The sequence below is a fragment of the Macaca fascicularis genome, chromosome 11 (genome assembly GCF_037993035.2).
Source record: "Macaca fascicularis isolate 582-1 chromosome 11, T2T-MFA8v1.1".
Lineage (NCBI taxonomy): Eukaryota > Metazoa > Chordata > Mammalia > Primates > Cercopithecidae > Macaca > Macaca fascicularis.
In genome coordinates, this window is record NC_088385.1 from 1,491,682 (window position 1) to 2,634,660 (window position 1,142,979).

Consider the following 1,142,979-nt stretch of genomic DNA (forward strand, 5'->3'; position numbering starts at 1 on the left):
TTCTTTTGCCTGTGGCTATCTAATTGCCTTAGCACCATTTGTTGAGAAGACTATTCTTTCTCCCATTGAATTGGATTCTTTCTTGTCACCCTTGTTGAAAATGAATTTGTCATAAATGTGAGGAATTATTTCTGAATGCTCAATTCTATTTCATTGATCTCTACATTTATTCTATCCGAATGCCACACTGTTTGATTACTGTAATTTTGTAGAATGTTTTGAAATCAATAAGTGTGCTTTAACTTTGTTCTTCTTTTTCACAATTGTGTTGATGATTCTCTTGAAATTTTACACAAATTTTAGTATTAGCTTGTCAATTTTTGCAAAGAAGCCAAGTGGAATTTTAATAGGGATCACACTGAATCTGTAGTTTAATTCAGAAGTATTTCCATCTTAACAATATTAAGTCTTCTAAACAGAACATGAGATGTCTTTTTATTTACATTTATTTAGGCATTTAACTTCTTTTTGCAATGTTTTGTGATTTTTTTTTAAGACTAGTTGAGTCCAGTAGTGAGAAGGGGAAAGAACAGACCAGGGAGTTTACAAGATCTGTCAAGTTTTGTAATTTTTACAGTATAAGTTTTGAGAATAAGTTTAGAGTATAAGTTTTATACTTCTTTTGTTAAACTTATTTCTAAGTGTTTTATTCTTTTTTATGCTATTGTAAATGGAGTTACAGGGGCTAGGCACGGTGACTCACACCTGTAACCCCAGCACTTTGGGAGGCTGAGGCAGGTGGATCACTTGAGGCCGGGAGTTTGAGACCAGCCTGGCCAATATGGTGAAACCCTGTCTCTACTAAAAATACAAAAATTAGCTGGTTGTGGTGACACATTCCTGAGTCCCAGCTACTAGGGAGGTTGAGGCATGAGAATTACCTGAACCTGGGAGGCGGGGACTGCAGTGAGCCAAGATGGCGCCACTGCACTCCAGAGAGAGAGACTCTGTCTCAAATAAATAAGTAAATAAATAAACAAATAAATGGAATTACAATACAATAAATGTCAGGATCTTGAGCAAATACCTTTGTTTCCTTAGGCCACAGTTTCCTTATCTATTTTTGAAAAGTGGCTTGGATCCCAAATAGGACTAGATTTAACTCTAAGTGCTCTGCAAGTTTCTTCTAAGACCCTGTTTTATGATTCCATTTAAGTCACTTTTTTTCTCCAGGAAGGTACTATTTTATATGCTCCATTAAATGTAACTGAAAAAAATACAAGGTAGATAAAAAATACTTTTCATTCTTATTTTGGGATGATGGGAAGGGGTGCTAAGGAATCTGTCTAACAAAGACAAGGATTAGGAAATGACAGACTCCCGGAGCTGAAACAGTCCTTAGAGGCCATTCATTCGGCCTAAGGTCCAATGTGGAAATTGCCCTTGGCATCGCTGACTGATGATCCAGCTCCTGCTTGAACATTTTCTTTCTTTCTTTTTTTTTTTTGAGACGGAGTCTCACTCTGTTGCCCAGGCTGGAGTACAGTGGAGCGATCTCGGCTCACTGCAAGCTCTGCCTCCTGGGTTCACGCCATTCTCCTGCCTCAGTCTCCCGAGTAGCTGGGACCACAGGCGCCCAACACCTCGCCCAGCTAGTTTTTTGTATTTTTAGTAGAGACGGGGTTTCACCGTGTTAGCCGGGATGGTCTCGATCTCCTGACCTCGTGATCCGCCCGCCTCGGCCTCCCAAAGTGCTGAGATTACAGGCGTGAGCCACGGTGCCCGGCTGAACATTTTCTATAACAAGGAGTTCGCTGGCTCGCACAACAGTCGATTCCAATTTAGGGAAGCTTTAATCATTAGCAAATTGTTGCTTATATTAAAGCTGAAATCTACCTCCTTGTAACTTCCACCCTTCTGCCTGTTGGAGCCATACAGAATAAATCTCATCCATGTTACACACACAAGTCCTTTGGATATTTGAAGAATGCCATCTTGTCCCCAATGCAAATTATCTTATCCATGCTATGTTTCCCAGGTTTCCTCAACAACTTTCACAGGACGTGATTTCCAAACCTTTTGCCCTCCCAGGCTCCAATATTTGGCACTTGTTTTGTCAATTTCTTCTTTAAAAATAGCGGTCAGGCTGGGTGCAGTGGCTCATACCTATAATCCCAGCATTTTCGGAAGCTGAGGTGGGAGGATTTCTTGAGCCCAGGAATTCTGGCCTGAACAACTCGGCGAGACTCTGTCTCTACAAAAAATTTAAAAATTAGCTGGGTGTGGTGGTGTGTGCCTGTAGTCTCAGCTACTTGGGAGGCTGAGGTGGGAGGATCACTTCAGCCAGGGAGTTTGAGGATGCAGTGAGCCGTGATCGCATCACTGTGACAGAGCGAGACCCTGTTTCCAAAAAAAATTTTTTTTTAATAGTGGTCAGGGCTGGGCACAGTGGTTCACACCTGTAATTCCAGTACTTTGGGAGGCTGAGGCAGAAGGATTACTTGACCCCAGGAGTTTAAGACCATCCTGGACAACATAGTGAGATCCCATCTCTAAAATTAAAAATATATATATATAGTGGCCAGAACTCAGCATCGTACTATCTACAGATTAATGGTTCTTAAGCTCTATCTTTTTTTTTTTTTTTTTTTTTTGAGGAGGTGGGGGTCAAACACACCTTTGGGAGTCCAGTGAAAACTATGCACCCTTCCTATAAAGGAATATAGACACAACATTCTTTATTTGCTGAGGCACGGTATTAATATTAATCAACCAACCAACCAAACCCATGGCTCTGAAAATTTGGTTGGTGTTTTAGTGTTTACTGAGTCATTAAGATGTTGAATAGTACAGATCAAGGACAACATTTGGCATGTGCCCGAGGTCCTCCCTCCACACAGCTGTGCTCTTGATATCTGCCAGCTCACATTTCTCCATCATGCCCATGAAAATATCCTAAAAGACTTCGTAATAAGCCTTGATGAAAATAGAAGGACACCATGTCTTATAGCATTTCCTTGATTCAGCAGGTTATTGTTCATATCAGAAAAGGAAGCGGGTGGCAGCGGGGGGTGGGGGTGCGGGCCGGGCGCGGTGGCTCACGCCTGTAATCCCAGCACTTTGGGAGGCCGAGGAGGGCGGATCATGAGGTCAGGAGATCGAGACCATCCTGGCTAACACAGTGAAACCCCATCTCTACTAAAAAATAAAAAAAAATAGCCAGGCATGGTGGCGGGCACCTGTAGTCTCAGCTACTCGGGAGGCTGAGGCAGGAGAATGGCCTGAACCCGGGAGTGGAGCTTGCAGTGAGCTGAGATCACGCCACTGCACTCCAGCCTGGGCCACAGAGCGAGACTCTGTCTCAAAAAAAAAAAAAAAAAAAAAAAAAAAGAAAAGGAAGCAGGCATTATAACAAGGAGTTTTAGGGTTGATACCATATTTATCATTTTATGCAACAGTTGTGCTTCTAAGATTTGTACAAATAATATATTAATAATGACCAACATATATAGAGCTTACTAATAGGGGCTGTTCTAAAGGATTTACGCCCACTTGCTAATTTAATCTAACAACTGATGCCGTGGGTGCTACTATTATCCGCATTTTATAGACAAGGGAAAAGGCGGAGGGAGATTAAAGAGCTTGGACAAGTTAAGGAGCTACTACGTGACAGAGCCAGGGTTTGAACCCAGGGTTTGTCTAGAGAATTCATGTGCATATACAGCCTGGTAATTTTACAATCTCAGACTTAGAGGAGCACTGAACTTTTAATAAGGATCTGCAAATCTGGTTTCCTCTCTCAGGATGTCTATCCTGGTTCCACGCTATTTACCTGTCAAAGAGCATCCTTAGCACTTGCTATTTGCCTAGAAAAATATGTTGTAAGGTAGGCAAGTTTCTTTCTAACCAGTAAATATGAGAGGGGGAAAAATCCTAAGATTCACTAAGATTCAGTGTCTTGGGTCTAGATGGAGGTTATATTTGGACATACAATAACCTACTAGTAAAGTTAGTCACTGGGGAGGTGGCTCTACATCCGAACTCATCTCCTTTCTGTGTCTCAGTTTCCCCATCTAGTTTATCCCAGTTTGCATCCTTCCTCAAAGGGAATGTGGGAGAAGGAGGATAAGTATATGAGTTTGAGAAAAAGATACTACCATTAGAAGTTATCTGTCCTGAACGATAAACCATTACAGACCAATAAACAGGCCAGGTGTGGTGTCAGGCACCTGTAGTCCCAGCTACTGGGGAGGCTGAGGTGGGAGGATCATTTGAGCCCAGGAGTTGAAGGCTGCAGTGAGCTGAGATCACACCACTGCACTCCAGCCTGGGTGACAGAGTGAGACTCTGCCTGCCCCTGGCAAAAAGAAAAGAAAAGAAAAACACAGTTTTGGAATTAAAACTATAGTAAAATAACCAATTTGAGTGGGCCATTGCATCACCTTTTAAAAATACAGACATGCAAGCCCAGCTAGAAAACGAATCCTAAATTTAACATGAGGATTAGGCCTGCCAGCCTCATTTAAATTAAGAGTCACATAAATTGCTAGCTGTAACGTCAGGGACTACTGTTAATGAGGGATTTTAACGGTGAAGTGGACTGTTGTCAGGATCAGGAAGCAGGTCAGACTTTATTTGACACAACATTGACTGTCCCTCGTGCCTTTATTTTTACCTAAAAAAACATAAAAACTGACTGGGAAGGCCCTTTAAAACCCCAGTTAATATCATATAAATACTAAAAGCTTATAGTGTGTTAGAAGCTGACAAGCTACCATAATATCTAAATGGATCTGTTGACCTTTAAAATGGAGCTTGGCTCTCATGTCCATTTGTCACAATTTCCTACTTATTTCCTTCCCCACCTTTTCCCCATTGTCAACTCCTGTTATTCTCAGTGGTCACGGAAAAAAAAAAAATTACTTTGAGGGCCTTAATGTGATCAAAAACAACACAGACTGGCAGGTCATCTCAGAAAAAAATAAAAATAAAAATAAAATAAAATATGTTTTGGTTCAGCCATATGATGGAAGACTATGCTATGACTTAAAATATTATAATTAAAAACTTAGCAAAATGAAAGTATGTTGTTAAATAAAAATTATAAGACAATAATATACAGTAAAAAAAGAAGAAACAAATACTCATACATAAAAGCATAGAGAAATATTGCAAAGAAATATATTAAATGTGAATGAGGTTATCTCTTTGTGGTAGGAATTATGAGTAACTTTTACTTCTTTTGGCTTTTTTTGTTTTTTTGTTTTTTCAACACAGAGTCTCACTCTGTCACCAGGCTGGAGTGCAGTGGCAGGATCTCGGCTCACTGCAGCCTCCACCTCCTGGGTTCAAGCGATTCTCCTGCCTCAGCCTCCCGAGTAGCTGGGACTTCAGGCATGTGCCACCACGCCCAGCTAATATTTGTATTTTTAGTAGAGATGGGGTTTCACCATGTTGGCCAGGATGGTCTCGATCTCCTGACCTCGTATCTCCACCTCCCTAAGTGCTGGGATTACAGGCGTCAACCACCGCGCCCCACCTTATTCTTATTTTTAAAGTTTTCTAAAAAGGACATGTATTACTGCTAGAATGAAAAAGTAATGAAAGTTACTTTTTAAAAGAGTACAATAAAAAAAAGTGAAATACCATGATTTTCTGGCCTTTGAAGAGATAATGTAATTTTTAAACGTATGTCTTTGGCCGGGCATGGTTGCTCACGCCTGTAATCCCAGCACTTTGGGAGGCCGAGGTGGGCGGATCACCTGAGGTCAGGAGCTCGAGACCAACCTGACCAACGTGGAAAAATCCCGTCTCTACTAAAAATACAAAAATTAGCCAGGCGTGGTGGCGCGTGCTTGTAATCCCAGCTACTTGGGAGTCTGAGGCAGGAGAATTGACTGAACCCGGGAAGTGGAGGTTGCGGTGAGCCGAGATCGTGCCATTGCACTCCAGCCTGGGCAACAAGAGCGAAACTCTGTCTCAAGAAAAATAAATAAATAAATAAAAGTATGTCTTTTACTGTTATGATGAACACATTTCATTAAGAAACCTAGTTTGTTCTGTGTGTGTGTGTATGTATCAGTGTGCATGAATGTGTGTGAGGGTGGGCTTGGATACACAAAATTAAATTTAACATTTTGAGTCAATCACGTAGTTAATCAACATCTGCTGTGCCCAAGGCCTTAGAACACAAGTAAGCATGAGGCCTAGACCTTATTCTCAGCCGGCTTACCTCTGATTGTGGAAATATGTAGGAATGTCAACAATGATCCTCCCGGTTAGCTGATAAGTTTTTCAACAAACTGCTACACAGATTTTCATTCATGTAACTCGATGATCAGAAGATGCTTCTTGAGAGGATCTGTATACTTGAAAACCTCTTAGGAAATCTATTTTGGAATATCATCCATCTGTAGGTGATGGCCAGGTATCACAGGTGTCTACAGAAGTAACACCTTTTTTCCATTTCAAAAATTGAATCAGAATTGATTTGGCAATAAGGGCTAAGTCTTTACAGGGGCTTCACATTGCTCTTTGGGCCGGTGTTCAGCCCTCTAGGCTTCCTCCTAATAACTACCTGTGGGCAAAGACAGTCTCACAGACTTTATTTTTCGAATCAAGACCTGGCCCTGGTGTCCTGATTCTTTTTGAAAGCCAATCCAACACTTCAACCTGTCCGGGCTTGTTATAGGCAGAGACAAGTGATAAGATCCCCCAGTCCTATCCTGTCATAAGGTAATACCTCTGTCAGAGCTCCATGGTGAGAGCTGTAGAGATGCATAGATAGAGAGCTGAAATCAGCCTGGCAGCTGACAGGGTCTAATTTGAGAAGCTACTCCCTACCTGTACTAAGCTATGAGGCCACACTACCTTGTTTTTCTCCAGGAACCCCCACATTCATATCTAGTTTCCTTGTACACATGCATATCCATAGCCTGGCCCCTTTATCATCATGACTGTAATTATTGCTTTGCACCCTTATTGAAGAGTGAAAATTGCACAGCACACAAGATGTGAAATTCAACCTGCTTCTTCTCCAGTGGGAGCCTCATCTAGATATGCGTACGAAAGACATTTCGGAGTATCTTAGGAAGGGTAGGGGAGGGAAAACACAGGAGGGTGAAATAAATAATCATTTTAGGATTTTTCTAGTAAGAAACTTCACAGGAAGTGGGTTCCAAAGGGAATAGGGTGAGGTAACTTGCCACCCTGAAATGGAATGCCAACTTATTAATTCAGTTCAACGAAGGGCCCAGCTCTGGGAAGGTCAGCTTGCTAAGATCTCATCCACTACGGACCTCAGTGGTCCAGGTTCCTTTTCTTTATCTTCTTCCCCTATTGTCTCCTGGTATAATTTCATGAGCCTTGTGATTATTATTATTTTTTTTTAGGAGTCTCGCTCTGTCACCCAGACTGGAGTGCGGTGTCTCAATCTTCACTCACTGCAAACTCCGCCTCCTGGGTTCAAGTGATTCTCCCGCCTCAGTCTCCCAAGTAGCTGGGACTATAGGCGCCTGCCACCACGCCCAGCTAAGTTTTGTATTTTTAGTAGAGATAGGGTTTCGCCATGTTGGCCAGGCTTGTCTTGAACTCCTGAGCTCAGGTGATTCACTCACCTTGGCCTCCCAGAGTGCTGGGATTACAGGTGTGAGCCACTGCACCTGGCCAAGACTACTACTCAAAGAGCATTATTACTGTCTTAAGAGAATGTATACTTCTGTCTTCTGAGGAGTATTACCCACTATAGATGTTGGCACTCTTTTCCTAATTCCCAGCTATTCTAAGGAAGTCAATTTACCATATCTTCAATTGGTCCAAACACAGGCAGACATTGGAAGATGATAATATTATTGCTGTTGTTGAATTTGCTACATACGCTTTTTAGTTACAGAATTAACCTGACTGTAGAGGTTAATTAAGCAAAATATGTTCAGTAAAATTATCTTAAGATTCAGAAAATTGGCTGGGCGCGGTGGCTTATGCCTGTAATCCCAGCACTTTAGAAGGCCAAGACAGGCAGATCACCTGAGGTTGGGAATTTGAGACCAGCCTGGTCAGCACGGTGAAACCCCATTTCTACTAAAAATACAAAAATTAGCCCGGCGTGGTGGCAGGTGCCTGTAATCCCAGCTACTTGGGAAGCTGAGGCAGGAGAATTGTTTGAACCTGGGAGGCAGAGGTTGCAGTGAGCTGAGATTGTGCCATTGTACTCCAGCCTGGGCAACAGAACAAGACTCTGTCTCAAAAAAAAAAATCAAAAAATTATCACTGAATGTCAAATTATGAATATATTAGTAGCATACAGAATGTGCCTTGATCATAAATGACTAAATAATGTAAGCAAACTCTTAGAGATCATAAGGAGTTGGGAAGCTCATCTTTCTATTTACTAGTAAGGAGGTACTCAGGTGAGCATTGATTATGTTCAGAATCTTTTAAATATCTGTCTTGATAGCTATCCCTATCCCTCCAAACCACCAAAAAGGATGAAAATGACCACTGCTTAAAGGTTTTTCAAACTAAATTAGTAATACCATTTTTTCATTTTTACCATAAAGTTTATGTAGACTTTTCAGTTATGTTTCATATCTCTTGGGTATTGAGACAAATAGTTTGTAAGCAGAATAGGGTGCTTTATAGAGTATATTATGTTTCAATAATTTTGGCAGAATGAAATATCATTTTAAAAATCTGATTTCTTGAAGAATAACTTGTATACAATAAAAAATTGCCCATTTAAAATATAGCCAGGGCCAGGTGCAGTGGCTCACACCTGTAATCCCAACACTTTGGGAGGCCAAGGTAGGATGATCACTAACATAGCAAGATCCTCATCTCTACAAAAAAAAGAAAATTAGCTTGGAGTGGTGGTGTGCATCTGTAGTCCCAGCTACTCGGGAGGCTGAGGCCTGAGGATCCCTTGAGCCCGGGAGTTTGAGGCTGTGATGAGCTATGATTGCACCACAGCACTCTAGCCTGGGCAACAGAGCAAGACCCTGTCTTTAAAAAAAATAAATAAATAAAAAAAATAAAAAAAAGGATAATCACCCACTTAATGAGTTTTGAATGAATACAGTCATGTGACCATCATCAAAATTAAGACGGAAAACATTCTCATCACTCAAAAAGTTCTCTGTGCTCCTTTGCCGTTCATTTTCTCCCCCTCTAACCCCAGAACCGATCGTTTGGCTATCAGTTTTGCGTTTTCTAGATGGCCATGTAAATGAAATCAGTAGACTTCTGTGTCTGGTTCCCTTCCTTTAGCATAATGCTTTCCAGAGTTATCCGTATTATTGTACATAGCACTCTGTTTATTTTTGTTGCTGAGTAGCATTCCATCATAAGGACCCATCACAATTTACTTGCCTGTTCACCAGTTGATAGATATTTGGTTTGTTTCTAGTTTTTGGCTATCATGAGTAAAATTGTTATGAAATTTTCCACGCAAGTCTTTGTGTGGACATATGTTTCCATTTCTCTGGGGTAAATATCTAGCAGTGGGACTGCTGGATCATATGGTAAGTGTATGTTCAATTTTAATTATTAGAGAGTCAAGCTATTTCCCAAACTGGCTGAACCACTGTACTCCCAGTAGCAACGTATGAGAAACTAGTTGCTCCCGCATCCTCACAAGCCATTTTTAATTGTAGTGATTTTACCTGGTATGTGGTGACATTTCATAGTAATTTTAATTTTCACTTCCTTAGTGACTAATGATGGACATCTTTTCAAGTGCAGACTTATCCATTCATTTATATTGTTTGGTGAAGTATCTGTTCAAATCTTTTGCACACATTTTTACTGTACTATTATCTTAAGGTTGAATTGTAAGCGTTTCCTATATATTCTGTTTACAAATATTTTTTCAGATATTTGTTTTGCAATATTGACTCCCAGTCTGTGGCCCTTTCATTTCCATAACATCATCTTTAAAGAACAAAAATGTCTGGCTGGGCACAGTGGTTCACACCTGTAATCCCAGCACTTTGGCAGGCTGAGGCAGGAAGTTTCCTTGAGACCAGGAGTTTGAGACCAGCCTGGGTAACACAGAAAGACCTTGTCTCTATTCTATAAAAAACAAACAAAACAAACAAAAAGAACACAAATTTCTAATTTTGATGAAGTCCAGTTTAACTATTTTTTCTTTTATGGTTTGTGCTTTTTGTGTCCTTAAAAGTCTTGTATTTTTATTTTCTGTAGAGACAGGGTTTTGCTATGTTGCCCAAGCTGGTCTTGAACTCCTGGTCTCGAGTAATCTTCCTGGGCTCCTAAAGTGTTGGGATCACAGATGTGAGCCGCTGCAGCCGGACCTAAAAGTTCTTCGCTTAGGCCAGGTGTGGTGGTTCACGCCTGTAATCCCAGCACTTTGGGAGGCTGAGGTGGGCAGATTACGAGGTCAAGAGATTGAGACCATCCTGGCCAACAGGATGAAACCCCGTCTCTACTAAAACTACAAAAATTAGCTGGGCGTGGTGGCAGGTGCCTATAGTCCCAGCTACTTGGGAGGCTGAGGCAGGAGAATTGCTTGAACCTAGGAGGTGGAGGTTGCAGTGAGCCAAGATTGTGCCATTGCACTGCAGCCTGGCGATAGAGCGAGACTCCGTCTCAGAAAAAAAAAAAAAATTCTTTGCTTAACCCAGAGTCACAAAGATTTTCTCCTGTTTTCTTCTCGAAGCATTATAGTTTTAACCCTTATTTAGAATTGAACTGTCTTCTTGAGGAATTGACCTCTTCGTAATTATGAGAGATCCCTTTCTACCCCTGTTAATCGTCCTTGCTTTGTATTAATATAGCCACTCTTGTTTTATTTTGATTGGTGTTTTCTTGGTATATATTTTTTAACCCTTTTAATCTGTGTTTTAACTTTAAAGTTTTTTTTTTATAGGCAGTATGTAGTATGGTGTTGTTTTTTATCCAATCTCTTAATGTCTTCCATTGAATTGGAGAGTTTAAAAGAGTTTAAACCATTTAATTTTAACATAATTGTCAGTGTAGTTGAACTGAAATTATCTTGTTGGTCAGTTTTCTAGTCATTTCATTTGCTCTCTTTTTGTTCTTTTTCTTCCTTCTTTTGAATTATGTAAGTATTTTTTAATGACTCAATTTTATCCCTACTACTGGTTTATTACCTATACCTCTGTATCTGATGTGATTGCTTCAGTGTTTCCAATATGCAACTTGAACTTATTATAGTTTACCTTCAAATAATATTATGCCATTTCATATATAGTATAAGACCCTAATAACATTATTCTTCCATTTCCTCCTCCTGTCCCTTATGCTATAACCATTATACATTTACTTCTATATATATATATTTTTTAAATTTTATTTACTTCAAAATATTTTTTGTTTTTTAGAGACAAGGTCTCACTATGTTGCCCTGGCTGGTCTCAAACTCCTGGCCTCAAGTGATCCTCACACCTCGGCCTCCCAAAGTGTTAGGATTACAGGCATGAGCTACCATATCCCACTTACTTCTTCATATATTATAATGCATATCATACCTTGTTATTACATTTGCTTGAAGCCATCATTTACCTTTTAACATGACTAATAAAATGCCTTTTATGTTTTCTTTTATTTATTTTGTTTTTTATTTTCGGGCCTTTTATATTTCCCAACATATTTTTTTCTGGTATTTTCATTCCTTGTTTAAATCCTAATTTACTAATCCTTTTACTAATATTCTAATACTTTCCTTTAAAAATTTCTTGCAACACAGGTCTGCTTGCAATGAATTCTCTCACCAAAAAATATATCTAGATTGCATGGGGAGTAGTGGTGAAACAGTCCAACAGGTGTATTTTGTAAAAGCTTCCTAGGTGATTCTGATAAATCTTTTCCTGTCAGAGCATGTTAAAGCCTGGGACATTTAAAATATTTTCCCCTATGTTCCTTCCAGATAATGTGAAAGACTTATACTTGGTAATGTCATATGGTGAAATACTATGCAGTTAATAAAGAACGATGTTTCCAGAGAGTATGTAATACAATGGAAAAGCTGATGACATGATTATAAAATTTTTATCTGTCTGGAAAGAAATGCACCTACATATTAAAGGTTGCTATCTATGGCTGGGTAGATTTTCTGGTAATTTTCACTTTCTTCCATATTTTATTCTGTAACATTCAAATTATCTGCGGTGAGTGAGAATATATTAAGAAATTCACAAAATAAAGATATGAGTATTCGGCTGGGCACAGTGGCTCACAACTGGCCAACATGGTGAAACCCCATCACTACTAAAAATACAAAAAATGAGCCAGGCATGGTGGTGTATGCCTGTAGTCCCAGCTTCTTGGGAGGTTGAGGCAGGAGAATCACTTGAACCCGGGAGGCAGAGGTTGCAGTGAGCCAAGATTGTACCACTGCACTCCAGCCTGGGCGACAGAGCGAGACTCCGTCTCAAAAAAGAAATAGCACACTTTGGGAGGCCGAGACGGGAGACTGAGAGCATACTGGCTAACACGGTGAAACCCCGTCTCTACTAAAAACACAAAAAACTAGCCGGGCGTGGTGGCGGCACCTGTGGTCCCAGCTACTCGGTAGGCTGAGGCAGAAGAATGGCGTGAACCTGGGAGGCAGAGCTTGCAGTGAGCTGAGATCACGACACTGCACTCCAGCCTGGGCGACAGAGTGAGACTCCATCTCAAAAAAAAAAAACCACAAAAAAGATCTGAGTATTCCCCAGAAGTAACCCCCCTTTTCATTTTGGTGTATACTACCTAGACTTTTTCTGTATGCCTTTAAATACACATAGAAACATAACTTTTAAAAAAAAAATACAAGATGTGATCTAGTGCATATTATCCTGAAACTTGAGTCTTTCACTTAATAGTTATGGCGCCACATAGATATTTATCTCCTTTTTCCTACTGTTGCATGGTGTACCCCAAATTGGATATACCATAGTTTAACTATTTTCTTTTTGATGAACATGCAGATCATTTGGATTTTTTGTTACAGATAAAGCCACAGTGAATGGTTTTTTGTTTTGTTTTTGTTTTTCAGAGACGGGATCTTGCTCTGTCACTCAGATTGGAGTGCAGTGGTGTGATCATAGCTCACTGCAGCCTCGACCTCCTGGGCTCAAGTAATTCTCCCACCTCAACCTCCCAAGTAGCTGACTACAAGCACACACCACTGCACCTGGCTATAGTGAATATTCTTATAGATATTTATTTTCTTTTTTTTTTTTGAGACAGAGTCTTGCACTGTTGCCCAGACTGGAGTGCAGTGGCATGATCTTGGCTCATTGCAACCTCTGCCTCCTGGTTCACGTGATTCTCCTGCCTTAGCCTCCTGAGTAGCTGGGATTACAGGCACACACCACCCCACCTGGCTAATTTTTTGTATTTTTAGTAGAGACGGGGTTTCACCATGTTGGCCAGACTGATCTCGGACTCCTGACCTTGTGATCTACCTGCCTCGGCCTTCCAAAGTGTTGGGATTCCAGGCGTGAGCCACTGCACCCAGCCTCTTATAGATATTTCTTAGGAAACACGTGCAGGTGTTTTTCCAAGATAGGTACCAAAAAGAAAGAAAAAGGCGATGCACATTGTACATTTTAATAATTGCTGACAAACTGCCCTCAGAAAAGGTTGTACTAAGTTACCATATCATTAACAGCACGTTTCCCCACATCCTTGCCAACACTTGATATTACCAATCCTTAAAAATTTTGCAAATTGCCATGATGGGGACACTAAAAGAAAAAAAAAACTTTTTTTTTTTTTGTGCTCAATTTACACCAGGCGTGGTGGTTCACACCTGCAATCCTAGCACTTTGGGAGGCTGAAATAGGAGAACTGCTTGAGTCTAGAGAGTTCAGACCAGCCAAGGTAACATAGTGAGACTTCATCTCTACAAAAAACTTAAAAATTAACTGGACATGGTGGTGCACACTTGTGGTCCCAGCTACTTGGCAGGCTTGAGCCCAGAAGTATGAAGCTACAGTGAGCTGTAATTGCACCACTGCACTCCAGCCTGGACAACAGAGTGAGACTCTGTCTCAATAAAAGATAATCTTTCAATTTTATGAGAGAAAATAATATATTTTAATCTGCATTTTGCTAGTTACTGAGTTTCAGCATTTTTTTCATGTTTATTTTTGTTATTTGCATTTACTGCTTTATTTCATTTTATTTTTTTTGAGACAGTCTCGCTTTGTTGCCCAGGCTGGAGTGCAGCGGTGCAATCTTGGCTCACTGCAACTTTCGCCTCCTGGGTTCAAGTGATTCTCATGCCTCAACCTCCCGGGTAGCTGGGACTATAGGCGCACACCACCATACTCGGCTAATTTTTGTATTTTTAGTAAAGATGGGGTTTCATCATGTTGGCCAGACTGGTCTTAAGCTCCTGGCCTCAAGTGATCCTCCCACTGAGGCCTCCCAAAGTGCTGGGATTACAGGTGTAGGCCACCATGGCATTTACTGCTTTCTAAATTATCTTTTCATATCCTCCTTTTCTACACAGTGGTTTGCCTTTTTCTCAGTGATTTAAGAGGTTTTTTTTTTCCATATCTTTTGGATATTAATCTTTTGTTATACAGTCTCCAGAGTTTTTCTGGCAGCTTGTGTTTTGTTGAATAGATTATCAATTTTGATATTGTCAAATATTTTTCTTTGTGGCTCTTGGATTGTTCTTTGAAGCCCTTTAGTACCTTATGTTCTCCTATATTTAAAAAATTCTTTAGATTTTTTTTAAAGTTTAGTTATTCAATCTATGTGGAAATTAATTTTGTGAACAGTCTGAAGTAAACTGACCTCATTTATTTTTCAAATGAATAATTGTCCAAGCACTGTTTATTATTTCGCCTTACTGACTTCAAATGCAATTTTCCTTATATATATATATGAACTTCCCATACATACATGAGACTGTTTCTGTACTCTCCTGTTTCATTGCCTATGCTTACCTCAATACCATACAGATTTAATTTTGTGGTTTTATAATATACTTTGATATAGGTAAAATCCCATCCCCTCTATTTCATTTATAATATAAAGTTCTTAAAAACTATTCTTCATTGTTTAGCTGCCTGATTTTCACTGCCTACTTCCAGATGACAGGGTTCCAGATGACAAAGAGGTAAAATAAAAATTACCCATAGGCAAGACAAAGGAGCATGGGAAAATGAGGGGAAGGAGACAAAGAAAAAAAGAGAAATGCTCTTAAGATGGGACAATTTTTTCCCCTACACTTCAAGAAGCAACTTTATGTATTAATATTATGCCACATTCAAAGTAAGGCAGATCTTGTGTGTTCAGGATATTTCAGTCACTGTCTAAATCAAAAGTGTCTCTTTCATTGCTAGCTAGTTACCAATGGCAGAAACCATGTAAACGAAAAATGTGAATGGATGGGAATAGAAAGAAACATGAATCAATCAATGTGAGAACATGAACAAGAACTAGAGAGAACAGAGAAATGGTGAGAGAGAATAACATACTTGTATCCTTGTGGAACCAAATGTCAGGAAGTCAAACCTCTGAGCTTAGTGCATTCATTGTATCCTGGTTTCTTTGTTACCTCTGTTTATGGTCACTTGATGTTTTATACGGAATACAGAGAGGTTGATTCTTTACTCGATAATTGAAACAACAGAGAAAGGAAAAGTACTATTAGGAATTATAGTAATGAGTAACAGAAAATATCATTTACTTGGAGATAGGTTGGTAAGCATTAAAAAGAACTGAGTGAGCCGGGATCAAGCCACTGGACTACAGCCTGGGTAACAGAATGAGACTCTCTCAAAAAAAAAAAAAAAAAAAGTGAACAAAAAAGTGTTAGTAAAATATGCACACCAAACAACATAACCTTTAAATCTAATCATTGTACGTAACAAGATTATATTCAACTTAAAATTGTATCTGTTTTCATTGTAAAGCTAACATTACACAAGTGGGAAAAGCTGTCTCCTAGGCAAGTGTGGTTTTAAGTCAACAATTAATTAAATTACTTACAATGAATTTAGTTGTTCCTGGTTGAAAAGACATGTTGATAGGGCATGGTGATTATCAAGGGACTTGTGTCCAATGCAGTGTGGCCAAAGTTTCAGGGCTCAGTAAACAGGAACAGGCAATAATAAAATCCTTTAATAACCACTCACACAAAAATATCCTAATTTTTTTATGGTGCCAAAAGGGAACATTGTGATTTACTGATCTTCTTTTAACTTGCCAATTTGTAATTAGCTGCCTTATGTTTAAAATCAGACTATTTTTCCTCCTGAAGCAACAATTGGGCAAGTTTTATTTGACTCAAGAAGTATAATAAAAATGTATTTTACGGCCATTTCTTCCCTTGCTTACAGTAGGTTTACGGTTAGAAATACACTCTTAATTCCATTTACCATAATGAGATTATTTACCATTACCAGCAGCAAACGAATGAAAGATACATTTTCTAGAGCAATGGAACACTAATATTTTAGTACTCTAGTTGTCCCTACTGAATTGGCATTTTAAAATGTTCACAACCTGTCAGCTTCATGAAACCTCACAATCATTGGCTTCAAACATTGTTGTAAACTCGAAAGGGTAGCTTGTGATAAACAACAACAAAAAGAGAAAGAAAACAGCATTAACCATTTTACGGATCAGATGAATTAACATGAACTGCACGGCAAGAATTCTGCAGGTGGAGCTCATCCGAGAACTGTGCTAAGGAACCTCCTGCCGAGTTCCTCGCTGGCTGCTCGCTCGCAGCGTGGTCCTCGGCCCGGGACGCGCGCTTCCGAGCTGGTTCCGCAGCGGGCGCCCAAGAGAGGCGGCCGCGCCCGGACGCTCTGATGCGGTTGCGTACGTTTTCCGCGCTTCCCGCTCTCCACCGGTTGGACCGAGGCTTTTAAACTGCCATCTGCTCCCGAGTCCGGCCTCCTACTCCGTCTGGTGCCCCCTGGTGCTCGTCCCCTCCGCATCTTGAGGAGCTGCGAGGAGCACAGGGGTCCAGGGAGACAAGGATGCTTTCAAGAAAAACATGCCATGGCGCCGAGCCGCAGGGATCCACGTTTCCCGGGCCCAGGGCCCTGGTAGACGTTGCATGTGGACACTGAGGAGCTCTGGAGAAAGAGGGGGTGTTGTTTCACGGAGCCACCCAGCAGAAGAAAGGTGGAAAATAAGTTTCAACCAACTACAAAGGCAGAAGTCAGCCCAGCCCCCCCAAGTGTGGCCAAAGACCCATAGATCCGTAGACCTTATCTTTTCTTGAATCCACCGCTCCCCCAACCCCGCTTTTATTATCTTTCAGGCAAAGCCAAGAGGGAGTTCACTAGGATCCCCCATTTCAGTCAGGCAGCCCTTTTTTGAGAGCCGGAATATCCGTGTCGGGCGGGAGCTGAGAATGTGGCCTTAATTGTTGAGGGGAGGAGGATGGAAGATAATCCTGTCTCCTCCTCCAATCCATTTAATCAATATTAATTTCATGCACCATCTTCACAAAGTTTCTTTTCCCCTCCTCCGACTCAGAACTCAGGCTCCGGTTATCCGGCTTTACCCTTCCCCTCCACCCCCACAGCCCTGCAGTCACTCAACACTACTGCGGCTCTCTCCATTAAAGATGAACAACAGATCATTTTTCATTGCATGGCAACCCTAAGAGCTCTCTCGCTTAGCAGAGCATGATGGGAGTCTTTCCATCTCCCCCCCACCTTCCTCTTTTTTTTTTTTCCCTTCCTTCCCTTCTTCCACAATTAATCCCTAAATAATGATTTTCCTAAGCTCGCGCGGACTTCAGGATGGGGTTGAGCGACCCGCGATGACGCTCCCATCAGCCTTTCAGAAGGGACGGTTTCTAAAGAAAACTACAACTCCCACGAGGCATCAGGCTACAGCAACCGCGAGGCATCACGGAAGTCGTAGGCACTTTTCTCCTAGGTCCCGTTCATCTCCTCCAACCCGTAAACTATAAGTCCCAAGGTGCCTCGGGGCTGGCACGCCTGCGCAAAACCCCGGAGCGAGGTGGGGGGTGGGGCTGCCCCGGGCGGCGGGGGGCGGGATCCGAGCGGGCTGTGTGGAGGCTTCAGACTCCCGGCGCCATTTAGCGCAGAGAGTTTCCCGGGCGGACGCGGCTCCTCTCTCGGCCCCTCCGCACCCCCGTCTTCGGTGACAGAAGGCGCCTGGTGGGGGTGACTGCTCTTTTCTCTCCCTGTTCCCCCTCACCCAGTCCTCTAGGTCTCCTCTCCTCTTGCCTCAGAGAAGCAGCGGAGCTCGGGCCCCGCGGTGAGCGGCCCTCCCCTCCCCGCCGTTCCCTCCGCCGTCAGCCCCCGGCACCGGCCCGGGAGGAGGCGGGTTCGCCAGGCCCGGGGCGGGCGGGGAGGCCTCGGGGAAGGGGGGGCCCGCTCCTCAGGCGCCGAGGCTCCGAGGCTCCGGCCCTTCGCCCCGGGGCGATGGGCGACCAGTGAGGCCGGTCCCCATCGCGGGGGGCGCGTGTGGGAGGCGGCGGCCGCCGAGTGACCGGAGCCGGGCCGCGGCCTTCCTCGCTCGCCTCGGCCCCTCCCACTCCCTGCCCCGGGGCTGCCACCGCCCGGGCGTCGGAGCTGGTCCCGTGCTCGCGGCGCCGCCGCCCTCTGGGCCTAGCCCGCCCGGCTCGGCGAGCGGGGCAGTGGGAGCCGCGTCCGCCGCATCCGCCTCGACTCGGTGCCGGCCCCGGGCCCTCCCCTCATGACTGCGGCGCCTCCGCTGCCGCCGCCCGCCCGGCCGCCGCTCGCCGCAGGATGGATGCGGACCGTGCGGCGCTAACCCCCGCGGCTCCGCTCCCGACTCGCCCGCCTTCGAGCCCTCCTCGCGAGCCGCAGCAGTCTCGGTGCCAGCGGCCCGCCTCGCCCTCGCTGCGGCTGGTCAGTGCTGAGTGAGGCGTCTCCGGGTCGGCGCGAACCCGCCCGGCCGCGGTGCCCTGCAGACCTCCGCGCGGGCGGCTCGGCCCTCACGCCCTTTCCATCCGCGACTCCGAGCCCGCTCGCCTCTCGCCAGCGAACCGACCATGTCTGGCGGCGCCGCGGAGAAGCAGAGCAGCACTCCCGGCTCCCTGTTCCTCTCGCCGCCGGCTCCTGCCCCCAAGAATGGCTCCAGCTCCGATTCCTCCGTGGGGGAGAAACTGGGGGCCGCGGCCGCCGACGCCGGGACCGGCAGGACTGAGGAGTACCGGCGCCGCCGCCACACGATGGACAAGGACAGCCGCGGGGCGGCCGCGACCACCACCACCACCGAGCACCGCTTCTTCCGCCGGAGTGTCATCTGCGACTCCAATGCCACTGCGTTGGAGCTCCCCGGCCTCCCTCTTGCCCTCCCCCAGCCCGGCATCCCCGCGGTTGTCCCGCAGAGTGCCCCACCGGAGCCCCACCGGGAAGAGACCGTGGCCGCCACCGCCGCTTCTCAGGTAGCCCAGCAGCCTCCAGCCGCTGCCGCCCCTGGGGAACAGGCCGTCGCGGGCCCTGCCCCCTCGACTGTCCCCAGCAGTACCAGCAAAGACCGCCCAGTGTCCCAGCCTAGCCTTGTGGGGAGCAAAGAGGAGCCGCCGCCAGCGAGAAGTGGCAGCGGCGGCGGCAGCGCCAAGGAGCCGCAGGAGGAACGGAGCCAGCAGCAGGATGATATCGAAGAGCTGGAGACCAAGGCCGTGGGAATGTCTAACGATGGCCGCTTTCTCAAGTTTGACATCGAAATCGGCAGAGGCTCCTTTAAGACGGTCTACAAAGGTCTGGACACTGAAACCACTGTGGAAGTCGCCTGGTGTGAACTGCAGGTAAAGCCCCACCTACTTCTTTATTTGAAGGTCCTCTGGATCCCAAATTTGGCTTGGCGAAGCCAGTTGATGGAGTTCACCCTTCACTTGGCATTCTCTAACTGTTGGACTCCGAGTGGGAGGGGGAGGTCAACTTTTGAAAGGGGTTGAAATTAGGAGAATGTGGAGCATGTGCCTCGGTGTTGGGATAGGATAAGAATTACTGGTAGCCAGAGGGATTTGCTACCGGGCAGGGGTGGTGAAGGTCATCTTAGTATAAACGAATTGTCTCCTGGTTTAGTGTCTGGCAAGGAACTTGGAATGAGGGGGGAAGTTGAAAGTACAGATGCTTCTTCCTCTGTGCGTTTCAGTCTCATCAGAGGCTCTGCAGTGATGAGCTGCCTCTGGGCGTAGAAGCGTGTTTCCATTCCTGAGATCAGGCTGTTCTTTTTAAATGAGAACGACCTTGTACTTTTGGATATATCTTACTTGATGGTTGCACAGGCATTTAGTATAAAATAAGTATTAAAAAAAGACTCTTCTCTGCCCCTTTTGGATGAATGCCTTGGCCGTAGTGACGTGCAAATAAATGTTTGATGTTGTTCTACCTAATGATGCTTAAGCCTTACAGTAGCAGCATTGCTCTGACATTGTTCGTTAAACTAACGTCTTTCAGCCCATTCACTATACAGCGAATAGTACAGGAGCCCATGCAAAATTGTGTAAGTGCTTTGAGAGTTGTAATGTCATCATCATTATTTTAATCTTATAAAATATTTTTAAGCTAAACTTTCCCAAGAGTCCAAAGGAGTCGCAATACTTCCTTTTTTAACCTCTAGTGGTGTAAATAATGGTGTGTCATTCTGGTTGACTAGTACATTCTAGGTTTAAACAGCTGAGTTTGCGCTACTTGTTGCTTGACTAACTGAAGCAGCTTGCTTGAATGTTGCCCTGACTGGGCATAGGTGAACATAGGTTATTAGTAGGAGCAGGGTTATACTGAAGGAAAAAAGTCAGCCACATTATGCATACATAAAAAAATGTCATTAGACCAGCCTGATACAGGATATGAAAATAACTGAATGATCTTGGAACTTGTTTTATCCATGAACTAATATGTTAACATGTAACCCTTTGAATGTCAGGTTCCAAATAATTAAGGCCATATCAAATGTGAAATTAACACAGCATGTGGAAGTAAACTTAAAAACTAAGAAGTTCTTTACAAACATAATCATTTCTTAACTTTTACAGTTAATGATGTAGAACTTCTAAGGTAGTGTGAAATTAAAAGTACTCATTAATTTTATAGTATTTTAGAATTGGAAAGGTGACAGATCTTAAAAAAAAAAACAACAACGAAAACTATTCCTTTTCGTCAGTCATACTCAAAAAACTTAGTCTGGGCCAGGCGCGGTGGCTCACGCCTGTAATTCCAGCACTTTGGGAAGCCAAGGCGGGTGGATCACGAGGTCAGGAGTTTGAGACCAGCCTGACCAACATAGCGAAACCCCGACTGTACTAAAAATACAAAAATTAGCCGGGTATGGTGGCACGCGCCTGTAATCCCAATACTTGGGAGGCTGAGGCAGGATAATAGCTTGAACCCGAGAGGCGGAGGTTGCAGTGAGTGGAGATCACACCATTGCACTGCAGCATGGTGACAGAGCGAGATTCTGTCTCAAAAACAAAAACAACTTATGTCTGATTCCTTTTGGTTTACAGGCAGAAATTTACAGAATTTACATTTCTTTCTTGTACTTTCGACGCCTATTGCTACTGATGCTGGAATTTTATTCTTCCATTATAGTTCTATATTTGAATAGGTGCTTTTTAACAATTTTTTTTTTCCTTAACCGGTTACCTTACTTTTTTGAGACTGGACCCAATTACTTGTTGAGCACTTTATGAATTAATTTTGTTAGTTTTAATTATTTCACTTCTGAGACTTTTCAGAATGTGATGTGTGTTTTCCCTTTATCACCTGGAATTTTCTGATACTTTATTATCTTGGAACTGATAATACAGTGAAAAAAAACTTAATTTGTCTAATATCATGATACAAACTTTGTCTAAGCTTCTCAGGTTTTCTTAGAACTGGTAGCTTTTTGGATTTTTAATTATCTAGGCATGGGCATGACTAAACTAAAGAAAATCTTATATTGCATATTATTTTTGAGTCATTTCCGGATTTGGCTGCAGAACTAGATGAATCCTAGCTTATTAAGTGGTACCTGATTTAGAAACTTCCATGTCATTTGTCTGTGCCTCTATAATTTTTTGTTTTGATTTTGAAAAGATTATCCTATCTGAAAAATCCTTTATAGCAGCAGTTAGGAAGTATTTTTGGTTTTTTGACCAGGACAGTTGCACTATATGCCTAATAAAGTATTCACTGGGTCAGTGTTTGAACTTTTATCTTTGGAGCCAAATTAAAGGACAAGCCCAAGGGATTACTAAAGCGTTGGGAAGATAGAAACTTTTTCCCTAAATGTATCCTTTTAATATACACATATTTCTGAAGCAAGACAGGAGAATATTGTGTTAAGTTGTTGACTTAAAAATCTTAGTGTATTAAAACTGGAAGAAATCTTAGGTTATCCTGCCCATCTATTTATTTGACAAATAAGAAAAGTGAAATCATAGAGCAGGTAAATAACTTGATTAGGTAGATGAAGAACAAAAGCTAGTTAGGATCTAATAATTTGGGAGATGATAAAGTATTTGTAGTCCAGTAGATGGCTAATAAGTAATTTCAAATGAAGCAATATTGTTTTGGTGTGGAAGTGGCTGTTGGATTTCTGGAGGACCTGGTCCTATACCCATGGCAAATTTCAGGCTTCTGTTTTGGGTATTGATTTTCATCACTTCAAATTGAGATATAAATAGGCTTTCGTGGATGGGTGAATGTGGTATACAATTCAAGCTGTTTTCTGCCAAGCTTATTTTTTAGAGTCATGTTATACTATGCACTGCTCTTTAGTAAAACAAGCATCAATTCTTTTTTTTTTTTTTCCCCCCCCAAAAAAAGAGACGGAGTCTTGGTCTGTCTCCAGGCTAGAGTGCAGTGGCTCGATCTCAGCTCACTGCAACCTCCACCTCCTGGGTTCAAGCGATTCTCCTGCCTCAGCCTCCCAAGTAGCTGGGAATACAGGCGCCCACCACACCCAGCTAATTACAAGCATCAATTCTTAGTAAATAATACGTAGGTAATATTTTGACACCACAGGATCTTCAGTAATTACTGAGTTGTTTAAGATGCAGATTTCTTTACCTGGTTTTATTAGACAAGTAGTGCACCTTAATTTTAGTATTTGATTGTCTTGGTCAGAAAATACTACTGTTGGGCCTGACATTGATGCAGCCGGATGTGGTGGCTCATGCATGTAATCCCAGCACTTTGGGAGGCCAAGGTGGGCGGATCACATGGTCAGGCGTTCGAGACCAGCCTGGCCAACATGGTGAAACCCCATCTCTACTAAAAATACAAAAATTAGCTGGGCGTGATCCGTGCGCCTGTAATCCCAGCTACTCGGAAGGCTGAGGCAGGAGAATCGTTTGAACCCGGGAGGCGGAGGTTGAAGTGAGTCTAGATCGCGCCATTGCACTCCAACCTGGGTGAAAGGGCGAGACTCCGTTTCAAAAAAAAAAAAAAGAAATAAATAAAACATTGATGCACAGATTTAAGAATGATTTATTTTTAAGCGCCTTCCCCCCAAGTTGCCTTTGAAGAGTTCACATGATGCATTATATGTTGATGAGATTGTTTCCACATCTACCTGAAAAGGGAGCAAATCATATTTTTGTCGAAGCTTCAATATACTTAACTGCTTACTTTTCTTTGTCTTTTATTAAGACTATATGTCATCAGTATATGACATTAATATTTTGTGAAAAGTTTAGCAGTGTTACAGAAATGGGATGTGGTTCTGTGATTAAGAAACCATAATTTATTTCTTTGCTATAGTTCTTAAAATATCTCATTGAACTGAATCTCTCTATTTGAACGTTGGTGATTTTTTTCCCTCTTTTTAAATTTGTGCCACATTCCTTATTTTTTAGGATGAGAATCAGCATAACTTTCCATCTCAGGAAATAGTTTTTGGAGTTTGTTCTTAAATCCTCAAAGTCATTGATTAGGAGTATTGGCAAAATTTTTTCTCTTACCTTTTTTCTGACCCATGGTAACACAGTCTGAGAAGTAATCTACAAACCTGGGAAGAGGTTGTTTTTGTGTAAAACAAACTAGGAATCTATTGTTGCTTGGTGACAATTCATTTCTTGACATTCAAATTCATTTAAAATTCATCTTATTCCACCAGCAGCTTATCAAAGAAATTCAAAAAAATAAAAAATATATGTATATAAATATAAATAAAATACATCTTAGTTCGTCCCTATGGAAACATTCAATTAAAACTGGGCTCTCATTTTCAGAAATCATCCTAAACCTGTTATTTGGGTTTTCTGGTAGTTTTTACACTTTTTTAGATAAAGCTGTAAAAGCAGCAAGAGTAGCTATACTCAATTATCGTTTCTGAAAATATTTAGCATACTATGAAATAATTCATAATTAGTACACCTTTGCTATACCAGTTCTGTAAATTATGTTGATAATTTAAATTATATATTTAGTAACTTGTATTTTATTTGAGTTTTTTCTTTTGTTTGTTTGTTTTTTGAGACAAAGTCTCACTCTGTCGCCCAGGCTAGAGTACAGTGGCTCGATCTCGGCTCACTGCAACCTCCACCTCCCAGGTTCAAGTGATTCTCCTGCCTCAGCCTCCTGAGTAGCTAGGATTACAGGTGCCCGCCACCACGCCCGGCTAATTTTTGTATTTTTAGTAGAGACGGGGTTTTCACCATGTTGGCCAGGCTGGTCTTGAACACCTGACCTCGTGATCTGCCCGCCTTGGCCTCCCAAAGCGCTGGGATTACAGGCTTGAGCCACTGTGCCCAGATGTTTTGTTTTGTTTTAAAACCTGGTCTGCAGGAATAGGTAAGACTTAGCGTGACCTCAGTTTATGTTTGAAGAGGCCATTTTTCTGCCTTGTAACATAGTAGTTAAGAACTAGATTGCCTGGATTCTATAAGCAAGTTTTGTGCTACAGTTTCCTGTCTGTAAAATGGGTGTAAAAAAGAGCACCCACTTTATAGAGTTGTGCTGATTAAATGAATGAACATATATAAAACATGTAGGACAGGGCCTGCCACATAAATATTAACTATGATGATGCAGCATCTTTTTTAGGATGTCCTTTTGAGGGAATCTGTGAAGATTTTGTTTGTTTATATTTATGCTTGAAAAATCATATAGCAAAACTTAACTACTATTCTTGGAGGAGGAGGAAAGCAGGTATTGACCTTTATGTACTGGTGCTTTTAAATTCCTTAGCTTTACCTGGCCTTTCCTAATATTCTAATTCTGTGACCCATCACCCAAATGCCAACCTTTCTGAACTGCTTATTTTCAGAATCTGCTAAGTTCCTTGTCTCATCTTCTTTGCATGAATCTGGAAAGCAGATTTTCTTTTGGTGGATCTCATATATAATTCTTACAGTATTTATTTATCATATTGAAATTGTTTATATACTTTGTCTAATCCATTAGTCTTTAGAAAGTTCACTATGGTGTAATAGAATACTATACAATGAAAAGGAGCACCAAGGCAGAACCCTTGAGTTCTAGATTACCGAATTTTCTGACCTTGAGTAAGGAACTTAATCTGTAATGCTCATTTATTAGCGATATGTCTTACTGATTTAGGATTGTTGAAGATCAACTGAAATACTATGTGAAAGTACTTTGAAAAATGTTAAGTGTTATATAAAATATAACAAAGGATACTTAAATATTCATTTAGAAGGCTATAAGTTGTCACCTGTTACAAATGGAATGTATTAAACTTAGTTGGATTTGGGGAGCTTTTTGCTTTGTCAACTTAATTTCTCAAATCTTAAAAGGGGAGCTTTTCAGTTTGAAGAGAAATTGTCAGAAGCTCTTAATATTTTGTTTGGAAGAGGATTATGCCTTTGACAGGTAGCAGACTTAATTTTATATGTAGGTTTTTTGTTGTTGTTGTTGTTGTTGTTTTGATGGGGTCTCGCTCTGTCGCCCAGGCTGGAGTACAATGGCGTGATCTTGGGATCTTGGCTCACTGAAACCTCCACCTCCTGCGTTCAAGTAATTCTCCTGCCTCAGCCTCTAGTGTAGCTGGGATTGCAGGCACCCACCACCACACCCGGCCAATTATTTATTTATTTATTTGTATTTTTAGTAGAGACAGTTTCACTGTGTTGGACATGCTGGTCTCAAACTCCTGACCTCAGGTGATCCTCCTGCCTTGGCCTCTCAAAGTGCTGGGATTACAGGTGTGATCCACCGTTCCTGGCCTATATGTAGTTTTTAAAAGATTGGTTACTTGTACTTTTTACATAAGAGGAAAAGCATCAGTAAGCTGTGGTTTTGTGACCAACTTAATTGATCATATAATATCTCCACCTTCATTTATATTAATTTAGATTTTTCAGGTGGGGTTTCATAAATAATTTACTTTTTAGTGTTGTGACTTGAATCTTGGCCTTGCCAAATTACCATATTAAATCCATTATGCTAAATGAATGTGTTGAATGATTTTTTTAGAAGAGAGTCCTCAGATAAGCTATTAGTCATTACAAGCAAATGATTTTCTCAGGAATGTAAGAATTCTTAAGAAATTTAACAGTTTGAATTTAGGAGTGTTTGGAAATTTGCTTGTTAAAATCATCATACTCAGGTTAGTTAAGAAAAAGCATACTGTCTTTCCTGTAGATACCTTTTGTGCAACTGAGGTTCACCTTCTCAGAGACAATATTATTTTTGTCAGTATATACGTGATAGATGGTCTAGTTAATCAAACACACACTAATGTATAAACCAAACAGTGAGAGGTGAAATTAATTAGTGAATCAAATTATTAATGTGCACATTCTCTATTACTAGATAGAGATTAACAGATTTCTTGGGATAAGATCATTTTCATGGCTAAGAGTTTTGAGCTGTATAACCTGATATATCTATCTTTATGTGGGTAATCTCCTTACATGGACTGGTAGATTATTGTGGATTAAGGTAAATTGGGAAATGCAACAGATTTATCTCTTTAACATGCTAAAGAGTTACTAGGTATCATTGTCGTATTAAAACGTTCTTTGAACTCTTCATACTGCTCCTCTCACACACAGTCATCCCTCAGTATACATAGGAGATTGGTTCCAGACAGCCCCCACCACAGGGTACCAAAATTCACGAATGCACAAGTCTCTTAAATAAAATGGTGTATTTTCATATAACCTACAGTAGTACATCCTCCTGTATAGTTTATTTTTTTAATTTAATTTTTTTTTTTTTTAAACTGAGTCTTGCCCTGTCGCCCAGGCTGGAGTGCAGTGGCACAGTCTCAGCTCACTGCTACCTCTGCCTCCTGGGTTCAAGTGATTGTCATGCCTCAGCCTCCTGAGTAGCTGGGATTACAGGCACATCCCAGCATGCCTGGCTAATTTTTGTATTTTTAGTAGAGATGGGGTTTCACCATGTTGGCCAGGCTGGTTTGGAACTCCTGACCTTAAGTGATCCGTCTGCCTCTGCCTCCCAAAATGCTGAGATTACAGGTGTGGGTCCTCACGTATAGTTTAAATCATCGCTAAATTACTTGTAATGCCTAATACAATGTAAGTGCTATGTAAATAGTTTTTATACTGTAGTGTTTTAAAATTCATGTTGTTTTTTATTATTGAGTTTTGTTACTGTTTTTTCCCCCAATATTTTCATCTGCAGTTAGCTGAATCCATGGATGCAGAACCTGTGGATATGGAACCTGAGGATGTAGAGGGCGGACTGTTCTTATGTATAGAAAGTAGAGAGTAACTGGCCGGGCGTGGTGGCTCAAGCCTGTAATCCCAGCACTTTGGGAGGCCGAGACGGGCGGATCACGAGGTCAGGAGATCGAGACCATCCTGGCTAACACGGTGAAACCCCGTCTCTACTAAAAAATACAAAAAACTAGCCGGGCGAGGTGGCGGGCGCCTGTAGTCCCAGTTACTTGGGAGGCTGAGGCAGGAGAATGGCGTAAACCCGGGAGGCGGAGCTTGCAGTGAGCTGAGATCCGGCCACTGCACTCCAGCCCGGGTGACAGAGCGAGACTCCGTCTCAAAAAAAAAAAAAAGAAGAGAGTAACTGAAGAGTTGAGTTTTAAACAGAGAAATTAATTGGTTAGATTTGCATAGCAGTAATTGTCCAAGAATGGATTAAAGGCATACAGGGGGAAGTGTAGAGATTCCAGTAGTCCCCTCTCTTCTTCTTAGGGAATAATGATTATTTTTTTTCTCCTGCTTTTCTTTTTTTTTTTTTTTTTTTGAGACAGAGTTTTGCTCTTGTTGCCCAGCTGGAGCGCAGTGGCGCGATCTCGGCTCACCACAACCTTTGCCTCCCAGGTTCAAGGGATTCTACTACCTCAGCCTCCTGAGTAGCTGGAATTACAGGAAGGCGCCACCATGCCCGGCTAATTTTGTATTTTTAGTAGAGATGAGGTTTTTCCATGTTGGTCAGGCTGGTCTCCAACTCCTGACCTCAGGTGATCCACCAGCCTTGGCCTCCCAAAGTGCTGGAATTACAGGCATGAGCCACCACTCCTGGTCCATATTTTTATCTTTTGATTCTGTTTTCTTTGCGGTTTGCAAGACCCCCCAGTGGATACCTGAAGCTACAGACACTACTGAACCCTATGCATACTGTGCATTTTCCATCCCATAACCCATTCAACTAAGTGACTAAAGGACGAGATGGGTGGGTGGCATTAACAGTGTGAATATGCTGAACAAAGGGATGGTATGTGTCCCATTCATGATTTCATCACACTACTCAGAATGGCACACAATTTAAAAGTTATGAATTGTTGGCCAGGCATGGTGGTTCATGCTTGTAATCCCAACACTTTGGGAGGCCGAGGCTAGTGGATAACCTGAGGTCAGAACTTTGAGACCATCCTAGTCAACATGGTAAAACCCTGTCTCTACTGAAAATACAAAAAAAACTAGCTGGGCATGGTGATACGTGCCTGTAATCTCAGCTACTTGGGAGGTTGAGGCAGGAGAATCACTTAAACCCAGGAGGTAGAGGTTGCAGTGAGCCAAGATTGCGCCATTGCACTCCATCCTGGGCGACAAAAGGGAAACTCCATCTCAAAAAAAAAAAAAGTTATGAATTGTTTATTTCTGGAATTTTCCATTTAATATTTTTGGATGGTGGGAAGTGAAGCATCAAGTAAGGGAGGGCTACTCTAGTTAGGATATGAATGTGAGATTTTTAGGACCTAAACTAGGGAGATAATAGAAGGAATAGAACATTTAAATATTTAGGAGATAAAATATTTAGGGTTTAGTGATTAATTGGTGTTTGGAGGAAAAATGAAGCATGGTTAAGAGGTTAGGGGTTGATAGTGCTGTCAACTGAGGGAGAAAAATCAAAGGTTTTTTTTTAAGTTTTAAGGTTTTTTGTTTTTTAGATGGGAGGAGGTATGGAGATGTATTCAGTTGGACATGTTGAGTTTGAGATTCTTGTGAAATCTCCAGGAGGAAGTTCAATAGGCAGTTGGATATATTACTGAAACTTGAAGATGAGGCCTGAGATGGAGATAAAAGCTAATGATTCCCAAAAACGTATGTATTAGTTGTAGCTGGAATAATGGAAGTAAATGAGATAAGCTAGGGAGAGGATATAAAGTTACAGAAAAATTAGAGAGGGGGAGAGGGAAGAATAATGGTCCTTAGGCAAAATAGTAACAATTACCAAGGGAATAAAATTTCAGGAAAATAATACATAAGAGAAGTTCTGTTTTCACAGTAGTAATTGTGGAGAATGAATTTAACAGGTAGTAAAGAAGTGTAGTAGTTAGGCTGTTGAAATTGTTGCACTTGGCTATTAAGAAATCATTAACCGGGCACAGTGGCTCACGCCTGTAATCCCAGCACTTTGGGAGGCCGAGGTGGGCGGATCACCTGAGGTCAGGAGTTGGAGACCAGCCTGACCAACATGGAGAAACCCCGTCTCTACTAAAAATACAAAAATCAGCTGGGCCGGTGGCACATGCCTATAATCCCAACTACTCGGCAGGCTGAGGCAGGAGAATCGCTTGAACCCGAGAGGCGGAGGTTGTGGTGAGCCGAGATCACAGCATTGCACTCCAGCCTGGGCAACAAGAGTGAAACTCCGTCTCAAAAAAGAAAAAAAGAAATCATTAACATTCACACTGAGAAACTGCCCTGACAAAAAGAAATTTTAAAAAAAGTCATTAACAATTAAATTTAAGGTTGCCTAAGTAAGGGGGAGGTTGAATAAGAGAGAAGCACATAAATACATGTAAGTCACTGGTAATGCCCTAGATTTCTGCACTGTTCACTATCTAATACAGTATCCACCAGCCTCATGTGGCTATTTCCCTCTTGCCGCCCAGGCTGGAGTGCAGTGGCGTGATCTCGGCTCACTGTAACCTCTGCCTCGTAGGTTCAAGCATTCTGCCTCAGCCTCCTGAGTAGCTGGGATTACAGGCACGTGCCACCATGCCCAGCTAATTTTGTATTTTTAGTAGAGACGGGGTTTTGCCATGTTGGCCAGGCTGGTCTGGAACTCCTGAGCTCAGGTGATCCACCCACCTCAGTCTTCCAAAGTGCTGGGATTACAGGTGTGAGCCACTGTATCCAGCCTTTATGTGGCTATCAAATTTAAATGAATTAAAATGAAATTTTTAAAACTTAATTTTCTTGTACTAGCCACATTTCGAGTGCTCAGTGACAACATGTGGCTACAATATTGGATTGCACAGATAAATAACATTTTCAGGCTGGGCATGGTGGCTTATACCTGTAATCTTAACACTTTGGAAGGCTGAGGCAGGAGGATTTCTTGAGCCCAGGGGTTACAAGACCAGTCTGGGCAACAGAGCAAGACCCTGTCTCTACAAAAAATTAAAAAATTAGCTGGGCCTGGTGGTGTGCATCTGTAGTCCCAGCTACTTTAAGAGACTGAGCTGGGTGGCTTGCTTGAGCTGGGGAGGTCAGGGCTGCAGTAAGGCTTGATCATGCCACTTGCACTTCAGCCTGGGTGACAGAGCTATGACCCTGTCTCAAAAACAAATTTTTTTTTAATCATTGCAGAAAATTCTTTTGGAATGCGCTGTATCAGATCTTGGGTCAAGTTGTGCTTTTTAAAAATATAACTATATCAAGACTGGGCATGGCAGCTCATACTTCTAATCTTAGCACTTTTGGGAGGCTGAGCTGAGAGCATTGCTTGAGGCCAGGAGTTTAAGACTAGCTGGGACAATGTAGCAAGATGTGAGTCTCCAAAAATTTTTTTTTTTTTTTTTTTGAGACAGAGTTTCGCTCTTTTTGCCCAGGCTGGGGTGCAATGGCGCGATCTCGGCTCACTGCAACCTCCGCCTCCCGGGTTCAAGCAATTCTCCTGCCTCAGCCTCCCGAGTAGCTGGGATTACAGGCATGTGCCACCACCCCGGCTAACTTTGTATTTTTAGTAGAGACGGGGTTTCTCCACGTTGGTCAGGCTGGTCTTGAACTCCCGACCTCAGGTGATCCACCTGCCTCGGCCTCCCAAAGTGCTGGGATTACAAGCGTGAGCCACCGCGCCCTGCCTGCAAAAAATTTTACAAATAAAAATAATAACTTTATCCAAAAAGTTCAACTTTAACCATAAAGTTCATCCCTTTAAAGTATATAGAGTGTTATTTTTAGAACTGAAGTTACACATTTAAATATGTATACTCTATTAATAAAAAATAGTTATTTTTTTGGAAAATGTACAAAGGATGTTATCACAAACATACATACAGAATTAATAAAGGTTAACTATATGTCATAGTTACTGAATCTTTGGTGACCTTACAGTTTCAGAAGAGGGGAAAATTTGCAGTGGGTTTAATGAGTGGACGAGAGGAAGTTTAGAAAGTAGAGACAATAAGTGTAGGCTGGGGTGAGGGTTGAAAAATTACATATTGGGTACAATGTTCACTATTTGGGTGATAAGGTGATAAGGTTAAGTAACTAGAAACCCTAACCTCACCATTATGCAGTATATCCATGTAGCAAACTTGTACATGTACCCCCTGAATCCATAATAAAATATATGTATGTAAATAAAAATTTAAAAATAAAACCATGAACAAAATAAGTGTAGGCCATTTCTTCTGGTAATTTTGAACGAATAAGATCAGGGAAGGTTGGGTAAGTAGAAAGCACGGTCAAGGATGAGATGAATAGATGAGCTGGAAAAGGTCTTTAAAAGTTGAAGCATTGAACTGTAATGTTTTGTCTGCTTTTGTATCATAAGTCTGTTCCAAGCCAATTACTGCTTTAGCTTTGATTATTCTTTTTTTTTTTTTTGAGACAGTCTCGCTTTGTCGCCCAGGCTGGAGTGCAGTAACGCAATCTCGACTCACTGCAACCTCTGCCTTCTGGGTTCAAGTGATTCTTCTACCTCAGCCTCCGGAGCAGCTGGGACTACAGGCGCGCACCACCACGCCCGGCTAATTTTTGTATTTTTAGTAGAGAAGGGGTTTCACCATGTTGGTCAGGCTGGTCTCAAAGTCCTGACCTCGTGATCCACGCGCCTTGGCCTCCCACAGTGCTGGTATCACAGGCTTGAACCACCACGCCTGGCCGGGTTGATAGGGGTTTTCAGCCTTACCTACACATGCAAATCTCCTTTCCCTCTGTAATCCCCAAATATAGACTAATTCTCTGTCCTTCAAGGTGAGTTGCCTTACTCTGTAGATTGAGGTGAGGGAAACTTTTCTGCCAGTTGATGTCATTGAAGTACATGGAAGTTTATCAGGGAATTTCTAATAATAGTAAACTTAAAATGGAAGGCCTTGGAGTTGCAGTTGTTTACCAGAAGAGTTTTTGGCGTTTTCTGCATACTTCTACACACCTCTTAACTCCCTTCCTAATATTATTGATAGAGACAGCTTTTTATCAAGTCACACATAGAATCTGCTACTCCCTTTCAATTCATGTCTGTTTGCTTCAATGACGTAACAGAAGGACCACTCTAGGTGGCTCCTTTCTACCTAGACATGCTCTTTTCTACCTAGACAAAAAAAGCCACCAGCATTAATACATGGTAAACTATCAACTCAAATATTTGTTCTGCCTACCCAGGCACCCTACTACATAGAGGGGCTAGTTTAGGTTTTAGTTTGGTGACAAATTGTTTGTGTTGCATTGTATCAGGTTTTTGTTTGTTTGTTTGTTTGTTTTTGAGGCAGAGTCTCTCTCTGTCCAGGCCCAGGCTGGAGTGCAGTGGAGAGATACATTGGCTCACTGCAACCTCCGTTTCCCGGGTTTAGGCGATTATCGTTCCTCAACCTCCCGAGTAGCTGGGATTACAGGCGCCTGCAACCACGCCCAGCTAATTTTTGTATTTTTAGTAGAGATGGGATTTCACCATGTTGGCCAGGCTGGTCTAGAACTCCTGACCTCAAGTGATCTGCCCTCCTTGGCCTCCCAAAGTGCTGGGATTACAGGCGTGAGGTACCATGCCCAGCCTGCTTGTATCAGTTTCTTTATGTCTCCACAGATTTTTTTTGTTTTCATGGACATGAGTGGGGAGCATAGCGATATTTGCTAGTGATCATCCTCTGGCGAAAGCATAGTTTGATTTCTGTGATGAGAGTCTTGACCATATTCTGTCCCTCTTAGAAGGGCAGAAATGAAACTGCCATATTACCCATAAATATCACTATTACAGGCTTTCACAAATTTACTGAGTGTGCATTTGGTGTGAATACCTCATTAATGTTTTAAACATCTGCCATTCTTATTCTCTTAATGAGTAAAGTTAACTTCTTCAACAACCAGTACTTAGCTAAATATTACACAAGACAATTTTTCCCTTTCTTCATGTAATGGATGTAGTAATTTTTTTTTTTTGAGACGGACTCTTGCTCTGTCACCAGGCTGGAGTGAAGTGGTGCAATCTCGGCTCACTGCAACCTCTGCTTCCCAGGTTCAAGCAATTCTCCTGCCTCAGCCTCCCGAGTAGCTGGGATTACAGGCACGCATCACCACACCCGGCTAATTTTTTTTTTTTTTGTATTTTAGTAGAGACAGGGTTTCACCATGTCAGCCAGGCTGGTCTTAAACTCCTGACCTCGTGATCCACCCACCTCAGCCTCCCAAAGTGCTGGGATTATAGGCGTGAGCCACCGTGCCCAGCCTGGATGTAGTGATATTTAAAGAACAGACTTTAAAAAAACTCTTTACTGTGAAATACTTTCAAACATAACAGTTGTCCCAGATTTGGCTAGAAGCTACCTTCCGTTTCCTTTTTTTTTTTTTTTTTTGAGACAGAGTCTAACTCTGTCACCCAGGCTGGAGGCACCATCTTTGCTCACTGCAATCTCTGCCTCCTGGGTTCAAGTGGTTCTCATGCCTCAGCCTCCCAAATTGCTGGGATTACAGGCGCATGCCACCACGACCGGATAGTTTTTGTGTTTTTGGTAGAGACAGATTTCGCCATGTTAGCCAGGCTGGTCTCAGACTCCTGACTGACCTTAAGTAATCCCGTCTCAGCCTCCCAAAGTGCTGGGATTACAGGTGTGAGCCACCATGCCTGGCCCCTTCTGCGTCCTGGTTGTTAACATGTCCCTACCATTTTTTTGATGACATCCTTACTTTCTGTACAAGATGTTCTCAGTTCATTTTATTATTTCCCCACCCCAGTCCTGCGCCAGCCATTTCTCCTAGAGCCCTGGTCCTTTTTTTTTTTTTTTTTTTTTTGAGACGGAGTCTGGCTCTGTCTCCCGGGCTGGAGTGCAGTGGCCGGATCTCAGCTCACTGCAAGCTCCGCCCCCCGGGTTTACGCCATTCTCCTGCCTCAGCCTCCCGAGTAGCTGGGACTACAGGCGCCCGCCACCTCGCCCGGCTAGTTTTTTGTATTTTTTAGTATTGACAGGGTTTCACCGTGTTCGCCAGGATGGTCTCGATCTCCTGACCTCGTGATCCGCCCGTCTCGGCCTCCCAAAGTGCTGGGATTACAGGCTTGAGCCACCGCGCCCGGCCCCTGGTTCTTTTTGTTGTAGAAAGGTGTTCAGAAAAATATGGGTGCCAGGTGTGCTCGGCTACTGGGCCTGTCTTCGGTGAAGAATTAGTGTCTTAGTTCATTTGCGCTACTATTAACATAATATATAAAGAACAGAAGTGTGTTTCCTCGCAGTTCTGTAGGCCTAGAAGTCCAAGCAAGACACTGGCATCATGAGTTACTTGGGAAGTTGAGGGCTTTCTTGCCACATGCTCACATGGCAGAGGGCCTGAGGGCAAGAGAGTGTGAACCCACACTCAAAAGCCCTTTTTACAGCTGCATTAATTCATTCATGGAGGCAGAGCCCCACTTCCGAAAACACTGTTGCATTGGGGATTAAATTTCTTTTTTCTTTTTTTCTTTTTTGAGATGGAGTGTCACTCTTGGTGCCCAGGCTGGAGTGCAATGGTGTGATCTCAGCTCACCGCAACCTCCGCCTCCCGGGTTCAAGCGAATCTTCTGCCTCAGCCTCCCCGAGTAGCTGGCATTACAGGCATGCGCCACCACACCTGGCTAATTTTGTATTTTTAGTGGAGATGGAGTTTCTCCATGTTGGTCAGGCTGGTCTCAAACTGCTGACCTCAGGTGATCTACCTGCCTCGGCCTCCCAGTGTGCTGGGATTATAGGCGTGAGCCACTGCGCCTGGCCCGGGATTAAGTTTCTGATGCATGAATTTGGTGGGGAGGAAGCATTTAGACTGTAGCAGTTAGGAAATATTTATAAGTAAGCACGTGTGTTTTGGATTTTGAAAATTTAGTATAAAAAAGAAAAACATTTGTTTCCAAAAAATTGGATTACATATTGAAATGATGATGTTTAGGTATATTTGTTAAATATATTAATCTGTTTCTTTTTACATTTTTAATGTAACTACTAGAAAATTAAATTGCATTTAGCTCACATTATGTTTCTGTTGACCATCGCTAATTTAGACTATTCTATTAAAATGCTGTGAAAGTTGATGCTACAGTAAGTTTACTACTTCCTTTTAAAAAATATCTTAACACCTTCCTTTTTGTGGTTTCTTGCATTAGCATCCTTTACAAGCCATAATTCTTTGCTGTTGCTGAATACAGAAATTTGGAGTTTTAAACTCTTAGTGGTTTGTGATGCTTTTAATACCAGATTGTTAAGAAAATTAGAATCCTCATCCTTTAAAATATTATCTTTTGTTATTTGCCAGTATGTCCAGTAATCAGAAATGGCATTTCTTTATGGCTTTGTTCTTTGAGTACTTTAGTCGTTGTTAAGAGAATACTACAAGTGTTTACTGTAAATATCTTGAAATATTTGGTAAATATTTTGGTTTATTTCAGATAAACTGCTAGTGTGTGTTTGGAATACATTAAATGCGTAAACTTACTACTTTATATTCTTTTCTTTTTGTTTTTTGGAGACGGAGTCTCGCTCTGTCGCCCAGGCTGGAGTGCAGTGGTGTGATCTCGGCTCACTGCAACCTCCGCCTGCTGGGTTCACGCCATTCTCCTGCCTCCACCTCCTGAGTAGCTGGGACTACAGGCGCCCGCCACCACGCCCGGCTAATTTTTTGTATTTTTAGTAGAGATGGGGTTTCACCGTGTTAGCCAGGATGTTCTTGGTCTCCTGTCCTGACCTTGTGATCCGCCCACCTCGGCCTCCCAAGGTGCTGGGATGACAGGCGTGAGCCACTGTGCCCGGTGCTTTATATTCTTTAGTAATTTCTGGCCATTGTGGCTCCTTAAGCTTGTTAATTAATTTAGTGTCCATATTCATATCTTAATGATACTGAGAAATGGTTTCAATTGGTTTTTGGTGTCTGGCTCTTGCTTATGAAAGATAAACTGTTTGTAGTTCAGCTATTTATTAGCATTGAGTTTTTCTAGAAGAGTTAAATTTTTTTGTTTTTGAGATAGAGTCTTGTTCTGCCTCCTGGGTTCAAGTGATTCTCCTGACTCAGCCTCCTGAGTAGCTGGGATTACAGGGGTGCGCCACCACGCCCAGCTAATTTTTGTATTTTTAGTAGAGACGGGGTTTCACCGTATTGGCCCGGTTGATCTCGAACTCCTGACCTCAGGTGATCTGCCCGCCTCGGCCTCCCAAAGTGTTGGGATTACAGGCGTGAGCCAGTGCACCTAGCCTTAACTGATTTATTTTAATAAAGTTGTAATATATTTGAGGTGGCAAGACCATTCTCTTCAAACTGTTGATGGTAATTTTTTAAAATTATTTTTTATTTTTAGACTGGGTTACACACTGTCACCCAGGCTGGTCTTCAACACCTAGGTTCAAATAATCCTCCTGTCTCAGCCTCCTAAGTATTGGGATTACAGGCTTGAGAAACCCTCTTAATTTAATGACTACAGAAGCTTACTTTCTTTTTGCATAAGGGCCTTTGATAGTCATTGTTTATGGCTACAAATTAATTTGATTTTGACTAAATTATCTGAGTTATAAATTTCTTTTATTTCCACCTTTGTTATTGTAACCATCCTTAAATCATACACAAAAAAGATGCTTTAAAAAATTAGTAAAACACTCTCATTATAAAAGTTAGGAAATTAGAGGAGGAAAAAAGAAATAAAAAACCACCTGCAGGCAGTACCTTTATCCAGAGATAAGCATTGTTACTATGTATGACATACTGGTTTCTGTGTGTTTGAACTCTGTTTTTATAGTTATCATTATATTGTATGGTTGTACAGTTTGCCTGTTTTACCACATAGCAAAAGCATTTTCCCATTTAAGAATTTGAGGTTTTTAGATTAAAAAACAGCAAAATATTTTTACACAGTAATCATAATGGGTGTGTGTATGTATGTATGTGTGTGTGTATGTATAGGGGTGTGTGTATGTGTATGTATATATGTATGCCACCATACAGCAACGTAATTATGTGTATACATATGTATGCACGCACATAGTTATGTTGCTGTGTGGTGGCATAATTTGCCAGATTTGCCGTACAGGAAAACCATTTCCCACGTTGAAATTTTGAAGTTATGTATAAAAAACACTTGAATTATTGAGTATATATTATTTTTTTAATTCTTAGTAAGAGAAAATTAGAATGTTTGTCCCACAGATGCAAACATTTAGTTAGAACTAAATCTAGTAAATTGATCATTAATACATTTGATCACTCTGAACAGAAGTTATAGAAGTCATGGTTGATATATTACAAAGCTAAATTAGTCTTCTCACTTCCAGCCTTTGTTCAGAGATTTGCAAGAAAGTGCATTTACTGCTTCGCATATAATTTGGGGTATTATCAGAACATTATAATCCAGTAGTTTGTTTTTAAACAGTGGTACTGTGTGGTTCAGAAATTTGTAAAAGCCAAGTGTTAGGGGCTTGAATAACATTACATTGAACGTTCTTTGAGGAGCCTGGTGCAGTGGCTCACACCTGTAATCCAGCACTTTGGGAGGCCAAGGCGGGCAGATCATCTGAGGTCAGGAGTTCAAGACCAGCCTAACCAAGATGGAGAAACCCCGTCTCTGCTAAAAATACAAAATTAGCTGGGCATGGTGGCACATGCCTGTAATCCCAGCCACTCGGGAGGCTGAGGCAGGAGAATTGCTTGAACCCAGGAGGTAGAGGTTGCGGTGAGCCGAGGTTGCGGTGAGCCGAGATCGCACCATTACATATTCCAGCCTGGGCAACAAGAGCAAAACTCCGTCTCAAAAAAAAAAAAAAAGTTCTTTGAGGAAGTTTAATTTCGTATATTGACTAAGCTATAGGAGGAAAAGCCTTAGTGTGCCTTTTCTACTTCCTACCCTCTCAAGATATCCTAAGTCGGCTTCCTTTATTTAAACTGTTAAATCTACTCTAGAGCATACCAAAGATATTTTGAAAATATAGGAAATTCTTAATGCATTTAAAAGGAACTACTTCCCAGTCAGTTTTTTCCCATCATAGAAGTAATGTATACTCAGATATATCTTAGGAAACAAGGAAAAATAAAAACCAAAATAACCCCACTGAAGTTTTATCAAAAAAGACAATGTCGATATATGATTTAGAATGTTTGCCTGTTCCCTTTCATGATGGATTTTAAAATTTATTCACCAAATGTTTATTGTACTCCTATGTGCTTAAGGCTGTCTTAGGTAGCAAATAGAGAAAAAATTCTGCCTTCGTGAAACCTATGTTTTAGTGGGATCATAGATGTGTGTTTGCAATTTTATATCCTGAAAATTTTATAATTCAGTGTAACATAAGAATTAGTATAAATATTTTTAATAGCTACTTGACAGTTCCTTATGTGCATATACCATAATTTCCTTTGTTTCCCTGCAGTGTTAGGTATTGTTATTTTTTCTATTGTAAATATAGTGGGCGAGGGTCTTACTCCACAGGGTTGTAACCATGAAATAATATTTTATGAAAACCAAATTTAATCTGTGTTGTATCCTTACCTAATTGAATTAGCCATTATTTCCCTGTACAAATCCTCCTCCCCCATATCCTTGGTGAGCCTCATACATTCTATCAGGAAAGGGCTTTCCTCCGGTCTTTCACCTACACCGCTTGTCATTGACATGCCCGTTTATGTAAGTCTGGAAGGTTTCTTTAAGGCCTTGTTACAGAGAATATTGGGTAATAGGATCTTTGCATAATGTTCCAAAGGAAAGTTTTTACCATTATTGTCTCTCCATTGTCCTCCCTTCTCCCTGCAGCTCCCAAGGAGGATGAGTGTATTGATCTTGTCTGGATGAATCCTCTAATCCCTTCCTTTCCTTCAGCATCTACCTCTCAAACTCCATTCTCATCCCCTCCCTCTTGAATATAATCCAACCAAACTCCTTTGTTTGGGCCTGGACTTTCTCAGACAGAAGCCAGCTGAGGAGACTGTCTTCTAATTGTTGGTTCTAAAACAACAGTCTTGAGGCTAGAGGCCCACAAGGGCTTGGAATAGGAGAAGAGAATTTACCTACTTAGCCTTGTGAGCAAAACACCAATACCTCAGATTTCACTGTTTAGAGCTATTTTCTTAGGATTAAATTTCAGAAATGGAATTACTGGTTCTAAGGGCATGAACATTTAAATACTTTCAATTCATTGTAAGATTGTTTTCCAAAAGAGTTATATAGATTTTCAGTGACCCAAGTGAGAGTTATTTTACTAACCCTATTTATCAATACTATTAAATATTTCATATAGTTTATGTCTGCAGAACTTTCCCCCATATGCTTTGATAATAATAACTAATTGTATTTCTTCTTTTGTCTTTTGGTATATTTTTGCCTTCAGGTGCTTTTCTCCCCTAACCAGTTTTCATAAGTTCCTTATATCAGAATGAATCCTTTTATATTTTCTGCAAATATTTTTCAATGGCGAGAATTTAATGTCAATAGTATAGCACTGTTTATACCATCAAATTGGTTAATCATCTTAATTCTGTTTTTCTTTTTTTCATTTAAGTATAGTGAATCTTATCTCTGAACTTGATAGGTGAATTTCTTATATTTTATCTTCTTGCTATTGGTGTTTAAAATTGATTTATCTTCATGGATATTTTTATGTTATAGTATTAAAATCTAAAATTGAACTTAATATACAAAAAATAGATTTTTAAAATGTTTATGCTAGCTCCTTATCAATGTTTAAAATTTGACTTTTGCAGTTACAATAATGGTTATTCCCTTATTTCTGTATTTACTAGTAGAGAGTAAATGAAGACATTACTGAATACAATAAGATAAATGGCATATCAAGTAATAGTCTTTCTTGTAACACAAATGAGTTCTTAGATCAGTTGTCTTTCAGTTTGTCTTGTTATGGCAAGTTGTGTTTTCAATGGCAACTTTTTTTAGGGCCTAATGTAAAGTTTGATCAAAAGTTTGGCGTGTAATCCCAGCACTTTGGGAGTCCAAGGCCAGAGGATCACTTGAGGCCGAAAATTTGAGACCAGCCTGTGCAACATAGCAAGACCTCATCTCTGCAAAAAAAAATTAACATATTAGCTGAGTGAGGTGGTACATGCCTGGAGTCCTAGCTGTAGTTCAACGCTGCAGTGAGCTATGGTCGTGCCACTGTACTCTAGCCTGGGCAATAGAGCAACATGTTGTCTCAAAAAAAAAAGTTTGAGCTGTGTATGTTTGAAGGACTTGTATTCTCAAAATGGTGAGAAAAGGGTGGCGATTTGATAATATTTATGAACCACTGTGTTTTATATATATTCTCATATATTCTTGTGTCACCTGAATAAGGTATTAGTCCCATTTTACAGGGTGAAGAGACTGAAATGAAATAATTTGCCAAACTTACATTCAGCAAACATAGGAGTGGGAGTGGAGCCTAGATCATTCTTGTTTGTTTGTTTGTTTTTCATTTTTGTTTTAAAAGCTGAGCATGCTTCTCTTCAAACGTCATAATTACCTTGTAGTACACATTAAAACTAATAGGTCAGGTTGTCTGTGACCCCAAAGACAATAAAGACAGGATCTCATTCTGTGGCCCAGACTGGAGTTGAGTGGCAGGATCATGGCCTACTGCAGCTTTGAACTCCTGGGCTCAAGCAGTCCTTCCCCTTTAGCCGAGTAGCTGGGACTACAGGCATGTACCACCATGCCTGGCTAATTTTTCCAATTTTTTGTAGAGATGGGGTCAAGCTATTTTGCCCAGGCTGGTCTCGAACTCTTGGCCACAAGTGATCCTTTGCCTCAGCCTCCCAACGTGCTGGGATTATAGGTGTGAGACACTGTGGCCTTTTTCAGTTTTTAAGCTTCTGTTTGTTGTTACATTTTAAAAATGTGAAGTTAAAGTCAGATCTCAATGTGTGTGTGTGTGTGTGTGTGTGTGTGTGTGTGTGTGTGTGTGTGTGTTTCTTGAGACAGAGTCTCACTTTATCGCCAGGCTGGAGTGCAGTGGTGTGATCTTGGCTCACTGCAACCTCCGCCTCCCAGATTCAAGCGATTCTCCTGCCTCAGCCTCCCGAGTAGCTGGGACTACAGGCGCCTGCCACCACGCCCGGCTAATTTTTTGTATTTTTAGGAGAGACGGAGTTTCACCATGTTGGCCAGGATGGTCTTGCTCTCTCTTTACCTCGTGATCTGCCCACCTCGGTCTCCCAAAGTGCTGGGATTACAGGTGTGAGCCACTATGCCTGGCCCAGATCTCAGTGTGTTCTCGCTCTATATGGTATTTGTACCTGGGCTGGTGCTTTGGGAGAGAAGTTGCATTGTATGGTTGTTCAAGAACTTCTAAGAGACAGTAAAAGAAAATTAGGATTTATTATAAATTAGAATGTGAACTATAAAGAAATGACCCATAATGCTATGTTTGACTCATAATAACCGACTAGAGTGTTTACGAAGACTTTTTCACACAGAGTAAGTATTCATTCAGAAGTGTTGAAGATAAATAGACTGTACTAAATGAGCTCTTGGTCCCTTTATTGTTACTATTCTGTGATTTATTGAGAATTATGTGTATATTTAAACTCCATGATGTGCAGTGTTAACTTTTTAGTTACTTTTCTTATTGGATAAAATTAGTCAGCATCTGTGCTTATCATTTGGAGGGTTTTTTGTTTGTTTTTTGTTTTTTTTTGAGACAGAGTCTCGCTCTGTTGCCAGGGTGGAGTGCAGGGGTGCGATCTCGGCTCACTGCAACCTCTGCCTCCTGGGTTCAAGCAATTCTGCTGCCTCGGCCTCCCGAGTAGCTGGGACTACAGGCGCCGCCACCACGCCCAGCTAATTTTTGTATTTTTAGTAGAGGTGGGGTTTCACCATGTTGACCAAGATGGTCTCGTTCCCCTGACGTCGTGATCTGCCTGCCTCAGCCTCCCAAAGTGCTGGGATTACAGGCGTGAGCCACCGCACCCATCCTGGAGTTTTTAAGTAGCTGAAGAATTAGATTTGTTTTTATGTGAAAGATAAGATTTTGTCATAGAGTTAGGCACTTGGGTTACTTTGGACCAAATGTAGTCTGCTAGAATTTTGAGACAGAGCTAGATATGTAGATATGATCTACCATGGAACTATAATTCAGCTATGTAATTTCTTAAGTATTACTATATTATGAACTGGGAAGCATTTGAAGAGAAACAGTGAAAGCAAAGCTCCTGGTAGTTTTCATGAAATGACAAGTGGTAAATAGTACCTATTAAAGTTCACTGTAGTTGCTCAGTGAAACACATCACACATGGTAGCTATTTAAGAAAAATAACTTACCACAGACTCAGGAAACTTTACAGTGTTTGACTTCCAACAGTTTACAGTATTTATCATCTGTCTTTGTTTGCTGTTCAGATATGGTGGATTTGTTCTATTAAACACAAGCTTCATGTGGTAAATGTGACTCTAAAACATAATCCAAAACTTTGGCAATGGATGCCTTGTTAACTGCTTTAGAAGGACTTTAAACCTCACTTTGTATTTAGTGCTCGAGCTATCAAATCTATAAGTAGTAGCTGAGTACTGGTTACTTAAATGATTTAAATGATGATATTTTCACCTAAAAGGACTCATTAACCAACCTAAGCAATTTTCACCTCTTTGCTTATAATTAGGGTTAAATTTTGCTTAAACTGTTTACTTGACCTGTGGGAAACCAGAAGAAGGCTATTCCCTTATACTATTGAATATTTAGAATTTTAATACCTGTGATTATGGTTTGATGTTTTAGTTTTAAAAGGCATTGAAAATCTTGAAATTTATGTAAAATCATCTTTTTAATTTTTTTATTAATTGTTTTTTCTTTTTCTTTTTCTTTCTTTTTTTCTGAGATGGAGTCTTGCCCTGTCACCCAGGCTAGAGTGCAGTGGCGCGATCTTGGTTCACTGCAACTTCCACCTCCCGGGTTCAAGCAGTTCTCCTGCCTCAGCCTCCCGAGTGGCTGGGATTACAGGTGTGCCACCACGCCTGGCTAATTTTTATATTTTCAGTAGAGATGGAGTTTCACTATGTTGGCCAGGCTGACCTCGAACTCCTGACCTCAATCCACCCGCCTCAGCCTCCCAAAGTGCTGGTATTACAGGTGTGAGCCACCGCGCCCTGCCAATGGTCTTTTTTTTTTTTTTTTTTTTTAAAGTAATTCGTAGAAGTTGGAACGAAATATCTATCATGCTAACAGTCATTGTTATTAGAGTTTGAGATTATGAGTGACTTATTAAAATATAAAATTGTAAGGACAGGACATGTAAACTAGAAAAAAAATTTTAAATTCTTAGTAATACTGGTAATAGTTATTAATACAGGTATGACTTCTGTCTCATGTTCTTTCTGGTGAACACCATCACAGGGTCACAGTAAGGTTCTAAAAATAAGAGCAAAAGCTGGTACTACCAGGAAATTCAAATTCCATACCTAGGAATCTCAGAACTCAGGGAGGAATAAACATTACAGGGGAAGCAAACAATAATGGGGAGTATTGTTTGGGAAATAAGAAATTAAGAATTTTACTGCTCTAAAATGTAAAAGTAAAACAGATGAAGTCTGGATTTTCTTTTGTTTTTACGAAGTTCAGTGGGAGAGCATTCTCTTCTGTTAAAATTGCCACTAATTGTGTGATTTTTTATAAATCATGTTGTCTACTTTTCTCCAAGAGAGTTGAATAATGTACACGTTTTCATAACATTTTAGAAAAATGAGTGAGTAAATTTTTGGCAGTTATATTATTTGAGATGTGAGTAGTATTTGCTTTCAGATTTCTAATTCCCTGTTGGGAAAGTAATTTAGGTTATGTTGCTGTGACTATAATATTAAAATGCACAGATACATTATGAATTCCCTTTCCCTTAATTTTCTTTTCTTTTCTTTTCTTTTTTTGAGACACAGTTTCACTTTGTCACCCAGGCTGGAGTGCAGTGGCGCGATCTGGGCTCACTGCAACCTCCGCCTCCTGAGTTCAAGCAATTCTCCTGTCTCAGCCTCCTGAGTAGCTAGGATTACAGGTGCGTGGCACACCTGGCTAATCTTTGTATTTTTAGTAAATACGGGGTTTCACCATATTGGCCAGGCTGGTCTCAAACTCCTGACCTCAAGTGATCCACCTGCCTCAGCCTCCCAAAGTGCTGGGATTACAGGTATAAGCCCTGTGCCTGGCTCCTTTCCCTTAATTTTCTGAAAGAAAAATCTACATACAGCCATGTGAATTGACTGGACTGTGAAATTAAAATAGTGGATTTTTTTGGTCTTTATACTGCAAGTTTGAGAAATAAAGAATAAAGCATTTTATCTGTGGATGCAAAGAACTCTGTACCTGACTCAGCTTCCTTTTTCTCTTGCCTGCATTTTTTGTGTACTTCACTGACTTGATTAGACATCGTAAGGCTCAGTACCTCTGCCATTCCCAATGTTAAGCAATTTTTTAATATTTGGAATTTGGTGGATAATCATTAACAGAGTTGCTTAATGGGTAATAATGTTGTTTTCTTTATGGAAATAATTTGAGGCACCTTCTCTGGGGTTCTTTGCAAGTAATGTTATGAGTTTATTATGGATCTTTAGGAAAGAGGATGTGGAAACAAACCTGTGCTTGTAGTATGAAGCTGTGATAATCTGCCCCATCTTTGTCTAATTCCGTTTTAACTTCTGTCCTTAACATGTTTCTCTTCTTACTGACTTCAGTTGTCAGTGAAGATTTATTTATCAGGAGATGGGAATGGAGTATTTTGGATATACTTCAAGTTTTGAATGGTAACTGTTAAAATACATATAATGTTTTAATAGTGAGGTACACTGATCACAAAAATATGGTCTGATTTAAGTTGATTTTGTAGTACTTTGCTTCTAAGTTTAGACAGATAGAAATTCACGAAAATTTCAGTCGTAGTTATGGCCACAGTTATGCATTCCCAAAGGAAGTGTGTTGCATTCCTAAGTATAGTGTGTTGCATGCACTACTGAGCATAATGGGAAAAGAAAAGTGCTATAAAATCCTAAGTACCAAGTAACTAGCTAGAAAAAGCTTTTAATGGGAGAGCTGGCATGGTCATTAATCTGGTAGAATAGTATTTGAGGAAACAGTTGCATGTGTTAAGCTGCAGTTTCTTTTGGTTATTGAAAACCAAATAGGAAATTCTGAATTAATACTTACATGCTAAAGTGTCTTTGTGGAGCTTATTTTGAGCATTAGAGTGGGAGACTTAGTTCTAATGCAAACTATAGAAGAATGACCTTGGGTAAGTTTGTTGTCTAATTAGTAAACTAAGTGGTAGAATTGGATAATCCAGTCAGCTTTAGGCCTGTGCCTTAAATATGCTTCTTACTCTCTCACAGTCAAAAAGAATTTTTACCTTGGTACAGTCTGATTCCTGCAACACCCCTCCAGTTACTGAATGTATAGTAGTTTGCTATAGACAGACTACTTTGCAGTGGCTTTCAAACCTTTCTGAGACTCATTTTAAGAAATACATTTACATTGTGACTTAGTATATGCACACATAAAAAGAAGAAAGTTTCACAAAATAGTTTCCTTACTAGCGATGAGCCGTTTTTTGTTTTATTTCATTAACAACAACAACAAAAACTGTTAACCATCTTTTTCTTGGGGTTGCACTACTGTCCAGTGAGCACATAGTGAGGGCAGTACTGCTAATGCCTACACAACATGCCTGCATCATCTAGAGCTTTGCTTTACCTTGGTACTATTTTTGGAAAAATGAAAAACTGCTTTTCCACAGGGGGAAAAAACTGTTTACTGCCCACTCTTTGAAAAACATTTTACTCAGAGCATAAACTTGAAGCTAGATCCTTTTAACCACTTAATTAAATCATTTAGTAAGTTGTTGATAGCTATTTGCCACGAAATGAAAATATAGTGGCTATATGAATTTTAGCTCCTGTCATTGTTCATTATTCATAACATAAGCTCTGAACATAGTGTTCCTTCTTAGAAAGGAACAAATGATTATGATTTTGTGTAACAATTGAAGTTAGGTGCGTTTGAAGTTTTATAATTGCTGGTCTTCATTAGATAAATTATAATTAAATGATCTGTTAATTAAATGATCTGTTTTATTTTTGCTTTTTGTTTAGTCTCTTATTAATAGGCACAATACTGGCATTAGCTATAACACAAACCAATGGCACTAAAAATCTTCAGAACCTTTTTGGATTTGAGTTTTTGAAAGATATTTTGTGGAGACTACAGATTTAATTTTAAAGTATAAATGTGTTCTTATTTTAAACAAATGGGCTTTATACTTTGTGTTCTAATGATTGAGATAACTTTTTTTTGAGAACTTAAAATTCCCAGTTTTCTCTAGTTCTATCAGATTTCTTTGTTCCCCCTCCCCAGTGGTTGAGTTCTTATGGGATTTTTGGCTTATTTTTAAAATCTAACGATTAAAATGAAGTTTTCTGGCAATATTAATATTTGTATGAATCTGGATCTCCTACTCACTTAACTTCTAAGCCTTTTTCTTCATCTGAAAATGACAATTTTGTGTACTTGGCTGGATTATTTTAAGTAACAAATAACAAAAAATGTGGTAGACTAACAGTACAGTTTGAAGTGTCATATAATTTTAAATCATTGTCATAGACTGACTTTGGAAAGGGACTTCTGAGATTGTTGGTCTGAAGTGACCCTGAAAGTTTATGACCTAATTGTCATTTTATTAGGCCTGAATGTGAATGTTGCATTTGAGAGAAAACAGTGTGGAAGTAGTGACACTGCTGCGTGCCTGATGTAGCAAGTCCCTAACAGTGCCACTAAGCTGTCCTGTAGTACATCTTCCTGAGTTCTCTCAATAGCTGCATAGTATGTTGTCGTTCCTGTTTTATAGATGAGAAAACCAAGGAAACTAGTTGATAGAATCATGTTTCCAAAATCAGAGATCTAATCTTAGAAGGTGTAGTTGAATAACATGGGATTTATTACTCTGGGGTTCCTGAGTCTATGAATTAATGGGAATTTTGAAATCTAATTGAAATCCAAGGAGAAAGTGATAGAAATAAAATTGTAGTGAGCAATACCGGCTCACTGCAACCTCCACCTCCCAGTTTTAAGCGATTCTCTTGCCTTCGCCTCCCGAGCAGCTAAGATTACAGGCATGCACCACCACCCCTGGCTAATTTTTGTATTTTTATAGAGATGAGGTTTCACCACGTTGGCCAGGCTGATCTCGAACTCCTGACCTCAAGTGATCCACCCGCCTCAGCCTCCCAAAGTACTGGGATTACAGACATGAGCCACTGCGCCTAACCTAGTTTAAATTTTCTAGTAGCCACATTTAAAAAAAAACAGGTGGAATTAATTTGGTAATATGTTTCATATAACCCAGTGTATCCAAACATTGTTTCTTTTTTTTTTCTGAGACAGAGTCTTGCCCTGTCACCCAGGCTGGAGTGCAGTGACGGGTGCACAACCATGGCTCGCTGCAGCTTCAAACTCCTGGGCTTAAGCAATCCTCCGGCCTTAGCTTTCCAAAGCTGGGACTGCAAGCACGTGCCACCACACCCTGCTAATGTTTAAATTTTTTTTGTAGAGACAGGGGGTTTCACTATATTACCCACACTGGTCTCAAACTCCTGGCTTCAAGTGATCCTCCCGCCTCAGCCTCCCAAAGTGCTAGGATTATAAGTGTGAGCTACCATCCTGGCCTAAACATCTTTCAGCATATAATCAATATAAAAATTATAAAGATACTATATATTCTTTTCTATTACATCTTCAAAATCTGCTGTGTGTTTTACATTTAACATATCTCAGTTCACACCAGCAACATTTCAGTGAAGTACTCAATAACCATACTTGGGGCCAGGCATAGTGACACATACATGCCTGAATCCCAGCACTTTGGGAGGCTGAGGTGGGAGGACTGCTAGAGCCCAGGAGTTTGAGACCAGGCTAGGCAACAAACCAAGATGCTGTCTCCACCAAAAAAATAAAAAATTATCCAGGCACAGTGGCATGTGCCTGTAGTCCTAGCTATTTGGGAGGCTGAGGTTGGAGGATTGCTTGAGGCCACAGTGAGCCATGATTGTGCCACTGTACTCCAGCCTGGGCATCAGAGCAAGATTCCCATCTCTAAAGAAATTGTATTTTATTTATTTTATTTTTACAGTCCAGATGTGTGAATCTTGAGGGAATTTTTTTTTAATTGGCTAATGGCCACTATTACTGGACAGCTCAATTTCTGAATGCCAAGTACCTCTCGTTAAACTGTTCTTCAACAACCTTTCCTTACTATCTCAAGAAGTTGGTGATAAAAATTATCAATAATGAATTGCAGTTTTAAAATTTTTGCCTTTGATGTAATTGTGTCTTATTTTATGTTAGCATTTAATATGAATATTTTTGTTGACATTTATTTCTTTTTTTTTTTTTTTTTTTTGTTTTGTTTTGTTTTGTTTTGTTTTGTTTTTTGAGACGGAGTCTCGCTCTGTCGCCCAGGCTGGAGTGCAGTGGCACGATCTCGGCTCACTGCAAGCTCCGCCTCCTGGGTTTACGCCATTCTCCTGCCTCAGCCTCCTGAGTAGCTGGGACTACAGGCGCCCGCCACCGCGCCCGGCTAATTTTTTGTATTTTTAGTAGAGACGTGGTTTCACCGTGGTCTCGATCTCCTGACCTTGTGATCCGCCCGCCTCGGCCTCCCAAAGTGCTGGGATTACAGGCGTGAGCCACCGCGCCCGGCCGACATTTATTTCTTAAAATAGCATTATTGAAGTATAGTTGACATAATAAAATGTACATATTTAAAAGGTACAAATTTAATTAGTTGTCCACATCCATGAAACCATCACCACAGTCAAGATATTTATTACTATTTTCCTGAAGTCTTCCTTCCTAGTTGTGTAAATCTCCTGTCACTACATTAAAACTTTTAGATATTCTTCTTTTTTGGAGATAACCTCTCTTAAACTTCTAAACTTCACCGTTTGTACTGGTTGCATTCTAGGTTGTTGTTTAGGTTGGGGATCTTCATTCATTCTCATTTTGGAGATTCTTCTTACATCTAGCTGGTTTTTGATCCTGCTTCCAGAATCCCATTTCATTCTGTTTCTTGGTCTCCTCTTTTGTGAAAGAATAACTTCGTAACTCTTTGAGAAAGGTCATTTGGGAGATTACTATATTTTTGAGAACTTGCATGTCTGAAAATATCTTCCTTCATCTTCCTTTCCCTTTCCTCTTTAGTAGGTAGTTTGGATAACAAATTCTAGATTGGAAATAATTTATTTCAGAATTTTAAAGACATTTACTCTTATTTTCTTCTAGCTTCCGGTACTGCTGTTAAAAGTCTGAGGCTAGTAGGATTCTGAGTTCCCGGTAACCTATTTTTTTCCCCCTCTGGAAGTTTTCAGGTTTTTTGTCTTGTGCTCAGCGTTTTGAAAGTTCAGCAATGTGCCTTGGTATGGGTATTGTGGCTTTCTGTCTGGAAACTCACTGGCCATCAATTCTGAAAATTTACCTTCTACTCATTTCATTTCTTGCCCTCTGTTTTTATGTTGCCCCTTGTAGAACTCCTGTTACATATATGTTGGTTCTCCCACACGAATGGTCTAATATCCATATCATTTTCTCCCCGCCCCTCCACTCCCCTGAAATAGAGTCTTGCTCTGTCACCCAGAGCGGGAGTGCAATGGTGTGATCTTGCCTCACTGCAACCTCCGCCTCCCAGGTTCAAGCGGTTCTGCCTCAGCCTCCCGAGTAGCTGGGATTACAGGCGCCCACCACCACACCCAGCTAATTTTTGTATTTTTAGTAGAGGTGGGGGTTTCACCATGTTGACCAGGCTGGTCTCAAACTCCTGACCCCGTGGTCCACCCGCCTCGGACTCCCAAAGTGCTGGGCTTACAGGCGTGAGGCACCGCGCCTAGCCTGCCCATATCTTTTTCTCCTTTTTTCACATTATTTTTTGGTTTTGTTTTCCATGAGATTTCCTAATGGAAATCATGGCTTGATTATCCTGTTGAGTTTCATTTTTGCCATTATATATTTTTAACTTCCAAGAGATTTTCTTTTTCTTTTTTTCCTTTTTTTTTGAGATGGCGTCTCACTCTGTCGCCCAGGCTGGAGTGCAGTAGTGAGATCGCGGCTCACTGCAAGCTCCGCCTCCCGGGTTCCCGCCATTCTCGTGTCTCAGCCTCCCAAGCAGCTTGGGACCACAGGCGCCACCACCGCGCCCGGCTAGTTTTTTTGTATGTTTAGTAGAGACGGGGTTTCACCGTGTTCTCCAGGATGGTCTCGATCTCCTGACCCCGTCATCCGCCCTCCTTGACCTCCCAAAGTGCTGGCATTACAGGTGTGAGCCACTGCTCCTGGCTTTTTTTTTTTTTTTCATTTTTAATAGCCTCTTGTTAATGTATACAAGATTTTCTCCTCTTAGAGGGTTTTTTCCCTTCTCGAAGTTTTCACTTCCTTTCATAGCTTCTGCTTTTCCTTTTTTTCTTTTTTCTTTCTTTTTTTTTTTTTTGAGACGGAGTCTCACTCTGCCGCCCAGGCTGGGGTGCAGTGGCCGGATCTCAGCTCACTGCAAGCTCCGCCTCCCGGGTTCACGCCATTCTCCTGCCTCAGCCTCCCGAGCAGCTGGCACTACAGGCGCCACCACCGCGCCCGGCTAGTTTTTTTTTTTACATTTTTTAGTAGAGACAGGGTTTCGCCATGTTCGCCAGGATAGTCTCGATCTCCTGACCTCGTGATCTGCCCGCCTCAGCCTCCCAAAGTGCTGGGATTACAGGCGTGAGCCACTGCGCCTGGCTTGCTTTTCCTTTTTTTCTAAGACGAGATCTTGCTCTGCTGCCCAGGCTATAGTGGAGTGGCGTGATCACGGTTGGTTGCAGCTAGTTCACTGGAACTCCTGGGCTCCAGTAAATCTCACGCCTCAGCCTCCCAGCTAGCTGGGACTACAGGCGCCCGCCACCATGCCCAGCTAATTTTTTAAAAAGTTTTTTTCTAGAGATGAGGTCTTGCTGTGTTGCCCAAGCCTGTTTCAAACTTCTGGGCTCAAGCAATCCTTCCACCTCAGCCTCCCAAAGTGCGGTGATTACAGGCGTGAGCCACCACATGACCCTGCCTTTTCCAGGTTCCTTTTTTTGGTTGTTGTTATTTGTTACTGATTTTAGTTGCTCTTTAATTTTATTTATTTTTTTGCTTCCCTTGTCGATTGGATGCTCTTTAATTTTAAAAGCTTTATTCAAGTAATCCCATGAGCCTTGGTTGTCGCTTTTGAGTTGGGCACTGAAAACTGATAAGTACTGTGGATGGGGTTTCCTGATTGTGAGGCTCACTGTAATCTGTGCTGTTCTGGCATCTTACAAAATGCAGATGTTGGGATCTTTAGATCTGTTCATGTATGCTACTCAGAACCCTCGTTTTATACGCCAAAGTATAACTTATGCTTTGTGTGATTTCTACTTTAGAGATGTTATTAAAACTTTTTGTTTATAGTGTAATATATGGTGTTTGAAAAATTAAAACTCTATGTTTATTTGAAAATGGTATATTCTATTAAGGGAAAAAATTCTGTATTTGTTAATTGTATTGCTTAAATCTCATATATTTTTGTTGCATTAGACTACTTGATTAGCTGATATTTGATAAACGTGTCAGCCCTATAAAATAATTGTGGATTTGTTAATTTCTGTATTTCTAACAGTTTTTATGTTACATATTCATAGCTTTATATATAGCTTTATATTCAGGCTGGGTTAAGCATGAATATTATATACTTAAATAGTTGCACTTTTTATCAATATAAAATATGCAGCATTTTCTTTTTTTTTTTTTTTTTTTGAGACGGAGTCTCACGCTGCTGCCCAGGCTGGAGTGCAGTGGCGCGATCTCGGCTCACTGCAAGCTCCGCCTCCCGGGTTCCCGCCATTCTCCTGCCTCAGCCTCCTGAGTAGCTGGGACTACAGGCGCCCACCACCGCGCCCGGCTAATTTTTTGTATTTTTAGTAGAGACGGGGTTTCACTGTGGTCTCGATCTCCTGACCTTGTGATCCGCCCGCCTCGGCCTCCCAAAGTGCTGGGATTACAGGCTTGAGCCACCGCGCCCGGCCAGCATTTTCTTAAATAATTCTCTTTGCTTAACACATTCCCTTTTTATATTGTCATTCTTTTTTCACATTTGTCTTACTTGTTCCTGTATCTTCCTTTCTTTTTTTTTTTTTTGAGACAGAATTTCACTCTTGTTGCCCAGGCTGGAGTGCAATGGCACGATCTTGGCTCACTGCAACTTCTGCCTCCGGGGTTTAAGCGATTCTCCTGTCTCAGCCTCCTGAGTAGCTCAGATTATAAGCTCCCGCCACTAGGCCTGGCTAATTTTTGCATTTTAGTAGAGATGGGGTTTCATCATGTTCATTAGGTTGGTGTCGAACTCCTGACCTCAGGTGATCCACCCACCTCAGCCTCCCAAAGTGCTGGGATTACCAGTGTGAGCCACTGTGCCCGGCCCTTTATCTTTTTTATGTCATTTTAATTTTGATGTGTTTCTTATAAATAAACAGTGTTTAGCTAGACTTTTTTTTAAAGCCTGTTCTATGGGTTTTTTGTAAGAGAGAACTTTAACGTATTCACATTTATGGTAATAATTGGTATGTTTGGAGTTGGTCTTCTTCCTGCCTTCTGTGTGTTTTGTTTCTGCCTTGCCTTTCTTAGATAGATTTATTTTCTTTGCATTTTACACCTAGTAGTCTATCTTTCATGCAATTTTCGTTATTTAAGTGACTTAAATGAAATTATGTAATTTTCATTATTTTTTAAAACACCTACACATTAGACTGTAAATCTACTTTTAAAAAATAACATTATTTCTCTACTTTCATAGGTGATATTGTGGAATGGCAAAGCACAGACTCTAGAACAAGGCAGCTTGTGTTTACATCTTGGCTTGGCTTTGCCACTTTTTTGTTGTAATCCTCTTGTGCATCCATTTCTTTTTTGGTTAAAGTAGAGATGGGGTCTCACTATTGCTGATCTGAAACTCTGGGCTCAAGTGATCCTCCTGCCTCAGCCTCCCAAAGTGCTAGGATTTCAGGCGTGAGCCACCAAGCCCAAGTAGGTACCTACTTCACAGAGGTGTTGTTGAGTTTCAATATGTTAATATATGTAAAGCACCAGAACAGGGTCTGGAAGTCAATAAATGTTAGCTATTATTATTAGGTATCAGTTATTAACAAAAGCTTGACACTACATTATTAGTGTAGTTTCTCTGGGTTCCTGTGTTTAATACTTGCCTGGTTCTTAACCCATATTAGCTTTCTGTGCGTTTAAAAAATTCTTTCTTTTTGTAAGTTGGTTTTCATTATTCTTACACACTTTAATGTGTGTAGCCTGTTCTGTTATAAAGACCGTCTGTCTTCTGCTGGGCTGAGGACCTCTGTGCATTTCCGCTCTTTCTCCATCTCAGGACAGGCACAACAAAAAAATGTTAAAAACTTGAATGTTGTCATTGATATGTGGATGCTTTACATGGTGTGTGTGTGTGTGTGTGTGTGTGTGTGTAATGTTAGTGTGAAAAATGGTATCAGGTTTCTCCAAGGCAACAAAACCATTAGAAGATTTTGTATATAACAGATAGATATTATATGTCATTTCCAGGAATTAGCTTACTTGGTTGTTGGGGCTGGCAAGTCTGCAATCTGTCTTCTGGTTGAGCTGGCCGTTGAGTTGGGAACTCTAGGACAGGAGCTGATGCTGCAATCTTTAGCCAGGATTTCTAAGGAAATCCCAGTTTACTGTGTTGTAAGTGATTACATGAGACCCACCCACATAATTGAAGGTAGTCTCCTTTACAGGTAGTCAGCTGATTGTAGGTTTAACCACATCTACAAAAATACCTTTATAGCAACACCTAGTTAGTGTTTGATAGAATAATTGAGTATTGTAGCAAAATTGTAACATAAAACTAACTATCATAGATGGGTATATTGTTTCATGATAGATTGTACTTCACATCAGCTTCTTGAAATAAAAAAAAAGCTACTGCGTGTAATACTATATAGAAATTAAACATTGTCCATATTTTTAGTAAAATAATAATTTATAGTTATACTCTGCTAACATGAGATCAGCTTACGCACTAATGGATCATATTTCTAAAAGTTTGTGAGTTGTTTGTTGGCTTAAGCGAAAAGGACTATAATTCCAGTACTGGAAATGATTGTTCCCAGAATAACCAGCAAAAGCTGATACTCAGACAGTATATCTGAAATATATTACATATGGAAAACATATTTAAAAATGGAAGTGAGAGGACCAGGCAAGATGGCTCACGCCTGTAATCCCGGCACTTTTGGAGACTGAGGCAGGTGGATCACAAGGTCAGGAGTTTGAAACCAGCCTGGCCAAAATGGTGAAACCCCATCTCTACTAAGAATACAAAAATTAGCTAGGCATGGTGGCAGGTGCCTGTAATCCCAGCTACCCAGGAGGCCGAGGGAGGAGAATTCCTTGAACCCACGAGGCAGTGGTTGCAGTGAGCAGAGATCGTGCCTCTGCACTCCAGTCTGGGTGACAGAGCAAGACTCCGTCTCGGGGAAGGGGTAGGGGGGAAGAAAGAGAGCAATGTTAAACACTGTACATCTATTTGGTGCCAGTAATGTTAATAGTTTAGACTTTAACCTTTGCTTGTAACAGTTTTTGTGGGAAAGTTTATTAGTTGGTTCTCAAATACGAAGGCCACATGCTTCCTTCAATTAAGGCATACTAATGAAAGAATATACTGAGGCTACATTACATCTTTGGTGAAATCAGGAGTAGAGGAAAGGGTAGAAACTAGAACAGACATAGATTGGGAAGTGGAGAGGTAAGATTCTTAGCCCATAATTTTGAGAGAAAGTAGTTTTTTGTTGATGGCACCAAACAGGGCTCCTGATTTATGATAAAGAATCATAAATTTGATAAAAGTTACAGTCTGAAGTACAAAACCCCAGTGTTTTTCCATTCTAGTTCTTCTGTGAGAAGCTTAACAGTGTACTATGTATAGGTAGATAAGAATAAAGTAAAAGACATAGAATTATTTGCTGTTAAAAATGAAAGAATAATTTTTACCTAGTATAGTATAGTACTATACTAATAAATGTTACACCCTGCTAGTCATAAAATTTAGATTTTGTCCCCAGTTCTACCTGTATTATTAGTCCTTTGTTCTCTGTTCGGTGTCCTAGTAGAAACTGTGTGGTTATACTTCTTTTTTTTTTTTTTGAGACAGAGTCTCACTCTGTCACTCAGACTGGAATGCAGTGGTTCAATACTCACTGCAGCCTCGAACTCCTGGGCTCAAGCAGTCCTCCCACTGAGTAGCTGGGACTACAGGTGTATGCCACCAAACGCCAGGCTAAGTTTTTAAAAAAATTCTAGGATGGGTGCAGTGGCTCATACTTGTCATCCCAGCACTTTGGGAGGCCAAGGTGGGCGGACCATGAGGTCAGGAGTTCGAGACCAGCCTGGCCAACATGGTGAAACACTGTATCTACTAAAAATACAAAAATTAGCTAGGCGTGGTGGTGTGTGCCTGTCATCACAGCTACTCGGGAGACGGAGGCAGGAGAATCGCTTGAACCCGGGAGGCGGAGGTTGTGGTGAATCCAGATCGCGCCATTGCACTCCAGCCTGGGTGACAGAACAAGACTCTGTCTCAAAAATCAAAAGCACAAAAAAACAACAATAGCGTTTCTAGAGATAGGGTCTCACTGCGTTGCCCAGGCTGGTCTTGAACTCCTGGCTTAACTTAGCTAAGTCTTTTTCAGTCAACCAGCATTTTTTAGCCTCAACTCCTCTTCCCACTGTACACACATACACTAGTGTAGTTATTCAGGGAACATGTATTGAGGATGTATACTCTGATTTTAGATGCTGCAAGGATCCAGAGGCTATTCTCTGCCTTTGAGTTGCAAGTAATCTTTGTTAAAATGGAGTGAGAAAAATCCTGTAATAGAAATATTTTCTGTGATATTTCTGCCTTAATAAAGCATCTTCTGAAAGCACAGAGTTTTCAGGATATTTTTATAATTTTTCATAGTAAGGCAGTGTCAGATTGATTCAGTTATGTCATCAAATGTCTCTCTGCCATTCTCAGCATGTGTTTCAGGCGAATGCCCCTTGTGGCCCTGTTTTCCGCCATCACATGCATCCTGGATAGCATTCAGCAGCAGGAGCAGCAGTTTTCGTTTACAATTTACAACGCCTCACATCTTACTGGTCAGAGTTGTGGGTCACATGGCTTTATCTAGATCAAATACTGAACGTGGAACTTCTGTGACTGGGTTAGGCCAATTATGACTTTCTTGACTGAAGATGGGGCTTGCTTTTCCTCTAGTACAAGATAGATACTTAAACCAAATAAAGAATTATGGCTAGCAAGGAGGAGGGGGTTTGGGAATGACCCAGTAGTAGACTGCCAACAGTGTCTGCTACTTAACTCAATCTTGCGAGACGGGGAAGTAAGATACTTAACACAGTCTTGAGGGTTGGGGCTATAGTAGAATAGAAGGAAATGACTTTTTGGAGAAAGTGATTTCTTTTTATCTTTTCATATTTTTATTTTTTATTAAATTTTTTTTTTTTTTTTTTTTACTTAGAGATGGGGTCTTGCTATGCTGACCAAGGTTGTCTCAAACTCCTGGCCTCAAGCCATCCTGTCATCTCGGCCTCCCAAAATGGTGGGATTACAGGCATGAGTCACTGTGCCCAGTCTGGAGAAAGTGATTTGTAAACTAAGTTTTGTGGACAAATGGAGATTATTAGGGAGAAAGACTTTTCCTTAACCTTCTGAGCCCTTGGTTGTCTATGGGTACCATTGCTTGTTTTTATTTTTAAGGATAGTAAATGTACTTAACATTTCCCAAGGAATCTGTCTTGACCTGTGTATGTGTGTGTAAAAGCTGCGTTGTGGACTTTTTGAAAAAGAACATATAATAACCAGTTCAGTTGAATGCAACATGCTCTGAGATTAAGGGCTTATAAGAAAGTGCTAATCACAGTTTTAAAAAGATAATCTTTTGATGTCTCATATCTTAGTGTTACTATGAGTTTATAGCCTGTTATTTTGTTTAGTGGTTACTCTGTCTTGCCTTTCTTTTTTCCTTCCTTCCTTTCCTTTTCTTTCTTTCTTTTCTTTTGGAAGGGAACTTCAGTACATCTTTTGGTTCTTTCTGCCTGATCTCTCCCTCTTAATTTTAGAAATGAAGATATAGAAGTCCAAAGAGGATTTACTTGATCATTTGACTAGGAAAGCTAGGTTTAATCAGGTCTTCTACAGAAATGAATTATAGCGATAGTGAAAAAATAAGGGAAATGTGCTATGTTTAGATACTAGAGACAATTCTCTAGAATAGAAAATCTTCTAAACCCAAGACAGCTTGATATTTGAAAAAGGGGGTATAAAACCTTTTTTTAAGGGTTGGCAGATCGTAGTAAATATTGTGGATGTCATAGTACCACAAGGTATAATAATTAACATGCTTAGAATAGAAATCTAGAAATGTCAGTAACAGAATTTTACTGTTTCTCTCTCTCTCTCTCTCTCTCTCACACACACACACACAATTATGAACACGTAGTAAAGGACTTTCTCATAACTAAGAAAAAGAGATAATTACTAAATGAATAAAGAGGCCTATCTGGAAATTTTCATGTATATGCACAACATTTGAGTGGTAACAGAGTGCTATTATGAATAGTGATCATAAAGTGATGTTATAAATTATACCATGTATGTGAAAATTGTTTTTTGTACAGTATGATTCTTAATTTATCTAAAACATAGATCTTTGCTTTTCTTTAATACTAGTCTCTTATAGGTTTCAGCTTATACTTGACCCAAGAGGTTCTTTGAGAGAGCTTCTTTTTTTAAAAAACTACATTTCCTATGACATTTTATATCTAGCCTGCCACCCTAAGGTGGAAATCCATTTTAGTTCATCAGGTATTTATTAATGGTTTCACTTTGTGAAAGATATTTAAGAGGGCAGATAAAATTGTTGTTTATAGCTTACTTAGCACAGTACATTGTGCTTAAAATACATGACATTAATATAAATGATGCCCTTTCTTGATGATTTTTTTTGATCTCTAATCTTAAATTGGGGGAGGATGTTTCTTTTTAACCTTTTTATTTTTATACATATGGTGGTCCAAGAGTCATGTATTAACCCAGGTTTAGAACACATCATAATGTCACTGCCTCCACTTCCCAGGCTCCAATAGGAAATAGCAGTTTTATTCTACCCAGGTCCTATCAGAGGGGGCACAACAGATGAGGGGAATTGCAGGAGTTCCCAGTATACCAAACTGTTGGTCGGCCTTCCTGCCTTTCTTCCCCACATAGACCTAAATACAGGAACCTTTTAATTATCTTGGTTATACCTAAACATTGCTACTTCCCTACCCTAGCCCTGCAAAAGTGAGAGAGCTTGTCAAGGCAAAGTTTTTTGAAGGAAGAAGCCACATGAAATGGGAGAGGGAAATAATGTATATTGTAAGCTTAGGAAGTGCAAAGGTCTAAAGGTGAGAGAGAGCTTGGCACAGAACTACAGTAGTATATATATTAGTTCTGATTAATGTTTCAATTTTTGTGGTACTGTTATTCTTTTTTTTTTTTTTTTTTTTTTTTTTGAGATGGAGTCTCACTCTGTTGCCCAGGCTGGAGTGCAGTGGCGTGATCTGGGCTCACTGTAACCTCCGCCTCCTGGCTTCAAGCGATTCTCCCTGCCTCAGCCTCCTGAGTAGCTGGGACTACAGGCACCCACCACCACGCCCGGCTAATTTTTTTGTACTTTTAGTAGATATGGGGTTTCACCATGTTGGCCAGCCTGGTCTGGAACTCCTGACCTCGTGATCCGCCCACCTCGGCCTCCCAAAGTGCTGGGATTACAGGTGTGAGCCACCACGCCCAGCCGATACTGTTATTCTTACAATGAAAAAGCTTACATTGAGGAATACATTTACATTGTTTTAAGATTAAAGCCATATAAAAAATTTACAGCAGAACGTGAAAGTTCCTTCTTGACCCTAGCCTCCTTTATTCCTTTGCCTAGAGGCAACTATATATTTGTATGTATTTCCAGTTCTTCATGCTCTTACACAAATACATACTCACATAAAATATATATATATATATGTTTATATATATATACACGTAAACATATTCTATGACCTTTTTTTTTGCTTTAATTCATAGAATTCTTATCAGGTCTAGTGAACTCAGGACAAGAGACACAACTTGGATTTAAATACCTTTAAGCCTCTGTTTTCTTCATGTGTAAAATGAGGGTAATGACATCTATCTTTTAAGGTTATTACAAGGTTTAAATGAGACTACATATGGACACCTTAGTGTGGTAATTAAGTCTGGGTAACCAAGTCACGGTAGCTGCTATTATTAATAAACAAGGCTAACATACTTCTATATGATCCTCCTGTACCTAAGAAATAAACTTACAGCAATAGAGCACAATCAGCCAGCCATTTAATTTTAGAGAATAACATCTTCATGTGGCCCAGTAAAAATGACTGCTACCAAATAACAGGCTTTTTACGATGAATGAATGAGTCAGACGTTTTCTCTGTAGTTTTTAGAATCATTGAGATACCATATTCTTAGCTGTTTTATGGAAGAACTTTATAAAGTAGAGTTTACTGAAGTTGGGTGACTAGAAAAGCCTGTAAAGTTAAAAAGGAGAAAACCTGTTGGTTCTCCTAATTAATGTACATTAAAACAAGGAGACCGCCTACAAGAGCTAAATAGTAAATTTAGGTAAAAAATAATGATTAGTATTTCTTTTTTCAACTGGTAGTAAACATTGGAAATAATTATCCCAAATGAAAAGAGAGGTTGCTAACAGTTTTCAAAAGGATCAGGATAATCGAGATTCATGTTGGGTGACAGTATGGTTTTAGAACTATCTTTCCTATTCTTCCTAAATGAAGTGGGCCATTTCTTCTCACTGTGTATATATTCTTTTCTGGCCCTGAGACAGAACACTGGATTAGAAGCACTATAGGTTTGACTAAATATGGCAGTTTTTTTTTTTTTTTTTTTTTTGAGACAGAGTCTCGCTCTGTCGCCCAGGCTGGAGTGCAGTGGCCGGATCTCAGCTCACTGCAAGCTCCGCCTCCCGGGTTCACGCCATTCTCCTGCCTCAACCTTCCGAGTAACTGGGACTACAGGCGCCCGACACCGCGCCCAGCTAGTTTTTTGTATTTTTTAGTAGAGACGGGGTTTCACCGTGTTAGCCGGGATTGTCTCGATCTCCTGACCTCGTGATCCGCCCGTCTCGGCCTCCCAAAGTGCTGGGATTACAGGCGTGAGCCACCGCGCCGGGCCGGCAGTTCTTAAATCTATATGATGATGGTTTACATTATTTTATTGTTAACTTGCCATTTGCATTTTTATAAACAGCTTTATTGAAATAATTCACATACTATACAATTCACTTGGTTAAAATATACAATTCAGTGGTTTTAAAAGTATATTCAGAATTGTGCAGCCATCACAGTATTAAATTTTAGAACATTTTAATCACCTCCTCCAAAAAAAGAAAACCCCATTTCCCCTCAACTCTTCCAGTTGTGTGGATAACCACTAACCTACTTTGTCTCTAGATTTGCCTATTCTGGACATTTTATATAAGTGGAACCATATAATACGTGGTCTCTTGTGACTGGCTTTTTTCACTTAGTGTAATGTTTTTAATGTTCGTCCATGTTATAGCATGGATCAGCACTTGATTTTTATGGTTGAGTAATATTTGATTGTATGGAGATACCATTGTGTTTATTCATCAGTTGATTGACAATTGTTTCCAGTTTTGGGTTATTATGAATAATGCTGCTATAAACGTTCATTTATAAGGTTTTATATTAATATATATTTTAATTTCTCTTGAGCAGATACTAAAGAGTCAAATTGCTGGGTCATAAGGTAATTCTGTTGAACCTTTTAAGGAACTGCCAACCTGTTTTTCAAGGTGGCTGTACCATTTTACATTCTCTCCAGCAGCGAATGAGGGTTCCAATTTCTCTACATCCTCATCTGCACTAATAAGGTTAAATATAATGTTAGCTGTGGGGTTTTCCTAGATGTCCTTTATCCAACTGAAGATGTTCCTTTTTCCTAGCTGGTTGAATGTTTTTTTAAAAAATGAAAGGATGTTGGACTTTGGTGCTTTTTCTGTGTCTACGGAGATAATCGTATGGACTTTGTGCTCTATGGGATGTACTCTGCTAATTTTTGGATGTTAAACCTTGCATTCCTGGGATAAATCCCATGTGACCATGGGAAATAATCCTTTTTAGTTGTTGCTGGATTTGGTTTGCTTGTATTTTGTTGAGGATTTTTGTGTTTGTATTTATAAGGAGTATTGCTCTTTTAAAATATTTATGTATTCATTTATTAGAGACAGTCTTGCTCTGTCATCTTGGCTGGAGTGCAGAGGCGCAGTCACGGCTCACTGTAACCTGAGCTCAGGCAGTCTTCCCACCTCTGTCTCCTGGGTAGCTAAGACTGTGGGTGTGTATCATCGTGCCTGGCTAATTTTTTTTTTAAATTTTTGTGGAGACAGGGTTTTGGTGTGTTGCCCAAGCTGGTCTTGTTCTAACCTGAAGCAATCCTCCTGCCTTGGCCTCCTGAAGAGCTAGGATTACAGTCATGATCTACCATGCCTGGCCAAGATGCTGTTCTTTAGTTTTCTTGTGATGTCTCTATCTGGTGTTGGTGTTAGGTTAATACTGGCCTCATAGAATTCCTCTTATATTTTTTGGAAGAATTTGTGAAGAATTGATGTCAATTATTTAAGTGTTTTATAGAACTCATCAGTGAAGCGATCTGAGCCTGGGCTTTTCATTGTGGAAAGTTTGTTAAATTACTAATTCAGTCTCCTTTCTTGTTATAGGTCTATTCAGATTTTCTGGTTTTTTGTTTGTTTGTTTGTTTTCTTGAGTCAGTTTCTGATATGGTTTGGCTCTGTATCCCCACCCAAGTCTCACTTTGAATTGTAATAATCTCCATGTGTCAATGGCGGGTCCAGCTGGAGATAATTGAATCATCGGGGCTGTTTCCTCCATAGTGTTCTCATGGTAGTGAATAAGTCTCATGAGATCTGATGGTTTGATAAGGGGAAACTGTTTTGCTTGGTTGGTTCTTATTTTCTGTCTGCTGACATTGATGTAAGATGTGACTTGCTCCTCTTTGCCTTCCGCCGTGATTCTGAGGCCTCCCCAGCCACATGGAACTGTGAGTCCAGTTAAACCCAGTCTTGGATATGTCTATCAGCAGCATGGAAACTGACCAATACAGTTTGTATAGTTCATGTCTTTCTAGGAATTGCTTTCCATTTTATCTAGATCATCTACTCTCTTGCTATACAGTTTCTTGAAGTTTGCCTATTATAATAGGCCATGTAAATGTAATAGCTTTACTGATACTGTTGCTTACTGTTTTCTCTTTGTTCCTTTAAAGAAAAAAAATTTTATACCTTAGGGTTAATTTAACATTTCTCTTTTTATTCATTGGCTTCATAAGTACCTTCTTTTCTTCTTTTTGAGACAGAGTCACACTTTATCACCCAGGCTGGAGTGCACTGGTGCAAATCTCAGCTGACTGTAATCTTTGCCTCCCGGGTTCAAGTGACCTTCCCACCGCAGCCTCTCGAGTAGCCTGCCACCATGCCCAGCTAATGTTTGTATGTGTTTGTAGAGACAGGGTTTCACCATGTTGTCCAGGCTGGTCTTGAATTCCTGAGCTCAAGTGATCTGCCCTTCCTGGCTTCCCAAAGTGTTGGGATTACAGGTGTGAGCCACCACTCCTGATCATGTATCTTATTTTTAATATTTTTTAGTGGTTGCTCTTGTGCTTATAATATACATTTTAAATTTATCTACCTTCAAATAATATTCTACCCTTCAAGATTAGTATAAGGACCTTGTAACAGTATATTCTTAATTCCTTTATTCTATCCATTGTGCTACTTGTCATTTATTTTTCTGAAGTATAGGAACCAGAGAAATCATAAGGCAGAGGAGTAGGAAATACATACTTTCCTGTATTATGCAATAAGGAGCTTGATAATTGGAAAGGGAAAGGGAAATGAATATATGAGAAATTCAGAAAGAATATAATCAGAATTCTTAATGAAATTTGAAACCTCAGGTGATCCACCCACCTTGGCCTCCCAAAGTGCTGGAATTACAGGTGTGAGCCACTGCACCCATCTGAAATCTCAAATTGAAGTTGAATGATCAATTTGGGATAACTTAAATTTCTTTGTGGCTATAGACAGATGTATTTCAAGAAGTCTCGCTACCTAACCGTTTTTCCTGCCCCTAAAAAACAAAACTGGAAAGTTCTGAGAATCATCCTAGACTTCTCTTCCTCCTTTATATCTTCATTTTCCATTTCTAATCAGCCATCTTGTCATCTTGATTCTCCCTCCTCTGTACCAATATATCAACCAAAAATAATCTTCCTAAGCCTAATTACACTTCTGTCTGTTCTACACCAATGCAAGCATGATCAATCTTATGAAGATGCAAATCTGATCACATCTTTTAAAATTTTAAGTGGTACTCTATTCTCCACAGTATAAATTTTAATCTCCTTATTGTTATGTGAAGTTCTCAAGATTTTAGTGTTTATCCAATCTTCTCTCCTACCATCTCTTCTAAAATTATATAAACAATTCCCATACTTTAAATTACTATACACATGCTGATTTTCATTTCCACACGCACATTCTTCTTTTTGCATTCCTATTTATTCATTAAAATAAATAAATGTTTCTTTAAGGAATCCTCTCAGAAATTAATTTCTTTTTTGTCTCCTTGTTGTACTTATACGTTCTTCTTATAATGATTGTGTCATTCTTACTGTGATTACTGTGTTCTTTAAGGCTGTACCTTTTATTGTTGGATGGATAGTGTGTTCAATAAAGATTGGCAGAATTTAACTAGAATTTAGTAACATTTTTATGATTACCTTCTATATAAGAGAAACATCAGATTAGTGGTTTTGAATCAGTATTGTAATGTAAAATTTCTTTATACCCATCAATTTAACTTTTATAAAAAGGTAGATTTGGGGGAACGTTAGATTTTTAAATGATCATAATAATACAGCAGCAGTCCTAATGCTAGTATGCAAATTATCGGCATTCAGTTGGTGTCAATTTCAACTTTGGGTATTCTGCCTATGCCATACTTTTTATTACTGCATCAAATGCAGACAGTTTCCACACTCTGCTTTGTAATATGACCATAATACTCTCACTCTCTTCAAATCACTATCTGGCCAGGCGGCGGTGGCTCATGCCTGTAATCCCAGCACTTTGGGAGGCCAAGGCTGGTGGATCACTTGAGGTCAAGAGTTCGAGACCAGCCTGCCAACACCGTGAAACCCCATCTCTACTAAAAATACAAAAAAATTAGCTGGACATGGTGGCGGGTGCCTGTAATCTCAGCTACTCAGGAGGCTGAGACAGGATAATCGCTTGAACCCAGGAGGTGGAGGTTGCAGTGAGCCGAGATCGCACCACTGTACTCCAGCCTGGGCGACAGAGTGAGAATCTGTCTCACAAATTCACTATCTAACCTCTATTCTATGTATTTTACATTGTGAAGATGAGTAATATTAATATCTGCCTTCTGTGTTTTAAAATTGTCTAAAAGTGAAAATCAAGTGTGTCTGACTGACATTCTTTAAGGTAACTAGTTATGGATAGAGTTCCTTTTTGTACTTCCTTGTTCTGCTTTCTGTTTTTCCTGTCATCTCAAATTGCCTTGGTTTTTTTCTTATTGCATTTTCAAAGTTTTCATTTTCCCATCCAGTATATCGAGTCTTCTTCCTTCCTAGGGAATTCTTCAGACTTTTCTATCCCGCTAATCTGAACTTACTGCTTTCTGAGTATGCTGCACAACTGCCTTTTTTTTCCCTTTAATTGTGTTCCTATTTTTAATAAATTATTTTAAGACCTATGAATACATATTTAAGTGTCTTGCTAGTAAGAAAATATGCATGTATAATAAACTGTGCCTCTACATATGAAAATGCTTTTCCTTTTTAAAAAAATCTGGTTTTATTTAGGATTCTGTTTATTTCATTTTCCTCCTTGATGCTCCTGGTATTTCTCCCGATCCCCTAGATATTTTTTGGTTTTGGAAACTTCTCTTAAAGGAATGAGCCTCCCCTCTTTAGTTTTGTTTTTACTTTTTCTCTACCATCTATTGTACTGGGTTGTTAAATAGACCCTTGTAAATATGTTTTTCTGTTTTGGCAAGTGTTCTAATTCTTGGATAATTTTCACTCATTCATTTTTCTCTATTCTCTTTTTTTGGGGAGGCGTATATTATTTGTATGTTGGAATTCTTATAACAACTTTCCCCCCGTCCCCAACTACTTGCCTGACATTTTAGGTTGACATTATTTTTGCAAACTTTCATTGGATTTTTGTTTTGGTGAGCGTGTCTCTTTTGAGACAGAGTCTCGCTCTGTTGCCCAGGCTGGATTGCAGTGGCGCAATTTCAGCTTACTGCAGCCTCAACCTCCTGGGCTCAAGCAATCCTCCCACCTCAGCCTCCTGAGTAACTGAGACCTCAGGCGTGCACCACCATGTCTGTCTAATTTTTTTTTTTTTTTTTTTGTAGAGATAGGGTTTTACCCTGTTTCCCAGACTGGTCATGAACTCCTGAGCTCAAGCAATCTGGCCGCCTTGGCCTCCCAAAGTGCTGGGATTACAGGCATGAGTCACCACACATGGCCTGCATGTCTTTCTTTCTGAGAGTTTCTTCTGATTTTCTCGCCCCTAAACATTTTCTCTTCTTGCTTTATATTACAGTATTTTTATGCCTTCTCTAAAGTAAAAGATTTCTTATAAAATTATAAAAGTAGATTGGGCAGGGTGGCTTACACGTTGTAATCTCAGAGTTTTAGGAGGCTGAAACAGGAGGATCACTTGAAACCAAGAATTCAGGGTCAACCTGGGCAACATAGTGAGACCCTGCCATTACAAAAAGTTTTTATTTATTTATTTTTTGAGATAGAATCTCGCTGTCGTCCAGGCTGGAGTGCAGTGGCACAATCTCGGCTTGCTGCAACCTCCGCCTCCCGGGTTCAAATGATTCTCCTGCCTTAGCCTCCCAAGTAGCTGGGATTACAGGCGCATGCCACCACACCTGGCTAATTTTTGTATTTTTAGTAGAGATGGGGTTTCACCATGTTGGCCAGGCTGTTCTCAAACTCCTGACCTCAAGTGATCCACCTGCCTCGGCCTCCCAAAGTGCTGGGATTACATCGCACTCGGCCTACAAAAATTTTTAAAGAAAATTCATTAGGCATGGTGGTGCACACCCACAGTCCCAGCTACTGGGGAGGCTGAGATGGTAGCATCACTTGAGCCTGAGAGGTTAAGGCTGCAATGGTCTAGGATTGGAGTACTGCACTCCAGTCTGGGCAACAGTAAGACCCTGTCTCAAAAAAAAAAAAAAAAAAAAAAAAATTAAAACTGAATATTTATTTAGACTGAAAGAAGAAATGGCAGCAAATTTTAAAGTTAAAAGAAGTCATATCAAAAAATCACAAAATGCAGAAAAAAACATTAAGTACTGGACACATCCTACTTTTACTTTTCCTTCATTTTTTGGCTGCTTCTTTGATCACCTTTTTATTTGGCAGTGACTTTGTAATACTTTTATACAGAAATTAAAAAGATCATATAGCTTTCCTCTAGCATTCAGGTGTTTTGCTGTATGTGAGTCAATTTTTATTTTAATTGCCTGCTATAATTATTTTTTATTTTGGTAAAATATATAACTTAACCCTTGCCATTTTAAAAAGTATATTCTATTTCCTGAATTTTTTGTTTCTCTGAGGCAATTTCCCCTTTTTGATGGGAAGAATGTTTTATCTTTATGAGTTCTCAAGTGTGATGATCTGTGGGCCTGCCGATATTTAAGAATGAGGCTTACTGTGAGGCAAACTCTGTATTTAGAGTTTGTCTGTATTTAGAGCTCATAGTAAGTCTCATTACTTGTTAATGGTCAGAGTTCATTATCAGGTGAATGGTCAGGGCACCCCCAAAATGATAGATGATAACCGGTTTTGTTCTGAGATGTTAATTTGCACTCTAATGGCCCTACTAGTTGTTTTGATATCTTCAGAGTAGAACCTTAATTTCCTGCCTACCCAAGGGTAAGCATTGGGTGATCATTTTGCTGTGTGCACAGAAGGTAAGAGGCATTGATTAGTCTGTCCTACAGATTCTTCGTTTTTAAAAATCTCATGTCTCATTTCTGCTTTGCTGGATCTCTCATTGTTTTTTGGAGGAAAGGTATTGGTTCCTTTCTCAGGTACCCTCCAACTATATTTTAGGCGGTTACTTCTTGGGCCAGAATTTCACCATTTGTATCTGCTGATGGCTCCTCTCTCATCCTCTTTATTGTTTGCATTTAATATTTTATTTCTGTAACTTTCTTGAGTTATGTTAAAACTCAAGAAAGTTTTAACATAACATACCTAGGGAAAGTAGGTAACAGTAAAGTAAGCTGTTTATACTGTCATTCTGAATTGTAAGCCCCTGCAGACTTCTTGAATGATGTTAATGGATGTTGAATCACCTTTCAATATGGAGGGACAAGCCTGTTCCTTGGTGTCACGTGTATTACTCTTTGGTTGTTTGCTTAGCAGCGTTGAAAATTGAGGAGGCAGAGGTGTATGTATAAATTTGGTTCAGGATAGTATCTCACTAGCAGCTCCCAATATAACCTTTCTTTCTTTCTTTGTGTGTGTGTGTGTGTGTGTGTGTGTGTGTGTGTGTGTGTGTGTGTGTGTGCAGTGGCATGATCACACTCATTGCAGCCTCAACCTGGGCTTAAGGGATCCTCCCCCATCAGCCTCCCCACTAGCTGGGACTACAGCCATGTGCCACCATGCCTGACTTTTTTTTTTAAGAGACAAGGTCTTGCTCTGTTGCCCAGGCTGGTCTCGGCCTCCTGGCCTCAAGTGGTCCTCCTGCCTTGGCCTCCCAAAGTACTAGGATTATAGGCGTCAGCCATTGTGCCCAGCAAACCATTCCTATTTTTCCCATTAAAATAATCATAAAATCAGAAATGATGAAAGCTCCAATCATTCCTACAAATGAAAATTGACAGATATAAAGACAGAACTCTGGGAGTAAGTGGTACTAATGATGAGGCAGATTGAATCAGAGAAATACTATATAAATTTCAATTTGTACAACGTGTATTTACTTTGTTTTTTGAAATGATGACTACCAGGAGGAAAAATCCTTGTCCCCATTGTTTGTTCAAAAGTCAGACCTAGAGCCACTGCTAACCAGAACATTGAGCAGTCATCAACTTCCCCTCACAGTTTTTCTACATATAAGCATATTAGTAAAATTAGGGTGATGGGGAAGAGGACTGTGGAAATGGGAAACTGATAATGTACATGTAGTATAATTGTGCATTATTATCCAAAATATGATACATATACTTCTAGAAATAGTAGATATTTTAGGTTGTATGTGAATGAACGTTTTAAAACCCCAAAATTTCTTTTAATAACAGCAATACTAACTAGTTATGAGGATGCTAAATTAGGTAGTAAGGACCTGTTTTATGATGTTAAAAATATCAAGTAAATATAGCTGTTTATTAGTTTTGGCAAAACATTATGAAAGTAGTAGACAAATGACAGAAGCTTGAAACATTTCCTCTAGATAAAAGCTTGCTAGAAACTGGCAATAGTACTGCTTTTTACACATACCACAGTTATAAATATGGGAATTTGACATCCACTTGTGTGTCAGACAGTGGAGTCATAAACAGTAGGTTTGGAGGATCTGTCCTTGCTCAATATAGAAGTTCTATTATGAATGATAGGGAAATGACTTTGACTTACTGTTGAAGCCCTGATACTAAACAAATCTAATTTCGTTTGAATCTTTTTTCCTCTAGAAGTAAAAAAAAGGCAATTAAAAAAAAAATCCTTTACTTAATTTTCAGTTTCTTCTTTGAATAGCAAAGTTTGGAAGTGTAGGAGGTTGGAACTGATCTCTTGTCACAGAGTTTAAAGGTTAAGACTGGGGAATTATATTTGTTTCTAAATGAAAATATTATGATTATACGTAAACTGAAACTACAGTGTGAAGATGGGCAGTAAATGAGATACATGTTTTTGAAGCAGCAACTGATTTTCTTTTTGTCAGACCCTGCAGCCAGCCTGCAGCCATAAATAAATGTAGTCAGAACTAGTTTCATAAAGTTAGATGGATATGTTCAATAAATAAGAGCCATTCTCCATAGTATTCATATTTTGAACATGATGAACAAGATTTAGCCAAAAAATATGTGCATATTCGTATGACTCAGGGACATCACACAAAAAAAGAAAAAGAATAAAATTGAAAAAATTAATGTGTGTATTCTTTTTTCCCTGGATTGACAAGCAGCTTCTAACAGTATGCTAATTCAAAGGTTAGTTTTATGTATTGTAAACTGTAGTTAGATAAATAATGGTTACTTTGAAAATCCACAGTAAATGCTGCTGATTTGACAAGGAAATGTGTTTGTTTAGTTATACTCTAAGGATGGTCTTCTCTGTTGGGGTAGAAAATTAGTTCATTTTAAAAGATCATAAACAAAATAGCAGGATTGAGCAATATAAATACAGAAATAACATTGATATAAAAATCAAAGTGCAAAACAGTATAGTATGTCATTCATGAATAAGTAATATGTTGTAAAACTATAAAAATGTATAATAGCGTGATAAATGCCATATTCCAGATAGTGGCTCTGGGAATGTGGAGAGAGGAATAGTGGTATTATTTCATAGAAAATAATCTAGAAGAAATATGGCAGTCGGGCACAGTGGCTTACGCCTGTAATCCCAGCACTTTGGGAGGCCGAGGCAGGTGGATCACCTGAGGTCAGGAGTTCGAGACCAGCCTGGCCAACCCAGTGAAACCCTGTCTACTCCTAGCTACTCAGGAGGCTGAGGCAGGAGAATCGCTTGAACCCAGGAAGCAGGTGTCGCAGTGAGCCAAGATTGTGCCACTGCACTCCAGCCTGGGTGACAGAGTGAGACTCCGTCTCAAAAATTAAAAATAATAAAAAAAGAAATATGGCAAAACATTAAGAAGTGACAAGTATCGGAGGGACATATGTAGGTACTTATATATTCCACATTTCTGTATGTTTGGAAAAGTTTATGTAAATTTTTTTATGTGTAATTACCCCCTGATCTACAGTGACTTTTTAAAAGTAATATGCTAAAACCAATCCATTGAGTGAAATGACAATTGGATTAAATTATAACAACAATATTAATGCAGACAACTCTATTTTCTAGTTATACTTATCAAGAGGTCAGTATTATTTGCTTGCTTTGCAAATAAGAAAATGTAAAATTTTTAACTTTTATTTAAGGACTTAAGATGACCAATGGACACTATTTCTCATGTACATCAAGTCCTTACCAAGTATAAGAAGTAGAACAGTATCTGTATCTCCGAAGTTCTCAGTGTACTTCTCCCTAGTAACATCTCCCTGCTCCCGTCCTGAATTTTACGTTTCATTTTCTCGTCTTAAGTGTCAACGGAAAGGTTCGTCCAAGTCAAGTCATATTCAGCCTTTTTGGTAGTGAAATATACATAACATAAATTTTCCATTTTAACCATTTACAGGTAACTTAAAAGTATACAGTTTTGTGGCATTAAGCACATTCACAGTGTTGTGCAATTACTGTCATCCACATCTAGAACCTTTTCAGCATCCCAAACTGAAACTTTTTTTTTTTTTTTGGAGACAGAGTCTTGCTCTGTCGCCTAGGCTGGAGTGCAATGGTGTGATCTCGGCTCACTGGAACCTATGTGTCCCAGGTTCAGGTGATTTTCCTGCCTCACCCTCCCGAGTAGCTGGGATTACAGGCTCCCGCTGCCATGCCCAGCTAATTTTTGTATTTTTAGTGGAGACGGGAATTCACTATGTTGGCCAGGCTGGTCTTGAACTCCTCACCTCAGGTGATCCGCCTGCCTTGGCCTCCCAAAGTACTGGGATTACAGGTGTGAGCCACTGTGCCTGGCCCCAAACCAAAACTCTTAGCTCTTAAAAACTAAGTCCCCATTGTCCCCTTTCCCTGGTCCCTGGTAACCTTTTTTCTACTTTCTGTCTCTATGAATTTGCATATTCTAGATGTACCTCATATAAGTAGAGTCAGACATTATTTATCCTTTTGTGTCTGGCTTATTTTACCTAGTGTAATGTTCTCAAGGTTCATCTGAGTTGTACCATGTGTCAAAATTTCATTCCTTTTTACTATTAAATAATATTCCTTTATATGTATATATTTTGTTTTCTGTTCATTTGTTGCTGGACACTTGGGTCATTTTTACCCTTTGACTATTGTAAAAAATGCTGCTATTAACATTGGTATTCATGTATCTGTTGGAGTGCCTGCTTTCAGCTTCTCGGAGCATATACTTAGAAGTGAAGTTGCTGAATTATATGGTAATTCTGTGTTCAACTTTTTGGGGAACTATCATGCTCTTTTCCACATTGTCTATGCCATTTTACAATCACAGCAGTGCATGAGGATTTCAGTTTGTGCCCATCCTTACCAACACTTTTTTGTTCCCTACTGGCCCTATTTTTTTGGGGGGGTGGGTAATAGCCATCCTGATTGGTGTGAAGTGGTATCTTACTGCTAGACATGTTTTAAAGGAAAAAAGGACAGTTCTTTAATGTGACTTAAATTGTTAAAATATTGTATGTGTAAGTGGAAAAAATACATACACACTTGTGACTTACGATCTTACACAGCTATAACAGCAAAACGAATTTTCAATTTAAGTGCAAATTAAAACCTACTAAAATTAATGTTTTTGACAGTGTAAACCAAATTGTGGCTGTCTTCCTTTATAAATAACTTAGTCTTATGTGAGACTATCTATTTCAGTTACAAATTATAACTGCAGAAACTTTAACTGGTAAAGGAATTCAGAGCATACAGTTCGGGATGTTTGCTGACTTTAGGACTTGCCAAACTACCTATAGTCAAAATTAATTAACAAAATTAATGATTAATGTGTCAAACTTATAAATTGTCATTTAGTTTATCATTTGGTTGCTAGTATGATTCAAAAAGCAAACTGCCTAATGAAGTCTTGTGGTCACCTACATGAGCCACAATATACATATATTTATTTTTAATTAATTGTCTAAGTTAGAACCCAAAATTCTTTTTCCTGAAATTTAAAGAAAAAAAAAATTAGTTTTGCCACCTCTGATAATATCGATAGCCCAAAATTAAGAAAATGCTAACTTCTCCTGATGACTTCTTCCACAGCCTATTTCAGCCTGTGAAACATATTCAGGAATACATATGGGAGAATAAATCAATGTGAATGGGGTAGCTGCCATAAAAATAATGTTCTTAATTTGTGTAATTATTTTCAGTTTTCAGAGCACACTTACAGTATGTTGAATCCTCAAAATAATTCTTAGCTATTCAGGAAAGATGGTGTTTTCATTTTACAAGCAGGGAAACGAAAACTCATGGCAGTTACTTTAGAAATAGGAGTGCAAAAGAAGAAATAAGCATGGCATGTGAAAATAACAAGAGTCCTTATCTGTATTGGGTTGTTTTTGGAAAGTATTGAGAAATAAGCTGGATCCAAGTGACTCTGGAATTTGGATTTGATGTATTGGAGTATTTTCCAAACTTGCTGGTCATAAGAAGTCCCTTCCTTGGAGACTGGGGCCAGGGTCCTAGAATCCTTACTTAACAAGTGCCCCTGAAGATTCTTATACTTAAGCCAAATTGGTTAATTATGCATTTATTATTTTTGAGCAAGGAGCTTGGTGTCATAAAAATAGTGTCTGGGGGAATATCTTTATCTAAAGGGTAGGTTGAAGGGTAAAGAGAGTCATAAGGCAATGTTTATTTTGATATGAGGTAGTTGTGGCTTCTATTAGTTTGCGACCATGGAAATGAGATATGGGGAATCATGGAATGATAGAGATTGCCTGGGAAAACGAAGGAAAATAGGGAATGAGTGATTTGTGGAGAGACTATAGGCTTGGACATATATTGAGTCTTTGCTCATAAAATGTCCAGTAGATATTTGGAAATCTAATTTGAATTCCAGAATTGGTAAAACATTACACTTAAGTCAGACCTTGCCAGGCTAAAGATATTGTATATTCTTATGTACATTCTCAATATCATATATTCTCAATATTAAACTCAGTTGCAGGTTGCATTTGTTGTAGAAATTCTGCTTTCAGTTTTTGTTTTTCCTGACTCTTCAAATCTTCTCGCTGAGCTTCTGGGCTAGATCTCCCATAAATTTGAAATAGTTATTCCTTATTCCCCAAGTAAGTATGGAAAAGAGAGACAGAAAGGTTAAGATTGAGCTGATAAGGAGAAGACCCTGGGGGGCGGGGGTGGTAGTACACAGTATTTAAAGTTAACAGGAGCTGGGTGTGGTTGTTAACACCTCTAATCCCAGCACTTTGGGAGGCCAAGGCAGAGAATCACTTGAGGCTGAGAATTCTAGACCAGCCTGGGCAACAGAGTGAGACCCTGTCTCTATTTTTTTTTTTTTTTTTCCCTGAAACTAATGAGTCCTCCCTCTTTTACTTTTATTTCTTTAAGTGAAAGCCACATCAGGCACACTGAAAACCTAACTCTTTGTTTTTATATACTGGTCTTATTTTTTTTCTTGATTTCTTTCCTGAACAAAATGAAACAATTCTTTGAGATGCTTGTCTTTGTGATGTGCACAGCCACTTTTGCTTTCCTGTGGTGGCAGATTCTTGCAGGATGACCCACTAAGTTTCAGTGCTAATAACTCCATTTGAGCTTTTCAGTTCTGTTTTGCTGGTTTCCCCTTTGGCAAACCCTGATTACCCTATTCAAAAAATTTTGGGAACTGTTTCTACCCCATTTACTGCAGAGTAACATTTGTCTCTGAAGTGTAAGATTTCCTTCCAATAAGTGAGCAAAAATTTTTCTGTTTTTGTTCTCATTCACAGTCATCTTTCCTTTTTCTCCCTTTCTCAGCCTTCTTGCTTTCTTCAGGAAGATCTCCTGCAAGACCTTACCTATAGTAGTCTGAGTTTAACCCTGTTAATTAGCTGCTTTCACATTCAAATCAATTTAATCTACTTTAATAGAAAACTTTTCAAATGTATGTGAATGACTAGGTATTGTTCGAAGTTTTGCTATGCAATAGATACTGTAAGTCACTTAGTGAAAATAGTTTGCCTTTTTTTTTTCTTTTTACTTTTAGTGATGGGGTTTTGCTATGTTGTAGGCTGGTCTCAAGCTCCTGGCCTCAAGCAGTTCTTCTGCCCCAGCCTCCCAAAGTACTGCGGTTATCGATGTGAGCCACCATGCCCAGACCTAGTTTGCCATTTTCTGTTTTATTTATTTATTCATATATTTTTATTTATTGCCCTTTTCGACATGTTCTAAGCCATTTTCTAATAGAACTAAATGTGTTTTTTTTTTCCTTTTGTGGTTCAGCTATTATATGTATCTGCTACTTTTAGCATTAACCTAAAGCTTCCTGTATATGCCAAGTCCCAGGTATTCTGGAATTCCATGTGGCTCTTGTGCCCTCCAAAGAAGGGTGGAGAGAACCTCTTAGACCCCAACTTCTGGATATTCTTGGCCCAGATTTGGGGATTAAGTGAAGGGTACCTAATGAATAGAACCTATACATTCGTATACATCTGGCTTGAGAAAACTCCCCTCTCTCTCTTTCTGTCTTTTTTTTTTTTTTTTTTTTTGAGATGGAGTGCCGCTCTTGTTGCCCATGCTGGAGTGCAATGGTGAGATCTTGACTCACTGGATTCACTGCAATTGCTGCTTCTCAGGTTCAAGTGATTCTCTGGCCTCAGCCTCCCGAGTGTCTGGGATTACAGGCGCCTGCCACCACGCCCGGCTAATTTTTGTGGTTTTAATAGAGATGGGGTTTCACCATCTTGGCCAGTCTGGTCTTGAACTCCTGACTTCAGGTGATCTGCCCACCTCGGCCTCTCAAAGTGCTGGGATTACAGGCGTAAGCCACCACACCTCGTCTCCTATCTCTCTTATAAGTAGACTTTTCTCCTTGCTTCTTTGAAACAGAAACTTTTTGTAAATAAATAAAGTGTATAAAGGTGAGCCATATTGGGAAGAAGGGGCTAATAGAGGAGTTAGAACAACCAGGTAACCAGATTTTTTTTTCCTATTCTTTTGGGGGAAAAAAAATTTTTTTTTTTTGGTCTTTCTGAAACTGGTACTATTTCAGAATGACAGGTAAAAGTCTCCATGGAGAAGCAGGGGATGTGATGCCATGTTTACTTGCCCCCTACCCCCATAATTATCTTATGTTTTCACCTATTGAGGAAAGCTGGGCTCACATAGACTCTCTTCTTCATGGGATAGACCCTGAGTTTCATGTCTAAGAGTACCAAACTGGAAGTCATAAAGAAATCTGCAGTAGGAATTTAATCTGTAGATTTGGCCACATAAAGTGCAGGTGTACTTTTTATGTTATACTTCAAAACACCTTGAAAGCCATGTTAGTCTTTTTGCTGTCTTTAACAGTTAAGAAATTTTGCATGAGAATTACCTATTTTGTTTCTAGTAGTAGTTTTTCCAACCTTTCCCAGGCCTTCAATCTCTAATTCTGAAGTTTTTAAGAAGAGTTAGGGCCGGGCGCGGTGGCTCAAGCCTGTAATCCCAGCACTTTGGGAGGCCGAGGCGGGCGGATCACGAGGTCAGGAGATCGAGACCATCCTGGCTAACACGGTGAAACCCCGTCTCTACTAAAAAAATACAAAAAAAAAAAACTAGCCGGGCGAGGTGGCGGGCGCCTGTAGTCCCAGCTATTCGGGAGGCTGAGGCAGGAGAATGGCGGGAACCCGGGAGGCGGAGCTTGCAGTGAGCTGAGATCCGGCCACTGCACTCCAGCCCGGGCTACGAGACTCCGTCTCAAAAAAAAAAAAAAGAAGAGTTAGTTACCTACAGTTAATACTTCTGCCATCTTTGAATTGCTGTTATACCATAAAGGCCTATGAGAGAGAGTTGCCAGACTTAAATAATTATTTATATGCTTAATTTCTTTCAACATACAGAATAATTGTTTAAAAATTTTTTTTCTCTGTAAACTGTAACTGAAACACATGCTGCACTGGAAAGCAGTGTTTCAAACTGCTGTACCCTCTGCCTGACGACAAGTTTTTATTTCTTTATCCTAATACCCAACAACAATTAGTATCACTTTAAAAGATGAAATAGAGGCCGGGCACGGTGGCTCACGTTTGTAATCCCCGTACTTGGGGTGGCCGAGGCCGGCGGATCACAAGGTCAGGAGTCCGAGACCAGCCTGACCAACTTGGCGAAACCCCGTCTCTAAAAATACAAAAATTAGCCAGGTGTGGTAGCACACGCCTGTAATCCCAGCTACTCAGGAGGCTGAGGCAGAATTGCTTGAACCCGGGAGGCAGAGGTTGCAGTGAGCCGAGATTGCGTCACCGCACTCCAGCCTGTGCAACAGAGCAAGACTCTGTCTCAAAAAAAAAAAAAAAAAAAAAAAAAAAGATGAAATAGGTGCTCATGTCTTTGCTAAGTCAGTGTGGTGCAGAAAATGATAAGGAGGGAGTATTCCAATAGTGACCTAAAATATTTTAATCAAGAATTCCAGACACTTTTCTCCACCCATATTTTGATACGTGGATTTAACATATGCTGTCTTAATTTAGTAGTAAAATTTTGAGTATTGCACATATATAATACTAGAGAAATGTAAATGTTAATAAGACTTGAGGACCAGATAATTTTGGGGATACAGTTGTTAGTTGTAAAGTAAAAATTTCAAGTTTAATGATTGAAAACCAGTCTCACTGCTTCATTAGCACAGCTGGTTTGGAAGGTTTGCTTCTGGGCGAATAAAGTGAACAGTAGCAAAGGATGGGATTGCTACTTTAAAAATACTAAAATATGAGGATAAAGAGAGATGTCTGTCAGAGGATGTTTAAAATGAAATAACTGCTTAAAAGCAAGGGACTGAAGATGTGCAAATGGTTATGAGGTCATTGTATTAAACAGTAGCATTGTGCTTCTCAAGAAGAAATTAGCAGATAATCTACTGAGCACTATAATTTGGGTAGTACTGAGATGAACAGTTGTTTTAGTTGTTGCCTGACCCACACCCCACCCCCAGTAGTCTGGAACTGTGCATGTTATGAAGAGGTCATGTGACGCTGATCCTTGGTTTTGCTCATTTATCCTGTCAAAACAACTTAATGTAGATGGAAAGAAATGAACAAAATGAATAGAATGGGTTAGCTGCATCAGCTTTAGTTTATATTGAAGGTAATGAATGCTGCAATTGGGATAGTATGTATATTAAGGCCCCAGGAATATCCAGCTCCATAATGATGAAGAGAAGTTTCTAAAAAGCAACAGTGGCTAATCCATTCTAAGTCTCACTTGACGTTTTAATGCTACTTTTTGATACAGTATTTTAAAATTTTATCATTGTATTCATGATAATTTGATTGACAGTTGGTAATATTTAAACAATACATGGTTCCTCTTATTTTACCTTCAGCTGTAATTTAGTATAAAGTTCCTATTTCTTTTCAATAATTATTATATAATAACAAACATGAATCTTCTGAGAAGAAAATTATTTTAGAAGTTTTGCAAAATATTTAGGGTTTGTTGTCAGTGAAACATGAGCTTTGAAGCAAACCTTCATTTGTCTCTTAGTTCTGCTTTTCCTGTGAATTTGAGGGAGATAATAAAATTTTCTGAGTCAGTTCATCTCACAACATTTTTCTGAGAATTACATGAAGTAAAGCAGCCAGCCAGTAAATAGCAAATACTTGGCAAAAATTATTTTTAAAACCCCAGATGTTCCTTCTGATCTGTGTCTTATGTTAGTTTTGATCTACTTTATCATTGTCTTAAAGTCTTTTGGGTGCTAAAATAATGTACTTCTATAAGATATTTTATGAAATGTTCCTAGATTAAAAAAAAAAAAAACAAAATTTAGTTACAGAGGGAACACGTAGACGAATTATTGAAAGAAGCCCCAAATTGTGTGTTTAGGTCCCCCCATTTCCTGCTTTGCTGATGACAATCTGGTGTCCTGTCTTTCTAACTTCAAACAGTAAGCAGGGGTTCCCAGATCTCTTAACATAAATAATACTTTTCAGAAAGGATAGAAACACTTAGATCTAGAAAGTAGCCTGTATTTATAGTATAGATGTCTTCTGGGCAAATTAGAGATAGAATAATCTAAATATTTCTGTGGAATTTTTAGATTGCCATTCAGTGTATTCTCAAGGAAAATTAAATACGGATTTTTGATGGCAAAGAAGTCCCCCCTGTTTTTTTCCCTCTGTACCTTGCTATAAATAAGTAGTTGGTAGCTTTTTTACAATAAACTTTTACAAACCATTTTTAAAAATCAAAAGCTGTTTGCAAGTTGATCATTCTGCGTAGGTTGTATTGGACTTAACTGAGATTCAGAGGCCCAATTTCAATTATCATTTTTCTTTTAAGTCACAGGAATTTTTTATCCTTGGGGAAATGCTAATTGCTTATTAAGGACATACACACACACACACACACACACACACACACACACACACACTCACACACTTTTAAAGGGGTATCGCAGGGGAAAAGACATTTATGGAATTCATTCAACAAATGGCTGTTGAACAAGTCACTATGCTAGGTTGTCAGGTGCTAAAGATAGAACCCCAAAAAGGTATTTTGTCACTGCCTTTTCATGACAAAATAAAGCCTCTGAGGGCTTATTCTGTGGGGATAAGAGTCAATATAATGTTGCCTTAATTAAGTGTTTTGTAAGAGGCATGTATGTAGTATCCATTGGTTTTGATGCTATTGGGCAGAGTAGAAATAGGAGTAGTAACTTGGTTTCCTTTTATTACATTCTTCATTGGGTACTTTTGGTGACAGAGTGAGAACCTTAAAGTTCAATTAATAATTGATGTAATAACTGAAGAGAAAAATTAATGAACAAGAAGGTAGATCAGAAAACATTGCCCAGAAAGTAGCATAGAGAAGGAAATGGAAAATGAGAGAGAAATTAAAGGATAAAATAAGGTTATATACACACACACATTTAAAAATTGTTTAAAAAGAAGAGTTGGGAGGGGAAAAAAAGAGAATGAGAGGAGACAGTGTTTAGAGAGATAATAACTGAGAATTTTCCTGACTTAAAGACAAATACTTGAGTATTTAAGTTATTGCTTTAAAAAAAAAAAAAAAAAATAGGCTTCGTGCAGTGGCTCACACCTGTAATCCCAGGCTTTGGGATGCCAAAGTTGGAGGATCACCAGAAGTTCAAGACCAGCCAGTGCATCATAGCAAGACCTCATCTCTACAAAAAATTTAAAAATTAGCCAGGCAAGGTGGCACATGCCTGTAGTCCTAGCTACTTTGGAGGCTGAGGTGGGAGGATCCCTTGAGCCCAGGATCTGAGGCTACAGTGAGCTATGATAGCACCACTGCATTCCAGCCTTGGTCACAGAGTGAGCTCCTGTCTTTCAAACAAACAAAAATAAAAACAATGTTTTGGTTAAAGATAGATTGATTTTAATCAAGGCAAAGATAGAACTGGAATTTGTTTAGGTCTTTCTGCTTCTAAAGCCTATGTTCATTTCCTGACATTAAATTGCATGTCTAGCAATTGACGACTTATTTTGGATGTGGAAAGTTAACTGCACCTTACAAAAGTGAGACTGTATCTGAGTTATACATTAACAGTAAAGATACTGAAATGATCTCAAGCATGAATTTATATAATCCAAATCTATCATTTATAACTTCAGCATTTGCATGTTTTAAACACCATCGATCATGATTTAGTAATGTTTAGTATCTAAGATTAACTGTCTTGATTTGGTGTTTTATCATTTTAAACCACATTCTGTTTTGGTTTTTCATTTTAGGATCGAAAATTAACAAAGTCTGAGAGGCAGAGATTTAAAGAAGAAGCTGAAATGTTAAAGGGTCTTCAGCATCCCAATATTGTTAGATTTTATGATTCCTGGGAATCCACAGTAAAAGGAAAGAAGTGCATTGTTTTGGTGACTGAACTTATGACGTCTGGAACACTTAAAACGTAAGTTCATCAATATTACAAAAGCTGACCAAGAAGTGTGAGAGAGTTTGATTTCTTAAATTTCAGGTCTCCCAGTTTTACTTTTGTTGTCCAGCCTACTAAGAAGGGAACAATCCTTCCAACTGTTGCTGTATTAGCGCATATTTCCTTGCCCACAAAGTCCTCTGGTATATAAAGTGATTTGATAATTATTTCTTGGTAAGTATTGAAATGAGAAGTTATGGCCGAGTGTGGTGGCTCACGCCTGTAATCCCAGCACTTTGGGAGGCCAAGGCAGGCAGATCACCTGAGGTCAGGAGTTCGAGACCAGCCTGGCAAACATGGTGAAACCCCATCTCTACTAAAAATGCAAATAGCTGGGCATGGTGGCGTGCACCTGTAATCCCAGCTACTCAGGAGGCTGAGGCAGGAGAATCGATTGAACCCAGGAGGCAGAGGTTGCAGTGAACCGAGATCACCCCACTGCATTCCAGCCTAGGTGACAGAGTGAGACTCCATCTCAAAAAAAAAATAAATAAATAAAAAAAATTGAGTGGCTAAGGGATCAGAAATCAAATGTCAAGGTAGCCCTCTAGTGGTTAAAATGAGATTAAGGTTTATTGAGAAGCTACCTGTTTATTTTTATCGTTTGTATTGTGCTTTGCTATATCCCTGCAACTTTTATATCAGATGCAGATTATATTGTGACAGTTATCACTTAAAAAATACTTTTAGTTCCATTTCCCATAGCATCAGAAATTAATCCCCAGATAGCTAGTTCTGTCATTCCTTTCACGGAAAAAGGTTTAATGCAGAAATTTCTCGTTACTTACTGTAAAGAGCTTTTGGTAAAAGTTGGAGTATGCCTTTGTAATCCCAGGTTTCTTAGAGCAGCAGTCCCCAACCTTTCTGGCACCAGGGATTGGTTTCGTGGAAGACAGTTTTTCCATGAATTGGTGGGGGGGGGTGGGGGTTGGGAGAGTTTGGAATGATTCAAGCACATTACATTTATTGTACACTTTATTTCTATTATTATCACATTAAAATATATAATGAAGTAGTTATAGAACTCACCATAATGTAGAATCAGTGGGAGCCCTGAGCTTGTTTTCCTGCAACTAGACTGTCCCATCTGGGGGTGATGGGAGACAGGACAGATCATCAGGCATTAGATTCTCATAAAGAACGCTTAACCTAGATCCCTTGCATCCACAGTTTACAGTAGCGTTCATGGTCCTATGAGAAATCTAATGGTGCCGACAGGAGGCAGAGCTCAGGTGGTAATGCGAGCAATGAGGGAGCAGCTGTAAATACAGATGAAGCTTTGCTTCCTTGCCTGCCACCCACCTCCTGCTATGTGGCCAAGTTCCTAAAAGGCCATGGACTGGTATCAACCTGTGGTCTAGTGGTTGGGGACCCCTGGTGTCTTAGAGGATCTATTTTTACCCAGAGAAGAACCTGTTTTAAGTTATCTTGTATAAATTTTTTATTTGGTGAAATTCGATATTTTAAAATTGTCACTGTGGCGATATATTCTTTATTAATTGTTAAAGTTAATACTGCTGAGCTGATTAATTCCAGATCATTGGAATACAGTGTTATAGCACCTGGATATAGTCACTTGCATGTATTCTGAAATGCTTACAGTTAACATGTTGAAACATCAACAGATCATTTCTGTCCTGCAAATTCTAATTTCTTTATCCAACTTCCACACTTGTTTATGGCAATACCTTTATCCTTGTTAGATAGGCTTCTTGATATTCTCTTTTTTTCCACTAGAATGTGCTAACTAGCACTATATACCTAGCACTATGAACAAGTGCTATATATCACATTCTAGTGGAAGTACCTAATACTGAATGATAAGCGTTTGAATGAATTAAGGAGAATTATGTGGTAGTAATTATGTGTACATCTTGAGATTCTTTCCATTGGTTTGGATACTTAGTTGGTTGTCAACTGTTTGTCTGGCATGCCTAAGATTACTCTAAAATACAATGGTTTACTTGTTTAAAAAACTATACTGAGGGGCTTTGGGTAACATAGTGGGGTAAGCCCCCGTGGAATGGCTGTCCCCCAGCAACAAACTGAAATGTGGAATATAATAAAAGTTTTTTCCAATACATATCTAAGCTTTAAGGAAAGAGAGGTTAACCTCCAGATAATAAGCAGAGATAACTCGAAGCCAAAACAGGAACTTATACTCTGGGATTTTAGACCACATATTGGTTGAGAAGTTGATGCTAATTTTAATGTCCATGCAAGGACAGAAAGCCTTAGAACTAGGTAGAGAGGGGAGCTAGAACGTAGCCTGTGTCAAAAAACTGAATTATCCATGAAAAGAGAGACCTTAATGCCCTAGCCAGTGAAAGCTGCAAGGAATTTTACCTGTGTGCAGAAGACTGTGGATAAGAGGGGAGACCTATGAAAAATAGAAATTCCCATCAAATGCTACCAGTGTTCTTAATTATTCTGTAATCTTCTTTTTTTTTTTTTTTTTTTTGGAGACAGGGTCTCACTCTGTTGCCCAGGACAGAGTGCAGCGGCACAATCATAGCTCACTGCAGCCTCAAACTCCTGGGCTCAGGGAATCCTTCCACCTCAGCCTCCCGAGTACCTGGGACTATAGTTGCTCACCACCATACCTGGCTAATTAAAAAAAATTATTTTTTTTTTTGGTAGAGACAGTGTATATTTTGCTGCCCAGGCTGCTCTCAAACTCCTGAGCTCGTCGCGATTTGGCCTTATCCCGATTTGACCTCCCAAACTGCTGGGATTACAAGCATGAGCCACGGTGCCCAGCCTGTTTGGTATTCTTCCATCTCATATGTAGATGGCGCTGTAACATAAATTTATACCATCTACTTGGTACAGGAGTCCCAAACCAAAGAACGTACATCATAATTGATCAGGAACTGAAAGAAAACTCCCAGGGACATTTTCACAGTTCCTTGGTCACTGTCCAGAGGCAAAACAGTTTCCAGAGAAGATGACCTCACAATTAAATTACAGATCATACCAATGAAGGTGAATAGACACAACCAGAAAATAGCACTTCAACAATTAAAGATATTATGGACAAGTCTGAAAGTGATTACAATTATTTACATAATGATGTCAGTAAAGATATATGTAAGTGTATATGAAGTGTATAAAAGAAAAGAAGGAATTGAAGGAATAAGACACCATCAAAGAAAAAAAAGACAGGCATAATTTAAAAGCTTCTGAAGAACTTCTAGAAATGTGAACATTAAAATTCAAACTTAAATGGTTTAATGGTTAAACAACAGACTAAATTGACAGGAATAATAACTATAAAGAAATGAGCAACAGAAGGCACAAAAAAGACAGAAAATATTAAAAGAGGATGACACAGTAGTGAGAATACCCAGTTAGATTTAATTATCTAAAAGGGGTTTGTCTGTAATCCCAGCTACTCTGTAGGCTGAGGCAGAGAATCACTTGAGCCCAGGAGGTGGAGGTTGCAGTGAGCCGAGATCGTGCCTCTGCACTCCAGCCTGGGTGACACAGCGAGACTCCATCTCAAAAATAAAAATGAAAAAGTAGAGAGAATGAGAAAAGAAAAATTTCAGAATTTAAGAATTCTGATTGAGAATGTATACAGATTCCTAAGCAAGTAGGTTGAAAACATTCATATTCATTTCTGGAAGAATGAGTAACTAGGACCATTGGCAGCATTTGGAGAGCCAAATTGGGAAGGAATGGGAATTAACTCCAAAATACATGCTTTTTGGACCTTTTGAGTTTCTACCTTTGTTCTGTATGTGTATTTACATTGAAGCAGATAAAACACCCATAGCTGAAAAATAAGATGGGAATATATGAGTTAGAAAATTTGGATTAAGGCCGGGTATGGTAGTTCACACCTGTAATCCCAGCACTTTGAGAGGCCGAGGTGGGTGGATCATCTGAGGTCAGGATCACCTGAGGTCAGCTTGAAACCAGCCTGTCCAACATGGTAAAACCCTGTCTCTACTAAAAATACAAAAATTAGCTGGGTGTGATGACGGGCACCTGTAATCTCAGCTACTCAGGAGGCTGAGGCAAGAGAATTGCTTGACCCTGCAGGTGGAGGTTGCAGTGAGCCAACTGCACTCTAGCCTGGGTGACAGAGTGAGACTCCATCTCAAAAAAAGAAAAAAGAAAATTTGGATTAAAAATTGAAATAAATTTAGACTTATTTTTTTTAAATAGACATGAAATTCGAATATCATACAATTAACCGTTTTAGAATGTACAATTCAGTGGCACTTAGTACATTCACAATGTTTTGTAAGTACCACATCTATCAAGTTACTAAACATTTTAGTACATTTAGTACATTACACTTAGTACATTCACAATGTGTAACTAAGTGTACACATTGTGAATGTACTAAGTGTAACTAATTCACTAAGTGTAACTAAAAATTGAAATAAATTTAGACTTATTTTTTTTAAATAGACATGAAATTTGAATATCATACAATTAACCGTTTTAGAATGTACAATTCAGTGGCACTTAGTACATTCACAATGTTTTGTAAGTACCACATCTATCAAGTTACTAAACATTTTCATCATCTCAAAAGAACACTCTGTGCCCATTAAGCAGTTACTCCGCATTTCCCTTCTTCCAGCCAGGCAGCGTATTTTTTCTTTAATTGCACATTATCTAAGTTCTTTTTCTTTTTACATTTAAAAAGAAATTTTCAGTTTCTGAGCTTCAGAGGCTTATGCCAACAGGAGGGTTTATTTAGTAGAAAGAGTGCTAGACTTGGAGTAGAAGTTGTGACTACTCCCAGTGCTGCCTCTGACCAACTGTGATTTTGGGCAAATAGCTAACCTTTTTTGGGTCTCAGTTCCCCATGTACATGTAAAACAAGGGGTTGGACTACCTGATCTCTGGGACCATCCATTCGTGGATGGGATTGATTTTTTTATTGTAAAAAACATAACAAAATTTACCATCTTAATCATTTTTAAGTGTACAGTTCAGTAGTGTTAATACATACACATTTCTGTGCAATTTCTAGAATGCTTTTCATCTCACAAAACTAAAACTCTATGCCCATGGAACAATTTCCCATTTCTTCCAACCCTCAGCTCCTGACAGCTATCACTTTTTACCATCTGTATGGATTTGTCTAATCAGGATATGTCCTATAAGTAGACTCAAAGTATGTTACGGATCCTTGTGTTTGGCATCTTTGACTTAGCACAGTGTTTTCGAGGATCATCGTGATTGCACACATCAGTACTTCATTCCCTTTTATGACTAAATAACATTCCATTCCATGGAAATATCACAATTTGTTTATTCATCCATTGATGAACATTTGGGCTATATCCACCTTTTGGCTATTATGAGTACTGCTGCTATAAATATTTGTGCACAAGTATTTTTTTGAGTACCTGTTTTCATTTCTTTTGGCTGTACACTAGGAATGGAATTGCTGAGTCATGTGGAAATCTTTGTTTAACTTTTTGAGGAGCCATCTTACTGGGAGTGACATGATACCTCATTATGGGTTAGATTTGCATTTCCCTAATGATTAATGATGTGGAACATCTTTTCATATGCTTATTGGCTATTTGTGTATCTTTGGAGAAATGTTTATTCAAGTTCTTTGCTGATTTTTTATTGGATTGCTTGTCTTTTTGTTGATTTATAAGAGTTCTTTATATATTTTAGAAACTAGACCCTTGTCCAGATCCATGATTTACAGGTATTTTCTCCTGTAGGTTGCCTTTTTTGCTCCTTGATAATGTGCTGTGACATACGGATTGAGTGTAGTATATCTTATCCAAAATGCTTGGGACCAGAAGTGTTTTGGGCTTTGAATTTTTTCAGATATTGGAACTTTGAATTATACTTACCAGTTGAGCCTCCTAAATCTGAACCAAAATGTTCAAATGAGCATTTTTGTTGTGTGTCATGTTGGTGCTCAAAAAGTTTCAGATTTTGGATTGGAGCATTTTGGATGTTGGATTTTCTGATTGGGATACTCAAGCCTGTGCCAAGTTTTAAATTTTGATAAAGTCCAGTGTACCTGTTTTGTCTTTTGATGGTTGGGCTTTTGGTGTCATGTAAGACTCCATTGTCATAAATAACCCAAGGTCATACAGATTTATACCTAAGTTTTCTTCTAAGAGTTCTATCAATTTAACTCTTCTATTTAGGCTATTGTTCCATTTTTAAGTTAACTTTTGTATATGCTGTGAGGTAGGGTCTGATTTCATTCTTTTGCATGTTGATACCCAGTTATCCCAGCATCATTTGTTGAAGAGACTTTTTACCCCATTGAATGGTCTTGGTACCCTTCTCAAAAATTATTTGATGATATGTATAGGTTTATTTCTGGACTCTCAATTCTGTTTCACTGATTTACATGTCTGTTCTTAGGCCAGTACCACACTGCTCTGATTACTGTAGTTTTGTGGTAAATTTTGAAAATTAGAAGTGATTTCCTCTAATTTTGTTCTTCTTTTTCACTATTGTTTTTGACAGTTGGGGTCTTCTTGAAATTTCATGTGAATTTGAGGATTAGATTTCCATTTCTAGAAGAAAAGGATGGTGGAATTTTGACAGAGATTGTGTTGAATCTGTAGATCACTTTGTGTAGTATCACCATCTTTAACTATATTGTCTTCTAATCCATGAACACAGGGTGTCTGTCCATTTATTTATGTCTTTTTAAATTTCTTTCAGCAATGTTTTGTAGTTTCATTATTCAAGTCTTTCACATCCTTGGTTAAATTTATTCCTGGATCCTTTATATGCTATTGCAAATGAAATTGTTTTCTTAATTTCCTTTTCAGATTGTTGATTGCTGGTATATATAAATACAACTAATTTTTATGTGTCAGTCTTGTACTTTTGCAGATTTGCTGAATTCTTGTATTAGCTCGTCTGTGTGTGTGTGAATGTTCATTCTTTGGGTTTTTTTTTTTTTAAAAAAAACAAACGGGGTTTCACTCTGTCACCCAGGCTGGGGTGCAGTGGTGCAGTCATAGTTCACTACAGACTTGAACTCCTAGGCTTAAAGGATCCTCCCACTTCAGTCTCCTGAGTAGCTGGGACTCCAGGTGTGTACCACCATGCCTGGCTAATTTTCAAATTTTTTGTAAAGATAGGGACTCAATATATTGCTTATGCTGGTCACAAATTCCTGGCCTCAAGTGGTCTCCCTTGCCTCTGACTCCCAAAGTGCTGAGATTCAGGTGTGTGCCACCACGCTTAACCATTCTTTGGGATTTTTATATATTGGATCAAGTCATATGTGAATAGATAGTTCTTTCTGGTTTGAATGCCTTTATTTTTCTTGTCTAACTGTTTTGGCTAGAACTTGAATTATGATTAGCACTGATTATCCTTGTCATATTCTTGATTTTAAGGAGAAAGCTTTTGGTCTTTCACCATTGAGTATATGTTAGCTGTGAGTTTTTCATAAATGTTCTTTATCATGTTGAGGAAGTTCTCTGCTAGTCCTATCCTAGTTTGTTGGGTTTTTTTTTTTTTTTAATGGAAAGGTATTAGATTTTGTCAAATGCTATTCTGCATCAAGTTAGATAATCATGAGACTGCTTCGTTCTATTAGTGTGATATATTTTACTGATTAATTTTCTTACGTTGAATCATCCTTGCATTTCATAGATAAATGGCATATAATCCTTTTACTATGCGATTGGGTTTGGCTTGCCAATATTTTGTTGAGAGTTTTTACATCTACATTAATAACAGTGTTGGTCTATAGTTTTCTTGTGGTATCTTCAGTGTCAGGGCAATACTGGCCTCATAGAATGATTTAGAAAGTGTTTCCTCCACTTCTACTTTTTGGAAGAGTAGGATTTGTGTTAATTCTCCTTTAAATGTTTGGTAGAACTCATCAGTGAAGCCATCCAGTCCTAGACTTTTCTTTGGAGATTAAATAATTTAAATGTATTTATTTTTCTTTTGTAGTATACTGTTTTGATTCCTTTCTCATTTCCTTTTGTGTATATATTTAGATATTTTTTTCAGTGGTTACCTTGAGGATCACAACTAACATCATAAACCTCCAACAGCTTACCCTGAATTGATACCAACTTAGCTTTAATATTATAGCATACAAATCTCTGATCCTATACAGCGTCACTCTTCCTTCCCATTTTATGTTTTCGTTGTCTCAGATTTTATCTTTATACATTGTGTACCCATTAACATAGTTTTATAATCATTATTTTACATGCATTTGTCTTTTAAATCATGTAGGAAATAAAAGGAGTTATAAACCAAAAATACATTAATATTGGTTTTAATATTTAGATGTGTGATGGACTTTACCAGAGATTTGATTTGGTTTTATGGCTTCAAGTTATTGTCTAGTGTTCTTTTATTTCCTCTAAGGATTCTCTTTAGCATTTCTTATAGGGAAGGTGTACTACTATCAAACTCCTCCAGCTTTTATTTACCTGGCAGTGTCTTAATTTCTCTTTCATTTCTGTAGTATAATTTTGCTGGATATATAATTCTTGGTTGGCAGTCTTAAGTTTTTTGGGGGGTTTTGCTTTTGTTTCTTTAAGCACTTTAAACGTGTCATTCCACTGCTTTCTGCCCTCCATGGTTTTTGCTGAAAAATCAGCTCATAATCTTATTGAGGATCCCATGGTCATAAGTCACTCTCCCTTGCTACTTTCAAGATTCTCTCTTTGTCTTTGCCTTTTAGCAGTTTGAATATAATGTTTCTCATTGTGGATCTATTTGCATTTATCCTTAGAGTTGAACTTTTTGGATGTGTAGATTCATGTCTTTTACTAAGTTTGGGAAATTTGTGGCCATTATTTTCTTAAATATTCTTTTTGCTCTTTTCTCTCTTCTTTATCTGGGACTCCCATTGTGTATATTTCGGTCAACTTGATGGTGTCCCATGGGTCTCGTAGACTCTGCCCATTTCTGCTCCTCAGACTGTATAGTTTCACTTCCTATTTTCAAGTTGATTGCCTTTTTCTTCCTTGTGTTCACATATGCTGTTGAAATCCGTTAGTGAATCTTCACTGTGTTTTTCAGCACCTGAATTTCTACTTGGTTCCTTTTTAAAGTTTCTGTCTCTCTTGATATTCTCTACTTGAATGGAATATTCTCTGTACTCTAACATTTGGCGACCATTGTTCTCAGCATTTAGTCTACCAGTTTTTGGCATAGGTACTGTAGTTATCCCCATTTAACCATGAGTTGATTGTTTTTAGTAAATATCTTAGTCCTGAAGAACTGATTAAGAGCTCTGCTTATGACAGTGGAGCTTTTCAGCAACTGGGTTTTTTCTTCAATGTGATCGGGCAAAAATCAGTCATAATGGAAGACCCTGAAGTGCTTGATATATCAGAGACATCTGTTTTATTTTGGAGGTGAGTCTGTCGCCCAGGGTGGAGTGCAGTGGCGTGATCTCGGCTCACTGCAACCTCCGCCTCCCGGGTTGAAGCGATTCTCTGACCTCAGCCTCCCGAGTAGCTGGGACTACAGGTGCATGCCACCATGCCCAGCTAGTTTTTATATTTTTAGTAGACACCGTGTTTCACCATATTGGTCAGGCTGGTCTTGAACTCCTGACCTCAGGTGATCCACCCACCTCAGCCTCCCACAGTGCTGGGAGTGAGCCAGCGTGAGCATTGCACCCGGCGGAGACATCTTTTTTTTTGTCCGGTCTGCACTGATGGTGCCTGATTGTCACTTTTCTTTCTCAAGATGTGGTTGGTTATGGTGATTTTAATTAATATTCACATTTCTAGAACCACTTTTCATTCTCACCAAACTTAGCTTCTCTGAGTTTAGAAATGTTCCATTTGTAATATGGAGCAGATTGGATCCTTTCTTGTCCTTATACTTTCCTTATGAACGTTGCTATAATAATCATGTTTGTACACAATTCCCGTAGAATAGGTTCCTAAAATGAAATGTGAATCATAATATATGTGTAATTTTCATGTGAATAGCGTTTGAGACAAAGATATGATTTCCTGCTGGCTGGGATAATCTTGAAGGTCTTTACTAAAATGACAGATACAATTTAAGTAGATCTTAAAGGATAGAGAGGCTTTCTGTAATTAGGGAGGTGCTACGGGAATAGTTAAAAGAGAGAGAAAGAAGTAGTATAAAGTTCATGGTAGGATACCCTTTTGTTTAAAAATAGGATGTTTATAAGAAGGACTAATGACAAAGTTTCCAGTATTTTAATATAAAATTCTAAAAATTATATAGAAAAGGCAAAAGCACCATACAGTGAGCACACACTCAGCACCAAGATTCTATTGTTACTTTTTGCATCACTTGCATTACCATATTATTAATACGTCCATTTATTCATCATCCTTCTATCTTATTCATTCCATAGTAAAATAAATAGTAGATATCATTACGCTTCACCTATAAACCCTTCAGTATGCATTTCATTAGAGTTCTAATATTTGTGTACTTTTTCTTTTTTTTGTTGTTGTTTTTTTTTTTTTTGGAGACGGAGTCTCTCTCTGTCACCCAGGCTGGAGTGCGGTGGCGCAATCTCAGCTCACTGCAAGCTCCGCTGCCTCCTGGGTTAATGCCATTCTCCTGCCTCAGCCTCCCTAGAAGCTGGGACTACAGGCACCTGCCATCACGCCCGGCTAATTTTTTTGTATTTTCAGGAGAGACGGGGTTTCACTGTGTTCACCAGGATGGTCTCGATCTCCTGACCTCGTGATCCGCCCGCCTCGGCCTCCCAAAGTGCTGGGATTACAGGCGTGAGACACCGGGCCCGGCCTGTGTACTTTTTCTTTTACCTCCAAGCAGCATCAGGATATAATAAATTATTATCGTATGATTGAATGAGTTTGGACAAGGCATTCATTTGTGTAACCAAAACTCTTAAGATAGAGAACATTTCCATCATATCAGAAAATGCCCTTATGCCACTTTCCAGGCAGCCTTTTCCTTACCCTCCATCCAGCATTACTGTTTTGATATATTTTTTAAACCACAAAACCCACTTTTGCTATTAGTTTTCTTCAATTAACCCACCCAAATGAAGTACAATTTTTAGTTCTACTATTTGATTTTTAGTTAGATCTGGATCTCTGCATGTTTTTCATTTTAAGTAGTTGCCCTGAAGATTACATTTACGTTGTTACTTTTCACTATTTAGGACTAATACTGTACAATTTCATGTAAAATATAAGACCTTTGCACAAATGAAGTTTTCATTTAACCCCTCTACCACTTGTTTTGTATGTTGTAATTTTCATATCTTACATAAGTACATAGAAAATGGTAAGTCATTATTAAATGGGAGTAATTATAGTACCTATTCAACAAAATTGGAATACTAAATGCAGGAAACAGTGACAGCCAAATGTTAAGAGTATAGAAAATTTTAGCTCAACAAATAGAGAATATCAGTAAAGACATAGAAATTATAAAAATGAAACATTCAGGAACTGAAAAACAATAACTATATAATATATGTAAGCATATCATATGTATCACAGTATTACAGATTTCCCTTTAATCGTGTGTGTATTTTAAAGATACTGAAAGGAAAGTGTAGTCTTTTATATTTAACATTTTTAGTGCTCTTTTTTTCCCCTGAATATTGCCAGATAAAGTAGGCATTAGCACTCAATCCTCAGATGTATCTTTTCTGCAGTGGGTAGCATCAGAGGTCTCTGTTCAGTTCTTTTAGCATACTTGGGCTGCTTGGAATCTTTCCTACATATACGTATTTCAGAGGTCAACTAGAGATTTGGGCAGAGTGAATACACAGAATTTAGGACTCTCCTTTGGTGCCTGCTTTCTGAGATTTCCTCCTTTCCTTTCTAGATCTGTGCTGTCCAATAGAACTTTCTGCCATTATGGAAATGTTGTATAGTGTATACCATCCAGAATGGTAGCTATTTGCTTCATGTGGCTGTTGAGCACATGAAATGTGGCTAGTGCAGTTGAGAAATGGAATTTTTTATTTTAATCTACATTTGAGTAGTCACATTTGGCTAGTGGCAACTTTATTGAACAGACCATCCTTGCAGAAAGGTCTGTTAGCACTGTTCTTGATGCTGTGGTCATTGCAAACTCAGTCCCCATTTCTGTCTGGGGTTTAGCAGACCCGCAGAATCAGAACAGGGCCTTTTCTTAGGTACAAATAAACTCAAGCAGTACTTTCCCTTTGTCCCTGCCAACTATGACTGATTTTGATTGCTCTCCAGAGCCTTCAAGTAATAGTTGTTTTGTGTATTTTTGACTAGAGTTTATAAATACATCTGTGTCTGATAGAACTACTGCACTATTTAAGAGAAGCAGAACTCCACCTGTTAATCATTTAAATGGTGACCTAATTTTAAGGAATTCATATTTGGTGCTTTGTTATAATTCTCTTACCAATCACTAATTAAATATTTTTGGTTCTGAAATATTTAGCTGATATAGCCAGCTTCATCTCCCATTTCTTTAAGAAAAAACTAGTTACTTAATACTATCATTGTTTAGATGAAAAAGTATTTGGAAGACTTATTTTTCTGTGTCTCTTAATAGAATTTTTATTTTAAACTATCGTAGCCCCGCTTACTAAAAGTATTACTAACCTTTAATGTTACTGAATCTTAGTATTCTAAATTTGATATTCCCATCTCCAGTCATGTTAGAATTTAATGGAATTCTTCAAAGCAACAAACTCATATCGTTGATAACTTGTTTGGTATACTTTGCTTTTTCTAGGTATCTGAAAAGGTTTAAAGTGATGAAGATCAAAGTTCTAAGAAGCTGGTGCCGTCAGATCCTTAAAGGACTTCAGTTTCTTCATACTCGAACTCCACCTATTATTCACCGCGATCTTAAATGTGACAACATCTTTATCACGGGCCCTACTGGCTCCGTCAAGATTGGAGACCTTGGTCTGGCAACCCTGAAGCGGGCTTCCTTTGCCAAGAGTGTGATAGGTATGTTTCAGGTGTACCTTGGAGCCTGACTGGCTTTCTGACATTCCTTTTATTTAGAATCCTGGCCCTGTCAGAGTTTTAAGTGATATAAACCTTAAGAAATTCATAGCTTGAACTCAGGAGGTGATCCGTTCTACTTACGAGATGTAGGATTCTCTACATTTGTGCTTCTTGGAATTATCTTAGAGGCTGTTGATAACATTACATTACAAGGAATATAGTGAACTTTGTTGATAAAACCTAATGTAACAGTCTTTTTGTTGTTGTTGTTGTTGAGATGGAGTCTCTCTGTGTCACCCAGGCTGGAGTGCAGTGGTGCGATCTCAGTTCATTGCAACCTCCACCCACCGGGTTCAAGCGATTCTTGTGCCTCAGCCTCCCGAGTAGCTGGGATTACAGGCATGCATCACCACGCCTGGCTAATTTTTGTATTTTTAGTAGAAATGGGGTTTCACCATGTTGGCCAGGCTGGTCTTGAACTCCTGGCCTCAAGTAATCCACCTGCCTCAGCCTCAAGTGCTGGGATTACAGGCGTGAGCCACCTTGCCCAGCCAGCCATCTTTTCGTTACACACTGTTGATACTTAATATTATGCACTATTTATGTAATACATACAGTATGTCACTTAATGAAAGAAATGGAATTTATATTTAGTTTTACTTCCTAAAATTAAAAGATAAAAATTAAATTTTTAGACATATAAAATGTCTGTGGGGTATATATGTATATTCAAGAATATTGGCCAAGCACAGTGGCTCATACCTGTAATCCCAGCACTTTAGGAGGCTGAGGTGGGAGGATCACTTGAGGTCAGGAGTTTGAGACCAGTCTGGCCAACATGGAAAAACTCTATCTCTATTAAAAATACAAAAAAAAAAAAAAAATTAGCCGGGCGTGGTGGCAGGTGCCTGTAGTCCCAGCTACTTGGGAGGCTGAGGCAGGAGAATCGCTTGAATCCGGGAAGTGGAGGTTGCACTGAGCTGAGATTGTACCACTACACTCTAGCCTGGGCAACAGAGCAAGACTCCGTCTCCAAAAAAAAAAAAAAAAAGGAATATCTAGCCTCCTAACATTTTGTGAAAATAAATATGACAATTCATTCTGAAAAGTTGGTTTTATCAACTTTTTTCTTAGTCTGACTCTTCAGAAGTTATGATCTATCTAAAAGAGTATTTCTCAACCTCAGTACTACTGAGATTTGGGGTTGGACAATTCTTTCTTATAAGGGGCTGTCTTGTACATTGTAAGACTCGAGCAGCATTCCCAGCCTCTACCCACTAGATACCAGTAGCACGCTCCCTGCCTGTCTTCTAGTTGTTATGACCAAAAGTGTGTCCCGACATTACTGTATATGGCTCCTAGAAGACAAAATTGCCCCCTGTTGAACAAGGCTGTCCTTTTATCTGAAGAACAAGGCTGTCCCTTTCAGACTTTATATGTTAGAAACTCAAAGCTGGAAAAATAATTTAATGCCTATTTTGATAAACTTTCACTCTATGAAGAGGGTATCACAATTTAAAAACTTGAAGTCTTCATAAACACTCTATTTACTTCCTCCAAAAGGTGACAATAACAAAAGAAACCCATTAATTTTTAAGTGAACTTGGATCCTAAGTATTATTAGGAAAAGCATAGAACACCAGTTATTTGTACATCTTTCAAAAACAGTGTTCTCCTTGGAATATTATGTAACTTCGGTTAGGAACACTTTCACCTTTTCTTATAATACATTCACAAGACGAATGGGAACAGTGTCATTTAAAGCTGAATTTCTTTTTTTGCCTTCTTCACAGGAAACATTTCTTTGATTGTCTTTGGCATCCTGAAATCCCTGACCCAATAGAGTTTTTATTTTCTTTGTTCATTAAATCATAGTGTGCATGTCTGTTTCTTGGAATGCCTTATAATTTGAGGTATGCAGACCTAATTTTCTGGAAGCATTATAAAACCTAGTCTTGTGAGATCACACACTGCTCATAAATCAGTCTGTATTTGGGTTCTATATTTGTGTGTGTATTTGTCTTTTTGCCTGTAGGATGTCCCTCACTGTATTTCTTGTGTCTGTAGTAGGCTTATTTGTGCACTACAGGTGCGATGGTAAGTATGTGAAGAAAAGGGCTCTGGTGAGTGGCCTTTGGAGACAATTACGCTTTATTTCATTTTTTTAAAAATGTATTGAATATCGGATTTTTCACTGCAAGGCCTTCTTAAAAAGTGAAACTAATCAGATTGAGTGTTAATGCCAAGAATGTAGCTGTAAATATTAACCTACAACTACCATACATTAGTGGACACACAAGTATTTTGATCTTTTTAAACCCATCATCTTATCTTACAGATGTGCCATTATATCTGTTTTGTTCCTTGCATAGTGTCTTTCCTTTTCCTTCTATTTGTTTTCAATATGAATTATATTAGTTTATCTCTTAGCCAAGGCTTTATTTTGACATATTGTTTAGAGAAATTCATTTTACACAGTAAATCAATAAATAGATCCTTGACCTTATTCCAGTTTCACATAAAGGCCTTGCAGTGGAAGATCTTTTACGAGATATTTGGTGGAACAGACTGACTGAGAAGATTTCCTTCCTCTTTTTCCCCCCTTTCCTTTTTTCTCCCCATTCCAATTTCTTCTCTCACAGGTCAACCCCTCTGCTTCTCTCCCCGGTGAGTAACGTCTGAAGCTTCTGCTCGCATTGAGTCTGAATCGTTCTTTTAATTTAAGGTACCCCAGAGTTCATGGCCCCTGAGATGTATGAGGAGAAATATGATGAATCCGTTGACGTTTACGCTTTTGGGATGTGCATGCTTGAGATGGCTACATCTGAATATCCTTACTCGGAGTGCCAGAATGCTGCGCAGATCTACCGTCGCGTGACCAGTGTAAGTCTTCCCCTAACTGATTGTTGAACTTGGGTTATATCTAACAAAGAATCCCAAGGTGGATGACATCAAACCATGTAAAAGAGGACAATAGTGGAAGGCATACTGAGTGAGCTGTTGGAGTGGGGGTGGTGGTGTTGAGGTATGTGTAAGGCTATTGCTTATGATACAGTGAAAGATAAAGATCAAAGAACCACTAGTTTATCCTGTACCCACCTTGCATTCATTTAAATCTTTATGATGTTTAGAAACACACCCTCATTGCCTACTTTTTAACCCCCTATTAATTCAGCTAAACTCCCATTTTCTCCTACCACATAGGTCAGAGTTAAAAGTAATGTTTTTAATTAAAGATGCTTTGTCAAATTAATTTGTTCACTGACTTTTCTCTAAATGACTTGATATGATTTATTAAATCTTACATATTAGTACCTACATTTAAGGCATAAATAAATACCTTTTTGTAGTTTAAATTACCCATGGTAGTTCATGTCTGCTGACAGATATTTTCTACAGCTGTCTAATTGAAACCTGAAAGGTAGTTGTTATGATTCACTTCACTTTATCACTACATACTTCATTATGCTACTCTAAAATACATTTTCTTACATAACCATATTATGCCTGAAAAAATTAACAATCATTTCTGGATCATCCAACACCCTGAACCTGTTCAGATATTCTCTCCATTGTTTCAAAAATGTCCGTTGACAGTGTTCAAAATAGGCTCCATCAAGGTCTACAAAATGTATTTTATTGTTGTAGTTCTTAATCTAGAACTATTGCTTTTACTTTCATTTTCTGCATGCCAGAGTTTTATTGAAAAACTTGGATTATTTTGAGGAATGTTCCACATTCTGAATTTTCCTTGTAGTGTCATTTAACTGGTTTATTCTTCTACATTTCTGTAAAGAGAAGTTTACCTTAAAATAGTTGGGGTAGGTTAACAATGTAAAAATAATTTTGTCTTTTTTACTCGCATTCACCCCAGAGTGTACGTTGTCGTTTTCCAGAGGCTGTATGATACTGCACATATGATACTGCAGCAGAGTACATGCAGAAGCAGATATAAGAATTTATTTGTAAGGCCGGGCGCGGTGGCTCATGCCTGTAATCTCAGCACTTCGGGAGGCCGAGGCGGGTGGATCACTTGAGGTCAGGAGTATGAGACTAGACTGGCCAACGTGGTAAAACCCCATCTCTACTAAAAATTCAAAAATTAGCCAGGTGTTGGCGGTGCGCCCATGTAATCCCAGCTACTCTAGAGGCTGAGGCCCGAGGATCTCTGGAACCCAGGAGGTGGAGTTTGCAGTGAGCCAGGATTGTGCCACTGCACTCCAGCCTGGGTGACAGAGTAAGACTGTGTCTCAAAAAAAAAAAAAAAAAAAAAATTCATTTGTCTTCCATTAAACCATATTTTTAAAAAGATTACAAAAATGTAAAACAATACCAATCTTATCACTAAATTTGTCTTGTTTTGGAAAATACTGAATTTTTTATTTTAAATATTATATATTTGTAACATAATGAGTTATAATTTTTAATGAATTAATAAATATTTTTAAACTTTCTCAGGTTTACCATCTGTCATGGTAAATATTAATAGATGTAACACACATAGACAAAATCCCTCTGAGGTCTCCAGTAATGTTAATTTTAAGAGTATAAAGGGGTCCTGAGACAAAAGTTTGAGAACCACTGTTCAAAAGTCTTGATAAAATTTAGGCTAAACATTTTTTGCAAGGATACTTAATATGTGGTGCTGTATATGTTATATTGCACCAAGAGGCTCAGAGTATCTCATTATCTCATTTTTAGTAATGTAATTTAATTGAATTTTGATATAGAAGATGTAATTATAAATTGCTTATTTAGATTTTGATAGCTGAACAGAATGGAAGTGTTTATTTTTTTGTTTTTTTTGTTTTTTTTTTTTTGAGACGGAGTCTCCCTCTGTCGCCCAGGCCGGAGTGCAGTGGCGTGATCGCGACTCACTGCAAACTCCGCCTCCCGGGTTCATGGCGTTCTCCTGCCTCATCCTTCCGAGTAGCTGGGACTACAGGCGCCTGCAACCACTCCCGGCTAGTTTTTTTGTATTTTTAGTAGAGACGGGGTTTCACCGTGTTAGCCAGGATGGTCTCGGTCTCTTGACCTCATGATCCACCCGCCTCGGCCTCCCAAAGTACTGGGATTAGGGGCGTGAGCCAGAAATGTTTGTTATTAAAAACTGATAGGAAACATTTTGCTTTAGGTAGACCAAATTTTACCTCTTCATAAAGGCTTGGAAGAAGTCTTTGGAGTCAAAGATTAATTATAATTATTTATTGCTGTGAATATTCTTTCAGTATCCTTGTTGTGTATTTGTATGTGATTCTGTTGTTGATGGATATGGAGCTACTTTGGACAATTAGTTTAATTTCATGTGAAGTGTAAGAAATGGTGGAGGTTTCATACCCAGTCAAAATGACAGCTGTTGTTTACCGAGAAAGCAGCATAACTGTGAAGTTACTTCTGGCTTTGTAATTGGGATGGTATTTTGTCAGTTATTATGATCGGGTGTGTGTCTCCAAGTCTTTAGCCTGAGGCCTTACTGTTAAATTTATTAACCTCTTTTTTTTCTTGAGACGGAGTCTCGCTCTGTCGCCCAGGCTGGAGTGCAGTGGCCAGATCTCGGCTTACTGCAAGCTCCGCCTCCCGGGTTCACGCCATTCTCCCGCCTCAGCCTCCCGAGCAGCTGGGACCACAGGTGCCGCCACCGCGCCCGGCTAATTTTTTTGTATTTTTAGTAGAGACGGGGTTTCACCGTGTTAGCCGGGATGGTCTCGATCTCCTGACTTCGTGATCCGCCCGCCTCAGCCTCCCAAAGTGCTGGGATTGCAGGCGTATTAACCTCTTCTTAATACTCACCCAGATTCTAATACATGTTATAATTGTAATCCCTGAAGCACTGACTCTCAATTTGGGCTGAATGGGGGCAGGATAAATTTTTTTTATGCCTTCAGATGATTTTGATAAGTACCCTAGTCATTATTCTACATTTATGCCCTTAGAAAGCTCATCTGCTTTGCCTCTCAGAGTTCTGTATCATCATTCCCAGTTCATGTCTCTTATTATTCCCCTTTCTTCCCCTGATGCATAGTAATTTACATTCTCTCTTTTTTTTCCCCCTTTGAGCATAGGGTAGACTGTTTATTGGGTAATGTCCTCTTTTATTTTGTTTAAAATTGTAGAAAACTTAAGAGGTATATTTGATTTCTTGTTTTTTACTCACTACTTCCACTACTTCCAGTTTATAAGGTTCTTGCTTCAGAATACCTCTTAGATGCAAGCCTTCTTCATTCCCATTGCCACAACTCTGATTTCACATCTTCCTTACTTCACACCTTGCATTATATTCCAGAAGTAGTTTACACTGTGAATTTATTTTTTTATTTCACTTTCTTGCTCTCCTTTCTTGGTATAAGGAACTACCAGTTTGCTTATATCAGAGCAAGTACAAATTCTTAATCTTTTGCTGTTCTTCATCTTCATCCAAGCACTTTATTTTAGTTAAATCATTATCTCACACATATGCCACTTCCTTTCCTGTATTCCTATCCATTTGTAAATGTTATATAATACTGTACCTCTTCTATAAGCTTTTCTGCTGTCCAGTCAATCCTTATACTTAACAGTCTTCCTCCATGACATTGTATCTGATTGGTTTCACTGTATAATGATCTTTGCCTTTTCTGAGCTGATTCTTCTGAATTGATATGAATTATAAAATTTTGTTTATAATTGGTTATTCTACTTATAAACTCATAAATTCAATTAATGTACTTACTGCTTATTATTTTTATTGCTTTATATTCTTTAAAATATTTTAATCTAGTACATCTGTATAATTTCATCCTTTTCCAAAGCACTATCCTAAATACAAAATAAATCTCAGTGTCAATAAATGCAACATTTTCTGAATCCCTCCTATGTCCCATGCCCAGAGCTTGATACTAAGTAAAGGTGAATAATCACATTTCCTGTCTTCAGAAAACTACCTCTAATATAGAAGATTAATATGTGAACAAAGAATTATAATTACATTATGGTGGGTATTTTAATGGACACAAGCACTAAGGAGAGTGGAGGAACAATGGTTAACCCTGCTATGGATTAGGGAAGATTTCACAAAAAGGGCGTTTTATGAACTGTCAAAAAGAAAAGGTGGAAGAATGGTGAGAGGCCACTCTAAGAAGCAGGAGTAGGATTTACATGAGTGCTGAGGTGCCAAACATCGTAGTACAGTGGAAAGAAAGGCAAATTGATCAAATAGAGGGAAGCTGTTGTCTTGTGGTTGTAAAGGAGGGACAAATCAATTGCTACTTAGTTTCTCCTGCTCCCAGATCCTGTCTCATCTCAGAGCAGAGAGTTTGGGGTCAGTAATTAAGAGGCAAACTTCTGACTCCTGATACATGTATTTTTGCTGCTATTACATTGTTGTGTTTTAATGGTGAAAGAGATCTTATTTGTTTATAGGCTTTTGGAAGGAGCAAGAGGAAGAGAGAGAGAAGTAGAAATCATGGTGGGTGGTGGTGGATAGGATAGAATAATATCCAGGATTCAGTGGGCTTGTGACATGGTATAATGGTAAGTCTTGATAGGGAAGGTTTTCTCCTGAGATGAGATAAGGGAAGCAAGATGGGTTTTGGAAGCAAAGTCTTGGGTTCACATCCCTGCCCTAGTTATTGCCATACTATGTTGAGCAATTCACTTAATTTCTCTATGCTTCAATTATTTGGTTCTCTGTAAAAAAGATACCATTACCCTCTTACAGATTGCTTAGCACAGTGGCTGGTACTGGTACTGATAGTAGACTCTGGTTATTTTCTGTGAAATATGAGTTGTCATCTTCTTAGGCGTGTGTGTAGAATGCAAGATGGTCTTTAAGAATGATAAAGGCTTAAAATAACATCTATGAAACTTTGAACTGATTAGAAAATAATAATTGTGAAGCAGCACCAGGCATCCAGAATCTTCCTTTTTAGTGTTGATAAACACTATTATGTAAACAATGAATATATTGTTTTTACTCGTGTCTATATGTATGCAAGTAGAAAAGGGCAAATTTTTACCTATTACATACTTACTTCTTGTGAATAACCAATAATAGGCTGGGCCTGTAGACTCACGCCTATAATCCCAGCACTTTGGGAAGCTGAGGTAGGCGAATCACTTGAGCTCAGGAGTTCGAGACTAGCCTGGGTAACATGATAAAACCTTATCTCTACAAAAAATATAAAAATTAGTTGGCCGTGGTGGTGCATGCCTGTAGTCCCAGCCACTGGGAGGCTGAGGTGGAAGGATTGCCTGAGCCGGGGAGGTGGAGGTTGCAGTGAGCCTAGACTGTGCCATTGCACGCCAGCCTGGACAATAGAGTGAAAGCCTGTCTTAAAAAAACAACAAAAAAACCCCACAATAGCTTAGATTGCTAAATTGGTCCTCAGTTTTCTATATTCTGAATTCTGTGTATCAGGGTTTGAAGAATAGAATATAAATTATTGACATAAATGAATTAGGTTTCATAGGAGGAAAGTTAATTTTACTTGGTGTCTTTTCTACTTAATAAATTTCATCTGTGTATTTGTGAATATTTATTAATTATAAACTGTGACCAAGCAGTATACTAGGTATTGGGGATATACCAAGTCAAAAAGTTGTGTGAAAAAAAAAAAATGTTGATAGAAGTCAATAAGTTGACTAGGCGTGATAGCTCACGCCTGTAATCCCAGCACTTTGGGAGGCCAAGACTGGGGGATCACTTGAGGTCAGGAGTTTGAGACCAGCCTGGCCAACATGGTGAAACCCCAGTCTCTACTAAAAATACAAAAATTAGCTGGGCATGATGGCATGCGCCTGTAATTGCAGCTCCTTGGGAGGCTGAGGTAGGAGAATCACCTGAACCCAGGAGACAGAAATTGCAGTGAGCTGAGATAGTGCCATTGTACTCCAGCCTGGGTGACACAGCAAGACTTAGTCTCAAAAAAAAAAAAAAAAAAAAATTTTTTTTGATAACTCTATTAGAGTGATAAGGTTTGTGTCTAGAATAGATGGGAGATAAAGGGTGAGAAGCTGAACTAGGTTTATTGTTATAGCACAGCAAACTCAATCATTTCTTTTTGCCCAAAATATATGACTAATGCAATCAGATTTTTTAATTAAAACATGTAATGAAGTAATTATGGAGGAAATATAAGCCAGTAGATTCAAAACTGAGGGGAAAAATAACAAAAGTTGTAGTGGATCAAAGTTGATTTGTAGATCAACATGCTATATGAGTGATATTACTAAATAGTAACAGGTGTTTCTGTTCTGTGACTCCTGAGCCTTAATTTCCTCATGATTGTGATAGTCATAACTGCCAGGCCTGCTAAGGTTGTGAAGAACAAATCTGTTGAAATTACATAAGAAAGTACATTTGAAAAAGTTGAGAAATACATTTGTTGTGTTTGACATATAACTAGATGGACTCTGAAATGTCCTCTATCTCAATAGATTCTTGGTGTTTCAGAAGGGTTTGACTTAGAGTTTCTGCCACAAAAGATTGGGAGGATAGTAGCAGTAACTAGCTTTTTTAAGTGTAATGAGACTCATATTTGCACAGAAGTTACAAAATCTGTGACTGTGATATATTCAAGGAATTTTATTTTTAAAAACGCCTCCAACTTTTCAATAAAAAAGTAAATAGATGACAAATTATTCTGTGTAGAGATAAATATCTAGATATTAAAACTTAAAAGTATGATTCTGATTACATAATCAAGTCATAGGCTTTCAGTAGTCCTTAAAGTCTGCTTTCTATCCTTCAGTGAATTTTCGAACTTTGTTAATAGAATATTTTGTGCTTATCAAATTAAACATTAGAAGACTTTTGGGGACTTGATTGATTCTCTGCATGGCATAATGTGCTAAGTCAGAGTATTAATCAGGAATAATTTTCTTTTTTGTATGTGCATACTAAAAATGTACATTTAGATTTTTTTTCTAGCAGCGTTACTGAATATATTATATAATTAACCCATTTAAAGTGTATAATTCACTGGTTTTATTACCTTCACAGTGTTAAAAGAAAAACTTAAGCCAAATTAAATTTAAAGGTGTTTAATTGAGCAATGAACGATTCGTGAATTGAGCAGCCCCCAGAATCCCAGCAGATTCAGAGACTCCAGGGATACCTCATGGTCAGAACGGATTTATAGACAAGAAGAAGGGATGTGACATACAGAAATCAGAAGTGAGGTACAGAAACAACTGTTTCTGTACAGCTTGCTGGTTACAGCTTGCTGTTTGCCTTATTTGAACACAGTTTGAACACTCAGCAATGTATGAGTGGTTGAAATATGGCCACTAGGGCTGGGTGCGGTGGCTCACGCCTGTGATTCCAGCACTGTGGGAGGCTGAGGCAGGCATATCACCTGAGTCCAGGAGTTTGAGACCGGCCTGGCCAACACGGTGAAACCTCGTCTTTACTAAAAATATAAAAATTAGCCGTGCGTGGTGATGGGCGCCTGTAATCCCAGCTACTTGGGAGGCTGAGGCAGGAGAATCGCTTGAACCCAGGAGGCAGAGGTTGCAGTGAGCCAAGATCACGCCATTGTACTGCTGCCTGGGTGACAGAGTGAGACCCTGTCTCAAAAAAGAAAGAAAGAAATTTGACTGTTGGGATTGGCCAAGCCTCAGCAGTTGTTAGTTACAGGCACATACTCCTAAGTTAGGTTTTCAGTCTTGTCTACCTATTAAGTTAGGTTGCAGTTAGTCCGCAGAGACTCAAATTAGAAGTACAAAGTCCTTCTTGGGCCATATTTAGTTTGCTTTAACAATAGGTATGTGCAACCATCACCACAGTCAACTTTAGAATAATTTTATCACATGATAAAGAAATTCTGCACCCTGTAGCAATCACTTTTCTATACAAACATTCCCCTAACTCCTGTGCAACCCCTAATCTGTTTCTGTCACTATAGATTTTTCTGTTCTAGACATTTCATCTAAATAGTCATTTAATATGTGGTCTTTTGTGACTAGCCTCTTTCACTTAGTATAGTGTTCTCAAGGTTCATCCATGTTGTAGCAAATGTTCATGCTTCATTCCTTTTTAAGTGTGAGTAGTAATATTCTGTTGTGTGTGTGTATATATATATATATAAACACAATTGTTTAGCCATTTATCCATTGGTAGACGTTTGGACTGTTCCTACCATTGGCTGTTGTGAATAGAGCTGCTATGAAGAATATTCATGTGCAAGTTTTTGTTTGAATATCTGTTTTTACTTCCTTTAGGTATATAGCTGGAAGTGAAATTGCCATGCATATATGTTAATCCTATGTTTAACCATCTGAGGAACTGCCAGCCTATTTTCCAATAGCTGTACCATATTACATTCCCACCATCAGTGTGAGAAAATTCTGATCTCCCCATATTCTTGCCAACTCTTGTTGTTGTTATTATTATTATTATTATTATTATTATTTATTTATTTTTGGAGACAGAATCTCGCTCTGTCACCCAAGCTGGAGTGCAGTGGCATGATCTCGGCTCACTGCAATTTCCGCCTTCTGGGCTCAAGCGATTCTCCCGCCTCAGCCTCCTGAGTATCTGGGACCACAGACACACACCACCATGTTGGCTGATTTTTTTGTATTTTTTGTAGAGACGAGGTTTTGCCATGTTTCCCAGGCTGGTCTAGAACTCCTCAGATCAAGCAATCTACCTGCTTTGGCCTTCTAAAGTGCTGGGATTACAGGTGTGAGCCACTGTGCCAACCTGTGTCTTCTGTTCTTAAAAAGACAGCAGTCATTGGGTTAAGGACCCACACTGCTCCTGGATGACTTCATCTTAACTAATTACTTGTGCAATGATCTTGTTTCCAAAAAAATTCACATTGTAAGGTACTAGAGATTAGAACCACAACATATCTTTTTGAGGGATGCAGTTCAACCCCATAACAATTCGTGGGTTCATTCAACAAATATTCAAGTCTCTTCTATGTTGCAGACTGTTTTCTAGATCCTAGATATTGAATATTATTGTTATGTCAAACACAGTCCCTGTCTCTAAAGAACTTACCAAGGGAAGGAGAACAAACAAATAAAGCAAACAGTTACAATACAATAGAAAACACTTATTTTAGGGATAGGTACTTAATGAAAGCATGTAAGAGTGGTACCTAATCAAGTTTAGACAGGTTAGGTATATGGTGTTAAAGAATTAGGGAAAGACTAAGATAGTGTTGTATTTGAAGATCCACAATTTTCTCTATCTACCAAGTTTGGAAGTAGGAAAAGGAAGAAGCAAGGGATAAGGGACAAAAGGAAAACTTAGACTTTAATGTAGATCACTGAGGGGACTGTTTTAAAAGTGGGTAGGTATCATGTATGTCAACACATACAGACTTAAATTTTAGAAAGATTGTTTCTGACTGCAGAATGGAGAATGGATTTCTGAGGAAAGACTAAATGTTGAAAACCCAGTTAAAAGGGTATTGAAGTAATCTAAGGAAAATGACTAACAGTCTGAAATAAGGAATTGTAAGAGAGAAGGCCAAAGTGGGTGGATTAGAGAGATTTTGTTTGGGAATTAGATTTGAGCTAACCTCATTTTTTTTTCCCACTTAACATTTATGAAAATAAATGCTCATGTATGTATAAGATCAAACAGAATATCAAACCTGATTGTGAGGTTAAATATATAACTTTAGATTTGGAGAGTATAAAATTTATAATTTATATATGAAATGGTTTACATATTTTATTTACTAAATCATTCAATTTATTTATTTATTTATTTATTTAATTTTGAGACAGAGTCTTACTCTGTCCTTTAGGCAGGAGTGCATGGCTCAGTCTCGTCTCACTGCAACCTCTGCCTCCCAGGTTCAAGTGATTTTCCTGCCTCAAGCCTCCTGAGTAACTGGGATTACAGGTGCCTGCCACCATGTCTGGCTTTTTTTTTTTTTAAAGTAGAGATGGAGTTTCACCATGTTGGCCATGCTGGTCTCGAACTCCTGACCTCAAGTGATCTGCCCACCTCGGCCCCCAAAGTGCTGGGATTACAGGCATGAGCCACAACGCCTGGCCCATTCTGTCATATTCTAAATGGAATAGCAAACTATGCTTCCTGGCCAAATCCAGCCTGGTGCCCATTTTTTACAGCCCATGACATACATATGGGTTTTGGTTTTGTTTTTAATTTTTTGAGAGAAAGTCTCGCTCTGTCACGCAGACTTGAGTGCAGTGGTACAATCATAGCTCTCTGTAGCCTTGAACTTCTGGGCTCAAGTGATCCTCTTGCCTCAGCCTTCTGAATCTCTAGGACTACAGACGTGTGCCACCATGTCCAGCTTTTCTTTTTTTTTTTTTGTAGAGGTGGGGTCTCACTATTTTGCCCAGACTGGTCTCAAACTCCTGGCCTCAAGTGATCCTCCTACTTTAGCCTCCCAAAATGCTGGGATTACAGTTGTGAGTACCATGCCTGGCTTGTTTTTATATTTTTTAATGTTTGGGGAAAATGTGAAAAGAAGACTATTTTATATGATACGAAAACTACATGAAATTCAAATTTCAGTGTCCATAAATAAATTTTTCTGGCATACAACCACACTCATTTGCTTCCATATTATTTATGGCTGTTTTCACACTATAATGGCTGAGTTGAGTAATTGCAACAGACTGTATGATACATAAAGCCTACAATATTTACTATTAGGCTCTTAACAGGAAAAGTTTCTCACTCCTGTGCTAAACATGTCACCAGAACTTTGTAAAACATGTTCCCCGGTAGAGCTCTGTAAGAAATTACTGATCTGCGAAAGTAGTGGTGATGTTCTTCTATAAGAATGCGTTAGCCTCGGTACTTGTAATAGACATGAGAATCTTGGTGCAAGCAAGTAGCTACTTAACAGGTCAGAAAATGTATAGGCAGTCTTTTCTCTCTGTTAAGGGTAGAACTAAAACTTTAACATTTTTATTTGCCAAATGCAAACTCAAAAGCTCAGTTGAGAAGAAAATCTTCTTAAATGAAAGATGTCTTTGGTAGTAAGTTTAACAGAACCTAGAAAGACTGGTGTCACTGTTTCTGTATTCTCAGTATAGTGTTTAACCTGTTTTCAGTTGTTCAACAGCTTTTGTTTTTTATTAAACTGAGACAAAATTCATATATCATAAAATTAACCATTTTTAAGTATACAGTTCACTGGTTTTTAGTATATTCACAATGTTAATGCAGTTATCACTCCTAATTCCAGAACCTTCCCATCATCCCCAAAATGAAGCCCCATACCCGTTAGTAGTCATTTCCCATTCCCCTCTCCAACCCATCCCCTAGCAACCACTAATCTGCTTTCTGTTTCTGGATTTGATTTTCCTATTCTAATTATTTCATGTAAATGGAATTATACAATAAGTGGCATTTTGTGTCTGACTTCTTTCACTTAGCAAAATGTTTGCGAGGCGCATCCATTTGGTAGCATGTATCAGTACTTTTTAATGGTTAAGTACTATTCCATTGCATATATATACTACATTTTGTTCTATTCAGCATGTTTTATTTCCCTTTAGTTCTTTAGTTTCTTCCTCTCGTTCTCATTGTTAAACTGCTTAACTCGATAGCTGCCTCTTAATCTGGAGAGAGATTGAGAACAGTGTTTTAGTCCATTTGGGCTGCTATATCAATAATGCCATAAACTAGGTGGCATCTAAAGCAACAACCATTTATTTCTCACAGTTCTGAAGGCTGGAAAGCCCAAGATCAAGTGCCATCAAATTTGGTATCTAGTGAGGTTCTGTTCCTCATACACGAGACTTTCTCATGTCATTTTCACATGGTGGAAGAGTCAAACAAGCCCCCTCAGGACTCTTACAAGGGCAGTAATCCCTTTCACGGTTCTGCCATCATGACCTGATCTGCTCTCATGACTTGATCTCTCCTCCCAGAGACCTTCACCTCTTAATACTATCTCATTGGACATTAGATTTCAACATAAAAATTTCAGTGAGACACAGACATTCAGACTATAGCATACATGAAGGAGAAAATTATAGTGTCTTAAAAGGTATTGTCCTAGAGCTTGGCTTATTACATCGTTGTTTATATTCATTGTGCACAGCACACTGTAGGCACTCATTAATATTTTGAAGAATAAATGATTCAAAGGAATATCAAATATAGTCAAAATTAGACATTATATAAATTTGGGAGAGTTGTATTTACTCTATGAAAGAGAAGTGAAATTTAAGGTGACCTTCAAAATTATCCTACTAAAATGAAGTTGAATAGCAGCAAGTAGAAACTGATGTACCTATAAAAGCAATATATTTTATCTTAATGGCAGAAAACACACTTACTTTTGCACGAACCTAATAGAATAGGAAAAACTATTTTGTGCAAATAAAGCAGAAAAAAATAATAGGTAGAAAGGCTATCCTAGGACTAGAAAGGCTCTTCTGTAGGTTCTCAAATCTCGGTTGTAATTTCTGAACAACTAGCTTAACTCTTTCCATTATGGGGCTAGGTCTGGTTTTTTTTTTTTTTTTTTTTGGTAGGTATTTCCCCATAATTTTTACCCTATAATTACTCTCACCTTGTTCTTTCTTCCCTGAGACTTCATAGGGCAGACCAAATCGTAATTTCACTTGGTAGTCCCTCAAATGTTTCAAGACAGTTTTTCTAATGTTAGGAGTCCTTTTTTGTCAAGACCCATCATTGTCAATTTGTAAAACTAAAACTTGTTCCTTTGAATTTCTCGAGGGAAGGGGCTTATATTCGTTATTAGAAGAGGGAGATGCTCAACAACTGTTTTCTGATCTTCAGGAAGTTACATAAGAAAGAAGAGAAACTGTAATTGAACATAATGAACTTGGCGACATTGTATAATATTGAGGGGCCTTGGTGGTAAAGGTTTGAGGTTCTGTCACCTGAGAATTTTTGAGACGGGATCAAGACAGCTAACAGAGACTCAAGTGATTTTTTTTTTTTTTTTGGAGACGGGGTCCATCTCTGTCGCCCAGGTGGGAGTGCAGTGGCATGATCTCAGCTCACTGCAACCTGTGCCTCCTGGATTCAAGCAATTCTCCTGCCTCAGCCTCCTGAGTAGCTGGGATTACAGGTGCCCGCCACCATGCTCGGCTAATTTTTGTATTTTTAGTTAAAACGAGGGTTTTACCGTGTTAGCCAGCCTGTTCTGGAACTCCTGAGCTCAAGTGATCCACCCGCCTCGGCCTCCCAAAGTGCTGGGATTACAGGCATGAGCCACCATGCCCGGCCCAGGCTTGAGTGATTAGTTCAGCATGGTATTAAAAGTTATTGAGGACCCCAAAGAGCTTTTGTTTACTTGTGTTCTATCTACTTTACTGTATTATAAATTAAAATAGAATTTTAAAAAGCACTTAAAAATGATAACATAAGCCCTGTATATGTTGGCATCAAAAGCATTTTTATGACAAATAACTATTTTCCAAAACAAATTTTAAAAACTTATTGAGAAGAGGGGCATTTCCACATTTTTGCAAATCTAATGTCTAGTCTAAAAGAAGATTGCTAAATTCTCATATCTGCTTTTCTATTCAGTCTGTTACAATATGTTGTTTGGGTTGAAGTATATGAAGAAAATCTGGCCTCATGCAGATATGTAGTTGTGAAAGGAAATACTTTATAGGCCACAAGATAGGATATTGAGGACCCTGAAGGGTCTTTATACCACACCTTTGAGAACCACAGTTTTAGCAAACCATGCAAAGTACAGTCCTCAGAACAACAGAATCAGCATCTCAGGGTGTTTGTATTAAATGTAAAATTTTGGCCCCTTTCCAAGCCTGTTAAATTAAAATCTGCATTTTACATAGTACAAGGGCAATTCATATGTACATTAAAGTTTGAGAAGTATGAGCTGGGTCATTAATCCCTTAAGGTCTTTTTTAGTTCCATGTACCTTTATTTGGTTAATTAAATAAAAAGTAGGCTATATAATATAATAGCAAAATGTTATTTAAATAAACTATTGTTCAGTCATTCATGTAAACTTTTAAGTCACATTATAAGTAACCAATTTGACTTAAAAATTGTATTATTATAGCATTTCTATGCAATTTTACATTTTTTCTGCCTTTTCGGTTGTTGCTTTTTAAAATTTTTCTTTATTTTCTTTATTTTTTTTTGAGACGGGGTCTCACTCTGTCACCCAGGCTGGAGTGCAGTGGCGCAATCTTGGCTCCCTGCAACCTATGCCTCCTGGGTTCAAGTGAGTCTCCTGCTTCAGCCTCCCAAGTAACTGGGAGGGACAACAGGCATGTGCCACCACAGCCGCCTAACATGTATTTTCTGGTAGAGACGGGGGTTTCACCATGTTGACCAGGCTGGTCTTGAATTCCTGACCTCAAGTGATCCGCCAGCCCTGGCCTCCCAAAGTTCTGGAATTACAGGCGTGAATGACCACTCCAGGCCTGGTTGTTGCTTTTTAAAAAGGAAAACCAGTAAATCAAGCTGTAGAAAATGTGGAGTAAAAACAATTGGAACTGTGCTAGAATCCTTAGTTTCTAAGGATGCTGCAGGTGGCATACATTTGTGCTTTATTTTTCCTCTAAGCTGTGAAAATTTAGTTGTGTATGCTCTATAGTCCTTAATTCTGCACCGTCCATTACTGTACTTCTTGCCTAGGAAATACTGTCTAGATTTTACCAATCTCCATTCCCATCTTCTGGCTTCTAGCAAAGAATAAAAAGGGCTTTGATCTTTGTTACTTTTCTAAAAGTTTTCTTATGTTTTGGGTGCTGAGATAAATGTGGAGGGTTTAAATAAGTTCTTAGATAATATAATTTATATAATTATATAAGCAATCATGATGATTCTGTGTTGAAATAGGCCTTGAAATATTGTACCTTCTCTTAAGTCAGCTTGGGATTTAAAATTTGAATTAGTAAATTTAACTAATTTTAAAATTATGTTAGTGTCAGTCTGCTTAACTGTTGCATACTTATTAAAGAAATGTGCATGGTTATCCATTGGAAGAGGTCCTAGGGCTTCCTGATACAAACACAGCCACAGACCCCAGCCACTCTAGATTTCTGGTTTTCATCCCAGGTCTATTGTGTATACCCTGGCTATTTAGTAACCAGTAAACCACTCTCCCCTTTCTGTAGATTTAGTACTAACTTAGAGAAAGGATACAAAGAAGAGTTTGTATTGAACAGCTCAGGATTGCCTTTTTAGGTGGAAGAAACAGGCTCTGGAGTTGGATCTGCTTTCTTTCAAATCCTGGTAATGTCATTGCCCAGCTGTGAGACCTTGAGCAAATTATTTACTTTTCTGAGCCTAAAGTATTTGTGAAGATTAAATGAGAAAGGCAAAGTGCCTGGCATGTGGTTATCAATCAGTGCCTAATAGGTATCACCATTATCATCAACATCATTATTATTATTAATACATATTTAGTAGTGAAATAAGGTGTCTGTTTTTGTGTTATTTTAACCAGTGACATTCAGCAAATTGCATTAATTTAAATGTGTTTCATAAGTGTCACATAAAATCAAGCTTTAAACAGGAGAATGAGCTAACATTTATTTGTAATCTTGTCAATCACCTCACCTTGCAAAGTACTGTACATATACTGTTTTAATCTTTTATATCATGGTAAGTAGATAATGTCTTCATTTCACAGGTAAGAAAACAGACTCAGAGTTTAAGCATTTTGCCTAAGGACATGCAGGAGAAATAATAGTAGTCAGAAATCAAGGTTCTCTTAACATGATACTAATACAAACATTAACATTATTTTCCTTTACCTCTTTTTTGTTTTGTTTTTAATCTGTTTTCTGGACCGCAAGGAAAACTGAGGGTAAAAAGTTTAGGAGATGTGAGTAGCAAAAGTCTGGTACTGCAGTTTTGAGCTCTGAGCAAAGATTCATTCTCCCTGTTTAACAGAGAAAAACTTCTTAATTGTATGCTATACTTGTAATCTTGACCCAGTTATCATGAAAATCTATGCCACTGATAATGAGAAGATCCAAGTAAAAGTAGGAATATATTTAGCACAACTTTGGTGTGCTTTTAAAATAATAATAACTGCAGCAAGCAATGACATCAACTTTTTATATGAAGGATAGTGCATTTGAACTGGAGCAGTACACAAGCTTTCATGCATTCAGAGAGTAACGAGCCTTGGGGAATCATGAGTAAGTTAATTTCTCTTTGATAGAGCTAGCTTGATTTGGTAGGGAGTTCGAAGAGGCTTGTTTTCCAATGGGATCATAAGGTATGTTCAAATTCCTGTAAACTAATGGTTCATACCTGTAAGAATCTGGCTGAATCCAGCCCTGTAACAACCAAGTTAGAAATAATGGGGATTTTTAATTACTTTGTTTGTGTAATTTGACTTTGTCACTGATTCCATTAGCTTTTGGATTGCAAGGTTTGAACATTTTGTCTGGGAAAAACAGAATTAAAGCCATTAGGGTAAAATTCCTTTTAGTTTTTATATAACAGATTGCAATTCACCCTACTTTTTTACTCAAACAAGTGAGGCTGATTCCTGATTAGATGGTGTTTGAAAAGTTGAAGGAAACTTTGTATTTATTTCTTTAGCAGCTAGAATTTGTTGTGCTATCAGTGAAAATCTATTGGAATTAGCTGAACTGGTTCCTTAATAAGTTTTGTTTCTATGTCCATCCAGCAAATTTAGGTTATAAATGTAAAAGAAAAGTTCAAGTATTGAGGGGCTGTATCTTAGAAACATTTTGCATGATTTTCAGAACCTTTTCATTATTCTGCTGTGATTTGATTAAGATTAAAGGTGGTAGCAATTCCCCGTGTTTAGGTACTAAATAATAATTATTAATTAAATCATTATTTCAGAATTCCTCAAAAAAGCTGACCTTACTTACCTACCCAGAATTTGATCTGTAATTCACAAGGCAGTAGACTACAGAATGAAAACTGAAAGGATGTAGAAAGATTGTTTTCCATATTTAAATACAGCAGTACTGAGTTTTCTGATATAGTGTAGATAACCTAAATGCTAAAAGATTCATATTAATACTTTGTAATTGCTACTTTCTCTAATGGATTATATGTATATATGATTTGAGGTATACCTTGAAAGAAGCATAAGAGTCAGTTGACTGAAAAAAGGGGGCAGAATAGGAAAAGTATTCTTGTTGGTAGAAGTGTTCACTAAAGTATTCAGTGAACAAGTAACCAGTTTGAACTTACTTTGGGGAGATTGGGTAAAGATGTGGGTGGAAGTTTGATTATGATTTTCATACCACCTTTAAAAGCACAATAACATGGACTAGAAATAACATTAAATTAGACACTGGAAAATCTGGATTCTAGTTTTTGTTTTACCATTGATTAGGCCCATACTTCACTGGAATATAGATTACATTTATCTTATAGGTGCTGAAGGTGGTGCAATGTATCTAGCAGTTTGCCTGATAGCTGTTAGACTAGATGGGACACTCCATAGTCAACCAGTTGAATTAATGGATTAATTCTTTTTTGTTGTTGTTGTTTGAGATGGAGTCTTGCTCTGTTCCCAGGCTGGAGTGCAGTGGTGTGATCTTGGCTCACTGCAGCCTCCGCCTCCCAGGTTTAAATGACACTCCTGACTCAGCCTCTTGAGTAGGTGGGAATACAGGCATGTGCCAACATGCCCAGCTAATTTTTATATTTTTAGTAGAGACGGGGTTTCACCACGTTGCCTGGGATGGTCTTGACCTCCTCGTGATTCGCCAGCTTCGGCCCCCCAAAGTGTTGGTATTACAGGAGTGAGCCACCGCGCCTAGCTGGCTAATGGGTTAATTCTAACTTTGACGTAGAATTAATCTCTGGACCACATTTCTGTCATCTGAACAAGGAAGGACTGTTAATCTGGTTCCTTCTAGATCTGTGATCCTGTGACCATTTAGTAGCTGTGGAGAGCTATTAACCATTTTTGAGCAGTGTGATTATATTAAATGATATCAGATGATTGGAAATGGTTACATGTCAGATGCTTAAATGGATATCAGATGGTTGGAGCTAGCCACAATGTAAAACACAAATTGGAGATGAAGAGAATGGAAATACGAGGCCCATCTTAAACTGGTCTAGGCTTAAAGAGATGAGGTATTAGAAATTAGAACTTTGATGGTTACTTTTGTAATACAAAAACAATGACTTGAGAGGCAGCAAAGAAGCCAGTAAAAACCTTTTTTTTTTTTTTTTCTGCTTGGTCAGAGATCTTTGGCTATTGGAGAAGAGTAAGAGTACTAGTCACAAAACCATTTCCCAGTTGTTTTTAACTTTATCTTTGTTTTAAGAGCCCATAGAGAATAATAGTAGTACTTAAATATCGTCGGGGAAGAAGCATCCAACGATGACTAAGGTTTCTTCTCTGGACTATGGAAATAATGACACGATTGAAAAAAATGGGGGAAATCCAGAGAAAGGCACTGAGTTTGAGAGAAAGAGGAATTACTTTAGATATATAAACTGTTACCTATTTGTGAATGGTATTTTTGTTGTATATATTGAAAACTCTTATTTTGATTTATAGAAAAGGTTGCTCTTTATAGAATCTAGATATTTAGATATTTGGCCGGGCGCGGTGGCTCAAGCCTGTAATCCCAGCACTTTGGGAGGCTGAGACGGGCGGATCACGAGGTCAGGAGATCGAGACCATCCTGGCTAACACGGTGAAACCCCGTCTCTACTAAAGAATACAAAAATCTAGTCGGGTGAGGTGGCGTGCGCCTGTAATCCCAGCTACTCCGGAGGCTGAGGCGGGAGAATGGCGGGAACCCGGGAGGCGGAGCTTACAGTGAGCTGAGTTCGCGCCACTGCACTCCAGCCTGGGCGACAGAGCCAGACTCCGTCTCAAAAAAAAAAAAAAAAAAGAATCTAGATATTTGTGCCTACATCATACCTTTGTCTCCTCAAGCCCCCAAAAGTCCCCTCAGCTTGGTTTATTTGTTGCCTAATAGAGTTTTAAAACTCCCCACATCTTTATATCTGATGGACCTTTGAAGCAGGACACATGGCACTTGTTTTCTAGCTCTTTCATTTAGCCAAGCACGGTCCTACGCAGGCTTGTTCATACACTTAAGTTAGAGGTAGGCTGCACTTTTGCAGCGCACATTGCTGCATTTCTGAGCAATACCTGACATCCTAGACTCCTCAGTAGTAATAAATTGTATTGAGCCAGAGATTAGTGGTAGTTGCTTTGAGATAGCCTGTTAGAATTGGTAGCATTTCTAACCTTTAGATATATTACTTCCAAACAGCTTCCAAGCCATTGTCTTATGCTCCTGTTGGTAATTGAAGCCTTAGCATCCACTGTCTTCATCAGGATTCAAGCCTACAAAATTATAAGGGAGAGAGGACTTTAATCCGTTACCCATTATAACAAAGCAATGAGCAATGCTGTTTCTACAATCTTTGTTAATGCCCTGAAGAAAAACTTTCCCTTAATCACTAAAATTAAAGTAGTTTTTATTTGGGTCTATGAGATCTTCCTAGCAAGTGGAATGTCTTAATTTTGAGACTTATAGGAGGGAGAAGAAGCAAAAAATTCATACCACTTGTGTACATAAATACTGTTGATTTTTTAAAAATGTACTGTGAAAGAGTAGTAAAGCAGTCTGCCTTAATATCACTGCCTTTTAAATCAGGTGAACAGAGGAACTATTATCTCCACTTTAAAAACAAATGTAAGGGATATAGTCCAGGTCATGCAAACATAGTATACGATGGATTGAACTGACAACTCAGCCCCAGTATTGTGATTCCCTGTCCAGTGTTTGTTTGGCTACATATTCTGAGTTTATACTTTGTTCATTGAAAATCCCCTTTTTCTTTTAAAGTACGCTTTCAAAGTGATTGGGGAAAGGGAGTGTTTTCGGTAAATGGGTTTCTAGTGTACATACAGTTAAGCATCTAAGAAAGGTTTTGATAGGTCAAGGAGACAGAACCTGTGGACAAAGTAGGTGGAGCATTGAGCAAGTAAAAATCTCATTTTGCTTGTCCAGGAATCTATTACTGTTGGCAGAGAAGCAGGAGGAATATTAACAGAATAGTTTTCCTGCTGTTGGGCATGTAGTTTTGTCAATCTAGAATAGATCTATTGTTGGCTGAGTAGAGCAAATTCATGTCTGAGAGTTGGGGAAGCATGGATAGTGTTAAACAAGAAACTGTGTTTCAGTCTGACTTTGATGTCTGCCTTCCTTATGCTGTGGGCTAATGTATATCATAGCCATTTTTTCCCTCATTTTCCTCCAATAAGAAATCTGTTTTGCCTTTTCTGATGGATATTTTTACAAAGAAAGACTCTTGCTCAGTATTTGTCATCATACATTCTCATTGCTGCTGCTACCCTCAGAAGGATTGTATAAATGAGGTAGGTAAGAATTTCCAGTATATATATCAGTCAATATTGTAGCCTTTTTGCTGATATTGGTAGAAAGTTTCCATTAAAATATTGAAATTGTTAACTTGAGAATGCTTTAAAAATATTTAGAGTTCTATAATTTAGTGAATTTATACTGTATTCTGTGTGAGGAAGAGGTGGGCTTTTGTTAATTCTGAATGGTTAGGGAGAAGTTTACTTTTATTAAGAGTTCCTGTTAATGTTACCCTACCACAGTCAAAGCATAAGCTTTTAAGAAGCAAGTGCTGGCAGTTTTTAGGATCTGAAAGACTGAGTCAGAGAACCCCGTATTATGACCCACTTTTGTTTCTCTAGCAGATTAGTTGGCAAAACATGGTCTATAGAATTCAAATGAGAAGTCAGTCCATAAAATGTGTACATGTTTTTGTGGGTTTTTTAGTTCAAATAACGCAACATAAAATTTGATAAACATTTCTCTTATATCAGACTCTTACTGTGCTGTCATAGAGTTACAGTTGTTCATTTTTTGTACCCCATTTAAAATTGTGCAGAAGTGGCCTTTGTGTTTTGTAATGAGTGTACAGTAGATGTTCAAGAAACACTTACATTTAATGAAGAAAAATAAGCTACTATCCCAAGTCAAAAAAGCGTATGACACTACTGCCTAAAGATAACTCTTGTGAATTAGAAAAGTAAGAGAAAAATAATCTGTAGAGCCAGTGAATTGTTGGCTCTGGAGGAGTGGACTGAGAGGGCTGTATGTCCTTAACAAACTCTGGTTTTGTTCTGTGTAAGATAGTAGCCCAACTTATCTAGCTTAGTTCTTTTTTCTTCTTTTATCATGAAAACATCTTGTTACCATTATTTTGTTCTGTCTGGCGCTTAAAATCGTGTTTTAGAATAATCTAGTTCACCTTTCAAAAATTATCAGTTATAAAAATTACATTGAGTTCTCATGTCTTAAGAACAAGAAGCCTGTAAGTATATTTTAAAAACTGTAATTTTGTATTTATTTTAAACAGCTTTTTATTACATGTCCCAGATGACTTTTCTGTGGGTCACTTTTACTATCAGGTTTCATAATCATTGCATGTACACTTTTACTTTTAATATACAATACCTGTATATGCTTGCTTCTTAAATGATTCAGAATACCTCTGCTAGGTAGTTTAATAATCCTGGCTTATTGATGGTTGCTGACTGGTAAAATTCCTTGTTATATTTTTCAGTATTTAAGTGGGTAGCATTAAGCAGTCTTAATATTTTAATACCAGCTACTGGACTGGTAAGGTGTGTCTCAGTTTTATTGGCTCCCTTGGCACCTACAGTACATTTTTTAAGGCAGTAGTAGTATTTGAATATGTGGTATAGCATTGGTATGGAATTTTCTATACAAAACTCTTGACTAAAGGTTGAAAAAGCAGCAGAACCTACTAAATGTTAAATTGTATTATGCACAGTTACTGGTTTTGCTGTATCTTAATACCTGTTTTGCTCAATAAGTATTCCTATTTGTAAAGTAGTGAATTCATACATGTTGGCAGGGATAGGATTAGCAAGAGGATTATTATTAAGGATAATCAAGGATGAAAGCAGGTTCAAGAGAAGATTTTCCTTCCTTTATTATCTTTGGTGATTGCGTTTTTACTCAGGTAGCCGTGGGTCAGCGAACTTAATACTTCAGAGAGCTTTGAACCCAGATACGACATTTGAATTCAGTTGTTGTAAATTCAGATAGACAAGTTGGACAGGTATTATCATTATTGGCTAGACAGAAAATCTGAAGCTCAGAACTACTTCTGTTTGTCCAGTTCACACTGAATTCAAGTCTTTTATTGTTAAATGTTTCTGTCCTTTCAATGTGCCTATGCTAGATTAAAACAGAAGAATCAGTATACATTTGCTTTGTTAAATTAATACATAGTTTTATTGCCAGTAGGCTACATACATTCCCCTGAAATGTATGTGCTTATGGAAGAAGGAATCTTTTTTTTGAGACAGGGTCTCACTGGGTCACCCAGGCTAGAGGGCAGTGGCACGATCATGGCTCACTGCAGCCTTTACCTCTCGGGCTCAAATCATGCTCTGGCCCAGCCTCCTGAGTAAGTGGACTGCAGGCACATGTGCCGCCACACCCAACTACTACAGGCACATGTGCCGCCACACCCCACTAGTTTTTGTCTCATTGGAGAGACAGGGTCTTGCTTTGTGCCCATGCTGGGCTCAAACGATCCTCCTGCCTCGGCCTCCTAAAGTGCTGGGACTTACAGGTTTGAGCCACCACACCTGGCCCTAGACTTTTAAAATGCTATCAAAGTAATCAGAAGAGCCAATTGTGTTAGCTCACACCAGTAATCCCAGCAGTTTGAGAGGCCAAGGTGGAAGGATCGTTTGAGTCCAGTTCAAGATTAGCCTGGGCAACACAGCAAGACTTTGTTTCTCCAAAAAGACAAAAAATTAGCTGGGCATGGTGGTGCACACCTGTAGTCCCAGCTACTTGGGAGGCTGAGGCAGGAGGAGTTTGAGGCTGCAGTGAGCCACAATCCCACCACTGCACTCCAGCCTTGGCAACAGAGCAAGAACTTATTTTCTTTTTTTTTTTTTTTTTTTGAGACAGAGGCTTGCTCGGTCACCCAGGCTGGAGTGCAACGGCTCTGTCTGGGCTCACTGCAACCTCTGCCTCCTGGGTTCAAATGATTCTCCTGCCTCAGCCTCTCAAGCAGCTGGGATTACAGACACCTGCCATCATGCCCAGCTAATTTTTGTAGAGATGGGGTTTCACCATGTTGGCCAGGCTGGTCTCAGGTGATCCGCCTGCCTTGGCCTCCCAAAGTGCTGGGATTATAGGCGTGAGCCACCGCGCCTGGCCAAGAACTTATCTTTACAAAAAAAAGTTTATGCAGTTTTTATGTGTTTATTGTAGAAAACTAAAACCAAATGTAAACCAAAATACAGTTGTTCCTCGTTGTCTGGGGAATTGGTTCCAGGACTCCACACTCCTGTGGATACCAAAATTTGAAAAGGCTTAAGTTCCAGAAATGTAAAATGACCCATAATATTTACATGTAAAAATTATTTACAATATCTAATACACTGTGAGTGCTATATAAGCAGTTGTTATACTGAGTTGTTTAGATAATAATGACAGGAAAAGCCTGTACGTGTTCAGTACAGATGCAGTTTTCTCCTTTAAATTTTCAATGTACAGTTGGTTGAATCCACAGACGTGGAAACCATGAATAAGAAGGGCTAACTGTACTCAGTTTCTGCTACCAGAGAATTTTTAGTGCATGGTATTCATTTTTTTTCTTGCATTTCCTATTTTCGTAAGTCTTAAGTTTGAAATACGAGCTTGCTCAATTAAAGCAGCCTTTGCTTCAGCAGCATTATTTTGTTTTCACTAGAATTATATGAAGATAAAAACAAGCTGGGAGAAACTTAGATGGAGTTTGAAAAATAAGATGAGGAAAATACAGATAGTGATCTTTGTAGTCATTCTCATAAATGAAGCTTTTAAATACATGAATTTAACTTTAGGGTCAGCCCTACTGCACAGCTCCTTGCTGTGAAAAGTTAGCCCTGGGAGTAGAATTCTCCAAATTGGGTCTTTGGAATAATACAGTGAGTAATTGAGTATTATCCAGTTTTGGATATAACTCTTGTACTTAAAAGACTTTAGAGCTAATCATTTGATATATTTCATTTATTTCATTTAGATCTATGAGAGATTACATGCGTTTCTGTGATTTATTAGTTACTAATTTTGTTTTACCATATCTGTCATTGAAACTATAGATAATTAGAATTATGTATATTTAATAACTTAACTTTTCTGACCACCCCACCCCAACTCCATTCCCTTTGTTTTATGTGTCTGTTGACTTACAGTGCCCCTTGAACAGCGTATCAGTGCTTCAGCTCTCGATCTGTGTGGTGACTTAGATGAGGTCGGAATAGATGAGATATTTTTCTCTTTCACCCCACCTCTTAGACAGTAGCATTTGGTTCTTACATCTTATGTATATTTTCCACACATTGCTGTTTTGGTTTTGGTTTTGGTTTTAAAGATGGAGTCTTGCTATGTCACCAGGCTGGAGTACAGTGGCTCGACCTCGGCTCACTGCAACCTCTGCCTCCTGGGTTCAAGAGATTCTCCTGCCTCAGCCTCCTGAGTAGCTGGGACTACAGGCACGCACTACCATGCCCGTCTAATTTTTGTATTTTTAGTAGAGACGAGGTTTCACTGTGTTGGCCAGGATGGTCTCAATCTCTTGACCTACCTCGTGATCCGCCCACCTCGGCCTCCCCAAAGTGCTGGGATGACAGGCGTGAGCCACAGCGCCCAACCTGAAAATTTATTTTTAAAGAATTTATTATCTGGGTATGGTGGCTCACGCCTGTCATCCCAGCACTTTGGGAGGCCGAAGAGGGCAGATCACCTGAGGTCAGGTGTTTGAGACCAGCCTGGCCAACATGGAGAAGCCCCCATCCCGTCTCTACTAAAAATAAAAAAATTAGCTGGGCGTGGTGGTGTATACCTGTACTCCCAGCTACTCAAGAGGCTGAGGCAGGAGGATCGTGTGAACCCAGGAGGCAGAGGTTGTAGTGAGCCAAGATTGCACCACTGCACTCCATACTGGCAACAGAGCAAGACTCCATCTCGGGGAAAAATTTTTTAAAAAAAGAAAGAATTTATTTATTCTTTATAAAGATTCTAAACTATTACTGTGATGACTACTATGTAGTATCACATGTAATAGTGGTAATGAGTTTTCTTCTGAGATTAATTGCAGAGCTTGTCTTTCGCATGGGTCCAATATTTTACTTTTCAGTGTGTTTTATTTGTGCAGGACAATTTGCCCTTCAGTTATCATACCAAAACAATATAAATCCTCAACTCCTTTGAGTTTGTTAAAGATTACTATGATAATACAATGTCTGCCAAACTAAGCATATGAATTCATGCCCACACATGGGTTTGGTGTTCCAAATAGTTAAATCCTGTATTGATTGATGTGTTTAGGGAACAAGGTTGAACAAAAGATCTTCTAACCGATTAGAACATTTAGCTTTCTTTTTTAGTCAATAACCCTTTACTTGAAACACAGCAGAAGATATTATTAACATCTGCCAAAATTTTTTCATTGCCACATATGGAAGTAAGTGACCCCACTGTCACTGTTCCATGTTTTCTTGTGAAGAGCTAAATTGCCACTACCCAACTGTGACACTGCAGGGTAGTGTGGACCAACTCCTGCAGGCAAATCAGAAAAAAAGCCAGGATAGTAAGAAAGGAACCTAGAAGAACCTTAATTGGAAATTTAAAAAACAAAGGTCAAAGACCCTGCTTTTTATTAATGTATTTCTGTTTATGCTTTTCAGGGGGTGAAGCCAGCCAGTTTTGACAAAGTAGCAATTCCTGAAGTGAAGGAAATTATTGAAGGATGCATACGACAAAACAAAGATGAAAGGTAAGTTGCCTCTTTTGACCTGAGTGATACTTGAACAAAACCTAAAAAGTAATGTGCTTTGAGTACAACACTCATTCTTCGGTGTATTTAATATTTGTGATTGGTTTCTCTGTTTGTGCCTGTAACATTTTTAAAGATAGGGTTTTGTTCATTATGGTTATACAGATGTGATATACTGGAACACTGTAAAAATATGGTTTGGTAGAGTTTCAGTAAACCAGAACCACCGTAAACATAGCTACATTCCATGAGAACTACTTACTTAAAACATCAGCATGATTTGTGAAACTCAAAAAAGAGTTTAGTATCTAACACAGGAAATCTTTCCTTAGTCCTTTACCATTGAATTCTAAATGGTGAAATAAAACCTTGGCTCTTTAAAGTCAACTGAACTATTATAGGTCTGATTTGCTGTCCTTATGCCGGAATTGAAGAAGAGCAAAACACAAAAATTCCTAAGTAAAAAGAGAAGACTTCACCCAGGGGTTAGAAAGAGATGTGGCTTTGTCATTTGTACTAACAGAGGAGTTTTCTTAGAGGAGTAGCAAGTATCTGATCTCCCACATAGCTGATTCATCACCCGTTAGGCATGGTGAAGGTCCAGTGTCTGCTTTTGGAAAGCAGTCTATCTTTGCCACCCCTTCCATCCTCCAAAAAAGAAAAAGGAGACCAGCTAGTACAAATATAAATTGCAAATTGAGCATAATCAACCACCTGAAGAATGAGAGCCACCAGATATATCAACCAAATTAAAGAATGCCATCATTTCACCTCTCCAGTCTCGTTCTTTTTATAACATCATTATTTAGGAGAGCTTAACTTCATGGTTTTTAAGGCTTTATTAAGTAAAAATTTAGTTTGAGTTTTCATTTGTATATATGCTGGGTCATTAAATCTCTTCAAGAACTTTTTTTTTTTTTTTACTATAAACAAAGGAATGTTTGTTTCAACTCTTTTTTTTTTTTTTTTTTTGACATAGTCTTGTTCTGTCACCTAGGCTGGAGTACAGTGGCACAGTCTCAGCTCACTGCAACCTCTGCCTCCCGGGTTCAAGTAATTCTCCTGTCTCAGCCTCCTGAGTAGCTGGAACTATAGGCGCACATCACCACGCCCGGCTAATTTTTGTATTTTTAGTAGAGACAGGGTTTCACCATATTGGTCAGGCAGGTCGCGGACTCCTGACCTGAGGTGAACCACCCACCTTGGCCTCCCAAAGTACTGGGATTGCAGGTGTGAGTCACTGCACCCAGCCTGTTTCAACTCTTGATGGAGCAGCTTATTAGATTATTGGCATATTGAAATCATTTTATCTTAAGACTGTTTCACAATCAGACTTCTGCTTGCCCAGTACACAAATTATTGAACAAGGATTAAGAGAACTTATTGGTGTAAATAAAGCTTAGTGTGTTAGAAGGTACCAAACTAGAAACAAAAATATTTATTTTCTAGTTTTTATTTCAGCATTTACACCTTTTGTAACTGTGAGCAAGATTCTCAACCTTTCTGCGCCTCCATTTCCCAATAATCAGGAGATGATATTGAATTGGGTGTTGGTCAACAAGATCATAAATTTGAAGATTTATGTTACTTATAAAATGCTATATAAATGATCATGTGGTATTTTGAAGCTTTAATAGAGCCAATTGTGTTAGCTCACCATTACTAGTATACTATTACTAAAGAGATCATTGGATTTAAAAATTATCACTATCAGTTCTTATTCATGAATGAGATTGTTATGATGATTTATAACTTGAGAGTAAACCTCTGTAGTTACCATTCAAATGCAGCAATGTAAAAATGAGTTATAAACTTTCCCATGTATTTTTTCCCATTTTTTTTCTTCTGTGAATAACAATAATTGGCCACATTTGAAAATTATTTTTTCAAACTAATGGTGTTTTATTTTTGTTCCTTTTCTTTCCCCTCTGTTTGGAAGATATTCCATCAAAGACCTTTTGAATCATGCCTTCTTCCAAGAGGAAACAGGAGTACGGGTAGAATTAGCAGAAGAAGACGATGGAGAAAAAATAGCCATAAAATTATGGCTACGTATTGAAGATATTAAGAAATTAAAGGGAAAATACAAAGACAATGAAGCTATTGAGTTTTCTTTTGATTTAGAGAGAGATGTCCCAGAAGATGTTGCTCAAGAAATGGTAAATTGACATTAACTAGCCATTTAAAAATTGATCTAGACTTATATACATCGATACTATTATTAAGCAAAAAAGCAGTTGATGAAGTGCTGTGTGTGACATATCCCATTGACAGAAAATTGTGATGGCCCTAAAAGTTATCTTTGATTAGTGGGATTTTCCAGTGTGTGTTTTTTGTTTTTTGTTTTTTTAACTCCCTTCTTTGTATTGCTTTTATAATGGGTGTTAGATTTTATAGTCTTTTTTAAAAGTAAATTTTTTTTTTTTGAGGGAGAGAGAGACAGGGTCTTGCTCTGTCACCAGGCTGGAGTGCAGTGGCCTGATAATCAGAGCTTACTGCAGCCTTAAACTCCTGAACTCAAGCAGTCCTTCTGCCTCAGCTTCCTGGGAAGCTGGGACCATAGGGACGTGCCACTACGCCTGACTAGTTTTTGTATTTTTAGTATAGGCAGGCGTGATCCTCCCACCTCAGCCTCCCAAAGTGCTGGGAGTACAGGTGTGAGCCACTTCGCCTGGCCAAAAGTTATTTTTGAGAAAATATGTAGAGAGAGATATATATACATAGGGATAGATGGATGAGATAGATAGGTAGAACTAGTAGAATGCATTCCAAAGTCATTTTGAAAAGTCTGTAAGATTGAGTGACTCCCAGTTTATATAAGCATCATTCATTTAGAATGACAAGTTATGTTTCTACATATTGGTGCATTTGCCTTTGATCAGTTATCTGGATGAACCCTATAAACAGACATAGGACCATGAATTGTTTTTACTTTGAAGAGAGTTTTCCTGATCAAATATTAGTAGGAAGCCTTTGATGTATTATTATTTGAAGTATGTCTAAAAGATCACTCTTCCATAAGGAAACCCTTCCCCAAATTTATGCTTGCCATAGTGCCCAAAATAGCTAATTATTATGGAAAGATAACTCAGAATATCTCTACTCAGATTTATAAGAACCATTCAAAAGTGGTAGTTGCCTCTGGGAAGAGATCAGGTATGAGTTACTTGTGTTTAACTGTTAGTTGTTTGTATTATCTGAGTTTTTGGCTTTTTTGGAGGGGAGGAGGAGTGTTAAATCTTCATATTCATACCACAGTTGTTTTATCAGATTAAGTGGTTGCCTTGTAAAAGAAAGTAAAATCAACACAGGTTAATGTTAATTGTTACAAGTGAGGGGGAAATACAGTGAATAGAACAGAGTACCTTACTTGGTTTAGGAACTGAGGTTTTAGTTGCCCCATTGTTTTGTTATTTGTTATAAGGAGTGAAGGTATACCTACCCTTCGAGTTTCTGCAAAAATGGTGGTACCCACTCCTCAAGTATCTACAAAGATGGTAGGGAAATGCATAATGCAGACCAGGAATTTTACAGTTCGGTTAAGGCCAGTCCTGAGAGAATTCTTTGTTCCTCCTCTTCTCGACTTTTTTACAATGCCTTTTTTTGGGCGGTGGGGGGGCGAATGGGCGGGTGTTGTTTTCTTTCAGTATACTACTGCTTAATATACCCTTTTATTCTGTAGGTAGAGTCTGGGTATGTCTGTGAAGGTGATCACAAGACCATGGCTAAAGCTATCAAAGACAGAGTATCATTAATTAAGAGAAAACGAGAGCAGCGGCAGTTGGTACGGGAGGAGCAAGAAAAAAAAAAGCAGGAAGAGAGCAGTGTCAAACAGCAGGTAGAACAATCAAATGCTTCCCAGACAGGAATCAAGCAGCTCCCTTCTGCTAGCACCGGCGTACCTACGGCTTCTACCACTTCAGCTTCAGTTTCTACACAAGTAGAACCTGAAGAACCCGAGGCAGATCAACATCAACAGCTACAGTACCAGCAACCCAGTATATCTGTGTTATGTACGTATCTTGGGAAGTGGACAGATAGGCTAATGATTCTCCTAATTGGTTTTTTTAGCTTCTTGTTATTTTGCATTGGCTTTTTGGTTTTGAATTATGAATCCTACTATTATACAAAATTTGAAATGGTTGTTGTCTAGCTTCTCTTGATTCTTATATCTGTGACTAGGAGAATAGAAGGATGGGGTGGTAAGGAAATGTGATTAGGATACAAAATAATTTTATAAACTCCAACATCCTGGAGGTTTCAATTTGTAGATTTCTACTTTTCACAATTTATTTAAATAAAATGGAATTAATAATGAAGAATGAAGCGGCTTGGCTACTAAAATTGAACCCATCAGTCTGGTTGAGCTCTTTTAGCAAAGCTGAGTGGTGTATAGACTAAAAACTAATGAGAACACTGGTTATTAATTTAATTACCTGTTTAACACTGAGAACCTTCTGGCCTCCATACTTTGAAAGCTGTGTCAAATTTAAGGCTTATAGTGTTCCATGTTGTTTCCCTTAGTCTTCAGGTGATAAGATTCTGTGATAGCCATATGGATTCCTCATTTAAATATAGAAATCTAAGGAATATGGCCGTAATTCATTTTTTATTTAGTTCAAATCTGTGCAAAGAATAACTAGTTACCCCTAATATAATGGGTCTAAAATATGAGAAAATGTGAACCTCCGTTTTGTGATTTGTCTTTCTCTCTCTTTTTCCTTTTTTTTTTTTGGGTGATTCATTTTTCCTTCAGCTGATGGGACGGTTGACAGTGGTCAGGGATCCTCTGTCTTCACAGAATCTCGTGTGAGCAGCCAGCAGACAGTTTCATATGGTTCCCAACATGAACAGGCACATTCTGCAGGCACAGTCCCAGGGCATGTACCTTCTGCTGTCCAAGCACAATCTCAGCCCCATGGGGTATATCCACCCTCAAGTGTGGTAAGTAAATGCTTAAGGGAATGTAATACTACAGTGGGGGCCAATGGATAGTCTGCTAAATTAAAATTCTTTGTACAAACCAAGTAGCAGTATGAGTCTGAAGTAGAAAATATAAAATGCTGTATCTCTAAAGGCTTATTCTAGAGTATAATTAGAGTAGTCCTGGTAGAGTAGGATATAGACATTAATGTGTGGGCATTAGCTGAACTGCCTACATGAAGCAACTACATACAAGATTTAGACTAGTCTGCATTTTTACTAAAGGTAATGCTCTCTTTAGCACTTGAGTTGAAACTATTCACAGCAATAAAAGCTGGACGTACAAATGTTTTGCGGGTGGGGCAAGGAGAGTTTTTCAAAAGCTTGTTAAAATAATTACTAAGTATTTCCTGTAAGATTCCATATCGTACAAAACACAGGTAAGACCTTCAAACCATTTTAGAATGCTGCATGTGGGTACTCTAGATTGAGGGAATCCTTTATTTGAATGACTGTTTAATTTAGCGCTTGTGTTGAGTTAATCATCAGTTGCTGTGTGTGTTCCTGCCTTTTAAAGTCTGTGTTGGATACAAGTTCTTTCCCTAGTATATGTTCTTTTGCTTTTTCCCTTTAGTTGGTAACTGTTTTATTACTGATTTCAGAATCAACTTACGGAAATTATTTCCTGAAACATTTTATGCTTGTACACACAGACACACACAGACACACACACACACACACACACACACACACAATTATCCTATGTTTTACATTAGGCACTCTTGCTTCTCATATAGAGAATGTTAAAGTAGATCATCAGATAATACCCCGTTTCTTCTGTTGACCTCAGAGGAAAATAAAATACGTCATCTGCCTCTGAAAGGTACTAGAAAATAAGTAACTTGTCACCGTATAGCACTTGTTTAGTGAGATCTTTAAGCAGACAGATTTCCCCCTCCTTCTCAGAAAGCTTTTAATCTAAACTTTGTGGAATTCTTGCCCTTCTTTAAATGAAAATCTTTGTTAAGAAAATACTTCTGCTTGTTCTGATTTTTTTATCCTACAGCTTGGAATAAAAGATGTTCATTTGTTTCAGAGTCCATTTAATCCTGCTTTGGCTAGGTCTCAAGATGAATGGCCACAATAACACAAATAAAAAACAACTAATGTACTAATTTTTTTTTAACAATCTACTTTCTCTCTTTAAAATAATTAAGTGAGGGTAGGATAGAAGAACTTTATAAAGGCTGCACAGAAAATATATTTTTGTGTTCTGACAAATATTACTTGTCAGCATTTCTTGTCAGTTTCTACTTTTAATTGATTTTTTTCTGGATTATTATAACTAGATTTTGCTAAAACTCTTGTTTTGTTTTTTTAAATTTTCTCTTGTCTATACTCATCATGGGGGAGCATTAGTTCTCTGTTTTAGAAAGCAAGTAGAATGACATGAAGATCCTAAGTATTTGAGCCACTAATACAGCCATGTTTCTTGATGCTCTAAAAGCAGACGTTCTTGCTTTTTAATGACAGTATTCTATGGAGGTATTATGAAGACTTATTAAATATTGAGAATTTATAAATTTGTCTAATTCTATTCTTGTCTCATTTCAGGAATGTGGCTTACAATAACATAGACAAATTATAAGTGAAATTTTAGAAATTAGAATAAAAGAAATAAGGCTGGAGAGAAATTAAAACAGGAGTGAACTAAATAATCATATGATGATTTTTAAATCCTTGCTATTGGTGGGCCACAGATTTGACCCAAAGCATTCTACACAGCCAAGTTTTGGAAATGAAAACATAGTTTTCATAGTTCACAACATCTAAAAGGAAAGTAACAGTCTTATTCAAGACGACCTTTATAGTATTGCTCATACTGCCTTATAACTGTATTAAACCCTGTGCCTGAAAAATTTTTTCAGTTATTCTTTTTTTGAGACGGAGTCTAGCTCTGTTGCCCAGGCTGGAGTGCAATGGCCGGATCTCAGCTCACTGCAAGCCCCGCCTCCCGGGTTCACGCCATTCTCCTGCCTCAGCCTCCTGAGTAGCTGGGAGTACAGGCGCCCGCCACCTCGCCCGGCTAATTTTTTTTGTATTTTAGTAGAGACGGGGTTTCACCGTGTTAGCCAGGATGGTCTGGATCTCCTGAACTCGTGATCCGCCCGTCTCGGCCTCCCAAAGTGCTGGGATTACAGGCTTGAGCCACCGCGCCCGGCCTCTTTTTTTTTTTTTTTTTGACAGAGTCTCATTCTGTCTCCCAGGTGGGAATACAGTGGCATGATCTTGGCTCACTGCAACTTCCACCTCCTGGGCTCAAGCGATTCTCCTGCCTCAGCCTCCCCAATAGCTAAGATTACAGGCACCCGTCACCATGCCCAGCTAATTTTTGTATTTTTTTATTAGAGACTCAATTTCACCATGTTGGCTAGACTGGTCTCGAACTCCTGACCTCAAGTGATCCACCTGCCTCGGCCTCCCAAAGTGCCAGGATTTACAGGTGTGAGCCACCACGCCCGGCCTAAATTATTCTTCAGAGATCCAGATTGAAGATATTCTCCCATTGATTACTTTGTAAAAGTACAAAATATTTCCTATATCCAGTTGTGAATTTCTTCTAGAAAGCCAAACTTTTTCCTAGTAGTAGATCATGACTTTTTACCTTTACAAATAAAGAGTGGCAAGTATAAGAAATACTGTGAGCCAGCAACTTTCCATCTCATGTCTTCTAAAATAGAAATGAGAGTCTTTTTCTGAGGTTTCCAGAGCTCTCGCAAAATAATCCAATCTTAAAATTCTCTGTATCTTTTAATGTACTTTAAACTAATAGAATTCATTCTTGTTGAATCTTAAGTTTGCCAAAGTTGCAAGCTAATATTCATTGCTTTCCCTGTCTGCACCCTTCAGTCAGCTGGTCATTCTTAAATTCATACACTCATAACACTTGGTGTTATTTCAGAATATTTAGCATGATAATTGATCATTATCATGATCATTCATTAAAAAAACCTGTACTTGACTGACAACCTAGAATAGTTGTGAATAGTTGTGATCTGTCAGATGTGCTATGTTGAGTTACAGCTCTCCTCAAAAAAAAAACTGACTTTGTGGAATTGGGAGAGGATGGAACATTTCTTTATGCAACTATGCCCTGTTATCATTGTACTTTTGTTTATTTTGTTTTCAAAGTACTGTGTTTTCATGTGTGTGTTTGTTTTCTGTTTAGCCTCGTCGTGGCCGTAGCATGTCGGTTTGTGTTCCCCATCTTTCTGCTGTTCCCTCTCTGTCCCGCATCTCTCCCAGTGCTCCTTCCACCCCACCACCAGTGCTGTCTGCACCTCTTTCTCCTTCCCTCCTTCGGACTGCCCCTGAGGAAACTTTTGCCGAAAAGCTTTCTAAAGCATTGGAGAGTGTCCTGCCTATGCACTCTGCCTCTCAGCGCAAGCACCGACGCTCCAGCCTGCCTTCCCTCTTTGTCAGTACTGTATGTAACTGTAAACTTCTGACAAATGAACAATTATTACCAATGAATACATCCAGGCAACAAGAATTTTAATTAAAATTGAATAAAGAATAGGACTAAACTCAGTTATATTATGCTTCTAGGATACCAGTTATTCCTATAGGAAACTTTTTTTGTAATGAGGCTCTAAGGGGGAATAAAAAGCAAGGAGGTAATGAGAGAGAATACTTATAATGTCCTTGGCACATACCAGCATGTGTCCAATAAAATTTACCTTTTATTATATCTTCCTATTTCCTATCAATATAAAATTCTTTCATTTTCGTATTCTAGTTTTAAAAGTATTACTTAATTTTAAAGTTATTGCCTTAATCAAAAGCAAATTTTATCAAACATTACCCAAACATTTTTTCTCCTCACTTTATTCTAAGGAGACACTAATGAAACTGGATGAGTCCTTTTTTTTTTTTTAATAACCTTAGTCAGCAAAGGATAACCTTGGAGTGAACATTTATTTTAATTTAATCATTTATGTAAGATGATGTGTCAGCAAACCAAAGGGCTACATAATGTTCCCCCATGGGAGTATTTTTTCCTTAGGTTTCAACCTAAGGTGGGACTGTAGCTCTTTGTGTGACTTTCTTTGGCTCCATTAATGTTTATAAAAGATATATTTCTTAAAATTATTTTAAGCATGTGGGTTCTTGCTGCTGCTTTTCCAAATAAAGAGTATAGTTAACTTTCTGACTAGCAACCCTAGAATTTTCTGATTTTTACTTAGGAGAATGAAGAACTGTACAATATTATGGCTTTGAGACATACCATGAGTAAATAACAATAAAATGAGCATTCTTATTGAAAATAGAAATCCTCTTTTAGCTATTGTGAACAGTTGATCTACTTTGCCCGCTCGATAAGGATCTTTCCTATGGAAGAATGAAACTGAATTATTTTAAACGGGGGAGTCTGTGATAGTAAATTATTTGCTTATTTATTTATTTATTTATTGGAGGTGGAATCTTGCTCTGTTGCCAGGCTGCAGTGCAGTGGCATGATCTCGACTCACGGCAACCTCTGCCTCCCGGGTTCGAGTGATTCTCCTGCCTCAGCCTCCCGAGTAGCTCGGACTACAGGCGCATGCCCCCACACCCAGCTAATTTTTGCATTTTAGTAGAGATGGGTTTCACCATGTTTGGCCAGGATGGTCTTGATCTCCTGACCTTGTGATCCACCCCCTTCAGCCTCCCACAGTGCTGGGATTATAGGCGTGAGCCATCACTCCCAGCCGATACTGATTTATTATAGTGTATATTGTTTGCATTTGGCAAGCTATGTTTCTAAATTTAGTCTTAAATCTAGAACTGCTTCTTGAATAAAAAGTGCTATCAAATAAATTTGGCTGTCATTTATATTACCCTTGTCAGTTGATTTGAATACCAGGATGTCAGAATCAGAAAATTCATGGTTACAGCCGGGCTTGGTGGCTCATGCCTCTAATCCTAGCACTTTGGGAGGCCGAAGTGAGCAGATCACTGGAGGTCAGGAGTTTGAGACCAGCCTGGCCAACATGGCAAAGCACGTCTCTACTAAAAATACAAAAATTAGCTGGACGTGGTGGCACACGTGTGTAGTCCCAGCTATTTGGGAGGCTGAGGCAGGAGAATCCCTTGAACCCAGGAGGCGGAGGTTGCAATGAGCCAAGATTGTGTCGCTGCACTCCAGCCTGGGCGACAGAGCAAGACTCTATCTCAAAAAAAGAAAAAAGAAATTTCATGGTTATGCAACTCTTATTTAGGATCAGAAAAGTGGACATTTTGTGATTTAACTCTGTAACATGTTTCGTGTAGTAAAAATATAGTAAAACTATTAATCATCTAGTTTGGGATAGATAGGAGAAAGACATTACTGTCACTAGTCAAATTATCTACCTACCAAAAATCTCTTCTGATTTCTAGTTAGAAGGCATACTATTAATTGATAAGAAAATAACACTGAAGGCCTCTAACATATCACAGTATAATAAGTATATAGGGCAAGTTAGTTCACTTTAAATTAAATTAAGTTAAATTAAAGCACACTTCTTATAGTATAGATCTAGTCGGGCTTTTATGCCTTGTTTTAGTTCTTATTTAACTCTTTTTCTGTTGATATAATTTACATTAATGCTTAAGAGTAAACTTTAAGTGTGGGTAAAAACGAAATAATTACTTACAAAGCTTAATTCTTCATTTCCTTTGAGAGAGAAAAGTTATGGAAAAGCAGCTCTTATCTAAAGCAAAGAGCCCACAGATTGATTTCATTGGCCCTGGATGTATTTAATGGGTTTTTACTGTGCACATAATTTCCAGAAGCATTGTTATTTATTAATTATAAATTTGGTGTAACCATTTCATAGGGTTACACAAAACTACCCAGTTGTGCATGTCTGATGTAATTTCACATATGAATGTATGAATTACTTGTCTTATTCATGTTGATACAGCCTCAGTCCATGGCGCATCCGTGTGGGGGGACCCCAACATACCCAGAATCACAGATATTTTTCCCAACTATTCATGAACGTCCAGTTTCTTTCTCACCACCTCCCACCTGCCCACCGAAAGTAGCCATTTCCCAGCGGCGTAAGAGCACCTCCTTCCTGGAAGCCCAAACTCACCACCTCCCACCCCTGCTGAGGACTGTCGGCCAGAGTCTTCTTCCGCCTGGGGGCAGCCCAACTCACTGGACACCAGAGGCTGTAGTTATGCTGGGTACTACAGCCAGTAGAGTAACTGGAGAGTCATGTGAGATACAGGTCCATCCTATGTGTGAACCATCTCAAGTTTACAGTGATTATAGACCTGGACTAGTACTTCCAGAAGAAGCTCACTATTTTATTCCTCAGGAAGCAGTGTATCTAGCTGGGGTACAGTACCAGGCCCGGGTGGCAGAACAGTATGAGGGCATTCCATACAACTCATCAGTACTGTCAAGTCCTATGAAACAGATACCTGAACAGAAGCCAGTACAAGGGGGCCCTACTTCAAGTTCTGTCTTTGAATTTCCATCTGGACAGGCTTTCCTGGTAGGACACCTTCAGAATCTAAGATTAGATTCTGGATTGAGTCCAGGATCTCCCCTCTCTAGTATTTCTGCACCTATCAGTACAGATGCTACACGTTTGAAATTTCACCCTGTCTTTGTTCCTCATTCTGCGCCCGCTGTGTTAACTCATAACAATGAGAGCAGAAGCAACTGTGTATTTGAATTTCATGTTCACACACCAAGCTCCTCTTCAGGAGAAGGAGGTGGAATTTTACCTCAGCGTGTTTACCGAAATCGGCAGGTTGCAGTGGACTTGAATCAAGAAGAACTGCCTCCTCAATCAGTTGGATTACATGGCTACCTGCAGCCTGTGACTGAAGAAAAGCATAATTACCATGCCCCAGAATTGACCGTTTCTGTGGTAGAGCCTATCGGACAGAACTGGCCAATAGGAAGCCCAGAATATTCCAGTGATTCCTCACAAATCACTTCTTCAGACCCCAGTGATTTTCAGTCACCTCCACCTACAGGGGGAGGAGCTGCATCTTTTGGCTCTGACGTCTCATTACCCTTTATCCATCTGCCTCAGACAGTGTTACAAGAATCCCCACTTTTCTTCTGTTTCCCCCAAGGAACCACATCTCAGCAGGTCTTAACTGCCTCATTTTCTTCAGGAGGATCTGCACTTCATCCACAGGTTATAGGAAAACTTCCACAATTATTTTAAACTACCCTACTTTGCACCACAACATTTAAATTTTCTATTCCTCATTTCCCTGAATCATGGATTTTTGAGAAATATTGTTTAATTTTATCAGTAGAGTTTCCCCATCTTTGGAGGGTTGTGAACTACATATATGTATTTAAAAACAAAATATGAGAGAAGCTACCTGATTTACCTATTATATGTGAAAACCGGTGGAAAAAAGAACGCAAAAACTAGAATTTTAGTCATTCATCAAAATCAATGACTTCTATCCCTATGCACATTATTTTCAACCAGTAGTGAAAATGCAAGTGTATATAATGTATGGTTGACCCAGCATTATTTAGGAATACAAATCTTAAATATTACTTTCTTTTTTTTTTTTTTTTTTTTCTTGAGACGGAGTCTCGCTCTGTCGCCCAGGCTGGAGTGCAGTGGCCGGATCTCAGCTCACTGCAAGCTCCGCCTCCCGGGTTTACGCCATTCTCCTGCCTCAGCCTCCCGAGTAGCTGGGACTACAGGCGCCCGCCACCTCGCCCGGCTAGTTTTTTTGTATTTTTTTAGTAGAGACGGGGTTTCACCATGTTAGCCAGGATGGTCTCGATCTCCTGACCTTGTGATCCGCCCGTCTCGGCCTCCCAAAGTGCTGGGATTACAGGCTTGAGCCACCGCGCCCAGCCTTAAATATTACTTTCTTCCTCCAAACAAGTTTTTAAAAAATAGGGTAAATTTTTTTTCTGTAAAATATTAGAAAAAGGAAAATAGGGAATGCTTTTTTTGGAGTAGTAGTAATAATACACAGAATTTTCATTAGTGTAGAAGGATCTAAAAAGACAAAATATATCTTACGGGAACAAAAAAAGATAGAAAAGGAAACAGTTTAGGAATTTGCCTTAAATGAAAATGCCTTTTTAAAATGGCATCAGTCAAGCAGGTTGCTGTGTATTATTATATGTCCAAATAAAATGCTAATTCATAAAATTAAGGACTGATTCTAATTTCTAGCAACTAACAATCTAGTGGGTGGTGGGCTTTTTTTTGTTATAAGAATTTGTGATATGTTGCAAGCTAAGGAAGAGTAGACATCTCAGGCCTTGTATTTTCCTCAACAAATTTGATTTTAGTTATTTATGTGTATGAGCATATACACACTTAGCATATAAAGACAATGTAATGAACGTAATAGAATTCAAAAGTACAGTCAGTGTTTACTGTTTCATATATTCGTTTGGTATATTTTATCAAATGTGTACATCTTGTAAAATCCACGTAGAAGACTATGCAGTTATATATTGAAGACATTTGGATATCCTACATATTCTACTCTTTTAAAAAGTACTATGTGTTGTTCTTCCTACTTTCTTCCTATGTTCTTCCCTCATCAGGAGCATAAACAACTCCCAAAATTACACGAATTATCAATTATTTAGAGTTGTACTAAGACACAAAAAGATCCAGAAGCTTGAAAACTATACATGGGCATGCAGTATATTCACATCAGTATTCAAGTTGCAGCCCCTATTATAAATATTAATGTATTGCCAGTAATTATCCTTTAGACTTTCCAAAGTAAAAAATACCAGGTGGTTAATGTATAGACATACTACAGAAGGAATCAATGCTTACAATAGTTAAGCTGCAGTGGAATGTGATATTATATCCATGTAAGCTTTAAGGAACCCCTTCTAAACTGAAATGGAATGACAAAAGTGGTAGCCTTTTCACTTCTTTAACGTACCTATATATAGTCCTGCATTCATTTCTCACTTTCTCATTTGTTTTAATTTGGACTTCTCAATAATCAGAACGCTCTAGTTGGGGTTTCTCAGACTCAACGCTGTTGACATCTGAGGTTGGATAATTCTTTGCTGTGGTGGACTGTTCTATGTATTGTAGGATATTTAGCAACATCCTTGGTTTATACCTCCTAAATACTAGTAGCAGCATCTCCCTCACTTGTGACAACGAGAAGTATCTCCACATATTGCCCAGTGCCCCCCTGGGGGTGGCACTGTTGCTCCTGGATAGCAATGATCGTCCTAGGTACTTAGCAGTTGATGATGATAACAGATTTTTTGATACTTTTGATAAAAGTCATTGTGGCACTACAAGAAGTATTACCAAATTAGCATTACCAAATACCTTTCTTTAATTTTTCAGCTAAATTTCAGATTGATAGTATTAACACTTTGTTCCTGATTATTGTATTTCTAATAACACATTTTATTATGAATCTGACTATTCTAGCCAGCTAAAATTACAGCCTGAGCAGCATTGACAGCTTAGGTTTTCACTATCAGTGGGTTTTGCATGGGTTGGGATTAGAACATGTTGTGTGATATGATCCTTCTCTAAATTTTTCTTACAAAAGATGACCCCGAGGCCTCTCCCATACATGATCAGGTTAATGTTTCATTTTGATCAAGCAAACTCTGAGGAGATGAAATATTCATTGCAAAAGCCTGACCTCTATACACTTACTTTAAGCCTTCTCTAATTTGTTGTGTTCACTTCTTTCCTTCAGGCACAGGGGCAGAGCCAGGGTCAGCCATCCTCAAGTAGCTTAACAGGGGTTTCATCTTCCCAACCCATACAACATCCTCAGCAGGTGAGAACAATGCATTGCAACATTTTATGGATTAGCAGTGGCCAGAACACTATTTTAACATTTGTGATTCGTGATATAAATGGCCTGCTAAGGAAAATTAAGAGGCATACCATGTCTTGTGTTCAATAACAAAGAAAAGACATTTTTTCTGAAACACATTTTCTGTGTTTCACTGAAACAGAAAATGTGTTTCAGAAAAAATCTTTTTTTTTCTTTAATGTGCTTTTGAACAATTTAGTAGACATACATTATTACTGATATAATTGTCTTTTTTTAAAAGAGGATTCTACACTTTTTTTTTTTTTTTTTTTTTTTGAGACAGAGTCTCACTCTGTCACCCAGGCTGGAGTGCAGTGGTGCAATCTTGGCTCACTGCAACCACTGCCTCCCAGGTTCAAGCAATCCTCCCACCTCAGCTTCTCACGTAGCTGGGACTACAGGTGCCTGCCACCACGCTCAGCTAATTTTTGTATTTTTTAGTAGAGATGGGGTTTCACCATGCTAGCCAGGCTGGTCTCACACTCCTGACCTCAGGTGATCCACCTGCCTCGGCTTTCCAAAGTGCTGGGATTACAGGCATGTGCCACCTCACCCAGCCTGGATTCTACACATAATTTACGGTACAAAGAATATGTCATTCCTTTTCTTTTTTTTTTCCTCACTGCTTGCAGCAGTGATTTGTCATTACCTTCATTGTGCTTGCCTCTACTAATCCTGCATTTCTTTTTAGTTATTTCTAATCTGTAGAATGATATGTCAGATTTTACACTAAGAGGTATCTAATGAAAGCCTAAGAACAATTACTTCAGGAACTTTTTTTTTTTAATATTTATTTATTTATTTATTTTTTTGAGATGGAGTCTCGCTCTGTCGCCCAGGCTGGAGTGCAGTGGCCGGATCTCAGCTCACTGCAAGCTCTGCCTCCTGGGTTTACGCCATTCTCCTGCCTCAGCCTCCTGAGTAGCTGGGACTACAGATGCCCACCACCTCGCCTGGCTAGTTTTTTGTGTTTTTTAGTAGAGATGGGGTTTCACCATGTTAGCCAGGATGGTCTTGATCTCCTGACCTCGTGATCCGCCCATCTCGGCCTCCCAAAGTGCTGGGATTACAGGCTTGAGCCACTGCGCCAGGCCATTATTTATTTATTTATTTATTTATTTATTTATTTATTTATTTTGAGACAGCCTTGCTCTGTTGCCCAGGCTGGAGTGCAGTGGTGCAATCTTGGCTTACTGCAACTTCCACTTCCCAGGTTCAAGCGATTCTCATGCCTCAGCCGCCCTAGTAGCTGGGACTACAGGTGCATGCCACTATGCCTAGCTAATTTTTGTATTATGTTCTACATATGCCCAGCTAATTTAGCAGAGATGGGTTTCACCATGTTGGCCAGGCTGGTCTTAAACTCCTGACCTCAAGTGATCTACCTTCTTTGGCCTCTCAAAGTGCTGGGAGCCACCGCGCCTGGCCAAAATAATTTTAACTTCTGCTTTGGGGGGATTGTTCCAGAAAGTTCAAGGAATTCAAGAGATTAGTGTAATCCAGATACATCCAACAATAAAACTGGTAATTCTAAAATTAAAGATTTATAGTACATCACTGATACTAGTTAATAGTAATTATTTGCAAGGGAATAATGCATTTTTGGCATAATTGAATACTTATTAGCTATTCGACATAAAATTCATAGCCACTATGTGTGTAATGCAAACTTCCTAATGATAGTTCTCCATGTGGGTTTTCTAATCACCAAACTCTAAACTGGCTTCTGGTTCTATTCGTTTTTAGTTTTGAAACAAAGTTTTCAATTCTTAATTACAAATGGCCCTCTTTCAGTCCAACATTTGGTCATGTGGTCATTCGATACTGGTTTAAGATCAGGCGTTGCTTGTACAAGATGAAAATCACTTAAAGGCACTTTCTACAAAAATAATTGATTAGTTTGGTTATACATGCATTCACTCTGTGATCAGTACCTCTGTAGAACTGAAGGGCTGGGATTTACATGCTTTGTTTTGTACCTGTCCTTTCTTTCAAGACTGGTTAAATTCAAGTAAACATATTTTTGCCAACCTTAACAAAATCTGTTTTATTCTGTTAACAGTTCCTAATTAGAATGCAAATTACAAGTCACATAAAGCTAGTTGAGAACAGAAGTGCAGAGTACTAATCTCCTAACTTGCTTATCTTTGGATGTAGACCAACACCAGTGAACTGAGCAAATTGTATGTGCTCTGTTCTTTCTTTTCCAAAGGAATTTGTTATATGTCTTGTCTTTGGGGATATACATGTATACTTACTACCAAATGAAGAAGATAATGAAATAATTCATTGAGTTTCATGGTAAGAAAGAGTGTGAGAATAGAAGAGAGCAGTACCATAAATGTCAAGTTAAAAGAATTAGGTAGCTCCCTCTCCTGGAGAAAAAATATGGCTAAATGCTATCTCTACAGCAGAGACAAAAATTAATTATTTGTTTCAGTGATGTTTTTGTTTTAGATGCTTTTATAGCATGTGTTGTAGAATCATAAAATTGAGCCCTCGATATATATAGGAAGTATATTCAGTCTAGAATAATTAACTTCTCCAAGGTCACCTAGATAATAAGGGAGCTAGCTACAAATTATAACCCAGAATTTAAGATTCCTAGAATAGTTTCGTTTCTTCCATTTTAAATAAAGTTCTACAGGGACTTAATGATTCTGCAAATGTACCTTAGAAGCTGTCTTTATTTGTTTTAATTATTGAAGTTCCACATTTAAGAAAAGAAGGGTTGAAAACTTTTTGTACTGTATGGATAGTCTATTTTTAGATATGATTTTTGTTTTACATACTTTCAGGTCCCAATCCCACCTTAGAGAACAGTATCTCTTGTTTTATTTTAGTGAGGAAAGAAATGTACTTCTGTTAAAATTTACTTTATTTCATGGGTTTCTTGAACATAGTAAATGAGGAATTGCTTTTTTGTGTGTTTTTATAGGGTCTCATATAGTGATATGCTAGATCTTAACAAGGTACCAAAAATAGCTGCCTCCTGCTGAAAAACTTTATGACCACAAAGTTGTGAACTTTGTCAGACACAATGCCAGCTACTTGGAAGGCTGAGGCAGGAGGATCACTTGAGCCTAGGCTACAGTGAACAATGATAGTGCCACTGCACTCCAGCCTGGGCAACAGAGCATGACCCATCTCAAAAAAAAACAAAAACAAAAACAAAAAAAAACAAACCACCGATTGTGAACTACCTACCCTACTAAAGTCTGTTTGAACTGGTTTCATGAGGCAAGCTTGGGCAGAGCATGATGCTTAACTGTTAAGCTAGACCACCCCTGCCTGGCTGAAGTGCTGATTATTAGTCAGTGGGACTGTGCACAGCAGATCGACATGTACTTCTGGCATATCCAGAGGTGCCACTTCTCCCCAAATGCTCTAAGATACAACATTAACCATTAGCCATTGTAAATAACTGGTCTAGAGATCTCTTTAAGATGTTAATACAAGGGTTACTGTCACAGATACCTCTCAGTTATCTTAAGCAAAGAAATAGCTTGTCCATAAAACTGATCATTTTTACAGTCCTTTCAGCTTTTTTTCCTAATTGAGTTCAGATACTGAAGGTCTGCAGAGATGGACCAGATACGACTACTTTGAAAGAGTCTAAATAATATAGTAAATATATAGGTAAATTTCTACAAAACAAATAAGGATAATAGCTAATATTAAAGTGCTTTGCACATTGTACCTACATTCTCATTTAATCTTTTTAAGAACCCTGTAAGTATAGATGCTATAATTATTTCCATTTTACTGATGGGAAAGCTGAGATCTGGAGAAGGTGAGTAGTGTACCCAAACTTACAGCTTATAAGAGGTAAAAACAGAATTTAAATCCAAATAATCTAATTCCACAGCTCACTACTTTGTGTGTACTAATTTGACTACTACCCAATTATGTCCAAAAAAAAGGGGAAGAAATTAACATCTCTCCCAAGCAGGAAAGGGAATATCAGGAAGACTTTAGGAAAAAGGAGGCATTTGAAATGGACTTTGATTATAAGTTAGACTCAGATGTAGAAATAAAGAATATTCCAGGCCAGAAGATACAAAAATTATACTGTGAGCAAGGTGAAAGGCCCAAAGATAGAAAAATAGGGGACAAAAACAAAAGTGCCTTTGGTTTGGTTGAACTAGAGCATAGATATGTGAAAGTGTAAGTTCAGGAAAGAGATGGTAGGGTCTAAATTTTGATATGAGCATAATTTTGAATTAAGGAGGATGTATTGGGGGCTGGGAGTATGTGATTACCATATGCCCAAAGATAACATGGAGATTCTTCCTCAAATTTATCCTTTAGAAAAGAGGGGAATCACCATGTATCAAACCTTTATCGTACTCTCATATTACAGGGTTTTCACTGTCCTTTACTTTGAACAACAACAAACCCAAAAAGGTTAATGAAATCAAATGAAACAGGTGAGAACAAATGTGCCTGCAAAGACTTTAGCTCATGTAGTTAGAAATGTTTATTGAGAACATCAGACAGAATTGTTTTTAAGCCATAAACATAAATTTAGACCTTGTTATCAGCAATATGACTTCACTCTTCTGAGGACTGTATGTGATTTTAAACAACTGGTTTAAAGATCTCTGTAAGATGTCTGTATAAGGGTTACATGAATAAAAACCTATAAGATAAATGCAAAAAAAAAAAATCTCGTTATTTTAATGTTACGTAAATAGGTGCTTTTCGCTGCACATTTTACCTGAAGACACAGCTTAGAGGGAATGTGTTACGTTATGCCAGAAAACTGCAGGAGCGTTCATAATGTAGCTTCAGTGAAGGTAAAGATGCTGGTGTCTTTACCTATGAAGAGTTTGGGGGAGAGGGAGCAATATTTCTGAATTAATGTATTTAGTATGCAATCTTATTTAGGTGTATAAATTAATAAGTTAGATAATTATAGATATCTCATTCACATTCCTTAAAGTTTAAATATATTCAAGTTGGGAAATAAAAAAGGTTTTCTGGTTTTTTAGTTCCTTTTTCTCAGGTGGGAATTAACAAATGTGTCTTATATTCAGAGCACCTTTAGAATTGGCTACATGTGGTGGATCTTAGTTTGCAGAAAATAAATTTCATATAATTCAGCAGCCATTTCTGCTTTTTTAATAGTTAAAATAAGAATACATTATCAGAGGCCGGGTGCGGTAGCTCACGCCTGTAATCCCAGAAATTTGGGAGGCCGAGGTGGGCGGATCACGAGGTCAGGAGATCGAAACCATCCTGGCTAACATGGTGAAACCCCATCTCTACTAAAAATAAAAAAAATTAGCCGGGCATGGTAGTAGGCGCCTGTAGTCCCAGCTACTCCGGAGGCTGAGGCAGGAGAATGGCATGAACCTGGGAGGTGGAGCTTGCAGTGAGTCAAGATCGCACCACTGCACTCCAGCCCGGGCGACGGAGCGAGACTCCATCTCAAAAAAAAAAAAAAAAAAAAAAAAAAAATACATTATCAGAAATACTTAAATAGGAATAAGCCAAATATGACTGCTGTTGCCATTATATTTTAACATTCTTTTGGTGATTTTAATTGATAGAAATATAAGAAGAGCAAAAATATTATTTGTAGATTATCACCTAACAAAATCTAAGATGCTTATCACAGTGGCAAGATACATAATAAATGTACAAATAAATAGCTTATATTTATGCCAGCAGTAACCAATTAGTTGTATGGATATACCAGCATATACGTAAAAGGCTTTTGGTTGCAGCATTATTTTAAGTAGCAAAAATGAAACAACCAAAGTGTTTATCATTAGGAGATCCCATTTAGAAATTAAATGAAAGTAGTATGCTATAGAACAGTATGTATAGGAAAGACATGTTTTTATTTATTTTAACAAAAACTATGTGAAAATGGCCACTTACGCATAGAAAAAAATCCATGAAGGTTATGCACCAAACCACTAATAGTGATTTCCTCTTGAGAACAGGATTAGGGGTATTTTCATTAACTTTATAATATGATATACTAGTTAAAATTTTTATTACAAGTAGATGTTGTATTAAGGAAAAATTTAAATTAGGTATTAGAGGATCTTGAAAGTCAGCTGTAAATTTCAAATTTTCTTTCTTTCTTTTTTTTTTTTTGAGACAGTTTCACTGTTGTTGCCCAGGCTGGAGTGCAATGGCACAATCTCGGCTCACTGCAACCGCCGCCTCCCTGGTTCAAGCGATTCTCCTGCCTCAGCCTCCTGAGTGGCTGGGATTATAGGCATGCGCCACCAGGCCCAGCTAATTTTTTGCAATTTTAGTAGAGATGGGGTTTTCTCCATGTTGGCCAGGCTGGTCTCGATCTCCAGACCTCAGGTGATCTGCCCGCCTCGGCCTCCCAAAGTGCTGGAATTACAGGCATGAGTTACCGCGCCCTGCCTCAAGTTTTTATTTGTTAGGCAGAAGGGGCACTACTCTAGGGGTCATAGTCCTGTTTTGTTTGGTTTTGTTTGCTTGATTTATTACAAAATTTAGTACTCGAGTATAGTTATGTGCCGTGCATTAAATTAGGTGTATAATTATGTGCCATGCATTAAATTATACCTGAGTGCCTAGTACATAGTAGATTCCCAGGTGTCATTCCCTTTGCCCTACTTTGAGTTAAATGATAATGTCCTTGTTTCAAAAAGAGAAACTTCATTTTTATAATAAAATAAGCAATCTAAGGCATTAACAGCTAGTAAATATTAAAGCTAAAATTTGAAAATGTCTGTTATTCCAAATCCAGTGCTTTCCTCACTATTTTGTAGCTATAATCAAAACTATTCTTCAAGCATATTAATTATACAGTTGATAAAATAGGGTAAGGAGAAAAGATTAAAGGAAGCTACTAGATTTATCTGATACAGGTGCCAAAGTGAGAGCTGATGCCAAGAGATAGGGAAAAAGGGAATGGCAGGGATGGGATGGGGAAAGGAACTGTCTGGATATGTTATCTAAATGTCTTTGTAAAGACCTGTTGTTGGGGTGAGGGAGATACTGTGTGAAGAGCCAATGGTAACTCGAGTATTAAAAGATTGGTTAATTGTTCCTGGTGGCACCATCACAAAGAACATCAGAGGGAAAACAAATATATAATGGAAATTGATGAATTTGGGTGTGTGCATGTCTTGATTACTAAAATCATTATTTACAGACACTGAAGGCTTTAGGTAAACATGCTTCCTTAGAAACATGCTGTTACTGATTTGAAATAAAACTGAATCATGGTATTTTATTCTTAGCAGCAGGGAATACAGCAGACAGCCCCTCCTCAACAGACAGTGCAGTATTCACTTTCACAGACATCAACCTCCAGTGAGGCCACTACTGCACAGCCAGCGAGTCAGCCTCAAGCTCCACAAGTCTTGCCTCAAGTATCAGCTGGAAAACAGGTAAACTTTTTTTTTAAAATCAGGTAAACTCTTAATTTCTGAAAGGATGCTAAAAGGGGTCTCCATGTAACTTGTCCTTTCATGTGGATAGACCCTTGAAGTAGGTTAATCTCATTGCAAAAATGAAGTGAAAATCACCTCATTTGTGCATATGCATTGTTTAATGTAAGTGGGTACATCACTGACAACATTGACAATCCAAAGTTTCACTTTTAGTCTTACCAGTCCAAAATCGATTTAACAGGTACTAGAAATAATGGGTTAAATAAAGGTGCTTCGGTAACTGAACGTATGACGTTCCCTAGAATTGTGTCAGCTGTGTCTGATATTCTAGGTTTCCAACTGTGCTTTATTTTCATGTGGATTTCTGCACTGTTTACTCTGTGGAATTTTTTTTTTCCTAAGTAGTCCTCCTAATCACTTGAAAAGTACCCTGTAGAAGGTATGCTCTTCTAAATGACCTTTTTTCAACTTTATTTTTGAGTACTGTTGTGCATGTATGTGCACAGTGTATTGTTACCCTAATATTTCATCACATCTGAGATGCTATCAACTATAAATGTACTATATTTTATGTACCACATCATCAGTTATAAGATAGATCCCAATTTCTCACATGTTAAAATGATCAGGTAGTGGAGAGGGATGATTGCATCCTAGAATGAGTGAAATATGTGAATTATACCAATTTTTATTGAGTCATGTTAGACTTAAGAGTTTTAGAAATAATATGAATGAAATCTTAATTCCACTGGGAAGGAATTCATTTGAATTTCACTAACTACTGTAATAGCAGTCATAACTTTAGTGATAGCATTATGGTATATAAAATATATTCCAATAAAGCTGTTAAAAAAAAAAAAAAAAGCAAACCCCTTGTCTATGGAAGGGTCCTCTTTTATTGCCAAATGCTGAAGCATTAGCAAGTATTTCTATGACAAAAGGTATAGAACAGTCATAGTCTATTTAGACTCTTTCTCTCCTGCTCTCCTTTCCATATTCTTATGTGGCATATTAACTTAACACTAATGTATGCAGGGTTTTGTTGGTTTCGTGTTTTTTTTGTTTTGTTTTGTTTTGTGTTTTCCTTCTTTTTGGCTAATACGTAAATCTTGCTTTTGGCAGCCTTGCTTTTTTTTTTTTTTTTTAAAAAAAAAAGCCTGTCTGTTTTGTTTTTCTTTACCTTCCCAGCTTCCAGTTTCCCAGCCAGTACCAACTATCCAAGGCGAACCTCAGATCCCAGTTGCGACACAACCCTCGGCTGTTCCAGTCCACTCTGGTGCTCATTTCCTTCCAGTGGGACAGCCGCTCCCTACTTCCTTGCTCCCTCAGTACCCTGTCTCTCAAATTCCCATATCAGCTCCTCATGTGTCTACGGCTCAGACAGGTTTCTCATCCCTTCCCATCACGATGGCAGCTGGCATTACTCAGCCTCTGCTCACGTTGGCTTCATCTGCTACAACAGCTGCGATCCCGGGGGTATCAACTGTGGTTCCTAGTCAGCTTCCAACCCTTCTGCAGCCTGTGACTCAGCTGCCAAGTCAGGTTCACCCACAGCTCCTACAACCAGCAGTTCAGTCCATGGGAGTACCAGCTAACCTTGGACAAGCTGCTGAGGTTCCGCTTTCCTCTGGAGATGTTCTGTACCAGGTATTGTGTTAGCTAGCAAAAGAGGGCACCATAGAGTTTGATCCTAATAGATCAGCAAGAACAATGGAAATCTAATAGTTGAGTGTCAGAATAACTAGCAATAACATGTCAACTAGAGAAGCAAAATAGTAAAATTCTGAGAAAGGATTGGGTAATGATGTTCAGTGATTCCTGATCCATTTTTCTCAAGACACCTCTTCAGAGAAAAATGGTTCTCTCAGTATTCAGTGTAAGCTGATCGAATGCTAGATGTGGTTAATAGTATACCTGACAACTCTTACATACATGGGTAGAATAAATAGAATAGCCAACATGGTATCAACAGAGAGCTTCAGGGTTTACATTGGGAAAATTAGCATTTCATGATATGACTGTTATGTGGAAGAATTTTTGCATTCTTCCATTTAAGATTGGCTAGGAAGAAATTGTGTTCCTCCTACTTAAATCATCTCTAGGTGAAGACAACCAACAATAAAAGTATTATTGTAGAGTCCTGTCTCTTCTGTTGGAACCAGTCTACTACTTCATTTCAAGAATGTGGTCTTTATATGCCCTTTAGATTATTAGAAAGAGATTGGCTACTGTTCTTCTTTGCTGTGTGCTTTTTTTTTTTTTTTTTTGGCATGTCTTGCTGTTTTGCTAATTTAATGACCCCCAACCTGCTCTAACTCACCTTCCTCATTTCTGTCACAGGGTTTCCCACCTCGACTGCCACCACAGTACCCAGGAGATTCAAATATTGCTCCCTCTTCCAACGTGGCTTCTGTTTGCATCCATTCTACAGTCCTATCCCCTCCCATGCCGACAGAAGTACTGGCTACACCTGGGTACTTTCCCACGGTGGTGCAGCCTTACGTGGAATCAAATCTTTTAGTTCCTATGGGTGGTGTAGGAGGACAGGTTCAAGTGTCCCAGCCAGGAGTGAGTTTAGCACAAGCCCCCACTACATCCTCCCAGCAAGCAGTTTTGGAGGTAAAGAGAATTACTGAATGTTTATATATAAAACATACATAATTGGATAAAAATGATAAAGGAGAAAGAAACAGGCTCCCCTGGTTTAGAACTGATTTGGAGACTATGTCAAACTAACTTCTGCATGACTTTTTCTTACAGCAGAATGAAATGCCAATGTGGGGTCCTTGTTTCCACTGGCTGTTCTGTTGGGAAGTGAGTGTGCCTTGGAGAGGATTAACCCTATTAGCACTTCACTTCTCTAGCTAGCACTTTAGCCATTATTCTTGTCCTTTCACAAACTTTTTCCATTGGCAGTCATAAGAGTATCTTATCCTCCTGTGCTCTCTCAGCAATCATTTTTGCCCTGCTAGGAGAAAGATCTGAATTCATCTTTGTACTTTGCTCTGCCTGCCCTATTGCACACTTCTGGTAAGATGCTGGCTGCATGGCGAGTTGTAGCTTCACACTGCCTAGCAGATATGTTGGCTGACCTCATACCATGCAGTCTAAGAGACTAGCTTTAGAAACTTCCTTTGGAATTTTAAGTCCATTATCTCTAGACGCTAAATATTGAGAATTTACTAGTAAATTTAGTGCTTCTAGGACTTAGTGGGGAGGGATAAGGAAAAAAATAAGTAGATTATTGGGGATAGGGATTGATAAATATACTACTATTGAGATTTGAATTATCTTTTCGATTCACAGAGTACTCAGGGAGTCTCTCAGGTTGCTCCTCCAGAGCCAGTTCCAGTAGCACAGCCACAGCCTACCCAGCCGGCCACTTTGGCTTCCTCTATAGACAGGTATGTAAAACTAGAATTCTCCTTCCTCGACTGGTAGATAAGATGATATGAAACACCAAACTGTCAGACCTTTAAATCTCATATTATAAACTGCACTTTTATTTTCTTTTTAAATTTCAAAGTGCACATTCAGATGTTGCTTCAGGTATGAGTGATGGCAATGAGAACGTCCCATCTTCCAGTGGAAGACATGAAGGAAGAACTACAAAACGGCATTACCGAAAATCTGTAAGGAGTCGTTCTCGACATGAGAAAACTTCACGCCCAAAATTAAGAATTTTAAATGTACGTATTACTGATTTGTGGGTTTCATGTCGTTAAAGGAATGTGACACTGAAAAAGATTTTAGAAGTCATCACATCCAAACCATTCACTTCATGAAATAAAGATAACTATCTATGTGTGATAGATAATTGCTTTTTTTGTTTGTTTTTAGACGGAGTCTTGCTCTGTTACCCAGGCTAGAGTGTAGTGGCGCGATCTCAGCTCACTGCAACCTCTGCCTCCCGGGTTCAGGCGATTCTTCTGCCTCAGTCTCACAAGTAGCTGGGACTACAGACAGATGCCACCACGCATGGCTAGTTTTTGTATTTTTAGTAGAGACAGGGTTTCACTGTATTGGTCAGGCTAGTTTCGAACTCCTGACCTCAAGTGACTCACCCGCCTTGGCTTCCCCAACCACTGGGATTACAGGGACCCAGCCAGATAATTTATATAGTAGTCTTCTCATTTAATGCCTACAGTCTCTTTGACTTAAATATCACATTTTTAGAAAAATGAAAATGTGGTTCATAAAGCTATGATAGGGCCAGCAGTTAGTATCATTTAAATATTTCTTAAGGCTGAGATGAATTGATGAATGTATAGGATCTTATAATTAGCCAAATGATATTCTTACATCCATATTTCTGTGATAAAGCACTACTTACCGTTTAGAAAAAGAATAGAGAGTTTTAGTAAGTAGCTCAAAGGCTAATGTCTTCTCAGATTTTTCTTGCTACCAGTTTAAGAGACAAAGTACTATTGCTCCAAGGAACAGTGATAACACTATGCTTCCTTAGACATAAAGTCAAGTGCCAATCTGCATTGCTTTTCTGAAATTCAGTAATAAAGCTGAATGTGGTCTTTGGAGATGATGTACCTTTTTTCTTTTTAGGTTTCAAATAAAGGAGACCGAGTGGTAGAATGTCAATTAGAGACTCATAATAGGAAAATGGTTACATTCAAATTTGACCTAGATGGTGACAACCCTGAGGAGATAGCAACAATTATGGTATGTCTGCATTTGGAGTTCTAAGTTTTTCCTTAGTACTTGATCTTAATAGCCATTGCTCTAGGCAAATATGCCATATTTTGTAATCCATGTTTATTTAAAGTTATGCATTTACTTCAGTGTGAGTAAAACTAGCACACCCAACCTGTGATTTAGTGATGTTTTTGTCTAGGCTATGTCTAACTAGATATTGAAGTTCTTACAAAGAGAAGAGCTAACTTGAGTACAAAATAAATAAAAATATAGGTAAGTATGCAGATAGGACAGAAGTCATAAAACTGATAGTTGAATGACATAAAGTTTAAGAAATGACGCTAATTAGACTGACATCACGTTTCTTTTACAGGTGAACAATGACTTTATTCTAGCAATAGAGAGAGAGTCATTTGTGGATCAAGTACGAGAAATTATTGAAAAAGCTGATGAAATGCTCAGTGAGGATGTTAGTGTGGAACCAGAGGGTGACCAGGGATTGGAGAGTCTACAGGGAAAGGATGACTATGGCTTTTCAGGTTCTCAGGTAGGTTCACCACTCCCATAGTGAAACTTTGTTGATTTAAAATATTTTCATAGGCCGGGCGCGGTGGCTCAAGCCTGTAATCCCAGCACTTTGGGAGGCCGAGACGGGCGGATCACGAGGTCAGGAGATCGAGACCATCCTGGCTAACACAATGAAACCCCGTCTCTACTAAAAATACAAAAAAAATTAGCCGGGCGAGGTGGCGGGCGCCTGTAGTCCCAGCTACTCGGGAGGCTGAGGCAGGAGAATGGCGTAAACCCGGGAGGTGGAGCTTGCAGTGAGCTGAGATCCGGCCACTGCACTCCAGCCTGGGCGACAGAGCGAGACTCCGTCTCAAAAAAAAAAAAAAAAAAATATTTTCATAGTTCTAAATTTGCTATGCAAAATGTCCAGTGATATCACCTGACACCTATGACCAACAACAAACTTTTATGTTCTCTTCGCATGTGGCAGTTTGCTTTGCCTAGTCATTGAGATTGCGTTTGAGAATGTATTTAATCACTTTTGTTTGTTGTAGAAATTGGAAGGAGAGTTCAAACAACCAATTCCTGTGTCTTCCATGCCACAGCAAATAGGTGAATTTATTTTCTTTCCTTGTTTTTACCTTTGACTTAAGAAGCCATTAGCTGGAAATGGTGGCGGGCATCTGTAGTCCCAGCTACTCGGGAGGCTGCGGCCTGAGAATCACTTGAACCCAGGAGGCGGAGGTTGCAGTGAGCTGAGATCGCGCCACTGCACTCCAGCCTGGGTGACAGAGTGAGACTGTGTGTCCAAAAAAAAAAAAGCAATTGTGTGTGCCAATAATGAAGTCTAACAATACTTACAATAATAAGTTGCATGCGTTTGTTGGTTTTTGACCAGGCATTCCTACCAGTTCTTTAACTCAAGTTGTTCATTCTGCTGGAAGACGGTTTATAGTGAGTCCTGTGCCAGAAAGTCGATTACGAGAATCAAAACTTTTCACCAGTGAAATAACAGATACAGGTAAGGGATTGATTCTGCCACATTGTTATGTAAATTCTACAGTGCCTCTGCTATGTTGAAAGCTTAATCATAAAGCAGTAATTTATGATGACACAGATAATAAAAAAGAATAGAAAACTGAAGTTATAACCAACAGATAAACATATGAGAGAGGGAAATAGATGTAGAATAGAGAGGATTACAGAAAAAGCCAAGAAGCACGGCCATACCTAGATATAGCCTGTATAATAGATATTGTAGTATGTGTTTATTTCTGCACTTAGTACTATTGTCTGTGTTTTAAGATTACTCCTTATTTTTTTATCAAAAACATATTTATAGGAGCTGACTTAGGCTAGTGGACAATCTTTTGAATCCATCCTTTTAAAATGGGCTGATTCTTATTTTTTTGTATTCCTTTCCAGTTGCTGCCTCTACATCTCAGAGCCCTGGAATGAACTTGTCTCACTCTGCATCATCCCTTAGTCTACAACAGGCCTTTTCTGAACTTAGACATGCCCAAATGACAGAAGGACCCAATACAGCACCTCCAAACTTTAGTCATATAGCACCAACATTTCCAGTAGTACCTCCTTTCTTAAGTAGCATTGCTGGAGTCCCAACCACAGCAGCAGCCACAGTACCAGTCCCTGCAACAAGCAGCCCTCCTAATGACATGTCCACATCAGTAATTCAGTCTGAGGTTACGGTGCCCACTGAAGAGGGGATTGCTGGAGTTGCCACCAGCACGGGTGTGGCAACTGCAGGTGGTCTCCACATACCACCTGTGTCTGAATCACCAGTACTTTCCAGTGTAGTTTCAAGTACCACAATACCTGCAGTTGTCTCAATATCTACTACTTCCCCATCACTTCAAGTCCCCACATCCACATCGGAGAACATTGTTTCTAGTACAGCACTGTATCCTTCAGTAACAGTTTCAGCAACTTCAGCTTCCGCAGGGGGCAGCACTGTGACCCCAGGTCCTAAGCCTCCAGCCGTCGTGTCTCCGCAGGCAGCAGGCAGCACTACTGTGGGAGTCGCATTGACATCAGTTTCCGCCACCACTTCACTGCCAAGCACAGCTTCACAGCTGTCCATTCAGCTTAGCAGCAGTACTTCTGCTCCTACTTTAGCTGAGACCGTTGTAGTTAGTGCACACTCACTAGATAAGACATCTCACAGCATTACAACTGGATTGGCTTTGTCGCTCTCTGCGCCATCTTCCTCTTCCTCTCCTGGAGCGGGAGTGTCTAGTTCTATTTCTCAGCCTGGTGGGCTGCATCCTTTGGTCATTCCATCAGTGATAGCTTCTACTCCTGTTCTTCCCCAAGCAGCAGGACCTACTTCTACACCTTTATTACCCCAAGTACCTAGTATCCCACCCTTGGTACAGCCTGTTGCCAATGTGCCTGCTGTACAGCAGACACTCATTCACAGTCAGCCTCAACCAGCTTTGCTTCCCAACCAGCCCCATACTCATTGTCCTGAAATCGATTCTGATACACAACCCAAAGCTCCTGGGATCGATGACATAAAGACTCTAGAAGAAAAGCTGCGGTCTCTCTTCAGTGAACACAGCTCGTCTGGAGCTCAGCACGCCCCTGTGTCACTGGAGACCTCACTCGTCGTAGAGAGCACTGTCACACCAGGCATCCCAACTACTGCTGTTGCACCAAGCAAACTCCTGACTTCTACCACAAGTACTTGCTTACCACCAACCAATTTGCCACTAGGAACAGTTGCTTTGCCAGTTACACCAGTGGTCACACCTGGGCAAGTTTCTACCCCAGTCAGCACTGCTGCATCAGGAGTGAAACCTGGAACTGCTCCCTCAAAACCACCTTTAACTAAGCCTCCGGTAAAATTATTGGGATAAAATAATTAGATAAATATGATCAGTTTTTTTTCTCCCTATTAAGTACATTTTTCAATTCAGCCTTGCAAGTTAGAAACATAGTTATAAAGTTACCTGGCTTACAGTATTTATTAAACAAATTGACAGCAGTTTGAGGGTATATCTACAATGAATATAAGATTTTTTTTCAAGTGTGGCAGGATTTGGGGGTTAATTATGCTGCACAGTTTTCCATGAATGTATAATTATCGGGTAAAATACAAGTATTTCATCTGAATTGGCACAAAGTGAAGAAGTCTGTATCCCAAAAGGGAGCTAAATGTATCTGTCAGCAAAATGTATGCAAATAACAGCAGTTCATAATCTTTGTTTCAGTGAGAATGAAGCAAATTTTTGACTTCGTTGTAGATTCCATAGTTGAACAATCTGGGGGTTATAAAAAATTGGAAGTTAGTAAGGAAATACAGAGGAGGAAGAAATAATCTAATCCTAGGACTGAAGTAACTGGAATTTATTATCTAATTATGCTGTGGTGGATTTCCTCTTGTTCTGCCACCTTCTCCAAATAACAAGGCTGTGTTATATCTACTGTATTGTATGCTTCAGCCTCTTTCTGCATTGCCATTGATGTGAGGTTCTTTTTATAGTAGGATAATGCAGAATCTTCACTCAGATAAAATAGAAATTCTTGATAATACTATTAGATTTCTGATGCCTTTTGTTATCAGGCCTGCCTGTTGGTTATTTCTTAACCAGCTACTGTTTTCTTTTCTCGGAAAATCTTGTTTTACGTGGCAAAAGCCTGATACATACTGTACCAAATAAGTAGCTCAAGAATATCTGGATACTGCCACTTATGTACATACAGCCTTTGTTCTGTTCTCCCGAGGGAACGACTTTTTACTGTATTTTACAATTCATTTTATAGGTATATTGTAGTAACCCCTATAAGAATATCACTGGTCATCACACCTTTTTTAAAGACAGATACCAGAGTGTAACCTTGGTGATAAACATGTCTTAACTAGATACATTTTATTCTTATATTTGTGCATTCAAATTAGTTGATTTGCTCTTCAGTATACAGTCTTTATATTTAATGTCTCATGGACTTGAATTTCCCTTTGTTGTCTGTAGGTGCTGCCAGTGGGTACTGAACTTCCAGCAGGTGCTCTACCCAGCGAGCAGCTGCCACCTTTTCCAGGACCTTCTCTAACCCAGGTGCCTCAGGACTTGACCAGTTTCTTCCTGCGCCCTACTTTCTTTGACAAAGCTTGCTGAAGTTATCCACTGTGGTCTTGGCTTTTGTCTATTTGGCTTTGATTTAGTAACACCTTTCTTTTAAAACATTATAACCAATGACCCAGGTCCTACTTAAAGTAAGAAGCTTCATAGCTCTTCTGTTTGTCATGTTTCCGGTTATCTGAAAACACTTGATACTAATTTTTTTTGTATCTTATGAAGGAAGAAAACAGCAAAGCCAACATTTTGCCAGACCTATATAGCTCCCTTTGTCATTCATACTTCTGTAGAATAGCGAAATTGCATATAAAATCAAAATTAACTTTGAGAGTGCCTTAGAAAGAAGCAGCACAGTGGCAACTGATAAACTTTTTCTGTGAGTCCAGAGCAACCAGTTTTTTCTTGAATGTTTATCATTTCTTTCACTAGCCACCTAATGAAGTAATTAGCTTACATATAGGTAGGTATAGGAGTGATATTTCATGAAAACTGTGTGTGCTGTATCTTTTAAAATAAAAGCCACCCAGCTCACTGAGGTGCTAACATGAGATTACTCATGGAGGAACTGAGACCAACCACATGAACTTGAGATTCCCATCTCACAGTCAGTTCTGCTCACTGAGTGCAGTGGTGGACAGAATTACATGTAATATTTATTATTTCCCTTTCTCACCCCAGCCTACCACCAACACATTTAGTTGAATTTCCATAAGAAAAGTACTAATTGTGAATCTGTTGTGACCAGGAAAAAGCTTCTGACATGAGACAAGCCAGTAAACTTTTAAACTAAATTAGGAACTTATTTTTGAATCATATATAAGAAATAAGAAAAACGTGATACACTGCTTACTTGAGAGGCTGAGTTGGAATTTATCCCTATTTCTTTGGTCCCAATATACAGGGGAACAGTATTTAAGGAACTTGCCACAATAAAGTAAAAACTCCAACAGAGAAAGCACTCCATCAGCCACCAGATTTGGGGGAAAGTGCATTGTGAAAGTCTGTAAATCAGGAGTTTAGTTTTAAACTTATTTTCTCATTTAAAAACATGTATTCAGATTTCTAAGGGAGCATAAAGTGTGATGAGAAATAGCAAGTGAGACATGTGGAGGGGTCCTAGATACAGGGAAAGGCATCAGTGAAGGCTGTGCAAGAATAGATTGATAGAAGCCAAGACGGATGGAGGATTAGACTGTGGAAGGGTAGAAGGAAGCTGTGTGCTTGGGGTGGACGGAATGGTTAACAGGATGGAATACCCAGATCTCCTTGCCACCATCTGTAGGGAAGAAGTATACACGTAAGACCTGAAGAAGAGAATAATATCCTGTGATAGTGACAGAATATGTTAATGCCATCTTTTATTCATAGGGACAACTTCTCAGAAAGATGTATAAAACTAAGAAAGAAAAGAGGGAATATGAGATACAGTGACTCTACCAGTAGATCTTTGTACATTTTTCACAATATATTTTAAAGATCGCACAAATAAACAACTCTTTCTACCATTTTGAGTAACATCAAACATAGAATGTAATAAGACTTCTCTTAAACTGCAAAAATATGAACTACTCTAAGCCTTGAGAGTCTGACATACAATCTTGAGAAACCAGCAAAATAATCAAAGCAGTAGACTAAATTTGAGTATAGTTTTATATGTTCTGTAAAGACACATGTTATGTTGTGCCAATATGAAGCATAAAACAGTGTGTCCTATCTAAATTGGCTCTATATCGTGACTCTGAAGGTGCCAAGGAAGTGTATTTACTCTGATTGTTTTCATTCAGTCCCAGCAACCTCTAGAGGATCTTGATGCTCAATTGAGAAGAACACTTAGTCCAGAGATTATCACAACTGTGACTTCTGCAGTTGGTGTAAGTTTTGAAAATCTTGATAAAATCTCCTCATAACCTTAATATATTCTATGCCTGGGACACAAACTGTAACCTAAACCATTATTAATACATTTAACATGTATTCAGAGTCCCTGCTTATTCTAGCCAAAAGAAATGAGACTGGTTAATGAAAGATTAATGCTGACTCAGGAGTATCACTGTGGAAAAGATTGTATTTGAAAGGTGCTTTTCTAGTTGTACGTCTGGTTAGATTGTGCCACAGATCAATTCTATGGATTTTGTATTTTTGTTGTAGAGGAGGCTAAATTTTGTCAGATTAAAATAATGTTTTGGGCCAGGCACAGTGGCTCACGCCTGTAATCCCAGCACTTTGGGAGGCCGAGGCGGGCGGATCACTAGGTCAGGAGATCGAGACCATCCTGGCTAACACGGTGAAACCCCATCTCTACTAAAAATACAAAAAATTAGCCAGATGTGGTGGTGCACACCTGTAGTCCCAGCTACTCAGGAGGCTGCGGCAGGAGAATAGCGTAAAACCCAGGAGGCGAACTTGCAGTGAGCCGAGATCGCACCACTGCACTCCAGCCTGGGCGACAGACTCCATCTCAAAAATAATAATAATAATGTTTTGATTGAAACTGTTTTTCTGTGACCATCCAAGTTATACCCTTAAGCGTCCTATGAGAAAATGAAGAAAGCAATCAAGAATTAAGAGTAGAAATTCCTTCTTTTAAAATGTGCCTTTTGTTTTTTTTTTGGAGACAGAGTCTTGCACCGTTGCCCAGGCTGTAGTGCACGATCTCAGCTCACTGCAACCACCGCCTCCCAGGTTCAAGTGATTCTTCTACCTTAGCCTTCCGTGTAGCTGGTATACAGGTGCCCGCCACCACACCCAGCTAATTTTTGTATTTTTATTAGAGACGGGATTTCTCCATATTGGCCAGGCTGGTCTCGAACTCCTGACCTCAAATGATCTGCCCATGTTGGCCTCCCGAAATGCTGGGATTACAGGTGTGAGCCACCATGCCCGGCCCCGACAGGTGCCTTTCTTTACATCAGACTTAAGGAAAGAAAAGAAAATGTTCTCAGACATAAGTGTTTCATCACATATACTTTCTGCCCTTTTACAAAGACCATAGGAAAGGCAACAAGGCCAAAGTCTGAGTGACTGAAGCTAAAGATTTGTGGTGTCTGTGTATGTTTTGCAGCCTGTGTCCGTGGTGGCTCCAGCAGCAGTTACAGAAGCAGGAGCACAGCCTCAGAAGGATGGTGAGAAACATCCTTCTTCTTTTTATATTACTAATTCCAGTCCTACCTGCAGTTGATTCAGGAGGTTTACTGTTTCAAAGACACATTTCCATGTATTTGATAACTGAGGAGCATTGGTAGTAATATCTGAAGCTTGAAAATTAATATATCTATTCTGTTGTTATTTGGCAGAGGGAAGGTTATACAGGAGGTAATGATAAGACCCTTCATTATTAGCTAGGCCAGATCCTTGCTATTAGAGATTAGGAAATTAAAGCATACTGTATTTAGAAAAGTTAATTTACTGATAACCTCTTAGCTTTTGTGACACTGGATATATAGGGATAGAAGCTTGAATAGTCTGGACATATATTTGTATGGAAATACAAATGTAAGATTTCAGTTAGTCAATTTAAATATTTTTATCTTCAAGGCAGTTATATTCTCAGTTGGCTCTCATTTTAAAAGAAGTCATGTGCAAATCATTAGAACAGTCTAGAAATGATAATGTAGATTATCAAATGTATACAATGAAAATAATAAATTAAAAGTTTGCTACCAATAAAAAGAGAATGTAGAATATGAAAAAGGTAGCTTTTCAAATCATTGAAAGATGGAATTTTTTTTTTTTTTTTTTTTTTTTTTTGAGTTGGAGTTTTGCTCTTGTTGCCTAGGCTGGAGTCCAGTGGCATGATCACAGCTCACTGCAACCTCCACCTCCCATGTTCAAGCGATTTTCTTGCCTCAGCCTCCCAAGTATCTGGGATTATAGACATGCATCACCATACCTCGTTAATTTTGTATTTTTAGTAGAGACAGGGTTTCTCCATCTTGGTCAGGCTGGTCACCAGCCTCAGGTGATCCACCCGCCTTGGCCTCCCAAAGTGCTGGGATTATAGGCGTGAGCCACCATGCCTGGCTGAAAGATGGAATATTTTTATAAGTGGTTTAGAACAACTCAAAAGCCATCTTGAAAAAAGCAAAGGTGGATCACTAGCCTAGACATAAGTAAAGTCCAAGTGGACCGAAGATGAAATATTGTATCATAAAATAGTATTATATGAAATCATAAGGGGATTTTTTTCAACTGTCTAGAACAGGGTTGACAAACTTTTTTTCTGCAAAGGGCGAGACAGTATAAATTTTAGGCTTTCTAGACCATATAGTCTCTTGCAACTTACTCAGATCTCAAAAGTAGCAGTGGACAATACATAAATAAATAAGTTTGTGTTTCAATAAAATTTATCTACAAAAACAGGCAGTAGGCTGAATTTGGTCCGTGGATCAGTTTGGAGTTCTCAGATACGTTTAATAGAGGTGTTAAGTTCAATGTCTAATCCAGAAGCAAGTAGTAATAGATATAAAATTTTCTTCATGGAAGAAAAGTGCCATTGATTGCAAAGATAAATGAAAACCTGGGGAAATATATATATATGTGGGAGGGGGAGGGGTATGTGTAGTCATATCACAAAAAGAATTCGTTCTGCTAATATAGAGTTCCTAAAATTCAACGTGAACCAAAAAACATTCAGAAGATACAGAAAAGGAAACTTAGACGTGAAAGTATTTAACATCCGTAATGATAGAAATACAAAGTAAGGCTACAGCTGATAGCAGTTCCCACCTCTCATTGGTAAATTCAGGGGTTTAATAGCCACAAGTGACTTGGTACAGCCTCTGTGGGGATCAATTTATAATAGTGATGTCTACTGCAGTCTTAAATGGAAATAATTCAGCACTTTCATTACGGTGTATTTATTGTACAGATCTATAAGAAAATATTTATTTTTAAAATAGCAAGAAATTCTGGGCCGAGCATAGTGGCTCACGCCTGTAATCCCAGCACTTTGGGAGGCCAAAGCAGGTGGATTGCTTGAGCTCAGGATTTTGAGACCAGCTTGGGCAACATAGTGAGACCCCCATCTCTGCAAGAAATTTTTTAAATTAGCTGGATGTGGTGCTATGCACCTGTTGTTCTAGCTTCCCAGGAGGCTGAGGAGGAAGGATCACCTGAGCCTGGGAGGTCGAGACTGTGGTGAGCTGTGATGGCGTCACTGTACTGTAGCCTGGGGGACAGAGTGAGACCCTGTCTCAGGGAAAAAAGAAAAGAAATTCTGAATAATTTAAATGCCCATCAGTAGAAGCCTGATTAAATGTGAAATATATATATGATATATACATAGGGTATGACACTATGCAATCATTAAAAAGAATGAGGCATTGATATGGAATGATCTCAAAGATATAGAATTACATGAAAACATCAAAATTGCTCAATGTTCTACTAGCTATATAAAATAAACATATATCTAGAAAGAAACTGAAAGCATTGTTCCCCAGAAAGGTTTTAAAATTGCCCAAAACTACTTATCAATAATTCTGAGGGCTAGGTGCAGTGGCTCACGCCTGTAATCCCAGCACTTTGGGAGGCTGAGGTGGGCGGATCATGAAGTCAGGAGATCGAGACCATCCTGGCTAACACGGTGAAACCCCATCTCTACTAAAAATACAAAAAAATTAGCCAGGCGTGGTAGCGGGCGCCTGTAGTCCCAGCTACTGGGAGGCTGAGGCAGGAGAATGGCATGAACCCAGGAGGTGCAGCAGCGTACAGTGAGCCAAGATCGCACCACTGCACACCAGCCTGGGCGAGAGAGCAAGACTCCGTCTCAAATAATAATGATAATAATAATTCTGAGAACTGTACTATCCTATTCTAGAATTTGCCTGTGTTACATTGAGAAAATAAAATTAGCTGGTTTTCATTTAAAAGTGGGTCTTGGCTGGACATGGTGAGTCACACCTATAATCCCAGCACTTTGGGAGGCTGAGGCAGGCATATTACCTGAGGTCAGGAGTTCGAGACCAGCCTGGGCAACATGGTGTAACCCCATCTCTACTAAAAATACAAAAATTAGCCGGGTGTGGTGGTGCACACCTGTAATCCCAGCTACTCGGGAGGCTGAGGCAGGAGGATCACTTGAACCCAGTAGGTGGAGGTTGCAGTGAGCTGAGATCGTACCACTCTACTCCAGCCTGGGCAACAGAGCGAAACTCCATCTCGATAAAATAAAATAAAGATGGGTCCTTAACGTCCTCAGTAACATCTCATCCTTCATTTCACTTATATCTCTGAATTAAAGAATGAGTAGTGAGTTTTTAATGCCTGTTAACCTTTGTTTTTATAGTATGTATTAATGTTATAGTTGGTATCTAGTAGTAGAGCAAACAATAACTATTTTCCCCTGTTGGACAAAGCCTCATGGAGGGAGGAGATAAGGAAGTTCTCTTTGCCTCTAACAGCTTTCCTTGTGTGTAGTTTGGTTTTGCTGTATTTCTAGCCAAAGGGAAAATAAGTTAACTGGAAAGAGACACTTATATTTTCCTCATCCATGTATGTGTTTCAGTTTCTCAAGTCACAGAAAAAGGCCCTGTCCTAGCAACTAGTTCAGGAGCTGGTGTTTTTAAGATGGGACGATTTCAGGTAAGACAGTCACTTTGCGTTGCCTTGATTCCTTCCTTTGGAGGAGTTGTCTATATAATAAAATTACTGCCTACCTATTTGGGACATAATTGCCAGTCTAGTGATTTCTATTACATAGTACTTTATAGCTCTTTTTAGCATTTTCCTAATAAAAGTAATATATACTAAAGAAAATATAGATTACTTAGAACAGTAAAAACACGGTAGATAGTCGTACTATCTATCCACCCACCTCCCAAGATTACTTTTTGGGGTGTATGTCCTTCCACTCCTTGTACAAGTGTGTATTTAAAATTGAGTACCATTTCTCCTGTTCCAAATGTTACAGCTTTTTTCCCCATTCAGTAATTGGTTTACCTAACCAGTCTCCATCATCATCTCTAACTTTTCCAACATAATAAGTAACAGCAAACATCTGTGTCTAAAAATGTTTTCCACATTTAAAATAACTGTCATAAGATTAATTTTTTAAATTAAAACACATGATACCATATCACTTTATTTTACTAACTGTCCAAGATGTGAGCATTTCCTGGCTGGGAAGAGTAAGTGATGTCTTTCTCATTTGTGAACAGGTCCTGAGCGTTTATAGGTGGGCTGAGTTTGTATCTATGGACAAACCAGAGCAAGGATCTGGTTCCTCCTTTTAGTCACCAGTTAGTTGTGTTGATTCTTAAGGATTAACGGGCATTTAACATTTACCTTGTAGTTTTTCTTATTCACAGGCAACCCTGAAAATTCTACGTCTTGTTCATTTATTTTATTTATTTATTTATTTATTTTCTTTTTTGAGATGGCGTCTCACTCTGTCACCCAGGCCACTGCAGCCCCCGCCTCCCGGGTTTAAGTGATTCTCCTGCCTCAGCCTCCCAAGTAACTGGGATTAGGGGCACACGCTACCACGCCCGGCTAATTTTTGTATTTTTTGTAGAGACGGGGTTTCACCACGTTGGCCAGGCTGATCTGAAACTCCTGACCTCAAGTGATCCGCCTGCCTCAGCCTCCCAAAGTGTTGGGATTATAGGCGTGAGCCACTATGCCTGGCCCTGACCTTTTGTTATTTATATGTTGACTAAGACATAAATCTGAATTCTGTGTATGACATCGAATACGAAAGTAAATTATTTACTTTGTAAGCATAGCCACACAGAATCTGCATCTCTGTACACATGTGTTCTCTGTGATGGTATTCAATTTTTCTTCATAGTCAAAGATGGAGGCACTATGTAAAGAGATAATCAGCCTACTCGTTGACAGGGAAATAAAGTGACTTTATTTTTCCTTTTTTAAATTGTCTGTGATAGAAATTGGATATTGAGAACTTCAGTTTTTAATCTTTGTTCTTTTTTTCATCAGGTTTCAGTTGCAGCAGATGATACCCAGAAAGAGGGTAAAAGTAAGTCAGAAGATGCAAAGTCTGTTCATTTTGAATCCAGCACTTCAGAGTCCTCGGTATTGTCAAGTAGTAGTCCAGAGAGTACCTTGGTGAAACCAGAGCCGAATGGGATAACCATCCCTGGCATCTCTTCAGATGTGCCAGAGAGCGCCCACAAAACTACTGCCTCAGAGGCAAAGTCAGACACTGGGCAGCCTACCAAGGTTGGACGTTTTCAGGTGACAACTACAGCAAACAAAGTGGGTCGTTTCTCTGTATCAAAAACTGAGGACAAGATCACTGACACAAAGAAAGAAGGACCAGTGGCATCTCCTCCTTTTATGGATTTGGAACAAGCTGTTCTTCCTGCTGTGATACCAAAGAAAGAAAAGCCTGAACTGTCAGAGCCTTCACATCTAAATGGGCCATCTTCTGACCTGGAGGCCGCCTTTTTAAGTAGGGATGTGGATGATGGTTCAGGTAGTCCACACTCCCCTCATCAACTGAGCTCAAAGAGCCTTCCTATCCAGAATCTAAGTCAAAGCCTTAGTAATTCATTTAACTCCTCTTACATGAGTAGTGACAATGAGTCAGATATCGAAGATGAAGACTTAAAGTTAGAGCTGCGACGACTACGAGATAAGTAAGTATATTTTTTTCTTGTGAAAGAATGTCAGATAAGGTTTTAAGTCCTAGATCCTAGAGCCAAGATTAATAATATTTTTGCCACAATATGCTAATGTCTCATTTCTTTTTTTAAAGAGACAGTGAGTGCCACAGAAGCCACCACACACACACACACACACACACACACACACACACACACACACACACACAAAAGATTCCCAACCTCTGACTCAGAGGCACAGGCAGCTTCTCTTGTACTTATACAATACAGACCCATAGCATTTCTAGTTCTAGAACTTCTTCATTGTTAATATATTATTACTGTGTTATTGTTACTGTATTGTTATTGTATTATTATTTGTATTAATAGCATATTTTATCACTGTTAACTGCTCTTTATTAGTTCACTAAATGAATCTGGTAATGGCACTTGGATGTATGATTATGTTGGCAGGTTTTGTTTGGCAAATTGGATCAGAGTAGCAAATTCAGCTATTGTGTGCATGGCCTCAAAAGTCAGGAAGTGTTTTCCTCCTAATACATTATCAACCATTTGTTGTTGGCTAGGAGCTTGTAATATGGCTTGGGTAATGCAGGCCAGCAAGGTGAGTTGACAAACTGTAATCTCATGGTAGTACATTTAGGGAAAATGTTCATTAGTAACTAGTACATACTTGAAAGCAGGTTTAGGAATATGCTGTTAATTCTTGTTTGAATGAAGAGGATTATGGTATTTTGAATTATGTTTGGTTATCTTTCATAGACATCTTAAAGAGATTCAGGACCTGCAGAGTCGCCAGAAGCATGAAATTGAATCTTTGTATACCAAACTGGGCAAGGTGCCCCCTGCTGTTATTATTCCCCCAGCTGCTCCCCTTTCAGGGAGAAGACGACGACCCACTAAAAGCAAAGGCAGCAAATCTAGTCGAAGCAGTTCCTTGGGGAATAAAAGCCCCCAGCTTTCAGGTAAAAGCCATGGACTAGGTCAGCCACAGCTGTCCTAATCTTTTGTTTCTGTCTCCATCTGTATGTGACCTGCTGAATGTTTGTTATTTTTGTTAAATTTCAAAGGAATTTGGCTCTCCTGATATTTTTGCTTCCTTGACTGCTGGACTTACATTTATTGTACCTCTTTTTGAGCTTATACAAGTAGACTTAGTGAATACAATGGCTTATTCCATTATAATCCATATTGCTATCTACTGGTAATCTTTATTTATGGTTATTCTTAAGGATAGACATTTAGCTTTGCCTGTTAACTCATATAACTCACATTTAACCAAACTCTTGGCAGTTGGAAGAAAATACATTATTCTCTGTTCAGTAAAACTTGGGTGGATTCTTTCTTTTAATGGATGACTTAGTCATAATTGTAACTTAGATTAATGTAATTGTCATATAGATATTTGTGTGTATGTCTAATTGGTAACTTCTTGATGATTAAGGTTTTTATTTCATTTATGTTGGGTTAAAGAACTTGCTGGTCATTGGTCAGGCACGGTGGCTCACGCCTGGAATCCCAGAACTTTGGGAGGCCGAGGCAGGTGGATCATGAGGTCAGGAGATTGAGACCATCCTGACCAACACGGTGAAACCCCGTCTCTACTAAAAATACAAAAAATTAGCTGGGCATGGTGGCGGCGCCTGTAGTCCCAGCTACTCGGGAGGCTGAGGCAGGAGAATGGCGTGAACCCGGGAGGCGGAGCTTGCAGTGAGCCGAGATCACGCCACTGCACTCCAGCCTGGGAGACAGAGCGAGACTCCGTCTCAAAAAAAAAAAAAAAAAAAGAACTTGCTAGTCATTAAAATCAAAGAAATAGTTAAGTCATACTCTTTTGTAATAGAATATATACATATTCCATTATATAATTATCCATTATATATTTTTATATATATATATAGTAATGGAATTTATTTATTTATTTATTTTAAGAGACAGGGCCTCACTCTGTTGCCGACTAGAGTGTAGTAGTGTGATCATAGCACACAACACAACAGCCTCAAACTGCTAGGCCCAGGTGGTCCTCCTACCTTAGCTTCCTGAGTAGCTGGGATTACAGGCACATACTACCATGCCCCGCTAACTTTGAATTATTTTTTGAGACAGAGTCCCACTCTGTTGCCCAGGCTGGAGTGCAGTGGCATGATCTCGGCTCACTGCATTCTCTGCCTCCCAGTTTCAAGTGATCCTCCTGCCTCAGCCTCCCTAGTAGCTGGGATTACAGGCACATATCACCATGCCTGGCTAATTTTTGTATTTTTGTATTTTTAGTAGAGATGGGGTTTCCCACGTTGACCAGGCTGGTCTTGAACTCCTGACTCAGGTGATCGACCTGTCTTGGCCTCCCAAAGTGCTGGGATTACAGGCGTGAGCCATCGTGCCCGGCCCTGGACTGTATTTTAATTGGGATAGAGAGTTTCTAATCCTTTGGTGAAATTATGGTAGTGTTAACACAATTAGTTGAAAAGTAAAAGAAGGTTAAAATACATTAAAAAGCAGTTGCAAACTTCTTAGCAGTTCCGTTCTCTGGAAGGGTTCACAGATATCCAAATCTAGCACATTAGGACCAGGTCATGCAGTCCATTAGTAGAGATGTGATTGTAAGAGAAATCGGCTAATTTCTGATCTGATCCAAATCAGATCTTTTTTTTGTTTTTGAGACAGAGTCGGCAGTGGGGCAACCTCCAACTCCCGGGTTCAAGCAATTCTCGTTCCTCAGCCTCCCAAGTAGTTGGGATTACAGGCGTGTACCACCACACCTGGCTAATTTTTGTATTTTTAGTAGAGATCGGGTTGCACTATGTTGGCCAGGCTGGTCTCAAACTTCTGGCCTCAAGTGATCCGGCCGCCTCAGCCTCCCAAAGTGCGGATTATAGGCATGAGCCACTATGCCCAGCCTACGTATTGATTCTTAGTGTCATTCCTCACTTCTCCCGTTAGTGAGGACTTTGTTCTTCTCATCATAGCTTTTGACCCACCATCCATCACTCAGTGGAACAAACCAAATGTGTAAGAACAGTGCCTAATGAGTACATGTTTCCTCATGCCACTTTATCTTTTGGCAGGTAACCTGTCTGGTCAGAGTGCAGCTTCAGTCTTGCACCCCCAGCAGACCCTCCACCCTCCTGGCAACATCCCAGAGTCCGGGCAGAATCAGCTGTTACAGCCCCTTAAGCCATCTCCCTCCAGTGACAACCTCTATTCAGCCTTCACCAGTGATGGTGCCATTTCAGTACCAAGCCTTTCTGCTCCAGGTCAAGGTAACAAAGCCACCATCATCGCCAAAAACAATAAAATGGAGATGTTGCCATACCTGGGACAACAGCCTGTTAAGGCGGATTGGGAGACTAGCTGACCAGAACACAGCCTGTGTGTTGTACACTTAAGAATCTTTGGGTGAAAGGGAAGTGGAGTGACAATGAGACTCAGTGGGCTCATTGCTCCCATTAGGTGAAATTACTTTTTTTCAAGGAGTTACAGTGAAAAGTTACATCTGTGTGACCTGTATGACTCGCTCATGTGGGATTTGGAACTTAACGCTGTAATATTAGGCTGAGATTTCCTGGATGAAATTCTAAGGTGTTTTAGCAGTTTCTGAAAGCTAATGCATTTTCTTAGCCATTGTAGAATTTTGTTACTTTTAAGTATGGGAGTGGCATACTAAAATGAATAACCATACAATTCAGTTTTTTATCCATAATCTACTTTCCAAATATAGCTCTGTTTATTAATGATTGCTGAAAAAATTCCTGCAGAGGAAAGAGCTTCTAGCCATATTAGAACAAGAATTGAAAAGACTTGGGCATCTGGGTGAGAAGAATAAAAAAATATAGGTACTGGCTTATGTGCCTTTGCCACAGTTTCACAGAAATTAGAGATTAGTCTCTTCACAGGAAGAATGCACTCGATTGGCAAGGAGGACAAACTAGCTAGCATTATTTCAACTAAGAAAAGCTTCCGCATTTTGCAGATGGGTAGAATTAAGACCTAATATTTCATCTCTTACATATCTGACCTTCCCCCAGAAGCTTGTTCTTCTGTGTGCCATCTTAGTGCATTTCACCACTCCAGCCTCAAGTTTCTAACATCTTGTAGTTGTGTTCTGTCTCTTCTCCTCTCTCTGTTCTTCCCTGTTTTTCCCCTCTCACAGGCTGTGCGAAGTTTAACTGTGCATCTGAACAGGTGACATTCAAACCTGGTGGCAGGAGGACCCGATTTCTGAGTACGCCCTGCTTGGCTCTTTGTGTGTAACACCTTTACTCCTTCCTTGTCCTTGTTTTTCTGCTGCTTGGATCTGATGTTTCACGCAGTCCATTTTCATTTGTCTCTTTTTGTATATCATCTACTCAGTGGCTTGGCTGAATTAGTTACCCTCAGAAGTTTGGGCCCCCACATTATGATTTAAAAAAAAGTCAAAATGACAAGTTTCTACAAATTTCAATGTAACTTTCTGGTAGAAGTGCTTCTTCATAGATCTGTGACAGAGAGTAGATGTGGTATCTAGGCAGTAGATTGCTGGGTCACTTGGAATAATGAAGACTGAACTCCACAGTCATAGTCAGTGCCCTCTCTCTGCCCTAGCATTACAAATGACAGAAATCAGCCAGACACGGTGGCTTACACTTATAATCCCAGCCCTTTGGGAGGCTGAGGCGGGAAGATTGCTTGAGGCCAGGAGCTCGAGACCAACCTGGGCTCTTAAAAAAAAAAAAAAAAAAAAAGCCTGGCGTGGTGGTGTGCATGTATAGTCCCAGCTACCCAGGAGGCTGAGGCGGGAGGATTACCACCTTGAGACCAGGAGGTTGAGACTGCAGTGAGCCATGATTGTGCCACTGCACCCCAGCCTGAGCAACAGAGCAAGACTCTATCTCAAAGAAAAGAAACGAAATGACAGAAAGCATTTTGACCATTGATGCTCTTAGATCCTGGCCGCAGGTAAAAATTATGTACCATTTTTTTCCATTCTTTGTCAGAGTAGATTGAAATCTTTTTTTTCTTCTCAATTAAGCCTAAGCATCTACTAGTTGAAAAGATGCTAGAATCTCTTGATTGGATCATTCCACCACTACTGTCCTCTAACCCCATAAAATAAAAAAAAGGGGTTTTTAGTTTGGTTATTCCGATAAAGCACTTAGTCTGATAAAGACCAAAGCCCAGCAACTGCAAGTGAAAATTATCCTTTTAACAGGATTTCTGGGATTTCCCAGCTTTCTACTTAAAAACAAGGCACAACAGCAGGTCACCCCATCTTTCCCATATGTGAAATGATGATGCCAGTGTCCTAGGGCCATCGTACAAATCAAGTTAAGATCATATACAGAGAAACAGGTAGCACTTGAAAAGCACTTGTGATTTCTTTCTGATTAGTCAGTGCCTACCTGGCACATAATAGTCAGTAACTGTTCGTTGAAGAAAAGTTTAAAACAAAAACATAGTTCAAGTAGAAAAACCGTGTTATAATTTGGATAAAGATCTCTGTTCAGGCCTCAAACTTCTGATGTGATTATTGAAGTGCTTTTTAAATGCATGTGCTCAGGCCATCACTGATTCTGAGTATGGGTCAGAGGTCCTCGGGCCTCTTCATGGTGGGAAGAATTTACACCTCCCTTTGTTCTCTGTAGTGACCACATTTAAAGCAAAGTACATAACACATTTAACTTCCATTTCCCTCACACAGTTGTAATCCTTCTAGCACCCCTATTCTTTTTACCTGCATTAGTAATGGATAGCAGGTAAAAAGACCGCCTTTTTACTTTTACTGACTTCCCCCACATTCACTAGTCCCAGGCTATTTAACAAAGAAGTGGGTGGAAGGCATTACCCAATTCGATAGTTTTCCAGGCATGTGTGGTTTTTTTTTTTTTTTTTTTTTGAGGACTCAGATCAATAATTCTTCTGGTCACACTTTCCTGGACTGTGCATATTAGCACTTTGACAGTTGAATAAGCATTTAATTTGCTTGTCCACCTAGAAAGTTGCAAGGACATTAACAGTAGGAGCTGAGTATTTTTAAAGTAGAATGTGACATGTCAGGCCTATGGTCTACAGCCTGAAGTGCCTGAGAGGGAAGAAAGAGAACCAAAGCTTCTGTTTCTGAAATATAATGTGACAAATACCACTTTAATTAAATTCCATAAATTCTCATCCCACTTTTAAAGGTAGGTGGTATTACCCTTGTTGTTCAAATGAAACTGGTCAGAAATATTGAATCTTGTCACTTCCCTTTGGGTGTAAAATGAAAGGCCCTACATCTTTTGAAGTCACGTCAGGATACATCATGTAAGCCTGGTGAACAAATCCCAAGAGACAGACTTGAACTATGGAAATGAAACAGGTACTTGAAAGAGTAGGGACTTTACTAGCTTGAGTTGTATTATTCTATGCTCTCAAAATAGATAATGGTTTGGAAGCACGGCTTGGCTTACTGCTATATTTATGTTCAGAGGTTGCTTGTTTTCCACGTACTTTTAAAAATTATTCTGGAAGGGAAGGGGTTAGTATATATATCTAGGATGTGGAAATATAGCCAATGTAAATGAACTTAAAACCGTAACAGTGATACTATCAGTCTACTATGGTGGGATTGCTAATGCATTTAATTGAGTGCTTTTTAACAGCCCAGCTGGAGAAACAGGAAGTGGGACAGGATCAGTGGAAACGCTGCTTGGGTATTTGAAATTCAAGCAGTGAGACCTGAGAGACTGGAGTTCCTCTCCAATTCCAGAACCTCTATGCAGGGCATTACTCTTTTAGATACAGAGAGTGGGTGTAGAAACCCAACATCTGTCAGCCAGGTAACACAGCTCATCAGATAATCACGTTAAGGCTAACAGCCAGTTAGAAACATTCTGTAGAACTATATCTATTCAAGGGCTACCAGGTCCTACCTATCTGTCTCCCCTCCTGCTTTCTCTTGCTGGGCGTTTGTGTGCTGTTTGGAGATTCTAAATATTTTACACTGATGTTTCTTTATCTTTAACACATTGCTTCTCTCTTTGTGCTTCAGGGAAGATGGTGAAAAAAGTCTGTCCTTGCAACCAGCTCTGTAGTAATTATCTTTTCTGTTATTTTTGGTCCTTGATTGCAAAGCCTGTTAACCACGAGTTCTTTCAACTCTGCAGTCTCATAGCTCCCTGATTCCTAACTTCCATCTAGCTCTGTATCCTATTCTAATAGATATTTAACATGCTTAATTGAGGAACCATCTCATAGTCGGTGCCCTCAGTGATAACCCCATGTGAGCCTAGCTTGTGACAGACATGAATTGGTAATGGCCACGGATGTGTACAGGGAGATCAGGGATGCCTAGGTTCCTACGGGAGAGCGATCCTTTAGTCAAGCAAATATGTGCCGGGCAGTGTTATTACCCCAACTGGAAACTCAGCAGTGATGAAAGCATGTGAAAATCCATGCCCTCCCATTGTTCACATTGAAGTGGGAGATGTGTGCTAGACTGATGAGGAGAAAAACACCACTTACTAGAGTTTGTCTTCTTAGACCGTGGCTTCTCATATTTTAATGAGAAGGCCACTTACAGTGTTCTAGGTAGGGTCAACAGGGAAATTCTGTACTTGGGATGCTGGGCTGTAAGTTATGGTTCATAATAGGTTATTGTTACTAGGATCTGGTGATGTGGGAGTAGGGGAAATGTATTATAATGGCAGGAGGAAAATTTAAAAATGAATCTTGGGGGTAAGTCTATACTACTTATTAGGGCTTTTCAGAAGAACTAAAAAAGGTTAAGAAGTTAGCATATTCTCTCAAAGGCCTTTCTACAGCTTTTATAGTCAAGTCTCGTCTTCTTAGGAGTTAATTTCTGGTTAGAAAAGGATGGGTTTGTTTCATTCTTTAATGAGAGGACTGTATACAGCAGCCAGAATGTGAAGGTTTAACTGTATGGTTGACTCTTCCTCATGACTTCTCTTTCCTCATGGGAAGAGACTCCTGTGTTAGGTAATGTAGGTTAAAATGAAAAGTGAAATTTGGTTCTAAAGGGGCCTCGTAGCATCAGGGGCAACAGACTAGCATCAGACAGAGAGGTGTGTCTCCCAGCATGAGCTCTGTGTGGATAAGCAATGGTCATGTCTCCTGAGCTTCTTGTATTTAGCTTTTGACAGCCCTGCTCCCCTGTGATTATTTGTTTTTTGTTTTGATTGTCTCTCACATCAAGCTCACCAAGCAATAATTGTTCAAACAGGATGACAATCCCCCATGCATGTACGCTTGCTTTCTAGATTGAGTCACTCCCTGTCATGACTGCCCATCCTCATTGCCTGTGCTTCCCACTTCACCTCTCTCTCACATTTGCTGTTCATGGAAGTCTGTTTTCTGTGCTTTAATACTTCTCCACTTGAGTTTCCTGTACTGTAGGGGAACTTACTCTTCCCTTCACACTGTATGTGCAATAGCAATCCCCTTGTGGCTCCAGCAGACACCAAGAAGTGAGCTGACACTCACACTGCAGTAGTTCCACGTCTTGCCATAGTGGTAGGAAGCATGTGACCTTCCTCACTCTGCAGCTTCACCTCGGAATTAGCTGTTACTCCAGCCCAGACATGCTCGTGTGTGCCATTCCCCAGGTGGTAGGATATAAGCTTGACTGGAGACGAGTGATGGTCAGTAACAGGCTTTTAAGTGGCAGGGTTGTGTTAGGTGTGCTGCTGTGACCTGGTGCCGCTTTGACCTGGAAAGCAGGAAAACGCATGCACTGACTCACCCCCAGCGTTACTTGGGTGCCTTTAAGGACTAGTGGTTCACAACTGACTTTAGTAGCTTTTATTTATTCTGTAACGTGAGATCTGGTAAGACAGTGGGGGGTAAGGAAAATAGACAAGACCATGACTCTTCTTTCCCTCTTCCCCAAAACGTGCCTCTTCGAATAATCTTCAGTGTGCCCTCCAGCAGAGCCGAAATCAGGCAGGACATAGACTCCTTCTTCCTTTCTCATCAAACCGTAGAAATAGAATTCCTTCATCATAACCGCAAAGCTTCCTCCTCCCCTTTGCACCCTGCCTCAGCTGCATTTTCTTGTCGCTTCTACATGGGAGTGCTTGCTGTTCTGGGAAGAGTGGGGAGAAGCAGTGGGAATCCTTGAGCCAATTGAAACTGAGGTCATCTTCAGGAAAACCATGTCTTCCTGAAGTTGAAAGATTCAGGCACACCATATAGTCCTTTCCTCGTGAATCATCTTGTTTTTTACTCACGGGAAATTGGAAGAGGCTAACCCCTCCCAAATTTATGTTTGTAAAATCATGTTTATGGGTCCAGGTGAAAAACTCTTCTGAACACAGCATGCTACTTCTGTTATTACTTCTCTCTATTTAAAGAATGGCTAGGCTGAGCATGGTGGCTCACACCTGTAATCCCAGCTCTTTGGGAGGCTGACATGGCAGGATTGCCTGAGCCCAGCAGTTCCTAAGCAACATATGGAGATTCTGTCTATATAAAAAATTAAAAAATTAACTGGGTGTGGTAGTGCATACGTCTAGTCCCAAGCTACTTGGGAGGCTGAGGCAGGAGGAGCTTGAGACTGCAGTGAGACGTGATTGTGCTGCTGTATCCAGCCTGGGTGACAGAAAAAGAAGAGACCCTTCCTTAAAAAAAAAAAAAAAAAAAGCCAGGCATGGTGGCTCACGTCTGTAATCCCAGCACTTTGGGAGGCCAAGGCGGGCAGATCACCTGAGGTCAGGAGTTTGAGACCAGTCTGGCCAACATGGCAAAACCTTATCTCTACTAAAATACAAAAATTAGCTGGGCATGGTGGCACACACCTGCAATCCCAGCTACTCTGGAGGCTGAGACAGGAGAATCACTTGAATCCGGGAGGCAGGGGTTGCAGTTAGCTGAGATCGTACCACTGCACTCCAGCCTGGGTAACAGAGTGAGACTCCATCTGAAAAAAAAAAAAGGGCTAAAGAATGTGGCAATGTCCACATGGTTTGGAAACCCACCTTCTCCTTAGCCAAGCATCTTTTCCTGCTCCTACTTTAACCCTGCCCAGTGCACTCTCTTACCCTGCATTCTGCAAAACTCCAGAGCAACTAGCCTTGCTGATCGTATTACACCTCCATCAGCATCATGGCGTCGGGGACAGCGTACTGGCGAGCAGTTCCGGTTCTCAGGTGCTTTGTGAATGGACTGAAAGAGGCCCCGCCTGTGTACCTACCGTCATCCTGAGTTGTTCAGCGTTAGCAGCAGCTACTGAAGAGAAACTGTTTTCATCACCCTATTATACCAAAACAAATGGCTAAACAAAACCTTGGAATCCTCCCTTCTTGCATGGCTTCCCAATTCATCCTCTCCCCATTCTGTGGCTTGCCATTCATCATCCCGTGAAGTTTTCCCTCTTCCCGAAATTGTAACCTAGGCTTCTTTTAATGCTTGTATTCTGTTGCTTATAATAGGGACCAGCAGCACAAACACTGTTGGGGCAACAGTGAACAGCCAAGCCGCCCAAGCTCAGCCTCCTGCCATGACGTCCAGCCGGAAGGGCACATTCACAGATGACTTGCACAAGTTGGTAGACAACTGGGCCCGAGATGCCATGATTCTCTCAGGCAGGAGAGGAAGCAAAGGGCACATGAATTATGAGGTAAGTCTCTCTTCTGCCGTGGAGAATCCGTAACACACACCTGAATTGAGGTGATATAAACAACTAGGCTGCTGCTTAACGTCTTACACCATGACCTTCTTCAGTAGCTCATGAATTTTAACACTTTAGAAAAACAGGGCAAAAATCCTCCAGGTACCCTCTTATTTTTCCTTCCCTGAATTCCTAACCTCTTACTGGTCGGCTCAACTTTTTCTTCTTCGTTTTTCCTTCGTCATCCTGAACTACACACACACACACACACACACACATATGCACATGACGTCCCTCCCCTCTCATCAGGATTATTTTCACCCTTACTTGGTAAATATAAAGAGCCAATAAATACTACAGAAGACTGTTTTGCTGTATCTTACAGGATTAGACTAGAAGTGTATGTTAGCGCCACACATTTTATACCCGTGGCCCACACCACACTTGACATGTGGTTTTGTTTTCAGGGCCCTGGAATGGCAAGGAAGTTCTCTGCACCCGGGCAACTGTGCATCTCCATGACCTCGAACCTGGGTGGCTCTGCCCCCATCTCTGCAGCATCAGCTACCTCTCTAGGTCACTTCACCAAGTCTATGTGCCCCCCACAGCAGTATGGCTTTCCAGCTACCCCATTTGGCGCCCAGTGGAGTGGGACGGGTGGCCCCGCACCACAGCCGATTGGCCAGTTCCAACCTGTGGGAACTGCCTCCTTGCAGAATTTCAACATCAGCAATTTGCAGAAATCCATCAGCAACCCCCCAGGCTCCAACCTGCGGACCACGTAGACCTAGAGACGTTAGCCCAATAGATCTGGGGGCAGGAGATGGAATGCGGGGGGTGGGTGGGGGGTGGGAAGTAGCCTGTGTACTAACTACTAGTGCTGCATTTAACTGGTTATTTCTTGCCAGAAGGGAATGTTTTTCATACTGCATTGAGCCCTCAGAGTGGAGAGTCTCCCCCGCTCCAGTTACTGGAGTGGGAGAGGAAGGAAAGAACAGCTTTTTTGTAAAGGGGCAGCTTCAGACCATGCTTTCCTGTTTATCTATACTCAGTAATGAGGATGAGGGCTAGGAAAGTCTTGTTCATAAGGAAGCCAGAGAACGCAACGTAAAATCCAACCCATCTGTACTTCCGAGTGGGTGGGGCTCATGCCCCGAATCCCTCACTCCCTCAAGAATCTGAACCACAAGAGACAAAAACAACCTACTGGGCTCTCTCCTACCCTGCCCTCCTCCCTTTTTTTTACCCCTCTCTTTTTTATTTTTTCTTTGCTCTTTTAGAACCCAGTGAAAAATACCAGGGGACTGGGGTGCAACTCTTTCTTATGATAGGTCATTAGTGCTTTAAGCAAAAGATATTAGCAGCTTTGACTGCAGCATTAGCAATTAGGAAAAAAAAAAATTAAGTTCCCTGCGGACATGTAACTTTGCCATCAGTTTTGATGTGGAAACACTGTGATATATAAAATGTTGTTGGACAACAGTAGTTTTAAGAGTAAAATATGAAACGTTTAAAAAGTTCCAAAAAAAGCTAGCTCTGTCCTTTACTTATTGAGACACTTTAACTTTTTCCTTTGTATTTCCATTGTATTAGATGAATAAATGTGAATGTAAAATTGTATAAATTACTGTACTTGAATACTTCTGTTTCCCAGTGTTGCTTGCTGGACATTTTAGTGCCTTGGACTTCTATTGCTTCTGCCATTAGCATCAACTTATCAGACCCCAGATCAATAAAGGGCATGTGGAAGGAAATCTTAGGTCCATGTGACCCCAGCAGTCCAGCAGTGGTTATGCCAAAGGGAAATTGAAAAAGTATTTTTTTAAGTCCTTCAACAACTTTGTCTAGAGCAGGTGTAAGATGAGTAGGGTGGGAGGTTAAGTTGGCATCAGTGGTTAAAAACAGAAAGTTCTGTTTCAGGAATAGTGAGGAGGGGGTGTTGTAACAAAATTGGGCAACTGAAAAGAATGGTGTGTGCTGGGTGAAAGACAGACTGAAGAATGAGGAAACAAACTTGTTTTGAAGATATGTGAAGCCTGGCCAGTGACTGTCATATAAACCTTTCTTACTTGAGCTAGGCTTGAACAGACGTGACCTAGAAGAAACTGAACATAAAGAGAAGGGGGTGGGGGCTAGTTTTCAAGTTGGGGAACCTGATAGTGAAAAGTCACAGATGGAGAAAGTTGCTCTCAGAAAAACTGTTTGGATTGCTTTCCTTTGTTGCACATGTGCCGTGCATTTCTCAGCTTGGGGTACTATGTTTTGTGGAAAGTGAATCTTTCCACATCGGAATCTTTCCACGTCTGAATTACTCATTGTAGGAAAGAATACTTATTCCTACTCGTTTCCTTTATGATGTCCACATGGTTGCAGGATCATCATCTATTGTGCCACCTTTATTTCTAGAAGTACAGCTAATATGTTCACATTTTCAAATAAATATTCCCCGTAAGTAATAACTGCAACCAATCAGTGTTATTTAGTGCTATGCCTACTTGTAATGGGTAGTTATTATTTTCAGAGCTTTCCGGAAATACTGTCCTAATTGGCTGTGTTTAGGATCTTTGTTATCTCTGAAGACAGACAAAGAAGCTAGGACTCTTAATTATTTTGGGGTGCTTATTGACTCTTAGTTGGGAAACTGAAAATATTTCCAACCTTTTACCCACGTCAATGGCATATTCCGGAAACCACCACCACAGGAAGAGGCTGGAGGCTCCCGTGCCCTGTTCATTCCGTAAGGGCCCTGCTTCCCTTATGAAGTTGGCCTGTGGCCCTAAATATGCAAATGAGAGCCGAAGGGTTTTAAAAGGTAGAAAGGAAAAGGGCAGGGGCTTCAACCCCTGCTGTAAAACGACTGACTTATTTATTCTCTGCTTCCATTTCTTGTGGAGAGAGTAAGGATAGAACCAAGAAGGGGCTGAGTAGCTGAGAAAGGGGCCACCCAAGAGTGGAACACACTTTATACCAGAGGAGCAGGGAGCCTCATGCGGCACATTCTCATTGGTTCTTTGGGTTTAATAATTTTGACATCTTTTCACTCATGCACAAAAAGTCAGAACTGGTTTTATTTACTGTTGATTTCATCCTCCTGTGGATGAAATAACTGAAGCCTAGAGGAATGAACTAGTGCTACTGAACTGTTTAAATTATTTTTGTGTTAATAGTACACTTTGAGTATCTTTTTCCACATTAAAAACTTTCTGAATTATAAATGTTTTCCTTCCATTATTTAACAATGTACACTGTTTAAAGATAAAAATTCAAACTTCGGGGGTTTCCCAGCAGCCGTTAATTGTACATTTTGCACTAACTCTGGGTGTTGCGCTTCTTGTAAGATTGCGCTTTGTGCTTCAGTTTGTTACCTTTGTAGACTTATTTAATGAAACCATTCAAATAAACCAAACTTGCTTTTGTTGAGCTGTGGGGTTTCATTTCCAGAAAATTCCTTCACATTCTCATTGGCACTATTTTAAGTGCAATTGATAACTGGATTCCTAATTCCTGGGAGCTCTTTTGCTGCCTCTTCATCTTCCAAAGGAATAGAAATGGTCGGCTGCCGGCTAGTACTTTCAGACTTCCTTATCTCAGGTTCACAGCTTCCCAAATGGGTCTGTGAGCCAAAAAATAAGAAGTCACTGCTTCAAGATTAGGCACAGCCAAGCCCCAAAATAGGTCTAAAAAAAAATTAAAGTGGCTGGATGCGGTGACTCATGCCTGTGAGTCCAGCACTTTTGGAGGCTGAGGCAGGCAGATCACTTGAGGTCAGGAGTTTGAGACCAGCCTAGTCAACATGGAGAAACCCCGTCTCCTCTACTAAAAATACAAAAATTAGCCGGGCGTCTTGGTGGGTGCCTGTAATCCCAGCTACTCGGGAGCCTAAGGCAGGAGAATCACTTGAATCCCGGGAGGCGGAGGTTGCAGTGAGCTGAGATCGCGCCACTGCACTCCAGCCTGGACTACAGAGCCAGACACCCTCGCGAAAAAAAAAAAAATAAGTAAAATTGCAAACTTCATTATTTGGGGGGAAGAATTATGAAACATCTGAACACTATGAAAAGCCAATTTATGGTCAAGGTGGGTTACATCTCACATCTGAAATGGGGAAGTAGAAACAGTTGTGTTTGAGTAGCCCCCTAATCGAAATGCTCCGAGATCCGAAAATTTCTGAGCACTGACATGATGCCAGAAGTGGGAAATTCCACACGTGACCTCGTGTGACAAGTCGCAAAGCACCAGGCAGACAAGCTTCTTCAGTGACCCTAAGAGAAAAAAAACACCCAGTCCCCTTCAGCTGCAGTATCTCTTACACACAAGCGTTGTTTCATGCAAAAACTGTGTGTGTGAGGTACATATGAAACACAGGTGAAGGAAGTCCCATCCCCAAGGTTTCACTATGTATATACAAATATTCAAAAAATGCACAATTCTGCTTTCAAGCATTTCAGGTAAGGGGCTATGCAATATATAAATACTCTGTTTTGTTATAAGGTATACGACTTGCTTTCTCAAAAATGCCTTTTCTGGCCACAGTGGCTCACACCAGTAATCCCTGTATTTCATAAGGCAGAGGTGGGAGGATCACTTGAGCCCAGGAGGTTGAGCTGTGTTTGCACCACTGAACTCCAGTCCGGGCAACACAGCAAGACTCTGTCTCAAAACCAACCAAACAAAAAAGCCTTTTTTCTTGGTCTTAGATGATTATTTCCTTCCTTAGGAAAAAAATGTCAGTCTTGAAGTCTTGAAAGAATGCAGGATTGTAATGTCGTAAACCCATAAATTAGAGTTTATATTAAATGAAGACTGTAACCTGGATCGATACGAAGTAGTAAAAGCACTACTCCAACCTTTTTCCTGCCGTGATCGACAGTGTGTCATGTGGACAACATTAAAGGCATGGACCCTAAAGGAAAGAAGGCAGATGTTATGCAAAACAACTGAATGTAGGCAATTGCTGAGGCAGGTGCTTAGGACCAAGTCTGGCCTGTATTGCTTGAGGGCAGGGAGCCATTGGTGATTCCTAAAATGTCCATCTGTATTAATATAATAGTTTAGTAATAAATAGTGGGAAGCCTCACAAGCCAAAGAAAAGCTATTTCATCTGTCCTGAGCCTCTCCCTACCCGAGTGGCAGACCAGCTTTCCAAAAGTGCTCAGCTCTACCTGCAGTGCACTCAGATCCTCTTGGTAAGGTTCAGAATGAAGCAAGATAAATCGCAATCAAGTTCGTTGTCCAGGAGAGATGAACAATTTCATGACGAAAAAGCAGTTTTCCAAAGTCCCTTTGTGACAGTCCAGTCGCGTGGCTGCGCCTCAGTTAAGATGGATCGTATTTCCTTTTCTTCATGTCCTGGCTCTTCCTATGAGATTCCCAGTTTCCTGCAGAAGACAAAATGGCTTAAATGTAGCTGCCATGATTTTAAAATAAACTGACAGCTAATGATTTCTGGATTATATTAATGATCCTAATCTAGACTAAGCCCAAGAAGGAGAATTACTGTTAGGAGGAAGGCAGATGATTCTCCTCGACCAAGTGGCGTCGTGCTCACGACAGACCTGCTGCTAGTCGCGCCTCCGCTTCCTGCTATTACCAGGAGCTGGAAAGGGCTGCACCTGCAGTCAGGAGGCCAGAGGAAAAGTTCTGGCTCTGAAACAATTATCTTCTACGTGTGGCGCCTTCCCTAACAGAAGCTCCCTGTTCTATCGAACTTCAAATGAAATGTCATCCTTCCTCAAAAATTCCCAGAATTAAAGCTGGGACCTCCCTTTAATTTTTGTGCCTAAACACCTCTCTGCTACCTGTTACGCGCTGGTCGGTGCTGTAAATCTGGAGGTCCCAAGATCCAGATTTTGCTTGTGGTTTCTGGTGGCAAAGGCTGTGTGGAGTCCTGTCCTGGGTCACCATCTGGTGGTTCAGGGCTAGTGTGTCAGCGGCCTGGGCTGGGTCTGCTCTAGACGAGGGCTTGGCCACACCATCCCCGGCATCTGGAGTCACAGCCCACTTTTCAGAGTTGTCTTCAAGAGTCTCTACAGAGGTCAAGGGAAAGGGTGTCATCAGCAAATAATGAAATATTCTCAAAGAAAGCACTGGAAAAACTGGCCATCAGAAATTCCATGTCTTGAGTACCTTCAGAAAGTTTTTGGAATTTCTCTCCCCTCCCCCTCAAAGCACACTTCCCTTCGGTTAGGACGAAAGAGAAACTGGACATGTGCCATCAGCCAGAACCCCTCAACGAAAACCCACGGAAATGAGGACTTCCGTGCTGCCTTAAAGGTATTCTGTGGCTGCTAAAAACATACAGCACAGTAGCTTACAAGCATTTCAAGGTATTTACTGATTAATTCTTGAGTCACTCCTGCAAGGAAGTCTTTCTCCGGGAGTGGTTCCGAGACGGCGGTTACAGGAGTGCTGTGCGTCAGAGGAGGGGCCGCACGCGCCGCTACGGTTCAGAGGAGAGAAAGGACAAGTCACAATCACATCACTACATGGGATTTCAGAGCTGAGTCCACTCCCCTCTCGTCAGGGGACACACTCTCAGGACAACACCGCTTCGGGCTGCACTGCCTCGGCCAGTAAAAAGAACTTCGGATTCCCGAGTCCCAGTCCCACCTACAGATCTGTCTGTGGTTTGAATTCCTCTCACCAGTGGGAAAGACAAGTTTCTTTTCTCTTTTCATAGCAAAAGTAAAAGGGTTCTTACAGGCCATCTAGTCCAGTGTCTGGCTTGCTTGTTACAGCCATAACCCTTGCTCAAACAACATCTTAAACTAAAATCTGACCAGGCGCAGGGGCTCACCCTGTAACCCCAGGACTTTGGGAGGCCAAGGTGGAAGGATCACTTGAAACCAGGAGTTCCAGACCCCACCTCTACAAAAAACAAAATATTAGTGGGTGTGGAGCATGCACTGGTAGTCCCAGCTACTCAGGAGCTGAGGAAGGAGGATCACTTGAGCCCAGGAAGGTCAAGGCTGCAGGGAACCCTGATCCCACCACTGCACTCCAGGCTGAGCGACAGAGCAAGACCCTGTCTGAAAACAAACCAACAAACAAAATCTTAAGCCAAAACCTGATGTGTGAAATGGATTAAAATAACAATGGCTCACGTTGTCTGCCAAGGGGCAGGAAAGGCCTGGAGGGCAGCGTCCTCCACAGTCTACCCGGGAGCCTCTGCAATGGTTGAGAAGCTAAACATCTAGAATCACTCTCGGTAAGGACATCCACGGGACAGGAAGTGGTTCTGTTTGAGTTTTTATGTTAATTTCAGCCTGTGAGTGCTGAGGGGCACATCAGTGAACAACCATGGAGCGAGTCCTCTGAATCTTCTTCACGATTCCTAGGGAAAAACTGGGCAAGAGCTCGAGGGATCTGGGACAAGGCTTCTCTCTGTTTCCACTCTGAGTAAGGATTACCTGCCCCTGGACGGGCAGGAGAGAACAGGAGGGGAGACAGAGAAGGAAGAGAGGAAGGCGTCTGTATCACTGTTCCCACTGAACCTGGACTCCGAAATAAACTAAAGTTGATAGATAAACCATCTGCCAAAGGTTCCCGTTATTCTCAACCCCAATTCTGCCTTGTATTTGAAGACATCTCAGAAACAAGGCTTTTTTTTTTTTTTTTGAGGCCAGGTCTCCTCCACTGTGTCGCCCAGACTGGAGTGCAGTGGCACGATCCTGGCTCACTGCAACCTCTGCCTTCTGGATTCAAGCAATTCTCCTGCCTCAGCCTCCCGAGTAGGGGGGACCACAGGCATGCGCCACCACACCTGGCTAATTTTTATGTATTTTTGGTAGAGATGGGGTTTCGCCATGATGGCCAGGCTGGTGTCAAACTCCTGACCTCAAGTGATCCGCCCACCTTGGCCTCCCAAAGTGCTGGGATTACAGATGTGAGCAACCCCGGCCAAGGCTTTCTAATGTAGAGATGGCCAAAGTATGTGAAGCAAAAAAAAGTTATTTACCCTGAAATTTCTAATTCTAGAAGATTTTATCAATGCCCATTTAGTTCCATGGGGGAAAAAAAAAATCACTGTCTTTAGAAATGGGAAAATGTATGGCAGAGTTAAATATCTGAATTTCCTGGGCTCCTCTCTCCTGCGTGTGGCATGAGAGAAGTCCCAGCGAGGCCTGGTTTGGAGCCGGCCACAGGTTACTGGCAGAGAATCAGGCGACCTGCGGCCAGACTTCCTCCTGCAGGCACCTCCCAGGGCTCTGCTCCCCCCTCACACACCCTCACTCTTCTCAGCGGACGGCCTGGAGACGTGAACGTGCTGCTTCTCCATCCGCTCCCGGAACTGCTGCTGCAGCTGCTTTTGCCGGAGCTTCCGCTGGTACGTGGCCTCGCTCTCCACGGTGGATGAAGTCAGGCCTCTGCGTGAGAGACCAACGGTGAGAGGAGCCCCGAGTCACAGCCATGGCTCCTGGGAGCACGCACACGGCTGGCTGGCTCTGAAGGAGGAGGTGGAGGCCGCCCCAATGACACAGGAAGGGGCCGAGAGGAAAGAAGGGGCCTTGGGCCGCATACCGGGAGCTGCAGTCCTTGTCGCCCTGTATCACAACACGGCTTGGTCTGGAAGGGGAGGTCACCTCCTGTAGTTGTGGGTGTCCCAGGGCCATGTTCGGTCGGCAGCTGTTATATCTTGCCTCTTCCACAGATGGTTCAAAATCTTGTCTCTTCGCTTCAGTTAAATCCACTTCAAGAGGCAACTAGTAAGGAAAGAAAGAGGAGAAAAAAAATTCCTTCAACGGGCTCTTGGCCTCCGCTGCTTCTCCCTGACTCACAGGTATAGATCGCATTTGATATCCTCCATCCACTGCGCCTTCTAGGTCCTGCTGAGGCAAAGGATCTACAACTTCCAAGTAGTACTACGAGAAGGAGAAGCCAAACAATTTCATGTTTTATTTATACCCTTCTGTGTTAGTGAAGTTTTGATAAAAAGGAATCCTTCTTTGGTTTTGCCTTAGGGCAGATGTTCTGTAAAATCGAACTGGAATCTTTCCTCGGCAGCTGGGTCTGTCTGTGCTGCCTCCTTGTCCTTGTTCCACGGAAGTGAGCGCACATGGTTCTGCGGAGGTCTGCAGCGTCTCACCCCTTTCTGCCGGGGCCACCCCTGGAAAGAGCACTTGTCACTGAGGCAGCCTCGGGTACGCTGTGGCATCACGAAGGACCCTTCAGACAACAGAGGGAAGAACACCCGGGAGGCACGGACGTCGGCTGCCAGCCAAGGCTGCAAGGAATCTTCCAGGACGGGGCTGGTCCTGCATCTCATCAACATGAGAACGGACACTCCTGTGCTGCGGGGCACAGGGCAAACGATTTCATTTCCACACTGATTCCTACAGAAATCCAGAATACTTTTACTTGGGAAAACATCTCTCAATTCATCAAACTGATGCTGATGGAATAATTATTTGAATATGAGGGATTAAGATGATTACATTTGACCTGAAAATGAAAATTATAGTGTAGATTTCATATCTACATTGAAAGATAAATGAGTAGTTTAAAAAGAAATGAGCTTTGGCCAGGCACGGTGGCTCATGCCTGTAATCCCAGCACTTTGGCAAGCCAAGGCAGATCACTCGAGTCCAGGAGTTCAAGACCAGCCTGGCCAACACGGCAAAAATACAAAAATACAAAAAAAAATTGAAGGAGCTCCTGGATAACAGCCCGTCTCTACTAAAAATACAAAAAATTAAAAAATAAAAAAATTAGCTGGGCACGGTGGCACACACCAGCGACTCGGGAGGCTGAGCAGGAGAATCGCCTGAACCCGGGAGGCAGAGCTTGCAGCGAGCTGAGATCGCACCACTGCACTCCAGCCTGGGCGATGGATAAGACTGTCTCAAAAAAAAGAAATGAGCTTTGAAAACTCTTTTGAAAGACTGTCAATACCAAGTGCTGTCAAAGATACAGAACAACTGGAACTTACATAAGGCCATGTGGGGTGTGAATGAACACAGCCACACAGGAACATGGGAAGAACCTGCTAAAACTAAACATGTACCTATCTTCTCACCCAATGATTCCCAACAAAAAATGAGCGTGAATGTACAGCAGAAGAATGCCAACAGCAGCTCCATTCACAACATCCAAAGCTACACAGACCAAAATGTCTACTAGGAAAGGACTAGAAAAGTAAATTGCCACATACTCATGCAAAAGAAAACGATACAGCAATGCAACTGCTGCACGCACCATGAACGAACCTCACAACCATGCTGAATTCAAGTAAGATACAAAGAGTTCAAACTGTAGGATTGCAAAAAAGTACATAACAATAAAAACAAATTTGTGGCTTTGTTTTTTTTTTGTTTGTTTTTGAGAGAGGGTCTCGCTCTGTGGCCCAGGCTGGAGTGCAGTGGCGTAGTCACAGCTCACTGCAGCCTGGGCCTCCTAGGCTCAAATGATTCTCCCAGCTCAGCCTTCCAAGTAGCTGGGACCACCAGGCCCAGCTAATTTTTATTTTTATTTTGTAGAGACAGGGTCCCACTATGTTGTCCTGGCTGGTCTCCAACTCCTGGGCTCAAGCCATCCTTCCTCCTCAGCCTCTCCAAGTGCTGGGATTACAGGAGTGAGTCGCCACGCCCGCCCATCTGTGTTGTTAAAAGTGGTTTGCTCAGTAGTGAGAAGGAGGGCAGGGGATGGCAATGACTGCAAGGAACACGGCTGGGCCTTCTAGGTACTGGCAGTGTCCTATCTTGATTCAGATGTTGGCTATGTGGATATGTTTGGTTTGAAAATTCATCAAGCACAGCATGGATGATACGTGCACTTGTCTACATGTCTACATGTTCTTTTTAATATTTTGGTCAATTTTCTTAAAATATAAACTGTACAATTCCACTTACAGTACAATTCCATTTGTGAACTTTACATACATAAAGTTCAAAAACAGGAAAAAATCTATGAAAGTCAGAATAGAAGACAGGACAGTAGTTACTTTTGAAAAAAAGAAAGCAAGGCAGTGACTAGAAGAAGGCAAAATGGGGCTTCAGGGCTGCTGGTAAAGCTCTGTTTCCCTATCCAGGAGGTGAATAGCTGTGCTCACTTATGAAATGGTGGCTCATGCCTGTAATCCCAACACTTTGGGAAGCTGAGGCAGGTGGATCACTTGAGGTCAGGAGTTCGAGATCACCTTGGCCACCATGGTGAAACCCCATTTCTACTAAAACTACAAAAATTAGCCAGGCATGGTGGTGGGCGCCTATAATCCCAGTTACTTGGAGGCTAAGGCTGGAGAATGGTTTGAACCCACGAGGCAGAGGTTGCCGTGATTGCACTCCAGCCTCAGTGACAAGAGTGAAACTCTGTCTCAACGAAAAAAAAAAAAAAGAGAAATTTGGGGCCAGGCTCAGTGGCTTATACCTGTAATCCCAGCACTTTGGGAGGACAAGGCAGGTGGATTGATCACTTGAGCCCAGGAGTTTGAGACCAGCCTGGCCAACACAGCAAAACACTGCTCTACTAAAAATACAAAACATTAGTTGGGCACGTGGCGGGTGCCTGTAGTCCAGCTACTCAGGAGGCTGAGGCACGAGAATCACTTGAACCTGGGAGGCAGAGGTTGCCGTGAGCCAAGATACCACCACCACACTCTAGCCTGGGCGACAGAGCAAGGCTCTGTCTAGAACAAATAAATAAATACATAATTAGGGCTGGGTGCGGTGGCTCACGCCTGTAATCCCATCACCTTGGGAGGCCGAGGTGGGCAGATCACCTGAGGTCCGGAGTTTGAGATCAGCCTGACCAACTTGGTGAAACTCTGTCTCTACAAAATAGAAAAAATTAGCTGGGCACGGTGGCACACACCTGTAGCCCCAGTTAGTTGGGAGGCTGAGGTAGAAGAATTGCCTGAACCTGGGAGGCAGAGATTGCAGTGAGCTGAGATCACACAATTGCACTGCAGCCTGGGCAACCGGAAGTCTCAAAAAAAAGAAAAGAAAAATTAGCCGGGCATGGTAGCACACGCCTGTAGTTCCAGCTACTCGGGAGGCTGAGGCAGGAGAACTGCTTCAACCCGGGAGGCAGAGGTTGCAGTGAGCCAAGATCACACCACTGCACTCCAGCCTGGGCAGCAGAGCAAGACTCTGTCTCAAAAAACAAAAAACTGTTATAAGAGAAGAGGATATTATATAATGATAAGAATGTCAGCCGGGCGCAGTGGCTCACGCCTATAATCCCAGCACTTTGGGAGGCCAAGGCGGGCAGATCACAAGGTCAGGAGATCGAGACCATCCTGGCTAACACGGTGAAACCCCGTCTCTACTAAAAATATACAAAATTAGCAGGGCATGGTGGTGGGCGCCTGTAGTCCCAGCTACTCAGGAGGCTGAGGCGGGAGAATGGCGTGAACCCGGGAGGCGGAGCTTGCAGTGAGCCGAGATTGCACCGCTGCACTCCAGCCTGGGCGACAGAGCCAGACTCCATCTCAAAAAAAAAAAAAAAAAGAATGTCAATTCACCAAGAAGATATAACAATTATAAATATTTATGCACCAAACACCAGAGGTCCTAAATATATGAAGCAAACTTTGATAGGATTGTAAGGTGAAATAAAAGCAACACCATAATAGCAGGAGACTTCACTAGCCAACTTTCAATAATGGATAAAACAACCAAACAAAAGATGAATAAGGCAATAGAGTACTTGAACAATACTATAGGCCAACTGGACCTAACAGTCATATATATAACATTCCACCCACCAACAGCAGAAAATACATTCTTTGCAAGCACACATGCAACATTCTCTAAGACAGACCACATGTCAGGCCACAAAAACCAGTCCTAACAAATTCAAGATGGAAATCATATAAAGTATCTTTTCAGTCACAACGGAATCAAACTAGAAATCAACAGCAAAAAGAGAACTGGAAAATCCACGAATCAGCAGAAATTAACCACCACACTTAAAGTCAAAGGAAATGTAACAAGGAAACTTAGAAGAATTCCTTGAGACAAATGCATACCACAACACAACACAACACACCAAAAGCATACAACACAACATACCAAACTTCTGGGGTGCAGTGAAAAGTCTTAAGAGGGAAGTTACGCACACATTTTTCAAAAAAAAGGAGATCTCAAATCTACGTTATACCTCAAAGAACTAGAAAAAAAAGCTATACCCAAAGTTAGCAGAAGAAAGGAAATTCTAAAAGGATGAGAGCAGACATCAGTGAAAGAGAGAGTACAAAAACAATACGAAAAAGCTCCATAAAAATCGGAGTCAGGCCACATGTGGCTGCTCACGCCTGTTATCCCAGCATTTGGGAGGCAGAAGCAGGTGGATCACTTGAGGCCAGGGGTTTGAGACCAGCCTGGGCAACACGGTAAAATTTTTTGTATTCTCCGCCTGGCATGGTGGCGGGCGCCTATAGTCCCAGCTACTTGGGAAGGCTGAGACAGTAAAATTATTTGAACCCAGAGGCGGAGGTTGTGGTGGGCCAAGATTGTGCCACTGTACTCCAGCCTGGGCAACAGAGTGAGACTCCGTCTCAAAAAAGAAAATATGATCAACATCACTAATCATCAGGGGTATGCAACTCATAATCACAATAAAATATCACACCCATTAGGATGGCTACTCAAAAAAAAAAGCCAAAAACTCAGAAAATAACACGTGCTGGTTAGGGTTTAGAAAAACCTGAACTCATGTGCACTGCTGGTGGAATTGTCAAATGAGGCAACTGCTATGAAAATCGGTATGGCAGCTCCTCAAAAACTGAAAAATAGGATTACATACGACCAGCAATCCCCTTCAGAATATGTCTAAAAGAATTGAAAACAGGATCTCAAAGAGGGTTACACACCCACATTCACAGCAGCATTATTCACAATAGCCAAGAGGTTGAAAGTAACCCAAATGTCCCTCGACAAATGAACAAACTGTGGTCTGTACGATGGAATAGTCAGCCCTAAAAAGAAGGGAATTCTGATACACGGATGCATTAATGCTAAGTGAAATAAGCCAGTCACAAAAAGACAAACATTATGCGATTCCATTTATATGAGGTATCCAGAGTAGATAAATTCATAGAAACAGGAAACAGACACATACACCTATAATCTCAGCACTGAAGGAGGCTGAGTGGGAGGATCGCTTGCGGCCAGGAGTTTGAGACTAGCCAGGGAAATAGCAAAACTCCACGTCCACAAAATAAATTTATTTTATTTTTATTTTATTATTATTATTTTGAGACAGAATCTCACTCTGTCTCCCAGGCTGGAGTACAGTGGCACGATCTCGGCTCACTGCAGCTTCCACCTCCCAGATTCAAGCAATTCTCATGCCCCAGCCTCTGGAAGACCTGGGATTACAGGCAGGCTGACCACCATGCCCAGCTAATTTTTGTATTTTTTCTTTTTTTTTTTTCTTTTGAGATGGAGTCTCACTGTGTTGCCCAGGCTGGAGTGCAGTGGCACAATCTCAGCTCACCACAACCTCCACCTCCCGGGCTCACACCATTCTCCTGCCTCAGCCTCCTGAGTAGCTGGGACTACAGGCATCCGCCACCGCGCCCGGCTAATTTTTTGTATTTTTAGTAGAGACGGGGTTTCACTGTATTGGCCAGGATGGTCTCGACCTCCTGACCTCGTGATCTGCCCGCCTCGGCCTCCCAAAGTGCTGGGATTACAGGCGTGAGCCACTGCGCCCGGCCGTATTTTTTAGTAGAGACAGGGTTTCACCATTTGGCCAGGCTGGTCTCGAACTCCTGGGCTCAAGGGATCTGACCACCTCGGCCTCCCAAAGTGTGGGATGACAGGCAGGAGCCACAGCGCCCAGCCTAATTTCTTATAAAAGAAAAAAAAAAAAAAATCAAGACCAGCCTCGGCAACACAGTAAGAGCTCATCACTTAAAAAAAAAAAGTTAATCAGCTGCGTCCAGGTGCAGTGGCCCATGCTGTAATCCCAGCGCTTTGGGAGGCCGAGGCAGGAGGATCACATGAGCCCAGTAGTTCAAGACCAGCCCAGAGAAATTGTGTCTCTACAAAAAAACATAGTAATTGTTTAAAAAATAAAGCAGCTAGGTGTGGTGCCACATACCTGTAGTCCACGCCACTTGAGAGGCTGAGGCAGGAGGATCCAGGAGGATCCCTTGGGCCCAGGAGTTCAAGGATGCAGTGAATTAGGATTGCACTCCTGCATTCCAGCCTGGGTGACAGAGCAAGACCTCATCTTTCATAAAATAAAAAAAAAAAAAAAAAGAAAGTGGAAGTAGTTACAAGCGTCTGGGAATAGGGGGAAATGTGCAGTTCTTGTTTTATGCGTATAGAGTCTTAGTTCTGCAGATCAATTTCACAACAATGTGAATACACTTAACACTACTCAACCATACACTAAAAATAGTTAACATGTGATGTGTTTTACTACAATTTAAAAAAAGAAAAGGCCGGGTGCAGTGGCTCACGCCTGTCATCCCAGAACTTTGGGAGGCCCAGGCAGGCGGATCACTTGAGGTCAGAAGTTCAAGACCAGCCTGGTCAACAGGGAGAAACCCCATCTACTAAAAATACAAAAATTAGCCGGGCGTGGTGGCAGGCGCCTGTAGTCCCAACTGCTCGGGAGGCTGAGGCAGGAGAATGGTGTGAACCCAGGAGGTGGAGCTTGCAGTGAGCCGAGATTGCACCACTGCACTCCAGCCTGGGCAACAGAGCGAGACTCCGTCTCAAAAAAAAAAAAAAAAAATGCCTAACAAAATATTAGCAAACTGAATCCAATCATGTTTACAAATGATTGTTTAAAGGAGTTTGTACAGATGCCCAGAGACACACACCTTGTGGGGCTCCGTGAGGAAAAGAATCCCTCAGGCACAGGATGGAAATGCTGCCGTGGGGGGTGACATGGCAGGGACCTCGGAGCACAGATGAGGCAGGAGGAACACTCCAGAAGCTACTCATCGCAAGTCAGGTGTGACTCAGGGCTGCCCGGCCACAGACCCCATTCTCCAAAGGCAAATGCTCAGATCACGTGACAGGTACTGACAGAAATAATGGACGTCTAAATCTTAATGACACGAGAACTAAGGAAAACAATGAAGGCTCAGCGGCGAGGCTGGGAGTGTGTGGGAAGGAGAGCGGTGCTGCAGAGGGCTGTGTGCTCGCTCTGAGGCTTCAGACTACCCCCAGCCACAGTTCTCTACCTACACATCACACAAATGCTCCAGATCTCACGTTCCTGTCAAATGATGTGATTTTTAAAAAAGTAAACTGTTGTGATTAGTTCCTGCTAGCTCTAACATTCGAAATCTGAAATAAACATTCCAGACCCTCTGACCAGCTGAGTCCTCACTTCTCCTCGCATCCTCCAAGCACTCAACTCACGACACAGAGGAGTTTGCTGCGTGATCCGCACTGCACCCATCCATGTCTGACGTACCTGGCGTGGAAGCTTATTTAGTGATCTCAGGTAGTCTTTGTCCAGAACACAGTTTCCAAGCGCATTTCCAAAACTCCTAAGGGCAAGAGGGAAAAAAAGTGAACCAGGGTTAAGAATTGTTACACGTGAATATCAGAGAACAGACGTACAACTTTGTACAGGTGGCTTCTCAGGTGCAGCGGAGAAAACGGACCCCACCATGTGTTCCCCGTTGACGTCGGGTAAGCATCCGGCACGTTCCCGCACTGTTAGCTTCTGAGAATACCGCAGTGAGGACAAGACACAAACCCCTGCCCTCACAGAGACAACGAGCATGAGAAGACTGAGGCACCATTCACAAAACCCAGCAGCCACCCCCCATACCGAGAACAAACTGCAGAGCGTTTTCCTTTTTTTTTTCCAAAGAATGCTCCAATTTCCCAGCGGGAGGAGGCGACACACACTTGGGGACTGGGGCTCAAGGGCACAACCTTCCATGAGCAAAGTTCTTAACTTGGGGTCTGCGGACTCCCCCACAGAATTCACAGGTTTTTCGGGTTCAATTCACTTCAATTCTCAAAGACACGGATATGGTTTCGTGGTTATTCCCTCCCAATTCCGTGCTGGAGCGCGGCCTCCCACGCCGGAGGCGCGGCCTGGTGGGAAGCACTGGATCCTGGGGCTGGATTCCTCACCGACAGCTTAGTGCCACCCCCTTGGTGTTGAGTGACTTCTCACTCAGTTCACGAGAGATCTGGTGGTTGGAGTGTGGGGCTGGGCATGACGGCTCATGCCTGTAATCCTGGCACTTTGGGAGGCACAAGGCAGGAGGATGACTTGAGTCCAGGAGTTTCAGACTGGCCTAGGCAACATAGGGAGCCCCTGTCTCTACAAAAAAAAAATTTTTTTTTAATTAACTGGGGGTGGTGTCATGTGCCTGCGATCGGAGCTACTCGGGAGGCTGAAGCAGGAAGATCACTTCGCCCGGGAGTTCAAGGTTGCAGTGAGCAACGATGGCACCACTGCACCCCAGCCTGTGCATCACAGCAAGATCCTGCCTCAAAAAATGAAAAACAACCATAAAATAAATAAATAAGCCTGGGACCTCTTCCCTGTCTCTCTTGCTCCCTCTCTCCATGTTCCCTCTTCGCCTTCTGCGGTAATTAGAAGTTTCCTGAGGCCTCCCCAGAGCGGATGCTGGCGCCAGGCTTCCAGTCCAGTCCACACAACCATAGCCAATCAAACCTCCTTTATTTATAAGTCACCCAGCCTCTGGTATTCCTGCATAGCAACATAAATGGACGAACGCAGACACCCGCGTGACTGTGTAACTAAGTCAACTCTGCTACTGTGCATAGCGGAGGGCTGCTGAGGCGCACGGAGAGGACGACGGTGCTGTCTGTGCACTCGCGTAGGAGGGGGAAGGTGTCCGGCACACATTACTGGGTGTGCGGAGAAGAGAGAACACAGGATTCTACCACTTATTCCCGCAAGGGAAGCCTGAAACAGAAACACTGAAAACATACTAACGGAAGCGGGAAAACAGGCAGACAGGAGCCGGGGCAGCGGTGAGACTTATCTTCCACGTTGCTTAGATTTTTGAACCACGTGGCTGTATTACCTCTTCCAAAAACCACCGAAACCTGCTCTGCAGCAAGCGCTGGAATGACGCAGGTGAGACTCCCAGCCCCGCACTCACCTGAGGGCTCGCTTCAGCCCATCTGTCACCGCCTCCTTCCTTGCCTTCTCCAGAGATAAGGCCTTGGACTTGAGGCCCTCACTAACACCGTAACCAACATCTTCGTGATAGGAACCATCCTGGGGGCAGAAAAGGAGTTCAAACTCAAACACGAGAGCGGCAGGCGCGCCACAACTCCCCCTTTCCTCAAGCAGCAGAGCTCAAAGCAGGAATCTCCCGCCTGGCAGCCTTGCCACAGGGGTGCGGGCAGAAGTCTGGGTGAGAATCCACTGCCAGTGCTGCTTCCTAGACCTGGTCTGCCTGGACATGTGCCTGTGGTCACGGTGGCAGGACGATCCTCCCTTCCCACCTTCCCTCTGACACACAAAGGGCACATTAGAAACCCACCCCAAATCCTATCAGTGCGCATTGCCCTAAGGTAAAAAACCTCTGGAACGGCCAGGCGGGGCGCGGTGGCTCACGCCTGTAATCCCAGCCCTGTGGAGGCCGAGGCAGGTGGATCGCTTGAGGTCAGGAGTTCAAGACCAGCCTGGTCAACATGGTGAAACCCCGTCTCTACTAAAAATACAAAAATTAGCCCGGTGTGGTGGCGGGCACCTGTAATCCCAGCTACTCAGGAGGCTGAGGCAGGAGAATTACTTGAACCCAGGAGACAGAGGTTGCAGTGAGCCGAGATCGTGCCACTGCACTCCAGCCTGGGCGACAGAGTAAGACTCTGTCTCAAAAAAAAAAAAAACCTCTGGGATATCAAAAAAAGGGATAATTTGAATATTGGATCTAATGGTCTCTAAGGATTGGAGAGCAAATCCCTTTGGAAGTCAGGTGGCATCCAGCTCCTGCCTTTCACCAAAAGTGAAGGTGAACTTGAGCACATCATTCGCTGATTGAGAATCAAATACAGTGTTTGATGATAGCACTCAGTGATTTTTAAAAAAATAACTCAAAAAGCACTCAAATAAATGAGTGACACTATAACAAAACTCTTTCCATTCTCAGCTACTCACTCATAGACACAAGGTTTTCTAGTACTATTTAGAAAAATAAGTCAGGATAGAACTAATGCTGAATTGTTCATTCAAGAAATAAGCAGGCTGGGCGCGGTGGTTCACGCCTGTAATCCCAGCACTCTGGGAGGCTGAGGTGGGCGGATCACCTGAGGCCGTGAGTCCAAGACCAGCCTGACCAACATGGAGAAACCCGTCTCTACTAAAATCACACACACAAAATTAGGCAGGCACGTGGCGGACGCCTGTACTCCCAGCTACTCGTGAGGCTGAGGCAGGAGAATTGCTTGAACCCGGGAGGTGGAGGTGGCGGTGAGCAGAGATCAAGCCATTACACTCTAGCCTGGGCAACAAGAGTGAAACTCTGTCTCAAAAAAAAAAAAAGAAGTAAGTAATATTCGATTATGGCTATATGGATATATAAACTGAAAAAAACAGTGCTATCCATCTCATTAAGATATTCATTTTCCATAAATTTTATATTTTATATTTTAAATTTTTTATTTTTGTGGCAAGATTTCAAATCTTTAATTTTTCTAAGTTATCAAAATTTTGCTATATTTATGTTTTCTCTTCACCATAAATACAATTGTCTGGTCAACTGTGTGTTAACAGTAGCTATAATACAACTAAATCCAAAAGAAATCTCTTAATATTTAGAGCCTTAAGTGCACCGAAAATTTACCAAAAATTTTTATTTTTATACACATGCAAAGGCAGAGAAGCATAATGAGGCTATCAATAAAACTTTTCTTTTTTTTCACCCAGGAGTTCAGTGGCACAATCACAGCTCATCACAGCCTCGACTTCCCAGGCTCAGGTGATCCTCCTACCTCCGCCTCCTGAGGAGCTAGGACTACAAGCGTGCGCCACCACGCCCAGCTAATTTTTTGTATTTTTAGGAGAGACGGGCTTTCACCATGTTGCCCAGACTGGTCTCAGATCCCCAGGCTCAAGCAATCCTTCCACCTGAGCCTCCCAAAGTCTGAGATTACAGGAATGAGCCACCTCGCCCAGCCAAACTTTCAACCATAAATATGTATTAGGATAAAAACCAGTAGGGAAACAGAAAGGAAATGTAAGTTCAGATAAAGAAAGAACCATGTAAAATTTCTAAGATTTAAAAAAAGCCTGTTCATTGTATTTCTTCAAATAAACGACAGATCTAACCCTCTATAGCATTTAGAGTCCACTGGAATATTTAACAAAGATCTAACAGATTTACGGTAAGTCCTCACTTAACATCTTAAATAACTGTAACTTTAAGCAAAACAACTTCTTAACAAAACCCAATTTTTGTTTTTATCTGTAACAAAAGGACCTGCTTTGCCTAAAGTTGAGTTTCCAAAAACTTATCAGTGATGGTAAAATTATTGTATTTTAGAATGTCAGATTTTACCATATGCCAAAAAATACACCCTTTGCAACAATTTTTATATGTGGTGAAAACTTTTAAGTGTCAACTTGAAAATGTGCAAGAGAACACTTTTTCCATTCTTTTAGGGAGACAGGAGCAACAGTATTTGAATTCCACCATTCTGGGGAACACTGGCTGAGACACAACTCTGCAGCCTGGGTCCCTGTCCAGCTACCCACCTCCCTACCGGCTCACCTTCTCCTACCACCCACTGATCCCTCCGCGCAGGTCTACTCCACTCCATCCTCCTCACCTTCAACTGGACCCTCACAAACGCACAGACTCCCACGTAGAACTTGCCATTGTTGAGGTCAACAAAATCTAGGAGTGGGAAAGAGAGCAAGTTGAAGAGGACACTCATCGCTGTGCCACAGCCATTCTTCCTGCTGGCACTGAGTCCACCTACCTCACCTCCTCACTCACAGCACCCTTTCACCAGGGCTGGACAGTGCACAAGTCCCCACTGCTGCACACTCACCCACATTCTGCTGTGTGACGGAGTGTGCCCAGCCATTGTAACCAAACATCTCATTGGCCAGATTAATTACTCGATGACCCTCAATGTAACACACCTAGAAAAAAAGTTTTTAAGGAAAAGCTGTGTTAATTCCTTACCACACTTAAATGTGAATCAAAATTTACATAATTTATTCCTCATCTACTTTTTTGGATAAACTGCCCTTAAACATTCTACTCGGGAGGCTGAGGTGGGAGGATCGCTTGAGCCCAGGAGCTCAAGGCTGCAGTGAGCTATGATCATGCCACTGCACTCCAGCCTAAGCGACACAGTGCGACCCAGTCTCTCAAAAAAAATTATTTTTCAAGAAAATTCTCAATGAATTTATTTCAAAAATCTTCTAGATGGTGCCTGCGAGAACTAACGGTCTGTCGGGAGGAGGAACTCACCCAGCAGTTGCTAAAATTCAGTTTGCAAAAAGTATAAATCTCGGTTTGACATATTTTATGGAAGACCAAAAATATTCACAGAAGTTAAAATTAGAAGCAAATGATACGCAATTACTATGTGTCAATCATAAGTTCTTTAAAAAGCGTTTAATTCAAAAAAAAAAAAAAAAAAACAGAAGCAAATGGCAAAAGGAACATTTTTTTTAATGGTGTAAAGGCTGGGCATGGTGGCCCACACCTGTAATCCCAGCACTTTGAGAGGCTGAGGTAGGAGGATCACTTGAGCCTAGCAGTTCGAGACCAGCCTGGGCAACATGGCGAGATGTCGTCTCTACAGAAAATTAAAAAATTAACCAGGCATGGTGGCATGTGCCTGCAGTCCCAGCTAGTCAGGAAGCTGAGGCAGAAGGATCGCTTGAGTCTGGGGGAGGCTGCAGTGAGCCGAGATGACACCACTGGTCAGACTCCAGCCTGGGTGACAGCGAGACCCTGTCTTTAAAAATTAAAAAAAAAAAAATGATGTAAAAAATCCTAAGACGAAATCCTAAGACGGCAGTTACGCAAGTGTCAAGACCATGCCTGGGCCCCTTCAGATGAGAACGAAGTCGGGAACCCATCCCCTCCCAGCGACACTGGGAGGCCTCCAGGAAGTTAACAGGAGCCTTCCGAATCCCTGAGGACCCAGAGAGGGAACTGGCAAGACCATCAGAGTCTGTCTTTGGATGCCTGCTTTCCAGGCACAGGAACTCTCCTACCTTCTGGCCTCCTCCAGCCATGCGGCTGCTTATGTATTCCGGGCCCAGCCTCTGCCTCAGGGCCTTTTGGATGGCCTGGTACTCTTCTGCTGTGTACTGGCACTGCAACCCCAAAAAAGAAAATTCCATTCACACTTCACCATTCCTCACATCACTGAGTCTCCAGCTTTTTCACCTCAGGACCCCTTTACACTCTTAAAAAAAAACCCCAGAACCTTTGTTTCTGTGGGTTATATTTATGCTATTAGAAATGAAAACTGAGAAACTTTTAAGGCATGCATGCCATCAGGCACCACAGCAGTGACGTCGCGTATCACTCACGCAGTCTCTGAACACTCCACCGTTCACCCACGAGAGAATGAGTGTGAAAGAGGCAAACAGTATTATCATGAAGATAAGTCTGACCTTCTGGACTCTGAATCTGGGTCCCAGGATTACATTTTGAGAACTGCTGCCTTAGCTGCTGCTACCATCCTTATAAAAGTTTCTGAAGCTTAGGAAGCGACAGTGTCCTGCCTCCAGAGCTGCAAATGACGCCAGCACAGGAAGCGCGTATGGAAAGGGCACAGGGATAGGAAGACCTGCTTCCATTTGCCCTTTCCAGAGATTGACACCTGCTCCAATGCAACAATCTCCCATCCTGCACAAACGGAAACACACGACTGCTTGCTGATTTGGGTTTTGTCCCCCTTGCCCTATTTGGATGAAACGAATACTCACAACTCTCTGGTAAAAACAAAGATGGAGTTTGGGTGGACAAAGCAAGAAACTTTTCTATGCACACAATGTCCCTACAAGGAATACGACCCCCAGGAACTTTCCATGCCTCCAAAAAAGACAAGGAGCCAGGCGCGGTGGCTCATGCCTGTAATCTCAGCATTTAGGAGGCCGAGGCGGGCGGATCACGAGGTCAGGAGTTCAAGACCACCCTGGCCAACATGGTGAAACCCCATCTCTACTAAAAATACAAAAATTAGCTGGGCATGGTGGCGCATGCCTGTAATCCCAGCTACTTGGGAGGCTGAGGCAGGAGAATTGATTGAATCCAGGGGGTGGAGGCTGCAATGAGCTGAGATCGCACCACTGCACTGCAGCCTGGGTGACAAAGCAAGACTCAGCCTCAAAAAAAAAGAAATAGAACTGGGTGGCATGCATATAGGAGCAATGGGAAATAGGGAGATTTTCACATAGTTTCATTTTGAATTTGATGTTATACAAATGTTATCTACCTCCCCCCAAAAAAAATTTAAATCTAAATCTAATCCCCAGTACTATCAGTCTTTTGATAGCTAACGTTCCAAAATGCCCTCCAGAGTTCACAAAAGACCCCCAAAAAACGAATCTAAAGGAAAAACCAGTAACAACAAATAGCTCCCACATGTACTATGTAAACGTACTATGTGCTACCCACACATGTACTATGTAAACGTACTGTGTGCTACCCACACATGTACTATGTAAACGTACTGTGTGCTACCCACGCATGTACTATGTAAACGTACTGTGTGCTACCCACGCATGTACTATGTAAACGTACTGTGTGCTACCCACGCATGTACTATGTAAACGTACTGTGTGCTACCCACACATGTACTACGCCGCTCTACAAACTGCCGTGCCCTAACTTTACTCAACCTCAACCTTCCCAGGCATGAAGGAACCAGTCACCTGTCCAAAGCACAACACCGCGCCGCTGCCTGCAGCAGGATGGCTTTCACGTCCTCCAAGAATTGCTTCCTCAGTCCCAGACATCTTGACTCCGGCTGACCTCTATAGAAATAAAAGGGGGAGGGTGGGAAACAACACCAACCCTCAAAGAATGTTTAAAGTAAAAGGTAAGAGCCTCTACTGAAAAATCACATCCTTATGCAGCCGGGCGCGGTGGCTCGCTGTGATCCCAGCACTTTAGGAGGCCGAGGCGGGCGGATCACAAGGTCAGGAGATGGAGACTATCCTGGCTAACATGGTGAAACCCCGTCTCTACTAAAAATACAAAAAAATTAGCCAGGCATGGTGGCGGGCGCCTGTAGTCCCAGGTACTCAGGAGGTTGAGGCAAACAATTGCTTGAACTTGGGAGGCGGAGCTTGCAGTGAGCTGACGACAGAGCGAGACTCCATTTCAGGAAAAAAAAAAAAGAATCCATATGCAATATCCTAAGAGTGATTTATAAACTTCTAAGCACTGCTCCAACCCAGAGCAGAGCTCCTCAGCGGTCAGCTATGGTCTCTCAAGCTGCTGGAGATTCTTTAAGGTCTGCTTCTACCTTTCTGTTAACGTGTTTGCTATTGTGTTGCTGTTTTTTGTTTTTTGTTTTTTTTTTTTTTTTTTTTGAGACGGAGTCTTGCTCTGTCCCCCAGGCTGGAGTGCAGTGGCCGGATCTCAGCTCACTGCAAGCTCCACCTCCCGGGTTCCCGCCATTTTCCTGCCTCAGCCTCCCGAGTAGCTGGGACTACAGATGCCGCCACCACGCCTGGCTAATTCTTTGTATTTTTAGTAGAGATGGGGTTTCACTGTGTTAGCCAGGATGGTCTCGATCTCCTGACCTCATGATCCGCCCGCCTCGGCCTCCCAAAGTGCTGGGATTACAGGCGTGAGCCACTGCGCCCGGCCAGTGGTGGTGCTATTAAAGGTGATTTTTACAATAAGAATATATTATATTTATAACTATAAAATCAGGCCAGGCGCAGTGGCTCACGCCTGTAATCCCAGCACTTTGGGAGGCCGAGGTGGGTAGATCATGAGGTCAGGAGATGGAGACCAGCCTGGTCAACACGGTGAAACCCCATCTCTACTAAAAATACAAAAATTATCCGGGCGTGGTGATGCACCCCTGTAATCCCAGCTACTAGGGAGGCTGAGGCAGAATCGCCTGAACCCAGGAGGCGGAGGTCACAGTGAGCCAAGATCACGCCACAGCACTCCAGCCTGGGCAACAGAATGAGACTCCATACTCCATCTCAAAAAAAATTATACTAATAAATAAAGAGCAACTTGTTCTACTTTTATAAATAACTTAAAACACTCAGCCAGGTCGGGTACGGTGGCTCACATCCGTAATCCCAGAACTTTGGGAGGCTGAAGTGGGCAGATCACCTGAGGTCAGGAGTTGAAGACCAGCCTGGTCAACACGATGAAACCCCGTCTGTACTAAAAATATAAAAATTAGCCAGACACAGTGGCACGTGCCTGTAGTACCAGCTACTCGGGGGGCTGAGGCTGGAGAATCGCTTGAACCCGGGAGGCGGAGGTTGCAGTGAGCCGAGATCACGCCACTGCACTCCAATCTGGGCGATGGAGCAAGACTCTTTCTCAAAAAAAGAAAAAAATTCAGCCTTTTATTGAAGGACAATCTTGTCTTTGTCCATAATGTAAACATGAAATATTTTTTGCCTTTTTTGCTCTTTTACTTTGAAAAAGATGCCCACTGTTCTGCTTTCCTTCCTAAAACTGTCTACAATGGTTTTCCCATTATAAAAGCAAAAAAAAAAAAAAAAAAATTAAGAGACAGGGTCTTGCTGTTACCCAGCTGGAATGCAGTGGTGTAATCATAGCTTAATGTAACCTTGACGTCCAGGGCTCAGGTGATCCTCCCTCTGCAGCCTCCCGAGCAGAAAGGACTACAGGTGAGTGCTATCATGCCTGGCTAATTGTTTTACATTTTTTTTTAGAGATGACTGTCTCACTCTGTCGCCCAGGTTGGTCTTGAACTCCTGGGCTCAAGCAATCCTCTTGCCTTGGCCTCACAAAATGCTGAGATTAAAGGCATGAGCCACCGTGCCCAGTCTCCGTTATAAAATTAAAGTATCTTTACTGTAGAAAGCTTTAAACACGTACCAGAGAATATGGAAGTAAATTCAGCTGGATCTCACCAAGAGATAGCGGTTGTCTTTTTGTATACGTGATTGTGTTTTTTATATGTGCATATTTGTTAAACAAAGGTAGAATCCAAACGCATTAGGCATATCTTACGCAGCACTTCAAATCTTCTTCGCCTTGTGTGTCCTTGAGGCCCTTGGTCACTTTTTCCACCCCAGCTGTCACTGGGCTGATCAAACACGTCTGGGTCATGACCAACTGCCCACAGGTACAACCCCGTGGCCCCTTACCTCCTGCTCACACTGGCTGCCTGTCACTTCCCACCCTTGGATTGCCCCTTGCCTTGGAGGTGTGAGGGGCTGTGGGACCTACCTGGTACCCACACCTGCACAGCCCAGAAGTCTGCGGGAATTAATCTGCTATGAAGCAAACCTTCTTCCAATGAGATACAGAAGCTGAGCGGTCCGTCCATCCTTCCTTCAGATGGATTGCCCCAGAATGCAGTTATTTATACATCCTCCTGGGAAACGGCTTTAGGAGAACAAGCAACCAACCGTACTTGCACCAAGGGTGGCCAACTTCAAAACGCACCCTTGAACTGACTTAATCTTCCTTCTCCCTTCACTCATCTTTCCCCTACCTCTGCTTCCTGAAAGTACACTTCTTGAAAAAACAATAGCACATATGCTCTTGCCTCAAGCTGTAGGTTCTCTAGGTACTAGGGTACAGGTACAGCAGACACTACAAATGCTCTATTAATCATCCTTCAGCTTTTTGTTTTGTTTTGTTTTGAGACAGTCTCGCTCTGTCGCCCAGGCTGGAGTGCAGTGGCGCAATCTAGGCTCACTGCAACCTCCACCTCCCAGATTCAAGCAATTCTCCTACCTTAGCCTCCTGAGTAGCTGGGATTACAGGCGTCCACCACCACACCTGGCTGATTTTTGTATTTTTAGTAGAGATGGGGTTTCGTCATGTTGACCAGGCTGCTCTCGAACTTCTGACCTCAGGTGATGCACCCACCTCAGCCTCCCAAAGTGCTGGGATTACAGGTGTGAGCCACCATGCCCAGCCATCCCTTCAGCTCTTACCACAATAGTGCACCCTAGTCTGACTTCCAAATGCCATCTGCATCTTGTTACCTGAGAGCTTTCTTTAGTATCTAGACTACTTTGCATCTGTTTATGGCAAGCTGGAAGCACCAGAAAATTGAACCACCCGGGCAGCAGCCCTCAAATGGTGCCTGACTGGTGTTGAAATACCCTCAAGTTCTCACCCCTCTGTGGGACACCACCAAGCTGCGAGCTTCCCCAGTGGAATTAGGGTGGGTTGCTACCAGCAGCAACAGACTTGATAACTCACCTTTAGTTGTCAAGCTTCCCTCTCCTGTCTCCCTTCCCTCTCCTCTCTCCCTTCCCCTCTCCTCTCTCCCTTCCCCTCTCCTGTCTCCTTCCCCCTCTCCTCTCTCCCTTCCCCTCTCCTCTCTCCCTTCCCCCTCTCCTCTCTCCCTTCCCCCTCTCCTCTCTCCCTTCCCCCTCTCCTCTCTCCCTTCCCCCTCTCCTCTCTCCCTTCCCTCTCCTCTCTCCCTTCCCCTCTCCTCTCTCCCTTCCCTCTCCTCTCTCCCTTCCCCTCTCCTCTCTCCCTTCCCCTCTCCTCTCTCCCTTCCCTCTCCTCTCTCCCTTCCCCTCTCCTGTCTCCCTTCCCTCTCCTCTCTCCCTTCCCTCTCTCCTCTCTCCCTTCCCTCTCCTCTCTCCCTTCCCTCTCCTCTCTCCCTTCCCTCTCCTCTCTCCCTTCCCTCTCCTCTCTCCCTTCCCTCTCCTCTCTCCCTTCCCCCTCTCCTCTCTCCCTTCCCCCTCTCCTCTCTCCCTTCCCTCTCCTCTCTCCCTTCCCCTCTCCTCTCTCCCTTCCCTCTCCTCTCTCCCTTCCCTCTCCTCTCTCCCTTCCCTCTCCTCTCTCCCTTCCCTCTCCTCTCTCCCTTCCCCCTCCTGTCTCCCTTCCCCTCTCCTCTCTCCCTTCCCCTCTCCTCTCTCCCTTCCCTCTCCTCTCTCCCTTCCCCTCTCCTCTCTCCCTTCCCTCTCCTCTCTCCCTTCCCTCTCCTCTCTCCCTTCCCTCTCCTCTCTCCCTTCCCTCTCCTGTCTCCCTTCCCTCTCCTCTCTCCCTTCCCTCTCCTCTCTCCCTTCCCTCTCCTCTCTCCCTTCCCCCTCCTCTCTCCCTTCCCTCTCCTCTCTCCCTTCCCCCTCCTCTCTCCCTTCCCTCTCCTCTCTCCCTTCCCTCTCCTGTCTCCCTTCCCTCTCCTCTCTCCCTTCCCTCTCCTGTCTCCCTTCCCCCTCCTGTCTCCCTTCCCTCTCCTCTCTCCCTTCCCTCTCCTCTCTCCCTTCCCTCTCCTCTCTCCCTTCCCTCTCCTGTCTCCCTTCCCTCTCCTCTCTCCCTTCCTCTCTCCTGTCTCCCTTCCCCTCTCCTGTCTCCCTTCCCTCTCCTCTCTCCCTTCCCCTCTCCTGTCTCCCTTCCCTCTCCTCTCTCCCTTCCCTCTCCTGTCTCCCTTCCCCCTCCTGTCTCCCTTCCCTCTCCTCTCTCCCTTCCCTCTCCTCTCTCCCTTCCCCTCTACTGTGTAAAGGACTAATCTCCAAATAAACTACTTGGGAATAAAAAGGAGGGCGGCAAAAGATACCTTTACAATGTAGAAAGCTGGGAGTTACCACCTTAATCATTAAGTAATCGAACTTAATGTCACCAATTATAGTCACATCATGTGCTTCCTGATGGACGCACTAAGAAGGTCACATCACTTAGGTAGTATTTCTACCAATCTAATCACGAGGAAATAATCAAACAAGTTGAAATCTATAAAGCAATTGGCCTGGACTCTCCAAAGCATCACTGTCTCAAAAAGCAAAACAAAATAGAAGGGCTGGTGAACTCTTCTATATTAAAAGAAGTTTAAGGCCAGATGTGGTGGCCCACGCCTGTAATCCCAGCACTTTGGGTGGCCAAGGCGGGTGGATCATCTGAGCTCAGTAGGTCAAGACCAGCCTAGCCAAAATGGTAAAAATCCCATCTCTACTAAAAATATAAAAATTAGCTGGGCATGGTGGCGCACACCTGTAGTCCCAGCGACTCGTGAGGCTGAGGCAGGAGAATCACTTGAACCCAGCAGGTGGAGGCTACAGTGAGCCAAGATCGTGCCACTGAACTCCAGTCTGGGTAACGGAGCAAGACTCCATCTCAGCAAATAAATAAATAAATAAAGGCTTAAGAGACATGAAAACTAAATGCACTGTGTAATCTTCAAAGAAACTTTGGATCAGGGATAAAGAAAAGCCACAAAGAATATTATTAGGGACAATGGGGGAAATCTGATGATGAATATGAGACTGCAGCCACAACCTCCTGGGCTTTGTACAAACCTTCTGGGTTTGTATTTTTAATGTCTACTAAAAATACAAAAATTAGCTGGGTGTGGTGGCAGGTGCCTCTAGTCCCAGCTACTTAGGAGGCTGAGATAGAAGAATCACTTGAATCCAGGAAGCGGAGGTAGCAGTGAGTGGAGATTGCGCCACTGCACTCCAGCCTGGCGATAGAGTGGGACTCAGCCTCAAATAAAAAAAAAAGAAAAAAGAAAAAAGAAAGGGTACCCTCTGAAAACTGTGCTGTGAAAGACACAACAGAAAATTTAAAAGCCAAAGGACATACAACCGTCTCCCCGACAAAAAAGCCTTCCAGTAGAATTAGAAGCCATACTTCACTACACCTACAAAAGATCAGGAACTACTCTTGAAGTAGGAATCTCAAAAATCATCCTGAATGATTATCACTCCTGCTCACAAAATGCAAACTTCGAGGAAAAAAAGACTGAAAAGATTGAAAGAACCCCAGGTTCCTGTGGGCTAATACCAAAATGTCTAACTCACATACAACTGAAGTCCCAGAAGAAGTGAAAGAGAATGGAACAGAAGAAATATTTTTAAAACTAATAGCTCCAAATTTTCCAAACTGGCTGACAGACATAAATTTACAGATTTAAGAAGCTCTGCAAATCTCAAGGATAAATCTAAGGATAAATACAAATAAAATGATGCCTAGATACACCACAGGCAAACTGCTAAAAAACAAACATAAAGAGAAAATCTTGAAAGCAGGCAGAGAGTAATAACACATTTCATACAGAGTAATGAATGATGCAAATGATGGCTCCATTTTACAATAAAGGTAAGAAACATATCTAGAAATAAATTTAACAAAATATGTGTATGACTTCTGAATTGAAAACTATAAAACAGAATTAAAAAGAAATTTTTTTTTTGAGACGGAGTTTTGCTCTTGTTGCCCAGGCTGGAGTGCAATGGCGTGATCTCAGCTCACTGCAACCTCTGCCTCCGGGGTTCAAGCGATTCTCCTGCCTCAGCCTCCCGAGTAACTGGGATTACAGGCGTGCGCCACCACACCCAGCTAATTTTGTATTTTTCGTAGAGAAGGGGTTTCTCCATGTTGCTCAGGCTGGTCTTGAACTCCCTACCTCAGGTGATCCGCCTGCCTCGGCCTCCCAAAGTGCTGGGATTACAGGTGTGAGCCACCACACCTGGCCCGAAATTTTTAATTTTATTATTATTATTTTTTGAGACAGAGTTTTGCTCTTGCTGCCCAGTCTGGAGTGCAATGGCAGTATCTTGGCTCACTGCAACCTCCGCCTCCTGAGCAAGTTGAAGCGATTCTGCTGCCTCAGCCTCCCAACTAGCTGGGACTACAGGCGCCCACCACCACACCTAGCTAAGTTTTGCATTTTTAGTACAGATGGGGTTTCACCATGTTGGCCAGGCTGGTCTCGAACTGACCTCAGTTGATCCGCCCGTCTCAGGCTCCCAAAGTGCTGGTATTACAGGCATGAGCCACCGCGCCCAGCCTAAAAATAAATTTTAAAAGGCCTAAATAAGAAGGAAAATGCACCAAGTTCATATATTTGAAGACTCAATACTGTTTAGGTATCATTTCTTTCCAAACTGATTCATAGGTTCAATGCAATCCCAATCACAATTTTACCAAATTTTTCTGTGGAAACTGGTAAGATAATTCTAATATTTACAATGGAAATGCAGAGGATTTAGAATATTCACATCAAGCTTGAAAAATAACAACAAAATAGGAGGACCTACAACGACAAGACTTCAAGACTTACTAAAGCTACAGTAATTAAAAGTGCGGTACTAACATAAGGATTGGACAATGGAACTGAAAAGGGAGCGCAGAAATCAATTACCATTTGTACGGTCATCTTAATTTCAAAAATGCAATACCATAGCATTTTCAACAATTGGTGCTGGAACGACTGGATATCTATACGGAAAAAAAATTAATATTTAATTATATCTCACACCATTCACATAAACTAGAGATGGATAGGCCTAAACATAAAACTAAAACTATAACATTTACAGGCCGAGCATGGTGGCTCACGCCTGTAATCCCAGCATGTTGTGAGGCCGAGATGGGCGGATCACGAGGTCAAGAGTTCAAGACCAACCTGGCCAACATGGTGAAATCCTGTCTCTACTAAAAATACAAAAATTAGTTGGGCGTGGTGGTGCGCATCCATAATCCCAGCTACTCAGGAGGCTGAGGCAGGAGAATCACTTGAACCTGGGAGGCAGAGGTTGCAGTGAGCCGAGACTGCGTCACTGCACCCCCACCTGGACGACAGAGTAAGACTCCGTCTCAAAAAAAAAAAAAAAAAAAAAATTACAGAAGAAAACATGAAAGATTATCTTCACAGTCTGAAGGTAGCCAAGATTTCTTAGGACTCAGAAAGCAATAACTATATAATAAAATATAAGAGAAAACTGATTACATCAAAATGTAAAACTTCTGTTCATCACACAACTCTAAGAAAATGAATAGGCAAGCAGACAGAGGACAGGTAACTAGGATATAAAAGTTATATAAATAACGCCTACAACTCAATAAAAAGACACACACTCAATTTAAAATGGTCAAAAGATTTGAGCACGCACTTTGCAATGTATTATACATTATCATCAGCACAGGAAAAAGTGCTCGAACACCATGAGTGACTGAGGACTAAAATTAAGACCATGACACACCACACCCATCAGAATAACTAAAAAGACTGACAACACCAAATGTTGGCAAGGACACAAAGCAACTGGAACTCTCATACACTGTTGGCAGGAAACAGGCTGATAAAACCACTCAGCTGTTAACGCACACTACTCTTCATGAAAAAGAAAGGACGACTCCAAGGACTGAGCCACAGGCCCAGGGAGCAGAGCAGCAGAGGCCCAATCCCAGGCCTTGAGCCCTATTGGTTTTTTGAGACGAAGTCTTGTTCAGTCGCCCAGGCTGGAGTGCAGTGGCACAATCTCGGCTCAGTCTCCATCTCCCAGATTCAAGCAATTCTCCAGCCTCAGCCTCCCAAGTAACTGGGACTATAGGCACGCGCCATCATGCCCAGCTAATTCTGATTCTTGTATTTTTAGTAGAGATGGGGTTTCACTATGTTGCGTAGGCTGGTCTCAAACTTCTGAGCTCAAGTGATCCACCCGCCTTGGCCTCCCAAAGTGCCAGGATTACAGGTGTGAGCCACCGCGCCCGGCCTATTGGTTCTTTATAGATCTTGAATATCAGTCTTTTGTCAAATAGGTCCCTGTGCTTCCCCATTCATTTTCTTACAGTAGTCTGTGATTACATTTTGATGTAATCAATCATATTTATCTTTGTGTGTGTGTGTGTGTGTGTGTTTGCTTTTTTAAGTGACTCTATGGCATCCTGAGCCCTAAGAAACCTTTGCACACACTCAGGTCATGGAGATATTCTTCTCATCTTCTTCTAAAAGCCTCATGGTTTTCTAATTTTGGAAATAGGTCTAGGCAGGGTGCGCTGGGTGCAGTTGCTCACACCTGTAATCCCAGCACTTTGGGAGGCTGAGGCAGGTGGATTGCATGAGGTGAGGAGTTAAAGACCAGCCTGGCCAACATCGTGAAATTCCATCTCTACAAACAACACAAAAATTAGCTGGTCCTGGTGACATGTTCTCGTAGTCCTAGCTACTCATGGGGCTGAGATGGAAGGCTTGCTTCAGCCTGGAAGGTGGAGGCTGCAGTGAGCTGAGATCACTCCACTGCACTCCAGCCTGGGTGACAGAACGAGACTCTGTCTCAAAACAAATAAGAAATTAGGCCAGGCGCGGTGGCTCAAGCCTGTAATCCCAGCACTTTGGGAGGCCGAGGCGGGCGGATCACGAGGCCAGGAGATCGAGACTATCCTGGCTAACACGGTGAAACCCCGTCTCTACTAAAAAATACAAAAAAACTAGCCGGGCGAGGTGGCGGGCGCCTGTAGTCCCAGCTACTCGGGAGGCTGAGGCCGGAGAATGGCGGGAACCCGGGAGGCGGAGCTTGCAGTGAGCAGAGATCGCGCCACTGCACTCCAGCCTGGGCAACAGCGTGAGACTCCGTCTCAAAAAAAAAAAAAAAAAAAAAAAGAAATTAGGCCGGGTGCGGTAGAAAGAAATTAGGCGCGGTACAGTGGCTCAAGCCTGTAATCCCAACACTTTGGGAGGCCGAGGCAAGCAGATCACCTGAGGTAGGGAGTTCGAGACCAGCCTGACCAACATGGAGAAACCTCGTCTCTATGAAAAATATAAAATTAGCCAGGTGTGGTGGTGCATGCCTGTAATCCCAGCTACTTGGGAGGCTGAGGCAGGAGAATCGCTTGAACCTGGGAGGCAGAGATTGCGGTGAGCCGAGATCGCACCACTGCACTCCAGCCTGGGCAACAAGAGTGAAATTCTGTCTCAGAAAAAAAAAAAAAAAGAAGAAGAAAGAAAGAAAGAAATTAAGTAGCCAGGAGCGGTGGCTCACGCCTGTAATCCCAGCACTTGAGGCTGAAGTGGAAGGATCGCTTGAGGCTCAGGAGTTTAAGACAAGCATAGGGAACATAGCTGTCTCTACAAGCAATAAAACATTAGTCAGGCATGGTGGAGCATGCCTGTAGTCCCAGCTACTCAGGAAGCTGTGGCGGGAGGATCACCTGAGTGGGGGCGAGGAGGGGGTCAAGGCTGTAGTGAGCCATGATCACACCACTACACTCCAGCCTGGGCAACACAGGAAGATTCTGTCTCAAAAAAGAAAGAAATTAAATCTATACCTGTCACATGATCCCAAAATTCTGATAGGTGTTTTCCCAGAGGAAGTAAAAACATGATCAAAAAAAAAAAAACAGTCGGGGTAGAAGGGAGAGACCCTGGACTAGGATAGTGGCTATGGCAAGAAATCATGAATTCAAGATATTAAAAAGGCAAAGACTGGCAAAGATGTTTTATTCTTCTCCATTTCCTTATCACCTAAAAGCATTTTTTTCTTTTTTTGAGGAGTCTCACTCTGTTGCCCAAGCTGCAGTACAATGGCACAATCTCAGCTCACAAAAGCATTTCTTATTCTATGTGGAGGGCTGAAGAAGCAGATCAGGTGGACTCTGGATATATAGTACAAGAGGGAGATGTGACAAGGTGATGGGTGAGATTCTGACTGTGAAGGTCAAGAACGGCTCGATGAACAAGACTGGAGCAAGTTTCTTCTATTTTCATTTATGAACACAGTGCTATAATGTTCATGGTACTTTAAAAAAAATTGGCAGAAGTAGAAAGAAATGGCCAGGCACGGTGGCTCACATCTGTCATCTCAGCACTTTGGGAGGCCAACGCAGGCAGATTACCTGAGGTCAGGTGTTCAAGACCAGCCTGGCTAACAGGGTAAAACCTCGTCTCTACTAAAGATACAAAAATTAGCCAGGCGGGGTGGTGGGTGCCTGTTAATTCCAGCTCCTCAAGAGGCTGAGGCACGAGAATCACTTGAATCTGGGAGGCAAAGGTTGCAGTGAGTTGAGATCACGCCACTGCACTCTAGCCTAAGCAAGAGTGAGATTCCGTTTTTGAGACGGAGTCTCGCTCTGTAGCCTGGGCTGGAGTGCAGTGGCCGGATCTCAGCTCACTGCAAGCTCCGCCTCCCAGGTTTACGCCATTCTCCTGCCTCAGCCTCCCGAGTAGCTGGGACTACAGGCGCCCGCCACCTCGCCCGGCTAGTTTTTTGTATTTTTTAGTAGAGACGGGGTTTCACGGTGTTCGCCAGGATGGTCTCGATCTCCTGACCTCGTGATCCGCCCGTCTCGGCCTCCCAAAGTGCTGGGATTACAGGCTTGAGCCACCGCGCCCGGCCGAAAAACATTTTTAATTGAAAAGAAATCTCAAAATATCGTTACCTCTAAAGCCTTATGCAGCTCACCACAGTCTGAATTCTTTTTTTTTTTGGAGACGCTCCATTGCCCAGGCTGGAGTACAGTGGTGCAATCTCAGCTCACTGCAACCTCCACCTCCCAGGTTCAAGTGATTTTCCTGCCTCAGTATCTTGAGTAGCTGGAACTACAGGCGTGTGCCACCACACCCAGCTAATTTTCTGTATTTTTAGTAGAGACAGGGCTTCGCCATGTTGGCCAGGTTGGTCTCAAACTCCTGACCTCCAGTGTTCTGCCCACCTCAGCCTCCCAAAATGCTGGGATTATAGGCAAGAGTCACCACACCCGGCCTGAAGTATGTCTTAAAATCTGTGGAAGGAGAACCCGGTAATCTCAGCACTTTGGGAGGCCGAGGTGGGCAGATCACGAGGTCAGGGGTTTGAGACCAGACTGGACAACACGGTGAAACTCCGTCACTACTAAAAACACAAAAATTAGCCAGGCATGGTGGCGGGGGCGTGTAACCCCAGCTACTTGGGAGGCTGAGGCAGGAGAATTGCTTGAACCTGGGAGACAGAGGTTGCAGTGAGCCGAGATCGCACCACTGCACTCCAGCCTGGGCTACAAGAGTGAAACTCCATCTCAACAAAAAAAAAAAAAGAAAAGAAAAAAAACCTGTGGGAACACAGGATTAATTCTGTCACACTATGATCATTTCTCTACACTCCCACACTCAGCCATTAGAGAACTGCTAGGCCATACGCTTATCACTGAATCCCCAACACTCAGCACAGTCCCCACCCAGCGCAGAGTATGAAGAGCATTTTAGCCTTATTTTAGCTTCTCTCCACATCAAAACTGCCAGTTCAGTATTAAAAATGAGTGCCTTGAGTGAAGAAATGTTAAAAGCTGCAGAGATGGAAAAATATCCACCAGGCTTTCTGCCCTTGAACCAGTGCTGAGACAGTCAGTCATCATTATTCAGGGTAGTTATGTCCTTTAACGGTATCATGAACACTGAACTAGCGAATACTGAGCCACTGCTCCTAGGGGAAACACGGGGTTACTCAACAGGCATAACCTTGTTTTATGTGTGCTTCTGTTTAAAGACATCTTATTTAATATATATTGTTGATGCATTAACACTGAACTCACAGCCGACAACAAAAGTGGTGCCTGAACAAAGCCAATCTAAAAGCTTATCTTTTCTCTATAAGATACATCACAGCCTTCAACTTGGAAATGCGAGATAGCACTTCTGCTCTTGGAGGCCATTGTAAACAGCAAAATCACCAAAAGCACAAAAATTAAAAAAAAACTGGCACTACGTATACAGCCAAAATAACACTTATGCATAGTCTTAGAGCTGAAACAGGAAGGCAGAGTGTCACCTTATCTGAACACAGCTGGGAAAGCCTAGAGTGGGGGACTCAAAAATTTTCACAACTATCCTCCCCCACAGCTAGCTCAGTTACCTTTTTCATACACTCATCTCCAACTATACTGTTTATACAAGATAACACGTGTTGGTGTACATTACGTAACAGCAACCTCTGACGGTTTCTGCCTCCCTGAGAAGACCAGCACCCAAACATTTCTCTGCTTGATACCACTATAATTAACGGCCTGATAAGTGTTGAACTGAGAACAGACGACTTTAAAAACCACTCCGAGAGGGGCACGGTGGCTCACGCCTGTAATCCCAGCATTTTGGGAGGCCAAGGCGAGAAAATCAACTGAGGTCGTGAATTCGAGGCCAGCGTAACCCACATGGAGAAACCCCTTCTCTACTAAAACTACAAAATTAGCCGGGTCTGGTGGTGCACACCTGTAATCCCAGCTACTCGGGAGGCTGAGGTAGGAGAATCGCTTGAACCTGGGAGGCAGAGGTGGCAGTGAGTCAAGATCGCGCCATTGCACTCAGGCCTGGGCAACAAGAGTGAAACTCAGTCCCCCAAAAAACACAGACAAACAAAAAACTCCCGCCCAGGCGCGGTGGCTCACGCCTGTAATGCCAGCACTTTGGGAGGCTGAGGCGGGTGGATCACCTGAGGTCAGGAGTTCGAGACCAGCCTGGCCAACATGATGAAACCCCGTCTCTACTAAAAATACCAAAAATTAGTCGGGTGTAGTGGCCCGCGCCTGTCAGCCCAGCCACTGAGGAGGCCGAGACAGGAGAGTCGTTTGAACCCGGGAGGCGGAGGCTGCAGTGCGCCGAGATCCGCCATTGCACTCCACCCTGGGCAACAAGAGTGAAACTCCATCTCAAAAAAAAAAAAGAAACTCCCCTAAACAATACCAGACCTGAGACCACTGAATTACCTGACCCAATCCAAGAGTTAAACGCTAGTTTCCAAAAACTAGAGTTTTAAATGTCTGTGCCTCAGCCCGCGAGTTCTGTGGAGGACTAGACCTAGAAAGCCTAGAAAACCACCAATATCCATCCAATCATGGAGAAACAAAATGTGGTATATCCACACAATAAATAATTCAGTTACCTAAAAAATGAAGTTGATACATGCTACATACAACGTAGATGAACTTTGAATCACTGTATTAAGTGAAATAAACCAAACAAAAGAACAAATAGTGTATAATACAGTACTGAGAATAAGTAAATCCACAGATTAGTGCTGCTGGGAGGAGGAGGAAATAATGGGTGTCTGCTAATGAGTTTCAGGGTTTCTTTTAGGGATGATAAAAATGTTCTGGAATTAGACAATGGTGGTGCTTGCACAATCCTGTGAATATACTAAAGCCACTGAATTGCACACTTTAAAAGGGTGAATTTAGACTGGACGTAGTGGCTCACACCTGTAATCCCTGCACTTTGGAAGGGCGAGGAGTTGAGACAAGCCTAGCCAACCTGGTGAAAAATACAAAAATCAGATGGGTGTGGTGGCGGGTGCCTGTAATTCCAGCTACTCGGGAGGCGGAGGCGTGAGACTCGCTTGAACCCGGGAGGCGGAGGTTGCAGTGAGCCGAGACGGCGCCACTGTACTCCAGCCTGGGTGACAGAGCGAGACTACGTCTCCATTTTTTTAAAAAGGGGGTGAATTTAATTGTATGTGAATTATATCTCAACTTTTTTTTTTTTTTGAGATGGAGTCTCGCCCTGTCCCCCCGGCTGGAGTGCAGTGGTGCCATCTCGGCTCACCGGTGGGCAACCCCTGCCTCCCGGGTTCAAGCGAGTCTCACGCCTCCGCCTCCCGAGTAGCGGGGGTGACAGGCGCCCGCCACCAGGCCTGCCTATTCTTGGATTTTTAGTAGAGACGGGGTTTCGCTGTTAGCCAGGCTGGTCCAGAACTCCTGGCCTCAAGCGATGCTCCCGTCCGCCTTCCAAAGTTCTGGGACTACAGGTGAGACACCGCGCCAGACCTCATCTCAATCTGGTAACAAGGCCCAATACTCAGCTAAACTGAGCGTCAAATTTTTATTTATTTATTTTCCCCGTGACAGGTCTCGCTCTGTCGCCCGGGATGCAGTGTCGTGATGCCGGTGCGATCTCGGCTCGCCACAGGCCCGACCTCCCGGGAACACGGGGCCAGGCCGCCGCCACGCCCGCGTCAAATTCCTTTCAAATCAGTCATCTCTTCCCAGCGTCCCCCGCTCCCTGCAACTCAACTTCGTTCAGCTGTTAACACCGACTTCAGCTCCCCCAGCCCGTCTCCGGGCAGCGTCTCCGGGGACGCGCCACCACGGACTCCCGGCTGCCCGCACCGCGGTGGGGTCCCGGCGCGCCGGTGCCAGCTTTCCCGTACCCCGCCTTCCTGCCCATCTCTCGGGAAGCCCCGGTACTGAGCCCCTCACTGCGCCGCTGAACTAGAACAGGCCTCCGGGCTCAGCACCTCTGCGCTGAGACCTCGGGGTCAGCTCCACCGCGGCCCCAGGTTCTCACGCTCCACACCCACGGCAGAACCACCCGGGGAAGCCGCTCTCCTCCCCCACTTACGCGCCTCCGGCCGCGCGCGGTGCACGCAGGGAGCTCGATCTAGGCTACGGACAAGGGGAAGAGCGCTTAGATGGAGGCTGCGCAGAGGAGAATGGGAAGGGTGTGCGAGGGTCTCTGGGAAGAAGGTCCGAACCCACGCCAGCGCCGGACGGCAAAAAAAACAGACCGGAGGAGGAACTGTAAATCAAGTAGGAGGGGAAAAGAGCCGCAAAGCCGTCTGCGGCAGCCGTAAAGCAACCTGGAGGCGCAGTGCTGGCGTCTACGTGCTGAGCCGCTCGGCCTGCCACTTCCCGGCGCGCGCTCTGCCTGCTACTTCCCTCCAGCTTCCCTCGGTCCGCGGCCGTCGGACCTCTGCTGCCCCCTGGTGGGCTCGGGGGTGTCGTCAGGCCTGCAGGGGCTAGTTAGGCCGGCGTGGTTCCCACTTCACATGCCCGACGCCCACTGGGATGCTGGGCCCACCCGTGCACAACTGGGAAGATCTTAGGCAGAACGGTTGTCGGAGACCTTCCCAGGTTCCGCCCGGGCCGAGGCAGCGGGGGACCGGGTGGTTCCGGAGGCCCCTCACCACCGCAGCGCACAGCCAGCGGTCACCGGATGGCGCCTTCGGTTAGCGACGACGGCAGGGAATGGAGGAGTGCGGCTCGGCGAGGTCCTCTAGAGAATGCCCCTGGGGCCGGCGCGGCGGCTCAGGCCTGTAATCCCCGCACTTTGGGAGGCCGGGGCGGGCGGATCACCTGAGGTCAGGAGTTCGAGACCAGCCTGGTCAACATGGAGAAACCCCCGTCTCTACTAAAAATACAAAAAAATGAACCGAGCGTGGTGGCGGCGCCTGTAATCCCAGCTCCTCGGGAGGCTGAGGCCGGAGAATCGCTTGAACCCGGGAGGCGGAGGTTGCGGTGAGCCGAGATCGCGCCACTGCCCTCCAGCCTGGGCGACAGAGCGAGACTCCGTCTCCGAAAAAGATGGATGGATGGATAGATGATTGATAGACAGATAGTCAGATAGTCAGTCCAACCTCAGATAGTCAGTCCAACCTCAGAAAGGAAAAGGGCCTTCTATGTATAAAAATTGAGCAATAAATCATAAAGTAAATGGATAAATGTAACTACCGACATAAAACTTTTTTTTTTTTTTTTTTTTTTGAGACGGAGTCTCGCTCTGTCGCCCGGGCTGGAGTGCAGTGGCGGGATCTCGGCTCACTGCAAGCTCCGCCTCCCGGGTTCACGCCATTCTCCTGCCTCAGCCTCCCGTGTAGCTGGGACTACAGGCGCCGCCACCTCGCCCGGCTAGTTTTTTGTATTTTTTAGTAGAGACGGGGTTTCACCGTGTTAGCCAGGATGGTCTCGATCTCCTGACCTCGTGATCCGCCCGTCTCGGCCTCCCAAAGTGCTGGGATTACAGGCTTGAGCCACCGCGCCCGGCCCCATAAAACTTTTTAAACTTAATGTTAAAAAAAAAATTTTTTTTTTTTTTTTTTTTTGGAGATAGGGTCTCACTCTGCTGCCCAGGCTGGAATGCAGTGGCATGATCATAGCTCACTGCACCCTTGAACTTCTGGGCTTAAGGGATGCTCCTGCCTCAGCCTCCTAAGTAGGTGGAACCACAGGCCCATGTCACTGTGCCCAGATTTTTCTTTTTTTTTGTAGATACGGAGTCATGCTTTGTCACCCATTCTAACAAAACTTTAAACAAGAAGAAAGGTAAATATTATTACCATATATGGTAAGAGAGTTCATATATTAACTTCAAAGAAAAATAAATGAAATGAGTGAATATATCACAAAAGGAGAAATACAATAAATATGAGAAAAGGTTTAACTTCAATAAAAGTAATATATATATTAAAACAAGTATAACATTATCATTTCACCGATTAAATTAGGAAATTAAAATGTTTCTTTTTACACAAACATATGAACACATTCTTAATGAATTTTGAAGGTATTGCTTTAGTGTTTTTTATCTTTGCTGCTCTGGGGAAGTCCAATGCCATTCTAATTCCTGTTGCTTTTTATATAAACTGATACTTTGTATGTGAAAAGAATATAATTATACTTTTTTAAGTTTTCATAGTAGATATTTTCATTTAAGAAAGCACTTTGGGAGGCTGAGGCGGGTAGATCACCTGAGGTCAGGAGTTCGAGACTAGTCTGGCCAACATGGTGAAACCCCATCTCTACTAAAAATACAAAAATTAGCTGGGAGTAGTGGCAGGGCACCTGTAATCCCAGCTACTCAGGAGGCTGAGGCAGGAGAATTGCTTGAAACCAGGAGGAAGAGGCTGCAGTCAGCTGAGATTGTGGCATTGCACTCAAGCCTGGGTGACGAGAGCGAAACTCCATCTTAAAAAAAAAACAAAACATGAAAAGATAAAATGAATAGAGGCCAGTCGCCATGGCTCATGCCTGTAATCCCACCACTGTGGGAGGCTGAGGTGGGTGGATCACCTGAGGGAAGGATTTCAAGACCAGCCTGGCCAACATGGTGAAACCTCATTTCTACCAAAAATACAAAAATCAGCCAGGCATGGTGGCACATACCTGTAGTCCCAGCTACTCAGGAAGCTGAGGTGTGAGAATCCCTGGAAACCAGGAGGCAGACAGAGGTTGCAGTGAGCCGAGATCACGACACTGGACTCCAGCCTGGGCAACAAGTGAGACCCTTTTTCTAAACAAAGAAAAGAAAAAATAAATGGATAACCCAATTACCCTGAGGTGATCATTTACACGTTGTTTACAGGTATGAAAATATCACATGTACCTCAAAAGTATATACAACTATTATATATGTTTTTTGGGGTTCTTTGGAGATAGGGTCTTACTTTGTTGTCCAGGCTGGAGTGCAGTGGCACCATCTTGGCCCAGCGCGACCTTTGCCTCCTGGGTTCAAGAGACTCTGCTGCCTCAGCCTCCCAAGTAGCTGGGATTACAGGCGTGCACTACCATTTCCAGCTAATTTTTGTATTTTTAATAGAGATAGGGTTTCACCACAATGGCCAGGCTGGTCTCGAACTCCTGACCTCAGGTGATCCTCCCACCTTGGCATACCAAAGTGCTGGGATTACAGGCATGAGCCACTGTGACCTGCCCTGTATATCAATTTTTTCATTGTGAAAAAATAAATAAATTGTTTCAGTGGCCGCTGAGGTGTCCCTTGCTTCTACTGGTATATGCCTTCAATACTACTGTGCTGACACTTTCTCAGGTTGTCTCACAATGATAGAATTAGCCTTATTGAAACACCTGTATTTATTAAACAACTTCCTTCTAAGATGCTCCAGCTTTTAAAATTATACTTTATCCTGAGCATAATTCTTTGAGACAGAGAGAGGGACAGGTGAAGTCACACCTCACACTTCATAGCAGAGGTATTACTCCACAACCGTAAGCACACTCCTGTGGGTTGCATGAATTCTAAACTCTTCCAATACTGCTAGTTGTTTGTGAACGTGCCTTCAAGCACATGCTAAAATCAGACCTTTTTTTTTTTTTTTTTTTTTGAGACAGAGTCTTGCTCTGTCGCCCAGGCTGGAGTGCAGTGGCACAAGCTTGGCTCACTGCAACCTCTACCTCAGGTTCGAGTGATTCTCCTGCCTCAGCCTCCTGAGTAGCTGGGATTATAGGTGCCCGACACCACGCCCGGCTAATTTTTTCTATTTTTTAGTAGAGACGGCGTTTCACCGTGTTGGCCAGGCTGGTCTTGAACTGCTGACCTCATGATCAGCCCACCTCGGTTTCCCAAAGTTCTGGGATTACAGGCCTGAGCCACTGTGCCTGGCCTACTCTCTGTTTTTGTGAATTTGACTATTTTAGATTCCTCATATTAGTGGAATCATGAATATTTGTCTTTTTTTTTTTTTTTTTTTTTTGAGACTGAGTCTCACTCTGTCGCCCAGGCTGGAGTGCAGTGGTGCGATCTCGGCTCACTGCAAGCTCCGCCTCCCGGGTTCACGCCGTTCTCCTGCCTCAGCCTCCCAAGTATCTGGGACTACAGGCGCTGCCACCACGCCTGGCTAATTTTTGTATTTTTTGTATTTTTAGTAGAGACGGGGTTTCACCGTGTTAGCCAGGATGGTCTCAATCTCCTGACTTCATGATCTGCCCGCCTCGGTCTCCCAAAGCGCTAAGATTACAGGCGTGAGCCACCACGCCCGACCTTACTTGTTAATTTTTTGAAGAACGACCGTACTGATTTCCTTAGCACTTGCACCAGTTTACATTCCATCCAACAGTACACAAGGGTTCTAATTTCTCCACAACCTCGCCAATGCTTATTTTCTTTTCCTTTTTCTTTTTTTGAGACAGGGTTTCACTCTTGTTGCCTAGGCAGGAGTGCAATGGTGCAATCTCAACTCACCACAACCTCCACCTCCCAGGTTCAAGCGATTTTCCTGCCTCAGCCTCCTGAGTAGCTGGGATTACAGGCATGTACCACCACTCCTGGCTCATTTTTTTGTTTTTTTAGTAGAGATGGGGTTTCACCATGTTGGCCAGGCTGGTCTCCAACTCCTGACCTCAGGTGATCTGCCTGCCTCGGCCTCCCACAGTGCTGGGGTTACAGGTTTGAGCCACCATACCCGGTCACTTTGTTCTTCTTTCTTATGACTAGTAAAGATTTTTGTTGTTGTTGTTGTTGTTGTTGTTGTTGTTTTTGAGATGGTGTCACACTCTTTTGCTCAGGTTTGAGTGCATTGGCATGATCATAGCCCACTACAGCCTCAAACGCTTAGCCTCAAGCACCCTCCTGCTTCAGCATCCTGAGTACCTGGGACTACAGGTGTGGGCTACCATGCCCTGCTTGGACTAGTCAAGTTTTAACAGATCATTAATTAACTCCTATTTTTCGAACAGCAGTAGCTGACATACGAGGAGACATTTAATACAGAGGCATAGGTCTCAGCCAAGGCAGTGCATCCAATTAGCCCTTAATTTCCTATATTTCACTGCCTGTTTCTTAACAAGGAAATAAAAGCCTTTTAGAACTCAAAGTAGCAGCTGTCAAGTGGAACTCTCCATATTGCATTTTTCAATAATTATCATTCCACAGAGCCCACCCTGGGCAGAATATCCAAGCCACTGGTTCTGAGATGGAGCCAGCTGGGATCAGAACTACCTTACTTCAATGCAAACATATTTTTCTAACTAATCTACTCCCTGGAAAAAGTTATTTTAACTGGATTTAAGACAGTGGGAGGGAAAGAAGTACAGAGAAGCACTGGCTTTCTTCCCGTTACTGCAGAATCAGTTGGTGTTTAGAATGAAGTGTGTCTTTTACAAGCGATTGATCTTCAAAACGGTAGAACTTCTGCCAGGCCGTAAAGTGGCAGAAGGGAAATGTGGGTCAGCACAAAAACTATTGAGGGTAAAAGAGAGAGAGATAAGGCCAGTGTTGCCATGAGACCTTGATCTTTTTCTTTTTTTTTTTTTTTTTTTTTGAGACGGAATCTTGGTGTCGCCCAGGCTGGAGTGCAGTGGTGTGATCTTGCCTCACTGCAGCCTCCACCTCCCGGGTTCAAGCGATTCTCCTGCCTCAGCCTCCCAAGTAGCTGGGACTACAGGGTGATGCCGCCACACCCGGATAGTTTTTTTGTATTTTAGTAGAGGCAGGGTTTCACTGTGTTGCCCAGGCTGGTCTTGAACTCCTGAGCTCAGGCAATCCATCTGCCTCCGCCTCCCAAAATGCTGGGATCACAGGCATGAGCTACTGCACCTGGCCTAATTCATTTAATTCTTTTTTTTTTTTTTTTTTTGAGACGGAGTTTTGCTCTTGTTGCCCAGGCTGGAGTGCAATGGCACAATCTCAGCTCACTGCAACCTCTGCCTCCCAGGTTCAAGTGATTCTCCTGCCTCAGCCTCCCGAGTAGCTGGGATTACAGGCATGCGCCACCACACCCAGCTAATTTTGTGTTTTTTGTAGAGACGGGGTTTCTCCATGTTGATCAGGCTGGTCTCGAACACCGACCTCATGTGATCCGCCTGCCTTGGCCTCCCAAAGTGTTGGGATTACAGGCGTGAGCCACTGTGCCTGGCCTCATTTAATTATTATAATCTTTACAATAACCTCATGAGGCAACTAATTGTTCCTGGACCAAACTGAGGGTCAGGCTGCCATTTCTCACAGCCCAATAACGAGATGCAAATAAACTGGGGAGGAAGAGAGTTTTTATTTCTGCAGCCGGTTACAGGGAGATGGCCTTGAAATTATCGCTGGACCATCTCAAAATTACAAAGCTTTCCAGAGCTACATCCCTTCTAAGCGATATGTCTATGTGTAAGTGTGCCTTTATCTAAAGACATATGTGAATAACTTCTTTTAATCTATAACTAAGGTCTGAGTCTTGAAGACCTTCCTCTGGAGCCTCAGCAAACTTACTTCAGCTAAGTGGGTCCAGGTGCTGGGGTGATTACCCTTGTCTTGTCTCCTGCTAAATCACGGAGGTTTGGAGAGTTCCTTCAGACCTCCAATAAACTTGTTTTTGGAGGCCTTGGGGAGTTTCTTCAGACCCCCCCCCCATTAAAACTTGTTTAATCCTAAATGTGTCATGTTAAGAATGCCTTCATTATTGGCCAGGTGCGGTGACTCACGCCTGTAATCCCAGCACTTTGGGAGGCCGAGGCCGGTGGATCACCTGAGGTCAGAAGTTCAAGACCAGCCTGGTCCACATGGTGAAACCCCATCTCTACTAAATATACAAAAATTAGCCGGGCGTGGTGGCAGTCGCCTGTAATCCCAGCTACTCGGGAGGCTGAGGCAGGAGAATTGCTTGAACCCAGGAGGTGGAGGTTGCAATGAGCCGAGATCACACCATTGCGCTTCAGCCTGGGTAACAAGAGCAAAAACTATGTCTCAAAAAAAAAAAAATTCCTTCGTTATTTTGTCATGCCTTAAGGCCTAGGAAAGGCCTAGGCAAAACGCTTGGTGGGCTTTTGTTACATTCCAGCCTTTCTATAAGGGCACTTTTTTTTTTTTTTTTTAGCTTTTAATATTTAACTTATCCAATCAGTCAAAGCTGAAACAGTTGTTATGGAGCCCTGCGTTAGTGAGACCTGGCCTGCCACATAATGAGATGCCATATTAATTGACTAAGATGTTGTCGATTTTTTTTTTTTTTTTTTTTTTGAGATGGAGTTTCGCTCTTGTTGCCCAGGCTAGTGCAATGGCATGATCTCGGCTCACTACAACCTCTGCCTCCTGGGCTCAAGCGATTCTCCTGCCTTAGCCTTCCTAGTAGCCGAGATTACAGGCATGCGCCACCACACTCAGCTAATTTTGTATTTTTAGTAGAGAAGGGGTTTCTCCGTGTTGGTCAGTCTGGTCTCGAACTCCCAACCTCAAGTTATCTGCCCGCCTTGGCCTCCCAAAGTGCTGGGATTATAGGCATGAGCCACTGTGCCCGGCCGATGTTGTCCATTTTAAGACTTAGCATTATTGGCCGGGCGCGGTGGCTCAAGCCTGTAATCCCAGCACTTTGGGAGGCCGAGGTGGGTGGATCACGAGGTCAGGAGATCGAGACTATCCTGGCTAACATGGTGAAACCCCGTCTCTACTAAAAATACAAAAAACTAGCCGGGCGTGGTGGCGGGCGCCTGTAGTCTCAGCTATTTGGGAGGCTGAGGCGGGAGAATGGCGTGAACCCGGGAGGCGGAGCTTGCAGTGAGCCGAGATCACGCCACTGCACTCCAGCCTGGGAGACACAGTGAGACTCCGTCTCAAAAAAAAAAAAAAAAAAAGACTTAGCATTATTTTACTTACCATCATGAAAGGAAATAAATTAGAACAAAGGTCTCTGAGGGGGAAAGGAGAAAAGTTTCCAATCATCAGTAAATGCTTGTTCACGAATCTGGAATTTACCCCCCTCCGCTGTTTCCATGTGTTTTTCAATACACAAAAGCTTTGAGTTTCAGTGCCAATTTATACTATAATCTTTTGACAGACATTTCAAATGACACAGAACTCCAAGTGTGAATGATATGAACTGATAGTCGCGTCACAACTGCCAGCTGGCTGACAATAATTGTAAGAAGCATCCCAATTTCAGAAATGTTGAAGTGTTCAAGTAATTGAATCTTAGAATCGAAGAAATTATCCCCATTTTGCTGTATGGAAACTGTGGCACAGAGAGATTCTGTGGTTTGCCAAAAACCGCACAGCTGTTGCCTTATCAGGACTTTGAACTCAGGTGGTCAAAGCGCTCTGGTTTCAGAGTCAGTGCTTTTGCCGCTAAGAGACTTTCAGAGCCATATAAGATAATGCTCTATGCATCTCCAGTGGTCATCCCATTTCTCTGGTAGAAATCTCCCAAGACAGGAAATCACTACCTTGCAATTCAGCAAATCTATCTTTGGACAACTCTAATTGAAAGAAAGTGCTTCTGTTGGATGTTAAGCATTTGCCCGAAGGAAAAAAAAAAGAAAGTGCTTCTGAATGAAAATCTTGCACTTCTTGATCTATCCTTTGGGATCACACAGAACAAGTTGAATGCCTCTTTCATATGACAGTTTTTTGGTTTTACTTTTCCAAATAATGTGGGAACGATTGGATTTCATTCATTCAAACAGGTATTTATTGAGCATATACTATGTGTAAAACACCGTGCAGGGAACAATAGGGAATATAAAGAATGAAACTCAGGGCCGGGCGTGGTGGCTCATGCCTGCAATCCCAGCACTTTGGGAGGCTGAGGCGGGTGGATCACAAGGTCAAAAGATTGAGACCATCCTGGCCAACTTGGTGAAACCCTGTCTCTACTAAATTAGCTGGGCGTAGTGGCATGAGCCTGTAGTCCCAGCTACTCAGGAGGCCGAGGCAGGAGAATCGCTTGAACCCAGGAGGCAGAGGTTGCAGTGAGCTGAGATCAGCCACTGCACTCCAGCCTGGGTGACAGAGCGAGACACCATCTCAAAAAAAAAAAAAAAAAAATGAAAGAAACTCAGGACCTACTCTTAAGGAATTTACACTACAGTAGGAAAATGAGACATATATTTGCGATAACTACAAGCTAAATGTAGTAAATCATGAGCGGTCCAGATAAAATTGAGATGAGTGAAGACGTTATCTCTAAAACGGCAGAAAGCCTTCATGGAGGAAACAGCACAAGAACTGGAATTTAATATCTGTATCTGGACGAGTATCAGACTGTAGATTGATTGATACTATACCTACTGTAATACTAGGAACATTATTCTGCAATGTATTGAATTTTCTAGAACTGCTTTTTCTGGAGTAACTTTAGTCATTTGTTGTTTTTTTTTTCTTTCTCCTGCTTAACAGTGTATCAATCTCCACCTTATTTCTCTTATTGATTATTCCATTGAGCACTACTTGTAAGCTTAAAGATCATCCCATCTAAAGCTTTTCAAATTCTTTTTTTTTTTTTTTTTTGAGAAAGAGTCGCTCTGGGCCGGGCGCGGTGGCTCAAGCCTGTAATCCCAGCACTTTGGGAGGCCGAGGCGGGTGGATCACGAGGTCAGGAGATCGAGACTATCCTGGCTAACATGGTGAAACCCCGTCTCTACTAAAAATACAAAAAACTAGCCGGGCGTGGTGGCGGGCGCCTGTAGTCTCAGCTACTTGGGAGGCTGAGGCGGGAGAATGGCGTGAACCCGGGAGGCGGAGCTTGCAGTGAGCCGAGATCACGCCACTGCACTCCAGCCTGGGAGACACAGCGAGACTCCGTCTCAAAAAAAAAAAAAAAAAAAAAAAAAAAAAAAAAAAGAGTCGCTCTGTCGCCCAGGCTGGAGTGTGGTGGCGCGATCTCGGCTCACTGCAAGCTCTGCCTCCCGGGTTCACGCCATTCTCCTGCCTCAGCCTCCCGAATAGCTGGGACTACAGGCGCCCGCCACCACGCCCGGCTGATTTTTTGTATTTTTAGTAGAGATGGGGTTTCACCATGTTAGCCAGGATGGTCTCGATCTCCTGACCTCATGGTCCGCATGCCTTGGTCTCCCAAAGTGCTGGGATTACAGGCGTGAGCCACTGCGCCTGGCCTCAAATTCTTTTTTTTTTTTTTTTTTATTTAGAGACAGGGTCTCACTTTGTCACCCAGGCTGAAGTACAGTGGTGCAATCCCGGCTCACTGCAGTTTTGACCTCCCAGGTTCAAGCGATTCTCCCACCTCAGCCTCCTAAGTAGCTGGGACCACAGGCACATGCCACCACACCCAGCTAATTTTTGTATTTTTTTTGTGGACATAGGTTTTCACCTTGTTGCCCAGGCTGGTCTGTAACTCCTGGGCTGAAGGGATTTGCCTGCCTTGGCCTCCCAAAGTACTAGGATTACAAGCATGAACCACTGCGCCCAGCCAGTTTTTCACATTCTTTTTCTTTCTTTTGTTTGAGACAGAGTCTTGCTCTGTTGCCCAGGCTGGAGTGCAGTGGCACGATCTCGGCTCATGGCAACCTCTGCCTCCCAGGTTCAAGCGATTCTCCTGCCTCAGCCTCTTGAGTAGCTGGGACTACAGGCGCCGCCACCACGCCTGGCTAATTTTTGTATTTTTAGTAGAGACGGGGTTTCGCCATATTGGCCAGGATGGTCTTGATCTCCCGACCTCATGATTCACCCGCCTGGGCCTCCCAAAGTGCTGGGATTACAGGCATGAGCCACCGCACCCAGCCCAGTTTTTCAGATTTTTTTTTTTTTGAGATGGAGTCTCACTTTGTAACCCAGGCAGGCGTGCAGTGGCGTGATCTTGGCTCACTGCAAACTCTGCCTCCCTGTTAGCCAGGACGGTCTTGATCTCCTGACTTCATGATCCGCCCGCCTCGGCCTCCCAAAGTGCTGGGATTATAGGTGTGAGCCACTGCGCCTGGCCCAGTTTTTCAGATTCTTATTGCAGAAGTTAAAAAGGGAAGAAAAGGAAGTTTTTCGAATTCTTAAAAGCAGAAACCTTTTTCTCAAAGGAAATCGTGGGTGTATCCCCAATACAGAAAAGAGTGGTTCTGCCCCAGCTGAAATTGGGTCAGGAACCTGTGGCCCAGATCTCTTTGTCTTGAGGTGCCTCCGCAGAATAATCTGAAAATCACTACCCATTCCCATTCAATGTTTTACTTACCTGTAAAATAATCAACCTGCCCGTGTTTGAGCGCCTGTGTTGACAGACATTATAATATATGCAAAAGTAAGTAATACATACACATAAGTGAATTAAGTTATTGTGGACTATGGGTCAATTGTACTGAGATCAAAAGACCCGAATTTGCTTAGTTCTACTATTTATTGCCCATCTTTCAGACTTTTTTGAGTCTTATTTCCCATACTTAAAAAGATGTAAATAAAGCATCAGAAAAACTCAGAATGAGGGATATTCTCTGACATAACTGGCCAGTAATCACCAAAAGTGCCAACGTCATGAAAGAGAAGAAAAACTTGAGGAAATTCTAGCAGATTGAAGACTACTAATTTGAAAGAGTCATAACAACTGAATGCCACCCGGACTTGAAATTTTGTTTTTCTATTGGAACAATTGTCAAAATTTGAATAATATATGTAAATTCGCTAATAATATTATTGTTAATTCCTGATTTTGAAAATTACGTGGCGGTTATGTAAAAGATTGTATTTGTTATTAGAAAACACACATTGGCTCTCTGCTCCTCCTGTCTGACAGACAGCCACATCTTCTCTCGCATCGCCAGCCGCATCCCTGAGACACACGGAAGGTGAAGGTCGGAGTCAAAGGATTTGGTCGTGCTGGGTGCCTGGTCATCAGGGCTGCTTTTAACTCTGGTAAAGGGGATATTGTCACCATCAATGACCCCTTCGTTGCCCTCAACTACACGGTCTACATGTTCCAGTATGAGTCCACCCATGGCAAATTCCATGGCACCATCAAGGCTGAGAACAGGAAGCTTGTCATCAATAGAAATTCCATCACCATCTTCCAGGAGCGAGGTCCCTCCAAAATCAAGTGGGGCGATGCTGGCACTGAGTACATCGTGGAGTCCACTGCCATCTTCACCACCATAGAGAAGGCCGGGGCTCACATGCAGGGGGGAGCCAAAAGGGGTATCATCTCTGCCTCCTCCGCTGACGCCCCCATGTTCGTGATGGGCGTGAACCATGAGAAGTATGACAACAGCCTCAAGATTGTCAGCAATGCCTCCTGCACCACCAGCTGCTTAGCGCCCCAGCCAAGTTCATCCGTGACAACTTTGGTATCGTGGAAGGACTCACGACCACAGTCCACGCCATCACTGCCACCCAGAAGACTGTGGATGGCCCCTCCAGGAAACTGTGGCGTGATGGCCACGGGGCTCTCCAGAATGTCATCCCTGCCTCTACTGGTGCTGCCAAGGCTGTGGGCAAGGCTGAGCTGAATGGGAAGCTCACTGGCATGGCCTTCTGTGTCCCCACTGCCAACATATCAGTGGTGGACCCGACCTGCCGTCTGGAAAAACCTGCCAAATATGATCACATCAAGAAGGTGGTGAAGCAGGCGTCGGAGGGCCTCCTCAAGGGCATCCTGGGCTACACTGAGCACCAGGTGGTCTCCTCCGACTTCAACAGCGACACCCACTCTTTCACCTTCGATGCTGGGGCTGGCACAGACCTCAGCGATCACTTTGTCAAGCTCATTTCCTGGTATGACAACGAATTTGGCTACAGCAACAGGGTGGTGGACCTCATGGCCCACATGGCCTCCAAGGAGTAAGACCCCTGGACCACCAGCCCCAGCGAGAGTACAAGAGGAAGAGAGAGGCCCTCACTGCTGGGAGTCCCTGCCACACTCAGTAATCTCCCCTCCTCACAGTTTCCATGCAGACCCCTTGAAGAGGGAGGGGCCTGAGGAGCCTCACCTTGTCGTCTACCATCAATAAAGTCCCTGTGCTCGGCCAAAAATAGAAAATAAAATACACATCATGGTGAAAAGGAATTTGAAGAGAAAAAAAATGAAAACAACATTGGCATATTTAGGAGTAAAGGGCTGCAACTTTCACACAGTTCAGAAAAGAAAACACTTGAGAGAGAGAGAAAGCAAATATGGTAAAAGGTTAACAACTGGAAGATCTGAGTGTAGGGTGTATAGAAATTATTTGCACGACTGCAACTCTTTTTCTTTTCTTTTGTTTTTTAGAGACCAGAGTCTCACTAGGTTGTGTAGGCTGGTCTCATACCCCTGGGCTGAAGCAATGCTCCCACCTCAGCCTCCACAGTAACTGGGACTGCAGGCACACACATTGCACTGGGTGCAACTTTTCTTAAAGACAAAAATTATGTCAAAATGAAATGCTTTTTAGGTGAAGAGAATATCTGTCTTACCTACTTCATAGAATTTTGGGGAAGATCAAATAAAATCTTGTGAGTGAAAGCTTTGAAAACTAAGTTTCCCTACAAATGTAAAACTTAATTATTACTACTGAAAAGAGCTTTATACTTTAACAAATGTAAAACAATTATTTTTACTGCATTTTTTGTAGCTTCCACAGAGAAAAAATCTAGTTCTGTATCCATTTACTCAGTTATTACTCTTTTAAGAGAAGGGTTGGCTGCTTGGTTTCGTTGCTTTAGGAGGGCCAGTGAGCAACAGTAACTTTATTATCTCATTTATTGCAGAAATCTACAGCCTAAAATATTGTCTCTTGTTCTACATTTACTGCCTGAGTCTAAATGACCTTCAAGTTCCTTCCCAACACTGGAATTTCATGATTTAATGAAAGTAACACAGAAAAGCCACTGGCAAGAGGGCTCATGCATTTTTTCTTTTTTTTTCTTTTGAGACAATTGCTGTGTCATCCAGGCTGGAGTGCAGTGACGCGATCTCAGCTCAGTGCAACCTCCGCCTCCCGGGTTCAAGTGATTCTCCTGTCTCAGCCTCTAATTTTTGTATTTTTTAGTAGAGACAGGTTTTCGCCATGTTAGCCAGGCTGGTCTCAAATGCCTGACCTCAGGTGATCCTCCTGCCTCGGCCTCCCACAGTGCTGGGATTACAGACGTGAGCCACTGTGCCCAACCAAGACATCATCTCTTAAAAAAAGAAAAAAGAATAAAGAAATGACTAGACGCAGTGACTCACACCTATAATCCCAGCACTGTGGGAGGCCGAGGTGGACAGATCACCTGAGGCCTGGCCAACATGGTGGAATCCCTCCTCCACTAAAAATACAAAAAGTAGCAGGGCATGGTGGTGCATGACTGTAATCCCAGCTACTCAGGAGGCTGAGGTTGCAGTAAGCCGAGATCGTGCCATTGCACTCCAGCCTGGGTGACAGAGCAAGACTCTGTCTCAAAAAAAAAAAAAAAAAAAGGAATACTCATTTTTTTTTTTTTTAACTGGTCAAAAATGTTTGAATCTCAGCAATTTCTTATGGGTGAACCTATAGTTGAGCTAACGTATTGCATAGGCAAATACATTCTTACCTATTTATGCTGGCACTGATATATATGTAGTGTTGGACCCTCCAGGCTGTCTGCTTCCCTTCCGCTTGAATGAGGGCAGTTTGGCCCTTTCACAACTCCGTACACCTGTACACCAGAAAGTGGGAAAAGCACTACAGCCTAGTTTACTACAGCAGTACTGGTGAAATATTGGGTGGACACTATAGGCTTCATTGTCATCTGGGAAGTATCTGTAGACTTTCATTGTTTGTGAAATATCATTTCTCTTTGCTGCCAAATAAAATCAGGATTTGACCGTATGCAATTGTTCTTGAGACAACAAAGGGAATCAGAGAAAAGAATTTGCATATCAGTGGCAGAAAGAAAAATTTAGGCACTATTGTTTAAGTTCCGAAAGAAATCTAGGAGAATCTGGGCTCTATGCCTGGTATCATTTCATTCCTCGTTGACAAATTCCTTATCTACATAAGACTTTCACTGTGCAACTTTCAACTTTAACTGATAAGTCTGACTTATCAATATTTTCTTTTATAGTTGTGCTTTTAATGTCAATTTTTTAAATCTTTGGCTAACTCAATGTCACAGAGATTTCCTCCCATGTATTCTTCAAGAAATCTTACAGTATTAGCTCTTACTTTGGGGTCTATGTTCTTTTTTAAGGTAGTTTTTGTATATAGTGCAAGGTAAATGTCAACATTCTTTTTAAAAATATAAATATTTACGCTGGGTGCAGTGGCTCAAGCCTGTAATCCCAGCACTTTGGGAGGCCGAGGTGGGCAGATCGCAAGGTCAGGAGATTGAGACCATCCTGGCTAACACAGTGAAACCCCATCTCTACTAAAAATACAAAAAAATTAGCCGGGTGTGATGGCGGCGCCTGTAGTCCCAGCCACTCGGGAGGCTGAGGCAGGAGAATGGCGTGAACCCAGGAGGCAGAGCTTGCAGTGAGCCGAGATCGTGCCACTGCACTCCAGCCTGGGCGACAGAGCGAGACTCCGTCTCAAAAACCAAACCAAACCAAACAAAAAAACTCATATATCTTCTTTCTCAATCAATATGTGCCTTTCCCTCCTGATTTTTCTTTTTTTTTTTTTGAGACAGAGTCTCATTCTGTCACCCAGGCTGGAGTGCAATGGTGAGATGTCGGCTCACAACAACCTCTGCCTCCCAGGTTCAACTGATTCTCATGCCTCATGCTCCCAAATAGCTGGGACTATAGGCATGTGCCACCATGCCCAGCTAATTTTTGTATTTTTCGTAGAGACAGGGTTTCGCCACATTGGCCAGGCTGATCTCAACCTCCTGACCTCAACTGATCCACCCACCTTGGCAGCCCAAAGTGCTGGGATTACAGGCGTGAGCCACTGCACTCCCCTACTGCTTTTTTTGAAAACTTCTTGAACCAACTAGGATCTATTCAGCTAGACTGTTGAATAGATGTGTTGAGAACAGACAACCTTAAAACGTTACTAGTTCTAGAGAGAAAGCAGACCGGGAGCGGTGGGTGGCTCATGCCTGTAATCCCAGCCCTTTGGGAGGCCAAGGTGGGCAGATCACATGAAGGCAGGAGTTCGAGACCAGCCTGGCCAACATGGAGAAACCCATCTCTCCCGAAAACACAAAATTAGCCAGGCATGGTGGTGCGCTCCTGTAATCCCAGCTGCTTGGGAGGCTGAGGCAGGAGAATCACATGAACCCAGGAGGCAGAGGTTGCAGTGAGCGGAGACTGTGCCATTGCACTCCAGCCTGGGCAAAAAGAGCAAAACTCTGTCTCAAAAAATAAAATAAAATAAAATAAAATAAAATAAAAATAAAATAAGCTAGGAAGTATTCCATCCTCTTTAATTTTCTGAAAATGTTTATATAGAATTAAAATTATCTCATTATTAAATGTTTGGTAGAATTCAATAGTCAGGTCACCTGAAATGTTCTTTTTGCAAAGGTTTCTAACTACACATTCAATTTATTTTGGAAATACATGACTATTATTAATAGCGTTATCTACTTATTCTTTTTTTTGTTTTGTTTTGTTTTTTTGTTTTTTTTGAGATGGAGATTTGCTCTGTCACGCAGGCTGGAGTGCAGTGGCGCGATCTCGGCTCACTGCCACCTCCACCTCCCAGGTCCAGGCAATTCTCCTGCCTCAGCCTCCCCAGTAGCTGGGGCTGTAGACGCAAACCGCCACGCCTGGCTAATTTTTGTATTTTTAGTAGAGGCGAGGTTTCACCACGTTGGCCAGGCTGATCTTGAACTCCCGCCTCCGCGTCCCTAAGTGCTGGGATTACAGGCATGAGTCACTGTGCCTGGCTAGCTTTATCTATTTGTCCTTTTTTTTTTTATTGTTTTTTATTTTGTTTTGAGACAGAGTCTCACTCTGTCACTCAGGCTGGAGTGCAATGGCACAATCTTGGCTCACTGCAACCTCAGTCTCCCAGGTTCCAGCAATTCTCCTGCGTCAGCTTCCCAAATCGCTGGGATTACAGGCGCCTGCTACCATGCCCAGTTAATTTTTAGTGTTCTTAGTTGTGACAGGGTTTTGCCGTGTTGGCCAGGCTGGTCTCAAACTCCTGACCCCGGGTAATCCACCCGCCTCAGCCTCCCAAAGTGCTGGGATTACAGGTGTGAGCCACCTTGCCCAGCTATCTTTTTGGTTTTTTTAGAGATGGAATCTCACTTGGTTGCCCAAATTAAAATGCAGTGGTGCAATCATGGCTCACTGCAGTCTCGACCTCCCAGGTTCAAGCAGTTTTCCCACCTCAGCCTCCTGAGTAGCTGGGACTACAGGCAGAAACCACCATGCTTGGCTAATTTTTCAAAAAAGTTTTTGTAGAGACAGGGTCTTGCTATGTTGCCCAGGCTGGTCTTGAACTCCTCGCCTACAAGTGATCCTCTTGCCACAGCCTTCCAAAGTGCTAGGATTACAGGTATGAGCCACTGCACCTAGCCCACTTATCATTGTTTTTGTGGCAAGATATTTTCAACTTACTCTCCTAGAAATTTTGAAATATACAATAAATTATTATTAACTATAGTCACTATGCTGTGCAATAAATCTCAAAATTGTATTCCTCCTGTTTAACTGTAACTTTGTACCCCGAGACCAACATCTTCATCTCCCCATTCTCTCTCCCGCCCCCACCCCCTTATTCCCCAGCCTCTGGGGAATTTTTAGTAGAGACGGGGTTTCTCCATGTTGGTCAGGCTGGTCTCGAACTCCCTACCTCAGGTATCTGCCCACCTTGGCCTCCTGAAGTGCTGGGATTACAGGCATGAGCCACTGCGCCCGGCCAATATTGAGCATTTTTATGAACCTGTTGACCTCATTTGTGAACCTTTTATGAACCTCATTTGTATGCCATCTTTTGATAAATGATTTTTTTTTTTTTTTTTTTTTTAGAGTCAGGGTGTCAGACTGCCAAGCTGCTGCCCAGACTGTACTGCAGTGCTGCAATCAGGGCTCACTGCAACCTCTAACTCCTGGCTCAAGTGATCCTCCTACCTCTGCTTCACAGGTAGCTGGGACTACAAGCCTATGTCACCACACCTGGCAAATTTAAAACTTTTCTGTAGAGACAAGGTCTTTCTATGCTGTCCAGGCTTTTCACAACTCCTGGCCTCAAGCAATTCTGTCTCATCCTCCCAAAGCACTGGGATTACAGGTGTGAACCAGCATGCCTGGTGCCGTTGGCCCCTTTTTAGGACGTGTTGATTTTGCTATGAGTTGTTTTCTTTACATATTTAGAATAGGATAGTGACCCTTTATTGGATCTATAGTTTTCGACATTTTCTCTCACTCTGTTGTTTTCCTTGTTGTGTCCTTTCATGTCTGATTTTGGTAATTTGTGTCCTCTCCTTTTTTCCCTAGTCCAGCTAGATGTTTATTAATTTTACCTATCTTTTCAAAGAACCAGCTCATGATTTTATTAATTACTACAATTGTTTTTCCACTTGTTTGTTTCACTGATTTTCATTGTTATCTTCATCATTTCCTTTCTTCTGCTCACTTTAGGTTTAATTTACTTTCTTTTTGTTTCTTATGGTGGAAGCTAAACCTATGATTTTAACCTTTTTTTGTTTTAAGTAAAAGCATTTAAACTATTAATCTATAAATTTTCCTCTAAGAACTCCTTTAGCTGAATTTTATAAATTCTGAAACATAAGTTTTGGAGTAAGTGTATTTTAAAGTTACCTACCTGCATGTTATTGAATATAATATATTGTTTTCTTTTGCTTTTGTTTTTTTTTTTTACAAAAAACTTCTTTTCTAAGAGACAGCACCTCACTCTGTTGCCCAGGCTATGGTGCAGTGGCACGATCATAGCTCACTATAACCTCAAATACCTAGGCTCAAGTGATCCTCCTGCCTCAGTCTCCCAAGTAGCTAGGATTACAGGGGCTACATGCCCAGCTAAGTAAAAAAACATTTTTTTGGTAGAGGCAGGGTCTTGCTATGTTGCCCAGGCTGGTCTTGAACTCGTATCTTCAAGCAATTCTCCCACCTTGGCCTCCCAAAGTGTGGGGACTGCAGGTGCATGACACTACGCCTGGCTAATTAAAAAAAAAAAATTTAGAGAGGGGTTGTTACTATGTTTCTCAGACTTGTCCTAAACTCCAGGGCTGAAGCAATCCTCCTGCCTCAGCCTCCTGAGTAGGTGGGACTACAGGTGCTCACCACCATGCTCAGCTCTAAAAACTACATTTTACAAATAGTTCCTGCTGTTCTTTATTGGGGGTTGAATTGTGTTCCTCAAAAAGACAGGTAGAAATTACAACCTCCAGTACTTGTGAATGTGACCTTAATTAGAATGGGGTCTTTGTAGATGTAATCAAGTAGGATGAGGTCCTACTCAATTCAGGGCAGACCCTCTTCAATATATTTGCTGTTACAAGAAAATAGGCTGGGTTTGGTGGCTCCCACCTGTAATGCCAACACTTTGGGAGGTCAAGGCGGGCAGATCGCCAGAGGTCAGGAGTTCGAGACCAGCCTGGCCAACATGCTAAAACCCCGTCTTTACTAAAACTACAAAAATTAGCTGGGCATGGTGGCGGGTGCCTGTAATCCCAGCTACTCAGGAGGCTGAGGCAGGAGAATCGCTTGAACCTGGGAGGTGGAGTTTGCAGTGAGCCGAGATCGAGCCATTGCACTTGAGCCTGGGTGACAAGAGCAAAACTCTGTCTCAAAGGGAAGGGGAAGGGAAAGGGGAAGGGAAAGGGGAAGGGGAAGGGGAAGGGGAAGGGAGGGAAAGGGAGGGAAAGGGAGGTGGTAAGAGGGAGGGGGAAGGGGAAGGGAGGAGGGAGTGGGGGAAGGGAGGGGGAGGGGTGGCGAGGGGGAAGGGAGGGGAAGGGGAGGGGAAGACAGGCAGGAGGGGAGGAGGAGGGGAGGGGAAGGGAAGGCAGGGGAGGGGAGGAGGAGAAAGCAGGGGAGGGGTGGGGGGATGGGGAGGGGGAGGGGGAGGGGGGAGGTGGGAAGGTGGAGGGGGGAGGGGAGGGAAGGGAGACATCCCGGCGAGGTGGCTCCCACCTGTAATCCCAGCACTTTGGGAGGCCGAGGTGGACGGATCACTTGAGGTTAGGAGTTTGAGACCACCCTGGCCAGCATGGTGAAACCCCGTCTCTACTAAAAATACAAAAATTAGCTGTGCGTGGTGGCGCACCTTTAATCCCAGCTACTCGGGAGGCTGAGGCAAGAGAATCGCTTGAACCCAGGAAGTGGAGGTTGCAGTGAGCCAAGATTGTGCCACTGCACTCCAGCCTGGGCGACAGAGTGAGACTCAGTCTCAAAAATAAAAATAAAAATAAGCAAACAGAGACAAAGACAGAAGGAAGGCAGTCATGTGAAGATGGAGGCAGAGATTGCGGTCATTATGCCAGAAGCTAAAGAACATGAGGCCACCGGAAGCTGGAAGAGGCAAGGAAGTATCCTCTCCTGCTGGGAGAGCAAGCTGTCATTACTTAGTCAAATAAAGTGTACGTCTATGACCCAGCGATTCCACTCCTGCGTACAAAAAGGCCTCACAATTTACGAAGGGACATATACTTCATAACATGGCCATGCCAGGTTCTTTAATCTTGGACTTAGAGCCTCAAGAACTGAGAGAAACTAAATTTCTGATGTTTTAAGCCACCCAGTTTGTGGTAATTTGTTACGATGGCTCTAGGAAACTAATACAATGTGATTTCTAATCCATTGTGCCTGCCTGCCACAGAATTTCCCATGGTGTGCATCCACCATATTTCACCCATCTACCTTCCCCACTGTGAACCTCATAAATAACAATAATACTACAGTCAACATATTCCTACATGTTCCTTTATAAACTGTGTGAGAACTTTCCGTACAAACAGCAGTGGAACTGTTGGGTGACAGACGTCGATTTTATTTGCCTCAGTAATGACAGCTCGCTCTCCACAGCCTTGCATGAGTGTTCCTGTGTCTCCGCGTCCCTGCCAATTCTTGACATCATGCTGATTTATAACTTTTGGCAGAGTAATGAGTGTGAAATGTGATCTTTTTTAAAAAATTACATTTCTGATTACTAATGATTTTCAGCACTTCCTGTGCATGCTCAGTTTTTGGTTTTCTGTTTTTTAATTGGCTGTTCACATCATTCACCCATTTCTGTATGTGGTCATTACCTTTTTCTTGTTGATTTGCAGGTATTCTTTGAAATCTAGATATTAATCTCTTGTCAGATTTCGACTTCGTAAATGTCTTCTCTTACTCTGTTAGCTGCTTATTAACTTTGTCCATAGTGTCATTTCCGAAACAGAAATCCTGAAATTTTATGTAATAACAGGCTGGGCGCGGTGGCTCATGCCTGTAATCCCAGCACTTTGGGAGGCCGAGGCGGGTGGATCACTTGAGGTCAGGAGTTTGAGACCAGCCTGGCCAACATGGCAAAACCCTGTCTCTACAAAAAATACAAAAATTAGCCAGGTGTGGTGACATGTGCCTGTAATCCCAGCTACTCGGGAGGCTGAGAGGCATGAGAATCACTTGAACACGGGAGGTGGAAGTTGCGTTGAGCCGAGATCGTGCTACTGCACTCCAGCTTGGGCAACAGAGCAAGACTTCGTCCCCCCCACAAAAAAAAAAATGTAGTAACAGTCATAGATATTTTTCCTTATTGATTAATCCTTTTAAAATTGTATTTAAAAATCTCTTTCTAGTTGTAGGTCGCACAAATCCTGACTTACATTTTCTATTAAAATTCTAAATTAAACCTTGATAGAGAACTCTTTTTAATTAGGTCTTTCATTTAGAATTTTCCTTGATGCATGGCATTAGTCAGAGATACATTAGGGACATATCTAAAGCATTCCAGTTATGCACATTTTTACTTCTGTGACCAGTGAGGAAAGGGGATTCTTCTCCCTAGATCCAATCTGAAAAATTACAGAGAAAGGCTCTGACTCACTGGATTGGGCTGCATGCCCATTATTATGGCCCAGTTAGCAAGATGCCTTACTAAGTGCTAGGCAGACAAAACAATATTCGCTACAGGGGTGATAAGGTAAATAAACACATTAATTAGAATTTAAAGGTAAGAACTCTTAAGGATTGAAGAGGTGGGACAATTGCACCCTATTGGGGGAACCAGATAGTTCTTCATGACAGAAATGACATTTTCAATAGACTGAAGTATGGGTAAGATTTATATGCATACAAAAGTCTAGGTATGATGACTTCTAAATAGAGGATAAAGCATAAGTAAGAATGCAAAGGCAAGAAATTAAGAGCATGTTTACAGTATAATCCAATTTGGCTGAACCATAGGATATAGGAAAGTTTAGTGTGTGCTGACTGTGTAAAGATATTTGTAGAAGATACAGTGATTGCTTAATCAACGGCCATGACCGCAACCCATTATCTTGCTAAATAGAACCCTGATTTGGGACAGCAATGTACTCTTCCTCTTTTTTATTCTTTTTTGTTTTGTTTTGTTTTTGGGATGGAGTCTCACTTGTCGCCCAGGCTGTAGTGCAGTGGTGCAATCTCAGCTCACTGCAACCTCTGCCTCCCAGGTTCAAGCAATTCTCCAGCCTCAGCCTCCTGAGTAACTGGGACTACAGGCACCCGCCACCACGCCCAGCTACTTTTTTGTATTTTTATTAGAGATGGGGTTCACCATATTGGCCAGGCTGGTCTCAAGCTCCTGATCTTATGATCCGCCCACCTCGGCCTCCCAAAGTGCTGGGATTACAGGTGTGAGCCACCGTGCCTGAGCATTTTTTTTTTTTTTTTTTTTTTTGAGACAGAGTCTTGCTCTGTTGCGCCCAGGCTGGAGTGCAGTGGCGCCATCTCGGCTCACTGCAACCACCACCTCCCAGGTTCAAGCAATTCTCCTGCCTTAACCTCCCTAATAGCTGGGATTACAGGCATGCACCACCATGCCTGGTAATTTTTGTATTTTTAGTAGAGAGAGGGCTTCACCATGTTGGCTGCCCAGCCCAATGTACTCTCTTGTAGAGGTTAAATCTGGATTGATCTAAGTTCACTGTGGCAATTTACTTCCCTTTGCCTGCTACTCCCCTTCCTATACTCCCTTGAACAAGGGGCAGCCACATGACTCAGCTCTGGCCAACAGAATGCAAGTGGAAGTCTTCTGGGAACTTTTTTGCTCATCCTCTTCTGTTTAGCACTACAACAGCCATCTTCCAACCCAATAAGCAGGGACAAGAACATTTCAGATGCCCACCCATCATTCTGACATCGTTAGCACCACGGTCTGCCTCTGAACCTGTTGCGTAGGCCTCAGCACTTAGAACAACCCTGTGCTTGGTTGAATGTTCTATGCTGCTGTAAGTTACTAATCGTTTTCAACAGGGGGCCCTGTTTTATTATTATGCATTTGGCCCCACAAATTGTATAGCTACTCCTAATAGGAACCACAGTGCAAATTCTGGAATCTTTATTTCTCATCCTTTTGTTAACAATAAATATCCTTATGGATGAAAACACTGTTGGTTGGGTTTTCTGTTACTTATAGCTAAACACATTCTATTTTGTTTTGTTTTGAGACAGAATCTCGCTCTTTGACTCAGGCTGGAGTGCAGTGGTGTGATCCTGGCTCACTGCAACCTCCGTCTCCCGGGCTCAAGCTCAGCCTCCCAAGCAGCTGGGACTACAGACGTGCACCACCACACCCAGCTAATTTTTTTGTATTCTTGATATAGATAGGGTTTCACCGTGTTGCCCAGGCTGGTATCAAACTCCTGAGCCCAAGTGATCTGCCCACCTCAGCCTCTCAAAACGCTGGGATTACAGGCATGAGCCACTGCACCCGGCCCAAACGCATTCTGATATGGTATTTAAACTAGAGGCAAGATTCACCTGGAGTCTCCAGGGGGAAAAGCCTGAAATTGTGTAAGACCATGAATTTTGGATTTCAGAAGCTCTAAACCTCTGAAACCATTTCCTTCTTCTTCTTTTTTTTTTTTTTTTTTGAGACAGAGTCTTGTTCTGTCACCCAGGCTACAGTGCAGTGGCATGATCTTGACTCACTCTAACCTCTAAACTCCACCTCCTGGGTTCAAGTGATTCTCCTGCCTTAGCCTCCCAAATAGCTGGGATTACAGGCACCCACCACCACACCTGGCTAATTTTTGTATTTTTAGTAGAGACAGGGTTTCACCATGTTGGCCAGGCTGGTCTCGAACTCCTGACCTCAGGTGATCTGCCTACCTTGGCCTCCCAAAGTGCTGGGATTACAGGTGTGAGCCACTGCGCCCGGCCCCATTTCCTTATTCTTAAAGTGAGAATAAATAACATCTACTAGTTAGAGTTGCAGGAAGACTAGATGAGTTAACATATAAAGCACACACTTAATATCTGACATTTAATAGATGTTTCTGTAATTTTTTTTTTTTCTTTTGAGACAGAGTCTTGCTCTGTCACCCAGGCTGGAGTGCAGTGGCACGATCTTGGCTCACTGTAACCTCTGCCTCCCGGGTTCATACCATTCTCCTGCCTCAGCCTCCCGAGTAGCTGGGACTACAGGCATCTGCCACCACACCCGGCTAATTTTTTGTATTTTTAGTAGAGATGGGGTTTCACCATATTAGTCAGGATGGTCTCGATCTCCTGACCTCGTGATCTGCCCACCTCGGCCTCCCAAAGTGCTGGGATTACAGGCATGAGCCACCGCGCCCGACCTTCTGTAATGTTAATTGCATTCTTTTTCACTTCCACACTTTACAATAAACCCACCTGATGAAAGGAGAGAAGCATAAAAATTCCATGCCGACAAAAGTCCTTATCTGGGCCAACTACCTTCAGATTTCAATTGTTTAAAAAAGCCAAACATTTAAGGAGTAGATAAATTGAATAATTAAAATAAAATAAGGAAATAAAATTTTCACTTATTAAGAATTACCATTTTGAGGCTGGGCGCAGTGACTCATGCCTGTAATCCCAGCCCTTTGGGAGGCTGAGGCAGTTGGATCACCTGAGGTCAGGAGTTCGAGACCAGCCTGACCAACATGGTGAAACCCCGTCTCTACTAAAAATACAAAAAAACAATTAGCTGGGTGTGGTGGTGGGTGCCTGTAATCCCAGCTACTCGGGAGGCTGAGGCAGGAGAACCGCTTGAAGCCGGGAGGCAGAGGAGGTTGCAGTGAGCCAAGATTGTGCCATTGCGCTCCAGCCTGGGCAATAAGAGTAAAACTTCATCTCAAAAAAAAAAAAAAAAAAAAAAGAATTATCATTTTGGATGGGCACGGTGGCTCATGCCTGTAATCTCAGCAGTTTGGGAGGCCAAGGTGGGTGAATCACTTGAGTCCAGGAGTTCGAGACCATCTGGGTAACATAGTGAGAACCCATCTCTGCTATAAATACAAAAAAAATTTAGCTGGGTGTGGTGGCACATGCCTGTCGTCCCAGCTACTTCGGAGGCTGAGGCACGAGAATCACTTGAGCCCAGGAGGCAGAGGTTGCACTGAGTGGAGATTACACCACTGCACTCCAGCCTGGGCAACAGAGTGAGGCCCTATCTCAAAAATAAATAAATAATAAAAAACAAAAAAAGAATTGCCATTTGGCTTAGGTATTAGCCAAAATGGGCTTTATGCATATTAATTGTCTACTTTGTTACCAGGAATATTTTTCTGGAGACGGAAAGATCATTTGTTTTGCTGAACAAATGGGCAGTGCTCACCGGGGCAGTCTCGCCCCTGCACCTGTGGCAAGAGCTGGTGGCTTGACTGGGGGCCGCAGGATCTGCTCTTCAGGACGGCTCACTCACATGGCCAGCACGGAGGGGCTGGCTCCCAGCCCAGAGTTCAGGGGGCTCAGGGGCTGGGAGTAACATGGGGTTCTTCTCCATGTGGGCCTCTCCACAGACGGGATTTCTCAGAGTGCGTGACTGGATTCTAAGAGTCAGCATTCCAGGAGAATGTCAGAAAGCTGTGTTACCTTCTATTCTATTTTATTTTTTCAGACAGAGTTTTGCTCTTGTTGCCCAGGCTGGAGTACAATGACCAGATTTCAGCTCGCTGCAAATTCGGCCTCCCAGGTTCAAGCCATTCTCCTGCCTCAGCCTCCCAAGTAGCTGGGATTACAGGCACCCACCATCACACCTGGCTAATTTTTGTATTTTTAGTAGAGACAGGGTTTCAACATGTTGGCCAGGCTGGTCTCAAACTCCTGACCTCAAGTGAACCGCCCGCCTCGGCCTTCCAACGTGCTGGGATGACAGGCACGAGCCACTGTGCCCAGGCTGTATTGTGCCTTTTATGACCTAGCCTGAGAAGGAAACATAGCCTCACCTCTCACTGGGAGACTGCTGAAGTCACGTGGATACACATGCGGAACCGGTGCGGTTGTTACAGCCATTTTTGGAAAATGCTGCTGGCCACAGAATACTGACCGTCTGGGCCAGGAAATGAAGTGTCTGGCAGCCTATGGTGTGCTTCCGTGGAACACAGGCTGAAATGGGAAGGATGTGGGTCCTGCAGAGTGGATGTGGCGATTCAGAGGCCCTTCTACAAGTGGAGGTGGGTGGGGCACTCAGCTAGGATGGAGGCCGGCTTCAGGAGGTTGGGGCATTTTCCTCAAGCACCCTATGCTGGTATTAGTAACTCGGCCAGCTTCCAAACCTAATCATAACATTGTGTGTCTTTGAATTCCCCTGCGATCCTCAGGGGATCAAGTATTCTTTCTGTTTCCTGTCCTTGGCTATTGTGTGATAGCAGCTGTACTACTGATCCAGGCGCTGTCACTCCGCCCACCAGAGAAAGGTGCATTTAGGCATATGACTTAATACTTTCACAGGAGAATTCTAAAAAAATAAGAAGAATGCTAACATTAACTGTTTACTCAACCGAGTGCTGAGGGTTTCCTAAGCATTATCTCATTTAGTTCTCAAAAGGATTCTAAGAACTGGGCACTAGTATCGTCTCTATTTCACGGTTAGGAAACTGCATTTTAGAGATGTGAAGTAATTGGCAAGGTTCGGGAGTCTCCAGTCCAAGGCCGACTGCAGTGCCTCTTAGCTGTACTATCTTATTATGGTTCAATCTATAATTTCACTAACGAAATGCATATGTATTAGCCCCTATCAGGAGTGAGCGTTGTTCTAAGCACTAAGAATACATTTGTGAATGAAGGAGATAAAGTCTATAATCTCACGGAGATAAAGTCTATAGTGCCACGAAGCTGACGATAAAATAGCAGGTCACATGTCATGACGACCATTAAACGAGAGTGATGCTTGATAATGACTTTATGTCGATAACTGAGTGACAAGAAAAAGCCAGTCATGGCTAAGGCTGGGAGAAGAGCAGTTCTGGCTGGTGTTGAGATAAACTTAGGTACATTTAAATTTTTTAAAGTGTATTTCAGCAGACAGTGGTTCATGAATCAGGGGGCACCAGAATCCAAGAAGTTCAGTACTCCACTAGGGTAATGTGCAAGAGCAAAACATTCATGAGGTGTTCTCAGAAAGCAAGACGAAGACGATCTATCTGACTGGTTACATTGGAAAGTCTCTAGTTAAAGGTGAGCTGGAAGTTTCTCATCAGTAAGGTCCCTAGTTAGGGTTGGCTGCTGACTTCTGAGTGGTTAAGCTGAAGTTTCACCCTTTACATGGGCTTTAGTTTGCTTCCTGAGAAACCCACGGCCCTGAAGCTGTTTCAGCCTAAGGTTCTCCAAAATCAAGTCTTTTATCACTGGGCACAGCAAATACAAAGGTCCAGAGGTGGGGAGGAGTCTGGGTAATGGGTCAAAGGGAGATTCATACAAGATGTAGGGAGGGAGGGCACAGGCCTTAGAAGCCAGGGTAAAGATTTGGGGGTTTATTCTAAGTTTATGGGACCCCCATAAGGTGGACCATCCATAAAGGACCAAGGACACTTTTGAGATTTCATGCAGGGAAAGGGCCCGATCTGAATAGAAACATCACTCCGGTTGTTGTACAGAGAATGGACTGTAGGGAAATGTGTGGACGCAGCGGCACCAGCTAGGACCTGAGAGATGGTAGCTTAGTGAAGTTGGAGAGAAAATAACAGATATGGAAAATGTGTTCATAGAGAATCTATAGAGGATCCAAACTGTTGGACGTGACCATCGTTTGGATAATGGTGGTAAAGAAAGGAATCAAGGATAATACCTGGGTTCTTCACTTGAGTAACCGAGTAAATGTTGGTGTTTTTTACTGAAGCAGGAAAGACAGAGGCAGGAGCAGGTTTGGAGGAAATGGAGAGGTCTGATTTTCTTGGATTTGTTTGCTTGTTCTGACACCCAGGCTGAGCTGCACTCAATCACAGCTCACTGTAGCCTCGAACTTCTGGGCTCAAGCAGTCCTCTTACCTCAGCCTTTTGAGTAGCTAGGACTGTAGGCACATGCCACCACACCCTATTTTTGTTGTTGTTGTTTGTAAAGACAGGGTCTTGCTATGTTGCCCAGGCTGGTCTTGAACTCTTGACCTCAAGCGATCCTCCCTTCTTAGCCTCCCAAAGTGTTGGGATTATAGATGTGAGCCACCTCACCCAAAGTTCTGTTTCAAATATGTTAATATGTTACCTGTTAGGCATCCAGATGAAAATGTCAACTTAATATGTGAATCAGAAGTCAGGATAAAGAGTAGAGCAGAGCTGGAAATATAAAGAAGTCATTGGCACATAGATATTATTTGAAGCCATTGGAGTAGATAAGAATAAAGTATAAATAAAGAGAAGGAACCCCAACACTGAGTCCTGAGCACTCCAACACATAGAGGCAAGACAGAGAAGAAATAAGCAAAGAAAATTGAAAATAAGGGGCTGGGCACGGTGGCTTACGCCTGTAATCCCAGCACTTTGGGAGACTGAGGCGGGTGGATCACGAGGTCAGGAGATCGAGACCATCCTGGCTAACACGGTGACACCCCATCTCTACTAAAAAATATAAAAAATTAGCTGGGCGTGGTGGCGGGCAACTGTGGTCCCAGCTACTCGGGAGGCTGAGGCAGGAGAATGGTGTGAACCTGGGAGGCGGAGCTTGTCGTGAACTGAGATTGCGCCACTGCACTCCAGCCTGGGCGACAGAGCGAGTCTCCAGCTAAAAAAAATAAATAAATAAAGTAAAAATAAAAATTAAAAAATGGCTGGGTGCAGTGGCTCACGCCTGTAATCCCAGCACTTTGGGAGGCCAAGGAGGGCGGATCACAAGGTCAGGAGATCGAGACCATCCTGGCTAACATGGGGAAACCCTGTCTCTACTGAAAATACAAAAATTAGCCAGGCGTGGTGGCGGGCGCCTGCAGTCCCAGCTACTTGGGAGGCTGAGGCAGGAGAATGGGGTGAACCCGGGAGGCGGAGCTTACAGTGAGCCGAGATCGCGCCACTGCACTCCAGCCTGGGCGACAGAGCGAGACTCCATCTCAAAAACAAACAAACAAACAAACAACAAAAAGAAAAACCAAACAAAAAAGAAAATTGAAAAAAAATGGCCAGGCCAGGTGCAGTGACTCATACCTGTAATCCTAGCACCTTGGGAGGCTGAGGCAGAAGAATTGCTTGAACCCGGAAGTTCAAGACCAGCCTGGGCAACACAGTGAAACCTTATCTCTACAAAAAATTAGCCAGGCACAGTGGCGCACACTTATAGTCCCAGCTACTCAGGAGGCAGGAGGGTCACTTGAGCCCAGGAATTTGAGGCTGCAGTGAGCTATGATTGCACCACTGCACTCCAGCCTAGGCGACAGAGTTAGATCCCGTCTCTAAACAAAACAAAAACAAAAACAAAAACAAAACTCTGTGCATGGCAGCTCACGCCTAAAATCCCAGCACTTTGAGAGGCAGAGGTGGGCAGATCACCTGAGGTCAGGAGTTCAAGACCAGCCTGGCCAGCATGGCGAAACCCCGTACTAAAAGTACAAAAATTCGCCGGGCGTGGTGGCAGGCGCCTTTAATCCCAGCTACTCGGGAGGCCGAGGCAGGAGAATTGCTTGAATCTGGGAGGCAGAGGTTGCAGTGAGCTGAGATCGTGCCATTGCACTCCAGCCTGGGTGACAGAGTGAGACTCCATCTCAAAAAAAAAAAAAAGGGCCGGTGAGGTAAAGAAGAAAACCAGGAAGTTACTTGTTACGAGCTAAATTATGTTCCTCCCAAATTCATGTGTTGAACCCCTAACGTCCAACACCTCAGAATGTGACCATATTTGGAAACAGAGCCTTTGAAGCCATAATTAAGTTGAAATGAAGCCATTAGGGTGGGCCCTAATCTAACCTGACTGATGTCCTTAAAGAAGGAGGAAATTTTGTCACAAAGAGAGACACTATGGCTGGGTACGGTGGCTCATGCCTGTATTCCCAGCACTTTGGGAGGCTGAGGTGGGTAGATTACTTGTTGCCAAGTGTTCAAGACCAGCATGGTCTACATAGCAAAACCCTGTCTTTACTAAAAATACAAAAAAATTAGCAGGGTGTGGTGGCATGCACCTGCAATCCCAGCTACTCGGGAGGTTGGAGCAGTAGACTTGGTTGAGCCCAGGAGGCAGAGGTTGCAGTGAGCCAAGATCGAGCCATTGCACTGCAGCCTGGGTGACAGAGTGAGACCCTGTATCTAAAAAAGAAAGAAACAAAAGAGAGAGAGAGACACTAAAGGGATGTGCCCACACAGTGGAAAAGCCATGTGAGAACCCAGTGAGAAGGTGGCCATCTGTAAGCCAATGAGAGATGCCTCAGGAGAAACCAAGCCTGCTGACACCTTGATCTCAGACTCTAGCCTCTAGAACAAGTTTCTGTTCTTAAAGCCACCCAGTCTGTGGTATTTAGTTATGGCAGCCCTAGCAAAGTACTACAGTATTTTACTCCAGAAGCAAAGAGAAGAAAATGTTTCAAGTAAGACAAATGGTCTACCGTGTAGGACACTGACAACAGGCAGGGCAAAATACAGATGGAGAAGTGACCACTAATAAGGAAACAAGATAATCTCACCAACTCTAGGAAGAGCAGTTTCCTGGAAGCATGAGTAGAATCGAGAGAATGAGCAGTAAGGAGGTAGAGCGGCCGCTATATGCCACGCCTTCTTTTCTTTCTTTTTTTTTTTTTTGAGACGGAGTCTTGCTCTGTGGCCCAGGCTGGAGTGCAGTGGCGTGATCTCGGCTCACTGCAAGCTCCGCCTCCCGGGTTCACGCCATTCTCCTGTCTCAGCCTCCCGAGCACCTGGGACTACAGGCGCCCGCCACCGCGCCCGGCTAGTTTTTTATTTGGATTTTTTAGTAGAGACAGGGTTTCATCTTCTTGGCCAGGATGGTCTCGATCTCCTGACGTCGTCATCCACCTGCCTCAGCCTCCCAAAGTGCTGGGATTACAGGCGTGAGCCACTGCGCCCGGCCCTATATGCCACACTTTCAAGACGTGTCATGGAAGTGGCCAGATAATTAGATGGTAATTAGAGGGGAATGTTGGGTCAAATAAGACTTTTTTTTTTTTTTTGAGATGAGTCTTGCTGTGTCACCCAGGCTGGAGTGCAGTGGCGCAATATCGGCTCACTGCAACCTCCGCCTCCTGGGTTCAAGCAATTCTCACGTCTCAGCCTCCCGAGTACCTGGGATTACAGGCATGTGCCACCACACCCAGCTTATTTTTTGTATTTTAGTAGAGACGGTTTCACCAGGTTGGCCAGGATGGTCTCGAACTCCTGACCTCGTGATCCACCCACCTCGGCCTCCCAAAGTGCTGGGATTACACGCGTGAGCCACTGCACCCAGCCCAAGGAAGACATTTTTTAAGACAGATATTCGAGTATGTTTGCATGCCTTATTTATTTATTTATCTATTTATTTATTTTCCTGAGACAGGGTCTGGATCTGTCACCCAGGCTGGAATGCAGTGGCATGACTCAGTTTCCTGCAACCTCTGCCTCCCTGGCTCCAGCCATCCTCCCTCCTCAACCTCTTGAGTAGCTGTGACTACAGGTGCATGCCACCACGCTCAGCTAATTTAAAAAAATTTTTTGAGGCTGGGTGTGGTGGCGCACATCTGTAGTCCCAGCTATTTGAGAGGCTGAGGTGGGAGGATCACCTGAGCTCAGGAAGGGGAGGTTGCAGTGAGCTGAGATGGCGCCTCTGCTCCCCAGCCTGGGCTCAAGCAGTCCTCCCACCTCGGACTCCCAAAGTGCTGGGATTACTGGTGTTAGCCACTGTGTCAGGCCTATTTTTGAGCTTTATATTCATGGAATTATGCCCAATGTACTATTTTATGCCTTTTCCATTTCATTCCATTACATTAAGTTTATAAGAGTCATGCCTATGAATGTTAGCAGTGAAAATGACGGAGTAAGAAACTCCCACAATTCTTTCCTCCATAAAAGCAAGTAGAAAACTGACAAAAATTGTTAGTATTAAGTTTATCAGGACTCTGGAAATTAACCAGAGGCTTGCTTGCAGCAATCTGGGACACATTTATCAAGACAAACGGTTGAATCTTAATAAAAACAAAGAGGTTTGTGGCATTTGAACTATCCTATTTCCATCCCCCTTTCTCCAGCTCCCTGGCAGTCTTGGAAACCAACAGTCCACAATCCTGGTGACCCCAGGAACCTGGCAGCCACTGGATAAGGCAGAATGGGGTTAGAACACCTTCAAAGCTTCATTCTCACGGTACTGTCGTTATTTGTCTGTCTGGTGCTTCCCTGGAAGACCCCACTTGCAAGGCTGCCTTTATTTAACCTAACTAGGATCTTATCCAGGGCTAAAAAAATAAAAATCCTTTTCTCCAGAGGCGTTTATTGAAAATATTTCAAGGCAATTTTTTGACTTCATTCCTGCCTGAGTAGTGGGTGATATTAGGGCAAACAAGAGGCTAACCTAAAGCTCAAAAGGAAAAGCCAGAGGATGGTATGTCCCTAGGAGCTTTGAAAAGCTTCAGCTCATTCTGGGAATCTACAAAGCAGCGTATGCATAGGGCTGTGTGCATGCCCAGCAAAGATCTGAGCAGGCCCTAACCTGCCCTTCCCCACAGGAGTGTGAGCTCAATAAGGCAAGGAGCTTGTCCACTATATCCCCAGGATCGTGAACTATGCTTCACACATAGTAGAAATTCAATAAATAAGCCGGGCGCGGTGGCTCACGCCTGTAATCCCAGCACTTTGGGAGGCCAAGGCGGGCGGATCACAAGGTCAGGAGATCGAGACCACGGTGAAACCCCATCTCTACTAAAAATACAAAAAATTAGCCGGGCGCGGTTGTGGGCGCCTGTAGTCCCAGCTACTCGGGAGGCTGAGGCAGGAGAATGGCGTGAACCCGGGAGGCGGAGCTTGCAGTGAGCCGAGATCGCGCCACTGCACTCCAGCCTGGGCGACAGAGCGAGACTCCATCACAAAAAAAAAAAAAAAAAAAAAAAAAGAAATTCAATAAATATTTATTGAATAAATAATTGGTGAGTGTACACACACACACACACACACACACACACACACACACACACACACAGAGTCAGCTCTCCGTATCCGTGGCTTCTGCATCCATGGATTCAACCAACTGGAGATAAAAATATTTGGACAAGAAAGTGGATGGCTGCATCTGTACTGAACATGTATAGACTTTTTTTTTTGGCATTATTCCCTAAACAAGACAGTATAACAATATACATAGCATTTACTTTGTATTAGATATTACAATAATCTAGAGGTGATTTAAAGTATACAGGAGGATGTATGTAGTTTATATGCAAATACTATGCCATTTCATATCAGTAACTGTATCTGCAGATTTTGGTTTTGGAAGGGGGTGCCGGAACCAATCCACCACAGATACTGAGGAACAACTATATATATTTGCATCCCAGGAATACCAGTCAAAGAATTATTTAACATTCTCACAATGAGAACTGATTCATGCCAAAAGTATAATAGTCAATTTTATTTAGATGAGACTTTGGTGGGGCTGCACTAATTATATTATATTTGTCATATAAATTATATGAAAGACATTTTACTTATTTTATTATATATGTAATCACAATTTATTACATTTGACCACAGTTGTTTTTATTATAAGAATTTTAGGCTAGGCATGGTGGCTCAAGCCTGTAATTCCAACACCTTGGGAGGCTGAGGGAGGAGGATCACTTGAGCCCAAAAGTTTGAGACCAGCCTGGGCAACATAGGGAGCCCCTGTCTCTACAAAAATAAAATTTAAAGATTAGCCGGGCATGGTGTCATGCTCCTGCAGTCCCAGCTACACGGGAGGCTGAGGTGGGAGGATCTCTTGAGCCCAGGAGGCGAGGCTGCAGGGAGCTATGATCACAGCACTGCACTCCAGCCTGGGCAACAGAGCAAGATCCTGACTCGTAAAAAAAAAAGATTTTCGTATGTGTGTACGATATTAAGAGTGAAGTACAAAATCTGGGAAAAGTAAAATGAAGAAACTATGTAAAGAGGTTTATCAGACAGCATTCTATATATACTGGTGATAACTTAATTCAGGAATTCTTGCTTCCGTTCTGTTGACAGACTTTGCGTCAGTGTGAAGTGAGACACATTGTCTCCATATATCCCACTGCATTTCTGGTGATATAATCATAATTTAGGGCCGGGTGCAGTGACTCATGCCTGTAATCCCAGCATTTTGGGAGGCCAAGGTGGGCGGATCACCTGAGGTCAGGAGTTCGAGACCAGCCTGTACAACATGGCGAAACCCCAGCTCTACTAAAAATACAAAAACTAGCTGGGTGTGGTGGCGGGTGCCCGTAATCCCAGCTACCTGGGTGGTGCAGCGGAGTGCTGAGGCAGGAGAATTGCTTGAACCCAGGAGGCAGAGGTTGCAGGAAGTCAAGATGGCACCACTGCACTCCAGCTTGGGCAACAGAATAAGCCTTTGTCTCAAAAAAAAAAAAAAAAGTCATAATTTAGTCCTAGTCACATTCCTTTTGGGATCGTTTTATTATCTCATTTTGCTGATGAGGGTGGTTACTGGATTTTTATGTAGCACAATCTTTGGCAGTCAAGAAGCTATCCATAGTTTAAAATAAAAAACAAAATACTAATACCCAAAAATAAAGGAACATTTCTTTTTACCAAAAGACTTCCTAAGATTCTTTTTTCAGTTTGAAAGTTTGGCCTATTAGGAATGGTGTTTGGCAAAGATAATGTCTTAAAATGACAACTGGAAAGAACAGTAAGAAATTAGGACAGTGAAACATGGATTTAGAAAGGCAGCTGGGAGAGGGCATTTGGGAGGAGGTGGTTACAAATGGTTGTTCAGAATGGCATTTGGGAGTCAGTAGGTGGTTCATGAGACAAGGAAGTATCTGAAGAAAGTGAACTGACAACTGAGCTATTTTGGGTAGGGTATCATAGCAAACTGAACGTTGTATTAAGTACTTTTCTCATCAATAACCAAAGCCAGGTACATCCCTTGCTGAGACTTTGAACCAAATATATACGTACAGAGAGAGAGAGAGAGGCAATAAATCGATACTTGATTGTGTTATATAGTAGCTGTTTCTAAGAGTCAAAGTGTACGTACATAGAAGTGGATTTATATGCATATGTCACCATTTTTTTCCATGGAATTTTATCATTGCATATGCAAAGATAAAATATAGATAACCTATCATTGCATATGCAAAGATAAAATATAGATAACCTATCTGCAAAACATAATATAGATAAAATAATCTGTATTTATATTTAATAAAGATAAAATATAGATAACCTATCTGCAAAATATAGATTTTGAAATCTGAGCAGCAAGCTCCTTTGGTTGGAGAAGAAAAGGAACCTGTATGTCTTCACTTTCATTGGGGCCTAATATTTCCTTTGGGGTGACTATGATGCAACCAATATAAATGTTCATTTAATCAACCTTTTGCTTTTTTTCATATTATTAGAGGATACAGAAAACACTGTGGGGAAGGGCATGGTATTTTTTTTTTTTTAAACAGTCATTGAGCCAGAAAAGACTGCGTTTTCCTCTACTGTGAGAATTATATAACTAAGATATAAAGATAAGCTAATATATAGGACTTAGAATTGTGAACTGGGGAGGCAGGTATTGCACTTAACGGAGGAAAATAAGCAGCAGTGTGCAGAGTGGGGTTAGTAAGTTCACCTTTGGTTACAGGCAGCCATGGTCAGATCACAGCCAAAAAGGTGAATAAACCTGATAAAGCCTTTGCATAAGATTTTAGTTTTTTAAATACTTAAAAAAAATTACATTATTTATTCAAAAGTACTATTATTGGTTGTAAATAAATATGGAAAAATAATACATTTTGCTGGTCTTTCCTATAAAATTCGTGAAAAAGTTTAAAAGTACAATGCTTAACAAGAACATCATGTAACTCATATGATACTCTCTACATAATTGCTGTTTTTGAAAGCTATTTGGTAATTTTTATTAAAAGCTAAAAACACCTTTACCTTTTGATTCAATAATCTTATTTTGGGAGTAGGTAGGGGGGAATTAATCACATAATATGGAAGGAATAAGCACAAATCTTGAGGCAACCCTAATACTCAATATTGTTTGTTTATGTATTCATTCAGCAAATGTTTTTCAAGTGCCTATTACGTTCCCAGCACTAGGGGTGAAACAGGTAATACAAGAAAGTCTTTTCTCTCATGGAACTTATATTTCAGCGGGGGAGACTGAAAATAAGCGAGCATAGCATATATGTGTGTGTGTGTGTGTGTGTGTGTGTATGTGTATATATATAAAAATACATATATAGTATACCAGGTGGAGAAAAATAAAACAGGATATGGGGAGAGAAAGTGCATGAGGAAATGGCTGTTTCATATAGGGACACCAGGGAAGGCTCAGGGATGGTGACATCTGAGACCTGAAGGAAGTAAGGAAGCAAGCCTTGAGGCAACCTGGCAGAAAACTGTGCCCTTGAGGTGGGGGCACACCTGGCACAGTTGGGGGAACAGTAGGGAAATTGGGGCAACTGGAGCAGAATGAGCTAGGAGACTAGCAGATGAGGTCAAAGAGTCAATGAGGGGACAAATTTTGTAGGACATTATAGGCCATCCTAAGAATTTGGATTTTACTCTGAGTGAGACTTGAAGCCATTGGAGAATTTTGTGCAAGAAAGTGACAGAATATAATCTAGCTTTTAAATCAATGGGGGAAAGGGGAAGAAAACACAAAAACCAGTTAGGAATTTTTTTTTTTTTTGAGACAGAGTCTTGCTCTGTCACCCAGGTTGGAGTGCAGTGGCGCAATCTTAGCTCACTGTAAGCTCTGCCTCCTGGGTTCACGCCATTCTCCTTCCTCAGCCTCCCGAGTAGCTGGGACTACAGGCGCCCGCCACCACGCCCGGCTAATTTTTTTGTATTTTTAGTAGAGACGGGGTTTCACCATGTTCGCCAGGCTGGTCTTGATCTCCTGACCTCATGATCCGCCCTCCTCGGCCTTCCAAAGTGCTGGGATATCAGGCGTGGGCCACCGCGCCCGGACAGAAACTTTAAATAATACAGGCAAGAAATGTTGGTGGATTGGGCAGTGTAGTAATGATACAGGTGATGAAAGTGGTTGAATTTTGGACATAATCTGAAGGTAGATCTGACAGGATTTTTTTTTTTTTTTTTTAAGACACAGTCTGGCTCTGTCGTCCAGGCTGGAGTGCAGTGGTACGATCTCGGCTCACTGCAATCTCCACCTCCCAGGCTCAAGAGATCCTCCTGCCCCGGCCTCCCGAGTAGCTGGGACTACAGGCATGTACCACCATGCCCAGCTAAATTTTGTATTTTTTGTAGAGACAGGGGTCTCACCATGTTATGCAGACTGATCTCAAACCCCTGGGCTCAAGTGATCTGTCCGCCTTGACCTCCCAAAATGTTGGGATTACAGGCACGAGCCACCACGCCCGGTCCTCCTTTTTTTTTTTTTTTTTTTTTTTTAAGAAATGTGGTCTCGCTGTCGCCCAGGCTAGAGTGCAGTGGTGTGACCATAGCTCTCTGTAGCCTCCACTCCTGGGCTCAACTGATCCTCTGCCTCAGCTTCTCGAGTAACTAGGGACCACAGGCTCGCACCACCACACTTGGTGTATTTATTTATTTTGTGAGATGGATTCTTGCCATATTGCCCAGGCTGTCAACAGGATTTATTAATAAACTGAATGTGAAGCGTGAGAGAGGAAATTAAGGAGGACTCTAATATTTGGTCTGAGTAACTGGACAAACAGAGTTGCCATCTACTGAGATGGGGAAGATATGGGAAGAGCAGGTTTGGGAGTAGAAATCAGAAGTTTATTTTTGAATGCATAAGACTTCCAATGCCTGTTAGACAGCAGTAGCAGCAAATTGGTTCCTTGGCCCTATTCCTTGCCTGTGCCACATCAGTGCACTATGGACAGCCTGATCTCCAACTGCCAGCACCTCCATTTCTTGGCCTGAGGACTTTTCTCAAACGAAGACAGTCATGAAAACAAGACAAAAGAACACATAAAAGGCAGGTTTTTTTCTTCTCTAATAAGAGGGAGGCTCATGAAGAGAAACTCTCTGCCCTTCCTTGTTCCCAGCTTTCTGCCTTGAACGCCTTTGAGAATGTGATGATTGGTGGTGTGGCGAACAACAGGGGAAGGCCAAGGGAACTGAAGAGTGGCCAACTCAGAGCCATGGAGCCGCAGAAAGGAACCAGGTTCAGCAACGGCCCGCCCCTGCAGCGCCTGCTCTGTGAGCAAAAGACAGGCTTCTTGTTGCAGCCGCTGTGAATCAGTATCCTCCTCCTTGCTGCTGAAAGCATTCCCGCCCGATTCACTGCTCAGTTACTATTGTTAACTAACCTCAAGTACTCACTACGCACTAAGTGACGATCTGTGCTACTCTAAGCATTTCACATGTATTTTCTCATTTAATCCTTATAACAACTTTACAAGTGAGTTACTGTTATTATCTCCACATTAGATAAGAAAACTGAGGCATGGAGAGTTTACATCGTAGTATGAACCTAGGCAGTCTTACTCCACAGTCCTGACCCTAACTACCCTGCTGTACTGCCTTCCAATACCTGTGGTTACGGTGGTCCCCTGCCTTATGTGCAGTTTCAGTCACCCACAGACAACCGTGAGTACAGTAAGATATTTTGAGAGGGAGAAAACACATTCATGTAACTTTTATTATAGTATATTGTTATAACCGTTCTATTTCATTATTAGTTGTTGCTAATCTCTTACTCTGCCTAATTTAGAAATTAAACATCATAGGTATGTATGTATAGGAAAAACATAATATATATACAGGGTTTGGTACTATCCATGGTTTCAAGCATCCACTGTGGGCGGGGGGGGGGGGTCTTAGAACTACTGTAGATAATTCCAGGTGGGGGATAAAGATGAGAGGGGGCTACCACAAAGAACTTGACATAAAACTACAACTATAAACCTTCATGTGGCAAATTCTTGTTCAACTACACAATACAAACATTTATGAGGTATCCAAAACTTCAAATGCAGAGGGTAAGACAATATTGTATATGGCTAAACAAGGACCAAAAACCACTCTCATATTCCTCTAATTTTGAATTTAAAATGCTTTAAGAGATATTTAAAACAAGTTTAGTTACTGTCCACTTACGCAAATAAAACAGGTAATACAGGAGGATCCAAAACTATTCCTTCACCTATACATCCCAAACCAGAAGTGACCAGAAGTGGGTGATACCCAGTGGATTTGGGCATAAGAGAAAGCTACACAGGAATAATGTTGACCTCATTTCTCCCATTAGCTCCTGATACATCCTCCTGCTCCCATTTATAGCAGAAATTCTCTAAATAATTGCTAGCACTCACAAACTATCTTTCCACCCATTCCATTCTCTCTTGAACCAATCAAACTTTCAACTCAAGCACTCCCAGTAAACTGTTCTTGTCAAGGTCCCCAATTGTCTACATCACTAAAGCCACTGTCAATTCTTAGTCATCATTATCATCTTATTGGCTAAGCAGCAGAATATGATATAGTTCTGAGTCTCTGTTGCTGGCTCTTTCATTGGTCTCTAAACATTGAAAGCTTCAGTGCTTGGACTTTTAATCCACATTCACACCTCTGGCGTTCTCATCCTGGCCCACAGCTTTGCAATGTTGTAATGGATTAAAGATAGCCCCAGGGCTGGGCACACTGGCTCACGTCTGTAATCCCAGCACTTTGGGAGGCTGAGGCGGGTGAATCACAAGGTCAGGAGTTCGAGACCAGCCTGGCCAATATGGTGAAACCTCGTCTCTACCAAAAATACAAAAAATTAGCTGGGTGTGGTGGCACATGCCTATAATCCCAGCTACTCGGGAGGCCAAGGCAGGAGAATTGCTTGAATCTGGAGGTGGAGCTTGCAGTGAGCAGAGATCTTGCCACTGCACTCCAGCCTGGGCAACAGAGCAAGACTCCGTCTCAAAAAAAAAAAGAAGAAAGCCCCAAACTCTTTGACATACTTCCCAGTGAGAAATGAGAGTCTGTGTTTCCTCTTGGAAGGCTCTGTGACTGCTTTGACCAATGGCAGGAATGAAATTGTACCATTTCTGGGTCTTAAGAAACTAGGAGCTTCTACTTCCTGTCTCTCGGTAGCTCTGAGCAGCCATTTAAGAAGCTGAAGAGGCCGTCTGTAGGTACTACGGTTGGCAGTCCCAGCTGAGCCCAGGCTTCCAGTCATCCCTGCCAAGGCGCCAGATATGAGCATGAATGAGTACTTGGGTACTCCAGATGAGTTCGTCTGGTAGCTGAATACCATGGAGTGACCTCAGGTGATGCCACGGGGAACAGAAGAGTTGCCCAGATGACACAGGCTCTACTTCCCAGTCCACAAAATTGTAAGCTACAGTAAAATATAGTTGTTTTCAGCCACTAAATTTTAGGGTAATCTGTCGTCCTGCAGTAGATAACTGAACAAATGACATCTTTTTGATGATGACTCACAAATTGCATGAGCCTCTCCTCTGATTTTCAGATTCATATCTAACTGCATTATCTGACATTTCTACTTGCAGACTGTCTCATCTGGGGTTCTTACAGTAGTCAACTCTGAGACAAGGGTTTGAGCACAATCTGGGAGGCAACCCCAGGAAACACTGTTCGCCGTGGCGAGTCTGGGTTGGCTCCACAGTCCTCAATCCTTGTCTTATTGGGATAATGAATTTGGCCGAGACAAGTAGATTTAAGGCAGAAACAAGAGTTCATCGAAGCAAAGAAAAGCACATTTGCAAAGAACCAAGCAGGCAAAACTCAAAGATTGAGTACTCTGCCTGATTGCTGGCTCAGGACTCTTACAGATCTGCTATTTTCTGATTTTTTTCCCCCATCTCTCCCTCTTGTCCCTCCCCCTCGGCAGGCTGTTGGCTAATTGCTGCATGTGCAATGTCTTGCTAGTATTTGGGAGGGGCACACGTGCCATACTGAAGTTATGTGCATGCTCTCTTAGGGCAGTTATCCCTTATTGGTCTGGTGCCCCCAGAAGGTGGTCACATATGCGTCAAACTCTGCCATTTTGCAACTCACTGTGCTTGCCTGGCCACGTCCCCCGAGGAAGGTCCAACTCGACCATTTGAAGTTCTTACCAAGAAGTTGTTGTCCACAAGCTCAAGATGTCTCCTGTTTGTTAGGAACATTTCCCCTTCCCTTTCACCAGATGTTTGCCTGGCAGTGACCTGAGAATTGTCTGACATTCTCTGGGGCCCTATCCTGCTCATATCTGCCTATTACCCACTCTAACAACACCAGTAGGTAATGGGGAAGTGAATCAGGGAAAGAAAGCAGACAGTAGCGTGTGTTATCAAGCCAGTCACCACTGAACACTGCTTTGGGAGTGTTGGGGAGCTCAGGGAACTAGTGTAACCATGTATTTCGGAGTTTTCTCACTCAGAGGGTGAGGGAGCTGGAATATTTGTACACTGACTTTCATCAGTCACTAGCTGAGGGTTGCTCCTGGGAGGGTATTAATTCTCTGCCTTAGATCTGGGTTTAGGGAAAAAGCCCTTGAACAAAGAAATGCAAATCTTATGAGTGGGACATCAGCTGTGAATGGGACACTGAAATGATCAAGTTGAGTGAACACGGGCAGAACACTGACATTTGCTACAATGACAGTGACATTGACGCTGATTGATATTTTTAATGATTCCAGGCCAGTTGTCTTATAGAATGTCCCACAGATTGGCTACTGAGGTACAGTTCCCCATGGTCTCGTGTTCCTTCAATCCCTGTGAGCAGAGGCACCAACTGTCCTTTTGTTCCAGATTACCTTTCCACAGACATTTAGACAGTGAACAGCTTGGAAGCTAGAGACAATGTCTCCCTTGAGGGCAGGTGTTTTTATGATCCAGTATAATGATGGCAATGTCTCTCTAAGAGAAAGGCCAGGCAGGGTTGTCTGCAGCACATTAGAAAGACACAGGCCGGGCCGGGCGCAGTGGCTCAAGCCTGTAATCCCAGCACTTTGGGAGGCCGAGACGGGCGGATCACGAGGTCAGGAGATCGAGACCATCCTGGCTAACACGGTGAAACTCCGTCTCTACTAAAAAATACAAAAAACTAGCCGGGCGAGGTGGCGGGCGCCTGTAGTCCCAGCTACTCGGGAGGCTGAGGCAGGAGAATGACGTGAACCCGGGAGGCGGAGCTTGCAGTGAGCTGAGATCCGGCCACTGCACTCCAGCTCGGGTGACAGAGCGAGACTCCGTCTCAAAAAAAAAAAAAAAAAAAAAAAAAGACAGACAGACACAGGCCGCTGGGCGTGGTGGCTCACGCCTGTAATCCCAGCACTTTGGGAGGCCGAGCCAGGCGGATCACTTGAGGTCAGGAGTTCGAGACCAGCCTGGCCAACATGGTGAAACCCTGTCTCTACTGAAAATACAAAAATTAGCCAGGCATGGTGGCACATGCCTGTAATCCTAGCTACTCAGGAGGCTGAGGCAGGAGAATCGCTTGAACTTGGGAGGCGGAGGTAGACGTGAACCGAGATCGTGCCATTTTGCACTCCAGCGTGGGCAACAAGAGTGAAACTCCGTCTTAAAAAACACACACACGGCCGGGCGCGGTGGCTCACGCCTGTAATCCCAGCACTTTGGGAGGCCGAGGCGGGCGGATCACAAGGTCAGGAGATCGAGACCACAGTGAAACCCCGTCTCTACTAAAAATACAAAAAATTAGCCGGGCGCGGTGGCGGGCGCCTGTAGTCCCAGCTACTCAGGAGGCTGAGGCAGGAGAATGGCGTAAACCCAGGAGGCGGAGCTTGCAGTGAGCCGAGATCGCGCCACTGCACTCCAGCCTGGGCGACAGAGCGAGACTCCGTCTCAAAAAAAAAAAAAAAAACACACACACACACACACATGGGCCTATAATCCCAGGATTTTGGGGGGCAAGGTGGGTGGATTCCTTGAACTCAGAAGTTCGAGACCAGCCTTGGCAACATGGTGAAACCGTATGTCTACAAAAAAATATAAAAAAAAGAAAATAGTTGGGTGTTGTGGTGCGCACCTGTAGTCCCAGCTGCTTGGGAGGCTGAGGCAGGAGGATCACCTGAATACAGAAGGCTGAGGCTGCAGGGGGCAGTGATCGTGCCAATGCACTCCAGCCTGGGACAAAGTGAGACTCTGTCTCAAAACAAAACACCACAAGATTTGGGCTCCCTAAGTTTGGGATTCCTCTTCAACCCAAACTTAGGGAGCATGTATCTGTTGTTCACCGTATCAACTTGTAGGAACTGGGGCTTAGGAAATCGGCACAAGAAAATGATGATGCTTGACTACTGCTGCTGCTGTGAGTGATTAACTATCCTCGGTCTCTAATGCAAGATTCTTCCGTCAGCATCCACTGAAACTGTCAGTATCCATGAAACTGCAGGCTCATCTGTTACCTTGCAAGATCTCAATGCTGGACGTGCTCATTGCTACTGGAATTTGTTTGCTTCTAGACCTTTCAGTGGACAGAAGTAGGGGGAAAAATCATGAGTTCACAGTGATAACTTTGAACTCAATCCAACACTACAGGGGTCTTCTTCACCTACCCACATTCCATATTTGAATTTCTTATTTCTCATGATAACATCAGTATGTTTACCCATTTGCTCTACCTTACAATAAAGACAAAATAGTTATAATTACTATACCTTTGATGTCGCCACCAACAAAATCTAAGTAACTTCCAGAATTTGTTTATAGTTTTTTTTTTTTGAGACCGAGTCTTGCACTGTCGCCCAGGCTGGAGTGCAGTGGAGCAATCTCGACTCACTGCAACCTCCGCCTCCTGGGTTCAAGCAATTCTCCTGCCTCAGCCTCGCAAGTAGCTGAGATTACAGGCGCCTGCCACCAGGCCTGGCTAATTTTTCTTTTTTTTTATAGTTTTAGTAGACACAAGGTTTCACCATGTTGGTCAGGTTGGTCTCGAACTCCTGACCTTGTGATCTGCCTGCCTTGGCCTCCCAAAGTGCTGGAATTACAGGCATGATCCACCGCGCCCGACTGTTTGTAGTTCTTAAACTACATACATTTAAGGAGGTACAGTCAGAATACTATGTTCAAATGTAACTTGAATTAAATTTTTTTCAGTGTGGCTATAGTATCAATTTTATATAACTAGGTTCATTTGCTTCATCATTTTTGAATTAATTTCTTAAAAATATATAAACCGGCAGGGCGAGGTGGCTCAGGCCCATAATCCTAGCACTTTGGGAGCCCAAGGCGGGCAGATTGCCTGAACTCAGGAGAGACCAGTCTGGGTAACACGGTGAAACCCCGTCTCCACTAAATTACAAAAGAAATTAGCTGGGCATGGTGGCGTGCACCTGTAGTCGCAGCTACTCAGGAGGCTGAGGGAGGAGAATTGCTGGAACCCAGGAGGTGGTGGTGCACGCCTGTAATCCAAACTACTTGGGAGGCTGAGGCAGAATTGCTTGAACCTGTGAGGCAGAGGTTGCAATGAGCTGAGATTGCACCACTGCATTCCAGCCTGGGCGACAGAGCTAGACTCCGTCTCTTAAAAAAAAAAAAAAAAAAAAAAAATATATATATATATATATATAGATAGATAGATAGATAGATAGATAGATAGATAGACAGACAGATAGATAGATAGATAGAGATATAAACCATGCATATGATTCAAAATGTAAAACTTTAAAAAAAAGTTGTGCTCAGGGAAATCTCATTACCATTCCCATCCATTCCACCCACCCCCACAGGTTAATTGTTATGAACTGAAATTGTGCTCACCCCAAATTTATAGATTTTAGCCCTAACCCCCAATGTGCCTGTATTTGGAGAAGGGCCTTAAAGAGGTAAGTAAGGTTTAATGATGCGGCCAGGCATGGTGGCTCACGCCTGTAATCCTAGCACTTCAGGAGGCTGAGGTGGGTGGATTGCCTGAGCTTAGGAGTTCGAGAACAATCTGGGCAACATGAAACCCCGTCTCTACTAAAAATACAAAGAATTAGCATGGCGTGGTGATGAGTGCCTGTAATCCCAGCTACTTGGGAGGCTGAAGCATAAGAATCGCTTGAACCTGGGAGGTGGAGGTTGCAGTGAGCGGAGATCATGCCACTGCACTTCAGCCTGGGCAACAGAGTGAGACTGTATCTCACGAAAAGGAAAAAAAAAAAAGGTTAATTGAGGTCATAAGAATGGGGCTCTTATCAGATAGGACTGGTGTCCTCGTCAGAAGAAGAGACACCAGAGCACATGCGCTGCCTCTCTCTCTCTCTCTCTCTCTGTGCATACACAGAGAATATGCCACGTAAGGACACAGTGAGAAGGTGGCTATCTGCAAGCAGGAAGAGAGGCCTCACAATAAACCAAATTTCCAGCACCCTGATCTTGGTCCTTCCTCTGAAGCTGTGAGAAAATAAATTTCTGTTATTTAAGCCACCCAGTCTCCAGTACTTTATTATGGCAGATCTTGGCCGGGCGTGGTGGCTCACGCCTATAAACCCAGCACTTTGGGAGGTCAAGGTGGGCAGATCACGAGGTCAGGAGATCGAGACCATCCTGGCTAACACGGTGAAACCCCATCTCTACTAAAAATACAAAAAATCAGCCGGGTGGGGTGGCGGGTGCCTGTAGTCCCAGCTACTCGGGAGGCTGAGGCAGGAGAATGATGTGAATCTGGGAGGCGGAGCTTGCAGTGAGCCCAGATTGCACCACTGCACTCCAGCCTGGGTGATAGAGCAAGACTCTGTCTCAAAAAAAAAAAAAAAAAAAAATTAGTCTTTTTTGTAATTTATTCATGACTTTTTAATTGTCTAGCTATTATGAGTAATGCTGCTACAACATTCACGTATAAGTTTGTGTGTGGACATGTGTTTTCCATTTTGTTGGCTATACACCTAGCCATGGAATTGCTGGATCATATGGTAACTCTACATTTAACTTTTCAAGGGACTAGCAGATTGTTTTACAAAGTGGCTACATAATTTTACATTCTCCTCAGCAATCAATGTATGAGTTCCAATTCTTTGTTTTTGAGATGGAGTCTTGCTCTGTCACCCAGGCTGCACGATCTCAGCTCACTGCAACCTCTGCCTCCTGGGTTCAAGTGATTCTCCTATCTCAGCCCCCCGAGTAGCTGGGACTACAGGCATGCACCACCACGCCCGGCTAGTTTTCAGTAGAGATGGGGTTTCACCATGTTGGCCAGGCTGGTCTCGAACTCCTGACCTCAAGTGATCAACCCGCCTCGGCCTCCCAAAGTGCTGGCATTACAGTGGTGAGCCACCGCGCTCAGCCAAGTTCCAATTCTTCACACCCTTACCAATACTTGTTATTATCAATGTTTTTTTTTTTTTTTTTTTTTTTTTTTTTTTTTTTGAGACAGAGTCTCACGCTGTTGCCCAGGCTGGAGTGCAGTGGCGCGATCTCGGCTCACTGCAAGCTCTGCCTCCCGGGTTCACGCCATTCTCCTGCCTCAGCCTCCTGAGTAGCTGGGACTACAGGCGCCCGCCACCGCGCCCGGCTAATTTTTTGTATTTTTAGTAGAGACGGGGTTTCACTGTGGTCTCGATCTCCTGACCTTGTGATCCGCCCGCCTCGGCCTCCCAAAGTGCTGGGATTACAGGCTTGAGCCACCGCGCCTGGCCATTATCAATGTTTTTGATTTTAGTCATCATAGTGGGTGTGATGTGATACCTCATTTTTTTTTTTTTTTTTGAGACAGGGTCTCAATCTGCCACCCAGGCTGGAGTGCAGTGGCGCAATTTCAGCACACTGCAGCCTCGACCTCCATGGCTCAAGGGATCCTTCCACCTCAGCCTCCGAAATAGCTGGGACTACAGGCATGTGCCACCACACCTAATTTTTGTATTTCCTTATAGAGATGGGGCTTTGCTACAATGCCCAGGCTGGTCATTGTGGTTTTGATTTGCATTTCCTTATTGAGTTATGATGTTGAGCAGCTTTTCAATGTGCTTATTGGCTATTTGTATATCTTAGGAAAAATATCTCTTCAGATCCTTTACCCATTTTTAAATGGGGCTGCCTTTTTGTTGTTCAGTTTTAAGAGTTATTTATATAGTCTACTGCTGGGCACGGTGGCTCACGCCTGTAATTCCAGCACTTTGGGCAGCTGAGTTGGGTGGATCACAAAGTCAAGAGTTCGAGACCAGCCTGGCCAACATGATGAAACCCTGTCTCAGGGCCAGGCATGGTGGCTCACGCCTGTAATCCCAGCACTTTGGGAGGCTGAGGCAGGTGGATCATGAGGTCAGAAGATTGAGACCATCCTGGCTAACACAGTGAAACCCTGTCTCTACTAAAAATACAAAAAATCAGCCGGGCGTGGTGGCGGGCACCTGTAGTAGTCCCAGCTACTCGGGAGGCTGAGGCAGGAGAATGGCATGAATTCGGGAGGCGGAGGTTGCAGTGAGCCGAGATCGTGCCACTGCACTCCAGCCTGGGCGACAGAACGAGACTCCATCTAAAAAAAAAAAAAAAGACACCCCGTCTCTATTAAAAATACAAAAATTTGCTGGGCATGGTAGCAGGCACCTGTAATCCCATCTACACGGGAGGCTGAGGCAAGGAAAATTGCTTGAACCCGTGAGGTGGAGGTTGCAGTGAGCCGAGATTGCGCCACTGCACTCCAGCCCGGGCGACAGGTTCACTGCAACCTCGGCCTCCAGGGTTCAAGCAATTCTCCTGCTTCAGCCTCTTGAGTAGCTGGCAGTACAGGCATGTGCCACCATGCCACTGCGCCCAGGTGCCTTTTCATTTTCTTGACAGTGTCTGTATTAGTCGGCCAGGGCTGCCTTACCAAAATACCACAGACTGGGTATGACCTCACTGGGGATCAGGACTTCAACATGAGTTTTGGGGGAACACAATTCAATCCATAATATTCTATCCTCTGAACACCCAAAATTCATGTCCTTCTTACATATAAAATACATTTACCCTGATCCCGACAGTCACAAAAGTCTTAACTCATTTCAGCATCAACTCTAAGTCCAAAGGCTCATTTAAATATCATGTAAATCATAGCCAGGTGCGGTAGTTCACACCTGTAATCTGAGCATTCTGGGAGGCTGAGGTGGGCAGACAGCTTGAGGTCAGCAGTTCAAGACCAGCCTAGGCAACATGGTGAAACCCCATCTCTACCAAAAAAAAAAAAAAAAAATTCAGCCAGGTGTGGGGGTAAGTGGCTGTAGTCTCAGCTACTTGGGAGGCTGAGGGGGGAGGATCACTCGAGCCAGGGAGGCGGAGTTTCCAGTGAGTCAAGATTGTGCCACTGCACTCCAGCCTGGGCGATAGAGTGTGACCGTCTCAAAACAACCACCACCACAACCACCACCACCACAATAATAAAAACCCAAAATAAATATTATCTAAATCAGGTGTGGGTGAGACTTGAGATATGAGTCATTCTGTGGCAAAGTTCCTTTCTGGCTGTGAATGTATGAAATCAGGCCAGTTATGTACTTCCTGAGTATAATAGTGGGACAAGCATAGAACAGACATTCCCATTCCAAAGGCAAAAACTGGAAAGAAGACAGGGACATGAGTCCCAATCAAGTTCAGAACCTGTAAGACTTTAGCCGGGCATGGTGGTGCGCGCCTGTAATCTCAGCTACTCAGGAGGCTGAGGCAAGATAAATGCTTGAACCCTGGAGGCGGAGGTTGCAGTGAGCCGAAATTGAGCCACTGCACTCTAGCCTGGGCAACAGAGTGAGACTCTGTCTCAATAAATAAAATAAAATAAAATAAACCTATAAAGACAAATTCTGTTGAACTTTAAGGCTCAAGAATTGTCTCTGGCTTGGCACTCTGCCCTCCTGGCCCGGTGGATTAGCAGGCTTGCCTTCTAGGGCCATTGGGGAGGCAGCATCACCACGTTGGCCCCATCGGTCCTGGGTAGCAGCCATGCCTCTGAGGCACTGGATGGCAGCAGCTGGACTCTCTCGAACGGAGGAGACATCTCAGCTCCCCAGACCTGTATCCTCTGGGCCTGCAGTCCGAATGGCAGCCCCGTTGCTAAATAAATCTCGTTTGGGATCAGTCTTGCCTTTTCTTCAAGTGTAACGTGTGTTCACAGCCAGGTAACTCTGCTGCCTCACCCCTTAGGATCCCAGAAGTACGACAGCCTTCCTTCCTTCTGTCCTATCTGTGTCCCCTGTAGTCCAAGATGACAGTGTTTATGCTGGCATAATCTCATCTCTCTTCCTGGTTTGTGCTGAGAAAGCTGAATAAATCTGTAAATTGCACCTATAATCTCTATGAAATGCTGAGAATTTTTCATAGCTTTAAGTTCTGTTTTTGCTTACTAATTCCCTCAGTTTATCTTTCTTCCCACATTTTACTAAAGCAACTACAAGAAGCTAGGCCATACCTTCAACAGTTTGGTTAGAAATCTCCTCAGCTAAATAACCAAATTTATCACTCTGAACCTGCACTTTCCACAAAACACTAGAACACCATTTGGCCAAATTCTTTGTGGAAGAAAGGATGGCCTTTCCTGCACTTTCCAATAATGTGTTCCTAATATTCATCTGAGACCTCACCAGAATCACCTTTATTTCTTACTCCTACCAACAATCTCTTCAACACAATCTAGACTTTTTATTTATTTATTTATTTATTTATTTTTTGCGGGGGGAGACAGGGTCCTGTTCTGTCACACAGGCTGGAGTGTAGTGGTGGGATCATGGCTCATTCAGCCTGGACCTCCCAGGCTCGAGTGATCCTCCCACCTCAGCTCCGCCCCCTACAAACCCCCTGCCCTGAGGAGCTAGCACTACAGGCGTGCACATGCCTGCTGATTTTTGTTCTGTTTTGAGACAGAGTCTCACTCCGTCATGCAGGCTGGAGTGCAGCAGTGTGATCGTGGCTCACTGCAACCTCCACTTCCTGGGTTCAAGTGATTCTCCTGCCTCAGCCTCCCGAGTAGTTGGGGTTACAGGTGTGTGCCACCAGGCCCAGATAATTTTTGTATTTTTAGTGGAGACAAGGTTTCCCATGTTGGCCAGGCTGGTCTTGAACTCTTGATTTCAAGTAATCTGCCCGCCTCAGCCTCTCACAGTGCTGAGATTACAGGTGTGAGCAGCTGTACACAGCTCAATCTAGGCTTTTTCTAGCATGCACCTCAAAACTCTTTCACTCTCTACCCATGATCCAGTTCCTGAATTACTTCCACATTTAGAAAGCATTTATTAGAGCAGCACTCCACTTCTTGGTATAAAAATCTACATTATTCTGCTAAGGATACCATAACAAAATAATACAGCTTGGGTGGTTTAAACAACAGAAATTTATTTGCCACAGTTGTGGAACCTGGAAGTCCAAGATCAAGGTATCAGCAAGTTGTTTTTTCCTGAAGCCCTTCTCCCAGGCTTGCAGATGGCCATATCTTTTCTTTTTTTTTTTTTTTTTGAGACAGAGTTTTCCTTGTCGCCCAGGCTGGAGAGCAATGGCGCAGTCTCGGCTCACTGGAACCTCTGCCTCCCAGATTCAAGTGATGATTCTCCTGTCCCAGCCTCTTGAGTAGCTGGGAATACAGGTGCACACCACAATGCCCAGCTAATTTTTGTATTTTTAGTAAAGACAGGGTTTCTCCACGTTGGCCAGGCTGGTCTTGAACTCCTGACCTCAGGCGATCCACCTGCCTTGGCCTCCCAAAGTGCTGGGATTACAGGCATGAGCCACCACACCCGGCCGGCCAAATCTTCTTGGATCCTCACACGACCTTTTATCTGATGTGTGTCCCTGGTATCTCTTCCTCTTCTTATAAGGACACCAGTCCTAATGGGTTAGATACCATTCTTATGACTTATTTAACTTTCATTACCTCTTTAGGGCCTCATCTCCAAAAATAGTCACACTGCGAGTTAGGGCTTCAACATATGAATTTTGGAGGAACATAATTCAGTCTTTAACAGTGTAATGGATGCAGACAAGTTTTAAAATATTTATTTATTGTGGTAAAATGTAAATAACATAACACTATTTTAACTATTTTTTAGTGTATAGTTCTGTGGCATTAAGTACATTCACAATCATCTGTAGCCATCACCCTTATCTTCACCAGAAATGGTTCTTCTTCCCAAACCGAAACTCTGTACCCATTAAACACTCCCTCTTCCTCTTCCCCCATCCTCTGGCAGCCACCATTATTATTTCTGTCTCTATGTTGTTTTTTTTCTTTGAGACAGAGCTTCGCCCTTTTGCCCAGGCTAGAGTCAAGTCGGGCAATCTCGGCTCACTGCAACCTCCGCCTCCCAGGTTCAAGCAATTTTCCTGCCTCAGCCTCCCGAGTAGCTGGGATTACAGGTGCCTGCCACCACGCCCAGCTAATTTTTTTGTATTGTTAGTAGAGATGGGGTTTCGCCATATTGGCCAGGCTGGTCTTGAACTCCTGACCTCAGGTGATCCACCTGCCTCAGGCTCCCAAAGTGCTAGGATTACATGTGTGAGCCACCGTGCCTGGTCCTGTCTCTATAAATTTGACTACTTTAGGTACCTCATATTAATATAATAATATCTATACTTTCATCATTGGCATATTTTACTTGGTGTAATGTCTGACATGTAGCATGTCAGAATTTCCTTCTTTTTTAAGGCTGAATAACACACATACACACACAAATTTTATATATATATATATATATGTATTTTGAGATGGAGTCTTGCTCTGTCGCCCAGGCTGGAGTGCAGTGGCGCAATCTCAGCTCACTGCAAGCTCCGCCTCCCGGGCTCACGCCATTCTTCTGCCTCAGCCTCCCGAGTAGCTGGGACTACAGGTGCCCACCACCACGCCCAGCTTATTTTATTTTACTTTACTTTATTTTGAGATAGAGTCTCGCTCCGTCACCCAGGCTGCAGTGCAGTGGCCCAATCTCGGCTCACCGCATGCTCCGCCTCCCGGGTTCACACCATTCTCTGCATCAGCCTCCAGAGTAGCTGGGACTACAGGCGCCCACCGCCACGGTCGGCTAATTTTTTGTAGTTTTCAGCAGAGACGGTGTTTCACTGTGTTAGGCAGGATGGTCTCGATCTCCTGAATTCGTGATCCACCCGCCTTGACCTCCCAAAGTGCTGGGAGTACAGGTGTGAGCCACCACGCCTGGCCACACCCGGCTAACTTGTTGTATTTTTAGTAGAGACGGGGTTTCACCATGTTAGCCAGGATGGTCTCGATCTCCTGACCTCATGATCCGCCTGCCTTGGCCTTCCAAAGTGCTGGGATTACAGGCATGAGCCACCGCGCCCAGCCAACACAAAAGTTTTATATTTTGATGAAGTCCAATTAATTTTATTTTTTTGGAGACAGGATCTTGGTATGTCACCCAGGCATAAAGTACAGTGGCACAATCATGGTTCACTACAGCCTTGATCTGCTGGGCTCCAGGAATCCTTCTGTATCAACCTCACAAGTAGCTAGGACTACAGGTGCGTGCCAACACGCCCAGCTCATCTTTTAAATTTTTGCAGACATGGGGCGTCTCTTTATGTTGCCCAGGCTGGTCTTGAATCCTGGGCTCAAGTGATCTTCCTGCCTTGGCCCCACCAAAGTGCTGAGATTACAGGCATGAAGCCACTGCGTCTGGTCTCAATTTTTTTCTTTTGTTACTTGTCCTTTGGTCTCACAGCTAAGAAACTATTGCCTAATCCAAAATCATGAAGATTTATAACTGTATTTTCTTCTATGAGTATTTTAGCTTTAGCTTTACATTTAGGTCTTTGATTAATTTTGAACTAATTTTCATATGTGACATATGGGTTCAACTTCATTCTCTTGCATGTGATATACAATTGTTCAAGCACCACTTTTTAAAAAAACTTATTTATTTATTTATTTGGAGATGGAGTCTTGCTGTATCGCCCAGGCTAGAGTGCAATGGCACAATTTTGGCTCACTGCAACCTCCAGCTCCCAGGTTCAAGCGATTCTCCTGCCTCAGCCTCCAAGTAGTTAGGATTACAGGTACTCATCACCATGCCCGACTAATTTTTGTATTTCACTATCTTGGGCAGGCTGGTCTTGAACTCCTAACCTGGTGATCCACCCGCCTCAGTCTCCCAAAGTGCTGGATTATAGGCCTGAGCTAACATACCCGGCCTTTTTTTTTTTTTTTTTTTGAGATGGAGTTTCACTCTTGTCGCCCAGGACGGAGTGCAATGGTGCAATCTCGGCTCACTGCAACCTCTGCCTCCCAGGTTCAAGTGATTCTCCTGCCTCAGCCTCGCGAGTAGCTGAGATTACAGGCATGTGCCACCACATCCGGCTAATTTTGTATTTTTAGTAGAGATGGGGTTTCTCCATGTTGGTCAGGCTGGTCTTGAATTCCCGACCTCAGGTGATCCACCTGCCTTGGCCTCCCAAAGTGCTGGGATTACAGGTTTGAGCCACCAGACCTGGCCTTGTTTTTAAAATAGAGGCAGGGTCTCCTTATGTTGCCCAGGTTGGCTTTGAATTCCTGGGCTCAAGCAATCCTTCTGCTTCCCAAAGTGCTGGAATTACAGGGTGAGCTATCACATCCAGCCTGCTTTTACTTTCGAGACAGGGTCTCACTTTGTTGCCCAGGCTGGAGAGTGGTACCATTACAGTGCATTGCAGCCTTGAACTCCTGGGCTCAAGGGATCCTCCTGCCTTAGCCTCCCAAGAAGCTAAGGACTGCAGGTGTGTGCCACCATTCCCGGCTAATTTTTTATTTTTTTTGTAGAGACAGGGTCTTGCTGTGTTGCCTGGGGTGGTCTCTGACTCCTGTCCTCAAGTGATCTTCCTGTCTCGGCCTCCAAAAGTGTTGGGATTACAGATGTGAGCTACTGTGCCTGGCCTAAACTGTTTTAACGATAGCAAGACTATCTATGCTTCAGTAATAGGTTGGGTGTAAAAGTTGAAACCCTTAAAAGCAGCAGCTTCTCTCTTTTTTTTTTTTTTTTTAATCATAGTAACTAATTGTTCTGTTTAATTTTCTCTTTTCCAGGAGTTCTCTCTCTCAGAACTCCTCTCCTTCTGTTCCAATCCAACTTAGCTCCTGGGACTTCCCTTTATTGTTTTCCTGAGTTGTATCTAGTGATTACTGGATGTTGTCAGATACCCTGATTTCCTCCTCATTTTGCTCGAGCACACGTTTAAGTAACTCTTTTTTTAAATTTATTTTTATTTTCTGAGACGGAGTTTTGCTCATTGTCCAGGCTAGAGTGCAATGGCACAATCTCAGCTCACTGAAACCTCCACCTCCCAGGTTCAAGCGATTCTCCTGCGTCGGCCTCCTGAGTAGCTGGGATTACAGGCGCCTGCTACCATGCCAGGCTAATTTTTGTATTTTTAGTAGAGACGAGGTTTCACCATGTTGGCCAGGCTGGTCTTAAACTCCTGACATCGTGATCCACCCGCCTCAGCCTCTCAAAGTGCTGGGATTACAGGCGTGAGCCACCATGCCTGGCCTGCCAGTTTGATTTTTGTTCTTTTATGAGCTCCTTTTTTTCCTCTTTGGAAACTTAGAATCTTCTTTACATTTAGAGTTCAAACATTTCACATGGTTGAATTTTTTTTTTCTTTTAGTTCTGTAGTAGTGGATTCTTTCAGTTCTAGGAAATTTTCTTGCATTATTTTTTTCAATAATTTTCTGTCCTTCATTTACTTTGTTTTCTCTTTCTCACATAATATTAGTCCTGTTGAATTGATTCTTTATCTTATTTTCTCTCACAATTTCCACCTCTTTGTATATTTATTTATTTATTTATTTATTTTATTATTTTTTTTTTACTGAGACAGGGTCTGGCTCTGTTGCCCAGGCTGGAGTGCAGTGGTGTTATTTCAGCTCACTGCAAGCTTGCAACCTCTGCCTCCTGGGCTTAGGCCATCCTCCCACCTCATTCACCTGAGTAGCTGGGATTACAGGCATACGCCACCACACTTGGCTTATTTTTCTTATTTTTTTTTTTTTTGTAGAGACAGGGTTTTGCCATGTTGCCCAGGCTAGTCTTGAACTCCTGGTCTCAAATGATCTGCCTGCCTTGGCCTCCTAAAGTGTTGGGATTGCGTACGTGAGCCACAGCACCGAGCCCTATTTTCTTTTTTGAAATAAGGTCTCTTGCTCCGTCACCCAGACTGGGGTGCAGGCTCCTAACGTGTTGGGATTACAGGCGCGAGCCACTGCACCCGGCCCTATTTTCTTTTTCTTTTCTTTTTTGAAGTCAGGTCTCTTGCTCTGTAACCCAGGCCAGGGTGCAGCACCACCATCCTGGCTCACGGCTCCCTTGACCTCCCAGGATCAGGCAATACTCACACCCCGGCCTCCTGAGTAGCTGGGGTGTCCTCCAGGATGTCATGTGCACATCACCGGACCCGGTTAAGTTTTAAAACAGTTTTTACAGAGACAGGGTCTCACTATGTTGCCCAGGCTCCTTCTATTTTCTTTAAAAGTTCAGTGATTTTACCTCTCAATATTTTAATTAAATTTATAATTTGGCAATTTATTTTAAATTTCAAGATCTACTTTTAAACCTTGGATTGTTACTTCATCTGAGTATGCTAGTATACTAATTAGGTTTTCCTTTCTACATTCTCTGAGGTTTCTGTTTATCTCCCCCACACTCCATGTTGGAGACTTCTCTTAAAAATCTAGTAACGCTTAGTTGTCTGTTCATACATAAGATGAGGCAGTTGGAATGCTGATGGGGAGTCTTGTGAACTTGGGAGGTGTCTTAGTCTATTTTATGTTGCTATAAAGGCATGCCTGCGGCTGGGTAATTTATAAAGAAAACGGGTTTATTTAGCTCACAATTCTGCAGGCTCTACAAGCAGCAAGGCACTAGCATCTGCTCAGTTCTGGTGTCATGCTGCATCAAAACATGGCGGAGAAGGTCAAGGAAAAGTGTCTGTGCACATGCAAAGAGAAATCAAACCCGAGGTGAGTCCTGGCTTTAAAACAAGCCACTCTCAAAGGAGCAAATCCATTCTCCTGATAACCAATGTAGTGTCGCAAGTGGGAGAACTCACTATTGTAAGAATGACACCAAGTCCTTCATGAAGAATCTGCCCCCATGACCCACACACCTTCCACCAGGACCCACGTCCCAATACTATCACACTGGTAATCAAATTTCAACATAGATGTGGTCGAGACAAAAATACCACATCCAAACCACAGCAGGAAGTTCCTGCCAACCTGCCCAACTTCACTTTACAGTGGGTGGGTAGGAAATCAGCTATTGTGCTAGGATAAAGAATGCTTTACTCTTAGGCCATTCAATACTCAGTTAGCCCAAATCTCCCCAGATTATCAGAATACTTAATTTTAGCCTGGGATAAATGCCTAGATATTGTATCTGAGACAGAGGGAGAGTTCTGTTCTTCCTCATATAGACCTTTATTTAGTCTCCCTGTTCTCAATCCTGCTTCTCACTCTCGCTCTGTCTTGTAGGTATCTCCAAATCTCGGTCTCCCTAAAGCAGTTCTGGGCTGACAGCCCCCCCTTCCTTTCTGCAGCACCCTCTACACCCATTCCACATTATGGTTTTCTTCATTTTATTTTGTCAGACCACACTTACTTTTCACATGTCGAATTGAAAAACAATTATCTTCCGATGCCCCCCTTCTCCTTTTCTATTTTGTATCATTTTTATTTATCATCATTTTATGGGGTCTCAGGAAGAAGAGGCAGTAAATACATGTGCTTGGGTAGCTAGCTTTAACAAAAAATCCTAAATGTAGGTTTTAAAAAAGATCTCTGGAGCAGGGTAGGAAAATAATATTTGTTGCCAGTGTGGTGGCAAAAAATAAAAAATAAAAATCTGAATCTGTGTTAGGACAGTATTTCTGTGTATAACATAGCGCTCAGCAACTTAACTCTCCAGATCCACGTATTTTAAGGACACGATGTATCTCAGACACCGACTTCAAACCTCACTTTACAGTTAAGTAAGACCACAAGTAGAATGATTTGCCTGAGGCCACACAAGTAGACAGTTGGAGAATGAGAACAGAAAGATCTATTGACTCTCAGTTCTATTTTCTCTTACCTTACCACACTGCTAGGGAGTAACAAGATGGGCAGATCACGAGTCAGATGAGAAAAGTCAAAGGATGACTTTTCCTGGGTAAATAGCCGGATGTCCAAGAAATGAAATGCTGGTCTGGCAGCACATCGTCTAACAGTTGGTAGTCGTATGTGGGAAGTACTGAATGGAGAGATGACAGCAGGCCCAGGAACTGCAATCATCCAAGTGCATGTCGATCCTGGGAGGGAACAATTAAGAGTCCGGGCAGGATGAAAAACAGTAGAAACGGGTGAGTGAATGCATGTGAACGCAGAGAAGCGACTGGAATTTGTTAGTGGGATTATGAGGCAGTGGTTAATTACGGTGGCGGAGGTGAGTAGGAGTAAAATGATGGCTTTTAACTCCTTTTAAGGACACCGAGAATTATTTTAATAAACACTGGAAGGCTGGGAATAAATATAATTCACACCATTCTTACTTTCTTGATTTAGAGATAAGCTTATCTACATCCTTAAATTAATGGCCGTAGCTACCCTCTGCATGGTTCCAGAAAAAAAAAAAACCAAAACCCAAACCGGCTGCGAGTCTGCACGAGAAAACCGGGTTGCTCCAGGCCCCAGCCGCCCGCCGACTCGCCTAGCTGTCGGAGGCCAAATACACAGCTCCCGAAGCCGCGTCGGGCACCGCGCAGGGTCGGAACCGGGACACTAATTTCCGCCCACGCTCCCCGCGTCCGGGCCGGATCACCACAGAACACGACGTCCATTGCTGGGGTCCTCGGCGATGCCCGTGTGCGCAGCCCCGCGAGTCTCAGGTCAGATGGCCGCTCATTTCGCGGCCACGTTCCGCCAAGCTAAGGGGCAAAAAACCAGCTTTGGTGGAACAAAGCGTGCCCCCAGCAGCCACGGTCGGTCCCCGCGCTGGTCCCGCGGCGCTGGGCGGCCCCGGGCGCGGGTAACGGGCCACGGGAAGAAGGGGGCGGGGCGCCACTTAGGTTCGGGAAGACGCGACGCGGCTCCTCGGGCTTCCAGCGTCCACTTCCTACGGCAAGCGGGAAGAGACAAGCGCCGCCCCGCGCTCGCGGAGCAGACCCCGGCTCTCCCCTCCCGGGCCGCAGGGGTCGTGTGTGTGAGTGGGTACGCGTGTGTGTACGCAGGGCCGCTCCGCGCCCCTCGCTCCGTTTCGGTGCTGATCGACCGCCGCGGCGCCGAATTTCCCCCGCTTCCCAGTTCCTCACCCGCGTGTCCCGGAAGGCGCCCGGAGGCCCCCTGGCCGCCGCGTCACGCTCCCGGGAGGCTGAGGGAAAGGGAGGCAGCCGGGCCGGGAGCCCGGGGAGGCGCGCTGCGCCCGCGGCGGGGCTGGGGGCGGGGCTAGGTGTCTCGCGCAGGGGGCGGGGCGCGGTGACGTCGCGGGCGCCCGGGCCGTGCTGTGGCGGCGGCGGCGGCGGCTGTGGTAGTGGCGGTGGCGGCGGTAGTGGCGGCGGCGGCGCCCGGGCGGCAGCGGCGGCAGCAGCAGCAGCGGCAGCCCTGAGAAGGGTGAGACGGGCGCGACGGCGGCGGCAGCGCGGAAGTCGCGCGGGACCCAGAGCTTCCCCCGTGTCGCTAGCGCTGAGGCTTTTTGCCTTTCCTGCCCAGCTTCTTGCTCACGGCCCGGGCTGGGCTGGGCGACGCGCCCCCGGGGAGGGGCGGAGCTGTAGGTGAGGCTTCGCGACCCCCTCCCCCTCCCGGCCAGCCCGGGGGTGGGGAGGGGCGGGCCCCACCCAGACCACGGCGCCCACCCGCCGGCTCCACCCAGCCAGGCTCCGGGATTGGGCGGGAGCCGAGGCGGTGGATGTGGGGATCCTGGGGCGGGAGGTCGGGGACTGGGGTCTGGGGCTCTGGGCACTTGGGGAGCGGAGGGGGGGAGGCTTAGGACTAGTGAAGCTGCGGACCAGGTAGTGGGCAGACGGAGAAATTGGGGAGCCATGAGGTTGGGGTGCGGTCAGGGTGGATCTTTGGGTTAGGTGAGTGATGTAAAATGCTGAAGATGATTCTTTTCTTTTTGATGAAATGGTGAGATAAAAGATGAAGTGTTGTATTTCAAAAGGACGATGAGCCGTGCATGTTACCTTTGAGGCAGTCGGAGAACCTATTTTATTGCACTGGATCTGTCACGTTTCTACTTTAGAGTTCGATTCTTTTCCTTCTAGCGGGTTGGATGGGGGCTCGGAGAGGGAAGGTGCTTTGGCTCAGGTAAACTGAGTATGGATGGATCTGAAAGTTTTACACCCAAGAAGAGGGAGATCTTCGGTTTAGACAACTTCGTTCTGGCAGCCACCATTTGGGTCGCATTTCTCTTAGCTCCTTCAAGGTGGTGTCTTCCAGATTTTTTATCCCCCTGTGCCTAAAAGATCTCTTTATACCACCCTTTTACAGGCTGTATCCTGGTCCCTTGAGAGAAGGCCCCAGATCAGGTGGTTGCTTTGGAAGGCACGTTTCTGAATAATAGTTGCAGGTGGTTGTGGTTGACTACTTTGGGTGGATCAAGTGAACAATTTGAACAGTTCTGTTGGAGCTAATTATATGAAAAAATGCTGAAATGTTTTAAAGTACAACCGTCTTTTACAGCGTGTTGCCCAGCAAACCTTGACTTTTAGACATTTTGTGTTCAGTGCTAAATTGTTGAAATTTTATTTCTCCGTTTGCAGTTATACTTCTTGCGGTCTTTATTAAAACACTTTAAAATGAAATGGAACTTTTTTTTTGGTAGGTCCCTGAATTTCAGAGAAATGTTCTTGGAGTCAAGTGCTTTAAAAACATTTTGGGGGCATGTGTCTCACTTTGTATGGAAATATTACTAAGAATAAACAGTGTTCCATGTTCTTCACATCACTTTTTCACAACTTAGCACTGTAAATCAGAATCTTGTTTTCTGGATTCCTGCCCCCTGTTAGATTACAATATTCACTGGCTCTACTTATCAGTTAGTGTCATTTAAGCTATTTCTTGTTCAGAAAACAGGTCCCATGATAGACATGTATTATGTAATGGATGGAAGTAGACATGGCTCTCAATAATTCATTAATGGAGGAAGAGGAGCTGTCAGAAAGTGGGATTTAAGCAGTGACTTTCCCAAGGCTTACCCAGTTTATTTGGAAAAATAGCCAGAGAAGTGTTTTCCTTAACCCAAAAGAGAAATATACAGATACGAATTTCAGTAGTTGCAGATCAGTGCTTTTTCTAAGTGCCTACTTGATGAGCAGATTATTGTCTTCCAGCAAATACTTCTACTTTGTAGAGAGGTATGGGAAACAGGACATAATAGGTATTAAGTGAGAAAGTGTGTGGTCCAATTTATAATTATAAATAAATAACTGTATTCAGTTAATTCATTTGATAAAGTGAATAGTTTTGACTTTGGATTAGTTAGAAGGAAAACTTAAAATTGACATATCTAGTTTTGGCTTTTAAATTATACATAAACTTAATTAACTGGGACAAATGTGAACTAAGATACTGGGTAAAACTTGTGTGTACTCCTAAAATGACATTTGCATGGCTGGTAGTAAGCTGTGATTCTTGTCCTTGTAGGAATGAAATCACATAATTTAGGGAAAGTCTAAGGTAAAAGTAAGCTATTTCTTTCTTTTTTTTTTTTTTTCTTTTTTTTCTTTTTTTTTTGAGACGGAGTCTCGCTCTGCCGCCCGTGCTGGAGTGCAGTGGCCGGATCTCAGCTCACTGCAAGCTCCGCCTGCCGGGTTCCCGCCATTCTCCTGCCTCAGCCTCCCGAGTAGCTGGGACTACAGGCGCCGCCACCTCGCCCGGCTAGTTTTTTTGTATTTTTTAATAGAGACGGGGTTTCACCGTGTTAGCCAGGATGGTCTCGATCTCCTGACCTTGTGATCCGCCCGTCTCGGCCTCCCAAAGTGCTGGGATTACAGGCTTGAGCCACCGCGCCCGGCCAAGTAAGCTATTTCGTTTAGCATTTCTTGTGCCTACATTTTATTTTTCAAAAAATGTTGCTTGCTAGTCATTACTTGTGATATCCTTGTTGAGTCTACTGAGGTGTTTTTTTTTTGCTTTATTACCTATGTCATAGATAAGTATGCCAGTCTGTTAATTCAGCATTAATACTGCAAACTTAAAAGTGAAGGTTCTCAACTGGGCTCTGTGGCTCACACTTGTAATCCCAGCACTTTGGGAGGCCGAGGCAGGCGGATCACAAGGTCAGGAGTTCAAGACTAACCTGGCCAAGTGAAACCTCATCTCTACTAAAAATACAAAAATTAGGAAGGCATGGTGGCGCACACCTGTAACCCCAGCTACTCGGGAGGCTGAGGCAGAAGAATCGCTGGAACCTTGGAGGTGGAGGTTGCAGTGATCCGAGATTGCGCCACTGCACTGCAGCCTGGCTCACAGAGCGAGACTCTGTCTCAAAAAAAAAAAAAAAAAGTGAAGGTTCTCATAGCAACAGCTGCTCGGTTTTACACTATGTTTACTTTTAGAAGTAGTATGAGAGTTGTTAAATGTGTATTTTACACATATTCCATCAGAAACACTAGTGGAGAAAGATCAAGGAATGAAGTATTTTGGTCAAGAATCATTACATTGATTATCAGTTTTCAGAGACATATAATAAAATAAACAGCATACAGATTATGTGGAATATAAGTGTTTTTCTTTTTCGTGTGTGTGTGGGGAATATAATTGAAATTTGTTGCTCACCAAGTGTTTCAGTGTATTAGAGTGTGGGTTCTGGGGTCAGGGTGCCTGAGTTCAAATCCTGGCTTTGCCATGGTATGATGTAGGGCAAACTGCTTAATGTTGTTTATATCCTAGCCTTAACCTGTGCCTTAATTTCTTCATCTGCAAAATAGAAATAATAACAGTAGTACCTAACCTCTTAAACTGGTTAAATGAATATGAATTAATTCATGTATTTAGAACACTTTGGGCACATAATTAGCTGGTTCACTAACATCATTTGAAGTTTTACTGTGAATACTATTTTTACTTAATAAGTATGTATTAAATACATATTATGTACCCCATATCCCAGATGCTGGTATCGTAGTAGTGAACAGGTCTCCCAGCACTTTGGGAGGCCGAGGTGGGAGGATGGCCAGGCACTGTAGCGACACCATGTCTCTACAAAAATAAAAAAATTAGGCCAGGCGCGGTGGCTCACGCCTGTAATCCTAGCACTTTGGGAGGCTGAGGCGGGTGGATCATGAGGTCAGGAGTTCGAGACCAGCCTAGTCAACATGGTGAAACCCCATTGCTACTAAAAATACAAAAAAATTAGCTGGGGGTGGTGGCACATGCCTATAATCCTGGCTACTCGCAAGGCTGAGGCAGGAAAATCTCTCGAACCCAGGAGGTGGAGGTTGCAGTGAGTGGAGATCGTACCATTGCACTCCAGCCTAGGCGACAAAGGAAGACTCTGTCTTTAAAAAAAAAAAAAAAAATTAGCATGGCAGTATGTGCCTACAGTCTCAGCTACTCAGGAGACTGAAGCAGGAGGATCACTTGCGTTTGAGGTTGCAGTGAGCTGTCATTCCGCCATTGCACTCCAGCCTGGGTGACAGAGGGAGGGAGGCTATCTCAAATAAATAATAAATAAATAAAAGTAAGGGCAGTAGTCAGGAGCCTATGTTGTACTGTTTCAGGTGAGAGTGTCTCTGACCAAGGTGAAATGCTGAGAAGGGGTTGGATTTTGGATATATTTTGAGGGTAGACCTATAGAATTTGTTGGTGATTGTTTGTGGGATGTGGGCCAGACAGAAGAATAAAGAGTAAGGTTGGCCTGAGTAACTAGAAGAATAAAGTTGCCGGTAACTTAAATGGAGATGGTAATTGGTGGAGCGTGTTTGTGGAGAAACCAGAAGTTGAGGGTGATGTCCAGGAAGAGTGAGAAATGTGACTGTTTGCAGCTTATTTGTAGTACTTACAATTGTGAGATAGGTGAGATCATCAGGGGAGTGAATTTTGGTAGAGAAGAGATCCAAGCATCTGAGCCTTGGGGGCTGATTCATTCCCTTATTCATTCAGAAGCTACTTAGTGAGTATGGTTCTTCTGTGTACCTTTTTAGGCATTGGGGATATAAACCTGACAAAAATCGTCACCTTCATGAAACTTACCTTCTAGATACATGGGGGGAAATGAAGAGGAACCAGTAGAGTGATGAGAAATAATTGAGTTCGGAGGAAAACCAGGGGAGTATGATGTTCTAGAAGTGAAGGAAAGGAAGCTTTCAAGAAGGAGGGAACGATCAACTGTGTCATTGTTTGAAGTTGTGTCAGAATGTTGAATAAGAGAATTCTGCTTAATTATAATGTCTAATAACAGAGAAATGACTAAATATGTTTTAGTGTGAGATAGATGAAACAAATGTAAGAGTCTTTTACTTTTAGTTTTTTACTTCTCTGGGTTTTTTTTTTTTTGAGAGGGAGTCTCGCTCTGTCGCCCAGGCTGGAGTGCAGTGGTGCAATCTCTGCTCACTGCAAGCCCCGCCTCCTGGGTTCACGCCATTCTCCTGCCTCAGCCTCCGGAGTAGCTGGAACTACAGGTGCCCGCCACCATGCTTGGCTATTTTTTTTTTTTTGGTTGTATTTTTAGTAGAGACAGGGTTTCACTGTGTTAGCCAGGATGCTCGACCTCGTGATCCACCCGCCTCGGCCTCCCAAAATGCTGGGATTACAGGCATGAGCCACCGCGCCTGGCCTCATTCTCCGGGTTGACTTTTTTTTTTTAATACTTTATGTTCTAGGGTACCTGTGCACAAAGTGCAGGTTTATTACATATGTATCCATGTGCCATGTTGGTGTGCTGCACCCATTAACTTGTCATTTACATTAGGTATATCTCCTAATGCTATCCCTCCCCACTCCCCCCTTCCCGCTCCAGGTTGATTTTTAAGAAATATTTCAGCCAGGCACAGTGTCACATGCCTGTAGTCCCAGCTGCTCTGGAGGCTGAGGCAGGAGGATTGCTTGAGTCCAGGAGATCAAGGCTATAGTGTGCTGTGCTTACATATGTGTGTAGCCACTGCACTCCAGCCTGGGCAACATAGTGAGACCCCATCTCTAATTAAAAAAATATTCATTCTTTTCAGAACAAAATAGGCAATCTGGGAGTACTAAGGAAAGGTACATGACTTTTTATTGTTGTTAATTTTATGTACACTTATTTTAAGAAATAGGTAATATATGTGCTAAATTAGAAAGTGTAAGAGAATATACAGTTAAAAGTCTCTCCTATCCCATCTAGTTCTTTCTGTAGGCAATCACTGTTTGCAGTTTCTTGTTTTTTCTTTTTAACTAGTGAAATTTTGTGTAATATGACATTCCTTACCTAGTTTAAAATTGCATAAATATAAAAAATATTTTATCTTCCACTTTGATATTGAACACTGGCAATATTTTATACTTTTTGAGAAGGGTCTTTGTTATTCAGTCTGGAATGCAATGTTGTGGCTATAGCTTACTGCAACCTTGAATTCCTGGGCTCAAATGATCTTCCCACCTCAGCCTCCAGAGTAGCTGGGACTGTAGCCATGTGCCACCATGCCCGGCTAATTAAAAAAAAATTTGTAGAGAGACAAGGCGTCATTATGTTGCCCAGGCACTGTTTTAGAATAGATTATTTAAAAGATAGTTTTAGAAGCCTGTCAAGGGAAATAGTGACTGCTAGGATCAAACATGGATTCACTAAGTCACTTCAGACAGTAGTTGCCTAGAATTGACTTGGTTACTTGACTGATAAATAAAGGAAATGCAGTAGTTGGAATTTATCTAGACGTCAGCTAGGATTTTTCATGCCATCTTTGTGGAAAGTATGAACATATGTGTCCTAGATTTCTTGAGGTCAGGAACTATCTATTAGATACTTACTAAATACTTGGTGAATGAATGGATGCTAGCATAATAATGTGAATTCACAACCTGTTGAATGGCTATCCCCAGGAAATACAGAAGTGCTTATTGAGGATCATGGGTTTGAGGAACTTGGCGTTAGACAACTCATCCATACATTTATTGAAATGACACAGGATGGTAGCAAAACTGGTGGCATAGAGGATAATGGCAGCTGTGAACTAGTTGCCAGCATATCCTCACTGAGTATGGGGGATGTCCAGGTGGTCATTAGCTGGTAGTGAAGAGGTAGAGGTCAAAGACTGTGCTGCTGAATGGCATGGGAATTAGACTAAGCCTTTTACATAAGGATTCGGGAACAGTGGTCTGGAACTGGCACTGGCAGAAAGGAAGGTACCGTCCTCATTTCCCAGTATTAGGTGTGGCGTGTAAGAGACTGAGTAGCTTTCTTTTAAAAGGACTGTATGAGAAGAGGTGTCCTGATTGGAAAGCCAGGTTTCAGTTAAGGCAGAGAGGTAGCAAGAACATTTCCCAAGGAAGTTGAGGGTCGAGGACTTTTAGAGGAGTTTCTTTTTTTGAGACGGAGTTTGGCTCTTTTTGCCCAGGCTGGAGTGCAATGGCGTGATCTCGGCTCCCCGCACCTCCGCCACCTGAATTCAAGCGATTCTCCTGCCTCAGCCTCCCGAGTAACTGGGATTACAGGCATGCACCACCATGCCTGGCTAATTTTGTATTTTTAGTAGAGACGGGGTTTCTCCATGTTGGTTAGGCTGGTCTTGAACTCCCGACCTCAGGTGATCCACCCGCCTCGGCCTCCCAAAGTGCTGGGATTACAGGCGTGAGCCACCACGCCTGGCCAGAGTTTCTTGATTAAAGAATGAAGTTCCATGAGAGTGTATTTTTCCACCCTATTGGCTTCATGTTATCATCATTTAAACTTTAAAATGTCTCTTCATCTTGATAAAAGACTCCAGATTCATACTTTATTGCTTCAAGTTGCTCTCTGCTTTACAAACTGTTTGAGTTGTCTGCATTTGCTATATATCTCTGTTTCTTCACCTGTGACTTCCTTCTCAACCTATTTCTGTCTTGTTTCTGTCTTGCCACCATTTCAGTGAAACTGAAAATAGCTAGTGAAAATACGTATGACAATAGCCAATGTCTATTTTATTGTTTATCCTGTTTTTGTTTAACCTCTTAGCAGCTGTAGTAGTTGTCTATCGGCTAGGTAACAAATTACCCCCTAACTTAAGAAACGTTTATTGTTTCCCAGTTTTTGTAGGTCAGGAATGTGGGTGTGGTTGGTACCTATGATGCAGGATCTCTTACAAGGCTGCAGTCATCTCAAAGCTCTACTTGGGGAGGCTGTTTCCAAGCTCACTCGCGAGGCAGTTGGCCTCAGGTCCTTGTTGGCTGCTTGCTGGAGAGATCAGTCCCTTGCCGTTTGGGTTTCGGCATACGATTACTTAAAATATGATTACTTAAAATATGGTATCTCGCTACTTCTGTATCAAAAGCTCTGTCAGGGAAGAGGACAGATATTAGCCAGAATCTTTTTGTAACCTTATCTTGGAAGTGATGTGCTATCACTTGATGTATTCTGTTATCAGCCAGCCACTAGGTCCGGCACACTCAAGGCGGGATTTCACAATGGCGTGAATACTGGGAGGCAAATCATTCGTAGCCATTTCAGGACTGCCTGCCACAGCAACATATGACAGAGGGGACACCTCTCCTTCCTTTGTAAAGCTCCCTCTTCTCTTGAGGTCTTCAGAGCCCTTTTCTGTTTTTCTTGCTGGTTCTCTGGGCTCTTTCTCTGTCACCTTTTTTTTTTTTTTTTTTTTTGAGGCAGAGTCTTGCTCTGTCACCCAGACTGGGGTGCAGTGGCACAATCTTGGCTCACTGCAACCTCCGCCTCCTGGTTTCCAGTGATTCTCTTGCCTTAGCCTCTCGAATAGCTGGGATTACAGGCGTGCATCACCACGCCCAGCTAATTTTTGTATTTTTAGTGAAGATGGGGTTTCACCGTGTTGGCCAGGCTGGTCTGGAACTCCTGCCTTCAGGCGATGTGTCCGCCTCGGCCTCCCAAAGTGTTGGGATTACAGGCGTGAGCCACTGTGCCTGGCCTCTCAGTCACCTTTTGAGTCATTCTATGCTCATTTATTAAATGTTTGAATTTCTTTGGGGTTTCTCATCACTTTGTGTTTCGTTTTTCACCTATATGCTGAGTATTCATTTTTATGTCTTCAGTTTTTACCTCTCTCCTGAGTCTGAGGACCACTGTATCTAATTGCCACTGAATGTTTCCATTTGGATGCCGCTCAAACTGAGCACATCCAGAACAGAATGTATGATTCCTGCACTTCCTCTCGGGTTTCTTAATTTGTTTTTTTTGTTTTTTTTGTTTTTTTTTTTGAGACGGAGTCTCGCTCTGTCACCCAGGCTGGAGTGCAGTGGCCGGATCTCAGCTCACTGCAAGCTCCGCCTCCTGGGTTCCCGCCATTCTCCTGCCTCAGCCTCCCAAGTAGCTGGGACTACAGGCGCCTGCCACCTCGCCCGGCTAAGTTTTTGTATTTTTAGTAGAGACGGGGTTTCACTGTGTTACCCAGGATGGTCTCAATCTCCTGACCTCGTGATCCGCCCGTCTCGGCCTCCCAAAGTGCTGGGATTACAGGCTTGAGCCACCGCGCCCGGCCTTAATTTGTTAAAGGACACTACTGGGTGCTTAAGTGGAAATGTATGTGGGGTTCTTGATTTCTCCCTCTCTTCCACCTTCCATTTTACTATTCCTTTTTATTTTTTTAAAGCCATGGCTGTTCAGTGATGGTGTGAATGTTTTTATGAGGTAGTGCGTCCTCTTCTAGGTTGCAGGCATTGAACCTGGTGCTAGGTGATTTTTTTTTTTTTTTGAGATGGAGTTTCGGTCTTGTTGCCCAGGCTGGAGTACAGTGGTGTGATCTCGGCTCACCGCAACCTCCGCCTCCCGGGTTCAAGCGATTCTCCTGCCTCAGCCTCCCGAATAGATGGGATTATAGGCATGCGCTACCATGTCCAGCTAATTTTGTATTTTTAGTAGAGATGGGATTTCTCCATGTTGGTCAGGCTGGTCTTGAACTCCCGACCTCAGGTGATCGGCCTGTCTTGGCCTCCCAGAGTGAGTGCTAGGATTCCAGGTGTGAGCCACCGTGCCCGGTCCACTAGGTGATTTTTAAGGTTCCTTCCAGTCTTGAGATACTGCGTGTGTAGCTGTGAAAGATTTTTGAGTAGGAGATGCATGATCAGGGCTGTGCTTCAGAAAGGTGGCAACTCTTGAACAGTCATTTTTAGTTGTTCACCAAAGAATGAACCTAAACACCTGTATTCCTTTTAACTTTCTTTATTATGGTGTGCTAAGTGATGAATAGATAATTTTTATGTGACAGCCTTTTTGTATATATTATTTTTATTTTTTCTCATTGTTATGCATTTATGTTTGGAAGCCCTTTTGCATGGAAGTAAGGTAATCAGGCCAGGCGTAGTGGCTCACGCCTGTAATCCCAGCACTTTGGCAGACTGAGGTGGGTGGATCACTTGAGGCCAGGAGTTCAAGACCAGCCTGACCAACCTGGCGAAAACCCATCTCTACTAAAAAATAAGAAAAACTACCTGGGTGTGGTGGTGCATGCCTGTAATCCCAGGTACTCTGGAGGCTGAGGCACAAGAATTGCTTGAACCCTGGAGGCGGAGGTTGCGGTGAACCGGAATTGTACCACTGCACTCCAGCCTGGGTGACAGAGCGAGACCCCGTCTCAAAAAAAAAAAAAAAACCCAATGGGACGAAAATTTGTGACCTTAAATTAAGTGTCTGCCATCCTGGCCAACATGGTGAAACCCTGTCTCTACTAAAAATACAAAAATTAGCTGGGCGTGGTGGTGCACGCCTGTAGTCCCAGCTATTTGGGAGGCTGAGGCAGGAGAATCGCTTGAACCTGGGACGCGGAGGTTACAGTGAGCCGAGATCACGCCGTTGCACTCAGCCTGGTGACAGAGCGAGATTCCATCTCAAAAAAAAAAAAAAAAAAATTAAGTATCTCTGAAATTGTAAAAATTTCTCAAGAAATAAAAGTCAGACCTTAAACATAATTTTACTGTAGGAATATAATTTATCTTTTGAAGGAATTCTTTCTTGAAGCCATTAGTTATGTATTTATTTTTAATTAATTAACTGTTTTTTTTTTTTTGAGATGGAGTTTTGCCCAGACTGGAGTGCAGTGGCATGATCTCGTCTCATGGCAACCTTCGCCTCCCAGGTTCAAGCGATTCTCCTGCCTCAGCCTCCCAAGTAACTGGGATTACAGTCATAGGCAACCACACCTGGCTAATTTTTGTTTTTAGTAGAGATGGAGTTTCACCATGTTGGCTAGGCTCGTCTCAAACTCCTGACCTCAGGTGATCTGCTCGCCTCAGCCTTGCAAAGTGCTGGGATTACAGGCGTGAGCCACCGTGCCCAGCCTATTTTTAATTTGTTTTTTAGAGAGAGGGTCTCACTCTGTTGCCCAGGCTGGATGCAGTCGTGAGATCAAAGCTCACTGCATCCTCAAACTCTTGGGCTCAAGTGATCCTCCTGCCTCAGCCTCCTCAGTAGCTGGGACGACTGGTGCTTGCCACCTTGCCTGGATAATTTTAAAAATTGTTTTTTGTGGAGATTGGGTTTTGTTTTTTTGCCCAGCCTGGTATCGAATTCATAGCTTCAAATGATCCTCCTGTCTTGGCCTCCCAAAATGCTGGGATTACAGGCATGAACTATTGCTCCCGGCCTTGAAGCCCTTCTTGAATGTAACACATATGTAGAAAAGTATGTAAAACAAAAGGAAAGCTTTACAATGTATGAATCAGACACTTGTGCAACCATGATGTGGGTCCAGCATTAGGACCTCACTGGCATTCCACAAGCTTTCCTTGAAGCTTCCCAGTCACAGCCCAGTCCTTGTCTCGTAAAGGTAATCTCTGTCCTGATTGTAGGGGAATTACCTTCTTGCTTTTTTCTGTGTGTGTAGACCTTTTTAGTTTCGGCATAGTTTTGACTTTTGCATCTTCATGTGCATGGAATCCTTCGACTCAACATTTTGTTTGTAAGATTTAGATTTGTATGCAGCTGTACATTTTCATTGCTAAATAGTATTCTGTTGTATAAATATACTATAGTTTATTATATTACTGATGGATGTTTAGGTTGTTTCTAGTTTTGGGCCATTATGGATTATGCCACTATGACTATTCTTGTAAAGTCTTTTTTTTTTTTTTCTGAGACGGAGTCTCACTCTGTTGCCCAGGCTGGAGTGCAGTGGTGTGATCTCTGCTTACTGCAACTGCCGTCTCCTGGATTTAGGCGATTCTCCTGCCTAAGCCTCCTGAGTAGCTGGGATTCCAGGCGCCCACCACCACACCCAGCTGTTTTTTGTATTTTTGGTAGAGATAGGGTTTTGCCATGTTGACCAGACTGGTCTCGAACTCCTGGCTTCAAATGATCCACCTGCCTCAGCCTCTCAAAGTGCTGGGATTGCAGATGTGGGCCCCCGTGCCCGGCTTTTTTTTTTTTTTTTTGAGACAGTTTCGCTTTGTCACCCAGACTGGAGTGCAGTGTTGTGATCATGGCTCACTGCAGCCTTGACCTTCTGGGCTCAAGTGATCCTCCTACCTCGGCCTCCCAAGTAATTGGGACTACAGGTGCATACCACCATGCTTGGCTATTTTTTTTTTTTTTTGGTACTTTTTTGTAGAGGTGGAGTTTTATCCTGTTGCTCAGGCTGGTCTTGGAACTCCTGAGCTCAAGTGATCTGCCTGCCTTGGCCTCCCAAAGTGCTGGGACTACAGGTGTGAGCCACTGCACCTTGCCTTGTGCACGTGTTTTAGTGCATATGTGTATATAATTCTTTTGTGTATTTAGCCAGCAGTGAAAGTCCTGGGTCGTCGGATATGCATATGTACAATTTTAGATAATTGCCAAACAGTATTCCTCGTCTGTGGTTGTACAAAATTACATGCCCCAAAGAGTGTTTGAGAGTTCATTTTGTTCCATATCTTTGCCAATACTTAGTATTGTCAGTATTATTAACTTTAACCATTCTGGTGGATTTATAGTAGTATCTCTTGGTTTTAATCTGCATTTTCACTTATTACTAATGAGGTTGAATAATTTTATGTTGGTTACTTAGGAAACCTTTTGTGAAATGCATATTCAAATGTCTTGCCCAAATTTTTTTTTTTTCCTTATGGGAGTTGCTTATATATTTTGGATATCATCCCTTCTTTGGTTATTTGTGTTGCAAATATTTCCACCTCACTCTGTGGCTTGCCATTTAAGACTTCTTAAGGAGGCCAGGCACTGTGGCTCTTGCCTGTAATCCCAACACTTTGAGATGCTAAGGAGGGTGGATTGCTTGAGTCCAGGAGTTCGAGACCAGCCTGGGCAACATAGTGAAACCCTATCTCTATGAAAAATACAAAAAAAAAAAAAAAGAAAAAAAAAGAAAAGAAATATGTTAGGACCCTGATTAGAATTTAATTGGATTTGTAGATTAATTTGGGTAGAACTACTTTTTTGTAATGTGGAATCTTTGACTAATTGAATATGATATCCCTGTTATTTATGTTGTATTTCATATCTCTCAGTAATGTTTTATAGTTTTCTGTGCAGTATTACACATCTTTTGTTAAATTTAGTCCTAAGTATCTGATGGTATCATAAATAGAATTCTTTTTTTTTTTTTTTTTTTGAGACGGAGTCTCGCTCTGTCACCCAGGCTGGAGTGCAGTGGCCGGATCTCAACTCACTGCAAGCTCCGCCTCCCGGGTTCACGCCATTCTCCTGCCTCAGCCTCCCGAGTAGCTGGGACTATAGGCGCCCGCCACCTCGCCCGGCTAGTTTTTTGTATTTTTTAGTAGAGACGGGGTTTCACCGTGTTCGCCAGGATGGTCTCGATCTCCTGACCTCGTGATCCGCCCGTCTCGGCCTCCCAAAGTGCTGGGATTACAGGCTTGAGCCACCGTGCCCGGCCCATAAATAGAATTCTAAGATCAAAGTTATTTTACTTTTTTTGTTGGTATGTTGAAATAAAACTGAATTTTGAGTACTGACTCTGTATTTTGCCGATCAAGCTTTATAATAATTTTATCTGTAGATTCTTTTGGCTTTCCAACTTATATAACCATATCATTTGTGAACAATGACTGTTTTCTGTTTTTCTTCGCAATTCTTACACCTTTTTCTTTTCTTCACTGGCTAGGATTTCTGGCACGTTGTTGAATAGAGATAGGAGACGTCATTGTCCTTTCCCATCTCGAAGGGAAATCGTTCAACTTTTCGTTGTTAGGTATGATGTTGTCAAGCACACTTCCACAAGACAAGGCAAGGCTAAGACCTTGCCTGTCTGATTTGACTGGCAGAGATAGAGCGAGCCTCTTCAGACTCAGACAGTTTCTCTGTTACATCGTCAGCAGAAGGAAGAAGAAGCCAAAGGTGCCTGCTCCCTGTGATCTTTGTCCCACACACCACAGCAAGAGGGGCTGACACCTGCAGTGTGGGCTGTGGGTACTCTGTTAATGAGGAGCCTATTCTGGACTGCTGCTAAGGGGTTTTGTATTCTACAGCTCTGCTCTAAGTTAGGCAGGGCTGAAGGTTCTATGCCTTGTCAGAACCCAGGATGCCATGAGAAACTGTCTCATGACAGGTTCTAAGGAAGGCAGGGAAGAGGGGACCTGGGAGCTGCTCTGTATCGGCCTTCCACCGTCTGCTGTCCTGGGAGGATCACAGGGCATTCCTCCCAGACTCAGATAAGCTGCAGGTCACCAGAACACTGTGGTGGAACTGTTTCCCTACAGATGTTTGTTACAGTTGCTTTTGCACATGTCCTTTATTAGATTGAGAAAGTTTCCTCCTATACCTAGATTTTTATTCATTAGTAAATGTTAAAATCTGTCCAATGTGTTTCACGTCTATTGAGATTGGATGCTTTTCCCCGCTTTCAACCCATTATTATGGCCAATTACATGGATTTAAAAATTCATTTCTACTGGTTAACAAATTTCCTTCCTCTCCTCTCCTCTCCTCTCCTCTCCTCTCCTCTCCTCTCCTCTCCTCTCCTCCCTTTCCTTCCTTTCTCTCCTTTCTTTCTTTCTTTCCTTTCTATGGAGTCTTGCCCTGTCATCCAGGCTAGAGTGCAGTGGCGTGATCTTGGCTCTGGGTTCAAACGATTCTCCTGCTTCAGCCTCCCAAGTAGCTGGGATTACAGGTGCCCGTCACCACGCCCAGCTGATTTTTGTATTTTTAGTAGAGACGGGGTTTCACCATGTTGGCCAGGCTGGTCTTGAACTCCTGGCCTTGTGATCCACCTGCCTTGGCCTCCCGAAGTGCTGGGATTACAGACGTGAGCCACCGTGCTCGGCTGGTTAACAAATTTCTAAGCATTTTTTTCCTTTGAAAGATTTTACTTACTTGAAAAAAAATTACTGTTGATGACTTTCTTCCCTCTGGCTGCCTACCTTTTTCTGTGTGTGTGTGTATAAATTTTTATTTTTTTCCTCATTGTTCTTATAGAATTCAGGTTGCTGAACTTTTCAAGGAAGAAAGACCGTATTTAACTTCTGATTCATCTTTAAGAAGTTGTAATTAATGGTCCGAGAGACTCATAGGGGTTTCTTCTGAAGTAAGAAGCAGCTATGTTTTACATCTTCAGATGCCACGTGGGTGACTTTTCTACCTTCATGGTAGTATTCACTTTACTTTCATTAAAGGGAAGTCATTTTGAGTACTTAAAATTGGTTTCCATCCCTTTTCTAAACTTAAAACGTTTTTAAAGAAATCCTTATTTATTTATTTTCACCTGGAGTCTCTCTCTGTCGCCCAGGCTGGAGTGCAGTGGTGCTATCATGGCTTACTACAGCCTCGACCTCCCAGGCTCAAGCGATCGTCTTGCATCAGCCTCCCGAGTAGCTGGGACTACAGGAGTGTACCACCACACCCAGCTAATTTTTTGTATTTTTTGTAGAGATGGGGTTTTGCCGTGTTGCCCAGGCTGCTCTCAAACTCCTGAGCTTAAGTGATCTACCCACCTTGGCCTCCCAAAGTGTTGGGATTACAAGCATGAGCCACCATACCTGGCCTCTTTTCTGAACTTTTATATGAAATTTAGGCTGTACCTTTGCTTGATGTTATTATCCCTTGCATTTAGATATAAAGTTATTAAACAGAAAAAGTTACCGAGGGTGGATAATGATTGGCGATTTCATGTGATTTTTCTGGTGGTTACTGTAGTCAGTTTTATAGCATTGCCAAGTTTCTGGTTCTGTTCTGAATAACGCGATCGTTTCTTCTTATGCTTTGGGACTGATAGTTTTTGTAGAGCAGCGGTTCTTACCGGGTTTCCTGTTACTTTTAAAATAAATTAATTGAAAATGGGCATAAATTATTTGTTAAGTTTGAACTTGACAAATGCGGGTAAAGTATAATGATATTATATTTCTGTACAGCAAGTATATACATATACATAGATATTTTAAATCACCAATCAGGATTTCCTTCCAAAGTTCAGAATTAGGTTTTGATTCTTAACAGTTTATATTATAATAATTGTTATTATTACTTTTTTTTGAGATTCTTAACAATTTATATTAAAATTCTTATTACCTTTTTTTTTTTTTTTTTTTGGAAGCAGAGTCTCGCTCTGTCGCCCAGACTGGAGTGCAGTGGCGCAATCTCGGCTCACTGCAACCTCCGCCTCCCGGGTTCAAGCAATTCTCTGCCTCAGCCTTCTGAGTAGCTGGGATTACAGGCTCCCGCCACCACGCCCGGCTTATTTTTGTATTTTTAGTAGAGACGGGGTTTCACCACTTGGCCAGGCCGGTCTTGAACTCCTGACCTCGTGATTCACCCACCTTGGCCTCCCAAAGTGCTGGGATTACAGGCATGAGCCACCGCGCCCGGCCAGTATTTTTTTTTTTTTTTTTTTTTTTGAGACGGAGTCTCGTGCTGTCACCCAGGCTGGAGTGCAGTGGCCGGATCTCAGCTCACTGCAAGCTCCGCCTCCCGGGTTCACGCCATTCTCCTGCCTCCACCTCCCGAGTAGCTGGGACTACAGGCGTCCGCCACCTCGGCCGGCTAGTTTTTTGTATTTTTTAGTAGAGACGGGGTTTCACCGTGTTAACCAGGATGGTCTCGATCTCCTGACCTCGTGATCCGCCCGTCTCGGCCTCCCAAAGTGCTGGGATTACAGGCTTGAGCCACCGCGCCCGGCCTCTGGCCAGTATTATTACTATTTTTTGGAACAGATTTTTCTCGCTCAGGATGGAGCTCATTGCAGCCTCAAATTCTTAGGCTTAAGCGATCCTTCTACCTCAACCTTCCGAGTAGCTGGGACTGTAGGCACGCACCAGCATGTCTGGCAATTTTTCTGTTTTTTGAGACAGGGTGTTACTCTGTCACTTAGGCGCAATTTCAGCTCACTGTAGTCTTGACCTTCCACTCTTAAGCGATCTACCCTCCTCACCTCCTGCATAGCTGGGACTCTAGGGTTGTGCCACCATGCCCAGCTCATTTTTGTAATTTTTTTTGTTTTGTTTTTAAGAGACAGGGTTTTGCCATGTTGCCCAAGTTGGTCTCAAAACCCTGGGCTCAAGTGATCCCCCCGCCTTGGCCTCCCAAAGTGCTGGTATTACAGGCATGTATCACTGTATCTGGCCTTTTCTTCTTTTAATAGAGACAGGGTCTTGCAGTCCAGGCTGGTCTTGAACTCTTTGGCCTCAGGCGATCTTCTGCCTCGGCCTCCGAAAGCCCTAGGATACAATTCTTCTAAATAGTATAGCAAAAAATATCTGCTTTATAAATTTTTCATTTTTGTAGTTGTTCAAAAGTACACATGTATTTCCTTTTTTCTTTTTTTGTTCCTCATTCAAAAAATGTGGAAAATCTAATATACAGTATATATGTGTGTATATATAATGTATATATGTGTGTGAATACATAGCATATATAATGTATATATAATATATAGTGTATGTGTGTATATGTAGTATATGTAATGTACATATGTGTATATACAGTATATATATAGTGTATATATAGTAACATAGTATAGTCTGTGTATATGTGTGACTCTGTATTGTGTTCCATCTTGGCAGTACGATGTTCGAGGCCCTGTCTCCGCCCTCAGGATGCTGGTGACCAGGGAGGGAGACAGTAAACAGGCAGTTACAGTAGAGTGTGATAAGTGTTAATGATATGTGCAAGAACTAGAAGGTTTAAGGGAGTGGCGAAAGAGGCTGGAAATTGGGTTTGGATCATGAAGGGCTTTGTAAACCCTGTTGAAATCTGACTTTTACCTTGGGGCAATGGCAAGACTGGAGACTTTTGAGTAAAGGAAATAACAGTTGTATATTTGTATTTTACAACAAATGGATAAGAGGAGGCTAAATGAGGAAGCCAACTAGGAGGCTGTGGACTTGTTCCCACTGAAGCCTGAACACTGAAGTAGTGACAGTGGGGACAGAGATGCATACAGAGTTGAAAGGTTTGACAGGACTGGGTAATTCTCTCTTTCCCTCTCTCTCTCTCTCTCACTGGGTAATTTTTTCCTCTCTGTGTGTGTGTGTGTGTGTGTGTGTGTGTGTGTGTGTACACACTTTGTGGGGAAAGGACAGTTGATGGGGAGGAAGAAGACTAAGGTGACTCCCAGACTTTCAGATAGAACCCCTAGGCTAGGAACGATGCTGTTGGGTACAGTAGCCACTAGCCACGTATGGCCATTAAGGTATGTCTAAACTAATTTAAATAAAATAAGATTTAAAAATCGGTTCTTCAGTTGCACAAATATAGAATGGCAGACTCTTAAATTGTGCAGATTTAGTCCAGAGTATTATGAAGTTATAAATTCAACAGTATCCGCAGAGATTCAAGCAGAAAATAATACCTGGCTGTGTTTAACAGCAGTGTGGGACTAGCGGCCTCTGTGTTGGACAGTGCAGATACAGAACGTTTCTGTTACAGAAAGTTCAGTGGGACAGCAGTGGTCTGCAGTTTTTGGTTTCTCCTTTCTTTTCCCCCCAGAGGAAAGTCAGAATAACAGGTGGTTTTCTCTAGTCTCCTAAGAATTTTGGTTCCACAATATTCTGTTGTGGGGTATTGTTAGCCAGGGATTCTGCTAGATACCATCCTGCTACTGTCAGCCACCATCACCCAGTCATCAGAATAGGACGTCTCTGTAATCAGAAGGTTCTTTTGGACAGCACTGAGCTAGAGAGATGGTGATGTCATTCACTGAGCTAGTTGTGGTGGGGGACAACGGTAGCCGCTAGAAAGCACTGCTTATTAGAAATAGGAGCCACATATGTAATTAAAAAATTTTTAGTAGCCACATTAAAGGGTAAAAAGAAACAATTGGATTTTATCTTATTTAACACAGTATGTCCAAAATATGATTTACAGCACGTTTAAACATTTAAAAATTATTGATCTATTTACGTAAATTTTAAAAATTTTTTCGAGACAGGGTCTTGCTGTGTTGGCCAGGCTGCTCTCAAATTCCTGGGCTCGAGTGATCCGCTTGCTTCAGCCTCCCAAAGTGCTGGGATCACAGGTGTGAGCCACATTAGTTTTTAATAGTAGATCTTTGAAATGAATTGTATACTTTCATAGTATATCTTAATTGAAATGCTAAGTTTTTTTTGTTCTTTCGTTATTTTCAAATGCTAAGTTTTATCAGAAATATTTAATCCGTATTTATATCTGTAAATCATAAAATTTACAGTTGAAAAAGTAGATTTACATGCCCAGGTTATTCCAAACATGCTTAAAACTTTTCCAGTAATGTAATTAAGTATCGGTTTTTAAATTTAAGTTTCAATTCCATGAAATAAGGTTAAAAATTCAGTTCCTCAGTCTCACTAGCCACCTTTCAAGTGCTCAGCACTCAGCGTCTACATATGGCTAGTGGCTACCGTATTGGACAACACAGCTCTGGAATAACTGCTCACTGGATGGTTGGAAATTCAGGTCTGGAGTTTAGGAAAGAGGTAGCAAAACAGAAGTTAGAAGGGAAGAACTGTGAGGAACATGGGAATTAAAAAAAAGTTTGTGACTTTGAACAAACCAATTTTAATCTTGGTGCTCCACTTAAAATCGATAAAAGCATCTTGGTGAGAGTATAATAGTAGATGAATATGCATTATCTTGTAGTGGTAAAGATTTTGGCTTTAGAGTTTGATAGAGCTCTGTGATCTTGGGCAACTTTCTGGGTCTAATAAAATCTTTCTCCTTGAAAGGGATTTGCTGTTGGGGTTAAATGAAGTATTGTGACAAATGTTTACTGCATGTAATACCGTATTTTTTTACTTTTAAGTTGCTATTTCTTTTTGGTGGGGTGTACCATCAACTTAATAATTCATTCTTTTTAGGGTAAAAGAAATATAATTTAGTTATACATGTTAATTATAAGCTGTATCCCAATTCAGAAACTTTAAAATATGAAAAACTGTTCATCTTAAAATATTAATATTGATGAGTGTTCATTATAAACTAGATACTGTGTTAAATGCTTTATATAGTGATATAAAAGGTTTGATTTTTATAAATATGCAATGTAATATGATATTTCTGTTGTAAAGTTTCATTTCAGTAAATTCTGTAATACAAATTTCTTATACTTCTGGAAACTTTAAAATGCGTGATGGTTTAACTCCTTTCTTAGTTATTTCAGGGACCCCTGAATTCTGCTTGAATCTCTTTGGATGCTTTTAAATGTATGATTTCTCCAGGCTAAATCTGCAGAATTTGAGTCTGTAATTCTACCGTAGTGAGTACGCATATAAAGAATTACTATTTAAAAAACTGCCTTGGTAGAGTTTATTCAGAGAGGCATGGTAACCGAGGAGAGGAAAATGGACTTTTCCAGATCGAAGAGAAAGGAAATATTGGCTGGGTGCCGTGCTTCGCCTGTAATCCCAGCACTTTGGGAGGCCAAGGTGAGCGGATCACTTCAGGTCAGGAGTTCGAGACCAGCCTGGCCAGCATGGTAAAAACTCATCTCTACTAAAAATATAAAAATTAGCTGGGCGTGGTGGCGGGTGTCTGTAATGCCTGCTATTCCGGAGGCTGAGGCAGGAGAATCACTTGAACCCGAGAGGAGAGGTTGCAGTGAGCCGAGATCATGCCACTGTGTTCCAGCTTGGGCGACAGAGGAGGACTTTTTCTCAAAAAAAAAAAAAAAAAAAGAAATATGATTTTATTTTTTTTTTTTTGAGACAGAGTTTCATTCTTGTCGCCCAGTGCAATGGCACAATCTTGTCTCACTGCAGCCTCCGCCTCCCGGGTTCAAGTGATTCTGAGTAGCTGGAATTACAGGTGTGCACTAGCACACTTGGCAAATTTTTTTTATTATTATTATTAGTAGAGACAGGTTTTCACCATGTTGGCCAGGCTGGTCTTGAACTCCTGACCTCAGCTGATCCGTCCACCTTGGCCTCCCAAAGTGCTGGGATTCCAGACGTGAGTCACTGAGCCTGGCTGGCTATATGAATTTTAATGCTCTGCAAATTCTTTTCTTTTTTTGGAGACAGAGTCTCGCTCTCTCGCCCAGGCTGAAGTGCAGTGGCGTGGTCTCAGCTCACTGCAAGCTCCTCCTCCCAGGTTCACGCCATTCTCCTGTCTCAGCCTCCCGAGTAGCTGGGACTACAGGCGCCCGCCACCACGCCCGGCTAATTGTTGTATTTTTAGTAGAGACGGGGTTTCACCGTGTTAGGATGGTCTCAATCTCCTGAACTCGTAATCCGCCCGCCTCAGCCTCCCAAAGTGCTGGGATTACAGGCGTGAGCCGCCGCACCAGGCTGCAAATTATTTTCTGCGGTCTTTTTCTTAAGTCTCATCTTCTGGCAGTGTGCCATTCCACCAGTTTCTTGGAGAAGACAAGAAACGTGTTTGTAATGCTTACCCATGCATCATATACACGGTGTACTAGGAAATCTTACTGCCTTTTTTGTGGTAGTGTCAGCATACCCACTCAGGTCTGAAATAATATTAGGCATTTTACATCTGTATTATTGGAAATAATGAAAAATCTTATATGTGCCAAGTACATTTGGTGATAGCAGCTGCAAAGTGCTGTGTTGAAAATGACTTTGAAACTAGGTACAAAAGGACGAAATGTTCACCCTGGAATTACAGTGACTTTCCTTTTGTTTCTGTTTAAGTCTTCTTAACATTTTTCCTTTCTTTTGTTTTTTGAGGCAGGGTCTCACTCCGTCACCCAGGCTGGAGTGCAGTGGTGCCGTCACCTCTCACATTCACAGCAGCCTTGACCTTTTGGGCCCAAGCTGTCCTCCTACCTCAGCTCCCAAGTAGCTGGGACTACTGGCATACACCCCCACGCCTGGCTAATTAAAAGAATTTTTTTGTAGAGACAGGGTCTCTCCATATTGCCCAGGTTGGTCTCAAACTCCTAGGCTCAAGCGATCTGTCTACCGTGGCCTCCCAGAGTTCTAGGATTACAGGTGTGAGCCACCTTGTTTGGCCAAGATTTTCCTTTTTAAATAAGTAGTGTTTACCTGTTTGGAAAATTTTGACAACTGTTAGGAAAAAACTAGGTTTCGTCTCATCTTTTGGCTCTGCTTATATTTGCAAAATTGAGAGTATACTGTACATTAAAATATATTCTTGAAGGCCAGGTACAGTGGCTCATGCCTGTAATCCTGGCATTTTGGGAAACCAAGTTGGGTGGATCACCTGAGGTCAGTAGTTCGAGACCAGCCTGTCTGGTTAACCTGGCTAACATGGTGAAACCCTGTCTTTCCTAAAACTGCAAAAATTAACTGGGTATGGTTGAGAATGCCTGTAGTCCCAGCTACTTGGGAGGCTGAGGCACGAGAATTGTTTGAACTCAGGAGGCGGAGGTTGCCATGAGTGGAGATCAAGCCCCTGCACTCCAGTGTGGGCAACAGAGTGAGACTCTGAAAAAAAAAAATATCCTTTTTCATTATTGTATTATAAACATTTTTTAAATGGCAGACATTGGTTTGTAAATGGTTTTTGTAGGCTTCATGTTAAGTCATAAATATTTCACTTAAACATTCCTCAATGAAATGAGTACTAATAAAGCTGGTGTATCTTTATAAACTTTTCTCTACATTTTGGATCATTTGAGTAGATTGGATTTTCCTGTTCATAGAATTACTGGATCAAAAGATACGTTTTTAGGACCCTTACCAGAACCGTTTTCAAACTTGCTGCTTCTCAGATACTTTTATTGTTTTCGGGAAGAAACAAATACTTACTGGGTACCTATAATTTTTCACTTAAACCCTTTTAAATTTATGTTTCAGACATGCAAAAAGATATAGAGAATTATGTAATTAACATCTGTGTACCTACCACCTAGCTTAAGAAATACACAGTTACAGAGTTAAAATTCCTGTGCCGCTCTTCCTGATTATAAATGTCTGTAATTACCAGCAGTGATGTGGATATTTAATCTTTTTTTTTTTTTTTTTTTTGAGACAAGAGTCTTGCTCTGTTGCCAGGCTGGAGTGCAGTGGCGTGATCTTGGCTCACTGCAACCTCTGCCTCCTGGGTTCAAGCGATTCTCCTGCCTCAGCCTCCCTAGTAGCTGGGACTATAGGCACGTGCCACCATGCCCAGCTAATTCTATCTTTAGTAGAGACGGGTTTTCACCATGTTAGCCAGGATGGTCTCAATCTCTTGACCTCGTGATCTGCCTGCCTTGGCCTCCCAAAGTATTGGGATTACAGGCGTGAGCCATTGCTCCCAGCTGATATTTAATCTTAACCATTAATTCAGGTCTGCATCCAAGATCCTTTGGACCAGAATTCAGAATTTTTTTCAGATTTTTAGATAAGTGATATGCTTATACTATATATAACCTAACTTTTCAAGCATGTTTTGGGAATGGTCCCTCATTTCTTCATCAAACACTTTGGGATTACTGACCCAGTCCAGGTCTGGTTTTATTACCATATTAGTTACACATTTTTGGATTTTTAGACATTTTTGTTATTCAGACTTGTGAATAAAGGTTTGTGAACAGGTACATCTGTTTTACTTTGTTCAGCTTAATCACTCTGGTAGAATTTGTTGAACTTTTTGTTGAGCTGATCACAATGTAGTATGAGATGTATAAAATACAAGATAACATAATTTTATGTCCAAACAATTTAATATTTTAGGATTTTATGAAATCAGGTTATCGGTGAGCACTGCAGTCGTTGGAGAAGGCTACACAACCTAGAACTTGACTTGTTTCAACTAAGTGGCGCAGATTGCTGTTATAACTAGAGAACCACTATGGTTAACAACCTTGTGTTTCTTTTTTTTTTTTTTTTCTCGCTCAGGCTGGAGTGCAGTGGCGTGATCTCGGCTCACTGCAAGCTCCGCCTCCCGGGTTAACGCCATTCTCCTGCCTCATTCTCCTGCCTCAGCCTCCTGAATAGCTGGGACTACAGGTGCCCGCCACCGCGCCTGGCTAAGTTTTTGTATTTTTTTTTTTTTTTTTTTTTTTTTTTTTTTTGAGACGGAGTCTCGCTGTGTCTCCCAGGCTGGAGTGCAGTGGCGTGATCTCGGCTCACTGCAAGCTCCGCCTCCCGGGTTCACACCATTCTCCCGCCTCAGCCTCCCAAGTAGCTGAGACTACAGGCGCCCGCCACCACGCCCGGCTAGTTTTTTGTATTTTTAGTAGAGACGGGGTTTCACCATGTTAGCCAGGATAGTCTCGATCTCCTGACCTCGTGATCCACCCGCCTCGGCCTCCCAAAGTGCTGGGATTACAGGCTTGAGCCACCGCGCCCGGCAAGTTTTTGTATTTTTAGTAGAGATGGAGTTTCACTGTGTTAGCCGGGTTGGTCCTGATCTCCTGACCTTGTGATCCGCCCTCCTCGGCCTCCCAAAGTGCTAGAATTACAGGCGTGAGCCACCACGCCCAGCCCAACAACCTTGTGTTTATTTCTAAGTATCTAGCTTGACAAAATATTTGTCATGATGAGAACTTTGAGAGAACTTACAATTAACTTGATTAACTGATAAGAAGTATTAAAAACTGCAGTTAACTTGATTGTAAACTGAGTTACCCTTGCATTAAAGGTGAATAGTATCTGACAGGTGTTAAGATTGCTCCTTTACAAATTGCTGCTCCAAACAGAGGTGGCCTTTCAGATAGGTTTGCCCTAAAACAGTGCTGCTTTAGCCACACTGTTGTATAGTTTTAGTCTCTAGTCAGTATTGGAGAATCAGATTAAGGTTACACAACTAGATGCATAATGTTAGCAAACTTAATACATTTTAGTTACATGTTGAGTGTAGAAGCAGAGAAATCTGTGCCTTCATTGACTGGTAGATATTTTTTCCCCTCCCTCCTTCCCTTCCCTTCCCTTCCCTTCCCTTCCCTTCCCTTCCCTTCCCTTCCCTTCCCTTCCCTTCCCTTCCCTTCCCTTCCCTTCCCTTCCCTTCCCTTCCCTTCCCTTCCCTTCCCTTCCCTTCCCTTCCCTTCCCTTCCCTTCCCTTCCCTTCCCTTCCCTTCCCTTCCCTTCCCTTCCCTTCCCTTCCCTTCCCTTCCCTTCCCTTCCCTTCCCTTCCCTTCCCTTCCCTTCCCTTCCCTTTTCCCTTCCCTTTTCCCTTCCCTTTTCCCTTCCCTTTTCCCTTCCCTTCCCTTTTTCCTTCCCTTCCCTTTTTCCTTTCCTTTCCTTTTTCCTTTATTTTCCTTCCTCCCTCCCTCTCTCCCTCCCTCCCTCTCTCTCTCTCTGTCTCTTTTTCTTTTTCTTTTCCTTTTTCTTCCCTTTCCTTCCTTTTCTTCCTTTCTGTCTGTCTTTCTGTCTTTCCTGTTGGTCCTTGTTTGTCACCCAGGCTGGAGCATAGTGATGTGATCATAGGTTGCTGCAGCCTCGAACTCCTGGGCTCAAGTTGTCTTGCTGCTACAGCCTCCCGAGTAACTAGGGCTAAAGGTGTACGCCACCACACCTGGCTAATTAAAAATATTTTTTTGTAGAGACAAGGTCTTGCGGTGTTGCCCAGGCTGATCTGAAGTGATCCTTTCACCTTGGCTTCCCAAACTGTTGGGATTATAGGCGTAAGCCATGTCCCTGGTGATTTTTTTTTTTTTTCAACTCTCCTGCTATTACAGAGGTATTAGCAATCAGTGTTCGTGCCTAGCCCACTAATTACTGTGTAAATTAGTGCTGAATGGTTGTGGAGGTCTTTATTTAAACCTGTAGTATATAATGAGACTTAAAAAAAATACAAGTTTTTTTTTTTTTTTTTTTTGAGATAGGGTTTCACTCTGTTGTCCGTGCTGGGACGCAGTTATGTGTTCTTGGCTCACTGTAGCCTCTGTCTCTGGAGTTCAAGCAATTTTTATGACTCAGCCTCCTGAGTAGCTGAGATCATAGGCGTGTGCCATCATGCCTGGCTAATTTTGGTATTTTTGGTAGAGACAGGGTTTCACCGTGTTGCCGAGGCTGGTCTCGAACTCCTGAGCTCAGGAGATCCACCCACCTTGGCCTCCCAAGCTGTTGGGATTACAGGCCTGAGCCACCGCACCACGCCAAAAAAAAAAAAAAAAAAAAAGTAAAAGTAATACATGCTCACTATAAAAAGAAAATGGAACAGAAGAAAAGTATATAAGTAAAGAAAAAGGTGATTCCATCCGGTCTTTCAGAAATAGGCTGTTACCATACAATTCATACAAATATATATATATGTATGTGTATATACAAATATATGTATATATATCCTTTGTACTCAAATGAGAGTGTCTTGTAAGCATTCTTCTACAACTTGCTTTTTTTCCACTTCACAGTATGTTTTTGCATGTCAAATATAGATATTTACTTAAATATTTTGTTTATTTTGGATTCTTTTACCTCTTTTTGAAACGAAATCTCTGTCTTGCCACCCAGGCTGGAGTGCAGTGGCGCGATCTCAGCTCACTGCAGCCTCCGCTTCCCAGGTTCAAGTGATTCTTCTGCCTCAGCCTCCCAAGTAGCTGGGATCACAGGTGCACACCACCACGCCTGGCTAATTTTTGTATTTTTAGTAGAGATGGAGTTTCACCATGTTGGCTAGGCTGGTCCCGAACTCCTGACCTCAAGTGATCTGCCCGCCTTGGCCTCGCAAAGTGTTGGGATCACAGGCATGAGCTACTGTGCCCGGCCTCTTTTTCTTTTTTCTTTTTTTTTTTTTTTTGAGAGAGTCTTGCTGTGTTGCCCAGGCTGGAGTGCAGTGGCATGATCTTGGCTCACTGCAACCTCTACCTCTGGAGTTCAAGCAGTCCTCCCACCTGAGTAACTGGTACTACAGGCACACATCCTGTAATGTGTAAGTTTTGTATTTTTTGGTAGAGATGGGAATTCACCAGGTTGGCCAGACTGGTCTTGAACTCCTGACCTCAAGTGATCTGCCTGCCTCAGCTTTTTAAAGTGCTGGGATTACAAGTATGAGCCACCATGCCTGGCCATTGTTTTACTTTTTTTTTTTTTTTTTTTTAAATCAGGATTGTCTGAAAGACATTTTTTTTAAACAGCAGCATTGTCTTTTACAGTTGAGAGATACATAAATTTATTCAGCTAATCTCCTGTTGGAAATTTAAGCTGTCTCCTTGCTGGTACAGACAACGCAATAATTGAATATCATTGCACATTATGTCCTTGAACCTGTGAAAATATATTTTATGGAGAATACTTTTTAAAGTGAAACTTCTAGTTCAACAGCGTGCACATTTTAAATTTTGATAGATTATGCCAAATTGTACTTCAGTGGGATTTTAAAATTTTGGTCTATTGTTCATGTTTTCACAGGGAACCTAGGAGAGCAGCATATTTCTCATCCCTAGTAGTATTTATAAATAACCCTTTAAGAAAATGAACAGGGCCGGGCGCGGTGGCTCAAGCCTGTAATCCCAGCACTTTGGGAGGCCGAGGCGGGCGGATCACAAGGTCAGGAGATCGAGACCACAGTGAAACCCCGTCTCTACTAAAAATACAAAAAATTAGCCGGGCGCGGTGGCGGGCGCCTGTAGTCCTAGCTACTCAGGAGGCTGAGGCAGGAGAATGGCGTGAACCCAGGAGGCGGAGCTTGCAGTGAGCCGAGATCGCGCCACTGCACTCCAGCCTGGGCAACAGCGTGAGACTCCGTCTCAAAAAAAAAAAAGAAAATGAACAGGATCTTTAGAAATGTTGAAGTACAGTATTAAAAATATTTGACTCGTTGATGAGCATAACCCCCTTACATCAGGTTGGACTAGTAATTTTGAGATTTACATCAGAATTTCACATATAATTATTTAAATAGCTAATAGGTGGTATATTAAATTTTCTGGTTCAACTTATAAATATCATAGCACATCTGTGTCAGCCTAGTCAACCGTAGTTAATTTGAAGTAAGCTACTGTGTTGCTATTAAAGAATTTTTTGCTTTTATCCACCGGGTGCGGTGGCTCACGCCTGTAATCCCAGCACTTCGGGAGGCCGAGGCAGGTGGATCACGAGGTCAGGAGATCGAGACCATCCTGGCAAACATGGTGAAACCCTGTCTCTATTAAAAAAAAAATACAAAAAACTAGCCGGGCGAGGTGGCGGGTGCCTGTAGTCCCAGCAACTTGGGAGGCTGAGGCAGGAGAACGGCGTGAAACCAGGAGGCGGAGCTTGCAGTGAGCCTAGGTCGTGCCACTGCACTCCAGCCTGGGTGACAGAGCGAGACTCCATCTCAAAAAAAAAAAAAAATTTGTTTTTGCTTTCATTTGTCTTAAGAATATTTGGTGTTCCTTTGGAGACTCAGTTCGTAAAGAGCTATTATGATTTTTCTAGTCTATGAGGAGAGAGAGAGTGCTGTCTGCCGTTGCATGTTATGCTTGTAGCTATTTGGGGGAAGAGTGAGAATTAAAGGCTAACATACAATCATTGTGGGTAGAAGTATTCTTATTTTTAGACCTCTGAGTATAATGGATTTCTGTGGGGTGAGGTGAGACTGGGGCTGTTTTTCTCTCACAGTATGTATATAACCATTGGGATCAGTGCTTTTCTTTTCTTTTTTTTGTTTTGTTTTTTTTTCAGTACACAGTTTCACTCTGTCACCCAGGCTGGAGTGCAGTGGCGCGATCTCGGCTCACTGCAACCTCCACATCCTGGGTTCAAGTGATTCTCCTGCCTCAGCCTCCTGAGTAGCTTGGGTTACAGGTAAGTGCCACCACGCCTAGCTACTTTTTGTATTTTTAGTAGAGACGGGGTTTCACCATGTTGGCCTGCTGATCTCAAACTCCTGACCTCAGGTGATCCACCCACCTTGGCCTCCCAAAGTGCTGGGATTATACGCGTGAGCCACTGTGCCTGTCCTGAATATTTTTTGTGTTTTTTTCTGACAGGCTTTGTGATGTGAATAGTAGTGAATTGATAGTGAAACTGTATTGTTAATAAACTCATAATTTAAGATAAGGCAGATTACTGGTAATATTCTTCTCAGAATTAGATTTTAGGAAATTTCTCTAAATGTAAATCCTGGAAAGCTTGCAGAGATTTAAATGCTGTTCTGGTATTTTTTTTTTTTTTTTTTTTTGAGATGGTGTCTTGCTCTGTCACCAAGGCTGGAGTGCAGTGACACAATATTGGCTCAGTGCAACCTCCACCTCTCGGGTTCAAATGATTCTCATGCCTCAGCCTCCCAAGTAGCTGGGACTAGAGGCGCGCGCTACCATGCCCTGCTAATTTTTGTATTTTTCATAGAGATGGAGTTTTGCCATATTGGCCGGGCTGGCCTCGAACTCCTGGTCTCAGGTGATCTGCCTGCCTCAGCCTCCCAAAGTGCTAGGGTTACAAGAGTGAGCCACCATGCCCAGCCATATGGTATTTTTTAAAAACTCAAAATATAGGGTACAAAATTCATCTTAAGTGCTTGGTACATCTTTAGCTTGGTAGGTCTCTGACATAGAGTTTTAATAGAGTTTTTTTAGTATTGAGAACCCATTTGTCCCCACAGACATGATATTTTCTGCATGTGATTGCTCTGTGTGTGTGTTCATTTTTAATTTCTGTCTTAGACGAGAGGCATTAGTCCGTTGAGCTTATGCCATCTTCTTGGAATTAAGATTTCGCTACAGAAGTTTGCATTTTTACTAATGCAGGAAGAACAGTTTTTTAAAAAATTGAAATCTTGCCCATTTAGTTAATTATTTTCAGGGGATAGATGACAAAAATAAATAGCAAGATGTGTACAGAAGGAGGTTGTCGGTTCATGGAATTAGTTTTATTTATTTGTTTGTTTGTATTCAGAGTCTCACTCTGTTGCCCAGGCTGGAGCGCAGTGGCGTGGTCTCAGCTCACGGCAGCTTCCACCTCCCGGGTCCAGGCGATTCTCCAAGTGACTCTCCTCCCTCAGCCTGTGGAGTTGCTGGGAGTACAGGTGGCGCCACCACGCCCGGCTAATTTTTGTGTTTTTAGTAGAGACAGGGTTTCACCATGTTAGCCAGGCTGGTCTCGAACTCCTGACGTCAAGTGATCTGCCCGCCTCGGCCTCCCAAAGTGCTGGGGTTACAGGCGTGAGCTACCACACCTGGCCTAATTCATGAAATTGGGATACTGTTTAAAGATAGAGAAAGTTTTAACTTGAGGAAAATGTTAAAAAATGCAATCATTATATTTATTTTAGATTACATCTAATTGCAGGTTCCGTAAACTACATTCAAGATTATTACTACTTTTTAAATGTATGTGAACTATCTAATGATTTTTACGTGGATTTAGATTAATTGTGGCATTGGCAAACACTTATTGCTTGATTTGTGTTAGACACTGTGCTAGGTTTTGGAGATGAAGTAAGACATTCCTTTACTTTTAAGGAAGTGATTAAAATAATAATTACATTATTTTAAAAGCCCCTGGTTACCTCAGAGGACCACCTAAATTAGACTGAGGGTCATGAAGGTTTGTGCAGGATTGTGACTGTTGAACTTGGTTTGGAAAAATGATCAGTAGTTAGCCAGTTAATGGGGCAAAAGAAGGTCATGGAAACCAGAGACAGCTTAGTATTTCAGGGAATTGCATAGACCTGATTATGGTTGTCACATGGAGAAGGAGAGTGGATAAGGAGTAGCTTCAGAGAGATAGGCAGGGCCAAGTGATAAAAAGTCTCATATGCACTACCAAGGAATTCAGATTAAAAAAAAATATTTTTTGAGACAAGGTCTGGCTCTGTCTCCCAGGCTGGAGTGCAGTGGCGTGATCTCTGCTCACTGCAACCTCCGCCTGTTGGGCTGAAGTTATCCTCCCACCTCAGCCTCCCAAGTAGTTGGGATTACAGGTGTGTGCCACCTGGCCTGGCTAATTTTTTGTATTTTTAGTAGAAACGGGATTTCGCCATGTTGCCCAGGCCAGTCTTGAACTCCTGAGCTCAAGTGATCCTCCTGCCTCGGGTTCCCAAAGTGCTGGGGTTATAGGTATGAGCCACCGTGCCCAGCCAAGACATTTTTAAAATGTGGGAATACGCAAGCACACGTTCCATTAGCTGTCAGTGGGATCTTGTCACACGTCATGTAGCTCTGGAAAACACTTATGCACTCGTGAGAGAATCACAATGAAAAAGACCAATAACGTCATCCTGTTATGAAAATAGCTTTGCCCTCATGGACCTCCTGCAAGGGTCATAAGCACCCCTGGAATCCCTTACCCATTTGGAGAATCATCATATTAGAAGATCGTTATGGCACTGGTGTTGAGAATTGTTTAGAACTTATAAAAAGAATCACATTTAGTTTTGCTTTTTTGAGACAGGGTCTTGCCATGTCATCCACGGCATAGTGCAGTGGCACTATCATGACTCACTATAGCCGTGAACTCTTGGTTTCAAGGAATCTTCCTGCCTCAGCTTCCTAAGTAGCTGGGACTACAGGCATGAGCCACTATGCTGGGCTATTTTTTTTTTTTTTTTAATTTTTTTGCAGAGATGGGATCTTGCTGTGTTGTCCAGGCTGGTCTTGAATTCCTAGATTCAAGCAATTCTCCTGCCTTAGTCTCCGAAAGTGTTAGGATTTTAGGCATGGGCCACTGTGTCTGGCCAAAAAGGACATTTTATATTGTGATCCAATATGCACACCTTAAATATTGCAGAAAACAAGACTATATTATCTCTTGCTGCATTACAAGTTACTTCAAAACTTACTGGACTTAAAGAACAAACATCTGGCTGGGCACAGTGGCTCATGCTTGTAACCCCAGCACTTTGAGAGACCAAGGCAGGTGGATCACCTGATATCAGGAGTTTGAGACCAGCTTGGCCAATATGGCGAAACTCCGTCTCTACTAAAAATACAGAAATTAGCAGGGCCTGGCGGCACATTCCTGTAATCCCAGGTACTTGGGAGGCTGAGGCAGGAGAATCGCTTGAACCTGGGAGACAGAGGTTGCAGTGAGCCGAGATTGTGCTACTGCACTGCAGCTTGGGCAACAGAGTGAGACTCCGTCTCAACAAAACAAAAAGAAACAAACATCTCAGATTTTATGAAGAGTGTGTATTGGGTGATTCTGACTCAGGGTCTCTAGTGAGGTTGCAGTCAAGATGTTTACACTCATGTCAATTCTTGACTGAGATTGGAGGGTCTTTGAAGCTATCTCACATGGCTGTTGGCAGGAAGCCTCAGTTCCTGAATATGCGACTCTCTTCACAGGGTAGTTTGAAGTTTGAGTATCCTCATGACATGGCAGCTGGATCCTGAGAGAGAGCGGTTTGAGAGAGTGACCAAGACAGAAGCTCCAGTGTCTTTTAAGAGTTAGTCATGAAAGTACGTCATTGGAAGCAGGTCACTAAGTTCAGTCTACACTCAAGGAGAGGAAATTTACTCTTCCTCTTAAAAGGAGGAGCATTAAATAGTTTATGGACATACTTTAAAAGTACCACAAATAATTGTCAGGAGAATGAATCTCCCATGAGCTTCCTATTTCTTTTTTTTGAGTTGGAGTCCTGCTCTTTCGCCCAGGCAGGAGTACAGTGGCGCAGTCTGGGCTCACTGCAACCTCCACCTCCCGGGTTCAAGCGATTGTCCTGCCTCAGCCTCCCAAGTAGCTGGGATTACAGGCGTGTGCCACCATGCCCGGCTAATTTTTGTATTTTTAGTATAGATGGGGTTTCACCATGTTGGCCAGGCTGGTCTCAAACTCCTGATCTCAAGTGACCCGCCTGCCTCAGCCTCCCAAAGTGCTAGGATTACAGGCATGGGCCACCGCGCCCAGCCGAGACTCTTATTTCATATACACCCTGCTGAGTGTGCTAGGAATGCAAGCAGGGCCTCGACTGTTCCTAACCCAGGCCATTTTTCAGGACTGTGTTTGCAGCAGGCCACTTTGCGGGAGGAGGTGATGTCTTTCATCGGGACAAAGAGCAGGCCTACTTACTACTTACTGTAAAAGTGGTGGATTCTGGCCGGACACGGTGGCTCATGCCTGTAATCCCAGCATTTTGGGAAGCCGAGGCGGGTGGGTCACGAGGTCAGGAGTTCGAGACCATCCTGACTCACACGGTGAAACCCCGTCTCTACTAAAAAATACAAAAAAATTAGCCGGGCGCGGTGTCGGGCGCCTGTAGTCCCAGCTACTTGGGAGTCTGAGGCAGGAGAATGGCGGGCACCCGGAGGCGGAGCTTGCAGTGAGCCGAGATTGCGCCACTGCACTCCAGCCTGGGCAACAGAGCGAAACTCTGTCTCAATAAAAACCCAAAAACAAAACAAAACAAAACAAAAAAAACGGTGGATTCCCTAAGCCCAATGTTCCTTAGCCGTGATGCAAACCCGCTGCATGTCACCTTATGGAACTTGGGGGTAACAGGGAGACAGTGCAAACATGCTCATGCTTGCTGTGCTGTGAGTTCTTTTTAAAGTTCTTTGTGTTTGACCCAGGAGGCTCATGTGTTCTGTCAGTATCCATGAAATGGTCATAGGCCAAGGTATTAACCTGTAAGTAGGGTTAAATAAAACCCTAGTTCCTTCACAGTTCTCAACAATGCTTATGTTTACTTTAGTGTGATGCACTGTGAAAATAAGCTATACGTTTTATTTTCAGTTCTATTTATCTGTTTATTTTAGAGAGCCTATCTCTATTCTCCTAGAGATAGGATCTTGCTGTGTTGTCCAGGCTGGTCTTGAATTCCTTGACTCAAACAATCCTACTGCCTTGGTCTCCCAAAGTGCTAGGATTACAGGCACGGGCTGCAGTGCCTGGCCAAGAAGTACCTTTTATATTGTGATCCAGTATGCACATGTGCATGCATATGCACTCCTGAAACATTGCAGAAAATAGCACAACACTACCATCTCTTGTTGCGTTACAGTTACTTCAGAACTTACTGAATTTGAAAAACAAACATCTCAGATTTCATGAAGAGTGTGTCGGGTGATTCTGGCTCAGGGTATCTAGTGATTTTATTTCATTTAAAACAAACAAGAAAACAAGCTTGGTCGCAGTTTATCAAGCTGATTTCACAACCTACTATTGGGTCATAATTCTAAGTTTGAAAAACAGTGATTAGGGGACTGATACGGTTTGGCTGCGTCCCCTACAAAATCTCATCTTGTAGTTTCAATAATCCCTACATGTTGTGGAGGGACCTGGTGGCAACTGAATCATGGAGTCGGTTACTCTGTGCTGTTCTGATAGTGAGTGCCCACGAGATCGATTTTTTATTTTCTTTTTTGAGACAAGAGTCTTGCTCTGTCACCCAGGCCTGAGTGCAGTGGCATAATCTTGGCTCACTGAAACCTTTGCCTCCTGGGTTCAATTGAGCATGTCTGGGTAATATTTGTATTTTCAGTAGAGACAGGGTTTCACCATATTGGCCAGGCTGGTCTTGAACTCCTGATCTCAAGTGATCCACCGACCTTGGCCTCCCAAAGTATTGGGATTACAGACGTGAGCCACCGCGCCCAGCCTAGATCTGATGGTTTTATAAGGGTCTCTGCCCCCTTTGCTGGGCACTTCTTCCTGCTGCCATGTGAAGGAGGATGTGTTTGCTTCCCCTTCTGCCACGATTGTAAGCTTCCTAAGGCCTCCCCAGCCCTGCAGAGCTGTGAGTCAATTAAACCTCTTTCTTTTGTAAATTACCCAGTCTTGTGGGCAGTTCTACATGGAGCTTGAGGATGGACTAATACAGGACTCCGAGGCTAGAGGCAGGCAGTCAGGTTAGAAAGTTGTTTTAATTCAGGTAGGAGAGGATGGCGTAAACCAAGGTACTAATTGTGGGAATGGAGGAAGAGGGTCAATTTAAGAGGTATCTGGAAATCAAAGAAACAGGAATTGTATTTTTTTGATAATATGTGTATATATGGCATATGAAAATTTCGGAAGGACACTCAGGCTCTGGCTTGAGCAGCTGATGTTATTCATTTGAATAGATGTTGTCCACTGCCCTGTTCTTTTTTTTTATTTTATTTTTTTTCCCTGCAGCAGCAGATTTGGTTATGGAGCGGGGAGACCTTGGTGTGGAATTCAGTTTGGGGGCAGGTGTGTTTGAGGTGCATGTGAGGAGTATAAGTGAAGATGTCCAGAAGTGGAATACATAGTTCTGATTCTCAAAGGAGAAGTAAAAAAGTACTGGAGAAGTAGTAAATTTGGAGTCTTTGTTGTACATATGTTATTTTAAGCTGGTGGAGGCAGCGAGAAAGGATTTCTTAAGGATGATATTGTAGTGTGAGAATAACATAGGGATAAAGATCAGAAACATTTAAGGGAGGAACAAACAAAGGAGGAGGAGGGTTAGAAGAAAAGAGCATATGATATTAAAAAACCAAGAGAGGAGAGTGTCAAAAAATTGGGAGTGCTTAAGAAACAGAGTATATTTATAGACGGAAGTTAAAAAGGCATTAGAGAGGAAAAGCGATCATTAACTAAGGTTTCTCTGGAGAAGCCGGAGGGAATAGGGACTAAAGTACCCTGTGGAAGGATTATCTGTAGCCCACTTCCAGCAGAATAGAGGAAGTTAAGGATGGTTGTTGCTGTAAATGAACATGTGGTGAGAGGAAGTTGAGATAGTTCTTGTTTGATTTCTCTGTTTCTCTCTAATGTAGGAGGTGAGATACATAAATTTGGTAGGGCTGTCATAAGAAAGGGCTGTCATCAGCTGGGCGCAGTGGCTCACGCCTGTAATCCCAGTACTTTGGGAGGCTGAGGCAGGTGAATCCCTCGGGCCTAGGAGTTTGAGACCAGCCTGGGCAACATGGTGAAACCCCACCTCTACCAAAAATACAAAAATTAGCTGGGTGTGCTGGTGCTTGCCTGTAGTCTCAGCTTGTAGTCTCAGCTACTCGGGTGGCTGAGGTGGGAGAAGTGCTTGAGCCTGGGAGGTTGAGGCCATGGGGAGCTGTGATCCTACCACTGCACTCCAGCCTGGGTGACAGAGGAGACCCTGTCTCAGCAAACAAAAACACAAAACATCTCCCACTCCTCCACCCCCACACACAAGACCACTGATGATGTGGCTTAACAACAATTTCTTTTTTTTTTTGTTCCAAGACAGTCTCGCTCTGTCGCCCAGGTTGGAGTGCAGTGGCGCCATCTCTGTTCACTGCAACCTCCGCCTCCCGGGTCCAAGTGATTCTCCTGCCTCAGCCTCCGGAGTAGCTAGAACTACCGGCACGTGCCACCATGCCCAGCTAATTTTTGCATTTTTAGTAGAGACAGGGTTTCACCATGCTGGCCAGGCTGGTCTTGAACTTCTGACCTCAGGTGATCCACCCATTGTGGCCTCCCAAAGTGTTGGGATTGCAGGCATGAGCCATCGTGCCTGGCACAAGAATTTATTTTCTCATAATTCTGGAAGCTATAATTCTGAGACAAAGGTGTCGGCCTGGTTGGTTTCTTCTGGAGGCCGATCTCTCTGGGTTGTACATGGCCGTTTTCTGGTGTCTTCACATGGTCTTTCCTCTGTGCTTGCCTGTGTCCTAATCTGTTTTTATAGGGATACTAGTTATATTGGATTAGAGCCCACCCCAGTACCCTCCCTGAGCCTTCATTCTTTAAGGACCCTATCTAAAATATGGCCACATCCTGAGGTATGGGGGTTAAGACTTCAATTTAGGAATTATGGATTAGGGGACACAATTCATTAAAATGACGAAGTCATTTGCTGAAAGTGAGAGGCCGAAGGCCGAGATTTGAAATAACCCACCATAACAAATATTGCATAGGAAGCTAACTAAGAGACTTGTGGGGCTCTGGGAGAGAAACATGGGCCCAGCTGAGGTAGGAAATCAAACTGAACAGCTGCATGATTTTCTCTAGCAGCATCTGGGACTCTAGGTATATAAATCAATCACTAACGGTGTTTCTCTTGACTTAATTTAGAGAAAGAGTTTAAAATATGTGCATTTTCCCCCAAACTTTTGTGGTATATTTTATATACAATCATTGCACATATTTAAAGTATACAGTTTGATCAGTTTTAACATAGATATATGCCTGTGAAACCATCATCCCGAACACAATAGAGAACATTTCAGTCACCCCCAAAAGTTTCTCCTGCTCCTTTATGATCCGTGCCTCCCTCTACCCAGTCCCTAGTCGTGTACTTAGTAACTTTCTGTCATAATAAATCTAGAATTTTACATAAATTGAGTCATACTGTGTGACTTATTTGGTCATATTTTTGGTCAGATTGTTTAAAGTGCAAGAATTATTATTTTGTGGCTTTATTCCATATTTTTAAAAAGAATTTTTAAAAAACACCGTCTTCCCTGAAGCTCATGAGATTAAAAAGCTATATGAGGGCTTCCCTCAGATATGACTGGTGAATTCCTTCCCTTGTCCTCTAAATGAATATAGTTCTGAAAATAACAGACTCCACTTGGAAATACCATTTTGGATTTGAAAGTGACTTGAGTATTAGAGTGCACCTGCTGGTGTTGAAAACAATGTGGATTTTTGTTACTGGATCTTAGCCTCTTTCATGTGATTTAGTCCCTCCACTACGTGGAAATAGTTCCGGATCTTAGCCTCTTTCGTGTGGTTTAGTCCCTCCACTACGTGGAAATAGTTCCGCACGGCGGCGGAGTTGGATTTTTTTTTTTTTTTTTTTTTTTTTTTTGGTGAATGTGGCAGTTTAAAATTCTCATGGTGTGATTCCTGAAACTCTTGCGTTTCTGAATTATTTTATTGTTTGACTTATTTTGTTCTGCCTACCATCTTTTAAAAAAGACTTTCTCCTACTTAATAGAAAGATATAAGTGATTGTTTTAAGTTTTACACCTGGGAAGATCTAAGACGTAACCTAAAGTTTAGAGTGGTAAATTAGTAGGATACGCTACCTTAAAATTGTGAGAACCTTTAATATCCTGCGGACACTTGAGACGTTAACATCAGCAGATGATGGTGGTTAAGCATGATAGTTAACAGCCTGCAGGGATCTGGAATTAGGCTGCCTTAATTCAAATCTGGACCCTACCATTTAATAGCTGTGTGTCTTTAGATAAGCCACTTAAGCCGTCTAAGCCTCAACTTTCTTTATCTGTCAAATGGAAATAATGACAGGACCCATCTTATTCACACACAATACTAAATTATACATGAATATTGAATATTTAATATAAATATTAAATTTTATAAAACTCATAGTACAGTGCCTGGCATATGAAACACACACTCACTAAGTGTTAGCTTTTGTTATCATTGAAAGGATTCCAGATAATTAATGGCTCCCTTATTTTATGTAATATTCAAATTACTTAAAAAAAGAAAAAACTTTGTATCCCTCTTCGATCTTGAAATAGAATTCATCTGCAGTAGTGATTTGTAGATTACTACCTGTCACCCATTTTACAGTCCAGATTACTCATGAAAAGGAATTTTTACTTCATGAGCTAGCTTAGTCCTGGAAAGCAATTTCGTAACATTACTAACAAAATATTGCCATTTCTGAACTCAGTGTGCCGTAGCAATTTCTGAGATGGAGGGAGATTGGAGTCTTTCCTTAAAGGGTCAGGTTCTGTGTATTTCTTGTCTTGTTTGTTGTTAGCGCTGGGCTTTGTTCACTGGTTCAGTAATACAGAGATGAGACCGCCTGTGTGTTCACATTTTTGAGGATTTTTTTTTTTTTTTTTTGAGACGGAGTCTGGCTCTGTTGCCCAGGCTGGAGTGCAGTGGCTGGATCTCAGCTCACTGCAAGCCCCGCCTCCCGGGTTCACGCCATTCTCCTGCCTCAGCCTCCCGAGTAGCTGGGAGTACAGGCGCCCGCCACCTCGCCCGGCTAATTTTTTTTTTGTATTTTAGTAGAGATGGGGTTTCACCATGTTAGCCAGGGTGGTCTCGATCTCCTGACCTCGTGATCCGCCCGTCTCGGCCTCCCAAAGTGCTGGGATTACAGGCTTGAGCCACCGCGCCCGGCCTAGAGAGGGGTTGTTACTATGTTTCTCAGACTTGTCCTAAACTCCAGGGCTGAAGCAATCCTCCTGCCTCAGCCTCCTGAGTAGGTGGGACTTGCATAACAATGGATTTTTGGAAAATATTGTTTAATATGCTGAAGCCTGTTGTTCCTTGACCTAAGCCAATTCTTTGAAATGATGCCAAGAAATCAGAGAGAGCTAGTTTAGATCTGTATTGTCTTTGAAAGAAGTGTATAAAGTTGATAGCTATAGTATAGTGGGTTCTGCATCCACAGAACTAAGCAACTGTGGACCAAAAATATTTGGGAAGGAATTTTAAAGTCACCTTGAAAAAAAAAAATAGGGAGGAAAAAAAACCTTGGGAAAAATAATACAACATGGAAAAATAATAAAAATAAACACAGTTAAGTATAACCACGATTTACATAGCATCTACATTGTACGAAGTATTATAAGGAATTTAGTATTATAAGGAATTTAGAGATGATTCAAAGTGTATTGGAGGATGTCCATAGGTTTTAGGCAATTACTGTGTCAGTTTGAATCAGGGACTTGAGCAGCTTAGGATTTTTGCTGTCTGGGAGGGTCGTGGATATCTGGATACGTTCTGCTGGAGCCAGTCCCCAGCAGATACCAAGGGACAACTGCCTGTGGTTTTAAAATTTGTTTTAATTATACTTGTAGAGTATGAACATGTTTTGTTTTTTGGAAAAAAATTTCAGGTGCTTTATGGTCGTTTGAGTATAAAGCTTTATAAGTTGAGTTAAAGCCTTCACAAACATTTTTCCCCTTTACAACACAAGTTGCCTTCCCTGTAATTATTGCTGTTTCAAAATTGGCATTTCCCATGTAGGAATTCTTTACATACTCTGTTTACAGATCATTATACTATGTTGTCTGTATTTTTTACCTAGCTTTTGGTTTATCTTTTAATTTTATTTACAGCATTTTTTGGTATAATGCTTTGTCATTTTGACATAATTAAGTGTATAGGTTGTTTTTCTTTATGGTTTTTGCTTCTGGTTTTTTATTTAAGAAGCCTTTTCCTAACTCAAGTTCACAAGGATATTCTTCAAAATTTTCTTCTAGTACTTTTAATGGTTTAAAAAATTTATATCTTTAACGTATATGGAATTTATTTTGGTGTACTATGTGAAGACGAGTATACTTAATTGTTCTCGAAGAGCAACAAGTATTTAAGCCTCATTTATTGAGTGATTTTTCATTTCCTCACTATTAGTCTGTTCTCATGCTGCTAATACAGACATACCCAAGACTAGGTAATTTTAAAAGGAAAAATTTTTTTTTTTTTTAAATTTAGACGGAGTCTCGCTCTTGTCACCCAGGCTGGAGTGCAGTGGCACGATCTTGGCTCACTGCAGTGTCCGCCACCTGGGTTCAAGCTTCTCATGCCTCAGCCTCCTGAGTAGCTGGAATTTCAGGCACCTGCCACCATGCTTGGTTAATTTTTGTGCTTTTAGTGAGATGGGGTTTCGCCATGTTGATCGGGTTGGTCTCGAACTCCTGACGTCAGGTGATATACCCTCCTTGGCCTCCCAAAGTGCTGAGATTACAGATGTGAGCCACCGCACCCTACCAGGAAAGAGGTTTAATGGACTCTCAGTTCCATATGGCTGGGGAGACCTCACAATCATGGCAGAAGGCGAATGAGGAGCAAAATTATGTCTTACATGGCGACAGGCAAGAGAACTTGTACAGGGGAACTCCCATTTATAAAACTATCAGATCCCATGAGACTTACTACCGCAAGAACAGTAGGGGTAAACCGCTCCCATGATTCAGTTAAGTACACCTTGCCCCACCCTTGACACAGGAAGATTATTACAATTCAAGGTGACATTTGGGTGGGGACACAGCCAAACTATATCACTCACTGTTTTGAAATATTACTTTTAACATATATTAAATTTCCGTATATAATTTAGACCCTGTTTTTGGGCTAGTACTATACAGTTTTCATTACTATAGTTTTACAAGGCTACAATACTTTATGAGAAACCTTGCAGGTCAGATGTGATTTTGTAGTCAGGAATTTTTTCCAGTAATACTTGGTGGGCATTATGTAGTATCCAGTAATCACACACATTGTTTTCTTAATGAAATGTATGAAGTCACACTATGTGGGATACATATAAACAGTAAGTAAGCTCGGGTCAGGTCCAGTTTTGCTGCTAGATGAGTTAAAAGGAAAAACTTATTTTCAGAGCTTTTTTGATTTTTGCAGTACAAATAAAGAATTACGGATTTGTAATTTATCTTGCTGTTGAGGGCTGTTTTCCTTCTTTGTTCATCTGTTTTAAATTGTTTGGTTACTCTTGTATCTTTACTCTCCATTTGAATTTTAGAGTCAGTTTGTCGAGTTACTTGAAAAATCCTTCAACACCTGTGAAAGGAAGGGATCTACAGCTGGTTAGCAAAATCCTGTAGAGATTTTTCATTGGGATTGTGCTAACTAGTTGGGGAAGAACTGAATCTTAACAGTGTTTGTCTTCTCGTCCATGAACACAGTTAACTTTTCTTTTGTTTAGATGTTCTTTTATGTCTTTCAGTAAGGTTTTAGTTTTTTTCCCCCAAAATGCTTGTACATTTTTGTTGATTTATATCAAAGTGCTTTTATGGTTTTGCTGCTGTTGTGAATAGGATTTAAAATTTCTTTTAAATTAAAAACTGCATTTTCTAGTTGTTACTGTTGATTTATACATGAAAATATTGAAATTATATTGATATTGAGTCTGACCAGTTTGTTGAGTTCTGTTATTCTAATAACTTATCAGTTGATTATCTTGGGTTTTCAGTTAGAAAATCATATATTCAGACATTGATTTTAATCTTTTCCTTGTCAGTCTTTATACTTCTTGTTTTTTTTTCTTTTTCTTTTTCGTAGAGACAGGGTCTTGCTATGTATCCCAGGTTGGTCTTGAACTCCTGGCCTCAAGCGATCTTCCTACCTTGGCCTCCCAAAGTGCTGGGATTATAGGCATGAGCCATTGCACCTGGCACTTTTTGTTTGTTTGTTTTCCAGTTGCATGGTATGTTTTCAGCATTCAGTTTTGAGACATCTAAAATATCTCTAAAATATTGTTTACTATGAAGTACCTTATGCTGTAATCACATTCTGAATGCCTGAGTAAATACATGGTAGAAGGGCTAGATCTTCTTTAAGTGGGGGTAGTGGAACGTTTCTGAGAAGGGAAATATTTATTATTGGAGGATTTAATGTGTGATCTTTTCGTTACAGATATGATGTAAGATACTTCTTCAAGATTGGACAGCTGGGGACCTTCTTCTAATTAACCTTAAACCGACTTACAGCCATAGAGACACCTCACAAAGTTCCCATTTTTCGTTGTTGTTGATTTTTTGCTTTACACCTTTTCTGACCTTGCAACCATGTATGGAAGTGCCCGCTCTGTTGGGAAGGTGGAACCGAGCAACCAGAGCCCTGGGCGTTCACCCAGGCTTCCACGTTCCCCTCGCTTGGGTCATCGTCGAACCAATAGTACAGGAGGGAGTTCGGGAAGCAGTGTTGGAGGTGGCAGTGGGAAAACCCTTTCTATGGAAAATATACAGTCTTTAAATGCTGCCTATGCCACCTCTGGCCCTATGTATCTAAGTGACCATGAAAATGTGGGTTCAGAAACACCTAAAAGCACCATGACACTTGGCCGTTCTGGGGGACGTCTGCCTTACGGTGTTCGGATGACTGCTATGGGCAGTAGCCCCAACATAGCTAGCAGTGGGGTTGCCAGTGACACCATAGCGTTTGGAGAGCATCACCTCCCTCCTGTGAGTATGGCATCCACTGTGCCTCACTCCCTTCGTCAGGCGAGAGATAACACAATCATGGATCTGCAGACACAGCTGAAGGAAGTATTAAGGGAAAATGATCTCTTGCGGAAGGATGTGGAAGTAAAGGAGAGCAAATTGAGTTCTTCAATGAATAGCATCAAGACCTTCTGGAGCCCAGAGCTGAAGAAAGAACGAGCCCTGAGAAAAGACGAAGCTTCCAAAATCACCATTTGGAAGGAACAGTACAGAGTTGTACAGGAGGAGAACCAGGTAAGTTCTACGTGTGTGTTTAACTGTATTGGCTGAATTCATGTATGTAAATGAAATAGCCTTTTTTTTCCCTTTTCCTAGATTCTTCCCTTCGTAGTATATGTATCTTCCTTTTTCCTATTTATTTTACTATTTTGTGTCCTCCATTTCTCAGCCCTTTCCAAATTTGGTCCTGTGCCCTGTTTTTTTTTCTAGTTGCCCATGTCTGCTTGCTTCCATTCTTGCTTGGTTCTTTTCTCTGGTTTCTGTTTCTCTTCGTGTCTTTCCTTTCAGCATATGTGATTTTTTTTTTTTAAATTCTTCTGAGGTTTTAATTTTGCCACACACTGTAATATCTTTTACCAAATGTATTTAGACTAGGTAACTTAAGTGTAAGGTATACCATTAAGATTTGTCATGATGTCAAAAAGTCATTCTTAAAAACAAAACAAAATGACTATCACAAGATAAATCAGTGTTGTCAGCTGAGAACAGAAATTACTTTTAAAGAGTTAATATTGGCCGGGTGTGGTGGCTCACACCTGTAATTCCAGCACTTGGGAGGCCGAGGTGGGCAGATCATTGAGGTCAGGAGTTTGAGACCAGCCTGGCAACATCGTGAAACCTCGACTCTACTAAAAATACAAAAATTAGCCAGGTGTGATGGTGTGTACCTGTAATCCCAGCTTCTAAGGAGGCTGAGGCAGGAGAATCACCTGAACCTGGGAGGCGGAGGTTGCAGTGAGCTGAGATCCTGCCACTGCACTCCAGTCTGGGGTGACACCATGAGACTCTGTCTCAAAAAAAAAGAGTTAATGTTGATGATGTGTTTATTAAGTATGAACAATAACTATCCATTTTGTTGCCATTCATGAAAGTTTACCTTCAGGATGCTTTTGTAGCTTTTTGTTCTTTAATTCTTTACATTTAAGGCAGAGGAAAGGCGACCTGGTGTGATTGTTTGCTTGTAGAAAATAAGTGAGATGATTGGGCTTTATCATCATGGGGCTTTGCAGTTTGAGAGCTAAGTGCCGTCACATTAGCTGCAGGAAATACTCACTTATTTTTCTGTGCTCCTCCAGGTTACAGTTGATGTGTTTGGTGATAGCCATGTCACATTCAGTGAGGAAGCCGATGACTCCAAAGATGTGAACAAATCGTATTCAGGCTCTACCAGTTAAAATGTTAAACATACTTTTTTGTTTTTGTTTTTTTTGAGACAGAGTCTTGCTGTGTCTCCCAGGCTAGAATGCAGTGACACAGTCTTGGCTCACCGCAACCTCCACCTCCCAGGTTCAAGTGATTCTCCTGTCTCAGACTCCTAAGTAGCTGGGATTGCAGGTGCCTGCTCCCATGCCCGGCTAATTTTTGTATTTTTATTAGAGACGGGGTTTCACTGTGTTGGCCAGGCTGATCTCAAACTCTTGACCTCAGGTGATCCACCTGCCTCGGCCTCCCGAAGTGCTGGGATTATAGGTGTGAGCCACCATGCCCGGCCCATACTTTTTGTTTAAAAGACTTTTAGAATTTTTCTCTCTTTACTTTTTTTCCCCCTATGGTGCAAGTTGTGTGTACTTTTAGAAGTTTTCTTAAACTTGCAAGCTTGAATTTTTTTCCTTCTTAAAAAAGCTGTCTTATACTCTTAAAAGGAGAATATTTAATTAACTACCTCATTGTTGGTATTACACTTTATTTTTGGATTAGGTTACTCAAAATTATAAAGAAAGCAATTGAAGCCGGGCGCGGTGGCTCAAGCCTGTAATCCCAGCACTTTGGGAGGCCGAGGCGGGTGGATCACGAGGTCAGGAGATCGAGACTATCCTGGCTAACATGGTGAAACCCCGTCTCTACTAAAAATACAGAAAACTAGCCAGGCGTGGTGGCGGGCACCTGTAGTCTCAGCTACTTGGGAGGCTGAGGCGGGAGAATGGCGTAAACCCGGGAGGCGGAGCTTGCAGTGAGCCGAGATCACGCCACTGCACTCCAGCCTGGGAGACACAGCGAGCAATTGATATCAATTTCTGCATTCTTCTTAAATGATACCAAGAAGTAAAGAAGCAATCAGAAATTGTCTGTGTCTCTGATGAAGGAGTCGTCTGCCACACAAAGCTGTTTAGGTCCCTGATGGACCTAATGTGTGACTATGGTCCCATAAGGTTACAATATAGTATTACCAGGTGTGGTAGCTCGCACCTGTACTCCCAGCACTTTGTGAGGCTAAGGGGGTGCGGATTGGTTGAGTCCAGGAGTTCGAGACCAGCCTGGGCAAAATGGTGAAACCCTGTCTCTGCAAAAAATAGAAAAAAATTAGCTGGGTTTGGTGGTGGGCACCTGTACTACTTGGGAGGCTCAGGCAGGAGGATCACCTGAGCCTGGGAGGTCGAGGCCACAGTGAGTCGAGATTGGGCCACTGTACTCCAGCCTGGGTGACAGAGTGAGACCCTGTCTCTAAAAACAAAACAAAGATTATAATACAGTGTCTTCACTGTATCTTTTCTATGTTTAGATGTGTTTAGATACACAAATATTTACCATTGTGTTGCAGTTGCCGACAGTTTTCAGTACAGTAACATGCCGTACAGGTTTGTAGCCTAGAAGCAGTAGGCTATATCCTATGTCCTGGGTGTGTGGTAGGCTGGACCAGATGTGTTTGTATGAGTCCACTTGATGATCTTTGCACAATGATGAAATCGCCTTTCTCAGAACGTATCTCTGTCATTAAGCAACATATGACCGTAAATCTAATCTAAGATTTCTGTCGATTGTCTTACCATTCTTACTAATATGCAGTCCAGATACTCAGATCTACTGTTTTGGCTACTCGAAGATCTCTAGTTACATTACATTTTGTATGTTAAAGCTCCAGACACATTTTCAGCAATAAAAATAGCTCATTTTTTCTGTTCGTAAATATAAAACAGAAAAGCATAGATATGAAAGCAAAATATATTCCAGATCCTCCCATCTACTGACAACTTTGCTATTCCACCGTTAGCATTTTGACATTTCTCTTTACTGAAATGCCTGTATTCATATACACATAACAGATTTACCTGAATGGAATACTGTTGGTATTATGCTGTGACCTTTTTTTAGCTAACAACATTTCTACTGTATATTAAAGGCCTCTAATATGTATCTAAATCATTATTTTTAATGCCTCCTACTATTCTATTGTTATTCTAGTTAATATCACAGGGCTAAAATTCTTCAAATGTACTTGGTATTACAATGCAAATTAAAAACTAAACCTTGAATTCATTTGAATCAGATATCTAAGTAATTAGAAATTATGATTTATTCTTTCTCAGAAACGTTATGACTTCAAACTACTTTGCTTTTACTTTTTAATCAGTTATTAAAGTTGTCACTACTCAACATTTGAATATTTTAATATACTTAAATCTCTTTCTTAGAGACTTGGCTTCTTTAAAGAAGAGAAATTGTCCTTTAAAAAATATTCCTTAGGAAGTTCTTTGAGTTTGAGTCATTAAGACTTTAAGAATGTGTAAAGAAAGAAAAAAGCTCAAATAGACCCCACTGATGGAGTCTAAAATTAAGAACAGGGTTCTTAAATGCTGGCTCAGAAACATCAACATCAACAGGCATATTTGGTTAAAACAGAGATTGCCAGGCCTTCCTTCATACCAGCTAAGTACAATCCCTGGAGATGGGGTCCAGGAACTTAGGTTTTGAACAAGCTTCTCTGGTGGTTCTGATGAGAAACCACTCTTGGGATCTTTAGAATTTAGTAAATCTAATCTAATTCTATCTTTTTTTTTTTTTTTTTTTGAGATGGCGTCTCGCTCTGTAGCCCAGGCTGGAGTGCAGTGATGTGATCTTGGCTCACTGCAACCTCTGCCTCCTGGGTCCCGGTTCAGGCGGTTCTCCGGCCTCAGCCTCCTGAGTAGCTGGGATTATAGGTGCCCCCCAACACACCTGGCTAATTTTTGTATTTTAGTAAAGATGGAGTTTCACCATGTTGGCCAGATGGTCTTAAACTCCTGAACTCATGATCTGCCCGCCTTGGCCTCCCAAAGTGCTGGGATTAAGGGCGTAAGCCACTGCGCCAGGTGTCAATCTAATTCTTAAACTTGTCTGTTGCCTGTTTGTCAATTTGTGATGCTTCTGTTGTGGTACTTTTGAGCTCAACCATAAAAGAAAGGGGAAGAAACAAGGGACCATTTGCTCAGTGTGTCTCATCCTTTATTCTTCCACTTTACATCTCAGGGATGTGACCTACTCCTGTTCGTAATGATCATTAACTGTAACAGGGACCCTCAGTGGATGGGGCGTGTGTAGGGGGAAAAGGATGTTTAAAATTGTAGATATGTTTAGTTAAAAAGAGCCCTCCAGGTGATTTTGATGTCTCCTCACCTTGTGAATCATTGATGCACCAGATAAATGTTCAAATGATATATGACAGCAGAACAGTGAAGTACAGTTTCTTCAGTTGACATTTTTGAGTTGTCAGTAAAATACTGACTTTAGTTTTTAATTTGCATTGCACTACCAAGTAAATTAGTTGAATTTGTCAGTTGAAGTACAACACCAAGAAAAAATCATTCCTAAATACAAAATAATAGTACATTCTCAGTTGTTTTTTAAATTGTTGTTGTTTTGAGACAGAGTCTCGCTGTGTCACCCAGGCTGGAGTGCATGGCGCAATCTTGGCTTATTGCAGCCTCCGTCTGCAGGGGTCAAGTGGTTCTCCTGTCTCAGCCTCTGGAGTAGCTGGGATTACAGGCGTGTGCCATCATGCCCGGCTAATTTTTTTTTGTTGTTTGTTTGTTTGTTTGTTTTTGAGATGGAGTCTTGCTCTGTTGCTCAGGCTGGAGTGCAGTGGTGTGATCTCGGTTCACTGCAAGCTCCGCCTCCCGGGTTAACGCCATTCTCCTGTCTCAGCCATCCCGAGTAACTGGGACTACAGGCGCCTGCCACCACGTCCAGCTGATTTTTTGTATTTTCAGTAGAGACGGAGTTTCACTGTGTTAGTCAGGATGGTCTCAATCTCCTGACCTCGTGATCTGCCCACCTCGGCCTCCCAAAGTGCTAGAATTACAGGTGTGAGCCATCACGCCCAGCCAATTTTTTGTATTTTTAGTAGAGATGGGTTTCACCACGTTGACCAGGCCAGTCTCGAACTCTCGACCTCCCGTAATCAACCTGCCTTGGCCTCCCAAAGTGTTGGGATTACAGGCACGAGCCACCGCACCCGGGCCTTTTTTTTTTTTTTTTTTTTTTTTGAGATGGAGTCTCAGTGTTACCCAGGCTGGAGTGCAATGGCACAATCTCGGCTTACTGGAACCTCTTCCTCCCGGGTTCAAGCGATTCTTCTGCCTCAGCCTCCCAAGTGGATTACAGGCATGTGCCACCATGCTCGGCTAATTTTTAAATTTTTTTTTTGAGACAGAGTCTTGCTCTGTCACCAGGCTGGAGTGCAGTGGCGTGATCTCAGTTCACTGCAACCTCTGCCTCCTGGGTTCAAGCGATTCCCCTGCCTCAGCCTCTCAAGTAGCTGGAGTTACAGGCACGTGCCACCATGCCCAGCTAATTTTTTGTATATTAGTAGAGACGGATTTTGCCATGTTGGCCAGGCTGGTCTCAAACTCCTGACCTCAGGTGATCTGCCCTCCTAAGCCTCCCAAAGTGTTGGGATACAGGCATGCGTCACCATGCCCCGCCTAAATTCTGTTTTTATAGTTTGGTATTGAGTTGTAAATATCAGGAGGAAAAAAATGAGTTTGCTTTCGTTAGTTTTGTGGTTAAGTATCAATATAACCTGGGTTTTGGAAACTGTGTCTGTACTCTTAGGGGTTGTATTGGGTTCTTTTTTTTTTTTTCCTTGGTAAAAATGAGATTGGTAAATTTGGAGTATGTACTGGTGTATACTAGTGCCCAAATATGGGATTCTTTGTGTTAGATTTTCATTCTTTGTCAAAGATAATTATCATAGTATTTATCATAGATAATTATCATAGTATATCGTATTTAGATATACTGTCATAGTATTTAGATAATTATAGTATATCGTATTTGAATATTATGTAATTTCATATGTATTGTTAATAAAAAATCACAGTTTAATTGAAAAGTGGCTGAGATAATTTTTTATTATAAGAAATATTGTGCGCTGGGTATGGTGGTATATGCCTGTAGTCTCAGCTACTGAGGAGGCTGAGGCAGGAGAATCCCTTGAGTCCAGGAGTTTGAGTCCAGCGTGGGCAACATGGTGAGACCTTGTCTCTTAAAATAAATAAATAAATTTAAAAGAATTAATAAATATTGTGGAAAAATTGCATATGAATAAACATTTCATTTTGAAGGCTCTACTTTTCAAGAATGGATTGACAGTATATGTGTGTATAAGATTATACGTGTGTGTGTGTGTGTGTGTATCAAATTTAGAGTAGATTTGAAGTTACTGGATTTATTACCATTATACCTTGAATTAGCTAGTCACCATTATACCTTGTTGGTGATGCTGAAACTGTGCCCCTCACTAAGATGGTTTTTATTATGAAGTGACTCAGAAATGTCAATTTTAATGAAAAAAGTTATTGGCGTACTTGTTCATTTTGAAATAATTGAAGCAATTGTTTATGCCTATACTTCAGAAGCTGTGTGGAAAATACGTAATATCCTAAGTACAGTCTGCATTCAGAGGCAAAATATTTCAATCTTCTGAATCCTTCAGTTCAGTTCCAGTGAAACAGTCCACAGGATTTTCATGCCAAAAAACCCATATGTGCTGAAGAATGGTGAACACCGCCTTATCCAGATTCCACCCCTTGCCCTAATTAAACACCAGTGCTGGCAGTGATGTATTCTTCCTATACCCACTGTAATTACTACACAATCCTAAAATTGTATAACTTTGGTCCAAAAAACGAAGGGTGCAATTTTAAAGTAAAGGGAAACACTGCAATGAGATACAGAGACAGAGAATGCTAATTAATAGATTATAGTCAGCCAGAAGTGGGGCCTAATTACACTCTGCATTCATTATACCCTCCATAGCCCTCAGAGGTCAAGCATCTTCCACTGTATAAAGAAGATTGGTTTAATAGGATTTACAGTAATTAGTTTCCCCATTTCAGTTTGAGACTGGGGATTTAGGTCCGTTCTAAATATTTGGTCTGATTGGACCATAGAGATCTTGTTCTAGGATCCTATCAAATGTAAAGACACATTTGCTTATAACTGCTTGATATGTGTGGTTCTTTATTAGTTCTTTTAGAAGATGTTTCTAATATAAATACTCAGCAATTTTTCTGTCTCATCCTTCTTTTGTTACTGAACTTTCAGATACTGCTAGTTGGAGAGTTAGAATAGTATGTATTTAAAAGGGAAGGCTTTTTCTTTTTCTTTTTTAAAATTGGGAGTAAGGAAGGTTTTTAGCGTATGTTGACGAAGAATGAAAATCTAACTGTGAGCTTGGTGGAACTGCAGAGCTACTAAGACTTTGGATGGGGCGCGCGGCGGCTCACGCCTATAATCCCAGCACTTTGGGAGGCCAAGGCGGGCGGATCACGAGGTCAGGAGATCGAGACCATCCTGGCTAACACGGTGAAACCCCGTTTCTACTAAGAATACAAAAAAATTAGCTGGGCATGGTGGTGGGCACCTGTAGTCCCAGCTACTTGGGAGGTTGAGGCAAGAGAATGGCATGAACCCGGGAGGCAGAACTTGCAGTGAGCCGAGATCGCGCCACGGCACTCCAGCCTGGGCGACAGGGCGTGACTCCGTCCCCCTCTCAAAAAAAAAAAAAAAACTGGATGATTTATATTTTTTTATTCTAAACAATATTTAACCAAATTATCATACTTATTTTTTGATTATGCCTTGAAGTAATTCTGTATGTTGAATTTAGTTGGAAGCTTATTTTAAAAATAATTACTTAACGTACTGTCATTGAAATTTTGTGTGAACAAAATACTGTTTAATATTATAGGGTGGCAGGTGAATTTAATGTTTTTTGCCTTGTGTGTTTCTTTTCTTTTTGGAGTCTGATTTTTGTGATTCTCATTTACTTAGGAATCAAGAGAATTTCTAGTTCAGAAATGCAGAAAGATAACCTCATGTAATTCTGTGTCGTTTTTTTTCTCGTTATTTGGAGACTTTTGACTATTAACATTTATGTAATTTTAGGTCATACCTTGATTTTCCATATAGTAAAAGCCATTATTATTTGCCATTAAATAAATTTTTTTTTTTGAGATGGAGTTTTCCGCTTGTTGCTCAGCCTGGAGTGCAGTGGTGCCATCTTGGCTCAGTGCAGCCTCCACCTCCCAGGTTCAAGGGATTCTCCTGCCTCAGCCTCCTGAGTAGCAGGAACTGCAGGTGCACACCACCACCCCCGGCTAATTTTTTGTATTTTTAGTAGAGATGATGTTTCGCCATGTTGGGCAGGCTGGTCTCGAACTCCTGGTCTCAGGTGATCCGCCGACCTCAGCCTCCCAAAGTGTTGGGATTACAGGTGTGAGCCACTGCTCCCGGCCTTAAATAAACTTTTTCATGAGGTTGCTAGTTGTTTCACTGTCATTTAAAATCTGATCTTAAAATTTAGGATCTATGTCTCAGATTATTGTTTAAATTTTCTTTTTGATAATTCTGTTTTAACAAGGAGATATAGATAAATTGACATCCTTGTTTATTTCCCAGATCAGTTTAATCTTTTTTGTGGTTTCAGAAGGGGAATATGTTAAAGGCACTATGCAGAGTGCCATGAGAAAATGAAATCAAATGTAAAATGGATAATGTTCCTTTTGGGGAGTTAATAATCATTTTGAGAAGCAAAATTTGTACATCTATGGCTTACAGAAATTTGAACTATGCATTTACCAGGTCTTGATCATATGTGAAGGTATTTAAGTTGGTATAGGAAATTTGCTTCTTTTACAGTTGATGAGTTTGCTTATCTGGAATGTAATGAAGTATTATGAAAAATAATTCAGCAGATCTAATAAAAATGTTGCACAAATATGAGATAGGGCTTATATGAAGAAATAAGGGCATAGTATGCCAGATAATTGCAGTCTCTCTCTCACTTTTTATTTTCCTCTGTGTTTTTGGATTTCACAGTGCAGTGTAGTGTGTTATCTCATCTCAGTGAAATGAAATTATTTTTAGAGATTTGCTAATTTACAGCAAATTTGCAGATAGCATCTTAAATATAGGGGTCCTACTTTTTATTGTGCAAAAGAAATCAGAAAATGGGTTTAGTTTTTAGTTACATTAACGTTAATCAGTGGAGGTCATAATTTCATTTTTTTAACATTTACAATCGTACCACCCTCTGGAACTTGGCGTCTGTTTTGAGTGCTCTGTTACGCCCAGAAGAGCATAGGAGGTGCCTAGAGACCATGCTTTGTAAGAAGTGGCTGAAGGAGCTCAAGCAGAGAGAAGACTTGCAGCATTTTAATTATACTCTTAAGTATTTGATGGACAGCCATGTTGAAGGTGATTTTTCCTTCTTTCTTTCTTTGTTAGTATTGTTTTTGGAGAGCAAACACTGGAAACAGCACAAATATTAGGGTTTTAAATTTTGGCCGCAAGGAGGAATGGATTTTTGAAAAAAGCTATATCCAGCCGGGCGCAGTGGCCCACGCCTGTAATCCTAGCACTTTGGGAGGCTGAGGCGGGCGGATCATGAGGTCAGGAGATCGAGACCACGGTGAAACCCCATCTCTACTAAAAGTACAAAAAATTAGCTGGGCATGGTGGCGGCCACCTGTGGTCCCAGCTACTTGAGAGGCTGAGGCAGGAGAATGGCGTGAACCCGGGAGGTGGAGCTTGCAGTGAGCCGAGACTGTGCCTCTGCACTCCAGCCTAGGCGACAAGGCGAGACACTCTCAAAAAAAAAAAAAAAAAAAAGAAAAAAGCTATATCCATTTGATGGAAGAACAGTGTCACAAAGTAATGCTTCATCATCACTAGAAGTGGTCACTGGGAGGTCAGACTACCTTCTGACAGCTGTGTGGGTGCTCCAAGTCATTGAACTCTTCAGAATGCCCAAAGTGGTATGGAATAAAGTGTTACTTTGGGGAGAAACATTTAGGGAGTTTACCCCATCCTCCCAGTCCCTTTTGTCCTTTTTCTCCCTCCCTGTCTCCTGTCCTTCCTTTATGACAATTTTGTTGAGATATAATTGAATTCTCCCTTTGAAGTATACAGTTTTTTCTTTCTTTTTTTTTTTGAGATGGAGTCTCTGTCTGTCGCCCAGGCTGGAGTGCAGTGGTGCGATCTTGGCTCACTGCAACCTCCGCCTACCGGGTTCAAGCAGTTCTCTGCCTCAGCCTCCCAAGCAGCTGGGACTACAGGCACAAGCCACCACGCCCTGCTAATGTTTGTATTTTTAGTAGACACAAGGTTTCACCATCTTGGCCAGACTGGTCTTGAATTCCTGACCTGGTGATCTACCTGCTTCGGCTTTCAAAAGTGCTGGGATTACGGGCATGAGCCACCGTGCCCAGCCTTTTCTTTCTTAATCTGATTTACTCAATGAAGATTTTGAAGAAAGTAATAGTAAGTTGCCCTAGGGAGTTCTAGAACGAGGGCATAAGTGATGTAATAAAAAATACTGTTTAGGAGCAGCTTTTACTGCTGTCAGCAGAGTGGATTGAAGAAAGGGTGGGGAAAGGAAATGAGTTTCTTGTAGAAGACCTGGATTAAACAGGGTAATAGCAATGAAGAAGGTGCACATCCGTGAGATTTTCAAAGAAATATTTGGATATATGCAGGGCACGATGGCTCGTGCCTGTAATCCCAGCACTTTGGGAGGCCAAGGTGGGCAGGTTACTTGAGCCCAGGAGTTCAAGACCAGCCTGGGCAAAATATGGAGACCCCATCTCTTAAAAAAAAAAAAATTAGCTGGCATGGTGGTATGCGCCTGTAGCCCCAGCTACTTGGGAGGCTAGGGCAGGAGGATCGCTTGACCACGGGAGGTGGAAGCTGCAATGAGCTGTGATTGTACTACTGTACGTCCACCTAAGTGACAGAGCAAGAGGCTGTCAAAAAAAAAAAATTTGGATATAGATAGCGAGAGAGAAGAATACAGTGAACCGTGGTATTGAGATTGGGGAGCTCGCTTCCCGATGATTAACATGGGAAAAGTGGATTAGAAGGTGGAACTAAATTTAGAGTCAGGAATGATGAACGTGGTTTTAATTATGTGAATAAAAGTTTTTCATAAGAATTTGGAGATAGGAGACTAATGACTGTGACCTCAGGTACGTGCATATAGATGTTATGAAGGTGTGCTTGTTAATGTTGGGGAACTCACTTGTCTGGTTAACTCAATATCAGCTACACGTCTCTGCTTATGGGAGTAAGAAGTGGAGAGGGAGAAGCCGTTAGAAAATACAGTTTTATGTATTTTTTCTCATCCAGCTTGATTGGTGTTTTGGTTCTCTGTCTTTATTGTGGTATTTTTGTTTGACAGCAGATACCTCGAGTGATTCTCTCAATTCCTGAAAGTTATTATTTATTAAAAAAGTTAATATTGATTTATGATTTTTTCATAAACTTTTAGATGTCCCTTATTTTGTTTTAGTTAACAACAAGTTTATTGGAGATCATGTACCCACCTCTGTTTGATAAATTAGGAGTGACTTTGGGAAAAAGAGAAATATTACAAAAAATGTGCTTTCAGTGAGGAAATGATAAATTTTGTTTTTGAAAATGTTCTGTTCTTCCCTTATGGACAAGATTAGAAATGCTTTTATGAACTGTTTTTGGCTGCCATACACGTTTCTAAAAATACTCATTTTTCTTTTTCTTTCTTTCTTTCTTTTTTTTTTTTGAGACAGAGTCTCACTCTGTTGAACAGGCTAGAGTACGGTGGCGTGATGCTCTGCCTCCTGGGTTCACGCCGTTCTCCTGCCTCAGCCTCCTGAGTAGCTGGGACTAAAGGCACCCGCCATCATGCCCAGCTATTTTTTGTATTTGTACAACACAAAGACGGGGTTTCACGGTGTTAGCCAGGATGATCTCAATCTCCTGACCTTGTGATCCGCCCACCTTGGCCTCCCGAAGTGCTGGGATTACAGGCGTGAGCCACCGCGCCCGGCCTAAAAATACTCATATTTCTTTCCAGATTTGGAAAGTTAGTCTTTAACATAGATCTTTTCCTTTGATTTTTCCATATATTGACAATACTTATTGAACCCTCCCGCCCTTTATTTTGCCAGTCTTTTCTACCTAATAGGCTTTCCTACCTAATACTGGATTGCAGTGACACTTGCTTAATTTCATATGTGGTGACTATATAGGCCGAGAAAGTGAGATAATTCAGCCTTAATGTACACACTGTACCATCTCTTACCAGTGGCTGGTGGCTTGTGTACTTTCAGAGAATGTGATATGCAAGGATCTGTTTAGCTTTGAAGTCAACCTGAGATAACTGCTGTGATCTTAAATGACCCTCAGGTACTTGAATAGTCCTCTGCAGCAGTAATTCTTAAACTTTTTGGCCACAGGACCTCTGTAAATTGTAAAAATTATTAAGGACCCCAAGCAGGTTTTGTTTACGTAGGTTATATCTACCAATATTTGTCATATTAGATACTAAAATAAAAAATTAATATTTATTAATACATTTAGAAACAATAAACCTAATAAACGTTATAAGTAACGTTTTAAAATGAAAAACAGTTTTGCAAGTCTCTCTCTCTCTTTTTTTGTTTTTTAGACAGAGCCTTTGCACTGTTTCCTAGGTTGGAGTGCAGTGGCATGATCTTGGCTCACTGCAGCCTCCGCCTCCTGGGTTCAAGCGATTCTCCTACCTCAGCCTCCTAAGTAGGTGGGATTACAGGCATCCACCACCATGCCTGGCTACTTTTTGTATTTCTAGTAGAGACAGGGTTTTGCCATGTTGGCCAGACTGGTCTCGAACTCCTGACCTCAGGTGATCCACCTGCCTCAGCCTCCCAAAGTGCTGGGATTACAGGTGTGAGCTACCGCACCTGGCCTAGTTTTGCAGGTCTCTTTAAGACTACAAGTCTAACGGCTTTATGTGGTTCTTCTGACTCTTGTAAGAGGCTGCCACTAGAGTCCTGACTAGGTTACTCTTTAGCTAAGATCTCTCTTATTGGTTTAGTATTGTAATTAAATATTATGACCTGTGACATCAACATGGATTAACAAGGATCTCTGACTTTTTCATCAAGGGTTAAGAAGTTACACTGTTTCTTTAGTAACAGTGAGTAATGGAAATGCGGTGGGGAATGGTGACTTTGTTGGTTTGTTGTTGATAGCATGTATTTCTCGACCCTTAGAGAGGTTCTTTGGGTGGGCTGTCTTAAGGAAGCCCTCGTATTGTAGTTGGCTAACCAATAGGCCCGCACCGTCACGCCCAGCTAATTTTGTATTTTAGTAGACACAGGTGTTGCCTTGTTGGCCAGGCTGGTCTCAATCTCCAGACCTCAGGTGATCCACCTGCCTCGACCTCCCAAAGTGCTGGCACTACAGGCGTGAGCTACTGCATCTGGCCAACCAGTACTCTCCTTTTTTTTTTTTTGAGATGGAATCTTGCCCTGTCGCCCAGGCTGGAGTGCAGTGATGGGATCTCCGCTCACTGCAAGCTCCGCCTCCCGGGTTCACGCCATTCTCCTGCCTCAGCCTCCCGAGTAGCTGGGACTACAGGCACCCGCCACCACACTCCGCTATTTTTTTGTATTTTTAGTAGAGACAGGGTTTCACCATGTTAGCCAGGATGGTCTCGATCTCCTGACCTCGTAATCTGCCTGCCTCAGCCTCCCAAAGTGCTGGGATTACAGGCGTGAGCCACCATGCCTGGCCTGGTTTTTTTTTTTTCCCGAGATGGAGTCTAGCTCTGTTGCCCAGGCTAGAGTGCAGTGACATGATCTCGGCTCACTGTAACCTCTGCCTCCCGGGTTCAACCAGTTCCCTTGCTTCAGCCTCCAGAGTAGCTGGGATTACAGGCACCTGCCACTGTGCTCAGCCTCCAGAGTAGCTGGAATTACAGGCACCTGCCACTATGCTCAGCCTCCAGAGTAGCTGGGATTACAGGCACCTGCCACTATGCTCAGCTAAGCTTTGAATTTTTAGTGGAGACAGGGTTTCACCGTGCCAGGTCTCAAATGCCTGACCTCAAGTGATCCACCCACCGTGGCCTCCCAAAGTGCTGGGATTACAGGTATGAGCCACTGCGCCCGGCTTAGTATTTTTAATTTTTTAAAAAATACAGTTGCAGTGTATTTATGTGATAAACCTACAGCATTTGTTGTATTTCAAAGAAACATTTTTGGGAACTAAGTTTGTTTTATAGGACTTAAAATCTGAAAAATTGGGAGAATACATTCCAAAAATATTCTTTTATCTTTCTTGAATTTGATAACTGCATAATTAGTAATTTTTTCTTTTCACATGACTCCTCTTCATGGGCATAGGAACTTAAAGCAGGTGCCACATTCTTAGGAGGGAGTGTTTCCAACCTTTCCTATCTTGCAATTTTATGAGGGTCTATTTCTTACTTTTCTGTGAAACGTGTTATCTATGGTACAGAGTATTTTCTTTTTCTTTTTCTTCTTCTTTTTTTTTTTTTTTTTAGACGAGCGTTGCTCTCTCATCCAGGCTGGAGTGCAGTGGTGCGATCTCGGCTCACTGCCATCTCTGCCTCCTGGGTTCACGCGCTTCTCCTACCTCAGCCTCCTGAGTAGCTGCTATGATAGACGCCCGCTACCACGCCTGGCTAATTTTTGTAATTTTTAGTAGAGACAGGGTTTCACCATATTGACCAGGCTGGTCTCGAACTCCTGACCTTGTGATCTGCCTGCCTCGGCCTCCCAAAGTGCTGGGATTACAGACGTGAGCCACTGTGCCCAGCCTGTACAGAGTATTTTTAAGAGATGAAGCAGGTAAAAGGATATTTACTTAACTGGTAGCAGATAAGCTTTTGGATTTCTCTTGGTATTTCTGATGAAAGATACTTATTTTCAAGGGATAGTGTGTTGGGTCTCAGTTGTTGGAAAGTTGTGGGAACACTGACTGTTAGAATAACTAGGGGCAGCAGGTGTTTCTAGGATGTAGGGTGGAGAGGGCTTAAAGTTACCACATTCCCCACACGGCTTAGGACAGGTCTGCGTACTGAAAAACAGTATCCTCATACCATATGATTTTCATGTGTCTTGCTAGAAATTTGATAGGATAAAAAATCTGCTTATAGTCATTTGAGCCAAGATCCTATAATAAATAAATGTGTGTAAGTACATTAGCATCGTTTGAGGATGAAGTTGATAGAAGATTAAACTTCATTTTGTTTGTAACTACCTAGAGTTTTTGCCATTTTGGAAAACCACTTCAACAGCAACATTGCATTGTCGCTCATGCTACTGTCTCTTCAGCCTCTGTTTGCATATGTCTTTCGGTGTAGTTGTGCCCTAGCATTTACATGTTAACAGACATTCTATTTTATTATAAATGATTTCTTTTCATTTTTCCTTCATACAGCGTTACCTAATTTTTTTTGAAACCGTATGTGGGAGCGAGCGGGCTTATTATCTGTGCATTTCAGGATAGCAAAGGGCATATTTACAAAATATTTGTTATAAAATGGGAGGGTATTAAGTCTGATAAGCCTGAAATTCACTGGTGTAATAGATGGAACACTGAGTCAGGAGATCTGCATTCTAGCTCTGATCCTGGCTCTGCCAGCTGTGTAGCCATGGCAATATTTAAGCTTTTTGAATGCCTGTTTCCTCATCTTTAAAACCCAGAGAGTTGGACTAGGTGCTCTTTAGAGATTCTTTCTTCTGAAATTACTTGATTTTGTTTTTGTCAGTTATCCTAGTGGAATTCTCTAAGAGTCTGTTCACTTTGATCATAATGCCCAAATTCAAAACTGATTCATATAAACAAGTTGTGTGCTTCTGGGAATGAGACATGTATGACTAATGAAGTGCTTTTCAAGGTAAGTGGCATAAAATCAGTGTTTACCTGTAAAGAGCAAAGAGCCTTCATGTGAATTTCATCAGTTGACAAATGGGGATAATAATACTTGTATTATTGCAATATTTAAGTGAGATTAAAAAAGATAATATTTATAAATTATGGACACGACTACCTGACATAATAGGTATGCAGTATAATAAATGGTAGTTGAATTAAAATTAAGTCAAACATTTCTTAAATACAAATACATTTTATAATATATTTTGAAGTATGAAATACACCTTACATGATCTGCTACCAGAGGCAAACAGCAGCTGGGACCTATAAAATGTCTTTAGAAAGTGGGTCACAGTGGATAATAGGTTTCATTTGGATAACTCATCACTACCAGCCCAGCCTTAATATTCCTGTAGGAGTTCTCAGGAACTTTGAGTAGGGTAATTAGCTCTCAGGATTTTCAGTTACCGTCATATTCATTATTTAACATTTTTATTTCCACAACGACTCAACCATGAATTATGGAGTGCTTTCCCAGAAGGAATGTAGTGTTGCTGGAAATACAGTTTTTATTGCTCTATTTTCTTTCTAAGGTATGGGGTTCCTGGTTGGTTAGTTGCGCCCAAAACTCTCCGCAAATAATTTAAAATACGTGTTTTTTTATGAAGATGACTTAACAAGGCAGTGGAGATTTCTCTTGAATGGGCAACGTAGAATGCTTGTATTTTCTTATTCTGCTTATTTTAAATTACTAATTTTTGTACTGCGGTCCTGTACGTTAAATTCTTACATAAGTGTATGTCACTAAAAGGTATACTTTGCCCACAATACCTATTATTTACTCCACTGACATTAAAATTGTAGCATTGCATCTGAGGTTCCCTTTGGTTTTTACGTATCATTTGCTGTTGTATCCTTTAAAAAATACTGTAATAGATTCGTCAGTGGAGCTGATGTCTTACTATGATGCTGTTATCAAATGCATCTCTGAGTACCTATGGTAGAGAACTAGTGAAGGTGTTAATATCTATTGTAGATAAAGATGCTAATATATCTAGACTATTGTAGATGCTAGTAATAATTATTGTAGAATATTTATAGATACCATCCTAGATGCTTTCATATACATTGCTTCTAATCCTTACTAACAGTTCTGTAGGTAAGCAATGTTGTCCTCATTTATAGGTGAGGAAATTGAAAATTCAGAGAGGAATTTGTTCAGGTTCACATCTGTCTAGTGACAGATACTGGTCCGTCTGGCTACAAAGCCAAATGTCATTGTGTTTTTGACTAAGGACAAATGAATGAATTGTACATACTTGTTTAAAATATTTATTGAAAAATTATTTATTCAGTCATTTATTAAATGTAAAAGATGGCATTAAAATTCCTCTGTGTTTTTGTTGGAGGAGGAAATACGAGAATAGGTGTATCATAGGATCCAAAGGCTCCTGAGAAGGGGTTAACATTGAGAGAAGGGGTAGAGGAAAGAGATAATAGGTGATCAGTTAAGAAGATGATAAATATAATTTGATTAGTTTAAATAATCAGTCAATATCAGCAGGTGTAAATGACATACATCAGTACTTTTCTTGTTCTGATTAGGCGGAAAGGATTAGATTAATGATTCCCAGGCTTGCATTTCACACACTAGCAAAATAAAAAATAAATAACAACAAAAAAAAGTGGGGGAGACTGGCATAGGATTGTCAAATAAAAACAATTAAAAAACGATAATACATATTACTGTTATTTTATAAGGGGAAAGTCAATTTAACACCAAAGGAATTGTGCATAATTTCACAATAAGAGTTCTTTCAAGAAAATACAGATTTTAACTTTGTAGTGACAATTTTATTAAGTCAACTTGACATGGACTGGCTTTGAGAAGCATTAGTTTTTGATAGGGATCACCATATTATAGCCAAATCCTTCCTACAGGAGCTGTACATCCTACAAGCAAAGAATGGCTTTTCCATTTTTAAATGATTAAAAAATAAATGTGATATGTGAAAATTATATGAAATTCAAAATTCAGTGTGCATAAATAAAGTTTTATTGGGACACAGCTGTGTTTATTTTTGTATTATGTATGGCTGCTTTCACACCAGTGATAGATAGAGTAGTTGTGATAGAGTCTGTGTGACTTGCTAGACTTAGTACAGTGTTTACTTAACTCTGACCTTTTACAGAGTTTTTCAGTACTTTGTTTAGATAACAGAGTAAATAATAATAGCTAACACTTCTGTAGTGTTTACTAAGAAACAGGCCCTGTTTTATGTGCTCTGTGTTATTAGCCGTCATAACAACTTTATGAGGTAGGTACTGTTAATTTTATTGAAGTAGAGACTAAGGCTGAGAGTAGGTTGCCCAAAGTCACGTGGCTGTTAGGTAGCAGAGGCAGCCTTCCGACCGGATAGTGCCACTCCACGGTATGTGCTTTGTCGGGGAATCAGAGACTTGAGGATGTGACACACCCTTCACATTTGCCTTAGTTGTTTTAGGGAAAGAGGAAAGTAGCCTGATTCTAGAGTTGCCCCAAGTGTTATCATTGAGTAGTTGAATGAAGAATTCAGCATTAATTACTTCATGATGTGTGAACATTTGGTGTATTTTTATGTGACCCAGTGGATTTTCCCCAGAGGTCTGTTGATTGAAATGTCCTACTTATTGATGTCCTAGTTATTGAACTTTTGAACAAATAAATCTGTCATTTCTGAACTACTGAGTTCATTTGGTGTAATTAGAATAATAACACTGTTAACTTGGTGGAGGGTAACTGTTTATCATAAATATTTATTGTGTTGTTCTTAAGGAGCGTGAGGCATAACCCCCCGTTATTGATTTAATTTAAAAATAAAACATTTATTGACATACACAGAAGCATTTTAATTAAAAATTTGTTAAATGGCCTTTTTTTTTTTTTTTTTTTTTTTTTTGGGTAGAATATATATGTCTTTGTATGCCAAAGCCTGAAAGAAGAATTAAATTACCAGTAATTGGGTTTTTAGCTGAATCTATTCAAGGGGAAATCACTATTTTCTTTTTAGAGATGGCTTTGGGTGGAGTAGGTAAGGTTTCAAGAACTGGTTAAATTACAGAACATTGACAAGTAAGTGAATAAACTAGAATTAGTGTGAACACTTCTGATTTCACAAGTAAGGTGTTTGTGAACAGTGTTTCTACATTGTAATGGCACTATAAAATGCTGATTTAAATAAATAGAAGTTTAGTGACTATACTTTTTCTTAGTTAAACCTCACTGTATTCTGAGATTTAAAAACGACAGTTAACTAATACTCGTTTTGTGCTTCTCTGAAGGTTAGAAACATGTGTCTAAAACGGGTTTTAATGGGTGTAAGACCACAGAGAAGATAGAACTGACACTTTAGTAAGATTCTTTTTTTCAATCTATTTAATTATTCTATGATTTTACCTTTTTGAAGGTGATGGTGGGTGAATTAGGGTGGGTAAAGGGTAGGGGGAATTGAGACAGTGGTAAAGCTTGATTCTTGACTTTTAGTTTGCTTTTATCTTTAAATTTTGGAAGTCACCTTTTGTTCATTTTGAAGTTTTGGGCAATGTTCTTAGGCTAGATGCAGATAATGCAGATAACAACGGCCAGCGCTTCCCATACTAGAGGGCGTTGAATTTCTCAAAGTGTTGACTTGTTTCTGATTTTTTTGCCTTTGTTTGGTTTCTATTTGCTGCTATGTTGTTGCTCTTCCCCGTATGAGATATGGTTATGGTATTGGTAGAATTGCAGTGTTGGTGGTTTTTCTTCGTCTTCCCATTCCATCCATAACCTTGACGCTAATAATTTTGAAAACTATCGTTCATTACAAGGGTTAAAATCTAAAATATGACCGTGCAGGTTGAGGTGGCATGTTACAGCTCCCGCCACCTCTTTTCCTTGCGACAGATGGCTTCCCCTCCTGGTTGTAATCCGCTGCTGGTTTTTTTCGAAGAATGAATACCATGTGTTCCCCATTTTGGCTCTGGCTGTGTTCTACCCACTCACTGGCTTCAGAGGAACTTGAGATAGGATGTACTTGCTGCTGGCATTTATGGCAGGAAGTGGATACAACTGTGATACTTTGTGCCAAGTGTTCATTTATTAGAAAAATTGTGCTTCCTAAAATTAAACATTATTTCTCTGTCACATCAAGAGTAAAGCTAAATTTTGTTACTTTTTAGAATATGCTTTACACTTAATGTTGTTGTTATAAAAATTTTTTGGTGGCAAATGTATTGCAAAATAGATTTTTAAATCCAAATTTCACATATTCAAAGATTTATAGTCTGTGCAAGACATTGAATGAGTAGCTCTAATTGCACTAGTACAATAAATATAATTATGAAAGGGATCTGTATCACAGCAGCAGTTGGAATTGTTTGTGATGTGTGGTATTGAACTTGTGATTGCATATGCTTTGTGGTACCTATAGACAGTAGTATTTGTCTATTTTAACTCTCTTGCTTCGGATCTCCCCTTGAGTAGATTCAGCTAAATAATTGATAAATTTCACCATCTTAGGCCTTGTTGAAAATTATAAGTATCTGAGACAGCTTAATTTCATAAGTCTACTGTGCATATTTGGAGGGATAGTGTTTGGTTTTAAAAAAAACCTGGCAGGCCAGAGTAAAATATTTTTTATGTTTTTGTCAAGAAATACCCCAAGATAAATGTAAACAAATATTTGCGTATTACCCTCATTGATACTGGAATTGGACATTTCTGTCTTCAGAAGTCCCTGTTCTGTCAGAGTCTCCCGTACTTGCCTGAGTGAATCTAGTGCTGGATTGGCGAAAATGTTGCCGCTCATGGCAGATCATCTCTAAATCTGTCTTGGCAACATCTCTAGCTGAACCCAGATCGGTGGTTCTCAGCCTCGGCTGTGTATTGGTATCACCGAGAAGCTTAAAAAACAAACCAAAACCTGATGCCTGAGTCTCACCCAAACCCTCAGATAATTTGATTTAATTGGGCTTGGGTTGGTCTTGCTGTGGGGATTTGAAAAATCTCCCCGAGTCATTCTAATGTGAAGTCAAGGTTGAGAACCACTGGCTACTGCTAATGGATAAGAGTTGGTAGTATGAATTGAAATGTATTTGCCATCCTCAGTCTAGTGAGGGGATTTTCTAACCATGCCACAATATATAAACAATTTGCAATTTGAATGGATGGAGGTTGGTTATCATTGGAATTTGAAAGGACAAATGACAGGTAAGATGGGATGATTTACCAGTGTTTTGTGACTTTTTTTTTTTTTTTTTTTTTTATCTTTTTGAGATGGAGTCTCACTCTTGTTGTCCAGGCTGGAGTGCGATGGTATGATCTCAGCTCACTGCAACCTCTGCCTCCCGGGTTCAAGCGATTCTCCAGTCTCAGCCTCCTGAGTAGTTGGGATTTACAGGCGCCTGCCACCATGCCCGACTAATTTTGTATTTTTAGTAGAGACAGGGTTTTACCATGTTGGCCAGGCTGGTCTCGAACTCCTGACCTCAGGTGAGCCACCCGCCTTGGCCTCCCAGAGTGCTGGGATTACAGGTGTGAGCCACCGCGCCCAGCCAATGACATTTTAAAAGAATTGCCTTCAGAGGGTAGCCGGAAAAGCAGATGGATGTGGTACAAGAGGTCGTCCCACAACCTCCTGGGGTGGGGATGCCCACTCTGTGGCAACGTTAAGGAGAATGAGAAGGGTGAGAAGAGAGCAAATGATAAGCCCTGGATTTTGGGACTTGGCCAAAAAAGAAAGGATGGAACAGGACGTCAGGATAAGATCTAAGACTTGAAGCAGAAACTGTACTTCTTCCTGACCCAAGAAGTGTGAGACAGGCACGTGGTGGTAGCAAACAGGATGGAATGAGAGGTTCCCTTTTACACCCAAACTTTTTCTTTGCTTAGTAGCAGAAGTCTCAAATTTTTCTTTATTAGAGCATTTTCTTGATTACAGCATTCCGAGCTTTACTGTATGTGAATCACCTGTGAGCACTGTTAAAAATTAAAATTTGCCGGGCGCGGTGGCTCAAGCCTGTAATCCCAGCACTTTGGGAGGCCGAGACGGGCAGATCACGAGGTCAGGAGATCGAGACCATCCTGGCTAACACGGTGAAACCCCGTCTCTACTAAAAAATACAAAAAACTAGCCGGGTGAGGTGGCAGGCGCCTGTAGTCCCAGCTACTCGGGAGGCTGAGGCAGGAGAATGGTGTAAACCTAGGAGGCAGAGCTTGCAGTGAGCTGAGATCTGGCCACTGCACTCCAGCCTGGGTGACAGAGCGAGACTCTGTCTCAAAAAAAAAAAAAAAAAATTAAAATTTCCAGACCCCCCTCCCAAAGTTTCTGGTTCAGGACTGCTCGGGGAGGGCTCAGGAATCTGTATTTGTGAAGGTTAACTGAACCTTTTTTGTTTGCTTACCATCTCTTCAGTGTTTTCCCTATTCTATTTATTTAGTAATTTAAAAAGTTGACTCATTTTAAAAAACTGAATCTTACTTTAAAATGAAACTCTCACTGCTACATGTGGAAAACATTTGCCAAAAAACAAAAAATGAAAGTATAAATACATAACTATTAAGAAAAAGGTCAGGCCGAGCACTTTGGGAGGCCGAGGCGGGTGGATCACGAGGTCAAGGGATCGAGACCATCCTGGTCAACATGGTGAAACCCCATCTCTACAAAAAATGTAAAAATTAGCTAGGCATGGTGGCGTGTTCCTGTAGTCCCAGCTACTAGAGAGGCTGAGGTAGGAGAATCACTTGAACCCGGGAGGCGGAGGTTGCAGGGAGCCGAGATCATGCCGCTGCACTCCAGCCTGGCAACAGAGTGAGACTCAGTCTCAAAAAAAAAAAAATAATAAATAAAAGTCATATATGTACCACTGAAGATTATTTTTAATATCATTTTGGGAAATATACTTCTAGTGATTCTGATAGATAGTTTTGTCATCATACTTGGAGAAATACTGAACTAGAGACAAAAAGTTTCACTTAGATTGCATGATTTCCAGCTATTGTTGCACACTTGGAATTGCCTGGGGCGCTTTTACAATACTTTTGGTCAGCCTCCATCCCCCAATTTAATTGGTATGGTCTGCAACCTGGACATCAGGATTTTTAAAACACTCTCCTAAGGTAATTGTAATGTATATTCTGGGTTGAGGATTTAGAGGTTAAAAAGCATATAATGCAGTTAGACTAAGAAGCATAAATTCATGAATACTAAAATACATTTACCTGGGTATAATTAGAAATAAGGAAAACTGACTGGGCATGGTTGCCCGTGCTTGTAATCCCAGTGGTTTGGGAGGTCGAGGTGGTGGGAGGATCGCTTGAGGCCAGGAGCTTGAGACCAGCAAGGGCTACATAGCAAGACCTCGTCTCTAGCAAACCAAACCAAACCAAACAAAAACAAAAGAAAAGAAGAAAAATTAGCCAGGTGCAGTGGTACGTGCCTGTAAATCCCAACTACTCAGGAGGCTAAGGTGGGAGGATTCCTGGAGGCCAGGAGGTTGAGGCTGCAGTGAGTCCTGATCCTGTCACTGCACTCCAGCCTTGGTGACAGAGCGAGACCCTGTCTCTTAAGAATGAAAAACCCCACCGTGACCACCTGGGGGATGTGGCAGGGGGAGGGGAACAGAAGGTGAATTCATGAAGCACTAAGGCATCTGGCGTTGTGATCTCCTCTGGCTCTGCTGCTTCTCTTGTTTTCTGTTCTTGATGAATAGCAAGATCTTTTAGTCAGCTAGTCCCCAAACTTAAGTGTGCATCAGAATTAACTTGAGGGTTTGTTAAAACACAATTGCTGGGACTCATCCTCAGAACTTCTGATCAAGTCAGTCTGGGGTGGGGCACAAGATTTCGTATTTCTAACAATTTCCCAGGTGATGCTTATGCTGCTGGTCAGGGAACCACCCTGGAAGCACTCATCTAGTTAACCAAGCTGAAAACTTAGAACATTAGCCTGACATTTATTGTCTCTATGTATTTTATATATATCCAGTGAACTTTAAAGATAATTACATAAACACAAACCTGTGTATCCATCACCTAGAATTAGTAAATGTTAATGGGTGTGTGGATAAATATTAATTATGAATAAATATTCCCTTTTTGGTGATAATAAGCTGTGTATTTTTTTTCACACTTTTGAGTACAAGGAATAAAAATATACGACTTTTCTGGGCTTGAGATAAGTGCCTTTTTTTTTTTTTTTGAGACGGAGTCTCGCTCTGTGGCCACTGCACTGGAGTGCAGTGGCGTGATCTTGGCTCACTGCAAGCTCACCTCCTGGGTTCATGCCATTCTCCTGCCTCAGCCTCCCGAGTAGCTGGGACTATGGGTGCCCGCCACCACGCCCGGGTAATTTTTTGTATTTTTAGTAGAGACGGGGTTTCACAGTGTTAGCCAGGATGGTCTCGATCTCCTGACCTTGTGATCGGCCCGTCTCGGCCTCCCTAAGTGCTGGAATTACAGGCGTGAGCCACTGTGCCCGGCTGAGATGAGTGCTCTTTAGGTTAAGCTATAACGCTGAAGAGAAAATAGTGCTCCATTAACTTGTTTGATTAGTCTTTTTGGCAACCAAATGAGATAAGCATAGAAAAACAATACCATCTAGATTGTATACTCTGAGAAAAAACGTTAAAAAGTATTATGTATCTGAAAATGAAATTGTCAGCCGGGCGCGGTGACTCATGCCTATAACCACAGCACTTTGGGAGGCTGAGGAGGGTGGATCACCTGAGGTCGGGAGTTCAAGATCAGCCTGGCCAACATGGAGAAACCCCATCTCTACTAAAAATACAAAAATTAGCCGGGTGTGGTGGCGGGAGCCTGCAATCCCAGCTACTCAGGAGGCTGAGGCAGGAGAATGGCTTGAACCCAAGAGGTGGAGGTCGTGGTGAGCAGAGATTGTGCCATTGCACTCCAGTCTGGGCAACAAGAGTGAAACTCTGTCTCAAAAAAAAAAAAAATTGTCAGCTGCAATCATTTTATCCTGTTTTTCTCTTTGAATAGTTTATTTGAATAGTTCACAGGATTAATAAGTTGAATTTATTTCTATATCTAGAAACTTGGGAGGGGAAGGGTAAACTGCTATGTATGGTATAAAAATGTATAAGTGTTGTGAAAATATTATTTTCAATTCTAAAGCACTTGTTCAATTCTAAAATGACTTGTTTCCCCTATGCTTGATATAGGTCAAGAGGGAAAAAGCATTAATGGGTATTATTTATTCAGCAAACATTGAGTTTATATTCGGGACTGTCACTTTGATTATGGAACAGTTCAAGTAGTTTTCATCAGTGTTGCCCAGCTTTTTGTTATGCATTAAATATGTACTTCATTCAGGAAGAGATCACCCCAGCCAGGTTAGTTTTGTCAGATAGAAATAATGCTGTTTTTGTATTCTCCTGAAGAATGTATGTGTTTTTTCATCTTGGAGCTAATACTAGGATTCCCTGAACTTGCTAGCTTCTATAAGTCCTCCTCAGCATTCTTTGAAACAAGGGCTTTGGAAAGTGTGGACTTACTGTCTCATGAAAATCCTTGTATAGCTTCAGTTGTCCTCCCTCCTATCTATTTATTTTTCATGAAATTATTCTCTTGACACACTTGTTGTTTTTGTTTTCTATTTAGTCTTCCAGACTCTTCTATTTGCTTCCTTCTTGGACTGTTTGTTCTCTCTTGCTAGAACTCTTTATCTTCACTCATTAACTAAACTTTAAGAAAAGAGTCCTTCCCGTGTTTCCTTTAACAGGGAGGCCAGCTTGTTTTACAGCTCGTATGATATATGCAGGTAGTAGAAGACAGGTGAAAGCAAATACTTGGCAAATTATGGTATGTTTACTTCAGTTTTCATACCGTCTGGGAGCTTGGTCTCTTTTCCCTGGAAACCACCTCTGTTTTGTCTTGCAGACGAGAGTGTGATCTTTAAGCTAGCCTTGGCCTTTTGGGTGGTCTGTGCTTATCTTTCAAGTGTTTGCAGTAATCAGGACCAGTATATAAAAAAAAAGCATGCTGCTTATGTTATTTTTATTGTCCTGATCTTCTAGATTCAGAAAAAAAAGAGGTTATTGTTTTTATAACTGGATTTCCTATATTTATGGATAAGAATTCCAAAACTAACAAAGAGAAAATTATCTTGACTGTTATGTGCTGTAAAAATCGTGTATTCAAAGTTTGCACTGTCACAATTCTGGATTCATGAGGATTTGCCAGACATTTAAATTAAAGCCTAATCAATAACTTTCTTTTTTGTAGAGGGCTATTCTAAGACCAGTGCTTTCCCAGGGCCTGGGTATATTATGTAGTATGATGAATATCACAGAGCAATTGCCCTTGTTTAGGAACTACATATTGGGATTCCTTTAGGATTTTTGTTTTAACTTATGTTTCACTAGGATTCTTCCCCACCACACCCCCAGCTGTGTTTAAAAAATTTACCTAGTTTGTCCCTTGCCTGTTTGGCTACTAGATATATTTAACTGACCTTACAGAGTGCTGCAGTCAAAGTTCAGCATTTAGGCAAAATGGATGGCAGCATTAGCTGTTTTTCTCCTGGCGTGTCACTGTGCATTATCTGGGATGGCATGCTTTGTGAGTATCTGTGTGGTTTCCCAATGAGAGGAGGGAGGTCTGGCTGCATTCACTCTCACAAGGTGACCTTTGTTTCTACGCAGTCTCTGCTTTAACAAAGCATTGTCTAATCAGTCTATCAATACATATTTATTGAGTGCCTACCATGAATGCCCAGTAGTATGCTGTGTACTTTGAGAGATTTTTTTCACAAGGGGACAGGGTAGAAAGAGAGAAACATGCATTTGAGTTTAAAATAATGTTAACATGAAATATATAGACCGTGTGTGGTTTTATAAACACGAATTTCTGGAGGAGCAGAATTCTAGAGTGAGGTTAAGATCATTATTTTTCAATTTTTTCAGGCATTTCAGGGATTTTTTTTTTTTGGGGGGGGGATTTGTTCCTAGAGAATTATTGAGTTTCTTTTGAGGTGTTGTATTTCCCTTGCTTTTTTGTGTTTCTTGTGTTTATACTTTGGCATCTGTGCATCTGGTGCAGCAGCTGCTCCTTCCAATTTTATGGAGCAGCATTTGTGCAGAAATACTTTTTCCTGTAGGTGTATCTACAGTATTGGTTGGGTAACGTGCTTTGGCCGTACAATAGAATATTATTCAGCCGTGAAGAGGAATGAAGTTCTGATACATGCTGCAGTGTGGATATACCTCCAAAACTTTATCCTGACTGAAAGGAGCCAGATACAAAAGGTCACTTATTGTATGGTTCCATGTATATGTAATATATTTTGTAGATAAATCTACAGATGTAGAATGCTAATTGGTGGTTGCCAGGGGCTGGAAAGCGTGAGGAATGGGAAGAGACTGCTTAAGGGTTAGGAGTTTTACTTTGGGGTGATGGAAATATTATGGAACTAGGTAGAGGCAGTCATTGCAAAACACTGGGAATATACTAAATGTTACTGAATTGTTCACTTTAAAATGGTTAATTTTATGTTATGTGAACTACACCTCAATACCTTATTTTTTAAAAGTTTTATGAACAGTCATAAATTAAAACAGATATTCACTATGGTGATTAATATAATTGCCCTTTGTTGAGTATTTACTGTGAGCTGGAACCTTCTCATATATCGATTCTAAGCCTTATGTCAGCATTGCAAGATAGATTAGGAAGAACAAACAAAGAACTATATTAGTAGTTTAAAATAGTGGCTTTAAACTGCTTAATACCTTGTTTATCAAATCAAGTGAGCCCTTGAAATTTAATCAGGGACTGGACAATAGGGAGTACCTGTGTTACTTATGTTGCTCTGGCTATGTTGACAGCATCTTAAATGATAAACACAGATTTGTTGAATGAGTTTGATACTTTGAAAATTAGCAGTTAGAGGCTAGGTGCGGTGGCTCACGCCTGTAATCCCAGCACTTTGGGAGACTGAGGCAGGTGGATCACCTGAGGTCAGGTGTTCGAGACCAGCCTGGCCAACCTGGTGAGACCTCGTCTCTACTAAAAGTAGAAAAATTATCCAGATGTGGTGGCAGACGCCTGTAATCCCAACTACTCAGGAGGCCGAGGCAGAAGGCGAGAGGTGGAGGTTGCAGTGAGCTGAGATTGCACCATTGTACTCCAGCCTGGGCAACAGAGCGAGACTCTGTCTCAAAAAAAAAAAAAAAAAAAAAAAGCAAGAAGTATCTGATTATGAATTTATATTTATTTGAGTTCTGTATTTTGTCTTTCAGTTTTAAGTTTTGTAGTTGAAAATATGGAACCATAGGTGTGTGCCACCACACTCAGCTAGTTTTTGTATTTTTTGTAGAGATGGGGTTTTGCCATGTTGCCCGGACTGGTCTCGAACTGTTGGGCTCAGGCAATCTGCCTGCCTCCACCTCCCAAGGTGCTGGAATTACAGGTGTGAGCTTCTGTGCCCGGCCAAAACATAAGTTTTATGATACAACACTTGCTCTGTGGGCGATGTTAGATGTTTTAAGTTTTGTTTTCTTTTAATGGAAAACGGTTGGCAACCACTAAATTGTTTTTACAACTCATTTTATAACAAGCCCGTTTGAGAAGTTTTTAGTGTAAAATGCCAGTGTTTCTGCTATCTGATGAAGAGCATCAGGTTGTATAAAATTTTACTGTTGGAAAGTTAGCATTTGGGGAAGACTATTCTAAATATATGTAACTTTGTAGTTCTGACACAAACAGAAGTAATGTTAATAAATGGTACCTCAGGAGATTACTTGGATGGCCCTAGGATGCCAGGTCATAGTAGCCAGAGAATGCTTCAACATATATTGAAAACGCACAGAAATAATTGAGTAGAAATGCTTGCTTACAGTGCTGAGAAAATGCTGATGGAAGTGGATCTCTGAGTGCAGGAGAAAGTGCAGCCTGTCTTGAGCAGAGGGCCATGAGCGCTCAGGGGTGTGCCCTGTAGGAAGGGAGCCCTGGATGCAGGTGCTCTTTTTTAGTTTTCTCAAAATAGAGCTGAAAGGATTGCTATTTATTCAGCAGGCAAGCTGAGGGCATTTTCCTTTCCTGCTGAAGGCTGTAATTCTGCCTCTCTCTGTAGTTCTTTTGCCCAGGAAAAGGTATAGATGAATCAGCACAGCTTTGTTGTAATGATAGTCCTCTCTTTACTGTGATCATGTATGAGCTAATTTATATTGTAAAAAATATATTTAAAGCAAAACTGTGGGTCCAGTGTAGTTTGCCAATTTTACTGTATTTCATTTTAGCCACTGCTTTTTTTTTTTTTTTTTTTTTTTGAGACAGAGTCTCACCCTGTTGCCCAGGCTGGAGTGCAGTGGCGCAATCTCAGCTCATGGCAACATTGGCCTCCCAGGTTCAAGTGATTCTCCTACCTCAGCCTTCCGAGTAGCAGGGACTATAGGCGCCCACCACCAAGTCCAGCTAATTTTTGTATTTTTAGTAGAGACGGGTTTTCACCATCTTGGCCAGACTGGTCCCGAAATCCTGACCTTGTGATCCGCCCGCCTTGGCCTTCCAGAGTGCTGGGATTACATGTGTGAGCCACTGCGGCTGGCCTAGCCACTGCTTTTTAGAGTAATTGCCATAGCTGGTTGTGTCAGTTTGACATTTTGATTTCAAAGATTGTATTATAGTCGTTTGCCAAATGTCATTGAGTTCAGGGTTCTTGAATGATAGGCATAAACTCACTGGTGCTTTGTTTGTTAAGAGTATTATATAAGGCCGGGCGCGGTGGCTCAAGCCTGTAATCCCAGCACTTTGGGAGGCCGAGACGGGCGGATCACGAGGTCAGGAGATCGAGACCATCCTGGCTAAAAAACGGTGAAACCCCGTCTCTACTAAAAAAAAAAAAAAAATACAAAAAAAAACTAGCTGGGCAAGGTGGCGGGTGCCTGTAGTCCCAGCTACTCAGGAGGCTGAGGCAGGAGAATGGCGTAAACCCGGGAGGCGGAGCTTGCAGTGAGCTGAGATCTGGCCACTGCACTCCAGCCTGGGTGACAGAGCGACTCTGTCTCCAAAAAAAAAAAAAAAAAAAAAAAGAGTATTATATAAGATGATTTTGTAATTTTTTTTTTTTTTTTTTGAGATGGAGTCTTGCTTGTTCCCCCAGGCAGAGTCCAGTGACGCCATCTCGGCTCACTGCAACCTCCGCCTCCCGGGTTCCTGCCATTCTCCTGCCTCAGCCTCCCTAGTAGCTGGGACTACAGGCACCCGCCACCACGCCTGGCTAATTTTTTGTATTTTTAGTAGAGACAGAGTTTCACAGTGTTAGCCAGAATGGTCTCCATCTCCTGACCTTGTGATCCTCCTGCCTTGGCCTCCCAAAGTGCTGGGGTTAACAGGCATGAGCCATCGTGCCCAGCCTTTTTTTCTTTTTTTCTTTTTTTTTTGAGACGAAGTCTCGCTCTGTTTCCCAGGTTGGAGTGCAGTGGCGCGATGTCGGCTCACTGCAAGCCCCGCCTCTCGGGTTCAAGCTATTCTCCTACCTCAGCCTCCTGAGTAGCTGGGACTACAGGCAGGCACCACCACGCTCGGCTAATTTTTGTATTTTTAGTAGAGACGGGGTTTCTCCATGTTGGTCAGGCTGGTCTCGAACTCCTGACCTTGTGATCCGCCTGCCTCGGCCTCCCAAAGTGCTGGGATTACAGACGTGAGCCACGGCGCCTGGCTTATACTTTCTTATTTTGTCTGTAAACTCTGTGTATAGTGCTTAAATGAGAGTTTCCCTGGACTCTAAAGAGTATATTCATATTGCCTAATGAAGCTTTTATGTGTTGATTTCAGGTTATTTGCTGCCTAACTTTAATACTTAAGTGAACTTATAACTGGATTAGAACCTTGATGATACGGGGTGGGTAAGGGATTTTCAAAAAGCAGGTGGATTTTACTTACAGGCCAAGGTCTCAAGGACAGCTATTGCTTTCTAGCTTTAAAATGTCCCTCATTAGTGTACATTTGAAGGTTTGGCAAATTTCTTAGTTTTAGTGTTCATTGTTTCTTGACTGGAGACTAACTTTGGAACTGATTTTGGAGTATGTGGAAGAGTGCATTGTTAGAGTAGCACTGATTCTTGATTTGTGCATTTTTTGTTTTTGAGACAGGGTATTGCTCTGTAGTCCAGGCTGGAGTGGTGTGATCGTGGATCACTGTAGCTTTGACCATCCCAGCTCAAGTGATCCCCCAATCTCAGCCTCCTGAGTAGCTGAGACCACAAGCATGTGCCACCATGCCAGGCTAATTTTTAATTTTTTTTTTTGTAGAGACAGGGCCCTGCCATGTTGCCCAGGCTGGTCTTGACCTCCTGGGCTCAAGCAGTTCTTCCTCCTAAGCCTCCCAAAGTACTGAGTTGTAGGTGTGAGCCACTGTGTCTGGCCTGATCTCTGTATTCTTTAAGAAGAATATTCTATTCACCCTCTTACTTTATAAGCACAATTGTACCATCTTCAGGAAGCACTCGTTATCTTTTAGCAATGTTACTTCTCTCCAAACGCAGAGTAGGTAACAGTAATTTGTAGAGCTATTTCTTTAATAGTTTTTCCTCATTACAGAGTAATACTTAACATGATAAAAAAGTGTGTAAGAATACTAAAGGGTATGTAGGAAAAAAACCTTCTATACTTCTATGCGTCGTAGACATACCCAATTGGGTTTATGCATGCATGTGTACACATACCACACACGTTTCTTTCGTTCTTGTAGAGAGACAGGGTCTCACTGTGTTGCCCAGCCTGGAGTGCAGTAGTACAATCATAGCTAATAGAGCCTCAAGCTCCTGGGCTCAAGTGATCCTCCTGCCTCAGCTGCCTGAGTAGCTGGGATTACAGGTGTGAACCAACAGCCCTGGCTAATTAAAAAATTTTTTTTTTGTAGAGAAAGGGTGTCACTCTGTTGCCTGGGCTGGTCTCGAATTCCTAGCCTTAAGCCATCCTCCCTCCTCAGCCTCCTAGAGTGCTGGGATTATAGGTGTTAGCCACTACACCTGGTCCACACATTCTTTATATGACTTTAAAAAACTGATTAAAAAACTTAGAGCATCTGCCCCACGTTACTAAATACTCTTCAGGAAGGTTATTTTAAATGACTATATGAAATGATGTCATGTTTTTAGCCATTCTTTTATTGTTGCATATTTAGGATATTCCTTTTTTTTTATTATAATACTGTCATGGCTATGTTTGTTAATGCATTTTCACATTTTCTGATTATTTTCCGAAGGTAGATCGCTAAATAATTGAATCTATGTGTCAAAGACGATGAAAGGAATTACAGCAGAGTCCATTTCCCCGTATACATTATACGCTCTTAAAGTGTTTAACGTGGCATTCGTTACTTTGTAATGAAAAAAGTTACAAAGATTAGTCCGCAGATTATTATATTATCTACCTTGTGTTTGGAGAGAAAAGCAGCATGGCTAAAATATAGTCTCTACTTCTTGATGATGACACAATTGTGCTTATAAAATGAAAGAGGTGTATTATAATATTCTTAAAGAATGCATCTTTTTAAAATAGCTCTTGATCAGCCCTTCGCAATTCGGTCCTTGAGGAAATTAAGCTCTAATGCCCTGAGGTATCTACCCTGTGTAGTAAAATTAATGTATTTCCTGTGCATCTCGAGCTATACTGGCTTGAATTATCCTTGAGAGAATTGAGAAAACAGTCCTGAAATTATTTTATGTAGGGCTTAATTCTTTAGCAGAATACAGTACTGATTAAGAAAGGCTGTTCTGGATATACCTACTGACAAACTGTTTTCCGTAAAGATTAGACCATCTCACTAGCAGTCTGTAAGAATGCCGGTCTCACTTTACATCTTAATGTTATCTTTACCCTGAAAAAAAACTTGCCTGTGTTGTACGTTAAAAAGTATTATTTTGTTTTAATTTGCATTTTTTTGGTTTACATTTTTCATGTGTTTACTTGCTATTTGGGTATTATCTGTGAATTGTGTATTTTTTGTTAATTTTTCTTGGGGGAAGGGAAGAGCTTAATATTTAATTTATATGGGCTCTATATAGTGAGGATAAAGTTTTTTCTCTCACATTTGTTATAAATAATTTTCAGTGTTTGTCGTTTGCTCTTTAGTTTTTATGTTTTTGATGTATACACATTTTATATTGGTAAGCAGTAAAATGTACCACACTTTTTTTTTTTTTTTTTTTTTTTTTGCAATTCCTTACGTTTCTTTTTTTCTTGGAAAGGCCTTCTTTATCTGAATGAATATCATTAAATGTGTATATATGTTTTTTGTTTTCTAATTAATTTGCATTTTACTCTTAGTTCTTTAATTTTCCTTAAGAATTTATTTTGTATTTTTGTGTGAGGAGACAAACTTATTTTGATGTTTTCCTAATAACTGAAGATTGTTCTACACATTGTGTGGTAAAGGTCGGTCCCTTTCCTTTTGGTTTGTGGCATTTTTTGTTGTTGTTAAGTGCTTATATATTATAAGATCTACTTTTCTGTTTGTTATCCTTTTTTCTGGTACTTTCTTCTAGTACTAGATTGATTTAATTATTACAGGCTAATAATTTTGTATTAATGGCCGGTTGGGCATTGAAAAAATTTCCCTCCCATATCTGTATTTTTGCCATTCTCACTCTTGTTCTGAGGTGCTGCCGGATACTCTTACCCAACTCTTTATATATCCCACCTGCCTCAGGGCTCGGCTCAGATGCTGTTTCTTCACAGGGCCCTCCCGAACCCAACCCTATCTAAAGTAGGAAATCCTGTACCCAGTCTGCCATATTATCCTGTCTCTTCAATATCATTTATCACAATTTGTAAATAACATTCTTGACAGTTTGTCTACTTTCTTTTTCATTGGAATTTCGGTGCCATGAGGGTAAAGATCTTATTTCTCTTGCTTACTGCTGTATCCCTTGTACCTGACACATAGTAAATACTCAATAAATATATTTGCATCTGGAAGTTCATTAAAAATGAACTTCAGAACTGTTCTTTTTCTCAGTCAACCACAATCAGGGTTGTGTTAAACCTGCAAATTATTTTTCAAGTATGGCGTACGGTGGCTCATGTCTCTAATCCCAGCACTTTGGGAAGCTGAGGTGGGTGGATTGCTTGAGCCGAGGACTTCATGACCTGCCTGGGCAACATGGTGAGACTTCATCTGTAAAAATAAAAATAAAAATAAAAAGGTAGCCAAGTTTTGTGGCATACACTGGTGGTCTCAGCTGCGGTGGAGGCCGAGGTGGGAGGATCACTGGAGCCTGGGAGGTCGAGGCTGCAGTGAGCCAGGACTACGTCACTGCACTTGAGCCTGGGTGACAGAGTGAGACCCTGTGTCAAAAAAATAAAAATAAAGTATGGCTTACTATTATTTTTTTAATTGATTAAAAGTTTATTTACATGTTCCAGCAAAGTGCTGTAGTTTTCTTCATTTAAGTGTTGTACATTTCTTGTCAAGGTTACCGCTATGTAATTTGTAAAAGTTTTTTTTCCTACTTTGAATGGATTTTTTCCCTATCATATTTTTTGAGTAATTAAAAATTGAAACCATCTCAAATTTAGAGAAAAATTGCAAATACAGTAAAAATAACTTTTTTGCCTCCGTAACCATTTGAGGATAAATCGCCAACCTATATGTCATCATACCTCTCCCTTTATACAGTATGTGTGTCCCACAAAATGGGACCTTTGGCATAGCCATGACATTCAGGAAATTACCTTAGAATTCAAATTTCATTTGTTGTTCTGATAAACAAAAATAATCTTTGTAAATAAAAAAGATGGAGTTTAGAATCACAGGTTACATGTCTCTTTCATCTCCTTCAATCTGGGACAGTTTCTGTCTGTTTTTGCCTTCGTGACCTGGATACTTTCAAGGATTACAGACTAGTAATTTTATAGAATATACTTCTATTTGGGTTGTCCTGTGTTTCTTCATTATATGCTCAGGTTGTATATCGCTGAAAAGAATATCGCAGGAGTGATGCTCTGTTCTTGTCATTGTACCGTGGCAGATGGCACACGATTGTCAGACTGTCTTATTACTGAAGATGATCACTTTGATTACTTGAGCAAGGTGATAATCCCTTTCCAGCTTCTCCACTGGGCAGTTACTCTCCTGTTGTAATCAATACTTGTTTTGTGAGGAGATACCTTGAGACTATATACATATCTCATTCTTCATCAACTGTTCAATTTATTTATGTCGTATCTGTATGGATTTATAGATCCCTGGTTTTCTCAGTAATTTGTATGTAACCATTATCGAATTTGATGCTCAATCTGTCCTAGAGTTGGCCAGTGGGAGCCTATTCAAGCTCACTTCTCTGTCTGTCAGACATGTTCCTGTTATTCTTTGAGTACTTCCTTTCTTTCTGGTGTGAAAATTTTAGGTTCACTAAAGTTATTTAATATTCTTGTGTGAACATTTCATTTAAGTTTTCTTGTTTTTGTATAGACACCTTAAGGTTAAACAAGTAGCTTTATTTGAATTGTCAATTACCCCTGTAATATGGGGACCAAAAAATTTGTTAAAAACTGTCAGAAAAAGCTGTGCATGGTGGTGTGTGTGCCTGCAGTCCCAACTACTCAGGAGAGGCTGAGGTGGGAGGATTGCTTGAGCTCAGGAATTTGAGATCAACCTGGGCAGTACAGCAAAACCCCTCTCTCTCTGTTAAACACACACACACACACACACACACACACACACACACACACATAGATACACACACACTCACACACAGGAATTTGTCAGAATAAGGAAATACTTGAGCATCTATCCCAGCTCATATGTTTGGATTAATAAAATGCTAAGCATCAGTAAAGAATCAGGTATCCCTGTGTGGCTACTTAATTTTTTTTAAATTCCTAAAGTGAAAAGTAATTATATTTCTTTGCAATAAATAAGAAAGGACCAGAAGAGAAACTTGATTGTTGTGTCTTTTAAGCCTTCAGGTCCTTGTCTCCAAGATAATTTTATAGAGATTTTTGAGATCAAAATTTTGGCACCTTAGCGTACAACAGTACTTGGCATTTTGTAGGGATTCTCAGGGAAAGATATTATTTTATGTTAGGTGAAAGGAGGAGAGAAATTAGAATTATTCCCAATCTCTTCTGTTTCCTCTCTCTTTCCTTCTTTGAGAGAGGTTATAGTTGAAAAGAGGAAGCAGCAAGGTGGGAAGGAACATAGATGGAGAGAGATGTTTAAGTTTTTGAAGAGATGATGAGATGAGATTTTATTTTTTTGTGATGGAGTCTCTGTCGCCCAGGCTGGAGTGCAGTGGCACAGTCTCAGCTCACTGCAACCTCTGCTTCCCGGGTTCAAGTGATTCTGCTGCCTCAGCCTCCTGAGTAGCTGGGATTACAGGCGCACACCACCACGCCCGGCTAATTTTTGTAGTTTTAGTAGAGACGGGGTTTCACCATGTTGGTCAGGCTGGTGTTGAACTCCTGGCCTCATGTCCTGTCTGCCTCGGCCTCCCAGAGTGCTGGGATTACAGGCGTGAGCTGCCGCGCCCGGTGATGATGAAATCTTAATTAAGACTCTCAAGTTTTGGAGAGAGATGTTCAAGTTTTTCATCTTTCCCTGAGAATGCCTACAAAATGCCAAATATTGTACTTGTTCACTAAGGTGCCAAAATTATGAAATTATTTTGGAGATAAGGAACCTGAAGGCTTAAAAGACACAACAATGAAGTTTCTCTTCTGGCCCTTTCTTATTTATTACATACAGAAATAATTACTTTTCAATTTAGGAATTAAAAATATAGTAGTCACACAGGGATACCTGATTCTTTACTAATGCTTAGCATGTTTTTTTGTGGGAATAATTTTTATCCCTCTAACAGTAAAATGATGTTAAAAGCCCTTGAAGAAAATGAAAATTGTTTCCATTTCATACCCTTGAAGCTCTGATTTTATTAATAATTTTGTTTTTTGAGTGAACAAAACCTCAAAATATACCAGCATGGTGAATTTATTGATTTCTCCTCTTATGCCTGATTGCTTATCAGTTTGGTTCTTTTGTCTGAGAATGATCCAATTAGACTAATTTTTTTTACAACAGGGAACTTTCACCTTCTTACGCTGTGTTCTCATTGGAGCATCGCACAGTCTCTGCATACGTAGAGTGTGAAGATGGCATCTTTATGTATACCTTCTTAAGTAAGCTAAACTGTCTTGAGAATGACAGTAAGTAGCACATTAGGACACGAAGGGTTATTTCTTTTTTGGCGAATGGTTCTTTGTTTAAATGGAGAAACATAAGGTCTTATATTGAGAGGTAGATTTATTTAATATTCCATACGTATAATTTTAAAAATATTTCTCCTGTCTCAGAATGAAGTGAGGGTTCTGCTAAGGCATCTTTGTAATTCACACCTTTCTTTGAACACGCTTTGCCTTTATTCCTTATTGAGGGACTTGAATGCACAATCATTTGTGGTTTTCTTTTTTTATATGAAATAGAAATTTGATCATTTATACCAAAAGTTAGTGCTATATGATGATATAAAAGTTCCTTAGATAGAAACATTCCAGGCTGGATATCTGACTCCTTTTATCATCTGCATGATGTACTTAGCTGTATGTAAAATGGAAAAGTAGCAAGTTTAAATGACTGGTAAAGTTGGAGGCACACTGTGCTACCTAGCGGTTCTATTTCTGTGTCTTCTTGAGAGAAACTTTTACCCATGTGCTCAAGGATCTAGATAAATGGAGGTGTAATTTATTATAATAGTAATCTAGATAGGATCTAGATAGATGGAGGTGGTGTATTTATTATAATAGTGAATACGTACAAAAATGCTTACCTGTTCCTCAGTAAGTGAATGGATAAATTGATATTATTCGTGTAGTGGAATTCAAGTAAACAATCCTTTTCTCCAGAATACTTAGAGCAGATACAGTTTGGAAATTAGAAATTTTTAAACATTAAGGGTAATTCAGTATGTATACCATTTATTGTATAACACTCCCATTGGGATTTGGAAAACACCTCATAATCAAACATACAATTTTTTTTCTGTAGCAAAATTTATGAATATTCATATTAAGTGGGATAAATAGATTTTAAATGCCTTCATACTGTTTGGGTTAATTACACTTTAAAAATAAGTTATGAGAAAACTTAAGAGCTTTTTGGAGTTTAGATTTTTGGATAAAGAATTGTGGACCCACATTATATAGTTCATAAAATGAATGAAGTAGAATTACATGTATCCATGTGGATTAATCTCAAGCTTATTATGTTAAGTAACAAAAGGAAGTTGCCGAGATAACTGTGCAAATAACATCATTTATGTGAATTTTTAAATAATAGTGAGAGAGAGAGCTCTGAAGCAAATAAGGCAAATTATTGGTGGCGGTTTTCTTACTTTGTTGTATGTTTGAATGTGACTTTATAACCTCAAACCTCTGCTTTTAAACCTTCTGTTTTATGTTAAGAATGTAAGGTTACATTGAGTTAGGCAATAAGAATGTGCTACAAAGCATGTTAGAACTGGAAGAGTTCTTTAAAATTATTAAAATTATCATCCCTTCTTTTTTTCTTTTTCTTTCTTTTTTTTTTTTTTTTTGAGACAGGGTCTCAAAAAATATATACTCTCTCTATGTAAATATATACTCTGTCGCGCAGGCTAGAGTATAGTGGCATGATCATGGTTCACTGCAGCCTCAGACTCCTGGGCTCAGGGGAACGTCCTGAGTATCTGGGACTGTAGATGCATGCCACTGTGCCCGGCTAATTTTTAAAATTTTTTTGTAGAGACAGTATCTGTGCTGCCCAGGCTGGTCTTGAACTCCTGGGCTCAAGCAGTCCTTCCTCCTCGGCTTCTCAAAGTGTGAGCCACTGCGCCTGGTCTACTCTTCTTTCTTCTAATCCAAGTCATTTCTACTTGTTAAGAGATTCTCTTGAATATTTATTTATTTTCCCTTTTTAAACCTTACACCTTTTACTTCTTTTCAAAACATATTTTGGTTGAGATATAGTTTCCATACAGTGAAATGCACACACCTTAAGTATCTTGTTTCCATGAGTTTTGACAAATGCCAACACCCGTGTAATCCACAATTCTCTCAAGATACAGAACATTTCCATCATCCCACAAAGTTCCCTCGCATCTCTTCCCAGTTAGTATCATCCCTGCCGCCCAGCACAGGTAGTGTTCTGATTCCTTTCACTTTAATTTTACATGTTCTAGAACTTCATTTAAATGGAATCATACAGTCTGTACCCTGTTGTGTCTGGCTTTTTTGCTCCGCATGTTTTTTTACATTTATCCATATTGTTGCATGTATCCCTAGTTATCCTTTTATATAATACTCCCTTGTATAAATGTGGTACCATCAGTTTATCCAGTCTTCTGTTGATGGACATTTGTGTTGTTTCCAGTTTTTGATTTTTATGGATAAAACCACTGTAAACATTTTTTTTTTTTTTTTTTTTTTTGAGACGGAGTCTCGCTCTGTCGCCCAGGCTGGAGTGCAGTGGCCAGATCTCAGCTCACTGCAAGCTCCGCCTCCTGGGTTCATGCCGTTCTCCTGCCTCAGCCTCCCGAGTAGCTGGGACTACAGGCGCCCGCCACCTCGCCCGGCTAGTTTTTTTGTATTTTTTAGTAGAGACGGGGTTTTACCGTGTTAGCCAGGATGGTCTCGATCTCCTGACCTCATGATCTGCCTGTCTCGGCCTCCCAAAGTGCTGGGATTACAGGCTTCAGCCACCGCGCCTGGCCTGTAAACATTTTTATATGGTTGTGTTTATTGGTACATGTTTTCATTTCTCTTGGGGTAATACCTAAGGGTGGAATTCCTGGGTCCTAGGGTAGGTGCATACTTACCTTTATGAGAAACTACCAGACCAATTTTCAGTGTTGGTTGTGACTGCTTCCCATTCTTGCTAACATTTAGTATTGTTGGTTGTCTAAATTTTAGCCATTCTAGTGGGCGTGTAGTATCTTACTAAGTGGTATCTTACTATGGTTTTGATTTGCATTTCCCCAGTTACTAAAGATGCTAGTCACTTTTTCATTTACTTATTGTTTAGTTAGTTCAATTGCTTATTGTCCTTAGGAGAATGTTCATCTTCCCCAGGAATGTATTTTTCTTTTTGAAGTATCTAAAAACCACTTAAATTTTTTTTTTGAGTTGTAGAAGTAGTTTATATATTCTGGATACAAGGATACAAGTCCTTTAACAGTTATATGTGGCATGCCAATTTTATTTTTATAGTGGTCTCTTTCCTTTTAAAATTTTTCCTCATCACTCTTTCCATATGATATAATGGTCTCTTTTGATAAGCAGAAATTAAAAATTTTGAAGTCTAATTTGTGAATTTAAAATTTTATCATTAGTACTTCCTAACATAGCCATCCAAATATCTTCCCCTTAAAGTATAAAGTCTGAAGCTGGTCATGGTGGTTCATACCTGTAATCCCAGCACTTTGGGAGGCCGAGGCTGGCAGATCACCTGAGGTCAGGAGTTTGAGACCAGCCTGGCCAACATGGAGAAAACCCCGTCTCTACTAAAAATACAAAAACTAGCTGGGCTTGGTGGGCACCTGTTATCCCAGCTACTCAGGAGGCTGAGGCAGGAGAATCGCTTGAACCTGGGAGGCAGAGGTGCAATGAGCCGAGATTGCACCACTACACTCCAGCCTGGGCAGCAGAGAGAGATTCTGACTCAAAGAAAACAAACAAAAAAAAAGTATACAGTCAGCTGAAGTGATGTGAAAGCTTTTGTGATCATAGACCTAAGCATTAGAATTGCAAATATAACTTGGTGTGAAAGCTCTGCAGTATGGATGCAGAAATTAAATGTCTGTCTGGAATTAATGGTAACAAACGTATTTATTGGGGTTTGTGTGATAGAATTGGCAGATAACCAGAAAAACAAATTTATTTTCCTTTTAAATATGAAGGAAAATTTATGAAGGAAAAGCAAATTTATTTTCCTTTTAAATATGGAAACATGAAGTAATCTTGTTAGGCAAACCTACATTGATTGCCTTTCTCTGCATTAATTTCTCAGAAATTTTCCTCATTAATTTTCTTGAGCTCTTCTATCTACTTAATGTCTTTACAAACACATATGCAAAAGAGTCTCAGACACATCTTATTTGATGATTGTCATGGAGAATATTAAGGGTTTTTGTACAAATGTTTGTGTTTATGCCGCGGTGTTTTGCTTCCAAGAATTTATGGTCTTCTCTATGCAAGTTTTATCATTTTTGTTGTCAGGTGTTTTTATTTCCAGGTCCTTTCTGTGGTTTTTTTTGTTTGTTTGTTTTTGTTTTTGTTTTTAATTTTTACTTTTGTTTTTGAGACAGAATCTCACTCTGTCACCCAGGCTGGAGTGCAGTGGTGCAATCTCGGCTCACTGCCACCTCTGCTTTCTGGATTCAAGCAGTTCTTGTGCCTCAGCTTCCCTAGTAGCTGGGACTACAGGCATACACCGCCATGCCCAGCTAGTTTTTGTATTTTTAGTAGAGATGGGATTTTACCATGTTGGCTACGCTGGTCTCTAACTCCTGACCTCACATGATCCGCGTGCCTCAACCTCCCAAAGTGCTGAGATTACAGGTGTGAGCCTCTGTGTCCAGCCAATAAATACTTTAAAAATAAATGTTCAGGCCGGGCGCGGCGGCTCATGCCTGTAATCCCAGCACTTTGGGAGGCCAAGGTGGGTGGATTATGAGGTCAAGAGGTCGAGATCATCCTGGCCAATATGGTGAAACCCCGTCTGTACTAAAAATACAAAAATTAGCTAGGCATGGTGGCTGCGTGCCTGTAGTCCCAGCTACGTGGGAGGCTGAGGCAGGAGAATTGCTTGAACCTGGAAGGCAGAGGTTGCAGTGAGGCGAGATCACACCACTGCACTCCAGCCTGGTGACAGAGCAAGACTGCGTCTCAAAAAAAAAAAAAATTTTTTTCAGCAGTGTGAGGAAAATATACATAAAATATAAGAACAATAAAATGCTACTGTCTGAGAGATGATGTGGCTTATACCTGAACGCAGCACCGAAGTGGGCAGATAACCTGAGGTCAGGAGTTTGCGACCAGCCTGGCCAGCATGGCGAAACCCCATCTCTACTAAAAATACAAAAAATAGGGGATGGTGGTGTACACCTGTAATCCCAGCCAGTTGGGAGGCTGAGACACGAGAATGACGTGAACTCTGAAGGAGAAGGTTGCAGTGAGCTGAGATCACACTACTGCATTCCAGCCTGGGCGACAGAGTGAGAGACTGTCTCAAAACAGAAAGGACTTGGAAATAAAAACAGCTAACAACAAAAACCCGTAACATAGTCATTTATTATCATTATCAAGTATTAAGTACTGTATATAATTGTATGTACCACACTTTTATATGACCGGCAATGCAGTAGGTTTACATTATTGCAAACACATGGGTAATGTATGTGTTACAACAGTATGATGGGTGTGACGTGATAGGAATTTCCCACCCCCCCCCGACACGAGACGGAGTCTTGCTGTGTCGCTAGGCTGGAGTGCAGTGGCATGATATCCGCTCACTGCAACGTCCGCCTCCAGGGTAAGCGATTCTCCTGCCTTAGCCTCCTGAGTAGCTGGGATTACAGGTGCACACCACTACACCCAGCTAATTTTTGCATTTTTAGTAGAGACGGGCTTTCACCATGTTGGCCAGGATGGTCTTGATCTCTTGACCTTGTGATCCACCCGCCTCTGCCTCTCAAAGTGCTGGGATTACAGGTGTGAGCCACCGTTCCTGGCCTGTGATAGGAATTTTTTTAGCTTCGTTGTAATGTTCTGGGACCACTATGATACATGCAGTCTCTCGTTGACTGAAACGTCATTATGTGGTGTATGTAGAATGCATTTATGACAGTAGGACTTCCCCATTTTCATAGCGTTTTCATTTGTTCTTTTTTTTTTTTTTCACCCAGGCTGGAGTGCAGTGTCATGATCTTGGCATCCTTCAACTCCAGGGTGCAAGTGATTTTCCTGCCTCAGCCTCCCAAATTGTTGGGATTATAGGCACCTGCCACCGTGTCCAGCTATGTTTTGTAGTTTTAGAGATGAGGTTTCACCATGTTGGTCAGACTGGTCTCAAACTCCCCCACCCCAAGTGATCCACCCACTTCGGCCTCCCCAAATGCTGGGATTACAGGCATGAGCCACGGCACCCGACCACATTTTCATTTATTCTTTAACTTCTGTTCTGGGTTGTGGTGGCATAAAGATGGATTATGTCTATTGCTGAAATAAAACTGTTGTCCAAATTTTGATGTTCCCCAGCAATTATCTTGCTACTTAGATTTATGTACAGCATTCGCGGAGCAGAAAGATAGATTATCTTATTTTTCCTGGATTCAGAGGCAGAGAGTAGTTGTTAGAATTCTAGTGGAATTGCTTGTTCATTTTCTTGACTCTGACATTATTTTTAGAGGAGAATGACTTTGGTTACTAAGCTCCAGATAATGGGTGAGAATGTTAAACAATTTAATCCACCCATTCGAGTTCTAGTGTGGGTCTTTTTTGCATTTTGGTGAGTCTCCTGCTTGTGTTTAGATTAGTCTGAAAACTTTGATTTGGTTTAATATTTGAGGGCTTTCAGTGTGCTTTGCTGTACAGAAAATAAATCTCTGTCATTAACTCAAAGAATACTGAACTAACAATAAGGAGGAGTAAATTACCTTGGAGGCTCTTCCCCTGTCTCATTCTCTGTGGTTCAGACTTGTTAAATTAATTTCTTCTTTTAAAATGTTTGTTTTAAAATGATGGAAACTAGAATTCAGTTGACGTTTATACAAAGTGGGGGGTTATATCTGTATATAAGTTTTGACTCCCCCCAGATTTAACTGTTAATAGCCTACTGTTGACCAGGGCCTAACTGATGACATAGTTGATTAACACATATTTTGTATGTTATATGTTAACATGTATTTTATGTATATACTGCATTCTTACAGTAAAGCAAGCTAGAGAAAAGAAAATGTTATTAAGAAAATTGTCTGGGTGTGGTGCCTCATGCCTGTAATTCCAGCTCTTTGGGAGGCCAAGACAGGCAGATCACATGGTCAAGAGATTAAGACCATCCTGGCCAATATGGTGAAACCCCATCTCTACTAAAAATACAAACATTAGCCGGGCGTGGTGGCAGGCATCTGTAATCCCAGCTACTCGGGAGGCAGAGGCAGGAGAATTGTTTGAACCTGGGAGGCGGAGGTTGTAGTGAGCCGAGATCGTGCCATTACACTCTAGCCTGGGTGACAGAGCGAGACGCCGTCTCAGGGGGAAAAGAAAAAAATCACAAGCAAGAGAAAATACATTTACTATTCATTAAGTAGAAGTAGACCATCACGAAGATCTTCATCCTTATCATTTGTGTGTTGAGTAGGCTGAGGAAGAGGAAGAAGAAAAGGGGTTGATATTGCTGTCCCAGGGATGACGGAGGCAGAAGAAAATCCATGTGTCAGCAGACCCTTAAAGTTCAAACCTGTGTGGTACAAGGGTCGACTGTACTTTGTTTTCATAGAGATATATTAAAGTTTTATGAGTTTAGTTCATAGTGATCTTATAGGTTCTAAGCTTCATTTGAATATGTTGCATGTAAAATAAGTGCTTTATCTGTGTTCCTTTTGTCTTTCTTGACTATTGTTGTTAATTTAAAATTTGTAATAGGTTATAACTCTTAGGTTTTACCCATTTGTGAGCTTTATTTTTGGGTAAGAACTTTATCCTGTACTTTTGCTGTGCTTTGTATAGTACTGTAACTATGAAAGATCTTTGTTGACTGTTAATTATCTGAAAATGCTTCTTTTTGCTTCAGGTCAAATATTGAATAAACCTAGAGCATATAATTAACATATTTATTAGGACTGTGGTTTGTATTTTGGCCAGCTTGGATTTAAGAATTATTTGTATTGGTTGATGTTGAACTGTTTTTTTTTTCTTTTTCTTTTCTTTTTTTTTTTTTTTTGGAGATGGAGTCTCTCTCTGTTGCCCAGGCTGGAGTGCAGTGGCAGGATCTCAGCTCACTGCAGCCTCTGCCTCCCAGGTGTTAGCGATTCTCCTGCCTCAGCCACCTGAGTAGCTGGGATTACAGGTGTGCACCACCATGCCTGGCTAATTCTTGTATTTTTGGTAGAAACGGGGTTTCACCATGGTGGTCAGGCTGATCTTGAACTCCTGACCTTGTGATCCACCTGCCTCGGCCTCCCAAAGTGCTGGGATTACAGGTGTGGTGATTTTTTTAGAATAAGAGTAATTCACTGCATTATTTTTTTAAGGAATAGGTGGTATAACTTCCCAGATACTTGAAATGCAGCTAATATACAGTAGCCATTTACTTTCAACATAATTTCTCAACATTTAACTTTTGTCAGTTTTTCATCAAAAATTTATTGAGGACTTATAGTAGTCAAGTACTGTGCTGTGCCCAGGGTAAGAAGACGACAGTCCTAAGTCCTAGAAAGTTCATTGGTGATAAATACCAAGAATTAAGTTGCAGATCAGTCTGATAAGTGCTATTCTGTGGATAAGCATACAGCCCTGGGCAGCACAGATGAGGACATCAGATAGCCTAACTAAATGGGAAGCTTGACTTGGTTGACTTAAGAATTATTTAAAACTCTTTTGCATGTTACAGTAATAAAGTTTATTTAATACATGGATTTATATGTTTCAGAAAAAAATGTTCTTAATTTAACATTTATAAAAGGGTAGAGTGCTGGTGTTTTCTCTGACTCTGATCTTCTTGATAAACAGTGTACTGAGTTCTCTGTGATATGTTTTGCTTGTAATCATGACCATTTCACGCATCCACATTTTTTTTTCTCTAAAAATGTCTCTAGACTACATAGTTCTGTTATTTTAGGAATGAGAATAAACGGGATCAAAGTGTACTCTTGTTCTAAGAAACTAGTGAGTTTATTTGTTGGAAGTTCTGCCTCAGAAGAGCTTCTGATATTTATCTAAAATATATGAATAGTAGTTGTGATCTGTCATTGTTTTTTGCAGATATATTATTGTTGTAATAAAAGCCATAGGCCCTGTCAAGAGAGTTAAGAATTTTCATTATTGTTGTTCACAATATCCTGCCATTTCATTGAGATATAGCTTGGTGTGATAATAGTACAGTCCCTGGAGTAAATTTTAGGCAAATACTTTCCCAGCATTTCAAAATCAAGCTGAGTGTAAGAGTGAGAAGTGGACTAGTGGGTGTTGCTGTAAAATTTGGAGTGTGAGATCATTTTGCAGTGTGTCGGGACCAGACTTCCCAAACAGACATTCTAGTATTATCTTACAGCTAGATCTTTCCTAAACTCAATGTATCTGTTTTTGGTTGATCATTATAGATGGCTGTGATGTGTGAATATGCCCATTTTATCTTCTGTGTGAATACGCTGGAGAAAGAGTAGCCTTGCTTGTAGTCTGCTTTTTTCCTTCTTCTTCTTCCAAAGGAGTTGGCAGGAATTTTTATAAAATAAAGCTAGCCTGATTGTAGCCAAAAGAGGAAATGTTGGTTTATATTTTAGTGGAGAAAACTGCTGTATAGACTTCTAGGCTACCACTCAGCATTGTTGTATTTTTATACTCTAGTAAAATGGGTGCGAGCAGAGCTGAAGAACCAGACACACTAGTAGTTAAACGTTTTCTTTCTTTACCGAAATAGTAATTGCCATGCTACATTTAGCCAAATGTGCCAAAGCGTATGTGAAACTATTAGCTATAGCCAGTGTATATTTCTCCTAACCTGAATGAATGGATGATGAATGTTCAAAAAAGGAGGAACAGTCATACCTAGAAATCAGCTTCCCTGTTGAATGTAACTTCTGGTATTTCCCTTTGGGATCTATTCACTCAGGAGTGTCGGGATATTTTGTTGACTTCCAAGGGAAAGAAACTAGGCTTTCAGAGAGTTAGCATTTTGATACATCTTTTTATTGAGGGTCTTTTGAACTCCAGCAACTGTTAATCATTAAAAGATGATGCTGGTAGTGAAATGCATTTTTAAATTTATATTCATGAATTTAAACTCCTGATTTTTTTTTTTTTTTTTGGTGAGTTTATTCTACGAAAGAAATAGCAGTGCTTTTCAAGTGTTTAAAGACTACCATAATTGAAAGTTCACTACTTGCTAAAAGCATAATACCCAAACTGGAAATGATAAAGGAAAATGTCATTGTCTTTGTATTAAAAAAGAAGATATCTATTAAAAGTCATCATAAACAATGTTAAAAGAAAAATGGCACACTTGGAAAAATATTTGTAACATACACAGCAGGTGAAAGATTATTTTCCTAATACGAAGAGCTCTTAAAATGGATTAGGAAAAAATATTCAATAACAAAATCGGCAAAGAACGAGAAGGGAGGAGTCCCAAAAGTAGATACACGAAGATACACGTAGAAATGATTTGTAGTATGTGTCAGAATTACAATTGTGCACACTTAAGTAGATACACGAAGATACACGTAGAAATGATCTGTAATATGTGTCTGAATTACAATCGTGCACACTTTGCGATCCAGCAATTCCATCTTTGAGAATTCCCAAGAAAAATGTGGATTTATGTGTAAAGATGCATATGTGAAGGTGCCTCTTACAATAGTGAAAAATGAGAACTAACCTAAAATATCCATGAGTGAAATTTTATGACAAATATCTTCTCTCCAACCAATTTTTTATTATGGTAAAATACATATACAATTTACCGTCTTAACCGTTTTGAAGTGTACGGTTTGGTGGCATTCAGTATGTCCCATCTGTCTTCAGAACTCTTCTCGTCCTGATGAACTGAAACTCTATACCCATTAAACAATAACTCCTCATTCTGTCCCCCTCCTGCATCCTGGCAACCACACTTCTATTTCCTTTTTATCAATTCGACTGCTCTAGATACCTCATGTAAATGGATACATACAGTGTTGGTCTTTTTGTGATTGGCTTATTTCACTTAGCACAATGTCTTTAAGGTTCATCCACGTTGTAGCATGTGTAAGAATTTCTTTCCTTTTTAAGGCTGAAAGACGTTGGCAGGTGATATGGTTTGGCCGTGTCTCCATTCAAATCTCACCTGGAATTGTATCTCTCAGAATTTCCACATGTTGTGGGAGGGACATAGGAGGAGGTAACTGAATCATGGGGGCCGTGCTATTCTCATGATAGTGAATGAGTCTCTTGAGATCTGATGGGTTTATCAGGGGGTTACGCTTTTGCTTGTTCCTTATTTTCTCTTGCTACCGCCATGTAAGAAGTGCCTTTTGCCTCCCACCATGATTCTGAGGCTTCCTCAGCCATGTGGAACTGTGAGTCCAATTAAACTTCTTTTTGTTTCCAGTTTTGGGTATGTCTTTATCAGCAGCGTGAAAACAAACTAATACTGCAGGCACCTTGTTTCCAAAAAAAAAAAAGAGATTTTTTTGAATGGATAATGCAGATATTTATACCCTCATTTAAAGTGTGAGGAATCTGAAACCCAGAAAGATGGTGACATGTCTGAATGTCGTAACTAGTCAGTGTGAGAGCCAGAACTAAAACTCTTGTTTTCTCATCACAGTTTAGTGTTCTTCCCAGTGTGGTACACTGCTAGACCTTGAATCAGGGAATGATCTTTTATTGTTGCTTCTTTATTCCTAAAAATAAGATTTTTGATGTAATAGCCTTTTGGAATTCATTGTATAATGTACTGGACTTTACGTATCCATTCAGATTAAAGGTTCATATACCTTCTTTAGGGACACAAGCTAAAGATATGCCCTCTCAAACATTTTTAGTAGTTTATCTGCATTAATACCTTTATTTAATTAGTCATCCATGTTGTTATCATCTCCTGTATAAAAAGCTTTGCATATTCTAATTAAAAAAACTTTGCTATATTATTATCTTTAGGTATTACTAGTTTTGATTTCTGCAATCTGCTCTGTTTTTGCTACTAGAGGAGGAAAGCTGATTTGGAGTTTTCTTTTTTTCTTGGTTCTAGATTTAGTGGGCTGCAAGGATTGCTTTGAATGCCAGCTCTATCACTTACTCTGTCATCTTGGACAAGTGCTTAAACCTCTCTAACCTCGTGCCCTCGTCTATAAAATTAAATAATAGTACATGTGTTGGGTATCTAAAATAGTCAAATTCACAGAATCAAAGAGTGTAATGGTAGTTGCTGGGGTGGGGGAAATGGAGAGTTACTAATCAACAGGAATATAAACTTTTGGTTAAGATGAATAAGCTCTCGAGATTTGATGTACAACATTGTACCTGTAGTCAGCAATAATGTATTGTACACTTCAAAGTTGTTAGGAGAGTAGATGTCATGTTAAGGATTTTTACTACAATAAAATTAAAAAAAAGTCCGTGTGTCAAGATGAAATAACATAAAAAATGTGTGGCACAATCTGGCATATACAGATTACTTGTTAAATGTTAATATTTATTATTTAATGTTTATAATACTTAAAAGTCATTTTATGTTTCGCTGTCCTTTGGTTTTGTTTGTTTGTTTGTTTGTTTGACACGGAGCTTGCTCTGTGACCCAGACTGGAGTGCAGTGGTGTGATCTTGGCTCACTGCAAACTCCACCTCCCAGTTCAAGCAATTCTCCTGCCTCAGCCTCCCGAGTAGCTGGGATTACAGATTTGTGCCACCACACCTGGCTAATTTTTATATTTTTAGTAGAGACAGGGTTTCACCATGTTGGCCAGGCTGGTCTTGAACTTCGGACCTTGTGATGTGCCCGACTCAGCCTCCCAAACTGCTAGGATTATAGGCGTGAGCTACCGTACCTGGCCAATTTTTGTATTTTTAGTAGAGATGGGGTTTTATCATGCTGGCCAGGCTGGTCTTGGTCAGGCCTGGTGATCCACCTGCCTTGGCCTCCCAAAGTGCTGGGATTACAGGTGTGAGCCCTTGCGCCTGGCCATCCTTTGTATTTTTTAATGAAAAAAAAAAATTTTTTTTTTAAAGACAGAGTTTCACTCTTGTTTCCTGGGCTGGAGTGCAATGGTGCGATCTTGGCTCACTGTAACCGCCACCTCTCAGGTTCAAGGAATTCTCCTGTCTCGGCCTCTCGAGTAGCTGGGATTACAGGCGTATGCCACCACGCCCGGCTAACTTTTGTATTTTAGTAGAGACAGGGTTTCATCATGTTGGTCGGGCTGGTCTTGAAACTCCTGACCTCAGCTGATTCGCCCGCCTCGGCCTCACAGTGTGCTGGAATTACAGGCATGAGCCACCACGCCCGGCTGTTTTGATGAAATTTTTTGAATGAATGTATTCATATTCCTGTAGATTTCCCATTTCCCATATTCCCTCAACTTTAGTTTCTGTGTTACCTTCTATTAATTTTGAACAGTGTCTTTATTATAGTTTATGCAAAGTGAGGAGTGCCATACTTATTTCGCTTCCTGTCGGGAATAAACTGAAGTTAAATTACTGACATTTTCCATATTATCTCAATTATTTTTTAAGGACCTGTGAAACAGAATAAGGTGAATCCTAATTTGCTAGATGCAGATTTCTTGTAGCTATTTTTGATTCCTGCAGGCTGCTCTGATTTGCTACTTGAGGAGGAAAGCTGATTTGGGGTTTTCTTTTTGTCTTGGTTCTAGCACATGCAGATGACGATCCAGGCTCTCCAGGATGAATTACGGATCCAGAGGGACCTGAATCAGCTGTTTCAGCAAGATAGTAGCAGTAGGACTGGCGAACCTTGTGTAGCAGAGCTGACAGAGGAGAACTTTCAGAGGCTTCATGCTGAGCATGAGCGGCAGGCCAAAGAGCTATTTCTTCTTCGAAAGACATTGGAGGAAATGGAGCTGCGTATAGAGACTCAAAAGCAGACCCTAAACGCTCGGGATGAATCCATTAAGAAGCTTCTGGAAATGTTGCAGAGCAAAGGACTTTCTGCCAAGGCTACCGAGGAAGACCATGAGAGAACAAGACGACTGGCAGAGGCAGAGATGCACGTTCATCACCTAGAAAGCCTTTTGGAGCAGAAGGAGAAAGAGAACAATATGTTGAGAGAGGTATGTGGCTACTTTTTTAGTTTTATGATTTATTGATTATCTTTTTTTTTTCCCTGATTAATCAGCATCTTGGCCCCAATAAATCTATGTGCTTTGCTGTGCTAGTGGAAGAGAATTTCATCTTTTGTATTTAAGTGCGTCACTGATTTCTGTTGTGATTTGCCCTGTTGTAAGGGCAAATGGGATGACATTGTCAGGCATGTATGCTGGCTCAGTGACTTTCTGGGTCTTTTCTCTCTTGCTCCCCTGATTTTGAGAGTTCATTTGTTGCTAAAGGGGTACAAAAATTACTTGATTTTTCACTCATCTCTAGATCTGTTCATAGAGACAACAAACACAACAAAACCAGAATCTAGAGTAGCTAACCATTTAAAAATATTAATAAAAGAGAGTAAGCGGTTATCTCAGCTTATGTGTGCTCATAAAAGTCCTTGGCAGCAGTAATGGATATTTGCCCTGTGGTTTCCATGGAAACTGTTGCCTTGCTGTAAAAGATATGTGATAAAAATCGTTGGCTGCCATGGAGGCATAGCTGGAGAGAGTGATGTAGAGACACAGTGTTACTTATTTTTAACCTACCTCGGTGACTACTGATAATTTTTTACTTTTCTAAATAATGTATCATTTTCAGGAGGCATAAAGGAAGAAATCATCTTATATTGAATTAAAAAATTAATAGCCATAATAACTTTTCTATATATGGTTGGATTTCAGATATTTTTCACTTTTGGACAGGGGAAAATAAATCCCCAATCTCTGTTAGTATAAGTATGAATAATTCCTTTTTAAATGAAATGTGAGGGAGGAGGTTTAAAAAATGACATATTCCCAAAGCAGCAAAATAATAATTTAAAAAAATACTTCTAAATTTGTAGGTTGTTCTATAATTTTTCTTTTGTAAAAAGTCTGAAATCTGTATTTACAGTGAGGGCATTTTTATTTTTGAAGTAGAACATCATTGTGTTTTAAAAACATAATGTTAATACACTGGAAATCCATTGTAGTAAAATTAGGAAATAGATGAACAAAAACTTATAACCCAAGGTATTGTTACTTAGTAATAATTATTAATTTTTGTTATGTATATGCTCCCAGTCATTTTTTTTAATTTTAAATTTTTATTTTTATTTTTAGAGACAGGGTCTCACTCTGTCACTCAGGCTGGAGTGCAGTGGCATGATCATGGCTCACTGCAGCCTTGATATCCTGGGCTTAGGTGAGCCCTCTGCCTTAGCCTCCCTAGTAGATAGGTCTACAGGTGCATGCCACCATGCATTGTTAATTTTTAAATTAAAAAAAATATTTTGTAGAGATAGAGTCTCCCTATGTTGCCTAGGCTGGTCTTGAACTCCTGGCCTCAAGCAGTCCTCCCTCTTTGGCTTCTGAAAGTGCTGAGATTACAGGCAATATGCCCATGCCTGGCCCATTATTATTATTGTTATTGTTATTATTATTAGAGACAGAGTTTTGCTCTGTCCCAGGCTGGAGTGCAGTGGTGCGATCTTGGCTCCTGGGTTCAAACTGTTCTCCTGCCTCAGCTTCCCGAGTAGCTGGGACAACAGGTGTGCACAAGCTAATTTTTGTATTTTTAGTAGAGACAGGGTTTCACCATGTTGGGCAGGCTGGTCTCGAACTCCTGACCTCAGGTGATCCACCTGCCTCTGCCTCCCAGAGTGCTGGGATTACAGTCATAAGCTACTGCACCCAGCCCCATTTTTATTATTTATACATTCCTTCATTATTTCTGTTTCTTTTTTTCTTTTACAAGGATGGAATACTGTGCATCAGCACTGTTCAGTAAGACTTTCTGAGTGGAGTGCTAATTGGGAAGGGGATTTTATAACAGGGTAAGTGTCCTTTAGGAGGTGCCCTTTCAGTGGAGATCTGAAGAGAAGAAGCCAGCTTTGCCAAGTAAAATCATTTCATGAAGAAGCATGAACAGTTTTAAAGACCTCACAGGAAGGAATTTTGAGGAAACAGGAGGGAGGCCGGAGGGCCAGAATATACTGTATAAGGGGAAGACTTAATGAGATGCGAAATTGGAGAGGTAGCCAGAGTCAGATTCACTCGTCACATATTTATTGGACACCAACCATGTGCACAGCACTAAGGATATAGCAGCAAACAAATCCATGCCGTCTTTGAGAAAAAGTACCTGCCTTTATGATCCTTGCGGATAATGCAACAATCTTACTCAAAATGGGAGAGAAAACCATTCCACTGTTGAATCAAGGGAGTGACACAATCTGATTTAGCTTTTAAGATTTACTCTGGTTGTGCTGAGAATAAAGGAGGAAGGAGAGAAGAGTGAGCAAGGGAGTATAGTAAGGAATTTAACTGCTGTGATCTAGGTTAGGGGAATGGGGACTTGAAATGATTGCTGGAGATATACAGAATATCACTAGCATATCAAGAAGCACAGAGAATTATGGGCTGGCAATGTTAGGATATCCAAAAATTTCATTAGTTATTGAATTATTGTCCATCTTTTAAAAAAAACTGGCATTTAATCAATTCTTTTTTTTTTTCTGAGACGGAGTCTTGCTCTGTCACCCAGGCTGGAGTGCAGTGGCACAATCTTGGCTCACTGCAACCTCCGCCTCCTGGGTTCAAGTGATTCTCTTGCCTCAGCCTCCCGAGTAGCTGGGATTACAAGCACCTACCACCATGCCTGGCTAATTTTTGTATTTTTAGTAGAGACGAGGTTTCGCCATGTTGGTCATGCTGGTCTCGGAACTCTTGACCTTGTGATCCCCCCACCTCGGCCTCCCAAAGTGCTGGGATTATAGGTGTGAGCTTTAATCAGTTCTAAAGGTCACAGCTTTCCCTGTTTTAACAATGAAATTGAGTTAAGTGTTAACACTGGGTGTCATGTTAACAGTCTCTCTATCAGCAAAGCAGCAGTCCTAGTATATTTATTTGCCTGTGTATTCACAAACATAATCGTGTCCATTCATTTTGTCATCATTTCAGCTGAGGTGTGAGCATTGTTGGTATTTTCCACGTTAACTTTGTTGTTCAGTGTTTCTGCATAAATATTCTGTAAATCAGCATTGAAACAAAATTACTGGGTATGGGAACAGTTATGAAAACAGTTTATGGTGATATGTGATTAAACTCTGGTTAAATAAGTTTAAAAAAACTAACTCTTGCAATCAGTATTAAGTAAAAATTCTAGGGCGGGTGCAGTGGCTCATGCCTATAATTCCAGCACTTTGGGAGGCCAAGGCGGGTGGATTGCCTGAGGCCAGGAGTTCAAGACCAGCCTGGGCAATATGGCAAAACCCTGTCTCTACTAAAAATACAAAAATTTTACAGAGTGTGGTGGTGCACACCTGTAGTCCCAGCTCTGTGGGAGGCTGACACATAAGAATCAGCTTCAACCCAGGAGGCGGAGGTTGCAGGGAGCCAGGATTGCACCATTGCACTCCAGCCTGGGCAACGCTCTGCCTCAGAAACAAACCAACCGACAGAAAACCCCTAAATGATAAAGTTTTGTGTCATGATTTATTTGGAGGCATTTCCACTATTTCTTTTCAGCACTTAAACAGTGGTGTGTCTTATAATCAGTGGCATCTTAGATTTGATGAAATAAGATAGCATTAAAATGGCATTTGTAATTCGTTTTACATTTTCTTTATGAACATGATTTTGTAGCTAGGAGGTAAATAATTCTCCCTCCAAAAAGCCGAAAGATAAAAAGATTTCAATTAAGCATTGTATTTTCTGTTTATACTCAAATCACATTTTTGTGTGACTATTTATTCTTAGATTTTGTATTTTGCTGTAGCTCCTTTCATTTGATTGATAGAAGAGTGGGGACATCTATTGGACAAATGCTGAATTACAGGCAAGACTTGGTCAGTGCGGGGGGCTTGACAGGTGATTCTGTTAATACACCAACATTTGAGGCCCCAACTTTGGTTTACAGTTCGCTAGCAGAGGGTACCTGCTATGGTATCCTCTGTGGATATTTTGGGTCTTCAATCCATATGCATACCAAACATTGTCTATAGGCCAACTAAATATATTTCAGTATGTGCTCCTACTTATTTAATGCTGGTAGATGCTATTGTGATTATTAAATACAACTTTGTTTTAAAACATTATTGCAGCCTACTAGTTTTTTGTCTCTATTTTAATCAACATACCGTGTTAGTACAACTGCTATCATGTTAGGTTTGCAAAAATCTTTGAGGTTAAAAGTGCTAATATTTGAATATGTTCTAGGCTAGGGAATTCTGAATCTAACTAGCATATCTGAGGACTGCTTGTCTGTATTACTGGCAGTTAGAAGGTATAAGCAGAGGAGACTGGAGAAAAGAAACATATGTTTACATATATTTATAATAAATATGTACAAAGATAAAATTTTTTATTTACAATAAAAATTATATTTAAGATATATAAATATGTATTATATATTTTTCTATAAAGATATACTTTATATATATATACACACACACACACACACACACACACACACAGAAAAACTAGAAAACGAATAGGAATTTAAAAAGAAATTTTTTTTTGTTTTGGAGACGGAGTCTGGCTCTGTCGCCCAGGCTGGAGTGCAGTGGTGCGATCTTGGCTCACTGCGACCTCCGCCTCCTGGGTTCAAGCAATTCTTCTGCCTCAGCCTCCTGAGTAGCTGGAACTACAGGTGCCTGCCACCATGCCCGGCTAATTTTTGCATTTTTAGTAGAGTTGAGATTTCACCATGTTGGCCAGGCTGGTCTCAAACTCCTGACCTCAAGTGATCCTCCCGGCTTGGTCTCCCAAAGTGGTGGGACAACAGGCATGAGCCACCACACCCATCCAGAAAAGAAAAATAAATTCTTAGTTTTTCATTTGTAGCAATTTTGGAAAATGACAACAATTGCATACCTTATTTATTTAAGTTATTCCTCCTCTCCTTTTTTTTTTTGCAATGGAATCTCACTCTTACCACCTAGACTGTAGTGCAGTGGTGCGATCTCGGCTCACTACAACGTGCCCCTCCTGGGTTCAAGTGATTCTCCTGCCTCAGCCTCCCAAGAAGTTGGGATTACAGACATGTGACTGCACGCCTGGCTAATTTTGTATTTTTAGTAGAAATGGGGTTTCACTGTGTGGCCAGGCTGGTCTTGAACTCCTGACCGCAAGTGATCTGCTGGTGTTGGCTTCCCAAATGCTAGGCCACCGTGCCTGGCCCTTCCTCTCCTTTTTAAATTACATCATTTGTCCTTCATTTCCATTTTGACAAGGTGACATTTTCTCAGCACAGTGCTATTTACCAGAGATGGTAATGGGTTCAGGTAAAATGGTGCGTGACACTGGGCAAGTTAACATACGGAAAAGTGATGACAGTTCTTTCCATTTACCCTGCCTTCTTTTTTATTTCTGTCTCCACTGTGTTGTGAGTATGATAAATTCAGAACTTGTGTGGAGGATTGAATCTGTGAAGGTACTTCACGAACAACGTGGAGCTTCTACCCTTGAACCAGGGGTGCTGAGGGCTAAGATTTGAAACTTGAAAAAAAATTTTCAGACATAAGTTTTACTTTTTAGTCACATATACTGCTTTCTCTCAGGTGTGCAAGTAAAAGTTGACTTACTTTTACAAAGAAACAACTAGGGAAAAGGAGAATTAGTACATTTTGTTTCTCAGGTGTGATGGCTCATGCCTGTAATCCCAGGACTTTGGGAGGTTGAGGCAGGCAGATCACTTGAGGTCAGGAGTTCAAGATCAGCCTGGCCAACATGCTGAAACGCCGTCTTTACTAAAAATACAAAATTTAGCCAGGTGTGGTGGTGCATGCCTGTGGTCCTAGCTACTCGGGAGGCTGAGGCAGGAGAATCGCTTGAACCTGGGAGGCGGAGGTTGCAGTGAGCTGAGATCATGCCACTGCACCAAAAAATAAAAAACCAAAATGTGTTTCTAACTTGTTTATTTTCTAACTATAAATTAGTCATTATTCTTTAGTTAATTAATGAGAGAAAACATATTTCCTATTGTCTACCACAGTTGAAAGTATATTATAGCAACATTAAATGGACTAAGACAAAAAAAGACAGAGTATAACAAGATTCAGATAATTCTACCTCTAATTTTTTCGAATGAAAATGTTCAGCCCAAAAGGAGTGAAATAAAGTGACCAAATAGCGTATTCTACTTCTTACACTCCTTTGAATAGTACTTCTATTTCCAGTCTTCTCTCTTTATTGACAGTGCAGAAGGCATGGGCTTGATGTGCTTGGTGGGAAGGGGGAGCTTATCAGCTCACTGACTGGAAGATGTGTTCATAGTGACCTGGAAGGTGCAGCCTTCCGAATGGGATTTTGTTTTGAGCAATGAGTTTTAAAATGTCTTTGTAGAAAAGCTTTATGCCTAATGAATGGTTTAAAATACACCCCAAGTCTTTATTGTATGCAGGGAAGGATTTTTTTTTTTTTTTGAGACAGGGTCTGACTTTGTCACCTAGAGTGCAGTGGCGTGATCTTGGCTCACTGTAGCCTCCGCCTCCCAGGCTCAAGCAGTCCTGCCTCAGCCCCCGCAAGTAGCTGGGACTGCACGTGAGCACCACCACACCCAGCTAAATTTACGTATGTTTCGTAGAGACGGGGTTTCACCATGTTGCCCAGGCTGGTCTCGAACTCCTGAGCTCGAGTGATCTGCCTGCCTTGGCTTCCCAGAGTGTTTGGATGACAGGCAGGAGCCACACACCCAGTCAGGGCTTCTTGTTCTGTGTTGCGTGTGTGCTTCCTGGGGTGTAAAAACGAAATGACAACAGTTTCACCTTAAAGTGAATCGGTTTGGAGTTACCCATTTGGAATTAGGTAATGCTAACAAGGAGAAATCAGATGAAATAAGTTGAAAATGGAAATTGTGTGTTATTTTTTAAAAATGCAGTTTTAATATTTTCAAGTAGATATAGAAATACCAAATACAACTGTTGTGAAGTTATAAAATTTTGTTAATAGATGAAGATTGTTTACAGTTAGCAGAGTTCATTTTATTTTTACTCAGTTTAAAGTTTGACACTCATTGATTGAACAAATACTATTAAATGTCTACTGTGTGCCCAATCGATCACCTTGTAGTGTGCAGAACAGATTCAACGTGGACAAACTGTAAACTGGGAGGAGGCCGATGAGTTTGTCGTTTTAAGGTAGGCCAGAGATTATTATGGCTTAAACTAATTAATGTGTTAGGTGTTGGGATGGAAGAACACAAATAATTTTAAGAGATTTTAAAAACTATTTTTGGATACAATATAGAATACATGTAGAAAATAGAAGAAAACAGGCGTATCGATAAGTGTAAATTATAAAGTAAGCACCCTCATAACCACCACCTAGCAACAGAACTTCCACATCCACCCAAAAGTCCCGTAGGTGAAACAGCCCGGTCAGAACTCTCCGTCTCCTCTAAAAGTGACCGGTATTCTGGATTTTGTAGTTATCATGCCTTTGCTTTTTACTGTATTTATCACATCTACTCCTTAATATTATGGTATTGTTATATTGTGTCATATGTTAAATTAATATTCCCAGGTATCATCCCTAAGAATTACGGCTTTGTTTTGTCTGTGTTTCAAAAAGATGCTTCAAATCTGTTAACTACAGAGTTGACCTTAATTCCTCCTTTTTTCTGTCATGCAGTTCGAGCATTTCTTGGCTTATTAGCTGGAATGACAATTCCGTCATCTCTGTAACATCCGTGTTGGTTTCAGGGGAGTGACTCGATTCCGTCATCTCTGTACCATCCGTGTTGGTTTCAGGGGAGTGACTCGATTCCGTCATCTCTGTACCATCCGTGTTGGTTTCAGGGGAGTGACTCGATTCCGTCATCTCTGTACCATCCGTGTTGGTTTCAGGGGAGTGACTTGATTCCGTCATCTCTGTAACATCCGTGTTTGTTTCAGTGGAGTGACTTGATTCCGTCATCTCTGTACCATCCGTGTTTGTTTCAGTGGAGTGACTTGCTTCCGTCATCTCTGTAACATCCGTGTTGATTTCAGGGGAGTGACTTGATTCCGTCATCTCTGTACCATCCGTGTTGGTTTCAGGGGAGTGACTTGATTCCGTCATCTCTGTACCATCCGTGTTGATTTCAGGGGAGTGACTTGATTCCGTCATCTCTGTAACATCCGTGTTTGTTTCAGTGGAGTGACTTGATTCCGTCATCTCTGTACCATCCGTGTTGATTTCAGTGGAGTGACTTGATTCCGTCATCTTGTAACATCCGTGTTTGTTTCAGTGGAGTGACTGGATTCCGTCATCTCTGTACCATCCGTGTTGATTTCAGGGGAGTGACTTGATTCCGTCATCTTGTAACATCCGTGTTGGTTTCAGGGGAGTGACTTGCTTCCGTCATCTCTGTAACATCCGTGTTGGTTTCAGGAGAGTGACTTGATTCCGTCATCTCTGTAACATCCGTGTTTGTTTCAGGGGAGTGACTCGATTCCGTCATCTCTGTACCATCCGTGTTGGTTTCAGGGGAGTGACTCGATTCCGTCATCTCTGTACCATCCGTGTTGGTTTCAGGAGAGTGACTTGCTTCCGTCATCTCTGTAACATCCGTGTTGATTTCAGGGGAGTGACTGGATTCCGTCATCTCTGTACCATCCGTGTTGGTTTCAGGAGAGTGACTTGCTTCCGTCATCTCTGTACCATCCGTGTTGATTTCAGTGGAGTGACTTGATTCCGTCATCTCTGTAACATCCGTGTTTGTTTCAGTGGAGTGACTTGATTCCGTCATCTCTGTAACATCCGTGTTTGTTTCAGTGGAGTGACTTGATTCCGTCATCTTGTAACATCCGTGTTTGTTTCAGTGGAGTGACTCGATTCCGTCATCTCTGTACCATCCGTGTTTGTTTCAGGAGAGTGACTGGATTCCGTCATCTTGTAACATCCGTGTTGGTTTCAGGGGAGTGACTGGATTCCGTCATCTCTGTACCATCCGTGTTGGTTTCAGGAGAGTGACTTGCTTCCGTCATCTCTGTAACATCCGTGTTTGTTTCAGTGGAGTGACTCGATTCCGTCATCTCTGTACCATCCGTGTTGGTTTCAGGGGAGTGACTCGATTCCGTCATCTCTTTACCATCCGTGTTGGTTTCAGGGGAGTGACTGGATTCCGTCATCTCTGTACCATCCGTGTTTGTTTCAGTGGAGTGACTGGATTCCGTCATCTCTGTACCATCCGTGTTGGTTTCAGGGGAGTGACTTGATTCCGTCATCTTGTAACATCCGTGTTTGTTTCAGTGGAGTGACTCGATTCCGTCATCTCTGTACCATCCGTGTTGGTTTCAGGGGAGTGACTCGATTCCGTCATCTCTTTACCATCCGTGTTGGTTTCAGGGGAGTGACTGGATTCCGTCGTCTCTGTACCATCCGTGTTGATTTCAGGGGAGTGACTGGATTCCGTCATCTCTGTACCATCCGTGTTGGTTTCAGGGGAGTGACTGGATTCCGTCATCTCTGTACCATCCGTGTTGGTTTCAGGGGAGTGACTGGATTCCGTCATCTCTGTAACATCCGTGTTGATTTCCGGGGAGTGACTGGATTCCTGGTTATAGGCCCTTTTGCCTGCTTTGTGTGTATAGAATGTGTTGTATGATGGACATTATGGACACAAGATGAATGAGTATCTGGATTTTGGTATCTTCCTTAATGAAGAGTTGTTTTGTCTAGCAAGAGTTAATTTACTTGGGGATTAACTTGATCCTTTCAAGACTTGCTTTTAAACTCTGTTAGGGCTGGTTTAGAATAGCCTTTTCTCTAGGCTACATTAGCGCTACTCCTAAGGCTTGACCTTTTAGTGTCTCTACTAAATGCCTCTGCTGTTCTTCCCACTATTTGGAACTTGAATTTTTCCCAGCCCTATGAGAGTTCAGGCAGTCGCTCAACTCATGGCTCTCTGATAGTTGCTCTTTCCCCAGTAGCTCTTGATTTTACCTTGTGGAGGCTTGCCCTGTCCATGCACGCCTTAGTGTTTGGCCAAAGACTCAAGGGGACCTTTGTCAGGTGGGACACTGCAGCTTTTCTGGTGAGCATCCTTCTCTGTTTTGTTTTTAATTTTTTTTTTTTTTTGAAACAGAGTCTCACTCTGTTGCCCGGGCTGGAGTGCAGTGTCAGGATCTCGGCTCACTGCAGCCTCTGCCCCGCAGGTTCAAGCAATTATCCCTCCTCAGCCTCCCGAGTAGCCGGGATTGCAGGTGCCCACCACTGTGCTCAGCTCACTTTTGTATTTTTGGTAGAGACAGGGTTTTGCCTGTTTGCCAGGCTGGTCTTGAACTCCTGACCTCAAGTGATCTGCCCACCTTGGCCTCCCAAAGTGCTAGGATTACAGGCATGAGCCATGGTGCCCAGACCTCTGGTGTTTTGCTTTGCAGATTTTCACAGATTAATGGGAACCTTACTCATTCAACTGTCTTGGGAGCTTTGCAAGACTACTGTTCTTCGTTTGAGCTTCCCCTCCCTACGTCACATACTAGACATATCTGGGCCATCACCTTGTTCATTTTCTCTCAAGGATCATAGTCCTGTACTGCTTGTTATCCAGGGTCTGAAAACAGTTATTTCATGCATCTTGTTTAATTTTATAATAGTTTACGACAGGAGGGCCAGTCTCACATGATGGTCAAAGTGAGAAGTATAATGGTAAATTTATTGAAAGATTTAAAACAGATTACTGCCATGATTTGTGGATGTATTATCAAGATCACCCTGGTGCTCTCTTGAAAATAGACAAAGGAGCTGGAAAAAAGCTAACTAGAGGCTGTTGCAAGCTAGACTGGAAATGGGGTGAAATGGTTAGACTCAAGAAATACTTTCGCACTAGAACAATTAGGACCTGCTGTTGACTTGGTTGTGGGACGTGAAGATCAGGAGGAGGAAAAGGAGAGCTCTGGTGTTTGGCTTGAGCCACTGGAATGGCAGTGCCATTTAAAGAGACAGAGAAGACTCGTCTCTCATCAGAGTCACCAGATGATGGGTGAGATTGAAGAGGAAATCAAGAATTTTTTTTTGATAAAATAAGTGTGAGTTGCCTATCAGACATCTAACTAGAGATGCCAAGTGGGCAGTTGGATGTATGAGTCCTGAAATCAGAGCAGAGGGCAGGCCTAGAAATTCATCAGCATTTCTATTGTATTTTAAACCATGTAGTAGATTAGAGAGTTTAGATGGAAAAGAGAAAAAGGTTAGAACTGATCACCTGGTCACTGGTCTAATTTAGACCTGGAGGTCTAATTTAGAAGGATGAACCTGTGAAGGAAACAGAGAAAGTGTAATTGGAGAGAAAGAACTAAAAACAGGAGAGTGTGATGTCATAATAGTCAAGAGAAAAGTGTCTAGGAGCGGTTGGGCGGTTGCTTTGAGTGCTTCTGAGAGTTCCAGGAAGATGAGGACAGAAATGTGTTCATTCGAGTTGGTAACGTAGAATTTGTTGGTGGTCTTGATGAGTTGTTTCAATGGAGGGGTAGAGAAAGAAGCCAGATTAGGCTGCTTTTATGAGGTAAAGGGATCTTGTATGTCTGAAATATTTTAAAATTAATTAAAATAAAAAGTGAATGGGAGAGGGAGAGGAGGAGGAAGAGACAGCAGGTGTGGACCAGCGGGCTTCGGTGTGGACCGGCGGGCTTCGGTGTGGACCGGCGGCCTTCAGGGTGGACCGGCGGGCTTCGGTGTGGACCGGCGGGCTTCAGTGTGGACCGGCGGGCTTCGGTGTGGGTGTTTGAACACCTTGGAGTTCACAAAGGCTTTCCAGTGGTGTGTGGGCAGTGGTGTGTGGGCAGTGGTGTGTGGGCAGTGTGCAGGGCAATTTCAGATTCTTAACTCCCGCGTGTCATTCTCTGCATTTTGGTTCGCCGAAAACATACCTGTGAGATCATCTTCCCCTCCCTTTTTATGGTTGTACTTTGCCCACTCTAACTCCTGTTCATCCTCCAGCTCTCAGGTGTTCCTTAGGAAACTTTACAAGATCCCAAGACTACGTCAGGATCTCCTGATTACGCTTTTATAGTATTGTGGATATTTTCATTATAACACTTTTTACATATTATACAGTTACTTAAAAATTATTTTCTTCATTTGACAAATACTTGAGTACTATCATTGCACTATGTATTGTTCTGGGTGCTCATATACATCAGAGAATAAAAAAGAAAAATCCCTGGGATAGGAGAGACAAACAGTAAATATAAAAAAGGAATATGCTAATAAACAGTTACAAATACCAAGAAAAAAGTAGATCTTGGTTAGGGAGATTGGGAGTGTATATTAGAGTCAAATCGTAATTAAAAATGGAGTAAAAAGAATGAGCCTGCTTGAGACTTTGACTTTTTTTTTTTTAGACAGTCTTGCTCTGTCACCGAGGCTGGACTGCAGTGGCACCATCTTGGCTCACTACAACCTCCACCTCCTGGGTTCAAGCCATTCTCCTGCCTCAGCCTCCCCAGTAGCTGGGATTACAGGTGTGCACCACCAGGCCCAGCTAATTTTTTTTGTATTTTTAGTAGAGATAAGGTTTTACCGTGTTGGCCAGGCTGATCTCGAACTCCTGACCTCATGATCCACCCGCGTCAGCCTCCCAAAGTGCTGGGATTACAGGTGTGCACCACTGTGCCCAGCCGAGACTTTGACTTTTGAACAGACTTCAACAGTTAAGGGAAGGAGAGAGCCTGTCAAAGGGAGCAGTGAGTGCAAAGGCCTTAAGTCAAGAGGGTGACTGACATGTTGAGGAAAAGCAAAGAGGTGAGTCTGGCTGGAGCCAAATGGATGAGGAGAGAGGAGTATAAGAGATGAGGCCAGAGAGGTAATAGGGCCGGATCATGTAGAGCCTTCTAGGTCAGCATAAGGACTGTGACTTTTACTGTGAGTAAAACGAGAAGCTTTTGATAATTGCAAGCATGTTTTGACTTCTGTTTTAAAAAGATCACTCTGGATACTCTATTTTGAATGGTGAGATAGATTTGGGAGACTGTTGGTGTAATCCAGGCAAAAGATAATAGTGGCAGTGTGACGGTGGAGGTGGTAATTTTCAGGATATATTTTGAAAATGGGAAGAGCAGGATTTCCTGATGAATTGGATATAGGCGCAAGAAAAAAAGAGACTCCTATGGTTTTGGCTTGAACAACTGGCTGGATGCACACCATGAATCAAGGCACAATGAGTGAAGCAAGTTGAGAGGGGAAGGCCAGGAGGTCACTTGTCGATGTTAACAGTGGGGCAGATAGTCGATATGCCAGTACAGCAAAGGTACATACAAGTGTGGATTTCAGTAGGGAGTAAACACTTGGGAGTTTTCAGTATGTGCATGATACTGAACGGTGAATACCAAGGGAATGAGTGTAGGTGGAGAAGAGAAGACTACAAAGAACGGACGCTTGGGACACTCCTGAGGAGTTGGGAAGAAAAAAAAACAGTAAGATAGGAGGAAAAGCTTAGAGTGCCATATCTTGAAAGCCAAGGGAAGAGAGTAGAATAAGGAAGAGGGACTGAGCGGTTGTGTAAAACGCCGCTGATAGATCAGGCACAGTGACTAAGGATACATCGTGGTGGCAGCAACATGGAGGTCGTCAGTGACCCTGATGAATTATGCCGATGATTATTTGATTAAACTCTATTTTTCCTATTAAAGCTTCCATGATAAAACACACCAAATATGTTATTTCTCATTATTATATCTCCAAAGCATTGTTCCTGGAGTGCACCAATGGGATAAATACATAGGTCCCAGAGCCTCTGGGAGGACTAGAACCGGGCTCAGAAGTTATGTAGACAAGAATAATGCCTCGAATCAATCCTACTCCTCTGTTGGTTTAGTGATGACAGTGCTGCGTGGCACAGGCATGTTAGTGTGTTACGCTGTCATCACTAACACTGCTCACCTCCGCTGGAGCCCCCGCTGTTGGTGTGTCCGGAAGCCTGAGGGGGCTGCTGCCTCTGCCACCCATTGCTGGAATTGTCTGTAAATATTCACGTCCCGGCTTCTTCATGTCACAAGAGTCTGTTTTAAAGTACGTGATGAATGAGTCTGATTGAGGTGATTAGGTCACGTAGCTGGGCTTTAATTACAAGAAAGGCTGGGCAGCAAGTATGTGGCATTTTCAGTTTCTGTTGTGGGAAGTAGACTCTGCCTTAAAATGTGGAGTTCCCACACAGACTAAGGAGGTCAGCTATCACACGGCAGGAAAGAGTGATGGATGCCTGCCACAGTGCGAGATAAATAGATGAAATAGATTTTGTGGGGTATATGTGAAAAGGTAATAGTTGAAACCACAGGATTAGGGAAGGGCTCTTTTGGATGGTTATTTGTGTGGGTTGTTCACAAACAAGAGCTTCCCCTAAAATTCAGCCTGTGCTTCGTGGTGATGTCGCGTCTACCCAAGAAGGGTTCCTTTTTTAAAAATTCACATAAAGTTGCTCTGTGGATTAGTGAAGGCTTTGGATTCAGGCTATAGAATCCAGATGTTCCGAGGACAGGAATTTAGAAAACGTCTGCAGGTAGGAAAGGAAAAGAGGGGGAATAAGAATTTAGAGCTGGGATAATTCTTTAATGGAAGCCACTTGAAAACTTTAAAGACAGACGTTCCTTCTTTAACTCTGTGGTTAATTTTTTTTTTTTTTTTTTCCGGTACCAGCTAGAGTTTGCAAAGAAGGTGAACTGACAATAGCTATTAGGTTTAGAAACAAGGAGGTTTTTTATTTGCTATTTTAGAGTATGTGGTTCAGCAGAGAGGTGAGGATAGAAACTGGCTGATCATTCATCCATTTATCATTCATTCCTTCATCTAACAAAAGAGGAACAGATAGGGAGGAGAAGTAATTTTTAATGACTGCTTACATATCAGACAGTGCCTGAGGAATACAGAAGACAGTTTCCATCCTTAAAGAGTTCCCAGTATGGTATGTTAGAGAAGAAAAATTATTGCTAACAGTGTGGTAAGTGCTGACGAGCTATGTAAGCTGTGTAGCATGCTGTATGAGAAACAGGAGGTGCGCAAAATTCAGCACAGGAGTAGGAAGGGATTGAAATATTTCCTTTCTAGCTAATTCTCGAACGTTTGGTAGCCGTTTCATTCATTCAGTATTCATGCCCTAAATGTCTGTTAAGCACTTACCAGAGTGGCAGCTGCTGTTGTAGGTGCTTTGGATCCACCAGCCAATGAATGAAACAAAGATCTTAGCCTTTGTGGAGCGTACATTCTCGTAGAGAATAGTAAGTAAATATAATCAATAAGTCATAAAATATGTTAGAGGGCAAGTGCTGTATGTAGGAAAAAAGCAGAGCAAGTAAAGGGGAAAGGACACGTGCGTTCTTTTTTGGCTGTGTTACATTTTAAAGTAAGGTGTAGATTATACTGAAAACACTGAACATTCATTTTGTTTTCAAGCCTACACAAAAGCAGTAAGAACTGTATAATGAATCTCCCTATACTAATCACTCAGATACACCAGTTTCGAAAATTTGGCCACACTTCCTTCCTGTATCCTTTTTTCTTTTTCCTCCTTTCTTTACCAAAGATTTTAAAGCCAATCCCTCGCATGGTGTCATTTTCCTCTGCGGACTTTAATATGCATCTCTAAAATATATGGACATTTTCTTGCATAACGAGAGAACAACTAAACCTAATACTAATACAAAAAAGGCATTTGAGCCAAGACTGGAAGGAAGTGAAGTCTTCCCCTAGCAGCTTGTGCAAAGGCCTCAAGGATCAGGCGCATGCTCAGCATATTTGAGGAGTAGCAGGGAGTCCCGGGGGCTAAAGCATATGGTGACCCAGGGAGGGATGAGAAGAGACGAGGCCTTGCAGGCTACTGAGAGGACTTTGGCTCTACTTTGAGCTGAATGGGGAGCTATGGCAGGTTATCAGCAGAGGACTGACAAGGACAACTTTGTGTTCGAAAGGGTCACTTTAAGTGTTCCATTAAGAATACACTGTAGAAGATAAGGGGCGCTCAGTTAGAAGGCTGTCATGGATTAAAAGGTGTATTTTTGTTTAGTGGTTCATTCCAGGTGTTGGCAGTGGAGACGGCAAGAAGTGCTTGGATTTTGGGTATGTTTTAAAGCTAGAGGTAACTGGATTTCCTGACTGTGGCTTGAGAGCGAGAGGAAGGCATTACGAAGACTCATAGGCTTTTGGCCTGAGTAACAGGAAGGACGGAGCAGGTTTGGGGGCACCATCAGGCGTGGAGATGACGTCTTGCCATGTTGCCCAGGCTGGTCTCGAACTCCTGGCCCAAAGGGACCCTCCTGCCTCCCAGAGTGCTGGGATTACAGGTGTGAGCCATCACACTTGGCCAGGAGTTGAGTTTTGAGCACGTAGAGTTTGAAATGTTTATTGGACGTGAAAGTGGGATAACTAGGCGGATAGTGAAAGCTGGAAGTAGGGAGAGAGGTAGCATAAAGCGTTCATCTCTGGATTCCCTGGATTCCCAAGAGCCTGTCCACAGGGTACTGGGAAGTACTGACTGATGTATTTAGAGACATTCGCAGAGTCTGACAAGAAAATCACTGAGGTGGTTCGGTCACAGGGTACTGGGAAGTACTGGCTGATGTATTTAGAGACATTCGCAGAGTCTGACAAGAAAATCACTGAGGTGGTTCGGTCACAGGGTACTGGGAAGTACTGGCTGATGTATTTAGAGACATTCGCAGAGTCTGACAAGAAAATCACTGAGGTGGTTCGGTAACCTGGAAGACTCTGATATATCCCTTCCTTCCTTTTCTATCCTGAACTCAGTAAAATTTGGGTTAAAAAAAACAACAACACTATGTTTTTCTGACATTTTCTGAACCTGACCTACTTAGGAAACTTGTTCCACAGTGTCATCTTTTTCTTCCTAACTGTAGCACCACTCGAGAGAGATCGTCACCGCAGGTAACCAGGTGGTGGTTATTCTGGGGGTGGATGCTGTGGAAAGGACGTTGTCAACACAGATTGCTTTCCATAGCTGCAGTCAGCAGTGCAGACTGATTGTGATGGTGTCTATTATTTCTCCTTTTAAAAGGGAGCATTTCTCATCCCCTTTTTGGATCGTTTGGAATTCCGATTACATGTCTCGGGGTCATGTGGAAGACTGACTGACACACCACCTGAGGATGTGAAACAGTAGTTTGAACTGTTGTGGTAGCTGGCGTCTGTGTGACTGATTTTAAGTAACTGGGTGTTCAGAGGTAGGGATCCTCCTATGCCTGCACGGGTGAGTGAGCCTGAATGCAGTCTGTGGATTCCCTGGTTCACGGGGAAGCGTTGGTAACACGGAAGGGGTCCGTGTCTCATGAGGCTGTAGTGATCTTTTGCATACATCGGCTCTCGCTCCTCTCTGAAAAAAATGAGAGCGAACAGGAGGACACTGAATCTCTTCTTGCCTTTTTTCCACAGGAGATGCATCGCAGGTTTGAGAACGCTCCTGATTCTGCCAAAACAAAAGCTCTGCAAACTGTTATTGAGATGAAGGTAAGTGAGAATCTAGTAAAGAATCTTATGAATCACTTTATACTTTTAAGTGATCAAAAACTTCCATGCGTGAGTGTTAGGAAATGGCATATAATAGTATTTTACTTATTTGGAGATTGAGAGTGAGAATCAATGTCAATGATATCCTAAAAGAATTTCAAATTCTTTTCCTTTTACTTGTAGACCATAATTCAAATTGGACCAAAAAGAGTGGAACAGAATTTCTTTAAATCAGCTATTCGCAAATACCTTGGTCTCAGGACACCTTTATTCTCTTAAACTGACAGACTCACTTCCTTCATTTTAAAAGAAAATGTCTACCGAATACCAAAGCTGGGTAACCATAGCTTGTCAGTTGTTCTTTCAGGTAAAAACGGTGTTCCGTGAAGAAAATACTGAATTCAGCTTACAACTCAAAGCAACACACAAGTACTGTGCTTAGGGACAACCATCGTATTTCAGTGCGCAGCTTCATACCATTTTCTCACACACAATATATTAAAAGTATGTGTACTCCAGAGTTGAGATTTATTTATTTTATTTTCTATTTTTTTTTTTTTTTGAGACGGAGTCTTACTCTGTCACCCAGACTGGAGTGCAGTGGCGCGATCTTGGCTTTCTGCAAGCTCCGCTTCCCGAGTTCACGCCATTCTCCTGCCTCAGCCTCCCAAGTAGCTGGGAATAAGGTGCCCGCCACCTCGCCTGGCTAATTTTTTGTATTTTTAGTAGAGACAGGGTTTCACCGTGTTAGCCAGAATGGTCTTGATCTCCTGACCTCGTGATCCGCCTGCCTTGGCCTCCCAAAGTGCTGGGATTACAGGCATGAGCCACTGTGCCCGGCCGAGATTTATTAAAAGTAATACTTTTTACTGCTTCTTCAAGGACAGTCTTAGGTGAAGTGGTCTTTTAAAAATTTTATTTCTTATTTTTCACTTTTTTCCTACAAGTACTTGATGTGACAAATATTAATGTAATGACTACAAGTATGGTTTGATGCATTGCCTTGATTTGTGCTAAGGCACTAGCAATTTTACCCATCGTTGCTTTATATCTTTAGCGCAGACAGTGGAAAGGTCAAGTGACATCATAGTATTATTATGAAAATAGTTTTGATCATGCATACTTTGTGAAATGGTTGAGGGTACCCTGAGGGTCCCACAGACCATCCTTTGAAAACCTCTGCCTTAAGTTAATGAATATTTAGAAATCTTTAGGCTGTTCAGTGTAGTAATTAAGAGCTTGCTTTCTAAGTTAAACTCCCCGGATTCAAAATCTCGCTTCACTTAACCAACTGTAAGATACAGAGCAAATCACGTATGCCTTAGTTTCTTTATCAACAAATGGTGATAGTAATAGTACTTATCCAGTGGGTCGTTTTGAGGTTTAGTTAAAACGTGTAAAAACACTTTGAACGGGACCTAGCGCATAGTAAACATTCAACATATACTAGCTGCTGCTGCTGTTATTTTTGTTAACAATCTTCTTTCTCATAAAAGCTTGTGTAGTTAGGGGCCTCCCCCCACAACTACTTCTTCATATCCTCCGGAAAGCTCAATACTGTATTTTGCATTGTGGGCCTTCATTTAATATTTGTTGATATGACAAGAATATTTAGTTAATGGTATATAAATAATTTTATGTAAATAGGTAGTTATGGGAACTGTTGTCTTAATTTGGATGATTTCCTCTTAAAACTTTATATTGTATACATCTTTATTCTCGGTAGGGAAAGGATTTACCAAATTCCAAATTAGTGGGTTCTGGGTTCTTTGTAGTTAATTAGTAGTCTTGAGTATCATCTTGTAAAGGGTCTTTAGAATGGTTCAGTTGCATGGTTTACCTTTTTCACATTCACCACAAGTTTATCTGTCATGTTATTTCCTGATCCTTGTTAACACCTAAGAATAAAACACACGAATGTACCTGTGTTCACAAAATTATTTGTTTAACCACCTTTTGACAGAATGAGGATGAGTAGTAGTAGTACTTGGTGGCACTGGATGCATTTTAAGTTGTGGGAACCTTCAGCCGTTCTGCTAAGAAGGAGAAAGATTCTGGTGGCCCAGTGGGGTCAAGAGGATGCGATGCTGAAATCACAACAGAAATCGCTGTGTTGCTGAGAACGTGGAATGCGCCTAAGAGAATTATGAAAATCTAGAATAGTCTTTAGGGAAAGTAGGGAAGAAAGATGACTGAAGTAAAAGAGCCCCGTCATCTTCAAGGTGATGCCATTTTCTTCACCTTCTCCTCTTTCGCCTCTTCTTCCTCCTCCTCTTCTTCCTCCCTTTCCTCTTCTTATCCCTTCTCCCACCATTTTCCCTCATTCCAGCCTTTCCTTCTTTGCCCCCCTTCTTCTGTTTCTCCTCCTCCCCTTTCTCTGCTATTTGTTTGTTTGTTTGTTTTTCCGTCACCGGTGGAGGAACAGGGAAGAACTGCTATACTGCTCTAGGTTTGTTTGTTTTTCCGTTACCGGTGGAGGAACAGGGAAGAACTGCTGCACTGCTCTAGGTTTGTTTGTTTTTCCGTTACCAGTGGAGGAACAGGGAAGAACTGCTGCACTGCTCTAGGGTTAGAGTGTTGCTGGTAGAGATAAGGCAGAGTGATTGGGATGCAAATGAATTGAGGGTGATCATGACAGAGTAGTTTGGAGGTTGGGCCTGGACTGTACCCTGGATGTGGAAAGAATAAAATTCAGGTGGACTGACAGGTTGGGAGAAAATGTAAAAGTCAGGAAAGTGGAATTCTCTTTGAGGTTGAACAGGAAATAATCAGAGTGAGGGTACAACAGGCCTGGGGAAGAGAGTTCTGGGTGTTGATAGGATCCAGAGTACAATCCTATGAACTGGATTGCTGAAATGGACTGGAGGATGAGATCATTGCAATTAAGGACGTCAAGGAATTCTGTGCAATCCTCGGATTATGGCAAGAGTGGTGATTGAAGGGGATATTGTAAGCCAGGTGCCAAAGACTTCCAAAAATGGGCAGGAGTGATTGAGAAGTCCCTGGATGGCAGCAATGGGGAGGGGAGGGTGAAGAGGAGTATGAGTTTTCCATAAAGGGAAACAGCCTTGAGGAGCTGGGAGAATGTCAACCGTTTCCCCTGCTCCTTTGTGGTGTTGGGGGATTACTGGCCTTCACTGGAGAGAGTTCATGGGAAAAAGGTTGAGCATTTGGGGATTTGACAAAGAGCAGAGGATTTCAGTAAGTCCAGTGGGATTGGTTGGTCAGTGACGGAAGGGCTGGGGCTGGGGAAGTACAGAGCAGTAAAGTGAAAAGGAATTTATTTATTTAAATATTACACATTCTAGGAGTAAGAAACCTGGTTGGAATGACTCTCCTCAAACCCAGCATTGGTACCAGTTGGGTTGGTGCTAGAACTAGTAGAGCGTATCAGGCCTTAATTTTCTGGCCTGATTTCCTTGGTAAGTTTTCTGGTCAGTCAGTACCTGCTTCCTGGTTTTCCGAGCTGGAATCATGATCCCTTTTTGGGAAGAAGGTTTTATGGTGCATGATTTGGTAGTGAGGGTGCTAATTTGTCAAAAGCTGCCTCTGTCTGTGTTTGGGGTAGGGGAGAAGATAGATTATATATATATATATATTTTTTTTTTTGAGACGGAGTCTCGCTGTGTCGCCCAGGCTGGAGTGCAGTGGCCGGATCTCAGCTCACTGCAAGCTCTGCCTCCCGGGTTTTTACGCCATTCTCCTGCCTCAGCCTCCCGAGTAGCCGGGACTACAGGCGCCCGCCACCTCGCCCGGCTAGTTTTTTGTATTTTTTAGTAGAGACGGGGTTTCACCGTGTTAGCCAGGATGGTCTCGAACTCCTGACCTCGTGATCCGCCCGTCTCGGCCTCCCAAAGTGCTGGGATTACAGGCTTGAGTCACCGCGCCCGGCCGATAATATATTTTTTTAATTTGTCAAAAGCTTCCTCTGTCTGTGTTTGGCGTAGGGGAGAAGATAGATAATATATTTTTTTAATTTGTCAAAAGCTTCCTCTGTCTGTGTTTGGGGTAGGGGAGAAGATAGATAATGTATTTTTTTAATTTGTCAAAAGCTTCCTCTGTCTGTGTTTGGGGTAGGGGAGAAGATAGATAATGTTTTTTAAGGGCCTTGTAGAGACTTTCTAGAAGCTCTGTACAGGTACAGGCTGCCATGTGATGTGCGGAGCTGGAGTTCTCACCTGGGACTAAATTGTCTTAAGTGGAGCCCCAGTGCTGCTGGAGATACACTTCACTCTTTCAGCTGGTCCAGTTTCATTACCACTCAGGCTAATGACAGAGGAGAACTTACATTTAACTTTTACTTTCTTTCATCTATAGGCTAGTCATATGCTTATGCCTAGTATTTTAGTCTTTTTTAAGGGGCTGTGTTCCGATATTTCCAGAGAAATCTTATAGCAATCTTAAAAGTAAATTTTCAGGTGGTGCAATTGAAGTAGGACTTCTTATAGGTCAGTCATTTCACATGAGTAAATAAAAATCCCGGTTCAGGGATAGAATGACGCTGATAGTATTAATTCAGTACAATGGATTTTGAACAGATACATTTTAATTTGAGTGAATTTATAAAAGAAAATTTTCGTGGTGATATTTTTAAAGGTCATGTGATGAGCAAGACAGAGGAATACATCCTCTCTTCTCCCCTCCCTTGAACCTGAAGTAGCTAGGTGGAGTTTTCTCAAGATAAACCTTAATCTATCCTATCTTCATGCTGTGAGAATTAAGGAGACTTAATCAAGAAATCATTGAGGTGAAGAAGGAAAGGAAGTTAATTTCAAAATAACTTCCAAAGGAATGGTTTCTCTAAAACTCCAAGTGAAATAAAGCTGCACTTAATTTTGGCTCTTTAAGGCCTCTGTTTCTTCGGTGAGTAAGCCTATGCGACTACAGATGTGTAAAACTCTTCATGCCGTGCAGGAGTCTTTCTGTCATTCAGAGCAGGTCAGGGAGTCTGGGGAGAAACGGTGCTGCGACAAACAAAATCAAGACATCGAATATGAAGTAATGTTCTGTTAGAAGGTGATATTTGTGGTAGAGATGATGATTTATAAGGACAGTGATTTTTTAAAATTACGAATTATTTTAAATGTATGGAGAAGTGTAGACAATAAGGATTTCTAACATAATAAATAACTTAATTATTCCCTCATTTTTCTGCAATGGGATGTTAGGTAATTTTTATTATTGCACATATCGCTGTACACATTACTGTATAAATCTTTGGAACTCTTACTTTTTTCCCCTCCTTTGGGGCATAATATGTTTTTTAGGGGTCACCAAATAATGATAAAATATTAGAACTAGAAAAGGCTTTACTATTAATATTGGAAATTTTTTTCACCAGAAATTTGTAATTTCTGATGCGAAGAAATTTTAACCAGTTTTTCATTGCATTTACTTTAGTAATTTAGTAATTATTTTCAACTTTAATTTAAGGGATTCAGAACTGGAGGCAGCCATAGAGGAAAAATCATACTGTGGATATGAGTACTAATCCTCCCACTCAAAAGGCTGTAAAGGACGTATTTTAGAAAGAAGGCACTGGCCGGGCATGGTGGCTCACGCCCTTAAGCCCACCACTTTGGGAGTCCGAGGAAGGTTGATCACATGAAGTCAGGAGTTCGAGACCAGCCTGGCCAACATGGCGAAACCCTGTCTCTACTAAAAATAGAAAAATTAGCTGGGCGTGGTAGTGCACACTTGTAATCCCAGCTACTTGGGAGACTGAGGCAGGAGAGCTGCTTGAACCTGGAGGCAGAGGTTGCAGTGAGCTAAGATCGCGCCGCTGCATTCGAGCCTGGACTACAGAGTGAGACTCTGTCTCACAAAAAGGAAGCAAGGCACCAATTGTCAGACAGCATTTTTTCTGTATATTTGTCTATCTTTATTAAATGTAACATCTTTAAATATCATGTTATTCAGCTTTTCTGGGCTTTTGTGAATACTTCAATCACTAAATCTTCTCTTGTCTTCAGGATTCAAAAATTTCCTCTATGGAGCGTGGGCTCCGAGACCTGGAAGAGGAGATTCAGATGCTGAAATCGAATGGGGCTTTGAGTACTGAGGAACGGGAGGAAGAAATGAAGCAAATGGAAGTGTATCGGAGCCATTCTAAATTTATGAAAAATAAGGTAATGGCCTGTGAGACTTTTGATTCTTAAAGGGGGTTTGAAAAATTGATGCATATTTTTTACTTCTCTAACAATGATAAAACTGTATTTTACACTGTTTTATCAGGTTTAAGGGAAAAATACTTTTAGCACAGTTCTTTCAAATGAAACTTCTCCAGAATTAAAGTCAGAATTACTGACTTAGATAGTTATTACCAGTCTTTACTTATAAAGACGATTCTCTGTATGAGGCTACATACGTATTTTCACGGTTTAACTTTTCGTATCTATTAGTACTTCCGAAAAACTTCCAGATGAGTTTTTCTCACTATGTGAAATATCAAGTTCTTTACCTCTTGTGAATTATTTAAAAAGTCAAAACCCCAAGAGGCTTGAGATGGAGTTTCGCTCTTGTCACCCAGGCTAGAGTGCAGTGGTGTGATCTCAGCTCAGTGCAGCCTCTGCCTCCATGTTCAGGTGATTCTCCTGCCTCAGCCTCCTGAGTAACTGGGATTACAGGTGCATACCACCATGCCTGGCTAATTTTTTTTCTATTTTTGGTAGAGATGGGGTTTCATCATGTTGGCCAGGCTGGTCTCGAACTCCTGATCCTGTGATCCACCTGACTCAGCCTCCCAAAGTGCTGGGATTACAGGCGTGAGCCACCGTGCCCAGCCCTAAGAGGCTTTTTAATGAAATGGGTTACGTGACGTTCCATTTCCCCTCCAAATACGGTTCTGTAAAGGAAAGCCCTTTCTCTGCCCTGTCCTGTGGGGAAGATCCACTTACTGTCAGGTTTATTGCTTCCCATGTGCGTTTCAGGCGTAATAATGACAGAGAGATACACCAAGACCTATCAGTCTGTGTTTGCAATCAGTCACAGTGTTCCTTCCTTGTATCCAAAGTCATTTAGTTTGATTCTGTAAACTATTTCAGCAAGTTGGAGGATTTAGTTTATCACAATGATAAATTTACCAGTTTTGTTGTGAGTTGTTAATTAAACATTATGATTGTAGTTATAAAGTTTTAGCCAGAAAATAAGTGTTTTCCCCCTTTATTTCCCAATTGTATTCTCCAAGTTCTCAGAAATGAAAACTGAAACATCCCAGTAGTGTGAAGGAATGATAATCGTCACTTCCCCTTCAGTTTCTGGCTTCTTGCCATGGTGCCCATACCTGGCATGTAAGTCTACAGAATATTCCTCTTCTACCTTCAGACTCTATTATTAATTATTTCTACTAATTTCATTTCAGGTTTAGAAATTAAAAACTCACATACCCAACTTTATTTCTTTTTTTTTTCTTTTGAGATGGACGTATGCTTTGTCGACCAGGCTGGAGTGCAGTGGCATCATCTCAGTTCACTGCAACCTCCATCTCCAAGGTTCAAGCTTCAGCCTGTCGAGTAGGTGGGATTACAGGCGCCTGCCACCATGCCCAGCTAATTTTTGTAGTTTTAGTAGAGACAAGTTTCACTATGATGGCCAGGCAGGTCTCGAACTCCTGACCTCAAGTGATCATCCTGCCTTGTCCTCCCAAAGTGCTGGGATTTCAGGTGTGAGCTGCTGCGCCTGGCCTCGCATATCCAACTTTCGATGAGTTTGGATTTTTCACCCTAATTTGAGAACAAAACATAGTGCAGTATGATCTCTGTGTTTATGTTTTTTGTTTATTGATTAGCACATTCCAGTCCACTGTGGGGAAAAGAAAACCTGTGAACTTAGAGAAACTACCTATGGCTCTTTGAAGAGGGAATGAGGGGAACAGATTTGATTGTATTGTATAAGTTATTGTTATTTCCAGTTACCATTCTGGCTCAAAAGTAAATAATAAGAAGACCTAAGTTGACACATAAGTGAAAAAGAATAATAATGTCGTGACAGGTAGAACAACTGAAGGAGGAACTAAGTTCGAAAGAGGCTCAATGGGAGGAGCTGAAAAAGAGAGCGGCTGGTCTTCAGGCTGAGGTCTTTGCCGTAAGATGTACCTCTTTGTGTGCAGTGATCCCACAGTGGGACCCTGCCAGCTCTATGGCTTCTGAGTGGCTTACCCTTTCATTCTCTGTGGTTGGCAGCTTTGCCCATTACTAGCACTAACCAGCCTGCTCTGCTCTTTAACTGACTCCTGTTCACCAGCTTGACCCACATGTCACTTTGTGTGCAGTGAGCCTTCACGTGTTCTGGAAGCCTCATACCTGGTACTTTATTGTTGCTTTTATCACTCTATGGATGGTATTTCAAAGCCTGTTTTTTCCTCAACCCCTTATTGTTGATTTATATAAATGGTGGCCTTCTTTTCTTCCTAGGTACAAGAATATATGCAGTTGTTCTAGGCCCATCACCTAGAATTTATTTGAATTTGAAACTCTTGAGTAAAGTGCTTTACCTTCTTATGCAGACATTATCTTTAAGTCTTCAGTGAGTGATTTTGCCACAAAGTTCCTTTCTTTAGGACAGATATGTAGAAAGTATTTATCTAGTAAATTAAAATTACTAAGAGACTTAATGTCAGGTATCTACACCTATCTAGTTCAATATTCTGATGAACTTAAAATTTCAATTCAGAACGTAATAATAAAATAAATGCAGTTGGCCCTCCATATCTGTGGATTTTGCATCTGTGGATTTAACCAACTGTTTTTAATTTTCAGGGTAAAAAAATGGATGTTGTGTCTGTACTGAACATGTACAGACTTTTTTCCCATGTCATTATTCCCTAAACAATATAGTATGACAACTATTTACATAGCATTTACATTGTGTTAGGTATTTTATTTTTTTTTTTTTTTTTTTTTTTTTTTTTTTTTTTTTTTTTTTTTTTTTAAATTAATTTATTATTATTATACTTTAAGTTGTAGGGTACATGTGCATAACGTGCAGGTTTGTTACATATGTACACTTGTGCCATGTTGCTGTGCTGCACCCATCAACTCGTCATTTACATCAGGCATAACTCCCAATGCAATCCCTCCCCCCTCCCCCCTCCCCATGATAGGCCCCGGTGTGTGATGTTCCCCTTCCTGAGTCCAAGTGATCTCATTGTTCAGTTCCCACCTATGAGTGAGAACATGCGGTGTTTGGTTTTCTGTTCTTGTGATAGTTTGCTAAGAATGATGGATTCCAGCTGCATCCAAGTCCCTACAAAGGACTCAAACTCATCCTTTTTTATGGCTGCATAGTATTCCATGGTGTATATGTGCCACATTTTCTTAATCCAATCTGTCACTGATGGACATTTGGGTTGATTCCAAGTCTTTGCTATTGTGAATAGTGCTGCAATAAACATACGTGTGCATGTGTCTTTATAGCAGCATAATTTATAATCCTTTGGGTATATACCCAGTAATGGGATGGCTGGGTCATATGGTACATCTAGTTCTAGATCCTTGAGGAATCGCCATACTGTTTTCCATAATGGTTGAACTAGTTTACAATCCCACCAACAGTGTAAAAGTGTTCCTATTTCTCCACATCCTCTCCAGCACCTGTTGTTTCCTGACTTTTGAATGATTGCCATTCTAACTGGTGTGAGATGGTATCTCATTGTGGTTTTGATTTGCATTTCTCTGACGGCCAGTGATGATGAGCATTTTTTCATGTGTCTGTTGGCTGTATGAATGTCTTCTTTTGAGAAATGTCTGTTCATGTCCTTTGCCCACTTTTTGATGGGGTTGTTTGTTTTTTTCTTGTAAATTTGTTTGAGTTCTTTGTAGGTTCTGGATATTAGCCCTTTGTCAGATGAGTAGATTGCAAAAATTTTCTCCCATTCTGTAGGTTGCCTGTTCACTCTGATGGTAGTGTCTTTTGCTGTGCAGAAGCTCTTTAGTTTAATGAGATCCCATTTGTCAATTTTGGCTTTTGCTGCCGTTGCTTTTGGTGTTTTAGACATGAAATCTTTGCCCATGCCTATGTCCTGAATGGTACTACCTAGGTTTTCCTCTAGGATTTTTATGGTATTAGGTCTAACATTTAAGTCTCTAATCCATCTTGAATTAATTTTCGTATAAGGAGTAAGGAAAGGATCCAGTTTCAGCTTTCTACTTATGGCTAGCCAATTTTCCCAGCACCATTTATTAAATAGGGAATCCTTTCCCCATTTCTTGTTTCTCTCAGGTTTGTCAAAGATCAAATGGCTGTAGATGTGTGGTATTATTTCTGAGGACTCTGTTCTGTTCCATTGGTCTATATCTCTGTTTTGGTACCAGTACCATGCTGTTTTGGTTACTGTAGCCTTGTAGTATAGTTTGAAGTCAGGTAGCGTGATGCCTCCAGCTTTGTTCTTTTGACTTAGGATTGTCTTGGAGATGCGGGCTCTTTTTTGGTTCCATATGAACTTTAAAGCAGTTTTTTCCAATTCTGTGAAGAAATTCATTGGTAGCTTGATGGGGATGGCATTGAATCTATAAATTACCTTGGGCAGTATGGCCATTTTCACAATATTGATTCTTCCTATCCATGAGCATGGTATGTTCTTCCATTTGTTTGTGTCCTCTTTGATTTCACTGAGCAGTGGTTTGTAGTTCTCCTTGAAGAGGTCCTTTACATCCCTTGTAAGTTGGATTCCTAGGTATTTTATTCTCTTTGAAGCAATTGTGAATGGAAGTTCATTCCTGATTTGGCTCTCTGTTTGTCTGTTACTGGTGTATAAGAATGCTTGTGATTTTTGCACATTAATTTTGTATCCTGAGACTTTGCTGAAGTTGCTTATCAGCTTAAGGAGATTTTGGGCTGAGACAATGGGGTTTTCTAAATATACAATCATGTCATCTGCAAACAGGGACAATTTGACTTCCTCTATTCCTAACTGAATACCCTTGATTTCTTTCTCTTGCCTGATTGCCCTAGCCAGAACTTCCAACACTATGTTGAATAGGAGTGGTGAGAGAGGGCATCCCTGTCTTGTGCCAGTTTTCAAAGGGAATTTTTCCAGTTTTTGCCCATTCAGTATGATATTGGCTGTGGGTTTGTCATAAATAGCTCTTATTATTTTGAGGTACGTTCCATCAATACCGAATTTATTGAGCGTTTTTAGCATGAAGGGCTGTTGAATTTTGTCAAAAGCCTTTTCTGCATCAATTGAGATAATCATGTGGTTCTTATCTTTGGTTCTGTTTATATGCTGGATTATGTTTATTGATTTGCGAATGTTGAACCAGCCTTGCATCCCAGGGATGAAGCCCACTTGATCATGGTGGATAAGCTTTTTGATGTGTTGCTGAATCCGGTTTGCCAGTATTTTATTGAGGATTTTTGCATCGATGTTCATCAGGGATATTGGTCTAAAATTCTCTTTTTTTGTTGTGTCTCTGCCAGGCTTTGGTATCAGGATGATGTTGGCCTCATAAAATGAGTTAGGGAGGATTCCCTCTTTTTCTATTGATTGGAATAGTTTCAGAAGGAATGGTACCAACTCCTCTTTGTACCTCTGGTAGAATTCGGCTGTGAATCCATCTGGTCCTGGACTTTTTTTGGTTGGTAGGCTATTAATTGTTGCCTCAATTTCAGAGCCTGCTATTGGTCTATTCAGGGATTCAACTTCTTCCTGGTTTAGTCTTGGAAGAGTGTAAGTGTCCAGGAAATTATCCATTTCTTCTAGGTTTTCCAGTTTATTTGCGTAGAGGTGTTTATAGTATTCTCTGATGGTAGTTTGTATTTCTGTGGGGTCGGTGGTGATATCCCCTTGATCATTTTTAATTGCGTCGATTTGATTCTTCTCTCTTTTCTTCTTTATTAGTCTGGCTAGTGGTCTGTCAATTTTGTTGATCTTTTCAAAAAACCAACTCCTGGATTCATTGATTTTTTGGAGGGTTTTTTGTGTGTCTATCTCCTTCAGTTCTGCTCTGATCTTAGTTATTTCTTGCCTTCTGCTAGCTTTCGAATGTGTTTGCTCTTGCTTCTCTAGTTCTTTTAATTGCGATGTTAGAGTGTCAATTTTACATCTTTCCTGCTTTCTCTTGTGGGCATTTAGTGCTATAAATTTCCCTCTACACACTGCTTTAAATGTGTCCCAGAGATTCTGGTATGATGTATCTTTGTTCTCATTGGTTTCCAAGAACATCTTTATTTCTGCCTTCATTTCGTTATGTACCCAGTAGTCATTCAGGAGCAGGTTGTTCAGTTTCCATGTAGTTGAGCGGTTTTGAGTGAGTTTCTTAGTCCTGAGTTCTAGTTTGATTGCACTGTGGTCTGAGAGACAGTTTGTTATAATTTCTGTTCTTGTACATTTGCTGAGGAGTGCTTTACTTCCAATTACGTGGTCAATTTTGGAGTAAGTATGATGTGGTGCTGAGAAGAATGTATATTCTGTTGATTTGGGGTGGAGAGTTCTATAGATGTCTATTAGGTCTGCTTGCTGCAGAGATGAGTTCAATTCCTGGATATCCTTGTTAACTTTCTGTCTCGTTGATCTGTCTAATGTTGACAGTGGAGTGTTGAAGTCTCCCATTATTATTGTATGGGAGTCTAAGTCTCTTTGTAAGTCTCTAAGGACTTGCTTGATGAATCTGGGTGCTCCTGTATTGGGTGCATATATATTTAGGATAGTTAGCTCTTCCTGTTGAATTGATCCCTTTACCATTATGTAATGGCCTTCTTTGTCTCTTTTGATCTTTGATGGTTTAAAGTCTGTTTTATCAGAGACTAGTATTGCAACCCCTGCTTTTTTTTGTTCTCCATTTGCTTGGTAAATCTTCCTCCATCCCTTTATTTTGAGCCTATGTATGTCTCTGCGTGTGAGATGGGTCTCCTGAATACAGCAGACTGATGGGTCTTGACTCTTTATCCAGTTTGCCAGTCTGTGTCTTTTAATTGGAGCATTTAGTCCATTTACATTTAAGGTTAAGATTGTTATGTGTGAACTTGATCCTGCCATTATGATATTAACTGGTTATTTTGCTCATTAGTTGATGCAGTTTCTTCCTAGCCTCAATGGTCTTTACATTTTGGCATGTTTTTGCAATGGCTGGTACCGGTTGTTCCTTTCCATGTTTAGTGCTTCCTTCAGGATCTCTTGTAAGGCAGGCCTAGTGGTGACAAAATCTCTAAGCATTTGCTTATCTGTAAAGGATTTTATTTCTCCTTCACTTATGAAACTTAGTTTGGCTGGATATGAAATTCTGGGTTTAAAATTCTTTTCTTTAAGAATGTTGAATATTGGCCCCCACTCTCTTCTGGCTTGTAGAGTTTCTGCCGAGAGATCTGCTGTTAGTCTGATGGGCTTCCCTTTGTGGGTAACCCGACCTTTCTCTCTGGCTGCCCTTAAGATTTTTTCCTTCATTTCAACTTTGGTGAATCTGGCAATTATGTGTCTTGGAGTTGCTCTTCTCGAGGAGTATCTTTGTGGCGTTCTCTGTATTTCCTGGATTTGAATGTTGGCCTGCCCTACTAGGTTGGGGAAATTCTCCTGGATGATATCCTGAAGAGTGTTTTCCAACTTGGTTCCATTTTCCCCCTCACTTTCAGGCACTCCAATCAGACGTAGATTTGGTCTTTTTACATAATCCCATACTTCTTGCAGGCTTTGTTCATTTCTTTTTCTTCTTTTTTCTTTTGGTTTCTCTTCTCGCTTCATTTCATTCATTTGATCCTCAATCGCTGATACTCTTTCTTCCAGTTGATCGAGTCGGTTACTGAAGCTTGTGCATTTGTCACGTATTTCTCGTGTCATGGTTTTCATCTCTTTCATTTCGTTTAGGACCTTCTCTGCATTAATTACTCTAGCCATCAATTCTTCCACTTTTTTTTCAAGATTTTTAGTTTCTTTGCGCTGGGTACGTAATTCCTCCTTTAGCTCTGAGAAATTTGATGGACTGAAGCCTTCTTCTCTCATCTCGTCAAAGTCATTCTCCGTCCAGCTTTGATCCGTTGCTGGCGATGAGCTGCGCTCCTTTGCCGGGGGAGATGCGCTCTTATTTTTTGAATTTCCAGCTTTTCTGCCCTGCTTTTTCCCCATCTTTGTGGTTTTATCTGCCTCTGGTCTTTGATGATGGTGATGTACTGATGGGGTTTTGGTGTAGGTGTCCTTCCTGTTTGATAGTTTTCCTTCTAACAGTCAGGACCCTCAGCTGTAGGTCTGTTGGAGATTGCTTGAGGTCCACTCCAGACCCTGTTTGCCTGGGTATCAGCAGCAGAGGTTGCAGAAGATAGAATATTTCTGAACAGCGAGTGTACCTGTCTGATTCTTGCTTTGGAAGCTTCCTCTCAGGGGTGTACTCCCCCCTGTGAGGTGTGGGGTGTCAGACTGCCCCTAGTGGGGGATGTCTCCCAGTTACGCTACTCAGGGGTCAGGGACCCGCTTGAGCAGGGAGTCTGTCCCTTCTCAGATCTCAACCTCCGTGTTGGGAGATCCACTGCTCTCTTCAAAGCTGTCAGACAGAGTCGTTTGCGTCTGTGCTGAGGTGTCTGTGTGTCTTAGTTTACTGTGCCCTGTCCCCAGAGGTGGAGTCTACAGAGACAGGCAGGTTTCCTTGAGCTGCTGTGAGCTCCACCCAGTTCGAGCTTCCCAGCAGCTTTGTTTACCTACTTAAGCCTCAGCAATGGCGGGCGCCCCTCCCCCAGCCTCGCTGCTGCCTTGCCGGTAGATCACAGACTGCTGTGCTAGCAACGAGGGAGGCTCCGTGGGTGTGGGACCCTCCCGGCCAGGTGTGGGATATGATCTCCTGGTGTGCCTGTTTCCTAAAGCGCAGTATTGGGGTGGGAGTTACCCGATTTTCCAGGTGTTGTGTGTCTCAGTTCCCCTGGCTAGAAAAAGGGACTCCCTTCCCCCTTGCGCTTCCCAGGTGAGGCAATGCCTCGCCCTGCTTCAGCTCTCGCTGGTCGGGCTGCAGCAGCTGACCAGCTCCGATTGTCCGGCACTCCCCAGTGAGATGAACCCAGTACCTCAGTTGAAAATGCAGAAATCACCGGTCTTCTGTATCGCTCGCGCTGGGAGTTGCAGACGGGAGCTGCTCCTATTCGGCCATCTTCGTGTTAGGTATTTTAAATAATCTAGAGATGATTTAAAGTATACTGGAGGATGTGCATAGGTTATATGCAAATTCTACATCATTTTGTATCAGGGACTTCATCATTCATTAATTTTGGTATCCAAGGTGTGTGTTGGAACCAGTCCCCCATGGACCCATGGATACTGAGGGATGACTGAATAATAAAATAGCTAAGACTTGCACACTTACTATGAACATTTTATAACGTGCTGAGTTAGGCATATTATCAACTCCAAATTATAGACGAGGAAGCTGAGGTAACAGGATGGTGCCTAGGAAAACACAGTAAGAGGCAGGATTTGGTTTTATACAAGCAGTCTTCTTCCACATACTGCTTACAAGTTCTTTACTATACTGACTTATACTAGGCTGTGCCCACATTTGTCAAAGTGTCAGCAAAAACTGCTTCGGAAAATAATTGTCGGCTAAGACTGAAATACAGCATTTAAAAAACCAAACTTGTGCTTCTTTGGTAGATTTGCTATTTATGGTCCACTTTATAGTATATATTAAAAAGTGAAATATTTAGGTGGAAAGGGTCTAATTTGGTTTATGGAAACCATATATTGTCAAGAGGGAAGGTTGATTGATAACTTCCTTTTTAAAATAGCTACTATTAGTAATTTCTGCATTGAGTCAGACAACAGGCTAAGCACATTTCACACTTTATTTTATTGAATCCATAAATAGTACAGTGGCATTGGTATAATTTCTCCTTATTACTGATTAGGAAACTGATTAGGAAAGTAATTATTCAGGGACACATAGCTAACTTATTTCTGATGTGTGATTGTCTGCAAAGCCTTGTGCTCCTAAGCTTTGTATTATATTTACTTCCCCTTTATAATATCTTCCTGTCTCAGTCTTTAAGGAAAATTTGTGCTTCTAAACTCTGCTTTTCTTTTTTTTCTTTTTCTTTCTTTCTTTTTTTTTTTGAGACAGAGTCTTGCTCTGTCGCCAGGCTGGAGTGCAGTGGCGAGATCTCGGCTCACTACAACCTCTGACTCCCTGGTTGAAGCAATTCTCCTGTCTCAGCCTCCTGAGTAACTGGGACTACAGGCACGCGCCACCACGCCCAGCTAATTTTTGTATTTTTAGTAGAGATGGGTTTCACCATGTTGGCCAGGATGGTCTTGATCTCCTGACCTTGTGATCCACCCGCCTCGGCCTCCCCAAGTGCTGTGATTACAGGCGTGAGCCACTGTACCCGGCCTAAACCCTGCTTTTCATTTAAAATGTTTTCTGTCTCAGTCTTTAAAGTCAATATAGCATTATTTGAAGCTTACTTAATAATGCAGATGATGACGAAACAGATTTTTATATTTGTTTTTGATCACATGATTGGAGGTAGCTGGAAATTTGAATAATCTTTAAGTCATAGTTCTTTAGCTGAGAAAATGGTAACACTTTGAACATCCTCAAAATATTCATTCGTACAACAGATGTATTTTTGTTACAGTCAGTATGTTAGGGAATGGAGTAATACTAATGGGTTGTTTTTATTGATAAAGGAATCTCATAAAAGACTCCACGCTGTTACGGTGTGTGGTAACTCCTGGGTACATACTATTTTGCAGGATGAATATAGCCACCGTTTAAAATTACCTTCCACTGATGTTTTTAGTATCCTCAGGTACTTTGTATACAGTAAGCATACAGAAATATTTGTTGAATGAATATATCTCTAAGAAGAGATTTTATGCATATGAGAAAAATAATCTTTTTTGAAACAGAAGGCTAAATAGCAAATTTATTTTTGGTGCTCCTCAAATGTCTAATTTTAATTAATGTGAAATTTATTTCTTCATGGGAAATTGTTCTCAAAAGCTTTATCCCTTGTACCTAAGATTATTACAATTACAATACTTTAGATACATTCAAGGTTTTAAAAATAAAAAGATAACTTTTTGTTTCATCAGTGACACCGAAATTACTGACTTGTCAAATTTATACTTCCAGTAATTAGTATCTTTTTTAGTTCCTTGTTAGGCGGTAGACATAATGTAAAAGCAGATGTAATTTCTGTTTACATGGCTTACATTTAGGGTAGAAAAACTTTTAAAAATTCTTAGAAAACAGTAGGAATGTAACGAAGGTGTTTGAAAGAAAATACTTTCAATGTTAAGAGAGAAATTAATCAATACACATAACATCAAATTATAGGATTTTACAAAACCACATATGTATAACCTTAAAAGCAGCTTTTTAAGGTAAGAATTTTATGCAAACTTTTGAGAATGAAAAAGATGACAATGAAAAATAAGCACAGTAGCAGCAGATTTTGAATTTTAAATAGTAGTACTGGGAGGTCTCTAAAACCTTTTGTGTTATATCTACACTCATCCTGCATTTGACCCATCGTGTTCTGAAGAGGGCTCACCTAGAAAAATGAAAACCATTTTATCAGTACAGTGGTGTTCAGTCGCTTACTGCTGTCTCAGAGTCATCTAATTGAATTGGAATTCCTTTCCCTCCATTCCCTTTCTAAGAGGTTTCAAAGAATATTTAGGAGACACAGTAACTGAAAACTGGACATTTACCTATTGAATAAGTTTAGGTTTTTTTTTTGTTTTTTTGTTTTTGTTTTTTTTTGGCACAGGGTTGGGGGAGATCCAAGATTATGTGATGCAAAAAGATGAATAAGACCTGTCATACAATTCCTGCTGCATTTAGTTTCGTATTTTGTGACTCAGATCTGTCAAAGAGCCAGATAAGAGGTTTTTGTGTGATTTCTTTTTTCCTTAAAGTGTGTTACTTCTTTTCTAGATTGGCCAGGTGAAACAGGAGCTGTCCAGAAAGGACACAGAACTCCTCGCCCTGCAGACAAAGCTGGAGACGCTCACAAACCAGTTCTCAGACAGCAAACAGCACATCGAGGTGCTGAAGGAGTCCTTGACTGCCAAGGAGCAGAGGGCTGCCATCCTGCAGACAGAGGTAGAGAGAGTTCGGGGGTTTGTGCGGAGTTGATTTCTTGGCACCTTTTCATAAGCATTACCTGTGCTGTTTTTGTTATGTTTAGAATTGGGAAATATGAGTAATGTTATGATTAATTCTTTAGCAGCATGATCAGTTACTGTGCTAAAATATAACCATCTCGTTTCAGTTGTTCTTAGATCTAACAAGTTAAAACAGGTGCAGTTTATGTTTTTAATTCTTTAAACTTTCACCAAGTCTGTACTTCAAAGTATACTCTAACAGTATTAAAAATAAAAGGATAATTGTTAAAGAGTAATCATTGATTTAAAAGCTTCAGTTCAACCCCTGGTGAATTTTCTAGTCATGAATGACAGTGAGCTTGGTTACACTGTATTTGGAGTACATTTAAGTGTTTTTAAGTTGTGATATTATGAGTAACTGTATATAGGAAACTGGAATCTGTTAAAGTTCTAGATAGTCTAATTTTAAACCACAGATTATTAGACAGTGTGTCTTCATATCCTGTTTGAAAATAAAGTTAGTGTTTTTAGAAATTTTTTTTTTTGAAATGGAGTCTTGCTCTGTCACCCACGCTGGAGTGCAGTGGCGTGATCTCGGCTCATCACTGCCTTTGCCTCCTGGGTTCAAGTGATTCTCCTGCCTTAGCCTCCTGAGTAGCTGGGATTACAGGCACACGCCACCACGCCTGGCTAACTTTTGTATTTTTAGTAGAGACGTGGTTTCACCATATTGGTCAGGCTGGTCTTGAACTCCTGACCTCTTGATCTACCCACCTCGGCCTCCCAGAGTGCTAGGATTACAGGCATGAGTCACCATGCCCAGGCAGTGTTTTTAGAAATCTTAGATTATCTAGACTATTGGCTATGACTTCAGTTAGGTATTGACCATCTTCAGATAGGTATATGACTTCAGATAGATATTTAATGTGTTGCTAAATAATCCCAGATCAATTCTTATCCATTTTATTTTCAATGATCAAAGAGAAAGAGTTGATGATGCCATGTGGATTTACTGTCTTAATATAAATATTTTTTTAAAGGTCGCAGTGAAATCGATAATTTAAGAGTAGATAGAGTAGTTTTGCTTTATAGAAGAAACAGAAGGCATATGATGTAGATTAGTTTTTTTTTCTTTAAAGAAAATTAAGAACGTAATTTGATGGAAAAAAAGAATCAGGAGGAAAAGAAAGAATAAAAACATCATAGTCCTAGAAGACAAGAGTAAGGAAGAATGAAGAAGGAACCTAAACTGTTTCATATAATATTTTTATCTGTACAATTTGGGGCTTTGTTAAAAATGGGAGATTTTTGCTGACGTATTTGTCATTTTTCTTATTAACTTACACTTTTTCTATTTTAATTATGTTTCATTTTGTTATGATATCAGCTCCATTCTACATCACAGAGATATTTTGGGTATAAAATCATGAGATGCAGTAGTGGCTGAGGCTTTGGCTGTAAAGTCATGTTTACTGAGTTTGGACTTCATCTTTACCACTTACTACGAATTGCGTGATCCTGGGAATGTATTGAACTTCATTACACTTCACTTTTCACATCTGTAAGATGAAGAGAATAGTAGTACTTAACTCATAAGTTTGTTATTAGAATTAAACTCGTTTATTTACTGCCAGTGTTCGGCACATAGTAAAGTCTTTGCACATTCGTCATTGTTATCATTTTATAATTCTTGTAATAAAATCAACTAATACATATACTGTTGAGATGTTAAGAGAACATAGTATTTAGATGATCTGCCTTTTCTTTTATTAAGTTAAACTTAGTTTTATTCAGGGAATTATAAATATGAAATCATGTAGATAATGTTACCTGCAAAGTTATTCATTTATAGCTTTATTTTTAAAACTTTTTGTGGGTACATAGTAGGTGTATATATTTATGGGGTATGTGAGATATTTAATACAGGCATGCAGTGTGAAAATAAATGATGGAGAATGGGGGTATCCATCCCCTCAAGCGTGTGTCCTTTGAGTTACGAACAATCCAATTACACTCTTTATTTTAAAATGTAATAGCTTTATTAATAGTTTTTCATTTCAGTAGCTTGAGTGCATGCAGTACAGCGGAAGGGTCAGAAGAGGGCGCCAGGGTTCTAGAGGTCAGGCATACTTCCGGGTTTGCTACTGTAGTAGCTTTGGGTGGAGGTGGCAGGTGTGCAAACCGGAGAACCAGGCAGTTGGCTAATGATAATGCAAACATTTAAAAGCTTGTCACAGTCTAATAAATGACTTTTCCCCCTTGGCAATCTATGCTTCTCTTTGTACCCCTCTCAAGTAATGTTCTTATTAGCCAGGTCTCACCCAGATGGTCTTGTGATTGGTTTCTTGTACCATGGAGAATAGATTGTATTTGTTGTCATTCACGAATGGTTTTTAGTTTTTAGCCATTGCAGGAGTAGCTGAGTCTCAGTGATTATTTCTGTAAGTTACCAGGGAGACTGCTCAAATGGAACCATCTCATCATAAAAGATAAAAGAGTGAAAGCTTACTTCTGAATTTGGGATGATTTTAAGAATGTAATATGTCTATTTATTAGCATTACTTAAAAAATTACTCTGGTGACACTTGACAAGGGTCACCTTTTCCAACGCAACTTGCCAGTGTTAGAGCCCAGTAAAAGGCAGTTTATACCAGCTCTTTGAAAGTTTTCATGTATTTCTATAATTTGCTCTTAGCTGATTTCATCTTCTTTTCTGCAACTATCCTAGACTTTGATCTAACACTCAGATTACTAAATTAAGTATGTATGAAAAAAGAACATGGATCATGGAGTTTTTCTTTCATTTTTATTTTTAGAGATAGAATCTTACTCTGTCACCCAAGCTGGAGTGCAGTGGCACGATTATATTAATAGCTCATTGCAACCTGGAACTCCTGGGATCAAACGCTTCTCCTGCCTCAGCCTCCTGAGTAGTCAGGACTTACAGGCATGTGCCATCACACTGGCTAATTTTTAAAATTTTTTTGCAGAGACAGAGTCTCACTATGTTGCCTAGGCTGGTCTAGGACTCCTGAGTTCAAGCAGTCCTCCTTCCTCTGCCTCCCAAAGTGCTGGGATTACAGGCGTGAGCCACTGTGCCTAGCCTGGAGTTTGAACAGTTTTAAAAATCCTTTAAGGAAAATAGTTACATTTGAAAAGACCTGTTTTTTTTTCCCTATTCGGGGTACATGGGATGAGGCCCTCTAGTGTTCGCAAGGTACAGTATATATGGAATTGCTCCCGTTTTGTAACCGTCTCTTTTAATCTGATGACCTTCACAGAGGTGGTCTGGATTTAGTGATACAGTGGTTAAAAGGATGGTTTTGGAGTCAGACACAGGCTTGAAACCCAGCCCTCTACCTTTGCTAGTTGTGTGACCTTAGAGGAGTTACTTTACTTCTTTGTGTGTGTGTGTGTGACGGAGTTTTGCTCTTGTTGCCCTGGCTGGAGTGCAATGGCGCAATCTTGGCTCACTGCAGACTCTGCCTCCCGGGTTCAAGTGATTCTCCTGCCTCAGGCTCCCGAGTAGCTGGGATTACAGTCATGCGCCTCTACGCCTGGCTAATTTTGTATTTTTAGTAGAGATGGGGTTTCTCCCTGTTGGTCAGGCTGGTCTCGAACTCCCAACCTCAGGTGATCCGCCCTCCTCGGCCTCCCAAAGTGCTGGGATTACAGGCGTGAGCCACCGTGACCATCTAGGAATTACTTCTTTAAGCCTCCCTTTCCTCATCTATAAAATAAGGATAATGATAATAACAACTTAAGGTTTTTTTGGCCAGGTGTTTAATTATGTTCTCTTTTGAATTTGGAGGGACATTTAGTTTATTAATTATTATTATTATTTTTTGCGACAAGGTTTCACTTTGTCATTCAGGCTGTAGTGCAGTGCCTCGATCATAGCTCACTATAACCTTGAACTTGTGGGCTCAAGTGATCCTCCCACCTCAGCATCTTGAGTAGTGAGGACTGTAGATGCAGGGCTACCACTCCTGGCTAATTTTTTAATTTGTATTTTTTGTAGATATGAGGTCTCACTGTATTGCCCAGGATGTTCTTGAACTCCTGGCTTCAAACAGACCTCCCGCCTTAGCCCCCAAAGCACAGGAATCACAGGCAAGAGCCACTGTGCCCAGCCACGGAGGAAAATTTGAATTCAATAGGTTCAAACAATTTTGAAACACCTTACAGTTTATAACACTTTGATTTGGTCTTTATTGTTTTATTTGCTCTTCATAGTAATGGCATGGGTTTGACAACATAAGTATTGTTGTTTTGCTTTTATAATTGAGAAGTTTATGAACTGCTTATTAGCATACCACTTTTGATTGGCACTTGAGGCTACTCTCGCTAGTAACCCTGGGACTTTTGCTATATCAGTTACAGCATTCTCAAGAATTAAAGTTATTTTCTTGTTCCAAAATCATGATGCTATACTAGGGAGCTACCATTAAATGTATTTTCAGGATTAATTCCCAATGTGCAGAGCAGAGCTGATTTTATCAATAAACCAAAATAATGTGGACTTTACTGCTTCAGAGTATTCCAGTTTTTTTCCCTTACTTCTCCAGGAAATTGTGTTTTGGAATTCTGTTTATTATAGGTAAGGAATATAATCTATATCTTAGTAACAGGAAGAGGAAGTGGTTCTTTTTTCAGAGGTGCTTGGGAGATCAGCCTCTAGCACAAGGTGAGGAACTGCCCTTGCCCTGGGATGTTTAGGCTCTAGAGCTAGGATGCTGCTGTTTGACGAGCACCGTCTGCTTGCAGTCCCAGCCCCGTGCCACTTGAAGCTAGAGTCTGGCTTCTTGAGCAGACTTAGAGTTAGTCGTACGTTCTTAGAACGAGAGGGCAGTTTCAGAGATCGTCCGGTCTTTCCGTAATTTAAAGAATATTTATGACAGTATCTAACCTGAGTGCTTTTTGTGTACCATGGCGGGTTTGTATACTTTCATTTTCCCAGTTAATTCTTAGCGTAACCTTCCAAGAAATAAGAATTGCTATAACATTTTACAGACAGGGAGCTAAAACTTCGAGAGATTCAGGTTACATGACCTAGTGCCCGATTGATTGAAACCCCCAAACTTTTGTTCTTGATCATAATGCTGCAATTCCTCCCTGTGCAGAGAGAGTATAAACAACCTGCTGAAGGCCTATCCAACTACTTGGTCTTAGTTTTAGGACTGGAATTCATCATTTCTGATTTTGCGAATTACAATATGCATAGATGACCATGACTCTTGTTTGATTGGTAGGTTGGGGACTAGCCACAAAGAAAGGTGGGGAGAAGAAGAAACAATTCATGTTGGTAGAGAGGAGAAAAGGATTTAGGTTGATGGAATTATACAGCCTCAGAAAGAGATAGGCATCTTTTGTGACAAGAGACTATGAGAGAAGAGAAAGATGGATTGATTGATCTCTTCATTCATTCCACGGGGTTTTGGGAGTACCTGCTGAGAACTCTCCTGAGCACTGGGGATACCGTGGCACATAAAACAGAAAGGCTGATGATCTATATCCCTATCTGTATCTATTAATGTATCTGTATATGTCTATCGATATCTCTGAATTAGCTGCTCAGAATAAAGGAGAACTAGGTACCGTGACAGAGACAGGGCTTAGAATCTTTTCAAGTGAATGTGGTTTTGTCTTCCTGTTGTAGGTGGATTGTGTGAATTATGGGGTAGGGTAGGGTTGGGGCTGGGTGCTGCAGGGCGACATTGTCATGATACTCAAGTCTGCCTGTGAAGGTAGACTGGCTTTGGAGTGCTCCTTCCTCTTTCAGCATCCTCTCTATAACTGGGCAGAGCATTTCTTGTAGAAGCGGTGCAGATGATCCTGCCAGAGGCGTTCTGATCGGGGAGGCTTGCTTCCTGCCACAGCCACTCCCCCAGTTCCAGCTGGTGAGATAGCACTGCTTACAGAGGTGATGGGGTGATGTCTGGTTCGCGGGAAGATGTAGATAATGATAAGCTTAAGAAGTTGACAAGAAAATATAAGCATAAGTATGTCTCTTAATACACTAGAAAAATCAAAATGGAATGTATAAGTTTCAAACCATCAGAGTGAAACTCAGTTTACCCAGTGGAGAATAGAAAAGAGTAGGGAGGGGAGAGAAAGAAATGTGATGGTATGTGGACATCATGAACAAAGAAGGCTGAAATCAGTACAAATAATGGGAAAGTCAATACATACAAATAAGTACTTGGATTAAAATGAAAATATAAATCTCAGTTGGGCTAAAAAGATACAGAAATATACTGTCAACAAGAGTTAAACAGAGACAAAAAGTAACAGCAAAGTTAAAAACACACGAGATAGAAAAAAATTTAAAAATAAAACATCAGGAAAATAGGCCTTCCCAAATATGATTTATTTTAATATTAAATTATCTTTTAAGGCACACAGAACAATGTTATATGCTGATAGATCAAGAAAATATAATTGTGTCAATTTATGCATCTAACAACATGGCATTTAAATATGTAAAGCAGGCTGGGCACAGTGGCTCACACCTGTAATCCCAGCATTGTGGGAGGCCAAGGTGAGTAGATCACCTGAGTTCAGGAGTTTGAGACCAGTCTGGCCAACATAGTGAAACCATGTCTCTACTGAAAATACAAAAATTAGCTCAGCATGGTGGCACGCACCTGTAGTTTCAGCTACTTGAGAGCCTGAGGCAGGAGAATTCCTTGAACCCAGGAGGTGGAGGTTGCAGTGAGCTAAGATTATGCCCCTGCACGACAGAGCAAGATTCTGTCTCTAAACGAATGAATGAATGAATGAATGAATGAATGAATATATAGCAGCAATGAGGTGAAATAGATAAATCAACAGTTGTAGTTGGTCATTTGGATGTGCTCCTGTCAGAATTAGATCAAATAAACAAGCATCAACATAAAGTTTTAATAACATTAACAAGCTCAAGTTCATAGATGTGTATACAGAATTTTGTACTAACAAATAGAGAATAAACAATATTTTTAAGAACTTACTGAACAGCCATAAAAACTAACCATGTACTGGATCATAAAGGAAACTTCAAAATTCCCAAGAGTCAAAGTCACATGACTTTGTACTCCTAATGCAACAAAATTAGAAATCAGGAGTAAAGATGGTAAAGTAGTTATAAAGATAGTAAAGAATAGCAACAGAAAACCAAAATAAGTCTGCAATCTTGAAACATACTACCGAAATGACTTGTGGGTTAAAGGAGAAATATAAACATTTTAGAAATGAGTGGCAGTGAAAGCTCTCTATATAAAAATTTATGGAACATAAGTAGAAAAAAAACTATGGGGTATAACTAAAGCAGTATTTAGAGGGAAATTTCTAGTTTTTAACATATTCATCAGAAAATAAGAAAGAAGAACAAGTAATCTAGGTGTTCAAATCAGGAAACTTAGAAAAAAGTAACAGAGTTAATCCAAAAACAATAAAGAGTAATAAATAAAAGGTGAGAAATTAATAAAGTAGAGAATAAAACAACACCAAGAGGTAGTTATTTGAAAAAGGTTAATAAGACAGGAACAGCTCTTACAGATGTTAAAGGAAAAGTAACTGCTAGTACTACAGAGTTTAAAAATAATACAAGACAACTCTAAACAATTATATTCGAATAAGCTTGAAAAACAAGAAGAAATAAATTTCTGGAAAAATATAAAATGACAGAATAAGTTCAAGAGTTAAGAGAAAACATGAATAACAGTCATTATAGAAATTGAAATGGTAATCAACCTCATCCCTTTTTCCCTCCCAAATCCTAAGGCCCAGATGGCTTTTGAGGAGAAAATATTTGATAGTTTCTTTTTTTTTCTTTTTCTTTCTCACCTCTCAAGTTCACGTGATTCTCCTGTCTCAGCCTTTCGAGTAACTGGGACTGCAGGAGCATGGCACCACGCCCAGCTAATTTTTTGTATTTTTAGTAGAGACGGGGTTTCACCATGTTAGCCAGGCTGGTCTCGATCTCCTGACCTTGTGATCTGCCCACCTCGGCCTCCTAAAGTGCTGGGATTACAGGCATGAGTCACCGCACTCGGCCCAATATTTGATATTTTCTATCAAATATTTAAAAATAGTCATTTTCATCAAGTTGTTCCCCACTCCCCAAGAAAAAAACAAGAAAGACTAATACTCTACCAGAGGATATGAGGAAAAATAAATAAAAGAAACTCCATATCAATAGATGGTATAATTTAATCCTGCAGGGATATCAGTTTTCCTGAAATTAATGTATATATTCTTTTGCATTTCCAATTAAACACCAAGCAGTAGGCCAGGCACAGTGACTCACACCTATAATCCCAGCACTTTGGGAGGCTGAGGCAGGTGGATTATCTGAGGTCAGGAGTTCAAGACCAGCCTGGCCAACATAGTGAAACCCCTTCTGTACTAAAAATACAAAAGTAGCCGGGCGTGGTGGCGGTCGCCTGTAATCTCAGCTACTCAGAAGGCTGAGGCAGGAGAGTCACTTGAACCTGGGAGGCAGAGGTTACAGTGAGCCGAGATCACGCTACTGCACTCCAGCCTAGGCGACAAGAGCGAGACTCCATCTCAAAACAAAACAAACAAAATACCAAACAGTATTTTTTAGGAATTCATTTTATTTTAAATTTTGTAAGGATGAGTTACAAAAAGACAAATACTATGTATGATTCCACTTGCATACCTAGAGTCAAATTCATAGAGACAGAAAGTAGAACGGTGGTTACCAGCAGCTGGGAAGGAGAGAATGTGGGTTTAATGGGTATAGAATTTTAGTTTTGTAAGATGAAATGAGTTCTGGAGATTGGTTGTACAACAGCATGAATATACTCAACACTATTGAACTGTAGACTTAAAATGATTAAGATAGCAAATTTTATGTCTGTATATTTTACTATTAAATTTTAAAAAATTTATATGGATGAATAAAGCTGTTCTAACATTAAACAAAAAGAGAAGAGAAAATGGGAGAACCCTGCCCTGTGATACATGAAAATGTAGATACGTAACCAAACGAAACCAAACAATACACCTCAGAACAGTGCGGTAACTAGCACAGGAAGGAGCAGGTAGTGAAAAGAATAGGGAGTATGAAATCAGAAACATTTATGTGGAGAGGGAGTCAGTCATAAACTAGTGCAAAATTAAGCAAGCATGAGAAAACTGACATACCATGTAGAGAATAAAGTTGGCCACCTACTTCATTCTAGATGGAAACAGTGAACTCTAGATTGATTAAAGACCTCAGTGTTAAAGAGAAACTACAAAGCTAATCAATGAAAATGTTTAGTAGGTATATATTGGGGTAAGAGAGCTTAAATGATTCTATCAAATTTAAGCATTTGTCTTCAAGAAAGAAAACCATTGGCAAAGCCAACATATGAGATTGGGAGAAGAGTTTTTTTTAGAGCCTCTTAAAATAGTAAGGATTCAGATAAAGAATAAAAAAGAGATGCTTGAGGCCAGGCGTGGTTTCTCATGCCTGTAATCCCAGCACTTTGGGAGGCCGAAGTGGGCGGATCATTAGGCCAAGAGATCAACACCATTCTGACCAATATGGTGAAACCCCATCTCTACTAAAAATAAAAAAATTAGGTGGGTGTGGTGGCACGCGCCTATAGTCCCAGCTACTCAGGAGGCTGAGGCAGGAGAAGCGCTTGAACCTGGGAGGCGGAGGTTGCAGTGAGCTGAGATCATACCACTGCACTCCAGCCTGGCGATAGAGCGAGACTCAGTCTCCAAACAAAAAACAAAAACAAAAAAAGTGAAAATCATTAAGAAATAGAGACTATAGGGAGAGGGAAGGATTTGAATAGACAGTTAACAGATAAACTTAAGTGGTTAACTATGCCATGATATCGTCGCTTTCACTAGTAAATAAATGCAAATTTCAAAGATGATGAAATATTCTATTTTGTTCATCAAATTGATAAAAATTAGAATATGAGATAACATTCAGTGCCTGTGAGGATTTGGGCAAACCGTAACACAAATGATGTAGGTGGTTTCAGTAATCCCATTCCTTGGTATATTTCCCAGAGAAAGTTTCCTGCTGGTCCACAAAAGGACATGTATAAGGATGTTCACCGCAGGATTATTTGTGGTAACAAGGAATTAAAAGCAGCGTAAGTGTTCATTACTGGGGGGTGGGATAAATAAAAGTATGTGGATATGTACCATGGAATACTGTACAAAAGTCAAAAGCAGCGATGCAGAAGCATGTATACATTAGACCATGGATAGATATAAGTACTATCCATGTTTCCCTTTTTTATTTGAGACAGAGTTTTGCTCTTGTTGCCCAGGCTTGAGTGCAATGGCGTGGTCTCGACTCACTTTATAGTACTTGTTATATGAGTAGTATATTGTTTAAAAAACAGCATCCATCCTGTTTTTTAAAAGTAAAAACAGGTTGAGGTATATAGCATTAATATAAATTGAAAAACATGTATGAATATAAAAAATCACCCTCTGTGTTTCTAAGATACATATTCAGGAACATATTAAAATGTATTAGAATAGCTGCATATTGAAGGAGGGTATGGGTATTGGACATAAATGGAAAAATAGTAAAACGAAATGAGTAGAACTTTACCTGGATCAACGATAACGCATGGACAGCAGATAGACGCTGGTCCTAAATGAGATAGGGATCTGAAGCCAAGACCTCTGCATACATCTAGTACTCTCCTGAGAAAGGTTGGACGAGAAAAAAATTCCTCCTACCAGTATTAGTGGCAATATGAGAGATTGACTGATTCTCTTGGGCTTTGATTTTGTGGAGAAAGGTCTCTCATCATGCAGGTTTGAGTTTTAATAGACATAACTGCTCTGAAGGGACATTCTCTCAACTTAGTACATGTAGATTCCCACAGATAAAAGCATTGCTTAGAATGAATTTACAATTCCACATTAGTCCATCACTTGTGGATTGTGATCTCCCCTGAACCAATAACGGGAGTAGGAACAAATGGAGCGATCAGACACTTAGGAACGTTGAATAATAGAGCGAGACCATACGTTAAATGATTAAAGGATGGACTAGGAGGCATGGGAGCACCCTCCAGAGGGATAATCAGATATAACTTGTTGGATGTTGTTTCATGACTGTTGAGAGCAAAAGCTGAAGTAGCACTAGGTGTTTAATTTTTATTTCCTTAATTTTTAATTTTTATAGAGACAGAACCTCCTTATGTTGCCCATGCTGGTCTTCAGCTCCTGGGCTCAAGCGATCCTCCCAACTCCGCCTCCATTAGTGTTGTGATTGTAGGTGTGAGTCACCGTGCCCAGCTAGCACTAGCTGTTTAGTATAGTGTCTTTGAATCTTGGCTCTGCCACTTGCTGTATGAGTGTATACTTTTTTGCCTCAGTTTTCTCATCTGTGAGAAGAATAATAGCCTTACCTCTTAATGTTGTGAGAATTAAATGTTAATGTATGTATTATAGTAACACTCAGTAAATATTAGCTGTTATAATTAATGAATGCATAAAGGAATGATTTAAAACATGAGGAAAAAACAAAAGCACTGTGTATAAAACCAACCGGGTTATAAAATATCAAAACAGGATTTTAGACATGAAATATATAGTAACTAAAGTGGAAAACTCAGTATATTAGTTTAATTGCAGATTATAGAGAGCTGCAGGAACAGTTAGTGAATTAGAACATAGATCTGATGAGATATTACCCAGCAAACAATAGGAAAGATAGGAAGACAGAAATTATTAAAAAGAACTCTATGGAAATTGAGCCCAACTTATATCTGTAGGAGTTTCAGGAGAGGATAAAGAGGCAATCTTAAAAGAGAGAATTGCTGAGAATTTTTCTGATTTTGGTGATAGGAATGGATCCTTCAATTCAGGAACAAATTATTCTTGAGCAGGAAAATATCTACACCTACATACAACATAGTGGAACCATAGGTAACCTGATCTTAAAAACTGCCAGGTAGACCGGACATGGTGGCTCACACCTGTAATCCCAGTACTTTGGGAGGTCAAGGTAGAAGGATCACTTGAGACCAGGAGTTTGAGACCAGCCTGGGCAACATAGTGAGACCGTGTCTCCACAAACAACAACAACAACAAGAAAAAACTAACCCGGCATGGTGGTGTGTACGTGTAGTCCTGGCTACTCAGAAGTCTGAGGCAAGAGTATCCCTTGAGCCTAAGGGCTTCAGGGCAGTAGTGAGCTATGATGGTGCCACTGCACTCCAGTTTGGGCAGTAGAGCGAGACGCTGTCTCTAAAAAAGGAAACAAACAACCTGCTAGGGAGAAAAAATACGTTACCTACTAAGGATTAACAATTAGTCCAACATCAGACTTTTCAGTTACGACAGCAGTAGTGAGAATATGGTAGTGTAAAATCTTCAAAGTTTAGTGAAAAACATTGGCAACTCAGAATTCTGTACCAAGCTGAACTCTCACCATTCTTCAGTAAAGAGAGAAGAAAGACTTTTTCTTTCAGATTAATACAAATGAGAGTTGACTACCCAGGATCCCTATGGAAAGTACTGTTAAAAGATGTATGTTAGAAAGAAGGGAAGAATGAGATGCAAGAAAAAAACAGGAGACAAAAAGGCATTAATGTAATAGGAAAAAATAATCTAATGTCAATATAATAGTATGGCATAGACCTTACAGTAATAATGCCTTTAAAGCCAAAACTCGCAAGTCAACTGAGGTTTATTCGGTAAAGGTGAAGAATTTCAGAGAAAGGTCACAAAAGGAAGAGCTTGTCTGTTGCTTCTCCTTGTTGATATAATGTTGCTAAATAATAGAACAGGTGGAATTCTGCATCTAGATTGTTTCTACCTGTCAAGAGCACAGGAATGAAATAAAGGAATATATATTTCAACAGTGGCAAAATGAAAATGAAGCTCAAGGTGTGTGAAGACAGAAATTGTAAGAAAGCATAAAGACCTCTGCAATGGCCGGGCAGAGTGACTCATGCCTGTCATTCCAGCACTTCGGAAGGCTGAGACAGGAGGATCACTTGAGCCCAGGAGGGTTTTCACATAGAGAAAGCTGTAAGGAATTCTCCCTTTCTGGGAGGGTTTTCACATAGAGTTATAAGGCTTTGCTGATCTTCGTTCTGATACCAGAATGAGGAAGTGTTACGTTATGTGTTGGCTTAAAGGGGTCACACACAGTAGGTTGGCTGACTGCCATGCTGTATCAGGTTTCCAGAGGCCAAGAGTTTCTTGGGGCTGCACACCTGATACCACTTATTGCAGTATACTTGTATAGCCAATACTGTGTCGTCTTTGCTATGAATTTTCAAGCGAAAGTGAGTGAAGGTATCAACATTAATTTTTCAGAATATAAATTTGCAAAATGTCTTTTTTTTTTTTAAACTGGGTACTGTGGAATGACTCATTTCTACCTTGACTATTTTGATATCTGAGCTTTTCATCTTTTTGTCAAGTGTGGGGCATCAAACAGAGCTCAATGCAGTTTGTTGAAATAGTGCTCTAAAAAGTTTACTTCTGTCTGGTCTGTAATGCTGTCAGTCCATGGCTCAGTGCCCTTCACCTGGCATTCAGCCTCCCGTCTAGGTGGGGACAATGGGAAATGCAGTCATAAGATATATCGTTTAGAGTGGATTTGAGCAAGTCACTTAATTAGTTTGGGCCTTGATTTTTCTCAGCTTTAAAGTTGGGAGTTTAATTTCAGTTATTTAACTCTTTAAAAAATTTTATGAAATACTGCAGAATACAGGAAAAATGTAGAAAATATAATAGTCAGATTTAACATACATTAAAAAGTTCTTAAAAATGTCTCTTTCTAAACGAATCAGTGGAAGATGTGGTTTAAATAAAAATTATTAGAATTTTAGGTTTTTAGAACTCGTTTGGGGCCAGGAATAAAGATGTGGAAGCTGTGGAGATGGTGGTTAAAGCCGTAGAATTGGGTTAGTTTCTCCAGAGGAGGTTCCATGCAGTGAGTGAGATGTGAGGAGGGGAAATGACAGAGGATGGAGAACACTGAAAAGATGTGATCACAGAGTTAGAAAGGGAAAGTGTCATGTTGGCAAAGCCAAGAGAGGAATGATAGGAAACCAGCCACATTTCCATGCAACTAATTATTACTACTAATGTGCCTTTAGATAGATCTGTTTCTTGATTTAAAACAAACGAAAGTTAAGGTAGGTTGAGAGACTTAATTGTTTTCTTTTGAGATGGAGTCTGGCTCTGTCGCCCAGGCTGGAGTGCAGTGGTCGGATCTCAGCTCACTGCAAGCTCCGCCTCCCGGGTTCCCGCCATTCTCCGGCCTCAGCCTCTCGAGTAGCTGGGACTACAGGCGCCCGCCACCATGCTTGGCTTTTTTTTTTTTTGTATTTTTAGTGGAGATGGGGTTTCACCATGTTAGCCAGGATGGTCTCCATCTCCTGACCTCATGATCTGCCCGCCTTGGCCTCCCAAAATGCTGGGATTACAGGCGTGAGCCACCACGCTGGGCCAGAATTAATTGTTTTTTGATCAGAAGTGAAAGGCCAAACAGTAGGGTAGCCATTTTCTGTTCACTTCCATTGGTAGGGAAAACCTTGTAGACAAAAGCCTTCTGTTTTTATTGAAGTTGGCGTGACCTGTTTGCCACAGACAACCTTGGCAAGTTGGGTGAATGCTATTCCTCCAGCTCCACCGATGTGAATAAACAGGTTTGATTCCTCCTGCCAGGATTGGTGTTAGGGTGATGACTGTGTGTCCTGCTGGTCTTTGAGGGGTTTTCCTGAATATGTTTTTTGTGGTTTGTAAAATATGGACCTCACGCAAAATTATACTACAAATTTAGTTCACTCCGAACCACAAGATCAGTGTAGAATTCAGAGCAATTAATCTAGTAGTGGCAAAGTGGTTTGCGTGGTGGTTTTTATCTCAGATCTCCAGACTAGCGTATTTGAATTCTGTACTGCACGAAAAAGCAGACTAAGAAAGAGTGTACACAGGTGATTTGAATTGAATACTTAGTAAAGAAAAGATCATTTAGTAATTAGGGGTATGGACTTGGGCAGTTTCTGTGTCTAATGTTTATAATATGAAATATTTTTGTATCAAAGCTTGTGTTTCCAGCCACACTTATGCTAAAGGTTGGTATGTTTATAACAAGAGTTCTTATTCTTCACCTTTTTCAGTCACTGATTCATACTTGACCCTCTCTCAGTGCCATGAGGGTGTTTATGTCAGGTCAGCATTGGCACGTTTCCAGGTCCGTTAACGGAACCGTGGATCCAGTATGAAGCGCAGCTTGGGCATCTGGGTACCTTGCATAAAGAAGCGGCAATGTGGGGTCTCACAAATGTTGTCTTATGTGGTATTGGTACCATCAGAATGAAAAACACTTAGAAGTGATGAGGGATGTTTTCCTACATACAGGTCCATGGCCTGCAGAGGGAACGGCTTTTTTTCTGAAATTAATGCTTAGAGGAACTGAGACACAGGAAAATTAGGTTTGAGACTTTAGGTTTGAATGCCTTAGCTTTTCACCTTTATAATAAGAATTTAATTATGTGTTCAGGGGATGTAGGATAAAATAATTTTTTTTTTTTTTTTTAATTGAGACGGAGTTTCGCTGTTGTTGCCCAGGCTGGAGTGCAGTGGCACAATCTTGGCTCACTGCAAGCTCCGCCTCCTGGGTTCAAGTGATTCTCCTACTTCAGCCTCCTGAGTAGCTGGGAATACAGGCATGCACCACCACGCCTGACTAATTTTTTTGTATTTTTAGTAGAGATGGGATTTTACATAGTTGACCGGGCTGGTCTTGAACTGCTGACCTCAGTGATCTGCTCACCTCAGCGTCCCAAAGTGCTGGGATTACAGGCATGAGCCACCACGCCCGGCCAGTTTTTTTTTTTTTAATGAGTTGCTTTGTTTTTTGCTTTTGGTTAGAGGTAGTAGAATAATGTATAGTATACAAAATACAGATTAACGTGTAGTAATTAGATACAAATGATTATGTGATTTATTTATTTTTCAAATTTCTGACATGTATACTTTTCTAAGGCATTGACTTCCTTAACTGTGTAGAAGGGTCACCAGATTCGGTAAGCGCCTTTACCATCACTGATGGCCTGTAATGGGTTCAGCTAATAGGAACCAAATCTGATACTGTCAAATAGGATTTAGTAGCGACACTGACTGGCTTGAGCTGCGCCTGAGTGCCAGTGGATAAGGGTCCATGGGTTCTTTGGCATCTTGAACAGTCTGGTTGCTGAATTTCATATTCCACTAAGGTCTTTACTCTGTGGTTGCAGTCCTTTTCTTTTAAAGGAATCAATATTCAGTCTGTTCTGACACTTCCCTTTTGGACCTTTTTTGTTTGCGTGGTGGAGTGTTGTGATTTTTACTCTCTTAGCAAATTTCAGCTCTATAATACAGCATTATTAATTACACGCTGCTGTATGTTAGATCCCCAGAACTTACTCATTTCATAACTGAGGGTTTGCACGCTTTGATCAGCGTCTCCCCATTCCTCTCCCTGTTCCTATCCCCAGCCCCTGGTAACCACCATTCTATTCTGTTTATTTGAGTTCAGCTTTTTTTAGATTCCATATGTAAGTGAGATCATACCATAACCTGTGTTATTTCTGATTTCAGTTTTCATTGAACGCTTTTTGTCCTTATTATGAGTTGTGTTTTTCTGCTTCTTTGCATGTCTGGTGAGTTTGGATTGGATGCCAAGCATTGTGAGTTTTACCTTGTTGGGTGCTAGGCATTTTGTATTCCTGTAAATATTACTGAACTTTGTTTTGTGATGTGGGTAAAATACTTGGAAATAGTTTCATTCTTTTGGGTCTTTCATTTAAGCTTTGTTAGATGGTACCAAAATTGCATTTATTCTAAAGCTAGTCTTATGTACCCCCTGCTTGGTTATAAGCCAGATATTAAAGAGATTTGCAAAAACTTAAAACAATTATATTCTTCTTACTGTTTTAGGGGGAACATACAGGTTTTTGAAATTTTTTTTTTTTTTTTTTTTTTTGAGACGGAGTCTCGCTCTGTCGCCCAGGCTGGAATGCAGTGGCCGGATCTCAGCTCACTGCAAGCTCCGCCTCCCGGGTTCACGCCATTCTCCTGCCTCAGCCTCCCGAGTAGCTGGGACTACAGGTGCCCACAACCGCGCCCGGCTAATTTTTTGTATTTTTAGTAGAGACGGGGTTTCACCGTGGTCTCGATCTCCTGACCTTGTGATCCGCCCGCCTCGGCCTCCCAAAGTGCTGGGATTACAGGCGTGAGCCACCGCGACCGGCCGAGGTTTTTGAAATTAAAATGTTACTTTAAGTATAGAAATATTGGTAAGTTCTGTATCATAATGTTACTAAGTTCTATATAAGAGGAAAAAAAGTGTTAAATTGTATAACAAAATACCCTGGGAAAGGATGAGGGTGACAGCACTTGTCTGTTGGGGGATTGGAACATATTTATTAAATGGCAGCATAGGAAGAGGGTCTTGAAAGATGTGTTCAACAGGCAGAACTGTTTGTAAGTGATAGGGGTTAAGGATATTACAAGCATAGGACAAGATGAACAATGACAAGAAAGGATGGTATTTATTCAGAGAATGGCAGTACTGCTGGAACAGAGAGCCACTGGAAGTGGGGCAAAGGGGCATATGGCAAAGGTTAGGCAGTGCGGGTACATTGGGCCCATCTGACCATGGAGGGCCTCGAATGCCCTGCTGGGCTCCTGTGGGTTAGGGTGGTATTAGAAAATTAGTGGTTAAGAATGTGGGATCTGGAGGCAAGACCGCTTGATCTTAAATCTCTGCTCTGCTGCTTATTTGTAGCTGTGAGATCTTGGGCCTGCTGGCTTCTCTAAGGCCCAGTTTCCCACATTGCTATGAGAGAGAGTGAAATTTTCCACAGGGAGAATGCAAGGGAGGAAAATACGATACCTGAGAACTGTGAGGATTTTAATGTATATACAGTAGTTCTCCCTTAACTGCTTTTTTGCTTTCCTTGGTTTCTGTTACCTGTGGTCAACTGTGGTCTGAAAATATTAAATGGAAAATTCCAGAAAGGAACAGCTTACAGATTTTAAATTTATGCTTTTTTTTCTAAGTAGTGTGATGAAATCTTGTGCCATTCTGCTCTATTCCACCCTGGAGGTGAATCTTCCTTGTGTCCAGTGTATCCATGTATCCACACTACCTGCCCCTTAGTCACTTAGTAGCTGTCTCGGTTATTAGATCGACCGTTGCAGTATCTCAGTACTTGTGTTCACATAACCCTTATTTTATTTAATAATGACCCCAAAGCACAAGAGTAATGATGCTGGCATACTGTTAAAATTGTTCTATTTTGTTACTAGTTATTGTTGTTAATCTCTTACTGTGACTAATTTGTAAATTAAATTTTATTATGTAATAGGTATATATATAGAGGAAAAACAGTGTGTGTGTAGCGTTTGATACTGTCTGTGGTTTCAGGCATCCACTGGGGGTCTTGGATTATATTCCTTGATGATAAGGGGGGATTACTGTATATGGTGACAAAAATACACATGAACACATACAGGAAGGCCCAGAAGACTGTTTAATTCAGAAATAAAGTAGTAAAGTAAAACAGGTATGATTTTCTTTTTTTAAGGAGTTGATATGAGACTGAAATCATTGCTTAAGCTGGGAGGAAAACAAAACAAAACAAAAAACAGAATAGAGACGAATGACAGAACAAGAAGGTATGATAGATCAGAGGTAATGCTGTGGACAAACGGTAGATGTAGTAGGTGTAGGAGAAAGAAAAGGATAGTATTTGTGATTCAGAAAAAGATTTTTTAGAGTTTGAAAGTTCTCAGGTAGATCTTTCCAGATTATAATTAGATTAACTGTGTATATTTATTAAAGTAGAATAGAGGTAAATTACAGATGAAGGAGTCTTTTGAAGGAGCACGGTGGAACTTGTGGTGAATAACTACAAATGGGAGCTCGAACAATTGTTCTTTACTTTCTGACTTGGTGAGATTGGTTGCATAGAAGTAGTTGGTAGAGGCCGGGTGCGGTGGCTCACGTCTGTAATCCCAGCAGTTTGGGAGGCCAAGGTGGGCAGATCCACGAGGACAGCAGATCGAGACCATCCTGGCTAACACGGTGAAACCCCATCTCTACTAAAAATACAAAAAATTAGCCGGGCGCGGTGGCGGGTGTCTGTAGTCCCAGCTGCTCGGGAGGCTGAGGCAGGAGAATGGCGTGAACCCGGGAGGCGGAGCTTGCAGTGAGCTGAGATCGCGCCACTGCACTTCAGCCTGGGCGACAGAGCGAGACTCCGTCTCAAAAATACAAATAAAAATAAAAGAAGTAGTTGGTAGAAATGTAGTTTAGCAGAGTGAAATATGGCTTATCTGCATGTTTTTCCTTTCCAGTATGGTCCAGCATAATTTGTAAGTACTTACAGTAGTAGCAAGTACTTATCAATCTCCAGTGAGACTAGTCTTGTTAAGAAATTTTCCATACTCCTTAACTGAGCAGGAAGTACCACCATACACACAGTATTGGTTCTCAGATACCTTGTAGTTTAGATACACTACACATTGGATATTGCTTACCTAAAATGCATGGGACTGGGGGTGTTTCAGAGTTTGAGTTTGGGAATATTTGCCTTACACTTATGCTTACTGGTTGAGCATTCTTAATCCGAAAATCCAAAATGTTCCATTGAACATTTCCTTTAAGTGTCATGTCAGTGCTGAAAAAGTTCTGGAGTTTGGAGCATTTTGGATTTTGGATTTTCAGATTTTGGGATGGTCAACCTGTATTAGATCTTCCTGAGTGCTTTGATGTACCCTAAATATGAAACATTATTTATATTTTCTTTGTGGTTTAATCCACGTTCAGATAGGAAAAATAAGATAAGACAAGTTAAAGATGAGAGACTGTAGAACCATACTTGATTTCTTAGATTTGCACTATTCTCTGTGGTAGCCACCAGCCATTTGTGGCTATTAAGTACTTGCAATGTGGCTAGCCCAAATCGAGATGTGATATAAAGGTGAAATATACATTAACTATCAAAGAGTTAGTATGAAAAATATAAAATAGTTCATTAATAGTTTTTTGTATGGATTATATGTTTGAAATGACAATAATGAAAAAAGAATGTAAAACAGCTTATTAACAATTTTCGGCTTGAAAATATGACTCACTTTTTTCCTGGTGAACAGCCTTGAATCTTAGATAAAAGAAATCCACTTCCTTCTTTTCCTATAATCAAATGTTTAACTATTTGTTATTAATCCTTGGGTGGAAAAGCAAAAAGCAAATTTGGTGTGCGAATATGTATGGGGTGCTAAAAGCTTAATAAAATTTTCTGTGAATGGATTTTAAAATAATGTCATTAGATTTCTTGTTATTTTAAAGTTATATCTAATGAAAGGCATTAAACTTCAGGGATAAAGGTAACTAGTTACCAAACTTTTTAGCTGGTTAGTCTTGCCATCTAAAAGTAGACCTTTGCTTTTGTACTAGTTACCAAACTTTTCAGCTGGTTAGTCTTGCCGTCTAAAAGTAGGCCTTTGCTTTTGTACTAGTCACCAAACTTTTTAGCTGGTTAGTCTTGCCATCTAAAAGTAGGCCTCTGCTCTTGCTTCGTATGGATATCTAAGTGCATTATGGGGTTGTTTTTCATAAACGCTTCATAGCCTGTGGCTAGATTGTATTATCTGAGATAGCCAGTGTTATGCTTGGTGATGCTTTTTTTCCCTTTTCCTAGTTTTAGATTTTCTAAAGCAGTGTAGCTTCATTTGGGAACTTGTTAGAAATACTCATTTTGAACCCCAACGCTGTTGAATCAGAAACGACGGACTTGATTTAGGCCTCCAGATGATTCTGATGCACATGAAGTTTCAGAAACAGAGTCGTAGAGGTTCCGTTGTGTAATGGTGAGCACGCTGGACTCTGAATCCAGAGAAACATAGACGTAGATGATACTTACTTTTATAGAGTAACAAAACTCAACCTCTTTATAACCTTTATAACATATCTATTTGAAAGGAATTACATTCTTTTCTTTTTAATTCATCACTTGTAAAACTCTTACATTCTTAGGTGGATGCTCTCCGGTTGCGTTTGGAAGAGAAGGAAACCATGTTGAATAAAAAGACGAAGCAGATTCAGGATATGGCCGAAGAGAAGGGGACGCAAGCTGGGGAGATCCACGACCTCAAGGACATGTTGGATGTGAAGGAGCGGAAGGTTAACGTTCTTCAGAAGAAGGTAGGGTGCAGGTCTTCTGAGTTCAGTGGCCCATTCCTCATACGTCCTCACTCCTACCACTAAGTTATATCTAAATGCTGTCAGAGTTTCTTGCTCATTCTTCAATTTATGTTTTTGTGATTAGTAATTTGGAACTGTTGCTGCAGTAGTAGGTAGATTGTTAAGATTGCTGTTTCATATTCAGTTTTTAAAAATTTAAAAAACTGAAAATTGCATATTCAGTTTTTAAAAATTTAAACACGGTTAGTATCTTCCAGTAGTGCTTTTCATGCTGTTTCTCAAAAGTGCCTTGTAAATTGCCAAAGTGTTTGAACTGACATTCTTTTTCCCCTTCTGTCTTTTATTGCAACTGTACTAAATTGGTTTAGTACATGGACTTGGGATGGTACAGCTTCATTTATGTGTTTAATAAGATGACAATTTTAAGCTCAGACCAGGGGCATCCAGACAAACACGTCGTTCATATATGAGCCAAAAAATGTGTGTGTTTGTGTATTTCAGTACAGATCTTACTGTTCCTTGCCACTTGTTCTTTCTCCTTTTTTCAGTTAATATGTTTTGATATTCTTTCCAAGGGTTTCTTCATTGTTGTTACTAATAACATTGTATGGATGTACTATAATTAGCAAAATTCCTACTGATGGACATTTATTTTGCTAAAAATTTCTTCCTTTACATAAAATGATTCTGTAGTAAAAAGCATTGTACATATTTAGTTGATACATAAGTCAAGTATATTTCTAGGATAAAGTCCTTGAACTGCTGAGTGAAAGGATATGCATTTATAATTTTGATGGATTTTGCCAAGTAGCCTTAAAGAGATTGTACCAAGTTTCATTTCTACTATCAGTGATGAAAGCGATATATTCCCGCATAGTTGTCTACAGAGTGTGTTAAAAGACTTTTTTACTTTTTGGCAATCTGATAGGTGAGAAAACACTGTCAGTGTAGTTGCAGTTCTTTCATTATAAGAAAAGTTGAACATATTTTTATATTTAAAATCCTTTGTATTTTCTGTTATTTGATTATATGCTTTACCCATTTTTATTTTGAGTTCTTTTCTGCTTTTTTAAAAGTTGGTTTGTAGAAATTGCTTCCCAGTTGAAACATTAGCTCTTTTGTCTGATGTGAGTTCTAAACATTTCTTCCTGTTTGACTTGTTTATTGAGGCGGAGTCTCACTTTGTCACCCAGACTGGAGTGCAGTGACACGATCTCGGCTCAGTGCAACCTCTGCCTCCTGGGTTCAAGTGATTCCCCTGCCTCAGCCTCCCAAGTAGCTGGGACTCCCGGCGCCCACCACCACATCTGGTTATTTTTTTGTATTTTTAGAAGAGACGGGGTTTTACCACCATGTTGGCCAGGCTGGTTTTGAATTCCGTGGCCTCAAGGGAGCCACCCACCTTGGCCTCCCAAAGTACTGGGATTACAGGTGTGAGCCACTGCACCCAGCCCCTGCGCTTTTTTTTTTTTTTTTTTAAAGAAAGATGTCGTCCAGGCTGGTCTCAAACTCCTGGCCCCAAGCCATCTTCCCATCTCAGCCTCCCAAGACCACTGCTCCTAGCTCTGTTTGGCTTTTGACTTTGTGTGTGTGTGTGTGTGTGTGTGTGTGTGTGTGTGTGTGTGTGTGTGTGTTCAGACACCTTAAAGTGAATGTTTTAAGACTTCTGGATTTTGAGACATATTACAAAAGTTATATTTTAGAATGTTTCTTATTTTCTAGTGATATTGATCTGTCTATGTATCCATTAACATTGCTTTCATTTTTGTGTTTTTGTAATATATGTTAATAGCTAATTCCTTCCAAGGTACTTTTCTTTTTCAGAAGTGCCCTAGCTTTTTTTTTCTTGGCTGTTTTTCTATTTGAAATTTAGAGTCAGCTTTTATCATCTCCTGCCTTTAATTCTTTCTGTTGTGTTTTTTATTGGGATTACATAAAATGTGTAGTTACTAATTTATGGAGAATTGACAAGAGTAGGGTGTATCTTACCGTGAATGCATTTTTTGTTTCTCAGAAATGTTTTAATGTTTCCTTCATATCGATTTTATACATTTATTCAGCTTATTCCTAGGTTTTCTTTTTGTTACAAAGTGTTACAGTTTTCATTATATCTTCTAACTGCTTGTTTTTTTTTTACACATGAAGCCTTGTGATTTCTGTATATCAGTTTTGTACTTAGTCATCATACTGAATTCTCTTAAAGGTTTGGATTTTTTTTTTAGTGTATTCTTTTGGCTTTTCCAAATATGTAGTGATACCATTTCTAAACAACGCTTATTTTCCAGTGTTCAATTTTAATGTATGTCCCCATTTTCTCTCTTTTCTACGGATGTGTACCAGTGCACATGAAACCGCACTGCATGGTCGTGGACATCTTCAGATTATACCTGATCTGCATGAGAATGCTGTTAGTTCTCTCCCACTAAAGTACAGTGCTTGCTTTTGTGTTAGAATTGATAGATACATCAAGAAAGTATCCATCTAAATAAAATGAGTTAAAACTTAAACATTTTTTTATTGTTATTTTTTGTTTCAATAGTTTTTGGAGAACAGGTGGTATCTGGTTACATGGGTAAGTTCTTCAGTGGTGATTTCTGAGATTTTGGTGCACCCATCACCTGAACAGTGGGCACCATACCCAATGTGTAGTCTTTCATCCCTCACCCACTCCCACGTCCCCTTGACTCCCCACAGTCCATTGTATGTTTCTTATGCCTTTGCATCCTCATAGCTTAGTTCCCACTTGTAAGTGAGAATATGCAATGTTTGGTTTTCCATTCCTAAGTTACTTCACTTAGAATAATGGTCTTCAGCTCCATCCAGATTGTTGTGAATGCCATTATTTCGTTCCTTTTTATGGCTGAGTAGAATTTTGTGGTGTATATATATATATATACATATATACACACACACACACCACATTTTCTTTGTCCACTTTTTGATTGATGGGCATTTGGGCTGGTTCTGTATTTTTAGGAATTGTGAATTGTGTTATAAACATGCCTGTGCAAGTGTCTTTTTTGTACAATGCCTTCTTTTCCTCTGGGTCGATGCCAATAGTGGGATTGCTGGATCAATGGTAGATCTACTTTTCGTTCTTTAGGGAATCTCCATACTGTTTTCCATAGTGGTTGTACTAGTTTACATTCCCACCAGCAGTGTAAAAGTGTTCCCTCACATCCATGCCACTCTCTATTAGTTTTTGATTTTTAAATATTGCATTGTGGTTTTGATTTGCATTTCCGTGGTAATTAGTGATGTTGAGCCTTTTTTTTTTTGAGATGGAGTCTCGTTCTGTTGCCCAGGCTGGAGTGTGGTGATGCAGTCTTGGCTCACTGCAACCTCCGTCTCCTGGGTTCAAGCAATTCTCCTACTTCAGCCTCCTGAGTAGCTGGGATTACAGGTATCTGCCACCACACCCTGCTAATTTTTGCATTTTTAGTCGAGACAGGGTTTTACCATGTTGGTCAGGCTGGTCTTGAACTCCTGACCTCAGGTGATCTGCCCTCCTCGGCCTCCCAGAGTGCTGGGATTACAGGTGTGAGTGACCACACCTGGCCATTGTTGAGCTTTAATATGTTTGTTGGCCATTTGTATATCTTCTTTTGAGAATTGTCTATTCATGTCCTTAGCCCACTCTTTGATTTATTTGTTTTTCACTAGATGATTTGAATTCCTCGTAGATTCTGGATATTAGTCCTTTATCAGATGCATAGTTTGTGAATGTTTTCTCCCATTCTGTAGGTTGTCTGTTTACTCTTCTGATTATTTCTTTTGCCATGCAGAAACTTTTTAGTTTAATTAAGTCCCATCTATTTATCTTTTTGTTACATTTGCTTTTGGTTTGCTGTTCATGAAGTCTTTGCCTAAGCCAGTGTCTAGAAGAGTTTTTCCAGTGTTATCTTCTAGAATTTTTATGGTTTCAAGTCTTAGATTTAAGTCTTTGATCCATCTTGAGTTGATTTTTGTGTAAGGTGAGAGATGAGGATCCAGTTTCATTTTTCACACGTGGCCTGCCAGTTATCCCAGCACCATTTGTTCAATAGGGTGTCCTTTCCCTGCTTTATGTTTTTGTTTGCTTTGTGGAAGATCAGTTGACTGTAAGTACCTGGCTTCATTTCTGGGTTCTCTATTCTGTTCCATTCGTCTGTGTGCCACGATTGGTTTTGGCGACTATAGCCTTGTAGTATAGTTTGAAGTTGGATAATGTGGTGCCTCCACATTTGTTCTTATTGCTTAGTCTTGCCTTGGCTGTGCAGGCTGTTTTTTGGTTCCATGTGAATTTTAGGAATGTTTTTTCTAGTTCTGTGAAGAATGATGATGGTATTTTGATGGCAATTTCATTGAGTGTGTAGATTGCTTTCGGCAGTGTGGTCATTTTCACAATATTGATTCTACCCATCCATGAGCATGGGATGTGTTTCCATTTATTTGTATCATCTGTGATTTCTTTCGGTAGTTTTGTAGTTTTTCTTGTAGAGGTCTTTCATTTCCTTGTTTAGGTATTCTACTGTTTTTTGCAGTTATTGTAAAAGGGATTGAGTTGTTGATTTGATTCTCAGCTTGGTCACTATTGGTGTCTGGTAGTGCTGCTGATTTGTGTACATTAATTTTGTATCCTGAAACTTTACTGAATTCATTTATCAGATCTAGGAGCTTTTGGATGAGTCTTTAGGCCTTTCTAGGTATATGACCTTATCATCAGCGAACAATGATAGTTTGACTTCCTCTTTTCCAATTTGGACGTAGTTGATTTCTTTCTCCGTTTCATTGCTCTGGCGAGGACTTCTAGTACTTCGTCGAATAGAAGTGGTGAAAGTGGGCATCCTTACCTTGTTCCAGTTCTCAGGGAAAATGCTTTCAACTTTCCCCCGTTCAGCATAGTGTTGGCTGTGGCTTTGTCATAGATGACTTAAGGTATGTCCCTTGTGTGCCAGTTTTGCTGAGGGTTTTAATCATAAAGGGATGCTGGGTTTTGTTAACTGCTTTTTTGGGGCCTATTGAGATGATCATCTGATTTTTGTTTTATTTTGTTTGTGTTCGTTTTGATCTGTAAATAGTAATATTTTCAAGTAATAGACTTAGTAGTTTCAAAACATTTTTCACTTCTCATGCTGTCACTTCTCATGATCTCACTTGATCATTGTGTATTTTTCCCCAATTGTGCTTCTCATGCATTTACTTCTTATTAGGCACAATAGCATGTTGGTAAGAAATAAAACCAGACAACTTTTAGTGGATTAGAAGTTATTTGTAATTTTTACTATGATTCATAATGCGTAAGCCTTTTGGGTTCCGTTTCCTATTAAACTTTTCTTTAAGTGTAGGATATTAGTAAAATATGAATTTTTAAAATTTCACTGGTTATTGCAGTTGTGAAGTTTGTGAGGAGGGGAGTGATTTAATTATTTGGTTTAATACAGTGCAGGTTTCCGAAGGCATCTGGATGTACAAAGACTTGACTCACCACTGTGCCCACAGCCTGTTTGTCGCCGTAGGCTGATTATACCCAAAATGTTGGTGACATGATGGATTATCACTTTATTAGGTCGTAAGTGTTAGGGGCATGTATTTTACTTTTATAACATTTATTTTTCAGCTCCCATTTTCTTCGCTCTCATTCTATAAGGATTACTTCATTTAAAACCAAAGTGTTGAAAGATTGCATGGGTCTTCAGTCATTAAATTTTGCCTTTCAGATCGTGAGAACATGACAGCAAGCTACTAAAAAAGCCTTAGATGATTAATGTTACAAGAAAAGATAGACTGGTTAGAATTCAAAGGTCGTTTGCAAGTAACGCATTTCTTATTTTTCACTAGGTAAACATTTTTAGAAAAGTTTTCGTATTAGTCCATTTTCACACTGCTATAAAGATACTACCTGAGACTAAGTAATTTATGAAGAAAAGAGGTTTAATTGACTCACATTTCCATATCTGAGTCACTAGGGAGGCTTCGGGAAACTTAAATCATGGCAGAAGGTGAAGGGAAAGCAAGGCACGTCTTACATGGCAGCAGGAGACACACACACACACACACACACACACACACACACACCGTGCAAATCTTGAATATATTTTCTTTGTCCTTCCTCTTCATCCTTCACAGGAGGCAGCAGAGCAGAGGATCAGTAATTGTGCTCTCTTCGTACACTACAGCCCCAATAATTCATCATGTTACACACTTTTGTGTGTCTTGAAACTTACCAGATAGTTAGTACAGCTATTTTCAAAATAGGTTTATGTTATTAGTGCTTCTTTTTTTGTTTTATTTAATTAATTAATTTATTTTTTGAGACTGAGTCTCACTCTGTCACACAGGCTAGAGTGCAGTGGCATGATCTTGGCTCCCTGCAACCTCCACCTCCGGGTTCAAGTGATTCTCCTGCCTCAGCCTCCTGAGTAGCTGGGATTACAGGCGCCTGCCACCTCGCCCAGCTAATTTTTGTATTTTTAGTAGAGATAGGGTTTTGCCATGTTGGTCAGGCTGGTCTTGAACTCCCGACCTCAGATGATCCCCCCACCTCAGCTTCCCAAAGTGCAGGAATTACAGGCATGAGGCACCGAGTTCGGCCTAGTGCTACTGCTTTGTAGACAATTACCTTTATGCCTGTTGTTTTTCAGTGCTTAGATCCTTCCCATTCTGTGTACTGTTTTTGTTGACGTTACTGTATTAATGTGGTCAGAATCAACATTTTGATGTATTTCCAGCACCATTGTTGGCTGATAAAATAGAGATAGCTTTAAATTTAGTATCCATAAAAAATAAAATGAATACAGTAGATTTAGAGACAGTTTAAACTTCTCAAGGGATCTATGTATTTTTAAAAATTACATAAAAATAACTTTAAAATAAGTAATCCTTTTTTTCTTGGTAAAACATGCAGTTTTATGTATTTTTAGGCAGGAGTAACAACTTTTTCCACACTTCCATCCAGCGAGCAAAGGTCAAAACAGTGTTTATTATTCCAGCCACCGTATTTTTACTGTTTAAACTTTTGAAATTTTGTGTAGGACCGTGGAGAGAAGAGTGGTGCTTACAGCTGAAACTTAGTTTTAATACAGTATCATACGTACATATATATCGGTTGATTTTTTTGTTTTAATATAGTATCATACATATGTATATGTTGGTTGATTTGTTTGTTTTAATACAGTATCATACATACATATATGTCGGTTGATTTGTTTGTTTGAATACAGTATCATACATACATATATGTTGGTTGATTTGTTTGTTTTAATACAGTATCATACATATGTATATGTCGGTTGATTTGTTTTAATACAGTATCATACATACGTATATGTCGGTTGATTTGTTTGTTTTAATACAGTATCATACATACATATGTATCGGTTGATTTGTTTGAGACAGGATCTCACTGTGTTGCCCAGGCTGGAATGCAGTGGTGCAATTATGGCTCACTGCAACCCTTGTGTCTGGGGCTCAAGCAGTCCTCCTACCTCACTTCCTGAGTAGCTGGGACTACAGGCACATGCCACCATGCCCAGCTAGTTTTTTGTATTTTTTTTAGAGATGGAGTTTCACCATGTTGGCCAGGCTGGTCTCGAACTCCTGGACTGAAGGAATCTGCCCACCTCAGCCTCCCAAAGTGCTAGGATTACAGGCATGAGCCACCGTGCCCGACATCTTTTTTTCATTTTGTGTTATCGTTTATTTCTGAAACTCAGCCAATATGATGTATAGAGACAAATACATAGATATTGACAGGCAAAAAGTCATGGAGATAAAGTGTATTACTTGAACAAGACTTCAGATTGAATATTATTATTATTTAGTTTTCATTCATTTGCCTGCTTTGGGAGGTATTGGGAATGACATGGGTGGTGGTAGATAAAACACAGAAAAATTTCACCTACTTAATATTACTTGAACTAATCTCTGGGACCATAGTCCCTTGGCCATCACCAAGACTGAGAAGAATTGAATCAAGATTTTGCTTGAGGGGAAGGGTGTTTTGAATATCTTAGGGGAGTTTACAGTGCACTCACCTGCAGCTTACATTACAAAGCGTTTTGGCATGGGATAAAATGTTCATAACTGTGTGTGTTATCTTTAAACAGAGTCTTTGAAGCCATTCCCTCAGACAGTACAGGACATTTCCTACTGAAGGAACTCAGATGCAGTTTAGGTGTACTTATATGTGGAAACGATCCATCTCATAGTTTACTTCTGAATTAGCTGGTAGCAGCAACCCTCTGCCGTCTCTCCCCCAGTCAGAGGCTTCTCTTAACAGCCATGGCAGTAAAAATAGAACAGTGGAACTAAAATGTTTTCCAGAAGCAGAACCTATTGGTAGGGAAAGAATAAATTCAAAGTTGTTTACAACTCTTTTATCTTCAAACCATTACATATAAATTCATCAAATAAAAATAGCTAATGTGTTTTGAGCAGTTATTACCATTTTTATTTATTATTTATATTGCTTATTTTTGGATCATGATATTTCAGGCTTTTTATTTGATGAGTCAACATCTTAAGATTCCTAATGAGAATGGGATATAAAAAATCATTGGGTCATTGTTAACAGTGATAGGTCATTTTGACAGTGTGTGCACTTGAAATGGTCAATGATACTTCACCTCTGTGGTTCTCTTCCCCAAAATGCGCAACCCCAGTCCAATTATGAACAAAACAGTAGACAAATCCTAGCGAAGAATCATTCCACCAAACACCTAACTAGTGCTATTCAAAACTGCCAGGCCTCCAAAAACTAGGAAAGTCCAAGAAACTGCCACAGCCAAGAAGAGCCCAAGGAAACATGCCATCCAAACGTAATGACATATCCTAGGCAGTATCTTGGAACAGAAAAGTGACAGCAGACAAAAGCTAAGGAAATGTGAATAAAGCATGGACTCTTGTTAAGAATAATGTGTCTGTGTTTCCGTGTTGATACTAATGTAAGATGTTAACAGTACGGGAATCCAGCCTCTGGGTACACAGGAACTCTCTGTATCACCTTCTCTGTACCATCCTCACCTCTCTGCAAATCCAAAACGATTCTGAACAAAAAGTGCATTTAAAAAATCAATTCCAATTTGGCAGTGTATCAGGGTTAAGAAAAATATAGTAACAGTGATTTTGAGAGAGCTCAAAAATAAAACATTTGGATTGCCATTCTTTTCAAATCTTGGTGGACCCAAAACCTATAAATACTTCAGTGGGGGAGATCAGGGATTTTACCTTCGGAACAGTAAGGTGGTATGAATTTAATGGGGAAGAAGGAAGGGTAGAAAGTAGTCAACTTAATTCTATTTGTCTTCTTTGCCCCTGGCTTCAGGATCTCTCTCCACACCGTCGACCATTTGCCCCCCACTGTTGAATATCTCATGAACAAACAGGACAGATTCGATCTAAGAAAGACTCAATGCAAGAAATCCCTGTTATATTCCAGTGGAGAGTGTTAGTGGAACGGACCCCTCCATTCGAACTCTTAAATTCTGTTTCAATTCAGGTCATTATTCTCCTCTGCTTTCCTTAGAGGTTTATACAAATCTTAGGTACACCGGGAAACCGTCCTCTGAGCCAAGGTTCTTTCTCAGTGCCAGGCACTTTTCCATGTGAATTATATTAACAGGTAGCCCTGTGAGCCATGTTTCTACCTAACACAGTTGACAAATTTCAGTCCTGTTTCGTTTCACACAGCTGCCCAACTTCTGGTGGCTCAGAAGACAGCAGGTAGAGATAACCAAGTAGCCACCAAATAAGACTAGGAGACTTTCTGCAAAAAAGACAGCTTTCTGAAATGCTTGGTGAAACTGTTCGTTAGACAGAATGTACATCGCTGAATTAATGACGGAGTTTAAAAATAGCTCAGCAAGGCTAGGCGCGGTGGCCCACGCCTGTAATCCCAGCACTTTGGGAGACCTAGGCAGGCGGATCACCTGAGGTCAGGAGTTCGAGACCAGCCTGGCCAACGTGAAACCCCGTCTCTACTGAAAATACAAAAATAGCTGGGAGTAGTGGCAGATGCCTGTAGTCCCAGCTACTCGGGAGGCTGAGGCAGGAGAATCGCTTGAACCCGGGAGGCAGCGGTTGCAGTGAGCTGAGATTGTACCATTGCTTTCCAGCCTGGGAGACAAGAGCGAGACTTTGTATCAAAAAAAAAAAAAAAAAAAAAAAGCTCAGCAAGATGAAAATGTTCAGTATGGTTGGGTGTCTTGGCTGGCAGAGACACAATAAAGAGGGGCAGCCAGCAGATGTTAAAAGCCCCTAAAATGATCCCCAGGGTTTCTATGGCTTTCCTTGTTGGTAAGTAAATTTCCTGTTGTTCTAGGACACTATCAGCATGCTTGATTTTCATGTGTTTAACAAGTGGAGGACAGCCAGTTAAGCACCTTTGCCTCTCATGGAGGTTGGGGTTGAGGGAGCAGAGTGAGCTGTGATGACCTGGGAGTGGTGCTGTGATGATGGCGCCTGGATGTTCTTGTTGGGCACTGTGTGAAGATGATGAACAACACAGCCAGAATGTAGAAGGTCTTACATGTGGAGTAGGTGCTGCAGGAGATCTAGGAGAAGAGCACTCGGATAAGAGATACAATTTGAGATGGCCCATTTACTGTACTACAGGGCACTGGTGATGGCCCGGTACCTGGTCAGAACAACACGGAAATATAGGTTGGAGGCCATGTAGCACGTGATGCTAGAAGACAGCCAGATGTTGCATAGGAGTTAGCCACATTTCCAGGTGTGTGTGATGGTATATGTGATGCTCATGGATATAAACAAGATGAAAACGAAGAGACTTGCGCTCCAGGGAGCCAGTGAGATAGTTGGCTGGTGTGTGTAGCTTCCTGGTGAGGAAGACGGTGGCTGGTGTGTGTAGCTTCCTGGTGAGGAGGACGGTGGCTGGTGTGTGTAGCTTCCTGGTGAGGAGGACGGTGTGGCTGGTGTGTGTAGCTTCCTGGTGAGGAAGACGGTGGCTGGTGTGTGTAGCTTCCTGGTGAGGAGGACGGTGGCTGGTGTGTGTAGCTTCCTGGTGAGGAGGACGGTGGCTGGTGTGTGTAGCTTCCTGGTGAGGAGGACGGTGGCTGGTGTGTGTAGCTTCCTGGTGAGGAGGACGGTGTGGCTGGTGTGTGTAGCTTCCTGGTGAGGAGGACGGTGGCTGGTGTGTGTAGCTTCCTGGTGAGGAGGACGGTGGCTGGTGTGTGTAGCTTCCTGGTGAGGAGGACGGTGGCTGGTGTGTGTAGCTTCCTGGTGAGGAGGACGGTGGCTGGTGTGTGTAGCTTCCTGGTGAGGAGGACGGTGGCTGGTGTGTGTAGCTTCCTGGTGAGGAGGACGGTGGCTGGTGTGTGTAGCTTCCTGGTGAGGAGGACGGTGTGGCTGGTGTGTGTAGCTTCCTGGTGAGGAAGACGGTGGCTGGTGTGTGTAGCTTCCTGGTGAGGAAGACGATGGCAAGCAGAAAGGTGTTGGAGAGAACTGTTGTCAGGGTGAGGGTGGAAAGGACCACAGCAAGAGATCTCTAGCCCTGGAAGTTCCCAGCTCCTAAGCCTCTGGTATTTTTGTAGCATCAAGGGGTCTGTTGGAGGCCTCCTAGAGGATGTCTTCCATTGGATGGTTTTGTGAGGGCATTCTAGGGAGCTTTCTCTTCCACAGTCGTAGCTTCTCCTTTCACAGTTGTCTGTGAAAGGTCATCTTTCCATTTCATACTACTGGGAACCGTACATCAGAAGAGCGAACCACAGCAGAAAATCCCCAAGGCTTGATTACATGAAGAATATCGAGGTGAGGTGACTCCTAGCTACAGTTAAAGGCTTTTCCCAAATCAGATGAAATCCCAGGATGTCTGTGTGTTCCGGAACTCTGATGGACACGTGCTGAGTATGTTAGACAATTGCAGGTTGTCACACCACTGTGGTCAAAGCTGCACAATTTCTTGCCTTTGGCATTTTGACCCTTTTTAAGGCTTGAGACTTATACATGTTTAACTGTGTCTTCAGAATATTTCCCATCCTATTCCAAAGAGATTGTGGATTTCAGGTTGCTGCCTGGGAGCTTTTAAAGTTAGAGACAAAAGGGAGTACCAGCTTCTTCAGAGAAGCAGTCCGGTCAGCAGCTCACAGTTTTCCTAGGTGAATCCTGACATACGATTGGTACTTAATTTTGGTTCCACTTCCACTGACTGTTTTTGAGCCTGAAAAGACAAACATTCCAGTTACCAAAGCTTGAAGAATGCGTGAACTCGGAGAAGGTAAAACAAACGATCACTGAGTTTGCCAAGAGGTGCAGGTGTGTAGAAGCCCCTCCCTGGCCATGCATGTGGAATGCTAGGCTTGCCCCCCTGGGCTCTCCTTTCTTCACATGGTCTGATTTTGGTCTACATGATCACAGCCCCCAGCCTTGCACCTTCCCCTGGCTCTTTCCCATCCTGCACTTTTGGGATACTCCATTTCTTTTTTTGTTAATTAATAATTTTATTTGTTTGGAGTAGTTTGGGAAGTTCCCTTATACTTCCTCTTCCTTGCTCACAGCTTCCCCTATTAATAGCACTTGTATTAGAATGCTACATTTGTTAAAATCAGTGAGCCAGTGTTGACACATTATTACTGACTAAAGTTCATGGTTCACATTAGGGTTCACTCTTTGTTTTGTGGGGATCTCTGGGTTTTGCTAAATATCTAATGACGTGTATCCACCATTACAGTCTAATACAGAGTAGTTTCACTGTATTCTACAACTCCTCTGCACTCCATCTCTCTCTCCCCCACTCCCTCCCAACCCTTAGTCAGTACTGATTGTTTTATTATCTCTATAGTTTTGCTTTCTCCAGAATGTCACGTCATTGGAATCATATAGTACGTACTCTTTTCAGACTGTCTCCTGTCACTTACAATGTGCATTTAAGGTTCCTTCATTTATTTTGTGGCTTGATATCTCATTTCTTTTTATTACTGAATAATATTCCATTGTCTAGATATACCACAGTTTATCTAATCATCTGTTGAAAGACATCTTGATCTTGGTTGCTTCCAGTTTTTGGTGATTTTGAATAAACTACTCTAAACATTTATGGGCAGACTTTTGTGTAGACATACATTTTCACCTCATTTGGGTAAACACCCAGGCAGGAGTGTGATGGCTAGATATGTGGTTAGTCTACGTTCAGTTTGTAAGAAACTATATTGCCGTATTGCCCCTATATTGCTGTTGAATTGGAGACTTTGAAACATATTAGCTTTACAAAAGATGTTATACAACTTGAGTATTTTTTTTTCTTGGCCAGTGTACATTAATGTTTTGGCTTGCTGTCAAGCCCTTGGGTTATTACTGCTGTGGATTATTGCTATAGCTTTGCTACTGACTGCTAGCATGCCAGCAGTCTTTTTTTAATAGAAAAAGTAATTGCAAAGTATCCCTTGAGAGAGAGGATTGTACGACCGTTGTAAAAGTTTGGCCGCTGAAACTTTTTTCTTTCTGCTTTTTTATGCGTAATCTAGAACTATTATATTTGAAATATAAATGCATTAAACTCTTTTATCTTTTAAATTTTGTTTCAATGACTTTAGGAGTATGAGTCGTTTTTGGTCACATGGATGAATAGTGCAGTGGTGAAGTTTGGGCTTTAAGTGTACCTGTCACCTGAATAATGTACATTGTATCCAATAGGTAATTTTTCATTTCTCCCCTGCCTGCTTCCCCCTGCTCTGAGTCTCCAGTGTCCATGTTACCACTCTGTATGCCTTTGGGTACTCAGCACTTCCTCCCACTTATGAGTGAGAACACGCAGTACTTGGTTTTCCATTCCTGAGTTACTTCACTTAGGATGATGGCCTCCAGTTCCATCCAGGTTGCTGCAAAAGACATGATTTCATTCTTTTTTTCATGGCCGAGTAGTATTCCATGATGTGTGTGTGTGTATGTATGTGTATGTATATGTATGTGTATATGTATATACACACACACACGTGTATTTATACACACACATTTTCTGTCTCTTGCCATATACAAAAACTAACCAACGTGGATTAAAGACTTAATCTAAGACCTGAAACCATAAAAATTCTGGAAGATAACACAGGGAAAACTCTTCTGAACATTGGCTTAGGTGAAGGATTTATGACTAAGATCTCAAAAGCACAACAAAATAAAAATGAATAAATGGGACTTAATGAACTTAATTAAACTAAAAATCTTCTGTACAGCAAAATAAATAATCGAAAGAGTAAATAGACCACCTACAGAATGGGAGAAAATATTTGCATCGTATTCAACAAAATACTAATATCCACAGTCTACAAGGAACTGAAATCAGCAAGAAAAAAATAAATAATCCCATAAAAAGTGGGCAAATAGCATGAATAGACATTTCTCAAAAGAAAATATACAAACACCCAAAACTGTTTGAAAAAATGCTCAACATTACTAATCATCAGGGAAATGCAAATTAAAATCACAGTGAGATACCACGCTACCCCATCCAGAAGGGCTGTTATTAAAAAGTTAAAAAATAATAGCTGGTATCATGGATGTGGTGAAAAGGGAACTCGTACACACTGTTGGTGCAAATGTAAATTAGCACAACCTTTGTGGAAAACTGCATGGATGCTTCTCAAAGAACTAAAAGTAGATTTATCATTTCAGGCTGGGCGTGGTGGCTCACCCCTGTAGTCCTGGCACTTTGGGAGGCCGAGGCAGACGGATCACCTGTGGTCAGGAGTTTGAGACAAACCTGGCAACATGGTCAACGTGGCGAAATCCCGTCTCTAGTAACAATACAAAAATTTGCCGGGCATATTGGTGCATGCCTGAAGTCTCAGCTACTTAGGAGGCTGAGGCACGAGAATTGCTTGGACCTGGGGGGCGGAGGTTGCAGTGAGCCTAGATCATGTCACTGCACTCACAGGGCAAGACTTCATCTCAAAAAAAAAAAAAAAAAAAAAAGATTTATCATTTCATCCAGCAGTCCCACTACTAAGTGTCTACCCAGAGGAAAAGAAGTCATTGTGCAAAAAAGACATCTGTGATATGGATCAACCTAAGTGCCCATCAACTAATGAATGGATAAAAATAATTAAACTTTTAAAAAGTCTAGGTAAGTTGTTGTTGTTGTTGTTGTTGTTGTTGTTGTTGTTTTTTGAGACGGAGTCTCGCTCTGTCCCCCAGGCTGGAGTGTGGTGGTGCCATCTCAGCTCACTGCAAGCTCCGCCTCCCAGGTTCACGCCATTCTCCTGCCTCAGTCTCCTGAGTAGCTGGGCCACGCCCCGCTAATTTTTTGTATTTTTTAGTAGAGACAGGGTTTCACCGTGTTAGCCGGGTCTCGATCTCCTGACCTCGTGATCCGCCCGCCTTGGCCTCCCAAAGTGCTGAGATTACAGGCGTGAGCCACCGTGCCCGGCCGATAAGTATTTTTTTAAAAGGCCTGAGAAAGGACAATGTAGGATTGTAAAAATGACTAGTATTAACATTATGAGAGTAATATGTGTTCCGGGTTGAAAAAAAAGAATTACTAAAACATACGGAGTGATACTAAAGTTTCTTCTGCCATCCTTTGCTCCTCTCAGTGCAATTCTCTAGGGATATTAACAGCTCTTTGTGTGCCATTTCATAAAGTTTCTATGCATATTAAGCATTTATGTGTTATATACCTTTTAAAAAACAACTGGAATCATACTTTTTATTAACTTAAAAATAAACATTTTAATATCGTTTTATATGCAGCTTTATCCCATCTTAAAAAATATCTACATGGTTTTCTGAATCATATTTCTATCATAATTTAACTAAACTTAACGTGAGCTTTACAGTTAGGTGAAGATAGGGGTTTTTCTTATTTTATTTATTTTTTTGAGACAGAGTCTCGCTGTGTTGCCCAAGTTGGAGTACAGTGGTTCGATGTTAGCTCACTGCAGCCTCCGCCTCCCGGGTTCAAACAATTCTCTCCTGCCTCAGCCCCCTGAGTAGCTGGAATTACAGACGTGTGCCACCACACCTGGCTAATTTTTGTATTATTAGTAGAGACAGGGTTTTACCATGTTGGCCAGGCTGGTCTCGAACTCCTGACCTCATGATCTGTTCACCTTGGCCTCCCAAAGTGCAGGGATTACAGTCGTGAGCCACCACGCCCGGACTCTTGTTTATTATAGTAGCGTAACGCATAATGACATGGCCATCTCATTCATGATTTAATGTTGTACGCATCTAAAATATTGATAGCTGTTTAATTGTCCACCAAAAGTTTTTCACTGGTCTATACTAAGAATGTTTTTCTGCACAGTTTCATTAAACATTTGTTATCAAACCTTTTTAAATTTCCACTGACTTGGTAGGCAATTCTGAAGTGTCTCTTTTCTTGCTTAGTATTTATTTAAAGTTGAGTTCTCATTGCGCATTTTTTCATAGGTTTTTGGTTTGTTTTAATTGGGAAGTATGTGTTCATTTCTTTGCCATATTTTTCTGTTTGATGATATATTTTTTCTTGTTGATTTATAGGAATTTTTTCTCTAGGGAATACATTGGTCTAGTTCCTTTTATGTTTTACAAATACATTTTCCTGTTTTTTTTTTTTTTTTACTTTATGTATTTGTTTTGGGGTTTATGTCACCAAATTTAGTAGTACTTTTCTTTATGTCCTCTCAATTTTAGGTCACACTTTGAAAGTCCTTATACATGCCAAAGTCATTTTTATTTTTATATTTTTTTGAGACAGGATCTCGCTCTGTCACCCGGGCTGGAGTGCAGTGTCGCAATCTCGGCTCACTGCAACCTCTACCTCCCAGGCTCAAGCCAACCTCGCACCTCAGACTCTCGAATAGTTGGACTACAGCCACACACACCACCATGCCCAGCTAATTTTTTAGCTTTTTATAGAGAGAGGGTTTTGCCATGTTGCCCAGGCTGGCCTTGAACTGCTGGGCTCAAGCAGTCTGCCCTTGCCAAGGTTATTAAATAATTTATACATGCTTTTCTCTGGTACTTTTAAAGTTTCTTTTTTTACACCTAAAAACTGGTTTATACAGTTTATATATTGCTGTAATGATTCAGTTTTATGTTTTTACATGTGGCTGGCCAGTTGTCATTATAGTATGTGTTAAATAATGCACCCTTTCTCTTCTGATTTGAAATGCCACAAATATATTATCAGATTAGATCGTTTTGCTATATTAATTTTATTTTTGCAGGAATTTCTCACTCTTCTCACTCATTTACTTTTTCAGATGAACTTTAGTACAATTTTGTCAAATTTTCCTCTTCCAAAAAATGACCTTGTAACTTTTTTTATTGAATATGGTATCTCAGAAGTCAAGTGAAGAAAGGGTTTCAAAGAGGAGAGGATGATCAGCTTTTTCAAATACTGCTGATGAGTTACAAAAAATGAAAATTGACCGTTGGCTTTAATAAAGTGAAGATCCAAATATCTAAAAAACCATCATGCAGAAGACAGATTAGACTTGTTCAGTATGACCCCACGTTAATTCAATCAGCAGGTGCTCTAAGGAGTCCATTCTAAAGAGGGTCAAGCGGTCCTAAACTAAACCACACTACCTGGGAGGAGATCCATTCATTCGTTATGATTGGATGTATAGCAGAATTAAAGTGTAATCCTCCATTTCCTCTAATTTTGCTGTATGTACAGTAGAGTGGGGAAAGTTTATAGTTTGTGCCTGGTTTCTCCTGTGATTATCTATTACTTTAAACAGTATTTTAAAACTTTCTGTGTCTTGATTTAACACGTTTAAAAATGAAGCCACGTTTACTGACTACCTTTTATTAAAAATAGTTTATTTATATTACCAATTCCTCTTCTTGATTTTTGTTGATAAACTTTTGTTGTATTTTGCTGAGTTCATAGTACTTTTCAGTTTTATATTGTGTTGTTTTTTGTAAAGGAAAAACACTTACTGTAATAATGATTCATATTTAGCTTTTATTTCTGAATTTCAGTGTATTTAATGCTCATCACTAGTCGTTAGAAACAGCTTAACTGTTCCCAGGATTTTTTTTTTTTTTTTTTTTTTTTTTTTTGAGAAGGAGTTTCGCTCTTGTTGCCCAGGCTGGAGTGCAGTGGCATGATCTCGGCTCACTGCAACCTCCACCTCCCTGGTTCAAGCAATTCTCCTGCCTCAGCCTCCCGAGTAGCTGGGATTACAGGCAGGCACCACCACGCCCAGCTAATTTTTGTGTGTGTGTGTATTTTTAGTAGAGATGGGATTTCTCCATGTTGGTCAGACTGGTCTCGAACTCCTGTTCTCAGGTGATTTGCCTGCCTCGGCCTCCCAAAGTGCTGGGATTACAGGCATGAGCCACTGTGCCCAGCTGTTCCCAAGTTTTAAACCTTAATTTTTGGTTGCCCAGGAATTTCTTTGAATTGTTTTGTATGAAGGGTTGTGGGTGCTATCCCAATTGCTTGTTTGTTGACCATGTGTTTATGTTATCTTTTTATATTTTAAAAATTATCTCAGAGATACAAAAATGTATAGAGAATAATATACTGAGTGTAATCACTCAAGTTAACATTTCAAATATTGTTGAAGTTCATTGGCATATCTCTCCTTGATAGTATTCCTTTTTATTCTGTCCCAGAGATTAATACTTGATTTTAGTATTTATGCATGTTCCTATACCTTAGGTCAATGAGAGGAAGTACATATGGCAAATAAATATGAGAAATATGTCCAGTTATGATGAATGAATTGATTTCCTCTCAGGTAGCATGTATCAGTTTTGGACAGTTTTGACCCTCTTTTGTTTAACCAGAATTGACTCCTTAGAGCCTTTGGCACCAGGGACCAGTTTTGTGGAGTACAATTTTCCACAGGCCAGGGAGCAGGGGACAGTTTTGGGATGAAACTGTCCCACGTCAGATCATCAGGCATTAGAATCTCATAAGGAACATGCCACCTAGATCCCTCGAACGCGCAGTTCACAGTAGGATTCACACTCCTGTGAGAACCTAATGCTGCCACTGATCTGAAGGAGGTGGAGCTCAGGCGGTCCTGCTCACCTGTCTCACCGCTTACCTCCTGCTGTGCAGCCCAGCTCCTGACAGGCCACAGACCAGCACTGGTGCATGGCCCAGGGGTGGGGACCCCTGCCTTAGAGGATTTGCTGGTTGGGGTTAAGTTGGAGCCATACTGAGTAAGTCAGATCTTTCTTCCGCACGATATTTAGATATTTGGAGCTCGCTCTTTGGCAGCCCTCGAGTCTTAATATCCTGCGTGAAATATTTTTATGCCCCTCATTGTTCTTATTTGCTTTTGTTATTTTTTCTGATGACCGTTATTTGTCTAAACTCATTTTTCTTCCACCTTGACTTGTTTAGTTAGAATTTTGGATCTAATCGCAAGAGAGATGATTAAAATGGGATTCATGTTCCGTTCATGGCCCTTAGCTGAAATGTGGGCTACTCAGTGAAACTCAGTAACGTTCAGTTTCTTCATCTGTAGGGTGAATGTAATAGCTGCCTAAGGAGGTTCTTGTTGAATGATGTAATGTGTATGAAATCATGCACCTTGGAACCTGTAAAGTGGTATATACATACTCAGGATGTGAGGTATCAGGATAATTTATTCTCATTAAATTTTACTTTGCTAATTTAAATTCAGCCAATTATTCTGAATTTAGAATCCTGGAGAATCTTTTGACTCTTGATTTGATTGTTTAGTTTAACAGTTGTTTAGTCTAACAATCAAATCTTGATTTGACTAACAAATTGTTTAGACTAACAAATTGTTTAGTCTTGATTTGGTTGAAGGATTGTCAATCCTTCAATTTCATGCCTTCTACCCATTTATAAACGTACTCTTTATACTTTAATATAGGCAATAAAATATTGAACAAGCCCCCAAAAGATGTAGGTGATACGTTGTAAGAAACTGCTGATCAGATTGATATATCCATCACAACAATTCTAAAAGCTTTTTTTGTTGCCTGTAGAATTTTTTTTTTTGTAAGCTCACTTTGTTTGCAGGTCCAGACTTCTATAAATCTGTATTCCTATTTGTCTTTCATGTATGTTCTTCAATAAGACCCTTAAAAATCTAAGATCAGGCTGGGCATGGTGGCTCACACCTGTAATCCCAGCACTTTGGGAGGCTGAGGAGGGTGGATCACCTGAGGTCAAGAGCTTGACCCTGTCTCTAGTAAAAATACAGAAAATTAGCTGGGCGTGGTGGTGCACACCTGTAATCCCAGCTACTGGGGAGGCTGAGGCAGGAGAATTTCTTGAACCCAGGAGGTGGGGATTGCAGTGAGCTGAGATCACGCCACTGCACTCCAGCCTGGGCGAAAGAACAAGACTCTGCCTTAAAAAAAAAAAAAAATCTAAAATCAGCCTGTACAATTCCTTCTTCTTTATTTTTATTTTTGTAGAGACAAGGTCTCACTGTGTTGGCCAGGCTGGTATCAAACTCCTGGTCTTAAGCAATCCTCCTGCCTTGGCCTCCCAAAGTGCTGAGATTACAGGCAGGAGCCACTGTGCCCAGCCTGAAATTCCTTCTAATGATGATGCCTTGATAGGGAGTCAGCATACCCGACCGTTTCAGGTTTTTCAGGACCACCACCTACACATATTTTCCTAGCGTTCTAAGCAATGTATGCATGGGAATAGTCTTTGCTGTTTCTTCTTCTTTTTCCCTAATGAGTACATTTATAGTTGTACAGTCACAATTATGTTCTCATGGGTCTCCCAGTCTTTCCAAACTGTCCTCATTCCACATAATATTTTCCACTGTGTGCTAGGCACTGTGTTAAGTACAAAGACATATAGATGTGGTCTCTGCTCTCAGGAGTCCGAGAATTATGGGAGGTTAGAAAGTTATGATATGAATGATATACGGTGGGGCAAAAAAATGAGGAATTTTAGATTTAGCCCTGTATGAAAGGAGTCTAAGGAAATCTTCGGAGCTGAGTCTTGAAAGTTTGCGAGGTAGATGGAGAAGGGGGCATCTGAGCCTAGGGAGCGGTGTGAATAAAAACGAGGATGAGTGTTCCTTTTCAGTGTGTCATGCCCTGGCATTTCACTTCTGCTCTTTAAACATTTGTCATAGATGCTCTTAAAATTTCTGTTAGAACTCTGCATACAAATGCCGTTTCTGTCTTAGGAACTTTGAAGTCACCTGCTCCCTGAGAAAATGATCCCCAATTTTTACAGAATGAGAAAGATTTCAGTGAATGTAGTCATCTTTATCGTCCTGGTTATTTAGGAAGCAGTTCAGTTCAGTTTTTCTTTCCTCTGTCCCAGAAGATTTTCAATCAAAAACTGTAGAAATGTATCTTCGGTGGGATATTGTGGTAAAACTTTTAAGGTAGAACTTTAGGTATCCCTGTAGAGATGCCTTAATTCTGTACAAAAAGCCTTAATTCTGTACTTTGCTTCTTGATTCAGACACTTGTCCCCTAAGGAAGAAGAATAAGGTAACACTACATTTATCCTTTTCTTGTTCTTTAGTGTCTACATTCTCTAATCATTTCTTTCATGAATATTGTTTATACTTGTATATTTAAGTAATATTTAAATATTGTAATATTGAGGGAGGAGTCTTGAGAAGCTATTTATCTAGATATGCTTAAACTAAATTTTTGCTTCCGAGCACAATGGCAGTTATGGTATTGGCTGGGTTATAAGTTAGTCACATACTGTGGACTGTCTGGCTGTGTCTGGGCCACCTCTGTCCGCCCACAGTCTTCCTTGCTTTCTAGGTAGTTTACGTATTTGTATGCACTAGGGTAACCCTGTGCTTAGAGAATGAAACGAGACAATAGCAGATGGCCAAGCGTGCAGTACAATGGGATTAGTATTGGGCTCCTCCTTCCCAGGGTTCTCCCCTGTGGTTTAAAGTAGTTTTGTGTTACAGTAAATTTCTTATCTTTATAATAAATCACTGACCTGGAAAATGTAATTGAGCATTTGAATCTGAGCTGCATTCAAAATCCGTGTTAAAATTGTACAGCTTCTTGCTTGATTGATTATAAATGATAATGTAGCTTGGAGTTTAATTTGCTTACCCAGATGCTATCAGCATTCCCTTCCATGCTTCTGTAACTTCTGTTTATTTCATTTTGCTTGCATCGCCAGTTTCCTAGGTTTTGATATTTAGAGTTTTAGATTTAGCAGGAGCAGAAAGCTGATGGAGATATAGGTTTGGTTTTGTTTTGTTTTTTCTGTCCTAGCTGGTTCTGTAAATCTCTTCTGTTTTGTTTTGGGTAGACGCCAGAGAGAAAGGTTCTTTGTATGTTCTGTTCGTTTTCTGTGAAGTCTTGGATGAGACACTAGTTAGTTTCTTCACTTTTTCCGTATCATAAAATCGGACAGGAGAATAAGGTTGTTGTTTTCTTAATTAAAGACAGTGTTTACTAATATATTCTGAGAAAACATTTTATTTTTAAAATTGTGCCTTTTTATTTTTAATAAAGACCAGTTCCTGTATTTTCTAAATGGTATTATTTTAAATGTTAACCCAGCTGTGGAACAAGCTAAGTTTAGAGAAGACTGTGTCAGGCCTAATTGAATTTTACATCTGAAACATAATTTAGTTAGACATTAGAATTTTTTCCTTTCCTTTACTTGTAATTGTCTAATAGAACTCACTTTGCAGTTCTTTGTTGATGGAGAATATGTACAGTTAAACTCTTGAAATATCATTTTATTGCAAAAACAATGCACAGTAAGTGAAGTTTGATTCGATGATGGTATTTTTACTGGTAGCTAAGGAAATATACTCTGTGTACATTTATTTGCTTCATACAGCTTTTTTCCCCTCCCTTTTTAGAAGTAAACCTGAAGGAAGTAGAGAGTTTAACTTGCGAAGTATGATTTAACTTCTATATGTTGACAGGTTTCTGGTTTTAAATGATGTTGACCCTATACAAGTGGTATTTTATAATTATTAAAGAATTATTCTCTTAGAAAGGGAAGTTTTTTGTTTAACCTTGTTACAATGTAAATCTTTTAATTATGATGTGTTCCTTAGCAGTATTCCTTCCACTTCTAGAGCACTCCGTTCCAAAAAATACTACAGATTAACAAAATACCCGCTCATCCCTACATTTTGATAATCTAGGAATAATAAACTTCAGATATAAGTGATTAAAACAACAATAAAAATTGATGTATTGTGATAGATCTAGCAAACTCTATTGCTGCGTAATAACTACCCTAAAACGCAGTGGCATAAGCAGCCGTTTTATTTTGCTTATTTATTTGTGAATCTGGAATTCCAGAAGGGCTCACATAGGTAATTTGTTCTTGATTTGTGTATTTTCACCTGGAAGTGTCTATGATTGGATGATCTCCTACCAAGATGGCTTATTCATTTGCATATATTCTATCTTTGCTCCTTGGCCTCTGTCTACATGGTGGTTTTCATTTTTTTTTTCTTTATTTTCTGAGATAGAGTCTCACTCTGTCACCCAGGCTGGAGTGCAGTGGCACAGTCTCAGCTCACTGCAACCTCCACCTCCTGGGTTCAAACAATTCTCATGCCTCAGCCTCCCTAGTAGCTGGCATTACAGGCGTGCACCACCACACCTCGCTAATTTTTTTATTTTTAGTAGAGACGGGGTTTTGCCATGTTGGCCAGGCTAGTCTCAAACTCCTGGCCTCAAGTGATCCGCCCGTCATGGCCTCTTGAAGTGCTGGGATTACGCGCCTGAGGCACCACGTCTGGCCTACATAGTGTTTTTTGCCTCAGCTTCTGCAGGTGCCTTGGGTTCCTCGTGGCATGGGGAGAGTAGTCACACTTCTAATGTGGAAGCTGGCTTCCAGATTTGTAGATGTTAGAAGCAGAAGCTGCTTGGTCAGTTAAGGGTTATTCTTGAAAGTGGTTTGGAAGTAGCAGGTCACTTCTATTGTATTCTGTCGGTCATAGTAGTCACAGAACCTGCCCCCCTGCCTTTCTTTTTTTTTTTTTTGAGACGGAGTCTCGCTCTGTCACCCAGGCTGGAGTGCAGTGGCGCGATCTCAGCTCACTGCAAGCTCCGCCTCCCGGGTTCACGCCATTCTCCTGCCTCAGCCTCCCGAGTAGCTGGGACTATAGGTGCCGCCACCACGCCCAGCTGATTTTTTGTATTTTTAGTAGAGACGAGATTTTACCATGTTAGCCTGATAGTCTCCATCTCCTGACCTCATGATCTGCCTGCCTCGGCCTCCCAAAGTGCTGGGATTACAGGCGTGAGCCACCACGCCCGGCCAGAACCTGCCCTTTTTAAAGCAAGGTGGTGGTGGTGTCAAGAATGGGACTCCATCTTTTTCCTGAGAAGAGAAGGGGTCGAGTTCATGGCAGAAGAGTATGTGAGATGGGAGATATTGTTGTGACCATTTTTGGAAAATACCTACTTCAATAGAATAAAACATTGGATAAGGGATTGGAAATCAAAGAGTGAGTTTTTTTGGCAGTATGACAATAAAATTCGTATTCCCTTTTCTGTCTTATGATGTTGCAGCCTTATTAACCAGAATGGAAGTGGAATGTTTCTGTTTCCATGTTTTGCTCAGTGTTATAATCTGTTATTTTTAGGGTTTCTACTGTTAACCTGTTGCTTTCAAACAAGCTACTCCAAACCAGAAAGAATTCTAAACAACTTAAGAGTTGTTTTACCTATTACCACAGGGTATAAATGTAATTCGTAGTAAGAAAGTACAGAAGAATAAGATATGTGGAAAGGAAGAGGACTAACAGAAGGTGAATTAATGCTACTTATTGATTTTGGAGATTCACCTTGGGTGAGAAGCACAACTGTCTAGAAGGAAACTCTTGTGTATTAGTATTCTAACAAGAACCAGTCTGCTTGCTATAAGACTGCCTTTTAGAAGATAGAGGTGTGTATTGATGATACACAGAATGCAGGAGAATTTTAATTTTTTTTTTTTTTTGAGATGGAGTCTCACTCTGCCACCCAGGCTGGAGTGCAGTGGCGCAATCTCAGCTCACTGCAAGCTCCGCGTCCTGGGTTCACGCCGTTCTCCTGCCTCAGCCTCCCAAGTAGCTGGAACTACGGGCGCCTGCCACCACACCTGGCTAATTTTTTGTATTTTTAATAGAGATGGGGTTTCACCGTGTTAGCCAGGATGGTCTCGAACTCCTGACCTCGTGATCCGCCCACCTCGGCCTCCTAAAGTGCTGAAATTACAGGTGTGAGTCACTGCGCCTGGCGACAATTTTTAAGAACATTAAGAAGAGATAAACTTGGCTAAACTGTTTTGTGTTATTTGAGGGGGATAAAGCAAGATACATCTCAGAACTTTCACACTTCATCAGTTTGTATTTTCACACTTCATCAGTATTTTCACACTTCCTCGATGGATATTGCTTTGAACCAGCACTGAGGGGTTAATTTGGATGGAATTTTTTTCCATTTGAGATATAATTCACAGATCATAAAATTTACCGTTTTAAACTGGATGATTCAGTGATTTTTAGAATATTTACAGTGCTGTGCAACCGTCACCACTGTCCAATATCAGAACATTTTCCTCACATCAGAAAGAAACTCACACCTGCTGGCAATTACATCCCCTCATTCTCTGACAACCGCTAACCTCCTTTTTGTCTCTATGGTTTCGCCTATACTGGATGAGATCTTTGACTGTGGACTTTGGAGCTAATGCTGAAATGAGTTGAGGCTTTACAGGACTGTTGGGAAGGCATGATTGGTTCTGAAATGTGAGGACATGAGATTTGGGAGGGGCTGGGTTGGAACGATAAGGTTTGGCTGTGTCCCCACCCATATCTCATCTTGATTGTAATAACCACAATTCCCCTGTATTGTGGGAGGGACCCAGTGGGAGGCAATTGAATCATGGGGTGGGTCTTTCTTGTGCTGTTCTTGCAATAGTGAATAAGTCTCGTGAGATCTGATGGTTTTATAAAGAGGAGTTCCCCTGCACAAGCTCTCTCTCTGTTTGCCTGGTGCCATCCAAGCAAGTCACATGGTGGCTTGCCTTCCTCCACGATTGTGAGGCCTCCCCAGCCGTGTGCAACTGCAAGTCCATTAAACCTCTTCTTCTTCCCAGTCTCAGGTATGTCTTTATCAGCAGCATGAAAATGGACGAATGTGGAAGGCTTTCAGTCTTCACCATGAAGTATGATGTTGACTGTGGGTTTTTCCTAGATGCTGTTTATCAGGTTGAGAATTCACTCCCATTCCTAGCTTGTTGCATGATTTTATACAAAGATGTTGAATTTTATAAAATTCTTTTTCTGTATCTATTGAGATGATCATGTGGTTTTTCTCCGGTCGTCTGTTTTAACGTGGTACATTATATTGATTGACTTTTGTATTTTGAAACCAACCTTGCATTCCTGGGTAAAGATAGATGTGTTTTTAAATAGCTTTGTTTTTTTTCAGTTGAATAAATGTGGAAACTTGTTCTACCAGCATTATTATGGAGACAATAAAAGTGGACCTGAGAGAATATAGCCTTTGGATAAATGCTTAATTTTCAAGTACTAAGGTGTAATATAAATGGGCGTATGCAAAGGCTTATATTGTAATATTTTTACATCATGGAAATAATTTTGGCTCTTATTAAACATTATTTCTTTGGGCTTTTAAGTAACTGAGTGAATAATTTGAGGATTTGGGCTTATCTGTGTTGTTTTTCATCGTTGTTAGTACACCACATTAATGTTCTCAGAGTCTTGCAAGTTCTAGTTGAGTGTTTTGACTGAGCACACGTTTTAAACTTGAAAAATGATAATTAACACGTCAGTAAGGAAGGGTCCGATCCCTCTTCTGACGAAGATTGTTCTTAGTTGTTTCTCAGGAGATCCTGTAGCAGGAACTTGTCAGAGTAATAAATATACAGACACATATCTAGAGAAAGACAAAGGATTTAGGGAAAAGTGCCTGGTCACAGTTTTAAAGCAGAGTCAGTATTTTTATTCTGCTTAAAAACTGCTTATAACTTGACATGAATTCTCTTACATTGCATTCTTATCTATGGTGATGGTTGTTTGATTAGATGCCCAGGTATCTGTCAACTCTAGTGGAGAAACTGAAGTAACTAACCACGTGAAGAAGTTATTAAATCAGACTCTGATGGATCTGCCTTTTATGCTCTTCCTTTTTCCTGCTACACCAGTATGTATATCCTAACCAGAAAATAGCTTCAAGAATCAGACATGTATTTTGTTCTTTATCTGTTTAATCTTCCTATAATTACCAGACTTTCTCACTTTTTTCTCCTAACAATTTTTTTTTCCTAAAGGAGTTTTTCAGATTAGAAAAATCATGTAATTTTACAGAGAAAAATTGGCAAAATTCTGTAAGATCTTTGGACCTTTTTTTTTTTTTTGAGACAGAGTCTCACTCTTTTACCCAGGCTGGAGTGCAGTGGTGTGATCTCAGCTCACTGCAACCTCCGCCTCCTGGGTTCAAGCGATTCTCCTGCCTCAGCCTCCTTAGTACCTGGGACTACAGGCGACAGGCACGCGCCACCACACCCTGCTAAGTTTTGTATTTTTAGTAGAGATGGGGTTTCACCATGTTGGCCAGGATGTTCTCGATCTCCTGACCTTGTGATCCACCCACCTTGGCCACCCAAAGTGCTGGGATTGCAGGCATGAGTCACCATGCCCTGTCAATCTTTCGGCTTCTTATATACATTGCATATAGGTAAGGAACTGACATTTGGATTTGTTCTCCTTGCATCCCATTCAGGTTGAACTCTGCCTTTATACACAGCAAATTCAGTATTTTTATTTTTTTTGAGACAGGGTCTCATTCTGTCGCCCAGGCTGGAGTGTAGTGGTGCGATCATGGTTCACTGCAGCCTCAACTTCCTGGGCTCAGGTGATCCTCCTACCTCAGTGCTGCAAGTAACTAAGACTGCAGTTGTACACCACCATGCCTGGCTGATTGTTAATATTTTTTGTAGTAGAGATGGGTTTCGCCATGTTGCTTAGGCTGGTCTCAAACTCCTGGGATCAAATGATCTACCTGCCTCAGCCTCCTGAAGTGCTGGGATTACAGGTGTGAGCCACTGCACTGGCCAAATTTGGCACTTTCATAAAGCAACTAAGGAAACAACTTTAAATGAAGTAACTGGTTTTTTTTTGGAGGAGGAGTCTCTCTCTGTTGCCCAGGCTGGAGTGCAGTGGCGCAATCGTAGCTCACTGCAACCTTCACCTCCCAGGTTCAAGTGATTCTCCTGCCACAGCCTCCCGAGTAGCTGGGATTACAGGTGCACACCACCACTCCTGGCTAATTTTTTTTGTATTTTTAATAGAGATGGGGTTTTACCATGTTGGCCAAGCTGGTTTCGAACTCCTGACCTCAGATGATCTGCCCTCCTCGGCCTCCCAAAGTGCTGGAATTACAGGCGTGAGCCGTCACAGCCGGCCGTGACTCATCATTTTAAACATTCTGGATTCTTGAAAAGAATGCCACCGATTAATGATTTGTAACTTCTCTTTTGACAGTCTGATAAAAGCTATGGGCTTTCTCCAGGTAAAAGTGTGCATAGTTCGTTTGTGTGAACTGGGATATAATATACACCTTAAGGTTTATCCGTGAACTTCTGATGAAAAACACCCACCTTTCATCATGACGTGGTGAAGAAAAAAATAAATAAATCAAAGCACCCACCATCTGTGGAACAACCAAGTTGGTGATATACACTGGTTTCTAGGTTTCACAAAATCATTAAATATGTATATGGGTCAAATACAACAGAAATTCAGGGCAACTATAATTTCATGTTAATTATAATTTCACTAGAAAGAGTGATCGATGCAACCTGGTTCTCTCCTGAGTGTTGGAGGACTTACTCCTCCGGATCACTGGAAGTGTTATCGACAGGAAGCCCTCAACTTTCCCTAGAGATTGTCTTGGCTAAAGACACCACCTTGCCCGAGGGCATGCCCCTCCCATGGACATGCAGTGATTGATCCTTGTGAGGGACCATGGCTTGAACTCCTTCCCCCTACTTGGGACGACAGCTTGAGAACTCCTCATGGGGTTGTCAGAATCCTTTGGGACTTCATGGCAACTGAATTGCTCCCTCTGTACAATCCTGATTTTTCTCTTCGTTTCTACTGACACTCATCCCAAAGACAAACTCTAATAAACTTCTTGCATAGTAATGTCTATCTCAGGGTCTACTTCTTGGGAAACCCAGTCTTGGGTAGAATATGGGGAAGGATATTAGTACAAGTTAGCATCTTTCAACCCATAAAAGTAGACCTGGCGAAAATAAAAATTCAGTGAGATGAACTTGAATTTAAATTAAAAATATGTGAAACATCTCGTCATATTTCTTTCAGACCTTATATTCAGGTAGTTTTTGAAAGTCTTGATTTCTTTGAATTTATTTGTGTCTCTCAGTCTTTCTTTGGCATTGAAGAAAACTCCCCAAATTTCTGAAAGCTTGATCTGTTTGGTTACACATTATGACCTTGTGAAAGGTATGGGTTAAATAATACAGTTGCTTACATGCCCCAAAGAAACCACTAGAGATTTTCCATGTTGACAAGTGAATATGATAAGAGAATCTCCTTTTGCTAAGATTTCTTGGATTGTATTTAGAAAATATTTGGTTTTGTCATTATCATTAAAATTATGGTTGTCTGTTCTAAATATATGAAAAGTATGGAAAAGCTATAAAAAAGAAAAATCTATGTAAAAGTAAACTTCTCCTCACTTGAAATTGGTATAATATTACTCATACTTTTTGGTGACCTGTCTTATTCATGTAATAGTGTATAATAAACAAGTTTTTGTATCCTTAATTCTCAAGAATATGAGCTGTAATGGTATAATATTCTTTCCACCCAGTAGATAGACCATATTGAATTTGGCCAGCCTTTTATTGTTACGTGTTTAATTATTCCCAATTTTTAAATTATTACAATACAATGGATTTTTTTTAAAAATTAAGCCTCTTGTGCCTGCTTTAGTTTTTTAAAAGATACTGGATCTCTCATCACTAAAATGTAGTGAACTGAGACTAGGCTACCTGGATAGCCACTGTAACGGAACAACTTCAGGGGAAGCCGTTCACATAGATGATACGAATTGAGGGCCGTGGTGAAATCTCATCATTGCTAATGCCACGGAAGGATTGCCATTGTGGATTTATGTGCCCTCTTTGTCTTTCGAGCAATTATAGCACAGGGAGGTCTGTCAATTTTATATACATGCCGACTAGATATAAAAAGGAGGGTTTGTGCTGCTTTCCATGATTGTCTACCAGGCAGATTGACTGGCAGTGACCTTTGGTCTTACCAGCTTTTGTGTCATTTTATCCAGTGGTTCTAATGCAAGAGGCCCATAGTTCCATGATCTGTACCACGAACAAATCTGCCAAGGAACTTTCTTTCCTACCAGCAATTAACAAAATCTGCCTGGAGCAGTGGACTCTGAAAAGATATTTTCTTAAGGGCTATGCCATTCCTGTATAATTAAATTTGAACAGTTTTAAAGATAAAATATAGTAGTATTCTGGTGAAGTTTATTACTTTTTAAATGTTCTCTTCTTCCTTATAAGAACATTGTTATATTTTATAATCGAAAGGCATATTAATAGTCTTGTTTTACAGTTAAAGTGATGAGAAAGATTAAGCAAATTGCTCAATGCCACGTAACTAGTCACTCATTACAGTAATTCACTCTGTAGTCTGTACTATGAGAGAACAGCACAACTGAGAGGGAAACCCAACCAAGGAAGTATTAGTTGCTGCCTGACGACATCTTTGCTGGGCTTATTGAGGACCATAAGCAGTAATTGAGAATACTGATATGAAAACTTTTAAAAACCCAAATTGAATTTAAAACATTGCTTAGAGTTTCTTATGGTTTTGTCAGTCTTGCAGCTTCTCATCACTGGAAACAAGTGGAGAAGCAAAAATTTAGATGTCAACATAGTAGTCTGGGCAAGACATTCTTTTATTTTTTTGGTAAATTATAGTTTTGCCTTGTTTGTATATTTTGTTTGAGTGTCTGATGGTAGACAAACTGTTGACTAGAAATCAGGGGACTTAGAACCTGAAAAGGAAAAATTCACTATTAATTACTATAGATCCCTCTTTGCCAACTGATTCTGACCAGTTCATCCAGACTGTATTTCTGCCATCAATACCGAAAGGCATTATTAACCAAGAAAGTAAAGATCAGAGCCTTTTCGAATAACTGACTTCATACAGTAAATTTGATGCTGATGGCTACCTCAAAGAACTGTGGAGGCACCCTCAAAAGTGTTCCTTTAAATGATATTTAAAGTGAACCAGGGGATTGCAAAAAGTGTGTTTGAGCTGTCTGGTCCTCAGAACTGTGTCCTAGAGGAAGTCCCTTCTGCGTTTGCCCAGTGATTTGGGCCTCAAAGGCAGAGTAATCAGTTCCACTTGGCTGGGAATAAATCACCCACACTGAAACATGATGGCTCCTGACAACTGGGCAGTGCTGATAAAAGCCAAAACAAAAGATGTCAATAAATCTGTGCCAGTGTGGAATTAGTATGCAGATTTGATGAATTCACTATGTAGCATTGCAGTCAGCATTAGACTTCCTCTGATTTCATCAGTGTTTCTTTCTCGTTAAAATAAAAATTGTATGAGGACAAGAAAGCCGGTATATAAAGTAACTATTTTATTTCTGTTTCTTTCCACCCTAGTAAACAAAACTGTACCGTGATTACAGAGGTCATTTTAAGGAATAATGTCGTCTTTCTCCAAACAGTTAATTTAAAAATATTTCTTCCTTGGGCTGGGTACAGTGACTCACATCTGTAATCCCAGTGCTTTGAGAGGCCACGGTGGGAGGATCACTTGATGCCAGGAGTTTGAGAACAGCCTGGGCAATGTTGCCATACTTCGTCTCTACGAAGATTAACAATTGGCTGGGTGTGGTGGCATGCATGTGTAGTCTCCCCTACTCTGGAGGCTGAGACTGGAGGATTACTCGAGCTCAGGAGTTCAAGGATGCAGTGAGCAACGATTACACTGTCACACTTCAGCCTTGGTGACAGAGCAAGACCCTGTCTCAAAAACAGAATGAACAAATAGGTATTTCTTGAGTTTACTGTCTCAAAAACAGAACAAACAAATAGGTATTTCTTGAGTTTACTACACAGTGATAATTATCTATGATGGTGAACTGTATATATAAACCTGTTTGATATCACCCCGCTTCTGTTATCATTGAGGGCACAGGTGTGTGGAATAAATGCCAGTTCCTTTGATCGCTACGAAATTTTGCTTGTAGAGAAATTGAATACATGCTAATGGTAGTGATTTCTTTCTATGTCAGGGAGAGTTTATACAAAAAAAACCCCCATGGGATTATAAAATGTATCCTTTTCTGTTACAATTGTTTTATTAATTTTCAATTTTAAAACTAATTTATGTAACAGAAGAAAAACCTTTTAAATGTTTTATTAGCAAGTTCTCCTTGGTCTATCTGTCTGTAAATAAACTAGCTTCCTTTAGCCTTGAAAGTTAGGCTAAACAGATTATTTTAATAACATCGTGGTCCTGAAATCCTTACGTCAAGTATCTTTGGCTCTGCCCACCAGCTTTAGTGTATGGTGATTAGATGTATGTTTCATCCATGAAGAATGTACTTTTCCATTTGCAGTGGTTTGGTACCTCATTCTTTGGGGGTTCTTTTATTCTTTGCTTCAGTAGCGGGTACATTTTAAATATATGATCGTAGTAATGATATACTCTATGAATGAACACTATAATCATAAGATCATTTATGGAAAGATGCTTTATGTGATTACTTTTTCAGTTTTTCACCATAGAATGTATTATTTATAGGGTGGTAATTAAGAGTAGATTCTGGAGCTAGATTGCCTAGTGATTTTCTCGTAGTCCTGTAGTGATGCTTCAATCATTATTACATATAAAGTCCTTACACCAGTACCTGGCACGGTTTTAGGTGTTGGCTGCTCCTGTGATCTGCCTCCACACCGCCACTGTTATCATTGTTGTTCTTGTTACTGTTTTCTAGGGATTCTGTGGTTTATAGTCCTAAACAATGGAGACTTTTTAAAAACTAGATATACCGAGCATATTAAAAGGGTATTTTTCCACTACACATGATTCCGAACAATCATTTTGATCTTTATCTTCTAGCATGTGCATAATGGATCCAGTTTTTCTCTTGGCTGTTCAGAGCTTCTTATAAATCTTGTTTTTCAGATCCTGTGGATTATTGAACTTAGTGTAGAATAGGCTCTCTGCTGAATATTTTATAAAATGGCATAATACATACTGAAATACTGTGGTATGGGACTGTGAGAGGAAACAACATTTACAACCTCAGCTTTAGCTTGGTGAAAAAGAAGAGAATAGTGACAAGAATAATGTGGTAACATTCATACTTCAGCTGGTTAGTGACTCATATCAACTGAGGTCCTTGATCACAAGGAAAGTGAGGATATGTCACAGGAGCCTTCAGTGGGGCTCAAATGTTATCCATCATGATGCTGGATCAATGGAAAGAGAAGTATTTTTATAGACACACCCACCTCCCACCCCTCGCATGTTTTGGGTTTGTTCCATGCTTGCACAGCTGGTTTACACCCATCTGGGTCTATTTCAGGTCTTCCTCACTGATGGCAACTTGCCCAGAGGAGGTAATCTTAGTGTCCACCCTTCTTTTTTTTATTTTGTGAGATCCTTTCACTATGAATGTTTGTTTCTCTTCTTTTAGAAGTAAATAAGCGTCTAAGAATAGCCTTTTCACCTCTCCGACTCAACAGTCTGTCTGTCTAGAATGGGTAATTGAAAAAGAAAGTAAGGCCGGGCGTGGTGGCTCAAGCCTGTAATCCCAGCACTTTGGGAGGCCGAGACGGGCGGATCACGAGGTCAGGAGATCAAGACCATCCTGGCTAACACGGTGAAACCCCGTCTCTACTAAAAATACAAAAAACTAGCCGGGCGAGGTGGCGGGCACCTGTAGTCCCAGCTACTCAGGAGGCTGAGGCAGGAGAATGGCGTAAACCCGGGAGGCGGAGCTTGCAGTGAGCTGAGATCTGGCCACTGCACTCCAGCCCGGGCTACAGAGCAAGACTCCGTCTCAAAAAAAAAAAAAAGAAAGTAGCTTGTCGAGAATTTGCTGATGGGATTTTACCTGGTTCAGCGGCTTCTGCACTTGAGTATATCAGCAGAAATGTTTACTAGCAAAGAATAATGGATTCCTTTAATAGTTTAATTACATATAAGGTATAAAAGTGAAATTGTTAACATTTTAATTCCTTAATTTCTCCCTAGATGCAGACGATGGAGTAGAAAGAAGGGTATTATCCTTATTATGTATGTAAGGGGTGTTTGTATATTAGGTAGGCTCATAAAACCAATCTGTCGTCTTGTAAAACTTGGTTGGTTCTGTGAAATTTCATTTTAAATAATGTTTCTTGTATTGCCCTTTCTTGACAAGAAAGTCTAGTCAGCAGCATGGCCATAGCTTTTCTTTGTGTAAGGCCTGTATGTTAGCAACTGGAATGACCTGCACAGCTGGTTGAACATGTAAACACCAAGGCATTGTGTTCTGTGTGTACACGTATACCTCAGAGACATTGCAGATTCAGTTCCCTACCACAATAAAATGAGTCAGACACATTTTTTGGCTTCCCAGAGCATGTAAAAGTTATGTTTATACTATATTGTAGTTTATTAAGTAGGCAATAGCGTTATATCTAAAAATGTGCATAACTTAAAAATACTGTATTGCAAAATACGCTAATGATTTTCTGAGCCTTCAGCACGTCATAATATTGTTGCTGGTGGAGGGTCTTGCCTCTGTGTTGGTGGCTGCTGACTGATCGGGGTGGTGGTTGCTGAAGGTTGGGGCGGCTGTGGCAATTTCTTAAAGACATCAATGAAGTTTGCTGCGTCGATGGACTCGTCCTTTCAAGAAAGATTTCTCTGAATCATGCAGTGCTATTTGATAGCATTTTACCCACAGTAGAATTTCTTTCAAAATTAGAGTCAGTCCTCTCAACCCTTGGCACTGCTTTATCAACGGAGTTTATTAATATTCTACATATTTTGTTGTGATTTCAGCAATGTTCACAGTATCTTCACCAAGAGTAGATTCTGTCTCAAAAAAAAAAACAAAAAAAAAACAAAAACAAAAAACAACTCTTTTTACTCATTCAGAAGCAGCAGCTTCACAGCTGTCAGTTTTTTTTTTTTTTTTTTTTTTTTGGAGACAGAGTTTTGCTATTGTTACCCAGGCTGGAGTGCAATGGCGTGATCTTGGTTCGCTGCAACCTCTGCCTCCTGGGTTCAAGTGATTCTTCTGCCTGAGCCTCCCAGGTAGCTGGGGTTACAGGCGCCCACCCCCACGCCTGGCTAACTTTTTGCATTTTTAGTAGAGATGGGGTTTCTCCATGTTGGCCTGGCTGGTCTTGAACTCCTGACCTCGAGTGATCTGCCTGCCTCGGCCTCCCAAAGTGCTGGGATTACAGGTGTGAGCCACCGTGCCTGGCCCATCTGTTCAAATTTTATCATGAGGGTGCAGCAGTTCAGTCACAGCTTCAGGCTCCACTTCTAATTCTGGTTCTCTTGCTATTTCCACATGTTTAGTGACGACTTCTACTGAAGTCTTGAGTCTGTCAGAGTTAACCAGGAGGATTGGAATCAACTTCTTCTGATCTCCTGTTAACGTTGATATTTTGACCTCCTCTTATGGATCACAAATGTTCTTAATGACATCAGGAATGGTGAATCCTTTCCAAAACGTTTTCAGTTTACTTCGCCCAGATCCATCAGAGGAATCACCAACTATGGCCTTACAAAATATGTTTCTTAAATAGTAAGACTAGGAATCAGAATGGCTCCTTGATCCATGAGTTGCAGAATGGATGTTGTATGAGCAGGCGTAAGAAAAGCATGAATCTCCGTGTGTCTCTCTGTCAGAGCTCTTGGGTGACCAGATGCGTTGTTGATGAGCAGTAATATTTTGAAAGGCATCTTTTTTCTGAGCAGTAGGTCTCCACAGTGGGTTTAATACACCAAGTACACCATGATGTAAACAGATGGGCTGTGATCCAGGCTTCATTGTTCCATTTATAAAGCATAGGCAGAGTAATTCTTTAATTACTAATTTAAAGAATTCTTTAATCAGAATGATAAATGAACATTGGCCTCAACTTTCAGTCACCAGCTGCATTATCCCCTAACAAGAGAGTCATCCTCTTCTTTGAAGCTTTGTTTTCTTTGTGTTTTTTTTGTTTTTGTTTTTGTTTTTGTTTTCCTTTTTGAGACAGAGTCTTGCTTCGTTGCCCAGGCTGGAGTGCAGTGGCATGAACTTGGCTCACTGCAACCTCTGCCTTTTGGGTTCAAGCAGTTCTCTCGTCTCAGCCTCCTGAGTAGCTGGGATTACAGGCATGGGCCACCATACCCGGCTAATGTTTGAAGGTTTAAAGCCAGACGTTGACTTATCCTCTCTAGCTATAAAAGTTCTAGATGGCATCTTTTGCCGAAGGCTGTTTCATCTATTAGGTTGGTGCAAAAGTAATTTCTGTGGCAAAACCTGCAATTACTTTTGCACCAAGCAAATGCATTCAAAGTCCATTGTTTGCTGAGGCCACCTTCACTGATTATCCTAGCTAGACCTGGATAAGGTGCTGCAGCTTCTCCATCAGCACTTGCTGCTTTACTTTGCACTTTTAGATTATGGAGATGGCTTCTTTCCTTAAACCTCATGAACCAACCTCTGCTAGCTTGAAACTTTGCTCCTTTAGCTTCTTCACCTCTCAATCTCCATTGAAATGAAGAAGTTAGGGCCTTGCTCTGGATTAGGCATTGGCTTGAGGAATGCTGTGGCTGGTTTGATCCTGTATCCAAACCAGTAAACTTTTCCCATATCAGCAATAAGGTTGATTTGTTTTTTGTGTGTTCACTGGAGTGGCAGTTTTGATTTCCTTCAGTGACTTGACTGTGTGGTTCCAGAGGCCTAGCTTTCAGCCTGCCTTGGCTTTTGACATGCCATCCTCACTAAGCTTAATCTTTTTTACTTTTCAAACTCTGCTTGCAGCATTTGACTTAATCATTTCCAAATTTGGACTAGAAGTGAGAGATATGCGACTTTTCCTTCCACTTGACTTTTTAGAGGGCATTGTTGGGTTATGAATTGGCCTAATTTCAATGTAGTTGTGTTTTAAGGAATAGGAAGGCTGACACAGGGAGAGAGGAGAGGGAATGATTGATCAGTGGAACAGTCAGAACACATGCAACGTTTCTTAAGTTCACCATCTCATACAGGTAGAGTTTATGGCACCCCAAATAAATTACAATAGTATCACAAAGATCACTGATCACAGATCACCATAACAGATACACTAATAATGAGAAATATTGCAGGAATTACCAAAATGTGACAGAGATACCAAGTTAGAATGCTGTTGAAAAGTAGCGCTGATAGACTTGCTTAACGCAGGGTTGCCACGAACCTTCAGTTAGTAAAAAACCAGTACCTGTGAAGAGCAATAAAGCAAAGCATAAGAAATGAAGGTATACGCGTATATAGAGTACTGAATTTTTGAGTGGCGAAATTCTCTTTAATGGTTATGAGTTTCCCTAAATGTTGACCCAGATGCGATTTCAATAGTAGTGTCTGACTATTACTGCTTTCCATCTGGGATGAACTCAATTCTTACAGTAGGCTTTGGTCTCTTACTGGGCAATTCAGTGGTTCACCCATATGATTATCTCTTTGTTAACAAGTGAAAATGTAAGCTTCAACATATCCGTGTACCCTATTCTAAACTTACCAAATCTCTTTCTTAGCTTTTTTGTTCTGCCTGTCAAGTCCTTCTTGACTCTAGAGAGGTACCTTAAAGAGCTTGTACTAAATTTATTAATGTAAGAAACTACCTGACAATTGGATCCAGGATTGTTTTGTAATTCCGTTCTTGGCAAGAGTTTTTGTGAATCCCTAAATGCAGTTTATGAAAGTCCAAACTTATATATTCATTTATTGATTAATGTTTGCTACGATCTGAGATGTACCATATAGGAAGGTACAAAACAGATGGAGGGGCAGGATCCATGTCTACTTGTGGAGACATGTATAAATCAAAGAATTACATATGGCTACATACATTAATCAGTGCTATAATGATTGATAGATGGAGGAATGGAGATGTGTGATCAATATATAGATACCTGGAAGAATGGAGGAGTGTGTATTTATACATAATGTATACATGTATATGTATCATTAATGGGGTACAGACAATGATCAAGTTTTTCTCGTGGGGGTGAGGATAACAGACTATTCCTAGAGGAGATAATGTTTATCTTGCATTTTGAAAACCATGTAGAAAAATCAGGTAGTTCTAGTATCAGCTCAAGAGGAGACGGTGGTTATGTTCTCCTGCTTCATTTTTCTCCATAGAACTTATCTCTGCCCTACGCTATATTGATTCATTCATTTCTTCAGTCACTCCCTCCCTCCTCCCGTCATTCATTTATCTACCTTACTAGAATGTAAGCTCCATGAAGGCAGGAATTTGGTCTGTTTTCATTGCTCTGTTTCCTCAGCAACTGGAAAAGTGCCTGATCTATGGCAGGAATTTCAACTCTTGTGTATATAGTGAATGAATGAACTTTGTGAGTCGTTGGTTTATTTATAATTTTCCTTTAGCTTATTAAGGATAGCTCCTCAGAATTTCCTTATAGTTTTGATTTTTTTATTATACTTGAATAATACTTTTTTATTGTACTTGAGTCTCCTTGTACTTGAGTGATAACATGCTGCTTGTTGTGCTTGAGTGATAACGCGCTATTTCCACAATGTTATCTCACAGTATGTTTAGTCCCCATAATCTTGCCTGAACTGATACAAACTCTAATGGTTTTCGATGTCTATATGCGAAGTCCTCTTAAATTTTTGTTGAAAGAATGGGTCGGGTCCTTGCATGCTGACACTGCCAACACTGGCACTGTTACCTATTTAAAGTACAGAATTGGCCAGGCCATTTCTGTGCTTAAAAATCTCTAATGGTTCCCCTCTCTGGAATAAAGTCTGTGCTGCTTAGGTTGGTACACAAGCGTCTTTGCTCCTTAGGTTGGTACACAAGCTCTTCTGTAGCTTGGCTTCAGCTGTGTGATGATGCATTTTCTTACCATCTCATAGTGGAATAAAAACGAGCCTATTCATTTTTCTTCATATCCGTTGTGTCCGGCATGTAATAAAGAATTCAACAAATGGTTTTTGAGTAAATGAGCACATATAAGTGTATATGAATGAATGGCCACAAAAATGTTTGCTGCTTAGATAAAAGATGATATAAGTAAATGAATGCATGTATGTATGAACGAATGGCTGTGAAAATGTTTGCTGCTTAGATAAAAGATGATTTAAAACTGACATAACACTAGCCTTTAAGAACAGCCTTTTCTTTATATAGCTGATTTGTCTTTCTCGCTGTTTAGCTGCTCTATTCTCTGTCCTCCCTTTATTCTTTGTCAAGGAATCCCTCTTGGCATTTACAATGTCATATTAGAAGTAATTCTAGTCCTCATGGCTTTCCTCTCTACGTGGCCATCTCTATACTGGATCTTTTCTGCTAGCTACTTTTCTTATTTTGTTAGGGATTTGTGTGTATGTGTGTGAGTGCGTGTGTGTGTGTGTGTGTGTGTCCATACACGTGTGTACCTTTTTTTTGTTTTGCCTGCAAATTCCTACAAATTCAATTTGCCTGCAAATTTAAGGTTTTGCATGTAATTCTGAAACTCTTAGGATTAAATGATTTCTACAGAACGCGCACACACAGACAACCCTGAACTGTTTTCAAATTGAAATGATTTTGATTGTGCCGCTGTGTTTTTATAAATGTCCTCTCTTTTCCCTTAAATATTTATGTGCATTTAGATTGAAAATCTTCAAGAGCAGCTTAGAGATAAGGAAAAGCAGATGAGCAGCTTGAAAGAGCGGGTCAAATCCTTGCAGGCCGACACCACCAACACTGACACTGCCTTGACAACTTTGGAGGAGGCCCTTGCAGAGAAAGTGAGTGACTGTCCCCAACTCCACACGCGTTTTCTGCGTTCTCATTAATCTAAGACTGGGTGTAGAATACAAAAGAAATCCCTGTGGGCAAAAGGGAAAAGAACTGCTGTGTGCTCTTGCTGACATATGTAGTGTGAGGGGGAAATTTTTTTTTTAAGAGTCCCAGTCTGTGCGCAGGCTGGAGGGCAGTGGTGTGATCTTGTCTCACTGCAAGTTCCACCCCCCAGTTTCAAGCGATTGTCCTGCCTCAGCCTTCCAGGTAGCTGGGATTACAAGCATGAGCCACTATGCCCAACTAATCTTCTGTGTTTTCTGTAGAGACGGGGTTTTGCCATGTTGGCCAGACCGGTTTTGAACTCCTGACCTCAAGTAATCCACCCACCTCGGCCTCCCAAAGTGTTGGGATTACAGGCATGAGTCCCTGCACCTGGCCAAATTGCTCTGATTTTCAAACTTCTTGAGTCTGTTGACAGAAAGTTCTGATGATTTCTCTTTTCTTTACCTTCCTTTATATTTTAAACTCAATATATCAACATCTTTCCCATTCCCCCTTTTCGGTGTGTGAGTTGTGAGTTGTTTCCATTGCCTTGCAGGCGACATGTGAGTAATATATCGAGAAGAAATGTTTGATAGTTATTGCCCTTAGGGTGTATATGTAAGCTTTTAGTTACCTGGAAATTGAATAAACGGAAATATTCCAAAAGAATACTTTAGTGGTATCAAATACCAGTTGAGATTATAAGAAAAGAAACCTTGGGATTGAAATGAATAAAGCTATGTCCTTGTTATGGCAAGATGAATAAGAAGGATGAATTATTTAGAAAGTGTGTTCTGGCTGGGCACTATGGCTCATGTCTGTAATTGCAGCACTTTGGGAAGCCAAGGCGGGCGGATCACCTGAGGTCACAAGTTCGAGACCAGCCTGGCCAACATGGAGAAACCCCGTCTCTACTAAAAATACAAAATTAGCCAGGTGTGGTGGCGCGCTACTTGGGAGGCTGAAGCAGGAGAATCACTTGAACCCAGGAGGCGGAGGTTGCGGTGAGCCAAGATCATGCCATTGCACTCCAGCCTGGGCAACAAGAGCAAAACTCTTATCTCAAAAAAAAAAGTGGATTCTTTAAAAACTTACCGTTGTCTTTTGAACATAGAAGTTTGAAATTTTATCAGCTAATAGCAGAATTACAGTCATATAAGTGCAAAAGGGAATTTCCTCACATCTTGATTTATTCTCTCATCAGGAGCGGACAATTGAACGCTTAAAGGAGCAGAGGGACAGAGATGAGCGAGAGAAGCAAGAGGAAATTGATAACTACAAAAAAGATCTTAAAGACTTGAAGGAAAAAGTCAGCCTATTGCAAGGCGACCTTTCAGAGAAAGAGGTTAAGCTCACCGAAATGGAATTAGTTTGTTTGCTCAATCATTGCACGTGTCTGTATGCTGTTGGTGTTTTCATAATGCATGTACAAAAGTATTCGATGGAAAATGCTTAATATTCTTTTAGCAGGCTTTTTGTGAATACCTTAAGGAATATTTCAGAAAGCTTTGCAGAGACGTAGTGGATTGGTTCATTCATTTTCTAAGTGTTACTATGTTTTATGTTGGTTTTTTACTTACTAATATTTTTATAGACCTAAAGTAACTGAAGCTCAGATACATTTGGAGAACTAGTGTGCTAAAGATAAGAAAGTTGACAGATAAAAGGAATATGCAAAAGAAGGAAATTTTATGTATACCAACTATCAAAGAACACAACAGCTATTAAATTGGGTGACTTAATCTACTTGAATCTTGCTTTTGGAGAATCCTGTTAGTATGACCTGAAGAGCAAAGATGCCTCATGCTGTGTAATCAGATGGTGATAATGCATGAACTGTAGCATCTTTCTGTGGATTTTCTTTCTGATATCTTTAGGAAATGTTATGGAAGTTTAAATTCCTAATAGAATTTTTCTTTTAATAGGGAAAAATGTGATTTATTTATTTTTTTCTTTTAAGAGATAGCGTCTCACTCTGTTGCCCAGGCTGGAGTGCAATGGCGTTATCATAGCTCACTGCAGTCTTGAACTCCTGAGCCCAAGGGATCTTCCTATGTCAGTCTTCCAAGTAGCTGGGACTATACGTGTGCACTACCATGCCCAGCTAAGGTAAAAATTTTTTTTTTGTGAAGACAGGGTCTTGCTATGTTGCCCAGGCTGGTCTTGAACTCCTGGCCTCAAGTGATCCCCCTGCCTCAGCCTCCCAAAATGCTGGGATTACAAGTATCTGGCCGAAAAATGTATTTTGTTTAAGTTAATGTAGCTACTGAGGTTTGACTACTTACATTCACAAAGCTTGATCTACTTTGGTTTATTTTGTAGAATGGGTATGTATTGACAGAACTCTTTAAATCACTGTTCAATTGGTATTTCTTGAGAATCCATCTTATTTGTTAAGAGTTGAAAGCTAGAGTTAATATTGTTTTATATTTCATGATGAATTTCCTTGAAATGGAAATATGTCAGCATTTGGTAATGGAAAGGAAATTACAGCTACCACGATAAATTTAAAATTTTAAATCTCTATTTTGTTTATAGTTATTTATTCTAGATGTGTGTTGCTTCTTTTAGGCTTCACTTCTGGATCTGAAAGAGCATGCTTCTTCTCTGGCGTCCTCAGGACTGAAAAAGGACTCACGGCTTAAGACACTAGAGATCGCTTTGGAGCAGAAGAAGGAGGAGTGTCTGAAAATGGAATCACAATTGAAAAAGGTTAAAGAAAATTTTTCACATTTTTTTTTTGCTTTGCTTTAAATAAGAGCATAGCCTTGGCATGTTTATATGAAATAATTTACCAATGGAGTAATAATCCCCCAAACTTTAAAATACCATGTATACCTGAATTAATTATCTTAGCATTCTTATCCTACTTTATTTTATTCAAGATAATCCCCCAAGTCTTTGAAAATTGACAGTTCAGAGAAAAATTAAAATATGCAGCTCCCTCGTGAGTGAAATATGAGACGACAGTGTAAAAATCTCAGTTACCTGACATTTTTCTTCCATTAGAATCAGACTTCTGCCGGGTGCGGTAACTCGTGCCTGTAATTCCAGCTACTTGGGAGGTTGAGGTGGGAGGATTACTTGATGTCAGGAGTTGGACACCAGCCTGTGCCACAGAGTGAGACCCCATCTCGTAAAAAAAGAGAAAACAGTGGCTCACGCCTGTAATCCTGCACTTTGGGAGGCCGAGGCGGGCGGATCATGAGGTCAGGAGTTCGAGACCAGCCTGACCAACATGGCGAAACCCCGTCTCTACTAAAAACACACAAAAGATTAGCCAGGCGTGGTGGTGCGGGCCTGTAATCCCGGCTATTCAGGAGGCTGAGGCAGGAGAATCGCTTGAACCCAGGAGGCAGAGGTTGCATTGAGCCGAGATCCCGCCGCTGCACTCCAGCCTGGCCGACAGAGCAAAACTCCATCTCACATACACAAAAAAGAAGAATAAGTGAGAGCGTATTCTCTAATTTAACCTGTGTAGTAAGATCTGAGACTCAGAACAATTGTTAAATATCCTGTTTCAGATTTTATCTCATTTTGGAGAATGTTAATTTCCTAGCATTTTTTTTAAAAAGACAGGGTACATGTTGTCAGAAAGTTTTTTTTACTTGTTATACTTTTAATTTTTCATAGCAGCTTATGAGGCCTAGAATTTCGTTATCTTCACCTTCTACATTAGGCTCTGTTTTTTGGTTTACAGCTTATGTGTAGATTTACATAAAGGACTATTTGGCATATTTTCTTCTTGGAAACTATTACTAGTGTATTATTAGTGTTCTAGTTTACATTTATTCAAAAGCCTGTGCCTATCATTGACATTTTTAAAGTAGATTTCTTCTCTGTTTTGTTTGGAGTGGGAAATGACTGGTCTTGAGGTAATGATAATTGAAGTCATTTTTGACCTATTTATAGCTTAAGAATTTATATCCTGTATCTGAATATTGGCATTCCATGTCTTCAGTATGAGATAATGTCCTCAGAATTTATTAAGGAAAGGATTGAAACTCAACTTTTGAGATACCAGATTTTTTTTGGTCTTTTTTTCTTTGTTTTTAGGAGACAGGGTCTTGCTCTGTCGTCCAGGCTGGAGTGCAGTAGCATAATCATAGTTTTCTGTGACTTCAAACTTCTGGGTTTAAGTGATCTTCTGCCTCATCTTCCCGAAGAGCTGGGACAACAGACCCATGCCACAACACCTGGCTAAGTTAATTTTGAGACGGAGTCTCACTCTGTCACCCAGGTTGGAGTGCAGTGGCGCCATCTCGTCTCACTGCAACCTCTGCCTCCTGGACTCAGGTGATTCTCCTGCCTCAGCCTCCATAGTAGCTGGGTTTATAGGCGTGTGCCACCGTGCCTGGCTAATTTTTGTATTTTTAGTAGAGACGGGGTTTCACCTTGTTGACCAGGCCGGTCTTGAATTCCTGACCTCATGATCCACCCGCCTTGGCCTCCCAAAGTGCTGTGATTACAGGCGTGAGCCACCGCACCCGGCCTTTTGTTTTTTTAAAATGGAGAGGTCTTGCCATGTTGCCTAGGCTGGTCTCAAACCCCTGCCTCAAGAGATCCTTCTGCCATGGCCTCCCAAACTGCTGGGAGCAAGACCACTATGCTCAGCCTTGAGTTATCAGAATTTTTAAAATGCTTAATTCTTTTTTTTTCCTTGTAGAGTGAAATACTTATTTCTATACTCTGATTTTTGTTGTTGAAGCTTTTTAAAATGTTTTTAACCATTAATTTTCTTTCCCTTGATTATCCTACTCTTAAAACCATTTTCTCTACTTTTCTGTCTTCTTTTCTCCCTGATGCTTCTTACTGACTTCAGCATCCTGTAATAGTGCGGAGCCTCTCATCCAAGCCAGCAGTGGCCTCGCCAGGTGTTGCCACAAAGTCTCAGTTGATAGTTTTTTTCTGGCTTTTGTGTGAATGATATTTTTATCACCCTATAGATAAATGAATATGCTTAACCTTCTCATCTCTCCCTTCCCGAAACAGGAACTCTAGGTTTGTTTTTTTGTTTTTTTGTTTTTTTGTTTTTTTTTTTTGTGACGGAGTCTCGCTCTGCCGCCCAGGCTGGGGTGCAGTGGCCGGATCTCAGCTCACTGCAAGCTCCGCCTCCCAGGTTCACGCCATTCTCCTGCCTCAGCCTCCCGAGTAGCTGGGACTACAGGCGCCGCCACCGCGCCCGGCTAGTTTTTTGTATTTTTAGTAGAGACGGGGTTTCACCGTGTTAGCCAGGATGGTCTCGATCTCCTGACCTCGTGATCCGCCCGCCTCGGCCTCCCAGAGTGCTGGGATTACAGGCGTGAGCCACCGCCCCCGGCCTGTTTTTTTTTTTAAATGATTCCTCTCTGAAGTATATTGAGGTGACTACAAAATAGAAAAGGTTCCTCATACTTTGGAAAGTGTTTGCGTTTCTGCTGCTTTTGCTTTGTTCTGTTCCTAGTGAGTTAATTAATTCAGGACTGCTTCTCGTTGCTTTTATTTCCACCATGTTGTGGCTTTTAGACACACCAGTTTAGGGTACAGTTTTGCTAACACATTAAATCATGTATCTGCCAATAGAGTCTTTTATAAAGGCCATGCTTAGTAACTGAATTTTGACAACTGATGAAACCTGAAACAAAAGAAATTGGTAGAGGACTTAATCTTGAAAGTACCTCTGTTGCTTCCACAAAGCATTTAACAAAATTTACATGAACATTTCTCTTTTACTCAAGGTACTTTGAATCAGAGCTTTCCCAAGTATGTATGTTTACCCCTTTAATAATTTTTGAAACCATTTTAAGGGACTGAATATGTTTTGTTGTTTATTGAATAAGGAAAAAACTTGTCTTAGTGTTTACTTTCTCATTAAATAGCTTATGTGGTGAAAATGTTGATTTCTATGGGAATATGATTATCTGCATGGTTTTGCAATCTTGCATGTTTTACTATAACATGTATGAAATATGAAAGAACAAAATCTGCCTCCAGTGTATGAGTATGAGTACTGAGGTTTTAATAATGTTAAAGGTAGGTATTTTTCAGTAGAACAAGGCCTGTGGATGGAGAGCTTAACCTTTAACTCAGTATTTTAAGGAGGATTATTCACTGTTACATCAGCTTCTCTTGTCCAAAGGTGACATTTTATACAAATATTGTTATTTCACTAAAGTTTGTAGCTTTTGCTTCTGAATCTTCTTGACCTTTTCACATTCTAAAAGCAAGGTGTATAGATGATCTGCATTTTTAAAGCATAGGTTAACATATAGTTAGAACTTAATGGGTAAGAAAGGGGAGAAGAAAATGAAGCCATGAAATTAAACACCTTCATCCAGAAAATACCTTTCATATTGATACCATGATAAGTGACTCTATGGACAGAAGAAATACTTGCATCTTGAATTCAATGTCATATTCCACAATTTAGAAAACCATTTTATTTTTATTTTTGTGACAGAGTCTCACTCTTGCCCAGGCTGGAGTGCAGTGGCACAATCTCGACTCACTGCAGCCTTCACCTCCCGGGTTCAAGCAATTCTCATGCCACAGCCTCCCAGGTAGCTGGGATTACAGGTGTGTACCACCACGCCTGGCTAATTTTTGTATTTTTTAGTGGAGACGGGGTTTTGCCATGTTGGCCAGACTGGTCTCAAACTCCTGGCCTCAGGTGATCCACCCACCTTGGCCTCCCAAAGTGATGGGGTGACAGGCGTGAGCCACTGCACCTGGCTTAGAAGTCCATTTTAAAGGGATGCTTATAACACTGATTTGAAAAATAATGCCTTTTTTGGAGTTTGTATTGTAATTTATGAAGTTGTAAAGATCATTAAGGTGGTTTAAAATTCTTAGAATTTTATTTTAAAGTACAAATTAACTCAGCAAGAGTTTAGATGTAAACTACTCTGATATAGAATTTGTTGTCATAAAGGAAGGGAAGGTTTATAGTATCTTTTTTTTTTTTAGCTTGATTTATTTTGTCTTTAAAGATTGTCATTTAGTATTCTTTTATTATCTTTATTGTTATTATTTTATTATTTTTTTGTAGAGGCGAGGTCCTACTGTGTTACCCTGGCAGGTGTTGAACTCCTTGGCTCAAAGAATTCTCCCAGCTTAGCCTCCCAAAGTGCTGGGATTGGAGGCGCGAACCACTGCACCTGGCCTCATTTGATAGTCTTAATCATCTTCTGGCTACATTTAATCGTGCACTTATATTTAGTTACTGATTAATTTCTCTTCTTCCCAATCATTTTTCTTTTCCTACCATTTAGACCTAGGGACTGTTTTAAATCAAATGGAAACTAGCCCACTACTTTTGCATATTCATTTTTTCTACAAATAATTGAGTTTTTACTCTGACAGTTACCACACTGTGCACGGAGGATATATAGTGGTGGACAAGACAGACCTGTCCCTTGACTCATATAATTTATAGCCTCTATCAGGAAGATAGACACTTACGAAGGTAATTGTAGTAAATCACACGGTGTGAGGGACGCTTATATCAAAGAGAACTGACCTAGGTCCAGGTCACGGAGTACCTTCTAACAGAAGTGACACTTCCTAAGCTGAGACCTCAAAGTAAGGACTCACTAGCATGTATGAAGGCCCAGAATGCTGATATGCAGTAGTTATATTTGTGGAGTTATAGTAAATAATTTATAATGAATTATTACAAATCAGAGTTATCTCAGTGACATTAAATGGCAGCTGGCCTTCACGTTTGTTTACACAGTCGTCTTTGTGCCCCTACATCAAGCTGCCTCCTGTTGTCTATTTCATCGCCTTCTTTCTTTGTGGATACTAAGAGTTTTCTCAGTTACTTCTGCTTTTGTTTGCATCTTCAATCTCTTCCCCTTTGTTGTCCCCTCTCTTTATGTGTAATATGATCAGCTTTCTATTGAAATAATCTCCTGATCTTGGTACTCCTTATACTCTTCTTCCCTCTCTCCTTTTCTATTAGATATATTTATCGCCTTCTTCCACCCATGAAGGATTGACTGCTACAGGAATTTCCCTCCTACAATTAACAACTCAAAAACAGAAACCATGTGAAACAACTGATTTCAGACATTGGGCAACATTCAGTGCAGAACAGTGATCTCTTCTTACCTTCCAAACTTACATGATTTTTGTTTCTTAAAATATACTTCATATGTATATCAAGGTTAAGTGTTAGGGAAGCCTATATTTAAGACAGATAAAAGATTTTTTCTACATGTGTGAAGCCTTAAACAAATAAACTTAGGAAATGACTTGTCTTAAAAGTATAGCTGTTGCTTTCACCAAGCGTGTTAATACAATTTATATAGACATTTCTCATTTACTCAAGATACTTTGCTTCAGAGCTTTCTGAAATATTTCCTAAGAATATATATTTTCTCCTTTAATAGTTTTTCACACCATTTTAAGGGACTAAATATATTGTCTGTTGAATAAGAAAAAATAAAACATCTTAACTTTTGTCTTCTCATTAAATACGTTATACATACATGGCTTTAAAGATTCCAGAAGACAATTAAGGACTTGAAAATTAGTTTGTAATTATTGAAACTGTTTTGTATTCCAGATTGCATTAATAATAATAGTTGACTTTTATAGGATCCTGAATAAAAAATTTTTTCTCAGATCTTAGTGTGGTTCTTTTAAAAAAATTTTTTTTTAAACAATTTTTTTTCCAGTAGAGATAGGACCTTGCTGTGTTGCCCAGGCTGGTCTTCAGCTTGTGGCTGCAAGCAGTCCCCCTGCTTGGGCCTCCTATAGTGCTGGGATTACAGGCTCAAGCCACAGAGCCCATCCTTAAGTGTGGTTCTTGATTTCTGAATTCATTTGTTTGTCCCATGTTATTTTGTAAATTCTCTAGTCCTTGCATGAGGGAGGTACCTGTGTGATGGTAGCAGCTATTTTCTTAACCTAACTCACATTTTTATGGCATCACACTCACAGTATCTGTATGACTCTACATGCCCAAGGCCATGTGATTCACACGTTAGGTAAAGCAGCATCTAGGAAATGGAAATGGAAGTTAGGGTCTAGTGGGAATTAGGTCTCTGCACTGGTCCGGCTATACGATCAGCAGTGAGTCCCTGGTGTAGCCTTTTGGTATTATCTTGGAGGGATCAATAACAACAGTCCAATGACTTGTTAGTTTGTCTCAGTAAACTCTGCAGCATCTTTTGGCTTATGATGATTTTTGATTTAATAATATTCAGAGATGTATTATTTAAAACAACTAATCTACTTGGAACCTAAGATAATTCTCCATTTATTACTAATATTTGTCTATATAATACTTAAGCAGATAAAGACCTTATAAATTGCAAACTAGCTGTTAGGTATTTGATAATTCTGTACTTAAATTGGAATATAAATCATTATTTGGGACATGGTTTGCCCATTGCCACCTGTGTGTATCTGATAGGATTGAAATGCTTCTCTCTGTAGGCGCATGAGGCAGCACTGGAAGCCAGAGCCAGTCCAGAGATGAGTGACCGTATACAGCACTTGGAGAGAGAGATCACCAGGTACAAAGATGAATCTAGCAAGGCCCAGGCAGAAGTTGATCGACTCTTAGAAATCTTGAAGGAGGTGGAAAATGAGAAGAATGACAAAGATAAGAAGATAGCTGAGTTGGAAAGGTAAGAAAGGGAAGCTGATTGGGACTCGTGAGGTTAAAGTATGGTGTTAAAAGTACACTTTTGGGGACATACTTTTTCAATATCTGACTCTGAATTTAGGTTCTCGAGTTCTTGCTATTACTGTATTAGCTGCATTTTTCTCTAGGTCAGTGTACGTTCTCTGTTGCGGTATCTAAAAGGCAACATAGAATGGGAATAAACTGGGAAGCTGTGGACTGTAACATCATTGATTGGCAAAAGAGAAAGTATTCATTAATTTAAAATTAAAGTTTTTTTTTTACTGGCAAATCAAGAGAGGACAGATGTCTACTTTTTAATTTCTGTATGTAATGACCAAATGATCCTCAAGCATAAGGAGTTAATCTTTTATCACTGGTTTAGACCTTTGTTGTTGAGCTAATGCTCTCTTGGGCTATAAATTTTTAGACTTTTCACAGTTTTTATTGTTGAAAAACAAACTGTTACTTCAGTGCATTAGATCAAAATTAGGAGGAGAGACACTTTGAGGACAATTTAGGAGCCACGAATGTGTTTTTTATGAAGCTGTCTCTGACTTGGAATTCTTTAAAATATTCTGTGTTTTAACAGATCTGGGCAGACAGGTCTCCTAGAAGTTTTTTGGTGTGTTTTCTTACTATTTTATGCTAAAGGTCAAGCATGTGCCTCTTGACCTCTTCTTTTACACCACATATTTAATATAAATTTAAAAGTATGCAGAAACAACTCTGCCAGTAGAACTTTATTGATCACCTATATTCTGAACAGCCAGAAAGACTGACAGTGACAGAACGGCGTCACTAATCTACTTGGCCTTTTGGGGACTGATCCTTAAGAATATATTTTTTTAATGATCTTGAAGGCTGAGAAGTGTTAGAGTACTTCCATAAATTTTTTACTAAGTTTTAAAGTTTTGGGGTTAGTGGTAGACTTGATATTGTCCTCTGAAGTTATTATTTTTTCCTATTCTGTAGTCATAGAATTTTAATTTTCAAGAAACCAAAACTATGAAGTCTAACCTTCACAGTTCTCCTTCACTGTACTGAAAGTGTAAATAACACGGACTGATTACCTGGTCACTTACTTCCTTTTATTTTGATATTGACTCTACTCATTTTGTTCAGTTCTGGATAAGACATATGGATAAAATTTTTTAAGTCAGAATTTTAAAATTAAAATAGCCTCAAGATTAGATTATGTGCGTTTGTTATGTCTTCATTTTTATACTGCACCCTTCCCCGCAACACACACATGCATGCATGTGTATATACCCCTCACCCCTTATGTACTTACATGAATACATGCCTCTCTTTGCTTGTGGAAAGGCCTGGAATCTGCAGCAGTACTGCATAGATATTAAAATGTGGTGCTGTTGATTGATTAGTGACTTCCCACTAAATATATTTCAGAAAAGAAATTCCTTGAATAAGTTTTATGGTTTAATTTCTTATTAGAAATCTACATTTGAAATTACTGCTTGCTATTCCAGGCAGCTTGCTTGAAAACGTTTTTGATTCATTTTTGGCGCCAATATTGATTTTTGGGAGATGGATGTGAACCGAAGGAGAGTAAGAAATAGGACCAAGTCTGTATTTGATATCCAAAGCACACCAAATAGCAGCTTTTATTAGTCACTATATTTCTCGCATTTTGAGAAAGAGTTGTAAATGATTTACTCTTTCCACAGAATGTAACTCTTATAAAAGTTGGAAAAAGCACTGTACATTTCTGTCCTCTGGCCCTATAGCATTATAATTTTGTTTTAGGATTTAACACAGTTTCTTGGCTACTGGAGGAAAAAAAAAAGAGGAAACAGCTTTCATAACTGAGCTTTTGCTACCAGCTTTGTAATTTGTTACTTGGTAACATAGTTTAAGATGTTAAATAAACAGTAGAATCATAGAATTTGTGAAAGTGATCTAGCATGGCATTTTATGGAAGAGGAAACCGAGGCCCAGAGAAGTTATTGCTGAAGTGACACAGTGGTTGAGCCAGGGCTAATCGAATGGGGTTTGTAAATTCCAAATCAATTTTCTTTCTGTTCCGCCAAGGTTAGTTATGTTCTTTTTGGACTTCCTGCCAACTGTTATTTGAAGGCTGCCTACCCTTAGGTGATTTATTCTTTTACCCCGTCTGGACCCAATGTCTTAAGTAGAAGTGGTTATATTTAGTATTATGGCTTGCTTACAAACTAAGGTAGATTGTAGTTTTCACTTATGCCCTTGAATGCGATTTTTATAAACTGAGCTCTGCTTATTTTAGGAGATAATCAGTGCATTCCTTGTCACAGACAGTTGGAGTTATATTTTACCTCTTGTTCCCAGATTTAGTACTGATTTGCATGTGTGTGGCCGTTGTGTTTCTTACTAATCATTTGCTTCTTGTGTTGCCATTTCACTATTTCCTGTGTGTATGTCTGGCTGCCTGTAATTTATCATTTGAGTTTCTTCATTTTTCTTTTTGTTTTATCATGGTCCTGTTCCATTGGGGTTTTTGGTGTCTGTGTGTTTATATGTGTATGCTCCTTCTGCCCCTTGTCCGTGGCTGTTTCTCAGAAAGCCAGTCTCCTACAGATTGTACCCTCCGTGCCAGGTTTCTGTCCCTGTACCATCGGGGGTTTGGTTCGGGACTTCCTGGGACAGTGAGCGTTATGTAAGGCTACAGTCTACACTAGAGTGAATTGCTGCTGCTGCTCTTGCTACTCCTGGGGCTTGTTGAATTGTGCTTGATCAGAATTAAAGAACAGCTGATTATATGTCAAGTTGAACTATACCTCTTTAGGTACCTTACTTTTTGATAAAATCGATCTGTGTTCATTCTGGTAAAGTTCTGATAATGCTGGTTGTAATTGTTTTAGTCTTTGTTCTAGCCCACCTTTTATTTAGTTGTTCTTATGCTGGAATACTCCTTAAATAGCTCCTCAACTAATGTAACTGTAGCGCCACACCGTAGATTCAGCATGTAGAATTAATTTCTTAAGGGTATTCAGCTACCCACTAAGTGCAAAAATAAAAGGAGACTGTTACAATAATTGAACTCAAGAAAATCCTTACTATTCTTTGCATTTTATAGTGCTTCTTATAAAAGGATCTCCAATATTAAATGGTTCAGATTGTGTTGTGAAGGATTCCCAGGCCTGTTCTTTGTGATCGAAAGAAATAAGTGAATAGTTCCTTCCCATGTTGGCTGTTACAGAAAATAGTAGTTCTTGTCAGAAGATGATTTAGTGTTGTACTACTCTCTTGACCCCCTGAAATTTTAAAAGGAGGATTGGGTAAGCCCACTAATACATCTATAAATATAAAATATTTCCCCAATTAAATCTAAGAAGTAGTACTTCTAAATTCACATTCCGTACTGTGGTGCATATTAGTTGGAATCCAGTGAGAAGCAGAATTAGTAGGTGTATATATATATACACACACACACAGAGATAAATACGTATATACACACACTCATATATAAACACACACAGAAGCATACATGTATTATGAGATTTATATGTGTATTTGTACATATAGTGATATATGCCTACATATATTAAGAGATTTATTGCAGAGAATAGTCTTGTAAAATCGTGGGGCTGGCTAAGCAAGACTGAAATCCCTGTGGAGGCTACAGGAAGAGAAGATCATGAGCAGGATGGAACCTGTTGCAGGCACAAGCCAGAGCTGTGGTCCACAGGCAGAATTTCTTTCCTCTCCTGGGGAAACCTCAGCCCTGTTTTAAAGTCTTTGCAAAGGATTCATTTATGCCCATTGGGATTATCTAGGATAGTCTTTTTTACTTAAATTGATTAGAGGCTTTAATTATGTCAGCAAACTACCTTCACAAGCACCATCTAGATTAATATTTGATGGAGTAACTGGGCACTGTAACGTAGACAAGTTAATATTTCCAAAAAGTCATCATCTGGTGGTTCTGGATAGTATAGAAAAATACAAACACATCAGAGTTTGAAAAGTCGTTAGGTAAGTAGATAAATTTAGATTAACCTCAGGAACCCTGCATGTAACTGAGAATTTCTCTCCTAAAATGAGCATATTAGAGTTTCTATTTAGATTAATAGTGAGTAGGCTTTTCTTTGGTATAATGTTAAAAATGCTTAGAGTGACTGGGTGCAGTGGCTCACGCCTGTAATCCCAGCACTTTGAGAGGCCCGAGGCAGGCAGATCACCTGAGGTCAGGAGTTCGAGACCAGCCTGGCCAACATGGTGAAACCCTATCCCTACTAAAAACACAAAAATTAGCCAAGTGTAGTGGTGCATGCCTGTAGTCCCAGCTACTCCAGAGGCTGAGGCAGGAGAATCGCTTGAACTCAGAAGGCGGAGGTTGCAGTGAGCCGAGATTGCGCCACTGCACTCCAGCCTGGGCAACAGCGAAACTCTGTCTCAAAAAATAAATAAAATAAAATAAAATAGGCCGGGCGCGGTGGCTCAAGCCTGTAATCCCAGCACTTTGGGAGGCCGAGACGGGCGGATCACGAGGTCAGGAGATCGAGGCCATCCTGGTTAACACAGTGAAACCCCGTCTCTACTAAAAAATACAAAAAATTAGCCGGGCGCGGTGGCGGGCGCCTGTAGTCCCAGCTACTCGGGAGGCTGAGGCAGGAGAATGGTGTGAACCCGGTAGGCGGAGCTTGCAGTGAGCTGAGATCCGGCCACTGCACTCCAGCCCGGGCGACAGAGCGAGACTCTGTCTCAAAAAAAAAAAACAAAAAAACAAACAAACAAACAAAAAATAAAATAAAATAAAATAAAATAAAATAAAATAAAATAAAATAAATAGCACTCAGAAGTGTACTGGAGGCTGATACAGAATTGTTTGCTGTCTGCTTTTTCACTCATACTGTCCCTTTTAGCTGAATGTGCCCATGTTATAGCAACACACTGGGAACATTGTTCCCTGTGCCATATATTGTATTGTGCCTTATAATTTTGCTTTTTAATGTGCTTTGTTACCTTTTTTCTAATACCATAATGACTAATGGATTCACAGAGCTTAGTGTTTGCAGCAGAAATCTTCAATTTTACTCTAATATAAGATTGTTAGATTCAATAATGCCCTTCAAAACTTGTATTCAGAGAATGGCAACCATCTGATTTTCGTATAATTTAGATAACAAAGGTTGCCTTTGGTTTATCAAAGTTAGAAATTTTCAGTGATCCAAAGAATAATAGAGTCTTTTATTAATAGTGATAATAGTGATCTAAAGATAGTGATCTAAAGATTAATAGGAATTGTAGATTTACTATATTTCCTGATTTGAAGGAATATATGAACCAGGATTTTAATGTATGTATATTTTTTGGAGGGGTGTGTTTTGAAATTTAGCCAAGGGATTATTTATGGAATAGTCGAGAAAGATCTGTCTGATACCGTTACTGATGTCCCCGAGCAGCGATTTGAAGGAGGGGCTCTATAAGAAGTCCTCAGAAGCCCCTAAAAAAAACCTCAACAACTTTGAGGTGTAATTTACATACAATAAAATGCACGCATTTTAAGCTGATTGTTTGAGGTTTGACAAATCTGTGTGCTTACATGACTACCTCCGTGATCAAGATACAGAACATTTCCTCATCCCCAAAAGTTCCCTTTTGCCCCTTTACAGCAAATCTCTTCCCAACCCTAGCCCCAGCCTTTGCAGATCTGAGACCCACTTTTAAAACTAATTTTATACATTAAACTTCAGTTTCTCCCTTTTGCCTTAACATTTAGTTGTCTACTTTCCCATTCCAACACAACCGTAAGTATTTGTCATTCCCTGTTTCCTCGGCTCCAGAAGTAGATTCGGATTTTTAAAGGCAATCAGGAGAATGGCATTCTGTTTCTTGGTGACTAGTCACGCGTTGAGCGTATGTGCGTTTTGATTTGAAGGAAAGCCACGGGGAGTGTTCTGAGAATGATTTTCTTATAAGAAGAACGATGACCCCTTTCTCCTGAACATTATCTTGTCTGGATACGACACCCGTAATTGCTGCAGCTACTTCTGCCAACCTAAGATGAAACCAGTATCCAGAGAGTGACAGTCAACAAAATCCCAGCACAGCAGAGCTGGAACTGAAACGGACTATTCCTGAAACTACCTCTGTGCTGCTTGTGACGTGAGATAGGACAATTTATGACTGTTTCAGCCAGTTTGAGTCAGGATTCTCCGTTACTTGCAACCCAGTGCATTCAAATGGATATAGATAATTATGTACTTCTTTCCCGTCCCCGCTGTTTTTGTAATGGAAGCCACCATTTTGAAAAGAGTTAACGTGTTTTGATAAGTCAAATAAGGATCAGTTGCTGAAAGCAGGAACAACATAGGGGCCCTGACCAGATTGGAGTTTCTTTGTCTACCTAATACCTTCCAAATCAAGAAATAATTTCCCTAGTATTTTAATTACTTCCCCGAATCAGGAATAACTTCCTCACTGTGCCCATTTTGGTTCTTCTTAAAATAAGGTGGTAATTTGAGGGTAAGAGTTAAACCAGTCATAGATTATTCTATGCCATTCTTTTCAAATCAGCCCGCTCAGGTATCAGTCCTGCTTTTCCTTTGCTTTAGTCCTCTTTATTTTCCTCGGTCTCTGCCTCCACCTCATCCGCCACCCAAATGCCTAGAACAGATCTCACCCTTTCATCTTTTGAGAGGAATGCGTATAGCGGATTTTCGCCTCCGACTAGGCAACTGCTTAAAGAGGAATGTATTTTGAATCTAAGAAAGATATCCAAATATTTTAATGCAATTTGTTTAGTTATATTTGTTCATTTTAGCTACCCCTTCTACGTCATGACTTTTTGGGTTGATGGGGGTGTGTGTTGGAAAGCTTTCTAATACAGGTTTTTTTTTTTTTTTTAAAGACAAAATGTCACTCTTTTGCTCAGACTGGAGTGTAGTGACGTGATCACAGCTCACTGTAGCCTAGACCTCCCAGCCTCAAGCGATCCTCCCACCTTGGTGTCTTGAGTAGGTGGGACCACAGGCACACACCACCATGCCCAGCTAATAGTTTAATTTTTTTGTAGGGATGGTGCCTCACTATGCTGTCCAGGCTGGTCTTGAACTCCTGGGCTCAAGTGATCCCCTTGTCTCGGCCTCCCAAAGTGCTGGAATTACAAGCATGAGCCACCACACCTAGCGCGCATGCTCTCTCCTTCTCTCTCTGTCTCTCTCTCTCTCTATCTCTCTCTCTCTCTTGCTCTCTCCTTCTCTCTCTGTCTCTCTTTCTCTCTCTCTCTCTCTCTCTCTCTATATATATATATATATATATATATTTTTTTTTTTTTTAAGACAGATTTTCCCTCTGTCACCCAGGCTGGAGTGCAATGGTATGATCTGGGCTCACTGCAACCTCCACTTCCCGGGCTCAAGTGATTCTCGTGCCTCAGCCTTCCGAGTAGCTGGAAATACAGGCATACACCACCATGCCCAGCTAATTTTTGTATTTTTAGTAGAGATGGGATTTTGCCATGTTAGCCAAAGTGGTCTCGAACTCCTGGCCTCAAGTGATCTGCCTGCCTTGGTTTCCCAAAGTGCTGGGGTTACAGGAATGAACTATTGTGCCTGGCCTAGATTTTTGTTATACAGATGTTTGAGGTTAAACGCCTGGTCCTGTATTACATAAGTAGGCAGCAGAGTCTTTTGCCTAACAATTCCAGTGTCTGTCTCTTCTTCCTGAAAAGAAATCCTTTTCAGGTGTTCAGTTTTCATTAATGACCTCACCTCCTAGAAGAGGAGGCTGTAGACAGCTAGATGATCCAGAGTCTGTTCACTGGAGGATCTTATTGAGGCCACAGTCTTTTCCCACATGCTGGAATGCCCACGTATAGGACAGGTACTGTGGAATTGGCCTGTATGTGGGTTGTTTGCTGCTAGGGGCCAGCTTTTCTACACATGTACTTTTTAGTGCTTCTCTCAGTCTGGACTCAGTTAAAGGGTTACGTCTGGCTCAAAGAGAGTAAGACTCAATCAATACAGAAGCTGTTGTCATTTCATTTGTAGATTATGCTAGCGTTGGTGTTTGTCTATAGCCTGTCCAATGGCTAGAAATTCTGGTGATGAAATTTTAGTTCCTTAAGGTCTGGTTGAGCGCTACTGGAAGGTATTACTTACCATACCACAGAGGCTGGTCATCCCAGTTATCATGTGCCCAGAATGTAGTAGTATCAGAAAGAAACTCTCATCCAGGCTAGAGTGCAGTGGCACTGTCACAGCTCACTGCAGCCTTGACCTCCTGGGCTCAGGTGATCCTCCCACCTCAGCTTCCTGAGTAGCTGAAACTAGAGGCACGTGCTACCATTCCCACGTAATTTTTGTAATTTTTTTGTAGAGATGGATTTTTGCCATATAGCCTAGACTGGTCTGGAGCTCCTGGGCTCAAGTGATCCATCTGCCTCTGCATCCCAAAGTGATACTATTACAGAGGTGAACCACTGCACCCAGCCCTGAACTTTGGACTCTTAAGTCTTTGATCTTTCCATTTTTGAAGCCAATATTAAATGATAGTAGCTTGGGAGGTTATTTGGTTGGAAAGCTAATAAGTAATTTTGGATCCTAAACTATTAATACTAATTTCAGGTCTTCCAACTCTAGTACAGAGACACAGAATACAGAGGGAAAGCCAGGGTGTTGCACTGCGACAATTATTCCGAGAAAGATAGGAGAACTGGAGATCAGTTTTGTTGTTCATATATACATAAAATTCTCAGGGCTAGCCTTGTGAGTAGTTTTGATGGAGGTAACTTTTTCTACTTTGTGTTGGTTAATTTTATCTTCTTTGCTAACATCTTTTCCATGCCTCATTATATTAGTTTGTTCTCATGCTGCTATGAAGACATACTTGAGACTGGTTAATTTTTAAAGAAAATAAAGAAAATTGGCTCATGTTTCTGTGGGCTGTACAGGCTTCTGCTTCTGGAGTAGCCTCAGGAAACTTACAATCATGAGAAGGTAAAGGGGAAGCAGGCACATTTTACATGGCTGGCAGGAGGGAGAGAGCCAGCAAAGGGGGAGATGCTACAGACTTTCAAACAACCAGATTTCGTGAGAACTCTATCACAAGACAGCACTAGGGGGATGATGCTAAACCATTAGAAACCACCCTCATGATCCAGTCACTTCCCACCAGGCCCCACGTCCAACACTGGCGATCACAGTTCATTCAACATGAGATTTGGGTGGGGACACAGAGCCAAACCATATCACTCATCTAGCACTGTTAGCTCTTGGCTTTTACATCATGATTAAACTTTAATTTTGTGGACTACCAAGACAACCTAGTCTGTATTTGTAGTATGGTTTTTAAGGGAACTGTATTTTGATTTATAAACAACTGGCTTTGTTAAAAAAAATGTTATGGCCAGGCGTGGTGGTTCACGCCTGTAATCCCAGCACTTGGGATCCGCCGAGGCGGGTGGGTCACCTATGGTCAGGAGTTTGAGACCAGCCTGACCAACATGGTGAAACCCTGTCTCTACTAAAAAACAAACAAACAAACAAACAAAAAAAACAACAAAAAAAAACACATTAGCCGGGCGTAGTGGCAGGCACCTGTAATCCCAGCCATTTGGGAGGCTGAGGCATGAGAATTGCTTGAACCTGGGAGGCAGAGGTTGCAGTGAGCTGAGACCATGCCATTGCACTCCAGCCTGGGCAACAGGAATGAAACTCCCATCTCAAAAAAAAAAAAAAAAAAAAAGTTCAGTAATCTGTTCATAGGATTTGGGCTAAATTCTGAGCATACTAAGAACAACCTTGGATTAAAAACAAAAATGAACAAGATTAGCCCAAATTTTATGAACAGATTACATAACTTTTTTTTTTTTTAACACAAAGAATGAGGTCATTTTCCTGTCATGCCAGTAGTGACTTTTAGTCTGGGAGTGTTATTTGCACACGTGCATGTGTAAGAGAAAGAGAACCTTTCTGATGGCATTTGGGAAAATAGCTGCCAGGCTTCAACTTACTGCCTAAAGGTTATTGCCTTTTGAGTTTTTAAATTTTCTTTTAAAGATTTTACAAGTAGTTTCTAAAATTTTAATACAATGAAAATGGAGGGTTTTATCTTTCATAAATCTTGTAAAATGTGTTGGCAAACTTGAACTAGTTTATAGAGTGATATTACCAATTGTTGGCTTGATAGTCTGAGAAGAATTTGCTGTTTTCTTGAAAATAGAAGTCGAATTTTTTAGATGAATGCTTTTTTCTTATCTGCCTTTTCTTATTCTTTTCTCTTTGACTAAAAGTTTTGTTCTCTTTGTTTGTGGGAATCTGACCTATTTTAACTGTTACTTTTTTCCAAAAAGAAAACTTTACTGACCTCCTTTCACTAGTAATCTCTCTTTCCTTTACTTATGCTTTTCCAGTAGTAGCTATCACATTCAGTGCTGTGACTGTACATTATTGAGAGACCAATGTGTATATGTTAAAAAAGAGAAATAGTACTCTTTCCTCATTCTGCTGTCTAATCATCTCACAGAGGTGGAGTCTCGCTCTGTCGCCCAGGCTGGAGTGCAGTGACACAATCTTGGCTCACTGCAAGCTCCACCTCCCGGGTTCACGCCGTTCTCCCGTCTTAGCTTCCCGAGTAGCTGGGACTACAGTCAGCCGCCACCACGCCTGGCTAATTTTTTGTATTTTTAGTAGAGACGGAGTTTCACCATGTTAGCCAGGATGGTCTCGATCTCCTGACCTCGTGATCCACCCGCCTTGGACTCCTAAAGTGCTGGGATTACAGGCATGAGCCACTGCGCCTGGCCCACATTTCCTTGTCTTAGCATTACCCATAATATTCAGACCTTTAGAAATTCAAAAGATAGATTCAGTAGTCTCCCGTACCTTGATATTATATTGAAAATATTTTTGTTTCTTTCATATATACATAGTATGTTTACACATGTACATGTTTATATATTCATACATATATATTTACACATGCTTTTCCTTCTGTAAAAATGTAAGTACATTCATATGCCTAAAATATTCTTATACAATTTAATGTAATTCAGTCTAATTACTTTTAGATTGGTAGATTAAACAAAAGTGTAGATAACTTTCCCTTTCTCCTTTTTGTCACAATGAAATGCCAGTTCTGACCTTATGTTTGTATTTTAACATCTCTGAAGTTTGGATACACATACAAGTAAATGGCATGGTATAATCTAATTGGTATAACTTTTTTTCTTAGTAATATAAAATAGTTTTTACTATGATGCATCTTCTATCCTTGGTGAATTGATGTTAAGAATACGTTCAAAGAGAGTGAATAAAATTGTTTTGTTGAATGTGGGAGTAGGAGAAAATAGTATTTCTTAATTAATATTATTTTGTCATATATTTCATTTTAAATGTATGTGTAGTAACCAAATGAATGTATTTACTAGTGTAAATTGTAAATTAGATATTTGACTGGTTTACCTATATCCTGAGTTTATTAGGTTGACCCAAAATGGTTTCTTTTGGACCATCTCATTGGGAAAATGGGCTTTATGATATTAATTTATGTTAGTATCACATTGTATTCAGGCATCTATTGCAATAGTGTAACCCGAAAATGTAAACCTAGGTATTTAGTCTTTATTCTTGTAAATATTTTTCCTTAAATCTTAAATTGATACTCATTTACAATGTCTTCAAAGATCTACCATATAGAAATTAAGCCGTATGCAAGTTTGACATAAACTGCTACATAATTCATGAGGAAAGTGTCTCTTTAGAGAAAAATATTCTTCCTTTTAAATTTATGGATACGCATCTTCAATCCATGAAGTATAGTGTCAGAGAATATGCTCTTAATGTGGTTAGAGTGGAAGAGAGATGACTGGGGCTGCGAATGGTGGCTCAGAGTAATTATATAATGTGTGTTATTGCTTGAGGGAGGATGGTCTGTGTTTAAAAAATAAAAAAACTGAAAAGGAAAAGAAAGATGCCAGCATATTACAACTGAAGGTGACTGGTTTTTTATCTGATCCTGCTTGCTTCAGCTTGCTTTCTGGGGAAGCTGCTGGTTTCTTTCTTCTTCCTCCTTGATGAGTATCATAGATTTCCTGTGAAAGAAGAGTAAGTTACAAAGCTTTTTGTAGTCATTCTGTTAGGTTGTCTTCGCCAAGTTTCTTGTGGGCACAGCACCTTATAATTTGTTACTGTGGTCTTATAGAAATCTGGGTTTAATGGCTACTGTAATGTTTTACCTAAAAGTATAAACATTAGGATTACATGTAATTCGATGTACAGATTTTTTCTCCTAAAGTTATTTCCCAAGAGTTATAGTTTAGCTGGACATGGTGGCTCGTGCCTGTAATCCTAGCACTTTGGGAGGTCAAGGTGGGTGGATTGCTTGAGCCCAGGAGTTTGAGACCAGCTTGGGCACATGGTGAAACCTCGTCTCTACAAAAAATACAAAAATCAGCCAGGTGTGGTGGTATATCCCTATAGTCTCAGCTATTTGGGAGGCTGAGGTGGGAGGATCACTTGAGTCTGGGAAGTAGAGTTTGCAGTGAGCGGAGATTATGCCACTGCACTCTAGCCTAGGTGGCAGGTGAAACCCTGTCTCAAAAAGGAAAAAAAAAAAAAGAGTTGTAATTTGATGTTAAAGTGAAATATGATTCATGAATAATAAAGTAGGTAAAAATTAAATAATTAAAGTTGCTCTCTGGCAGGAGTACATTCAGTTTTTTCCCATGGATTTACCCATGTGTTATATAAAAACTTGCATACAAAGGAGATTCAGTTAATGTTCTTGTTCATCTAAAACTGTTTTGACTTCCTATGTCACGACCAATGAAATAAAAAGGATCATTGGGAACAATCATTTAGAGATTGGCTTCTTTCTGCCTTTGAACATTTTGAACATTGTCTGCATTTTACACTGCATTATAGATGCTAAAGGTTCATGGAGTTTTATAGATTCCTGAGGAAGCATCATCAGACATACAAATTGTGCCCAGGTGAGATGTCAGCAGACCTACAATCTCACTCTTTTTGAGACGGAGTCTCGCTGTGTTGTCCAGGCTGGAGTGCAGTGGCACAATCTCGGCTCACTCAACCTCCACCTCCTGGGTTCAACCGATTCTTGTGCCTCAGCTTCCTGAGTACCTGGGACTATAGGCATGTGCCACCACGCCTGGCTAATTTTTGTATTTTTAGTAGAGATGGGGTTTCACCATGTTGGCTAGGCTGGTCTCGAACTCCTGACCTCAGGTGATCTGCATGCCTCGGCCTCCCAAAGTGCTGGGGTTACATGCGTGAGCTTACCCCCGCCCCCACTGCCCAGCTGCTACATTCTTACTCTGTATCTGCCAGTCACACACCATGTGATTGTGAGCAAGTCGTTGTGTTTCTGTTTTTCATCTGTTCATGTTACAAGGTAACAAATCTTGTCCCCCTTATCTTTTTTTATTCTCACAATGAGTTTTTAAAACTTTTAGATACCGAATTATACTTGTGCAAGAGATCACTAAGTTTTAGAAGACATTAAAGTATAATTGGAAGTGGTGCTTGCATTCAAGAAATAAATATTTTGTTTCAGATTCTTAAGGTAAAATTTAGACCATGAAGATAATCCAGATGATACTGGTCGTTGGAAGCCCTGACTATTTGGAGGATCATACTAATTTCAGTGAAACTGATTACTTTTTAAAAAAGAAAAAAAAACCCTGCTTGTTATAAAAGGCAGTCATGAACTGTAAGGGCTACATGCTCTGCTGGAACATTAAGCATGACTGCTTTAAATCTCCTACTGCTAAGCAGCATTGGAAATGAATTGATGTAAACAGACCTGTGCATTCTTGTTCTTTATTGCTTTTAGATTGCACCATTTGAGGATTTTGGTAGATTTGGAGTGAGAAATACTGGTTATTATTAGGAGAAAATTATGTCTTAACATTTGAGAAAATTATTTCAAGTTCTTCTGAGTGGAGTTCTATATTCCACAGAAGCTGTGTTTTTCTGCTTTTGCTTTTGGGTCACTTGGATCCTCTTAATGGAATGGGGACGTTAAGGCAGTTAGTTATAAGGTGCGTGTCAAAAAAAACTAAGCCCACTAAAATTGTGCAGTTACCTAATGCCAGTTCTAACTACTTAAATGAGAATGGGATGGCTGACCTTCTCTATTTTTCTTAGTGTTTAAGAAATTATGTTTTTTTCGTGCCCCAGGAAATGTTAAATTTTAGACAAATTTTTTTTTCTTTAGAAACTTTCATTAAACTACAATGGTGTAATCTAATAAGAAAGTAAAGTTGTTGAGAGTTGAAAATCTGCAATGATTCTTTTTTAGTGCCTGCATAGAATTTGTGACTCCTTCCCTTCTCTAATCCTGCATTTTATAATGTCCATGAATAATATTTCTGAATATTGTCCTTATTAATTCTTTCTAACTTTCTTTTTCACACTTTCTTCCTGGATTTGCTGTTTCCTTCAGTCTCACCTCAAGGTCAGTATGCTTGCACTAAAACAAAGATTATGTGGTTGAGCATGGTTTGTGAACATTATCTTGAATTCTTATAGGAACTGAACGTATTTCAGGAGAGAGATGTCTGTCTAGGAATCTGGCTGTGAGTATAAAATGTCAAGAGTATTGGGTTTATCAGAAGAGTAGGTTCAGATTTTTGTGCTTTGAAAAGGTGGTGTGAGTAGTCAGAGAGCAAGAACCAGATGGCCAGGTTTTGACTGAGAGAGAAGTGGAGATGAAAAGAGCCATCAGAGGAAAGAGGAGGGGAAAACATTGCGTTAATTTAATTCAACATTCAATAGAGACATTCTGGCTATTAAACAGGGTAAATAAAGTGCAGCAAAAATGATGGAGGGAAAGTCACACCTGTCTATGGCTTTATAGAAGAAACCTTGAATTATTTACTGAGACAAACTTTCAGACACATACACACCCACATCCTTTAAATTTTGGTTTCATTTTTGTGATTCTGCTGGGTGGTGGAACCTAGTGATAACAAAACAACAACCATTACTGCTGTTTATATGTGCCAGAGGCACTGTAGCAGAACATACTTTGTTTCAGTTGATCTTAGCAACTATGAAGAGAGATTTATTATTTGGATTTTTTAGGTGAAAAAGCACAAGTGCAGAGACCATTAAGTAACTTGCCCATCTTCATTAGTAAGTAAATAGTAAGAGAAACAGCACAAAACAATCAAACCTGCATTTAAAAAGTTACTTATTTTGCATATGAGCCATGTCAATATAAAGTGTGAGGATTTTTGATAGGATTCAGAAATGAGCCTGTTAATATCATATGTGTTTTACTTAGCAGCTACCTAATAATAATAGTGGTTACGTGTGTGTGTATATGTGTGTGTGTGTGTGTGTGTGTGTGTATTTGCTGTTTATAAAAGCACTTCTTTGACTGTCAACAGCTAGCATATGGGTTACACTGGGATAAGTGTTAAAGAGTTAGCCTCCCAAAAAAGAAAACAAATTGAAAAAAAATTGTGACCTCCCCTATTTTGAGAAAGCTATATTCGTTACAGAAGAAATGTTACAGTGTTTGTCATAAAAATAGCAAACACAAATGCTGCATTTAAAAAATAGATTTTCCCATTTCTACATTTTCTCCACATATTGTAGTAAAACAGTATGAGTACCACTTAAGTAATTCCAATTATGACACAATCTGAAAGTAGTTGAGTTTTAGTAGAAAAATTTCAGAAGTGTTTTGCCTTGTGTTTCGAGAACTTTCATCTCTAACTGAAGCTTTAAGCTGACTCATATTTTAGTGGAAAGTTTTACCATTTGTCCCGTAGTTAGTCCTTTGCATGACTGGTTTTGCTCTCAGTCTCTCTAAATGAAACCCTGGGAAAAGCTTCAGAAGAATTTGACCGTGAAGCCATTGGTTTATACATAATTCACTGAGTTACAGGTTATATTATAATATTGTTAGCTGGTTTATTTTAGTTAACTTTTACCCAGCAGCAAATGCCATTAAATCATACTTATTTCTAAATAAGTTTATTTTCCAAGGAATACAAAAAAAATAGTCATTGTTTTTTCAGTGGCAAAGATCATCTTAGCTGCAGTATGCTAAGTTTCAAGTCTCTCTTCATTCCAGATTATGATTTAGTGCAGTATTTTTTTTCTAGATAGAAACATTTTACCATTTTAATTATGGTTTTGCCAAGTCCAGTTGAATAGGTCATAAAGAGAGTATAATTTATTACTGCTTTGATACTGGATTGTTTGGGTGACTTCATTATATGACCTTGGGCAAGATACTTAACCTTTCAGTGTTTATTTTAACCACTTGTTTTGTGTCAATAGTGATGCTTAGCTGTAGTATTTGTATTTTAGTGTCTCTACTAAACATTTCTATTTTGTAGAGGTTTATTTTTATTCCTCTCTTCTCCCTTGTCTTCTTCCCTTGCTCTCCTCTGTCTTCCTTTGCATTCAGTACAGAGTAGTGAGATTTTATTTAGAGTGATACTGACCAAAGACTCACATTTTCTATCTTCAGACATACACATCTTTTTATTTCCTGTTCAATGACATTAGCACCAGAGAATGAATACAAAGAAATTATTCCATGTATAGATGAAAATATATGATTTGGTTCAGAATTCTTCTTTTGGCTAACGGTCATTCAGAGGTGAGAGCTATAAATGTCATCTCTTTATTCTCATTAACACTTAGGTCTAAAATTGAGCTCGATATTATTAATATCTATGTTTTAATTATCAGTTACCATTGTAGACTTGTTTTTAAAACAAATGTTTGGAATGTGTGTGATAGTTCCTACCAACTTCATTAACCCATTTATGCCAGAGGTTGCACATTTTTTGTGTGGGTGAAAAATCAGATCTCCGTGATGACCTTGAGCAGCAGGATGTAAATAACTCCCACAAGCTTAGCGTTCCGATAATAGAACACTAGGCATAAATGGGTTAAGACCAGAGTCCCTGTGTTGTTAAAAGTTAAAATACTTTTCTACTTTGCCCAAAAAAAATCCCATTGTTATAGTCTCTTTTATATAGTTTGATGAAAACATTTCACATTGGTTTCTAAAATCTAACTTAAATAGTTATTTCTCTGATAACACACTTTAGAAAGATTTTTTACATTATTGTCTGGTTTCATTAAGAAAAAGCACTAGTTGCTAAAACCTTATAAGATATGTCACTCACAAAAATGGATGTAATTGTATTTTTGAAAGGGTTAGTTTCTTATTTTTTTAGCTACAGCTTTTTTTTTTTTTTTAATAGGCCCTAGAAAATTTCTGACCCCATAAAATCTATTTACAAGGAATTTGACTTATGGGCAAGAGTTGATAACCCAGGAGAATGATCTGTTGTTATTTGCATTTTTAGCTCCCACTTTTCATTCCTTTAGCTTTCTTAAGCAACTCTGTTGTTCAAGAGTGTACTTTATTTATTTTTCTTTCAAGTAATAGTGCCTAGTGGTTTTGTAATAGCCTGCACAAGCAAGTGTAGCATCTTCTCTGTTAAATGACATCTTTTGATGTAGTAGTGTACTCTTGAATAATTCGTTGGTAGGAAAAAACAATATGTGAATACAGACTTGTGCTGATCTTCCTAACTCTTTTACTGAAAATGATAGTTTATACTGTCATGCATTGATCAATGGTAAATGTTTTTCTAGATAGCGGTTGTAGATCACCACAAATTCTGTAAATGAGCTGAAGATGGCAAATTCAACAGAGAAGGGAAGAAAGAATATATTTAAAATTAGCCAAAATTTGAGTTTTTATAGAGTTGCCAGATTTAGCAAATAAAAATATGGATGCCCAATTAAATTTCATGTAAACCACAAATCATCTCTTAGTATGTCTTACAATAAATATTGGGCCATACTTACTCTGGCATCCACCCCCCATCTCAAAACCACAGAAACACGTCTAATTTCTAATTACAGTTTGACGCTGTTAAAAATGCTATCACATTCTTTATCTCACTTCAACTCATAACGACTGTATGAAGTGGATGACATTTTCCCATTCCACACATCAGAAAATTGAGTTTAGAGAGATTGGAGGATTTACTTAGGGTCATAGCTACTAAGTGTCAGAATCTAGGGTACAAATCTAGTTTGTCTGATTTCGAGTTTACCTCACACTTTCCTTTCCTCTGTATCAAGCTTGTCCAACCCACGGCCCACAGTCCAGCGTGCAGCTCAGGTCAGCTTTGAATGTGGCCCAACACAAATCTGTAAACTTTCTTTAAACATTATCAGCTTTTTTTGTATTTTTTTTAAGCTCATCAACTATTATTAGTGTTAGTGTATTTTATATGTGGGCCAAGACAATTCTTATTCTTCCAGTGTGGCCCAGGGAAGTGAAAAGATTAGACACCCTTGCTCTGTATCTTGTTCTGTTACGTTTTTGTGACATCTAGAGATGACATCTAGGTTATAATACATTTTTAAGTTTATGATTTTTAGATACTGGAGCAGGGGGTGGAGGGTTGGATTCCTGGTGTCATTTGTGTGCACAGTGCCCAGAGAAGCAGAAAGTGTGGTGTTGGAGTGGAAACTGCACGCAGCTCTTTCTCTTATTTGGCAGCTGTTGGCACTGGTGTTCCAGTTGTGTCTTCTTTTGATTATTGTACACTAAGGCTATATATATACAGTGCTTCTCAAACTTAAGTGTCATACAGATTGGATGGGAGCTTGTTAAAATACAGTTCTTATTTGATGGATTTGGTTGGGGCTTGAATTTTTCTACATTTCCAAAAGCTCGCAGTCGGTACTGATACTGTTGGTCTATTGCGCATGCTTTGACTCACAAGACTTTAGTGAATTAACGTTTTTGGAGTAGATTTTTCTCCTTTTTAAAAAAATTCACAAACATTTAACAATATCTCTGTTGATTTATTTATACTAACTCATATTTGAACTTGTTATAAAAACCGACCTTTCCTTGGGTTTAGGATATCAAGGTGACCGTTTGCCTCTGTTAAAGGACGCCTGAGGTTTTCTATTGGCATGGGTACAAGAGTCAGGTTGAAATATCAGGAGGTTAGAGCAAAAGCATTGTTTTCACTGGCACCTGTTGCCTTGTTACTTCAAATATAAAAAAACATATTGAGCAGTGGAACAAAGTGACAAGAAATTTAGGGTGAGGCAACTGGAGAAAAGAGTCACAAACTTCAGAACTGTTGAACTGGCTTCTTGGGTATGGCTTATGTTTTCACAGAAACCTTCCTTCCAACCTCCAGTTTCTGTTACCCATGTATGTGGCTTTAAGGTCTCAGAATTTGAGATTGTACTTGGGGAGAAACAGATGAGGAAATCAGTGGCGTTAACTGGCAGCTAGCAGACCTATAAGTGATTTGGTTTAATTGTGTACACATTGGGATTGCTCTGTCTTTAAGACGATCTTTTTAAGCTAGAGTGTTTATTCACTGTTGGCATTTTCTTTGTTGGTGAAGTTGGATTATTTTGTTTAACCTTCCAGCCCTTGTCTGGGTTGTCAGATGTTTGAGCATGATAGCAAAGATCGCAAAACTAGTTCTTTTTACAAGCAGATCTCATCTTTAAGGTATAGTGTAATGGGATTCAGAAACTTGACTTCTGTCATAGGCAGGAGGGAAATGTATGTTTAATTTTTCTTTACTTCGTGTTCCCTAATTAATATGGGATTATTATTTTTCTTTCTTTCTGGTGTGTTTGGGATAGTTGCTCTCAATGGCTACAAAAGACAGTTTTAACATTCTTTAGCTAGGGCTGGGCGTGGTGGCTCATGCCTGTAATCCCAGCATTTTGGGAGGCTGAGGTGGACGGATCACGAGGTCAAGAGATCAAGACCAGCCTGGCCAACATGGTGAAACCCCTTCTCTCCTAAAAAATACAAAAATTAGTTGGGTGTGGTGGTGTGCGCCTGTAGTCCCAGCTACTCAAGAAACTGAGGCAGGAGAATCTCTTGAACCTGGGAGGCGGAGGTTGCAATGAGCTGAGACTGTGCCATGCCTGGCAACAGAGTGAAACTCTGTCCCAAAAAAACAAACAAACAAAAATATTTAGCTAGCTGTTTGGCCTAGGTATTACAGATTTCTATGTTATTGTAAGTTTCTATATTAAAAAATCACTTAAGTATGTTACACAACTATTTTGAAAGTGTTAGTGAAAAATAATCCCCTTTAAATGCAATCTTTTAAATTGAGAATTTTTTTCTTTGAGACAGAGTTTCGCTCTTGTTGCCCAGGCTGGAGTGCAATGGTGCAGTCTTGGCTCACCACAACCTCTGCCTCCTGGGTTCAAGCGATTCTCTTGCCTTAGCCTCTGGAGTAGCTAGGATTGCAGGCACGTGCCCCCATGCCAGGCTAATTTTGTATTTTTAGTAGAGACCGAGTTTCTCTGTGTTGGTCAGGCTGGTCTCGAATTCCCGACCTCGGGTGCTCCACCTGCCTTGGCCTCGTAAAGTGCTGGAATTATAGGCGTGAGCCACCATGCCTGGCCTAAGTTGAGATGTTAAAAGGAAAGTTCTTTGCAGATGACTTTCCAAGAAAACTAGAAGGAACAATTGGCTTGGGGAAGTGATCGTAATGATATAGCTTGGATATAATCAGAACCTTTTTTCTGTTTTTTGAGATGGAGTTTCCGTTCTTGTCACCCAAGCTGGAGTGCAATGGCGCGATCTCAGCTCACTGCAACCTCCGCCTCCTGGGTTCAAGCGATTCTTTTGCCTCAGCCTCTCTAGTAGCTGGCATCACGCCTGGCTAATTGTTTTGTGTGTGTGTGTATTTTTAGTAGAGACAGGGTTTCATCATGTTGGCCAAGCTGGTCTCAAACTCCTAACCTCAGGTGATCCATCCTCCTCGGCCTCCCAAAGTGCTGGGATTACAGGTGTGAGCCTCTGCCCGGCCATAATCAGAAGTTTTATACAATGTATTGTGAGGGGAAAACTCACCACAGGCTATCTTTACCTTATTTAAAGGAGGTCAATTAAATATAAACCATAGCAGCTTGCTTATTGTCATGATTAGTTTACTGATGCAGCAGTAGAGGAAGCTGGCTCTTTCCTGCATTGCTGCAAAGGTATCTGATGCTTCCTCCTGTCCACTCTCATCATGTTTCCCTGTCGGCTTCTTCCGAATTCTGAGAAATCTGATTATATCACTTCCTTATATAAGTCCTATATACTTTGGGTAAGCTACAGATTCCTTGCTTAGCGTATGATTGTTTGGCTTTGCTTACCTTTAGCTTCCTTTTTCTCTACTCTCTCCTCCAACTTTAAGCTATAGTCATTCTGAACCGTGAGGTTTTCCCCAGGATAACACATTCTCCTTTTCCTCAGGTTTTTGTTCATACTTCTTCTCTGCCTAGTACTGGATCAGCTGCCTAGTAACTGGACTTAATCCCTTAGGAAAGATATTGGTTCTCCGGGAAGCCTTTCCTGATCGTCACCGCCACCCCCACCTCCAGACTAGCTTAGGTCTCTTTCATGTCCACTCTAACAGCACTTATTATATACTGTATTTCCTTAGATGCCTGGGAGGTATTTGAGAACACGAACAATTTCTATTCATGAAATTGTTGCAGGAATTTTTCTTAGTTCAGCTAAAGACAGGGTCCTTGTCACACGACCACGAAAATGTAGGCTTGCAGACGATTCGAACGTTGAGTAGGATAGGGTTTTATTGGGTGAAAAGGAAAAGGGGGAAACAGGGACTCTCTTTAGGCCAGATTCCTTGCTAGAGTGCTTCTCGCCTTGCAGATTGAATCCCAGGTTACACCGATGAAAAGGAAGGGCCAGGCTTCTCCCTGCTGCACAAGGTGCCGGTTTCTGTGGCTCCATCCCAGGGTGTGCTCCTCCCAGTGCACCACTGGCTGGAGTTTCTCTGGGGACCCCTTCCTACCTGGCTCTCTCAAAATTACATCCTCAGTGTTTGATATATAATAGTAGTATTTAATGAAATATTTGTCTGTTTAATGAGTAGTGAATATGTAAAAAACTTAGCAGGCTGTCAAAGCTTAGATAAATGTAGATCCTCTTACATCCCAGAGTCTGTTTTCTCCTGGGCAATGCCTAAAGCGTATTTTTTAGTTGTCTAGTAATCCTGATTCTACCCTTTGTGAGGTTAGTCTTCTTCACCTTTACTTGTAAGCTAGCGTTTAGTTCAGTTTTCTGACTTACCAGTAGTTTTTTTGTAGATGTAAAATTATTTCCTTACTGTTTCTGCCTAAATCCTTTAGCTTCCATTTTGACTATTCACATAAAGAGGGAAAAAAAAAAAAACCAAAAAACCCATAGTGTCTTGCATTTATATAGTACCTAGTAGCTTACAGTGCACTTTCACATTCACCATCTAATGTGAGTGAAGAGAGAAATTCTATGGAAGAACTAAACTCATCCGGTCATACTCATCATTTCAAGTGGAAAGAAAGTGGTAGCTTTTAAAAGGAAAAGTGCGCAGAAACACTGTTTTAGAGTTGAAGCTTGCTTTCAGAGGAGTTGAGTTTTAAGGCCGGGTGCGGTGGCTCACGCCTGTAATCCCTGCACTTTGGGAGATTGAGGTGGGCGGATCACTCAAGCTCAGGAGTTTGAGACCAGCAGGGCCAACGTGGTGAAACCCCACCTCTACAAAAAATACAGAAACTACCTGGTTGTGGTGGTGGGCACCTGTGGTCCTAGCTACTCGGGAGGCTGAGGCAGGAGAATCTCATGAACCTAGGAGGTGGAGATTGCAGTGAGCCTAGATCGCTGCCACTGCACTCCACCCCAGGCGACACAGCAAGACTGCATCTCAAAAAAAAAAAAAGAAAATTGCCAGGCACAGTGGTGCATGCCTGTAATCCCAGCTCCTCAGGAGGCAGACACACAAGAGTCGCTTGAACCCAGGAGGCCGGAGGTTGCAGTGAGCTGAGATCGCTGCCCCTGCACTCCACCCTAGGTGACAGAGCGAGACTCCATCTCAAAAAAAAAAACAAACACCAAAAAAAAATAGTTGGGTGTGGTAGTGCACGCCTGTAGTCCCAGCTGCTCGGGAGGCTGAGGCACAAGAATCGGTTGAACCCAGAAGGTGGAGCTTGCAGTGAGCCAAGATCACGCCACTGCACTCCAGCCTGGGTGACAGAGTGAGACTCCGTCTCCAAAAAAAAAAAAGGCCGGGCGCGGTGGCTCAAGCCTGTAATCCCAGCACTTTGGGAGGCCGAGGCGGGCGGATCACGAGGTCAGGAGATCGAGACCATCCTGGCTGACACGGTGAAACCCCGTCTCTACTAAAAAATACAAAAAAAACTAGCCGGGCGAGGTGGCGGGCGCCTGTAGTCCCAGCTACTGGGGAGGCTGAGGCAGGAGAATTGCGTGAACCCGGGAGGCGGAGCCTGCAGTGAGCTGAGATCCGGCCACTACACTCCAGCCTGGGTGGCAGAGCGAGACTCCGTCTCAAAAAAAAAAAAAAAAAAAAAAAAAAAAAAAAAAAAAGGAAAAGTTGAGTTTTTAAAAAAGGAAATGAATCCATATGAGAATGCCAGGGTACTTACATCATTGGATATGCTTCTCTTCTGGAAAGAAGAAAGACATTGAAAGATGCAGTGTCCTAAGAACAGAGGAATGCATGCAGTTAACCATGGTAGTGGAATCCTGGTAAGGTAACAACTGTGTGGAGCAGTGGGTTTCTGCCTTCTGATTTATTTTATGTACTGTGGACGCCATCTTCATTTAATATTTGGTGTCAGAGATCTCCCAGATAAACAATATTTGCTCATAATTTCTGTAGTAGAGAGGTTAAAAGTATCACAGTTACAGTCAGACAGACCTGAGTTTAAGTACTAGTTCTAGGATGTTTAAAACTGATTTGGGGTAAGGATTAAATTTTATTGAAGGTTTGCTCTTTTCATTTGTAATGTGGAGTTAATAAAACCTTATAAAGACATTTTGAATAAGATGATAAATATGCTATAATAACCATTAAGGTGCTTGGTATATGATAAGTACTTATAAGGGTTATTATAGTATTATATTTAGCATAGTGCTAGAGTTAGATATAAACATGTAACACATAACTTCAATAGTATCCTCCTTCCCTCCACTCCCCCACCCCCCACCTCCCCTCAAAGAGTGAAGAAGAAGCATATTCCATGTTTCTTTGGATCTTAATGTGTGGGCAAATTTAGGTATTTAAATTTCTATATTAATATATAAAACAGATACGTATGTATGTGTGTGTATACACACACACACACACACATATATTTGGAGTAGGGAGAAAAAGGATATGTTAGTAACCTCTTGCAGTGTGCCAAATCTTACACTAAGCATTTTTCATGCATTATTTTATTTACTTCTCACAATTCTTTGATAGATGGGCATTATTCCCATGTCATCCATAAAAAAGATAAGAACACTCTGAAGCTTAGAGAGGCTAAAGATCATAATGAGTAGTGAACCAGTATTTAACCTAGAGCTCTTTAGCCCTTCAAACTTCTGCTTTTAACCACTCTACCATTGTATTCCTGTTAGGGGTCCTCACATCCCTTGGGAGACCTTGAACATATTCTGAGATTTGCAAGTTACCATGTAAATTTTATGATTTTGCATTTTCATTTCAATGACAATAAAAAAGTTTATATACATATTCTGGATCACCTGGCTGAATAGCTTACAATGAAATACTGTATATAGTTTCATTGATATTTATGGATATCATCTCACTGTCTTCAGGTATTACTGTTGTAATTGTCATGGGCCAATGAGAAAAGAACAGTGGTGGGCCTAATCCATACTGTTGCTTTTTCACCCAGCAGAGTTCAAATGATGCCATACCGTACTTGTAAGCAGCAAACTTTTTTAAAAAGTAACCTGACAAAATTTCTGAGACAGTTGGATCATCTTATGGCTCACAAGAAAACAACTTGGACCGTAGTCATAAGTACCATGAGTGTACTGTGGGCAGCATTTAACAGCGTGTTCAGTTAATACTGGTACTTTGCATTATGTCTTTTAGTTTGAATTGCATTTAATTTGGGAACTCTAGATATAATATTTGCATTTTTTTACAGTATTACAATTTATCAGTGGATCTAGAAAATATTTTCTTTTACAATTATACTATATTATACTATAATCTGGATACAGACCCTTTAGCTCATGGAGATGAAGGAATTAGTTCTGTTTAGGGGAGTCCTGGAAAGCTTTTGCCAAAGCTTAAACTGCTATTTAAGCTTCTTCTTGCAGAATGAGTGCATGTATGCTCTTATGCTCAGCAAAAACAGGGGAAGGGAAAGGGTAAGGATATTAAGACATCTGAAAAGGCAAAAAAAAAAAAAAAAATCTATTCCTCATGCTTACTGCATGAGGGAATATTAAAAATACAGGTGATTGTTAAAGACCTTTGGTGCTAATTAAGGGAATATGGGTTTTATTACGTAGTTAGTATGAATCCAAAAAAAGCAAAAAGTATGGGAATATAAACAACTTTTATAATTCAATTGTGTGCATATGGAATCTTTGTAAATTAAGTCATGTTTTACATAAAATCAGAATCTTATTGGTTAAAGACTATTTGGAAATAGTATGTAAATGTTTTTGTATGAAAATAAATTGTCCCCAAATTTTCAGATTTATGTTCTTTTTTTTGGCCTCCCCCTCTCCTTCCTTCCTTTCCGTTCATCCCTTTTTCCTTCTTTTCCTCTAGGCTCATACTTTAAAACTTGTAACTTTATTCTTCTCTCTCATCTCACTGGGATACTTTAGTGATTAATAGTCTTCTACCCAATTGATTTATTGATTTTTATTGTATTTTAACTAATGTTTATTGAGAAAACTACGCATGAGATTTTCTGATAGCTAGTATTTATTTGCACAGAAAAAGGTGTTATTATTTACTTAATAGATCTGCTTTTATTAATGATTTTATTTATGCCTTGATTTCCCACAGTTAGCCTCCAGCTGTTACTTCTATATTATGCGTGTTAGAGTGAAATGTCCAAGTTAAATTAGTTTTTAAGCTGAGCCCTGTGAAATTACCAGCTGGAGAAGTATGGGTGGCATATTACTCCTGCGTATACATTTTCATATGTTATTGGTGCAGTGTGATTAAACTGTAGCATTCACAACTTTCATCATTGACACAGCCTTGGCGGGGGCGGTGGGGAGCGGGAGTGCGTGGAATGATATCTACAAAAACACTTTTCGGTTGGGAAGAGTGAAACAAGATAACAGGAAATAAAAGGCCATATTGTCTGTTCAGACTGGTACATTACTTTTCCAAAGTCACGGGGCTAGCAACTGCTATATGTCTGACTTCTACCAAGAAGGGTTGGATCCCTGGTTGATCCTGTGAGGCCTGAGGCATATAAACAAGAAACATGAAAGGGAGAGGAAAATTAAATGAAGTAGGAGTGTTGGAGAATAATAATACAATCAAGGGAGAAAATAATAGAAGTAGAGGAAGAGGCTATATACACTTATTTCTCTTACTATGAACATTTTACTCAGAAGTGTAAGGTTGCATGTCCTGTTTTATGCGGTGATGAAAAATTATGATAATGCTTAACATAAATGGATGCTTTGCCCCATAAAAGTGCTCAGCGCCTTCCTCTGTCATCATGAGTTAATCAGCAAGAGGTCCAGAGATGAGCAACATAAAAGTGTTCCCTCCTCCTCTTTTCAAACAGTGAACAAAGTTGACAATATATTTATTCTGTCATAAATCCAAAAAGCCAAGACTGCGTTCTAAGGCAGGGGTTTTCTTTGGTTTTCTATTTCTCAACCACACCTTCAAATTTCTTGGCACAGCACAGCCACAGCATTGTGTCATATCCTTGGTCTGTTTTATCAGACGGTATAAATTGATTCCGACTATACCAGCAGTACTAGATCCTTACCTTTACACAGTTTGGGAAATGGACAATGACTGTTTTAGAAAAGCAGCTCTATAAATTGTGCTCTGGTGTGTGAGAGGAGGTCCTCTGCTTTGCTTTTCCTCTAGTCTGCTGCCGTTCCTAGACAGTGTCATTTGTCTGATTTGGGGCATTGTGTAGCTGTTCTGGGTAGAGTAAACCTTCCTGTAAATGTGGAATGGATTGTTACCCGCCAGAATTCTCCACCTTGGAATGGTGATGCTGAAAGATACAGTTCAGCTCTGGCTGACACCTCCTGTCTTCCCAGGTCACTTACTTTCGTCTCCACTCCGGTTATTCCATCTGATTAGGACCTTGAAATAACAACGTACTACTTTTCTTGTTTGTTTTGAACCTCGTGTGGCCTCACGCTTCCTTCCTTACCTGGGTCAGATTTCATGGTCCAGCACTGTAATCACTCCCTTCTAAATCCCCTTGACTTGCTTTTCTCTTCTGTTGCTTGCAAACCTCAATCCTAATTTAAAGCAAATGTCTTCCTACACTGCCTCTGCCCTGAGCAGCTGCATATCACCGGGCAAGAAGAGTCACAAAGCTTTGTGGACTGGTCTCACATTGAATTTATGGTCACAGATCTCAAACTGCTCCTAATTCTGCAGGCAGTCCTAATAAAGAGGACTATTAGATTTGATTTCCCATCCTCAGAGGTGACCGTATCATTGTCTTCTCTTATCAAATCTGCAAATCCTTCCCCTCCACTCAAAGTTTCTGGCTTCACTTGATATAACTTTGAGAAAATTAAAATAACTGGATGCTACCCAGTGTGTCTCCCGGTCATTAAATCTACCAGCCTACTTGCATCTATACCTGTATCCTTTGCCTGAGTAGTGCCACTATTCCTAAATTCACCTCTGCCACCTTTTCTCTTAATCCTGTCCCAGTTCCCCAACCTAAAGATGGTTTTCCCTCATTATCCTTCTCCCTCCTTCATTTTCAAATTTTTGCTTTCTCCTGGTTCGCAAGTGTACTAACCTGTTTTTAGAGTTCCACTTAACATCTTTAAAAAAAAATCCTTCTTGATGTGATGTCTTATTCTAGTTGCCACCCTGTTTCTCTCTTTCCCTTCTCAGCAAATCTTGTTTAAAAAATTGACTGTAGTTGCTATCTGCCTTTCCTTACCTTTCTTCAAGTTTAATCAGGCTTCTATTTTTAGTGCTCCTACGAAACTGCTGTTGTCGAGTTATCGTTAATATCCATGTCACCAAATACAAAATCACTTCCATGACCTCATCTTAACTTTACCTTTCAGCGTCATACCACGCACTTCCTTCCTTGAAACACTATTTTCTTCGGGTGTCTCTGATACCAGTGTCTCCTTATTTTCTCCCTCTTTCAGCTGTCATTCCTTTTGTGGTGGTTCTGATTCTACCACTTTCCTCTAGACCTCTAAAAGGCTCCACTCTCAGTCCTATTCTCATATATACATACATACATATATTCTCATACTTCTTTTCTTTTTTTTGAGATGGAGTCTCACTCTGTCGCCTAGGCTGGAGGATAATGGTGCCATCTCAGCTCACTGCAACTTCTGCCTCCCAGGCTCAAGTGATTCTCTGACCTCAGCCTCCCAAGTAGCTGGGATTACAGGCGTGTACCACCAAACCGGGCTAATTTTTATATTTTCAGTGAAGACAGGATTTCACCATTTTGGCCAGGCTGGTCTTGAACTCCTGGCCTCAGGTGATCCACCTGCCTTGGCCTCCCAAAGTGCTGGGATTACAGGCGTGAGCCACCGTGCCTGACCTCAGACTTCTTCAAGTCTAAGGCATTCATTATCAAAAACACAGCAATAGCTGCCAAATTAATAATATACAAGGTGCTCCAGGACTCTCCACTTCTTACTTACACAGTGTCTTTAGTTAAATATCAAATTTAGTTTTACTCAGATCTCTTGATCTGGCCCACTGCTTTCAAAACCTCTTCTTCCCCAGTTTCCCACCCCCAGTAAATGGTACTACCATTCACTCATCATGCAGGCAATAAATCACCAAGCAATCCTTGGTTTTTCTTACTCCCTACATTAAATCTGTTAGCCCGATCACACCTCAAAAATGTATCTTTAATTCAGTGATTCCATTCTGCTCTGTGAACCATTATCCCTTGCTCAAACTACTGCAGCAGTTTTCCAAGGGCTGTTTCTGTATCTTACTTCTGTACTAGTCCCATCTCCATAGCAATCAGACTGAACTCTTTTTTTTTCCTTTTTCTTTGTTGAGACAGGGTCTCACTCTGTTATCCAGGCTGGAGTACCCTGGCATAATCTCGGCTCACTGCAACCTCTGCCTCCCAGGCTCAAGCCACCCTCCCACCTCAGCCTCCCAACTAGCTGGAACTACAGGTGCAGACCACCATGCCTGGCTAATTTTTGTATTTTTTGTAGAGACGGGGTTTTGCCATGTTACCCAGGCTGGCCTCAAACTCCTGAGCTCAAGTTATCTGCCCACCTCAGCCCCCCAAAGAGCTGGGAGTACAGGCGTGAGCCACCGCACCTGGCCTGAACTGAACTCTTAAAGTAGACGTTATCGCTCCTTGGTTAAAACCTTCCTGTGCTCTCCCATCATACACAGTAAAACCCAAGCTCCTTCCACAGCTTAGGCTCTGCATCCTCTGGCTTCTTGCCACCGCTGTAACCCCACCACAACCTCCCCTTCCATATACTCCACCTACCAGCTTTGTTGTTGTTAAAACAAGCTAAGCATTTTTCTATCCTCAAAGCCTTTGTAGGTATGATTCTCTGGGCCTCTTCTCCTGGAGCATAATATGTCTCTTCCCTGACCATTGTAGCTGAAATACACTGTTTGTCACATCCAGTGTCTCCATTACATTGCCTGTTTTAATTTTTTTCCTAGGACATGTCACTGTGATGTGACATCCTTTTTTGTTAGTTTATGTTCCCGCCTCCCCCTTGTAAAAATAAGTTCAATATGTTTGTTGAGGGTGGGGACATTGTATTCTTTTTTTTCTTCCTTAGCTGTATTTAACTCTTGGCAGGCATTCAGTAAATATTTGCTGAATAGATGAACGAGAGCCGGCTGTTTCTGAAAACGCTGACAATTGAGAATGCATGCTAGTTTTAAATTATGGACAAATATGTAGCTTTACATCAGTTGAGAGAAACATGAATATTTATTAGGTTACTGTTACTTTTATTCGTGTTTTTGAGCAATTCTTTCATACTTTGTGATAACAAGTAATTGCTTCCAAATGCAAAAGACTTTTCCAGTGGCCTGCAGAGCTCTTCAGCAGGGATTGGCAAACTTCAGCTCATCGGGCACCTATTTTTGTAAAACCTGACAAGGGTAGCACAAAAAGAAAACTATATGCGACAGATTTTACATGATTCACAAAACGTAAACTGTTTGCTCTCTGATCCTTTATAAGGAAAGTTTACTAACCCTTGTTGGGGGCGGTGGCCCTCCTCACCTGCCTTCCCCATCTGCCGCTCCTGTCTGCGTCTGCTTCACCTGGGCCTCGTGCCCATTCGCATTTGCTGTTTCCTTCGGGAGGAACACTCAGGCTCAGTCCCTTACTTCCTTCACATCTTTGCTTAGCTATTGCCTGTGCAGTGGAGCCTTTCCTGAGCACTTATTTAAATTCCAATTCCACCACCCGTTCCGACACACCTCATCTCCTTTCGTCTTTTTATTTTTCCGTTTGGGCTTATCACTGTTTGACCTACCATGTATTTTACTCAAGTTCTGTTTCCTTCCAGCGGACAGTAAACTCAGTGAGGACTGAGGTTTTTGTCTGTTTTGTTAACGGCCATATTGTCAAAGATAGCACCTGGCCCATAGAAGCTTTTATTAAATATTTGTTGAATTAATGGTCATAGATTAAAGTTTTATCTTGAGAACCAACCTTAAAAAAAGTCAAAACACTTCAGTAAACATTGATTAATTGCCATAAGACAGTCCTCATCTCAGATCTATGGAGTTGTATAAAATCGGGTCCTTGTCTTCAAAGAAATCAGTGTAGTAGTGAGAATAAGCATAGAAATAAAAGACACTAAATGTAAGATGAGACTAGTTATGCAGTTTCCTTGCTGATTAAAAAAATGTTGAATTGATTATTTAAAATATTTTTGCAGAAGTTAAAAGTGTTTATGTAAAACTCCAAATAATTAATAGTTTTATGTTCTGTGTTGACATCTTTTCTCCTTTTCATTATGGCTTACTTTCTTTAGACAATTAGGGATATGGTTCCATGAAAATAAACCCATATTTAAAATGGCTTTGAAATAGTCAAAATAATTTTAATTAGGTAAATAACAAGTGAAACTATTAGCATTTTATTTTTAGTTTTTTGGTTACTTTTTGGGCAGGTATTTTTTTAAGCTACAATTAGGTATTTAGGTAGTATTGTAAAATTTTATGTCTTAATTTTTATGTTAACTGTGAGTGGAGCTCTTTGGGGGAAGGTAAAATGAGACAGAGAGAGTGTGTGTATGTGTGTGCACGTGTGCAATATATACAGTCATGAGTCACTGAACAATGGGGATGATAGGTTCTGAGAAACACATCACTATGTGGTGTCATTGTACAAATATTGTATACTAACCCAAACCCAGACGGTCTAGCCTACTGCACAGCTAGGCTGTAAGGCATAGACTGTTGCTCCTCGGCTATAATCCTGTACCGCATGTCACTGTACTGAATACTGTAGGCCGCGTCACACCGTGGTATTTGTGTACCTAAACATGTAAACACCAGTAACAATACAGTATTATAATCTTATGAGACTGCATTGTATATGCAGTCCATTATTGACCAAAGCATTATCATTATGTGCTGTGTGACTGTTATGAGTGTACATATTCCCTGTGGGTTTTTTTTGTTTGTTTTTTGTTTTTTGTTTTTTTTTTAGGAGACAGGGTCTTATTCTGTCATCCAGACTGGAGAGCAGTGGTGCGATCTTGGCTCACTGCAACCTCCGTTTCCTGGGTTCAAGCAATTCTTGTGCTTCAGACTCCCAAGTAGCTAAGATTGCAGGTGCCAACTTGCCCAACTAATTTTGGTATTTTTAGTAGATAACGGGGTTTTGCCATGTTGCCTAGGCTGGTCTCAAACTCCTGACCTCAAGTGATCCACCCATCTTGGCCCCCCAAAGTGCTGAGATTACAGGCGTGAGCCACCACATCTGGCCCATATTCTCTGTATGTAACATTTCATAAATATTATAGATGTTTATATGTAACATGCACAATGCTTCAGCAATGTCATTTTATTTTTAATTATTGTATATTTAAGCCCTAGCTTAAGCTTCTCTTCTTGAGTGAAGACACAAATACCTGAGTGAATTTGATTGATAATATTTTTTTAAATTTGACAATAGAAGCATCCTATTTCTTCTTAAATTTGTGTGGGAGATTTTATGGTATAGTAACATATAGCACTAACTATATGTATCTTTCTTTTTGGTAAAGCAAAACAGCCAGTAGAAATGTAGCCTCTGACAAATGTTGTTACTTTCTTAATAGGAAGGAGTAAGTTAAAGACAGATAATAAAAATTCCTTTCCTAGTTAATTTTGCTGGGTGTTTGAGATATAAGGAAGTTTTTATTTTTTAGTGAGTCCATTGTTTTAGAACTTCAAACAAACTGTTTTCCCTCAGAGTTTTGTTTTGGGTGGACTTGTCAGTACGGTATTACTAATTTCCTTTTTATGCATTTGTTCAACAAATGTTTAATGAGCACCTATAGACCACAAGGAACCGTGCTAGGAATTGTGAATTTTGAAAATGTATCAGAGAAGGACTTTAACCTCTAGGAAGGCGTGTTCATAAAGTATCGTGAGACAGGTATGTAGACCCCCTCCCCTAATGTAGAGAACAAGTTCACATGTCGTAAGAGAGATTCAGTTAAACTGATACTGGAGTTGGGAGCATTCATAATAGTTGTGATCTAGTAGATTTACCTAAATTTGAGTTTAGATTTTAAGAGACAGAGTCTTAGGGCTGCAATAACAAAATAAATATGGGCAAAGCCTGCCTGACATAGTCTGCACTGACTGTTGTTCCTTAACATTGTGCATTTAGTGTGCATTCATATCCCCTGGGAACCTTGTGATAGTGCAGATTCTGACTTAATAGGTCGGGTGTCACCCTGAGTTTGGGTGTTTCCAGCAAGCACTAAGGTGATGCTCGTGATGGAAGTCCATGGATCACGCTTTAAATACCAAGATGGTGGACCACATTGGGTAAAACTTCTGGTGGCAGAGACGAATACAAATTCAGATACTGTTTTCTTTCCCATCTTTGTTTTCCTCTCTTCTTACGCTTCTGTTTGCTTACATCTGTGTGCTAGTGGAGAGAGTTAAATCTTTTATTCATCATTTCGTTGTTTATTATAATAGTTGGGAGCTTAGCAATTGTGAGTCTAATTTTAAAGCATTAATTTATTTATGAATTACTCTAATTTCTCCTCTTCCTGCTTGAAGAATGGTAAAACATCTACATTCACTTTGAATTAAATTCAGATTAGTTCAGGCAAAACAGCAGTTGAGAGTTTTAACAAATCTACTAAACCATTAAATCTATGGCACCTCACGACAGGAATTTACTAACATCTGGGTTTTCTTGAGAATTTAGATTTAAATCAAACTAGATGTTAATCTATTTATAAGGAAAAAGAAAGAAATTCCTCATTTCACAGGTTCTGTTATGTCTCAGAATGTTTTTTCCTAAATATACATTCCAGAAATAGCCTCCTTGTACTCTTTTAATGTATATTTAGATGATATCCCCTTTTGTGTCTCTTCCCAGGGAAACAATATTGAAAAGGATAATAATGAGGCAAGAAAATCATTGTGTGTTTTCATCTTTTCTAGTTAATTCATGAATTCAGAACTATACATGCATTCATAAACACGTGCTTGCACACACACACGTACACAGACACAGACACGCATACACAAGACAAGAAGGTGGCGGTAAGAAAGAGATTGATTTAACTCTCTCACAATTTTCTATACTTTTCTTGGTTGCCTGTCATAGATAAAAACATTTTATCTTGATATTTAGTCATCCTTTAGCCTATAGAGTGAAGATGTAGAAATAATACTGGTAAAACTAAAGACAGGAGATTTAAAATATGAAAAGAAAATGGATTAAGAAAAACAAAGACCAAAAAAAGTTCTATATACAAGTACTATTTTGTATACCTAGTCTGATATAAGAACCTATTTTGAGATACAACCATATCTCTTTTTAAAAACAATTTTTAAAGAAAAATTTAAAATATTTTATGTCTATAGCAGAAAATTTAGAAACTATAATTTCTCATATTAAAAAACTATAATTTTTTCATATAAAAAATGAAAAAAAAATAGCCTGGGCACTGTAGCTCACTCCTGTGATCCCAGCACTTTCGGAGGCCGAGGCTGGAGGATTGCTTCAGCCCAGGAGTTTGAGACCAGCCTGGGCAACATAGTGAGACCTTGTCTCTACGAAAAATAAAAACAATAACAAAATTGGCCAGGCCTGGTGGCATGTGTCTGTAGTGCCAGACTTGGGAGGCTGACATGGGAAGAGCACTTCAGCCTGCGATGTGAGCTGTGATTGTGCCACGGCAATTTAGCCTAGGTGAATAAGTGAGACCTTGGTAAAAAAAAAAAAAAAAAAAAAAAGAAAAGAAAAAAATGAATTTTCCTCAGCACCACATCACACTTACTCCAAAATTGACCACATAGTTGGAAGTAAAGCACTCCTCAGCAAATGTAAAAGAGCAGAAATTATAACAAACCGTCTCTCAGGCCACAGTGCAATCAAACTAGAACTCAGGATTAAGAAACTCACTCAAAACCGCTCAACTACATGGAAACTGAACAACCTGCTCCTGAATGACTACTGGGTACATAACGAAATGAAGGCAGAAATGAAGATGGTCTTTGAAACCAATAAGAACAAAGACACAACATACCAGAATGTCTGGGACACATTTAAAGCAGTGTGTAGAGGGAAATTTATAGCATTAAATGCCCATAAGAGAAAGCAGGAAAGATCTAAAATTGACACCCTAACATCACAATTAAAAGAACCAGAGAAGCAAGAGCAAACACATTCAAAAGCTAGCAGAAGGCAAGAAATAACTGAGATCAGAGCAGAACTGAAGGAGATAGAGACACAAAAAACCCTTCCAAAAAATCAATGAATCCAGGAGGTGGTTTTTTGAGAAGATCAACAAAATTGTTAGACCGCTAGCAAGACTAATAAAGAAGAAAAGAGAGAAGAATCAAATAGACACAATAAAAAATGGTAAAGGGGATATCACCACCGATCCCACAGAAATACAAACTACCATCAGAGAATACTATAAACACGTCTACGCAAATAAACTAGAAAACCTAGAAGAAATGGATAAATTCCCGGACAAATACACCCTCCCAAGACTAAACCATGAAGAAGTTGAATCCCTGAATAGACCAATAACAGGCTCTGAAACTGAGGCAATAATTAATAGCCTACCAACCAAAAAAAGTCCAGGACCAGATGGATTCACAGCCGAATTCTACCAGAGGTATAAGGAGGAGTTGGTACCATTCCTTGTGAAACTATTCCAGTCCATAGAAAAAGAGGGAATCCTCCCAAACTCATTTTATGAGCCCAGCATCATCCTGATACCAAAACCTGGCAGAGACACAACAAAAAAAGAGAATTTTAGACCAATATCCCTGATGAACATCGGTGTAAAAATCCTCAATAAAATACCGGCAAACCGAATCCAGCAGCACATCAAAAAGCTTATCCACCATGACCAAGTGGGCTTCATCCCTGGGATGCAACGCTGGTTCAACATACTCAAATCAGTAAACGTAATGCAGCATGTAAACAGAACCAATGACAAAAACCACATGATTATCTCAACAGATGCAGAAAAGGCCTTTGACAAAATTCAGCAGCCCTTCATGCTAAAAACTCTCAATAAATTTGGTATTGACGGGATGTATCTCAAAATAATAAGAGCTATTTATGACAAACCCACAGCCAGTATCATACTGAATGGGCAAAAACTGGAAGCATTCCCCTTGAAAACTGGCACAAGACAGAGATGCCCTCTCTCACCACTCCTATTCAACATAGTGTTGGAAGTCCTGGCCAGGGCAATCAGGCAGGAGATAGAAATAAAGGGTATTCAGTTAGGAAAAGAGGAAGTCAAACTGTCCCTGTTTGCAGATGATATGATTGTATATTTAGAAAACCCCATCGTCTCAGCTCAAAATCTCCTTGAGCTGATAAGCAACTTCAGCAAAGTCTCAGGATACAAAATCAATGTGCAAAATCACAAGCATTCTTCTACACCAGTAATAGAGAGCCAAATCATGAGTGAACTCCCATTCACAATAGCTTCAAAGAGAATACAACACCTAGGAATCCAACAAGGGATGTGAAGGACCTCTTCAAGGAGAACTACAAACCACTGCTCAACGAAATAAAAGAGGATGCAAACAAAGGGAAGAACATTCCATGCTCGTGGATAGAAAGAATCAATATCGTGAAAATGGCCATACTGCCCAAGGTAATTTATAGATTCAGTGCCATCCCCATCAAGCTACCAATGACTTTCTTCACAGAATTGGAAAAAAAACTTACTTTAAAATTCATATGGAACCAAAAAAGAACCCACATTTCCAAGACAATCCTAAGTAAAAAGAACAAAGCTGGAGGCATCATGCTACCTGACTTGAAACTAACAAGGATACAGTAACCAAAACAGCATGGTACTGGTACCAAAACAGGTATATAGACCGATGGAATAGAACAGAGCCCTCAGAAATAATACCGCACATCTACAACCATCTGATCTTTGACAAACCTGACACAAACAAGAAATGGTGAAAGGATTCCCTATTTAATAAATGGTGCTGGGAAAATTGGCTAGCCATAAGTAGAAAGCTGAAACTGGATCCCTTCCTTACACCTTATACAAAAATTAATTCACGATGGATTAAAGACTTAAATGTTAGACCCAAAACCTTAAAAACCCTGGAAGAAAACCTAGTCAGTACCATTCAAGACATAGGCATGGGCAAGGACTTCATGTCTAAAACACCAAAAGCAATGTCAACAAAAGCCAAAATTGACAAATGGGATCTAATTAAACTAAAGAGCTTCTGTACAGCAAAAGAAACTACCATCAGAGTGAACAGGCAACCTACAGAATGGGAGAAAATTTTTGCAATCTAGTCATCTGACAAAGGGCTAATATCCAGAACCTACAGAGAACTCAAACAAATTTACAAGAACAAAACAACCCTATCAGAAAGTGGGTGAAAGATATGAACAAACACATCTCAAAAGAAGACATTTATGCAGCCAACAGACACATGAAAAAATGCTCATCATCACTGGCCATCAGAGAAATGCAAATCAAAACCACAATGAGATACCATCTCACACCAGTTAGAATGGCAATCATTAAAAAGTCAGGAAACAACAGGTGCTGGAGAGGATGTGGAGAAATAGGAACACTTTTACACTGTTGGTGGGACTGTAAACTAGTTCAACCATTGTGGAAGACAGTGTGGCCATTCCTCAAGGATCTAGAACTGGAAATACCGTTTGACCCAGCCATCCCATTACTGGATATATAGCCAAAGGATTATAAATCATGTTGCTATAAAGACACATGCTCACGTATGTTTATTGGGGCACTGTTCACAATAGCAAAGACTTGGAACCAACCCAAATGTCCATCAGCGATAGACTGGTTAAAGAAAATGTGGCACATATATACCATGGAATACTATGCAGCCATAAAAAAGGATGAGTTCATGTCCTTTGTAGGGACATGGATGAAGCTGGAAACCATCATTCTCAGCAAACTATTGCAAGGACATAAAACCAAACACCACATATTCTCACTCATAGGTGGGAACTGAATAATGAGAACACTTGGACACAGGAAGGGGAGCATCACACACCAGGGCCTGTCATGGTGTGGGGGGAGTGGGGAGGGATAGCATTAGGAGATATACCTAATGTAAATGACGAGTTGATGGGTGCAGCACACTAACATGACACATATATACATACGTAACAAACCTGCACGTTGTGCACATGTACCCTAGAACTTAAAGTATTAAAAAGAAAAAATTAATTTTCAAAAAACAAAAATATGCTTAATTTTTCCATCTTAATAATCTTCCTTATACATGTGTATATACATCCATTTGGGATCATGCTCTGTATTCTTTAGTTAGCATTTTATTGTGTCTTTCTGGAGTTGATGGAGGTAGTCATGAGTGTGTCTGTGAGCCCGGTGGAATGCTCACGCCTGTAATCTCAGCCACTCGGTAGTCTGAGATGAGAGGATCACGTGGGGCCAGGAGTTCAAGACCAGCCTCGGCAACATAGGAAGGCGCTGTCTCTACAAAAACTAAAAAATTAACTGGGCATGATGGTATGTGCCTATAGTCCCAGCTACTTGGGAGGCTGAGGCAGGAGGATCACTTGAGCCCAAGAGTTCAAGGCTATAGTGAGCTATGATCACACCACTGTACTACCGCCAGGACAACAAAATGAGGCTGTGTCTCTTACACACACACACACACACACACACACACACACACACACACACACACACACACACACAGTGGTTGATTGGATAGGATGAGGGCAATGAATTTCTTGAATTGTTTTTTTCTGAAACATGACTAAAAATGCTATAACCTAGTTTGGTGATTTGTAGATAAAGTAGGATTTTTAAAATCACTTTTCTATATAATTGTGCTGAGGAATGAAATTGGCTTTGATTGGATTAAATATCTGCCTTCTAACCAAAACATAGTCTAGTAGTTTTAATTCAATTATTTATTCCATGTGTCATAATGCCCCAAATAACCAGGCCACTGCTACTGGCATTAAGGGTTGCCAGCACCATGTGGAATAATATACAAATGCAAGGTGAAAGGAATTTCTGCACCATTTAAATTTTTTCCTTTCTCTTAAAGCAGAGCAAAATTTTTGCATCTAGTAAATGAATGTTATGAGAACTTAATTTTGAGAAAAGGCAAGCTTTATTGAATTATAAATTGTAGTGTGCATTTGAGTAAGGTGTACAACGTGATTTGATACATGTATACATTGTGAAGGATTACCGCAATCAAGCTAATTAACACATCCATCACCTCACATAGTTACCACTTTTTTTGTTTGTCGTTAGAACCCTTAAGACCTGCTCTTAGCAAATTTCAAGTGTACTGTACCGTATTATTAATTATAGACTACCATGCTATACACTGAATCTTCAGAACTTACTCATCTCATATAACTGAAGGTTTGTGCCCTTCGACACAAACATCTTCCATGATCTCCCCCTTTCCCAGCCCTCTAGAAACCACCATTCTACTCTGTGTGAGTTCTGTGAGTTTGATGTTTTTAGGTTCATTCATGTCACAAGTGGCAGTATTTCCCTTTTGTTTTTCTGAGACAGAGTCTCACTTTGTCACCCAGGCTGGAGTGCAGTGGCGCAATCTCAGCTCACTGCAGCCTCTGCCTCCCGAGCTCAAGCAATTTTTGTGCGTCAACTCTTGAGTAGCTGGGATTGCTGGTGTGTACCACCATGTCTGGCTAATTTTCCTATTTTTAGTAGAGATGGGATTTCGCCATGTTGGCCAGGCTGGCCTCAAACTTCTGGCCTCAAGTGATCCACCTGCCTCGGCTTCCCAAAGTGCTGGGATTACAGGCATGAGCAACAGTGCCTGGCCTCCTTTTTGTTTTATGGCTGATAAATATTCCATTTGATTATATATGCCACATTTTCTTTATCCATTCATCCGATGCACACTTACGTTGTTTTCACAGTTTGGCTATCGTGACAATACTGCAGTGATCATGGGAGTGCTCATGTCTTTCTTGAGATCCTGATTTCAGTGTTTTTGATACGTAGCAGAAGTGACATTCCTGAGTCACACGGTAGTTCTGTTTTTAATGTTTAGAGGAACCTTCTTACTGTTTTCCATAATGGCTGTACCAGTTTACATTCCCACCAATGTAATGTGTATCAGGATTCTCTTTTCTCCACATCCTTGCCAATACTTGTTATCTTTTGTCTTTTTCAATTGGTGTGCCATTTAGTTCTTTTTCTTGCCTAATTGACTAGGACTTGGAACATTCTGTTAAAGAGAGGTGGTGAGAGTGGACTCCCTTTTCTTGTTCCTGGTGTTAGGGGAAAAGCTTTGAACTTTTCACCATTAGGTATATTGGCTGTGGACTGATCATATATGGCCTTTATTGTTGTGTTGAGGTACATTCCTCCTTTACCTAATTTATTGAGAGTCTTTGTCATGAAAGGATATTTAATTTTGTCAAATACTTTTTCAGATGATTGTGTGATTTTTATCCTTCATTCTGTTAGTTTGGTATATGACATTTATTAATTTATATATTTTGAACTATCCTTGCAAATACCACTTGATTATAGTGAATGATCCTTTTAATGTGCTGTTGAATTCAGTTTCCTAGTATTTTGATGAAACTTTTGCATCTAGTTTCATCGGGAATATTGACCTGTAATTTTCTTTTCTTATAGTATCCTTATCTGGCCTTGGTATGAGGGCAATACTGGGCTTTTAAAATGAGTTTGGAAGTGTTCCTGCCTCTTTAATTCTTTGGATGAATTTGAGAAGAATTGATACTAATTTGTGCTCAGGTGTTTGGTGGAAATCACCCCTGAAGCCATCTGGTCCTCAGCTTTTCTTTGTTGGGAGGTTTTTGACTACGCTTTAGTCTTCTTACTTGTTTTTGGTCTGTTCAGCTATTAATATTTCTTCACTTGTCCAGGTACAGTGGCTTATACCTGTAATCCCAGCACTTTGGGAAGCCAAGGTGGGAAGATCACTTGAGGCAGGAGTTGGAGACTAGACTGGGCAACATAGCAAGACCTCGTCTCTACAAAAAATAAAAAATTAACTAGTTGCAGTGGTGCATGCCTGTAGTTGTAGCAACTTGAGAGACTGAGGCGGGAGGATCCCTTGACCCCGGAATTTTGATGAGCTATGATGGTGCCACTGTGCTCCAGCCTGGACAACAAAGCAAGATTGAATCTCTTTTAAAAAAGTCTTGATTTATTTTTGTTTGTTTTAGTGTTTCAGTCTTGTTAGGGTACATGTTTCTAGAAATTTATCTATTTCTTCTTGGTTATCCAAGTTGTTGGTGTATTAATTTTCATAATGTTCTCCTTGTATTTCTGTGGATCAGTTGTAATGTCTTCTCTTTCATGTCTGATTTTCTTTATTTGAATTCTCTTTCTTAGTTATTCTAGCTCGAAGCTTGTCAGTTTTGATTATCTTTTGACAAACAACTATTATGTTGATTTTTTAAAATTTTCTTTCTGGTCCCTCATTTATTTCTTCTCTTTATTATTTCCTTCCTTTAGCTAACTTTGGGCTTAGTTTGTTCTTTTTTCTATTTTTTTGAGGTGTAAAGTTAGGTTGTTTGAGATCTTTTTTTTCTTAAAGTTTATTGCCGTAAACTTGTCTTTTTGAACTACTTTGCTGTATTCTATAGGTTTTAGAATGTTGTGTTTTCATTTTATTTGCCTGAAGATACTTTTTGACTCTTTTTTTTTTTGAGTTGGACTCTCACTCTGTCGCCCAGGCTAGAGTGCAATGGCACAGTCTTGGCTCATTGCAACCTCTGCCTCCCAGGTTCAAACGATTCTCCTGCCTCATCCTCCTGAATAGCTGGAATTACAGGCATATGCTACCACACCCGGCTAATTCTTAGTATAGATGGGGTTTCACCATGTTGGCCAGGCTGGTCTCAAACCCCTGACCTCAAGTGATCCGCCCACCTCGATCTCCCAAAGTGCTGGGATTATAGGCGTGAGCCACTGCGCCCGGCCTGACTTTCTCCTTTTGATTTCTTCTTTGACACATTGGTTTTGTCTAGAGTATATTGTTCACTTTCCATGTATTTGTGAATTTTTAAATTTCTCTCCTATTATTGATTTCTAATTTTATACTATTGTAGTTGGAAAACATACTTGATAGGATGTTAACACAGTTGGATTTAACACTTAATTTGGTGGCCTGACATATGATATATTCTGGGGAATGCCGTGTGTGTGCTTGAGAAGGATATGTCTTCTGCTGCTGTTGGATGGATGTTTCAGAGAGTCTGTTACTTGCTCTGTAACTCTTATTCAGGTCTGACGTTTTCTTACTGATAGACTGTTTGACCTATCCATTGTTAGAAGTGGGGTAATAAAGTCCTCTCTTGTTATTGTATTGCTGTCTGTTTCTCCCTTCAGTTCTGTTAGTATTTGCTTTATATTTTTAGGTGCCCTAAGGTGGGGTGCAAATATACTAATACATTTACAACTGTAATATTCTCTTGATGAATTGACCCGTTTATTGCTGTATGATAACCTTCTTTGTCTCTTGAGACTGAAAGTATATTGTGTCTGATATAAGTAAGCCCATTTCTATTCTTTTTTGATTACCATTTCCATGGAATATCTTTTTCTATCCTTTTATTTTCAGCCTGTGTGTGTCCTTAGAGCTAAAGTGTGTCTCTTGTAGGCAACATATTGTTGGATACTTAAAAAAAATGTTAGTCACTCTCTATCTTTTGATTGGAGAATTTAATCCATTTAAAGTAATTATTGATAGTTAAGGCCATTTTATTGTTCTCTGTTTTGTAGGTCCTTTGTTCCTTTCTCTCTTGCCGCCTTCCTTTGTGATTTGATGATTTTTTTTTGTAATGGTATGATTAATTCCTTTCTATCTTTTATATGTTACTGGAGGTTAGTTTTCTTTGTGGTTACCATAAGGGTTACATAAGACATCTTATAACAGGCTGTTTTAAGGTTATAATAACTATAATTACCTACAAAAATTCTACAATTTTACTTCTCCCTCTTTCATAGTTTATGCTATTGATGTCACACTTTACATCTTTTTATATTTGTGTATCCATTGACAAATTATTGTAGCTGTAGTTATTTTTATAATTTTGTCTTTTAACTTTTATACTAGTTAAAATTGATTTATGTACCTCGATTGCAGCATTACAGTATTCTGAATTTGACTGTATATTTATTTTTACCAGTGAGTTTTATACTTTAATGTGTTTTCATGTTTTTATTTACTGTCCTTTAGTTTCAACTCAAAGAACTCCCTTTAGCATTTCTTATAAGGCGGGTCTAGTGCGATGAACTCCCTCAGCTTTTGTTTGTCTGGAAATATCTTTATCTCATCTTTTTTTCTGAAGGACAACTTTTGTTTTTTGTTTTTTGTTTTTTTCCATCTGATGGCACCTCTGACTCCTTGACATTGTATTATTTGTTTCTCAGAGAAGTAAAGCAATTTTTTTTTTCTTTTGAGACGGAGTCTCGCTCTGTTGCCCAGGCAGGAGTGCGGTGGCGTGTTCTCAGCTCACTGCAATCTCCGCCTCCTGTATTCCAGCAATTCTCCTGCCTCAGCCTCCCCAGTAGCTGGGACTACAGGTGCGTGCCACCACGCCCGGCTAATTTTTTGTAGTTTAGTAGAGATAGGGTTTCACTGTGTTAGCCAGGATGGTCTCGATCTCCTGACCTTGTGATCCACCCACTTCGGCCTCCTAAAGTGCTGGGATTACAGGCGTGAGCCACTGCACCCAGCAACAACTTTCTTACGTATAATATTCTTGGCTGGCAATTTTTTATCTATTAGCACTTTGACTATATCATCTCATTCCCTCCTGATCTGCAAGGTTTCGGCTGAGAAATGCACTGATTGCCTTATTGATGGTGGTAATGGTGGTGTGTGTGTGTGTTGGGGGTTTCCTTGTATTATATAGGTTGCTTTTCTCCTGCTGCTTTCAAAATTTCCTCTTTGCCTTTGATTTTTCGGAATTCAATTATAATGTGTTTCAGTGTAATTTTCTTTGACTTGAGCTTTTGAGCTTCATGAATCTAGATGTCCATATTTCTTTCAAGATTTGAGAAGTTCTCAGGGAACAAACATTCATTTAAGTAAGCTAGATATTTCTTCTGTTCTCCTTTTGGGACCTTGATAATGCACATATTCATTCATTTGATGGTGCATCATAGTTTCTGTATGCTTTTGTCATTTTTAATTCATTTTTCTCTTTAGTTTCTCTGGATAATTTTAAACAATGTGTGTTTGAGTTCAGTGATGCTTTCTTCTGCATAACTGGGTTTCCTGTTGAAGCTATTAATTTTTTTTTTTAGTTGTCAGTGTATTCTTCAGTTTCAGGATTTCTGTTTGGTTCTTTTAGAGTTTCTATTCCTTTATTAAACTATTTGTTTTGTTCATGTATTGTTTTCCTGATTTTTGTTGAGTTTCCTGATTTTTGTTTCTGGGTTCTCTTGAATCTCATTGAGGCTCTTTAGGATGATAATCTTTAATTCTATCAGTCATTTCATGAATCTCCATTCCTTTGTGATCAGTCATAAGGACTTTATTGGTTTACTTTGGTGATGTATTATATAATTGTAAACCGAATATATAGAAAACCGAAAAAAAATCTGTAGAAAAATAATTAGAATTAGCAAGAGCATTTAACAGGTTTTCTAGATATAATACCCATATATGGGAATCATATTCCTATTTATATGCCAGCAAAAAGCCACTAGAAAATGTAATTTTAAAAAGTTATTAAAATGATTTATTTGGGAAAAGTTCATTAGCGCATCGAGTCATTAGGTGGAAGGTTGAGAAAAGGTGAACTCTACACACAGAAGAGACTAGGCTGTCACTGCCTTGACGCACTGGTTAATCTTAGCCTCTTTAAGAGTGAGAAAACCAAGGACCAGGCACAGTGGCTTATGCCTGTAATCCCAGCACTTTGGGAGGCCAAGGCGGGTGGGTCACTTGAGGCCAGGAGTTTGAGACCAGCTTGGCCCACATGGTGAAACCCCTTCTCTACTAAAAATACAAAAATTAGCCAGGCGTGGTGTTGCTTGTCTATAATCCCAGCTACTTGGGAGGCCGAAGCACCAGAATGGCTTGAACCCGAGAGTGGAGGTTGCAGTGAGCCAACATTGTACCTTTGCACTCCAGCCTGGGCAACAGAATGAGACCTTGTCTCAAAAAAAAAAAGAGCTAGAAAACCAGACATTATATTATATGCTCTCAGATGTGAGGCAATGTCAGTTACACAACACCATTAATTATTATTTTTACCTAAAAATGAAAATTGAATATATTCAAGTCTGTAAAGCTAATATTCAGTATCAGCACAAACAAAAAGCAAGAGATACAGAGAAACAAGTTGAATTTTATCATGAAGAAGCAAACATACAATCCAGATTGTGAGTCATTGTGTGGAATAATGGATTTCCTTTAAAAAAAAAATCACTGGCATTCAAAAAGTGTACATTGGAGGAGGTAAGAGACTTTTCTCTAGATTAGTAGGGGATGAAAGGATATAACAAATAAGTACAAAGTATGGGCACTTTTGTATTTTGATTCAAATAAAGTAGCTGTAAAAACTAAACTTTGATACGAATGGGGAAATTTGAATATGGGCTATATTGATATCGAGAAATTAGTTAATTTTGTTACAGTTTACATTGTTGAGAAGTGCTCTTTTTTGGAGATGCATAAGGAAGCATGTATAAGGATGTAATGACATGATGTATGGAATTTTAAATGATGACAAAACGTATAATGTACATAGGAATAAAATATATACACATCTTTCATGGAGGAAAATATAACGCTTTGTTAGAAGCCTTTTAAGGAGACCTAAAGAAATAGATAAACACACTGACAAGTTTTCGACTTAACAATAATGCAAAAGTGATACACATTCAGTAAAACCATACTTTGAATTTTGATCTTTTTCTGTGGTATGTAGTATGATACTGTCTTGTGATGCTGGGCAGTGGTAGTGAGCCACAGATCCCAGTTAGTCACACAACCAGAGAGTAAACAACTGATATTTTCCAGATTAGGTGCTTTAAATGCATTTTGAACTTAGGATATTTTCAACTTATGGTGGGTTTATTGGGATATAGCCCAATGGTAAGTTGAGGAGCATCTGTAGTATGTTAATGAATTGAAAGATCCAAAAGCATGAAGTTTTTCCCAAACTGATATTGCTTCAGTGTAATTGGAATCAAAATCCCAGAGGCTGCTGTTGGGTTTTTTGTTGCTGTGGTTGGTTGGTTGGTTTGGTGGAACTTGACTGGCTAGTTCTGAAATTTCTATGAGAAGCGTAAAGCGCCAAGAATAGCGAAGACAGGTTTGAAGAAGGAAAAGGTAGGGAGCCTTGCCTTACTAATTACTTCTTGTAAAGGTATAGTAATTAAGGTGGTATAGGTCTGGCACAGAAATATACAAACATAGCCACAAAACAGGTACACATGTATATAGAAACTTTGTACATGGCAATGCATGTAAATATTCCTGGGAAAATTCATTCTAAATACTTGTAAAAGAAAGAAATTTTATTCTTATACCAGACCCCTCAAAATAGAAGTATGTTCTTACCTCATAATATATACAACGTCGGTTTCAGATGGATTAATGACTACAACGTGAAAGACAAAGTTAACGTCGTTTTAGGGGAATATCTTTATGAACTTGGGATGGACAAGATTGTGTGGAAATGTCACAGAATTGTATATTGTAAAGGAGAAGATTGATACATTTGAAACAATTAAAAATTTTAAGCTGGACATGGTGACTCATGTCTGTAATCCCAGCACTTGGAGGTGGAAGCCAGTGGATTGCTTGAGTCCAGGAGTTCAAGACCAGCATAGGCAACTTAGCGAAACCTCGTCTCTACTAAAAATTAGCGGGGTGTGGTGGCACGTGTGTGTAATTCCAGCTATTCAGGAGGCTGAGGTGGGAGAATCACCTGAGCCTGGGAGGTCAAGGCTGCAGTGAGCTGAGATTGTGCCACTGCACACTAGCCTTAGCAACTGAGAGCCCATCTCAAAAAAAAAATAAAAAATTGAATTCTGTCAATGAAAAGATGTAAAGATATCATAGACTAGAAGAAAATACTTATATAACATATAACAGACGGATAAAGTATTATTATCTATAATGTATAAAGAATACCTACAAGTCATTAAGAAAAAGATACCTTAATTTTAAAAATGTACAAAAGACACAAATAACTATTTCACAAAAGTGGAAACAGGAATGACCAAAAACTGTATAAGATATTTAGCCAAGGTGGTTAAATGCATTTGACATGCATTTTAAAAGTATAATGAAGTACTATTTTTTTTTATACCCGATTGGAAACATTTAGAAAGTACCATGTGTTAATGGATGTGAAGAGTTATAATGGCCACTGTTAAGCACAGCTAGCAAGAGTATAAATTAATATAGCTTCTTGGAAAATAAAATAAGGTATACCTACTGTATTTCCTAGCAATTTAGTTCCTAGGCCTATACCTTAGAGATCTCCTTGCGCAGGTAAATCAGAGTGCACCTAGCAGCGTTATTTAAAATAGCAAGAAAATGGAAACAACCCAGTTGTGATCTTTGGGGGAGTGGATTAAAATAATTGCCATGTATTATTTCACACCTCAGTGAAAGTGGAGAGGATTAAAAGATACATTACACTCTGAATGGTCTAAGTCTCGAAACCTATTGAAAGGGAATAATACTGAATATCATTCTGTACTAAAAAGAAAAAGGAATAATTATTTATCTTTATAAAGCTCAAAAACATGTAAGCTATAAATGAACAGCTCATATATATATATGTAGCAAAACAATAATAAAAGCAAGGGGATTTTAAACATAAATGTCGAGATATAGGTTGTTCTTATTAATGGAGGATAGACCAATAGTAGAGAGAGGCACAACAGGGAGCTTCAGAAGTGAATATAATGTTCCATTTCTTAAGCTAGGTTTCTAGATTTTTATGTCGTTATTTTCATCTACATCTACATTATATACAGTGTATTGCATGTTTGAAATGTTTAATAATGGTAACATTAGAGTTGTTTTACAAAACTTTCTTTTTCTATCAGCCATTCTAACATTTCCGTGCATCGATGTCAGGAGACTGCTTCCCTGTTTCCAAAATCTCTGACTTGGTTTCTTTTTAGTCATTTCAGATTATCCCATGCCTTTCTTTTGTTTTATGCTTTCATTGTTCTTCATAGAGTACATGCTGAAATACATGTTCTTTATGGGAAAACTTATTTTTGTAAACAAATATGCTCCCGCTGACAGGAAAGAATTTGGAATTGTGGAAAAATTTTACAGTATATATTTATTTGTTGTTTTTCAATGACTCCTTATTGTCACTGGTGTAAGTCTCTAAATAAACATATTGTTTCTATGCATGCATATGCAAAGCTTGATTCTTCTCCTTCTGTCATTAGGCAAGTGAAAGACCAGAATAAGAAGGTAGCAAATCTGAAGCACAAGGAACAGGTGGAAAAAAAGAAGAGTGCACAAATGCTGGAGGAGGCTCGGCGACGGGAGGACAACCTCAACGACAGCTCTCAGCAGCTCCAGGTTAGAACACAAGGAGAACCGGAAAGGATGGGGTGAAGAGATTTGATCCATAATCGCATGTTGTTTTCCTCTTCATCTTTATCCTCCTCTTTTTTCTCTGTCTAACCCTGCTTGCTGCCTTCCTCTCAGACCAACTGTTTAGCAAGGAAGGAATGGCTTTAAATAGAAAATGCAAGTTTTATTCCACAGCTTTATGAGGTCACCTCAGCATAGGAGAAAGTTCATCTTGCTTCAAGTTGATGACACGTAACTGGTAAGTTCAATGACAGTTTAATGAGTGGGTTATATTAGGCTTCAGGGTTGTCAGTGTACTTCTCTGCCAGTTCCGTCCATTACAATGGATTGCTAATCTTAGTTTGTGTCTTTCTTCCTTTTTTCCATTCTTCCTCTTTTCCTTCTAACCTCCCTCTATCTTTCCTTCCTTTCCTCTTTTTAAATATTCAATTTAGCAAGAATATTTTACAGTGATACAGAATGTGACATATAAACTGTATTTTTTCACTTCAGTGGAGTGATCATTGATGCCTAAACCTAATTATTCACAGATTAATTAAACCAGGCTCAATAACAGCAGTAGCAGCTATCATATCATAAGTGCCAGTTAGGTCCTCAGTATTTGAAACTAGGCTCTGGTCATTGGTTTTGTTCTAACCTTCACAGTAATCCAAGTGGAGCAGGTGGTATTGTATACATTTTGCACCGGGGAAAATGGATTCAGAGACATTGCGTTACGTACATAAACGCACACAACTTCCGAATGGCTCAGCCATGATTTTAACTGGGACTTCCTGAATCTGTGGACTGTCCTCTTTGTCTTGATCATAATGCTTCAGAATGCAGGTTTAGATTATAGGGAAGAATACCGTAGACGCGCTGGAGTCTCTGAAACTCATGCTGAGTCTAAGCCACTGCCAGATTGTTTTTCTCTAGTTAACAGTTTCTGATTGGGTCTGATACTGTGTATGTGCCACAATTACAATCTTTACTGGAGAGATTCGGAGGAGTTACTATGCAGAAGCCATTTTGAGGCTTTACAGCAAATTCATTTAACATATGAAGAAGACTCTACTTTTTACTTATTTTTCTCATTCCTCTTTTATGTAACTTTTACTGATTATATTTATAGAAAAAGTCTAAAATTTCCTCAAATGCACCAAATTTTGAAAAAAGCAGCACACCAGTTTTTCCTCATCCTTGCCAATAAGTTAATATTGGCAGTTTTCTCCTCTTTCTGTTATTCCTCCTTTTTTTTGGTTAACAAAATACAAATCTGATGAGTGGAAAATATTTCATTTTGTGTTAATTTACATTTCTCTGATTACCAGTGACATTGTTTTTTCAAGTGTTGAATTTTCTTTTGTTTGTTAATGTAATTTAAATCTCTCTTCCATTGTTAGCTTTTCCTCCCATAAATGTTTTGCTTAGTTCATCCCCATTTTGAGAGTATGTATTTACACATAAATACTTGTAAGTTGTTCTGTGCTTTCGTATTTTTACCTTTACTTTTTAATTCATTTTATGGTATTTGTGTGGTGAGGATATTTTTTCTTTATTGCTAACAACTTCACTAGAATGTTTATAGGGAATTATTTCATTGCTCACAAACTTGAATTGATGTCTTTATATTTTATGAAATTGATGATTAGTCTGTTTCTAGGATTTCAGTTTAACCTTCGTTCTTGAACTATGGCCACATTGTTGTTTAATTGTAGAAAATATTTATTTTATGATAAGGCAAGCCCCTCTTTATGTTAACACCTTAACTGTTTCATTTATCTTCCCCTCTCATCATTTAATGTTTTCTGTTAGCAATCTGTCTTTATGAACCAAAAATACTCTTCTAATCTTCAGTCAGTTGTTTTAACACCAAAAGTGCTTTCATATGTAATCTCTTATTTCCTTTTTATATAAACTAAAAGATAAATAAGATAGATTATATTATTTATATTTTACATATAAGGAAAACTAATTTAGAGTGGATGACTGACTTCCCCAAATTGTCTAAGTAAATGATAAGTATCAAAGTTATGAAAAAGATAACTGATGGCCATGTGCAAGTTACACAGAGATGTAATTCATTCAAATACCGTGAAAAGAGCACTGGACTACAAGTTAGGATACTTAGGATCTGATCTCAGTTCTTTTACTAACTACTCAGTTACTTAAGTATATTTCTGTTTATTTATTTATTTACTTATTTTACAGACAGTCTCACTCTGTCACCTAGGCTGGAGGACAGTTGTGTGATCCTCCTGTCTCAGCCTGCCGAGTAGCTGGGACTGCAGACCTGTAATTTTTAAATTTTTTGTAGAGACCAGGTCTCACTCTGTTGCCTTAGGCTGTTCTCCAACTCCTGGCTCCACACAAACCTCCTGCGTCAGCCTGCCAAAGTGCTAGGATTATAGACGTGAGCCACTGTGCCTGGCCCCGTTAATCATATTTAGAGATCACAATCTGGGTCTTAGGGGTACTCCCTACCACTGGATTGTCATTTACAACAACATAATTAAGAAATACAGCCGGGCATTGTGGCTTATGCTAATCCTAGCGACTCAGGAGGTGAGGGATGGAGGATCACTTGAGACTAGGAGTTCAAGACCAACCTGAGCAACATAGTGAGACCCTGTCTCTAAAAAAATTTAAGAAATTAGCCTGGCAGGATGGTGTACCTGTACGGTCCAAGTTACTTTAGAGGCTGAGGCTGGAGAATTGCTTTATCCGAGGAGTTCAGGGTTGCAGTGAGCTATGATTGTGCCACTGTACTCCAGCATATGTGACAGGACAAAACCCTGTCTCTGAAATAAATTAAATAAAAATAAAAGAAGTTAGGAATTCTTGGAGAAATTACTCATTCCAGGATTAGAGCAAGAAATGTACGGGATAAACCTAAATTAGTAGTTCTCAAACATGTGTGCATTGGAGTTCCATGGAGGGCTGTTACAGATTGCTGTCTCCTATCCCTAGGGGTTTTGATTCAGTAAGTTTGGGGAAAGCCCCGGGAATTTGCATTTCTAATAAGTTCCTGGGTGACGATAACATTCCTGGACGAGGAACCACATTTTGAAAAATCACTGCCCTGTAGCATCATGTGATACGAAAAATTGAGAACCTGTCAAAGACTGCTGGGGTCATGTAAGGATGGACACAGGAGCAAGAATGAAGGGGCTTTCATTGGCCTAGGACAGACAGCTGGAGCATAAGAAAGACTGATGAGTAAGTTGTTTAAAACAAAGTATTTTTAAATCTGGCAACTTCATGATGAGACTCTAAAAGTACTTTGGAGATTGCTGGGGCACCAGTGCCCTAACACTGGGATTTGCTTTTTAAAATTCCAGTGGTAGTAGGGGAAGCGTTGGCCATTTTTTGATAGGTTATTGAAGCTGAGTGACGGTGACATGGGGTTTATGATATTATCTTCCCTATACTTTTGCATGTTTGAAATTGTCCCTAATAAAATGCTGAAAAAGAAAGATATCACTTAACCACTTGAAACTTTCGTATCTCTAAAATGAGTCTTAAGAGAGATGAGACTTCACTCCTTAGACTTTAGTGTGCCTTTCAGTTCTGAACTAGCTTTTTAACCATATTTACATAGCCCTGGAATGGAGCCTTTGACTCTGGCTTCATTTCTTAGCCAAACTCCTTATTTGTGTTTTCCCTTTACTTGAGAAATATTTCCTATATTTTCCAAGTAACTTCTTTTTTCATATCTTTGCTTGAATTTCATGGAGTTGGTTTCTTCTGTTTTTAAACTGAAGGTCATATACCTTGGCTTTTGTTTAAAAATTATAACTTTTAATTAACGTACTAGAAAAATAATCCATAATATTTATTGTTTACATCCCGCTACATTTTCTTTTAAACTTTAATTTTACTTACTTGTAATACTAATACATATATACACTCTTTTGTATTTTGCTTTTTAAAAACTTTTTATCGTTTAAGCATTTCCATGAGTTATATGTTTTATATTGATGCTTGTACTACTATTCTCAGCTGACTCCAGAGTTCAGTAGCTTTACACACGTTCCTCTTTTTCTGGACATTACCTAATTTTCAGTTTTCACCGAGCAAATTTGTACAGATGAATTGTACCCAATTTGGTGATTTCCGTTGGTGATTTCTCAGAGCAAACTTAAAGTATATGAAGTGTTGTAGCTTTTCTTAAATTTCTGTTACCAAAGATGAGCTAATTTAGAGAACCCCCAGCAGTTTGCAGGCGTTCTGTTTTCCCCATAGCCACTTCGGTTCTATTTAATTTTCTGCTCATTTTACACATGTATAATGGCGTCTTCAAGTTGTCATATTTCATTTCTTCAGTGACACTGTCCGTTTTTCACATGTAATGATTTATTATCTGAAATTTCCGTGTCACATTTTAATTACATTTGCTACCTATCATGAAGATCTTTGCATATCACCTACTTTGGATTGCTGTGTTATAAATGACATTGAGGAATGATGATTGTTGCGTATTTTTTCTCTTTCAGTCATCTTTCTTTTGAAATTTATGATTGTGTTGTTTAAACCTCTTTTCAAAAAAAATCTTTTAAATTGCTTACCTTGTCCTTTCTAGGCTGTTTCTTCACTTAATCTCCCATTTGCAACACAGTTAAACTTATTAGTTTCTTTGAGTTCTTTAGCTGTGTGTATGTGTTTGTTTCTTGTAAGTGTTCATTGCTTTAATGCATATGGAGTTTATTTTATATATCTTATAAAACATAAATTTAAAGTACTCTTTCTTTACCCTGATACCCAGTTCTCCTGGTAGCACTTAGTAAATAGGTATTCTTTAAAAAATTTTTTTAAATCTACTTAATCATATGCTAGATAATCACATAGAAGTTTCCATTTCATTCTAGATTCATTGTTTTGTCTTTAATCCAATTTTTTTTTTTTTTTTTAAACGGAGTCTCTTTTGCCCTGTCCCCAAGCCTGGAGTGCAGTGGTGTGATCTCAGCTCGCTGCAGCCTTCACCTCCTGGGTTCAAGTGATTCTTCTGCCTCAGCCTCCCAAGAAGCTGGGATTACACACCTGGCTAATTTTTTTGTATTTTTAGTAGAGATGGAGTTTCACCATGTTGACCAGGCTGGTCTTGAACTCCTGACCTCAGGTCATCCACCAGCCTTGGCCTCCCAAAGTGCTGGGATTACAGGCGTGGGCCCAGCCTTTCTGCATTTCTTTTGCACTTTGTTTACAAAGTCAGTAGATCATCTTCAACATCATTAACTTTATCTCCAAACTTTTTTTCTAGGTAAATTTACCAGTTTTTTCAACAAGCTTTGAAATATCATTTGAGTCTCTTTAGTTTGTTAAAATAACTTAAAGAATATTATCACTTGTAATTTATTCAGTCATCTGTAGCCAGGAACTAAATTCATTCCTTTTTTTTATTCCTATCTATGTTTATTATTTATCATGTTAAAGATTTAAGGAATATAAAATATTTTCTAAAGAAAGCTAATATCCAGATTACAACCAAATTATTAAAGATTTCTGATAAATCATAGAGAAGAAAAGAGCAAATGAAACTTCAAGGCATAAAATAGTTGAAAAAAGTATTAGCAAATGCTCTTTATTGTATTTGCCTATAAAATAATGTTTCTCCGGATGAAAACTGAGACAAATTCCTTACAGAGCTCCTGTCTCTAAAGGTTGTGAGCATTAATGAGATGACACATGTAAAAGCTTCTGTAAGAGCAAATGTTAACAGGACTGGACTAGGTAGTAGTAGCATAACAGGTACAGTGGGCCCTCCATACCCATACTCAGCCAATGGTGGATTGACAATATTATGGAAAAAACCACCAATAAAACAGAATAATAAAACAATAAAATATAAAATAATATACCAGCTGTTTACATAGTGTTTACACTGTATTGGGTATGAGAAGAAATCAAGAGATGATTTAAATTATATGCGAAGATGTGCATAGATTATCTGCAAATACGATAACATTTTATATCAGGGACTTGAGCATCTGTGGATTTTTATATTCCAGGGGAGTTTTAGAACCAATCCCCAGAAGATACTGAGGTGCTACTGTAGGGATGTAATGAAACGTGAGAGATTCTAGAATTTTCCTATAAAAGGAGGCATTCACTTCATTAGGAGGGAACTTTTAATTTTTCCAGTAGAATTTTGTGAGAAATTTGCCTCATGTTACTTCATTTCGAGCAGTGGTTCTCAAGGTTCAATTTTGGCCCTAAGGAGTATTTGGCACTGTCTGGGGACGTTTGCAACTTGAGAGGTGCTGCTGTCACCTAGTGAGCAGAGTGCTGGGATGCTGCTAAATATCCTGTAGTTTGCTGGATAGCCCCCACAGCAAAGAGTTATTCGGCCCACACTGCAAATAGTGCTGAGTTTGAAACCACATTTAGAAGCACTTTGAACACCAGTTCTTTATCCAGAGTGTTACTGTGGATGAAGTTTTCATGATTAGCTTTGGAAACCTAATACGTATGGCCATATTTATATTTTTTTCTATGTAGAGCTAAGACCAGTGCTATTAAGTTAAAACTCTGTAGTGGCAGTGCCACAGTACCAAATAATATTGCCCCGGTACATAGTTTTCTGGTACCATACGCTAATGTGATGTGAAATAACGCTAGGAGCGTTGTGGTGAGTGAGTAATTTACATAACATACACATTAACATCATTCTCAGGCACATAATTCCAGATTGAAGTTAGCATACCATGTGATTGAAGTATTCTGTATTACTGTGAAAGAAGACTTGGTGCTCTAGAACTATTTAATATTTGTCACACCAAAGTTGTAATCGAATGACTTTGGTTATATTTGGTGTGTCATAGAATAGTAGAATAGCAATTAATTCTGTCTTCTTCTTTTAAACATTTTTATCACAATGTTTTGTGTTTTAAATTTCTGGCTATTTAGGTGATCTGTTGATGTTTTCATGAAATAGGAGAAGTAAAGGGAAACATTACTACCTTATTTCTGTTTTTTGAAGGAATTATTTTAGTATTTCTATCTTAAGTATAATAATTCTGGGATTAAAATATTTATTAAGTGTTTTATACTTAATGGTTGTTGGTTTATTTTATTTTATTTTATTTTTCTTTTTAGAGAGGGTCTTCCTCTGTCACCCAGGAAGGAATGCAGTGGTGTGATCTCAGCTCACTGCAGCCTCTTTCTACCAGGTTCAAGTGATTCTCATGCCTCAGCCACCCGAGTAGCTGGGATTCCAAGCATGTGCCACTATGCCTGGCTAATTTTGTGTGTTTTTATTAGAGATGGGGTTTCACCATGTTGACCAGGCTGGTCCTGGCATCATGTGATCTGCCTGCCTCGGCCACCAGAAGTGCTGGGATTACAGGCATGAGCCAGCACACCTGGCCCTGTACTTAATGTGTTTGTTTTGAGACGGAATCTCGCTCTGTCGCCCAGGCTGGGGTGCAGTGGCGCAATCTTGGCTCACTGCAAGCTCCGCCTCTGGGTTCACGCCATTCTCCTGCCTCAGCCTCCCTAGTAGCTGGGACTACAGGCACCCGCCACCACGCCCGGCTAATTTTTTGTATTTTTAGTAGAGACGGGGTTTCACTGTGTTAGCCAGGATGGTCTCGATCTCCTGACCTCGTGGTCCGCCCACCTTATATATTTTGTACTTCAATAAATGGAATTATATTTATTCTTTTTCACTTCTTTTGTTGATTATGATTTGTGAGATTCATTTGTGTTAGTTATATGTATCATCCACACCTTTATTGTCCTTGTACTGTGTTTTTTATTTAATTCAGAATTCCACATTTATATTGAAAGTCTTCTGAAAAGACAACTTCATTTCTTTTCAATTTTCCATTCTTTGAATACTTCAGATGGTACCAAGAGTAATTCCTTTTGACAGAAAGTGAGTTTGGAAGTAAGTGGTTACTTTGCTGTTTGTTTGTTTTTGGTTCAACACATTAATCATGTTCTGATTAGATTAAACACTGTCTTACATGTGGAATGAAAATGATACCTAAAAAATTGAGAGAATCTGAGGATCCCAGAGATTCTAAACACCTTTTTGTCATTTATCATGGCCTTCAATGTGAATACTCTTCCTTATGATGTCACATTGCCATTGAGTTGTATCCTATTTGTACCTTTGTGTTTTGGACAGTTAGTTACTGTGATTTGTAGTGACTTATTTCACAGTTTTTGGTCTCAAAAGCCTCTTTATATTTAAATATTATTAAAGTTCCCAAAGTGATTTTTTTTTTCTTTTTTTAAATAGAGACTGAGTCTTACTGTGTTGCCCAGGCTGGTCTCGAACTCCTGGCCTCAAGTGATCCTCCCACCTTTGCCTCCCAGGATGCTGGGATGATAGGCATGAGTCACTGCACCAGGCCTCAAAGTGATTTTTTTATATGGGTTATATATGATATACATGTGTAGATCTTTAGAGGCAGCTATCCCATGTCTAGATTTATATGCATATACATGTCCAAAAATATAAAAATACATATGTACAAGGTGACTTACAACATTATTCCTAATTGCAAAATTTTGAAAACCTAATTGCCTATAGGTAGGAGAGTGCTTAAATTCATCGTGGTGAATCTACACAAGAGACTGGCAGTTTTAAAAAAGAAATGAAATGTGTGAGCAAAAAAAGATAGTATTTTAATCGTAGAATAAAATATATATCCATGAGTTTATGCTGATATAAACAAGTAATCAAATACATAAATAAATGGCATATGGACAGACGGCTCTTTCTCATAGAAGAATTTCAATTAATAAGTATAGATGGGAATAAACCAAAAGAAAATCACCATGAGACAAACTGATGGTTGTGAAAATTAGTGTGTGAAAGTTTGAGGTTAAACATGACTTTCATAGTCTCAAAATGTTTTCCCCAAGGTGTTTGTTTATTTTAACAGAAGACTGTAACTTTTCAGTGAAGAAACCTACCAGGCCACCTTAACAAAGTGTTTAGAGTTAACATTACCAGTAATACAGAGACATGAACCTCCCGAACCCCTTGATACAAGGCACTGAGAGGGACACAGTATCATTTCTGTGGTATTCTCTCTGAAAATGTGTAACCTCATTCCAATAATGAGAACATGCCACACAGACGCAAATTCTGGGACATTTTACAAAATAACTGAGCAGTACACTTTAAATATGTCAAGATGATGAAAGACAAGGAAAGACTGAGCCAGTTACAGATGGATTTGAGGGGAAATGTCAGCTAAATGAATTGTGGGGTCTTGGACTAAAGCAGATTTCAGGAAAGGGAACAGAGAATTGGCTGGGTATAGTGGTGCATACCTGTAGTCCCAGCTACTGGGAGGCTGAAGAGGGATGGCTGGGTATAGTGGTGCGTACCTGTAGTCCCAGCTACTGGGAGGCTGAAGAGGGATGGCTGGGTATAGTGGTGCGTACCTATAGTCCCAGCTACTTGGGAGGCTGAAGAGGGAGAATCACTTCAGCCCAGGAGTTTGAGGTTGCAGTGAGCCCTGTTTGGACCACTGCACTTCAGCCTACAGGACAGAGTGAGACCCTAAGAAAAAAAAAAATCCAGAAAGAAAGGACACTGGTGGAAAAACAATGAAAGTAAGGTTCGCAGGTGGGTAAATAGCATTGAACCAATGTTAATTTCCTAGTTTTGATCATTTTACTATAGTTTTGTAAGCTGTTAACATTACAGGAGCCTGAATAAGGAGTAGATGGGCACTGTTCTGTTTTTGCAGCTTTTCTGTATGTCTGTAATTCGTTCAGAATAAAAGTTTTATTTAAAAAATGTATTGACACTCTATTTCTCAGCACTTTTAATCACCCACTTCACTTTGCCATCCCTTTGAAATAAGTACGCTTTTGAATTTAAAGATGGCTTACTACCAAAATTAACGTTACAGGGTAGTTAGCTCAGGCATTTTTCCTGAACTTAGGAATGCAGATATTATGTTCTCATATTGTTGACTTCCTAAACCCATAGTTTAATTAAGAATGTAGCTGATCAGGCTGGGCACAGTGGCTCATATCTGTAATCCCAGCACTTTGGGAGGCCGAGGCTGGCGGATCACCTGAGGTTGGGAATTCAAGACCAGCCTGACCAACATGGGGAAACCCCGTCTCTACTAAAAATACAACATTAGCCGGGCATGGTGGCACATGCCTGTAATCCCAGCTACTCGGGAGGCTGAGGCAGGAGAATTCCTTGAACCTGGGAGGTGGAGGTTGCGGTGAGCCGAGATCATGCCACTTCACTGTAGCCTGGGCAACAAGAGCAAAACTCCATCTCAAAAAAGGAAAAATAAAAAAGATGTAGCTAATAAAGTTGATCATTCTAAAGATTTGACTCAAATCCTCAAGCCATGATGATGTAATATGGCTATTATCAGTAGAGTTATACCTAGGCCTAGAGATGAACCTTGACCTGTCTGTATCCTTCAAGTATAGAAGGTTTAATTTTACTCATTTTTAGACATACTTGAGATGTCTTTCATTTTTTCAATATAAATTTATCGAATGCTTTCTAAGTGTCGGGCACTGTTGCTAATCTTTGGTTATACAGTGGTGAAAAGACATGTTCTCTGCCCTTCTGGAACATTGTCTCATGGAAAAACAATAAAACTAAACAAATAAGTAAATATCAACCAGGGTAAGTACTACAAAGAAATAAACAGGACCCTGTGATAGATGATGGGGGAGGGAGATGTTTTGGACGACAAATTTAGGTAGTGACATCAGAGGAGTCCTCCCAAAGGATATGACATTGAGATCTGAAAAAGCCATATAAAAAGTGGAGAAAACAGTTTTTAAAATTGAGGTTATCCATACGGCAGTGAAAAGCTTGGCATTTTCAAAGTAGAGAATAGGTAAGGATTAGGTCAAAAGGGACCTTAGAGGCCATGAAAAGTTATTTAGATTTTACAAGCAGTGAAACATTCTACGCGAAAAGTTGACAGGATCTGATTTGCATTTTCAGGATACTGTTTTTTGCAATATTTGGAGAATGATTGGAGTAGGACAAGAGTCATACAGAGAGTGTTTGCTCACTATTTCATGCCTTTTTGTGCTGGGCAGTTTTCTATGCTAGAAATAATGTTGCACAAGACAAGCTTCATACTCTCAAGAAGCTCACATTCTGGTAAGGGCTCTGTGAGAGTGGTGGAGAGCGGTTTTTATTTATATTAAAAAAAATTTTTTTTTAGAGACAGTCTCGCTCTGTCGCTCAGGCTAGAGTGCAGTGGCATGATCATAGTTCACTGCAGCCTCACACTCCTGGACTTAAGCAATTCTCCTGCCTCAGCCTCTGGAGTAGCTGGGACTGTAGGGGTGTGCCACCATACCTGGCTAATTTTTTTTTTTTTTCTTATTTTAAGTAGAGACTGAGTCTTGCTATGTTGCCCAGGCTGGACTTGAACTCCAGGCCTCAAGCAGTCCTTCTGCCTTGGCCTCCAAAATGCATGGATTATACTTTACATTACTTACTACAACTTTTCATTTCTGCTGAATGTCAAAAGATGTGTTATAATACAAGTACAGTAATTTTAATTATAGTAATTGCTGTACACAGAACTGAAATTAGGTAAATTCCAGCAACAGCAAGAACCTTTAAAACGTATAGAAGCCTAGTCTTAGCTGATTTGACTGTTGGTGATTTGGGGATTAAAAAAAGCTTTCTCTTGAAAGCCTACCCATCTTTTAAGGGTCAGATGCTTTTTCTTGTGAAGCTGCTTAAATCCTCACAGTTGGAATTAATCATACCTTCCGTTGTAATTTCATTCGTTTGTGTCTGCATTGATTTTGGGATTTATTTTATATTACTTTGTATTATATACTACTTGTGTGCTGGTTCCTCCACATACTTGAGCTTGGGAATCATGTCTTGGTATTTTACATATAGTTGGTACTTCATAAATGTTTATAGATTTTAATTGTATCTATCGATGTCAAGAACTTTCAGTCACATGCATCTTAGCCTGGTCTCTTAGTCTGTTTGGGCTGTTATAGTAAAATACTGTAAACTGGCTAGCTTATAAACAATAGAAATTTATTTCTCACCGTTCTGTGCCTGGAAAGTCCACAATCAAGGAAGCAGCAGATCTGGTGTCTGGTACAGGCGCACTTTCTGGTTCATAGGTAGCACCTTCTTTTTGTGTCCTCACATGGTGGAAGGGGCAAGGCAGCTCTCTGCAGTCTCTTTTATAAGGGCATTAATGCCATTCATGAGGGCTCTGCTCTCATGACCTAATGACCTCCCAAAAGCTCCACCTCCTAATACCATCACATTGGTGATTAGATTTCAACATACACATTTTTTGGGGGGCACACAAAATTCAGATTCTGATTCTGATTCTGATCTGATCTGATTCAGACCATTGCACCTGGCATTTGGAGCCTCCTATGAAACCAAGCTCTCTGTTTTTAACCTCATCTTTAGGTTGGATGCGTGGCTTCTCTGTTTTACACAAGCTGACGGTGTTGGTGTTCTTTGAATATAACACATTGTTTTCCTAATGTATACTCTTCTACTTACGCAGAATCTTTTTCCTGTGGATTTCCAGTTTTACTACATAAAGATTCTGCCTTAAAATTAACTTTTGTTGATGAACTCTACCTGGACTTGTTACTTTCTTACCCATTGTTCCTTAGCCTGTATGTTTAATCGTGCTTTATTGTTGACATACTTTTCAATACATTGTTTTATAATTGCCTGTGTGACTTAACCAATTTAATTTTCCCTTCTCAACTAGTTTATGTCTGCCTTAAGTGAAGAATTGCTTTAAAGTTTCTTTTTAGTTTTTCTTAAACATTGTTTTACATAGGTTCATTAATTATAGCTGTACTTGTTGAGTTATAAATAATAAAATTTAATTTAGTTATAATTTTTTTGAAATGGAATGATATTCAGTTCAGCATCCTAATAAATATTCTCTAAAATTCCGTAGGCTGTCCTTTAAGAGCCTTGTATGTTTTAACACGGGAAATGCCATCTTCCCTTAGTTGAGAATATTAATTCTTTGAGCAGTAACACTCAGATATACCTTTCGGCAAGGCTATAAGTTTTAGTCACATCCTAATAATACAAAGTAGAGTGGACTGAAAGGAGGCTCCTATCAATAGTAGTTTGGGGCTTTGTTTTTCTTTATAACAAAGATAAGTATCTGAATTTAACCTTGAAAGAGGTTGTTGTGAGAGATTAATGGAACTGCTGAAAGAACGCTGTGGTGCTGAGTCAGCTCTCCCAAGACCAATGAATATTAAGAATAAAGTTCAAAGAAAGTGAAACAATGGAAATAGAGACGGGGAAAATCAGCTTTACATATATTTAAGCATATTCTCTTCTTAGATATATAGTCAACGAAACATTTGTGTTTTTCTCTGTAATTTGATTTAACTCTGTCTACAAAAACAGTTTCTTCATTTTGATAAGAGATTTTTTTCCTTTCTGAGATGAACACTTCTTATACTTCATTTTTAGATTTGCCAGGAGGATAATTATTTAAGAAAGCCTTTTATAAAAATTAAGATTGTCTGACATCTTTTTAGAAATACTGTTTCTAGAAATAGTATGTGATTTGTCACATGCTGGGTACATCTAATTTATTAATGTTCTTGTTTTTGCAAAAATAAATTTTGGTTTCCTGTTTCTAGAACTTCTCCTTCACCTATTTAAATGTTTAACCCTGTATCATTTCTTCCTTTTTTTTTTTTGAGACGGAGTCTCGCTCTGTCGCCCAGGCTGGAGTGCAGTGGCCGGATCTCAGCTCACTGCAAGCTCCGCCTCCCGGGTTTACGCCATTCTCCTGCCTCAGCCTCCCGAGCAGCTGGGACTACAGGCGCCGCCACCTCGCCCGGCTAGTTTTTTGTATTTTTAGTAGAGACGGGGTTTCACCGTGTTAGCCAGGATGGTCTCGATCTCCTGACCTCGTGATCCGCCCGTCTCGGCCTCCCAAAGTGCTGGGATTACAGGCTTGAGCCACCGCGCCCGGCCTCTTCCTTTTTAATAAAAATTTTTTCTTAGTAAAACAGGGCTTTTTCTGTATAGAATATTGTCGTAGGTGAGTTTTTATGGTGTTCTTAATGAATGTTAGAGTAACGGATCACAATGGAAAAGTTTGCCTATAAATCAGCATCTGTTTTTACATCCCTGTGGATAGTTGCTGAAATTACGCGTGAAAATTCTCTTTTACTGCAGGTGAAGCATCTATACAAATTGTGTGCAGCTTTTAAAAACTCCTATCTCAAACTGGGCCATTTTTTACCATTTAGAAAAAAAGCAAAATCACGGGTTAACATTATTTTTTAAAATTCTGCAGTGTTTGAAATGGACTCTATAGTACTTTTCCCTCTGTCCACATGTCAGTTCAATTTAATAGCAGTGAAATTTATTGAAAGACTGTTTATTGATAGGACTAACGTGCTCTCCATAAAATGATGAATAAAATTACTTTAGGCACTAAAATTATCAAAAAGCGGACACTACGTTCTCAGCGAGATGAATGGTTTACTCCTTTCCTTTGTGTTGTGTGAGCTCTTCTTGGTTTGCATTTGGAAGCAAAAGTCTCCAGTGAGATTCTTTTTCTCTTAAATTTTATTTTTAATTATAAGGGATACATAATAGTTACACATATTTGCGAGGTATGCGTGATGTTTTGATACAAGCTTGCAATGTGTAATGACCAGATCAGGGTAATTAGGGCACTCATCACCTCAAGCATTTATCATTTCTCTGCGTTAGGAACATTATAATTCTGTTCTTTTAGGTATTTTAACATGTACAACAAAGTGTTGTTAATTATAGTTGCCTTATTATGCCACTGAATACTAATCCTTTTATTTTTTGAGAGAACAGAATCAGGTATGTAAATAGTCCGTTTTCTAAGACCTCAGAGGCAAAAGTCAGCCTCTTACGGACTACATCAGTGTCTGTTATTTTAAGGAAAAGTTATTTTGGGGAATTTTCGGTAAAGACTTTGAAAACGTATGCTTGTTCTTTTTATAAGCATTACAGATCAAAGATTTATAGTGTCCTAGGATTAGGTAAACCACATGTCCTTGCCCAAGTTTCTCATACTCAGCTACCATGATTTTCAAGATGAGAACCTTCCCAGTCTATATGGGATATTTGTGCTATATGTTCTGTAAAATTCATTGATATAAAGCATCATTTTTATATGTGTACTTTTCTGTTTATTTAATGAAATACATCTGCTTTTGTTTTGACTTTGGTTTTTAACAATTGAGGTTATAACAGAGCAGCACTCTAACTGAGGGGAGATATTTGAGGAGTTTTAAAGAGAAGGAGGCAGAGAATATTTTTAAATTTTAACCCACAGTATTGCCTTAAAGTAGTTGGTATGTAACCAAATTCTGTCTCTGTGTTATGCTAGCTTTCACTTCATCAATGCATATGGCTTCAGTATTTTTCCCCACAAAGCATCTGAGAAGTTGGTAAATGAATTCTGACATGTTGAATGATTTTAATGAAATCTTCTGGATGTGTATATATGCTTGGGGGATGGGGAAGAGGGAGGCAGAATAAGCAGTGGGGTTGAGGGTAATAAAGAATTACTGTCTCTTTACATTAAGGATAATGGATAGCAGTTAACATTAATATCGTTCAGAACAGGTTAAAGTCTATCTGGTAAGTGGTGTTTACTTCCAAGGCAGCAGCTCTTATTATTAATTCAAATAAATGACTTCCGTTACCATGTCAGAATGAGAGTTGGGAGAGGGAGGAGAGAATGTGGGAGATTGTTGCTTTGGGTAATCTCTGTGAAATCGGAATTGGCCTCCTTTCTGCTGCAGAAAAAGGCAAAAGCATAGTGAGATCTACCGTTATCAAGTAGCTCTTCTTTATGTTACTATACAGCCTTATTAACAGTTTCTGAGGGAACAACAAATTAAATTTTAATTGTGGTTTCTCCTTTGCCTTTGCTTTTCTGATTGAACGTTTGATTGGAAAGAAAGGCAGTTAGCCGGGCGCAGTGGCTCACACCTGTAATCCCAGCACTTTGGGAGGCCGAGGCGGGCAGATCACCTGAGGTCAGGGGTTCAAGACCAGCCTGACCAACATGGAGAAACCCCATCTCTACGAAAAATACAAAATTAGCCGGGCGTGGCGCTGCCTGCCTGTAATCCCAGCTACTCTGGAGGCCGAGGCAGGAGAATCGCTTGAACCTGGGAGGCGGAGGTTGCGGTGAGCCGAGATCGAGCCATTGCACTCCAGCCTGGGCGACAAGAGCGAAACTCCATCTAAAAAAAATTTTTTTAAAAGGCAACGGAGGCTAGAGTCTTACAGCTGCATTGCTGTGTAGTTTGGTGTTGACAGAGCTGACGCCAAGAAGTAAAATTCTGAGAGATGTATTGGGAGTGGTATCGTGAGAGTTGCTGTAGAGTCCAGCCTCTCCCGGTTAATCTGCCTGAGTGAAGCTGTAGTTAGGCTGCCCCAACTTCTGCCCTCGTCTCTTTGAATACAGGAGTCTTCTTATTTAAGGAGATGAGGAATTCTTTGAAAGGTCTTCCTTCTTCTCCCTCTACCAGACCCCTCAAAGTAGTCACACAGACCTCCTGCCGTGAACCCTATACTCTGTGAGGGAAGTATTCTTATTTGATTTCAGCAAATATATGAGATTGGCAAAAGTAGGCTTCAGTTACGTAATCTAGTGGTGGGAAAAATGGTCTGGGTTCGTTTTGGTGAGTGCAAATGTGATTAATAGCAGCTGAAGTAAAACTCTAAAGATACTGCTTTCATTTTAGGTGATATGAAATGTTTAAAATGATAAAGCCTGTTCTTCTACTATCTCCGGATAACTGTTAAGTGAGATGTCTGTGACACGCTGCGCATTCTAAATTCGGGGTTGCCTGAAGTGTTTAAGCAGAGTGAAATAACCAAGGTAGGGTAGGTGAATGAAATAAAACTCTCTCTCTACTTAGTCTTATTCCCCTAGGCTGCCAATTTAATGCTTTTTTCTAATTAATGAGTGCTATAAAATGGCTTATCTACAAACAGTACATGTATTAATGGCAAAAACCACAATTGATTTGGCACCAACCTAATAATTCCCCTTTGAAATTTTTAAAATTTTATTTTATTTTATATATTTTTTTGAGCCAGAGTCTTATTCCCTCTCCCAGGCTGGAGTGCAGTGGCATAATCTTGGCTCACTACAACCACTGTCTCCCCAGTTCAGGCAGTTCTCCCTGCTTCAGCCTCCCGAGTGGCTGGGATTACAGGTGTGCACCACCACCCTGGATAATTTTTGTATTTTTAGTAGAGATGGGGTTTCACCATGTTGGCCAGACTGGTCTTGAACTCCTGACCTCAGGTGATCCAACCACCTCAGCTTCCCAAAGTGATGGGATTACAGGCTTTATTTTTAATTGACAAATAATAATTGTACATATGTATGGTGATGTTTGAATACATATATGCATTGTGGAACGATCAAATCAGGCTAATTAACATATCCATCGTCTCACATACTTATCATTTCTTTGTGGTGAAAACATCTCAAATCTACTTTTTTTTTTTTTTTTAAATACTTTAAGTTCTGGGTTCTGTGTGCAGAATGTGCAGGTTTGTTACGTAGGTATATACGTGCCATGGTGATTTGCTGCATCAATCAACCCATTACCTACATGAGGTATTTCTCCTAATGTTATCCTTCCCCCAGCCCCACACCCCACCAACCGGCCCCAGTGTGTGATGTTCTCCTCCCTATGTCCATGTGTTCTGATTGTTCAACTCCCACTTATGAGTGAGAACATGCGGTGTTTGGTTTTCTGTTCTTGTGTTAGTTTGCTGAGAATTATATTCCAGGACATGTTTTCATCCATGTCCCTGCAAAGGACATGAACTTATCCTTTTTTATGGCTGCATAGTATTCCATGGTGTATATGTGCCACATTTTCTTAATCCAGTCTATCATTGACGGGCATTTGGGTTGGTTCCAAGTCTTTGCTATTGTGAATAGTGCCGCAATAAACATACGTGTGCATGTGTCTTTATCATAGAATGATTTATAATCCTTTGGGTATATACCCAGTAATGGGATTGCCAGGTCAAATGGTGTTTCTAGTTCTAGATCCTTGAGGAATCACCACACTGTCTTCCACAATGGTTGAACTAATTTACACTGCCAACAGTGTAAAAGGGTTCCTGTTTTTCCACAACCTCTTCAGCATCTGTTGTTTCCTGAGTTTGTTTTGTTTTGTTTTGGTTTGGTTTGGTTTGGTTTTGTTTTTTGAGATGGAGTCTCACTCTGTCGCCCAGGCTGGAGTGCAGTGGCTCAATCTCGGCTCACTGCAAGCTCCACCTCCCAGGTTCACGCCATTCTCCCGACTCAGCCTCCTGAGTAGCTGGGACTACAGGCGCTCGCCACCAGGCCCGGCTAATTTTTTTTGTATTTTTTTTTAGTAGAGACAGGGTTTCACCATGTTAGCCAGGATGGTCTCAGTCTCCTGACCTCGTGATCCACCCACCTCAGCCTCCCAAAGTGCTGGGATTACAGGTGTGAGTTTAATGATCACCATTCTAACTGGCGTGAGATGGTATCTCATTGTGGTTTTGATTTGCATTTCTCTAATGACCAGTGATGATGAGCATTTTTTCATACGTCTGTTGGCTGCATAAATGTCTTCTTTTGAGAAGTGCCTGTTCATATCCTTTGCCCATTTTTTGATGGGGTTTGCTTTTTTCTTGTAAATTTGTTTAAGTTCTTTGTAGATTCTGGATATTAGCCCTTGGTCAGATGGATAGATTGCAAAAATGTTCTCCCATTCTGTAGGTTGCCTGTTCACTCTGATGAAATCTACTTCTTCAAAAACAATTTTGAAATACACAGTTATAATTTACAATTGGACTCTGTTTTTGGCTTTTTTTTTTAAACTTTTTCCCGTGTCTACTGTAAGACTAGAATCAGTTATAATGAAAATTCATGAGGAAACAGGAGTTGAAGGAGGGTCTTTATTCATTGGGGGCCAATAGACTCTGAGTATTTCATTCTCATATTTCTTAAAAAAAAAAATATTGATTCCCAACAGTCAAATGTGAGGGTTCACTCAAATGTGATGACTAAGCTTATTCATGAACCTCCATTGTATATCTCTTAAAACATTTGCCCAATTTTTTTTCAGTTGAACTTTGATGATTGGCCTATCGCTGAGTAATCTTGGTGTTGAACTATTTATGAATATGTTGAATTACTCTAATTTGTAATCATAGTCACAAGAAAATATCTTAGAATTCAGTTCATTCGCAGAGTTTATTCTGAATAATTCCTGATGTAATGCGTGTTTTGCTGGTTTCACATTCAGTGAAATGCTGAGCCATACCTCAATTCTGTAGTGTCCTTAATATCTGCCTTTAGATTTTAGGTATGTTCGGGTTCCATTTTAATACAGTCTCATACCGGCAGCTGTGTTTTTGTAGTAGAGGTCCTGTTAGCCTAACAGGCATTTGTCTTTGAGAAGGAATTTGGTCTTCATCGGTAATCCAGTTTTGTTATACTGGAGCTACATCCTCAGGTTGTGTGACACCCTCCTTCCGTTTGACTCCAAGTCATCCTTTACCTCCTGGTGTGCATGCCCTTGTGTGGTCCTCTCCCGCACCCTGTCAGGATCGGTCTCACGAACTGTACAAGAAGGCAGAAGTGATGGCGCCAACTTCTGAAGCTAGATCCAAAAGACGCTGATGCAGCTGCCTTGCACTCCTGAATCCCTGGCCCTGGCGAAGGCCGGCCTCTGTGTTGTAATGACACTCAGGCCGCCCCGTGGAGAGGAACAGAGGCCTCTTGCCAATAGCTGCGCCACCTCGCCAGCCGTCTAAGTGGAAGCGAAGGACTGCAGCCTGGTTGACATCTTGGCTACAACCTCATAAGAAACCCTGGCACCAGAACTGTTCAGCTAAGCTGCTTTTGAGTTCCTGACCCACACAGTCTGTGTGAGATAATCAGTATTCACTGTTGTCTTATGCTGCTGAGTTTTGAAGTAACTCATTAATACAACAATAAACAATGATTACAAGTATTTTATATTTTTAGTATTAAGGTGCTCTACCATAGTCTGATTTTTTCCCCTAAATCCACAGTTTGGTTTTCTCTGTTAGAGTAGTAAACGCTATTTTAAATTGTTTTATTAATATTATCACCATGGTAATTATCAGGGTTGGGTACTGTTGGAGCTTTTGTTGGTGTTTATCACCTATATAACTCCTATTTGTCTGCTGATAGCCTGTAAGCTGGGAAAAGAGTTAAAAATGTATGTAAAACATGATGTGTCATATAGCCTTTTATAGATTTATTTCATATGTAAAAACTGCTCTAACTACTGCCACATTCTCCAGTAGAAATATAATGTGAGCCACATGTATAATTTTGAATTTTCTAATAGTCTCATTTAAAAAACTAAAAGGAAACATGATATTTAATAATGTTTTCTTTAATCAGATATATCCAAAATATTATTTTAGCATATAATCAGTATGAAAATTCTTAAAAAAGTGTTGTACCTTCTTTTGTTTAAGACTAAGTTTGTGAAATGTAGTGTGTGTTTATAGCACATCTCAATTTGGACTAGCCACATTCAATGGCTCAGTAGCTACTTGTTGCTAGTGGCTCCCGCATCGGACGGTACAAATAGTATATTAACTGAAGAAGAACGTTTTCTTCTAAGCTAGCAGCAGATTAAGAATGCCTGTAAACAACAGGTATGGTTTTCACAGATTAAGTGTGGCATGTCATACCGTAATCTCCAGCTACATTTAGTTCCAGTAAGTCAGCTTCCTAATTTCCAGATGCTTCAGATCCTTCAAACCTAAGGAATATAGGGAGAGGAGGAGTTAGGGATAATAGATAGTATATGTAGATTCCTTCAGCATTACAGACTCAGAATGGCTTTTACTGTCTCATAGTTTATCATGAAGGTTGGTGAATGTGGACTTTTTGAAGGAGAAAATACACTTTAACATGTAAAGCATATATTCCAAGCCTCGGGCCACACGTGGTATGATACCTCTTGCACTTGAGCCACCAGGAAGCACTTTCCAGGGGTTTTAGCACATCCCCTTACTTCAATCAGATGTGGTCCTGAGAGCAGAAGTATGTGAACTCTGTTGCATTTCATACCTTCTCAAGTCTAATATGACATCTTATTGTCTCATTCAGTTTCAAGGAAGCTGGTGATAACTGTCACTTCTTCAACTCAAAGTCTGGCATTGACAGATCAGAGATTTTTCTTTTTAAGTTTGAGATTTATCTTCAGGATCTTCAGAATTTATGGAAGAACTTATTGTGATAATATTGTCCCTTTTTAAAAATGTTCTTATTTAGACTATCCCATGGTTATCAAAAGACTTGAAAGGAATTTCTCATAATTCTGACCCACTTCTGTAAAATATTGCTATGAAGAAATTCATAGGACTTTTGAATAAAAAGCTGAAGAACACAGTGATGTATAATCCATACGTGTTTTGTTCTCTTTACCTTTCTTTTGATCATGAGCACTGCCTGAAGATGTGTTTGCCTGGTCTGCTTTTCTCTTTTCACAGTAAACAGTTAACTTACATATTGAGAGTATCTGTTACCTAAACAATGACAGTTGTAACTATTTCCAGAAGGTCTCTTTATATCCTTACTGATTTCTTTGCAGTGCAAGATGCTCTTTTAAGATATTTTTCAATTTGCTTTTGATTTTATATCAGGACAATATATATTTTATATTATTTACACAAATAATACTTACATGTCTCAGAATAATAGTCACTTCTGTTATCCTTGTGTAACTCTGATTCCTCTTCCTCTGAGATGACCACTTTCATCTCTTTTGGTGGTTTCTACTGTCGTTTATTTTTATCTTTCCAAATGACATTTTTATATTATTGTTCTATTATTTTTCTTATTTGAGCATCATCTGTTGACTTCTTATCATAGATGATGAGGAATTAGTGTTTTTACACAGACCAACACACAATTCCTTCTTTCTATCCTTCCAACATAATTATCTCCAGGTCTACATTATTAAAACTGAGGCACATAATATATTATGATTTACATTTTGGTTTTTCCTAGTGTACCTTAGTTTTCCTTTTTGTTTTTCCTGTCTTGAGTATCTGTTCCCAGATTCCTTTCTACACCCGTAAAATTCCTCCCAGTATCATTACTACTGTAAAAATACATCAGCCCTTATTAATTGCCCTCAGATAATCTGTACATCTGCTTTTTTTCTAGGAAAAATTAATTTCCTTTCTCTGCTAAGTAATGTGTACTTAGTCTCTAGGTTGTGTCATCCTTATGGTTCCCTTCACCACTCACCTGTGATAGAGCTCCTGTTCTCTGGATCCCACATCTTCTTTCCAGGTTTACCTCTTCGTTTTATAGAGTATACCCTAGTAGCTTCCTGAGAGAGTCGCTGAGTGAGGTCCTTTTTTGGGGGGGGATTTTGCATTCAACTCCCATATTTGATTGGTAGTTTAGATACAGAATTCTAGATTGGTAATCATTTTTTCCCCCTTAGAGTTTTGAAAGCATTACTCAAATTGTCTTCTAGTTTCCTGTGTTGCCTTTAAAAACTCCAATGTCTTCTGATTTTTTGATTTGACAAGTGATCGTTTTTGGCCTTTCTAAAAGTTTTCAAGATGTTTTCTTTCCCTTAGTGTTCTAAACTTTAAAAAAAGAGTATTCATATTATCATCTAAGCACCAAATGATGGATTTAGTCTTTTCGCAAGAGCGAGGCAAGAAAGAATGATTATAAATGTTACCTAGCAGTGCTATTGCTACCCTGGTATTTGTAGCACTCAAAGGCTTTCCTGTTTATTTCTTACACTGGCTCAACATTTTATTAAATTAAATAGGAGATTCAAGCTGTGGTTCAACACAAGAGAAACTTCCTTGGTTTATTTTAGCAGATCTCTCAAGATTCCAAAACTAAAATTGGTGCCAGATTTTACCCACTCGATAGATTAAGTAATTCTGGACTTTGTAAATAAAGGTGAGAGAGGTATTTGCTGTCTTCATTCTCTTGCATTATACTATCCTAGTTTGATTCAGTTGCCTTAGACTAAGCAAATGATTCCATACTCAGCTTTACATTGAAATGTAACTTATAATATCACCTAAATATTACTTATCAGCCGTTTCCTTTTATTTGTAGTGTCACTTGGCTTTTGTTTTTCATCCTTATTATTAAGAAAGATTTTGAACCAGGCTTTGCGATTAATTCCAGAAATCCTTTTTTAAATAAGGCCGTGAACACTGAGCTCGTGTGGCAGACTCTAGTTTCACTGCTGGTTTCCGATAAAGTTATGAAATGAGTTTCACAATGAAATATTATGAAAACTTGATTCTCTGCATTATGACAAATTACTCATCATTTTCTCCCTAAAAGTTTTTTATTGATACAGCCACAAAGCTATTTTTACCCCACGCAGATGTACAAGTAAAGTTGTTTGCTTGAAATAGATTCCTGGGAAGTTATTTGGAATTAACTGTTTGAGCCTCAATTTAGATAATAGAAGCCTCTCAGGAGACTTCCAAGAAACAGTTGAAGAGTGGGATAGGGTAGACCGCACAAAGACATAATACTGAGTTTTCCACAAGGAGCTGATGAGAAACATTTTCAACTTTATGTGTTAATAATGTTTCTTTATGCTTCTTTATACTTACAGCAATCTGTATTTTAGAATCCCATATTACTACAAATATGGTCATTCTCATTCATTAGAGGGTTTGAGAAGACTGAACTAATCATTGCATCCATCTCTTACTTCATAATCCTTCTTTTATGTTTAGTTTTCTTTGATTCTGAAGAAGCCACCTTGGCCTTTGTTTTGACTGGCATCGTCCCTTGTCTCTCTGCATGACATTCTTTAAAAACCTCCGCTGTACTCTGCTGTTCATGGCAAGTCAACAGAGGGAACAAAGATTTCAACAGAGAGCGTTTTTTTTGGTTTTGTTTTGTTTTGTTTGATACAGCTAAACTGCCCTGCACAAAACAGAACCTTACTGATGGGAATAGATCACAGTATTTTATAACTGTGAAGAACCACAGTTCTCTGAGAAGAATGAAAACTTTTCTCTTAACATGAATATAACGTACATCACCAAAATGTGAAGTTTTTCCTCTCATTTTTTAAAGTTTAGAAAAATGAGAGAGCAAAAGATTTATCAACTGTTTATTAAGAAGAATGTGAAATCATGATGCTGTTCTTCCAAAATGGGGAGAAAAATCTGACTTATCTTTGACGGATTTCAAGTTCTAGATTTTTGAAGGTAAAGTTGTCAAAAAGGCCTTACAAAAGTGGACTGCAGTATAATTGAGTTTCTCAGATAAAAGAAAAAATTCTTAGGTATCTTTTCCTGATATGAGTGTTCTGAAAATTGGAGAATGGTTTAGCAAGTCTTGTTCTTTTATATATATTTTAAGAGGAAGCACTTTATTCTTAATCCTCTAGTTTCGTAAGAAGTTGAAGAAGGAAGTGCTTCCAATAACCTGATGACTCAGTTCTCCATCCTACTTGAACTCCTCTTAACATCTCTCCTCTTACATGAACTCAGCGTTCTGTAGGATTCTGTTTGACTTTCCGAGAGATCAGCATCCGCCTCTCCAGAAGCTGCGTTTTAAACTTGTGTGGAACATCAGGGCTGGGGATTGCTTGGTTGGCTAATAACATGGCTCATTCTTAGCCAGACCAGTCACTTACATCCAGTCGTCATTTTTGGTTTTCCCATATGAGATTATGAGAAAACCACACATTCTTGAAATATGAGGATGCGTCACTTGCTTTTTAATATCTCTTAAGAAATTGTTTGCCAACAATTGTCTATGAAGAATATAATCTGAAAGATCATGCTGTTTACTGCACTTTTCTCATCTCGGCTTCACTGCAGGAAAAGAGAATGTTTTGATATTCAATCTAATTATCATTTCATCAAAGCTGGCTTTATGCTTAGAGAGTAGTTCGAAAACAACTTTGTACTTTTAGATAATCAAGCCCTTGCCACCTCTGCTGTCTAACATAGTTTTATTCTCTGTTACAGAGGGCAAATTCCTCACGTTTATCTTGCTTGACTAACTTGACGCTTGGCTCTTAATAATATACTACTTCAGCCTCCTTTACTTCTTTTCTTTCCTTGCTTTCTTTATTGTGTCCTCTGTGACGATATCTTGTTGGATTTGCTTCTGATGGGAAGGACATTGAATAAGTAAACAGCCCTTCCTTAAAGGGTTAAGTAATTAATCTACTTCACCTAGTCTTCCATCATTTTCTAGGACAGTCTCCGTAAGAAGGATGACAGGATTGAAGAGCTGGAAGAAGCACTAAGAGAAAGTGTACAGATAACTGCAGAGCGGGAAATGGTGCTAGCACAAGAGGAATCAGCCAGGACCAATGCTGAAAAACAGGTCTGCTATTTCATACAGTTCCAAGCAATGCTGCTGGTTAACCAAACGGTAAAACACAACCAGTATAGTTTAGGTAAACTACACATATTGTATGTTTATAGGGTTTCAAAAGCACTTCATAGAGTATAAGTCCCAAGGAGTTCCTTCACAGCGGTATTAGATACAAGGATATGGTTTCTTTTCTGTCAAGTGTAGAAAGAAAGACCAACTTTATTAGCAAAGCTGAGAGAGAATTGAACATTTCGCAGAATGAGTGCCTTTCAGTACCCTGTTCCTAGATAAATGCCTTGTCTGCTGTTTCTTAAATAAGAATCGAAATAAAGTTGTATGAGAATTGACTTATGTTAACACAGCAGTCTCTGCGTTAATAACTTAGGTCTGATCCCATATATATTTATGTAGCATGTGCTAATATATTGGATGAGGTGAAATGGAGCTTATCTGTTTGCTACAAGACTGGGCACAACCCTGGCTTTTAAATGGAAAGAAAAACGCGAACTTTTTTTTTTTTTTGAGACGAAGTCTCACTCTTGTCCCCCAGGCTGGAGTGCGATGGCGCGATCTCAGCTCACTGCAACCTCCGCCTCCCGGGTTCAAGCGATTCCCCTGCCTCAGCCTCCCAAGTAGCTGGGATTACAGACACCTGCCAGCACGCCCAGCTAACTTTTGTGTTTTTAGTAAAGTTGCGGTTTCACTGTGTTGGTCAAGCTGGTCTCGAACTCCTGACCTCAGGTGATCCACCCGCCCCGGCCTCCCAAAGTGCTGGGATTACAGGCATGAGCTACCGTGCCTGGCAAAAAAAAAAAAAGACACAAACATTTCTGACTGAAAAACGTTAATTCCAAATAGCTAATAGTTTATTCATTTCATACCCTGCCTCACTGAAGAGAAGAGTTGAGGTTGTAACAAGTTGAGGTTAATAGTGAGTGTGAAGGACGTAGAAACCGTACACGAGTCCCGGATAAGCCTGTCGCAGCCTCGGAGGGGCTTGCCGAAGAGCTCTGCGCGGCAGTTTGTGGTGCTTGTTCGACGTATTTCCTGCGTCTTTTAAGATCTCCGTACTCTTGCTTTTGACTTTTCATTGACTTTTCATGAATAACTACAGATGGGAAGTGTGAATGGAAGAAATAGTTTTAACAAGTGAAGGTTATAATCCCAGCTCCCATTATGAGAATGTGATTTAAGATTTCAAATCCATCTGACACATAGGTTCATAGCACTTAATTTTGCAGTAATTGTTTCCTTTCCATTTCTTAGTGGGAGAAATATAAATGTTAAAGAGGGAAAAAATGCTCAATGAGAGGGTGACAGGAATCTTTCTAGGAACCCCTTGGTCAGACCACTGGTGTTATTTTGAGTTAAGGTAGGTACAGTAAAGAAGGGCACGTTTCCAAGGCAGACATAGCGTGTTCCCCAGGGAGCCCCTTCATAGCTCTGTGGGATGCAAAGATATGGTTTCTTTAGTGTCAAGTGTAGAAAGACCAACTTCGTTAGCAAAGCTGAGAGATCATTGAACCTTTTGCAGAATGAGTGCCTTTCAGTACCCTGTTCCTAGATGAATACCTCGTCTGCTCTTTCGTCGGATACGTTCCTAATGCACAGTCACCTGGAACTTGGGTAGTGGAGAGCTCCAGAGAAGGGACGGTGACAGCCATTGTGTCACCCAAGGGTGGGGAGGAATTTTCTTTTATCTTGATTTTACCCTTTTTATATTCTCTCCTTTATTTTTCAAATAAAGATTTTTCTTCTGCTTTGGCCTCATTGTTTATTGACAAGTATTAAACATCAGAGATCATGCAGAGACTTTGGCAATTAATAATAGATCATGTCACTATGGGTTATAGACTTCTGTTATGTGTTTTCCTTTTTGAGGCTATTGTGTGAACTGATTATAATATGCTTTAGGGGTATGTTTTATTTATGGTTAATAGACTTTGCAGTTTTTAGGTTTACAGAAAGATTGAGCAGAAAGTACAAAGAGCTTCCATTTACTCCTTTCTCTACCTCAGTTTCCCCTATTGTTAACATATGGCATTAGTGTAGTATTTGTTAAAATTAATGAACCAGTTTTAATACATTATAACTGTGTGGTCCATAGCTTAGGGTTCACTTTTTGTGGCACACAGTCCCATGTGTTTTGCCAAATGTGTAGTGACCTGTATCTGCCATTACACTATTATACAGAGTAATTTCACTGCCTTGAAAGTATCATGCGCCACCGATTTATTCCTCCCCCGTCTCCCCCGTCCCTGATCTTTTTACTGCCTCTGTAGTTTTGCCTTTTCCTTTACTGATAGTTGGAGTCATATAGTATGTAGCCTGTTCAGCTTGGCTTCTTTCACTTAGCATCTGCATTTAAGGTTCTTCTTTCTGTGGCTCGATAGCTCATTTCTCTTTATCTCTAAGTAGTATTCCATTGTGTGGATGCGCCACAGTTTGCTCATTCCTTCAGCTGCTGAAGGACATCTTGGTGCCGTTCAGTTTTTGGCACTTAGGAATAAAGCTGCTGTAAACATTCACATGCAGACTTTGGTGTGGATATAAATTCTCAGCTCATTTGGGTAAATAACTGTGAGTGTGATTGCCGGATTCTGTGGTAAGATCATATGGTAAGAGTTTTGGAAAAAGCTGCCAGACTGTCTCCCAAAGTGGCTGTATATCTTTTGCTTTTGATTGCATGCTTTTTTTCCTTTTCTGTTTTCTTGTTTTCCGCCTTTCTGCTACTCACTGCCTATCTGAAGCTGTTGCGTGAAATATTGCATGAGACCAGTTATTTGAACTTTAAGTGGTTCGAGGTATGAAGAAATTGCTTTTACGTTTACACTTCTGAAGCCTTACAACCTTCGTCTACTGTCCTTTCCTCTCCCATTTATTACTATTTTTATCTTTTCGTGTCTTTTTTTTTTTTTTTGAGATGGAGTCTTGCTCTGTCACCCAGGCTGGAGTTTAATGGCGTGATCTCAGCTCACTGCAATCTCTGCCTCCTGGGTTCAAGTCATTCTCCTGCCTCAGCCTCCCAAGTAGCTGGGACTACAGGCATGTGCCACCATGCCCAGCTAATTTTTGTATTTTTAGTAGAGACGGGGTTTCACCATGTTGGCCAGGCTGGTCTTGAACTCCTGACCTCAAGTGATCCGCCCACCTCGGCCTCCAAAAGTTCTGGGGTTACAGGCATGAGCCACCGCGCCCAGCCCATCTGTTCCTGTCTTTTAGCTCCGCTGTTAATTTTACTTATGTATGTTAATTATATGTACTGAGATAATCTGCAGATGTTCTTTTGAAATGCCTTAAATGAGGCTTTTTTGTTTAGGAATATTATTCTTATTTTCTTTCTCAGATTCAAAAGTTACCTGTTTCTCACTTAAATTTAGCTTCTGGGAAAGAATGACTTTCTCTGATAAAGGTAGGGTATCTACATCTCTTAATTCCTCCAACAGCAAAGTAAAATTGTATGGGAGCCATAACTTTATTAAAATAAGATGTAGAACCTTCCAAAGTTCGAACAAGGAAGAACTCCCATAAGAAAACATCTCTTAATGCCTTTTCTTTATTCTCACGGGATCCCTCACAGTTTACTCGTTCCTAATACATGCTGCCCCACACGGAGCCCATGCTAGAAATTTAGAGAAGTTGTGTGATGACCTAATGAAGGAAGGTGCCCCTCACCTGTGCAAGCAAATTGAGAGGTGAAGTGAATGATCCCCACAGGGGAGAACCCCACAGCTCCTTTACTTTTGCTTTGTCCCTTTCGACGTGGGGATTCTGTTTCTGGAACCTTTCTCTGTTTAACTTTTGGTGGGTTTTGTGTTTTATTGAATGTGTCTATTTTCTTAAACTGAGCGTAAACAAGGTCTCCTAAACAAGTCTCAGAATTGCCAGGGGCTAAAGAGCAGTATGCTTAGCTCAGCTATGATGTTATGAACTTTAAATTTTTTAATTTTCTTTTAACATTTTAAAAGAATGATTTAAATATCTTCACTGGGCCAGGATGCAGTGGCTCATGCCTGTGATCCCAGCACTTTGGGAGGCAGAGGTTGGAGCACTGCTTGAAGCCAAGAGTTCGAGACCAGCCTGTACAACAATGCAAGGCCTCGTCTCAACAACAACAACAACAAAATTGTAATTAGCCGGACATGATGGGGTACGCCTGTATTCCCAGCTGCTTGAGGGACTGAGGTGAGAGGATCACCTGAGCCCAGGAGTTTGAGGCTGCAGTGACCCATGATTGTACCACTGCATCCCAGCCTGAGCAACAGAGTGAGGCCCTGTCTTTAAAAATAATGATAATAACGACATATTTGCACATATGAATTTGATTTTTCTTTTAAAAGCCCCATTTTTAACCGTGATACTCAGTGATAAGCAGTGATATTTTTTCAAATTGCCATTTTGACATTATTTGGCTTGTAAAGTATAAATTATATCTGTGGTTTGCTAGGTAATTATACATTAATGAGCATTTTTGAGGATTACATTTTTTTAATGTATAAAGTTCTTCATTGGCTGAAAATCTCCCCTGTCATATATGCAGCAGCCACCACCGGAACAGCCAAGTTCATTTTCAGAATGGACAGTTGCCACTGCAGAAGCAAACCTGGTAGAGGAGTGTGTCTAGAAGACGACGTGCACTGATAGAACTATAGTTGTTTTCCTTAGTCTTTCTTACTGCCTTTTTTACTTTTAGCGATTTCCAGAGTGCACAGTTTATTATTTACTTTTATAAACATAATTCTTTATTGGTCTGAATATTAAGTTACATTTCCCTCATCGTTTATTAAATGGCAGTGATGCTCTGAAAATAAAATTATACTGTCACTTATGCCTTTTTTTCTGCTAATATTTAAAAAATATCTTGTGCTTTTCCAAATGCCGCATTAAGCGCTGAACATGAAAAGGTAATAGATACAGCCTCTGTCTTCAAGAAGCTTATAGTTTATTGGGAAAGACTGAAGAATGAACTTATAATTGTGGTTCTGTTTGATAACTACCACGATAGAGGTCTGAATACAAAGCTTTGAGAATAGAGGAAGGGGGCAAGCCTGAAATCCAAATTTGGGAGGTCTACAGGCTTCCTGGAGGAGGTGTTTATGTGTGAATTGAGTCTTAAAAAGAAAGAATTAGGCAAAGAAGTGAAAGATGTTCAATGTATTCCATGTAGAGGGAACAGAGGTGAAAGCTGGGAGTGTCTAGGAAACCAAGTTGTAGTTAGTAGCTACAGTCGAGTGTAAATAGGAATGGCAAGAACTATGTAAAGAAGAGAAAAAGATGAGAGAGTAAGAGAGATCATTTGTATAGGTGTGCACGATCAGATCATGCTGAATGAAGCATGTTCAAGCTTATGTTCAAGGAAGTAGAGAACCTTTGAAGCAAAGAACAATATTTATTTTTAGTTTACTTGCTCATTCATTCATTCAACAGATCTTTATTACTTACTCAGTGGGTGCCGTGGTAGTCCTGGAGAATACATAGTGATAAACAAAGTAGCTTTAGTGTCTTGCCTGAGACCTTACAGTTCAGATGGGGACACAGACACTAATATTTAATTACTAGTTATGACAAAGGAGCAGGTTTTCAGAAATACACAATCATTTCTTGAAAGTTGGAGGGTTGGCAGCTATTTTAGATTAAGTGCTCAGAGCGGGTCCTCTGTGAAAGTAGCTTTGTCCTGAGCCTGAAGGCTGAGAGGAAGCGCACCATGTGACCAGTGGGACAGAAGCAGCAGTTCTAATGGTAATAAGTGGAGAAGAGCTGAACATGTCTAAGGAAGACCAATGTGACCGGCGGGCAGGAACGGTGCAAGCTGTGCAGGGCTTTTATATGAGCCATGGCAGAAGGTTGTGCTTCGTAAGAGGGATGGAAGAGTTTTAAAGAGGGCATGACATCATCTGATTTATGTTTTTAAAAGATCATTCTGGGTATTGGGTGGAGGATGAATTGGGGGGAGGTAAGATTGGAAGGGGGAGGATCAGATGGGCAATTAAAGCAGCCCAGGCTGGAGATCTTCTAACTGAGGTGTGCCTACACCTGAGAGTGCATGAACGCTTCCCCAAAAGGCACATGGGCACGGGCCCTCAGCCTCTGAACATACGTGTCCCTGAAACTGATCCGCTCAAAAGGCACATGGACACGGGTCCTCAGCCTCTGAACACACGTGTCCCTGAAACTGATCTGCTCAAAAGGCACATGGACACGGGTCCTCAGCCTCTGAACACCTGTGTCCCTGAAACTGATCCGCTCAAAAGGCACATGGACACGGGTCCTCAGCCTCTGAACACACGTGTCCCTGAAACTGATCCGCTCAAAAGGCACATGGACACGGGCCCTCAGCCTCTGAACACACGTGTCCCTGAAACTGATCCGCTCAAAAGGCACATGGACACGGGCTCTCAGCCTCTGAACATACGTGTCCCTGAAACTGATCCGCTCAAAAGGCACATGGACACGGGCCCTCAGCCTCTGAACACACGTGTCCCTGAAACTGATCGGCTCAAAAGGCACATGGACACGGGTCCTCAGCCTCTGAACACACGTGTCCCTGAAACTGATCCGCTCAAAAGGCACATGGACACGGGCCCTCAGCCTCTGAACACACGTGTCCCTGAAACTGATCCGCTCAAAAGGCACATGGACACGGGCCCTCAGCCTCTGAACACACGTGTCCCTGAAACTGATCCGCTCAAAAGGCACATGGACACGGGCCCTCAGCCTCTGAACACACGTGTCCCTGAAACTGATCCGCTCAAAAGGCACATGGACACGGGCCCTCAGCCTCTGAACACACGTGTCCCTGAAACTGATCCGCTCAAAAGGCACATGGACACGGGCCCTCAGCCTCTGAACACACGTGTCCCTGAAACTGATCCGCTCAAAAGGCACATGGACACGGGCCCTCAGCCTCTGAACACACGTGTCCCTGAAACTGATCCGCTCAAAAGGCACATGGACACGGGCCCTCAGCCTCTGAACACACGTGTCCCTGAAACTGATCCGCTCAAAAGGCACATGGACACGGGCCCTCAGCCTCTGAACACACGTGTCCCTGAAACTGATCCGCTCAAAAGGCACATGGACACGGGCCCTCAGCCTCTGAACACACGTGTCCCTGAAACTGATCCGCTCAAAAGGCACATGGACACGGGCCCTCAGCCTCTGAACACACGTGTCCCTGAAACTGATCCGCTCAAAAGGCACATGGACACGGGCCCTCAGCCTCTGAACACACGTGTCCCTGAAACTGATCCGCTCAAAAGGCACATGGACACGGGCCCTCAGCCTCTGAACACACGTGTCCCTGAAACTGATCCGCTCAAAAGGCACCTAAGGTGTGCAGATTCTCCTTTGTCATTTTCCCTTCACAGTTCTGCACTCCTCACTTTACAACAGACAAAACTCTCCTGACTTTCTGGGCTCTGTTCCTCAGAGGTGGAAAACTCTGGAATGTTAACAAAGGGGCCATTCAGCGAATTGGCGTTAAGATAATGGATGGGTCTGTCAGATTGTTTTCAATTCTTTGTTTTCCACAGAATTGAAATAAAACCTAATTAAGTGCCAATTGGTCGATTATTATAAATGATTTTCGATGACAGGTTACTGTCGGGTTTGGGGCATGTAATTCTGAAGGAATGCAAAGGGTCGAGTTATATTGCTACAGCAAAACTTCCATTCCTATCCATTTATATGATGGAGCTTTCTTAGTGCTTACATCTATAACAGTGAAACATACCAATGGAATTGATGCTGAACCCTATCTTCCCTTTTTTTTTTTTTTTGAGATGGAATCTCACTCCTTCACCCACGCTGGAGTGCAGTGGTAGGATCATGGCTCACTGCAACCTTCGCCTCCCAGGTCCAAGCGATTCTCATACCTCAGCCTCCCAAGTAGCTGGGACTAAAGGTACCCACCACCACGCCTGGCTAATTTTTTTGCATTTTTACTAGAAACGAGGTTTCATCATGTTGCCCAGGCTGGTTTCAAACTCCTGACCTCAGGTGATCTGCCCACCTCTGCCTCCCAAAGTGCTGGGATTACAGGCGTGAGCCACTGCGCTCAGCTTGAACCTTTATCTTTCTATTAATAGTAATATTAACAAGAGATATCTAAACTAATAAAAGTATTAAAGTCCCATTAATCTTGTTAAGATAAATATGTTTAATAAGATACATTTTAATTAAAATGTATTCTTCATGTTTAATAATTATTTTCTCATAATACTTAATATGTATATTGGTTTTGATTGATTGATACTATATAACTAGTGATTCTAATGATAACTCAGTCCACAAGAATTCTTAAGGGTTATGACCACAGGAAAATATTAAAATATCAAATTTAAATTTATATAAATATTTTTATTGAGAAAAGTACAAAAGATCCACACAAGCAGTCTAGCACAGAGTAAATTACATTAGTATAAAATTCTAAGGAGAAGTAGAATGGAAACATAGAGTCAGAAAAAGGAAAATGTAAATAATAATTTGTCCTACAGTTTTTGAATAGATGATGATGGATATCAAGTATGGTATTTGTATTTTATTGGATATTTCCTTTTCTTTAAAAAAGTGATGCTTTTTTAAAAAACAGTCTTTAATACCCAAGAAATTAAATCTTTGCAACTCTTTAAACTTTCAATGTAAAAAATTTATCAAGTTAAAATCATTCTGTCTCAGTACATTTGTGAGCAGAAAAAAAGAAATATAAAAAAAAAAATATTTTAATCATAGTTGTACAAACTCTTTTAGTAGGTATACCAGCACAAACGTGTAGAGAGACTCTTGGTCTATGCAAGAGTTTGGGCAGATCAGGCAATAGCTGAAAAGATTCCACAGTGCCAGTGGAGATAAAGAGAAATAGGTAGATTTAAAATGTCTTTTGGAAGTAGAGCTAAAAGGATTTGGTGAATTACATGTATGGATAAGGATAGAAGAGAAAACAGAGATGGCCGTTGGATTTCTAGTGGCCAGCTGGGAGAATAGTGGTACAATTTTTTGAGATGAGAAAGCCTGAGGGAAAACTTTGAGGATAAGAAGCACGACATGGTGTTAAAGAAATGTTAGCTACATTATCATCAGTTTAGGAATTGTTATCACATCAGATATTTGTATTATTTATGTATTTAGAGATGGGTTCTCGATACGTTGTCCGGGCCAGACTGTAGTAGCTACTTACAGGCATGATCGTAGCACACTACGGCCTCGAACTCCTGGGCTCAAGCTACGTTTCCACAAAGCTGGGACTGTATGCATGCACAATTTCTATTTTTAGACCAGTTTTATCTTCTGAGATCCAAACTTATGAAATAGACAGCAGCCCATTTCATATCTTTACACCAATATTTCCTTGATACCTCAACCAGAAACTGTCTAAGTTCAATCTTTTGATTCTTACCTTCAAACCAGTTTTTTTCCTCAGGCTTGCTCATCTCATCTGGGAGGACTTCTTTGTAATCTTACAAAGCTGAAAGTAGGCTTACTGAATGTGAGGGAAGTCGAGTCTGAGAAATGCAGAAGTGATAGGTTAGGTACAGAAATTTGTATACTGTGGCTTTCCAGTTCAGAGGGTCATTCCAGAACCTTAGGGAAGCTGTATTCCGTAACGGCTAAGACAGTGGACTGTGGAGTTAGAAGCTGTGGTTGGAATTAGGCTTCCACCACTTACAAATTATGATCTTAGGCAGGTTACTTGTGGGTTAGTTCTCTGAGCTGTAAAAGGAATAGTTATTACATCTGCCACATTAAAGAGATGATATCTGTATAAAGTACCTTGAACAGATTCTGACACATAGTAAACCCATAGTAAACATCTGCCACTACTGGTACTTCTGTTGTCACCACCACTGCCCTCCATAGTACCAAGGGGAGGCATTGCTCTTCTGGTTGGTTGAAGGCCCCAGAGAAATGTCATATTTATAGACCGTATCTGGTTGATTCAGTAGTGACAAACTTACTGTTAAATTCTAATTTACATATGTCAAGTTTTAATACTGTGACTCAAGGAAATTCTTGTCCTCTCCCCCATCTGGTCTCACATTCTAGAAGTTGTAGATTTGCATCAACTGAGAATAACACAGTCACCTAATATGTTGATGAGATGGACATTGTTCTTGTAACTGGATTATTTATTCTCTGAGAGTCTGTCTTAGATCAATACAGCTTCTTAATCTGTACATTATTTCCCATTTTACATCCACGCTTTTCTCATGAAAAGGCCAGACGCTGTGGTTCATGCCTGTAATCCCAGCACTTTAGGAGGCCGAGGCAGGTGGATGCGAGATCAGGAGTTCAAGACTAGCCTGTCCAAGATGGTGAAACCCCATCTCTACTAAAAATACAAAAATTAGCCAGGCGCAGTGGTAGGTGCCTGTAATCCCATCTGCTCAGGAGGCTGAGGCAGGAGAATTGCTTGAACCCGGGCGGCAGAGGTTGCAGTGAGCCGAGATCATGCCACTGCACTCCAGCCTGAGTGATAGAGTGAGACTCCATCTCCAAAAAAGAAAAAAAAAAGAAAAAAAAAAAATAACTTGAGTAGCTTTAGTAAACTGCTGGAAATATATGCTATAAAATCCAGTTCTAATGCTGTCTTTCACTTTTACTAAACCAGATGTTCTATAGTTTCCAGAAGGAAGGGAGGGAGGGGAAAAATACTTTCTTAGCATTATTTAAAACAAAGTATTGGTTTTAGAACATTATCCTTAGATCTTATTCCTAGAAGCAAGAAGATATGGAAATTTTAAAACTGTAAAAATGTTTTAAGGGTTTAGTCTTTGTAATCTTAAATTGGAATTGGAAACATTTGTTTAAATTCATGACTTTTTTCTCTTAAACACATAGTCACACATGCATTTCCTAGGTACTGCAAATACCTAGAAAACAAATTATCTTCTTAGTAGCAATGCTCACTCCTAGTGCTCAGATATGATTTCTAAATACTGCTCAATATTAGAAGGACTTGAAATCTAAACAAAAGTTACTTTTTTGGCATAAAGTGAATATTATAAGTATACATTTTTCTTCACAAGTGCTTATTGGCTTCTGAAACCTCTGTAGTCTTTATAGTAGCACTGTCAGATAGAACTTTCTAAAACAGTGGTAATGTTTTATGTCTGTTCTACCAAGATGGCAGCCTCTAGCCATGTTTCTATTGAACACTTAAAATGTGGCTAGAGCACCTGAAAAACTGATATTTTGCTTTTACTTAAAAAGTAAATTTTAATGGCCATATCTGCCTAGTGGCTACTGTATTGGACAGTTCAACTCTATAGTATGTTGGACAGATGGATGGGTGGATGGATGGATGGATGGGTGGGTGGGTGGGTGGATTGATGGATGGATGGATGGGTGGGTGGGTGGGTGGATTAATGGATGGATGGATGGATGGATGGATGGATGGATGGATGGATGGATGGGTGGATGGATGGGTGGATGGATGGATGGATGGATGGATGGGTGGGTGGGTGGGTGGATGGTCAGTCGGTCAGATGGTCAGATGGATGGACAGACAGACAGATACATAGATATCTATCTACGTATACATAGTTAACAGATACTAGTTAGTTTTTCCTCCTAAGCCTGACAGAGTTGTGATACTAGGATATTCAAATACAAGCATTTTCTGATATAGTTACTCATTTTTAAAATTTTTGGTTTTGGAAAAACATTTGCAACCCAACACTGTGTTTGTCAAAAGTAATTTTCCCTGTAAGAAGTAATGGTGGGAGCCTAGATCACTTTCAAGGGATATTACAATTGCATATGAGTGTTTTCTTCCATATTCATGTAGTAGCCATAGATGCTTAAAGTTACAACATGAGTGGAGGAAAAAGGAGTAGAATAGTTACAGAAATGAGAGTCGTCTATATTAGATGTCCATAGTGAGAACGTGCCACTCCAGCGTTGTTAAAAGTTTATCTATTGTCCATTCATTTCACTATTCATTCATTGTTTATCGAGATCCTCCTGTGTGCTAGAAACTGAGAATACTTTACTGAACCAAATGAGTGTGGTCCTTTCCTCGTTAGTGGGGGAGAAACATACACTTTAAAATTTGATCGTGCAAATAAAAAAGTGTAGTATTTTATAAAAGTATGTAACAGGGGACCTTATTTAGAGTGGTCAGGGAAAGCATCTCTTCTTGTTTTGTTTTGTTTTGTATAGTTTTGTGTAGTTTTGTGTAGTTTAGTTTAGTTTGAGACGGAGTCACACTCTGTTGCCCAGGCTGGAGTGCAGTGGCTTGATCTCGGCTCACTGCAACCTCCGCCTCCTGGGTTCAAGCAATTATCCCTGCCTCAGCCTCCCAAGTAGCTGGGATTACAGGCGCCCGCCACCACGCCCAGCTAATTTTTTGTGTTTTTAGTAGAGACTGGATTTCACCATGTTGACCAGGCTGGTCTCGAACTCCTGACCTCAGGCGATCTGCCCGCCTCAGCCTCCCAAATGCTGGGATTACTAGCATGAGCCACTGTGCATGGCCTCTCATGTTTTTCAAATGCATTTGTACTTAGTCCGGTTTTTTTTTTCCAGTAACACTGCATTTTGTTTACGTATTTACTACCTATTGCTTTAAGAGACTGTCTCTGTTTTGTCTCCTAGAGTGAAAGCTCCTTGAGGGCAGGAGCTGTGTCTTATTTACTGTTGTATCCTCAGTGCCCACCACTGTGCCTGGTGCACAAGGGCATTCAGTGAATATTTGCTAAGTAATTAAATTAACTTATGAGCAAATAAATGAAATTTTGTTCTGAATTCCTTAATGTTTGTAGCATCACTGTACTTACTAAACAATTTAGGATTTAATGGTAATTTTATCATATTTTTATACTTACCTAAACAATGTTTTGAAATGTTTTCTTTGTTGCAACTGCTTTTCCACTGGATTTGATAAAATACTTTTTCCTCTGAACAGAAGAACTTAAAGGTGGCAGAATTGTAGATTTAAAGAATTAGAATAGATACTATTTGAAAGTTACTTACATTTTTTGTGCTTGATTTTAAAGCATGGTAGCCAGAGTGGAAAAATAAAATTTAGAAATCATTATTATCCCTGACCTGTTCTTCACTGGGAAAACAGAGAGCTTATATGTCTCAAAAAATGAATGTGCAAAATTCTAGGCCCACTGTTGTTGACCGTTTAGCTAGTGGGAGCTAGCTGAAAGTCTTACGTGGCAGTGAGCCTTCCACTCTGAAATACCAGGCCACCATGTTCATGAAAACATGTAATAATTCAAAACATTCTGCATAGCAGATATAAACTGATGAGAATAGTTTGAAAGTCTTTTTGATCTTACTTTATTTCCTTTTAGTGGGACTGATACTACTACTTTTTTTTTCACTCAAAGTATGCAATTTAATATTTTTTGCATATGCACAGTTAGTTGTACAAACTATCACCATAACCAATTTTAGAACTGATTTTCATCACCCCGTAAAGAAATCCCATAGTTAATAGCACTCACTCCCTTCTTTCCCCAACCCTCAACTTCTGGTGACCACCTATCTATTTTCTGTATTTATAGATTGGCCAATTCTGGACATTTTATATAAATGGAATCATACAGTGTGAGAACTTTGTGACTGGCTTCTTTCATTCAGCTTAATGTTATCAAGGCTCTCCCATGGTGTAGCATGCATCAGTACTTTCTTCCTCTTTAGGAACAAATAAGATGTCATTGTATAGCTCTGTCACATTCTGATTATCCATGTATCAGTTGACAGACATTTAGGTTCACTTTTTTGCTATTATGGATAATGCTACTATGAACATTTGTGTTCAAGCTTTTGTGTGGATGTATGTTTTCATTTTTCTCGGGTATGTATATACCTATCAGTAAAATTGCCAGATCACATGGTAACTCCACATTGAACATTTTGAGAAATTGCCATACCTTTTCCCAAACCAGCTACACCTTTCTACATTCCCACCAGCACTATATGAAGGTTCCAGATTTCTTCCATATCCTCGCCAACACTTGTTACTTGCCACTGAAAAAAATTATACCATCCTAGTGGAGGTACAATGGTATCTTTTTTTTTTTCTATCTCAAATTCTCTTTTTTTTTTTATTGTTATTATACTTTAAGTTCTAGGGTACCTGTGCACAACGTGCAGGTTTGTTACATATGTATACCTGTGTCATGTTGGTGTGCTGCACCCATTAACTCATCGTTTACATTAGGTATATCTCCTAATGCTATCCTTCCCCCCTCCCCCCACCCCACGACAGGCCCCGGTGTGTGATGTTCCCCTTCCTGTGTCCAAGTGATCTCATTGTTCAATTCCCACCTATGAGTGAGAACATGTGGTGTTTGGTTTTATGTCCTTGCGATAGTTTGCTGAGAATGATGGTTTCCCGCTTAATCTATGTCCGTACAAGGGACATGAACTCATCCTTTTTTATGGCTGCATAGTATTCCATGGTATATATGTGCCACATTTTCTTAAGCCAGTGTATCATTGATGGACATTTGGGTTGGTTCCAAGTCTTTGCTATTGTGAACAGCGCCGCAATAAACATACGTGTGCATGTGTCTTTATAGCAGCATGATTTATAATCCTTTGGCTATATACCCAGTAATGGGATGGCTGGGTCAAACGGTATTTCCAATTCTAGATCCTTGAGGAATGGCCACACTGTCTTCCACACTGAATGGTTGAACTAGTTTACAGTCCCACCAACAGTGTAAAAGTGTTCCTATTTCTCCACATCCTCTCCAGCGCCTGTTGTTTCCTGACTTTTTAATGGTTGCCATTCTAACTGGTGTGAGATGGTATCTCATTGTGGTTTTGATTTGCATTTCTCTAATGGCCAGTGATGATGAGCATTTTTTCATGTGTCTGTTGGCTGTATAAATGTCTTTTGAGATGTGTCTGTTCATATCCTTCACCCATGTTTTGATCGGGTTGTTTGTTTTTTTCTTGTAAATTTGTTCTTTGTAGATTTTGGATATTAGCCCTTTGTCAGATGGGTAGATTGCAAAAATTTTCTCCCATTCTATAGGTTGCCTGTTCACTCTCATGGTAGTTTCTTTTGCTATGCAGAAGCTCTTTAGTTTAATTAGACCCCATTTGTCAATTTTGGCTTTTGTTGACATTGCTTTTGGTGTTTTAGACATGAAGCCCTTGCCCATGCCTATGTCCTGAATGGTATTGCCTAGGTTTTCTTCTAGGGTTTTTATGGTTTTAGGTCTAACACTTAAGTCTTTAATCCATCGTGAATTAATTTTTGTATAAGGTGTAAGGAAGGAATCCAGTTTCAGCTTTCTATATATGGCTAGCCAGTTTTCCCAGCACCATTTATTAAATAGGGAATCTTTTCCCCATTTCTTGTTTCTCTCAGGTTTTTCAAAGATCAGATGGCTGTAGATGTGCGGTTTTATTTCTGAGGGCACTGTTCTGTTCCATTGGTCTGTGTCTCTGTTTTGGTACCAGTACCATGTTGTTTTGGTTACTATAGCCTTGTAGTATAGTTTGAAGTCAGGTAGTGTGATGCCTCCAGCTTTGTTCTTTTGGCTTAGGATTGTCTTGGCAATGCAGGCTCTTTTTTGGTTCCATATGAACTTTAAAGTAGTTTTTTCCAATTCTGTGAAGAAAGTCATTGGTAGCTTGATGGGGATGGCATTGAATCTATAAGTTACGTTGCGCAGTTTGGCCATTTTGACAATATTGGGTCTTCCTATCCATGAGCATGGAATGTTCTTCCCTTTGTTTGTGTCCTCTTTTATTTCGTGAGCAATGGTTTGTAGTTCTCCTTGAAGAGGTCCTTCACATCCCTTGTAAGTTGGATTCCTAGGTATTGTATTCTCTTTGAAGCAATTGTGAATGGGAGTTCACTCATGATTCAGCTCTCTGTCTGTTATTGGTGTAGAAGAATGCTTGTGATTTTTGCACATTGATTTTGTATCCTGAGACTTTGCTGAAGTCACTTATCAGCTTAAGGAGATTTTGGGCTGAGACGATGGGGTTTTCTAAATGTACAGTCATGTCATCTGCAAACAGGGACAATTTGACTTCCTCTTTTCCTAATTGAATACCCTTTATTTCTTTCTCCTGCCTGATTGCCCTGGCCAGAACTTCCAACACTATGTTGAATAGGAGTGGTGAGAGAGGGCATCCCTGTCTTGTGCCAGTTTTCAAGGGGAATGCTTTCAGTTTTTGCCCATTCAGTATGATACTGGCTGTGGGTTTGTCATAAATAGCTCTTATTATTTTGAGATACGTCCCATCAATACCTAATTTATTGAGAGTTTTTAGCATGAAGGGCTGTTAAATTTTGTCAAAGGCCTTTTCTACATCTGTTGAGATAATCATGTGGTTTTTATCTTTAGTTCTGTTTATATGCTGGATTACATTTATTGATTTGTGTATGTTGAACCAGCCTTGCATCCCAGGGATGAAGCCCACTTGATCATGGTGGATAAGCTTTTTGATGTGCTGCTGGATTTGGTTTGTCAGTATTTTATTGAGGATTTTTGCACCGATGTTCATCAGGGATATTGGTCTAAAATTCTCTTTTTTTGTTATGTCTCTCTCAGGTTTTGGTATCAGGATGATGCTGGTCTCATAAAATGCGTTTGGGAGGATTCCCTCTTTTTCTATTGACTGGAATAGTTTCAGAAGGAATGGTACCAGCTCCTTCTTGTACCTCTGGTAGAATTCGGCTGTGAATCCATCTGGTCCTGGACTTTTGTTAGTTGGTAGGCTATTAATTATTGCCTCAATTTCAGAGCCTGTTATTGGTCTATTCAGGGATTCAACTTCTTCATGGTTTAGTCTTGGGAGGGTGTATTTGTCCGGGAATTTATCCATTTCTTCTAGGTTTTCTAGTTTATTTGCGTAGACGTGTTTATAGTATTCTCTGATGGCAGTTTGTATTTCTGTGGGATCGGTGGTGATATCCCCTTTATCATTTTTTATTGCGTCTATTTGATTCTTCTCTCGTTTCTTCTTTATTAGTCTTGCTAGCGGTCTGTCAGTTTTGTTGGTCTTTTCAAAAAACCAGCTCCTGATTCACTGATTTTTTGGAAGGGTTTTTTATGTCTCTATCTCCTTCAGTTCTGCTCTGATCTCAGTTATTTCTTGCCTTCTGCTAGCTTTTGAATGTGTTTGCTCTTGCTTCTCTGGTTCTTTTAATTGTGATGTTAGGGTGTCAATTTTAGATCTTTCCTGCTTTCTCTTGTGGGCATTTAGTGTAATAAATTTGCCTCTACACGCTGCTTTAAATGTGTCCCAGAGATTCTGGTATGTTGTGTCTTTGTTCTCATTGGTTTCAAAGACCATCTTCATTTCTGCCTTCATTTCGTTATGTACCCAGTAGTCATTCAGGAGCAGGTTGTTCAGTTTCCATGTAGTTGAGCGATTTTGAGTGAGTTTCTTAATCCTGAGTTCTAGTTTGATTGCACTGTGGTCTGAGAGGCAGTTTTTTTTAATTTCTATTCTTTTACATTTGCTGAGGAGTGCTGTACTTCCCACTATGTGGTCAGTTTTGGAATAAGTGCAATGTGGTGCTGAGAAAAATGTATATTCTGTTGATTTGGGGTGGAGAGTTCTGTAGATGTCTATTAGGTCCACTTGGTGCAGAGCTGAGTTCACTTCCTGGATATCCTTGTTAACTTTCTGTCTCATTGATCTGTCTAATGATGACAGTGGGGTGTTTAAGTCTCCCATTATTATTGTGTGGGAATCTAAGTCTCTTTGTAGGTCTCTAAGGACTTGCTTTATGAATCTAGGTGCTCCGGTGTTGGGCGCATATATATTTAGGATAGTTAGCTCTTCTTGTTGAATTGATCCCTTTACCATTATGTAATGGCCTTCTTTGTGTCTTTTGATCTTTGTTGGTTTAAAGTCTATGTTATCAGAGACTAGTATTGCAACTCCTGCCTTTTTTTGTTTTCCATCTGCTTGGTAGATCTTCCTCCATCCCTTTATTTTGAGCCTATGTGTGTCTCTGCATGTGAGATGGGTCTCCTGAATACAGCAGACTGATGGGTCTTGACTCTTTATCCAATTTGCCAGTCTGTGTCTTTTAATGGGAGCGTTTAGCCCATTTACATTTAAGGTTAATATTGTTATATGCGAATTTGATCCTGTCATTCTGATGTTAGCTGATTATTTTGCTTGTTAGGTTGATGCAGTTTATTCCTAGCATTGATGGACTTTACAATTTTGCATGTTTTTGCACTAGCTGGTACCAGTTGTTCCTTTCCATATTCAGTGCTTCCTTCAGGAGTTCTTTAAGGCAGGCCTGTTGGTGACAAAAATCTCTCAGCATTTGCTTGTCTGTAAAGGATTGTATTTCTCCTTCACTTATGAAGCTTAGTTTGGCTGGATATGAAATTCTGGGTTGAAAATTCTTTTCTTTAAGAATGTTGAATATTGGCCTCTACTCTCTTCTGGCTTGTAGAGTTTCTGCTGAGAAATCCACTGTTAGTCTGATGGGCTTCCCTTTGTAGGTAACCTGACCTTTCTCTCTGGCTGCCCTTAACATTTTTTCCTTCATTTCAACCTTGATGAATCTGACAATCACGTGTCTTGGGTTTGCTCTTCTCGAGGAGAATCTTTGTGGCATTCTCTGCATTTCCTGAATTTGAATGTTGACGTGCCTTGCTAGGTTGGGGAAGTTCTCCTGGATAGTATCCTGCAGAGTGTTTTTCAACTTGGTTCCATCCTCCCCATCACTTTCAGGTACACCAATCAGACATAGGTTTGGTCTTTTCACATAGTCACGTATTTCTTGGAGGCTTTGTTTGTTTCTTTTTTCTCTGAACTTCTCTTCTCGCTTCATTTCATTTATTTGATCTTCAATCACTGATACCCTTTCTTCCAGTTGATCAAATCAGCTTCTGAAGCTTGCGCATTCGTCACGTAGTGTTCGTGCCATGGTTTTCAGCTCCATCAGATCATTTAAGGACTTCTCTACACTGCTTATTCTAGTTATTAGCCATTTGTCTAATCTTTTTTCAAGGATTTTAGCTTCTTTGTGATGGGTTTGAACTTTCTCCTTTAGCTCAGAGAAGTTTATCTTCTGAAGCCTCCTTCTCTCAACTCGTCAAAGTCATTCTCCATCCAGCTTTGTTCCATTGCTGGTGAGGAGCTACATTCCTTTGGAGTGGGAGAGGCACTCTAATTTTTAGAATTTTCAGCTTTTCTGCTCTGTTTTTTCCCCATCTTTGTGGTTTTATCTACCTTTATCTTTGATGATGGTGACATACAGATGGGGTTTTGGTGTGGATGTCCTTTCTGTTTGTTAGTTTTCCTTCTAACAGTCAGGACCTTCAGCTGCAGGGCTGTTGGAGTTTGCTGGAGGTCCACTCCAGACTCTGTTTGCTTGGATATCAGCAGCGGAGGCTGCAGAACAGCAAATATTGCTGAACAGCAAATGTTGCTGCCTGATCGTTCCTCTGGAATCTTCATCTCAGAGGGGTACCCGGCCCTGTGAGGAGTCAGTCTGCCCCTACTTGGGGGGGTGCCTCCCAGTTAGGCTACTCAGGGATCAGGGACCCACTTGAGGAGGCAGTTTGTCGGTTCTCAGATCTCAGACTCTGTGCTGGGAGAACCACTACTCTCTTCAGAGCTGTCAGACAGGGTCACTTAAGTCTGCAGAGGTTTCTGCTGCCTTTTGTTAGGCTGTGACCTGCCCCCAGAGGTGGAGTCTACCCAGGCCCGCAGGTCTTCTTGAGCTGCAGTGGGCTCCACCCAGTTGGAGCTTCCCGGCCACTTTGTTTACCTACTCAAGCCTCAGCAATGGCGGGCGCCCCTCCCCCAGCCTCGCTGCCACCTTGCAGTTTGATCTCAGACTGCTGTGCTGGCAATGAGTGAGACACCGTGGATGTGGGACCCTCCGAGCCAGGTGCAAGATACAGTCTCCTGGTATGCCGTTTGCTAAGACCGTTGGAAAAGCGCAGTATTAGAGTGGGAGTGACCCGATTTTCTAGGTGCTGTCTGTCACTGCTTCCCTTGGCTCAGAAAGGGAATTCCCTGGCCCCTTGCACTTCCCGGGTGAAGCGATGCCTCACCCTGCTTCGGCTCACCACTGTTGGACAAGCTCCAGTGAGATGAACCTGGTACCTCAGTTGGAAATGCAGAAATCACCCATCTTCTGCGTGGCTCACGCGGGGAGCTGTAGCCTGGAGCTGTTCCTACTCGGCCGTCTTGGAACCGCCCTCTAGTGGGACTGATACTTCCGATCATCTTTGATAAGTTTGACATTAGGTTTTTAAAGATTTGCCTCATCATTCCCGGACTTGGAAATAGGTTCATAATATTATTAAGACTGGTTCATTTTATATAGTGCTGTAATGGGTTACATTTAATAGTTTACAGAAATCTCTTCTTAACATACCCTAAATTCATTTTCTTTACTTGCTCTTATAAGTCTTAAGCTGATTTGTGTGAGGGATTCTTGAAATGAGTCGCTAAGCAGTCCAAAAGTGTTACAGATACAAACGTTATTCAGAACTACGTACAATAATTCTGTCTTACAAAAAAAATATATAGTGTTAAGTTGGGAACATAAGCTGTGCTTGTAAAGCAGTTTACTGGTTTCTGCAGAAGTTCATCATGTTTGGTCAATGCACAGATTGTAGATACTGTTGTTCAAAGATACTCGTTTTAAGAATGTAAGATGTTATTATGGAACATGATATTGATAAGCACATAGAAAGTATATTTTTAATACTTCAGATACCTAAGAGATATGACAGTTAAGTTCACAGTCATTTTCTCTTTGCCATTGTGTAATCAGTTCAGTATTTAGATCCAGTTCTGTCAAGAGGAACCTAGCAAGTTTCATTGTAGACTCTCGCTCTACTATCAAGGAGTTTGAATCCCCTTTGTTATGGTGACTGGTTATGAAATCAGTCACTTGACAGACCCTGAAGTGAGACTGCTGGAAATACGTCATGTCTGCCTTCATGGTGACAGCCGGCTACAAAACAAACCCCACCACAGCCATTCTGCAATTGACAAGGGACTTCAAAGGCCAACGGGGCTGCCACTTCAAAGAGAATTCTGCCATCTCTGGCTTGTTGAAAGAAGTTGTTAAATGGCTGTACCCTGCCCTACCAGAAATCTCCATGTTTAGACTTCTCCTTCTTTTGATCTTAGAAAGATGTATGAAATGACTTAAGTTAGAGGAATGATAAAGTCTCTAGTAATGGTAACCCAGTATTCTGCATTTTGATCCATTTATTAATGGAAATTACCCAAATATGTTCTAATAACAGGAGGTTTAAAAACTCAATGTCTCAGAGAATGAATGTCCAAAAGAAGAGTTGAAATTTCATAGTATTGTAGCCACCTTAAAAAATGTGGAAATAATATGGGAAAGAAAATGAAACTCAAAGTGTTTTTAAAAGTTTCTGTTTCTTTGTGTAATTTTTAGTCCTTTTAATATAATCAGATTCTGAATATTGATAGACTGGAAAACAACACAAGTCTTTAATCATAAGGCTAATTTTCATGGTTAAAACTGACATTTTTCCACTTTTAGTAACTCTGCACTTAAAGTTTCAAGCTACCTTGTACTATATTTAAAGTTGTATTCATCCCTTTCTGCTGGATGCAATTTTAAAATAATTACCTTGTGTTTATATTAAACAACAAAAAAAGCCTCAGAGTTTTAATAGAACCCTTAATAAAAGGTCAGAGTACTAACAATCATCTTCAAGAATAACAAGGGAAAAGGCAGCAACATGAACTCTTTCTTTTAGAATACGGATAGCCCTAAAACATAACCCTTTGATGGAGTAATGTTTAATATGCTTGAAAAAGAAAACAGAAAACTTTATAAATGATATAACACTAAAAAGAAGTGGAGATTTTATATGTGATATGAACTTGGAGTGTAAATTAGTTGGAATTTAAAATCCTTCTAAGTGAATGGCATGACCTTTTCCTAATTATATGTTTTCTGTCTCATCCTATGTGTTATAGGAAGATAAAGCTAAAGATCTTTAGATTCATTTGTCCTGATCTCATATTTCTTATTTCTCTTAAAATTTCTCTTTACATAAAATTTTTAGAAATCAAGTTGACAGAAGGTTTAACAACTATAACTTCCTCTATAATTTTGCCAGATGGGGTCAGTAGATAACTACTAAAGAAATTCTGAAGCAGAACTGAAGCCCCCAGGAAATAACCCCATGACATAGTATGACCAAAAAATTCTCTAGACACACGAGTAGTCACTCTTCAAGTAATGCATTTGGATTTGTCTTTTTTTGTTGTTGTTATCTTAGTTTCTTCCTCTAGAAAAACCTCCAGAAAGTTTTTTTGATAAAGTAGTACATGATAATACTGTCCTGGAAGTTCAGGAAATATCTATGCCTTTAAATGTAGGCCCAAGTTTTCATTGTATTCAGCAAAGGGACTATATCTGTGTTTTCAAAAGTTATAGCCATGTGAAAAAAATTAACTACAGTGGAAACAAAATTTTGGCACCTCCAAAATTTAACCCCAGAAATGACTGCCAGAAGTCTATGAATACTGGTTTTCAAAGGGACTTTTTTTTTTTTTTTTTAAGGTGGAGTCTTGCTCTGTTGCCCAGGCTGGAGTGCAGAGGTACTCTTGGCTCACTGCAAGCTCCGCCTCCCATGTTCAAGCAATTCTTCTGCCTCAGCTTCCCAAGTAGCTGGGACTACAGGCGTGCGCCACCATGCTCAGCTGATTTTTGTATTTTTAGTAGAGACAGGGTTTCCCCATATTGGCCAGGCTGGTCTTGATCTCCTGACCTCGTGATTTGCCCACCTCAGCCTCCCAAAGTACTGGGATGACAGGTGTGAGCCCCCGTGCCCAGCCAGACATGTTTTTATACCCTATACTCTTATGTAAACTGCGGAACAACTTCTGTACCAGGCAGCACTCTTGGAGTCTGTGTGGCGGATCTATAACAAGGGATATATCATTTGCTTGTGATGAGTTCTTGGGGTGTTTGGCTCTTCTTTTCTTCTACTGAGAAGTTTGATAAACTAAGTTATTGATCATAGAAGCAGTCATGCAAGATAGAGCTGAAGGTAAAGCTCTGGGAGCCAGATGGCTTCCCGCTGATTTTTGTAGGCAGTTTATATTCTCCTTGGCTGTGTCCTCCAGGATGTTTCAGTGAAAGATATTTTTTTCTGGAGAAATGTGCATGGTGGGATTTATCCTGTTCAACAGATAGTTTGTGTGTGTGTCATGTCCCAAGCCCGATTTTGACATTCAATTGTCTCTTCCTCTTATCTCCACCCTCTTTAATAAATGAATAAAGGTGCAATAAAATTAGTGTAAAATGCTTTGGATTAGAAGTCAAGTGACATGGATTCTAATCCTTGTTCTGTGTACTAACAGTGATTTGGCGTAAGTTTTGTAATCTCTCCAAGTATCTGTAACCTCAGCTAGATGGAAGAAATTGTTATCCCCACAAGTATTCACTCACTACCTCACACTGAGATAAGTGTTTCCAAGGGTTTTATTAGATTGCAAAAGCAGCATACAAGTATTGAACCTTATTATGGCCAAAATCACACACACACAGCATGCACAAACATACACGTATCATGTATGCACATACGTACACATATTATACACGCATTTACGTGGCGTTTATGAGTTCCCTCTTGGTGTCCTAGGCTTACCAGACATAAAATCCCATCCTTATACTTTTCTTCTTTGGCTAATAGTATACTTTTGATAAGGTCAAATAAGTGTCATTTTATTTGCCAACACTGTGTTTCTAACAACTGTCCAGGGTTATGTTGAAATAAATTTTCTCCACAAAATGTGTGTCTAATTAATGAAATGTCAACTTTATTTATTTCAATGTGGCAGTTTGATTTTTTTCAGCATTGCAAATGAGAAGAATTAAAATTTCCAGTTAAAATGGCAGTGAACTTTTATTTTTGTTGAAAACTTAAGAGTATGAATCTGTTTTACTCACATTATTTCATTTGATCTTAGAAGAAGGACTGAATCCCTACATGATCTATTTTGTTTGCTGTTTTCCGAATAAAATGATCAGATTATTTCAAGTAACAAGGAAATTTCTTTGCAAAACCTGGACAAATTAGCCATTCAACACCTGCTTTATTCTGTTGTCTTAACTCCCTAGCAAAGCAGGAAAAAAAAAAATGCCTTTTCAGAAGAGAACTTACCAGAGCTCAGATTTCTAGGGATGGTCTTTGTCATTCCACCTCTATTTGTATTTCATTTCCTAAATTAGACATTTGTCACAAGCCCTAATGAACTATTAAGAGCTCTCAGACCCAGATGCAGAAGAAAGCATAAAATGGTGGTTGCCCCATCTTCTTTGTTACCACTGCTGGAGGAAGAAAGTGCAGTCTGTTACTTAGATTATCTCTGTCCTCCCTTCTTCCAGGAGGATAGAAGAACCGTGGAGCTTACGTGTACCCAGCAGAGCATTAATTTTTTTGTGTTCATTGATTCCATTATGATGTTTGTTGCTGAAATAAGCAAATCTTGGGAGATAAATAATATTTTGCTGTCACAGCATGATGTAGACTGACTTAAAAATAGAAAAAAATGAAATAATATTCTGCTGAAAAAAGTTTGTTTTCAGTGCATTAATTCAGATGTTTATTTTTTAGTTTTGATGCTATGCTGCCAAAGTCACCTCAATAGAATCGGCAGTGACGAAACACTGGCTCCTGTTAGCCTCTTCCTAACATCAGTGACACAAGATCCTGGGAGCAGTAGCAGCAGGGTGATGTTTGCTTTGAAAATGTGCATCCACATTTTATTGTGTCTGATTTTTCAGGCCTTACTTAGGAGTGATGAGTGCTTATTATGGGATTTATCTACCTAAGCCTTCTGAGGTGATTTTTTTAAAAAAGAAAAGGAAAATTGAGATGGCTTGAAAAAGAAGCTTTTCTTTCACACTGATATGTTTCTACCCTCTTTTAAAAACAGTGGGAATGGGAACACTCCCCAGTGACTCATTAGATACCATTGTGGATGACTGTGGCGAACACGGATACATTATAGCAAAGCAGCACTCAGTGTGTTTACTGGGATGGAGCAGACTACTTAGCTTGGAATCCTAGCTTTGCTTTCTCTGACTATATGACCTCAGACAAGGCACTGAAACCCACGAACCCTCTTTCTTCTGCCATAAAAATGAGGATAATAATACTTTATACCCACCATATAGGATCATTTTGAGGCTTTAATGAGACAATACATCTCAAGCACTTAGAACAGTGTACTTCAAAGTAGTCCAATAATGTAATTATTATTGCAATAACTATAGCTATTCCATGCTTATAAAATACTGTACTACTGGTATATATCTTGTCAAAGAATTACCATGAGTTGGCAAAAAGAACATATTGGAAAAAAGAGATTTCTAGTGTAAATACTAGCCTAAAGCTCTCTTGGGAAATGTAAATTCAAATTTTCATTAGCAATGATTGTGAGATCCGCTAAAGGAATTTCCTAGGAAAGGATGATAGAATTTATGTATGTAGTTATAGATGTATATATGTTTTCACTAATACTTCAAAAATGCTCCTCAACCCAAGAGCTTGTTACCTTTTTTTCTTTGTAACTATAAAACAGAGAGTAGGTTTTAATCTGGAATTTTGTTCCAGTCAGGGAAACCAGTGGACTTCTCAAGTGACAATCTGGCTTGCGTGATGACTGCCGAACCTCTAGATAATCGTTTTGTACCACTCCCTTTTTCTTCTAATTGTTTTCTTCCTGTGGAGACTTGTGCCTTTTACTCTCCCAAGAGAGTATGACAAGATTTTCCATGCGCGTCTTGGCAACTACAGAAAGTACTTTTCTCCTGGTTGTGGAACAGAAGAAGGTGGGAAACTTGAAGAAGCAGGCTTTGCCAGCCTCCGAAGCCCCCTGTTGTGCTGCTTTCTTAAGGAAAATAGGTCTGTGGTAAAGTCATAATTTGTTCCCTTCTTACTCTGAGCAAAAGTTTATTAGCTTGTGATTTAAGCAAACCATCTGGTCCTGCTGGCACTGCACACTGTCAAGCCCCGTGCTTTCTCCTTAATATGTTACTGGAGGCAGTTAAGTTACATATTTGAGTCCCAACTCTGGCCTGAGCTTTTCTGTGTTGTTAAAACGTCTGCTTTTGAAAATTGTGCTGTGACCTGGAGTAGACTTTAAAAGTGTGGAGAAATTCTTCGTTGTTTAGTATAGGATTTATCTCTTCTTTTCTTCCACCCAGCGGTCTTTGCCCTCGTTTCTCTGGCTGTCCCCAGTACTCTACAACTGCTCAGTGGTGGGCATGAAATGGAACCAAGTGATTCTAGCTGGAAGTGTTCTCCTGGATTGTGGAAACGTAACAAAATGAAGTAATTAAATTTGACTTTGAAACTGTTTCCCTGGCTTAGAGCCAGAGAACAAATCAGATGATTGGTTGGAAATCCTGGTTTATGGTGCCCGTCTTGCCTTGAATACCAAAATGCTTTAGAACTTGTGTGGATATATGTATAATCTGAAGCAGAAATACTTTGAGGATGTGGCACTCAAATGGATGGGAAAATTAAGCAATCTTTAAGAAAACGATTGTACTCACAGATAACAATCCAGAAGGTAGAGATTTTTAAATTTTTTAACAATACGTAATAGTTGTACATATTTATGGGCTACGTGTGATATTTTGATATACGTATACAATGTGTAATAATTGTATTACAGGGTATCCATCACCTCTAACATCTATTATTTCTTTGTATTGCAACATTCCAAATCTTCTCTTCTAGCTATTTTGAGATTCACAATAAATGATTGTTAACTGTAGTCTCCCTACTGTGCTATTGAACACTAGAACTTACTCCTTCTATCTAACTGTATTTTTGTACCCATTAACCAACCCCCCTTCTTTCCCCTCTCCCTCTTACGCTTCCAAGCCTCTGGTAACCACCATTCTATTCACTACCTCCATGAAATCACATTTCTTCTAGCTCCCACATATGAGCGAGAACAAGCAACATGTGTCTTTCTGTGCCTGGCTTGTTTCACTTAACATAATATTCTCTAGTTCCATTCATGTTGCTGCAAATGATAGGATTTCATTCTTTTTGTGGTTGAATAATATTCCTCTGTGTGTGTGTGTGTGAATTGTGTGTGTGTGTGTGTGTACATACCACATTTTCTTTATTCATTCATCCACTGATGGACACTTAGGCTGATTCCATATTTTGGCTATTGTGAATAGTGCCACACAGTAAACATGGGAGTGCAAATATCTGTTTGATATACTGATTTCCTTTCTTTTGGATATCTACCCAGTAGTGGGATTGCTGGATCATGAGATAGTTCTAGTTTTAGTTATTTAAAGAAACACCATACTGTTTTCCATAGTTGCTGTACTAATTTAATTCTCACTAACAGTGTATGAGTGTTCTCCCTTCTCTGCATCCTTGCCAGAATTTGTTACTTTCTGCTTTTTTGATAACAGCCATTTTGAACTGGGATGAGATAGCATCTCGTTGTGTGGTTTTTTTAGGAGTGGTTTGAGGGAGACACAGTATCTTGTTCCGTTACCCAGGCTGGAGCACAGTGGTGTGATCACAGTTTGGCGTGAGCTGCAAACTCCTGGACTCCAGCAACCCTCCAGAATGGCCGAGACTACCGGTGTGCACTGTCATGCCTGGCTAATATTTTTGTAGAGATGGAGTCTCCCTCTGTGGCCTACGCTGGCCTCAAACCCCTCCCTCCTGCCTTGGCCTTCTGGAATTACAGGCGTGAGCCACCACTCTCAGCTTCACTGTGGTTTTGGTTTGCATTTCCTTGATGATTAGTGATGTCAAGCATTTTTCGTATACCTTTTGGCTATTTTTATGTCTTCTTTTGAGATATGTCTATAGAGATCTTTTGCTCATATTTTAATCAAATTTTTTGTGTTTGTTTTGGAAGTAAGAGTTTTGAATGAAGGGTAAAATGTGTTCTTAAATATGACAGACTTGATGCTGGGGGAGTAACTTTCACAAAAACAATTGAAGATAGTCAATAAAATATGCATTTATATGTGGCAGAAAGCTAAGAAATTCTCAGGTCAGGGGATGAACAGATAGGGAATTCAAAAATAAATACTTGATAACTGTTGAACGTTGGGTTTTGTATCTCCATAGGATAAAAGGAAAGATCAAGGCAGCCCAATATAGTCAAGTGGAAAACCAAATCCCTCTCACCCTTTTATAAAACAAATCCACAAAGCCCAAAATTCATTCTTCGAAAACACCAAGAAAGTCAGCTGGTCTTTGGTGAGACTAAAAGAAAAAAAGAAAGATGGCAAAATGAACAATATTTATTTTAGAATGATAGAGGGTTCACAACTACTAGTCTTGCAGGTGCTAAAAAGATACAAAGATATCTTTGCCAGCACATTCGAAAATTTAGACTAAATGACCAAATGCCAGGAAAAATTGAACTCAGCAAAGCCAACTAAATATGAAAAAGAAAACCTGAGAAAAATGAGGGAGTAATAAAAATTTTTCCTACCAATTTCAAGCCCAGAGATTTATATTGGTAACTTTTGGCAAATATACAAGGAGCAAATAATTTCAATCTTACAGACACAATTCAGAAATATAAAAGAGAGGGAACAATCACTCAACAACATATTTAATAGGGCTCACATAACTTTATATCAAAACTTTACAAGTTAATACAGGAAAAGAAAAGCTTAGGCCTGTCTCAGTCCTGAACATGTAGCAAAAATCCCTAAACATAATCACACCAATCCAAAATTAGTGTACACAAAAAAGAAAAATGTGCATGAGCAAGTTTTATTCCAAGAGTTCAAGTTTGGCTTAACATTAGAAAACTCGTGTAATCCTGGCTAGGCATGGTGGCTCATGCCTGTAATCCCAGCACTTCGGGAGGCCAAGGCAGATGGATCATTTGAAGTCAGGAGTTTGAGACCAGCCTGGCCAATGTGGCAAAACCCTGTCTCTAGGAAAAACAAAAATTAACCAGACATGGTGGCGCATACCTGTAATCCCAGCTACCTGGGAAGCTGAGGCAGGAGAATTGCTTGAACCCGGGAGACGGAGGTTGCACTGAGCTGAGATCACACCACTGCACTGCAGCCCAGGCAACAGAGCAAGACTCCATCTCAAAAAAAAAAAAAAAAAAAAAAAAAAGGAAAACTAATTACTATAATCCACCACAGTAAAAGATGATAGAAGAAAAGTTACATGGTCATCTCAAGAAATGTAGAAAATTTACATTCATTTATAATTTTCAAAAATTCTTAACTACCTAGCCATACAAGGGAATTTCCTTAACTTAATAAAGGGTATCTATTAAAAATTACACTCCTTATAGATAAAACTTATAGGGGATTCTTTTTAAAGATAGGAATAAAAGAGAATGCATGCTGTCGTCATGTCTGTACAGCCTTGTATTAGTCATTCTGGATTATGCAGCATGGCCAGTGAAAGAAATGGATATTGTAAGAATTACAAGAAAAGAAAGAAAACTGTCATAGTTGTCTATATAGTAAACTTCAAAATCTCTCAGTGAGAGCATTTAAGAAGACCTCTAGATACAGAATCAATATAAAAAATTCAATTTCCATAATCCGCACTGAACAGAAAATTTACGTTTTTTGTAAAAACGATACTATTTACTAGAAAATTAAGACACATAAAGTACCTAGGAATAAATATTATTAGGATGTTTAACATCTTAATGAGAAAAATTATTAAACTTTATGAAAGATATTAAAGTTCTAAAAATATATCTAGTTCATTACCTGTTCCAGAACAGTACCTGGCATATGATAAAATCTAAATATTTTTGCGGAAGTTCAAGAATAGCTAAGATGCTCTTGAAGAGAACAAGCTGAGACTTATTAGATATCAAGCCTTATAAAGTGATAATAATTAAGATAATGAATGTAGTATTGGTACAGGAATAGACAAAAGAGTGGATTATAATAGAAAGTGCAGAAATATCCATGTTTATGAATATACTTGATATATATCAAAGCTTAAGGTAGAATAGATTTTTAAATAAATGGTACTGCAACCCTGGCTATCCATATGGGGAGAAATGAAATCAGACCCCTGCCTCATACCATATACAAAAATGAATTCCAGATGGATTAAGGACTAGGCATGAAAAGCAATACTTTAAAACTCTTACAAAGTTTATCAATCAGACATTGTGTAATGAACAACCACAAAATATCGGTAGCATATTGTGATGGTTAGCTTATATGTTGACTTGACTGGCCACAGGGTGCCCGGATACTTGCTCAGACAGTATTCTGGGTGTTTCTGTGAGGGTATTTGGGGATGAGATTAACATTTAAGTCAGCAAAATTGAGTAGAGCGGATTGCCCTCCCTGATGTGGGTGGGCCTTATCCAATCAGTTAAAGGCCTGAGTCGAACAAAACTCTGCTCTTTCCCAAGTGAGAGAGAATTCCCTCGGCCTAACTCCCTTCGAACTGGAACATTAGCTTTTTCTTGCATTCATTCAGACTCAGACTGAAGCATTGACTCTTCCTGGGTCTGGAGCCTGCTAGCCTTCAGACTAGATCTATCCCATTGACTCTCCTGGTTTTTCAAGCCTTTGGATTTGTGTGGAAACTATGCCATTGGCTTTCCTGGGTCTCCAGCTTTCCAACTCACCCTATGGATCTTGTAATTTATGAGCCAGTTTCTTATAATAAGTCTTTATTTACACATATACACTGTTTCTCTGGAGAATTCTGACTAAGGTACATACAATAACAAGCATTTATTTCTCATTCACATTCGTGGAGGGTGAGCATGGTTGGCTCTGAGTTTAGGTTTTAACTGGGGCGACTCTGATCCACATGGCTCTTTCTAGGGCCCAACTGAGGGACAGCAGCTGTGCAAAATGTTGTTCTCCTGGCAATGGTAGAAATGCAACTCAGCCACCCAGACTGTAAGCCTCAGCTTGTGTCAGCTCTGCAAACATCTCTTTGCCCAGAGCAAGTCACGTAGCCTAGCCAAAGGTACTCAGGGTACTTTGCCCATCGTAAGCCCATAGCAAGGATAGAGATGTATATTTTTACTCTCGAGGAATGAATAATTGAGACCACTAATTCAGTCTACCAGTGAAACCAGTATAAAAGTAGGAAATACAACTTTAAGTATAAGAAGGGTTTGTTAAACAGAATGTAAACGTCACACATTCTAAAATAAATGTCTGATACATTTGAATATATTCATATATGGTATAGTCGTGCATTGCTTAACACCAAAGACTCTAATTGCATCTGAGAAATTCACTGTTAGGCAGTCTTCCTTCTGTAAACATCACAGTGAACTTACACAAGTCTAGATGGTATAGTCTGCTACACACCGAGGCTGTGCGGTATAGCCCTTCGCTTCTGGGCTACAAACTTGTAGAAAGCACTACTGTACTGAATAATGTAGTAGCACAAAGGTAAGTGTTTTAGTATTCAAACATATCTAAACATAGAAAAGTACAGTAAAAGTACAATATAAAATATTTTTTAAAAGATAATCTGTTAAGGAAACTTACCATGAGTGGAGTTTGCAGGGCTGGAAGTTGCTCTGGGTGAGTCAGTGAGTGAGTGGTGGGTGAATATGAAGGCCTAGGACATTACTATACGCCATTGTAGACTTTATAAACGCTGAACACTTAGGCTACACTATGCTTATTTTTTAAATGTTTTTCTTCCCTCAATAATAAATTAACCTTAGCTTACTAAGCTTACTTTTTTTATAAACTGTTAAATTTTTTAAAGCTTTTTGACTCTTTTATTATAGCATTATAGTAATAACTTAGCCTAAAACACAAATTAATAACTTAGCCTAAACACAAACATATTGTACAGCTGTATAAATATATTTAAAAAATTTTCTTTATATCCTTATATAACCTTTTTTCTATTTTAAAAATTTTTTACTTTTTTATGACCTTTCAAAACTTTTTTTCCCAAAACTAAGACATCAGCACACACATTAGCCTATGCCAGCACAGGGTCAGGATTATCAATATCACTATCTTCCACCTCTAGATCTTGTCCCACGGGAATGCCTTCAGGGACAATAACACACGTGGAGCTGTCCTCTTCCTAGGATGTCAGTGCCTTCTGGATACCTCCTGAAGGACCTGCCTGAGGCTGGTTTACAGTTAACTTAAAAAAAAAAAAAGTAGGAGTACACTCTGAAGTAATAAGTATAGTATAATAAATACGTAAACCGGGAACAGTTGTTCATTATTATTATGTATTGTACGTAATTGTATGTGCCATACTTTTACATAACCGGCAGTGCAGTAGGTTTGTTTAACCAGTGTCACTACAAACACGTGAGTAATGCATTGTGCTACAACATTATGATGGCAGCTACATCACTAGGCAATAGGAATTTTTCAGCTCCATTGTAATCTGATGGGACCACCATCATATATGTGGGCCATTGTTGACTAAAGCATTACATGGCATATAACTGTATTTCTGATTATCAAAAACCAGTATAATGGAAAGAAAAAATAAGCCATAAACTGGAAGAATAAATTGGCTACACATGTAGTTGATAAAGGGTTGTTTTCTAGAATATGTGTTCATTAATGTGTTTATGACTCCTTTAAGTCAGCAAGACTAAGAAAAACAAGCAGTTGGTGGTGTGTGGGAAGGTGGGGATAGATGTCGCTGGAAATTTGAAGGAAGGAGGAGTATAAATGGTTCCTAAACAAATAAAACATGTGTAACTTCACTGATATTATTTAGATGATTAAACAATTTGATAAAAGATTAATAAATTTATAATGAAGATTTCTATCAGGCCAGATGTGGTGGCTCACACCTGTAATCCCAGCACTTTTAGAGGCCGAGGGGGGCAGATCACCTGAGGTCAGGAGTTCAAGACCAACTTGCCCAACATGGCAAAACCCTGTCTCTACCAAAAATACAAAAATTAGCCTGGTGTGGTGGTGGGTACCTGTAATCCCAGCTACGGAAGACTGAGACAGGAGAATTGCTTGAACCCAGGAGGCAGCGGTTGCAGTGAGCCGAGGTCGCACCACTGCACTCCAGCCTGGGCAACAGAGCAAGACTCTGTCTAAAAAATAATAATAATAAATAAATTGATTAAAATAAAAAATATTTATATCATACTGCTGTCGCCTGAACCCACTAATCAATGTTATTGTTAAAAATGGGAAAGACAACGAGTTATGTATCTTGTGTGATATACTGTGAACTACACAGCCTGACTTATGAAATATTATCGTCAAAAAGACCAAAAACACTGAACCCAAATCTAACGAAGCCGTAACACCTTTAAATCTTTCAGTTTAGAAGAAAAACAAGGACAAGAAGAACAGATTAAATGGCACCATTAAGAAATAGTCAACAAAGGCCGGGTGCAGTGGCTCATACCTGTAATCCTAGCACTTTGGGAGGCCAAGGCAGGCAGATCCCATGAGTTCAGGAGTTCAAGACTAGCCTGGCTAACATGGCAAAACCCTGTCTGTACTAAAAATACAAAAATTAGCTGGCGGTGGGGTGGCTAAGGCACGAGAATCACTTGAACCCAGGAGATGAAGGTTGCAGTGAGCCGAGATCGCACCACTGCACTCCAGCCTGGGCAATAAAGTGAGACTCTGCCTCAAAAAAAAAAAGAAAACAAATAGTCAGTGGAATCCAGAATGTGGTACATAGTACAGGGCAAGTGACCCAGTGTCATCAGGAAGTTAACGCCATTAAGAAATTAGAAGTATGAAGTACTGGGGCTTTTGTCCAAGCACCATTTGTTCAAATGAATCTTCTTTCCCCATTGAACTGGCTTGGTACCCTTGTCAAAATTATGACCAGAAAGTTAGGACTGATTTCTGGACTCTCATTTCTTTTCCATTGGTATCTTTATCCATCATTAAACCAGTACCAACCCAGAAACTTTGTAGTACGTTTTGAAGTATGAGTAGCCCTCCAACTTTGTCTTTTTCAAGATGTTTTTGGCTATTCTGGCTCCTTTTTATTTCCATGTGAATTTGAGAATCACCTTGTCAATTTCCACAAAAAAACAACAGCTTGGATTTTTATAGAGATTATGGTGAACCTGGAAAGTATCGGCCATCTTAACAATATTAAGTCTTTCATCCATAAACATAGATATTCCTTTTATTTAAGTCTTACTTCTTTCAACAGTGTTTTGTCATTTTCAGTATATACATCTTACATTTCATTTGTTAAATTTATGCCTCAATATTTTGTTCTTTTTGATGTTATTTTAAATGGAATTGTTTTCTTCATTTCATTTTCATTGCTGTGTATGGACATACAGTTGATTTTTGTATATTGCTCTTGTGCCCTTCAACGTTTGAGTGCTCATTTATTGTAATTGATTTTTAGTGGATTCCTTGCAATCATTCTGTGTGCAAAAGCATGTCATTGTAAACTAAAGATAGTTTATGTCTTCCTTTCTGATGTGGATCCTTTTAATTTTTTGTGTGGCCTAATACCCCTGGCTATTGTGTCTAGTACAGTGTTAAATTGAAATGATAATAGACATTCTGGTCTTGTTCTTGGTCCTCGTCTTAGAGGAAAAACATTCAACCTTTCGTCATTAAGGATGAAATTACCTGTGGGGTTTTCACAGATGCCTCTATCAGTTGAAGAGGTCCTCTTCCACTCCCAGTTCGTTGAGTGTTTTTAGCATGAAAGGATGTTAGAACTTGTCGAATGCTTTTTCTCCATCGATTGACATGATCATAGAGTTTTTTTCTTGTAGTCTGTTAATACGGTGTATTATTAATATGATATCCAGTAGCCTTGAGTCCATTTAGTGTTGCTATAAAGGAATACCTTGGGCTAGGTAATTTATAATGAAAAAGGTTTCTTTTGCTCATGATTCGGGATGACTTGAAAGTTCGAGCACAGGTGTCTGTACCTGGTTTGAGCCTCAGGGTGTTTCTACCCATGGTGGAAGGTGAAGCGGAGCCAGCTTTTGCAGAGGTCTTATGGTAGGGAGGAGGCAAGACAGACGGGGTGGTGCCATGCTCTTTTTTTAACAACCAGTTCTTTCTCAGTGAACTAATAGAATGAGAACTCAGTTCATCCCCGAGGAAGGGCATTAATTTATTTGTGAGGGATCCGCCCCATGACCCACATAACTCCCACTAGGCACCCCACCTCCAACGCTGGGAATCAAATTTCAACATGAGATTTGGAGGGGACAGATGTTCAAACCAGGCCAATTACATCGATTCATTTTTATATGTTAAACCACCTTTGTATTCCTGGGATAAATCTCAGTTTTTACATGTTGTTGGGTTTGGTTTTCTAGTATTTCGTTGAGGATTTTCGCATCTGTACAGGAGATATTCCTCTGTAGTCAGTTAGTTCCCTCCCTGAATCCCTCCCTTCCTTCCTCACTGGTTTTGGTATCAGAATTGCTTGAGCCCAGGAGGTGGAGGATGCAGTGAGTGCTCTGTCTCAAAAAAAAAAAAAAAAAAAAAAAAAAAAGGCATCAAAAAAGCATAATGTTGGATGAAATAAGAAGATACTGTTTATATGAAGTTTATAAACTGGTAAAAAAATCAGTGATTTATTTTGGCATGTATACATTAGAGGTAAAAATAAAGACATGTAAGGGTGTAACACTAAGAATGCTGATGACCTTTCGTGGGAGATTCAGCGAGATACAGTTGCAATTGCACTTACAAAGCTCCCGGGTAGTGAGTATATACATGAGTGCTTTGCTCTTGATTCTAAAATACATGCATATGGTAGGCCCCTTCTTTTGCATGCAATATTTTACATTGCTCATTCATAAAATGTAAGGTAGTTATGTGCAATAAAAAACATTGTGAAATCTTTTTTTGTGGGAGGCACGCCAACCAGGTGCCGAGGCAGGAGACCGAAGGCACAAGCTGTTCCAGTATCAGAAAGAAAATAATCAGAATAATAAAAGTTATATTAGAAATAGGATAGAGATATGATTATATATGAATATTATAAATCATTAGCTTGTAGTGTTACTGTTTGTTTTATTATTATAATAATTTCAGTTCTATAGTTATAACCTAAGGAAATACCAGGCCATACAGAATTAGGAGCTGAAGGGACACTGAGCAGTGATCAGAAGACAAGAGCGTGAGTCCTCTGTCACACCCAGATAAGGGCCGCTTGAGGGCTCCTTGGTCTAGCGGTAGCGCCGGTGCCTGGGAAGGCACCCAGTACTTAGCAGACTGGGGGAGTTCGAGAACACTCTGCTCCACCACCTCTTGTGGGAGGCCTGACGATAGCCAGGCCTGCCCACTGTCATCCAGAGGCTTAAACCTCTCTCTGTGGTGCTGTGCTTCAGTGGTCACGCTCCTTGTCCACGTTCACATTCCACCTGTACACCTGGTTCCTCCAGGAGTAGCAGAATTAGTAAAAGTATTGAAGTCTTTTGATCTTTCTGTGAAGTGCATACAAGAAATGCTGACGGACGCTGTCCTTCCTCCCCGCCTCGGCTACCTTAAAGGGAAAGGCCCCCTGTCAGATGCATACATGACTCGCATAACCTTATCAGTCATTTGAGATCACTCACACTTCTTACCCTGCCCGCTTGCCTAGAACACAGTAAATAGCAGCGAGTGCAAGCGTTCGGGGCCACTACCCATCTCTGCGTCTTGGTGATCCCCCGGGCCCAGCTGTCTTTTCTCTTATCTCGTCTTGTGTCTTTATTTCTGTGATCTCTCATCTCTGCACACACAGAGAAAACCCACAGGCCCCGTAGGGCTGGACCCTACATTTTTTCCTACAATTTATGAGTAGTCTGTAAAGCTATAATCTTTTGCAAAGTAGGTAGTAAGTTTCTTCTAACCATGACTTTTGAAATTCTTCTATCTTCATACTAATAAAAATGAATTTTAACCATTACAATGTATGCCAAAATCGGTTGCATATGTATTGTAAATGAAAACATGAAACAATAAAGCATTTATAAGAAAGGATAGAAGAGTATTCTCATGACCTTGAAGTAGAGAAAATCTTTTTCAGTATACGAAAAGCTCTGAGCATATAAGAAATATAAAGGAGAAAATTGATTAAACTCCATTAAAATTAAGAACTGCTCATTATTACAAGTGCTTTAAGTAAATGTTGGTATTTTCACACAATGGCATACCATACAGTTATGATAATTGCATCCTGCAACCTGGATGAATCTCACTGATTTTAAAAATCTGTAAAATTATATACTACATAATTTCATTTGTATAAATGAAAAATAAACAGTCAAAATTAATCTAGAGTGTTAAAAGACAGAATACTCTTTTACTCCAGTTACTATCTGCAAAGGGGATATGCGGGCAGTTTCTGGGGTACTGGTAACGTTTAGTTTATTTTGTGTGCTGGTTACATACGTGTGTTCACTCAGAAAATTCTTAAGGCTGTACATTTTTATTTGTGTATTTTTTTCTATGTTTATTTTATATTTTATAAAAAGTTTCCTCAAATGTTTAAATGCATAGGAGTATGTATGGAATGGGCTTGCATTTGTGTAGAAAAAGGAGGAATAGGTCATTTATACATGCTTGCTGGTATATATGTAAAATATCTGTCGAAGTTATGTAAGGAAGTGACAATGTTGGTTGCCTGGAGTGGCAAAAGACAGGATGGGAGGAAGATTTTTTGAGATCTGTTTAAGATAAGTTCATGAAAGATGGACACATCCTGTGCTTTGTGTGTTGGAGCTCCTATAAATGGTTCTTATCCATTACTGATTTTATGTTATAAAAACATAGCTTGATGTATTATTTGTACCCTATTTTAGATAAAATAGATAAAATAGTCTAAATTTTATTTAGATAAAATTTTACATGAATTAAACTGATAAAATTGAATCAGTGGTATATGTTCATGTAAAGCTTGCAGATATGTGAATACATATCCCAATGTATTACATAGCAATAATACATTTTGTTTATTAGAGACAGGGTTTCTCCATGTTGGCCAGGCTAGTCTCGAACACCTAACCTCAGGTGATCTACCTGCCTTGGCCTCCCAAAGTACTCAGATTACAGGCGTGAGCCACAGCGCCTGGCCTTAACAATGTATTCTTATGGCAACTGGGACTGTGAGGATGCTGTTAGCAGAAGACATTTTACTTGCTGACTTCTGGAAGGATAAAATAATTCAGGTGCCAAAAAAACTAAATGCATCTGCTTACTATCATTGTTTAACAGCTGTTACCAATCAACATGTAAACTTTGTTTGGGTATGAAGCACTAATTTCCAAGGATCAGTGAAACAACTTTGATTTGTTATGCTGATTTTTGACTCTAGGCTTCTCTGTTTTAGCCTCACACAAATGGGGCTTATGTAGGAGTCAATGAATGGCAAATGCCCCACCTCTACCTGCCCTGCCCTTTACTTCTGAAAAGTCTGGTTATTACCAAGATTATTTCTTGGCAGTTAACAACTTAACATAAACTGTTGTAATTGATGCCGTTGGCTGTTTGGTTACATTTGCTTCTGAATTAAAACGAACATGTTTATTTAAATAATTCTGATTTGGTAGCCACCTGGAATAAGTGGAAATTACTGATAAAGTACTTACGTTGCTCTCTTAGTTTCTTTTCCTTGTGTTTTAGCATTTCGTCTTTCTTCTCTGGTGGTTTTTTGTTTGTTGTTTTTCAGGTCTGTTTCTGTCAAGGCTTTTTTTTTTCTCCCCCCCATGTCATTTTTAAAGCATTCTGTCTCCTTTCTATCCGGGGTGTGTGTGTGTGTGTGTGTGTGTGTGTGTGTATATATACACATACATATATACACACACACATATATATACATATATATACATATATATATATACATATATACACATATATATATACACACACACATGTATATATATACACACACACACACACATATCTATATAGGTATATAGGTATATATTTCCTTCCTGCCTTCCTTAAAAAAGAAACCTTACCTACCTGGATTTAGAGCAAGAAATTGTCTGATTGAATTCTAGCAGTTTCTTTAAAAAGAAATTCTTTTTAATGACGTAAATAGGAAAATTTTAGTTTAAAGGACTAAAAATTATTCATCTATGTATACAGGAAATCTGTTATTAACATTAGCCAAGTTTATATATTTTATTTCCTAAAATCATTCTGTATATTATTTTGTTTTTTTATATTTATGTTTGTATTATATTATTTCCATGGAAATTTCTGGGTCATTTCCAGAGAACTTCCTTAAAAGGTATTGTCGGTGGCAGCGTGCGGCTTGTTAACTGATGACTCGACACCCTTGCATGTATTAAGTTCTTTCCGACCGAAACTTATATAGTATAATTATATACTGTATAATTGTTATACTGTAGGGATGTTATTATCTGCTATATTGATTCTTGATATATACATACACATATCTGATCCAGAAAGAGCACAGAATTTTTAATGTGTTCCCTTGTCTCTTCAATTTTCTGGACCCAGGAGTTGCCTGTTACCCAGGTCCTCTGACTTAAATTGATCGAGATGTTCTGTTTTTCTCCTTCCCATATTCGTGATAGGTGGAGGAGTTACTGATGGCCATGGAGAAGGTAAAGCAGGAACTAGAGTCCATGAAAGCAAAGCTGTCCTCCACCCAGCAGTCTCTGGCAGAAAAGGAGACTCACCTGACTGATCTCCGGGCGGAGAGAAGGAAGCACCTAGAGGAAGTTCTGGAGATGAAGTAAGTGTTTGTGTCTTACTCTTCAAGCACAGGCTCCGTGGAAATGCTGTTTCTCCCTGTCTTCGTCTGGCTCTGTGGATTCCCCAGTACACTTACCTAATTTTAATGCTAACTTGTAGTTCTCACTCTCTAGAATAAATCTGGTCAAAGGTGGAACAAATCCTGATCAAAGAGAAATATTTTTGGTTCCTCTAATGAATTTTAAATCCTCTGGCATATACGTATCTGTGTGTAGTTAACTCTCTGAGATTCCTAAAATCTTCTGGAAAGTTCAGGCAAAATGGTGAGCTTACTGGGAAGAGGGTTATTGGTTCTGAGGTCGTAGGAAGACGAGGCAGTTTTTAAACACATTTTTTATTGTAAACATTTCCAAAGGTACACACAAGTAGAGAGAATGAACCCCCATATACCTGTCTCCAAGATTCAATAGTTAACATTTTGCCACACTGGAAACCAATTTTTAGAAAATTGTCACTTTTAGCAAAACTTTGCTATACAGCATTTTCCTGCTTCCCCCACATTTTGTAGGTTGCTGAGACTATAATCTGTTCTGAAGCATGTATACATCTGCTAATACATAGTAGATGTTTCTTTTTCTTCTCAGTAACCTTCTGTTTAAAACAAACATGTCTTTTTGCCTTCCCCTTACCTAAAGGCCCTACTATTATTTTACTGAAACCAGGTCTATCGTGGGATCCCTCAGTTACCTTCGTTATGTCAGCAGTTATCTTATTTTTGTTGTCTTCTTTTCTGTCTCAGAGGATAGGTTTTCTTCTCCTTCATAAGGCCAGATTCTTATTTCTGTCACAGATTTTAAGTCCCCACCTCAGCAGCCTTTCGCTGTCAGTTCTCTCTCACATAATCCTTGCTCACTTCTCTGTGTAAATGCACAGTCTGTCTTTGTCCTAAAATAAAATTTTTTCACTCCAACTAGTGCTTTAAACTGACATCAGATTACTTTTCTGCTACTTTGAAATATCAGTAAACTTTGAATACCTGAATAATAGAGCTGTACAGAATCTTACCATGATACCTTAGCATGAATTCTCATGGGACATGATGATTGCGATATTGTGACTGCAACCCAAGAATGTTGAGGTGTCCTCTGTGCTTTCACGTTCTTGGGCTATAGTGCAAGGCTGAGATTCTATCCTTTTAGAAAAACATTACAGGTGATATGTCTTGGAAATAATGCATAAGTGAAGCCAGAAGTGGATTGGCATACGGGGAGAATTAAGAGAGGTTAGGGTTCCAAGTAGCATCATGAGAAAAAAGCTTGCAAATTTCAGTGGAGAAAGGGGAGTCGTCCCTGTGACTGTTGGCAATGACACTAGATTCTTCACTCTGTAGTCATTGCAGGACCCACCGTATTTTAAAGGTTTAAATTATTCAATTATTGATCATTGAACAAGTAAAAACACTTAGTCTACCTAGAGAGCTTGAGAGGCGGAAATATGAGGGGAATGAAATGTGCAGGGAGGCTGAAACATGCATATGTGTGACTCTGGATCTAGAATAAGAAATAGTCTTCCCTGAGGAAAAGTAGTTGGCCCATTTGTATAGAAAATTCTTCAGCAAAGCACTAGAATAGCCTTGTTTTCTGGAATAATCCTGACCTCATCAAGCCAAGAGAAATGAATTAATAGCTGTTCTCCATTCCTAGCATATATTATTGTAATTTTTGAGCGTCTGTTACAGATAAATGGTGACCGTAAGTTTGGGGAGACGTAAAACGGTTCACTTGGTAGCCTGCCAGTGGTGCATTAGAAACATTTGCGTTGGTTAGCCAGCCCTGAAGAGAAGGAACATTTTTATTGGCAGATCCCACAATGGTTCTTCTCTTCCTTATGCTGAGGTTTTGTTAACCATTACTTTTTTATTCCACTTTTATGTTAGCCTTTTTCCCTTAAGAAAGAAAGGATAAAAGGAAGCAGGGGAAAAATAATAAAATAACAACTGTAATAACTGTAATAAATTTTAAGTATCAGTTGAGGTCATGAGGTTCACTATTAAGAATTCTAGATGAGCTAGTTCATTCGACACTGCCCTGCATTCAGACTCCTCCTGCAGTCCCACCCTACATCAGCATTCAGAATAAATTTTACAAGTTCCATTTTTTATTTTTAATAGAATTTTTATTAAGCTGTGAATTTGACTGCCCTGACAACTGGTTTGTTCAGGGAAGGGGTGGCAGAGCTCTTTGGTTTCATTGAGAGTTTAGAGCTATTCAATAGGTAGCCTCCTATATGCAGGCAGTTAGTTGTAAGTCGTTCAAAGAATGAAACCAACGAGTAGAAGTTAAACAAATCACTATACTCATTGGGAGCTTAAAAAAATAAATAAATATGATTTAAAAGTTGATGTCAACACAGGTGAAAAATGAAAAATATTAGAATCTCCTGAACTGACTAGACAGACATGTTTGGAAGACTGGTCTTCTCTGGAAACAAGTAAAGCTGGCAGAAAAATCCAACTATCTCTATGTTAAATTATATACTCATGAGATGCTTTCTGGCCAAAAAAAGGTCTCCCACAGAAGATAAATTTTCATATGTACCTAAGAGGAGTCCAGTACTAAATTCTGACATTTTAAAAATTATTGACAGGAGAGAAAAGTAGAGAACAATTGCAATTAAGAGAGCTGTTAACAGGCCGGGCGTGGTGGCTCACACCAGTAATCCCAGCACTTTGGGAGGCGGAGTCAGGTGGATCATTTGAGGTCAGGAGTTTAAGACCAGCCTGGCCGACATGGCGAAACCCCGTCTCTACTAAAAATATAAAAAATTGGCTGAATGCGGTGACTCTCACCTGCAATGCCAGCAATTGGGGAGGCCGAGGCCAGTGGATCACAAGGTCAGGAGTTTGAGACCAGCCTGGCCAACACGTACTAAAAGTACAAAAATTAGCCAGGTGTGGTGGCACACACTGTAATCCCAGTTACTCAGGAGGCTGAGGCAGGAGAATCACTTGAACCCAGGAGGCAGAGGTCGCAGTGAGCCGAGATTGCGCTACTCTACTCCAGCCTGGGCGACAAGAGTGAAACTCTGTCTCAAAAAAAAAAAAAAAAATTATGGGGTTGCTGACATTAAAAAAAAAAAATCTCATTAGGGATTTATGACATAGTGTTCCAAATTAACCACCAAATTGTATATAGTTATCCAAATTATATCCTAGTAACAATTTAGGGGGGAAAATAAAAATGAAAATGCATTCTGAGTTACGTAAGAGTGTGTTTACTCTTCACAAAGTCATATTTATTTATACTTCCACCAAAAGCCATTTTTTTTATTGTTTTTTTTTTTTTTTTTTTTTTTTTGAGACGGAGTCTCGCTGTGTCTCCCAGGCTGGAGTGCAGTGGCATGATCTCGGCTCACTGCAAGCTCCGCCTCCCGGGTTCACGCCATTCTCCCGCCTCAGCCTCCCAAGTAGCTGAGACTACAGGCGCCCGCCACCACGCCCGGCTAGTTTTTTGTATTTTTAGTAGAGACGGGGTTTCACCATGTTAACCAGGATAGTCTCGATCTCCTGACCTCGTGATCCACCCGCCTCGGCCTCCCAAAGTGCTGGGATTACAGGCTTGAGCCACCGCGCCCGGCCAAGCCATTTTTTTTAAAAGTCTGTACACATATGATAAAAGACTTTTAGTGGACTTGGAAGCATTTTTCACAATGGGCTGGAATACTGAGGTTGAATGTTATGTAGGAAACCCACATAAATTAATATAAAATTATTTTACACTTGGAAAAGAAAACAAAATATGTTGTACAGTTTAGCTATAAACAAATAGCATTGGTGGGTCTGGGACTAGTTAAAATTATAAAGCAAAGTTTATATCTACAATCAACTATCCCTTGGGACTCCTCCTCAGTTTTGCTTAACTGTCTCATTCTGCTCCCTTTTTTTTCTGCCCTGATATTCAGTGCTCTTATACGGCACACCCTATAGAAATTTATTTACTTTCTTGTGACCTGAATTGGAATAAATTACAAACAACCCTAAATGTTCTTTGACTTTCTCCTTCTTTAAATTTTAAACTTATTTTTAAATAACTTCCAAATAGAAGAAACCACGTTTAAAAAAAAAATCCATGCTTTCTAATCGTATTTTTATGTTAAAAGCCTCAAGTGGCTGGAATAAGGTCTAGCAAATAAAGAACTAAACTTTTCAGGTAAAGGCCCCCAAAGTCCCTCTTGTTTTCAGCTTTCAAAATTCTTTCTCTCTCTCTATCAATATATGGTTCACATGTAAAAATGTGCTTACCTGTGTAGGGATGAAATTAAGACTCTCTGTCATCTACTCCTCACAAGAGGAAGGAAGTGAGATTGTTGTCCTACTTTTTCCTCATCTTTTCTTTTTTTCTCTGCTGGAGGTATAGGATCAACCCTGATCCCTTTTGTTAAATATAAATGAATCATTTAAAAGGTTAATTATTGCAGGTAGGTAACCTGATGCCTTAACCTAATTGCAATAACCATTTGAAGAAAATCTGATATATAATTTACCAGTATGGCAGGTGTTTTTGGGTTTGTTTGGATTTTTGATGTTTTTTTGTCTGTTTGTTTTTTAATTTTCCTTTCAGGACCATCTTTTTCATTGTCCTCCAGAGTGTACCCTATAGGTAGCTACTCACTCTGCAAATAGGTAAAACTCCCCTCAAGCTATGGATGTCAAATATAGTAACGTATCCATTTAATCATCAGCTTTTCTTTCAGAAGTTACTGAATGAAAGAGTATTAGAAGATGCTCTGTGTAGCAAAGGATGTGCTTACATTTTGAGCCAGTTTGCTTACCCATGAAACAAGCATAATAATACTTAGACCCATCTCATGAAGTTGTTGTAAGGATCAAATGGATTTTTTAAAAAAACACGTTTACGTTGGTAAAGCTGAATGCTTGCAAAGCATGATATTTACAACTGAAAATCCAATTTGTACTTTTGTATTTGTACCTGGAGAAATCACTTAACTTTTCAGGTTTGCAGTTTTCTCACTCAGATTTGAAAGAGTTTCCTAAATCTCTAAGATCCCTCATCGATTTAAAAATTGTGTACTTTGGCCAGATGACCTCCTGAGGTCCCCTGATTCTGCAGTCGTAAATGTCCTGTGTAAATCAGGGAAGTAATTCATATACAAACAGTATACTACGGAGAAGTTGGAGGCCAGACGTCATGATTCCTGGCTGAGGACTAGGCTACATGTTCACTGAGTGAGACTGCCCAAGGCTTACCAGAGATTAGATGCTACAGAATGAGAGTGGAATCGTAATGTTAGAGCAGTGGGGATCTGCAGTTCCAACCCAGTCAACATGGAGAAATCCTTGTTCACTTCAGTTATCTAGCTGAGATAACAAAAAAGATAGGTTTTAGGAGCAAGGACCATGCTCTAATATCAGGCCTACTCTAGACCCAGGCTAAGACTAGTAAACCGAGGCCCCCGTTAAGTCTTACAGGGTAGACCAGATTTGGACGGTGAGTCTCACTGAGATGGAGAAGCCTGGGAAATATCCTGAGCTCTCAGCAGATCCGCCTGTCAAAGGTTAAATCCAAACCTACACAAGTGCAGGGAGTCAACTATTAACTGACTTGCATGTACCAGAATAAAAATCACTGCTCCTCAGAAGAAATTAACAGAACCATATTTGCAATATATCCCATGTTGAACTTTTAAAAATTACCAGACATGCAAAGAGTCAGGAACATGTGATCTGTAGAGCAGAAAAGGAGCGTGTGGTAGAAATCACCTCTGAGGAGTCCTATTCGGTTTAACAGAAAAAACAAAAAAAACTAAATTCACCGTTATAAATATACATCAAAGAATGAGAGAAAAATGTCATGTTGGTGATGGAATAGATAGGAAATCTCAACAGAGAAAGGAAGACTATTTTAAAATGGAAATTTGACATAGTGAGAACTTGTCTCTACAAAAATGTTTTAAAGTATCAGCCAGGTGTGGTGGTGCCCACCTATAGTCCCAACTACTTGGAGGACGAGGCGAGAAGATCACTTGAGCCCGGGAGATTGAGGCTGCAGTGAGCTTTGATTGTGCCACTGTACTCCAGCCCGGACACCAAAATGAGACCCTATCTCAAAAAAGTAATAATCGTAAAATGAAAATGGAAATTTGATAATTGAAATAGAAATGAAAAATGTATTGGATAGTCTTTTTTTTTTTTTTTTTTTGAGATGGAGTCTCGCTCTTGTTGCCCAGGCTGGAGTGCAGTGGCGCCATCTCGGCTCACCACAACCTCTGCCTCCCTGGTTCAAGCAATTCCCCTGCCTCAGCCTCCCGAGTAGCTGGGACTACAGGTGCGTGCCACCACGCCTGGCTAATTTTGTATTTTTAGTAGAGACGAGGCTTTTCCATGTTGGTCAGACTGGTCTCCAACTCCTGACCTCAGGTTGGCCTCCCAAAGTGCTGGGATTACAGGCATGAGCCACCGTGCCCGACCTGGTGGATAGTCTTAATGGCAAATTAGAGCTGTCAAAAGAAAGAGTCAGTGAACTTCAAAATAGATCAATTGAAATTGTTCAGTTTGTAGAACAGTGAGCAAAAGGATTTTTACCAAATGAACAGAGCCTCCGTGACATGTAGGACAGTTTCAAATGGTTTGACATGCATGTAACTGGAACACTGGAAGGATAAAAGAGTGAGAATGAAGCACATGAAAGATAGTTTTTAAAAATGACCAACATATTTCTCTAATTTAATTTGAAACCATAAATCTTTGATTTACAAATCCCGGAAACTAAGTGAAACCAGGCAGGATAAATACAAAAAATAAAAAATCACAACTAGAAATATCATAATCTAGTCGCTGGAAACAAAATATGTAGAGAAAAATAAAAGCAGCCTAAGAAAAAAGGCACAGCACATAAAGGTAAACTATGATAGCTGAGTCCTTCTCAGAAACAGTGAGGACCTGAAGACAATGGAACTTCTTTTAGGGTACTAAAAAAAAAAAAAAAAAAAAAAAAATTAGCCTAAAATTCTGTAACCAGAGAAAAAGATCCTTTAAAAACTAGGATTAAATAAAGACAATTTCATATAAACAAATATGAAAAGAATTCATCTCTAGAAAGCACGCTACAAGAAATGCTAATGGGTGTTCTTCAAGCTGAAGGGAAATGAATCCAGATGGGAACATGAATCTACAGGAAGGAATGAAGAACACCAGACATGGGCCGGGCACTGTGGCTCATGCCTGTCATCTCAACACTTTGAGAGGCCAAGGTAGGAGGATCGCTTGAGTCCAGGAGTTCGAGACCAGCCTAGACAACATGACAAAACCCTGTTTCTACAAAAAAAAAAAAAAAAAAGAAAGAAATTTTTCTTTCTTTTGAGGATAGTGGCTCATACCTTTTTTTCCAATTACTTGGGATGCCGAGACTGAGGATTCCTGGGCCCAGGACATGGAGGCTGTAGTGAGCCAAGATCACACCACTGCACTCTAGCCTCGGTGACAGAGTGAGACTCTGTCCCCCCGCCAAAAAAAAAAAAGAAAACACGGACATGGTAAATCTGTTGATACATATAGAAAATGTATTTTTTCTTTTCAGAATTCCCTTAAAAGACAACTAAAGCTTTAAAGTAAAAATAACATGATGAGCTGGCATTTATAATATGTGTAAAAGTGAGAGATAGGACAACAGTATCCCAAAATATTAGGAGGTAGAATTGTAAGGTTGTTAGGTTCGTGAAGTAGAAAATATGAGGTGTTGGCTGGGCATGGTGGCTCATTCTGTGATCCCAGTGCTTTGGGAAGCTGAGACTGGAGGATCATTTGAGCCCAGGAATTTGAGTTTACACTGAGCTCTGTTTGTGCCACTGCACACTAGCATGATTGACAGAGTAAAATCCTGTCTCTAACAAAAAAAAAAAAGAAAAGAAAAGAGAGGAAAGAGAGAAAGAAAGAAAAAAATTATGAAGTGTTAGATGTGAAGTAGTACAATTTCTAATCTAAATAGACTTTGATAAGGTGCATATTGTTAGCTGTAGAGCAACTACCAGAATAATAACAAGAAAAATTTTACAAACCCCGAAGAGCGACCAGGCACCATATCTCATGCCTGTAATCCCAGCACTTTGGGAGGCCAAGGCGGGCAGATTACTTGAGGTCAGGAGTTTGAGACCAGCTTGGGCAACACAGTGAAACCCCCATCTCTACTAAAAATACAAAAACTGGCCGGGTTTGGTGGCGGGTGCCTGTTATCCCAGCTACTCAGGATTCTGAGGCAGGAGAATCGCTTGAACCTGGGAGGTAGAGGTTGCAGTGAGCCAAGACGGTGCCACTGCACTCCAGCCTGGACGACAGAACGAGACTCTGTCACAAAAAAAAAAAAAAAAAGAAAGAAAAGGAAAAAAGAAAAGAAAAAACACCTGAAGAGCTAATAGAGGAAATAAAATTCAATGCTAAAAATTATTTCATTTATCCAACCAATAAAGGCAGAAAAGGAACAACAAATGAACAAAGAACAGGAACAACAAATGAATAACTTAAATTCAACCATATCAATGTTTATGGTGAAATGAAATATGCTAAACACACCAAGTAAAGGACAGAGATATTAGAATGGGTGTATTAGAAAAAAAAAAAAAAAAAAGCAAGGCTCAATTGTGTGCTGTACATAAGACCTATACTATCATAAACACTGGCTGGAATTAAAGAATGGAAAAAGGTAGTTCTTGGAAATAGTAATCATAAGAAACCTGGCATAGCTATATTAATATCAGACAAAGGAGACTTCCAGACAAGGAGTATTCCCAGTGATTAAAAAAAAGGGCATATCATAAAAACAAAGCAGACAATACATCTGAATGACATAATAATCCTTATAAATATATATCTAATAGAGCTTTAAAATTCATGAAGGACAGACTGACAGAACTAAAGGTCAAACAGATCTGTGGTCACCAGTCATCACTGGGGATTTTGACCTCTGTTCCTTAGAAACTGATAGAATTAGTCAATAAACAAAAGCAATCAGAAATACAGAAGATCTAAAGACTATTAACTTGACTTATTTAGCATTTATAGAATACTGTATCTAACAACTGAAGAAAATACATGTTTTTTAAAGTGCATATGGAAGTTTCACAGAAACAGAACATATGCTGGGCCTTAAAAGTAAGTCTCAGTAAATTTCAGAAGACTGAGATATGTTGGAGTTGTTCTTTAACAATAGTAGAATTCAGTTAGAAGTTAATAAGATACTTAGAAAATGTTTGGAAATTAGATAACATAATTCTAAATACCATGGCTTAGAGAAGAAGGAATATTAGGAATCATTTTGAACTGAATGAAAATTCAAATGTGAAATTTTGTGTTTCACAGTTGAATAAGTGGTTAGAATGAAATGTTTTTTTTTTGTTTTTTTTTTTTTTTGAGACAGAGTCTCGCTCTGTCACCCAGGCTGGAGTGCAGTGGCCGGATCTCAGCTCACTGCAAGCTCCGCCTCCCGGGTTCACGCCATTCTCCGGCCTCAGCCTCCCAAGTAGCTGGGACTACAGGCGCCCGCCACCTCGCCCGGCTAGTTTTTTTTTTTTTTTGTATTTAATAGAGACGGGGTTTCACCGTGTTTGCCAGGATGGTCTCGATCTCCTGACCTCGTGATCTGCCCGTCTCGGCCTCCCAAAGTGCTGGGATTACAGGCTTGAGCCACCGCGCCCGGCCTAGAATGAAATGTTTACCTTTATATACCTATATTAGAAAAGAAGAAAGGTTGAAATTCATTGATCTTAGTTTCTACACTAAGGTACCAGAAAAACAAGCAGAGCAAACCATAGTAAGTAGGATAACTGAAATAGTAAAGATAACAGAAATCAAACACTTAGAAGACAGAGAATCAACAGAGAAAATTCACAAAATTCATAACCATGGTTATTTAAAGAATTAAAAAATTGATAGGTCCCTAGCAAACAGATCAAGGGAAAAAGGAAGGCACATGAATTGCCAATACTTGGAGTGAGAGAGGGGTTATCACTCCAGTTTCTAAAGACACTTAAAAAGAGAATATTTTGAGCAACCTTATAACGATAAATTTAATAAATATATTAGACAAATTCTTTGAAAAATACAATTTATTAAAACTGGCTCAAGAAGGAATAGAAAATGGAACAGGCCGTTTTCTATAAAAGAAATTAAATTTGTCATATGGAACCAAAAAGAGCCCAAATCGCTAAGGCAGCCCTAAGCAAAAAGAGCAAAGCTGGAGGCATCATGCTACCCAACTTCAAACTATACTACAGGACTACAGTAACCAAAACAGCATGGTAGTGGTAGTAAAACAGACACACAGAGCAAAGGAACAGAATAGAGAACCCAGAAATAAGGCTTTACACCTACAACTATCTGCTCTTCCACCAACCTGACAAAAACAAGCAATGGGGGAAAGGATTCCGACAAAGGTTTAATATCCAGCATCTATAGGGAATTTAAACAAATTAACAAGAAAAAACAACCCCATTAAAAAATGGGCAAAGGACATGAACAGACACTTCTCAAAAGAAGACATACATGTGGCTAATGAGCATAGGAATAAAAGCTCAAAGTCACTGATGATTAGATAAAATGCAAATCAAAACCACAATGAGATACCATCTCACGCTAGTCAGAATGGCTGTTATTACAAAGTCAAATAACAGATGCTGGTGAGGTTGCAGAGAAAAAGGAACTCTTATACACTCTCGGTGGGAGTATAAATTAGTTCAACCGTTGTGGAAGACAATGTGTCGATTCCTCAGAGACCTGAAAACAAATGCAATTTGATCCAGCAATCCCATCCCTAGGTATATACCCAAAGGAATATCAATTGTTCTGTCATATATACATCATTAAATACTACTCAGCCGTTAACAGTAACAAAATAATGTTTTTTGCAGCAACTTGGATGGAGCTGGAGGCCATTATTCTAAGTGAAGTAACACAGGAGTTAAAAACCAAAAGCCTTATGTTCTCACTTATAAGTGGGAGCTAAGCTATGAGTATGTAAAGGCATGCAATCGACTTTAGAGACTCCAAGGGGGTAGATGAGGGAGGATATGGATAAAAAACTATATATTAGGTACCATGTATATATACTACTCAGTCGATGGGTGCCCTAAAATCTTAGAATTCACCACTATATAACTAATTCTTGTAACAAAAAAACACTTATACCCCAAAAGCTATTTGAAATAAAACAAGACACATGTACACCTATGTTCATTGCAGCACTGTTCTCAATAACAAAGACTTGGAATCAGCCTAAATGCGCATCAGTGGTAGACTGGATAAAGAAAATGTAGTGTCTGTACACCACGGAATATTGTGCAGCCATAAAAAAGAACAAGATCATGTCTTTTATAGGAACATGGACGGAGCTAGAGGTCATTATCCTTAGCAAACTAACGCGGGAACAAAACCAAATACCACATGTTCTCACAAGTGGGAGCTAAATGGTGGCAACACATGGGCACATATAGGAGAACAGCGGACTCTGGGGTATATTGGAGGGTGGAGGGTGGGAGAAGGGAGAGGATCAGGAAAAATGACTAATGGGTACTAGACGTAATACCTGGGCGATGAAATAATCTGTACAACAAGCCTTCGTGACACAAGTTTACCTATATAACAAACCTTCACATATGACCCTGAACTAAAAAATTAAGAAAAAGTCCAGGCACGGTGACTCATGCTTGTAATCCCAGCATTTTGGGATGCCGAGTTGGGCAGATCACAAGGTCAGGAGATCAAGACCATCCTGGCTAACACGGTGAAACCCTATCTCTACTAAAAATACAAAAAATTAGCCGGGCGCGGTGGCGGGTGCCTGTAGTCATAGCTACTCAGGAGACTGAGGCAGGAGAACGGCGTGAACCCAGGAGGCGGAGCTTGCAGTGAGCTGAGATTGCACGACTACACTCCAGGCTGGGCGACAGAGCGAGACTCCGTCTCAAAAAAAAAAAAATTAAGAAACGAAAGGAAAAATAAATTGAATTTATAATCAAAAACATTCCTACAAAGAAAACTCCAGGCCCAGATGGCTTTACTGTTGAATTCTACCAAATGTGTAAACAGTCTTAGAGAAACTCATTCACAAAATAAAGAGGGTATTATAGAAGTACTTACCAAGTCAGCTTAGAATTGTGACCCTCGTGCCTAAACTTGACAAAGACATTACAAAAGAATAAATTACACATCAATGTCACTCATGAACGTTGACATAAAAGTCCCTAACAAAACCGTAGCAATTTGAAATCAAGATAAAGAAAGCTAATATATCACAGCCTGGTTGGCCTTATTTCTAGAATGCAAGGTTTGGCCAGTATTTAAAAATGAATTAATTAAACTCACTACCTGAACAAAATACAGAAAAAAATCATGTAGTCACCTGAGAACATTCAGAAAAGGCTTTTAATAAAAGGCAACACTCATTTATGATAAAATGTCTTAGCTGACTAGAGATAGAAGGTAATTCAGCTCAATAAAGAGCATCATGAAAAATTTACAGCTAACATCATACCTAATGATGTAACCTAAACCCTGAGATTGCAAAAGAGATAAGGATGTCTATACCCCCACCCCCGCCATTCAATACTATATTGGAGATCCTAGTAATGCAAGAAAGGAAGGAAAGAAAAAGAATAACATTCAAAAGAAAATTCTAAAACGTATGCATTCATAAATATGGTTGTTTAGGGCATTTTAGGCATAGTTTGGGGATACTGCAAGTTTTGTTCCAGACTACTGAAATAAAGTGCATATTGTAATAAGGCGAGTCATACAAATGTATTAGTTTCCCAGTGCTTATAAAAGTTATATGTAAGCAGGGTGGAATGGGTCATGCCTGTAATCCCAGCACTTTTGGGCCATGGAAGGTGGATTGCTTGAGCCCGGGAGTTCAGGACCAGCCTGGGCAACATAGACCCTGTCTCTACAAAGAAAGAAAATAAATAGCTGGGCATGGTGGCAACACCGGTGGTCCCAGCTACTGGGGAGGTGGAGGTGGGAGGGTTGCTTGAGCCCAGAAAGTCAGGGCTGTAGTGAGCTGTAATCACGTCACTGCACTCCAGCCTGGGTGATAAAGTGAGACCTTGTCTTGCAAAGAAAAAGTTATATGTACACTATGCTATAGTCTGTTAAGTGTGCAATATCATTGTGTCTAAAAAAATGTGCATACTTTAAAAATGCTTTATTTAAAAAAAAATTCTCGCGATCATCTTGAGCCTTCAGGGAGTCACGATCTTTTTGCTACAGGAGGGTCTTGCCCCTATCTTGACAGTTGATGGCTGCTGGCTGATCAGAGTGGTGGTTGCTGAAGGTTTGGGCAGCTGTGGCAATTTCTTAAAATAAAACAATAATAAAGTTGCCACATCAATGGACTCTTCCTTTCACAAAAGATTTTTCTGAAGCATGTGATGCTGTTTGATAGCATTTTACCCACAGTAGAACTTCTTTCAAAATTGGAGTCAATCCTCTCAATCTTGATGCTGCTTTACCGGCCGGGCACGGTGGCTCATGCCTGTAATCTCAGCACTTTTGGGAGGCCGAGGCAGACAGATCACGAGGTCAGGAGATCGAGACCATCCTGGCTAACACGGTGAAACCCTGTCTCTACTAAAAATACAGAAAAATTAGCCGGGTGAGGCGGTGGGCGCCTGTAGTCCCAGCTGCTGGGGAGGCTGAAGCAGGAGAATGGCATGGACCCGGAAGGCAGAGCTTGCAGTGAGCTGAGATCACGCCACTGCACTCCAGCCGGGGTGACAGAGCAAGACTCCGTCTCAAAAAAAAGAATTCTATTGGCCAGGCGCAGTGGCTCGTGTCTGTAATCCCAGCACTTTGGGAGGCCAAGGCAGGTGGATCACCTGAGGTCGGGAGTTCGAGACCAGCCTGACCAACATGGAGAAACCCTATCTCTACTAAAAATTCAAAATTAGCCGGGTGTGGTGTCGCATGCCTGTAATCCCAGCTACTCAGGAGGCTGAGGCAGGAGAATCACTTGAACCCGGAGGGCAGAGGTTGTGGTAAGCGAAGATCACACCATCGCACTCCAGCCTGGGCAACAAGAACAAAATTCCATCTCAGGAAGAAAAAAAAAAGAAAATTAATTAGGTATATTTGTTTTCCCATGTATGAGGAAGTCTCTGGATTTCTGAGTGTTTCTTTTTAACCTGTCTAGGGTGTGGTGGTTTTATTTCATAAAATTGGGAGTTGGGAGAGAGGTATTTCTTGTTGAGTTCACAGTATTATTGTATTGTGGTGAGAAAACATAGTCTATAAAAGGAAAGCACAGGGGGCGTAAATACAACTACAGTCAAGATTTTAAAAACTATCCACTGACCCGATGTACTGGCATTGAACTATGTTGATTTTTGTCCTCAGGCTGGTGTCAAGTGATGCCATCCTTTTGCGTGTTCCTAGGTCTGTTTCTTAGATATTTGAAAATGTTTCTCGGAAGTCCTGATATCCAGCGTCCCCCAACAGTAGACTTTCACTCAACATCTGTTAGGCCAGACTGAGTCCCATGCCAAGTCCCTGAAGAAGGAAAGTGGGGTTACCTTTCTTGGCTTAGTCTAATCAGCATCTACCTCTGAGGTTTAGAGATAGTCTTTGAGGCACTCTGCGAAGAAAAGATACGTGAAAAACAGCTGGAAGCACAAAACGTTGGTTAAGCAGCCAAGAGTCTTCAGTTGTCTCTGAGTTGCTATCTTTCAATATGCCTGGGTATCAGCCAATTTACTGGAAGGGAGAAGGAATGCTGGTTGATCTGGAGAGTCTGATAATTGGCATTCTGTTAGGAGAACCTCTGTTACACTTATTTAAAGGCCCTTTAACACAGTTCTAGTATTTCTAGTTTTTACAATGTGAAGTCTTCTTAGGTGAGGACTTGTTTTCTCATCTGGTTGGTAATCTTTGATAGCTCTGCTTTGGTAGCTCTGCTGCCGTGGAGCTACTTTCCTCGGGAGTCCTGTTCCTTCGGAGCAGCTTCCAGTTTCTCTCTGGGGACTTAGTACGTTCAGTCTTTCTGGACCTGTTTTTATGTGAATTTCTGTGCTTGGGATTCTGTGTGTCTCTCATGCATCAGTGAGTTCTCGTGAATAATTCGTTTCCTACCCATAGCCTAAGAGTCTTTGTTGCTTCATTGGGCTAGTAAGTAAAGTTTTTCTAAAGGTCTCCATTTTCACAGGGGTAGTCAACCTTTGTGACTTTCTTTAACTTTATGCAGAAAGGTTAGTTCCGGCTCCTCCTGAGCCCCGATCCTGGGATCTCCTTGCTAAGGCTTAGAACCCAGTTTTTTACCTCCTGCTCCCTCGCCCCACTCCCATAAGCTATTTCCACTTAAACTCGTCAGCTATAACTGAATTCTTTCTTTGTTATTAGCACTTCTCCTGGTTTGGCTAAAGCTCAATACCTAATTATTACTTTCTTTTTAAGAACTATTTTTATGTGTTTGGAGCAAGAGGGGAGGAACATGTTGGGTTTCCTCACAATATTTATCGCAAGTATAGGTTCTAATTTAAACTATTTTCAGTCTGTTAGGTTGTTTTTTTTTCTCCTTCTCTCCTAATTTTTGTCAGCTGTTATTTTTATAATCATTCTTTTCTTCCTGAAGTCTTCAAAATCCATCAGATGGATTTGATTGTTGCTTTTTAGATAGAGTATCTGTTGCAAAGTTTTTGCCATTGCTTATGAGATGGGATGAATTACAACTCTTTTAAACAACAGTTTTCTGTGGAAGGGCAGCAGAAGGCAATGGTGAAAGGTGTACTTCCTGCTCTTCATTTCTGTTTCTGAAATCTTATTTTGTTCTCTTGAGTTTCCGTAAGAGTTACTTCTGCTTAAAACTTCTGCCTTTACCCAAACTTTATAGCGTCTTCTGGAATAGTTTACTTTTCCAGTATACTTTAAAGGAAAAAAAAAACCTTCTGTTCTCAGCCTGCTCATGACATCCAGCTCCTGTTGCTTTGGCTCAGAGTTCCATTCTACCTCATGGTAAACACCTTCGTATCTCATTATATCTTAAATTCTCTAAGCTCTAGGAGCAGACTTACAGAGGGAGCATACTGTACTGTTCAAATGAGCCATGACAGACTTGGGGGTGGAACTTACTGCTGGGAAGTAGACCAGGTGGTATTAAAGGGGCTTGTTCCATGAGGCAATTGCTCAACCCGTTAATATTGAAGTAGAAATTGGAGGAATAAACCTCTTTCAGTTGCTAATTTCCTGTGGAGATAAGACAGTCACACTGTGCTTGTGTATTTCCATCTCTCCATGTAAAACTGTATTGGAAAACATTTCTTTTTATTTCTAGGTCTGAATTTTTGTTGTTGTTGTTTTATTTTATTGGCAGACTTCATGTAGCTAAACCCCTCCGTGCTTCAATTTAAGATATCAGGAGATGAGTGAAATTGTTACATTATTACGTAGATGCTGCAGCTCTGCTTGCTAGGGATGAAATCCTATTGTATGAAATAATATAGTGTGAAGCTGTCAGTAATTTCCAGTTGTAGAAGAGGGCCTAATCAGAAAGTTGTGGGTTTTTTTTTTTTTTTTGAGACAGCACCCGGCCCAGAAAGTTTTCTGACCAGACACATATACATATTTCAGTGGGTTAATTACTCAATTTTATTGTAATTTCATCTGTTAGAAAGTACCCAAATAATTGCAAAGTTTATGTATATAAACTTTTATGGCTACATCACAGGCAAACAATAGGTGAACTTTGGCATGGTTGTAGTTGGGGGGTTTCATATGGAGATACTGTGGGCACGTGCCCTCTTCTTCCCTGCTGGCATTCTGGGAAGTGCTGACGGGCTCCGGGGCAAGTGAGGCCCTGGAGACTGATGATGACACACCAGTGTTCATTTGTGCCTCATCTCTTCGATTACTAGGAAGATAGCGGTTTTACTAAGACTCAGCTGCTGTCAGTTTCTGTGGATTGATTGTCTTAAAGGGAAAGATAAATCAACTTTGGTTTTTTCCTGAATATAGCTAATCAGCTCATTTAATTGTGGACCAATCAGTAAAAGAATAATTGAGTTTAGTAAATATTGCGTAAAATAAGTTCTTTGCGGTTTGACCCTGGGTTGAGCTGGCTTGAATTTTCTTTCTTTTCGACTCCCTGCCGCCCGCTTTGCGGTGTTGTATGAGTGATGAGTCCACAGGCCCCGTAAACATGTTAGGTGAGGTGTTCGTTGTTTATTAGTAGTTGGGATTAAATAGAAGTTGCACATTGAATTTGAGTGAAGTGACTTTTCTGCACAGTTAACTTGGATGTCATTGGTTTGAAGGAGTTTCTTTGTTGCGGCTGCTTCTCGCCTCCTACTTTCAGCTGTGGGTGCTTCCTTTCTGCATCCTGCTAAAAATTGTCTTGTTTTCACTCTCAAAGCATGAGACAGTTCCAGAGCTGTGTTTGGTTTTTATTTTAAACTAATACCAGAGCGCCCCTTTAGTTAGTCACCAGTCACTGTTTAGGTAGGTTGATGATTCCTTTACGCTACCCAACTTTTTTTTATTTTAAATTGAGCATTTTTAACTTGCTTTTTAGGTCAGAGGATCGATGTCCTCTGTGGTATTCCTCCTCCATCTAAGTTTCTTAAAGCAGTATTATAAATAGAGGCTTTCAACCTAAAAAGTACTGTGTATTTCATTGACTAGAAGTGAACTGAACTGAAGTGCAGGCTAATAAAAAGTACCAAATGAGAATATTATGGTATCTCATTGCACTCTATTGTAGACGTAATGTAGTGTGAACAGTAGTAGCTTTGATTCATTGTAAAGTCCCATCTGAATACTGACAACGTAGTTCAGACTATCAGGAGATAAACCTCAAAGGTCACATTTATGTGAATGGTCATTGTGCATATAAGACATTACTTTATTATTTTAAAAATAGCAGTGTTGCTCTTAAGATAGGGCAGTAGCTGCCAAATAGTAATGTTTTTGTAGTTGAGTTTCTGTTTCTTCTTCAGCTGTTATTATTGTTATTATTATTATTTGCATGAATGGTAGCAGTTACTCCACAGGCAAATTTCCCTTGAATCCCAGAGTATTGCAACAGATTAGCAGCAAATAAAGACCTGAGATAAAGAAAAAAAAATGCTTTTATTCAGTTATATTAAAATGAGGACATGTCAAAAAACTAAAGCAGTTTATGTTGTTCTGCATGCATAAATTGAAAGAATACTTGAAAATTCTTCAAACTTGAATGGTAGACATCTTACAGCTTTCTGAAAGGAAGTCAGTGTCTTTGCAGTAGGATAGAGGGTCCCAACATTACTTGGTTCTAGCACAATCACTAAATTTTTCGTGACTTTTAGGCCAAAATAAATACTTAACAGTCCCTAATAGTTTGTTATGTTCCAACAGTTTGTAATCATGTCAAGAAATAATAGACATATTAGTAATAATAAATTGAAAGAAAATGTTTTAATTTCTTACTACTTACTAATCAAATGTGTACTTGTTGGGCATGGCACAGTTTTTTAAACCTTGGAATCAGATTGGCCACTGCCAACTTCATTTCTTGTTCCATACTAATTTCTGTGCAGAACTGTGTTGTGCTTTTAGTCACAGTGCTGTGGTCTGAATGGTTATGTCCCCCCAGAATTCGTATGTGGAAATTCTAACCCCCAAGGTGGTGATATGAGGAGATGTGGAGCCTTTGGGAGTGATTAGGTCTTGAAGCCGGAGTTCTTATGAATGGGATTAGTGTCCTTGTAAGAGAGACCCCAGAGAACTCATTTGACCCTTCCACTGTGTGAGAAAAGCTGTGAGCAGATGCCATCTGTGAACCAGAAAGTGGACTGTCACCAGATACTGAACCTTACAGCACTTTGATTTTAGACTTTCCAGCCTCTGGAACTGTGAGAAGTAATTTTTTGTTGTTTATAAGCTACCTCGTTTATGATATTTTGTTACAGCAGCTTGAATAGACTAAGATACACAGCAACCATCCAAAACTCAATTTCGAAGAGATGGAATATCATGAACAATAATTTTGCATGATGTCATATTAAACTGTGAAATACCACAAGCTAGTGATGTGCACACTGTCTGACAGCACTGTGTTTCTCAAAATTCAAAAGACTCTGCAGCACCCCTGTGAGTTCCCTGAGGTGCTGCAGTGCACAGTTTGGGAACTGTGGTGGTAGTGTAGATAGTAAGATTATCTAATAATAGGTATTGATGGCATCTTAGTTTAGGGATAATTATTCGTATGTCACACTATAGGGGAAGTGAGTAAATCATATACTAGGTTGTTATCAGAACGATTATGAATTTCTTCACCCACCTGTAGAGAGAATGGCCTATTTTTTTACTCTGACCCCAATAAGAAAAGTATTCTGCACCTTCCCCCTTCTCTCTCCCTTTTTGTCTCTCACTCTCACTCTAACAGACACACACATAATGAAATAAGTATTTAACAAAACAATATTCTTATTATGTGCATTCTGATGTTTTTTTTCTTTCTTTCTTTCTTTTTTTTTTTTTAAATGTCCCCTTAAGACCTACTGAACTGACGAAAACTAGTTAAGGTCACAGACTCGAGGGCCTGACTTGACTTTAAAATGGCCTTCACCGTTTCCTATCTATGTGACTCTAAGCAAGATATTTAATCTCTCAGTCACTCAGTTTCCTCATCTATAGAATGGGAATTTGTAATAGTACCTAGTGCTGAGGGGAATTTTTTTTTTTTTTTTTTTTTTGAGGCAGAGTCTCGCTCTGTCACCCAGGCTGGAGTGCAGTGGCGCAATCTCAGCTCACTGCAAGCTCTGACGTCCGGGTTCACGCCATTCTCCTGCCTCAGCCTCCCCAGTAGCTGGGACTACAGGCGTCCGCCCCCATGCCTGGCTAATTTTTTGAGTTTTTAGTAAAGACAGGGTTTCACCATGTTAGTGCTGAGGGGATTTTAAGGAAGTTAATACATACAAAACACTTTAAACAGTTTTTTTGGTTTGTTTTTTTTTTTTTTTGAGGAAGAGTTTTGCTCTTATCTCCCAGACTGGAGTGTAGTGGGACGATCTCGGCTCACTGCAACCTCTGCCTCTTCGTCAGCCTTCCAAGTAGCTGGGAATACAGGTGCGCGCCACCAGGCCCAGCTAATTTTTTTGTATTTTTAGTAGAGATGGGGTTTTACCATGTTGGCCGGGCTAGTCTCGAACTCCTAACCTCAGGTGATCTGCCTGCCTTGGCCTCCCAAAGTGCTGAGATTACAGGCAGGAGCCACCGCGCCTGGCCATTTAAACAGTTCTTGATCAGTAGTTACTGCTTTATCACTAGACTCTCAGTGAATAATCAGAGGCCAAAACATTTGGGAAATTAGAGAGATGCAAGAGTTCTGTGCTTTAAAGGGTGCCACATGCAGTCAGAAGACTTTTCTGAATTTCTACTCGTGGGCAGATAGATTGTGGATCCCTTGCCAAAGGTTTTCCGTATTTATCCTCTTGAATCTGGATCCAGTTGAGTAGTCAACAGGGGAGTCCAAATGAGGGAGATGAAAATACTATCATTATTACTGACAAAGCTGATTAGAAAACATGACTTTATATTTGCGCCCAAGTATCTTCGCTAGTATATCCCTCCTGAAGTAGACAGGTCTCCCCACCAGCACAGCTGAGTAACTGCCGGCTTCTTACTGCGTGGCAGAGAGTAGAACGGGGTGGACCTTCTGCGTAGGCGGCCAGGTCTGAAGAGAGGAGAGCAGAAGGGGCCGAACTGAGTGTGTTCACCCCTTTCTTCAAAATCTGCCAGTGATGTCACTCACAAGGGAGGGAAACAGGAAACACAGGCACAGAAATGTGAAGAATGAGAATGTCACCTTAACAAAGGGAACATTTTATAGGGATACAGGAGGCCCATAATCAAGTTCGTGTTTCGTAACTTTTAGCAGTGAGCTATCCTTTCTGGCATGAACTTTAAAAACAGATGTACTAGGGTTTGAATTCTGCCTGTGTCACTTAATTGCACTGGCTCAGGCATCCTAGAATTTCTAAGAGCCGTAAAACAGATAAAACTACTTTGCACGAAAAATTGACCACTGACTTCTCTCCCCTGTTCTATTGATACAGCATTAAATTTATTAATGTTTGTTTTTGTCAAACTTCAGTAGTGTTAGAGGTATGAGATCAGCCTTAGTTGATTAGAGGTATGAGATCAGCCTTAGTTGATTAGTAAGAAAGATTTTATTTACCTAAGATAGCAAGAGAGATATGCCTTTGATCTTTGTTATTTATGGGAAAATAATTTATTAACCTAATTTTTATTGTCACTTCTAAATACATAGTTGTCCTATTAATGGGGACCTTTTTTTCCTGTGAGCATCTGAAACAGTCTTTTTTTTCATGTATGGGAAGTGGTAATAGTTTTTCTCGTGTATCAGGCAACTAACAACTTATTTTAGACCAGAAATTCTTAGAAATGGTACCTATCTAGTTGGCATAAAATTTGCAAGCGCTATTCTGTTGTTTCCTGAAAAAGATGCAGTTGCTTTACTCATAGAGTTATCAGTTACTTTTCTGGCTATTTTACTTGAAGTAGCCATGCTTTGTCTTTTTTTCTGTGGAGATACATGGCTGAAAGTAAGTCTTTTCACCAGCTGGATAATATGAAATTTGATAAAATTTGAGTAATATAAAAACTTTCCCATTGGCTTTATATGATTGAATTTCCACTATGTAAAATTAAACTAGTTATTTCTTATGCTACCCAATATATAGTTTATTATTTGAAAACTGTATCCCCATTTTTCCTCAAGAACATCATTTTGTCTTTTGCATCTCAGTGCAGGGGTTGGATAGTGTAATTTCTTCTCCTAGAAACCCATTTTCTGCTGCTTGTAGCTACTATTTCTGTTTTTTCATCAACCGCTACAGGAAGATGTGGGGTTCCTGCCATCTCTCTGTAATCAGTGGTGTCGTCACATACCCCATATGGACTTTGTGTTTTGAAGTTAGTGCTGCTGACCTGCCCCTTCAGTACCTTGAGCTTGACCTCTAGCTTTCAGCAGCAAAGGCCTCAAAGAAAATCAGTTGCCAGAGTCAGTCTGTTTGCTTGTGTCCTCCTAACCCACTGATCCTTGACATTGTGTTGTTTCTCAAAGAAGTAAAGCAATTTTTTTTTTTTTTTGAGACAGTCTTACTCTGTCACCCAGGCTGGAGTGCAGTGGCGGGATTTTGGCTCACTGCAACCACCTCCCAGGTTCGAGCGATTCTCATGCCTCAGCCTCCCGAGTAGCTGGGATTACAGGCGCCCACCACCACGCCTGGCTAATTTGTGTGTTTTTAGTAGAAATGGGTTTCACCATGTTGGTCAGGCTGGTCTCGAACTCCTGACCTCAAGTGTTCTGCCCACCTTGCCCTCCCATAGTGCTGGGATTACAGGCGTGAGCCACCACACCCAGCCAAAGCAGTTGTTTTAATATATAAGCATTTAATATATTGAGTTCGGTTGATTCTTACCTCACTTCCAAGATAATTGCTTCTGTTAAATTACATTCATTTTTAGGCTTGAGTCATCCACTATATTTATGAGTTGGTCAGTTCTTTCATGAGTTGAGCTTGTTTTTAAAACTTTTACTTTTAATGTCCCCTTCTGTTTCTACTGCAGCCGCTTTCACTGTAACATTTATCATGTTATTCCTGGCAGCCAGTCTTCTTAACGCTCAGTTATGACTTTTGACAGGTGACAGCAGTATCACTTATGACCGTCTTAGTTCATTTTTAATGAAAATCCAAAAGATGCTCCTATTGCAATAAAAGCATAAGAAAATAGTAATAGAATAAAGGTTTATTCTGTTAATAGGCAGTTTGGGGCTGCTGCAGTGGCTCCACGATACCAAATGGTCCTGGGCTCTATCTTTCTTTTCCACTATCCTTAGTATATGGCCTTCTTCCTCATGCTTGCAAAATGGTGGCATACAGAAGCCTTTCATACATATTCCTGAATGTGAAGAAAGACAGGGAAAAAGGGACGTGCCAGCTGGTTAAACAACAATAACCATATCAAAGACCCGCCGCCTAGATTTCCTCTTCTTGCTGGCCAGAACTTTGTAGCATGCCCACCCAGTGTACACAGCAAGCTGCACAGGAGCCTGGAATATCAGTTTTAGTTGAGCAGTGAGTATATCCAGTGCAAAACCCAGATCCCGCGAGCAAAGGATGGTGAAGAGTAGGTAGATATTAAACAGAGAAGGATCAGTGACTACCTCAGCTTTCCCGTTCAGAAACACGTTATAACTCCATATATTGCTTTAATTCTGTCTATCCTAGACAGACTCACAAGACTAGAACCAGACCTTTAGAGGCACTAACCAACCACTGAAAAGAGGCTAATCACCTCCCATATGTAAATCAAATTGTTCAAAAAATTGAAAAATATACGTGTAAAGACCAAAAACATTTTGATTTATCCCATGACGTTTCAGTATTTTTCTGGAAGTATTTCTCTGGAAGTATTAAATATTCTAAAATTATTTTTTAGAATATAAATATTATTTTTTAGAATATAAATATTCTAAAATTATTATCACAGCTCGTCAACTCAGACTAAGGCCTTTAGTGCTACACTGATGTCTACTTGCTGTCTCTGGTCACTGTGCTGCTGTGATTTAAGACGCCACCACTAGGAAGAGCTGGTGAAAGATACACAGGAACCCTCCAGTCATCTATGCAACTTCCACAGGAGACTAAGATTATTTCAAAACAAAGAGTCTAGACGACACTTTAATCCCACGTAAGGTTACAACATGTTAAAAGATGCGCTAGCTATGAAAGATGACTGTGAGTGTTTAAAAGACTTTTATTTTAAAATGAAACCCTTCCTGTGCTAAGTTTGATAGCTGTGCTCCTGCCTAATAAGACCTGACAGCGGAGGAACGTGGAAGGAGGCACAGAGGCCACCCAGCCTGGGGGCTCTGCCCCACCCCTCCGCTTGCTCTGTGTACACGTGTATATACCTGTTTGTCCAAGAACCCTTTACCTTCCGGGTCGGCCAAGTCCCCTATCTGCAGAAACACAAAAATGATCATAAGCATGACTGCTGATCTTTGCCCGTGTGTTAAGAAAAATGAGAGCCACCACCACCACACCACCAGCCTTGCAAACCAAGGGCCTTGTGGGGCAGGAGTGACCCAGGTTGCACTGCAGATGAAGAGGCCAATTTAGAGCAGGTGAATGATCTGCCCAGGGGCGCACAGCCAGTCGGTGGAAGGGCCCAGAGGACTCAGCTCCCAAGCCAGTGGTGTTTATGACACCCTTATTTCCCCAACAAAAGTCCTACAAGCTATCAAAACCCCAAAAGTACTCAGGTCTCTTGTCTGCTACCTAAGTAGTGGCGGGAGTGGCCACCTGGGCATTCCGATCCAACAGTTACAGCCTGAGAGGTCTGCCGTGACCAGGCCACTCCCCAGGCAGCCTGGCCCCGTGGAAAAGGGTCTGCACAGGCTGGCTCTGACCTGCCAGGCAGAGCTGTGAGGGTGGCCACAGAAGAGAAATTACCTTCCTGAGGATAATGTCCAAGAGGCCAGACTTCTTTAGAAAAAGTGCAGCTTCACATGCCCCCATTCTCCTTGTATATGCCGTATCGACCTGAGATGGGAGAGCAAGAGGCAGGATAACAGTTCAGCAAATGCAGCAGCAGGTGAAGCAGCACCCACCATGCGGAGTGTCCGGTGACAGAGAACAGAAAAGGACAAAAGGCCACTCACCTGGGCTTCTACTCTGTACTGTGCTTCCCAGCTCAGTCACGCGCTAGTTCCATCTAAAAAGACATCGGCTAAACTTACCTTCTTGTAATAAGATTCACACAATGGATTTCCCGTGGGAATCTGTAAACAAAACCACAGATATCGGTCAAAAGTAAATGCACCCCATTAGAGAAAAAAAGGTTACCCCCTCAATTTTGTCATGACCAACATATATGACGATAGTAAGAGTCAAAATGTATGTATTTTTAATATAAATATTCTAAAATTATTTTTTAGAATATAAATATTCTAAAAATATTTTCATTTTCTAAAATTATTTTTTTATTCTAAAATTATATTTTTGAGGTACGGTGGCTCATGCCTGTAATCCCAACACTTTGGGAGGCCAAGCAGGGCGGATCCCCTGAGGTCAGGAGTTCGAGACCAGCCTGGCCAACATGGTGAAACCCTGTCTCTAATACAAAAATTAGCCGGGCATGGTGGTAGGCGCCTGTAATCCCAGCTACTTGGGAGGCTGAGGCAGGAGAATTGCTTGAACCTGGAAGGCGGAGTTTGCAGTGAGCCCGTATCACACCACAGCACTCCAGCCTGGGCAACAGAGTAAGACTCTGTACAAAAAAATAATAGTAATAAATAAAATCGTTTTTTTCTTGTTTGTGTGTGGCAGTGGTAATGGGCTGGAGGGTATGTTGCTGACATGCTAACCCACATCCGGTCTACTTCATCAGGGTTTCCTGTTGTATTAGAAAGATGAGAAGGTTTTGCTTAATAACTCCATAGAGGTGATTCATTTACTGTAGAGCCTTAAGAAAAATACTTATCCTGTCTAGGCCTCTGTTTCTTCATCCATGACATGAGAACATTGATCATAATAGACGAGTAGGCAAAGAATATAATCAAGCAATTTGCAAAACTTTACATGCAGATGACCAATAAAACTATAAGAAAATATTAAGCCTCACTTATGACAAAAGAAGATTAAATTTAAATTAAAAGTCCCTTTCTAAAAATGTAACATAGTAGCAGAGATGTAATACCCAGTGGCAATAAGAATATAAAGAAACAAGTACTTTAGTGTAAAGATAGTCTGAGGTAGTAAACCAGGGCAACGAGGTGTATTTATCAAAGGTTTTAAACAATGCGCAAAAACTTTTGGCCCTGCGATTCTACTTTGAGGAACTTTCCTACCTAAGTTTTTGACAAGCACACAATGATTGACCCTGGTAAATTGACATAAGGTATTTTTAACTCCAGCCAGTTTTTTTCTTTCCTGCAGGGTTTTGTGTGAAGCTTTCTAAGAAGTAAATATGTAATAGACTGACAAAGCTTTTTTCTTTTAGAAAATCTAAGCCATGAACATTTAATATGTTTTCGTTTTATATTGTATTAGGAAGATAATGGCAGTCTTTTAAAAATGAAAATAATTTTTTTGTTCATATCTTTATTTTTGTTTCAATCTGTCTGTCCATTTTGGTCTTGTCTGTTTTACCTCTGGGCCATATCTTTACTACAACCAGTCTTCCTAACTCTTCTCCCAACTTTGAGAAGTAGTTTTCTAACTATGTCAATGAAGTATTTCCAAATGAAACTTGCCTAATGGTCTAATGCCATAAAGACTTGTGCTTCTGTCTTCTGTCTTCATTGGATTTTAGTCAGTAAATTTTCTTTCTTTTTTATTTGTTTATTTATTTATTGAGACGGAGTCTCACTCTCTCTGCTCACTGCAACCTCCGCCTCCCAGATTCAAGCAATTCTTCCTCAGCCTGCCAAATAGCTGGGACTGCAGGTGTGCACCACTACATTTGGCTAATTGTATTTTTAGTATAGGTGGGATTTCACCATGTTGTCCAGGCTGATCTTGAACTCCTGACCTCAGGTGATCCAACCACCTCAGCCTTCCAAAGTGCTGGGATTATAGAAGTGAGCCACTGTGCTCAGCCCATATTCAGAAGTTTTCTACAGTTGTTTTGTTTTGTTGAGATGAAACCTTGCTCTGTTGCCCAGGCTGGAGCGCAATGGTATGATCTTGGCTCACTGCAACCTCCACCTCCCAGGTTCAAGCCATTCTCCTGCCTCAGCCTCCCAAGTAGGTGGGATTACAGGCACCCACCACACCCAGCTAATTTTTGTATTTTTAGTAGAGACAAGGTTTCACCATGTTGGCCAGGCTGATCTCGAACTCCTGACCTCAGGTGATCCACACTTTGGGAGGCCAAGATGGGTGGATCTACAGTATTTTAAAACATGTAGTTATGCCTCTTCCCAAATTTATTCTCAGACTTATTTTTTTACTAGTTTTATTTCTGAATGGCACATTAGAGAGAGAGAAAGCCAGAGAGAGAGAGAGAGAGAGGAAAGAAGAGACAAGGTGGGACAGTTGGTCTAATTGAGTTCATAGAAAGACAGTGAAGTGAATCATGGGTGTTTCATCACTTTACAAAACTGATAACAATAATATCATTTCTAGAAACGTGAATTTGCAGTTTGAAATGGTAAACTTTTTTTTTTTTTGAGACGGAGTCTTACTCTGTCGCCCAGGCTGGAGTGCAGTGGTGCGATCTCAGCTCACTGCAAGCTCCGCCTCCCGGGTTCACACCATTCCCCTGCCTCAGCCTCCCCAGCAGCTGGGACTACAGGCGCCGCCACCTCGCCCGGCTAATTTTTTATATTTTTAGTAGAAACGGGGTTTCACTGTATTAGCCAGGATGGTCTCAACTCCTAACCTTGTGATCTGCCCGCCTTGGCCTCCCAAAGTGCTGGGTTTACAGGCTTGAGCGTCCGCACCTGGCCAGTAAACATCTTTTTATAGCTAATGGGCACTTTTAGGCTAACTGAGCAGTGAACACTATTAAATATATGAGGAGCTTTTTAAACCACCTTCCACTTAACTCATAACTACTTGCCAGGTTGAGACTTTCTTTTCTCTATTAACCATGCCAATTTTTGCCCAGAGCATGCTGGAAAAGCTTCTAGATTACTGTCAAATATACCAGGCATGGCTCGTTAACCTGTTGAGTTGTATTATTGCTGAAAAGTTGTTTATTCTAGCTATTCTTGACATTTTAATTTTTTTTTTTTATTATAAGAAACCAATGACATACTTATATGAAAAAATATCTCTGTGAAATAAAGCAAAATGTTTTGGAAAAAGGATGCAGGTAAGTCATTTAAAAATTGCTGTTGTTGATGCAGGAGAGGATTTGGAGAAATAGGAATGCTTTTACACTGTTGGTGGGAGTGTAAATTAGTTCAATCATTGTGGAAGACAGCGTGGCGATTCCTCAAGGATCTAGAACCAGAAATACCATTTGACCCAGCAATCCCATTTGACCCAGCAATCCCATTACTGGGTATATACCCAAAGGATTATAAATCATTCTGCTATAAAGACACATGCACACATATGTTTATTGAGGCACTGTTCACAATAGCAAAGACTTGGAACCAAACCAAATGCCCATCAGTGGTAGACTGGATAAAGAAAATGTGACACATGGCCAGGCATGGTGGCTCACGCCTGTAATTCCAGCACTTTGGGAGGCCAAGGCGGGTGGATCACCTCAGGTCAGGAGTTCGAGACCAGCTTGGCCAACATGGTGAAACCCCGTTTCTACTAAAAATACCAAAAATTATCCGGGCATACTGGCGGACACCTGTAATCCCAGCTACTCAGGAGGCTGAGACAGGAGAATCACTTGAATCCAGGAGGCAGAGGTTGCAGTGAGCTGAGATCATGCCATTGTACTCCAGCCTGGGCAACAAGAGAGAAACTCTGTCTCAAAAATGAAAAAAAAAAAAAAGAAAGAAAACGTGGCACATACACACTATGGAATACTGTGCAGTCATAAAAAAGGATGAGTTCATGTCTTTTGCAAGGACATGGATGAAGCTGGAAACCATCATTCTCAACAAACTAACACAGGAACAGAAAACCAAGCACCACATGTTCTCACTCATAAGTGGGAGTTGAACAATGAGAACACATGGACACAAGGAGGAGAACATCACACACTGGGGCCTGTCTGGGGATCAGGGGCTAGGGGAGGGAGAGCATTAGGAGAAATACCTAATGTAGATGATGGGTTGATCGGTGCAGCAAACCACCATAGCACGTGTCTATGTAACAAACCTGCACGTTCTGCACGTGTATCCCAGAACTTAAAGTATAATTTTTTAAAAATCCAAAAAAATTACTGCTGTTAAATTAGATGACAGATAGTTACTGAATATCGGAAGACTTTTTCTTAAAGTTTGAAATTGGCACTGGATTTCAAATGTCTACATACTGGCTAGCCCCACTTTCACAAAACCAGAACTGAAAAGGATGTGAAAAAGACAATACTGAGCCTAAGTCATCAGATTATATGGTGATCTTTGGATCTCGTCTACATGAAAAACCAGCAAAGCAGCTTCAAAGCAGCAAGACACTTCTCCGTATACTTTTTTTGTTCTTTAAGAAATGTTTTCGTTAATCAGCTAGCAGACTTTTGAGTGTCACATAAAAGGGCTTCTTCTATAGTTTCTCATAAATAATTTGCTGATTCTGGGAACTCTAAAAGGTAAATATTTTATATAGCATGTGTATATTGTAAATTATTTATAAAAATGTTTCAAAAGACCTAATTCTGAAATAGTAAATAACTAAAAAATTACAAAAACTATTCTCAAATAGTAAATAAGTATATATGAGCTTTCAAGTTAGAACTAAAATTTCCATGATGTGGTATCTTTTAAGATTTATTTATCAAGGAATATTGTAATTTGGGAGGATTTTTTAAAAGCAGATTTTATTTTTTCTGCCCTTCACAAAAACTAATTCTGAGCCTTGGGAAATCAGGGCAGCTGCATCATGATATGACTTGCCTGGGGTTTGGTATTTTGCTGAGATACCTGCCAGCTGGAATTAGAACCCTATGGGTATAACTAGGGTAGACTTAATTATTGGCTTACTGTATTTAAATCAAAATGAAAAGCTCATACAAAATTTTGTACCCGTACTCTGAAAAAATGTGGAACTGTTTTTGGACTAAAATTTTATAGCTTTTGTGGCTAATGAGGCATGAAATAAATTGGCAAGCTCCAACTCTTCAGAGTACAGTGGTGCAGTGTGCATTTTCTAATTCCCAGCCCCTGGGATTCCAGCAAAGGTCACAAATTAAACAAAGTCAGGATTAATCAAGACTATAATCAAATAAAACTCAATCATTAATCCTCTTCTGAGTTACAATAGAGTGATTGTGTAATTGTGTGAGCAGCACTGGAGAGGGCCCTTTTGTAGTGCGTAGGAAAATCAACATTAAGGTGTCAAACAGAAAAATGAAACCCTGCAGGTGAAGCTGTCTCTGGAGCCAAGAGAAACTGGCAGTTTATGCAGAGTTGCAAGTGAACCTTTGGAGTATTGAAGGGGTGTTGGCACTGAGCTGCAGAGCATGTGGGTCTCTCAGTGGGGCCTCCACAGAGATGAGTGTATGGGCTGCAGCAGGCCCTGTTTGCTGGGAAACTCAGTGTTTGGGTGCAGCAGCTCCAAGCAACAGTCTCTCCAAGTTAACTGCCAAAAATTTACTGTGTAATTCTCAGCTCTTTGTAATTTTGAAGAAGAGGTTCTGGAAAAGCATTTCCTCTGTGGGAGTAATTATGTGTCAGAAAATGCCATTCCCCAATAAAGGGGGAAGGTTCACAAAGCACAGAGCTTTGGCCTGTTTGTTCCATGTTCCTGACTTCTGAACTGATGCTGGCTTTATGATAGCTGTCTTATTATTTCTGCTATTTTATGTTCTGTAGTGATATTTTCTTCATTTCTCATCCCTTCGTCTCAAGTCAGTGTCAGTTTTATTGCCAGTTTTTAAAAGTCAGCAGTGATACTCTCCAGTTCTGCTGAGAGTGAAACTTTAAGAATAAATTTTGATTTTAATTCATCCCATATTATATGTGAGTATATTTTTTATGTTTGCTTTAAGGATAGTATTTACCTCTATTTGTTAGCTTTCTGCTTTCCTTCATAAACCAAATTGAAAAATTCTCATTAACTCACCCCCATCTCTAATTTGGTAACTGATTTGAAAGCCCCAAAGCATGTGCCTGTTATCACATGATTCAGTTTGAGTTTCTGTTTTACACAATTTGTTTCTTACATTGCTTTTTCCTATTTATGTACTAAGCTCTCTGTATATGCAGGATACTGTTAGGTACTATGTGAGATATTTATTATTTTCTTTCAAGTAAATAAACAACCAATATCCATGCATAGCTGGTCAGTCCCAAACGTTTACATTACTAAAATATCACTTGGGTTATTTTATTAGCAAGACTTTCTTGTAATGATGTATTATTTCAGATTTTGTCTTTCCATTTAGGCTCATATATGTTACATTTTGGTATCATTATTGAAACAAATTCATGAATTGAGTTCATCATTAGAAAATGAAGGCCTTAGAATTTTGGTAATTGTTTTGGACCATCACAAAAATGTGCTTGGCATATTTAAATTCTGTATTTTTTCCCTTACCTGTAATATCTTTTCAAAGTGTCTAAAGCTGTGATAGAAATGGAATAGCACATAGAATACTTGTGTGTGTGTTTGTATGCCGGAGGGGTCTTATTTTTACCTTTTGTTTTTCTGATTTTATACATACAATGTTAGATATATTGTTCTGCAATTAATATTTCAGTGGAAGAATATTCATGGTCATTTTTTAATGTCAGCATAAAGGTCTGCTGTATTCTGTTTAACAACTGCTTTGTGTCCCAGTGTATAGATATTGCATTATTGATTTAATCCTTTCTTGGTTGAAGGTTATTTAGGTTATTTCCAGTTGTGTAATATTGCAGACAATACTGTAAAGAATATCATTATACTTGCATCTTTTCACATATGTAAGCATATTTTTCTAGGATAGATAATGGAATTGCTGGTTCAAAACATAATATGGCATATTTTATGTTGAAAACTGTTGCTCAAGCACTTTTATAAAAGGCTCTGCCCCACATGTGCTCTCACCCAAGTGTGTGTGAGAGTTGCATTTCCGTACATTGTTAGGTGTAGTGGATACTTTCCACCTTTTAAATTTTCGCTGACTTATTTTTATATTTGAGAAATCTTTTTACACCGTTACTTACTTTCTTCTCTCCAGCAGAGAAGTATTCCATAGTATTACATTTAATTAGTCATCCATTCAGTTACTTCTAACAGTTTGCCATTACATATGATGCTACAAAATCTTAACAAATTTGTAATGCAAAATTTTCATAAGTATAAGACTAACCTTATTACAAAAGTCATTTTACATGTATGCAAGTATGTCTGCAGGATAAATTCTAAAATGGACAGAGGGAGTATGTATTCGTAATTCTAGTTGATAGTGGGTTTTTTGTTTGTTTGTTTGTTTTTTGTTTTGTTTTTTTTTTTTTTTTTTGAGACGAAGTCTCGCTCTGTCGCCCAGGCTGGAGTGCAGTGGCGTGATCTCTGCTCACTGCAAGCTCCGCCCCCCGGGTTCACACCATTCTCCTGCCTCAGCCTCCGGAGTAACTGGGACTACAGGCGCCGCCACCACACCCGGCTAAGTTTTTTTGTATTTTTAGTAGAGACGGGGTTTCACCATTTTAGCCAGGATGGTCTCGATCTGCTGACCTCGTGATCTGCCTGCCTCGGCCTCCCAAAGTGCTGGGGTTACAGGCGTGAGCCGCCACGCCTGGCCTCTAGTTGATAGTGTTAAATGAAAAAGGAAGATGGAAAACAGTATGCTACCGTTTGTTTACAAGGGGAAGGGTATAAGAATATCCACGTGCAGGCATACACGTTAACATGGTGAGTGCAGAGGAAAATGAGCTTTCAAGTTAGAACTAACACTGTGACTTAGGTCACAACAGGACATAAACATTTAATTTACTCTGAGCCTCAGTTTCCACATGTATGTAAATGAAGCTAGTAAATGCCTGTTTGATAGTATTATGAGAATTAAATGCAAAGTTGTATGTGAAATTATGTGACATCGTGGCCAGTATATGATACATGTAGTAAATAAGTTCTTTTAGATTTCTTTCATTCTGCCAAAGTTATTTCTGTAATCTGAAATCCCTGAGAGGTTCTATTTAGAGAGAGAAAAGTTAGTCATGGAACGTCTGTTATCTAGTCTTCTCTTTTTAAATGTGAATATGGAGGCCCAAGTGACCCATGTGTTTTACTGGGAAGGAGGCCATTAACCCTGGCTTGATTTTGACACTTTAAAAAAAAAAAAAAAAGCTAAAGCAGCAAGACAGTGACTTTAAAAGAATTCATAAAGGCCGGGCGCGGTGGCTCAAGCCTGTAATCCCAGCACTTTGGGAGGCCAAGGCGGGCGGATCACAAGGTCAGGAGATCGAGACCACAGTGAAACCCCGTCTCTACTAAAAATACAAAAAATTAGCCGGGCGCGGTGGCGAGCGCCTGTAGTCCTAGCTACTCAGGAGGCTGAGGCAGGAGAATGGCGTGAACCCAGGAGGCGGAGCTTGCAGTGAGCCGAGATCGCGCCACTGTACTCCAGCCTGGGCAACAGCGTGAGACTCCGTCTCAAAAAAAAAAAAAAAAAATTCATAAAAATGTTACCAGACAGTGGAAAAATGAACATGAGTAGGAAAGTGATATGTCTAAAAATGAGTATAGAGGCCAGGCACAGTGGCTCACACCTGTAATCCCAGCACTTTGGGAGGCCGAGGCAGGCAGATCACAAGGTCAGGAGTTTGAGGCCGGCCTGACCAATCTGGTGAAACCCTGTCTCTACTAAAAATACAAAAGTTAGCCGGGCGTGGTGGTGGCATCTGTAGTCCCAGCTACTTAGGAGACTGAGGCAGGAGAATCACGTGAAGCCAGGAGGCGGAAGCTGCAGTAAGCTGAGATCACGCCACTGCACTCCAGCCTGGGTGACAGAGTGAGACTCTATCTCAAAAAAAAAAAAAGAAAGTCCAGGAGAGGTGGCTCACGCCTGTAATCCCAGCACTTTGAGTGGCCAAGGCGGGTGGATCACAAGGTCAGGAGATTGAGACCATCCTGGCCAACAGAGTGAAACCTCGTCTCTACTAAAAATAAAAAAAATTAGCCGGGGTAGTGGTGGACGCCTGTAGTCCCAGCTACTTGGGAGGCTGAGGCAGGAGAATGGCGTGAATCCGGGAGGCGGAGCTTGCAGTGAGCCGAGATTGCGCCACTGCACTCCAGCCTGGGCGACAGAGCGAGACTCTGTCTCCAGGGAAAAAAAAAAAAAAGAGTGTAGAATAGAGGTGGTATAGTACTTCAGTGAGGAAAACACCTACTCAGAAGCTATGGCTTCTGCAAGCAGTCCTTAAGCCAGGTTCATACGTTACCAGGCATGTGTGCATACTCTTGAATTGGGGGGTGTGTGTGTGTAGGTAGGAGAACTAGATCTGCTTATAAGCCAGTGCAGTTTAGCCAGTTTAGCTTCTGGGTAATTCCTACAGAAATAAATTTTGAATTACTGAAACACACACACACAGCGTGCAATAATATCAACTCTCTTAAATAACAAGTACATGTTATCACTAACAGTGTTTTTAAATGTCTAGTGTTCCTTCCAGATTTACTCCTTCACCTTTCCCTTCCAAGTCATTTGAATCACAAAGACTTCATAAAAGTTATCTTGTCAAAGATGTCAAATTAGAAAAGACTGCTAAAAAGTTTGTTCCTAGCAATTTCTGTTGACATCCAAGCTGCCCTTGAGCATAGTTACCAACCTAAAAGAACTGAAGAAACCCTGAGTGCAATTTTTTTCCAGTGCAATTCTTTTCTTTCTTTTTTCCTTTTTGCTCTTGCTAACATATTGCATATTTTATACTAATTTTTCTCTGTATCAGTTTGCTTGGATATGCTTCAGATTACCCAGTCCTCTCTTACCTGATAACTTTTTCCCACTTCAGATAGTCAGCATTTGTAACAGATAAGTTGTTTACTAACACAAATATCTGTGTAGTTCTGAAAGCCCCTCTTTTTTTTTTTTTTTTTTTTTTTAATTTAACACGGAGTCTCGCTCTGTCGCCAGGCTGGAGCGCAGTAGCATGATCGCGGCTCACTGCAACCTCCGCCTCCCGAGCTCAAGCAATTATCCTGCCTCAGCCTCCCGAGTAGCTGGGATTACAGGTGCGCACCACCACGCCCAGCTAATTTTTTTTTGCATTTTTAGTAGAGACAGGGAGGGTTTCACCATGTTGGCCAGGATGGTCTCGATCTCCTGACCTCATGATCCGCCCGCCTCGGCCTCCCAAAGTGCTGGGATTACAGGCGTGAGCCACCGCGCCCGGTCTGAAAGCCCCTCTTTTTACATTTACTGCTGAAAAGAACAGAGTGAAGGTGATTGTAGGTGCCAGGATTAGATTGACTTGATAAACTGTTTAATCTGATTGTTCTGTAGACCTTCCTCTGAAATGTTACGATTCATATTCAGAAACATATGTAAACACTGTAGCTTATTCTAAAGTTAATATAGTATCTACTTTTCTTATAAATTTTTGGATGACCTTTATTCAAATTCAGTAAAGCATCTGTATAATGTATACACACACACTACATTTCTATATTTCTGAAAAAATGTTTTATGAAATACCTTTCCAGTCTACGTGCAGAACATTCAGGTATTGTTTCATTTGTTTTAATACAGTTAGAACTGCGCTGAATTAATGGATACTACTATGTTCTTTACTTTGTTTATCACAATTTCTGCTGACCAGTATTTCTATTGTTAATAACTCTTTGAAGATGTAACTTCAGTGGTTTTCAAGTATTTTCCCTATAAGGTCAGCCTGCATATAGGTTGGTTTTCTGTGAATATTATAGTTTTTGCATGTGGACTACAACATACACAATTATGGAGCAGGTGTGCAATTTCCTGTTTCCCATTCTACCTACGTGGTATAGAAGAACTATTCAATGTATATAACATTCAAAAATACTTTTACAAAACAGATTCCAGTATTAAACAGGTCCTTGCTGTCACCACTGAATTTGTATCTTCATGATCGTTCTAGCTTTTATTCTCTTAATGGCCTCCTAATTGGTCTTCTTGTCCCATTGTGATAAATTCTTCACGTTGCCTGCCAAAATTACTGGCATAAAATTCAGGTGTGCTGAATCTGCCATGTAAACTTCTGTGTTCCCATCACTCCCGTCATCATTCTCACCCAAAAAACAAATAAATAATAAAGAAATAAGTGTGTTTTCTTGATATTCATATACACCCCTCATGCTACGTCCCTGCTTTCTGCTACCCCTGCGTGTAATGGCAGTTCACTTATTCTCACTGCTGTGTAGTATTCCACTCTCTGACTATACTACAGTTTATCCATTCAACCACAAACAAATTTGAGTTGCTGCGGTTTGGACATAATACAAATAGACCACATTATGTTTTATTTGCCTCTTATAGTATTTTCCAACAGATTCTGAGCTTATTGACAGCAGGTTTTTTATATCTTTGTAACTTTGATTTTTAGTGCATTAATAGCATAGAGGTTTTTTTGAAAGAATAGAGGGAAAGAGAAGGGAGGTTACTCTAGTGTAATAAATTAGACAATACCCACTGCCATTCTCAGAACGGTAATAAAAAAAAATTGCCCTGTTTCTCAGACTCTTTACTGTGGTTTATGAGTTTATGTTCACTTATAGGCCTTTGTAATGGAAAAGTTAACTCTAGTAAAAAGTAGGGATTTGTTTAAACAGCAACTTTTCCATATTTTAACCAAATTCTCCCATTACTTATTATGACCATTGAACACATTTTTATTTCTAACGTAGAAGCAAAGTTGGCTACATGAAATCAGTGGTAGAGTATTCACATAGAAAATTAACCTCTTACAGTTGCTGGAAGAATAGTAACAGCTGTGATCAGACCTTTACCTTTCCGAACCTTCTATCTCAAGAATCCACTAGGAGTGAAATTTATCTTAAAATTGGCAGAAGAGAATCCTAGTCATGTGAAGTGTAACCTGAGGGAGTAAAGAATTGTGAATTCTAATTTCTTGTTTGGATCCGGTTATAAATTTGGTCTTTATTTACCCACAATTTTTTTACATGTCCTTTTTCATGACTTTGTGATGTTTTGATGGAAGACTGGTAGATTCCTCAGATATTTTGTCCTAGACTTAGGACAAGTTTCTTGATATGCAGCTTCATTGCTGCTTTTCTTTTTTTTTTTTTTTTTTTTTTTTGAGACGGAGGCTCACTCTCTTGCCCAGGCTGGAGTGCAGGGGCGCGATCTCGGCTCACTGCAAGCTCCACCTCCTGGGTTCATGCCATTCTCTTGCCTCAGCCTCCCAACTAGCTGGGACTACAGGTGCCCGCCACCTCGCCCGGCTCATTTTTTTGTATTGTTAGTAGAGATGGAGTTTTACCATGTTAGCCACATGGCCTCGATCTCCTGACCTCATGATCCGCCCGCCTCGGCCTCCCATTGTGCTGGGATTACAGGCGTGAAACACCACACCTGCCTCATTGCTGCTGCTTTTCTAAACCAGAAGCAAAATGAGGAAGTGGCCCCTGTCAGATCATGGTCACTCTAATAGGAAGCAGTATTGATTAATGGGGTGGAAAATCAAAGTTTGTTTTTATGGGATACATTTTAGAAACAAGTACAGTTAATCCTCATTATTTGTGGATTTCGTATTTGTGAATTCACCTTGTTGCTAACATGTATTTGTAATGCTCATGGTATTTTCAGTCATTCACAGACAGGGGCAGAGCAGCAAAAACTTTTGAGTCCCTCAACGTTCATGTTCCCAGCTGCAGTCAAACAAGGCGATGGGCCGGGTGCGGGGGCTCAAGCCTGTAATCCCAGCACTTTGCAAGGCCAAGGCAGATGGATCACTTGAGATCAGGAGTTCGAGACCAGATTGGCCATCATGGTGAAACGCCGTCTCTACTAAAAATTCAAAAACCCGTCAGGTGTGGTGGTGCACGCCTGTAGTCTCAGCTATTCAGGAGGCTGAGGCAGGAGAATTGCTTAAACCTGTATGGTGGAGGTTGCAGCAGTCACACCACTGCACTCCAGCCTGGGCGACACGGTGAGCCTTCGTCTCAAACAAACAAACAAAACCAAGGTGATGCTCTGCCATCTTATTTCAGCTCTCCTGCGGTAATCCAGTGTCCTTTTTATGGTCTGTTTAGCAGCACATTTTCACATACTTCATATTTGCATGTTTTGATGGTGATTTCCCTGTTTAAAAAATGGCCCCCAAGCATCGTGCTGAAGGGCCAATCTTTTCCTAAGCACAAGAAGGCTGTGATATGTGCCTTACAGAGAAAATACTGGTATTAAATATGCTTCTTTCAGGCATGAGTTATAGTGCTGCTGGCTGTGATTTCAAATGTATCAAATGTATGTATTTTATATACACATATACACACATATATTAAATAAGATGCTTTTAAACAGAAACACACATAAAACAAGGTCATGCATTGATTGAATGACAGCAATGTTGTGGCAAGTGGCTTCCAGGAACCTAATCCCGTGTTTCCCCTGGGACCAGTGGTGCAGCATTCGCTAAATGCGGTGTTCACGGCTGTTTTATGTCACATCGCTGTCGGGGATAGGGAGCATCGATGGCACTTGATTGCCTCTTACTTCTGGTACTGTAAGCCAGGTTTATTCTTATTTTCTCAGTGTCAGGTTTTCTCCAGCTGCATTTTTTTCTCTATATTCTTTTTTTTTTGCTCTATATTGTGCCAGATGTGTCACAGGTATTTCTTATAAAGGTAGCAATTGCCTGTTGTGTTCCTACAATGTGGAGCCTGCTTGTCAGTGATGCTTTTATTTAATCAATTATACATAGAGTTGTCAGCATGGAAAGTGCAGCTTCTGTTTTGAATTATGTTTTACTTCTGAGTATAATTTAAAGGCAGAATGGCTTCACTCCTAGAAACCTGAGACCTCTAAAGCTTGTTCTCCTCCTGACGAATGTTCTCTTTGGGCTCTTCAAATAGAGTATCTTACTCATGGCTTTAGGTGATATACTGGGAAAGCATGCCGTTGCTTTAGAAGGCTTTATAAATAATACTTGAGTGTTCAATATACGAATGTTTGGCTTTCATAACCGTTTCCTCCATCTCTTCTATAAGTTTATTGAATTCACTGTACACATCTACACAGCAAGAAGCATTTATCTCCCTTTATGCTAATAAAATTAAGCAAAAGACAAAGTTACTCCCAAGTTCATAGCATATTCCTTGAAAGGGATGATTCTAAGAACAAACAGGGATCAATGCATTACATCTCTAGAATACAGGAAGGAGTCACTACCTTCGTTTTAAAAATGAGGAAATAGAGATGGAAACTTTCCATCTTTCCATGCCGTGTTCGGCAGTGGTGATGTGTTTTATACCCTCTAATCGAGGCGTCCTCTGTGTTTTGATGCTTTGAGAAGTAGTCATCTGCTTTTCAGTTTGTGAGAGTAGATTAAGTGTCCTTGTGCTCACGCAGGATTGTATACTTAAATGATAATATATCTCACTGATGCGAGTGAGGAAACCAGTAGAACTTAGATCCCATACTGTTAAAGTCTTTGATGCTTGAATTATATATAGGGTTTAGAATAATGGGAATTACTTTTTTTTTTTTTTTTTTTTTTTTCGAGACAGAGTCTCGCTCTGATGCCCAGGCTAGAGTGCAGTGGTGCAATCTCGGCTCACTGCAAGCTCCACCTCTCGGGTTCACACCATTCTCCTGCTTCAGCCTCCAAAGTAGCTGGGATTACAGGCACCCGTCACCACACCTGGCTAATTTTTTTGTATTTTTAGTAGAGACGGGGTTTCACCATAGCCAGGATGGTCTCGATCTCCTGACCTCGTGATCTGCTCACCTCAACCTCCCGAAGTGCTGGGATTACAGACATGAGCCACCGCACCCAGCTGGGAATTTCTAATCTATACCTGAGAGAAAATACTTAACCAGAGATGCCACTTTTTTCAGAATGAAATTTCAGAATGTTCCCTTTCGAAAGTTAAGAGGCAGCCCAGTGTCATGTATTTGGTTCTCGCTCTGTGTGGCTACTTGGTAGCATTTGCCACTCTACTAAATACTCTTTTTAAAATGTTTTCTTGAAACTGGTTCCTCCCTTGGATTATGTGTTACCTCACTCTCATATTTTTCTTCAACTATTCCTTTTAATCCTTTGGAAATGGCCCTTTTTAAAATGAATCATCATTATATATTTTAGTTCATTGTTTAAAAGTCTGTTTCTCCTATTTAACTGTGCATTGTTTCTTTTTTGTTGTTGTTGTTTGTTTTTTTGAGATGGAGTTTCACTCTTGTTGCCCAGGCTGGAGTACAGTGGCGTGATCTCAGCTCACCGCAACCTCCGTCTCCCCGGTTCAAGCAATTATCCTGCCTCAGACTCCCGAGTAGCTGGGATTACAGGCGTGTGCCACTACGCCTGGCTAATTTTGTATTTTTAGTAGAGATGGCGTTTCTCCATGTTGGTCAGGCTTGTCTCAAACTCCTGACCTCAGGTGATCTGCCCTCCTCGGCCTCCCAAAGTGCTGGGATTACAAGCCTGAGCCACTGCACCCAGCCCATTGTTTCTTATCTTTTTACCTCCCAATATCTAGAACATATTGATTGTGATATAGTAGATGCTTTGTAAATGTTTATGGAAGTAAACTATAGCCATTCCTAAAATGCTGGTGTTCCCCTTCCAGCCTGAGGTTGCTCATCTCCCATATACTGGTTCACCTTGTACATTTTTTTCTTTCTTATACTAACTACTCAGAAGTTATGTTAGAGAGGGGGTCTCTGAAACTAGACTGCCTGGGTTCAGATTCCAGCTCCACCAGTTTCTAACCATGTAAGCTTGTCAAGATAATACTAGAAATATTTTCATCTCTATTTCCTTATTTTTAAAGTGAAGATAATAAAATCTGCTTCCTGTAGTCTAAAAATGTAATGCATTGATCCCCGTTTGTTCTTAGCATCATGCCTGGCATTTAGGAAGCCCTTAATCAATGTCAGATAATAGTGCTGTTTTTTTCTTCTTCTCCCTCAACTGCCATGTATGTATCTGTAACTTCCAAACCTGTTATCTTGAAGCTCTCTGGACTTACATTTTCATATGGCCATTGGGCATTTTCAGATAAGTGCTCTACAGCAATTTTGAACTAAAACTTATTATTTCTGCCTGTGCATGTGTCCTGCCTTCTATATTTCCTACCTTAGATAATGGTATTGGCTGCGCACAGTGGCTCTCATGCCTATAATCCCAGTTCTTTGGAGGCCCAGGCAGGAGGATCACTTGAGTCCAGGAGTTCAAGACCAGCCTGAGCAACATAGCAAGTCCCCATCTCTACAAAAAAATAAATAATTAGGCCCAGCATTGTACCTCACGCCTGTAATCCCAGCACTTTGGGAGGTCAAGGCAAGAGAATATCTTGAGCCCAGGAGTTCCACACCAGCCTGGGCAACATACTGAGACCCTGTCTCTACAAAAAAATAAATTAGCCAAACATGGTAGTGCATGCCTGTGGTCCTCGCTACTCAGGAGGCTGAGGTGGGAGGATCTCTTGAAACCTGGGCGGTCTGCAGTGAGCAATGATCATGCCATCACACTGCAACCTGGGGTGACAGAGCAAGACCCTGTCTCAAAAATAAAAATTAGGCACGGTAGCACACACGTGTAATTTCAACTGTTCAGGACGCTAAAGCAGGAGGATTGTTTGAGTCCAGGAGCTCAAGGCTGAAGTGAGCTCTGGTTGTGCCACCGCGCTCCAGCCTGGATGACACAGCGAGACCATGTCTCTGAAAAAAATAACAACAATAGTAATAGTGTCTCCCGTGTACTCTCAGAAATGTCATTCACTAGTTCATTCTTTGTCCGAGGCTTTCTGCCTTTGTTTCTCCTCCCACTTCCCCAAAAAGAGATTTAAAGTCCTCACTCCTGCTTTTCATGATTTTCCAGGACACTCACGCCCTTTACTCCTCATCCATCTGTCCTGGAGTCTCACTAGATGTCTCGAAACTGTCTTGAAACTGTCCTCTGCTGTTATCAGGCTCCATCTCAAAAAAAGAAGAGGCACTAACTCCACCCAGTTCCCTAAACTTGAAAACTTTGATTCCTACTCCTGACCACCCCTCCTTGCCCCTGCAGTTCATCCCTTCTCTGGCCTCACTAGGCCCTGCACAATGTGTTCCTAGCCCGTCTTTCTAGCTCCTCCTCCTTTTTCCTTTTCTTTCCTTCTCTCCCTCCCCTTACTGTTGCACCATATACACATACATCCTAAACGAGATGATTTTTGACCTCTTGTGGTTTGATACGTCTTGCTGGAAATGGGGCCACTGCAGTATCAATGAGGAAGTAATGATGTTTACTGATAATGAAAGCATTATCCTTTCCAGATTTGTTAATTCATTTAACAAACTTAAATTTAATATTTATTATTTATTAGACACTGCTGGGTGACAAGAGAAGCACAATAATGCAAAGATAAGTAAAAGCCTGAGAACAATAGAGAAGACAGGCCCGAAAACTAATGTAAGATAGTAGCTTTTTTTTTTTTTTTTTTTTTGAGACAGAGTCTTGCTCTGTCACCCAGGCTGGAGTGCAATGGCATGATCTTGGCTCACTACAACCTCTGCCTCCTGGGTTCAAGCAATTCTCCTGCCTCAGTCTCCCCAGTAGCTAGGATTACGCCACCACACCCAGCTAATTTTTGTATTTTTAATAGAGATAGGGTTTCACCATGTTGGCCAGGCTGGTCTTGAACTCCTGACCTCGTGATCCACCCACCTCGGCCTTCCAAAGTGCTGCAATTACAGGCATGAGCCACCGCGCCTGGCTGACAATGTCTTATAAAGGTGTGTGTGACATGCTGTATGGAAGGTCAAAGGAAAAATCAGCTCAGTGGGAGTTTGGAGGGGAAAGTCACAGAGGAGGTGGCAGTTGAGTAGCATTTTGAAGATTAAGATTTTGCCAGTAGAGAAGAGGAAGAAATACAGTCTGGATTGGTCAGCATGGTAATTGCATGGAGGAAGTTACAGTACTTGGTGAAAACAGACTACGCTTAAAAGTCAAGGACATTTTTTCTGTATGGAGGCATGAGGAACGGCACTCCAGGCACATCTTCAGCCTTCCTAAAGGCATCGACGTTTTCTGGCAGTAGCACGTAGGTCGTTTTGACTGGAGTGAGGATGAATGTATTAGGGTTCTCGAGAGACAGAACTAATAGGATATATGTATGTATGAAAAGTTTATAGAGGAGAATTGACTCACATGATCACAAGGTGAAGTCCCACAATCGGCGTCTGCAAGCCGAGGAGCAAGGAAGCCAGGAGTGGCTCAGTCCAAGTCCAAAGGCCTCAAAAGTAGGGAAGCCAACAGTGCAGCCTTCGGTCTGTGGCTGAATGCCTTAGTACCCCCGGCAAACCACTGGTGTAAGTCTAAGAGTCCAGAGGCAGAAGAACCTGGAGTCTGATGCCCGAGGGCAGGAAGCATCCAGCACGGGAGAAAGATGAAAACCGGAAGACTCACTGAGCCACTGTATCCCCCTTCTTCTGCCTCCTTTATTCTGGCCATGCTGGCAGCCGACTGGATGGTGCCCACCCACACTGAGGGTGGGTCTTCCTCTCCCAGTCCAAGTGTTAATCTCCTCTGGCACCACCCTCATAGACACACCCAGGAACAGTACTTTACCAGCTATCTGGGCATCCTTCAGTCCAGTCAAATTGACACCTAATATTAACCATCACAATGAAATTAGAAGGGGGAGTGGAAACTGGACTATGAAGACATTCATATGTGCTTCCAAAGATTTTGGTGTTTTTTTCTATCTTTGGAGCCTTTGTTCAAGGATGTGAAAATATAAAGTTTGTATTTCATAGGAGTATCACTGTGGCAACAATATAAGAACTAAATGAGGGAGGTTAGTGACTGGGGGCAGGAGACCTTCTCAGGGAGCTGGCACAGAGAATGCCAGTAGAAGAATCTTGATGGCAATAGGGATGGCAAATCTCTAACCAGCAAAACCACTGAGAATTAAGGCTACAGGTACCTTTGGGGGCCAAGAGGCAATTAATACTTTATTATGGAATTCAGAGAAAAATAGAGATAAGACACGAAGTCTGCTCAGCTGTCTGTCATAAAAGTGTGAGCTTGGTGGCCAACCCAGCCTGGCTCCGTTCTCTGTCCTCAGTCACCCCATCCCCACTCCCCTGGTGGCCTGACTCCCACTCCTTGGTGGCCCCATCCCCTAGCTCCTCACGATATGGTTTTTACTTCTCTGGATTTAATAAAAACTTCACCAGTTTAAAAAAAAGAAATGTGTGATCTTGGGCAAATTTGTCTTTTTGAACCAAGTTTTATCACTTAAAATGAGCATAATAATTCATAAGAATGCTGTAAACATAAAATGACTATTATTAACTAAGAATGTACAGTAGATAGTAGGCTGTCACTACATGCTAGTTTTCCTTCTTCCTTTCCATTCTCTTAGTTTACATTTAAGGAAACTGATATTCAGAATGACTAAGTGATCTGTGCATAGTTAAAAGGCCAATTTAGTGATAGAACTGAGACTGGATCCATTACTTTGATTACAACTGGATTCTTTCCATTATGCCAAGCAGCATCCATAGTCATTTGTTTTCATGTGTACAATTTTCTTTGAGAAAAAATGAGCAGAAACTATCAGTTCATCTTTCTTCAATCCTGATAAAATCTAGCACTTACAGAAATTGGTAAGAAGTAAGCATTTATTACATAAACCCATGCCAGCGAGGTGGATGTTGAGTTCTAGTATAAACATCTTTAATAATGATAATTCCATAATTCTCAGCTGTTTCTTTTAGATTGACCTCTTCTCACTTGATAACATTTTCCAATTCTAAGCTCTTTATCCTGATGGAAATCTGATGTAACTTGTCTCAGTAATCATTTTTCCATTTTGAACATGCTTATATTTTCTAAACTTAACTTTTAACTTGGTTTTCCAGCTTGGCAACCTTAATTTGTCCATTTTAGAACAACCAAAATATTCTTGATTTTGCTGGATTAATTCAGTTATCTCAAATTATCTCTGACTTCCTTTTTCACACCCGATTTTCCTTAGTTTCGTTGATCAAAGATTAATAAGAGTTTGTATGCCGTAACAGTGGATGATACAAAGAAAACTGTGTTTTAGGAATTGGGAAACCTACTTTCTGTTCCATCTGTCTTCTTATTGCCAAGCTGGTTCCTCACCATGATAGGAAAAATTATGTTTGTAATCTTATGTCTTATAAACAGGGCTCAAGTTGGTATAGACTATATATTTTGTGGGGAATTAATTATGTGACTATTCAACATTTGACAAATAATTTTGGACGTAAGTGTGCAATGTCTAAAACACGAATAATTCTAATTTTAATGTCAACGCACTTGATGAGTTGAAGTGGTGCTTGCTGGTAATAGAAGAGAAGAGCCTGCAACCAAAGGTATTGTGTTATATAAAATTACATGTGATTTGTTGTGCCTTCACTTTAAATATTAGCTTTCCCATCAGCCAATGTAAGATATTATTAGTTAACATGGAAAATAACAACTTCTTACATTTACATATTGCAGTTTTTCAAAGCACTTTTGTACACATGTGGTATCTATATAAATTATATTTCAGAATAAAGAAATGGTCACTGTCTATAATTCTTATACTACCACACCATTTGAAAAAGGCCACAGAGATTTATTACTCTGTGAGTTTTGTGAATATTGAGACTCAAATGCTATATTTGTACAAGGAAATCACAAATCATATCTAGAATACATTCACTTACATATTATACCTAGAGTTCATTTTCTCATTGTTCTTTTAAGTTTTTTCTCTGAGTGTGGTTAGGTAAAGTATAGCGAATTTGTTGCAGAAAATTAACTATGACCACATTTTACTCAGGGAAAAATTAAAAAGTTGAAGCCACATTCCAAAATTAGGAAAATATTTTGCTTAGAAGGAATGATTATTCTTTGTTTTTGTCTTTTCAATTTTTTTCTTTTAAATGTGCAACATGAAACTACTCCTTACCTTGAAAGCTGTGTGGCTGATTGTTGCGGCTTCCCCACATCTTCACCCTTTTTACCCGAATTTCACCTCTGCTGTTTTACCTTCTAAGCTGTGAACCTTGTCATCCTGTTTGAACTACGCCTGCCCTCCCGCCTCCTGTTACTAGCAGTACATCAAAGATTGGTCAGTGGTCTTGTCTCCCTGCTAATGTATATCTTGATGTTCTTGAACAGTATTTAAACAGTGCCCCTTTGGAGGAATATCTGATGTCAGTCATTTCCTATTCTGAGTTAATTGATCTGATAAATTCCAATGAGCAAGTGAATATAGTGGGTTTAAAACGTATCCATCTATTCTGGATTTGCTGTTGCTCTGGAGAAGGCAAAAAGGCCAGGAATTAGTGAGTGGCTTAGTCTTCTCTCATCATTGGCAGCTGACAGACCTACTGATGAGGTGATAATGAACTCAGAAGTCCACCCGAGGAGCAGCTGGGTGGGAAAAGAACCCAGACAGCAGGCAGGCCTCACTGTGGAGCCTGCCAAGATATTTGCCTTTTCATAGAATTCGTTTCAAGGAGTTTAGCAGGTAGACTTTGCTGGATGCATGTCAGAAGTGTAACTTATCATTCATGGATACCAAAGACAAATACACATTTTATTTCTCTCAACATAACAAGCCAGAGGCCTCAGTCTCAGACGGTCACTGGGGGAATCCAGTCAGAGAGGAAGCATCTGAAACAGGGCTTGAATACAAAGTTCATTTTTAAAAATAACTCTTTCCTTCTTTCCATTAAAATAAATATCCAGTACATAAGGTATGACAGATTAGACTTTCCAGAATTATTTGCTACTCCTGTTTATTTGATTTCTAGAATGTTGCCTAGCAGTCTCAAACTTAATTGGAGACAGTGAGTATACCTAAGGTAAATCTTCCAATTTTTTTTTTTTTTTTGGAGACGGAGTCTTGCTCCGTTGCCCAGGCTGGGGTGCAGTGGCTGGATCTCAGCTCACTGCAAGCTCCGCCTCCCGGGTTTACGCCGTTCTCCTGCCTCAGCCTCCCGAGTAGCTGGGGCTACAGGCGCCCGCCACCTCGCCCAGCTAGTTTTTTGTATTTTTTAGTAGAGACGGGGTTTCACCGTGTTTGCCAGGATGGTCTCGATCTCCTGACCTCGTGATCCGCCCGTCTCGGCCTCCCAGAGTGCTGGGAAAATCTTCCAATTTTGTTTCCAGTTATGAATGTTGGTGAATCTTTATTTTCCAAATTCAGTTTATGCTTCCACTGCCCATGTTTCTTCAGGTATCGTAGAAGTGAATTAAGCATTTTCAAGTCCGTTCGTCCCCACTTCACGTTGGTAGTCACCCCTCATACACATATATTTTGTAGCCCACACAGGAAGCAACTTAATGTGAATGTATAAAATGTTTTAAGTTAATTACTGGAAGTGTGTTAAACATAGAATATTGGTGAGTTTTTAAAGTCTCTAAACTTTAAAAATAACTGTTTGTAGAAAAAAATTGTTGTGACTCAACGTTCCTTATGTAAAGACTTGTCTTTTGGGTCGTGTTAAAGAAGCTCGTGAGCTTCCCTTTTTCAGTTTTAGGCAGAACATGGACTTTGAGACGTTTAAAACATTCTGTTATTCCCGCTGTCTTTAAGCTGTAGTGAAATGGATCAGTGTGCTGGGAGTCTGTATTGCTGAACTGTCAGGGCCTTTCTTGTTTAGTTTCCCTCGATGATAAATTTCAGGGAACCCAGAGTGTACTACGTTTAACCAGTTTCGAGGCTGAAAAAATGATAAGGGTTTGTGTCCAGAGGTTTGGGTAACATTGTTAATCGTGCCAAGTATCCACTGAGTTTGGCTTTATTCTTTATGCTGTTTAACTGGCATTTTCTCTGCTGTAAGAAAACAGTCCTTAGGAGCCACGATGACTGATTTTATTGGTAAACATATGAATGAGGCATGTTTCATAAAACTCTATAAATTTAATATTAGAAGCTTGAGAAGACAGTTCAGTAAAGATAATTATATATATATTTTAACTTTCTTTGATTCCATTCACTTTTTAAATTAGATATTTCAGATTGTAATTCTTAGAATTTGCCATACCGTTTACTCCTCTTTCTTGAAAAACAAATAGAATAAACAAAAGTGTTTAGACATTCTAAAGAGTAATCTGAGGATTGTAGTTTTGACTCCGTTCTTTCACGAGTATAGTTTCTCTTTTCTCTTTTGTAATACAAGATACACACCAGTTTGTCTATTCATTCCATTTTGCTTCTCCAAACCTGTTTACATCTTTGTTTGTGACTCATTTCTTTATTTGATCATTAGTTGTTACCGTTGTATACAGTCTCTTTAGTTTGATTTTTGCTGAAGTCAGATGAACCTCATTGGTTTCGGGGATGTGCTTGTGGTATGAAACTACCAATCTTCTACTTTGATATTCATGATTCAAAAACTTCTTGTTCCTTTGGAGAAAATGAGCCTAAGTTAGTAGTCATCCTGGAAATATGTTTTCATTTCTATTCATGAAAGAATGCCAGAAACTTTTTATCTTTGAATCCACCAGTTTATCTTTGAATCCTTATTTTCCAAAACTAAGGTAGAAAAATCCTCACTGTTTGATGATTTGCAGACTCTGGTAAAGTGAATAAAGGTGTTAGAATCAAGACATTTTGCTCAAAGACCACTAATTTAAAATGGTAAGTCAGAGTCTGGCCCAAGTCCTTGAACTCTCAAGTTAGATTGAATTGTAAACTGCATTAAGTCCCATTATTTTCCCTATTTTGCCTGTTTATCAATGATAACTTCTAGTCAGACTGGGATAATCATGAATCTACAGTGCTGAAGGCATTCATGACAAAGCTCACCCTTTGAATCAGAAAAGCAATTCATCTGTGTCAAAAAAGGATGCAAACTAAGTTTTGATCCTGTCTGATAATGCCATTTTCCAGTTATACCTTATCCAGCATTCTTTATCAAAGCCAGAAAGACTGTAAGCAAGAAGAATTTAGAACAGACTAGGTACTGTAATTCTTTGTGTTTGAAGGGTGATATTTTAGACGTAGAGACAAAAAGCCTCCCTTGAGTTTTTGAAAGAAATTGCTTATAAGGGCAAATGTTTTAGGTTGAAAAGTTGGTATTTTTAGTTTCCCTGTTTATGAATAGTTCACAGGGTAATGTTGTCAGTCATTTTAAACTCATATCTCCCTCTTGGAACGGTTATAGATTGCCAAGAGAAGGTAGAACTTCCTGTCTCTGCGTGTTTTTCTCTGAAATAGTGTGTGATAGAGTCACATTACTCCAGGCTCAATTATAGACACTTTGTGGTTTTTTTTTTAATAATGCCAAAAATCTGTGGATAATGTGTAATAAGCTGATGTACATCCTACTAGAACTAAGGTATTTCAGTTTGTGATGAATGCATGTCTTAACATGTTACCTCGTTAATAGTCATTGGTTCATAAATGCTGGGGTTTTTTAATTTAACTCTTTTTATACCTAATATTAGAAATTAACACAATTTAACATTATTTCATCTACCACATTACTGGCCTTGTTTTGATTCTAAATCTTGTGTCCTAAGTTACTAATTACCATATTAATTCAAATGTATAACCTCTTTATGATTTGAGGCCCACTCTGGAAAAGAAAAATACTAGACATTTCTATTAAATTCATGAGTGATTTTTATGTATCTTGTGGATCCATCCCCCAGAGTCATTTCTTACATCTTTATGTTCTAACAATGAAGTTTTTGTAACCTACTTTTAGCAAAATATACATATATACATATACATAACAAAATATACCTACAGTAGCATTTGGAGGTCTTTTATTCCCATGATTATATAACATTAAGCGATATGTAGCCCCCAGATAAATTTTTCTCTAGGAACTTCTTCACATTGCCTACACATGACAGTTGATACTTGGTTCGTTCAATACTTACCTTGGTTTTCCTCCTGTGTCTTTAGCCATTCCCTAAAAGTCTCCCTTTTCTCTCCCTTACAAATGATGGTCCCCATGAGTCCACTTTTAGCTCCCTTCTCTTTTCCTTCTATACTTTCTTCCTCTATATTTTTTTCCAAAGTAATGTCATCTGTTCAGTGGCATCAACCGCTGTTGATACATGCTCATGACGTCCAGGTACAAATAAATACACAAGTGGTTTACTCTAGCCCATAGCTCTCTTCCCAGCGTTGGGCCCCTATCACCTGCCAACTGCACGTGACTGCTCGAACATTCCATAAACAATCTCAACACATCTACAATCATCTCATCATTTTTTTTCACAAATATGCTCCTCAGTATTTTCATCATCAATGAATGTAGTTTACTCAGTTGTCCAAGCCAGAAACTAATTAAATTGTTCTTTACAACTTTTTATCCCTCCTTGCTTCTCATAGCTTTTGAGAGATATCTCCACATCATTTTGTTTCTCTCTTCACAGGAATTATTCTATTTTATCACTTTGTTTTTGCAACAGCATCTTAGCTAATTTCTAAGTAATTTTACCCTTTGCCAGACCTTTTCTTCTGCTGCTTCCATGTTAATACTTGTTTTTGGTTTTTTTTTTCTCCTTTGGAGATGGTGTCTTATTCTGTCACCTAGGCTGGAGTGCATTGGCATAATCACTGGTCACCGTAACCTCAACGTCCCAGACTCAAGCGATCCTCCTGCCTCAGCCTCCCAAGTAGCTGGGACCTTCCAAGTAACTGCATGCCATGATGCCCAGCTTAATTTTGTTGTTGTTGTTAGAAACGAAGCCTCACTTCATTGCCCAGGCTGGTCTTAAACGTCTGAGCTCAAGCAGTTCTCCTACCGTGGCCTGCCAAAGTGCTGGGATTACAGACATGAGCCACTGCACCTGGCCTTCATACTTTTGAAAACATGTATATGGTCGTGTTATTTCCCCTTAAAATTTTCCAAAGGCTACTTATCCTTTCAGGATAAAATTCAGACTCTTAAGCCTGGCATTGAAGGTTCCCCATAATCCGGCTCCTCCTGTTGTGCACCAGGCCCATGTTACCTCACTTTTCTCCTTTCTCTCTCTCACTTTTTCCTTCTCTTGCCCTTTTCCCTTTCTCCCCCCGCCTCCCCTTTTCTCCCTCAATTAAGATGCTACTTCTTCCATGACAAATGATGCTGCAGCAGGAAGTCATTTCTTTCTCTGAGTTTGCTTTGAACCTCTCCTATTGCTGCTGCTTTTTTTCTTATCATGGGTTAACATATCTGTGTACGTGTTTTCTGTTGAATGAGGAGCATCTAGTTCAGTGTTAGACATGGTTCTACCTGTTAGCAGTATCACCTGGAATAACACAGCCTGTGTTCTTGAGGAGGGAGGGTCCTTGTCTTTTTCATTCTTGGAACTTTTTAGAGCTGATTTGACAAATAAATGTCTATTTAAAAGTTACTTTAAAAAAAAGCCTTAGAGGCCAGGCACGGTGGCTCACGCCTGTAATCCTAGCACTTTGGGAGACGGAGGCAGGCAGCAATGACTTGAGGTCAGGAGTTTGAGACCAACCTGGCCAACATGGCGAAACCCCATCTCTACTAAAAATACAAAATTATCTGGGTGTGGTGGTGCGTGCCTGTAATCCCAGCTACTTGGGAGGCTGAGGCAGGAGAATCACTTGAACCCCAGAGGCGGAGGTTGGAGTGAGCCGATATCGCGCCACTGTACTCCAGCTTGAGCAACAGAGCAAGACTGTCTCAAAGAAAAGAAAAGTCTTAGAAAAGGTATATTTTTTTCTAAATTTTTCAATATAGATTCATCTAATAATCTCAAAATAGTTTTATAATAGCCTAAATAAAATCAACTTCACACATGTGGCCTTCTATTCCTATTTGAGATGCAAAGTGATGCAATAAATAGAACAATAATAATATATTGTTTTACGTTTTCCATGTATGTATTATGAAAGCCTCACAAGCAGCCTGTGAGAAAGCTGCTTTCATTATGCTTGTTTTATAGTTGAGGAAACTGAGACTATAATAAAGTGAGTAATTTTCCCAATTATACTAATAAATGGAAAGGAACAGATCCGTAACTTTGGTTTCCTTTTGCTATCTAATGTTGCTCTTCTAGATCTTACCTAGCTGGGGAAGGGGAAAATGTGAATAAAATACCAAAATAAGTGAATGTTAAAGTAATTCAGGCAAGAAATTATGAATTAGGGTTATGTCAGAGGTGGAGGATGAAGAAATATTGAGGAGGTAGAATGAACAGAAGATTTAATGATGTAGGGATATGTGGAATTTGAAGGAAAGGGAGGAGTTAAAGATGATTTAAGCTAAAAGCTCCCAGGACTTTTGACCCCACTTTTCTAGCGTGCTTGGTTTCTCCTTTAAAAAGATTCTGGAGAACAGTTTAACAGTTCCCAATGGAAGTAAATTATAAAAGCTGAGATGGGGATATTTAAACCCTAGAGCCAGCAGCAGTGGATTCAACCCTGCAGTATCCTTTGTTTTATGACTAAGAACCAATATCATCTGTTATTTAACCAGGAAGAGCAAGTTCACTTTTCACAGGACCAACATTTTATATTCTTCTGTGAAATGCATAAACAACATAATACATGATAATGGTGAAAAGTCAGATAGTACAGAAAGGCCTATAAGGAAAAGCAACAACACCTCTACCTTTTCTGTGCCCCTTTCCACATCCTAGAGCGAATGATCCTTTGAACTCTCTTCACTCAAAACTTTGCACTTGCTCTTAGCTAAGGCTGAGAAGCAATCATCACTCAAAACTTCAGACTCGTAATGTTATTTTTTATTGACTCCTTGCTACAGTCAATATTTAGCTTACTTAAATTGCTGCCTGCTTTTCCTCACTCCTTCTCCCAGTTTTTGTATTATTATTTTATTACTCCTGTTCGTTTCCTTTGTAACTTTAAATCATACACTTAAAACTCTAATTTCTCTTTGTCATCTTGCCACAAGCTGTCTCCTAGTGACATGTAAAATAAGGTCATCAATACTTCTACCCTTCCTTCCACTTTTCTCCCCCTCCCTTCTTCTCTCTTCCCCTTTTATTTTTATTCATTTACACAGGACATGCAGCAATATCTTAAACTTGAAGACTCATCTTGTCCTTCTATTTTGGAAAATTATGAACAATTCTCCCAAATATTTTTTTCTCTAATGTTTTGTTCTGCAACTCCTAGTAGACTTAGAGTCTCTTTGTCTTTTTTACATGTCTGTTAATTTATCTTCTCTCTTTTTTATCTCTTTATGTCTCTGTTCCATGTTCTGAGTAAATTCCTAGTACTGTCTTTCAATTCACTGATTCTGTCTTCAGCTACGTTCAATGTACTGTCCACTGCTTATTCAGTTTTTGTCTGTAATTTTACTAACATATTTGCTAAATTTTTTATTGAAGTGTATACTATACCTCTGAAAGGATGTGTGTACTATCACTTTAGTTCACTGTATTTTTACAATCTGAAAAATTTGTGTAACCTGACACCCAAATCAAGAAACAGAATATTCCCAATACTCCGGAAGCCGTCTTTATGCTTCCCTCCAGTAAGTAACACCTCCCTTGAGTAATCACTATTCTGACTTCTGAATGCATATTTTAATTTTACCTGTTTTTGTGTTATATATAAATGGAGTTATCAAGTCAGTACTCTTTTGTGTCTGGGTTCTTTCACTCTGCATTGTGAGTTTTATTCATGTTTTTACATGTAGCCAATAGTTCTTTCAGTCTCATCCCATATGGTATTACATTGGGTGACTATACAATATTTATTTGTCTAGCAATTATCCATCTACTTATTTATTCACTGTTGATGAAGACAGAGATCATTTAGTTTGGGGCTCTTACAGCTAGTGGTACCGTAAACATTTCCAGTCTAGTAGTGGTTCTTGACCCAGGGAGATAGTGAGGCTGTCACGGAGATCCAGTCACAGAGCTGGTAGATATCTTGGTTCTGTTTCTGTTCTTGAATCTATCTGCTTGATTCGTTATACCCTGATCCTAACAAGTAATTAGTAATTGGGACAGGAGGCGAGTACACAATTATAGTTCCTGGTGTTAACTGATGAGCCTGTATCTTCAATAAAGTGTTATTAGTCTCCATCATCCAGTAGGAGTGAGATTTCTGGCTCCCCCAGGCTGCTTTCGGATCCATATTCCTGGCAGGCCATGGGGTATTTTGCAGCTCTGTTCCATTTATGTGCCACACATATGTTTAAGTTGTATTTGAGCCCAGCTATAGCTTTCTAGATCTCTCCTTATAGTCATCACTATGTATTTTATATCTCAGAGCATGACTTTACTAAACCCTCTTAACCAGAAGCATTTCTTTGAATCTGAAGACTCCTGGATTTAGGGATATATTTATGACTTCTTTTTTTCTTCCTTTGTTTTAGCTCAGAAAACTTCTTGTGTTACTTCTTTGGTCATTTCCTTTCCTTCATTTTCACTATTCTCATCTTCTAAAACTTTTAGTTGTTGGATTTAGATTTCTCTTAAAATTTTTACTCTGTATTTTTTTATCTCCTTTTCTTCCTTTAGTTCTTGGTTGGGGGGAGGAAATATCCTTGACTTTATCTTACAGTACTTTTGAATTTTTTTATTTTGCTAAAGAGCATTTTAACTTTCTTATAATTGGAATGTTCTTTTTCATAGCCTGCTGTGTCTGTTTTGTAGCTTTAGCGTCTTCTTGGATTTCTCTTAAGAAATTGATTAGACCTTTTAAAAATGTTCTTCTATTTCCTGAATTATTTGTGTTTCCTACAGCCTTCGTTGTTAGATTCATGTATCTTCTCTTTGATTTCAGAGGTTTTTCACGTATTAGTTAATTCTTCATTGTTCCTTCATGTTTAAGGAGTACTGGATTGATCGTGGTACGTGGCCAAATTGAAATTCCTTGGGTGGTGTTTGTAGGTTTTACTTCCCTGCTAGGCCTCTGCTCTGGGCGATGCAGCTGGCTGGCAGCTTTGTAGAACTGGCAGAACGTGCCCATCGGTAGACGTCTCTTTAGGATGGATGGTGTGGACGCACTGTTAGGCGGGAGGCACCCCCCAAATTTGAGAATGAAAAAGATTTACTCTGGGGCACCAACTGTGATATAAGCAGCCCTAGATCATTTCAGTAGTTTATTTAGTATCAAAGAGAAGATTCTTTCAGGTTTGTTTGCTTACTTGTTACAGGTGGGGAAAATAATAAACTACATGTCCTATGTAAGAGTGTAGGGAAGTGAGGAGGGGCAACTATTACAGCTGTTCAAAATAGCTTTGTTTTAAATCTTTTATTTTAAGTACAGGGGTACATGTGCAGGTTTGTTACATAGGTAAACTTATGTCATGGAGGTTTGTTGTACAGATTATTTCCTCACCCAGGTATTAAGCTTAGTACTCTTTAGTTATTTTATAATTTGCCCTGATCCTCTTCCTCCTCCCCCCCTCCATCCTCCATTAGGCCCCAGTGGCTGTTGTTCCCTCTATGTGTCCATGTATTCTCATCATTTAGCTACCACTTGTAAGTGAGAACATGTGGTATTTGGTTTTCTGTTCCTGTGTTGTTTTTTAAGGATAATGGTCTCCAGCTGCATCCATGTGCCTGCAAAAGGACATGTGCTAATTCTTTTTTTATGGCTGTATAGTATTCTGTGGTGTATATGTACTGCGTTTTCTGGGGTTTTTTTTTCCTTTTTTTTTTTTTTTTTTTTTTGAGATGGAGTCTCGCTCTATCATCAGGCCTGAGTGCAGTGGCGTGATCTCGGCTCACTGCAATCTCCTCTTCCCAGGTTCAAGTGATTCTCCTGCTTCAGCATCCTGAGTAGCTCAGATTACAGGCACGTGCCAGCACGCCTGGCTACTTTTTGTATTTTTAGTACAGACAGGATGGTCTCGATCTCCTGACCTCATGATCCGCCCACCTCAGCCTCCCCAAGTGCTGGGATTGCAGGCGTGAGCCACCGCACCTGGCCCCACGTTTTCTTTAGTCTATCGTTGATGAGCATTTAGGTTGATTCTGTGTCTTTGCTATTGTTAATAGTACTGCAGTGAACATACACGTGCATGTGTCTTTATAATGGAACAATTTATATTCCTTAGTATGCAGACAGTAATGGGATTGCTGGGTCAGATGGTGTGTCTGTCTTTAGTTCTTTGAGGAATCGTCATACTATCTGCCACAATGGTTGAACTAATTTACACTTCCACCAACAATATATAAGTGTTCAGTTTCCTTTTTCCACAACCTTGCCAGCATCTGTTATTTTTTGACTTTTTAATAATAGCCATTCTGACTAGTGTGAGATAATATTGTGGTTTCAATTTACATTTCTCTGATGATCCCTGATGTTGAGCTTTTTTCATGTGCTTCTTGGCCACATGTATGTCTTCTTTTGAAAAGCGTCTGTTTATGTATTTTGCCCACTTTTTAATGGGATTTTTTTCTTGTTTAAGCTCCTTATAGATCCTGGATATTAGACCTTTGTCACATGCATACCTTGCAAAAATTTTCTCCCATTCTGTAGGCCGTATACTATTGAAAGTTTATTTTGCTGTACAGAAACTCTCTAGTTTACGTAGATCCTGTTCATCAATTTTTGCTTTTGTTGCAGTTGCTTTGGCATTCTCGTTGTAAAATCTTTGCCCATTCCTGTGTCCTGAATGGTATGGACTAGGTGGTCTTCCAGGTTTTTTATAGTTTTGGGTTTTACATTTAAGTCTTTAATCCATCTTGAATTAATTTTTGTATAGGGTGTAAGGAAGGGGTCCAGTTTCAATCTTCTGCATATGGCTAGCCAGTTACCACAGCATCATTTACTGAATAGGGAGTTCTTTCCTTCATTGCTTGCTTTTGTCAGGTTTGTTGAAGATCAGATAGTTCTAGATGGGCAGCCTTATTTTGGGGCTCTCTCTTCTGTTCCATTGGTCTTTGTGTCTTTGTACCAGTTACCATGCTGTTTTGGTTACTGTAGCCCTGTAGTATAGTTTGAAGTCAGGTAGCGTGATGCCTCTAGCTTTGTTCTTTTTGGGTAGGATTGCCTTGGCTATTGGGAATCTTTTTTTGGTTTTCATATGAATTTTAAAATAGTTTTCTAGTTTTGTGAAGAATGTCATTGGTAGTTTGATAGGAATAGCATCAAATCTATAAATTGCTTTGTTCAGTGTGGCTATTAAATGATATTGATTCTTCCTATCCATGAGCATGGAATGTTTTTCCATTTGTTTGTGTCATTTCTCATTTCTTTGAGCAGTGTTTTGTAGTTCTCCTTGGTTAGCTATATTTATAGTTTATACTTTTTCAGGCACGTGTAAATGGAATTACATTCCTGATTTGTCTCTTGGCTTGACTGTTGGTGTATAGGAATGCTAGTGATATCTGTATATTGATTTTATATCCTGAGAGTTTGCTGAAGTTTTTTATCACCTGAAGAAGATTTTGGACCAAGATGATGGGGTTTTCTAGATATAGAATTGTGTCATCTGCAAATAGGGATAGTTTGATTTCCTCTCTTCCCTTTTGGATGCCTTTATTTCTTTCTCTTGCCTGATTGCCCTGTCCAGGGCCTTCAGTACTACATTGAATAGGAGTGGTGAGAGAGGGCATCCTTGTCTCATGCCAGTTTTCAAGGGAAATGCTTCCAGCTTTTGTTTATTCAGTATGATATTGGCTGTGGATTTGTCATAGATGGTTCTTATTATTTTGAGGTATGTTCCTTCAATATGTAGTTTATTGAGAGTTTTTAACATGAAGGGATGTTGACTTTTATTGAAAGCCGTTTCTGCATCTGTTGTGATAATCGTGTAGTTTTTGTCTTAGTTCTGTTTATGTGATGAATCAAATTGATTTTTGCATGTCGAACCGACCTTGCATCATAGAAACAAAGCCTACTTGATCTTGATGGATAAGCTTTTTGATGTGCTTCTGGATTCAGTTTGTCAGGATTTTGTTGAGGATTTTGCATTGACGTTCATCAAGGATATTGGTCTGAAGTTTTCTTTTTTTGTTGTGTCTCTGCCAGGTTTTGATATCAGGATGATGCCAATCTCATAGGATGAGTTGGGGAGGAGTCCCTCCTCCTCAGTTTTTTTGAAATAGTTTTAGTGTTAATGGTACCAGCTCTTCTTTGTACATCTGGTAGAATTTAGCTTTGAATTTATCTCGTACTGGGCTTATTTATTTATTTATTTATTTGGTTGGTTGGTTGGTTGGTAGGCTATTTGTTACTTCCTCAATTTCAGGGTTCATTATTGGTCTGTTCAGGGATTCAGTTTCTTCCTGGTTCAGTCTTGGGAGGGTGTATGTGTCCAGGAATTTATTCCTTTCTTCTAGATTTCCTAGTTTACATGCATAAAGTTGTTCATATATTCTCTGGTGGTTGTTTGTATTTCTGTGGGTTCAGTGATAATATCCTTTTTGTTATTTCTAATCGTGTTTATTTGGATTTTCTCTCTTACTAGCCTACTTAGCAGTTTATTTTATTAATTATTTTTCAAAAACTAAACTCCTGGACTCATTGATCCTTTGAATGGCTTTTCGCGTCTCAGTCTCCCTCAGTTCAGTTGTAATTTTTGTTATTTCTTGTCTACTGGCTTTGAGGTTGGTTTGCTCTCAGTTCTCTAGTTCTTTTAGTTGTGATATAAAGTTGTTATATTGAGATCTTTCTAACTCTGTGGACATTTAATGATACAAACGCCCCTGTTAACATTGTCGTAGCTGTGTCCCAGAGATTCTGGTATGTTATATCTTTGTTCTCATTAGTTTCAAAGAACTTCTTGATTTCTGCCTTAATTTCACTATTTATGCAAAAGTCATTCAGGAGCAGGTTATTCAATTTCCATATAATTGTATGGTTTCGAGCAAAATTCTTAGCCTTGATTTCTAATTTGATCGTGCTGTGGTCTGAGAGAGTGTTTGTGATTTAAGTGCTTTTGCATTTACTGAGGAGTATTTTCTGTGCAATTATGTGGTCAGTTTTAGAGTGTGTGCCATGCGAAGGTGAGAATGTACATTCTGCTGCTTTCGGGTGGAGAGTTCTGTAGATTCCTGTCAAGTCCCTTTGATCCTATGCTGAGTTCAGGTCCTAAATCTTTGTGTGTTTTTTTGTTTGTTTGTTTGTTTTTTTGAGACAGTCTCACTCCATTGCCCAGGCTGGAGTGCAGTGGTGCAATCTCGGCTCACTGCAACCTCCGCCTCCCGGGTTCAAGCAGTTCTCCTGCCTCAGCCTCTTCGGTAACTGGGACTACAGGTGTGCACTAGCATGCCCGCTATTTTTTTTTTTTTTTTTTTGTATTTTTAGTGGAGACAGTTTCGCCATGTTGGCCGGGCTGGTCTCAAACTCCTAACCTCAAGTGATCTGTCTACCTTAGCCTTCCAAAGTGCTGGGATTACAGGCATGAGCCACCGCTCCTGGCCTTAATCTTTGATCTAATACTGTCAGTGGGGCGTTGAAGTCTCCCACTATTATTGTGTGGGAGTCTAAGTCTCTGAAGGACTCTAAGAACTTGCTTTCCGAATCCAGGTGCTCCTGTGTTAGGTGCGTATATATTTAGGAGTTAGGTCGTCTTGTTGCATTGAACCCCTTACTATTTAGTAATGCTCTTTTTCTTCTTTTTAATCTTTGTTGGTTTAAAGTCTATTTTGTCTGAAATTAGGATGTAATCCTGCTTTTTTCTGTTTGCTTCGTAGATTTTTCTCCATTTATTTTGAGTCTATGCGTGTCGTTGCGTATGAAATGGGTCTCTTGAAGATAGCAGCCTGGGGGGTCTTGGTTCTTTATCTAGCTTCCCACTTGGTGCCTTTTAATAGGGGTATTTACTCCGTTTACATTCAAGGTTTGTATGGATATGTGTGGATCTGGACCTGTCCTCATGATGTCAGCTGGTTATTTTGCAGACTTGTTTGTGTGGTTGCTTTATCATGTCACTGGTGTGTTTACTTAAATGCGTTTTTCAAGTGGCTGGTAATGGTCTTTCCTGTCCATATTTAGTGCTTCCTTAAGGAGCTCTTGTAAGGCGGGTTTGATAGTAATGAATTTCCTCAGCATTTGCTGGTGTGAAAAGGACCTTGTTTTTCCCTCACGTGTTAGTTTGGCCAGATAGGAAATTCTGGCTTGGAATTTCTGTAAGAATGTTGATTTGGTGCCCAGTCTCTTCTGGCTTTTAGGGTTTCTGCGGAGAGGTCCACTGTTAGTCCGATGGATTTCCCTTTGTAGGTGACCTGACCTTACCCTCTAGCTGCCTTTAACATGTTTTTCTTCGTCTTAACCTGCAGGAATCTTACGGTTGTGTCTTGAGGATGTTCTTCTCGTGAAGGATCTCACTGGGGTTCAATGCATTTCTTGAATTTGAATATTAGTCTCTCTAGCTAGGGATGGGAAGCTCTCATGGATGATATCCTGAAATATGTTTTCCATTGCTATGCTCTCCCCATCTCTTTCAGGGATACCAGCGATTCATAGATTTGGTCTCTTTTATATAATACCACATTTCTTGGAGGTTTTGTTTATTCCTTTATATTCTCTTTTCTCTATTATTGTCTGACTTCCTTATTTCAGAACACCAGTCTTCAAGCTCTTAGATTCTATCCTCACTGTGGTCTGTTCTGTGTTAATACTTGGGATTGCATCATGAAATCCTTACAGTGTGTTTTTCAGCTCTGTTCGGTTGATTACGTGTTTTTCTTTGCTGGCTGTTTAGTCTGTCTGCTCCTATATTGCTTTATTGTGATTCTTAGCTTCCTTGATTTTGTTTCAGCATACTCCTGCATCTCAACGATCTGCACTCCTATCCATATTCTGCATTCCGTTTCTGTCATTTCTGCCATCTCAACCCGGTTCAGAACCCTTGCTGGAGTGGTGGTGTAGTCATTTTGAGGAAAGAAGGCACTCTGGCTTTTTGAGTTTTCAGAGTTCTTGGATTGGTTCTTCCTTATCTTTCTGGGCTAATGTTTGTTCAGTCTTTGAACTTGCTGACCTTTGGACAGTTTTTTTTTTTTCTTCTTCTTCTTCTTTTATACTATTTGATGACCTTCAGTGTTTGATTGTGGTATAAGGTGGATGCAGCCAATTGACTTTGTTTCTGGAAGATTTTAGGGGGCCAGCACTCAGCTCTGATCTTCTAGACTGTGTGCTCTAACTTTGGGGGACTGATATTGGGCAATGACTTTGTTCTGTGGCTCCTCCAGGTTAGGAGTCCACTGTACTGGTGGGGCCAAGGTGCTCCACGATGGCTGGTCACTACGCTCTGATGGGTGGTGTCTGCCAAAGTGCTTCATAGTGTGGTGGCAGCAGGATCCATCCTCATTTGCACGTGCCAGCAATAGCAGCAGTGCAGCAGAGTGGACAGCTGTGACAGGGTGCTAGCAGGTACCAGGGTGCCTGCCCCCATGCAGGTGTTCACCACAGTGGCAGAGGCAGCTCAGCTTGGGGGGCTAGGGAGCCCTTGCTGGTGACTGTGCATGTGGTGTTGCTGGTGGTTGTGTTAACATGGGTGTGGGTTACTGGTGGGGGCAGGTCTCTGTGTGCCCCAGGCAGCAGTGGTTGCTCAGGGTTGGGGAGGGTCTGCTGTCCTCCGTGCCTACTTTCACTCCCGTGGCATGTTGGCGCAAGGGTAGGGGTGGCTGGCTCTGTGCCCACCAAGGCTCCAACTGCAGTGACGGTCCAACAGAGGGGGAACAGGGGGCAGGGTGCACAACATTGGCAGAGCAGGGTGTACACACACGTGCACACTGGCAGGGCAAGGAAAGCAAAATCTGCCCACGTACACACGTGCTGGCAAAGAGATGTGGAAGCTTGCCGTAGGCCTAGGGGAAGCTGCAGTGTGCGGAGAAAGCAGGCAGGCCTGGTGCGTGGCCAGTGTGTGACCGCAGGGGCCAGCCTGCTGGAGTTTTTTGCCAGTCAGGCTTAGTTCACCAGCACAGGAGCTATAATGACAGCCTCCAGGGTACCCACGGCTGTCCTGCAAGCAGGCACAGCCAGGCTGTGGTCCCTAGAGAGTCCTGCAGACCAAAGGGTGCTCAGGTTGGACTAGCCCCATCTGATGGGCAAGACCTCCAGAGTTCAGGTCCTGCAGAGGTTAGGTCCAGCTGTTCCCCTAGCGCTGAAGTCTTCTATGGAAGCAAGTCAAGCCTAGGGAGATGGGCTTCCCTAGCCATCCTGCACTGCAGACACTACCACACCAACCCCCTGGATTCCACCTCAGCTAATGTGCTGCCTTTACTTCTCTAGGCAGCTCTCCCTGCCAAATCGGTGTCTGTGGTAGTTGAGGGGTCGTCTTCTGCTGGAATTCCAGAGGCCCGTAGCAAGAGCAGATTATTCTTTGTGAGTACGACTCACTCGTTCCCTTGGGGTCGTTGGGGGCAGGAATGAGTCCCTGTGCGCAGTAGCCCGGTGCGGGGTTCCCAGCATCCTCCCCTTTCAGCCTGACTTCTGTGTGTTCCCTCCAGCCACCCTCGCTGCCTTCCCTCGGAAGGTCTGTTAGGAGTGTGCCAGTCATCTCGGTTTCTCACTCGCAGCTGTTCCACCTGGCTGCATTTAGTAGGCTTTATTGACCTTCCCCTCTTTTTTAATATAGAGACAGAGTCTCTCCATATTGCCCAGGCTTGTCTCGAATTCCAGGGCACAAGCAGTCCTCCTACCTTGGCCTCCCAAAGTGCTGGAATTACAGGCCTGAGCCACCGTGTCCAGCCTAGTAGTCTCTTTAAGGATGTGTTTTCCAGTTCTTGTTAGTTTCATCCTAAGGGGTACATTGCCAGTATATTCTGCCTTCTTCCAGAGGAGTAAATATAGATCGGTTTAAAACGCAGAATATTAACATTTCTATTTTTCCTTGAATGTCCATTTATTCTTTTTTTTTTTTTTTTTTTTTTTTTGAGGCAGAGTCTCACTCTGTCGCCCAGGCTGGAGTGCAGTGGCACGATCTCAGCTCACAGCAGCCTCTGACTCCTGGGTTCAAGCAATTCTCCTGCCTCAGCCTCTTGAGTTTTTGGGACAACAGGTGCCGCCACCATGCCCAGCTAATTTGTTTTGTATTTTTAGTAGAGATGGGGTTTCACCATGTTGACCAAGGTGGTCTTAATCTCCTGAGGATTATAAATCATGCTACTATAAAGACACATGCACACGTATGTTTATTGCGGCACTGTTCACAATAGCAAAGACTTGGAACCAACCCAAATGTCCATCAGCAATAGACTGGATTAAGAAAATGTGGCACATATACACCATGAAGTACTATGCAGCCATAAAAAAGGATGAGTTTATGTCCTTTGCAGGAACATGGATGAAGCTGGAACCATCATTCTCAGCAAACTATCACAAGGACGGAAAACCAAACACCACTTGTTCTCACTCATAGGTGGGAATTGAAGAATGAGATCACTTGGACATAGTGAGGGGAACATCACACACTGGGGCCTTTTTGGGGGGGGTGGGTAAGGGAGGGATAGCGTTAGGAGAAATACCTAATATACATGATGAGTTGATGGGTGCAGCAAACCAACATGGTACGTGTATACCTGTGTATGAAAACTGCACATTGTGTACACGTACCCTAGAAATTAAAGTATAATTTTTTTAAAAAAAGGAATTTGAAGCTTTGAGATCAGCCTAGAATACTTTGGGTAAATTCTGTTGACAGTTTCTTGCTGAATCACTTTGAATGGATATTCAAAACTTCGTTTGAACTTAAGAAAAATAAGAATTTCTTTTTATATTTCACTGAATGGTAAACAGTTTCTACTCTGTTCTGGGAATTCATAGATGAAAGGCCATGGTTTTTACCTTTGCAGATCTATGGAGAGAGACACAACACAGGAGATTATATTAATAATATACTATAATAATAGACATAAAGGAAGTATGAACAGGTTTCAGTGGGAGCTTGTAGAGAGCGTTTTTCCTGAAAAAGTCAAGCAAAGATAAAACTCAGTAAGCAAGAAGATAAAGCAGGCCAGGCGCGGTGGCTCACGCCTGTCATCCCAGCACTTTGGGAGGCCAAGGCCGAGGCCGGTGGATCACCTGAGATCAGGAGTTTGGGACCAGCCTGACCAACATGGTGAAACCCCGTCTATACTGAAAAAGTACAAAAATTAGCTGGTCGTGGTGGTGCACGCCTTTAATCTCAGCTACTCGGGAGGCTGAGGCAGGAGAATCGTTTGAACCTAGGAGGCCGAGGTTGCAGTGAGCTGAGATTGTGCCATTGCACTCCAGCCTGGGTGACAAGAGTGAAACTCTGTCTCAAAAACAAAAACAAAAAAATAAAGCAAATAATTCAGGGATAGAGAAACCATGGCAAAAGGTGATAAGTGCTGAATTTAAATCTAGAACCTAGACTCAATCTGAGAGTACATTATCCCAGGTCTCCCTGATATCATACAGACCCTCCTAGTCTTTTAGCTCCTAAAGGATAAATCAGAGAAGAGAGCCTTGTGAGTATTCTTAATTGATAAAATGGCAGATGAAAAGTCACAGAGGTATGAAATATTAATATTAACATGTATTTGAGGAACTATAAGAAATTTAGTATTGCTGGAGTGAAAAATGTTTGAGGAAAATTTTGAGGGAAAAGGCTAGAAGGGCTTTGTGTGCCACTCATTTAAATTCTTATTCTATAGCAAGGAAGTGAGTGATCCAGTCCATATTTCAGGAAGATAGTGCTGACCCTGGAGTCCGTTACATGAATGCAGACAGTAACACTCTCAAAACTGATTAAACACACTTAATGAAATAATTACCAGTATCTATGTTATCTGCCTTTTTTGCCTGTCACTCATGCGGTCCTCACAACTCCCTCCAGCCCCTAAACTAATCAGTCCGGGCATTAGACAGCTTTGAAATGTTTATTAAGAAAACAGTCCTATTTTGACAGACAGGGGTTAGAGCACCCGGACTTAAAGCAGGCTTTCCAGCTCTTCCGGGGATCTCTCGTGTAGGCGACATGAGGCCAGCAGAGCCCGGTGCAAACAGGCATCATGAGCAAAGGACCATTTTTATTTTCCATTGTAGACTTCGTCCTTCAAAAGAGAGTGCCATTCGTCCCAACTAGTATTTCCCCCCCTTTTATCTGTATCACCAATGCTAAATTAGTTCATGGGTCATTCAAATTATAGCAGCTTTGGTATTAGTCTTTCTGTTTCAGTTTCAGTGCTCTGCTGATTATTTTGGCTTGAAAATATCCCATGCAGTCATCATGCTGCTTTTAATTCAAAAGGTTCCTATGAGCTGCACCAGGAATATCGTATCTAGTATAAAAACTGTATGTCTGTTCTTCCCTGGAGCAGATTCTCTTGTAACTTAAGAATTGAGTTATCTTAGTATTGACACTGAGTTATTTTTAGAGAGTTCTGTGGCGGTTAGTGAGTGGCTCAGTGTTTTCATCACTCATTCACTTAACTGCCCTGTCTGAACATCTGTGCCACTTACGCGCTCTCGCTTCTCACCCGAGTCTTAGATGCTTTTTCATTCTTTGTATTACCAGGAAAGATTAAACGCATCATATAATGCCAGTGACTGCAGGGCTTTCCTTTCAAGCTTCTAAACTACATGCCAGTATGCTGAAATAAAGTATATCCCGAGGCTTATCATTTAAAGTGTAGATTTCATATGTAAAATCTTTTTTTTTTTCTTTTTTTGAGACGGAGTCTGGCTCTGTCGCCCAGGCTGGAGTGCAGTGGCTTGATCTCGGCTCACTGCAAACTCCACCTCCCAGGTTCACGCCATTCTCCTGCCTCAGCCTCCCTAGTAGCTGGGACTACAGGCGCCCGCCACCTCGCCCGGCTAATTCTTTGTATTTTAGTAGAGACGGGGTTTCACTGTGTTAGCCAGGATGGTCTCGATCTCCTGACCTCGTGATCTTCCCGCCTCAGCCTCCCAAAGTGATGGGATTACAGGCGTGAGCCACCGTGCCCAGCCTGTAAAAACATTTTCATCTTTGTTTATAAATAAAACATCTGATTATACTAAAATACTTTTATGGGACTCATAAAAGAGGGGAGTCAGGGTTGGGGCGGGGTCTGTCATTTATTTACTTACTTATTTTTTAAAGATGTCTGGCCTGGTTCTGTGGTGGCAACTTTTCTTCGCTAATCGTGAACTTTGCTTGGAGTATGCAGTAGATTCAGTCAGCATCTCAGTGGGGAAAGAGGGGTTTCAATACAGCTGTAATACAGTGTTCTCTTTGCGTTGAGTGAAGAAGCTGTTGATCTCTCGAGGAGGAAAGGAGAGACTGGAACCACATGAAGGTTTGTGCCGTGAAACCCTGATGGGACATTTTGATCGTGTGTTTTAACAAAGCTGACAGCCCTCGGCCACACAATTGTTGGGAAGTAAAACAAGTATTCATTTAACTCTTGACTAAAGATTAAAAGATACAATTAAAAAGAAATCTAAAACCCAGAGTGGTAATTCCACTTTTTCTTTCTCTTTCTGTTGTTGGAACCTGAGCTCTCTAGGAAAACTAACAGTTGTTAAGGGCCTGCCAGGTGCCAGATCCATGTCTGTAAGAGAGGTATAATTATTGTTTTATACTGTCTCAATCTTAACAACAACTGAACTAGTAAGTTTACACATTTATATTTCCATTTGATAGATACAAACAATGAAGTTCAGGAGGCTGCCTGTCTAGGGTCGTACAACTAGTAAGCAGCATGATCCAACTCCAAAGCACATGCCTTTTCTTCTGTATTTTAGTGCTCCTTCAGTCACTTACATGATTTACTTGTTATTCTTTTATAAATTTAAGCAGTAGTAAAAAGTAGAAAGAATAAAGAAAAAAACAGCCCCAAAGTCAATTGCCTAGAAAATAATCGTTATGTGTGGTAGGTAAGCAGGCTTCCTGTCATATTCCTACGCACATATAGAAAAAAATTAACATATCATAATAATGTGCCATTTTAAATAAAAATTGAATTTAATTTTACTTGACATTAGCAGAATAAACAAAGAGAATTTCAGTAGAGTGTTTCTTTATTATAAAGGAGAATTCCTCAGCCATCCTTGCAAGTTTAAGAAAAGAGATAAGAGATTGGGGTTATGTTTTATAACAACATCTTTTATTTTTATTTTAATCAGTATTAATTCATGCCATGCTCTAAAAGATGAAGAAATTAGCAATTCTTCTCATCAGTTTTTAGCGACATATTTTTATATCAGCTTTACCAAGGTATATAACATTTACATCTTATTTTATAACTCCCAGGCTACTTAGTCTAGGTGCTACATTTAAATTCAGCACTTAACACCTTTTGCCACATTTTCCCTACCCCTGAATTCTTTGCTTTATCGTTTTACTTATTTGATTTTATCTTCACTTAACTATTTCAGGAAAGACTGATGCTGAATTCTGCTTTTCTTGTTTTCTGTTTGCGTGCTTGATAGTGTTTATTTGCCATTCTGCTTGAAGTATTACTTAGCTGGTTATGAAATTCTTAGGTATGTTCTTCTAATGCAGTGGATGAATGTTCCCTGATGCTCTCTTCCTACCATCAGTGTATCTGATGTCACCCTCTGAGTCAGAACAGAAGGGCTAGGAATTGACTTCAGTCTGCTTTTCTGTAGCCTGGGAAATGTGAGGAGCTAGGACCATGCTTAGCTAGGAATCTGCACACTCCTTGTGGGAGCCCTGGACTCAGGTTGGGTTTTTTTTGTTTTTTTTTTTTCCTGAAATTTTGATAAATGTCATGTATTCATCCTGGTAAGCGTGAGTAGGTTCAGATCATCTGTGAAATTCTTTAGAGACTACAAGAAAACAGCATATCGTGGTAATTTTTCTTGCCTTTATGAGGTTGCCATAGTTAAATGTTTTGTCCTGACTCATCTCTTAAACCACCAATTCACCCTTTCAATCTGTTTTTCTCCAAATTTGGGGATATTACTGGGAATTCTCACAGTTTTATCACCTCACTTCTCAGTTGTTTCTGGGCTTAGAATAGGGTAAAGAGCGACACTATTTTTCACCACAATTTTCGTTTGATTTTCTTACCTGCAGCCTGACTCAAAAACACTGACAAGCCTTCTTTCATTTCTAGAACAACTGATTGACCCTAATAGAATACATAGGTTCTGTCAGTCAGTTATTATAGTGTATAGGAAACAGAGCATGTTGTGACATTTGTTTATTTAAGAGATGATGGCTTTCAGGTTTTTTGGGTTTTGTTTGTTTTGATCCTTTGAGGATCGTATGTTGTAGTCCAGAGAAGGTATTTAGAATTGTGACAAGGTAATAAAATTGAGACAAACACAATTATTTATCTTTATCGAGACTCACTCCTGGCAATTTTCAAATGTACCTTCGTTGAAATGCATCATTGAAATACCAGCATACATTTTAGGTACCTTTTTACTTTTTCACAGTGTGCTTATTAGTCAGTGTAAAATGCACCCAAATCAAAATTAACTGCTTTGAAAAGGGAAGTTGATGGCTTCTCGGCCATTTGGCTAAGATCAACTGAAAAGGGAAGTAGAGATAATACGGTGTAACAATTTATTTTTAAAACAATTAGTTTTCCTAAATTGACAAATAAAAATTGTGTATGTCCATCATGTACAACATGATGTTTGGAAATACGCACATTTTGTGGAATTGTTAAATCAAGCTAATTAACATATTCATTACCTCACATGCTTATCATTTTTCATGGTGAGAACACTTAGAATCTATACTCAGCAATTTTCAAGACGTAATTTCTATATAGAGAAAATCTGTAGAACTCAGGCTTATCTATTTTGAAGGTTCTTAAGATATATTTCCAAGAAAATACAGTATAAATTTTGTAATTCATACCAGTTTTCACGCTAGCCACATAAATTTTTCCTTTTTGCTCCCAGGTTAAGAATTCAAGGCTTACAAAAATGAACACAGGGCCGGGCATGGTGGCTCACGCCTGTAATCCCAGCACTTGGGAGGCTAAGACGGGAAGATCACCTGAGGTCAGGAGTTCAAGACCAGCCTGGCCAACATGGTGAAACCCCGTCTCTACTAAAAATACAAAAATTAGCCGGGCAAGGTGGCGCATGCCTGTAGTCCCAGCTACTCAGGAGGCTGAGGCATGAGAATTGCTTGAACCCAGGAGGCAGTGAGCTGAGATGGCACCACTGCACTCCAACCTGGTCAACAGAGTAAGATTCGGTCTCAAGAAAAAAAAAATCAAAATTAAAAATGAACACAGGCTTCTCGTATGTCTGTCCACTTAGTTGATTCTCTAGAGTGTGACACGTTTTACAATGTGTTGTCTACAGTATTTATTTACATTGTCTGGCATGCTATAAAGGTTGGTAGCATTTGCTAATAAGGAACCACTCTAGTGACCGATGTGAATGATCTACCACTGCCTCCTCCTGGTTTGGATTTCTTTCCTAGCAAAATACGGATATAAGAAGTGAGCCAGACATCTTTGAGAAGGAGCATGTCTGCCACTCTTGTTTCCAAAAGTGTTTATATTTATTCATTAAAGGACTTTTGTTACTGAATTCTTTTTAGGAAACTTAGTGACCCATACATTGCCTGTATGGCTAATGATGAAGAATCAGCTTAAGGGGAAAAAATGTATAACGTCCAGCCAGGCACAGTGGCTCACGCCCATAATCCCAGCCCTTTGGGAGGCCGTGGCGGGCAGATCACTTGAGGTCAGGAGTTCGAGACCAGCCTGGCCAACATGGTGAAACCCCGTCTCTACCAAAAATACAAAAATTAGCCAGGCGTGGTGGCAGGCACCTGTAGTCTCAGTTACTCAGGAGGCTGAGGCAGGAGAATTGCTTGAACCTGGGAGGCAGAGGTTGCAGTGAGCCGAGATTTTACCACTGCACTCCAGCCCAGGCAACAGAGCGAAGACTCCATCTCAAAAAAAAAAAAAAAAAAAAAAAGTATAATGTCTCACAATATAAGGCAACAAGATTTCCTACTTAGGGCCGGGCGTGGTGGCTCACGCCTGTAATCCCAGCACTTTGGGAGGCCGAGGCGGGTGGGTCACGAGGTCAGGAGATCGAGACCATCCTGGCTAACACAGTGAAACCCTGTCTCTACCAAAAATACAAAAAACTAGCCGGGCGAGGTGGCGGGCGCCTGTAGTCCCAGCTACTCGGGAGGCTGAGGCAGGAGAATGGCGTGAACCCGGGAGGCGGAGCTTGCAGTAAGCCGATATCGCGCCTCTGCACTCCAGCCTGGGCGACAGAGCAAGACTCCGCCTCAAAAAAAAAAAAAGATTTCCTACTCAGGACTTACCAAAGACCTGTGTCTCTTAAAATACATGGGGCGCCAGAATGTAGGTTTTTTGGTAACTGCCCGGCATTCCCATACTCATTTCCTTCCTCAGTTTTATGATTCACTGGGAAGCTTCAAGCCTTGAAATCTTTCTGATTTCATTTTTGCAGTATGCTTTTTCTTCCCATGGCCGTGCTCAGATTGCTGCACACCTCATGTGATTATGCAGTCCAGTCATTTCGATGACCTGGGGAGATGTGAAGAGGCTGAGCTAGACTTCAGATTTTCTCCTGTCCTGTGTTCTTCTTGTAAAGGAATGCAGTCAGGCACTGTCTTTTTTGTGTCTGTTGTTGGCTGCATGTCCTGAAAACATATTCAACAAGTGGATGTCTATTGAAAAAAGGAAATTTTCCTCAGTTACACCCAAGAAAACGACGACATTGGAGTCAGTTCCATGTTTATAATAGAGTCCCAACACTTCTTTTTCTCCAGGGTTTCTACAAGAAGAAGCATAAAACAGTGTTAGTATGTAACTGGCCTTTGGCTTTGAGGCTTCAGTAAATCCGTAAAGTGAGATCAATTAGGATTAATAGCCTTTTTTCTAGCTAAAAAGTGTTCAAGATCTTGGCTTAAAAAGAGTTCTTTTTGGCTGGGCCCAGTGGCTCTCGCCTGTAATCCCAGCACTTTGGGAGGCCGAGGTGGGCGGATCACGACGTCAGAAGTTCAAGACCAGCCTGTCCAATATGGTGAAACCCCGTCTCTGCTAAAAAAAATACAAAAATTAGCCAGGCATAGTGCCACGCACCTGTAGTCCCAGCTACTCGGGAGGCTGAGGCAGAAGAGCCGCTTGAACCCAGGAGACAGAGGTTGCAGTGAGCTGAGATCGCCCCACTGCACTCCAGCCTGGGCAACAGAGTAAGACTGTCTCAAAAAAAAAAAAAAAAAAAAAAAGCTTTTTGATACCTGTTTTAGCTGCTTCCAGTATTTTATTCAAAGAGTTGAGAACATAAAAGACAGCTTGATTATACTTAGACCTTAAGAAACTTGTAGGAGTTCATCAAACACATAACGTTTACAGCTGGTTAGACTTCCAGCTTTCCTAGACAAGAGTATGGCGCTCTTGCCAGTGTTGGTTTAAAGTATGTGTAATTTACATAAAAGAGCACTGACTGCAGCGTAGGTCTCCAGGCGGAGAATGCGCTGACAACTTTGTCTCCAGGTCCCTCTGCTGCTGCTGACTGAGGAGGGAGACCAGGTTCACAGTGTTGTGCTTTCTTCTTTTGGCACCAAAAGGGGCTCCTCCTGGTTGATGAGTTTTAAAGGATGAGGGAAAAATTCGTCCTGGGGAATGTTATTTTCCTTAGTGGGTAAGTCAAGTCAGGGAAAAACAGAAAACAATGGAGATAAGAGGATGGGATGCATTAAATTTATCCTATAGCTCTTTCACCACAGTAATTCACTCAGAAGGGACTCATTCTGAATGCAGTATTTAGTGTTAAAAGAACAGGCCTGGGGCAAGCGCAGGCCAGCACTGAGAAACAGTGCTGGGTTGAGACCTATTGTATTTTTTAAGTGGTTTCAAGGCTGTCCAGGTGTCCTGATTTAAAGGCTGCTTCTTAAGTCAGGAAATTGTATCTTGTTCTGAGGTTTACTGTAATAAAGTACACAGTCCTAGGGGATGGTACTTCTAGCTCCATGAATCACTTTACAGGCTGGCGGTACTGACCCAAGCCTCATGATTTATTTATGCCATACCACAGTAGGAATGGCAAATATGTAAGCCACACATGGTCTATGGGATGGGCCTTTAACTGGGAAACTGCCATAAATCCACGAAGTCAGATAGGACAGAGCCAGCAGGAGCGCATGTCGTGTACACGATTTCTTCCTGTTTTATAGGGACTTACAGTTCTAGAACTTATTAAGTTCTTCATCCTTCTTGGAATGTATATCTGTCGTAATCTGTTTTGTGTTGTTATAAAAGAATACCTGCGCCTGGGTAATTCATAATGTAACCAGGTTTATGTAGCTCACGGTTCTGCAGGCTAAGAAGTTCAAGGGCGTGGCCCTGGCTTCTGGCAAGGGCTTTCATGCTGCCTCACAAGATAGCAGAGAAGGTCAACGGGGAAGGGGACACAGGCAAACAGGAAAACCTGAGGGTCCGTCCCGGCTTTATCACAACCCACTCTGCTGGGAACTAATCCATTCCCTGCAATATCTGATACCATCTTGTCAGAGTGGGAACTCAGTCACTACCACAAGAACAGCACCAAGCCATTCCTGAAGGATTCGCCCCCCCGTGACCTGAACACCTCCCATTAGGCCCCACCTGCCAACACCATCATACTGGGAATCAAATTGCAACAGGAGTTTCGGTGGGGACAGATGAACAGTATCCACACCATAGCAATATCCTTGGACTGTTTGTGTGCTGTGTTGGTTTATCCAGTCTTTGATTTACTGCTTACAAATCTAAAGAATAGCTCTGAAATATAGTCTAGCACTGTTGTCACTGATACTTTCTCTTGGATTTATTTCTATAAAGTGTCGCCCATGTTTTTCAAATAATTTCTATGTTTTGATTAAATACTAAGGCGTGCGATGGCCAGATCTAAAGAGTATGTTTAGTCATGTACAAAACTGCCAAACTGTCTCCCAGAGTGCTGCACCGTTTTGCATTCCCACCCGCGGAGAATGAGAATTCCTGTTGCTCGGCATTCTTGCCATCATGTGGTAGTGTGAGTGCTCTGGATTTCGTCCATTGTAGTAAGTGTGTAGTGGTATCTCATTGTTCTCACGTGCATTTCCTGATTCCGTATGGTGTGGAGCATCTTTTTGGATGCTGATGTGCCGTCTGTATGTAGTCTTTGGTGAGGTGACCGTTAAGGTCTCTGGTGCATTTTCTTCCTTTTATCTTGTTTTATTTTTGTTTTTTATAATATTTTAAATTTTTAGTTGATACAACATAATTGTACATATATATGGGGTACGTCGTGATGTTTTAATACATGCAATGTATGGTAAGGCCCATTTTTTAATCAGATCATTTATTTTCTTAGTGTTGAATTTTAAGTGTCTGTATATTTTGGATAACAGTCCTTGATCAAATGTATCTTTTGCAAGTATTTTCTCCCATTCTGTGGTTTATCTTCTCATTCTCTTAATATTTGAATATTTAAACACATTTATGAATTAATGGTAGATTATTTATAACAATGGTTAAACGGTTGGTAAGTAAATCACTACTGAGCATATACTGCTTCGAAGGGCCCAGGGATCCATTAGGCCTCCAGCTATAACCCAGCACAGCATTCTGAAATACCCAGTTCTCCCCAGAGTTTCAGGAGTCCCCAGGCCTTAACCACCTCATTGCCTCAAGAACTCTTAGAGCTCACCAGGCTCCATCTACCACAAGCCTTCGTCATATCACCCTGTTCCTGTTGCTTAGGAGCTTTCTCAGGATAGCATTTCAAGATTAAGTACCCATCCTAGATTTCTCAGTGCTCCTCGTGACCTTTGTCACGTAGAAGGCATTTAATAAATGTGTGCTGAACTGAACTGAACCAGCAAGCACAAAAGAGATTTAAAAGACTGCCATCGTAATTGAAAAGGATTAAAAAGACACTGGGAAAGGCAGCATGTATTTGGGGGAATATGAGAAATTTCTAAATCACTGGACCCTCAGCCTGGAAAATTTAGGTTGGAGCCAAACTGCAAATGGTTTCAATGTCATCATGTATAGTTTACGTATTTATATATACTTACCTTTCTCGTAGAAGGGTGAATTATCATTTTATAATAGCTAGAATGTTCTTAGAATTTATCTTCTTAGTTCAGAAAACATCACATTGCGATCTGTCAGTAGCCACCCCCTGCAGTAATTTCTTGTCCTCGTTGGCCTTCAGTCTGAGCTCTTACTGCTGTTTTCTCTGGTACACTTGCACATGCACACTGTGACCGCAGACATCTGAGAGAATGGAAATAATATGTTTGATGAGAGATTGTTATTGGAGACTGTAGCACTTGTTTTTATTCTTTCTATTGCTTTTTCTCTTTGTTTCTTTCAAAGTACATACAAATACATATTGATTATATCCTATGTAAGGGAATGTGTATTTAGAATAGGACTACTTTAAGTTTGAAATGCCTTTTTTCTTACAGAGGAGTGTGATTTAAGCATGTATATTCAGTCAGATCTTTTAGCTCTCACCTTGATAAAATTATCGGGCATGAGAAGCAATCAAGTCTTCTTTTCTAGAAATACGTTTGAACGAGAAAAATAATGAACTTTATAAATTAAGAGAGGTTATGGTTTAATCTCTTTAAAATTTCCTAAAATCAGTCTAATCATGTACAAGCCATGAAGGATCCACATTTGTTGTTTGTACTCTTTGTACTAATTTCGTAAGGCTGACTTTGTTCTATAAAATCATCAGGACAGGAGCCTCCAACATGTATCGACTCTTTGTTTAACTGAGGTTTTTTTTGTTTTTGTTTTTGTTTTTGTTTTTGAGATGGAGTCTCGCTCTGTCACCCAAGCTGGAGTGCAGTGGCGCGATCTCCACTCGCTACAACTTCCGCCTCCTGGATTCAAGTGATTCTTGTGCCTCAGTCTCCCAAGTAGGTGGATTGTAGGTGTGCGCCACCACGCTCAGCTAATTTTTGTATTTTCAGTGGAGATGGGGTTATGTCGCATTGGCCAGGCTTGTCTCCAACTCCTGACCACAAGTGATCCACCTGCCTCAGCCTCCCAAAGTGCTGGGATTACAAGCGTGAGCCACCATGCCTGGTCTCACTGAGGTTTTAAGAAATGATTTTGCCGGGCGCGGTGGCTCACGCCTGTAATCCCAGCACTTTGGGAGGCTGAGATGGGTGGATCACGAGGTCAGGAGTTCAAGACCAGCCTGGCCAAGATGCTTAAACCCCATCTCTACTAAAAATACAAAAATTATCCTGGCGTGGTGGTGGGCGCCTGGAATCCCAGCTACTCGGCAGGCTGAGGCAGGAGAATTGCTTGAACCCGGGTGGCAGAGGTTGCAGTGAGCTGAGATTGTGCCATTGGACTCCAGCCTGGGCGACAGAGCAAGACACCGTCTCAAAAAAAACATTATTTTACACATGACACAGCTTATAATTACCTTAAATAAAATATTCCAGACATACTTGCATATCCTAGAAATAACCTCAGCAAATCAGCCCATCAACTGCCAGTTTGTACAGGTCACCTGGCTTGTTAAGACTTTGACTCAGTGTACTTGAGCTTAGAGAAGAGCTAAATTAAGTCACAGGAACTTGGTCAAATTTTTGACAAATAATTGTTTTTGTTTTTTTTTTTGAGACGGAGTCTCACTCTGTCTCCCAGGCATTGCAGCTCACTGCAACCTCTGCCTCCCAAGTTCACACCATTCTCCTTCCTCAGCCTCCCGAGTAGCTGGGACTACAGGTGCCCGCCACCACGCCCGGCTAATTTTTTGTATTTTTAGGAGAGACGGGGTTTCACTGTGTTGGCCAGGATGGTCTCGATCTCTTGACCTCATGATCCACCTACCTCGGCCTCCCAAAGTGCTGGGATTCCAGGCATGAGCCACCATGCCTGGCCTTTAACAGGATCTTTCACAGAAAAGTTCATTTTGATGAAACCCAGTTTATCAGTATTTCCTGCTAGGGATTGTGCTTTTGGTTTTAAGTCTCAGAACTCTACCTAGCTCTAGACTTTCTCCTGTGTTTTTAATAAAAGTTAAAACTTTTTTAAAAAGTATAGTTTTGCGTTTTACTTTTTTTTTTTTTTTTTTGAGACAGAGTCTCGCACTTTCGCCCAGGCTGGAGTGCAGTGTTGCAATCTCGGCTCACTGCAAGCTGCACCTCCCGGGTTCACGCCATTCTCCTGCCTCAGCCTCCCGAGTAGCTGGGACTACGGGCGCCCGGCACCACGCCCGGCTAATTGTTTTTTTTGTATTTTTAGTAGAGACGGGGTTTCACCGTGTTAGCCAGGATGGTCTCGATCTCCTGACCTCGTGATCCGCCCGCCTCGGCCTCCCAAAGTGCTGGGAATACAGGCGTGAGCCACCGCGCCCGGCCTACAAATAATTCTTTAACACTAAAGAGACAGGAGACCATCTTCAAATATTTTAAGGACAGTTATTAGATAGAGTGATTGAATTTCTTTTTTTTTTTTTTTTTTTGAGACGGGGTCTTGCTCTGTCGCCCAGGCTGGAGTGCAGTGGCAGGATCTCAGCTCACTGCAAGCTCCGCCTCCCGGGTTCACGCCATTCTCCTGCCTCAGCCTCCGGAGTAGCTGGGACTACAGGCACCCGCCACGTCGCCCGGCTAATTTCTTTTTGTATTTTTAGTAGAGACGGGGTTTCACCGTGTTTGCCAGGATGGTCTCGATCTCCTGACCTCGTGATTCGCCCGCCTCGGCCTCCCAAAGTGCTGGGATTACAGGCTTGAGCCACCGCGCCCGGCCGAGTGATTGAATTTCTTTTACAGAGCTTAAAGGAACAGAACTGCCGTTACAAAGAGACAGCTCTTTCAGTCTTAATAATTATGCAAGATAATAAAAAATATGAATAAAACTTAGAAACAAAGAGACAGCTTTCGGGATCAGTTCTGTAAGTAATTTCCTAAGAGGCTGTCAAAGCTGATATAGGCTCCAGCTCATTCAATGTGTTTAAACAGAGACTGGAGGGCCGCTCGGCAGCCATGTGGTGTGGAACAAAAGCAAGCCGTGATTTGCGTGAATGGATTTGATCTATAAGGTCCTTGTTATTCTAAGAGTTTGTGATTCTGGTTTTGTTGGGTGTGATCTTGAAAGACTGATTTGTGATCTCTTTCTACTTCTTCACTGCTGTTCACTGCCCAGCCCATTGTAACATATCTTCTGACTCCAGCCCTGAAACTACTCTCCAGTTTTTTCTTTTTTCTTTTTTTTATTGAGACGGAGTCTCGCTCTGTCGCCCAGGCTGGGGTGCAGTGGCCGGATCTCAGCTCACTGCAAGCTCCGCCTCCCGGGTTCACGCCATTCTCCTGCCTCAGCCTCGCGAGTAGCTGGGACCACAGGCGCCGCCACCTCGCCCGGCTAGTTTTTTGTATTTTTTAGTAGAGACGGGGTTTCACCGTGTTTGCCAGGATGGTCTCGATCTCCTGACCTCGTGATCCGCCCGTCTCGGCCTCCCAGAGTGCTGGGATTACAGGCGTGAGCCACCGTGCCTGGCCCAAAGTAGTAACTTTTGAAAAACTAAATCCAATAGAAATTTTGTATTCTTTATCTTGACCTGCCTGTGAACACTTTAACATGTTTAATCTCTTCTTATTTCTGGAAACTTTCTTTATCTTTGGCTTCCAAGGGACCACCTTCTTTTTGTTTTCTTTTTCCTCTAAGACCATTCCCCCTCAGTTCTTCATAGACTTCTTCCACCAGTGCTGTGTGCCCCGCCTCTTATCTTGGTGGTCTCATGTACTCCTGTGATTTCAGTGTGGATCATTCCCACGTAGTCTTTAATCGGGTCCTGATTGCAGGACTGTCAGTATAGCTGCCTACCAGATACCTCCCCAAATTCATAAGGTTGTTGTAAAGATTAAATTACTCAGTTAAGGCCAGGTGTGGTGGCTCACGCCTAGAATCCCAGCACTTTGGGAGGCCGAGGTGGGCCAATCACTTGAGGTCAGGAGTTCAAGACAAGTCTTGCCAACATGGTGAAACCCCGTGTCTACTAAAATTGGAAAAACTAACTGGGCATGGTGGCAGGCGCCTGTAACCCCAGCTACTCAGGAGGCTGAAGCAGGAATCATTTGAACCCGGGAGGCAGAGGTTTCAATGAGCCGAGATTGTGCCATTGCATTCCAGCCTGGGCGACAAGAGTGAAACTCCATCTCCAAAAAAAAAAAAAAAAAAATTACTTAAAGGTGCCTAGTAGAATATCTGGCTCTGTAGTAATCATGCTGGCAATGCTAATTATAGTGAGCTTTTACCCAGTTCATTCATACTCTTGAAGAATCATTTATTTATCCTTTTTTTGGGGTCAGGGGGCAGTGGAGCCTTGCTCTGTCATCCAGGCTGGAGTGCAGAAGCACAGTATCGGCTCACTGCAACCTCCGTGTCGTGGGTTCAATTGATTCTCCTGCCTCGGCCTCCTGAGTAGCTGAGACTACAAGAGTGCGCCTGGCTAGTTTCTGTGTTTTGTAGAGATGGGGTGTCATCAAGTTGGCCATGCTGGTCTTGAACAACTGACCTCAGGTGGTCACCCACCTCGGCCTCCCAAAATCCTGGGATTACAGCAGCCCACCCACTGATTTATCCTTAAATCACCACTTCCCGGACTGTTTTCTTGTGTACTGGTATCCCTCAAGGTGTTAAGTGATGTTCTACCCAGAAAAAAGAGAAGGTGGGGATCAATTAAGTTTGGAAAATACTTTATAGGTAGGGTTGGAACTTTTTCACGAGCCAGACTGTAAACTTACTGGGCTTTGTGGGCCATTTGGTGTCTGTCACACTACTCAAATCTCTTGTAGCACCAAAGCAGCCATAGAAAATATGTAAGAAAATGAGCAAGGTTTTGTTCCACTAAAATTTTATTTGTGGCCACTAAAATTTGAATTTCCTATACTTTTCACAAAATGTAATTATTATATGTTATATGTTATATTATTTGGAGTTACAAAAGTATTATTATTTTCTTTTTCTCAACCATTTAAAAATGGAAAAGCCATTCTTTGCTCATGGGCCATGGGCCAGCTTTGGCCATGGGTGGGCAGTAGCTTGCTGATTCCCGCTTTAAAATATAGCCCCCTATTAAAGATAGGCAACCGACACCATAGAAAGCTTCTCTAAGTTCTGCAGCAGTGCTGTTATGACCAGTGTTCCTCAAACATATTTGACCATGGAAATCTTTTGTCGTGCTTGTTTGTTACTGTCTCTTGCTGTACTTCCGTGGAAGGTACTTTTGAGAAATACTGACCTAGAGAATAGCTATGTGTGCCAGAGGTGAAGGTCGGCCTGTGGAGCAGACTATAAAAAACAAGCGAAAGCATCTTGTCTTGATTCCTCTTGCTCTGATCGTCAGCGCTGACTGGTCACAGACAGAATGGTATTTTGGGAAATTGAATTCACTCTTATGAGGTAGGCACCAGTGAACCACTAAAGCCGAGTCAAAGATGGGCTGAATTGAGGGTGGACATGATGAAGTTAATTCCATCAACCAGCTTCAGAAATGGGAAAAATGGCTTTAACGTAAGGTAGAATAGAAGTGCTGTAAGTGAGATAAAATATTCGGTCCAGGCTGGGTATGGTGGCTTACGCCTGTAATCCTAGCACTTTGGGAGGCCAAAGTGGGTGGATTGCTTGAGCTCAGAAGTTCAAGACCAGCCTGGGCAACATGATGAAACCCCGTCTCTACAAAATATACAAAAAAAAATTAGCCAGGCCTGGTGGCACATGCCTGTGGTCCCAGCTACTTGCAGGGCTGAGGTGGGAGGATCACTTGAGCCAAGGAGGTCAAGGCTGCAGTGAGCTGAGATCACACCACTGTACTCCTGGCTGGGTGACAAAGTGAGACTCTGTCTAAAAAAAAAAAAAGGTTTGTGTGTGTATATAATATATATTTATATTTATATTCTGTTGAGAGGAAGAAGAGATCCAGAGGTCATATGCAAAATACAAACAGTAATAGGTATCGATTTCTATAGTTTTGAAATCTTTACTGCTATTGTTTTAAAATATGCAAAAGTGAAAGAAAAACTTTAAAAAATTGAATTATATATAATAAAATTCTAAAACTTGCTTTGAAATAATCTTTTCAGTTGCTGGGGTTTTTTGTTGTTTTTTTTTTTTTTTTTTTTTTGTATCTTTGAGAAGTAGGATGTGTGACTCAGTAGGCGGTAAAGGTTATTGCTTTACTATTTTGAGCATATTTTTCCCTAATAAAAATAATGCCATAGCTAGGGAGAGAACCTTCAAATTAAAAACAAGATCACATTCATTTTAAAAGTCTGCACTTCACATCTTTTTATGCCTACTTTAACTGTATGGCCCTTATTAAAAGGAAAAATTGATGTAGTAAGCGTTGTTTTTAGATTGTGTCTGGCATATGGCAAGCAGCTAGAACCTATAGGAGGATGCAGAAAAGACGGGATCATCCCAGCTGATGGTAACTTATCTACAAGCGTCGTCATTTGCCCATTCCCACAGAATTTACATACCAGGTGTCTCTTTCCAAACCTGTGTAGGAGAAAAGGTACTCTTACAGTTTTTGCTAACAAATTGATAGCTGATGAATAATAAAATTGTTGAATCATTAATGCAAGAAGGTAATAAGTTACCAGGTTCGTTTTCATCCATTCGGCCAACAAATGTTTTTGGTGACCTCCAAGATCTCAGTAGCCCCAGTGTCTTCAGTTCTCTCTCAGCATCCCAGTATGCAGTCATACATATCCCTGACAGCTTTCATAGGCTTCCTATACAGCTGTAGGAGTATATCTTGGATACTTACTCATTGGAGCAGTTCCTACTTTTTTTTTAAGTGTACCACAAATCCCAAAATTAGATATTCTATATAACGTTGGCTATTTTATGAGATCAAGACACAGTTGGATCTTGATTTTGCTAGAGGTGGAGAACTGAGTGCCCTGACACTGCTGACATTCTCCTAGCAAATGTCATGGCAAACAAACTTGGAATGCAGCGCAGGCTAAAGAAAGGCAAGCAAGCCCCCTCAGTAGCACAGTGTGGACAGCGGGTATGGACATGTTATCCATCGAAAACTGGGAAAGGTTAAATAAACAGTGGGACAGCGACAAAGTGCAGAGAGTAATTGCTGACAGCATTCAATAATTCTTAAAACAGACGTCTAAGTAGGTAGAAGCATTCTGGAGTTTGGGTTCTGAGAGACAATGTAAGAAGGCTTTATTTTCTTTTGGAGACAGACTTCCTAAGGAAAGAAGACAAGATAGATGGTGTAATCCAAAAGTAGACGTATATAACAACAGGTGTACCTTAGTTTGAAGGGACTGCGTCTTCATATGGGAAGGTTGTATTCTGAAATTTTCTGTTCATGTTACATACACTATCAAACATGAAGTATAAAGGACATACTATTGTAAAATAATAAAGACAAAATGAGAGAAAAGGCCAATATAAATCTTTTTATCAGACCATCTCCAGATGTTACTGTGAACCTACTTCGCTTCATCTCTTGAGGCTCAAGCTCAGCTTCCCCTCCTCCAACTTCATCCCCAGATCTCCAGCACAGATCAGTGGGTTTAAGACATAATTCAGTAGAGATTTTGACAGGATTTGAGTAAATCCCTAACAGAAACTCCCTTGGCTTGCCAGCTGTTTTTAAAGGCAGATATGTAGAAAGCAGAAGATCCTAAATTCACCTATCTGTCTTGTGATAGCCCTTGCCAGGAAAATAGGAGGAGATTTGCACAAGAATGTATTATAGGATGTTCTTATGGTACATGCCTGTAGTCCCAGCTTCTTGGGAGGATGGCTTGAGCCCAGCAGTTTGAGGCTATAGTGAGCTGTGATCATGCCTGTGAGAAAACATTGTACCCCAACCTGGACAACAGCAAGGCCTTGTCTGTTCAAAAAAACTGTTTCGTTGTTTTTTTTTTTTTTTTCAAATAATATGTTAGATAGAACCAACCCATAGAAGTCATCTCTGCCTAATATTTCTAAGTCCAATAATGATCAACATTATGAGTGCCTGCAATATCATCAGAGTTTAAGAGTTGAAAGTTACTTTGATCATTTTCACTATGGAATTGAAAGATTCTTTTTATATACTTATCGAATTAGGAAAGTACATACAAATGCTAAAAATCCAGTCTTGGCAAGGATGTAGGGAATCAGAGGTATCTAATACCTTAATGTTGGTCTTTTAAATTAGCTCGTCTTCCTCTAAAACAATGGATCTCAAGTACAGATGTCCATTCCAGAAACTCAGTAGGTCTGGAGTAGAGCACGGACTGCCATTTTGAATAATTTCTTTCATGTTTTGAGAACCACTATTGTAAAGCAAATCTGACGCTATGTAATGAGCTGTACAACTCTCCACAGCCATCGACCTATCTGTGAGCCTTTCTTGGGTTCTGCAGGGGAAAGCTACTTCCCGCTCATAGATATTTCCCAGTATAGGCACTCTGGATTGATTTTCATAGGCTAAATCATTTAGAATTTCTATATCCATTTTCACTTTAACCGTTATAGTTTGGCATGACGTAAATCTTCTTACATCAACAAAGATAGCGTTTGCTTCGTTTTTTCATTCTGGTGTGGAGTAATTTTCTGGAAGAAAATGTCACTGATAGGTCTTTGCTCTGCTCCCTTGAAGTCAGGAATCCAACATTGTCATTAGTACCGTATTGGAGTCCTCAAAACTTTGACCAAAGTGGGGAAAGAGAAACGTTAACAGCTTTAGGGAAAAGTAGGTTCAGTCGAGGCTTTCTCCCTGAGCGTCAGTAATTGTAGCATGGTGAGGGGTTGAATAAGCAATCATTTTAGGTCAAATAAAACACATTTTCTTTACAAGTTCTGTCAAAATAGGTAGACATTAGGTAGAATCCAGGAATCACTTCTACACTCAACAGAAATAGAGACAACTCACTAGGACGATGACTATCGGGAACAGCCTAAGATGGTCTTAGTTCATTTTGTGCTGCAATAATAGAGTACCACAGACTGAGTAATTTATAATGAACAGAAATTTTGCCTTATGGTTCTGGAAGCTGGAAAGTCCAAAAGCAAGAAGCTGACACCTGACAAGGGTCTTTTTGCTGTGTCATCCCATAGTGGAAGGGCAAAGAGAGAGTAAGAGAAAGGCAGAAGGCAGGCGAAAGGAGGCCATACTCCTCCTTTTACAGAGACCCCGCTTCCTTGTTAACAGACCGACCCCCACGATAACGGCATTAATCCATTCATGAAGGCATAGCAGTCACGGCCTAGCATACCCTAAGGGTGCTACCCATTAATACTGTTACAAAGGCAGTTAAATTTCAACATGAGTTTGGGAGGGAATAGTCAAACCTTGGCCCACTCTCAATGAATTGATGTTGTTTTCCTTTCTGTTATAATGTTTCACCATAAATTGTAGTTCCCTACATACTATATTGAAAGAACTATTGGTCTCTGTATATTTGTGTATCACAAAAGAGTTACGTCATCTTTAGAGTCTTCTAACATGGAGAATATATAGATACATTTTATATACAATTTGATAGTTGACTAATTCTATAGATGTAGTCTTTTTTTTAAAGAAAGATACTATGTGCCATTATTTTGCAAATTAATGTAAATCTTAAAACATGTTAGTGGTTCTTATTCTAAACAGTAAATACCAAATGAGCAGACATTGTCCTGACAAAGGTACTCCTTTCTCCTCTGGCATCTTCTTTTTTTGTTTAAGAAGGCATTCTGAGGCATGTTGTAATTTCTTAATTTCTCTTATAATTTTTTTATTTCGGTTATATTGTCTGTTTTACTGTTGACAGACATTAAGTATAATTCAAAAGTAAAGAAGCTTAGAATATAAACCAGGATCTGGATGTCATACTCAGCAGAAGGGACTCTCTAGTCATGAAGAAAATGAAGCTTGGCTGTGAAGTAGAAGAATATTTCCATCAAAAAATAAGAATGTTGGAACGAACTTAGGATCCAATAGAGTCTCACAAGAGTCATATAGGTGATTTTACACTTACTTCATTGGAGCTGTCATGGCTCAAATATATTTGTGATCCTTTTCTTGGAAATTGCTTTCAGAGCCAGTTTGCAGGATGCTCCTGAAAATAAATATGTATTTACACCTCATTGTGATCTGTAAAACATATCACTCTGATTCATTGTCCACAAGACTTGGTGTCAAAATTAAAATTCAGTTTAATAAATAGGATATTTGTCATAATTCCAAATATTTAAATAATGCAATAAAACTTTGAAGCCAGCTTAAAGAGAAATTTGGCAGCATCACTAGAATAAGTTTTTGTGTAACTTTCCAAAATTAATTACCCGAAGAACATATCTTTCATTTCAAATATAAGTACAAGTATATTTTATAAAGGAAGCAGCTAGATAATTTTGCTAAAGTAACATTTAAGGAAATACAGGGCTGGGTACAGTGGCTCACACCTGTAATTCCAGCACTTTGGGAGGCTGAAGTGAGAGGGTCACTTGAGCCACAGACAGCAGCCTGGGCCACACGGCAAAACCCCCTCTCTAATATAGATAGATAGATAGATAGATAGATAGATAGATAGATAGATAGATAGATAGATAGATAGATAGATAGATAGATAGACAGACAGACAGACAGACAGACAGACAGACAGACAGATAGATAGATAGAATGAATTAGCTGGGTATGGTGGTGCCAGCTACTTGGTATGGAGTCCCAGCTACTTGGAATGCTGAGGTGGGAGAATCACCAGAGTCTGGGAAATCTAGGCTGCAGTTGTCTGCGATCTCACCACTGCACTCCAGCCTGGGCGATGGGAGTGAGACTCTGTCTCAAAAAAAGAAAAAAGGTGGGCATAGAAGATGAATGGAAGATACTCAAAGATAGACCCACTAAATTGACAAGCTGCTATTTCAGTCTCTGGCCTAAAAAAATAATGGCCTGTTTTTATTAAACTAGTAAACAATTTGTAGAAATGCATGATTTGATTAAATGAGTTTTGGAGGCCACCTTCCTAAGGGAAGCTAGAACTGTACTTAAATACCAGGAGTCCTGCTGCCTCCTTAATCTTGACACTAAAACTAAGACCTCTATCTAAAACCTTAGCCTAAATTCCCATTCTCCCGTCATGAACATCGAATGAAAATCCGTCATGAGTTGGTTTTCACGAAAGTGCCTCCAGGAAAGCAAAGCTCCGGCACGCTGGGCCACAGAGTACCACATTTGTAAGACCATGATTATTCATTAAAAACGGAGGGCGTAGTTTTTGGAAGGCCTTTGCTTAGTATGGGATGAAACTAGCAGCTCGACTGTGTACGCAGTATGGGGGAAAGAGTGAAAAGAATGTCCAGAGTTCCCTGGGACCTTCTTTAAAGCCATGGGGCTGAACTTTATTTAAAATATTCACGGAAAAGCACCTGGACTCCAATGCTACTTAAAGTCATTCTGTGTTTCTATGCAGTTCCTTATTTGCTTTTAGACCTTTTATCTTCAAGTTGTTTTATTTTGTTGCTAGTATTTCTTCAGGTGTCATGATCTTACAGCCCTATAGAAGATAAGACACCCTATTGGGTGCATGTGAATTTTAACCAAATATTGGAATTCCTATAAATACGTCATTTCTTGAACAGATTTTCAGTATCACTATAAATGATGTGTAACATTAAGTGACCAAAAACAAGTCATTCACAGAGATTCTGCATCATATTCAGTCGGACAGCACTGAAGCTGTGGTTGTATATTTTTAACTAGACTTAAGAAAAAAGGACATCAGGACCCCAGCAAAGTTGGCAGCATTCCCCAGGTCTTGTGAGTTCTTCTGCCCTAGACCTTTTCTCATCTGCTTTGTCCATCTGATCTTGGCACTTGCCAGCTCTGCCTTCTTAGTCCAGCAGTGGCTAGATAAGAACCAGTGATCTTTAGAAGTCTCTCTCTCTCTCTCTGTCTGTCTGTCTGTCTGTCTGTCTGTCTGTCTGGAGAATACAGTAAAAGAAGACTCGAGGAAAAAATATTCATAGGGTAATTGGTATCTTCCACATTATTTAAATTTGGAAACATAAACGTACTTTGTGCTTGAATCATACTAGGTGAAATAAGCCAGATACAAAAGGCCAAATGCTGGGTGATCCTACTTGTATGAGGTACCTGGAGTAGTCAGGTTCAAACACACGGAAAGTAGAATGGTGGCTGCAAGGGCTGGAGGGGGCAGAGGAGGGGTGTTAGCGTGTCACAGCCAGAGAGCTTCTTTTTGGAAAATGAAAAATCTTTGGATATGTGTGGTGGCGACAGTTGCACAACAATGTCAGTGTACTTAATGCCACAGAAATACATGCTTTAAAATGGTTTAAAATGGTAAATTTTATGTTATCTATATTTGATCATAGGTTAAAAAAAAAAGTGCTTATACTCATCATGTTTGCTATATGAGAACATTCCTCATTCAGAAGATTTTATGATTTTTAAACTAACGTGTCTGAGAAATAGTATAAATACAGTGAAGTGCAAACATTTGAGACGTACATTTTGGGAGCTTGTCAAGCCGCAGTCGTTTCCAGGAGCTTCTCTCTGTCCCTTTCTAGTCACTCTCCATGTCCCACTGCAGCCCCTGGCAACGGCTGATCTGCCTCCTACTGTAGATTAGAATACAATTCATTTTTATATTTTTAAACAAATTTGGAGTATATAAACTTGTTTTTTAACAAGGGGAGATACAAATGTCGAGTTTTTGCCCATCTGAGAAGCAGGTAGAGGCTTTACAGCAGAAGCCTCAAGAGCACAGTACAACTGAGCCTTCTAAACTTGCCATACTCTTGTATGAATATGCTCATTTTTCAGAAAAGGTGAAGGAAAAAACTGAAGGCAAGTTTTCCACCCACAATTTTGTTCAGTCAGTGTCATTTACTAAGCTATCATCACCAGCAGTTTCTGCCTTTAGGATGTTAATTTTGATCCTTTTCAAGAATTTGTGAAAAATGGAAGTCAGTCCATATTGGGATAACTTCTCTACCCATTCCCTTGTGAGCGTATTTCTTTCCTTTTTTTTTTTTTTCTTTTTTCTGGAGACAGGGTCTTGCTCTGTCACCTAGACTGGAATGCAGCGTGGTACAATCACGGTTCACTGCAGCCTCGACCTGCTGGGCACAAAGGATGCTCCCACCTCAGCCCCCCGGGTAGCTGGGACTGTAGGCATGCACCACCAGGCCCAGCTAGTTTTTTTTTAATTTTTTTGCAGAGATGAGGTTCCACTATGTTGCACAGGCTGGTCTCGAACTCCTGGGCTCAGATGATCCACCTGCCTCAGCCTCCCAAACTGTTGCCATTACAGGTGTGAGCCACCGAGCCCAATCACGAGTGTATTTCTCACTGTGTAGGTCAGTTCCTTTCCCTTGTTTTAGGAGATGGAGAAACATGAGATGAGCAGCAAATGAGAAACTTGGACATGGTGCTTCGCACAGGACTTGCCATTGTGCTGCAGGAAGGCTGGGCTAGGCGGGACCCCAGCGTGCACTGTTGGAACAGTGCCCTAAAGTAGCCTATATTTGGTGACCTTTGAAAGTTTCTTTGTAGCGTTTAAGCATAAATGTGATAGTTATTTTAGTTATTTTGTGTTGCATATTCATTGACTAGCATAGCAGTCTTTCACTTAGAGTCCTAACTGCAATTCTTGAATCCAGGAGTCAGACAGCAGCATTTTATTCTTCGTTCTTTAGGAATTGTTTTTGTAATATAAGATTTTTACTTCTAACACATCTCTAGTAGTAGCATCCTGGCCTTTCTCCTTGCAGAACCTTGTAATCTCTCCTCATTACCTTCAGCTCAGTCTTTCTAAGACCTTGCTTTACTTCTCTAAAACTTTTGGTATTTCTGTATTACGCACAAAATCAAATCATTTCTCATTCAGCATTTTTGTGTACCCTCTGCCTGTCGGTTCTGGTCAGAACCCTCCAGGATTTCACATTCTGTGTTTATTCCTTAGGCCACCATTCCAGACCATCCCTACTCTGATTTAGAGCTACCTCTTCAGCTTCTCTGCCATTTGCTGTCCCTGTAGACACTCCCTAATCCAGTTCTACGATGTGTCCTCACATGTGACTGGTGCTTTCACACTTGCCACTCTGTCTTTCTTATTGCTCTGTCAAAATAGGGCCCGTCTCAGTTCCCACGTCCTTAGCCTGAGGTGACTCCTCTCTGCTGCACTACTTCAGCATTTACTGCCCAGGCAATATATTTGGCACTTACCATTTATTGTTTCATCTCATTAGTTTTATTAAAATCTTAGAGTTGAAAATGACAGTCTCACCACTGAAAACAAAATTACTTGCACAGTATCTCTGATAATCTCTTTAAACACGTAGTCATGGAAAGATCTATAATTTTTTGGCTTTCCAATTCTACTTATTAACAAATATTAATACACTAGCCGTTCCTTTTATAAACCAAAGTCTCTCTCTTTTATGACTTCCCCCACTTTGGTGACAGTTGTGCCCTCTGGACAAACACAGATTCAATGTTCTGTTTTTGCAAAACCTACCTTAAAAATTTTGGTAGCAGTGATTGTGCTATGTTAGTAAATCTTTTTAGATTAGCATACCCTTATATAATCCCACTATGTCATCTTCCTTTGATACCTTCTACTTTTGTACCCTCTTAAATTATGGCGTATAGAATTGAACCTAGTGAACTAGGTGTCAGCTGTTCAGTTGGAGAAAACACAAGTCTTTCTTTCTTTAAATGAACTGTAGATTGCCCAAAGCTCATGTTTTTTTTCTAGTTGTAGTTTCTTTTATGTTTATCTTCCTTATGTGCTCTGCTCACTTGCCTGGATGCTACTGGCCTGGAAAAAAAAAAAAAATGCCTTAAAAGTACGGTGAAATACAGCTTCAGAATAGGTGAAAACACTGAACAGCTGGGCAACCACCACAACAGACAGAAATGAAGTCAGAATCAGAGCAGCTATTGGTTCAAGATACGTTTCTTATGAGCCCACTCTGTGCTGGGAACTATTCTTAGCATTTGGGACACATTAGAGAACAAACCAGACGAAGATCCTGTCTTTGAGCAGTTTGTATTCCAGCCGTTCCTAAGCACAGGCTTTGGGCAAACGGTGAAGACGAGCAGATATGATCAGTGTGTCGAGTAACTGCAGCCCTCAATAAAATAAAACAAGAAAGCTCAAGCAGTTTCGGCTAATGCAATGTAGAACATTAACAATATTTGAAAGCTTTTAGTTTTCATAAGGTTGATGTAAGGATTAAATTACTCAGTTAAGGCCGGGCACGGTGGCTCAAGCCTGTAATCCCAGCACTTCGGGAGGCCGAGGCGGGCAGATCACGAGGTCAGGAGATCGAGACCATCCTGGCGAACACGGTGAAACCCCGTCTCTACTAAAAATACAAAAAAATTAGCCGGGCGTGGTGGCAGGTGCCTGTAGTCCTGGCTTCTTGGGAGGCTGAGGCAGGAGAATGGTGTGAAGCCGAGAGGCGGAGCTTGCAGTGAGCTGAGATCGCGCCACTGCACTCCAGCCGGGGCGACAGAGCAAGACTTCATCTCCAAAAAAAAAAGTAAAAATAGCAGCATTATGATAATACCTGAAAGATAGACACAACCGAAGTGTCCATGATGGATGAATGGATAAAGAAAATGTGGTATGTGCATGCAATGGAATATTGTTCAGCCTTGAAAAAGGAGATTCTGCCACATGCTACATGGATGAACCTTGAAAACATCATGTTAAGTCAAATGAGCCAGTCACAAAAAGACAAATACTGTTTGATTTCACTTACAGGAGGTACCTAGAGAAGTCAAATTCATAGAGATAGAAAGTAAGTGGTGACTGCCAGAGGCTGGGGGAGGTGGAAAAGAGGAGTTATTGTTTATGGGTGTAGTTTCACCTTTGTAAGATGAAAAGAGCTCTGGAGATTGGTTGCACAACAATCTAAATGTACTTTACTGAACGGTTCATGTATAAATGGTTATGGTAAATTTTATGTGTGTTTTACCACAACTAAAAAAAATCTAAAAGATAAAAAATTAATGAGCTAATAAACCGAAAGACCAATAAACCAGAAACGTTAAACAGTTTTAAGAGGTAAATCATAAACATACTATAATCAGAGAAACAGACCCTACCCATGTAGAAGAATCAAAAAACATTTACAGAGCAAATGCCTGTTAATATCATCCAAACTGTATAAGTGCTGAAAGAAGATGCTGAATGGAGAGAAATTAGCAGTTAAGTGAGAAGCCAGATTTTGAAGGAGAGAAAGCTACAGGCATTTCAGGCAGAGGACGTAACATAAACCTAAGTGAAAACACATAGCAGCTCCATGACAGAGTCCTTGGAAGACAATAGGGAAGAAATGGGTTAAAAAATTGTAGGTGATCCTGAATATTAGGCCACAATATTTGCTATGGCAAGAGACCTAATGACGGTGACCTTGGAAAAGTAGGGTAGTATAGAATGATGGAGAAATCAGAGAAGAGGCTTTAAGAATAATGCAGGCCCAAGATAAAAGGGTGGGAGTGACCTGCACATACAAAACAGTGGGTACATTAAAAACTATTAGACAAGAAGAGCCAGCAAAACTTGGATATTAGCCAGTGAGAGCAGAGAAGAAATCAAATGATTTAAATGTGGTCAGCCTGTGGATCCAGGAATATGATGGCTCTATTAACATTAGAAGGGTAATTTGTTATGGTGGAAGGAAAAGTTAATTTCGTGTTGACATTTTACATTAAAGAGATATTTCTGGGCACCTAAATCAAGATGACCTACAGAGGACATAAGAGGTACAGGGACCAAAGATGGCGAGAGCAGGCATTTCAGTGAGGTCCACCCACAGAGGCTGTCCCATGGACTATGGTTTTCAGAGTTTATTTAAGTAGTGTGTCTACCGTAGCCTCTGAAACCTCTGCAAGGGAAACTGAAGAATCTAGTCCTTAGAGGATATCTTCAGGAGAAGAGATAGAAGAGTAGAAGAGATATATTGGTAGTTTACTACTCACTCTTGATAGTTAATTGGTTAAATAACAAGGAAAGCAGCAGAATCAAAGGTTTATTTAGTCCATCAGCAAGAGAATCTAGATTTCAGATTTATCTTGAAATTAGAGTAAATTAAACTATTCCTACGTGTCTGTGACATTAAAATGTCCAGAGCTACTTATCTTGTTCTTGTTTTCATCTGGTATTTCTCCAGATGTTTTCAGTATTATAGAATGTATAGAACATGATTATGCAATCATTCAATTCGGCATACTTGGTTGGAGGAGGAGCAAATAATAAACCTTGGTAACATCCCTTCATTCATACTCCTCTTTTTTTGTCTTGCATTTCTGTTAAACGCACACACATACTTAGGACTCATTCAGATTTTTAACCACCATATTCCAATGCTAATTATGGTCTCTTATTTACTGGCAGCGGAATGCTAATGTGGTGGTGGTCTCAAGGATTCAGGAATATTATTCAAAAGCATTTTGAGCTCCATTTGCCTTTGATGTTTGCCTCCAGTTTCTGACATTTGCCCGGATGGGGGAAGGGGTAGAGGAGGTGGTCCTACTATTTCCTGAAGCCCAGATGCCGCAGCACAGTCCGTTTAGAGACATGTTGATTCTATTAGAATTTGCAGGTCAAAGGGCAGACTCAACTGGCCTGGTAGTTTCAAGCACCAGGGATAGAGTGAATAGACTACTGTAATGACTTAAAGTTGGATTTCTGCTGCTACCTACTCATTACGCTCGTAATGTGCACGTTGGTCATGCAGCGGGTGGGGGGATTACTAATCGCTTTGAAAGGTTTCATGTCCACATTTTCCTTTTTTTTTTTTTTTTTTTAAACTGTGGAAAAGAAGGGAACAGAACAAGGAGAGTAACTTGACGAGAAGAGCATTGCAGTTCTTATTTTGCCCTGGGCTTGTGGCATACATCTATTGCCGTTCACATTTTATGTGCTTGGATTACTCCCTCGGGACTCATGGGAATGAAGTCAGAATGTGCTACAGTAGCAAGTCTGCTCTCTCTGTGGATGGTCTTCAGTTGGTGAAGCTCTTAAAGTCAGTGATTAATTCCTCTGAGGTTCCATTTCTTTAAACTATTTATATCAGTATTAGAATAGGTGATCTCCGAGGTCAGGAGATCGAGACCATCCTGGCTAACACGGTGAAACCCGGTCTCTACTAAAAATACAAAAAGAAATTAGCCGGGCATGGTGGCGGGCGCTTGTAGTCCCAGCTACTCGGGAGGCTGAGGCAGGAGAATGGCGGGAACCCGGGAGGCGGAGCTTGCAGTGAGCCGAGATAGCGCCACTGCACTCCAGTCTGGGCGACAGAGCGAGACTCCGTCTCAAAAAAAAAAAAAAAAAAGAATAGGTGATCTCAAACCACTGACTCAGATTAAAAGAAATTATGAAAAGGAATGATTTCTGGTAATTTTTATTTTCTTTATAGTTTTCTATATCTTTCAGTTTTTCTTCAATGACTGTGTACTGCTTTTATCAGAAAATACTTTTTGTCAAAGAAGCAATTATATGGAATAGACAGCTATTAAAATAAGATTCTTTTTCAATTTGCTTGTTTTTTTCGTTGTGAATTCCATTCCCTCTGAAAAGCAGAGTATTTTTAACATTTTTGAGTTTAGACACTCTCAAGTGTGCCTTGTAAAACTTAATCAGGTAAGTTCAACTATACCATGTCGTCCTTTCTAAGAGATGTATTTGAGGAACAGCAATTTTTCTTATTTCCTAAAAGTCTTTGCTGTTACTGTTTACTAGCTTTCACATTCTTACCTATCCTCCACTTTTTTTCCAAGAGGTGGTTCTCCCTCATAGTATCCACTTCAAATTTACCAGAATTGTAACCAAGCGAACAATACTGTCTTTGTCCCTTTTGGAAAATAAAAGAAAAACCCAAAAGCTGGTATACCTATCAAAGATAGACATTACTCAGAATTCACATGATTATGTGTACAATATATAATCAAAACATTTTATTCTGTTGACTATGAATTGCCCTTCTTAGGCACCTATACATGTAGCAATCAATGTCGGGAGCGTACGTTTTAAATGGAAAGGACAAAGCCATGACAGTCTGTTAGGGAAGTTTTGGAGGATGAGAGCTGTGGTCATAGGAGAGAAAGTTTGATTCTGTATAGTCCATAGCATGTTATCACTGCTCAGGAAAGAAACAGTATCAGTGAAATAAAATCTCTATTTGAATTGCATAAAAAATCCTTCCAATTGTGTGTCTTATTACAAAGACATTATTCCAGTGGCTCAGACTCCAATGCCACGTTCCTTAAAACTTTGAAATTAGAAATCTAAATTGTCATCTGATACTTCATATTGTGATTTGCAAATGTGGCATTTTACCCCAGAGATTAACTGTACCACACTAGCTGTCCAAGCACACCATTTATGAAAGAGCTTGGAATTCAGTCACGAAGCTTCAACAATATGGAATCATTTTTACCATGTCATATTACAATATTTTCCTTAAGCATAAAGCAGGCCTCAAGTCCGATCACCTTTGTCTTTTGCATTCAGCAAAGGTGCTGGTATTTCAATCTAATTAGATAGAGTAATTTATCTGTCATTCATCTGCTGCTGCTATTTCAGTCTATTTAGATAATTTATCTGTCATACATCTGCTGCTGCTTGCCTGCTACTAAATGTGTGATTCTGACTATTGGTGCACAGAAATGTAGCGCCCTTACTGGGAAAGCCCGGTGCTGCTTCCAGCTTGGTCAGTCTTCGAGCTTCCCAAAAGGGAACAGATGACCGCAATCAACAGGAAGCTGCATCGTTAGACCATCTTGAACCCTTTCACCTTTAAGCTCATTTCGCCACTTAACATATTTTTTTCAAGTGGTCCATGGATATATTTAGACTGTCATTATCCCTTTAGTGTTGACTGGATCCTCGTGGTGTAAGTTGCCTGCCGTTTCTTAGAATTACGTAGTGTGGGGACAGTGCAACGAGGACCTTCTCTCCTCTTCCAGCAGCAAAACCAGTGAAACGGATCTTTATTTCCATGATGTAAACCGAGCATACATCTTCCACTTGTTAGTTTTGCTTTCAGAGTTGAGTATACCTACGCATCCAGAATAAAGAATAGCCATTAGAATATTCAGTAGACAGATAGTCTTCCAGTTTGTGGCTAAACTAAAACTCTTCCATATGACTGCTATTGAAGCTCAATTATCTTAACAAAAGACAGAAGCAAGGTTAAACTTGGGCAATGCATTCTCAGATTCAGCATTTCCTCAGGTCAAAAGCTCAGGCCACTTATATAGTTCCTATAAATCAAACATGTCTTCTTTCATAAAAGATGAGCCGCTGACAAATGCATTTTGGATTATGAAACTAATTGTTCACCAACTTTGTTATGATTATTTTGTAAATTTCTTACATCAGCCTCCCCTCTAAATCCACCTTTCTTTTCTTTGGACACAAACCATAAAGTAATTATTAGCTAAACCATAAGGAATCTGTAAAGTTTAAATTACTGTTTCAAAGTGTGCAGATCATTGCCAATAAAGCCACAACTGCAAACTTATTTGCATTGATGAGATAAAATGAATGATTGATGTTCATAATGCACCAGGAATAGACGGCTGTGTCTCCATATCCACTTTATTAAAGTTTGCGGTTCGTTGTACACTGTATGCATGAAAATGTTTTCAGTGTCAGTAATGCCTCAAGTGGTCTGGAAGCTACAGAATAATTATCAAAGGAATAAATTAAATGGATAAAGTATGTAAGTGACAGGATTAGTCTTACAGAAAGTAACTTTGTTTACTTTTCAAGTTCAACTGCAACTATAGGAACTCTTTAAAATATAAAATGAAACACTAAGTTCTTACTAATATAGTTCTTTTTTTAAGGTTAACAATTTTTATTTATTTTTTTTGAAATGGGGTCTCAGTTTGTCCACCCATGCTGGAGTACAGTGGTGCCATCTCAGCTCACTGCAACCCCACCTCTCAGGCTCAAGAGATCCTCCTGCCTTAGTCTCCCGAGTAGTGAGTAGTGAGTAGCTGGGACCATAGGCGTGTGCCACTGCACCCAGCTAATTTTTGTGGGGTTTTGCCATGTCGCCTAGGCTGGTCTCAAACTCCTGGCCTCAAGTGATCCACCCGCCTCAGCCTCCCAAAGTGCTGGGATTACAGGCACAAGCCACCACACCTGGCCTAAATATTTTTTAAACTTTATTTTATCGTAGTAAGAAGACTTAACGTGGGATCTACCCTCTTAATCACTTAAGTGTACAATGTAGTATATTGTTAATTACAGGGAGAACGCCACACAGCAGATCTCTAGAACTTACTCATCTTACGTAACTTAGGCCTTATGCCCACTGATTAGCAACTCCCCGTTTCCCCCTCTCTCTTGCAACCACCGTTCTACTCTCCGTTTGCGTGAGTTTGACTATTTTAGATACATCATGTAAATGGAATCATGTAGTATTTGTCCGTCTGTGACTGGCTTATTTCACTTAGCCTAATATAGGGGAACTTATTAAGATAGCAATATAACAACATGATACAGACATGTAGAGTCAGATTAGCCTGAATGGGATTCCTGGCTGTACCATTGACTCCAAGTGTGAACTTGGGCAAGCTGTGTAAACTCTGAAACTCTTGGTTTTATTACCCTTAAAATGGGGGTAATGATAATAGTAACTTCGAAGAAGTGTTAGAAGGGGTAAATCACACTGGTGGCATTTTCTTTCTTTTGCAGGCAAGAAGCTCTTCTGGCTGCCATTAGTGAAAAGGATGCCAATATAGCCCTCTTGGAGCTTTCGTCCTCTAAGAAAAAGACCCAGGAGGAAGTGGCTGCACTGAAGCGGGAGAAGGATCGTCTGGTACAGCAGCTTAAGCAGCAGGTATTATTAAATGCCAGGAGGAGGGTCAGTGGGGCCAGCCTTCACACTGTCTCTCCACGGGTCTCTGCCAGCTTGTACTTTAAGGTCTCTTGTTTCCTATTAGACATCTGATCCTTGGAGCTAGTTTCCATCATTAGAGACTTTGTACCTCCACAAATCTGTGTCTAGGAAATGCAGAGCATTCTTGGTAAGAGGGATGTTTTGGACAATGTCACAGGTCTTCTGTGAGAATGTTTTTTAACTTTGTACAACGGATTGTAGAAATTAGTGAAATTAGCCCATTTGACATGAAAAGGCTTTTTTTTTTAAACATCCAGCGAGATTTCTATGATAGCAGCCTCTAAGGATATTTTCATGAAAAGATTTTCAGTTATTCAGGATTGGGTAAGCTCTGAAGATAAGAACAAAGGTTGGCCCTTTTCTTTTCCAGCCTAAATGCTCTCAAAATTTAATGCTTTAGTATTCATGTAACGCCTTTTGTTTGTGAAAATAAAAGCTAAAATTTTCCCCTTTGATGATGGTTGCAAGGAGTGTGAATGTACCTAATACACAAAACCATCAACTTAAAAATCGTTAAAATGATAACGTTTTATATTAGACATATTTTTCCACAATAAAAAAAATGGGGAAAACATTTCCCTTTGAAGATAAGGAGAGTTCTGGATGTTTACATCGGAGCCCTGCTTGAGCTTCAGCGCTCCTCACTGAGGAGCACTGGCTGTGCGCAGCACCCGCGTCCCCGCCTCCGTGACTTCTCCTGCATTCCCAGTCACGTTGTCTGTACATTTTGGCTGACCAGGTGTGCTCTTCTCCCTCAAGTCGTGAGACCAAGAAAGAGCTTTTCAAGTAAAGAAAGTTCTTTTTTTCTATTTTTGGAGGTCAGTCATCAACTGATGGTATTTTGGTATAATGTTTACATTAACAAGAATCAATATTTAAACAACGAAGTTATTTTCTCTGTGGATCAAATTAAACCTGCTTAGAAATAGACTTTATATGTATTTATGTTGCACACTTTGCTGAGAAAATACCAAAAGATGTCTTTTTTCGGCAGGATGGATAGTTGACCTGCAAAAAGTAACCCATTGCTCATTCACAAGTGAAAGAAAACTTTTCCAGGGACCTAAAATACCTTTTAGCAAGAAGAGGACATCATCTAATATTTTGACTACCTGTTATGTAAAATAGGAAGAATGTGCTTATTATTAAAGACATCCATCCAGTAGTTGAAAACTGAAATTTGGCTCATCAAGGCTGATCATAGCAAATTGGAGGATATTATTGAAGAAGGGAGTTCACTGCTATCTGAGTTTATATATTTAGCAATATCAGTTATCTTAAGTAGTTAGGCTTGAATACATAGGCCTATGATTTAAGCAGTTCATGATCCCTTCACTTAAGGCACCAAATAGAATTGAGTATCTAGCAGACCAGAATACCGTACCTCATTCACAGTGGTTTTTGATTACTGGCCTCTGAAGACCATATGTTTTCGTTATGTGAAAATTAAGGAAATTGGCCGAGCACGGTGGATCACGAGGTCAGGAGATCGAGGCCATCTGGCCAACATGGTAAAAGCCCATCTCCACTAAAAATACAAAAATTAGCTGGATGTGGTGGCGGGCGTCTGTAGTCCTAGCTACTTGGGAGGCTGAGGCAGGAGAATCACTCAAGTCCAGGAGGTGGGGGTTGCAGTGAGCCGAGATCACGCCACAGCACTCTAACCTGGCGACAGAATGAGACACCGTCTCAAAAAAAAAGAAAAAAGAAAAAGAAAATTACGGAAATTAATTAATCTGTAAGCTTATAACCTTAGAAGGAAGTAGCTAAGAAATTCTCAGTGTCTTTATATCAAACCATATGCCTTGAATTTTCTGTAGTGATGTGTCCTGTATACAGAGAAAAATAATAACAGTTCTCAGGAGTCCTTCCTACAGCCATCTCCTGCCTCCCTTTTACATTCCTGCCCTTTCAGAATGTATCTGGATGCTGTGAGCAAGAAGGAAGGAGTCTTGCCAAAGGCATTTGATTCTTTAATTCCTCCAAGAGTGTGTACTAACTTTTGGACAAGGGAGAGGCCTTTTGGAAAGAGGATATGGCATCAATGCTGTTTTAATTTAAAGCTTCTAGTCCTTGAATTGCTGGAATGTGCCTCAATCTAAAGGCTATTTCCTAACAGGGAAGCCGTCAGCTCTGACCAGACTTTCCAGCAAATGGAGCTGCCGCCGCCTGATAGGCTCTCGGCGTTCACATGTGGTTCCTGTCGTCAGAAAGAGGGGAAGCAATGAGGGATATATAGATTTGGGGTTCACCTTCTAATATGGTCCCAATTTACTTATCCCCTCTAACCACCCCCCCAGGGTAACTTGTCTCCTTGACTCATTCATGGCAAAGCAGCACTTGGAGAGGCTGCATCAGAGGAAGGGGCCAGGGCCAGTGAAAAAAATGAAAACGAAAGGCTGTCTAACAAGCTCCAGATGTTCTGTGGTGGGTGCCAACCCGTGTGTTCAGACCTTCAGTCATGAAGAAGCCCTGCTGTGATTGTCAGGTCCCCGCACGAGATTTCGTGTAAACTCAGATAGAACCCTGGAAAGCACTAATACAATCTGTTTAGTCACAGCAGCTGTCACCAGATGGCCTTTCTCTCAGCATTATTTTCTTCTTTTCACCTCCAGAATTTTACAGCCTCCATGTTGTACTGGCTGCTCGTGTGAAATCTGGTTTTGCCGCTGTGTGCTCCACACAGATGTGTCATAGGCAGGCTGGGCTCTTCAGGACAGGCTGGGATTTGTTTTTTTTTTTCTCCCTGTTTTTAAGAGTCGACTATAACAGTATAAAAGTAAAGGCTACAAACTTAAACTGATTTGGTTTGAATCTAGATAATCTCATTTACAACTATAATTTTGTAATCCTCTACATTAGAATTAATTGTCATATAATATATTCTTTGATTCCAATATTTGGTAGGCATGGGGGATACAAAGGCACAGTACTCGTCCTAAAGGAACTCACAGGCTAATGCATCAAACACTGGTTGTTCTAGACACTTGGAAGACATTCTGTATTAGTCCGCTTTCACATTGCTTTAAAGTACTACCTGAGACTGGGTAATTTAAAGAGGAGGTTTAATTGACTCACAGATCCACATGGCTGGGGAGCCCTCAGGAAACGTACAATCATGGTGGCAGGTGAAGAGGTAGCAAGGCACATCTTACATGGTGGCAGGAGAGAGGGAGCGATCAAGCGAGGAACTGCCACACCCTTTTAAACCATCAGATCTCGTGAGAACTCACTATCTTGACAACAGCAAAGGGGAAATCTGCCCGCGTGATCCAGTCACCTCCCAGCAGGCCCCTCCCCTGACACTTGGGGATTACAGTTCGAGGTGAGGTTTGGGTGGGGACACAGAGCCAAATCGTATCACATTCTGTGGAAGGTAGTCCTGGCCTTGCCAGCTTTTTCTGCTGACAGCTTTAGCAGCTCATCCAAACATTATGTAACTTATTTACCCATTCACTTCAGATTTACCTCACAGAGTTGGCGTGAAATTAAATAAGATAGCAAACCTAAAGTGCCTAGAATCCCCACTTCCATTCTCTATCACTGATAGCCCTGTTCATGGTGAGAACTGTGCCGTGGGTGACACACAGTGCATTGAGGGAGGGGTAGTCTCAGGAAGCATGGCTCTCATGCTTTTTTTTTTTTTTTTTGAGACGGAGTTCCGCTCTTTTGCCCAGGCTGGAGTGCAGTGGCACGATCTTGGCTTACTGCAACCTCCGCCTCCTGGGTTCAAACAATTCTCTGCCTCAGCCTCCTGAGTAGCTGGGATTACGAGTGCCCGCCTCCATGCCCGGCTAATTTTTTGTAATTTTAATAGAGACAGGGTTTCACCATCTTGACCAGGCTGATCCTGAACTCCTGATCTCGTGATCCACCCGCCTCTGCCTCCCAAAGTGCTGGGATTACAGGCGTGAGCCACCGCCCCCAGCCTGGCTCTAATTCTTGGTTATTTCTAACCACTTTATTTAAATGTGCAGACTCACATAGTGTTCAGAATTATACAACTAGCACATGGTGTTCCACTCCTCTGAGGAAGAACGTATTTCTCAGGGCAGTTAGGAAAAAGAGGTAGAGTTACTTTTTATCCTTCCTTTTTTCCACCTGTTCTTTTTAATGATATGACTCTAATATAGAATTTTTAAAAAATAATTCTAAATTCTAATATGTCTTTCTTAAATTTTAAATTTTCGTCACTGAAGAACATTTAAATGCCCATCTGCCTGAAGTCCTCAACATTAGGAAAATGATAACTCCCAAGCATACATCCCATCTCACTCGCCTTCTAGTTCTGTGATTTTCCACGTTACCTGCCTGTTCTAAATATCCCCGAGTAGTATAACTTTTCATAATTCTGTGAAAATAGAGCAGTGACAACAATGGCCACCACGTACCACTTGACTGCAGTGTGCAGGGCACAAGGGCTGTATATCACAGGATCTTCCCCACAGCTCTGGATAGTATCTTCGTTATGTAGAGGAAGCACTTCAGACCCAAAAACGTTAAAATTGTGGCTAAATTTCCATGAAGACTAAGTGGTGGACCCAGAATTAGAAGTGATTCTCTTCTCTCCCTTACCATCTTATGTGAAGATTCCAGATGGTTGGTAATTAGATTGTATTAGAATTAGAATAATACAAACAATGCTATTTTATGTTTTTATGATACTCGTTTGTTTCCCTGAGAGACAGAAAAGGGTATCTATTTATACTCCAGCCCTTCCCCTCTCTATCGATAAAGAACCAGAAACAAAAAAGAAATGGTGTGATTTGTTTCCCTTGGGTTTCCCTTTTCCCTATTCCAGGTTGAGCATCACCTTTCTGTACACGAGGTCTTTCTCCCGTCGTCCCAGCATTACTTCCTTGAGATTACATCAGGTGATCCAGTTGGTCTTGGGAATGATCCTGTATTCTTCAGTCAAGCATTTTCATAGAGTAGTTTTCTACTGTGTTATGTGTATTTTGCTTGCTTAATCCTCCGAAGACCACTTCATTTCCCTAATCACTAAGTTCTTGATGGAAAGAGTATTTCACTATTGCCCCAAGTACTTTCAGTAGGTGTGGTGTAAAAAAATACCTGAATCAAGTGAATAATATTTTGCATACCTGTCTTTTATTAACTTCTGTCCACTCTCTAGTTAACAATTTTTAGTCTCTCGTGGCACTGCATATGATGCCTTGTATGATACCTTTACTCTTGTTGTTTCATCAGGTAAAGTTGAGTACTTTGACATTCGCTGAGTAGGTCGGGAAACCCAGCCTATGCTCTGAACTGGCTGTTTCTGCAGTCTAGCAGACGTTCTGGCACACATTCACGCATCTGTGAACCCACATTTGTACATGCTTTCACACTTCCCCATCCCTGTTAGAATGCTGGTTACCGTAATAACAGATTCAATGCTCTGTCCACATATCCCACTCAGAAACAATTTGTCCCCTAAGATGGACTCACTATCTTTTGATTCATTTATTTAGGGTTATTTTGCTCCTTCGTTGTTAGTGAATAGAAAATGTATATAGGTTAATGCCTTTCTTATTTTGACTTTAACTTTCCTCACATGATATAGGACTTGCCATTGGCCCACCTTTAAATGACTGTGTATCATCTATCTTTTCCTCCTCGTGGCATTAAAGGCTACTGTCTACTATAGTAGCATGGTGTACTAATTATGAAGTTGTGGTTGAAAAGACACTTTTATCATCACCACTGTAGGCACTTGGAACTTTCCAAATAAATCATTATTTGGACGAAAATTTCCCAGGCTTATTATTTATTGGTACAAAGGTGAATACCTTTTGGAAGGTTCAGTAAACTCCCTTTGTTTGGAACTTAGGGTTATGACAACAGTAAAATAGTATCGTTTCAGCTTTCAATTTTGGTGGACATGTGCTTTGCTCACAGCTTTCATGAGAGAAAATGCAGTTTCGTTATTAATTCTTCTCCAGCCAAACTCAAGTCATTTGCTGGTTTGAAATGTGTCTTCTTTACTATCTCAGAGTTTTGAGTGAAGAATATAAGTTGTTTTGTATGTGAAAAATGTGATTTGTTCTTATTTACTAAAATTTGGGAAGAACTGGCTTAACATTGATCTGAAGAATGTAGGGGTCACATACTTTTTTTAAAAAAACGCTCAAATCTGATTTTCAGATTCTTAGCCCAGGGTCCTGACCACTCCCCATTGGAGCAATATTTAGGACCACCAAGCTGGAAGACAATAAATAATTGGATTCTTACATGTCAAACTGATTGTTGGCTCTCTGTAGTATACATGAATTGTTTTTGAAGGAAGCTAAAATCCTGTGAAGACATACTAATCATCTAATATGAACCCAGTTAGATGAAAATCACCTTTTGGGACTTATTCTGTTCTATGAAAAAAAAAATTATATGAAAAGTTCTCCCAACTAGCCAAGCAAATAGACCTGTCTGTAGTCTACTTAGTGATTTAAAGCCTTTTCCTTAGAAATGAAATCCATGATGGAAGCTTCTTGCCAATAAGAATAATGGAGAATCAACCTTTAAAGCCACATACATGACATAAAATCTCAAGTTGCCATTTTTCCGTATTGTCATACGGAATAGAGAGACGTGGCTCAGTTTTATTAACTACTTTCCCTTCCTTTCCTCTGTCCTATGTTCTGAACCAACAGAGGACTAAATTTTCTTACAGAGGCAGAAAGTTAAGACTTAAGATTTAAGGAATATGAGGGTAGGGTGTACCTTGTTGACTGTTATATTATTGCATCTGAGCCTTCAGATGACATCCTGAAATAAATCGCATAGTTAGGGTATTTTATACCTATCATTATCATTAGGGGCTTCGCGGTTTTGACAAATACACTATCAAAGGGAAGCACGTCACAAGGAACACCTACTAGCAGGTCAAATATTGACTAATCTAGGGAGTATATTGTGTGATATTTTGGTCTGATTTTTCACTTTTAGTTTGTTGCTGTAATACACATACGGAATTTTTAAAATATATGTATTTTAGATTTATGCCGTGTTTGTAAATTCCCATAAATACATAAAAGGGCCATGCTAAGCTGTCTTTGGGGTGGCCAGACTAGTGTATTTTCCTCTCACATTTTGCCATAAGCAGCAAGAAGAAACCAGGCCCACACCTTCAGCACTTTAACTGGAAATCTACTTAGCCGGATCTCGCAGTTCATTCAGCACATTCTCCACTTTCCACACAGCTGCAGGTGACGTTGTTGCTAACGTTCTGGTACCGCATATCAACGATCCCAGTAACAAGTTCTTCGCTTCCCTTTAAGATCCAGTGGCAGCCTCCTGAAAACCCCCATTTGAGCAAACAGCCAAAATTCAGGGCACTTGAGGTTTGCACTAGTGCTCTCCTCAGAATCTTTCCAAGTCTTCCAGCTTCCGCCCACTGCCCAGCTCCAAAGCCACGCTGGCATTTGAAGTTTTGTTACAGTGTTACCCCCATTCCCAGTTATGCCAGAATCTGTTAGTTATCTATTACTGCATAAAAATTACTCTTAACTTAGTGGCTTAAAGTAATCGTTATTGTCTCACACAGTGACTGAGCGCCAGGAATCTCCACGCAGCTTAGCAGGTGGTTCTGACTCGGGGTCCCTTATGAGTGTACAGTCAGGCTGTTGGTATTCAGTCATCTGAAGGGTTGGCTAGGGATGGAGGACCCACTTCCAAATTCATTTGTGAATTTATTTTTATTTTTATTTTTTATTCTTCTTTTTATTTTTATTTTTTTTATTTTATTTGTTTATTTTTTTTTGGCTAGAGAGCATTTATTACAAACAAAATTGAGGTAAAAGAAGCTGACCCAGAAGCCACGCCCACCCAGGCTGGGCCATCTCTACTTGCCCCACACCAGTCCCTGAGCACCTCGGGCCCAAAGCAGCCCCCGGAGGACAGACGTGTCCCGCACACTGAGGTAGCTGCATCTTAAGCCCCTACAACTCCCTAGGGTTGCCCAGTTCCCACACAGATCCCTGTCTGGAGGGGAGGAGGAGGGAGGGGCAGGCAGGTGGAGCCCTAGCTTCAGGTGGGGCATACCCCACGCCCCAACAAACATTCCAGCCTCTTAGGCTGGGCGCTTTCCTGCCTGCCCACCCAGCCAGCCATGGGACAGCAGGGTGGCCACCAGAGGCAGCGTGCCAGGGCAAGAGGTCACGGCTGCTTCGGGCAGTCCTCGGTCACCCTCTGGGAGGCCAACTCGACCAGCACATTCTGCAGGTAGTTGGGGTTGGGGTAGCCGTGGCCTGTCGTGTTGCAGTCCATCTCTGTCTTGTGGTAGATCTCATTCCACACCACAGTATCGCTATCACCCATGGTACTGGACGTGCCCACTGTGAAGATGAGCCACCTTTTCTAGGGCACCTTCGGGAGCTCCAGGACCTTGTGGCCCTGGATGTTGTCTGGATGGTAACACTGGCAGGGAAACCCTCTGGCAGTAAATGGCTTTCCAGGGTTGGGGTGCTCGGGTCCCTGGATGTCATGCGGAATGTTGTAAACTGTGAGGATGGTCCCGCAGTCCTCGTGGCCAGGGAGTGACATCTGGAACCTTAACACCACCATCTTCCCCTGGAGCAGGGTCCCTGTTTTCTCTCCAGAGATGATTTGGCTCTCTACCATACAGACTCCTCTGTAGGGTTACTTAGGACACGAGGGCCAGCTTCTCCAGAACAAGTGACCCAAGAAAGGAAGAGAACAACCAAAACAGAATTTGCAGTGTCTTCCATAACCTAACCTCAGAAGTGACATACCATCACCTCCGCCTTACTCTGTTGATCGCACAGACCAGCCCTTATGTCCTATGGGAGGGGGCAGCACAATGTTGCAAACACCTGGAGACAGAGATCCTTGCAGCCATCCTGAGGGCTGACTGCCACAGCAAGTGCGTGAATAAACAAACGTGGTATGTTCATGCAGTGAAATGCTGCTCAGCAGTGGATAGAAATGAACTACAGACACACAACAGGGTGGACGAATCGCAAAGACACACCGAGCAAAAATGGAGACACGGAAAAGTACACACTGTGTGATTCCACCATACTCTGTAGTGTAAGAAAGCAAATCAGACAACAAAGCAGAACTTACTTCATCTTTTCTTCCCCTCGTCAGCTCACTTGAGAGGCCTGCAGGGGGAAAGGGACAAGTTCCATTCTCTTTCACTCCTCTGCCTTCTTCATCTTCTGATGCTGCTTCTCTGGCCAGCATTGTTTCCTTTGGGGTGGAGCAGCAGCCAAAAGACACAAACCTGACAGCTCTCTGTAACATCACTTGACCCACAGAAAGCGCGTGCATCCTTGCCCTGCCAAATGGTGAGAAACAGGCTGCCTCGATACTTCTGTTTCCATCTGCCATCTGTCTCCTCCTCAGATAAGCACCAGGCAGATCAACAAGTCTGATGCCTGAGTAGATACAAAACGAAGGAATGAGATGTCAGTCTCCTTGACTTGTACTCACACCCAGTCTTTAGGAGTGGTTCTCTTTGAGCCCTCTGTCTCTTAGCTAAGGCAAAGGGGGCCTTCTCGTGAATGAACACACAACTCTCCATGCGACAAGTCCTTCTTCCAGCCTTAACACCAGCTCACACCAGTCTTAGATGGATGTAGGGGCACCTGCTGAGACATTGGACTGCTGACAATAGTGCCTTTTCGGCCACTGGCCACTGAGCTGCCTTTATACACGTTGGTTGCTTAGCTCTTTTTTGTCACCTGCTTTGGGCCTTGGTCACCAATTCTGTAACAACTGGAAAAGCCCACTCATCATACTATTAAAACTGTTTTACATTCTAAAAGAAGCTAACAGTGGTAATAAAAGCACAGAGAGCTCCTGAGTTGTCAGTGAATAAAGGGAAAATCAAATAGCAAGTGTTGTAGCAGCTTAAGTGCTGCAGAAATTGTGGGAGGAAAATGTTGTAAACATCTGTTCATCTCACTGGGTTGAAATCCTTGATAATGAGGCCAGCCTCTGAGAGCATTTATGTACCCCTTTGTTTTATATATAGATCTGTTATTTATAATGCCAGGTGCCTGTTTTATGATGAGAAGACATTCCTCAAAACACAGCTGTGTTAGGCACTGCCAGGGCCCCTTCACCTTGCTTGTCCTTGATGGTGCCTACGTCATACTGTATCTGCTGTGTACATGAGTATCAGCCTCCCAGCTGTCCTGTATGGTACTATCTCCTTGAGGGTGACTGTTGTTTTATCCTAGAAAATGAAAACTTTGCTTAGAATATTCAGAATTTGACAGAAGAATACAATTCAGAAAATACAGAAGATTACAGTTCAGTCTACATTTAATAATTCAATGGCCCTTATTTTTTTAATGTACTTATTTATTTTTAATAGAGCCAGAGACTCACTCTTGCCCAGGCTGGAGTGCAGTGTGTAATCGTAGCTCCTGGCCTCAAGCCATCCTCCCACCTCGACCTCCCAAAGTGCTGAGATTACACACATGAGCCACCACAACTGGCCTCAATGGCCCCTACTGACTAGTTAAGATAAAAATGTTAATCTTTTAAAAACTATTTTATCTCCTTTCAACCCTAAGTTTGTGTATATTAAGTACTCAAATGTATATACTTCTTCCTCTGAACCATTACAAACACTAAGATCAACTAGATTGTTCCTACTGATGGTATCCAGATTGTTTTGAAAGGAGCTAGATGCAAACCATTTTTCATCCACTGTCCTCACTTCTGGAATTGCCTTGCACTTCCTCAGCTTAATCTCTACTTTAAACTTCTCTTCAAATCATCATCATAGGCTGGAATTTCCTAGCCTGAAGTCAGTATTTTCCCTTATCATTAGCAACGCCATTCTGTCCTTCACATATTCATTTTCCCTTGGGCTTAAGTTGAACAAATGAGAAGAAAGGAGAAAGGGAGGGAGCAGAGAGAAAGAGAAAGAAACTTTTCACGTGGACCAGAGTTGTTGATTGTATTTATTCTTTATGTTAAGCCAAGTTATTCTTGGTGTGATTATTTGTTCGAATCTAAGAATTCCCATTCTATGACCATTCCTGTCTATTTTTCCTGTATGTATAGTGTGGTAGAATAGAAATAACACTACACCGAGAGTCTGGAGACCTGAGCTCTAGATCCGACTCTACTGATAACTAAGTATTTAATCGTGAACGTAGTAACACCGTCAAAAAATATCAAACACTTCACACTTTACAAGGTACTATTGGGATACTCAATAGCGCCTAACCCTAGGGCTGTATGGGCCAGGCAGGTGTCGTAAATAAAAGGAGTGAGTGAAGTGGTTTCAGGCCACAGGAGAAAGGGAACTGTGATAAACTAGGGACCACACATTGTTGTCTACAGAGGCAGGCACGTTTAATTCCAGCTCTTGTGACCATGTTAGATGTGAGTCCTGTGTTATTCAGGCATCCATTTTTCCCTGGAGAATTCAGATTTTTATATAAATCTCTTTATGTCTGAGTGTCGGCAGCTAAAGTATTTTTTATTTTTATATAAATCAGGCCACAAGGCTGATTTAATTTTATTTGTTTTAACACAAATAAGGCCACAAGCTGCCTAACTTGCCTCTTTGGGCTTTATCTTCCTCATCTATAATATTGGGTGGATAGATCAAATGATTTTAAAGTCTAAAATTCATTATTTTCTATATTTTGATAAATCAACTTATTTACCTGTAGCTGTATCATCTGCTAAGTGCTGACTTTAAGAGTTTAAAAAGAAGCAATCAAAAAGCATAAGAAAACATATGTAAAGATTGTTTAACTCTGTCTATAGAAATTTGCTTTTTTATGAAAGTATTATTTTATTAAAAAGTATTGCATTTTGAAGATGAAAAAATCCTGGGTTTTTTTTTTTTAATCCTTCGAAGAAATAGATCATATTTTGATAAAGTCTGCTTGATTGGAGCTATTGATAAGTAAAAAGTCCCGAAGCTGGGAATGTGGGGAAACCTGGATTCAGCCCAGTCTCCTTTCATCATCTGTTGCATTTTTTTGTCATAAATTCCAGATGTAGGAAAAAATCCCTCACAACAATTTGATAAGACTCTTCCCTTCATTTCCAGCATCAAATCTAACTTGCCTTTCCTATCGTCAAACTGCTCCCTTTTATGATGCCACAGGGAATTAATTTATAAATCTTCTGAGTTTCCTGACCCCTCTTGAATGGTCTCAATGTAGATAAATCAACCCAGGTTTCCTGCCCGTATGCTGGTGCCCTCCTCTCCGTTTCTTCTGTGTCCGTCAGGCGGTATGATTTATAGCTGCCTTTCCTGTGCTCGTTGATGTTGGTCTGAGGATCTCATTAAGCATATGTAAAACTAGAAAGATTAGTTTGAGGGTCACTCCCTCCTCCATTAAACTTCTCTTGGTGGGAATCAGTCAGACCAATATATGCCAAAAATCTGTTCCTGCTGCCTCTTTTGGTCTCTTTTGAACTGTTTTAGATACTCGTTAAAAGCAGATGTAAATTAGACAGGTGTGGTGGGCGCCTGTAATCCCAGCTACTTGGGAGGCTGAGGCAGGAGAATCACTTGAACCTGGGAGGCAGAGGCTGCCGTGAGGCAAGATCGCGCCACTGCATTCCAGCCTGGGAGACAGAACAAGACTCTGTCACACACACAACAAAAAGCGAATGTGGAATTAAATGATATTTGCATTGAAGGATAATAGGAGTGGTGTTAAACTAGAATATTAGCTGTCACTGAGTGCCATTTTCAGAAGCTGTAATTTACACGACCAAAGGTACTATCACATGACTTTCTAGAAAACGGTATTCATGCCATTAGTCATCTCAAGAAGATAATATTTAACATCTAGGCAGCTGAGCCCTATTTTGAGTTCTTTCTGTGAATTAATTCATTTAGTCATCACTACAGCCCTAAGAAGTAGAGTTATCCTCATTTTACAGAGAAGGAAAGAGGTTAAGTAACTTGCCCTAAGTCATGTAGCTCGTAAGTGACTGAACCAGGATTCAGAACAAATATATCACTCCAGAGCTGACATTCCTAATCACTGTACCAAAATGTGTTACCATCATTACAGTACGTGCTTTAGGTGAGAGATTTCAGTAGCCGTCGGCCATATTATTAATAACCCCATCGTACTCAGTTGTAATAAATAGTACTTTAATCTACCCTTATTATAAATTACAGTGAAAATATATATATTACTGTAAAGGATTGCCCCCAATTTTAAAAAATTAATTCAGAATCCTGACAGGTCAAACTGTTTTCCAAATCTTGTATTAAAAAGATGTCTTCTAATTTTAACAATTACCTTGTAAAAAATTGACTGGATTAATGAACAGCTGTACAGCCGAGGACAGGGTAAAATGACAAGCTAATTTTTAAGTAGCTAAGTTCGGAAATCCATGTGCTAATAACTCTAAATTACCATTGGAAATAATTTTGTTATTAAAATACTATTAACTGTCATATATACATAGACAAGATGTATGCAAATATGGTTCCAAAGTATTGCATGGCATTTATTAAGATACCTTTTAGCCACCAGCATTTTTTTTAATTTTAAGAATCAATTAATTTGCGTTCTTAAGAGCTCATAGAGATGGGTGATTGGAAAGCTGTTGAAAAGTTCATAGAAAATAGTGACTGTTGAAGGAGGAACATCTATCATACCTGAAGTTCAATATTTTTCCCCTATATTTCAAAAGTTTTATGAAATATAAGAATTTAAAGAAATAGATTGTTGAGCTTTAATACTAAAACAGTATTTGTAGTAGTTGGTTTTCAGGGTAGAGAATGCTGAAAGTTAATGGTACTGCCAGCCTTGCTCCTGAATGGAGCATTTTGAATTGGAAATGATGTTTTTCCTGGTCTTGCATAAAATTGCAACCTACTAATGATTAAATCTAAAATTATGGGTTCTCAGAAAATAATTTGGAACATGTACAGTCTGGGCCTACCTAAATTTTAACTAGCTGATTCAGTAGAAATATGCAAAGAGATTGAGTGGATATTACTATGTTTAAATCTACATAGGCACTTTACGAGGACACCCAAATTGCACACCTGAAACAATTACCAAACTGTCTCCGAGACCCAGATGCTAAAACACTTAGAGAAGACTGGTTGGTTCCCAGTCATGGCCCAAAGCCAGTGAAGGATCACAGGTGCACCACGTTCCCCTAGTCCACCCTAGTCCACAGTGTTTACCAGTTCTTCATTTCAACTTCTGTTACGTGGAAGATTCTTCTAAATCAGGTTTTCTTCCCTGACAAGTTTCCTCACAGTTACCTTCCTATCTGTCTTATTACTGAGAAACAATAGCCAGGAAGAACTGAAGGAACCCTGTTTCTAAGGCTGGTTCTAGTTCAGCTAATCGCTATCTAAGGCTGGTTCTGGTTCAGCTAATCGCTTTCTAGAGCTCTCTTTGTATTTAGACATCAAGACAGCAGTCATAGCAGTGTTCCCTGAGCCCGCATTGTCCTCCTGAACGGTAGATGAAATTACCAGCAGCTGACTTGCGGCTGTTCTTACGGCTGTGCACCAAAATGACTGTTTCTCTTAATACATATTTTAACAATCTGAGATGAGACTAAGTGGGTCTCTCACTTTTATGTTGTCTGGTAAGATGAGCCATAACTTAAATATCCTTCTTTTTATTGCCATAATGATATAACTATAGCAAAGTAAAAGCATGAGCCGTGATTGACAGAAATTGCTCTCCTTGTCAGATATAAAGATCATTTCCTCCATTGCTTAAAGCTTCTTGCAATACAGTCTTTTTTTTTTTTTTTTTTTTTTTTGAGACAGAGTCTTGCTCTTTGGCCCAGGCTGGAGTGCAGTGGCATGAGCTTGGCTCACTGCAACCTCCACCTCCCAGGTTCAGGCAATTCTCCTGCCTCAGCCTCCCGAGTAGCTGGGACTACAGGTGCCTGCCACCATGCCCGGCTAAGTTTTGTATTTTTAGTAGAGACAAGGTTTCACCGTATTGGCCAGACTAATCTCGAACTCCTGACCTTGTGATCTGCCCACCTCAGCCTCCCAAAATGTTGGGATTACAGGCCTAAGCCACTGTGCCCAGTCACAAAAAAAAATTTAATGAAATGCATGCAGCCAGGCACAGTGACTTACACCTGTAATCCCAGCACTTTGGGGGGCTGAGGTGGGCGGATCACTTGAGGTCAAGAGCTCGAGACCAGCCTGGCCAACATGGTGAAACCCTGTCTCTACTAAAAATACCAAAAGTAGCCGGCCGTGGTGGTGCACACCTGTAATCCCAGCTACTCCGGGAGGATCGGAGTAGGCAGGAGGATCGCATGGACCCAGGAGGCAGAGATTGCAGTGAGCCAAGATCGCACCATTGCACTCCAGCCTGGGCAACAGAGCATGACTTTGTCTCAAAAAATAATAATAATAATTACATATATTAAAAAGTACACATGTCTAAGTATACATGTCAGTGAAATTTTACACACTTATGTAACCAGCATCTACATCCAGGAAGCAGATTATTGCCAACACCCCAGCAACTCGTTCTTACACTCCCTTTTCAGGTACCATCCCCTGCCTATTCCTCCAAGAGTAACTACTCTACTGAATTCTGACAGTATTGGTTAGTTGTGTCTTAAAAAGTCAAAACTTAAAGATTTTGTGTCAACAGAGCAACCAGGGATCCAGAGGCAGAAGCCAACGGAGCCACCACAGGCAGAGGGCGTAGCCTTGAGCCAGAGGATTGTTCTCAGACCTTGAAACCTAGTGGAATTTTCTCTGCTGGATTTCAGACTTGCTTGGGGCTGATGACCCCTTTTTTTCTTCCAGTTTTTCCCTTTTGGAATGAGAATGTCTATTATATACTGGTCCCACCATTGTATTTTGGAACCTGATAACTTGTTTTCTGTTTCGCATATTGACAGATGGAGAAGATGGATCCTACTTTGTCTCCCTCATACCCAATTCAGATTAATTAGATGAGGAGATACGGGACTTTTGAGGGATGCTATTTAGATGGACTTTTGGATTTACAGTTGATGCGGTACTGGGTTAAGATTTTTGGGGATACTGGAATGGGGTGAACATATTTTGTATATGGGACAGATATTAATTTGGTGGGACTAGAAGGCAGGCTGTAGTAGATTGAATGCACCCCAAAACATATGCCCTCCCCAAACATATTGCCCCCAAAAAACATATGTCCACATCCAAATTCCTATAACCTGTAAATGTAACCGTATTTGGATCAAGGGTCTTTGCGGACGGGATTAAATTAAGGATTTCAAGAAGAGATCATTCTTAATTATCCAGGTGGGGCCCTAACCCTAATGACAAGTCCTTGTGAGAGACAGAAGACAGATACAGAAGATAAGTGATGTAAAGGCAGAGGCAGAGATTAGGCTGGGTGGCTCTGAACCAAGAAATGTCCACCGTCACCGAAGCCAAAAGAGGCAAGGAAGGATTCTCCCTTAGCGTCTCCACAAGGAATGTGGCCCTGCCAACACCATACTTTTGGACTTGTGGCCGCTAGAACGGTGAGAGTGTAAATTTATGTTGTGTTCATGTTGTTTGTGATAATTTCTTATGGCAGCTCCAGGAAACTAACGCGTGGAGTAGGTAACACACCTTCTCAAGTCCTTCATGTATGAGTATGACAAGCTTGTTGCCCCTGAGCGTATTAGGGTTCCGCTTTATTTGAAGGAGAAAGATAAATACATTATCTCTGCTTAATGACTAACATTTGTTGATATATGCAAAGAAGACATTCTTAAGACAGCCTGGGGCAGAAGAGGTCAAACAATATTTTTGGGCCGGGCGCGGTGGCTCAAGCCTGTAGTCCCAGCACTTTGGGAGGCCGAGACGGGCGGATCACGAGGTCAGGAGATCGAGACCATCCTGGCTAACACGGTGAAACCCCGTCTCTACTAAAAAAATACAAAAAACTAGCCGGGCACGGTGGCAGGCGCCTGTAGTCGCAACTGCTCGGGAGGCTGAGGCAGGAGAATGGCGTAAACCCGGGAGGCGGAGCTTGCAGTGAGCTGAGATCCGGCCACTGCACTCCAGCCTGGGCAGTAGAGCGAGACTCCATCTCAAAAAAAAAAAAAAAAAAAAACAATATTTTTGGAGAAAGAATACTAAAAGACTAATAAGAGTTAGACTCATGAATGAGCTAGAAAAGGAGCCTCTGAGGCAGAGGGATCATTGTGGCTGGGGGTGCTAAAGCATGAAGCATCCTGAGATCAGGGAGCCATAGAAGGCTTCTTCTTACCAAGTCTGCACTACTGGGCATTGATGTGAGACTCCAGAGCTGGGAGGGGACAGGTCATGGAGATCCCTGTATTGACAATGCTGAGAGTAGTTTGGACTTGCTCCTGTAAGTGATGCCAAGCCATGGAGAGGCTTTTAGTCTCTCTGATGTTTTCAGAGTTTTCTTTTATAGATAAATCAATCACTCTGGCAGCCAATGGAGGAAGTTAAGGGGAGCCTGGAGTAAGAAGATGGTAAGATTAAAAACAGGGAGACTGTTTAAGGGAGACTGTTTAAGAATCTATTCCAGTTATGCAGATATGAAATGATGAGGACAAGAATACAGGGTAGTTGAGATGGAGTAATGTTTTCACTAGGCCATTCTTTGTATCAAACACCACCTAATTTTAGTGCCTTAACACAGTAAACGCTTATTTCTTGGTTATGCAAAGTCCACTGCAGATCTTGCTGACTCTATGAGGAAGTTGCCCTCCATACAGCAATTCAGTAATCCAACTCCACTTAAAATTTTCTAGTTTAGCTCTTTCAGTATGAGGCCTTCTTGGTGACTGTGGCAAAGGAACAACTAATTGGTAGTTCCTGTGCTGTTTCTTCTATGCTTGGGCCCCAAGGTCACTACCCGCAGACCACGGACCAGTCAGATGTCTGGTTTGGCCGAGTAAGTGGAAGTGGTCTCCCTAGTTAAAATGGGTAATAAAGAAGAAAGACCATTTATGGAAGAGAATATAACACGCTCCTTTTTAGTAGAGTTGAATTTGAGGTGATTTATACCCAAATAGATATGTCAAGAAGGCCATTGGCTAGAGATGTTAATTTTGGAGTCATCAGAACAGAAATACTAGTTAAACCCATGAAAATGAAATAGCTTACTTAAGAGAGAATATAGGCAAGTCATACTTTTTACTGTTTTCTGACACATACTAAAATATTAATACAGGCCATTATTGTCATCCTTATAGATTATAGCTCAATTAGCATATGCCCTCTGTAAGCCTGTTGGTAATGGATTTCAGAACTGGCTCTACTGGATATGCGTTGCTAGAAGTTTTCATGCAGTTCTAGGGTTTTTAAGACCTTTTTTTTTCACGTCTTACATGTGTTGAAAATGCTTTAAGCATTTATGGCACAATATATCACAAGTGATTGTGATCTTATATACCGCATAGCCATTTTGCTGTTTTGATATATAAATTAATAAAACTCTGTTCCTGGAAATGAGGATAATGCTACATGAATACTCCAAAGAGTTAACATAAAAGTATTCTTGAAAAGCACTCCCTTAAGAAAGGAATTCTGTCCAAATGCTATTGATTCCAGGGTATTTTGTCTATTTTCCTTTAAAGCACCTTACATTAAAAAATCTGTTTTGCATTCAGTCTCTAAGCAAAAATATGTAGTGCCTTTAAGACGGGCGGATCACGAGGTCAGGAGATCGAGACCATCCTGGCTAACACGGTGAAACCCCATCTCTACTAAAAAATACAAAAAACTAGCCGGGCGAAGTGGCGGGCGCCTGTGGTCCCAGCTACTCGGGAGGCTGAGGCAGGAGAATGGCGTAAACCCGGGAGGCGGAGCTTGCAGTGAGCTGAGATCCGGCCACTGCACTCCAGCCTGGGTGACAGAGCCAGACTCAGTCTCAAAAAAAAAAAAAAAAAAAAAAAAAAAAAAAAAAGAAACAACAACAAAAAACTCTTGAGTCAGTTTATCTGTCCATTTTAAGTGACACACTTATTTCATGAACTAATTAAACTTGTCATTAAGGCTTCATTAATTTCCTCTCCACTCCTGGGGTGGGATGGTTGAATCAGAGCGGGGCTGTGTGTGTCTGGAAATGACCTTTGTATAGTTGGGTGGGAAATTATACTTCAAAATACCAGTAGACATTTTATTTAAAATTTTGTTTTCTTTGGTAGATTATTTCCTTCTAATTATAGTAGTAAACACTGGTATGTTATGATTAGTGATTAGCTTATAACAAACATCTAAACAGGGATAAGTCAGCCTGTTTAGTGATAAACCTGTCTTTTGATATAATTAGAACTGATCACTAGCCACTATGTCTCTGTTTCTAGGACAGTGTAACCCACAGTGACATAAATTAAATTTCTTAAAAAATCAAGGATGCAGTAAATACCAACTGTCCATTAATATTGATTAATAAATCAATACATTTTAAAAATAATAGTTTAATTTTTCAAATTGATAAAAGTAAAAATTGCTAAATTGATATATTACTGAGTTAATAAAATTAACATTTATTATTAATCTAAATGAGAAGGTGAAACATGGGACAAAGAATGAATTTTTCTGAACCTAAAAACTGGAAGGAAAGTCAAAAGTACTTACCAGAACATGCTTAGGATGCCCAGAGGTATTGTCAGTTCATCTCCCGGAGGTGGGGGTAGTTTCGTCACCACCAAAATAAAACTGTGGTCAAACCATGAGTTTTGGAGTATTAAATGAACCCCGTTGTGGATTCACTATGGTCAAATTACTACAAGAACTAGGACTGGAATAGGTTGCCCTGCCCTAGAAGTTTCCTAGTTGATTGAGTTGAGGTCACTTCCAGACACACACAGTCCCACTCTGATTCAACCATCCCACTCCAGGAATGGAGAGGAAATTAATGAAGCCTTAATGACAAGTTTGATGAGGGAGGGAGCAACTATGTTGGCATGTCTTCTAAGAAGCTGTTTCTGACTTCTAGTGCCCAGCAGTAGTCCAACTATGGTAGCTAATCAGCTGCTGCCCAGTTACCTAACCCTGTTGGCAAGATGAATGTTTTAGTTCCCTGCTGTGCCTTTAATAATAATTGTCTTTTATTCATTCAGTTTGAGGTCGTCTTGGTTCTTGGGATGTTGAGTGATTCTCAGTTGAAACCTGGACATTTTGGATGTTATGCTGTATGACTCTGGGTCTTACTTAGACTTCTGTTTTAGCTGGTTTTCTTTTGACACCACTCCAGCAGGAGAAGATTGGGATGCTGCCTCAGTGTTGCCTAGTGGAGGTAGAAGTCCGGGTTCCCCACTTGGGCCCTGCTGACAGTCAAAGGGTAGAGGCTCCTTGTTACTCCTAGCTGGAGATGGGCGTTCATGTCCCCACTAGGCTTCACTGATGTATCCCTGCCTGGTTGGGGTAGGAGGGCCTCCAGTAACACCGTGTGGGTGAAGGAAGTGGGGCCTAGTTACTGCTGTGCAGTAGTGGAGGTCCTGACTCTCCACTAGGAGACACGGCTGTTACTGCTCCATGGTGATGGAATTCTAGAACCCTCACCTAGTCTCCAGTGACACTGTGGAGGGGAGACTTCATTGCCGACAGATGGAAATTAAAGCCCTGCCTCCCTCGGCTTTCCCTGACACCTTCCAGTGGAGCAGGGAGAGGCTGAAGCACCTCCTCACAACCTAGTTAGCATGGGGCCTGCTGTTTGGTCTTTACTGACATGAGTCACAGTGGACCACAGTGTTTTGTGTGGTGTTTGGAGTAAAGTGATTATTGTCCCACAGGTTTCTATCTTGCTAGGCAGTCCCTTTCCTTTAGAGGCTTCTTTGGCTAGAGAGAGTGGGTTTCTGTTGAGGCTTTTTTTGTCTGTGCCTGTTGGTATTTCCAGGTTGTCAGCTTCTTCAGCTCCACACCTGGATATATAAGGCAAAAAGAAGGTCCAGGGAGCTGCAGGTCACAGCACTCCTGACTGGTCTGCCTTCTCTCTGCCTTTTTAATGTTTCTCTCTGTGTGTATAGTTATTGTTGTACTTTTATACTTAGTGTGCTGGAGAAAAAAAAATATTCCTGATACTTCTTAAAGACAGTAAGGCAGACGCTATTCAGGGGACCACTGAGATGAGGATTTGTGTTACAGGACAGAGATCAGGCTCAACTGAGAATACATGAGGACCAATGGAGATATGTAGCCAAGGAGCAGGGTGGGGGTCAGTGATGGAAAATTACTAAGAAGACACGTCATGGCTGGAGGATTCTTGCCAGACCTACTCAAGAGGAGTTGCTGAAGACAAGCCAGAGAGATGACATATTGATAGCAGGAGATGAGGAATTTGATCAGATCTCATGAGTGATCAGATGTCAAGCCTGGGGATTTATTTTTGAAGGAAGACTTAAGCAAACTACCTTTTCTCTTTAGGAAAACAAAATGTATGTTCTGGGCTTAGGTATATAAGTAATCAGTAGGTTGAATTTTAATGCTTACATTCAGATAACCAATTTTTTTAAGTTACAATTTTCATTACTACCTCATCCCTTAGCCGCAGTCACATATTTACATGTTTTGGAAAACCATACCTCTGGCAGCAGTTGAGTTTTGATGTCTAGTATCATTGCTTTATTCAGCTTCTAATTCATTTTAAGTGGTCCTTAATGGATATTCATTTCTGATCAGAATCAATCTGTACCTGATACTTGTGTATTTCTAGAAATCAAAGTTTTTCAAATACTTGCATTTATAAAATTATAAGTGGAAATATTTCAGTAACTATGAAGAGATAGATCATTTAAAATACTTTTCTAAAGTGGAAATATTTCAACAACTATGAAGAGATAGATCATTTAAGATACTTTTCTGTAACAACTTTTTTAAGAAAAGCCTGATTTTAATAAATGGTAATTTTCTGGTTTTTTCTTCTACACAAAAGACTGAAGGCCATTTATCTCAGTTGTACAAAAAAGAAACTTTGGAGAATAGAGAAAAAATAAAGAATGCAATAGTAGTTGTGGGAAAATTTTAAAATGTAACCACATGTATGTTTGTACAAATACGTATACACAGATAAATCCTTTAGTCAGAGAATAGGAGGAAAAAGTGGTATTGGAGAGTATGGCCTTTTATCATTTGCTTTCATTTCATTTGCTTTCAATCTGAATGGTTCAGTAAGAATCTAAAAATGCTTTTATATCCTCTGGGTTCATTTAAAGAAAGACACTTCACTGTATGTACACACAGGTGTATAGTTGGTTTACGTTTTGAGTCAATTATATTCTTTTCTTACCACATATGGACCATGATTTTGTAAAAAGAAGAGATAAAATTCCCTCAGAACTTCTAGCTTTAAGAACTTTGGGCATGGTGGCTTACGTCTGTAACCCCAACACTTTGGGAAACCAAAAGGCAAGAGGATCACTTGAGCCCAGGAGTTCGTGACCAGCCTGAGCAACATGTGGAAACCTCATCTCTACACAACAAAAAATTTTAAAATTAGCTGGGCGTGGTGGTGCCTATCTGTAGTCCCAGCCCTTAGGAAGCTGAGATGGGAAGATCACTTGAGCCCAGGAGGTCAAGGTTGCAGTGAGCTGTGACTGTGCTACTGCACTTCAGCCTGGGCGACAGAGGAGACCCTGTCTCAATTTAAATATAAAAAGAACTTTTATTCTTGTGATCTCAAGTGTTTTTTTTTTTTCCTTTAGAGAGAGCGTGTGTGTGTGTGTGCACGCGCGTGTGTGTGAAGTGCTTGGATTCTTGAAGATCACTTTCTCTGCTTAGCTGTTCTTCAAGCAGGATAAAATATGCTGTATTTGTGTGATTGTAAAAAGCATTAAGCAATTTAATTTCTGTATATTTAGTAAGGAAATGATCATACTTAAAAAAAACTTTTTTTTTTAGAAATAGGGTCTCCCACTATCACATAGGCTGGTGTGCAGTGGCATAATCATAGCTTATGATAGCCTCAAACACCTGGCCTCAAGCTGTCCTCTCACCTCAGCCTCCAAAGTAGCTGGGACAACAGGTGCCCACCACCATGCCCAGCTAATTAAAAAACAATTTTTTTTTTTTATAGAGGCAGAGTCTTGCTACATTGCCCAGGCTGGTCTTGCACTCTTGGCCTCAAGAGATCCTCCCACCTCAACCTCCCAAAATGCTAGTGTTACAGGTGTAAGCCACCATTCCTGCCCTGTACTTTTATTTGAAGAGGAAATACTAAACTTATCTACTTTGCAGTAATAAAATAGTTGGGTTGGGGTGCAGCTTGTGCCACCATCCTTGAGAAGATGTTTTTTTAGCTTGCATTTTAACACCATGTAAAATCACACACAAAAATGATCTGTTAGCTGTGAAGAAATTTAGTATCACTTCTTGTTTTCATGGCCTCTGTATCTGTAAAATACAACTGTATACTCAGTGATATGGTTTGGCTTTGTGTCCCCAACCAAATCTCGTGTTGATTGTTATTCGCAGTGTTGAAGAAGGGGCCTGGTGAGAGGTGATTGGATCGTGGGGGCGGCATTCCTCCATGTTGTTCTCGTGATAGTGAGTGAGTTCTCATGAGATCTGATGGTTTAAAAGTGTGCGACACTTCCCCCGTCGCCTGTGCTCGCACTCTCTCCTGCCACCATGTAGAAAAGGTGCTTGCTTCCCCTTCGCCTTCCGCCATGATTGTAAGTTTCCTGAGGCCTTCCAGTCATGTTTCCTGTGAAGCCTGAGGGACTGAGTCAATTGAACCTATTTTCTTCCTAAATTACCCAGTCTCAGGTAGTTCTTCACAGCAGTGTGCAAGGGGACTGATAAACTCAGCCACTCAGATAACCTAAATTACAGACAAACTGTGGTAAATGTTCTTGGATCCTGGCCACTGTTGACTGATTTTTAGAATAACAGAAAATAGTTGCCTACATTTTCTTCTTTTCTTTAGATATGGTGTTGAGTCTCACTGGATCCAGTTAATAATTCCCTTTAAACATTCTGTTCTTTGAGAACAGATACAGCTGGGAGAAATGATCCTATGACATTAAAACTAGAATTGGATTGCGTTAGGTTTATTCCCAGGATGTGAGAGCTGTAGCACGAAGTGTGGCAGTGATTAGGAGCAGAGGCTCAACCACTCTGTGTTTGAACAGTTTCATGTTAGATCCTGCAGTGGGCCATTATAGGCAAATTGGCCCACAAGATATTTCACTCCTGGAACTTAAGTTCATGACCTACTTTTAGGAATGGCTTTTTAGATCTGACTGTTACTTTTTCGCCAGAATGTGCCAAAATTATATACCATGGCCTTGCCAGAAAACAGGAAATCTTTCAAAAATTGGGAGTGGAATAGAAATTTTGTAATTTTTTTTTCAGTTTTAGAATGTTGAATATGTTTTTATCCTTGTGTTAATACATGTTTGAAGAGAGAAAATATAGGCTGCTCTTCTCCAGAGTTCAAAGTTAAAATCTGCACAGCATATGGGAAAGTGCTAAATATACATGGTAATTGGAATTAACCATTAAGATGAACATACTCATTCTGGCAGCTAAGAAGGAATATCTTCAGCTCAGGGAAAACTGTAAGCTATGTTTATACGTCTGCCCAGGTAGGTTATGTGTCTGTGTTATAGAAACCAGGAATCCCATACAGGCATTTCTAAGGATTACGAAAATGGTCATGATGAGATGGAAGAGAACAGTTTCTAAAGAATGAGCAGATAGACCAAAAAAAAAAAAAAAAAAAAAAAAGTTTTTCCTTTGCTTTCTACCAAGAGAGGGAAAAAAAAAGTAGTTTTCATGGGAAATACAGAATATGTTGCAAGAACAGATGTCTTGGGAGCTTAATTCCATAAATGGTGATGTGCCCAAGAATACCCTGAGATAAGAAGAAAAACTTCATGGAGTCTTTAAAAAAATAAAATAAAATCACTGAGTCCTAAAGTAAATAAGTGAATATCCATAATCAAAAAGTTTCCTTTTCATATTAAATCTATTTGCGTGGAAGGAAATGAAGGAGAAAACTTTATAAATACTTGTAAACTGGAGTCCCTGGATTCTAGAGTTCTTTTTTGAAACCAGTTATAAGGAACAGAAATTGTTTTTTTATCTGAGAAAAAACTGCTAGTTAAAATGTCTATTTTCTTTGCTTTTGACTGAGATAACTCATTGTGGTAACACTGGGTTTTAAATACTGATAGGTAACTATATATCTATTTTTGATTAATACAAAGAGGAAAATGAATTATTTAATAAAGGAAGTTTTATAGAAAAAGCATTCAAAATGTTAAACTCATTGCCAAAAATATATATATAGTCCTTAATGGTAGGAAAGGTGGGAGCTACAAACCTCTCATTGTTTTGTACCAATCATGGAAAATTGATTCTTGAATTCAACAAACATATATATTAAGGATTTTATCTGTGCTGGCAATTTTACTAGGTACTGAGTTGATAGAAAGATGAATGAGACTCTGTCACAGCCCTCATAAACTCAAATCTATTGGAAGAAAAGTTATGTAAATAGATGATTATAATCTGTTTCAGATAGCACCGAAAGCCTTTTGTCCCAAACCTCAAGAAGCTGGATAAGCTTATACCACTTCTAAAAATGTGTGATGTGTGGTTGAGCTCATGTGAGAGAATGATGTCAGAATCGAGGAGGGGGCTGAAAGATAAAGATGAGGTATGTGAGCCTGTGCAGCAGCTGCCCAGGGGCTGGCAGACCTAGTTACGACTAGAACTTGGGTTTACAAAATGCCTCTACAGAGAATGAAGTGAGGCATTGGGCTCACAAGAGGTGGGGAGTTGGAACTGAACCTCTGCTGAAGATGGGTCAGTTAGAGGCTTGATGTACAGAAAAGCAAGACTCATTCAGTCAAACTTCTATCCGTGATAGATGACAAAGGAGCTTTTCTGTGCCCTGACTCTGGGAAGGAGCCCGGAGTCGGCTCTAAGAAATCCAAGTTATCAAGCCTGTACCTTCCCCGGGTTTAGACTAAAAATTTATGTCACCACTTGTCTGGGAAGTTCCTGCCTGAAGATCACAAAGAAAGACATGTACATGGTCCTTAAACACATGAAAAGATGCTCAGCTCATTCATAGTAAGATAATGGCAAACTGAGGTGCTATTTAGCCAAAATCGAGAATTTAACAGCACACTCAGTTAAGCGGGCTGTGCTGATTGGAAACTCTGAGACTCTACTGGTGGGAATGCAAAATGTAGACCTCTTATAGAGGCAGTCTGGCAGTGGGTAGTAAAATGCTTATCTGTGCATTGACTTTTTCACCCAGAAACGCTTTACTCCTAGGAATTGGTCCCACAGACACATCTTCAAAAAAGCAAAATAACATATACACAGGATAATTCATTGCTATGGTATTTGTAATAGCAACAGGTTCAAAATAACCCATTGTGCTACAGTGGGATATTTGTTGTCAATTATAGTACATCCAACAGAGTGGAATACTGTCCAGCTGTAGAAAGGAATGAGAAAGATCTCTATTGATACGGAGTGATTCCCAGAACATACTGTTAAGTGAAAAAGCAAGATGCAGAATAATGTATTTAACATATTACTTTTTACGTAAAAAAAGGGGTAACGTGCAATTATATGAGTATATGATTGCTAATAATTGCAAGAAGAAACAATTGAAGGATAAATCAAAAATGTGCCCAAAAAGGTTACCTATAAAAAGGAGGGAACAGGATAGAGGAGATGGGGTGGAAGCAAGCCTTCTGTGATGATACCTAGTTATATAGTTTTGACTCTAGAATCAAATGAATATATTACATAATCAAAAATAAAATTAGATCAGAAAAAAGGAAAAAAAGCAGTCCTTGAAATTTAAAAACAAACAAACAAATGAATCTAATTATATATTAAATTGTTGACATTCACTTTGAGCAGATAATGATTTCAGCTAACTTTATAATACGGATTTTTCTCTGTACATCTTAGTAGGGTAAACTCCAAGTAAAAGAACAAAAATGCAAAGTTTTTTTTTTTTTTAATGGTCTCGCTCTGCCTCCCAGGCTGGAGTGCAGTGGCACAGTCACCACTCGCTGCAGCCTCAACCTCCCAGGCTCAATTGATCCTCCCACCTTAGCCTCCCAAGTCGCTGGGACTGCAGGCGCGTGCCACCGTGTCTGGCTAGTTTTTGCATTTTTTGTAGAGATGGGGTTTCACCATGTTGCCCAGGCTGGTCTGAAACTCCTGGGCTCAAGTGATCCTCCCTCCTCAGCCTCCCAAAGTGCTGGGATTGTAGACATGAGCCACCGCGCCTAGCCCAGATAAATTGTAGAGTTCATCCTGAAGGCATATTGGTAGTAATTGTATTGGTTTTGTTATTTTAAAAGCACTATATTGTTAGATAAAACAAATAACAAGTAATTATGTTATTGTTGGAAACCAAAATTTTTCAGCATAAGAGAAAAAAATATAAAGTGTAAAATCAAAGTAGTTTAGTAAACCCAGTCTTCAAGATTGAGATCTGTAATCTTAAATCTGAATATAAAACATAACTATTAACTAATAATTTTCTCCCTTTTAAAAAAATATTTATTTCCTATCTCTGACTGAACCAGACTAGAAGAAATGATAAATAATAAACACCCCAGCAGCAGTAAACATCCCAGCACCCGGATTGTGGTTTCCCACTTAGTCTGTATATGGTATGCTGCTATAACAAAATCAGTAGGTCAGTAATTTGTAAAGAACATAAATTTATTTTTATCACAGTTCTGGAACTGGAAAGTCTAAGAGCAAGGCACCAGCAGGTTTGATTGTTGGCAAGGGCTGCTTTTGGCTTTTAAGACGGTACCTTGTTGCCGTATCCTCCAGAGGACAGGGATGCTGTGTCCTCGCACACATCTATTCCTTTACTCATTTGTTTATTTAATGAGTTCTCTAGTAAACTTCAGTGCTGACGTATCAGTTTACTTTGCTCCTACTTTTTCTTTTTCTTTTTTTGAGACAAGGTCTCACTCTGTCAACCAGGCTGGAGAACAATGGTGTGATCATGACCCAAGGCAGCCTTGACCTTCTGGGCTCAAGCAGTCCTCCTGCCTCAGCCTCCAAAGTAGCTGGGACTACACACAAGCATGTGACATCATGCCCAGCGATTTTTTTTATTTTTTTTATTTTTTGTGGAAACAGGGTCTGGTTATGTTGCCCAGGCTGGTCTCGAACTTGTAGGTTCAAGTAGTCCTCCCACCTCAGCATTACAAAGTGCTGGGATTACAGGTGTGAGCCACCATGCCTGGCCTCTCTTACTACTTTTTAAGAGCAAAAGGATTATTTACTCACATGGCTGCACATTGGCTTATTTTATATACCTTTATTGAGATATGATTCTCATCCCATGCAATTTACCCATTTAAAATATGCCATTCCATATTGCTTAGTAAATTACAGAAACGTGTAACCATCACTACAATATCCTATTTTTTAAAGTATATTTTTCTAGTGTTATTTCAGTGTCATCGCTTTTTATGTATTAAATACATTTTGACAAATTGAAAGCATTACTGATTTTGCTGCTCACATTGTTCAGTTTATCCATTGTCCCTTTCCCCCAGGCCTGGCAACCGCTGGTCTGCTTTCTATCGCTACAGATTTGCCTGTTCTGGAGATTTCATATAAGTGAAATAATATACTATGTTGCCTTTTGCATGACCTCTTTAACTTAGCATAACGTTTTCAAGGTTCATTCATATCTGTAGCATGTCAGTACTTCATTCCTTTTTATGACTAATAGCTCATTATATGGATATACCAGATTTTATGTATCCATTCATAAGTTGTTGGATATTTGGGTTGTTTCTCTTTTTTTACTATAATAAATAATGATGCCGTGAACATTTGTGGGTACTTTTGCATGGAAACATGTTTCCAGTTATCTTGAGTATATACCTCGGATTGGAACTGCTAAGTCATATGGTAATTGTTTGTTTGCCATTTTAAGGAACTACCAAAATGTTTTGCAAAGAGACTGTACCACTCTACAATCCCACCAGCAATATATGACCATCCCTACACATTCTCACCAACACTTGTTATTGACTTTTAATAGCCACCCTGGTGGATGTGATGTGGTATCTCATTGTGGGGTTTTGTTAGTTTTGCTGTATATTTTATTGCTTCTCCGTTGTTCCCGTAGATCATTGTGGCTTTGAGACACATTTCCCTATTGAGGTTGCACATCTTTTCTTTTTTTTTTTTTTTTTTTTTTTGAGACGGAGTCTCGCGCTGTGTCACCCAGGCTGGAGTGCAGTGGCGCGATCTCGGCTCACTGCAAGCTCCGCCTCCCAGGTTCACGCCATTCTCCTGCCTCAGCCTCCGAGTAGCTGGGACTACAGGCGCCCACCACCACGCCCGGCTATTTTTTTGTATTTTTTTAGTAGAAACGGGGTTTCACTGTGTTAGCCAGGATGGTCTCGATCTCCTGACCTCGTGATCCACCCGCCTCGGCCTCCCAAAGTGCTGGGATTACAGGCTTGAGCCACCGCGCCCGGCCAGAGGTTGCACATCTTTTCTTCTGCTTACTGCCTATTTGTAAATCCTCTTGTTGATTGAAAAGATTCAAATCCTTTGCTCATTTGTAATTGGGGTATTTGTATTTTTATTGAGTTGTAAGAGTTACAGACACAAGTCCTTTATCATATATATGATTTATAAATATGTTCTCCCATCCTGTCGTTCTCTTTTCACTTTCTTGTTGATATCGTTTACAGCATAAAATTTTATAAAGTTTAATGTGTTCCAATTTATTTTTTTTTTCTTTTGCCACTTTTGCTCTTTGGGTATCTCATCTAAGAAATCACTGCCTAACCCAGGAAGATTTACTCTTACGTTTTGTTCTAAGAGTTTTATAGTTTTAGCTCTTACATTTAGGTGTTTAGCCAATTCTGAGTTTATTCTTTTATATGTTCTGAGACATAATGAGTTTGACATCATTTTCTTTGCATGTCCATTTCTGTTTGCCCCACACCATTGCATGAAAAGAGCATTCTCTCCCATTAGATTGTCTTGGTGCTCTTGTTGGAAATCAGTTGACCACAAACAATTACGGTTTGTTTCTGGACTCTCAATTTCGTTTCTTTGATTTCTTTGTCCATCTTTATTCCAATAACACACTGTAGGTAAAAACCTACTTTACCGTAGGCTCTGAAATCAGGAAGTATGAGTCTTCCTAACTTTATTCTTCTCAATTAATATTGCGTTGGCTATTTTTGTGTTATTTTATAAAACCCCATGTGAATTTACAATTCTCTCAAAATAAAAATTGAAGAAGTAGTAATAGAAGTAGCACTAGTAGTAGTAGTAGTCATAGTGGTAGAAGAGGAAATGCTGTAGCAAATAAAGGGAAGGGAGGATAAAGGAAACAAGTAGAGTAATAGAATAGTTTCTGAAGGAGGACATGGATATATGGGTTGTTGTTTTGTTTTTTTTTTTTTCTATCTTCTTGTGTATGTTTGGAAATTCTCAATATAAAATGTAATTCTTTTAGTTTTAAAAGGAGAAAGGCTCTAAAGCTAGACTGTTTGTATTAGAGCTCTAGCCTGTGACTTATTCATCATATGAATGTCACAAAGTTATTTAGGCTCTCTGTAGCTCAGTTTTTCATTTATAAAATCGACATGAAAATTGTACCAACTTCATATTGTTATGAAGATTAAATTACCTAAAGCTCTTAGAATAATGCTTGGCACATAGTAAGTATTCAATAAATGTTGGCTTGGAAAGTGACTATTTTTGAAAGGAGGGTGGTTAAAAAAAGAAAAAAAAGACCATTTTTAAAAGTACATGTAGATTTACCAGATAATCAATAAATCTAGTCATTCAATTAAAAACTTAGTGGCAAGTTAACATATATGAAAGGAGAATTAATAAACTTGAAGATAACAGTGCAAAAAATATCCAAAATACAGTGCAGAAGGAAAAAACAAAATTGAAAATATCAAAGAGAGACTAGGAGACATGGAAAACAGACTGAGAAGGTACATTCACCTGATAGGAATTTTGAGAAAGATCATACAGAAAATTCAGAAGGACCAATATTGCAAAATAGGAAAGTATACATTTAAAAATTTGGAAATTACAAATTTTGCAAATTAGAAAATAAGGAAATTGCAAATATTGTAAAAAACAGAAATTGCAAAATATTTAGAACAGGGAAAACACTATATATCAAAATTTGTGATATACTGCTAAAGCAGTTCTTGGAGGAAAATTTATAGTCTCAACACATATATAAAATTGAAAATTAAAAGGCGGGCGCGGTGGCTTACGCCGTAATCCCAGCACTTTGGGAGGCCAAGGTGGGTGGCTCACTTGAGATCAGGAACTTGTAATCTCAGCTACTCGGGAGGCTGAGGCAGGAGAATCGCTTGAACCCAGAGGTTGTAGTGAGCTGAGATCGCACCACTGCACTCCAGCCTGGGCGGCAGAGAGAGAGACTCTCTCAAAGAAAAGAAAGAAGGAAAGAAAGGAAAAAAGAAAGAAAATTAATGAGCTAAAAGTATCCAAATCAAGAAATAGAGAAAGAACATCTGTGTAACCCCCAGCACACACACAAGAAAAAAGAAGAAAGAAAATAAAAACAGAAATTAAATGAAATAGAAAACAAGCTATAGAGAAGATCAGTGAAACTAAAAGCTGGTTCTTGGAGAAAACACACGAGATAGATAGGATTTAATGACTTAATTAGATGTGAAATATATAGTGGGACAGATTGTTCATGAAGAAAAGACCAGATATTATAATAATTTTAACAGTGACTTAATCTGATGTCCTTTCAGACTTCTATTATTAGAGAATTAATTAGTCTGCTTTTATTCTGGTTAACAGAACCTGCAACTGAACTCTCAGATTTTTTTTTATGAGTAGTAAAACGTAAATCTGATTAGAATTTAAATAGCTGGGTTTGGATAACCTATCCTGTTTCTTAGCTTATGTATTCTTCTGTGAAATATGGTTTCTGTTTGGGCATTGACATTTTTGTCTTAGAAGAAAAGATAAACAGAATAGACAACTGATTCCTTTTTCCTCTGGGAGGGTGTGTATACCTGGATACACAGATATGCATTGATAGCTAAAGAAGTCTATTTCAGCAAGTTTCTTCCTTCTTCCCTTCTTCCTTTTTTTTTTTTTTTCTTTCCTTCCTTCCTTGAGGACATCTGATTCTTTATGTCGTTGGGACCAAGGGTTTCTTCTGCCTGCACATGCCCCTGGCATGGTTCAAGAGGAAAAACATTTGGATATAAAATATCTTTCACGTCAGTAAAACATGAAGGAATCACTCCTTTTGCTTTTTGGTCTTATCTTGAGAAGAGCATACTGTGAGAGCCCCTTAAGAGCGCAGTCATTTCTATGATCTGTGTAACATCTGATGTTCTGTGAGCTGTCAGATATTTAGTGCTCAATATCATAACTATGCAGGGAACAGACTTCACACCAAGTTTCTTCATACTAGACCTAGGAACACTAAACTTTGATCATCTTCATGTCTTTTGGAAATGGAGAAGTAAGTTCTTACAACTATTTTTTTCATTCTGTGACGTGGATCAAATAAGTAATCTTTGGTCTTATCTGTCCACTTGGATCAGTTTCTTCAGGCAGGCATACATACTCATTCCTAAGAAGCACTTTAAATGCATTCTGCCTTGAAAATGGATTTGTGTGTGCTTTATTAGGATTTCTTTTTAAGTTTTTAAACTTATGCTAGATATCAGATATTAAAGATTGTCTCATGTTCTAAGAAAATAACTAGCCGAGTATACTTTCACCCACATTCCTATTAAAGTCAACATGGAAAGGTTTCTTAACCAATTGAATGACATGATACAGATGTTTTGCTCACTTTCTCTAGGTGCCTCTTTGCTTTCTTCTATTTTCCTTTTTTCCTGAGAGCTGCTTGCAGAAGACTTTGCCAAGAGATACCACATGCCATAAGAAAAATTAGCCTACATCTTTTCAAAATTGTCTTAGTCCATTCAGACTGCTGTAACAAAATAACATAGACTGAGTAATTTATAAACAACAGAAGTTTATTGCTCACCATTTTGGAGACCAGAAGTGCAAGATCAAGGCAGCAGCAGATTCGGTGTCTGATGCAGGCTTGCTCTCGACTTCACAGATAGTGCTGCTTCGCATCTTCACACTGCGGAAGGGCGAACAGGCTCCCTCGGGCCTTTTTTTTTTCCCAAGTATAATGGATACGTTTATTTACTTATCCATTTATTTATTCATTCATTTGCAATTATCCTTTAAGCAACTACTGTTTGCAAAAATAAAAAGTATGTTATTTGCCACCAGTTTGATAAAGGAGATAACAGTTCTATATGAAAACATCTATAGTTGGTCTCACAAGCAAAGTGTGCTGGGAGAGCAAAAACAGAAGAAAAAAATTATTTTCATATTTTCTCTTTTGAGTGACACACTATCCTCGTTAGGAGTTCGGTTTCCTACCAGTGATACAACTAGATATTTACATCTCCCAAATCAAAGTACAAACTTTGGCAGTAGAACCTTGTTGCTCATTATTTTCTTTTTATTTTCAAGTTTTATTTTGGATTCTGGGGATACATATACATGTTTGTTACCTGGGTATATTGCATGATACCCTCAGGCCTTTTTTATAAAGGTACTAATCTCATTCATGAGGGTTCCACCCTCTGACCTAATCATCTCCAAACGGCCCCATTTCATAATGCCACCAAATTGAAGGTTGTTTCAACATCTAAATTTGGGGGAAGCCGAGCGCAGTGGTTCATGCCTGTAAACCCAGCACTTTGGGAGGCTGAGGCGGGCTGATCACTTGAGGTCAGGAGTTTGAGACTAGCCAGGCCAACATAGCAAAACCCGTTTCTACTAAAAATACAAAAACAATTAGCCACTGTGGTGGTGTGTTCCTCTAATCCTAGCTACTTGGGAGGCTAAGGCAAAAGAATTGCTTGAGCCCGGGAGGCAGAAGTTGCAGTGAGCCGAGATCTTGCCTGGGCAAGAGAACGAGACTCCGGCTCAAAAAAACAATAAATTAATTAAAATAAAATAAATTGGGGGGGGAACACAAACATTCAGACCATAGCAAAGGTCACTGGGGGTCCTCCCAGAAAAGAGAAATTTGATTCACAGATGATTTATTAATAGGTTTTTTTTTTTCTGTCGTTATATACTAGAGGGAGGAACTGACTTTAAAATGTGCTTACATTATAGGTGAAAATGTAAAGAACCTAAATCTTCAATAATATGGGACTCACTAAAAATCCATTCAGGGGACTAGGCGCAGTTGCTCACGCCTGTAATCCCAGCACTTTGGGAGGCAGAGGCAGGCAGATTATATGAGGTCAGGAGCTCGAGACCAGCCAGGCCAACATGGTGAAACCCATCTCTATTAAAAATACAAAAATCAGCCAGGCTTGGTGGCAGCCGCCCGTAATCCCAGGTATACTCGGGAGGCTGAGGCAGGAGAATCACTCGAACCCAGGAGGCGAAGGTTACAGTGAACTGAGATCGCACCGTTGCACTCCAGTCCAGGTGACAGAGCAAGACTCCATCTCAAAAAAAAATACCTAAATAAATGGATATCCATTCAGCTGAATGCTGTGCAGCCAGTTAAAAGTAGATTTTAGGCTGGTCACAGCGGTCATGCCTGTAATCCCAACTCTTGGAGAGGCCAGGACAGGAGGATCACTTAAGGCCAGGAGTTTAAGACCAGCCCAGGCAACATAGTGAGACCCCATTTCTACAGTTTCTAAAAAAATACATAAACTTTCTAAAACCAAAAAATAAATATATACACATACACATACATATACACATATACATATATATGTAATTTTTTAAAGCAATATTTTAAAATACTATTTAGACATGAAAAAATGGTCTCGACTATGATGATAGCTAAAATGTACTGGGTGTCAGTTTTATGCCAGGCACCTTTTTAAGTGTTTTCCTTGTGTTAATTCAACAGGTTAATACTCGCAACAGTCTTTTGTAGGAGAAACTATTGTTATCCCTATTTTAAAGGTGAGGAAACTGAGGCTCACAGCATTTACGTAGTTTGCCTGCAGTCAACTGGTGAGAGACAGAGCTAGAATTTAAACTCAGGCAATTTGGCTCTTTTAAAGCCCTCGCTTAGACATCATTACATATCTCTGTAAATTTTTTTATGAAACTAGACAAACTATTTTTAATTCATCTAGAAAAGAAAATGTGTTAAAAATAACCAATCAAATTTTGACGCAGTAGAATTGGTGAACATATTCTACCAGGTAGGAAAATATGCTATAAGATATAGTAATTTTTAAAATATCACAGTGTAGCTGAAATAGAGAAGAAAGGCCGGGTGCGGTGGCTCATGCCTATAATCCCAGCACTTCGGGATGCTGAGGCCGGCGGATCATGAGGTCAGGAGATCGAGACCATCCTGGCTAACACGGTGAAACCCCGTCTCTACTAAAAATATGAAAAAATTAGCTGGGCGTGGTGGCGGGCGCCTGTAGTCCCAGCTACTCGGGAGGCTGAGGCAGGAGAATGGTGTGAACCCAGGAGGCGGAGCTTGCAGTGAGCTGAGATAGTGCCACTGGGCGACAGAGCGAGACTCCATCTCAAAAAAAAAAAAAAATAGAGAAGAAATAGAATAAATCAGAAGAGCATGCCACTTTTTATGTTCACAGGGAGGAGACTAAATGAATACACTTAAGAGTGATAATCACTGATAGAGGAATTATAGATGATTTTTCTTTCATTTCTCTTTTTTGTTTGTACTTTATTTTTTTAATTTTATATAATGCCAGAAGTTCAAGACCAGCCTAGACAACATAGTGAGACCCTGTCTCTACTTAGCTGGGTGTGGTGGTGCATACCTGTAGTCCCAGCTACTCAGGAAGCTGAGTTGGGAGGATCACTTGAGCCCAGGAGTCTGAGGTTGTAGTGAGCAGTGATTATGCCATTGTACTATAGAGCCTGGGTGACAGAATGAGACTCTTTCTAAAATATAACAAAGAAAACCCAAATTATCTGTAGTAAGCATTTTTAAATCATACAATATTAGCAAGTTTATTTTTAATGCTTTAAAACTTCAAGTTTTAACAGTATTTTACTAGTGTAACATATTGCTGCTTGATTTTATGCATCGTGTACCCTGGCATTTTCTAAGCTGCTTACTCTGCAGAGTTAATTTCCTAAAATGTTCAATATATTATTCATTTATTCAAGGCCTAAATTAACCACCCACACAGAACCACTAATCCAGTCTTCGTTTTTGGTAAAGACAGAGAGAAGACAATGAGATCATAGTCGTCTTCTGGCTTAGGGTTGAGGAGAAGGATTTCAGAACTTTTTACCAATTTTTTTTTTCTTTTTACCTATTTTTAAGACCCGAATTGTTTATTGATGGTATAAAGAAAAGCTATCTATGTGTGTGTGTGTGTGTGTGTATATATATATATGAGAGAGAGCGCGCTGCTGTCTAAATACCTCACTGAACTCTGTAGTAAATTGTAATAGTTGTTCAATTGATTTTTTAGTGAGAATGTGTCTCTACCAAAGAAAATTTTAAAATTAGTCAAGCATGGTGGCATGTACCTGAGCTGCTCGGGAAGCTGAGGCCAGCTTGAGGCCAGGAGCTTGAGACAAGCCTGGGCAATATAGTGAAACCATTTAAAAAAAAAAAAAAAAAAAGAGAGAATTCATGAAATGCTTGTTTTGGGGATATTGCCTCCTCTTCCCCCAAAATTTCTCTATCAATGTAACTGCCAGTCTTAGCCCAAGCTGCTGTAATAGAATGCCATGAACTGGGTAGCTTAATCAAACAGAAATTTATTTTCTCACAGTTTGGTGATTGGGAAGTCCGAAATCAAGGTAGTGTTTGGTGCAGTTCCTAGTGAAGGCTCCTCCTGGCTCGCAGAGGCTGCCTAGTTACTGGATCCTCATATGGCAGAGAAATAAAGGGAAATCTCTTTTTCTCTTCCTCTTCTTACAAAGCCCAGTCCTATCAGATTAAGGCCCCACCCTTATGCCCTCGTTTAACCTTAATTACTTCCTGAAGACCCTGTCCCTGGGTTTGGTGACATTGGGGTCTAGGAGTTCTACACGTGAATTTTGCGGGGGCACAATTCAGCCCATAGTAGTGCCTAAACTCTTTCCAGTATCCTCAGAAATCCTATATTTCGTTTATTTTATTGCAGACAGGATTAGTTTTATCCTTTCTTGTGAAACTCTTAAAATACTCATTACTTTACAGTGTGTCATAGAAACTTTACTTAAATTTAACCTTATGAATAATTTCTTCCTAGACGCAAAATCGAATGAAGCTAATGGCCGACAACTACGAGGATGACCACTTCAAATCCTCCCATTCCAATCAGACAAATCACAAGCCCTCCCCAGACCAGGTAAGATGGCTCTGCAGTGTTTTATTTAAAAACCCACACACTTAAATTTTGAGATGTTTTGTACTGGCATGTTGCAAATTCTAAGATACAAGTTAGAAGAAGAAAAATAAATAGAATAATAAATAATAATAAATAAAAAGAATATTCTTTTCAAAAAAATCACAGATTCAGTTTCTTTATAGGAAGTTGGTGATTCTAAATATTTTAAGAGCAGATACTTGAAAGATTTGAAAAATAAAGAATCCTTGAATTGGGTTGAGAAAAAAAATTAACTTTCTCAGAGATACGTGCTAATAATATGTAATTTTTAACTGTCTTTACTAATTTTTAACTGTCTTGATTTTCCTTTTAAAGAAATAGTTCCTTATTAGAAAAACAAGACTCTTTCCTTGCAAGCCTAGTGAGGCACAGTTTTTAGGTTATTTCTGTTTAATTGCAAATTATGAACTCTCTGCTCATTACCTATTAAAAGTGAAGATTGAAACTTAGTTCTTCACTCCCTGTCCTTGTGGATCCCTCCAGCATGTCATGCTTAAGGAAAATTGTGGTCTTCAACTTCTCATCAATGCAAAAGAGACATTGATGAATCTGAAGGGAACCATGTTCAATTTCTAGTTTCTTGGAAAAAGGGAACTCTCCTCAAATCTTGAAAATGATGGATGGGAGAGAGTGCTGAACAGATTACCTCATATCCCATTGCCAAAAATCAAATGTTAACATCTCTATCACACCCAGCCTTAAAATATATAGCTAAGGGGAAAAAAAAAAAGTCAAGTAATTACATACATATGACTAAAGCATCAAGGAAGACTTTCCTGCTAAACATCTCTACTAAATAATAGCTATGACATTGTCTTAGCAGAAGCAGCAGAGAGAGTGCAGATGAAAGCAGCAATGGTATTCAAATTGCTGTTGCTTCTAAGATTCAGAAGGTATAGTCCGTCCTATTATGATGACATTTACTAAGCCAGTTGAGGCAAGCCTTGTATTTTAGAAGGAAAACAGTATAAATATGTAATGTGGGCAGAATGGAGAGCTATCTGCCTGGTGTCAGCAGTCTTTCCCTGCCAAGAGATCATTTTACCTTTTCTGCCTGCTCCCTGATACCTGGAACTGAATCTATGCCAGGGGATATAAGATGCATGTTTGATTCCTCATGAAAACAGGTTTTTGATAATATGGAGAACCGGATGTCTGGAGTAGGAAGAGGGAAACAGAGAAAGGTTGAAGGAAAAGCAAAACATAAGGAAAAACCTCCAACTTGATAATTTTGCCCAGATCCAGCCCTGAGATAGAGATGGCATCTTGGAAAGTAGGAAGAATAGAAGTATAAGACAAACTACAGTTGTTCCTCAGTATCCTCGGGGGGTTGGTTTCAGGACAAACCCACTCACAAATACCAAAATCCATGGTTGCTCAAGTCCCTTATATAAAATGGCATGGTATTTGCATATAAGCTATACACATCCTCCCGTGTACTTTTGTTTTGTTTAGTTTTGTTTTGTTTTGTTTTGTTTTTGAGACGGAGTCTTGCTCTGTTGCCCAGGCTGGAGTGCAGTGGCATGATCTCAGCTCACTGCAACCTCTGCCTCCTGGGTTCAAGTGATTCTCCGGCCTCAGCCTTCTGAGTAGCTGGGATTACAGGCACCTGCCACCATGCCTGGCTAATTTCTGTATTTTAGTAGAGACAGGGTTTCACCATGTTGGCCAGGCTGGTCTCGAACTCCTGACCTCAGGTGATCTGCCCGCCTTGGCCTCCCAAAGTGCTGGGATTACAGGTATGAGCCACCGCGCCCAGACCCTCCCATATACTTTAAATCATCTCTAGATTACTTATAACCTAATACAATGTAAATACTGTGTAAATAGTTGTTATACTGTATTTTTAAAAATTTATTGTATTAATGCATTGTTATTTTTATTGATTTTTATATATATGTATGTATATGTATATATTTCGTCCACGGTTGGTTGAATCCACAGATGTGGAACCCGCAGATACAGAGGACCGACAGTAACTACTAATTTTGATAGTTTAGGGAATTAGAATCTGTTTAAGAGAGTCAAGAAATTATCTTCTGCGACGTTATGCTTACGTCTTTGTTTTAAATACTAACCACCTCTTTTTCATTCCATGCTGCTCTGGGGCATTGCCCCTTGTCATCTCTCTCCCTGTAGGATGAGGAGGAGGGTATATGGGCATAGCCAATCAGAGGCTCTTAGTTCAGCCATTTTGTTCAGAACGGTGAGAAACAGCTTTCCTTGACTACAGAAATGGTTTTTGTTTGTTTTCATTTTTCTTTTTACACAGTAACTCTCACATCTCATTTCTCTGTAATTCATGAAATCCTGGTGTGCTTTCTGTTTTTTCATTTTCACGTGATTTTTGTGTGTATTGCTGTGCTGCTGACATAGTGGGGTTTGGATTTTGTGGCTTTTTTTTTTTTTTTCTCGTTGTGTGTTAATAGTCACTTCTATAATTGCTTTTCATACATTTTTGGGAGAACTTCTAGGACATGTAACTAAATTTCTCCAGTTCTGATTTTATTTATTACCCTTTCTAGGGTGATTTTACAGTGTCCTGGCAAGGTTTATAGTAACTTTATATGAAACTGGCAATAGAAAATTGAACAAGTACTTTGCCCATTGGCCTAAGTTTGACATACACTTTTTATGATGATTAATTAATGGTGTTTAAAAAAAAACTGTGCTATGAACTAAAACCTCCTTTTGTTTCTATCTGTAGAAGAATTAGCTCTCACAGTCAGCACCTCGGATGCATCCCCTGGGGCTTTGATGTTACCCTCAAACTATCCCTAAAAATAGGGAGGAGCAAAGTAAAGGAAGACCTTTTTTAGAAGTCATTCTAAAAATTCTTTTCTCTCCGTTTTCATGGATTGCTGCTGTGTTCAACAGTTGCCAGGACACTGTCTTGATTCTCCTTTTCAGACCACTTGGCTGGAAAGTATCGTCCAGCTGTGGCAGTATCTCCCTTTGATCTGATGCCCTTGAGGTTTGACTAAGGAAATCCTTTTCTTAGAAAAACTAACAATTATGATTAATACGTTCACACATATTGGTGGCCTTGCACCCTGGATTCACTGCCCATGCTTATCAGTGATCTCACTCCCTTGGAGTCAGTTCTCCCTGAAATGTCTTTGTCTTGATGTTAAACTGCTTAAAATGATGAGGACATGTGTAGACCTCTTAACTGTTGAACACAACCAAGAAGGATGGAGAGGTAAGTTGTGGAAAGGGGCAATGCACTGTGAGGTGGGAAACTGTCCAGATGGCTTTATCCTGAGGGCATGAATGAGGCTGAAATGCACTGGATCGGCCAGGTGTGGTGGCTCACACCTGTAATCCCAGCACTTTGGGAGGCCAAGGCGGGTGGATCACGAGGTCAGGAGATCGAGGCCATCCTGGCTAACACAGTGAAACCCCGTCTCTACTAAAAATACAAAAAAACCAGCCGGGCAAGGTGGCGGCGCCTGCAGTCCCAGCTACTCGGGAGGCTGAGGCAGGAGAATGGCGTGAACCCGGGAGGCGGAGCTTGCAGTGAGCCAAGATCAGGCCACTGCACCCCAGCCTGAGCAACAGAGCAAGACTCCGTCTCAAAACAAAAAAAAAAGAAATGCACTGGATCAACCAGAAAGCTCTTCAGGTTAGAATGCTGCATGTCAGAGAAAGTTAACGCTGAGAGCAATCAGTGCGCTGATTTATCTGCACTCTACAAGGGTAGGTATTCGTCATCATCAAGCATGTGAGGCCATGCAGTAGCTGGGTGTGGTTTACTGGTCTCTTAGAAATGAGCATTTCTCTGCCTTGTCTATTTTGTCAGAACACAGGAGCTTCTTAGCTTCCCTGAGCTGGAAGCACCACACACATGGACATGATTACCTTTTTGTTGCAAATCCTTTTTCTGGCCAATCAGAGGAAGCCTGTTGGTATTCCAGGAAACCAGGCCCATAGGTAACTTCACCAGGAGACTAAAAAGTAAACAAACCAGCACATAAACTTGTTCCTGAAATCTTCATTTTCCTTTCTCTACCAAAATGAAATAACTCTTAGCTTTTTCCAATTATCACGCTGTTGAGCATATTGCACTAATATATTAACTTTCACTGGTTTAACACCATGCAATTGTAGCCGGCCATAACTGGAGTTTCTATGATATGGAGTTTCCAATTTTATAAAATGTGCTGTAAACCTCATTATATGATAAGGATTTTACCTGAAGAAGTGCATGAGTGACCCTTAAAACACTGCAGAAGTTTTGAGTGGCTATCCACTTTCCTTCTCCTGTTTCCTTACTAATTTTACAGAAAACAGATTTTCTTTAAAAATTCAAACTTTTGAAATTGATGATTTACCTTATCAAACTTAAGAACATGTACTTTGCATCTAAAACATTTTCTAGGACACCAATATATACTGATCAAGTATGAGCCTTACTTGATAGAATCCATAGATGGGAAGAGAACCATAGATGTACTGAACTGAAAAGGATTCTGGAGTTAGGCCATTTCAGCAGAGGTGGTAAAGCGTAATGGTTAAGAGTGTAGGCTTTGGAGCAGGATGCCTATGTTCAGATTCTAACACCACCATGTACCAGCTTCTGATGTGGACAAGGTATGTAATCGCGCTGCACTTCAGTTTCTTCATCTTTAGGATGGAGGTTGTTGTGGGGAGTAGGTAAGTTGTGAGGCACATGGACTCTGGAGCCAGACTGCACAGCTTTGAATCTAGACCCCTCCACCTGCTCTGTAACCTTGGAAAAGTAACTTAAACTCCCTGAACCCCAGTTCCTTTATCTAAAAAATGGGTTTATTAATAATGCCTACTTTATAGGATTAATGGATAGATTATAGGTTGATATCTGTAGAATGCTTTGAACAGTACTGGACATGCTCTTATTTCATGCTGTTATTATTTCGATTGTTGCTGTTGTCATCGTTAACTTAGATCCCTCTCCAGGAAATAGTAAGCTTCCAAGAAGTGTTAGTCACTGTTGTTACGAACATCATCATCTAATCCGTGCCCTCATCTTATAGGTCAGGATGCAAAACAAAGATTTCAAAGTTGTGACTTAAGGTCCCCAGGCTTTTCTGTGGTCTGGAAGGAAGAACTAGTGTCTGACAGTAGAAGAGATAGCAAAGACATATTGATGGTGATAGCTCTCTTTCATCACCACAAGTTTTATCTCCTGTATGTTGAGGAATTTTTTCCTTTGGGAAAACACCTTGAATTTTATAAAGAAATTCCCTATGAGATGACATTTAGTCAGTGAAATCTTTGAAAGCATTAGCTCTCAAGCAGCCGTCCTAAGACACACAGACTGAAGCCAGGACTGCCTCCACTCAGAAAAAATAACAGTTCCTTCACTCTCCTCTTGGCCTGTAGAAAATCCAACTGAGCGCCAGACTCAGTGGCTCACGCCTGTAATCCCAGCACTTTGGGAGGCCGAGGCAGGTGGATCAGTTGAAGCCAGGAGTTTGAGACCAGTCTGGCCAGCATGACAAAACCCCATGTCTACTGAAAATACAAAAACTAGCTGGGTGTGGTGGCGCACACCTGTAGTCCCAGCTCCTCAGGAGACACAAGAATCACTTGAACCTTGAGGGCAGAGGTTGCAATGAGCCGAGATCGCGCCACTGCACTCCAGCCTGGGTGAAAGAGCAAGACTGTCTCAAAAACAAAAAGAAAAAAAGAAATTGGTTCTCTCTCTCACATGTCTGGTGCTCAGACATTCATGTTAGGTGTTTTAAGTTCAATAAGTAGAATTTGAGCATGATTTGATAATAGTTATATAACTATTCAGTAAATCACTTGAATCAATGTCTATTGTAATGTGTTTAAATTGCATTGGGTGCAATAGCCATGAAGTCTTGTATGACTGTCTCAGTCAGCTCAGGCTGCTATTGAAAATATCGTAGACTGGATGGCTTAAACCAGCAGTCCCCAACCTTTTGGGCACCAGAAACAGGTTTCATAGAAGACAATTTTTCCACAACGGGGGGTTGGGGGAGATGGCTTTATGAAACTCTTCTACCTCACATCATCAGGCATCAGATTCTCATCAGGAGCGCGCAACCTGGATCCCTCCCATGCGCAGTTCACAACAGGGTTCGTGCTCCTCTGAGAATTGCACGCCGCCGCTGATCTGACGGGAGGCGGGGCTCAGGCTGTGATGCCCACTTGCCTGCTCTCCTCTCCTGCTCTGCAGCACAGGTCCTAACAGGCCGCGGGCATGGGTCATGGCCCCGACAAACGTCTACTTTTTACAGTTCTGGAGGCTGAAAGTCTGAGGTCAGGATCCCCCAGCGCGGTCAGGCGTTTGGTGAGGGCCCTCTTCCTACTTTGCAGATGGCTGGCTTCTCCCTGTGTCTTCACAGGGCGGAGAGAGACAGGAAGCGAGCTGTCTCGTGGTGCTTTTTATAAAGGCACCTATTCTATCATGAGGACTCCACCCTCATGACCTGATAACCTCCCCGAAGCCATCCGGATACCATCATATTGGAGATTAGGGTTTCCACATACGAATTTTGAGGGGACACAAGCATTCAGTTCATAGCAATAACGTTGCTGACTCATAGAACTCAGTGGTGCAAATCTTAGCCTCAGCCCAATAGGGAGTTCCAGAGCAAAGATTTCCTATGTAAGTTAGTTTATCCATGCCACTCTCTGTCCATTTACTATAAGTTTTCTTCTTTTTTCTTTATCCTTTCTTCTCCTCCCCCCACCTCCCTTTACCCTCCCTCCTCTTCCTCCCTCCTTAGAGTAGAATGTAGGCCCCATGAGGACAGGGACTTCAATATACTTACTTATGTATTCCCATCATCTAAATAAATGCCCAGGATATAGTAGGTTCTCAGTAAATGTATGTGTGTGTGTGTGTGTGTGTGTGTGTATTTATTTCGTTAACTAGTGAATTCACAAAAATCCAGAAAAGTAGAAGTAAAGTTTGCATTGAAACCAGGAGCATAGAAGTTGGTTGTCAGCTTTATCATCAGCACTGCTATTACTAGAAAGGGAAGATAAGAAAGACGAATAGAAACAAAAAAATTTTAGAGAAATGTTGAGAATTTAAAGGAAAATCATAATGAAGTCCTAGAGTCTGCCTCCTAAAATTTGACACTGAATATAATGGAGTTGAATGTAACTCTGAAATCTTTTTCATTTACCAACTGAAAATCCTTCGGGTGGAAACTTTCCTTCCGGTAACCTGTAGTTCTTAGCCATCAAGAAGAGCAGCCTGTGCTCTTTCCGGACTTCACCCTTTGGAGCAGTTTGTGTGAACTGGTGCTTGGTCCCTCCAGTAAAGGATGCACCTACCAAGGGCCTAAGAAGTTGGTCTTGGTCTAAGAACCTGCCACTTACTAAAATCTGGAGATGGCCTGCCTGTTGGATCAGCCCTGTGGCATCTCAGAACAGGATTTGGACCAGTATGCTAGACTTTTCATTTTTCATTAGAGATGATGTAAATATTAACACAAACTTTTTTTTTTTTTTTTTTTTTTGAGACGGAGTCGCCCAGTCTGGAGTGCAGTGGCTGGATCTCAGCTCACTGCAAGCTCCGCCTCCCGGGTTCACGCCATTCTCCTGCCTCAGCCTCCCGAGTAGCTGGGACTACAGGCGCCCGCCACCTCGCCCGGCTAGTTTTTTTTTTTTTTTTTTTTAGTAGAGACGGGGTTTCAACGGGTTAGCCAGGGTGGTCTCAATCTCCTGACCTCGTGATCCACCCGTCTCGGCCTCCCAAAGTGCTGGGATTACAGGCTTGAGCCACCGTGCCCGGCCAACACAAACTTTTAAGACAAGTGTTGTAGAGCAAGTGTCTCCTTCTCTTTTGGCATTTCCTTTTTGTCCATCTTAGCGGAGTTGTCAATGTCCTTATCAGTTTGAAACATCCTAAAATTATTCTCACTGCAATAGTGCAACAATGGAAGCTTTAAATCTCTAGAGAATACATCCGTAGAAGGGAGGTGTTAAATTATCTTGCAGAATTAAATGGTGCAGTGAATTGCACTATTGTCCTGGTATAGAGAAAATGGTCCAAAAACCAGTTTGGGCCAATATCAAGACTGACTTGATATCACAGACAAGGAAGAATTTTATCTATTTTCAGAAGTGGATCAGAGATTTTAGCAAGAAACTTCTCTCCTGGAAAGCTTAGCACAAAGCCAGTGAAATTCAAGAAGCACGAGGATCTAGCTGCAGAGAAATAGGAGGGAGAAAATGAATATTTATTAAGCATTTACTATGGGCCCAGCACTTTCATATATCTTATCGCATACACAGCTCATAGACGTTAAATAATTTTCCAAGATTACACAGCTAACAAATGGCAGATATTTAAATCCAGGACAGACTCCAGACCCCCTGCTCTTTCCATTACACCATACCGAAAGAGGAGTCTTCCATTTTCCAGTCTAGTTCCTTGGACATAGTAGACACTCCGTAGAAGCGTGTTGAATTGAATTGCATTCCTAACTGGGGAAATAACAAAATGGTCTTTGCTGGTAAGAAATAGCTGTAGGTTACCCAAGACAGTCCCTCACTGAAAGGAAGCTAAGCGGTTTCTGACTTCACTGAGACATGTGACTAACCAGGAATCTAGTGAGGAATTTGGAACTGTAGAAGGGAGAAAAAGTGGGTCTTGGAGGTTGAATAAAGTTTGGGAAAGATGAAACAGGAAAAGAAAAGCATTTCAGATAGGAACTAACTTCCAGGAGTTCCAACCTAAGAACGAGAGTGTGACGTGTAGGGGCTGGTGAGGAAACCAGCCCAACTGAAACAGAGGGTGTCTGTCCTTTGGTTCGTTCCATGGTTATCCCCTACCCACACTTCTGTTTTAATATTGGGCACCATAATTCAAAAAGACTAACTACAAATGTGAGGCATTCACAAGAACAGTTATGTATTGAGCTTTACAGAAGATTAAAGTAGTAATCAGCTTTCTTTCGACATTGTCTGAATCACTGTCTTCTAAGTTGATTGTCCCTTTATCTAGTTCTGTTGCTTTCAGGTCCTGGTCAGAAGGTGGGCTTTGGAACCAGATTACTTGGTTTCAAATTTCTGTGTACCTCACTTTCTTCATTTGTAAAATCAGGATAATAATATACCCGCCCCAGAGGGCTATTTGAGGATTAAATGAAGTAATGTAAATCCCTTAGAACAATGCTTTTACATGTCAGTAGTTGGGCAGTTAATGTTAGCTATTAACTGGCTTTAACCTGAAGGCCCAAGCTGACCACTTACAGCATTAATACCCTTCCGGCATTTCTCTTTCCCCTCCCTCCTCACTTTCTCTGTCTTCCTCTCAGCTGTCACTTAATGGGAGGACTGAATAAGAGTTCCTTACTTTTCAACTCTGGATTCAAACTATTCTTGCACCACCTGAACTCCAGTTTAATAGTGTTCCCTCTATATGCTCAGAAATGTCTTTAACTGGTTTATTGTTTGACCTCGGCACACTACCTGTTTCTGCTTTTCGGGTTTCTCTTCTTCCCTCCTCCCCACAAAGAAATTTAAAATCCTCATTTCTGCTTTTCACTATTTTCCAGAGGGTTCACTCCCTTTCCACCCCATCCTTCTGCCCTGGATTCTCACCAACTGTCTCAGAACTCTGCCCACTGCTATTACAAGCCAAGCTTTCCACCAGCCCTTTTTGCATACCATACTCAGCAGGTCCCTTCTGTGGGCCTCTGTCTTCGCTGAGCCTCCATCTCTTCTCATGAGCATATACTCACACACTGAAACACAAGAACAGTTTTGCTGCTGCTGCTTTTTTTTTGCTTTTTTTTTTTTTCCCCCTGGTCCCAAGCAGCTTGAACCTATGTCAAATCAAAAAAGATTCTGTAGGCCAGACAGGGTGGCTCACACCTGTAATCCCAGCACTTAAGGAGGCCGAGGCGGGCAGATCACCCTAAGGTCAGGAATTCGAGAGCAGCCTGGCCAACATGGCAAAACCCTGTCTCTACTAAAAATGTAAAAATTAGCCGGGTGTGGTGGAGCGTGCCTGTAATCCCAGCCACTCGGAAGGCTGAGGCAGGAGAATCACTTGAATCCGGGAGGCGGAGGTTGCGGTGAGCCAAGATTGTGCCACTGCACTCCAGCCTGGGCGGCAGAGCAAGACTCCATCTCAAAAAAAAAAAAAAAAAAAAAGATTTTGGAAAAGAGTTATTTTTGACAAAGGCATTGGGAAATAAAGACTAAATGATCAGTGATGCTAGTAGTTCCCATTTAAAGAACACCTAGTAAGCGCCAAACACTGAGTTGTAAGTTTATAAGCACATTGTAAGCATGTTTTCGTTGAAACCAATGTAACAATCGTAAGGGATAGGTACCATTTTCATTATTTTACTGCTGAGGAAACTGAACCGTGGAGAAGTTAGCTTACTTACCCAAGTTCACATACCCAGTACACAGTAGAAGCCAGATTTGAAGCCAGATATGCCTAATTATATCAAAACTTGACCCACCTCTGATAAGGAAACAAAGCTAGAAGATTTTTAAAAGAGGTTATTATGCCTTTGTGTCCATACTGATTACAAGAGAAAGGAGAGTAAATGATGGAATTCAGGACATGCTTCCCCAAATATGGCGCCTTAGCATTGGATAAAACAGAAGCAGGAAGTCCTCTTTGACCTTCTCCTCACCCTTCTTGCCTGAAGCAAGTGATGAAAGAATTTTCTGACCTGCCCCTAAAGTCAGTCATAAAACCTTCATTGCAGAGGCACCCACCCCATAGCTGGAGGAAAAGAATGTCCTTATCTCTGAAGACAGAGGAACACAAAGAACAGCAAACAGGCCTTGCCCAGTTTATTACTATTATTAGATTACACTCTCTGTCCTCAAATCCATTTCTCCATGACTGTCTACTCTTCGTCTTAGTATAAAAATACACAGATTTCCTTTTTTGAAGTCTTCATTTCTTTCTTTCTTTTTTTTTTTAGGGACAGTGTCTCTCTCTGTCGCTCAGACTGGAGTGTAGTGGCGTGATCATAGCTTACTGTAGCCTCGGACTCAGGGGCTCAAGGGATCCTCTTGCCTCAGACTCCTGAGTAGCAGGGACTACAGGCGTGTACCACCATGCCCTGCTAAATTTTGTATTTTTTAGTAGAAGCAGGGTCTCACTATGTTGCCCAGGCTGGTCTCGAACTCCTGGGTTCAAGCAGTCCTCCCACCTCCGCCTCCCAAAGTTCTGTGATTACAGGCCTGAGCCACAGAGCCCGGCTGAGTTCTTCGTTTCTGAAGGCTCCCATGTTACATAAAACTTACAGTAGCCGGGTGTGGTGGCTCAAGCCTGTAATCCCAGCACTTTGGGAGGCCGAGACGGGTGGATCACGAGGTCAGGAGATCGAGACCATCCTGGCTAACACGGTGAAACCCCGTCTCTACTAAAAATATTAAAAAATTAGCCGGGCGTGGTGGTGGCTCCTGTGGTCCCAGCTACTCGGGAGGCTGAGGCAGGAGAATGGCGTGAACCCGGGAGGTGGAGCTTGCAGTGAGCTGAGATCCGGCCACTGCACTCCAGCCTGGGCTACAGAGCGAGACTCCATCTCAAAAAAAAAAAAAAAAAAAACTTACAGTAAATAAATGTGTATGTTTTTCTCTTGCCAGTGTCTGTTATAGGGTTCTCCCCCATTAACCTAGCAGCAGATGAAAAAAGAAAATCTCCTCTCCCCTAAGAATATTCCCATAGAATATCCAATTATAAATAATGAAGACTAACAATAAACTCCTTTTAAAATCTGAGTAGAAAGGGACCCCATGGTAGCAATGTATGTATGTTGGACTAATTTGTAACTATTCTCCTAAGTGTTTACCTCAGTCTTTCTGATAATGCATTTTAGGATTAGTATACTACAAATGTACTTTTTCTCCAAAATTATAAATCCTGGATACATTCATTTATGTAGATATGACATACCTTTCTTGCTTCAAATATCAATAACATGTAGTGTAAGAAGCCTCCAAGGGTGTGGTCTTTTTAAAGCTGGAACTCACATCCTTTATTCTGTCTAGTAAGCCATCTCTCAGGTCTCATTCTTGAGAAGAAAAAAAAAGCTGACAATAAAATTAATTTCTACATTTAAATTTATTTTTCCCGTAATGTTTCACATCAAAATGGAAGCCATGTTTTTCATCATTTCATTCAAGACATAAAACCTTGTGAAAAACCAAAGTAATGGAGGAAATGAGGAATTGTTTAATGGATGTAGAGTTTTAGTTTTGCAAGATGAAAAAGTTCTGGAGAATGGTTGCACAACAATGTGAATGTATTTAGCACTCGTAAACTGTGCACTTCAAATGGCTAAGATGGTGAATTTTATGTTATGTGTATTTTACTATAATTTTAAAACTTTCCTAATTAGAAAAGAAGTAATGCTGATTTTCTGGCAAAAAAAAAAAAAAAAAGATGTGTTCAAAACATGCACTGAATATTATTTGGAAAAGTTTTCTTAGTGAAGAGAAAGAGGCAACTTCCTCTTTCCCAGGTAAACACTTCGAGGCTTTGAAACGCAAAAGAACTACCCTTGAGGCTTTGATTTAGCCTTTTGTTCTCTGCTTGGGAACTGGGCTATTTGTTTGTTTATTTAACTGGTTGCTTTATTAGCGTAGTAAAGCATTACACTGTTTGTTCTTCCTTGATTTGAACTGCTTAGAAGTCTTTAATAATTTGCATAATTTATTATTTTTAAATATGTTCACATTCAGCATTTCCTTTAACAAAGATACACACCTATACCTTTTACAAAGACTGAATATTTAGGCAACTTAACAGCTACAAACTGAGCTTTTTAATGAATTGAAGCACTTTTCATTCAACAGAGATACAAATTTGGGGACCATCTTTTAGAAATTGGATCCAGAAAAATACTCTGAACCAGGGACTGACTTTTAAATAATTTCCCAACATCAATTAAATGAGATTTTTCCTTTTTTTTCTTTTTTAACATTTTTTGTTTTGCTTAATGAGGTTAAACTTTTTTTTTTCCCCCCTCCAAGACAGAGTCTCACTCTGTCACCCAGGCTGGAGCGCAGTGGCTCGATCTCGGCTCACTGCAAACTCCGCCTCCCGAGTTCACACTGTTCTCCTGCCTCAGCCGCCCAAATAGCTGGGACTACAGGCACCTGCCACCATGCCTGGCTAGTGTTTTGTATTTTTAGTAGAGATGGGGTTTCACCGTGTTAGCCAGGATGGTCTCAATCTCCTGACCTCGTGATCCGCCCTCCTCGGCCCCACAAAGTGCTGGGATTACAGGTGTGATCCACTGCGCCCGGCCGAGGTTAAACTTTTAAGCAAAACCCTACAGGAAAGTTATCTGGAACTCTTTACAAAATGAGTGAGTGTATGTCTTTGTGAGAAGAGCAGCGTGTGGAGTGCACGGGTATGCATTTATTGGTTTACTTCCCCAAGCCCAGTGTTTGTGTTTGTTTGTTTTTGGTATTTTAGTTTTTTTTTTTAATTATAAAGCATTCTATTGTTATATTTAAATCTTTTCCTTCATTATTATTATTATTTTAAAATTGACATCTAATCATTTTACATGTTCATGGGGTACAGTGACATTTTGATAAATGTGTATAATGTATAATGCTCAAATCAGGGTAATTAGCATATTTATCACCTCAGATATATATCATTTCTTTGTGTTGGGAACATTTAAAATTCACTCTTCTAGCTATTGAAAAATACACATAACAAATTGTCGTTAATTATAGTCACCTTATAGTGCTATAGAACACCAGAACTTGTTCCTCCCATCTACCTGTACTTCTGCTCACTCAGTGGATTCTTCTCACCCGCTGCACAGAAAAGCCAGCACACCGAGACAGCAGCATTACAGTAGAGAAAGAGCAATTATCTCAAGGCCGCTGATCAGAGGACGAGAGATATTTCTCAAACCTGCCTCCCCAAGAATTCGGAGGCTAGGGTTTTCCAGGATAATTTAGCAGGCTGAGGGCTAGGGAATGGGTACTGCTGATTGGTTGGAGTTGAGATCATAAAGGTGTCAGAAACTATCTTCATACACTAAGTCAGTTTCTAGATGGGGGTCACAAGACTGGTTGAGTCAGTTCCTTGGTATGAATGACAGGTCCGAGTGGAGTCAGTTGGTTGCCAAAATGCAAAAGTCTGAAAAATATCTTAAAGACCAATCTTAGGTTTTACAACAGTGATGTTATCTGTAGGAGCAGTTGGGGAGGTTACAAATTTTGTAACCTCCAGCTGCATGACTCTTGATGAGTAAGCAATTCTAGAAAAGTAAGCTGGGGAATAGGCCGGGCACGGTGGCTCACGCCTGTAATCCCAACACTTTGGGAGGCTGAGGTGGGTGGATCATGAGATCAGGAGATTGAGACCATCCTGGCTAACGTGATGAAACCCCATCTCTACTAAAAATACAAAAAAATTTAGCTGGGTATAGTGGCGCGTGCCTGTAATCCCAGCTACTTGGGAGGCTGAGGCAGGAGAATTGCTTAAACCAGGGAGGCAGAGGTTGTAGTGAGCCGAGATCGTGCCACTGCACTCCAGCCTGGTGACACGGCAAGAGTCCATCTCAAAAAAAAAAAAAAAAAAAAAAACAGCTAGGGAACAATGGCTGGTTATCATTTAACTACACCGACATCTTAGAGGAATTCAGTCTTTTCTCATACTCCTAACCTTGTGGCCTTTCATTCGTCTTACAGAGATGGTTTCGGTCCCCAGAGGGGGTCAGCTTGCAGAGGGACTATTATCATTTTTGCTTCAAAGTTAAACTATAAACTAAATTCCTCCCATAGTTAGCTTGGCCTATGCCCAGGAATGAGCAAGAGGAGTGAGCTTGTGAGGTTAGAAGCAAGATGGAGTCAGTCAGGTTAGATTTCTCTCACTTTTATAATTCTTGCAAAAGCATTTTTATATTCATTAACCCACCTCTGGCTTTCCCCTTCCCCCTACCCTTCCTGGCCTCTAGGAATCACTCTTCTACTCTCTGTTTCTATGAGATCAACTTTTTAAGCTTCTGTACATAAATGAGAACATATGGTATTTATCTCTCTGTGCCTGACTTTTTCACCTAACATATTGTCCTCCCAGCTCATCCATGTTGCTGAAATGACAGAGTTTCATTCTTTTTTTTTTTTTAATCACTAAATAGCATTCCATTTTATATATATTTGCCACATTTATCCATTCATCTGTTGATGGATACTTAGGTTAGTTCCATATCTTGGCAGTTGTAAATAGTGCTGCACTAAATATGGGAGTACAGTTATCTCTTTGATGTACTGATTTCCTTTCCTTTGGATATATACCCGGTGGTATAATAGCTAGATCGTATGATAGTTCTATTCTAGTTTTTTGAAAACCCTCCATACTGTTTTCTATAACGGCTGTTCTAATTTACATTGCCACCAACACTGTATAAGAGTTCCCCTTTCTCCACATCCTCTCCAGCATTTGTTATTTTTTGTTTTGGGGGGTTTTAAAATAATAGCCATTTTAATTGGTGTGTGATGGTATCTCATCATGGTTTGTATTTGCATGATGATTTGCGATGCTCAGCAGTTTTTCATATTCCTGGTTCAAACGCAGTGTAATTTTGGTTGGGAGGCCATTAGGCTAAGGCAGCTCCAATGCCCTGAGTTCCTATATAAACAAACTGAAACCCAACTCTTTGTAAACAGCCATATTCTAGGCCAATCAGAAACCACCAACTAACCCCCTACCTCGAGGCTTCCCAATACTTAAGTTTAACCAATCAGAAACTGCCTGGCTAACCTCTAACCAGGGACTTGGCACTGGAATGATCCAGAAAACATCACTGCCCCACTTTAACCAATAAGGGATTTTCTTTACCTTGCTTCTGCTTTCACCTTACAAAAGTCTTCTCCCAATCTCTTCATCAGAAGAACCCCCAACCACTTATGGCCTAAGACTGCCTGATTAATGAATTGCGGTCTGCTCAAATAAACTCTTTAAAATTTTAATGTGCGTTTATCTTTTAGCACCTGTTTAATCTCACTGTGATCACAAACCATACATTGTATTGTTTTAATTATTTTACATTTTTGAGACTTTTGTTTTATGGCCCAAAACATGAGCATCTTAATGAACATAGCTTGTGCTCTTAAAGGAATGGTATTCTTTGTCACATACAGTGTTCTGTACATATCAATTAGGTCAGGCTGGTTGATAGTTTGTCAGGTCCTCCATGTCTTCACTGAATTTTTGTAGAGGAAGAGGTCTGTTAATTGCAGAGAAAGCAGCATTCAGATCTCCAACAAAAATTAGAGATTTTTCTGCTTTGAATTATTTCAGGTTTTACTTTGTATTTTGAAGCTCTGGCTGTGTTTGCAAACTCATTTATGATTATTATATACTCCTGATAAACCTTTTTATTTTCAGAAATACTGTTTGTCTTGAAATCTACGTCACCTGTCTTAAATCAGCAAGGGGCACTAGAAAGTGACAGAAACGGCAGATGTAAATAATGTTTAACAAGTAATAGGCATTCAGTGAATACTTGTTGAATATTGAATTTTAGTATTTTCTGTGTGGCAGATTGCCAGATAATATGGTTTCGTGTGTGTGTGTGTTTCTTTTTTAATAATCTGTTTTCTGAGTCTCAGAGTGGATGAGATGCTATGGATAAAATAGTATGCACTTCGGGAAATTAGTTAGTTATTTCCAAGGTTGAGCGTTGGTCCTAGCCTTCTAATACCTAACATTGAAGGAAGAAGCAGCTCATAATACACAATGAATGAGTAGGCAATCTAGCTTAAATCTTTAGAGAAAAACTAATGATTGCACATACAATGTCAGGTGTTTTCAATAGAGAGGAATAGCAGGTCAGGAAGGACAGCTTCATAAATACATGATCTTAGGACCTTTGGCTACATTTTTACTGCTTTCCTGATATTTACTTGAACCAAAGCTCATTCTCTATATACCAACACAAGTACAATTCTATTCTGTTCTTCAGCTGTTTAAAACAAAGTGGTTTCTTCATATCATGATTTAAAAAGAGTAGTTGTTCATGTCTCTGAAAAAAATCATTGGAAAAGAAGAGTAGTTTTTCTTAATTCTAAAGATCCTCAAGGCAGTGGTGTCTTAAGCAGGAAAATAGGAGAGACCCATGCAGCCTTAAGGAAGCTCACTGTAATCTTCCCTTTTTCCTCTTGTTTCTTTATCCCTAGAAGTAAACAAACTAAAACTGGTTTTGACATTTGAAAAGGAAATAAACATTGGAGTAATCCCCTGTGATTCTCTTTACCCAGCCGTCTGCTAAAAGTGTGTCTTGAGAAGAGCTTGAGAGAGAGAGAGAGAGAGAGATTAGATAGATTACATAGATAAGATAGATAGATTAGATAGATTGGATAGATAGATAGGATGGATAGATAAGATAGATTAGATAGATTAGATAGATAGATAGATAGATAGATAGATAGATAGATAGATAGAGATAGATAATCTGTCTCTACTCCACAGGTCAATAATAACTCACTAACGCATAGCCAGGGAGATGTCAGAGTGGCTTGAGACCTCAAGAAGCTTTTTCTGAAATCCTTAAAACCTAAGAACCTTTTATTTTTTTCTTTCTTATTGTTCAGTTGCCTGCTAAGTTTTTGTGGGAATAGGAGTTGGACTAGCATGCTACTGCTTAGAGAACAGGATTAGAATTCTTTGCTGCCAAGAGTATGATTTCTTTAAATTTGTGTTTCTGTTGTGTAAAGAAAGCTATCTACTTCCTAGAATATAAAGCACAGACATAATTTTAGTAGGCACTTACGCTGGATTGTGCTTGGTAATTGGCAGTGCAAGCACTTTTTAGTGTAATGGTGTAGCCACATCTCTTGTGGGGATAGGAATATTTTCCTGTTACAATGAATGGTGAGCTCTTCTGCATTCTGCTTTCTTCCCTTTCCCCACAGACTTGTAGACTCTTGACAAACAGAGCAGAGAAACAAACTTTCTGTACCAACATTGTCACCAGCCCAGATTCCTAAATCTCCGACTCTACTAAGACATGCCAGTCATCTGTACCTATCAGCCTTTCCTCATAGCAAGGACTGGGACAGAAAAGGAATTGGTTACAATAATCATCATTCCCCTGGAAACAAAGGTCTCACGCAATCATTTCTCCTTGGTGTGTTTTTGGCTTACAGAATGACTGTGAGACAACGTTGATCTGTTTACGTGACTTAGAGCTGTTAGCACAGCCTTTTAATGGCCAAAGTTACTTTTTTCCTGACAGACTTAGTATTAGGATCAACTTACCATTTTTCTGGCCCTAATGCACAGAGCTCTTAAATTCCTCATGGGTCACATATCTCTGTTTTTCTGCGTAACATGAATTATCCAAGAAAAATGTAGACACCTACTTAATAGAAAAAGCATTGAATCAGGGTCAGAGACTTCAAAGTAATCCATTAACCTCTTGGTACCTCAGTTTATTCATCTCTGAAGTGGGCGTGATGATAACTATCCTACTTTTCTTGAGGCACCGACGTAATGAATGTGAAAGTAGTTTGTAAATCCATGATTTGCCATACAATTAATAGCTGTTGTTTACTAACCTGCCGGTAGCCAACATGTACTTCTGTATAGCTTTTGCATAGTATCTGAAGTCTAACACAGGGAGTTTTTAGAACATTCTTTTTTTTTTTTTTTTTCGGACGGAGTTTCACTCTTATTGCCCAGGCTGGAGTGCAGTGGTGCGATCTCTGCTCACTGCAGCCTCCACCTCCCGGGTTGAAGTGATTCTCCTGCCTCAGCCTCCCGAGGGCACGCACCACCACACCCGTCTAGTTTTGTATTTTTGGTAGAGACGGGGTTTCACCATGTTGGCCAGGCTGGTCTCGAACTCCTGACCTAAGGTGATCCACCCGCCTCAACCTCCCAAAGTGCTAGGATTACAGGTGTGAGCCACTGCGCCCGGCCTTTAGACATTCTTTGCAAGTAAGTTAGAGGAATGTCAATAAGAGCAGGCTGTAGTCGTTTACTAATGTTGGAAGATACCAGATTTCTGGATTTTTAGAGTTAGTCTCTCTTCTTAAACATTAATGTTCTCTAGAACTCAATTACTTTTGGATAACTTGCAGAAATTCCCAGAATTCTAGGATCTTTGCTCTAGACTATACAGCTTTTGCCAAATTTAGTCCACAACTATATTATATGTTTTGTGGACTACAGTAGTTCATCTAATGTGGTATAGTAATGCATACTATTTCAGATTTGAAAGCTCTGTCAACATTATCATATCAATGGAATGCTGCTTTTATTTCCTAATTCTACCCCAGTTTTTCTTACCATGTTCTGTCTTTGTACCTCTAAATTCAATGTATCACTCTTTTTTCTTCATAAGTTAGCATGGTTTGTGACTGGGCCACATTCCATCTTCCACTTTTTTCGTAAAACCATTTTTTCTCCATATAAGTTTCAGAACCATTGGGATTCCTTCAGAACAGCTGTGTCTGCCCTCCTTCTAGTGGCCCACTAGAACATGTATGTCTGGAGAGCTGCAATGCCTGGGACCCTATAGGCAGGTTGATATACTTTTTTTTTTTTTTTTTTTTTGAAACGGAGTCTTGCTATGTCGCCCAGGCTAGAGTGCAGCGGCACTCTCTCAACTCACTGCAACCTCCACCTCTGGGGTTTAAGCGATTCTCCTCCCTCAGCCTCCTCAGTAGCTGGGATTACAGGCAGCCGCCACCACGCCTGGCTTTTTTTTTTTTTTTTTTTTTTGTATTTTTAGTGGAGACAGGGTTTCACCATCGTGGCCAGGTTGGTCTTGAACTCCTGACCTCATGATCCACCCCCCTCGGCCTCCCAAAGTGCTGGGATTACAGGTGTGAGCCACCGTGCCCAGCCACTTTATTCTTAACTAGGATTTCTCTGATAACTGGACACCAGCCTGGAAGTGTCTCAGACCTGCTTTCACCTACTCTTTGTGTTCTTAAATCCCAGACAGACCCTTCCAGAACTAGATGACCATCAAGACAAACACATACTCAATTCCATTTGCCCATTCCAGAAGCAGACAAGAAAGGAGTGGGTCTCACCATATCTCCTAGATTTATAACGTGTGCTGTCTACCTGGCAGACACTACACATACTGTGTAAATCACTACTGGGGGCCTCCTTTGTGTGGAACCTGGGTGCCTCGATACATATCAGAACTTTTACATAAGGAAGTTGGATTGGAAGAGAGATTTGTAGTCAACAGTAACTACTTGGAAAATAGAAAAGAAAAAGGATCGCATAATCCCATCACCCCAGTGCAATCTCAGTTTATATTTTGGTGTATCACAGATCAGCATTACTATTTCTCTTATGTGGTGGTGTCATAATTGTGATACATGACAATAGTGCAACTACAAATTTCCTATCTTCTTTTTTTTAAGATATTGCATCCCACCTATAAAACTGGCAAGATATATTTTCTTTTGCTTCCCCTACAGGGCAGTTGTATTATTTTGAGGGCCTTTTAACTTGGTGATAAAGAGTATGCTTTGCCCTAAGACCTAATCTGAATCCAGTGTGGTGGCTGTGTAACTGCCCACAAGTCACTTAACTTCTTCTCTACGCATCAGATTCCTCATTTGTTAAATGGCAGTCGTAAAACCTATACCAAAGGTTATGGTGAGAGTTAAATATAATAATGTAGTCAGTGCACTCAGCCCTTTGCCTGACATCTAGGACGTGCTCACTAAATGGCAGCGAGGGTGACACTGAGGCGGAGGCCTCTTAGGCTGCATGAGTGCATTGTAAGTAATTTGGGATAGAACCTTGTACTTAATATATTTTAAGACATCATTTATAGTGTTTCATTTATAGAACCTTTTGCTTAATATGTTTTAAGATACCATTTATAGGTAGATCCTGCATTTCTGTGGTTTCTGTTGTGATTTAAGGTGGCATTGTCCTGTGACTCACTTGATTTATTTCTTACACTGAAAATTATGTAGCATTTGAAGCATCTCTGGAACATATGCACTCAGATCTGTGGGTTCAGATCTTAATGATATGAACTCATTTTACTAATGAGGAAGAGCTGTCTTGCCCTATTTGTGGTATTATTTGTGATTTAGACATTCTTCCTGGACAATAAAATATCTTTGTACTTTGTACAAAATAAAACTCTTCGTGTATTACTTTTTCCCACACAGTCATCTATAAATGTAGGGACCCAACAGGGCTCAATAAATATTTATTAAATGAAAACATTGATGAGTTTTGCCCTAAAGAAAAGTTACATATATGTTATTTACAGTTTTATGCAGTGTAGTAGCTATTTTTAATCTTTCGGTTTCTCCCTGCACCCTAATAGGTTATCCTGTAATTTGATTCCATTCATGTGTATTAGTGTCCCAGGCTGACCTTAGCTCCAGTCAATACCTAGTGTGCTTTCTAGAATGTTATATCATTAAGTTCATTACTCACCACCCTCAGCCTGTGATTTGACCTTTTTTAATACCAGTTTTGGAAGACAGACCTAACACTTGCATATTATATCACATTTTGACTTTATAGAGTTATGTTGTGGAGGATATGATTCAACTCACATTTTATCTGAAATATTAAACAGCAGACTCGTTACAGTAGGGCTCTGCAGTACTGCTTTCATTAACTTGTCCTCAGCTCCCTGCTAATCTGTTACTTTCTATACACAGTCTCTGTCTTCGGGATTACTATCTGTTTTGGGTTAAAGGAATATTTTCTTAGACACAAAACTGCATTATCAACCAAAACAAAAGAGCTTTTCTCCCTGATGTGTCTTCCTTCTTCTTCCTGATCCTAGGACGACGAGGCTGAAGTTTCCAGCTGGATCTGGCTGGGCATTTCTGGGATAAATTAAATGAGCACGCTTGATTGAGGTGTAGCTGGACTGTATCACTGGCTTCCTATTATGCTGGGAGATCAAAGCAGAGCACAAATAAGAGGCTTGGTCTATAAAATATTCAAAACAGATGGCTTCTTTTTGGTGAAAATTCAGGTTTTAAGGCAAAACGCTTATTAGCAAAACTTCATTTCTTTTCATTGGAAGATAGTCACTACTGAACACATATCACTGTTTCTTCCTGAATTTCAGGACTAGAATCTCAAACTTTTTGTAGGAGGGGGGATTTGGCAAACCTAGAAATTAGGAATTAGATTGTCTGGGTTTTCATGTGAATATGAAGTTAGTTATTAAAATTTTGCTGTTGGTATTCTAGAATCAAATGAAAGCATCTTATATTTGGTCACGTAATCATTTTATTGTTGGGTCACTATTTTAAAATCCAGTATTCATATTGTTATGTCTTCTGAGAACTGAACCAGGATGTTTATCTCTGATTTCATGTTTTCACTGAAAAGTACATTCTCCGCACTCCTGTATCATTGACATCTGAGTCCTCAAGTTCATGCGGAGTAATTCCATGTGATATGAAACTTTTATTATTTTGGTTTAAAACTGAAATGAGAAAGAAGATTAATTCAAAAATATTTTGGGGACATCTACCAATGTGCCTAACACTGCATTAGGTACATGGTAAAAAATACATGTTTTAAGACATTGAAACAAATGCTGAATGATGGATTTTTTCCAACAGAGAAAAATTATGTAAGATATAATAGAAAAACCCAGGTCTCCAAAGAGATTTAGGGGTTCACAGAGAAGGTGACACTTGAGCTAACTCTTCAAGGAGCAATAGGCATTTGCCAGGCAGATATAATTTTAGATAAAGACATTTGCAAAGATATAGAAGCATAAACAGCATAACAAATTTAGTATATTCTTGGTAGCTCATTATAGATCGTAGTTAGGGTACATATCAGTTATCTGTTGCAACATTACACGTTACCCCAAAGTCTGGCACATAAAACAACAATAAATGATTTTTATCTCAATGGTTTCTGTGTGTCAGGAATTCAGCAGCGTCTTAGCTGCGTAGTTCTTACTTGGGGTCTCTCATGGGACCGCAGTTGTCTAAAACCTTCCCTGGGGATAGAACAGCCAGTTCCAGGATTGCTCACCCACAGCTTGTGCTACCTGTTGGAAGGAACCTTCAGTTCCTTGCCATATGAAACCTCTCCATCGGGCTGCTGGACGTGGTGACATGGAGTCCAGCTTCACCCAGAATGAGTGATCCGAGAGATGAGAGCCAGAAGGAAGCCACAATGCCTTTTATGACCTGAAATCATAAGTTATACAACATCACTTCGGCCACGTTCTGTTCCTTAGAAGTGAGTCACTAAGACCATCCCACACTGAGCAGGGTATTAGGGCTTAGGTACCACTTTTTGAAAAGATGAATGCTAAATAATTTTCAGGCTTTTTTTTTTTTTTTTTGGCAATAGAGTCTTGCTCTGTCGCCCAGGCTGGAGTGCAGTGGCTTGATCTCGGCTGCCTGCAACCTCCACCTCCCGGGTTCAAGCGATTCTCCTGCTTCAGCCTCCCAAGTATCTGGGATTACAGGCACCCGCCACCACGCCCAGCTAATTTTTTTGTATTTTTAGTAGAGACGGGGTTTCACCATGTTGGCCAGGCTAGTCTCAAACTCCTGACCTCAAGAGATTCACCTGCCTTGGCCTCCCAAAGTGCTGGGATTACAGGCATGAGCCACCACGCCCAGCCTCAGATTTGTTTTTTCAGTTACTACGGGATGTCAGAGAGGGAGAGACAAGCCATTAGGTGGCTGCAGTCAGCAGCAGGTGGATTGCGAAGACCTTAGCATGCCATTGCAATCTGTAGAGGATGGACAGGCGGAGAGGGAGGTACACGGGGCAGAGTACTGGAAACAGGACAGCCAGTTCAGAGCTTGCTCCTTTGTCCTGGAGAGCGATACTGAGGGGCTGAATGGGTGCAGGGATAGAAGAGTTTAGAAGTGAGAATATGTTTATTATCAAGAAGCTCTGGTTCTTCTAGGAAATGACCCAGTTGGTTTCCAGTCCATCTTGGTTTAGAAAATAGAGAACACCATTTGAATGCCCAGTTATAATTCAGAAAGGTAACTCGCCCACAGGAACTACTCAGGTAAAAGCAATGAAATAAAGCCTGAAAGTTCTCTAACCGCTCCAGGGGAGAACCGCGAGCTGTGAGGAACTAATGCTGACTGAGAACTTAGCTCCTGGTCATCTTTACAGATCAAGTCACCTCTCGGGATTTTGAATTTTTCATTTAGAAAGTTAGGCAGGGGGACGGGGGCAGATGTCTCTAAAATTCCTTCCATCTTTTGTATTCTGTACTCAGAATGAGTACTATGAGTACAGGATGCTGTTTGGATCCAATTAGTGTTTTAAACTTGTCTAACCTTGAGAACATTTGACCCAATAGAAACATTTAACCTATTCACAGATATTTAGTTCAGGTTGTATCAGTGTCAAGGAATCTTTAACTGAGTGTTTTCTGGAGCTGAAACTAAGTTAACTTAGTATCTTGATCAATTTATACACATAGTTGAAAATGTTCAGCTTTTTAAATTTTCTTATCCTATGGAATCATTTTAATTAGTATCAGTTATTTTTCATATTTAAGTTGTATAATGATTTTATTTATCGGAGTTTTTTTTTTTTTTTTTTAAGGTATCTTACAAATCTGTAATTATAATTGAATCTTACAAAACAATTATCGGAGTTTTTACATAGATTTTACTAATTGTAACTTCCTATAACTGTCAGTTTTCATTTTATGCCTGTTGCCAAATCCAGTTTTCCTTTTAGCCAGCGTTTTATTTTGTGTTAATATTATTCATGATACAAGTAATTTTCATTGTGAATGGATTTTTTTAGGTAGTAATTATTATTCCTTTTTAAAATAATATGTTAGAAAATTATAAGAATTTCCTCTTTAGTATTGTATTTACCCTGTTGTCTGAGATTGGTCTCTTACGGAAATTGGCAAACATTTTTTAATGGTCCAGATAGTAAATAGTATATAGTTACACTTTTGGTTTTTGTTTGTTTTTGAGACAGGGAGTACAGTGGTGCAATCACAGTTCACTGTAGCCTCAACCTTCTGCCCAGTCTCAAGCAGTCCTTTTACCTCAGCCTCCTGAGTAACTGAGACTATTGGCATGCGCCACCTTACCCTGCTAATTTTTTAAACTTTTTATAAAGATGAGTCTCTCTGTTTTGCCCAGGCTGGTCTCGAACTCCTGAGCTCAAGCAGTCCTGCCACCTCGACCTCCCAAAGTGCTGGGATAGCATATACTTACGCTTTGCAGACTGTATACTTCCTGCCAAAACAGTTCAACTCTGCTGTTGTAGTGTGAAAGCACCCACAGGCAACATGTAAATGAATGACTGTGGCTGTGAACTACTCAATTTTAGACACTGAAATCTCATGTTCATATAAAAACCATTCTGAGTTGATGGGCTGTACAAAAACAGGCAGTGCTGAATTTGGTTCATGGACTGTAGTGTTGTGATGCTTGTCTAGTTCTTGTTGTGTCTCTCATCATTTTACATGCCTTCCCTAGCCATCTATAATCCTTGGTGAGGCCACGCACATGTGGTGGCATTAAAACGTCCTCAGGGTGAGGTTGTCAGGTAGTTACCAAGAATAACTTGTCTTTACATGTACTGTAATCCTCACAAGGATGGGCATGATTATTCCCATTTTACAGATGACAAAACAGGTTATTGGAAATAATAGTAGTGAATAATTATTGAAGAAGTTTACTGTGTGGCAGGCACAGCGATTATGACAACCCCATTGATACACTGTTACCAAAGCAACTTGTTCCAGGTCTGCTACCTCGAATGTCACAGACGCTGGAATCCTCCAGAGCCCATGCTTTTCACCGCTGTGTCGCTCTGTGTGTGATTCTGCTCTGTTGTACAGAACCATCAATACAGTGCAAAGATGTCATAGCACATAAGTGATACACATCTGTCTCTAGTGAGGGTAGCCTCTGGTCTAAAAAACAAAAACCAGAAAAACCTTTTCCACCACCGTCTCTGAAACTGAATTACCCAGTCATTAACATGATGTTACCAGCCAACCGCCTATATCCTCCTGGCTGTACAGTGTTTGAATGGCCATAGCCACAGGAGCCACATTGCCTTCCCTGGTACTAAAGGATGGACTACTGTGTCTGCATGCAGTGTGGTGCTGTGATGCCACAGCGTCTGTTGCCAAAGAAATGTTTAGGTAGATGCAATTCTTAGTTAAGATTATAAGATACAGAGGATCACCTAAATTATTTTAATTCCAGGCTAATTAAAAAATTTCATGCGAGAAGTAACTGACATGAGAGCAGATAAGGGCAAGCATCCAGGCAAACAGCTGTGCTTTCCTGAGAGGTACAAGTTGTAATTGCTCCAAGAGATGGCAGGGGTAGGAGTCGTAGTTCAGAGGAGCCTGGCTCCAGCCAGTCAGACATTTCGTAGCTATATGCACGTGTATGTTTTAAACAGCATGTTAACCTGATGCTTTATTCTGGTGTACAGAAATACATGATCATGGAGACAGAATGTGTTAATGAAATCAGGGGAGCTGAAAACCTTCACGTACGTAGAATGTACAGCACTGAACTCACAGGTAGTCGGAGGCATACACACCCGCCTTAGAATGACTTTGCAGTATTCCTCAAAATGCTGCATCGGGGAAATGATGTGTGGATGGTTTGCTAGCTAGAGGATGGTTTATTAATTAGAAATGTATCTGACCAATAGCATGAGATCTTACTGCTTAAATGAACAAGATGGCGGAGACTTGACTCCCTCTGAATGCTCCAACAAAGGCGTTCTGTTTCCTGTCAGCAGTAGCATCTCATGCAAGAAGACTACAGTTGCTGAAGCCCACAAGGCAACTGAGTATGGAGAATTTCTCAAAATTGTATGTTGTGTATATTTGGGCAGACTGCTTAAAGCATGGAGAGCGCTATTCCTGCCGTTAAAGTAGGAATTGCTGTGTCTGTGCTATCAAAAGTCTACTCCCCAAGGCTGAGGCTGCAGTGAGCTGTGATCACACCACTGTGATCACACCGTGTATATATATATATATATATATATATATATATATGGATACTGCCTGGTAGGAGAACCAGGGAAAAGCAGCTACAAACAAGAGCAGATTAACATGGTGCAGAAAAAGCATGTTCTGCTTGCTCTTATCCCTTTTCTTTGCTTGATTTCTAGAGTTAGATTTTATCATTTCACTCTTTATTCTGTTTCCTATTTTCTAAACACCCATAATATATTAGATTATCTGATTATATCAAAAACGTGGTCTCCATCCTCTGGATTTCCTCACTAAAATTGGTTGTGGCTTCCTTTGTGCAGTAGCTTTTTTTATGATACTAAAAGGTGGCACGGGTATGAGAGTCTGGGAGATTAAAAAATAGATACATGAAGATTCTATACAAGCTTAACTTTTTCCTTTTTCTTTTTGACTATCAAGTCACTTTACAGCTAAACTAGGAGCCTGCTTACTCTCTTTTGACTCACGTAGTTACCTGTGCTTCAGTCTAGATGTGTATACCACGTACTCCTTGGAACTTCCTTCTGTGGCCTGCCTGCACCCCGTTTTTTCACTTCCTGGTACTCTGCTGTTCCCCCATGAGCATCAGTCAGTTCTGTCAAATGCTGGGGTTTGTTCCTTCTGCCCATTTCACTTCCCACTTTCCAGTGGGGCTGCCCCGCTTTGCCACTGCCCTTCAGAATTGATCTCCAGTCCCTGCTTAATAATCCTGTGTTTGGAGTAGAGGGCAACAGAGCACATGGGTCCTTCTTCCAGAGACGGGTGATATAAATGCCCAAAGGGTCATCTGACTGGAGATCCTTAGGCTAATTCTGGTCCAGGTTGTTTAATCTTGAACTCTCCTGGCTGTTCACTTAAAACATCAGCCACCATTTGTAGTATCTCTGGTATTTGCCATGCCGAGCCTCTTTTGTCATAGTCAGTTGTATATCTTCAAATAATAAAGCTTTGCTTAAGCATCCACAACTATTAATATTGAAGTGGTGATGACCATCAGAGTTTGTGTTGTGCTATGCAGTTTAACGTTTTGAGAGAGAGAGAATAATTCAGTGACCACGTGGGAGGTTTTATTCTCAAATAGAGGAAGTTGGTAGAGAAAGCCGTCTTTCTCATGTTTGTTTTTCCCAAATCTTTTTTTCTACCCAAAGCCTGGATTCCTCTCAAGGTGAAAGGGGTGATGTCTGGAAATCGTTAATCCATGGGATCTGTTCATGGTATATAAAATTTTCAGAAAGAATTTGCCTTTTAAAGATGATTTCCTGATTGACTATAGCAGATATGAATCCAGGAAGTACAACTCTGTCAGAGCAGCCAAGGTCCTTATTAGCTTCTCAGATGTATGAGATTTTTTAGTGCATGTGTGGAGTGGAGTAAAGATTCTTCCCGTGGGCAGGTCAGAAGGAGAGAGGGGAGGTAGGAGAAGAAAGGAAGAAAATAGTAGTATACAGAAACAAACCAAAGCTGCTGGAGTTGGGGGAGGCAGGTGTGTACCCATGGCTTACCTGGAATTAGCAGCTGTCCCCCTGAAAAACCAGCTTTGTTTTAGTTTATAGTTCTGAGAGGAAGAAGCTAGGGAGACACCCTTAGTGCCTTCTGTCCTGGAACTGTTTTCATTCTTGAAGTGCTCTTTTTTAATAGTAAGAAACATTTCCTCATCCTCTTGGTGATACAAAGTTCTTGGGCCACTATTTTCAGAGAAAACTAAGCTGAAAATATTGGCTGAGGGCCATTTTGCTCAGATCTCTCCTCCCATCTGGACTTTGTGCCCCTATGCATTCTTAAACACCAAATCACAACCATTTCTCACCTGTTAAAGTGAGAAGCAGTTTTCTGGCTGTTTCCAATGTTAGCATTAACAGATCAGATTTCTTTCTTTTTTTTTTTTTTTTTTTTTTTTATTTTTTGAGACGAGTCTCGCTGTCTCCCAGGCTGGAGTGCAGTAGCGCAATCTCGGCTTATTGCAAGCTCCGCCTCCCGGGTTCACGCCATTCTCCTGCCTCAGCCTCCCTAGTAGCTGGGACCACAGGCACCCGCCAGCACGCCTGGCTAATTTTTTGTATTTTTAGTAGAGATGGGGTTTCTGTGTGTTAGCCAGGATGGTCTTAATCTCCTGACCTCGTGATCCGCCGGCCTTGGCCTCCCAAAGTGCTGGGATTACAGGCGTGAGCCACCGCGCCCGGCCCAGATCAGATATCTGTATGTGACTTGCCTTTCTCCAATGGAGAGGTGCCCATTTCTGGTATTTACACACAGCTACAGATACATTTATAGTTTCCCTTGGATTTCAGGTGATAGCTAACTCTTCTTCCCTGCCACCTGTGCCCTCTTAGACCATGTTCTTATTAGGCACTCTAATAAGAAGCCACGTCTACCACAGGCTCCAGACACGTAATGAGACCCTCAGTGGCTATAGCCTATCTGTGGGCACTCGGCAGGAGACTTATATCTGCATAGTCTGTTGTGTTTGGTTTGACACTAGAGTTCAAATAATAAGGTGACTAATGGCAAACTGTCTGCCTGCTCCCTCAACCCTTCCATGCACAGGCAGATGGACATACACACACATGCCGTCTTAACCTGACCTTGAAATAACTACCTCTCACAGAAGAGCCTTTGTACAGATAAGCCATCAAATCTCATAGTGACTAGACCGTCATCCTCGGCTCTTTTGTGTGGTCTTGCGGACTGAGGAGGAGCCCGTAATGTGTTCCTCATCATTTCAGTTCACGTCTTTGTTATGTTGTTCCTTGTTGATTGAGAGCTGTCGAGGTCAGGAGTCCCTCTCGTTTGCCCTGGATAACTCCACTTGCTTTTCCCCTCCACTCCCAATGCCGTAGGAGAGAAAGGAGAAAATAAAATATGATTATGAGGTTGTTACACTGTTTTGCCCCGTAGGCAACCAACGTATTGCTGTTTTTCAGATCCGTCTGTCTAGCAGACGTGTGATAATGCCAGAACGTGCTGTTGTGCTTGACTGTAGCAGTTACAGCAGGGCACGTGAGGCACCAGGCCCCAGAGGGCAGGATAGAGTGTGAGTTACCAGTTTCAATGTTTACACGTTCACACAGGCATGCAGGGAGTTAAAAGCCACCGTTTTTCCCTGTGACCAACCGCCTAACTAGCTTTTCCTTTGAAATCCAGCGTCAGTCCTTGTTGGACTGGCCTGCTCAAAAACTATGACTCTCTTCTCCCTCTTTTGCCTCATGTTTCTTCCACATTCCTAGATTTTTGTCCCTAATGTCTCATTCATAAATCTGTAGCCCTGAAACTGTAATGTACAGTAGGGAAGCCATTCAGAGATGTGTATATATATATATATATATATATGCACTTATATTTAACTCTTCCATTTTTCACTAAAACACAATAAGTGATTTGTTGTGGGGAGCCAGGCCTCAAGCCGAGAACTGAATTGAAAATGTTTTCTCATCTTTGTTAACTCTTAACAGCAAGAAGGAATTTTGGAACACATTTCTGCACCTGGAATTTCTGAGTGCAGCAGTAAATGGCTTTCTGAGTGGCATTCTTGACTTGATTCTGGTTATCTCATTGACTTTTAGCAGCCGTCCTTTCAGGGTGCATCCTGCATGTACCCTTGATTGGTTGGCTTGTAATAATAGCTTCTGTGCCTCCCAGTAGCATTCTTTTCACTTTTCACCCCATTTCTATGTGCTGTCCTCATCTGTATATACATGTTAGCCCACCTGGTGATGAATGACCTGGTTTTAATGTGTCTTACAAGTTTCCAAGTACTAAAGCAAGTACAGAGAAGCCTACAGTCTTGACGTCCGTTGTAGCACATGAAGAGATTCGTAGATATACTCAGCCAGAGATGTCCTTCCGTCACTAGTAGGCAAACCCCTAACAGTCTGTTCCCTATGCACATCCCTTAGATTTCTTTTGAGTAGCATTTTTTATAATGCGTAAGGCAAAAGAGATTTTAACTGAATGAAGATTGAATAGGCAGAATGCGGTTAGCAGCGCTATAGTTGAGATTTCAAGATTTATTTTATTCTGAACACTGTTCCACGTCTCCTTACAGCTTTGAGGACATAATGTTTTCTCTTCATACCCGAGTCCAGAAATAAAGGATGTTTTGTTGTGTTTTGTTTGCTAGAGTGGTAATGCATCCTTAAAGAAAAATTGGCAACAGATTTGTGAGTTGTAAAACTAAGAAGAAATGATCATTTGTTTTTTTCCAAAAGTGATTTTCACGTTTCTTTGCATTTCAAAACCTATAGTCTTTTGTGGCTTTCATAGGCACACTTACACTTTGACAGACCATAAAACCCTTTAAATCTGAAACCTGGCGGGGCGCGGTGGCTCAAGCCTGTAATCCCAGCACTTTGGGAAGCCGAGACGGACGGATCACGAGGTCAGGAGATCGAGACCATCCTGGCTAACATGGTGAAATCCTGTCTCTACTAAAAAATACAAAAATCTGGCCGGGCAAGGTGGTGGGCGCCTGTAGTCCCAGTTACTTGGGAGGCTGAGGCAGGAGAATGGCGTAAACCCGGGAGGCAGAGCTTGCAGTGAGCTGAGATCTGGCCACTGCACTCCAGCCTGGGCGACAGAGCGAGACTCCATCTCAAAAAAAAAAAAAAAAAAAATCTGAAACCTTTGGATAGAGTTTCTACTTTTAGAACCAGATATTTCTATTAGTAGTGAGATTTCTGATTAACATTCATTCATCTCAGTGACCTAGTGGTCCCTGGACCTGAACTCAATAGTAACTGCATTATATGATTTTGTGAACTCTATTCTTTCACAAAATAGCTGTGTTTAAATAAGAACATAACACATTGCTCCAGACCTTTGTGACGAGGCTTGACATACTATCCTTCGTTTTTCTGACCCTGAAGTACGTTATTGACTAAGAAGATATCTTAGTTATTGAGGGTAAAGACTTTGAGGCAGAATTAATGAATTTGATTTTCTTGCATCTTTTACTTTTCAGAGTTTAGCTCTCAGCTGGGGCCTCAGGATAAGAATGCCATTCGAAGATGATAATTTTTATGGAAAGTTAATCTGTTATTCTGGGATTTTCTTAATGTAGTCTGTGTTGAGAGACAGCAGTGCAGTGATAGTCCAACAAGAAATCAAAACTACCACTAGCATTTATGCAGTTCATATATGGACAGTTGAACCTGCCTCTGAAGGCTTCAGCAGGTAAAAAGAACAGAAAGATTTTGTAGCCACTTCAGGGCTCTGAGCTAACCACAGAAGAATCATAGTAGATATAAAAATAATTTGCCAGGAAGACAGCAAGTGATCAATAATGTTAGCTTTTTAAAAATGGGGTCTTTCGGGCTGGATGCAGTGGCTCATGCCTATAATCCTAGCATTTTGCGTGGGAATCTGAGGCAGGAGGGTCACATGAGCCCAGGAGTTAAAGATTAGCCGAAGCAATATTGTGAGACCCTTTCTCTACAATAAATTTTAAAATTAGCCAGGTATGGTGGTGCATGTGTCTAGTCCCAGCTACTTTGAGGGCTAAGATAGGAGAATTGCTGAGCCCAGGTGGCTGAGGCGTCAGTGAGCTGTGATTGCACCACTGCACTCCAGTTTGGGTGACAAGGCAAGACCTTGTCTCAATTAAAAAAAAATTATTATAAAAAATGACATCTTTCAAAGGACAAAATATTAGTACCCCACGAGAAAATACCTTAAGCCCCAAATAACATTCAGTAGCTATTCGTCTAGTCTTTATGAGGAGGCTAGGTGAGTTCTTAGAGTAACTCTCTGGCACAGAAACAGTCGAGTGGGAAGAGAAAAACCTATTGGACAGAAGTTTCACTCTGCACATTTCATCTAGATATTGAAGTCACGTGGCTCAAGAAAGTGTGTTTAGATCTCGTAGATAAATGAGTTGCAGAAACGGAATGCTGTAGAATCTTCTGTTACTATTTGTATTGAATGATACAGGAACTGCTTAACTGTCTTCCTAAAGACCATTAGTTATCTAACCTCACTTAAGTGGAAACTGGGTTAAAATAAACACCTTTGGAAGATCACTGGTCTTGTCACTATGCCATCAAATGCTGGCCTCTGAAACCTGTTTGAGAATCTACTATGTAAACAATAAATTATTATAAGATGAAACAAAGCTCTTAGTACTTAACCAAAAATGTCTCATCCCTTTTTATAATTTAAATTTTCTCAACAATTATGTAAATGTAGCATTGGGGCCATCATGACATTTTGGCATCATATTTGGTACAAGCAAATAATTGTGACAAGTTCACTTGTTAACTTTTTTTCCTAGTGCAGAAAAGTGTATTTAACTGTAGTTCAGCATAACTGGACAACCAGTTTGTCCCGACCACATATCTGATGGTTTTTAGAAGGACTCCTTGCCAATGTGTTGAGGTCGTATGCGGAAGAAAGTTACAACTTACGGGAAATGTCCCTCTTCCCTCTTGAGATTAGGCAGTGGCAGTTCCACCTTGTGGGAAGCACGGTTTCTTTTCTGAGCGTACTGCTCAAATTAGATAGGGAGAAAAAGGAAGAGATAAGGGCATTTCCCCTGTGATTGACATGGTCCATGTGTTCCGAGAGGCTTAAGTAGTTTTTTTCTGGATAGATTTGGGGACTCTGCTAGCTGGGCAGTTTCGTATGCTTTCACAAAGTAAGCTCTATAGTTGTGTTTTTAAGACATTTCCCTTTGACAGGGGAAGAAAGAATAGACACTCTAGTCATTGCATAGAGTGGGGTTTGTTTTGTTTTGGAGTAAGGGTTTGTATTTTTATTGATATATTTGTACATATTTTGGAAGTATATGTGGTATTTTGATACCTCTATACAACGTAAATGATCAAATCAGAGTAATCCATCACCTCAGCCTTTATTTTTTCTTTGTAAAATGAGTTTTTATCTTGGATAAACAATTTAGAATTTCATTCTTTTTAAAATTTTCTTTCTTTTTCTTTCTTTTTTTTTTTTTTTTTTTTGAGATGGAGTCTCGCTCTGTCGCCAGACTGGAGTGCAGTGGCGCGATCTCGGCTCACTGCAAGCTCTGCCTCCTGGGTTCAAGCAATTCTCCTGTCTCAGCCTCTCAAGTAGCTGGGACTACAGGCATCCACCACCAAGCCCGGTTTTTTTTTTTTTGTTTTTTTTTTTTTTGTATTTTTAGTAGAGACGGGATTTCCTCTTGTTAGCCAGGATGCTCTTGATCTCCTGACCTTGTGATCCACCCTCCTCAGCCTCCCAAAGTGCTGGGATTACAGGTGTGAGCCGCTGCACACAGCCTTTTTTTTTTTTTTTTTTTTTTTTAATAGAGACAGAGTCTTGCTATGTTGCCCAGGCTAGTCTCAAACTCCTGGTCTTAAGTGATCCCCCTGCCTCAGACTTACTTTTTTTTTGTTTTTTTGTGATGGAGTCTCACTCTGTTGCCCAGGCTAGAGTGCAGTGGTGTGATCTCAGCTCACTGCAACCTCTGCCTCCCAGGTTCAAGCAATTCTCATACCTCAGCATACTGAGTAGCTAAGACTACAAGTGTGTGCCACCACACCCAGCTACTTTTCATATTTTTAGTAGAGACAAGGTTTCACCATGTTGGCCAGACTGCTGTCGAACTCCTGACCTCAAGTGATCCACCCACCTTGGCCTCCCAAAGTGCTGGAATTACAGGCATGAGCCACCACACCTGGCCTCAACCTTATTTTTTAAGTTTTCGATTGGACTCTGAAATTTTTTGGAATACCAAATGCCATCATGTTTATTTAATCAATTAGCCTTCACCATAAAATGCATTTAAATCAATTTGAAAAAAAAATTTTTTTTGAGACAGAGTCTCGCTGCAACGCCCAGCCTGAAGTGCAATGTTGCAATCTCGGCTCACTGCAACCTCCCCTTTTCAGGTTCAAGCGATTCTCCTGCCTCAGCCTCCCTTGGCTGGGACTACAGGCGCCCGCCACCACGCCCGGCTAATTTTTTAAATATTTTTAGTAGAGACGGGGTTTCACTGTGTTAGCCAGGATGGTCTCGATCTCCTGACCTTGTGATCTGCTGCACCCGGCCTTTTTTTTTTTTTTTCCAATAGAGGCAGAATCTTGCTATGTTGCCCAGGCTGGTCTCAAACTCCTGGCCTTATGCGATCCTGCTGCCTCAGACTTTTTTTTTGTTTGTTTTTTTGGTGATGGAGTCTCATTCTGTTGCCCAGGCTGGAGTGCAGTGGTGTGATCTCAGCTCACTGCAACCTCTGCCTCCCAGGTTCAAGCAATTCTCATACCTCAGCGTACTGAGTAGCTGAGACTACAGGTGCATGCCACCACACCCAGCTACTTTTCGTATTTTTAGTAGAGACAAGATTTCACCATGTTGGCCAGACTGCTGTCGAACTCCTGACCTCAAGTGATCCACCCACCTTGGCCTCCCAAAGTGCTGGAATTACAGGCATGAGCCACCACACCTGGCCTCAGCCTTATTTTTTAAGTTTTCGATTGGACTCTGAAATTTTTCAGAATACCAAATGCCATCATGTTTATTTAATCAATTAGCCTTCAGTATAAAATGCATTTAAATCAATTTGAAAAAAATTTTTTTTTCTTTTGAAACAAAGTCTCACTACAATGCCCAGCCTGGAGTACAATGGCACAATCTCGGCTCACTGCAACCTCCCCTTTTCAGGTTCAAGCAATTCTCCTGCCCCAGCCTCCCGAGTAGCGGGAATTACAGGCGCCTGCCACCATGCCTGGCTGATTTCTGTATTTTTTTAGTAAAGATGGGTTTTCACCATATTGGCCAGGCTGGTCTCGAACTGCTGACGTCAAGTGATCTGCCCGCTTTGGCCTCCCAGAGTGCTGGGATTACAGGCGTGAGCCACCGTGCCCAGCTGAAATTTATTTTTTATTAAGAATAAGGACCTAAGAAGTCAGCATCCACAGTCATAGTGGTAGCAGGAGTGAGCTAATAATATCTTTTCAAATTCTGTTTTACTATAAGGAATTTGACCTTCTCCATATGACCATTTATCACATTGTCCCCTTTCTTCATGGTCATACTTTTTTCTACCAGTTTGTCAATCAAAAGTAATTACCTAAGATAATCAGCTCTTTCAGCCTTTGCAGCGCAGATGTGGCATTTGTGATGGTAGCTGTGTGCACACAAACATGCGCGTGTGCACTAAGAGAATGGGAATAAATTGCACAAACCCAATGAAAATCCCAAAAGTGATTTTTTTAAATCAATGTATCTGTGAAAGTATAGAAAACCAAGCTTTTAAAAAATGGGGGATTAAATAGGGCCACGTTACTTGGCGTCATGGGGGATGTAGTGATAGAACCATGATCAGACAGTTTCATCATTGGTGCACAAAGTGTATTTGCATTTAAAGTAATTTTACCTCCAAAGATTGCACTTGGAATTCTTTTTAAACTTTCCACAATAAGTACCCTTTTTTTTTTTTTTTTTTTTTTGAGACAGAGTCTTACTCTGTCGCCCAGGCTGGAGTGCAGTGGTGCGATCTCTGCTCACTGCAGCCTCCGCCTCCCAGGTTCAAGCTGTTCTTCAGCCTCAGCCTCCCAAATAGCTGGGATTACAGGCACCTGCCACCACGCCCAGCTAATTTTTGTATTTTTAGTAGAGACAAGGTTTCACCATGTTGGCCAGACTGCTGTCGAAATCCTGACCTCAAGTCATCTGCCCGCCTTGGCCTCCCAAAGTGCTGGGTTTCCAGGCATGCTCCATCACGCCCAACCACAAGTATACGTGTATGCCCAGAAATAAAATACAATATTTTTGAAAGGTTGGTATTGTTTGCAAAAAACTGTCCAACTCCCCCACTCTAAATTCTCTACTTGATTGAAACATCGTCTTCCTTCTGTGACTGGCTGTGTTGTCGGGCCTTCTAGGTGGGAAATTCCAGCACAGAACTGGTACCATAAACCTGCTGATGAGGAGTCTCATGGAGCCCGGGAGCCTTCCACAGCAGCACTTTGGTGTTTATCGTTTATCCTTAGAGTGAGAGAGAGAACTTTAAAAACAAAAGTAATGCTAAATTGATTAATTTTCTCTGGTTTGTCTAGCCAGGCTCCAGCTTATGTGTTATAATCTGTATAGGCCTAAACTGAACTCTGATCTTTTTAGTAAGCTAAAGCACTAAATCCTTGCTCTTTATTCTCTTTTAATTATTTCCTGGAAATAGTATTAGAAACAAAGGAAATGTGCTATATTTATTATGCAGCCATTAAAAACCTATTTTCACTGAAAATAGGTTTATATATATACACATATGTAGGTTTTTATATATACATATATAATGTAGTGAACAGTACTCACAATATAATGTTAAATAGATAAACAATGTATCAAGCAAAATGTGAGGTATGATATTGTTAGAAGCTGATTTATATAAATGTATTAAAAGACTTGGCAGGAAAAGTACCAAAATGTTACAAATGATTACTTCTGTTTTTTTTTTTTTGAGACGGAGGAGTCTCGCTCTGTCGCCTAGGCTGGAGTGCGGTGGCACGATCTCAGCTCACTGCAAGCTCCGCCTCCCGGGTTCACGCCATTCTTCTGCCTCAGCCTCCCAAGTAGCTGAGACCACAGGCGCCCGCTGCCACACCCAGCTAATTTTTTGTGTTTTTAGTAGAGACGGGATTTCACCGTGTTAGCCAGGATGGTCTCAATCTCCTGACCTTGTGATCCGCCCTCCTCGGCCTCCCAAAGTGCTGGGATTACAGGCGTGAGCCACCGTGTCCGGCCACATGATTACTTCTTGGTGGAAGTGTATGCAATTGTCTTATTTCCTTTATATTTTTCTTTTTTTCCCCACATTTTTTGGAGTAAAGTGTATATTGTTTTTATAATAAAAACATTAAACTTTATTTGCTTAAAAAACTTGTTTAAAAAGAAAGGAAGGGAGGTGGCAGGAGCAGTCCTCTGAGGGGGTCCGAGGAGGGATCAGTGTTACTGTGGAAAGTAATACCAGGCCCTGCTTCTGTTGACTTGATCATTGAGCTCCCAATTCATTAGTTAGGCCAGAGGTGTCCTGTTCATGAAAGTTGCCAGGCTGGTGACATGCAGCAGGTGCAGACCTCTGCTGTGTGAGCCCTGGGAGCACACTGAGAACTGCCAGCATTTCGGCAGTGCTCACAGCGCTCACAGCTGCTGCGTGTCGGGCAGGTGCTGCTGTAATGCTTGTGTTCTGTGATGTGAGATCTGGCCCCACTCTCCTCCTGAACACTCCAGGCTTGGACCAACTACCAACTACCTGGCCAGACTATTGTCACGAGAGCCGTCAGATGAAATCCTGGGGCAGGAGTCGCCGTCATTTAGTGTGCTTCCAGAAGGAATCAAAGGAGTCGCTGCTCAAGCAGGGGAGAGAAATGAGAAAAGAAAAAACGTAGAGCGAGTCTGTTACTTAAAAACAACACAGAACCAATGTTACAACCAAGAATTGTAGAGTCCTTGGCTGTGAGTCAGGTGCTTGGTGTTACATAAGGATTTATCAATCACTGTTTCAGAAGAATATCGGATAACCTCTGTGAAATGAATTGAGGGGAGCATAAGCCAGGATGAGGCAGAATTTGTAATGAGTTCCCTCATCACATCTCTTGGCCAAGAAAAACATGCACTTTCTCCAGAGACAGAATTTTTCTTCCATTCCAGGAGGCGGAGGAACACTTGATGTATATGTAGTCCAGGCTTTCAGATGAGCAGCTTTCACTAGCAGTTTTTTTTAATCTACTCAGAAATAAGTGAAGAGAGAAAGTGTGAGGTAACTGGAGTCTTTCTGTATCAGGAATAGCCTCTCTGTAAAAACGAGTTAGTCCTGTGCTTAATCCCTGCCTCAGTACAGAGCTATTCATCTGGTGTGGATATATTAAGCCAGCATTCTCTTCCTGTCTCCCAGAAGGGCGGCTGGGTGTGACAGCGTAAATGTGTGACAATATGTGAAAATGTTTCTGTAATCCTGAAGATTTCAGTAGTGATTAGAAGAGCGTTAGTCTTTGGTCAATTTTCTTTGACTTGGGAGGCGTAAAGAATATTTGAACCTCTCATTTCAGACCTTGACTTTCCTCATTTTTTTTTTTTTTTTTTTTTTGCCTCAGATCATCCAGCCCCTCTTAGAACTTGACCAAAATAGAAGTAAATTAAAGTTGTACATTGGACACCTGACAGCCCTCTGCCATGACCGAGACCCCCTGATCCTCCGTGGACTCACTCCACCAGCTTCCTATAACTTGGACGATGACCAGGCGGCTTGGGAGAATGAGCTGCAGAAGATGACCCGGGGACAGGTGAGCTTCTCACTCACACATTGAAAAGAGCCTGTGAAAATCCAGTTGCTGTGTAGGTTGATGCAGTGGGAGCTACCTTGGGGAATTCCATGTTTAGATTCAAGATTTTGGGGTGGGGAGGGGTTTCCAGATACCATTTTTTAACTGATTTTTAATTGATTTTTTACTGTTTGTTTTTTTTTTTTTAATTCACAAATTAAAAATGTATATTTTCCATGTACAACATGAGACTTGACTTGGATTGCTTGATACTTTGGTTTTGGTTTTGACCTGGCTTGGATTTCTGGATACTCTGATTTTGGTTTTGATTTTGGTTTGGTGTAAACTACAAAAGTGTGTATGTGCCCTTTTTACCCGTTCCTTTTGTGGTGTGTGTGTGGTGTGAGCGTGGTGTTTTGTCTAGAGGAAACATGGGTGAGGCACAAAGTAAGCCCACCGCTCTAGGAACTGTGTTGAAAATTTTCAAAAAAAGGATTTAGGGGAGACTATGGAGTACTATGACACCAGGAAAACTTAAAACTTTGTGTAAGGCCGGGTGCGGTGGCTCAAGCCTGTAATCCTAGCACTTTGGGAGGCCGAGACGGGCGAATCACGAGTTCAGGAGATCGAGACCATCCTGGCTAACATGGTGAAACCCCGTCTCTACTAAAATACAAAAAAAAAAAAATTAGCCGGGCGAGGTGGCGGGCGCCTGTACTCCCAGCTACTCGGGAGGCTGAGGCAGGAGAATGGCGTGAACCCGGGAGGCGGGGCTTGCAGTGAGCTGAGATCCGGCCACTGCACTCCAGCCTGGGCAACAGAGCCAGACTCCGTCTCAAAAAAAAAAAAAAAAAAAAAAAAACTTTGTGTAAGATAGACTGGCCAGCATTAGAGGTAGGTTGGCCATTAGAAGGAAACATGGACAGGTCCCTTGTTTCAAAGGTATGGCACAAGGTAACATGTAAGCCAGGGAACACAAACCAGCTTGTTTTAGATCCCCCGCCCCCAACACATGGTGGTTGAGAGAACAGCAGCATAAGCGGCTGGCAGAGGCAAGGAAAGACCAGCAGAGAGAGAGAAAGCAAAGAGACAGAGAGAAAAAGAGGCAGAGAGAGAGAAAGAGACAGAGGCAAAAGGAAAGTCAAAGAGAGAGAGACAAAGTCAAAGAGAGAAAGAAAGAGAGAGATATACAAGTGGTTAAGAAAAAAAAAAATAATAATAAGCCGGGCGCGGTGGCTCAAGCCTGTAATCCCAGCACTTTGGGAGGCCGAGGCGGGTGGATCACGAGGTCAGGAGATCGAGACCATCCTGGCTAACATGGTGAAACCCCGTCTCTACTACAAATACAAAAAACTAGCCGGGCGTGGTGGCGGGCGCCTGTAGTCCCAGCTACTCGGAGGCTGAGGCAGGAGAATGGCGTGAACCCGGGAGGCGGAGCTTGCAGTGAGCCGAGATCGCGCCACTGCACTCCAGCCTGGGCGACACAGCGCGAGACTCCGTCTCAAAAAAAAAAAAAAAATGTACCCTGTTCCTTTAAAAGCCATCATACCAATTTTAATTTGGACAAAACAAGGTCTTATTAATAGCAAAGAGTAATTAAAATCCCAAACTTACAAGGTTTTCAACAAAAGCAAAATTTGCTAAAAGTTAACAGTGTGACATGTATTATAGTAACTTCTAATCTTGTGGCCTTAGACAGTCTAGTCCACAGACATAAAAAAAAAAAAAAAACCAGATTCGCTTTGGAAAAGAATGGTTATCATCTTCAGAAAAAAAGAAAAAAAAGAGGGGGCAGAATTTATATAAAAAGAGTGTTACATGGTAAATTCTTGTCCTGAAATAAATTAACTGGTTGTTTAAAGAAAGAAATGTTTGTAATAAGTCAGAAAGTTAAGGCATGTCAAAAAATTGCCTGTAAAAGTCGTGGAAAAAAAAAAAAGGTTATAAAAAATGTGTGTTAAAAAAAGAATTTTAGGCAAAAAATGTTGTATAATTTAAAAGTAACTAGGCCTCCTGAATGTAAAGCTATTGGAAAAAAAAAATAAAAAACAGTTTATGTGCAAGGTGTATAAGAAAAGCAAAATATACCTTTGGTAAAAGGATTATGAGGAGGCATAAGAATGTACATTTTTACCTACATTAAAAAGTTAAAAATTATTGTTTTGAAGGTTTAAGCAAGTTTTAAAATGTTAATCGTAAAGAACATTCTGTGTGTAAACATATTAGCTAAAGTTAAAGAAGTATCCAGTTTTTCTGTGAACTGGACATTAAAGTAAAAGTATAATAGGTTTTTCTTAAAGCAACAACCTGCTCTTTAGCAAAAATTATAAAAGATTAAAAAGATTCTATAAAATCTTCCCCTTATGGTCAGACATTAAAATTAAATAAATATGTCTACAAGGTTTATTAAAATTAGGTTTAACGTTAATAACACACTAATATAAAGATAAAATGTAGCTTATCTGGTATAAAAATCATACAAGAAGCATTGTTAAATGTAAAATGGTATTTGGCTGTCTTTGGCTTAAAAACTAATAAAAATAGGTGCTAAGGGAAATTTCTCAGTAAAAAGGCAGTAAGGACTATAAAGTCCACTGCAAAGGTCCCCACATTTAAAACAAAAAGTCAACTTCTTAAAAATTATAAACTTGGTTTATCTTCCACTTTCCTTTCTCACAAAACAAACAAACGAAAAGTCTTTTAGCACATGTACTGCCCCTAGAATTTCCAGTAAACCAACACCAGCCTGAAGATCACATTCTCATCGAAAGGTGGAAAGAAGAAAATCTCCAGCCAGCTGGGGAAGGCCCCTACCTTGTGCTGCCAACCACCGAGACTGCTGTTTGTGCAGCAAAAAAAGGAGAGACTCATCACACCCGAGTTGAGAAAGCGCCACCCCCTCCAGAGTCGTGGGCCACAGTCCCAGGGGAAAACCCTGCTAAACTAAAGCGAAGAAAAATTTAACTCTTTTAATCTACTCTATTACTCTTCCTTCTTTCCGTGTTCTATTGCTGGCCATCTAGTTATTAATATAACCAAGTCAATTTCGCCTCAAACTATTGCATTTAATGCTTGCCTTGTTATACCCTGTGAAGACTTGCCAAGTCAAAGACAGCTTTCTACTTCAGAAAAGTACCTGTGTCCCTCCTGACTCTCCTCAGACTGGGAATTAGTAAACTAGGACCATTTAATCTGGGGAGATTTCGATAAAGACCCCAGTGCAAACCAGGAGTCTTGCCCCCCGATGTAGAGCTTTCATGCCATAGTTGGTCCAACGTACTATGGACCACTAAAGAGCAAGGATGGACTGCCCCAACTGGTTTTGTAATTTCCCTAAAACCATACATTCATTTTACCAGAAGATCATAGAAGGTAAAGACTTAAACTGTAGCAATTAAGACAGGATACCAAGATGCAAATGCCTGGTTAAAATGGATCAAATATTCCATCTGCACATTAAACAAAAGCAATTGTTATGCTTGTACACATGGCAGGCCAGAGGCCCAGACTATCCCCCTTACACTAAGGTGGTCCTCCAGTCGACCAGGCGTAGGCTGCATGATAGCTCTTTTCCAGGATTCTATAGCCTGGAGTAATAAGTCAGGCCAAGCTCTGTCTGCTATATCCCAAAGTCCCTGCGGGTCAGCCCCCGAGGGCCATCCAGCTTCCGTCTCCCAACACTAAGTTCACTTCGTGTCTTTCACGACAGGGAGGAAATGTAGCATTCCTTGGAGACCTGAAAGGATGCAGTGAGCTTAAGAATTTTCAAGAGCTTATCAGTCAGTCAGCCCTTGTTCATCCCTGAGCGGATGTGTGGTGGTGTTGGGGTGGACCTTTACTGGGCACTCTGCTGAATAACCGGAGTGGCACTTGTACTTTAGTGCAATCGGCTCTCCCTTTCACCCTGGCATTTCATCAACCAGAAGGGGAAAAAAAAATAAGACATCATAAAGCGAGAGAAGCCCCTTATGGGTCTTTTGACTCTCATGTCTATTTAGACGCAATTGGAGTCCCACGAGGAATACCAGATCAATTTAAAGCTTGAAATCAAATAGCTACAGGATTTGAGTCAGTATTTTAGTAGGTGACGGTTAATAAAAATGTAGATTACATAAACTACATCTATTACAACCAACATCAACGAGCTTTTCATGAATTAAAAGAAAAACTCATGTCGGCCCCAGCCCTGGGGCTACCTGACCTGACAAAACTCTTCACTCTATGTGTCAGAAAGAGAAAAAATGGCGGTTGGAGTTTTAACCCAGACTGTGGGGCCTGGCCAAGGCCAGTGGCCTGTCTCTCAAAACAACTAGACAAGTTTCCAAAGGTCGGCCACCAGGTCTAAGGGCCCTAGCAGCAATGGCCCTGTTAGCACAAGAAGCAGATAAACTAACCCTTAGGCAAAACCTGAATATAAACACCCCCCATGCTGTGATAACTTTAATAAATACCAAAGGACATCATTGGTTAACAAATGCTACATTAACCAAGTACCAAAGCTTGCTATGTGAAGATCCCCACATAACCATTGAAGCTTGCAACACCTTAAACCCCAAACCCCACCACCTTGCTCCTGGTCTCAGAGAGCCCAGTTGAACATAACTGTGTAGAGGTGTTGGACTCAGTTTATTCTAGCAGGCCCGACCTCCGAGATCATCCTTAAACATCAGTAGACTGTAAGCGGTCCATGAACGGGAGCAGCTTCGCCAACCCCTGCAAAGTGACTCTGAAGAAGATGACAAGCCGTGCTCCAGTCACACGCAGAAGCTGACTGGTCCACGAAAATCACGGGACTCATTTTCCTTAAAATTTGGACTTGTACAGTAAGGACTTCAACTGACCTTCCTCAGACTGAGGGCTGTTCCCAGTGTATACATCAAGTCACTGAGGTAGGACAAAAGGTTGCTAAGGTCCTATTATTTTACAGTTATGAGTGTACTGGAACTCTAAAAAGAACTTGTTTGTATAATGTTATTCTATACAAGGTACGTAGCTCAGGAAATGACCAACTTGATGTGTGTTATGACCCATCTGAGCCTCCCATGACCACAGTTCTTAAGATTAAGGACTAAGGATTGGTGGGAGCTCATAAATGATATGAGTAAAGTGTTAGCCAAAACAGAGGGAAAAAAAAGGGGGTGCCCAAACAAGTCACCTTAAAATTTGATGCCTGTGCTGTCATTACTAGTAATGTTAGGAATAAGGTGTGGTTCTCTTAATTAGAAGAGAGGCTATATGGCAGAAAATAAGTACATCTGTCATAAATTAGGACTGTGTGGAAATAAATGTAAATACTGGTCTTGTGTCATTTAGGCCACTTGGATAAAAGAAAAAAAATGATGAAAAGGATCCAGTCCACCTTCAAAAAGGAAAAAATGGCCCTTCCTGTACTAAGGGACAATGTAACCCCTTAGAGCTAGTAATAACCAATCCCCTTGATCCTTGCTGCCCCTTAGAGCTAGTAATAACCAATCCCCTTGATCCTTGCTGCCCCTTAGAGCTAGTAATAACCAATCCCCTTGATCCTTGCTGGAAAGAAGAGGAGTGTGTGACCTTAGAAATTGATGGGGCCAGACTGGACCCTTGAGTAAATAAATATGTTGGTTTGAGAAGTTTACAGACGCTCTCCTGAACCAGTGTTTCAAACTTCCTGTGATGAACTAAATGTACCAGTACCAGAAATTCCAGGAAAAACAAGAAATTTGTTTTTGCAATTAGCTGAGCATGTAGCCCAGTCTCTCAGTGTCACTTCATGTTATGTATGTGGAGGGACTGTAATGGGAGATCAATGGCCATGGGAAGCCTGGGAATTAGTACCTACAGACCCAGTTCCTGATGAATTCCCAGCTCAAAAAAAATCACCCTAATAATTTCTGGGTCCTAAAAGCCTCAGTTATTGGACAATATTGCATAGCTAGAGAAGGAAAAGAATTCACTCACCCCGTAGGACAACTTAGTTGTCTGGGACAGAAACTGTATAATGGTACCACAAAAAACAGTCACTTGGTGTAGTTCAAATCAAACAGAGAGGAATCCATTTAGCAAATTCCCAAAGTTGCAAAACCATGTGGACCCAGCCAGAGTCCCACCAGGACTGGACAGCCCCCACTGGATTATACTTGGTATGTGGGCATAGAGCTTACGCCAAATTACCTGACCAGTGGGCAGGTCGTTGTGTTATTGGCACTATTAAACCATCTTTCTTCCTACTGCCCATAAAAACAGGCAGACTCCTGGGCTTCCCTGTCTATGCTTCCCGTGAAAAGAGAAGCATGGCTATAAGAAATTGAAAAAATGATAAATGGCCCCGAGAGAATCATACAATATTGTAAGCCTGCTACTTAGGCACAAGATGGCTCGTGGGGATACTGGACCCCCATTTACATGATCAACCGAATCATACAGTTACAAGCTGTCTTAGAAATAATCACTAATAAAACCGGCAGAGCCTTGACTATTCTGGTCCGGCAAGAAACTCTGATGAGAAATGCTATCTATCAAAATAGATTGGCTCTCGACTACTTGCTAACAATTGAAGGAGAGATCTGCAGGAAATAGCCTTACTAATTGCTGCCTACACATAGATAATCAAGGGCAAGTAGTTGAAGACATAGTTAGAGATGTGACAAAACTGGCACATGTACCTGTGCAAGTGTGGCATGGATTTGATCCTGAGGCCATGTTTAGAAAATGGTTCCCAGCGCTAGGAGGATTTAAAACTCTTATAATAGGAGTTATAATAATAATAGGAACCTGCCTACTGCTCCCTTGTTTGATACCTGTACTTCTTCGAATGATAAAAAGCTTCTTTGCTACCTTAGTTCACCAAAATGCCTCAGCACAAATGTACTATATAAATCACTATCGATCTGTCTTGCAAGACATGGGTAGTAAAAATAAAAGTGAGAATTCCCACTAATAAAATGAGTGAGAGCCTCAAAAGGGGGGAATCAGGGAGGAGACCACCCCTCATATTGTCTTATGCCTAATTTCTGCCTCCAAAGAAAGAAAAAGTAAAAACTAAAAGGCAGAAATGAAATCCGCAGGCAGACAGCCCAGAGCCACACGCTGGGCCTCGTAGTTAACGATCAACCCCGACCTAATCGGTTCTGTTATCTATAGATTCCAGACATTGTATAGAAGAGCTCTGTGAAAATCCCTGTCCTGTTCTGTTCTGTTCTGATTACCGGTGCATGCAGCCCCCAGTCACGTACCCCCTGCTTGCTCAATCAATCATGACCCTCTCACATGCACGCCCTTAGAGTTGTGAGCCCTTAAAAGGGACAGGAATTGATTGCTCACCCATGGAGCTCGGCTCTTGAGACAGGAGTCTTGCCGATGCCTGCGGCCGAATAAACCCCTTCCTTCTTTAACTCCGTGTCTGAGGAGTTTTGTCTGCCGCTCGTCCTGCTGCATAACTAGTTATCCGTCATTTATTTGATGTGTAAAGATAAGGCCTACTTCTCAAATTTAGCATGTTGCCATAGGAATTTTAATCTTTTTCTTTCTTGAAAGAGGAAAAAAATTGAAAGGACAGTATTAAATTCGTCAAGGAGCTGTGGCTCACACCTGTAGTCCCAGCTACTCAGGAGGCTGAGGCGGGAGGATTGCTTGAGCCCAGGAGTTCAAGGCTGCAGAGAGCTATGATTGTGCCACTGTACTCAGCCTGGGTGGTGACAAAGTGAGACCCTGTCTCTAAAGCGAAAAAGAAAAAAAAGGACAGTATTAAATTAAATTCCTAATAGCTCTTTTTGATATTGATAGCCATATAGTAAAAATGTAATGGAAATAAATAAATATATGCATAATTACAGTGCAACCAAAAACCCATTGGAAACAGGGCACATGGCTATTCATTTTGGAGACTTTTGCTTCAGAATTTTGCAAAAACTCAGTGCTTCTTAAAAGCAGTGCTGCTGGGCACAGTGGCTCACATCTGTATCCCGGCTTTTGGGAGGCTGAGGCAGGAGAATCCCTTGATCCCAGGAGTTCAAAACCAGCCTGGGCAGTGACATAGTGTCACACGCCTATAGTCCCAGCTGCTCAGGTAGTTAAGGTGGGAGGATGGCCTGAGCCCAGGCAGTCATGGCTGCAATGAGCTGAGATCGTGCCACCGTACTCCAGCCTAAGTGGCAGAGCAAGACCTCATCTCAAAAACAACAGCAACAAAAAAAAAACCCAGTGCTTATTAATGTATTAAAGTTTAACTGGCATTAAATTATTCCTTTGTAAAACAGTTTGTTTTGTTTTTGTTTTTGTTTTGGAGACAGAGTCTCGCTGTGTCACCCAGGCTGGGGTGCAGTGGCGCGATCTTGGCTCACTGCAACCTCCACCTCTCAGGTTCAAGCAATTCGTGTGCCTCAGCCTCCCGAATAGCTGGAACTACAGGCGCGCACCACCGTGCCCAGCTAATTTTTTGTTTTTTAGTAGAAATGGGGTTTCACCAGGTTGCCCAGACTGGTCTCGAACTCCTGAGCCCAGGCAGACTGCCTGCCTCAACCTCCCAAAGTGCTAGGATTACAGGAATGAGTGACCGTGCCTGGCCAGCTTGTCTTTGAAATGGAAAAGGTCATTTTTGCTCAGTCCTGTATTTTCAATATGCCTGGATGGACTTAACTCAATGTTACCAAGGCAAAAAAAAAATCTTCAGGGTGATACCAAGATAGAAAATTTCAAACTAAGGATTTTTCAACAAGTTTTGAGTGAATGAAACCTGATTAATAGACTTCCCATTGCAGATTGTGTTATAGTCAAGCTCTGCACTCATCAAAACAATTGTGCTCATACACATGAATTGTGTTAATATTGTCATGTTTCCCTTTAATTGAGAGTGTACTTCGGTTACTGAAGTTACTGTTTGAGGTGTGTGAAATTGTATTCTCCCCAATAGTCCCTGGGAAACGGGAGACCTGGGTCATCTACAGAGGAGTACAATAACTAACAATCCCTACTATAAGCTTCTTCATAGCTTCTAAAGATTGGTGGAGAAACCAACCCATTTCCTGCTTCCTCACCCCAAGTAAGAATTTAAGGAAGTAATGTAGGCTGTCTAACAATATAAAATGACTTGCCTGGGAAAGTATTGTGATCAGAGTTTGACTTCAGCTGTGAAGGCCAAGAAACAGAAGATGTGAGTCACTGCCAGATATGCATATTGCTTTATTTTGTGTGTGTGTTTTGTTTATAGTTTTGTACTTTTGTTTTTGTGATGCAGAGCCTTCTGCTCCTGACATTTGCAGTTTCCGCCTCGTATCTGCACCGCATTTCACTGCCTCCATGCTCCCACCAACACCACCCCCATGAGGACGGGGCAAGAACTTTGTCTATCTTTTTCAGTGCTAGGGCAGTGCAGAAGGGAAGTAAATGTAGGATCAGAGCCCCTACACAGTCCCCACTGGGGCACTGCCTAGTGGAGCTCTGAGAAGAAGGCCACCGTCCTCCAGACTGCAGAACAGTAGATCCACCGCTGGTTCGCAGCGTGCACTGGGAAAAGCCGTAGGCACTCAGTGTCAGCCCATGAAAGCAGCTGGGAGGGGGCTGTGCCCTGCGGAGCCACAGGGGCAGAGCTGCCCACGGCCCTGAGAGCCCACCTCTTGCATCAGCGTGACCTAGATGTGAGACATGGAGTTAAAGGAGATGATTTTGGAACTTTAAGGTTTAATGACTGCCCTACTGGATTTCAGACTTGCCTGGCGCCTGCAGCCTCTTCATTTTGGCCAGTTTCTCCCATTTGGAATAGGTGTATTTACCCAATGCCTATACCCTCATTGTATCTAGGAAGTAACTAACTTGATTTAGATTTTACAGGCTCATAGGCAGAAGGGACTTGCCTCGCCTCAGATGAGACTTTGGACTTGGACTTTTGGATTAATGCTGGAATAAGCTAAGACTTTGGGGGACTGTTGGAAAGGCATGATTGTGTTTTGAAATGTGAGGACGTGAGATTTGGGAGGGGCCAGGGATAGAATAATATGGTTTGGCTGTGTCCCCACCCAAATCTCATCTTAAATTGTAGTTCCCATAATCCCCACGTCATGGGAGGGACCCAGTGGGAGGTAATTGAACCATGGAGGTTGTTACCCCCCATGCTGTTCTCATGATGAATCTCGTGACTTCTCATGAGATTTGATGGCTTTATAAGGGGCTTTTCCCCCTTTGCCCGGCACTTCTGTCTCCTGCCACCATGATTGCAAGTTTCCTGAGGCCTCCCCAGCCATGCAGAAGTGTGAGTCAATTAAACCTCTCTCCTTTGTAAATTACCCAGTCTAAGGTATTTCTTCATAGCAGCGTGAGAACGGGCTAATACACTATGTCTTTATATTTAACGTGGGTTTCTTGTAGAGAACATATATCAAATCAGTAATTGTCTTCTGATTGAAGTGTTTAGAATATTTGCACCTGATAGCCTGTCATCTTTATATTTATCTGTTTCATCTATTTTTTTCCTCTGTTTCTGTTTTCTTTTAAAGTAATTTTTTAAATTTATTTTATTTCCACTAGTAGCTTAAAGCTCAACTCCCCACCCCCTTTAAGTGATTGCTCCGTGGTTTACGGTGTACATTTTTAGCTTATCATAGTCAAATTGTGAAAATATAATATACCACTTCAGGTATAGTATAGGAATCTGCCAATAGTATATTTCTATTTCCTTTGTCTCAAACTTGATGCTCTTGTTGGTATATATTTTATTCCTCCATATATTATAAACTCCATAGTGCATTGTTACTGTCTTTGCTTTAATCAGTTATTTTTTTGATTGTTTTATTGTGGTAAAATGTACACAACATAAATTTTACCATCTTAACATTTTCTACGTGTACAGTTCAGGGTTGTATTCATAATGTAAACTATCACCACCATCTATCTCTGTAGCTCTTTTCATCTTGCAGAACTGAAACTCTATACCTGTTAAACAATAACTCCCCATTCTCCCTTGCCCCACTATTCCATCTGCTGTCTGATTTTACTACTCTAAGGATTTCATATAAATGGAGTCATGCAGATTTGTCTCTTTGTGACTGACTTATTTCATTGAGCAAGGTTCATCTGTGTTGTACCTTGTTTGGGAAAATTCTTATGTCAGAATTTCCTTCCTTTTTAAGGCTCTTGTTTTATATACCACATTTTCCTTACTCATTCCTCCATCGATGGACACTTGGGCTGCTTCCACATTTTAGCTATCTTGAATAATGCTGCCATGAACATGGGTGTATAAGTATCTTTTCGAGACCTTGCTTTCCGTTCTTTTGATATCAAATCAAAAGAAGAGAAATTGCTGGACCATGTGGTAAATCCTATTTTCAATTTTTTGAGGAGCCACCATACTGTTTTCCACAGCGGCTGTACCAATTTACACTCCCGCCAGCGGCACACAGGGTTCCAGTTTCTCCGTATCCTGGCCAGCACTGGGTATTTTGTAGTCTTTGGTATGTTTTTTAAATAGTAGCCGTCCTCATGGGTGTAAGGTGGCATCGCATAGTTCTGATTTGCATTTCCCTAATGATTCATGATGTTGAGCATCTCTCCATGTGCTTATTGGCCATTTGTGTTTTTTCTTTGGAGAAATATCTATTCCAGTTCTCAGCTTATTTTTAAATCAGGGTTTTCTTGTTGTTACCAAGTTGTAGAAGTTCTCTACATATTTAGATAGTTATCCCTAATCAGATATATGATTCGCAAATATTTTCTCCCATTCTGTCGTTACCTTCTTACTGTTACTGTGTTAATAGTGTCTTTTGATGCACAAATTTTTTTATTTTCATAAAGTCCCATTTATCTATTTTAATCATTTATATTTTATAGAGATGAAGATTATAAAATGTTTACCATTTTCAAAAATCTTTGGTTTTTATCTGTGTATGTCTGAATTTCCATCTGTCATCATAGTCCTTCTCTCTAAAGAACTTACTGAGGCTGAGTACAGTAGCTCCTGCCTCTAATCGTAGCACTTTGGGAGGCCAAAGCAGGGGGATTGCTTGAGGCCGGGAGTTCAAGACTAGCCTGGACAACAGTGAAACCCTTATCTCTATAAAAATGTAAATTTAAATTTAAAAAATTAGCTGGTTATCGTGGTGTGTGCCTCAGTCCCACCTACTCAGGAGGCCCAGGTGGGAGGATCACTTTAGCTCAGGAGTTCAAGATTGCAATGAGCTATGATCACACCACTGCACTCCAGCCTGGGCCACAGAATGAGACCCTGTCTCAGAAAATTAAAAATAAATTGTAAAAGAGACCTTCCTTTTAAATGTCTTGTAGTACACGTCTGCTGGTAATGAATTCTGTGTTTATTTGTCTGAAGAAATGTATTTTTATCACCTTCTGTTGTGACCGGAATTGTGTCCCCCCTCCTAAAATTCCTATGTTGAAGTCTTAACCCTCAGTACCTCAGAGTGTGACTATGTTTAGAGATAAGACCTTTAAAGAGATAATTAAGTTAAAATGAGGCCATTACGGTGAGCCCTGATGCATTGTAACTGATGTCCTTTTAAGAGACACGCCATGGTACACACACACAGGAAAATACCACGTAAGGGCAAAGCTAGAAGGTGGCCATCGGGGGGAAACCAAGGACAGAGAGGCCTCAGAAGAAATAAAACCTGCTAATACTTTGGTGTTCGACTTCCGGCTTCCAGAGCTGTGAGAAAATTCACTTCTGTTGTTTAAGCCACCCAGACTGGTATTTTGTTACGGCAGCCCTAGAAAACTGTACACCTTGTTTTTGAGATGTTCTCTGGGCAGAGATTTCTTGGTTGACAAGGATTTTCTTTTGGCTTGTATAGTTTCTGCTGAGGTCTGCTACATTCATGTAGCTTTGTTTTGGGGTGAGTGGGTTGGTTGGTTGGTTGGTTGGTTGATATACCATGCTCTTTTTTCTCCGGAGGCTTTCAAGATATTCTCTTTATCTTTAGTTTTCAACCATTTGATGATAATGTACCTAGTTGTGTTTTTCTGTATATTTATCCTGTTTGGGATTCTCTGAGCCCCTTCTCTGGATCTGTGTTTTGTTGTCTTTCATTAATTTTGGAAAATTCTTGGCCATTATCTCTTCAGATGTATCTTCTGCCACTTGTCTCTTCTCCTTTTGTAACTACTGTTATGTATTTGTTAGATCATTTGATATTGTCCCATATCTCTTGGATTTCTGTTTTGTTTTGTTTTCTATATTTTCTTATTATACTTGAAGTTTTCTGTGATCAGTTTGCATAATTTATATTGATCTATACTTGAGTTCACTTTGTGTGTGTGTGTCATAATTTTTTATTAAATGTTAAATAGTCTAAGTAAAAAGAACAGTGGAAACCAAGGTAAATAAAACTTATGTCTGGAAATATACTTTCCTCTTCTTCTGTCAGGCCGTTAGCATTGGGGACTGAATCAGATAATCCACTAATTGAGCTGGGTTTGGGCTTCTTTCCACTATAGTTACCTTCATTGTGTCACAGACCTTGAGATTTTCAGTGGCGGATTGCCACTTCATGCGCTTAATGTGAGCTCTGGTGCCAGTGTTTCTGTTTCATGCTCCTGTCTCAGCATGTCCTTCATGCCTGCACCACGGAGGGCAGTCTCCATGCTCTTGTCCTTCTCTAAGCGGTGGACTCTTCTTGTTACTCAGTGAAGACTCAGGGTTGGGCAGGAGTAGCTTCTTCATTTTCCTGCTCCAGTCTTGGTCTTGGTACTTCTGTCCCACCCCCAATGACAGACAACATCTCCCCCTACTCAGCACAGGTCTAGACTGTCGGCGGATGTCCTATCCCTTCCCCAGTAGCAGCAGACTTCTAGTTTGAATCCGTTCATAATTCGGGGGCCTGCTGGACTCCCTATCTCCTTCCTGGCAACAGTTTGCTTTTGCCTAATGTCAGCACAAGAGGTGGGGTAGATTTTGTACCCCTTCTCTAGCCTAGGAACGGAGGCCGTGAAGGTTGCTGCCCTACCCCAGCGACACACAGCTTTTCCTGTCACAGTGGGGCAGGCTCCAGGCACTGAAGTCTTTCTGGCCCTTTTCTGGGTCTCGTGTTCTTAAAGAATGATAGCCTGAGAATCAGAAGGGAAACAAGATGTTCTTTCTGCTCACCCAATTTGGAAAATCTCTTCCCTGGCACATTTTTTTTTTTTCTTCATGTCAAAGGAAAGTCCAGGGTGCAGGTGGAACTCATGGAGCTGTCCTCACTGGAGCCAGTCACGCCTGTGCTCATACACGCCAGAACACGGCTGGATTTCTCGTGCTCCTGCTCTGCCCTGTGTTGGCAGGCCCACAGCTCTGCACCGTAGAGGGAGTGCTCCGTCAGTTTCCTGCTCTGTGCCCGGTCTTTCCAACAAAGCCAGTGGGAGGCCGTGGAAGAGCTGGATAGTGGGTGTGTACTCCTTTGTGTCTGGGGCTCTGAGGGATTCGAATCTGTCAAGCTGTTTTCTTCCTGCCCACTTTATGGCTGCCACCTCTTCCTCCTCTGTTCTACCCAGAGGCGTGTCCCATCTCTCCTCCGGTGGGCTCGTTACCTGTGAATTCAGTTCACCTGGTTACCTTGGGACTGCCGCTCTGATGAGCTAAAAAAAAAATTTTTTTTTTTATTTTGTAGATTGTCCAGCCTATTCTTGTTAGTGTGAAAACAATGTTCTTTTAGGGATTTCTACATTCTGTACAGAAGTGGGACTCCTTATAAGCTTGGAGTATTGTCAGTTTGCAAGTTAAAAGAAGAAAATACACAAAGGGCATTATTTTAAGGCTTTCAGCATCTCCTGGTCCTTTGCACATGTTTACACAAAGTTCTCTTTATTCAGCACCCTCAAGTTCTGCCTACTTGGACAGCTGTAGTCTATTAAGCTTATGTGCCAATTTTTAAGTACATTTCTGTATAGAATACATATAAAAGATGATGAAAACAGCCCATTGCGTGTGCATTCCTAAGCTTTTTGAGTGCTGATAGATAACTGGCACTTTAAACTTGTCCTTACTTGGGTAGGAGAGGTGGACTATTTGAAGAGCCAGAGAGATAACATGGTAACGTCTCATGTCCTTAAAGAATGGTAGTATGAGGCCGGGTGCAGTGACTCACGCCTGTAATCCTAGCACATTTTGAGGCCAAGCCAGGCAGATCACTTGAGGCCAGGAGTTCGAGACCAGCCTGGCGAACATGGCAAAGCCCCTCTTTACAAAATTACAAAAATTAGGCAGGCATGGTAGCACACTCCAGTAATCCCAGCAACTTGAGATGCTGAGGCGGGAGAATCGCTGGGAACTCAGGAGGCAGAGGTTGCAGTGAGCCAAGATCGCGCCACTACACTCAGCCCTGGGGGACAGAGGGAAACTCCGTTCCCCCTACTCCTGCCGCAACACCGGTTGGGGTGTTCCTTCTGCTCAACCAGTTTGAAAAATCTCTTTTGACCAAATAAAAATAAAACCCAAGGAACATACTCAAGAGAATGGTCCCCACATCTTACACATACTCATTCTCTCTCACTCTCTCTCTCTCACACACACACACACACACACACAGGTGCGCACGGAGTGGCATAGTAGAAAAATAATGACACTGGGTAAAACAGATCTGGGTTCAAAGTCCAGCTCCATCACTTTCTGGCTTTGGGACATGCAACAACTCTTAATCCTTCTGAGCCCTACCTGGTCTTTTCAACTCTAAAATAGGGATAATACTTGGCCCCCAGGATTGCTTTAGGCTTAATGAGATATTATTACCTAGATAGTTACAAAGAGGCCAGGCCTGGTGGCTCACGCCTATAATCCCAGTGCTTTGGGAAGTGGGAGGATTGCTTGAGGCCAAGAGTTCAAGGCCAGCCCAGGCAGTGTAGTAAGACCCTGTCTGTACAAAAAATAAAAATAAAATAAATTAGCCAGGCGTGGTGGCACACACCTGTAGTCCCAGCTACTCAGGAGGCTGAGATGGGAGGATCCACTTGAGCCCATGAGTTCAAGACTGTAGTGAGCTATGACTGTATCACTGCACTCTCGCCTAGGCAACAGAGCAAGACACTGTCTCTTATAAAAAAATAAATCCAGAGATGAGAATTTAAATTTTTTGTCAGAGTTATAAACTGAAAAATTAAAACTCACTGCTATGAATAGATTCAAGGCAGAGCCTGAGAAGGAATTAGGAAGTAAAGACTTAACCATTGTGTCAGAATTCCGTAACGGTCCATTTAGGAAATACGAGGAATGCTGTCGTTTTATTCCTGGTGCTATACCATCGACTGAACTGGCACTGATTTACTCCAAGTGGAATGTTCCATTTTTGAAAGTTAGATAAACCCATAGAACTATCGGGTTTTTTTATCAGACTTCCTGTGGTAAGTTAATGACAGTTCAACAGGATTGCTAGCTGGCAGAGCATGATGAACTTCTTTCTAGGCTCTCCCTTGAATGTGTTCATAGCAGTGACTTTTCATTTTTGCATTTTGTAAGTCTGCCCCCAAATTTTTACTCTCTGGAGTTTTCTTTGGGCATGATATATTCATTCGGATTGAACTGAATTAGTAGATGGGCACGTGGATGATAGGCAGGCAGACGTGCACGAGGACCACTTGCTGTGGGTCCGCTTCAGTGCATGATGGAAGGTAAGGGCGCAGATTTTAGAGTCAGACACACTTGAATTTGCTTTGTTTCCCCTCCACTTCCTATTCGATCTGAATTTTTTCCACATCTCTGTATCTGTTCCTTCATCTTGCAGTGGACATAATGCTGTTGTGAGAATTACAATGCTTAGAGGTGGTAGCGGTTATTGCTGTCACCATCATCATCATTTTCAGCTAGTATTTTCCCAAGAAGCAGCCTGATAGGCCCACACCAATCTTGGAATTTTCCCTTGTTCTAGAATGTTGAGCATGGAAAATCTGACCTTACGTCTTCTCACTTCTGGGCTTTCTTCATGTCAAGCTCCCTGTCATTCTGTGTCCATGTTGTCATCCAAGAAAGCGGTCTTAAACATGCGTATTTTAGGAGTCACAAAAAATTATTTGCAGAGGATTCCAGAAGAAGGTTTCCTCTGTGAAAACCTTCCCTTACCATTTTTTACATAATATATATATTATTTCTATTTTTGTCCCCAGGCTTTTTTCTTTATTGTGTGTAATTGTATCAAATTAACTTTAATGAAACATTTCAAGCATTTGGAAAAGTATAGCAATTAATATAACATTACCTTTTTACCCAGAATTAACAAATATTACTTTGTCCTATCTGCTTCAGATCTTTTTAAATGCTAGAGTATGATATTGTGATATAATAAGAAATATATATTTGGCCTCTGCCCCTAGTTCCTTATACACAGCTCCTAAAGCTCTTGGAATCTCCGGAGTGATGCTTGTTTGTGTTTTTAATGCTAATAGATGACTGGTGGCTGGGAGCTCTGGTTGGAGATTGGTTGCCAAGGGGACCAACCTTGTGATAGATGGTTGGGACTCTCCAGCCCACACCCCAGCCTCTAGGGAGAGGAGGGGAGCTGCAGGTTGAGTTGATTGCCCATGGCCAACGATGTAATTAATCATGCCTACTTAATGAATCCTCCGTAAACACTCTAAAGGATAGTGTCCAGATGGGTTCCAGATTGCCAGCAGAACACACGGAGGTGTGGGAGGGTAGTGCCCAGAGAGATCATGGAAGCTGCACACCCCTCTCCACATGCCTTGCCCTGTGCATCTCTTCATCTGCCTGTTCATTTGTGTTATCCTTTGAAATATCCTTTGTAATAAATGGGTAAACATAAGTAAAGTGTTTCCCCAAGTCCCGTAAGCCGTTCTATCAAATGAACCTAATCCGAGGAAGGGATCTTGGGAACTCCGGTTTATAACTGGTCAGTCAGAAGCACAGCTCACAACCTGTGATTGGCATCTGAAGCTGGAGGGTGGATGTTGTGGGACTGAGCCCTTAATCTGGGGGGTCTGACGCTGTCTCCAGGTAACTTGTGTCAGAATTGAATTAAATTATAAGACACCCAGTTGGTGTCTGCTGGAGAATCTGGGTCAGAAGAGTTGTGCTGACTCTGTGAGATTAGGAAGAACACTTTGTTTTTTCTGTTTTTTCCTGCCTCTAATAATAATTAAAGTCTTCTTTGTATCTCTTCTCAGCTGTATTTTTCTTTTTTCAACTACAGTGGCAGCCACTGTCCTAAATTGGTGTGCTTTTTTACAGTCCATAGTTTTAGCTTTTTAATACATGTATGTTTCCATAAACAATGTACAATATTGTTGAGTGTGATATAAATTTGAAATATATGGTCTCATACTAGTTAGGCTGTCAGTTCATTATTACTTAACTGAACTCAGGCCCTCTAGTCATTTGATAATAGAAGAAAACATATTCTTGAAGTTTTTCAGAGAGGATGATTCTTAGAACTTTTTTTTTATGGTCCTGGAGCCCTAAAGAAGCCTTCTTTAAAGAAAATAGATTGAGGTAATGTCAAGGGGGAACACTATTGTGGTACAAAGTGCCTTGACCTAGCACTAAGAAAAAGGTTTTATGAAATTCAGGAATTTTAAAAATTGATACACAATAGAAATGCATATTTTTGGAGTATGGATAATTTGATACATTCATATACTGTGTAAAGATAAATCGGAATAATTGGGATATCTGTCACCTTAAATACGTTCCTTTCTTAATGCTAGGAACCTTGAAATTCTCTTCTCATCTTCGTAAAATGTACAACAGATTAACATTAACTGTGGTCACCCTATTGATCTATAGAACACTGGGTCTTACTTCTATCTAACTATATTTTTACCCACTCATCAACCTCTCTTCCGCATGCCGCAGCCCCTTCCTGGCCTCTCAAGTTCAGTTTTAGATTTAAGCATCTTCTCTGTTTACTTTAGGATGCTCCCATATTTGACCACTGTCAGTTAGCTTTCAGAATCACAGGTCACGGAAATTCCAGGTCCAGAGGTTCTGCACTGCACTTAGAACTTCTCCTCATATATAAGATGCCCTGGTTGCACCGCCAAGCCCTATTGCCATCTGTTGGACAGGAAGCCTTTAGTGCCTCCATGGATCTAGCACTGACATCAGCTAACATAGAACTAACATCTACTCAGGGAGTTGCGTTAGTGGCTCTTAAGTTGAACTCCATGAAAATTGTGAGAAAACTTCCATGGAAACGTTTTTGACAAATCACCTCTCCCTTGTATATAAATGCAAACCGTTTTTCATTTTCAAAATTTCCAACTTTTTCATAGAACTCAAGGATTTGAGTCCTGCTTCCTTTGAGAGGGGTAACAGTGGGTTTTACATAAACATTGTGTGTGATTTTAAAAGGACACAGTACTGAACATGTGCTACACGTTAAGTCCTGAGTTTGGAAAGATGCAACCGAGTGGGAAAGTTGGATATCCGCAGGTGCAGATGCTGGGAAGACCTCGCTCACATAGTGATCTTTCTCGTAGCTGCAAGTGACCGTTCAGCTTTCCAGTGAGGTGAGGAAACATTTATGGGCCTCCTATGGCTCTCCTCTTCGTTCACCGCTGTGCTGTGCAACACAGTTTCCCTGCAACAATGAACTTCAACTTTTCCATTTGTCACCAGTGCAATGGCTCACGTAGTTAAAAAGCGAATGCGGTGACCAATTTGGGACGTCATACTGTTCTTCAGTCAAAGTATCCTAATTTGAAGACATTTTATGTATCGTGATTTTACACCAAATGGCCAGATAGTCTGATTAAATAGATTTGGTTTTGGCTACCTATATGTAGTTAATGCTACACACTTTAAATAGTTTGGTTTGCCGGTATTTTTTGAAGGCTTAAGTATTTGGTTTCTATTTCTTTGGGTTTCCTGTCTGTAGATTCAACCAAGCATATGTTGTTGAAATAATGAACTCAGGGCCACTTTACCCCAAGCTGCAATCTTGTCAAGTCCCAGCAGCTAAGTAAACTTGGGTCAGGTCAGATTTGAGACGCCTTATGACCAAGAAGATACTGTTTCTAAACATCTTGTATACATGAAAGAACAGCCATTATTTTATCGCTTCAAGGTAATTTTCTTATCTTGTTCATGTTATGTTTTTTACTTCTTTTGAATTATATAAAATTGGAAGTTATATTTATAATATTGTTGTAACGTAAGACCGAGGGGGAGCACACATCAGAAGATGGAATAAGCAAGCAGAAGCTCAGGTCTGAGTCTCACAGTACTCCAGATGCAGTGAGTGGTTCTGGAGCTGTACTTCTCAGAGAGGGTGGCCGCTCTCAGGGAGGTGGGGCCATCAGGATCACAGAAGAACTTTGTTCCCTTCTGCATTCCCATCCCCATAATTCTAATAATCTAGAGAAAATGAAGAGAGAAAAAATAAGGTGAAGCCAGGAGTGAGCTCACAGGCACTGTCAGAGATTTAATTATTGTCATGCGCTACGTAACAATATTTCAGTCGTTGACGGACCCCATATTCCATAGCGCTCCCATAAGACGAGAAGACCGTATTTTTACTGTACCTTGTCTATGTTTAGATATGTTTGGATGCAGAAATACCACTGTGTTCCAGTTGCCTACAGTCTTCAGTAGAGTCACATGCTGTACAGGTTTGTAGCGTAGGAGCAATAGGCTGTAGCGTACCCCCTCGGTGCGTAGCAGCCATGCCACCGAGATCTGTGTGAGTCACTCTGTGATGTTCCCACAACAAGATCACCTGACGATGCGTTTCTCAGACTGTATCCCCACCATTAGGTGACATGTCTGTAGTACGCAGTTTATAGTACCCCACAATATTGAAACAAAAACAGAAAAAGAAATTTCTCCCTCATGGGTCCTCAGAAAGAGCCTGACTGCAAGCAGCATGTCCAGCGTCCTTCCGTACGTCCAGCCGTGAGGGTCGGGAGGCTTCTGTTTTTAAGAAAGTAAGCAGCATGTCCAGCGTCCTTCCGTACGTCCCGCCGTGAGGGCCGGAAGGCTTCTGTTTTTAAGAAAGTAAGCAGCATCTCCAGCGTCCTTCCGTATGTCCAGCCGTGAGGGTCGGAAGGCTTCTGTTTTTAAGAAACATCTCAGCAATAGAATAAGGCCAAAGTTCATCTCATAAAAACCATTTTCTAGGAGACCATAAATATTGCTACCCAAGTACTCAGATATCTAATATATTATTTAACATTGGGAATAAATTTCCAAGTCTTTGGAAAGATTTAGACAATACTCTCTAAATAGTTGTCCTGACCAAATTTTTTTGTACATTAAGCAGCAGTATGTTTAGGATCTAGTCTTTGACAGATACCAGAATGTAGCTATGCAGTGTTCCTTTCAAGTGTAGAGTCATACACTTTAAAAGTTAATCGAAAAAGGAAAAAAAAAAATTTGCCAAGTATGGTACATGCCTGTGGTCCCAGCTACTTGGGTGGCTGAAGCGGGAGGGTCACTTGAGTCCAGCAGTTTGAGGCTGCAGTGAGCCAAGATAGCACCACTGCCCTCCAGCCTGAGCCACAAAGCGAGACCCTGTCTCAAAAAAAGAAAAAAAAAAAACAGTCAATCTGCCCCTTCCCCTTAATTGTGGCTGAGGAATCAGCTGCCATGGTCAGTGAGGCTGGTGCTAAGTATTCAACTGATGTAGCCAAAGTGCTGGCAGGACAAAGGCACCAGGTTTGACCAGCGTGGTTGGCGTATTTGGTAGTGGAGCTGGTCCTCAGGCAGGACAAAGGCAGCGGGTTGGACCGGCGTGGCTGGCGTATGTGGTAGTGGAGCTGGTCCTCAGGATCGTGCCCTGGGCATTTGGCAGGACCATGGATTCTGCTAGCATAGCTGGTGTGTTTGTCATCTGGGACCAAGAAGCCAGCCCATGTGGCCAACATTTTTGGCCAGCAAGGGCTGAGGATTCGGCTAGCAGGAGTGGAAAAGCAGGCCAGGGCCAAGAAGGTGGCCCACGTGGTTGGGAGACTGGTTACATACCAGGAGATCAAGCAAATTACAAAGTATGTTGGGGCTAATATATTGAGGATAATGTGTTTGTCATTATAGGAGATAAGAGTACCAGATACAGAAAGAGTAAAGACAAACCCTGTCGTATTGGATTGTTTTTAGAGGTATTGATATGAATTCATGGTTTTTAACAGATAAATAGATTTAGATTTCTCTGTGTGTATGTGTGTCTTTATATGTGTATATATACATATATACGCATGTGTGTATTTTTTTTTTTTTAGACGGAATCTGGCTCTGTCACCAGGCTGGAGTGTAATGGTGCAATCTTGGCTCACTGCAACCTCCACCTCCCAGGTTCAAGCGATTCTCCTGCCTCAGCCTCCCAGGTAGCTGGGACTACAGGCGTGCACCACCACACCCGCCTAATTTTTGTATTTTTGGTAGAGATGGGGTTTCACCATGTTGGCCAGGATAGTCTCAGTCTCTTGACCTTGTGATCCACCCGCCTCGGCCTCCCAAAGTGCTGGGATTACAGGCATGAGCCACCGCGCCTGGCTCTTATTTATTTTTTTTGAGATGGAGTTTTGCTCTTGTTGCCCAGGCTGAAGTGCAATGGTACAGTCTTGGCTCACTGCAACCTCTACCTCCCAGGTTCAAGGGATTCTCCTGCCTCAGCCTCCCGAGTAACTGAATTGGATTACAGGCATGCGCCACCACGCCCGACTAATTGTGTATTTTTAGTAGAGACGGGGTTCCTCCATGTCAGTCAGGCTGGTCTTGAACTCCTGACCTCAGGTGATCCACCCGCCTTGGCCTCCCAAAGCATGTATGTATTTTCTAACCTTATCTGCCGAAGGGACCTAGAAGCAGTGAGACCAGGAACAGAGAGCTCACTGAGAGCTCAAATGTCGGTTTCCAGACGCCTTTCCCACTCGAAGGAACCAGAGCTCTTTGGGGAAGGGACTGAGTCCAGGGCTGTGTGTGGGAAAGCACATGAGAATCGCAGAGCAGTTTTATACCAGAAAGTAGGACACGTTCCCGGAGTGCTGGGAATATGTCAAAACAACATGGGGACAGTCTTGAGTAATTCGAGCACCAAAATGAGTAATGATAGTAACAGATTATAACAGCTAAGGTACAGAGAGTAGTGCCTAAATCTTTGCAAAGACTTGAAAATGTATTTCCTATATTAAATCATACATGAGATTTCTGAGTACTTGGGCAGCAATATTTAGGGCCTCCTAGGAAATGGTTTCTATGAAATGAACTTTGACATTATGATATTGCTGAGATTTTTTTTTTTAAAGAAATATCTGAACCTCGTGGCCGTATATCTGGAAGGATGCTGAGGATGTTGCTTACAATTAGACTTGTTATGAGGACCCAGGGGGAGAAATTTCTTTCGGATCTCAGGACTAGAAATAACCCATATTCTATTGAATAAAATAGAAATCTGTGAGTCTATGATGGTATAAAGAAATGAATGAATGAATGAACCAGTAAATGAGGGAGAAAGGAAAACTCTACCCTGTAGCTGATGCCAGCGTAATGTCGACAGAATTATGGAATTAGAGAATCTCCATTTGGCACCATTATAGTAGTAACTGATTTGGGCAAGTATCATCAATGAATGTGAAAACACTGGGTGAAGGTTTACTAAGAACAGACTATTTGCGTAGACTGAAAGTATATCTTCAAGCACACAAAAATATGTTTCAGTTAATTAGCACAAAGTATTTGTAATGAATTTACATTGGAAAAATCTGACACATACCATCTAAACCAAGTGATTAAGGCTAGCATCTCCAATAACAGGACACATCAATATGTGCTTCTCCATCTTACGCACTGAGAACACAGGTGTTACTGTTGCCAAACAATTATCACCTGAATTTAACACTAGGAAACATACATAGAGTGATACAGATAGAGACACAGATAAGGATACAGATATAGACAGATGTGTATACACACATATATTTATCAAGATAGAGAATTAATTAATGAATGATACGACAAATGTAAAATGTTAGCAGTTAAGGAATCCAGGTAAAGTCTATACCAGAATAGACTTACAGATTTCTGCTTTATTCAGTGAGTTATAATATGTTATAATCATTTATTTCAGTGATCAAATTCTCCAGGATTTTGCCCACATCCTTCTAATATATGCCCACCACTCTTGGAAAACTTCCTTACTTTCTAGTATAAGATGTTCTTTTGAAATTACTTTAAAATAAAAAGTTTTTTAAAACTAAAGTTAGTAAACTAGGATTAAGATTTTAATCCTCTTGTGAAAATTGAGAGGCACAGGAGTATTGAAAATACAAGTGTTAGCCTAAATAGACATCCCCAAGGTGATACCCACAGGCAGCAGCACAATGGTGTAGTGGCCGGTGGAGCTTTGTGTACAGACTGACTTGGTGTTACCCCGTGACGAGTGTTGCCAGTTACACCAAGCTCCACCTGTCACGACACCATTACAAGAGGTAAATACGTTTGAATGCGACATCCATTTCATTACCGTTACAGTGTTTAATGGTGAACATTACAAGAAGGCAGGTTTTAGTTTAACAGAAAGTGAAACTTCCTAGATCTCTCCACAAAAAGAATGGGCAGCCAAGTATGAAATAAGTTCCTTTGATTGGAGAGAAGCTACTGGGTTGGGTTATAAAAAGAATTCAGGATTGCAAGATGATTTGAGTCAGCCGGTTTCTAAGGTTTTTTCTTTCTTTTTTTTTTTTTTTTTTTCCTTAACCCTGATTGTCTATTATCTAGTATAAAAGGGATGTAAAATAGCCCCCTCCTCCCAATTTTAGGACAGTATTTGAATGTGACATCCTAACTCGAACTCCATAAAAAATAAATTAGGTAAAAAGACTTGAAAAGGGGGAAGATACGAGGACTAAAAAATGAACCAGTGTTTAGAAAAGGCAGTTTTCATATGATAAAGACTTGCCTAAACGACGAGGAGGCCCTTTTTTCTTCTTTTTTCTAGTTCCACTTAGGATAGACCAAGAGAATACACTAAATTACAAAAAGAAATATTTTAATTAAATGTAGGGAACAACTGTCTGACTAGAAAACTATGAAACATGGAAAAAATTCAAAAGAATGTTGTAGAATTTCCTTTTGGAGAGTTTTAAAAACTAAGCATGAATCCCCATCACTTAGCACCCCTCCCCAACCTCACCATACTTGTCAATATTATACCCATTTGGCACAGATCATCTCATAATTAGCCATATGGAATATATATGAATATGAGACATGTATGACCTGTATGTTAAATGATTGAATACTTTCAAAAGTGCAGCTTTCCTTTTTAAAACCTTTGTCACCCAGGAATTTTAGATAAAGCCGATGTTTTGGGTTCTAAAATTGAGCCTGTGAGCCGGGTACAGTGGCTAATGCCAGTAATCCCAGCACTTTGGGAGGCTGAGGCGGGTGGATCACCTGAGATCAGGAGTTCGAGACCAGTCTGGCCAACTTGGGAAAATCCCATCTCTACTAAAAATACAAAAATTAACCGGGTGTGATGGCGGGCACCTAAAATCCCAGCTACTTGGGAGGCTGAGGCAGGAGAATTGCTTGAACCCAGGAGGCAGAGGTTGCAGTGAGCTGAGATCGCACCACTGCACTCCAGCCTGGGCGACAAGAGCGAAACTCCATCTCAAAAAATAATAATAATAATAAAATAAAATTGAGCCTTTGTAGCAATGGGTGGTTGTTTTAAGCCTTAATAAAGAAATGTGTTTTAATTCCAGATATTAACCAAAAGGCATTTAACATATTTTGCTAAAACTACCCCCAATTCAGCAGGCATAAAGACGTAAAACACTAAACTTAAGAGAACAAAATGGTAAATTGGACTTTATGAAACTTTAAACTTCTGTTCGTCAACACTGGGAAAAAATATTCACTTAATGCTACATACACACACACAAACACATACACAACAAAGTACTTGTATTGAGAAGATATTTTAAAAGTCAGTAACAAAAGATATTTAATAGATATTTAGTATCTATTAGATACGTAAAACAACGTAAGTTTTTAAATGGGCAGAAGACTTGAACGGACGCTCCAAATACGCAAAGTGAGCACATGAATAAATGTTTATGCAAACGAAAGCCACAAAGAGATAGTACTAGAGTATCACTAAAACAGCTAAAATTAACAAAACTGACAGCACCACATGTTGGTGCAGATATGGAGCAGCTCGAACTCTGATACATTTTGGTAAGATGGTAAAATGGCATAGTATTTTAGAAAACTGATAAGCAGTTTCTTATAGATGTACATCTATCCCGTAACCCAGGAATCCTCTTCTTACTCGAAAGAAACGAAAGCGTACGTCCACAGAAAGACTTGTACAAGAGTGTTCATAGCAGCTTTATTGGAAAAAGTCCAAAAGTGAAACAACCCAAATGTCCATTAACAGGAGAACAGGTATTTTTAAATGATCATATACCATGTAATGGAATGCTATGCAGCAATAAAAAAGAGTGAACTAATACAAACAACTGAATCTTCGAAAACACTATGTGAAGCAAAAAAAGCCAGACACACACACACAAAATGTACTAAATGTGTTACTCCATTTATTTGACATTCAGGAACAGAATAAATTATGGTGGTAAAAATTAGAACGGTGATTACTTACAGGAATTGACTGAAAGAGGATGAAATAGAACCTTCGGGGTAATGAAAATGTCCTATGTTTTGACTGAGGAGATGGCCATGTGGGTAGATAAATTCATCAAAATTCATTAAATTGTACACTTAAAGATCTGTGCATTTTGTTATATGGCAGTGTTTTGAAAACAATACTCCACCTCCAGTCTCCTTTGGAACTGTTTGAAGTAGTGACCGATAGGCAGATTCTGCTAAACAGCTAAAAATAGAAATTTTCCGTAGAGTCCAGATTTCTTTTTTTTTCCAGCATGAATGCCAGCCTCCATCAGAGGCTGAGCCGCAGCGGAATGAGCTCTCGTCAGCCAGCCCCCTCGGTGGGTCATTGAGCTCCGGATTCCAGGTCCCTTTCCCAGCACTTAGTCCCATTTTTAACTCTCAAGAAGTATTGTTCCAAAACTTGGCTCAGACCTGTCCTCTCCTTGGATTTCTCCGTTTGTTTTCTCAGTGTTGCTCACCCACTCTTTGACGTGCACCCCTCGTTTTTCAAAGCGGTGGATTAGGGGGTGTTAATGCTGGGGCAGTGTCAGTCACAGAACCTCGAAGTCATCTCTCTCCCTCAGGGACCGCGTCGGTCATCAGTCGCAGACACGACAGTTCATTCTTCCCTCCTGAACGCGCCTGCACAGATGGGCGCATCGCACACGTAGCCAAATGGATGTAGCTGTTGGGGGGCAGGGCCTGAGGGGCAGCAGGGAGAGAAAAGAAGAAAGAAAGGAAAAAGAATGGTTCTTTGTAGGGCAGCAGGAAAAAGAGCGGTTCTTTGTAGGGCAGCGAACTGTCTTCTGCCTCCCAGCCTGAATGTTTCCGATCTGGTTTGCTGCTTTTTGTGATGTTTGAACTTGTTTCCTCCGTTCAGATGCTGAACTCTTGTCCGAAAAACCTCAGGGCAGCGGAGAGTGAGGGACTGTGGGAGGCAAGTCCAGCAACCCAGCAACAAGAATTGCAGAACCGTGAAGATAAATGTGTGTCCATATCAGGACTGGGCTGGAGAACGGGAAGAGAGGGGTTGCGGGGCTGAGACTGAGCGTGCGTGTGTGTGTGTGTGTGTGTGTGTCTTGACAAACTGATGAGAAACACTTTAGAGTAATTTTCTCCTCTCCACTCTCATACAGTCTGGCACTTTCTCCTTCCTGTGACAGCTGCCATTAACCTTTTAATGCGAAGACAAGGGTATCTTGCCAATTGGATGTTGAAATCTCTGGCAAGGAAAAGCTTGCTTTAAAAAAAGAAAAAGGAGGGGGTAATGTGGGGAAGGCTGGGCAGACACACCAAAGGTCCAGGGGAAGACAGGGTACTAAGCTGGACCTTAGGATGCAAAATGGCTGCCTTCCTTCTGATAATATCCCCTCAACGAAGTTGGGGAAGGAAAGAGGAAATGGGGATGTGAGTATGAGGGAGATAAGGAACTCTTTTACATAGTTGGAATTACACAGATATTAAATATTATTTGCAGTTCACTCCCAATAGATGTGAGAACTCCTCATGGAGTTTTGGTGTATATGGGGGACCTTGTGCTAAATGTTGAATAATCTTGTTTGTGCAGAAAGAGAAAGAAAGAGAAAATATTAGGAGACCTCTGTAGACCAAAGTGTTATGATACAAAAGATCGTTCCAGCCATTTCCTTCCATAGCTTATCTCAGAGAAGGGGAGTTCCAGCGTTCGCGGCTCGCCTACCAGGTCTTCCCTCCACCTCTAAACTAGGGCAGCTCTTGATCCTGGTTACTGGTACCTACCCCAGACTCACCAGGTCTAAATAAAACTGAACATAAAAAACATCCTCTTGGGAATTCAGTTCTCCGTACCTTCAGCTTTGCAGCAAAGAATGCAGAAGACTTTTCTTTTTTTTTTTTTTTTGAGACGGAGTCTCGCTCTGTTGCCCAGGCTGGAGTGCAGTGGCCAGATCTCAGCTCACTGCAACCTCCGCCTCCTGAGTTCAAGCAATTCAGCGATTCTCCTGCCTCAGCCTCCCGAGTAGCTGGGACTACGGGTGTGCACCACGACGCCCTGCTCGTTTTTATATTTTTGGTAAGAGACAGGGTTTCACCGTGTTAGCCAGGGTGGTCTCGATCTCTTGACCTCATGATCTGCCCACCTCACCTCCCAAAGTGCTGGGATTACAGGCGTGAGCTACCGCGCATGGCCACAGAAGCCTTTTTTAATCTAGTTTTTATTAGTTTGGCCTCACACTGGACTCTCAGAGAGTCCTAAAATACGAATATGGAATATTTTATAAAATAAAAAGCTCTGCATTTATGGAGATCTTCGCGTTTTTTAGGTGCCCTAATTGCTTTTTTCCTTTGTGTCGAAGGTATTCCCATGGGAGAAGAAAGTTCACCCCCCGGGTCCCTGAGCCCCCGCAGGAACAGTTATTTACCATCCTGGAATTTTAATGAGTCTTGACAATTACTATAATCCAGGACATTGAACACGGGTCTGGTGTCACCAGTGTTATCTTCCAGAGACAGTGCTCCCCCAACTAAGCAGAGAAGAAAATGAGTCCTTGCACATGCCAGAGAAACGTGAACGTGACCTGCAGAGGCACTGCAAACCCAAAGCCAGTGGGCCTAGAAACCTAGGAAATGAGTTTTCCAGTCCGTTCAGAGCATCTGAAATAAATTGCCCACAGTTTTCTTCCAGACTTTTAGATTCTTTACAAAAGGTTTGGTGGTACTAATCTTACTGAGACAGCCTAGAAATACAAGTAACTTAAAGAGTGTCTACAAAGGGGCATGCCAGAGGCACTCAGCCCACCTGAAGGATGTGAAGTTCCTGTAGGAACAGTAGCTATGTACAACAGTGATCTCTAGACAACCAATGTAAATTTAAACAAAAAGGTGTGGGGCCGCACCCTCTCCCAGTAGGGCATAACTGCCCGGATGTAAAATCAGACGGGAACCCTGAAATATGAACCCTCTCCAGTTTACAGACAGACGTTGCTGCCATTCTCCACTTGACTCCCCTGTGCCCATGCCTGAAAGCCCCGCTTCCCTAGAGAGCTGGGGGCAGTGCTGCCACAGCCTCTCTTCCCGCAGTGCCACCTGGTCCCAAAAGCCGCAGCCCTCCACAGCAGCACTAGCGAGGCCTCCTTGCTGTTGTCGCTGTTACTCCCCGAGCCTTCTGGAGAATCTCCTGCATGCCTTGTGAGAACGTCCTGATGCTGGGGCCACTGCCACAGTAGTGGGGTTTTCTCCCAATGCGGTTTTCTTCTGGTGCCAAGTAGGAAAGATGGGACCAGGCTAACTCTGTTGCCAGTGGGACAGGACATATTCCTGATGTCTGGAGTTAGAACTCAGAAGGTGCCTTCCAGTGTATAAACTGTTAGGAAATGGTTATTTCCTGTGGCACTGCACACTGACAATACTACATTCGCTTGCTCGGGCCACCATAACAAAATACCACAGACTGCGTGGCGTAAGCAACAGAAATTGATTTTCTCACAGTTCTGGAGGCTGCAAGTCCAAGATCAAGGGGTTGGCAGGGCTGGTTTCTCCTGAGGCCCCTCTGCTTGGTGTACACGTGGCTGCCTGCTTGCTGTGTCCTCACGTGGTCTGTCCTCTCTTCCTGCACACCGCGGTGTCTTTCTGTGTGTCCAGATTTCCTCCTTTTATGGAGATACCGGTCATATCGCATTAGGAAGCACCTGACCTGCCTCATTTTAACCGAATCGCCTCTTGAGAGGTCCTGTCTCCACATGCAGCCACGTCATTCTGAGGTTCTGGTGATTTCGACTTCCACCTGTGAATGTGGTGGGGACACAGCTCAGCCCATCACAAACATTATGGGTAAAACAGGCTCATGGCAACAACTTCCGAACCTGACTACTACTTGGGTAACGGTTAAGGGTTTCAAAATAACTGACTGCCAAACCGGCTCTGGAAACTGCATTCCAAATAAACTGCGGGCTCTGCCTGTTAAAGGGTCGGGGGTCCTGGCGAATCTGTTACGTCCACTAATTACCAAATACTCCCTTAGGGGCCACTCGGGGCTGCTGGTTACTTTAGTAAAGAATGCTGTGTGAAAAGCACTGAGTCTCTGACCCTTTCTAAAGGAGTTGTGTAAGAGACGTAAAGCCATAAAATATGAAGTAGATGCTTGTTTAGCAAGTGAATGAAATCAGGAATTTTCCAGAGATAAGATTATGGTATTCTTCTACACTGTATAAATGCTATCTTACTGCCTTGTTTACCTTTTTTTATACAAAAGACCACCTAGGCACAAAAGGAAGTGCCCCTACCTAGCATATGCTGAACGGGTGAGAGAGAGCCTTTAATTTTAACACTAAAGATAACAGAGCTTGCTGTAAAGTGCGATGATGCTTAATAGCTCTAAAGATCAGGTTGTGATTGATGGGATTTTTCATGGTGTTCTTGTTAAAGATAAATAGTAGTTTTTAATGTTATCAGACTGGAAAAATCTTACTCTTTTCTAATGTAAACTGTAAACCACACTTCAGACACTAACATCTTATTGCCAACTTAACAGAAAAGTGTGATGGGATATTGGCTAAGGTTCCGACCTGACTTCATCTCTCCTACCTGCATGCCTGAAATTTCAGTGGTTCGATTTGTTCCTTTGAATTAGGCATCTTTCTGAGGCACTGGCTTTGTAAGTGCAAGTTTCCTAGGAAGGGCAACACGTTGTCAGTTTCTCCTTAGCGTGCCCAGTGTATCTGGGATGATACCAACGGCCAGAGACTGGGAAAAGGAGGGTTCAAAAAAGGGACCCAGTGGCTAGATTAAAAGCCAGCTTAACCTCTTCACTGTATCCCAGGCCTGATGATTAAGCATCTTTATTCTTAGGATTCTCCGACTTTAGGCTACCTGATACATCTAGAGCGGCGGTCCCCAGCGTTTTCGGCACCGGGGACTGGTTTCATGGAAGACAGTTTTTCCACAGACGGGGAGCGGCAGGGAAGGGATGGTGTCGGGATGATTGAAGCGCATGACATTTATTGTGCACTTTATTTCTGTTATTATTGCGTTGTAATATATAATGAAATAATTATACAGTTCACCATAATGTCGAATCAGTGGGAGCCCTGAGCTTGTTTTCCTGCAACTAGACTGTCCCATTTGGGGGTGATGGGAGACAGGACAGATCATCAGGCATTAGATTCTCATAACGAGCCCCCAACCCAGATCCTCTCACGCGCAGTTCGCAGCAGGGTTTTCCCTCCTGTGAGAATCTAATGCCGCAGCTGATCTGACAGGAGGCAGAGCTCAGGCAGTAACGCACGCAATGGAGTGCGGCTGGAAATGCAGATGAAGCTTTGCTTCCCGGCTAGGCCCTCACCTCCTGCTGTGTGGCCCAGTTCCTAACAGGGCCTGGACCAGTACACGGAGCTGTACACCAGTACTGGGAGTTGGGGACTCCCAATCTAGGGTATATGAGAAATCACATCAACCTTTTACAAGGGTTGAGCCTAAATTTGAATCAAAAAATACTTATTTCTAAAAGTAAGTAAGCCACAGATAGATGTCAGACTACAACTAGCAAGACAGTAAGGACTCATGGAAAAGATGGAGTAATGAGTTTTCTTAGCACTGTGTGATACGACACAGAAAAGCTGCAGGGGGAAGCCTTCACGAAAGCAAAAAACTCCAACTAGAAATAGCCTGCAGGGGCCAGGTACAGCAGCTCACGCCTGTAATCCCAGCACTTTGGGAGGCCAAGGCAGGTGGATCACTTGAGGTCAAGAGTTCAAGGTCAGCCTGGCCAATGAGGTGAAACCCGTCTCTACTGAAAATACAAAAATTAGCCGGGCATTGTGGTGCACACCTGTAGTCCCAGCTACTCGGGAGGCTGAGGCAGGAGAATCACTAGAACCCAGGAGGTGAAGGTTGCAGTGAGCTGAGATCGTGCCACTGCACTCTAGTCTGGGCGGCAGAGCAAGACTCCGTCAAAAAAGAAAGAGAGAGAGAGAAGGAAAGGAAAGGAGGAAGAAAGAAAGGAAAGAAAGGAGAAAAGAGAGGAAAGGAGAAGAAAGAAAGAGCCTGCAGGCTCAGTTAGGGATCACTGTTGTACTGTTATTTCATAAGGCAAACCAGGGATGGGCTGTATTTAGCCACAGATTATTAAATCTGGAAAGAATTTAGAAATCATCTAATCTCCCCTTTATTCACATAATGAAGCTGAGGACAGAAGGGCTCAAGATGGTAAAGCTAAGTGACAGAGTTAGAACTAGACACATTTCTTCCATTTCAGACCTTTTCCCACTGCTTCCCTGTGCAACGTCGGGAAGAAAGCCCTCTTAGCCCGTCCGAAGCATCTCTGGCTGTGACTGTTCTTCACGAATGGTGACTCCTCTGCAGGACGCCGCAGGGACATTTGCCTTCTAGCTCAAGCAGCGTATTTCCGTAACGCATAACAGCAGATAGATACATGTCTGTGCTAGGTGTCGTGCACTAACCCAGCACTATGGATGTCTTGGGGGGAGGAAAAGGAAGAGTAGATAACTAAGAGTATCTTATTAAGAGTCTCCTGCAGGGCTGTGACTCCACGCGGCTCTCTTGCTCCCTGTCCTGCTGGTGGAAGCCTTGAGCGCTGTCTGGTGTAGCGCCGTGCAGCCCGCCAGCCGCTGTCATACGGGCATTGGGATCGTTGGAAAGTGCTGCGACTTGGGAGTAGCTGGGGCAGCTGTTGATTGGGAGCAGCCTCCACGGGCTGTGTGCAGTGGGTGATTCCAGGCCCCTGGCCTGTGTGGAGCTCACTCTCTCTCTCGGCTCCTTTGGAGGGGGGCCCACCGCCCTCTCCAGCTGTTTCCTTAGGAGGAGAGGCAAAGAAGAAAGACCTGGCATTCCTTCCAGAGGGCTGTGGTGCGGCTTCGCCTTCCCGCCCTGTGGGAATAAACTCTGTGAAGTCATGTGGGGCCTGGAGCGCCATGGCTGCACCCACACTTTCTGGGGGAACTGCGCTCACAAGTGTGGTGAGCCTGAAGCATTCATTGAGCGAGACTGGCCTGGAAATGTCCCGGGAGTCCCTCATTCTCACCCTTCTTCACCTAAGTAAACACACAGCAAAATTCTCTGAGCTTTAGGGGGCTGTGGGAATATTTTTCTTTCAACCCCAACCTTCCCCAAGAGCTTTCAAATCACATCACATACTGTCTTCCCTTTAGCAATCCAAACTTAGTAACATGCAGCTCCAGGCCCAACCCCACCCCACCCCACCCCATCCTCCTCAATGTCAGCTAAATCAGACACAACTTACCATATCATTGTGCTGTGCCATGAACTGGGCAGATACGTCCGGGGTCACTCAGAGCAGCCCGCCAGACCCTAGAGCTGTGGCAGCCGTGGAACCCCTTCCATGGCCCTTGTGAGTCACTGAGCCAGGAGTTTGTATCACATTAAAGGGTCCTTTCGTCATCTCACCAGGGAGTCAGGAGATACCACCCAAAGAATGTATCAGATTTATGCTAAAAGAAAATCCAGCAAGATCCCTAGCTCTCTGGGAACCACTCCAGCCTCTGCCTGTCACAGTGGCCCTAGAATCAGACAGCATGCGCTGGAGAAGGCGGAGCGCAGCCCTGGACATAGAGGGTGCGTTGAGCACGCGCCACTGGCTGTGGGGGAAACTTCCTTCTCTCTTCCCGTCTGGCCAGAGAGGTTGGCTGGACATGGGTCGGGCTTTGTGCTGGTTTAGCACTTCAATCTTAACTGCAACAAAGCCTTGTTCTTACCGCCCTGACAGTTTCAGCATTAGGTTTCTTATTAGTTGTTTGGGTTTGGGGGTTTGTTTTTTTTTTTTCTTCATCTTCTCCCTTTTGACACTTTTCATTTCTTAGAGCCAAACCAAACACACTAGGCGGACTAGCGAACCTGGCGTGTCTGCAGTTCCCAGAGCCCTGCTGCTGCTCTGATGGGTCCCTTTGGCAAGGAGGGAAGTTTTTCTCCATTTTTATAATGACGGGCCCTTAATTTGAAGGTCTCTGTTCACTTCAGTTAATAGATTTGTAAGAAATAATGTGAGCTATTACCAAATCAACTGAGACAACCGGATTAAAATTGTGCCTCGCTGGGAAATCTGCTTCTTTGTTTAGGACACCCCACACTTTCTGAAGCCCACATCAGCAAATCTTTGGCCTGATAAAGGCTTCCAGAGTCCATCTGTCCATCTCTTGCTTCAGGACTGTACTTCATCCAACCTTTCCACGCAGAAGGGTAACTGGCCTGTTATTTGAGTGGGATGCCATGTCACAGTTCCTTTGGTGTTCCAGGGACATTTCTACACAAGAGATGGTCCCCTGTTTTCTTAGTGGATAGAGGCTCATCAGACCAATGCAAATCTCCTGTTGAGTTTTTTTTTTTTTTTTAATTCCCATTTTTGTCTTTTACAGTCATGTTTTCTGTTTTCTTGCCAAACTCCTGTTCTGTTCACCTCCCTTCCCAGCTTGTTCAGAGAAGGTATAACACCCACATCAAGATAAAACCTGCTGAGCATGGTGGCACACACCCGTAGTCCCAGCTGCTCAGGAGGCTGAGGCAGGAGAATCGCTTAAGGCCAAGAGTTGAAGACCCACCTGAGCAACGTAGTGAGACCCTTTCTCTAAAAAATTAGAAAGATCTAACGTTTCAGGAAAGAGGATAATCTGGAAAGTGGCTGTAGGCACAGACTATCGCATAGAAAAAACTGAAATTATCTCAGCCAGGGAAGAATGCTTTAGGCAGGAAGACAGCCAGAATTTTAAAAGTGTCTAGACATAAGTAAGTTAGGAATTAAGACGTGAGTATGTTGGTGACGTCTGCAAATACAAAATATAATCATCAGAAAGCAAACGTTTGTGCTGGTTTTTGTCCAGATAACGGTTTAAAACTGAATCATTATATCTATTGTACTACGTGGTTCCAGCTCCTGCTGTACATGAGGAGGTGAATTTGGAGTGACGGGTGTTAGCAACATGTGTTTCCTGGTCCTATAGACTGCCACTGACCCCAATTCATTTATCCACCTTTGCTTGGGTTACAATTCATTTATCCACCTTTGCTTGGGTTACTTGGTCTCTCAGTTGTTGACTTTCACAAAATAATGGTTGACTCTGACCTTCCAAAGAATAATAAGCAACTGTGAGTGATGCGACAGCTCGGAGAGGTCTGATAACTAGCAAGACCAGATTCCTTGTCGAGCTTTCCTCTCAGGCAGGGGAGATTTCCTCTTTTCCTCCATGGAGAGCTCGTGCACCTGGATGCAGTAGAGCCTGATCCTCTAACCACTGGCCAGGCTTGAGAGAGGCATATTAAGTTTTCCTACAACAGGTAGATCTATCAGTCTAACCTGTGTACCTGGCCCTGTACCTCTTGAGACCTCAGCTGTCTTACTTGTAAGGGTAGAGAATGGAACTGGTAGTTCTTGTAGCTCCCTTCTGAGCTGATGAGTCTAAATTTCAGAATTGGCCTGTTTTGGGTGTAGCATTTGTAGGTCTAGTTGTTCCATTGTTGGGTATTTGCCTGAGCTGCAGGTCGGGGACAGGAGACAGGATAGAAAACTAAATGATAATTTATGTTTTTATATAGGTTCACTAGAAATCTTAATGGTCTTATTTCTTTTAGGGCTGGGGGCTGCCAGTGTCAGTTGCAGTGTTTTCAGTGTCAGCTGCAGTGTTTTCAGTGTCAGTTGCAGTGTTTTCAGTGCCATAGCTGGGAAGCAGAGAAGCTCTTGATTTGTTTTTGTTTTGTTTTTAACCTTTGAAAATGAATGGTAGAAATACATGATGACTTAACATTTAAAAATCTAGGCCAATCACAGTGGCTCCCCACTGTAATCTAAGCACTTTGGGAAGCCAAGGTGGGAGGATTGCTTGAGGCCAGGAGTTCAAGACCAGTCTGGGCAACATAGTGAGACCTCCTCTCTACAAAAAACTTTTAGAATTAGCGGGATGAGGTGGCATGTCCCAGTAGTCCCAGCTACTCGGGAAGCTGAGGTGGGAGAATCACTTGAGCCCAGGAGGTAGAGATTGCAGTGAGCCATGATCATACCACTGCACTCCAGCCTAGGCAACAGAATGCAACCCTGTCTCAAAAGAAAAAAAAAAGAGAAAAGGAAGGGAGGGAGAAAGGAAAGGAAAAAAGGAAGGAAGGGAAGGAGGGAGGAAGGAAGATAAATCTAGCTACCACTAAGGCATATGGCTAGCATTCACTCAATAAATATTTAATGAACACTTATTACGTGCCAGGCATAAAGTGTTGTTGATAATACTAGAAAGTAATGACATACTTGAGATTCCCTCCCATCCAGGGAATCCCATCTTCTAAACTGAGGGGAAGAAAGGAGGAAGTCCCTTTATATCACCGCTTGAATCTGGAGGAGATGACTGTGGACTATCAAATTTTTAAGCAGTAGAATTTTGACTTTGGATAGACAGACCTGAATGGAACCAAACTCTTGTTGTTTTTTTTTTGTTTGTTTTTCTGAGATGGAGTCTCACTCTGTCGCCCAGGATGGAGTGCAGTGGTGCGATCTCAGCTCACTGCAACCTCCACCTCCCAAGTTCAAGCAGTTCTGCCTCAGCTTCCTGAGTAGCTAGGTTTACAGGCATGCACCACAACGCCCGGCTGATTTCTGTATTTTTTTTAGTATAGGCGGGGTTTCACCATGTTGATCAGGCTGGTCTTGAACTCCTGACCTCGTGACCTACCCGCCTCGGCCTCCCAAAGTGCTGGGATTACAGGTGTGAGCCACTGCGCCCGGCCCAAACTCTTGTTTTTATTATGCCATTTTGTTCAAGGTTAGTTATGGGAGAGCAGTAGCATCTTATTTACTTTTGGTCTAAGCAACAGCCTTTCTTGCCTGTAAAAACAAATTCATACATTGCCTGGCAAAGGAGTTCATCACAAAGTAGGAGGGGGAGCCGGGTGTGGTGGTGCACACCCGTAGTAGCAGCTACTCAGGGGTCTAAGGCAGGAAGATCGCTTGAGCCCAGGAGTTCCAGGCTGCAGTGGCTGTAATCTCACCACTGCACTCCAGCCTGGGGGACAGAGTGAGACCCTATCTCAAAAAATAAAAGTACAGGGAGGGAAAAGAAGGCCCCATAGCAACCTCACAGTCATTACCACTTCCAGCCCACTTGCACACAGTCTGCTGCAAGTGCAGACTTGAAAGGAATAGAGGACTTTGGAGTTAACCATAGGATAAATTCTTCAAGAGCAATTTTAGTTTTCCCTGGTACTAAGTGCTAAAGGGATTCTGTAGAGTAAAAAAGTGACCAGATGCCTGTAGAAAAATAGATGCCTGGGCAGAAAATACTGAGGTTTAGAGGGATTGCAGATCCCTCTAACCATGTAAGTTTTATGTCTTATTCAATAGATGCTCTTACGGCAAAATACATTTCCATTTATTCCAGTTGTGTGAAATTCCAAAGTAGGAAGTTACTTTATGTCTTCATATCTCCTAAGAAGCCTGCAGATTCAAGCTGGGGGCTTGTGGGCCAGACCTGGCCAGGACGAGCACCGTTTCCACTTGATCTGTCAGCTCCAAAAGGCTCCGACTGTCACGCCAGATTACAGCTCAGACCTCACGGCCGACACATCCTGGGACTTCGCTGTTAGAACCGCAAGTTTAGATTCTTGTCTGCTTAAACCAAACTAGGCATTTCTGAATAATTTCCTGCCCTCCACCAAACCATCTGCAGAAAGGAATTAATCTGAGTCACTGCCAACCACAGCGGAACTCATTCGCTGACCCCTCTTGTAACCGTCCCTTCTTTATACCCATCAGTACATCCTCCGTTTCACCTCATGCTTTGTGACTATGAATAGAGTTGTTTACCTTGAAATCAGGCCAAGTCTACAGAACTTTTAACTGTTTTTTTCTCTTTTACAAATCTATTTCACGGAGTTCTGGTAGCTCTCTCTAACATCTTTACTAGAGAGAAAATGTCATTTCTGTTCTAAAATCATGACCTGCGCCGAGCGGTAAATGTTTGGGGCAGTCTCCCCAAATCAAGCAGCCGACCCCTCAACTCGGCTTCTCTTCCTCCATTCAGCCACCTCACATTCCTGATTCTTTAGACTGTCAGCTTGTTCTCTGGCAGTTATCCTAACACTGAAAGAGGGAAGGGGGCCTGAGCGATTTCCCCTGTAGCCAGCCGTAACCATGCTTTTGTCTGCCGTGTGCTTGGAGAGCCTCATCTCTGAAATGTTCCCTTCGTCTGAGCTTCCTCTGTCGGTGTCTTCCTGCGCAGTGGCAGGGGCTGAGGCGTTCTCCCCTTCCCTCTGCTGATAGGCTTCCAGCCTGTGTTGCTTTGAGCATTCAGATTGAGTTGCTGTTGCATTTGTGATTCTTGGCTCTAGTCCCTCTAGAAATCATATTACTACTCTGAGTTCAAGGAGGGCTGGAACAGCTACTAAGAACAGAATGCATTTTAATAACATTCAGCACACAAAAGCCAGAGAATTTCTGCCAGAGGCCCCCTCTGTATCTTATACTTGTCCCGTATTCCATCTCTTAAGAACTTTAAACAGAGTGGGGTGCTACACCGTATAGTTTATGTGCCCTGCTGTCTACCGAAGGGCCTGTAACCTCAGACTGTTTTGGTTTGGACTTGCTTCAAATTTGAACTTACATAGCTCTTTAGAACATTATCAAGGCCTTTCCCCAGAATTAGTATCTATTCCTTTATTTCATTCACCAGTCATTTTCAGATTGTCTGCTATGTGCAGGCCTTTTGTTACAAGGCAACATTGGTATACGAAAAAGAATTCACCAAGGAGCTTGAAGAACAATTGAGGAATTAAACATATAACCAGCTATTGGAAGGGGACAAAATGAATACTGTAGCAGTTTACACTTCTAACTAGGGATGACATTACAGAGAAAAGGGATTCAACCGTGAATGATAAGAAAGATAGAGAAGACAGATGTGTAGGAAATAAGATTGTCCACATTCTAGAATGAGAGAAAAGGAAAAGCAGAGACAGGGAATGGCCGGTATGCACCAGGAGATGAAGTTGGAGCAGTAGCTCCCATGCCAAAAACCTTTGTCTTTTATTTTGTAGGAAGGAAATTGTTTAAGATATTGGAAGAGGAGGAGGGAACTGTTCCAGCCTATTTGAGAAAGATTCTCTTACACCAGGGTTGAAGTGGTTATGAAGCTATTGCAAGATGGTAGAACATGAGAGCTTGAATTAGGATCGTAACAAGGATATCAGAAATGAAAAAAACTAGGCTAGATGTGATGGCTCACACCTGTAATTTCAACATTATGGGAGGCTGAAGTGGGAGGATTGCTTAAGGCCAGGAGTTGAAGAGCAGCCTGGGCAACATAGTGAAACTTCATCTCTTAAAAAAAAAAAAAAAAAAAAAAGGCCAGGCGCGGTGGCGTACACCTGTAATCCTAGCACTTTGGGAGGCTGAGGTGGGCGGATCACAAGGTCAGGAGATTGAGACCATCCTGGCTAACACAGTGAAACCCCCTCTCTACTAATAATACAAAAAAAATTAGCTGGGCGTGGTGGCGGCACCTGTACTCCCAGCTACTCAGGAGGCTGAGGCAGGAGAATGGTATGAACCTGGGAGGCAGAGCTTGCAGTGAGCCGAGATTGCGCCACTGCACTCCAGCCTGGGCAACAGAGCAAGACTCCGTCTCAAAGAAAAAAAAAAAAAACTTAACCAGGCGTGGTGGCGCTCTCCTGTAGTCCTAGCTACTCGGGAAGCTAATGTGGGAGGATCACTTGAGGCCAGGAGTTGGAGGCTACAGTGAGCTATGATCACTCCACTGCACTCCAGCCTGGGCAACAGAGCCAGACTCTTTCTCTTCAAAAGAAAAAAATAAAGAAAAAACTAAATTAGAAGAAACATGATCTGGAAAGAGCATAATAGGAAACTCACAGAAAAAGTGGCCAATAAATATATTTTTTAATGTTTTACCCCAACTTTTGACTTCACTACAGATGGAAAGAACTACAGATGAAAACAGTGCTGTCATATTGGGAAGGTTGGGATTGGTTCGTTGGTTTGTGTCCCTAGTACGTTGAGAGAGTGGGAAAATGGGCACCTTTATTTCTTGCTTATGGGCTGAGTATTAGTACAGCTATTCTAGAATGGTCTGGTTACTTGTCAAAAACTGTACACAGCTCTACACCCTTTGGGACTCAGGAATTTTAAGTAAGAAATCATAGACATGCAAAGATTTACATATGGGAAAATATAATACATCAATATTTATAGTAATGAAAACTTGAGAACTAAATGTCTATTGGAGTTAGTTAAATAAATTACAATATATTAATAAAATGGATTACAATGCAGCCCATTATAAATTATTTTAGAAGAATATTTTATCACATGAAAAGCTGTTTAATTATTAGGTGAAAAGAACAATTCATTAAATAGTATGAACAGTATGATTTGATGTGTAAAGGCAGCATTCACCAAGGGATGTTTATCAGGCACTGGAAAGATGTGCGTCTGAAACTCAGTAGAGAAAGAAGCTACGGTTATAACTGTGTGGATCCACCTTCATAGTCGTTATATTTAGATCAGGACATAGAAGAGTTATTATGCTAGTTTGTTTTGTATACGTGTGATATTTTCTGTGATTTAAAAAAATTTTAAAAAAAACACCTACCTCAAAATAAATAAATTTGAAAGAAAGTGGATTAAATGTGTTAATGCCCTAAAGCACTTAGAATAATACTTGGCCCATAATAAATGCCCAGTAAGTTAGGTGCTGTTATTATCATCCCCCCTTTTAAAGCTAAAGGTAAACAAGGTTCCCTAAGCAGAGGATCTAAGAGGAAGAACAGTGGACAGTCTCCTTAGACCTCAGGAAGCCTCTGCACGTGTGGGACTGAAGCAGAAAGAAGAAGAACAGCACCAGGACAGGGAAGAAATGTTGGGGCGGGCAGAGGAGAACCGGAAACATGTGGGTGTTGGGGGCCTCTAGGGCAGACAGCCTAGCACGTGTTTTCGGGTCAGATTGGATCGTACAGTTAGATAATCCTTGGGGGTCCTTGGTGGGTTTTTTTCCCTTAAGTTTTGAAATATAACTTGCATACAGAAAAGTACACAAATCATATGTATATAGCTGAATTACTCATAGCAAATTCTTGGAACAAGCAGCAGAATGTTATCAGTGCCTAAAAGCCCCTTGTCATCCTCCTTCCAGTCACTCCTCCTCCAAGGGTAACCTGACCTCAAACACCACAGATTAGTTCTGCCTGTTTTTAAACTTTCTATGCCTGGAATCATACCATATGGACTGTATTGCCTCTGACTTCTGTCATTCAACGTCGTGTTTGTGAACTGCATCTGTTTTGTTAGACATACACTTCGTTCATTCTCATTGCTCTATGATACTCTGCTGTGTGAATGTGCCACAAATTATTTATCATCTGTTTCTCATTCAGTATGGACATTCGAGTTGTTCCCAGGTTTTAATACTCTTATCAGTGTCTTCAGGTGAATTTACACACACCTATGAGTCCACTTGTTCAGCCTTGGCATTCAGCTTTAGTAGATCCTGCCAGCTGTTCTTCTAAAGAGGACGTGCCCATTTACACTCCCACCAGGAGTGTGGGAGAGGTCAAGTGGTTCCACATCCTTGTCAGCACTTGGTGTTGTGTGTCTTTTTAAATTTCAGCCATTCTGGTGGGCATTTAGTGGTATCTCCTTGTGATTTTAACTTGTATTTTCCTGATGGCTAATGAGTTATCCACCTTTTTATATGTCTGTTAACCATTTCAGTATACTCCTGTGAAGTGGTCATTCAAATGTCTTGCCTGTTTTTCATTATTAACTGTTGTTACTGCTTTATAGGAGTTATATATTATGGATATGCATACATGAGATATGTATCTTCTATCTGTGGACTGCCCTTTTCACTCTCGTAATGGTGTCTTTTAAGAGACAGAAATCTGGCCACGCGCGGTGGCTCACACCTGTAATCCCAGCACTTTGGGAGGCTGAGGTGGCTGGATCATGAAGTCAGGAGATCAAGACCGTCCTGGCTAACGTGGTGAAACCCCGTCTCTACTAAAAATACAAAAAATTAGCTGGGCATGGTGGCGGCGCCTGTAGTCCCAGCTACTGGGGAGGCTGAGGCAGGAGAATGGCGTAAACCCGGGAGGCGGAGCTTGCAGTGAGCCGAGATCTCACCACTGCACTCCAGCCTGGGCGACAGAGCGAGACTCCGTCTCAAAAAAAAAAAAAAGAGACAGAAATCCTTAATTTTAATGTAGATCCAGTTTATCAATTTTTTCTTTTTGTGATTATTGCTTTTTGTGTTCTGTTTAAGAAATCTTTACATTCCCTAAAGATGGTCTCTTACATTTTCTTGTGAATGCTTTATTGTTTCACCCTTCACATTTATATATGTATTCATCATGAATTGATTTTTGTGAATGGTGTGAGGTAGATATCCAAATTTGTTTTGCATATAGTGCCCCCATTTATCAGAAAGACCATCCTTTCCCCATTGCACAGCCAAGTGGCCATATATGTGAAGGGTTTTTCCATGTTCTCTTTTTGTCCCGTTGGTCTGTGTGTCTGCTCCTGTGCCAGTGTTATGCATGTTCATTGCTGCCGCCTTGCAGTGACAGTCTTCTTCCAGAGAGGAACGTTCGTGTAGCTTCATTCTTGGTGGCCGTCTTAGCTGTTCTTGGCTCTGTGCATTTCCACTTACTCTTTGGAATCAGCCCGTCTATTCACATACACACCTGCCAGTGTTGATTTGGCTTGCATCGACTGTAGAGATTAGTTGAGGCAGAATTCACACCTTTGCAGAATTGAGGCTTCCAATCCTTAATCGTGTTTATTCCTCCATTTAAGACATTTTTAATTTCTCCAGATATTTTATAGTTTCATTAGAGAGGATCTTGTCATCTTTCAAGAGAGCAATTTCAGTGAAATAGCAGAAACTAAATTTTTAGTTACTAAGGAGAGAACTCAGAAATGCAGGTAACACATGTAGACTGTTCTTTTGAGAAATTTGGTTACAGGAAGAGAAAAGTTTCTACTAAGCTTGAGAGATGGAGATTCCGAAAGTCTTTTCAGGACGGGCAGGATTCAGTGCCCTCAGAAGCCGTAGTGAAAGACCAGGGGAGGGGAGGGGTTGGAAACACAGAGTTCATTGAAGGGACAGAGACATGGAGAGTTAGCTCAAGTGTGAGCAGGGAACGCTGCCACCCTGGAGAAGCCAGGTGGGGTCATTTTGAGGCAGGACGGGTCCAGCACACGTTACCTCGGACTCCCTGGGTGCTCACATAGTCGACAGCACAGAGCCGTCGTGAGCCATGCCCTCTGCACTGAGAGCAGCAGCAAGCCCAGCTGCACTCACGCCTGTCTTCACACCCCCGAGCCCCTGGAATACAGCACATGCTATGTTAACAGAGCGTGTTTCACGTTTTCTCTACCGGAGGTGCGTATTTGTACATGTGTCATTCCAACGGTCCTTTCCTCCAGTGTATCTTAAAGTCAGGTTTGGTGGAAAGGGGCTTTTTCACAAAATCTTGCAGTGCCTGGGAGGCTTGAGGAACATTTCGTAGTAGAAATGTTATGATGGAGGAGACTAAGGTGCTGAGATAGGAGACTTCATGCTTAAGTTGTAGAAAGGGCTGGCAGAATTCATGGGAACAAACTTGTTTTGCAGTTGAGCGATAATTGGTTTACTCTGGAAGTGTGTTTAGATGTTTTGTTATTGTTTGTGTTTAGATACAAATCTTTCAGCACATGCACAGAACATGGCATCTGCGTATCTAGGGGACTGATAGGGTGAGCTTACGTGCTGCCCATGATTGTGGTGTTTTCAATAAAGTCAACGAGAAGACAATGTGTTTCACCGTAATACTTGCAGTGGTGGGATTATTTGCCAGTATGAGAAAATGGAGAATGGGAAATGGAAAATCTCATTGGATTACTCCTTAGATCTACTACGTTTGGATTTGTAGCCTTAACAAGTCAATAAAAGGAAGGGAAAAGAAGGAATCAATTCATTGTAACTAGAATGTAATGAGCACTTTCATTAAATCTCAATTTAATTTGTACTCTTTGGGAAATTCTTTTCTGGTTTTAAGCCTTAAGGGGCCTGCCTTGAAGGAGGAGGTGAGGAAGACAAGCAGGTGTGGGAGGTGTGGGAGGGGACATGGGTAGCGGGCAGGGAGTCGAAGAGAACAAGAATATCTCGAGCAATATCTGTTAGGGGAAGTTTCAGACACTAAAATACGTCTTTCCCTACTTATCCACAGAATCCATTACATCCCAAGGCCATGCAAAACCTGCCTCTTTTCATGTGATGCACATGGCAAAGCAATGCAGATGCCCCCTTTACTGTGGGGATATGTTGCAGAGCCCCCAGTGGATGCTGAAACTGTAGATGGTACTGAAGCCTGTAGATACCGTTTTCTCCTGTACATACATACCCGAGATAAAGTTTAGTTTATAAATTAGGTACAGTCAGAGATTAATAATAAACTAGGACAGTTATAACAATACTCAGAACAGCATGCACTGTAAAACTTATGAATTGTTTATTTCTGGAATTTTCCATTTAATATTTCCAGATCACAGTTGACTGAGGGTAATTGAAACCGTGGAAAGGGAAACCACAGACAAGGGGGCGCTGCCGTATTTGAGTATAATGAGGTGCTAGTCCATTTCTGGTTTTGTTTTCACACCTGTGCCGTATAACACATTCATCTAAGTTTTTAGTTTGATTTCTTCACATTGCCTATCTTTCCTAAGCAATCTAAAAGCTTTAACAACACATGCCTGTACCCCTTTGACTTCAGAATGACTGAAACTTTACAATCAAAGTCAACAAAATAAAAATCACATTTTAAAAGTAATCACAGTTACACAAGAGAAGTTGATCATTGAGATTCTTTCAAGCCAAGAAAAAACAGAATGGATCAAGTACCAGTGAAATCTCTCCCTGCTCAGCTGTGCCCACATGTAATACTGCTTTCAGATCAAACGTGAACCATGCCTAGTCCCTGGAGAACAGCGAAAGGCCTCCCAGATGGAAAGCAACTCCAGCCAGTGAAGGAACACTTCCTTCTCTAAACTTTTCGATTCTGTGATTCCCTCTATTTTTAAACACCTTTTCCCAGGCATAGCATACATTAGACCCTGGGAAAAGCGTAGCTTTATAGTCTGCCTCTATTTTTTTTTCACCTTAATCTTATTCCACCGCTTCTTGTTATACTTCCTCCTCCAGTGCTAAATCACTCGTCCCCCTTCTTGTTTACACCCTCCTGGCATTTGTAGGTAATAATCACATTTCCCTGCCCTTCGTTTTTACGTAGTTCAGGTCTACATGTTTAGTTTTTCTAATCCTGCCTCATAAAATGATTCTTGCAGCTTCTTAGTCATGCTGCCATTTTTCTTTGAACTCACTCCAGTTTGTCTCCATTTTTCTGGTAATGAGGTGTCTGAAACGGAACACAGTGCCCTTAGGTGTGGCCTCGCCGAAACTGTGTCATGGAATGGGGGTCTGCTCAGGAGTGATGCCCGTGTCTGGCCAGCCCAGAGGCCTTTTGTCTCTCTTGAAGAGCTGGAATTGCTTCCGTCAAGAGCCAGTGACTCCAGAACTGCAGTGAGCAGCCCAGTGCCTTTCCTCCTCTGTGCCTCACCTCCTACTGTGTTTCCATTTGAAATGACCCTTTTCTGTCCCCTGCTGCCAAGAAAATACCCACCCCCCATCCATCCCTGCCTTCCTTTCTGTCCAGACTGAAAGCAGTAGCATTTTATCTCTACCTCTTTGTGGCAGTTACTACACAGTGTTTCGCATAGAGCACTCAGTCAATTTTTTAAAAGAGTTTTTTGTTGTTTTTGTTTTTTTTTTTTTGAGACGGAGTCTCGCTCTTGTCACCCAGGCTGGAGTGCAGTGGCGCGATCTCGGCTCACTGCAAGCTCCGCCTCCCAGGTTCAAGTGATTCTCCTGCCTCAGCCTCCTGAGTAGCTGGGATTACAGGCACCTGCCACCACTCCAGCTAATTTTTTATATTTTTGGTAGATGGGGTTTCACCGTGTTGGGCAGGCTGGTCTCGAACTCCTGATCTCAAGTAATCTGCCCACCTCAGCCTCCCATAGTGCTGGGATTACAGGCGTGAGCCACTGTGCCCAGCCAATTTTTTTATAGTTTTATTGAGATATAATTTACATACATACAACTCACCCATTGCAAGTACATAATTCAGTAGATATAGTGTGTTCTCAGAGTTGTGCAGCCATCACCATAGTCAATTTTCGAACATTTTTGTCACCCCTAAAGGAAACCCCCACCCATTAGCAGTCACTGCCAATCACCCCATCCTACCCCAGCCTCACGCAGCTGCTACTCTTACTTCCCAACTCTGAATTCGGCTACTCTGGAATTTTATTAAGAATGGAATCAGGCTAGGCATGGTGTCTCACGCCTGTAATCCCAGCACTTTGGGAGACCAAGGTGGACAGATCGCTTGAGCCCAGGAGTTCGAGTCCAGCCTGGGCAACGTGGCAAAACCCCATCTCTACAAAAAAATACAAAATTTAGCCAGGTGTAGTGGCATGCACATATAGTCCCAGCTACTTGGGAGTCTAACGCAGGAGGATCACTTGAGTCTGGGAGGTGGAGGTTGCAGTGAGCTGAGATTCTGCCACTGCACTCCAGCCTGAGCAACAGAATGAGACCCTGTCTCAAAACTAAAAAAAGAATAGAATCATACAATATGTGGTCTTTTGAGACCGGCTTCTTTCATTTAGCGTCATGTTTTTACATACTTTACATAGTGTAGCTTTACATAATGTAACATGTCAGAACTTCGTTCCTTTTTATTGGCCAGTCGGTTAATACTTTTTGAGTAGATATTTTATACACTTCAATTTTTCCCTCCTTAAGGTTGTAGAGTATCAGAATTATGCCTTTAAAAGTATATACAGTTTTAAAGGGTGTTTATTATTTATGTTACATATTTTCGTATATTATTGCAAAGTTGATATTGCTTGTGCTATAAACAACACTGAAGTATGTAAAGTAAAATTGAAACTCCTTCCATCCACTGAGGCCTTTTTTTTTTTTTTTTTTTTTTTGACACAGAGTCTCTGCTCTGTCACCCAGGCTGGGGTGCAGTGGCGTGATCTCGCCTCTGCAGCCTCTCCCTCCGGGGTTCAAGCTTTTTTGTGCCTCAGCCTCCTGAGTAGCTGGGACTACAGGTGCTGCCACCACACGTGACTGATTTTTTTTGCATTTTTAGTAGAGATGGGGTTTCACTATGTTGGCCAGGCTGGCCTCAAACTCCTGACCTCAAGTGATCCGCCTGCCTCGGCCTCCCAAAGTTCTGGGATTACAGGCGTGAGCTACCACGCCCGGCCTCACTGAGGTCTTTAAAAACTCTTTGTCCCAACTGGGCGTGGTGGCTCACGCCTGTAATCTCAGCACTTTTGGAGGCTGAGGCAGGCGGATCACAAGGTCAGGAGATGAAGACCATCCTGGCTAACACAGTGAAACCCTGTCTCTACTAAAAATATAAAAAATTAGCCGGGCATGGTGGTGGTGGGCACCTGTAGTCCCAGCTACTTGGGAGGCAGAGGCAGGAGGATGGTGTGAACCTGGGATGTGGAGCTTGCTGTGAGCCGAGACTGCGCCACTGCACTCCAGCCTGGGTGACAGAGCAAGACTCTGTCTCAAAAAAAAAAAAAAGAAGAAAAAAAAAATTCTTTGTTCCCACAAATTGCCTTAGTAAACATACTGGTACATAGATTCTTAAATTTCTTACTGGTGTTTCTATTGAATGTACTCTAAAACTAGAATTATTTGGTCAAAGGAAATATGTAATTAAATTTGGCTGATGAGACCAAATTTCTCCCCTGCCTACAGTTGTCCCACAGGTCATTGCTTCAGTGTTCCCACTTCCCATGCCCTAATCAACTCTGATTGTCAGTGACCTCGAAATGTCTGCCAGTGTGATCGGGGAAAAACATAAACCTATCTTGTGTAGTTTATATTTCTTGTTTGTTTTGAGTTTTCCTTTTCCTTTTTTTTTTTTTTTTTTTTTTTTGAGACAGAGTCTCGCTCTGTTGCCCAGGCTGGAGTGCAGTGGTGCAATATTGGCTCACTGCAAGCTCCGCCTCCTGGGTTCAAGCAATTCTCCTGCCTCAGCCTCCCGAGTAGCTGGGACTACAGGCACCCACCACCATGCCCAGCTAATTTTTTGTATTTTTTTAGTAGAGATGGGGTTTCCCCATGCTGATCAGGCTGGTCTTGAACTCCTGACCTCGTGATCCGCCCGCCTCAGCCTCCCAAAGTGCTGGGATTACAGGCATGAGTCACCGTGCTGGGTCTTGTTCTTTTTTTGAGACAGGGTCTCGCTGTGTTGCCCAGGCTAGAGTGCAGCGATACCATCATATAGCTCATTGCAGCCTCAACCTCCTGAGCTCAAGAGTTCCTCCCACCTCAGCTTCCAGAGTGGCAAGAACTACAGGCACGCACAACCACACCTGACCAATTTTTTCATTTTAATTTTTGGTAGAGACGGGATCTCTCTATCTTGCCCAGGCTGGTCTTGATCTCCTGGGCTCAAGTGATCTGCCTGCCTCAGCCTCCCAAAGTGCTGGGATTACAGGTGTGAGTCCCCACACCTGGTCAATATTTCTGGTTTTTTTTTGTTTTGTTTTGTTTTTTGTCACCCAGGCTGGAGTGCAGTGGCGTGATCCTGGCCCACTGCAACCTCCACCTCCTGGATTCAAGCAGTACTTCTGCCTCTGCCACCCAAGTAGCTGGGATTATAGGCACCCGCCACCACGCCCAGCTAATTTTTGTATTTTTAGTAGAGACAGAGTTTCACCATATTGGCCAGGCTGGTCTTGAACTCCTGACCTCGTGATCTGCCCACCTTGGCCTCCTAAAGTGCTGGGATTACAGGCGTGAGCCACTGCGTCTGGCCATTTAATTATTAATGAATTTGGGTATTATTTTTGTGCTTGTTAGCCATTTGTATTTCTTCTGTGAGTTTTTTGTTCATATCCTCTGCCTGTGTTTTTATTAGGTTATAGGTTTTTAGGCTTATGGTAGCACTTCGTAATACACTGATATCAATCCTTTGTCTTTTTGTTTTGTATTTATTATGTTTTTCAAGCCATCATTTGTACTTTAATTAAATTTATAGCTCTTCTGTCTCCATAGACATTTTAAATTTCTAAATAGTCCAACTTGCCCTTTTATTCCTTTATGACTTCTGAATTTAAAAGCACTTACCCTCCTCCCCAAAATAAAGCTAAAAATACTTTTCTGTCTCCCATCCCAAGATTATAAAAAATATGCTCTTAAGTTTACTTTCAGTATTTTCACAGCATAGGTTTTAAATGTGCATCTTTAGCCAGTTTGGAATTTGTGTTGCTGTATGGTGCGAGCCAGAATACAACTGTAAGTGGACCCAGTTGACCCACTGCAGTTCATTGACTTTATATGCTCCTGGTCATATCCTAAATCCCACTCATTTGATGGTATCAACCTAATACTCTTCTAATTATTACACTTTTATAGCATGTTTTATTTGGTAAAGCAAGTCTTAAAAGCACTCTTCTTTCTTTAAAATATTGTCTTGACTCTTCTCTATATTTATACTTCAGGATAAATGTTAGAATCCATTATCAAATTCCAAAAAGAACCTTTAGGATTTGTTTGGAAATGTATCATACACACAAATACAGACAAAAATAAAGCCTCAAATAAGGCATTTTTAAAATATATAGCAGTGGTTATCTCTAGATGATGGCAATATTCTGGGTGATTTTTTTCTTGTTTTTTTTCTTTATTTTCCAAAGTTTTTACAGTATTTGTGAAGCATTTTTTATTTTATTTTATTTTATTTTATTTTATTTTTGAGATAGAGTCTCGCTCTGTCGCCCAGACTGGAATACAGTGGCACGATCTCAGCTCGCTGCAACCTCCGCTTCCTGGGTTCAAGCGATTCTCCTGCCTTAGCCTCCCGAGTAGCTGGGACTACAGGCGCCCGCCACCACGCCCGGCTAATTTTTGTATTTTTAGTAGAGACGGGGTTTCACCATGTTGGCCAGGCTGGTCTCGAACTCCTGACCTCAAGTGATCCGCCCGCCTCTGCCTCCCAAAGTGCTGGGATTACAGGCGTGAGCCACCGCCCCCGGCTGGAATAAAGACTATTTCATGGAAATAAATAAGTGACTTGTAGAGAGTGAAGAAGAGATACCTGGCTCAGAATATAAACTAGAATTGTCTGGAATATTCCTGGGAAGGATCAAGCTGGAATCGAGCTACTGAAGCAACACCACCCCACAACCTCTTCTGTAGCTTGGTTGATGTCAGTTCTGCTGAGACTTTAAAGTTTGCAGCCTTTTCACTTCGCAGCATTTCTGGGGTGTTTTCTATGCAGCTGTATTTACAAGGTACCCAGCCTCCCAGCTCTCCCTGTTCTTCCTACTCCTGTGGCACAGCCAGAGCTTGAGATACATCGAGGCAGTGTCGTCTAAATCTGGCCCCTCAGTGTCCTGGTCTGTTAGTCACCGTTCAGCAGAAAGAAGATTGCTAGGTCTATTCTTAACTCTGATATATTTAAGAAACACTGTGCTAGTCCTTGACTCAGAGCATCTGGATTCTTTTTTTCTTTTCTTTTCTTTTTTTCTTGCCCTGTCTTATGGTGCCAAACATCTAGATTTTTTTTTTTTTTTTTTTTTTTTTTTTTGCTTGTTTTAAGATGGAATCTCAGCTGGGTGTGGTGGCTCACACCTGTAATCTCAACATTTTGGGAGGCCAAGGCAGGAGGGTCACTTGAGGCCAGGGGTTCAAGACCAGCCTGGGCAACATAGTTAGACCCCACCTCTAAAAAAAAAAAAAGAAAAGAAAAAAGAAATACAAAAATTAGCCAGGCATGGTGGTACATATCTGTAATGCCAGCTACTTAAGAGGCTGCAGCAGGAGGATCACAGGAGCTCAGGAGGTCGAGGCCACAGCGAGCCTGATCAAACCATTGCACTCCAGCCTGGACAACCGAGGTAGACCCTGTCTCAAATTAATAGAGAGAGAGAGAGAGAGAGAAGAAGGGAGAGAGGGAAGGAGGGAGGAAGGGAGGAAGGAAGGAAAGAAGGAAAGAAAAAGAAAGAAAAGAAAGGAAAGGAAAGAGAGAAAGAAGCTCACGCCTATAATCCCAGCACTGGGAGGCCGAGGCGGGCGGATCACGAGGTCAAGAGATGGAGACCATCCTGGCTAACACAGTGAAACCCCATCTCTACTAAAAATACAAAAAATTAGCCGGGCATGGTGGCAGGTGCCACCATGTAGTCCCAGCTACTCAGGAGGCTGAGGCAGGAGAATGGCGTGAACTCAGGAGGTGGAGGTTGCAGTGAGCTGAGATTGCGCCACTGCACGCCAGCCTAGGCGACAGAGCAAGACTCTGTCTCAAAAAAGAAAAAAAAAAAAAAGAAAAGAGAGAGAAAGAAAAGAAAGATAGATGGGGTCTCACTATGTTGCCCAGGCTGGACTCAAACTCCTGGGCTCAAACGATTCCCACACCTTCAGCCTCCAAAGTAGCTGGGATTACAGGCATGCACCGCTGTATCTAGCTCCCTTTTTGCTTTTTAATCTATATGCTCTTGCTGGGTGATCTTATCCATTTAATAACAGAACACCTAATATTTGTCAGGCATTTTCTATTTGTTAGGCATTACACTGCACTTTATATGACTATCTCATTAAATCCTTAAAACAGCCGTATAAGGTAGGGCACCGGAGCTCACTTCTGTAATCTCAGCACTTTGGGAGGCTGAGGCAGAGGCAGGAGGATTACTTGAGCCCAGGCATTCAAGACAAGCGTAGGCAACATAGACTCCCATCTCTCCAAAAAATTAAACTTGAAGACATTGGCCTGACATGGTTATTTTTGTTTTGTTTTGTTTTGTTTTGTTTTTTTGAGACGGAGTCTAGCTCTGTTGCCCAGGCTGGAGTGCAGTGGCCGGATCTCAGCTCACTGCAAGCCCCGCCTCCCGGGTTCACGCCATTCTCCTGCCTCAGCCTCCCAAGTAGCTGGGAGTACAGGCGCCCGCCACCTCGCCCGGCTAATTTTTTTTTTATTTTAGTAGAGACGGGGTTTCACCGTGTTAGCCAGGATGGTCTCGATCTCCTGAACTCGTGATCCGCCCGTCTCGGCCTCCCAAAGTGCTGGGATTACAGGCTTGAGCCACCGCGCCCGGCCCTGACATGGTTTTTATTGCCTCATTTTACAGATGAGGAAACTGAGACTCAGAGAAGTCAAGATCAGGTAACTCATTGGCAGAACTGGCCTTGAAACCCAGGCAGCCTAACTCCAGAGCCTGTGTTCTTAACTACACTTTACACGCCATTTTTAATTTTCCTCCTTTCTTTCCTAAAACCTGCTCTGCCTCCTACATTTTCAGTCTTGTTTGTCCAATATCCCCAGCTAGAACTGTCAGAAATGATTCTCCAGTTCCCCCTCAGTTAACGCCTCCTCCTTTTAGTCCTGCCTTTGAAGATGCTCAGACCTCTGTGTTCCCTTCCCCGTCCCTGACCCTCCCTTGCATCAGCCCCGCCTAACCCCGACCTGGGCTGGGCGCAGGAGCTGCCCTTGGTGGGCTCTTCCTTCTGCTCAGTCTAAGAAGGTGAAGATGCTTATGTCACTGTACCATTTAAAAGTTCGTGGACTTCCTTTTTTGTGGTTTTGGTTTTGGTCTGGTTTTTAAGCAGATCACACTGGAACTCCCTCACTCCACATGCTCAGTCCGGCCCTCGCCTGTGTTTTCAGCTCCGTTTCCTGTCATTCTCCACCCACTCCCTGTGCCTTACATTCCTGCCATCCTGAGGCTTCCCTCTTCGCAAGATCTGGGCCAGGCCTGTCCTAGCTCCACGCATCAGCCTTTGTTCTTTTGCTCTACGCCTCCTCTGTCTTTGATCTCCCAGACAGACTCTAGTCAGCTCTCAAGATCCAGACCCCATGCCTCTTTCGGAGCGTTTCCTCAGATTCCTCCCGGGTGAGGCAGTCACTCTTCGGGCTGCCACAGCACATGCTCCGGCCTCAGCTGTGGCCTCACTCTGCTGGGTGGTCGTTTATCTGTTTACGTGCTTGTCTCCATTAACCTAAATGGGTCTTTAGGACAAGGACCAAATCCCTTCAGCTTTCAGCGCCGAGCACAGAGTAGCGCTCAATAAATGTTGGTTAAAACGCTTGAAGGAATGGGAAAGAGGTTGTTAAAAACAACAGGAAGTTAGAAATATACTTACTTCTAAGCAAAGGGATTATCTTGTGTTTCTCAGAGTAATCTCTTCAGCTAAATCAGCAGGCCTCAGGTTGGTCAGGCTAATGTACCGAATGAAAGTGACACACGGCAAATGGAGAAGTCCTTTAAATTATAAGTTCCCTTAGGGCAAAGGTCACTCCACAAGGTTGAGATCCTATCTGAGATCACCATGCCCCTCTCTCCCACTCTCACGCAGGTTCATGAGCCTGTGGCTTCGTGGAGAGAACATTCTGTTTAGAGTGAGAGGCCAGGGCTGAAGCCACAGCTCTGCAAAAATAATCATCAGCTTTGGGCCTAGAACCAGTGACTTTTTGGGCCTCACTTTCATGAAGACACATTTGATACTTACTTTTACACTTTTCTGATGGTTAATTTTGAGGCAGAGAGACTTCACATAGAAAGTGCCTTTTTTGTCATGTATTGATGAAAAATAATTCTTAGCTCAGTGCACATGAGATTGTTGTATCTGAAATCCGTCTCTCCTTTCCCTTTCAGCTTCAGGATGAGTTAGAGAAAGGTGAACGGGACAATGCAGAACTGCAGGAGTTTGCCAACGCCATTCTTCAGCAGATAGCAGACCACTGTCCCGACATCCTAGAGCAAGTGGTCAACGCCCTGGAAGAGTCCTCTTGACCCTGCTTTGTGGGGAAGCCTGAGGTAGTCAACCCAGGAGCCAAGAAAGGAGAACTACAAGGCACAGGCGCCCGGAACCTTCTTGGCACCCAACACTACAAACTTCCTCCCATCTTGCTCACTTGAAGAAGCGTGATTCCAGCACCGTTTCTACATCTGCTGTCTTTCTCTGCCTTCCTGCTTTGGATGTGGTCTCTACACTAACCTTCTTGATGTCCAGGGTAGATAAAAGGTCGAATCTCTCTGAAGAACTGTGACCTGGTCGTCAACAGTGACTGTGGAAGCTGGTGGCTCGGCCCTGACAGAGGGCCATGGAGCAGAGGAGCCTCTCATCTCCTGTCCTCTGACATGAGAATGAAACCAGGAATGTACTTGGAGTTCAGCGGGCTGAGAGGATGCCTCCAGTGGACCAGAGAGCTGAGTGTTCTGATGTCACAATAGGTGCTTTCTCCTAAAAGGGTAAAAAACAATCTCAAAAAGATGAGAAAAAGAAAAGGGGGAAGGGAAGAGAAAATCGACTCTTCTTTTCACTGTCTCTTCTGCTTACTTTCCACATGAGATGCTTTATACCGGGGAGCTGTGAGCAGGCCTCACGATGGCTTGGGAGCACTCGTCCCCCAGGGTGTGAGTCTTCACCCAGCCCTGACTGTCTGTCCCAGCCTTCATTACTCTGGTCCTCGGCCAGTTTACAAGAAGATGGTGTGAGGTGTTCTCCACCAGTCTCTCCTGTTTGAGACTGTTGACCATATCATACAATTAGATCACATGTCTCTAACTGAAGGAGAACATATGAGGTTGAAAGAGCACCATCCAGGGCAACATAGCGAGACCCTGTCTCTACAAAAAATTAAAAAGAGAACATACAAAGTTGACATACGAGGCCCTGTTGTCCCCACCTGCAGCTTTGCCCCAGTAGCAGATGCCCGTGCCTTGGGGTTGGGCTGCTTTCCCCTGAACACCTCCAGGAGGCTGCCTGCCTTCCCAGCACCCGTGTCCCGAGCTCCTGCAGCCCAGTGGCTGCTGAGGTTTTGATCCCTCACTCACCCTGCTAGCTTTGCCCTAGACTCATCCTCTCAGAACCTCAGCCTCATGCATTGCCTGGAACCTTCTTCTGGCATAAATGAAGGTTTCTTGTCCTATACACATTCCTTCCTTGATTATTTCATTCAGAGAATGTTTATGAAATGCCTACTGTGTGCAAGTCATCCATCCTTGAAAAGGCCACTTCTCAGTAAGGGAGAGGTGCAGTGGATTCTGTGAGACATACCAGCTGAAGTCGAAGCAGTAAATAGCATGTCCTTCCCCTCCCCGATCTTAAGGTATGTTTTCTACAAAAGTTCCCTAATGGAATTCGTGAGTTTGGGGGGCTCAGTCACCCACTCGCCTATGGGATTCCATTTGATGATTCTGGATTTTTGCTGTTTGTTGTTGCCCTTAGAGGGCTCTGAGTATCTACTTGTGGGTGGCCATTTGCTGACATCTGCATGTACCTTGTGGAATTCAGCCAGCCTCATGTTGCAAATCAGAGAGCTGACCCCAAGACTGCAAATCCAGTTGAAGGTATTGGCATTGTTAAGGACATTTTCCCAAGCGTAGACAACAGACTTGTAAATAATTGGGCATGAAGAAGTAAACCACTTAACCCAAATCTAGTTCTTTGACCATCTCTACCCCCAGAGCCCAGCAGACACTCACATCTCCTGATAATGTGCTGGACTCACTGTTTTTGTTTTGCGTTTTCTCCTCTCCTTCCCCACTCACTCCGAGAATTTAAAGTCTGTAGAGTCAGCACAGCCCCATCAGTCCAGGAACTTCCCACCACCAGCCCCTGACTGTCCCATTAACTGATACAGTCAGATCTCCAGCTCCCCTTATTCCCTGCTGTAAAACAGTCCCTCTCCCCGTGAGAGGAAACTGTGGAGTGTTTCTTATCGAAGGTCTAAATGGACTCTGCTCATAAACCTCTTACTGAGATGCTTCCTGATCGCCAGGCTGGCCAGAGAGGGCTGCAGGGGTTAGATAGTAAGTGGTGGTCCTTTGTGGTCAGTTCCTCAGTTCTGTTTATTGCAGTGCCCATAAACCATGTAGCAAGCTCCCAGTACTGAAAGCCAGGAGTATTAGAATCTCACTTTATCCACCATAATGTAAAGACCTGGGGTATGATCACAGCCTTCACAGGGCCACAGTGGAACCAAGAAAGCAGGCGAGGCCATGCCTACACAAGTGGCCTGGCACTGGCACTGGCCAGCTGCTCTCTCACTGGTCTATCCAGGAAGGCATCAAGCAGGTACCCCAGATCCACCCACGTGGCCTTTCTCATCAGGTGCAGCACCTGCCACTCTCAGCCACTGGGTGTGTGACGCTCCTCTTCATCTCAATGTTCTCCATCACTTCCCCTCTGGAACAACTGATGGAAGGAGGCCCTCTGTGACAGTGCTTCTGAGAAGAAAAATTTCTGGGACAGGTATCATCTGTCTGGTCTCTATGAACAGCAAGGAATCTTGACCCTTGGGACTGTTCTGGCATCTCAGATGATGTGGAGACTGGCTAAGAGTTCAGGAATAAATATGGCCTGCCTTTGTGCTGTAGGGCAGAGTGGATGCAGTTTGTAGCACTCAGAGTATCTCATTGAGTCCAAATCATTGAACCAACACTTAACCAAATGTCCCACTCCCATCACACTAGGACTTGTCATTCCATGCCCTCTCCTAGTAGTCATGGTTTCATATGGCCATGCAACTGCTACTGAAGTTATATAGCCTTGAAAACTCAATGCAGGTTGCCCTTAATTTTCCCCAAGCCCCTCCATCGGCAAGTCTAAGTTGCCCTTTAGCACCTAAAGATCCGCACCTCACATCAGTGTCACCATAAAGAGGGCAAGAAGAAAAGCAGGTGTGATCCCAGCGGGGTTTTGTAACTGAAGAAGTACAATATGAGTGTCTCATGTCTTCATATACCTCTAACCCCCGGTACTCATTGAATCATTGATGAGGTATCTCAGTTGAGATTTGCAAGGACTTTGATACCATTTGAAATGGAAAAGATTTTGAACAGGCTTTAACATATTTAAGAAATATGGATGGGGCCGGCCACGGTGGCTCATACCTGTAATCCCAGCACTTTGGGAGGCTGAGGCAGGTGGATCACCTGAGATCAGGAGTTCGAGACCAGCCTGGCCAGGATGGCAAAAACCCCGACTCTACTAAAAATACAAAATTAGCCAGGCGTGATGGTGCATGTCTGTAATCCCAGCTACTCAGGAGGCAGGAGAATCGCTTGAGCCTGGGAGGCAGAGGCTGGGTGAGCCGAGATTGCATCACTGCACTCCAGTCTGGGTGACAGAGACCCCGTTTAAAAATATATATATATATGGATGGGAATCGCCAAATTCATCTCAGCTCTCACCTTTTAACCTTTGTCCTTGCACTTTATAATCTAAAGAAGATCTACCTGTGGCTCTCGGACTTCCTCATACTTGGGTTTTAGAAATAACTTGTAAAGCAGACTGGACCCAAGGCCGCCTTCAGTGTTGAGAGGGGCATGTGACTTGCCACTTTCTGTCAATTGAAGTCTGGTTGTCCATGAGGAACTTGTGGACTCACCCACCCCCAGAGTGAGAGAAGAGGAAGGCAACGTCATCACAGACACGGTCTTAGCCACCTGCTGAACTAATCCCTCCCCTGTGAGGGTCAGGGTTGTGAGGAAACCGTCATGTATCACCCGAAATATAAATGTTTCTGAGCAGCCCGTCCACTGGCATTTGGATTTGCCGCCAGAGTCCTGTTCCTCCTAGGACCGTACCGCCCTCCTGTTGACCGTGTTACTTGAGTGTCGGCCTGGTGGCTACCCTCAGAGTCTTTGAGGAAAGAGCCAAGCAAGGAAGACCTCGCTGCGTGGAGTATGGCACCACGTGGCATTTCTCAAGCCCAGCGGACCCCGTGTCAGCAAATACCAGTAACTGAACATCAGTACCCAGCCTCATCTTCACCTGCCTGGGTTCGGAACTGAGGAGGAAGGATGAGAAGAGACCACAGTGCCGCAGACGCCCTCCGCAGAGCAAGGCCGCCCATCCATCACTGCCAGCCCTGGGCTTCTCAGGAGGGGACGTGAACCACTCAAAGGAATGTCTTAAAGAGAATCTGGAGTTTCCCCCATGCGAATTAGGGAATAATTAGGCAAGAAAAGACATACATTACAGGGAAATCCTTCTGAACAAAATGGCTGTCTTTACCTACTCTTTTTAAGCAAAAACTGTCTCCAGACTTTTTAGTGTCAAAACTGTAACCACCTGTCTTCTGATTTTTCCCAATGTGTTTGGCAAGTGCTGTGACCCTGTTGTAGGCACTTCTCCTGACTCTGGGGGGGAAGTGGTTTTAGGGATTGATTCGGGGGAGCGGGTTTTTGTCCCATCCCACCTCCCCTCCTCTTTCTCTGCTTGTCGATATCGTCTGTGTGATTCAGAGAATTGGGGCAGTTACATTGTGTCTGTTGAGATTATTAAAAGATTAAAACGTAGTTGTAGAATGAAAAAGAGCTGTGTTTTAAACATGCAAACCAATATCTTGTTAATAAAGGAATTCAAGCTACAGGGCAGCCACGCTCCCCCCTCCCAAGCTGGCATAGGTGGCCCCGGGCTGGCAGCTTAGGAAGCGTGGAGCACACTTAGGGTAGTGCCCGCCTGGGTGAGAGACACCTGCCGAGCAAAAGGAACGAGAATCTAGGGCTCAGAGCTGCGCAGTTGTGCCAGGATTTTCCTATACACGCTCAGGACCTCTGGGTAAAGGTTTCACAGTTTGTGACCCCATAACCACCCTCACCCCACGTGGGTCCTAGCTCAGTGTGCCTAATACTGCATGGTGACCTGGGCTTGACCCTGCAGCCCTGCCCGGCAGGCCACAGGACCTCTCCTGCCCAATGGTGCTATCTCATCCAGTGACCGCCCAGCACGGGTGAGCACTGGCCAGCCTGGAGCTCGCAGTCCAGGTGGAACAGACCGTATTCCATGTCAGTTCCTTCTGGCTTCGGGCCTCAATTCTTTCCCTTTGAGCTTTTTTAGACCCCAGATCTCCTAGGCCCAGGCTGTCTCTGTTGGCCCCAGAGAAGCCACTGTCAAGAAAGGAAGTGAACCCTACTGAAGCCAGAGAATCCACCCCGGCCAAAGCAAGCCCTCTGGGTCCAGCCCCTCTTTCCACACCATGCCAGTATTGCATCCATCTACTGCAGCTACACATCCTGAGGGCAGCACCACCCACTCTGGCCTGCTGGCCCATGGCAGGACTAGCCCGGGCACCTTCCGGGCACTGCAGGATGTCCAGTGGGGCCTGTGACTTGCTCCCTGTGGCATCGGAAGGAAGTGTTGCACTTTACTGGAGGAGCACCTGCCCCCTTGTAGCTTGAGTTCCTTTTGGTAACAGTAGCAGCCTCCATGGTGGTGTCTGATGCAAACGCACCCGCTGCCTTCAACTGTATGTGTGTGTTCCTGCTGGAGTTGTGTTACTGACAGGATAATGACATTACAAAGAAATTGTGTTATATTCAACTTTGCCTTGATAATTATTGTAAACACTTTGTTCATTTTTTCTTTTTTATTCACAAACTAAATCCACCAGGAAATTATAAAGTTATTTAAAAACTGTGCTGTGTCCTCCTTTGAGTCTCACCCAGTTGCTCGCCTAAGCAAGATGTGTCCTCACATGCTAGAAAAGATGGACAAGGCCCGCAGTCCCCAAGAGGCCAACTCCAGTGGCAGGCAGCCCGAGGGCCAGGGTCCCAGGATTGACCGTGGGTGTGGGCGTTCCCACACAGCCCTGATGGGCGTGGTGCCCGCATCCCCCAACCTGCTGTTACCTCGGAAGAGTGAGCCTCCTTTCCCTTCCCGCCTGATCTCCGGGTTTGCAGCTCTCAAAGTCAATTCCCAGTTCCCTTTTTCCTTCTTTCCACCCTCAGCCCTGGGCCAGGTTATCCGTGTCAGATCTCACCGTTGCAGAGCTTGGAGTAGGTGCCCAGCACTGAGGGATGGTGTTGCTCTCGTGCCAAGATAGAAGAGCCGTAAGGGCAGGCCATCGAGGGAGGGCTTTGCCCAGAACTGGGACTCAGGCTTCTGTGGGGCGTGCTCTGATGCACTGACTCTGAGGCGGGCAGGCTGTGTCAACCGCAAGTGTGAGTTCCAAGAGTGAAAGGAGCCGAGAAGCCCTGCGCTTGGACGCGGCTGTCATTTCCAGCTTTGGTATTTGTCTTGGGCCTTAGGCTCAGTAAGAAATTATTCTGGGGGATTTCTTTTATGAGAATTACTTTTCTGCTTAGCCACACTTCTGTGTCTTCCCGAGAAAGGAATCAAGTCAGCTTCCTGCATTCCTTCCCTCGCCCGTGTAAATTCTGTCACACACTGGGTGTTGGCTCTTGGGAATTGTAGCAAGAGAGTCCAAACTCGTTCTTCCTGGTCAGCCCTCCCAGTGCCCAGGTGCCCCCCCTGGCCTCCCTCTCTGCAGCCAGAGCAGCTGTTAGGAAGCTCTGCCAGGGGAGGAGTGCATGGGAGACAGCGCTGTGGACAGGGCCGCAGGGCTGAGGTTGCTTGTATTTTCATCATATGAAGCAGGAACCGTTTCACTAGCAGAGCATGTATTATTCTGCACAATATAAAATCACAGCCACAGCAGATGTGTCCACAGAAAGCTGTCAGATTACCCTGGTCAGCTGTTTCCAAGGTTTCCCATTCATCTCATTTTTTACTATTTATTCACCCTGCATTCTATCAGCACCCAGTTGCAGGCAAGTGAACACGGATGAAAATCTGTGGAAACTTTTAAGAATTCCATCCATTAATTTTTTTTCCAAATTGAGAAAAGATCACTAGTACTTTATTTTTGAGGCAGAATATCTCAGGCTGGCTCAAAAATGATCAGGAACTAGTTAGGGACTGGGGGCTGTGGCTGAAACCTTTAATCCCAACACTCTGAGAGGCCAAGGTGGGAAGATCACTGGAGGCAAGGAGTTCAAGACCAGCCTGGACAACATAGACCTCTCGTTACAAAAAATTAAAAATCTAGCAGGGCATGGTGGCATGTGCCTATAGTCCCAGCTGCTCTGGAGGTTGAGGCAAGAGGGTGACTTGAGCCCAGGAGATGGAAGGTGCAGTGAGCGTCAGTGATTACACCACTGCACTCCAGCCTAGAGGTACAGAGAAACCCTGTCTCAAAACAAAAATAACTAGTTAGGCTCTGGGGCTGGGGGAAGCTGGTGTGAGGTTCATGAGCTTTCCCAGGTGTCCTGGAAAGGGCCCAGACTCACAGACTGCAGCCCTGGGCTGCCCCTTGACCTCCCAGCCTCTCCTTCCCCTCTGAAAGAACGCCTCCTTCATCCCTGTCCCCAGCCTAGGTCGTAATGAAGGTGCCGTGGGATAATCTTTTTCCTTTTTGAAATTTCCTTTAAGACCACAGAGCATAAATTGCTTTCTTCACATCTGCGATTTGCTCAGACATAATCCAGCGTGTCTGTCGGGGAGGAGCGAGGGTGAGGAGCAGGATGTGGAGACAAAAAGATGGGCCAGAGGTAAGTAATCAGGAAGCTGGGGAACTGGGTGCATGGGGTTTGTAAGTCCATTCTCCTTATTCTTGTGTTTGAATTTTTCCTGAATCAGGTAAATATTCACATCCTGCAATTGTACTTGCCCAAACAACACATACAGGCGTCTTCCCCCACAAGATCCAAGCAATCCGCATTCACACAGGGCCACCGTAGCGCTCCGTTCAGAATTTGTATTTCCCTGTGTCCTACACTCCAGGCTACAAATAATAAAAGCTAGTGACATATGGACCACCTGCCAGCTTCAGTTCTGAGCACTGCACAGGTTTGGTGTCAGTTCACCTTCACAGCAGTCCTACAAGGCGGGTAGTGTTACCCCATTTTACAGGAGAGGCACAAAGTGGACGCAGGACCTTCCCAGCATCACATGGCGTGTTCGTGGTGAGACTGGAATTCACACCCGACTCTGTCCCCAGAGTGTGTGTTCTTCAGCCCGCTGCTGTGGCCACCTCCCAGGGGAGGACAGCCTGCTGGGGACAGCTAAGCCCAGTGAAGTGCAGTGGGGCACGAGGCAGGCAGTGCTCGTCACACAACTTCAACAGGTGGATTTTGCCAGAAAAGGGGATGAAGGGAGGCCCAAAAGACAGATGAGCAAGACCAGGGAGGTAGGAAAGTACGAAGAGGGCACTTGGGACAGCAGGTGGACAGAGGACGTGCGTTACTGCCTGGCTTCAGAGCGACGAGGCGTGGCCATGGCCACAGGTGCAGCATGAAAGCAGGTCCCCCGTGCCCTAGGAAGGCCAGCTTGGGAGACACGATCTCACAGCCCCGTTGGTCCTGACCCTTCCCCAGCTACCGACGAGGTAAAGCCTCCCCAGGGACTGATATAAAAAAGCGAAGGAAAGAAAACACACGTGGGCACACCCATTCTGGAGTTGCCAGCCTGGGACCTGAGGGAGGCTCCCCAGGCCACGTGCAGAGAAGCTACATGAGGGGACACTGCTTCCCTAAGGGGAGGAGAACGTTTTTACTGATTCATGGAGATACACATCAGGCTCTGTCACCCCAGCTGGAGTACAGAGGTGCGGTCATAGCTCACTGCAGCCTCGACCTCCTGGGCTCAAGTGATCCTCCTGCCTCAGCCTCCTGAGTAGCTGGGATAACAGGTGTGTACCACCACAACCAGCTAATTTTTTAACTCTTGTAGAGATGAGGTCTCACTATGTCGCCCAGACTGGTCTTGAATCCTGAGCTCAGGCGATCCTCCCGCCCCAGCCCCACTAAGTGCTAGGATATAGGTGTGAACAAAATGCCAGCTGACATGTGACATTGTTTATTACTGCATCCAGGCAGGTGGGCCCTTTTGAAAGGGCATCACTTAATCTTCAGTTACTCAACATGAGGTATGGATTTTGCCTCCCTTCACCCGCTTCTCCGGCAGAGAAACCAGAAATCAAAGATCAGGTTGCCCTGAGTTACACAGCGACTTCACTGGACCTGGGTTCAAAGTGGGTCCATCGCTTCCAAACCTTTCTCTGGACCCAGACTCCCTGACAGCCTCAGAGGGGTTCAGGCATCAGGGCCACACGGTGGCTGGGGGTTTCAGAGGAAAGAGGAAAATAACATGCGTGGCTTGGTCACCGTTGGGGTGGATGTGAGTCACATCAGGATTTCAGGCTCCGTTTGGCTCTGGGCACTGGTTATTTCCTGGAAATGAGGCTACAAAGCCCTCTGAATGTTCTCTCCTTCAGGCCCTTGATGGGATAGGAATGAGGTTTGCAGGCTCGGTAATGCCATGCCAGCCCACCTTGTCCACAGGGACCATTCCTTTCCCATGTCGTCTGGGGAAGAAGATCCTCTGCCATAGGCAATGGCTTACAGGGTGGCCTGGGACATCCGCAGCCGCAAGCACTCTTCTTCCCAACTCTCCCTGCTGCTTCCGGCGTGCGACATTCATCTTTCCCTTCCCGAGTTAACGCTTAGTTCTGTCTTGGCCACTTTGGCACCTTCCCATCTCCTTGGTCTCAGTCTCCACAGCACTTGGTCGCCTCAGCCTTGCTCGTACGAGTGAAGAACTTGAGCCACGTTCCTTTGAAGAAGGAGAGTCAGATGTGGGCAAAAAAAAAAGAGCATGAAATGTCTAAAAAACTTCCATAACAAAAAGCCATCTCTGGCATCTGGAAGAATTCACACTCGAAAGATGGTTCCTGCTTAGTTCCTCTCGGGCTTACACTTTTTTATTACTATGATTTTATTCTTCAGAGTTGTGGGAATCTGCATCTTGACTTGGACCTGCCCTGTGTGCAGGATGTAAAGGGCTGATGTGCCTGGACTCCTGCCTCTGCATTTGTGCAGCGCTCCCGTGCCGGGAACACAACCCAGGAACGAGGACTTCCGTGCGACGGTGCCCCAGCCACCACCGCGCCTCCCGCAGAAGCCAGGGCTGGGCCTTGAGGTCAGCGGTAAAGCCCAGGACACAGGCAGCGACCCTGGACAAGCAGGGCAGGTCCAGGCGATGGGAGGCGTGCCGCATTTCTCCATCCTGAAGTTCTTCTTGGTTTTTCTCCTAAGTACTGACGTCAGGATGATCCGGCAGCTTTGAGGAGCCATCTGGCCCTTTAAGCAAGAAGCCAGTTAGCCTTTCTCATCCCACTGTCACGCCTGGGCACTCCCATGGGGCCAGCTGCAGGGGATGGGGGGAGGCTGGCTCCAAGGGGACTGACCTGTCTCAGGGGAGGCTGCCTCTGGCTTCACCGCTCCTCCTTGAGCACAGCCTTTATGGGGCCTACAGGGCAGTGGGGGACAGGACGCTTGTCCTGCAGAATGGCAAAGAACCGGCTCTCCATTTCAGGGCAAAGCGGGGCCCGGATTGTGGGAACCGTGGCCTCGAACATGAAGGCAGGAGGGCAAGGGGACTAGGGCCCCGACGTGCACACAGCAGGGCCCAGCACCCATGGTTTCATTCCGTCGGCCTTGGCCAGCTGGCTCCTGCTTGGGAACTTGCTGGGCAGTGTCTGCCGGAAGTCGGTGGCATCATCCTCAGGGGCTGTGAGGAAACCCTCCTATCATTTGTCCTAAAGCCTAGAATCTTGAGAACAGGACCATCACCCTTATAGAGGTCATGCCACTCTGACCAGACCCTATTCCAAGGGCCATTTCCTGCGTCTAAAATCCTCCATGGGTGTAGAAACCAGCTAGAGACAGGGGCACTGAGGCCTGCAGTGGGAGCTCTCCTGGAGACGTGAGGGCATTGCTGGCCTCTTCACGCTCCCAAGACCCCCTCCAGCCCTCACAGAGGCCTCTGGGCCTGCCTTCCTGAAAGGGCCACTCCGGGCAGGGCTGTGGTGCCCACCCCCAAGAAGTCAGATGCCAACCATCAGATTGTTTCTGCTTGAGGAGGGAAAAAAAGCCCAGATGCCAATCCACCAGCCTCATCATCTGGGGCCGCATCATCCTCCTGCAGGGATGGTCTCTTTTTTCTTTTTCTTTCTTTATTTATTTTTTTTTTATTTTTTTGAGACGGAGTCTCATTTTGTCACCCAGGCTAGAGTGCAGTGACGCAATCTCAGCTCACTGCAACCTCCGCCTTCCAGGTTCAAGCTTTTCTCCTGCCTCAGCCTCCCGAGTAGATGGGATTACAGGTGCCTGCCATCACGCCCGGCTAATTTTTTGTATTCTTAGTAGAGACGGGGTTTCACCATGTTGGTCAGGCTGATGTCGAGCTCCTGATGCCTCAGCCTCCCAAAGTGCTGGGATTACAGGCCGGAGCAACCACGCCCGGCCAGGATGGTCTCTTGAATGAGAACTTTTTCTCCCTGCCTGTTAGTCACTGTGACAAAGGGGACCCAGGGAGACTGGAGCCCAACACTGGATTCTTTGTCAGGATGTCACGTCATGGGGTTCAGGCTGCAGCATGCAAGCCATCGCTGGCTCCAATATCCCTGAACTCTCCTACACGGACTAAACGTCACAAAAGGCCCTTGAAGAGTCCCCAGGCAGCCTCCACAGCGAGATAGCATTTTGATCTCCATTGCCTCCCACCCAGAACAGGCAGCCTGCTTTCCTTCTCCTGTCCCCTCATTGACTGCAAGCCCCTTGAGGGCAGGGCATGTGTCTGTTCTTGCTTTTGGGTCCCCTGCACACCCAGTCGAGCGTGCCCGTACACATGTTGACCTTGCCAAGTGATCAGCACTGATTTGAGGACTTGCAGGGCTCCCAGGGCTTTGTATTCCAGGACCTTCTTTTCCGCAGCTGGCACAGTTCCAGCCCATGTCATTGGAAATGTGTCGAGCCTTGAAATATTAGCACGGACATCCGTTATGACTCCAGCTTCCCCTGTGGGCGGGACAGGTCAGAGCAAGCCTACGCTGTGGCTACCTGATGTCAAGGGGAATCCCATTTGCTGCCTCTGTGCAATTCCTTGTTTCCAGGCCAGGGTCCAGGACAGCAGGGTCTGCTGCAGCCTTAGCTGCCTTGGTGCTGGGCCTGACTGCATCTCCAGTGCAAGCAGTTGGCAGGGAAGCAGCTGGGGCTTGACCCCAGAGCCTCAGGAACCTGTGTGAGGATCCAACCGCAGCCTCCTCTCCTCTCCTCACTCCCCTACTCTGAAATCTCCACACAGGTCCTCTGGTGCTCTTCAAACTTGTATTTCCTCCCAGGGGCACACAAGAGGCCTGATAAGTCTCCTTCTTTACTTCCAGGGAAACAGTACCGGCTTCGGTGAGGAGGCAAACGCTCCGAATCTACTGCAGGTGTTAGTTCTGCAGAGGAGCCTTTCTGCTTAAGGGCTCATTTGATGTTCTGGAAACTTGCCAGGTACTGAAATCCAGCCAGTCTTCCCAAAGATTCCTCCTCTCCTCTGAGTGCATGTGTGTGTGCGCGCGCGTGCGTGTGCGTGTGTACAGCCACACAACCCGACTCTGTGTTAACGCGCACACAGGCCCTGGCCAAATGTGAGGGTCTCCATGTTACGAAGGAAATGAGTCAACAACTTCAGCATTTTTGTTTCCCTCTGAGGCTTGCAAAGAAGGTGTTAAGAGCACAAGATTTAAATCATAAACTTTATTAAAAGCCAAACAGCCCAATGTGCGATTCTTGCCAGCTTGGACAGAGTCTTTGGGGTAATGCTACACTGAGCTAATCCAGAAGGAATCGAGTGGGGGAAGATGGCAGGGTGGGGGTGAGCCCACCGTCCAGCCAGGACAGGCAGAGTGAGGCACAGGCCCGACACAGCCACTCACCCGGTGGCCAGAGCAGGGTGGCGCAAGAACAGTCTAAACTGTTCTTGCTTCTACTGTCCTCATATTGTTTCCTTAGCAAATGGAGCCTCCTTCATGCCTAAAGAGCCCAGAGCAAGGCAGGGGAGGGAGGGCCAACTCCTGCAAGACTGAGAACTGGCCAGAATTGCCCATTTGCTAGACTAGCAGAGAGCCAAGTCCCAGTGGGTCCTCCCCGACAAAGAGCACCCATTCCTTACCCCCCAACCCAGAGGCACCCTTTCTCCTCCAAACATAAGATGCTGCTCCAGCAGGGGCAGGGACGGTGTCAGCCTCCCACAAGACACACACGGGATAGTCCTGCTTGTAAGGGCGCCACACCCAGGGCAGGAATCAGAATGAAGACACGACTGCGCAGTGAGCACGGGCCTCCAGACAGGACCCGGCGTGGCAGACCTGCCAGAGAAGCTTTCACAGTGCAAAGAGCCGGCTCCACCTCCACCCAGACTGGGCTCCTCGACTCCCCACAAGTGCCCTGCCACCTCAGGCACCTCCCCCCACACCCACTCAGCGTCACCCCCTCCCCCGGCAGTTCAACTCCGGAAGGCTTGAACTGATGACGACATTTCTGCACCATGAGAGGCTCTTGAGATTCTGCATCACTGAACTTGCATCTCATCCCCACCATCCGACATAAGCTTGCAAGGACAGGACCTTGTGGCACCTGGGACAGGGACTGCCCCATCCTACCTGTGACAAAGCCCTCCCTCTGTGGAGCTGGCATCTCTGATTTCCTTGGCCTGAGGGAGGCAGTGAAGATGAAGGAAGGAGGGAGGGTGCCTTGGTGGTGGGCACAGCTTTGTGTTGGTCGTTCTCTGGCCACCGAGACTTCAGTGGCCAAATGGCTTCAGGAGACCCACTAGTCTTTCCTGTTTTAACAAAAGTATTGGTACTAGCATTAGGTGTTAAAAATTATCAGCACAGCTTGGGACTGGCCACAGAATTCTTCTGAATCTCCCCAGGATAACCTCGATAACCTCATGAGAGCATGGATGCTTTGCCCAGAATCTGCAACCTAGGAAGGTCTGTGGCACGCAGCGGGCCCTGAGAGACTTCACCTAAAAACTTTAGGTTCATTCCCCACCCGCGTGTGTATGTAGCTGTCTCTGTGGACAGTGATTAAATAGTCTTGACTGGATATCAGGGTCTGCAAAACTGGGCGTCTGTTCAGCGAACTACCTCTTCCTGAGTTCCTCCGAATTCCTGTCCCTTAACAGCAAGAGACGCGACGCAGCTCACACAGGCTGGAGGGGCTGCTCGCTCTTGCATTCGGCCGCTGGCAGAATACGCCGCTTCTAGAGGCGGCAGCAGGGAAAGAAACGCTCCCCCTGCCCTCCCTCGGCGCCCTGGCCCCTCACCCGCCCCGCCTCACCTCACCTCACCCCCCTCACCCGCCCCCGCCTCACCTCACCCGCCCCACCTCACCTCACCCCCCTCACCCGCCCCGCCTCACCTCACCCCCCTCACCCGCACCCGCCTCACCTCACCCCTCTCACCCGCACCCGCCTCACCTCACCCGCCCCGCCTCGCCTCACCCGCCCCACCTCACCTCACCCCCCTCACCCGCCCCGCCTCACCTCACCCCCCTCACCCGCACCCGCCTCACCTCACCCCCCTCACCCACACCCGCCACACCTCACCCGCCCCGCCTCGCCCCGCCTCGCCTCACCCGCCCCACCTCACCTCACCCGCCCCGCCTTGCCCCGTCTCGCCTCACCCGCCTCACCTCACCCGCCCCGCCTCGCCTCACCCGCCTCACCCGCACCCGCCTCGCCCCGCCTCACCCCCCTCACCCGCACCCGCCTCGCCCCGCCTCACCCCCTCCCCCGCCCCGCCTCGCCTCGCCTCACCCCCTCCCCCGCCCCGCCCCGCCTCGCCTCACCCGCCCCGCCTCACCCGCACCCGCCTCGCCTCACCCCCCTCACCCGCACCCGCCCCTCCTCGCCTCACCCGCCCCGCCTCACCTCACCCCCCTCACCCACACCCGCCCCGCCTCGCCTCACCCCCTCACCCGCACCCGCCTCGCCTCGCCTCACCCCCCTCCCCCGCCCCGCCTCGCCTCACCCCCCTCACCCGCACCCGCCTCGCCTCACCCCCCTCACCCGCACCCGCCTCGCCTCGCCTCAACGCCCTCACCCGCCCCGCCTCGCCTCACCCGCCCCGCCTCACCTCACCCCCCTCACCCGCACCCGCCCCTCCTCGCCTCACCCGCCCCGCCTCACCTCACCCCCCTCACCCACACCCGCCCCGCCTCGCCTCACCCCCTCACCCGCACCCGCCTCGCCTCACCTCACCCCCCTCACCCGCCCTGCCCCGCCCCGCCTCACCCGCCCTGCCTCACCCCACCCTCACCCCCCTCCTCACCCGCGCCTGCCTCACCCGCGCCCACCCTTGCCCGCTAATTGCCAGTTGGGCTCTGGGGGGTGCATCTCCAACCCCAAACCTGTCAGGCCCTTGCCCAGAGCTGCCCGTGTTTTCTTTCTCTTCTATTTTTTCCTATGCTTAAAAAGATCCCACCACAAAAATGTTTTCTTCTCTTCCTCCACTTGTAGCGACTGGGATCAGGAAACCGCAGGGTGGAAATTGCGGGGGCCTGTGGCCCAGAGTTCTCCGTATTCGGGTGCTGATCAGGACGGGTTTCAAGATTGGAAGGAATTTCTCCTGGGTCTCCAGGACACAAAATCGCGGCTGTCTGCAGCTGGGCTGGGCTGGTGGAGGAGTTTCCTGACCCAAGCCCCATGATTGACGTTCTGTGTCCCTCACTCGCTTTTGTTGACATGCCCTTTGAGGTTTGCTGGTGTGTGTTTTGTCTCAGGTTTGCGCCAGTCACTGCACTGTCAGGGACTGGAGTTACCAAACAAGCCTGGGCCAGCCGGCCCCCACCTTGCCACCTCCCGCCACTGGCACCCATGTGGACCTAAGGTAGCTAGAGACAGCAAGTGAGGGGCAGGGAGGAAGGGCGAGTTATTGTTTGATGGGTAGAGTTGTTAGGGGTGATGGGCAAAGTTTTGGGTACAGATTGTGGTCATGGTTCCACAACATCGTGAATGAATTTAGTGCCACAGCATTAAATGTATTCACGGTGTGTACTTGTGTACTTCTGAATGGCTAAGATGATAAATATTATGTACATTTTACCACAATAAAAAATTAATGGATTCTGGCCAGGCATGGTGGATCACCCCTGTAATCCCAGCACTTTGGGAGGCCGAGGCAGGCAGATCACTTGAGGTCAGGAGTTCAAGACTAGTCTGGCCAACATGGCGAAACCCCATCCCTACTAAAAATACAGCCCAGTGTGGTGGCACATGCCTGTAATCCCAGCTACTCGGGAGGCTGAGGCAGGAGAATCCCAGGAGGCGGAGGCTGCAGTGAGCCAAGATGGCACCACTGCACTCCAGCCTGGGTTACAGAGTCTCAAAAAAAAAAAAAAATTAATGAATTATAAAAGCCAGTTTGCCAGCCTGGCACCAAGACCTCTCCCCCGACAGACCCCTGGCCCAGCACCCCAGGCCTACCGGCGCTGGTGCCCACCCTGGGCTGGGTTGAGGGTGGTGTCCCTGGGCTGTTGAGAGGCTCCTGGCCCATTCCCGGCCCAGCCCTTCCTGCAGTCGGGAGGCAGCACCTCCCCAGCCCTGCAGACCCAGGCTGTCTAGCCACTGTGTTGGCTCCCTCCCGCCCAGTCAATAAGCATCTCTGAACATGTGTTCGTTTTCTGAATGGGGAATAGGGCACAAGGAGGTTGAGTAAATGACTTTTTATTCGATCTGTTTGATTGAAAGCACAAACCTCCTGAGAAACTCATTTTATATAAGAATAAAAGAGGCCGGGCGCGGTGGCTCAAGCCTGTAATCCCAGCACTTTGGGAGGCCGAGACGGGCGGATCACGAGGTCAAGAGATCGAGACCATCCTGGCTAACCCGGTGAAACCCCGTCTCTACTAAAAATACAAGAAAATTAGCCGGGCGCCGTGGTGGGCGCCTGTAGTCCCAGCTACTCGGGAGGCTGAGGCAGGAGAATGGCGCGAACCCGGAGGGGCGGAGCTTGCAGTGAGCCGAGATCGCGCCACTGCACTCCAGCCTGGAGCACAGAGCAAGACTCTGTCTCAAAAAAAAAAAAAAAAAAAAAGAATAAAAGAAAGGCTGCTTTCAATTAAGGGCACCGCAGGAGGGCAGTGGGAGTCACCCCAGCTTCCCTCTGATGAAAAGAATCCCCTCCACGCGTGCATCCTCTCTGCCTCGTGAAGGCAGTCTTTTTTTTTTTTTCGAGACAGAGTCTTTCTGTCACCCAGACTAGAGTGCAGTGGCACGATCATATCTTGATCTCCTGGACTCAAGCAATTCTCATGCCTCAGCCTCCCTAGTAGCTGAGATGACAAGCACGTGCCACCATACCCAGATAATTTGTTTTGTGCTTTTTGTAGAGACGGGGTTTCACCATGTTGCCCAGGCCGGTCTCAAACTCCTGGCCTCAAGTGACCTCCTACTTCAACCTCCCAAAGTACTAGGATTATAAGTGTGAGCCACCATGCCCAGCCCAGTTCTATTTTTGAACAGATTTTTATGTTAAAAAGGCTTCCTTAAAGACTCATGGATGATTAGAGCAGTAAAGGATCTTAGAAATAATCCTGTCCAGTCTCTTCATTCTAAACACAAGGAGGCCTCAAAATATGTGACCATGTGTTCAAGGTCACAGGGCTATGCGTGGCAGCACCTGGACCCTGCTCCTCGGCTCCAAGCTCCCTCCAGTAGCATGCAAAAGATCTCGGAGCTGGGGCACCCTGGCCCCAGGTGACCTGGACACCCGCTAGTTTGTTCCCCCTACAGCCAGTTCTTCCTCCTGCCTTAGCCCTGACAATGTGCTCCCCCGCTCTGGGAAACTCCTTGTCCACAGGAAGTGAAGAGCGTGTCTTCCTGAGACTGACCCAAGAGCTGGGCAAGTACCACTGGCCATAGGCAGACCCTGAATGCCATCCCACAGCCCATTTGTACCTCAACAAGCATGAATCTTCTCTATCAGAAATAATAGCAAAGGTCAATACCATTTGCTCCAGCTAGAACTGAGTTCCCCATTGGGACCTCCTACAGAAGCTGCATCTCACATTTTATTTAATAAGCTGATGTCGTCTGGTGGAAACAGCAAAAGACTGTGCGATGCTTCCAACTGATAACATCACTCAGATTCTAAAATTCAGCAACTACAAAGTGTAGACATGAGCCTTTGGGGATGAAGATCAGGATTCACTCATTCCCCATTTTGGAGTCATAAACTGTATCTGCTGCCTCGTAAGTACCAAATCCAATGAATGCATCTGACAAAAATGCTCATGTGCGTTCAACTTCATTCACAACCTCCGAAAATGGCTTGAGAAAAAGCCCAAGACTTGGAAATAACTTTCTTTCTTTCTTTTTTTTTTTTTTTTTTTTTTTTTTTTTGAGGTAGAGTTCCGCTCTTGTCGCCCAGGCTGGAGTGCAATGGTACAATCTCCGCTTACTGCAACGTCTGCCTCCCAGGTTCAAGCAATTCTCCTGCCTCAGCCTCCCGAGGAAATAACTTTCAAAAGTAACTTACCAATCCAACTATAACGCATCTGAAATACTTTTTTTTTTTTTTTTTTTTGGCGGTGTTTCACTCTTGTCGCCTAGGCTGGAGTGCAGTGGTGTGATCTCAGCTCGCTGCAACCTCCCCCTCCTGGGTTCAAGAGATTCTCCTGCCTCAGCCTCCCCAGTAGCTGGGATTACAAGCATGCACCACCATGCCCAGCTAATTTTTGTATAGTAGAGTAGAGATGAGGTTTCACCATGTTGGCCAGGCTAGTCTCAAACTCCTGACTTCAAGTGATCTGCCCACCTCGGCCTCCCAGAGTGCTGGGAATATAGGCATGAGCCACTGCTTCCGGCCTGAAGTACTTTTGAAGGAGCTATTATGTGACTGAAAAATAAGAAAAAATATTTGCACATTGAATTTAACTTCACGCATGAAGAATCACACAGTTTTCCTGATAGTTTTGGTATGGATGTGGGTGACTGCCTGAGTGGAAGGACTGCTGCACAGGTATATGGCACTCGCCTGCTCAGCCTTACACACCCTCCCATTCCAATAGGTCATTTGGCAGAAAAGAAAATGACTCTAATTTGGAATTATTTATTTTTAATCAACCCATATTGGGTCCTAGTATTTAATACTTCCTTTTCAAAGTATCTAGAAATACCTTAATAATTTCCCCTGGATTTTTTGCTGGAGATTAACATTAATAGCACGAAAGTAAAGAGAAAACATGGCCGGGCATGGTGGCTCATGCCTGTAATCCCAGCACTTTGGGAGGCCGAGGCGGGCGGATCATGATGTCAGGAGATCAAGACCATCCTGGCTAACACGGGGAAACCCCTTCTCTACTGAGAATACAAAAAAATTAGCCGGGCGTGGTGGCGGGTGCCTGTAGTCCCAGCTACTCGGGAGGCTGAGGCAGGAGAATGGCGTAAACCCAGGAGGCGGAGCTTGCAGTGAGCCGAGATCACGCCACTGCACTCCAGCCTGGGTGACAGAGCGAGACTCTGTCTCAAGAAAAAAATAAAATAAAAGAGAAAACATTTGTTGGTATTTTAGCCCCTACAGCAAAGGTTGGCAATTTTTTTCTGTAAAGGGCCAGAGAGAGAGCAAATATTTTAGCCAGGGCCAGATTCACAGGCAGTCACACAGGACTCTGGGTTTAGGGGCCACACTTGGTTTAATGCTCAACTGTTGCCATCGTGGAATTCTTAATATTTTTTTTAAACAAGGGGCCCTACATTTGCATATCGTATCTCAAATTATTGGCCAGTCTTGATTTTAGCATATGAAACCTATACGGTCTCCGATGCCAGTATCAGAGTGCTAAAGCAACATATAAAAGATGGCACTGTTGCAATAAAACTATCGGTGCACACTGAAATTTGAATTTCATGTAATTCTCATGTCATGAAATATTATTCTTAAAAAATTTTTTTCCAACCACTTCAAAATATAAGACATTTTAGCTTGCAGCCTGTACAAAAATAGGTACTGAGCTGGATTTGATGGGGAGGCGTAGCTTGCCAACCCCTGCCTTTAAAGAAATATTTGGGAATACCATAATTTTCCTCCTGTTGCAATTCTGCATGGTGGCCCAGACTCCTGGGGACCTACCAAGCCTGCTCTGCACAGTTTGTGCTAACATGCTGCCCCACTGGGGCACAGGAATGAGGTGTTAGCAGTAACCAAGAGTTGCATGTGTCTACACTGTTGTGAGAGGTGGGAAATGTACCTGCGGCAGCACCAGTTCCTGTGACAGCCTGGACCTGACCCACATGATGGCAGTAGAGACAAAAGTCCAGCCATTTACTCCCTTCCCATTCCTCTCTCACTATACAGAGTCACTGTGGTCTCCGAGGTTATGATCCTGGTTCTCCTCCTCTGCCTGAGCAGACTCAGCAGCAAAACACACATGGCCGAGTCCTTCACCAGAGCCTCTCTGCATGGACCCCACGGTGCTTTCCTGGGGAATGAGGTTGGATGCTAGAAATCCAGCCTGACTCCTGCGCTCCAAGGCTCAAGAACACTCAGAAAGCCTCTCTGAAAAGCCCCCTTGAGCAGATGCCTTCAAGGTCTAACCGGCTCAGGAGGGTCACCAGAGCCCCACGATGCTGGCTCAGAGAACCTGGGTAACGGAAAGGAGAAGCAGCTTTTCCCACTCACTGCCTCTGACACAAGCTCATTCTCCACAGTCATGTGAGTTTCCCAAACACCTTCCTCCCTCTGGCGTGTCTCTCTCAAGCCTCAGTCCAGTGCATGTGATTTATGAAAGGCCGTGAGGTCAGGCCCACTCACGGCAACAGCCCCGGCCCCTTCCCCAGCCTCTAACCCGTTCTTCTTCAGTTACGCTTTCCATGGCTCCTTCCTGATTTGCTCATCCCCAGAGATGGATGACCAGGGTTGTGAGCGCTGGTGTCTGAGTTCATTCCAGATGCGGGCTTGAAACTGAAGGAGCCAAGTCAGCCCCCTAAGGAAGGTTATAATTGCTGAAGGAAATAATGAGAAGGGAGGTGGATGGACGGGCTATGGCTAAGAGATTGTGTGTCTTGGGACCTTGCAACTCAAACTTCTCCACAAAAGCAGAGAAGGAACAAGGAGAAAGTCAGTGGCAGCTGGACCCCAAGCTCACCAGCACCCCAGCAGTGACTGTGTCTAAAGCAAGGTCATCCACATAGATGACTGCAGTGAGAGTGGCTACTCAGTTGCAAAGTAAGAATGAGCTCTCATTATTAGTAGCTGTTTTAAAATCATTTAACAATCTGGGCTAAGGGCTGTTGAGAATATAAAACGGTGTGAGCCAAGGAACTTAGCATCTGGTTAGAAAGGTAAAACGAATTCATAAATACACATTTAATGCAAATAAAAGGCCATATGTGATAGGTTCATAATGAACTTATTCGACAAGCCTGTATTGAGTGCCGACTGTGTGCTAGACTTAAGTTCCTTTTTAAATTTGTTTTTACTTATTTTTAATTGACAAATAATAATTGTACATATTTATGGGATATATGAGATATTTTGATCTATCTGTATGTTATAGAAAGATTCAGTCAATCTGAATAACATTCCCTCACCTGACTAACATCATTTTTTTGTGTGTGGCTAGAACATTAAATATCTATTTTTAGTAATTTGAAATATACACTATTATTGAGGTCACTGTGCAGAACAGTCACCAATACTTATTCCTCCAGTCTAACTGAAACTTTCTATCCTTTAATCAACCTCTTCCATTTCCCAATCCCTCCCCCTCATATTCCCAGCCCTGCCACTCTTTGCTTCTATGAGATCAACTTCTTTAGATTCCATATGTAAATGAGATTATACAGTCTTGTCTTTCTGCCCCTGGTTTATTTCACTTAGCATAATGCCCTCTGGTTCCATCCATGTTGTCACAAATGACAGAATGTCCTTCTTTTTAAAGGCTGAATAGTATTCCATTGTGTATATATGCCACATTTTCTTTATCCAGTCATCTATTGATGGACATTTAGATTACTTCTATATTTTGGCAATTGTGAACAATGCTGAAATGAATGTGGGAGTGCAGATATTTCTGCAACATATCAATTTCAATTCCTCTGGATATATACCCAGAAACGGGATTGCTAGATCATATGGTAATTCTATTTTTATGTTTTTGAGGAACCTTCATACTGTTTTCCAAAATGGCTGTACTAACCTACATTCCCATCGACAGTGTACAAGGGTTCCCTTTTCTCCACAGCCTCACCACTAATTATCATTTGTCTTTTTGATAATAGGCATTCTAACATGTGTGAGGTGATGTCTCATTTTGTTTTTAATTTGCATTTCCCCGATGATTAGAGGTGTTGAGCATTTAAAAATATGGTCGAGCGCGGTGGCTCATGCCTGTAATCCTAGCACTTTGGGAGGCCGAGGTAGGCAGATCACTTGAGGTCAGGAGTTCAAAACCAGCCTGGCCAATATGGTGAAACCTTGTCACCACTAAAAATATAAAAAAATTAGCAGGGCGTGGTGGTGCACACCTGTAATCCAAGCTACGCAGGAGGCTGAGGCAGGAGAATGGTTTGAACCCAGGAGGTGAAGGTTTCAGTGAGCCGAGATCGCACCACTGCACTCCAGCATGGGTGACACAGTGAGATTCTGTCCCAAATAAAAAAAAAGAAAAGAAAAAGAAAAAAGAAAAAGAATGCCACCAGAGGATACTATATCTAGCAAAATTACCCTTCATAAATGAAGGATAAATAAAGTCTTTTTCAGACAAACAATAGCTGAGGGAATTCATCACCACTAGGTCAACCTGACAAGAAATGCTCAAAGCAGTACTATACTTAGAAGCAAAGGACAACAGTTACCATCATGAAAACACATAAAAGTATAAAACTCGGCCGGGCACAGTGGCTCACACCTGTAATCTCAGCACTTGGGGAGCCAAGGCAGGCAGATCATGAGGTCAGGAGATCAAGACATCTTGGCTAACACGGTGAAACCCCATCTCTACTACAAAAATATGAAAAAATTAGCCGGGTGTGGTGGCGGGCACCTGTAGTCCCAGCTACTCAGGAGGCTGAGACAGGAGAATGGCATGAACCCAGGAGATGGAGCTTGCAGTAAGCCAAGATCACACCACTGCACTCCAGCCTGGGTGACAGAGCGAGACTCCGTCTCAAAAAAAAAAAAAAAAAAAAAAAAAAAAAAAAAAGTATAAAACTCACTGGTAAACTAAACACATAAATGAGAAAGAGAAAAGACTCAAGTAGTGTCACTACAGAAAACCACCAAACCATAAGGACAAACAATAAAAGAAAAAGGAGCAAAGAACATATAAAACAACCAGAAAACAACTAACAATATGACAGGAACAAAACCTCACATAGCAATAATAACCTTGAATGTAAATACTCCACTTAAAGATATAGATTGGCTGAATGGATTTTTTAAATGATCCAACTATATGCTGCCTACAAAAAACACACTTTACCTGTAAAGACACATAAAGACTGCAAGTAAAGGGATGGAAAAAGATATTCTATGCAAATGGAAACCAAAAACAAGCTGAAGTAGCTATACTTATATCAGATAAGACAGATGTTAAGTCAAAAACAGTAAAGAAAATTAAAAGGCAAAAAAAATCATTATATAATGATAAAGGGATCAATCCAGCAAGAGGATGTAACAATTCTAACTATATGCACCTAACACTACAGCACCCAGAGTCATAAAGCAAATATTACTAGATCTAATGAGAGAGATAGACTCCAGTGCAATAATAGTGGGGGACTTTGTTACCCCACTCTCATCATTCAACAGATCATCTAGAGAGAAAATTTAAAAAGAAACATTAGATTTAAGCTGGACTTTTGGCTAAATAGACCTAAAGATATTTACAGAACATTCTTTTTTTTTTTTTTTTTTTTTTTTTTTTTTTTTTTTTTTGAGACGGAGTCTCGCGCTGTCACCCAGGCTGGAGTGCAGTGGCCGGATCTCAGCTCACTGCAAGCTCCGCCTCCCGGGTTCACGCCATTCTCCTGCCTCAGCCTCCCGAGTAGCTGGGACTACAGGCGTCCGCCACCTCGCCCGGCTAGTTTTTTGTATTTTTTTTTTAGTAGAGACGGGGTTTCACCATGTTAACCAGGATGGTCTCGATTTCCTGACCTCGTGATCCGCCCGTCTCGGCCTCCCAAAGTGCTGGGATTACAGGCTTGAGCCACCGCGCCCGGCCAGAACATTCTATGTAATAACTTCAGAATACACATTCTTCTCATCAGTACATGGAACATTTTCCAGGATAGACCATATGGTAGGCCACAAAACAAATCTCGACAAATTTTTAAAAATCTAAGTCATATCAAGTATCTTCTTAGACCACAATAGAATAAAACTAGATAGCAATACCAAGAGGAACTTGGGAAACTATAAAAATACATGGAAATTAAACAACATGCTCCTGAATGATACTTAGGTCAGTGAAGAAATTAAGATGAAGATTTAAAAATGTATTGAAACAAATGATAGTGGAAACACAACATACCAAACCTGTGGGATACAGCAAAAGCAGTCCTAAGAAAAACGTTTATAGCAATAAATGCCTAAGTCAAAAACACAGAAAGATTTCAAATAAACAATCTAACAATGTACTTCAGAAACTGGAAAAGCAAGAACAAACCAAAATTAATTCCCAAAATTAGCAGAAGAATTAAATAATAAAGATCAGAGGGCTGGGCACGGTGGCTCACACCTGTAATCCTAGCACTTTGGGAGGCCAAGATGGGCAGATCACCTGAGGTCGGGAGTTCAAGACCAGCCTGACCAACATGGAGAAACTCCGTCTCTATTAAAAATACAAAATTAGCTGGCATGGCAGTGCGTGCCTGTAATTCCAGCTACTCTGGAGGCTGAGGCAGGAGAATCACTGGAACCCATGAGGTGAAGGTTGCAGTGAGCCAAGATTGCACCATTGCATTCCAGCCTGGGCAACAAGAGTGAAACTCCATCTCTAAAAAAAAAAAGAAAAAAAAAAAAAAGACATATATATGTATATATCAGAGAAGAATAAAATAAAGACTAAAAAAATTACAAAGGATTGATGAAATGAATAGTTGGCTCTTTGAAAAGACAAACAAAATGATAAACCACTAGCTAGACTAACCAAGAAAAGAAGAGATAAGACCCAAATGAACAAAATCAGAAATGAAAAAGGAGACATTACAACTGATACCACAGGAATATAAAAGATGATCAGAGACTTTTTTTTTTGAGACAGAGTCTCATTCTGTCACCCAGGCTGGAGTGCAGTGACACGGTCTCAGCTCACTACAACTTCCACCTCCCTGGTTCAAGCTATTCCCCTGCCTCAGCCTCCCAAGTAACTAGGATTACAGGGGCATGCCACCACGCCTGGCTAATTTTTTTTTTTTAAGTAGAGATAGGATTTCACCACGTTGGCCAGACTGGCCCCAAACTCCTGACCTCAGGCAATCTGCCTGCCTCAGCCTCCCAAAATACTGGAATTACAGGCATGAGCCACTGCACCCGGCCTTTCAGAGACTATTATGAACAACCATATGCTAACAAATTGGAAAACCTAGAGGAAATGGATAAATTTCCTGGAAACATGCAACCTAGCAGAGTGAATCAGGAGGAAGTGGAAAACCTGAACAGACCAATGATGAGTAGCAAGACTGAATCAATAATACAACGTTTTCTAACAAAGACAATCCCAGGACTGAGTGGATTCACTGCTGAATTCTACCAAACCTACAAAAATGAATACCAATCCTCTTTATCTAAAAATATCTCAAAAAATTGAAGAGGAGGGAATTCTCCCTAATTCATTCTACAAAGCCAGCATTACCCTGATACCCAAACCAGACAAGGACACAACAAAAAAAGAAAACTACAGGCCAATATCCTTGATTAACATAGATGCAAAAATTCTCAACAAAATATTAGCAAGCCAAATCCAACAGCACATCAAAAAAAAGATGTACCATGATTAAGTAGGATTTATACCAGGAATGCAAGGATGGTTCAACATATGCAAATCAATAAATGTGACACATCACATCAACAGAATGAAGGACGAAACCCATCTGATCATCTCAATAGATGCAGAAAATGCATTTGATAAACCTCAGCACCCCTTTATAATTAAAAAAAAAAAAACCTCCAACAAACTAGGCATACACAGAACATGCTTTAACATAATAAAAGCCATATATGGCAAATCCACAGCTAATATCATACTGAATGGGGAAAAGTTGAAAGCCTTTCCTCTAAGAAATGGAACAAGACAAGGATGCCGACTTTCACCGCTTCTATTCAACACAGAACTGGAAGTCCTAGCCAGAGCAATCAAGCAAGAGAGTGACATAAAAGGAATCCAGATTGAAAAACCAGAAATCAAATTTTCCCTCTTTGAAGATTACATGATCTTATATCTAGAAAAAACTAAAGACTGCACCAAAACTCTTAGATCTCATAAATTCCATAAAGTTGCGGGATACAAAATCAACACACAAAAGTCAATAGTGTTTCTTTTTTTTTTTTTTTTTTGAGACAGAGTCTCGCTCTGTCACCCAGGCTGGAGTGCAGTGGCTGGATCTCAGCTTACTGCAAGCTCCACCTCCCGGGTTTACGCCATTCTCCTGCCTCAGCCTCCCGAGTAGCTGGGACTACAGGCGCCCGCCACCTCGCCCAGCTAGTTTTTTGTATTTTTTAGTAGAGACGGGGTTTCACCGTGTTAGTCAGGATGGTCTTGATCTCCTGACCTCGTGATCCGCCCATCTTGGCCTCTCAAAGTGCTGGGATTACAGGCTTGAGCCACCGTGCCCGGCCTAAAAATCAGTAGTGTTTCTATGCACCTATAATGAACTAGCTGAGAAAAAAATCAAGAAGCCAATCCCATTTACAATAGCCAACAAAAATAAAAATACCTAGAAATAAATTTAACCAATAAGGGGAAAGACCTCTAAAAGGTAGACTCCAAAACACTGATGATAGAAACTGGAGAGGACACAAACAAATGGAAAAACATCTCATACTCATGGATTGGAAGAATTAATATTGTTAACATGACCATGTTGCCCAAAGCAATCTACAGATTCAGTGCAATCCCTATCAAAATATCAACATCATTTTTCACAGAAATAGAAAACATAGTCTTAAATTTCATACCGAACCAAAAAAGAATCAGAATAGACAAAGCAATCTTGAGCAAAAATAACAAAGCTGAATCCATCACACTATCTGACTTCAAAACATACTATAAGGATATAGTAACAAAAACAGCATAGTATTGACATAAAAACAAACACATAGATCAATGTAACAGAAGGGAGAGCCCAGAAATACACCCACATATTTACAGCCAACTGATCTTCAACAAAGCTGCCAACATCATACATTAGGTAAAGGACACCCTTCAATAAATGGTGCTGGAAGAACTAGATATTTATATGCAGAAGAATGAAACTGGACCCCTAACTCTCACCATGTACAAAAGTCAACTCAAGATGGACTACAGACTTAAACACAGCATCTAGGGCAACATAATGAGACCCCATCTTTACAAAAAAATTAAAAAATTAGGCCAGGCATGGTGGCCCATGCCTATATTCCCAGCACTTTGGGAGGCCAAGGCAGGTGGAACACCTGAGGTCAAGAGTTTGAGACCAGCCAAACCAACATGGAGAAACCCTGTCTCCACTAAAAATACAAAATTAGTCAGGCATGATGGCACATGCCTGTAACCCCAGCTACTAGGGAGGCTGAGACAGGAGAATCACTTGAACTTGGGAGGTGGAGGTTGCTGTGAGCCGAGACTGTGCCATTGCACTCTAGCCTGGGCAACAAGAGCAAAACTCAATCTCAAAAAAATAATAATAAAATAAATAAAAAATTGGGCAGGTGTGGTGGTGTGCACCTGTACTCCTGGCTACTCAGGAGACTGAGGTGGGAGAATCACTTGAGCCCAGGAGGTGGAGGCTGCAGTGAGCCATGATTGTGCAACTGTACTCCAGACTGGGTGACAGCATGAGACCAGTCTTTTAAAAAAAAAAAAAAAGACTTAAACACGAGACCGAAACTATAAAACTATTAAGGGAAAACTCTTCAGAATATTGGACTAGACAAATATTTTATGGCTAAGACCTCAAAAGCACAGGCAACCTAAACAAAAATAGATAAATGGGACTCTATTGAACTAAAAAGCCTCAGTACAGCAAAAGAAACAGTCAAGGTAAAAAGACAACTTCTTTTTTTTTTTTTTTTTTTTTTTTTTTTGAGACGGAGTCTCGCTCTGTCGCCCAGGCTGGAGTGCAGTGGCCGGATCTCAGCTCACTGCAAGCTCCGCCTCCCGGGTTCACGCCATTCTCCTGCCTCAGCCTCCCGAGTAGCTGGGACTACAGGCGCCCGCCACCTCGCCCGGCTAGTTTTTTGTATTTTTTTAGTAGAGACGGGGTTTCACCGTGTTAGCCAGGATGGTCTCGATCTCCCGACCTCGTGATCCGCCCGTCTCGGCCTCCCAAAGTGCTGGGATTACAGGCTTGAGCCACCGCACCCGGCCGACAACTTCTTGAATGGGAGAAAATATTTGCAAACTACTCATCCAATAAGGGGCTAATATCTAGAATATACAAGGAACTCAACACTCAATAATAAAAAATGAATAATCTCATTAAAAATGGGCAAAGAGGCCGGGCGCGGTGGCTCACACCTGTAATTCCAGCACTTTGGGAGGCTGAGGCAGGCAGATAACTTGAGGTCAGGAGTTTGAGATCAGCCTGGCCAACATGGCGAAACCCCATCTCTACTAAAAATACAAAATTTGCTGGGTGTGGTGGTGCGTGCCTGTAATCCCAGCTACTTAGGAGGCTGAGACAGGAAAATTGCTTGAACTCGGGAGGCGGAGGTTGCAGTGAGCCGAGATCGCGCCACTGCACTCCAGCCTGGGCAATGAGAGCGAGATTCCGTCTTAAAAAATAATAATAATAAAATACAATAATAAAAAATTAAAAATGGGCAAAGGATATGAATAGACATTTCTCAAAAGACATACAAATGGCCAACAGATATATGAAAAAATGCTCAATATCACCAACCATCAGGGAACTGTAAACCAAAACTACAAAGAGGTATCATCTCACCCTAGTCAGAATAGCTATTATCAAAGAGTTAAAAAAAAATAACAGATGCTAGGGAGGATATGGAAAAAAAGGGAACTCTTAAACATTGCTAGAGGTAATGTAAATTAGTACAACCACTATGGAAAGTAGTATGGAGATTTCTCAAAAAACTAAAAATAGATTTAGCATTCGATTCAGCAATACCACTATTGGGTATTTATCCAAAGGAAAAGAAGTCAGTATATCAAAGGGATACCTTCACTCACATGTTTATTGCAGCACTAGCCACAATAACAAAGGTAGGGAAACAAGCTGTATGTCCATTAACAGATGAATGAATTTAAAAATGTCGTATACACAGACGATGAAATACTATTTGGACATAAAAAGAGAATGAAATTGTGTCATTTGCAGCCATATGGATGGAACTGGAGGTCATTACGTTAAGTGAAATAAGCCAGGTACAGAAAGATAAATAATGCATGTTTTCACCCATTTGCGGGAGCTAACAAACTTGATCTCATGGACATAGAGAGTAGAATTGATAGGTACCAGAGACTGGGCAGGGTGGTTGGTGGAAGGGGAGATGAAGAGAGCTTGTTTAATAGGTACTAACATATAGTTAGATAGAAGAAATAAGGCCGGGCGCAGTGGCTCATGCCTGTAATCCCAGCACTTTGAGAGGCCGAGGCGGGTGGATCACGAGGTCAGGAGATCGAGACCATCCTGGCTAACACGGTGAAACCCCATCTCTACTAAAAAAAATACAAAAAATTAGCTGGGTGTGGTGGCGGGCGCCTGTAGTCCCAGCTACTTGGGAGGCTGAGGCAGGAGAATGGTGTGAACCCGGGAGGGGGAGGTTGCAGTGAGCTGAGATGGCACCACTGCATTCCAGCCTGGGTGACAGAGCAAGACTCTGTCTCAAAAAAAAAAAAAAAAGAAGAAGAAGAGGAAGAAGAAATAAGTTGTCATGTTTGATAGCAGAACAGGGTGACTGTATCTAGCAACAATATTATATATATTTTGAAGTAGAAGAAAGGACTTGAAATGACACCAACACATAGAAATGATAAATACTCAAGGGATAAATACCCCAAACACCCTGATGTGATCGTTACACATTCTGTGCATGTAAAAAACACTCATGTGTACTCCATAAACATATAAAATACTATGTATCAATAAAAGAAAAAATAGTTACCTAGATTTTTGGGCTAGAGAGTGACATAACAAAAGTCGCATTTAAGGAAGGATATAAACTATCAGAAGGCAGGGCTTTGTTCGGATTAGCTTCTGTGGATGATATCAAACAGAATAAACTGGAGATGAACCATTCGATCAATGATGCCTGATCGAAATAAAGTGCACAGGCTCACTTCTGAGATGGAGGTAACTTTGGCAGACAACACAAAACTTATTTTTCTTTGACGTGACTACTCACCTTCAAAAGTTCATATACACTTCGGCTCGCTAAAAGAGAGGAAGTTTTATGGTCAGACAGACTTGGTTTGAAATGCAATTATACCACTTGAGGCCTTGATCTCCTTGTCTGTAATAGGGGATGCTGCATAACTTCACAGGCCCTGAGGGAATCAAACAAGATGACCCATGCAGACTGCCTGGCCCGCGTCCTGGACGTCCTGGCACAGGGCAGTTGCTTCACAAGCTTACTTCCCTTCTCTTCCTTGTCTTGCAGAGTTGCGGTGGGTTTTATCCCAGTCTTCATTGTTTCTGAAATGCTTATAGATACACAGGAAGTTACAAAAATCATACAGGTATCTTTCATCCAGTAACCTTTGGAGACTGGGTTTTCTCAGCATAACGCCCTTGAGATCCATCCAAATTGTTGCATGTATCGACAATTTTTTTCTTTCTTTTTTGTGCTCAGTAGTATTCCATGATATGGATGTACCAGAGTTTGTTTAACCATTCACCCACTGAAGGACATCTGGGCTTTTTCCAATTTTCACTTATTACAAATAGAACTGCTATGAACTTTTAAGTATAGATTTCTGTGTAAGCATAAGTTGTCATTTCTCTGGGGTAAATGCCCAGGTGGGCAATTCATGGATCATATAGTAAGTCTATGTTTAGAAATTGTTTTTTAAGAAACTGCCAAATTGTTTTCCAGAGTGGCTGAACCATTTTACATTTCCACTAGCAATATATGAAAGACATCGTTTCCTCACATCCTCGCCAGCATTTGGTGTTGTCACTATTTTTATTTGAGTTGTTCTAATAAATGTGTAATGATATCTTGCTGTGATTTCAAATTTCCATTTCCCCAATGGTTAACCATGAATGTCCTTTTGTTTTGTGTGCCTATCTGCAATCCATATATCCTCTTTGGTGAAATACCTGTTCATATTTTTTGCCCGTTTTCTTTTTTTTTTTTTTTTTTTTTTCTCCTGCCGCCCAGGCTGGAGTGCAGTGGCCGGATCTCAGCTCACTGCAAGCTCCGCCTCCCGGGTTCACGCCATTCTCCTGCCTCAGCCTCCCGGGTAGCTGGGACTACAGGCGCACGCCACCTCGCCTGGCTAGTTTTTTGTCTTTTTTGGTAGAGACGGGGTTTCACCGTGTTAGCCAGGCTGGTCTTGATCTCCTGACCTCGTGATCCGCCCATCTCGGACTCCCAAAGTGCTGGGATTACAGGCTTGAGCCACTGCACCCGGGTTTGCCCGTTTTCTAATTGGATTTTTTTTTAACTGTTGAGTCTTGAGAGTTCTTATTTTCTAGATATAAAATTTTGTCAGATATAGTTTGAAAACATTTTCTCCTAGTCTATAACCTGTCTTTTTATCCTAACAGGGCTTTTTTCTTTCTTGATTGTTTTCCTTTTATGGATCATACTTTTGGTATTAAGTCTAAGAATTCTTTATTTAGCCCTGGGTCCTAAAGATATTCCCTTGGTCATATTTTACATTTAAATCTGTGATGCATTTTAAATTATTTTTTGTGTAAAATGTGAGGTTTTGGCTGAGATTCATATTTTTAATCTATGGATGTATAATTGCTTCAGCATCATTTGTTGAAAAGACGATTTTTCCTCCATTGATTTTCTTTTGCACCTTTGGCAAAAATCAGTTGGACATTATTTGTGTAGGCCTGTTTCTGGGTTCTCTATACTGTTCCATTGACCTGTCTGTCCTTCCTTAAGACATTTTTTTTTTTTTTTTTTTTTTTTTTGAGACAGAGTCTTGCTGTTTTACCCAGGCTAGAGTGCAGTGGTGTAACCTTGGCTCACTGCAGCCTCTGACTCCCAGTTTCAAGCAATTCTCCTGTCTTACCCTCCCAAGTAGCTGGGACTACAGGTGCATGCCACCATACGTGGCTAATTTTTTTTTTTTTTTTTTTTTTTTTTAGTAGAGACAGGGTTTCACCATGTTGGCCAGACTGGTCTCGAACTCCTGATCTCAAGTGATCCACCCACCTTTGCCTCCCAAATTGCTGGAATTACAGGTGTGAGCCACCACACCCAGCCTAAGGCCACATTTTATTCTCCTAATGAAATAAATTTCAATACAATATTTATCCTAGATTTCATTCTAGCCTGAGACCAAGTACAGAGAATTTCAACCTAAATTGAGTGATTTGGCAAAATTTCTAGAAACCTGGAAAAAGATGTGCTTTTTCCACAAAACTGGGTGGAATTATTTTCTCCCGTTTTATTTTTATTTTTTGTGTTTGATAAAAGATACATAACACAAAATTACCATGTTAGCAATTTTTAAGTGTGTAATTCAGTGGCATTAAGTATACACACATTGTTGTGCAACCACCAACTCCAAAATTTTTAATCATCCCCAACTGGAATTCTGTACCTATTAAACCATAACTCTCCATTCCCTTCTCCCCCAGGTCTTCGGCCACCACCATTCTACTTTTCTGTATCTCTGAGTTTGACTACTCTGAGTACCTCATAGAAGCAGAATTATGCAGTTTTTGTCCTTTGGTGTCTGACTACTTCACTTAGCATAACGTCTTTCAGGATCATCCATGTTGTGGCCTGTGGCAGAATTTCATTCCTTTTTAAGACTGAATAATATTTCGTTGTGTGGTTGTACCTCATTTTTGTTTACACACTCATCCACTGATGGACCCTTGGATTGTTTGGCCACTGTGAATAACGTTGCTATGGACGGCTGTACAAATATCCCTTTGAGTCCCTGCACTATTCTTTGGGGGTATGCCCGGGAGTGGACCATTTTCTCTTATACAAGACTCCAGACTTGTTCAAACATCCGCTCCTTTCCCTTTTGTCGAGACCCCAGGGGGGATCTATAAGGGGGCTCACTGGGCCACTAGGGGGAGCTCCCCACCCTGGGATTTGGTGGGGTCTCCGGCTTGTTTTGTGATCTCCAGCTTGGTGGAAGTAAAAGAAAACAGAGAAGAATGAAGGAAGTGGCAGCCCCCACCCCATCCCCAAGCCATTTCTCGTGGGTTTTTGGTCCGTGGAGTTCCAAGCACCACCTGGAAACTGCTTTATTAAAAGCAACACCTCTCTGGCCACAGGGGTGAGAAAGGGAGGTGAGAATCAAAGGACGGCCCTTTCCTCAGTTCTCAGTTTGGGGAAAATTGGTTTCCTGCCTCACTGTGAACTTGAACAGATTATATAAAAAGCACTTCATCTTACACATTTCTCTCAAGTTTTCCAGCCAACGCATCCTCTCCCACTATTTATAGGATTAGGGCCAGCGTGGTAGACTTCCTGTCCTGAGTGATTGTAGGAAGGTAGGCTCTGAAAAGTAGGAATGAAGAACCACTTCCCAGTTGGTGGTGGCTGGGGGCAGAATTTCGCCTAAACGCAGCAAGGGTCTCCAGATTTCTCTACAGACAGGCTTTTCTACAACTGAGTGTAAAGCCTGACCTGGACTCCTGCTACTTGTGTGATTGTGGGAGGTAATTTGGCCTCTCTAAGCCTCAGTTTTCTCATCTGTGAAATGGGATAATAGAGCCAACCTCATCGTGTTGCTGTAAGGATTAAATTCCTTAGTACAAATAAACTCTCAATTAGAATGGGTTATTACTGTTGTTTTCCCGATGCTATCATAATTATCCTGCAGAAGTTAGTCCTGGGTGGGAGCTGCTATCCCTGCACATACTGCCTCACACCCCATGCAAGTACAGTATAGAAAAGCTACAGTGCAACTGACGAAGTGCCTACACGTAGTAACAATAGAAATATCCTAATCTGAAGCTTTTTCTGGGAGCTGGACTCCAGAGTCCGTGCTGCCGAGGCAATGGTTTTAAAGCTGCGTTGTGCTGGAGATGTTCCCTCCCATGACCCCGTCACCTCCACCTCCCCCACAGTCACCATGTGTAGGATCACAGCGCAGGTGTCTACTGAGGGACAGCAGAAAGGGGGTGGCCAGGGCCTGGCTCAGGAGGAGCAAACACCCCCATTCTCTTACCCAAGCCAGGAACAAGGACCAAAGAGAATCTCCTTCCTTCCTTCCTTCTCTCTCAGCTGCCCTCTGGGGCAGAGAAGTGGTCAAATGGGGAGTCACAGAAGCACCCCTTAAGCAGTTCTTGTTGGTGGACCAGCCGAGTGATGAGGATTTAGACAGGAAGGGATGCACACTGGGCTGCCCCCACCTTGTCCTAGGGCCACCCCGGTGCTGGGACTGCCTCCTGCATGTCCACGGGCTGCCCCTTACCTGGTGTTGGGACTTCTGTTCCCAGCCGCAGGATCCCAGTTGAAACCTGTGGATTCCGCGGCTCAAAACGTCCTTTGTTGCTACCGGGTAGTCAGCCACTCCTTGACCGCAGCGAGATGGAAGATGAAGAGATAAAAGTCTCGGTGGGGTTCTGTGGGAAAAACCAGGTCTAGGCTGGGGGCAGGGTGTGAATAGGGTGACGGTGCTACTGGCGTGGGAGAAGACACACCTTCTGCAGCGCAGTGCACACCTGGCCCACCTTCTTGGCAGGCGGTTTCTGGAGCCCAGGACTGGGTAGGGTGGAACTGCAGGCCCCTGGCAGTTCCATGGGGCCCTGTGGTGAACCCTCCCTGCCTCCTGTCCTCCACCCTCTGGGAGCAGGGCTGAGATTCTACTACTCTTTGTTCAAACAGTGGTGAGACTCCGCCGGGGCCCCTCCAGCCCTTGGCACTGGCTGGCAGGCAGCAGCCTGAGGCTCCTCCCAGGCAGAGGTTGGGTCCTCCCAGGGCTGCCCACCGGTCGTCCTCTCTCTCATCCTCTCAGGGCTCTCCATGTTCAAGTTCCCCCAGCTCCAGTCTTCCCTCTCCTATTTCTGGCAGCTCCTAGACAGCCGCTCCCCAGAGAAGAGATTCCCCTTCCTCTCCCCGTCTTGTTCCAGCTGCCAACCTGCGTGATTCATTCCTCTCTCCCCACCGCATAAAAGGCACTCAGGCCATTGCTTGTACCTAAGTAAATATTTATGTGTTCAGCATGTGTAGCGAGTGAGTGTCCTCTGTCTGTCTGGGTCGCTGTTGTCAGTCACCGTGGCAAGCAGGGCCATGCCAAGCGTTCTCTAAGTGCAAGGCAAGAAGGTTTTAAAGTACTGATTGTGGCCAGATTTATTCCAATCCTTTAATTGTTACAATGAAGGCACCTTTAAAACACACAATCAAAACCCCACCCATGGAGGAAGAATCCTGAGGACTGTGGATTGCTTGACATGGGCTTGGTTACCTGGGCAGGGCCTTCCCTGGTCGATCCTGGAGACCCTTGTCCCTGTAACTTACTGCAAACCCGGATGTACATTTAAATGAAAGAAGGCCAGTAGCTCCTGGCTGCCTGCCACCAGCTAGATGATGGGGGAGCCCTAAGCGGAGTCGCCCAAGGGAGTGGACTCTGGGCAGGCTGCTGCCTGGGTGGTAGGGTCTGAAGGTACTGGAAGGCTCTCAGCAGCTTCCCCATCCACTGTGGGGCCCTGGAATGTCTCCTCCATGCAGATGCCCTGGTGCCTGAAATTCCACCACTGCATTTTGTAGCTTTTGCTGTGGATCTTGTAACTTTCTGCTTCCAGAAATTCCAGCTTAAAACGCACCACAAATGTCAGCCCAAGAATAAAACAGGCAGGTGGGGATACAGGTCATGTAATCAAGCTATAAGAAAGGCAAAAGGAAAATTAAAAGTAGGGGAAGAGGGCCTGGGCACAGTGGCTCACACCTGTAATCCCAACACTTCGGGAGTCTGAGGCAGGCAGATCAGTTGAGGCCAAGAGTTCGAGACAAGCCTAGCCAACATGGCAAAACATGGTGAAACCCGGTCTCTACTAAAAACAAAAAATTAGCCAGGTGTGGTGGTGCACATTTGTAATCCCAGAGACTTGAGAGGCTGAGGCACGAGAATCACGTGAACCCAGGAGACAGAGGTTGAAGTGAGCCGAGATCATGCCACTGCACTCCAGCCTAGGTAACTTTTTTTTTTTGTCTAAAAAAAAAAAAAAAAAAAGCTGAGGGGAGGGGGACATAGTAGTATGGGTCTACAAGAGATCATCAGCATTTTGCATGAGGACAAAGTGACTAGATGGTGCTTCTCTCTCCCAGGCTAGTTCTCTCTTGCCCTGTTCTCTCCCTATCTGTTTCTCTCCTATCGCCTCAGGTTTGGGGCACGAAAATCAGCACCTCCAGTACCTTTCTAAGTCTACAAAAACCTATGATATTTATCTGTTCATTCTTCTGTGAGAACACAAAGGTGTTCAAGGCTCATAATTTGAAACATGAAATTTTAAAAATCACTGGATATAATTTCCATCTCTCTTCGGTAATCACCTTTGTCTATATCATCCTCTTTATTTATTTATTAATTCTTTTTAGAGATAGAGTCTCGCTTTGTCACCCGGCTACAGTGCAGTGGCACGATCATAGCTCACTGCAGCCTTCATCTCCCAGGCTTAAGTGATCCTCCTGCCTCAGCCTCCTAAGTAGCTGGGACTATAAGCGTGAGCCACCATGCCTGGCCCTCATCTTCTTTATTGTGGCCAATGCATGAAGTCTCGGAGAGGACTTCTAGGAATGGAGGAATGTTAGGGTCTAATTAGCATTAAAGCTGACTGTCTTTTTTTTTTTTTTTGAGATGGAGTCTCGCTCTGTCACTAGGCTGGAGTGCAGTGGCATGATCTCGGCTCACTGCAAGCTCCGCCTCCTGGGTTTGAGTGATTCTCCTGCCTCAGCCTCTGGAGTAGCTGGGACTACAGGCGTGCACCACCATGCCTGGCTAATTTTTTTTTTTTTTTTTTGTATTTTTAGTAGAGATGAGGTTTCACCATTGTTGGTCAGGATGGTCTCAATCTCTTGACCTCATGATCCACCCACCTCGGCCTCCCAAAGTGCTGGGATTACAGGCATGAGCCACCAAGCCTGGCAGTGACTGCTATTTTCTATGAGTTATTTCATTGACCAACACACTTAGGAACCTCAACAATTTTTTTTTTTTTTTTTTTGAGACGGAGTCTCACGCTGTTGCCCAGGCTGAAGTGCAGTGGCGCGATCTCAGCTCACTGCAAGCTCCGCCTCCCGGGTTCACGCCATTCTCCTGCCTCAGCCTCCGGAGTAGCTGGGACTACAGGGGCCCGCCACCGCGCCCGGCTAATTTTTTGTATTTTTAGTAGAGACGGGGTTTCACTGTGGTCTCGATCTCCTGACCTTGTGATCCGCCCGCCTCGGCCTCCCAAAGTGCTGGGATTACAGGCGTGAGCCACCGCGCCCGGCCGGAACCTTAACAATTGACAAAGGATGCTAATGTTAGTTACGTGTTAGGACCCAGATGCCTGTTCAGTTGTCTAGGGATACCCACTGGGGGATTGGTTCCAGGACCCTGATGATATCAGAATATATCAAAATCTATGAATGCTCAAGTTCCTGATATAAAATGGGATAGTATTTGCATATAACCTACACACATCCTCCCAAATACTTTAAATCATCTCTCGATTACTTATAATACCCAATACAATGTAAATGTGATAGAAGTAGTTGTTATACTGTATTGCTTTTTGTTTATATTTTTTTTATTGTTGCAGTATTATTTTTTATTTTTAAAAAACATTTTCAGGCTGGGTGCAGTGGCTCACGCCTATAATCCCAGCACTTTGGGAGGCCGAGGCAGGTGGATCACTTGAGCTCAGGAGTTCGCGACCAGCCTGGTCAACATGGTGAAATCCCGTCTCTACTGAAAAAATACAAAAATTAGGCTGGGCATGGTGGCTCACGCCTGTAATCCCAGCACTTTGGGAGGCCGAGGCGGGCAGATTGCCTCAGCTCAGGAGTTAGAGACCAGCCTGGCAACACGGTGAAACCCCATCTCTGCTAAAAATACAAAAAATTAGCCGGGCGTTGCGGTGTGTGCCTATAGTCCCAGCTACTTGTGAGGCTGAGGCAAGATAATCACTTGAACCCAGGAGGTGGAGGCTGCAGTAAGCAAGGATCATGCCACTGCACTCCAGCCTGGGCAACACAGCGAGACTGTGTCTCAAAAAAATAAATTAAAAAAATAAAAATATTGTCAATCTGAGGTTGGTTGACTCTGTGAACATGGGACCACGAATAGGGAGGGCCGACTGTATAAATACATAGAGGGAAGGCATCAGCGAGAGAGGAAGAGTGCCAGGCTAAATGCTTTCAGCTTAACATTTGAATATTTAAAAACTTCAATTGTGAAACAACTGTCCATTACAATGATGCATTTTCACTTATTACTGTTTGTCTCTGGTGATACAATCATTTTTTTCTAAAGCCAAACAAGTGCCTCAGGTAAGACATTCTAGCAAAGCATCACAGCTCATAGGGTGGAATTCAATCGTTTATAAATGCTTTCTTTTTTCTTTTCCGAGACAGAGTTTTACTCTTGTTGTCCAGGCTGGAGTGCAATGGTGTGATCTCAGCTCACTACAACCCCCGCCTCCCGGGTTCAAGTGATTCTCCTGCCTCAGCCTCCCAAGTAGCTGGGATTACAGGCGTGCGCCACCACACCTGGCTAATTTTGTATTTTTAGTAGAGAGGGGGTTTCTCCATGTTGGCCAGGTTGGTCTCAAACTCCTGACCTCAGGTGATCCGCCGGCCTCGACCTCCCAAAGTGCTGGGATTATAGGCCTGAGCCACAGCGCCCGGCCTATAAATGCTTTTGATAATAATCATAGGTCAGGAGACAAACCATTACTTCCTTGAGACGTCTGGATTACCTGTGGGTTTCCTTGGTCATCCCTGTTAGTACCATTTAGCAAAAGCTAACATGACGGCGGAACCCAGGACTCAGTCTCAGCTCAGGCTGAGCACATCTGGTCTCTAGCAAGACCAAGTAGGAAGAAGCCAGGATGGTGGAAGACCTCGCAGATTCCGGTTCTTGCCCGCCTCTCTGCCCCCGTCTGCTGCAGTGTGGACCCAGGGAACCCAAGTGATGTGTTTCCTGGACCTGGGGCGGGGGTGCCACGGCTCTTCCGGGCTACCCTGTACCTGTGAGCAAACCTCCCCCATCCCGCCTCCCCCATCCTGCAAGCCTCCCCCATCCCCCGCAAGCCTCCCCCATCCCGCAAGCCTACCCCATCCCCCGCAAACCTCTCCCATCCCGCAAGCCTCTCCCATCCCTCGCAAGCCTCCCCCATCCCGCAAGCCTCTCCCATCCCCTACAAGCCTCCCCCATCCCGCAAGCCTCTCCCATCCCCCACAAGCCTCCCCCATCCCGCAAGCCTCCCCCATCCCCCGCAAGCCTCTCCCACCCGCAAACCTCCCCCATCCCGCAAGCCTCCCCCATCCCCCGCAAACCTCCCCCATCCCGCAAGCCTCCCCCATCCCGCAAACCTCTCCCACCCGCAAGCCTCCCCCATCCCGCAAACCTCTCCCATCCCGCAAGCCTCTCCCACCCGCAAACCTCCCCCATCCCGCAAACCTCCCCCATCCCGCAAACCTCCCCCATCCCGCAAACCTCACTGGATGCTGGGCCTTTGGGATCCCTGGCCGAGTTGAGGATCAGAATGACCTGTGGAGCCTTAGAAGTCACAGACCAGAGGCACAGCCTTGGAAACTGGATTTTAAACGTTCTTTTCCAGGAGATTCTGATAAACCAGGGACTCAGCCCTCAGTGCCCTAGGAAGCCCCTCAAGGAGCTATTTGTGAGTGAACAACTTTGGGACACCCTCTGGTCACCTGGCACAGGTGTGCCTCCCACACAGGGCAGCCACTTCGGAGTGGTCAGCCTCCCCTGACAGCTGCAGGGGCCACTTTAGTGTCCTTGTGGGAGCGCTGTGGCCATCCTCTCTCCCTTGCCTTGCTGGCCTCTCCTTTGGTATCTGCATTTTCTGTCATCCTAACAGTCTCTGGAGAGGAAGGAAGAAGGGGCTGCCCCCGCTCTGGAATGCCAGCCCCCTGCTGAGTTCCTGGCTCTCTCTCTTCCTTGCTCCCAGCCGCCTCTACCAACGGAACGGCCAGTGCTCCTGTCTTTGCCTCTCTCTGCCTTTGTGCGTGTCTTACTGTGGCTCCTCATTGTGGAGCACACATCACTCAACCCGAGGACCCCTCCTGCACCCTCCAGTCTGCCCTCTCCTCTTCCTAAACTTGTAGGTCCTGTCTACACAGGTTGCCCACTCTGCCATCTCTCTCGCCTTGCCCTCTGGCCTTCCTATTTATCAGTTCACTTCTTGAAACTGCACCTCCAGCCACCCTGACCTCTAACGCTCCTTACATCCCCGTTTCTTGCTGTCAACACTTGAATACCCGCTTGACCCTTGAAAGTGTCTTGGCGTCAGATTCACCGTCTTCCTCTCAAACCTCCGTGTTTCTCCATCTCCCCTTTGGCTCCATCATAGATTTGCTTACTCTTGGGGAGTATTTAGACCCATGCTCTTTACAGGTGAAGATCCAAGAAGGTGAGTGACCTTCCCCGGGGGAAACCAGCTCCTTAGTAAGAGAGAAGGAAGGAGAAGCTCGGCCCCCACCCTTAGTCCTGATGGCCTTGAGCCGCCAGGGGCTCTGGCACCAGGCATGTGGCCTGGGCATCTGATGTTCATTTCCTTTCCATTTGCTTATGTCCTGGCCCCACCATAAGAGCAAAGCTCCTTGAGGGCAGGGACCCTGTCTCCATTTCCTCTGAAATGTCCCTCAGTATAGAAAGCATTAAAGGGTCGGCCGGGCGCGGTGGCTCAAGCCTGTAATCCCAGCACTTTGGGAGGCCGAGACGGGCGGATCACAAGGTCAGGAGATCGAGACCATCCTGGCTAACACAGTGAAACCCTGTCTCTACTAAAAATACAAAAACTTAGCCGGGCGAGGTGGCAGGCGCCTGTAGTCCCAGCTACTCGGGAGGCTGAGGCAGGAGAATGGCGTAAACCCGGGAGGCGGAGCTTGCAGTGAGCTGAGATCCGGCCACTGCACTCCAGCCTGGGTGACAGAGCGAGACTCCGTCTCAAAAAAAAAAAAAAAAAAAAAAAAAAAGAAAGCATTAAAGGGCTTCAGTCGAAGTTGAGATGAGGGAAAAAGAGGAGGCACATGGGGATATTAGAGTTTCCAAAGGGAAAATGGTATTTCTTCTCAAACATAATTCCAAAGAGTGCCTTGTTTTTTGTCAAGCATTTGAGTAGTTCATTAACAGGATCACATTCATTAGTTTTTCCCATTTGTTCGCCATTCTTTTGCTTGTTTGCTTGTTTTTAAGAGATGGGGGGGCGGGGCGGGTCTCACTTTGTTGCCCAGGCTGGTCTCAAACCCCTGGCCTCAAGCAATCCTCCCACCTCAGTTTCTCAAAGTGCTGGAATTACAGGCGTGAGCCACCGCACCTGGCCCCCATTTTTCTTTTTATGGGAACTTGACGAGTGGTACTGATGAAATGATGAAACTCTTCCCATTGCAGTTGACTAGAATCTCCAGATTTTGCCAGTTTTCAGTGACACCTTCAACTGCTTCATTCTAGGTATTAGTAAAGCAGAAATTCATTAAAGAGACAATTTAGGACACTGTCTTGGGAGAAAAAAATAGGGATTAAAATCCAGGAGTTCAAGGATAGAGCATTCCATTAGAGTGGACAACAGAAAATGAGGTCATGTCTACCTAATCATAATAATACAATAATTAATACTTATTGAAGATATACTATGTGTAAGAAATAGTACTGGATTCCTTTTTTCTGTTTGTTTTAGACAGGGTCTCACTCTGTCACCCAGGCTGCTGGAGTGCAGTGGTATATAATCACAGCTCACTGCAGCCTCGACCTCCCAAGCTCAGGTGATCCGCTTGCCTCAGCCTCCTGAGCAGCTGGGACTACAGGTGCACGCCAAAACACCCAGCTAATTTTTGTATTTTTTGTCGAGTCAGGGTTTTGCCATGTTGCCCAGGCTGTTCTGGAACTCCTGAGTTCAAGCGATCTGCCCGCCTCAGCCTCCCAGAGTGCTGGGATTACAGGCGTGAGCAGTACTTGGATTCTTTATGTGTATTCTCTGACTTCCCCCATCGCCATAAGTAGGTGATCTTACCACCGCTGTCTTTTAGATGAGAAAACCTGAGGCTTAGAGAGATCAGTGTCTTGCTCAAGATCACACAGGTGGTGAGTCTGAATTTCACCTGTGAGGACTGACCTGGCGCCCTGCTCAGCAGCCATGCTGTCTTCTCCCTGGAGGGGCACTAACTTCTCTTTTGGGGAGAGGTGGTTAGAGGAGAGCTGTCCAAGTGAGATGAGGAAGGCTGTCACCATTCTGATGAATCTCCATTAAGACACAACGAGAGGGCCACTGTATTAGTCCGTTTTCACGTTGCTGATAAAGACACACGTGAGACCGGGCAATTTACAAAAGAAAGAGGTTTAATTGGACTTACGATTCCACATGGCTAGGGAGGCCTCACAATCATGGCAGAAGGCACGGAGGAGCAAAGTCATGTATTTTGTGGTTGGCAGCAGGCAAAAACAGAGCTTGTGCGGGAAAACTTCCGCCTCTAATAACCATCAGATCTCATAAGACTTACTATCAAGAGAACAGCACGGGAAAGACCTGCCCCCATGATTTAATTACCTCCCACCTGGTCCCTCCCACAACATGTGGGAATTCAAGATGAGGTTTGGTTGGGGCACGTCCAAACCATATCGGCCAGGCACAGTGGTGCACACCGGTAATCCCAGCACTTTGGGAGGCCAAGGCCAGAGGATTGCTTGAGCCCAGGAGTTTAAGACCAGCCTGGGCAACATGGCAAAACCCCATCTCTACAAAAAATATAAAAATTAGTTGGGTGTGGTGGCATACACCTGTAGTCCCAGCTACTCAGGAGGCTGAGGTGGGAGGATAGCTTGAGCACGGGAGGTTGAGGCTGCAGTGAGCCATGATCATGCCACTGCTCTCCAGCCTGGGCAACAGATTAAAACCCTGTCTCAAAAAAATAAAAAAAAAAAAAAGAAAAGAAAAGCAGTGTATAAACTGGTAAGCTCTATGCACATATGAGGTGTTAAGAACTGTCTTCTGCTTTTATAAAAATTCCTTTATGCTGCTGACATCCTGGTGTGATCTTTTCCCTCTAGGGATCCACTGCAGAGCCAGATTAGAACTCATGATAGCAGTTTCCTTCTTATTAGCCCTGCTGCCTTCAGCACTTAGAATTTCCCCAATTGGCTGGGCACAGTGGCTCACACCTAAAATCCCAGCACTTTGGGAGGCCCAGGCGGGCGGATCACGAGGTCAAGAGATTGAGACCATCCTGGCTAACACGGTGAAACCCCGTCTCTACTAAAACTACAAAAAATTAGCCGGGCGTGGGGGCGGGCGCCTGTAGTCCCAGCTACTCAGAAGGCTGAGGCAGGAGAATGGCGTGAACCCGGGAGGCGGAGCTTGCAGTGAGCCGAGATCGCGCCACTGCACTCCAGCCTGGGCGACAGGGCGAGACTCCATCTCAAAAAAAAAAAAAAAAAAAGGAATTCCCCCAATTCAGCTGTCCCAAATTGTCTTGGCTACTGTGAGTCTGTGGTGGTAATCTATGGATAGTGTCTGGATATTTGGGTCAGATGCTACCAGTTTTTAAAAAGCCCTCTTTCTTAGCAAAACTGTGACTTCTATGTTACGTCCAGACAACGAGCAGAAACTGAACACTGAATAACACAATACCACAGGCAATGGGGTCAAATGCCTGTGAAATAGCCGTCGGGATAAAAGGTTATTATTAGCTTTGCCGCTCGGTTTTTTTCTGGGCTTTGAAGGTTCATCAGTTCCCCCAAGAAATTTTCTGTGCATCTTAAAGAATACCTTTGAAAGGTGCCAGAGAAGCAGGCTGGGATGGAGTAGAGGGATGCCCTGCAACAGGGGTGCTTTCCTCCTGAACCCAGCAGCAGCTGAACAGCAGTGTTCCCGAAGTTCCTCCCCCTGGCACTGGGGGTGGTAAAACGGAGCAGTCAACCAAAGATCATGCCTGAGGACCAGTGCTCAGCCCTAGATGTGCCTGGCAGGAAAGCCACTGAGATCTAAGCACACAGAGGAGTCTCGGCCTCCTCTCTGACTAGTACTGATAGGGTTTTTGTTAGACTTTCCTGCTAGGAAGGGACCTCTGAGTGTGGGCTGGGGCCTGGGAGGGCATGACCAGGAGCGGGGAGCAGCGTCCTCAATAAAAAGAGCAGTGATCATTACACATTTGCATAGGGCCAAATATTCTTTCTCTTCTCTTTTTTTCTTCTCTTTCTTCCTTACTTTCTTGCATCCTTTCTTTTTAATCACAAATGCCAAATTGGGATGTGCTTTATTTGGGAGAGAAGGCAAGAGACCCCACCCAACAGTCACAGACAACACATGGGTGAGATTTGTCTGCGTTCCCATCAGTGCTTGCCTTCAGAGCTGGAGGTAGATGCCGCAGCAGTCCAGTGACTCAAGCTATGGGGTGCTCACCACTTCCCTTGGGAAATCTGGCCCACGTCTCTGCTGTCTCCTCATTCAAATGTTTTCCCAGCTACTCAGCCACAAGCTCCTTTCCTGGGGGCACTGCAGCTTCCCTCCCTGTGCCACAAGTTTTGACTCATCTTGGACAGAGACGGTGGGAGGTGGGGGACTTGCAGAGCATTCAGCTGGGGTTGCTGTCATCTGTCAGTTGCTCTCATCCTAGACTGTCAGCTTGGGGCCAAGCAAAGTCCTCCCTTGTTGCTTGTTCTAGGCTTCAAATCAAAGGTCGGCCTCTCCACACCTCATTCTTCAGACTGTAAACTTCCTGAGGGTGGAACTGGTCTCATTCATCTCTGGGTGTTTAGGGCTCAACAAATGAAGTGAATCTTCAGTTTTTCCCATGTTGCATTCTGGAGTAATCAGGGTCTGGGGACAAGACTTTCCCTTGACCTCCCACAAAGACCCTAACACCATGGCTGGGCACGGTGGCCCACATCTGTAATCCCAGCACTTTGGGAGGCCGAGGCAGGTGAATCGCTTGAGGTCATGAGTTCGAGACCAGCCTGACCAACACGGTGAAACCCTGTCTCTACTAAAAATACAAAATTAGCTGGGCATGGTGGCGCACACCTGTAATCTCAGCTATTTGGGAGGTTGAGGCACGAGAATCGCTTGAACCCAGGAGAAGGAGGTTGCAGTGAGCCGAGATTGTGCCACTGCACTCCAGCCTGAGTCAACAAGAGCAAAACTCCGTCTCAAAAGAAAAAGAAAAAGAAAAAAAAGACCGTAACACCAGAACTGATGTTTTATTCTGAGGAAGAGAGAAACTGAGCCTGTTTGTGATTTGGCAAAGTGGATTCAAAGCTTTTTTACTTGCTTCAGGCCAACTCTCCTTGTCCCATCTGTCCCCAAAATAAAGCCTTGAACTAGCTTCCTTCCAGCACAGGCAGGCTCCCCACAACAATTATAGGCCATTCATTCATGGCTGCTGAACCTGGTCTCATAAACCCCATTCATTCACTCGGAGGTGAGAAAAGTCACAGTGCACCTCCGGCCCAAGCCAGCACCGTTCCAAAGAAGCCTTGCCCTCTAATTAGTGGGTTATTTGCTACAACAGCTCTTACCCTCCTATTGTAAAATCCAGAGGACAATAGCTCCTTATTGCCTGGCCAGTGTGGTGGGTTCCTGGTTCCATCCATTCCCTGACCCCCCTGCTGCCCCTTCCCCCACTGAAAGGGGGAGGCTGTCACCTTGTGTGGTTACCAATTTTAAAAAGGCAAAGTCTTTGATTATTACTATTGGATTTTCCCTTCCCTTACTGTACTGCATTCGAAGGCAATTTCTTTAGCAGGGTGACATCCTACTCAGGGAAGAGACTGGGTTTTTCAGAATGTAAAAGCAAAGGGGCTGGAGGGCAGGCCTGGGATCCTGCTGGCTACTCTTGATTGGTCCTTGTTACCTGTGTCTGGAGCAGGGACCAGCAGCTCCTGCCTTCACTGGGACCTTATCTCACCCGCTTCGCCTCCTTGGACACCCTCTTGGGCAGTTCACCCAGGGGTGCTATGAGGTTACCTACAAAAGGACATGGGACTTCCAGAAAAGTATTTAAACTTGGATCTGAACTAAGGTCGAGCCCTGGACTCCAGTGACCTTCTCAAACTATTAGCCCCTTTAGTGACTATGGGCTGGTCGTCGCACTTTTCTGTGCCTCAGTTTCTCCATAAACCGTCAGGAGAATTATTTAGCCCTATATCCATGACAAAAGTATTAAGAGAACACATTTGCCCCTTGAAACCCGCCTGCCTCATTTTCCCCAAACCCAGGGGTCTTTCTGAGCTGGGCGCTGTAGGGAAGGGCCCCGGACTGCGAGCGGGTTTGCAAAGCGGCGAAGTAGTCCCCGGATCATTCTACTCATTTGGGGGATTCAAAGGAGGAGGCGTAGCAAGAAAGCGGAGGACATAACTCTCTTCCCCTCTCAGAGCCTCTGGCCCCGCAGACCCCGGGGTGGGAGCTCGTGCCAGGATCGCGGGGCGCGGGCACGGGCTCCTTGGGCGCCCCGAGGGGGCTGCTGGCCGGGGTAAGACCCGCGGTCTCTTCGGAGGACAGGGTCACGTTCCAGGGGAAGGAGGCGGCGGGCGTGCGGGGCCGGGGGAAGGGGGCCGGGCGGCGGGGACGGACCCCCGGGCCGCTCTGCTCAGGGCCCGAGGGAGCCGCGCGGGAGGCAGGTGCGGAGGTCACGGTCCCAGCGCCTGGACGAGCCCTCGGGAGGGCGTCGCGGCCCCGCTGGTGGGCAGGAGCGAGCCGGGGCCGGCGCGGCTGCCGGGGGGCGGGGAGGAGGCGCGGGAGGCGGGGCGGAGGCGGCGGCGCCCTCGGGATCCACTCGCCCAGCGCCGGCCCCTGCACTCCCAGCCGCGGCCGCCACCCGCCCCGCAGCCAACTTGGGCCGAAACTTCCCCGGGTCCCGCGCTCCGGAGTCGGGCGCGCAGCCCAGGGAGACCGACGGCGGCCCCCAGGGCCTCCCTCCGCCTCGGCCGCAGGCTCCGCAGCCCCGACCGTCCCCCCGGCCGAGTTCGGGGTCCCCGGCGCGGAGCAGGGAGCCCTCCCGGCGGCAGAAGGGCGCGCGGACTCCGAGCTCCGGGGCTGCCTGGCCGGGCTCCGCTGGCCCCCTCGGAGGCTGCCCCGGCATCTGGGGGCTCGAGACGCCGCGGCGGGACCCCGGGAGCCGAGCACGCCCGCCCGCGCCGCCAGCCCCCGCCCCGGCCGCGGATGAGGAGTCGGATGCGGCGGCCCGAGCGGCCGGAGCGCTGAGAGGAGCGGGCAGGGTCTGCCCCGGGCCCCGCCAGCCGCCCCCTGCGCCCCCCGGGCCCGCCGACCCCGCGCAGCCGAGCGCAGGAAGAGCCGGGCCGGGCCGAGCGGCGCCCGGAGCCCGCGGGCCTGATAAGCGGCGGGACATGCAGGTAAGCGCCGGCCTCGCCCCCGGGACGGCCCCGCCGCGGAACCTCGCGCGGCTCCTCCGCCTTCCCGGCCCCGCTGGTCTCCGCCGGGTGGGTCTGCGCGCCGCGGGCGTCGGTCGGGGAGGGCCGGGGAGGGCCGCGGCGGCGACGGCGGGGTCAGGTGGGGGGAAGGGAGTCGCCCCGGGCGGGGCGGCGAACAAAGCTGGGGACCGCCGGGCCCTCGGCGCGGGCAGGTGGGCTCCGGGGGCGGCAGCGCAGGCGGGGCGGGCACTGCGCGCGGCTGTCCGGGGGGTGGGGCGGGTGGGCCTCCGAGCTTCGCGCTCACTCTCCCGGGTTTGCTCGGGCCCAGCCTGGACCCGCCGCCGAGGTCTGCGCCGGCATCGGGCAGCCCAGCTCCAGGACCACATCTGGATTACTTTACCCGCCAGAAGCGAGCTGGTGCCTGCATTTCTGCCTGGACCGGGCAGGTAGAGCCCGAGTGCCGCTCAGCTTTGTGTTTCTCCGGTGGCTCCAGCGCTCCACGTCCCCGCCGTGGGAGAGGCGGGACGTGACCTCCTCCCTCACCTTCCTGGAGCCTCGGTGGACATGTGGCCAGCGCTCCGGTCGGAGCCAGACTCCGGGAGATTTGCATGCTGCAAATCTTTGGGAGAGGCAATTCGGTTTGCGGGGAGCCTGGCTGGCTCTGTTTTACAGGCAGGGAAACTGAGGCGGCTCCGGCCCTGGGTTGGTTACTCAGCGGAAGGGGTGTGTGTGTCGGGCGTTCCTCTCCACTTTACCCGGGCCCTTCTTCACTGCTTTTGCCACCTGGCCACGTTGGCAACAGCTTCCAGTTGCTACTGCCCTGGGCAGAGGTTCAGCCTGGTACCTGGAGGAGAAAGGCTAGGGATCACAGAATCGATCCCCCAGACTGCTCCAGGGGCCCTGGAATGTGCCCATTCACCAGAGCTGCGATGGGGCGTCTGTGCCCATGCCGTCAGTGTGCAGCCGCAAACCCTGGCTCGGCAGGGCAGGGTCAGCTGCTAGCCAGCCACCAGCACTCATCCAAGCACACGGGGGGGACGCTTAGGGAGCCCCCTCCTGTGACCGGCCCCTAAGGCAACAGAGAGCCCAGGCAGCCGCGGGCACGCCCTCAGAGAGCCTAAGGACCCCTTCCTGCACCCAGCCTCTCCTGCCATCCGATTAACCAGCAGAATTCACTTATCAAAGGCAGGACTCCCCATCTCAGACACAGAGGAGTGGATGCCAGACCTGGAGCTTGCACCCACACCCCTGCCTAGGCTCACACATGGGTCCTGGCAAACACACCGACCTGTTAGAGGTGAAAGACTGAGGGCTGGTTTTCCTCCGTCTCAAAATAGTGTCTGTTCTGTGTTTGACACACAAGATTTGTGGTTATAAATAGCAAGAAGGAGGAGGTGTGTCTCCTTGGAAGGACGGCAGTGCTGAAAGGGACCTTTTAGGCACCCTTGTGAGAGGAGTGATGGAGCTGGAGTCTTCATGGTGATGACAAGTCCAGCAGTCCAAGGGAACGGTCACAGTTAAAACCAGGGCTTTTTACTAACAGGTGCAGGTGGCGCGGACAACAGGGCAGGAGGTGAAGGAAGTAAAGGAACCTAAAGCGACAATGGATGGGTCAGTACCCAAGGGCAGCGGGGAGGGACATCTCCCCTTCCCTTTCTCTCTCTTCTTAAAGACAGTCAGGCCAGGGGCGCTCTGTGGGATCTGCCTGCCAGGGGAGCAGGAGCCAGGCTCGGAGGACCTTGCTGGTCTTTTTCCACCGATGGATTTCGTACTTTCCCAGGCTCTGATATCATATCTATTTGAATATGAATAGGTGAGTGAGGGTGTGTGTCTGTGTGTTTCTCCGGGGTGTCTGAAACCAGTCCCCTCTTTAGTTCATTTGGTGATTGTAATATCACCAGGGGTTTCTTACTGACTTGAAACCACCCTTTTCTGAATTTTTTTCTGTCCAAAAAGCATAAGTTAAAGGGATATCGCCAAGTCCAAAAAGCATAAGTTAAAGGGATATCGCCAAAATTGCTGGGAGCCAAATGCTGCAAAAGGAAAAATCTGGGATTCTTCTTCCCTTGTGTATTTCACCCTCTGACTCTAGTGGCAGCTGAAAGATGTTTTGTTTGCTCTTCTTCAAAATCAAGAAAGGCAGGGGACTAGGCTGGTCTGTTCTAATTTTTAATTCTAGGACGGTTCTGCTGGTTTCTGGATTGTTACAGCCTGACTTCTCTAGCATGGAGGAAAGTTTTCACATGAAGTGATAGTCGTCGTCTTCTCTGAAATAGAAACCAGTCAGTTCACAAAAGCTCTCGCGTGTGCGAGAGCTGCTGCTTCTCTCTGGCTCGTTTTCAAACCGCCTGCCATTTGTCTCCTTAATCTTCTAAGCAGGTCTTCAGAGCCCACCTTTGCTCCGGAGCCACTCCCGAATGCAGTCCTCAGAGTGTTTGGTCCTGGTGGTAGTTCCTGGTTGTTTCAGGTCTCTGAAGACACACAGCAGCAATAGATGTAAAACCCCGGGGGCAATGAGAGCACGTCGGAGCTCCAGTTAAGGGCAGCCTTGGCTGGTTTCTGTTGAGCGTCTTCACCGTATCTAGGAGTCCGGAAACATCCAGCAGAGGGACTGTGCATCGATGTTGCCATATAGATGAAAAGACATGCTCATTTTAAATCTGAGCCACCCTTTAAAGTAAAACTAACCTTCTGTCCATCGCTGGGGTGCAGCCTGTGCACTCCCCGAAGCAGCATGCTGGAGGAACCCGGAAAATGGAAACTGTTTGGTACAGTTCTGACTGGACTGTTCCCTTCCGCGAGAACTGCCCCACCTCTGTCGAGCAGGTGACTGCACAGCCCCTACCAGGCCCTCTCCACCCCTGGCCCGGCTCTGTTTACCTGGCTAAATTTAAACCTCCGCCCCCTCCATCCCAGTTTGACCCACTGGCTTGCGGTCTCGCCACTGGGCTGGCTGCTGCGGCAGCATTTCCTGACTTCTTCGCCCCTGTGGTTGCAGTTTGGTCTTTTTGTGCTGCATGAATCCTCTTCCAGACTTTCTAAAGTTGGTCTCTCTCCCCACTGCTTCTCCACCCATGTGGCTTTCTTCCCAACTCTTTCCTCCTGGTTCATTTGGAACCTGGTTCGGTACTGGGGGAAGATGCTCTCCCCTAACCCTTCCAGACTCTGCCTGTCACTTAAGGTCCTCAGGGGGCTGTGCTGACTGTAATCATTGCCCAGCCTGGCTGCCAGGCGGATCCCCTTTGGGTAAGCACATAGGGTGCTGGCAGCAGTGCAGCCCTTAAAGGGACAGGGACGTTCTCTTAGAAGGTCTTTGTCTCCCCAAACCTCCAACTCCCCTAAGAAGCCAACTCACCTGGATGTCCTGTTCTTTGCATCACTGTCTTTTCTTGAGGTTTTGCTGGGAAGTGTGTTTGAGTGGGTGGGGGTGCACACGGTAGCTTCTCTGTGGGTCTCAGTAATATTTTCTTTTCTTTCCTTTTTTTTTTTTTTTTTTTTTTTTTACAGAGTCTTTCTCTGTTGCTCAGGCTAGAGTGCAGTGCTGTGATAATGGCTCACTGCAGCCTCAACCTCCTGGGCTCAAGTGATGCTCTCACCTCAGTCTCCCCAGTGACTGGGACTGTAGGAGGCATGCACCTTCATATGTGGCTAATTTTTTTTTTAATTTTTTTGTATAAATTGGGTTTTGCTATGTTGCCCAGGCTGATCTTGAATTCCTGGGCTTAAGTGATCCTCCTGCCTCAGCCTCCCAAAGTTCTGGGATTATAGACATGAGCCACCTTTCCCGGCCTTGCTTGTCTTTTCTGTAAAGTGAGAGCATTGGGTTAGTTGGTCCCAGAGGCCCCTTCCAGCTGTAACGTCCTGTCACTCTGAACAGCTCCAGCTCTTTCAGGTTTGGGAATCCCTCTGCTGTGGACAGGCCTGGGGTGTCCCCACCAGAGGGCGGGTGGGTGCTCTGGGCCTGCTGCTTTCACAGAGTTACTGTTTCACCAGTCATGGTCTCAGAGGCAGGGTTTGTGGTCAAGCTGGAGGCTCAGGTTGTGCTCCTGGCTTTGGGCTTGGGCCTGCCAGGGGCCTCTGTGGTTCGCTGGCATCTGGGAGATTATGACAAGCCTCTGTCTCCAGCTTTGGGTGACTTTGGGGCTGGTGCCTGCGTTCCTGGGGGGAGGTACCCCAACCTTTCTTAAAGGGGTGTCCAGTCTCCTCTCCTCTATAGCCTCCTAGAGCCCCAGAAATGCTCACTCCTAAAAGGTTACTCCTGTCTAATTTATACAGTGGATTTCCTGAGGCCTGGGAAATGATAGCTGGCCTTGGCTTAGAAAAGGCAATGGACTCAAAAGTTCCTGGTTTACACACTTTAGCCCCCAAAGGTCACTTTAGAGTTATCTGCAAATGATTAATTGTTGGATTTGCTCTGAGTCCTGTTGGGAAGCAAAAACTATAATATAAAAAATACAATGTTATGAAAAATGTAAAGTAACAAAGCTTTTCTGAGGCCAGCTCGTGGCCATCCTGTTTGCCGCTCTCAGTCTGGCTTCTCTTAGAGAGGTCAGGCCCAGAACCAAAGGTGTGCAGCCGCAGAGCGGCCCTGAGCTCCTGGGCTCTTGCTGGTGTCGTGCCTGCGCTGGTGACACTTTCTGAACTTCACCAGTGGGTGGACATGGGCAAGAAGCCAGTGGCCCCGCACCCATTGCTCTTGCCGGTGAATAGTGGGGCAAAGTTGAGTGCCTGTCATAGACTCCTCCCTAAGGTTATAGATTTCACCCGTATTTGTTGAGAAGTTTCTCCTGAGAAATTTTGAGTAAAGAATTACTGAATTTTCTTAGAAATCTTGTTTGGGGGTATGAGACCTGCAATCAAAGCAATTGAACTTTTAAAGAGATTGTGTATATAAATTGAGAACTAGAATTTGGAGCTCCCCCTTGGGAGTGGAGGCTGGTGAGTGAGTGAGGGAAGAGGGGGCACCGTCAGTTGTGCTGGCAGGGTACACTCGGGGACGAGGCTGGCGGGGTGCACTCGGGGACGAGGCTGGCGGGGTGCACTCGGGGACGAGGCTGGCGGGGTGCACTCGGGGACGAGGCTGGCGGGGTGCACTGGGGGACGAGGCTGGCGGGGTGCACTCGGGGACGAGGCTGGCGGGGTGCACTCGGGGACGAGGCTGGCGGGGTGCACTGGGGGACGAGGCTGGCGGGGTGCACTGGGGGACGAGGCTGGCGGGGTGCACTCGGGGACGAGGCTGGCGGGGTGCACTGGGGGACGAGGCTGGCGGGGTGCACTCGGGGACGAGGCTGGCGGGGTGCACTGGGGGACGAGGCTGGCGGGGTGCACTCGGGGACGAGGCTGGCGGGGTGCACTCGGGGACGAGGCTGGCGGGGTGCACTCGGGGACGAGGCTGGCGGGGTGCACTGGGGGACGAGGCTGGCGGGGTGCACTCGGGGACGAGGCTGGCGGGGTGCACTGGGGGACGAGGCTGGCGGGGTGCACTGGGGGACGAGGCTGGCGGGGTGCACTGGGGGACGAGGCTGGCGGGGTGCACTCGGGGACGAGGCTGGCGGGGTGCACTGGGGGACGAGGCTGGCGGGGTGCACTCGGGGACGAGGCTGGCGGGGTGCACTGGGGGACGAGGCTGGCGGGGTGCACTCAGGGACGAGGAGGGCTTTTGAGGCAGACCTCCTGGGTGTGAACCCCAGCACAGCTGTGTCACCTGAGGCAGGGCAGGTTACCTGACTTCTCTGTGTCTCAGTTTTCTTACTTGTATACTGGAAACAGTAACTTTATACCTATCTCACACGGTTGCTATGTGGTATGTGGTGGCTAGGACTAGTGTACATAAAGCATCTGGACCATGCCTGGAGCTTTGTGGGGCTCTAGACGCAACAGCTTTCATGGCGATACTGATGCGGGCTGGCTGGCACGGCCGCCAGAACTCTTTGGCACCTGCCCTGGACTTGCTCTGCCTTGAAAGATGGAGGCGGCTTTATGTGGGACACTAGCATCACCCACTGTTTATGTCAGCATGCATCACCCTTCTCCAGGGAAATGCGTCTCATGGACAGTGACTGTGTCCCATCAGGCATAGGAGTCATTTTGATCATTACACGACAGGAAGAGAGGTTTGTGGAATGACTGGGAGAGCACAGATGCTCAGGGTGAGCTGCCACGAAGGGAAGGAAGAGGCAGGCAGGTGGACGGGAAAGGAGAGCTCCGCTGACGTGGTCCTGTGTGGCTGAGAATCCAGCAAGTCCCTGGCTGAAAAGGAAGGGGTCCTGCTGACCCCATCTCAGAGGCATCTGTCGTTTAAACGAAGCAAATGCTGAGATGTTCCCTGGATTTGGAAATCATCCAAAATCGTAACTTGTTGCATTTTGTTATTCTTAAAAGGGTAACCTCTGTGAAGTAATATCTAAAATCAACTTTATGCTGAGCACTGTGGCTCACGCCTGTAATCCCAGCACTTTGGGAGGCCGAGGATCATTTGAGGTCAGGAGTTCAAGACCAGCCTGACCAACATGGTGAAACCCCGTCTCTACTAAAAATACAAAAAATTAGCCGTGCATGGTGGCGGGCGCCTGTAGTCCCAGCTACTCGGGAGGCTGAGGCAGGAGAATCTCTTGAACCCAGGAGGTGGAGGTTGCAGTGAGCCGAGATTTCGCCACCGCACTACAGCCTGGACAACAGAGCAAGACTCCATCTCAAAAAAAACGAATAGCTTTAAATACGAGGTGGGGGAGATGCTACTTGAGACTTTTCCTTTTCCCCTAGGCCAGGGCCACCTACCCTGTGAGACAGAGCAGTTTGCTGTGAAGGGAAAGGTTTGAGGACCTCCCACCTGGGGGCCCCAGGAGCCAGGTGGGTGGCTGAACTGAGTGAGGGAAGAGGAGAGGGCTTAGAATACAAGAGGGAATGGAGGGGCACCCCCTGTGGCCAACTTGTGAATGCGTTTCCACCTAAAGGCATCTGGTTCATCTATGAACGCTCCGAGTCAGCCCTACCGAACATCCAAACACCCGGCCACAGGCTGGGTGCTGTCAGGGCCCGTTGTTAGTGAGCGTGCACCTTGCCAGGCAGGGGCCTCTGGCTGACTAGTGGGACCCACTTGCTTTCCCGATCAAGGCCCTTCCTCAGCGTGGGGGTGAGTGCCTGACCTAGGGGTTGGATCAGGCCCTTTAACTTGTGAGGGCCCAGGGACAACTGTCCCCCCAGCCCTGCTCTCACCTGCTCAATCTCCCAGCTTCTCTAAGCGAATGGCATCTCTTATGGAGGTGTCAGGTACTCAGCCAGCGCTCATGTAGTCCTCTTTCCTGCCAGTTTTGTGTATCATTCCTGATATCGATAGGGAGATTTCACACTTTCCTGGAATACCTTCCTTACCATCACTGCAGCTTAAAACACAACCCAGGCTTGGCAGCGTGGTCTCCCAAGCCCTCCACAGCCTCCCCTGCCCCTGCAGCCTCGTCTTGAACGGTGCCCTCTCCCACCCAGTTCCTGATAGGGGGCCTCCTTGAAGTTGTATGAACACCCATGCTCTTTCAGGGCCCTCGCGTCTGTGCTCCCTCTGCTGACTGCTCCTGGTCCCCTCTGTCTGGCATGGCTCTTCCCCGCCCTTCAGCTTTCGGTGTCTCAAAAAGGCCCTGTGTTGGGAGTAGCCACCGGCCCCAGCTGCTCTCTGTTCCTGTCTGTTTCTTCTAGTGGGAGGATCACTCGAGCCTTGGAGTGTGAGGCTGCAGTGAGCTACGATAGCGCCGCTGTACTCCAACCTGAGCAACAGTGTGAGACCCTTGTCTCTAAAAATAAAAAAAAGAAAAAATATATAGCTCCTGAACTTTAGGAGCTATTGTTCTCATAACTCCTACTATGTGTGAGTAGCAAGTGTGCAGTATTCCAAAACCTTCCAAGTCTTCCATCTCCCATATCCTGTGCCTAAGATCAGCTTGGGATGCTACACGTGGAAGGTGGTTTCCAGTATACAGTAGAAATGCAGAGGGAACAGGAAATCAGAGGACGATGCCCAGGCCAAGCAGGAGAACCTGGAGGAAGCACAGAGCCGACCCCTTGCTCAGGCTATGTCCTCAGGTGCTGCCATTACTAGTGGAATCTGTTTCACCCATCTGTGCGATCAGATTAAGAGTGGTGAAAGGAACTGGATTGGGGTTCCGTGAGTGCTCCATACCCAATGCCCCACATCACAGGCTCTCAGTCATTGCTGAATGAAACAATTCTAGGCCCTCATTCCAAGCTGTTGTCTCCATCTCTAACTCATCTCTTTGGTTCCAGGTTGTCCAGCACCAGTATTCACTAAGGTCTTATTAAATATAATTAGAAAATAACTGTTAGGAAAAAGGTCTCCAGTTTCATGGGCAGGTGCATTGATCTTAGAGGCATCGCTCTGTCACCCAGGCTGGAGTGCGGTGGCTCAATCATAGCTCACTGCAGCCTCCAACTCCTAAGCTCAGGTGATCCTCCTGCCTCAGCCTCCTGAGTAGCTGGGACTACAGGCACACACAACCATGTCCAACTGATTTTTAAATTTTTTGTAGAGATAGGGTCTCATTATGTTGTCCAGGCTGGTCTTGAACTCCACTTCAAGTGACCCTCCCACTGTGGCCTCTGGGAAGGTGGGAGCTCTGGGATTGCCCTGGGATTGCAGGTGTGAGTCACCCCTCCTGGCCTATTACCTCCCCTTTGCTGCACGATCTTCACTTGGCTTCCAGGGCATCTCACTCTTCCAGTTTCCCTTCTTGCCCATTGGCAGCAGCGTACCTGATTTTCTCTATCTCTTTGGACCTCCTGTCTTCTCTATGATCAGTTATACACTGCATGAAGATGTTTCGGTTAATGATGGACTGCATAGACCACAGTGGTCTATGGTCTAAATATCTATATCTATCATAAGATAGTTCGCTGTGCCTTTTCTGTGTTTATATTTGTTTAGATACGTGAATACTTACCACTGTGTTCCAGCTGCCTAGAGTATTCAGTACAGTCACATGCTGTGCAGGTTTGCAGCCCAGGAGCAATCAGCTAGAGCGTCTCACTTGGGTGTATAATAGACTCTACCATCTAGGTTTGTGTAGGTTCACTCTGACTTCACACAGTGATGACATGGCCTAATGACAGGCTTCTCAGGAGGTATCCCTGTCGTTAGGCGACGTGTGACTGTACTGTACGGATGGCTGTAAGTACTGTCTCTACCCTTAGGAACCTCATGGTTTTTTTTTTTTTTTTGAGACAGAATATCCCTCTGTCGCCCAGGTTGGAGTGCATTTTTCTGCCTCAGCCTTCCGAGTAGCTGGGACTACAGGCGCACGCCACCACACCTGGCTAACTTTTGTATTTTTGGTGGAGACAGGGTTTCACCATATTGGCCAGGCTGGTCTCAAACTCCTGACCTTGTGATCCGCCCTTCTCGGCCTCCCAAAGTGCTGGGATTACAGGCGTGAGCCACCGCGCCTGGCCAGGAACCTCATGTTTTTGTGTCTTGCCTGCTCCTCTCTCTTGAACTCCAGTGTTGCTGAAGCAGCACCTTCTCTACAGAATTACACGCCTCTGAGTTTGTCCCCGCCTTCCCACAGCCCTCTCCATCGCATCCTCCTTGTTGCTCATGCTGTAAACCCTGGAGTCAGTCTTGACTTTTCCCTTCTCTCCCTTCCGGCATCGAATCCATCAGTGATTCTTACCAAATCCAAATTCAGAACATTCCCAGCCCCTCTCATGACTTCTCACCTCCTCTACCCCTCTTATCCCAGCTCATCCTGGCTCATTAGGAGGCGTGGTCTTTCTGAGTTAGTTAGGGCAGCAATCCTGTTTTGACATGTCAGATCTTGTCACTCTTCTCTTCAAAACTTTCCGGTGGACTTCCATCTCATGGAGGACAAAGCCAGGTTCTCACACTAGCTTACAAGCCCTTGGTAGCCAGCCTCCACTTACCTCTGCAACCTCACCCTAGCAAGGGCTTCTGTGACTTTCCTATATAGATCATAACCCTCTCACCATTCTCTAGCCCTCTTCTCTGCTTTATTTCTCTCTGTTATACCCGTGGAACATACAGGTATTTTGTATTTCACTTTCTGGTCCTCTGTCTGCTTCCCCTTGCTAAAACAGAAACACCACAAGGGCAGGGATTGTTGTATGTCTTGTCCACTGTTGTATCTTGAGTCCATGGGACAGTGCCTGACACGCAGTGGGTGTTGAGAAAACATTTGCTGAAGGGCTTAAGTGGATGAAAGACAGCGGTTTCACCTGTTGGCAGGGAAGAGTGTTAACAGTGGGAACAGGCTGGGCGTGGTGGTGCATTCCTGTAATCCCAGTGCTTTGGGAGGGATGGCTTGAGTCCAGGAGTTCGAGACCAGCCTGAGCAACATAACAAGACACCCGTCTCTACAAAAAATTTTAAAAAGTATCTGGGGTGGTGGCGCACACCTGGAGTCCCAGCTGTTTGGGAGGCTGAGGTGGGAGCATCACTTGACCTGGGAGGTTGAGGCTGCGGTGAGCTATGATTGCACTGCTGCACTCCAGCCTGGGTGACAGAGGGAGACCTTGCCTGAAAACGAACAGACAAAATCGTTGATCCTTCCTCTGCTCCGTTGCTCCCTCCCCATCTTGGCCTCCTTTGCCGTACCACAGAATGGGACAACTGGCGAGAACGTGTGGCCCTGGGATATGCCTGTTTTATCAGAACTGATGAAAGTGTAACATGTTCACTGAAAAACATTGGCTTTTTTTTTCATTTTTTAATTCGTTCATATTTTCATTGAAAATACAAAGAAAATGATGATTTTGAGTTATCATTGGTAGGATTTTGGTGCATTCCTTTTCGGGTTTTTCTGCCTGTGTGTACAAGCACACACATATATTTATGGGCCCAGGTATGTGTTTCTGCACATGCCTGTCTCCTCCGGACAGACGGTGACACCTTGAGGGCCAGCGCCATGCCTGTTCTCCTCCTCTCCAGCTCCTCTCGAGCCTGGCGTGGATCAGGTGCACACAGTGGTCGGTCACAGGGGTGACTGGACAGGTGCGTGGTCAGTTTCCTGGTGAGCACTTGGAGTCCATGCAGAGCCAGTTCCTGTGATTTCCTTGCCTTTTTGGTTCATGAGCTGCTTGGTAAGGGCAACGCCTTCACCACTTTTGTTTCCCTAAGGTTGTTCCAGAGTCAGGTTTCTCAGCCCTGGCACTATGGATATTTTGGACCCAATAATTCTTTGTTGAAGAGGGAACATACCTGGCCCCTACCCACAAGATGCCAGTAGCACCCCACTCCGAAGGATGACAACCAAAAATGTCTCTGGACATTGCCAAATGTCCCCTGGGGAGAGCGGGAGGGAGCAGAGTCACCCTGGGAGGTCACTGCTGTTCTAAAACGCCTCTGGTTTTTTCCTGACAATCTTCCCTTGTTTTTGTCTCCCCTAAATCCTGTGGATTTATTATCCGTTTTACATCCTATTTCCATGCTACTGCCGAGGGCAGGCCGTTGGGGAGCCGAGGTGAATTACGGCAGCAGCTTTCTCACTAGCTGTTGGTCCCCGGGCCCACCCCCGCAAGGCCATCTCCCCCACTGCTCACAGCGTGCCATGCCGCTACCCTCTTCGCCCATGAACGGCCACCCTGCTGATTAAACAGGTCCGCAAGTTGAACGAGGTGTCCCATGGCAGAAGAGGTTTTGGTATTTACTGTGTAATTGGGGTATCAGCCTTCCTTGGTTTAGTCTGGCAGTGATTTTCAAGCTTTTACAAGTCTTTGCAAGCCCGTGCTTTCCATCCTGTCCAGTGGAAAGTACGTGGCCTTGAGGCTCAGGTGGACTTGGGTTTAAACCAACTCAGCTGTTCAAGCCTGATTGGCTTGCCTTGCCCATTTAGGTTTTCTGAACTCCAGTTTCTTCACTGTTTAAACAGGGATAATACTGCCCAACTCCTAAGGTCATTTTTGAGAATGAAATGTGATAATTTTGTGAATTAGCGCAATGCCTGACATATATCATGTACTTAGTCAATGTTAGCTCCCTCTTTAACATTTCGTTGAAAAAAAGTAAGTGTCAAGAAATTGACCCCTAGATTCTCAAATACCTCGTCAGAATTTTTGCAGAAGAACTGAGTGTTTTATAATTTGGTTTATTTTGACAATTGAGGAGACAAAGGAGACCTGAGAATTCATTTACACAACAGCTGCTTTTACCAAAGAGCTGTTGAGAGCTCTGCAGCTCCAGGCTCTTGAACTTTTCCTGGACAGTCCTTCCAACCAAGATGTGGGTTCCTGGATGGCAGGAGTGATGTCCTCCTTGTCTGGGCTCCTCTCTCCTCACTGATAACCCCGCCACTCAGCGTTGCTGCTACTCAGTCATACTGACAAGTTAATGAGCTAGTGACTTCTAAGCAGGTTATCATCCCCAGTTCAAGAAGTCCAGCCTTGCATTACAGCATTTCATTGATATTAAGATGCGTTTCAACATGTGAGGTCAGAATGCATCTCAGAATCAATATTGTATGACAGTTCGATGACACGTACTTTTCTTTCTTAGTGGTACAAAATAATGGTGCATTCTAGAATCAGTAGCATCTTAGGTTTGGTGAAATCAGGTAATCGATCACCGTTGACTAAGGTGGCCTGTTGTCATTTCCTGGCACCTACCTTAGTGTTCACTTGGAAATGCACTTTTGTATTTTGCCAAACGGAATATTTGTTTCCTGTCACCCTCAAGTTGAACATCTATTAACCATGTTAAAATTGAGAGAGGAAGGCCGGGCGCGGTGGCTCAAGCCTGTAATCCCAGCACTTTGGGAGGCCGAGACGGGCGGATCACGAGGTCAGGAGATCGAGACCATCCCAGCTAACACGGTGAAACCCCGTCTCTACTAAAAAATACAAAAAAAAACCTAGCTGGGCAAGGTGGCGGTTGCCTGTAGTCCCAGCTACTCAGGAGGCTGAGGCAGGAGAATGGCGTAAACCCGGGAGGCGGAGCTTGCAGTGAGCTGAGATCGCGCCACCACACTCCAGCCTGGGCGACAGAGCAAGACTCCATCTCAAAAAAAAGAAAAAGAAAAAGAAATTGAGAGAGGAAATTCTACGCAAAAACTGAATGTCCCGTGGACTCTGGACCCTGATGCTTGAGCCTGCTGGGCTGCTTGTGGCCACCTGGGGATCAGCAGTCCAGGATTTCTGCCCTTGCATTACTGAGCATCTTGAGCAAATGTGCTTGTCACTGCCAGTCTCCCTCTTCTCATTGGTAAATGGAATCACAATGTAACCCCTTCCTATCTCATAGAATTGTTAGGGTCAAGTGACATGGTGTGTAGGAAAGTGCTTTATAACCAACGTAAGAACAACAAAGTGCTGTTCCTACCTGTTATGCAGAAGGGAACTGTAACCCAAAGACTTGCTGAAATTCACTGACAAAACACAGCCCCAGGTGACTCAGCGTTGATTCATACCTGGCACTGACCTTCTTATTTGTCTATTTCTAGGAGAGAGACTTTGAAATTATAGAAGCTTGTCTGGTGAGATGAAATAGTATCCCAAAGGATCAAAAAGAAGTTACATCCTATAAATAGAATGCAAGCTTTTTTTTTTTTTTCTTTTTTCATTTTATACTTTCCTGTTTCACTGCCTTGGCATTGGAAAATATGGGGTAAAATATTGTTAACATTAACACAAATATATTTATCATGAAGAGTAAGTCTAATCTCTTATGTACAGTGTTTTAAAAAAATCAAGTTCTGGCCAGGGACGATGTTTCACGCCTATAATCCCAGCACTTTGGGAGGCTGAGGCGGGCGGATCAGGAGGTCAAGAGATCGAGACCATACTGGCTAACATGGTGAAACCCCATCTCTACCAAAAATACAAAATTAGCTGGGCATGGTAGTGCGCGCCTGTAGTCCCAGCTACTTGGGAGGCTGAGGCAGGAGAATCGCTTGAACCTGGGAGGCAGAGCTTGCAGTGAGCGGAGATTGCGCCACTGCACTCCAGCCTGGCGACAGAGCAAGACTCTGTCTCAAAAAATAAAAATAAAAAAAATTAAGTTCTGCAGTGCAACAGATGCTGGCCCAACCCTCGCTCCAAAACCTCATGGCAGTGTGACCCCCACACAGAGGTGACCCCCACACAGAGGTCACCTTGAAGCAAGTTAGCCAAACTTTCTTGACCCCAGTTTCCTCATCTGCTAAAGTCTTAAAAGGCTGTTGTGAGGAAGAAATGAAATGAACAGAAAGCACTTACATTATAAATGCAGGCAGGGTCTTGCACTTAGAAAGCACCAGAAAATGTTGGCTCTAATTATGCTTCTGAACAACCACAAAACATGCTATTGTGCAATTGCCAGTGACTGGTTCTGCTGACAGAATCAAAAGCTTGGTTATGTCTTGGAAGAAGGAATGGAGTGGTGTTATTTTCATGCTAAACCATGGCATTAATAAGCTATACAAACATGTCAATTCAACAGTAGTCTGACCTAAATAATATTGGATTTTCAACACATACAGCATGTTATACAGTAACCAAATCAAGAATCCTGGTCGAAACCTTCCCAGACAGCTTTGAAATATTTCCTTTCAAATGAGATTCTTGAAGTTCCCTGTTACCCACTCCATGTGGTGAAGTCTTAAGCAGCATCCCACTTTTATGCTTAAAAGCCTAGGAGACCTGGCCAGGCACGGTGGCTCATGCTTGTAATCCCAGCACTTTTGAGAGGCCGAGGTGGGTGGATCACCTGAGGTCAGGAGTTTGAGACCAGCCTGGCGTGGTGGAAACCCCGTCTCTACTAAAAATACAAAAATTAGCCAGGCATGGTGGTGGGCGCCTGTAATCCCAGCTACTTGGGAGGCTGAGGCGGGAGAATTATTTGAACCCAGGAGGTGGAGGTTGCAGTGAGCTGAGATCACGCCATTGCACTCCAGCCTGGACAACAGAGCAGGAGTATGTCTCAAAAAAAAAAAAAAGCCTAGGAGACCTGCCCTCAAAAAATGTGCTGTGGGGAGGCGGTGTCCTACGGATCTCTCTCGTTCAGTATGGCATAGACTTCTGAGAAGTTACCATGAACCTACTTTCACAGTTGAGGGCTAGGGAAAGTCTTACAGTGTGAAATTCATTAGCTCCATGCACTGTGTGAAATTCATTAGCTTCACACACTCTGCCCTGTCTGTATTTCTTTCTCCACTGCCCGCCCTGTGTTGCCACAGCTGAATGGTGGAGGTACTATTGACTTTTCTTCTTAATCAACTTTATTGAAGTATAACTTACATACAATAAAATTCACACATTGTACATGTACAGGTCAGTAAATTTGGATGAATATACACACCCATGCAACACCGCCTCAATCAAGATATTTCTGCTTCCCCAGAAATCTCCTTGTCTCCCTTCCCTATAGCCCAGCCCACCACCACCCCAACTCAGCCACCCACTGACCTTATCTGTGTCATTAGAGATTACTTTCGTCTGTTCTAGAATTTTACATGAATAGATTTATACCAGAATTATGTTTTGTTTGTTTTTTTCCAGCTTTTTGGTGTTCGGCTTCTTTTGCTCAGCATAATATCTGTGGGATTTATCTGGGTTGTTGCAGGTATCAGTAGTTCATTCATTCTTTTTTTTTTTTTCTTTGAGGCAGAATCTTGCTCAGATCACCAGGCCGTAGTGCATTGGTACAGTCATGGCTCACTGCAGCCTCAAAACTCCTGATGTCAAGCGATCCTCCCCTCTCAGCCTTCTGAGCAGCCGGTACTATAGGTATACACCACCATGCGTGGCTAATTTTTTTATTATTATTTTTTTTATTTTTATTTTTTTTTGAGACGGAGTCTCGCTCTGTCGCCCAGGCTGGAGTGCAGTGGCCGGATCTCAGCTCACTGCAAGCTCCGCCTCCCGGGTTCACGCCATTCTCCTGCCTCAACCTCCCCAGTAGCTGGGACTACAGGCACCCGCCACGTCGCCCGGCTAGTTTTTTGTATTTTTTAGTAGAGACGGGGTTTCACCGTGTTAGCCAGGATGGTCTTGATCTCCTGACCTCGTGATCCGCCCGTCTCGGCCTCCCAAAGTGCTGGGATTGAGCCACCGCGCCCGGCCCACCTGAATATCTTTAGACAATCTCATCAAGCCGTGATAAATTGACAAAATGTAAATCTTCATACATTTGGCATTTTAAATACTGTTTCCTTATATAGTAAGTAGAAAATACAGGCTTGGCACGGTGGCGTACTCCTGTAATCCCAGCACTTTGGGAGGCCAAGGCGGGCGGGTCACGAGGTCAAGAAATCGAGACTATCCTGGCTATGGTGAAACCCCGTCTCTACTAAAAACACAAAAAATCAGCCGGGCGAGGTGGCGGCGCCTGTGGTCCCAGCTACTCGGGAGGCTGAGGCAGGAGAATGGCATAAACCTGGGAGGCGGAGCTTGCAGTGAGCCGAGATCGCGTCACCGCACTCCAGCCTGGGCGACAGAGCGAGACTCCGTCTCAAAAAAATAAATAATAAATAAAAAATAAGTAGAAAATACTATAAATCATCACTAACTGATACACTGGGGTTTCAGGAGTTCACACACCTAAGGACTTTCCTTTGGCACAGATGACTTGGGTAGCGAAGCCCTGTCTGACAATCGGCTTGTTGAATCTGAGCACTGACTAAGTGAGACACCTACTGATTAGACCTCAGGGATTTTAGGGATATTCGAATTCCATGGTAATTTGAGTTTATGCCCATAGTGTCTTTTCACAATTTTAGAAGTTTAGGGGGAAGTGAAAGTCCTCCAAAAATAAAAGCAAACTTTTTGGAATGGAAGTATTTATCATTCTATGCTGTGAGGGCTCTGCTGTCCCTGCTCCCAAAATACTACACGTGTGTGTCTTTTAAGGAAATGTGATTAGCAAGACCTCATCTCCACAAGAAAGTTAAAAAAAAAGAAAACTAACCAGGTGCAGTGGCTCACACGTGTCAATCCAGCACTTTCAGAGGCTGAGGCGAGAGGATTGTTTGAAGCCAGGAGATCGAGGCTGCAGGGAGCTATGATTGTGTCACTGTACTCCAGCCTCGGCGACGGAGCAAGGCCATCTTATAAATAAATAAAGAAGAATGGAGATTAACTTAGTTTTGTATTTCATGATTCCTCATAAAATAATTGGAGCTAATCAGGGATAATACAAACCTCTAATTGAACATTACTATCTTGTTCAACACCCTGAAATGCATTTCTAGGAGTCACATTTCAACGGCACACCTGTCGGTGGTGGGTGAGGGCTCCGTCTCCACGTATGGCTGCCCTTTTTTTTTCTTTTTTTTTTTTTTGAGACAGAGTCTCGCTCTGTCACCCAGGCTGGAGCACAGTGGTGCAAGCCTCCCAGGTTCAAGGAATTCTCCTGCCTCAGCCTCCCAAGTAGCTGGGACTACAGGCGCCCACCACCACGCCCAGCTAATTTTTTGTATTTTTAGTAGAGACGGGGTTTCATCTTGTTAGCCAGGATGGTCTCAATCTCCTGACCTCGTGATCCGCCCACCTCGGCCTCCCAAAGTGCTGGGATTGCAGGAGTGAGCCACACCCAGCTCTGGCAGCCCTTTCAATCAGCCAGCAACCTTGGAGTCTATGGGAAGCAGTTTGCAAGAGCGGGTAATAAGATGATAATGCTTTGTGTGTGTGCATGACTCGAGCACATCGCTTTCTGCTGCCATTTGCCCACTGGCGTCGTGGTAAAAATGCTTTGAGCTGGGATTAAAGATGAGGTAGACAGGTCCTGACTTGAGGAGATCTGGATTTGAGATCCAGTGGTCTGACCTGAGGCTCACACGTGGCTTTTGTGAGTAGCAGTTTCTTTTGGGGGGGCTCATGTGTGCTCTGCCGTTTCACTGAGGTGCTGTGAGGATCAAATGAAGGGAGACACATGAGAGTGCCTTGGACGCTGCGCCCGTCCCCACAAACCTGAAGCAACGTGGAGCTGCTGCTAGGTTTATTTTCCACCGGGTCGCCCACCCTGACTGCCCCTATTGGGATGGGCAGCCGGGGAAGCAGGAGGCCTGGGAGAAGGACAAGGGAGCATCCCGCTTCGGGGCTTTTGCAAGGTCTCCAAACTGATGGGCTGTGCGGCCCCCAGGTTGTTTCTGTCCCGTCCTGTTTACTGAGCATTCTGTCTCACATGTAACTTCCACTGGACGGCTCCTGTGGTCTCAGGAGGTCTGTGAATCCTGCGTTCTTAACTTGCTGTCGTTTCAGAACTGCAGGGGCTTGTCAGTGTTTCGGCATGGTAGATCCAGTTAATCCTTACGGAGTTTCTCCTCGGCTGTGTCCCTGGGGACACATTTTCTGGCAGCCACCCCGTATTACACACACATCCAGACCTCAGGTTCAGGATGTAGGAGGGTACGTGAGGTGAAGCGAATTAAATGAATTCCTGTGGAGAGCTGTTTGCCCTCCACCGTACTCCGCACTTTCTTCAGAGGCGGTCTTTCTTCAGAGGAGAAATAAAAGCCCTTTTTAGGACAGATAAGTGAGCAGTGTGGCTCACACCCATGCCACAGCTTAGTGTGTAAGATTGAGCTTGTGCTGCATTTGGTTATTGCAGCAGAAGTCAAATCGGTCTCCTGAATTGCAGCTGGTGCCGCTCAGCAATGCGTCGCCTTGTCAGGTCCCACGGCAACGGTGCTTTTGTGGTTATAGTTGTGATGGAAACTTTTGTTTCCACAAACCGGTAATTTCTCCAGTCTCCCTCACAGAGACCCTGAACACTGCAGCGGCGAGAAGACTCGGGTGTCCGACATTGGCTCTGAGCCTCTGCCGTCCACCCTCTGTCCTCTGGTGCACCTTGCTTTAGCGTCCACGTGGTTAACTCCTTGGCAGTCACGCTGATGTGGTTTTACTGTGAGGGTGGGTGCTCGTGCATGAGGGGCCGAGGACTCATGTCCTGTTCATGTTGGTGCTGCAGAGCTGGCTGGGGCACCGCGGGTGGGGATGTGAGGAGGCCAAGCAGCCCAGGAGTGGCTCGTGAGTTTAAGGCTTCCCCGGGTGTGCTTGCTGCTAGCAAGGAGGGACCACCCCTGGGGTGACTGTTAGCCACCTCCATCCAGGGTACTACAGTCATTCTTCTTTCCACTTCCTTTTACCTTGTTCTCACTATCCTCTTCAATGTGGCAGGCACCAAGTTAGCTACCAAAAATGCAAAAGGTGCCATAAGAAGAAGGGTGCTTTTGGTAGACAGGATTTAATCCAAGAAAGATTTTCTTACTCTTTATTTTGTGGCAAGATTCTGTAACATGGCTGAGGCACAGTCTTTGCCTTTCAAGAGTCTGTATTCTAAGAGGAAATTTTAAATGACACACAGTACTATATTACAAGGCAGAACCATTTTGGAGCTCTAAGATCCTGGGAAGGTTGCTGAACTTCTCTGAGTTTCAACTTCCTCATCCTTAAAGGGGCTATGAAAATTCACCTCAAAGGGTTATTATGAAGTCGCTTAAGAGTGGAATAAGAATGTTTTTGTTTCAATTGATGTGTATTGTCTTTTCAGATGGCAGGACTTATGTTATTGGGACATAAGTACTTATTGTTTTTCACTGCTTAATAAATGAGACTACTAGGTATTTCTTTTGGCCTAGAGACTCTATGTAAAAGTTACTATAATGCTAAAGACAACATGAACTAAGTTTATTGACTCTGAGATGCCTTTAGTCTATACTTTACTTTTACTTTCTATATCACAAAGAAAGAAAAACAGTGCCAATTCCCTATAAAATAATGCCTTTAAAAGAGTACTTTCAAACACGTGAGTTAGTCATGCCAGCCTCTCCTGCTCTGCACTTTCTTTCATCTGTTCTGGGGGACTTGTCCGTTTCTCTTCCCTCCAGACATTGTTTGGCCTGTGATATGGTTCGGCTCTGCGTCCCCGCCCGTATCTCACACTGAATTGTAATTCCCAGTGTTGGAGGTAGGACCTGGTGGGAGGTGATTAGATCAATAGGGGTGGTTTCTAATGGTTTAGCACCAACCCCCTAGTGCTGTCTCATGATAGAGTTCTCACAAGATCTGAAAATGCGTGGCACCTCCCCGCCCTCTCTCCTCTTGGCCACGTGAAGATGTGCTTCCTTCCCCTTTGCCTTCTGCCATGATTGTAAGTTTCCTGAGGACTTCCAAGAAGCATAAGCCTGTACAGCTTGCAGAACAGTGAGCCAATTAAACCTCTTTATAAATTATCCAGTCTCAGGTATGTCTTTATACCAGTGTGAGAACAGACAAATACGGAAAATTGGTACCAGGAATGGGGTATTGCTATAAAGATACCTGAAAATGTGAAGCAACTTTGGAACTGGGTAACGGGTAGAGGTTGGAATAGTTTGGAGGGCTCAGAAGAAGACAGGAAGATGAGGGAAAGTTTGGAACTTCCTAGAGACTTGTTGAATGATTGTGACCAAAATGCTGATAGTGATATGAACAGTGAAGTCCAGGCTGAAGTGTTCTCAGATGGAGATGAGGAATTCATTGGGTACTGGAGTAAAGGTCACTCTTGCTGTGCTTTAGCAAAGAGACTGGCAGCATTGTGCCCCTTCTCTAGGGATCTGTGGAACTTTGAACTTGAGAGAGATGATTTAGGGTATTTGGCAGAAGAAATTTCTAAGCATATCCTCTTATTCATGAGCAAAGACATTATCAGAAACTGGAACTTATATTTAAAAGGGAAGCGGGCCAGGCACGGTGGTTCATGCCTGTAATCCCAGCACTTTGGTAGGCTGAGGCGGGTGGATCTCTTGAGGTCAGGAGTTTGGAATTTTGGTCACTTCTTCAATGAAAACATTTGATTCACCAATAGAAAATGTAAATTCATGCCTTTCTGTGCACAGTTGAAACTGTGTTTCAATGCTGAATCGCGCTGCCATCTTTTTGGTGACATGGCAATTAAACTCAGCGTGTATATACCACCAAAGCACATTACTCAGTTGGAGGGACAAGAACAGGACAACTAGGACCAAGTTCTACCATTTGGAGACAGTAACAACTGTGTCATGACTATGGCTTGGCTGCCAGCATTGAGATTCCTATTTGGACTTCGGAGTCATTAGCTGGGATGAAATGTGTACATCTTGAATGCCCACTTTAGCTGACTGGTGGTGGCCTCCCAGGAATGTACACTTCGTTCGAGAGGATTGTGAGACCATCCATGGGAAAGAACTCCATTGCCCCATCACTCATGTCCTCCAGTTGGTCTCCAGGTGAGGAAGAGGTGACGCATGCGTATGAAGATGAGGATTTGCCCTCCCAGCCTTAGAGAACGTTCAGAAGGCCACTGTAATTGAGGTCAGGGCGGTGCAGTGAGACGGCAGAGAGTCACGGAGGTAAAAGATTATTTCAGAGGAAGATGTCAGACTTGTCACTGAAGTAGACGTGGGAGGTGGCTGTGACTTTGAGCCTGGCTGACTGGCAGCACATAGCTATAGCAGTTGTGTAAATAACTAAGTTAGGGGCTGGATGGAGGGGAGGGTGGATGGAGCCACTTTTGAAGCTGCTGACTTTGAGGTGGCTAGTCTATCCAAGCAGTTATAAATGTGGCACTGGAACTTCTTTCAAGAAGTTTGACAAAGAATAGAAATTGGGCAGTAATTGGAGGGAGGAGCAGTGTCAAAGGAAACATGGAGGCAGGTTGGCAAAGGCCTAAGACGTGCGAGATAGGAGGGTGATCCATGGGGCAAGGTTCCAGCAGCTGCAAGAGGGGAAAGGATTGAGAGTCAGGTGACGGAGTTAGCCTGGAATTACTCGTGCTGTGTGGGTAGAAGACAGGTAGCCAGCCCGTCGCTCTTCATGTGGGCTGAGGTGCTTATTAGCCCTTCCTCTCTCCATCCTTTTCACCCCCCAGTTGTCTGGTCCCTGTCTCCCTGCGTCTGAGTGTGCTTTCCTGCTGGGCCGTCCTGGCTTGCACATCGTGCTCTGCCACGGCTCTTCTTGCCATTCCAGTGGCCCCCAAGGGAACAGGTTTCCTCTGCCGTGAAGTAGAGGCCATTCTCCTTATGGCCTCCTGATCCCTATCTCAGCCTTTCTCGGTGCCCAGAGAATTTCTGTGAAGCTGTCTCATGCTTTCCAAACTTTCGTAACTTAACTAGATCCTTTTCTTCTTCCAATCAGAATCTTTCAACCAGTCTGCCTTCCTCTCGGGCCTTTTCTTTCTCCTGCTTTCCGTGTTCTTCTCCCACCTGTGGCCCTCTGGCCTCCCTTGGACCGTTCATCATTATCACATCCCCTTCGTAAAGTCGTGCCCGTTTCCAGTTTTGAAGCCTTCTCGGAATAAACGTTAGTATATCTAAAACCCAATTATGTTTTGGTTACTCAAGTTCCAGCCCAGTGACTTATACTCAAGCCATAAAGCAGTAGATTTTAATGGCTGAAAGACCGGCTGGAAATCATCTAATCCAGCGCTTCCCAACATCTGTTCTTCCTGAGAGGTTAATAGGCACTTGGAGGAAAAAAAGGTTGTATGATCGAGTAAGTCTGAGAAATGCTGGTTTCCATCAAATTAAACACATTTGTTAAAACCACAGAGCTTTAATGTGTGCATATGCCGTGCGACTCCCTCAGGAGCAGGAGGGATTGTGTCCCGTGCTTATTTGACTGTGGAACTCTTCGTCAGAGCGTACCGTCGATCTGTCCTCTGCCATGTTTAGTGGATGAGCACGTTCGCACACCCTGAGCGTCTGACGTCAGTCACTGAGGTTGCTCATCTTAGATGGGGTCTGGGGACTGTTCTGTGGCTCCAACAGGAGCCATTGTGACAGTGCCACTTGCTGTGATGTTTGTGACTCTTTCACCATGCCTTTAGCAACAGTTGCGGCTCTGCTGTGAACTGACGCCAAGGGAAAACTGCTCTGAACTTTCCCAAATGAGAAATAAGAGTTAGACATGCAATCCGGTGAGACCACAGCCAGTGGCACTCCTTTTACTAGGGAGCACTGAGCAGCGCAGTGTGGCCCGAAGAGGAGGCTGGACTCTCACTCCTGAGCACGGAGTTCCAGGCCCTTCCGATTCAATTCCATTTCCCACATCTCTCCTGGATGAGCCCGGCATCACAGCCGGTCAGAGCCGCCTGCCGTCTTCCCGAGCATGACGCCCAAAGAGCCACACTTGTGGTCCTCGTGATGCCGATGCCTTGCTGCTGTCGGCAGCGCCCTTTTGCAGCTCCAAGCCTGGGGGACGATCACATTTACTAAAGATTCACGCCTCCCAACCTCTCCAAGCACGCTGCTTTCTCCTGAGAGCTCCCAAAGACACCTCTACACAAAAATTCTGATATGAAACCTAATGCATTCCTTTAACTATGTGGTTTTAGTTTGTCCTCCTCAGCGGACCCCCATCTTTGAGGGCAGAAACCCCCTTCCATTTACTACTGTGCCCGTGGCCCTGCCCTGATGAAGGGCTCGGCCCGGAGCAGGTGTGGGCAAATTTTGTTCGATGCGCGAGCCCTCCCTGGTGGGGCTGACTGGCCAGCAGATGCTGCAGGAGAGCTACCCGTGTGGGAGGTTCGTGGAAGCCTTTCAGAGACAAACGGCATTTGAAAAGGACTCGGAGGAAACCCCTGGACTGGCAAGCAAGAGAGGGAAAACCCCTTCCAGGTGAAGGTAGAGTGGAAGGTCAGTAGAGGTGTGGCAGGGGAAAGGTCAGTAGAGGTGTGGCAGGGGAAAGGTCAGTAGAGGTGTGGCAGGGGAAAGGTCAGTAGAGGTGTGGCAGGGAATAAAGGAACAAAGATGGTAGGAGAGAGATCCCATCCTGGGCAGGGCAGAGAAGCCAGGTGGGGCAGAGGAGCGAGGGAGACCAGCGATCAGGCAGAAGAAAGGGTGGAAGGAAGGCCCAGAAGGAGAAGTGCCGGGAGGTGGCCAGGGCCATGCAGCTGCAGGGGGCGCCGTTCCCATACGGCCTCCAGCTGCCCAGCGGTTTTCTGGCGGTCCCTCAGCCAGATGTTTGTGTAGTACCCAGGCCAGGAGCACCTGGCTCTCAAACATTTAAATAACCGAAACCATCTCAGAAGAGATTTTTTTTTTTTTTTTTTGAGACGGAGTCTTGCTCTGTCACCCAGGCTGGAGTGCAGTGGCGCGATCTCAGCTCACTGCAAGCTCTGCCCCCCAGATTCAGGCCATTCTCCTGCCTCAGCCTCCCAAGTAGCTGGCACTACAGGCGCCCGCCACCACGCCCGGCTAATGTTTTTGTATTTTTGGTAGAGACGGGGTTTCACCGTGTTAGCCAGGATGGTCTCCATCTCCTGACCTCGTAATCCACCCGTCTCGGCCTCCCAAAGTGCTGGGATTACAGGCGTGAGCCACCGCGCCCGGCTAGGAGGTTGTGTTTTTAGCCAGGGGCTGTGGTAGGCAATAGTTCCAGTTGTCCTGGCTGCTAGAGTGGCAGGGAGGTGACTGAGTAGGCACTGGATTCTCATTCTGACTTGCCTCTGACAGGCTGAGATGCTGGGAAAGCCTCTGGACCCTCCCAGATCACCTGTCTGAGTGGCAGAGGGCAGGGCGGTGCAGTCTGAGTTTGGTCTCTTTCTGAGGGGGCAATGGTAGAAGTTTCCCTTGGGTGGCAGTGGGAGGCAGGGGACCAGTTGGGAGAGTCCTTATTTCTCCTTGATGATGGGCATTGGTTCTTAACCTACTGGAACAATTTATCAGCTTCATTGGTCCCTAATGGTTCAGGGTAAAACCTGTTCCACAAGGTCACAGTCGAAAAAGGACTCGTGTCTTTTTTTTTTTTTTTTTTTTTTTGAGACGGAGTCTCGCTCTGTCGCCCGGGCTGGAGTGCAGTGGCGGGATCTCGGCTCACTGCAAGCTCCGCCTCCCGGGTTCACGCCATTCTCCTGCCTCAGCCTCCCGAGTAGCTGGGACTACAGGCGCCCGCCACCTCGCCCGGCTAGTTTGTTTTTGTATTTTTTAGTAGAGACAGGGTTTCACCGTGTTAGCCAGGAATTTTTTTTTTTTTTTTTTTTTTTGGAGACGGAGTCTCTCTCGTCACCCAGGCTGGAGTGCAGTGGCGCGATCTCATCTCACTGCAACCTCCGCCTCCCTGGTTCAGGTGATTCTCCTGCTTCAGCCTCCCGAGTAGCTGGGATTACAGGCACCCACCATCATGACTGGCTAATTTTTGTATTTTTACTAGATATGGGGTTTCACCATGCTGGCCAGGCTGGTCTTGAACTCCTGACCTCAGGTGATCCACCCACCTTGGCCTCCCAAAGTGCTGGGATTACTGGCATGAGCCACCACACCCGGCCTTGTATGTCTTTTGACCCATGGGGTGCTGCCAGCTATCAAATTGGACAGTCGAATGTGGGATGTGTTCCTTTCAATGTTGCCTTGTATCTGCTCAGTCATTCATTGAGCTGAAGAAGCTTTATGTTCCAATAGGGACTCATGGAAAAAGACTTTCAGTTTCTTTAATTATCAGATAGGTTCACAAACATTGTTGTTTTTTAAAAAATTATGGTAAAATGTACTTAACAAAATTTTCCATTTTAACCATTTTTAAGTGTACAGTTCTGTGGCGTTGGCCACATCCACATTGTTGTGTAATCATCACCACGTCCATCTACGAAACTTTTCCATCTTCCCCAACTGAAATTCTGTTCAGAATTAACACTATTGTTTAATGAACATTAAACAATAACTGCCCATCCCTCCTGCCTTCCAGCCCCTGACAACCACTTCTTTCTACTTCCACTTTCCTAGGTATGTATGTATTTATTTATTTTTGAGACAGGGTCTTGCTCTGTTGCCCAAGTTTTTGGAGTGCAGTGCTGCAGCCACAGCTCACTGCAGGCTCAAACTTCTGGGCTTAAGCAGTGCTCCCACCTCAGCCTCCTAAGTAGCTGGGACTACAGGTGTGTGCCACCACACTTTGCTGAATTTTTTGTTTTTATTTTTTGTAGAGACAGGGTCTCACTATGTTGACCAGGCTAGTCTCAAACTCCTGGGCTCAAGCGATCCTCCCACCTCAGCCTCCCAAAGTGCTGGATTACCTACTTTCTATCTATGAATTTGTCTATCCTAAATACCTCTTATAAGTGGAATTATAAAATATGTCCTTTTGTGTCTGGCTTATTTCGCTTAGCATCCATGTTTCATCCATGGATGAAACTTAGCAATATTTCATCCATGTCGTCGCATGCATCAGAATTTCCTTCCTTTTTAAGACTGAATCATATTCCATTGTATGTGTATATAGCATTTTGTTTATTTATCCCCCAGTAGAATATAACTTTTTTATTTTTTTATTTATTTATTTATTTATTTATTTTTTGAGACGGAGTCTCGCTCTGTCGCCCAGGCTGGAGTGCAGTGGCGCGATCTCGGCTCACTGCAAGCTCCGCCTCCCGGGTTCACGCCATTCTCCTGCCTCAGCCTCCTGAGTAGCTGGGACTACAGGCGCCCACAACCGCGCCCGGCTAATTTTTTGTATTTTTAGTAGAGACGGGGTTTCACCGTGGTCTCGATCTCCTGACCTTGTGATCCGCCCGCCTCGGCCTCCCAAAGTGCTGGGATTACAGGCGTGAGCCACCGCGCCCGGCTTAACTTTTTTATTTTTTAACTTCAGTTTTTATTTGTAGCTGACAAATAACAATTGTAGATTTACAGGGGACAATGTGATGTTTCGATACATGTATACCTTGTGGAATGATTATATCAAGCTAACTAACACGTCACATACCTATCCTTTTTTGTAGTGAGAATAGATTTAAAATCTATTCTTTTAGCAATTTTGAGATATATAATACATTATTATTAACTGTGGTTGCCATGCTGGGTAATAGATCTTAAAGAATTATTGCCGGGCGCGGTGGCTCAAGCCTGTAATCCCAGCACTTTGGGAGGCCGAGACGGGCGGATCACGAGGTCGGGAGATCGAGACCATCCTGGTTAACACGGTGAAACCCCGTCTCTACTAAAAAATACAAAAAACTAGCCGGGCGAGGTGGCTGGCGCCTGTAGTCCCAGCTACTCGGGAGGCTGAGGCAGGAGAATGGCGTGAACCCGGGAGGTGGAGCTTGCAGTGAGCTGAGATCCGGCCACTGCACTCCAGCCTGGGTGACAGAGCGAGACTCCGTCTCAAAAAAAAAAAAAAAAAAAAAAAAAAAAAGAATTATTCCTCCTGTCTAACTGGAACTTTCTACCCTTTGGTTAATTTCTCTGCATTCCCCACCCCTCACCCCCAGTATCTGGTAACCACCATTCTGCACTCTAATTCTATACGTTTGACTTTTTAAGATTCCACACATAAGTGATATTATATGGTACTTGTCTCTCTTGCCTGGCTTATTTCACTCAGCATAGTTTCCTCTAGGTTCGTTCATGTTGTCAAAAATGACAGGATTTCCTCCTTTTTAAAGGCTGTTAGTAATCCATTGTAGATGTGCCACATTTTCTTCATCCATTCTGCCATTGATGGACACTTAGGTTGATTCCATGTCTTGGTTATTATGAATAATGCTGAAATGAACATGGGAGTGCAGGTATCTATTCAACATACTGATTTCAGTGCTTTTGTATCTATATCCAGAAGATTCATATGGTAATTCCATTTTTAGGCTTTAAAAGATTTATGAACAACAGAAATTCATTTCTCAGTTCTGGAGACTGGGAAGTTCAAAGATAGGCACCAGGTTTGGCTTCTGGTGAGAGCTTGTTCTCCACTTCCAAGATGGTGCCTTCGTGCTGTGTCCTCACGTGGCAGAAGGGATGGAAGAGGAAAGGAGCCAGAGCACTCCTCTCAGCCATTTTTATAAGGGGCTTAATCACTTCCCAAAAGGCCTTACCTCTTAGTACTATCACCTTGGGGGTTAAGTTCCAATATATTAATTTGGGGGCTTTAGACACACATTCAGACCGTAGCGTTCCAGCCTTGGCCCCCTTAAACTCATGCCCTTCTTACATACAGAATACATTCGTTCTTCATTCTAGCTCAGTAGACTTAAGAATCCTTTTTTTTTTTTTTTTTTGAGACGAGTCTCGCTCTGTCTCCCAGGCTGGAGGGCAGTGGCGCAATCTCGGCTTACTGCAAGCTGCGCCTCCCGGGTTCCCGCCATTCTCCTGCCTCAGCCTCCCGAGTAGCTGGGACTACAGGCGCCACCACCACGCCCGGCTAATTTTTTGTATTTTTTGTAGGGACGGGGTTTCACCGTGTTAACCAGGATGGTCTTGATCTCCTGACCTCGTGATCCGCCTGCTTCAGCCTCCCAAAGTGCTGGGATTACAGGCGTGAGCCACCGTGCCCAGCCATTTTTTTTTTGTTTTTTTGTTTTTTTTTTTTAGATGGCGTTTCACTCTTGTTGCCCAAGCTGGAGTGCAATGGTGTGATCTCGGCTCACTGCAACCTCCGCCTCCCGGGTTCAAATGATTCTCCTGCCTTAGCCTCCCAAGTAGCTGGAATTACAGGTATGTGCCACCACGCCCAGCTAATTTTGTATATTTAGTAGAGACAGGGTTTCTCCGGGTTAATCAGGCTGGTCTCGAACTCCCGACCTCAGGTGATCCGCCCGCCTCGGCCTCCCAAAGTGTTGGGATTACAGGCATGAGCCACCGCGCCCGGCCGAGCCTTTTTATTAGGGACGTAATATTCACTCCTAGATTGTTTGCCTGATCCCACAGTCTTTGAGCTCCTTAGGCTGAGATTACTATTGAAACACTCAGGATTAAAATACTAACGTCTTCATCTTTTCCTCCAAAATCTTTCTTGAATTTGAGAAATTCAAAAGCTGCTGTGTTGGAAACCATTCAGGAATTGTCATGGGTTTAGGTTAAAACAAAACAAAACAAAACAACACAACACAGCAGTTGTGACATGGAAAACAGATCACTTGAAACAGGTCTTCCTTTTCTGGTTTCTTGTAGCTGGGTCCTCCTCCCTGAAATCTCCTCTCCTGTCTTCTGTGATGCTGGACTTGTCTCTTTCCTCTACTTTTTCTCCATCCTTTTCTGAGACCCTAAATTACAGTGTGTCTGCCTGTAGCGCTCTTTTCTTTTTTCTATATAATGTTTAACTGCATCTAATCTATTATCTCTATATGAATGATTCCCAAAACTTAATCTCTGGCTCCCAAGCTTCATGGCTGTGCTCCAGCTGCCTCTAGATCTCTCTCTCTGGAGAGGTTCAATGTGCCTGAGACTGGGACTGCATTTCCTCCACATCCCAGCATTCTCCCTGGGAACCCATCTTTACTCCTTCTCCCCAGCCTCCCATTCATCACTCACCAAGCGTTTATTGAGCTCTTGCTGTGTGCTAGGCACCACTCTAGCTGCTTAATTAGCTGGCTAACCCAACAATTCAAAAGTCACCTGCCAAGCCTACAAAATGCAGTCTCCCACAGCTCTCCTTTTGCGTCTACTCTACGTGTGGTTTCCTAGAGCTGCGGAAACAAAGTACCACCAAGCTGGGAGGCTTCAAACATCAGAAATGTACTTTCTCACGGTTCTGGAGGCCCCAAGTCCAAGGTGAAGGTGTTGGCAGGATCGGTTCCTTCTGAGGCTGTGAGGAGAAGCTGCTCCAGGCCTCTCCCCCCACATCTGGTGATTTGCTGGCCGTCTTTGGCGTTCCTAGACTGCAGGACATCACTCAGTCCCCGACCGTCACGTGGCCTCTCCGTGTCTTTGTACTGTCTTCAAAAAGACAGCGCACGTCTGTCTCTGTTCAGATATCCCCTAAGGCCATTTTCAGAGGAACTGGAAGTTAGGACATCAATATATCATTTTGGGGCGACACAGTGGAACCTGTAACACCCAGTTATCTCTCCTTTGCTTTCAGATGTCTGTCTTTTCTGGGCACAGTTAGTCCTCTGGGCTGCCTTTGCCCAGCACTTTTTTTTTTTTTTGCTCTGAGACAGAGTCTCGCTCTGTCACCTAGGCTGGAGTGCAGTGGCGTGATCTTGGCTCACTGCAACCTCCACCTCCTGGGTTTAAGCAATTCTGCCTCAGCCTCCAGAGTAGCTGGGATTATAGGCGGGCACCACCACACACAGCGGATTTTTGTATTTTTAGTAGAAACAGGGTTTCACCATGTTGGCCGGGCTGGGCTTGAACTCCTGACCTCGTGATCCACCCACCTCGGCCTCCCAAAGTGCTGGGATTAAAGGCCTGAGCCACCGTGCCCAGCCTGCCCTGTACTTCTTTTAGCACCATTAGCTTCTGTCACTGCCTGGGTGTCTGTAGCCCTGCTAGGTCAGCTGGGACTATGTCTTTATCTTTCCACCCTCAGGGCCTAGAATAGTACATATTTCACACTGCCAGGCATTCCTGAATCCCTGGATGGACGATCATTTACATGAATGAATGGATGGGCAGACGGACAGACGGATGGATGGATGGATGGAATAACTAAGGGAGTTTGTCTTGATTTACCTTGCCAACCTTAGATCCCATAATTCCCATTCAAGCAGTCTGTCCTCCACCAAATGTCTGGCTTCAGTTCTCTATACTCTTCCCTTTCTCTGTCCCCTCAAGTTCCCGTTCCAGCCCTCATCCAAGGCCCAGCTCGAGTTCCGCTTCGGTGCGGCTGCCTCCCCCGAGATGTTTGCCTTTTCCAAACTCGCGGAACATTGTACTGGTGCCTTTTCTGTGGCACTCTTTGCTTCGGCTTTGGATGATAGTAATTTATCCCAGAACTCTTTTGTTAAAAGGGATCTTACATATGGACTAAGACCAAAATATCTGTGTTGGATCACTTGGGAACATTTAAAAAATTACTACAGATCACTGAGCCCTCCACTTATAGATTCTGATGAGCAGGTCTGGGGTGGGTCCCTGGAATATGTACTTTTAAAAGCTTCCCCAGGCAATTGTGATACTCAGCCAAGTTTGGGAACCATTAATCCAGTCCAACCTCCTCGTTTTACTTATGGGGAAACTGAGGTCCAAAATTGTTAAATAATGTTCCCAAGATCATTTAGTTAGTGGCAGAGCCATCCAGTTATGTGGTTATGTCCTAGCTTTTCAGTCAAATGTAAGCAGCTCAGAAGCAGCGCCTGTATTTTGCTCATCTTTGTGACCTATGTAAATACCACCTGTGCACCTCAGTCAAGCCAGGCCATTCGCAGTAAGTGCCACTATTAGTGACACAATAGTGGCTACACTGCCCACTCCCAGAAGACAGATGCCAGGTCTGTTCATACTAACTTTCATTTCCAGCACCTTGCACAGTGCCTGGCATGTAGTAAGGTGCTTAGTTAATATTGATCAAATGAACAAAGCGTCTGCTATATGCCAGGCCCTACAGTAGAAGCTTGACGGACATCATCTCATTTCGTTTATTCCAACTACAGCCCTGTGAAGTAGGCTTTCATATTCTCATTTTAAAGACGAGGAAACAGGGCCAGGCACGGTCACACCTGTAATCCCAGCACTTTGGGAGGCCGAAGTGGATGGATCACCTGAAGTGCAGGAGTTCAAGACTAGCCTGGCCAACATGGTGAAAGCCCGTCTCTACTAAAAATAGAAAAATTAGCTGGGCGCGGTAGCATGCACCTGTAATTCCAGCTACTCTGGAGGCTGAGGCAGGAGAATTGCTTGAACCTGGTAGGTGCAGGTTGCAGTGAGCCGAGATTACGCCACTGCACTCCAGCCTAAGTGACAGAGTGAGACTCCGTCTCAAATAAATAAATAAATAAATAAATAAAGAAGAGGAAACAGGACCAGAGGCTAGTCGTCTGCTCTGTGTCATGCAGAAAACAGTCAGTATAACTGAGCTCTAAAGCCCACTGCTCTTTCTGCAGTGCTGCAGGATCCCCATGCTCCACCCTCCGTGCTCTTCAAAAAGCTGGGGGTCACTTCAAAACAATGTATGAGGAGAGGTATTCAAAAGCCCCAAATGTTTAGAAGCCTCAGTTTTGTTCTCAGCTCCAACGTAGCCTTGCTGCTCCGTGAGGTAATATAAAAGGTAGTTCTACTGCAACTTGTATTGTGTATGTTCTGGAACATTCAGTACTCTTACCACTTGCATGCTTATATGTGTGTGACTCAATACTATCAAAAGCTTTACAAGTATTTCATCCTCTTTCCCCTTTTTTTTTTTTTTTTTTTTAAATGCTGTTAAAATTCTCCTCCCTTTATAGGGCAGCCATGCCAGGACTAGGGCAAACAGAGTTCAAAGAGTGTCCCAGCATGAACTGTTCTAATACCAGGTTTCAGATATGAGCTAATGGCTGAGAAACAGGAGTCAGGGATGTGAGTTGGCCCCACACACCTAGTCCCCTGCCCAGACCACTTGCGCAGTGACTGGGTTCTTTTATACCAGAGGTGTTGCGTGCCAGGGACCCAGCCTCTAAAAATGACAGGGCTGTGACTCCACCGTCAGTCATGAGACGGAGACCGAAGTCGCCACATCCCAGAGACCCAGTTTCAGCTTCGCCATCTGAAATGTTTCTGTCTTTTTCTTTCCAATTTGATGTTTTACTTGGATGCTGGCCTTGAGTTTAAACTCCATGTAGACTTTCCTCGTTCTTTGTGGCGTCCTTTTCACTGCTGTTACTTCCTCAATCGGTCCCTCCTGAAACGCCAATCTCAGTGGTGTGGGAATGAGTATGAGAGACCTCGCTCTAGGTGCTCGCGTGGAACTTCCAGTCCCACGAGCTGACGCCCCGTGTCCTCCGTGGCTGCTTCCACCCTCCCCCTGCAGCTTTCAAATATGTCTCTCATTTCTTTCAAATTCTCACTTATCTTCCCTTCTTTGTTTAAATATTTAAAACATTTTAGAGGCGGGGTCTTGCCGTGTTGCCAGGCTGGAGTGCAGGGGCACCATCGCGGCCCACTGCAGCCTTAAACTCCCGGGCTCCAGCGATCCTCCCTCCTCAGCATCCCAAGTAGCTGGGACTGCAGGCGTGCACCATCATGCCTGTTTCATTCGTTTAAATTGTCTTGAACAGAGGCCGGGTGCGGTGGCTCAAGCCTGTAATCCCAGCACTTTGGGAGGCCGAGGCGGGCGGATCACGAGGTCAGGAGATCGAGACCATCCTGGCTAACACGGTGAAACCCCGTCTCTACTAAAAAATACAAAAAAGTAGCCGGGCGAGGTGGCGGGCGCCTGTAGTCCCAGCTACTCGGGAGGCTGAGGCAGGAGAATGGCGTGAACCCGGGAGGCGGAGGCTGCAGTGAGCTGAGATCCGGCCACTGCACTCTAGCCTGGGTGACAGAGCGAGACTCCGTCTCAAAAAAAAAAAAAAAAATTGTCTTGAACAGAATTACATTAATAAGGGCTCTGATCTCATAAATAACCCAAGATTCCTTGGTGATGAAGCTGGAATCACAGAGCCACCTCCTAGAAAGGCCACACTGAGGCCTTGGGGGAGCCTAGGGAACCTTGGGGGAGCCTCAGAACTCCAGGCTTAGGGTGGCTAATGATACTGTCCTCCTCTCTCTGCCAGGGCAGCAGATTGTGTATCACAGCAGATTCCTTGGAAGATACTAAATGAGATATAGGGATAAACTCCTTGGGATCCTGGGATAGTGATATCCTAGTGTTGGATTTCATAATATGCAGCCACTTTTATGGTGAGGGACTTGGAAACCAACTGCTGTCAGAATTATCGAAGGTACCAACATGAGGCCAATATACGCAATATATGCAAAACCTATTTATAGTAAAATCCCAAACACCGTCCACATTCTTTTGCAGTATAATACTAAACTGGGGCTGATTAAATCTTACTGAAGTCTGTAGACCATAAGCTGGGTTTGAATTTTTTTAAAAAATAAATTTTCACTGTAGCAATATGTTTAATGGAATCTGATCTATATGACTTCTGCCAAGAAGGAATTCAAAATTACCAATTGGAGTCAATGTGGTACAGAGAACTAGAAACCTCTCATTCTCAGGAAATGGACAGGGCAGGGGGGGTCCTTAATGAAAACACTGTGTCAGTAATTTTTGTGGCTTAAGATTGCCACGTGTAGTTCATGGGTTCAGAATTGATTCTCAGAGACAGGGTGTTGTAGTAGAAAGAGCACAGGATTAAGCATCAGGAACCAGATTTACCCCTAGTCCCGTAACCCTGGGTAATTTACCTGACTTCTTTGTGTACCCATTTCCTCACCTATAGGAATGGAGGGATTGCGCAGGGTGCAGTGGCTCATGCCCGTAACCCCAGCACTACTGGGAGACCAAGGTGGGAAGATTGCTTGAGTCTAGAAGTTCAGGGCTGCAGTGAGTTCTCATACTGCCCCTGCATTCCAGCCTGGGTGACAGGGCAACACCTTGTTTAAAAAAATAAAAATAGGCCAGGCATGGTGGCTCATGCCTGTAATCCCAGCACTTTGGGGGGCCCAGGTGGGTGGATCACCTGAGGTCAGGAGTTCAAGACCAGCTTGGCCAACAGGGCGAAACCCTGTCTCTACTAAAAATACAAAAATTAACTGGATGGGGTGGCATGCACCTATAATCCCAGCTACTCAGGAGGCTGAGGCACGAGAATCACCTGAACCCAGAAGGTGGAGGTTGCAGTGAGCAGGGATCATGCCACTGCACTCCAGCCTGGGTGACAAGAGTGAAATTCCATCTCAAAAATAAATAAATAATACAAATGAAAACAGACAAAAAATAATAAAAATTGAGGAATTGGGCTACATAAATGGTTTTTGAGACAGAACTTTGAGACAGTTCTTACTTAGGGGCCAGTGGAGATCCCTTTTCCTCCCCAATTTTCAACTACATAAATGTTATTTATTTATGTTCTACTTCTTTAAAAAATTTTTTTAAAAAAAACCACTGGACTAGCTAAGTCCTACTCCTAAACCTTTGTGATTCAATATAAGGTCTACCCATCAAATTGTTCAGACTGCTGGATGATACTCATGTTTTTAGGAAGGGTTGCTACACCCAGAGCCCAGGTCAGCCAGTTTCTGCGTGTAGGCAAGTTCCTGAGTTAGGACTCTTGTACTAGTGTACAATCCAGAAGTTGTACTGGGGCAGCAGGGAAAGAATTCTTATCAGTGAGTGTTTAGCCTGGTTGTACACAGCAGTTACAATTAAGAAAGACAAAGTTCTGGCCGGGCGCGGTGGCTCAGGCCTGTAATCCCAGCACTTTGGGAGGCTGAGGCGGGCGGATCACGAGGTCAGGAGATCGAGACTATCCTGGCTAACACAGTGAAACCCTGTCTCTACTAAAAAATACAAAAAACTAGGCAGTTGCAGTTGTGTTCTCCGAGTTCCTGTCTCTCTGCCAACGCCGCCCAGATGGCTTCCCAACACCGCGACCCGGTAGCCACTAGCGTCACCGCCGCCCATAAAGGAGCCGAGCCGAGTGGGGGCGCCGCCCGGGGTCCCGTGGGCAAAAGGCTACAGCAGGAGCTGATGACCCTCATGATGTCTGGCGATAAAGGGATTTCTGCCTTCCCTGAATCAGACAACCTTTTCAAATGGGTAGGGACCATCCATGGAGCAGCTGGAACCGTATATGAAGACCTGAGGTATAAGTTCTCACTAGAGTTCCCCAGTGGCTACCCTTACAATGCGCCCACGGTGAAATTCCTCACACCCTGCTACCACCCCAAGGTGGACACCCAGGGTAACATATGCCTGGACATCCTGAAGGACAAGTGGTCTGCCCTATATGACGTCAGGACCATTCTGCTCTCCCTCCAGAGCCTTCTAGGAGAACCCAACATTGATAGTCCCTTGAACACGCATGCTGCCGAGCTCTGGAAAAACCCCACAGCTTTTAAGAAGTACCTGCAAGAAACCTACTCAAAGCAGGTCACCAGCCAGGAGCCCTGACCCAGGCTGCCCAGCCTGTCCTTGTGTTGTCTTCTTAATTTTTCCTTAGATGGTCTGTCCTTTTTGTGATTTCTGTATAGGACTCTGTATCTTGAGCTGTGGTATTATTTTTGTTTTGTTTTTGTCTTTTAAATTAAGCCTCGGTTGAGCCCTTGTGATGTATATTAAATAAATGCATTTTGGTCCTTTTTTAGACAAAAAAAAAAAAAAAATACAAAAAACTAGCCGGGCGAGGTGGTGGGCACCTGTAGTCCCAGCTACACGGGAGGCTGAGGCAGGAGAATGGCGTAAACCTGAGAGGCGGAGCTTGCAGTGAGCAGAGATCCAGCCACTGCACTCCAGCCCGGGCGACAGAGCAAGACTCCGTCTCGGAAAAAAAAAAAAAAAAAAAAAGACAAAGTTCTCCAACACCTTGATTTCTGGTAGACGCTTTGGAAGACACACATACCGTCTACTTCCTCAAACTTCCGAAGCTGTGGAATAGGGATTCAGTGTCTGTGGTATGAAATGAGGTCTGAGAATTTTATCCCATCAAACTGACAGGGTAATTTTGAGGGGCCACAGGAATTGTAATTGTAATACTGGGGCAATATTTGCTTGTCATCAGTCGGACCTCTTCTTGACATGTGCTCTTTCTGACCCCAGTGATTCTTTCTTGATCCCCATGTAAGGTGTCCCATTCCCCCATCCAGACTGACTCACCATCAGGGGTTGTCCTGTGTTCTGAAGAGGCTCAGCCAGTTTCGTTTGCCTTCTGTTCCGCTTCCCTCCATCTCTTATCCCCAGTCCTCTGTAAATCCTTATTCCTTCATAAAGTATTCCCTGATTCATGGAAGTGAAATGATCCAGCTTAGTTTACAAAACCAGGAAATTATTCCTCTGGACCAGAGAGAGAGAGAGAGACAGAGAGAGAGAGAGAGGGAGAGAGAACAAGAAACAACAAAAAACGCAAACAGAATCTATAAAGGGAAGACAGATATATTCTACATTGTTCCCATTAAAATGGAAACCCCGTGGGGAGAGGAAATGCATCTGTGGAATGTATAGTGGATTTCTTTCACATATGGGCACTCAGTAAACATTATTAATGAATGATAATGATTTGTCAAGTGATTGAAATTGTTTCAGGGCAGGAACAGGGAATGAAATACGGAGACATTCGTCTATCTCACGGGGAAATTGCTAGGCAGGTCATCCAGATGTATTTTCTTTGGGGAGTTGTGAATTCCTTGTGTGTCCAGCTATCACTATGTAATTATATTTTACGTTCTCAGTAATACATGTCATCATTATACATGTCATCATTTTGTGTGTATATATACAATACCCCTACACATATATATATGTACACATGTATATATTTGTATGTATAAAATTTAAGTGTGGAACTTCTAGTTTCCTGTCGAAGAAGCTTGCAAATTGCTGTTCCATCCTAACAAGTAAAAAGCTGAACAAACTGAAAAAGCAAGTCTCCTTGGATCCATAAGGTCTCAGAGTAAACCACAGTCCCCAAAACTGGAGAAACCGGCAGGAGAATGCAGCTTCGCAAGGTACCGGAGCGGAAGCCCTGGGCAGCAGCCTCTGCAGGAGCAGTGCCGAGGCGGGGAAACCTGAGCTGTCATCGCCAAAGTGCCGGAGGCTCAGAGCGGGCAAGTTAAAGATCCACAGGAACCACGTCGTTGTCCCCTCTCCCTCACCTTCTGGAGCTTCCCCGAGTTCTCACAGTGAATAATGGAGAAAAATCCCCTCGTGCCTCCTGCAGTGGGAAGAAGAAAAAGGACCATTTTGAAAGAGGCCGCAGCACTCTGCTCTTCCTAACAAGGTCGCCTCCCCTAACCCCGCTGTGGCTTTATCAGCGCCTAACTGACCTGGGGAAGGGAAACCCCCACGCCAGCCCACTCTAGCCATCTGCCGGCTCACTTAAGGTGGGCGTGGGAGGGAGGACTGAGACGCATTTGTGAGTGTCCAGCTGAGGGGCACAGGCTCACTGAAACTCCGAGGCCCGATTGTAGGACTATAGAATAGACCTTCCCACCACACACTCACGGCCTCTTTACAGCACTTGCCTTCATCCAGTCAGAGCCGCTATCAAGAAAAAGATATAAGACATACTGAAAGGCAAATAGGGCCTGGCACGGTGGCTCAAGCCTGTAATCCCAGCACTTTGGGAGGCTGAGACGGGCAGATCACCTGAGGTCAGGAGTTCGAGACTAGCCTGGCTAACATGGTGAAACCCCATCTCTACTAAAAATACAAAAGCAACAACAACAAAAATGAGCCGGGTGTGGTGGCGGGCGCCTGTAGTCCCAGCTACTCTGGAGGCTGAGGCAGGAGAATGGCGTGAACCCGGGAGGTGGAGGTTGCGGTGAGCCGAGATCGCACCACTGCACTGCAGCCTGGCGACAGAGCGGGACTCCGTCTCAAAAATAATGATGACAATAATAATAATAATAATGAAATGAAATAAGAGGCAAATAACACACGTTGAAGAGACAGAGCAAGCTTCACAACCAGACTCAGAGACAACAGGGATGCTGGAATTATCAGGCGGGAAATCGAAACCAACTCTGATTCATGTGAGGGGCTATAATGGATAAAGTAGGCAGCATGCAGGAACAGGTGGGCGATGAAAGCAGGGAGGTGGGAATTCTAAGAAAAAAAAACAAAGGAAGTGGCAGAGAGCAAAGCACAGTGACGTAAATGAAGAATGCCGCTGATGGGCTTTGATGGATTTGTGGACTGGACACAGCTGAGGAAAGGATCTCTGAGCATAAGCTTATCTCAATAGAAACCTCCACATCTGAAAAGCGAAGAGAAACCCCCCCCACACACACACGCACACACACACACACGTGTGCACACACACAGAACAGAATATCCAAGAACTGTGGGACAGCTACGAAAGGTGTAACGTGTAATGGGAATACCAGAAGGAGAAGAAAGAAGAAATACTTGAAATGGTAATGACAGATTTCTCCAAATTAATGTCAGACACTAAACCACAAATCCAGGAATCTCAGAGAATCAGGACAAATGCCAGAAAAACTACACCTGGGCATATCATTTTCACTGCAGAAAATCGAAGATAAAGAAAAAATCCTGGAAGGGGACAGAGCAAACAAAGCACATTACCTGTAGAGGAGCAAAGAGAAAAAATGCATCTGACTTATCTCAGAAACCAGGCAAGCAAGGAGAGAGTGGAGCGAGACGTCAGGGTTGAGAGAGAAAACCCACCAACCTAGAACTCTGTGCCCTGCACAATTATCCTTTGAAAGTAAAGGAGAGTAAAGACTTTTTCAGACAAACGAAACTTCAGGGAATTTGTTGCCAGTAGACCTGCCTTGCAAGAAATGTTACAAGAAATTCTTTAGAGAGAAAGAAAATGCTATAGGTCAGAAACTTAGATCTACGTAAAGAAAGAGAGCAGAGGCCGGGCACGGTGGCTCAAGCCTGTAATCCCAGCACTTTGGGAGGCTGAGACGGGCGGATCACGAGGTCAGGAGATCGAGACCATCCTGGCGAACACGGTGAAACCCCGTCTCTACTAAAAATACAAAAAAAACTAGCCGGGTGCGGTGGCGGCGCCTGTAGTCCCAGCTGCTCGGGAGGCTGAGGCAGGAGAATGGTGTGAACCCGGGAGGCGGAGCTTGCAGTGAGCTGAGATCCGGCCACTGCACTCCAGCCTGGGCGACAGAGTGAGACTCCGTCTCAAAAAAAAAAAAAAAAAAAAAATGAGAGCAGAGAAGGAATAAGTGAAAGCAAAATAATAACTTATTTTTCTTATTCTTACTCTAACAGATAACTGTTCAAAATAATAGCAACAATGTATTCAATTATGTACTCTCACATATATACTTATGTGTAAGGGAAATGAGTGACAACAATATTACAAGGGATGGGGGGAGGAATTAGGATTGTGTTGTTATGATAAGAAACTCATACTACCTGTGAAGCCCCCTCTCTACTACAAATGCAAAAATTAGCCCGGCGTGGCGGTGCGTGCCTGTAATCTCAGCTACTCGTGAGGCTGAGGCAATAGAATCGCTTGAACCCAGGAGGTGGAGGTTGCAGTAAGCCAAGATCACACCACTGCCCTCCAGCCTGGGCGACAGTGAGACTCCGTCTCAAAAAAAAAAAAAAAAAAAGACAGATTGTCATAATGGGTCAAAAAATAAGACCTAGCTCTACGCTGTCTACAGGAAACCCACTTCAGATACAAACCGTGCTTCTGTGAGGTCCCTTTAGGCTGAGCAGCCAAAGCAAAGTCCTGAGACATGGAGAATAACCCGGAATAATTATCCTTAATAATATAAAGCATAATTACAATCTCACAAGTATTTTCATAGGATTGAGCTATAAAGAACACATTGATGTTTTTACAGAACAAAAAGGAAAAGCTGGTGCATATTTATCTCTGTACATGCGAATTTATATAATCAATGCTTGTTTTGCGTCTCTTTTTTCTCCTTTTCATTCTCCTTTCCAGGTTGAGGAAAGGTAGTGGTTGGTTGTGAAGTGGTCATTTACTTTTATCCACTTAATTTCTGATGTTTTCTAACTCTCTCTCTCTCTCCCTCTCCCTCCCATTCCCTCTCTTTTCTCCAAGTTTCTCCTCTTCCTTCTTCCCTCTTCAACCCCACGCTCTCATGTGCTAAATAAGAAACTGCTTGGTTCTTTATAGCTGTTGAGCATAGCTCGTTCTAGAATTTTTTTTAATGCTCATTTTATGCTGTTCCGCAGAAGAGATCACTGCCAAAGAGCAGAGCCACTTTTGTTGAAGGCTGTGCCACTCACCCACAGTCCCCTGTGCAAAGGAAAGGAGGCTCACACAGAGCCAAGGGAGGGCAGGGCACACTACGCAGGGCACACCGCTGCAGAGCCAGCATGCCCCTCGCGAGCTGCAGTGCTTCCCTCAGACCCACTGAGCTCCTTTGCGAGGAAGCTTTCCAGACAAGAAGGATGCTTTTTTGAGGTTCAGACTCTTTCTAAGAGAACCAGTTTGGCTGTTGTTGCATGTTAGAAGTTGAATTGTTTCCCCTCTGGTCTAAGCCCCGCCCAGCTTTGTCTAGTATGGGGTCCTGTCCAGAGAAGACCTGTTGTCCTAGTTCGTGTTCCTGCGGAAGCCCACCCTGAAACAGTGACTCGAGGGCCAGTACATTACTTGTGACGTGAAGGAGCTACTGATGAGAGAGTGGGCAAGTGAGACAAGGAAGGGAAGACAGCCAGTCAAGAGCGGGTTATCACTCCAGTTATGGCTGTGGCCATTGGAGCCAAACCTGCTGGGGAAGTCAGCGAAGGTAGAACGTGTGTCCCTATACAACAGCTCCTGCCTGTCCCTGGTTGAGGGCTGTCACAGGGAGCACTCGTCCCTGGTATCTCCTCCCTACCAGGGTGGGCAAGGGGGCTCCGCAAAATCATGCAGGAGCTGGTGGTCAGAAGGTGGGGTCTTGTGCCTGAAGGGTGAAGGTGGGAAACGTGGGTGGGCACGGCTGTGTGCTCTGCCTGCAATACCTGCCTGCTGAGCTGGAGCTGATTTCACGCCGTGTGATGATTCCCTGTAGGCTTTCCTGGGTCTGATGGTGAGTAGAATGTCTAGCATTTTGTCTGGTTTTGCAAGTGAAAAAAGTGAGGCAGGGGAAGGGCAGTCAAGTTAAGGACTAAGTGAGCAAAGCAGAACGGAACGCAAGTGTCTCGATCACTTTTACCCATTTTAGTCAGAGCATACGCTGAATAGTCAATGAATGAGTCTTTGATGACGTGATCATCGAGACCAAGCGGTAGTAATTCTACTTGGTCTCTCTTGATCTTCTCCCCTTTGGTGGTCCTCCCAGGTGGTGTGGTAATGATGGGAGGAGCCATGATGGTGTGGACCAAGTTGCCCAGTGTCGCCATATAACGCAGCTCCATCTACCCTTGTCTGCTGCTCCTCCAGGTGAGCAGTTCCTGCAGGACAGTGGCAGGTTAAATAGGCCATTATTGTCCATAGTCCTTTCTCTGTGTGGCATGTGTTTATCACTAATAATCGGTCATTGTTATGACTGCCTGATTGCATGGTCCTTCAGCCACTATTTTAGAATCTTGTGTCTATCTTATAATTTATACATATACTCATGTATCAAAAGCATGCTATTGCATGGCAATAGGTATAAAATACTTTTTTTTTTCTGGTGGTTTTGTTTGTTTGTTTGTTTGAGTTAGAGTTTTTGTTCTCGTTGCCCAGGCTGGAGTGCAGTGGTGCGATCTTGGCTCACAGCAACCTCCGCCTCCCAGGTTCAAGCGATTCTCCTGCCTTAGCCTCCAGAGTATCTGGGATTACAGGCATGCGCCACCACGCCCGGCTAATTTTGTATTTTTAGTAGAGACGGGGTTTCTCCATGTTGGTCAGGCTGGTCTTGAACTCCCGACCTCAGGTGATCCGCCCACCTTGGCCTCCCAAAGTGCTGGGATTACAGGCGCAAGCCATCGTGCCCAGCTGGTGTAAAACACTGTTTGCTTAGTTAGCAAAGCTTAAGCAACACAGCTCATCAGTTTCATAAACAGAGATAGTGCTTTTGAAAAAGAGACTAGAAATATCCTAATCATACATGTTGTTTATTTGACTTTAAAATGATTACCTTGGGACAGAGACACAGCAGTTATCAAAGAGTAACTTTTTTAACAGAGGCTGGGGTTGTCATCAATTTCTCACCAGCAAGGTTACTGCAAGATTGTCCCTATCCCATTTGAAGTCACTACTAATAGCTCCATCTGTCTTCCTCAAGTAAGAATCAGCTGAGCCTAGTGTACTGAGTGTATCAACTCCAGATCTTCCCATCTCCTTGTTCCTCAAATATTGACTGAACGCCTACTATATACCCAGCACTTCCCTAGGTGCAGGGAGTACCAGAATGAAGACAGTGCTGTGCTCTAGTTCCTGGAGACCCCACCCCGCCAAGCCTGTTATTTCTATGAAGTGTTAAGTTCCTTAACTACAAATTCCCACCGAGGGAATTAGGAGGCTTCACCACCAAGGATGGGGAGGGATGACTGAAACGATGAGCAACAAGAGAAGTGGCAGTCGCGTGGCAGTCGCGTGGCAGTCGCGTGGCAGTCGCGTGGCAGTCGCGTGGCACTCGCGTCTCTGTGGGGGAGTCAGGAAAGGCTTTGGGGGACAGTGAAGAAACAAGTAGGATTTACATGCAGATGGGCGAGGATAGAGCATTTTAGGTGAGAGTGTGACAATTCCTGCAAGCTAGTGTTGATCAAGGGAACTTTCTAAATGCCTGTATGAGGCATAATTTACGTACAACAAACTGCACCCATTTTAAGTGCACAATATGGCCAGGCGCGGTGGCTCACGCCTATAATCCCAGCACTTTGGGAGGCCGAGGCGGGTGGATCACCCGAGGTCAGGAGTTCAAGACCAGCCTGGTCAACATGGCCAGACCCTGTCTCTACTAAAAATACAAAAATTAGCTGGGCCTGGTGGCGGGCGCCTGTAATCCCAGCTACTCTGGAGGCTGAGGTAGGAGAATCGCTTGAACCAGGGAGGCGGAGGTTGCGGTGAGCTGAGATGGCGCCATTGCACTCCAGCCTGGACAACAAGAGCAAAACTCCATCTCAAAAATAAATAAATAAATAAATAAGTGCACAGTATGGTGAGTCTTGACAGATGCATACCCCCATGAAATCAGCACCACAGTCACAGTACAGAACATTTCTTGGCTCCCAAGAGTTTCCTACTGTACATGTGCAACCGGATGCAGGCTGTGTGTTAGTGCCAATAATGTGCCCCTTTCAACACAAGAGCATTTTGATTTGGTTTTTTTTGTTACCAACTAAGATGCACCAGGCACCCTAGTCCTTAGGTCTGAGTCCATATACTACTAGACCACCAGGGCCGGGGGCCCGCCCCATTCCCAGAGAGGCTGTGGTCTATCATTGGAGGAACAGTGACTGCAGGGGCTCAGTGCTGACGCACATATAGGTCATATGGACATACGCACATATAGGACATATGGAGCGGGGGGTGGCAATGGAGAGGAAAACAGGGCCAGGTTATCGAGGGTCCCGGACAGCATGCAGCAGAATTTAGATTTTAACCTATTGGCAACTGGAGATTGTGACCAGGAAGTGATAGAATCAGATTTGTACATTAGAAAAATCACTCTTGGGACCTGGGTCAAAATGAGAAATGATGAGGACTGACTTAGGGCAGTGTTGGCGGAGGGAGGGATGGAGAGGAGATAATGCAGTCAGAATCCAGAAGGCAGAATCGACAGAGCTGGGACAATCCTTTGGGCACAGGGTGTAATAAGAGAGAGAAGAGTTATTCATAACTTCCAGGCTGATTGTGTGGTCATCCAGGCAATGCCTTTTATGGAGGCTGTAAATCTGGGCAAGTAGAGTGATTTAGGAGGAAATATGTTTAATTTTGGGCTCCTATGTCTGTGGGATACACTCGTAGAGATGTCTAATAGTTGGGTCTGTGGGTCCAGAGGTCTGGGCTGAATATTTGAGGGTCTTTAGCATTTGAGTGACACTTCACCTAAGAAAACTGACTCAGAGCCTTCCAGAGTGCAAGGCACAGTGCTAGAAATGCAAAGGTAAACGCCGGCACTGTCTGGGAGGCGTTCTCTGACCCCTAGACCAGGTCAGGGCCTCCTGATTTGGGTTACATTAGTATCTGGTGTTACATTTCTTTTTTTTTATTTTTGAGACGGAGTCTCGCTCTGTCGCCCAGGCTGGAGTTCAGTGGCGCGATCTCGGCTCACGGCAAGCTCCGCCTCCCAGGTTCCCGCCATTCTCCTGCCTCAGCCTCCCAAGTAGCTGGGACTATAGGTACCCACCACCACGCCCAGCTAATTTTTTTGTATTTTTAGTAGAGACGGGGTTTTACCATGTTAGCCAGGATGGTCTCGATCTCCTGACCCTGTGATCTGCCCGCCTCAGCCTCCCAAAGTGCTGGGATTACAGGCGTGAGCCACAGTGCCCTGGTGTTACATTTCTTGTCTGTCTTCTCCACAAGACTGTAAGCTTTGTTAGGCTGGAACCAGGTCTGTTCTTCGCTGTGTCCTCAGCCCCTATCACAGGACAGGGTGCCTCGTAGAAGCACAGCACATACGTTCAACCTTGCCAGCTGAATGCCACCCCAGCCACGCACGACTAGGGGGTCTTTCTAGAGAGAGCAGTGATGTAATTAGGATGTAACATTGCGGGGCCAGAAGGGCCAATACCAGAGCCTCAGGCAGCTGAGGGGCACAGAGGTGGCGACGGAAGGCTGCACAGTCTTCAAGCCAGGACTTAAAGGATGATGAAGTGTTCTCCAGTCAAACAGGGAGGGAAGACCATTCTAGGTCCATGGGTACAACATACATAAATGCACAAAAGAGTGAAATGAGGCCAGGCACAGTGGCTCATGCCTGTAATCCCAACATTTTGGGAGGCCAAGGTGGGCGGATCACCTGAGGTCAAGAGTTTGAGACCAGCCTGACCAAGATGGAGAAACCTCATCTCTACTACAAATACAAAATTAGCCGGGGTGGTGGCGCACGCCTGTAATCTCAGCTACTCGGGAAGCTGAGGCAGGAGAATCACTTGAACCTGGGAGGCGGAGGTTGTGGTGAGCTGAGATCGCACCATTGTGCTCCAGCCTGGGCAACAAGAGCCAAACTCCATCTTAAAAAAAGAAATAAAAAAAAAAAGGAGTGAAATGGTTGTGTGTGACCAGAATAAGAGGCTGCGATTCAGGAGGATGAGAAGTGGCAGGAGATGTAGCTTGGGGTGTAATTGGGACCACTGTAATGGGGTTGGGACTTTGTTCTTTATGAAACAGGAAGTTAGTGGACTTTGAAACAAGATAGTCATACGATCCTATGACATTTTTAGGGTGAAATCTCTGGGGATAGAATACAGAGATGATGAAACCTGCCCCCTGAAAAATGCAGTTTTGGCCAGCATCCAAGTGATTCTCCTGTGGGTCATCCAGAGAGCATACGTAGAGGAACAGCCATGTGAATGGAGGCTGGGGTGAGAGTAGGCTGGTGGCAGCAGTGTGAGTGGAGGCTGGGGTGAGGGGAGGCTGGTGGCAGCAGTGTGAGTGGAGGCTGGGGTGAGGGGAGGATGGTGGCAGCAGTGTGAGTGGAGGCTGGGGTGAGGGGAGGCTGGTGGCAGCAGTGTGAGTGGAGGCTGGGGTGAGGGGAGGCTGGTGACAGTGGTGTGGGTGGAGGCTGGGGTGAGGGGAGGCTGGTGGCAGCAGTGTGAGTGGAGGCTGGGGTGAGGGGAGGCTGGGGTGAAGGGAGGCTGGTGGCAGCAGTACAGATGGAAGCTGGTATGAGGGGAGGCTGGTGGCAGCAATGTGGGTGGAGGCTGGGGTGAGGGGAGGCTGGTGGCAGCGATGTAGGTGGAGGCTGGGGTGAGGGGAGGCTGGTGGCAGGGGTATGGATGGAAGCTGAGGTGAGGGGAGGCTGGTGGCAGTGATGTGGGTGGAGGCTGTGGTGAGAGGAGGCTGGTGGCAGCCGTGTGAATGGAGGCTGGGGTGGGGGAGGCTGGTGGCAGTGGAGACACCTCAGGAGGCAGGGACAAGGATAGCAACTGAGAGCTGGTAAAGGCCACCCTGCTAAGTAGCCAGAAAGTTTGCAGAACCTTCTTTTGAGGGATCTGAAATTCAAGTTCTCAAATGGCCCAGATCATCAGTGTTCAAAAACCTCAGGAAGCTTGCAGTCCTGCCTCGTGCCTGCTTGAACTGGATGTGGGCAGGAGGCTGTGGGAGCGGGCCATGCCAGCAGAATCCCGCCATACTCTGGAGACTTACTCAGGTCACAGCCCCTGGTGTCCCGAGGGTCATCTCAGTGTCATGTGAGTATTAGTGTGGCTATTGGAAAGGATTTAGTACGTGTTTATTTGAAAAGTTAGGAGTTGTTTTTTTTTTTTAATTATCTTTGATAAATTTAGTAGAATATTTTGAAAGCACTTTTTAGCCAGTAATGAATGAACAGATTGCTCCTGAACTAAATGGAGGGATCTAAACACATCATCTAAGTACAACAGTATGTCTGAAAAATATCTCTGCTTGTCTTTTATTTGCCCTTTAAAGTCTGTGCAAACAAATGTGAACGGCCTCAGGACTCTAAGAATAATATTTTTCTAGGGATGTGTATGGACAGATAAACAAAACCCCAAGGGAGAAAAAACTTCTATTTAAATAAAAATAAAGATCTCCTACAGCTCCATCCTCCTCTGCTCACTGGGTTTGCTTTATTTCACTTTGAGATAAAAGTAGTTTGGATGATTAAGAGTGGAACAAAAAGAAAGTATTTATGTCTGTCTAATCTATCTATCACTATCTATGTAATCTATCTTATCTATCTAAGCTTATCTGTCTGTCTCATCTATCGACCTCTCTATCTGGTTTTGAATAGTCCATATTGCAGCCATCAGTAGTCGATCTTTTGCATCCCTGGGGTTAATGGTTCTTTGAGCAGACACGGACACTGTGCCGTTTGGGATCCCATGGGGAAGACACCCGCTTCCTCACTGGTCAGTGCTAATCCTGTGCTCATGCTCTGCTCCCCCTTGGAATCTCCCGTCTGAAGCCCCTGTAGGCCTCTGGGATCCTCCGAATCAGCCGCAGGCTGGGATCCTTGCCGCAGGAGGCTGCCGTGGGCTTCTGCCCATGCTGTGGGTCGCGAACTGCAGCCGACAGGCGTGGGAGCCTAGGAAGGCACCTGGCGGCTTCTCGGTAGGAAAATAGTGTGGAGTGCGTGCGATCGTGTTTGAGGAAGCGTCGTGAGAGGGTCACTGTCTCTGTGGTAGTGTCCTTAGGGAACTGTCTTTGCCTGGATCCTGGGGTCAGGTTTGGCATGAACTCTGACCTTCCTCCCTCTGCAGGATCTTCAGTAGAAAGGTCCTGTCCTGAGGAAATGCTCAGAGGCACTTCTCTTGCTGCTGAAGCCTGCCTGCATGTGTGTTTTTGTCCTCATGGAGATGCACATGACGAATCGCATGCAATGCCTCAGCACAGCCCAACAGGTTTTTTCTGTTTACACTTAACTAGCCTTGGACAGTGGGAGGAAGCCTTAAATATTTCCTTTTCTTCTCACAAACCCTTTATCTAATAAAACAGAATTACTGCAGATGAAGCAGGGAGTGATTCAAATTGTCATTGAAATCAAGGACCTGGTTTGGTTTGGCCTCCCTGGGAAAGTTTTTAGCTTGACACAGCGTTTTAGCTGTGCTGATTTAGTTTTAGCTACGCTGATAATGTCTCTACAGGATAAACCGACCAGGGCAGAAGGCAGGGTGGCAGTGCCCGTGGTGGGGTGCAGCACGGCGGCGGGCAGTGTTGGTCACTGAGTGCTGGGCTGGCCCCTCCACTCCTCCATATTTCTGTACCAGTAAAATCAGGTTGAAACTGGCATCAAGGGCAGCTTCAAGAAGGCGGGGAGAGACTACGAGGACAGCAGTGCAGAGGCTGTCACCCTCTGGAGCTACTGCTCGGGGACTGAGAAGGAATTCCGTCTTGAATACATGTTAACCTCAGTTCCCGCTCCTTATCTGGACTGGCTGGCTCCCTTCTGCGCCAAGAAACTGAAGCCCAGCTCTGTAAAGCCGCAATTCCCAACTATTTTCCCCCTAAAATACACGAGACGCACTCCCATGGGGCATATCTAGATTGCAGGCTGCGGTACAGATAAATCAGGCTGTGGGTTGGGCGCAGTTCCCAGTAAAACCCCACTTTTTTCTCTCCCACTCAAGAAAGCAGACCTCCATACGAGCATGCGGGAGATGGTGCTCCGTCGTCCCAGCCCTTGGCGTGGGACTCGGCCTGTAAAAGCTGCCAAATAAATATTTACTAAGTGAAAGATAGCCCCGAATCCACACTAATTTGTGTTTTTTAAAAGTCATTCATAAACTTTAGCATTTTAACTATTAGTTAGTAATTAATCCTAATAAACCGGCAGGATTTTGTGATTGTGAAACTGTTGCAACGTGTTGGCCAGCAGGAATATTTGCTAGCATTTTTATGGGCTCTTAAAGTCGTCTTAGCTGTGTCACTGATAAAGCCAGCCACAGGCTTTATCAGCCCTGCGGTTGGCTGTCAGCACTGCCTGGATAAACTCCTCATCCTTCCCAGGGAGAAACTTCTAGCAATGCTTAAGCAGGAGGCCAGGGAAGAGAGAACCTTGATGCTGCCTGCTTACCACAGGCCCTCTGGGGCCTCTGCCCTGTGTGGACAAATGCTTCATTTCAAGATCGTATACAAATCAAGAGCCAGCTCTCCTAGCAGCACTGAGTGTGGGGCTCTTGCCACCTCACTGCTGTTGGAACTCTGGAGTTCGGGCCAAAGGATGCAGCCCCTCTCGGGGGAGGGCAGTGGGGTTAGGTGAAGATTCAAGAGCTCCTCTTTGCCTTGTCATCTAGTTGTCCTATTCTGGGGGAATTTAAGGATTTAAAAAAAAAAAAAGGACTTATGTATTATTTTAAAGAGCAGCCTTAAATAGGCAGGCATATTTTAATAAAAATGATTTTTCAACCCTGCGGTGTGGAGACTGCCAGTCAAATACAGTGATGGCCATTATCACGCCCCTGCCCCTGCCCCCAGCCTGGAGGAAACAGAGTGCAGAGTTAGAATGGTTTTGGAGCATTCATGGCTGCTGGGAGACGCCCGAGAGGGCTTTGAGGGCAGGGCAGGGTGAGCAGGGAGCTCACCGCAGGAGTGCAGAGATCACCCCAAGCAGGGTCTGCAGATGCTAACTTCAGGAGACCAGGCATGCAGGTGAAACAGATAAGTATGCCCCAAAAATGATGGGAAAAGAGTGAACCGGGATCACTTGGAAATCGGAAGCAATACAACAAAGGCTAAAGATATTTGAGCAGGATTTCAGTGTAGATATGCTCTTGGATATCACGAACATAAACAGAGGAGCTAACGAAAACACTGCAGAGACACATGGCTCCATTGCCCCCTGTAGTTACCCCACCTAGTGTGACCAGGAGAAGCTGATACTTCTTTTCTCTGTGGGTTCAGGGGCATTCCCCACCTATTTTAGGTATGCCAGTTTGACATGATGAACTTTAGACTGATAACATTTCATCATTGAGATATAATTTCCTTCTGTTTTTAGACCCTGAATAAAATTTTCTTTAACGGGGAAGCACATATTTTATACTTAATTCTATTTATGTTCATCTTGTTTTTTGAATTATTTAGCTACCTCTAATAGACAGTCTGAAAGATGATTACATTCCACCGTACTAACATTTTCAATGACCCTGAAAGACCTGAGATGCATTGCTGCTACTATTTTATCAAATTATTGTTTCTAAAATGCTGTTTTACTCTTCTAGTAGGAAGAGTGACTTTTAAATAATGGATATTGGCCAGGCATGGTGACTCACACCTGTAATCCCAGCACTTTGGGGGGCCAAGGTGGGTGGATCACCTGAGGTCAGGAGTTCGAGGCCAGTCTGGTCAACATAGTGAAACCTCATATCTACTAAAAATACAAAAATTGGCCGAGCATGATGGCAGGTGCCTGTAATTCCAGCTACTTGGGAGGCTGAGGCAGGAGAATCACTTGAACCGGAAGGCAGAGGTTGCAGTAACCCAAGATTGTGCCACCGCACTCCAGCCTGGGTGACAGAGCGAGACACCGTCTCTAAAATAAAATAAAACAATGGATAGTTTGTCCAACATGGTATGTTAAAAGGGCAGAGAAGCTGAAGAATGATGATGAAGACTAAAATAACGATGATAAGCAAAGAACTGAACAGGCATCTGTGCAGTGATTCAGGGGGGTGTCCATGAGAGGTGGCTTCGGAGCAGCTCTCCTGTAACGCAGACTTATCTCACGGTTCCCTCCTCATTTAAGGAGTCAGACCACTGTAGGCTTTGCTTTAGAGATACTCCACTGTGTGCTTTGTTGCTCACCTTTCTAGAGGTGCTCATCTTCATCTAAAGTTGGGTGAAGCTTTTTCACTCCTGGAGAAAGCTGTGACAACATTTTTGGGACAAGCAGCAGGTGTGCCTCAGCAAGCCTGTCGTTATCTGGGGAGGGGGCTCCAGATAACACACTTCTACTTCCTTTCTTTAGGGAAACGACATGGTCCCCTCCTCCTGTAACACTCCCCAAAAGAAGTATGAAAGCCAACGTAAAATGCGAATATGATATTTGCATTGAGTATTAAATATAATATCTTCAATGCAGTATTTGTGCTTCTCTCTATCCAGTTCTCAGTTGTTTAGGGATCTTCTGAGGGCAAACCAAAAATGTCAGTAAAGCAAAATATATCAATAAGGCATCATACTGATGAAAACAAAACCAGAGGTTTTAAAAAATAATCTGGGCTGGGTACGGTGGCTCACACCTGTAATCCCAGCACTTTGGGAGGCTGAGGTGAGCAGGTCACCTGAGGTCAGGAGTTCAAGACCAGCCATGGTCAACATGGTGAAACCCCGTCTCTACTAAACACAAAAACTAGCCAGGCATGATGGTGCGTACCTGTAATCCCAGCTACCCGGGAGGCTGAGGCGGGAGAATCGCTTGAGGGGAGGGGGAGGTTGCATTGGGCAGAGATCGCGCCATTGCACTCCAGCCTCGGCGACAGGATGAGACTCCATTTCAAAAAAAAAAAAGTAGTTATCAATTTTTTGTTTTTGACCAAAAGTATTTCAGGAACTTTGAAGAAAGGACCTGAAAATTATTACTCAGGCTGGTATTTAGTTTGAAATGTACGCTGACTTTTAACTCTCAGAGCTCAACAGTCTAATCCTTGATCATTCCAGAGTGAGTTTAGGAATTTGTAGTCATTTCCTTTTCACTAGGTATTTGCATACATCACTAACCAGCTGGGATTAGAATGAGCAATCTCTTGATGCTGAAACAGAATGATGAGAACTCAGGGCAGCTTGAAATGTTCGTCCTCATCGATTAATCCTTAATGAACCCTCATGCATGGATGACATCAAAGAAGGTCCTTTGCAATGTGCAGGAAGACAAACCGCCTTCCGTCGTGTACATTCTTAAAGGAAGGTTCCAATAGATGGATACACATAGTTCACATTTGAGGTTCCAATAGACCGATACACATAGTTAACACTTTGTATTTTGAGCCATGTTTTGCCCCAAGATGAAACATTTGGAGTAACGTGGACATTTGCTCAGTGGCGAGGGAAGGGTCAGTGTGTGTAACTAGGAGGAAGGCTCTCTGGCCGGGTTGGGAACGTGACCTCTTGCCCTCCAAAGCCTGGGTTGCCCAAGTTAATGCCTCCAATCTTGCAGTGTATGGACACAGAGCGAACGCTCCCCTCTGAATACAGACCAGAGGTTAGAGGTTAATGAATGGGTGCTGTCTCCACACTCGGGACCCCGTTCAATAGTGCTTTTATACATAAGGGCTTAAATGGGGTCAGAAAAGGACCTGCATATTGCTTCCAAACTCTCTCCATCTTTTTGAAGCAATAGCATTCAAAGATGACATCCTTCCACCTGGGAAGAGAGAGATGAAGCTCTTGTGCTTGGAGAACTGGACGGCTACTCCCGGCTCAGTGTGTCTCAAAACAGGACCAAATGGAAAACAAAGTGGGGGGCAGGTCCTTGCTGCCCCCTATTCTTCTCTAGTAATCCCTTAAAAAATAATTGCGGACCCCAACCTCTGGCCTCCAGCACATTTTCCACTTGATTAGAGGCCTTTGTGAGGTGGGGAAAGGGACCTGCAGACTTGTATATTGTGCCGGGGCCTGAAATGTCCAGCTGGGAATTTTTCCCATCAAAAGGGGATTTTAGTAAAACCATTATCAGGGGCTTAGAGGAGAAAAGCTGTTGAGTGCAAGACAGGGGCAGATTAGCATTAGGGGGCTTGTTTTTGGCACCAGTGGAAGAGTGGGAAGGTGTTTGCAGCCACTTGCACACAAGTTCCTTAGTTTCTCTGCAAGTTCCTGGCAGGTACCGAGGTAGGAATGAATGCAGGAGTGGGAACTAACAGGCTCGAAAATGGCACAGGGAGGCCTTATCTCTGAGGCATCACATGGAAAGCAGCCCAAATCAGGAAGGACTGCACGGTGGTGGTGATACCTGCTTCGGTGTGTAGACCGTGGGACTGGCCTCCTTGCTGTTATGTACGGCCACGCCACCTGGAATCCCCCGCCTGCAACACTCCACCCGTCTTGACAGTTTCCATAGACGGCGATAGGAAATTCAGAAACTGGGAAGTGGCCATGCTGGAGTCCTTTAACGGGAAAATGGACACCTTTAGAGTGGGGGGGGTGCGGGTGCTGGTAGGGGCTAAAAGAGTACAGAGGAAGGTCACGAAAGCCGCAGCAGTGGCTGTCAGCCTGCGAATCAGGGTCCGGGCTGTGTGGATTTGCAGACTGAGCCACAGGAGCCTCCTGGGAAGAGGGTTTGGGGAAGGTCACCTAAAACAGAAACGTGTGTCGTCTTGGGATTACTGGAGTCCTCAGCGATACCTTCCTCTGCAAAATGGAGCACAGAAACCGGAGTCGTGGGGGCTGGATGGAGAATGTTGAAACCAGTAGAGCAACTGCTGCCTGAAGGGTCCCTGTGAGGAATGTCGGAGCCGGCCCGCCCTGGAAGCACTTTTTCCTATTTGTCCTCTCTACACTGTTGCTCTAGCTTGTCTTCCTGGCAAAAACAGGTGTAGATTACAACAACGTTGGTCCTGACTGCTGTGAGCACAGAGCTGGAGTGAGAACCACATGTCTCTGTGCAGGACATTTTCAGGCTTGCAGTACTGTCACCTCAGAGGTCTCAGTCACAGGAACACCCTCACGCCAGCCTGGTGGCCACATTCGCAAGAGATCTATCTAAAGTCAAATTCAAACAACCACAGAAAGAGGGCCTACCTTCTCGAAAATGAAGCCCAGGGCCGGGCGTGGTGATTCACGCGTGTAATCCCAGCACTTTGGGAGGCTGAGGCGGACAGATGACCTGAGGTCAGGAGTTCAAGACCTGCCTGGTCAACATGGTGAAACCCCATCTCTACTACAAATACAAAAATTAGCCGGGCATGGTGGCAGGTGCCTGTAGTCCCAGCTACTCGGGAGGCTGAAGCAGGAGCATTGCTTGAACCCGGGGAGCAGAAGCCGCAGTGAGCTGAGATTGCGCCACTGTACTCCAGCCTGAGCAACAGAGTGACTCTGTCTAAAAAAAAAAAAAAAGAAAAAAAAAGGCAGAAAGAAAATGAAGTCTAGGAAAGCTGTTCTTGGAGGCTGTGAATCGAGAAGCAGCCCTCCCAGTCTCCCAGTTCTTCCAAAGAGCAGCTTTAGGAACTGCTGGTCCTCAGTATTCACACATTCCCCTCACTCAGTTCTCACTCTGGCTCCTCAGCCAGCCCCGTTTTCTCCTTCTTGGCTTTGTGCGGGCTGATACACGTTTTCTTTTCTTTCCTTTATAACCTGTATTCTCTGTTTGGGGTGTCTTCCCTGAATCTGGACTCTTTCAGTGCAGTCACTAAGAATGGCATATTTCAGCTATTACTTTCCAGAAGTTGCCCAGGGAGATGTTCTGCTTTCATAAGACCTTCAGAGATGGTGCCAGGAATGTAATTTGCCTCATGCATAGGCCCAAGTCCCTGAAACTTCTCCTTTTTTATTCATTCTCTAACCAGAAATGACCTCTATATTACAGAGCTTATAAGCTGTGGCTCCTCTCGCCAATACAGCTTGGTGGAAGCACCCGCAGGGGATAACCGCCTCCACCTTCTTTCCCACTTCTACACCTGCCCTTCCCACTCACACTTTGATTCCCTGAGGCCAGGCTGTTGAGTACCAGGAGGGCAAGACCCGAAGCCCTCTCCTGCCCTCAGCCTCTCTTCTTGTGCCCTTCTACGGAATCTGGCCCTATTGGCTCAGAAATGCTTTTTGTAAGTTCTGCTACCTTGTTCTAATGTCAGTTTTCTGTAGGAGGAATTTAGGTCACACAAGCAACTTCACTTCTTCATCAGGGCTCTTATTATTTTCATCCTCATAGACTCTCTTATATTTTATGAAGATGTCTTCATCTGGGCAAGAAAGATACTCCTTTTAATAAAATTTTAAAATTGTTTTTCCTCAAAGGCTCTCTAGAATTTTTCATCGCAGACGAATTTTGATTTTCTTTTGTAATAAAAAAACTAGCTCTTTTGTAATAAAAATACTAGCTCTTTTTTTCTTGCTGTTGAAATTGATACCTCCACGTATGACTAAAATTTTCCCCATTTTTTTCCTCCCAAACTCCCCAGATATGGCAATCTAATTAGATTTGGGGAGTTTGGGAGGAAATGCCCTTTAAGAAGAATTAGAAGTTTAAAGAGGAAAAAAAAAAAAAAGCATTAGAAGTTGATGTTTGATTCTCTTATCTCCAAAAGCAGAGAGCTGCAGAATAACACATGGCTCTGGGGAGTAACCTCGCTGATATTTTAAAACTCAATTTCATCTTTTCCAGGAAGTAAAATTCCTCGTTTGTCAACTCTTAGGCCCTGAGGAAATACTTCGGGGGTGCGGGTGAAAGGGAAAGGACCAGAGGGGATTTGTGAGGTGGGAGGAAGTGGTGGTGCCCCCACGGGAAATAGCTTCCAACTCACAGACAATGCTGCCACCTACTGACAAGACATGGGACTTGCAGACTTGGTGGATTTCTCCACTTTCTTCCACAGTGGAGAACAAATACTTAGTTTTGCATTAACCATACTTTATTGTACTACCTTATATAGGACCCTAAAATCATTTTCATAAACTTAGGGTACAGAAAAACACAAGGTCGGACTCCTAGCTTTAATACCTCCAGGACTGGTTTGGATATGATTCACAGCTGCTTTACAATGGGGAAAGTAAATTGTGTGTAAGAGGGGTTTTTTTTTTGTTGTTATTTTCAAAGGGCTGGGGAGGCTGAAGGAACAGTCCAGAAGGAGACACTAACAGTTTTCCAGCCCTACCTTTCAATAACGTGTAGTGCTTGACTTTTACCTTTTAACCCACATATGTGCATTTTTATTTCTAAAGTTATAGGCACTTGTAATCTTAGCATTTTGGGAGGCCGAGATGGGAGGATCACTTGAGCCCAGGAGTTGGAGACCAGCCTAGGCAGCATAGCGAGACCCTGTTTCTACAAAATAGTAATAATAATAGTAATAATGGGCGTGGTGGCACATGCCTGTGGTCCCAGCTACTCGGGAGGCTGAGGTGGGAGGATTGCTTGAGCTCAGGAAGTCGAGGCTGCAGTGAACTATGATCACACCGCAGTACTTCAGCCTGGGTGACAGAGCAAGACCCTAACTCTAAAAATAAATAAAGCGGCCGGGCGCGGTGGCTCAAGCCTGTAATCCCAGCACTTTGGGAGGCTGAGACGGGTGGATCACGAGGTCAGGAGATCGAGACCATCCTGGCTAACACGGTGAAACCCCATCTCTACTAAAAAATACAAAAAACTAGCCGGGCGAGGTGGCGGCGCCTGTAGTCCCAGCTACTCAGGAGGCTGAGGCAGGAGAATGGCGTAAACCCGGGAGGTGGAGCTTGCAGTGAGCTGAGATCCGGCCACTGCACCCCAGCCTGGGCAACAGAGCAAGACTCCGTCTCAAAAAAAATAAATAAATAAATAAAATAAAAATAAAAATAAATAAAGCAGTGATGAAGCTGTTTGCTGCTAAATCCTGTGTCATACGTTAATGAGTTTCTGCAGTTCCTCTTGTGATTCCATTGAAAATTAGACCCTTCTGTGTAGGGAAGAGAGCGGCCAGCTGCCTTCCTGTGGGTCATGCTGTTCTGATTGTTGACATCTGACCCTGAGCACAATGGCAGGGCATCTGTCTCAAGTGCACAGGCGTCAGCTAGGGCTGGAAGGGCCAATCCTCTATCTACTCCAGGCTCTGGAAACTTGAAGACCTTCTCTGCTTCCTACAGTCGTCAGCTGTCAGCTGGATAAAGTTCAGGGGGCCACAGAACTTAACCATCCTGCTATTACAGATTCCTGAAAACTGGCTAAATTCTATGCATTTGAAATAAATTAGGTAGAAACTGTCACTTTCATCTTGTCATTTTCATGTTGTTTGCTTAAGGCACACCTACTGGCCGTCTTTTTATTTTTGTTGGTGTTCACAGCAGTGGATTTTTGGGCAATGAAGTTAAGGTTTAAATGATTGAAAGCAGAAATGGTTGTCTTCCATCTAAGAACATTAAGCATTTGTCTGAGGGGCATTTGAGGGGCTTAACTCTTACAGTTTCTCCCTTACTTTACTCCTGTGTCCAGTTTTAGCCTCAGTGATTTTTCTAGAGATTCTGAGAAATAGGACTAATTATTTTGGCTCCTCCCTGTGTAGTGACCACTTCTCAAAAAGCCTTGTCTTGGGCTACAAAAAGGTAGCAGATGTGTACATAAATAATGCCAGTTTGAGATCAAGATTTCCTAAGGAGAAATATTATGAACCTTGGTAGTAAATATTTCCTTATACCCTTTTTAGATGAGAAAAACAATATTTTCCAGGCCATATTAAGTAATTCCACATTAATATTTATGAAAAATTAATCTGGTCTCAAAGAACTGTTTTCCCACAGTCCAGTTCCAGTGTCTCAAGATCCATGATGTAAGGAGTAATTGTTGACACACCACTGTGTGGTAGGTCTGATCCTTCTGGAGTGTGGATTACGTAAATGGGGGAGTAATAAATATAAGAAGGTGCCTACTATTAACAAATTAGACCCTTTTACTCTTTCTGGACAAGTGGGATTTGTAACTAAAACATCTGTGAAGTCAAAGCTTTTTACCCTTGAATGAAGAGAAAATAGAGTTTTTGCAACTTGATTCTACTTTATAAAAGGATTGTGTGACAGATATTTATAGCATGTGAAATGTGTGTAAGTTCCTAGCTTTGAAGCTCTCATAAGCAGTCCTCCCAGCATTAGTATTCCACATTACTATGTGCGACAAAGCAGTGTTTTGGAAACTGGCTCAAATCCTCTGAGAGCCACAGGCAACATATTTGACAGTTACTTCAGTACCTTATAGACCATTTAACAACATGTATTAGTTTTTTGGTTTCCTGAATAACCCTATATAATACTTGCAGACATGCCTAGGTTTGCATAATGTAGTGCATATTAAATAGTAATAACTTTTAGCATTTTGGGTTTTTTTTTTTTTTTACTCCCAGTGAAAATAATATGCTTTGGTGTAGCACCTTTAAAAAAACTTTTTTTTTTAAGGCTGAGATGGAAAGATACCTTGAGCCCAGGAGTCCAAGACTGTAGTGAGCTCTGCTCATGCCACTGCACTCCAGCCTGGGCAACAGAGTGAGACTGTCAAAAAAAAAAAAAAAAAGACAAAAAACAAAATTTTTTTAAGAGATGGGGTTTTGCTGTGTCACCCAGGCTGGTCTTGAACTCCGGTGTTCAAGTGATCCTCCCACCTCACCCTAGTGAGTAGCTGGGACTACAGATGTGTGCCGTGCCCGGGTTGGTGCAGCGCGTCTCCAAAGAGAGCCAGAGTGGTGCTCTGCAGTGCCTGTGTGAACCACCTCCGTGTTGCCACCTTCTGCATTGGTCATTAAGTCTAGAGCAGCCCAGGTTCTGAGACTAGGTTCTTCACTAATTACCCAGGCAAAATCTTTTCCACTTCATTAAGCATCTTTTCCTCTTTATAAAATTAAATGTGGCCGGGCGCGGTGGCTCAGGCCTGTAATCCCAGCACTTTGGGAGGTTGAGGTGGGTGGATCACGAGGTCAGGAGATCGAGACCATCCTGGCTAACACGGTGAAACCCCGTCTCTACTAAAAAAACTAGCCGGGCAAGGTGGCGGCGCCTGTAGTCTCAGCTACTCGGGAGGCTGAGGCAGGAGAATGGTGTAAACCCGGGAGGCGGAGCTTGCAGTGAGCTGAGATCCGGCCACTGCACTCCAGCCTGGGCGACAGAGCGAGACTCCGTCTCAAAAAAATAAAATTAAATTAAATGTACCACATCTGCCAGATTTGGGAAAACAAAAATTTTGAGACAGAGAAACCAAACACTGTGTGACCGAGTTCTTCAGCAGATCACATTCACATTTCTAACCTTGTCTCACTTGGGTTTCTCTGCTGTGCCACGGCTGCAGACCCAGTTCTCTTCTTGGTAATTGAGACTCATTTGTTTCCACTATCACAAATGCAAGTATCCTTGTAAGTTTGTTATAAGGATATATAGCATTTGTTCCTTAAACAATTTAAGTGGCCAGGCGCGGTGGCTCACACCTGTAATCCCAGCACTTTGGGAGGCCGAGATGCGCGGATCACTTGAGGTCGGAAGTTTGAGACCAGCCTGACCAACCTGGAGAAACCCCGTCTCTCCCAAAAATACAAAATTAGCCAGGTGTGGTGGCGCACGCCTGTAATCCCAGCTACACGAGAGGCTGAGGCAGGAGAATCGCTTGAACCCGGGAGGCGGAGGTTGCAGGGAGCCAAGATCACGCTATTGCACTGCAGCCTGGGCAACAAGAGTGAAACTCCGTCTCCATCTCAAAAAAAAATTAAAGTAGAAGAGTAATGAAATAATAGAAACTTCAGTCTTCTTTTTGAAGAAAATATGTGCACTTTTCTGTTTTAACAAATAGCAGGCAGAGGAATTCCACTTCTATTGTTTTATTGCGGGGGGGTTTAACATACCCTACTCAAGTACTGCTAAGATCTCAAGCTTACTTTCTTTTGCACCTCAACTGGAGGACTTGGCTTTACATATGACCAAATATTCTGGGTTGGTAAAGGCAACTCCACCAGGCAAAATCAGAGCAATCCCTGGAAAAGAGGAAAAAACTGAAACTGATCATCTGTGGATATTTAAATTTACCAATTGTCTAGAAATTCCATACAAGAGCTGAGAATATATGCTCTTATTCCAACTGTGCACTTACCTTTGATATTTCGTTAAGTAAATAAATATTTGGCACTCATCTACACATGCATGTCCCATCTATTTTACAACACTTTTTAAAAAATGTAACTTGCTGCCTAACAGTTGACCAGGTACATTGACAGAAATTAGGTAAATATGTGGCCCAAGCCTGAGCTTAGGTTTGAATGCAGCTATTTTTTTTTTTTTTTTTTTTTTTTGAGACGGAGTCTCGCTCTGTCGCCCAGGCTGGAGTGCAGTGGCCGGATCTCAGCTCACTGCAAGCTCCGCCTCCCGGGTTTACGCCATTCTCCTGCCTCAGCCTCCCGAGTAGCTGAGACTACAGGCGCCCGCCACCTCGCCCGGCTAGTTTTTTGTATTTTTTAGTGGAGATGGGGTTTCACCATGTTAGCCCATGTTAGGATGGTCTCGATCTCCTGACCTTGTAATCCGCCCGTCTCGGCCTCCCAAAGTGCTGGGATTACAGGCTTGAGCCACCGCGCCCGGCCCAGCTTTCTAATTTCTAATCCTGTGCTTTACTCATGATCCACATTATTTCATCAAAAAGCCTCATCCCCTCTGACTCCTCAGGGGTTCATAATGGCACAAAGTTTAGGTCTTGCCCTCTACTAAAGGGATGGAATTAACTTTTAAAAGGGGTGATGTTTGATGCAGGGAAGAGAAAGAGAACAGAGAGAAGGGACCACTGGATGACTTACTATCGTCCCTCCCTTTCTACCGCAGAACACAGCAGAGATCAGAGGCCGGGGCTTTCCCTTTCATAGAACTGGGAAGAGACAGTTGTCAGAAGCTGCATGAGGCCTTGGTTTTGTTTCACAAATCTCATCTTTTAATCAAGAGGTTCTTATTCTTTAGAAACACAGTGGTCCCTGGGGGCCACTACCCCTTCCCGTTGAAAACTTGAATGCGAATTCTCTAAGTCAAAAGCGAAAGGTTTTGTTTATATTCTAAGAGCAGCACCTATCTAGTAACCACTTCAGGAAAAGCAGCAGGATTTGGGAGCTAGGCCATGCTTTAATTTACATATCATATGTCCTTATGTCAGAGAAAGTTCATAGCTTTCAAAAGAAAAAGGAACGTTTACTTGTTTAGCTCCTTGTTGTTCGTCTGACTCACGAAAGGACGTGATCGGTTTGAGTTTATTTTTAGGATATACTGGCGCTGGCTTTTAGTTTTAGTAAATGTGAAGCTGGACAAGTTAAAGGCCTAGGTTGGGAGCTGCAGAAATTGGCCGAGCCCCACAGGTGGTTTATAATCTTTTCAGCAAGAACATTGAAGGGCTATGCGTGATGACACTTAGAAAAAGAAGGGAAATGAAGTTGGTCCTTGACTACTACCCAGTTTCTGTTGAGGTTTATTACTTCTAGATGATAAGGTTTACACCAAGTTTACATTATGTTTTTTCAGTTCTCAAGTTTCAGCAAATACCTGAACCAAGTTTTCTTCTGTTATTCTAAGAACTGCCCTGTGCCTTTTAACTTTTGTACCACCACGTAGTGTCCTATCAACTCATGTCCTTTAGCTCTTCTATTCTTCAGTGCATTTCTCCCATTCCTGTAGGTGTGGTGGGGATCAACTTTTTATTCCACCAAGAATCACCCTTATTCCCTTTGACGTAATGCCCTATGGCATAAGCTTGTTCATACAGTGTTCAAACAGCTACCGTTCACTTCTGAGGGTCACCTTACGGGAAACCAAGGTATGACGAGTAACTAAATCTTCTCACCAAACAAAAGGGAGCTGGGCTTTAGAAATGGAGCCCGGGCCAGGCAGAGTGGCTCATGCCTGTAATCCCAGGACTTTGGGAGGCCGAGGTGGGCAGATTGCTTGAGCCCAGGAGTTTGAGACCAGCCTGGGCAACATGGTGAAACCCTGTTTCTACAAAAAAAATACAAAGAAAAAAAAAAAAAAAGATAACCAGCCATGGTGGTATATGCCTGTAGTCTCAGCTACTTGGGAGGCTGAGGTGGGAGGATCACTTGAACCTGGGAGGTCAAGGCTGCAGTGGGTTGTGTTTGCACCACTGCACTCCTGCCTGGGCAACAGATCAAGACCTTGTCTCAAAAAAAAAAAAAGGAAGGGAAATGGAGAAATGGAGCCTAGATTTGAATCCTGGCTCCCTCACTTACTGGTTACGGCAGGAATTATGACTTATCTGGAAAACAGGGATAATACCTGTTTCAGCAGGTTGCTTTGAAGATTAAAACTTACAAGTACCTTGTAAAGCACACATAGGTTCTCAACACATTAATTGCTTTCCACCCAAAAAGGCTGCGAGATGAGCAGTTGACCTTCACTAACCACTCTAGGTGGCTCACCATCTTTTCCAGAGAAGCTCCCGCTGTACTAAATATGCCTCGTTCAGGATAAGGATATAGATAGACCCATGGGCTTAACTTTCTTTTTTTTTTTTTTTTTTTTTTTTGAGACGGAGTCTCACGCTGTTGCCCAGGCTGGAGTGCAGTGGCGCGATCTCGGCTCACTGCAAGCTCTGCCTCCTGGGTTCACGCCATTCTCCTGCCTCAGCCTCCTGAGTAGCTGGGACTACAGGCGCCCGCCACCTCGCCCGGCTAATTTTTTGTATTTTTAGTAGAGACGGGGTTTCACCATGGTCTCGATCTCCTGACCTTGTGATCTGCCCGCCTCGGCCTCCCAAAGTGCTGGGATTACAGGCTTGAGCCACCGCGCCCGGCCGGGCTTAACTTTCAAACATTAATTTGCCCACCTTTAGTCAAGCATATATTTGACATTTAACATAAAAAGGAGAGAAAACAGAAGAACATGCTTCACGTTACAGGTGGCAGGAATATTCTGCGTATTAAAATGAAGAATGTGAATACAGAGCCTAAGACTTGGGTGCTCAAATTTTTATCAGTTGAATCTGTATAGCCATGCAGTCTCTTGGAAGAAAAACAGACTAAGAACCCACAGCCATGTAACCTTCAGGAGTTGTGTCAAATGCTAAATTAGAAAGCTGACCCTAATTCAGAGTTCCTACTTCTTAATAGGCTTCACACATATTTTTTTTTCCAGGCATTAAGCACTGTAACCTAAGTGGGAAGAAAGAGATCCACACCTTCCCCAAAGAAACAGAAGATGGATCTAGTGTCAGGCTCAATTAGACCCAATTGTGATGACTCTCCAAAAAGGAACAATGCGGCTCTTGTGATATGCTCAGGCAGAAAGCTTGGACGTTTTACAAAACAATCTTATCCCCGGAGAAACCTGGGTTCCAGCCCTCTTCCTGGAAAGAGGGGTTGATCCAGGAAAGTTTTATACTACTCTTATCAGCTCTTGCTGAGATCAGTACCTTTTTAACAATCTCAGAAACAACCAAGACCAATGTGAAACCAGGAATATGAGCCACTCCCCTGTCGGCGCATTCATACCCATAGGTCTCCACAGTCAAACCACAGGGTGCCAGATTATTTTGTTTTTGTCTACCAAAGGGAACTCTTTGCTGGAATTGTTGGTATTTCATTAATCTGCCCCGATTTCAGTCTAAAAACCCTTGACGGAGTGGATCCAGTGGCCAGCCTCGGCTGCTGGAAGTGCTAAAATGCAAATGTGCAAGAATCCTGGCCAAGCTCCCCATCCCCCAGGAAAGTGCTTCCTTACAGCCAGGCCTGGAGGGGAATGTTAAAAAGAGGGCTTGAGCTGCCCTCCTCCTTTCCACCGGGACCCTCGCTCACACTGGGAGATTCAGCATGCATGACTGAGCCGGCAAGCACGCAAGGACAGCGCTCTTTTAACTTTTCTGAACAATGGCTGCAGTCCTTCCACCTTCACATCCTCCCCACACCCACTCGCAGGGTCAAGAAATCCATCTTTCTTGGCCACATCGTGATCCACTTTTCAACGTCACCCCTAGATCTCATTTTCACCCAGAGAAAAACTGGCCACTCGGGGAAACTGTGACTTACATACAAATCTGGTTTTTTAAAAAGTTTCATTTTGTTCAATTTCTTTAAATTTCCAGGTTGTTGACAGTTTAAAGCCAAAAATTATGTAAATCTCCAGTCTAATCACATTTCTAGAAACAAAACATGTCAGTAGTAAACCTTATACAGAATAAAATTTCACCCACGAGCTGACTCACCCCCACATAGGATGCACCAAACTCCACCTTGCGTCCTCTGAGAGTATACAAACAGCACCTCCTACCTTGGCATGTACCCAAGCACACAATGCCTTAAAAATAATTCGCAGATACAAGGCTGTTGGTTTTTTTTTTTTTTTCAAAAACATACTTCATATTTCCTCTTTTATTATATAAATATCAGTTTAACCTTTTACTGTAAGAATATAAACGTTTTAAGAGGATCTTTGTTATTATTTATACAAATTCACAAACAGTACAATTAATTGATAAAGGTCTCTGGGTTTCTTTAACTCCATGGTCTCGCATGTTGCTGTGGAGGATTCTAAAAAAATAAACAACAAAAATCCAACAAAAATATACATCCTACTCAAAAGTGATTTCTTTAAAGCCACAAGTCCCAACCCCCACCAAAATAAAGAAAGTCATCTATTCCTCCATTTAGAAACAGAATTTTTTTAAAACCCACAAACTCCCATTTTGTTAATAGAACAGAGATAAGACATGAGCTTCATCACAGCCCCGGCGGCTCTGCAGGCCAGCTTTGCTCCTGTTTCCCACAGGAAGCCGCACTGTGTGACCTTTTTTGGGGGAAACTTGGAAGAGGGTGAGGGTAGGGCAGAATTTGCATATATAATCATCATTTTCAAGACACAATCTGCATCTCAAACAAAAACAACGGTTCAACTCTCATTGCTCCCACATATTTGTGCTATAAATTAAGTCAAGATTTAGAAACAGGTCCTCAAATCCCAATGAACAAGGAGAAAAAGGAAATTATAGCCAGAATGTGGAAGTGGGGCACACTGGACGGATGGAGGCTGGGAAGAAGCCAACACAAAAAGACGGACAAACCCAAGGGCATCTTTCCAGTCTAGGCACAAACATGTTTCAGTCTCAAAATATCTCTCTTGTAGAATTCCAGGGCTTCAGAAAAAAAGTAAACTAAAACGAGGTAGCCAGACATATATATGTATATATATATAATTTATATATATAGAATATATAGAATATATTCAGCAGAAAAAAAGGACCATGATTTCAAATTTTTTCCAAAAACAATTTTAAAAAGGAAAGAAGAAAATGAAATGAGCGTGAATAGCAGAGTACTGTAAGAGGAGGAGTGATGAGAAGAGACTGGGATTAGTTACGAAGTGGAAGAAGGGTGAAAAGGCCTTTGTAGCTGGGTTTGCTTTTTATACATTTGAAAATAAAAACCAGATCACAGTATTCAAATGAAAGCTGAAGTGAAGGCAGACATTTTCCTCAACTCCCCAGGGTTGAAAAGACAGTCACTCCCCACCCCCATTTCCAGTCACAGCAGTGGGAATACAGTAGCTGAATCAGTCCTCCACCCCCCCGCAGGGGAGTGGGTGGGTAAGCAGCCGAGTCCATTCTCCATCCGCGGGGAAAAGGAGCTGGGAGTAGGGTAGGGTAGGAACCCCAGCTGCAAAGAGAATGGGCTGGAAGCCGGGAGGGGGCTGGAGGAGGGAGGAGAAAACGAGCCTGAGGCTTCTGTCACAGCCCCATCTCATCCGCTGCAATGATCTGTGCATAAGTGTGCGTGTGAGTGTGCGGGGGCGGTGGTGATGGGAGGATGAACAGGGCGGGACAAGGGGAGCTGGTGCTGCCGCCCTCACCTGACCTTCTCACTGTCCGTCATCTGCCAGAGTCCCAGGTTGAGTACCTTGAGGCAGGGCAGCTGCGTGATGCGCTCCAGGCCGCGCTTGGTGATTCGGGTGCAGCCGTACAGGTCTATGCCGGTGAGCTGGCTCAGGTGCTCAGCGATCAGCTCCAGGCCCTTGTCCGTGATGCGCACACACTGTCCAATGTTGAGCGTGCGCAGCCCGTGCATCTGCCGCACCATGCGGTTGATGCCATCATCACTGATGTGGCAGGAGCAGAGAGAGAGAGACTTGAGGCCATCCAGCCCTTGGGCTATGTAAGCCAGACTCTGGTCTCCCACCTTGTCACAGAACGACACATCCAGCCCCGAGAGGCGCAGGCTGCCCATGGCCAGATGCATGATGCCCGTGTCACTGATGTTGTCACAGGAGCGCAGGTTGAGGCTGCGCAGGCTGCCCATGTGCGACAGGTGCAGGAGGCCAGCGTCCGAGATGCCCCCACAGAAGCTGAGGTTGAGGAGCCTCAGGCCCGTCAGCCCTCGGGAGATGTGCTTTAGAGAAAGATCTGTGAGCTTCTGGCAGTCCTGTAGCGTGAGCTGCTCCAGGCCCAGGCAGCCCTCCGCAGCGCTGCGCGTCATGCCGGCCAGGTGCCCGATGCCGACATCCGAGAGGTGGCGGCAGCTGCGGAGGTTAAGGCTCTTGAGGCGCTGCAGACCCCAGGCGATGAGCAAAAGGCCAGTGTTGGTGATGTTGCTGCAACCCCCCAGCTCCAGCACCTCCAGGCCCTTCAGATACTGGGCTATGCGGCCCAGGCTGCTGTCAGTGATCTGCTTGCAGAGGCTCAGGTTGAGAGCGCGCAGGGAGCCGATCTCCTGCACAAACGCGTGGCCCAGCCCGTTGTCGGTGAGGTTGTAGCAGCCGCTGAGGTTGAGGCTCTCGATGTTGGCCATGCCCTGGATCACGTAGCTGAGGCTGCGGCGGAGGCTCAGGATCTGCACGCGGCGGATGCCCCGGGCCTGCAGGCTGGGGAACAGCGACGGGTTGGCCCGGCGCAGGTGCAGCTTGGCCTCCACCCCCCGCCACACCGACTTGTGGTAGGCGGCGTCCCGCCAGGCCGTGCACACCTGCGCCGCGCGCCCCTTGTCCCGGACGTCCAGGTAGCCGAAGATCATGGCCAGCAGCTCCGGGAACAGGCATGAGATGTGGGTCTCCATCTTCCTCCTCCCCCCTCCGCGGCGCTGGGGGGAGGAGGCGCGGGCCCCGCCGCTCCGCACTCGGGCAGGCGACGAGAGCGCTTCTCCCCAGCCGCCGCCGCTGCTGCCGCCGCCTCGGGCCCAACGGCCGGCCCCTCCCCGCCTTCCGGCTCCGGCCGCCGCCGCCGCTCCTCCTCCTGGTCCGTCCGTCCTTCCTTCCTGCCGGCTGCGCCTCCGGCCCGGCCCTCCCCCGCCCCGGGCTCCGCGCGGCGCTCACATCCCGGGCGGGGAAGGCGCCTCGCTCTCGCTCCCGGAGGCCGGCCGCCGCCGCCTCGGCTCTACCCACGCCGCGCCCGGGCCGCGCCGCTCCGCCCGCGCCGCCGCGCCCACGCCCCCTGCCGCATCCTCCGCCTCCTGCCGCCGCCGCTGCTCCGCGGGCCGGCGGGCGGCGAGGGGGCCCCGGGGGCCGGGCGCACGGGCTCCGGGCGCGGAGGAGGCTTCCTGCTGCCTTTGTCTCTCGCCCGCTTTTCAAACCTCCCAGCCCCGGGCCGCCCGCACTCCGCCGCGCAGGCGGGGGGACCAGGAGGCCAATCCCGGCTGGCGGCGCGCGTTCCTTCTCCCCCGCCGTCCGCGGCCACTTGGGAGCTGCCGGCCCCCGCACCGAGGACGCCGCGGCCGTCCGGCCGGAGCGCGGCTCGGCGCAGACCCCGGGCGAGCAGGCGGGCCGCGCGTTTGGTAGCGCCCGAGCCGGCTCCGGCTCCGCCGCCCTGCAGCGCGTCCCCTCCGCCGCTCCCGCTCCCCCGCGCCCGCGCAATGGTACGGGCCTGCGCTGCCGGAACTGTGGAGCCGTTGCCCTGGAAACCGAGTTCGGCCTGGTCCCGTGGCCCCTGGTTTTTAACCCTGTGGGCGCCGTGCGGGAGCAGCAGCTGTCAGCCGAGCGCCTCCCCACCCGGCTGCTTTTCACCCCGCAGCCCGTTATTGAGCCGTTCCCTCTCTGAGCCACGCCCCAGCCCCGTTCCTTCTTTTTCTTTGCTGTAGAAGTCTGCACAACCCCTTCCCACAGTTTACCCCTACATCCCTGACCCTTACTTCACACCCCTCTCCCTTGATTATCCCTGCGAGAGCCTCCTCCTATAGCAGTGCTCAATAATCATCACCCCAACTGTCCTATTCTTGCTGTCCCTAATGCCCTTTAACACATCTCATTATCACACCCCTGCTCCCCCGGTTGGAGCTGTTTCCTACGACTCCTTTCTCTCCAGTCTCGTGTCTTAAATTGTAGAGAAACTGGCCTTTACTCATCTTAAACAATGACCCCCTCCAGTCGGTGTTCTAGAAATTTCTAGAATTATCTGTACTTCCTTCTAGCATCTTCTGATGATTTCCAGACATGCTGTGTGTGTTCCCCTCGGTACTTGATATATCAAAACTTCCCTCTACTTCTGCAGGCTGTTGCACTACCAATACCCTCAGCCCACTTTGCTTAGAGGGGAACAGCCTTCCCTAAACCTTGTTTTAGGAGCTTTCTCCTTGTCATCAGCCTTAGACTATCAGTTGCATGGCTCAGTTGTACTGATAGTCAATATATTCGTATATGCTGAATCCGGTTTACTTTTTGATTAAAATGGAATGACAGTTGAACTTGGTTTAAGACAATCCAGTCGTGTCTGTTGGTTTGTCAACTGTTTTATGGAAAGAGGGCACAATTACATTCTAGGATGTAGCCCCTGGGTCCTCAATGTCCGTACTAAGGATAGAATTTCAGAAGTTTCATTTTAACTACCCCCAAACCAAGAATTTTTGGATCAGAGAAAATGACCCTCTGTATTTTAATTTATGGATCCACACAACTAGATACAACACAACCGGATTTATCAGAAAGGGAAAATGGTTTCATTGATTCTTTGAGGACCTGAACAAGATTTGGAAGGGGTTCCATGTTCAGTGTAGGAGAGTAACTTTCGCTCAAGCAACCAATATTGGACCAAATACGTACAAATTCAGTAATAGGTATAATACACCTTTTACACCCCTACCACTCCTCTTTCCTAAATCAGGAAATGCAGAAGCAAAAATTCTCGCCAGCTTGTTACCTCACCCACATTACACGCAGTGTGAAGCCCATAGATTTTTATAACCTTCCTGAAAAAAATAGACTGTACTGTTAGTCATCCAGTACCTCCAGATGTACGGTGGCAGTAAGTGTCACGATTCTGGGGTGTGCCTGGGCTTCACTCTTCTCCTGGGGGTTATTTAGGCTTTTATTCTTATCAGTCACTTCTGCCTAAACTTTGACCTTAAATTCTGTGTGAAAGTCACTTTTTGGTTATTCTATGCACCTAGATGTGTTTGGGTTGATGTCAAGGCCTTAATCCAAAGCACCTTAGTGTAACTTAATCCTGTTTAATACAAAACAAAGTACCCTACACATTTGGGGGGAATTTTAGACAGGGGGCCTGACCAGGCACAGACTAAGAAGGAGTTTAAAGGTTTTCCTTCTCTAGAAAGGCCTTCGTTCTCAAATCTGAAGAGTCATTCAGAGGCATCTGGAAGCACTTTCTCTAGAAGTTGGCTGTCTGGTCCTTGTTCTAGCAACAGTTTTTCTTGACTTGAGTTCTAGAATCTTATTAACACAGAGCCTTTTATTTAAGGCACTCAAGTATATATTACAAGGATTTTCAGCAATAAATAGGAAAATATAGCATCAAGAAGCATCACAGAAAAAGCTTTCTGGGGAAAAGGAACTAGGGCATAGAATGAGCTGTATGCAGAATCTGAACACCTGGTGCCTATGCCACTGGTGAAACAATCCCCTTTCTGGGTCTCGGTTTCCTTGTGTTACACCAGGGTGATTTGACTAGGTAATCTTCAGGGACCTTTCCAGTAGGAACACTGTGAGGCCAAGAGCCTAGCATACCGTCTCCTTAGCCTATGGAAATATACATTGTTCCTAATGCAGGCTCCAGATATTAAGAATAATTTCGGATACAATAACTTCTTGGGAGTTTTGGTTTATGCACAGACTTAGAACCCAAAAATATATGGAGAGTATGTATAGATAGGAGACTCTGATTGTCTGGCAAATATGTGTACCAATGAAGAAAATTCCGTGGCTTGCTCTTCATATTTTTAAAACTTGTTGAGATTTTTGTATATGATTTAACAAGTTGCAACCAGAAGTTTTTTTCTGAATGAACTATAGCCTATTTAAAAGCAGAATTGATAGCCTTGTGTAGGGAAGTCTCTCCAAAGCCTTACCAAGAATTTTTTTTTTTTTTAAATTCTAGATTTTTCAGATGGAGTGTGCTTTTCACCTGGGTAGGGTGAGAGGCCCAACCCCAAGATCAAGCTTACCTAAGGATTCATACTTTCTCCTTCAGAAGGGGCACACCTGGCAGGAAAGATCAGAAGTGCTCTGGAGCTTTTAACTCCTCATTCAAGAATATATATGTATTTCCAAAACTAGTGGGCCAGAGTCTAGTTTATGGTTTGGGTCAAAGGAGTTAAAATAGGCCGGGCAAAGTGGCTCATGCCTGTAATCCCAGCACGTTGGGAGGCTGAGGTGGGCTAATCACTGGAGGTCGGGAGTTCGAGACCAGCCTGGCCAACATGGTGAACCCCAATTCTACTAAAAAAAACAAAACTATTAGCCAGGCATGGTCACACATGCATGTAATCCCAGCCACTCAGGAGGCTGAGGCATGAGAATCACATGAACCCAGGAGGCAGAGGTTGCAGTCAGCTGGTACTGTCCCACTGCACTCCAGCCTGGGCGACAGAGCAAGAGGCCTTGTCAAAAAAAAAAAAAAAAAAGTTAAAATATTTTGTGTCTATTTTCCTTGAACTCTAATGTATCTTTGGCACGATGCCTGCTATGTAGTAGACATTTTGTCAATGTTGTTGAACTGACATGAATGAGATGGAGAATATAAATAATATCTCTTTATGTAAGACTTCATACATATCGAACTTCTTGGCGAGCTGGGCAGCATTAGTAATCTGAGGTTTGTAATAAAATGCCGCCTTTCCAACTTAAAGGTTTCTGGAGAATAACATTCATTCTATTGCTAAGTGTTTCTAAGTAGGAGAGCATCACTCTCGACACTTCTTGGTGACAGAATATTAAAGATAAGAGAGTGAGGATTTGATTCACTGATTGCAAAGAAAAGATTTAAGCAGAAACAATAAACAAAAAAAAACACCCCTATTTAAAAATGGGCAAAAGATTTAAATAGACATTTCTCCAAAGAAGATACCCAAATGACCCACAGCGCGTGAAAAGATGCTCAACATCATTAGTCATAGGGAAATGCAAATGAAAGCCACAATAAGATACCACCTCATATCCATAAGGATGGCTACTATTAATAAAACAGAAAATAACAAGTGTAGGTAAGGATATGGAGAAAGTAGAATCCTGGTGCACTGTGGGTGAGAATGTAAAGTTGTGGGCCAGGCACAGTGACTCACACCTGTAATTCCAGCACTTTAGGAGGCTGAAGCAGGAGGATTGCTTGAGCCCAGGAGTTCAAGATCAACCTGGGCAACATAGCAAGACCCCATCTCTATTACAAAAAATTGCGCAGCTGCTATGGAAAATGGTATGGCCATTTCTCAAAAAATTAAAAATACCATATGATTCTGTTTCTAGGTATGTACCTAAAAGAATTGAAAGCAGGGGCTCAAAGAGCTATTTGTACATCCATGTTCCTAGTAACGTTATTCATAATACCAAAAGTTAGAAGCAACCGAATATCCATTGACAAATGAATGGATAAGCAAATTGTGGTATATACTCACAAGGGAATATCATTCAGCCTTGAAAAGGAAGGAGATTCTGACACATAGTACAACATGGATGAACCCTAAGGACATTGTGCTAAGTTAATAAGCCAATCACAAAATGACAAATACTGTACAATTCCACTTATACGAGGTATCTAGAGTAGTCAAAATTATAGAAACAGAAAAAAATAATCATTGCTAGGGGCTGGGGAGAGGGTTGATGCGGAATGAGGAGTTGTTTAATGGGTATAGAGTTTCAGTTTTACGAGATGGAAAAGTTCTAAAAATTGGTTGCACAAGAATGTGAATATACCTAACACTACTGAGCTGTACACTTAAAAATGGGCCAGGCGAGGTGGCTCACGCCTGTAATCCCAGCACTTTGAGAGGCTAAGGCGGGCAGATCACCTGAGGTCAGGAGTTCGAGACCAGCCTGACCAACATGGAGAAACCTCGTCTCTACTAAAAATACAAAACTAGCCGGGCATGGTGGCGCATTCCTGTAATCCCAGCTACTCGGGAGGCTGAGGCAGGAGAATCACTTAAACCCGGGAGGTGGAGGTTGCAGTGAGCCAAGATTGTGCCATTGTATTCCAGCCTGGGCAATAAGAGCAAAACTTTGTCTTAAAAAAACAAAAACAAACAAACAAAAAATGGTTAAGATGACAAATTTTATGTTATGTGTACTTTACAATTAAAAATTTTAAAAAGATTTTAGCAGGACAAACATTTTGAAATAAGGATAGAAAAGAAAAAGAGAAAAATATGTGAAAAGTATTCTCACATCAACAGATTGCCAGGAACCCCCTGAGATATTTGAGATGCTCTCCCAAATTGCTAGCTTGCTGTATCTTGTAAATGTAGGCTTAGGATCATCTTTATCCAATACCGTAAAAGTAAGGGCTTGTGATCTGGGTAGCGAGAGCCTTCCTGTGAGGGTGAATGTGTACTGTGTTGCCCACACTGGAAAACTCATGGAGGTGAAAGGGGGTGCTAAGCTATTACTATTCACCCCCGATGGATGGTCGTGCCCTTTTACTCTTGAAATGGGGTTGCCATTTGTAATTTGTTATTTGCAACGTTTGAGTGTTAACTGTAATGGGTGTTTTTGTAGTTTCAGGCACCCAACCAAAGAAGTAGAAATACAGTAATAGAATAATCTCGGATATCAGGTATTGTTTGTTCAATGTTGACAAACACCTTAGGTACTTGTTACAAAACAGGTAGATAGAACGACTGGAGAAAAATCCAGTGTGTTGTAAATGTAGCCATTTCCAGGTCACTGAACACTTAGAAAGATGGGGTTTCAATTTATTCACTCGTTGGGGCTGGGCAGGGTGGCTGTAATCGCAGCACTTTGGGAGGCCAGGGTGGGAGGATCACTTGATCCCAAGAGTTTGAGACTAGCCTAGGCAACATAGCAAGGTCCCATCTCTACAAGAAAAAAAAATAAAATTAATTAACCAGGCGTGATGGCACGCACCTGTAGTCCCAGCTAATCAGGAGGCTGAGGCAAGCGGGAAGATCGCTGGGCCAGGAGGTCAAGGCTGCAGTGAACTGTGCTGGCACCCCTGCACTCCAGCGTGGGTGACAGAGCGAGACCATCTCTCAAGAAAAAAAAATTCAGGAAAATATTAATACAAATTATATATATTGCTCTGTGCTATGAAATAAACGAAGATGTAGAAGATTATGTTTTTGCCTTTAAGAACTTGGGATCCAGCAGGTGAGCTAGAAAATACCTGTGACAGTGACAGTATTTGTTAGTGTTATAAGTGCCAGCAGAGTGATAGAAATAAAGTTCTCAGTTTGGAGGATCCATAGTGAAACCTGGAATTTGAATAGGTGTTGATGGGAAGAATGTCATTACATTATGGTGGAAATTTTATTAGAGAATAGGCTGAAGTTTTACAATGTTTAGAAAAAAATAACATTAGAATAGCAACCATATATCGTCATACATTGTTATGGATATTCCATATTGAGGCATCAGTTATGTTAATCTAAAAAAATCACTTTCCCAAAGAATTCTTAGGTTTTATTTTTCCCAAGAATAAGAGATCTGGCTGGGCACGGTGGATCATTCCCGTAATCCCAGCATTTGGGGTGGCTGAGGTGAGAGGATCACTTGAGCCCAAGAGTTCAAGATCAGCCTGGGCAACACAGGGAGACCCTATCCCTACAAAATTAAATTTAAAAAATTAGCCAGACACAGTGGTGCGCACCTATAGTCCCAACTCTTCACAAGGCTGAGGTAGGAGGATAGTTTGAGCCCAGGAGGTCAAGGCTGCAGTGAGCCGTGATCACACCAGTGCACTCCAGCCTGGGTAACAGAGAGAGGGAGAAGAGAAAGAAAAAAGAGAAACCTTTATTTTAACTATTATGTATTTAGAATTGAAAGTCAGTATCTTATCTAAAGTCAGAAAATTTTAATTCATGGTCTGGACTTTGCAACTGTTTTTACAACCAAAATTGCCTCAAAAAAAAAAAAAAAAGTTTCTTTTGTTGTTTTAGTCAGCTCTCTCCTCATGTGCCCCATTCTTCTCTCTAACAGTAGAACCAGACAAAGATGGAAAAAGAGAGAAGTTCAAGTGTCCTGCCTGCGGCGTCCACGTGTGACTCTCCCCTACAAGCCCGTGCCTTCTGTTCCCATTTCCCGTGAGCTGTGTTCACACCACATTTGGAGTCTGAAGCTGTGTGTTTGAGTCCTTGCCCTCCCACTGTAGTCTGTTGCATGACCTATGGCAAAGTCACTCAATTCTTTGAGCTTCAATTTCCTCATCTATAAAACGAAAGTGATTGCCGTTCACGGAGCTGTGGTGAGAATTCGTTAAGAAAACATCCACCAGCAAGGAAAGGCCTAGTGCATACCTGGCACATAGTAGGGACCTGGTAAATGCTGCTTTTGTTCTTTTCTTTTATAAAGATGCACTTTGAAAAAGAAAAAAAAAAACAAAACCCTCACATATGTGCCTCAAAATGATACAGATGTACATTTGCTGACAGTTAAACTTTTTTAAAACTTTATTTCCTGTTTTAAAGAAATGTACAGGTTCGAAGCTGGGCGCAGTGGCTCACGCCTGTAATCCCAGCCCTGTGGGAGGCCGAGAGGCAGGTGAATCACAAGGTCAGGAATTCGAGACCAGCCCGGCCAACATGGTGAAACCTCGTCTCTACTAAAAATACAGAAAATTAGCTGGGTGTAGTGGGGGGCACCTGTAATCTCAGCTAGTACTCGGAGCTACTCGGGAGGCTGAGGCAGGAGAATAGCTTGAACCTGGGATGCAGAGATTGCAGTGAGCTGAGATCGCTCCACTGCACTCCAGCCTGGGCAACAGAGCGAGACTCTGTCTCAAAAAAAAGAAAAAGAAAAAGAAAAAGATGTGTACAGGTTCAAGGACTAGAAACATAACAAAAGTGTAGGAGCATAAGAGAATGATCTTTCAGGTAGAGCCAGCCATCTGCTTGCATCTTATCTTCTCCTCTGTAAGTCAGGAAGGGCAGCATGTTCCATTCACCCGCAAAGAAATGGTCCAGAACTCCTCTTCTGCCAGACATCCATCCATCCTGTGGCCTTGGACCTATGGTTTCACTACCAACTCTTACTCTTTCTTTCTTTCTTTTTCTGAGACAGAGTCTCACTTTGTCACCCAGGCTGCAGTGCAGTGGCTCGATCTCAGCTCACTGCAACCTCCACATCCCGGGTTCAAGCGATTCTCCTGCCTCAGCCTCCCGAGAAGCTGGGATTACAGGCACCTGCCACCACGCCTGGCTGATTTTTTTTTTTTTTTTTTTTTTTTTTTTTTGAGACAGAGTCTCGCTCTGTCACCCAGGCTGGAGTGCAGTGGCGCGATCTCGGCTCACTGCAAGCTCCGCCTCCCGGGTTTACGCCATTCTCCTGCCTCAGCCTCCCCAGTAGCTGGGACTACAGGCGCCCACCACCAGGCCCGGCTAATTTTTTTTTTTGTATTTTTAGTAGAGACGGGGTTTCACCGTGTTAGCCAGGATGGTCCCGATCTCCTGACCTCGTGATCCACCCACCTCGGCCTCCCAAAGTGCTGGGATTACAGGTGTGAGCCACCGCGTCTGGCCTGATTTTTATATTATTAGTAAAGATGGGGTTTCACCATGTTGGCCAGGCTGGTCTTGAACTCCTGACCTCAGGTGACCCACCCACCTCAGCCTCCCAAAGTGCTGGGATTATAGGCATGAGTCATTACGCCTGGCCCAACTCTTACTCTTTCTTTTGCTTAGAGCGCTGGTTCTGAAGCTTGACTAGACATCAGAATAAACTTGAGAGCTTCTTGATGCAGGATATCTGGGGAGAGGCCTGAGAACTTGCATTTCTCACATTGCTGTCAGCATCACTTGGGAACTGGGGATCACAGAACTGAGAATCACTGGTAGAACCTCCTAGTACCCATCTTTTTTTTTTTTTTTCTTCTTTAAAACTTTTGTTAAATTATACTTCTTAAAAGCTATCTCTTTTTGGCAAAATAAAAAGAATATAGGAAAAAACTATAGTTCCCCCCCCCCCCGCCTCCATCTTCTGTCTTTTAGATCATAAACGCCTCTGAGACAAAGGTTGAAATTTTCTCCAGTGGTATGGTGAAAAGAACTTGGGTTTTACAGTCAGATGAATTCTAGGATAAAATCTTGACTCGGTCACTTATTAGCTCTATGACTTTGGACAAGTTATTTAACCACTAAGAGCCTCAATTGTCTCATCTATAAAATGGACTCGTGATTTCCAAATCTTGGGAGTTTTGTGAGGGTTGACTGGGATAATGTGTGTAACCTCCTAGTACAGTGACAGACCATAATGAAAACAGCCTGATGTTTATTGAGCATTTATTGAGTAGTAGGCCTTCTTTTAATGTCTTTACATATATGAACTTACGTAATTGTCACAACAACCCATTTTCACAACCTATGAAGAGGGTTCATTATTATCTCCATTTTACGGATGAGGAAAGTACAGCCCAGAGAAGTGACTTGCTCAAGACCAAACAGCTGGCCGAACTGGAATTTGAATTCTGTGATCTGGATCTAGAGCCCATATCCAAGCCACCATGCTTTGCTGTGTTAACAATATAAGTTTAGCATTCCACCTTGCTAGGATGCAGTTACTCTATGATGCCACATAAAGAGAGGTCCATGACACAGAAAGATAAATGCCACATGTTCTCACTCGTGTGTGGGAGCTAAAAACAACTGAGCTCATAGAAATAGAAGTAGAGGTGAGGCACTGTGGCTCACGCCTGTAATCCCAGCACTTTGGGAGGCCAAGGCGGGTGGATCACTTGAGGCCAGGAGTTCGAGACCAGCCTGGGCAACATGCAGAGACCCCCATCTCTACAAAAATACAGAAATTAGCCTGGCATTGTGTGCACCAGGGATCCCAGCTACCCTGGAGGCTGAGATGGGAAGATCGCTTGAGCCCAGGAGGTCGAGGCTGCAGTGAGCTATGATCACACCACTGCACTCCAGCCTGGGTGACAGAGGGAGACCCTGTCTGAAAGAAAGAAAGAGGCTGGGAAGTGCAGAGGAGGGGAGGACAGGAATAGGTCAGTTAATGGATGTAAAATTACAGCTAGACAGGAGGAATAAGTTCTAGTGTTCTAAAGCACTGTAGGGCGAATATAATTAACAACATATTTGTTCAAAAAGCTAGAAGAGAGGATTTTCAGGGTTCCCAACACAAAGAAATGGTTTTTGAGGTGATGGATATGCTGATCACCCTGACTGGATCCATTATACATAGCCTACATGGATAGAAATAGCACTCTGTGCTGTATAACTGTGTACAATTTTTACACATGTCAACTGAAAACAAAAGGGAAAAAGATGTGCAAATATGTTTTGAGATCTTTAAAGTGCCATGTAAATGTATGGTATGTTTTGTTTGTTAGGAGTACTGCTCTCCCATTATGTATTTGAACAACTCCTCATAAAACAAAGTACCTTTGGCTTGGGACAAAAATAGAGTTAACAGTGAGTGTGATACTGACCACACTGTGGGCAGGACCTGGTCACGGTGAGGTGTGGTGATCGTGCAAAACACTCGAAGGCTCTGGTGGGTGTGCTAGCCAAAGTAGGTCAGAGTGTGTTGGGGGGGTAGGGGAGGGGTGTGAGAGAGAGAGAGAGAGTGGGTGTGTGTGGGTGTGAGAGAGAGAGAGAGAGTGGGTGTGTGTGGGTGTGAGAGAGAGAGAGAGAGTGGGTGTGTGTGGGTGTGAGAGAGAGAGAGTGGGTGTGTGTGGGTGTGAGAGAGAGAGTGGGTGTGTGTGTGTGTGAGAGAGAGAGTGGGTGTGTGTGTGTGTGAGAGAATGTGTGTGTGTTTGTGCTTGTGTGAGTGTGTGTTCTGCAGGGTAGATATGCTGCTATCTGTTTTATGCCTTCAGGCCCACCGCTGACTGTGGCCCTGCATGACCAGGAATGTGTTTGTGTGTAATTATGTCACCCTCTAGCGGTAACTTCCTTACTAGCCCCTTATCCTTGAAAAGGCCACTCTGGTGTCGGTGACCTCTCTTCCCAATGACAGCCCGGGAGTAGAACTTCAGGGAGATTTTGGCATGGAGGGGCAGTGCCAGGAAAAGCGGGGTGTGGCCGGGCATGAAGAGAGTGACAGGACCTGGGAAGAGGGAAAAGGACAACTAGGACTAATGATTAGTGTATCCCTGCAGAGCACAAGGGGAAGCAGGCGAGGCAGAGCATCTGGAGCGGGAGAAGAGAAGGCGCTCTCAAGGGAGGCTCTTGCATGTCAATTTTTGTCAAGTGCCATTTTATGTTTGTGGGGTGGGATGATTACCGCAGCTAGAGCTCTTTCCAGAATGTCAGTTCTGAGGGCCGAAGTGGGCATGGAGAAGCAATATTTTAAAGCAGTTTCAATTCTGTTTTCCAAGGGAAGTAGGCACAGGCTTAGAGACCGCCTACAGCTGACTAAATTCCAAACTGTCACCACTGTGGAGTGGACTGCGGACTTGGCTGCTTCTGCCTAGCCTGGGGCTGTGTTCTCTCTGCCAGTAAAGGTCATTTTTATCAGGATCCACATAGGCTTTCGCATGTTGATAAATATTTCAAAAGACAAGAAGGGATCAAGATCAGTGTTGCTCAGAGCGGGTTTGGAACTCCGAGTTAGGCGGGACCCTGCCAGGCGCCTAAGGCCTGACTGAGCCAGAGTGCGAAGGGTACTCCCTGTTTGAAAAGGTGCTGGCGCCAGGCCAGGCTTTGCTGGAAAGTCCTATCTGGATGAGCCAGAACATTTGCATTTCTTACATAATGTCAGACCCAGAGGAGCTTTAGGGATCGGCCCTGCGGCAGAGCTCACAGCCAGGTCCCCTTTTCCGCCAAGAGGATAGGGTTAAAGTTTAAAAAAAAACAGCCAGAATCTCAAGGGGCAGAAAAGCAAAGGCTCAGCCGTGCCAGCATTAACTCTTCACACCCCAGAAAAGAGCGTTCGGAGATAAAACCACACCTTTATGTCACGTGATGCCACTGCCTTCCTGAATCCAGTCATTCCTAAAGAGGTCAGTAACGCCAAGCACTGGCCTTCCCCCTTGTGTGCAGGAAATTAAAGAGGCATGAACCCGGTCCACATTTTCTCTGAAGTTGGAACAGCTTGCCTGGGGCTTCAGACTGAGCTTCAATCTCAAGCTTCAGTGAGATTCTTTGTTTATTTTTTATTTTTAAACATACTATTTGGCCAGGCACGGTGGGTCATGCCTATAATCCCAACACTTTGGGAGGCTGAGGCAGGCAGATCACTTGAGGTCAGGAGTTTGAGACCAGCCTGGCCAACATGGTGAAACCCCATCTCTACTAAAACTATAAAAATTAGCCAGTGTGATGGTGTACGCCTGTAATCCCACCTGCTCAGGAGGCTGAAGCAGGAGAATCGCATGAACCTGGGAGGCGAAGGTTGCAGTCAGCTCAGATCGAGCCACTGCACTCCAGCCTGGGCAACAGAGCAAGACTCCGTCTCAGAATAAATTAACCAACTAACTAACTAACTTTACTATTGAAGACCAAAGAGTTCAAGTAAGTAACATAAGAAATCAGTGGCTACCGTTGTAACCATCAAGAATTCCTTAATGGGCCAGGCGCAGTGGCTCATGCCTGTAATCCCAACACTTTGGGAGGCTGAGGCGGGTGGATCACGAGGTCAGGAGTTCGGGATCAGCCTGGCCAACATGGTGAAACCCCGTCTCTACTACAAAAATTAGCTGGGTGTGGTGGAGCACACCTGTAATCCTAGCTACTCAGGAGGCTGAGGCAGAATTGCTTGAACTGGGGAGGTGGAGGTTGCAGTGAGCTGAGGTCACACAACTGCACTCCAGCCCAGGTGACAGAGCGAGACTCTGTCTCAGGAAAAAAAAAAAAAAAGGATTCCTTAATTTAACTGGTTCAGGGAACCTAAATGAGAGTTGTCACATACTAGTAAATCTTAGTAACCAGATGACACTCAAAGCAGGGTGTAGATATTTAACAAAAGCACTGTGTAGACATTTAATGACAATAGTTGCTTTTTGTTTGTTTACAAATGAAAATAAGGCATAGAATGAGAAGTCACTTTCTCAGGTCACGGGAACAATTCAGGTTGAGTTCATCTCTCCTCCACCTGCCGAGCATCTTGGAGTCTCCCCACCCAGTCGCACACTCAGGATTGCAGTCGTCTGTTATTGTTGCCTTTATTTATTTATTTTGAGACAGAGTCTCGCTCTTGTCACCCAGGCTGGCGTGTAGTGATGCGATCTCGGCTCACTGCAACCTCCACCTCTCGGGTTCAAAGGATTCTCCTGCCTCAGCCTCCTGAATAGCTGGGACTACAGGCATGCCACCACGCTCAGCTAAATTTTTTTGTATTTTTAGTAGAGATGGGGTTTCACCATGTTGGCCAGGCTGGTCTTGAACTCCTGACTTCAGGTGATCCACCAGTCTTGGCCTCCCAAAGTGCTGAGATTACAGGTACGAGCCACTGCACCTGGCCTATTGTTGCCTTTTTACTTGATATTTCAATAAATTTGTGAGCAATTGGAATGGTAAGAAATTCGCTACAGTACATAAAGGTTTGATCACTTATTTATTTATTTATTTATTTATTTATTTATTTATTTATTTTGAGATGGAGTCTCACTCTGTCGCCAGGCTGGAATGCAGTGGCACGATCTAGGCTCACTGCAAGCTCCGCCTCCGGGGTTCATGCCATTCTCCTGCCTCAGCCTCCCGAGTAGCTGGGACTACAGGTGCCCACCACCATGCCCAGCTAGTTCTTTATATTTTTAGTAGAGACGGGGTTTCACCGTATTAGCCAGGATGGTCTCGATCTCCTGACCTCATGATCTGCCCACCTCGGCCTCCCAAAGTGCTGGGATTACAGGCGTGAGCCACCGCGTCCAGCGATCACTTAGACTGCCATGTGATTAGGATTGCTCATTTATATTCCTGCAATAAGAGAGGAAAAGGAGAAATTTCTTTTTTTTTTTTTTTTTTTTTTTTTTTTTTTGAGACGGAGTCTCACGCTGTTGCCCAGGCTGGAGTGCAGTGGCGCGATCTCGGCTCACTGCAAGCTCCGCCTCCCGGGTTCCCGCCATTCTCCTGCCTCAGCCTCCTGAGTAGCTGGGACTACAGGCGCCCGCCACCGCGCCCGCCTAATTTTTTGTATTTTTTTAGTAGAGACGGGGTTTCACTGTGGTCTCGATCTCCTGACCTTGTGATCCGCCCGCCTCGGCCTCCCAAAGTGCTGGGATTACAGGCTTGAGCCACCGCGCCCGGCGAAAGGAGAAATTTCAAATGGAGTGATTGTGTATGTCCGCAGGCATGTCAGTAGCTGCTAAAGTGCTATGGGAAAATGGAAAACACAATCTCTGAGATCCCTCTTTCAGCCACTTTCCTGCTTTTATATCTAGAAACTTTAAAAAGTAGGGCATGCTTTAAATAATAGTATACTAAGAAATTGTCACCACTGGCAGAGCTAACATTGAGTCAGCTTGCCTTGTGATTCAAATCAGAAACGTGTCTTAGTCTGTAAAGCTTCACTACAGGAAATGCCCAGGAGCTGCTAATAAAGTTTAATACACATTTGCTTCCTTAATACTATGTCAGCATCCTGACCATCACAACTTTCATTGTAAACATATTGCTTATTAAAAACACCCTGTAAAATGTCACAAACTGATAGAAAGTTGGGGCTACTACATAAATTAATATGCTAACTAGTATTTTTCAGTGTTATATAGTATAAGATAGTAAGTGCTTAAATACGAGCATTTTGAAATTCTTGGCGAGCATAATCCCATGGTTAACACTGAGTTATCCATGGCCCTGGGAGAGAGCAGGTGGTTCACTTGCAACTATGGGTGGTGTTCCAAACTAAGGGTTTTTGTTTGTTTTTTTCTTTTAAAGAAAATCAAGTTTATTTTTGAAACTGTTCATTTTAATTCTAAGACAAAGCTAGAAGGCCGGGCGCGGTGGCTCACTCCTGTAATCCCAGCACTTTGGGAGGCCGAGGCGGGCGGATCACAAGGTCAGGAGATCGAGACCATCCTGGCTAACACCGTCAAACCCTGTCTCTACTAAAAATACACACACACACACACACACACACACACACACACACACAAGCTGGACACGGTGGCGGCGCCTGTAGTCCCAGCTACTCGGGAGGCTGAGGCAGGAGAATGGCGTGAACCCGGGAGGCGGAGCTTGCGGTGAGCCGAAATCCACTGCACTCCTGGGCCGAAAAAAAAAAAAAAAAAAAAGCTAGAAAAAGAAGAATGGGAGATATGGAAAAAAAAAAATTGTCAACTGTCACTGTCCTACCGTGGGAAAGAAATGTCTTGCAAACAGAAAAAAAAAGTTGGAGAGAACGAGAAGTTTGTGGTGTTATGTAAGAGGAAGCGCCCAGATTACATATAAAAGTCAACTGTTTCACGCCCTGTTCCTAAATATTAGGGATGCAAAATACGTGGTGGCAGTAAGTCAGAGCCTGTTTCCCTAAATATTTCTTTTTTTTTTTTTTTTGAGACGGAGTCTCGCTCTGTCGCCCAGGCTGGAGTGCAGTGGCCGGATCTCAGCTCACTGCAAGCTCCGCCTCCCGGGTTCCCGCCATTCTCCCGCCTCAGCCTCCCGAGTAGCTGGGACCACAGATGCCGCCACCACGCCTGGCTAATTCTTTGTATTTTTAGTAGAGACGGGGTTTCACCGTGTTAGCCAGGATGGTCTCGATCTCCTGACCTCGTGATCCGCCCGTCTCGGCCTCCCAAAGTGCTGGGATTACAGGCGTGAGCCACCATGCCCAGCCAACAAGTAGAAAATTCTATCCTGAATGAGTGTGTGTGTGCCTGCTAGGAGAATATTTCCTAGTATTTCCTAGATCCTTGTTGGTTGACTTCCCACCCACAAACCCCCAGAAGGAGTAAACTGTCTCCAAATATCAGAATAAACAACAACAATGAAACAACTTTTATATTTTCTTTTTTTCTCCTTTTTTTTTTTTTTTGAGACAGTGTCTCACTCTGTTGCTCAGGCTGGAGTGCAGTGGTGTAATCATGGTTCACTGCAGCCTTGAACTCCTGGTCTCAAGCTATTCTCCTGCCTCAGCCTACCAAGCAGCTGGGACTACAGGTGTGCACCACCACACCCAGCGAATTTTTAAATTTTTTGTACAGACAGGGTCTCCCTATATTGCCCAGGCTGGTCTCTAACTCCTGGTCTCAAGTGATCCTCCTGCCTCAGCCTCCCAAAATGCTGGGATTTCCGGCGTGGGCCACAGTGCCCAGCTGAAACAACTTTTAAAAGGTATATTAGAGATCCAACTAGATTCTACTCTTGCATTTATCTGCAGCATATCAATTTGGTTTGCCCATGGTTAGGTGGTTCTTGGTCTGGGTCTTAGTTTCATGGGTCTACACATATGTGAAAACTCATCAAGCTGTATATTTAAGACTTGTGCGTTTTAGTCTGTGTGTTTTGTTTCAATTTTTAAAAGTTTTTATTTATTTATTTTTTAAGTCAGAAGGAGTTTAATGGGTCAAGAAAATTTACTTCTGTGCATACAAATTATCTCCAGGTGTGTTTGTTCAAACAGGGTAACCAAATAGGGACAGATTCTACAGTGGCTGCTGCCCAGAGTTTCACACAGATGGGAACACGACCGTACCCCTGAACCCTCCACCCTTCTCTTGCCTGTGATTACCACTCCTTCCCTGGCCTTTTCTGGCCTGGCCGCTTTCGCTGCTGAACTGGGGCAACGATTTTGTTTCTCTTCATTACCCTTCACCTCGCCAGGCCTCTGTTCATCCCATCCCTCAGCTGCTGGTACCACGTATGCAGTTAGCACTCAATAAATATTGACTCTAATTTTGATTGTTTGTCTCTGGTTAATAGGTGTTGGGGACTGGGTGTGGTGGCTCATGCCTGTAATCTCAAAACTTTGGGAGGCCAAGGTGCCAAGATCACTTGAGCCCAGGAGTTCAAAACCAGCCTGGGCAATACAGTGAGACCTAGTCTCTATTTTTTTTTTTTTTTCCAAAATAATTTAAAAAAAATATGTGTTGGGCTGGGCAGTGAGTATGGGAAAGAAGGGGGAAAGGGAGCTTATTTCTAATGTACAGATGGGGAGAAGTCTGGGGCTGCGTAGGAGCTGGGGTGAAGAACACAAGGCATTCTGATTTTGCCTCTGTCTTTGACAATGTTTTCTTAATGTTGGAAAAATGCAATAGTTTTATCACTTGCCACATACCTTCCCATGCTGTTCCCCACTGAACCAAATCAGGTCATGTTATACTTGCTATGTTATACTGCACTGTTTTCCATTGACTTTTTGGTTATTGATATTGGCTTTTAGTGTTGGATGTGTGGTTTCTTTTCACACAAACATGAATACGTTGTACCACTGAGATTTTCCTAGGGGTTCAGTCATTTTGAGTTGGAGATGGTCACTGGGATGCACTTTTACATTCCTGTTCTCACTTTCATCTGTGGGTGCCGCCCAGAGCATAGGCTTCCTATGGAACAGTGAATGTGCTTACGTATGAGTAGAAGCAGTGAGGCTTTTCTTATGCAGCCTGGGAGACAAGGAAACTGTGGTGATGCCGTGTGCCAGTAGCACGCATTTATTTGTGGTATCTCAGAGCCTCAGATCCAGCCTCAGATCCAGTAACGTCCACAAGGATGAGGCCCTTTTGCAGGAGACGGAGAACACACCTCCCTTATTCCTGCTCCAGTAGTTGAGATCTGCCGGAGACCATTACTCATGTTTCCTGGACTTGAACTTTAGGACACTGGCCACTGGGCATTTTTTGCAGAGGGTCCTCATTAGAATTTCTCTTTCTGTCCGTTTTTTAACCTTATTTTTCAAGCTACATTTCTAAATGCTTTTGAAACCAACAGTGTTGTTTTATTGTGCTGATAGAACCCAGATGGGAGGGGGGAGTTTTGGGGTTTTTTTTTTTTCTTTCATCATTTGAATCATTGCACAAGCACCGTATCACCTAGAAACAGAGGGCGATTTCAGGACAGTGCTGTGGTCACAAAGCATGGTTAAGTTTGGAAAAGCAGCAGGGAGGAAAAAAAGTGCCTTCTGATTCGACACTTCCGTTCTATGTGATTTAAGCGCATATCTAGTTACAAGGTTTCTTTGGCAAAAGCAATTTTTTGCACTGGAGTTAGCCAGGCAAAGCCAGCGTCCCCCTGGCCAGGAGAGTTTGAGGACCCATCTGCCTCACACATCATTAGCAGCATTGTTTGTTTAGAGCCCTTCTGTAGAATCTTTATTCACGGAGAAGTAGAAGAAAACTCAAACAGCCCAGCTGGATTTCCAGGTCCTGGGTGGAATTTGTAACCCCTTTGACTTCTCAACTGAGAAAATTGGATGCGGCTGTCACAGAAAGAGAATAAATATGGAACCCCACAATGCTATGCTTGCAGCCACTTTTATTCCATTGAATTTCACACATAATGAAAGGCAGGCATACTCTGAGAGGCACAGAGCTGAACCAGTGCTGGGAGTCCTGCAATTCCAAGTAGGTTGAGCTGGTGACAATTCTGGGCAAGATACTTTAGTCCTCTTTCGTTGGCCGCTGGCTAAAACATGCAGGCAGTAATATCTCCTCCTGTTATCCTTCTGCAAGCATTCTGCTTTTAAAGCTAAAAAAAACTATGAAAAAGGGAATATAATTGGTTAGTAAACACCTAAAAAATGTATGCCCTCACGAGTAATCAAAGAAAGGCAGTTTAAAATTTGATAGCATTTTTTCCCTATTGTGAGAAAGAATTTTTTTAATGATAATATCCAAACATCTTAATTCGCTTTTGTCATTTAATACTAAAACCCAGTTTAGTGTTTTATTAGGCTTTACTTTCATGAAAGGTTGGGAATTCTAAAAATAACTTATTTTGAAAGAGTAATGAATGGCCCAATAAACTTAATGGTCCAATTTAAGCGATTGATTGACTGGTCAATAGATGCTAGAGAAGTTAGGACTGGAAAAGACGGTAGGGCTTATGTGGCTCTGCCCCATCATTTTCTGACTGAGAAGGCTGGAACCTAGAGACGTTGTGTGACTTGTCTGGGGTCACACGGTTGTACAGAGGCTGGAATTGCATTAGTAAAACACGAGTTCTTATTTAGATCTTGTTCTCAGCAAATAGCTTCACATTGGATTAAACTTTTTGTTTTCAATACCTCAAGGATGTTGTGCTTCCCTATCTTTCCAGACAGACAAGATGTCCAAGACCTCAAATCAGGCACTGTTCCCTCATTCACTCTTTCTCCTTAGATGAGCGAGTGGCTGGATACCTCTACATCTTTAGAAAAAAAATTTTTTGAGATACAGTCTTACTCTGCCACCGAGGCTGGAGTGCAGCAGCATGATCATGGCTCACTGCAACCTCCAACTCCTGGGCCAAGCGATCCTCCCACCTCAGCCTCCTGAGTAGCTGGGACTGCAGGTGTGCACCACCATGCCTGCCTAATGGTTTTTTTTTTTTTTTTTTTTTTTGAGACGTAGTCTCGCTCTGTGGCCCAGGCTGGAGTGCAGTGGTCGGATCTCAGCTCACTGCAAGCTCCGCCTCCCGGGTTCACGCCATTCTCCGGCCTCAGCCTCCCGAGTAGCTGGGACTACAGGCGCCCGTCACCTCGCCCGGCTATTTTTTGTATTTCTTTCTTTCTTTTTTTTTTTTTTTTTTGAGACGGAGTCTCGCTCTGTCGCCCAGACTGGAGTGCAGTGGCGCGATCTCGGCTCACTGCAAGCTCCGCCTCCCGGGTTCACGCCATTCTCCTGCCTCAGCCTCCGGAGTAGCTGGGACTACAGGCGCCGCCACCACGCCCGGCTAATTTCTTTTTGTATTTTTAGTAGAGACGGGGTTTCACCGTGTTAGCCAGGATGGTCTCGATCTCCTGACCTCGTGATCCGCCCATCTTGGCCTCCCAAAGTGCTGGGATTACAGGCTTGAGCCACCGCGCCCGGCCAGTGCCTGCCTAATGTTTTTATTTTTGTAGAGATAGGGGTCTCACTATGTTCCCCAGGCTGGTCTGGAACCTCTGGGCTCAAGTGATCCTCCCACCTCGTCCTCCCAAACTGCTGGGGTTGCAGGCGTGAGCCACCACATCCAGCCTAGATCTGTTTAATGGGGATAATAATCCTTGCACAATTGATGCCTGTTTGATAATCTTAGAAACACCTTGAGCAACTACAAATAAAAATAAGGTGTGTACAGTCTAAAAGGGGGATAAAAAGTATATAGGTAAGTCTCGCCGGGCACGGTGACTCACGCCTGTAATCCCAGCACTTTGGGAGGCTGAGGTGGGTGGATCACAAGGTCAGGGGTTCGAGACCAACCTAACCAACATGGTGAAACCCCGTCTCGACTAAAAATACAAAAATTAGCTGGTCGTGGTGGCGGGCGCCTGTAATCCCAGCTACTCAGGAGGCTGAGGCAGGAGAATTGCTTGAACCCAGGAGGCGGAGGTTGCAATGAGCCGAGATCGCGCCACTGCACTCTAGCCTGGGCGACAGAGTGAGACTCCATATAAAAAAAAAAAAAAAAGAAAAAAAAAAAGGATATAGATAAGTCTAATACAAAACAGAATAAATGTTGTAAGAGGTTGTACTCGGTAAGGTCTTGCTGTTCCTTTAACAAACAAATCTCCCAAATGTAAATTGGCTCTAAAATCATAGAAATTTATTTCTAGCCCCTGTAAAAGCCAAAATAGATGTTCATTATTAACAGGCAGGTCTCTCCTGGGTAATTTTGGGGTCTGGACTTCTTCTGATTTATCACTCTATCTTTGGCCTGGTTTTGAAGGCCACCATGCTTGTGTGCATCAAGCTGAAAGAAGAAAAGTGGGTTTGGAGGTCTCCTGGTTGGAGATTTTTAGAGGCCAGCCCTGGGAGCTGCAGACATCACTTCTTCTAGCATACCTTTACATAGCACCCAGCCATGTGACCACCTCTTGGTGCAATGGATGCTGGGTAATATAGTCCAGCAACATGCAATTTTAGTGACCATCAAGTGATCTCTGCTACAATGGGCTTTGAGGGTCCAAAGGAGGAGGATGTCATATAAGAGTGAAGTAATTTCTTGGACAAATCCACACATGCCTAGGAAGACATAAATAATAATTATTTCGCCGGGCGCGGTGGCTCAAGCCTGTAATCCCAGCACTTTGGGAGGCCGAGACGGGCGGATCACGAGGTCAGGAGATCGAGACCATCCTGGTTAACACGGTGAAACCCCGTCTCTACTAAAAAATACAAAAAACTAGCCGGCCGAGGTGGCGGACGCCTGTAGTCCCAGCTACTCGGGAGGCTGAGGCAGGAGAATGGCGTGAACCCGGGAGGCGGAGCTTGCAGTGAGCTGAGATCCGGCCACTGCACTCCAGCCTGGGTGACAGCGCGAGACTCCGTCTCAAAAAAAAAAAAATATATATATATATATAATAATAATTTCTACTATTAATGGTCGTTGTGTCTTAATTTTAATTAGAGAGTTCTGCAGATTCCTCCTAGGTGGTGGGATATGTATCTCAAGTTGTTTGTATTTTCAGTACTGGTGACTATTTCTGATCCATGGCCTGTGCTGACAAGATAGCCCGGATCCCAGGGAGATCACACCTGCTCCAACGGTCTCATGCAGCTGGTGAGGTGACCACAGAAACAGTGGGCCCTCCCCAAAGCCACATGCAGATAGACTATAATCAGGACTCTTCATCTCCATTCAGCGGTGACCAGAGGCCAGCGGCCCGAGGCCTGTGCTGGTAGTTGGTTCCAGCTGCTGACATTTGTCATCCCATGGCTGCATAAGGCACAGACCACACCTCCTCATCTCCTTTCCACTCAGGCTGACAGTGCTCTCCTTCTGCCCCTTGTAGTGTTTCTACTGAATCAGACCTCCCAGCTGGGCTCCCACCCTCCAGACGCTTACCCTCCACACTCCATGCATCATTGTTGGAGCAAACAATTACCAGAGCTTTTCTAAATCCACATCTGACGATGCCTGTCCCCTGTTCAGAGGCCTCAGATGTCTCCTGCAGATGACAGGAGACACCCAAACTCCTTATAAGTGGGCCCCAGTAGGAAGGTTCTGCTTCACCAAGATTTAATCCCTTTTGTTTGTCTTTAGATTTTGACTTTGGTTCTCTCTCTCTCTGTCTCTTTCTCTGCCCCTTCCCTTTTCTGTTTTCTGAAGTTGAATTTTGGACTTGAAACTGCGTGCGTTTTTCAGGCCTCTGTGCCTTTGCTCAGTGGGCGGGTCTCATTCTCCTATCTCCAGCTGTGAGAATCCTGCCTGTCCTCTTAGGGACGGGTTCAAATACCATCACCCCCAGGAAGCATCCCCACCATTGGAACGACATAGTCTCAGGTGTTTGGATAGTCATTGATAACCTCCATTATAACATATTGCCCTGCTAAATATTATAATCACATACGTTTGCCTCACCTCTACAAGATTCCTGTTACTCAACTCAGAGTTCCTGTTACCCAACTTTGAGTAAGACCTAATAGATGCTCAATAATATTAGTTGATTTGAATTAAGAGTCACGGAAAGAATTCCATTTAAATTACTTTTGGCATTTTCACTGGGTCTGAACTTTTTTGTTTACTCTGAGTAACAGATTTAAAACAGCAAACAGTTTAGTTCTGATCATGGAAAATTGCTCTCTGGTTCCTTACAGGACGGCTGCTTTTCCTAAAGATTATCTGTAATGATGGGAAGTATAGGTTGTCACTGGAATAGAAAGTGGTTGCCTCCACGGCTGGTAGGTGGGGTCTTGCTCCTGGGCGGTAGGTTACAGTTTGCTACCCTTACCTTGAGTATCAGGGTACTTTGCAAGTAACTCTGTTAAAGCTCCTACGGTACCACATTTAAACAATAGATTTCAAATGGAATTTTTGGTTTTGTACAAGTGATGTTTTGTTTTCTTGCCTGGCTTCCACTCTAGACCAGCACTATGAAAGAGTCCATGAACTCTCTGTGATCATGGAAACGTTCTATAATCTGTGCTGTCCAAAACAATAGCCACTAGCCACTTGTGGCTACTGAGCCCTTGAAATGTGGCTTCTGCAATGGAGGAACTGAACATTTAATTTAAATTCATTTTTAATTTAAATAGCCACATGTGGCCAGTGGCTACCGTCTTGGGCAGTGATATTGAGTTCCTAGGAGAGCAGCATTTTATTAATTTATTGGAATATCCCCTACAGTACTGTGTATTCAGTAAACCTACAATAAGCATTTGTTAAATGATGAACGGTTAACATTTATTGAGTGCCTGCTGAATGCCAGGTGCTTCCCAGAGGCTGTCCTTGTGTTACCTTCATTTTCTGCAGAGCCCCGTGTTGGGGCAGCATAGACAGCAAGGCTTGACCCCGGTCATTGCAGCCTTCACCAAGAAAACAGGCAGCCGAGGGAGCAATTTAGCAAGAGGGTCAGGAGTTCCGTGAAACGAAGCCTGACAGAGCCATAAAAGAAACTAAAGAATATTGGTGGTGAACCAAAAGCCTCTGTAACCTGCCCAGGCCTGAATTTGGTGATCATGCTTTTGCCTGAGGCAGCCACAGAAGTTATTTAATTCTCAAAACCAGGGCCTGTGAGACCCACAAACCTGGTCTGGGGTTTGCCAGCAGGGACTCTAGTTTTGGCAAAGGGAATGTGGGCTGCTTCGCATTGGAGAGGGAGACGGAAGAGGTGACCACTTTGGCTTTGAATGTTCTCATCGGTGAGGCAGGAACTGGTGCTGTGCCTGAGTGGGCATGAACTTGTTCTGCCCGTGGTTTTCTTTAGAAAGCTGCTTGGCTCCTCTTCTCTCAGAGGATTTGGAAGGTCTTCCCCGCACCATCGAAGGAACAGTTTGAGACACAGGGGCGTCAGCTGGGGACAGCATTAGAGGGACCCACATTACTTAGAGCTACTGGTTTCCCCCCAAATAAAAACCCAGGTGACATTTCTGCATGAGCAGTGAGTGATGAGGAGAATTTGCTTGCAGCCTCTCCGCTGCGCTCTGCCTTCAGAGTCCCTCTAGCCGCGGCCCCTGTGTTGCCGTTTGTCCCTGGGTACCTGACTGATGAAGACAGGCTCTGGGGTTCGTCATTGAAGGGGCTGTGGACCCAGGGGTGCTGTACTTCAGCCGTTCCGTTCACTGCAACATTCATCTCCTGCCTGTTTACAAAAAATGAAATAATTATCCTATTCTTCCAAACGGAAATTACTAATTTTTGAAGTAGAAGGTTGACAGCTTCAGTAAGATTTCAAGAGAGCGAGAAGACTGGAATCAGGTGAGGCCAAAACTTCTTATCTAAACTTAGTTTCTGGGGTGGAATTACAGAATTGTTTAGAAAAAGAGTCAATATAACTACTTTCAGAAAATACCACCTGTGGAAATCCAGATTTCTAAATAGTGATTATGCATTTAGTACAATGATTATCATATATGTAATATATATTTTTAAAATGTATATTGAGGTCCCTTTAAAGAACAGATGATAGGCTGGCTCATGCCTATAATCCTAGCAGTTTGGGAAGCTGAGGCAGGTGGATTTCTTGAGCCCAGGAGTTCAAGACCAGTCTGGGCAACATGGTGAAACTCTACAAAAAAATACAAAAATTAGCCGGGCATTGTGGCACGTGCCTGTAGTCTCACCTTCTCAGGATGCTGAGGTAGGAGGATCACCTGACCCCAGAGAGGTCAGAGCTGCACTGAGCCATGATCACACCACCGCAGTCCAGCCTGAGACAGAGTGAGACCCTGTCTCAAAAAAAAAAAAAAGGAGGCCAGGCACGGTGGCTCACGCCTGTAATCCCACCACTTTGGGAAGCCGAGGCAGGCGGATCACAAGGTCAGGAGATCGAGACCATCCTGGCGAACACGGTGAAACCCTGTCTCTACTAAAAATACAAAAATTAGCTGGGCGTGGTGCCGGGCGCCTGCCGTCCCAGCTACTTGGGAGGCTGAGGCGGGATTATGGCGTGAACCCGGGAGGCGGAGCTTGCAGTGAGCTGAGATTGTGCCACTGCACTCCAGCCTGGGCGACAGAGCGAGACTCGGTTTAAAAAAAAAAAAAAAAAGAGAAAAAGAAAAAACCACATGACAAATTTGAAAGTCTTTTGGGGCCGGGCGCGGTGGCTCAAGCCTGTAATCCCAGCACTTTGGGAGGCCGAGACGGGCGGATCACGAGGTCAGGAGATCGAGACCATCCTGGCTAACACGGTGAAACCCCATCTCTACTAAAAATACAAAAAAAACTAGCCGGGCGCGGTGGCGGCGCCTGTAGTCCCAGCTACTCGGGAGGCTGAGGCAGGAGAATGGCGTGAACCCGGGAGGCGGAGCTTACAGTGAGCTGAGATCTGGCCACTGCACTCCAGCCCGGGCCACACAGCGAGACTCCATCTCAAAAAAAAAAAAAAAAAAAAAAAAGTCTTTTGGAACATGACTTGTGAATGCTCCAAACATTCCGAAATGAATGAGTGAAGTAGCCAGGAGAAATACAACAGAGAGCAGTGGGGATTTGGGAAACTTAGAGAGCCTGCGTGCCTCCCACCAAGACATTCATATTCCAAAGATTTTTAACCATTGTTAGTCAAGGACACTTGGGCTGGGCACCGTGGCTCATGCCTGTAATCCCAGCACTTTGGGAAGCCTAGGTGGGAGGATGGCTTGAGGCCAGGAGTTCAAGACCAGCCTGGACAATATAGGGAGACCCCATCTCTACAAAATAATTTAAAAACTTAGGCCAGGCGTGGTGACTCACGCCTGTATTCCCAGCACTTTGGGAGGCTGAGGCGGGTGGATCACAAGGTCCGGAGATGGAGACCATCCTGGCTAACACTGTGAAACCCTGTTTCTACTAAAAATACAAAAAGTTAGCCAGGTGTGGTGGTGGGTGCCTGTAGTCCCAGCTACTGGGAGGCTGAGGCAGGAGAATGGCATGAACCCGGGGGGTGGAGCTTGCAGTGAGCTGAGATTGCACTACTGCACTCTAGCCTGGGCGACAGAGCGAGACTCCATCTCAAAAAAAAAAAAAAAAAAATTAACCAGACACTGTGGCTCACACCTGTAGTCCCAGCTACTCAGGAGGTTGAGGTAGGAGGATCGCTTGAGCCCAGGAGTTCGAGGCTGCAGTGAACTGTGATCGTGCCGCTGTACTCCAGCCTGGGTGACAGTGAGACGATGTCTCCAAAAAAGAAAAGACAAGACAGCTGTCTGCCAATTGGTGATCCTGGTTTTAAAAGTTGCATGATTTCCCCAGGTCCTTTAAAAATATGCTCCATTTTTCAAACACAGTAGTACATCTACTTGGTAGCACAAGACACATTTTTCTTCTAATTAGCGCATGGCATAGAGAGACATTATCCACCTGCCCTTGGTGGCGATCCAGAAATCCATTTATTTACTTCATTCACTCTATCTAAGCAGACAGGAATTTGCAGAAAACAGTAGCAATTGCACAAATCAATGTTTTTCCCCTATAGTACAATATCCCAAAATTCTAGAGCTGGTGAAAATAGATTACTTGCAAGACAAGAGCGCATCTAAACACCCCTCAATTTTCCAGCCCTTGAAAAGGAAGTGCACAGCCTTGTTCTCTTGAAACAATTCCTAAACCACACTGACCTGTTACCCATACACTTCTGCCTTTTTTCTAAAGCATCTTTTAAAACTATTTTAATTCATCAGTATTCAGGAGAAGGGAAATTCCTCTTTCTTATCATCTGCACAGAATAAGACTTCCAGGGGACTTTTGCTTGATAACTGGGGAGAAAATTGTGCTTTTCCAAGTCAGATGAGTCATCTGGGATCTGCCATTTCTGGGAACTGAACAGGGACCTAGAGTCTTGGGGATTTGCTCTGCCTACTTTGTGGAATTTATTCTCACAGTGCATGAGTTGGTCACTTTCACACTGCTCCAGGCACCAGGGGCTGGAAGCCGGGAAGCTCTATTCTCTGGATCTTCAAGCACTAGATTTTAGTGTGAAGGCCTCAGGATTTATTTCTGCGCCCCTGCCACCCTGCACTGTGATTGGGTCTGTTTTGCCGTATGCTTCCCAAATTATGTACATTATCATTGGGAATGATACACACATTTCTGGGGAAAAGTAGTTTAGCATTTTTCTTAAGGGCCAGAATTTAAATCTCGTCACTCCTACCGAGCCCCCAGCCCCTCCCCACCCCTAAGACATTTCTTCTGCAAGCCAGAGAAACAATGAGAAAAGACACAGAATATTTGGGCGATGAGGCTTCCCAAAGGACTGCTGGGGTCATGGTGGAGCTGGTACAACCCTCTCCCTGCCCAATTTTTTATTTTCATCTCTACCAACTGTAGATTATACACACACACAAGCAGATCACCCAAAGGAATACTATGCCTCAGGGCTAGAAGGATTCATGGAGCAAAGCTTGGAAGGAAGAACTAGAGAGAGACCTAGAGACAGAGACCCTCGGGAGAAATAATTAAGGCTGGCAGGGAAAGGCTGTGTTAATTGAGCTGAGAAGAAAGATGAGCATCCGGGGATTCTTGTAAGAGGCAGTGGAATTTGCAGATAAAGTCATTGGAACATTATTGGATTTGTCTTTGGTTACTACCTTTTAAAAATGATTTTTGGGGAAGAATGGTATCTAGAAAAAAAATCATGCAAGAGAAAAAGCTACAGGACTAAATGGTAATAACTGACCGAAAAAAAAAAAAAAGCGAGACAGAGGGTGATTTTGCCAGATCCTCATTTCCTGGACTGAGCAAGAGAGGAAGCGAGATGCTGAGTCGGCTCCTGGCATAGGGGCTGCCATTCATGTGCGGTTGATCCAGGCCTGGCACTGTATGTGCGACACCCATGTGGTTTGCACTGAACTCCCTCCCACCAGCCCCACCTGCCCTCAAATAGTTATCCCACGTGGTTGTCCCTGTACCTAAATTTCCCAACATTTGTTTCTTTTTGAGTATGAGGATCCTCTTTTTTAAGTCAAAAAATAAAAATAAAAAAAAATCACATGCCCCATGAGACTATAGTTGTACTTTCCACCAAGAAAATATATAAAGACCTTCAAGCCATTAGGTATTAATAAGACTTTTTCATTTTTAAATATTTTTGTTGTATAATGTAATGCAGAAAATTGCATACAGCATAATATATGCACAACTTAATAAACTGCTGTAGTGTGAACTGCCGCATATCCATCACCAGGTTGGAAAATAGAACATTGCTGGCATCCTGGGAACTTCCTTGAGCTCCTTCCTCATCACAGCCCCCTCCCTCGGAAACCGCTCCCTGTTGTCATCATTTCCTTGCTTGCTTTTCTTTATGGCTTAACCACCAACGTGTGGTTCCCAAACAATAGTTTTGCTGTGAATGAAACCATAGTTCATATACTTTCTTGTGACTTGCTTCTTCTCAATATTATGTTCAGAAGGTCCATGCATGTGGTTGCATGTAACTGTAGTTTGTTTTCCTTCCTGCATAATAATTCATGGTCATAGTATCTCACAGTTAATTGTTCTGTCCATTCTATTGTTGATGGATATTGTTGTTTCTGGTTTGAAGCTATTAAGAGTGTTGCTATTCTTTTTTTTTTTTTTGAGATGGAGTCTCAGTTTGTCACACAGGCTGGAGTGCAGTGGCACCATCTCAGTTTACCGCAACCTCTGCCTCCTGGGTTCAAGTGATTCTCCTGCCTCAGCCTCCCAAGTAGCTGGGACTACAGGCGCCTGCCACCACGCCTGGCTAATTTTTCTATTATTAGTAGAGTCAGGTTTCACCATGTTGGCCAGGATAGTCTTGATTTCTTGACCTCGTGATCTGCCTGCCTCCACCTCCCAGAGTGCTGGGATTACAGGTGTGAACCACAGCGCCTGGCCGGTCAAGAACGTTGCTATTCTTGACAAATTTCCTGATGTACAGACATCTCTGGTGGGGTGGGATTAACTGCACCATCAGGAACACTTTAAAAAAATGTAACAGCTTTCCTGAGGTATAATTTACATACCATACAGTTCACCCATTTAAAGTGTACAGTTCAGGCCAGGTACGGTGGTGCTCACACCTGTAATCCCAGCACTTTGGGAGGCTGAGGTGGGTGGATCACATGAGGTCAGGAGTTTGAGACCAACCTGGCCAACATGGTGAAACCCTGTCTCTACTAAAAATACAAAATTAGCCGGGCGTGGTGGCGTGCGCCTGTAATCTCAGCTATCTGGGAGACTGAGGCAGGAGAATCACTTGAACCTGGGAGGCAGAGGTTTCAGTGAGCCAAGATCACACCACTGGACTCCAGCCTGGGCGACAAGAGTGAAACTCTGTCTCAAAAATATATAAATACATAAATAATAAAATAAAATACATAGTTTTACTTGAAGGCCTTAGTGTATTAATTCATTACTTATTTCCATAGATGGCTTAAATTACAGTGGTTCTCATATTTTCATGAGCATCAGAATCACTTGCAGGGCTTGTTAAGACAGATTGCTAGGCTCCACCCACAGAGCTTCAGATTTAGTAGGTCTTGGTAGGATATTTCTTGCCGCGGGGCAGGGTGGCTCACGCCTGTAATCCCAGAATTTTGGGAGGCCGAGGTGGGCAGATCACAAGGTCAGGGGATCGAGACCATTTTGGCTAACACGGTGAAACCCCGTCTCTACTAAAAATACAAAAAAATTAGCTGGGCGTGGTGGTGGGCACCTGTGGTCCTACCTACTTGGAAGGCTGAGGCAGGAGAATGGCATGAACCCGGGAGGTGGACCTTGCAGTGAGCCAATATCGTGCCACTGCACTCCAGCCTGGGCAACAGAGCAAGACTCCGTCTCGGGAAAAAAAAAGAATTTGTGTTTCTGCCGGGCACGGTGGCTCATGCCTGTAATCCTAGCACTTTGTGAGGCCGAAGTCGGCAGATTGTCTGAGCTCAGGAGTTGGAGACCAGCCTGGGCAACATGGTGAAACCCCATCTTTACTGAAATACAAAACTTAGCTGGATGTGGTGGCCTGCACCTGTAGTCCTAGCTACTTGGGAGGCTGAGGCAGGAGAATCACTTGAACCCGGGAGGCAGAGGTTGCAGTGAGCCAAGATCAGGCCACTGCACTCCAGTGGACCACTGCATTCCAGCCTGGGCGACAGAGCGAGATTCCATCTAAAAAAAAAAAAATTTTGTATTTCTAACAAGTTTCCAAATGATGCAGATAGAGTGGACCACACTTTGAGAAACCTGGTTGCTGGCTGTTACTTTGAAAGTTAGAGAACTGGCGTGGGGAAATTCATTTATTCTCTCAAGAGATAAGAATGGGACATAAGATACTTGGAATTTGTTAGAGAAAAAGAGGTCAATTAGTAGGCTATTATAGTAGCTCAGAGTGAGACAGTAGGAATGGTGAGTAGGGAATATATTCAAAAAACACTATAAGGCCAGGCGCGGTGGCTCAAGCCTGTAATCCCAGCACTTTGGGAGGCCAAGATGGGCGGATCACGAGGTCAGGAGATCGAGACCATCCTGGCTAACACGGTGAAACCCCGTCTCTACTAAAAAATACAAAAAACTAGCCGGGCGAGGTGGCGGGCGCCTGTAGTCCCAGCTCCTCGGGAGGCTGAGACAGGAGAATGGTGTAAACCCAGAAGGCGGAGCTTGCAGTGAGCCGAGATCCGGCCACTGCACTCCAGCCTGGGCGACAGAGCGAGACTCCGTCTCAAAAAAAAAAAAAAAACACTATAGAGATACAGTCAAGAGACCTTGGCAATTGATTTGACTTGGAAGGCAAAGGAGAGGGAGGAGTCACAAAGGACACCAACATTTCAGGCCTGGATCCAGGAAGAAAATTGAAAGACAGAGAACATGCATGATTGAAATGAAAGTGTGTCATCAATCAGCATTTTAACTTCTATATTTGGCTCTCTAGGACGTTTCACTCAACCCACATTTTATGATCAAAAGGACAGTACCCAGGGTGCCTGGTCCCCTGTGTCTTTGACCCCATTCCTGCAGTGTTACCCCCAGAAACTGGAAGCACGTCATCATGGGAGTTTTCCTGGATAACCGATACTGAATTATCGATGGGAATACCAAATCAGATTTTTAAAATGTTAATTTAACTTTTACTTTTTTTTTTTTTTTTTTTTTTTTTTGAGACGGAGTCTCGCTCTGTCGCCCAGGCTGGAGTGCAGTGGCGCGATCTCGGCTCACTGCAAGCTCTGCCTTCCGGGTTCACGCCATTCTCCTGCCTCGGCCTCCCGAGTAGCTGGGACTACAGGCGCCCGCCACTGCGCCCGGCTAATTTTTTGTATTTTTAGTAGAGACGGGGTTTCACCGTGGTCTCGATCTCCTGACCTTGTGATCCGCCCGCCTCGGCCTCCCAAAGTGCTGGGATTACAGTTAACTTTTACTTTTTTAGAGACCTCTGTCATCCAGGCTGGAGTGCGGTGGTACAATCAGAGCTCACTGCAGCCTTGACGTCCTGTGATCCTCCTGCTTCAGCCTCCTGAGTAGCTAGGATTGCAGACATGTACCACCATGTCCAGCTAATTTTTTTTTTTTTGGTAGAGATGAGGCCTCGCTATGTCGGCCAGGCTGGTCTCAAACTCCTGGCCTCAAGTGATTGTCCCACCCTGGCCTCCCAAAGTGCTGAGATTATAGGTGTGAGCCACCATGCCTGGCCCCATATTAGATTGTGGAGGGACTACATACATTTCACAAACAAGCGATTCTGAAAACATTGGAAATTGTTGAAGTCCTCCTTTATTGTACTCTCTCTCCTCTTCTTCCAAAAGGACCTTGAAATTTTCTCTTTGACCAAACCACATCATCACGTGAAACCCTTCCTGCTCTTTTCCTCCTGCTAAAAGCCCTCACGTTCTTCAAGGCCCTACTCAAATCCCACATCCTGACTACAGCTGCTCCCTTAGGCTCTTCTGACACTTCTTATAGTACACTTTTCTGGACAGCTTTTCTCTTTTCCCCAGCTAGACCAATGCACCTTGGGGCACTCCCCAAGGTCTTACACATTTTTACATTATCTTATTAAGCAATGCCAGACTTTACTCTTAGGAGCTGAATGTGACTCATGTCTTTGAGGAGAAGACAGAGATATGTCTGGGACCAGGAATCTCCAAAACCTCAATTAGCAGTGGATCCTCAGATAAGGGGAGCGACGGTGGAAGCAGCTTCCTCACAGTGAATGGACCAAGTTGTGTGGAAGCCAAAGGGACTCTCCTGGTCTTCACGAGAGGCTGGCCTTCCTGGCCTGCTTCCTCTTTCCCTGAGAGCCAGAGGGGGGCTTTTCTTTTCTTTCAGTCAACAAATATTTTTCTAGCAAATGCCCTTGCGCAACGTCCTATCCACTGAGGAGAAAATGATAAACAAGACCTTTTCTAGGGGCCGGGCGCGGTGGCTCAAGCCTGCAATCCCAGCACTTTGGGAGGCCGAGACGGGCGGATCACGAGGTCAGGAGATCGAGACCATCCTGGCTAACACGGTGAAACCCCGTCTCTACTAAAAATTACAAAAAACTAGCCGGGCGAGGTGGCGGGCGCCTGTAGTCCCAGCTACTCGGGAGGCCAAGGCAGGAGAATGGCGTGAACCCGGGAGGCGGAGCTTGCAGTGAGCTGAGATCCGGCCACTGCACTCCAGCCTGGGCGACAGAGCGAGACTCCGTCTCAAAAAAAAAAAAAAAAAAAAAAAAAGACCTTTTCCAGAGCCTATGAGGGAAGAAACAAAAGCACAACAGAGGAGCACGCCGCACTCTTCCTTGTCACACTAAACGCTGCGGCGAAAACATGCGAGAAGCTAGAAATAGAATGATGCTGCTGGGGGCCTTCTCTGGGAGGGATGGTCAGGGAGGGCCTCTTGGAAGGTGTGGCCTCAATGACAGAGGAGCCTGCTCTGCACACCGAGAGGAGAAACCATTCCCCGAAGTCAGCAAGGCACAGCGGGGAGAAACAGGATGGGGTTGGGTGAGGAGGTATAAGGAGTTCGGGGTTCTAGAGCACAACATGAAATCCTAAAGAGGATGGAAAGGTTGGCGGGGTCAGATTCTGGAAGGCGTCGTGTAATCGGATGAGGAGTTGTGACTCCATCCTTTAGAAGATAGGAAACCTTCAAAGGGTTTTAAGCAGAGAAGTCACATGGTCAAATCTAAGCTTTGAACAGAGCTCCTTGAACGCCGTATCCATTGAAAGGCAAGACAATTTTGTGCTATCAAAGTAGTCTTCTCTTGCTGAGGATATAGTTTCTTGGTCAGTTTCACTGTTAAGACTAATCTAAAACGTCCTTCCACGTTCTCTCCAAACCTTATGTTTCTTCACATTCACTCTGTACCTCACCTCTGCCGGTGTCTCCCATGAGCCCCTCACACTAAACCCGGGTCCACCCTTTCAAATCCTTAGCTCTTGACCTGCTTTGTCTTTTCCATCCCCAAGTAAAACTAAGTACAACTCTTTAAAACTATTGTATTTTAATTCCTTCAGCTTTAAGCAGCCTGGCCTGTTCTCAACCCACATATCATTTTGGCTAGAGGAGAAGTCTGGCTCTTTCTGCCCACAAGGCTGTGTGTGTATCTAAGTATGTGTATTAATACTAGTAACTTTGCACGTTTTATAAACCGTGCTTTTTGTGTTACCTCCTGTATATTAGAATGTTGTTTTCTGACTTTCACACTATTCGCAGCCTTAGTAACAGGGCCATGGTGCAACGAAGAAAAGAAAGCAGGCCCGGTATGGTGGCTTATGCCTGTAATCCTAGCACTTTGGAAGGCCAAGGCAGGTGATCACCTGAGGTCAGGAGTTTAAGACCAGCCTGGCCAACATGTTGAAACCCATCTCTACTAAAAATGCAAAAATTAGCCGGTCGTGGTGGTGCGTGCCTGTAATCCCAGCTACTCGGGGGGCTGAGTCACAAGAATTGTTTGAACCTGGGAGACAGAGGTTGCAGTGAGCTGAGATCATGCCACTGCACTCCAGCCTGGGCAACAGAGTGAGACTCTGTCTCAAAAAAAAAAGGAAGAAAGAAAGAAAGCAGAGAAGGTGTTATGCTCTAGTGACAGAGAGGACCTGTATTTGGGGAAGAGTATGGATTCCAAGCCAGGGTCAACCATTCAATTGCTGTATGAATAATTACTTAATTTTAGTTTCCCTATTTTCTCCTTTCTTCCTTTCTTCCTCTCTTTCTCTCTTTCTCTCTCTGTCTCTTTCTCTCTTTCTTTTCTTTCTTTTCTTTCAATGGAGTCTCGCTCTTTCACCCAGGCTGGAGTACAGTGGCGCGATCTCAGCTCACCGCAACCTCCGCCTCCTGGGTTAACGCCATTCTTCTGCCTCAGCCTCTCAAGTAGCTGGGACTACAGGCGCCTGGCTAATTTTTTGTATTTTTAGTAGTGATGGGGTTTCACCATATTAGCCAGGATGGCCTCGATCTCCTGACCTCGTGATCCGCCCGCCTTGGCCTCCCAAAGTGCTGGGATTACAGGCGTGAGCCACCGTGCCCGGCCTTAGTTTCCCTATTTTGAAAGTGAGAATAATAATGGCATATGCCACAAATTTTAGTAAAGATTAAATGAGAAAAATAGATGTGAAACACAGTTCGGTGCACTAGGAGGTGCTTAATAAACGTTGATTAATACTAGCTATTGTCATTGGTTATCAATCAGAAGACATTTGTTACTGCTGAGTAAAATGATACTGGGCACAAAGAGGCTCTCAGAGAAAGTCGAAAAGGTAAGTTTGAACATTTAGGAAGCATTTGATCTACTAGAGAAGTAAGAAGTTTATACTTCACCTAAAAAACAGCCCAAGGCAGCATAAGTGGGGTAGGGAGGTGCAGACCATGAGATACATGGATTCATAAAGGCCAAAGAGGTCTCAGGGGATGAGATTCTCATGGGGTGGGATTAATCAAGCATGGTTTGATGGAGGGAGCGAATCTTGAGCATGGATGTGAAAGGAGCTTCAGATCTGGATTGCTGCAGAGCAGAGGAGAATGCTTCCTTGGGAAGAGGATCAGAATGAGGTCTTGGGGGAAAAGTGGGGTTTGTTCTAGGAGTAGAAGGAGATTGGAAAAGGAGACCTCATGTTGGGAAATTCAGGAAAACAATGAGAGGTAAGATGAGACCAAATTGGAAATAAATAATTGGGAACCACTGTAAGTTTTCAAATAGAGGAATATTATGATGTCAAATGAGTATTTGAAAGAAAACTGGTGTTGTATCTGTGTGCACTTGTGAGTGAGACCATGGAGAACTACTGTGGTGTTCAGATGTCAGGAGGGTGAGTACTCACTTGGAAATTGGGAAGGAAATGAGTGAACCTGATGTATATTTTAGGAAGTGTTTGTCTATTGTTCTGAAGTCCATAAACAGCCTTTCTCTACAACGAGAGAGAAAGGGAGAGAAGGCACAGGACTCCAGCTAGCGACGCCTTGTCCTCCTCCACCTGCCCCTCCCCTGCCCCATGGAAATCACCCAGGCTGAGGCCCCCACTTCAACAGCAATGCAGCCAGGAGTTCACAAAGGGAAGCATTTCCTTTCCAAAGACTGCTGAGATGGTTTACCCTGTTATGCCAGGAATGTGAACAAAATTGCAAATGTATTTTTATTCTTTCGTTTTTTCTCTTTTTTTTTTGAGATGGAGGCTCACTTTGTCACACAGGCTGGAGTGCAGTGGTGTAATCTCAGCTCACTGCAACCTCCACTGAGGTTCAAGTGATTCTCCTGCCTCAGCCTCCCAAGTAGCTGGGATTACAGGTGCGCACCACCACGCCCAGCTACTTTTTGTAGTTTTAGTAGTGACGGGTGTCGCCATGTCGGCCAGGCTGGTCTCGAACTCCTGACCTCAAGTGATCCTCCTGCCTCGGCCTCCCAAAGTGCTAGGATTACAGGCATGAGCACCACACCTGGCCTGTTTTTTTCTGTCTCTCTTTTATTTTTTGAGACAAGGTCTCAATCTGTCACCCACGCTGAAGTGCAATAGCACAGTCACGACTCACTGCAGCCTTGAACTCCTGGGCTCGAGCGATCCTCTAGCCTCAGCCTCCCCGGCGCCACCACGCTCGGCTAACTTTACATTCCTTGTAGAGGCAGGGTCTCACTGTGTTGCCTAGGCTGGTCTTGAACTCCTGGGCTCAAGCAAGCCTCCCACCTCAGCCTCTCAAAGTGCTGGGATTGTAGGTGTGAGCTACTGCACCTGGCCACAAGTGTATTTTTATTTTTATTTTTATTTTGAGACAGAGTTTCACTCTTGTTGCCCAGGCTAGAGTGTAATGGTGCGACCTCGGCTCACTGCAACCTCCACCTCCCGAGTTCAAGCAATTCTCCTGCCTCAGCCTCCCGAGTAGCTGGGATTACAGGTATGTGCCACCATGCCTGGCTGATTTTGTATTTTTAGTAGAGACGGGGTTTCTCCATATTGATCAGGCTGGTCTCGAACTCCTGAGCCACCACTACAGGCCAAGTGGTTTTTTGGTTTTTTTTTTTTCAGACGGAGTCTTGCTCTATCGCCCAGACTGGAGTGCAGTGGTGCGATCTCGGCTCACTGCAAGCTCCGCCTCCCCGGTTCATGCCATTCTCCTGCCTCAGCCTCCCGAGTAACTGGGACTACAGGTGCCCACCACCACACCTGACTAATTATTTTGTATTTTTAGTAGAGACGGGGTTTCACCGTGTTAGCCAGGATGGTCTCGATCTCCTGACCTCATGATCCACCCGCCTCAGCCTCCCAAAGTGTTGGGATTACAGGCGTGAGCCACTGCGCCTGGCCGCCAAGTGTATTTTTAAATTACACATTCTGTAGCTCCCCACTGGGTGACCAAGTAAGAGTGCTTTTCTTTTCTTTCAGTCAACAAATATTTTTCTAGCACCTCCCACATACCCTTGTGTACGATCCTATCCACTGGGGAGAAAACGGTAAACAAGACCATTTCCAGAGCCTACGAGGGAAGAAGCAAAAGCACAACAGATGAGCACGCCGCACTCTTCCTTGTCACATTAAATGCTGCAGCTAAAACATGCCAGAAGCTAGAAGTAGAATAATGGCGGTGGGGGCCTTCTCTAGGAGGGATGGTCAGGGAAGGCCCCTTGGAAGGTGTGACCTCAATGACAAAGGAGTCTGCTCAGCACCCTGGAAGAGGCCCCCACCTAGGCTCGTGGCTATTTCTGGATAGGTTTCTAGGTGTGAGGGCGCCTGTCTGGGGAGAGGGGCAGATGTGGGAGGTGGCTCCATTTCCTGCAGGAGTCCTGCGATGCTCAAGGCCCTGGGTGCTGGGAAGTCAGTTCTAGACATCGGTGGGTTTGTGTAAATGGCTAATGACCTGAAATCAAGCCCTCGTCCTGTGGGGCGGGGATTTCGTTTCAGGTACTGCTCTGAAGTATGGTGGAAAGCACAGAGTTGCTTGGGGTCTCAGGTCTACCTGTCCCGGTCTCTCTTTTTGTTCTCTTAACTCTAGGCTGGATGGGCGTGGCCCCTTAAGGGAATGAAAATGGATTACTGAGTCCTAGCAGAAAAAGGAGGAGATCTTGGAGTTCCTGTCTTCCAACACGCACCTCTTTGGTTGTGATGGTGAAGTGGGACAGTGCCATCTCAGCAGGGACCTTGGATGTGCCCTAGAGGGGGTCTTGGAGGTGTAGCACCTCTTTGGTTGTGATAGTGAAGTGGGACAGTGCCATCTCAGCAGGGACCTTGGATGTGCCCTAGAGGGGGTCTTGGAGGTGTAGCGGCGTTGCACCCCCTCCCACCATCCTGCCTACCCTGTGGTTTTGGTGGCACAGATATTTCAGAGAGTAGTCTTCCCGAGAACCCTACATCGAGTATACTACCACCCCTTCCCATTCTTGATTCTGGTCCCCTCTTTATTTTCCTCACAGTATTCACTGGACCTAACGTATTATGTATTTGTTTGTTCACTGCCATGTCTCTGGCATTTGGAGCAGTAACTGGCACATATTAGGCACCCAGTGCGTAACTCATTTGATTAATGAATGTGTTGAATGACTGAATGGATGAATGAAGAGGAGGAACAGAGCAGATGTCTGACCAGCTCATTCTGGCTTCTGGAAGGATCCTGATTGGGAATTTTGCGTCTTTCCCTCCCCACTGCCTTCTAGTCACTACTAAGGAATAGAGACCCTGATTCCTACATTTTTTTTTTTTTTTGAGGTGGAGTCTTGCTCTGTCACCCAGGTTGGAGTACAGTAGCACCATCTTAGCTCACTGCAACTTCCACCTCCCAGATTCAAGTCCCAAGGAGCTGGGACTGCAGACATGTGCCACCACATCTAGCTAATTGTTATATATTTTTTATTACAGATGAGATTTCACCATGTTGGCCGGGCTGGTCTCGAACTCCTGACCTCAGGTGATCTGCCTGCCTTGGCCTCCCTAAGAGCCCCACATTCTTAACTACTGTGGTATGTTTGAATTGACACTTGCCTCTTAGGAAGGGGAAACTTTTTAGACCCTGAGGAAATCCGTAGTTATTGCAAAGGCCTTTCCCTGCCTGTTGGGCATTTACCAGATCTTTCTTCCTACACAGAAGAAAGCCTCTCCTGGTTGGATCCTGCTATAAATCTCACTAGTGACCCACAAACAGGGGTCCTGATGTGACCTGCTCATTAACACAAAACCATCAGTCCCCATACAGCTTCCTGATGCCCCAGTCAGGTGGAGGCGCAAAGTTTCCGTTCTGCCCGTGCTGATGAAACCAGTCGCCAGCATTTACCTTTCTAAGGGGTCCTTTCTCCTCCCACCCCAGCCTACCCCAGCACGAGAATGTAAGAGAATGTAAGAGAATGTAACAGCTGCCTGGCCTCAGTTCTGTGGCCACTCAAGAATTGGCTCGCATCTGTCTGCCAGGACAGAGAGCGTCCTGAGGGGGTTGGGGTGTGTGTATGTGTGTGTGTGTGCGCCTGCGTGCACATGTGTGTATAGGGGAGTTCAGTTTCAGGTACCACACATCTGGAAGTCGGAGAAAGAAGCCACTGCACATGTTAGAGCCATTCGTAGGGGGGCAATTTTTTTTAAAAAAAAGCATTTTTAATAGGCCGAGAGTCTGGTGGAAAGTCTGGGGCGGGGCGGGGGGCGGGGGGTGGAGTGGAAACAGCTGCGGGAGTGATTCTTGTCTCCATATATGTTTATAAGGCACTGAGGGCGGGATTAGCAGCTCCTGGGAAGTCTGGCCCTAGTCGCTGTGTCAGCCTGTCCTGGGGGCAGTCAAAGCCGCAGTGACCATTAGCAGGCACCCAGGCCTGTCTTTGGCTCAGAAACGGTGGCCCCCAATGTAGCCTGGGTTGAACCTAGGAACTGCAGGACCGGAGACATTTCAGCCTGATGGAAGGGTGACAGGTGAGAGGCACGGGTGTGAGGGACAAGTGTCACAGGTGGGGAGGAAGAACTCCGCTATCTAGTGGTGGAAATGTGTGAGGATCAAAGTCCTCAGGGAGAGAAGGTGTTGCAGGCGGCAGGGTGGTGAGCTGGGCATGGGCTGGGCAGGAGGCTTCGGGGACCCGGAGAAGCAGGAGGGCATGGGCAGCCCTAGCTTTGCAATCCCAGGAAGGACTGGTAGGTGGAGTTAAGGATATTTGGACTAGGAAACGCTTTGAAGCTTTTCTCTTGTCCTCCCTACTCGGGACCTGGTCCCCTCCCCTCCATAAAACCATTAGCTCCTGGTGCCAGCCCTATCTCTGCTCCATCTCTCTTGGTTCCAGTCGGTGCATTCACAGACCTTCTGCCCTGGGGGACGAGGAGGATTTATGGGGGGAGGGGGAGGGGGAGGGGCATCCTGCAGAGGAGGGGAGGTCTGAGGAGAGTCGGGTGTGGGGGCTGCTAGTCCCGGGCTGGAGGCCGGCTCATTTCCGAGCTGGCTCTGCATGACAAAGGGGAAGGAGCAAGTTTCTTCTTTGATCTGCCCCTTGCCGGCCCCACACACCTGCCTGTTGGTTCCCCCGCTCCAGCTGAGACTTCTAGGAGGAAAATCAAAAGGGGGTGGGGGAAAGGCTGTGTCCCAGCTCTCCTGGATCCTGCTTGGGCCACCTTCGTCTCCTGGTGGCCCCAGGACAAAAATACTTCCTGGGCCGATGGCCCGAAGCACCTGCCGCCCCCTCCCGGAGAGCCTGGGGACGTCGACGCGCGAGAGCGGCGCAGTGAGCCGGGGCTGCGCTCGCCAGGTCCGGGGCCTCGGGGGCCCGGGGAGGCCGCTGGAGGCGCGGGTCACGCCCAGACGCAGGCCCCAGAGGACCGCGGGGGAGCCGCAGGGGGCGTGTGTCTCCGGCGTCGGCTCGCTCCAGGGTCCGGAGCACGGATCTGCCGCGGGCCTGACGGGCTGGGGACAGGGGTTCTCGGGGATGGATAGAGAACAGGCGTGAGTTACAGCAGGCAGGAGGCCGAGAGGTGGGAGGCTCGGGAGCTACCGGGGAAGGGCCGTGGCATCTGGAAGATGCGTCCTCAGCTCAGGCATTTGATGCCAGAGCTGCCGCCTGGCGTTGGCAGTGTCCTCGGTGCAGCTGCTGGGCAAGGTGCTCAGTGCCGCCCTCGAGGGGCAGGAGGGGCAGGGGCCGTCTAGGGAGGCACCACTTCAGCCACCAAAGCTTTCCCGGGCGGGCGGTTCGCGGTGTGGCTTTTACATTTCTCAGAGAAGGTACCTTGAGAAAGTGAAAAGTGCTTGATCTGTACACAAGGGTTGGGACTCAGAAAATCTGCTGCGGGTGAGAAGGGTACAGATGGAGAGGGGAAACTCCTCCTTGGGTGCAGGTAAATCCAATGCACCAAAATTTTTTCATCCCACGAAGGAGAGCCTGAGGGTCAGAGAGAAATAAGTCTCTGGGCTGAAATGAGAGGTAGGGACGTAGGGGAGTGGATAGGATGGTCCTCGTTTCTTTGGACGTTCTGCAGCAAGGACAGGTGTGTTTTGCAACAGCCTAAGTGGTCTCCCGGGTGCCGAACGGAGGAACGCAGCAAGCTCCACTCTTGAAATTACTTGTTTTCATTTCTGTTTCTGGTTTCTCAGATCATTATTTCTTTGGAAATTAAGCCCTGCGCAGGGCTCCCACAGTTTGGGGTAAGAGACGGAAGTCCTAGGGTGGGAAGATGAGCGGTGGGAGGTGGAGACTGGAAAAAGGCCGAGCTTCTTTGTGGGGAGCAAGCAGCATGTAAGCATCCGTGCACTTTTCTCCACCTCACCCTGGCTCCTGGTGTGCCCTTATCCGCTGGGCTTCCACACTGACTCTCCATTTCTGTTTTCTCCAGGGAGCCCTACTCTGGAAGCTGTCAGTCCCAGGGCACTGGGGAGGGCTGAGGCCGACCATGCCCAGCCTGCTGCTGCTGTTCACTGCTGCTCTGCTGTCCAGCTGGGTTCAGCTTCTGACAGACGCCAACTCCTGGTGGTGAGTGAGAGGGGCTGAGGTCCTGCCTGCACAGCCGGAGGCCGCCTTCAGCGGCTGAGATGAGGAGGAAGGACACCGTGTGTCCATGGTACCTTGATTCCTAGGAAAACTAAGGGCCTCTTTTATCCCAGGAAAACTAAGGGCGCTCTGTGCCTCTCTCAGCCCTTACCTTTGTCAGGGTTCCCTGAGGATAAAGGATCCGTTCATTTGATTTTTTTTCTCTAATCCTGTCCACATTCCCTTTTCCTTGGACCTTCCCTCGTGCCCATGAATTGTTAGAAATTGCTCTTGGGTTAACAAGAATATCAATACTTTGCAGTTTTTTGTTCCTTTGTTTTGTGTGTTCTGCTGGTAGGAGATAGAATTCCTCTTTTCTAAGTCTGAAGGCCAGATGAGGGGTTCACAGCACCATGGGTGGCTGGCTTTCTTCTTGTGTTTTAAAGGCTATTGTCATTGCCAAGTTGACATGGAAATGGCAGGCAATCACCACCTATTTTGCATGGTCTCTGCCACTAGCATTTTTACTCAGATGGCAAATCTGCAGCCTTCTCATCTAACACTCTATATGGGTGGTAGATGATGAGCAAAAGGGAGAGCCTCTGAACTGGTGAAGAGTGGATGAGAGGAGGCTCAAAGTGAGACATGGCAGTGAAAACATGTAGAATAGATCGTGATGTATGTAAAGTGATTGGATGTTAAAGGCACAAGGGGAGTCCCATGCAAAGGAATTGATTGCTTTCATGGCTTACCATGCACTTGGGTTGCATTGAACTAGTCACTCCTATTCCTTGAATGAGGCCTGTGCTCTCCCGTTGGGGTTTGGCTCCTTTTGCCCTCTACCTAAAATGAAGAGCTGCCCCCCACCCCTTGTCTTCTTATCTGCCTGCCCCCCCCATTCTTAAGATCCAGTTCAAATTCTGGCCATTTCCCTATAAAGGCTTCTCTTCAGCCTTAAGAGCTATTTTCCTCTCTGATCACAGCAGATCCAGACACTCGAGTCTGTCTGGGGCATTTGGCCTCTCGCGTGTCCTTTGTGTTCATGCCTCAGCTTCCTTCAGTTTGTCCTTTGAAGGCCAGAGCTCTGATTTACTAATTTTTCTTTCCAGGGCCTTGTACACAGGGAAGCATTCCCTAAATGTGCTGAATGAATGACTTCATGCTGCACACGGGCGCATGCTCACGCCTGGGCCTTTCTTTCCCCTTTCTGGATTGCTGTCACAGGTCGTTAGCTCTGAACCCGGTGCAGAGACCCGAGATGTTTATCATCGGTGCCCAGCCCGTGTGCAGTCAGCTTCCTGGGCTCTCCCCTGGCCAGAGGAAGCTGTGCCAACTGTACCAGGAGCACATGGCCTACATAGGGGAGGGAGCCAAGACAGGCATCAAGGAATGCCAGCACCAGTTCCGGCAGCGGCGATGGAACTGCAGCACGGTGGACAACGTGTCTGTCTTTGGGAGAGTCATGCAGATAGGTAAGAGGCCATTACAAGAGGGCTCGGCTAAGGAACTGCACTCTTTTGGGAACAATGAAGCGCTCTCAGGACTGGCACAGGGAGAACCCAAATGGAGCCTAACTGGGCTCTCTCTAGGCTTGGCAGCGGTGTGCACCAAGCACCGAGAGAGGCACATGAGGAAGTGGGCTCTGGGAGGCTGCAGGAAGCACATGCTTCATGGTCCTCTAGCTCTCTGCCTTCCAGCCTCACCTGGGGCAGGCTGCTTGGGACTCATTGAGAGGGGGCAGAACATCTGAGTTGACTTAGAGTGGATTAGGAGAGCCGCCCATCGCCACTGCCCTTGTCTCTCAGCACAAAAAAGAGCCTTGGGTAGAGAACCAGAAATTGCATCCCTGAACGTCTGTTGGATTTTTGTCTTTTCCACTTGAACCTTTGAAACAGAGATAGAAATGTTAGGCCAAACTGGTGATAGCTGTCACTAACCCAACCCCATCCAGTCCCAGCTTTTTCATTTGAAAGGGATGTGTGAACCTGGGGGAAGGGGTTAGACGAAAGAAAAGATGAGAGGGAGAGGGCCAAGTCTTCCTGGATTCCTGTCCCTTCCCCTCTCCCACTGCTGGCCTAGGATTCTTGGGCTACCCTATGGCTTAGATGGAGGTGTGATCTGAGGTCTAATTGTTTTCGGTCCTTTTGAAATGCAATCCTCCCCTCTCTGGCAAGAAATTGAGAAATCCGGCCCTATTCTACTGGGTCTTATCCCCAGGGCCATAAAAGCGAAGTGTTAGAATGCTGTGTTCCTTCTGCCTGACATTCTCCCAGAACACCTCCCTTCAGAAGGTTACCTGAGGCTGGGGTTTCCTCAGAGAGGGATTTCAGCCTGGCAGGGGAGTTGGGGAAGTAGAGATTTCTTCGTTCTCCTCTCTTAGGGAGGATACTCAGAAGGCTCCTTGCCCCTCCCACTTATTCCAGACCTCTTTCCCTACCCTCTCTGTCCATATCGAGAAGTAAGGCCCAATGCAGTGGCCTGTAATCCAGCACCTTGGGAGGCTGAGGCAGGAGGATTGCTTGAGGCCAGGAGTTCAAGACCAGCCTGGGCAACACAGTGAGACCTCTGTCTCTATTAAAAAAAATTTTTTTAAGAGAGAGAGGGAATTAAAGATGGGGAAAGTACACGTTGAAACTTGCTCCTCTCAGCCGGGCGCGGTGGCTCACGCCTGTAATCCCAGCACTTTGGGAGGCCGAGGCGGGCGGATCACAAGGTCAGGAGATCGAGACCACAGTGAAACCCCGTCTCTACTAAAAATACAAAAAATTAGCCGGGCGCGGTGGCGGGCGCCTGTAGTCCCAGCTACTCAGGAGGCTGAGGCAGGAGAATGGCGTAAACCCAGGAGGCGGAGCTTGCAGTGAGCCGAGATCGCGCCACTGCACTCCAGCCTGGGCGACAGAGCGAGACTCCGTCTCAAAAAACAAACAAACAAAAAAAACCAGAAACTTGCTCCTCTCTTGCTTCCTTCAGTATCAACTCAGGATGCATGAAAGGAAGGTCCTAGTGTTCCTGGGACAGGCTTAGGGGCGGCTTTCCCAACAGAGTGGACTTGGGGGTTTAGTGGGATTTACTTACAGTTTATTGATTCTTCTCAAACCCACTTGGCATTTGTCTCTTCTTTCTGGCGAAAATCTTGGCAGCACTCCTGCCCTGTGTTGTGGGCAAGGAGACTAGGACGGCCCAGGTGCAGAGAAAGTCTCCTCTGATCTCTTCAGTGGAGTCAATGTCTCTTGGGGACCTAATGTAGGCCTGATGTTGGCTAGATCCTTTTCATGTGTATTTCATGTGTATTTCATGTGCCTAAAGGCCCCAAAGTGAGGCTGTACCTTAGGAAAGAAAGGGGTCGGCAAGAAAAGACACCCCGCTGGGTTCAGATGTGCACTAGGTGCCTAGCGAAAGCAAACCCTGTCGAAGACAGCCCATCTCTGTGTGCCCTATTCTGTTACAAAATGGAACCCTTCTGGTTGCCTGATTTTCCCCTTCCTTTTTATAGCATCACTAAAGGCTCATGCTACCTGGGAGGCTGTCCTCCCTTCCTCCCCCCTGAGCCCAGAGTAGCTCCTGGTGAGTCCTCGGTCGCCCTATCTTGAGAATGACAAAGGCTTCCTTTCTCCTTTGAAGCTGCTGCGAAAGTCGGTCACCAGAGGGCGGCAGAGCAGCTTGGAGGAGCCTCTGCCCGTTGCCCAGCCTCTGCCTAGGGAGCTTGGAGGCACCTTGGGCTGCTATGGAACAGAGAGGGCATGAAATTGTTCTGCTCTCTCCTGTAGGGGAAAGACACGCGTCCCTCATGGCTGTTTTTTTTTTTTTTTAGCCGTTTATTCTTGAGATGGTTAGAGATTCAGCTCTGAACTGTTGCATATATAGATAAACCCCAACGTTGCATGTCCATTCTGAAACCCCGAATTACCTCTTTCTTGCTGAAGGTAGCAACAGTAGATGGCACTCAGTAGGCTTACCCAAGGGCCCAAAGGCTGCCCCATGAAGGCAGAGCTACCCACACTCAGCTTCTGATGAAGCCCCGACTGAAAGAGGCAGGCAGCGCTCCGGAGGGCAAATCTGGACCCCAAACCGTCATGATAGGGTAGAATCGTCTGAGTACAAAATGTCGGGTGTGTTAGTTCAGCTGCAGGTACGTGATTTTAAAAGGCAGTTCTGAGAGGGCTGATTCAACTCTGAAAAGTGTGTTTGCTAAAGAATGATAGAAATAAATCAGACATATGTAGCTTGGAAAAGTGAAAACGTAAAAGACTTAATAGTTGTTTTCAAACACGGAAGAGCTGTCAAATGGGAAAGGGATTATACACAGTGCAACTGCAGCAGGCAGAAATCATAAGGAGGCATATTTCAGCTTAATACAAGAAGGAGCATTCTGGTGATTAGAGTCATTTAAAAAAAGATAGAATGGATTGCCTTGAAAACCCAGCCCACTTCTCTGAGGAACTCTGTAGAGGGCAAGCTCCCGGTGGATATGGAGGATAGCTCGGGGCTGAAGCTTGGGAGGCTCCCTCCGTTCCAGGATGCCATGTCAGGTGGTTGAGGCTGCATTTTAAGGAGATGAATTCCTCAAAGTGGGGCCCAGACCCTCCTCCCTGAGAGCCTCTTAGGCCATCTTACCATCCCCAGTGCTCCTTATCTCATTCTGAGCCCCGTAGACCAGGTCCTATTGGCCAAATCATGAGTGTAACTTCCTGCCATCATTTCGGTTTTTCTTGGGCTATTCTTATTTCACAACTGACCAGAAGCCAGCCACTGGTTCATAGAGAAAAACGGACTCACTCAGCATGGTCTGTTTGTAAACTTCACTGTGTCATGCCCAGATAATCAAGAAGTAAGGCCAAGGGGGAGATTTCTCTAGACCTATTGATTGATTTCAGACTGCTTCCCTTTCTACCTTCTAAGACAAGATGTGGGATTCTCCCTGGTTTAATCTCTGAGATCAGGATTGAATCTGTTTCCTGCTAAGAATCACTCCCTTCTCTCTGTATCTTAGTCCCTATAAGTATCATTTGTTATTTCTTATAACCGCTTTATTGAGATATATAACTCACATACCATGAAATTCACCATTTTAAAGTGTACAATTCAGTGGCTTTTAGCATATTCACAAGGTTGTGCAACCATCACCACTATCTAATTCCATAACATTTTCACCACTCCATAGAGAAACTGCATACTTGTTAGCTGTCACTCTCCGTATTCCAACCCCCAACCCTAGGTAACCACTATTCTTTCTCCACGGATTTGCCTATCCTGGGCATTTCTTATAAACGGGATTATATAATATATGGCCTTTCGTGACTGGCTCCTTTTACTTAGCACCATGATTTAAAGGTTCATCTGTGTTGTAGTCTACATATATTTCTTTTTTTTTTTTTTTTTTTTTTTGAGACAGGGTCTCACTGTATTGCCCAGGCTAGAGTGCAGTGGTGTAATCATAGCTCATTGCAGCCTCCAGCTCCTGGGCTTAAGCAATTCTTCCACCTCAGCCTCCTGAGAAGCTGGGACTACAGGCACATGCTATCATGCCCAGCTAATTTTTTTTTTTTGAGATGGAGTTTCACTCTTGTTGCCCAGGCTGGAATGCAATGGTATGATCTCGGCTCACTGCAACCTCTGCCTCCTGGGGTCAAATGATTCTTCTGTCTCAGTCTCCGATTAGCTGGGATTATAGGTACCTGCCACCACGCCTGGCTAGTTTTTGTATTTTTAGTAGAGACAGGGTTTTACCATGTTGGCCAGGCTGGTCTCGAACTCCTGACCTCAGGTGATCCATGCTCCTTGACCTCCCAAAGTGCTAGGATTACAGGCATGAGCCACCATGCCCAGCTTAATTTTTTCTTTTTTAATGTTTTTGTAGAGATGAGGTACTGCTATGTTGCCAAGCTGTTCTGAAACTCCTGGCTTCGAGTGATCCTCCTGTCTCGGCCTCCCAAATTGCTGGGATTACAGGTGTGAGTCACCACACTCAGTCACTTTTTATGGCTGAGTAATATTCCATTGCATGGATAATACCACATTTTGATTACCCATTTACCCACTGATAGTTTGGTTGTTTTCATTTTTTGCCTGTTATGAATAATACCACGAGAAGCATTCCTATGCCAGTTTCTGTGTGGACATATGTTTTCATTTCTCTTGGGTATAAAGGCACTCTCAAGATATTGCAGGTTTGCACGTTTGGTTCCACTGTACTGCAATAAAGTGAATATGCAATAAAGTGAGTTGCATGAATTATTTGGTTTTCCAGTGCATATAAAAGTTATGGTTACATGCCGGGTGCGGTGGCTCAAGCCTGTAATCCCAGCACTTTGGGAGGCCGAGACGGGCGGATCATGAGGTCAGGAGATCGAGACCATCCTGGCTAACACCGTGAAACCCCGTCTCTACTAAAAAATACAAAAAACTAGCCGGGCGAGGTGGCGGGCGCCTGTAGTCCCAACTACTTGGGAGGCTGAGGCAGGAGAATGGCGTAAACCCGGGAGGCGGAGCTTGCAGTGAGCTGAGATCCGGCCACTGCACCCCAGCCCGGGCGGCAGAGACTCCGTCTCAAAAAAAAAAAAAAAAAAAAAAAAAAGGTTATGGTTACACTATTCTATAGTCTATTAAGTGTGTAATATTACATCTTAAAAAAAGGTACATTCCTTAATTAAAAATATTTTATTGCTAAAAAATGCTGACAGAAACACAAAGTAAGTACATGCTATTGGAAAAGTAGCACTGATAGATTTGTAGCAGGATTGCCACAAACCTGCAATTTGTAAAAAACGCAACACCAGCCGGGCGTGGTGGCTCGTGCCCGTAATCCCAGCACTTTGGGAGGCCCAGGCGGGCAGATCACAAGGTCAGGAGATCGAGACCATCCTGGCTAACACGGTGAAACCCCGTCTCTACTAAAAATACAAAAAATTAGCCGGGCGCGCTGGCGTGCACTTGTAGTCCCGGATACTCTGGTGGCTGAGGCAGGAGAATGGCGTGAACCCAGGAGGCGGAGCTTGCAGTGAGCCAAGATTGTGCCATTGCACTCCAGCCTGGGCGACAGAGTGAGACTCCGTCTCAAAAAAAAACCAAAAACAAACAAAAAACGCAACACCTGCACAGCAGAGGAAAGCTGAGCACAGTAAAACAAGGAGCTTTGCCTGTGTTCTTAGGAGTGGGATTGCTGTGTCCTGTGGGAACTCTATGTTGAACCTCGTGACTGTTAGCCTTAGACTGCCAGATTGTTTTCCAAAGCAGCTGCACCGCTTACCATTCCCACCCACAGTAAGGGAGGTTTCTGTTTTTTCCATATTCTCACCAACTTGTTATTGGCCGTCTTTTTGATGATAGCCATCCTAGTGGATGTGATTTGGGCTTGCATGTCCCTGACAGCTTAAGTATTCTGAAACAGGCATTTTACTGAAATAGAACATATGTTATATGAATTTTTAGGTGGTTCACCCCAACAGTAAAGGGGAGGAACATAGTTGGAATTTTCTACTGGAAAATGATCTGGGTATTAAGAGGGACCGTGATGAGTGTCTGGAATTGTAGGTGCTATAAATGTGGTTCCCAGTGCTCTTGAGTTAGCAGGCAGTGTGGATCCTGTGGAAGAGAGAGGAAGACAGCGTGGATCTTTCTAGACACTGTAATTCTAGTTCATTTTTGACTCCTGGCCTCTGCCACTGTCTAGCTAGATAATGGCAGCAGTACAGACAGACAGATGTGCAACTCATAGAGTGATGAGAAATGGCATCTGTGAGGGAGATATTTGTTAGGCTACAGTGTCCTACTCTTTTTTTTTTTTTTTTTTTTTTTTTTTTTGAGACGGAGTCTCGCTCTGTCACCCAGGCTGGAGTGCAGTGGCCAGATCTCAGCTCACTGCAAGCTCCGCCTCCCGGGTTCCCGCCATTCTCCTGCCTCAGCCTCCCGAGTAGCTGGGACCACAGGCGCCGCCACCTCGCCCGGCTAATTTTTTGTGTTTTTAGTAGAGACGGGGTTTCGCCGTGTTAGCCAGGATGGTCTCAATCTCCTGACCTAGTGATCCGCCCATCTCGGCCTCCCAAAGTGCTGGGATTACAGGCTTGAGCCACCGCGCCCGGCCCAGTGTCCTACTCTTGATCCCATGATTTCTTCCTTAGCCTTCCGTTTGACTCCCGTGTTCTATGTGTTTCTGAATGCCTATTCTCCCCTCCGCTGAGGTCTCCCTCCTAGGAACCTACAGGTCACACAGGTTCTTCTGCAGTGGGTATTAGTGAGGCCAGGGCTGGAGGGACTTTTGTTTTGTTTTGTTTTTGTTGTTTTCTTGTTTGTGTTTTTGAGACAGTCTCACTCTGTCGCCCAGGCTGGAGTGCAGTGGCCCCGTCTTGGCTCACTGCAACCTCCGCCTCCTGGGTTCAAGCAGTTCTCTGCCTCAGCCTCCCAAGTAGCTGGGATTACAGGCACCCGCCACCACGCCCAGCTAATTTTTTGTATTTTTAGTAGAGACGGGGTTTCACCATCATGGCCAGGATGGTCTTGAACTCCTGACCTCGTGATCCTCGTGATCCACCCGCCTCGGCCTCCCAAAGTGCTAGGATTACAGGCGTGAGCCACCGCGCCCGGCCAGGGACTTGTTTTATTCTGGGTGGTTTCCTAGGGCTGAGCTAGGGCCCAGAGGCGGAAATAAAACTGAGCCGATTTCAGCCCATTATAAAGAGACGTTTTCTAGCATTAGAGCTACAGGAAGCGAAAAGCGCTCCTCCTGAGCCCCCTGCCCCAGGAGTGTCAGCAGAGGCTGCGGTGTGCGGGTCAGTCGGGGAGATGGGGAGAAGGACAGTCGCTGGGAGAGGACAGTGCACCCCCTCACTGCCCCTGCCTCGTTTTGCAGGTAGCCGTGAGACCGCCTTCACCTACGCAGTGAGCGCCGCAGGGGTGGTCAACGCCATCAGCCGGGCCTGCCGCGAGGGCGAACTCTCCACCTGCGGCTGCAGCCGGACCGCGCGGCCCAAGGACCTGCCCCGGGACTGGCTGTGGGGTGGCTGTGGGGACAATGTGGAGTACGGCTACCGCTTCGCCAAGGAGTTTGTGGATGCCCGGGAGCGAGAGAAGAACTTTGCCAAAGGATCGGAGGAGCAGGGCCGGGTGCTCATGAACCTCCAGAACAACGAGGCTGGCCGCAGGGTAAGCTGGGCCTCCCCGGCCTCCCCAGCACTGCAGACCTCCGGGGCTGTTCCCGGGCTGTGCCACCAGCTGTGGCCTGGCCATCAAGGAAACGGGTTCGTCTGACCGTGAAGATTCTTACCTACAATTGCAAGTTTAGATGTCCACACTATTGAACAAATCCTTTTCAAAATGCCTCACTTCCCAATGGGCACATGTGCTTTTTTTTGTTTGTTTTTCGTTTTGTTTTGTTTTTCACTTACTTTATTATTTCACAGTTCCTAGAGGACTTAGGTGCAATGTTTGGATCAGAATTCCAGACATAAGGATTAGAGCAGAGCTCTTGTCTTGGCCACCCCTGCTTTGCAACTTGAACAGATAATGCGATTGGGTGTTTAGGCCATTAGACCTCATCTAGGGTTTATGCTCTGTTAAAGGCTCCGGTAAAACCAGAGTCGACTTTTAAGAACTGCTATCATACGTATCCAGAAACCCAGTCAAAAAACATATTCAAGTACTAATGACAAACACACTTCTGTGCTAGGAGTGTTTAAACCTAAGTGGAAGTGGGAGAAGACAGCCATCTGTTTAAGGTTCACGGAAACAGCCTCCCCAGTCTCATGTAAGATGTGACCGCCTTTTAAGCCTCAGTTTCAGTAGAAACAACAATGCAGGTTTGAGGGGAGCTTGGTTCATTGCACGTGCAGAGCACACCTGGGCAGCAGCTTCAGGGCCCCAGGTGGCGTGCTGGAAAGTGGGAACCCTCTCCGTCTGCACCTTGTTCCTGAAAACCCCTCCTCTGAGCATGCATCCGGCCTCCACTTTTCTTTGCTGTCCCCCATCATGGCTGCCTCTGCCACACGAAACTGGAGGGCCTGCCCCGCGAGACTGGAGGGCCTGCCCCACAGGAAGCTCTGCCTTTTGCTGCTTCTGCATAGTCAATGTTGATAGGGACCGAGGGCGACATGGGTGTGCACCCGGGTTTCCCCTGAGAAAGATCTGAGGTCTGAGCACTGGGTGGCGAGAGGCTCTTTCTCCTGCAAAAAGAGCTCTCAGGAAACAGCACGGACTTCTTTCTTGGAGTGTTGTCCCCACTCGGGTCTATGTCAAGCCAGCTGGCTCTGGTTCCCAGGTGACATATTGTAACAAAGATGAACTCACTCAAAAATGAGAATGGTGGCCAGGCGCAGTGGCTCACGCCTGTAATCCCAGCACTTTGGGAGGCAGGCAGGTGGATCACCTGAGGCCAGGAGTTCGAGACCAGCCTGACCAACATGGTAAAACCCTGTCTCTACTAAAAATACAAAAAATTAGCTGGGCATGGTGGTGCGCACCTGTAATTCCAGCTACTTGGGAGGCTGAGGCAGGAGAATTGCGTGAACCTGGGAGGTGGAGGCTGCAGTGAGCCGAGATCACACTACTGCACTCCAGCCTGGGCAGCAAAGCAAGACTCCATCTCAAAAAAAAAAAAAAAAATGAAAATGGCAATTTCTTAGAAGTTTAATGGTGGCACCCTGGTGATTCAGTAACAGGGTATGAATATATGCCTCAAAATTTCTTTACATAGCAAAATCTAAAAATGTGAACTCATGGCCGGGCGCGGTGGCTCAAGCCTGTAATCCCAGCACTTTGGGAGGCCGAGGCGGGCGGATCACGAGGTCAGGAGATCGAGACTATCCTGGCTAACACGGTGAAACCCCGTCTCTACTAAAAATACAAAAAACTAGCCGGGCGCGGTGGCGGGCGCCTGTAGTCCCAGCTACTCGGGAGGCTGAGGCAGGAGAATGGCGTAAACCCGGGAGGCGGAACTTGCAGTGAGCTGAGATCCGGCCACTGCACTCCAGCCTGGGTGACAGAGCAAGACTCCGTCTCAAAAAAAAAAAAAAAAAAAAAAAATGTGAACTCATGAGAGGCTGGGCATGGTGGTTTATGCCTGTAATCCCAACACTTTGGGAGGCCGAGGCGGGTGGATCACCTGAGGTCAGGAGTTCAAGACCAGGCTGGCCAACATGGTGAAACCCCATCTGTAGTAAAAATATGAAAAATTAGCCATACGTGGTGGCACACGCCTGTAATCCCAGCTACTTGGGAGGCCGAGGCAGGGGAACTGCTTGAGCCGGAGGTTGCAGTGAGCCGAGATCGTGCCGCTGCACTCCAGCCCAGGCAACAGAGCAAGACTCTGTCTCAAAAAAAAAGAAAAGAAAAAAAAAAGTGTGAACTCATATATTGGAGCACATATCAAAGAAATGGAATAGGAAGTGTCTTTTCTCTGAATGGGGATTTTGTGGTATTGGCTGGATGGAATGTGGTGCACTTGTGTGCATAGCATCACCCGCCGTGGGGTATCGGGTAGAGACCAGGGTGGATTATTTGCCCAAGGGTCTTCCTTACACCTCCCCTATCCAAAGGCTACTTTTGTTTCCCAGAAAAGGACGTGTGTAAGGTGGTGTCAGTCTGTGGTGATGTTAGGAGTTCTGGTAGTTGCTAATCCAGGGCAGAGAGACTGGAGGCATCTCAGGTGACTTCTGCTCAGGGCGTGTGTGCAGCCTCCCGGTCTCTCAGGCACCCTGTCCGTCTCCCAGTCCATTTGCCCACGTCTTCGGGTGTCTGAGCCTGAGGAGTAGAGACGTCAGTGAAGGGGTTAAGATCCACACTTTATCTCTTGAATGCCCAGAGTCGATCCAGTTTTTGAGATCCTAGTTGAAACACTGCCCTCCCTAGTCCCCGTTGTTAGTAGTTTTTCTCCCGCCTGATCTTCAGTCGGGCGTTCTTGCTCTTCTCAAGTATTCCTTACTCCACCTCTGCCTTGGGAGGTTGGCGGTAGGTTCCTGTGGGCAGGGATTGCCCTCTCTACCCCTTTGTTTCAACCGTCCCTGTGCTGTATGTGGGTGGGGCAAATGGATACGCACAGAGGAGTTCCGTGTTACCTCCTCGGGAGAGGTCAGATTCACAGAGGCTGCTTTCAGCTCTGCTGAGCTGTGCTATGGTGTCCGCACGTGCCTGTGACCAGGCAGGTGCCACCCACTCTTCCCCTTTCCCCTGCTGCTGAGTCCGTCTCACTTTATTGCCCTTAATTGTTTGTTGACTTGTCTGGGCTCTTATCTGGCAGCCTTCTCTCCCATCGAGCTTGTTCCTGGCTCCACACCTTCCCTGTCTGTCTCCCCGCTTAGCCCCTTCCTTCAGGCGCCACACCTCTCCTCTTCCTTAACTCCTTATCTCTCCCTTTGCCTCTGCTTGCTTCAGGTTGGGAATTCCTGGCCCTGTCTATTTTTTATCCTCTCCAAGGAACAGGCCTCGGCCATCAGTCATCATCTGAGGCCGGAGGTATTCACTGCCTGCCTCCTCACACCGACACACAAAGTTCTCCAGCAAGGACTGAGTGATGGCTGGGATGGAAAATAGACAAGTATTTTAGAACCAGATTAAAAAGAAGAAAAGATTATCCAGGATCTGACGTCTTGACACAGAGTCAATCTTAAGCTCCTTTGCCAGAAGTTTCTCTTGGCCTGCAAGAGCATCTGATAGCTCCTTCTTAGACAGTGGCGACAGCACCCGCGGCTGATGTTGTTCTGCCACTGAAGGGTTTGTAAGCATTTTCCAGATAAAAGCCTGGTGCCTAATCCTGTGACATTCCTGTCTGTCACCAGGCTCAACACACCATTAGATAGAAGTAGAAGAGGAGCTGAGAGGGCTTTTCCAGGGACAAATTGTAGAACTAAAATATTTTTTAAAGCTTTTTTTTTTTTTGGCTTTTTGAGTTAGCAGTCTGGGCTGAAAATTGGCATTTCCCCCTATCGCCTACAAAAGGAGCTTGTGTGTGTGTATATATATATATAGATATATATATATCAATAGTAAAATATGAAAAAAATTGCAGATATTCCTATCTCTACAACATCTTTGAATTAGGGAAAGGATGGAGGGGGTGTTTAAACTGGTGCGCTTCCTCTTGGATTTGTTTTCCTAAAATTCTGGTCCTTGCCCTCCAGAGTCTTGCTCCGACTCTCCTTCCCCAACTCTGTCTGTTTGCCCTGCGAGAGATGCTTATCCGTGCCCTGAGCTGCTAAGCAACAAGGTGCGCAGTTTCCAACCCTTAATGTTTCCTTCTCTCAGCAATGCCAGACGCCTGTCATCCCTCTCTAAACCAAGGACCATTTCCAGAGGAATGTCAGGCTGCAGCTCAGACCCAGGGCATTTGGGCCGGAAGGGTAATTGCAGGCCCCGTCTTTGAAGTGTCTGTGGGAATGGGGTGTCAGTTCCTTTATGTCTTGGACCTGGAGCTGCCCGGCTAAGTGCTGGTGCCTTTCACCTTGGGAAGAGCCTTCCTTTCCTTCCTCCTCTGCTCTAAGCCAACTTTGAGCCCCAAGATGGGAGTGGATAAGTGCTTGTTGTTCTGACTCCTTTCTGGGTGGCCTTGGAGGTTAGTGAGCCTCTCTAGAGCTTCAGTTTTTCCACCATAAAATAGTGGGAATAATTCCGTCCCGGAAAGAACTCAGGAAGACTTTTGACAACAGTCGTATGCACTGATGATGGCTGCGCTGTCTCTTGCACCTGCAGTGGTCTCTGCTTAGCTCTGAATAAAGACACGATCTGGGGACTCTTGAAAAGAAATCTAAGAGAAACCCTTGAAAAATGAGTCCTGACTCAGTTGGTGACAATGGCTGTGCATAAGAAAATGGTCTGCAGCCGGCTTGCGTTTTCATCCCGCCGTCTGCACGCCTGGGCCTGCTGCCAGGGTTGGTTGCCATGGTGCGTCCGTGTGCTGCCGTTGAAAGCACTTTGTACGCAGCTTTCTGGTCTGCTCTTGCTTTTACGTTTTGATTTGGGATAACTCAAGTTCGCGTCTACTCCACGTTGCGATGTTCTGTGACTTCTGGGTTAGACTTGTTTTCGACAAAGTGCTCCCGCAGGCAGGCCCAGCCACTTGCAGTTCCCTTGCACGTTGCCTCACTGTGTCACTCCGCCTCTCCCGGGGGGTCTGGGGGCTGCTAGAGAGGAAGACAAGTGGTCTTGCTTACAAATGGATGGCGTATGGCAAGACTCCTGATGACTCCATGGAGCTAGTGACCACGTGGCAACATGGGGAAAGGGGCCATTTAATTCTCAGGGTATTTGACAAGATCAGGGAGAGTTTTGGGCTAACCAGGGCTATGCCAGGGATTTCTGTGATAGGCTTGTGATACAACTGGATTCTTTTTTCTGACTTGTGCTCCTATCATGCAAAAGCTCGACACATTTTGTTGTTTTGTTGTGTTTTTTTTTTTTTTTTTTTTTTTTTTTGAGACGGAGTCTCGCTCTGTCACCCAGGCTGGAGTGCAGTGGCCAGATCTCAGCTCACTGCAAGCTCCGCCTCCCGGGTTCACGCCATTCTCCTGCCTCAGCCTCCCGAGTAGCTGGGACTATAGGCGCCTGCCACCTCGCCCGGCTAAGTTTTTGTATTTTTAGTAGAGACGGGGTTTCACTGTGTTACCCAGGATGGTCTCGATCTCCTGACCTCATGATCCGCCCGTCTCGGCCTCCCAAAGTGCTGGGATTACAGGCTTGAGCCACCGCGCCCGGCGTTTTGTTGTGTTTTGCTTTGTTTCTAGAGATGGAGTCTTGCCCTGTTGCCCAGGCTGGAGTGCAGTGGCACAGTCATAGCTTGCTGCATCCTCAAATTCCTGGGCTCAAGTGATCCTCCTTCCTTGGCCTCCCCAGTAGCTGGGACTACAGGCACTAGCCACAGTGCCTGGCTGTATTTTGTTGGATATTATTTATTTGTTTGAGGCTTTGATCAAGACGGAGATATCTTTGTTTTCCGATTGTGAAAAGGATGCATTGATTGTAACAGGTTTTGAAGAATGAGAAACTGATAGAGTAGAGAGTGAAAGTGCCTCGGTGCCATCCTCTTGGCTGATAGGAACAGGTTGCCTTGCCTCCCCGGTGTTATTTTCTGTGGCGCCCCTTTCATGTTTTCCCTCTGAGCACCCAAGCACCCTGGAAGGATCTTTGCATGCATTTGAAAAGCTATCTCTCCCCATACCCTACCCGCCCCTCCTGTGTCCGAGGCCTGTGACTACCCCAGCCACCCTCTGGGCCTCTTCTGCCGGGATCCTCCTTTTTACTCCCTTCTTTCTCCTCCCCTAGGCTGTGTATAAGATGGCAGACGTAGCCTGCAAATGCCACGGCGTCTCGGGGTCCTGCAGCCTCAAGACCTGCTGGCTACAGCTGGCCGAGTTCCGCAAGGTGGGGGACCGGCTGAAGGAGAAGTACGACAGTGCGGCCGCCATGCGCGTCACCCGCAAGGGCCGGCTGGAGCTGGTCAACAGCCGCTTCACCCAGCCCACCCCGGAGGACCTGGTCTACGTGGACCCCAGCCCTGACTACTGCCTGCGCAATGAGAGCACGGGCTCCCTGGGCACGCAGGGTCGCCTCTGCAACAAGACCTCGGAGGGCATGGATGGCTGTGAGCTCATGTGCTGCGGGCGTGGCTACAACCAGTTCAAGAGCGTGCAGGTGGAGCGCTGCCACTGCAAGTTCCACTGGTGCTGCTTCGTCAAGTGCAAGAAGTGCACCGAGATCGTGGACCAGTACATCTGTAAATAGCCCGGGGGGCCTGCTCCCGGCCCCCCTGCACTCTGCCTCACAAAGGTCTATATTATATAAATCTATATAAATCTATTTTATATTTGTATAAATAAATGGATGGATGCTAAATAATGAAAAGATGAAAATGGAAAGGAAAAGCTTATTTAAGAGATGCTGGAGATCTTTGAGGAGTGGACTTTGCTGGTTCTCTCCTCCTGGTGGGTGGGAAACGGGGCTTTTTCTCTCCCTCTGGCGAGGACTCTCAGGATGTAGGGACTTGGAAATATTTTCTGTCTGTCCACCATGGCCTGGAGGAGGGAGGTTGTGGTTGGATGGAGGAGACGAGCTTGTCTGGAAGTCTGGAGTCTTTGTTGGTTAGATGACTGCCTGTGACCCTGGCCACTAGGCCAAGAGGCCCTACGAAGGTGGCGGGAACTCAGCTTCGACCTCGATGTCTTCAGGGTCTTGCCCAGAATGTAGATTGGTTCCCTAAGAGGCCTGGTGCCCTCTTACTCTTTCATTCCCGTGCATATGTGCAGCATCTACAGTTTACAGGAACGGCTCCTTCCCTAAAATGAGAAGTCCAAGGTCCTCTCTGGCCCAGTGACCACAAAGAGCTCTGCACCTCCTGGACTTTGGGCCTGCCTTTCCAGCGAGAATTCTTCATCCTCCACCGTTCACTAGCTCCTGCCTGAAGAGGAATGGGGGCCGTTTGACCTGACACGTCAGGAAAGCCCTGAGCTGAATGTTTGCGCCTGGGCTGCAGAAGCCTGGGTGTGTGACCGGGCTGCGTGGACGTCATGCTGTCTTCCCCCCACGGGAGGGGAAGCTTGAGCTGCTGCTGTCACTCCTCCACCGAGGGAGGCCTCACAAACCACAGGACACGGCGACAGGTCAGGCTGGCGGGCCCGGCGTGCTCATCATCTCTGTCCCAGGTGTACAGTTTCTCGCTGACATTAAATGCCCTTCGTGGCGGTTTCGCTCCCTTTCCTTATTTGGACCCACACTGACCTTTCATGAGTCTCCTTTTATTTTTTATTTGATCTTTAGAACTCTCCTCCGCAGTGTGGAAGAGGGTGAGGAAACTGACTCCTTAGACTATATAGTCTGGTGATTAGGGAGAGGGACAGAAGAATGTTTTGAGAATTAAATAAGGTGATGCATTTAGGCATCACCCCAAGGACTAGCACACAGTTAGACACTCAGGAAGCGGTAGCCATTACTGTTACTACTGTGAACAAGGGAATTCAGAGATTTAAGCTGAAACCTCACATTTACCTTCCCCTTTCCCTTCCCCCATTTGATAGCGTGTCAAGCGAACCCTGGCTTGTTCCCTGGGTCCCTGGTAAAGCACGGGTGATGGAGATGCCCTTTGCTGTCTGCTCTGTGTTGCTGTCTGCAGTTTTGGACTCCAGTATCTGGGGCCAGGAGGGTAAGGCTGAGCTTGGGGATCCAGGAAGGGAGATGTTATTATCCTCAAAAGGGAGGAAGGAGTGATTGAGAGAGACCCTGAGCCAGGCTGCTGTACAGTGACCAGCCTGCAGGTGAGCCGGCAACTACAGAAAGACATCAGTTTTATTCTAGAAAACGTTATTTCTGGAGAAATAATTGCTGAGTTAACTTGGGTTATAATGAGCAAATTATTTTGCAAAACTGCTTAAAAGAGATTCTGCCTGAGGGCATTTATGCCATCCATACTACTTGTCTCTTTAGTACCTGAAGGAGAATGTTCTGACCCAACCAAGAACCTCAGACCTAGAGTTATTTTACCTGTAGCTAACTCACGCTGTCACCCAGATTCCTTTGGTTGATACTTTTAAGGTGACATTTCATGTTCATGAAAGAAAATGACTGAAGTTATAGTCGGGCAGGGTGGCTCACGCCTGTAATCCCAGCACTTTGGGAGGCTGAGGTGGGTGGATCGCTGGAGGTCAGGAGTTCGAGACCAGCCTTGCCTACATGGCGAAACCCCATCTGTACTAAAAATACAAAAATTAGCTGGGCGTGGTGGCACATACCTGTAATCTCAGCTACTCGGGAGGCTGGGGCAGGAGAATTGTTTGAACCTGAGAGACAGAAGTTGCAGTGAGCCAAGATCGTGCCACTGCACTCCAGCCTGGGCAACAGAATGAGACCCTGTCTCGAAAAAAAAAAAAAAAAGATTGAAGTTAATTGGTCTACAAAAGATGAAAACCATGTCCTTGTCTTCATTCGCTGACATTTAACCACCTTAACCGCCTTTAACCATAACTCTCCAGTTGCACGGATCAACCATGATGATAGGGTTTTGAAACACTGGCCAACATTACTGTTCTTCCCCACATCAGTTCTAGAGGTTTGTGTATCTGGTGCTCACACTAACCTGTTTTTAGAAGCCCCCAGAAATTAGCTGAGAATGGTTGTCCACAATCCCCAGAAGTCACTTCCATGTTCATGGCGGGAGGTGGATAATCCTTATCAGAGTAAGGTTTTCCTGCAGAGTCATGGCAAGTGGTGGAGTAAATCCATTTTCTTTCTGATGTGGGGGTAAGTTGTGTTCAAATACCAGCGTGGTTGTTGCATCCACTGACCTAGTTTTCTGAGTAGGTGGAAATACGGTTATAGTTACTTGTCACTTGCTTGTTGAAGCCTGCTGGATTGACAGCTGTCTGTGAATCTGTGAAGTGACCAGTAATGCTGCGGGAATGCGGCTGGAGAATGTGGAAACCAGCTTGAGAAAAGCAAGTGAGCTTCTGCTCAGAATCATAGGATGCTAGAACAGGAAGGGAACAGGGCAATCACAACTTAAGCTTCTGGGGCTCCAGACAAGAACCTCCAGATCCTGAACAGGTCCTACACCTCATTGTGCTTGTAAAAATGCAGAGTCCTGGGCCCCCAACACCAGGAATTCATATTCAGCTCGTTTGGGGCAGAGTGTGGGACCTGAAGGGATCCGATGCTGTTAGCTCAAAGACTACACTGGACTTGCAGATACGGAGAGCTAAGACCTGCCAGGAGGCAGGAAGCCTGGTCCTGATTCCCAGCCCAGTGCTCTTTGCAGCCCAGGCAGGGTTCCCTATACCTGAAATGTGTTATAACCAACACATAGTCTAACCAGATTGTTGCATTACTTGACCAAGCAGTCCTAGCCAGCCCAGAGAACCGTTCTGATGCGTTGGAAAGAGCTTTCTGGCACAGAGCAGAACTGATTTGCCTTGGGATGTTCCACCTCCCTCCTCTGTCTAGGATGGGTAGAGACCTACTGATCTAATTCCTGAATGTCTATCATAAGGCGATATGTTCTTAGCTATTTGTCTTTGCCTTATCTTCAAAAATTAAGATAAAGGTATGCCTGACTGCCTCCATTTAATAAAAAGACAGGATGGACAGCTAGAGGATGGGAGGGTACGAAGGCAGTCACAGGTATGGTTAAGGGTAGGGCAGGCTTCCATTCATCCAGGCATCGTGGACAGTCTCCAGAACGTGGATTCTGAGTCCTTACTTGGAGAGCCCATTTTGTTCTCTTCCACTCTCCATCCTTTGAGGTGAGAAACAAAACTTACTCTTTGTATTAAAACCTCAAATTGGCTGTTGCCTTGGAAATGCTGCCCTGCTTCCTCTCTTTAATCATTAGTATCTTATTTAAGCTCCATCATCCCCTGGAGTTTTAGGAACTAGCAAGATGTCCTCCATGAGACAGAGATCTTACAGATGCAGTAGTTTATCAGACAAGCCCATTCCTTGGGCGGAGAGCCACAGCACCCTGAGAGCGTGGGGAAAATAGTGTTTCCATCTTCAAACAGGCTCTGCTCCATGCCAGACACCACTGACACTGGGCACATGGATTTTGGGAGAACGTGTGTGTGTGTTTGTGTGTGTGCACGCTCGTGCACTTAGGCACACAGGAATGAATATTTTTCACTAATTGGGTGGAGGTGGAGAGGCACCAGAGACATGGAGTATGTAAAAACTGAAAAACAACTCAACACTTCTGGCTGAGACATTGCAGAGCCTGGGTTGTCTATCTTCATTGTGAATGTTTGTCCTCTGCCTGGCTGGTGATGACAGGCTTCATATCTCTTGAAGGAATGTTGGGGAGCTGAGAAGGGCTGTGAGCCATGGTTGCTAAGTGTTACTGTTAGTTCTTTATTATGTAAGAATCTCTGCATTGTGTTGATACTAAAACAGTAAGTAAAGGGCGGGTGCTTTCATTCTGCTTTTACATAAGAAGTATGGGAGTTTGCCCATTTTTCTCTGAAGTAAGAAGCTTTGGGCCCAGCATTGAGGATGGGACATCAGGCAGTGTGGAAGACTGAACCCCATTCACAATTAATTTTCTAGCTTGTTTGGAGAGCTTGGGCATTCCTCGTGTAGATTTTCCAGTCCTTGCTTCCTCCCTCTTGCTGCAGGTCTTTTCGTCTTCACGATGCTCAGTTTGCGACCCTACCAGAAGCAGCAGCCGAAGACAGAGCCGCATCAGTTAATTTAGGCCTCCTAAGTCATTTTGATAAACAACTGGGTGGGAGGAGGGATGGTTCAAATGAGATTTTAAGAATTATAGATGTATGTGTATTATCTGCTGCTCCACAGGAGAACTGAAAATAGACTGAAAGCTGCTCCCAGCCAAAGCCAGAAGGAAACTGCAGTTATTGAGACAGAGGAGAGAGAACAGACTCAAATCACTCGGGGCAAGAGAGGGTTTACTGGTGTGGAAACCGGGTCGTGGGGAGGCCTACAGCAGAATATCAGGAGGGGACTTCAGCGGGGACCCAAGGAAAGATGTGAAAGAAAAGACACTATACAAAAGGTGAACCCTTTTGATCCCATCTTACTGTAAAGCCAAAAGGAGTGAGTACTGTTTTCAGTGACCCTGGCCCCATATGGGTGCTCTGCCTGTTGTATCAGCCAGCTCTTCGGCTGGTACCTGGTTTGAAAGTTATGTCTTTCATATATTTATTTCCAGAGACCCTTTTAGCAGCAGTTACATTTCATAAAGGAATTTTTAATATCTCTTTTGTTCCCTGCTATGTCTGCCATCACCCACAACAATGCCTAGCACAAAGAAAGCATTCAATAAATATTTGCTGAGTGAATGAATGATGTTTCTTCATGAACAGACGAGGAAACTGAGGCATAATGTGATTAACTGCCTGGTCCATCATATCATTTGTTCTATCAAAATTGCAAGTAATAGAAACCAATTTGAGCCAGATACGAAGGAGTATGACGGGAGGGGTCCCAGGAGTCTCAAAGACGCCCGGGTCTTCAGGAACTGACCTGGACACCTCTGGATCTCTCTCCCTTCCTCCTCTCTCCTCTGAGGTCTCTCTCTCTCTCTCGGTTCCAGCCACAGGAAGGGACTCTGAATCTCTCCCGGTCCTTGTCCCAAATTCCCAGGATGGGCTTCTGGTCAGGGCTGTGTCCACCATTGCATGAGTTTGCAGCAGTTCAAGTCAATGAGTGGCGGGGCTGAAGAACCCATCGAGGTGAGAGGAGCCGCTCACATTCTCACGAATTTCTCTGCGGATGGTTAGATCCAGAGAACACATAATCCGGCTGGTGTGAATGACACCCCTAAGTATTTACTCTGGAAATTCTCATGATTATCTTTACTGAGGAGTCTTTTATCTGTGAAAATGCATAATTATGGAACAAGTCCTGAGGATTGTCTAAAATTACAAGTAAAAACTTGAGCCCACTGGTGTGAAGAGGAAGGTTTCTGTTCTCTGAATAACCCAGGACGGGACACACACCCGTTCATCTACCTTGCAGGGCTGAGGGAGCCAGGTTGCTAAGAAGCACAGAATAGACTAGAGTCAGTGACAGCCCCTGGCTGGTATTCCGCCCTACAGGTGCATTCATTCCTCAATACTGAGCTGTATTTGAAAGCAGTCATTCCTGTGGATGATTTAAAGGTATTTTCCCTCTGACAGGACCACACTACAGTATCAATTGCTTCCTTCATACATCTTCCTCATTCTTCAAGGCCTGAGTATGCCAAAAAGGAAGACCTGAGAGGGATAAGGGTTGCCAGGATGTTTCTGCGAATCTCCCACAGCTCTTGGGGGCACCCAGCAGGCACTTGAAAGCTGACTTACAGCCGGGTGTGGTGGCTCACGCCTGGAACCCCAGCACTTTGGGAGGTCAAGGCGGGTAGATCACCTGAGGCCAGGAGTTTGAGACCAGCCTGGACAACATGGTGAAACCCCGTCTCTACTAAAAATACAAAAATTAGCCGGGCGTGGTGGTGGGTGCCTGTAATCCCAGCTACTCGGGAGGCTGAGGCAGGAGAATCGCGTGAACCTGGGAGGCGGAGGTTGCAGTGAGCTGAGATGGCGCCACTGCACTCCAGCCTGGGCAAATAGAGTGAAACTCTGTCTCAAAAAGAAAAAAAAACAAAAAACAAAAAACTGGCTTACACCCTGTGACTGGCCTTCTTTTGTCCTTTTTGTTTTGACAGCAAAAGCCGTATAGTCCTTGAATGCTATGACAGGCAGGACACATTTGTAAAATAGGAAGTAATTACACTCACACTTTTTAGGTGCTATGTTTCCTTCCTCATTTTATTTTCTAACATGAAAGTAAACTTTTTAATGCACCTAGTGTCTCATCTGATAGAGAACACAGCCTTAGGTCAGAGCAGGTATCAGCCCGGAGCCCGCTCCAGACTGGTCTGCAGTTCTGCGTCTGGCCACAGAGTGTCGCTACCTTCTCAGTTCTAGCCAAATAGTTCCGGCGCGCACCTTGGTTCAAAACAAATTTTTTTTTTTGGCTGGGCACGGTGGCTCACACCTGTAATCCCAGCACTTTGGGAGGCCGAGGCAGGGGATCACTTGAGGTCAGAAGTTCGAGACCAGCCTGGCCAACATGGTGAAACCCTATCTCTACTAAAAATACAAAAAAAAATTAGTTGGGTGTGGTAGCCTGCACCCTGGTAATCCCAGCTACTGAGTAGGCTGAGGCAGGAAAATCGCTTGAACTGGGAGGCAGAGGTTGTGGTGAGTTGAGGTCATGTCACTGTACTGCAGCACTCCAGCCTGGGTGACAGAGCAAGACTCCGTCTCAAAAAAACAAAAACAAAAAAAATTTATAATTGTAAATTTTTTTAAAATGTTGGGTGGTGGGTCCTTGCGGATTGATGGCAGAAAACAGAATCTAGACAGCAGAAAAGCTGAGTTCTAGATTTTTCTTTTGGATAAATGTGGGAAGAATCAGGTCAGTCTTATTTTATTTTTAAAAGATTGAGTGAGGAGGGCAATGCAGTTAGGAAAGAAAACATGAAAGGAATGCCTTGTCCTGCTCGGCTGGACCCTCAAGACATCCACAGTGCTTTTCGTGCTTGAAGGTTATGACGAAGGAGGTGAGTAATAATTATAGCTACCATTTATCGAGTACGACTGTGTACCAGCTGCTTTACATACATTACATGTAATCCTCTCAGTGCCTCTGCAATGTAGCCAATATTATCCACGTGTTTCAGATGGGAAGGCTAACACTCGAGTGGTGAAGCAGTATCCTTCGCCTCACACAGCTAGTAATTCATGCCGACTCCAGACCTCTTTCAGGTGGATTTCTGGGTAAGGAATTTCAGCAGATTTCGGGGTAAGGAATCTAGTCAGCTGAAATAACAGGTGCCCATTTCCTTCTATGTCTCAGGGAGTGTACAATAATCTTCCTCATCTTGCCACCATGGATTTTGAATGAGAAGAGTGACTAGGGAGATTTCATTTGGTAGGGGCATATGGCAGGGGGAACTTGGGAATCCCGAATCTAAAGTGAACAGGCCAGGGGCAGTGGTTTACGCCTGCAATCCCAACATTTTGGGGGGCTGAGGCAGGGGGATCACTTGAGACCAGGAGTTTGAACCAGCCTGAGCAACACAGTGAGACCCTGTTTCTACAAAAAAAAAAAAAAAATAGGCTGAATGCAGTGGCTTATGCCTGTACTCCCAGCCCTGTGGGAGGTCGAAGTAGACGGACTGCATGAGTCCAGGAGTTCGAGACCAGCCTGGGCAACACAGTGAGACCCTGTCTCTACAAAAAAAAAAAAAAAAAAAAAAACACAAAAAAAATTAGCTGGGCATGGTGGTGCCTGCCTGTAGTCCCAGCTACTAAAGTGGGAGGTCAAGGCTGCAGTGAGCCATGATCATGCCACTGTATTCCTCCAGCCTGGGTAACAGTGAGACCCTGCATCAAAAAAAAAAAAAAAAAAATTCCAGGCACAGTGGCACATACCTGTAGTCCCAGCTACTGGGGAGGGTAAGGTGGGAGGATTGCTTGAACCCAGGAGTTCAAGGCTACAGTGAGCCATCATTGTGCCACTGCACTCCAGCCTGGGTTGCAGTGAGACCCTGTCTCAAAAAAAAAAAAAAAAGGGGGGAAACAGATAAAGCATACAGGGCTAAATGGCACAGAAAATTATGCAAAAGATGAAGATAGTACACTGATGTACATATTGAAGCAAAGAGAAAACTGGTGCCTTGGACAATGGAACTAGATGGGTAGGTTGCATTCAGTAGGAAATACAGAGCTGGTGCCTAGGGCTTCATTTTACAAGACAGCCATGGGCATTCTCCAACACATGCTTCCCTCGAATTTACTCAAAGGGAAGCGCTCTCCACTGGCTTTTCCAGGCGTTAGGAGTCCGTGGTTTTGAATAAGAGTGAAGATTAAAATTCAGAAGAGCTCCCAACATGTCTGATCTGGAGCAGATAGGGCCATGGACTGAGCTTCCGAACTCCCTTTTCCAATCTGCTCTTCCAGCCTCTTGATCTCTGTGCCAGGACTCAACTCCATCACAAATGCAGAGTTCCTATCACAAGGAGACAACCTTAAATATGTTCAAATTAAGTGACATGTTTTCAGCTGCGCAAAGGCCCCATCCCTAAACTCAGTGTGGCCCTGGCACTGTGACATGCTGGCGATGGAGTCCTACCCATCACAGCACTGAAACTGCATGTCATGCTGGAACAGGGGACACTAAGAGAGGCTCTGCTGGGACAGAAGGTAGGAAGCAGAAGCAGGTATTGGGATTCCAAGGGAGAACGCAGTGCTCGCTTCCTGGTGTACCCACTGAGGGGGCAAGAGAAGGAACAGTGGCTCCTGTCTTTATGTGGCTCAGCTCGCGCCTGGGGCTTCTGGGTTCAGAGTAGTGGAGTGGAGGGATGAGGGTCTTAGACGAGAGAGGTGGAATGAGCAGCTCTTGGGACTCCTCATGGCCCCACAGTCTCTACCTGCTCAGAGAAAAACGAGCCCAGATGAGAGGGAGGAGGCGTTCATATGGGAGAGGGAGGAGGCGTTCATATGGGAGAGGGAGGGGGCGTTAATTTGGGAGAGGGAGGAGGTGTTAATATGGGAGAGGGAGGAGGTGTTCATATGGGAGAGGGAGGGGGCGTTCATATGGGAGAGGGAGGGGGCGTTCATATGGGAGAGGGAGGGGGCGTTCATATGGGAGAGGGAGGAGGCGTTCATATGGGAGAGGGAGGGTGACTGGGTGTGCAGCAGAGCTTGGGCTGCATCTGCCTACCTTGGTCTGAGGAGTCTCAAGTGCTACCTAATGTGTGGCGATGGGGACAGAGGTGGGTTTTTTCTCCTTTTTGTGGTGCTGGTAAGGAGGGAGTTCATGCATCCTAGGCACTGGTTCCATCCCTTCATCTGGCTAAATTAAAATCATCTGGGGAGATTTAAAAATTCAGAGTCTGCCAGCCACCGTGACTCACGCCTGGAATTCTAGCACTTCGGGAGGCTGAGGCAGGAGAATCACTTGAGCTCAGGGGTTTGAGGCCAGCCTGGACAACATAGTAAGACCTTGTCTCTACTGGAAAAAAAAAAAAAAATCAGACACCTAGGGCCCAGGCCTTGAGATTCTGATTAAGCGAATTTGGGGTGCGGTCTGGGATTGACTCTGTGTTTTAAAAAGATGCCTTGCGGCCGGGCGCAGTGGCTCAAGCCTGTAATCGCAGCACTTTGGGAGGCCGAGGCGGGCGGATCACAAGGTCAGGAGATCGAGACCATCCTGGCTAACACCGTGAAACCCCGTCTCTACTAAAAAAAAATACAAAAAACTAGCCGGGCGTGGTGGCGGGCGCCTGTAGTCCCGGCTACTTGGGAGGCTGAGGCAGAAGAATGGCGTGAACCCGGGGGGCGGAGCTTGCAGTGAGCCGAGATCGCGCCACTCACTCCAGCCTGGAGCAGAGCAAGACTCCGTCTCAAAAAAAAAAAAAAAGATGCCTTGGGTGATTCTGCTTTGCAGCTATAATAGGGGATTTTTGAGACAGGGTCTCACTGCAACCCAGGCTGGAGTGCAGTGGCACGATGATAGCAGCTATAATATGCGATTACATTTGACTACACCAAGCCTTCCATGCAGTAACATGGCCATTTGCAGAGTTGGGTTTAGAGGAAACGTAGCCAGGGCCTCAGGCTGTTAGAAGTCTAAGGATGGGCCGGGCGCGGTGGCTCAAGCCTGTAATCCCAGCACTCTGGGAGGCCGAGATGGGCGGATCACGAGGTCAGGAGATCGAGACCATCCTGGCTAATACGGTGAAACCCCGTCTCTACTAAAAAAATACAAAAAACTAGCCGGGCGAGGTGGCGGGCGCCTGTAGTCCCAGCTACTCGGGAGGCTGAGGCAGGAGAATGGCGTGAACCCGGGAGGCGGAGCTTGCAGTGAGCTGAGATCTGGCCACTGCACTCCAGCCTGGGCCACAGAGCGAGACTCCGTCTCAAAAAAAAAAAAAAAAAAAAAGAAGTCTAAGGATGGGAGTTCAGAGTAAAGCATCAGTATCTACCCACTCAACATTGGACCTGGGGTGAGTGTGGTGGCACACGCTTGTAGTCCCAGCTACTCTGGAGGCTGAGGTGAGAAAGAGGATTGCTTGAGTCTCGCAGTTTGGGGTTGTGGTGTGATACGATCAAGCCTGTGAATAGCTACTGCATTCTGCACTCCAGCCTGGACAACATAGTGAGACTCCATTTCTGTTTTTTTTTTTTTGAGATGGAGTCTCTCTCCATTGGCAGTGGCGTAGTCTCGGCTCACTGCAACCTCTGCCTTCTGGGTTCAAGCAATTCTCCTGCCTCAGACTCCCGAGTAACGCGGATTATAGGCACACGCCACAATGCCCAGCTAATTTTTTTGTATTTTTAGTAAAGATGGGGTTTCACCATATTGGCTAGGCTGGTCTCAAACTCCTGACCTCGTGATCAGCCCACCTCGGCCTCCCAAAGTGCTGAGATTACAGGCGTGAGCCACCGCACCTGGCCCAAGACTCTATTTCTTTAAAAAAAAAAAAAAGATTGGACCTGGGAGAAGGAAGGAATGGAGGAATGGTCAACTGACCTGGATTAGCATCTCGCAAAAGACTAAAATCAGAGTTCATCCCCAAATCCTCCCAAATGATAAAATGTGTGGACTTTATTTCCTGGATCTGTTTCTAGTCTTCAGTGTGGTCAGTTGGACCAGCATTAGGTGATCAGATGAGGAAGGGAATGTTTGTGAGGCAAACCCAAGCCCTAGCTTGGCCTGCATCATCTGTGACCTGGTTCTACAGCTTCGGAGAGACGCACAGGAGGCTGTGTGCATCCAAACAGCCTCGCAATCAGACCGTACAAGATCATGCAGCTCACAAATCTGGACAGACCTGATAGATCATATCTCAAAGCCTCCGAATGTCGCCGGCTCCCAGGCAGGCCTGAGCAGGGAAAAGCCGGCAACCACACAGTTGCACACATGCTGCTGGCTCTGCCCTAGGACTGGCCCAGAATCCAGCTGGAGCTTCTTGTTCTCGCTTGAGCAAGTCCCCAGGGGCTGTCTTCAGCAGTCCTGAACTTGAGCACCTGGGCTGCACGCTGAAGTAGGAACTCACCCAAGTGAAAACTGTGTTAATCTGTGAAGTCAACTTGACTTTTTGATGGGCAGAGAAATTTGGCTTTATTTATTTATTTATTTATTTTCAGACAGAGTCTCACTCTGTCACCCAGGCTGGAGTGCAGTAGCTCAATCACAGCTCACTGGAGACTTGATCTCTCGGGCTCAAGAGATCCTCCCATCTCAGTCTCCTCAGTAGCCAGGACTACAGGTGCAAGCCAGCACGCCCAGATAATTTTGTTCATTTTTTGTAGAGACAGGGTCTCACGATATTGCCCAGGCTGGTCTCGAATTCCTGGACTCAAGTATTCCTCCTGCGTCAGCCTCCCAAGTAGCTCAGACCACCAGTGTGCGCTACCATGACCAGCTATTTTTTTAAAGCAATTTTTTTGTAGATTCTGGGGTCTCACTGTGTTGCCTAGGCTGGCCTCAAACTCCTGGGCTCAAGCAATCTTCCCGCCTTGGCCACCCAAAGTCCTGGGATTACAGCCCTAAACCACCATGCCAGGGGTCAGGTCAGAGATTTGGTTTTTTAATCCCAGGGTCAAGAAACCAGAATTGTAGCCCTGGCTCTGTCGTCCATTTGTTCAAGAGCCTCTGAGGAAGAAGGATCAGGCTTCCAGGCTTTATTTGCTCCTCAGTTCCCGGTGCCAGCTCGGGGTTTCTGCAAAGTTTAGCTGCCACAGGAAGTGAGAAAGTGCTCTGGAAAATGTGTATGATCCCATTCTTGCATTCGTTATTATTTCAGTTCTGCTGTGGACTGTTGTGAACTGACCCAGTCACCACAGGCTAGTTCTTTGTTTTCCAAGCCCCTTATTGCTTTTTTCCAACAAAGTACTCAAAAACACTTTCTCTGCTAACCAAACTTTTTTCTTTTTTGTAACAAAAAGACCAAACCGAAGGTAGAAATACAGCATTACCTTTTTTTTTTTTTTTTTTAAGACATTCTTGCTCGTTGCCCAGGCCGGAGTGCAGTGAGATCTCGGCTCACTGCAACCTCCGCCCCCCAGGCTCAAGCGATTCTCCTGCCTCAGCCTCCCTAGTAGCTGGGACTACAGGCGCCGCCACCTCACCCGGCTAATTTTTGTATTTTTAGTAGAGATGGGGTTTTGCCATGTTGGCCAGGCTGGTCTCAAACTCCTGACCTTAGGCGATCCACGCACCTCGACCTCCCAAAGTGCTGGCTGAGCCTCACAGCATGGATTTCTAAACAGAATGGCTATTTGTTGCTGGGACAGGTAACTGAGAGGATAGATTTCATTCCCCAGAGAAGTTTAAGAAAATAAGAGCATTTAGATGTTTTTAGAATTTAGTAGAGTCTAGAGCCAGGGAGAAAACCAGACATTCTCTGGAGATTCACTTCAGCTAGAGGGTTCCGTGTGTCCCGTCTCCCTTTCAGCAGTGAATCAGCCTCTAAACACAGCAAGGGCACCCGATTCAGCAGAGAGGACCTGGCTTCCCAACCAACTAGTTAAGTGATTCCAGGCAGTTTCCTCAGCAATAAAACAAATAATACTCTCTCTACCCCAAATTAAATAATATGGATATGAAAGCCTCTTGCAAAATATAAACTTTTCAAATATTAAGGCCGGGCATGGTGGCTCGTGCCTGTAATCCCAGCACTTTGGGAGGCTGAGGTAGGAGGATTACTTGAGCCCAGAAGTTTGAGGCTGCAGTGAGCTAGGATCAAACCACTTCACTCCAGCCTGGGTGACAGACCAAGACCCTGTATTAAAAAAGAAAACAGTAATGGTATATCTTATATAGATATAGATAAGTGTGTAAAGTATAGCTTGCTTATATCATGGCAAGATCAATGAAAATATGCTTTTTTTAAAAAGTAAAGTTTATTATGTAAGCTCTTAGGAATCATCTCAAGTGAAGCCACCCACAAATGCAAGGGGTCTAACGTTGATGATCTGGATTTGTTTGGTCTTTTGTATACCCAGAAATCCACCATCCTTCTCTATGTTGGTCTTCCTGAGAAGGCCAGTACCTGAAAAATGAGCATTCCACCTTCCACCCCCACTTACATGGGAGTCTTTTCTCTCTTTTTTTTAATCCTCCCCAGTCTGTTGACCACTTTGTCCTAAGAATAGAAGACTTAGGAAACTTCTTTTTTTTGAGACAGGGTCTTACTCTATCACCCAGGTTGGAGTGCAGTGGCATGATCTCAGCTCACTGCAACCTCTGCCTCCCAGGCTCAAGCGATTCTCCTGCCTCAGCCTCCTGAGTAGCTGGAATTACAGGTGTGTGCCACCATGCCTGGCTCACTTTTGTATTTTTTTTAGTAGAGACGAGGTTTCACCATGCTGGCCAGGCTGGTCTCTATCTCTTGACCTCAAGTGATCCGCCCGCCTCGGCCTCCCAAAGTGCTGGGATTACAGGAGCGAGCCACCGCTCCTGGCCAAGGAAATTTCAAGAAGGCAAAGGGAAGGAGGCCCACCCCTGGGCCCTCAGAGGACATGGGCAGGGGGCAGACTCTGAAAGGAGCTCTGGGAATGGACTCTGTCCCCCCCAACCCCTGGGGCCTGGCTGCCTATACCCAGCTGCTTCTCCTCACTGGCCTCTGCCCCAGGCCATGGCAGCCACAACAGGGGCCTGGAGCTGGGAAGCGTCCCCCCTCCTCACAGGTCTGTGACAAAGGAGAAGATTCCCAGGATCTCAGGCTAGAAGTTGGAAGGCATTTTCTGAGGGCCACATGATTCCACCCGCTGGAGTTTTCTGTTACCATTGTACAGTCCTTGATTTCTGGGACACAAGATGTTCTTTTGGGCTGTCCTGAATAACAAAGATCACACATACACTTGTTTATCTGGGGAGATGGCTTCCCTTTCTAAACAACTGACTTACAATTTCTCTTTCTGAGAACAATGCCCATTCATAATTTGGGAACATTCTGTGTGAGTGACTTCTGGCTGGGAGGGCACCGTTCTCAGGAGGGGGAAGTGGGTAGGGTTTCACCCCTATAAAGTGGGCCTGTGCTTAGACACTCGGGTCCCCGTGTTTGCTAGAAACCCTTGGGCACACACAGGTGCCTGGTCCAAGTCTTCCTTCCAAGGAACACACCTGTGCGTGTGAGTCACATGTCCCGCCAACGTGCCACCTAACCTTTACCCTGAGCTGGGCAGTATTGGGTAACTATGTCCTCACCAAGGTCACAGTAACACCCTTCAGATAGTATCCAGGCCAAAAAATGTTAAGAAAAAAATTCACTCCCAGCTAGAACACTTATTCCTGCGTATCTTTTAACAATGCAAGGGCAGGGAAATTGTTTGAAAATCAAAACACGGAAGTTCTTTCATCCTCCCAACTCGTGGAGCTCTAAGGCAGAGACTGGCTAAGCTTCTGCGAGATCTAAAAGTTATATAATCAGGGTGGGGCGGTTTAAATAATTACAAATACCAGATTATGAACAGGGACTTAAAAGGCGAGGGAGAGGCCCCGAAACTTGAGCTTCATTCACTTAATGGAAAATCCAACTCTGATTCTAGGGGAAGAATCTAGAAGATTCCATGAAAATACAATCTTATAGAGCTTTAAATGACTTTCCCTAAAATACTTTTAATACTTCCTGCCTCAATGGATCCTGGCTTTTCTCTGACAATGTCATTCAGTTGAAAACTCTCTGGGTGAAGGCTCTTCGCCTCCCGGCACCCCCATGCCGGCGGGAGGTGCTGCTGTCAGGGTCCTCACACCCCGCTGCGGCAGCCCTTCGCTCAGCCGTCTCTCCAGCCGGACCAGCCTCTCTGCCTGTGGGTCCCTGTCCTCCACCCACCTTGGGGCCCCCCTGCAAAGCACCGAGGGTCAGGGGCGCGCGGGCGTCTTCCTCCCAGCCCCACATCCCCCAGCGAGCTGAGCCGCGCCCAGGCCCGTCACCGCGCCATCGGGACCCGAAGCCTCCGAGCTCAGCGCCCCCTGCGGCCCCCTGCGACCCCCACCCTTGCCGTCTCCTCCGCCTCAGCACCGCCCTCCCGGAGCCGTGTGCCCTCCCCGACTTCATCTTCGCCCCTCCCCTGCCGGGCTCTCCCACTGCCAGTCACCCCAGCCCCGCCCCAGCAGCAGCCTCGAGTTCCCTGTGCCCTCGACGGCCTCGCGGCTGACTCGGCGCGGCGCACGGGGGAGGCGGGGGGCGGGGGACGGGGGAGGCGGGACGCGGGGGAGGCGGGGGGCGGGAGCCGGGGGGGCGGGAGCCGGGGGGGCGGGAGCCGGGGGGGCGGGAGCCGGGGGGGCGGGAGCCGGGGGGGCGGGAGCCGGGGGGGCGGGAGCCGGGGGGGCGGGAGGCGGGGGGGCGGGAGGCGGGGGGGCGGGGCCGCAGCTCCGCCCTCGGGAAGTGGCTCCGCCTCCCTCGCCGGGAACTGTCTTCAGGCGCCGTCCGCAGCTGCTCCCCACCCCGCGGGGCCGAGCCAGCTGCTTGCAGCGCGGACTGGCACCCCCGCGGGGGCACAGCGAGTCACACGTGCATCCTCTCAGCCTTCCCCCGCTGCAGCGGCCGCTGTCCAGCCCTCTCTTCCTGTTTTCTCCCACTGCAGAGTTGGCTCAACAACGTTTGCAGACTTGGGCGAATTTGCCCCGTCCAGATTCCCGCTTCCTGGCCTCGCGGCCCCGCCGCTGTTTTCCTCTCCCCTCCGGGACTTCCTCTCGCCCACAGCCCCAGCCTCTGTGGCCGCGGCCTGCTCGGCCTGAGCTGCGCCTCCGGAGGTTCCGCCGCCCTCCGCCTCCCGCTCCTCACTTCCCGCCTCCCTCCTGAGCGGTCCGCAGTCGGGAGAGAGGACTTGGTGCGGGCTCCCTCACCCTCCGTGAGATTCCCTCAGGGCACAGGCAGAGCTTCCTGCAGCTCGGTTACCCCCCACCCACCAACGGCAAGGAGGGGGACCCTGCCTTCCTTATCGCTCCTCGCCCGGGGCCCCGCCCGGAGGAGGGCCTCTACCTGGAGGAGCTGCCCACTCTTCCGTGACTCAGCCAGCGCACCTGCCCGTGAACATGACACACCCGGGGGGTCCGCTGGGGCAGAGTGCGGAGTGAAGGGGTGCACTGGGCACTCAGCGCGGCCCTAGGGAGGCAGGGCCGCCCCAGCCTGCCGTGTCGTCTAGGAAGGCAGTCCGGAAGCAGCAGCCCCGGGAAAAACAACTGGCTGGACAGGGTCTCTCCCAGCCTGAGAGTCGCTTCCCACCACCTCGGCACGAACCTGCTCTGTGGCCTCCAGCAAGTTCCTGAGCCTCCTGTCTGTAAAATGCAGGTCGTGGCGTCTTCCCTCCCCGCTGTGAGGATCGTGAGCCAATGCGTGTGAAGCCACAAAATCCCAATTCGTATTAACGTGCTGGAAGCAAGGAGGTCAGAGCACTTAGCGGTTCTCTCCCCTGGTGCGGAGAAAACAATGATTTTGTTAAGGACATAGTTTGATGCTGGAGGCTTGAGAGCGGCTACAGTAGGGGCCTCTGGAAGAGGGTGCAGAGTTATGTAGTGGCCAGTTCGCTGTAGGATGCCTGCTAGATTGTACGCTTGCTGAAGGCGGCACCAGTTATCTGTTCACTACAGAATTGTCAGCACCAAGCACAGCATGGACTTTGTTAGCAGTGCAGTAAACATTTGATGAAGGAAGGAAGGAAGGAGGCGATTAAAGGAGGAAGAAAGGAAAGAAAGGAGAAAGATTTAAAAAAAAAAAGGAAGAAAGGAGGGAGGGAGGGAAGGAAGAAAGGAATGATGGAGGAAAGGAGGGAAGGGATGAAGAAAGGGAGGGAGAAGGAAAGAAGGGAAGGAAGGAAGGAGGAAAACAGGAGGGAAGGAAGGAGGAAAGGAAGGGAGGAAGGAAGGAGGCTGCTTAGGGGTAAAATGTCTGTAGGGAGGATGCAGCCAGGCCACGAGCTAATAGAAGGTGCAGAATGTCAAGCTGCTGAGATGGACCATGGAAGGCAAGAAGAATGAGGGAATGCCCACCCAGTCCTCAACGACAAATAATGATCTTGGTGGTTTTTTTTTTTTTTTTTGAGACGGAGTCTTGCCCTGTTGCCCAGGCTGGAGTGCAGTCGTGAGATCTCGGCTCACTGCAAGCTCCGCCTCCTGGGTTCACGCCATTCTCCTGCCTCAGTCTCCCCAGTAGCTGGGACTACAGGCGCCCGCCACCACACCTGGCTAATTTTTTGTATTTTTAGTAGAGGCGGGGTTTCACTGTGTTAGTCAGGATGGTCTCGATCTCCTGACCTCGTGATATGCCCACCTTGGCCTTCCAAAGTGCTGTAATTACAGGCGTCAGCCACCGTGCCCGGCATGATCTGGTTTTATTTTGCTTTTTCCTCGGTCTTAATTTTTAATCCCTGATGCCTGAATGATGGTGTTCTGTGCAGACCTTTGTGTTCGGGTAGAGAGAAGGGGAAAGAATGCTGGGACTGGCCCACCATAGCCTTGGGACTGGCCCACTATGGCCCTGCCCTTACAAACCAGAGGAGAGCAATTAAATGAAAACGATGACAGGGATGTGCCTGTAAGACATTTAAAGGCAGGGTGCGGTGGTTCACGCCTGTAATCCCAGCACTTTGGGAGGCCGAGGTGGGTGGTCAGCAGTTTGAGACCAGCCTGGCCAACATAGTGAAACCCCGTCTCTACTAAAAATACAAAATTAGTCAGGCGTGGTGGCGGGTGCCTGTAATCCCAGCTACTTGGGAGGCTGAGGCAGGAGAATCGCTTGACCCGGGAGGCGGAGTTTGCAGTGAGTCGAGACCATGCATTGCACTCCAGCTTGGGTGACAGAGCGAGACTCTGTCTCAAAAAACAAACAAACAAACAACAACAAATTTAAAGACATACAAGGCCGGGCGCAGTGGCTCTTGCCTGTAATCCCAGCACTTTGGGAGGCTGGGACAGGAGGATCACTTGAGCCCAGGAATCTGAGACCAACCTGGGCAACATGGTGTAAACCTGTCTCTACAAAACATAGAAAAATTAGCTGGGCGTGGTGGTACCCACCTGTGGTCTCAGCTACTCAGGAGGCTGAGGTGGGAGGACCACTTGAGCCCGGGAGGTCAAGGCTGCTGTAAGCTATGATCTCACCACCGTACTCCAGTCTGGGTAACAGAGCAAGACCCTGTTTCAAAAATAAATGAATAAAATAAAATAATAAAAATGAAGAACACACAAAGGTAGATTCAAAATATAACACACACTTTTACACCTGTATCTCTCTCTCCATCTTTATGTATTGGAAAGCACGCGTTCACACTGATAATCTCCAAGTCCAGGCTGGCAGCATGAGTCCATTCTTGTTTTCTCCCTTTCCCTTCTCTGCCAGTAAGAAACCTGGGCTCCACGGGGAGTGAAACAAATGAAAAAGCAGCAGTAGGTCACTAAGGTCCCAGCCTCCCTGTGCCAGCCCTGCCGTGGTGCCTCCAAGGGTGAAGACCCGCCTGGGGCAGAGGTCTTTAAGGAGACCAACTTGGAACCAGAAGTTTCCTCAGATTGAAAGAACTCTGGGAAGTGTCAGCTTGGGACAGATTTAGGATACCCTATAAATATACAGCAGGGCAAAGCTGAGTCAAGGGCCCCTGGAGCCTTCGGGGTTATGTTGAACCTCCAGGGTTCACCTGGATTAACTCGGGTGGCTTCCAACTGTTGATATCACCCTAGACCCAGGAATCTGAGGTATGATTTGAGTTAGAAATGGGAAGTAAGGGAGACATGAAGAAAATTAAAAGAAAACAGTAAATATATCACCACTTAAAAACATTAGTATTGATAAAATTGACTGCATAAAAATTAAAAATTTCCATGTGACAAAAATAGCTAAGATGAACCAAAATATAAGCAATTAACTGGGAAAATATTTGCAACACATATGACAGTTAATTTTCTTCACATGCAAAGTACACTTTAGAGTGAGTAAGTTAATCGGCCCCAAAGAAAAATGGGCAAAAGACCTTAAAAAACCATAGAAGAGGAAATATGCCTGGCTTTCTTTTTTTTTCTTTTTGAGACAGAGTTTTTGCTCTTGTTGCCCAGGCTGGAGTGCAATGGCACGAACTCAGCTCACTGCAACCTCCGCCTCCCAGGTTCAAGTGATTCTCCTGCCTCAGCCTCCCAAGTAGCTGTGAGTGCAGGCATGTGCCACCACGCCCGGCTAATTTTGTATTTTTTAGTAGAGACGGGGTGTCTCCATGTTGGTCACACTGGTCTTGAACTCCCGACCTCAGATGATCTGCCCACCTCGGCCTCCCAAAGTGCTGCGATTACAGGCGTGAGCCACTGTGCCCAGCCTGCCTGGCTTTCAAACACATGAAAAGGTGCTCACCCTCACTTATAATAAAATAAATAATTCTATTATATTTCTAATAGTTACCAATACATGGTTTCCAATACATAAATTCAAAGTGTAAGAGGCTTTTTTTATGTATTAGATGAGTAAAAATTAAAAATTTTGATAAACTTCTATGTGAAAGAAGATGTGGAGAAATAGGTGTTCCATGCATTATTGGTGGGAGTAAAAATTGGTACCCTTTCTTTGAAACAATCTATCAAACGCACATATCTTTTGATCCAGTAAGCCCGCCTCTACAAAATTATCCTACAGATACACTCACACATGTGCACAAAGATGTCTGCACAAGAAATTTCCTGCAGCATTATTTGAGGAGCAAAGTCTAAAAGAACCTAAATGCCTGTCAGTAGGGGGAAGGGATATTAAACATGATTATTGTGCAAAATCATGCTATATATTGTTCACAGATGTATATATGTATGTATATGATACATAAAAAATTACAGAAAGGGTGTAAATAATTTCTGATAGTGCTCCCCTCTAAGGATGGGAGGAAGGACACAGGACTGGCCACAAAGGCCACAGAATATTTCAGACTTCATCTGTTGCATTTTACTTATTTTTTATGTAAAAAAAGAAAAAAAAAAAAACAGCTATACTAAATTTTTTTTTTATCAACTCTGGTTGGCGGAGACTTCATTTATTATACTCTTATTTTTCTGTATTTTTTTCAAAAAGCATGATACAGGTGGGTGGGTATAAGATGGGATCTTTTGTGTAAAAAGAGGCGCCCTGAGCTTGTTTATGTGTAAATGTCCCTAGAAAGATAGTGAAGGTCACAGTGGCTGGTGTGGCAAAGGGCAACAAGGAAGTGGGTGGGGAGACTGGTTTTTCATTGCACATTCTTTTTTTTTTTTTTTTTTTTTTGTTGAGACAGAGTCTCGCTTTGTCGCCCAGGCTGGGGTGCAGTGGCCAGATCTCAGCTCACTGCAAGCTCCGCCTCCCGAGTTTACGCCATTCTCCTGCCTCAGCCTCTCGAGTAGCTGGGACTACAGGCGCCCGCCACCTCGCCTGGCTAATTTTTTGTATTTTTTAGTAGAGACGGGGTTTCACCATGTTAGCCAGGATGGTCTCGATCTCCTGACCTCGTGATCCGCCCGTCTCGGCCTCCCAAAGTGCTGGGATTACAGGCTTGAGCCACCGCGCCCGGCCTCATTGCACATTCTTACTGTTTATATGTTTTGCCATTTGAATGTACTACTCACAAAGAATGATTATAAAAACAAGCAAACAAAAGGCATGCCTCCTGTGCCTGAGAGGAAGGGAAGGGGTAAGAAAAGCCTTCTTTCCCTTCTCTGAAGCCTTTGCCTGAGGCCAGTGGGTAAATACTGATGTTGAGAGTGGGGGAAGAGAGAGACAGAGACAGAGACAGAGATGGAGACACACACACACTCAGACACACAGAGACACACAGCGATGGAAACAGGGAGAGAGAGACAGACAGAGACAGAGTCCCCGGAGAGGCTGGTCGGCTTTGGAAATACTCATGGTTCGCCCAGAGGAGCGAGCAATGTGGGCCGAGCTAAGAGCCTTGAGAGCTATTAACACACCAAGTAGGTAGTGGCCCAGGCAGGAAAAAAAAACTAAGAAATGTCCAGTGTGGGCCAGGCGTGGTGGCTCATGCCTGTACTCTCAGCACTTTGGGAGGCTGAGGAGGGAGGATCGCTTGAGGCCAGGAGCTCATGACCAGGCTGGGCAACATAGTGAGACCCCCATCTCTCCCAAATAGTAAAAAAAATTAGCCAGATGTGGTGGTGCCTGCCTGCAGTCCCAGCTACTTGGGAGGGTGAGGCAGGAAGGTCACTAGAGCCTGGGAGGTTGAGGCTGGGCAACAGAGGGCGATTCCATCTCAAAAAGAAAAATATATATATCCAGTGTGGCCAGGATATTTTAGGGTGATGAGAAGGAGCAGGAAGCCTCCTGGCCAAACTTTCAGCCTGCAATCCTATCCTCGATGTCTGGGACTACGAAGTCCTCAACAAGAAACAAAAACTAAGGGTCCAAACAATGAAAAACAAGCCATAAATGACTAACTACCAACGTGAATAAACTTTGAAGGTGTTGTGCTAAGTGAAATGAGCTAGTCACAAAAGGATGACTACTCTATGATTCCACTTACATGAGGTACTACAAATAGTCAAATTCAGAGACAGTAGAACGGTGGCCACCAGTGGCTGGCAGGGCAGGATGGGGAGTTAGTGTTTAATGGGGACAGAGTTTCAGTCGGGAAAGAAATAAGATTTCTGGAGATGAATGGTGGTGATGGTGGCCCAAAATGTGAGTGCATTTAATGTCACAGAACTGTTCACTTGAGCATTTTTAAATTGTTATTTTAGAGACAGGCTTTTGCTCTGTCACCCAGGCTGGAGGGTAGTGGTGTGATCAGAGCTCACTATATAGCCTTGAACTCCTAGGCTCAAGTGATCTTCCTGCCTCTGCCTCCCAAGGAGCTGGGACTATGGGTGTGTACCACCATGCCCAGCTAATTAAAAAAAACTTTATTTTTTTTTTTTTTTAAGAGATGAAGTTGCTATGTTGACCAAGCTGGTTTCAAACTCCAGGCCTCAAATGATCCTCCCACCTCAGCCTCCCAAAGCATTGGGATTACAAGTGTTAGCTACTGTGCCCGGGGCCTACTTAAAAATTGTTAAAATACCACCGGGCGCAGTGGCTCACGCCTGTAATCCCAGCACTTTGGGAGGCCAAGGCGGGCGGATCACCTGAGGTCTGGAGTTCGAAATCAGCCTGACCAACATGGAGAAACCCTGTCTCTACTAAAATACAAAATTAGCTGGGTGTGGTGGTGCACGCCTGTAATCCCATCTACTCCGGAGGCTGAGGCAAGAGAATGGCTTGAACCCGGGAGGCGGAGGTTGCAGTGAGCTGAGATCCCACCATTGCATTCCAGCCTGGGCAACAAGAGCGAAACTCCAAACTCCATCTCAAAAAAAAGAAAAAAAAAGAAAAAAAATTGTTAAAATAGTATATGTTGTTTTGTACATATTTTACCACAATTTTAAAAATAACAGAGTTACCCATCCAGTTGACTGACAACCCTGGCATGCCTAAAACCTTTCACTAGACATTTAACCAGTCTTACTGTCATGCGCGTGCGTCCGTGTGAAGAGACCACCAAACAGGCTTTGTGTGAGCAATAAAGCTTTTTAATCACCTGGGTGCAGGCGGGCTGGGTCCGAAAAGAGAGTCAGTGAAGGGAGATAAGGGTGGGGCCGTTTTATAGGATTTGGGTAGGTAAAGGAAAATTACAGTCAAAGGGGGGTTGTTCTCTGGCGGGCAGGAGTGGGGGTCACAAGGTGCTGGGTGGTGGGGGGAGCTTTTTGAGCCAGGATGAGCCAGGGAAAGGAATTTCACAAGATAATATCATCGCTTAAGGCAAGTACCGGCCATTTTCACTTCTTTTGTGGTGGAATGTCATCGGTTAAGGCGGGGCAGGGCATTTTCACTTCTTTTGTGATTCTTCAGTTACTTCAGACCATCTGGGCCTGTACGTGCAAGTCACAGGGGATGCGATGGCTTGGCTTGGGCTCAGAGGCCTGACACTTACTACCTCCTCCTGATCTTCAACTGCACCCTCCTCTGTCTTTTTCCTGTAAATTTTCTGCCAAGAGTGTGAAATACAACTTTGACACACACTTACATAGGTTTTAAAAACAACTAATGACAACAACAGAACTAAACTAAAAGCAACAGACAGCTCCTTTGTGCTGGAAGCAGTGAATCTCAGATTTCCTTCACATAAAGCGGAAATGTCCAGTAAATCCACTGCTGTTTCCACGCTGGCCAAGGGAGAGAAGCCGCACTGCAGACACTGGCCCAACCCTTCAACCTCCAGACAGACACAGGACTTTCTAACAAAACAAAAACAAACGAAAAACAGCCCAACGACTTCAAAACCACAGAGGAAACCCTTACCCAATCCAAGCTACCCCTTGCTACGGTTTGGGCAGATGGCATTTCACCACTTTTTGACCTTTTCACCAGTACCCTTGCTGAATTTCTTTCCAAAGCCAGCGTCGTAACACGTGAGAGCGAGCATATCTCGAGTGCTGGGCTTCAGGGAGCGCCCTGGTCTTTGGTCTGTGAACAGAACTAGGGCAGAGGGAGTCCTATCTTGAGGAGATGACGCTGCTGCCCTACAGCAGCCAGAGCTGCTTTTGTAACTCTAGCATGGTCCAACGTCTGCTTGCCCCAACTCTGATCAGCCCTCTTTATTTTAGTCTCGCCTGTGAAATAAGTCTGGGTGACAGCCAAGACGTCCAGTGGCCAAGTCATGCTATGCCACTTCTACCAATGAGATGGTACCTCCAGCCTCAGCTAGCAGAGACTGACCTCTGGACCCAGAGCCCCACGAGTGGTGCCACGAGATCAGCACCTGGGCCCCCACGACCTGGAAGTGTAATTGGTTTCAGACTCAGAGAGAGAGAGAGAAATGGAAACTCCTGATATTGATTGGAAAGCCTAGTTATAATATTCCTAATCTGGCTTGATCCTTGTCTAAAAAGACCTTTTATTTTAGTTGTAGCTTATTTGGCTGGCAAACAGGAGCTCTGGTTTAGGGAGGAGGAATGGGAATGGTGAGAATTGGGCTATTATAATAATTGAGTACAGTTTGAATCTTTTACACATTATGTTTTTTTTTTGTTTTTTTTGTTTTTTTTGTTTTTTTTTTTTTTTGAGACAGAGTCTCGCTCTGTCGCCCAGGCTGGAGTGCAGTGGCCGGATCTCAGCTCACTGCAAGCTCCGCCTCTCGGGTTCACGCCATTCTCCTGCCTCAGCCTCCCGAGTAGCTGGGACTACAGGCGCCCGCCACCTCGCCTGGCTAGTTTTTTTTGTATTTTGTAGTAGAGACGGGGTTTCACCGTGTTAGCCAGGATGGTCTCGATCTCCTGACCTCGTGATCCGCCCGTCTCGGCCTCCCAAAGTGCTGGGATTACAGGCTTGAGCCACCGCGCCCGGCCTGTTTTTGTTTTTTTTTGTTTTTTTTTTAGACAGTCTCTCTTTGTCACCCAGGCTGGAGTGTAATGATGCGATCTCGGCTCACTGCAACCTCTACCTCCTAGGCTCAAGCGATTCTCCTGCCTCAGCCTCCTGATCAGCTGGGAACTACAGGCACCTGCCACCATGCCCCAGCTAATAGTTTTGTATTTTTAATAGAGACGGAGTTTCACCATTTTGGCCACGCTGGTCTCAAACTTCTGACCTCCTCATCCACCCGTGTCGGCCTCCCACAGTGCTGGGATTACAGGCGTGAGCCACCACAATTGGCCCCACATTATGTTTTTAATCACCCTCAAATAGATGCTAATAAGTTGTCAGAAACGTCTTGAGCTGTTGCTGGGATACAGCCCTTTCACAGCCCAATGAGCCCCTTGACACACCTTGTTTTTTTCTGGTGAAAAAACCAGAAGACTCATTTTAGTTAGGCTCATTCACAAAAACCAGGCGGACTCATTCTAGAGTCACATGGCCTCCAAAAGCTCAGACCAGAAGCGCACGTGCTCCTGTCACACTCTAATTTGACTCTCTTTCTGGAAGAATGTGGAGAGGTGAGCGCCAATATCATATTACTTTCTCAGACTGAGAATTTGAGGGTGAGTGGGGCAGGTTCCTGAGGGAAAGAGAATAAACCAGGAGGAAAGGGGAGCGCGGCCCTTTGGTTTTCCTTGGAGGCCTTGCTTGGGGGCCAAAGGTTCCCGGCCTGCGTCCTCCCCTCCTCCTCCCTGGGCGCTCATTAGCAGAGTGCCAGCCTGGCTTCCACTGCAGGCAGCTCCACACGGCTCCTCGGGCGCCCTCTCCCCCTCACTCACTCACAGCTCATTTGAAAAGGCTTTACCCCAGCACTTTGGGAGACCGAGACGGGCGGATCACGAGGTCAGGAGATCGAGACCATCCTGGCTAACACGGTGAAACCCCGTCTCTACTAAAAAATACAAAAAAAAAAAAAAAACTAGCCGGGCGTGGTGGTGGCGCCTGTAGTCCCAGCTACTCGGGAGGCTGAGGCAGGAGAATGGCGTAAACCCGGGAGGCGGAGCTTGCAGTGAGCTGAGATCCGGCCACTGCACTCCAGCCTGGGCCACAGAGCGAGACTCCGTCTCAAAAAAAAAAAAAAAAAAGACAAATATTCACGATTCCACTAATATGAGGAATCTAAAATAGTCAAATTCACAAAAACAGAGAGTAGACCAGGCACAGTGGCTCAGGCCTGTAATCCCAGGACTTTGGGAAACCGAGGTGGGCGGATCTCAAGGTCAGCAGTTCAAGACCAGCCTGGCCAAGGTGGTGAAACCTCGTCTCTACTAAAAAATACAAAAAACTAGCCGGGCGAGGTGGCGGCGCCTGTGGTCCCAGCTACTCGGGAGGCTGAGGCAGGAGAATGGCGTGAACCCGGGAGGCGGAGCTTGCAGTGAGCCACTGCACTCCAGCCTGGGCGACAGAGCGAGACGCCGTCTCAAAAAACAGCAACAACAACAACAACAACAAAAACTTTATGGATACAGCTTCACAGACATCACTGCTCCCGCCATTGCTTTTTCTAGCTTTTAAGGCCGGACGATCACCAAGCAAGCTCCCCATCACCACCAGGCCCTTGCCCAGGTCCACAGCAGGGATCAGAAAGTTCAGCCAAAGTCCCCACTGCTGTGGCTCAGATGCCTGGGGCCTGGCATTCGCTGCCAGCTTCACTCACATTGACCTCACTGGGTTGGGTTTTTAAATAGCTTCCTTGGCCTCTAGTTTCTCACGAGGCTTATAGCCTGTAGTGCCTATGTCCGCCCAGCTTTGGTTCCTTTAGGCATCCCTCTACAGTTTAATGTGATCCTGGCGAGGCTAGCAAAGCTAACGCCATCTCCCACCCAGCCCTCAGATGACCACGCGTGGAAATGTGGCTCACTGGCCAATCAGAGGACTTTATCCTCATCGGCTGTGGTGATTGGTGGGGTGAAATTATACACCCTTGTCAGTTCAATCGGAGTCCTTCTTAGATTTTGTTTTTCTTTTTTTTCTTAAACTAAAGTTACTTGGAAAGATAGTCTTTGTCCAGGAGGGCTGCTAAGCTTGGAGAAGGTAAAAAGGGACAACTGCTAGTCCTCTGGCCCTTGCCAACAGAGCCTGCACACAGTCGGAACAAAGCACTGACAAGCAAAGTTCAGACACAGTACCGTGGACTGCATTACTCTCAGCTCAGCACTCCTTCCCTGAAAATTTATTTGTTTGTTTGATTTCCACACCTTTTGCCATGTAACTTTGCAGTGCCTCCCACAAAAGTAAATGGAATTCAAATTCCTGCCCATTTACTTTAGGCTTGGCTGCATGCCTTGCTGTGACCCATAGATTGTGGATGGAAATGACCAGTGTACCAGATCCAAGCTGAGGCTTTAAGACCTTCCACCAGCCGTTTTGGACCTTGTCCTCCCTGCCATGAAAAGAACATGTCCCAGTTCATCCTTCTGCCTTGGTCACAGGATGGAGACGTGGAGCAGGTCTGTAGCCAACCTGAAGTCTAGAGTCCAGCTGAACCCAGCCAAGCCCAGCTAATACAGCTTATCAATTTAATCACAGCCAACCTGTGGACCTGTGGGCATGAAAGAAATGCTTGTTATTGTAGGCCGTCGAGATTTTGGGGTTACTTGTTACACAGCATTGAGAGGCTCAGGCTACTTGTCATCACATAGCATGATTATAGCACACCTGACTGTCATAGACGGCAAGTGAAAAATTTCTGATTACATCATTTAAACCCCTGAATCTTGGCCATGGCCGGTGGCTTACACCCATAATCCCAGCACTTTGGGAGGCTGAGGAGAGCAGATCACTTGAGGTCAGGATTCTTTTTTTCTTTCTTTCTTTCTTTTTTTTTTTTTTCTGAGACGGAGTTTCACTCTGTCACCCAGGCTGGAGTGCAGTGGCGCGATCTCGGCTCACTGCAACCTCCGCCTCCCAGGTTCAAGTGATTCTCCTGCCTCGGCCTCCTGAGTAGCTGGGATTGCAGGCACACACCACCACGCCTGGCTAATTTTTGTATTTTTCATAGAGACGGAGTTTCACCATGTTGGTCAGGCTGGTCTCGAACTCCTGGAGGTCAGGATTTCAAGACCAGCTTCGGCACCATGGTAAAACCCCATCTTTACTGAAAATACAAAAATCAGCCAGGCATCTGTGATGCCAGCTACTTGGGAGGCTGAGGCACGAGAATTTACTTGAATTGGGAGGCGGAGATTGCAGTGTGCTGAGATTGTGCCACTGGACTCCAGCCTGGGAAACAGGAACTCCAAAACAAAACAAAACAAAAACAAACCTTCAATCTCATTGCATCAGAAGCTAAAGTCACCCAATTATTTCTATTGTTGGAACCAAACAAGTCTTGACTAAAGTAGGAACCTTTTCTAAGCTCCTAGAATATAGTTGTCATACCTTGACTAGCTGTCATCAACTCCCTACCCACAGAACAGTAGCTCTTCATACCTGCTGAGATCCTGCCATAAATGGTCAGGTCACCAGCAATTACACTGTTGCCACACCCTGACTTTTTTTTTTTTTTTTTTTTGAGATGGAGTCTTGCTCTGTTGCCCAGGCTGGGGTGCAGTGGTGTGATCTCAGATCACTGCAACCTCTGCTTCCCCGTTTCAAGCGATTCTGTTGCCTCAGCCTCCCAAGTAGTTGGGACCACAGGCATGTGCCACCACGCCCAGCTAATTTTTGTATTTTAGTAGAGTTGGGGTTTCACCATGTTGGCCAGGCTGGTCTCTAACTCCCAACCTCAAGTGATCCGCCTGCCTGGGCCTCCCAAAGTGCTGGGATTATAAGTGTGACCCACCACACCCAGCCCCCACACCCTGACTTTTAATCTTACCTGAAACCCATACTCTTAACCCAACTGCTGTATCTCAACTGCCAAACAGGCTACCTGACCCTTGTCCTCAGGCCTGACATCTGCCGTAACTCGAAGTTTCCGTGACTCCTGGATGCTGACCTGTTTCTCCAGCTCCTTTGGTCTACTTAGTATTTGGCTACAGCCCTGTCCACAAGCCCACAGATCTCAAACAGAATCCATTCCTACTATGACAATGTATGTATTTACTTGACATTTACTGTACTGTTAGTAATTTACACTACTGTTAGTACGAGTAAATGTCAAGTAAATAAATATGAGAAAAAATGTCTCTGTCATCTACCACATTATCTTTGGCTTTAGAATGTTCCTGTCTAACTTACCCTGACTTCTCTTCTGGAGTTAAACTCCTGAGGACATGCCATCTGAAAATGTGGATCAATTTATTGTTAGAATCTAGAAATGGGAGAATGGAGAGGAAAAGTGGCAGGTGCCCATTCATAGGGCGGGTCCATAGCTCCAACAAAGTACACATCTTAGCCAGATCATTTATATAACATAGGTGACTTTAAGCCAAAATATTTTTTATTTATTTTATTTTATTTATTTATTTATTTATTTATTTATTTTTTGAGACGGAGTCTCACTCTGTCGCCCAGGCTGGAGTGCAGTGGCCGGATCTCAGCTCACTGCAAGCTCTGCCTCCCGGGTTCACGCCATTCTCCTGTCTCAGCCTCCCGAGTAGCTGGGACTACAGGCGCCCGCCACCTCGCCCGGCTATTTTTTTGTACTTTTTAGTAGAGACGGGGGTTTCACCGTGTTAGCCAGGATGGTCTCGATCTCCCGACCTCGTGATCCGCCTGTCTCGGCCTCCCAAAGTGCTGGGATTACAGGCTTGAGCCACCGCGCCCGGCCTATTTATTTATTTTTTTTTGAGACAGAGTTTTGCTCTTGTCACCCAGGCTGGAGTGCAATGGCACGATTTCGGCTCACTCAACCTCCGCTTCCCGGGTTCAAGATACTCTCCTGCCTCAGCCTCCCAAGTAGCTGGGATTACAGGTGCCTGCCACCATGCCCGGCTAATTTTGTATTTTTAGTAGAGATGGGGTTTCCCCACGTTTGCCAGGCTTGTCTGGAACTCCTGACCTCAGGTGATCCTCCTGCCTCGGTCTCCCAAAGTGCTGGGATTACAGGCGTGAGCCACCATACCCAGCCAGGCCAAAATTTTAGATTGCTTTGCAGACTCCTTAATTGTCATTTAATAAATATATATGTTAATATAGAAATACAGACTCCTAGAATACATATTAAATATAAAATATTGCAAATATATGCACATAAATATATTTTTATAATTTTAAGAAATTTATATTTAAAAATTTAGGCACAAATAATAACATAGAAAACATAAATAATATGACAAACATTCCTATTCTCACAATCCAGAATTTGTAACTGTCATACTTTTGTCCAATATACATCTTTTTTCCCCATAAATAAAGAAAACATTGTAATATAGCTAAACAAACTCTTTTACCACCACGCTGAATGTTATTTCCTCTCCCTTTCCACCCTCAGAGCAGATACATTTTTCTTTTTAATTCAGGTAAATGTCATTTTATTGTTCATGTTGTTTTGCAACTTGCTTTTAGCTCATATGTTTTTGAGGTCTATACTCACAGGTCTACATAGAACTAGTTTATTCTTTTTAATGGCACATGGTATTACAATGTACATGCATTCATGCATTCTATCTGTTGTGTATCTCTTCCTATACTGATGTACATTTAGGTTGTTTCCGTTTTCCTTACTATTACAAAGAATGTTCCACGAACATCGTTGTGCATGTTTTCTGTTACACTGTACAAGAGCCCATCATGCTAATAAGCACCTCTTGCCTCCTCCTGAATGGTACAAGGAACTTAGTACTCTGACTCAATACATCACCACCCTATCTAACATGCTATTTTGCAGGGATACTTCATATGTTTACATATCCATCATCAATGTAATATACAGTTATACAGTGAATGCATGTTTAGATTTATTTAAAGCTTTGGCCGGGCGCGGTGGCTCAAGCCTGTAATCCCAGCACTTTGGGAGGCCGAGACGGGCGGATCACGAGGTCAGGAGATCGAGAGACGATCCCGGCTAACACGGTGAAACCCCGTCTCTACTAAAAAATACAAAAAAATAGCCGGGCGAGGTGGCGGGCGCCTGTAGTCCCAGCTACTTGGGAGGCTGAGGCAGGAGAATGGCGTAAACCCGGGAGGCGGAGCTTGCAGTGAGCTGAGATCCGGCCACTGCACTCCAGCCTGGGTGACAGAGCAAGACTCCGTCTCAAAAAAAAAAAATAAAATAAAAATAAAAAAATAAAGCTTTACCAGGTTCTTTGCTCACCGTTTCTTTCCATCTTTCTTTTTTTGGAGGGGTCATTCTTTTTTTTTCTATTGTGTGCATATGTATGTGTATGAGAAATAGATCATATATGTAAAAATATACAAAAAATATGCACATATTGCAGTATTTGTGGATGAATACTATGATGTCTGAGATACATTTCAGAATAATCTGGGAAGGGAGAAAGTGAGTGAGGGTGGAGATAAAATAAAATTGCTTGTGTACTAATAATTACTTAATGATTATTAAAGTTGTGGTCGGGGCCGGGCGCGGTGGCTCAAGCCTGTAATCCCAGCACTTTGGGAGGCCAAGACGGGCGGATCACGAGGTCAGGAGATCGAGACCATCCTGGCTAACACGGTGAAACCCCGTCTCTACTAAAAAAAAAAATACAAAAAACTAGCCGGGCGAGGTGGCGGGCGCCTGTAGTCCCAGCTACTCGGGAGGCTGAGGCAGGAGAATGGCGTGAACCCAGGAGGCGGAGCTTGCAGTGAGCTGAGATCTGGCCACTGCACTCCAGCCTGGGCGACAGAGCGAGACTCCGTCTCAAAAAAAAACAAAAACAAAAACAAAAACAAAAAAATAAAAAAAAAATAAATAAAGTTGTGGTCGGGTACAGTGGTTCACACCAGTAATCCCAGTACTTTGGGAGGCTGAGGCAGGTGGACTGCTTGAGCCCAGGAGTTGGAGACCAGCCTCAGCAACATGGCAAAACCCCGTCTCTACTAAAACTACAAAAATTAGCCGGGTGTGGTGGTGTGGGCTATAATTCCAGCTACTTGGGAGGCTGAGGTGGGAGGATTGCTTCAGCCCTGGGAGCGGAGGTTGCAGTGAGCCAAGATTGTGCACTGCACTCCAGCCTGGGTGACAGAGCAAGACCCATTCTAAAAAGAAAAGAATTGAATTTGTGTACTAATACTTATTTAATAATTATTAAAGCTGTGTACTAATAACTATTAAAGCTGGAGTATAGATACAGGGAGCTAGTTCTATTTTTGTATGTGTTTGAAATTTTTCATACACGTTAAAGGATACAGAAAATAGTAAAAGGTCATGGGGCCCAATGCTCACCCTGCAGCTGACGAGTTATGTCACTTTTTTTTTTTTTTTTTGAGGTGGAGTCTCACTCTGTCACCAGGCTGGAGTGCAGTGGTGGGATCTTGGCTCACTGCAACCTCTGCCTCCTAGGTTCAAGTGATTTTCCTGCCTGAGCCTCCAGAGTAGCTGGGACTACAGGTGCGCATCACCACACCCAGCTAATTTTTGTATTTTTAGTAGAGAAGGGGTTTCATCATGTTGGCCAGGATAGTCTCCATCTCTTGACCGCAAGTAATCTGCCCACCTCGGCCTCCCAAAGTGCTGGGATTACAGGCGTGAGCCACCGTGCTAGGCCCAAGTTGTGTCACTTTTTATAAGCCACTTCCTTCCTCTGCACCTTGGTTTCTTTCTCTCTAAAATAATGCAGTTGGACTAGACAATCATTTAAGATCCCTTACTGCTTTGACCAGGTGAGATATCATTAATCTTTTTTGTTGTTTCTGTTATTCTGTGTTTACTAAGATAAAATTTACATCCCATATAATTTGCTTTTTTTTTTTTTTTTTTTTTTGAGATGGAATCTCCCTCTGTCACCCAGGCTGGAGTGCAGTGGCACAATCTCAGCTCACAGCAGACTCTACCTCCCAGGTTCAAGTGATTCTCCTGCCTCAGCCTCCCAAGTAGCTGGGATTACAGTCGCCTGCCCCAACGCCTGGCTATTTTTTGTATTTTAAGTAGAGACAGGGTTTCACCATGTTGGCCAGGTTGGTCTTGAACTCCTGACCTCAAGTGATTCGCCTGCCTCGGCCTCCTAAAGTGCTGGGATTATAGGCGTGAGCCACCCATGCCTGACTGTGAAGTGGTAGCTTATTGAGATTTTGACTTTCATTTTCCTAATGACTAATGATATTGGACATTTTTCATGCCATCTTGTAGATCTTCTTTGAAGAAAAGTCCATTCAAATCTTTTGCCTGTTTTTAAATTGAGTTATTTATCTTTTTTTTTCTTTTTTGGAGACAGAGTCTCCGTCTGTCACCCAGGCTGGACTGCAGTGGTACGATCTCAGCTCACTGCAACCTCTGCCTCCTGGGTTCAAGTGATTCTCCTGCCTCAGTCTTCCAAATAGCTGAGACTACAGGTGCCTGCCACTATGCCAGGCTAATTTTTGTATTTTTGTAGAGATGGGGTTTCACCATGTTAGCCAGGCTGGTCTTGAACTCCTGACCTTGTGATCTGCCCTCCTCCGCCTCCCAAAGTGTTGGGATCACAGGCGTGAGCCACCGCGCCAGGCCGAGTTATTTATCTTTTTATTGTTGAGGTATAGGAACTCTTTATGTATTCTGGATATAAAACCCTTATCAAATATATGATTTGTAAATATTTTCTCCCATTTTGTGGGTTTTTTCACTTTCTTGATATATAAAAGCCTTTAGTTTTGGTGAAACCTAATTTGTCTAATTATCCTTGGTTGCTTGTGTTTTAGGTGTCATACCTAAGAAATGATTGCCTATTCCAATATCACAAAGATTCACCCCTATAATTTCTTCTAAGAATTTTTATAGTTTTTGCTCTTACATTTAGGTCTTTGATCATTTGAGTTTATTTTTGTATATGGTGTGAAGGTGTGAATTTAGGGGGTCTAAATTCTCTATTTTGCATATGGATATCTGTTGTCCAAGCACCATTTGTTGAAAAGATTGACCTTTCCCCACTGAACGGTCTTGGCATTCTTGTCAGAGATTGAGCATGGATGTATTAGCTTATATCTGGACTCTCCATTCTACTGCATTGAAATACATGTTGATTTTTATGTCACTACCACACTGTCTTCACTGGTGTAGCTTTAAAGTAAGTTTGGAAATTGGGAAGTGTGAGCCTCTAACTTTGATCTTCTTTTTCAAGATTATTTTGGCTATTCTGGGTCTTGCTTTTCCATGTGAGTTTTAGGATTATTTGGTCTATATCTGCAAAAAAAAAAATATATATATATATATATAAAATAAAATATATATATATAATAAAAAATAGAGAGAGAGAGTTGGAATTCATGAATCTTTAATTCACACCAAACTCCTCACTACAATGTCCTCTATGAGAAGTGGCGCGTTGTCTAACTTGGTCATCGTTATATCTCCAACACCTAGCACAGGCCTGACCTATAGTAAGCTCTTAATATTTAATGAATGAATGGGAAAAAAAAGCACAGTTTAGAGAACAGCAATAAAATGTACCCAATGGAACATTACCATACCTCAGAAGCCACCTGCATGCCACTTCATGATGAGCTCCTCCATCATTTCTTTTTTTTTGAGACAGAGTCTCGCTCTGTCACCCAGGCTGGAGTGCAGTGGCATGATCTTGGCTCACTGCAACCTCTGCTTCCCAGGTTCAAGCACTTCTCCCACCTCAGCCTCCTGAGTAGGTGGGACTACAGGCTCACACCAGCACACTCGGCTAATTTTTTTTTTTTTTTTTTTGACGGAGGAGTCTCGCTCTGTCACCCAGGCTGGAATGCAGTGGCCGGATCTCAGCTCACTGCAAGCTCCGCCTCCCGGGTTTATGCCATTCTCCTGCCTCAGCCTCCCGAGTAGCTGGGACTACAGGCGCCTGCCACCTCGCCTGGCTAGATTTTTGTATTCTTTAGTAGAGACAGGGTTTCACCGTGTTAGCCAGGATGGTCTCGATCTCCTGACCTCGTGATCCGTCTCGGCCTCCCGAAGTGCTGGATTACAGGCTTGAGCCACCGCGCCCGGCCATCCGGCTAATTTTTGTATTTTTAGTACAATCGGGGTTTTGCCATTTGGCCAGGCTGGTCTTGAACTCCTGACCTCAGGTGATCCACCTGCCTTGGCCTCCCAAAGTGCTGGGATTACAGGTGTGAGCCACGGCGCCTGGCCTCCCTCCATCATTTCTTTGCTTTAAAAAAAAAAAAAAACAACAGTGGCCAAGCGGAGGCAGATGGATCACCTGAGGTCAGGATTTCAAGACCAGCCTGACCAACATGCTAAAACCCCACCTCTACTAAAAATACAAAGTTAGCCAGGCGTGGTGGTGCATGCGTGTAATCCCAGCTACTTGGGAGGCTGAGGCAGGAGAATCGCTTGAACCCGGAGGCAGAGGCTGCCGTGAGCTGAGGTCACACAGTGGGTGAGATCCAGGCTGGGCAACAAGAGAGAAACTCTGTCTCAAAAAAGAAGAAAAAACACAAAGAAAGAAAACAAAACCCGACTGTGTATGTATCCCTAAAGATACATTGGTTAGTTGTGCCGACTTTTAAAATTTTTGTGTAAGTGAAACCATATTGTATGTATTATTCTGTGACTTGCTTATTTCAAAAAAATAGTGTTTTGAGATTCATTCATGTGAATACATGTAGCTGTTGTTAAGCCATTAATTTTCACTGCTTAGTATTCTATTATACAAATATATAGCATCTGCCTGGCACAGTGGCTCATGCCTGTAATCCCAGCAATTTGGGAGGCCAAGGCGGGTGGATCACCTGAGGTCAGGAGTTCAAGACCATCCTGGCCAACGTGGTGAAAATCTGTCTCTCCTAAAAATACAAAAATTAGCTGGGCGTGGTGGCGTGTGCCTGTAATCCCAGCTATTCGGGAAGCTGAGGCAGGAGAATCGCTTGAACCAGGGAGTCAGAGGTTGCAGTGAGTGGAGATCGCACCACCGCGCCACGGCACTCCAGCCTGGCGACAGAGCAACAGAGCAAGACTCCGTCTCAAAAATAATAATAATAATAATAACAATAATAAAATAAAAATACAAAAATCAACCAGGTGTGGTGGCACGCATCTGTAATTCCAGCTACTTGGGAGGCTGAGGCAGAAGAATCTCTTGAACCCCGGAGGCGGAGGTTGCAATGAGCCGAGATCGCGCCACTGCCCTCCAGCTTGGGCGACAGAGCCAGACTGTCTCAAAAATAAATAAATAAATAAATAAATAGGCTGGTCTCAGTGGCTCACGCAGCACTTTGGAAGGCTGAGGTGAGCGGATCACCTGAGGTCAGGAGTTCAAGACCAGCCTGGCCAACTTGTCAAAACCATGTCTCTACTAAAAATACAAAAATTAGCTGGGCGTGGTGACAAGCACCTGTAGTCCCAGCTATTCGGGAGGCTGAGGCAGGAGAATAACTTGAACCCTGGAGGCGGAGGCTGCAGTGAGCTGAGATCACACCACCGCACTCCAGCCTGAGTGACAAAGGAAGACTCCATGTCAAAAAATAAATAAATAGGCCACTGCGGTGGCGCACCTGTAATCCCAGCACTTTGGGAGGCCGAGGTGGACGGATCACGGGGTCAGGAGATCGAGACCATCCTGGCTAACATGTGAAACCCTGTCTCTACTTAAAATACAAAAAACTAGCTGGGTGTGGTGGCTCGCACCTGTAGTCCCAGCTACTTGGGAGGCTGAGGCAGGAGAATCACTTGAACCCGGGAGGTGGAGGTTGCAGTGAGCTGATGTCGCACCACCACACTCCACCAGCCTGAGCGACACAGCGAGACTCTGTCTCAAAAAATAAAAATAAAAATAAAATAAAATAAATAGCACCTTATTTATTTATTTGGGTTATTTCCAGGCTTTTGCTATAATAAATCATGATGTTGTTACATATTTCTTTATGTCCCTCATACAGGAGGTTCTATACCTAGCAGTGGAATTCTGGGATAGGATATGCACATATTCAACCATACTTGGTAATCTAAACCGTGCTCCAAAGTGGGTATACAAATTTACATTTCCACCCAAAGTAGGTGAGAATTCTTACCATTGTTCTTTCCTTCTGGGTTCAGTTTTCTTCTTCCGCAAGTATACACTTTAGTTTAGTTTAGTTTTGTTTTGTTTTTTGTTTTCAGAGAGGAACGGAATGTTAAACTCTTCTGGTCTTTGTTTTATTGAAAATGTCTTTATTTTATTGAAAACGTCTTTATTTTGTTTGCACTCTTGAATGAGAACTTATATGAATACAGAATTCTAGATTGACAATGTTTTCGTTTTTTTCTCAATGCTTTGAAAATACTATTCCATTATCTTTGGGCCTTTACTGTTGCATTTAATTGTAGTTCTTTTGTCTTCTGTCTCCAGTAGCTTCTAATATTTTTGTCTGTGGTGCCTGAAATTTCACCATAGTATGTCTTGGTGTAAATTTCTTCTTGTTTATTGGTTTAGCACATGTCATGATTTCTGAGTCTGAGGATTCATATCTTTCATCGACTCTGGGAATTTTTTTTTAATTCTGGGAAATTATCAGTGATGATCTCTCGAATATTTACGGTCCTCCATTCTCTCCCTTTTCTCCTTCTGGATCACCTATGAGTGTTACAGTAGACCTATTATCCTCCTTGCTTCCAAATCTCTATTTTTTTTTTTTTTTCCCTAGATGGAGTCTTGCTCTGTCACCCAGGCTGGAGTGCAGTGGTGTGATCTTGGCTCACTGCAACCTCTACCTCCTGGGTTGAAGCAATTCTCCTGCCTCAGCCTCCCGAGTAGCTGGGATTACAGGTGTGCACCACCAGGCCTGGCTAATTTTTGTATTTTTAGTAGAGACGGGGTTTCACCATGTTGGCCAGGCTGGTGTCGAACTCCTGACCTAAAATGATCCACCCGGCTCGGCCTCCCAAAGTGCTGGGATTACAGGTGTGAGCCACCACGCCCGGCCGCCAAATCTCTATTTTCTCTTTCTCATTCTATGCTGCCTTCTGGGTAAATTCATCCAGTCGATTTAGTTGTGTTGAATCTGCCGTTTAACTTATTCACTAGGTTTTTATTTATAATTTCTGGAAGTTTGATTGTTTTGTATTTCTACCTGTTCTTATTTCATTCACTCTTGTTTATTCTTGCATTTCTTCTTTTACACATTTTATTATTTAAAAATACTAACTTGATCGTATAGCCTCTATCATATTGTGCTAAAATTAAACCTTAAGCTCACACGAGGCACAGGCTCATGGTTATTAATTCCTCAGGGAAGGTTTTTTCCTTGTCCCCTACCTTCTAGAGCAAATGAGGCTTGAATTCAGAGGTACTGTAGTGGTCTTGATTCCCTTTGTGTTTCGGGCACCTGGTTATTTAACTTTCTTTCTTGGGGGGTTCAGCTTTGTATTTATTTTATTTTATTTTATTTTATTTATTTATTATTTATTTATTTATTTATTTTATTTTTTTTTTTTGAGACGGAGTCTCGCTCTGTCGCCCAGGCTGGAGTGCAGTGGCCGGATCTCAGCTCACTGCAAGCTCCGCCTCCCGGGTTCCCGCCATTCTCCTGCCTCAGCTTCCCGAGTAGCTGGGACCACAGGCGCCCGTCACCTCGCCCGGCTAGTTTTTTGTATTTTTTAGTAGAGACGGGGTTTCACCGTGTTAGCCAGTATGGTCTCGATCTCCTGACCTCATGATCCGCCCGTCTCGGCCTCCCAAAGTGCTGGGATTACAGGCTTGAGCCACCGCGCCCGGCCTGTATTTATTTTAGTTTTTAGAGACAGAATCTCATTCTGCCACCCAGGCTGGAGTGTAGTGGCATATCCACAGCTCACTGCAACCTCAAACTACTGGCTTTGAGAGATCCTCCCACCTCAGTCTCCCAAGGAGCTAGGCCTACAGGGGTCTTGCTATGTTGTCTAGGTTGGTCTCGAACTCCTGGCTTCAAGTGATCCTCCTGCTTTGGGCTCCCAAAGTGCTGGGACTATAGGCAGGAACTACTGCACCCAACCTAGCTTTTTTTTCTTTCTTTCTTTTTTTCCCCCGAGATGGAGTCTCACTCTGTCTCCCAGGCTGGAGTGCAGTGGTGCGATCTCGGCTCACTGCAACCTCCACCTCCCGGGTTCAAGCATTTCTCCTACCTCAGCCTCCCGAGTAGCTGGGATTACAGGTGCCCACCATCACACTTGGCTAATTTTTGTATTTTTAGTAGAGACGGAGTTTCACCACGTTAGCCAGGCTAGTTTTATTTTTTATTTTTATTTTTTTTTGAGACGGAGTCTCGCTCTGTCTCCCAGGCTGGAGTGCAGTGGCGTGATCTCGGCTCACTGCAAGCTCCGCCTCCCGGGTTCACGCCATTCTCCGGCCTCAGCCTCCGGAGTAGCTGGGACTACAGGCGCCCGCCACCACGCTCGGCTAATTTCTTTTTGTATTTTTAGTAGAGACGGGGTTTCACCGTGTTAGCCAGGATGGTCTCGATCTCCTGACCTCGTGATCCGCCCGCCTCGGCCTCCCAAAGTGCTGGGATTACAGGCTTGAGCCACCGCGCCCGGCCCCAGGCTAGTTTTAAACTCCTGACCTCCTAATCTGCCCACCTCAGCCTCCCAAAGTGCTGGGATTACCTCCACACGTGTAATGCCACCACGCCCAGCCCTGGCTTTGTATTTAAAAGAAGGCTTATTGAGTTTACTCAGCAGTTGTAGGTGTTTGTAGCAGGATAATTTTTCAGGTTATCTGGTCTGCCAACTTGTTAAACTTGAAATCTATTAATTAACTCTATGTTTTCATTAAGCCATTTTTTATTATGGTAAAATACACATACCATAAAAATTATTCATTAACATTTAATAGGATGGGTAGAGTTGCAGAGAGAGAGCCCATTTCAGTTGTGCCACTGCACTCCAGCCTGGGCAACAGAGCGAGACTGTCTCAAAAAAAAAAAAGAAAAAAGAAAGGAAGAGCCCATTTTAGTTGCTGTGTGAGGAAGGACTTCTTAAGAGGCTGGTAGGAAGCAAAGGATTTCCAAGGAATGATAGTGAGACAGAAAGTGAAGGATATATTCTGGGAATGGTAAGTAGTTGGTTTGGCAGGACCTTGGTACCTGGTACATGTAATAATGTGAATGAATTTCTGAAATAGGAAGTTAGGGCCAGATTGTGGAGAGTCTTGGATTTCAGTTTAAAGGAATTCGGACTTTGAGAGCTTTTGAAAGTTTTTTAACTTAACTCATTTTGAAAGTTGGTCTTGGCAGCAGTAGATGGAGTGGATTAGAGAGTGTTGAGATTGACGACAGGGAGACCAATTAGGAACCTATTGCAGTAGTCCAGGGAGGCATGAAGGCACATAATAGGGATAAAGTCTGACAAAGCTCAGACCTGTTGAAATGACCAAAGCATAATTGTAGTTATTAACCAGACTGGGGCCAAGAGGAGATGCCAATACAGACATATGACAGCATTCCTTAGAGTAAGTCACTTCCCAGAAGAATAGCATTATGAACTCTTAGAGACTTGGTGGTGTCCTCTAATGAAGTCACATGCTGTTTATAAAATGTCAGCTAATTGGCCTATTGAGCCAGCTAGAGTTCTCCTTTGAGCTGAACCCAGACTTGAAAGCAGGCGTCGATGCAATTTGAAAAACAGCATTAAACTAGAGAAAGTAGAGTAAAACAGATAGATCTGTAGCTCTACAGAGTATAAACAACTGTTTTTAGCATTAGCCCAAAGAGTTTTAAGTGGCCTCCTGTTATTTGCTTCTACTGTTAATAAGATCTTCTAAAATCATTGCTCTGGTCTTTCAATCTTCAAATTTCTTTCTTTTTTTTTTTTTGAGATGGAGTCTTGCTCTGTTGCCCAGGCTGGAGTGCAATGGTGCGATCTCAGCTCACTGCAAGCTCCGCTTCCCGGGTTCATGCCATTCTCCTGCCTCAGCCTCCCGAGTAGCTGGGACTACAGGCGCCCGCCACCTCGCCCGGCTAATTTTTTGTGATCTGACCTCGTGATCCACCCGTCTCGGCCTCCCAAAGTGCTGGGATTACAGGCTTGAGCCACCGCGCCCGGCCTCAATCTTCAAATTTTTTAGCAGGACAATTTAATCACCTATTTCTATTGGGTTACATAGCCTTTTTTTTTTTTTGGACAGTCTGGCTCTGTTGCCCAGTCTGCAGTGCAGTGGCGCCATCTTGGCTCACCGCAACCTCTGCCTCCCGAATTGAAACAATTCTCTTGCCTCAGCATCCTGAGTAGCTGGGATTACAGTTGTGCACCACCATGTCCAGTTAATTTCTGTATTTTTAGTAGAGATCGGGTTTCACCATGTTGGTCAGGCTGGTCTCAAACTCCTCACCTTGTGATCTGCCTGCCTCGGCCTCCCAAAGTGCTGGGATTACAGGCACGAGCCACCGCACCCGGCCTGGGTTATATATCCAGTTAGCGTGGTGACAACCCAGATGACTTGGTTTGTATTTGTTTTCCCATTGCTCTAATATGTTCTAAGGTAGCTTTCATGTACATCCTGTGTGTGAATCCCCTTTCCCAAATTGTTGTGGATTGTATCATAACTTGTCAATTAGCTAAATGTAAATGAACATCGGCTTTCTAGAGATGCCACTTTTAGCATTTAATTGCTGAATGAAAAGCAATAGGACTATGTTTTTTGTTTGTTTGTTTGTTTGTTTGTTTGAGACAGAGTCTCGCTCTGTTGAGTAGGCTGGAGTGCAGTGGCCAGATCTCTCACAAAAAAAAAAAAAAAAAAAGGTCAGTTCTTGGATTTTGATGACATGGTGCTATGTAAGGCTTATAGGGTTATTAGTGCCCTAAGTCCACACTTCACAGAGTTATTAGATTTAAATTTTCAAATTTTATTTTAGAGACAGGGTCTTTCTCTGTTTCCCAGACAGAATGGAGTGCAGTGGTGCAACCATAGCTGACTGAAGCCTGGAACTCCTGGGCTCAAGCAATCCTCCCACCTCAGCCTCCTGAGCAGTCGGGACTACAGGTATGCACCACTATGCCTGGCTAGTTAATTTTTTTTTTTTTTTTTTTTTTTTTGTAGAGACAAGGGCCTTACTATTTGCCCAGGCTGGTACTGAACTCCTAGGCTCAGACAATCTTCCCACCTCGTCTTCCCAAAGTGCTGGGATTACAGGCGTGAGCCACCTTGCCCGGCCTCATCATTGGACTTAAAAATCTTTTTGTCTTTGGTAGTTGTTTTACAATTTTAAGCAACTAGTGGCTGTAGTAGGCATTCTTAACCAGGAATAAAGTCATAAATGTAAATGTATGGTCTTGGAGGAGCGGGGGCAGTCCTCTGTGGATCTGTCAATATTTGGTGTATACAGTTATTTTTCTGAGGATATAGATGCTCAAAGGAGTCTATAACCCAAAAAAGATTCGGAGCAACTGTTTGCCTTGCTTCATTCAGCTCCCAGAATAGTGGCCTTTGTTACACAGACTAGTGATTATGTGCTTGGGCATTAGAGTCACACTCCCTGTATTTGAATCCTGGCTCTGCTATGTAATAGCTGTGTGACCTTAAAGAAGTCATTTAACCCCTCTGTGCCTCAGTTTCCTTATGTGTAAAATGGGGATAACAACAGTATTATGTCATGGGGTTGTGGTGAGGATTACATGAGTTAATGTATATAAATAACTCAGAAAATGCTCAGCACATAGTAAATGTTCTACACATACATCAGCTATTGTTATTATAATAATCACATGGGTGTAGCACTGATGGTAATGACGGTGAAAACCATGATGAATTCTACCTTCCTGAAGCCACTTAAGAGTGAGTAACAACAGCCAAAGTTACTTAGGAATAAAAGATTTAAAAAAAAAAAAAAGAGGCCGGGCGCGGTGGCTCAAGCCTGTAATCCCAGCACTTTGGGAGGCCGAGACGGGCGGATCACGAGGTCAGGAGATCGAGAGACCATCCCGGCTAACACGGTGAAACCCCGTCTCTACTAAAAAATACAAAAAAAAAAAACTAGCCGGGCGAGGTGGCGGGCGCCTGTAGTCCCAGCTACTTGGGAGGCTGAGGCAGGAGAATGGCGTAAACCCGGGAGGCGGAGCTTGCAGTGAGCTGAGATCCGGCCACTGTACTCCAGCCTGGGTGACAGAGCAAGACTCCGTCTCAGAAAAAAAAAAAAAAAAAAAAAAAAAAAAAAGAGCATGACAATGGACAGCCACAATCAATGTTACCCAGCTGGTCATTCTAGGTAAAGCTGACACTGCCCTTCCCTTCCTGTTCTAGTTTATGGCCAGCGAAGGCTCTGAAGGCTCGGTAGTCTGACTCAACTGCTGAGAGGAATGTATTCCAGTTGAAGCACAGTGGCAAAAGCCATTTGTTTTTTAGATTTAGTTGACATCTATTCCGATTCTATGTTTTAGCCTTGGATGGAACTGGCTCTTTGCCATGGTTTGTTTTTCCCCCATGGAATGTGTATTGTTGATGCTGTACCATGATAAAGGGCGAGCGAGGAAATGGGAACTTTTATTAACTGACCTAAAGCTTATCTCTCCCAGTTCTGCCACAAAACACTCTGACAGTTTAAGAGACATTTCCTTTATCTCCATCTCCACCTACTGACCTCCCCAGCTGAAAGTGTTAGGCAAAGTAAATCAGATTAGAATTCATTCCAAAGGCCTTTGGCTTTTTCTAGCTTTTAATGACCAAAGTTTTTAGATAATTGCGTTTCAGGGCTATCTGATCACCTTTGTTGGGTCAATTTTGCCTCTCCTCAAATGCCTGAGAATGATATTTTTTCATGTATTATTTTTGGGGTCTCTACTTTTTTTCTTTATCCCTTCCTTGCACAAATAACTGGCAGTTCCTGAAGCCACTGCCCCCAAGAATTTGCTTCCTGTAACAATAGCTACTTCTCTGTCTGGGCTCTCCCTCTGGAAAAAGCTCATTCAAGTATCCCCTGATTCCAAAGTGCCAAGTAGAAATTGTATAAAGTGATTTAATTCAGATGCTGTATATCAGGCTTAAAATCCAATAGGTATGTAGGTAATTGTCTGAATGTTTTCCGCAGTAAAAGATTGAAGACTAAGGTCTAATTCCCATTGCAGTTTTGTAGTCCCCATGGACTACAAAATTGCAGGGCCTAGTGCAAAGAGAAAATGAGGGGTCTCTTATTCAAAAGTTATTAAAAATTTCAAGACAGTAACAACAGAGCATCAAACCAACAACAGAGGCCAGGTGCGCTGGCTCAGACCTGTAATCCCAGCACTTTGGGAGGCTGAGGCGGGCAGATCACCTGAGGTTAGGAGTTCGAGACCAGCCTGGCCAACGTGGTGAAACCCCATCTCTACTAAAAATACAAAATTAGCTGGGTGTGGTGGTGCATATTTGTAATCCCAGCTACTTGGGAGGCTGAGGCAGGAGAATCGCTTGAATCTCAGAGGCCGAGGTTGCAGTGAGGCGAGATCGTGCCATTGCACGACAGCTTGGGCAAGGAGAGCGAAATGCTGTCTCAAAAAAACCCAAAAAACCAAAAACAAAACCCAACCACAGGGCCCTTTTGAGTACATGACCCTGAGCAACTAACAGCGTAGGTCACCACCCAGGAAGCCAGGCCTGCATGGAGCCCACGAATCAGAATCTTTGGAATCTGACTGGAAAAAAAATCTGATTTCTGGGGCCTACCAGAATCTCTCAGATAATATCCAAGAATTGACTTTTTTTTTTTTTGAATACAGGATCTTGCTCTGTTGCCCAGACTGGAGTGCGGTGGCTTGATCATGGCTCACTGCAGCCTCAACCTCCTGGAATCAAGCAAACCTCCAACCTCAGCCTTCCAAGTAGCTGGGACTACAGGTGTGCTCACACTGGTTATTTTTAAAAGGGTCTCACTATGTTGCTCAGGCTGGTCTTGAACTCCTGGACTCAAGTGATCCTCCCACCTCGGCCTCCCAAAGTGCTGGGATGACAGGTATCGGCCACCATGCCCAGCCAGAATTAACATTCTTTTTTTTTTTTTTTTTTTTTTTTTGAGACGGAGTCTCGCTCTGTCGCCCAGGCTGGAGTGCAGTGGCGCGATCTCGGCTCACTGCAAGCTCCGCCTCCTGGGTTTACGCCATTCTGCCTCAGCCTCCTGAGTAGCTGGGACTACAGGCGCCCGCCACCGCGCCCGGCTAGTTTTTTGTATTTTTAGTAGAGACGGGGTTTCACCGTGGTCTCGATCTCCTGACCTTGTGATCCGCCCGCCTTGGCCTCCCAAAGTGCTGGGATTACAGGCGTGAGCCACCGCGCCCGGCCTTTAACATTCTTTTTTTTTTTTTTTTTTTTTGAGACGGAGTCTCGCTTTGTCGCCCAGGCTGGAGTGCAGTGGCCGGATCTCGGCTCACTGCAAGCTCCGCCTCCCGGGTTCACGCCATTCTCCTGCTTCAGCCTCCCGAGTAGCTGGGACTACAGGCGCCCGCCACCTCGCCCGGCTAGTTTTTTGTATTTTTTAGTAGAGACGGGGTTTCACCGTGTTAACCAGGATGGTCTCGATCTCCTGACCTCGTGATCCGCCCGTCTCGGCCTCCCAAAGTGCTGGGATTACAGGCTTGAGCCACCGCACCCGGCCAACATTCTTAATAAACTCTCTAGATGTTGACTTTTGAGAATCTCACACCTATTTTCTTCATTTGCTTGGGAAGAAGATAGAGCAATGTTTTTTGTTTTTGTTTTTGAGATGGAGTCTTGGTCTGTTGCCCAGGCTGGAGAGCAATGGTGTGATCTTGGCTGACTGCAACCCCTGCCTCCCGGGTTCAAGCGATTCCCCTGCCTCAGCCTCCAGAGTAGCTGGGACTACAGGTGCACCACCACGTCTGGCTAATTTTTTGTATTGTTTAGTAGAGACAGGGTTTCACCATGTTGGCCAGGATGGTCTTGAACTCCTGATCTTGTGATCTGTCCACCTTGGCTTCCCAAAGTGTTGGGATTTCATGCCTGAACCACTGTGCCTGGCTCGTTTGTTTTTGGAGAGGGAGTCTCACTCTGTCTCCCAGGCTGGAGTGCAGTGGCGCGATCTTGGTTCACTGCAAGCTCTGCCTCCCGGGTTCACGCCATGCTCCTGCCTCAGCCTCCTGAGTAGCTGGGACAACAGGTGCCCACCACCACGCCCGGCTAATTTTTTTTTTTGTATGTTTAGTAGAGACGGGGTTTCACCGTGTTAGCCAGGATGGTCTCGATCTCCTGACCTCGTGATCCACCCGCCTCGGCCCCCCAAAGTGCTGGGATTACAGGCGTGAGCCACTGCACCTGGCTGGCTCATTTTTTTCTTCTTTTTTTTTTTTTTTTTTTTTTGAGACGGAGTCTCGCTCTGTAGCCCAGGCTGGAGTGCAGTGGCCGGATCTCAGCTCACTGCAAGCTCCGCCTCCCGGGTTCACGCCATTCTCCGGCCTCAGCCTCCCGAGTAGCTGGGACTACAGGCGCTGCCACCTCGCCCGGCTATTTTTTGTATTTTTTTTTTTTTTTTTTTTTTTTTTGAGACGGAGTCTCGCTCTGTCGCCCAGGCTGGAGTGCAGTGGCGCGATCTCGGCTCACTGCAAGCTCCGCCTCCCGGGTTCACGCCATTCTCCGGCCTCAGCCTCCCGAGTAGCTGGGACTACAGGTGCCCACAACCGCGCCCGGCTAATTTTTTTGTATTTTTAGTAGAGACGGGGTTTCACCGTGGTCTCGATCTCCTGACCTTGTGATCCGCCCGCCTCGGCCTCCCAAAGTGCTGGGGTTACAGGCGTGAGCCACCGCGCCCGGCCCTATTTTTTGTATTTCTTAGTAGAGACGGGGTTTCACCGTGTTAGCCAGGATGGTCTCGATCTCCTGACCTCGTGATCCGCCCATCTCGGCCTCCCAAAGTGCTGGGATTACAGGCTTGAGCCACCGCGCCCGGCCCATTTTTTTCTTCTTAAGAGACAGAGTCACCCTCTGTCACCCAGGCTGGAGTGCAGTGGCGTGATCATAGCTCAATGCAGTCTCGATCTCCTGGGCTCAAGTGATCCTCCCATCTCAGCCTCCTGAGTAGCTGGGACTACAGGTGTGTGCCAGCCACCATGCCTGGCTTTTTATTTTAGTTTTTGTAGAGATGGAGTCTCACTATGCTGCCCAGGCTGGTCTTGAACTCCTGGGCTCAAGTGATTCTCCTGCCTTGGCCTTCCAAAGTGCTGGAATTGACCATGCCTGGCAATTATCTTTTCTTTTCTTTCATTTTTTCTGAGACAGAGTCTGGTTCTGTTGCCCAGGCTGGAGTACAGTGGTGGGAATTCGACTCACTGCAGCCTCCGCCTCCTGGTTTCAAGCAATTCTTGTGCCTCAGTCATAGAGTAGCTGGGATTATAGGTGCGCGCCACCATGCTTGGCTAAATTTTGCATTTTTATTAGAGACAGGGTTTTGACATGTTGGCTGGTCTCAAACTCCTAACCTTAAGTGATCCGTCCACCTCTGCCTCCCGAAGTGAGCCACCGTGCCTGGCCCCAATTCTCTTTTAAAAGTATTTGGCTTGCTTTCCTAGATGCGCAACTGACAGCACTTATGTTGCATCTCTAGCAGTATTTCTTTTTTTTTTTTTTTTTTTTTTTTTTTTGAGACAGAGTCTTGCTCTGTCGCCCAGGCTGGAGTGCAGTGGCCGGATCTCAGCTCACTGCAAGCTCCGCCTCCCGGGTTCACGCCATTCTCCTGCCTCAGCCTCCCCAGTAGCTGGGACTACAGGCGCCCGCCACCTCGCCCGGCTAATTTTTTGTATTTTTTTAGTAGAGACGGGGTTTCACCGTGTTAGCCAGGATGGTCTCGATCTCCTGACCTCGTGATCCGCCCGTCTCGGCCTCCCAAAGTGCTGGGATTACAGGCTTGAGCCACCGCGCCCGGCCTTCTAGCAGTATTTCTTTGAGCTCTCACACTTTTTCTGTTTTCCTCTTTCTCCCCATCCTCTTTTGTTTTACGCTTGTCTTGGGCCTGCCCGCAATACCTCAGGTGTGGCTAGACTTGGCTGACGACATCCAAGGCATATGAAATTATTAGAGAAAGTTTGAGGGGAAGGAGTAAGACTTTCGAATAGTTGGATTTTTTGTTAAGAATTTTATTTTTGGCCGGGCGCGGTGGCTCAAGCCTGTAATCCCAGCACTTTGGGAGGCCGAGGCGGGCGGATCACAAGGTCAGGAGATCGAGACCACAGTGAAACCCCGTCTCTACTAAAAATACAAAAAATTAGCCGGGCGTGGTGGTGGGCGCCTGTAGTCCCAGCTACTCGGGAGGCTGAGGCAGGAGAATGGCGTGAACCCGGGAGGCGGAGCTTGCAGTGAGCCGAGATCGCGCCACTGCACTCCAGCCTGGGCAACAGCGTGAGACTCCGTCTCAAAAAAAAAAAAAAGAATTTTATTTTTGCTACAGCCTGCTCTTCCTACCCAGTCTGCTTTTGCTTCTAATCTAAACCAACAGAAAAGAAAAAAAAAAAAAAAAAAAAAAAAAAAATTGAGAAACAAAGCTACCTCAGTGATTATTTAGTCATAATCATTGGAATTCAATTCCAGATCAGTTCTTCTTCCTCCACAGTAAATGCCTGCCAGTCCTTGCAACTTATTTCTGCAAATTGTCAGTTCACCAGATTGCGACCTCAAGGGCTCAGGAATTCATCCCGTGTAACTTGATGAAAGTATTTATATCAAACTATCCTGACTAAACCTGGTCCTGAGTTCTGAGTTTAGCTATACATCATTGAGATATTGCAAGGTTAATAAACCTCTTTATATTACGGATTTAAAATTTTAGCACAACAAATAAAATGCTCTTTTTTTGGCTTACAGTTCTGTATGTGTGGGTGAGCGCTTAAGCAGTCACTGACTGGAACAGATGCTGTCTTGAATTTTTTTCTTAATAAAAAGATGACATTTTTAATTACTAGGTGCTTCTAAATTACTTAAGAAATGACATTTTTCTTTATTGATTTCACCTGTATTTCCTGCTTTTCCGTAGTTGTAGCTTCTAACACACATCTTTATTACTCTATATTTTTAAGGTAATGAAAACTTTGTGTTTCTATTTTCATTCTCACAGCGAAGGAGAGATTAAATGGAAACAACCTTTTATAACTTTGAAATATTATGTAATCCTGGCATTCTTTTTTTTTTTTTTTTTTTTTGAGACGGAGTCTCGCTGTGTCGCCCAGGCTGGAGTGCAGTGGCGCGATCTCAGCTCACTGCAAGCTCCGCCTCCCGGGTTCACGCCATTCTCCCGCCTCAGCCTCCGAGTAGCTGGGACTACAGGCGCCCGCCACCGCGCCCGGCTAGTTTTTTGTATTTTTAGTAGAGACGGGGTTTCACCATGTTAGCCAGGATGGTCTCGATCTCCTGACCTCGTGATCCACCCGCCTCGGCCTCCCAAAGTGCTGGGATTACAGGCTTGAGCCACCGCGCCCGGCCTAATCCTGGCATTCTTAAAAGAATTTTTTGCTTGCCTTTTACTTTGGCAAAACACTTGTATCTAAAGATACGTAAAGAACACTGATGGCCAGGCATGGTGGCTCACATTTGTAATCCAAGCACTTTGGGAGGCCGAGGCAGGCAGATCACTTAGGTCAGAAGTTCGAGACCAGCAGGGTCAAAATGGTGAAACCCTGTCTCTACTAAAAATACAAAAGTTAGCAGGGTGTGGTGGCACACACCTGTGATTCCAGCTACTTGGGAGGCTGAGGTATGAGAATTGCTTGAACTCAGGAAGTGGAGGTTGCAGTGAGTAGAGATTGCACCACTGCACGCCAGCTTGGGTGAAAAAGTGAAACTCTGTCTCAAAAAAAAAAAAAAAATTTGGCAAAAAAAAAAAAAAAAAACCAATTTGGCAGTTTCATAAAGTTAAACATAAATTTATATGATTTTGCTAATTCACCCCTACTTATCGAAAGTAGAGGAAAACACATGTCCTCTTAAAGATTTGTACATAAATGTTCACAATAGCTTTATTTATAATAATCAGGGACTAGACGTTGGACACAGTGGCTCACATTTGTAATCCCAGCACTTTGGGAGGCCAACATGGGAGGATCCCTTGAGGCTAGGAGTTTGAGGCCAGCCTGGGCAATTGAGCAAGATCCTGTCTTTATAAAAAATAATAAAATTAGCGAGGCATGGTGGCACATGCCTATAGTCCCTGCTACTTGGGAGGCTGATATAGGAGGATTGTTTGTGCCCAGGAGATCAAGGCTGCAGTGTGCTACGATTGCATCACTGCACTCCATCCTGGGTGACAGAGTGAGACCCTGTCTCACAAAACAACAACAACAACAAAAACAAGAAATTACCCAAACAGGCTGGGCACGGTGGCTCACACCTGTAATCCCAGCACTTTGAGAGGCCGAGGCGGGCGGATCATGAGGTCAGGAGATCAAGACCATCCTGGCTAACACGGTGAAACCCCGTCTCTACTAAAAATACAAAAAATTAGCCGGGCGAGGTGGCGGGTGCCTGTAGTCCCAGCTACTCGGGAGGCTGAGGAAGAAGAATTCCTTGAACCTGGGAGGCAGAGCTTGCAGTGAGCCGAGATCACGCCACTGCACTCCAGCCTGGGCGACAGAGCGAGACTCCGTCTCAAAAAAAAAAAAAAAAAAGAAAGAAATTACCCAAACATTCATCAATAAGTGAATGGATAAACAAATGGAATACTACCTAGCAACAGAAAGTGATGAACTATGATGAATGCAATAGCACGAATGAAACTCGAAAACCCCATGCTGAGAGAAAGTCAACAGAACAAGAGTACGTATTGCATGATTCCATTAATGGGAAATTCTAGAAGAGGCAAAAGCATTCTATGGTGGCAGAAAGAATACCAGTGGTTGCTTGGAGCCAGGCTTGGGAGAGGAACTGCTGACTCCAAATAGGCAATGGGGGGAGTGTAGGGGGTGTCGGAAATGCTGTATATTTTGACTGAGGTTATGCTTCCATGGGAGTATACATTTGTCAAACCTCATTTGAACTGTACACTTAAAAAAATGGGTGCATTTTATATAAAATATACTTCAATAAAGTTGTGTTTTCAACTACTAAAAAAGTTCAGAGAAGTCTCTAATACATGTACATGTACATACCACCTAGGATTAATAAATGTTAAATGTTTTGTTACTTGCTTCATCTTTTTCATATAGAAGAAATGAAATATTATAAAGATGATGTCTCCATAGCTCCCAGGCCTATTTTTCACCCCTTCCCACCGGCAATTACATTCCTAAAGTTGTATTTATCCTTTCTGTCCATCTAAACTATGTATTCACAGACATCTTCATTTTATTGATGAAAATATCAAAGCTTAACAAGAGCTAATGCACAAGCCATAGATAAACAATGGCCTCGTCAGCAGCACAGCCTGTAATGATGTTCTATCTGAAGTTCGATCCGCAGGGCTATGTTACTTAACCTGTGTTTGAGGAGCTGCTAATGTAATTTACGTAATTATTGCAGTGTTTATACTGGTCTTTCTCTTCAGTTTCAAATGTGATTACAACTTGGCACAAATTGGAATTTAGTGTGTCATGATGTTTCTCTAAATTTCCAAAATGCACTGCTTATAAATTTTCAAATCCAAGATTAATGAAGGTTTTTTTTTTTTTTTTTTTTTTTTTTTTTTTGTGAGATGGAGTCTCACTCTGCTGCCCAGGCTAGAGTGCAGTGGCTCCATCTTGGCTCACTGCAAGCTTCACCTCCTGGGTTCATGCCATTCTCCTGCCTCAGCCTCCCGAGTAGCTGGGACTATAGGCACCTGCCACCATACCCGGCTAATTTTTTGTGTTTTTAGTAGAGATGGGGTTTCACCGTGTTAGCAAAGATGGTCTCGATCTCCTGACCTGGTGATCCGCCTACCTCGGCCTCCCAAAGTGCTGGGATTACAGGTGTGAGCCACCGCGCCCAGCCCTGATTAATATAGTTTTAAACAGTACAATAATTTGATATCAATGATTTGTTTAATTGCAATTAAGATGGAACACAGATATTTATGTATTTCCCTTTAATTTTCTCAGATAGATTACTAGACTATTTGCAAAGCACCTAACACCACTGAATCCTAAATAGCTGGCTGGATTTCACTGTTCTATGGATACTATATGAGACAATCAGAGGGACTGATTTGACGACATTCCTTGCCTTTTCTTTTGATTTATCTTTTTTATGGTGTATCTTCTATGTTGTCCAGATTTCCCCCTCAGTTCTGTTTATATTTTGAAAGTTGATAAATATTGGAGCTGAAAAGAAGAGTTTAGGCTAGTATTAAATATTTTGTAATAATGAAGCTGTTAATTTCCCTTTGTAATTTTTTTTTTAAACTTACAGACACATGTCTCTGAAAGAACACTATTAATTCTGGTTTTCACTGGCAAAGTAATTTTTCTTTTTTCCTTCTTAAAAATAGATATGATTCTGATAAGAAAAATAATAAATGAAATAGTTTATTTTTCTCTATAAGAGAAGCAATACAAACCAGTCTCAAACTCAAGTTTAAATTCACACTGGGGTCTAGAGTATCTTTTCTTTTAGAATTTGAAATTTGGCTAGGTACAGTGGCTCACGCCTATAATCCCAGCACTTTGGGAGGTCGGAGGATTGCTTGAGCCCAGGAGTTTGAGACTAGCCTGGGCAACATAGTGAGACTCTATGAAAAAAAAAAAAAAATTGAAAGCTGAATGTTCATTTGCTTGTAGCTTTAGATACATATTCTTTTTTTTTTCTTTTTTCTTTTTTTTTTTTTTTTGAGACAGAGTCTTGCTCTGCTGCCCAGGCTGGAGTGCAGTGGCGCGATCACACTCACTGCAAGCTCCGCCTCCCGGGTTTACGCCATTCTCCTGCCTCAGCCTCCCGAGTAGCTGGGACTACAGGCACCCGCCACCTCGCCCGGCTAGTTTTTTGTATTTTTTTTTAGTAGAGACGGGGTTTCACCGTGTTAGCCAGGATGGTCTCGATCTCCTGACCTCGTGATCCGCCCGTCTTGGCCTCCCAAAGTGCTAGGATTACAGGCTTGAGCCACCGCGCCCGGCCTTCTTTTTTTTTTTTCTTTAAGAGATGGGGTCTCACTCTGTTGCCCAGGCTGGAGTGCAGTGGTGCCATCATAGCTCACTGCAGCCTGGAACTGCTGGACCCAGTGATCTTCCAGCTTTGGCCTCTGGAGTAGCTGGGACTACAGGTATGCACTACCAAGGCTTAGATACATATTCAAATCTCATTGGCTATTGCCTTGGATATCACAATGGAGTTTAACTCTGTCCATCATGTCAGCAACATACTATAGTGTCACTGGAGCCACAACTGGATTATGAATGTGACTCACCTAGTGATGCGCCATCTTTTTCAATAACATCTGATAACTGCAGAGATGACTACATCAGACTAGTTGAGCTACAGGGTTCTGTTGGGTCACTGGTGACTGGCACGTGGGATAGGGGTGGAAATGAATCTTTTTTTTGGTGCTGTAGAAGGGGAGTAATGTGATACCCCAAGAATGGAGAGAACAGAAATTCTCAAGATACACAGCTGATGCCGGAGGATAGAGAATCTTATTGACTTTTTCTTGTTTTTTGGACAGCTAATCAGAAGACAATATATAAAGTTTAGTAACTGAAGTACGGTCAGGGAGAGGGCCTGAAAAATCTGCTTTGGAATATTTAACGGTGACATGTAGATAAGGGTTAAGGGTGAAGCCAGCCTTATGGATGTGGGGATCAGGGGAATGTTCCTCAGGTGCTCAGGTCAGGGACAGTGGCAACATCCTCAATAGCTAAGGAGGTGGGAGTGTTTTGAGGAGACCATGTGGATTGTTTCATCACTATGTAGCATCAGGAACTGGCAGTAGTGATATGTGAATGGGATCAAGGTGACTGAGAACAAGGTGTGAAACTTTAGAGAAATGATAAGGCTTTTACCTGGTTCAGCATATGGTGAACTGTTCCAGATGTAGCTTCTTAAAGCCCTTCGTTTTGTCAAAGCAGAATCTTTTTTTTTTTTCTTTGAGACAGAGTCTTGCTCACTGCAACCTCTGCCTCTCAGGTTCAAGTGATTCTCCTGCCTCAGCCTCCAGAGTAGCTGGGATTACAGGCACACGCCACCATGCCCGACTAATTTTTTTGTATTTTTGTAGAGACGGGGTTTTGCCATGTTGGCCAGGCTGGTTTTGAACTCCTGACCTCAAGTGATCTGCCCGTCTCGGCCTCCCAAAGTGCTGGGATTACAGGTGTGAGCCACCGTGCTTGGCCTGGAAACCAGTCTTTAAGAGAAAGGGATGCAGGAAAGATTGGAGATCTTTGAAGAATCTTTTTTTTTTTTTTTTTTTTTTTTTTTGAGACGGAGTCTCGCTCTGTCCCCCAGGCTGGAGTGCAGTGGCCGGATCTCAGCTCACTGCAAGCTCCACCTCCCGGGTTCACGCCATTCTCCTGCCTCAGCCTCCCGAGTAGCTGGGACTACAGGCGCCCGCCACCGCTCCCGGCTAATTTTTGTATTTTTTTAGTAGAGACGGGGTTTCACGTGTTAGCCAGGATGGTCTCGATCTCCTGACCTCGTGATCCACCCACCTCGGCCTCCCAAAGTGCTGGGATTACAGGCTTGAGCCACCGCGCCCGGCCTTTTTTTTTTTTTTAAAATCACCTTTTTCGCTGTAGTTCTGTCACCTTGAATAGACTCTTTATTAAGCCTGCGAATCTTATACTTCTTATCTCTGTTCTATGTGAGTTGGCATAATGGGTCAAATTTGCAATCCAGAAATGCCTGTATTCTGTTTCTGATGTGCTGAGGAGGTGTACAATTGTCTTCCTTGATTTCAACCTCAAAAGCTTTATATCTTTACCTGGGAACATAGAAGTCATTATTATTATGTCTTTCACAAATTATGTAAACTTAAAAAAATTATATATATTTTCGATGTAAACTAATCCTTGGAGGAAACTGGTTCCTTTAACATTTATTTCCTAATTTTAATTTCTACCAGTTTTCTCTTTCAAACTTAAATGAGTGGGCCTTAGTTCTGTATTATCGCCATCTTAATCATGTTCTTTGTGATTTTAGTAGCTTTACTTTTTAAAACTTACATTTCCAGAATGAAGACTTCTGTATTTTTGTTTTTTTCTTCATATATCCTACTCCAGCTCCCTCAAGACCTGTCAGCTGTTCCCTGCACCCTTTGTTATCTCTTGCTGTGGTCCAACGGGAAGGACAGTAAGCCGTGGACACAGACTTTCCCTAAATCGTATGGATTTCCTTTAGTCAATAACAAGAATTTTGATAGTTAAGGCATTTACGCCTTAAGAATGTGATAAATCCCCCTCCTACTAAATGTAAAGAAGTATTTTTCTATGCAGACTAACTCTTAGATTCACTTTTCTTATAGAATAAGTATGTAACCAAATCTGTTATTGGCTTCTAAGAAGTTAGAACTCAATGTAAAGCTGACTTGTAGAAAATTACTTACCCATTCAGGGTAAACGGACACAGGTATTTAGTGCTTAAGTCGTTTCTGATATACCATTACATTAACATCATTTTAAAAATCGCTCTGAATTATATGTATTTTAAGAGCGACTGGGTTTTTAAAAAAAATAGAAGTGGTAGAGTATAAACCATAATCTTTAATAAGGTAATAAAAGGCAAACACTATTGCTCTGGGCAAAACTTGGCTAATGCTTTTGGATTTAATTCGGAAATCTTCACAGACAACGCTCAGCATCCTATCAGCCCTTGGCAGAGACACACGATCCAGCCTAAATCCTCAAATTCTGGCTCTCGCCCCAAGTGTGTAGCCGGTATCCAGAGAGACTGCGAAAAGCATCCGCGAGACGGAGCGGCCCCCTCCTCCTCAGCCCCAAATTGCTTCCTTTTTCGGTGGGAGGAAAAAACTCCGAGGAGTTGTGTGGGCGCCTAAGGAGCGCACGCTCCTCGGTCCCTCAACGCCCAGTACAGTTTTCGCCAAGTTCCTGGCCGAACCACAGCTCCCACGATGCACCAAGGTTCTAGAGCGGTCAGAGGGGCAGCTTCCGGTTTAGGACAGCGCGGCTGCGCGCGGCGTGTGGTCTTATTGGCTCGAACCGCCTCGTGCGATGCGCGTCACGACGACGTGCGGTCGTGGGGGCGGGGAGACGCGGCGGCGGCGGCGGTCGCGGTCGCGGCGGCGCGAGCGCGATTCCAGAAGCGGCATCGCGGCGGCGGCAGCGGCGGCGGCTACACCGGGCTGGGCCCCCTCCCTCCTCCGTTTCCCCCTCCTTCCCCCTCCCCTCAGCGGTGGCTCCCAAGAAGTCCGAGACACGCGGCGAGGCGGCGACGGGCTCCTGGTGAGGGTCTCTGGAGTGTGGGCGCCGTTTCCTCGGCGTAGCGGGAGAGCCTGGGGTCGGGGGGAGGTGAGGGCTGAGGGGGCGAATGTCCCTGGCGCGGGCGGGAGAGCGCGCTGTCGGCCCGGCCCGCAACTTGATCCCTAACTCTGACCTGCTGCCCGGCGCGCTGTGGCCCGAGGGGCGGCCGTGTGGGGGCCTGGAGCCGCCCTCCTGGCGACCGCTGTCGGGGGAGTCCGGCGACCGCTGTCGGGGGAGTCCGGCGCCCACCGCCCCCCTCGCCTGGCTTCTCGCGGCGGAGGGTCGGAGCCCGCTGCCCTCTGCTCACCTTCGGGTGCAGTTGCCCCAGCTCCTTGCCCGCGGAGAGGATCTGCCCGCCCCTCTTCGTCTCTGTGTTTGTCACTTCTAGGAATTTCTTTGGTGGCGGCTTGGGATGGGTTCTCTTAGCACCACTTTGCAGTGACTGGGGTGGGGAGCGTTCCCTCACCTGTCTCAGGTGGCGCGTCGGGCAGCCTGCTGGGGACCGTGGGTCCGGGCTTCCCCAGCCCCCGTCCGTCAGTGTTCGCTGCTTTTAAAATTACCGGTAACAGGGTTACAAGTCGGTTTTTAGGGGGCTCGGAGAGAGTTTGGATTGGAAACGGATAACTCTTTTTTCCTCCTGGTTTCTGACCTTGATTTAAATGTTTGCCTCTGAAATTTTGACAACTTCATAAGATGGTCCAAAAGTGAATTTTGGTAGAAAGATTTAAATGCACAATTGGGATTTTATGGGGTACGGTGACTTCATTGCAGGTTGACTTTTTTTTTTTTTTTAATGGGATGTTCTTTTGATTTTTTGACTCTGGGTTTCTGAGACTTGGTGGTTGTTCCCATTTCTGTTCTAGAAGCAGACTTTTTATTACCCTTTCCCCTCACCAAGAGAATCCATGTGAACACCAAGAAATCTGTCACAACATTTAAATTTATTTGCTTACAAAACTTTTCCAAATGAAATGCTAAAAATTCCTTCAGAAAAAAACCATCCATCTACCCATAGCATTGTTTTTTGGGGGGAGATTATAAGTCTTGTCAGTTCCGAAGTTTGAAGTGTCCTCTTATCAAAGGCCACCCTTATGTCTCCTTAAACGACTCTTAGGTAATTCCTAGATGTTTTCATCCGTTCTAATAAATTTGTTGTCAGTGCCGATTGTGATGATCTGTAACTGAAATTATTTCATCAGTAAAGATTTACACACATGTGGCAGCTGCTTGTTGGTGAATTATGAAATTCGAAAAAATTGCAAATTAGGCCGGGCGCGGTGGCTCACGCCTGTAATCCCAGCACTTTGGGAGGCCGAGGCGGGCGGATCACAAGGTCAGGAGATCGAGACCACGGTGAAACCCCGTCTCTACTAAAAATACAAAAAATTAGCCGGGCGCAGTTGTGGGCGCCTGTAGTCCCAGCTACTAGGGAGGCTGAGGCAGGAGAATGGCGTGAACCCGGGAGGCGGAGCTTGCAGTGAGCCGAGATCGAGCCACTGCACTCCAGCCTGGGCGACAGAGCAAGACTCTGTCTCAAAAAAAAAAAAAAAAAAAAAAAAAAAAAAAAAAAAGAAAAAATTGCAAATTAAATATGAGAGGCATATTTCTTTTAACTTCTCATTTTAACTGTCTGCCCACCAGTATACGTTCCTGTCTGGACTTTGGTCTGCTTAGCAGATTTCCTCTTTTCGCTTGGCACTAGGAATGAGAGTAGGATTTCCAGAGCCTAAAAGAGAGTTTTTTTTTTTTTTCTATCCCTAGGCTCCTTGTATGAATTTATAAATAAATGGTTTTTTTCTAGCAATAGTATCAATTTAGCTGGTGCACTTTTTTTTAGTATAAATCACATTTTGATTCCGAAAATGAAAATAATTTTGTTTTATTCTTTATTTCAGGGATTGACAGATTTTAAAGCCTGCAGGCCAAGTCCTGCCAGTTGCCTCCTTTTGTAAATAAACATTTTATTAGCCCTGGTATGGTAACTCACGCTGGTAATCCCAGCACTTTGGGAGGCCAAAGCGGTCAGATAACCTGAGGTCAGGAGTTCGAGACCAGCTTGCCCAACATGGTGAAACCCCGTCTCTATTAAAATTACAAAAATTAGCTGGGTGTGGTGGTGCACGCTTGTAATCCCAGCTTTTCAGGAGGCTGAAGCAGGAGAATTCGTTTAAACCCAGGAGGTGGAGGTTGCAGTGAGCCAAGATTGCGCCATTGCACTCCTGCCTGGGCAACAAGAGCGAAACTCCGTCTTAAAAAAAGAAAAAGAAAAAAGTTTTTGTTAGAACATAGCCATATGCAGTCGTTTAGGTATTGTCTGTGGTTTCTTTTGGGGTACAGCAGCAGAGTTGAGTAGTTGTGCCAGAGAGCCATATGGCCTGTAACACCTAAATATTTATTTACTATGTGGACCTTAATGTAAAAAATTTGTTGACCTCCATTAAAAGTGATAACTTAGTCAATGTTTAAAATTATAATGAGTCAGAAAATTGTAAAGGAGAAAGTAAAAGTTATTTACAAGTACACCACTTGGGGATTTTTTTGTGTGATTATGTTTATAGAATGTGTTGGTGATTATTTTTTATATAAATGAACTAAAATTGTTAAATGTTGGTTTATAATCTTCTTTTTTGGTTTGTTTTGTTTTTTGAGACGGAGTTTTGCTCTTGTTGCCCAGGCTGGAGTGCAATGGCACGATCTTGGCTCACTGCAACCTCCACCTCCCGGGTTCAAGCGATTCTCCTGCCTCAGCCTCCCGAGTAGCTGGGATTACAGGTGTGCGCCACCACACCTGGCTAATTATTTGTGTGTGTGTATTTTTAGTAGAGACGGGGTTTCATCATGTCGGCCAGGCTGGTCTTGAACTCCTGACCATAGGTGATCCACCCGCCTCACCCCTCAAAGTGCTGGGATTACAGGTGTGAGCAACTGTGCCCAGCCCTGTAATCTGCTTTTTTAAAAAGTATTTCATTATTCGTATTTGGGTTTTGATTGCTTTTGTATTTTCTACATTGGAGATCTTTCTAGAAAGGGGCTTATGAACCGGCTTTTCCTGATTAATCTTACCAGTCAAGATTTAAAAAGAAAATCCAGGAATAATAAATGCTTAGTAATGAAGATGCTGGTTAACATTTATGGAGCACTTACTATGTACTAGACAATTTCCACTACTTTACGTGTATTAAATTATTTAATTGCTGTGGCAGCTCTGTGAGTGTTTACTGTGATTGCTGTTTTACAGGTGAGGAAACTAAGTCAAGGAGAAAAATTAAGTAACTGTTGAAGTTTATCAGCTAGCAGATGGTGGAGTTATGATTTGATTTCATGCAGTCTGATTTGAGAAACCCAAATTCTTAATATGCTACAGAGCCTCTCCTTATATTATTGCTCAGTATAGAAAGTTTGCACAGTCCAGAGATAAACGGTCATCCCTGGGTGTCTGTAGGAATTGCTTCTAGGACCTTTGGTGGATACCAAGATCCACAGATGCTCGAATCTCTGATGTAAATGGCATAGTATTTTCTTTTTTTTTTTTTTTTTTTTTGAGGCGGAGTCTCGCTCTGTAGCCCGGGCTGGAGTGCAGTGGCCGGATCTCAGCTCGCTGCAAGCTCCGCCTCCCGGGTTCACGCCATTCTCCTGCCTCAGCCTCCCGAGTAGCTGGGACTACAGGCGCCTGCCACCTCGCCCGGCTAAGTTTTTGTATTTTTAGTAGAGACGGGGTTTCACTGTGTTACCCAGGATGGTCTCGGTCTCCTGACCTCGTGATCCGCCCGTCTCGGCCTCCCAAAGTGCTGGGATTACAGGCTTGAGCCACCGCGCCCGGCCTAGGCATAGTATTTTCATATAACCTGTGCATATCCTCCCCAATACTTTATATCATTTCTAGGTTACTTTTAATACCTAATACAATATAAATGCTATGTAAATAGTTGTTACACTGTATTGTTTAGGGAATAAAGACAAGAAAAAAAGTCTGCACGATTCAAATACAGATGCTATATTAAACTTTTTGGATCCAAGCTTGGTTGAATCCACAGACATAGAGCCCATGGATATGGAGGGCCAGTTGTATAATGTAAAAAAAAATTCCTCCTCATGCACTTGTTTCCAGTTTCATGCTTTGTAGGTAAGCATGGGCAACAGTTTGATATAGGTCTTTAAACCTCTGTTTGTATGCATATACAAGTAATTATTTGCAAATTTGTCTGCATATGCAGAATTAAAAAATTAAACTTTTTTTTTTTTTTTTTTTTTTGAGACGGAGTCTCGCTCTGTCGCCCAGGCTGGAGTGCAGTGGCGCGATCTCGGCTCACTGCAAGCTCCGCCTCCCGGGTTCACGCCATTCTCCTGCCTCAGCCTCCTGAGTAGCTGGGACTACAGGCGCCCACCACCGCGCCCGGCTAATTTTTTGTATTTTTAGTAGAGACGGGGTTTCACCGTGGTCTCGATCTCCTGACCTTGTGATCCGCCCGTCTCGGCCTCCCAAAGTGCTGGGATTACAGGCGTGAGCCACCGCGCCCGGCTAAACTTTTTTAACAGCTTTAGATGTACAGAAGTTTGAGCCGATAGTGCAGAAAGTGCCCATGTTCCCTTCCCTCCCCTCGTTTCTCCTATTGTGAACATCTTGCATTAATTTGGCACATTTATTGCATTTGATGAGCCAATATCAATATCAATATGTCCATAGTTTACATAGGGCTTGTTCTTTGTGTTGCATTTTTTTTTTTTTTTTTTTTTTTTTTTGAGACGGAGTCTCGCGCTGTGTCACCCAGGCTGGAGTGCAGTGGCGCGATCTCGGCTCACTGCAAGCTCCGCCTCCCAGGTTCACGCCATTCTCCTGCCTCAGCCTCCGAGTAGCTGGGACTACAGGCGCCCGCCACCACGCCCGGCTAGTTTTTTGTATTTTTTTTTAGTAGAGACGGGTTTTCACCATGTTAGCCAGGATGGTCTTGATCTCCTGACCTCGTGATCCACCCGTCTCGGCCTCCCAAAGTGCTGGGATTACAGGCTTGAGCCACCGCGCCCGGCCCTTTTTTTTTTTTTTTTTTTTTTTTTTTAAGATCTCACTCTGTAGCTCAGGTTGGAGTGCACTGGTGCCATCATGGCTCTGCAGGCTCGACCTCCTGGGCTCAAGTGATCCTCCCACCTTAGCCTCCCAAAGTGCTGGGGTTACAGGCTTGAGCCACCACGCTTGGCCGAGAATTGTTTTTAAAAAAAATGGGATCAAGCCCAGTGGTGGCTTGTGCCTGTAGTCCCAGCTACTTGGGAGGTTGAGATGGGAGGATTGCTTGAGGCTAGGAGTTTGAGACCAGTCTGGGCAACTCAGCATGACTCTGTTTCTTTTAAAAAAAAAAAAAAAAAAAAAAAAAAAAAAAAAGTGGGCCGGGGGCGGTGGTTCACGCCTGTAATCCTTGCAACTTTGGGAGGCCAAGGCAGGTGGATCATCTAAAGTCAGGAGTTCGAGACCAGGCTGGCCAACATGATGAAACCCCGTCTCTACTAAAAATCCAAAAAAAAAAAAAAAAAAAAAAAAAAATTCTGGGTATGGTGGTATGTGCCTGTAATCCCAGCTACTCAGGAGGCTGAGGCAGGATAATCGCTTGAACCTGGGAGGCAGAGGTTGCAGTGAGCCGAGATTGCGCCACTGCGTTCCAGCCTGGGCGACAAGAGCAAAACTCCATCTCAAAAAAAAAAAAAGGATGAAACCAGTCATTCAGCAGTCATTCACCTTTTTTGGTGGTTTTCAGGATACAGTGCTTTTGGGCTTTTTAATGTAAACATTCTTGATTTACTAATTTTCAGATAAATGACAATTTATTTTGGGAATGGAAGGCTGGCTGGGATATTACTTTCTCTCTTTTTAAATTTTTTTGTTTTTTTTTTTTTTAAAGTGTATCTCATAGTGGCAGCAGCTTTTTCCCAAAGGAATGCTTATTTTTTTGACTGGACATTTTGGCTATACCTAATCATCAAAGTTCTTCTTTTTTCTCTTTATCTCTGGATTTGGAAAATGGATTCATTTTGGTTTTCTTCCTCATAAATTCTTTTTGGTCTGTCCAGTCATGGCAGTTGCTAGTCATGTCTCCTTGTCAGACTTTGGCTTTTTATGACAGTCATCAATGTTAGAAAAAATTACTTTCTCTTTATCACTATCTATTTCAATACATTTCCTCTTGGGCTTTCCCTGGGGGCAGCACTGAATTTTTTCCTTAGTTGAGCCATGCACATTTTCTAAAAGTCATCCTTTAGTTTGGCTTTTCACTCCTCCATAGGTGCTGTTCAGCTTCTAGGAGATTTCTTGCAGTTTCTATTTGTCAACAGATTCACCAGCAGCACCCTCCTCCTCACTGATACTGGTGCTTCCCCACCCATCTTTATAATTTTCAGCCTTCTCTTTTTCTTTCTCTTTTCTTTTTTCTTTCTTTTTTTTTTTTTTGGAGACAGGATCTTACTCTGTTGCCCAGGCTGGAGTGCAGTGGTGCAATCATAGCTCACTGCAACCTCTGCTTCATGGGCTCAAGTGATCCTCCCACTTCAGCTTCCCAAGTAGCTGGGATTACAGGCATGCACCAGCATGCCTGGCTAATGTTTGTATTTTTTGTAGAAACAGGTTTTTGCCATGTTGTCCAGGCTGGTCTTGAACTCCTGGCCTCAAGCGATCCTCCTCCCTCAGCTTCTTGAATAGCTGGATTTAACAGGCAGGAGCCATTGTGCCTGGCCATGTTCGTGCACTCTTGATTTTATTGGGGCCTTTGTCAGCTTACCCTGGAATTTTTTCTGCATCATCTGAGGATTTGGAAGAGCTGAATCGCAGTTGTAGTAGACAGCATCATATTCTTATCCTTGTGTATTTTATACTGGGACAGGTCTTGAGTCTTGAGGAAGTTTTTCTATCATGGCTAGGGGACATTGAGCTATATTACCTCTTATAGCGCTGATTTGGACTGTCATGTCTTCCCCAAAGTTCTTGTCCATAACGTAATGGTTGGTCACAGTCATGAGCAATAACTAAGTGATCTCTGGGACTAACAGATGATGAAATGCATGTTTAGCAAACAGTGACTTCTGTTACTTCTCTGTGGTGCAGCAGCAGAAACTTTTGGCCTAAGGCATAGAAGTTAGAAGGCTTATGAATTCCTACCAATCTGGAGATAAGATTTATGAGCATCATGTTACTTCAAACCTCTGCTTAGAGATTTCTAGCTGTGTGCTTCAGGAGTGTTTTGGTAAAACTTTGAGGATCATGAATAAAACTAATAGCTTAAAACTTAAACACCTTGAGTTTTTTGTTCTTTTGTTTCTCGGGCACTTTTCATAACCTTTTCAGTGTTTTGTGTTTGGAGCCACTCTTTCCAGTGACATACTGCACTAGTAGGTCTCTTGTCATTTATTCTCAGATTCTGAGTCTGTCCTATTTGTTTCTCCTCTTCATCTTATCCTAGGAAGAATGTCACAGTGACAACCAATATCTTGAAACATGCAGTTGTGATGACATTGACAGTTTTGGCATCAGTCCAGATGTTTCTTGTAGAGTTCACTCATCACATCCAAAGATAACTTGGCTGCAGTTACATTGCTGTCTTTTAACACAGTGTATATGAAATTCTGCAGTACTGTGTCCACTTTATTCTTGTGTTTTACAGTTATATTCTTGCTATCAGTCACAACATGAGTATGTAAAGTCTCGAAAGCTTATTATGGCAACTTGGAAGTTCAAAGAAGAACTTTAGCGAACTTGGTGGATAGATGTGATACTTCTCAGCAAGATCAAAGCTTTGCTAAATATTATTAGATGATCTTGATTCAAGACAGTATAATTGTAGGAAAGCAGAACTTTTAGCTCTTGAGGAAAGTTACTTAGATGTTCTGGGTAACAGTGACCAATCTGTGCCATAAATATCACCAGCTCTGTCAATTCTTTGCCAGGTTTATTGGTTTTAATTTGATAATCTCCATATTGGATTTGTAGTGCATATAGTACTGCTGTAGAAACCCTTTAATGTCAACCAGTGGCACCACTTTATATTAGATTCTGTAACTGCTGTTTGTTACCGGGCAGCTAGTTTCTGCAGGACATGTTGGCTGTAGACTGGATCTACAGTGAGTAGTTCTCAGAGAACCCGTACTGCTGACACTTGCAAACCCATCTCAGCTGTGGTGTGGAGTTGTGGAGTTGTACTTCTGGATGTGACCAGAAACAGCATTTGGGAGCTCAGCAGGTGATGCTGTCTTGACTGATTTTGTGTGTGTGTGTGTATGTGTATTTTATTTCATTTCTGAGACAGGGTGTTGCTCTGTCACCCATGCTGGAGTGCCATGGCACAATCATGGCTCACTGCACTCTCGAACTCAAGCAGTCCTCCCGCCTCAGACTCCCACGTAGCTGGGACTATAGATGCACGCCAGGCTAATTTTTGCATTTTTTTTTTTTTTTTCTTTGAGACGGAGTCTCCCTCTGTCGCCCAGGCTGGAGTGCAGTGGCCGGATCTCAGCTCACTGCAAGCTCCGCCTCCCGGGTTCACGCCATTCTCCTGCCTCAGCCTCCCGAGTAGCTGGGACTACAGGCGCCTGCCACCTCGCCCGGCTAGTTTTTTGTATTTTTTTAGTAGAGACGGGGTTTCACCGTGTTAGCCAGGATGGTCTAGATCTCCCGACCTCGTGATCCGCCCGTCTCGGCCTCCCAAAGTGCTGGGACTACAGGCTTGAGCCACCGCGCCCGGCCAATTTTTGCATTTTTAATAGAGATGAGATTTTGCCATGTTGCCCAGGCTGGCCTTGAACTCCTGGACTCAAGTGATCCTCCTTGCCTTGGCTTCTCAAAATGCTGGGATTATAGACATGAGGCGCTATGCCAGGCCCTGTGTGTGTGTTTTTAAAATTAATGTTTGTGGCTTACTTTACATCTGCATCTACTCTCTTCTTTTTAGTAGTTCTCTAGTGTACTATTAAATGGTTATGCTATGACTTAATACTGCTTTTATTGATAGATATTTAGATTATATAAATGGATTGTAGACTGTCCATACATTTTATGTATATTTATTGCAAGCTGATTCCTCTTTAGTAATTTTGTAATAGTTGAAGAGAACATGTTTTTCGTTTTGATGTATATTATCAGACTGCCATCCAGAAAGGTCACAACGATGTAAATTCTCACCAGAAATGGGGGTGGGGTCAAGCTTCTCTGTGTCATTACAAACTTAAAAAAAAAATTCTATTATCTGATAGGAGGTTAAGCATTTGCAGTATATTCTATCTAACTGGGAGATGTGCTTTGTTTCAATAGCATTCTGTTAATGTTGATTTACAGTTACTTCAGGTGGAGCATGCATTCTGTTCCTGGTCCTCCCTTAGGTGGAGCTGCTCCACCTATTTACGTTCTCTGGCTCTTGAAAGCATATGGTTTTGCTGTCACTGGTCAAAAAGAATCTGGGTGCCTGCCTAATAGACTATATATTTCTTGAGGGTAAGGAATGTGTAACTTTCTTCGTATCTACTGGCGGGTCTGGTATATAGCAGGTGGTGAGTAAATGGTCTTTTAAAAACCTAAATTGGGGCCGGGCGCGGTGGCACAAGCCTGTAATCCCAGCACTTTGGGAGGCCGAGACTGGCGGATCACGAGGTCAGGAGATCGAGACCATCCTGGCTAACACGGTGAAACCCCGTCTCTACTAAAAAAGATACAAAAATACAGCCGGGCGAGGTGGCGGGCGCCTGTAGTCCCAGCTACTCGGGAGGCTGAGGCAGGAGAATGGCGTGAACCCGGGAGGCGGAGCTTGCAGTGAGCTGAGATCCGGCCGCTGCACTCCAGCCTGGGCGACAGAGCAAGACTCCGTCTCAAAAAAAAAAAAAAAAAAAAACAACACAAAAAAACCTAAATTGGTTCATGTTCTGTTGGGGTTACTGCTGAGTGAAGTGCTTTAATTTTGTTAAAAATAATCTTTTCAAATTGTGAAATATAAACTTGAAAAACTGCAGTGTATACTGGGCGCAGTGGCCAAGGCCTGTAATCCCAGCACTTTGGGACACCAAGGTGGGCAGATCACCTGAGGTCAGGAGTTCGAGACCAGCCTGGCCAACATGGCGAAATCCCCGTCTCTGCTGAAATACCAAAACAATAAAAAATGAAAAATAGGCCGGGCGCGGTGGCTCAAGCCTGTAATCCCAGCACTTTGGGAGGCCAAGACGGGCGGATCAGGAGGTCAGGAGATCGAGACCATCCTGGCTAACACAGTGAAACCCCGTCTCTACTAAAAAATACAAAAAACTAGCCGGGCGAGGTGGCAGGTGCCTGTAGTCCCAGCTACTCGGGAGGCTGAGGCAGGAGAATGGCGTGAACCCGGGAGGTGGAGCTTGCAGTGAGCTGAGATCCGGCCACTGCACTCCAGCCCGGGTGACAGAGCGAGACTCCCTCTCAAAAAAAAAAAAAAGTAATAATTAGCCAGGCATGGTGGCTGGTGCCTGTAATCCCAGCTACTTGGGAGACTGAGGCAGGGGAATCACTTGAACCCAGGAGGCAGAGGTTGCGGTGAACCGAGATTGCACCATTGCATTCCAGCCTGGGCAACAAGAGCAAAACTCCATCTTAAAAGGAAAAGAAAAACTGCAGTATGAAATTGTCACTTTGGTGTATGTTGTCTCTTATCTTTCATCTCTAAAATCAGTTAAATAGGATGAATTGATATCTTAGGACCTGTTAGGAAATAATTAGCCTATTTTTTTTTTTTTTTTTGGAGACGGAGTCTCGCTCTGTTGCCCAGGCTGGAGTGCAGTGGCCGGATCTCAGCTCACTGCAAGCTCCGCCTCCCGGGTCTACGCCATTCTCCTGTCTCAGCCTCCCGAGTAGCTGGGACTACAGGCGCCCGCCACCTCGCCCGGCTAGTTTTTTGTATTTTTTAGTAGAGACGGGGTTTCACTGTGTTAGCCAGGATGGTCTCGATCTCCTGACCTCGTGATCCGCCCGTCTCGGCCTCCCAAAGTGCTGGGATTACAGGCTTGAGCCACCGTGCCCGGCCAGTTAGCCTATTTTATAAGTACATGTGGTATTTAGAAATTGGAAGTTGAGGAATTTATTAAAAAGGGGATTTGTTTAACATTACTTCTGGTTTTGACTTTTCTGGATCGGAGTATACCATGTGTTAGAAGGGGATATATGTTGGCTAATGATATTATAGATTGGCTTAATTAGACAAGTGTCCAGACAGAAGGAAAAGGGAAGCTAAATTCCGAGAATTGCCAGGTTATCTTCAGGCGTGGGGAAAAAACCTGCAGAAAAGGACACTTTTAAGTTTTTTTAATGGAAGACTACAACAAAATGGCATTTTCTTTATAACTGATCATATTACACATTATTACTGGATTTATTGAATATAAGAATATTCTTATTTCCACAGTATGTACTGGAAAACAAAACATACAAAGCATATGGTCTTAAAAGGGGCAAAATTAGTTAGCTTATTACACTTTGGCCATTTAGGCCTTTCTTTTGGATGTTTGTTGTTAGTATATCAGCTAAGTATTTTTCATTGGCAGCATATTCACTTTAATCTTGTATGTTTTGAAATGAAGTTTAGTGAACATGTATGCTTAGTTGTATCCATATATCCATTCCTTTGGTTAAGGAGGATGTCTTTGTGGTAGGGGTTACATTATGAAAACTTCAGCAGAATGGAGCAGAAGGTTGACTTTATTTTCTTGAAATTTATTTTATCCTATTTCTTCCAGAAAGAATTTCTGGTAACTTAAAAGATCTGGAAGTGTAATAAAATATGTGTAAAAAGAAGAAATCAGGGAAAGGACAAAGCATATATTCTTTTCCCAAGTGACAGCATAATTCAATGACTAAGAATAAAAATTGGGTTTGAATTTGCTTGGCAGCGAGGGTAAAAATGGAAATATGGTAAAATACATAGCACTAAACTAAAAGGAGGAACAAGACCCATTTTTCAGGGGTGAAATCCTCTCGACAGATTTTAAGAAACTGTTTAAACTGGACATTGTACAAAAGCTGTTTTGTTGTTGTTAGTGGCCCTAGATTAAAAAAAAAAAAGTGAGGGCTAAACATTAAGATTTCAAGCCAATGAAATATGTTTTAGGGGTTGATTTGAATTTAGGCTGCAGATGTGTATTTTATTTGGCCAATATAGGTTTTTTTTTTCTTAAAATATTTCAAACATACATGAGTCTACAGAGACCAATATAATTAACATTCGTACATTAACCATACAGCGGTAGCACATCTTAGCATGTTCCCATATTTCTCATTTTTTTGAGGAAAATATCATGTACAGTTGAAGCAACTTCTTGGATTACAGTTTACTTTCTTCCCAGAAGTTAACTGTTATTCTGAGTATGGTGTTGATCATTTTTTTTTTTTTTTTCTGAGACAGGGTCTCACACTGTCACCCGGTCTAGAGTACAGGGGAATGATCATGGCTCACTGCAGCCCATCTCCTTTGCTCAAGCAGTCCTCCCACTTCAGCCTTCCAAGTAGCTGGGAATAGAGGCGTACACCAGTGTGCCCGGCTAATGTTTGTATTTTTTGTAGAGGTTGGGTTTCGCCTGTTGCCCAGGCTGGTCTCCTGTGCTCAAGCAGTCCGTCCACCTTGGCCTCCCAAAAGTGCTGGGATTACGGGTGTGAGCCACCACTCCTGGCCTAATCATTTTTTTTTTTTTTTTTTTTTTTTGAGACGGAGTCTCGCTCTGCCGCCCAGGCTGGATTGCAGTGGCCAGATCTCAGCTCACTGCAAGCTCCGCCTCCCGGGTTCACGCCATTCTCCTGCCTCAGCCTCCCGAGTAGTTGGGACTACAGGCGCCCGCCACCGCGCCCGGCTAGTTTTCTGTATTTTTTTTAGTAGAGACGGGGTTTCGCCGTGTTAGCCAGGATGGTCTCGATCTCCTGACCTCGTGATCCGCCCGTCTCGGCCTCCCAAAGTGCTGGGATTACAGGCTTGAGCCACCGCGCCCGGCCGGCTTAATCATTTTTAATACATGTTTTTATATAATTACTGCACAGGTATATATTCACAAACAAATCATAGTATTGCTTTGCATATTTTCAGATTTGATGTAAATGATATATTCTGCCTATTCTATAATTTGTCTTTCATTAAATTTTTTTGATTTATATGAAACTGCTGATACGTTACCATTTTTGACCTACAAAAATGACAGTTTCATATGACCCACTCTAATAGTCATTACTTTTATCTGCTGTAAAATTATTTTCTATTGTATGAATATAGCCAGATTAAATTTATTTATTCTCATGTTGGATAGGCATTTAGATTGTTTCCAGGTTTTCATGTATTAAAAACAATGTTACATTGAACATTCCTTATTAGGAATCATTGTGCTTACATTTAAGATTTTTGGCAAGTTTTAAAAACTGCATGTTGTGGCCGGGCACGGTGGCTTGAGCCTGTAATATCAGCACTTTGGGAGGCTGACGTGGATGGATCACCTGAGGTCAGGAGTTTGAGACCAACCTGGCCAACATGGTGAAACTCTATGTCTACTAAAAATACAAACATTAGCTGGGCGGGGTGGCGGGTGCCTGAAATCCCAGGTACTCAGAAGGCTGAGGCAGGAGAATCACTTGAACCTGGGAGGCAGAGGTTGTAGTGAACCAAGATGGCGCCATTGCACTCCAGTTTGGGTGACGAGCGAAACTCCATTTTAAAAAACAAATGAACAAACGAAAAAAAACTCTGCATGTCGTGACTCCCTAATGGATTGTGAAATCAGTTTAGGAATTAGAATAGAAAAGTATCAGGTTGTATTGCAAACAATAAGGATAAAATGTTTTGTGAAATTTTTATTTCTGTGTGTATGTATGTGGTTATTAAGTTTGAAATGAAGCTCTCTGGTGAATTACCCAGAAGTGCAATTATTGGGCTGAAGATTTTGGAGGTTATGGGAATTTTTTTATCTGTATTGGATATTGTCAAATTTGCTGTCACTTTGCATATTTTAGCACTAGATTTGCTATCTTCCGATTGTTATGATTCATGGCATTGTCAGATTTTTTATTTTATTTTATTTATTTTTTTATTTTTATTTTATTTTATTTTTTTTGAGACGGAGTCTCACTCTGTCCCCCTTGCTGGAGTGCAGTGGCCGGATCTCAGCTCACTGCAAGCTCCGCCTCCCGGGTTCAGGCCATTCTCCTGCCTCAGCCTCCCGAGTAGCTGGGACTACAGGCGCCCGCCACCTTGCCCGGCTAGTTTTTTTTTTTGTATTTTTTTAGTAGAGACGGGGTTTCACTGTGTTAGCCAGGATGGTCTCGATCTCCTGACCTCGTGATCCACCCGTCTCGGCCTCCCAAAGTGCTGGGATTACAGGCTTGAGCCACCGCGCCCGGCCCAGATTTTTTATGTTTACAAATCAGATGAGTGTGAAATGGTACCACATTGTCTTAATTTTTATTTTGATTATGGGGTTGAGTATGTTTTCAAATGTTAGATGTCTGTTCAAGTGTTTGTTTCTTGAATTGACTGTTCTTTTCCTTCCACAGCCATTTGGGTGGTCTTTCTAAATTGATTTTAGAAAGTTTTAAGTTCATTACATACTCTGATTATGTTTGTTAAGTGAATTGCAACTGTCTTTTCTCAGTCTGTGTGACTTATCTCTTAACTTTTTATATGGTTTGTTTTGTTAAATATAAATGATTATTATAAAATATATCACTATTTTCTTGTTTGTGTTTTATTTAAGAAATCTAGGGTGATCACTCTCGTTTTTCTCATGCACATTAATAGATTTGTTACTCCATTTCTTCAGTTGATTTCTCTTTTGTGAGTTGGTTTTTAAGTGAACCATTAAAGAGCAAAGGAGAAGTTTTCCCTTGGCTCCTACGCTGCTATTCAAAACTTCCTGGGTTAGTAAGCCTTCTTGTGAATTGTCTTTAAAATGTTTATTAAAAACTCTTAGGAACTCTTACATGAAGTCTCAAATTGGTGTACAAAGATGCTCTCTGACACTGCTTGACTAGTGAAAAAAGTTAAAACAATCTAAATGTTAAAAATATGTTATTATATGTATCCAGACTTAGAATTTTTTTTGTAGACATTAAGAGAATAAGCTAGAGCTATACATTGTGACATGAAAATGCCTACTATATACTAATTAAGTTTTTTAAAAAGTATGTTGCAGAGAAAACATGCACAGTGTATCTATCTTATGGTGCAAAATTTTTGCGGGCACATATGTATATGGTATATGTAATCTATATATGCATATAGAAGGGTCTGAAAATATATAATAGTTGCCACTGGAGTGGTATGTGTGTTGCGTTGCTTTAATTTTTTTCAGTACACAATTAAACAAAAATAAAAAACAATTTAAAAGAAATTCGGCTGGGTGTGGTGGCTCATGGCTGTAATCTCAGTACTTTGGGAGGCAGAGATAGGAAGTTTGCTTGAGCCCAAGGGTTTGAGACCAGCCTGGGCAACTGAGCGAGACCTGTCTCTACAAAAAAATTTAAAAATTAGCCAAGTGTGGTAGTGCTTGCCGGGGACTGAGGTGGGAGGATCGCTTGGTCAAGGCTGCAGTGAGCCGTGATTGAGCCACTGCACTCCAGCCTGGGTGACAGAGCAAGACTCTGTCTCATAAATAAATAAATAAATAAATAGGAGAATCTTAATAACCTTGGAGTATGGAATAGATTTGTTTGGTTTTTTGTTTGAGACAGGGCTCAAGTAATCCTACCACCTCAGCCTCTCTAGTAGCTAAGACTAGAGGCATGTGCTACCACACATGATTAATTTAATTTAATTTTGTGAAGACAGGATCTCACTATGTTGCCCAGGCTGGTCTCAAACTCCTGGCCTCAAATGATCCTCCTGCCTCAGCCTCCCAAAGTGCTGGGATTACAGATGTGAACCACTGTGTCCCCACCAATTTTTTTTTTTTTTAAGTTTTAGAAGTTTTTTTTTTTTTTTTCTTTTTTTTCTTTTTTTAAATATTTGGGTCTCGATTCTATCTGGAAATTTTTTTTTTTCAGTGTGTGATGTGAGGTAGGGATCAAATTTAATTTTATTATATACATACCCAATAACCATATTAATGTTAACAGAGTGTTTTGAGTTTTTGAATTGTAATTTTTAAAAGCAGTTCATGGTTTCTTGTTAAGCACAATTACAGTCTTTTTGTCCTTCACTAGGCTGCTTCATATATTCAAGTTTGTGACCTCTGTGATATGTTTGGTGGATTACTTGATCCAGAAATAGAACCTAGAAGAGTAGATACAGAGTGTATTTTGTAGGTCTCAGTCAAATGTCATTTCTCTCACTATTTAAATAGAAATTAGATTGCAGTTTCTTCTCTAATAAACCTGCTTTCACTTAAAAAAGAAATTGGATTGCAGACAGTTTGAGGATATACATTAATGAGGAAACAGATTGCTGGTTTTTTGCATTGCTGGCTACAGACCTTGGAAACTAGAGAAGCAGATGGTTGATTGATTGATATCTTGTTTTAAAACTTGAGCATACTTACATGTGTTTGGTCATCCAGCTATTATCACATATATGTTCTAACATTTGAGACTTTTAATTTTGACTTTAGGGGATGTGTGTCGTTAAAGTTGTCTTAACTTTCTGAGGTGTGTGATATAAAACACTGTAAATCACTTAGTTTAAGTGTGAAGACTCTTTTTCTTTCCTCTTAAGAGAGTTTTTATTACACTTGTAGTCTAAGGTGTGTTGCTGCGGAGGCCTTCACATGTATGTTCTAAGTTTTTCTTTTTATTCCTTTTCTTTCTCATACTGGTGGTCAGAAGAAGGCCTTATGATTTAGTGGAATTGGGCAATATTGAGAAAGATTGTAGATAGAAGTTTATTTTTAGATTTCTTAGACTTGTAATATTGAGAAAGATAACTAACCACTTCCTTGAATTTTCTGTCTGCAGCATTATAAAGCAAAAAACAAACAAACAAAAAAACAAAACAGACTTGTGTTCTGGAGGGTAATATGTGAGATGAGATAGAGCCTGGAATGATTGCTATTTAATAATGGGAGAAAGGTGCTTTATCACTTGAAAGCAGGGTTTTGATTTTGCCTGAAAGGTTAACTGTACAGGCCACATGTTTTATCTGAACAGATTTTACTTTTGAAGTAGTTTAAACAGTGGGTTATGTGGTATTATAGTACAGATGATTTATGGAAGGAAGTCTTTACATATTTGATATATTTTGGCACAAAATATATAATCCTAGATTTTTCAGGATTTCCCTGGCTATAATATTTAGAACTGTTGTTCCTTATATTAGCATTTTTATGTACAGATTGAGCATCTCTGATCCAAAAATCTGAAATCTGAAATGCTCCCAAACCTGAAACTTTTTGACGCTGCAAGTGGAAAATTCCACACCTGACTTCCAGTGACAAGTTGCAGTCAGAACTTTGTTTCATGCACACAATTACAAAACATTGTATAAATTTACCTGCAGGCTATGAAACAAAATGCATTTTGTGTTTAGACTTGGGTTATATCCCCATTATATTTTATTATGTATATACAAGTATTCCAAAATCTGAAACAATTCCAAATCCAAAACACTTCTGGGTACTAATCTTTGTTTCAAAAACAATACTCAGTCATTATTATAGATCTTGGGAAATGAGGATAACCATTGTAATATGGCTGTAAAAGAGCTGTAGAAAGACTTTCCTTCTTTAAAGACATTGTGTTTTTAGCTTTGACCACTACCAGTGGCTATAATGCATTGTTTCTGCCTTTACTGAAGTCCTGTAAGATGGTGGTAAAAGCATGGACTTTGAAGTCAGAGAGATAACGATTTGAATTCAGGGTCTTCCACTTAAGTTTGTGTTTTGATGAATTGCATTATCTCCATGAACCTCAGTTTCTTTATCTGTAAAACGGGACCCTGTTCTTAAGGATTGTTTGAGATGATAAGTGAAGGGTGAACTACTGGGCTTTGTTCAAAGTTGTCTTCAGTAGTAAAGTAACAGTTCACCTTCTCCTTCAGAGAGAGAACATCATGGTGTAGGAAGAAGGGAACTACTTACTTTTGTGGGAGGCAGTGTTGTATAATAGGCCATTTCTTGCTTCTCTCTTTTGTACATTGTGTAACCTTAGGGAGATTATCCAGAAAGTTTTACAAAACCTCAATCTTCTCATTGGTAAATAGAGATAATGCTACCTATGTAACAGGCAGAGTTTTTTTTTTTTTTTTTTGAGACGGAGTCTCGCTCTGTCACCCAGGCTGGAGTGCAGTGGCCGGATCTCAGCTCACTGCAAGCTCCGCCTCCCGGGTTCACGCCATTCTCCTGCCTCAGCCTCCCGAGTAGCTGGGACTACAGGCGCCCGCCACCTCGCCCGGCTAGTTTTTTGTATTTTTTTAGTAGAGACGGGGTTTCACCGTGTTAGCCAGGATGGTCTCGATCTCCCGACCTCGTGATCCGCCCGTCTCGGCCTCCCAAAGTGCTGGGATTACAGGCTTGAGCCACCGCGCCCGGCCGTAACAGGCAGAGTTTTAAAGTTAAATGAGAATATTTATAAAAGCTCACCTTATCTGGCACATGGTAACATGGTAACTTCTATTAATACATTTTTATGGTAATAGGCAATAATAATACGCTTTTGAAGTAGGTAACAAGAAGGGCTTTTGGTTGGAGAAACCAGAATGGTTATGAATTAGTCCGTGTTTACTTTGAGGGAGTAAAGACTAGGGAGTGTTCATTGAAGGAAGACTGTTTAGGAGGCTACTATTACTTGGCCAAAAGACAAATAATATGACTCGAATAATAGTTTCTCAAAATTTTGTGTGATCTAGGCTTGTAAATAAACTTTATTGTTGTTTTATTAGGATTTAAAATCAACTTTATTGAAGTATAATTTAAACAACGAAATATACTTGTTTTAAGGGTGCAGTTAGATAACTTTTGATAATGTACATACCCAGATAACCATCATCCTAATCAAGGTAATGGAATTTCTGTTATCTCCAAAACCTTCCTTGTGTCCCTCACAGTCAGTGCATCACACCCCTCCCCTCCTCTGGTTCAAGGAAACCACTGATTTGTATACCTTCGTTTTGTCTCTTAGAATTTCATGTAAGTGGGCTGGGCAAGGTGGCTCATGCCCATATTCCCATCACTTTGAGAGGCTGAGGTGGGAGGATCTCTTGAGCCAGGAGTTTGAGGCTGCGGTGGGCCAGGATCATACCACTGCAGTCCAGCCTAGTGACAGAGTGAGACTTGGTCTCAAAAAAATTTTTTGTGTGTGTGTAAATGGAATCATACTGTACGTATTCTTTAATGTCTGGCTGCTTTCACTCCGCATGTTTTTGAGAGTCTTCCATGTTGCTTTGTGTTCCAGTAGTTTGTTGCCTTTTATTGCTGAGTAGTATTCACTGTGGTATGGCTACACCACAATTTGTTTCTTTGTTGACCTGATATTTGGGTTTCCAGTTATTTGGCTATTATGATTAAAGTGGCAATGAACATTGATGTACAAGTCTTTTTGTGGACTTAAGTTTTTATTTCTCTTGAGCAAATAGGAGTAGAATAGCTGAGTCATATGGTGTATATTTTGCAGTTTCTTAGTAAGTTAAAGAGTTTTTCAAACTGATTGTGCCATTTTATCTTCCTGTAATCTCATCTATGTTATATGCTGTGTTTTTAATTTTAACTGTTTTTTTTTTTTAGTGTGAATTGATATCTTATTGTGGTTTTTATTTACATTTTTCTTTTTGAATGCTTTGCTTTTTGTTTTGAGACAGGGTCTTGTCTGTTGCCCAGGTTGATGTGATCCTGGCTCACTGCAGCCTTGACTTCCCAGGCTCAAGGAATCCTTCCACCCCAGCCTCCCAAGTAGCTGGGCCTATAGGTGCACGCCACCAAACCCAGCTAATTTTATTTTGTAACAACTTTTATGTAGAGACGAGATCTTGCTATGTGCCCAGGCTGGTCTTTAAATCTGGGGCTCAAGTGATCCTCCTGTCTCCGTCTCCCAAAGTGCTGGGATTATAGGTGTCAGCCACCATGCCTCGCCTTACTTGCATTTTTCTGATAGCAAATGATGTTGAACACTTTTTCATGTGTTTATTAGCAATTTGTATATCCTTTTATTAGATGAGGTGTCTGATTCTTAATTCATTTTGAAAATAACGTTTTTAAAAATTACTGAGTTACAAGTTCTTTATATGTTGTGGATACAAGTACTTTGTCAGCCGTGTGAATTTTGAATATACAGTCAGCCCTCCTTTTCTGAGGGTTCCACATCCACGGATTTAACAAATCTAAGGTAGAAAATGTTTGGTTAAAAAACAATATGAGAATAAAAATAATACAAATAAAAAGTACAGTATAACAGCTGTTTATATAGCATTTAATCATATTAGGTATTCTGAATAATCTAGAGATTGATTTAAAGTGTAAGGAAGATGTGCATAGGTTATATGCAAATATGATTTTTTTTTTTTTTTTTTTTAATAAGGGACTTGAGCATCCTCAGATTTTGGTGTTCAGTTTTGGGTGGATTAGGAGGGTAGAGAGGGGTTCTTGAAACCAGTCCCCCAAGGAAAGGATACCGAGAGATGACTGTATTCTTTTGTTCTGTAGCTTGCCTTTCATTTTCTTAACAGTCTTTGGAAGAGCAGATGTTTTTTAATTTTGTTGAGTCTAGTTTATCACTTTTTACTTATGGTTAATGCTTTTTGTGTCTTAAGAAGTATTTAGCTACACCAAGGTTGTAAAGATTTTCACCTGTGTTTATTTTGGAAGCCTTACAGTTTTAGATACTATATTTAAGCCTATGATCTATTTCAAGTTAATTTTTGTGTATGATGTGAGGTAAAAGTTCAAGTTCTCCTCTCCCATATGAATATCCAGTTGTTCAAGCACCATTTGGTAAAAAGACTATCCTTTCCTCATTTAATTACTTTGACCTTTGTTGAAAATCAGTTTTTCATAAATGAGTAGGTCTTTTTATTATTGCATTGATCTGTATACCTATACTATTTTTTTTTTTGAGACAGAGTCTTGCTCTGTCACCCAGGTTGGAGGGCAGTGGCATGATCTTGGGTCACTGCAGCGTCCGCCTCCCAGGTTCAAGCGATTCTCCTGCCTCAGCCTCATGAGTAGCTGGGATTACAGGTATGCACTACCATGCCCAGCTAATTTTCATATTTTTAGTAGAGATGGGGTTTCACCATGTTGGCCAGGCTGGTCTCGAACTCCTGACCTCAGGTGATCCACCTGCCTGCACCTCCCAAAGTGCTGGATTACATGTGTGAGCCACCACACCTGGCCCTGTGTATCTATGCTTATGCCAGTACTACATTTGATTACTGTGGCTTTATGGTAAATTTTGGTTACTCTAGATTCTTTGCATTTCCATAAATTTTGGTATTAATAGTGTCAGTTTCTATCAAAAAGCCTGCTGGAATTTCAGTTGGCATTGTATTAAGTATATAGATGATTTGGGAGAGAATTGCCATTTTAAAAATATTGAGTCTTCCGGTCCTTGAAAATGGTGTATGTTATTATTTTTTAAGGTTCTTTAGTTTCTCTCAGCAGTGTTTTGTAGTTTTCAGTGTAGGACATGTTGGACATCTTTTATTGGATTTATTCCTAATTATTTTAAGTGCTTAAATGAGAATTTTTTAAAAGTTTCATTTTCTCCAGTTTGGTGCTAGTATATAGATTACAATTGATTGGTGGTCTGTCTAGCATGTAGAAATTCCTTAATAAGTAGTCAGATGGAATTTAATTTGTTCTCCTCTAACTTTCTGGGGAAATAATAATCTAAAACAACAAAAGATTATCTCTGAATTTGAATGGGTTCGAAATTTGTATGACTGTGTGCCTTATTTTAATTTCTCTGAATTTGAAATATAGAAGTGCATTTGGATTTTATGATAAAATGTACAATAATAGATGTAAGTAGAGACAAGTAGAGATCATTCAACAGATAAGAGGATATAGTTGTAGAAAAGCAGAATTGAAAATTTTTAGATGGTAAAATTAATATTCAATATTTATATTAAATATAAATATTTTAAAGTAGAAAGTGCTTGAGTAGTATGATTAAAAAGAGGAATCTTGTTTTCATTTGAATACATTTTGGCCTACAAGAATGTCTGTTACTGGCTTAAGTATTTTTCTTTGTATATACTGTCAGATGATTTACCATTTCCCAGCCAAACCTGATTGGTTGGCCCAGTACAACTCTCTTCTGTCTTTTAAGCTGTATCCTTGATAGTATTTCTGTTCATCCTGCCCAGAAGATTGTGTTCTCACACAGTTTTCTGTGGTTGTTTCTAAAACATGGTGTAAATGAAAGGATTGTAAAATGCGCCAATCAGCATTCTGTAAAAAAGCACCAATCAGTGCTCTGTGGCTAGCTAGAGGTTTGTAAAATGGACCAATCAGCACTCTGTAAAATGGACCAATCAGCAGGACATGGGCGGGCACAAATAAGGGAATAAAAACTGGCCACCCCAGCCAGCAGCTGCAGGCCAGTTGGGTCCCCTGCCACGCTGTGGAAGCTTTGTTCTTTCTTCACAGTAAATCTTGCTGCTGCTCACTCTTTGGGTCCATGCCACCTTTAAGAGCTGTAACACTCACCGCGAAGGTCTGCGGCTTCATTCTTGAAGTCAGCGAGACCATGAACCCACAGGAAGGAATCAACTCTGGACACATGTTGGCGACCCAGATGGGACTATCGCCAAGTGGTGAGTACCATTGGACCCCTTTCGCTTGCTATTCTGTCCTATTTTTCCTTAGAATTCAGGGGCTAAACACTGGGCACCTGTTGGCCAGTTAAAAGCAACTAGCAGGGCTGCCGGACTAAAGACACGGGTGTCAGGCTTTCTGGGAAAGGGCTCCCTAACAACCCCCGACTCTTCAGAGTTGGGAGCATTGGTTTGCCTGGAACCAGCTTCCTCTTTTCCTGTACTTCCAGGCTGAGCCAAGGATTGACAAGAGAGGAAAGCCATTCAGCTGTGGGGTCTTGACAAAGAGTTGGTTGACCTTGTAGCCATGAGGGAAACTCTGTAGGTCAGCCAAAGGGTCTGTGGGTTGGTCCAGGGGTCCTCAGTAGAAGTCGTTAGTTGAACTCATTTGGGGTTCCATTTGTAAGACCATCTGCAGCTTGATGGCATCGATTCTGGAGGAAACAAAGTGACAAGGAGGTTAAAAATACAGGGCCCGATGGCGAGTAATAGCAAGATGGCTGTTATGGGACCTAGAAAGGGGAGAAGCCATGTCACCCAGCTCCAGAGGTTGATATAAGAGTTTGAAAGGCGTCTGATTTCAGAAGCCTTTTCCTGTAAAGGCCAGGTGGCATCTCGTACTATCCCTCACTGGTTAGTGTAAAAGCAACACTCTTCCCCTAAGAAGGTGCGTAGTCCTCCTTTCTCAGCAGTGAGGAAGTCTAGGCCTTGGCAGTTTTGGAGAGTCAGCGCTGCCAAAGAGTCTATCTGGGATTGTAGAGTAAGGATAGATTTTGTTATTTCTTGCAAACTGTCTGAGAAATCGTTTGAGAGTGTGTGGTAGTAGGATAATGAAGTAGATAAACCTGCTATTCCAATTCCTGTAGCAGTGACCATTCCTAACCCTATAAATAGGGGTATTAGTTGTATGGCTCTGCGCTGACGGACTTGAGCTTTGAAGAGGCACTGATAGAGTCTGATTTCCTGGGGCAATGTTAATGTTGGGAGTTAGGAAGACTAAGGTGCAGGTGCCTGTCCAGTTGGTGGGGAGGCAGATATAGGTCGAAGTTCCACATAAGAAGAATATGCCTTGGCTGGGTGGACAGAAATTTACCCTGGCTTTTAAAGGAATAGGGTATACTGTTTTTTCTTTACTACTGCTATCTCTCTTTTTGTCTCTTTGTCTCTTCCTCTCTCTCTCTCTCTCTCTTTCTCCTCTTTCTCTTTCTGTCTTTCTGACTTCTTTGTCTGTCTCTTCCTCTCTCCGTTTCTCTCTTTCTGACTCCCTCTTTGTCTGTTCCTCTTTCTCTTTCTCTCTCCTCTCTGCTGGTCTTTCCTTGCCTCTGCCAGCTGCTTGTGCTGCTGTTCTCCCCTCTCCTTTCCCTTCTTGATGGCTTCAGCAGTGTAAGACTGCCACCTCCTTGGGTTTTTGCACTGCATGCAATAACTCCGTGATTTCCTTGTGGTATTTAATGGGGTTCCCCCAGAGGTTAGGAACCCCCTTTCTTTCCATGTTGCAGCATGGGCATGTAGGATTTGATAAGCGTACTTGTTATCTGTGTACACATTTTCTTCTTTTTCCCTTTCCCAGTTCTAAGACTTGGGTAAGTGCCACTAGTTCTGCTATCTGGCCGCTGGTCCCTGTGGGGAAGAGGCTTACTTTTAAGTACTGTTACATCACTAACTATGGCATAACCTGCCCCTTGTATCTCATTCTCTACAAATGAACTTCCATCGGTATATAGGTTAAAGTCAGGATTAGCTAAGGGGACTTCTAAGAGATCCTCTCGGGCGGCATAAGTCTGGACTATAATTTGTTGGCAGTCATGCTTGGTTAGTTCCCCATCCACTGGGAGAAAAGTGGCAGGGTTGAGGGCCACACACGTGCATATTTGAAGCACCAGTCCCTCGAGGAGTAGTGCCTGATATCTAAGCAGGCAGTTTTCTGATAGCCATAAACTTCCTTTGGCACCTAGTTTGCCATTTACATCATGAGTAGTCCAGACAGTGAGATTCTTTCCTAGTATTATTTTGATAGCCTCTGATACTAAGATGGCCACCACCGCAACTACCTGTAAACAGGCCAGCCTTTTGCCACTAGTTGTGAGGTTGTCCCACGAGTTGGAGTAAGGACTCCAAGAACTATTCCTGCTCTCTCTGAGACGTATAAAGAGAAGTTTTGTCCTGTGGGAAGGCTTAAGGCTGGAGCTTATACTAGGGCCTACTTTAAGGTTTTGAAGGCTGTTTCTGCCTCTGGTTCCCATTCTACTAGATGAGTATTTGCCCTCTGGGTCTCCTTGATTAGAGTATAGAGGGGCCTGGCTATCTCGCTGTATCTGGGGATCCATAGTTGGCGAAAGCCGGTGATTCCAAGGAACCCCCGCAACTGTTTTAGTATCTTAGGGTGAGGATAAGCCAGCATAGGCTGTATTCGTTCCTTGCTGAGGGCCCTGGTTCCTCTGGCTAAGATTAGGCCTAGATACTTGACTTGTCATAGGCAGAGCTGGGCCTTTGATTTAGATGCCTTATACCCTTGATTAGCTAGAAAGTTCAAGAGATCTACAGTAGCTTGCTGGCATGAGGCTTCTGAACTGGTAGCCAAAAGTAAATCATCCACATATTGAAGGACCAGAGTGCCTGGGCTTGAGAAGTGGCCTAGATCTTGGGCCAGTGCCTGACCAAACAGATGAGGGCTATCTCTGAACCCTTGGGGCAAGACCGTTCACGTAAGTTGGGACGTGTGGTCTGTGGGATCCTCAAAGGCAAAGAGAAACTGCAGGGGAGTCAGAGTGCAGGGGAATACAGAAGAAGGCATCCTTGAGGTCCAGAACTGTGAACCATTCTGCTTCCTCTGGTATTTGAGAGAGCAGGATATAGGGGTTGGGTACAACTGGGTATAGAGGAATTACTGCCTCATTGATAAGTCTTAAGATCTTGCACTAGTCTCCACTGACCGGTTTTTGTACTCCTAGAATTGGGGTGTTGCAGGGACTGCTGCATTTTCTTACTAAACCTTGAGCTTTTAGATATCTAACAATATGATGTAATCCTTTATGAACTTCAGGTCTTAAGGGATATTGCCTTTGATAAGGAAAAATGGTGGGGTCTTTTAGCCTTATTTGGAGAGGGCGGGCATTTTTTGCCCTTCCAAATTGTCCTTCCAGTGCCCAGACTTCAGGGTTGATTCCCTCCTCAAGTAGGGGACAACAAATGGGTAATTTGTCCCCATATTCATGCAGATGATAGCTCCAGCTTTGGCTAATACGTCCCTCCTTAATAAGGGTATGGAACTTTCAGCATAATAAGAAAGGCATGTGAAAAGAGCAGAGTCTCCCAGTTACCACTGAGGAGGTAGGAGAAATACCTGGTTACAGGCTGTCCTGGGATCCCTCGGATGGTAATGGACCTTGAGGACAGCTGTCTGGGACAGGAGATTAACACTGAGCCTTGGATGGTAATGGACCTTGAGGACAGCCATCTGGGATAGGAGTTTAACACCGAGAAAGCCGTGCCAGTGTCCAGGAGGAAGTCAATTTCCTGGCCCTCAATGGTTAAACGTACCTGCGGTTCAGTGAGGGTGATGACATGAACTGACGCTTGCCCCGGGCACCCTCAGTCCTGTTGTTGGATCATCTGGTTGGGGGCTTCTGGCCCAGAGAACCTTTGTCCTCTGGGGCAGTGCGCCTTCCAGTGATTGCCTTAGCATAGTGGACATGGGCGAGGGGGTAGCTTGTTTCTCATTGGACAATCGTTATTTTTAAGTGTCCTTGCAAACCAAACTGATAACCAGCCCTACCAGATGATTGGCCTGCTCCATTTTCTGTCCTTTCTGAACCACCAAGGTCTGTTTGAGGGCCATGACTAAGGCTGTGGCCTTTCTCTTATCTCGCTTTTCCTTTCAGTCTGTTCCTCTTGGTCCCTACTATAGAATACCAAGGTTGCCAGGTTTAATAATGCCTCCAAATTTTGTTCAGGGACCAGGGCTAGATTTTGGAGCTTTCTCCTGATATCTGCGGCTGACTGGGTAATAAACTTATCTTTTAGGATCAATTGACCCTCGAGTGAGTCGGGTAACAGGGTAGTATATTTTCTTAAGGCTTCCCTTAGCTGCTCGAGGAAGGCGGTAGGATTTTCTTCCTTTCCCTGAGTTGTGGTGGACATCATTGAGTAATTCGTGGGCTTTTTCCTAATTATCCTTAGTTCTTCCAGAACACAGGTCAGCAGATGGTTGCGACTCCAGTCTCCATGATCTGAGTCGAGAACCTGGTGGGGATCCATACTGAGGATGGCTTGCTGACCAGTAGGGAATTTGTCCCTTTCTTCGACTGTCATTCTGTCATTTACTTGACTAAAATACCAGGTATCTGCAAACTCTCGGGCTGCAGCTAAAGCTGCATTCTTTTCATTAAAGGCCAGGGTTTGATCTAACAATAGCATGACATCTCTCCAAGTGAGGTCGAAGGTTTGCCCTAGACCCTGTAGGACATCTATGTGCCTATCAGGATCATCTGAAAACTTCACCAGGTCTACCGTCATCTGCTTTAAATCAGAGAGAGAGAAGGGGACATGTACCTGGGTTGGGCCAAATTCCCCTCCCCCTACAGCTTGAAGGGGACGTAACCAATAGCCTGGGAGTTTTTGTGGTCCTTTGGAGATTTCTTTGCTTGTTTCCTTCTGGGGAGGGGGGAGATTAGAGGAGGCTTATCATTAATAGGAAGTGGAGCTATAGGAAGGCTGGGATATGGAGGTAAGCTCAGAGGTCCTCCTCCACAACATTGCAAGCTTTGCATAGTCGTGGATTATCCTTCAATGAAAAGAAAGCTTGGACATAAGGTATTTCACTCCATTTGTCTTCCTTCTTACAGAAAAGGTCAAGCTGCAGGATAGTATTGTAATTTATACTTCCCTCAGGTGGCCATTTTTCCCCATCAGAGAGAGAATATTGGGGCCAAGCCGTAGTGCAGAAAAAAATGAGCCACCTCTTTTTCAGGGTTTGCAGGTCAAATTGGTCCCAGTGGCTTAGGATGAGTTTCAAGGGTGAGCCTGTTGATGCCTGTGTGTTTCCCATCTGAAAGAAAAAACCACCCGTGGTTTTGTTTTGTTCCCCCCATCCCCCAACCCCGAGTTATCGTGGCTTTAAAAGCCAGACCGTTGTCGCTTTGGCTGGCCTAGAGAATTCCCCTTTGGAGGACACTACCACTGCAGGGCCCCTTCTTTGCCCCTATCCAGCAGGAAGTAGCTAGAGTGGGCGTCGTCCAATTCCCAGCAGCAGTTGGGGTGTCCTGTTTAGAGAGGGAATTGAGAGGTGAAGCCAGCTGGACTTCTGGGTTGGGTGGGGACTTGGAGAACTTTTCGGTCTTACGAGAGGATTGTAAAATGCGCCAGTCAGCACTCTAAAAATGCACCAATCAGGGCTCTGTGGCCAGCTAGAGGTTTGTAAAATGGACCCGTCAGCACCCTGTAAAACGGACCAATCAGCACTCTGTAAAGTGGACCTATTAGCACTCTGTTAAATGGACCAATCAGCAGGACATGGAGGGGGACAAATGAGGGAATAAAAGCTGGCCACCCCAGCCAGCAGCAGCAACCTCGTGGGGTCTCCTTCCACACTGTGGAAGCTTTATTCTTTTACTCTTCACAGTAAATCTTGTTGCTGCTCACTCTTTGGGTCCACGCCACCTTTAAGAGCTGTAACACCGCGAAGGTCTGCGCTTCATTCTTGAAGTCAGCAAGACCACGAACCCACTGGAAGGATCCAACTGCGGACACATAAAGATGAGGAAAATTGTTCTTTAGGCTTTGAAGACTTTACTGTGTGCACTTAGCATTGCTGAATGTGGTGGTCTCTGAGAGCAGTGTAATTCTGATGATACATACAGGCATTTGTCTATTATAAAAATGGGATGAAATTGAAGATGGGTTTATTGCCTTTTATATCATCTTTTGGATTTGTGATACTTAAGGACAAACCTTTGAGAATGTTTGTAGTTATTAATATGACCAGAAACTGGAACTGTTTCAGTCTGGCACAGGAGAGATTAGTAGTAGTATTGCTGTTAGTCATTACATAAGAGATGTTAATGTTTGGATTTAACCTTCGATTGTTTGTAATATGATATTCCTAACATTCCTGACTAAAAGGATAGTGAATAAAAAAGAATGCATTTAGAACTATATTAGAACTGCATTGCAGAAAGCATATGAAATTTCAAGTTTAGGAAGTTTCCTGCTTTAAAACTTTTTTCTTCACACTTCACACTTTCAGCACTTATGTGTGATGCATCTAGGAGATGCATCTGGTTTCGCAAATACAGTACTGCACCTGAAATATTTTCAGTATTTATTTACTCAGTATTTATTTTCAGTCTTTATTTCCTAAAGGTTAATTTTCTTTAAAACGTTAGCAATTTTTCATCCAGTCTTTTTCATGTTATAATCATTTGCTTGTGTGATTTTACCACACGCTATATCCAACTAGGCAGCATTACTGGAAAACTTATTTGATTTTTTGCCAAGAGATGGTTAGAATATTTTTCGTGGTAGAGAATATGTGGCGAAAATGCTTTAATTGATCCCTGACCAAATTCAGCAAGAAAAACTTAAGTAAACTTTAATAAGCAGGCAATAGAAGTTAAGGTGATATTCTGACTTTGGGTATAAACACTCAAACATGAGCTTTGCTACTGTAAAGTAAGAAATAAAATTAGTGTTAAGTCGAGATGAGTGAACTTGTTGATCATCTGCCTAGCCTACTGTGATAGGAATGGTTGGAAGACTTGGAAGTTTTTCCTGTCCTAAGTTGATAAGCATTTGAGTGGAAAGAGAGGCACTTTTCTCCTGAAGTTGTTCACTTTGGAATTTTCAAACTGTTTAAAGTCCTTTAAAATGTTCTGAGTTACTTCTTTATTTTCTAGGCTCTTCCTATTAAGAGAAATATTGCCTTTTTATCCTTTAAAATCTAATACCCTCATCTTTAGTGGTTGTCTCTGCTTAGGTTATGTTGCTTAGGACATAACATTGACGTTTGGTTAAAATGTCACTGAGCTGCCGGGTGCGGTGGCTCACGCCTGTAATCCCAGTACTTTGGGAGGCTGAGGCGGGTGGATCACCTGAGATCAGGAGTTCGAGACCAGCCTGACCAACACAGATAAACCCTGTCTCTGCTAAAAATACAAAATTAGCCAGGTGTGGTGGCACATGCCTGTAATCCCAGCTACTGGGAGGCTGAGGCAGGAGAATTACTTGAACCTGGGAGGCGGAGGTTGCGGTGAGCTGAGATCGTGCCATTGTACTCCAACCTGGGCAACGAGAGCAAAATTCCATCTCAAGGAAAAAAAAAAATTCACTGAGCCTCTGAAAAGCACGAGGGACTAAGCAGTTTGACTCTGTAGGCTTTATTATTAGATTTGTGTATTTGTATTATAAGGAAAACAAAATTTTAGTAAAATACAATGTATTTTGTTCATTTTATTTAGTTCATTGCTGGATTGCCGGTCTGTAGAACTTTTCCTGTCACAGAATAAACATAAAATAAGTATTTTTTAAATGATGTACTTAATTTTATTACCCTACCATGCTTGAAAATGTGACTTTATATTATAGTTTCCTTTAGCAAAAGGTAAAACTACAGTCAATATATAGACTGTAAATAAATTTTTAAAAATCTTCATTTACTGTAATGTAATAGTGTCATTTTACACGTATACCTGCTTTTCAGATTTGTAACTCATTTGGTTTAAATTTGGGGCATTTGGATGTTTCTGATGTTGAATGATAAAATGTAGGCTTAAAAAATTCTCCTTCGAGTTTTATACTGCCGTATTGTGTATAGCCTCTCTTTCATAATGATACTTGGACTGTGATGGTATAGAGTGACTCTTATTTTAATCTGGATGCATTCGAGATATTTCATGTTCTTGAAAGACTGTTACACTTCTTGGGATGGTCATCATCATATTTTTAAAGCAGAGATCCTAAAACTTAAAAACCTCAGAGAAAGTCCAGCATCTATTTTCAACTACTTGTTTTTTAAAGCTTTAGAACTTTGTACTCTTTGGTGAGGTTACAAAACAAATCTAGATTTTTTTTTTTAACTGAGGACTTCAAAAAAATTTTGTGATGTTTATAGTATTTTGTCTCTTTTTAGAAAGTCAAATTTGTTGAGGTATAGTTTACACTCAGTAAAATTCACCCGTTTTAGATGTATGGTTCTGTGAATTTTGACAAACATTACTGAAATGACTAAAGTGGACTGCTAACTAGGAGACAGTGCTAAAGTAGCAACTTAGCAATTAAAATGTCATCTTTTTATCACTTTGGGAAGATTCTCATTGGTATTTTTTCGTGGGTGCAATAAGAGACCAGCAGTGTGGCAGGCTTTCACTGGCTTTTTCCCCCAACTCTACTTCCCATAATGGTAAGATTTTCCTGTTTTCTTAGGAAAGTCATCCATTGGGGTAGAGTTAAGCTAGGATGGGTTCCTTGTGATTTTATTTAAAGGTTGGTCTACTTAATGCTGGCGGGAAAAAAGCAGTGTAGTGATACAACACGTTGCCTGCCTTTACATTTTCAAAATAATTTTAAGGAAATAGATTGCTGTTTGATTAAAAATGCTTCTTTGTGTTATGGCAGTTAAGATTTTATTAACACTCCTTCTCAGCTATCAACTATACCTTTTTTTAAGGGCCATATTAGTAACATATGTTGGGAACTTTTCCCATGTTATCAGTTAAGCTTTTTCAGTTATCAGTTTTGTTTTATTGAGACTTTTCTACTCAGAAAGGTTCTGAGTATTTGGAAAGTACTCCAATTGTAATCATTCTTTTTATTGCTTCTGGAATGTAGCAAGGCTCCATGTTCTTTCCTATTTCTTGACAGTTTCTTAATATCGTCAAACGTTGTAGAGTATAATGTACTATCTGTGTTGAAATACTTGGCTTTGGCATTTAAGTGCTATCATGCATTTATTTGAGAACAGTTTATGGCTCATTCAGACACTGTGGGTAAGAGCATTGACTTAGGTGTCAGGCAGAATAAATTTAATCTGACTCTGCCATTTATTAACTATATGAACATGGATAAATTAATTATAACCGCTCTGTTTTGTCATCTGCCAAATGGGGAAAATAATCATATGTATCTTCCAGTATTGTTGTCAGGATTAAAGAGATAATCAATGGGAAATATTGTATTGCATGTAGTAAGCACTCAGAGCATGTTAGCTGCTCCTGTCATCCTCACTCAACAGAAGTTTTTTTGTTTTTGTCTTTTTTTTTTTTTTTGGAGACAGTCTTGTTCTGTCGCCAGGCTGGCGTGTGGTGGTGCAATCTCCACTCACTGGAACCTCCGCCTCCCAGGTTCAAGCAATTCTTCTGTGTCAGCCTGTGGAGTAGCTGGGATTACAGCGTATACCACTATGCCCAGCTAATTGTTATATTTTTTTTAAGCAGAGATGGGGTTTTACCATGTTGGCCAGGCTGGTCTCGAACTCCTGACCTCAAGTGATCCGCCTGCCTCGGCCTCCCTAAGTGTTGGAATTACAGGCTTGAGCCACCATGCCTGGCCCTAGCAGCGGTTTTTGAGCTCTTACTTTGCATCCCAGACCATGCTTGGTGTTGTAGATACAAAATGGATTCTAAGGAAGGCTTCCCCATCTTAAGAAGTTTCATAGTTCAAGAGGGAAGACAGGCAGTAAACAGTTGTGACATATACTATATCAGAAACAAAAGAACAAAGGAGTTAATATCATAAGCCTGGGGAGGTCAGGGAAAGACGTTTCTATCTCTGACTTAATTTTGATGTTGACTTATTTGGCAGATATTTACTGAATACGCTTTACTTTTGCCGGGCGCTATTTTAGGTGCTGGCAATACCACTGGTTTCATGGAAGACAGTTTTTCCATGGACTGGTGGGCGGGGGGTAGAGTGGATGGTTTCGGGATGATCCAAGCATATTACATTTATTGTGCACTTTATTTCTATTATTACTACATTGCAATATATAATGCAGTAATTATGTAACTCAGTGTAGAATCAGTGGGAGCCCTGAGCTTGTTTTTCCCGCAGCTAGACTGTCCCGTGTGGGAGTGATGGGAGACAGTGGCAGACCATCAGGCATTAGATTCTCATAAGGAGCGTGCAGCCTAGATCACAACAGGGTTCAGGCTTCTATGAGAATCTAATGCCACCGCTGATTTTACAGGAGGCGGAGCTCAGGTGGTAATGCAAGCAGTGGGGAGCAGCTGTAAACACAGATGAAGCTTTCCAGCCCCTCACCTCCTGCTGTGAGGCCAGGTTCCTAAAAGGCCACGGGAAATGGCTTGTAGCCTAGGGGTTGGGGACCCCTGCTGTGTAAGAGTTGTGTAAGGAATTAAATCTTGGGGTCCCCATTTCCTAAACTAAAGGGAAAAGTCAAGTTGGGAACTGCTTAGGGCAAACCTGCCTTCCATTCTATTCAAAGTCATCCCTCTGCTCACTGAGATAGATACATATCTGATTGCCTCCCTTGGAAAGGCTGATCAGAAACTCCAAAGAATGCAATGCAGCCATTGGTCTCTCACCTATCTGTAACCTGGAAGCCCCTCCCCGATTGGAGTCTTCCTGCCTTTGCTTCAAGTTGTCCTGCCTTTCCAGACCAAACCAACATACTTCTTACATGTATTGATCGGTGTCTCATATCTCCCCAAAATGTATACAACTAAGCTGTGCCTCAACCACCTTGGGCACATGTTGTCAGGACTTCCTGAGGCTGTGTCATGGGAGCGTCCTCAACATTGGCAAAATAAAATAAACTTTTTTTTTTTTTTTTTTTTTGAGATGGAGTCTCGCTCTGTCACCCAGGCTGGAGTGCAGTGGCATGATCTCAGCTCACTGCAACCTCCACCTCCCGGTTTCAAATGATTCTCTTTCCTCAGCCTCCTGAGTAGCTGGGATTATAGGTGCATGCCACCACACCTGGCTAATTCTTGTATTTTTAGTATAGATGGGGTTTTACCATGTTGGCCAGGCTTGTCTTAAATTCCTGACCTCACGTGATCCGCTTGCCTCAGCCTGCCACAGTGCTGGGATTACAGGCATGAGCCACTGTGCCCAGCCTGCAGAATAAACTTTCTAGATTAACTGAGACCTGTCTCGAATTTTCAGGGTTCACAGAGTAAAGAAGACAGATGATGTCTCTACTCTCAGGAGCTCAGTCTAGCGGGAAAAGATCAGTAGTAAACAAATAAAAATGTCAGAGACAAGTGCTATGAAAGAGACTAAAAGGTGATGTAATAAGGAGAGACTGAGGAGTTGCTTTACATTGCATGGTCAGGGAAGGATCCTTTGAGTAGGTAACCTTTGAGATTTTCATACAGAGGAGTCAGCCTTGGCAAGTATTAGAGAGATGAGCATTCTACCGTAGGGAACCATGTTACACAAAGCTCCTTAAGCTTTTGGCACATGTAAGGAGCAGACAGGTCAGTGTGGCTGGAATGTAGTGGGCAAGGAGTAGAGTGGTGCAAAATGAGATCAGAGATAGTCAGGGTCTAAATCATTTAAGGGTTTGTAAGCCAGAGTAAGGGGTTTCTAGGTGTAAAAGAAAGCCATTGGAGGGCTGTTAGTGGGGGAAGTGCCTTTTGAAAAAGATTACTGTCATTGCTGTGTGAGGACTGGATTCTGAGGATAAGGGTAATGAGGGTAGAATTTAGGAGACCTTTGGAGGCTGTTGTATTAGCATAGGTGAGAGAGAGGTGGTCGTGGCTTGGGCTGGAGAGTAAATTAGTAGAGAAAAACAGATTGATTTGGGCTGTGTTTTGAAGACTGAATCAGCAGGACTTGCTGACTGCATGTGATCAAGGCAAATCCTAGGACTTGAGCACTTAGAAGATTGGTGGTGCAGTTTACTGAAATGGATAAGACTGGAGGGGAGAGCAAGTTTGGTGGGACAATCATGAGTTCTATTTTTTTAAGTTTGAGGTGCCAATTAGACATCTATGTGGAGATTTCATACTTGGTGGTAGGTAATAGTAGTACTCTGGAATTCAGTGAGAGTTTAGGGCCAGGGATAAATATTTAGGAGTAACTGACATTATCTGCTAGATTTGGTAATAAGGAGTTCCTAAGTGACCTTGACAAGTGTGGTCTTAGTGGGAATGGAAACTAGATTGTAGAGAAGTATCGGTGAAGGATGGAATGAGAATATGAAGTTGGGGAATGGAGACAGTGACAATAGACTCCTAAGAAATTTTCCTGTGAAAAGGGAAGCAGAAAAATGGTTGTGTCCACAAGTAAGGCCCAGATTCGAGTCTTACTTTCATACTTGCCTGGATACAGTTATTATGTGAGTGTATTCGAAAGTTTAAGATATTTTATGTACCCTGCTCAGTCCTCTCTACAAATATTGAGGTATCTAGATGATACTTTTCCTTCTGTGACATGAGAGTCCTTAGTTTAGGGAAGTTAAGTGACAGTTCAAGTAGAACCTGTATTTGGACTCACTCACTTTGACTAGGTGCAGAGTACTTTTCATTATACCAAAATGCTCCTTAAACTTTTATTATCTTGGTCAAATCCAGTCTAACTTAGAGTTTTTGGAAGGATTACAAGATGAGAGATGTGAAAATTCTTTGCAAGCTGTAAATTGTTACACAAATATAGAAATTCCTTACTTTAAAATGCCCCATTATGTCTTCTTTTTACATGACTTTTTAGGACATAGTAGGCAGTGGCCTTGAAGTTCATTTTGGATCATAGCCTACTTCATTAGAGCCCAGAGAATGTAAGCAGATTGTTAAAGACAGAACCTATCTATGGCATATGAATCAAATCTGGATCATGTTTAATTGAACATTTTTACCTGGTTTAATGATCTTGTCTCCTTTGCCTGTTCCGTAAGGTCCCATAATCCTCCCCAAAGGAACTCTTCCCCAAAATAATTCCTTCTAAAAATGTGGAGGGGGCTGGGTGCAGTGGCTCACGCCTGTAATCCCAGCACTTTGGGATGCTGAGGCGGGTGGATCACCTGAGGTCAGGAATTGGAGCCTGGCGAACATAGTGAAACCCTATCTCTACTGGAAAAAAAAAAATAGCCAGGTGTGGTAGTGGGTGCCTGTAATCCCAGTTACTCAGGAGACGGAGGTGGAAGAATTGCTTGAAGTGAGAGGTGGAGGTTGCAGTGAGCCAAGATCGTGCCACTGCGTTCTAGCCTGGGTGACAGAGCAAGATTCCATCTCAAAAACAAAACAGAACAACACCACCAAAGTGGAGGTAACTTAAAAAAACTGCAAAAAAGCCAATCCTGAAAGGTTGCAAACTATATCATTCCATTTATATAACTTTTTTTTTGAAGACAAGGTTTCACTCTGCTGTCTAGGCTGGAGTGTGGTATCATAAACACAGCTCACTGCAGCCTCGACCTCCCATGCTCAAGCGATCCTTCCACCTCAGCCTCCTGTAGCTGGAACTACGGGCATGCACCACCTATTTTGTGATTTTAATTTTTATGTTGCCTCCGAGTTTAAAAGAGCAGAAAAGCTGTGGAAAACAGTAAGGTGAGTCCTTAAATAGAATTACCCTATGATCCAGCAATTCCACTTCTGGGTATATACTCAAAAGAACTGAAAGCAGGGTCTTGAAGGGGTATTTGTACACCCATGCTCATAGCAGCATTATTGACAACAGCTAAACCCTGGAAGTAGTCCAGCTGTCCACAAATGGAGGAACAGATAAGCAAAATGTTACCGGTATACATATAAAATGGAATCTTTTTTTTTTTTTTTTTTTTTTGAGACGGAGTCTTGCACTGTTGCCTGGGCTGGAGTGCAATGGCATGATCTTGGCTCACCATAACTTCTGCCTCCCTGGTTCAAGCGATTCTCCTGCCTCAGCCTCCCTAGTAGCTGGGATTAAGGTGCCCACCACTATGCCCAGCTAATTTTTTGTATTTTTAGTAGAGACGGGGTTTCAGTATGTTGGCTAGGCTGGTCTCGAACTCCTGACCTTGTGATCCACCTGCCTTGGCCTCCCAAAGCACTGGGATTACAGGTGTGAGCCACCGCACCCAGCCACAAAATGGAATCTTATTTCACCTTTGAAAGGAAAGAAATTCTGACATGCTACAAACTGGATGAATCTTGAGAACAATATGCTAAGTGAAACTGGCCAGTCAAACCAGTCACAAAAAGACAAATACTGTCTGATTCCACTTTAATGAGGTACTTAGAGTAGAACAAATCACAGAGACAGAAAGTAGAATGGTAGTTACCAGGGGCTGAGGGGAAGAGGGAATGGCGAGTTACTGTTTAACGGGTTTAGTTTCAGTTTTGCAAGTTGTAGAGTTCTAGAGATAGATGGTTGTAATGGTCACATAACAATATAAATGTACTCAGTAACATTGAACTGTGCACTTAAAAATAATTTAGATGGTACATTTTATGTTATATGTATTTTACTACACCATCAGGCCCAGCTAACTTTTTGTTTTGTTTTGATTTTTTGGTGACAGGGTCTCACTCTGTGGCCCAGGCTGGAATGCAGTGGCACAATCATGGCTCACTGTAGCCTTGACTTCCTGGACTCAAGTGATCCTCCCATCTCAGCCTCCCAAGTAGCTGGGACTACAGGTGTACACCACCACTCCTGGCTAATTTTTACTAACTCACTCCCTTTTCTCCCTCCTTTCAGTATTCATTCATTCATTTAACAGATAATGATTGAACAACTGTTATGTATTACTATTTATTATATATTATTCCTGGGAGCAGACTATTAAGGGTCACTGTATACCATCACAGTCCCAAGTGTCATTATGAAAGAGAGGCTATACACAATACAGCGGTATAAAACTGTAAACAGACTTTTTTAAACCTACATTTTGTCATTCAACATCAGAAACATCCAAATACCCCAAACTTTCTTTTTTTTTTTTTTTTGAGACAGCGTTTCACTCTTGTCACCCAGGCTGGAGTGCAATGGTGCGATCTTGGCTCACTGCAGCCTCCGCCTCCTGGGTTCAAGGGATTCTCCTGCCTCAGCCTCCCGAGTAGCTGGGATTACAGGTGCGCGCCACCATGCCTGGCTAATTTTTGTATAGTAGAGATGGGGTTTTACTATATATTGGCCAGGCTGGTCTTGAACTACTGACCCCAGGTGATGCACCCATCTTGGCCTCCCAAAGTGCTGGGATTGCAGGTGTGAGCCACCACGCTTGGCCACATGTCCCAGACTTAAACCAAATGGACTATAAATCAATTCCCTGAAAAACTGGTGTACGTGTAAAATGATGCTATTACATTACAGTAAATGAAGATTTTAAAAAATTTATATATAGTCTATATATTGACTACAATTTTACCTTTAATATGAAGTCACAGTTTCAAGCATGGTAAGGTAATAAAACTAAGTACGTCATTTAAAAATACTTATTATATGTTTATTCTGTGCCAGGCAATGTTCTAGAGACTGGCAGTCCAGCAATGAACTAAACAAAATGAACAAAACATATTATATTTTACTAAAAATTTGTTTTCCTTATAATACAAATACACAAATTAATAATAAAGCCTACATTAATACATTGTACTAATCTGTCTTGGTGAGAAGTCCAATTTAACTATGAAGATATAGTAGAAATGCTTTTAATTTCTTTTTTTCCCTAGAGAATGTGATGTTTTTTCATTAATTTATTCATTCACTCAGGAAATCTTTATTGAATGTCTACTGTGTATCAGTTGCAGTTTGGGATTCAGTGGTGAACAAAACATAAATGCCTCCCTTTATGGAACCTACAATCTGTTGGTTTAAAAAAAAAACCTCTCCTGGATTAGTGTTAGATTTCTAGACCAGAAGTGTCAATTAAGTTTAACAATTTCTTCAGGCAGAGAAAATTGCTTTTGAGGTATCACTTAAGCAACCTTAGTGCTTCTAAGCAACGTAACTGCCTTTTGAGGTATGAACTGAAGGGAAGGGGAGGGAAGTATAAGAAATTGAGTTGGGAATTTTTTTTTTTCTTTTTTTTTTTTGAGACAGAGTTTCACTCTTGTTGCCCAGGCTGGAGTGCAATGGCACCATCTTGGCTCACTGCAACCTCCGCTTCCTGGGTTCAAGGGATTCTCCTGCCTCACCCTCCTGAGTAGCTGGGATTACAGGCGCATGGCACCACAGTCAGCTAATTTTTGTATTTTTAGTAGAGATGGGGTTTCACCATCTTGGCCAGGCTAGTCTCGAACTCCTGACCTCAGCCCAGATTGGCCTCCCAAAGTGCTGGGATTACAGGCGTGAGCCACCACCCCCGACTGAGTTGGGATTTTTAATTTTCCATAGCTTTCCCATTAGGAAGGCAACCTGGTGTGACTATATTTGACTGAGAGTAACGAGATCTGGGTTCTAATCCTAACTTAATCATCTAATACTTTGTGTGTTTCAGAATTCTTCACAGTGATCCTTGCTTGTCCTCACTCCTTTGTATAGATTTTTTTTTTAAAGGATTTTATCCACTGTTTTGCCAGTAACTATGCTAGTGTCACTTTTTATGCTAGTAATAGTTCTATGTTCAAGTTCATTCTCTTTCCTGAATTTAAATTTGTGTTTCCTAGTGCCAACGGAACATTTCTGTCATTTCATACTCCATTTCCAAAAAGAAACTCATTATTGTTCCACATTGAATTTGCTTCCCTTCTTTATGATCTTTTCATCTCAGCAAATGGCATTGCTATGTACCCAGCTGCCTAAGGAAAAACCCTGAGTCGTCATCTTTCTCTATTTCATTGACCCTCATTCAGTCATTCAAATATTGCTTCTCTTGAGTGTATCTTGAATCTACCCTTTATGCTCTAATTTCTAAACAGAACTGACACCCTTTGTCCTGCATATTCTACATTCTTTGCACAGAATACCTTTTCTTTAGTTGGCATACTCCAACTCATTGGTTAATGTCCAGCTCAAATATTAACTCCTATAAAACCTTCACCATTTCTTTTAGGCAGAATTAGTGATTCCTGAGTCTTTGCTCTTAGAGCATGTAGGTCAGGTGTCTACTGTATTTCTGTTCATTCACAGTTTTTTATTCGATTGTCTGTAGAATAGACTTTATTATTGTCAAGGGGAAGACAGCCTTAGCAAAATTTTGGAATAAGTCATTTTGTGCCTAAGCATACATTAGTTTGTGAGAACATACTTTTCTTTTTTTTTTTTTTGAGACGGAGTCTCGCTCTGTCGCCCAGGCTGGAGTGCAGTGGCCGCATCTCATCTCACTGCAAGCTCCGCCTCCCGGGTCTACGCCATTCTCCTGCCTCAGCCTCCCGAGTAGCTGGGACTACAGGCGCCCGCCACCTCACCCGGCTAGTTTTTTGTATTTTTTAGTAGAGACGGGGTTTCACCGTATTAGCCAGGCTGGTCTCGATCTCCTGACCTTGTGATCCGCCCATCTCGGCCTCCCAAAGTGCTGGGATTACAGGCTTGAGCCACCGCGCCCGGCCTGAGAACATACTTTTCAAAGTGAAATGTAGTGGGGTGTATAGTATGTTTGAGTATCTTTTTCCAATAAACATTGCATGTATAATCATTCACTCATTGCATGTATAATTATTAATTAAATATTCTTTATTAATTAAAGACCGCTCTGGTCTCTCCAGAAGTCTTCCATGGCCTCCCTCATCCCCACCCTCCAGAGGAATCTGAAGCCGCATGTGCTCCCTGGCATCCACAGCCCCTGCCTCTCCCAGAGCAGCAGTACCTGAGCCTCAGTGTATTCCAAGAATTGAAACCCTTGGTCGGCTGCCCCTCTGCACCAGAATGTTTCTATCCCATTCTTACCTACCCAAGGCCCTTTCAGTAGCCCCTTGGGGTATTCTCTTCCTATGCACCAGGGCAACTTCCGAACTCACCACTTTCCTGGAAAGACTCCCAACATCTTGGGGGAGCAGTCCCCCACAGGCCGGACTCCAGATGCCCATGCACACAGGAACACTTTTAAAAAAAAAAAAAAAAAAAAAAAAAGGATATTAGTGGGAGGGACTTTGTAACTGAGGAGGTTTAGGAATTGAAAACTCATATGTGGCCGGGCGCGGTGGCTCAAGCCTGTAATCCCAGCACTTTGGGAGGCCGAGACGGGCGGATCATGAGGTCAGGAGATCGAGACCATCCTGGCTGACACGGTGAAACCCCGTCTCTACTAAAAAATACAAAAAACTAGCTGGGCGAGGTGGCGGGCGCCTGTAGTCCCAGATACTCGGGAGGCTGAGGCAGGAGAATGGCGTGAACCCGGGATGTGGAGCTTGCAGTGAGCCGAGATCTGGCCACTGCACTCCAGCCTGGGCGGCAGAGCGAGACTCCGTCTCAAAAAAAAAAAAAAAAAAAAAAAGAAAACTCATGTATTTTCTTTCTTTCCTCATTGTCATTTCCTAGCTACCCAGAGATATTGAAGGACAACTGAGCTCCCCTACTTGTTAAAAATGCATTGGTCAAATTTGTGTAGACTTCCACATCTATGGGCTCAGAACGCTTTCTAGTTACTTGTTCCTTCCTACCAGCTGTTTTCTGTTTGTGTTAGATTTTTTTTTTTTTCCTTCGAGATGAAGTCTCACTCTTGTCCCTTGGGCTGGAGTGCAGTGGTGTGATCTCAGCTCACTGCAACCTCCTCTTCCCGGGTTCAAGCGATTCTCCTGCCTCAGCCTTCCAGGTAGCTGGGATTTTAGGCGCCTGCCACTATGCCCGGCTAATTTTTGTATTTTTAGTAGAGATGGGGTTTCACCATGTTGACCAGGCTGGTCTGGAACTTCTGACCTCAGATCCGCCCGCCCACCTCGGTATCCCAAAGTGCTGGGATTACAGGCGTGAACAACCATGCCTGGCCTCATGCAGATCTTTTAAAAAAAACATCTTAACACGGCCGGGCCCAGTGGCTCACGCCTGTAATCCCAGCACTCAAAGTCTGAGGTGGGCTGATCACTTGAAGTCAGGAGTTCCAGACCACCTTGGCCAATATGGTGAAACCCCATCTCTAGTAAAGATACAAAAAATTAGCCGGGCGTGGTGATGCGTGCCTGTAATCCCAGCTACTCCGGAGGCTGAGGCAGGAGAATTGCTTGAACCTGGGAGGCAGAGGTTGCAATGAGCCGAGATGGTGCCATTACGCTCTAGGCTGGGCAACAGGGCGAGACTCTGTCTTAAAGAGAAAAAAAAATAAAGAAAGGTCTGCATGATACAATACAGTATTCATAGAATTTTGGCCAGTGAAAATTTTGTGTTAGTAGAATAAAAATGAGCTCTTCTAATTTACAGGTATTGATAGTCTGGTCTTTCCATCTTCCATCTTGACTCTCTTTTACTCTTAAAAATCTTAGAACAAAGTAAAGCCAGTTCCAAATACTTTTCCTAGTTCTACACTTTTTTTTTTTTTTTAAACAAGACAGTCATTTGTCTGAGTACAACAGGACAGTTCATTGTTAATACTTTGGTTCTGTGTGCATTAAATCTTTTTTTTTTTTTTTTTTTTTTTGAGACGGAGTCTCGCTCTGTAACCAGGCTGGAGTGCAGTGGCCGGATCTCAGCTCACTGCAAGCTCCGCCTCCCGGGTTTACGCCATTCTCCTGCCTCAGCCTCCCGAGTAGCTGGGACTACAGGCGCCCGGCTAGTTTGTTGTACTTTTTTTTTTAGTAGAGACGGGGTTTCACCGTGTTAGCCAGGATGGTCTCAATCTCCTGACCTCGTGATCCGCCCGTCTCGGCCTCCCAAAGTGCTGGAATTACAGGCTTGAGCCACCGCGCCCGGCCAACATTAAGTCTTTTTTCCCCCTCTACCCACAGTTTCCCTTTGTAAACTTTGAATGTTTTGTCAGTAGAGCATCATCATAGGTAATGATATTGCACGTCAAGACTGTTGGTCTTCCCCATTCTTCCTGGAATATGCTGGAAGCTATCAGGACTGAGGTTAATTTCTTCATTCCTAGAATTATATTGTAATCAATATTGGAATACTGGCTTTTGTGTATTTTTTTGTGTTATTTAGTTTTTGGAGAAAGGAAATATTTGTAGACTTTCTTGGCTTGTCATAATTTTTTATTGTTAAAGAATATAGTTTAAAATTTATTAAATATTAGGGAGCCTTCTGTTTCATTGGGACTCTAAGGAATGATAGCCATAGGAAGGGATATGTCTTATAAAGCTTTTAAAAAATAATATATTTATTAAAATTCTAAAAATTTATTTATTTATTTATTTATTTATTTATTTATTTATTTTTGAGACAGAGTCTCGCTCTGTCGCCCAGGCTGGAGTGCAGTGGCCGCATCTCAGCTCACCGCAAGCTCCGCCTCCCGGGTCTACGCCATTCTCCTGCCTCAGCCTCCCGAGTAGCTGGGACTACAGGCGCCCGCCACCTCACCTGGCTAGTTTTTTGTATTTTTTAGTAGAGACAGGGTTTCACTGTATTAGCCAGGCTGGTCTCGATCTCCTGACCTTGTGATCCGCCCGTCTCGGCCTCCCAAAGTGCTGGGATTACAGGCTTGAGCCACCGCGCCCGGCGATTTATTTATTTTTTAGAAACAGGATCTTACTGTATTGCCCAGGCTGGTCTCAAACTTCTGGGCTCAAGTGATTCTCCTGCCTTGATCTCCCAAAGTGTTGGGATTACAGGCGTGAGCCAGTGAGCTCAGCCAGTTTTGTTTTGTTTTGTTTTTGTTTTTGGTAACTTCTAATTATTTTCTTATCCTATCCCTAATAGTTGGCATCAGTTAATGAACTAGTTTTGATTCCCCAAAAGCCCCCCCTCTTAATTTCCTGTATTTTGCTTTACGTTCTCTTTTGTTTATTTCTTAGGAGAGAGAAATGCCATTTATATAATCAGTTGTTATTTTGTAATACTGGGCAGTAAGAAAGCAGGGAAAAGCACAAAACTTGGCATATAGTAAATTTTGTTGCTTGAACAAATTAATGAATGAATGAACTTGCAGGATAAGATTGCACCCTATTTAGTGGTACTGTTTAATTATTTCGTGATCCTTAGCCAAGAACGAAGGCATACTGGAAGGGAACACACACAAAAAAGGTGAGGGAAAAGTGTTAATGTATCATTTAAGTGACTGTGTTACAACAATATTACATTGTGTTGTCACTCTTGAAGGTGAGATGTGATTCTCATTTACATTTCAAGCTAATTTGGTTAGCTGGGGGAATTCTTAGGCATCTCGAGAGATAATTAGATGTGCCGCCTAGGACCTCACATAATTATAATCTCTATTAGGAGTATTAAAGTTTATTTATTTATTTATTTATTTTTTTGAGAAGGAGTCTCGCTTTGTCGCCCAGGCTGGAGTGCAGTGGCGCGATCTCTGCTCACTGCCAACTCCGGCTCCCGGGTTCACGCCATTCTCCTGCCTCAGCCTCCGAGTAGCTGGGACCACAGGCGCCGCCACCACCACGTCCGGCTAGTTTTTTGTATTTTTAGTAGAGACGGGGTTTCACCGTGTTAGCCAGGATGGTCTCCATCTCCTGACCTTGTGATCCGCCCGCCTCGGCCTCCCAAAGTGCTGGGATTACAGGCGTGAGCCACCGTGCCCGGCCTAAAGTTTTTTTTTTTTTTTAAACGAAAGCTTAGGGGGAAAAGTTGTGATTGATAAGTGTTTTTTTCTCTTAGTGAGTGTTCTCAAGATCTTAGGAGATACATTATTTGAAACAGTAATTTAATCAATACTACTTTAGTAGAAACCAGCCCTCTATATAGTTATAGCTAACATTTTGTTATCTTGGTTTTTAGATGAAATCTTTAGCATCAGTTGGGCTCATTAGCACCTCTATTAAGAGAAGCAAGCACAGAATGGAAGGGAGAGCAAATTATAACTTTTAAAAACTTAACTTCTCCTTAATTAAAAGTTTGGAAGAGAAGCAAATTGAAACTGTGGACTGATTATGTAAAAGTTTGAGTTATCAACTCTCTTATATGTAATGCAGGCTGATTTTAAGTTTCTGGTCTGTAGTGATAACAAGAAAATTATGTTTATTATTAATAACTTGTTTATACTGCATATATATGAAGGGCATTATACTGTGACAAAGCTAACAATAAAACATACATTTTAATATTTCAGATTCCTTATTTTATTTGTTTGTTTAGAGACAGGGTCTTACTGTTGCCCAGACTGGAGTGCAGTGATGCGATCATGGCTTACTGAAGCCTCGAACTGCTGGGCTCAAGTGATCCTCCTTCCACACTCTTCCAGGTAGCTGGGACTACAGGCATGTGACACTATGCATGGCTAATTTTTAAATGTTTTGTAGAGATGAGATCTTATTATGTTGTCCAGGCTGGTCTCGAACTTTCTCCTGCTTCTGCCTCCCAAAGTTCTGGGAGCCACTGTGCTGGGCCAGATTCCTTTTTTTAAATTGTGGGAAAATACACGTAATATAAAATTCACTATATTAACCATTTTAAAGGGTACAGTTCAGTGGCATTAGGTATATTCACAGTGTTGTACAATCATCACACTACCTAGTTCCAGAACTACTTTATCATCCCAATCAGAAACTATGCACATTATACAATATCTCCTTATTGTTCTCTTCTCCCGGCTCCTGGTAAGTTCTTTTTTTTTTTTTTTTTTTTGAGATGGAGTCTTGCTCTGTCGCCCAGGCTGGAGTGCAGTGGCCTTATCTCAGCTCACTGCAAGCTCCACCTCCCGGGTTTGCACCATTCTCCTGCCTCAGCCTCCCGAGTAGCTGGGACTACAGGCGCCCGCCACCTCGCCCGGCTAGTTTTTTGTATTTTTTAGTAGATTTCACTGGGTTAGCCAGGATGGTCTTGATCTCCTGACCTCGTGATCTGTCCATCTCAGCTTCCCAAATTGCTGAGATTACAGGCTTGAGCCACCACGCCCGGCCTTTGTATATGCCTTTCTAACTTGTATTTATGCACACACTTTTATATAGTTGTAAAACTTAGTTTTATCTAGTTGTAATAATTTTGTTTTATGTTTTAAGATACTGTAAATAATCTTCATGCTGTTTTTGAATGCTCCCTAATATTCAAATGAGAAAATGAATTTACTATGTACTTTTTTTTTGTTTGTTTTTGTTTTGTTTTGTTTTGTTTTTTTTTTGAGACGGAGTCTCCCTCTGTCGCCTAGGCTGGAGTGCAGTGGCGCGATCTCGGCTCACTGCAAGCTCCGCCTCCTGGGTTTACGCCATTCTCCTGCCTCAGCCTCCTGAGTAGCTGGGACTACAGGCGCCCGCCACCTCGCCCGGCTAATTTTTTGTATTTTTTTAGTAGAGACGGGGTTTCACCGTGGTCTCGATCTCCTGACCTTGTGATCCGCCTGCCTCGGCCTCCCAAAGTGCTGGGATTACAGGCGTGAGCCACCGCGCCCGGCCCAACTATGTACTTTTTAAATTTTTCTGTTACTCATTAATTGCTTCCATTTCCCCCCGCCTTAATACTTTTGTGTGTATAATTTTTCCCTTTTGTATTGCTTTAGGATAAAATTCAAGGAAAAACAGTAAAGAGTACTGGATCAGTAAAGAGTACTGGCCTTACTGGGATCAAGGCCATTTTAGATAATTCTTGGTATGCAGTAGGGTTTCACAATGGGGAACCTTGTTAGATTTACAGTGGAGGTTTTTGCTGCAGTTTGTTTTGTAGCCTTCCAGGCAAGAGTAGCATCAGTTATCTGTGTAATTTTACTTAGAAAAAACAAACAGCTTTTCACTGGTTCTTTGAAGTGGTAGTAAGCTTCCCTACTGTTGGTTTTGTTCAAAAATCACTGTTTGTTATTTGCATCTTCTTGATTACTTCAGAACTTTATGTAATAGTTTATTGAAGTTCTTAGGTACAGGTAGCTAACATGGGATTGACTTTGTCTTACTATGGTACAATCTAAATACATATTTAATGTTGTTAATTAAGATTATCATTCACAGATGCTCACTTATATAGGTGGAGAAACTGAGGTTTCCCTTGGGACAGCATGCTCCTGGATATAACCCTGAGAGCAGTTAAACTCTTGAGACCTGCATTCTTTATTTTTCTTAATTATCAGTACAATTATTGGATCAGAGTTTCTTCTTCCTTTTTTGTAAGTTATTAAATTCCATTTTTAAAAGATATCTTTTGAATACATACATTTACAGGTTTGGAAAATATATTTCTGGTTAAACCATGTGTTCCTATTTTTGTTTCAGAAAATTTGGTCAGAATTAGTGTCTACACAGTGGGCCTGTTTTCATGTCTCCCAAGCATTATGGCTGAGTGAAAAGCCAGAAGGACCTGATTTTGAACTTTTCTCCCACTTACCAGCCATGAGACTGAGCAGTCTGCACAAACTGTGTGAGCCTTGAATTCTTCAGTTGCAGAAATGAGATGTTGAATCCTTCAGATTGTTAAGAAGAATAAATGAGATAATGGGCACCTGACAGCATATATTTATGTTAAGAATATATAATTATTGCTGTTTGAAATTATAGCCTGTATATGTTATATTTGCAGAGTGCCCAAATACTTGTTCCTCAGTTACAGAGTTTACGTACATCTCAATGTACCTTTTATAGTTGAAGTTGTTTTGTTTTCAGAGAAGACTGAAGTTATTTGTGGGTTTTTTTTTTTTTTTTTTTACAGTATTGTCATATGGAAAGTACATGTTTATTATCAGGGTTTAGGTTTTCTGCTGAGTGTGTTTCAAATTAAGTCATTTCCCTCTAGAATTGGTAGTTTGTTGTCTTCATGTTATTGATAATCGTTTCCAAGTTTACCAGATAGAAAAACCCTTAACGAAATTTTGGGAAAAAAGTACACCAGTGAGTTGTTTGCTAATCTTCCTGTAGTTGTCACACAGACTGACTGTGTATATATTTTTTGGAGACAGAGTCTCACTCTGTCGCCCAGGCGGGAGTGCCGTGGTGTGATCGTGGCTCACTGTGACCTCTGCCTCCTGGGTTTGAGCAATTCTCGTGCCCTAGCCTCACACTTGGGTAATTTTTGTATTTTTAGTAGAGGTGGGGTTTCACCATGTTGACCAGGCTGGTCTTGAACTCCTGACCTCAAGTGATCTGCCCACCTTGGCCTCCCAAAGTGATAGGATTACAGGCGCAGCCACCGCGCCTGACCCAGACTGACCCTTTACAGCATCACTCCTGTTCCTTGCATATTCATGCTTCCAATTTAAGGTTTTTATCAGTTACTTATTACAGTTGCCATGTATCAAGTTCCCTTTTTTTGCTAATTGGTTCTTTTCTCTTCTACATACTAAGGCAGAGGTGGCAATAAATGTCACAACATTACCACTACTTGATTTGATTTTAATGTGTTACTCTCTTGTACTCCTACCTTATTAGTTTTAGTAGTTTATGGCTGGGTGCGGTGGCTCTTGCCTGTAGTCCCAGTGCTTTGGGAGGCTGGGGTGGATGGATCACTTGAGCCCGGGAGTTTGAGACCGGCCTGGGCAACATGAAGAAACCCTGTCTCTAAAAAGGGTTAACCAGACATGGTGGTATGTGCCTGTGGTCCCGGCTACTTGGGAAACTGAGGTGGGAGGATCACTTGAATCTGGGAAATTTTGGCGGCAGTATGAGCTGTGATTGCACTACTGTACTCCAGCCTGGGTGACAGAGTGAGATCTTGTCTCAAAAAAACGTTTTAGTAGTTTCTGTGTTTTGTTTGTAAATGTAACTCCATATTGAGCCAGAAAAGCACAAGCCCTGTAATTTCTCATTTTAGAGAAAATCATTCATTTTTTTCCTTCCCCAAGGAGTTTCTCCTTCCTGTTTTTTTCTTTAAAGAGAGTTTGGCAGAATTCCAGAGCCTAAAATAATAAAATAAAGGTAATTAAATGTATTCTTCAGCCAGCAGAGACCGTCTTATCTTGAATTGCTAGTGGTTTATGCTGGTCCCCCCTTCACCTTCTTTCACTTGTTGGAGGTGGATGAACTTTTCCACTCAGAACTATCTTGTCAGTCTCACACGTGTTTATTAAAGGAGTGAGTATGCTTAAGAGACAGATTTTTTGTGTTGGGTGAAGAAACCATTTTGGATATTTCTCTCTATTGTGACTGGGACTGAATTTTTAGATTGATTTATATTTCCTTTGAAGAACAAAGGAATATTTTTCTCGAAAATGGGAGTTAACAGGAGCATTAATTAGTAACAACAAAAAATCTGTTAAATGTATTTGGGGAGATTATTTTCAAAGAATAACATTTCTTGTGTGAGTCATTATATTCAGCAAAATTTCTTTTTTTATAATTATGCTGCCATGAAATTTTTTGGGAAAATAACTTTAAGTAAAAAACTTCAAAAAATTTTATTTTAGAGGGACAGTAGTGCAGTTGGAAGAGGAATTTTAAGTCAAAGAACAGTAAAACATGAATTCTTTCAGAAGACAGTTAAAAATTTACTGTGCATCAGAAACATTACTTAGCTCTGAACATAAAAAATGATTAAGGTATTGCTCTTTGCCTTTATGTCTTTGCGTGTAGTCTAATGGGAGACACAAGTAAATAAGAAACAATGGATCAAGGTGTCATTATAGTAGTAGTTACACAGGTAGGTGCATATGCTTCTAGTCTAGCCATTGGGATGCTGTGTTAATTGTAGCTCTGTGGCGAAGCCTCGAGATTTCCCTCTCTCAAAGTAAAATTATTGCCTTAGGGCAGGGTTAGCAAACTATAGCTAGCCCCTGGGTATCTACCTGTTTTTGTATGGCTCATGAGCAAAGATTGGTGTTTACATTTAAAAATAGTTTAAGCGAAATAATGTTTTGTGATAGGTGAATGAAAATTAAATGAAATGGAATCTCAGTGTTAATGTAAGTTTTATTGGAACACAGCCACATTCATTCATTTACATACTGTCTGACCACTTTTGTGTTGCACTGAGTTGAGTTGTTTGTAGGAGAGACCTTTTGTGGCTCACGAAACCTAAAATATTTATAATCTGGCCTTTTATAGAAAAAGTTTGTTGAACCTTCTTTAGAGTGTTATGAACACTTACTTTTTATTACCTCAATCACACAAGCAGCTTCCTTAAATTCCTTATTAATATGTTTAAAATTTAAATTAGCCGGGTGCAGTGGCTCACGCCTGTAATCCCAGCACTCTGGGAGGCCGAGGTGGGTGGATCACCTGTGGTCAGGAGTTCGAGACCAGCCTGGGCGACATGGTGAAACCCCGTCTCTACTAAAAATACAAAAAACTAACATGGACTTGGTGGCACATACCTGTAATCCTAGCTACTCAGGAGGCTGAGGCAGGAGATGCTTGAACCTGGGAGGCAGAGGTTGCAGTGAACTGAGATCGCATTGTTGTACTCCAGCCTGGGCGACAAGAGCGAGGCTCCCATCTCAAAAAAAAAAAAAAGTTACATTTTAAGTGGCTGTGTAAAGGATTATGATGATGCCTACCTTGAATGGTAAACTTTGAGATGTAACTTTTCAGTTATTTCTGCAGAAAAATGCTAAAGTGATGTGCTATTCTATTGAAAGCCAAGTGTTGATTTGCTAGGCCTGCCATAAAGTACTACAGACTGGGTGGCTTGAATGACAGAAATGTATTTTCTCACAGTTCTGGAGGCTAGAGTTTCAAGATGTGTGTAGGTTTGGTTTTTCCTATCACCCCTCTCCTTGGCTTGCAATTGTTGCCTTCTCTCTGTCCTCACAGGGCCTTTCCTCTGGGCATGTATTCCTCTCTGGTGTCTCTTCTTACAATGACATCAGTCATAGTGGATTAGGTCCCCCACCCTCGTAACTTCATTTAACCTTGATTACCTCTCTAAAGGCTCTGTTTCCAAATACAGTCACGTTGTAAAGTAGTAGGGGTTAGGACTTAACATGAATTTTGAGAGGCTACAGTCAGTGCACAGCACCAAGGAATTTCTGACAGAAACTTTGTTTGTTTATGCATTAAGCAGATCTTGAGGGTGTGTACTGTGTGACAGATGCTGTTTTACATATGGATGTGTGTGTACTATGTGACAGATCCTGTTTTAGATACGTATGATGAACAAGACAAACAGGATTTGACACTTAAGAGGCTGGTGGTTTAGTTGAGAAAGACAGATAATTAAAAGGAAAATAAATAATTTGAGAGGGTGATAAGGACTATGTAGGAAATTAAACAGTGTAAAGTGTTAGAATGACTAGTGTGAAGGGTGGTCAGTTAAGGGCTTCCTGAAAAGGTGACCTTTTACCTGGGAGCTGAAATGGTAAGGGATAGCTGGCTAGTTAAGTTCCCAGGCATGTTTCTAGGGCCTGATGTTGATCGATTGGTATGGAAAAGGATTACAAGAATAGTGAGTCAATTCGAGAGCTTTATAAGTTGAGGTTGGAGAGCTTGGTGGGGCAAAATCATTAAGGGCCTTGTGGGAATTATGGTAAAGATTTGGATTCCTTTTGCACAAGGAATAAAATCTGGAGGGATTTTAGCAGGGGAGTGACATAATTTTTCTGTTTGAAAGAGCACTTTGGCCGCAAAATAAAGAGAAGAAGCTGCAGGTGTGAGAGTAGAAGATAGGGAGCCCTGTTTGGGATTATCAAAGTATTGTAGGTCAGAGATCTTGGTGGTTTAGCTAAGATAGTGTCAGGGAAGAGGAAAAGAAAGGGAAATAACTTGAGAGAGATTTTGGGAGATAAGATCCATGTATTATTTACTAATGGATTAAGTATGGGGGCTTAGGAAGAGGGAAGAATATCTTTGACAATAATGTTGTGTAATACTGTCCACTGTAGCAAGTGAACCTATAATGTTAGTAAATCAGATAGATGATTGCTGCAGCAGCAAGTTATAGAATATAATTTGGACAGGAAAAAAGCCTTCAATCATTAAATAGGAAAACAGAAGGCAGGTAAACAATGTTATGGTTTAATTATGTTCAACTTACAGGCTTAAAACTACTAGAAAACCAATGGGGAATTCATAGTTTGCCATAGAAAATGCCTTTGGGACAGATAACCTGTTTGGAATGAAAAAGCCCTGGAGAGTATTACAAAATAACAAATGTCAGGTTTGATGGAATGACTGACTATGCATGCAATTAAGTGATTTTCTTTAGTGCTAGAGTTCTTTTTTCCTAGGTAAATCATTTTAAAAAATGGACCAGACTTTGTGAAAGTAGATATGTTACATAAAATAGTGTTAGCTAAAGATGAATGGAATAGGTTAAGAGTGTCTTCTTGAAAATTTGAACTATCTCTTTCAAAAAGAATTTTATTACCTCTTGGCTGGACTTGACTGAAAAGTTAAAAAAAAAAAAAAAAGAAAATCTTCCGATTGTTGAACTCCCAGTGAGGAGTCAGAGAATTGTGAGAGCCAGGGTCTGTTTTTTGTCGCTTTTTCTCTCTCTGTTTTTTAAAGACAGCATCTTGCTCTCCGCCTGGCTGAAGTGCAGTGGTGCGGTCACAGCTCCCTGCAGCTTTGAACTGTCAAGCTTAAGCGATCCTCCCACCTCAGTGTCCTGAGTAGTTGGGACTGCGGTTGCACACCACCATGCCTGGCTTATTTTTGTATTTTTTTTTTTTTTTTTTTGAGACGGAGTCTGGCTCTGTTGCCCAGGCTGGAGTGCAGTGGCGCGATCTCAGCTCACTGCAAGCTCCGCCTCCCGGGTTTACGCCATTCTCTTGCCTCAGCCTCCCGAGTAGCTGGGACTACAGGCGCCCGCCACGTCGCCCGGCTAGTTTTTTGTATTTTTTTTAGTAGAGACGGGGTTTCACCGTGTTAGCCAGGATGGTCTCGATCTCCTGACCTCGTGATCCGCCCATCTCGGCCTCCCAAAGTGCTGGGATTACAGGCTTGAGCCACCGCGCCCGGCCTTATTTTTGTATTTTTTGTAGAGATGGGGTCTTGCCATGTTGCCCAGGCTGGTCTTGAACTCCTGGGCTCAAGCCATCCGCCCACCTAGGCTTCCCAAAGTGCTGGGATTACAGGCGTGAGCCACTGTGCCTGGCTGCCACTTTTTTCTGTGTTTAGAAATCTACCTCTGAGCTTTATTCCCCATCCATAAGGCAGGTAACCACTAGATGGCTAATTTTGAAAGGGCGAGAGCATTCAGATATATACAGTAATTCTAAGTTCTGAGTAGAATACAGTCATCCCTTAGTATCCATGGGGGATTAGTTCCAGGACCTCCCATGGATACCAAAATCTGTGGATGCTCAAGTTCCTGATAGAGAATGGCATAGTGTTTGCATATAACCTATGCATATCTTCCTGTATATTGTAAATCATGTCTAGATTACTTGTAGTACCTAATACAATGTAAATGCTCTGTAAATAGTTATTATACTGTATTGTTTAGGAAAAAGAGTCTACATGTTCAGAATAGACGTAATTTTAAAAATCTGGATAGTTTCCATCTGTGGTTGGTTGAATCCACAGGTGCAGAACCCATGGATACAGAGGGCTGACTGAATAGAAAAGCAAGGCAAGTGTGATAGCAGCCTTCTTTACTTCAGGATTCAGGATTTACTTCTTTACTTCAGGATCAAATGTTTTTACTTTTCGATTTTGTTGTTTTGTTTGTGAAGACTTGGGAATTGCTGGGTTTAGTTATACTACTCTCTTATTAAGGGAGAATATAGCAATCCTCCTAGAGAGATTTGCAAACTACAGCGCTTGGGGAAACTTGTATAAGAAATTTTGTGAGTCTTGAGGGCCGGGTGTGGTTGCTCACACCCGTAATCCCAGCACTTTGAGAGGCCAAGGCCAGAGGATCTCTTGAGGTCAGGGGTTTGAGACCAGCTTGGCCAGCATGGTGAAACCCCATCTCTACCAAAAAAAGAAAAAAAAGAAAAATCCGGGCGTGGTGGTGAGCACTTGTAATCCCAGCTACCCAGGAGGCTGAGGCATGAGAATCCGTTGAACCCAGGAGACAGAGGTTACAGTGAGCCAAGATTGTGCCACTGCCCTCCAGCTTGGGCAACAGAGCAAGACTCTTTTTAAAAAAAAAAAAAAAAAAAAAAAAAGAAATTCTATGAGTCTAAATTACATCAAGTAGCTTTGGAGGCAATAGTTTAAATTCTCTAAAATACTGGGCACATTAGCTCATGCCTGTAAGCACTTTGGGAGGCTGAGATGGGAGGATCGCTTGAGGCCAGTAGTTCAAAACCAGCCTGGGCAACAGAGTGAGACTCCAGCGCTACAAGAAATTAAAAACTAGCTGGTTGTGGTGGCACACACCTGTAGTCTTAGCTTTTCTGAATGGAGGCTGAGGTGGGAGGATTGCTTGGGCCCAGAAATTCAAGGTTACAGTGAACTGTGATTGTGCTGCTGCACTCCAGAGCGAGACCCTATTTCTAAAAATATTAAATTAAAAAAACCTGTACAACTCAAATTTCCAGGTACTGTTATTAATATGAGTTATCTTGAACTGTTGAAAAATTAATCATTTATTGTTGATTTCTATCTGCATATTAAAGATCTGACTTGATCTCCTGACCTCGTAATCCACCTGCCTCGGCCTCCCAAAGTGCTGGGATTGCAGGTGTGAGCCACCACGCCCGGCCTTTTTGTTTTATTTTTTTTTCTCAAGACAGAGTCTTTGGCTCTGTCACCCCGGCTGGAGTGAGTGCAGTGGCATGACCTTGACTCACTGCAACGTTTGCCTCCCGGATTCAAGTAATTCTCCTACCTCAGCCCCTTGAGTAGTTGGGACTATAGGCGTGCACCGCCACGCCCGGCTAATTTTTGTATTTTTTTGTAGAGATGGGGTTTCACCATGTTGACCAGGCTGATCTTGAACTCCTAACCTCAAGTGATCCACCTGCCTTGGCCTCCCAAAGTGCTGGGATTACAGGTGTGAGCCACCGTACCTGACCTACTTGAAAATTCTTAAATGGTTGCCTTATACTTTCTGGTAATAAAAGCACTATTTTAATGTTCAGAACTATTTTCATTGTTTGCTAACCTTAGAATTAAAAAATCCTTTTATATTTATCTTTGGATAGATATGAGGAGACCTCAGAAAGTTTGTGGAAAAATGGAATTAAAAGATAAAAATACAAAATATAAACTTTATTCTCAATATAAGCTCTATCAAGTTCAAGAAACTTTTGTAGGCAGTAATGTTAGCCATTTAGTCCACTCCTAAAGAAGTAAGGGTCCTGGGAATTTAACCATATCAATATGTGCAGTCTTTTTTTTACATTATTAACTAAAGAAAAATGGGTGCCCTTTAAATTTTTTTTAAGATTAGGAAAAGGAAGTCGGAAGGAGCCAGTCAGCACTGTTTGGTGGATGCCTAGTGATTTTCCATTGAAACCCTAGCAAAATTGCCCATTTGAGAGGAATGAGCAGGAACCTTGTTGTGGTGAAAGTCAACAAGATTCCTTGAGCATTCCAAAAAACTTCTGTCATGACCTTTGCTCTTGACGGGTTTGCTTTTGCTCTGACTGGATCACTTTCATCTCTTGGTACCCATTGCTTTGTTTTTTTGTCTTCAGGATCACACTGGTAAAGTCATGTCTCCTGTGTTAAACGTTTTAAAAGAAATTCCACATGCTGTTGATGCCACTTATTTAAAATGTGCATTGAAAGCACTGCTTTTGTCTGTGGCCGATCTGAGCACAATGGTTTTAGTACCCATCAAGTAGAAAGTTTGTTCAACTTAAATTTTTTTGTTAGATTTGTGTAAGCTGAATGAATTTATATGTCTATGGTATTGGCTGTTTTTTGTGCTGTTAATCATGCGATCTCTACATTTAGGTTACAAACGGGATGAATTTTTTCCTAAAAAATTTATGTTGATAGTCTGCTGCTGCAGGCTTCATCTTCAATATCATCTTGTCCCTTCTTACAGTGAATTGTCTATTTATAAACTGCTGATTTCTTAGGGGCATTGTTTCTATAAACTTTTCGTAAAGCACCAGTGATTTTACCATTCTTCCAGTCAAACTTCACCATACATTTGATGTTTGTTCTTGCTTCAGTTTTAGCGGAATTCATGTTGCTATGTTAGTGTGCTTTTCAAACCAATGTCTTATCTTTCTTAGTGCCTCAAACTACATCTCGTTCAGATGTGTTATAACAAGTTAGTACCAGCTTATTTTGGTGCAATTTGTTTTGAAATTCATGCATAGTTTTTTCATAAAACATATGTTACATGAACTTTTTGAAGATCCCTTGTACCTGCAGTCCAAAATTCAAAAGTTACTAAAGAATGTAAAATAAAAATAATTCTTCCTCTGCTTGTTTTCACTTACCCAGTTTCCTTCCTCGTCTTCCTGATGGATTAAAAAAAAAAAAAAGACATGATCCAAAAAACGTGATCTACTTTAGGTCTAAGGACATGTATAGGTTGAAAGTGAAAGGATTGAAAGTTATCACATGCAAATAGTAACTGAAAGAGTGCTAGGACAGTTTGCTAATATCAGACAAAATAGATTTTTAGTTAAACACTCTTACAAACTCTTATAAGAGGCTGGGTGTGGTGGCTCATGCCTGTAATCCCAGCACTTTGGGAGGCTGAAGCGTGTGGATCACTTGAGGTAAAACTTCATCTTTACTAAAAATGCAAAAATTAGCCAGGCATGGTGGTGTGTACCTGTAATCCCAGCTACTCGGGAGGCTGAGGCAGGAGAATCGCTTGAACCCGGGAGATGGAGGTTGCAGTGAGCTGAGATCGAACCATTGTACTCCAGCCTGGGTGACAGAGCAAGACTGCCTCAAAAACAAAAAACAAAAACCAAAGAAAACCCTCTTACAAGAGACAAGGAAGAGCATTAAATAGAAGAGTCGATACACCAAGAAGACACAAACAGTTATAAACATGTATACACTGAACATCAGAGCTCCACATAACCTGAAGCAAATACTGACCTCATTCATTGAAAGGAGCAACAGACAGATCTAAAATAATAATTGGAGACTTTCATATGCCACTTTCAATCATGAATAGAACAACTAGACAGAAGATCTAGTCTAATTAGAAGTAGAGGACTTAGGCCGAGTGTGGTGGCTCACACCTATAATCCTAACATTTGACAAGACTGAGGTGGGAGGATTGTTGGACCCCAGGAGTTTGAGACCAGCCTGGACAAATAGTGAGACCTTGTCTCTACTAAAAATTAAAAAATTAGCTGGGCATGTTGTTGCACTCCTGTTGTCCCAGCTACTTGGAAGGCTGAGACGGAAGGATTGCTTGAACCCAGGAGTTTGAGGTTGCAATGAACTGTGTTCGTGTCCTTGCACTTCAGTCTGGGCAACAGAGTAAGACCTTGTCTCCCCCACTAACTCCACCCCCCACCAAACAAAAACAAAAACAAACAAAACAAAGAAATAGAAGACTTTAACACTGCTAGAAACGTTTGGGCCTAACAGACATGTATACCACACTCCACTCCGTAGCTATTTTTCTCAAGTGCACATAGAACATTCTTCAGGATAGACCATATACTATGCCATAAAATTAGTCTTAATAAATTTAAAAAGATTGAAATTATACAAAGTGTCTTTTCTAATCACAATGGAATGAAAGTGGAAATATGAGAACGAGACCTGGAAAATTCACAAATACGTGGAAATTAACACACTTAACCATTGGGTCAAAAATCACAAGGTGAATTAGATAATATCAAGACAAAAACACAGCATACCAAAACTTCATACAATGGGTTTTTCAAAATCAGTTTTTCAAAATCAGTTAACACAAAAGGTAAACATTTGTATAATTACAGGTACTCTTTCTTTTTTGTTGGGGAGTGGTGGGTGGTATGTGGATTTGAATTACTGTTTGAGGTCACTTGCTTTCAGGCTTTTGCATTTCTTTTAAGGGGGATCTTCCAGGAACAAAATGTTGTTTTATTGCTTTTTAAAATCTGAGAAGGTCTGTTTTGCCTTCAGTTTTGAAATGTAGTTTTGCTAGATATAAGATTGGTTGACACGTTTTTTTTTCCTTTTATTTGAACACTTTGATTATGTTATCTCATTGTTTTCTGTCTGCCATTGTTTCTGCTTAGAAGTTAGCTGCTAATCTTACTGGGTTCAATTTTAAAATAATAAGTCATTTGGTTCTTGCTGCTTTTAAGATTTTCTCCTTGACTTTGACTTTCAACATTTTTACTGTGAGGTATCTGTCTGGATGTCTTTGCCTTCCTCTTAGTTAAAATATATTGAGTTTCCTGGATGTGTGGTATATTGCTTTCAATACATTTCAATACATTTGTGAAGTTTTCAGCCATTATTTCTTTGAATGTTTTTTTTCCCCCTCTACTGCTTTTTCTCCTCTCCTTTTGGTACTCCCATAATGAGTACTAAACTGTGCCTAGTGGTATCCCAAATGGCTCTAAGATTTTCCAGTTTACTGTTGAGCCCCCCCTTTATTTTTAAATTTCCATTATTGTAATTTTCAGCTTCATAAGTTTCATTTGGTTCTTTTTTGTAATTTATGTCTCTCCATTGATCTCTATCTGAGGTGATGTTGTCATTATGCTTTCCTTCACTTTTATTTTTTATTTATTTATTTTTAGTTAGAGACGGAGTCTCGCTGTATCGCCCAGGCTGGAGTGCAGTGGCACGATCTCGCTCACTGCAAGCTCTGCCTCCCGGGTTCACGCCATTCTCCTGCCTCAGCCTCCTGAGTATCTGGGACTACAGGCTTCCACCACCATGCCTGCCTAGTTTTTGTATTTTTAGTAGAGACGGTGTGTCACCCTGTTAGCCAGGATGGTCTCGATCTCCTGACTCGTGATCCACCCGCCTTGGCCTCCCAAAGTGCTGGGATTACAGGCGTGAGCCACCGCCTTCAGTTCTTTAATCATGGTTTCCTTTAGTTCCCTGAACACATTTATAATGGTTAAAGTCTTTTCTGTTAAATTTGACATCTTGTTTCTCATCATTTTTTATTGCCTGCTTTCCCCTCCCTTAGCGTATGGACTATAGTTTTCTTTTTTTTTTTTTTTTTTTGAGACGGAGTCTCGCTCTGTCACCCAGGCTGGAGTGCAGTGGCCGGATCTCAGCTCACTGCAAGCTCCTCCTCTCGGGTTCACGCCATTCTCCTGCCTCAGCCTCCCGAGTAGCTGGGACTACAGGCACCCGCCACTTCGCCCGGCTAGTTTTTTGTATTTTTTAGTAGAGACGGGGTTTCACCGTATTAGCCAGGATGGTCTCGATCTCCTGACCTCATGATCCGCCCGTCTCGGCCTCCCAAAGTGCTGGGATTACAGGCTTGAGCCACCGCGCCTGGCCTGGACTATACTTTTCTATTTACATGCTTCATAATTTTTTGTTGGAAACTGAACATGTTAGATAATACATTGTAACAGTTCTGGGCTCTGGTTCCTTTTCCTCCAGGGCTTGTTACTGTTATTTGCTCCATATTTGTTTAGGGACTGACTGGATTCATTTAGTGCAGTTGGTTTCCCTCCTTAGTGTTCAGCCTCTGCCACTGTCCTCTGGAAGGCGTAATTACGGATATGCCCTCAGTTAGGATGGGTTGATAGTGCTTTTGGTAGGGCTCTCTTCTTTTCTTTCCTGGAACACACCCAGTTGTTAAACTCCACTAATTGCTGGCTGATTGCTCCAATCAGTCAGTTGACTGATTTCAACCAATGCCCTGGGGTAAAATGGTCTATAGAATAATCCAAATTCTGACTCATTTGAAGGAATAGTTTCTGAGGTCAGTGTTTGATTTTTGGTCTGATTGTACCAGATACCATATTCCCTGGTTCACTTCTGCAAACTAACCTACAGTTTAGCCTGTATCTTGATTGTGTAATTGCATGTATCTTGATTATCTTCCCAATTGCCTTTCAACCTCTGCTGTTCTTTAGAGCACCTTTAGGCCTTGACCTCATGCTGTGTTGCAAATGAAGTCAGAGTCTTTGGGAAAAGATTAGGTGCTGTTTTTTTGTTTTTGTTTTGCTTTTTAATCTACTTCTCACCCCAGGCAAACAGTCTGAGCTTGGACTTCAGAGGTGTGGGAGTGGGAACAATGACAAGTTTCTCTCTGAGTGACATGCCACTCTAGAAGATGAGTGCTCAGTGGGAGGTAGGCAGTAGCCTGGGGTCCTCCTGTTGTGGAACCACCACTTCAACAGCAGGGTCCAGAAGGATTGGGGTTTCATTATTTTCAGTGTGCCCGGCCCTAGGTAGAGCCTTCATTCCACAAGTGGGGGTTTGGCAGAAGGGTACCTCCACTTCTAAACTGTGTTCATGGGGACTTAGCCTTCAGCAGTAGGTAGCTGGGGAAGGATGGGAGGTGCTGATGTCTCGTATCCCGTTGTCTGGGTGTTGGGGGCAGAGGGAGTCCTGTGTTCTTGCCTCAGTAGAGTGGAGTCTTCTGTTCTGAGCTGGGGGAGAGTGGGAAGGAAAAAAGAGGTTCAGATACCACAGGCTGTTCCCTTTCTTACTGAATTTTCTATATGTTCCTGAATAGATGTTTCTTCATTTGCTATTTGCCTTTTGGACCATTTCCGGAGGTTTTTGATGGTTTTTAAAAATAGTTTTTACAAGTTTCTCTTGGGAACAAGCCAGTGGAACCCTTTACACTGTCATTCATGCCAGAATTCACTCTCCTTGTTGTTACCATTCTTAAATTTTAGTCATTCTGATTAGGTTTGTAGTAACATTGCATTGTGTTTTTAATTTGCATTTTGTCTGTTGCCAAGGCTGGAGTGCGGTGGCATGATCAGAGCTCCCTGCAGCCTCAGAACTCCTGGGCTCAAGTAATCCTCCCACCTCCGCCTCCTGAGGAACTAGAACTGTAGGCGTGTGCCACAGTCCCCCACCTGGCTAATTGTTTTAGTTTTTCTTTTTCAAGAGATGGGGTCTTGCTGTGTTGCCCATGCTGGTCTCGAACTCCTGGCCTCAAGCTGTCCTCCCACAGTGCTCGGATTATACATGTGAGCCACCATGCCCAACCTATGTTGAACATCTTTCCATATGATGATTTGCCATTGGTATATCTATCCTCTTTGGTGAAATGTTTGCTCATGTTATTTTCCATTTTATGGTTGGATTTTTTTGTGTGTGTGCTGTTTAGTTTGGAGAGTTCTTTATATAGTTTACCAGGATTATTATTTTTTTTTTTTTTTGAGATGGAGTCTCGCTCTGTCGCCAGGTTGAGTGCAGTGGTGTGATCTTAGCTCACTGCAATCTCTGCCTCTCGGGTTCAAGCGATTTTCCTGCCTCAGCCTCCCCAGTACCAGGATTACAGGCATGTGCCACTGCACCCAGCTAATTTTTGTATTTTTAGGAGAGACGGGGTTTCACTGTGTTGGCCAGGATGGTCTCGATCTCTTGACCTCATGATCCACCCACCTCGGCCTCCCAAAGTGTTGGGATTACAGGTGTGAGCCACCGCGCCTGGCCTTTAACAGGATCTTTCACAGAAAAGTTTGTTTTGATGAAACCCAGTTTATCAGTTTTTCCTGCTAGAGATTGTGCTTTTGATTTTAAGTCTCAGAACTCTACCTAGCTCTAGATTTTCCCCTGCGTTTTTAATAAAAGTTAAAACATTAAAAAATAAAAGTATGGTTTTGCATTTTACTTTTTTTTTTTTTTGAAATGGAGTCTCACTCTGTCACCCAGGCTGGAGTGCAGTGGCGCCATCTCCGCTCACTGCAAGCTCCGCCTCCCGGGTTCACGCCATTCTCCTGCCTCAGCCTCCCAAGTAGCTGGGATTACAGGCACCCGCCACCGCGCCCGGCTAATTTTTTGTATTTTTAGTAGAGACGGGGTTTCACCGTGTTAGCCAGGATGGTCTCGATCTCCTGACCTCGTGATCCGCCTGCCTCGGCCTCCCAAAGTGCCGGGATTACAGGTGTGAGCCACTGCGCCCGGCCTGAGTTTTACATTTAAGTCTATAATCCATTTTGAGTTAATTTTTGTATGAAGTGTGACCTAAATTTGTAGATTGAAGTTTTTTGCCTATGGGTGTTTAATTATTTCAGCACCATTTATTGAAAAGGTTATCCTTCTATTATTATTATTATTTTTTTTTTTTTTTGAGACGGAGTCTCGCGCTGTCACCCAGGCTGGAGTGCAGTGGCCGGATCTCAGCTCACTGCAAGCTCCGCCTCCCGGGTTCACGCCATTCTCCTGCCTCAGCCTCCCGAGTAGCTGGGACTACAGGCATCCGCCACCTCGCCCGGCTAGTTTTTTGTATTTTTTTTTTTTTTTAGTAGAGACGGGGTTTCACCATGTTAACCAGGATGGTCTCGATCTCCTGACCTCGTGATCCGCCCGTCTCGGCCTCCCAAAGTGCTGGGATTACAGGCTTGAGCCACCGCGCCCGGCCTATCCTTCTATTATTGAATTGCTTTGGATATTTGTAAATGTGTTTAGGGAAAAACTCTCCTCAAACTGTGTTTTTTCTCTACTGTCATACCACAGCAATAATCAACACAGAAGAAGACTTATGTGATCACATGCATTGGGGTTGTTTTCCCCACACACCAAGCAGCAGACACCAGCTTGAGTGTCCTCTAATTCAGTTCGACACTGTCTCCGTGTCATTGATGTCAGATCCCACAGGTTGAGGGCTCCGTACCCAAGACTGCTGCCCCAAGACACCCACCAGTCATAAGTCGGGGCATCCAGAACTTCTAACCAACCAACTTCAAGTTGGGGTGCCCATGATCCCCTCTTTGGCTTCATTAATTTGCTGGACTGGCACACAGAACTCAGGGAAACACTTATTTACGTTTACCGGTTTATTATAAAGAATATTGTAGGCTGGGCGGGGTGGCTCATGCCTGTAATCCCAGCACTTTGGGAGGCTGAGGCGGGCGGATCACGAGGTCAGGAGATCGAGACCATCCTGGCCAACACAGTGAAACCCCGTCTCTACTAAAAATACAAAAATTAGCTGGGCGTGGTGGCAGGCGCCTGTAGTCCCAGCTACTTGGGAGGCTGAGGCAGGAGAATGGCGTGAACCCGGGAGGTGGAGCTTGCAGTGAGCCGAGATCGCTCCACTGCACTCCAGTCTGGGGGACAGAGCGAGACTCCGTCTCAAAAAAAAAAAAAAAAAAAAAGAATATTGCAAAGGTCACAGATGAAGGGACGTGCAGGGCTACGTATGGGGGAAGGGGCGTGGAACTTTCGTTTCCTCCCTGGATGCTCCACCCACCAGGAACCTCTGTGTGTTCAGCTGTCTTGAAGTTCACTGAACCCTGTCCTCTTGGATTTTTATGGAAGCTTCATGACATCAGCATCCCTACCCCAAGGGCATAGGATGGGACCCTACATGAGAGAGTTTTAAGATCTGCAATCAAAAAGGCAGGGGAACATTAAGCGTGGAAGGAGGGCAGGAGAAAGTCAGAGGCCTGCCTCTGAGGCCTAACACTTCCAACGTTATAATGAAAGACTGGAATAAAGGCTATGGGAGTTAAAGCCAGGAACCATGGATAAAGATCAATAAATATCATAGCACCACAATAAAATAACAGGCATACTTGTGTGGGTCATTTCTGGGTTCTCTGTTCTGTGACTCTATTTGTGTATTCTTTTGCCCATACCAGCACAGTCTTGACTAGCTATGTAGTTGGGCTTCAGTGAGGTCTTCTTTTTTGATTGTTTTAGCTATTTTGGAGCTTTGCCTTCATGTAAGTTTTATGAGTTTTTATCTACAAAAATCCTTGGTGGGATCTTGATAGGAATTGTATTAACCTATAGAACAATTTGGAGAGAATTGACATCTTTACTGCGTCAGTATATTGCTGAGAACATAGTATAATATATCGCTATTTGTTTAGGGTTTTTGTTGTTGTTTTTTGAGAAGTGGGGTCTCATGCTATTAGTTCACTGCAGCCTCGAACTCCTGGACTCAAGCAATTCTCTCACCACATTCTCTTGAGTACCTAGACTACACAGGTGCATACCACCTAACTCAGCTAACTTAAAAATTTTTTTTTTTAGTGACATGGTCTTGTTGCCCAGGCTGGTCTCAAACTTCTGGTCTTGAAGTGATCCTCTTGCCTCAGTCTCTTGTATTTGTTTAGATTTCTGATTTCTTCCATCAGCATTTTGGAATTTTTAGCATACAGAGCCTATACATATTTTGCTAAGTGTATACTTAAAGTATTTAATTTTCTATGGAGCAGTTGTAAATGGTATTGTTTAAAATTTCAGTTTCTACATGTTTATTGTTAATATATAGAAAAGTAAATGATGGCTGGGCACAGTGGCTCATACCTTTAATCCCAGCACTTTGGGAGGCCAACGTGAGAGGATCACTTGAGTTCAGGAGTTCAAGACCAGCCTGGGCAACATAGCGAGACTCCATCACTACAAAAAATTGAAAAAAAAAAAAAAAAAAAAGCCAGGTATGGTGGCATGCACCTGTAATCCTAGGTACTTGGGAGGTGGAGGGCAGGAGGATTCCTTGAGCCCAGGAGTTCAAAGTTACAGTGAGATATGATTGCACCATTGCACTCCAGCCTGGGCAACAGAGTGAGACCCTGTGTCTCCAGAAAAAAAAGAAAAGTGATTGATATTTGAGTGTTGATGTTGAATTCTTGCTGAACTTATTATTTCTAGAATTTTTTTTTTGTAGATCCTCAATAACATTTTAAGATTTGTTTTGAAGTGTTTTATCTTTTTTATATTGTGATATATTCTTCTTTCATAATGACCAAATATTGTGGGGTTTTAGGATCAAGGCTGTTGAAATCCATATGTCAATTTTATGCCCAATCACAGTGATGATTTTTCTTATTTATAAATTTTTCTTTAGTTGATTTCTTCTGGGCTTTATAGATAAAAGAGTCATGTAATCTGCAAATAGTTACAGTTTACCTTTTTTTTTCTTCCAATTTTTATACTCATTTTTTCCCCTCATTTAATTATCTAAGACTTCCAAGATAGAGTTAAATAATGCTGGTAATACCATCTTCTGACTTTAGACTCTTAGGCTTGTTTGCTTTTTTTTTTTTTTTCCTCCTCAAGGCATTGCATGCTAGTAGGAATTCTTTTTATTTCAGTAGGTAGAATGCAAATAAAGTAAAAACATATAGTAAATTTCAGTTCTCTAGTGTGTTCTAGTATTGGGGTATTCTGTTTTGTTAAATTTATGGGAACCCGAAGGTTGACATACTTTTACTTCAACAGTTCTATTGTTGAAAGTCAGTATCATAGGCCTTCCTGCTTTCTGTAGAGTGGCGAATATTTGATTTCCTTGTAGATTTTGCGGCACTTTATTTTCTTCATTCTTATTTTATCATACTTGTGAATTTAGAAAACATTATTGATAGGAATGTCTGTTGATCTCAGGAGTTTACTGGAGAGTTGATTTTCTTCTTTTTATTTTAAGGAGGATCCTTAAAAATTATTGGGGAAATCTTATTTCTTGTCATTTGATTTCTTTTTCTGAGATGAGGATTACAAAACAATTCTAACTAATAGAGCATTTCAGTTTTTCTTTTTCTTTTTTATTACGAGACAGGGTCTTTGCTTTGTTACTCAGGCTGGAGTGTAGTAATACCATTAGAGCTCAGTGCAGCCTTGAACTCCTGGGCTCAAGTGATCCTCCCACTTCAGCCTCTTGCGTAGCTAGGACTACAGCTACTACCTACGTGCCACCACACCCGGCTAATTAAAAAAAATTTTTTTTTTGGTGGAGGTGGGTCTCACTTTGTTGCCCAAGCTGGTTTTGAACTGCTGGGCTCAAGTGATCCTCCTGCCACAGCTACCCAAAGTGCTGGGATTACGGGTGTGAGCCACTGTGCCTGCCCGAGCATGCATTTATAGTCATAAATGAGCAACACTCCTCCATATATAGCTCCTGCTGATGAGAAGTTTGGTGTGGTGATATTTTTCTTTTCTTTTTTCTTTTTTCTTTTTAAGACGGAGTTGCCAGACTGGAGTGCAGTGGCGTGATCTTGGCTCACTGCAACCTCTGCCTCCCGGGTTTGAGTAGTTCTTCTGCCTCAACCTCCAGAGTAGCTGGGATTACAGGCACGTGCCACCACACCCAGCTAATTTCTTATATTTTTAGTAGAGACTGATTTTTGGTATTTTTAGTAGAGGGTTTCACCATGTTGGCCAGGACGGTCTAGATCTTCTGATCTTGTGATCCACCTGTCTTGGCCTCCCAAAGTGCTGGGATTACAGGCGTGAGCCACCGCTCCTGGCCTCTTTTTTTTTTTTTTTTTTTGCTCACTGTAACCTCCACCTCCCGGAGTCAAGTGATCCTCTCACCTTGGCCTCCCTAAGTGCCAGGAGTACAGGCATGAGCCACTGTGCCTGACCTAGTGTGGTGATATTTCAAGAATACTTTACAAAGCTTTATTCTACTTGCTACAGCTTGAGCATCAAGATCCTGACTCTAGTTTTCTTGTGATGTAGACCAACTACCTTTAGGGTTCATTTTCTTATCTTTTACTCACCCCAGTCTTAATTTTGTTGCACAGTGGAAAGCACATGAACTTCGTGAGGTTCAGAAACTGGGTATAACACAGCTGCTTCTCTTTGAATCCTAATGACCTTGAATAAGTTATCCAATCTCTAATCCTCAAAATGGAGGATAATAATACCTCAGAGGGCTATATTTAAAGATGCTATGAAATACCACATGTAAATTATCTGGTAGAGAATTTACCTTTGTTTATTCTCAGTAAATGTTTACTGCCTCTGTTGATTCTCAGTAAATGTTTGCTGCCTCTCCCCTGAAACAAAATGAAATGGTGTGTGTGAATAGCTTTGTGAGCTTTAAATAATATAATTAAATAGAAGGCATTATTAGTTCTGTTTCCTCTTTCAGAAATGGGCATTAATAACATAATTTATAATCTCAGTAGTATAATGTGCTTGGCCAGGTACATGCCCAGGTTTGGTATTCTTTAGATTTTTGTTTCTTCTTGCCCTACATACTTTGAAAGCCCTTCGAGAAATCCTGTAGCAAACTCACATGATTTGTGAAACCAACAGTTGACTAATTTTTACTCTAATTCTATGTCTTTGACTAATTCTTAGTCTGTGTATCCATATATATGAACACTAATCCACCTATTACCTTCTTTTTTATGGTGTCTAGGTTCTCCTACTTTGCCCTACTTCTCCTTTCCCCACTAAGAACTTTGAACCATATGGAATTTATTAGCTAGCATATACCCTGGTCTCTTCCTGTTTTGGTGTTTCTGGTTGGATTGACTGTAATAATCCTTAATTGGATATTCAACTAATTGTCTAAAATAAGCTTACGTCCGTGAGTTAAGAGGTAGAGTGCCAAGGACTTGAAAAGCTTGAACTCCTAAGACTTACTTGCTGCAGTCCAGTTTAGAGAGAAATTAATGATTTCTGAAAATATTCTTAGCACTTAAGAGCATTGAAATATTATCACATATTCATTAAACATTTGTATGCATAGCACTTTCTGGTAACCCAGATGGATGTAAAACATGTATGTTTTGGTCCTGAGTTTCTTCCTTCTAGGGTAGTCTAGTTAGAGTTCAGAATGACTCAAAAAAGTTGAAATGTAAGACATTAAACCTTTTGAATACAAAATATTATCGATAATATGTGCTTATAAATTTGAAGACTTGTCCTATTTATTTTTTATAAAGTGTGGTGAGTTTTGTTTTCCTTTACCTGTGAACTAGAAATAAAAATACCCTGTAGGGTCATTGTGATGTTTAAATGAGATTGGTTATGTAAAGCCCAGTTATAATATATAAACCTACATATATTCTTTCTAATATATACAATGAGTATTTAGAATTCTAATTTCTAATTGTATACTATTTTTTAAACAAGTAATATGATACATGGTAAAAAAAAAAAAAACATGCAGACAGAGCAAAGTAACTATTCTTCTCACTTCAGACCTGAGGTTCTTCCCTGTGTTCTTCTGTACCAAGAGTATGGTTTTAAATATTTTTCATTGGCCGGGCGCGGTGGCTCAAGCCTGTAATCCCAGCACTTTGGGAGGCCGAGACGGGCGGATCACTAGGTCAGGAGATCGAGACCATCCTGGCGAACACGGTGAAACCCCGTCTCTACTAAAAAATACAAAAAAAAAACTAGCCGGGCGAGGCGGCGGGCGCCTGTAGTCCCAGCTACTCGGGAGGCTGAGGCAGGAGAATGGCGTAAACCCGGGGGGCGGAGCTTGCAGTGAGCTGAGATCCGGCCACTGCACTCCAGCCCGGGCGACAGAGCCAGACTCCGTCTCAAAAAAAAAAAAAAAAAAAATTTCATTAATTATTCTAGTATGTATACACTTACATATACTTATATATTTTTATAACATGTGAGTGGGAACATATTATTCATGTTGCCTTGTATTCTGTGTTTTTCATTTAAAAAAACATTTTTGGTTATCTTCCCGTCAACAAATATAGCTTTAGAATACATTATTTTTTTATTGTTATTGATTGCTGAATATTCTATCGTTTGGATATATAATAACTGGTATTTTTCCCCCAGCACTCCTTTAACGCATTTTTTAAAAACTTTCATCTTCTTAGGATCAACTTACTATCCTGAAGGTCCATTCTCCCAAGAAGAAGGGACAGGAAGACAGACCTGTTTGTAAGAAAGGCTTGGGTATCCCATGAACGAGCCAACAGAAAACCGATTGGGGTGCAGCAGGACTCCAGAGCCAGATGTAAGGCTCAGAAAAGGGCACCACCTGGATGGTACAAGGAGAGGTGATAATGACAGCCACCAAGGAGATTTGGAGCCCATTTTAGAGGCATCCGTTCTAACTTCCCATCATAAAAAAGTAAGTCAAATTGGAAGAATGGTAAACAAAGGAAAAAATCTGGAGGATGTGGCAGAGGGAGGATATGGGGAAAAAAAAAATGTGGGTCCATTGCTGAAGGGAGAATGGCGTGGTAAGAAGGAAACTTGCACATTTGTGTTTTTTTCTTCTGGATAACTTGAAGTCTTATTATTATTATTATTATTATTATTTTTTTTTAAATTATTATTACTATTGAGACAGAGTCTCGCTCTGTCACCCAGGCTGGAGTGCAGTGGCGCGATCTTGGCTTACTACAACCTCCGCCTCCCGGGTTCATGTGATTCTCCTGCCTCAGCCTCCTGAGTAACTGGGTACATGCCACCATGTCAGGCTAATTTTTGTAGCTTTAGTAGAGATGGGGTTTCGCCATCTTGGCCAGGCTGGTCTCGAACTCCTTACCTCAGGTATCCTCCCACCTCGGCCTCCCAAAATGCTGGGATTACAGGCGTGAGCCATCCTGCCTGGCCTCTTGTTCTTAAATTAGCTTAGATATTATTTGATTTTGATTTTATAGTTAATGTCTTTCTGCTGACTCTTTTTTTTTTTTTTTCCCCCTGGAGACAGAGTCTCACTCTGTCACCAGGCTGGAGTGCAGTGGCGCGATCTCGGCTCACTGCAATCTCTACCTCCCAGGTTGAAGCGATTCTCCTGCCTCAGCCTCCCGAGTAGCTGGGATTACAGGCACCCACCACCATGCCCGGCTAATTTTTTGTATTTTTAGTAGAGACGGGGTTTCACCATGTTGGCCAGAATGGTCTCGATCTCAACCTCCTTATCCACCTGCCTCGACCTCCCAAAGTGCTGGGATTACAGGCGTGAACCACTGCGCCCGGCCTCTGCTGACTCTTAAAAGCATACTTACCCTGCTTTATCTTGTTGAAGGGAGAGGGCGTGTTCTATGGGTACCATATAATCTTTCGAATTTAACCATACTCTTTAGTTATGACGTTATCCGTTATTTTTGGAGAAATTCGAATTGCGTGTTGGAGCTACTTTTCCAGAAATTGTTTACCTCCAGTGTACACCTTGGGAGTCAGTAGAACTTCTGAAAGCTGAAGCAGATTTTACTCTTTCATTTCCTAGAGAAAAGAGCAACCTTTAGGCAGCCATACCCATAGAGCAGAAGTATCAGAAAGTCACAGTGACAGACGCTTTGCTATGTGCTTTGGAATTTCCAAATTATACAGCATGTGTTTAATGTTTTGTTACTAATACAGTGTTTCTCAAACTGTGGGTTGTACCTGTTAGTGGGTTTTGAAATTAATTGTATTATAAAGTGTTAAAAATTTTTTTTAAAGATCAAAATAGAATAAAAGCATTGAAGTGTGTATATAGTAATACACATTTAAATTGTTATTTTAGTTATTTTAGTTTTAGTTATGTATATAAATAGGAATAATATATGAAATACATTTCTTACTATGGGTTGTGGTTAACATTTTGAAAGCCTCTACTTAGAACAGCAGCTTGGGGAAGAGTGTTTCGAGGTAGAGGAAACAAGCTAGTGCCGAGGTCCGAAGGTGGGAATATGCTTATCTTCCTTGCCTTACCCCCTGCCTCCTACCATCACCTGCGCCTGCTTGTATCATCTTTCTCTTCTTTCATCTTCTCCTTTATTTTATTTTAATTTATTATTATTTTGAGATGGAGTCTCACTCTATCGCCCAGGCTGGAGTGCAGTGATGCCATCTCGGCTCACTGCAACCTCCGCCTCCCACGTTCACGTGATTCCCGTGTCTCAGCCTTCCGAGTAGCTGGGACTACAGACCTGCGCAACCACGTCCGACTGATTTTTGTATTTTAAGTAGAGATGGGGTTTCACCATGTTGGCCAGGCTGCTCTTGAACTCCTGATCTCAAGTGATCCGCCCACCTTGGCCCCACAAAGTGCTGGGATTACAGGCATGAGCCACTGTGCCCGGCCTTCTTTTTATTGTTTTGTTTTTTCTTTTCTTTTTTTTTTTTTAAAGGAGCCAGTATAGTTAGAGCATGAGGAACTAGAGGGACGAGTGAAATGAGATGAGGTCAGTGGACCAGTCAGAGAACAGGTTATACAGGTTTATTGAAGGAATTTAAATTGTATTTGAATAAAATTGCCTGGCAAGTGGGCAGCTTTTGGGGTGTTTAAACATGGAGACATTTGTGTTTTTAAAAATATCACTGTGGTTGTGGAATGGATTATTTGAAGACAGAATAGAAGAGGGACCCAGGTGTTAGAATATAGATGAGAGATGATGTCACTTGAAACAGCATGGTGGGAGCAGCAGAAATGGAGGGAAATGGCTAGATTCTGGGTATATTTTGTGGGCCGAATCAACAAGACCTCCTGATGGATTAGCCGTAGAGTGAGGAAAATAGAGGAATCAAGGCTGATTCTCTGAGCTGAACTGAAATGGTAAAGCAAGAGGGAGAAGCGGGTTTAAAGTAGGGAAATCAAGAGCGGTGTTTTGGAAATGTGAGATTCGAGATTCTTATTAGATATCTTAGAAGAGATTGAGGAGGCAGTAACTGTATCACTATAAGATTTTTATGTACCACTGTTTCTTAACTATTTTTAAAACTGATACTGTTATTACGGGATCTAAGGAATTTTCAAGCTTGAAAGAATTTCAGGCTAGCCGATTTGAGATTTATAATGTCAATAAAATTCTGTTTATCATTCCACATTATTTTTAATTACGTACAAAGATCTAACATGTCACCCAGGGACCATTTCACCCACTGCTCTGTTTGGTCGCCAGTCTTTTGTCTCTCTTTTCGGCAATGGTTAGGCGGATATCCTTTCCTCAGGGAAGAGAAATCCGTGGTTTGTTGCCCTTGCCAATAACAAAAATGTTGGAAAGTTTAGTGGCAAAGCCATTGGCATCTTTCATGTGAACCACATCAAAAGATCCAGGGTGCCTTTCTCTGTTGGTCATCACACCAGTTCTTCCCAGGTTAGCACCTACAGTCACCATACACAGGTTACCAGTGTCAGACTTGATGAAATCGGTAATCTTGCCAGTCTCCAAATCAATCTGAATGGTATCCTTCACCTTGATGAGGGAATCAGGGTAGCAGATGGTGCCGAGCATCATGAGTCACCAGATGAGGGATTCCTTTTGTGCCCACAAAGATTTTTCTCACTTTGTATTTGGCCTCCTCAGGTGTAATAGGATGTACAGCAAAGCGACCCTTGGTGTCATAGATCAGACGGAAATTCTCTCCCGTCTTGTCAATGCTGATGACATCCATGAATCCAGCAGGGTAGGTTATATCAGTTCAGACCTTGCCATCTATCTTAATGAACCTCTGCATGTAATCTTCTTTACTTCATCTCCTGTCAGGGCATACTTAAGTCTGTTCCTTAGGAAGATGATGGGAGTAACTCTCTCAGCTTGTGGGGACTAGTGGATGGACGAGGAGCAAACTCATCGGTCAGTTTATCCAGCATCTAATGCTTTGGAGCTGCTGCCCACTTCCGATGCTTCTCGGGACCATGCGCCATGGCTGCTTAGGCAAGGAAAGCAAAATATATTTTTAGAGTCCAGAACTTGCCCACCCAATCACTTTTGTGTCAGATTTACATTAATTGATTTTTCTGTGTGTTGTAATACTATATATTTTTGTTTACTGTCTTCACTGGTTGGAGTGTTATCTTCTGTAGATAATATTTGTGTTTGAATTTCACTAATAAGTAATCAGGTGGATGGGATTTTTCCCATCCTTATGAATGAACTCATTTATTGCCCTGAAAGCCTCTATTTGATTTTCGTTTAATCTTGAGCTAATGCAGAAGTTAGCAGTATGAACAAAAGAACCATTTTTTCTTTCATTTGTTTTAATAGATTTTTATATGAGGAGCCAAGGAATGAAAGGATCCATAGGTTGTGGAATATTAGAGCTGAAAAGGCCCTCCAGAGTCATCTTGTTTGCCTTCCTCAATTTACCAGTGAGGAAATTGTGTTTTTATTCCTAATGAAAATTTGTCTTGTGTGTGTTCTCTTTGGAGTTGAAGTTCCTTGCTGAAAAAGAGAATCTATATGCAGTACTGTCCCTTGCTGCCAATTTCATGGTTAATGTATAGTGCACATGGGAGCTAGAAAAGAAAGGGGATAGAGTTACAGAGAACTGCAGTTTTGAGACTGAAATAAAAGGCAAAATATTAGTATCTTAGTGATTTGAGGAGTTCTATGTACTGATTTTTTGTTTGTGTTTGGAGAAAGGACTCGTTTCTTAAAATTTTCGGTTTTGAAGTTGAAACATCTGAACTGTAGACTGCAGCCTTCTCAATAATTCTAGTAATACTTTAATTGTATCACTTTCATAGACATTATCTCATTTGCTTCTCAAAACTGTGCTCTGAAATAGAAAGAGCAGATATGATTTCTTTTTGAAAGTGGACGAAAATAGGATTTAGAAAGGTTAGTAATTTGCCCAAGGTAACGTGACAAAATGAGAGCATGTGCTGAGTCTTCTGACTGCGCTTTCTGCTGAACAAAGCTGCCTTTATGAGAATTGGCACCAGATTGACTTAATGTTTCTGAATTCCAAACTCAGTCCCTGAGTGTTTATATTGAACCTAGAGATTAGATTCAGTAGTTGGTCTTGTTTTTTGACAGAAGTTGTTGCAGACCTCATTTTCTGTTAGGCCAGGGTAATTTTGCATCTCAGATGCATTCTAACTTTGTAATGGGTTTTCTGTTTATTTGGAAAGCAAATAAAACGAATATATCATAGTATAGTCGTTCACATTCCTAACAATTTTGCATCATTTTCTTTGTTTTTTCCCCTTTTTTAGAAGATGCAGATCTTAACTAAATTTCTTAGGCTTCATTTAAAACATGATGGCAGCCCTTACGCTGTCTTAAGTTGTGGAGATTGGCATTCACATGCCAATCGTGAATAAGGATAAAAGCAAAATAGGAAAAGCACCAGGGGTGTCTCGTTTTTTATTAAGTGTAATTCTGAATTTATAAAGTAAGATTTAAGGTAATTATGTGCATTACAGACTGGTATCTTTTTGTACAAGTCTTTATTTACTGCCAAGTTTCTTTAAATCAATAAACCTATTAGGAGTGCCCACCTGATCACATATTGCCCTTTATAGAAAAGTACAAACGCCAGGATTTTATTCCAGGCCTGCTGAATCAGAATCTTTGGATCCTGGGTATATTTTTTTTGCTTCACAACTAAGATGCTCACTACTGTTTAAAAACCTCCTTTCTGGCCAGGCGCAGTGGCTCACACCTGTAATGCCAGCAATTTGGGAGGCCGAGGCAGGCAGATCACGAGGTCAGGAGTTTGAGACCAGCGTGTCCATCATGGTGAAACCCTGTTTCTACTAAAAATACAAAAATTAGCTGGGTATGATGGCAGGCACCTGTAATCCCAGCTACTCGGGAGGCTGAGGTAGGAGAATCGCTTGAACCTGGGAGGTGGAGGTTGCAGTGAACCGAGATCGCACTGCTGCACTCCAGCCTGGGTGACAGGGTAAAACTCTGTCTCAGGGAAAACAAAACAAAACAAAACACCTCCTTCTGGTAGGAGATAGTTAAGGGAAAAAAAATAAAAATAATAATAATAAAAAACAGAAAAACAACCAAACCAGTCTCTATTTTTTATACTTACTTATTTTAAATAAGTATTTTATTTAAAATAGTTAATGTATTAAAAACTTCTTAGCAACATGCTTTACAAAGAAATCTCAACACATTCTCTGAGGATTATTAGGAAAATGAAGTTAGATTTATTTACTGTTTGTTAAAGGAGAATATCACATTTACTCACAGTTGACTCTTAAAAATTTTTTTGAGATAAATTTTACATACCATAAAATTAACCCATTTAAAGTATACAATTCAATGGTTTTATTAGTCACAGGGTTGTACAACCATCACTTCAATCTAACTTTATGACATTTTCATCATCCCCTAAAGAAAAACTTTATCCCATTTGCCATCACTTCCCATCTCTACCCCCAACCCTAGGCAACCTCTGGTCTACTCTCTGTTTCTATGGCTTTGTCTATTCTGGACTTTTTAATAAATGGAATTGTAAGACATGTGGTGTTTTGTATCTAGCTTCTTTTACTTAGCATAATGTTTTTAAGTTTCATCAATATTGTAGTATGTACCAATACTTCATTCCTTTTTATGACTGAATAATATTCCATTGTATGGATATACAGAGGTCCTTTCTTATTTGTGGTTTCACATTCTCTGGTTTCAGTTACCCCTGGGTCAACCGAGATCTGAAAATATTAAATGAAAAATTCAGAAATAATTTATAAGTTTTAAACTTTGTGCTGATCTGAGTGGTGTGATGAAGTCTCACACCTTCCTTGCCCTGTCCTGTCTTACCCAGGAAATGAATCATCCCTTTGTCCAGCATATCCACGCTGCAGATGGCTGCCTACTTACTTAGTAGCCATCTTGTTATAAGGTCACAGATCACAAGAAGCCTGAGTACAGTACGCTAAGATATTTTGAGTGAGAGAGCATATTCACATAACTTTTTTTTTTACAGTATATTGTTAAAATTGTTCTATTTTATTATTGGTTATTGTTAATCTCTTACTATACCTCATTTATAAATTAAACATTGTTATAGGTATGTATGTATAGGAAAAAACACAGCATATATAGGGTCCAGCGCTATCCATGATTTCAGGCATCCTCTGGGGTTCTTAGAACATATTTCCTGTGGATGGGGAAGCTACTGTACTATAGTTTATCTATCCAATAATGATTGATGGACACTTGGATTGTTTACACTTTTCGACTGTTGCGAATAATGTTGCTGTATCATTCATGTAAAAGCTTTTGTATGGATTTGTTTTCATTTCTGTTGGGTATATACTCAGGAGGGATTTTTCTGGATTATATGTTAACTCTGTGTTTAATATTTTGAGTGGGCCGGGCGCGGTGGCTCAAGCCTGTAATCCCAGCACTTTGGGAGGCCGAGACGGGCGGATCACAAGGTCAGGAGATTGAGACCATCCTGGCTAACATGGTGAAACCCTGTCTCTACTAAAAATACAAAAAACTAGCCGGGCGAGGTGGCGGGCGCCTGTAGTCCCAGCTACTCCGGAGGCTGAGGCAGGAGAATGGTGTGAACCCGGGAAGCGGAGCTTGCAGTGAGCTGAGACCCGGCCACTGCACTCCAGCCTGGGCGACAGAGCGAGACTCCGTCTCAAAAAAAAAAAAAAAAAAAAAAATATTTTGAGTGTTTTTCATAGCAGCTGCACCAGTTTATATTCCCACTAACAATGTGTGGGGGTTCCACTTTCTCCACACCCACACTAACTATTGTTACTATATTTTGAATATAAATGTCCTAGTGGGCGTGAAATGGTATTTCCTCGTAGTCAGTTAACTCTTGAGCTTTTATCAAGAGACCTGCCTAGGTTAGCTTTGCTCAGGATTTTGAATATTAACCTCTTTGAGGAATTTGGAAATAGAATCTAAATTCAAACTTACTATAAAACTCAAGTTGTGTCAATTTAACTTCAAATGGTCTTCTCATTGTCTGTTCTGCCATTACTTCAAGCCACCACCATCTTCCATCTGGAATACACCTGTCAGGACTTCTGTTTTGTTTCTTGTACTGTCCAATATATCCTTCACACAGTTCCTAGAGAGAGCTCTTAAAAATGCAAAGTTTATTATGCCATTCCCATTTAAGAAATTCATTTGTTTCCCACTGTACTTTTGGTAAAATCCCAAATCCTTTCTATAACCTGTAGGATCCTGGGTGATCTCACTGCTACCCTATCTGTCCAACTTCATTTCAGGACATTCCTCTCCATGTTCATTGAGCAGCAACCATATTGGCCTTATTTCAGTTTCTTAAACAGGCTGGGCTCTTTGCAGCCTCAGAGCCTTCAAACATGGCTCTTTCCTCTGCCCGGAGTGTTCTTACACCCACACCTCTGCCTAACTGCCGCTCCTCCTTCAGTATTCAGGTTAAGTTCTCTACCCCCACTTCATTCTGTATCAGGTTTCCCATTGTTATCTTTAATCACCTTTTATTTTCTGTTACAGTGCGTATCATGACATATATTTGTGTGACTTATATATTTATGTTTATAAACTTATAGATACAACATATTTTATAAAGATTTTTAATTATTTAGTAATTGTTTTTGCTTGTAGACTCTTCAGTTCCATGGTGGTAAGAATCTTTTTGTTTTCCCCTGGTATCCTCAGAGTCTAACCTGATCTTTGAGTGGCATATAACAAACAGTTGTTGAATGAATTTATCAACAACAAATGTAAAGTTCTGTGTCTAAGTGGTTTCAAGTAGTTTCTTTAAAGAGATGTATAAAAGGAGCACATGGGGAGGTATACTATTTAGATGCTTAGGGAAGCTTAACTATTCTACTTCTTTAATTTTTGAGAGAATAAATGCATTCTTATCAGGAGAATAATGATAGTTCACTTTTATTGATCTTTTACAATGGATGAAGCAATTTTTGAGCTCTTTTGAATATATTATTCATTCCTACAGTGGCCTTATGGAATAGATATTATTAGAATCTGTTTTACAGATGAGGAAACTGAGGTTTCATGTGAATGTATGTGTATTGTACACCGGGACTCTTGTCCAGGGGGATGATATACTTTTTCTCTTCAGAGGGGCAGGATTTTCTTTTCATTGGTATTGTAAAAAGTGCGATATGGCAATTTCAATGGTTATTTGCCTTTAATACATTTTAAAGTACATTATTTCCATAGATGATCAGACTTGTGGAAAAAGAGACCCTGTGATAGGTGATAGTGATCCATTGTAGTTGTGGAACTGGCTCTCAAGTAACATTGAATAAATAAGTACCTGTGTGTACAGTTAGATTACGCTTACCTGTGCATAGGAATCCCTTCCTTATTTGAGGTGATGGAGAGGTTAGTCTCTTCGATTCCTTATGAAGCAGAATGGATTTTTAGAAAGAGTATTAGAAACTAAATACTTTGAAATTGAAATCTCTGCAGTAGGAATCTGTATTTATCACAAGCTCCCCTATGTGATTGTGAGACACACTTAAAGATTGAGAGCCAATGATCACAATTTTCTTTTCATAATACATATATGTAAGTTCCAGACCAGCAGGAATTACATCAGGGTAAAGCTGGGCCTCGAGGAGCTGAGTGTTTCCTCTTTTGTAAATGCAGTATGTAATAGTATGCCTCTTGTCTCACAGGGTTGTAATGAGAATAACTTAGTGCATGTGAAGCAGCGGTAACACTGCCAGGTACAGAGAAGGCACTTAATAAATGTTAGATGTAGCATATCATTGGAGGTGTATATTTGGATCAAAAAGAAAAGACTTCCTCTGTTATATCCAAAGGACAAAGTTAATCTCTCTTTATTTCTTTTTGTTTTTATTAGATTTGTATTTATCTTATAAAAAATAGATTGGTGGTTATCTGTCTCCACTCACTTGAACATGTTTATCCTCTGCATCCAAAGTAGTCCAGGAATGGCTGGACCTGATGGCTCACGCCTGTAATCCTAACAACTTTGAGAGGCTGAGGCAGGCAGATTGCTTGAGCCCAGGAGTTCGAGATCAGACTGGACAACATGGCGAAACCTTATCTCTACAAAGAATACAAAAATTACCCGGGCCTGGTGGCATGTACCTGTAGTCCCCAGCTACTTGGGAGGCTGAGATGGGAGAATCACTTGAGCCCAGGAATTTGAGGCTGCAGTGAGCCATGATTGTGCCACTGCATTCCAACCTTGGCAACAGAGGAAGACCCTGGCTCAAAACAGAAAATTACACAAATGTATATTCCAAGAATATTGTATTTGTGCAGTATTTAAGTAAAGAAATGAATGATTAAACCTGAGTTTTAGTCCTGGCTGTATTGCCAGCCAGATGTGTGACTTTGGCTAATTTTCTTGATTTCTTTGGGTTTCATTTTCCTTACATTAAAATGGAGATGTTTAACTGGGTGATAAACATCTAAGATTTTCTTATCCTCAAAATTTCTGTGGTCCCCGACACTATATTAATACTTTTTTGTAATGGGATAAAAAATGAGTGAGGGTCATAGTTTACTTTTTTCACAAATCATTCCAGTTAAGTATCTTTGCTTAAGCAGCCTTTTTTTTTTTTTTTTTTTTTCTTTTGAGACGGAGTCTCGCTGTGTCTCCCAGGCTGGAGTGCAGTGGCGTGATCTCGGCTCACTGCAAGCTCCGCCTCCCGGGTTCACGCCATTCTCCCGCCTCAGCCTCCCAAGTAGCTGGGACTACAGGCGCCCGCCACCACGCCCGGCTAGTTTTTTTTTTTTTTGTATTTTTAGTAGAGACGGGGTTTCACTGTGTTAGCCAGGATAGTCTCGATCTCCTGACCTCGTGATCCACCCGCCTCGGCCTCCCAAAGTGCTGGGATTACAGGCTTGAGCCACCGCGCCCGGCCTAAGCAGCCCTTTTAATGCCTTCTTTGATAACTTTTATCATGCCTGGTTTTATTAGTGAAGCCATTTCTGTGGACTAGTAAATAATTTTGTAGGAAACAGTTTGGTAAAAGGAAAAAAGCAAGGTTTTGTACTCAGAGTGACCTGAATTTGTATCCCTGATCTCTTCTATATCATTATTTTTCAAACTTCTGCATAGGAGGATCCTTCAAAGAAAAACGACAAAAACCTTATTAAAGCATTACACACATATACACGTAGATATATCATAAGTGGATAGTTTGATAAACTTTTATAAACTAGACACTCCTGAATAACCAGCACTCCTGGAAGTTCCTTATTACCTCCTCATACTAACTGCCTATTCCCACTCCCTCAGAGGGAACCATTACCCTGACTTCTAATGGCATAGATTAATTTTGCTTCTTTTGTACTTTATCTCATTGTAATGATTCCATATATACTCTTGTATCTGGCTTCTTTTGCTCAGTTTCATGTTTGTGAAATTCATCTGTATTTTCTGGGTATAGCTGTAGATTGTTCATTTGTATTGGTCTGTGGTATTTCTTTGTTACTGTACCAATTTTTATTTTATTTATATGAAGGCAATCTGGGTTGTATCTAACTTGGGGCTATTATAAATAGTGTTGCTATGAACATTCCAGTACTTGCTTTTTAGTGAACAAATGTATACACTTCCATTAGCTACATACCTGTGAGTGGAATTACTGGGTTAGGAACATGATCCCATTCTCCCTTCAAACATCAGAAATATTTAACAGACCTCACTACATGATACTCACATTTTAAATATTAGTTTGAAAAAACTACATGATAGAAATTGGCGGCCGGGCGCGGTGGCTCAAGCCTGTAATCCCAGCACTTTGGGAGGCCGAGACGAGCGGATCACAAGGTCAGGAGATCGAGACCATCCTGGCTAACATGGTGAAACCCCGTCTCTACTAAAAATACAAAAAAACTAGCCGGGCGAGGTGGCGGCGCCTGTAGTCCCAGCTACTCGGGAGGCTGAGGCAGGAGAATGGCGTAAACCCGGGAGGCGGAGCTTGCAGTGAGCTGAGATCCGGCCACTGCACTCCAGCCTGGGCGACAGAGCGAGACTCCGTCTCCAAAAAAAAAAAAAAAAAAAAAAAAAAAGAAATTGGCTATGAATTCAGTTCATCTTAAGTGAATTTGTATTGTGTAATTCACGGAGCACCTACATGTATTTTAAAGTAGTTATACCTGCTTTATGAATGAGACATTTATTCAATCTACAGAAAACATTTAATGTGCGTATACACTTGCATAATATTTGAAGTAATTAGCCAAGAAAGGTGGTGGTGTTAGGTTGGGAATTAAGGTACTACTTAGAGCTGTGTACCTTTTCGTGGCTTCTATTTCTTCATTTACCATGCTTGATCTAGATTTCCACTTAATAAAATGGAAATAGAAATATACTCATTTCAGAAACTTGTTATGAAGGTTTGATTAATTTGTAAAAATCACTTAGTACAGTGTCTGGCATGTAGTGTATAATAAATAATAATTGTTACTCTGTCCTTCCTTTATAATAGTACTTGACTACTATAACTGTAGTAAATCCTGATAAACACATCTTGAAGTTATCCACATATCTCAGCCACCCTTGACTTCAGCAACCTTTTCATAAAGGTGATTTCTAAATCTATCATCATAGTGCTGTCTTCTTTTTTTTCCCCTAGACCCTTCAAATGAGAAGTGTTTTCTTCTTTATTAGACTTTTAACCATTTCAAATTGAACTAATGTTAAACTAAGGTTAACTGTCCACTCCCCCACCAGCTTTTCCTTCTATTCTAACTTCCTAATCCTAATTTCTCTTAAATAATGCCAACTTTCTTTCACGTACTCAAACTTGGTTCCTAGACTGTCAAAGTGGCAGGGATCCCAAAAGTCATTTAGTTTAGTAGACACACGGATGCTTTTAATCCTTCTTCAAATGTTTTTAGTTTCTTTACCATGTGTTGGCACTTTGGACTTGAGAAGAGAAGACATAGTTTTTGCCCTTAAGCAGCATGTAGTTTAGTTGGAGAGACAGGTAAACCAGTACATTTGTGGTGAGTGCTGTGTGATTTTATGCACAGATTACTATGGTAGTAACTCCAGCTGCAAATGGATTTAGCTAAGAAAGGACTAAAGGACATTCTAGACAAAGGGAACAGCAGATATGAAGATTCAGAAGCAAGATATAATGTGGTGCCTGTAGGGAATAGTAATAATAATAGCTAATGGTTATTGAGTACACACTGGCACATACTAATGTCTGAACCTGAAAAATGTCCAGCATAGTTGGAATGAAAGGTCAAGGTACAGTGGGGTGGAGGATGTGGTAGTAAGACAAGACAGCTAGGGCCTGAAATCTAGGTCTTTAGCCTCCTGGTCCAGTATTATACCATCATTCAAATTTCTTTTTGAAATTTATATCAGTTTCAAATTTTGTGTAATGCGTAATGTTGAAATGATTAGATCATTGCCTCTAGGCCTCTGACCCTAAAGCCTGGACTCTTAACTATATTTGCTAAAGTGTATAGTTAGGAGGCATTCTGTAAGCTTTTGGACAAAAATATGGAGGCGTTTCAAACCAGGTTGTCCTAATCTTTGTATTTATGGCTCCCCTCTGCCTCCTGCTCCCTTTCTGAGCTTTCAAGATATTAGGTTGAATAAAGAGATCAGCCTTTATGGTTGTCCTACTTTTCCTCTGCTCCAGATTCTTCTTTATAAATTGGGAGATAAGGAACTTTTATTCATTCAACCTTCATATTCTGTTAAACTGGTTTACTTTAACCAAACTCAAGAATGCCACTATATAATAGTTTATTATAAGAAAACTAACTTGTAAATAGACTCTTGTCAGTCACTTCATTTTATTTTCATGGAGAAGTCTGCTTAAGAAATTCAATTAAGATTAGAGGCTGGGCGTGGTGGCTCACCCCTGTAATCCCAACTTCTCGGGAGGCTGAAGCAGGAGAATCGCTGGAACCCTGGAGGCAGAGGTTGCAGTGAGCCGAGAGAGCCGAGACCACGCCATCACACTCCAGCCTGGGGGCACAAGAGCGAGACTTCGTCTCAAAAAAAAAAAAAAAAAAGAATTGCTATTTGAGAATTTTTAAGAAACTGAGTGATTTTAAAGATCTTTTCCATCAAGCTTTGATGGAAGTCAGAGTACATATATTTCTAGGCAGGCCAGAATGAATATTCATGTAGACTACACATTGCAGTTATTCTTTTGGAGAATACTGGGTATATATCCATCAATACTTATTCTTCAGCTATCTTTTTTTATTTTTATTTTTGTGGATAGCTTTGTTTCCACAAACTTCTTTGTTTTCATTTGTTAGTAATATCAGCTTGCTAATGCCCTTGGCACACATTTCCAGTTTCTAAAGTTAAGGCTGGCTTCAACCTGTCAACTTGGAAAAAGACCATAAAAATCACCTGTTGATCAAACTAAGCCAGGTTTATTATATACTTCAGTAAGGGTGAACACTGCCTTAAAGAGTCCTAGAAGTATTTCAGAAAGAAAGTATTGGATATGGATATTTACAGGGTTTTGGGGTCTGGGTTCAGGTAGTTTAAGGAGATTTTACTTGGCCCTGTGCTAAGTTCGTGATAGAATTCTTGGATCAAGTCTTGATAAACAAATACTTATTTGATAAGTGAGCATGTTTGCCCAGTTGAGCAATTTATTATTCTAAGGATCGAATTGTGCAGTCTGTTGTTCAGTTGAATGAGTTTTTGAGAAATTCCTAAAGCTAATGATGAAGTTATTTACTGGTTTGCATTCTTACCTTCCTGGGCAATAATTTCCTAGAACAAATAATAAAGTTATGTTGATATAGGGGCCATAGATCTTAGTCCTCATAATTAAGCTATGTGAATGCAGAAGGTCTCAGTTCTAAATGACATTTATAAAGGCAGACAAATTTTAATCAAAGGTTTACTGTTTCCAGCCCTGGGTACTGTACCATTTCTTGACCTTTTTCGTCTAATTGTGGATGGTAGATAGTATCATGATTGGGAGTCTTTGTGGCACTTTGTGCACTTCCACTAACATTTAAATACATCATTTATGTTTTGCTACTTTCCTAAATGCACCTGAAGCTTTAGTTGAACTAGTAGTCTCTTTTTCTCAACATGATACTTTTGTTTTTCCCACTTGGTTATTTTCCTTTATCTCATCTTTGCAAAATTTTTATTCTTCATGCAGCTTTTCCTGAACCTTATCATTTCTATCTTTGAACTAGCTATACCTTTTTTCCCTATGATAGTTATTTATGTGGCTAATTTAGCACTTTATTAGATTGTAAGTTCATGGAAGATAGAGACTATGTTTTATTCATCTTATTTTTAATCATCTAATAAATATTTGTTAAGCTGAATTACTCTGTTGAATTGAGTTAGGCCAAAACCAATAAATACCCAATAGGTTTGTGAATTATTTTCATATTAGGCTGATCTTAAAGACCTTTTATCTTTATCACTATGGTTCTGTCTTTCCAAAGGTAAAGTGTACTCTGGAAAATTCTCATTTTAGATTGCAGTTTGGACAGATCATCAAAGTCAAGTGTTACTATGTTTTGAAATACAGTCAGCAAAGTTCTCACAGATGGACTTTACTGAAAACAGATGGCGGGAGGGAAGAGCTATTTCAAAATGTCTGTGTGCTCATTTCAAAGCATTGACCTCTACAAATTTAAATATAATAGTTATTCATGGAAAAAGCTGGAGAATTAAGTTTTATGCCTTTATTCTTGGCAGCTTTGGTTTTGTTTAATCTTTCACAATGTCGTGTATCTTGTCATAATTTTGTTGAGGGTATGTGGTAAGGAGTATGACAACAGAAGCAGAACATAGCATGTATGTGATCATTGAATATAGATACAATTTATTCAGAAATATCTTTGGGTACTGTGGTTTGGTGGCTGTTGGATGGAAGTTAGAAATAGTAATTTCACTCATAATAGTCATTTGGACTTAATATTGGAAGACAGAGACTGTTTTAAATATAGTGGCTGCATAGTCTTTCCAAGCCGTCAGTATGTGACATACGGTATACTCTAGGGAAAGTATTTTTTATCCTGTGTTTTAGCCAGTGTGTAACTCTGCCACTGTATTCCTACTTTATCCTCTCTCTAACCCAGGGAACTGCATTTACCACCACCCACACCATGTGGATACCTCGTTAGCAACTCCATAATACTTGAACACAATAAATAGTTAATTATGGTCTAGTATTTTAATTTATCCTTTGAGAACATATTTGTGAATATTCCATTATACAAGGGTGAGAATTGGTCATAATACTTGGTAAATCAACAGATTTATTAATACTTTGCCCTTCTGAAGGAAATATTTTCGTTTTGTTTGTTTCTCTTGTTGCCCAGGCTGGAGTGCAGTGGCACGATCTCGGCTCACTGCAACCCCCACCTCCTGGGTTCAAGCGATTCTCCTGTCTCAGGCCTCCTGAGTAGCTGGGATTACAGGTGCGCGCCACCTCACCTGGCTAATTCTTGTATTTTTAGTAGAGATGGGATTTCACCATGTTGGCTAGGCAGGTCTCAACATCCTGACCTCAGGTGGTGCACCCGCCTTGGCCTCCCAAAGTGCTGGGATTACAGGCGTAAACCACTGTGCCTGGCCGGAAATAATTCTTTTATAAAGATTCTGAATCTTGCTCACATATTGGGATGGATGGAAATATTTATTTTTACTAAAGTCTTTTTTTTTTTTTTTTTGAGACAGAGTGTAGCTCTGTTGCCCAGGCTGGAATGCAGTGGCCCGATCACAGCTCATTGCAACCTTGACCTCCTGGGGCTCAAGGAGTCTTCCCCTGAGCTTCTTGAGTAGCTGGGAGTGCAGACAGCCACACAACACCACTCTTGGCTAATTTTTATATTTTTTGTGGAGATGGGGTTTTACCATGTTGCCCAGGCTGGTCTCGAGCTCCTGGGCTCAAGCCATCCTCCTGTCTTGGCTGCTATCAGTAGTCCTGTATGTAATCAGTTACATTTAGCCTGATAATCAAAATTACTGATTGTGAGTAAGCGCATTGATTACTTACTGAATCATATTGATTCAGAGTGCAATTTCATCAGGTTTTACTTAATGGTAGTATACATTAACCATATTGTGTTTTATGTGCATATTTGTAGTTTTGAAACTGCTGACAATAATTTGCATGAGAATAAAGACTGTTTCTGTTTCTTTGTGAAGAATCAAATACCCGTTGAATATGCATAAATATTTGAGCTATTTTATATAACATATAATTTTATATTTTAAAATCGGTCTGCTATAATCGTTTCAAGCTATTGCCCGTTTTCAGGTTTTATATAATTTTAATGGAATTTTATCATTTTAATTTCATGTTTAATTAGGCACAGCCCTCATTAATCTGTTGTTGAAAGTCTTCTAGAGCATTTATTAATTTAGCCATCATGTAAGTATGTTCCGGAAGCCATGGGGAAGAAGATAGACACTTAAAATCTAGTTTAGGAAATGATACACTAAAAATGTAAAATTCTATTAAACATTAAATAAAACAGTATAAATCAATAAAAGTTGTAATCAGATATTACTGTCAAATGAGAGGCACAGACTTAAGTGCTAAAGAAATCAGAAGAAGAAGTCAGAAGAAGAAACAAGTCAGAAGAAGCAACTGCTGTGGATTAGATAGGTTATGCAGTCTCTAGTGAAAATTGGTTCTTGGTGGGGTGGGCGGTGAAAAACTATTAAATACTACTATGGTTTGTAACCCCCCATAGGGCCACAGTACATAGATAGTATATCTGTGTTATTAAAATTCATGGGGATTAAGAAAGCAATCTAAAAATGTCCCAGGGCTGGGTGCAGTGGCTCATACCTATAATCCCAATATATTTGGAAGCTGAGGCAGGAGGATTGCTTGAGGCCAGGAGTTCAAGACCAGCCTGAGCAACATAGACCTTGTCTCTACACACACATAAACACACATGTGCACACACAGACACAGTGGTGCATACCTGTAGTGCACGCTGCACACACATGTGCCCACGGTGGTGCACACACACACGTGTGCACAGTGGTGCACACCTGTAGCCTCAGCTGTTCAGGAGGCTGAGGTGGAGGATTGCTTGAGCCCAGGAGCTTGAGGCTGCAGTGAGCCATGATCGCACCACTGTACTCCAGGAGCCTGGGTGACAGAGCAAGACCCTGTCCCCTGTCTCAAAGAGAGAGAGGAAAAAAAAGAAAAAAAAAAAATGTCCCGGGCTTGGGGGTAGCAGTAATGAAAGAAAGGTTGAAGAACACGAGTTTAGGATAGTTAAAGAAGGGTTTTAAATAGCAACTATGAAGGTTAGTCATTGAAGGATAGATAGTACTTTTTAGATAAGCAAAGATGGGGAGGTTATTTTATTCAAGATGGTTTTCTTGGAGATTATATGTTTTTATAAAATCAGACTGGGTGTGTAACATGTCTCACATGCCACATCATAGCCTCTAGTGTCTTATAAACTGGAGAACAGGAATATTAAAATCTCAGAATTTCCTTTTAAACAAGATCAAATGTAAAGTGTTGTAGTAGATTACCCATTGCCTCTGTGTTCATTCTTACCAATTAGTTTTTCGGTTAGAGGTGGAGGATTCATTCATTTCTTTGTGCAGTGATGCTAGCAGTACTGTTTGTCTAGACAGACTCTTGGTTAGGTAGGGAATTGTGGTTCTCTTGTGTTGTCTTATTCATTGAGTTAAAGAATTATAGAATTTTTTAGAGATGTAGAAGACTGTAGAGATTGTTTAAACTCCTCCCGTGATATATAGGGAGAAAATGGACCTGCAGTGAGGATCCGTTGATGTTAGTGGTAGAGCGGGCCTCACCACTGTGGTCTCCTGACTTCCAGTCTGCTGCCCTTCTTCTCACAATATCATTTTATCTAAACCAGTATGAACCTTGGTCTGGAGGCAGAAATTTTAATTTTAGTAATTTATCTCTTTAGACCATACCGGATTGTCACTTCTTTTTCCATTTGCCTATACAGATCAGTCATTTTCTTCAGAATGTGGGAAGGCAATGGGTTTTGGAGTTTGACTTTTCCACTTCAGCTTTAACCTTGGACAACTTATTTAACCTCTTTGCCTAATGCTCTTAATATGTTAAATGGGAATGAGAATACTTAATAAGGCGGTTGTTAGGATTAAGTTAGATGACCTATATATAAAGCCTTTTCCTCTGTGTTGGATATATTTTTTTAAAAATTTGTTATATGTTTTTCTCTCCTTTTTCTCTCTGCCACTAGAGTACTTACCACATTGTGTATCACAGTTATTTATTTCATGTGTCCCAGGTGCGAGTCTTGGAGGTTTTCCCCTCAGTAATTTCTCAATTTTATGTAATATTATTATGGTTCTATGACATAATTCTTAAAAAACAAACCAGTAAAGCCAGGAATTTGCTACTGAAACAAACACAAACTGCTATAGTAGACAGTTAATTCATCTGTCAGAGAAGAATTGAGTACTAGAGTTCATTTTTAATACTAATAATTCTGTAATAAACTGACTTACTATATTGTTGATTCTTGTCTAAGGCCTTGTTTTAACCTTAAGAATTTCATTATAATTCTGCAAGGGAAATGTATTGATTGTGTCATTTGGCTCCCAGTCTCTGTCCTTGACTGTTTCTGTGATTGCCTTGCAGAGCTCTGAGGAACACGAGTGCCGTGATGAAGCTCCTCAGGAAGATGAGGGGTTTATGGGCATGTCCCCTCTCTTGCAAGCCCATCATGCTATGGAAAAAATGGAAGAATTTGTTTGTAAGGTAAGAGTGCAGTTTCTTGTCATTGTCATGCTATGTATTTAGCCCTTCCCAAACAGAAACCTTTAGAGAGAGTGGTAGTACAGTAGCCTTTGGTTTGCTTTGGGGAAGATTTGTGGCAAGATGGGGACAGAGGTGGTCTTGGGACTCTAATCTTGTTGAAGACACAATACATTTGTTGGCTTGGAGTAGCCATGATAAAGCTCTGATAAAACTAGGATATCCAGCTTTGAAACAAATATTTCCTAATGTAGATTAAGAGAGTAAATGTCTTATTGGTGGTTTAGACAAACAGAATGAAACATAATCAGAAGTGGTTGACGCCTGGAGATACGAAAATGCCCTCCTCAGGTCCCTTAAATTTCTTCTGCTGACTGACTGCAATGGCAAATGTACTGTTCTTTCTAGGGATTTTAGGAATTCTGAGTAATCAGGCTACTCTTGAGAGAGAAATTTTCCAGTTTTCATGTACATCTGGTATTTTCAGTTCAGCTGGTATATATTCTGTCTCTAAGGTTTTTCTTCCAGTCCATTGTCTGATTCCCTAGGACCTATTGTGGGATTCTCTTTTTTTTTTTTTTCTAAAATAGTAATTAGAATTGTGTTTGCCTGCTTAGAGAAAATAGACACACTGGTAAACTTGTAGGTACTTGATCAATCAGATCAATAAGGGCCCTGGCAGGTAGAATCTGATTAACATAAGTCAGTCTGTCTGTGTGTATATAAATTGATTTATTAAACATTTTTGGAGAACTACTATTTAGAGAGAAATTTTTGTGACACTTAGCTTTTCATGGCTTTTATGAAACCAAAACTTTTTATGCACATGGTCTTAGATACAGGAGACTATAGGTTTTCTTACATTCACAATAATGCTGGAAATAATTGGGATCAGTGGACTTAGAATACTATCACTTTGGACCAGGGTATGAAAAGAGAACATTATGATCTGAACATAGACATCCTTTCCAAGACTAAGGGTCCAGTGGGTTTTCAGGGGGAGTTTAAACATTTATGGGTCTGAAATAGAAAATTTTAGCCAGTTTGAAAATGAGTGAAGAAACTGAACAAAACAATAGATTCATTCTAGTGATCACTGTCTCAGGAGAATTAGCACAAAGGGATACAAAAGATTATTTTGTTTTTAAAATGAAAATTTGGTGTGAAGAAATCTCTCAAAGTTGGCAAATTTAGTATCTGGGCCATTAGGAAATTTTAATATTTAGAGATCAGCGGGTACTGTAGCTGACTTAACTGCCTTTTTGTCCTCCCTTTCTGAACAGAGAGCAAAGAATAAAGCAACTAAAACTCTAAATTAAACAGTGAATCGGAGAATAAATAGGGCAGGACATTTGTTTGCTACAAACTATGATCTTCTGAAGAAAAAGGAGTGTTGTAAATATCCCTTAGCAGTTTGTTTATGACAGCAGAATGAAGAGGCATCCTGTTACACAGTGTTGTCTGGTGTGGGTCTACCCTGCCATGGCAGTGCAACTGACCACACTTGAAAACCAGCCATGTCTAGTGGTACAGGGATTCTATTTCTTGGATTGGAAGCGAGTAAACGGAGACAGTTTAATATGAAATGTGCTGTGATCTTGGTCACTCTTTTTTCCCCTAGACTTCAGTTTTTGCTATTTTACCAGGATAACCAGGTCCATGTGGGAATAGGATGTGTGCTACGGGCAGTTTATTTGTTTTTGAAATTTATTTATTTTTGAGTCTCACTCTGTCGCAAGGCTGGAGTGCAGTGGTACAATCTCCACTCACTGCAACCTCCGACTCCTGGGTTCAAGTGTTTCTCCTGCCTCAGCCTCCTGAGTAGCTGGAATTACAGGCATGCGCTACCATGCCTGGCTAATTTTTGTACTTTTAGTAGAGATGGGGTTTCACCATGTTGGCCAGGATGGTCTCGATCTCCTGACCTCGTGATCCGCCCACCTCGGCCTCCTATAGTGCTGGGATTACAGGTGTGAGTCATTGTGCCCGGCTGTTTTTTAAAGAAATGTTTCTGTGCACTTTATGGTCTAATATACCCACATACCCAGTGGATTATTGCTAAGATATTTGAAGGTAGGTAGTGTCTTTGTCAAGCTTATAAATAAATATGTCTTTGGCTAAGCTGTGACCTTTTCTTTTATTCTAGGAGGTAAAAGAGGATATACCTATTTGTGTTGGAATTTGGCTGACTATATATGACTCCAAGTTGAGAATGAGGGTGCAGTGTCTGTTGAGTGTGTCACTAATTGCAGTGTAATTAAGAAAGTATAGCTCCTTGTCTCAGTATTTAGACCACTAGAACATTTGTTTAGAAATAACAGGGAAAATCACTCTGAAATTATATGCATATATAACCAGTAAGAAACTCACATATTCTTTTTGAATGTAAAAAGGGAACATATGACTCTTTTGTCTATGTGGGGTAGCAGAGTAGCACTTTGGATACAGCAGAGCTGTGTGCACATTGTGAATTGCCTTGAAGATGTAAGGATTGATTTCTATCTTCCTCTCCCTCTCAGAAAATAAAATGCCCCCAAAGTGAGGTAATAGCAACATTTTGTAAGGTTAATCTCAACAATAGTGGTCTTTTCCCAAATTCAAATTTGACGCAAAAAATTCAGTATCTTGGTCTGTCTCTGACACTAAAAGAAGCAGACTGCAGAGGTTGACAGACTTCCAACAGTTCCAACAGAAGGGACACTGGATCCCTGACTCCCTTTCTCTCCTTCTCTCCATAAAGTCCTGTGGAAGATCTTATACAGCTACTTTTGTAAGTGGTAGTACTATTAGCAGCAGATGTTAAAAATAAAGATTAGTCTTTTGGCATTATTTTATTTTATCGTATGTTAGGAGCAAGCATAGAATAGCCAGATTTGCACCAGTAACCATAGACCCCAAGTTTTGAGTTGGAAGGGGAGGAAGGAGAGGTTATGTATGGCTGGGGGCAGGAAGAACAGGGAAGAGGCGGGGGGGCTAGTTTGGATAGAGTGTTAAGAGGGACACATCTGTTCTTAAACTGTTAGTCCTCACTTCCTTCGGAGGTAGAGATGTCACACAGAGGATTAGTTCTTTTACAAGTGTCTGTAAGGAAGTAAGAGAGCAGAGAACAAGAAACAGGTTGTGGATCAGAAGGAATGGGCACAGTAGCTGGGAGTAAGTGGCAGTCTTTCCACAGCGTAGAGAGAGCACCAAGTTTCTGTGGCTTACCCATATTGTCACAAGACCCCTGTAGTGGGTATGGTGGAGGTCATTGTCTGAAGGTGAATCTTGCTGATTTGTAGCCTGGATTCTTGCTTTATAGGATAATAGACTGGAAGAACTGCTCAGCCCACATGAGCTGGAAGATAGACCCTGTGCCTGCCATTTTTCCTTGCATCCTTCTGTCTAGCAGAAGCAAGTTAGTCAAGATTAAGTGGTCCTTGTGGGGTGAGCTCTTGGGGCTATGAGACATTAAAAGAAGCAGAGTGCAGAGGATGACAGACTTCCTACAGAGGGGATATCAGACTCCTGATCCCTTTTCCTCTAGAATCTGATGCGGGAGGGACCATGAGGAAAAGGGAGGAAAGGGCGCTGAGGGACTGAAAGGGCAGTTTAGGGCTGAGCTTCTTTACCATCTCTCTGCAGCACGAGCAGGAAGGTGGATTAGACACTAACGGTCCCACAGGAGATAGCCCCTGGGGATAGTCATATACTGTCTTTGGAGTAGATGCGAGCAATTACTAACTAATTCATGAAATGCTTTGTGTCATTTTGTTTGATCTTCATGATTTCCTTATGAAGTAACTGAAGCACTATTTTACAAATGAAGGAACTTCAGGTTGGAAGTTTTATAATTAATTAAAGGCCGAGCGCGGTGGCTCACGCCTGTAATCCCAGCACTTTGGGAGGCCGAGGCGGGCGGATCACAAGGTCAGGAGATCGAGACCACGGTGAAACCCCGTCTCTACTAAAAAAAATACAAAAAATTAGCCGGGCGTGGTGGTGGGCACCTGTAGTCCCAGCTACTCAGGAGGCTGAGGCAGGAGAATGGTGTGAACCCGGGAGGCGGAGTTTGCAGTGAGCTGAGATCGCACCACTGCACTCCAGCCTGGGCGACAGAGCGAGACTCCATCTCAAAAAAAAAAAATAATAATAATAATAATTAACTCTCATATAGCTAGTTAATGCCAGGGATCCACAATTTTCTGACTCCTGTGCTCTTTCTTTTCTGCTTCATCATATTTGTGTGGTGGGAAGAGAAGAAAGAGTAAGATAGAGGGAGAGATTTTAGCAAAAGGCACAAAAGTGTGATTCTGTGTAATTCTGTTTTTACCAATAGGAATATTAAAAATAAAATGTTCATATTTAATACCACAGGGGTTTATCAGGGGTAAAGTCTGTTATATAGGATGAAGGGGGTCTGTATGAGTGAGACTTTGGAACCTTCATCCCACCGTTAGCCAGATAGAAACAAAGTTTGAAACCACTCTTTTAGGGCATGTCCTATAAATTTATTTACTCTTTCCTTTTCCTAAGGTCCCCACTTAAAAATACCTTTTTCTTTCTTTCTTTCTTTTTTTTGAGGCAGAGTTTTGCTCTTGTTGCCCAGGCTGGAGTGCAGTGGTGTCATCTCAGCTCACCACAACCTCCACCTCCTGGGTTCAAGCAATTCTCCTGCCTCAGCCTCCCGAACAGGTGGGATTACAGGCATGTGCCACCACGTCCAGCTAATTTTTTGTATTTTTAGTAGAGATGGGGCTTCTCCATGTTGGTCAGGCTGGTCTCGAACTCCTGACCTCAGGTGATCCGCCCACTTAGGCCTCCCAAAGTGCTGGGATTAAAGGCTTGAGCCACCATTCCCGGCAAAAATATCTTTTTCATCAGTCTTTTTAAAGAACTCAGAATATAAGACATTATACATTTTGAGATGTTTGCCTTTTAAAAAATAAATTATTTTTCCCATTATAAAACAGTGTGGTAAGATATAGTTGTTAGGGATCAGTGTTGCTAAATTGACAAAATCACAAAGATGTTTGATAATACCCCTCTGCCAGGTATGGGAAGGTCGGTGGCGAGTGATCCCTCATGATGTACTACCAGACTGGCTCAAGGATAATGACTTCCTCTTGCATGGACACCGGCCTCCTATGCCTTCTTTCCGGGCCTGTTTTAAGAGCATTTTCAGAATACACACAGAAACAGGCAACATTTGGACACATCTCTTAGGTATGTAATGTCAGTGATGTGATGAGCTGGCGATTCACTTTCTTTCTTTTTAATTTCATGTATTTGATGGTAAGGACAGAATTTCAGACATGTATTTGGATTTGCCATTTTGTTCTCTCAATTTCTAATGATGAATTTTCTCACTGGTTTACTCCTAGGTTATCCTGGTTTGCACTATGATTTTGTTATAACTTAAGTCGTACTTCTCTGTACTAGATTTTCAGATATTGTCCTTAAACCAGGCCAAGTAAAAGTAGTTGCTATACAAAATGTGGTTTCATATTGTAGTGACCACTGAGAAGAAGGTATTATTTAATAGAAGTAATCTGATCTTTTAAAATTCATTACTTATATGCACTGCTAATTTTCAGTTTGGCCTGAAGTAGAATATGGACTGTAATTTTTTCTCCATAATGATTGTATATTAAAGAAAGAATACTATAGAGGAAAGAATAGTCTTTCCAACATATGGTGCTGGGATAGCTGAGCCATATGTAAAAGAATGATCCCAAACTCGCATATACAAAAGTGAACCCCAAATGGATCAAAAACCCAAACATAAGAGCAAAAACTATAAAATCCTTAGGAGAAAACATAGATATAAATCCTTGTGACTTTGGATTAGGTGACTGTTTCTTAGAATTGCCACCAAAGAAAAAATAAATTGGACTTCATCAAAAGTAAAAACATTGGTATATCAAAGTGCATTATCAAGAAAGTGAAAAGACAACCCATAGAGAAGAGAATATTTACAAATCAGCTGGTTGGTAAGGATCTAATAAATAACTCCTACAACTCAACAATAAAGACAACCGATTTTAAAAATGGGTAAAACATCTGAATAGATGTTCTTCCAGTGAAGATCTAAAATGGCCAATAAGCACATGGAAAGATGTTTATCATCATTAGGCATTTAGGAAAGTGCAAATCAAATGCTTTGAGAAATGCAGTGAGAAATTTCACCTCTTCACACCCACTAGGATGGCTATAATCAAGAAAATGAAAAATAACAAGTCTTGGCAAGGATGTGGGGAAATTGGAACTTTCATACTTTGCCAGTAGGAATGTGAAATGGGGCAGTCCCCATGGAAAAGTCTGGCAGTTCCTCAAAAAGTTAAACAGAGTTACCAGAAATCCACTCCTAGTATATTACCCAAGATGACTGAAAACATGTTCACATAAAAACACGAACACAGAAGTTTATAGCAACATTATTCATAATAGCTAAAAAGTAGAAGCAACCCAGATGGGTATCAACTGGTAATGGATAAACAAAATATGGTATATTCATACACCGGAGTATTATTTAGCTGCAAAAAGGGATGAAGCACTGATACACGCCACAGCATGGGTGAGGCTTGAAAACATTTGCTAACAAGCCAGACACAGAAGGTCACATGTTGTTTGATTCTACATGCATGAAATGTCCAGGACAGGAAAATCCATAAAGACAGATTACTGGTTGTTTAGGGCTGTGAGGAGTGGGGAATGGGGGATGACAGCAGATATAGAACTTCCGTTTGGGGTGATGAAAATATTTTGGAATTAGTTAGTGGTGACAGTTGTACAGCCTTGTGAATATACTAGTTTCTGGCCTTACTACATTTGATTTGCATTTCTTATCACACATTTGATTTCCATGGTGCCTCTAAGTTCCTGCCTGCTAGTATAGTGAGAGGAGAATAGAGAGTAAAATCAAGTTTGTTGCTGACTTATAATTCAAGGATAATTTTTAATTAAAATGATAAAACAATTACTTAACAAATGTTGAACTTGAAATTTCTGTGCCTGCCTTGTGTTAGGTGGCCCTTCCCTAAACAATAGGTACATGGCATCTTTCTTTGTAGAACAGTTTAGGAATTGGTTAGGAAATGGCCTGAGTAGGCATTTTACTGTCCTTAACTCTTGAATCTCCTGAACCAGCTGATGAGGACCAGAGAAGCAGCATGATGCTCCCTGACAGCTATTGGTAGAGGAAAGCTGAATTTCTTGGCAGGGTTTAGGGGTATTGGGATTCATTGTAAAAACAAAAGCAAAAGCACAATGGACCATTGAAAGCTGGACTACGATGTATGTGCCAAAAACTGTATAAATGAAACTATTCTACATCTAGAGGTAGAAGTGGCTTCTTATTATGTCTTCTAAGAAGTAGCCACACTGTCTGATTTCTTTTTAGATTATGCCCTTAGATAAGTTTTTATATTCTGTATATTAAGTTTATGAAGCTGAAGTATTTCTGATACCAGCAGTGTTGGAAGTAAACCACGATTTTGGATAGGCGTCAGTTACTTGGAAAATTTTTCTCATTGAACTTTTGATTCAGATATTGTTATGATGCTGAAGGATTGAAAACAGAATCAGTATATAATATTGTCTCTTTTAAAGGGTGATATTTTATCTATTTTGTGTGCTCTTTTTCCTAGGTTGTGTATTCTTCCTGTGCCTGGGGATCTTTTATATGTTTCGCCCAAATATCTCCTTTGTGGCCCCTCTGCAAGAGAAGGTGGTCTTTGGATTATTTTTCTTAGGAGCCATCCTCTGCCTTTCTTTCTCATGGCTCTTCCACACAGTCTACTGCCACTCCGAGGGGGTCTCCCGGCTCTTCTCTAAGTAAGTATCTGTAAAGTCCGTATTTTGGCCAGTGATTTAGAGGTAGTGCATTAGGGAAAAACATGCAGCAGAGTTGGCAGAATTCTTAATATCATCTCATGGAAACTTTTTTTTTTTTTTTAAATTAAAGAGCAACCCAGTTTGGCTCTTAGCGGTTGTTGATGGCTTATGTCATGAGGGATTAATTGGAACCTGTAGTGGCCAGTAATTTTTAAATTACTGCATTAACTGAAATTTTTTTTTTTCTATCATAGACTGGATTACTCTGGTATTGCTCTTCTGATTATGGGAAGTTTTGTTCCTTGGCTTTATTATTCTTTCTACTGTAATCCACAACCTTGCTTCATCTACTTGATTGTCATCTGTGTGCTGGGCATTGCAGCCATTATAGTCTCCCAGTGGGACATGTTTGCCACCCCTCAGTATCGGGGAGTAAGAGCAGGTAAGAACACTGGAGGTTCTACATTCGACATTCATTTATGCACTAGTTAAATTCACTATTTATTAAAGTTGAACCATTTGCCAAACATTATGCTGTGTATTTGTGATGCCAAGATGAAGAAATCATAGTCCTATTGTTGAGGGTTTTTTATGTAGTAGTAGTAGTTGTCGTCAGTAGTGTTTATTAATTGTCTTAAAGCATTAGGGTTGAGGGGTCATGGTGAGTATGAGGTGATATAATTTGGGACTGTTACTTACTTGAGTTTATGGCTAACCACCATCCAGAAAGCGGTAGTCTGTAACTTTTGTAAACAGTGATTTCTCTTACTCAGTGTGGAGTGTACTTTTTGTAGTGATTCTTTTTTTGTTGTCATTTTCTGTTTTGTTTTATATTTTTATTTTATAATGTATAATCTGCTTAAGGCTTCCCCCCCCTACTGATTGTGTTTTGTTAAAGTGGGCAGCATATCTCCCTTCTGATGTAGGGTAAAGGGACTTTTTATATTTAGGATAATGCCTGTTTAGCTGGAGATCATAGAGAAAGCCACAAGGCCCTCAGTGCCTTGGCTGAGTCTTCTTGTAGGGTATGGAGTTAGCAGAGATGTTTTTGTCTCCCACTCAGTGTCAAACTCCGTGCCCACTGAGAATGAACAAGGAGTGTTTTTCCTTTCATCCTTAAACCCCCAAAACCATTTAGTATTAAAATCTAAGCCTTGGATCATCTGCAGGTACCTGGAAGGTTAGACACAGAAGTAACTTCACGTCAGTGGCCACTGTTACAACATTCTGCTCTCTTCCTTTTTGTGTTCGTGTGAGCAAATGAGCACTGGTCAGGGTCGGCTTTCAGCCGTACTTGAGTAGTACAGTGGTGTTAAGCCTGTTTGAGCACATGAGATAAGAATGTCTTTGCTGAGTAGAGCTGAGCATTTTGCTATTTATATACATGAGAAGAACCAAGTTCCTGAGCCTTTGACTTAGAGAATGATAGGCAGAAACCATTAGCAGCCTTTGCTTAGCATGTAGAGGAAAAGAACAAGTGAAGAAATATCATGATAATAATTCCTTAGAGGAGCAAGAGGTAGGAAATAGTTTTTCTTCAGGCCTGCTTGGTTCTTATCTTTTGTGAGAGCAGCATTGCCATTTTCCTCTTCTCTTTTAGATGCCCATTTTATTTGTGAGTATGCATCCTGTATCTGTGCTTACATATATTGCTGTATACCAGCAGTTTATTTGGTAATGTCCAAAGCAAGTCATAGGCTCTTTACCTTTCTGAAAACATTTAGCAACATTAATTCAAAACCCTTGAAGACGGCTTACTTACTAAGCTAGACCTCTCTTAGCGAGGCTCCTTGCTTTTTTTTTTTTTTTTTTTTTTTTTGAGACAGAATTTCACTCTTGTTGCCCAAGCTGGAGTGCAGTGGTGTGATCTCGGCTCACTGCAGCCTCTGCCTCTCGGGTTCAGGCTCAGGCGATTCTCCTGCCTCAGTCTCCTGAGTAGCTGGGATTACAGGTGTGTGCTACCATGCCTGGCTACTTTTTGGATGTTTAGTAGAAATGGGGTTTCACCCTGTTAGCCAGGCTGGTCTTGAACTCCTGACCTCAGACGATCTGCCTGCTTTGGCCTCCCAAAGTGCTGGGATGACAGGTGTGAGCCACTGCACCCAGCTGGCTCCTTGCATTTGTAAATCTTTAGAATATAGCTGTGTTGTCTTGTGTGACAGTGTCCCAGAGTTTGAAGAACTTCTTTTTCCTTTAAAACTGGAAGCTAATTTTGTATGCTGCTTTGAAATACTCAGTTTACAGAGTTAATGGAACTGTGCTGTAATACTGACTTCTGGCTCTTTGTTTCTCTTCTGCGTTACTTTACTCTCTTCTTGTGACTGCTAGGAGTGTTTCTGGGCCTGGGCCTGAGTGGAATCATTCCGACCTTGCACTATGTCATCTCGGAGGGGTTCCTCAAGGCTGCCACCATAGGGCAGATAGGCTGGTTGATGCTGATGGCCAGCCTCTACATCACAGGAGCTGCCCTGTATGCTGCCCGGATCCCCGAACGCTTTTTCCCTGGCAAATGTGACATCTGGGTAAGTATGTCAGGGGTGATTGAGTTTGTGTAGGTATCTGCTCGTGGGTTATTGGCATACTGCAGAGTGATGCAATAGAAAAAGTTTTAGACACAAAGTTAGGACAGTTGTATTCTGGTTCTTATTCCTTGTTTAGCTGTCTTTCTATGGACAATAAGTACAGTAATAACTAACATTTAGTGAGCACTTCCTTGATGCTCAGCATAGTGCAGAGTGCTTTGCATGGATTACCTCCTTTAATACATTAGCCCTATGTGGTATGATAACTCCTGTTCATGTCTTCATTTTACACATCAGGAGACTAAGGCTTAGGGAGGTGAGGCCACTTGTCCAAGCCATGTGGCTATTAAGTGGTAGAACTGGAATTTGAATTAGGCTAATTTTAATATCAGAATCTGTGCTCCTTTTGACAATGGAAAGTCATTTTGCCATTCTTTGTCTCAGTTTCCTTGTTTATGAAATGAGGATGATAGACCAGATTTTTACCAGAGTCCTTTTTAGGACCAGATTTCTACCAGGGTCTTTTTTTATACCAAAATTTAGTGATTTGTAATGAGAGACTGAGTGTATGTATGTCTGGTGGAAGAAGAGGGATTGTGAAGAAGAGGGAACTGGATTGAACTAGATTGTGGTCATTGGTAAGAGACGAGGAAAGAGAGGAGGGAAAAGAAAATATATGGACTGATACAGATAGAAAAACTTATAACCAAAGAGGGCCTGAAATATTTTCAACAAGACAAAATTGGAAATATGCTTAATGTGAAATCTGACCTTTGGAATTCTGTTCCTCAGCCTATTGCTGATTATTATAGACTAAGCTGATCATCTCATCTCTTTAAAGTTTAGTTTAGCTGTCTGTAAAATGCAGATGATCTTGAACTTAAGCAGTTTTTTTAGCTTCAGATTAGCGCCTTCATCTTTCTGATTGCATCATCATCATCTTGACATTTACCAGGAGGGGTTTTTGCCCTTTATCCTCTTTCTTTGGGGAAATTAATCCCCTTTGGTTTCCTGGGAAACATCTCTTGGGATGTGACTTAATTTCTTCTAGTTTTTGCTTCCAAAATCAGTGTTTTTCTCTTGATAAATCCTGCTTAGCCACTGTACTTTTTCATTTTGAGATTATAATGACAGAATAGTGTAATTTTTGAAGTGCAGCCAGCTATTGATTACCCTTCTTGAGATGTGGAATAGCATTCAACAGAACAGGTAAAATCAGAAATAATGTCACTTGCTTGTAGACCAGCTTCTGACTTGAGAAGTAAAAGGGCCTGTTTGCTTAGTTTTTGACACATTATGTAGTTCATGAAATTTCAGAATCATAGCACTGAAGGAAACTCTGGGGACCATATGTTGTGACATTCCACACATGATCCTGGAATCCTCTTTAGTTTTTCTAACAAGAGAGCAACATTTAAATGACCATAGCTCTAGTCCTCTTGTCTATGACAAAATGTCCATCAGCAGTGAGTAGGAAAAGGACTGTATGTGTGATCATAGTCCATGGCTAGGTGTCAAGGGATCCTTGGGACCTTTGTGGCCTGTTAGCAAGAGAGTCTGTATGTCATTTGCCACTGGTTTCAGTGTTAAGTGTGTAGATGTTTATGTGTAGAGCTGAGTGGCAGCACCTTGATTTCTTTGGGAACAGCTGACTTTCAGCTCAGCAGAATGTGATACACCTAATGGATGTTCCAGGATCTGTGGACACCTTGAATTTGAGCTCTGCCACATCCATTCCCTGCCTTCTGCTCAGCATAAACCAGGATTAAACATTTCTAAGAATCTTTAGCAGTCTTAATAATGTATGGGTTTCTCTATCCCCTTCTCTTTTTTTTTCCCTCTCCAGTTTCACTCTCATCAGCTGTTTCATATCTTTGTGGTTGCGGGAGCTTTTGTTCACTTCCATGGTGTCTCAAACCTCCAGGAGTTTCGTTTCATGATCGGCGGGGGCTGCAGTGAAGAGGATGCACTGTGATACCTACCAGTAGCCAGGGACTGTGACCCTAAACCAGGGCCTGCAGCACTTGCGGGCCTCCCTGCCGGCTACTGATGCCAGTACCAGAGGAGCCCCAAAACTTTGACAGCCTCGTGGGCTTTGTGACGGCCCAGGGGCTCTGCGTGGTACATGACTGAGAAGAGAAAAACAAAAATAAATCATACCTCAAAGGATGGAGTGCATCAATTGGGAGAAAAGGAGACATAGCCCAAACCCTGGCTTATTCTTGGGATCTACTGATTGCGGGCTCTGCAAGACCCTTGGCAAACTGGCTTCTGATCCATATCATATTTATTTGTAGAAGATGGCGAAACAGTTTAACTGGTGGTTCGTTCTTCTCCCTTTCTCTCTCTGTATAACAATAATACAAACCGATTTAGGTGAACATTTATATCCAATAAGGGGTGGGAGTGTGATTTTAAATGCTCTTTTGGGAGAACAAAGAAATTAATGTAAATAAGATTTCTAACTGTTTAAATAAGACTTTATATAAATGTTTAAAACATAGGGGTAAGGGAGGGAGGGAGAATTTTTGTATAGAATGAAACATGCAAGTACCACACACTGTTTGAATTTTGCACAAAAAGTGACTGTAGGAGGATCAGGTGGTAGCCCCAGAATGTACAGTGTCTTGGTGCACCAAGGTGCCTTCTAAAGGCTGACATACCTTGGACCCTAATGGGGCAGAGAGTATAGCCCCAGCCCAGTGGTCACATGACCACGGTCAAGCCTGCGAGCCTTTGGGAGATCTGAAGTAGAGGGGAGTGGTATGTGTTTTCTCAGTGGAAGCAGCACACGAATGGCTGACAGGATGTGTTAAAGGCTCTAGTTAGGGTGTCATTGTCATTTGAGAGACTGATGCACTCCTACCAGCTGGTAAAGGGGTGCTGGAGACCACGGAGGAAACATTAGCATGGGCTGATCCGGTTACTTCCTGGCATCCCGCTCACTTTTATGGTAAGTCTTATTAGAGGGATGTGACAGTTTTCCATATCCTTGCTGTGGAGCTCTGGAACACTCTGTGAATTTCCCTCTATTAAAAATCACTGCCCTAACTATCCTTCCTTCTTGAGGGGATAGAAATGGACCTTTCTCTGACATATTTCTTGGCATGGAGCCAGCCACAAATGAGATTCTGACCTGTCCAGGTTTCTCCTGAGCTCGTCTACATAGATTGGGAGACCATTCCTTTGGATTAGGAAAGATGAGTTTTACCTCTGGTACACGGTCGTGATAAGCCTGGATGTGACAGACACCTCGGCTCTCCTTGAACAAGAAAGCCAGCAGAGCTCTTAAAGCCAATTGTAGTACCAAGTTGTCAGCACTCACTGAACCCCACTTTACAGGGATAGAGTGGCATGGCATTGGTAGACAATGGTATGTTATTGCCAGGGAGTGAGGTACAAGACAGTGGCTCGTGTCCCAGGCCTAACCTGATACGCTGTCAGAGAAAGTGGTGGGGAAAGGATCTGGTTCATAGAATTCTGATCTTGGCCCATAGGTGAACCACCAAAATAGCGCTTGAGTCTTAGGTTACTGTCATCAAAGACTTGGGATGACTCCATTATATCCTGGGATTGTGGGTATTAGAACTAAACATGGAGGTCCTGAGCATGGGGACTGGCATCCTCAGTAGGTGTCTGGGAATATAGGAAGGGTCTCCTATTCAATAGAGTTTTCTCAGTTATTTTCCTCCCTTGCCCTTCCAATCTCCAGCAAAAGCTGGGATCCAGGAAGAAAGAATCCAGTGTAGAAGTTGAGAAGAACTTGAGCGTTTTGGTTCTTGATAAGGTCACTGCCCTAGGTGCTAGGTGGACCGAGCAAAAGACTCAGTGGATGAACTGATGCAGTGCCTGACAGAATAAAGAACAGTATTAATCCCTTTGAGAAAGCATAGTCCAGCAGGACAGCGGCCATTTGGACAGAAGCCCACTTAGTTTCTTGGGAGCAACAGCACAGATCAGAAGCCAGACTTGCTCTTTGGTCATGCCCTTTGGGATACAGGGTACAGGTGCAGCCCTGTCACAACACCAACAGAAGTAGCAGCCTCTGGGTGCAGTCACCCACACCCCAAAGCTGGAAGGATCTGGTTCAACATAGCACAAACCCTTAGGAAAAATGAAATTAACATCACTGATGTGTAATCCAGTAAAATCTCCCTCTTTTGGGTGTGTATGTGGGCATGTGTGTGCCCATTTCTATGTGTGTCTACGTGCAACTCACTACCAACAGCCTCATGTGCACTTGACCTGACAGTGCTCGCTGAGAACTCTCACCAGGTTGGCGCCTGAATGCCTTACTCTCAGCAGTCAGAGGCTTGCTTGCTCTGTGCAGATTTTTAATTTTCTTTTTTGGCCCTAGGCTGGTTGGGACCTCTACAACTTCATTCATTCACCATTAAATAGTGGCCTTTTTCAGTATTTTCCCTCTTCCCCTTTATAAATTGCTAAAGCCACAAAGCACATTTTGGGGGATCATAGAAGGGTGGGGTTCCAGAAGGGCATCTGTGTGATGGTTCCATTGATGTGGGATTTCCCTACTTGCTGTATTCTCAGTTTCTAATAAAAAGAACCAAATGAAATACGACCTTCTGTTGTGTGTTTTTTATTGCCGTTCACCTTACCTCCCCTTAGCTTTTGGCACTTTTCTGAAGCTCTAATTTAGACACTGAGATTTAAGAAATTTTTGGAAACTTGCCATTCGGGATGCACAAATCAAAGTGCTTATGCCCAACTCCTGTTTCCTAACTCAAGCTTTCATCGTAACTTGGACCAGGTTTAGAATGGAGGGGAGAGCAGCCCTAAGAGGCAGTTCGTTCTTATTGTTGAAGTTTATAAAAATAGTCTCTAATGTAACACTTGATGTCAAGGGATGTGTTAAGGAACTGTCAATGTCACATGATCATAGTCACAACCCTCTGAGCGGGTCAGGAGTGTATTCACTCTCATTTTATACAGGGGGAATCTGAAGCGTAGGAAGTTTAAGAATGACTCTAGTGCCAGCACTGTATTGGAGAAAAGAGTGAAGAGAAAATTTAAGAAAACCTTTCTGTATTTATTATTCTGATTAAACAGTCTCATGTACACTGACTTAAAGGTTTTGGGGTTCATTAACCTAGTCCCTTCTATATAAGAAGAGGATCTGGTTCGAGTTGGTGTTTGAAATAAAAAGGAATTCCAACCCATTTGCCTTAGGTTAATTTAGTTTTTGGAAGGGCATTTCCAGTATTGGGATAAAATGTTCATTCTGAATTCTCATTTTTAAGTATAGATTTTAGAGTGTCCCATACCTTATTTGGGTATAGGCACTGGATCATTTCCTGCTTTTGACAATATTAGCTGAAGCCTACTAATAACCCACTTTGTCTTTTCCTAGTCTCTTACTAAAAGGTATCTGAGCTGGGGTTGGTGGCTGATGCCTGTAATCCCAGCACTTTGGAAGGCTGAGGTGGGCGGATCACAAGGTCAGGAGTTCGAGACCAGCCTGGCCGACGTGGTGAAACCCCGTCTCTACTAAAAATACAAAAAATTAGCTGGGCGTGGTGGCGGCGCCTGTAATCCCAGCTACTCGGGAGGCTGAGGCAGGAGAATCACTTGAACCTGGGAGGTGGAGGTTGCAGTGAGCTGAGACCACACCACAGCACTTCAGCCTGGGTGACAGAGCGAGACTCATCTCAAAAAAAAAAAAAAAACGGAGTCTGTCTCGTTCCTGATACTCAGGTGATGTTATGTGGATGTTGTAGAGGAAGTAGATAAGGACAAGTTTGGATTCTGACTACAGAGTGCTAGGCTCTGGGTGCCTAGAGAAGCCTCTGGGCAATGTTACTTTAAAATCTTCCCAGAAACAACATCCTCTCCTTGAATATTTGGCTTCAATTGTAGTGTTTCATTTTGTCCTCCCCTCAGAGGGCATGAACCATTTGCTAGCCAGCACCGCCCCCCAACCCCCACCAACACCCTATCTAATGTACAAATCTTTGCCTTCAGCTGGTGAAACAAGGGCAGCCTGGCTGGCTCATGTAGAGGCTGCTTATGATGGCATGGGGCAGGAAGGAAGCGTCACATACGGTGGCCTCTTGTCACTGCCATCCTACTGTACTACCGTCCCTACCTGCTACGCTACCTGGAAATGAAAAGCGTAACTTCAGATCTTGGTTGTGCCATTTGCCACGTAGTTTGTCTAGCCTCAGTGTTCTGTCAAAATGAGGCCAACAATACATCCTCTAGATCCCTCACTGAGATTCTGTGGCTCCTACAGATTATTTGCTCAAACTTTTCCGTAGTGATTGGCTGGGGTTTCTGCCAAACCCTCACTCCAATTCCGTCCTTTTGTGGACTTCATTTATTTTTCTGGCCTTATGTTATGCCCACTTTCTTGCCTCCCTCCCACCCCCTGAACCAAAACTTCACTGAGCTTTATGAAGTGGTTGAAGCATTTTCCCTGAAAGCTCTTCTATTGAAATATACAACATTATTAGGTGGATTTAGTAGTTAACATATCCTTGGTACTGAGGAAGATCTGGCAGCATCCTTAAGTTCCTGGTCCTCCAAAGGTGTACAACGTAAGATTTCAAAATTCTGCATTCACATTTATTAAGTGACTTAGGTTCCAGCTTCATGCCTCTGAAAGCAGGTGATGGGCTTTAGAGTGAGCCAGGCTGCCACCTGCTGTCCTTTAGTGGTTCTGCTAAAAGTAGAAAAGGAGGAATCGTTCTGAGCTTCAAAGGCAAAACTTACGAGAATATTTTGTTCTCCAAAGTACAGAAGGTTACTTTATCAGAAACGGTTTTTCCTTCCAATGGTCTTGAAAGGGATTCCCCTTGGCCATGCAGAGACACGGGGCCCAGAGGAAGCAGACAAAACAAGGCTAGA

At 42.3% G+C, this 1,142,979-nt stretch overlaps 8 protein-coding genes, 1 long non-coding RNA gene, 1 other non-coding gene and 1 pseudogene across 115 annotated transcripts; 8 read left to right on the forward strand and 3 right to left on the reverse strand.

Moving 5' to 3' along the window:
- Positions 1-17,978: 17,978 nt before the first annotated feature.
- WNK1 (WNK lysine deficient protein kinase 1) lies at positions 17,979-176,487 on the forward strand. Of its 50 annotated transcripts, none has more exons than XM_045366351.3 (32): positions 17,979-19,684; positions 80,644-80,816; positions 93,516-93,736; positions 96,462-96,619; positions 122,395-122,483; positions 124,423-124,642; positions 126,166-126,496; positions 127,240-127,427; positions 133,355-134,593; positions 137,127-137,210; positions 144,488-144,637; positions 145,829-146,287; positions 146,981-147,259; positions 147,947-148,044; positions 148,167-148,329; positions 149,201-149,317; positions 149,664-149,837; positions 150,355-150,412; positions 150,699-150,821; positions 151,226-152,661; positions 153,796-153,879; positions 155,685-155,771; positions 156,962-157,022; positions 160,406-160,482; positions 161,839-162,500; positions 163,248-163,450; positions 165,551-165,745; positions 166,636-166,728; positions 169,492-169,533; positions 171,375-171,401; positions 172,889-173,076; positions 173,535-176,487. In XM_045366351.3, the coding sequence occupies exons 1-32, from the start codon at positions 18,926-18,928 to the stop codon at positions 173,850-173,852; spliced, it is 8,556 nt and encodes a 2,851-aa protein (XP_045222286.2). In that variant the 5' UTR covers positions 17,979-18,925; the 3' UTR covers positions 173,853-176,487. The 50 variants fall into 50 exon arrangements, with proteins under 50 accessions (XP_045222286.2, XP_045222289.2, XP_045222288.2 ...); XM_045366354.3 differs by having other exon boundaries at positions 166,636-166,707; XM_045366353.3 differs by having other exon boundaries at positions 144,491-144,637.
- On the forward strand, positions 46,255-46,380 carry LOC123567800 (U4atac minor spliceosomal RNA). Its single transcript, XR_006690903.1, has one exon. It is a non-coding gene; the product is annotated as a U4atac minor spliceosomal RNA (small nuclear RNA).
- Positions 171,246-172,482, reverse strand: LOC141408006 (uncharacterized). The gene is made up of 2 exons (XR_012419863.1): positions 172,256-172,482; positions 171,246-171,543 (listed from the first exon to the last, which is right to left on the reverse strand). It is a non-coding gene; the product is annotated as an uncharacterized lncRNA (long non-coding RNA).
- On the reverse strand, positions 176,112-270,361 carry RAD52 (RAD52 homolog, DNA repair protein). 13 transcript variants are annotated; one of them, XR_012419858.1, is made up of 15 exons: positions 212,211-212,274; positions 204,270-204,346; positions 203,848-203,915; positions 196,873-196,974; positions 195,205-195,306; positions 194,022-194,115; positions 193,797-193,864; positions 191,123-191,241; positions 189,445-189,520; positions 188,113-188,244; positions 181,588-181,769; positions 181,294-181,433; positions 179,402-179,506; positions 178,866-179,093; positions 176,112-178,445 (listed from the first exon to the last, which is right to left on the reverse strand). XR_012419858.1 is itself a non-coding variant. In XM_065525165.2 (14 exons), the coding sequence occupies exons 3-14, from the start codon at positions 203,896-203,898 to the stop codon at positions 178,384-178,386; spliced, it is 1,329 nt and encodes a 442-aa protein (XP_065381237.1). In that variant the 5' UTR covers positions 203,899-203,915; positions 204,270-204,346; positions 212,211-212,274; the 3' UTR covers positions 176,112-178,383. The 13 variants fall into 13 exon arrangements, 5 of the variants coding, with proteins under 5 accessions (XP_065381237.1, XP_065381240.1, XP_065381242.1 ...); XR_012419860.1 differs by having other exon boundaries at positions 179,382-179,506; XR_012419859.1 differs by having other exon boundaries at positions 181,588-182,357.
- Positions 221,289-224,882, forward strand: LOC102131623 (glyceraldehyde-3-phosphate dehydrogenase pseudogene; annotated as a pseudogene).
- LOC141407996 (uncharacterized) lies at positions 270,170-313,261 on the forward strand. The gene is made up of 3 exons (XM_074005950.1): positions 270,170-270,200; positions 270,275-271,082; positions 312,874-313,261. Exons 1-3 carry the CDS (start codon positions 270,170-270,172, stop codon positions 312,923-312,925), a joined length of 891 nt encoding a protein of 296 aa, XP_073862051.1. The 3' UTR covers positions 312,926-313,261.
- Positions 312,914-815,953, forward strand: ERC1 (ELKS/RAB6-interacting/CAST family member 1). 20 transcript variants are annotated; one of them, XR_012419846.1, is made up of 20 exons: positions 312,914-313,694; positions 364,163-364,579; positions 381,953-382,027; positions 388,000-388,155; positions 390,017-390,109; positions 399,883-400,050; positions 421,075-421,242; positions 461,029-461,166; positions 462,408-462,548; positions 463,775-463,915; positions 470,627-470,820; positions 485,223-485,234; positions 518,922-519,057; positions 544,290-544,421; positions 583,872-584,032; positions 679,280-679,424; positions 716,673-716,771; positions 718,950-719,016; positions 755,782-755,970; positions 810,183-811,174. XR_012419846.1 is itself a non-coding variant. In XM_045366369.3 (19 exons), the coding sequence occupies exons 1-19, from the start codon at positions 313,026-313,028 to the stop codon at positions 810,318-810,320; spliced, it is 3,372 nt and encodes a 1,123-aa protein (XP_045222304.2). In that variant the 5' UTR covers positions 312,914-313,025; the 3' UTR covers positions 810,321-815,953. The 20 variants fall into 20 exon arrangements, 11 of the variants coding, with proteins under 11 accessions (XP_045222304.2, XP_065381225.1, XP_065381231.1 ...); XR_012419850.1 differs by lacking the exon at positions 544,290-544,421; XR_012419847.1 differs by lacking the exon at positions 485,223-485,234.
- Positions 815,954-857,476: 41,523 nt separating this feature from the next.
- Positions 857,477-986,883, forward strand: WNT5B (Wnt family member 5B). Of its 10 annotated transcripts, XR_012419867.1 has the most exons (7): positions 964,857-964,914; positions 965,993-966,129; positions 967,351-967,598; positions 974,972-975,264; positions 981,370-982,703; positions 983,118-983,242; positions 986,199-986,883. XR_012419867.1 is itself a non-coding variant. In XM_045364542.3 (5 exons), the coding sequence occupies exons 1-5, from the start codon at positions 858,027-858,029 to the stop codon at positions 981,826-981,828; spliced, it is 1,143 nt and encodes a 380-aa protein (XP_045220477.2). In that variant the 5' UTR covers positions 857,477-858,026; the 3' UTR covers positions 981,829-986,883. The 10 variants fall into 10 exon arrangements, 6 of the variants coding, with proteins under 6 accessions (XP_045220477.2, XP_005569840.1, XP_065379608.1 ...); XR_012419864.1 differs by having other exon boundaries at positions 981,370-983,242; XR_012419865.1 differs by having other exon boundaries at positions 983,118-986,883.
- LOC102128144 (ubiquitin-conjugating enzyme E2 C-like) lies at positions 893,155-895,476 on the forward strand. The gene has a single exon (XM_005569778.5). The coding sequence runs from the start codon at positions 893,208-893,210 to the stop codon at positions 893,745-893,747; it is 540 nt and encodes a 179-aa protein (XP_005569835.3). The 5' UTR covers positions 893,155-893,207; the 3' UTR covers positions 893,748-895,476.
- Positions 894,710-925,306, reverse strand: FBXL14 (F-box and leucine rich repeat protein 14). Of its 3 annotated transcripts, none has more exons than XM_015430224.3 (2): positions 923,382-925,306; positions 894,710-895,503 (listed from the first exon to the last, which is right to left on the reverse strand). In XM_015430224.3, exons 1-2 carry the CDS (start codon positions 924,531-924,533, stop codon positions 895,441-895,443), a joined length of 1,215 nt encoding a protein of 404 aa, XP_015285710.1. In that variant the 5' UTR covers positions 924,534-925,306; the 3' UTR covers positions 894,710-895,440. The 3 variants fall into 3 exon arrangements, with proteins under 3 accessions (XP_015285710.1, XP_073862154.1, XP_015285709.1); XM_074006053.1 differs by having other exon boundaries at positions 923,340-925,306; XM_015430223.3 differs by having other exon boundaries at positions 923,335-925,306.
- Positions 986,884-1,038,054: 51,171 nt separating the features above from the next.
- On the forward strand, positions 1,038,055-1,140,691 carry ADIPOR2 (adiponectin receptor 2). 15 transcript variants are annotated; one of them, XM_074006072.1, is made up of 12 exons: positions 1,038,055-1,038,233; positions 1,083,014-1,083,119; positions 1,084,813-1,084,967; positions 1,085,074-1,085,218; positions 1,106,274-1,106,530; positions 1,109,697-1,109,796; positions 1,125,659-1,125,778; positions 1,130,809-1,130,980; positions 1,133,404-1,133,590; positions 1,133,845-1,134,032; positions 1,135,919-1,136,112; positions 1,137,959-1,140,691. In XM_074006072.1, exons 6-12 carry the CDS (start codon positions 1,109,707-1,109,709, stop codon positions 1,138,085-1,138,087), a joined length of 1,080 nt encoding a protein of 359 aa, XP_073862173.1. In that variant the 5' UTR covers positions 1,038,055-1,038,233; positions 1,083,014-1,083,119; positions 1,084,813-1,084,967; positions 1,085,074-1,085,218; positions 1,106,274-1,106,530; positions 1,109,697-1,109,706; the 3' UTR covers positions 1,138,088-1,140,691. The 15 variants fall into 15 exon arrangements, with proteins under 15 accessions (XP_073862173.1, XP_073862170.1, XP_073862167.1 ...); XM_074006069.1 differs by lacking the exon at positions 1,109,697-1,109,796 and having other exon boundaries at positions 1,085,074-1,085,216; XM_074006066.1 differs by lacking the exons at positions 1,083,014-1,083,119; positions 1,084,813-1,084,967; positions 1,085,074-1,085,218; positions 1,109,697-1,109,796 and adding exons at positions 1,059,251-1,059,368; positions 1,060,782-1,060,948.
- Positions 1,140,692-1,142,979: the final 2,288 nt, after the last annotated feature.

Bases quoted from the DNA above. Each gene is read 5' to 3' on its own strand.
- WNK1 (XM_045366351.3), top strand. From the start codon at position 18,926: ATGTCTGGCGGCGCCGCGGAGAAGCAGAGCAGCACTCCCGGCTCCCTG. The intron at 93,737-96,461 runs GTATGTTTCAGG...TTTTAATTTAAG, and splicing joins CTTTGCCAAGAGTGTGATAG to GTACCCCAGAGTTCATGGCC. The intron at 149,838-150,354 runs GTAGGTTCACCA...TGTTTGTTGTAG, and splicing joins ATGGCTTTTCAGGTTCTCAG to AAATTGGAAGGAGAGTTCAA.
- RAD52 (XM_065525165.2), bottom strand. From the start codon at position 203,898: ATGCCTGTAATACCAGCACTTTGGGAGCCTGAGACGGGCGGATCAACT. The intron at 179,507-181,293 runs GTGTGTGAGGGG...TCTGAACCGTAG, and splicing joins GTCCGCTGAGAAGAGTGAGG to CGGCGCGTGCGGCCCCTCCT. The intron at 179,094-179,401 runs GTAAATACCTTG...TGACCTCTGTAG, and splicing joins AGTGACTCAAGAATTAATCA to AGACTCTTGAAGACAACTCT.
- LOC141407996 (XM_074005950.1), top strand. From the start codon at position 270,170: ATGCCCGTGTGCGCAGCCCCGCGAGTCTCAG. The intron at 270,201-270,274 runs GTCAGATGGCCG...GGTGGAACAAAG, and splicing joins CGCAGCCCCGCGAGTCTCAG to CGTGCCCCCAGCAGCCACGG. The intron at 271,083-312,873 runs GTGAGGCTTCGC...TTTTCGTTACAG, and splicing joins GGGGAGGGGCGGAGCTGTAG to ATATGATGTAAGATACTTCT.
- ERC1 (XM_045366369.3), top strand. From the start codon at position 313,026: ATGTATGGAAGTGCCCGCTCTGTTGGGAAGGTGGAACCGAGCAACCAG. The intron at 382,028-387,999 runs GTAAGTGAGAAT...TCTTGTCTTCAG, and splicing joins AAACTGTTATTGAGATGAAG to GATTCAAAAATTTCCTCTAT. The intron at 755,971-810,182 runs GTGAGCTTCTCA...TTTCCCTTTCAG, and splicing joins AGAAGATGACCCGGGGACAG to CTTCAGGATGAGTTAGAGAA.
- WNT5B (XM_045364542.3), top strand. The intron at 966,130-967,350 runs GTGAGTGAGAGG...TTGCTGTCACAG, and splicing joins ACAGACGCCAACTCCTGGTG to GTCGTTAGCTCTGAACCCGG. The intron at 967,599-974,971 runs GTAAGAGGCCAT...CTCGTTTTGCAG, and splicing joins TGGGAGAGTCATGCAGATAG to GTAGCCGTGAGACCGCCTTC.
- LOC102128144 (XM_005569778.5), top strand. From the start codon at position 893,208: ATGGCTTCCCAACACCGCGACCCGGTAGCCACTAGCGTCACCGCCGCC.
- FBXL14 (XM_074006053.1), bottom strand. From the start codon at position 924,533: ATGGAGACCCACATCTCATGCCTGTTCCCGGAGCTGCTGGCCATGATC. The intron at 895,504-923,339 runs GTCAGGTGAGGG...TTCCCACTGCAG, and splicing joins AGATGACGGACAGTGAGAAG to GAGGCACGAGGGGATTTTTC.
- ADIPOR2 (XM_074006066.1), top strand. From the start codon at position 1,106,360: ATGAACGAGCCAACAGAAAACCGATTGGGGTGCAGCAGGACTCCAGAG. The intron at 1,133,591-1,133,844 runs GTAAGTATCTGT...TTTCTATCATAG, and splicing joins GTCTCCCGGCTCTTCTCTAA to ACTGGATTACTCTGGTATTG. The intron at 1,136,113-1,137,958 runs GTAAGTATGTCA...TTCCCTCTCCAG, and splicing joins CTGGCAAATGTGACATCTGG to TTTCACTCTCATCAGCTGTT.